Source organism: Triturus cristatus, chromosome 2_2 (genome assembly GCF_964204655.1).
Source record: "Triturus cristatus chromosome 2_2, aTriCri1.1, whole genome shotgun sequence".
Classification (NCBI taxonomy): domain Eukaryota; kingdom Metazoa; phylum Chordata; class Amphibia; order Caudata; family Salamandridae; genus Triturus; species Triturus cristatus.
The window spans coordinates 528,323,851-529,189,473 of record NC_140582.1 but is presented as its reverse complement, the minus strand read 5'-3'; the positions used below and the strand labels follow the sequence as shown (position 1 = coordinate 529,189,473).

At 46.0% G+C, this 865,623-nt stretch overlaps 1 protein-coding gene and 1 long non-coding RNA gene across 5 annotated transcripts; one reads left to right on the top strand and one right to left on the bottom strand.

The window, feature by feature from the left end:
* Positions 1-68,215: 68,215 nt before the first annotated feature.
* LOC146862462 (uncharacterized) lies at positions 68,216-72,344 on the bottom strand. Its single transcript, XR_014978453.1, has 3 exons — positions 72,299-72,344; positions 71,288-71,340; positions 68,216-68,259 (listed from the first exon to the last, which is right to left on the bottom strand). It is a non-coding gene; the product is annotated as an uncharacterized LOC146862462 (long non-coding RNA).
* A 50,903-nt stretch (positions 72,345-123,247) lies between these two features.
* Positions 123,248-612,235, top strand: GATB (glutamyl-tRNA amidotransferase subunit B). 4 transcript variants are annotated; one of them, XM_085641662.1, is made up of 14 exons: positions 123,248-123,468; positions 148,568-148,594; positions 184,668-184,818; positions 304,354-304,467; positions 329,304-329,502; positions 339,724-339,846; positions 373,951-374,064; positions 376,585-376,669; positions 473,929-473,973; positions 510,083-510,272; positions 542,828-542,961; positions 564,052-564,130; positions 580,832-580,966; positions 610,617-612,235. In XM_085641662.1, exons 1-14 carry the CDS (start codon positions 123,248-123,250, stop codon positions 610,740-610,742), a joined length of 1,743 nt encoding a protein of 580 aa, XP_085497788.1. In that variant the 3' UTR covers positions 610,743-612,235. The 4 variants fall into 4 exon arrangements, with proteins under 4 accessions (XP_085497788.1, XP_085497789.1, XP_085497790.1 ...); XM_085641663.1 differs by lacking the exon at positions 148,568-148,594; XM_085641664.1 differs by lacking the exon at positions 473,929-473,973.
* The last annotated feature ends 253,388 nt before the right edge of the window (positions 612,236-865,623 follow it).

Here is an 865,623-nt window from a genome sequence, read left to right as displayed (position 1 = left end):
TTGTTAGACGCTCAGCAGGAGGTGGAGCCTTCTTTGTGCTGGCAGAGGCAGAGTCCTCAGCCTGGCCAGCAGGGGGTGGAGCCAGCATTGTGCTGGCAGAGGCAACTCAAACCCAGGGGCTACTCCTCCCACCCATCTAAAGCAGATCTCCCTATTCACCCTGCTGCTGACTCATCCAGACTCCTGGAGCCACCTAGCCCATCACATGACACCAGTCAGCCAATCTGCACACAGGCACACAGGAAGGTTAAACAGGAGAATAGCTACTTTCTAAAAAGTGCCATTCTCACACAGTGAATTTAAATACCATCTTGCTAAAAAGATGTATAATTAAATTCTAAACACAAAGATACCAGACTTGGATTTTCTATCTTGCCTTTAGGGGAAGATAGACATGTAAACAGCCTCCCCCATTCTGTCCTATGGGCAAGATAGCCTCTCAGCAGTGAAAAACGAAAATGGCTGTAATTCACTACCAGGGCATGTTACACACCTCAATACATGCCCTACCTTTCAGATACACTGCACCCAGCCCAGGGTGGTACCTAGGGCTACCATAGGGATGCCTGACATTTACAGAAAGGGAAGGATAAGGCCTGGTCAGTGGTTGCACTGGCCAGGTCGACATGGCAGTCCTGGACTGCACATAGGCACTGCAAGCAGGCCTAAGACATCATTTTAGGGCTACTCCTGTGGGTGGCACAATCAGTGCTGCAGCCCACTAGTAGCATTTGAATCACCAGCCCTGGCACACTCAGTGCACTTTACTAGGGGCTAACAGGGGAAACAAATATACCAATCATGGATAACCAATCAATATACCAATTTATACAGAGAGCATATGCACTTTAGCACTGATCAGCAGTGGTAAAGTGCCCCGAGTCCTATTGCCAACAACCACGGGTCAGAAAAAATAAAGGAGGAAGAAGCAAAAAGTTTGGGGATAACCCTGCACAAAGGGCCATTTCCAACAGAGAAGGACAACACAAACAACAAACCCTTGATAAATCTGTGCCTTGGGTGTAGTGGTGCATGGTGTCAGACTGACAGGGTGTTTCACCGTAGCAGTGAAGTGGATGTCAAATGAATAATGCTGCCTGGATTATGTTCCAGCGTGAGCTAGCCAGGTGCTCATCACTCGCTTGGGCTGATTTAAGATAGGATGCTAACTCCTGTCTTATCACTGTTAAGATAGTAGTATACCAGTGTGTTAGCGTTATTCTCTGTGCCTTTAAGTAGCTCATACAGTCATAATCTGCCTGATGTTTACTATGCACTGCAAAGAGAGACTGATTTGACCCAAAAAAGGGGGCAGAGAAGCAAAGATCACTCGTTGCAATGCATGAGTAGTTTGAAATGTCATTTTAGCTTTAGGAAAGTTGGAATAGGCTATCTGATTTTGAAAGTACAATGCTGTGCCTATCAACATTTTTGTTTTACAGCGTACTACTAATCATTTTTTTATCTTCATTTCTTACATAGGCAAACAAGGGCAAGAGGATATCCAAGGGTAAAGTGGCTTCTACCACCAGTGCCGCAAAGGGTGGGACTACCACCACCAGCGCCATAGCAGATGGTTCTGCTGGCCCCAGTAAGTTTTGTTTATTATTATTTTTACTTTTACCTCCCCTCCACTAGTAGAATAATTTGCCACTGTGTATTTATTTTATACTATCTACCTTTTTGCAGCTCCTCTGTCTAATGTTTGTTAGCCCTGCAGTACCCTGTTTTTCTATATTTCCTGTTTCTGCAGTTGACTTTCTCCTGTCTATAGCTTTCTTCTGCTCTCTTTTTTAGTAAGCTTTCCATGCCTCTCTGCTATAAGATAACAGATTTTCGGTACAGTGAAGAAGATCACATACCCAAGTAAACTATTGTGACCAAACATATTGGTTGATAAGGCGTTTTTAATCAAACAGCCAAAAAGAGAAAAAGAGGCCAATCTAATGGACACCTAATGTTGTCTTATTTATACAGTTTACCAGCAGTTACCATGACAGTGCAGCATGGCACAAAAGAAATGAGATCCTATTACCAACCAATACCATATGTCCTTCATTACCATTCCCTTCAACCTCTTTATTGCGCTTCACTCTCATCCTTTCATTGCCTTGCCCCTCCATTAGGATAAAAAGTTTTCGGTTGGCCTGACCACCTTTCTGTTTTTTTTTAATGTTGACAACCAACAAATCTCCCAAAGTGATAGTTTTGATAGAAAATACTTCTAACCGAACTGTAGTGAGGTATTGCTGTTGTACTTTGTGCAAAATAATTACTTAGGTGGTGAATCTGGTATTTTAAATAGCTAATTTTACCACACAGACCACCAGTGCTGCAGCCAGCACCAGCAGCCATTCAGGGAGTGGGACGCAGGAGGCCTACGAGGTTAGAGGGGGAGCAGTCTCAGCGGTAGCAGGTGTAGCGTCTTCCACAGCCTGGGCAGCCGCCAATAACTACACCACACAGGGAGCTTAGTATTACACATCTTTATTCGTGTATGTGTAACTATGAACTCAAAATTCGAAGGCAAGCTTTCATTGCGTTCCGCTTTGACACCTAAGTCACAGCTCTACGAAGTCGTTCGGAGCCATAAGGGTACCCTCAGACAACTCGCAAGAAACTACATCTCCTCCTCTGTTAAATACAAAATTGCAATGTCTTACAAAATCAGTATCTATATATACATGTACAATTACAAATCTTCAATCAACCTTCTTCGTGCTTGAAGTTTTCGACCTGATATGGTTACTGGAAGCTGGAAGCTGTCATCTTCAGTGTCAGAGATTTTCGGAAGACGGTGAAGAAGTAACAGCAGTCACTGAGTATTAAGGTTCAGTCTTTCCTTCACCATCTCGATCAGAAGACCGATGAATCAAATGACGAAAGTGAGAAGAGTCTCTTTTAACAGACTTTCCAGGACGCTGAGCAGTCACCATGTGTCCCTTGGTGGACAGCACATGGAAAGGTTCAGCATTATATGAAGCATCAGATTCCTTCTGCACATTTGTCAGGCGATCACTAGATCTCCTCTCTTAAATTCGATGTTCTTTGCGTGTCGCCTCTTGTCTGCATCGGCTTTCATTTTCATTTTCTGCTTGTTAGCCAAGTCCTTTGTAACAGTTGTGTTCTCATTTCCCTCTCTTTTGTTAGTCTATTGAGGTAACTTGGCTGTCATTGCTCTCTCAAACATCTGAGTAGCAGGACTTTTGCCTGTGGGCGAGTCAGGTTTTGAACGATAGGCTTGTAGGGTAGAATTCAATGCAGTTTTTAAACTGAGTATCTCAAGAGTGGCACGCTGTAACGCTTTCTTTAGCATACTCATAAAACACTCAACAAGTCTGTTGCACTGCGGCCATAAAGGTGTACTATTCTGATGCTTTATGTTCAAATGCTCCAGGAAATCCTTGAATTCCCAACTGCTAAAAGGGGAGTCATTATCAGACTTAAAAATGGCAGGATCGCCCCATGTTGCAAAGATGCCATCTAGTCTCTCAGTAATTAACTCATGAGTTTGGGATGAGAGATCTTCTATTAATGGAAAACGTCAGTATTCATCCACAATCACCAACAGATGATGTCCATTATCGAGTGGACCAAAGAAAACGAAAGCTACTCTATCATGCATGCTTAGGGAGTTCTGACATGTTAATAGTATGTTGAGTAATATTGGTAGAAAGGCAGATGACCGGCCTTGATTTCCTTTTCAACCCTCCCATCTAAGTATGGGAAATAAACTTGGTCTTGGAGAGCTCTTTTGGTGGCAACAATACCACAATGTCCTTTACTATAATTATTTTCTGCCACAGACTCTTCGGAATCAGGATTCTTGACCCTCGCAGTATAACTCCTCCTTGAGTTATGGACAGTTCATCTTTAATGTTTTTGTATTTTTTATATTCACCATCATTGGTGAGAGTTCTAGTGTGTCAGTTCCATGACTGATGAGCATTTATATCTTTCAATTTCAGCATGTCACTATCATGGCTCATGGCCGTGATAATCTGGGCTAACGATATAGCTGCATGTGTATTTGACTTTGCAATGAAATTAATGTAGGCTTCAGACGTCTTGGATGGAGTATCCTGACCCCGTACAGGCACTCTGGAAAAGCAGTCAGCAGGGTTTTGATCTTTCCCTGGATGATGCACAACAGCATAATTGTACTCTTGAAATCAAAGTCCCCACCTTTCAATGCAAGAAGGCATCATTGCTTGCCAGTAAAGCTTGATGATCAGTTACCAGCGTAAAAGGCTTTCCGTACAGGAATACTTGGAAATGTTCACAAGCCCATACCATGGCTTAACTTTCTTTCTCAAGCTGTAAGTAGGCACATTCTGTATGGGACACACATCTACTGGCATATGCCACAATATTAACAGAGGTTAATGTCTAATTGAAGAAAGTATAAATAGACATACAGCAGGAATTGAACATAGAGCTTTCAAAAAGTAAACCGTGTTGTACAATATGAGTGCACGTAGCATGTTCATTGTATCAGTAGGTGATGGATTTGTTTGTATTATAGATATACCCCTGAAGAAGGGTTTTTCCCAAAATGCAGTGGGTGATTTCCAATAAAGCGTGATTTGTGGAAACATTCAACGTTCCTCTGCCTATTTGAATAATAGTGAATGGAAAGGAAAATTAGTAAAATGAATTGAAGACAACAAAGGATTAAAGAGGATGAATTATAATGGATAAAATGGTGGAATAAGTGAAGAGTTTTATGAATTTAATTCATTGGATTTGTTTTGAGATTGGCTGTGCAGCTTGATGGGGATTGTAATGTGGTGCCCGCGTGTTCTTACAATATGCCTTTGAGCATTTGGGTGTTAGCTTTGCTGTGCAAGGATAGTGCCTAACCCGATTGGGCTAGCATCAACAACAACCTCTGTATGAAGCTTTGGATTGAAGTAGGCCATTTCAGCAACAGTTTCAATGGATTGTTTAATTTTCTTGAAACTTCTCTCACATTCTTGTGACCACTTAAAAGGAAGATTTTTCTTTGTTAACTATCATAATGGAACACTTATAATAGCAAAGTCTTGTATGTATCTTGAACAGTAACTGGCCATCCTAAGAAACAAACGTATCATAGAAACATCTTGTGGAAGATCTGCGTTCAACAGTGCTTTTACTTTTGCAGGATCAATTGCCATACCCCCATCTGAAAAGATATGGCTAAAGAACTTAAACTTTGCCTTGTGACACTCACATTTGTCTGCCTTCAATGTCAAACCAGCATCATTTTGTAAACAACATACTTGTGTGAGTGCTTTACCATGCCCCTTCTATATAGCTCGGAAAATCAATATGTGATAGCTATAATGGAATGCATTCACAACAGGCTGTATGACACATTGAATGACATCTTAGAAAAGTTCTGGAACAAAAAATACACCAAAATTGAGTCTCGAAACAGCCCAACATTTGTAGAAGAGGTTGGGATGTACCAGCAAACTTGTATGAGTTTCAACTGATGATAACCTTTATTTAAATCAAGTCGAGAAAAGACAATTGCACCATTCAGTTGCATTATCGTATTAGCAATGTGTTGACCTGACTGTCATTCTGGTTCAACTGCTTTGTTTGCTTGATACATGTCAATGCATAGGCATACAGCTCCTTAACTGTCCTTTGTGGTCACTACCACTATGGGAGAAAGCTATGGTGTCAGACCAGTTGAACGCTCAATAATGTCATGCTTAAGCAACGATTCAAGTTCTTTTTCAACAGTGTTTTGTAAATAAAAAGCAATTCATCTATGTCTGTGAGCAATAGGATAGACATCTTCATTAATATGCAACTTTACTATCATAGTCTTAAGTTTTCCCAAACCATGAAACAATGAGGGGAATTGACTTTCTATTTTGTGATGAACATTAGTTTTCTTGTGTTTCATTGTCACCACAAATGAACCTTGACTTTTTATGGGCGTCGATGCAGCCCATGTAGGCACTTTGGTCTTCAATGGTGTAAGTCGTGGTAATGGAGATAGTTAATTGTATTCCTTTTCAGTCCTGTTTATCGATGCACCACTGTTTTTTTTTTTTTTTTTTTTTTTTATTATTCCTCATTTACTGCCATGGTTCCAGACTACTGAAAGCCGCTGCTTAGATAACAGGAGCTACGGGCGCACCGTTGTGCTGGCGCAGCAATTGCTGGGAGGGCAAACGGAGGGAGATCAAATATAGAAGCCCTACAGCCACCACGGCCACCCTAACAGCTCAACCCTTGCTAGCCAGCTGACAGAAGTTAACCATCTTTGTGGTTATTCATGCTGAAAAGGATATGTGTGCCTGGGCAAGAGAGAGAGGGAGACCATCAATAAAACAGCAAGGTGGCACTATGGCAGAATAATCATCGGAGCTGGGAGAGAAAAAAAAAAAAAAAAAAAACCCAGCAAGTTCAAGCAGTCCCATCGAGCATCCTCCAGTATTTTCTCCTGTCACGATTACCGGCCCTAGCTATATCTAGTTTAGAGAGCTGAAGCAAAGAACTACGCCACTCAAAAAAAGATGGTGGCGTAGGTTCTTTCCAACGTTTACAAATTTCTCTTCGAGCCGCTAACATTGCGTAAAATAGTAGGTTACCAGCCATAGATCGTAAATTGTCTGCTATTCCAAAAATTACAAGTTTCAGATCTATTAATATTGGGCGACCCAGGCTGGCCGAGAGTTTGATACTAATTGCATCCCAAAAAGAAGTTAAATGGGAACACTCAAAGAACATATGTGTATCAGCCGCCTCCATAAGTCCACATCTCGGGCAAGCCACCGGGCCTCCAGCAGAAAATTTCGAAAGTCTTTGTGGAGAATAATAGGCTCTATGTAAAGTGAACAGGTGATTCCTGCGAAGCCAAGCTGGTTTGACTAATTCCCACAACAATTTACAGGACCTCAACCAGAGGTCTACAACATTAGAGGCTGGCAGTGAAGAGCTCCAGAGCTGTTTTGGGAGATCAAATTCGCCGTCCATTTCATCCAATATTAAAGAATACCATAGTGAAACCTCTTTTTTTGCAGGAGTATGATCAACCAAAAGAGTTTCCAAGTAGTTTCCTCCCCCTAGAACAAACTTATCAAGCCGTGTAGATCGTGATGTTACTGCTTGGGACCAACTTACTATTTGTAAATACTTAAATCTTGAGAGATTGGGCCCAACTTTACGAACTAAATCCTCCCAGGGGATCAAGATCCCTTCCACAAAAAGATCTCCCCAAACAGCTATCCCTGATTCCCTGAGTGGTGCTGCAAGTGCATCATTTAGCCAGTTTGGGGACTCTGGAAGGTCCCAGAGGGGAGCTCTGCTGGAATAATACCCTAGTTTAGTAGAAGATTTAATTTTTGCCCAAGTTCTTGCCAGGCCCTGTAAAATCTTTAACTTCACCTTTTTGAAAAATTTAGGGTCTCCAAACTTAAACAAAAAACCTGACTGCCCAGCTCCTTCGCTCTTCAACAAAGTGGAAAACAGGGTGCCAATCCCATCACCTGCAGGAGTTTTTAAGAGCATACGTGAATGGGAAAGCTGAAAAGCCCAGGCATAAATTTGTAGATCGGGCCCTGCCAAGCCCCCCTTCTCCCTACGACGCCTTATCTTTTTCCAAGCTATCCTTGGATTTTTATTACACCAGATGAAAGAACTGATCTCACCCTGAAGTTTAGACAACAAAGCAGGTTCAAAATAAAGAGGGATTGTGTTAAACAAAAAAGAGATTTTGGGAAGGATAGACATTTTGACTAAGTTAACTCTGCCAATTAGAGTAAGAGGAAGATGCACCCAAGCTCTCATCAGTTTCCGACATTCCTTTGCGATCCTGGCAAAATTATTGGACGCAATCAAAGTAATATCTTTAATAATATTTAACCCCAAATATCGAAGGCATTTATTCGAACCATTACTAAAACTGCTCCCGACATCATTCCATACCAACGTTTCAGTTTTGGCAGCATTTACCTCGTAACCGGAAACATTTCCAAATTCGGCTGCCAAACTAATAACTGCCGGGAAAGCAGTATCGATGTCTGCTGTCATAACCATGAGGTCATCCGCGTACAACGCGACTTTCTTCTCCCATTCCCTATATCTAAAAGGTTTGATACGGGGTTCCTCACGAATTTTTTGAGCCAAAGGTTCGATATAGAGGTCAAATAAAAGAGGGGAAAGAGGACAGCCCTGGCGGGTCCCTCTAGAGATGGAAAATGATTCAGAGAGACCTCCATTAACAAGTACCCGAGCTGTTGGACAATTATATAACAACCGTACAGCCCTTTGAAAGTTTCCCCCCACGCCAAACTTATCCAAGACCCCCGACAGGTACAACCAATTGACCCTATCGAAGGCCTTGGTGGCGTCGAGCGTGAGAATGGCCAACGGGGCTGCGTTCAAGGTGGCCATATCTATGGCCCCAATTAGATCGTATGTTAACTCGAAGAGCTGGCGGCCTCTAATAAATCCCTTTTGGTTAGGATGGACTAACGCGGGTATGACTTGACCCAGTCTACTAGCCAATAAGGAGGCAAAGATTTTGTAGTCTGCATTTAAAATGGATATGGGGCGATAAGAACACAGTCATCGGGAGGCTTACCGGGTTTTAATATAAGAGTAATAGAAGCTTCATTCCAAGTTGCTGGTGGTATGGCCCCTCCTACTATGATATGGTTGAATAATATTGTAAGAAAGGGAGAAATTTCTTCTACCAGGATCTTATAAAGTTCTGCTGGTAGGCCATCCGGACCAGCAGCTTTCCCCCTCTTACTAGCACAGATTGCTGCTTCTACCTCTTCCTTGGTTACCTCCTTTTCCAACATATCGCGTTGCAGATCCGAGAGTCTTGGGAGAGAGATACCCCTTAGCCAACTCTCTATATCTGCTAAGTCAATATTCTTGTCCTCCAAATAGATGTTCTGAAAATTTTTTTTAAAGGCGGTTCTAATCTCTATATCGGAGGAAGCAGTCCCCTGGGTGGTTGTTACCTCGCTAATAATGTTACGCGCTCTGTCAGACTTTGCCTTCCAGGCCAACAGTTTACCAGCCCCCTCTCCATATTCAAAATGCGACAGCTTACTCGCTTCCCATTTTTGCAAGATACGTGTATTTAATATGTCGGATAAACCCGCTTTAAGGGAAGCCAACTTCTCTTGGAGGGGAGAATAAATATCTGTAAGATCTTTGTTCGTAACATTAATTTCTGCTTGCACTTCCAGAAGCGCTGCTTCAATAGATGTTACCTCCTGGACATAGAGCCTCCTACGATGTACAGCCTTATTTTTAATCACTCCACGGAGACTACACTTAAATGCATCCCAGACGACACGAGGGTCTGAAGATCCAATATTTATACGCATGAATTCAATGGTTTCTGATCTAATAGACAATACGTCTTGGGAACATGAAAGTAAAGATCTGTCAAATGACCAAGAGTAGGTGAGAGGTTTAGTTACACCGACCAGTTCCAAAAGAACAGCAGAGTGATCAGATAGATGCGAAGGAAGGTAAGAGATGTCTTTAACTGAATCAACCAAGATATGGCTTATCAGAAAATAGTCAATTCTAGAACGATGGTGATACTTGTGATTGTAAAAAGAAAAACCTGGTTTCGTACCAGCTCTTGCCCGCCAGATGTCCACGTACCCATATTGTTTCATAGAACTCTGCAGAAGAGCTCTGGCTTTAGATGGAGCTAACTGCCTACTACGAGGGATCTTATCTAAAGATGGATCGAGTACAATATTAAAGTCTCCTGAAAGGATTATGGGATCCGGAAAATGTAGCAAACTTGAGAAAAGAGACTCTAGAGGAGCAGGATCATCCTGGTTGGGACCATAAAAACCTGCAAGTGTTATGTTTACCCCTCCAATAACCACCTGGGTAATTGCCCATCTGCCTCCCGGATCAACCTTAGAGGTTATGATCCTAGTATTAACTGATTTTTTAAAGAGAACTGTAACACCCCTCGTATTCGAAGTCTGGGAGGTGGATACCGATATGTCAATCCACCTGTTCCTTTTCACTAAATCCAACATCTCCTCTACAATTAGATGTGTCTCCTGGAGAATAATGATCTGCGCATCAACATCACGAAGGTACTGAAGAATTCTGTTTGCCCTTGATTTGGTACGCAGACCATTAACATTCCAGGAGAGAATCCTGAGATCACTCATAGCTCAAGTTCCACCCTTTAAATGAATTAAAATGTAAGATATGTAAGAATTCATACCAGGAAAAAACAAAGGAAAGTATAAATCTACAAAACTGAATCTGGGACCAGACTGAAAACGAGGAAATTTTTCTGTTAATGCTAACCCACACCCCTAACCTTACCCCTACAACCCAGTGACCTACACGCACCCCCCCTACCCCCTGGGGAACCCTTGCCAAGTCCAACCGGAACCCGGTATGTGATGCCCCTAGCCCAACCCCACCCCCCGGAGTGTATGTACAATTGATATAATTCCACTGTATGTGAGTGTATATATAGGTTTTTTTTTTTTATTATCTTTTTTTATATATTTTTTTTTTTTTTCTTTTTTTTTTTTTTTGCTTTCTTACTCCCACTTATAATTTACAAAATGCTTCAGATTTCCCACCTTGCTTGCAATTCCATGAATGTACGTAAGAATAATCTATGGATGTATAGAAAAGTGGGAGAATATGAAATTTCCTAAGAGTACACCTGAGTTAAAGAACAATCGCTGTGAAAAGAGTTGAAATGGGTTACTCAAGGTTACTCAAGGAGGTGCCGCGGCTGCTCCCTTATCGCTTTGAAGGGTAGCTAACAAGTCATCAGCCACCTGGACTGATCGAATATTGTACATTTTGTTACAAAACATAACCTTCAAAATTGCAGGAAAACTTAACTGGACCGTGGCACCAATCTTCCGAAAAGCATCCATCCTTTTACCGAGTTCCCATTGCTTCTCAAGGGTCACTCTAGACAAATCAGAACGTACTTGAAATGAAAAACCTTTATATTCGAGGGACTTTAACATTAGAGCTGCGTTAAGAATCTGCTCCTTTATAGTGTAAGTATGAAAATTCACAAGAATCCTCCTCGGTTTTGATCTTTGAGGGTTCCGCCTAAAGGGTTCTCTGTGTACCCGTTGAATATCCCGAGCTATATCTTCTTCAGATAACGCCAGCTTTAAAGATTGAACTAGCAAAGGAACAATGAAACCTTTAAGATCAGAGCCCTCAACTCCCTCGGGTACATTCAAAACTCGGATGTTGTTTCGCCTTGCGTGATTTTCCAAAGTCTCCATCCTCTCGGAAATAGAAATATCTTCGTTCTTAAGTTTCAATATCTTGTCCCTCGCTTCATCTATATGCACGGATAATCCACCAACCGCCTCCTCTAACGCATTAGTCCTTGCAGTGAGCCCATCAACTTTAGTACCCAACGCCTCACAAAAGCTTTTGATCTCTCTTTGAATCACTGCTGATTCTTCAAAACCACGCTTAATGTCGGCTGAGAGAGATCGAAACATTTGCTCTAGAGAGGGACCAGGTGGGAGAGACAAAAGAGGGGTTACTATATCAACTGGGGTCGGTTGATGCAGTCCTACCCTCAATGTCTGTGAATCATGCTCAAAGTTGCCGCTCAATATCACATCCTGCACTCCTTGAAGCGAGCATTGCTCCTGTACCAATGAATCTATTGCAACCTGGTCCGAGTGATGATCATCATCCCCTGCCCCCTGTGGTGCCTGAACCGTAGTATCTAACCCTCCCAGCTCTGGCTTTGTAACGTGAACGGGGCCAAGGACAGGAACGATGATACCTGGCACGTTGGCCGGCAGAGGTGGAGACTCTCCCAAAACACCTGGCTCAATAAACGGGGTTGCCACCACCAGGGCAGGGGGAGGAGTACTCATACTCGTACGCTCCAGGGTAGACTCGGTAGTGGGATGCGAGGGCGCAGAGGAGGAAATGTGACGAGAGACCTCCATTACAGCCAGAGGTGAGGCAGATTGCCGTAAGTTTATGGAGACGTTTGGCAGAGAGGTTATCTGATTATTGTTGGACGGCAGACTGAACTCGGGGAATGAAACAGAGGCGGAGAGAGAAACAGGCGCTGACAAAGAATAGTCTAGCTTACGCCCGTGAGCAGTCTCAACACTGGGCAGAGGTGGACTGCCAAGATATGCTGGGGGGCTTTTGTGAATATTGAGGAGTTGGGGGACCACCTTAAAATAAGAACGTAAAGAAGGTGTAATCTTAGAGTGGGAGTCTAGAACAAACTTAGCAGATTTTACCACTTTATTTGCCTTAGGAACTCGTTTAGCCTTCACCTCATTAGCTAAAAAGGATGAGGATTTTTTTGCAGGTTGTGTCTCTAGAGGGGGAGCCGCTGCGGGCTGATGTATTTTCTGCAACTTTTGTGTCCTTGCCCCCCTAATAAACGCCTTATTATCGTGGGAGGGGTGATTTTTTAGAGCCTTAATACCTTTTTTTCCCTCCCTCCCTGCCTCGTGTGCTTTAGAGACACAGTCCCCGGCTCCAACACTGTCAGTAACCCCCAAGGGCCCAAACTGACTCTCCCGCTCTGCTCCTGACTCGTCTCCCCAGGAGGAGTCTTTCAAACGCCCCCGCAACCCTTTCCCTTTCCCTTTCACCTCAGGTCTCTGCTTCCCCGAGGCTGCTGTCGACCTCGTAGTAACTCGATCTTGTTGCTCCGCGTTGGTCTCACCGGCAGCCGCCACCACTGTTGCTGCTTGAGTCACTGCTGGAGTCTCTATGCGAGCCGCCACCTCCACGTTAAAGCAGATCGACCCGGTGAAGGGAGCAGCGGAAAGAGCAGCCGTGATCCAGTAGCTTCGTCTGCTCCGCCACAGATCAACCGCCGCAATGCTCCAGCGCAACACACCTGGTGAGAGGCTCTGACTCAGCTGACTCGAGGGCGCCGACCCCGGTTCCCTCACACGATCAATCCAAACGCACATGAAGGAGAAAGGGCATCCGGACGATAACGAGAAGAAGACGCGTAATAATGTAAGTAATCTGAGTTTCTCCTAGAAGCTCACGGAGTTTAACAGAGTAGCCCCCTGAGATATCAGAAGTGAAAGCGCTACTGCCGCATTCCCACTCCGGAGGTCAGGGGCGGAGCACCGCGACAGCTAACCAACTGCCGCCATGTTCCCCTCTCAGGTGTTTCTTCGATGCACCACTGTTGATGATGAAAGGTATCGAGCAACCATTTATTTTCAATGTAATCTTCGGACAATGTTTGTATGACTTTGGTGCTTTGGCATGTTGACTATTCTTTGACTGACATTTTTCCTCACAAGCAGCAGTATGACATGCGCACGTTTATCTGAGGTAAACATCGAAATGGCACAACCATCTTTCTCACTTTCACTTAATATTGAGGTGGAAGAACTGTTAGACAATGATTTAGATAACGAATTTGTTCAGTGTCAATTTGCCTCAATTGATGTCGCCGTTTGGGTATGCATCGAAGGTAGCTTCTGGAATGTCCTGGTGGCCATTTTGTCTTCGCGCCTTGACGCACTTACTTTTTCCTTCACTTAACACACTGTAGCAAAATGGTTCTCTATGCCACAGCCTTTGCATACTTGTCAAATGGAGGGACATTTACCTTTGTGTGGAAACGAAAATCCACATCTGAAACATAACTTCTTTCTATGCGTAAATCTCAATTTGTGTCCTTCAATCTTTTGATTTGGCTACGTTTTCTATTCACGGCTGATTCACTCGGGGCACCTTCAGCCTCCATGTCAGCAGCTTGACTTTCAGCATGCTTTTCAGCTCTGGCAGCCATTAACACTCGCTTCAGACTAAGACTTTCTTTCATCAGTCATCTTCGGAATGAAGCATCCATTAATAATTCTAAAACGTAAAGCTTCTTCATCATTAATTGAACTTACAGTGTTTGATGAGTGTATCAAGGCTCTCCACACATTCATCAATGGTTTCACTAACTTTCTGGTGCTCTTGACTGAAAATGTATCTTTCATAGTCACTGGATTGAACTTGAGATTCAACATTTCTTTAATCTGACGGTATGTGATTTCTTCGTCAGTTCATGATATTTTCTTTATGACTTCTTTTACACCATCAACAGAAAGATTTTTGACAGATTGAATAATTTTTTGTTATCAGTCTCTTCAAGTACATCAATGAAATCTTCATATGTCTCTATCCACACAGTCCATCTGCTGCCAATATTTTGCTTTTTGTGTGCATCAAAAGGTAGTGGTGGTTTCAGGAGCGTAGCAGCATTGTAGACCAGTGTGAACTTAATGACACCGCTGGTGGATTACTGCGACTTGGTGTAGGTAGTTCATCGGTGAGACCTTGTGACATGCTGGCCACTTTCGGTATGGACGGGTCAGTAAACACAGCCCCAGGCATTTCTCCCTGAGCCACTTCACCTGGTGCTGTGGGACAATGACTCTCTTTAATGGATTTGGTAAGTCGTTTATTTCTTCTCTTCTAAATGTCAATTTGCATTTTCAGACACCTGGTTGATCTCCGCCTGGCAGCACTTCTGATATAGTCTACAATGTGTTCTGTTGGGTTTGCTTCGGGTGACTGATAATTAAATGAAATACATCTCTTCTTGTTCAGTCTAAATATAGATCTGGACACACCACAGCAATACTTCAGATCATCATATGCATATTTCATTTGGTAAGTAAGGCTGCCGTACATAACATGAACAAACAACGAAAAGTTATCAGAGACTGATGTGACATATAGTGCAATACAATAATGTGACAATGAAGGACTGATGAACATTACATCAATACATAAAAAACACAAATGCGAAAGATCTCCGTCCAATTTAAGAGTTAAAAAATAACCCGCTATTTAATTAATTCAAGGTTACAGTGACTTAGGACATGAGTAAATAATGCGGCGACGTTTCAACCCTGGTGGCTGTGTTAATGAAAAGGCATCCCATAGGGTCTTCCTTAGGACAACAACAAACACGCGGCGACAACCAAATTATAGTCAAAAAGACTTAAGGTACTCCTCCTTTCCTGGATGGAGTCTCTCAGGACCTGGGTATTTTTTATATCTCAATCAAATCGTCATTGGTGCCAATTCCAATGTGACATCCAATCTCTATCAATAAATAAGCTTTTGGCTTACACCTCCTTTCAAAATTCCATCCAGGGACATTCAATGTCAGCTTGTGGTTGCATTCAGTGCAGAATGCTGAGTGGATTCATACAGAGGGTTCTTGTTTTCCACCCTGCAAAAGATTGAATCTTTTGTCTTTGCCTACTGCTGGAATTTTAAAAGGAGGTGTAAGCCATATGCTCATTTATCGATTACCATTAGATAGAGATTGGATGTCACGTTGGAATTGGCACCAATGACAATTTGATAGATATATGAACAATACCCAGGTTCTGAGGGACAAAGGGCTACCCCTCTGACTTTAATGGTGGCAGCACTTCTGTTCACAGCGTTATGTCGCAAGTGCTGATTATCAGCAACTGCTCTTCGTAAACCTGGTTGAATCTGCCTTCAGCGTTAATACTCCCTATAATATAATACTTATCTTGGGTGGCAGTGCCGTATCTTTATATATGGCCTGAACAGCAGGTTATCAGCCAACAACGTGTAGGTTCTTTGCAAAGCTTTTTTTGTCTTCAACTGCCTTATAGTTGCTGGAGTTGTGCTTTGACTCCACATGCATGAAACATCAATTCCATACTTCGTCAGCGGCACACGGGGCATGAAAAAGCAGTTTGCTTGGACCACGGCAATCTGTCTGGGAGAGCGCGTCGTTCTTCCCCTATCTCGTTGCCAGTTGTAGCGTCCACCCCAGCCTGGGTACCCACCAATAACTACACCACACACGGAGCTTGGTATTACACGTTTTTATTTGTGTGCCTGTAAATGTGAACTCAACATTCTAAGACAAGCTTTCATTGCGGTCAGCTCTGACACCTACATCACAGATCTATGGAGTCTGTTCTGAGCCAAAAGGGTTCTGTCATAAAATTTGCAAGACACTATAGCAAAGACAAGTGGTAATCAATCAATCAATCAATCAATCAATCAATCAATCAATCAATCAAAGATTTGTAAAGTGCAGCTACTCACCCGTGAGGGTCTCAAGGTGCTGGGGGGAGCAGATTCATCTAAGTGCTGGGGTCATTGGAAGAGCCAGGTCTTGAGTTCCTTCCTGAGCTGAGATAGCATGGGAGATAGTCTGAGGTGGAGGGGTAGGATTAGGGGTGGGCGGAATTTGCGAAATCCACCTTCGCAAATTATGGCGAAAATGTTAAAAATTATCGCAAACACGCGGAAATATCGCGAAGATGCGGAAGTTTTTTTCCCGCATGTTCGCGAGATTTTCTGCATGGTTGCGGCTCGCCAACTTACCCATGTGGTTGCTCGCGGGCGCGGCCATCTTGTTTTCAGTTGTCTCGCGGTGCATGATCGCGAGAAGAAAGACGTGATCGCGTGACGCATGACGTCACTGCGGGCGCGAACTGTCGCAAGACAGCGCAAATGGCTAAATAAAAACAATACAACATCTCATGGAGAACGCGACCGGATCAAGAAAACTTGTCGGCGAATGCAGGGATTCAGGTAAGGCGATCGCGCGCGCGCGAGAATGTATTATTTTACAGCGCGAGCAAGAAACAAATTATCGCCAAGCTGCGAAATGCGGAAATTTGGACATTTTCGCGCTCTCCGCGGAACGCGAAAATGTCAAATTATCGCAATTTCCGCGAACGGAACGAAATTTTCGCCCAGGCCTAGGTAGGATGTTCCAGGTTTTGGCAGCGAGGAAGGAGAAGGACTTTCCTCCAGTTCTGATCTTGCGGATCCGTGGGACAGTGGCCAGGGCGGAGCTGAGGTGTCTTTTAGGTACGTGGAAGGAGAGGCAGTTGTTCAGGTATGCTGGTCCGGCGTTTTGGAGGGCCTTATAAGTGTGGGTGAAAAGTTTGAAGGTTATTCTTCAGTCTGCCGGGAGCCAGTGGAGTTCGTAGAGGTGTTGAGTGATATGGCTGTGCCGGAGGAGGTCAAGGGCCAGCCTTGCTGCGGTGTTACGGACATTTTGTAGCTTGCAGAGGTTTTTCTGGGTAACCCGATGTAGAGCGTTGCCATAGTCGAGTCTGCTGCTGATGAGCGCATGAGTGACGGTCTTTCTGGATATGGTGGGGATCCATCTGAGGGTCTTTTGCAGCAGACAGAGGGTACTGAAACAGACCATAGATACTGAGCTGATCTGGCGGTCCATAGTGAGTGATGTGTCTAGTATGAAACAGAGGTTTCGTGCGTGATCCGTCACAGTAGGGGGAGTTCCTAGTACAGAGGGCCACTAGGTATCGTTCCATGCGGAGGGGGTGGATCCTAGGATGAGGTCATCTGTCGTGTCTGAGCTGAGCTTAAGGCAGCTGTTCTTCATCCAGGTGGCGAAGGCTTTCATCCCTTCTTGGAAGTTGTGCCCGGTGACGTCCGGTTCGTTGGTGAGGGAGAGGATTAGCTGTGTGTCATTGGTGAAGGAGACGATGGTGAGTACATGGTTCCTGACAATGGTTGCAAGGGGGCCCATATAAACATGGAAGAAGGCGGGGCTGAGAGAGGAGCCCTGGGGCACTTCGCAGTTGGTCTCTGTCGGTTCCGAGAGGTATGGCGGAAGTCTGACCAATTGTGTTCTGCTTGTGAGGAAGGATCGGATCCAGTCGAGGCCCTTGTTGTGGATGCCGGCATCGTGGAGTCTAGTGGTTAGGGTGTGGTGGTAGGCGGTGTCGAATGCTGCCGAGAGGTCCAGGAGGATGAGGGCCGTGGTTTCACCCTGGTCGTGGAGGTAGCAGATGTCGTCGGTTGCAGCGAGGAGGGCGGTCTTGGTGCTCTCTGCTCCTCCGGGCGTAACAGTGGCTTCCGGTATCACGCTCCTGTTCACATTTTAGAAGGAGGAATCTTCCGTTTCCGCTTCGAACCTGCAAGTAAAGAAACAAACAACAAGATAAGTGATTCATATTGCCGCATTTCATTCCGGTGAGTCATTTAAACATTTTAAACATAAAAAGACAGTGAAGGCTTTGTTTGAAAACCTCGGACTTAAGAACTTTTAGCTTAAAGGAATAAAACAAGAACTCATAAAGCCAGTTAATCAGACGGCATTACCCAGAGACAATAAACCTCAGACTTTATTTCAAAGACTTTTTATTAATAATCCATGCTACTTAAGTGGTAAGAAGTATTACCACTCAACAAAGGTGACTATATTTCGTACAAGTGAACAGAGAACTAATAAGTGAAATTAATAATTGACAAAGAACAGTGAATATTATTTATTGTTCTGTTTTCCTTTACAGGACAAGAGATTTACAATATATAATAATACAGAATGTTCCTAAACTAATAAAAGGAAGCTGCTACGAATGTTTAGGTAAACTGAGGCTTAGAAAACTAAATCCTATTTTGTTTAAGTATTGTTTGTTTGATTATAACACATTGTTTATGTACTTATTGTTTAGGCACTTCTAGAAAATAGTCATTTCAAGATCATTCATCACAGTCAGTAGAGAGAAACCGTGACAAGTCACCTGGTTTTCCGAAAACTTGTATCCAGAATATTTCTTGTCTCATGTCTTTTGTTTCCCATCCCCCTTTCCCCTTGGGGGCTTTCTAGACATCAGAGTGAATATTTTTCTCTGCTGTTTTGGGAGCTTCTGGGGAGATAGGGGTTCGTTCATCGTAATCGAAGAGCAAGGAGGCCAGGTGAGTGACAAGTCTGACAGAAGCTGATGGTTCAGCATACTTCGGGTGCGATGGCGGGGGCGGCTCTGTTGAAGGTGTGGTGCGGGCATGGGTCCGATGGTGCTCCAGAGTGGATACTTTTCATGGTCTTTAGGGTGTCGTTCGTGGTGAGTGGGGTCCAAATGAGCAGGGTCTGCCGGAGCATTAGTTGAGGAGGCTGCTGCTGTGGTGGGGAGGGGAGGTCCTGAATGTCAAAGTTGTTGTAGATTGTCATAATCATGTGGTGGAAGAAGGTGCTGAGTCTGTTGCAAAGGTCTTGGGAGAGTGGGACTTCCTTGATGATGGTGAAGAGCTGTTTGCTCTTGTGTGCGTTAGTATTGTTTCTGTCTTGGAGAGCCTTCTTCCTTGTGTTTTTCATGAGATGGTGATGTGCGGTGGTGGCTGCTTTGAAGGGGGTTTAGGCAGGGAAGGTGCTAGGCATGGGCAGTGTGGGCAGCTGCCCAGGGCCTCGCAATCAGCCCACCAGCATGCAGACTGCACCAGAGCAACACACCACCGATCCTCTTGTGCCCCTGCCTATCCAATTGAAAGAAAGTGTTTCTTTGAAATTGGGCTTACAGGAGGGGCCCTCTTCCATTGGACTCTCAGGGATGGTATGGGGAGGCCTAGAGGAGGGGGACTCTTCCTCTTGTACTATTAGCAAGGAGAAGAATTTTGCAGTTTTGTCCTGCAAATAGGCCTCCTGCTGGCTGCCCATTCAGAGTCACTGTGGGACACCTATTGTCAGCACTTTAGCATCCCCACAGTTTTAACTCTCAGCCCCCAAGCAATTCTTACACCTTCAGCCCAATACGAGCTGTAAAAGAGGTGCTTGTAGGAGGCTGAGAGGAGGAGCTGCGGCCCAGGAGGATTCTGCACAAAGCAGCTTCTAGAGTCCTGAATGTATCTCTTTGCAAATTAGAGGGGCCTGGCTCATTCCCTCTCGGCCCGGAGCCCCACAAATCCTAGAACCGAGAATAGGTGCGGGCTTCCGGGGTTTTGTGATTCCTCCATGTCTTTTTGAGTCGTCAGGAGCGTCTGGATTCTTGGAAAGCAGGTGTGTACCAGCTTGCTTTCTTGATGTGTTTGCCGGTGGCTTTCTTGAGGTGGGTCAGGGTGTTAGTGCAGTTTGATATCCATTGGTGAAGGTTGTATGCTGCAGTGTTGGCATCTGAGGTAGACGGTGGTGAGGTGTTGTTTAGGGCGGTGATGAGCTGGTCCTCGGGGACCTTGTTCCAGCTTCTGCAGGAGAAACAGTGGGAGTGCTTGGGTGCAATGGGTTTGTTGAAAGAGAAGTGGATACAGTGGTGGTCAGTCCAGAGAAGTTCCGTGGTGTGTCTGTATTAGACGCTGCTTCCTGCGGTGAAGACGGGGTCAAGTGTGTGCCCTGCTATGTGGGTTGGGGCAGTGACTAGCTATTTCAGTCCTATGTTAGTGAAGTTCTCTAGGAGGAAGGAGATGTTCGGATCGTTGTGGTTGTTCAAGTGGAAGTTGGGGTTTCCGAGTATGATGCAGTCTGTGGATGTGAGGGCCTGGGGTGTGATGAGATCGATGAAGTGTTGGTGAATGGAGCGCAGGTCCAGGTGGTCTGTAGATGAGGGTGCCACGGACGGTGGTTTTTATGTTGGTTGGGATCTGGAAGCGATCACCTCCTGGTTTTCTCTGGAATCCGCCTATGTCAGTGGCACCCCAAAATAATAAATCCAAGCTACTATTACGGGCATGTTTAGGTAGGTGGGACCCTACAAACGCAACACCTAACGGCTTGTTAAAATGTTAGTACTGTACCTCCTCACCTTTTCTTTTGTGGAAGAAGTGGGATTTTTAAGAATTTGTGGTGGCCATCCACCCAAAATGGAAGGTTCCCAGTCAGGCCTATTTTGCCAGAATTTTCTGTTCCAGGGGTCTATTATGATGTTCTGCAATTGGTTGGCCAAGCTATGCAGCAAAGTGCTGTTCAGACTACCAACCTGATGACAAACATGTGGACAGTTGTCAAGCAGCTGATTAAATGTGTATCACTGCATACTTGATCTCTTTTGTGGGGGTTAGGCAACAGCTAGCTGCAGTTCTCAGCACTGAAGAAGGTTTTAAGGGCATTCGGCGGCATGCAACACTAGCGACGTTCACCATGAAGAAATCCCCTACAGCTGGAAACATCTTGGTAGACTTTAATGGCAAGGTGTTTAAATGGCTTCAACCCAGAGGTCTCAGAATTGGATGTGTTGCCACTGACAATGGCAGTAATATAGGTATGGCCATGACAGAATGGTGGATATTTTAGGGTCCAGTGTTTTGCGCACTTCATCAACCTGATTGTGCAGGACTTTCTCAAGACATAGTCACCAACATACTGGCCACCAGCAGAAGCACTAAGTTATTCTTTTAAAGCCCAAAAGCAGTTGAGGATCATTCAGCGTGCTAATAGAGTAGCGGTTAAAGTCCTGACAAAGGAGGGACCAATACGTTGGAATTTGACCTATTACATGTTGCAACATCTGTATGTGCAGTACAGACCGATCACCATCCTTGAACGAGGAGGGGATACAATTGAAAACAGCATGGAGATGGATAAATGGGGCTAGCCAAATGATACTTCCTTTCACATGGGAAGTCAGGAATGAGGACTGTATGATGAGGCAAGCAACCCCGTTGTTGCAAATGCTACAGGGTCAGTTATAAAAGGTGTCTCAAAGGTTCACCGGTGAGAACGAAGTAACATATGAGTTGGTTCAGATTGTAATCCTTCATTTACCTGTTACTACAAGGCTGCAAAGAGAGATTGTTACCTCTTAACAGTACACCTGACCCACAATATGTGATCCACCGTAAAAAAATAATAATACTGGTGACTTTCATTCCTTTTTCAGAAGGGGTTGATTCATAATACTAGACTTGGATTGTTGACCAAGCGAGAGACCTGGAAGAAGACCAGCTGGAAGTTATAGGCCTGGCAGATGTTCTGACATGCAGCCTCCAACCTCCAGAGAGGGCAATGCTGTTGTATCACAGCATCCAACACCAGAAACTCCAGCAACAGCATCAGCAACAGAAGAATCTAAACTAAACTCTGCAGTGGCTTGGTTTTTAAGTGGCAGGGCTTAGGTCAAGGGCAGAAGCGAAGGCAACAGAGGTCGAGAAAGTGGCAGCATCAATGACCAATGACTGTATGCTGTGGTGTCTGCATCTGAGTCTAGTGCCATTTGGAGGTTGCTGATGTGGGTGATGCTAGCACACTGCAGGGGACAGGATTGGTTTGTATAAAGCTGTCATCCTCTTCTTCCTCTTCACTGCGATCAGAGCTGCTTCCCCTCTCTCATCACCACCACCAGTTACCTTTTTAACCCCTTCGGTGCTCATGACGGAATGGTTCCGTCATGACCCACGGTTGAGCTGTGCTCATGACGGAACCATTCCGTCATGACCACACCCGCGCAAGATTCCGCCAGCACAGCGGCGGAATCTGCGCAGCATCGAAGGGGTTAAGGTGGTCCTATCACCAAATTGCGTGAAGTTTTTTTATAAGGGATGTTTGGCCTCTGGTACCATAGTGTGAAGCTGGCTTACCTCGACAAACACTCGGATAGCAAATGGATCATTTTGCAATGTTATCCTCCTGCTTGCTAATCGTAAAGAAATCCCAAACTGGGGAGGAGAACTTTTTTAGTGTGCTACTGCCAATGCCTGAAGAAGTGAAGGTAGGTAGGTCTGTCATTTGGCTCTCTGCAGTGCATACTTAGAGTGAGGTAGTGGTGGATGTAGGTCTCAGTGGGGCCCTTACAAATATGGAAGCTGGTGGTGGTCGTATTGAAACCAATGCCACATCCCTCTGCGCAGGTTGAAAAGGAGGGGTTATATCAGTGTTCTCTGAGTTGTCCCCCATATTGACAAACACTAGTTTATCCTCATCACTGTCGCTTTCCATATTTCTAAGGCTTTAGGAACTTTCTTTTCCCTTGTCTCTTGTGGCAGGTCTTGGACTCGGCAGGGGCCCAATCCATGTCCAGATCATCAGACTGGGGGCTTGGAGAAGATAGTGAAGTAACCTTTCTTTTTCTTGCTGGAGATCGGGAACCCAATGGTTCAAGAGCTACATCTTGCTCAGCAGGAAGCGCAACCTCTTGCTCCTGCTTCAGGAAGAACTGTTGCTGGCTTCGGCTCCTGTTGTCCACTTTGCTCAGTTTCCTGCGACGATTGGGTACTTTGCGATTGAGACAAATCCAGACTCCCTGCTCATCACCATGACTACAGTGGCTGCCTCGCTAAGAGACTTGGGCTTTGGTTGGGGTGGTGTCGTTGTTGTGGCAGTGCTGCTCACAGCTTTTTGCAGCCCAGAGGAGAGTGTGGCAGGCATACCACGTTTACTGAAAAGGTGAATAGCGGCACGCCAATGGTGCTAATCTCCTTTTTCTTCTACTCCTAACTGGCCTCTTTTTTGGCAGGAACACCTTTCTTTGGGGGCATCTTCAAGTTCTTAGCTCTGACAGTTGCACTTAGCTCAGGTGGTGTCACTTAGTGCCAGCCTTTTGTGGGTGGCAGTGGCGGCTGGTGATCTTTGAAACTGGTAGGGAATATTATATGCACTAAATTCCAGTGAGCAAATTATTCTAGGCTCCTATTCTCATACTCACTCATTCTCTCTCACTCCTCGTCACTCACAGCACTTAGTCTCAATCACTCATGGTTATTCTCACTCACCCATTACTTTCTCTCCCATATACACCCACGCAACTCACCTGCAAAACCTGTATTTTCTTTTCCTTCACAGCTGTCAATATTTTAATTCTTTTGCATTGCCATATCAAATGGTAATTACTAGGTACTCTGAAAAAAAAATATATCTTCTGAGCCAGCGAATGGAAACAAGTATTTCCGTTTGCACAACTAGGCAAGTGTGTACAACACCCAGCTGTGTGTTAATACATGTGTTGCCACAGAGATGCAGCTCACACAATGCATCTGCAGTGACACGGGAACCGACTGACACCACGCTTTTAACATTGTGTTGGTTTACGAAAGTGCTGCGATTATCCAAAGTCTCTTAGAGAGCAACAGTTTGCTTGGTTTCATTCTTTGAGGTACTTTGCTACTGTCTGTATTTGAACATTTTGAATATTCTATTATAAGAATGTTTTGAAACTGTCCTACAAGTTTACTTATGCTGCTCATTATACCATACACACTCCAAGTGCTGTTTCGTGAAATAATGTGGTTCCTGTTTCCTTTGGTTTTTAAAAGAAAATGTATCTGTTTCTCTTGCTGACAAGGCAGATTTACTTATTTTAACTAGCCCATTTTACTTTTCTTTATTATGCTATGACCTATGATGGAGGTAGCAGAGGCCATGAAAGAGACTAGACACCTGGGAAAAGGCTGGCAGGACAGGAGAGGCGACTTACCCTTGAAAGGAGGTGTGGCGTCAGCCAGGCTTCTCGAACTTCAGTTCTCCGACAAAGACGAAGGTGAAAGTAAACAGATACACTGCATTCACACCTAAAGCATGCACAGTGTATCTGTTTACTGCATGGTCACATGGTGAAGGCCTAATCCACCCTCCTCTCTCTCACACGGGCTGCCTTTTCCACTCAAGCTCTCAGTGATTAATACGTAGCCCCAGGCAGGACAGGGTTGAAACTCACAATGCCCAGGGCTACCTTAACCCCTTCGACGCGCATGACGGAACGGTTCCGTCATGCACGTCGGTTGGGCTGTGCTTATGACGGAACCGTTCCGTCATGGCCCCGCCCGCGCTCAGAACCTTCAGCGTGGCGCGGAAATCCGCGCCGCGCTGAAGGGGTTAAAAAGTGATGCTTGCAGTGCATTATAAGGGGTGTTTCCAGGATGGCCTGGAGATCAGCAAGCAAGGGATGGAACATGGTAAGCCCTGGTTTAATCCAACTACAGAGGTTGGCACATGTGCACTAGCGCATATGTGAAAAGTGCGTGGCTTTTGGACCCTCACTGAGGTGAGCGTCACGTAGTGACAGCAAGCCAGGCAGAACCAATTTTTTTATTATTACTGTAATCATTACAATAGTATTTATAAACTCTACATGTTGATTTTGAAGGACATTGGGTGGGGGCAGCCCCTTTGCCCAAAGAAGGAAACCGCTACTGTGTCTCTTGTGCACCTAAAAGCAAACAAACAAGAAAAACATTCAGTGCCATGTGGCATTTGCAGTTAAATATATACATACCGACAATATAATTAACAATAGTGTATCCATTCCAATCCAAACCATAACATCATATTTCAATGACAACATACAGATTTAATAGTTTACTTTATGTGCCTCTAAGGCCTATGAGACACCAGGCACAGTATGCAGGGGATAATGGAATAATCCTTAAAAACAGTTAATGCTGGTGTGCACCTAGGGCAGGCAGTAGCACAGGGAAAACTGAAATAATCCTTTAAAAATTAATGCTGGTTGCACGTATGGCAGGCAGGGGATTTGAGAGATAATATTATAATCCTTAAAACAATGTCAAAAAAATGCTGGTGTGCACCTATGGCAGACAGGGGGTGCAGGGGATAATGGAACAATCCTTATAAAATTAATGCTGATGTGCACATATGACATGTAGGGAATAATGGAATAGTCCTTAAAAAATTGAATTAAGGTGTGCTCCTATGGATGGCTGAGGGTGTAGGGGACAATGGAATATTTTTTTTAAAAATTGAATGTTGTATGGGGGCATGGCCAGGATGGCTGCTGCAGTGGAAGCAGTTTAGGGAGCTCAACAGTCAGCCCAAAACCAATCCTCTAGATCTGCAGTCCATCCCGTTACCGCTGGCCCAGATGATGATCCCCATTGCGGCCACACCTAGGAGCTGTACGGGGGTGCCTTGTTGGAGCAGATGCACCACACGTTGTCACAGGGGTGCATTTAAGGCCTGGGACTGCCACTACCTGGATGGCCTTCCTGTCGGCGGCTGCCGGTCGAGTTCACGAGGCTTCGGATTGGCGGGCCGGGCCATGTAATGTGGGCCCCCCTGATCTGTCGGATGCTCAGCCAGGGTGCTGCCCACAGTGCTTTGCGGTGCTGGGGCCTTCCTGCCGGCGTATCGCTGTAGGCGGAGACAGGGTCCTGAAGGCCTGGGCCTGGGCGGATCAGGGTCTTGAAGGCCTGGGCGGATCCTGGTGCTGCTACTGCACGTGAAGGGCAGTTGCATCAGCCAGTTCGTGATCACTGGTGAGGAAATTTCCCGGGTCCCTTGAAGTGGGGGCTGGGGAGTGCTGGCTGTGGCCTGTGGGCTGCGGCCATCTGGGTCCTTTCCACCCCCTTGTGCCTGGTGCTGGGCTGGACGACAGGGGCTGCCCAGAGAGGTGCTTTTTGAACTGACCTTGCATTGACCTTCGAGGAACAGGAGGCCCACCTGGATTTGTCTACATCCCCTGGCCCTGCTGCTGGACTGGTGTCCTCCGTCTCTTAAGTCGTCCGAGTCCGTCGGGCTTTACTATTGGGACTGTGTGGACCACCCCAGTGGACCCTGTGTATCGCTCCACACTTTTGGGGGGCCGCAAACACGTGGATCTGGCCTCAGGGTGCAGCGGCTAGGAGCTGGTAAAGGGGGGGACCCTCATTGTGGGCCTTCTGAAGGAGTGAGATGGATCCTGCTCTCATGGGCGAGTGCCCTCCACCCCTGCATTGTTCTCTTTGATTGGTGAACCGCCCTGCTGACTGCTTACGTCAGCAGGGCGGCAGTTGAAGGACTAAGGACCTGGACTGCATGTACCCAGCGTGCAGCCCTCGATCTCACAGTGAGTACTAGGCCAGTTTATTCACTACTCCCCTGCTTGCTGGGGTCGCTTGCTGCCTTTGCCTCCTGGACATCCTCACTTGGTGAAGGGTTGCCTCATCGCCCACCCACAGTGGGTGTATGTCGAGCAGAGCAGTGAAAGGTGCACCCACTAGTAGTGGGTGCACCTCTCACTGCTCTGCTCGACATACAACCACTCACCTCTCTGATTTAGGCATTTACTGGGGAGTGTTGCCTTGTGTACAGGATTGAGGGCGCCATTGTTTAGTGGTCACTTGCTCTGATTGCTGTGAGTTGCCTAGTGTTGGACATTATTTATCGGATGGCCTGCTCTTTTTTCTGACTTCTGCTTTGAGAGGGTGAACTATCACCCACTGCATGGATTGCCATTGTTTCTTACTGGGTGTTGAGCTCCAAATTCTACGGACATCACCTGTGGTGCCCTGGTGGCTACGTGCCCCCCCTTCAGGTTTGGGGAAAGATAGTCCACAGTGAAGGGCACAGCAGATACGGATGGATCAATACACAGCACAGGGGATGACAGCTAAGGGTGACCCAGCTCAGGGGTCCTATTGGAGGAGCTGGGTCACCATCCGGACCCCACCAGGGCACAGAGCTTGTACTTGTGGATATAGAGGCATTGAGTGCCAACAATACAGGCTAAAATAGATGACGGCTACTGGATGTCGGTCTCCTGTGGGTTGACCTCCGCGTGGTGGAGGAGAGGTCTCTGGCCACAGAACAGAATGTGAATGAATTGCAGGGTCAGGTGCCACTTTGAAAGCTGATCTGACAGATTTATCCACCACGATGTCAGCTCTGGAGCATCGGGCAGAGGGTGCAGAAGGACGTTCCAGGAGGTGAAATCTTTGTTTTGTGGGATTCCTAGAGGGGGTTGAAGATGGGGAGCCTTAACTCTTTCTGGAGAAGTGGATTAGAGTGTCTCTTTCCGCTGCTGACCTGTTTCCTTTGTTTGTGATTGAGTGAGCTCATCAGGCCGTCACCCTGTTGCCCCCGACAAGGACAATGCCCCATACTCTTATCGCAAAAAACCTCAACTATACAGACCGCAACAATATCCTTAAAGCTGCCTGCCATGATGGCGACCCTCCCTTTAAAATTCATGTCATTCGTATATACCCAGATTACACTCATCTAGGCCAACAGATGAGAATATCCTTCGGGGTGTGAAACAAACATTGAGCTTGATGGGACTCCAGTACATGCTCCTATACATGGCCAAGTAGAAGGTACTTCATGGTCATCGAGCTCACTTTTTTGCGAATCCTACTGCAGCTTGAAATTGGATTGAGGTGAGGGATAATGGTCGGATTTCGGACTCGCGAGTGATAGGGGAGCGCCTTTGGGAGCAAGCGGCCTTCGAGGGACAGGTCGGCAGAGTCGAGGGGGCAAGCGGACCTCTCACTTTTTCCACTGTGTTGTGGACCACCTGGATAGTTCCCTTGGCTTGGAGCATTCAGAGGTGTTCCCTTGGCTTGGAGCATTAAGAGGAGTCCATTGTATGGACCCCTTGCAATTAAGATCCAAAGAGAGACGGTGCAAACGCTCGTGGAGAAAGCAACTGCCTCCAACTTGACCAGCAGTGTCGCTGATGTCATGGAGGAGACCCCTCAATCTGCAGACCCCTGAGCCCTGAGGACATTAAGGGGCTGAAGGATGTACCGCTCCTGGATGCGGGGGATAATGAGGCTCATGTGCTTGGACATCAAGGGAATGAACTATAGCGGAAGGCGTCCATTATGTGGTCAGGTGTGCAAGTGGTGGGCATCTGGAATATGGGCATGGCCACCCCCACCCTTCCTCTTTACAGCAGGTGTGAGTGGTAGTTTGCATGAGGGTACACGTATATGGTGTAGCGAATGCCAGTGTGATGCTGTAGTGGGTGCCACAGTAGTTGTTTGGGTTGCATGAGTGAGCATGGAGAAAGAGTGGCAATGGTTAGGGTGGGCAGCGTGCTGCTGGATGCTTCCAAGTGTGGCCGGCACCAATGCGCTTCTTCCCCCCGACGCTTATTATTGCAATGTTTGAATGTGGAATGGTTGTGACTAGTGGGTGGTGAGCGTGATTGCGGCGAATTTCATTCTCTTATTTTATATGTGCTTTCTAGTTCTTCCCCTCCCTTAGTTGGGTGAGGATAACTGCTGGCGCTTATTGTTTATTGTTTTCCTATAGGGGTTGGGGGTACAGATGTTGATTGGGGAGGCACAAGTTGTTTTAAATAAATTTACCCGGAGGGAGGGGGTTTTGTTTATAGAGTTGTAGTTATTGGTGCTGATGACCGTGAGGGCTCAGGGCAATTTAAGTTCTTGACCTGGAATGTTAGAGGGCTCAACTGGGAGCAGAACTATCTTCTAAGACATGGGATATGGTATACAGGTTGTGATTCTCCAGGAGACACACTTGTCGAACTCAGAGGTCTAGAAGATTCATAAGAAATGGAGGGGTTAGATGTTTTCCGCTCCATATCCCACTTATACCCAGGGTGTGATTGTCTGGGTGGCCCCACAGGTTCCCCTTCGGGTACAAGGCTTTACAGCAGACATTGAAGGGAGGAATATCCGGGTACATGGTATGCTCGATGGGTTAGAGGTCTGTCTCCTGATGTCTATGCCCCAAATGTAGATGAAGGTGGGTTTTATTTAGAACTGGAGGAAAAACTACTCCCATATATGGGAGTGCCTCTATTATGGGCCAGAGACTTTAATTGTGTGCTTGATTGTCCTTTGGATAGACATCCCCCGTGGTTAGACACTAAACCCCACATGACTGACACACTGGGTGCAGTAATGGGCCATTTGCGCTGTGTTGATGTGTGGCGAGCGATCCACCCTGTAGTATAGGAATACACCTGTTATTCTCCCGCTCATGATGCATATAGTTGACTCAGCAGGTTCTAGGTTTCTGGCAAAGTGGCTGCCACCGTGCTGCAGACATGTACCCTAGCATGCTTCTTATCGGACCATGCCCCTTCGCTGTTGAAGCGGGGTGTGGGTGGACCCAATCGAGAGTTTCCTCTGTGGCGTCTCCGACCAAAGATGCTTAAAGATAGCCTGTTCCAGAAGGAATGACGGGAGTCGACTGCTGGGTATTTTGAGAATAACTGGCTTTCCGCCTCCAATAGGGAACTGGAGTGGGACATCATTCAAGGTGGTGATGTGAGATGAGTGCATGTCCAGAGTGGGCAGTGTGAGACAGTGACTCAAAAGGGACCTTGCTGATGCAGTCCCCGCGCTCTTGGAGAAATTGTCCTCCTTTGGAGTGGACTCGGGTTTGCGTGTCAATCATCGGAAGTCAACCCTTATCCTGCTGATCGGGGTGCAAGCTGCGATGGGAATATGACCACTTTCGCTATTTGGGGATCCAAGTCTCTCAAACGGCGGAGGTAAATTATATGCTAAACATGGGAGCAGTCATTTCGGGTCTAACTGTCTCAGTTCAATTCTGGAACCTTCTCTGCCTTTGTATTATGGGGAGAGTGTCCCTCAGCAAAATGGTTCTACTTCCGCGCTGCCTCTATGCATCTATAAAGCTCTAAAGGCTAACCGCAGAGTCAACATAAGGAAGATCAGGGACAGATGGTTGGCGGACCTGCCACTGCCCCTCACTAAAGGAGAGTGGCGGTGAGCATTTGCGCAGGTCGGTGAGGTTGCAACCAACGCCCACTTCAAGCTCACGCAATTCCATTATCTACATCGTACTTATCTGACGCCTCAGCATCTGCCACGCAACACCACAGTGCACTCGTCGGTGTGCTCTCGGTGTGGGCAAGAACTGGCAATGTTTCTTCACATGACCTGGACCTGCAGGAAACTGCAGGATTGTTGGACTGCAATACTGAGGAGGTTGTGGGATGTTATGAGGATCCATATCGAGCCCTCGATTAAACACTGCCTTTTAGGTGCACTTCCTGACCCACAAACTGGGTCCTGGATGTGGCATTAGTTTGCCCTGTTGGGGCTTGTATTAGCCAAATGCCGCATTGCAGTACACTGGGGTGTCCCACCCCCAACCGGATAATTGGAGAGGAGACCTGAGTGAATGGGGAGTTGCTGAGGATTGATGGGTCCACCAGGTCCAAACAGAAGAGAATGCAGAGCGCGACTTGAAGATTTGGGGGGGGACATGCTGGGGCCTGTATTATCTACTTACTCTTGTGCAGAGGAACCCATTAGATACTTGCTGCGCCATGAGGTCAACTTCCTTACTGATTGAATGATAAATAGTGGAGCCTGTAGGGGCTAGGAATGTGCGGAGGAGTAGGACTATGCAGAGATGCACCTACGTTCCCCGAAGGGGGCTGGAAGTTCTCACACAAGATGAGATAGCGCTCTGGGGTTGCGGGACCTGCATGGCACTGGGTGAGTGGTGACCTTCAGTGCACTGGGAGGGCCCCTGCATTTCCTTCCCTGCTGTTTTGCCCCCCCCCACTCTGATTACTTCCCGTACAGGGGTGACTGTTGTCCCTCTTTTAAGGACTCAGGGACCCAACACCTGTTTCTCTTTCATTAAACAACAACAAACAGGAAAACACGGACAACAAAGAACACATGCAGGCCTATGGCAAACGAATAGTGGCTTGCTACACAGAATACCCACTGACCACATGCTCAGATAACAACAAGCAAGAAGGCATGGACAACAAAGAACACATGCAGGCCTATGGCAAAAGTACACTGGCAGGCTACACAAAATGCCCGCCTCCCACATATTCAAACAACAACAAGCAAGAAGGAATGCATAACAAAGAACACATGCTGGGCTATGGCAAAAGCGCACTGGCTGGCTACATAAATGATCGCGTGCCACATGTTACAACAACAACAAGCAAGAAGGCTTGGAAAACAGGTGCAGGCCTATGGCAAAAGAACACTGACTACTAAACAAAATAATGGCTGGCCACAAGCTCAAACAACAACAAGCAAGGAGGCATGGACCAACAAAGAACACATGCAGGCCTATGGACACTGACTACACAAAATGGCCGCCGGCCACATGGCATTGAGAAGAAAGACAAAAAGGTGGCCTATGGCAAACTCACACACATACACACACAGACACACAGTGGACAGCACAAAATGGCCACTTGGCCAGCAAACAAAAGAGGCATGGTACACAATCAAGAAAACACTACCATTCGTTCAGCAATGCCAAAAATGAAAATTAAGCCAGCTCTGAAAATTTTCCAACAAACAACACACATCATCCCAAGCCATAAAAAAATATTACCCCACCAAAATAGACTTTAACACTTTGCAGCAAACATGTGAACTACAAAAAAAAGCACAGTTTGCATTAAGTCCAATGAATGCCATCCTCGAAACGTAGATGTTTTAAAAAAATATATAGCACAGAAACATTTTTTTCATATACCCAATGCCTAGTACTAGCTGGATGGCCCGTGGACAGATGAGGCCACATTTTAAAATATAGTGACATTTCACAAACATGGAGAAAAGTACTTAACTGTGCAACCTTTTCCACTTACATAAGCAAAAAAACTGAATGCAAAAAAAAAGTCACTACTGCAACTCCAGGCCACCCACAACCACAATCAAATTTAAAAATAGAATAAAAAACTAAAAAGGTAAAAATGTATAGTGGTACATGTCCTCTATCAAACAACATTGTATCCAAAAGTTTTTAACTTATTTGATTGTGATCTCACAAAACAAAGTCCTTAAAATCCAATGGTATATACAGTAGGAATTGCAGACAAAGAGAGGGATCCTTTCACGTTGAAATCCAAATAAAAGGGCCCAGGAGATGTACAAAGCACTGGGAGGAGTTTTCTGGACAGTAAGAGGAAGTTGGAGTCTTCCTTCCTGCTAAAATAGAAGTATGTTTTAAAAAAGTGCACTTTGTGTTAAAAAACACTAACTGAACCATTCGTTCAGGTAAAATATTAACTCAAAAAAGTCTTTTAGAGTTGATTAAGCTGCTTCTTGAGTAGGAAATCTACTTGAGAAGCAGCCCGAAAGGTGGCGTTACAAAATGGTGGTGGAAGGCTTCCAGGCGACTAGAAATCATGCCGGGCTGGCAAATCTCACTTACACTCTCAAATTCTCTTGATGAGGCTTGGCCACCCCTCTTTCGCCTGCTTCCTCTTTAGGTATGATGCCTGCCCCTATCCCTGCCTCAGCGCTGCCTGCTGTCCCTGCCACTGCGCTGTCTGTCGTCCCTGCCCGTGCTGCCTGCCGTCCCTATTCCTGCGCTCCTTGCTGGCCCTGTTCCTAGGCTGCAGCCGTCTCTGAGCTGCCTGCTGTCCCTGCCACTGCACTGCCTGCTGTCCATATACCTGCGCTGCTTGCTGTACCTGTGCTTCCTGCTATCCCTGCCCCTGCACGGTTTGCCGTCCCTGCCCCTGTGCTGCCTGCCGTCCCTGCCCCTGCGCTACCTGCTGTCCCTATTCATGCACTGCCTGCCATCCCTGCCCCTGTGCTGCCTGCTATCCCTGCCACTGCGCTGCCTGGCATCCCTTTCCCACTCTCTGCTTGCTATCCCTGTGCTGTCTGCCATCCCTGTACCTGCGCTGCCTGCTGTCGCTGCCCCTGCGCTGCCTCTTATCCCTGTCCCTGCTTTGCCTGCTGTCCCTATCCCTGTGCTGCCGGCTGTTCCTATCCCTGTGCTGCTGACTGTCCTTATTCCTGTGGTGCCTGCTGTCTCTGTCTCTGCCCCTGCACTGACTGCCGTCCCTGTGCTGTTTGCCATCCCTGCCCCTCCGCTGCCTGCTGTCCCTATCCCTGTGCTGCCTGCTGTGCCTATCCCGCACTGCCTGCTGTCCCTATCCTTGCAATGCCGGCTGACCCTATTTCAGCTTGCCCCTGCACTGCCTGCTGTCCCTATCCCTGCACTGCCTACTTTACCTATACCTGCGCTGCCTGCTGTCCCTGGACCTGTGCTGCCTGTGATCCCAGTGCTACCTGCTGACCCAGTCCCGGTGCTACCCACTCTGTTATGTTTCATATAGGTACCCGAATATAGGCTCAGGTAGTCACCTAACCTTTCACCTATATTCTCCCCTACCATTACACTACATAACGGTTCTTGGGACTGACCTTTTACCTAGTTACAGTACTGCTTACAAGACCTTGGGTTTTCCCTGAAAACTAACTTCATCCATTATGTATGAGGATTCTTGGAAACTCTGCAGGACTACCATCTCCTGCATAATAACTATGTATAAGGGTCATTCCTTCCGTCATCCTAAGTCCGACATGACAGAGCAAGGTAGAACCCCAGAGGGTACCACTTTGTGTATATATACACCATATCTTTGCTGATGCAGTAAGAGGAGAAAAAGGATTTCCATGCTAACACATACTGACGGGAGACACTGAGGTTCCTGCATGCAAACACTCCACCTCGCAGTGGTCTGACATCCCTCGTGGAGTGTCCCACTCAAGACCAAGACGGCGTCCCACAGTCTCTCACTTCAGGTAATGGGGTTGACTTTATCCTAGAGGAATTCTTGGCTTTACACCCACATACATGCTAGGTACACTTAGGCACATCTAGTTAGGGTCGCATCGTAGGAGTACGCATTTTACTGTCATGTATTTTTATACCTACCTGTATTCGTTGTTTTAGCACTATGGTAGAAATCTACCATCCTTTTACTATGTTGGTGCTTATAATCATTTATATCTGTTTCTGTCTAATGGTTGTTTCAGCACACCTATTTTACACTAGAATGACGCTGGTTCAATAAATGCTTATTGAAAACGTCCCCACCGTTTATTCTGTGTATCTCTCTGAGACAAAGTGAACACGAGTGACTGAGCGAAAAGTATTATACTGTTTCCACGATCCCTAATGGGACAGAGTTGTCATGTTCAATAGTTGCCAAGAACTATTCTCTCCTTGGTAGAAGGGGTTTCTAGTGGCACTGTAAGCTAGCTGGTATACAGGCGAGCATACTCGGTGGGGGTGTCTGGAATCAGTCTGAACACCAATCCCACAGTCTATGTTGTCTAAACGCGGAGATCCTATATAGGTTTATAGGAACTACACAACATGGCACCGCCAACATTGGTTTGGTACGTATTTAACAGTCAAATCTAAGTAGTTCAGTCGTGCTTTGCTTAGAAACCCCTACTCACATTTTCCCAGAGACGTCTGGAGTGGGAAGGGAACTATCCGCCACAGCTGAGTAGGCATATCCTATCTATTGGCTGTAGGTTTATCCAGCTTGAAGGACAAACAGTTCCTATTGTGCATTAAACTTTATCTCAGTTTCCTTCTTAAAAACAATGGCTGCAGTTAGGGAGGAAGAACAGGAAGGGGAAATAAACATTTTTAAAAATGTCAGAACTGCCTTTACTTTAAAACTAGCAGACTATGGAGTCGAAGCTAGGGGTGGGACAGTAACATTCGTGATTGAGGCACACAAACCATATAGAACAGAGGTATTCTATTCATGGGTTAAATTCCCACAAGCAGATGCACAATCACATACACTTCATTCTTACCTTGAAGATGAAACAACAGAGGAATACTGTCCATATGAGGACATTGACGTTCCGCTCACCTACTAGGAGTACATAAACTGGTTTAAAGGTGCCCTCCCACACACAAGAGAAACAGTTAGACTCGGCCCGCTCGAAAGAGATGGAGCGACTTGGCCAGTCCTAGCGGCCTATACACCACATCCAGACATTGACACAATGTCAGTAGCAGACTTATGTCCGCTTCATAAAAAAATGTATAAAACTTTACTGAACCTGACACAGTTTGTAATGAGAACACTCACACTTCAGCCAGCAAGGGCTACACAAGCAGGACAAATTCAGGGATTTTCAAATAAAATAACACCACAAACGCTTCACACAATTATGGGTAAAAAGCCCACTAGACGTGAGCAAATGCCATTCTGGATAGCTAAAAGAATAATACAGCTAGAGGCAGTATTTCCACACACAAGCCCTCACGAAAAACACAGAATGGTAACAATCTGCTTGCCAATGGGGATAGCTCTCCAGATAGAGGATTGTACCTCTTGGGGGACAGTTTTCGCTGCCATTTATACCAGAACTCATGGTGTGCCTCTATTAGCAGTAATACCAGATGTATTAAGACAAATACAGAATGAGTATGGAGCAGAACCTTCTATGAACTTAGGGATGACATTTTTAGGACATTTTGCCCAGGTATCAGCAATTATATGATCAAACATAAAAGGGGGGCAGAAGGAGAGGCAATATGCCAACGACTGAGGGATTTCACTCCTTTACAACAGGAACGTGAATTACCTAAAATTATCGAAGAAACCTATGCTGAATTAGGTAGAGACAATTTGGGAGCAACAGCAACAAAACCTCAACTCATGGGTGGTCCTGAAAAGGATAGCACCAAGCAAGCACCTGATTCTTCCAAGAAGAAATGGGATAATAACATTAAAAAACAAAAGAATAGAGAGAATAGATCATAATCCTGGGGTGAGTCTCCTGGACAGGAGCTCTCCGAAAGGAGGTACAACCTTAGGGATTGTGATAACATTAAAAAACCTGACAGGTATCAGGCTACTCATACACGTTCCTCTTGTTCCTTTCAGGGTTTAGCAAAAAACTCTGAGAGGGAAGGACGGTCAGAACACAGGCAAGAAGAGCGTACAAAGTCCAGAGACATGCAACGCGCTTCAGACTATACTTCCAAAACACATAAAAGCCAAAATCAAAAAACCTCAATTTAAAAAGAAGAAAGTAGCAGGTCTTAAAATAGACATGCCCAGAATTCTGAGGACTCAACTTCTGAACAGGGAATGGGTCTGACGATGCTGGACAGCGCAGCAGAAGTAACAATAGCTCGCCAGAACCTGATGGAATTTCTGGTGACAGCGGAGTTAAATGAACATATCACAGTGGAAACACCTGATACAAGGGTAAGTGTCCCACATAGGTTACATGAAATAACACTCCAAATGGAGGGGGACAAATCCAGATAAATAAAAAGTCTCTTTTGGGAGAACTTGGCTCATGGCTAGGACATCCTTTTAGCCGGACAAGACTGGCCACCTGATATTGTGATGGATTGCCAAAATGGAGAAAAGGCAATTTTACCGGCTTTTTCCGACCTCGTAATATACTTAAAACATACATACGCACAGGAGTGGGTGGTAGCAGTTGCTCCAGCATTATATCGCAACCACGTTGGGTGGGATGCTGAGTCACCTCACCATGAAATCCCAGTAAAAACTACTCCAACTCCACAGAAACAGTACTCAATAAAACAAGAAGCAAAGAAACATGTCATGGAGAGCTCAGATCAACTTGAATATCAGGGTGCAATTGAAAGTTGCACTTCTTCAATGAATAATCCTTTGTTTCCCGTAATTAAACCCGATAATTCATACCGTCTAGTTTTAACTACAGACATCTGAAAACATGCACTAAAACATTTGCAGTACACAATGCACATAGTGCCACATTGATGAATAACATTGTGTGGAAGAAATACAAAAAAACATTAGATATCTCAAATGGATTTTTCTGCAAAAATATAGCACCTGAAAGCAGATATTTAATAGCATTCTCAGCGCTCGGTTCGCTGCTTCATTTTTGTCGATTCCCCCAAGGGTATAAGAATAGCCCTGGATTGTTCTCTGGTAGGGTAACAGAGTTACTTCAGAATTTGGATGAAGAGGCATTGTCCAATGTAGATTATATTTATCTGACGGATGATGATTTAAAAGATCACTTGACCAGGGTTAGCAACATTATTTTTGGGTTTGCCTCTGAGGGCTACAAATTAAATCTAAAAAAAAATCAAAAGTAGCCCACCTCAATGTCCTATTTTTGGGATATGAGTTATCAAGTGAAGGAAAAAGCCTGGCAGCTAACTTTTTAGAAAAGTGTGCGCTGCTCCAACCTCCTAAATCACTGAAAAATCTACAATCCATATTGGGATTCTTACATTTTGGTAGAACTTGCATTTTAGATTACACAGAAAAAGAAAAACCTTTCTACGACCTAATAAGACCTGATTTTTCAGTTAGGCATTGGACAAAGGAACACACAGATATCCTTTGTTCCATAAATGCTGACATGATAGCAGCAAGCTTGCAGACACGCGTGAATGTCCGGGTCGTAGCAGGTTTATCAGGATATACCTACATCACTTTTAATGAAGGTGAGACAGTCCCAATTGCATACAAATCACGCTTGTACACAAACGCTGAAATGCTTTTTGCTTCTACAGAAAAAATTCTGACAGCAGTACAGACCGCTGTAGTGAGAGAAAGAGCACTGGCTCAGGGGAAAGGAATAATTGTCATAACTCCAGTAACAGCCTTAGAGGCTGTTACAAAGACTAGTGTTCCTAATGCTAAAGTCTTACATCCAAGATGGATACAATGGGCTAATTCTCTCACTGCAAGAGATGCGGAATACAGATATGACTCTACACTTAAAACAAAAGAGTTTCTGCAATATGAACAAGAATATCCTCTCCCGAATAAAAATAATGACTCTAGATCAGTATGAATATATTATTTACACTGACTGATCTGCTCAGCCGGCTGTAGGAAGTAAACAGCAATACAGCGCTGCATGTGCGACTGTGAAGGGTCGTATGCAGGAAGGCAATTTCCATCCTAGCAGTACGAAGACACAATCTCTAGGAGACTGCATGGCACAGCTGGCAATATTAAAAGCCCTATTACTGGCACTAATATATACGGATCTAAAATTCTTTTTACTGTGTCCAGTCATACAATGAATGTCTTTACTACTGGGGTCAAAATGGGTTTAAAGACTCAAAAGGTGGCACAATTAAGCATACAATGCTATGGGAACAGGTAGCTGAGTTGAAAAAAGAACTACCAAGAGCCCACATGATACACACGCTGAGTCACCAACGTGATGGCGTTCACGTTGAAGGGAATTCATTGGCCGATGAAACCGCAAAAGGGGCAGTACGTACTGCTGCCGTAGCTACAATCACTCATTCAAAAATGAGAATACACGGACAGATAATGGTAGCTATCATTGCTTCAGGCACAAACAGCTCAGCCTTGCTGAAAGATTTTGTACTCAAGTACTCCTACAAGTTAGATGCAAATAACATTCCGTAGGCTCAAATTCCAGGAGTGGGGGTTAGAGTAATACCAAACATGGATCGCAGATTAGGTTTAATTCTAGCTGCACACAAGGTTCTAGGTTCTGCACACGCAGGAGTTACCACAACGGTTTCTTTACTGAAACAATGCTTGCGGTGGTCAGGGTTAACTAAACAGACGTAGAATTTTGTCTTAAAATGCAACATCAGGCAGCAGATGAAGGGTTCCACCCTAGCACGTCCAGCGCAGACACCATTACTTATATAAGACAGAACACTTGCTTGTGTCTATTTGGACCACTGCACCCCGTACAATCGGATGGAGCTTACAAGTATATCTTGGTGGCAGTGGATTCATGCCTAGATTCCTATGGGTATGGCCTCAGCGCTTGGCTGACGCCCGAACTGTTATTAAAGATTTGTGAGTCTTATAGGGACATACGCAGTTGGCACATTACATTCTGACCGTGGCTCAGTGTTTAGTTCTTGGGCTTACAAGGAGGCCATGGGAAGTTTGGGTGTTGCACTGTGGTACTCCTCTCTGTACCATCCCAAGGGAAATTCGAACATGGAGAGGAAAAACTGAGACTTAAAGCAATTTTTAACAGCAAGAGTATTAGGTTCGGGTGGTAGTTGGGTCAATCCCTTATATGGGGTCCAAAGAGCCCTTAACAATATGCCAAGAAGTTCCCTAGGAGGTGTCACTCCTTACGAGGTCCTATTTGTGAAGAGAATGTGGGTACCTGATCTCGATTGTGAAAACCCAGTGGCGGATGAAAAACCATTTGACATCAATAAACGTTTGGCTGTTTTACAGGATGTCAGTGAATTCCAGGCTCTACAAAGCAACGTGCAAGTAAAACGCACCACCACTGGGGAAGTCAAATCAGTCACAACAGGACCTGCTTAGATCCAAAAGGTCGGGAACCTGGTCAGAGAAAAGATTGTGGACAAAAAAGAATGTGGGCCATCAGACAGAAAGCCAGTCCCTGTCTTGGCTGTCGAAGGAACAAGAACAGTACTTCTACCTCTTGCCGGCAAAAAAGAAAAGAGATTTGTCTCCATTGATCTGATCAAACCACACTATGTGGCTGATACTGAATAGTAGGCCTGGTGGGCTCCTGGGTAGCCAAAGCTCACCTCTCGCTACCATACAGGAAGTTCAGACAGAGAGACTCATAACATTTGAAGAGTCACCAATACCAAATAATGGAATCTCTAACAATGAAATGGAACTGGGGCGGAGCTTGCCGCAGCGCTAGATGGCCACGTAGAAGAAGAGCTCCGCGAGCCATCGGCGCCAAGCTGCCACTATCCTGGCAATCCGGACTGCTAATTACCCGCAATCACGACCTTGAGGTGCCGCTGGACTCTGGGCACCGATTGATGCCTTTCTGACGGGGCCGACAGCGGTAAAAGCCCAGGCGGACGCATCCAGCTCGGGCCGCGGTGAGAGGTTGGGTCGGAGGCCGCGCGCCCGTCAAATAACTGCCGGAGACGCGGCCGAAGCTCGGCGGCACCTGCACTTGACTTCCTGCCCGAGGGCTCTGGGAGTCCCTTGACGCAGCTGTACACTTGCTGTGCCTGGCCCGGGCTGCCGTGGGTGATCCACCGCTCCCGGTGCATGACCCTGCATTCCTGAGGCCTGGGCGTGCTGTGAGGCCTACGATCCTGAAGAGGGCCCGGCTGGAGCCGTGCTGAGGTTCCGTGGGACGGCGCTGCGCCCCCTTGCATCACGGGCATCGGCCCTTTTATTTCACCTTTGCCCTGAGTTTCTCCTGGTGCCTCGCTGGTGGCGGAGGGTGCCCGAGCTGCGATCATCGCCGTGCAAGGTGAGCGGGCTCCCTGGGAACGTGCGGCGCTGTGGAGCTGACCTCCCCACCAGATGCGCGGCCCGCCTGCCTCTCGGTGACTCTGGTGATAAATTTGTTCACTGTTGGGGTGGCGCAGAGAGCTGGCGGGACTACACGGTGGGGGGAAAAGACCCCTGTTGGAGGGCGGAAGACGGGGCTCGGCGCATCGCCTCCACCCGGCATTGCTTATAGCTGGGTCCACTACTGATTCTCCTGCTGTGTCTGGCCTGGTGTGAGAGCCACGAGGTGCACTCCAACCCGCGTGGGCCACTGTGGCCACTGGAGCGCCTGGGTGGAGATCTCCCCTGCAACGGAGGAGCGTGAACTGGCTGTGGTGAGCGCCCTGTATCTTTATTGCATCTGGGCCGCAGGAGACTGTGGTGCGTGCTGCCACTGCGGTCCCTCCTGGGGGGCCCCTTCTCGCTTGATCCCTGGTCACTTTCCAGGAAGCCACCGACCCCTGGTGCCATTGAGTTGGAGGCGCGCACAGTGCTTCCTCCATTTTTTCCGCACCGGAACCTCCAGCATGGGTAGGGTTGATAAGACACAAACTCAACTCCCGTTCGATGCAAAAGGCACTAAGTCCAAAGAGGCAGAGAGGGCGCACTCTGCAGATTCTGGCGCAGACCACTCCGAAGATGATCCCACCGAAGTCAAACAAATGTTTGCTACCATACAAAAAAGTCTGCTGGCAATGGATGGGAAAATTGACTCCTTAGTGTACCGAATAGATAGGATGTCTGAGCGCCTTGATAAGCAGGCGGAACGCACAGACATGGCCGAGCGCAGGATCACTGAGGTCGAGGAGGCCCAGACCGAGACAGACCAGGTGCAAAAACAAATGGCTAAAACCCTTGCCACGCCTAAGGACAAAGCAGAGGACTTGGAAGCCCGATCCCGCCGTAGTAACACACGTATAACGGGCCTGCCGGAGTCCACCCCAATGGGCAACGCAAAGCATTTCACTAAAAACTGCTCATTTCCATACTGGGCCGCAACACCTTCTCGGAGCTCTTCGTGATCGAAAGAGCGCACCGATCGCTAGGCCTGCATCCACCTCCGGGCGCGCAACCACGCCCAGTGATCGCAAAGCTTTTGAATTATCGTGATCGTGACTCGCCACTGCGACGGGCCAGGGAACTGGGGGAGCTCCAATATGAGGGCTCAGCAATTTCACTCTACCAAGACTTTACCACCAAAGTCCAGGAAGCCCGCTGACTCTTTAATCCCCTCAAGAGGCAACTCCGAGACCATAACATCTCCTACGCTATGCTGTACCCGGCTAAGCTGAGGGTGAATCTGGATGGCTCTTCACATATCTTCACGGACCAGAAAACTCAGCAAAAAGCTATAAAGGACATACTCAAGAAATCTAGAGACTGCGTGGGAGCACACGTCGGCGTCGGTGGAGGGTGCACAAGGAGGTTCCCCCGAGAACAATGACTAGAATAAGCAGATAAAAGATGCTTCCATTCTGTATAGTCTCAACCTATAATTCCTTACTGTCAGTGATTCATGGTCTGTTGCCCTGTTGGGACGGTTGGTCCGCCCCTTCTTCTGTACAGATGGGTTCTCTGGCTACTCACCCTCTGGAACCACTTATTACACACCAAGTAAGTTTCTGATATGTGTGCGATTTCCTGTGTGATGGAAGAAGGTATTAATGCTCACTCATTGAAATTTCTTTCATGGTAATGTTTCGATTATATTTTCCGGTTGATGTTATACACCCTCAAGATTGTCTTCTATTGCATTGTACCTGTTATTTCAGCCTTATTCTGTGGCTCCTTCTTAATAATTGATTGCCTATTTACACATAATTTTATATGGCTAGAAGCCAATGGTTGCTCGTAGTGCTTCGGTAACATCCCCCCCTGTGTGTTACACACTACATGGCTAGATGCCATATTTCCTTGGGGGGGGGGAGAGGGGGTTCGATTGGCCAGTGCCACGATTGAGGTGACATGGCGTGGGAGGGGGGTGGTGGAGTTTGTTGTGAATTATTATTTGTTTTCTATGGTTTTTCATATTCTTTGTTTTTGGTATCATTTTATGAGACACACACACAATGGTATACATTACGCAGCCTCAACATGGTTTGTTTATTGGCTGGATGACCTTAAGGTACTTCTTGACTGCTTCAGATGCACTACACCACCCTAGGTAATGGAGACTAAATTAAGGTTTTTGTCCTGGAACGTTAGGGGCCTCAACGACCAACGTAAGATCAAGAAGGTTATGTTGTATCTGACCTGACATACTATAGACATCGCCCTCTTACAGGAAACACATCTCCCGATGGCACATCTCCCACAAACCCGAGGCAAGATCCGTGGCACAATCCACGCTGCAGGCTTCACCTCACATGCGTGGGGAGTCTTTACTTGGATCAGCCCCAAAGCCCGCCTCACGCTTGAAGAGCTACTCACAGACGCTAATGGCAGGTATGTGGTGTCTAGGTGTAGAGGGAGGGGTTTGGACAGCATAATAGTTAATGTGTACGGTCCTAATCACGACTGTCGCCAGTTCTTTCATGACTTGTTAACACTAGCTCGGCGTCTGCCTGACATTCCACAGTTATGGGGGGAGACTTTAATTGCACCCTCAACCCAGACCTGGACCAATCAGGGAGCCCGACGAGGCGCCGGTCACAGACGGTGGAGGCCTTTCTAGCTGCTTTGATGGAATTGCATCTAGTGGACGGTGGCACTCTCGGTCAGGGGTAGCAGGCGGCTTTACACATTACTCAGCACCCCACACCCGAATAGATTATTGGTTTCTGACTGGCTCTCTCAGACAACAAATACGTGAATGCGAGGTCTTTCCATGCACTTACTCGGACCACTCTCCTTTGCTACTCACATTGGCTACCTCTGCCACGCGCCCCCCCGTTTACATGGCGCTTTCCCCATACGTGTTATTAGATGAAGCCTTTAAGGCGGAAACGGTGGAGGCAATGGAGACCTATTTCACTGCGAACCTGGGCTCTGTTCCGCACTTTACTACTATTTGGGAGACCTTCAAGTTGTACGTCCGGAGTATGGTCATATCCAAACACCCAGAGGTTCTGAAATTAATTAGGACGGCTGATTCTCTTAGAGCAGAAATCTCAGACATAGAGAGAGACATGCGAGACTCCGAAGACCCTTTACTGCAAGCCACACTTAAGGAAACGCTGGAGGAATATCACAAGGAGGCAGACAGGGAGCTCAAGTTAATGGGCAAATACGCAGTGGCGAGGGTGTACGGTGAAGGGGAGCAACCTGGCATGACACTAGCGAATATTATGAGGGGGCGCGTGGCACTACCCAACCCATACAGCTGACCACAGAGGAGGGGAGGACTATTGAAGACTCTGATGGAGTAGCAGAACAATTCTGACAGATTGACGCCGATCTATATAAAGCTTGGTCTCACTCAGCACCCTCTGATATGCGGGAGTACCTAGAGTATATTAAGCTACCCTGGTTGTTGGACTCTTTTCAGAGAGTACTTGATGTGCCCTCTTGAAGCGTGGGAGGTACATTCGCCCTGACCACCAGGGACCTCCTGACCCCCCACTTACTTTGTTCGAGGAAATGGCCGAGGAGGGCACTATGCCCACCTCGATGAGAGATGTGGTAAATAATGTAATTACCGGAACTTAATTTGATGCGGAAAATCTATAATAATAGCTCAGTAAAATAAGAGGCAGAATCCGTGGTATTAGAGGTTCGGAACGGGCTTTATTCCAAAATCAATTCCAATTGATGGACTCCATATTCCATCACCACGAAGGTTCAGGAAGTGAAGGACAATACTTTATTGACAGATAATCATATTTATAGAAGAGGCATTATAGTGAAACAGATGCAGGAGGCGTAACAGTTGATAACAGAGATAAAATCATACATGCGTAACAAAAATGGGTGTAACTAGGCGTAACTAAAGAACGTCATCAGGTATGATGTCACAATAGGGTGGTTCCATGAAAGAATTTCGCAATGTCAGCAGAAATACTTGGCAGAGATGCGCGCGCAGCAGCATGACGTGTGATTGACGTGCAACTAGGGGGTGAAGGGGACTTGACATTTAGCTCTACATGTGGAGACAGAAGTCTGGGGTTATGTCAACCTAATCCCAAATCATATCTAACATCCTATGTTTAAAGAACTGTGTTATCCAAAAAGAGAGGTCTCTTAGGATAGAATCTTATTCTATACTGACTATACTGACTGTTAGTGCGTGTACAAGAGTCTAAGTGTCTACACTAGATGCGAGGGGGTAGGAATATTCCGTGGTAACAGGGCTATGAATTACTTGCATAAAGACAGAGAAGCCGGGCCTTTTGCTCGGTAGCTGGAAGAATGTTTACTTAAACTACTAGACAGGAATGCATTGGGTGAGGAGCGGAGCAGAGCAGATAATCTTGAAGGTGAAATACAGTTTTTGGCAAGCGGACAGGTCGAGTCAGGCACCGTTAGCCGCGCAAGGAGTAGGACAAAGTTCATGGATACAGATGCGAGCTCAGACTGGAGCTTTCAGAGGCAGAAGGCAGGAAAAGGCTTAATGGCAGAATCAGGGCCTATTCGCCTGGACTGTAAAATGGGATAAATGAACCATATAAAGCCGGTGGCCTTTCATACTTAGAAATAGAATATCCGGCCCATTCATGGCGGATCTGAAAGAGGACATGTTGACGGGGGACGCACATGTGTTTGCGTCTTCATAACTGGAACTGGAGGAAACATACATGTATTTGTGATTTATACATGAAACCGTTGGGGTCCAAGATAGGGGACATAACTGATCATAAAAATCCATATTTCCACATTCCCTCCTTGTCCCCTACTTGCCCTTAAGAGATATCAATCTTCATCAATCCGTTGATCTGTTCATATAGCATCATTTGTTCTTCTTTCTTCTTCCGGGATGAATGAAATCTTGGTGGTGGAATACACGATGTGGCACACAGACCACAAATCGCTGGTCCACATTGTAGGCATAAGCAGCAACTGAATAGTATGAGAAAGCCAATACCTAGGAAGGATAGGACCCTCCATCCAAAGGTAGATAATACACTCCAAAACCAACCGGACCAAGTCCAGGTGCCTGGATTCTGGTGTATCTGGCTTACAATCTTATGAAGGCGAGTTATGGCTTTATATACAGATGGCGAATTTTCTGGTATGAAAATGCAACAACTTAATCCGATGACCCTACAAGCTCCGCCCCTATCGGCCAGAATGACGTCAAGGACAAGACGATTTTGAAGCACAACAATCCGCATAGCAGACTGCTCTTCTGTTAAATTGCCTAAGGCGGAAATAGTTTCGTTTACTACTGCTTCAAGGGTTCTGGTTAATCTACGTATCAGCTTACTATTAGTGACTGTACCTATATAGGGAAAGAGACCTTTATTGAAATCTGTGTATTTTTCCCATGCTGTTTCAGTGTAGTCGACTATTGGGAGATCTCTCCGCTGTCTATTGTGTACTAAATGAGTATTTCTATGATAATCAGGAGGAGCTAGAAAAACAGGTGGCAAAAGGAATCCGATGTAGCAGGTACCATCCCAATCTAGGGGCAGACGTATATATGCAGTCTGACCACATACAAAGTAGGAATGGCGAGAAGCTCTAAATGTAGATTTGCCTTGATCACTGAACTCTATTATAGTGATGCATTTACTATGGCCCATGTGTATGGAGCCATTCTTTCTTATACACAATTCACCTTTAACTGGAAATACTGACATAGCAGGCCAAATTGGTGCAGCTTCGGATTCAATATTCAGGATCATGAGATTAAGCGTGAAATTACCTAATCCATATACTTCATTTTCTAGATCAGTTCCTGTTCTTTTGGGAAGTCCCTCCTTGTTAGGGTAACAGACTTTAAGCAAGACTAAGTTCAGGTTTCCCCATACCCAGTTGTCTTGATAAACTGCGGAATTCGAATCTAGGGAATTAATTAAACTAAACCATGCTCCACAGGAGCCATTGTGTGTGAACGGATATGGAAAAAGAGGCAGAATTCCCTTATAGTTCTGATAGGGAGGGAGTCGGCCACATATCCAACAATTTGTAACATTGCTAGCCTGATGGGAATGATGTAACATACTAATAAAAGTGTTATTGCGCAGCGCAAATCTATAGGACAACTCATGCGGGGGTAATTCACTAAAAGAATGTTCAGCAGTAACATTGTAAACATGTTTAGAAATAGGATAATATATGTGCAACAATATACTTGCAGTGATTATTAAAAGACATAAGAAAAACAGAATTAATAACGTCACTGTGCAATGACTACGCAGTGATTTACAGTACACATGCTTTTTCAACTGTATTTGATTATTTCTTTCTCTATTCCGGTCCAGAGGATACATGTCAGAGACAAATTCAACCGATTCACCTTGGAGAGGACTTAAACAATCAAATTGTCTAACTTATTGGACCTCAATTTTAGTTTATAGATTTCTGAGTTCGTTTGCTCAACCAAGGGGAGCTTTGAGTCTGTCTTTGAGGGAATACAGGGTTTAGTCTCTATATCGGATGGTAGTCCATGAAATTTCTTGATATGACTTGAATGTATCCAGCCTTTGCGACCTTCGATCTTCACGGCTGTCCTCGTGGTGAGCAGTACGAGTTGAGGCGATTTCCACCTAGGATCCAGCTGAGACTTCCGGTCAAAGTTCCTCACTAACACCAGGTCCCCGGGAACTACGTCATGGGGTTTCACCTCGGTGTTGTCGGGAAAGGCTGCAGCTACCTGTGAACGACAAGATTGTAGTGCAGACATCAAGGAAGCCAAGTAATCTGTCAGCATATTACAGTCTACATCAGTTATTCTGCGTGGTATAGGCGTCCCCCACATATTTGGTGGTCTACCGAAGATCACCTCATAAGGGGATAGCCCTGTTCGAGAGTGCGCTACCATTCTCATGTAAAAGAGTGCAACTGGTAAGGCTACTACCCAGTCGACACCTTTCTCTCTACATATTTTGGACAATCTAATTTTCAGAGTTTTGATTATGTCGTTCCACGAGACCTGCTGCCTCGGGGTGTCGGACACAGTGAAATCTCCATTGATAGCCTAACAAAAGTGAAACGTGTTTCATTAGTTCGGATGAGAACGGCTGGCCGTTATCTGAGTAGACAACACGTGGTAAACCGTACCGTGGGAAGAATTCTCGAACTAACTGTTTGGCAGTAGTCGGGGCAGTGTAATCTGAAACCGGGTATGCCTCTGTCCAACGGGAAAGAGCACAGACAACTACAAGAACATATTTGAATCCTCGACATCGTTCCATCTGGATATAATCCATCTGGAGGACTTCAAAAGGGTGCTCAGGAGGCTGAAATCCACCCTGTTCTACGGGAATGCTTTTACCTGGGTTAAACTGACAGCAGATCATACAGGTACGGACTTTTTGTTTGGCTGCTGCTCGTAAATGTTTGTTGAACCAAATGTGTTGAATGCTATCTAGCATAGCTTTTTCTCCTAGGTGCGCTGGACTATGTATTGTATTAATGATAACTTGGACCATTGAATCAGGAAGAAACCATACAGATTTTTCCTTCGTCATCCATCCTTGATCCGTTTGGATCCCTCCTAATTCAGTCCATTTCTTTATTTCATCTGGTGTAGCATGTGTCTGTATGTCAATTACGTCAAGAGCGGGATCCTTAACCATCATGCAATGTGTTGGTGTCGGAACTATTGTCTTTGTCATGTCAGATGTGTGAGTTTGAGCAGTCTGTTTAGCTGTTCTGTCAGCTAGATCATTGCCTTGGGAAATGATATCAGTAACTTTCGTATGAGCTTTACATTTCATAATTGATATCGCAGTGGGTAGATGTATTGCATCTAATAAGGCATGAATGAGGGGTCCGTGCTGAATGTGGGCACCGTGAGAAGTTAAATAACCTCTCTCTCGCCACAGCACGCCGAAGTCATGTACAACTCCGAATGCATAACGTGAATCGGTGTTGTTGGACAGGCCACACGAAGGGCTTGGTCCCTCCCCGCACGACAGGGCCCGAGCTCCGGCCCACCAGGCATAACCCACGAAAAGCACCTGTACCCCGTCTCCCGACGGATCTTCTGCCCTCGGACCTCTACTCATCACGGGACCCAGCCCCACCGGCTCCCCCGGCCGGTTCAAGCCGCCATCTTGGGCCCTGCACCACGAGGCCGCGTGGCCTCGGCCCGACCCTAACCCCGGGCCTGGCCGGCCCCGACATCCCGGCACCACCCTCCACCCAGGAGGTGAGCGGACCACTTGGCAGGTCAATGGGAGAACGAAGTGTCAAGAGCTCTTCCCCCCGCCAGGTGCCGATCGCCTCCAGCTCCCCCAGGCGCTGGCTCCACCCCCTGCTGGGTGTCTGGACACCTTCATCCCGGGCCCTCCGACCTCCAAGTGCGAGGGTCCGGACATCAAAGGGCGCCTGCCCTATAACTGGGGCAACTCCGGAGCAGGAAGGCAGTTGTATCCTGGAGTCGAGAGACACCGAGAGAACTCAGCCTTGACGGACTACTGGCGCTACCGTAGCCCGCTCTTGTGAACCATCGTCCTGCCTGCTGGCGCTGCCGCGGCCTTCTGCAACCTCCATCCTCGTCGGGACCTGCTGGCGCTGCCGCGGCCCGTTGTAACGACCATCCTCGTCGGGACCTGCTGGCGCTGCCGCGGCCCGTTGTAACGACCATCCTCACCGGGACCTGCTGGCGCTGCCGCGGACCGTACATCGACCATCTTTCCGGGACCTGCTGGCGCTGCCGCGGACCGTGTACCGACCATCTCAACCGGGACCTGCTGGCGCTGCCGCGGCCCGTACCAACTAAGCCACCAAGCTCGAGGATTGTGAGCTAGTCATCATCTCATCCGAACTACCTGACTGGTAGACAGACTGTCCCGCTACCCCTTACCCTGCTTTGAGAGACTTGAATCGAGGGGACCCCTGAGTCCAGACCTCCTTGTACCATTCAACCGTACCTTAAGAAGTGCGTATAAAGAACACTGAACCTTATCCGTGTGTGGTATCTGTCTGTGGGGGGGAAGTTACTTGTCTGTACGATCGCTGGAGACGGCTCTCCCCGGAGACCTCTCCTCCTGTCCCCGGCCGACCCTCCCGGTCCATCTACCCTTTCTAACATTGGTGGCCAGCGGCGCGATCCGAATCAACGCATAATCGTACAGAGAGTAGCTCACCCCACGACAAAAACACGATATCAGCCAAAGATAGCAGCTCCACCGAGAATTTCCAAATGGATAAATTAGAAGAATACAACCACCGCGAACTGAGACAATTCTGCATAGAACTTGGCATTGCTACCACCGGCCTGAGTACCAAGGATGATCTAAAGCACGCCCTAGAGTAGTGGACAGAAACTGGGGTCGCCGGACCCTCCGACCAAAGCAGCATCACACCAGAGGGGAACGCCACGGCTCCCGAGGAGCGGGGAACGGGCCTCTCGCAGGAGGAGATCCGAGAAAGAGAAAGAACCAGATTGCACGAGTTGGAAATGGCACGACTCAAGATGGATGGGGAACTCAAGTTAGCTGAACAGAAACTCAACCTCGAGCATATGCGGCTCCGAGATGAACGAGAAGAGAAGCAGAGACAGAGAGAGCTGGAGGAGAAAAAAATAACGCTCGAGCACGAGCGCCAACTAGCGGAGATAGAACTTCGGAAACAAAATAAAGAACTGGGGGTGCCTGAGCGACCACACACCCCAGGGCCAATCGAGAAAAAAGTCCACATCCCCAAGGATGTTGTCCGCGAGTATGTCCGAGAAGACGACATACAACAGTGGTTTAAAGCCTACGAGATCGCCATGACCTCCCACCGGATCGACCGGAGTGATTGGGGAGCCGGACTTTGGGGGAGGTTTATCAACGAGGGTCGCGATGCCCTACTGCAGCTCCCAGATCACCAAATGTCGTCCTACGACCACATGAAGGCTGCCCTCCTCACCCGCTACGGCCTCACACCCGAGATGTACCGCCAGAGGTTCAGAGATTGCACCCGGATCCCAGGTACAACTTGGGTAGAATACGTGAACTATTTCAGCCGTGCCTTCGAGGGTTGGATAAAGGGGAGCCATGTCACCACTTACGAACAACTCTTTAACCTTATGGTATGGGAGCACCTGTCGAACAACTGTTTCGTCGAGCTCAGGCAGCACCTCCTCGACAGTAAGCTGACTGACCCCCGGCAGCTCGCCGCCGAAGCTGACCGATGGGAAAGCACCCGAGTGGGCCGGAGGGGGCCACACGAACAGAATAGAAGCAACCCAGGCCAGCACCGTCCTCGGGGAGGAGGAGGGGGCCAGGGGCGAGGGAGAGACGCCTTGCCAACAACACCCGTGACCAGCACCCCGCCTCCGGCCGGCCGGGGCAACCCCCCGTGGCGTCCTGGGGCCCGAGCCAACGTCACGTGCCACCGATGCCAGCGAGTCGGCCACTACGCCAATGACCCGAGCTGCCCGCAGAACCAAGCACCCAAGCCCCGCCAGGTAGCTGCCGCCGCCCTGGGGGAAGAGCGATCATCGGAGGAACAAGACGAGTATGAGCCGGCCCAGCAAGAGTGGGAGCCGGCCGCCATGGTCCTGGCGTGCTTAGGGGGAAGAGACATGGTCCCGCGGGCTCCCCTACCCGCTAACACCAGGAAATACGGTCAGTGGGTGACAATTAATGGACAGCGAGCCGAGGCCTTGCGTGACACAGGCGCCAGTGTGACGGCCGTCCGCTGTCACCTGGTGAAGCCCGAGCAGATCCTGCCGAACATTCTCTGCCCCGTCCGCTCGGCAGACAACTCTGAAAGTATGTGTCAAATGGCCTGCGTCCCATTCGAATGGGGAGGGGTCTCCGGCCTGTTGAAGGTGACGGTCCGGGACGATGCCCCCGTGGACTGCCTCCAGGGGAATGACCTCGAGAGTTCCCCGTGGGCCACAGTTGAGAGAAGGGAGCACCTGGGGATGCTGGGCCTCCCGGACTGGGCCTGCATAACCACCCGGTCCATGGCCGCCCGTGCCGTCCCTCGATCAGAAGAACCGGAATGGCCGGCACCTCCGCCCCCGGTCGCCCCAGTAGAAGACAACGACAAGGCCAGCCTCCCAGACCCGACGACCGAAGGGGACGCGCAATCCCAGGACCTTCCTGACCTGGCCCAGTGGCGTCAAGAAGGGGGGCCCACCCAAGAACAGTTCCGCCAGGAACAAAAGACCTGTCCCTCCCTCGAGGGACTCCGCCAACAAGCCAGCGCCCAGAACGCAGGGGACTCCACCGGAACTCACTGGGTCTACTGGGATAACGACCTGCTGTACAGCGAGCAAAGAATCGCCGAGCTGGGGGCCGGTCGAGTACTGGTGGTACCTCTCCGCTTCAGAGACTTTCTGCTCAACCTGGCACACGATGTCCCCCTGGCTGGACACCTGGGCCAGGACAAAACGTACAGCCGCCTAGTGACCCACTTTTTCTGGCCGAAAATGAGGAACGACGTCCTGAACCACTGCCGATCTTGCCCCACATGCCAAGCCAGCGGGAAGAGTGGTCGGAAGCTGAAAGCCCCTCTGCAACCCTTCCCTGTGGTCACCACCCCGTTCGAGAGGGTGGGGATAGACATTGTGGGGCCTCTGGACCCCCGCACGGCACAAGGACACAGGTTCATCTTAGTACTGGTGGACCATGCCACCCGATACCCCGAGGCGGTGCCCCTACGGACCGTGACAGCTCCGGTGGTTGGCCGGGCCCTAATGGGGATCTTCTCCCGGGTAGGCTTCCCCCGAGAAGTCGTCAGCGACCGAGGCACGAACTTTATATCCAAATACATGAAGTCCCTCTGGCAACAATGCGGGGTCACCTACAGATTCACGACCCCCTATCACCCCCAAGGGAACGGACTAGTGGAGCGGTTTAACCGCACTCTCAAGGGGATGATTGGGGGATTGGAAGAGCCCCTCCGTCGCCAGTGGGATGTACTACTCCCGTGCCTCCTCTTCGCTTACCGAGAAGTTCCCCAGAAGTCCCTCGGGTTTAGCCCTTTCGAACTCCTGTACGGGCACCCTGTGCGAGGGCCCCTCAGCCTAGTAAAAGAAGGTTGGGAGATGGCCCCCCTAAAGACCCCTCCAGACGTCTTCAAATACATCCTGGCCCTACGCAATCAGACCCGGCGCTTCAGACAGATGGCCAAGGCGAACCTCGAGGCCAGCCAGGAGGACATGAAGAGGTGGTATGATCACAATGCCTCCTCCGTTGAGTTCGAGCCTGGACAACAAGTGTGGGTGATGTCCCCCACCGAACCATGTGCCTTGCAAGATAAGTGGACGGGGCCCTTCAAAGTGGTCGAGCGCAAAAGCCCCGTCACTTACCTCATCGACCTGGGGACCTCCCGGAACCCCCTCCGGGTCCTCCACACCAACCGACTCAAACCACACTTTGTGCGCTCAGAACTCAGCCTCCTGATGGCTACGGACAGTGGGGCAGAGGAAGACTCCGAACCCCTCCCGGATCTTCTGAAAACTCAGGAGAATGACGGCTCCGTGGACGGGGTCCGGCTCTCTGACGCCCTCACTTCGGAGCAACGCCAGGGCTGCCGGAACCTCCTGCTGCAGTTCGCTACCCTGTTCTCCCTCACCCCCGGGGTCACCCCGTGGTGTTTGCACGACGTGGACACCGGGGACAGTCCCCCTGTCCGACACCGGGCCTACCGCGTACCAGATCGGGTACGGGCCTGCATACAGGAGGAAGTGGCCAAGATGCTCACAATCGGGGTCATCGAGCCCTCGGACAGTCCCTGGGCCAGTCCGGTTGTATTGGTTCCCAAAGCCGCTGCCCCCGGTACCGCACCTGAACTGAGATTCTGCGTCGACTACCGGGGCTTGAACGCTGTCACCCGGACCGACGCTCATCCGATTCCCCGTGCAGACGAGCTGATCGACCGGCTGGGGGCCGCCCGCTACCTCAGTATCTTCGACCTAACAGCGGGCTACTGGCAGATCGGCCTCACACCCAGGGCTCAGGAACGGTCAGCCTTCTCTACCCCCGATGGCCACTACCAATTCAAGGTCATGCCCTTCGGCATGAAGAATGCCCCCGCCACGTTTCAACGCCTCGTGAACCAGGTCTTGGCGGGGCTCGAAGAGTTCAGCACTGCCTACCTGGACGATATCGCTGTATACAGCCGCCACTGGCCCGACCACCTCCGTCACCTCCAAGAGGTCCTACAGGCCCTCCAGCGGGCCGGTCTCACAATTAAGGCCGGCAAGTGCCAAATTGGCCAAGGGTCTGTGACCTACCTTGGGCACCAAGTGGGAAGCGGGCTGGTGGCCCCGCTACAACTTAAGATTGCTGCCATCCAGTCCTGGCAGCCCCCCGTCACCCAGACCGAGGTCCGAGCCTTCTTGGGGCTCACCGGCTACTACCGGCGGTTCGTGAGAGACTACGGCAGCATCGTGGGGCCCCTCACGGGTCTCACGTCCAAGAACCAGCCGAAGCGGATTATCTGGACCCCCGATTGTCAAGCGGCCTTCGAGAAGCTGAAGGCCGCCCTGTGCACCGCCCCTGTGCTCCAGGCCCCCGATTACAGTCAGGAATTCGTGGTACAGACCGACGCCTCCGACCACGGCATCGGGGCCGTCCTTTCTCAGTTAAACCCCGAGGGTCATGACCAGCCGGTGGCCTTCATCAGTCGACGTCTCCTGGCCCGAGAACAGCGCTGGAGCACCATCGAGAGGGAGGCCTTCGCAGTGGTGTGGGCCCTCAAAAAGCTCCGGCCCTATCTCTTCGGTACCCACTTCCGGGTACAAACCGACCATCGACCCCTGCAGTGGCTGATGCAGATGCGGGGGGAGAACCCAAAACTCTTGCGCTGGTCCATTTCCCTGCAGGGAATGGACTTCACTGTGGAGCACCGACCAGGCCAAGACCACGCCAACGCGGATGGCCTGTCCCGCTTTTTCCGCCTCGACGAAGAGAGTCCCCAAGGAGATGGGTGACTCTCCCCGCCTTCAGCTGGGGGGGACGCATGTTGGACAGGCCACACGAAGGGCTTGGTCCCTCCCCGCACGACAGGGCCCGAGCTCCGGCCCACCAGGCATAACCCACGAAAAGCACCTGTACCCCGTCTCCCGACGGATCTTCTGCCCTCGGACCTCTACTCATCACGGGGCCCAGCCCCACCGGCTCCCCCGGCCGGTTCAAGCCGCCATTTGGGCCCTGCACCACGAGGCCGCGTGGCCTCGGCCCGACCCTAACCCCGGGCCTGGCCGGCCCCGACATCCCGGCACCACCCTCCACCCAGGAGGTGAGCGGACCACTTGGCAGGTCAATGGGAGAACGAAGTGTCAAGAGCTCTTCCCCCCGCCAGGTGCCGATCGCCTCCAGCTCCCCCAGGCGCTGGCTCCACCCCCTGCTGGGTGTCTGGACACCTTCATCCCGGGCCCTCCGACCTCCAAGTGCGAGGGTCCGGACATCAAAGGGCGCCTGCCCTATAACTGGGGCAACTCCGGAGCAGGAAGGCAGTTGTATCCTGGAGTCGAGAGACACCGAGAGAACTCAGCCTTGACGGACTACTGGCGCTACCGTAGCCCGCTCTTGTGAACCATCGTCCTGCCTGCTGGCGCTGCCGCGGCCTTCTGCAACCTCCATCCTCGTCGGGACCTGCTGGCGCTGCCGCGGCCCGTTGTAACGACCATCCTCACCGGGACCTGCTGGCGCTGCCGCGGACCGTACATCGACCATCTTTCCGGGACCTGCTGGCGCTGCCGCGGACCGTGTACCGACCATCTCAACCGGGACCTGCTGGCGCTGCCGCGGCCCGTACCAACTAAGCCACCAAGCTCGAGGATTGTGAGCTAGTCATCATCTCATCCGAACTACCTGACTGGTAGACAGACTGTCCCGCTACCCCTTACCCTGCTTTGAGAGACTTGAATCGAGGGGACCCCTGAGTCCAGACCTCCTTGTACCATTCAACCGTACCTTAAGAAGTGCGTATAAAGAACACTGAACCTTATCCGTGTGTGGTATCTGTCTGTGGGGGGGAAGTTACTTGTCTGTACGATCGCTGGAGACGGCTCTCCCCGGAGACCTCTCCTCCTGTCCCCGGCCGACCCTCCCGGTCCATCTACCCTTTCTAACAGGTGTATATGTTGACTTTCTTATTCGTAGCTTGAATACAGGCTTGTGTCAGAGCGATGAGCTCTGCTGCTTGAGCTGACAAGGTATTTATGCAATTTGTTTCAATGATTTCAGTGTCTGTTGTGACTGCATACGCGGCCACTAGCTCTCCTGTACTTGTTCTCATACATGAACCATCTACATACAACGTCAGGTCTGGGTCTGACAATGGGACGTCTGTCAAGTCTTGTCTGGGTTTCGTCGTGATAGTAATAACTTCAATACAATCATGTGCTAATGGGTCTGTTCCGTTTACTGGTAACAGTGTGGCAGGATTTAATGTACTACAACGTCTGATTTCTATGTGTGGCTGAAACAATGTTAATTCGTAACCAGTGAGTCTTGCTATAGTCAAGTGTTGTGTTTGTGTGCGGTTCAAGAGAACCTCTACTGCATGTGGTACTTGTACTGTCAATGGATGTCCTAACACTATGGCATCGCTTTGTCTGATTGCTAAAGCTGTCGCTGCCACTGATTTCAGGCACGCAGGCAGAGCCTGAGCTACGGGATCTAATGTACTAGAAAAATAAGCACATGGTTTGTGTGATCCTGCTTGTTCCTGTGTGAGTACTGACAAAGCAGTACCTTCGCGTTCTGTAACAAAGAGTGTAAAATGTTTATTGTAACATGGTGTTGCTAAAACAGGTGCTTGACATAAAGCTTTCTTTAGGCTTTCAAAAGCTTGTGTATGTTCCTGAGTCCAAGGGAGGACAGTCGATGTGGCTGCCTCCTGTGTTGTCAACTGAATGAGTGGTTTTGCTAGAAATGCATACTGAGGGATCCACTGCCTACAATATGAAGTGAGGCCTATAAAAGCCCGCACCTCCTTTTGTGTCTTGGGTATTGGCATGTTGGCAATTAACTGGATGCGATCGGGTGTAAGCTGCCTTCCCTCCTTGGACAGCGAGTGACCAAGGTAAACAACTCGCTGGACACAGAATTGCAGCTTAGAAGGGGACACCTTGTGCCCCTTTTCGGCCAAGAATTGTAAAACCGTCAGTGAGGCTTTTTCACATTCAGGTTCGCTTCTAGCGGTGATCAGCAGATCATCGACATATTGAAGCAGGGCAGTGTTGACTGGCATGTGTATACTGTCAAGTTCTCGTTTCAGTGCTTGGCTATAGATGCTGGGGCTTTCTGTGAATCCTTGAGGTGCGCGTGTGAATTTAAAGCTTCGTCCATTTAAACTAAATCCGAACAAGTATTGGCTTTCCGGATCTATTGGGACGCTGAAAAAGGCATTCTTGAGATCAATTACAGTAAAGAATGTTGCTTCGGAATCAATGGCTGTCAGTAATGAAGAAATATCTGGGACTACGGGGTATTGTGGTACAATACATTTATTTAATTCGCGCAGATCAATAACCAATCGATATACTGGCGGGGCTTTTGGATCAGTTCGTTTAAGAATCGGAATTATCGGGGAATTACATACATTGGAGTCCGTTTCCACAACCACTCCTTGGGTAATAAGCTCGTCAATGATTTGCAGTAAAGCCACTACAGCATCTGGGGGTAACTTGTATTGTCGCATTCGTGGTAATACCACTCCTGTCTTTAGTGTGACTCGATATGGTGTAATGTTCATGCAACCAACATCTGTAGGGCCTTGTGCCCATAAATGTGTGGGTAAAGTCTGCAATCGGTGATCCATGTCTCGGGACACATAGTGCCCTTTGAAATCACGTAGAAACAATCTTACTCCTTCCGGAGAACAACATATTATAGCTCCTAGAGCTTTCAAAGTTTTTATACCTAACAGGTTTTCTGGACATGATTTAGTAAGCAATAAATCTGTAGTTCGTGTCAAGGGACCAATCGTAAGGGGAAGAGGCTGTGATACTTCGTTAATGATAGGTTTTCCTGAAAAGCCAAGGGAAATATTCTGTGAGCCTGAGAGGGGTGCCCCTGGAACTTCACTTCGTTTTATGGTTGTTCGGCTTGCCCCTGTATCAAGTAAACATTTTCTATCTTGGCCTAATAGTTCACTGTGTACATAAGGTCCTTCTTGATCTACAGGGACCTCGATAAGGGGTAAGCCAACTTCCCTCTCTAGGCTGTTTCATGAGTATCGTTGATAATCAGGATAGTCATACTGTGCGGTCTGGTACATCTGTTGTGTCGTTGTCTGTGTGGCAGCAATAGGCTGCGGTGGTGGAGCTGGCATAGACTGTTGCGGAGCTGGCATGGACTGTGCATGCTGCGGGGCTCCTTGTTGGTTCTGATCCCGTCTAAGTGGCCGTGGTCTTTCTTTTGTATTACCTATGGCGATATTATGTTTTAAAACTGGGCAATCGTGTACATAATGACCTGGCTGTTTACAATAGTTGCATGTCCCTTTTACAGGACCTGCTGAAACACTGGACTGTGTCATACCCTTTTTATGACCGTCAGCTGGAACTGTCTGGGAAACTAGCATTTTCATTTTCGTGTCTTTCATGCGTCTTTGTTCATGTTCTTGTTCTTCTCTAATTCTATTGTGATGGTACTGTAGCATTTGTAACATTTGTGACGGAGTGTTACCTTGCCAGGTACTCTCGAATTTCAATACTCTATTCTTAACTTGGGGCAAGGAATTTTCAACTAATTTTGTCACAAACAGATGTGGATACGATTCGCTACTTGCTTTTATTCCACTATTTATACCAAAACATTTTTCGAATCGGGCATAGAAATCACTAGTGTCTTCATCTTGCTTTTGTTTACAGGCTGAGATTGCACCCCAGTCTTCCTTTTTCGTAGTTAATAAACGTGGCAGTACCTGTACTAGTAAACCTGGTAGTGTTTTGGTCTTTTCCCCAAGCCCTGAACCTGGACCTCGAGCTTTTTCTTCGTTTTCGAATGCTGTCCAATCTATCTTCTGGTCTCCCACCTCCCAATCCTTTTCCTTGAGTTTTTCGTAAATGCCCGCAGGCATTAATACCTTCAATATTGTCATAATGTCGGGATAGGTATTCTCTCCCATGAGCAACATGTCTTTAATTTCACGGTGGAAACCCGCTGGGTCTTTGTCATGACTGGGTACCACTTTCTTAATTTCTAATAGTTCTATTTTAGATATGGGTGTGTATACAAACACACGCTTAAACTGATTGTCCTCACCTTTTATCGGGTGGACTTCGCGTAAGGGATTCTGTCTATCCATATAATACGTCGTTCTTTTCTTGATGGGCAGTGAGACATGTTCGGGACATACAAAAAGAATGTACTGCTTTCTGGATTCTAGGATTTCTCTAATTAACTCAGTACCTGAACCTCTCCATTTATTCGTGAGTAATTCAGTCAATATATCAGGTAATGGACCAGGATCGGAGTGTTGGCTTTTATATAATATAAGGAGTTGTTGAACCATATAGATACCAGCTAAACGCTGTTCATCTGGGGTGAGGTTCAAAAACGTGTGCGCTAATGTATCATCACTATATTTTCCGGGACTATCAACCCAATGAACGGCTGACCTGGCTAATTCTTGTTCGTCCATAGAATCGAGTAGATGATAACCCCTTCGTTCTCGGAGTAATTTGTCAGCGGCTTGGAACGAATGTTCGGGGGACCTTATATTTATTATAGGAGTTTGGAAATTTCTGCTATTATCTGGACGTATCGGACGTATCGGATCAGTAAAGCATCTAGTATTATTGCAAGATCTTCCTCTACCTACATAGGCCATGGTTTCTAACTGTCCTGTGGGCAGTTCTAATTCTTCCTCCTCCTCGGTTTGTTCAGGCTCGTCTACTGCTAATCTTTCTTCGTGTATTCGTTCTACTTCTTTGCGGATCTTGCGGCACATAGCTACTATACATGATCATTTATCATGTCTCCCCTCTGATATATTCCGACTCCATGTGGTAAGAATTTGCATTTCTTCCGGATTTACCCCTGGTCGGTCTTGATTTCTGATCACACAATTTATGAGGAAACGTAACAGTTCCCCCTGTATCTCCACTTTCTGGTACTCCAAGGCTCTATTAATACTTTCAGAATCTCGTCCTGACTGGACAAAGTGATATATATTTTCTAAATGTGTAGTCATTCCTGGTAGCCTCCCTAAATATATTGCAGCTCGTCGGATACGTAATGATGCCAGCAGCATTTCGTCCCCTTTTCCGGGCACAGGGTCATATCTACAATCTATTAGAAGTTCCTTAAGCGCGTCGGGAGTTACTAGTTTCGGCGTACGTTGGTGGGCTAATTCTTGAAAGGAAAGTTTATTTACTCTGGGTGGCGTGGAAAAAATGTTTGCTGTACCTCCCGTAGCACCACCTGGGGTGCTGGATGTGAAAGGATTCGTTGAACGTGATATAGCAACCATAGGTGTGGGTACAGCTGTAGAAACAGATGTGCTTGCCGGAACTTGTATCGGAGTTTGTTGTTGCGGAGGTACAGACGGAGGAGGGTCTTGGCGTTGAACCCCCTCGGCAGGCGGTCCATGTGGCGCAGCATTAGCATACTCGGGAGCTGCGTCGTCTAAATAAGAGGAAAGAAAAACATCTTCTGCGGTTCTGGGATGCCCTTTGGGATGGGCTTTTATCGGAAACAACGGGGGTGGCAAGTCTTTGGGTATCTCCGGAGTAGCCTTAGGTAACCCTTCGGCCAGAAGAGGATACATACCATTCATAAGGGCATTTCTTTGTCTGTCTGTTTGTTCTGATTTTACTCGAGTACCTTCTTCAATTAATAGATTTTCTTGGATTTTATTTGAATTCTCCTTACTTTTCTCTTCCTGTCTGAGTGCTTTTTCTGTACGTCTATATGATTCTTTACGCCATAATTCAATGGCATCTTTCTGTGACTGTCTAGCTTTCTTTTTCCATAATTCTTCCTCTACTTTCATGATGCAATCTGCATCCCAGGTCCCAGCTGCGGGCCACCTCTGACTTTCTGGTAATTCCTTGGTGTAGTCTACCCATAAATCAAGAAATAATATGGCGTCTAGGCCATGTTTATGATACATGAAGTACCCTGGAGTGTCCCTAGGAGGAATGGGAACAGCTTCTTCGAGTACCCCTTTTCTAGTTTTTATCTGTCTTAATTTCGAAAAGAGCGGCATATTGAGAACTGATCTGATACCTAATTCTGAACACGTTTAATACAACAAAAACACAATAATGAACAGTCATTCACACCACAATATGCAGAACGTATTTAAAACATTTTAACATTTAACATTTAATGAACAACAATGATGGCCATTTAGGGAACTAGTCACTAAGCATAATACTCGGCACTAACTAGGTAATTCTGAATTATATACTAGACATACTTGATATACTGCTAAACAGTACAGATACACTGCTAAAACAGTGCAGACCGGATTTGTGTACCCAAACCCGTTTTGACCGGCACAACCTATGTGCACGTCAGAACGCCTCCCCGGCAATGGTACTCACCGGGTAGCTCGGAACGGAAGGCCTCGGAACTGAACTGAACTGGACTCGGACCGGACTGGACTCGACTCGAAACTTCGGAACTTCGGAACTGGTGGGCATCTGTATACCTCGGATCTTGCTCTCTCAGCTAGGCTCTGGTCGGGATACTTCGCACTTCTCACCGCCTCGTCTGGGTGTTGATCGCAGCCTCAGTTACCCCCGCTCGGCAGGAGGGAGATACAGGAAATCCTGTGGGTACGCGTTGTTGTCCGTCCAGCTGTGGCAGGAGACCGGGCCTGCAACGCACCTCCGGCGCGTGAGATGAGAAAGTGTCCCTATTCGGGCGCCATATATGTGGTAAATAATTTAATTACCGGAACTTAATTTGATGCGGAAAATCTATAATAATAGTTCAGTAAAATAAGAGGCAGAATCCGTGGTATTAGAGGTTCGGAACGGGCTTTATTCCAAAATCAATTCGAATTGATGGACTCCATATTCCATCACCACGAAGGTTCAGGAAGTGAAGGACAATACTTTATTGACAGATAATCATATTTATAGAAGAGGCATTATAGTGAAACAGATGCAGGAGGCGTAACAGTTGATAACAGAGATAAAATCATACATGCGTAACAAAAATGGGTGTAACTAGGCGTAACTAAAGAACGTCATCAGGTATGATGTCACAATAGGGTGGTTCCATGAAAGAATTTCGCAATGTCAGCAGAAATACTTGGCAGAGATGCGCGCGCAGCAGCATGACGTGTGATTGACGTGCAACTAGGGGGTGAAGGGGACTTGACATTTAGCTCTACATGTGGAGACAGAAGTCTGGGGTTATGTCAACCTAATCCCAAATCATATCTAACATCCTATGTTTAAAGAACTGTGTTATCCAAAAAGAGAGGTCTCTAAGGATAGAATCTTATTCTATACTGACTATACTGACTGTTAGTGCGTGTACAAGCGTCTAAGTGTCTACACTAGATGCGAGGGGGTAGGAATATTCCGTGGTAACAGGGCTATGAATTACTTGCATAAAGACAGAGAAGCCGGGCCTTTTGCTCGGTAGCTGGAAGAATGTTTACTTAAACTACTAGACAGGAATGCATTGGGTGAGGAGCGGAGCAGAGCAGATAATCTTGAAGGTGAAATACAGTTTTTGGCAAGCAGACAGGTCGAGTCAGGCACCGTTAGCCGCACAAGGAGTAGGACAAAGTTCATGGATACAGATGCGAGCTCAGACTGGAGCTTTCAGAGGCAGAAGGCAGGAAAAGGCTTAATGGCAGAATCAGGGCCTGTTCGCCTGGACTGTAAAATGGGATAAATGAACCATATAAAGCCGGTGGCCTTTCATACTTAGAAATAGAATATCCGGCCCATTCATGGCGGATCTGAAAGAGGACATGTTGACGGTGGACGCACATGTGTTTGCGTCTTCATAACTGGAACTGGAGGAAACATACATGTATTTGTGATTTATACATGAAACCGTTGGGGTCCAAGATAGGGGACATAACTGATCATAAAAATCCATATTTCCACAGAGAGGCGCTTCCGGTTGTTCTTCTGAAGCCTGGGAAATCTCCACAACACTGCTCCTCTTATCGACCACTCTCACTTTTGAATGTGGACACGAAGATCTTTGCTAAAATACTAGCGAATAGACTAAGTCCCCTAATGCCGACTCTCGTGGGTGCTGAGCAGGCTGGCTTCATACCAGGATGTACACTCACACACAACCTACGCACCGTTTTTGGATCCATTCAACATATTAAACCAGACACAAACGCCTCTGCGATTTTTTGGGATGCTGAAAAAGCATTTGATTCTGTAGAGTGGAACTTTTATTTTATTGACCCTGGAGAGAATGAGGCTGGGGGGAAGTCTTCATACGACTGATCAGCACATTATACACAGACCCGATGGACCGAGTGCGGGTGGGAGATGTAGTCACTGCCCCCCTGCAGATATCCCGAGGTACTAGACAAGGATGCCCACTTTCTCCACTATTGTAGGCACTGGTGGCGTAGCCGCTAGCCTGTGCAATGCGCGAATATCATAATCACAGAGGGATCCGGTTCCCAGGGTACAATCTCATTATATCAGCGTACGCGGATGATACTCTGCTTTATATTCGTGATCCTGCTCAAAATGTGTCTCCTGTCCTCTGTGAGGTGGTGAGATTTGGCTAATTTTCCAGGTTAAAAATTAATTGGGAGGTCATATTCCCTCTCACCCCTGCGACGCTCCCTGAGGAATTAGACTTTCCCCTACAATGGATCACGCACCCAGTACGCTATTTGGGTGTTCAGATCCGCCTTCCCCTCTCCCTCTTGGGTAGAATATCCCTCATGAAAATGGTGGTTCTTCCCAGATATTTATTTTTGTTTCTTAATATTCCGATGGTACTACCTGCACATTTTTTCAAAACTTTGCGAACACTGCTGATTAGATTGGCTTGGGCTGACAAAAAGCCGCGGGCAAGCTGGAATTTCCTCGTTTTACCATACTCTATGGGAGGGCTTGGTGCTCCCGACCTTGATTTATACTATCAGGCAGCCCAGGCCTCACATGCATATTACTGGCTACATCAACAGTCGCCCCCTCCACACCTGCTCATAGAGCGACTGTCTCAAGCCCCCGCCCACTTGGTATCAGCACTGTTCCACGCATCGAGCCGCACAATCGGGGGTCCTAGACTCGATAAACGCCACTACACATGCGTGGCATAATCTTCTCAATCGACAAGCGCTTTCAATATTATACTCCCCGGCCACCCCTATTGCTTGGTGCGAATGGCTCCCGACTCTCACTGTCCCGGAAATGATAACAGCACTACATTCCCTGGGACTAGATACTAATGGTGACTTCTTTGAGGACGGGTTGGGAAGGGACAGTGACAGTTTGTTACAAGTCAAGCCCTTGCCATCAGTTTTAACCACCTTCCATTATTTCCGGGCCTGCAGTGCATTGCGAGAATTGCTCGGAGAGGACTTACCGGAACCCCCAGAGGTACACTCCTTCACAACTTTAATTCAAGCTAGCTTACCGAAGCGACTGGTATCCCTAATATACTCTAGAACTACGGAGCTGCGGCGATACTCTTACACTAAAGCTAGGCTTGAATCGCAGACTGACTTAGAGCTCACGATAGATGACAGCATGTGGACATATTGTTGCGAGGCCACCAAGCGAATCTCTCTCAATGGCCGGCACCGCCTTATACAATTCAAATTCCTTAACAGGATTTATCACACACCTGTGCGGTTACACAGATTTGGGATACGTGAGACTGCTGACTGTGAGAGATGCGGGAGGAGTGAGGCTGACTTTATACATCTCGCCTGGTTGTGCCTCACTATCGCGACCTTTTAGCTACAGGTTTTTGCCGAAATAAGTGCAGTCACACAAGAAACGCTCAGTCCTGACCCGTTGCTAGCCCTACTCGGCTATTCCAAGAAACTGCAGAAACCTATCAGACGTCTAGTTGATATGGCCTTATTAATCGCTAAGCGCGTCCTTGCAATTCATTGATCACACGGCCCCCCTCCCACCTTAGCGCAGTGGTCCAGAGACATGTTGTATTGTAACACTCAAACAGCAGTGTATAGTGAACTGTTGCCTCCCAGGAACCGCCCCAAAAACATTTGGAGTCTGTACAGTACCTCCTATATGGCGTCTCGAGCTCGAGCGTCTCCTCCTACACCTGCTACCACGAAGGGGGCAGGTTACTCAGTATGATCTCCGCTGGTGTCGTTGCACCTGGGATGGGTTTGTGGCTTGTACTTGGTGTGATGAGCCCTCAATATTAAACTGTCCTTATTATCTTTTTTCGCTGGTCAAAGCTATTTGAGATTGCTATTGTATAATTTTGGATTTTATTTAATTGTTTTCTATTATCTTATCAGTTTTGAATTTGTGTTGTAACATTGTATAATTTTATTTCTCATGTCTTTTGGAATATTGTTTGTATATATGATTTTTTGTGTTGTGTCAACAAAAAAGGAAAATAAAATAATAAAAGAAAAAAAATGAAATGGAACTCGTTCCTCTGGAAACAGAACTTCAAAACACAAATGAAAGACATTTCAATTTGGTCTACCACCGATGTCTACATCATTATGCCCCTACAAGAGATGACTGCCAGTTCAACAAAACCTGCTGAGCTACCAAAAATATATTGAACTGCTTCTGGCTACTTTATTTATTTTGATACGTTCTCTCTGAATCCCAGTGAACCTGAAACAACGCCAGCTCCAGTTTCCCAAAAGCAACAAATTTGTGATTTCTTCACTTTCTGAAAAAGACTCAACTGGTCTCACCATGGCTACAGCTCTGGATAATAACTGGAATACTGTTTTTTCTGTTCTGAATTGGCCTATTGACTGTCTTTTGCTTACTCGTGAATGGAAACTATCTCCCAGAACGTTCTGCAGTATCAAATGTGAACTCGGTCCTTAAACCTCATACATCTTCTTATCGAGAACAAAGAGACCTGTCCTTCGTGAACATTACAGCTGTTCCAATTCCTAATGGTATAGTTTGGGACAAGGTTGATTGTGATTTATTTGGTCCCACTGAACTTTCGAAAATACCACATGTGTTTAAAATTTCTCTAAATGACATCATTACCTCCAGTACATTTTTCGATGATTGGGATTTTGAAACTGTAACTAATATGTTGTCTGATTTAGAACAATCTGCTGTATTTTCAAGCATTGAAATGTTAGAAAACACATCAGACTATAACACTATGTATTGTTACCATCATTATGGTCATCACTTCTTACACAAATCCAGTATCCCATGTAATGTTTTCATATACCACCAATGGGAACATTGCCCAACACCACCAAAAGCTATTTCGGAAACTTCTGCACAGAAATGTTCTTATTTTTCAGGGTTTAACACTTCAGACCTGACCTCATATTACTATAAGGTTGCACCTACAACTGCACAGAAAAATATGCTAACTAACTCTAAACAGATTTATTCTGCAACCTTCATTGCCCAACTGTATGAACAAGGTTTCGACTTTTGGAAGGACACTATAGACATAAAATCAGTCTGGGATTCAAAAGAATGGCAGGTACAGGGAACAGAAGCACTATTTCGAGCGTGCCTCATCCCACAGCAGAAAATATTTCTGAATGACACTGTGAAATGGACTTCCTGTCTTGGAATAGCTAAGAACAAGGATTTGAACACACCTTGGATTCCCACACCATCGCACATGAATTTTACATCACATGGACGGGATACAATAGAAGACATCATACAGTACAATTCATCCGACCCCAATTGGAAGGGATGGTTAGTTTGGCCCACAGACACAAACAGATGTCAATCAAGATTCAGGGGTACAACCAAAGGGTTTAGTACCATTGGCCAGACCAACGCTATGTACAAAGAGAACATCCGGGGGTGGTGCCATCATACACTGTTGGGAAGTTATGCCTCGATTGGCTAAAAACCTCAACACTGTCCCAGGTGAAACAGCATTTATCCTTACTCTCAGATGAGGTGGATCTAAGGGATTTTTTATTAGGTCCCCGAAAGCCACGTCAGAAACGTTTCTTATACGCTGTCTATAATGAAATCTGGAAAATCTCTCAACGAGAAGCCACAGAGAGACTCTGTGAAATCGATGGAATTAACCTAGAAAAGGTGTTAGCTGTAGTTGAAAATGGTATGACTACATTAACATCCATGATTTATTCACTGGGCAACATTGTATCTTCTGCTATAGATGTACTAGAACAGGACTTGTTCATACTACAACATGGACAATCTAAACTACGTTTTATTATGTTATTAAGCTGGACGCTGCAATCCTTGGGCGCTGGTTATGTGCCTTGGCGATTTATCAACAGTACGTCCCTATTTTCTGCATACAATTTAACTAAGAAACAGATAACAATGGCACAAAGCGGAACAAAATATACAATGCTGCGTATTGAAAAACTGGACCAATTACCTTACACTGTGGCAGAGTCACCATGCACAGAATAGGTAATCCATGGCCATATAACATTACCGGTCACAACTTTCAAGTTTCAGTATTGCCTAGAACAACAACAGGCAGGCAGATATGAAGCAATGGGTAGGGAATTCATGAAGGAATCTTGGGAATTGCCATACAGATTTTGATGCAGGAGTGGGGACATGGAAGTGTTTCTCAGTGGTACTAACTGCGAGAATGTTTTAAGTGGATCTCTCATGTGCTAGGATATCATGCTTCACGGGGCCTGTAATGGTTCAGTTGCTAACTTATCCTGTTACTTTTGTGGGATGCTCCTGGGCATCGCATATCTGGTCACTGTAAGATCCAGGGTTACTTGCTGTATGCAAGTATTGTTTCCACCGACCCATACAGTTAGGAAGGCCCCGTTATGGCCTTCGTTGAATGTTTCCTTTATACGGTTTGATACTCTGAGCCGAATGAAAGCCATGCTTTTACAGAAAATCACACCATTAACCTCAGGCCGAGAGACTTTTGATCTCCAGGTCGCAAGGTCCTCAGCTGAGATACTGGCATTAGTACGAACAAATTGCCCTTTCCATTTCACAGAAATGGTACAACGTATGTTTAACATGTCTTGATATGACGGGTATAGTACACCTATTTAAGACAATAGGTCCTGGACTGTTAAATCACCTTGCAGACAGTCTTTGGAGTAATTTCAAACTTCATACACTCCGTATTGAAAGGCATTTTTGGTGGGCTTCTGCTGATCCTGTTCCCAGTTGCAGGAATGATGATTGTAATTTTTCTGCTACGCAATGGATGTCCCAGTCACCAAGTAGATGGAAAAAACGCTCCTGGAGTGCCGATACAGTGATCGCATTGGTACTCCATCTGGGCACACCTCGCCTTCGTGCACTGAGCGAGTCTTGGTCCCTGTCATTTAGACAAGTCTTGATCGACTGTGTTCTGCCTGTCCTCTGATGCCTGTTTTGCGAACAAGAATGTGTGTTGGATCTCTGTCTCACACTTCCATTGGTTGCGCCACCAGACGTTGATGCTTTACTGTACCCGATAACAGCCCATGATCCGCTGTGTCCTCGGCGTATACCAATGTTGAAGTCTGCATTCTTAGAGCATCCACAGGATGATTCAGCTCCTGTCCGAACAGATACCAGCTCTTCAACAAGTACTCAGGCCTTGGATGTCACACAGGCTTCCCCAGCATCGGCTGTGGATAGTGTAGAAGAACATCTGTGCTTGATTTACCTGATCTGAGAGGTGTTGCAGGGATCGTCGTCTGCGATAGCAAGTAACAGCAATGTTGCATCTCCCTGCCAGGACACATAAACATTCGGCTCATCATGTGCTGGGGAAATTTGGCCTTTTTCAAAACAACAAAATGTGGATTTTTAAACAATATACTTTTTCTGCTGAAATGCCTGGCTTTCAGACACTCAAAGTTGTTCGAACTATATATACGAACATAAATTAGGTAGTAGTGTTCCTCAAAGAGGAAAAAACAGCACACCAAACAAATACTAATCGTAAATAAACTGAATACAGTCAAGGCGTAATGGTATAAAAGGATCAACAATTTCAAAGGGGTGCTCAAAGCTAATACTGGTGTCTACTGCCTAAAGACATCGTCCGTATGTACAAGACATACACATATAACTTTTTTAAAGAATAAGACTTAAATGGCACACCCAAAATAATGCGGAGGTTAAGTTCCCCGCTAGTGTAAATTTCCAGCTATATTCAAGCCACATGTAATTCTAAATGAAGACAATAAGAGAATCAGTCCCATTAGTTGGTCATCTTGTTTGGTAACAAATCCAAGACCCCTTGGTAATTCAGTTGCTTTTCATCTTTATTTTTCAAATTCCAATACACGGACCAGCCGACACGTGTTTCGTCTTACAAAGACTTTTTCAAGGCACAAATCAAAATTAAGTTGTATTGAGGATATTATTGTTGTATCGTCGAAATTCCAAAGCACAATGCGGGTGCACGCTTATCAAGGTTGATGCACGCTACCATTTGAAGAACGTTACTGAACGGTCTCTGTGTATTGCATTGAAGCGAACTTCATTCCATTACGACTGATGGCATGACATACAATATGCTATAGGTACTTTGGAAATTTTGGACATTGTGCTTTGGAATTTCGACGATACAAACCTGGCTGATGGGTGCCACAGACGACATCTGAATACTCCTCCACCATTGAGAAACAGTGGCCCTGATCCTCCTCGACCTCTCCACGGCGTTCCACCTCATCTCCCACAACATCCTCATTAACAGACTCCACAACATAGCCATACAGCAAGATGCCCTCAAGTAGATCGCCTCCTTACTTACTGCACGCACTCAGAGCATCCGACTGCCATCCTTCACCTCTGCACCCAAAGACATCATATGTGTATGCGGCATACCACAAGGATTATCCCTCAGCCCCACCCTGTTCAACATCTACATGACCCCTCTAGCAGACGTAGTCAGATCCCACTGACTTAACATATTCTACTACGTAGATGACACTCAACTGATCTTCTTGCTTACCCACGACCCCTCCAACGCCAAACCCAACTTCCACGACGCCATGACCCATGTAGCCAAATGGATGAGAGACAACTGCCTCCTACTCAACTCGGACAAAACTGAAGTGCTTATATTCAGGAAGAACACTTCCGTACTGGACCACAGCTGGTGGCCTGCAGAACTCAGACCTACACCAACATCAACCGACCATGCATGCAACCTCGGCATCATCCTCGTCGGCCAACTAACCATGAAACAAGTCAACACAGTTGCCTCCTCCTGCTTCCACACACTTTGCATGCTGCACAGAATCTTCAGATGAATCACACCTGAAAGACCATCATTCAGGCCCTCGTCACCTGCTGCCTCGACTATGGCAACCCCCCCTATGCCGGCATTTCCACCCAGCTCCTCAAAAGACTCCAGACCATACATAACGCTGCAGCCAGACTCATCACAGACCTCTCCAAACGAACCCATTTCGTCCCCCACCTGAGAGACTTCCACTTGCGCCCAATCGAGAAGTGATGCCAGTTCAAGATCCTCACACAAGCCTACAAAGTCCTCCACGACCTAAGACCTGCCTACATCAACCATCGACTCAACTTCCACCAACTCTCTAGACACCTGCGTTCCTCTCGCTCACCCTCTCAAACATCCCGCATGAGTCACTCCTTCTCCTATATCGCTGTCAAGACCTGGAACGACCTTCCCCTCAGCTTTGTACAGCCCCCTCACCAGCAGATGTCAGAAAGATGCTCAAGACCTGGCTCTTCGATGGAGACACAGCACCCAGATACCCCTTGGGTGACAGTGTTGCACTTACAAATGCTGTTTGAATTATTGATGGATTGATGGAGCCTCGCATTGTTTCAGAGAACATCGTGCTGCTCGAATAAGAGAATAATTCCGCCACGCACTGATGGGTGGAATTTGGCAGGAACTCGGTGCTACAAGAGTAACGCAGAGTTACAAATTCCACCAATTCTGCAAGCAGAATTTTAATTCCGCCTAGGCCTTATTTCACTTTTTGACTTCATGGACGGGTTGGGCATCCTGTGCCAACACTACATCCTCCTGAGACAGGGCTTGATGTGGGCTCCGAGAGAGAAGTGACCAAATAAAGTTCTTGTTTTTCCTCTGCTGAAATCAGTAATCTCTTGGAAATACCCAATATTCATATTTGTTGATTAAAGAAAGAAAGATAATAGAGAAGAAGGTTTTAAACCTATAGACATTGTTTTTTATAAAATCAGAAGGGTTCTCCCTCGCAGTCATACCCGGAAGAGGGTAAGTTTACTTATGGGTGAAAAGACAGTGCTGAAATCAATTAAGACACTGTGCAGATTACACCTCTAAAACTGATGCGGTCACTGTGGTCATTCAGTAAAAGTGGAGGCAAGGATCAACCTCCTAAAAAAGAACCAGGCAGCATTGAATCGACATTAGGAAATATGGATTATTTTAAGCAATGTATGGTAGAAGGTATGATGAGATAGGAAAGGAGGATAGAAACGCTAGTTAACATGAAGGGGAGTGATACTGAGAGCCTTAGGAATACCCTCGGAAATACTGACTGATAGGCTACAGGGTGAAATGGAGATTCTGAAGCTCTTGGCAGATTTGGGGTCTGAGAAGAACAGCAGGGACACAGTGATCCTAGGGAAAAAGAGACACAATCATATGAGCAGCAATTCCCCAACTTAATGCCATAAATGGGGCACTTTCTGTCCTTCTCTTCCCTTCGCAGGGCTGACTCCAAACATTTTAGTGAGGAAAAGGGCTGCGGAAAGAGGCCTAGCGGTTTGTGGTACTCACCTGGTTTTGAAAGTCAGGTCTCCTCCGATGCCATTGCTCCTCACCGGCGCCACCTACCAAAAGAAAGGACACAGTATCAGCCGGCTGGAGGAGTCAAAGCCCTACCTCCCGCGATGACACAGAAAAAAAACTCTATTTTGCAGGGACAGCAGGAGGAGCTGGGACCATTAAAAGCGATGACAGACTGTGAAGGCAGGGCCATTTTCTACTCGGAAGACGCTGACAGCAACAAGAAGACCAGAGGAGAGGAAACTGACACCATAATCTCAAGGAGGACCTAGAGGATCGGCACGTGTCAGGCGAGCAAGGAGACGTGAAGGAGAAGGCCGGAGAGGACCTGGAGGACTGGAATGAGGACTTTTTTTACCCAGAGTTTATATAGCACAAACTTGACCTAAAGGTATCAAGTATCAGAGAGCTTTACATGAGCACCAGTTGCATTACACAAGGACAGATTCATTTTTGTCAGGCAATAAGTGATTTGTCGAGAATCACAGGATGTTGAGCGTCATTGCCGTGACTCGGCCCCGGTTCCCCAGATTTGGGATCGACCGCCCTAGCCTTTAGGCCACATCCTCTCTCCTGCCTTGCCACCACAACTCAGGAGAGTTGAGGCACTCGGGTGAGTGACTTGTGCAAAGTCTCCTGGGGAGGTAATCACTGTATACCTTATTTTGTGCACTTACCATTATACCCTACCACTGGATTCTTATGGTGTAATGGTAGCACATTATACTTGTCTTTCTCTACCTGACTAAAGCACCAGCATTATAAAAGGGAGGGGGCTGAAATACTATGGTAACGTTGACTAGAGAATATATAGCAACAAGGTGAGAGTGACAACCGCACCTTCCTCGGTTGGGATTTGTACAATACATTCTAAAGACTAACCCTGAACCTCTTTCTTTCTCTCTCTCTTATGGGAATACGCTTGGCCTCAGTTCTCTCACTGGTGACGGGTTCCCTCCCCTAGTGATAGAAAACAAGACTTGAAATATCACACATACTTACCTGTATCTTTTCTGGTTCTTCGAAGAACGCAGTCGGCAACCATTCTGAGACCATGAGAAAAGAAAAATGAGAAGATCAAACCAGAGCCACAACATTCCTTAGTGTGTGTCATCATTTAGACATCAGGATATGGAACAATTGATAGCCTGACCTTAAAGCTGACGTAACAAGATCCTTATTCAGCCTTCATGTGTCACATGTAAACCAATAAACGTCACCATTTAGAAAACAGAAAAGCCTCCGGAGCCACAATTCCACCCTTCCCTCCACAAAGTTGTGTCAAAAGTGGGATATGAGGAAATGGAGGCTTTTGTCGCCAAATTAGCTGAAGGGCAACTCAAACTGGAGAAGGACTTGGAAAGATTTATGGGCAACGCTACTGAGGAAAGGGAAACCTTTCAGAAAGCCATCCAAAATCAATGAGAACATCTCAACAAGGTCTCCCAGACCCAAGACATTGCCCTTAACAAATCAGCGGACGCCCTAGGACAACAAAGAGGACACACCTCAATGTCTTCCATTTTAAAAATATGCGGCTGGAGATGATCTCGATTTATTTCCCCAACAATTATAAAAAGACTAGTTTAAGCGGCAGGGTGGCCGGAGGAACGATGGGGGCAATATCTTGGACCCCTGCTGACCGGGGATCTACAAACAGTCTGTCAAACCATCAATCGATGCAGTACCACTCCATACAGGGATATAAAGAAACACATACTAGTATAGAGGACGAGACGTATTGGATAAATTTGAAACAGTACAGAGAAGGTCCCCAGGAAACCCTTTGGGCATTGTACTTCGGGGTGAAGGATAGGTGGCTGAAGCAGGAATATGTGATTAAACAAAGAGGACTAGCTTAAGTTGACCAAAGTACTCAAATTAGTTCTGTCACGGGCACCTTGTTGGTGTATTCATGAAGCCCTCACCCACCAACCTAGTTGGTGGCATGCTTCATCATCGGGCCCACCCAGTGACACCTAGTATGTCCCGGGTGTGCTACGACGCCTGAAGGACGCAGGGGGCAGTAACTCGCCACCCTCACGCGTCCTGTAGCCTTACTTTTAACCGCTGGTGACGGCCCAGTTATCAAAATGTAATTTACCCTCGGGTACTGGGACCACCACCAAGCCGTTTTAAATCACAACTCACACAACCTCACTGCACTCTCAGCAATACACCAGCTCCGCTGTAATCAGGCGACGTAGCACACCCGGGACATACTAGGTGTCACTGGGTGGGCCCGATGATGAAGCATGCCACCAACTAGGTTGGTGGGTGAGGGCTTCATGAATACACCAACAAGGTGCCCGTGACAGAACTAATTTGAGTACTGTAACACTTTGGTCAACTTAAGCTAGTCCTCTTTGTTTAATCACATATAAACCCTCGGGGACTCGGACTAGCTAACTAGTCCTCTCTCTCCCTCTTGTTACACGCATATGAAGCAGGAATATGCCACTAAAGAAAAGATCTAAGAACATATTTATTTAGAACAATTCTTTTCTTCTATAAATCCCTGCAGATGTGGGTCAGATAACACACCCAGTTGACACTAGATACTGCAGTGGAAATTGCTAGTGGCTATAACCAACCCCAAGAGACCCAGAGAGGATGGGAAGAAGACTACTCAGGGGGAAGACACAGTGGCCCCGAGAAAACCAATAGACATGGGACCCCAAGGAAGACTGATACAGTAACCCTTCCTATGGGAGCTGGAGGGTGAACCAATTTGCCACACTGTTTCAATTGTAGGAGATTAGGACACATAGCCTGGTACTGCCCCCGGAAGGTGGAGCTGATGGATATAGGGCTAGCCAAACCCTCATTCTATGCGAATCTGGGTTCCCCATCTCCCTATCATTGGGTGGTAGGGGTAAATGGACAGCCAGTTGACACAGGATGCAAGCAGAGTTTGATGAGGCCCCATCTCCTACCAGGGCAACCCCTAGAACAGACAGCGGTAGTAAACAACCAATGTGTCCATGGGGACAAAACGACCTACCCGATATTAGAAATATCCTTCCTACACCAGGATGGGAACTCCTGCCTCTGAGAGTTGGGATAGTTCTGACCTTTCCTGAAACATTTAATGCTGGCACTGACCATCCTGATCTGGAGAATCTGATGAAAGAACTCCAGGGGAACCATGACTCCTGGTGGGAAGACCTCCCATACAGAGATGCACAGGATGAGGAATGGGTCCCTTCTAAACCACGGAAAAGCAAGAGACAAAGGAGGGAGGACAAACATAGAGGATCAGAAGTCTTATCCCTTCATAGGGAGGAGGGCATACGAAAATCTGACAGAAACTTTAGAGCAGCACATAAAGAAGATTCCATACCCGCGAAGCTTGGGCACAGGCCAGGGACGTAGAAGACCCACAAGCGAAAGTTCCCCAATTCTTCAAAAACAATGGGCTGTTTTACAGAAAGGGACGGAGGAACCAACCAGTGCAGTTGCTTGCCCCTGAACCTTTTTAAGAAAAGGTTTTGTATCTAGCCCATAGTTATCTCTTGGGAGGTCACTTTGGGAGGGAAAAAACTGAGAAGGTTTTCCTTGAGAAATTGTTTTGGCCAGGCATCTACAGACAAGCATAGCATTGTTGCTGTGATTTTCCTGTGTGTCAAAAGCCCAGCAGGTACCTGCCTCCAAAAGCCCCTTTAATACCTTTCCTATCATAGAGGAACCCTTACCCCCAAGTAGGAATGTATATCATAGGTCCTTTACTTCCATCCCCAGTGGATATAGGTATGTCTTAGTCATGGTGGATTATGCCACCTGCTATACTCGAGCCATTACCACTTCAACATCCCAACACTACCCAAATAACCAAAGCCATGATTGAAATATTCTCACATGTGAGTTTCCCCAAAGAAATATTGATGGATCAAGGCACCCACTTTATGCCTAGACTCATGAAGCAGGTGAGTGGGAAATTGGGGATTAAACAAATAAAAACAGCTGCTTCCCATCTTCAAATGGATGGTCTCATTGAATGCTACAACTCTACCCTTAAGACAACCTTGAAAAAACGTCTAGGCTTAGAAGCCCAGAAATGGGATCAGATGTTAAACCAGATTGGTCGCACACTGCTACACCTACCAGGCGTGTTCCCCCAATGAAAATGGTCCCTGAAGGTCAGCGTCGGCGGATACACCTATGCTCGAGTGTGAATGCAAGTATGCGTGGCGTGTGCCATCCCTGGACACGTGTTTCGAGGTAGTTGCCTCTCGTCAGCAGGGAGTAGGAAAATGTGTGGGGTTGCTGTGTAAGCTGCTAAAATCGTATCAGGTCTAGTACCTCTCGTAGCGCGCAGGTGCGTAACCATGAGTCAGGGATGGCACACGCCACGCATACTTGCATTCACACTCGAGCATAGGTGTATCCGCCGACGCTGACCTTCAGGGACCATTTTCATTGGGGGAACACGCCTGGTAGGTTTAGCAGTGTGCGACCAATCTGGTTTAATGGGATCAGATGTTACCCCTTGCCCAATTTGCCATCAGGTGAAAGGAACAAGCCAGTACTGGCTTCTCGCCGTTTGAGTTACTGTTTTGACGTAAGCCACATACCTTTTTAGATATGGCCCAAGACTCTCCTTGAGTATGTCACTGAATTGAAACCCATGTTGAAATAAAACAACAAAGGCAGACGAACCAATATGACCAATAAACAACCCCCAGGTTCTTCCTTAGGGAGATCATATATTACTTTTGCTTCCCTCTTCACAAAAAAAGCTGTTAAGCCAACGGCAGGACCCTTTTAAAGTAATTGAAACAAAAGCCAGTAAAAATGAATCCCAGATATATCACATAAATCTGTTAAAAAACTGGGGAGGTCGACTACCTGCTCTTTCCGCCTTTGTATGAAAAGTCAATGACCAAGATCTCCAATGTATAGATCCTGAACTCAATACTTTTAAACGACAGAACCTGGTGACCTAGTTGAAACCTCTATTAAACATGTTCTCCACCATTCCTGGCCAAACCCGAATGTTACAGCACTCTGTAGTGACAGACCCAGGAAAATGGGTACACCTTAAGCCATACCACATACCCGAAGCCCAACAAGAAATAATTGAAGAGGAGGTACACAAAATGCTCACTTTAGGAGTCATAGAGCCCTCTAAAAGTGAGTGGAATTCTCCAATTGCATTGGTGCCAAACCCTGATGATTCCATCAGATTTTGTATTGACTTCAGAGAGATTAACAAGATAGCCAAGTTTGATACATACTCCTTGCCACACATCGATGAAGTGATAGAAAGACTAGGACAAGTCCAATAAATCAGTACCCTGGACATGTGTAAAGGGTACTGGCTGAAAATGCCCTCAACCCTAGAGACAAATACAAAACAGCATTTTCCACTCCAGGGGGTTTATATAAATTCACTGGCCTACTGTTTGGATTGCAATGAGCCCCAGACACCTTACAGCGTATGATGAACACTATTCTGCGACCCTATAACACAGAAGCTGCGGCTTACGTCGCTCATATAGTTATACACAGACCCACATTGGAGAAACATATAGGACATCTAAAAGCTGTATTACAGGCCTAAGACCACAAAGGGCTCAGAGTGAACCCAGGGAAAAGTCTTCTACCGCTAAACAAGTCATTGTACTTAGGATACCTCTTAGGAAAGGAAATAATCCAACCCCAAAAAGACAAAGCAGCAGCTATTTTACAAGTGCCCTTTCCGCAAAGCATAAAAGACCTCAGAGTTTTCCTGTGGTTAGTAGGCTATTGCGGGTGGTTCATTACCCTGTTTTCCCAGATAGCCACTTCCCTAACAGATTTGCTAAAAACCAATAGGAAAACTGATCAAAAACTAAAACAACCTTCCCAAGAAGTACTGGATTTCTTTAAACAGCTACAGACCACCCTTACCACCAGTCCCGTTTTGAATATACTGGATCATTTCAGGCGCTTTGTGTTACAAACAGACGCCTTGGGGTGGGTTTAGGGGCAGTCCTGTCCCAAAAGAATGAGATGGGAGAAGAAAGACCTACACTGTATATCAGGCAAAAACTTATTTCCAAAAGAAAGAAATTACGCCTCCATCGAAAAAGAGGGATTGGCTATAAGTGGGCCTCAAATATTATTTGGAAGGTAGAGAATTTGATCTTTATACCAATCATGCCCATTTGCAATGTATGTCTGAAAACAACGTAAACAACGCTCGAGATTTAAGGTCGTTTTTAACCCTTCAACCATTCAGATTTATAACCTATCACCAAAAAGGGAGTGAACAGACCAATGCCAATTTTCTATCTTGTTATCCACAACAAACTCCGCTGAAGTTCAGGCGTTGTAGCACAGCTGGGTTGCACTCGGCAGCCCAGCTGGGAACCCTATGATGAAGCATGCCAACAACTAGGTTGGTGGGTGAGGGTTCATTTTAAAAATACAAATGGTTTCCTAACATTCCTGTGAATTACACTGGGTCATTCTTTTACTTTGCATCCCTTACTGGGTTCTTCTACGTTGTTGTATATCAAGTATTGTGTCTGTTGTTCAATTGCTGTGCATTATACCCACCACTGCTCTTGCTTATTGCTTCCCACAGTTTGATCACTTGAGCAAAGAGCACTATCTTTGGGATAAAGCTAAATTGCATGAGTTTAATACAATTATTTATGAAAGTCGACCAGCTCTCTTGAGCAGATTATTTTAATTTATGTGGTTTCATTTGTGTTATTACTGCTTTTGATATATTTGAAATTGTAAATGTATGGCTCTCCCAGTACCACGGTTTGTGTTTCCATTTATATGACCCTGGTTCGAAAGGTTTAGAGCTTCCCTGGTTATTTATAACCGCAAAGTTCTTAGGACATCTCTCAAACATGAGCCTTGCATAAATAAAACCAAATCAGCCAAATTGAATGGGACATCTTGAATTTCTGATCTTGGCTTACTGCATAATTCTGTTACATCAATGTAATCATTATCAACATCAGTCACCTCGTTGTCACTTTTTACCTATTGGCATTGGTAATGAGAAGCCAGATTTATTATTTCACATCTTTTGATTGATACTTTTTGATCTGCTCATATCAATTGCTCATATTTAGACAGTCTGATGTTTATTAGATGCTGTGTTCTTGTGCAGGTTAAAAGTGTCTCCACTGAAGAGTCACTAACACGTTAAATGTGTGACCCATAATGATTGCTTCAGTTTTACCAATGGCAATGGTTGTCATCGCTATGAATTTCATACATCCAGGAAATGCAGCGCCAAATAGGTCAAGGGTTCAAGAAAAAAAAGCAATAGGTCTCTTTGCATTGCCAAGTTGTTGTACAAGAACAGAAAGTGTGAATCCTACTTTTTTATGACAAAATAAATATGACGCTTTTTAAAAATCGGGCATTCCCAGAGTGGGTGTTTTTCATAAAGTATGTCTTCTCTTCTGGAAGGCTTTCATGCGTTCATCATTCCAAGGTATTGGATCCATGACATCACTATGGATCAATCTCTGTAATGGTTTTACAATCAATGAAAAGGTGGGAATCCACTGATGACAGTAGCCAGCTATTCCTGGAAACACCCTCATCTTCCACACTCCTTTCTGAATTTCAAATTCCAGATAAGTAACTTCTGTCTGACAATACTGTAATTTGGTTGGTGAAGCTTTATACCCATTATCAGTCAAATGATTCAGTAATGCAATGATGTCCAACTTACAGCCATCTTTTGGTTTTGCAGAAGTCATCAAATCCTCAAAGTATTGCCCCAAAACTGATTCACAAGGTACTTGAGCATTCCAAACCATTTTAAGCACATGAGATAAGATAGAAGGACTCTCGGTATACCTTTTTGGGATTCTTCTCCAATCGAGCATATTATCTTTGAATCTGAAAGCAAAAAGATACTGGCTAAATTTGTGTAGTGGAATGGATAAAAATGCAGAACAAAAATTAGTCACTGTGAACCACTCTACATCTACTGGAATCTGAAATGATATAATTGCTGGATTTGATACCACTGGAGAACATGGGACTACTATCTCATTAATTTCTCATTGAATATTTAACTATTCTCCATTTCCTATAAGGCTTTTTCAAACCCATTATAGGTGATTGGGATTCCCAAACATTCCTTTAAAATACCTTGCTGCATTATCTTTTGACTCACAGGTACAATCCCTTCCTCAGCTACACAAGAACATTTTTATTGGAGAATATGTAGAAACAAAGCATCATCTGGCTTTATACTAAGCTGCACTGACTTTGCACTTTTATTAAGCCCAACATCTTTTCCAGTAAAATCCCAAACCTCCCTTTTTGCTGTGTGCCTTAAATCTAGAGGTACGTTTTCATCTGTGAGAAACTTTAATATACAATTTCTCAGTATCTTGAATTCAAATCAGGAACTTTTGTTTGAACTTAGACAACATCTGCTGTACAATAAATTACACATTTCAATATAAAGAATAGGTCACGACCCAACAAATTTACTGGACTTGTGTCACTAATTATAAATGTATGTTAATTTATGACTGAACCTACTTTCAGTGGAGCATTTGCTGACAACATTTCACCACTTGTTTATTGAAAATGCTTACAGCTTGTACTTCTTTTCCCAAGAGGTGTAGATTTGAAACTTCCACTGGACCAACTGAGGATTTTGTAACACCAATATCAACTAAAATTATACTAAACATCCATTAACTTCTCATTCTACAAATGTGCCATTCTGGTCTACCTCTAAGACTGCACCAAGAATGCAATCCACCTCCCTTCTCAGTCACTGCCCAACTCGGTCCTGAGGAACCCAGAGTAGCCCCAAATAGAATCACAAATTACTGATTGTTTCAATTGAGATTAAACTGCATTTTGTTGAAATTGCAAATTCTATTGAAAATCTGTTGTTCTATTCTGTACATGAGGTGGAAGAGGCTAAGCCATTGGCATAGTTCTGTAGAACTGCCCTGCATTCTACATTGAAGCCAGTGGGGTTGGTATCATAGACTTACTAATCACATTTGTGCCATGGAAATCATATTCTGTTGCATAGGGTTCATTTGAGGCACAGTTTGTGTCCCATTTGTGTAAATCTTCAATTTCCCTTCCAGTTACCTCCATTACCACAAATGTGAGAAGCTGCATATCTTACATTACCATTGTTAGCATTGTTATTAAAATCTCTGCCTCTATCTGGAAAACCACCTCCACCTCTTACGGGAACCTGAAACTACGCACCAGATTCTTGTACTTTTTCCACAAATGCAACCTGCTGTCCATCCAATCATGCACAGTCTTACTATCCTAACATCTCAACATTTTCTGATGAGCCTTTTTTATTGGCTACCAAATCCCATTCATTCAGTACTTTAAACTCCACAAGTCTTGGTTGTGGTTTTGTATCAAACAATCTAAGTCCCAAATAAACGAGTTTCCTCTTTCAAATGTACCATTCTCAGGAAAGTGTAAAAATGTACCTAAACACAAAATCCTTGGAACTACCCGAGGGAAGGAACTAGAGGCTACGGTGAGCTGACCTCCAAACCTATCAAAAGCACACACAATAGAAGCTACTCTGAAATAATGGTCACTTACATAATGTAACCGTATCCCTACAAAGCAGTAAATGGTTTGAGTGCTGGGCATCTCAAAGAATGTTAAGGACTGTCCTCACACACCACCAGGTGTCATGCTTCATCATAGGCAGTCCTCGCTCTCTAAAAATCCGATTTGATATAGATCGAGCCTACGCCTGGAGACAGGGAGGCACTTCTGATGATATAGGTGGTGCCCGTGCAACAGTGGTTTAAAAACCAATGTATTACTCCAAATTACATTTAATCGTAGGGTATTACTTGGTGTTAAAAAAGAGTATGTGGGGATTAGGGGACTATTACCCCATCACCACTCTTGTCATCAACATGTTTCTGCCATTGTCTCAAGTGAGTCTGCGGCATTCATCAGGAAGGGATTCGAGCTCCTATCTTACCAGATTGGTTCCAGATATTGCCACTATGTTAGGGTGGCCTGTGTCATCCTCTAACTAAAATTGGTGTTCATATATATACCCAAATATAGGGTCTTAATTGCCCCCACGGAAGGAGGGTAAAGGGACCCCTGTAGCCACACTTGCCTCAAGGTGTGTCCTTTGTGTACACCTAAAGATGTTCACTCCCCTTCCCGGATGATGTCAGGGAAGAGGAGCCCGAATACTGCCCTGATGAGTGCCGCAGACTTACTTGTGCCAACGGCAGAAATATTGTTGAGGACAAAAGAGGTGACAGGGTAATAGTTCCCCTAATCACTACGTGCTAGTTTTTAACACCAACTAATACCCTACTATTAAATGTAATTTGGGGTAATACATTGGTTTTTAAACCACTATTGCACGGGCCCCCACTTATATCATTAGAAGTGCTTCCCTGTCTCCAGGTGCAGGCCCGCTTTCTATGAAACCGGGTTTTTAGAGAGCGAGGACTGCCTATGATGAAGCATGACACCTGGTGGTGTGTGAGGACAATTGTAAAAATGCGTCATTTGCAGTAGCTTTGTGCCACTCATTAAGCCATAAGCAAGTATGCGTGCCAGGATTTACAAAGATTTCATGAGCCGGACTTCCAACTCGAGAGGGAGTTTGTGCTTCTGTCAGTGAATGCTTTGTAGATTTACCCAGTTTCGCATTCGTAATTTCAAACAAACTTCACACCATATTATGTGATAAAACACCAATGTAATCCCAAATATATATATTCAAGCACAATAATTCATAAACCAAAAACAATAAAGAATAAAACCTGTGTCCGTGTACCGGGAAACAAGACAGATTTCAAACTCATCACATGAGGAAAGTAGCACCTCAAGGCACTACCCAACCACATATACGCTTAGTTAGGCTTTGATTTGCAATGAACTAACCTGGAATCAGTATCGTTTACCCTTGTGAGCAGAATAAACACCACTATTCTATTGTTAAATAGTGCTCACTAACAACTAGACTATTAAGGAATTCACAAACTCAAAAACCTTTAAACTTCCACGGACACTATACCTAACTAAATTCCGAAAGCCTAGCTACTTACTACTTCTCAGTTGCAGCTACCAAATTATGTAATACTTTGCCAAGCCACATTGCAAAAATCGATTTTTGGGGGGTCTTTTGAAAAACACCTAAAAACGTGGCTTTTTTCATCTTAGGTTTGGTTTCCCTGAACACAGCGCCTTGATACCTTTGCATTGAGAGCACTACATAAGTCTGAAAAAAAACAAAAAAACGTGTGTTTTCCATCATGAACAATTTTTAATCAGGCACCTTTATCAACAGACCATAATTTACCACATACCGCTCATGACACAATACCCATAATACAATAAGGAGGCAATAACCAAAACACATAAACACCTGTCGCAAATCACACCTCGCAAAACATATTACCCTAATGATACTCACCAAGTCAACCTTCTGAAGAGCAAACCCTGATCTGGGGCTCACTGCATTTGTAACCCACTACTACAGGCCTGAATTTGGAACTGGTTTCAAAGTCAGATGCATTATAAATAAAAAATTTATAAAGTTTATGGCTGCTTCCTCCTGTTTTTGATATTGCTCTGGAGGTTAGGGGAGGGGGGGTTACAGAAGGAAGATAAACAAAATTGCAGCTCTGCAGCTGTTGGAGACATTATAGTTGCCTTCGCTAGCTTCTTTGTAATATGCAGACTAATCACCCAAAACAGTTCAAAACAAAACACATTCAACATTGTCAAGATCCCTTAATGTGTTGTCAACTTTTACTGCTGAAGGGTAAAGAAACGTGTTTTTTTTCCTTTTTTTTAAACTTGTATTTTCCAGATTACCTCACTGACAACATAGTTCTCAGTTGACATTTATTTTGAAGGCATGCGGATTATACTTCAACTACTTTCTTCGTGTCACAATTCAAAATGTTTTATGCAGTTCAGTGCATTTCACAGATACCGCTAGTGGACCAGCATTGAGTGTGAGGTGATCGTCATTGCGAACTGACAGACCCTGGAGCTAAATATTCACTGACCAATTAAAAAAACCATTGTGGCTCAAAGCGATCCTCCAGTTTTGTAACGGGATTTAGATTGTGTACACTGGGGTTAAGACTGCATTTGTGCATTGTGTGTTTTTGATATTGTTGATTCAATGCACAACATTTAAGGCACAAAACATGTTTTTTATCAAAATTAAAAAAAACGCTGAGTGCGATGCTTTTACTGTTTAGTTTGGTATATCAGATGATGCAGGGCATTGCTTATGTTCTTTGATATTAGTGTTAATATTGAGCTTTGCCTTTTGTTCCGATCTTGCCTCCGCACTGTACTCCTACTGCCAGCCCAGCCTGTCACTTATTTTTCAATCAGGAGATCCTTGTGTACCAATGACTACAAAAGCATAGAACATGCCAGCCCTAGCAACATTTCCGACCCCGCCTCCAGCTGTAACACACAGGAAACACTAGGCGACGTCAAAGGTGAAGTTTAGACTGCGCATATGCAAGGCAAAACAGCCCACCTCCCCCATTAAAGTCAGGCAGCTTGTTAATGACGCCATACATTTTGCAGTTTTATATAGTGCGAATTAGACCTAAAGATATCGGAGCGCTTTAGGTGAGTACCAGCTTTAGTACACAATGGAAACATTCATGTTTTTGTAGGCACGAGTAAATAATTTTTTTTTTTTTTTTAAATCACATTATGTGGAGCCGACGCCGAGACTCGAACCTAGTACCCCAGGGCCAAAGTCGGTAACTCTGGTTGTTCCGACATATTCTTAGTGGTAATAATACACCCACCCATCGCCACAGCATTTAGAAATGAGGACCCTATTGCCTTATGTAACGTAACGTTTGATTTTGTAACATGCTCACTTGTAATTTTTCTCCTTATGTATCATTACTGCTCCTATTGTGAAGCGCTCTGACACCTTCGGGTAAAGTCCGCGCTATATAAAAACGCATTAAATAAATAAAATAAATAAGACCCTTTACGGGCGCTGTGTTGAAACGTATAGCATGGCACCCGCCTGAGGTGACATTGCAGACAAAGTCCCGAGGCGCATAAGTCACATTTGGTTGTGTAAAAACAAGCTTCAGAGTTTGTTCTGGTTTGGTGTGGGAACGTGATTGTGCCGAAAAGATCGTCAATCGTGTAAGAACTGTGCCTGAGGTTTCGGGTGTACGTAACTGCTCAAAGTGAAAGAAAGCATGGCTCCCATACTCAAACATTGCACGCATTGTGGCCCGTGAAGCGGGCGACATGGTAATAACAAGCAAGTGCGGGGAGGATGTGGGATGTGGTGTAGAGACAGCAGGGAGTACAGGGGCAGCAGTGAAGGGATGGGTAGGAGGGTTGAAGTAGCAACACGGAAACAATACAAAACAAGTTCAAAAAAGAAACAAGAGATAAAAAGCATTATGGGCAGCAGTACGCAGAGGGCGGGGAGAAAGATGTGGCTTTTACCACCAGGCCCTGGAACGTGGAATATACTGCAACTGGTGGAACGGGCTCTACGGCTATACCGTTACCTACTTCGAAGAGCAGCTAGAAGGTGCTATGGAACCGGTTGTGAGCAGTGCCTGCCCTGGCCCCTGCAAATCCGGGCCGAGTCGCAGCCTGAGGCGATGGGGTTCCCCACTTGTCGCAAAACGCGGAGAAGGACTCAACCAACCGGTGAGCTGGATTCAGTTCAACAAAAACAAGAAAGTGAAGCAAACCATGTCTGTGGCAATTCGGATACAGGTCTTAAATGTTAAGCATGGGCACCTGATGCCTGAGGGCCTGAGGGCTCGTGCAAACAAAACTTGCTCTACCGGCGTGAAAAGGTACATGCTACAAGGAAGTGAGTTCCGCATTAGGGGAGTTTTCGTAAGGTGTGTATTGCTCGGCCCGAGTGGAGCAGGTGTGAAAAGATTGGCCGCACGCGCGCCTCGTGCTTGAAGTTTAAAAAAAAAAGAAAAAAAACAAGCCCGGCGGAGCGTGGCGCGCGCGCGCGCTTGGGGGCGGGGGAGCGGACCCTTTGAAGTGCTCCCAAAAGGCGGATTGCATGGGGGCACGATGCGCGTGATTGTGCGCGTGCTAGCCATGCAATCCGCTTTTTGGGAGCACTTTTGAAACCCGTATGCTATAGTCTCGCTTTGCAATCGCTTACGCGATAGCAAGGCGAGACCTATAAACTGCACAACAAGGCTTTTCCAGTTCTCATTATTTGTAGATTTATTCAAATAATAGTATAATTTCGGAAAACAAAAGTCATTAGAGTCAAGGAAATTAGTATAAAACCAAAATCTTAATCAATACAAATATGCAATGTGCTTTTAAGAAATTAAACAAGCACGTTACATCTGGCAATGAATCAAATTAATATTAGTACATAGTCCCAAATACAGAAAGGACTAGAAGCATCTAGCCTCCTCTAAGCAACAAGCAGATTAAGATTAGGTCTTCACCAAATAGTACGCCTTTTATAATGTCCTGCACAAAGAAAACACACAATTCATATCATAATTGTATGTAAATAGACAAAACCAAAAATGCTACTTGTACAGCACCAATCACATTACTAAATTTTAAATAACATAGTGTTAGACAGTATTTCCATTGCCTGATAAATACATTATTTGTTGCACAGAAGAAATTGTATGTTTTATTAATGGACAAACACTAAAAGCAAAAAACTGCTTCTGCACTTTCATAATGACAGAGGCTATCTCATAGCCATGCAACATTGCAACACAAGCACGTTCCATCCCATGGAAGCTAGAGCTAAGTTACATTTGCACAACAGAACAGAGACCATGCTTTGCAACTGAATGAATGTTAATCTTTGTATGAGAAGAAATAAGACACATGGACATGTGCAGCTTCTGCACTACAAATAAACATGCAGTTGTTTGCAATGTTATAAACGTGTTAATGCGGAAAAGATATAGTCATATTATACTTTGTTGTACTTAATTGAAAATGTTCAAAATGTTCAATAAAAAGTTCATGAGCAAAAAAAAAAAAAAATCAAGGCACAGTTAAGTAAACTGATTGTGTAGGATCACACAATTTGGTCAAGTAGGAAAGCTAAATTTTGAATCGAAGTTCCCTGGTTACACATCACACAATTCGGCCACTGGATGAATATCTGAGAAATTTGGAAAAAAAATTTGTGGGTTCATAATTCCTTTATTCTCAAGAAGCTATAGCCATGCAAGAGAAGCCTTAGAAATCTATTGTCAGTCTGGAACCTTCAATCCTTTTTCCTTCCACACCCACTACACAGTTCCCGGTTTCAGAATATACATTTTGCAAGAGTTTCAGAATATACATTTTGCAAGAGCTACAATGCTACACATTCCCCTTTACCACAAAAACAACACATTCTTTACCATACTGATAATATGTACCTACAGTACAATTGATCCATATTTAACATGCATAAAACTATTTACACAATATTATCTAAAGTTGATACATAATTCTTCATTCAAACTTGCATTCTATTTACTCTTCTGGCTTTCCACAAATACCAGCCATGTTATTGTCCGATGCTCTTTGGTTGAAATGCACTTTTGGAACCAATGTACTTCAGAACATGTACCACCTTCCTTGCATTTCCAGCGTTGCCATCCGATAACTCCAGCACATTTCTGCCCTTTCTTCCTCCCTACAATAGTGAGGAGAATATACACAAACATTTCTGTTACTCTCTGTAACAATTTGATGCTGACCTAATCTCCTGTTTTAAAATGACCGTAGAAGTAAAATATTTTATTAGAAAATTGTGCCTATTTTTAGTTATCTTTTCCGCATTAACACGTTTGCTAGAGACCAACATGATATGTCATACGACCACCTGGCACAAAGCTAGTACACATAGGGTGACACAAGTGTAATATTGCAAGAAAATAAAAAGTCACAGAGTGGGTGATCAGGTGCACTCAGAGGTCATCCACGGCTTGGCATGTCTCAAAACAAAAAAGAAAGCGAATAACAGAAAGACAACAAAATATAACAAATACCGGTCAAGGCTGTTTGAGCGAGTTTGAGGGCTGGAATATTGCCCCGCAAAAGGGCATAAGCGGAAATTATTATTAGCGAGGGGAGGAGTTCAAGCACCTGGTGGAAACTTCGAAGGGGTGTCTGTCAAAGAGCTGTAAGGCTCACATCCTAGAAGGATTAAAACACGTATGTTCCAGAGCACTAAACTATTGGAACAGTGGCCGCCAAACACGCTGAAATTACGCCTCGGCGTACGTTAGATTGTGGGAGAGTTGTTTCATTGCCAGGACATACCATAGACGAGTGAATCACTGAGCAATGGAAGGTGCATATGTCTTTTTCCATGCTGGTGCATGGAAAAAGACTGCGCAGCTTAGAGCATTTGGCTAATGAGCTTCCAGTCAGCATGGGTCATTGCTTCTAATGTGATGGGCCGCGCTCCAAGGACAACCATGACATAGGAAGCAGGAAGTGGATATCTTATAGTGGCTTTATTGTGTTCCAGGATTTCTTTCCAGTAAGTACATTACCACCTTATGTGACAACAGTACCCCACTGCTAAGCCACAGCGCCAGCAGAGGGAAGACGTGAAGCGGTATATAGTGGAGAGGCGAGCCAGTGTTGAATACCAGTGGTACATGAGCTTGTACGCTGTCTCTCTGAAGGATAGGCTTTGATAAGTTTGGGCTATATGCTGCCAAAGGGTGTCCCACTGCTTAAGCGACATACCCTCGGTAGTGGTAGCCTGCCAGTATGAAAGGTAGGGGTAGGTGCGAGGAGCTGTATAATGCTGTTGTGTAGCACCCTGGAGCCAGCGTACCAGTTTTTATAAGGGATTGTAGAGTTGAGTCACGCTCAGATAGTTGGAGGGATGGGTCGCCCAATGCCGCAACTGCAGCCTAGCCATTTCCAGAAGATGGAAATCAGTTTTGCATTGCTCGAAGTTCTTGATGGAGATTGCACAGCATCTGACACTCTCCCTCCCCCAGCTGGGAAAAGACTGAGGCAGCAGCGGAGGGGTAAAGTCCGGGTTACGCACAATGGGTGTGTTGGGGGAGGAGAAAGTAGTGAGCCCCCTTCTAGTCGCTAACTTATCCCATATGTTAGGCGAGTATCTGCCCACCTTAGTGAGGGTGACCAGATACGTACTGACTGGTCTGGCGTGTTTGGATAACCGATAGGTAGACTGGGCACAGTCCGGTCCATGTGGAACCAGTGCTTTTTACTCTCATGCATCACCCATTCGGAGATGTACCTTAGGTGGGCGGCTCAATAATATTCAAGAATATTGGGGCAAGCCAGTCCATCCCTGTCCCGTGGCTCCATCAGTAGGGACGTAGAGATCCTCTGCCATTTCCCATTCCAAATAAAGGAACAGATGTGCTGCTGCAGACGAAGGATATCCTCTTGGTGAATCAAAGAAGGCAAATTCTGGAAAAGATACAAGGCTCGAGGGAGGACATTAATTTTTACAACATTAATAAGGCCCAGCCAGGAAATATGAAGTTGTTTCCACTGCGTAATATATGACAGGATGGACCTCCGAAGTTGCGGCCAACCGGCCTGTGATGGAGCAAGGTCTCGTATAGAAGAGACTTGGTCGGATGCAATCCTCTCAAATAATGTATAACACTGTAATCAATCTGTTTGTAAATACTAATATTGCATTACACACATTACACTGAATCTAGGGGAAGCTTGTCTATGTGTATTACTAACCAGTAACCTGAGTGTCATTAAAATTGCCGCCAAAAACGCAGGATTCTTACTGCGCATGCTTCTACTGCATCTACGTAGTATGACGTTTTCTATGCTTGGAGGGAAAACTTTGCAGCTGCGCAATAGCTTCTAAAATGGCCGCTTGAAACTCACATGTTAATGCGCATGCTTTGCTTAAACTAAACCATGCAAGTTCTACTAAATTGCTAATGCGAAAGATATATATAAGTAAATGGGATTAAAGTAGAGATAAGTGGTATACAGTGAATTCATTTATTTTCGTATTCTAACATGTCTTTTTCTGACTTTATTAATAGTTCGAATTTGGGCCTCGGAGGGTGACTGAAATCCCTACCCCACCTGACCTGTGCGCAAGCGCACTCAAACCTGCCCGGAACTATGATGACACCGTTGAAACTCAGCCATGGTCGCTCTGGCAAGAATCTCTTGGGAACTTAACCCATCGACCTGGACAGAGGAAGGAGAAGATATACAAAATATATACAATGTATTGCTCATAATGTGAAATGCGGGTGGGAATAAAGCTTAATTAAGGGGCGGGAACATTGAACAATGAACCTAAAGTAAAATATTACATGTAGTATGGTGTGATGAACTCTACTCATTGCCTTTCCCAATCAGAAGTAGGGGTTACCACGATATTGAAACATTTGGGGGTGGTACATGAACATAGAATAGTATAACTGAGGTAGTTTAGTTAGTTAGATGTCACAGACCCTACGCAGACTGCAGATGCCAGAGACCCTGCTTGAGAGACAGTAAGACTGATCGAAGAATCCAATCATCTAGAAGGGGATTGCGGAAGAATTGAGGAGGCACATACAAGAAGGGATTTGCGGAAGAAAATCGAGGAGAGTAGTGCCAGAGAGGGGTGCGACACAGGCGTTTCACTTAGAAGAGGTCACCTTCCCCGTCCTGAACCTGTCCTGATCCTTTGTCTCTTCACCTGTCCTGGGGACTCCACCTGACTCATTGGCCAGGAGTTTGGTTCTCACACCATCTTAGGTAACTATAATTCTGTGTAGTCCGTCCTTGTACTGCTCTGTTTTCTCTCTCTCCAGGTACTGTCATCACGATATTTTAATTGAGACTTATATTGAACCAAACTTGATTTCTTTCCTGAAGAAAAACTGTGTTTAACATGTATTTGATCTTTGACTCACAAAATTATTGATTAGATAAAACTTTTAAACTCTTTTGAGTCTGTGGTTATTGGAGAATAAACTTTAATGTCATTTGTACCTATTCATCTAGCAACTAGATTCATTGACCAGAGGAAATTTATTATCAAGGAGATTGCGTTGGTAAGAATTTGGTAAAGGTAAATACAATCTCGCAGGTAAATCCAAATTGACTCCAGTGGTACTACTAGCTTATTGTAGAAAATTTAAAATTATTTTGAAAAGGAGAAACCCATTAAAACTAGAGAAGGGATTCTTATCCCTCCCCCGAAAACGCCCGCATCATACATGATGATGGAAAGAGGCTATCATACCTGTGTATGGTTAGAAAATTGGATAGAATACACAAAAGATGATGGAATATTAGCTTTCCCCGAATTTGGGACATGTAAAGGGAGAATCTTACATAACTTACGCACTAGAATGAACGAATTAGAACCCAGACCCACATTAACACAGTACGAGGCATTAGAAGAATTGGAGACTGAAGCATTTGAGTTTGATAGATCCAGAAGTAACAGAAATTTGAACAGATTTTATCCCAAATCTCCACGTGAAACCCAAGATAGTCAGATGAAACAGTGGAGACAAGCCATGGTGGCTGAAGGATTATATCCTGCATTGATGGCTGAGGAACGGACAGAAGGAAAATGCTCAGAGAAAACAAAGCATTTAACAACAGCAGGTAGTGGAGACTCAGAAGATGATTATTTAGAAGATATTTTAATGAAAAATCCTCCGCCTTATCAAGAAAGACCTAATAGAACTACCCCGAGTGCCCCAATCCTAGACATACCTTTAGTTCCACAGGTTGTACATGAAAAAACAATGGAGAGGGTACTTCATGAAAGAGAAAGGGAAGCGATAAATAAAAATAGGAGCAAATTAATACAAAGAATAACCCAGTTAAACATGCATCCTGAAGCTCTGACTATACCAGTGACCATAGGTCCTGTTGTCCCACTATATGGGGATAAATCAAGTTGTCCTGACACCCGTCATGACTACTCCCATCATTGAACCTAGAAAAGAAAAAATAATAATTGAAGACCAAGCCAGTGAATGTGAGTCAGTGATTTTGTTAATGGACTTACCGATAAGAGGGCAAATAAATGACACACTGAGAAGAGACACACCAGGTTGCTCGAAAGAAGTACGAATAGAGACATCTACAGGAACGAAGAGTGCCACAATAGTAACCCCAGAAGAAATAGAAAGATGGGCACAAGAAATAGAAAAACCAAACCCACCACCGAAAATATTAGACATTTTCAAATTAAGAGTTGAATTAGAAGAAATTATAACTGGAAATGTAGGACTGGATAGGTTAAACACCTATAGTGAAGAAGAATTGCTGTTCATTTGCAGAAGCATAACCAGAAATACGAAAATATTTCATGAAAAATTGACAAATTTGGCCTCTGAAATGGGAATCGAAATAGCGAGATCCATGGTGTTGCAGAAACCCTATAGAGCAGAATCTTCTGATAAAGATTTAGAAAACATGAATATGTCAGGATGAAAATTGCAGATTAAGGAGTTGATGACAATATTGCAAAAATGGGGAGATTTAAACAGATGGAAAGTTAGATGGACAAAGATAAAGGAAGAAGCACAGACAAGTCGATCGACATCTGAATATTTGATGAAAGAAACAGAGAAGGCTGAAAGATTGTGCCCAATGAGAGAGGTTCCAGGAGGGGGATATGTACATGTCCCATGGACCAGACAGGATATTTTATCATTTAATAATGATTTCCCTAAATTGAGAGAAAAGCCAGTAGAATGGTACAGGCAAGTTGAGAGGTTTGTGAAGGTTTCGAAGGTTTTGTTGAAAGATCTGGATGGTTTATTTGACATAGTGGTGCCTGCTGATTTGTGGACAGAATGTAAAATTACGGTTGATTGGCCTAATGATGAGTACCCGAGGGATGTAAAAACAGGAGCCCCGTCAGAAGAGGTTATGAAGAAATGTCACTAAAAAATCACTTTCTTAAAAGGGAAAATTCCACCAAAAGAAACAGATTGGATTACAAGACCGGAGGCTACATTATGCATTAATCTTTTAATGCAGATCACAAGCAGCCGCACTACATCACAAAGAAAACAATTCTAGAATGCAGTGAACAGGTGATATAAAAGGCATGAGGAGCAAACAGACTGCCTCTTTTAAATGCGGCTCGCAAACAGAAAAGTCACCTCTCTTCTTGTTTCCATTTAACTTAACATGTATTATACTTTTGGAAAGTTAGAAGGAAAATGTTTAAAGATTTCTTGAATGTACTCTTCAGTATTTCTAATGTCATGCCTTTGAAGTTTAGTTGTGTGGGATGAACCTGGGTTTTCTCTCCCATCCCTTTGCCCCCTCACCCCCCTCCCTTGACTTCCAATTGTGGTTGTCGGGTCTACCCCGCCCTTCCCTGTCCCTTCCTCACCGAAGTAACTCTTGGCGGGCTCTCCCCTTAGCGAGACGGAGAGTTGCGATTTAACTCCTTTCCCCTCATTCAATGTTGGTGTCGCACCATCCTCGTGGAATTATCCGTTTTGTTTCCACAAGATTTTGAAGAGGTATTCTTCATTTTGGGCAATTACTGGCACGCTCGCTCCGTCCTCGCGAGCGTGGCTGCATCATTGAGGAATGCACCTTAGAAACGGTGCCGTCGCGTCCCCCGCTTACCGACGGCCTTTCCTCTAACCACACTCTCTGGCAGCAGCTGAGCTTGAGCGAACGATTCAGTTACATCGCTCTCGTCAGCTGCTGCCGGAGATCGCTAGACACTCGCTACATATTCAATCCCAAGCCTAAAAAAAAAAAAAAAGAGAAAAAAAGGGGGAACTTTATTTCCCTATTCATTGAACTGAAACAAAAGAAAAATTAACTCAAGGCACCCCTGCCCATTAACACAAGTCAGATTACTTTCAACCCCATTTACACAAGGCAAATTACTTTCAACCTTTCTTTTACTAACATATCAAGGGAGATTGCAAGCATAACTTATCATTAATCAATATTAACATGTCCGAACTTGACTCAGATGACGCTAATGCGAGCTCCCCTAATCATGCCAACGAATCTTTTAAAAACGTCTTGCAGAAAGAGATGAGATCTTGCATACTAAATACTCTTAAAGAAGTGATGTCCTATAAGAGATCTCTTTCCTTTGATCACGACGATCTCCCCGACGACGTCACTTTTCGTGGTAAAAGGACCAAAAAGTCAAAACGCTCCGAACATCCTTCTGATTGCACTATGGGAGGTCGCGGCACCTCAATTGATTTGGGAGGTCCTAGCACCTCATACTTGATGGGAGGCCGTCATGCCTCAAATTCTACTGGTGTCCCTCGCGGCACAAATTTGATGGGTGTCCCTAGCGGCACAAATGTGATGGGTGTCCCTCGCGGCACCAATTTTAGTAGTGCTCAGAATGATGCAGACACTGACTCTGAGAAGGAAGAAAGTTTCAAGAATCCTTCCGACGAATTCGTACTGGATTTGGACAACGAAGACCTCGATTTTAATAACCCTGGCGATGTCGACTCGTCATACTCCTCTAAAAATTTTATCCTCAGCCCACTAGGAGAGGAAATGTTCTGCCCTCTCAACATCTCCCACCCCAATAGCTCTAAATGGTTCCCTCAGGAACATGTTTCAAAATGTATTACAAGATGGCTAAGAAACTCTCTTGAAAGAGAGACTAGGAACACACTTAAATCCGAGTGCCCAAGACCCTCCATACAAGATAAGGTTTCCCAAACCCCTAACCTCGACCCTGACTTGATTAAATTTCTATTTAAATTGGGCAAAGACCCAAGAAAAGGTCTAGAGAGAGCCCTTAAGGGCTACCAGGATCGCCTACTTGACATCCTCGGGCCCCTCATCAGGATTTTAGACTTAGCCGAACAATCCCACATCTCTAGCACCCCTCTCGACAGCAACCTCATTCGAGGTTGGAGCCAAAAAGCCATCGTCCTCCTGGGCAACGCAAATTCAAGCCTCAACATTGAAAGAAGGAGAACCATCCTTACGAAGATCAACCCCAAGCTGGGTGATCTAGCCGAAAAAGAGCCCTCTGATAACCCTAAAGTCCTCCTCTTTGGGGAAGACATGATCAAATCAATAGGAAAGTATGTCGCTACCTTTACTGCCCTTGATAGGGCTCAAGCAAATATGAAACGCGTCTTCAACACCAACCTTTTTTGGACAGGCTGGAAGAAGGGGCCGCTCTTCCGGCCGTGGCAACCAACGGCCCATCTCAACCTTCAGAGGAACAGGTAGAGGCTTCTACCCATCCAACCAGCAATTCTATCCTCAACGAGGGAGAGGACCACGAAACAGAGGTTACAGACCTTGTGGAAATCCCAACACCACCAATCTTCAAATAAGTCTTCCTCTTCCTCCCCCCCCCAAAGGTAGGGGGCATACTAAAATACTTTTACCATATATGGGAATCTCTAACTCAAGACCCCTGGGTTCTCGAGACCGTTCAGGGTTTCAAAATAGACTTCATAGACCTCCCCTTTCAATCACAGACCCCCAAACCTCTAATCCTTTCGGAAGAGCATCAGAAGATTGTCGAAGAAGAAATTTCTTCGATGCTTCAAAAAGGCGCTATTGTAGAAGTCCCATGATCTCTAAAAACATTTGTCAGCACTCTTTTCCTCGTTCAAAAAAAGGAAAAGGGTTGGCGACCAGTCATAAATCTTCGGGAAGTAAACAAGTACCTAGTTTACAGACACTTCAAAATGGAGGATATTCACCTCCTGAGGGACCTTCTTCTGAAAGGAGATTGGTTGGTGAAGCTAGACTTAAAGGACGCTTACTTTACCATCCCTATGGCCCAAGAACACCAACCCTTTCTACAATTCATCTGGAAGAAGCGACCTTTCCAATTTCAAGCTCTTCCCTTCGGTCTTTCCTCTGCCCCTTGGTGCTTTACCAAGATTATGAGGACTATTGTCTCTCTTCTGAGAGAGAGGGGTATTCGCCTCATCATTTATCTAGACGACATCCTCACCATGTCCCAACTCTATTCACAACCCGTGATAGACGTCAATACTACCATGGACCTTATAGAAAGCCTCGGCTTCATTATAAACAGGGAAAAATCTATCCTTACCCCCTCCAAGTCCCTGGAGTTCCTCGGCTTCACTGTAATTACCTTGAGCTGCCTTCTCCTTCTCCCTACCAAGAAAATCACCAAAATTCGAAAAGATATCAGGTCTGTTCTAAAACAAGAATCTCTAACCCTACGGGAGTTAGCCAGATTTCTAGGCCTCCTTTCCTCCTCTATCCAAGCTATCTTTCCGGGACCTCTGAATTACCGTGCCCTTCAGAGATTAAAAGGAAAGGCTCTCAGGTCTGGTCTTTGGTACGGAGATAATGTGACCTTAGATCAGGAAGCCAGGTCAGAACTCTCCTGGTGGCTGGAGAAGTTGGATGCCTGGAATGGAAAAGCAATCTTCGGTTCTGCCCCGGAATTTGTCCTGGAATCAGACGCCAGCCTTCACGGTTGGGGTGCTTGCTTCCTTGAGCAAAACACTGGTGGTGCATGGTCCCTTGGGGAAACTTCCCATCATATAAATTTCTTAGAACTTACAGCAGGTTTATACGCCCTAATGAGCTTCAAACACTCACTTCAGGGCAGAACCATTGTTCTGAAGATGGACAACATCTCCGCAGTCTCATATATCAACCGCCTTGGCAGGACCAAATCAGCAGACCTATCCGATTTAGCCAAGAAACTCTAGATGTTTTGTTTAGAACACAAGATTTCCCTGAAGGCAGAATACCTACCGGGAAAGTCAAATCTTTCTGGGGATTGGAACTCCAGATTCCTCTCAGACTTCACCGACTAGAAACTCAATGTGAACGTTTTCAATGCTCTCTTTCACCTGTGGGATCCACTGGATGTGGACTTATTTGCCAGCAGATTGAACCTTTAATTGCCGAAATACTTCAGCTGGATGCCGGACGCCAGCGCTCTAGCGGTGAACGCCTTTCTCCAATGCTGGTCCCATCTTCAGGCTTACGCCTTCCCTCCCTTTGCTATGATTCAAAGGGTCCTATAGAAGGTCAGAAAAGACCAATGCTCTTTGGTACTGATAACCCCATTTTGGCCTTCTCAGGCATGGTTCCCGACAACCCTGGAACTGTCCTGCGACATCCTCTTCCTCATTCCAGCGACCGAGGGCCTGGTTTCAAACGCAGACGGAGAAGATCACCACCTAGTTCTTTCAGGGAATTTGAACATTCTTGCTTGGAAAGTGTCAGGCAATCCAACGAATTGTCTGGACTTTCGTCATCAGCTCTCACTCTCCTTGGATAATCATGGGCACCAGGAACACACAATAGATACAATATCATTTGGAAAAAAATTTTTGTTGGTGCATGGAGAGGAACTTGGATCCCGTGGAGGCTCCTATCGTCAATATAGTTAATTTTCTTGTCGAACAATTTAACAAGGGCCTCTCTTATAGATCTATTAATTGCTATAGATCAGCCATCTCCGCTGGCCACTCCCTTGTCAATGGTAAGAACATTATCATTTGTAGAGTTCTGAAAAGCATTAGACTGAAATGACCTCCTAGACCTAAATACCAATCCTTGTGGGACGTTAAAGCTATTTTAGACCTTTTTTCTTCTTGGCCTGATAACGAATCTCTTAATAGAAAATGTCTGTTGATTAAACTTGCTACCCTCTTATGTTTAATTTCTTGTCGTAGAGTTTCCGTTGTTAAATGCCTTGATATTTCATATAGATCATATGATATGTTTGGTGTTAAGTTTGAAATCTTTAGAAGGACTAAAACTATGTCAGACTCTATTTTTTATCCTTGTTTTGATTTGCAAAAGACGATGGGCCTCATGTAGGAAGCCAAATACCGGTCGGTAACGGCCGATTTTCGGTAATTATACCGTTACCGACCGGTATTTTGGCCATTGGTATGTAGGGGGACAAACTTTGGTTTCGGAATTTACCGAATCGGTAAAATTACCGATTCGGTAATAATACCGAATCGGTAATGTTACCGAATCGGTAACTTTTCCGAATCGGTAATTTTACCGATTCGGTAAATTCCGAAAGCAAAGTCGAGATGTAGGGGGAGTGTGTGTGTGTGTTTAAGAGTCGGTATTTACCACCAACTTATAGTTGGTGGTAAATAATGAATGTATGTGTAAATGCATTTTTACGCGCGTAGCAGTGTGCAATGTGGCATACATACATGCCCTTAGGGCATGTATGTGTGCCACATGTGCACACATGGCCGAATCAGGGGTGCAACAGGGTGTCAATGTGACACCCTGCCACCCTTGTATGTGTTCCCCCCATTACCGAATCGGTATTTACCGATTCGGTAATGAGGCATACCTTCCCATCAATGGGAAGGTATGCCTCATTACCGAATCGGTAAATACCGATTCGGTAATTACCGACTAGTAACGATTCGGTAAAAAATACCGACTCATTACCTACATACCAGTTACCACTTCTAAAATACCGATTCGGTATCGTTCGGTATTTTAGAAGTGGTAACTGGTATGCTACCTACATGAGGCCCTATGTGTTGTAGACTTTATGAAAGAATATGACTCGAGAACGAAAGATGTTTGCCCTCTAGATGCTAACCAACTCCTTATCTCCTTTGTTAAACCCTTTAAACCAGTTGCTTCTTCCTCCATAGCTAGATGGGTCAAGTCAGCAATGAACCTTGCTGGTATTGACCTTTCTAAATTCCAAGCCCACTCTCTCAGAGGTGCTATGGCCAGCAAATCTTTTTGGTCTGGTGGTAAGTTCGATGATATCCTTAAAGCGGCCGATTGGTCCAATGCTTCAACTTTTGCTCATCACTATTGTAAACCTATTGAGCATATGTCTGATGTTGTCCTTCAAGGCTACCAACATGCATAATGTAGCCTCCGGTCTTGTAATGAAATTGCGATTCTCCTATTAACATGACCAGAGAATCTGGATTTCATTAAAGACACTGAGGCTATCATTATCCCACGCGTCCCTCCCTAGGACGGAGTACTCTTTGCATTGTTTATTACTGTATGCATATGATTATATTGCCTTTAGCGCTAGTTTATAACCTTTTTAACATTCTCCTCATTCTTTTCAGATAACTCCCACCTGATGTCTTACTCTCATCACCCTTGGATCCTCCTCACTTCGTTTCCTCCCTTCGGAATCCTGTTTTCTTCACTCTCAAGATCAAATTGGATCTCTCCTTTTGTTGAACTTTTGTTGCTTCGATTCATTTAAAAGAGGCAGTCTGTTTGCTCCTCATGACTTTTATATCACCTGTTAACTGCATTCTAGAATAGTTTTCTTTGTGATGTAGTGCGGCTGCTTGTGATCTGCATTAAAAGATTAAGGCATAATGATAGCCTCCGTGTATTTAATGAAATCCAGATTCTCTGGTCATATTAATGGGAGAATCGCAATTTTCAGCTACCCCTCTTCTTGCTCTGAGCTGTTAGATAGAGGGTCCGGATGACTGTGCTATCCTCTTCCCATAATCGGGAGGGGGTAGCCGGGGAGGGTCGGGGACTGGTGTTGGCTAATGTGTTACTATTCTACTGATTGGTATGATTTCCACTATTGCGCTACAACTGTCAAGAACGTTTTGGTTTGAATGTGACTACTTTCCATGCAATGCAATGTGAATTGTTTCCTTTATTTGAAAATAAAGTGTTAAAAAAAAAGATAGATAGATAGATAGATAGAACAACCCAGGAAAAGGATGAGTCTGTACATGCTTACTATGAGCGCCTTTTACAGGTGTTCAGACAGTATAGTGGATTTGAAAGTATTGGGGATAAGGACATGACTCATTTTGTTTATCGATTTGTGTCAGGGTTAAGCAAATGATTAAGCAGCACATGCTGTGCTGGCAAGCAAAGCCCATAGATGAGATCCTCAAATATGCAAAATACTGTGGAGATTAAATTGACAATAGACGAAAGAATTTAGAGGAGAAAGTGATGTGGGCCCAAGTGAAATTAGCTGAACAGCAAGAACTCTAGCTAAATAATCAGGCAGGAAATACAGGAAAAGGGCAAAGTCATGGTGAAAATAACGGGGGTAAACCAAAAGGGCAATTGAGTAGAGAGGAGGCAAAGAAAAGGTTTTTCTGTCATGAGTGCGAAAAATTGGCGCATTGGAAAAACGAGTGTAAAAGTATACAGGATAATAAGGGCCCAAATCAAAATTTAAATCCACAGACGCAGAATGAGGTGATAATGAGTCAACCTCAGCAGGTTGTAAACCAACAGAGTCAATTGCCACCTGCCCCTATGCCGAATTTTGTGAGTCAAGCCAAGTACAGTACGGACACCGGATTTCAAGAAGGCAGTGGTAAGAAAATGTTTGTAACATCGCAGTTTCTTTTGCAGGACTCTTATTTTGATGACAATACCCAATAGCGGTGCCTGAGGGGGGAGGAAGAGGAGTGCGTACTTGGCGCATCCTTGCCGGTAGATCAGTCAGGTCAATATATTGATGGTAAGATAGAAGGAAATGACATTACCTTCTTGTTGGACACTGGTGCTACCTGTTCTACTTTGAGAACAGCAGACATCCCAAACCTACCCCTCTCGGGAGAAGCGATCCAAGTAGTGGGCGTTTCTAATAAACAAATTAAAACCCCAATGACAAAACCAATGGAGGTACGCATTGGCAAATTCAAAGAGATGCATAAGTTTGTAGTGTGTGACTTCAGTCCTGTGAATTTATTAGGTAGAGATCTATTGTGCAAGATGACTTGCACCATATTTTGCACACCGGATGGCGTTGCAATTCAGACCTCAGACGAAGACGGAGTATACAGAATCCACCGAAACGTACGTTGGCTATGTTACATCCCTAGCTGACGGCCACACCCTGGATGGATAAACCAGATCTCTACCAACCAGTGTAGTAGTACGTCTTGTTTAGGCCAGGCAGAGAAAGATAGATTGAAAGTGTATATGTATGAGTGGTTTGAATGATGGTAGTATGTAGTGAGAGGTGCGTTTTGAATTGTTTCTTTTTTATAATGTTCTGGACTTATTGAAGGAAATAGACAATAAGTATTACAACATTGATAGAACCATCTTGTGCAATCAGAGTACAATTACCAAATATGCTACAAAAATGTCTGTCATGTGTTAGTTGTCTATATGTAAAAATATTGTCTCACCTTGGTTATAAAAATGATTTAATATCATGTTTTGTAGTTTAAAAAAATGTGTTAAAAAAAACAAAAATACTAGTGTGATTTCAAAAAATGAATGATATTTTCTTGAATCAAAATACCCAAATGAAATACAAATGAAAACAGGAATGTGTTTTGAATAAATATTTTAACAAGATATGATTTAGTAGGTCTTGATTTGCACAATTCAGGAAGCCCCATGAGAGCTGGTATAGCCACAATGAAATTATTATAGGTCGTGTGGGAGGTCGTTTTGCTTATTAATGTTGTTTTTTCCCCTTCTCCCAGACCTAAAAGAATATATATAGGGGGTACCTTATTACAGATACAAAATCATGCTAGCCAAACAAGGAACAGAAGTAGATGAATTATTTTCCATGATGACAAAGGATGAGTTACCAAATGAGGTCAAAACAACAGTAGATCCTGAAATGTGGGATTTTACAGGAAAAGAAGTAGGATTAATGACAAATGTAGATCCTGTGAAAGTGACTGTGAAAGAAGGTGCAGTTTATTCAAATACTCGACAGTACAAAATGAGTCCTGAAATAAAAGCTGGTGTTGCAGCAGAAATTGATCGAATGGTCGAGCAAGGCATATTAAAAGAAAATATGAGTAGTCCCTGTAATTCACCTATAATTGGCATTAAGAAACCTAACAGAATATAGGGTAGTTCAAGGTTTGAGGACGATAAACAAGATTGTTGTGCCATGTTGCCCTATAGTACCCAACCCTGCAGTGATTTTGTACCAGATACCATGGAAGGCAGGATGGTTTACCGTAATTCATTTATACCATGCCTTTTTCTCCATTCCATTGCATCCTGATAGTCAGTTTTTATTTTCTTTCAAATTTGAGGATCGTATTTATGTTTGGAATCGCGTTCCTCAAGGGTATACTGAAAGTCCTTTGATTTTTAACCAAATTTTGAAGAAGTGTCTTGAAACATTAGTGCTGCCTAGGAAGTCAGTCCTGGTACAGTATATTGACGACCTATTGGTCGCATCAAAAACAAGGGATGACTGTCTTACTGATTCCATTGCTTTATTGAACCATCTAGCCAAAGGTGGACATAAAGTGTCCCCGGAGAAATTACAGTTTTGCAGAACAGTAGTTAAATATTTGGGACATCAGATAGAGCGAGGAATAAGAAGAGTGACCTCTGAAAGAATCAGAAATAATAAGACAAATGCAATTACCACAAAACCAAAAGGAAATAAAGATGTTCCTTGGTGCCATAGGATATTGCAGACAATGGATTGTAGGGTTTTCACTATTGGCAAAACCCCTGATACAAATGACAAAGAAGCGAGCAAAAGACCCAATAGAGTGGGATGATCAAAGCATGGAAGCCTTTGTAAAATTACGAAAATGTTTGTGTGAAGCACCTGCTTTAGGTATGCCAGACTATTCGAAAAAATTTGCACTGTTCTGTTGTGAGAGAGGTAATTGTGCACTCTCAGTCTTAACACAGAGACATGGTCTAATGCAACGTCCTGTGGCATATTTTTCTGCTACTTTGGACCCTGTAGCATCTGCATTGCCTGGTTGTCTAAAAGCTGTAGCCGTAACGTGCATGTGTCCGGAACAGAGCGAGTCCATTGTGATGGGACACCCTGTAAAAGTGTACGTCCCTCATTCAGTTGTAATTCTCTTAACAAGAACTCGAACTCAGCATCTTACCCCGAGTAGAATGACAAGATATGTGAGAATTATACTAGGGGGTGAAAAAGTGACAATAGTCAGATGTACTGTTCTTAACCCAGCTACCTTGTTACCAGATGCATACAATGAAGAGGTGAAAGATGAAGTCGAACAAATGTCTTGACGTGACGGAACTCAGTACGAAACCCCGTCCAGACATACAGGAGGAGCGTTTGAAGAATGCTGAACATGAGCTCTTGTAGATGGCTCGTGTATGAGCCATGAGGAAGGAGGACTGAGTGCTGCTTACGCTGTGTGTACATTGGCCGGAATAGTCGAAGCATCCTATTTACCAGGAGTCAAGTCTGCACAAGTAGCCAAATTGATAGCTTTAATCCAAGCTTGCCAAAGTGGGAAAAATTGGAGAGTAACCATTTACACTGATAGCCAGTATGGTTACGGGGTAGTGAACGACTTTGGCCAGCTCTGGATGCAGAGAGACTTCCTGACTTCTTCAGGATCTCCCATTAAAAACAGAATATTTGTGAAAGAATTACTTGAGGCAATACAATTGCCAAAAGAAGTGGCAGTGGTCAGGAAATGACCATGTGACTGCAGGTAACCGATATGCTGACCAGGTTGCCCAACAGTGTGCCAAATATAAAATAGCGGTAATCAAGAAAATTGAAACATGTGGAATCAGCTGCCAACTTATGCTTCTTTCAGGATTAGAAACATGGAAAGAAGTAAGAGAACTACAAGATGAAGTGGAAACGAAAGAAAGAGAGGAGTGGGAAAAAGTTGGTTGTCAGAGAAGGACAGAAGATGGTGTATGGGTCTATTTGGATGGCAGACCAGTAATGCCAGACTGTATGCTTGCACCAATGGCTAGGATGTACCATGGAGATACCCACATAGGCTGAGATGCTATGATTAGACATTTCAGACAAGATTGGTTTAATGCAAAGTTCAGAAATGTCGCAGAGAGTCTTTGCCAGAGATGCTTGACATGTCAACAAATGAATCCAGGCAAGAAAACAATAGTCAGTATGGGAAAAATTGGAAAGGCAGAAGGTCCATTTGTAAGGCTTCAAATAGATTTCATTCAGTTCCCTTTTTGTCGAGGATTGAAATATGAACTTGTCATAGTTTGTTTATTTTCAAAGTGGGTGGAAGCATACCCAACCCGAAGAAATGACAGCTTGACAGTGGCCAAACTCCTATTGAGAGAACTCATTCCTAGGTTCGGTTTTCTAGTAACTATTAAGTCAGATAGAGGGTCTCATTTTAATAATGAAATAATTTGATTAATTTGTGAAGAATTTAGAATTGAACAAAAGCTGCACTGCGCATACCGCCCAGAGGCTTCTGGAGTGGTAGAACAATTGAATGGCACAATTAAGTCAAGATTGGGAAAAGTGTATGCATCCACCCCACTGGAGTGGCCTGATGCTTTACCTCTTGTTCTTATGGGACTCAGAAGTATTCCAGACAAAAATACCGGATTGAGTCCCCATGAAATACTCATGGGAAGAACAATGAGGCAAGCATGTATACCAGGACACAAGCTGTCGAATATATCTGATGATTTGCTACTGGAGTATTGCAAAGAGTTGGCTGACCAAGTGCGTTCTATTTCTCACCAAGTTGGAGAAGACACAGTCGCCAGGCAGCCGAACCAAACGCATGATCTGAACCACAGTGACTGGGTAGTTGTGAAGAATCACACTCGAGAATCGTGCCTAGCACCAAGGTGGGAAAAACCACATCAGGTTATATTGGTTACAGCAACAGCAGTAAAATGTGCAGGCTTGCCTAATTGGATTCATGCAAGCCATACCAAAAGAGTACCAGCACCTGACGAAGACAGACCTCAACTGACTCAAGCAGTTGGGAATGCTGAAGGTTGTACGCCTGAAGGATCCAGAACAACAGATCCTGAAGTAGCTGCCCAAGAACAACCAAGCACCAGTCATGATGATTGAATCCCAATAGTAGATATACCTGAAGTAATTGTAAGAAGAAGAAGCCAAACCAGATTAGTTAGTCAGGAAAAAAGTGAGGACCAGATAGGAGCAGAAGAACGTGTTCAGGTAAGTAAAAATACAACTGTTAGGGAACCTGATCAGGACCAGTCAAGGAGAGAGCACTCTACTCAGACAGAAGAAATTGAAGTCAGAGCCCCTGAGTCTGAGGAGGGACAGATAGGCCTTAGAGAACATGTTCAAGCAGAAGAAAATCAAGAAACAGAAAGACCTGAGCAGGACCAGTTAGGAAAAGAAAAACGGGTTCAGGAAGAAGAAGAAAAACAAATTGAAATAAAACCGGAACAGGGTCAAATTAGGGAAGAAGAACGCATCCAGGCAGATGATACTAAGGCGATAAGCCTTGGACAAGGTCAGATAGAGAGAGATTCTGAAGGCGAAAATAACCAAGTTGTGCCACAAAATAACGAAAGCAAAAGAACACTTGAAGAAAGTGAAAGTGCACTGCAAGCCAAAAGGATCAGAAAACGCGATAATTGGCCTAGTATTATCAAGAGATTGTAATACCACCTTAAAACAATAAGTGAGGAACCGGACCAAGTAGACAAAGTATCCAGTCAGTCTGAACTATCAACTGAAAATCCCAAACGAAGAAGCACAAGATTGAAAATACTGAACAATAAATTCAAAGGTCCTGAATGGACGTACGTTATTCTTGAGGATTTCGAGAATCTGGAAATAAATGAAGCAAGTGATGAAGAATTAAATGCAGAACAAATTGACGAAGAAGTGAGACCAACCTGAAAGAAATTTCTGCTTTTCCCCAAAGATTCTGTCACAGATTGACATTCTAAATTGAGGGAGAGAAATCTTCTTATCCAAAAGAAAATGGCTGACAATAGAGCTGCTGGAAAACCGAAACAAAATTGTGTAAAGAAATGTTGTAGAATATGTATATGTAGCATATTTTTAGTACTTATAGTTTGGTTAGCATTGACAGTAGCCATCCCTTATTTGATGGTTGCAAAGAAAAAGAATAACACCAAGATAAAGGAGCAAGTAGCTAGAAAGCACCAGATGAGAATAAGACAAACCGAGACAAAGTAGATTTAGAAGCACCAGATGAGTTAGACATATCGCACACTGTGACAGACAATGACACTGCTTTAAATGTATTTACAAAGTTATTAGTACAGTATGTGGACACTATGGAAGTTAGGGATTGTTATGTGTGTATGAAATTACCGGCATCAGTAGCAGAAGGTGTGACATATCATCATATTGCATTAACATATGGTATATCTTGTAGTGTATTAGCAAGTTTGTTTTATAGAACAGGAAAACTACAATATTATTATTCTAATGTAGACGTGATTTTTTCAGAGGTTCCTATGCGAAACAGCATGAACCCAGTTCTTAGTACTAAAGACTCACAGTTTATGGGAGAATATTTCCTAACAATGAAGGCAATAGATATAGCTGAAGCACACAAGCACAATTTAACATGTAAATTACACAAAGAAGAAAAGATATTTTGGAATTTAGTTGAGCAAAGGAGACAGGACTTCCAGAGAAGGGCTTATGAACCGAAACCACAGATACCTCAGTGGGATGAGAAAGATGACATTTAAGAAACTGGCAAGACTCATGCTGCTATGTCCCTCAACTTTGAAAAGAAAGGGAAGATCTGCCTCCACAGATTAAAGACTGAATATAACAATGTGTTTATTGGTTCCAGTGAATGCGAGCATAATTTCTTGATTATCGGGGGATGGGGACTACAACGTGGAACAGATCCAGTATTTCCTGGAATTTATTATGTATGTGGCAATAAAGCTTATTTCAGATTGCCTGATCATTGGTACGGGAGTTGCTGTTTTGGAATAGTATTGCCAAAAGTGAACCATGTGAAAAGAATCACTGGAAGCAATGAAGACGCAAAGGAACTAAAACGTATAAGAAGAGCTCGTTTTTCAGAAATAGTAGGTGACATTTTCAGTGCATTGATACCTTCAGTGGGAGTAATTCTGAATTCACTAAAAAAAAATCAGCTTTCTATAGTAGTGGATCGGATATCTACTGACACTGCTGGAGGGTTCTTGATGATCAATATAGAAATGGTTGCGATCAGATCTATGGTTTTGCAAAATCGAATTGCTCTTGATATATTATTGGCAAAAGAGGGCTGAGTCTGTAAAATGTTGAAAGCGCAACATTGTTGCACTTACATTCCTGATAAAAGTGTTGAAATTGGAGGATATATTAAAAATATTACGAAATTAGAAGAAGAGTTAAAACCACTGGAAGTTGACAGTGTATGGAAGAAATTAACAAATAGTATTTCTACTATAGGTAGTTGGTTTTCTAATATAGGTAAAGGTATTTTAGGTCAAATAATAATGCTAATAATGGGAATAACATTATTAGTTTTAGCAATTATGTTTTGGCACAAATGTTGTAGGAAAAGAAAGGAGTATGAAGTGAATGAAAAGGGAAAGAAAAGAAAATATGAAGAAATAAAGTTGGAAGAAATAAAGGGATATTTTTACAAAAGAATGAGGGGTTTACAGCACAAAAGGGAAAAAGAAAGAAATAAAAGAGTTAAAGAAGAAATTTAAATGGAAAAGTGCTACAGTTGGCATCTGAATTAGTAGTTGAAATTAGTGATGGCATGAAATGCCATCAGAGAGGGGATTGATGGTGCAAGGTCTCGTACAGAAGAGACTTGCTCGGATGCAATCCTCTCAAATAATGTATAAAACTGTAATCAATCTGTTTGTAAATACTAATATTGCATTACACACACTACACTGAATCTAGGGGAAGCTTGTCTATGTGTATTACTATTCAGTAACCTGAGTGTCATTAAAATGGCCACCATAAACGCGGGATTCTTACTGCGCATGCATCTACTGCATGTTATGTTATATAGACTTATAAAGCGCACTGCTACCCGAGGGTGTCCTGGCGCTGCACACTGTTTACCTGAAAGAGAGTCCCCCCCCAAGACTTTGTCAGATACTAGGCTGAGAACAGCCAGGTCTTTAAGTTTTTTCTAAAAGTTAAAAGTTCCGTGGCAGACCTTAAATAAAACGGAAGCTCATTCTAGGCAGTGGTGGTTCTGAGCACAATGCTCTTTCCGCCCCAGCTGGCCTTATTTACCCTGGGAACTGCTGCCCGTTTAGCTTCCATTGAGCGCAGTGATCTCCCAGGGACGTACCATTGGATACGTTCTCTTAGGTCTTTAGGTCCTGTTCCCTGCAGGGCTACGTAGTATGACGTTTTATATGCTTGCAGGGAAAACTTTGCAGCTGCGCAATAGCTTTTAAAATGGCCGCTTGAAACTCACATGTTAATGCGCATGCTTTGCTTAAACTAAACCATGCAAGTTCTATTAAATTGCTAATGCGAAAGATATATATAAGTAAATGGGATTAGAGAAGAGATAGGTGGTATACTGTGAATTCATTTATTTTCGTATTCTAACATGTCTTTTTCTGACTTTATTAATAGTTCGTATTAGGGCCTCGGAGGGTGACTGAAATCCCTACCACACCTGACCTGTGCGCAAGCGCACTCAAACCTGCCCGGAACTATGATGACACCGTTGAAACTCAGCCAAGCTCGCTCTGGCAAGAATCTCTTGGGAACTTAACCCATCGACCTGGACAGAGGAAGGAGAAGATATAAAAAATATATACAATGTATTGATCATAATGTGAAATGCGGGTGGGAATAAAGCTTGGGAAAGTAAAATAAGGGGCGGGAACATTGAACAATGAACCTAAAGTAAAATATTACATTTAGCATGGTGTGATGAACTCTACTCCTTGCCCAATCAGAAGTAGGGGTTACCACGATATTGAAACATTTGGGTACATGAACATAGAATAGTATAACTGAGGTAGTTTAGTTAGTTAGATGTCACAGACCCTACGCAGACTGCAGATGCCAGAGACCCTGCTCGAGAAACCGAAAGACTGATCGAAGAATCCAATCATCTAGAAGGGGATCGCGGAAGAATCGTGGAGGCACATACAAAAGGGGTTTGCAGAAGAAAATCGAGGGGAGTAGTGCTAGAGAGGGGTACGTCGCAGGCGTTGCACTTAGAAGAGGTCACCTTCCCGGTCCTGAACCTGTCCTGATCCTTTGTCTCCCCACCTGTCCTGGGGACTCCACCTGACTCATTGGCCAGGAGTTTGGTTCTCACACCATCTTATGTAACTATAATTCTGTGTAATCTGTCCGTGTACTGCTTTCTGTTTTCTCCCTCTCCAGATACTGTCATCACAATATTTTAATTGAGACTTATATTGAACCAAACTTGATTTCTTTCCTGAAGAAAAACGGTGTTTAACATGTATTTGATCTTTGACTCACAAAATTATTGATTAGATAAAACTTGTAAACTCTTTTGAGTCTGTGGTTATTGGAGAATACACTTTAATGTAATTCCTACCTATTCATCTAGCAACTAGATTCATTGACCAGAGGAAATTTATTATCAAGGAGATTGGGTTGGTAAAAGTTTTGTAAAGGTACATACAATCTCGCAGGTAAATCCAAATTGACTCCAGTGGTACTACTAGCTTATTGTATGAATGTTTATGGGCCCAGGTGAGTATATGGTGTGTGAGTAACCCAAGCTGATAATCCTCTGGATCACCTGCATACAGGAAGACAGATTAGAAGTCAGGTTGAGAATTAGAAATCTAATCAAGCCGGAGGAGCTCTGAAATGGTGTTGGGCCTTGTAGGACAGGGAGGTCTTGTTGAAGTATGGTTAGATTACGTGCACAGGACTTACACATATTAATGTTAAAGACTGACACTGCCTCGAACTTGGAAAGGCTGGCTACAATCACTGGTAGAGAGATAGCAGGATGAGAAACAGAGAGCAAGAGGTTGTCTGCAAATAAGCTAATCTTGTGAGACCGACCCCCCCAAACGGGATGCCCACCCCGTCTTCCATGCGCCAGATAGTTATACCTAGACGCTGTACAATGAGTGCGAACAAGAGAGGCGACACCAGACAACCCTGGCGTGTGCCCCTAACAATGTTAATAGGAGCCGTGTGGCACCCATTGACCCAGATGGTAGCTGTTAGGGCGACATAGGAAGCCATAAGCTCAGCTATCATTCTCAGCCCCAGACCCACGTTGCCAGAGAACGCCCAAAGGAAGGGCCAGTTCACCCTATGATAGGTCTTCTCCGCGCCAAGCGAAAGAGGCAAGCCGGTATGTTGCGGTGGGGAGACTTCTCAATTAAGTGCGTGATCCAGCGCACATTGTTTTCCCCTTCGATCACAAATAAAGCCCACTTCATCTGGGTTAACCCCTTCAGCACGGCGCGGATTACCGCGCCGTGCTGAAGGTTCGTTGCGCGGGCGGGGCCGTGACGGAGCGGTTCCATCATACGCACAGCGCGACCGATGCGCATGACGGAACCGCTCCGTCATGCGCATCGAAAGGGTTAATAAGACCTGGTAGATAGCGCTCTATTCTGGTAACCAGAACATCCATGTTATGGAGCGCTATGTGGCAGTAGGAAGAGCACTGGCTCGGGTAGTTCCCTGGTTTAGGTATAAGGGAGATCTCTGCTGCTGCCATAATGGGCATAATGCCCGAGTCCTCTGTAAAGGAGTTAAACAGCTGTAGCAGATAGTCCTGCAGGTCAAACAAAAATAGCAGGTAGAAGATGATGCAAAGTAATCAACAATTCCCTTGCGGATCTCAATTATATTTTCCGGATCCCAGTGGAACCTCTGGTGTAGGTGCCATCATAATGCGCCCGGTGAGGTGGGGTAGTGGTTGACCAAACCACTTCTACATGGGCGTGGTCAGAGACTGAGATGTACGAGATAGCTGCTGTTTCCAGATTGCACAAGACGGAGGGAGTTGAGAAGACATGATCAATGCGTGAACATGAGAGTAGAATGAGTAGTCCTTGCTATCCAGATGTTTATATTGCCATGCGTCTACTAGGCCGAGTTCCATAGTGTCCCTCTTCAGTTGGGCGGACATAATCCCCATGCCCTGATATGTGACTGTGCTACAGTCTAAGTCTTAGTACCACACTAGATTGAAATTGCCACTGAAAATGATGTCACCCTCCACCGCTGCCAGTTGTTCGCGCAGTATGCGTACCAGATAAAGGTTCTGTTTCTGGTTGGGGGCATAGATATTAAGGAGTGTGAGAGGCATTTTGTCCCTATGCATGTGCAACACCAGGAACGTTCCCCCTATCCCTCATCACTGTTGAGACAGAGGTGCGAAAGCCCGTCTTGAAGAGAACCCCCTCCACCAACTTTGTCGTAGATGTGTGTGCCCAGTATCGTAACAGATACTACTGGTGTGCCATTCAGTGAGTGTATGCCCCCAAAAGATGTGTCTCCTGGAGAGAACAATGCCTGGGTCATATTACCTAATGTAGCCCCATACCTGTCTGTGTTTGTTGGCAGAATTGAGGCCCCTTACATTTAGAGAGCAATCTAGATCTCATGGGCAGAGTCATTTGTGAGTAACGGACGGGTTAGTAACTGCAGACCAGGGGTAGAGAGGAGGGGAGATCCCAACGGGACCGGTAGAGATTATGCATCAGGCCGCCCCTTCACCCCCTCAATGTTAGAGTTAGGGTAGGTGGGCCGCACCAGGAAGCAGGGCTACCCAGAAGGCCAGAAGGTGGGCGGACCATTTACCTACCGATGGAGGTATGGGATATGCACTGTACATCCTACAATTTGTGTAAGTAACATTCTGGAGTAGAAGTTGACTAGGGAAGAAAAACAACCAGTAGCAACCAAAATCAGCAGACGAACCGGGCCCAACACAGTCACCCGCTTCACATAGAAATCGGCCCACATATGCCCAATTTCCGCTTGAGGAGTCACCCTCCTGGGTTGCGAATCGTGGGGAGGTAGTCATCAAAGAAAGTCTGAGTCGAAACTAGTGGAGATAGTCAGAACTGCCCCCAGGCACCCTTAGCTCGCGGCATCGCAAGAAGGCCCATGCTCCCATATATGATAGTTGTGGACAGAGCTGGTGAGGGGTCCTTTTTCATGTTCTGGAGGTGCTGGATGTTGTCCTGCTTGGTTACCTGGGATGTTGCTTTTTTGTAACCTATGTGGGCGATGGGGCCGCATCGTGGTCCAAATGTGTTGCAGGTCCTCTCATGATGGCATGCGAGACAGACTGTCCAGTCTGTCTGTGCCAGCCCCAACAGTTGATTCACCTCTGCAAAGAAGCACAGGGCTCGCTGTTTACCATCCCATGTGAACAGTAGGATGAAGGGGTGTCCCCATTGATATTGAATGTCTATCTCTCTTTGCTTGTCCGTAATTAGCCTGAAGTTGCGTTGTTGATGCAGCAGATCGTTTGCAGGAGGTCGGCAGTGAAGGCCATTGTTGGACTTGGCACTTTTTGAACTTTTTGCCTTCCTCCTATAGTTTTTCTGACCTGTTGTTGGCTGTTTTATGACTCTGGGCACTTTACCACTGCTGATCAGTGCTAAAGTGCATATGCTCTCCCTATTGTAAATGAATGTATTGATTAGTGATTCCATGATTGACTGATTTGGTTTACTTGTCAGACCCTAGTATAGTGCACTGAGTGTGCCCAGGGCTTGTAAATCCAAATGCTGCTGGTGGGCTTGCAGCACTGGTTGTGCCACCCACAGAAGCGGCCTTGTAAAATGTGTCTAAGGTCTGCCATTGCAGAGCCTGCGTGCAGTCTGGTACTGTCATGCTGACTGTGCAAGTGCACCCACTTGCCAGTCCCTAAACGTTCCCTTTTCTTCAAATCAGACACCCCTATGGTAGGCCCAAGGGCAGGGTGCATTGTAAGTATAAGGAAGGACATGCCCTGGTGTGTGGGCCTGTCCTAATAGTGAATTACAGCCATTTTCGTTTTTCACTATTGCAAGGCTATCTGTTCTCCATGTGCCAGAATGGGCTGTTAGATTATTACATGTTTATAATCTTAACTGACTCAGAGAACATGGTAGAAATTCGAGTTTAGAATGTCTGAACTCAGAATGATAAAATACACCTTTTAGTGAAGGTGGTTTTAACATTCTGTGTTTGAAAATACCACTTTTAGAAAGTAGGTATTTTCTTGCCTAACCTTTCAAGCCTGCCTCTGCTAGGTTGTGTATTCCTTGTCTGGAGTTTGAGTGACAGGGCTGGGGAATTCCAGGAGACAGGGTGAGTCCGCCCAGTGGTGAATAGAGAGATCTGCATCTAGAAGGGAGGGAGGAGTTGCACCTGGGACCTGAATAGGACTGTGCCTGCCCCCCACAGTGCTGGCTCCACCCCCTGTGGTGCGTCTGATGTCTCTGCCCTCCACTGTGAAAGAAGAGAAGGAATCATGTCAACAAAGTGCTCCAGGGCTGTGCTTTCCCTCCACAATGCTGGCTCCACCTCCTGTGGGGCGTCTGATGTTTCTGCCCTGCACTGTGAAAGGAAAGAAGGAGTCATGTCAACAGAGTGCTCCAGAACTGGTTTGGACTGGGCAAAGGCCCCTCTGCCCTCAGAGGACAAAGGATTTTGGGGTATAAGTAGTGGGACCCTGATCCCAAGAATTTAGATAACTTTTGGAACAAGAAGAAACCTTTACTGAGGAGAGGAACCTGAAGAAACTGAGGAGAGACTATTCCTAAACTGAAGTGCTGCTTGAGGGATTGGCCTGCAGTGGTTTGCCTGACTGCCAAAGGAAGGAGAAGAGACTTTGTGTGCTTATTTCAACTTGTAAGGATCTCCAAGGGCTTGGAACAGAGCTTGCCTCCTGCTGAAGTCTCAGGGACAACAGACTTCAACCCCCAGCTCCAGAGAGTTCTTTGGAAGTGCCTGCTGCTGTTTTGAGCCTTCTGAGGGACTGCGTGTCGCAAGGAGCTGGAAGCGCGACAAAACGAAGCCGAAGCGTGTCGCCGTTGCTGCTGCTGCCGTCGCACTTCTGAACAAGGGTGTCGCTGCTGGAGCTGTCGCACTGCACCGCATCGAGAGAAGCGTCTCGCAACGAAGAGGAAGCGTGTCGCCGTCGCTGCTGCCTGCCGTCGCACTTCTGAACAAGGGTGTCACCGCTGGAGTTGTTACACTGCACCGCATCGAGAGAAGGGTCTCGCAACGAGGAAGAAGCGTGTCGCCGTCGCTGTTGCTGCGTCGCACTTCTGAACAAGGGTGTCGCCGCTGGAACTGTCGCATTGCACCGCATCGGAGAAAGCGCCTCGCATCCCCGAGAAGCGCGCCACCGTCGGAGCTGCTGCTGTCGCATTTCTGAACAAGGATGTCGCCGCTGTAGTTGTCGCATCGTGCGGAAGCTTCACGCATCGTGGGAGAAGAGTGTCACAGTTGGAGCTGTTGCCGCCGCACTTCTGCACAAGGGTGTTGCCGCTGCAGTCCATGTATCGAACCGAGAACTTCTCGCATCCCCGGAGAAGCGTGCCTCATCTGGAAGATTTTCACGTCTTTATTTCTTTGCACCAGAACTTTGCCGCATTTCCATTGCTGCGACATTGCTTGTCGTGGAAGCGCAACGCATCGTAAGGTACATTGACGCAAAGTGTCGCATCTTTAGAACTGAACTGAACTAAGCTAAAAACTACCATCTTAAAGTAATAGTATTGTGTATTTTTGTCGTTTATGGTCTCTCTTGTGGTAAATCTATATGAAGTATACTTATTTTTCATATAAAACCTGTGTGGTGTCCATTTGTAGTGTTGTCACTGGATTACTGTGTGTGGTCACAAATGCTTTACACACTGCCTCTGAGATAAGCCTGTCTGCTCGTGCCAAGCTACCAAGGGGGTGAGCAGGGGTTATTTTAGGAGTGTACACCCTTACCCTGACTAGTGGCAAGGGTCCCTATTTGTCACAAGTACCTACCTGTGCCAACTAGAGACCCCCAAATCTAACATTTCTGCAGTAAAGGCCATGATTTCGTTTCCTTCTGCCCCTCTGGGGACACCTCTGATGCGAATTTTGTTCCACTGGCTCCTCTTTTCCAGGTGCTCTTGTTTAGTTTGCAGCTCTCTTTGTCGGTCTTCAACCACTCTGAAGACCAATCTCTTGGTCTTCAGAGTGAGCACCAACCATTCCTTCCAGGTCATCTTCCCATTCCCTGATCTCGGAGACATCCCGCTGAATGTCCATGATGCAGGACATGAAGTCCACCATAAGTGATCCAATTTCAGAACGAATCTCCGTCAGGAAACACTCCATGTAGTCCTGTGAGATAGGTATTGTGGATGAGCCCCCAGTCATGAGTGTAGAGGGGGGAGCCAGTGCCTCTAAGTCCACTGGGAGGCCTTGCTCCAAAGGGAGGTCACTGGGTTGTCCTTAGCGGTTTTGGGGCATGCCATCGTGTGTGAGCATTGGGACGGCAAATGCAGAGAGTCAAAGTTAGGCCTGGTCTTCTCTCCTGCTGTAGTCGAAGACAAGCCTAACTCGGCTGGCCCGGCTGACGATTTGCCCTGCTGGTGAGTGTAGGCTTGATAGAGATCCGGCGCAGGGCAAGCAAAGGACAGTGCAGATGGGTACCGCTGTCCCTTCACAGGTCAGGTAGGATCAGTTGGAGAGTCCATAGGATGCCGTCAAGCCGCAAGGGCGTAACTTTCTCCTGATCCAGAGGGAGCCAGACCAGGGGTACAAAGGGTGCCACAGTCTCTACGCAGCGACTCTCATCAGGCCCACTCCTGGGAATGCCACTCCTGTGGTCAGCACTGCCCTTTCAGCCCAGGCTATACCCAATCTCCCAGGCCATAGACGCTTGCGGGGCAATGTGCTCAAAAGGAGGAAAGCTGGTGGACAACCACAGCGAAATGGCCGAGAAGCCTGTCCTTCATTAGGAAGCGGCAGGCGACATGCAGGTAGGGCAAGTGGCAGGTGCCAGCTTCAGGATGAGATATATAAAAACCTCAGGCATGGATTAATAGAAAACAATATTGTTCCACATGCAACAATATTGGGCACATATACAGAGTGCATGGCAAAATGACAACGCTTGCTTCAGTTAGGGCAGTGTTGTCCGGGTATAGGATGTGAGGAAAAGATCATGCTTAAAAATTATTAGTTTCCACAAATGTCAAAACAGTGATATAATCGAATGCACTAAACTTAAACTCAAACTCAAGTGTTCAAAAAATAATAATTTTTTTATCTGAGAGTCTTTATCGTGTTTTTACCAGACGTTTGTTGTGCCATTTACATGCTGTGATGACTCATCTCTCCTTTTTTTTATTTTTTTGTTTTTTTTTTAAAACCATATATAATACAATACGATAAATCCAGCTGTACATCATATAAATTTCATCAAAAATAATTGCATACATATTAATGATTAATAAATAGCATATATTGGACAACACCAGGTAGATCCTAAACGATCCTTTAAAAATAATCCTTTTTTTTTTTTTAAAGAAAAAAGAAAATAACCCACCATGCAACTTTTTAAAAGTATCTCCAATATTTATATCAAAATTTATCTAATAGCCAGAAAAATACTATTTCTATAAAGTATGTTCTCTCATTTCCCATAGGGCAGACTTAAAAAAAAGACGAGGATTGATTCAAATAGTGACTTTAAGAAACATAGTCAAAAATCTTTACCCAAATTCCCTGAAATTTCTTAAGTCCCGCTGTTCGCAAGGCGTATCTTCGTTCACTGTTCTTTACATGACCCATTTTTCGAATCCATTCGATTTTCGAAGGTATTAAATCCGATCGCCAGTTTTGAAGTAAAAGAGATCTGGCGATGGCCATACCAATATAAAGAATTTTACTCCACTTCTGTGCTGCCTGCATATCTGGATCATAGCACCACAATATCAATCGGTCATTCCAATTAATAGAAATTCCGCATTCTGTTGTGAAAAACTCAAAACTATCACTTCAAAACTTCTGAATCAGTGGACACTGTAATATTATATGAGTCCAATTAGCAGCTGGGTGAATATGGCAGCGGAAACAGTGACCCGATTGATTAGGATAGACCTTAGCAATAAAAGCAGGGGTACTATACAATAGCCATTTACTAAAATAAAGCATCCTTCTCCAGTTGGCGCCTCTAATTGAGCTGAAGTTTAAGCTATTGATTGTAGTCCAGATATTAACTGTAAGTTCTTGATTTTCATATTTACCCCACTTTGTAATTGCCTTAGTCTCCAAATCTGACCCTTTAATTCTAGCTAGTATTTTTTTCCACCCCCCAGTTTTTTTTATTAATTTATCTTCCAGTAGATCATAAACTAGCTGTTTCTGAGTCAAAATATGAGATAAATCAAGGTTTTCGAGAAATTTACTAAGGCTATTATATGACCCTAAAAGGAGAAAATCTCCAGGGATTAATTGAGACATTTCTCTGACGCTAATCCATTTATTATTCCGAACAAAATAGGAAAGCTTCAAAAAACCAGCTTTGATCCAGAATTGAGAGAGATTAACTGAGTCTTTGATACCTGCAGAAATAAAAAGTTCAGCAGTGGGAGTAATATCATTAATAAGTGGAATAGAATAACGTCTAAAAAAGGCCTGATATTTATGAAAAACCCAGTGTAGAGACTTATATCTGACTAATTTTGGAGAACGAAATATTGCTAATGGGTGATGGATCAAGTTATCTTTAAGCATTAAGTTCATAAAAAATTTTATTAAAAAACCCGACTGTAAACCCTGCTTAAATCTAGACATGTATTGTGCAAAATACGCAGAATAATATTCTTTGAGATTAGGGAGGGCTAGACTGCCGTTTTCCACATTTTCATATAAAGTACAAAGTGCGATTCTGGGAATTTTCTTATGCCATAAAAATGCTGTAAACATTGATACATTAATGCACAGGGAATTGTAGAGAATAGGAAACTAAACAGTGGAAGCACTGACATTTTGATCAGGGTAGCCCTTCCTAAGATGGAAAGCGGAAGAGAATCCCAGCGAAAAAATAAGTCCTGAACTTTTCGTAATAGCGGGACGAAATTCAGATCATACAGATCTGAAACAAAAGATGAGAAATAGACCCCTAGATACCGTTTAGGATTCGGATTAAAACAGGGAAAAATATCGGGGTGTAAAATCTCCAGTGTACATCCACTCAAGATTATCTCAGTTTTTCTTTTATTAATTTTATAGCCGCCAAATGACTCATATAAGTCAAACATCTGAAAAACTTTGGCCTGCGATTCTTCTTCAGGTTTTATTAAAAGCATAATGTCATCGGCATATAGTTTAACCTTAGCCATAGACGGAAGCGGAGGACTAATATGCCGATTATTTCTGATCGCAATCGCAAGAGGCTCGATAAAAGAAGCGAATAACACCGGAGATAGCGGGCAGCTTTGTCTAGTTCCCCTTTTTACTTTTACCTGACCGACCTGCGTGGAATTAATAATGATGTTAGCCGCGGCATTCTTATATAAATTTGCCACCAGATCTAAAATTTTGGAAGGGATTCCAAACTTTGTTAAAATAAAAAATAAAGTTTCCAATATAACCAAGTCAAAGGCCTTTTCGGCGTCCAAAAGCAAAACTAATGCTGGAATCTTTTGAGCTTCAAAATAATCCAGTGCTTCTGCTAAAAAATGTGTATTTGTTCCCAATTGCCTTCCTGCAATAAAACCATTTTGATCAGAATGAATTAAGTGTGACGCACACCCATTAAAACGATTAGCTAAAAGTTTCGTAATTAGTTTATAATACGTATTTAAGAGTTATCGGGCGATAAGAATTAGGGTCCTCACCGCTTTTCCCTTTTTTTAAAAAAACTAGCTACATTCCCTTCTCTAAATGTTTGTGGTATGGGTCCTCCGTCCAGAATTGAATTAGCCAGAGTAAGAAAAAAATCCAAAATCTCGCTAGCAAATGTTTTAAAAAACTCTGAAGGGAGGCCATCTGGACCACAGGCTTTACCATTCGGAAGGTTCTTAATAGCTTCCCCTACTCCTAACTCTTCTCTTGTAAACGGCCTTACCATCTTGCTATTTCCTAAATCTGTTAAACTGGGTAATTGGTTTTCCTGAAGAAACGCTTCCAACAATGGCTTATTAATGGGTTGTTCATAACCATATATCTTCTCAAAATGTTTAAGCATAATGTCTCCTATTATTTCCCTATCCTCAATGCGGTGGCCTGATATAGGGCAGTTTAATGCCAATATTTGGTTGCTTGCAGCCCGTTCCCTTGCTTGCCAAGCTAGGAATCTGCCGGTAAAGTTACTCTCCTCATAACTTTTTTGCCTATGGTGCTGATAAGAGAGCTCACTTTTTACATAATAATTCTCTGCAAGGTTCCGTTTGGCTTTCTCCCATTGTCGAGGAGCCTCTTGGAAGAAAATAAACCAGGTACAGAGGTTCCAGGGGAGATATTCGGGACTAAGTTGAGCAATACAGCTTGAGGGGGAAGAAATAACATACGAAAAAGAGGCACTATTAAAGGAGGGGGAAATAAAGGGAGTAAAAGGGGAAGGAAAGGAGGGGTAAAGGATGAAAAAAGAAGGTGAAAAGGAATCGAGGAGTTGAACATCAGAAGCTAGTGAGCAAAACATCGAAACTGATTGCACTTGTAGAGTCAAATAAAAAATAAAAAAAAGGCTGAGAAAATAAGGAAAGTTCCTGGCCAGTCTTGGCGAAGAGTCGGATGCGATGCCCTTGAAAATTTCCTAACTGAATTAATACTTCGCCCTGCTTAGTAGAGGGAATTAGGGGACTAAATTGAAAACGGCACTAAATTGAGAGCTATGCGCCAGATGGTTTTGAGAGGCGCAACAACACGCGCAGGAGCCCCAGTCTCAGTCCCCCCTACCTCCCCTTCGTCATCTCAGAAAGCCAGACGTCAGACAGCCCAGGCTTGTATCTTGGCTGTGAGAAGAGGTAAATCTGCTCAGAATAATAAGAGGGATAGAAACGTTATAACCTCTCAAGTGGCCCTTCTGTCCCAGAAATTCTCCTCGACATTATCAGATTCTCCTGGAACTCCTTCTTCCCCTTCTACCCCTATCCCTACATCTACCTCTACTTCATTGGAAGTTTTGCCAGATCTGGGAACTGGTGTGGAAGGTGAGGTCGTGGAAGGAGCAGTAGCAGAGCTGTTAACTTTGGGAACTGGGACTAATCCCCCTAAGGAATACCCGGTTTTCTCTATGAATCGCAAGATCAATCAGAAGTCTACATTGGTTAATTCTCTGGTCAATTCAGTGGACAAGTCCTGTCCCTTAGAAAGGACCTTTGAAAATCAGAAAGAAGGGTACATCCATTACTGAATATACTAGGTTCCTGTCGGGGGGGGGGAAGTAGATTCTCTCCCTGAGAAAAGCCTGGTAGATCAGATTCAATCAAGGCAGCTGCTAGCGACTGCTCAGGCGACTCAGGGGGAAATGATGGGAACATTACAAAACAACCCCAGGGGTGGCGATGCCCTGGGGTCTCTACTCCCCCCAGTTCATCATGAGCAAGAGCAATTATTGGGACCAGAACCCGAACCAGAACCTGATCTCGAACGTGAACCTGGATTGGATGCAGGGCCTGTTGCAAGGAGTCCGGAGCTCCAGCAGGGAAAGGACAATACTAATAATGAGCAGAATACTATTGTAAGTGCCTTAGACCCTGTAGACCCAGCAAACTCGGCCCACTCTATGGCTGTCCCGCTAACACAGATGCAGCTGCTTTTTGAAACTATTCTGGGAGAAATCCGAGCGTGCAAAACCGCGCAAGCACAGGAACTCTCATTACTGTATCAACGTTTAGATAAGATTGAAACTATGGTTCAGCAAATACCCAAAAGACTTAAAGAGTTGGAACATCGAGTTTCTGATATTGAGGACCATTCTGCATTATGTGATTCGGACATTGTGTCTCTCCAGAAGAAAGTCCAGATCTCTCAGAATAAGATAGACAAGATGGAAAACTATGCACGGCGCTCAAATTTGCGCTTCACCGGGATTCCGGAGGACAGCGAACGTATTGATGGTCAACTTAACCCGGTGGCTTATATTGAATCTTTAATTAGAAACCATTTGCTGGATAAGGCCCTGGAAGATCTTATAATAATGAGGGCCCATAGAGTTCCTTTTCACAAAACTCCGGGAGCAAAGTACCCTAGAACAATGATTGTCAACTTTTCGGATTATCGCATTAGAGAGTCAGTATTAACCAAGGCAATTCAGAAGAGAGAAATTGCCCTACCCGGTGGAGGCAGAGTCCGAGCATTCCCTGATTTGTCGGCGGTAGCAGCACGGAGGCGGAAGGACTTTGTACTATTGCTGAGTCAATTTAAGAATGCAGGAGCCCAGGCTTCGATTGCCCAGCAGTCCAAATTAAAGGTCCTGTGGAAAGGAAAGTTTCATCTATGCTCTTCTCTTGAAGAAGCTCAAGATCTACTTCTGAAGATGGCCCAAGACCATGAAAAATGAGTGATTAACAGACTTATTTTTAGTCTTGAATTTAGTTTCTTGTAGTCTGTGATAGTCTCTCATTAAGTGATTGGTTAAACTCTCCATTTTCTCTTTCTGCCCCTCGGAGTCGTTTTTTGTAACGCATTGTGTAGAGTATTTGACCGGGGGGGGGGATGCAGAAATTGTAGTCTGTACTGTCAATTTTTTTTATATAGGTAGTTGCTATAAGTAAGCCCATAGATTGTTTGTACAAATTGCACATTTATGCACATTTTGCACTTTATAGTTAGGATATTTGCAATGCACAATGCACTTTAATATGCTCTTCATCATGTCTCCCCTTGCCTAATATGGAGTTGATATATTTCCATTTCTTATAATTGGAGGTGGTTGATAGTATTACTCTTGGTCATTTTCTATATTGCACTTATTGCACGTCACACTTTATTTATCTATCTATTTATCAGTGGTTGCATTAGATTTATTAGGGTTATAGATGACTATATCTATTGGCTCTGTTTAAACACCTTTATAACTTATTTTATTCTTCTGTTACATTGTGTAGATTGTATGTGGCATTGGAACGAGTTATTGAGGATAGTAGTGTAATAGTATTATAGGAGCATTTCTGGATTGTGATCCTTGCAAGATTGAATTTTGATTCAAAGTAGTCATGACTCATCTCTCCTTATGAATTTTCTGGCTTGCCCACCTCTAGAATTGTATTGCCCTCGTGTATACAGGGGTGTAGCTGTCAGTGGTGCAACCGTTACAGTGGCAACGGAGCCCAGAAGGGTAGAGAACCCAGCACTCCCTGCACCAGGTGTGTATTGTTAAAAGACTGCCTGCTAAGTCTTAGAATTTCTTTTCCTAGTGCCAGGAGCCTGGGACGTTTTTTACTCTTTTCTCAGGGTAGAGGATGGAGGGGAGTCACTATCACGGAGAGAGCGAGAGGAAAGAGAAACTGTGAATAGAAATTAAGAGAGAAACAAAACAAGACAGGGGGAGGGATAAAAAGGGGAAGACGAGAAAGGAAGGAGAAAATAAATAAAAATGGAGAAGACAAGACGGGGGAAAAGGAGAGTTGAGTGACAGCAAAATATGAAGAGAAACATCTGAAGAGGATAGGAGTGAAAGAGAGAAATTAGATAAAAGGAGATGAGGAGAGAAAGAGAGATGGTGAAGAAATAAGGATGTCGCAGAGAATAGGGGGACGAAGAAGGGAAACTGGGAGAGAATGGGAGACAAGATATAGCTGTAATAGAGAAAAGGGAGGAAACAGATTTAAAGGACTGCAAGATTGGGGAGAGTGTAACAGGAGAGTGCAAAGAGATTTAAGGAGAATTGGGGTGAAAGAAAGGGAGAGGTGGGGTGGGTAAAAGCGGCTTACATAATGCAGCCAATTTACGACATGACACATCTAGGGAGATGCGTCATGTTGTAAAGCCCTGCGTCACATTATACCTGCGTGAGGTATAATGTATGCAGGGTGGGCGTTCCCATGCAGGAAAGCCTCGTAAAAGTGACGCAGTGAAATCTACAAGATTACACTGCACCACTTCTAGGACTCCACTGTGTCAAAACCTTACGCCTGTTTGAAGCAGGCGTAAGGAGTGACACAGTTCAGTAAGTATAGGCCTCAACATGCATTGCCGAAGTTGTGTCCTGCTTGCGACACAACTCCAGCAATGCGTGACTTTTGGGCAGAGGCGCAACTAGAGCCAAATTTCGGGGGGGGGGGGGGGGGGGGGGAGGGCTAAGAAAAAATTTCACGGGGGCTGAATCTTTAAGCAATAGGCAGAGTGGCGCTGCAGGGGCTCTTAGATGGGGTGAAACAACAGCAAGGCCTCATTAACATGCACATGGTGTTTTAAAGACCTGTGAAGTGCTCGGGTGCGGTTGTGTGTATGCCCAGGAAGCTGTCTCATCCCGGGCTGACACACACGACGGGGGGGGGCTGAAGCCCTTTGAGTCCAATGGGTGTTGCGCGCCTGCTTTTGGGCCAACAGGTGCGTCAGAATTTCTGACGCATCTGTCAATCCTTGCTCCATGGTGCGCCGTATTGTAAATAAGGCTCATTAATGGTGGCTCAAGGGTATCGCCGGCTAGCGCAGGGAAACTTACACATCTCTCCAGATGCGTCAGTCTCTTGTAAATCTGTCCCAAAGACGATTTACAGAAGAGGGTGAGTGTGTGGAAGTCGATTGAAGGAAGCGAAATGACAGAGGAAAGGATGAGAGAATAGACGAGTCTAGGGAGAACCATAGAGGCGGAGCTATCAAGAGTGCAGCCCCCGTGGGGTCAAGGGGTGCGAAGTACCCACTTTACCCGAACTACGGATATCTTTTAATATCAACCCGGAGGGAAAGGTGGCTGAAATTGTTTGCAATAGTAGTACCCTTATGTATTTATTAAAATGTACTATTACTAAAATTACAAAGCGCTCTGACACCTTATGTAATTTACGCTCTAAAGTAAATCGTTCTTACACCTCTGGGTAAAGTTCGCGCTATATGAAAATGCCCTTGCTACGCCAAGGTGTGTCTATTACCCCATGTCCCTTTCCCTCACCTCCACCCCCCTCCCTTCCTTTACTTCAGTATGTCTCCTCGTTCGTTTTATGCTTCATTATGTTTGATTCTGGCTTTCTTCAAAACGAAAGCTATCAGCTCTCTTCGTTAACGGAAACAAAGCATGCTATGTCAGACACTTAATCAGGGAAGTTGAACGCTTCTTGCACTTTCATCACGTTCTACCAGTAGCCAAGTACTCTCAGCCAATCAGAGACAAGGTACAGAAGAAGACAAAACAACTAGACCGTGCTACAGTAATTGTAGTTAGTCTTTCTTCAGTTTTCATGGTGTTGACACCTGCTTCGCTGACTGTCATGGCGGCCCCCAGGCAGTGTTGCTGCTGTGCTGGGATGTTATTGTGGCTTTCGCAGAGAGGAGCTGGCATCTCCGCCCCTCGATACAGAGGAGTGAAGCGTGTCTCTGTATTAATAAGTCGAGCCAGAGGCTCCCAGAGCGAGACTAGCACCAAAGGAGAAGTGACTTCGCAGATTGACTTGAGGGACAGGTAAGAAATAGGGGACGCAACACTCTTGGAATCGAAATGTGCTTTGCTGGCAATGGGAACACGCATTGGTAAATGCATTAGGTTTTGCCTATGTGATAAACATTTTTTTGGTAGGTTTTAAGTTGGTGAGCAGATGTGCAATATAATCTCCGTAAAAGTGCTGTGACTTGTTTTTTTGTGCAGTATGTGCTGGTTATATTAAGCGGTCCTGTACCTTCGGGTTATGTTGTGTAGGACAGATTTAGCATCTGTCTTGAGTATAAATTGAATTGGACGCCGATGTGAAGTTGTAAATTCTGTCGTACCACATTGAGAGTATTCTGGGACATAATAACATTTCAACATTTTTAGGCAAGTAAAATAAATTCTAGAGAGGATATATTTTAAATATATTGTACGTGTTGAGTGGTGGGGGGGTTAAACAATGACTGCAGATGTGCTTTAAATAAACAGATCCCCTTTGCTGGCCTGCAGCTGCAGGGCTTTTAAATCACAGAGTAAGCAAGCATTGGCATAGCCAATAGGTCTCGCCTTTGGACTTTATAAGTGTTTAACCATGCAGCTCTCTTACAGCAGACAGCTGCCCTGAAGTGAAACAAACAGCTCCCTGAAGCAAAGAAGGGTACAGGTCGCAGGCACCCAGACCAGGTCATATCATTGTGGGTTCAAAGGTCAATGAAGCCGTAGGAAAATTAAACTGGTTTTCAGAAACTGTACTTAAAGCAAATGATGGCTGGTACATTACATTTTTACGGTGCATTCTGTTTGACAGCCACATACATGCTGCCCATTTACCCCACTGTACCGGGTAGAGGCGCAGGGCCCGATTTAGAAAGATTTTGCTATTAGGAAGTGTGACTGGATTTTTTCCAGGAATAAACTGGAGCACGTAAATTATAGCAACACCCTTGTTAATCGGGCCCATTGTCCCAGGATTTGCTGACTAAGTTGTTTATAGGCAATCTTTAAATATGTCTTTTTGTGAAACAGGCAGGAACCTTTCTACCGCAAACTTTTGTTGTTACTGAAACGGAATGTGTAGTTTATAAACTCACACAGATCCGTAGTAGAACATACCCTGGTAGTGTGTAAAATATTATATGTATTAATAAAACAACGAACGCATGTTCACACTATGGCATTTCCCTGGCACAAAAGCTGCGACTGGCGCTTCTCACGATGTTAGCCAACATCGACACCAGGAGTTCAGCAGCACATCTACTACACCAGCAGGAACCAGAGTAGCAACAACAGCTGTTAAGAAAGAGGCAACCCTTGCTTACACCACGGCAGTGGCAACAACAGTAACAACCGTTGCTAGCAAAGGAGGGGCAACAGCAGTGATCAATGAGCAACCATTGAAAGGACAACAAAAGTAAGGACCACAGTAGCAACAACCACCACTAGCAAAGCAGTATCAGCTGCAAGGTGTGCAGGCAACACAATAGTGACCACAGCATGTATGGCAACAGAGACCACAAATTCCACCATATTAGGGGACAGAGCAACAACCCCAGCAGTAACCACTAAAGGAATCACACGATCAACTAAAACTGCTGCAAAAGCTGCAACAATAATAGTGACAAGAAATGTCATCACAGTCACAACAGCAAACACGTTACACAGCAGGAAAAAAAGAAGCAATCACAGAATGAGGAAGGCCAGCAATTACAACTGTGTGGACCCAGTAGTGACCACAACTTACCACCATGAAGGGGCCAACACAATGATCACAATTGTAAACACAGCACAGGGAGTGGCAAATGTTACTGTAAGAACAGAGGCAACAACTACAAACTGTGTGCCAGGTACGAGACTGCTGTTCATAGCGTGCTCCTGCTATGGTGAGAGAGAACGTTTTTTTCTTGTACATTTTTCATCCTTCACGCATATTACACAGGAAACAAAGGTGCTGCTAGAACAGAGTACGCAGTGCTGGATACCGCTTTGTACATGCCCGCATTTGGGAGCAAGAAAGAGAGTTTTTTTCGAAAAATAATTCGGGTGAATGGAATTTCCTCCTTTTGTTTGAATTGAAATGGGAGCAATTCAGTGAAGAAAATTTAAAATACAACCTCTTTTGCTTTAAATTCGGGACTCTCACTTTAATTAGGTGAGTTTACACGCCAAGCTGAGAAATTTAACTGCTAAGTATGATAGGAATCCCGTATTAGATGATCACCCATATACTACTTACAAGGATCATCCATAGATTCAGCAGTTCAATGTCCCTCTGCAAGCCTACAACGTGGATCGGGAGATACGGGGTCCCGCTGCAGCCTGCTAGCAAACTCGGGAACAGGGGAAGCAATCCACAACAGGGGAGCAGTTGCACGGTGCCGCGCAGACATAACAGCTTATGTTGAAGGACAGTGCCCACAGTGGCTTGTTACGTTTAGAGTTAAAACAGCGCTGTTTATAAATGAATACAAGCATTTGCAATGCAATAGGTCTCGCATTTACGCAAGTTTGAGCTATTGACATTGCAAATAACAATGCTTTTTATTTTTGTTTTAGTTTTTAAAACATAAATAAACGGCATTGTCATTTACATGCCAATAGCTTAAACTCGCGTAAATGCGTGACCTATTGCATTGCAAATGCTTGTTTATGTTGGTTTTCAAACAGCAAACTCATAACTGCCGTTAAAACTAAATCCATTAACAATAAATGTAAAAAAATAAAATGAGTGTGACGTTTGTGAGAAATGGATTTACAGTAGGGCTTTTTCGTTATTTGTGGCCAAGTCCAATACAACAGGTTTGATGCTAGATAGCGCGCAGGTAGAAACTTGCAACCCTCCCACGTGCCTGTGCCCCCACAGAGCTCGTCTGTCCCGAGCTGGCCCCTCTTGCAAAGCAAAAACGAACACTTAAGCCTTTAAAAGTGTAAGATAAAAACAGGAACATAACACCCATAGGGTCGTTTGTGGAAAGTGCGCTTCAGAGTCTGTCTTCAATGAACACTATCTCTGAAGAAAGAAAGACATGATGGGCCTGGTAGTAATTCATAACAAGCGCGGCCGCGAAAGTGAAAGCGACCACGCTATGTTAAATTAGTAACTTGATCCACGACCAGCTGCCAACCTGCGTGCCACTGCTCGCTCCCGAGACCCAAAGGCCATGGGAGTGAACGTTCAGAGGAAAGGTGGGACATGCACCCGTGTTTGGCCATTTGCGTGCTATTATTATTGAAAGCCACACGCAAAGGCCAATGGAATGTGGGGGAGGAGTCTGACCCACACGGAGAAGTCTCTAGGAAGTTTGGAGTGCCTACAAGAAGCCTCCCCATAGAGCAGCGCATGCGCGCTGTGCTAGGCTCACCATAAAAAGCAGCAAATTAAATGAACTGGTAAATACCTACATTCCAAAGTTGGGCATCAAAACTGGGCAATTCCATAGATAGAGATGTGGAAGTTGCAGTTTGGTATTTTCCTCCGTCTCTTATCAATGCAAAGAAAATGTGAGTGAGAGTAGCAGTGAGGAACAGTATAATGAGTTTTTTTTTTTACCTAACTAATGCTGAGAAGTGGAATGTGATTATTTGATGTGAATGGTGCTAGACACCACTTAATGTTACTGCAGATGTTTTCACTCAGTGATGTAATATATACGAAAGGTATCCGTCCCCAAGGAGCTGCCTTTGCATGCCTACAGTGTCTCAAATACATGCACTAAGGGCACAAAATATACACCAACCCATGATGCACTATTGAACAGTTGCAATCTGCATTAAAATATGCGCACAATGTGCTATCCTTAAAGCACAGCCATGCATACATTAGCTTGTCCTTTTGATATAACTTTTTTTTTGAAGGCTGTAGGAAAGTGGGTTTCTGTTGCAGTTACCCCCCACTTTTTGCCAGACTACTGATGCACTTTTACTTGGTGTGCCCTGGGTCTCTGCCAATCAGGTTCTCAGGGCCTGTGTTCTTTCCCCAAAACAAATCTAATTGGCATCTCTGGCCACAGGTCAGCACCTGGTAACTGGTACCACAGGTACCCAGGGCACTGTGACCAGAGAAGGCCTCTAAGGGCTGCAGCACTCATTGTGCCACCCTTAGAGGTCCTGTACCACTACACTCTCACACTGCCTTTGCAGGCTGCATGTTTTGGTGCAAAACAAAGTGAAAAGTCGACATGGCACACATCCCTGTGTGCCATACCTACAAAGCACTGCCCTGGCCTAGGTCTGCCACCCCTCCAGCTGGGTGCACCATGCCAGTGGTGAGGGCATGAGCCCTGTGCACCTACAGTGCCAAAGTCCATTCTTGGGCATTGTAAGTGCAGTGTTGCCATTACGAGTATATGGTGCTGGGAGTTTGTCATTACGAACTCCACAGCACCATAATGGCTACACTAAAAACTGGGAAGTTTGGTATCAAACTTCTCAGCACATTAAATCCACACTGATGCCAGTGTGGGATTTAATGTAAAATGCACAGCAGAGGGCATCTTAGAGATGCCCCCCGAAACTCGCCCAACTTCTAGTGCCCTGACTGAGTGGCTGCTTAGGCTGCCACCAACAGACAGACATGTTTCTAGACCCCTGGGTCGAGAGCTGCGTTCTGGACCCCTGGGTCGAGAGCTGATATGTTTCTGGACCCCTGGGTCAAGAGCTGCTGCTCTTGGAGGCCTGAAACAATGCACATCCTGTGACGAGGTGCCAAGCCTCCTCCGCCAGGATGGGCAGGGTTCATGAAGGAGAAGCTTCAAAGACATGCTGCCTTTGTGAACCTCTCCAGACCATTTGCTGCTTTCAGCAACTGGTCCCCACTGGTTCTAACCCCCACTTAGGGCGGGAGAACTGGCGGGAAAAACCTGTGAGGAAGAGAGGTGTGCCCACCTCTGCCAACTCCACCCCTCAGGTGAGGAAGGCGAGTTGAAGCACAATCTCGAGTCCCCGCCATCTTGAGGATGGGGGGATCTAGCCAACCAGGGACAGGCTCCTGCCTCCCTCCCACTGGAGAGTGGCAGAATAGGGGGTGCACCCACCCCAGGGAAGGGACCCATTGGTCCCTGCCCTTTACCTACCTGTAACGCCCCTAAATCTAGTTTTTAGGGGGCACTCTGAACCTTGCTTCCTCAGATCCAGAAACAACAAGAAAAGAAGATGATAAGAAGGACCGAAGAGCCGTGCAGAGCTGACAAGAGGACGACGCCCACTGACTTGGCCCCAGCCCTACAGATCTGTCTCCCCTCGAACCTGCTCCTGCAAAATCCTGGTGTGTCCTGAAGCCAGCAACCTTAAAAACCCCGGAGGACCTGCCTGCCTTCACTTCAAAGACTCAATCTCCCGTGAACACCGGACTTGTTCAAATTGCAGCTTCTGGCTCCAGCCGGGTACAGCGAATTCAGCCCACTGTGCACCCGCCAAACCCGGCCCGAGCTCGAATGGAAAAACACCATGAGAGGTCACCCCGGCGATCTTGACCCAAGATCCGTTGACTCCTGACCTGCCTCAAGCCTCCAGACGACGCCTGGAGCCTCAATCCAGAGGATCCCCTCTACCGCGACCAGAGCGGTTAAGAAAATCCGACCCTAAAAGGCACCCCTGCACCCGATGCCCCTGGGCCTTGTGTGCCCAAACCAACGGTACCTAACCAACCCAAGGCATCTCAACTTACCCCTCGAAGTGGTGGTCGCACCCAGAAGATCCTCGTCCCGAGCCTGCAGTGTTACTTCAAACCGGAGGTTCTCCAACAGGGCGCCCGACGTCGAAACAGCACTCTGCACCCGGCAGCCCCAGTGCCGCTGAGGGTGCACTTTTTGTGCCTACTTGTTTCCCCATTTGCCCTGAGCTAAAGTCCAGGAGCTTTGCTCCCACAACTCCGTGGCCTGTTTCCCAGCAGCCACCAACCGGAGACCCCCTATCCTCCATAGGATAACATTGGGCCTCAACACTCTGCACCCGGCCGCCCTAGTGCCGCTGAGGGTGCAACAACAGTGTATCACTGACTCTGGGGGACCCTGAGTCTAACCCTAGAACCTTAACTCCCACAGTCGAATACTTACCTAAGATCTGATAGCCTCTTTTTCCTCCATAGGATAACATTGACACTTTTTCCTGAGAAAGTGTAGAGTTTTAAAAACTAAAGAAATGCTTTAAAATTGTACAATTTAACCAAAACTCTTTTACTCTCCTGTTTACAGGAAATGTCCCAGTGCTGCATCCATGCATACAGCACTGAGGAAGAAATGTAATCCAGAAGTAACTTACCTGCTATTTTACTGAAAAGCCCATTGAAGTCTATGTACTGTATTTACAAGTGATTGCATTTCCTTGAAACAATAGTGTAAGTCAAACCAAAGTACATTTACAATTGCAATAAAACTGTATAACATTCAGCATTTATTACTGCAAAGTATGTATTGCTTACCTGTGCCAGGCTTGCTTGGTTCTAGAATTAAAATACCTAAAAGAATATTTTCATACAGAAACAATTAGCTTAGAGTTCGGTTCTTGGGTGTGTGAATTCATTTGCTCGCTAAGTGTGTACATCAAATGCTTAACACTGTCCTCTGATATTGCCTTACTGCTCGACCATTCTACCACAAACAGAGAGTAAGGTTCTTTCTAACTTTAACCTCTGCCTACTTCTGGGGACACTTGGACTCTATACACACTATACCTCATTTTGGTGTAGTATATATAGAGCCAGTTTCTTACAAAGGCGCTTTATACCATTGTTGAAACGTTTCTTAGAGCTCAAAATCACAAGTGTTACTTTTACATTTGCAATTTGTTACCTGAAGGCAACAGGTATTGCTTCTGCTACAAAAACTGAAAGCAAAAGGACAATGTTAAAAAACGTAAAAATGTTTGATAAGCATGATTTTTTTTAATTTAAAAAAATTGCAAAAAAAACTGCAGCTTGGGTTTCAAACAGGATTATTTTAGATTTCGTCAAAACGAAGCCAGCCCCGTGAAGTTGTGAGCGAACAGGCTTTTGAAAATGAAGTTAATCTGTAGCACTCCAGTGATTTCTCTTGCAAGCGTCCAACACTGGGTCCATGCTCCAACTTGGCAAAGGTTTTTTGATACAGCTCACTAGGTGTGATGCAAAAGTCATATCAAGGTTTATCTTTTCTGGCAGAAGCTGGGTAAAACAATTATTTTTATGAGAGCACAGGTTAGGTTTGTGGACTGCTGAGAAAGCAGGAGCGGTTTGGTAAGAGCAAGGGATACACAGATGTTCTAGTTTTAAATGAGTGTTTCACTGATTCATGGGGGTTGCACAGTGCACGGAAGTGTTCACAATTTTATCAATGGCGCACTAGTGCTATCCTGCTCTGCTCATTAAAGGAGTATGTAGATTAGATTCACTGTTAATTGGATAAAAGCATTGAACAATGACTGCTTGGAAATTACTCACGGATGGCAGGTATGGAAAACCGTCCAACAGAGCCGAATAATCCCAAGAGAAACCTGAAACAGCGTCAACAAAGCGGACAAAGAAGTCAATGCACCAGAGTTAAAGCGGGAGAGACAATTACTTGTTGAAAAAGCTAAGGCAATGAAGAAGCTAAGGAGTGCAGGGGCCATGGTTACTCCTCCAGGTAGCCTCTCTCTCTTTCCATTATTTTCACTGCATATAGGCGGGTTAATGGCAAAGATCACTGGCCACTGCCCTCAGGAGAGTGGAAAAAATGTATAACACTGCAGAGGAAGATGTATTACGGGCCAGTCTATTGATTACACCTAGTGTCGGAAAAAGTCAGCATTTTTGAAATGGTAATTTGTAAACAGAGATAAAAAGAGTGCGACTTCACCCACTCTGCTCTAGCCTGCCTTTGCACTTCATCCCCGAGCTATCATCCTAGGATGCCTGAGGGAGAGGGAGATGGCATGTTCAGCTTTGCAGCAGCAGACAAGACAGAGCTTGCTAGGGACAATAAAAGCAATGCCCTCTACATCAGTACTTGAAATGGAAATAGAAAATGGTGGGTACTCACTGCCCGGTGTTTCACTCTGTCTCATGTGGCACCATCTTCACCTGGGCACAGACCAAGCCCATCTTAGCACGCTTAACCTGCTTGTTTGTTTTGGTTGAAAGGGCACCTTGCTGCTGTACAGAAGCAGAGCAGATGAAACTATGTGTGTGTGAACAGCGCACACGCTATAACCCTCAAAACGTGCTTTACGTGTTTACATTTTGCAGAGCTTTTGATTTCTAGCAAGTTTAGGGGTTTAATAACAGTTAGGTGGACAATGATGCAAGTAATGTAAATCAGAGAGTTATGCACCCAGATTAGATAGCGATGTGATACTTGGCAACATTTGGAAACACATAGGAGGGTGATTTGAAGAAATAAATAGATTAATTTAACTTCCTTGTTAACTTCGATGGGGGCTGTTTTAATTGGGAGAAAACTAAAACGACAGACATACATTTTTCCATTAAAAATTAGAGTATCCCGCTTAAACTGGGTGTGTTGGCATGCATACTACATTTCCTCTGCAAGGCATACGTATAGTACAAGTTTATTCTAAGATCATAGAAATGAGTTCCATGAGTAGTAATGAGCACTAAGGGCCTCATTATTTAGGGCATATAACTCAAATTTATTTTACCCATTCTCAAAATATCAAATATACAATTAATGGACATTTAATAAATACGCCAATAAATTCAATGCCACGTCAACGAACGATTGTATGTATAAGTGGTGCCGAGGCGCAACGAACATAAAAATGACCAACACACACTATCAACAGAATCATACTCACTCACTCGCACAACACATTCCTCAATGGCAATCCACTGCATCAAACACAATATTCTCCACAAGTAGGTCGTTAAAGGTATTATACATAAGATAAAGCACAGAATGCTTCGTAATTATTTCACCATGTGGAATGGTCACAGTTAAGACGTGTGTCCAATGAATAATATTACATATTACATATTCTTAGAAGCTTCAAGTAAACCTCAAGAGAAACAAAGAGATAATAATATTAAAGGAGTCATTTTGATCAGTGGACACAGCAGGTTTCAAACAAACACCGGATCCGGGATTATACATGGAGCCTCCCCCCGAAAGGTCACCCAGATTCCCTTTCAGGAACTGCCATGAAAAGGCTGTGGGAAATAGATATTGTAATCCCTATGGCGGTGCCTCCACAGGCACTGCCCCCATTGTAGGGATAACGGTCCGACCGCCGCCCTGGCTGGCTCCTTTAGCCTGTCAGAGGCGGTGATCTTTCCCCCGCCTGCTGAGCTCCGACCGTCGACATCGTAATCTGTGTGTCGAAGCACTGCCCTAGATGTCGGGTGGAGCAGCACCAACGGCCTGTTGTTGGTGGTCCGCTCGACATCACAATGGTGCATGGTATTGGAAGTGCAACACGTCCCTGAGTGCCCAACTGTATTGATGTCTGGATCCCTAATATTGATCTTTATTGCCATAGGTATACGTGGATCATGCGTGTGTGCCATGACATATGCCTGTCTTACAGGCTGCAGTCTTGTTGGACCAAGAAGAGTACTGAAAGCTCTACCTTTATAGCTGTAGCAGTCTACTGCCTTCACCAGGAGAGAAGCAGCACGAGTGTGGTGGTGGCAGCATACTGTGTAGTTTAGGAGTGAAAAGGTATTTTTTAACCTTTTGCCATTGGAGTGAGTCATGTGTGCACACTCATTTTTAAAGTTCTGCTGCTGTGAACTTAACTCACCCTTGGCCTACATTGGTATGGTGTGTGGTGCTGTGCAGCACATGAGTGGTGTGTCTGCACCGGTTGTATCTGTTCCTGGGAATGGTATATTACAGGGACAATGCAGTTCTGAGCAGTGTGTGCATGGTGAGTGTTGGTGCTATGCCTATGAGTGGTACAATACCTGGAGGCCGAAGTGCAGTGCGTGCATGACAAATACATGTGCTGGATGTATGTGTGCCTATGAGTGGTACACTACATGAGGGATACAGTGCTGTGCAGTGCATGCATGGTAAATGTATTTGCTAGATGAATGTGCATCTATGAATAGCACAGTACATGAAGGATGCAGTTCTGTGCAGTGTGTGTGGGTTATATACATGCACTGGGTGTATTTGTGCCCATGGATGGTACAATGCATGGAAGTCCCTGGGTTCCATTTGGAAGACCTAGGCCTTCATGGTGAAACATGGAAAGGAGATAGAGAGATCCTCCCAGACAGATTTGTGTGTAGCTAAATCTCTCTAAGCTGGATGAGACACACTCTGGAGGGGAGAGTCAGGCTTCCCTTGTACATTTCAAAAGGTGCTCTTTGATTCAATGAGAGGTAACAAGGAAGGGGCCTGGGCCCATCTCAGGAAGGATATGGGGTTGATAATAAACATTGAGACGAGTAGGGCTGGGGCCCTGGGCTAACCATTTGCTACACATAACCGTGTGGGTGACATTAAGGTGTGAACTCTAATCACTCCCATGTTCTATTATGTGGGGCTATCAGCTTTAGAGACACTCTTGCTGTGACAGACTGCTTCAAGAGGGAGATTAGAGCAGAGGAGTGGACACTTCAAAAGAAGCAGACTTCTAACATGAACTTCAAAGACTCAGACACTAAATCACGTTTAGTGTCTGGAAATGGACTATACGAAAGGGAGCTTAAGATACCCAAAATTGTCATATGCCAAGTGGCCAGACTGGCTGTGTGAGTAGGACAGGCTCTGCAAGGCTTATGCCTCTGACCAGGACTGGGGGCCAAGACATGCTAGTCTCCCTGATGTGTGAGTGGACATCATGTAGGGAATCCAAGACCGTCTTCCCAAGAGCACCTGCTCCTGTCTGTTTGTGTTGAGCAGTGTGCCCTGTGAGGAAGAGGAGAGCCTTGGAGAGAGTGAGGTCCAGTGGTGAAGCCCTGTCGAGTGGACTCCCGTTGTGAGGTGTGAGAAGACAGTTACTGCACCGATCTGGTTGTTGCCTGTGTGCAGAACAAAGTCGGTGACCCTGGTATGCCAGAGGATGGCCACTGTGTATTGAGCCATGTACATCTCTGCGTTGATCTGGGTAGAGCCCATGCATAGTGGGGAGCAGCAAACCTTTATTCTAGGAGGGGCTACGGTGAGAAGACTGCTGTGCTGTAATGCGCCATGACCCCCGTATGCAAGGACTGCCGATGCAGAAGACTTCACTGTGCCGAACGGGCCACAGCCTGTGTGCTGTGCGGATGTGGTAACCCCAAATGCCAGAGGTGGTCACTGGGTCAGCAAGTTGTATGATCTAGTCTGAGTCGTCACCAAGAGGAGTGAAGCTGCTTTGGGACCCTGCGCTTCTGCCCAAACCAGAGACTTACCCTGCAAGAGGAGCTGCCTAGAACCCCCAGTCGCTGTGGAGGTGCAATCATTTGTGAGGACTCTCCAACAACTTGAGGTCAACCCACTTGGGCCTCATGCAGCAAATTGGCTGCTTCCTCTTCAGCGTCCTTGGAAGGGACATGCTGAGGAACTCTAGTCACTGCGATCCTACGAGGTGCAGGTAAGATTGATTATGGGTACTGTCGGCTCCAAGGGAACTTACTTCTAATTAGTGCAGTGATACCGGAACACTGTTGGCTTCAGAAATAGTCATAGTGGACTCTTGAGACTCAGACTACTAGTGAGGCCTACCCCGGATGTTGCCTTTAGTAAGGAACTTCTACAGCTAGATGCGAGGAGGGAATGGGACCTGGTGAACTGCCCTGACCTCAGGGGGAGCTGTGTAGTTGTTTATGAATGTCATATTTTTCATTAGTGTGAGTAGTAGTAAAAATAAAATGCTTCTCTTTTTTCATTAAAGTGAGTAGTTGGTTGGACAGTGGTTTATTACTGCTGCTGCGTGCAATTTGAGTTGTGAGCCTGTGTTAACTCCCCTATATCCACACCTCCCCCTCCCAAAGGGAATTTTGGACTGCTCGACCACATTGCTACTGAGAGTCAAGTGTAGAAAGGTTACTTGGCTCAGTTGCTCAGAATCCATAGTAGTTCGGGTCCTGGTACATCAGGTTTCAATCCCCACAATTGGACCCAGTAACACCTGCTTGGCCTGTGGCCCTTTCAAAGGGGTTTTGACAAAGTATTTTATACATGGTTATCAGTATACTTACACATATAGACAGATGTACCATATAGACAGGTCTACCTAGCATACTTGAAGGGCATACACCTCTTGCAAATACAGCTTGAAATTTTGTTTTGCAAGTCTCAGTGTATCTCTTAAGAGGAAAGTATGTGGTGGTTTGGCCAGAACAGAGAAGCAACTCAGAGGAGAAAGGCAACATTGGCTGCTTTGAAGTAGTACATGAGGAGGAAATATTGTTTAAAGCCATTATTCCTGTGATGTACACAAATGTCTTCTTTGTCAAGGGTCTTATCAGCTGTCTCTTCCTCTTTAAGAGGCATATGAAGTAGTAGGCACTGCCCAGTGTGCAGTGCATATAAGTACAAAAATTAAAGTTTCACCATGGATGTACATACTTGCTAACATGCACACAAAGAAAAGGTACTATTAGCATCTTGTTTGAATCTTTGAAACACTGTGCTAAACTGTGTAGAATTCTGCATTTTGAAATAATTCTTAAAAGTGTGTACTTGTTGCTGTAGCTAGCTCACCCACAAATTCAACAAATTGTATACACTGATGCTGTAATTCAAAGCCCACAGAAAAGTTGTACGTGTTAAAAAACAAATTCTATGAATCCCTTAGCCAGTTGCTTTTTCCAAATTTGTACCACTTCGCCGTAGTAATGCATTTTTAGCTCCCCTCTTTCACCATCTCATCTCCTTTAGTCCCCATGTGAAATGTATTATTTCTTTAATCCACCCTTAATGGACTGAAGGTCCTAAGGTCACTCAAACTTTGTGTGTGCAGTGCTTTTCTCTAAATTATATGGATAAGGAGACTTAATTTGATGACTACAGCAGGTCTTGTCTTGTAGTTCCTATATAACCTATACAGGATCTGCACGTTTGGATAACATAAACTGTGGGATTGGTGGCAGACTGATTCCGAGCACCCCCACCGGATATGGTAGCCTGTTAGCATTATCTAGCTCACAGTGCCACTAGAATCTCCTCTTATCGGGGAGAGAATAGTTTCTGGCAACCTCAGAACATGACAACCCTGATCCCTCAGAATCGTGGAAGCAATATACTACCTTTCGCTCAGTCACTCGTGCTCACTTAGATTGTCTCAGAGATACACCGAATAAACAGGCTGGGCGTTTCAATAAGAATTTATTGAATAGTTGTTATTCTTGTGTAAAATAGATGTGCTGTAACAACCATTAGACAGTAGCAGAGATATATGATTAGCAGTACTACGAAAGTAAAGGGATGGTACAGTTCTACCATTTTGCAGTAATCATGAATATATACAAGTACATAAAATACATGATAATAAGTGCATACTCCTACGATGCCTCCCTAACTAGATGTACCTAGCATCTTTGTAGGTGTTATGCCAAGAATCCCTCAAAGGTCTAGTCAACCCCATTACCTGAGAAAGGAGAGAATATGGGACCCCGTCCTGGTCTCGAGTTGGACCCCGTGAGGGATGTTAGACCACTGCGAGCTGGAGTGTCTGCATGCAGGAACCTCAGCGTCTCTGGTCAGTGTGTCAGCCTGGAAGTCACGGTCTCCTCCGTCTTTATAAGCAAGACATGATGTATATATATCCATAGGTCTCCCAAGGGGTCCTACCTTGCTGTGTTACTGTGTCAGCCTAAAGGATGACGTCGGCCCTGAACTTTATACAGAGATATTATACAGGAGATGTTCGTCCTGCTGTCAGTCCTGCTGTGCTTCCAAGAAGCCTCATGCATAATGTATGAGTTTCGAACTAGGGAAAAACTTGCGTTCTGAATGCAGTGTCGTCTTTAGGTAAAAGGTCTGTGCCTAAGAACCGTTGTGTATGTAATGTAGGGAATGATGTAGGTGAAAGGTTGCAGTGTTTTCTGTGCCTATAAAGGGTACCTATATGGAATATAACAGTCTTTCTCCCGTTCACCTTTGTTGGCTAGAGAGCCTAGTAACATGTAGAGACCGTTAAGTGCAAATAGATGTCAATTACAATCCTACCCCTCAACGGCAATGGGTGGATGAATCGGAAACTGTGTTAAACCTCAATTTCATGAGGAAATGTGTCCCTGAGATAAGGGAATCTTACAGCATGTTAAAATACAGTCAACTAAGTAAGGACAGGCTCAATAATTAAGTTCCAAAGCAGCAATCGAAATTATAAAAAATTTATTAAAAAATGTTAAATGTGTGATGCAGAAATTGTAACTGCAAGTGCATGAAGTCATTGCGATGAAGACTATCAGTAAATAGGGCAATACGGAACAAGGTGCAAAATCAGAAAAATGCTATGTCTCAAATGAGCAGCAAAATCAATGAGAAATCTGGCAGCATCCCTAGTAGCCCCCAAGAGAGTCAGAAAAGTCTACTGGCACACACCAAAAATCTGGGTTTTAATATACAGTTTTCTTACATAGGAAAGCATTATGTCTGCAAAATCATCATGGCATGAGCAAAAGTAGTACACTTTTAGGTAATCAGAGCATGGTTCTATATAATGGTGTATTGCTGTAGCATCTAAGCACTATTCCACTACGTGCATATATATTTTGCTCACTCTATGCTAATATCATACGGAGATGGCAGGACAAACTAGTTACAAGAACAACAACAAACTGTTGTAAATGAATGCAATAAAGTGAGCTACTGGAAGGGCCTTGAGAAATGGCAACATTACCGTGTCTCTCTTGGAAACTTTTCTTCGAGAGCAGCAAGGACAGCATCAGTGAAAATAAATAAGCATAGCTCTATTTGACTGTGTGCTGCAGTAATAATGAACAGTGAGCATGCAGCAGGATGCATCCATTTTGAATAAGATGGCGTTGAGGCCTAACTGTGGCCCAGATAGCATAAGACAGCAAAAGGCACTTTAGCTAGTCATAGCAAATTTGTTTCAAATGCAATAGTACTATGTCCACGTGCACATGTAAGTTTGAGAGTAAATCCACATGGTACACGTCGTTAATAATGAATAAAAATATAAACTACCCATAAATTCTACCAGTGTTATAAATGTAATTAAGTGTTGAGTTGCTCATGTTCAGTTTAATATATGGCCTGTAATGCTGGTAGGGGGACATTTATTTTCCCAGCCACCATTGCATATTCTCTTGTGGCAGCCCTATACTAATATAAGAATGGCATGTGCTCTAGGTGTAGACCACCCTACATCCCTTTGTGAATGAGGATGGTGTGTGGTGATATCTGTCTGGTAAGGCCTAACCTGAGTCCACAGTGTGCACTCAGTTGAAATTTGCTAGATGCACACCAATAACATATTATGCTCATGCACATATTCATATCATGAACTAGTTCATATTTAAGGTGTGATTTTTCTTTTCCTTCTCCATTCTTCCCCAGTCTGCACTGGCAGATTTGAAGGAAAGCGTTTTTGTGAAATCCTCTCAGGCTTGGGCTCCTGGCCAGGTATTTGAGTTGTGTGTCCAGTGAACTCTACTCTTTTGAACACTGGGGAATAATTAGCAGTTCACCATGATATGGTGAGGCTAGCAGTTAGTGGCAACTGACTGATAGTCCATGACAGATTTTTTTTTGCTTGTGCCCCTGGGAGAGTTGCCCACCGACACCCTCTCACTCAATCAGTGCAGTCTCCTATAATTAGAACCTCTAACTTACCCATGAATGTATGTTGTGTGGTTGTGCGAACTGATGTGCTTAGAGATCCTATCCAGTATGAATGGTGCCCTTTATTAGGACATATTGTGTCTAATTTGCTACTTTCCTTCACAGGGTTAGGCAATTCCTATTTTTTTATCCTTGGAGCAGCCTGTGGTCTTGTGCCTGCGAGATCATATAATAGTTTATCCCTTGTTTGATATTTGAATACAGTCTACATCACGACTAGAAGTGTAGCTAGTAAGCAAAAGACTGTGACTAGCTGGTTCGACAGTCTGGGCAGATCTGATTCTAAATGTACCCAAATATACCTTAGCCTCACGCACAGTTCCTGATTTTGGTTGAGCCTAGTCCAAATCCTGATGTTCATCGCTTGCCTCCACTTCTCTGTTTTAACTGAGGGTAATCTAGAAATAGGAGAGAACCCATTAAGGAAATCTAGGCTTTTCTCTTTCCGTATATACATCCCTTTTACTAGGTGGTGCCTATCCTTTTATTATTTTGTAGAAATACTGAGTAAGATGTTCCCTGCACTGGTTTGGAGGAAATTATGTCATTTAAAGGTAGTGCATCTTGCATTGATCCTGATTTTGCTTCATGGTACCCCTCCTGAACACTACAATAACTAGCCCCCCCCCCAGCCAGTTCTTTGTATTTGCTTTGAACACTGAAAGAGCTCTTATCTCAGCTGAGTGACAGTGAATGACATGGATACCCTGAGGCTTGTTTGTTGGAGCTAACCTGCTGATGTACCATGCCCTAGAGGAAGAGCCACTGCACTGTCCAGTGAATAGAGAAGTAGCCCTAGCCCACGAAGATAAAGTGCATGGCTCAGTTGACTCAATTCATGTAATGCATGGAAGACACCTCAAGACTGTCAGCAGAGCTGGGACCATAAGGATCCTGATGTGACCAAATAAATAGACATCAAAGTAGTATGATTTACGACCAGGACATAGCACAGAAACCGCCCTGATCAAGGCAACGGAGGAAGGCAGTAGATGACGGAGGTTCAGCAGTTATGATTTTACTGGACGTATCTGCTGCCTTCGATACTGTTGATCATATCACTCTTATTGGCTGTCTAAATAGGAGTTAAGGGGGACACGCTTGAGCTTCTCTCCTCCTTTCTCAGTGACATATCTCAAACAGTAGCATTAAGGAATTTCAACTCCCTACCATACTCACCATCTTGTGGAGTTCCGCAAGGGATCGTCCCTTAGCCCCATGCTTTTTAACGTTTATGTAGTAAAACTGGACCCACTCATAAGAAGCTTCAATCTGGAGGTTACTTCGTATGCAGGTGACACTCGGCTAATAATTGCAGCAGCTCATAATCACTCGTCAGGACCCCTAAGATGCTGTAAATGCATCAAGGCAATCAGTGGCTTGATGAGTGGGCATTGCCTGAAGCTTAATGCAGGGAAAACCTAGATTATGGTGTTCGGCAATCCCTTCCCGGCTTGGTCCACGTATTGGTGGCCTGATAATTTGCCACAACCCCCTCGCCCTGTCACTAAAGCGAAGAATTTGGGAATCATCATTGATGATAACCTTAATATGAGCGTGCAAATATCATCTGTCCTATCCGCAGCTTACAATATCATAAAAATGATAAGAAAAACTCTTCCTTTCATTCCAGACAGCCACAGAAAAACTTTAATAACCCTGCTTGTACTTCCCAGGTTGGACTATTGTAATAGTCTTTATCTAACCGTTTTAGAAAAAACATTTGAGTCGACTTCAACTAGTCCAAAATGCTGCAGCAAGACTGATTTTTAATCTTCCTGAATCCCATTCCATTAAGCAGGGACTTTGCAAGCTGCACTGGCTTCCCATGCGCAGCCGGGCTAAGTTTAAAGACCTCTGCAAGGCCCACATAGGACTGCATAACTCGGGCCCAGAATTACTCAGGTCGGCTTTCAAGAGATACAAGCCCAACAGAGACCTGTGATCGACCAAAGCAAATCTATTAGTTGTTCCGACATTAAGAAGATGGGGCGACAGAGGTATAGTCCTCAATACTATCAAACTCTGGAACAGCCTCCCACCCCACCTCAGAGCTATTCCTTCATTAACATTATTTAGGACGGAGATAAAAACCTGGCTATTTAACATTTAAGTCTCCACTCACCTGCCTTTTCTGATAGCACCAAGACACCTTTGGTAATCGCACGCTTTAAAAATTTAATTACATAACATAGCTCCCCTGTTAATATTTTTTTTGTTGCTTTGCTCTCTTGTCTTTTTCTAGTAAGTTATGAGGGAGTTTATGCACCCTTAAATCCCAACTGCCCCAGGTTGGCTTCTTCTCCACTCTACAGGACATTATACAGACAAAGAGAGACACACACATGTGCATGCTTACAATCCTATCTGATGTCGATATCCATGTCAACACTCTCCACTGAGCACACCTATAGAAGTTGTTGACGCTATCAGTTATCATTTCAATGGCAAAATCCAAGGGGGCTCCCGTGAGGAATTTTGAAAGGTTTTTCCACCCCATTATCCCAACCTCTGCTAGACATGTTTGAATAGGCTCAATAACCTCTTCCTCCTTTCCACCTTTTTTCCTCCTCTTCACAAAGACTCCAAGGAAAAATATTAAACTGTCTTGCTAAAATTTCCCATTACAATGTCTACTCATAAAATTGTAAACTCTTCTAAAATTAAACATACTCCCAGTAACTTCCCATAATGTATCGTCCCACTGTCCCACCTTAATACACATTTCTTGTAAAGGGTCGAGGTGGGAGGGATAATGTTAGCCTTCGTGTCTTTAATGAAATCCTGATTCTCTTTGCATTTCATTTGGAGAATCGCAATTTCATTTCAAGACCAGAGGCTACCATTATGCATGTTGAAAGCCCTTCAACACCACATTTGACACATGCGATATATTAGTTGTAAATAGTGTCTTGCAAAAATACCTGCATTTGACCAATCCGCAACCTTTAAATTCTCCTCCAAACGCCCACCTGCCATCGCACCACTCAAAGAATGTGCTTTGCACTGACATATGTCTATTCCTGCTTCCTTCTTCACATCCTTAACCAACCTTGCAATGGTCGCTGAACTCACAGCTTTATGAGGTTTCACATACGAAATCAATAATTGTTTCTCACCAATGAGCCCTGAATTCCAATATCCTTTTCTCATAATCCAACAAACACTCAACCACACACAATTTTGGATTACCTGTAAACCAAGGATAAAAAATGGACTCCGACATGGTCTTAGTTCTTCTCCAAATCTCAAAATGAACTCCCTCTGGACCATACAGCCTACTACGTACCTCCAATGCTTTAGCATCTGAACATCTCCTGCATGAAATCAAATGCAAAAGAGTTGCCAACTTCTCTGATATTTTCTTATTATCCCAAAACCTATTAGCTGGCCACTCTACAAATTTCTTCAATACTGAATTCACATCCCAGAGTATATCATAACGTGCCCTTGGAGGCCTTCACAATCTCATACTCTTCATAATCCTACAGATCAAGATATTCCTTCCTAAAGATCTCCCATCTATTTGCCCATGACCTGCTGACACTGCAGACCTATAACAATTCGGAGTTCTGTAACTCAAACCTTCCTCAAAGTACTCCACTAAAAAATTTACAACCTCCACCACAGGTGCTTCCACGGAATCCAAATTCCTCTACATGCACCAACTAGCCCAAATTCCCCATATTCCTTTATATATACTCCTTGTTCCAGGAGCCCAAGACTCCTCCAATAGCTCTGAAGCTCTGCTCGAAAGTCCTTGCATATTCCTGTGTCTCCTGATACCCTCCAAATAAGAAGGTTCAGCACCCCACTCTGCACCAAAGGAGGCTCTTCTCCATCCTCGTTCATTAACATTCCTGCGTCTGCTTGAATCAAATAAGGCACCGCTCACACTAGCTCCAACACAGCTGGAAACCACCCCTGGAAGACCCAAAAAGTAGTCACCAACACTATCTGACATCTCTCCTCTCTCACTTTCAACAGTACCCTCTGCAACATTGCAAAAGGAGGAAACGCAAAAGCTCTCTTCCCCCGCCATACCTGCAGGAAAGCATCCATAGCACTTGCTCCTGGATCCGGTAACTAACTGAACTAAGTAGCTAGCTGATTTGTCAAACTGCTTGCAAACAGATCCACCTCCAGTGGACCCCAAACCTTGTTTATTCTCCCAAATATCTTGCGATCTAACTTCCAGTTGCTGTAATCCCTTAAATGTCTTGAATTCCAGTCTGCTGAAATTTTTTTCCCTCCTGGCAAATACTCTGCCCTCACAGAAATATTCTGCTCTAGACAAAACTCCCAAAAATCCTTTGCCAAATTCGTCAGACTACCTGACCTGCATCCTCCTAGTCTGTTGATGTACGTCACTGCAGGCACATTGTCCATCTTCATCAAAACTGTCTGTCCCTGCAATTCTCTTTTGAAACTCTTCAATGCATATAATCTTGCTGTTAACTCTAGACAATTTATATGCTTTTCTCTCTCCTCCTGCGTCCCCACGCCCCCTGTTTCCAAAGCTCCCAAACGAGCTCCCCAACCTCTTAGACTCTCATCCATCTCTAATGCAAAATTCGGGGCACAACCAAAAATCGCCTTCCCATTCCATGCCTCCATATTGTGCAACCACCATAACAATTCCTTTTTTGCTTCTGAACTCATTGCCAACTTGTCTCCATACCACAGACCCTTCCTCAGAGCCTCCCCCTTCATTCTCTACAAAGCAGGGTAATGAAGAGGGCCTGGAAAAATAGCCTGATTAGAAGAAGATAACAATCCTATCACCCGAGCTAATTGCCTCATTGTTACAAACTCCTTCCTTAACACTAGATTTAGTTCTTTATTTATCAACTTCACCTTTCTTCCCAGAAGCTGGATAATCAACTTCTCTGTTGCTACTAAAAATCTGAAGAATTCTATCTATTTGCTGAGCTCCAAAATATATTTATTATAAATCCTATTGAGTCCAACATCCCAATCACATTCTTTAACTCCCCCCTTGAATTCCACCACACCCTGAGACATTACTAGTATGTCTTCTAAATAAACAATCCTCCGTACTCCTCTCTTCCGGAAATAAGCCATCACTACTGTCATAACCTTTGTAACGCACCAAGGTGCTGAAGAGTCCAAAAGGGAGACACTGAAATTGATACAATTGGCCTTTCCAACGGAATTGTAAAAACCTCTGACTCTCCTTGTCCGTAGGTATTGTAAAATATGCATCCTTTAAGTCTAATTTCACTAACCAATTGTTCCTCATTAACAAATCTCTCAGACAATGGATACCCTTCATTTTGAAATGTCTGTAAACTAAAAACTTGTTCTGCTCTCTCAGGTTGATCACCGTCCTCCAACCTTTTTCTTTCTTTTTCACCCAAAAAATAGTACTTACGAAACACTTTTTTCTTTCCACTTGACGCCTTACTGCCCCTTTCTGTAACATCGAATCTTACTTTGCGTCCACTAATTTCTCTAATTCCTCGCTCTCAGTCAACTCTCTTGGTTCCTTCATTTGAAAAGGATTTTCAATGAACTCTATTACATACCCTTCTACTGTCTGTAACACCCACAGATCCTGAGGTAACTTTCGCCATTCCTCCAAAAACTCTCTTAACCGACCACCTACCCTTCCTTGGGCAAAACCAAAAGTAGTCTCCATACTCACCCTGTCCTCCTGCAATTTGACCTCGTCTTCTGAACGACCTCCCTCTACCAGATCTTCCTTATCTTCCACGATTCGGGTAGAAGGAATTTGAACTTTGATATCCTCTTCCTCTGTTCTGCATATACTAGTGGGACCTCTGCATTCCCCGGATAGCACTGGGTCCTCTTCTACTAGCCCTTCCCGAAAAACTATTTTCAAAAACCTTTCGCATATTCGATTGAGCCCTATCCAAGGCTGTGAAAGTCACCAAATATTTCCTTACGCTCTTTACAAGACCTTCTCCAAAGAGTAATCCCTTAGGATCCTCACTTGGCCTTTTCTGAGACATGTCCCCCAGGTAAGGACTTATCTTTATTAGATTGGCTTTTCATCTTTCTGAAAGCAAAACTGCATTTGCATTTCTTAATAAAACTATAGCTCTCTGGCTCCATCCCCTGAGCAGATCCATATCTAGTGGAGCCTCATTAACATCCAAGCTAGGGATCCTAAGACATCCAATAGCTTATCTTGGCAGATCTTAAGCGACCTTTCTAGCCCTTACATAGATCTCTCCTAAGCATGAAAAAAAACGTATCAACTCCGGGTCCAAATTGGGTGTCGTGCATACCTTCTCTTCAATCACAGGTCTTGAGCTCACCACCTTTAACACTCTTCTCAACTCTCTGTCTAATGGCTTCCTAATCCACTCTTTAATGAACTTTCCCACATGGTCCATGGGCCACCAATCCCCACTTCCGGGGTGTCAAAGTTTAAATGAGAACATATCCCCACCTAGAGGGTCTCTTAAAACATCTCCTGAAACAACATCTAAACCCTCAAACTCATTGTCCATCTCATCATTTTGGAGATCAAGAATGTACTCATCCCAGTCCTTCTCAACTGTTGGTATTGGACTATCCAAAGTTTTATTGGATCCAACCTTTTTTGTGCTGCTAGGGACACCCCTCCTCTGTGTGCCGCTTAGGAAACCAACTCTCTGTGTGCCATCATAGACAGCTCTCCTTTCGATTGAACTCAAACCCTCCATCCTTTTACCTGATAAAAATAATTCCTCCACATGCTTCATCTTCCTCATCCTTTTACCTCCTACACCTATGACCAATCAACATTAAGCTCTGGAATGTCCTCTTTACAACATGTGAGGCAATTAGATGTCCTTGCTACTCTGCGAGGGGAAGTGAATGGCAGGAAACACTTCTTTCGACGGTTCGCAGCCAATGAACATTAAGCTTGTTGTTAGATCACCACAGCCAATTAAATGTTAATTTTGTTCAGCGGAGAGATACAGAACACGCCCTCCCACATATTAATACATTTCCTGTAACAAAGTGACTATCCGTGATAAAAGTGAAAACTGCATAATAAGTAAAAATTATTCCGCATTATATTAAAGGAAGGCCGCAATACAGCGCATTGTTGTCTTCCCGATATAATTTCCACAGCCTACTGCACCCCCCTCCCAACATAAGTGAAGCCCCGGGGCTGCGGAGGCCCCAGCGGGCCCCCGCTTTCTTTTTTAAGAAATGCCCCCGGGATAGGGAACACTCCCTACCACATATTGATACATTTCCTGTAACAATGTGACTCTATCCGTGATAACAGTGAACACTGCATTATAAGTAAACATTCCACCATCCGCGTCGCTGCCGGAGCTCGCAAACAGCTTTATGGCAAATGACGAGGTTCCATCAAAAACGCAAAGACTGGCTCGTGCCCAACTACTGTTTTCTTCTCACGGTAAGAGCAAAGCTTGTGCTCGTGCTACCATGCTACTGACTTAAACAAAACTTACTTCTACTCCCAAAACTCTACCAATGCGAACCTGATTGGCCCGCACTCACAACAAGGCCCATTTTATTATAAACTCTTCACTCCTGAAACTTAGAAGTGTTACATCCCCTTAACTAATAATTAAAATACTTTACATGCTTACGATTCGAACTAACATCAACAATAGTAATCAAACGATTCTCTCTCATACTTAATGAACCTTACATATAAATTCCACAACAATTACAACTCAGCGTAACATATTAAAATAAAGGTACTTATCTCAGTAAGAGCAGCATTTAAAAGAGGAAGAGTGTTCTATGCAAGGCCTATTTATGGACTATGGAGTTCTAAGTCTAGATTGTTGTGTGAAGTGTTCTTTAAAGGTGCTACAGTGGAGTGGCATTAAAAGTTATAATGCATAATGCTACCCTCTGATTTTGAAATTAAATCCAACACCTTAATCTTCATAGACCTAGAGAAGATATTTGACATGGTGTCCTGGGAATATCTCTTTGAATTCTGCCAATACGCAAAACTGGGCTCTCACTTTTTGCTTACTCCCATTCTTTTTTTATTTCAAATAGTTTTTATTGGGTTTTCCAAAACCAGAACAGTAATGAAAAGGAAGAGAAACAACAAAATGAAATTACAAATAAAATGAAAGTATAAGAGGTGCCCTGTTACAGACACTCTTATGTTTGCATATCATATAAAAACAGCATGAAGGATATACGTTTTGTTTGACATATGGGTTTGTACTAGAAACATAATCTAGAAAAAATAGCATAACATCCTGTAGAGTATTATATTATGCTTAAGAACATTTCGTATATATAATCTTTTCATCTACCTAGTTTCAAAATCAACATATTTCACTCATATCCCAGCATTTCAACATTATTAAATTTTTGTTATCAGATTGATGGCCTTATGGGGGGAACGTGATGCTTGTCCAGTTTGATACGACCTCAGTGTGATGGAACAAATGAAAGGGCGCATGTTCGTAGCATAAGCATAAAGGGAGAAATGTCATTATCTCAAAGGAATTTTAGTCTGTTTACCAACAAGAACGTCAATAATATGTATGTGTCCCCTGTGATTTTGTTTTTTGTGTTGCACAACCATACGGGCCATATGAGATTAGAGAGAGGAGCCCGTTGGGTTCATGGTGGTTCATACTTAAAAGAAAAGGCATCAAGGGATTTCCATTCTTTATAAGCATGAATCCGAGCTCTGGTTACAGTGGGAACTCACTATCCGATGTATTTGAGCTGAAGAGAGGAGTGAGACCGGGTTTCCCTCTGTCTTCCATCTATATTTTGCTTTGCTCTTAGCACACCAGATACAAATGTCAAATCTAGGGTTGGGACGCAAGTGGTCGGACCACTTGGAAGACAAAATGTCATTATATGCATATTATTTCTTCTATACTTTAGCTCTCCAGAAACGTCGAGTCCAGCAGTGGTAGAACTGTTGGATGACTTTGGCAGCTACTCAGGACTTCAAGTTAATTGGGACAAGACTGTGGACTATGGCCTAGGAAAGAGGGATTTAATGGAATGCATTAGTTGTCTATCTTACAGGAAGGTAAGACATAATCAAATAAAAAATATGCTTTCTTTCTTAGATGGGGTATGCAGAGACCCACAGCACTGGATACTATTACCGCTACTGATAATGGGGGGAATCTCTCTGCTAAAAATGATCATTCTTCCCAAGGTTTTGTATATTCTGCAAATATTTCCTTATACTCAACAGAGTTGTGGAATTTAAGAAAATATCTACTTGCCCATGTGGACAGTTTGCTTCATAAATCTACTTGTCCTGTAAAAAAAAGCTCACTTGTCCCTTTGGTGCGTCGTAGGTCGGTGACAAATTATGGCAGCATTCTGATAATAGCCTCTCTGATTGTCACAAGGCTCATACTATAGAAGGGTTTGAATACTAGCATTTCTCTTATTTTATTATCTTTCCACAGATCTACATACTGGGGCTGGATGTTGTGGTAAGCAATAGTTCCAGGGTTGAAATTACATTTTAAGTCTGTACAAACCTACTAACATGCATGTTTTGGGTGGTTTCATCAGCTTTTCTCTAATATTCTCCCATACTAAGAAAAGTTGGCAAGTAAACTTCTTCCTGGGTTGGGAATTAAGGGGTTGCGGAGAAAGTGGACCTGTAACCAACCGCTCAACAGATTTTTTGCATGAGCAAATCTACACATGCATATTTGATTGTGATAAAATGCAGTTCACAAAAATTTTCTAGGAGCATAAAAATGACCTATATCTGTAAATTCATGAAGGCCGTAAATCTGCACCAATGCAAGGACGTATGCCATGGCTGCATCTTTGCGAAATTGTTCAAAAATTGGGCCCCTAATTAGATCTGTCGTTAACCAAGACCTTTTGTTTTAGTTATAACTCTATCTCTCTTTCCATCTATCGACTGACTTCACTGCGAGTGACAGCATTGTACTTTTTCACAAGGCGCATATCGGCACACAAGTGCCAGGACTACTTTGCCAATGTGTGCTTTTTGAGTCTGAAAAATATTTTTGCTTTTTGCCACTGTTTGTTATAATGGTGAGGGCCCGGCACCTACCACAACAATAAAGTTCTAGAAAAACTGTCCATGAACAGACAGCAAATGTGTCCCAAAAAAAACAAGATTTAAAGGCCTCTTTATTGCTCATTCACTTTCTGAATGAACAGAACACCTGTTCCTTCCAGTTTAAATTAACTCACCAGCATGGCCGAGTAAATGCTAAAAATAGCTCGACCTGATAAAATCTCACTCGACATTGCGAGTGGATTTTTCGAGGCCTGAATATGTCCTGGGCATCAGGCTATATGAATTCCATACCCCTGACCCTACCCCAAGATTACCTTTAGAACATGACATCTATCAAGAGAACCTTTTTGTTGAATAAAAGACACCACAGAATATCTTTACTTTAATGCTGCCAATCAATGTGTGATGGAGGCCTGGCTATGATAGACCTGACATCATATTATAGTGTTATATAGATGCCATGGGCCCAAGGGGGAGGAACACCACAATTTTACATGTTCACGTTTAAATTTCACATCTTTTTAAATGTTGACTTTTGACACATTTGCATGCACGCACATATTGGATAATATTCTGTGAATGGAGTTGCTTACATTTACACTTCTTTGTAGGCAAATTGTCAGTGCCTTGAACATTCTGTACAAAGCTTAAGGTCACTGTGCAAAATGATGATGTTTGTTGTTTTCCGCTCGGTGACAGCCCTGCAGGGATAGAATAAATAATGATGATCTGACTGGGGCTCCGGTATGGTAACGCATGTGATGTTTATTATATAAACAACACCAATCAGTTGTTTAAACAGAGGAGCTGGGACTCTCTGTAGCTTTGGCTAGTTACTTTGTGTTTCTCTTTCTTCTTGCTTCTTGTTCGAAGATGTCGACGAAGAAGTCTGGATTCAAGCCGTGCAGAGAGTGCGGTAAGCACATGTCCATCATGGATCCACACGAGGACTGTCTGGTGCCTGGCGTCGGATCACGACGTCGAGGGATGCTCTTGCTGCCGCAAGATGAATCCTAAGGCCTTAAAAGAAAGAGAAGCTAAGTTGTTTATAGCAAGGATGAAAAAAGAGAAGAGAGGTCGAAGACGCTCCAGATCGAGGTCAAGGTCGGCGTCGAAGTCGACATCGGGACATGCTTCTAAGTCCAAGAAGCATAAAAAGAAGAAGAGGCATGGCTCTCGACACCGTTCGGATAAGGAGGCGGCTCCGAGATCGACTTCGCCTACTCGACGTCGTAAGGACTATGTTTCTCCCTCTCCTGTCTCAAATCCTGGAATGGAATGGAATAATATTTATATAGCGCATGGCTACCCGGAGGCATCCCAGCGCTGCGAGGAGGCTAGAGAGTAGGTGGAGTTACGAGAAAAGACAGGTTTTCAGTTGTTTGCGGAAAGCAAGGATGTTGGTTTGTCTGCGTATGGTCAGTGGTAGAGAGTTCCAGAGCTTGGAGGAGTTGTAGGAAAAGAGTCGGCCCCCTGTCCGGGATTTCTTTATTCTTGGAGTATCGGCCAGGTGAAGTTCGTCGGAGCGTAGCCTACGATTGGCTTACGCGCAGTTCGGAGCAGGCCAAAGCATATCCCAGCAGTTTTCCTTGCTTGGGTTTGGAAAGTGAGGTCCTGGTCGAGCCAGATGCCCAGGCTTTTTATCTCTTTTTTTAGGGGTGGGTGCTGGTCCCATACAAATCTGCCACATTGATTTGGGGATGAGGTTAGACTGGTTGCCTAGCAGCAATAGTAATCCAAAGGGTGAAACTATATCCTCCAGTGGGGACATATACACATTAAAAAGAGTGGGGCTAAGGGACGAGCCCTGGGGGACTCCGCAATGGAGTGGAATGGGTTGAGATCGAGTGGTTCCCTCGAATACCTGGATGGATCTCTTTTCCAGGAACGGTTTGAGCCAGGAAAGGGCCGAGCCTGTTACTCTTGCCTTGTTGAGACGGTGTACCAATGTGGAGTGGTTCACCGTGTCGAAGGCTGCACTTAGGTCCAGGAGGATAACGGCTGCGGATCCTCCCGAGTCGAGAATCTTTCTTGCCTCCTCCACAACTGCAATTATAGCGGTTTCCGTGCCCTGACCAGGGCGGAAGCCCGTCTGGGAAGAGTGGAGTAGTCCACCGGACTCGAGGTAGGTAGAGAGTTGATGGTTGATGAATTTTTCTGCCAGCTTACTAATTCCTGGTAGTAGGGAGATGGGACGGTAATTGCTCATCTCGGATGGATCTAGGTGGGGTTTTTTAGTAGGTCCTTTACCATGGCCATCTACCAGTTCGGGGGGACAGTGCCCTTGGTTAGTGAGGCATTGATCAGGTTTATGATGGGGGCATTGATGGTAGGTGCAGCTGACTTAAGGATGGTGAATGGTGCTGGATCGAGCGGAGAACCGAATGAGTCTAGACAGTGATCGGAGTTCTGGGGTTCATGGGAGTGTGGTTCTGGGGATAGATCATTATTGTTGGGTGGGAGGGACTTCAGGATATTATGAATTTTAGTAGAGAAGAATTCTGCCAATTCCTTGCAACGAGAGCCGGAGGGGTCATGGGTTGGGGGAGGATCTGGGACTTTCAGAAGTTTTTTGATTATCCGAAATGTTTCCCTGGAAGAGTTGGAGGAGGATTGTATTTGCTCTTCATAGAATGTAGCCTGTGTTGCTTTGAGAGCAGTTTTGTAAGAAATAATGGAGGCTCTATATTCTTTTTTTTTTTTTTTGACTGGAGAAGTCTTTCCTCCATGCTCTTTCTAATCTCTTGCATTGTTGTTTTAGTTCGCGGAGTTCCGGGGTGAACCAGGGAGATTTATTCAACCTACTTTTTTTTTTAGTAGGAATTTTCTGGGTAGTACTTTGTCCAGTGCGTTCTCATCCCATGAGGCAAATCTCTTGTTTGCTACTGTGGGGTCTGGATCATAAGAGGGTATGGTTAGTTGTAAATCGTGTGACCAGTCCTTTAAGTTTAGTTTGGGCCAGGGGCATTCTAGGGTGCGTGTGATTGACATCTGGAGGCCTTCAGTGAGTGGGTGCCAGATGAAGGCTATTAAGAAGTGATCAGACCAGGGGATGGGGACAGGCTCCAACCCTTTGAGTTCTGTTATGTTTGAGAAGATAGGGTCTAAGAGGTGGCCTTATGTGTGTGTGTGGCTTGGTGGATCTTAAGCTGGAGTTCGGAAGCTGCAAGATCAAGTATTAGTTCGTTGGCTACTTTATCTTGTGAGTTGTCAAAGTGCAGATTGAAGTCTCCAAGAAGATTGAAGTTAGATGAAGAGCTAGCCAGGGAGAGTGCTGTTTCCAGTAGCGAGGTGGAGAATTGTCCCAGTGCTCCTGGGGGGCGGTAAAGGAGGATGTCGGAGAAGGATCTAGAGGGGGAGAGTTCAATGATGAAATGGGCGCTTTCACAATCTCGGAGGGGGCTGTCCAGAATGCGGCATGTTAGATGTTCTTTGTAGATGATTGCTATTCCGCCACCCTTGCCACTTATTCTGTCACGGCGTTGGATCAGGTATCCCGGAGTGAAAGCCTGTACCACATCAGGGTCAGAACTTGGGGAAAGCCAAGTCTCTGTGAGGAATAGCACCTCCATTTTTAGGTCGAGGGACTGTCCGGTCTGCCGAAGGCAGAACCGGAAGTCCGGAGATCTTATGATTCTTAGAGTGGCTATTTAGCCCGCCTCTCTTTTTGCCTCTCTTCCATTGGCTGGCTTCCGAAACGGAGGCCAGCCATTGGAGGAGAGAGCTGTCCCTCCAAATAGGTCCGTCTTTTTCAGATTCGGGGGCGTGTTCCGTGCTGTTCTCTCCACTTTTTAGCCACGCCCTTTTTTAGGCGTGTTTTTCTCTCCTCCAGCCAATGGCAAGAGGAGAGAAAAAGAAACACGCCCCCGAATCCGAAAACGCCACTGCGTTTCTCCGAGGCATTTCTGCTTTGCCTCGGAGAAAGGCGGTGGTTTTCATGGCGACTCTCTTGAATGATTGTTGCGCCCCGACGACTATATGTGGATATGCATAGAAGTACGTGCATTATTCCCCTGTATGGGGAACCAATTTGGAGTCTTTGCTCAACATCGTGTGATTCTGCGCAAATTATCTCCCCGTCACTTATGTGGACAAGTGATGCGCACTCATTTGAATTAGTTGCACGAGGCGTTTCAGTCATTTTGCAAGTGGCATTACGCTCAATCGCACATTTCGCCATGCATACCTCAGTGGGTTAATGTTCCTGCTGCATAAATCAGCTTGCGGAAGGAAAGCACGCCGTGGAGACCTCAACATTGAGGAAGCAGAGATCACACATAACGTGGCGTCCAAGGTGACTAGGAGGCGTGGTGGCAAAAAAACTGCGCCTCAGGCCACGCCTGTCGATGGATTGCAGAAGCGGTGTGTGTCGGCTCCGTTTCACTCTTCTATGCAGGGTTACCCTTGGCTGAGCCACGTTACCTGCCGTCTCGCGCCGGCACGAGCCCACGTAGCTGGAGAAGGACACGCTTTTCATTTGGTAATTGCTTATTCGTTCGTGCATTTGTGCTTTTCAGTCACGCTATCTCCTTATTCTGTGCGTGTTTAACTACGGCTCCTTTTACCACCCAAAACGGATGTGAGGGGTCTCATGCCCCTGCTTGTACCAGGGTCCATGGCTCCGCTACCACCCAGTGCACGTCTACATCATGTGGCAGGCGAGGCCCAGTGGCGGGGTTCTGCGTCTGCCACCAGGGCTCTGCGTTCTTGTTCTCGGTTGACACTCGCAATGTGTGATCGTCTGCTGCCTTCGCTTCCTTTTCTGCCAATTTTAGAGCGTTTAGAAACGGGCTGCCTTCATTGACCCCAGAGACCTGAAACCCTAATTTCTTAGGAATTGACAATGTTCAGAGAAGAAGCAGAAACGACGCCCAAGATGTGTGCAAAGGAACATTTTCAGGGATTATCCCGACTTTAATCATATATGCGATGCGTTAACACACAACAAAGGGTCATTTTCTCAAAGCGATTTTTTGGGGGGTTATATTGATTTTTCAATAATTTTGGTTATTTAGTTACCATGTTTGTAATATTCGAATGGATACAATACCATCTACACATGCCTGCACGAGTAGAATCGATTTTTTATTTAATTTGATGAACTTTCAAATCCTAGGGGGTTCTTAATTCGTGACCGCGTAGTAAGTATCATACAACGGTATTATCTTTATTCAACATGTTTTTCCTTTTTTCCACCACATCCTACCTATCAAAATACAATTTCAACATTTCGCATACGAATAGTAAAATATTTATAATCTATTTTTACCTTTTAATGTTGGCGCTTTTATTTATTGGGAACAGAAGAAAAGACAACAAAGTAAAAAAAAAACAACAATTTTTTAAACCGTTTACTATGTATGTGTGTGTGTGTGTGTGTGTGTGCGTGGCTATGTGTATATGTGTATGTGGCTCTGTGAATGTATGTTTGGCTCTGTGTGTGTGTGTGGCTCTGTGTAAGTGTGGGTGGCTCTGTGTGTGTGTGGGAGGCTCTATATGTGTGTGCCTCTGTGTGTGGCTCTGTGTGGGTGACTTTTTTTGTAGGTGGATCTATGCGTGGGTGGCTGTCTGTGTGTGGGTTGCTCTGTGTAGGTGGCTCTGTGTGGGTGGCTCTGTGTGTGTGGGTGGCTCTGTGTGTGTGGGTGGCTCTGTGTGTGTGGGTGGCTCTGTGTGTATGGGTGGCTCTGTGTGTGTGGGTGGCTCTATTTGTGTGTGGGTGGCTCTGTGTGTGGATGCAAATGCAATAGGTCTCGCATTTGAGAGTGATTAAGCTATTGACATTGTAAATAACAATGCAGTTTCTTTAAATGTTTTAAAAACAAAAACATAAACAAAAATAATGTCATGAGCAATGCCAATAGCTCTAACTTTAACAATGCCGAGACCGTTGCATTGTAAATGCTTGTTATGTCCTGTAGGAGGATGGAGATTTCCAGGGAGTGTTTAGGCAGAGATCTGCAGTTCAGTAGGGCCATGCTAAACGGGTTCCCATCTGAGTCATGCAATCCTAATGGTGAAAGATCGTAATGATAGTGGGTACATGTGTTTGCATTTTCTCAATGGAAACTGAGGGAAGGCATGGTGATTTTGGAGATTGTATTAGGTGGAATAATTGTTCCCTAGAGTAGTGTAGATGGGCTGAGTGCAAAGGAGCAAGTCTTCCTGGCCCTGGGCCCGGTCTGGCGCGGACAGGCGCAGACGTGGTTGCCTTAGGCGCGCCAGCGGCGCGCCCGCTGTGCGTCGGGGCGAGCATCGTGTTTTATGCAGGTGCTCTAACAACTAGACCGCTAACCGGCTCAGTTGCGCTGAGGCACTTCCGGTCTGCGTTATCCTTCCCTCCACTCAACCGGAACAATCCGTGGTGGACCGGGGAAGACGCAGACCTGGTGCACGTGTGGGGTACAGTTTATGCAACAACAGGCAAGTGATTTTAAAATATGATAAAAGCGGCGATTTCAAAAGCTGTGGGTTTAAGAACAGCCAACTGTTACTAATAATGGGCAACAGAGCGAGCCAGTATGTAGTACAGACAGCGTTAGTACAATTTTAAGAAGCATTAAAACAAAATGAGCAGCGCTTTCAGGAGCCCTTTACCAGGCGCTCCTTCCCTTGTTCCAATTACCTGCTTTAGGAGCCTCTAGCGCGTCTCCTGCTTCTCCAGTTTGTCTGACCTCGCCTTCGGCTTCACCGGAGCACTCTCCGGCTCCATCACCGACGCCGACGCATTCTCCGGCTCCGGTTGAAGAAGCTCCGGCTCCTGATGAGTCTTCGACTCCGCTGGCTCTACCGTTGGCGCCGATTGGCCCGAGTCCGGTTATGCCTCAGTCTGAGCCTTATCCCCCTTTCCAGGCCCGGGATAAGACCCATCGCATTATTTAAATGCAATGTATGGTGTCTTCACAAGAGCAATGTACCCCTCTGGAGCACCTTCGGGTCCCATGGGTCCAATGGCTTTCAATCTGGGGGTTCCTGAAGCCTACGCTCAGGCTCCATTTATGCCTTTTTTCCCAGCGACGCCGTCTTGGCATTTCCTGGCGCCGAGGACGTCGACGCCGCTTCCATCTTCTCCGGCTCCAGCTCAACCTCGTTCGACTCCTGCTGCTCCTCCGGATCCATGTTAGACGCCGGCTCCGGCGACGTCGGAGTCGGTTGCGGCGCCGTCAACGCCGGTCCTGAGTATTAGGTCTAGGCGAGAAGCTCAAAGGGTTCTGGAGGAACAAAGGTACAAGGTTGAAGAGATGGAAGAGGTTGAGCTCATGGAGTCTGATGACTTATTTGAGGATTTAAAGGAGGCCAGTGGCCTAGCTTAGTCGCCAGAGTGGGAGATTACTCCTCCAGCTGATACTCCCTCTAAAGATGTGGCTCCCTACCACACCGTCATTAGGAAAGCAGCAGAGCTTTTGGATTTACAGCTTCCAATGGCTGAATTCAAGCCTAACATGCTAACTGAGGTTTTACATTCTCCCTCCACCGTGTCAGAGCCTTTACTACCATTAAATGAGGCCATTACTGAACCAGTCATGGAGGTATGGCGAAAGACCTTTTCAGCTCCTGCGGTTTCTAAAACTGGCTAGAAGTACAGGGTGGCTTCAGGTGATCCAGACTTTCTTACTTCCCATCCTTCTCCGGAAAGTCTGGTGGGTCAGGCTGCTTGCTCAAAGAGGTCTTCCGGTGCCTTTCCACAGGTTCCTAGTGACAGGGACGCTAAAAAGCTCGACCAGTCGGCCAAGAAAGTTTTCTCCTCGGCCAGTATGGCCTTAAAGTCGACAAATGCCACCTGTCTCTTGGGCCATTATATCCACGCTCTCATGGATTCTGCTAAACAGCTGGCTCCTAAGTTATCTGAGGAGGACAGGCAGAACTTTAATGAAGTGCTGTCAGACACTCAGGCGGCTGCGTGTCAGGTTATCCAGAGTGGCCTGGACACTGCAGACTCTGTCGCCAGAATTATGGGCTCCTCAGTCGCCACAAGGGGGAGTGCGTGGTTGAAATAATCTGAGTTCTCCCCTGATGTGCAGGCAACGCTTCTGGACCTGCCTTTTGACGGTTGTGGGCTGTTTGGTAAAAAGGCTGATGCGGCATTGGAAAGATTCAAGGAAAGCAAAGCCACGGCCCAATCTCTGGGTCTGCAGACACAGCCTAGGGGTTCTTATAGGAGATACAGAGGCTTTGGGAGGTCGTCCTTTCGGACCTACAGGCAGCCCCAGCAGCAGCAACAAGAGCAACAGAAAAACCCTGTATAAGAGCTACAGGGGCAGGTTCAGAGGTCGTGCTCGAGGTCGGCAGCTCTTCCTCCCTCCCCCCACGACTGCAAAGCAGCCCTAGATCCACCATTCTGGATCATGTTGGTCCTGTGGGGGGCTGGCTTACTCATTTTCTACAAGATTTGGAATCGGTCACTACAGACCTTTGGGTTCTAGATCTTGTAGAAAATAGGTACGCTCTTCCCTTTCGGGAATTCCCTCCGAATTACCCTCTTTGCCAAGGTGCTTGTTCGGAGGACCACCTTCTTCTCCTGCAGGAGGAAGTCCATACGTTACTAAAAAAAAGGTGCGATAGAGGTGGTTCCAGAGCAAGAGAGGGGTCAAGGATGCTACTCCTGGTATTTCCTGATTCTGAAGCAGGATGGCAGGCTACGTCCAATCCTGGAACTCAGGAACTTAAACCTTTTTCTGAAGCAGGAGAAGTTCAAGATGCTCACCCTTGCACAGGTTCTTCAAGCGCTGCAACAGGAGGACTGGATGGTGTCGATCGACTTGCAGGATGCGTATTTCCACATCCCCATCCTGAAGTCTCACAGGAAGTATCTCCGTTTTACGGTAGGGTCGCAACATTATCAGTTTGCGGTCCTTCCGTTCGGTCTTACTACTGCACCTCGAGTCTTCACCAAGGTGATGGCAGTGGTGGCAGCCCATCTCAGAAGATCGGGGATTCCAGTTTTCCCCTATCTGGACGACTGGCTGATCAAAGCGGAGTCGCCAGAGAAGGTGCTTCATCATCTGCAGGTTACAACCCAGCTGTTGTACAAATTGGGTTTCACGATAAACGTGCCCAAATCTCACCTGGTGCCCTCTCAGCGCAACCTGTTCATAGGGGCAGTACTGGACACTACTGTGTGTCGAGCATTCCCTCCTCAAAGGATTCTCGACATACAGGAAATGATTCCCTTGTTTTACAATGGAGGGGTCGTTCCAGTCCTGAAGGTCCTTCGTCTGCTCGGTCTGTTTGCTTCCTGCATTCTGTTGGTCAACCATGCACACTGGCACATGAGGGCGTTCCAGTGGTGCCTCAGCAGGCAGTGGTATCAGCACAATGGAGATCTCGGGGAGTCTGTGAGGATCTCCGGAGAAGCTGCAGCAGATCTGTCTTGGTGGAGCGTGGAGGGCAATCTGTCTCAAGGAAAGCCCTTCCATCTACCTCCATCGGTGGCCACAGTGATAACGGATGCATCCACTTTAGGGTGGGGTGCACATTTGGGGGATCTGGAGATCAATGGTCTTTGGTCTCCAGAGGAAAGGTTGCTTTACATCAACCTTTTGGAACTGCGGGTGATATGTTTGGCACTCAAGGCCTTTCTCCCTTTCGTTCGCGGTCAGTCGGTTCAAGTCCTGACTGACAACACTACCGCGATGTGGTATGTCAGCAAGCAGGAAGGAGTGAGGTAGCATGGTCTCTGCAGAGAGGCTCTGCGTCTCTGGTCCTGGGTTCAAGAACACCAGATGTGTCTGATGGCAAATCATCTGGCCGGAGTTCTGAATGTGCGTGCAGATAGTCTCAGTCGTCAGTTCTCTGCCGACCACGAGTGGAGGCTCCATCCGGAGGTGGTTCATCACGTCTTCCGGACGTGGGGAACTCCTCGGGTGGACCTGTTTGCCACTCTCGAGAACACTCACTGCCCATCATTCTGCAGTCTCCAGGTTCTGAAGCAGGGAGTTTTGGGGGACTGCGTTTCAGATAAATTGGAGTTCTCAATTCCTTTACGCGTTTCCTCCCATACCCTTGATTCCTCAGGTTCTTAGGAAGATTCACCAAGACCGGGCCCAAGTCATATTTTTCTCTCCCGCCTGACGTGGTGGATGTAATTTTGTCTGCCAGACGTCATTCCAATAAATCTATCTATTCTTATAGGTGGTCTAAATTTGTTCTTTGGTGCAGAGAGAAGTCTATTTATTCAACATCCTTCAGTTTGCTCTTTCTCTTGCTCAGCAAGGCTTTGCTGTAGCTACTGTAAAGGGATATTTATCGGCTTTGTCTGCATTCCTTAGTTTGCCGGATCAGCCGTCCTTGTTTAAGTCACCTATTGTATTACGATTCCTTAAAGGCCTTACCAACAAATTTCCGCCTACTCCTTTTATTGTGCCTCAATGAGACTTAAAGCTTGTCTTAACTTACCTGATGGGTTCTTCCTTCGAGCCCTTGCACAAGTGTCCCTTAAGGCTGTTGTCTTTCAAAACAGTTTTTCTCATTGCCATTACCTCGGCAAGGAGGGTAAGTGACCTTCAAGCTCTGAGTTCGAAACCCCCATTCTTGTCCATTCATGCTGAAAGAATGATACTCGGGACCAAGGCTGCTTTTCTGCCTAAGGTGCTAACTCCTTTCCATCTGGGGCAGTCCATTACCCTTCCTACCTTCTATCCTCCCCCCTCACCCTTCCAAGGAGGAGGAGCGGCTTCACCGCTTGGACCCTAAGAGGGCGGTGAGCTTTTACCTCGATGGGACTAAAGACTTTTGAGTGGATGACCAGCTCTTCGTGGGCTTTGTTGGCTGCAGGAAAGGCAGAGCGGTGCACAAGCGCACCCTTTCCAGATGTATTATCTTGTGCATCAAGATATGTTACTCTTTGGCCTGTAAGGAACCTCCAGAGGGTATAAGGGCTCATTCCACCAGGGCAAAGACTTCTACATCTGCCTTATCTGGAGGTGTTCCTGTGGAGGACATTTGTAGGGCGGCAACTTGGGCCTCCCTCCACACTTTCGCGAAGCATTACTGCTTGGATTCCGAGGTGAGGAGGGACGGACACTTTGCTCGTTCCGTCCTTCAGGACTTTTTGGTATAGAAGAGTGGACACCCTCCTCCGGGAGCGGGACTGCTGTGGGAATCTTTTCACAAGATGAGGAATCCACTGGCAGATGTATCCATCAGAAGAACAAGTTACTTACCTTCGGTAACGCTTTTTCTGGTGGATACAGTATCTGCCTGTGGATTCCTCACTGACCCACCCGCCTCCCCGTTGTCCACCCTTGTATACTTACAATACTGATGGTGTTTCAAAATGTATTTGTTACTGTCAAAGGCAGTGTGTTATTTCATTTGCCTTCCTGTATCATCTTCACACTGTGTGTGTTTTGTATATTATGTACTGTGTATACTGTATATATATTGCTGTCAGTCCGTCGGTGTGCCTCGAAGGCACGGAAAAAAGGGCGGAACTGATGTCATCACGCCAACGAGGTCCTCTTATGGATCCAGTGACGTCAGCTGAGCCGCGAGTGGAGCCGTGCTTCTGTGACGTCGTCCTCGTCGACGTGGAGAGCTACAAAAGTTTCCGAATGTTGCTGGCGCAGGGGATATTCACAAGGTGAGGAATCCACAGGCAGATACTGTATCCACAAGAAAAAGCGTTACCAAAGGTAAGTAACTTGTTCATCACCACCAATCCTTGAGTCCGTTTAGGGCAAGCCTCACGCAGTCTGAACAACATTCTAAAAAAATTATACATGGTTGTATGTGCTAAATAGGCTGAATCCAAAAATCCACGTTGTGTGCCATGCATCATTAATGTTTCATGCACCCCAATAGTGGGATGTAGAGGTGCATGTAACCTATGCATGCATAGTGATCAAACGTGTTTATGTTAGCATGACATGCATCTACACGATAATGTCCGATGGATTGCTACTCCGAGCTGTCCCGATACCATCTCCATGGTCCCAAATGCATCCATGGAATTACTGAGTCCATATCTCGTGGGCAGAGCTATATTCGAAAATCAGTGTATATACAAGGGCACTACATACAATCCCAGTATACGTGTGGCTGTCACGAATCCCCAGTCCCTAGCACTCAAACTACCTCACTTGGGCGAGTGCTGGTAATTCAGTGTTAACTACACGACCAGCCTGTACCGTGTCCACCTCTGTAAAATGAAACAGCCTGCGCTGTGCCCATGTTGTGCATCATAGTTAAATATGTCGCATGTGACATGCATTAAAAACATGCTCCATGTAAAACAAATTTGCCAACAGGTACCGAGTCCTTAGTGGGAACCAGATGGCAACGTCGGAACCGGATGACGACTATTCAGTCACTCTAAAAACATAGCGATGTAACGTTGATTGCCAAGTATGCACATTATAAACATGCTGATAATTGTACACTAGTGAAAACACACTTACTGTAAAAACTGACGCAATGTGAACAATTCCATCTGCATGCACTGCTGGTCTGGAAAACGTCGGCCAGACGCAACCAGAAATTAACCTTTCTTAGTTTCACTACTGTCTGCAAAGGCTAGACTGCTCACCCAAGGTACCACATCCACGTAGCCAACGTCAGTCACAGTCATTGCATCGTATGTAGATGTGAATTTTGGTTTGGGAGGAGCTACAGCTATGATTTTACGTGTTTCAATAGTAATTTGAGATCAAACTTAATAGCCAAATTGGGTTTTATATTACGATTTTATAAATGACACTTCTAGAACGTTGTCATGTTCTGCCTAAGCCAAACATGCCTTTCTACCATTGTACAGTTTCACCTGATTGTTAATGGCTCTCCTGTGGTGTTGTGTATTGCTCCCAGGCAGTGGGGAAAAGGCTTTGGTATGGAGAGGTGTTTTTCCTTCTTGAGCAGGATGGCCCTAGGGTCGTGGTCACCCCCTTCCTGAGCTTCAAAGGGTTCCTGCCATTTCACTGGTAGATGTGGCTTTAACCTAGACCTGCCTCCCTTTTGTCTTCCTTGTCAACTTTGCTCCAAAACCAGTGGAAGTGAGGAGCTGCACAAAAACTGGTTTGGAGTTACCAAAAGGCAGGTATTGGCCATTATCATAGCCACACCTTTGGGTGGGCACACGGAGCTCTGCCCAGGGTAATAACGTTCTGCCATGTTGGATTTAGGTAGGGAAGGCCACTGTGGGATAGTTTACAGTAAAACACTCAGGAAGTGCTGCAAAAGTGGATAGGGTCACTTTTACCCTATTAGTTGAGAAGTGACCAGGAGTTTCCCCCACCCTCAGGCTGGCACTGGCCATAAAATTGGAATCCCTTGTACCCCTCACAAAACACACCTGGACCTGTGAAGAATCCAAAACAGGACTTTCGTGCTGTTGAAGCACTTGAAGGAAGACTGTACCTGCTTACTCTGAACCCAGGCCCCCAGAGTGATTCTAAGGGTCACTTGGCTGACCTGTTTGAGCTACAGGGACACAACAAGCTTCCAGAGGCCTTCGCTGCAACTGCCATTCTGACCAGTCCCAAGTGGCCCTGCCCTGGACCCTGGTGCTGACTTCTACTGGAGTGAGTCTTGACCTCCAAGTGCTGTCTTCTGGGTCCTGGACCCTTGACTGGTGCCAAAATGTGCTCCTCTGAAGTTTCCTGAAACTGGGACGTAGAAACTTTTCTCCAACTTTCTGCTGTGAGAAGTGTCGGATGACCCAGCCCAACATGCTAAACCGATCCAATGAAGGTGCAGCTTCGCTGGGCTGAAGATTCAGGTTGCTTCCACTACGTTCTTTTCTGCAGCAACAAACCTGATCCAGTGAGAATTTGCAAAGAACGTTTCTGGCCTCATGGAGCCCTCTTCGGATACATCCTGCAGCATTGCCCCACTGGAAGGATTTGAGCTCCAAAAAAGTGGCTAAGTCCAAAGGTAGAAATCATTACCGGGCAAAGGCGCAAAATGTATCTGACTAGCAAGAGAGCTTCTCTGGGCACAAAATTCTAATTTCTCCTGTTCTGAGCTTTCCTACCAAAAGTCAGCGCATCACCAATACCTCATCCAGTAGCTATCCAATCACATGCAGGTCTCTTAGGCCACAGTCCACCGTGCTCTTCCTGATTAGGATTTTTGACTTCTGTCCCAGAGACAAAGTTCAAAGTTAAAAGCATTTCACCAGTACAAACCTGTTCCTTGTATCCGACCCGCACTCCTTCGCGATAAGCTAGAGTTTGGAACTCTACAGCTTTAAAGTAGACTTTGCAACTGAGTCATCTGAGCCAACCAAAGATTTAAAACACCAACATTAGAGTAGCCTCTGAAACTCAGCCAACCGAAGATTGAAAAAGTATTTGAGTGCTATGGTACTGAAGGTTGGATAAATAGAGCAACCAGGTCGCTCCACAGTGTCCTATGAATGTTGCAGAATAGAGCCATTTCTTTTACTTTTTAGGATATTTCTGAAATAAAAGGGAGGAGGCTATATAGGGCAAGGCTTAATTAGCTGTCATGGGACTCTGTCATTGAGTGGTCCCAACACCTTTCTATTTTTATATGGTTCCGAGTACAGTCCTGAAGGAGCAGGTTCATTAGAAGGGATTTTTTTCACTGAGGATATCATGAATAAGTACCCAGGTGTATCTTCTGGAAGTTAATGATGAGCTTGAGAATTGTTTTGTTGCAGTTATAGCTGTGCATGGTGTGAGTTTGTGCTGCGAGCTGGAGTGGCATTCAGAGATTGATGAAGATGAGAACTGACATAAGTTATCCTATTTGTCAAGAATGGCTGGCTGGAAGAAGGAAAGCGTGCAATCATTTGTGAAGGTTACCAGTCCACAGAACACAATCTAGTTGTGTTTTATAATAGATTGGTATCGCCTTTTAGTTTGAGTTCTAGAATCATGTTTGTGGCCCATGAGACACTCAGGGTTTACTTTGACTAAATCCATGGTTCATTGATTAGATTGTTAAATAGTATATCATTTGTTCGAGTTGTGGAAACGGTTGAAAGATTCTTCTCCATCGCTACTGGCCATTGAACTACCTTTGTGGCCTTAGGAGAAGGTAGGTATTGATATTGCTGGTATTTTCAGTGTCCTGCCTGTTCAGTCCTGGTTTGCAATAATATTGATAGACTACTAGAGTAAATGGCCAGAGGTGTGCTTTGCTTCTGAGCCATATACCAAGGCTGTGGTAGGTTTTCTTAAGGATGTCTCCCTGCAAGAGGTGTTCCCAGAGAGCTTAGTGTCCAATAATGGTTTGTGAGTGAGGAAGTGAAATTGTTTTTAGCGTCGTGTGGTGCGTGGCATAGGAAGAGGTTTCGGTATCGTCCCTATACGAATGGTTTGGTGGAACTCATGAACCGGGTCCTGGGGAAATGCATCAAGTGGGCTTTGGCGAACAAGTGTGTGATGCCAAATGCTGTGAGATTTGCTTTGTGGTATCACACAACACTTGATCACAAAGGTCATCCATTTTGACTTGTTGAGAGGTTTCAAACCTGTATGACAATTTTGTCCTGTATCAAAACAGGACCTTGAAAGACCTGTCAGTACCAATGGTGAAGTCAGTCAGTCCAAACAGAAGTGGGATTTTGATTAGAGGAAGAGAGTGAACAGTATGTCATTTGAGGTGGGTGATAATGTGTGTGTTAGAAAACCTGGTCATATGAGTAAGGGATAAAGCAAGTTTTATAACACTGTTGGAGTCAGCAGAGCATGGGGTAATGCTCTTCAAGTGTGTGGTCATCACTGGTGGAATGTGAAGAGGGCTGTCAAAGCGGTACCAACCGAAGTTCAGGATGACTACGGCCAGATTGGGGAAGAGGTGCCAAAAGCTGACAAGGATTGTATTTTTCCAGTACAGATTCCATGTTTGTGCTTGTCCGAAAAGAACTTGTGCAAGGTCATTACCCTCTGCATCAAGGGCTCTTCACCCTTCTGTGTGTACAATTAGGTTTTTTTCTGTATGTAGTTGTTTTTCTCCTTCATATCAGTTCAGTTGTTCTCTTCTGCTGGTAGTTATAATTTGTTTTTCTTTTTTTTTTTGTGTTTAATGCGGAGAAAACCAGGTCGTTTTTCTATGTGCCTGCATGTCTTGTTTGTAGTGTTGTGCATTAGTCAGAAACAAAAAGAGAGCGACCCCTTCGAAAGCAAGGGGATAGTGTCACAAAGTCGGGTAAACAATAGAATTCCCCTAGGCGCAATCTCAAAGACTCCCTTAGGGTCAAGACTGTGCAAAAACCTCCTGCACAGAAAACAAATATACAAAAAGCACAATCAAAAAACGTATATCGCAGATCACTTCAGTTTGTGAAGCAGCACCCAGGACTGTTGGGCCTCCATCTCCTGTGCCTCTGCCAGGGATCAGAGATGTCTTCCAGTCCACAGAAGACCCCTGCACTTTCCTTGGGCCTAAGCCCTTCAAAGGACCTTCTCTCTGAGCCCAGCAGTCCGGGATGTAACCCACATCGTCAGTCACAGGCAGTGTGGTATACTCATCCTTTTGTTCCTTGATGTTCCAACATCGCTCATATCTGTGATTGATTGACTGCGGCCAGCTGTAAAGTCACGGCAAATTCTTGTATCATCATACTGACTGCAGCACAGTTAAGGATATGTTGCACCTTGTGTACCTAGAAAGATCAGGAAATTGTTTACAATGAGGTGACTGTAATGTACTGTGAGTTATTACAGACTGACTATTTAATTGTCGCTCTCACATTTTCCCACAGTCTCACTCTCTTTCACATACACTCAAGTTCATTCACACACTCAACATGGACAGGAAGAGTAGAAGTGTGTGCGTGTACGTCTGACCTGTATCCTATATATGCTTTATCCTGGTCTCTATGCTTGGCTCACCACCATTGGGTGAGGTTGTCTGCAAGCAAGGCATACACTGATTATTATGGGTTGACTATGGAAATATGAAGTATTGGTGAGGATGTAAGTCTAAATATTTAGTAATGATTACCTAGTAATTTGTGGCTAATTGAAATAGCAGGATTCTTGACTGATGATGAAAATCTGAACATGCACCAAGGATTATTGAGGGATGGTGCAAATGTGACCATGTTCTAAGCAATGTGCAAATTTAGCCCATCACTCAAGGTATCAGATAGCAAGCCTGGCCATGTGCTTGTAGAAGTTTGTTAATATTATTTGTGAGTCATTAACAATGTGAATAATATAGATCTACACTTAAGCTTGCGTGTACACTTACATGATGCTATTGCCTTTGAAACGATTTTTGCTATGATCTGTTAAATTGCCATTTTGTGGCCTATGCTAGCAAGGCCTCAATGCTATGCCATTCAAAATGGATGTCTCACCCTGCGCATTCAGTCTTATTCCTGCTGCAGGTATTCATACAAGTCATGTTTCTTTATTTCCGATTTGTTCTAAATGAAGACTCTAGCATGTGCTTAATAATGTTTCTGCCTTCAATTCACAATAGTTTATGTAATTTTTTAACTAGTCTCTTCTGCTGTCACCGAATGATATTAGCATAGATGGGGCTGAGCCAGTTTTCTTGTAGTGGGATAGTGCTTAGGTGGTAAGGCAGCATGACTGATTGCTTCTATGTTGTGATTTGATAACATTTTATTATTTTGTTAACACCATGATGAATCTGCATTTTATTATTATATATTCCATGAGAAGATTTCTTATATAAACCCTCGAATTTGGGGATGAGCCAGATGACTTTCTGATGCTACTAGGGATACAGTCCTATTTCTTACTGATATTGCTCCTCATTTGATACTTGGAATATATTTCGATTTTGCCTATTATTCTGTATTGCCCTATTGCTAAGTGCCTTCATGGTAATTACCATTTATGGATTCTGTATTGTACTTTTTGAGTTTTTGTAATCAATCTTTCTAAATTTTCTAATTCCACCCTAGAACTCACTTATTTTCTGTCCTTCCTTAATTGACTGTATTTTTGTTATGCTGTCTAGCACCTTATCTAGGGACACATTGCCTTATGAAATTAGGGTTTAACACTGTCACGATGCACCCACCTGTGGGTGTAATGTTGAGCTGTTTTTTGGGGTGGAAGATCTTAGGTGTACCCGCGCTCACACATTCACAATTAACTAGTGATGGTGTAAATCTGATGGCACGCAGATGATTACAGAGTAATGAGGGAAATTAAAATGTTTTCAGGATTACTGAGCGATTCAGGAAGGCTTGGCATGCAGTTAGGATTAATGAGTGATAATTCATTTAGAAGACCCAACCTTCTTTTCTTTGCCAATGCTTGTTTTTAGTGGCAGGGTGACTGACATCTCTATTACATTGATGTTAGTGGTGGTCTCAGAAGTCTGACATTGCTCGGCCATGTGAGCAGGGATACTGCTTCTCTTATGTAGAGATTGCTCTCTAGTATGGTTGGAACACCTCATCTTTCTTTGACTTTGGGGGGAGTTCCTGACTGCCACTGATTCAGCTCAGTAGATACACAAGCGCTTCAATTTCCACTGCTGCCAATCTAGCATATTTTACGAGCACTAAAACTCATTATATTGAAATGAGAGGGAAAAATATTATCATGCTTGGTTGATCAGTAATCGACTGCCGGCTGATGTTAGGAAGCGCGCGCTTCTGGAGGGAGCATCATTATGATTTCATGATGTTATTTTTCGTAATTTATACACCTCTCCCGTTATTTCACAGTTTCAGCCAGCGTCACGTGCTCCTGCGAGATTTATCTGTCCCATTACTGTCGCATCAGAAAAGCAACTGCGAACCGTTGCACAGTGCCCGAGAATGGTGTTCTTAGAAATGTCACCCTGCTTTGTGGCTCACGCTGCGTCTGCAAAATGAGCGAGTGTCCCCTCTCCTACAATGAAAACATTTTGCCACCCATCTCGCTGCGATGGACTCGCAGCTAAATCAGTTCGGATTCATCATACTGACATGTAGCTTTGGAAGTGAATTCGGTGTTCTGCTGTGCTTTTATATATGCAGACTTTTACCGACTGCAACAAACACAATATGCATTTGGCTCTGTTATCCATCTGGATAATATATGAGTGAAACTATTGATAGAATGAGGAAGGGGGTGGGGGGCGTTCCCTCAACATCGAACTATATGCTTTGCAGGAGAATGTTCACTTTTTTATTTTTAGGACTAGCTCAGAATGTCTGTGTTTATCCTTCACAGCATTATTCTGGAGTGATGACAGGCCATGTGGTTAACATGCTAACCACATGGTCCATCATCACCCAGAAGAAACTGCTGACACCATGAAGTCCACCCACCCAGTGGCCCCATCAGACCCTTGCCCCCCCCTCACCCACTCCAGAGGACTGCAACCCATGTGCGCCATGCTCCCACCCATTCTGAATTCCTACAATATTGCCACCATCCTCATGACTAAACGGAGGAGCCGCAGCAGCCCTTATCCACCTGGACCTCTCTGCAGCATTTGACAGTCCCGCACCCCATCCTCATCAAACGCATACACGATATTGGAATTTAAGCACACGTGCTCCAATAGGTCTGCTTCTTCCTGAATGGAAGGAACCAGTCAGTCAGCCTAGCATTGCACACCTCGGACACCTGCAACCTCATCTGTTGAGTTCCGTAAGGATCCTCCATGAGCCTGACCCTCTTCAACACATACATGATCCCTTTAGCCAGCTTCATCTGCTCTCACAACATCGTCATCTCCTACCACGGGGACATGCATCTCATTCTCTCCCTCTTGGAAAAGACACCCAATACAAGCGAGCATGAAGCCTTTATGTGCCCAACCTCCAGACTCGCCTAGCTGATGGACGCTATACTCGCACAGCTCGTGGGCTCTCCATCTCCTCTACTGCTCACATAGACCTCCACTTCAAAACGATCCACCTTCAATGGGGGGAGTCACCAGGAAGGGTCTGCACCCATGGGAGCCCTTCGTCTTTTTGACGGCCTGGTGCAAGGTCCCAGAATCTTATCTGGCAGCTGCCATTATAGTGAGAAAGTAACACACCCAGGTGCTCACACCTTTTCCTCTGGCCATCTCACAGCCTGTAAACTGGATCCTTGTTTATTCAGCCTCAAAATCTTCTTGCCCACAGCAATGGTGGGCCATCAGCCATCTCACATTCGGTCTGAGTGGTGGCATCATTTGGTGTGGCTCTGAGGATCCATTAGTGAGCTGACATCGTAACCAGAAGTCTCAAAGTGACTTTTTGCTGCCAAACAATGTCCTTTTAATATGTAATTCATTTATTTTAACACTTTTATTTTTTCTGTCTTTTGTTCCTGAAAAAAAAGTAAAGAATCAGGATGAAAAACTTGGAATATGTTAACTTGGTTCAATTGCATAAAATAGAAAACAAGTCGTTGTACAAATTGTTCAAAGGTGGGGGGAGACAAAAAAGAAAAAATAAGCAAATCAGTAGGAGACGTTAAGGGCTGACATAGACTCCGGTAGATTTTGAAGGAACCCAGAAAGCCATGGCCGGTTTTTAGGTTGCCGGTTTTCTGACAATCAATTTATCTTGCAATGGTGTAGAGAAAGCTTCACACAAAGCAGAACTTATGAGGCCAACGTTAACGATTATGAAGGTGTATTCTGCGTCAGAGGTGGGGGCGAGTGAATTGAGCAATGAAAAAATGAAACATTCTTGTGTTAGTCTGGAGTCTGATGAGCAGTCCATAATCCTGGTAAAGGTAACATGAGCAAAAGGAACTATTATTTGAGGCCAGTGTGTCCTCCACAACACATAATAAGTTTCATATTTGAAGTTATGTTTGTGACACTCTAACTCCCCTTCAGAAAATCTGGTAATTATGCCCAAATCTTAAGATGCAGTCAGTTAAAATTCTCTTTCTGCTGCACTTCGCCCTCGAACAGGCCTTATGTCCTGTATCCGAACATAGTTGTAGCCTACCTTTTCTTTCCACCAGAAAAGGCATTTGTTCCACAGGTCATCATGAGATTCTATATAGTTGATTTTGTACATGTGAGATTATGATATTCCTTGAAGTCATCAACTACTGACCAGCTTTTCCTATTCCTGACTGGAGAGGATCAATGACTTGTGCCTGCACTATTAACTTTGTGGATGTGATCTTGCTTTATGTGCTGCACCTCCATTACTCTTGTTTTTAATCTCTTTCTTTTCTATACAAGTGGAATATTTAGCCAAAGTTTTGAGCTGAAATAAAGTTGGCATTTGTCTGTCTGAGCCCTGCTACACAGAGGAATTGGCTGGGTTCTCGGCAGATGCCAGATAGTGAGAGCCAACGTGGAGGAAAGGTCATGCATTTTGGTAGTGCACTTTCCTCCATCACAGAGGCAATACGAGGAGTGCTGGGAGTAAATGCTGTATTTTGTTATACAGAAGATGACTGTGTGACCCTTGTCTGAATGACTCTTGTTCCCATCACTGTTTTCTGGGATTCAGTTATGTTTGTCATCTCTAGTTATTTGAGCACCATCTTGTGACTTGCTCCACTCCACCAGTGACATCAGATCTATTTGTGATAGCTGAGATTTGGGTCTCTTATAGGCTCTTGTTCTGTTTTGTTAACTGAAGTCTAGTTCTGATTTACTCAGAGGAACAACTTGCCCACTTGTTTGGTTCAATTGCGAGCCTCCTTGCCTGCTGCTCCCCAAGATAATCAGCTGCTGGGAACAGCATGGCGGAGAACTCAACTGTACAGAGACCGTTACTGCTTTGCATCAAACTCTGCTTTCCCCTTACATGGCAATTATCATGTGAGGGCCTGCATCTCCATTTAGCGATGGGTAGAAATCAAAGGGAACAGTGGCTTTGTTTGCGATCCTCCTCGTTTCTAGGGCAGTCATCCAGCTTGAGATAGTCTAGTACTCACGTGTCCTCCTTCATCTGCTATTTCTATTAAGGATTTCCTGAATTTGTACCCGAGCCTGACACAGTGGTAAGAATCTCTTGTGCAGCTGTACGTTACAGCATCCCCTTCCACCAAATGGGCTGCCACTACATCTCCTCCACTTCATTACCTGACATTGCATTATATCAAGCAAGGTGGGGATCCAGTGCCCCCCCCATTGTTTAATTTACGTTACCCATAGTATTTAATTAAATAATCTTACCCATAAACTGTTGTTTATGTCTTAAGTCTGACAGTATAAGGCCAGGTTATGAGATAATCAGCCAGTGGTGTGTGTATATACCTCTTGCAACAACTGAAGTGAGAGCGTGTTTGTCTCTTCTCAGGAGGGATGCTACATGAGCTGAGAATGGCTTTTGGTCTGTACCGTGGGGCTTGTAGGTAGCCCCACAGAGACCTGTGGATGGACACAGTTTCCTTCTCTCCTGCTCTTTTCTCTACTGTTGTCACATAAGGGCGCTCCCCTGAGAACATTTCAGGGATGCAGCTCTGCCTGCAGTTGATTTACCCATGTAGGTTACAGCTTGAGCTCGACTGAGGGGCTTGCTAAAGTAGCTATGGGAATGGTAAGCTATGTGAAAATATTGTCTCTTACCTATTGGCTTCGGACTCTGCTGGTCCTCACTTTGTAGTTTTTTGCCATCATCCCCTACCCACAGGGCCTTTAATATTGTGACCTCTTTTAATACCTTAGTCGCCTGCATACACTTTTCCCTATACTTCAGATATTGATGTTTGCTGCTGGTGCCAAGCGTTAATCAGCAGAGCAGGTTTGAATTGACAATGCAGCGTACAGTTAAAGGGTTGGGAGGCTTAAGAGTATTAGTGAAGAAAAAAGATGCAGTATGAAGCACAAAATTGGCTAAGTATATTAAATCTTTGCACTGCAGTTGCAGGCCAGATTTTCCTGGGTACAAAGTTTCAGTGGTCACTGGGCTCTTTAGAAGGAAGAAAGATGAGGGTCCCTTATCACTAGTGCTCAAGAGATCCAAGTTTGCAACAGAACATGGGCCTCACTAAGCCTCCTGGACCCTCTCAAGGCTTAACACAAAGAGTTATATTGGATGAGTCTAGGTACAATGTGTAGGAAAGTGGCCCTTTTTCACCCTGTCACCCCCACTTATTGCCTTTTATTCGATGCAACTTTGACAGAAAATGCACTGGGTTTCTGCTAAACTGTACAATTGTTTCCCCAATTGGCAATACCTTTACCACTCTCTGTAAGTCCCTAGTAAATGGTTCCCCTGGTAGCTTGGACAAGGAGGCTAAAGAGGGTCCCTAAGGGCTGCAGCATGTATTGTGCCACCCTAAGGGACCCCTCACCAAACACATGCACACTGCCATTGCAGGCTGCGTGTCTTGGTGCAGACAAAAGTGAAAACACAACATGGCACACAGCCCTGTGTGCCATGCCTGCAGACACTGCATATAGTATAGGTAAGTCACCCCTGCAGCAGGCCTTACAAGCCCTAAGGCAGGGTGCACTATACTACATGTTTAGAAATATCCGCATGAGCCCTTGCCCCTGCATGATATGCACCTTGCCGGCCAGTTCAATTACTGCCAGTACAAGTGACGAGGAAGTAATTTTAAGTACATGTGCTGGACACTGGTTAAAAACGAGTTCCACAGCTACATGATGACTTCCCTGAAACCAAAGATGTTTGGTATCAAACCTCTTCTATTAATAAACCCACACTGATTCCAATGAGGAATTTATTAATACATGGACCCAGAGGGTACCTTAGAGGTGCCCCCTGAAAACCTACTAACTACTAGTGTGCTGGCTGACTGGTTCTGACCAGCTTGCCACCACAGATGAGTTTTTGACCCCCAGGGTTGAGGGCCCACACGCTCAGGAGGTCAGAAACAAAGCATGTCCTGCAGAGGGGGTTTACACTCCCCTTCAACAGGATGACCTGTGAATTAGCATTCCAAGGTAAGGAGCTTCAAAGAGCCCACCGCCTTTGGTATGCAAATCTGGCTTCCCTTGAGGTAAGGGGATGCTAACTCCCCTGACCAGGGCCCATTTGGCACTGGGAGAGGAGGGAAAATTAGTAGTCCGAGTAGCGTGTCCACCCTCAGGCTAGTTCTTCCCCTAAGTTGGACTCCCTGATGTGGATGCAGAATTTAAAAGTGTGCCATCTTTGTAATGACAGAATTAGGAACTCTGGGACAGGATTACACTCACTTTCCACAGGAAATGGTCATATAGGGCGCATAGTGGCTACTATCCTCCCCTAACCCCCCTAAATCTAGTATTTACGGCATCCCCTGGCACCATGAAATCAGATTGTGCCGAGCTGAACGAAGAAGACGGACGCTGAAGAGCCGCAAGAACAAAAGACCAGCAACTGACTTGGTGCCAACCCTGCTGGCCTGTCTTTTGTCCTTGACAATTGCGCCAAAGACGACTTGTTGCTCAGCTGCCTGTGCCTCCAAAATCCTGGGAGGACTTCCAACCTTCACTAAAGACTCAGGAACTCCCGTGGAGTAGTGGGGCTGCTATCCTGCATCCTACAGGCACCCCAGAAGAGCTGTGAGGACTGTGGATCATCAAAAACCCAACATCGGAAAGCACCACTGCACCTGTGCCCCCTAGCCCAAGTTGAAGTGGGCCAACTATGCCTGCATGGTCCCCAGACCCTCCAGAGACGAAGCCCACCTTGGATTTACCAGCAGTGGACTTCTCTATGAGGCCTGCAGCCTCTTTGTGCAGGTCCCTTCTCCCGCAAGTGTCTCTGATAACTGAAACCCGACGCCTTAGAACACCTCTGCACCCGCCCAACCCGAGGAGAAGAGGACCAATGCGGTCTCCACATCCCTGAGCATTGTGAGACCTGAACCCTCTTGTTGGTTCAGCTCGACTGGCCTCCCAGCCCCCGCCTGCAGCGACTTTGTGACCGGACCGATCCCCATTTACTTACACTGGGCACCCAACGCTGCATAACACCTCTGCAAACAGTCGCCCTTGTGCTGCCCCTGGTGACAAGTGAGTGTTGCCTTGGACCCTGCCTCATACTCATCTTAAGCCCTGAGGGTGAGTCCCGTACGTCGTTGTGAAGTACCTGTATGTAGTATATGACTGTCCTCCATAGGATAACATTACCGCTTCAGAAATTACACTGTCACTTTTTGCAAACTAAAATCATTTCCATCTCGAAACGTACTTACCCAAGTTTGATGATCTAGGTGCCAAATATTATATGACGATAATTTGTTATTTTTATAAATTGGTGTGGATTCCCTTAATGAGTCATGTGTACCATTTATTGACTGTGTGTATTGCAGATGTCTAACAGTCCTCTCTGATAAGCTTAAGGCTGCTCAACCATGCTCCCCCCTATGAGAGCACCTTGGGATTGCTAGAGCAAGCCCCTGTGCACGTATAAGGGTTACCCGGACTCTTTGCACAGTATACCTCTCTTTGGTGTACTATATAAATAGCCAGCTTCATACATTTTCAATGCAGCACAATTATCACAGTTGCAATAACGTGTGAATGTACTGGCCAAGGTTGTGTCATATTGATGTTATACTTAGGTGAAAATGTCAATTAAAAATACAGTTTTAAGCTAAAAAAAAACAAAACACTGACATTCATCAGTTAAAGTTAACTAAGTAACAGCACTTGCACACTTGCCATGCTCCGGGATGTCATTTCAGATGTCATCAGTGATGTTGTTAATGATGTCATAGAATATGTAATGAGTGAGGTCATAAGCAGTGCATGGAAAGATCCCTCTCCCAGGGTCATGGGTTCAATGATCTCGGAGACTTACTGTTTTTTTTTTAATGATGCGAGTGGGGGGACTGCTGTGTTCCCAGCAGCCCCCCCAATATTTAAAAGATGATTGCACCACTATGATCCAAAAATATAAACAAAAAGCACTCGCCGTGAATTATGAGGCGCTGCTTGTCCTTTTATTTCATTTTGGGGGCCAGATGCCCACCTGGGGCACCTACACCTTTTTTTAATGTAAGGGCTAGCGAGGGGAGCTCCGTCGCCCCCTCCCATGAAAACAATTCTGATCCTGGGGATAAGGTCCCTGAGACCCTTCTGTGTCCTGGGGATGGAGGCTGCACCCTCCTCAGCTAATTAATAAATGGCCATAGGGGTGGAGTCCCCGCGGCCTCACGCCTCTCCCCCCAATTATAAAAATGTCCCCGGGGGCTGTGGTCCCCCATGCATCATAGAGGCTCAAGGAGTGGGGGCCGCATGTCCCCTCTCCAACAAAAACTAAAATGTGTCAACTCCATGGGCCCTTGCTCACCACAGGTGGGGCAAAGTTTTAAAATGGGCAGGAACCTGCTTCTTAGGTCGAGTCTAGGCAGCGCATGCTCTGCGAGGCATGTTGTATTCAGTCTATGGGCTTCTCAACACGCCCAGCACTTCTGGTTGGTTAGTTGGCCTGCCTTTCGAATTTCCTTATTTGTGGTTGGTCAGTAATGTCCATCTGTCCCACCTTTGGGCTCTTAGTTCCCTCACTGGGACATCACCGATTTGTTTCTTTTGGTTGGCCAGCTTTGGCCATCTGTTGCCTCTTTGCCCCCACCCCCCCCTTCCTCTAGTTATTACTGCAGTTCTTCAACAAATAAGGTGTTTCGTCTCCCATCTGTATACCATACAACACCATTTTGTTTAATTTCCAAATTCCTTTTGTGCTTTGTTAATTTTGGCTTACAGGCATTTGTATCTTAACTGTCAGCATGCTAGAAATGTTTTGGAAACTCAAGGAAATGTGCATTCTGCATTTTTCATTGTTGTATTCTGCGTTAGTTTTCTACACTTTATTTGGGTCTGTTTTTTTTGTTTTTTGTTTTTATGATCACGCATATACGGTGTGTCTTGATGCCACTGATTACTTACAAACGGCTTTGCAACTCACTTAAGTTCTCTTAATTGCCCACACAAGGGTGAACATTGGCGTTTTGGTTAACGGATCTTGGGAAGCACCATGTCTTTCCATTTGCACACACGAGGGTTTATGCAGGCGTTATGATCAGCTTTCTTGTTCGCTTGGGTCTTTCCTTGAGGGGGTTGCGGTGCATTAGCATGGAGTCCTTATAACATCCATGGTGTTTTCTTTTCAGGCAGCCAATTGGTTAATTGTTTGCTCATAGGTTCAGGTATTTCATGCTTCTTTCGAGAGGTCATTTTGGCACTATATTGTGCACATGTTTTTTGACACTTCCACATTACCAAAGCACCCTGTGTATTTTCGTTTTGTTTATGGGCATTTCATTAACTACAAGGTTTGTTGATGTGAGTTCATTATCTCAGTGGATTACCAATTTTTGTTATCATGTCCTAAACTTTTCAGGCAGAAACACTCATTGAATTCTAAATGATGAGTGTAAAAGCGTTAAGGTAACTATGTTGATACACAAATGGCAATAGCGCTATGCAAATGTGATCACTCCACTGCAAACAAAAAAACAAAAAGTTGTATATTTCACACTGCCGAGGATCGATGGAGCTGACAGATCTCAAGATAAAATATGATTGGCTGCTACCATATCAACAAAGATGTGGTGGATGCCATTTTAAGACTCGGTCCCTGTCCGGTCAAAAAAGTTTTTAAAAAACATAGTGGGAGAAGGGTAGGGATACATGGAGCTATAGGCCTCTAGGGCCAAAAACGTTTTTTGTCTGTTTTTGTTTTTAATCAGCACTGCAGATCTGCTGTTTCGATTAAAGAAAAAAAAAAGAACAAGCATTTGCCGTGCAAAACTATAGTCCAATGCACAAAATGGCAGCTGCAGCTTTCCTCTCAAGTTGCGGCCAGCAATTTACGGTGTTGCGGTTGGTCCATGGATCCTCGAATCCGCCTGGATCCGCATTTCTAGATATACATACATCTTTTTACTTTAATAACTCAAAAACTACTGAACAGATTTACTCCAACTGGTCCAAGATCTAACTGTCTGGTGAATGTGCTGTGATTCTGTTCAGCGGGTTGCCAGAAATGTCCATACAACAGCTGAAATGACTGGCAAACTAGTTCTGAAAATTGTGTGAAGATTCGTCAAATGGCACCAAAGCTATTCGCTAAACAAAGCGCGTTTTTCCTATGGAAACTAGGTCCTAACTATAACTACCTACTGGTGACCGCCAGTAGATAGTTACAGTTAGGAAAAGTATTTTTGGACTTGCTTATGACTTTGGCGCCGTTTGGCAGATATTCACGACATTTTCCAAACAAAGTGCCCTACTTTGTCTGGTTGTGCATGGAAAGTTTTGAGGTGAATCATCAAACGGGGGCGAGAACAAGTGGGGTGTCAAAAAAAAATACAGTTGCCCATGTTAATTCCCATAGAGATTTTGGCACGACTAAAGCATGAACCACTGAACAGAATTACACCAAATTTAGCAGAAAGCTAGATCTTGATCCAGAAAACAGGTTTTTTGTGATTTGGTCTAAATCCATTTAGTAGTTTGAGATATTAAAAGAAGACGCAAATTTATATATCGAGGGACGCGGACGCTGCGCAATCCACCCGATCTCGTGCAGGGATCTGATTGGCTGGTAGCACTTCAACCAGGTAGTGTTGGCAGCCCTTTTGAGACTCGGACTCAGCCGAGCCCCAAACAAAAAGATTAAAAAAAGAGAAGGGGTGGGGTAGGAAAACCCTGACCCCCTAGTCCCGGGGTACCCCAAGGACAACGCCAGGGCCAAAAAGCATTTTTCTAAAATATTGTGGCAGCGAAAATCATGAATCCCCGAATACCTGCGAAAAACAAAACAAAAACAAATGCAGTATCCCACGTTTGTTTGTATTGGAGCCTCCAGGTGGGCCAGGTCCCAGGGGCTTATTTTAATGTATGTTATGGGGAGGTGGGTGCATGCGGCCCCCCCTTCCTATTGCTGATATGGGCCCCAGGGACCGACACCTTCCCGGGGCGAAGTAAATTCCCCCCCCTCGGGTCGTTTTTGGCCCTGGGGACCTCACCTCCTAGACCTAGAACAACAAAGGAAAGGGCTGTGGATTAACGTCCCCACCGGCCCAGGGAATGCGTCCTATGTCATGGGGTTCCTACACCCGTGACAATGCTGTTTGCTCTTACTTGGCAGGAGCTTTGACATCTGCTGCCAAGCAAGAGCAAAACGTAAAAAATTATGGGTTTTATAAAATACTCGAAGAGTGTATTGCTTTAACATGTGGAAACTCTCATATTAATACGCGCATATTATGGCACAGCACTGAGGTACTTGTTCAAAGTGACAGTTTTTGATTTTTTTTTTTAAAGTGCGTGGAGCACTTGCAGTTGTAGATTCAAGACAAGAGGTGAGGACTTGTTGTTACGGCAAGAGCTGCCGACTGTGGAGCTGGGAAACTGGGTTTGAGTTTCGGCGACAGCATAACATCCTGTGTTCTTGGGCAAATCTTGTAATATCCCTGTTCCTACAAAAACGGACGTGTCTTTGCGTAAAGTAACTTGTGCTTACGTAACGCACTCTAGTAATACATTTGGGTGGTGTTTGCGCTATATAAAATTGCATTAAAAAAAGAGAAAGACGGAGGACGGAGTGAGTGAACTGAAAACACAAGTACTGTATGGAGTGCTCCAAAACAAAGAAAAGAAAGTTGTTCCCAAAACGGGGTCAGTTGAAGCACTTGGTCCATGCGATGGGGGGGGAAGCCAAACACAGGAGAGGCATGACCCATTCATGTTATGAACTAATAGGGACAAAGGATTTAAGAGCAACGATGGAGCAAGCAAGCTGAAAGCCTATGGGCGGCCGAAAGCCAACAGATACAACACTACATGTAATTTCGAGACAGCGCATGCGCTGTCTGTCCGAGACCTAAAAATTGCACCCACATACAGGGAGCATCAACTTTTTCTGCTTTCTACGTATGGAAGCAATGCCGGGTACCGCATTAGACAGAGAGCCAGCAAGGACCACTGGGGCATTGGGGCTCCCCTCGTGGTCTCCAACAGTGCATACTGGGAGCCCTGGGTGGGCTCAAGGACACCCAGCATCAAGAGGCCGGGACCCGGTGGATGTGGTCCCCGGGGCCAAAATTGGCCCAGGAAGGGCAACCGTGGCCCCTCTACCTCATGAAAGGTTTCTTTTCCGGTCCTGGTGAGAGCAGAGTCCATGGTTCTCACTTTAAATTACTACGAGTATGCAAATGTGCAAATCGCCTGGAAGCTCTGCCCATTTGTCCCCGCCCGTATGCCTTAGTAGTATGTAAAGGTTTTCATGCCTTTTACTAGGATGATGGACAGCTTCCCAAAAGGCACTCCTCAACGTGTTCCCCGCTGATTGCAAAAGAATATGAGGACATCTCCGTCGAACAATGAAGCACTTACTTCATATAGTTAAGACAATATAACCTTGTTTGTTAGATATTTACCTGTTTGTAGTCTTGATGTCTTCTCTTTAGGAGGATTCATGTTATCGCAAATTTCTGGATGAAGACGCAGAGGACCAATCACATTGCCGAAACACGCACAAGGTCACTGGAGACCTTTCCTCATGGTCCATTACGCAGCTTTAGTATAGAGTATGCACTACACATTTACCCAATGAAGTAGCACTTACTAATTCATCAGTAGAAGGTACTCCAGCTAGGTAGACATTTTATGCAAAACTGTGGACTCTTGTTTGATAGAGCAGCAGGTGAGGTTCTGTTCTGGCCCAGTCACTCACACAGCAGCTGATACACATACACCCATTCAGCCACTCTCACATCCACTCACAGACCCACACAGTCACTCACACATGCACTCGCACACCAATACAGTCAGTCACACACCAACTTACACACCCACTCACAAACCAATGCAACAAACTCACATCCACTCGGGCACCCACATAACCACTCACACACCCACTCACAGGCCCCTAAAGCCACTCACACACTCACTGTCACATCCACTCACAGAACCACACAGCCACTCACACAGGTACTCACACACCCAGTCACACACTAATTCACACACCCACTCACAGACCCATACGACTACTCAGACACCCAAATAACTACTCACATACCCACTCACAGACCCCTACAGCTACTCACACACCTACTCACGGACCCATACAGCCACTCGCACACTGACTGACAAATTTGGGTCTTATGGCTTTCTTCTTTTCCGCTACACCAAAGATGCCAGTTCTATCTGCAGCTTATGCTTGATACTTTACATCTGAATTAGTTGTGGAAGTCAGTTCTACTCTTTCTCTCACTGCTGCAAGTGCATGATAGTAGACAAAGAGACACAGTAGGATGTCCTTTCGGAGCACGGAAAGTTGGCGATAAGACCACTTAATTACTGTCCCAGTTTGGGAAGAGGGGAGACCATAAGATCATCTGAGTCAAAGTTGCCGCCCACCTTGCAACATTACGGACAGGATCTATCAATCTACTACATCATTTGTGGTGAAGCTAGCCAAACAATGTGTATTGTGGGAGCTGCTTTGGACCCCTGGTTCCAGACCACAATTGAGACCAAGACTGCCCTTTTGGGATGGGTATCCCTTCCATGCACAACATAATCAAGGACTCTAACATTAGCAGGAGGAGGCCCTTTGCTAAACAATATCAGTATTGAGATGAGTTTGGCCAGCCTTAAATGTCTTTCTCTGCTTGGATATCATATTCCGACACTCACAGACGAAATGACCACCATGTATTATAAACACTCACAAAAAGAGTGGGAGGAGGAGGATTCACAATACCATTTATTAGAACATTGGAATGTTGGGAGCTCCATTGAACACAATGGAGTTCTTCCTGCTTCTACGGGCTGGTAAAGGCCCGCAGAGCAACATTCCAATGTCTTACAAAGGCCTCTCGAAGCTCGAGGGGATTTAAATCCCCTCGAGCTTCGAGAGGTCTTTGTTTAATTTCTTAGAACATTCTGCCCTGTAGTGGCAGAATGTTCTAATAGCCTTATAGCCCTTCGTAGCAGGGCTATAGCGGCTATTAAAGTCCTGCTACATTGTTAAAGTCCCTCGCCTCCGGCTCGGGCCTTTAACGCGGTTGCGGGCCTTTAATAGCCAGTATAGCCCACTACGGCGGGCTATAAGGCTATAATAAGGCCCTGCATCTTTGTCTCTGGCCCGTTGACAGGGAAATTGAAGTTTCAGCACCATTCATAGTGAGGATCCTGTATGTGAAGATGGATGCTCTTAGGAAATTGTTACAAGTGGGATGTTCTTGTGCAGACTCTTTGGGAGGTTTTCTCAATATGAAGCTTCCTAGACTGGACTAATTTGGCACATGGCAAACTAGAAAGTGATGCCTTTTTTGCTCAATAGAATTTCCCCAGAAAAGGTATTTAGGAGATGCACTACGTATTTAGTAGTCCTTACATCTGTATTTACATGTTTCATCCATTTCTTCTTCTTCCAAGGCCGATCCAGAACAAAATGAGAATGCCAACATAGGTCACATTCTCATTGCCCTGGGGTGGGATCCAGAACAGAATGATAATTCCAACATAAGTCACATTTTCATTGCCCTGGGCTGGGCAGGATGTCATTTGTATCCAGACTTGAATGGAGATTGAAATCTCAGTGGCCTCCCCTGGCGGTGGATGATCTGCTATTTATTTAGGTCAGTGTTGTACCCCAGTCCCCAAACTTTAAATCTGTATGCATTGAGACTTTGAAAGACCTTCGGTTCCTACTCTGCTTCCTGTTGTTTTGCTGTGGTGCTTGGGGACAAAAGACCATCCACTAAATCGGTGCATTCTAGCAGTAGGGAGCTTTTGCTAAAAGTGTTTGGGCACTGGTATCACCCCTCCACAAAAAATACTTTTTACAATCATGCAGTTCACTATTTTTCTTGCCCATAGTGGTCTTAACCTGAGAACTGCCTGAAGGCACGTGTTTCCCTTGTAGGTCCTGGAAGGCTTAATTCATGACAAATTATCTGGATATCCACATAGCATAGATTTTGATTTAATGAAACTGTGTGGAACTAGTTTACATATTCAGGTTACCCTGAAAACGAGGCATGGATGAGGCCTCCCTGTGTCACGCTGTAGGCCTGTCTAAATGTAACATTAGCATTTATCTGTGCACATAAGCTGGGTTTCACTGTTTAAGCTCCTATCACTAATAAATTCCTAAAAGGGACTTCAACTTTTTTTTTATATCTACTCTGTTATACTTTACGTCTTAAGATTTGAATCTAGAAGCCAGTGTTATGGCTTTGTTATGGTGTTTATGGGTTCTCCTTTTACTCCAGAGCCCTCCAGCCCTCTCATGGACATATTGATGAAAATCGCCTTCTTAATTGCAGTTACCTCAAAGGAAAGAGTGAGTGTACTACAGCCGCTTTCTGCTTCCCCTCCTTGCACTGTGTTATATTGCAATGCAACAGAGTAGTGTTAAGGGCTAAAGCTTCTCTGCAATTACAGTTTTAATTACAATCTGTTCTTTGAAATGTAGTGTCACAATTTCACTTAGCACAGAAGATTTTTCTTCTGTTCTTCTATCTGCCTCTTTGAAATCAGCGGAGCGATCAATAGGACAGATCCGAATAGCGACCCAGCCTTCTACCTGAAACACCCTAATGAATTCAGGCTTGACGACCAGCTGGTCATTGGTATCACTTGCCCAAAGCCGGCAAAGTGTGTTTGAAAGTAGATGATCTCCAAGAGGTTAAATTAGTGCATTAATGGTGATGTACTGGTACAAAAATACCCCTCAAAAACCTCAGTTTTCACTCTATAAGGAGTGAGTCTACCTCCTAGGCTCTGTGGGTGATAGTTATCTGCCGTTGGTGCTCTGCTCACCAATGATCCTCTATTCATTCATTTACAAAGCATGCCTGCCTTGTTTCCAGTGCGAGAAGTAAGAATCTATCAGAGCAGTTTTGCAGAACTATGTAGTGCAGTCATTTACATTCCATGTCAGTTGCTTCTACTGCTTGTGTAAGGTTGCTTTGGGAATCGTTTATAATGAGGAATCTGCAGAAAACAGTATCCATTAGGAAAAATAAGTTACTTTGCCTTTGGTACTGTTTATAGGTCTCGCGAACTGCGTTGCACTGCGCAGCAGTGCTCGCGCAGGTCGCGAGACCTTTAGTAGGTGAAAAACGGGGAAATCAAGCTGACCTAGGAATCGCACACGGTTTCCTTTTCAGCTTCCCCATTGGCCTTTGCATGCATCTTATTCTAAAAGACTGCGCGCAATTGGCCCGAGGCGCGCGCATAGCTCCTCCCATGGCCTATTGGTGTCTATTACGCGCACCAAGCGCGTAATAGACACCAATAGGCTGCGGGAGGAGCTATGATCGTGCCCAGACACAGGCGTGACGCGCGCGCCACTTGTTTTTCTTTACTTTTGGTATAAGCGCGGCACCCGCGCTTTACTTTTAATGTTATAAGTAAAGCACGTGTGCCGCGATTATACCAAAAGTAAAGGAATAGAAAAATACATCTATTTCTTTACTTTTGGTATAATCGCGGCACCCGTGCTTTATTTATAACATTCAAAGTAAAGCGCGGATGCCGCGATTATACCAAAGGTAAAGCATTTGCAATGCAATAAGTCTCGCATTACTGAAAGTTTGAGCTATTGGCTTTGCAAATAATTATGCAACACCAATAACTCAAACTTTTAGTAATGCGCGACCTATTGCATTGCAAATGCTTGTTTTAAATGGATGCAGCATCTTCCTGCAGATTCCTCACTGAACCCCCACCTTCCTTCTTCTATGGGACAGTTCATTTTTCAATAAAAATCTTTCTGAATCACTTTTTGCTAATCTTGCTGTGTCTTTTGTATGTGCAGTACTCCCCGGGTAAAGAGAATTTTGGCCGAACTTTATGCACCACTTTGACATAACCAGAAATGATGCTCTCCATGTCTGAAGACAATTGACCTATTTTTAGAACCTCTACAGGGTTCCAGACTCCTGTGTTTGGGGCACATGATAATCCTCTGGACACCCTTGCACTTCAGTGCCGTGTCAGGGCTCTTACTCTGGCTGTATGACAGCACAAAATCTGTGAGGTGGCGGACTGTCCAGATCTTCGGTGTTCAAGCCTAGGTTCACCCCCTCACAGGCCTGGATAAGACTACAAATGTGCTTGCATCATTTTGTCAGGTGGCACCACTGTGGAAGTCATGTTGCCCCCTCCCCACCATTATTTAAGCTACACCCACTCTCCCGACTCCTATCAATTTTAGGATGACAGCTGCTTCTGACCCCTGCTTTTCATTGATCCATCATAGCAACTTCCCTAACTCTCTTCTGGTTTCGACCATACCAGGCTACTTTGCAACTACATTCTAGCCTTGTAGAGAAGAACCGTCTATGCAGGATCAGTCGCAAGCCATGAGCACTTAAGCATTAAGGACTGTTTCGAGTTCTAAGGAATGACACTGTATTAATGGCCCAGGAATGCCATGAATTCAAATGGTCTGGAGAATTTATTTCCTCACTACTGCATATTTGCTGCTCATTGCATGGCCACGCTTTAAGTGTTTGTGCATTTCTTTTTCTGATATTTACTGGTGCATTAGTGACATTTGCCGGGCCGCCTTGATGTGTCTACCCCCGGTGCTGCTTTTTTATGTAATTCCTAAACACCCCTTGTCAAACTACAACTTATTTGTACTCTCTTTAGCCACAATTTAGGGCACATTTAATAAACGTGTTTTTTTGACGAATGAAGAACCCATTAACAAACGAGTTGTTTTGTTTCCTCTCGTCCAGTGCAGCGCCATGGAAAGCGGTGGTAGGTTTGGAAATCCACGCACAGATATCTTCAAATTCGAAGCTGTTCTCCCGGGCCCAAGTACAGTTTGCAGCCCCGCCTAATGCTTTGGTTTCTTTTTTTGACGCTTCATTGCCTGGAACTTTACCAGTAAGTTGGCTTTTATTTCAGTAATTACACAGGTTGCTTCTATATCTTAGGGGATTGCTGTGTTTAGTCAAGTAGCGGACTGTCCCTTGGCAGCACTATTTGCTTAATTAAAAAGGTTGCAATTAGTAACCCCAAAAACTGGCTTTACAATGTAAATAGCTGTGCAAGCCGTTGCGCATGAACGTGTCCGTCCGTACCTAGCAGTGTGCAACCGTTGCAAATTATTGCTTTAAGTTGATATTATAAATGAGTGTCTTGCTTGCACAGACCTACAGTATAGAGATCATTGCAGGCACCCAAAAGTTGTAAAATAAGAAGCGGCCACAAAGTTTTGGTATAGTGTAAAGGTTTTATTATGTCAATGGAAGGGGAAGTTCGAACGCAGTTTGTAAGACCTGAGGTAGTGTGTAGCAGTAACGCATTTGGAGATTCAGGTGTCTAATAGAACTTCTGGACACAGATGCCTTACCGTAGAATATTACCCGGACAACAGACTGCACCAGGAAATCTTGAGCAACTCCTCTGGGCGCCATTATGTAGCACCCAATGACGCAGTGTCGTCGGTGACGCACAGTGCTCATATAGGCGCCACCCCAGCACGCTGACCTCAGTTCCTTTATTTCTGTGCTGTTGGTACAGAAGAGCTACTTCTGTCATTTTTTTTAACCCTTTTTCTACGTTTTGTTGGCCTTTTTGTGCCTTTTTGCTCCTAGTGTCCCATAGGGATGTCCTATAAGATACCTGTTGGTTTTAAACCCTGTGGAGCCTGCAACAGCCAAACGTCTGTGACAGACCCCCACCTGGCTTGCTTTTAATGTCCGGAGAGGGACCACCACTACAGGGCCTCTCCGGACTGCCAAATGATGAACCTCAAGGCGATCCAGGAGCAGGCAATATAGTTGCTGGCAGTTCGACACTTCACACTGCTCCAGGCCCTGATCGCATGGAAGGTCCCGGGCCACCAGACACTGGCTTTGTCATTCCTCCTACATACCCTTTGTGGGAGTCATGACCAATGTCGTGATAGAGGTGCTTCAGACTGGGGTGTCCCACACAACCCAGTCACAGCGGCCAACAGGCTTCTCCACCTTTTCATGGCCACAGACACGGCTCCCACAAATCTAGTAGGACTCGGAGCCAAAGATCTGCCCAGCCCCTCGCCCCTGCAGCCGCCACCTCCTAGTTTCTTTAGTATGCTCTCACATTGATACGGGCACCCAGTTTGCAGCAAGATTAGGCACTCCCTGCCCCAATGACATGACACAACTTTGGATAAGTAGGTGCTTCAAATTATTAACTAGGGTTCCGCATCATTAACAGAAATCCCGTTGTCTCTGCCATCATCGTATGAATCGACTGATGGAGATCCACCTCCCATTATTAAGCCAAGAAATACAGACTTGTTTGGCAAAAGGAGCCATCAAGAGGGTGCCATCATCAGAAGTAGTTTGTGAATGCTATTCCAGCTACTTTCTGGTGCCCAAGAGGACGGTGTCCTCTGCTCTATCCTAGACCTGTGCCCTCTTAATGTCATCCTGAGGAAGGGGGAATTCAAGGTTCTCACATTCGCTCAGGTCATGTCTGCGCACAAGCCTGGAGAGAGTTTGGTAGTACTGGCACTGCAGGACACCTGTTTTCCCATCAGCGTTTCCTGCAGGAGACGGTTGGCCAAGTACATTTCCAGTTCTCTGTGCTCCCCTTTGGTCTCACTAGTGCCCCTCAAGGGTTCACCAAGGTGATAACGATGGTTGCATCGCATCTGCGGAGGTCAGGAATCCCAGTCTTCCCCTACCTCAACGACAGGCTGCTGAAGGCGGGCTTGCCCCTGGCAAGTCATCACCCACCTCCAGACTACAGCAAACCTCCTGTTTTCGCTGGGGTTCACTACCAAATGCCGAAATCACACCTGACTCCTCAGACACGCCCTTTTATCGGACCTATTCTGGACACAGTGCAGATCCACACACACCCTCTGTAGCAGAGAGTCTAGAAGATTCAGGCTATGATCCCAATGTTTTAACCTCCGTCCAGGATTTCGGTGAGACTGATTCTGAGACTGCTGGGTGTGATAGCCTCCTGCATCATGCTGGTGAAGTAAGCTCAATGGCATGAGTGGGCTTTGTAGTGGGTTCTGAATTCCAAGTGGGGGCAGCATCAGGGGAATCTCTCCGACCTGGTTCTGATTTTGAGAGAGATTGCGAAGGATCTGCAGTGGTAGTTTAAGGACCGTGACTGGTTGATTGGCAGATCCCTCTACCTTCCCCACCCAGAGCTGACAGTAGTGACCGATGCATCGCTTCTGGGCTGGGGCTGCCATCTGGGAGAGTGGGAGATCAAAGGCCCCTGGGCTCCAGCGGAAACTCCGCTCCCCATCAGTCTTCTGGAGCTGAGAGTGATTTGCTTGTAATTTCAATCTTCCCCGCCCTCCATCAAAGGGAAGCCAATCAAGGTGTTCACAGACAACACTACTGCCATGTGATACAGTGCAATCAGGCTCTGCGCCTCTGGACATGGGTAGAATGTCAGAACATTTTCCTGGTTGTGCCACACCTGGCGGGCTCTCTAAATGCCAGGGTGGACAAACTCTGCTGTCGATGTCTCACAGATCATGAATTGAAGCGGCTCAAGGTCTCTTTAAGGACTAGGGAGAAACTTGGCTAGATCTATTCGCCACCAGCGAGAACGTGCAGTGTCAGCACTTCTGCACGTTAAAGTTTCCAAAGTATCTCTCATTCGGAGACTAATTCGCCTAGACTGGAATACAGGACACCGATACTTCTCCTCCCCCAAGTTCTCAAGAAAATCAGAACCGAGCAGGCCCAAGTCATCCGGGTGGCTTCAGATTGGGGAAGAAGAGACGATATTCAGAACTTGTGAGCATGAGCATCTGTCCTCCAATCAAGCTGCCCCTTTGGTAGCATCTCCTGTCACAGCAACAGGGAAGCATCCTGTACCTAACCTGTGCACTCTCCACCTTCATGCATGAAGATTTAGCAGTGACAGTGGAGTATTCAGTCTCCCTCCCGAGTTCTATGATGTCATTTTGGCAGCCAGACGCCAATCAACAAGACTGTATATGCCTGCTGTTGGGACAAGTTTGAGGATTGTGGCACTGCCAGAAGTGTTGTTGTTCATTTATCTTTAGGTTTGGACGGCCTTGCTCTGGGCACAGTTAAGGGATATCTTTCGGCCATATCGACTTTCTTGCGGTTGCTGGATCAACCCTCCCTGTTCAAGTCACCTGTTGTGACACGTTTCCTGAAAGGTCTTTAAAACATGCAACCTCCCAAGCTTTTCTTTATGCCCCAATGGGACCTTGATTTGGTTTTGACATACCTGATGTTTTCCCCCTACGAACCCATGCATAGTTTCCTATTTGGACTCCTGACACTCTTTCCTTGGTGGCCATCACTTCAGCCAGGAGGGTCATTGAGTTACAGGCTGTCTGTTCATCCTCCATACATAAGCTTCTTCCCAGATAAACTGGTTCTCTGCACATGTACCTCTTTCTTACCAAAGGTGGTGAAAGCTTTCCATGTCGGTCAAAGTGTCACACTGCTGACATTCTTTGCTCCACCACATCCCTTCAAGAAGGAGTAGAGACCCCGCCATCCGGACCCAAAAAGAGCATTGTCTTTCTATCTCTATCGCAATAATGAACATCGGGTAGACAATCAGCAGTTTTTTGGGTTCATCTGTTCAAAGAAAGGAAAAGCAGTGAAGAAGAGAACCATCTCTTCTGCACTGCAGATTGTACTCTGCATTAAGATCTGCTACGCACTGATCGAGAAGCAACCTCCTTAGGGTTTGCGGGCTCATTCGACCAGAGCCAAAGCTTCTACCACTACGTTAGCTCTTGGAGTCCTTGTCCTGGACATCAGTCAGTCAGTCAGTCTGCTACGTGGGCTTTTCGGTACATGTTTACTAAACACTACGGCCTTGAAAGTCAGGTTTGTTGAGACGGGCACTCTCTCCCAATCGGTCCTTCAGGACTTTTTGGTCCGAGTCAGTTTGCAGACCCACGTCAGGGGAGGGATTGCTTTGGTATTTATTCTAAGTTAAGGAATCTAGAATCTAATTAACAAGTTACTTAGTTTCGGTAACATCTTATCTGGTAGACTGATTGAATAATGTGTTCTTTTATAACACATGGCTACTTGAAAAGAGTGTCCTGGTGCTGTTTGGGTGAATCAAAGCAGAACAGAGCCAAGGACCACTGTACTCCTGTCATCACTGAAGTCTGAATAAGAGAGTTTTCAGCTCTTTTTTAAATGTTATTTCTTCTGAAATGAACCTGACATGTTCAGACAGCTGATTAGACATATCAGCCGCTTTAACAGTTAAGGAAGAGCATCTCCTCTGTTGCCTTTTAAAATGGGAAACTGCAATTAGTCCGGCTTTGCTAGAATACAGAAGTCTTCCAGGGCTGTATTCCTTAATTCTTTCGTTAAGGTAGATAGGCCCCTTGTTGTGGATGGCTTGATGTGCCAGGGTCAGTGCTTTGTACATTATCGATTTTCTAACTGGCAGCCAATGAAGTCTCTCCTGAAACAGTGATAATGATTTGTATTTTGAAATTAAATGAAATGAAATATCAATTTATAAGGCGTGCACTACTACCCAAGGGCGTCTTGGCGCAAAAGACTCCATGTGGTGGCTGGCAGAGACTAAAAAAGATCCTTCTAGTTTAAAAATCCATGTTTTCATTTGTTTCCTGAAAGCGAGGAGGTCTGTTTCCTTTTTTAAAAATAGAGTGAGACGGGAAGTGCTGCCTATGAAACTTCCCCCGCCCCACTGTGCTCTTTTTGCTCTTGGGGCAATCACGTTAAATGCTGATTCTGAACAGAGCGGTCTGGGTGGCATGTACCAGTGAAAGTTTAGCCTGAAAAATTCAGTACCTGCCCCATGGAGAGCCCTAAAAGCAATACATATCTGAAGTGTAGGCGTTTCTCAATGGGTAACCAGTGGAGGAGCAGGAGGGCGGTTGATACTTTGGTATTTTATACAGTAGGCATGCAGCCATATTCTGCATAACTTGTAATGCTGGATCAGATATTCTGGGCGGCCCAGATATACTGCATTGGTGTAGTCCAGGCTTAAAATAATCGGAGACCTGACCACTGAAACTTGGGCATTATGCGGAAGCAAGTAAAGAAACTTCTTTAGCATGCGAAAGATCCAGAAGCACGTTTTCACTACTGCTGATACCTACACCCCAAACGAAAGTTGGGCATCAAACATGATGCGCAGGTTCCTAGCCACTGCCATTGAAGGGAGCAGAGGGGGAACTGTGTCAGACCAAGCTCCTACCCATCCTGGAAGGGGATTCCCCCAAACAACATTTCCGTTTTGTCAGAGTTGGACTGCAATTTATTGGCCTTCAGCCAGTCGAGCATCACTACCATACAACAAGCAAATGCAGCCTTTGCATTTATGAAATCCCCATCATACTTGAGCAGGAGTTGGGTATCATCCACGTATGAGATGACCTTGGTGTTAAATGATTCAACCAAATATACCAGAGGTGACATGTAAATATTGAAGAGTGTGGGACATAGGGAGTAGCCTTGCGGCACTTCCCACTTCAACCTTTTTGCTCCTGAGGCATACGCTTCATCCAGACCACCTGCTCACGTTTCTCAAGGAAGGGGCCCAGGCCCCCTTAGGGCAGAGCCTGTTACACCCAGATGTTCTAATCTGTACAGCAAGATTTTATGGTCTACCATATCAAATGCGGCTGACAGGTCCAACAGCACCTGAGCTACATTAAGGCCAGAGTCCAGACTGGATTCAGAAACCTCGAATAATGTGATCTCGGTGCTGTGGCAGACTCTAAATCCTGATTGGGAAGAATGGAGCAAGTTGTTGGTTCACCAACCTTTCCAGGACCTTTGAGTCTGCTGGAAGCAGAGAGACTGTTCTAAATTTGCCGGGAATACAGTGTCGGCCTTTACCTTTTTTAGCAGAGGAATTGCATTGCCTCTTTTCCAGTCCTCTGGTAAGACACCTGAATGAAGAGAGATGGCAAAAGCTCCTGATCACATGGAGCAATAGTATTCATGATGGACCTCAGGATATGAGGAGGTATAGGATCCATTAGAGATCCTGACTTATAGTTCGCAAAGGAGTCTGTCACTTCCTCCAAGGTCAGGGCCTGGAAGGATGACAATTTAGAGTGTGGAATGGAACCGACTAAGTCTCTTATTTCAGCTCCCCTGGGAGCATTATTCACCCCTATTAGATCTGACTGAATTTTGCAGATTTTACCCTAAAAAAGTCACTGAAACGGACACCTAGAGTCTGGCTAATTTCCAACGGGAGGATGTAAATTTAGAGTCCATAAAGTTGGCAACTATTTAAAAAATCTCCTTCCTTTCATTATCAGCCTCCTTAATGCTTTGCGTGTAAAAGGTGCTGCAGGACCGCTTAAGATTTTTATGGTAGTCTTTCAAGGCCATTTTGTAGTGAACTTTATCTTTCTAATTTCTTGCACGCTGTTCTTTCCTGAGCTAATTCCTGCGAGAACCAGCATGCTGGGCGTCTACGAGTAGCCTTTTTAGAAGCCTTAATGGAAGCTACAAAATCAGTCGCCCGCCTAAGCCAGGAACATATGACAGTGTCCCCCTCCACAGCAGAATCTGAGTTTACTGGTTTTGAATCCAGCAAAGTGCTCCTTAAATCAGCCATTGGAACCTTATTCCAGCATGTATTTTCATTTGGCGGCAGGGATGGTCACGTTACCTTCATGCAATCAAAGTGTCAAGAAAAAGGCAGTAGGAAATGGTCTGACCATGTCACTGGATGGTGGAGCTCCCACTTTAACGACACATTCAGTAGTATGCCATCTATAGCATAGAGACTCTGTCCTGCTGCCAGTGACGGCTGACGTGCCCCGTGGGTGGTGAGGCGGGGGGTCACATCACACAAATAAAAAACAAAAGGGTACTTTCCTTTTCCATGAGCACAACATCCTCCACGATCCTTCTCTCCTTGAGGCAGGCAGCAGGCAGGCTCCCAAGCCAATTCTGGCGCTGCTCTCATGCAGCTTGAGAGCAATGCCAGGATTGGTGGGAGCTGCCTCTATCAGGGCTCACACGAGCGCTGGAGGCCCTTGCTTTCTCTAACCCAGCTGTCTTAAGACAGCTGGGTTAGGGAGGTTTAAAATGTGCATTCCTGGCTGGCCGTCGCAAGACATCCAGCCTTAGAGACATGTGCATTTTAAACTCGAAAGCAGAAAGCTCCCTGCTGCCCCTCAGCAGCAATGGCCCCGCCACGTCCTGACGCTCAGTTCAGGACGGGTCGGATGCTGGAAAAAAAAATGGTAATAAATAAACTTTATTACCATTTTATATTTTAGCCTTGGCCTGGTGTGTTTTGTTTGTGGGGCAATGCTCCTCCGCTCAAACGGAGGAGCCGCCCCTGCTTGCTGCATATTCCTTACCAACCCTCCCATCCACCCCATTCTGCAAATGAAACTTCTCCGCCTACAAAGGTCCCGTAGTTCTGGCACACTAGTCACAACACCTTGGTGTAGCTCTGTGCTACTGGTACAGAAACAGTCACATATAAACTTAGGTCAGTACGCTGGGGTGGACACGGAGCCGTTCGGTGCCACCTACCGGTGCACAGAGGTACTGCTCAAAATTTCCAGAGCCAGTCTGACGCCTTGGGAATATTCTAAGGTAAGGAATCTCCAGCTAGATAGTCTCTACCAGATAAAGCATTACCAAAGGCAAGTAACTTGTTCATTGTGGTATGGATGTAAGGGTAACTGTGACATCATAGTGATTTTGCCAATCTGGTGGTTTTCAACATATTACCAAGGTTTCCAGAGCAGAATAGAGTCTTGTTCAGTTCGTTATGATGTGTTAAATGTCTTATGCGCTGGTGATGAACTTGCATAGGTGACTCAGTCTCATTCAGTGTGTTGTGGATTTTTAATTTTTTCATGTAAATACTGACGTGTTGGGGGAGGGGATAGTGTCATATGACAAGCCGGGACTACTGATCAATAACTGTGATGATTGGAGTCATTTGTCTCTGGTATCCAGGGCTCTGCAAATTGAACCAAGTACTCTACTTCCACACTTAACTCTTGGGGTAGCAATTGAAGGTTTTTCAGTGAGGTAGTGTTGGGGAGCGGGGGCAGAGACTCAGCACTCAAACAGTAAGAAAGAAGTACTTTAATAAATAGCAAAACGAGATACTACACAGGAATGGAGGTGCACATACAGGTACAGGGTTCTATGAAATAGAACTATGGGCTATACACATTTTGTATAGTTCCCACACCAACTGCAGAGTTTTAACACAGTTACTACACGTGTCACAACTCCATAGTGTTCAAACACAGATACTACATTTCCCACACTTCAACAGTCTTCTAGCAGCAATGAAGAGATCATGGTCAGGAATCATACCAGGTGGGAATTCACTAATAGGCTTGTGTGATTAATTACCAGGTTTGGTAACCCGTAGATCAGTTCAGTTCATATCTTGAATAAAAGAGTTCATGCTGGCAATTTTTAATGTGCAGATATACCTTTTTGAGTTAAAAAATCAGTCTCCGACTTTTATTACAGGCCTCGTGTTAACTTTCCAGGCATTGTGTTACCTTTCCATTGGGATGTGGTCTAGCATGGGGGTTCAGTGTTGTACCATTTGCAGTTGCACAGTCAATGGCTCAGACCGGGAGTTCGGGACTACAAGTAGCCACCCTGTCTCTACGATATTGCCTCTGGGGATAAACTGCATGGTAGACCTTGGCAGTTACTCTTCTTAAGCTTTGATGGCATCCAGGCCTGTGTGGGGTCCTCTACTATGGTCATGTTTTAGGACCTTGCAGGACTCACAGCTTGTTGGGGGTCAGCACCAGATCCGTTCTCTCTGGTCATGTCATGGTGAGGCCAGAAGGACATTGTCACTTGGGGAGTGTCGATACTTCATGTAGTTTGTCACATGGACCATGAATTAAGGCAGCATGACCCCTCACAGCTTTGGGCTGTGCCAGTTACACTCCTGCTCTCTGGATGCTTCAAACTCTGGGAACACATCTGGCTTCTTCTCCTGGACAGTCTTTCCTCCTGCAGAGCCAGGCATACTTCTTCCCTGTCTTGGCAGACAGGCTACTTGGGTCTAGGCAGACCCTCAGCTCTCCATCAAGTTGCAGAGTTAATGACTACCTCACTTCTGAGGAACTACCCCTGCATGTTAATAGCTTTTCTAGTACCCTGCAGAGCCTTACCTGTCTTGGGAGCGAAGAACTTAAAACATTAAAAAAGTGGGGTGCTTTGACTCGCACCTCTAGACTGATTTTCCAGAATGGGAATAATGACCCACTGTCAGAAGTCCAGGACGCTGTTTGGTGAGGTTCCCTTTCAAATGTCATATTCAGGCTGCTGTGCAGACAGTCTTTGTGCAGGTTCTTTGCTCTCACAGAAGATAGTGATGGCACTGGCTCCAAGTAGCAGTATCCAAAACATGAGCACAAGGAACTGTGAAGTCTTTGCACCTTGCTGTCATCAGCCTTTCTGACATAGAACTCAGGGGAAGGCAAAAAAATCCTGCCTGCATGCCACCCTACATTTAACGCCAGAATCTGCCGATTGACCCCCAATTCTCCTGCCATCAGCCAAATCTCATTCCTCAGGAAGAATTAATCGGAAATCACCTGCTAAAGTTACTAATAGAATTTCTAAGTGTAGTCCTGTCTCTATCCTCCCACGGTCCATGCTCCATCTTTTGCCATGTCAAACCAGTGGCAGTCCTGATTAAATTCCACTGATCTCAGCAATCATACTCTCTACTCACAATGGAATCTTACTACCATCCATTACACACACTGGATATGCATAAGCACACACACACACTGGACATATCTAAACACACAAACACACAGGAATATGCATACATGCATGGAACACACACTCACACCCCCACACCTCCCCCACACACACACTAGACATGCACACAAAAACACACACACCCTGGACATACAAACACACACACTAGAAATACATACACACACGATATACTTAAATATACATACATTCGTACAAACTGGACATACACACACACTAGACATATACAATGGATAGGATACATATACACACACAGGACACACACACATAGGGGGCAAACACTAGAAACAAAAGCAACTGTTTGTGAGTGCACAGAGAGTCTGCCGATGCCGTGGTTATCCTCGGATGAAGGTCACTGCGTGACCGAAATGCATAAGGAACTGCCGGTTTTTTAATAAAATTGTCACCACAAGGAGTGCGACTCTATCCTTTCTCAGGTGAGAGGATTTGAACAATATTTTTCGGCTTGGTCCATCCGCAAGTTAACGCACCACCGAAGAAGGAGCGCCATGACTGCCCGGAGTAGGACCGTGTTGTAGTTTGGTGAAAGCCGTTAGGGTCAGTGGGCGCCACCAGAGACTGAACTCTGGAAGGACTCCAGTACGCGGATTTGGTGTGCGAGGGAGCAGGTGACAAAAGGGAATTAAAGAACTTTGACGGCATCATCCACCAGAGGGCAATGATTTACGGACAATCTGGGCACTACAAATACCATCATGCTTTGATGTGAGCCGATCGAGGCGCCCACCAGGGGGCAAACACTAGAAACAAAAGCAACTGTTTGTGAGTGCACAGAGAGTCTGCCGATGCCGTGGTTATCCTCGGATGAAGGTCACTGCGTGACCGAAATGCATAAGGAACTGCCGGGTTTTTTAATAAAATTGTCACCACAAGGAGTGCGACTCTATCCTTTCTCAGGTGAGAGGATTTGAACAATATATATGTGTATATATATATATTATCTACTGGCGGTCGCCAGTAGATAGTTATAGTTAGGACCGTGTTTCCATAGGAAATCCGCAACATTCTATTTGGAATAACTTTGGCGCCGGTTGACGAATCCTCGCGAAATTTTCAAAATAGGTGGGGCGCTCCGCTCCGCTCCTACCCTGAAAGTCTCGGGGGGATTCGTCAAGCGGGGGCTGAGAAAAAAGGGGGGTCCCAAAACGCGTTTTCCCCATTCAATTTTCCATAGGGACCTTTAGTCCAAGGTATAGCCCGAACGGCTGAACAGAATTACTTGAAATTTGGCAGAGAGGTAGTCCTCAGGTCAGGGATGTGCCTTTTGCAGGTCTGGTGTCAATCTGTTCAGTAGTTCCTGAGAAAATCAAAAGTAAAATCATATATGTGGGCGGAGCCTAACCACACATCTCATCCTGAGATCTGATTGGCTGTCAGCACTTCATCCAAGAAGTGTTGGCAGCCATCTTGGGACCAATATACATGATAGCACCTCATTAAAAAGCATTGCAGTTAATAGAAGGTTTTAAGACTTTAGTTACATTATAAATCATTTGTTGATGGTACCATACTCATTTTAGGAATTGTGGTATGTTCTAAGGTGATTTCACCATGTGAAAAAGCCTTCTGCTGGGATATCATGATTGAGAGAAAAATATTTTCTCATGCTTTTCCCACAGAGGTTTGGAAGGTGATCTATAAGCTAAACTGAGAGCTTATTTTCTGTAAATTCACATTATCTTTCTCAGTCATGTGAGAATGAAGTCTGACATTCTCAGTAAAACATGTACATCCAACAAGGGCAGAGACTGTCAGTTGATTCCTTTGTGTTCTACTGCAGCTTCGCAGAGTGTTCCAAAGAACAACTAGAGCGCTAACAGTCCTACTTATGATAAACGTATGGCACACCTGAAGCCATCTTGCTTGGATTAAAGTGGTAACTCTTAAAACATTTAATTTAAAAAGGAACAAAATGAGGGGGTTCATTTTTCCATAAAAAGTATGATTAGTGCTGCAGAAAGAAAAATTAGGGCACATTTTGAGTGACTTCTCAAATCCTCTTCTATTTCATAAAAAAATTCTGACATGCAGACTGAAACATGCACTTTCAATACCAGCAGCAGTTTTCCCTGGTGAGCAGTAGCTTTACTACAGTGATCTAATGAGCAAAAAGAGTGCTAACATTCTGAATTTATGGCAAATGTGTGACACATCTGAATGCCTTTGGAATCAAAGTAAAAAACTGAAAGTATTTCCTACTGAGGAGACTGCAGTAAATGAGGAAATTAGGAAACTTCATAACAAATAAGTCTCCCAAGATGGCCACCAGAGACAAAAGAGCCCAAATGTAGCCCAAATATCACCCAGATGTAGCCCAAGTATAGCCCAATGACAGAATGTCCCAGAGTGTTCTTAAAAACAACTAGAGCGCTTACTGTCTTCATTATGACAAAAGTATGGCACACTTGAAGCCATCTTGATTGGAATAAACTGGTAACACTTAAAACATTTAATTTAAAAAGGAACACAATGAGGGGGTTCATTTTGCCATAGAAATTATGATTAATGCTGAAGAAAGAAAATGATGGCACCTTTTGAGTGACTTCTCAAATCCTCTTCTATTTCATTAAAAAATTCTGACATGCAGACTGAAACATGCACTTTTAATAACAGGAGCAGACTTCCATGGTGAACAGTAGTTTTACTACAGTGATCTAATGAGCAACTAGAGTGCTAACATTCAGAATTTATGGCAAATGTGTGACATATCTGAATATCTTCATGATGGAATCAAAGTAAAAAACTGAAAGCATTTCCTACTGAGGAGACTGCAGTACATGAGGAAATTAGGAAACTTCATAACAAATAAATCTCCCAAGATGGCCACCGGAGACAAAAGAGCCCAAATGTAGCCCAAAATCACCCAGATGTAGCCCAAATATAGCCCAATGACAGAAGTGTGCAAAACACTTATTATTTTGTGTTTTTGCAGTGTTATATAGTGCAGACTTGTCGGGTATTGGAGTGCTTCACATGAGCATTGGTTACATCACACAAGAACAAATTCATTTTGGTTGTAGACATGGGGAGACTAAGTGATTTGACCAGAATCACAGAATGTCGAGCTGAAGCAGAAACTCCAACTTGGTACCCCAATTGCAAAGTCTGCAGTTCTGGAAGTAACACCACATCCTCTCCCCTAAGTGCAACATTTAATCAAGTGGTCAACTGGATAAAAAAAAACATAAAGGTAACAAATAATTTAAAAGTGCTTTCTCGCTATTTGAAAACTCAGAAAATATGTCCTTATTTTAGTCTTTTAGAGCACTAACCATAATTTTGATGCCAATAAGACCCTCTCATATATGTAATTTCTAAAGGAAATGCTCTAGGTATTACAGTTTTGATTACATCAAGATGACGTCAGGCGTTCCACACTTTGGTAATAAATATAGAATGTTAGCAATCTAGTTGTTCATTAGGATACTGTTGAGAGGCAGAGGCCAGGGGCACGGACTCTGAAAATTGAAGGCAGGTAGGAGGGTGCAAAGGCAACAATTTAACCACACTGAGCAGGCAGGAAGGGCCGTGGCAGCACACCAGACTATGGAGGGCAGTGGAAAGGGGGGCAGGGGCAACAAACCAACAATACAGGACTGGCAAGAGAGGCTGTGGCAATGTAATAGACCATTGTGGGCAGATGGAAGAGGCAATGGTAGTACAACCATACATGCCAACAGACCCGATTCAGCCAGGAAACGTCCAATGTTTTTAAGCACAAATGGGCTTTATTTGATCTGTCTCCTGTCTACAATCTCCTCTTTTTCAATGTAACTCAAAGGGGAAAATCAATACCCCAGTTTTTTTTCAAAATCTCCCTCTTACCAAGTTCAAAATGTTCGCAAGTATGGTACATTGGATCATGGAACGAAATGGGGTAGGGACATGGACTTGGATAACAGAGGACAGGAGGGACATGGAGAGGTGCACCAAACTGACCCTGCAGGGCAGGCATCAGGGTTTGCAGCAGCACAATACACCACACAGGGCATGCGGGACGGGAGTGCAGCACAACAATCCACAGAAAGCAAGAGGGAGGGGACAGGACCATGCACATGGACAACAGAGAACAGAGGGGCAAGAGGCAGGACCATAATGGACAGACAGGAGAGAAAGCTGCAGCATAACAGACCATAAAGGGCAGGAGGGATGGATCAGGGGCATTACAATGGAACAGACAAGCCAGGAGGGAGGGAGTAGGGGTCTGCACATGTAAACAGAGGGCTGGGGGCAAGGGGGCAGGGCAGGAGCAGCAAGATAGCCATGGAGGTCAGGCAGGATGGGCACTAGAAGCAAGAGACACCATGAAGAGCAACAGTGAGACTGTGATGGCATACACACAGACCATGGAGGGATGGTGGGAGGGGTTCAGGGGCAGCTAACGGACCACACAGGGAAGGTGGGAGGGGCCATGGCAGCACAGAAGACCATGCATGGCAAGTGGGAGGGTTAGTGGTAGCACAATGGCTATGATGGGCAAGAAGGAGGGTGCAGGGGCATGCACAAAGGACGATGGAGGATAGAAGGGAGGGTCAGGACCTGTGCACAGACAAAGCTCAGGGGAAGGGGCCTCACAACAGACCGCACGGGGCAGGCAGGAGGTGCAGTTGCAGCACAACAGACCAGGGAGGGCAGAAGGGTGTGGCAGTACAATGGACCATGTAGGACAGGAGAAAGAGGATAGGGGCATGGCATGTGGACAGGCAGGGTGGAGGTGGCAGGGACAGGTTACAGTCATCTGACAATGCTAGGCAGGTGGGAGGGGAGTGGCAGCTCAACAGAACACTCAGAGTAGATAGGAGTGGCAGGTCCATGGAACATGGTGGGCAAAAAGGATGGAGCAGGGGCATACACAAAGACATCGGAGGGCAGGGGGAAGGAGAATAGGGGCAGCAAGCTAAGCACAGAGTTTAAGCAGGAGGTCAATGATGGGGCATAGAATTGGGCAATGGAGGGCAGGAGGAGTGGACTGGTACATCATACTAAATTGAGGGCAGTGGCAGCACATCAGACCATGCATGGCAGGAGGGAGGAGGCTAGTCCATGGATTCACACAACAGAGGATAGGGAGGAGGGGAATGGGGCAGCAAGCTAACTGTTCAGAGATGGCGGGTATTAGGAACTTTATTGTTTTTAAAACGTGTGTCTGTGCGAACTACTTAAAATATGAACAAGTATGCAGCATAATCTCACTTTTATTCAGGAAGAAGAGGACGTTTGTGACTGTGACTCCGAGCTCACTTGGCAGAAACACCCCCTGATCCTCCACCCCCTATCGCAAAATGTAATGCCCGTGAAAAGGGTAGGTGAACACAGTGTTATATAGAACATAGTCCTGAGAGCACGATTGAAAATGAAAACTAGATATAGTGTATGGTATAAACTATGCACCAAAAAGTGTGATATAAGATGAACCGGGCGTGAAATATAATATACAATACATTGTGCGCAATGACAGATTCATTGGAGAGCGCGAGATAGCACAGGCACTAGCGCGTGCTATGCGATATGCGCCTTGGAGTGTAATATGCACAGGGCAGTGTTGTGTAACCTAACTAGTCTCTAAAGTTGTAATATAAAATATGTGCTGGGGAGTGTAACGTTGCATATGCACTGTGACTAAGATATGGATCCCAGATTGTAATATGTATGGCATAGCACTGTGCGTTATAACATAGGCATCGAGGAAGGCACGTTAGATGGGGCAATATAACCCGTGCGAAGACAAGTGTGGCATGACATATTCACGGGGTGGTGTTACAGTGCACATGGGCTAGAGAGTGTCATAGCATATGCACTAGCTAGTGGAATACAACACAGAGGTGTGTGGCACTCAGCAGGCAATGGTGGGTGTAACACAGCATTGGGCTCTGCCAGGAGCGCGCTGTGACTCTCAAGTGATGTTCGTCCCCTTTCCAGAGAGTAAAATAAAAAGTATTATACATCCCGCAGTGGATGTGTGTTTTATTAACCGTGAGGGGGGTTTCTTGCATAGTTTTGGTCGAATTTTTGTCGAATCCCCTTTGAATGGCTTGGTGTGCATGTGTATTAAATGTGCCCGTCAATAGCTACCCATGTTTGTATAAATAAACGACAAGGGTGTCTACCGGGATTAGGCACGGTAGGGCATCAGACATGTCAGAGCTTCACTAGTGGTGTAAATACATTCCACGTGGATTCATTGTATGCATAGTCGCCTTTTAATGAATATCACGCAAATCGTCATGGTGATAGGTACGTACGGTTTGCCCAGCATGTCCTAGGTGTGTCTATAAATATATATTTTTTAAAAATAATAAAAAACAGTGGCCGGCCCTGGGGATTGGGGTCAAAAAAATATAATTAGGAGACAGGCCCTGGGGGATAGGGTCATCAGGGCCAATAAATTAGAATAAGAAGGGGAACCACACAGCCCCCCTTCTTAAAAAATTAAAATAAATAAAAGACTGGCATCGTGCCGGAGGCCATGCCCCCTCCTTGCAGCACTCTGCAAACGCGCCCCCTGGCGAGTTGTAAGTTGGGGAATTAATTCCTCTTCAATACTGAGGGTCCCTGAGGGCCAACTAGCCCAACAGGCATCTCCAGTATGCACCAGGGAGCTGCGCTGCAGACAGGTGTTCTGAGGCCAAGCCCCTTTTTACACCTCTCTGCAACGCAGCTCTGTGGCGCTTACTGGAGGTACCTAGTGGTCTAGTTTGACCCTAGGGACCCTTAGGATTCAAGGGGACTTAATCTCTCAACTTAGAACAGCCACAGGGCGCGTTTACACAGTGGTGAAGGGAGGGGACGGGGCCTGAGGTGACGTGTGCAAACACGCACTATGGCACGTTTTAAATTGGGGATATAATTTTCCTTCAATACTGAGGGCCCCTGGGGGCTAACTAGCCCACCAAGTGCTTCCAGTAAGCGCCACTGAGCTGCATTTCAGAGAGGTGGTCCAGGCCGTGCCACTTTTTCCACCTCTCTGCAACGCAGCTCTGTGGCACTTACTGGAGGTACCTAGTGGGCTAGTTGGACCCTAGGGACCCTCAGGATTCAAATGAACTTAATCTCCCAACTAAAAACGGACACCGGGCGTGTTTACACAGTGGTGAAGGGAGGGGACGGGGCCTGAGTTAACGTGTGCAAAAACGCCCTGTGGCCTGTTTTAAGAGGTAGGTTTAATCCCCCTGCCCTATTATATACTAGGGGCTTACAGAGGAGGTCATGCTAATCACAGGGGGACCCCAACGCATAATGTTCCCTAGTGTATGTAGGTGTTTTCACTGTATTCTAAGTGTCTTTTAACATAGCACTGGCTCTAGGACTGGTTAGTCAGACTCAGTTACCACCAGTATCCGTCTGAAAAAGTTGAGGGTACAGGATGATTTTGCAACAAGGCTTCTTTCTGCTCTTCTTTTTGTTCTTTCTGCACGTTTTCCTTCTTCCTGCACTTTTCTTCGTCTTTGAGGACTTCTGTTGCTTCTTTCTGCACTTCTTTTTTTTCTTTCTGTGTATTTTTTCTTCTTTCTTCACATGTCCTATCTCTGTAGGCATAGTTAGAAATTAGCATTTAAAAAACCTTTGAAATTCACAGAAAAAACCATAGGTTCAGGCACGTTATAGTTAGGAATTAGCATTTAAAAAACCTCAGAAATTTACTGAAAAAACCATAGGTTTCAGGGGTGTTATAGTTAGCTGGACTTTTCACTTGTACAAAACCATTGAAATTCCCCCGTTATAGTTAGTTCAGCTAACAATAACTCGCGCGCCCGCAATGCACTGCTGATGACGTCACATATTACATAACTCATGACATGGTCAGTGACATCACTCATGACATCACTGATGACATCTCAAATGACATCACTGATGACATCATCCTTGTGATAGAGTGGCAGACCTCCTCTCACCCTAATATAACCTTTGATACACACATTCAAAAATAGAGACTAAACTTTTCAAAACAATGGACATACCAATACCAGTTACAACAACCTCTTCAGTAATTCTAAGATCCACATACACATCCACTCATTCACCAACAGTCCTATACAGTCACTCATACATGTATTCACTCATCATATGTACTCATACACCTATACATCCTGTTACACAATGCCACTCATCCATAGAGTTACTCACACACATAGTCACTCATGCTAATAAAGAATCAAACATACATTTAGTTGCATATACAGTTATACACACACCACCACACTTACTTCTACGGAAACTTACACATACTTAGTCTTTTAAACAATCACTTATAGAAACACATACTTATTCATACAGGAACTCTTTCAATCTCTCACTCTCACATATACTCACTTATATACACCAATAGTCACATATACTAGTTTAAAACATATGTAGTTACTCATAAAGACACTATTGAGACAGTCATTCACTCACTAACACACCCATACACACACTCATCCACCCATACAGTCCTGCACACATGCTGTCTTCAACACATACAAAGAGTGAGTCACTCATTCATGCACCTATGCACTATGTAATACCCCCCACCGAACCATGAAGACACTCAGACTGATACTCAAAAACCAACTAATAACCTATATAGACACCCATGTAGCTACTCACCAACCCATGCAGCCACTTCTACACAAAGTGAGAGACTGATACAGATATTTACATATTTAAACATTACTCACTAAGCCATGTATTCACTATGATACACTTGATCAGTCAGTTATACAATCAATTTTTCAAAAACAAATCATCCATTTAGACACTTATATACCCATTTATTCTTCCATCGACCTTGAGATATACATATATAAAACATATGTAATTTTCAGAAAAACACACATTCACTGGATGATGACATCAGTGATGTCATCAGTGATGTCATTTGAGATGTCATCAGTGATGTCATGAGTGATGTCACTGACCATGTCATGAGTGATGTAATATGTGACGTCATCAGCAGTGCATTGCGGGCGCACGAGTTATAGTTAGCTGAACTAACTATAACAGGGGAATTTCAATGGTTTTGTACAAGTGAAAAGTCCAGCTAACTATAACGCCCCTGAAACCTATGGTTTTTTCATTGAATATATATATGTATATATATATATATATATATATCGCCAAACGGTCCAAAAAGTTCCGGGGTTCTCTGGCGCTCAGTTAGAAGGTGCGGCACCCTTGCGGTTTCGGACCAAACCGCTGACACATATACCAAATTCCTCCCGTACGAAGAGTGTAGGGTCGCACTCCAGCCAAATGTTTATGATGTCCAATAATTCAATTTATTTCCAAGCCATCACAATCCACAGTCGTTTAGACGCTACAAAAACAACCAACGCGTTTCGACGAGCTCCGTCGACTTGATCACGGTTGAAATTTTGAAAAAAACATTACATTTTAAACAAGGTTCAGACAGGACATTGTCATATCTACGTTTCCTGTTGGGAGCGGGAATTCGTAAATCAGAATTCTGGGTAATGTAGTCAATTACTTTTTTCCATGATATTGGCTTGAAACTTGATAGTGAAAAATATAATAATAATAATTAACTGTCATACAGTCATTTTAGTAAACTTATTGAGCCAATATAGTCTGCCACCACATTATTTTCTCAAATAAACCTCATGCAGTGAAATCGTGAAAACCCAAATACAAGACATTAATTGAATATTTATATGAACTCATATTGTGTGCCACATAAATAAATTGTAATGCTTTTATAGTTCTTTGTCTAACGCCCTCTGGTGGGCGATCCTGACTATAGGGCCCTCTTGACCCCTTTAAATACACAATATTTTCTCAATTTTTGTTCATAGAGTTCGTAAATTATATCCTTAAATTCGTCAGTTTTCCATTTAGTCATTTTGTGGTGCTACAGATGTATGTATAATTCTTCCGACTGGTTCAGACCAAACGGTGTCATGCTTCTGAAATTGATGATGTGACGTGATTCCTTCTGTAGCACCACAAAATGACTAAATGGAAAACTGACGAATTTAAGGATATAATTTCCGAACTCTATGAACAAAAATTGAGAAAATATTGTGTATTTAAAGGGGTCAAGAGGGCCCTATAGTCAGGATCGCCCACCAGAGGGCGTTAGACAAAGAACTATAAAAGCATTACAATTTATTTATGTGGCACACAATATGAGTTCATATAAATATTCAATTAATGTCTTGTATTTGGGTTTTCACGATTTCACTGCATGAGGTTTATTTGAGAAAATAATGTGGTGGCAGACTATATTGGCTCAATAAGTTTACTAAAATGACTGTATGACAGTTAATTATTATTATTATATTTTTCACTATCAAGTTTCAAGCCAATATCATGGAAAAAAGTAATTGACTACATTACCCAGAATTCTGATTTACGAATTCCCGCTCCCAACAGGAAACGTAGATATGACAATGTCCTGTCTGAACCTTGTTTAAAATGTAATGGTTTTTTTCAAAATTTCAACCGTGATCAAGTCGACGGAGCTCGACGAAACGCGTTGGTTGTTTTTGTAGCGTCTAAACGACTGTGGATTGTGATGGCTTGGAAATAAATTGAATTATTGGACATCATAAACATTTGACTGGAGTGCGACCCTACTTTCTTCGTACGGGAGGAATTTGGTATATGTGTGTATATATATATATATATATATATATATATATATGCGTGTGTGTGTGTGTATATTTGTATATGTATGTACACCCGCACAGTGGATATATACACACCCACAACATAAATACACACATACATACTAGATACACAATAGATACATACACTGAACATGTACACATACATTGGACATAGACACACACACTGGACATATATGTATATATACACACACACACACTGGAGATTCACTTTCACGGGACATACCCACATGCGCACAGTGGGCAAACACACACAGACTGGACATATACACAGACTGGACATACACAGACACTGGACATAGACATGCGCATGCTGGAAATATACTTGAAACATGCCCACTGGACACACACAGTAGACATGCACACACACACTGGACATACACATACACACAGACATAGACACGCACACGCTGGAAATATACTTGAAACATGCGCACTGGACACACACACAGTCGACATGCACACACACACTGGGCATACACATACACACATAGCGGACATACACACACAACATACACACACGGTCAAACTGGACATACATACACACTCGGTATACACAAACACATACACTAGACAAACATACACAGACATACACACACTGGACATGCACACACTCATGCACACTGAACATACACACATGATGTCAGCGCAAGGGTGAGGTATTACATATACACTGATCTTTACACGAATGTAGCCAGTAGACAGCGCATTCCATCTGAACAAGGGAAAAAGGTGTGTTCACTACTATAATCTACAAAAACCTGCAATGCTGCAACCACGGATTAGACAACAAGTCGGAATATGGACAATAGCACGCTTGGTGCACCCCTCCATGTAACAGAACAGGCCCATTGCGTGGCTGATGGAGATACGTATGTGGTGTTGTCTTGGTAGTCAGTGCTTTTGGATACTGTGACCGCCAATGTTAAGTCCTATCTGGGCTCTGTTGGATGTATATTAGGTGTTCTGACTAATGCATTCTTTGGGGAAACAATTTCCGTCAAATTGTGGTGGGAAGTGCCACTGCGCTCAGTGATAGTCATCTATATTGAATTTCATCATGTGAGCTGTTCTGTCTAACGTGTTCTCTTTGATGTTTTGTGTGTGGTGTTTATAATTCAAAAGTACTTATTGGAGCCATTTGATAGCGGCTATTTGCCACATCTAGCCTACACTGTGTATGTTAAAAGTGTTCTTATAGTGTCCTCTTTTGGATGTTTATGTGTGTTGTTTCTTTATGGTACATGTAGTTGAGAGCTGGCTGATCACTGACTTTAAACGTGGGTAAGGGTGAAATATGTTTTATATAACGTTGAAGAGCATACCATTAACATGCAGAGTGTATGACATTGCATTGCTTTGCTGAGATGGCTAGCATCAAGTTACGATGAACACTGTTACAAAAGTTATATATGGTACCCCTATGATTTGAGTGATGCCATTAGGCTGATGCTTTGGCTAATGGTGCCTTTGTTATTTTCCTTTACAACAATAAATGATCACAATTCATCATATTACATGTAGACATGTCACTGGTTGTGCAACGCTTTCTGGTGATTTGTTATCATAAAGATATATAGCTCATGTTTCAGTTACTGTATCCATTTTTGTCAACAGATACATTGGCTCCCTTTTTTTAAGAGTACAAATATTAATTAACCATATAATCTCAGAGCACAATCGAATGGTGGGTTTTAACTAGATAGTATGATTCACTGAAAGGGAGGAGTGCTCTTAAGGGTTCAAGATAGGTTCATTGTAGGTTTTAGGGATTCTTCGTTTAGCCCTATGAGAAGTAATTCCTTTTTTTGCTCTTACATTAAATGTGAGGTTGTAGGAATATAGAGAACTATTCTGAAAAATATACAGGTCGTTTTAGATGTCCGGTCGTTTCGCATACAAACAGGGAAAGGGCAATATTTATATGGAAATTACATTATCTGAAGTAGATTTATACCAGTGTGATAGATTTATGCAGCGTAGTGATATGCATTTTTAGGTGAGTGTATTACGTTACCACCCCCTACGCATGAGGAAGGGGCAGATGAAAGATGTTTCATGAAGTTCTTGAAATTGTTTGTTGTCTGGTCGTTTTGCCAGGTGGGGTGTTTTTTGTGTTGTATTTGTAGCTTTGGAGTTGGTGGTTGTAATGTGTAGGCAGTGTTGTAGGGTATATATGATGAAAAGAGTGTATGTGGTGTAGTAGCATGGGGTGTATTTGGTGTAAGATGTAGGTGATGGTGTCAGGGTCACTGGACTTTGAATGTAGACAAAAGTGTAGGTAGTTGCCTGAGAAATAATGAATGGGAGAAAACCACATGAGCTAGCAGACACTGTGGCTGAGGTAAACGGAGCATTGGCAAAGCCAATAGGTCTCTTCTATGCAAGAGCTATTGGCTTTGCCAACGTGTTTTAGCATGTTGTACACCAGCATGACTGCTGTTCAGCAGGGCTAAAAGTTAGTGATATACAGGAGAGTGGCGTGGAGTGTCATAGAGTAGAATGGTGGAGTAGAGTGTTGGACTGGCATAGAGTGTTGTGTACTGAAGAGGCATAGAGTGGAGTCGCGTAAAGGGGAGTGACGTAGAATAGAGGTGACTGGTGTAGAGTGCATTTGTGTAGAGTGTTGCAGAGTATAGTGGTATAGAGTACAGTGGCGTAGAGGGCAGCAGCATAGAATTCAGTGGTGTACAATTTTATTTATTTTTATTTATTTTATTTGATGAGTTTTATATAGCGCTGGCTAGACCCGGAGGTATCCGAGCGCTTTACATGAGGTTCCCCAATGTTATAAAGTTACATCAGTTACAAGTTACATTTGTTGCAGGAAAACATTAAAGAGAATGAAAGATGAGATAAAAGGAGTGTAGAAGGGTAGGGGAGTAAGGAAAAAGGATAGGAGGGAGATACCGCGGAGGGACGAAGGAAAGTCTGCCCAAAGTCCAGCTGGGTAGGTGACGGCCACAGCCCATCCCCTCTATAGCTATCAAGGTAGCTCCACCGGGCATCGGCCAAACAGCTAGGTCTCAACGGTCAGAGGCAAGGTCACAGATTCAATGTCCTGATGGGAGAGCCGAATGGGGGATATGCTTGAGGACTGGTCGATGTCCAATTTTTTGTCCAAGAGTAGTAACACAACGTGGTAAAGGACCACTGTGGCAGCCATCTTGGGGTCAGGCAAGGGATTCTGCCCCTGGTGTTTCATTCTGCCGGTCCCCATTTTTATCATTCCCCTATGTATTCTCAGGGGCCCCAAGGGTATTTGCGCAGCTTCTTCAGGTGCATTAACCGTAGTGCAGAAGCAGACTGACCGGTATTGCCACACTTGTCCGATCAGGCACCGAGATAGAACATACTTTCGCCTGCGTGCATGCCCCGTGATGATCCCTGCCAGCTATAGAGGAAATGACTAATCTCGCACACCTCGCGGTCCAGTTCCGCTTGTCGCTCACAAAAGCAGTGCCACAGGGGGAGTGCACCTTCGGCTATGCATTAATTTAATCCGCCTGAAAAAGAGGGTCGAGCGCTTTCCGCTCACCGCACCATGTAAGATCATGCCGCCTGTGCATATGCGTCGTCTCCCCACTCGCGGCGCCACCACACCACACCCTCACTGCTAGGGCGCCTGGGGACAGCACGTCGCAGCACTCCTGTTCAAGGATACCAGAGTCCCCTGCCGCAACACTGTCTAGCGACCGCGACCTCACGCTGTTCCGCTCATTTGCAGGCATATGCACATTCCGCTTACAATCGGTCGCCCAAACGAGGATCCCGCTGTTAGGGGAAGCACCGCTACTGGCACACTGCGCTCAATGCAGCATCGTAGAATGCAGTGGCGTAGATTAGAGCGGTGCATTGTAGAGTGAAGTGGCTAGAGTGGAGTGGTGCAGAGTAGAACAGCATAGAATGCTGTGGTGGAGAGTACAGTGGTGCATAGTGGAGTGGGATAGTGTGGAGTGAGGCTGACTGCAATGACGAAGAGTGGAGTTGCGTAGAGTGTAGTAGTGTAGAGTAAAGTGACTGAGAGTGCAGTGTTGTAGAATAGAGTGTCGTAAAGTAGAATGGTGCAAAGTAGATTGCAGTGGCATAGAGTGAAGTGGCATTGAGTAGAGTTGCATAGAGTGGAGTAGAGTGGTGCATAGTGCAGTGGCAGAGTAGATTGTTTCAGAGTAGAGTGAAGTGGCATAGAGTGCAGTGGTGCAGAGTCGATGTGAGTGGCGTACAGTGGATTGACGTGGAGTTCAGGGGCTTAAAATTGAATGGTATAGAGTATTATGATTTGGCGTAGAGTGCATTGGCATAGAGTGCATTGACGTAGAGTGCAGTATTGCAGAGTGGTGTATCGTGGAGTTGTGCAGAGTAGAGTGGAGTGGCCTAGACTGGAGTGGTTAAGAGTAGAGTGGCATAAAGGAGAATGGTGAGTAGCGAGGCCTATAGTAAAGTGGCAGAGAGTGGAGTAGAGTACAATGGCCAAACGTGCAGTGGTGTGGAATGGTGCAGAGTAGAGTCTGACTTTGAAGTTGGAGAAAGAAAAGTAAACAGCAAGCTCCCTCTGAAGATAGAGCCTGGCGTTTTTTCTCTGTCTTTGAATGCCTTGCAATTGCGACAAGCTAAGAACAAGATTTACAGGCCTGTTTACAGAATGGAGCACTCATGGAAGAATTCGAGGAGCGAGATGGTGTGAAAAGGCTTTGCTCCTTGGGAGGGAAAAACTCACGCTGGGCAGCCTAACACAAATAAAGTCAGCAAACTGAAAGCCAGAAATTGTGAGTTACAAATCACAAAGTCAATGATAAGCAGTGGGTGGAGTGTATTCCCAGGGAAGCTTTCTGAATGTCCCCAACATGTCTTTAGCAAACCAGACAGCTACACTGTCCAGACTTCGACCTAAAAATGACTGCTGGAGATCTCACCTGGGATGCAAATGTCAATGTTAAGTGAAGGATGAAACAACATGCAGTGGGAGAATGGATGTGGAGTGTCTAGTGTAGGTTGTGCAGGTTGCTTTTGCTATGGGTAGTGGGGCAGGTGTTATTGGTGGTAGGCTTTGGTGTTCATGGTTTTAGTGCTGATGTAGAATGCAGGTCGTTAAATTTAGAGGCATCAGCATTTCAAACAAAAAGCTGTGCAAAGCAGCACATACAGTATAAAGAACATTAGCATATATGGGGCCGCATTACACACGCTGCGCATTCTCCTTCATTGCGCTGGGCGCACCTTTAAAAGGGGGCACCCAGAGCAATAAAGGAAAATGCGCAACATTATGGGGACTGCACTGCCCCCAGGGCAGCTGCGAACTTGTGCTGCCCTTGGGGCAGCGCATTCACGTGTAATACGGAGCGGCTGCTTTAAAGCCTCTCCATGTTTCACTGTGCAGGCGGCAACCCTCCTGTAATTTTAAAGGGGAATAGAGATCCCCTTGCAGGCGGGTGCTGTCATTGACTGCACCCGCATGCAAGGGGATTTCTGGGGGTCCATAGGACCCCTTTACCCCCTGCAGTCGGCTGCTCTCAGGAGGCACACTAACAGACCTTTTAGGTAGGGCACTGTCAGTGCGCCTCCTGAAGACCTCTTTGCCTCTGCGGCCATGTAGGTAATACTGCACGGGCATAGAGGCAAAGGGATCCCCTCATTTGCATGGGGGACACGCCATGCAAATGAAGGAACGCCCACATGAAGATAGCGCTGGCGCTTTATGTGCGCTAACGCTATTGGTATCACGGAAGGGGCCGCACAAGCGTCTGCGGCACCTCCTGTAATACCAATGTGCCCCAGGGGCGCATAAAGCGGGCGCAAACGCCTGTGGTGCCCACTTGGACAACTTTATGTTGTACGGCCCCAGATAGGTTACACGTAGCATACATGGTACAACATGAGAGTACTGTATTACAAATTGTACATGTTTGCAGGTTGATATGAATGATATGGAAGGCTAAGTGGCTCCGGAAAAAGTTGCACATGCGTGAAATCCCTTCTTGGGGTATTCTAATGGAGGGGTCGGGGGCAAGTGAACTGAAATATCGGAAGAGTTCAGGATTGTTTGGCATGACTAGAAGGTGGTGGATCGCTGAACCCAGAGTTAGTGAGAGGGCGTAGCAGGCGACGTTTTGAGAGAGGTACAGAAGTGACATGACATGAATTGTTTGAAGTCCAGGGCTCAGTACTTAAAATTCACAATTCACGGTGCTATACGTCAGGTCTAACGCATCCATTACAGGTATCTGTGATTAACCCTATAGCACAAGTATGAATCCTGACAGATTATGCTCAATAAAAATCTGCTAAAATGAGTGCCATTGAATTGGGAAACAATAAATATATGTTATTCAGTGCCTAGAAACTCGTAGGTTGAACGTGTCATTTAGGAATAGGTCTTATGTGTATTCCTATGGTGATAGCTTATTTAAGACACTTGTAAAAAACAGCTGCAAATATAAGCTGCTTTCATAACACCTGTCCAGTATTGTTTCAAGGGGGAAAGAACGCTGTTTCTGTCTGAAAAACCTCTGCCTCTGGCTTCTTTCACATGGCGGTTTAAAGTCATACCCCTGAGTCACGGATCCTCGGCTGGATTGAAAGAAATGAAATCTGGTGCCTGTGCATGTCTACTTACACAATGGGTGTTTTGTTTCATGTTTAACAGAATATCTAGGTGCCTTTGCTCTGCTGTTTGTAAATGTAAATGTGCAGATATTTATATAGCGCAAATCACCAACCGGTCTCTAAGCGCTTGCTTAGGGAACCCGTCCTGGTATTCCCCTGTGAGATAACCCAGCAGGGCATCCACAAGGTGAAAGCCAGGCATCCCGCCGCGAGGGGCCATTGTGGAGATTAAGCAAGCTATTGCCCAGAGTCACAGAGTGTGAACCCATGAATCGAGTATGCACTGGAGCGAGAATTATCGAGTCCATGGACAATTTTTATGGACTCAAGACCCAGCCGAGCCGGGAATTGAACCCTGGTCCCGGGCTGACCTCTGCTTCCAGGTCTGCCTACTCTAACCAGTGAGCCACACTTCTCCACTGTTGATAGTTTCCATTTCTATTCAGTATTTTTACTTTGCGTTGTTGGACGTGACATGGGAGTCAGCGATTCTGTGACCTCCTGTTGGCAGTGCAGTCAGTTGACATTCAGACACAACATGGAAACAGAACTTTGGGTGTTCTTTGAAGGTCTGCTCTGGGGTCTCCAGTGCTGTCATGCCACCGAGCACAGCTTGCATATTTCCAAAACTGAACAATGTGTGACCTTGAAGACTACCTGGAGGCTTTTTGTAGCTAGTTGTGTTCCTTCAACTGTGGCCGCCATCAATAAACATCTGAATATAATAGATCGCCACTGGCACGGTTTAGGTGTGTGAATGTATAGTGCGGCTTGTTCCAGGATTGATTTTAAAGAGATGTGTTCACCTAACATGTTACACAAGCACTGTACCTGAAGGGTATTTAACTAAGTTTATTATGAATATATCTCTGAAAAGAGTGCTCCTCTTAGCAAATTGGGGCAAGCAAGCTTGTCATTTAGTTAGGCAAGTTTTCAGAATTCTTATAACGTGAGATGACTATTAGAAAGGAAAGGTTGAGATGGAAATCGGTGATTCAGACTAGGCCTCTCTGAACCTTTTTTAAATGATCCCATACTATGTGTGAGGCATTCTGGCATGAGAGGAGGGAGGGAGGGGGAAGAGAGAGAGAGAGAAAGAAAGAACCCAATATGGCCAGGTGGAGAAGGATGGAGTCTAGGATAATGACATCCACAAGGACACTGGGCATTAGTATCTCTTACAGAGTCTTCACTGATGCCCAAAAGATTCCTCGCTCTCCATTGCCATTTTACATTTCATCATAAGTACAGTGTCGCATCTGAAGACAAGTTAGCAATAGTTATCAGTGCATTTCAACTTTTGTAACTTGAATATCAAACGACTACTGGGCATCCCTCATGTTTTCACAAGAGTTAATCTAACATCTATGACTGGTAACTGGCTGGCTTGCAGCCGGCACGGTTGGCTAATAGTAATGTCAGCTTCTAACCCATCTATTCAGTTCTCGTTCTGACACTCTTTCTTCCTCATTGTGGTAATAATATATCGTTCAGCTGTCTTCCACTCGTAAGAAAGAGACCAAAACTGCCGCCCAATCATCAACCATAGATCTTTCCTGTAGGCCCCTTCTCTTTTCCTCTCTCAAAGCTATCTCTTCAGCAGTCGTCCACCATTCTACCTCACCCTTTTACCTGCTATGGGGAGGCCCACCAGGGGACCTCTAGTGCATTGCGATGGTCTGCTTGGCCAGCACTAGAGCAAGGTCTAGAAACCTAGTGGGTACTTTTGCATTCTTCGATTTGGGGTCAAGACCTAAAAAGCACACCTCCATTCGTAAGAGATCTGTTCATCCTAGAGTACGTTCCAGCTCCCCGTCATCGCCTGCCAAAACACGTGATACCTGGGCAGGACCATGTCCTATGCAGGAAGTCTGCACCCACCTTATTGCATCTCTGGCAGGCTTTATCTTTTGCCCCATGTATCCTATTCAATTTCTAGGTTCTGAGATAAGTTGTGTGTAGACATTAAACTGAGTGTACTGAAATCTAGTATTTCTGATACTGTGTGGGTATGTTCCAAGATCCTGTCCCATTACTTTCTGCAAAATTTGCAGGCCAGTTGTTCTTCTCACTGTCTTTTGATCTGCGTCAATTCGGTTTTAGTAAAAAACCAGGCCAACTTATAAAGCCAGGAAGCTAGCTTATGACCTCCGCCTTATTTGAGAAGGATCTGTAACACTTCATGTGTATGTGGTTCATTATGCCTGTCTCCCCCAGACTACAGGTATTCCTCGATTTACTGCTGCATAATGCAGAAACTGTGATTCTGGTAGTTCGGCTTCAGTTGTTAGTGTATCTAAGCTTCTCAGCTTCACGTTGTTGAAACAGTCCCCACTGTAAGCTGGTCTACTGCTGTCCAAGCCACAATCTTGCATACTGTGAAAAACCCACATCCCGCATAGGAAGATCAACCAGCAGTCCCGCAGGGGCTTGTAACTGAAATCGCTGTGTTTTTAACAACTTGGGCAGTGTCACTGAGTTCAGCCATGTTCCCAGTAGGAGAGCTATCATTACACCTTCCTGTCTTGGCCTCCTCAGGCAACCCTGTTCCTTCAACTGAAGCTCAGATACCTATCTGGCCAGCCATTGTATCTGGGGTGTGAGATTGTACAGCTCAAATTCGGGGATACTCAACCCTTCATCCATGGTTGTGCGCTGCATAGTCCACATAGAAAATTGTCTTCTACCATGATCCCAAATTTTGTTAACACTTTATTTTTATTTTAGTAAATTGCAATAACCAACATGAGCTCTGTACTCATAACATCTACCCTTCTTCCTCGTTTCTCCCTCCACCGGGGACACCTCTGTAGTTCAGTCCTGCTGGTATTTGGAGAAATGTTTGCAAGAATGAATACGAAAAATTAAGTCTCACTTTTCGGTTCAGTATCCTCAGGGTTGTCCATCACAGCCACATGTTTTCTGTTGGGCTTCCCCTCCCTGACCCCCGTATCCCATGCACTCACCTCCTTAACACTTAATCCTCTTTGTACCCCCCATATCTTCTTGAACTTGCTAGCCGTTGAGTAAGTCATTATTTGCAATATGTACTTAAATCTTGGCAGTACAATCATTTTAAAGAGCACTGCCTGTCCCATAATGGAAAGTGATATTGCCCTCAAGTGGTTCACATCCATCTCCAAGTTACTGAGCAATAGGGACAAAGTGTCTACATTGTGAGTCCTCTCTTCTCTAGAAATCCATAGACCCAGATACTTCGGATGTCGATCTGCAACTGTCAGTCATATGAGGAGGCATCCAGACACTACCCAGCTGCCCAGCGGGAATATCAAAGACTTTTCCTAATTTCTTCATAGCCCTGAATACCTCCCATATAATTCCAAGATCCCCCCGCTCTTTTTAGGGATATTTCTGGGTCAGCCAGGTATAGAAAAATGTCATCCGCGTAGATGGATATCCCTTCTTCCCAAGTCATTTCCGATCGCCAGCCCCATATCTGGGCATCTACCTGTATCCATTCCCCAGGGCCTTCACTGCTACAGCAAATAGCATGGAGATAGGGGCAGCCTTGTCTGGTGCCTCTCTTTATTGAGAACTCCTGAGATGGGCAGAATTTTGGCATCACAGTTAAGCAGCGAGATTGTAGGCTTCCCAGCTTTGGGAATGGGTATCATTGTCGCCATGTGGCGGTCTCCATGAATTCACCTTTCTGGTGTGCCTCCATGTATGAATTGTATAATGGCATAATACTCTTACTGGACATTTTCTTTAGGAATTCATCTGGGAGGACGGTTGGGCCCGGGGCCTTCCCAGCTCACAGCTGTGTCAGTACCCTCTGTATTTCTTCTTCTGTGGTAAATAAAATATTACGCTCTATGTATTTCAGAATATCAATAGGATCATGCATAAAGCAAGAGGCTGAGTCTGTGGTATCAGGTTCTAAAAGGGCTTTATTCCAATAACTCGAGTCAAAGGGAGAATATTACCATCACCAAAAAAGGATCTGGAAAGGGACTCAAAAGTATTCTCAATATTCTCAAAACATTATTCACAGAGTACAGTATATATACATTTCTCAATTGTACGTAAGCAAAAGAGCAAGAGAGAATGAGATAAGAGCATGTGGGCGTGTAAGTAGGCATGAAGGTGGGCGTCCATGTGGGCGTCCACTTGATGATAATGGGTAATTTGTCATGTGTGGGTGGATACCTGGAGGGAGTTGCGTGATCTGCTGGAATTGTACTGGAACTTTGCCTTACTTGTGCTCAACTCGAGCATGACGTGTAACTGACGTGAGGAGGGTTGCTATGCAACCGGACAAGTCTGGAAGTGAGGCCTTCAGTTAGTGAGGCCTTCAGTGTCAAGACGACCAGCACATCTTGTATTATCTGATATCCGATGTCTGGAGCAGGGACTGATTTGTGACATAGGTTGCTCATCACCAAGAGCCGATGTGGCATCTATTTCTTCATTTACTTCATTTACTGCAGAAGCCTTACATGGGGGCTATGGGCTTTTTACTGACGTGAGCTTTGCAATCTCACAAAGAGAGACAGTAGGGCTGGGCTCCCTCCTTGCAGATGGGTCGCGTTCATTCCTCCTTCACCAGGCAAGAATGTGGTTTCAGTAAGAGTAAGCAGATAACCGTGCTCAATACTGTCTCGACACCTCGGTCGGGCCCCTTTGGCTGAGGCCCAAGTGTGCAAGGCCAAGGATACGTAGCTGTAGCTTTCAGAGCGTTCTGAGGCATTAAACCTCTTTTTGGCTCTGGCTGAGCCATAAACATGGGCTTCATGAAAATGCAGGAAAACATGATGAAAAACGTGTAGGCCTCAATACAGATTTGTCGTTTCTCTCATGGGAGACTGGATGATGGCAGGCCACGTTATAACATAAGCATCATGATAGAAAGGCCATGGAGGGGAAATACATAGGTTACATGTATGTGCACATAAGCGTTCGGGGGGGCACATGGGGACACATAGGCCTCATAGATTTTTATTTTCCTCATTCCCTCCTTGTACCTTAGTGAACCCCCTATGTAACGTCTATTTTCATGAAACAGTCGATCTGTTCTTGCAGCATTATTTTTCCATTTTCAATGCTTTGTAAATAGGGATGTGGAACACATGCAGTAGCACACAGGCCACAAATGGCCGGGCCACACTGCAGACATAGGCAACAACTGAATATCATTAATAGTATCAACCCACAGACGGTCAACACTTTCCATCCCCAAGCCGATATTAATCCCCAGAGCCAACCGGACCATGTCCACGTGCCTGGGTCTTGATGTATGTTTTGGGCAATCTTGTGGAGCCTTGTTATTGCTTTGTATTCTTTGGCATCACCGTTGATGGATGTCATTAAGGCAAACCATGCTCCGCAAGAACCATTATGGGAGAACGGAAAAGGAAAAAGAGGCAACACTCCCTTTACCTTCTGATACGGGGGAAATCGGCCACAGACCCAGCAGTCTGTAGCATTGCTAGTCTGATGTGAATGGTGCAGCATCTGAATAAAGGTATTGTTGCGTAAGGCAAGTCGATATGATAGCTCATGGGATGGCAGATCACTAAATGTGTGCTTTATGGTATCATTAGTGGAGGAGTATAAGAGTGAGGCAATAGGAGGAAAAATAGCATGTAGTATTAAGCTGATACATATTATCGTGATGCACATCTTGCTCTTTTTATCAATGTTATTGTCCAAGATCTTATGCAAGCCAGAATACATGTTCAACCGCTTCACCACCTAGTGGACTTAATTGATCAAACGGGTTCTGACTTTTTAGATCAAAGTTTAGCTTTGTGGAAACTTCTGGGGAGTCTCCTCTAGAAAATGGTGTTCAAAGTCCAAAGTCCAAGTTCAAAGTCTTTTTCCTTTGTAAAAGAGTGGTGAAGGTGCAACCATCCTTTCCGCCCTTTGACTTTAACGGCCGTCCCCGTGGTCCAGAGCACTGACTTTGGCGCCTTCCATCCAGGAGCGATGGAGTATTCTTTGACCTGGGTGTTGTCAGGGAAGGCGGCAGCAACCTGCGAACAACAAGAGAGTAGTGCAGACATCAAGGAAGCCAGGTAATCTGTCAGCATGTTACTATCAACATAAGTAATCTTTTAGGCATTGGAGTGCCCCACATATTTGGTGGTCTACCAAAGACCACTTCATAGGGAGATAAGCCTGTTCTAGAATGAGCTACCATTCGCATGTAAAAGAGGGCAACCGGCAGGGCTACCATCCAATCTACACCTTTGTCTGCGCAAATTTTTAATGTCTGTTTATGTCTTTCTACAAGGCCTGCTGCTTCAGGATGTCGCACACAATGGAATTTCCAGGTATACCCTAACAGAAGGGACACCTGCTTCATTAGTACCAGGACATATTTGTAACCTCTACATCTGTTTATTTGGATATAATCCATTTGGAGCACTTCAAAAGGGTGGTCAGGTGGATGGAATCCACCTTGTTCCATCGGAATGCCTTTACCTGGATTGAATTGGCAACAGATCATACATGTTCTGACCTTTTGTTTCGCTGCTGCACGCAGGTGCTTGTTGAACCATATATTCTGTAAGCTATCTATCATTGCTTTCTCTCCTAAGTGTGCAGGACTATGTGCGGTATTTATAATCACTTGTACCATCGAATCAGGAAGAAACCATGTGGATTTGCCCTTATTCATCCAACCCTGATCAGTCAGTACCCCTCCTTGTTCCGACCATTTCTTTAATTCGTCCATAGTAGCATGTGTCTGTATGTCTTGTACATCCTTGGAAGGATCCCTAACTGTCATGGCTTTGGACAGTGATAGTATCTGTGATTTTGTCATGTCTAGTGGGGTCTGAGTTGTCTGTTTAGCTGTTCGGTCTGCTAGATCATTGCCTTGGGAAATGGTATCTGTGGCTCTAGTATGTGCTTTTACATTTTAGGATAGCTATGGCTGTTGGTAAATGTATTGCTTCCAGTAGAGCTTGAATAAGGGGGCCATGCTGTATCTTGACCCCATGAGAGGTCAAGAAACCTCTTTCTCGCCACAGAATCGGTGTAAATGTTTACTCTCAGGTGCTTAGCTCTTATGCACGCTTGTGTCAGGGCGATGAGCTCTGCTGCTTGTGCTGACAATATGTCTATTCTTTTAGTCTCTATTATTACAGTATCAGTAGTCACTGCATATGCTGCCACTAATTCTCCCGCCCCTGTCCTCATGCATGAGCCGTCAACCTATAGTGTTAGGTCGGGGTCTGGGAGTGCAACGTCTGTCAAGTCTTGTCTTGGTTTAGTCACGGTATGTATTACTTCAACACAGTCGTGTGGTGAAACGCTTTCTGTACTGGAGGGCAAAAGGGTAGCAGGATTCAGTATGTTGCATCGTCTGATCTCTATGTGTGGTTGAAATAACGTTGGCTCATAGCCTGTCAGTCTAGCTACAGTCAGGTGTTGTGTTTGTGTCCGGTTCAAGAGAACCTCTACTGCGCGTGGTACTTGTACTGTCAGAGGGTGGCCCAGCACTATCAAGTCACTTTGTCTTATGGCTAAGGCCGTTGCTGCAACTGATTTTAGGCACGCAGGCAAAGCCTGTGCTACTGGGTCTAATGTACTAGAAAAATAAGCACAGGGCTCGTGTTTTCCTGCATGATCTTGTGTTAGGACAGATAGTGCTGTTCCATCCCGCTCTGTCACAAAAAGCATAAACGATTTGTTGTAATCAGGGTTTGCTAAAACTGGTGCTTGACATAAAGCTCTCTTTAATTCTTCAAATGCCACAGTGTGTTCTTGTGTCCAAGGGAGGACTTTAGTAGAAGCTGTATTAGGGGCTTGGACTAATACCCCTGAAAGATCACAATAAAACATGAGAAAAAGGGGAAAACACCATACCTATTTCCTCGGCTTAATTTCTAAGGGGGCTAATTTCTAAGGGGCTTAATTTCTTAAGGGGCTAGCGGGAAGCGAACATCCTCAGGGGCCAGCAGAAAGCTAATATTCTCCTCCTTCCCCCCCTTTTTGACAGGAGGAAATCTGAAACAGATTTCACTGCTGTCAAACACTATCAAACCCTGTGTCTTGTCAACACTATTAATCCCTGTGTGTAGCTACTGGGCGTAAGCAAAATTATAGGAGATACACAGCGTATTTGAAACGGCGAGAAATCCTTCAAATTAATGTACAAACCTCATTGTGTTAGCTCATAAGCTGGCCAAATGACATCTCATATGCAAATGTCCCTATTACATGAACCTACACCAACCTGAAGTCAATATTAATGCTAGGAGGCCCTAATAGGAATGCTAAATTACCTAAATATTCGGAAAACCAAGTTTAAGAACAGTTGTTAATGTTGATAATTAATAATTCATCTGCTAAAGAAATCAGTAATTCTGCAATAATTTCCACCTATACAATAAACAGCCTAATTTAAAAACAAGTCAACTTTTGGGGCCACCACTTACAAGAATGAGCTTACTAAAGCAAACTTTAAAAAGGAAATCCTGTCAGATATTTTCTCATTACCCTAAATACCGAGCCTCATTTGTCACTCTGGGGTGGCAGTCCTTATTTAAAACAGGCCTTTCAAGAGGTAAGATGCGAGTGCACAGATCATAATGGTTCCTTAATGTCCAATCTGGAAACATATGACCGAGGCTGCCTGTCTATAAGAGAAAGGCAGTCATGTGATACATATTTAAGTCTTGCATAACTATTTTCTTCTTTTATTCATCTCCAATACCAATTAGACATACACTGATAACGTGTTGTCCGCTATTTTGACAGCATGATAAAGGTAATATCATGTCTGTGAAATTTAGTAATTGTGAACAAGTTCCAGCCAAGCGCAGCGCAAAGATATACGTCGTCACGTCCATCTCAGTAACGCCCAGGAGAACTTGCATTAATGCCAAACATACTGGTCAATACAACACAAAAACAAAACATATATAAAATACATATGCCAAGCCATCAGTATACCAAGCACAGAAAGCATAGACAATTACACTAACATATATAAATGAGCAGCGATGCGCAATTATAGTACCTACAGCTCAGAGGCGAACATTCTGGCCTGCTTAATTTGTCAGGCTTATAATCAATAACTTATTTACCTGCCCTATACACCCCCATCTGAAATCACCGTGTCAAGTCTGACACACAGAATCAGCAAGAATAATCAAAAACGAAGAACACACGAACCTGTTTGTTTTTTTTTTCATAAAAATGAGCTATGCATCTTCGTCAACACAATGTACCCTAATGTCCCAGACGAAGACGCACCTCTCATCTCTCCCCACAGACTTTTAACCACTGGATCATTTATCCAATGCAACTGGTGGCAGCTTGTGGCCACAATTCAAAAATGTCTGAATTTGAAAATCGTTTTTATATAGGCACATAGCCCTTAAAATTCCAAGCAAGAGCAACATTTTACTTTCTGGCCAGAAGCAATATAACATTTGCTAAAAAATAAAACAAATCTTCTCCATAGACATTTCCTCGGGGCACTGGTTTAGCACAGAATAGACCAAGGGAATCTTTCTCGACTTACATTTCTCAGCTGCCCTGTCTTATCAGAGAAGCTAAAAATAGCCCCTCAGCGCGGCCTGAGCCTGGGCTGCCAGCCAACTTTTTTGTTGTTCCGGCTGCAGGCATTACACAGATGCGATGTCAGAGAAGCTTTCTAAGCAGTGCCTCTGTTCTGCTCCTCTCACCGGCCCCCACCTACACTGGCTACAAGGTCAGAATCTGTCTCCGATTTCTGTATCACATACTGCTCTACACAGCCCCCACCTTCTCCTCACTCTGAAGCTGTCAAAGACAAAAAGACTACTCAATTCCATAAAAACTGCAATAATTCGCCCAATTGAAAAATTATTTTTATATACAATTTGCTCTCAGGGGGTCATAATCTTACCGTCTTGACCCAGCACATTGGCTCACTGGACCACCAAGAACACAAACCTGGATTCTGGAACAATTTTGCAAATTCGAAATACCCACAATTTTTCTCAAGCTAAACTTTTCCCTAATTATTTTTCATTAACACTTTGTACATTAGGGGTGTCATCAAATCACAGGTGTTGCTCCTTCTCTAGCTACACCCCTCTCAATTTCCTATTGACAACGTAGTCAAATGTTGGACCATGTAAACACCGGCTATGCGCTGTTCGTTTGGTGGGAGGCTCAAGAACCTTTGGGCTACTATATCATTATTATATGTATCGTGGTACTTGCGGTGGCACTCTAACTGGTCTTTTTACTGGGGCCACTCTTGCTAGGTCCTCTGAAAGGACGGGATAAATACCAGCAACGTCAGTATTTCTTTCTCTGTCAGCCTGCGCTCATTTTACCTGCTCCACTTCCACCTGTAACATCTTTTCCTTGGCTTTTCCAGACTCCAGTCTACTTCCCTCTGCTTCGTGAAACACTTACTCTGTCCTCCTATGTGACTCCTTGCGCCAAAACTCAATGGCATCCTTCCAAGCTGGTCTACATTTTCTCTTTCATAAGAGTGTTTCGTTGTCTGTCTACTTGTTCTGCTTTTACTCGGATACCTTCCTCAACTAATACGTTTTCTCGGGCTTTGTCTGAATCCTCCCTACTTTTCTCTTCTTTTCTGAGCGCTTTCTCTGTGCGTCTATGCAATTCTTTACGCCATAATTCAATGGCATTTTTCTGTGACTGTCTGGCTGTCTTTTTCCATAACTCTTCTTCTACTCTCATGATGCAATCTGCATCCCAGGTCCCAGCTGCGGGCCACCTCTGACTTTCTGGTAAATCCTTGGTGTAGTCCACCCATAAATCAAGAAATAATACGGCATCTAGGCCATGCTCATGATACATAAAGTACCCTGGGGTGTCCCTAGGTGGAATGGGAACAGCTTCTTTGAGTACCCCTTTTCTTGTTTTGATCTGTCTTAATTTTGAAAAGAGCGGCATTTTTAGACCTTATTACTTGAACACACTTAATACAATAAACACAATAATGAACAGTCATTCACACCACAATATGTAGAACGTATTTAAAACATTTAACATTTAACGAACAACAATGGCCATTAGGGAACTAATCACTTAGCATAATACTCGACACTAACTAGGTGATTCTGAATTATATACTAGACTTACTAGATATACTGCTAAACAGTACAGATACACTGCTGAAACAGTGCAGACCGGATTTGTGTACCCAAACCCATCTTGACCGGCACAACCTATGTGCACGTCAGAACGCCTCCCCGGCAATGGTACTCACCGGGTAGCTCGGAACGGAAGGCCTCGGAACTGAACTGAACTGGACTAGACCAAACTGGACTGGACTGGACTCGTGACTTGGATAATTCGGAACTTCGGAATCCCAGTGAAACCACCATATATGTGGTAAATAATTTAATTACCGGAACTTAATTTGATGCGGAAAATCTATAATAATAGCTCAGTAAAATAAGAGGCAGAATCCGTGGTATTAGAGGTTCGGAACGGGCTTTATTCCAAACTTCGGAACTGGTGGGCCTCTGTATACCTCGGATCTTGCTCTCTCAGCTAGGCTCTGGTCGGGATACTTCGCACTTCTCACCGCCTCGTCTGGGTGTTGATCGCAGCCTCAGTTACCCCCGCTCGGCAGGAGGGAGATACAGGAAATCCTGTGGGTACGCGTTGTTGTCCGTCCAGCTGTGGCAGGAGACCGGGCCTGCAACGCACCTCCGGCGCGTGAGATGAGAAAGTGTCCCTGTTCGGGCGCCATTATGTGGTAAATAAAATATTACGCTCTATGTATTTCAGAATATCAATAGGATCATGCATAAAGCAAGAGGCTGAGTCTGTGGTATCAGGTTCTAAAAGGGCTTTATTCCAATAACTCGAGTCAAAGGGAGAATATTACCATCACCAAAAAAGGATCTGGAAAGGGACTCAAAAGTATTCTCAATATTCTCAAAACATTATTCACAGAGTACAGTATATATACATTTCTCAATTGTACGTAAGCAAAAGAGCAAGAGAGAATGAGATAAGAGCATGTGGGCGTGTAAGTAGGCGTGAAGGTGGGCGTCCATGTGGGCGTCCACTTGATGATAATGGGTAATTTGTCATGTGTGGGTGGATACCTGGAGGGAGTTGCGTGATCTGCTGGAATTGTACTGGAACTTTGCCTTACTTGTGCTCAACTCGAGCATGACGTGTAACTGACGTGAGGAGGGTTGCTATGCAACCGGACAAGTCTGGAAGTGAGGCCTTCAGTTAGTGAGGCCTTCAGTGTCAAGACGACCAGCACATCTTGTATTATCTGATATCCGATGTCTGGAGCAGGGACTGATTTGTGACATAGGTTGCTCATCACCAAGAGCCGATGTGGCATCTATTTCTTCATTTACTTCATTTACTGCAGAAGCCTTACATGGGGGCTATGGGCTTTTTACTGACGTGAGCTTTGCAATCTCACAAAGAGAGACAGTAGGGCTGGGCTCCCTCCTTGCAGATGGGTCGCGTTCATTCCTCCTTCACCAGGCAAGAATGTGGTTTCAGTAAGAGTAAGCAGATAACCGTGCTCAATACTGTCTCGACACCTCGGTCGGGGCCCCTTTGGCTGAGGCCCAAGTGTGCAAGGCCAAGGATACGTAGCTGTAGCTTTCAGAGCGTTCTGAGGCATTAACCCCTTCCATGCTGCGCAAATTCCGCCGCTGTGCTGACGGAATCTTGCGCGGGCGTGGTCATGACGGAACGGTTCCGTCATGAGCACAGCTCAACCGTGGCTCATGACGGAACCGTTCCGTCATGAGCACCGAAGGGGTTAAACCTCTTTTTGGCTCTGGCTGAGCCATAAACATGGGCTTCATGAAAATGCAGGAAAACATGATGAAAAACGTGTAGGCCTCAATACAGATTTGTCGTTTCTCTCATGGGAGACTGGATGATGGCAGGCCACGTTATAACATAAGCATCATGATAGAAAGGCCATGGAGGGGAAATACATAGGTTACATGTATGTGCACATAAGCGTTCGGGGGGGGCACATGGGGACACATAGGCCTCATAGATTTTTATTTTCCTCACTTCTGTCAAGTCTGCCTCTAGATCGAGGGCTCTGTCCTATGCCAACCACTGGCCTGGACAGTCCCTCACGAAGCCCTATAGGTCTGAGTTCTGGCGGGACACTTATCTTGCATAGAATTCCTGAATGTAGTCTGCCATGGTGGTGTATCGCCTCACTGCCTGTGATTTGTTCACCGGGGGGGCCAGTATCTCTCTTGTGTTCTTCCTACCTAGTTCTCGACAGGGGAGCCTTGCCAGGATCTTGCCCACCATATCACCCTCATCATATATACGTCACTGTTGAGCTAGATAGGCCTGCTTGATTTCATTAGTTACAAGGGATCTATATTCCTCTAGTTTTTGGGTCATCTGTGTTTTGGTGCGTGCTGTCGGTTGCCTGGCATACCCTGTCTCCAGTGCCCTGATGTCTCCCTCCAAGTCCATGCAGGCTTTCTTTCCCGGTCTCATTTCCCCAACTCTTCTGAGATTATCATTATCCATATAGTAGCTTTATAGGCTTCTCATATGGTAGCTGACTTTTCCACTGGGTCTGTCTTCTGTTGCCGTCTTAAAGTGTGTCACCTCCCCCAGAGTTTCTAGTCTCCATGTTGCTATCCTTCATTCGCCTCTCTCTCGATTTAGACGTCTCTAGCTAAACAGTCAAATGAGCAATCTCTGAAGTCCCCTATACTTTATATTGCACCTCTGTGAATCTATGCAACATCTGGAGCATGGTAAAATAAAGATCTATGCGAGAGAGGGAGTCTGTGCTACCGAGTACAAGGAATAGTCTCTGCGCTGGCTATGTACCAACCTCCATATATCTCCCATTTCCACTACATTTATGAAACTACCCAGCTTCCCCATACTGGGATGGTGTGTATGCTTCAACTGGGACCTATCCAGGAATGTGTCCAGTATTATGTTAAAGTCTCCACCTAATATAGTTGTGGCCTGCTGCAACTCTGCAAGGTGTCAACCAAGGCTATGCAGTGTATCAGTTTGTAACCCCGGTGGGATGTAAACATTATTAGGCGCCAGCTTTTTCCCCTCTCAATACCTCTGTGTACTTGCTTAGCATGTCCATCCATACCTTAGTCACCGTGAATGCTGGTTTTTTACTAAGATCGTCACTCCTCTAGAGCCTGTGGTATAACCCAAATGGCAAACTACTGTGTATTCCCCCCTACCCAGTGTTGTTCGTAGATGTGTTTCTTGCAGATATACTATGTCTGCGGCATACCTGGCCAAAGCCTTCATCATTAGTTTTCGTTTAATTTTGTGCCCCAGTCCTTTAACATTCCACATTAAGAATTTAAGCCTGTGTACTGCCATTGCTGGTGGATCATATGTACCCCTTCCTCGCCTCTCTGTCCCCACATAAGTTTTACGTGTCCCCCCGTAGTTCCCTCCCCCTTAAGAACATCTTCAACTGGTCAACTTTGTCTAACTCCCATCCCTCCCTACCTTACCGTACCACGGTCCTTGAACTGACTGCCACCCCAGTGCACGATATGTCCATCGCGCCCCCCTCCCCCCTCCTTGATCCGCCTTCCGCATTGCGCTTATGGACCATCAGACAAGAAGAACTTATCGAAGACCATACGTGGGGTGGCACAGGCTAGTAAAGAGAATAAATGTGCTGCGCTACTCCAGTTTTCCCCTGTTCTCACCTTTGGGTATCAGAGGTCTCAGCAGGCCGAGCAGTAGCTTTTAGTTGACTGCCCGCCTTATATGATGTCCTCTGAGGTCATTGGCAGGATCACTGGCAGAGGTGTTTCAGAATCATTCATCCCCAGGTCAAAGTCGCTTCCCTCGGAGGTGGCAGGCTCTTCTCGCTGGGTTTCCCATCTGTTATTTGTTTTTGTGGTCCGATCCCATTAGATCTCGGATAGCACTCTCGCCCTGTCCAAGTCAACCTGGTCCCGTGATGGGGCCACCTGTGGGTGTCGTTGGATCCTGCAGTATCTTTTCTGGTCTTGCCATCCCAAGTCTATGGCGTTCTCTTGTCTCTGGGCACTGGCTATCCTTGTTTCTCCAGCCATTCTCAAACCTCTCCACTGATTTAAAGAAATGAGACTCCCCCTTTGCTGTCATACTGAGTTTCTCGGGGAAGATTAAAATGTATCTGATCTCCAGCTGTCTTAGGTGCAGTTTTACTCCTCTAAAAGCCTCTTTTTGACTTTGCACCAGTGTAGGGTAGTCCGGACAAATGTGAACAGTGGCTCCGTCTATCTGCTAGGAGCCGTGGGCCCTCACCTGCCCCAGTTTAGCGTCTCTGAAATTCAGTAGTCTGGCCACCACTGCCCGGGGCCGGCAACCCTGTATTGGCAGCCTTCGGGAACTCTGTGTGAGTGCTCTGTCGTGAACCATTTGGAAGTACTCCCCGATCACCCCCCAACCCCCCCCGCACCCACCCCCCAAGCACCACCAAAGATAACCAGTCCTCCCGGAACAGCTCCGTGATAATCCTTCTGCCCGCTCTGGTACTCCCACCAGATGAACAGTGTTTCTGCGGGAGCTCCCTTCCGCCTCATCAATCTTCCCTCAAAGAGTGGCCACTTCCTGCTCCATAGTCCTCATGCGAGCCGTATGCTCTAGCATTTTGGGCCTCACATGGGCTAAGGTGGATTCAGTTTCTGCTACTCTTTCTACAAGTGTCCTATGGTTAGCTCGTAGTAGGATCACTTCTTGCGATACCGTCTCAATCTTTTGCTCCAAGGCCAGCTTTGTGTCTTGAATGGCTGCCAATATAATTGATCTGTGTGCCTCTAAGCCCGGGTCCTTGGGTTGTTGCAGCTGCTGGTCCTCCACAAGACTAGTTGCTCCGTCTGGCTGTGTTGATCTGGGAGGCTTAGGACGTACCATGTCTCCATTATCCGGGCCTGATACTCTCCTGTGTTGGGGCCTCAATAGCTCACTTTCTGTGTTCTGCTGGCTGGATATCTGCAAGTGGCCCTCTGTGTCTCTGTAGGCTTTCTTTCCCGGTCTCATTTCCCCAACTCTTCTGAGATTATCATTATCCATATAGTAGCTTTATAGGCTTCTCATATGGTAGCTGACTTTTCCACTGGGTCTGTCTTCTGTTGCCGTCTTAAAGTGTGTCACCTCCCCCAGAGTTTCTAGTCTCCATGTTGCTATCCTTCATTCGCCTCTCTCTCGATTTAGACGTCTCTAGCTAAACAGTCAAATGAGCAATCTCTGAAGTCCCCTATACTTTATATTGCACCTCTGTGAATCTATGCAACATCTGGAGCATGGTAAAATAAAGATCTATGCGAGAGAGGGAGTCTGTGCTACCGAGTACAAGGAATAGTCTCTGCGCTGGCTATGTACCAACCTCCATATATCTCCCATTTCCACTACATTTATGAAACTACCCAGCTTCCCCATACTGGGATGGTGTGTATGCTTCAACTGGGACCTATCCAGGAATGTGTCCAGTATTATGTTAAAGTCTCCACCTAATATAGTTGTGGCCTGCTGCAACTCTGCAAGGTGTCAACCAAGGCTATGCAGTGTATCAGTTTGTAACCCCGGTGGGATGTAAACATTATTAGGCGCCAGCTTTTTCCCCTCTCAATACCTCTGTGTACTTGCTTAGCATGTCCATCCATACCTTAGTCACCGTGAATGCTGGTTTTTTACTAAGATCGTCACTCCTCTAGAGCCTGTGGTATAACCCAAATGGCAAACTACTGTGTATTCCCCCCTACCCAGTGTTGTTCGTAGATGTGTTTCTTGCAGATATACTATGTCTGCGGCATACCTGGCCAAAGCCTTCATCATTAGTTTTCGTTTAATTTTGTGCCCCAGTCCTTTAACATTCCACATTAAGAATTTAAGCCTGTGTACTGCCATTGCTGGTGGATCATATGTACCCCTTCCTCGCCTCTCTGTCCCCACATAAGTTTTACGTGTCCCCCCGTAGTTCCCTCCCCCTTAAGAACATCTTCAACTGGTCAACTTTGTCTAACTCCCATCCCTCCCTACCTTACCGTACCACGGTCCTTGAACTGACTGCCACCCCAGTGCACGATATGTCCATCGCGCCCCCCTCCCCCCTCCTTGATCCGCCTTCCGCATTGCGCTTATGGACCATCAGACAAGAAGAACTTATCGAAGACCATACGTGGGGTGGCACAGGCTAGTAAAGAGAATAAATGTGCTGCGCTACTCCAGTTTTCCCCTGTTCTCACCTTTGGGTATCAGAGGTCTCAGCAGGCCGAGCAGTAGCTTTTAGTTGACTGCCCGCCTTATATGATGTCCTCTGAGGTCATTGGCAGGATCACTGGCAGAGGTGTTTCAGAATCATTCATCCCCAGGTCAAAGTCGCTTCCCTCGGAGGTGGCAGGCTCTTCTCGCTGGGTTTCCCATCTGTTATTTGTTTTTGTGGTCCGATCCCATTAGATCTCGGATAGCACTCTCGCCCTGTCCAAGTCAACCTGGTCCCGTGATGGGGCCACCTGTGGGTGTCGTTGGATCCTGCAGTATCTTTTCTGGTCTTGCCATCCCAAGTCTATGGCGTTCTCTTGTCTCTGGGCACTGGCTATCCTTGTTTCTCCAGCCATTCTCAAACCTCTCCACTGATTTAAAGAAATGAGACTCCCCCTTTGCTGTCATACTGAGTTTCTCGGGGAAGATTAAAATGTATCTGATCTCCAGCTGTCTTAGGTGCAGTTTTACTCCTCTAAAAGCCTCTTTTTGACTTTGCACCAGTGTAGGGTAGTCCGGACAAATGTGAACAGTGGCTCCGTCTATCTGCTAGGAGCCGTGGGCCCTCACCTGCCCCAGTTTAGCGTCTCTGAAATTCAGTAGTCTGGCCACCACTGCCCGGGGCCGGCAACCCTGTATTGGCAGCCTTCGGGAACTCTGTGTGAGTGCTCTGTCGTGAACCATTTGGAAGTACTCCCCGATCACCCCCCAACCCCCCCCGCACCCACCCCCCAAGCACCACCAAAGATAACCAGTCCTCCCGGAACAGCTCCGTGATAATCCTTCTGCCCGCTCTGGTACTCCCACCAGATGAACAGTGTTTCTGCGGGAGCTCCCTTCCGCCTCATCAATCTTCCCTCAAAGAGTGGCCACTTCCTGCTCCATAGTCCTCATGCGAGCCGTATGCTCTAGCATTTTGGGCCTCACATGGGCTAAGGTGGATTCAGTTTCTGCTACTCTTTCTACAAGTGTCCTATGGTTAGCTCGTAGTAGGATCACTTCTTGCGATACCGTCTCAATCTTTTGCTCCAAGGCCAGCTTTGTGTCTTGAATGGCTGCCAATATAATTGATCTGTGTGCCTCTAAGCCCGGGTCCTTGGGTTGTTGCAGCTGCTGGTCCTCCACAAGACTAGTTGCTCCGTCTGGCTGTGTTGATCTGGGAGGCTTAGGACGTACCATGTCTCCATTATCCGGGCCTGATACTCTCCTGTGTTGGGGCCTCAATAGCTCACTTTCTGTGTTCTGCTGGCTGGATATCTGCAAGTGGCCCTCTGTGTCTCTGTAGGGGCCGCAACCAATGGGTGCTTTTGCGGTAACCATGGTCATCTCTAGCTTGATGTGTCTCACCAATCCCTGCTGCTTCTGGATGATCTGTTCTGATCTCTGCAGCACCCTGGGCACGTGCGTCCCCTGTTTGTGGTATCCTAGTCCACACCTTTTGCCCCTTGGACACTCTCTTGACTGGTTCTCCAGGAATGCTTAATGTAGCGGTCAGGCGAGCCCCGGCAGTCCAGTCACTTTATTGAGTCAGCCCCTCTGGACATTTCCCTTGGTTGCTGAAGGTTTCCTCTGATCTGGATCGGCAAAGTGTTCTGTGAGGGTGAGGAAATTTAGTCCAGAATACTCATCCACTGCACCGTTCAGTACCAGCACAAGGGGGGTTTGCTGGGTGGTGCATGTATCCGTTTTGGGCCCCTGCTGCGATTCCCCGGCGCTGCCTAAATTAGTGCCCCGGTTCCTCACAGGTGCATTCTCAAGCTGTTGACTCCCTGTAACCCTCTCAGCGGTCTTATGCCCCCAGGTGAGAGGAAGGAATTTAGTACCGTCCATCTGAGTGTTCTGCTAGGGCAGCCCAGCCTCTGTCTAAGGCCGCTGTGGCGCTCCAGCGCCTGTTACAGGCTGCTGCCATTTTGGAGCTCGCATTCGCCTGATCTCCCGTTCTCTGCCCGTGGGGCCTCCAAAGGGGCTTCCACAATCCGCTACCATTCTCCATGTGCTCGAGTCCCCTTCTTCTGCCTTCGGCCACTTGAGACCAATGGGGACAGTATAGTTGCTGTCTTGCGGGCCTCGGTCGCTGAAGCTCGGAAACTACACAGCCGACTCCATGCATCCCTGGTCATGCCACCACCCGTCGGCCCAAATTAAGTCGCACACCTGCATATGCACTGACCTAAACTAAGACTGAGGAATACAGATTGGAAGATTCACAAATAGGTAAAGGACCCTTGGGAGCATAACCATTTTTGTAAGTGTTACTCTTGCCTTGATGGGGAGTCTCAGTGTGCGCCAGAATGCAACTCTGCCCTTCAGAGAATGCAGTGCCCCATGAAGTTGTCCTCTCTGCTGTCCATGTCTTGGTGATATATCTTGACCCCTTAATATTTATGTTTTGTGTGGTAATCGTTTATTCTTACATCGCAGAGTCATAGTCTTACAGTGTACAGCAATATGGGAAGTCTTCATTAACAGGATAGGTACTCTATCGAGTTGCCGGAACAATACACAACATGCAAAAATATGTACATGAAACCCCTTAATATTTAAATAATTGCCCACTGGGATGTCCCTGGGGTTTGACAGACACCGGGAAGACACACATCTTCTCCCAATTTGTGCAAAGGCCACTTACTTAACTCAGCTGCTGCAGCATTTGGATTCTCTATGCCACTCCTGCCTCCGTGTCTCAAAGAAACAAAAACATATTGTCTGCATAGAGCGATATGCTATGTGCTGCATCTGTCCGAACCCTTTTCAGAGGGCCACTGGGCACGCAGGGGCTACTGGGCCCAACCGTGGGATTTAGAACCTTTTACTCCTGATGTTCCGGGGCATGACCTACTCTGGATCCTAAGCAACTGGGCCAAGTACCCCTTCTGAACTTGACTCTCAGGATGGCGTGGGCCAAGGCTCCCTTGGGAGGAGGTCGATACACGATAGTGAACACAGGCTCACAACTCAAAATGGGTGCAGCAGCCGCAACAATCATTGTTCAGGCAAATATTCGCTTATGTGAAAAAAGAGAAGTATTTTATTTCGGCCACTACCCACAGAAAGGAAAAGTACGACATCCACAAACAATTACATTGCACTCCTGTGAGATTGGGGCTATATTGTTTCTTTGGCGGTTCTCTGTCTCACTCACACCTCACGTTTCCCCATTCACTTTTGGTAACATCCAGGGTATACCCCACTAGCAGTCCGAGTCGCAAGAGTCCATTATAACTCTAGTTTAAAGTCAACAGTGTCCCAGCACCATTGCACTTAAATCCGCAGCATGATCACTCAGGGCCAAAGGCCCAAAACAAGTCTTTCCACGTGCAGTGTGTCAATCCAACTCCGATTACTGAAGAAATTGAAACCATTTCTGCCACCTACAGACTTCAAACAAGCACTACAATCACTAGTGGTCTCCAGATTAGAATACGGTTCGGCGACACAGTCAGGTCTGCCCAAAGCGAGAGCAGTTCCACCCAAAATGGCTGTTAATGCTGTAGCGAGACTGGTTATAGGAACCAGACGCTTTGACCACATCACCCCATCGCTTAGGTATCTAGCCTGGCTTCCCCTAGAGGCAAGAACCCAACTCAAAATTGCCTGCCTCACACACAAAGCATTACATTTTAACGAACCAAGTTACCTGGAAGAAAAGATTTGAATCTTCGGTGGCAGCCACTACCTAAGAAGCGCAAACTCTCTCAGGCTTGAACCTCCTAGATTCTGAAAACAAAAAACATACATATGCTCCTTCCTAGGGTCGGCGCCAAGGATCTGGAACTCCTTACCACCCAAGGTATATTCAAACCCATCAACCCACTTTTTCAATAAAGAGGTGAAAAAGAGGTAAAAAAGTTCCTAATGAATAGATTCCTATCAAAGACTTTCGGAGAGCCCTTCCCAGGGCGCAAGGGACGTCACAATGTCACCAATTTGTAGATTGGTCAGTAGCACTTTGTTTACAGGAGAACCCGCTAAACATTGCTCCCCTGGGTACCTGGTTCTGAAATGTTTCAGAGCAGCAGCAAAATATCCACCATGAAGAAGCTAGATCAGTGCTTATTAATGTAATATTAATGGAATGACGGATGTTTGTGTCATCTGTTACAACAACCTATTGAGTCTTTTTACTTTTGATGTACCTAACTATGCCTATCTTTTTGTTTAATCAACCCTATGTACAGCACTCTGATACCCTTGGGTCATGTGCGCACTTTACAAAAAAACTCTAAATAAATAGTCTATACCCACATCAACAAGTGTGAAGCATTACAAGATGCGGAGTGTTCCTGTCCGTGGGTGCTTGCAGCGGCTGCAGCCAAATTCAGGTAAGTCTGCTGTACCTGGCCCTAGCGGCTGCACTCAGCAAGCACAGATTGTCTTTCTCGCAGGCGCGCTCCTGAAGTGACCGAGGTGTTCTGCAGCTCCTCCTGCGGTGTAAGTGTTAATTCGGCTCCTGATAAGGCGATCCTGTCTTGGGTCCCTCACCTGGGTGAAGATGCACAGGTGCTCCCAAGGCATCCTCAATTGTTCCACAGGGGCGGGGTTGGTTGGTAGTTTGAGGAGGAAGGAAAGAAGATATTGCAGTCCTTGGTGCTTCTGGTGACTCTCTCTGACAACACAAAACCAAAGGGGATGATGGGTGGAGTGTTGAACATTGCAAGCACTCACACCCAGTCAACTGATCTGGGTTTACTCCATCATCATTCTTTAGCTCACTCCGCCACCCCAGTTCAGACATGGCCATATGGAAATCAGTCTGACCCTGTGCCTCATGGGAACAGTCCAGCCCGAACTGCCAAGCCATGTCTTCCCTGGACCGGAATCAAGCATCCTAGGACCGGTTTCGGTGTTTCACCCCTCTTCAGCCAGGATAGCTTGACTCCAGTGGCGTAGTGACTGGGGGTGAATGTTTTACCAATGTGCAACATTCCATCCATCATCTTGTTTGTTTTGATATAGGATAGCAGCCTCACTACTATGCATGGGCTCTGACCCGATCGGCTCAGCACAACACATGACTAATTTCACAGCGGCCCTCTCCTGGCATGCCGGCATCACTAACTATGTTCTGCACATGGGCTATGACCCGATCTCTGCAGCAGCTGTTTACTCACAGCTTGCACCGGGAGTCCACTCGACAGGGCTCCCCACTGTACCTCCCTACCTTTAACACTCTCTTCTTCCTCATATGGCACATTGGTCTAGGCAAGCAGGCAGACGTTGGTGCTGCAGGCTACAGGACAGGTGGTAAAAATGTACATGAGTTGGTGGCTGAAAAAAATGGGTGCACACTAGCACAATATCAATTCAAATTAATAGACAATCAGAAACATAGAAGTCCGGTGCTCAAGAGGAGGAACAGCCACAAATTCTTCCTCAATAGGAAAGTCTAAGACTTCATTACATTCTCCGAGCACTCTGCAAATCGCTCTTGAGATCATGCTTTCTATAGTTTTGTTCTTTAATATCTTATCTTGTACAGCACACTTTGCCTTTGCCAACACATGAAATATTACAGCAGACTTCTTCAGTGCTTGTCCAGTGGCTATTTAGTCAACACAATGTCCTACTCATCATAGAATATAATTTCAATATGTGACCGGTAAAGAGTATAGGGTCCATATAAATTCAATCAGGCAAATGTACATGTTGGTCTAAATGAAACTTTGTATCTGTGGGAGAGTACTCCCACCGCATTGTTGACTCGACACAAATATTGGCAAAGTGTGCTGTGCAAGTTAAGAAAATAAAGAACAAAACTGCCAATACCACAATCTCTAGAGTGGTCTTGGATTCCCTGGCAGATGTCACCTCACCTAGCAGGGAGACTGCCAGTCCTTAGACCCCAGTCCAGTCACAGGCAAATGTCTTTGAGAGCTTCCCCTCCTCACTCAGCAAATCTGGCTGCTTGGCAGATGGCAGTTTTTGAGATCTCAAACTCCCCTCTTATAGTCCATTTCCAGACACCAAATATAATTTAGGGTTTGAGACATTGAATTTTTTGTTCTGTGGTTCTGCTTTCTTTGAAGTGCCTACTCCTCTGTTCTCTCGTTCTCTTGAAAAGCAGTATGTCACTGCACGAGTGCCTCCAAAGCTGATAGTCCCACAATACAGGCCATGGTAGTGACTAGAGTTCACACCTGGATGTCAGCCACAGTGATATGTGCTTCAAAAGGTTATAGCCCAAGGCTACGAGCCCTACTCCTTATGATTCTTTTGTCATCCCATCTCCTTCCTGAGATGTGCCCTGGCACCTTCCTTGAGACCTCTCACTTAATCCAAGAACACCGTTTGAAGTGTACAGGGGAGGCCTGGTCCTCCCTCCCCAGTCTGTTCCCAACCAACTTGCAGGAATGCAACAATACATAAACCTGTCTGGAGGGATATTTCTACCTCCTCTCCATGTTTCACCATACAGGCCCGGGTCTCCCAAAATGGAACTCAGGGCCCTCCTTGTATTGTACCATTCACAGGCACACATACACCCAGTGCATGTATACAGCATACATGCACTTCACAGCACTGTATCCTCTGTACTGTACCATTCAGTGGCACACGTACATCCAACGCTTGCATTTAACATGTGCGCACTGCCGAACTATATCCTTTATGTATTGTACCACTAATAGACACACTTACATCCAGCATAAACGTTAGGCAAGCCCGTCTGCGCCCGTCCGTGCCTGGACATCGCCAGACGCCAGGAATGCTAGTGGTCTTAGGTCGGGTGTGCCAATTTACGCCAGGGAACAACTAGTGTCCATCGGCCAGCGGGTAAGCTCATGCAGACAGCTCTTGGTGGATGCTGTGGAAGGGCCTTTCTGTTGTCTCAACTGTGGCTATAACTCTTGTCCCTCACTGCCCCCCTGCCGTCCCCTGTCCCCAGCAAGACCCTCTATGAAAACTCTATACCTCAATGTCCACTCTCTGGTTAAGCACTACATAGAGATCTATGATTTAATAGAGTATGAATCACCTGATGTGTTTTTTTTTTTTTTAACTGAATCCTGGTTGACTGATGATATGGTGGCTGAACCGGGCCTAGCACTCCCCCCGGGCTTCAGTATTTTGACTGTAAACAGGGAGTCTAGAGGTGGGGGCATAGCTGTCATCCTTAAGTCCTGTCACCGCTGCTCGTTTGTTAAGGAGGATGTGGCCGGGTGTGAATGCGTGCGCTCGTTTTGTAATTTCTTTTAGCGCCCACTCTACCATTACTGGTCTGTTAGTCTACAGTCCCCCGGGCCGTTTTCGGAATTTAAATCGGCTATTGTTGAGGCCGCGAGTTTCCCTGGCGCTGACAGCCACTAATTTTAGTCTCATTGGTGACTTAAACCTACACTTTGACTATCCCTCTGACTCCGATATCAGCAGCCTGCTCGCCGACTTTGCGGCTTGCCAATTAAGACAGCTTGTGGTTGGCCCTACACATACTGCAGGGCACTTGCTTGACCCTGTCTTCTCTAACATCCCGTCTCTTCTGGTCAAGACACCCATCCCAGTGTGTTGGTCCGACCATTTCCCAATCTCCATCTCCTTCCCGCTATCCGAGCCAGTACCTAGAGCGGATCCTAAGGCCACCTTCAGACGATGTTGGCATAAACTTAAACTGGAGGACCTGCATGCCATGCTGGCATCCTCTCCCCTTATGCCAGCCACTGATCCAGATCAAGCGTACAAATCACTCTGCGACTGGATCCTACATGCCCTAGACACCCTTATCCCTGCTAAATGGTCCAAGGGTCGCTGCTCAAGCTCCAATCCTTGGTTTAACGATTCTCTGGCTGCCTTGCGCAGTACCTGTAAAAAGCTCAAACGGGTCTGGAGAAGGGACTACGACCTTGGGGCTAAAAAATCATACCAGGACACGATCAAGCGATACCACAAGGCCATACATCTGGCACGAGCGGACTACCTCACTAATGAGATCATGTCCAGTAAGAACCCTGCTAAAAGCAATTTCAAGATACTTAATGACCTCAAAAACAGGAAAGACCCCTCTATCCCGGTGATCATGGGATAGAGGGCAGCAATGCAAGGACTTGGCCACCTTCTTTATCAAGAAGGTGGAAGCTATTTACAAATCCTTCCCTATATCTCCAATCGATCCCACGGCTCCGTCTGCTCCTCCCTCCACTTTCACCTTGGCAGCAATCCCCCCTATCTCCCACGCTGAGCAAGAGGGTCAAATCAGACTCCCATATGGATCCTATGAGGCCGGCCCAATTTAGGGACTCCCTACCTGTACTAGTTACGTCCTTGTGTCAGGTAATCAGTTCCTCTTTCTCCACGGCTGTGGTGCCTTTGCTAAAGAAGCAAGCAAGGGTGGTCCCCTTGCTGAAAAAACCCTCACTGGACCCGACTAAGCTGGAAAGTTTTCGTCCCATATCTTTACTGCCTTGGGTTGCTAAAATTGCTGAGGCCCACACCAATAACATTCTTTCGGGATTTCTGAACAACACCGGTGCCCTAGATTGCTCCCAGAATGGCTTCCGCCCTGGTCACAATACCGAGACCGCGCTCTTAGCGGTGAGCGAACACCTGCAGACCATTCTGGATGAGGGAGATACTGCGGCTTTGATATTGCTCGAGCTAAGCGCTGCTTTCTATATGGTCTCCCACCAGATCCTCCTGCGTCGCCTAGAGCAGGCTGGGGTGGGTAGGCCTTGCCTTGGATTGGTTTCGATCTTTTCTGTCTGACAGAACATACCAGGTCACTACCCCCCCTTTCTCTCCCAAGCTTATTCCATCAAGCAGGGGGTTCCCCAGGGCTCGGCATCGAGCCCCGTTCTATTTAATCTTTATGTGCAACCCCTGGCGGCGGTGGCGAGAGACCATGGCTTGACCATGGTTTCGTATGCTGATGATACGCAGTTGGTGGTTGCCCTCTCCGACGATCCTACGCGGGGTGCCTCTCAATTTTGGAGGGGCCTAGCAGCGGTTGCACATTGGATGACCACCAACTGCCTTCAACTCAACGTCAACAAGTCAGAAGTGTTGCTGGTGGGGAGAGATAAGGGGCTCTGGAGCATGCAATGGTGGCTAGCGACCTTGCGCAGCACCCCCACCCCTAAGTCAGCAGTAAAAATTCTAGGGATCTGGTTCGACTCCACTCGGGTTTCAGGAGCACACCAAGAAGGTTGCAGGCAACTGCTTTGGACTACTCCGGGGACTGAGGCCCATGCTGGGTTTTTTCGACCCACCCACCCGCCGGTTGATAGTCCAGGCGACCATTTTGTCCAGACTGGACTATTCCAACTCACTCATGTTAGGCGCTAACAAGGCAGAAATGACTCGCCTTCAGCGAGTCCAGAACGCAGCTGCCCGAGTCTTGCTGAGGCTCCTCAGAACTTGCTCCACAATGGGTGCATTGCGCCGTCTACACTGGTTACCCATATATAGAAGGATCGAATTCAAAGCACTTTGCTTGACCTTCAAAATACTAAAGCTCTCATCCCCTGAAATCCTCGCGAATCTGCTGGTCCCCTATGTATCCACCCGCCACCTACGCTCCGCTGAGCAATTTTTGGCTACGGTCCTCCGGGTGAAGCACCTCAGAGCCAGTCCTTCCGGTACCTCGCCGCTAAACTGTGGAACTCACTCCCTATTCAGATTAGTCGCCTAGATTGCTTGCTCCCCTTCCGTAAGGCCATCAAAACCTACCTGTTCTCCACGGTCTGGCCCCTAGCTTTCTACTGACACTGCCACTAGCGCCGGGACGCCTCTTCGTTTAGGCAGCTGCGCGCTATACAAGACTACCTAACATAACATTTAATATGCACACACTGCACCCTTCAGGTATATATACATCCAGCACATGTATTTATCATGCACACATGGCACAGCACTACATCGTTCAGGTCCTGTACTACTCCTGGCTGAAGAGGGGTGAAACCCCGAAACCGGTCCTAGGATGCTTGTTTCCAGTCCAGGGAGGACCTGGCTTGGCAGTTCGGGCTGGACTGTTCCCATGAGGCACAGGGTCAAGACTGATTTGCATATGGCTGGGTTCAAACTGGAACGGCATGGTGAGCAAAAAAACGATGGATTCAGGCCCAGATCTCTGTACTGGGGTGAATGTATGACATTGTTCTGCATTCTGTCCATCAATTGTTGTTTTTGCATTTGTCGCCCGAGTGGGAAGGGTATGCCAAGACGTGGGTCCCTTGCTCTCCATGCCAGTGGAATCAAGCTATCCTGGCTGAAGAGGGGTGAAACCCCGAAACCGGTCCTAGGATGCTTGTTTCCAGTCCAGGGAGGACCTGGCTTGCACAGGGTCAAGACTGATTTGCATATGGCTGGGTTCAAACTGGAACGGCATGGTGAGCAAAAAAACGATGGATTTAGGCCCAGATCTCTGTACTGGGGTGAATGTATGACATTGTTCTGCATTCTGTCCATCAATTGTTGTTTTTGCTTTTGTCGCCCCAAGTGGGAAGGGTATGCCCAGACGTGGGTCCCTTGCTCTCCATGCCACTGGAATCAAGCTATCCTGGCTGAAGAGGGGTGAAACCCCGAAACCGGTCCTAGGATGCTTGTTTCCACTCCAGGGAGGACCTGGCTTGGCAGTTCGGGCTGGACTGTTCCCATGAGGCACAGGGTCAAGACTGATTTGCATATGGCTGGGTTCAAACTGGAACAGCATGGTGAGCAAAAAAACGATGGATTTAGGCCCAGATCTCTGTACTGGGGTGAATGTATGACATTGTTCTGCATTCTGTCCATCAATTGTTGTTTTTGCATTTGTCGCCCCGAGTGGGAAGGGTATGCCCAGACGTGGGTCCCTTGCTCTCCATGCCACTGGAATCAAGCTATCCTGGCTGAAGAGGGGTGAAACCCCGAAACCGGTCCTAGGATGCTTGTTTCCAGTCCAGGGAGGACCTGGCTTGGCAGTTCGGGCTGGACTGTTCCCATGAGGCACAGGGTCAAGACTGATTTGCATATGGCTGGGTTCAAACTGGAACGGCATGGTGAGCAAAAAAACGATGGATTTAGGCCCAGATCTCTGTACTGGGGTGAATGTATGACATTGTTCTGCATTCTGTCCATCAATTGTTGTTTTTGCATTTGTCGCCCCGAGTGGGAAGGGTATGCCCAGACGTGGGTCCCTTGCTCTCCATGCCAGTGGAATCAAGCTATCCTGGCTGAAGAGGGGTGAAACCCCGAAACCGGTCCTAGGATGCTTGTTTCCAGTCCAGGGAGGACCTGGCTTGGCAGTTCGGGCTGGACTGTTCTGATGAGGCACAGGGTCAAGACTGATTTGCATATGGCTGGGTTCAAATTGGAACGGCATGGTGAGCAAAAAAACAATGGATTTAGGCCCAGATCTCTGTACTGGGGGGAATGTATGACATTGTTCTGCATTCTGTCCATCAATTGTTGTTTTTGCATTTGTCGCCCCGAGTGGGAAGGGTATGCCCAGACGTGGGTCCCTTGCTCTCCATGCCACTGGAATCAAGCTATCCTGGCTGAAGAGGGGTGAAACCCCGAAACCGGTCCTAGGGTGCTTGTTTCCAGTCCAGGGAGGACCTGGCTTGGCAGTTCGGGCTGGACTGTTCCCATGAGGCACAGGGTCAAGACTGATTTGCATATGGCTGGGTTCAAACGGGAACAGCATGGTGAGCAAAAAAACGATGGATTTAGGCCCAGATCTCTGTACTGGGGTGAATGTATGACATTGTTCTGCATTCTGTCCATCAATTGTTGTTTTTGCATTTCTTGCCCCGAGTGGGAAGGGTATGCCCAGACGTGGGTCCCTTGCTCTCCATGCCACTGGAATCAAGCTATCCTGGCCGAAGAGGGGTGAAACCCCGAAACCGGTCCTAGGATGCTTGTTTCCAGTCCAGGGAGGACCTGGCTTGGCAGTTCGGGCTGGACTGTTCCCATGAGGCACAGGGTCAAGACTGATTTGCATATGGCTGGGTTCAAACTGGAACGGCTAGGTGAGCAAAAAAACGATGGATTTAGGCCCAGATCTCTGTACTGGGGTGACTGTATGACATTGTTCTGCATTCTGTCCATCAATTGTTGTTTTTGCACCTGTACTACTCCTTGGCACATGTACATTCAGCACATGCATACACCATGCACACACTGCTCAGTACTGCACTATCCCTGTATTGCACCCTTCATAGGAACACATACACCCAACGCAGATGCATCACTTCTGCACTGCTCAGCATTTCCTACCAATCTGATGTAGTCCAATGAATGAATGAACAAATTGTGTCTTACAAAGCGCGCAGTCATTCACAAAGGGGCATCCTGGCATGGGAGAATAAACCTGAGAACTCAGATGAGAGAGAAGGAATAAGGACGATTGGCCATAGAAGGGAGTGGTAAAGTGCATCTGGAGCCAAAAAGACCCAGGTCTTCAAGTGTTTTCTAAATAGAGTTTCTGATTCAATGAAACGCAATGCACTGGAGAATTGGTACCATGCCTTGGATCCTAGAACAGAGGAGGCTTAAGAAGATTTGCTTGTGTGGAGTTCTTGTAGTTGTATAGTGAGAAATCCTGGAGAGTCAGGTACTTTGGTCCTTAGGCTCTGAATGCTCTGAACATCAGTATAAGGATCTTAAAAAGGATACTTTTTTGTACTGGTAACCAGTGTAGTGTTTTTAGGGGTGCATAGGCAGTGCTCCATCTAGGTTGTTTCAGCACGAGCCTGGCTGCTGCGTGTTGAAGCATCTGGAGTATGTAAAGAGTGTATTTCGACACATCTGTGTAGAGACTTTTACAATAGTCGAGTCTGGAAGTGATGAGAGCAAAGACAACTGTTTCCTCGCAGCTAGAGTAAGAAGGTTAAAAACTTTCTAGGAGATTTAATTAAGTTGAAGCACACTTCTGCCACTGCAAGTACTTGAGGGTAGAAGGACAGGGAGGATTTTGAATTTTACTCCTAAGTTTGTCGCCTCTACTGTGGCGGGGGCCGGGGGGGAACACGTAATTGGGCCACCATTGAGTTTGAGAGATAGAATTAGATTTGCCAAATACCAGGATCTTAGTTTTGTCTGTGTTGCATTTTAAATGGTCTGCAAAAGATTTTTTTTAAGAGGTTTCACAACTACTAATTTCCATTCTGGGGGATCTCAGCTGTAGATAGTGAGGAGTTGATAATGTTATAAATGGAAGGGTTGACAGTGTCGACAACCTTATGGAGAATGGCCGGGGAACATGGATCATTGGGGGAACCCAATTTGCAGGCGAGGATGGCCCGTCGTGACTGTGACAGTGTCCTCTCCTGAAAGGATGCCAATGTTGCCAACCTTGGGAGGTGTCTAAGACATCTCCCTCGAGGGGAGGCATAATGGGGGAGAAACCGCATTGATTTGCCTGTATTGTTCTTCAAAGAAGAAAGAAATTTGATCACATACCATTTGAGAGGGTGAGGTATGCACACAGCTGCGGAACTTTAAAAGTGAGTGAGCCTGTAAGCCTCACTTCAATGACACAGGTTAAAAAGGACCTGTTCACTCCTATTGACCACTTCATGGTATGCTGTCACCACTGTGCCCATGCTGCTTAACTTCTAGTGAAGGCGGTAGCCTTCCACCACTAGGAATGTCGCGATTGGGTGCCCCTCTCAGTCCAACAAGACCGCAATCCGTGATTCAGACTTATGTCATGGCACACACGCATGTTCCGTGTCTGCCTATGACAACAAAAATGAGCATTAGGGATCCAGAGTCAATACAATTAGGCACTCAGTGAAGGTGTGCATGTGTATTACCATGTAGAAGACTTCTCTGCTGCAACTGAATAATGCAGTGGTATGCCTCTCTCCTGATCTTCCTTCCTAATAATGCTTACAAAAGGCTCCTTGCAAGTGCAAACAATATAGGCGATTGCTAGCATCCCTGTCGAGTGTCAATCTTTATCTCAAATGCATCAGAAATGTTCTGCCATATTTTGACTCCGGTCCGATGACCTGCATATAAAAGTGCTATCCATTTATCTCGACCAGATCCTAGGTTCATACGGCGCATGGCTGCATGCATGTACTGCCAATGAGTAGTGTTGGGTGTCTTACACAAGTCAATTGAGAAGACCATACCTTCTAGAAATCTTACCAGCAGAATCTCATCCAAGATGCGGAAATGCCAGCCAATATTTAGTGAGTTATTCCTTTGGGGAATAAAACCATTTTGTATGCGTAAACCAACTGCTGTAGATGAGTTCGCAAATGACTAGCCAGCATGTTACTGAGTATTTATAATCGAGATTTAGCATTGACAAGGGGCGAAAGGAGAACGCATCCACTGGATCCTTGTGAGGTTTAGGGAGGGATATCAGTAGACTTCCGGCTTGTGGGGGGCAGATAGCCCTCCCCAATCAACTCGATGCATCTCTACTTAGAGGGGAACAATAAGCTGAAGGCACCTAATAGTAGAATTCTGTGAGAAGTCCATTCAATCAGATGTTTTCCACCTGACTAAATCTTTAATATTTGCACTTATTTTCTGTTCCGTGACATGCTGTCCCGATATTTTACTACCCTCAATTTAAGATTGTAGGCAGGGTTGCTCTATCCAGGATTGCCTCTATTGAGACATTCGTGGAGTAGTATAATCCACTGTATATCTCTTTGTAATGCTGCACAGAGGTTTCATTTTGTGAGTGCAGTAAGTCACCCCTGGTTTCTCTAATCAATTGGATATTCCTGGTGCAACCCCCCTGGGCAAATCAAGAACAATGGTAACCTCCTCGCTCAGCTTCCCTCTGAGTGCGGTGTAACTACATATTTTTTGTATGTAAACAATTCCTTCATCACCTCAGCATGTTTTCCTTGAACCTCAAGTAATTCTGGCATGGAGGATGGGTCTGCAAGTGCTCTGTCTTCCAGTGTGTGGAGGGTGTTCTCCAACTGAGTGAGTTCCTCCTCCAGAGCCTTTCAATACTCCAATCTGCTTACCCGGTCACTGACTTCTAACTACAACCTTTAACGCTTCACACTCTGTATACACATGCCCTGTAGTGTTTCTGTTCTGGAAAAACTATTCTTTGACAGTGCCAGCTAGAGAGTCCCATAAAGCAAGGTCATTTAACAATTCAGGACGAAGTCCCCAGGCTGAAATTGAATCCAGTTTCTTCTCCCAACTCAGATCCATTAATGAATGTGAGGCCTAAGTAATCCACCTGGGAGACCTTCCCCACTGGCTGTGTTGAGACCATTAGCTTTTCCAAACAGACATACAGGTCTTACACTGGGGAGTAATAGGACTATTCTCTCACTGCCCTATTGTTGCATATCCATACATCTCGGAGGTCCCAATTAGCTGTCTTGTCTCGAAAGTGACGTGCCAATCTGCGGGTCAGGGAGTCCCGTAGTATGGGGTTAGAGTCACATCTGTAGGTGCTATGGTGTATGAATAAGAATGAAAGTTGTAAAAGTTAAATAATTTTAAGAGTTCACATTCTGATTTGCCCCTTTGGAACAGTTATGTTGTCTCAATGTTCAATGTCCTTAACCTGTGATTCTTTTACTCTTAAATTCCACTTTAAAAACAATACAAATATACTAATGATTCCGTTATCAGTCTTGGCTATGTATTTTGACTCTACATATTAAAAGTTCGTCAGGTCCTTTTTACCATGAGAGAGCAGCCTCTTTGGTATATAACCCCATGAGTTTGTAATAAGTAAAGTTGAGCCTTCCTTCTTCCACTCCATTTCTTGCTACTACTTTTTAGATTTCATTTCCAGATGCCTTCCATCCTACCTAGCCCAGAATTTCACTTTTCTAACTTTGGCAAGGTCCTAATTTCTTCTTTTTTGTCAGTGCGTATTGTTGCAAATGGGGGTATCTAGTTGGCAGTGGTTTGCACCCTGTCCAAGAAGGGACCCTCACTCTAGTCCGGGTAAGAGAGTTAGACAGCTAAGATCACTCCTGCTCACCCCCTTGGTAGCTTGGCACAAGCAGTCAGGCTTATCTCAGAGGCAATGTGTAAAGTATTTGTAGACACACACAGTAACACAGTGAAAACACTACAAAAGGAGTCTACACCATTAAAAAAAAAATAGCCAATATTGATCTGAATACAACAAGACCAAAACGACAAAAATCCAACATGCATAAGTTATCACCTTTAAAAGATAAAGCAAGTTTAGTCCATAGAAATCAATTGATGCATTTGTTTAAGCACAAAGTTCCTTAGATGCGTCAAAAATCGAAAGCAATGCAAGGCGCAGGTGAGGTGAGGCACCGGAAAAGCAAAGCAAAGCAATGCATCGGTTCCTTACTACACAGGGAGGTGATGCGTCGGTTCCTTACTGGCAAAGGAGGTGATGCGTCGTTTTCTGGACATGCGGCCTCAGTTCCTTACTGCGGTGTCGATGAAGAGTCTGCAACAAAGCTGTCTCAGTCCTGCAGTGTGGCTGTCTAGAGTGAATGCACAAGAGCCCAACTGCTAGCCAACCCAGACATGTATCCTACAGACCAGCAAAGGCACAGGATGGTTAAGCAAGAAAATGCCCACTTTCTAAAGTGTTATGGCAACAAATGATAGATGTAAGGCTGAATAAATCATACATTCACCCCCAGCCAAGAGATCTGGATTAAATCCATTGTTCTTTTGCTCACTAGGCCACCCCAATTCGGACCCCAATTCGGACCCAGCCATATGCAGATCAGTCTTGACCCTGCTCCTCATGGGAAGAGTCCAACCCAGACTGCCAAGCCGGATCCTCCCTTGACCGGAAACAGTGATCCTGTGACCGATTCACCCCTAATCAGCCTGGGTAGCTTGAATCCAGTGGCACAGCGGGCAAGGGACCTACATCTGGGCATAACGACTTAGGGCAAAATGTTCTCTGACAACAAATGATGGACGGAATCCTGAATAAATCAAACATTCACCCCAGTCAAGAGATCTGAGTTAAATTCATTATTATTTTGCTCACTACGCCACCCCAGTTTAGACCCAGCCATATGCAAATCAGTCTTGACCCTGCTCCTCATTGGAACAGTCCAGCCCGAACAGCCAAGCCGGGTCATCCCTGGACCAGAAACAAGTGTCCTGGGACTGGGTTCGGGGTATCACCCCTCTTTAGCCAGGCTGGCTTGAATCCAGTTAACCCAGATCTATTGAGTGGGGGTGAATGTAGGAGAGTAGGGTCTGCAATCCTATGATCACCCAGATTTTTTGCTTTTGCTTCATTGGTTTACGACTTTCCCCGGCTGTGGGCCTGCCAATCAGACCCACAGCCTAGCTGTTCTCTCTCGAAATTATCACACATGTACATTAGGTGCATCCACTAATTGGAACTGGGCCGCCTTGTCAGTCCCTGTCTCAGCATACCACAGGTATCCAGGGCATCGGTGTACCCAGGGCCTACCAGGGGCTGAAGCATGTATTATGCCACCCCTGGAATGGCCGCCCAAATCTGACACAACTGGCTGCACGACAGCTGGGGCCACGTGGTGTAATCACCCGTTGCTGTAGGTGTAGTATTCCTACACCTAAACCCTAAAAATGGACACATGGATTCCTATCAGTCACTCCTATAGCAGGCCTTATCAATCCTGAAGGCAGAGTGCAGGGAATCATGTGGGACGGTGCTCTGGCGCGAGCTGAGCCCGTCGACGGCTTGCGGAACCAAGTCCTAATAGCCGTTCCATGGTGACGCGGGCCAACTACTTTTAATGCATTATAATCCTTGCGGTTATTTGCTAACTTTGGCATTGCATCACCTACACATGTCGAGTAAGGTGTCATACGAATGGGAATACGAACCCCTCGCCAGCCCCGGCGACGGGGTTAGCATTCCCCCCTTTTAGAGGGACACGACATGGAAGTAACCTTGAACCCCGGGTAAAGTTGACTCAAGCCTCAGCATCACAAAATGGATGCTGCCACCAGACACAAGTCTGACCTCCTGCTGCTGGGGGACCTTCCAGCAAGGGGAGCTTGGACAAAGGGTTTCCTGTCGAGGGCGGTGTTAGCACCGTCCCAGACAGGGTTTGTGTATCCCAGGTAGGCAGGGCTGAAAGGAAGGTGATTGCAAGTGGCACCCCGGTGCTCACTGTGCATAGCCCGGCTCAAACCAGTTTCGGGGGCACACCAGCCCCTGAGCTGGCGCGAAGCCGGACAAAGGATAGGGGTGTAACCACCCCCCTCCTGGCTCCACCCATAGGTAGAACCTAGTCACGGGCCAGCCCCTTTTCTTAGAATAAAGGTAGGAGCGAGTCCCCTTCCCAAATTGGATAATCAGATAATCGGATAACTCCGAATCACGAACCACTTTCCACGAAAGGAACTCTTGACTATTTCTGAAGACTCTCCCTTGTGGCTAAGGAGTAGCCACCCTGCACCAGCAGGCACCACCTAAGCGCTTGCGGTTTGCTGTAAGTCTCTCCTACGGATCAAGACTGCCCAGCTCGACGAGACCCGAGTCCCTGCCATCTCTGACCTTTTACCTGCCTCATCAGCCCAGCTGAGAGTCGTAGGTGTGACGAGACCTGCGGGACCGGCCATCTTCAGAACCTGCACGACGCTTATCTAGCACGCCCACCGAGGGACCCTCGAGTGAGTGCACCTAGGGTTTGAGAAGCCCTAACCCTGAGCAGCTCCAGCATCGAAGTCTGCCTCCCCAGCATCCCCGAGATCTGCGTGGGGGCCCTTCCGCTCCTTGCTGTTCACCGCGTTGTTCGACCACTTGCCGACCGGCTTGTGGCCCTCTTCACGACGCACCACGATTGTTTCATCACTAGTCTGGTTGCTCCAGACTGGCTCTTGCTCCCCTTCAACCGAGGAGTACCACGGACCCTTCTGGTCCACTCCCGACGCCATCTTGACTCCCCCGCTTGGGTTGCCACTGCCAAGATCCGCTGCCCCTGCCTGGGCCCAGCATCGTCGACAGCAGACACCTTCGTGGGACAGCTCGCCCTCCATCCTGGTCGCCGCCGCGCCTCCTGGTCCGAGGAACAGTCGAGTCCGACGTCACCCACTCACCTGGTCGAGGTGACTTCAGCCGGTACCCTCCTGGTACCCACACGATCGCTGGCTAGCGGTTGAGAACTGAGTCCCCTCTGCTTTCAGGTTTTCTTTATCACCGATCCAGGCTTGGATCTCGCTGAATATCGACACTGGTCGCCTGCCAGCAACTCTTCTTTCAGGCTCCTGAGACTACAACGAGGACTTCCGACATCTTGCCGAACCTTCTACAGCCGCAGCCTCTGGGCTAGGTAACACGAGCATTTCGGTGCTCCATCGCAGGTTCGCTCTACAAATGTCCAGTTCCTTTTTCGTTCAAGTCCCACTGATCGGATCACTCCGGAATCAGTACCTCCAGACTCTAACCATTCGCATTTCACTGTTAGTGTAGATGGTTTCTCGTGCCCCTCGGGCATTTGTGTAAATTGTGCAACTGAAGTATTTTCCTAAGAGTTTTGTAGTGTGCTTAGCTCCCTGACTCATAAAGAGCCAGGGTAGTCTTGTTATAAATAAATATCCTTTATTTTCATAACAACTTGTGTGGTGTCCTTTCGCTTGGTGTTCAAGGGGTATATGTGATGGTAAACAGCTGGCTTAACACGCCCTCTAGAGTTTAGCCTAAGACTGCTCGTATCCACGCTACTAGGATAGCTGGTCTAAAAGGTTGACTTACAACCAATCATCAATAAGGGTCGTTTGGAATGATACACAGTGATCACTAGAATAGTGAGCACTACATATCAGGCCAACTTCTCACATTGGTGAGCAGCGGTTGGGATTTGAGCTTGCTGTTGTTTTACCACACACGTATCCTAAGAATATCGCAGTGAAAGATCACATAAGTACCCAGGTACATATAACTTAACTTAGAATACTCCGAGTTCTACTGAACCGGCTGTTGTAGTGTAACAGGGCTTAGCACACCCTGACTACAACTCTTAGCAAGGGATCAGTAAGTAAACCCATAGTGTAGGTAGGTGCAACACTTACACCTCACTAGAAAAGCATGTCGGTCCACGGAGAGTCTGCAGGGACTCCCTTAGTGGTCAGTGACCCTCCACAGGTCGTGTCACGATATGCAACTCTTAGCTTCAAGGAGATGAGACAACTGTGTGCCTCCAGGAAGCTAAACCAGGGTTCTAACCCTACCATCGCAATACTGATAGGTCTCTTAGAGGCGTACGATGCTAGGAGGTCCTCTAACACAGGTCCCCCCGGTGCAGATGGGAACATGCCGCCCTTAGAGGGAACCCTCGGTGACCCAGACCTCGACCTCCACACAGAGGAGGAGGACGAGGACGAGTTATCGGGAGACGAGGCAGACAAAGGTCCAGTGGTAGTCGGCAGGCTTACAAGGACCAACTTAAGCAGGCATGAGAACGGAACTGGGACAGCCCCGGGCCCACGCTCAAGCAGGCTTAACCTTGGGAACGGACGAGCTAGGTCTCTCTCCAGAGGCTCTGGCAGATCGGTTCATACACATGTCTCTCAGGCACCTTCTCAGAGAGGAATGACTTCCCCTCAGAGGAGGGAGCATGAAGCGAAGATGCGGGAGGTCAATCTGAGGATCGAGCGGGAAGAACTTGCCCTCGCCAAAGAAAGACTTGCCTTAGCCCGAGAGCAGAAATTAAGTGGGTTAGATCCCGCTGGTGGCAGCATTCTCAATAGAGAGAAAGACAGGGGTATAGACACTAGACACCTGAGTAAAATAGTGCCCCCCTTTAAACAAGGGGATGACATCCACAAGTGGATAACTGCCTTGGAGAGGGCCTGCACTGTCCAGTGCGTCCCCCCAAGTCAGTGGGCAGCTATACTGGGGCTTTCCTTTGAAGGTAAAGGAAGGGACAAGCTCCTCACTACAAGAGCTGAGGATGCTAACAACTACCAAGTCCTGAAGAACACACTGATTGATGGGTTCGGCTTAACCACGGAACAGTACCGGGTGCTGTTCTGGGACACCCAGAAAATTCAGTCTCAGGATTGGACTGACTTTGTTGATTGTGCCACTAAGGCTTTGGAAGGCTGGTTACTGGGTAGCAAGGTTACTGATTACACAGGATTGTACAATCTTATCATGCGAGAACAGATTTTAAACAACTGTCAGAACCAATTGTTGCATCAGCACCTTGTCGACTCGGATCTGACCTCTCCCCAAGAATTGGGAAAGAAGGCGGACAGATGGGTCAGAACAAGGGTCAAGCAGAACCAGAATCAGAACCAGGGTGGTCAGAAGAAAGCAGACCAAAAGGGTAACAAGAACGAACAAAATGACCAGAAGTCTTCGACAGGTCCCCAACAAACCAAAGAGGGTGGGGGTCAGGCTTCACAGAAGAAGAAGACTCAAGAAGGCCAGTCAAAAAGGTGGTGCCAATACTGTAAAAGTAAGACTCACTGGTTTAGTGAGTGCACCAAGAAAGGAGGGCAAACTCCTACCACTGCAGCCCCTAAGGCACCTGCGCCCCCTAGTACAGTCAGCAGTGGTAGTGCGCCTCCCAAGGCATTAGTTGGGTTAACCTTGGGAACCGAGGGGAGTGACGACTTAGTCGGCACGCTCACTCAGGCCGTCCTTGTCTGTACCGGGGATATGGATATGTCCCCTGATGCCAGTCCCAATACTTTGGGCAAATACAGACAGACACCTTTGATAAATGGAAAAGTGGCTCAGGCCTACAGGGACACGTGTGCCAGTGTCACCATGGTGACGCCTAACTTCGTGGACCCTGGACAGAACATGCTAGGTACCAGTTACCTAGTGACCAATGCCAGCAACGTCACTACCAATCACAGTATGGCAGTTGTTGATTTCTCCTGGGGAGGGGTAAGTGGCCCGAAAAAGGTTGTGGTTAGTTCAGACCTCCCCGTAGAATGTCTGTTGGGCAATGATTTGGAAACGTCACAATGGTCAGAAGTGGAGCAGAGGACTCACATGGAGATGTTAGGCTTGCCAGCACATGTCCTTGCTGTGACCAGGTCACAGGCCAAAAGATGCCCCACTGAACAGGTGCTGGATCCTGGAAGAACGGACCAGACACCTTCCAAGAAAAGGAGCAGTAAGGGTAAGGCTTCGCCTTCCCCCTTGCCCCAGGTCGTGGATCAAGTCTCCGAGGAGGCTGACCTTAAAGAACTGAGGGAAACTGAGCCGCAAGAGCTTGAACCTGGTCAGGTTGAGTTTCTGGGCTCAGGGGGACCCTCCAGGGAAGACCTGGGGAAGGCACAGTTAGACTGCCCCTCACTTGAACCCCTCAGACAGCAGGCCGCTGCTGAGGCTGCAGGGAACGCCACAGGTACCCACAAAGTGTACTGGGACGATGGACTCCTGTACTCCGAGGCAAGAGACCCCAAACCTGGTGCGACCAGGAGGCTGGTCATCCCCTTGTCTCTGAGAGGTTTCCTTCTCACCTTGGCCCACGAGATTCCCCTTGCAGGTCACTTAGGCCAGAATAAGACTTGGGACAGAATTGTTCCACACTTTCACTGGCCCCACATGTCCGAAGATACGAAGGAGTTTTGCCGCTCCTGTGTCACTTGCCAAGCCAGTGGTAAGTCAGGTGGCACGACAAAGGCCCCCCTCATACCACTACCAGTGGTGGGGGTACCCTTTGAACGAGTGGGGATCGACATTGTCGGACCAATGGAACCCCAGACAGCATCAGGGCACAAGTTTATACTGGTGGTGGTGGACCACGCCACCAGGTATCCTGAAGCTATTCCCCTTAGGACCACTACAGCACCTGTGGTGGCACGGGCCCTACTTGGAGTGTTCTCCAGAGTGGGCTTCCCTAAGGAGGTCGTCTCAGACAGAGGTGCAAACTTCATGTCGGGATATCTGACTGCTATGTGGAAGGAATGTGGTGTCAACTACAAGTTCACCACACCCTATCACCCACAATGCAATGGGCTTGTTGAGAGATTCAATAGGACCCTAAAAGGGATGATTCACGGACTACCTGAAAAGCTTCGGCGGAGATGGGATGTCCTGATACCCTGCCTCTTGTTCGCCTACAGAGAGGTCCCGCAGAAGGGGGTTGGCTACAGCCCTTTTGAGCTTCTGTTTGGACATCCTGTAAGGGGACCCCTTTGTTTGGTAAAGGAAGGATGGGAGAGACCTCTCAGAAAGCCGGCATCAAACATTGTGGACTATGTGCTCGGTCTCCGCTCGCGGATGGCGGAGTACATGGAAAAGGCGTCTAAAAACCTTGAGGCGAGCCAAGAATTACAGAAAGCTTGGCACGACCAAAAGGCTGTCCTGACTGTGTACCAGCCTGGACAGAAGGTGTGGGTGCTGGAGCCAGTGGCCCCAGCAGCACTCAAAGACAAATGGTCTGGGCCCCACACGATCATTGAGCAAAAGGGAGAGGTCACCTACCTGGTAGACCTGGGAACTCCCCGGAGCCCCCACAGGGTGCTCCATGTAAACAGGCTCAAGACATATGTCGACAGGGAGGGCATGGGCTTGCTCATGGCCACAGATGAGGGACAGGAGGAGGAGAGTGACCCTCTCCCGGACCTGCTCTCTCAGAACCCCGACGATGCATCAGTAGATGGTGTTGTCTTTTGCGGCAGCCTCTCTGGACATCAACAAGAGGATTGTAAACAGGTTCTTCAATCCTTTCGACATATGTTCTCTCTGACACCCAGTCAGACCAAGTGGTGTACCCATGAGGTCGACACTGGGGACAGTCTGCCCGTAAAGAGTAAAATCTATCGGCAACCTGATCATGTCAGAGACTGCATCAAGACAGAGGTGCAGAAAATGTTGGAGCTGGGAGTCATTGAACCCTCGGACAGCCCCTGGGCTAGTCCCGTAGTGCTCGTGCCGAAACCTCACACCCAGGGCGGTAAGAAAGAGATGAGGTTTTGCGTGGACTACAGAGGTCTCAATGCAGTCACTAAGACTGACGCCCACCCGATACCAAGAGCAGACGAACTTATCGACCGGTTGGCCTCGGCCAACTACTTAAGTACGTTTGACCTGACAGCTGGGTATTGGCAAATCAGGTTAGCTGAGGAGGCCAAGCCCAAAACCGCATTTTCTACCCCGGGTGGGCATTATCAGTTCGTGGTAATGCCCTTTGGTTTGAAAAATGCACCTGCCACCTTCCAAAGGCTGGTGAATCGAGTTCTCACTGGGTTGGACGACTTCTGTGCGGCGTATCTGGACGATATCGCTGTCTTTAGCTCCACCTGGGAGGATCACCTGGTCCACCTGAGGAAAGTGTTAGAGGCCCTGCAGAAGGCAGGCCTCACTATCAAGGCCACCAAGTGCCAGATAGGGCAGACACAGGTTGTATACCTGGGCCACCTTGTAGGTGGAGGCCAGGTTCAACCATTGGAGAGCAAAATACAGGCCATCCAGGACTGGGCTCCTCCAACCACCCAGACTCAGGTTCGAGCTTTCTTGGGCCTGACTGGTTATTACCGGAAATTTGTCAGAAATTATGGATCCATTGTGACCCCGCTAAACGACCTGACAAGTAAAAAGATGCCAAAAAAAGTTCAGTGGACAGCAAGCTGTCAGAAGGCATTCGATGACCTGAAGCAGGCCATGTGCACAGCACCTATCCTAAAGAGTCCAGACTACTCCAAACCATTCATTGTCCAAACAGACGCTTCGGAGCTGGGTGTGGGAGCTGTTCTATCGCAACTGAATTTTGATGGTCATGACCAGCCCATAGCTTTTATTAGCAGGAGGCTGACCCCCAGAGAGAAGAATTGGTCAGCTATTGAGAGGGAGGCCTTTGCTGTGGTTTGGGCCCTGAAGAAGTTGAGGCCATACTTGTTTGGCACTCACTTCAAGATTCAGACCGACCATAAGCCCCTCTTGTGGCTAAATCAAATGAAGGGTGAAAACCCCAAACTACTTAGGTGGTCCATTTCCCTACAGGGGATGGACTTCACAGTGGAGCATAGACCTGGCACTGATCATGGCAATGCAGATGGGCTCTCCAGGTATTTCCACTTAGAGCAAGAAGACCCACCTGGTCAAGGTTAGCTTATTGTCCCAAAGTTTGGGGGGGGGTCATGTAGGAGAGTAGGGTCTGCAATCCTATGATCACCCAGATTTTTTGCTTTTGCTTCATTGGTTTACGACTTTCCCCGGCTGTGGGCCTGCCAATCAGACCCACAGCCTAGCTGTTCTCTCTCGAAATTATCACACATGTACATTAGGTGCATCCACTAATTGGAACTGGGCCGCCTTGTCAGTCCCTGTCTCAGCATACCACAGGTATCCAGGGCATCGGTGTACCCAGGGCCTACCAGGGGCTGAAGCATGTATTATGCCACCCCTGGAATGGCCGCCCAAATCTGACACAACTGGCTGCACGACAGCTGGGGCCACGTGGTGTAATCACCCGTTGCTGTAGGTGTAGTATTCCTACACCTAAACCCTAAAAATGGACACATGGATTCCTATCAGTCACTCCTATAGCAGGCCTTATCAATCCTGAAGGCAGAGTGCAGGGAATCATGTGGGACGGTGCTCTGGCGCGAGCTGAGCCCGTCGACGGCTTGCGGAACCAAGTCCTAATAGCCGTTCCATGGTGACGCGGGCCAACTACTTTTAATGCATTATAATCCTTGCGGTTATTTGCTAACTTTGGCATTGCATCACCTACACATGTCGAGTAAGGTGTCATACGAATGGGAATACGAACCCCTCGCCAGCCCCGGCGACGGGGTTAGCATTCCCCCCTTTTAGAGGGACACGACATGGAAGTAACCTTGAACCCCGGGTAAAGTTGACTCAAGCCTCAGCATCACAAAATGGATGCTGCCACCAGACACAAGTCTGACCTCCTGCTGCTGGGGGACCTTCCAGCAAGGGGAGCTTGGACAAAGGGTTTCCTGTCGAGGGCGGTGTTAGCACCGTCCCAGACAGGGTTTGTGTATCCCAGGTAGGCAGGGCTGAAAGGAAGGTGATTGCAAGTGGCACCCCGGTGCTCACTGTGCATAGCCCGGCTCAAACCAGTTTCGGGGGCACACCAGCCCCTGAGCTGGCGCGAAGCCGGACAAAGGATAGGGGTGTAACCACCCCCCTCCTGGCTCCACCCATAGGTAGAACCTAGTCACGGGCCAGCCCCTTTTCTTAGAATAAAGGTAGGAGCGAGTCCCCTTCCCAAATTGGCTAATCAGATAATCTGATAACTCCGAATCACGAACCACTTTCCACGAAAGGAACTCTTGACTATTTCTGAAGACTCTCCCTTGTGGCTAAGGAGTAGCCACCCTGCACCAGCAGGCACCACCTAAGCGCTTGCGGTTTGCTGTAAGTCTCTCCTACGGATCAAGACTGCCCAGCTCGACGAGACCCGAGTCCCTGCCATCTCTGACCTTTTACCTGCCTCATCAGCCCAGCTGAGAGTCGTAGGTGTGACGAGACCTGCGGGACCGGCCATCTTCAGAACCTGCACGACGCTTATCTAGCACGCCCACCGAGGGACCCTCGAGTGAGTGCACCTAGGGTTTGAGAAGCCCTAACCCTGAGCAGCTCCAGCATCGAAGTCTGCCTCCCCAGCATCCCCGAGATCTGCGTGGGGGCCCTTCCGCTCCTTGCTGTTCACCGCGTTGTTCGACCACTTGCCGACCGGCTTGTGGCCCTCTTCACGACGCACCACGATTGTTTCATCACTAGTCTGGTTGCTCCAGACTGGCTCTTGCTCCCCTTCAACCGAGGAGTACCACGGACCCTCCTGGTCCACTCCCGACGCCATCTTGACTCCCCCGCTTGGGTTGCCACTGCCAAGATCCGCTGCCCCTGCCTGGGCCCAGCATCGTCGACAGCAGACACCTTCGTGGGACAGCTCGCCCTCCATCCTGGTCGCCGCCGCGCCTCCTGGTCCGAGGAACAGTCGAGTCCGACGTCACCCACTCACCTGGTCGAGGTGACTTCAGCCGGTACCCTCCTGGTACCCACACGATCGCTGGCTAGCGGTTGAGAACTGAGTCCCCTCTGCTTTCAGGTTTTCTTTATCACCGATCCAGGCTTGGATCTCGCTGAATATCGACACTGGTCGCCTGCCAGCAACTCTTCTTTCAGGCTCCTGAGACTACAACGAGGACTTCCGACATCTTGCCGAACCTTCTACAGCCGCAGCCTCTGGGCTAGGTAACACGAGCATTTTGGTGCTCCATCGCAGGTTCGCTCTACAAATGTCCAGTTCCTTTTTCGTTTAAGTCCCACTGATCGGATCACTCCGGAATCAGTACCTCCAGACTCTAACCATTCGCATTTCACTGTTAGTGTAGATGGTTTCTCGTGCCCCTCGGGCATTTGTGTAAATTGTGCAACTGAAGTATTTTCCTAAGAGTTTTGTAGTGTGCTTAGCTCCCTGACTCATAAAGAGCCAGGGTAGTCTTGTTATAAATAAATATCCTTTATTTTCATAACAACTTGTGTGGTGTCCTTTCGCTTGGTGTTCAAGGGGTATATGTGATGGTAAACAGCTGGCTTAACACGCCCTCTAGAGTTTAGCCTAAGACTGCTCGTATCCACGCTACTAGGATAGCTGGTCTAAAAGGTTGACTTACAACCAATCATCAATAAGGGTCGTTTGGAATGATACACAGTGATCACTAGAATAGTGAGCACTACATATCAGGCCAACTTCTCACAGTGAACATTTGATGTGTTCCACATTCCGTCCATCATTTGTGTGCCTTTCACTTTCTAAAAGTGGCATTTTCAAACTCACAATTTAAAAACCAACTGCACCAAAAGATGTATTTTTAAATTATGAGTTCAGAGACCCCAAACTCCAAATCTCTAATCTCTATCTGCTCCCAATGGGACATTACACTTAAAAGATTTTTCAAGGGTATCCCCAAGTTACACTGACAACAACTATAAAAAGGTACTCAGTCCGACAAACTAGAACAACGGCCACTTAGGAGCTACAAACAAAATGGGAACCTTGCCGAATAGTTGATACACCACTGTGTCAGAAGTAAAGAGTCCATCAGCCCACCCTCATTGGCGGAGCTTCGTCATTTGTGACTCTGAGGGGTTTGTGGTTTGGGCCCATACTCTTGAACCATCCGGCTCTGTCGGATGCCCAACCAATTTATCCCTGCATAGAGAGACTCCTGACACAATGTGTGGTCCAACTTATTCAGACTCAAAACTAAAGCTGAAATGTGTGTGCAGTGCTACGGGTGAAGGTGTGTTAAAAATGACTACGTGGGCAAAAAGTATGTTTATTAAGCATTGACCAGGTGTAATTTCTAAAAAAAAACAGATAGTCTTGAAAGGATAGACTATTTCCTGATTGGTTTCAAAAGGTCGACATGTTTCAGCCGAAGCGGTCAACTGACCCGGCTTTCTTCAGGACCTACGTGAATGGAAGATAAAGCTACTGCAAAAATAACTCAACTAGTGAAAAGATTGTTTGTGACAAAATGAAAAAATCATAAAATCTGGTGTGGCAACAGCCACCCTACCAGGCAAGCAACCTTTTTTGCTTGGTTAGAAGAACTTCATCTTCTTTCCTGAAAGATAGAACAAATTCAACCATAAGAGAGGTATAAGTTCGCATACAACCTGCGTGACCATTGCTCTACAGTGACTGCTAGACACTGCATTCATTCATCAAAAAACCCAAAACGTGGTGACTATAAAGGGGGAAACTTGTATATATATAAAAGAATCAACTCACCCAGCTTTCTGTGGGAGGACAGCCTCACCTCACCCGGCTGACTGCTCGGAGAAGGAGGCACCGCTCTGTTAGCAAGTGGGGAAAGACAAAGACAAGTTGCGCATGGATACCTGTCTCTTTAAACCCCTTACTCAGCATTTAACAACACCACACCCAATAAAACCCTGATTCTAAGAATAACCGCTCTAAAAACGAACCTAGCCGCATACACTGGGGAATCACTGTGTTCTAAATCTGGATCAACCAGACAATATCAACCCGGTGTGCCAAAGAACAGAGAAATTACATCATTGTGAAAACTATGAGGCGATATGCAGTCATGCATAAGGTCATCCTATATCTGACACAGTGGTGTATCAACTATTCGGCAAGGTTCCCATTTTGTTTGTAGCTCCTAAGTGGCCGTTGTTCTAGTTTGTCGGACTGAGTACCTTTTTATAGTTGTCAGTGCTGTCTGGGGAATAAAGGTATTTTAGTCGTTAAACTAATCCCCGTTTTGACCCTTGTGTATCGCGTTTTCTTATCCCCAAGCTACCCTATGGGAGAGATAGTCCTTGCAATTGTGAAAAACAAAATTAGCAGTATTTCACTATTAGGACATGTAAAACACACCAGTACATGCCCTACCTTTTAAATACACTCCACCCTTGGGCCTACCTTAGGGGTGACTTACATGTAGTAAAAGGCAAGGTTTGGGCCTGGCAAGTGGGTGCACTTGCCAGGTCGAAATGGGAGTTTAAAACTGCACACACAGACAGTGCTGTGGCAGGGTCTGAGACATGTTTACAGGGCTACTCATGTGGGTGGCACAAACAGTGCTCCAGGCCCACAAGCAGCATTTGATTTACAGGCCCTGGGCACACCTGGTGCTCTTTACTAGGAACTTACTAGTAAATCAAATATGCCAACCATTTATAAACCAATCACAAATACATTTTACACAGGGAGCACTTGCAGTGGTAAAATGCCCAGTGACCTAAAACCAGCAAATGTGAAATGCAGGGCACAGTCAAAAACAGTAGGCAGAAGCAACATAGATAGAGGAATTGACACCAAAAGATCCCTAGTGCAACACATATATTATTTCAGTAATCACAATGAGCTAGCCACTTGTGTGTTCATCATTCTCAAAATTGTAATGATGTTGGCTCAAACCTGGGTTTATTATGTAGAAGTATAACCTTTCTCTAGTGGAATGTCATGGATATCTAGTGTGCAACTGTATCAGTTAAAGGTGGAGTCAACTGTCTTTTTCAAAAACTAGATTAGAAATCTATGCTTACTAGATCTTATTATGTCTTAGTGATGCATATGAAGTGAAAATGCACTCCATCTTTTTTGTCTATATTTTGGGCTCTCTTGCTCTTGACTCTTGTTCATTTACTTCAGCTTCTTTGGCAAATAGTAAACTTTGTTTGCCAGTTTGGTAATATTCAGTATCATCCTCCAGGATTTGGCATATGATTATCTGTTTTGTTACTCTTGGAAGCGCCATCACTTTTTGTATTGGGGTTCTCTTTGTCTAACTCTCCCAGGACCATTAAATGAGTGCACTATTTAGATATTGTGTTCTCTCCTATTTGGTCTTTCATTGTAGCGTCCAAGGAGACTCACTTCTTTGCTCCGTTGATGGAACTCTCAGTAGCCTTTCAGCACAGTTAACCTGAATGAATGTAAACCTTTTTGGGTCTTCCTCCAACTGCAGTCATAGCCCTGAAAATCTATTGTGCTGCTTTCATTCAATGTTTAGTTTGTATGTTGCTAGCTTAACCCCTTCTGTGCCCCGCCCTTTCCACGCCCTGTGCCGGGCATTTCATTAGCGGGCGGGGTTCATGACGAGATAGTCTCGTCATGGGCACAGCGCAACCGCGCTCCATGACGAGACTATCTCGTCATGGGCACTGAAGGGGTTAAACTAATCTAACCAAAAGTTTATCATTTACATCATTTACAAGTTCCATTGATTATTGTAGGTATTTGTTCCGTGAAATGAGTTCCATATACCTGCTATTGGAATATTAAGTTCTGATTGAACTCTGACCTGAGCTGCATTTTATGGGCATTGTTTATAGGTTCATAAATCACAAACAAATCTTAATTATTCCAGATATCCCTTATTTTCTGTGGTTCAATAGCCCTTCAGAACCTTTGGAGGAAAACAACAATTTTTCTTATTCCATCTTTAATTTTTCCAGCTGATTCTGTGTCCATTGTTTTTCCTTATTGTAATGGTAGAACACTTAGCCTTCTTCATTTCGCCTCTTTAAAAGCATTGTGATCAAAATTACAAGAGAAAGTACATTTTCAAAATGCAACTATTTTTAGTATCATTATGGGGAGGGCAGACAACCTCTGAAGAGCCTTCTTTCTGTATTTGGTCTGTGATTTTATTACAGTGTGCTCTGGTGTAATCTTTCTCAATTAGCAGAGCATCATAGTATCATAGTATCTGATCTTGAGTGTTTCTGAGGTGTTGACCTGTTTCTCATTTCAACACATAATCTACATTGCGATAATACATTTCTGCATATCAGTTTCAGCTTTGATAATTATCCAGACTCTTTAGTTAGGAAGCACCTTTCATTTTTAAATATGTTTCTTCTGTACCACCATCTTTGCAAGTGCCTCTCAATATAAATAATACAGAGCTGGAGGCAGTAGTGACCCCACTCCCTGGTTCACCTTGTATTCAGATGTTGTGGCATTAATTAGATCAATCCCAGGAATATGTTACTCAATTAAGTTCAACAATCAGAATTCCTGTCACAAGTGCCTTCTGGTCCTTCTGGACTGAAGTACTTAACATGGAATTAATGTGGTCATGGCAGATCTTTGTGGTAATTTTGTAAATTATTGGTTAAGCTAATAGGGTGAGCAGATTAACTCTTGCATCCTTATCCTTTCAGTATAGTCCCTACCACTCCCCTTTAGTCAGCCATGGCAAAATGGCTTCTTTTCTTCTCTATATTCAAACATTTTAGTGCGGCTGTCTTAACTGTTTTCAGCTTTCCTGTCCTTTGAAGTAATCTATTGGCATCAATCTAGCCTTTTTCAGTTGAATATTTATAACCTAATTCTTATCCTTTTCAAGTTAGATTGCAAGGTTGTCTTACTTCTGGTTTTCTTCATCATTGAGTTCAAATGATGTTGCCTTCTTTTTAACCTTTCTGCTGCTTGAGTGGTATGTGGGCCCCGTCTTTCCCAGGCTTTTTGCATATCCCAGACAGTTTGAGATGTGGTAGTGTCTGTATACTTCTTAAAGAATACCTTGAATCCTCTCCCTTGAATGTGTAGACATATTCAAAGCCCATTGAACATATGTTTCCTATTTAATCCCTATATTATTCAATTCTTCAGTATTATTTGAGACAGTCTTAGGTATGTATAATATAACTTTGAAACCATCCGCTAACCTTTAGGAAGATATTGTTGATTCCAGTGGTTTATATGTACGTTCTTGAATAAAATATGTGACATAATAGGCATAATTTAGATGTGGTGGCAGTGCAAAGGCAAGCACAAACAATCTATCTGCTTCGTTCACTGTAGGCTATTGGGAGCTGTCAGGTGCACACTGTTGCTTGGGTTCAGCACTCCACTAAGCTACGAGCAGTTGTTGGTCAACTAAATCACTAAACACACACTATTAATAAGTGGAAAATGATTCAAAAATAATTTCCCTCCATCGTATTTCACTTTTACTATAAAATGCTAAATTGGGTGCAACAACTGTAAATACTAATTTCATCACAGAGTTTTCCACTCGGGTTAGGGCACTGCTCTAAATGATGCCTTTCTCTTTTGTTTATATTCCTACATAAAGTCCACTCATTTAGGCTAACCATTGCGCTATTACGGTGGTCTATTAGCGTAAAACTTAGAAACATCAGAGTTAGCTGATTGATGTAGGTTATAATCGCCTGGCATCACACAGGTAGAGAGGTCGTTATTGTGTTAATTAGGGTTGGGCTCTTTAATGCGGGCAGATGAAATCGTGTGTCTTACTCTTTACCTTCACTTACCTGTATCCATATATCCTAAGCTTCTCTTGATCATTGTTTACTCGTCTGGTAAATATACTCTCTAACGCAATTATTTTATGGAGAGGAAACCAAGTCTTCTTTCCTTGTTTTAGTTTGACCATTCTGCCATCTTTCTTCTCTGCATACGCATGTGTTTCTGTCACGATCCCACCCAGGAGCGGTAGGTAGGGGACTACTCCTACCAGCATGCACCTGGGCAGGCAACCGGTTCTTCCCTGGAGGCGGGGCTGCTACATATGACCATCCTTTACAGGGAACCGGTGCTTGTCACTGAAGTAGTCAGAGGCCGCGGAATCCGTTGGAGCAGCACTCTGGCCGTTTCTGATGGGGAGAAGAGAACGTGGTGAAGCACGGTAATTGCTCCTTGCTGGCTGCGCTTTCTTCTGCTTTCACAGGAGAACTGCCATTGCTGCCTGCCTGTCTTTCCACGCGCCGTGTGAAAGACACTTCCTGGAACCACCTGGGGTTTCACGCGTATGCGGTAGGAACCTGGTGAGCTCATGCTCTTCAAGTCACCCGCAGTCCCGCTATTACGACTCGAGAGCCGTTTTACTACAAGACATTTGTCACAAGCGTGTGTGCACGAGGAGAGCTTCCAGCTACGCGTACACGCCAGCTGTGACTTTTTGACCCAGTTTACGAGGGGAGAAACAGCGCTGCAACCAAGACAGGAGTGATTTAGCCCCTGTCCTGGACACTCACCTATTATTGCTTGGTCTTTGGTTATCGCGCAAGCTTTCAGGGAGAGAGCTTTTTCGCACACTCGCAATGACTACAGGTGTGAGACGTATCACACCCACCTATTTTGCTTTGACTTAAAAATATGTGCAAGCTCTCAGGGAGAGAGCTTTTCCTCGTAACATTGCTTCTTGCTTTTCTCTAAGTCCTTCCTGCTACTCTTTGTCTGCCAGTGACCCCAAGGATATTGCCACAGACGTGCATGTAAGTTCCCCGACGATTGAGGGAGGGGGGTTGGCTAGCATAGAGATAGGGGGAAAGGGTGTGACCGTGCCTAACGTAGTAACATTGCTTATTGTTGTCCCACCTGCAGCACCCAGTGAAGAGTCAATAGTATTACCCAAGAGTACGCACAGGCCTAGTGCTCCTGAAACCGGTGATTCGCTAGGAAGAAGGCAACAAGGTTTTCCTTCTGTTACTCTTTGTTCTTTCTCCCCTATCGCCCCCGCTGGATTGTCTGAGGAGGTTAGTGTACCCCTAGCGTAACCTGACAGAGTGACAATCCCACTGTTAACACAGTGCTTACCACACTGCTAGAGACCATGTCTGCCCTACAGGTAGAAGTCAACGCGTTTCAAACTGAAACACAAGACCTTCGGAATGAGATGGGCACTATGCATCGAGAAGTTGCCGGGTTGAGCAGAAAGTGCCCCGACCCCCCCAGGGAGGAGGTATATAAATGAATGGACACTACCGCCCCCGCAGCCTAGGTCTTTGGAACTGCCAGCAGGCGACACGGGAAGGGGTGCTGCCGGTACAGGGTTCTTCTCTCCTGCTTCCACTCCCCCTGTTAGAAGGGGTGAGAGCACCCCTGTTCACGTGGTCCATTCTTTGCAGATACCCCTAGCAGCCCCAGACCGCTTCTATGGAGACCCAAAGAAGTTTGGGATCTTTATTAGTCAGTGCAGGTTGTACTTTCTGTGTAAACCGACCCTCTTTCATGAGGACCAGTCAAAGACCACCTTTATCATGTTCTATCTGGGGGGGGGGGGGGGGGAACACCGCCAGCTGGTCCATCCCCTTGATAGAACGAGATGACCCTGTGTTGTATAACTTTAGTGAGTTTTGCACGGAGATGCGCAAGTTGTTCGATCGGAAGACACACCTGCTAACCTCCAATAGAGAGCTGCTCACCCTCAAACAAGGAACTCAGGACCTCCTTTCCTACGTTACCACGTTCAATCGACTAGTGGTGGAGAACGACTGGCCTCCGAACAAAAGAACCTCATTGTTTTACCAAGGTCTTCGGGGAGAGCTGAAGGACGTTCTGGCCCAGGTAATCCACTTACCCCATACTTTGGGGAGCTAATCGATCGAACTGTGCAACTGGACTATCGGATGCAAGAGAGGAGGACCGATAAGAACAAGAGCGACTTCAAATGCTTTCTTCCTCTGGGTCGTCCTGCTTCTGGAGAAGGAGCCCAGGCGTCGGAGGCCCCAGAACTGATGCAGATCGGCGGTACACAGGGACCCCTGAGCACCGAAGAATGGTACAGCGCTGACTTCTGGCCCGGTACGATACAATACCCAGTCCCTCCTCATGCAGTTCAGACATGACCATCACGAATCGATTCAGTTTGATCTGATCGACGCACCGCATGTCCGTTTGATCCTAGGAATGCCATGGTTGACACTCCACGACCCCACGGTAGGATGGGCAAGCCGATCCGTGCTAATGGGTTCACCATACCGCAAGGAACATTGCACCAAACAGCACGCTTTAGAAGGTGAACTGGTGGATACACAAGCCTTGTTTCTGGCTGCAGGATGTACAGACAGAGTACTGTGCTGTGTGTCCACGATTCCTCCTGAGTATCAACAGTATGCAACCGTGTTTGACAAGACCGAAGCAAGCCGTCTTCCACCACATAGAGACTATGACTTCCGGATAGACCTGGTGCCTGCTGCTGCGATTTCATGTAGCAGGGTCTATGCGTTGGCCGAAACCAAAAACCAACACTTGAGGAAGTACCTGGATGAGAACCTCGCCAATGGGTTCATACGTTACTCGTCTTCCCCCGCTTCCTCTCCTCTTTTCTTCATCCCTAAGAAGGAAGGCGATTTACGAACATGCATAGACTTTAGAGCCCTTAACAGAGTCACGCTTAAGAACCGGTACCCCCTTCCCTTGATATCGGTGCTGCTGGACCACCTGAAGGGAGCCACCGTTTTCACGAAGCTGGACCTCAGAGGATCCTAATGTCTGGTGAGGATGAAGAAGGGGGACGAGTGGAAGACTGCCTTCCGTACGAAGTTCGGGCTCTTCGAGTACCAAGTCATGCCGTTCGGACTTTGTAATGCCCCAGCGGCATTCCAGTATTTCATGGATGAGGTTTTGCGGGGTCTCCTCGACGTGATGTGCATGGTCTACATAGATGACATCTTGATCTACTTTTCTACCATCGCAGAGTATGTCACAAACGTGTCGCAGGTCCTGGAACAACTACAACAGCATTCCTTGTACGCCAAGCTAGAGAAGTGCCTTTTTCATGCAGCGGAGGTGGAGTTATTGGGGTACCTCATCAGCGCCCGTGGAATATGCATGGACTCGAGGAAGGTGGAGGCCATCACCCAGTGTAAGTCCCCGATTATCCAGAAGGCGTTACAGAGCTTCATCGGCTTCGCTAATTTTTATCGGCGTTTCATCAAGAACTTCTCACAGATGCTGCAACCCCTTACCCTTCTATTCAAGAAGGGAGTGTTGTTCACATGGACCGAACAGGCGAAAGTCGCCTTCCAGACCCTAAAGACATGCTTCACGAAGGCCATGATATTACGTCATCCTCACGTGCACCTGCACTTTGTCTTGGAGACGGATGCCTCGTATTACGCCTTAGGAGGAATTCTCTCACAGAGACCTCCAGATACGGGACAGGTGCATCCTGTGGCCTACTACTCCAAGAAGCTGACTCCATGTGAAATTAACTGCAGCATTTCCAACAAGGAGTTGTTAGCGGTAAAAAGGGCCTGTGAAGTATGGAGACATCATCTAATGGGGGCCCAACACACCATTAAGATCTTCACGGACCAGCAAAACCTGTTATTTCTGAAGACGGCTAGAGCCCCAACACCCAGACAGTTGCGTTGTTCTCTCTTTTTCGCGGATTACGACTTTGTGATAAAATATCGTCCAGCAAACACGGCAAAGCGGATGCCTTGTCAAGTTTGAAGGAACCACCAAAGGAGGAAGACCAGTCCCTCACAACACCTCCTCCCATCTTAAGCAAAGCTGCATTCCCAGTCAGGAGATCGCCATAGTGACCGAAGAAGACTTCCTGGACGTTCTCCGGATAGAGACGTTGGGCGTGGACGCACAGGTGTGAGTGAACGAAAAACCCCAAAACAGAAGCGAGAAAGAAAACCTGCTCTTTCGCCACCATGCTCTATACTTACCCGCAGCCCGCCTGCAAGAATGAGGGATCCAATGGACTCATGACACGTCCCTTGGTGGACACATGGGGATATACAAGACTAAAGCCCTCATAGAACAGTGTTTCTGGTGGCCAGGTTTACGAGAAAACGTACTGCAGTATTTCATGGGGTGCGCCGTGAGCGCCCAAGGCAAGACCCGACATACCAAACCGGTGGGGTTGCTGTGTCCTATACCCGTCCGGGCCTCTCCATGGCACACCGTTTCTATGGACTTCATAGTGGAAATGCCGCCCAGTAATGGGCACACCGTCATCCTAGTCTTGGTGGATCACCTTATCAAGATGGGTAATTTCTTACCGCTGAAGGCCATACCTTCCTCCTCCGAGTTATCCATCATATTCCTGTAACATGTGGTGAGAGCAAATGGGATCCCAGCAGTTCTCATAACAGACAGAGGTTCCCAGTTTACGTCTCGTTTTTGGCAGGAAGTTTGTAACATCATGAAGATCGACGCACGGCCCTCAACCAGATACCATACGCAAACAGTCGGTAAAAGCGAGAGGCTAAACCAAACACTGGAGCAATACCTGAGGTGTTTTTCATTGCACCATGAGTCTGAGTGGAGTACTTTGCTTTGGACTGCGGAGTTTGCCTATAACAACAGTAAACATACCACACTTGGGTGTTCCCAGTTTTACTGTTTGTATGGTTATGATCCATACATGCTTCCTTTCGATTGGCCGGTAACATCCAAACACCCATCTATTCAATCTCACCATGCACATCTCCGTGCAGTACTCGTAGATGCCAAAAGCCATCTGCTCAAAGCACAAGAAACCACCAAACGGTTTGTTGACAAAAAGCGTTCCCCTGGGCCCCTGTACCAAATTGGGGATAAGGTGTGGTTATCCACGACTAACCTGCAGCTGAAGGGATACAACAGGCTTAAACCTAAGTATGTAGGACCTTATGCCATAACCCAGGTGATAAATCCCGTAGCCATGAAACTGCAATTACCCAGCAATTGGAAAATACACCCTGTCTTCCATATTTCCCTTCTCCACCCATGCTTGCCCCACACTCGCCTGCTAGTGGGTCCTGAGCCTGTGGTAGTTGACGGGGAGGAAGAATACGAGGTACAGAGCGTACTAGACTCCAAGAGAACCAGAGGAAGGGTCTATTATCTCATACACTGGAAAGGGTATGGTCCCGAAGAGCGCACGTGGGAACCGGTGGACAACCTGCATTGTCCCCTGCTCCTCTGACGCTTCCATGCACGTCATCCTACTAAACCCGGTAGTCCGCCGGGACGGCGGCCGTTGCGGAGGGGTACTGTCACGATCCCACCCAGGAGCGGTAGGTAGGGGACTACACCTACCAGCATGCACCTGAGCAGGCAACCGGTTCTTCCCTGGAGGCGGGGCTGCTATATATGACCGTCCTCTAGGGGGATCCGGTGCTTGTCACTGAAGTCGTCGAGAGGCCGCCGGGATTCGTTCGAGCAGCACTCTGGCCATTTCCGATGGGGAGAAGAGAACGCAGTGAAGCCCGGTAATTGCTCCTTCCCGGCCGCGCTTTCTTCTGCTTCCACAGGAGAACTGCCATTGCTGCCTGCCTGTCATTCCACGCGCCGTGTGAAAGACACTTCCTGGAACCACGTGGGGTTTCACGCGTATGCGGTCGGAACCGGGTAAGCTCATGCTCTTCGAGTCACCCACAGTCCCGCTATTACGCCTCGAGAACCACTTTACTACGAGACATTTGTCACGGGTGTGTGTGCATGAGGAGAGCTTTCCCGCTACGCGCACACGCCAGCTGTAACTTTTTGGCCCAGTTTTTGTTTGCCTTCAAGGGGAGAAACAGCACTGCAACCCAGACAGGAATGATATAACCCTGTCCTGGACACTCACCTATTTTTGCTTGGTCTTTGGTTATCTCGCAAGCTTTCAGGGAGAGAGCTTTTCCGCGCACTCGCAGTGACTACAGGTGTGAGACGTATCACACCCACCTATCTTGCTTTGAATTCAAAATATTCGCAAGCTCTCAGGGAGAGAGCTTTTCCTCGTAACATTGCTTCTTGCTTTCCTCTAAGTCCTTCCTGCTACTCTTTGTCTGCCAGCGACCCTAAGGATATTGCCACAGACGTGTCTCATAATAATCCTTCTTGGCTGATATAATAAGCTTTTTGTATAATTGAAACGATGTTCTATATGATTCCCTGTCGGTATCCTTTTTGGATTTCCTCCAGCATCTTTCGAGGTAGCGAAGCTTTCTTTTTTGTTCACGTAGACCTTCGGTGAACCAGGGGGCTCCTTTCTCTGCACCTTTTATTTTTTGTGTCTTTTCAGGAGCTAGCTCATCGATTGATTGCCTAAGGGTGGTTATTATCATATCATACTTTGAGTCTAGGTCAGTACTATAAGAAGGGGTTGTAAAATTCTGTTTGTATTTGGGCAGGGCTTTGGCTAGGGTCTCAGAATTCACTTTTTTCCATTGGCGCACTTTTTTTGTTTTTAATGGTAGTTTGGCCTGGTAGATATTTTGCGGTAAGTCATACGAGATAAGATGGTGATCCGACCAAATACAGGGTGAAATACTTGTGATGACCGCTTTTGGTGTCGAGGACCAAATGAGATCTAAAATATGGCCTTTTATGTGGGTTGGAGCTTCCACAAGTTGTGTCAATCCAAGGGCGGTCATGGTGGTCTGTAATTTCTGGACTGACGGATCTTGATCACTTTTATCCCAGTGGACATTGAAGTCACCAGTTACCAGGATGTTTTTATAACGTGTACATAGGTCTGATATAATGGGAAAAAAGAGATCATTGAACATGGGGGTACTTTGGGGTGGGCAATATACTGTTAAGATAGTAAGACAGGAGTTGTCCATGGTAATTTTTATCCCCAGTAGGTCAACGGTATTTATGGTCTCTGATAAGATTTTGGTTACCATACATTGCCTTTTAAAGATCGTTGCTACACCCCCACCTCGGGCCCCCTCTGGTCGATTATGCCAGATCATATCATACCCACTGGGAAGGGCGGCGATGATATCCGGGGAAGAGGCATCACTCAGCCAGGTTTCGGTGAGTGTCAGGATATCGATAGACTCGTCCTGTAGAAGGGTGAAGATGTCCAAGTGGTGTTTCTGCAGTGACCTGGTGTTGAGGGTAGCTAGCTTTAAGGGGGTTGAACGGCTTACGTTCTTACAGCTAGAGATGTGCAAGATGTGATTTTCCTTGAGAGTGGCACATATAATAGGAGATAGGGTATACCTGTCAGATTTCAGTGCTAGGAGATCCGCTGAGGTATAGCAGGTGCATGTGCCAGAGTCCCTAAGCCCTGAGCCCGGTCGTGCGCGGACGGGCAGGACTCTGGCACGACTCCGGCGCAGGTCCGGCGCGTCCTCTGGTCGCGTCCGCTGCGCAGAGCCATTACTGTCTGTTTTTATAGCGCTGTCGATGGCCTCACTAACCCAGCCCGACCCAAGATGGCCGCCAAAACCGGCGCCCAGCGCTCTCGGCGTCAATACTCAGCCGAGAGCGGGACCGGAGCTGCAGGGAAGGGGTAAATGTAAATTCTAGGCGCTGCTGAGCGCTGGGGGGTCTCAACACACCTATTGAGATCAGGTGTGAAATTTACAAGTAGCGAATATCAAAAAGTTAAAAACACGATTGTAAAACAGGGAAAGACAAGAGACCTCCCGGCTTCCGCCTCAGGAGGGGAAAGGTGCGTGCAATATCAGGATGGTACAGCGATCTTAGGCCTGCAATATGCTTGGCGGTGCCGCTGCGCCACAGCCAAGCATATTACGAGTTTCCTCACTGCCACGGTTTTTCATGGTGGTGTAGCTGCCATGAAAAGTGTGGCGGTGAGGAAACAAAGTGGGCCCTGAATAGTCCTTGTTGCCTCAGGGTCAAGGGATGCATGCAGGGGGGCACATGGTGTTCCTCCTTTATGCATGCACCCCCAGTTCCTACACGCCATGGACTTAACAGTCCATGCCATGTAGGAACGCGCTGTGGCGGTCCCACAGCGCTGCCTATCTAAGCCTTTCAAAGGCACCATCATGGGCCAGCCTCTGCAGGACCGCCTGCCGGATTTTAACTCATAATCCAGCAGGCAGTGTGCTCACGAGTTTGGTGGTTGTGGAGTGGGCCACTGGCGTAGCGCCCCCCTCCAAGACGGCCAAAGTCGTAATTAGGCCCAAAGTCTTTTGCACTTAAGGAACAAATATCGAAACCGCTAACCTGTGTGTCTGTTCAGTGTAAGTCTCAAAGTAAATCTGAACTGAAATGGTGCACGAACGCTAAAAAAACATGTTCAATGGAAATCAACGAAAGACACAAAGACAAGTGTTTCGTGAAAATACCTCTATCTTGGAAGGTGCAACTGATGTATGGATATAATGTAGCTCAAATGTGTGGATTTCCATGCACCATAGACAATAAGGCAGCACTAAATACACCATACTAAATTACCAAAAAAACAGATGTCGATAGACATTGTTCAATACTCGTGTTTTTAATGCGGTTTCATACTAAAATATACATGTACCTTGAATAATGGTTACTATAAAGTGACCTAGTAACGAAAACCCCAAAGCTAAAAACAATCACATTTACAATGTGGAAAAAAACTAACATGCATTTGTGTCAAGTCAGAACAAGAAACCTAACGTTTATGTTACCCTACATGTTGTTTTCGAGATACTCCACTCTCTCATCATGTATAGAAAATAAGTGTATTGGCCAGGGTGATTAGGATCACCTCATATAAGAAAAAAGGTATGCAGTGTAAAAAAGAGATTTGCCCAGGGACTTGATGGAATCAAGTGATAAAGACACCTTTAAAGGAACCAAGCAAAAGGTTCAATGTAAACAATGCAATTTACAACTGCATACATGACTGATTCAAATACATTTAAGATGTAAATAAATCAGTTTAACAACAAAGGTACATAATTAAGTCTGTTAGGAAGACATGAAGTTCCTGTCAGTGTTAAGACCCTCATCCATAGCTCTCAGTCTAATAATCCATTTAGTTTCTAGCCTTTTGAGGGCCTAGGTTCTGTTGCCGCCCCTTGAGTTGCATTGCAGTGCCGCAATACCATGGAATCTCAAATTCACACTTTCAGCTTAGGCATGCACAGTCTTGTAATGTACTGCCAGGGGTTAATTCAAATTCTCATTTTTATAGCTCTAATTTTTTCTTGCGTTCTGTATTTTAAAGGTCTAATTGTACTCCCTATGTAAATCGAGTGACACTCACATATAATGCAATATACTACAAATTTTGTATGGTAATTAATGAAATGTCCCATATTATATATCTTAGTCATGTTACATTGGAAACAAGTAATTCTGTCTTCAGCAAAACTGCAAACACTTCAATGCCGGTTTTTGAAAAAGCCGTTGGGGCGCTCAGGTAACCATGCATGACTGTTGCCATTAGATTGTGAGTTCAAAAAACGATGATACAGTATGTTACGTAGTGTTTGGCCCCTACTGTATATTGCCAGAGGCTTTTCAGATACAATACTTAAAAAGGTGGTATCCAATTTAAGTAGATGCCAGTGTTTCCACATTTAACCCACCTTCCCAAAAGTACTCCCCATCACCGGAGCCCATTCACAATTGGAAGGAAGGTTTTTTTGATTTATGAGGTGTAACCGATGATGAAGCATGACACCCAGAGGGTGTGTGAGGCACACTATTAATTTTCTGAAATTCTGTGTGTGCTGCACACATCTGGAGATGTAGCAATATGGACTGTGCATTGAAAGGAAATTTCCATTAACTGAGCATGTTTATTTGTGGTCACTTTTTAGCTTTTTCTTTAATTGTTTTTCAGGTGGGGAGTACGCAATCAAGTGACTGCCTATTGTCCTCTCATTCCCTAGGGCGTTTCCCCTAATAGGAACATAAGGCCTGCTCATTTGTGATATATTCTTAGACTACCTATGTTGCGATCAGGAAGCTGGTCATGTGCAGGTGGAAAAATAGGCCAAAGCTATAAAACCAGTGAGGTGGATGTTAACAACTGGGTAGATTGATCAGCTACCTCCTAAAATGGAGATCGGGTGTGGTCTACATGTTTCAGCCTCCTAATGCCCATAGCAAGGCTTTGTTCTGGACCAAATGCCATGGTGGTATGCACACGCTAAGGTGCACCCTAACCTGTGGCAGCAAAAACGCTTAACTTACGGTTACCGTGGTGCCTATTTTTCCACCAATAAATAATTTGGATAAATAAAGGCAATCACTTCTTGCACCTCCACCTAATAAAAAATAAACGCTCCGCTGTAATCTGGCGTCGCAGCACACCAGAGAGGCACTCGGCCTCTCTGGTGGGAACCCTATGATGAAGCATGTCACCAACCAGGTTGGTGAGTGAAGGTTCTTCTCAAAACAAGAGTGACTCCTCTTGCTAACTCTTCATACATTTGGCTTCACTCTTCTGTTGTTTATTTGTAATACATTAGGGGGACCAAGAGTGGCTCCATTTTCTTTCCCTCTCTCTCTTGTTGTTTTGAATATATGTAGAATGATGTTGACCATCTTCAGTGTTTGCAAGAGGCTGAAATTCTCAAATTTAATTTGAAAACGTAAAGCCATAATCTGAAATCTAAACCAGTAAGAAAACACAGAAATATGCCTCATGCGAACGCATACTATGGACCACATGCTAAAAATCAAATCTAAACCTACCGCCATTGCAAATATGTGATCCAACACAATAATCAAAGAATACAAAGGTTTGAAAACCTTAGAGAAGTGGGGCTAAATGTAGAAAGGCTTACCCTGTAATATAGGCTACTCTCACTGATATCAGTCTGTTTCAAAATGTAAGGAATACCACCTAAAGTTTATGGAAAACACAGAATAAGAATTCTCAAATCAGCGTGTCTTAGAAAACACATCCATAGGGGCTGTACTCACTCTAAATTGCAGCCAAATCTGAAAATGCTCACTAGATAAGACAAAACAATCCAATACAACATTAAATGTCAGAAAGATACCAATATCAAATGTAAAACTCCTGTAACAAGCCAAGATTATCTACTTAAAGGAAAGCAGCAGCAAATACTATCACTGTCAGTTTCCTCAGGGATCAAATGGTAGGCGCTGCGTTTTCCCTATATCTTGTATAGATAGTGCTGTGTATGGTCTGCATATTGAAACAAGCTCTCGTAATGCATCGGTTTCGTTTTTGTCATGAATAAAGATCTGTTTTCATCAATAATCATCCGGAAGAAGGAAAGAGCTCTCTGACAGATAACACTGCAGTGGAGAGGATGTTGTGCAGTGGCCAGAGCTACTGACTCGAGAGCTGGGGATCCTGGTTCGAGTCTCGGCGGCTGCACCGCACAACATCCTGTGATCCAATGCAAATCACTTAATCTCTCCGGGTGATAAATTGTTTTATAAATATTTGTAGTAGTGAGTCCGTTTCCCTCTCTCTGTAATAAGGAATATCCAGTCGCTTGGTAAATCCAAAGAATGTTTTATTCGTGGCAAAAATGAACATGAACAGCCAACACGTGTTTCGCCCCTATCGCACGATTTAGGCCAGGGCTTTCTCAAGGCTGTACGTGAAGAAAGGAAAAAGAACAAGAAAGATAAGTCCTAAGGGAAAGGAATTTGATTCAGTGAAAGGAGTTTATATAAAAACACCCTGTGAGGACTTTGAAAAATAAGGTTGGGTATGTGATGTCTGGAAACCCGTATCCATAGGTAGGTGTCGATGTGACTTATCTCTTTCGAATTGTTGTGAGCAAGTTAGTATTGTTTAGTTCTCCTCATCGATTTAGAGGGTATTAGGCTTGATAGTAGTAAGCACATTCGATTAGTTGCATACAGTACTGACAGAAAATCACATATAAAGTGAAATGGCAACATATGCAGGTAGAGAAATGCTACACCAGGGAAGATTAGTAATGGTTAGTGAGGTATAAGGTCAATTGCAAAATGCCAGATTAAGGCGGATAGATAGGGTCAAGCTTTTACCTGGGAATATAGTTCAAAATGATTTCCCGTATGTTTCATCTCAAATTTTTCATTATTTCTTCATTATTTCAAAGGTTACTGTACAATACAGGTAGACCAGCCTCTGCACAAAACAATATATATATATGTGTAATAGCAGGATAAGAACAAGGGAACATAGTGGAAAGGGAGGAATAGGAAAAATTATTTTTCTAAGAAACCAATCAGTACAAAAGACCGCCCGGTATTTGGTGGTCTAATATTAGGCTATGCATGGGCATTATAATGATCGTACTTGCATTATTGGTCACACCTCTTAAGCTTATTCTAGTAGTAAAATTAAAATTCCGAGAGCTAATTGTTTTATAAATATGTTGCAAGAGTAAAAGGCAAAAACTTATGAAAATATAGTTCCACTAACGCAGATGTTAACAGTAGTTCGGTGACAGGAAACTGATAAGAGAAGCAGAAGAGGAACAAGCATTGGTAAATGCAGGAAAATATGCTACAGCCAATTGAAATGTAGGAAAGGTAAGTGGCACGCACAGGAACTAATTAGAAGCCCGGAAAGAGGGGAGGCGGTATTATATTAAAAACAATAGATTTCACAAGCGTTGTGCAGGTGAAACCTAAAAAATGTGCGTGCTCCGCAGAGACAGAGGGTTCGCCAAATTGGAATGTTGCATTTGTCCCAAGAATATTATAGTTCCAAAATGAAACAACAAGTAAATTCTAAGACACTATCAACATAGAAAGCTCCAGTTTCTAAACATTAACAGTGCCTCCACAGTGTCAAGACAACATGTCTTACTTTGGTCCGGTTCCCATACTGGAAAGACCTGCATGCCCTATGGATACGGAGCGTCTTCCATCTTAAAATGTTATCCATGGCATTCACATGTCCTGGATCAAAATCGCAAAAGCACCTAAGAATTCATCGGCAATAATTTGTGGTTACAAACTATTGAAACATTTAACTTCCACCAATAAACAGGACCTCAACAATCTAGGAATGTAAACAGGGAATTGTGAAACACGGAATATCAGCCATACTGGATTGGTCAGGGATAACCTATTATGTATGACAGTGTGCGTCCTTTGTTTGAGTCGTATGAACCCTGAATGAAAAAGGACATAGATAATAACAAACCACCAGCAGAATAAATAAGTCAATGAAGTATTGCAATTATTTCCATAAACTACTGTCTATTCACAAAACTCAAACAGGTTTGCAAACAGTGCATATGAATCCAGAATTGATGCTATAGTTAACATGTAACGCATAACTCATCTTAAAAAGTTGGCTGTGTTAAAGGGGACAGATAGGGCAAAGTCCACCTCGAAATATTCCTCTAGCTAAAGTCTTATTACTTCGATTAATGGAGACAAGATACCAAGATACTCATACACGAGAGGGGTAATAGGTCAATAATGTAGCTAGTATACGAATCCAATTTGTAGGTTCACTTCTTGTCTTACTATATCACATTCCCAAACACAGTGTAAGGTGAGGGTCCAGTCCACATCATGCATCCTTGTTAACCCCAACCAATACAAATAACCTAATAACATCAGCAGAGTAGTTCATCATACAATAGCCAGAAGCCAAAATATTCTGGAAAAATTGGCATTTAACAAACTCAGACAAACTGTGGTTCAAAAAACGTTGTGTATTGAATTGAGTGCCCATGTAATTTGACGTATATCGGCGATATATTGGGAAAACTACACAGGAAGTGCGACGCTGGATCTTACAGCATCAATCCCGAATCAGGTGAAACATTCTAAATGTACCCTTGATTGGACATTATAGAACAATGAACCACAAACAACCACCCATGGGTTTTGATGCAAACATTGCTTGACATGAAGTAGTGCCAAAAATCTTACGCCTCCTTGAGGCAGGCATTCCAAGGAGAACTGTTTTCATTTCTCCTTGTTTTTCCAACTTTGCATGTATGCTTCATTGTACAGCACATATATTAAGTAGGAAAAGCCTTACAACATAGTTTTTGTAGTGGAAGGGACTCCAAGTATGTGTGTGTGTAAGTGAAGCTTTGTGATGTTAAAGAAAAGGGGTGATATTCTGAGTGAGGTACAGGTAATAATTACCCCCTTGGACACCTGGCTGGTTTAGGTACTGAAGGCGACTTTATGGTTGATGACTTTTATTGTAAGATTAATAGTAGTATAGTCATGTGTGCTTGCCGAGGATATTGTGAATGCCCTTGCTGACCAGGAGCCATTTTTTCATCAGGAAGGCTGGTAGGCCCAAATATATGACTTTGTGTTAATCTATCCTGGATTGAACAAAGGAGATTTTTGACTGAAATTGTGTCGTTTAGTTTAGGTACTGAAACAATGTCTTCAGTAAGATGAGATAGAAGCGACTTTTCACAGCTGAGCTGTTAAAGATTTGCAACTAATACTTTCCAATTGAGGTAGGATTTGTCACAAAAATCTCTTTGTGGCCTAATATTGATTCAACTATCACCACGTGGGTGACTATTTACACAGGGACAGTGGTGACATCAAAACACTGAAACCACTGAACTTGGCATAGCTTTATTACATTTTAATTTCCGAGTCTCTGTATGTACACTAGATCAAGGCTTGCACTTTATGGGAACCAGTTTCCTAGAATACCTTAAGGAATTTGAAGTTAAAAACCACTACACATGGTTGCCTCACCGGGCATATTGTGGGCGGCGGGGAAAGCTGCTATACAGGGAATAGTTAAGGCCTGTGTAACGCACAGAGAACGGGGGAAACAAAGGCACATGGTGGCTCTTGAGACTCAGATTATGGCGTTAGAACATTGATGCCTGCAGGAACCGCCTGCGACCCTCCATCGACAACTTCAGCATTACAAGCCTTGATCCATCAGATCTCTCTGGAGGAGGCCCGAAAATGCTGGATGGCCTCAACCAGGAGGGTCTGTGAATGAGGAGATCAAAATGGAAGGTTACTGGTTGGCAACCAGAGATGCAGCCTCTAGAGTGGTCCCGGAGAGTAAAGACCGGGGCGGTCATATGCTGTAAAAGGCGGCAGAAATTGTGAATGCCTTTGCAGCCTATTATGATAAGCTTTATGCCCATCTTAAACACCTTCCTTGAGAACAGGCCAATCCTCTACTCGTCAACATACCATTGCCATCACTTACACTTTCTAACAAAGTGTAACTGGACCAGCCCATTACATTTGAATGAATTGAGAAGGCTGTGAATGACATGAACTCGGGCAAAACTCCTGGGCCAGATGGCTTTCCACTTGAGTATTACCGCAAATTCTGCAAGACTGTCTCTCCCCATTTGCTGGATCTATACAGTGAAGCTTAACAAAATGGATTCCACCCGTCTCCTCTTCCCCCCCCCCCCCCCCCAACCCACCTCAGAGTTAGATCTAGCTATAACAGTGGTTATCCACAACAAAAGTAGATCCCCGGCCTTATAACGTCCAATCTCATTGATAAATACAGTGATTAGTATCTTTGCTAAATTCCTTTGCAAATTAGCTTCCCCGGGTTTCTAACAACATTAATACTCCCATACTAATGAGGCTTTATCAGGGCCGGACTGGTCGTAGCGGGCACCGGGCAATCCCCCGGTGTGTCGCAGGGGTGGGGGGGCGGTTTTGCGCCCCTGGGGGCCGATTTTGTAACAGGGCCGTTTTTAAATCGGCCCTGTAACAAAATCCTGGCAAACAGCTCGGCGGCACCCCCAACCCCCCTTCCCCCACTCTGGGGGAGGGGGGGGCGGCCGAGCAATTTGCCAGGGCCGGTTTTGGTTCCCAGTCTGGCCCTGGGCTTTATGCCCAACCGTAGCACCGCCATTACATCTGTCGAGTGCAAGTGACTCTAGCCTAATTCCACCAGATCAGAGATCCATACGCTTTTTTACTCATGGACTTCGCAAAAGCTTTTGACTTTCATTACTGTTTTTTTCTGGAGGGTTTCCTAGTACGCATGAAATTTAGGCATCGCATGAAGCAATATGTTAAGATTCTTCACTTGGAGCCTACTGTGCAGATACGGGTGAACGGTGTAGTTTCGCCTCCATTCATGATTCGCAAGACAACCAGACAAGACTGCCCTATGCCCCTCTCTTTTTTGCCCTATCTTTGTAGCCCCTAGCTTGACTGATCAGATGTGATACACAAAGACTGGGGATGGCAGAGGGGTGCGGGGGACATAATTGTGCTGATGACCTGCTGTTATTCTTAAATAATCCCAAACTGCCAGGTCCTCCCTTATCCAAATCTTGAGCTGATATGAAGAAGCCACAGGACTTAATCAACTGGACTAAGTCCCTTCAAGTTTCACTTAAAGGCGACAATGCAGTGTCTTGGCATCTATCTAATGCTTGAACCCAGATTTCCATGGAGTCTTAATCTTGTGCCCTTGCTAATGAAAGCGAAGAGGAATCTCCAGAAATGGACCAAACTCCTACTCCATACTTTAGGTAGAGGGACTCTGTTTAAAAGGATGATTTTACCAATATTTATCTGTGTCTTGCAGAATTTCTCTCTGATAATACCCAGCCAGTGGTCCCAAAACCATGCAATCTTTATCCGCTATCTCCTTTGAGCAGATCGCCTTTTGCGGATTGCAATTGAAAAATGTCGACATTCGGTATATGATGGTGGAATGAGTATGGCAGCCTTAACAGCCTTAGTACTGTACTATTGGTCATTGCAAATCTTGGTCATTAATGACTGGTTGAGTGGGGAATGGGATGACACTGCCTATCAAGTGGATCTCTTTCTACTGGGGTTAGACAATATTATGTGCTTCCTCTATGGAGACCCAATACCACAGTACCATCCAGAGTTAAGGAAAGTAGTATTCCAGATATGGCACTCAATGTTGTATGACACCGAGTGCAATCACCTATTAATGTGGTAGACTCTGCTGCGGAGGGTATAATGGTTGGGTGAGGCCTCCAAACCACGGATTCAACAAATAGGCATCACCAATCTTGGAGACATATGGCAGGAGTTATACATTAAATAATTCCAAGAACTTTGAGCACACTTTGATTTATTTAGAACCCAATTTTTTATATTTACCACCTCACCACGCTCTTGCTAGCTACCTAAAAGTGATATTAGACTCTCCAAAATATGGACCGATGGAAGCTAAAGTCATGATCAGACCCTTGAGACAGGGGGCGGGGGGATATCTCCGATATTGTGCTCTTTACCGATCAATGCTCCGGATAGATTTGGAGCACTCAGAGAAATGGTGGGGTTGGATCGGATCCCTTGATGATGCAGAATGGAAATCCCAGTCCCTCCCACACTGATGGACTGGCGAGCAGCAATATATTGGTACATCCCCTTAGAAGGTAGTACACTTCAGTGTCAGGGCTGGTAGGCTAATTTCTGCTTTTATTTATGCTTTTTTTTATTTTTGCAATGGGTTATTTTAAGGTCTGTCATTAGTCAAGGCCTTTTGATTTTACTTTCAGCCAGCACTCTTCATCCATTGATCAGTTATTGTGTCATTCACATTTTCTTCCATTCTTTATTGCATACAGCATGTGAGAGTGGGTCAGTCCACTTCAGCTATTGGTTAACTTCACTTCAATTGACTGCATTCTACCATTTCACAAAGAGCAAAACCACACACAAAGTAGTTCTTAGACTACTAGGCAAGTATGTTTTAGCGTCCAAAAACATATTTTTCTTTTAGCCAATTGTAGGAAGCTGGCTCTGTATATACCATAACAACATAAGGTATAGTGTGCGCAGAGTCCCCTGGAACCCAAAGGTAAGCAGAGGTAAAGGTAGATAGCACATTACTCTCTATTTGTGGTAGAGTGGACAAGCAGTAAGGCTTTATCAAAGGGGTAGTGTTAAGCATTTGTTATACACACTCAATCAGCAAACAATGTCACTCATTCCAAATTGTTTTGTATAAAAATATTGTTTAGTTATTTTATTTCCAGAACCAAGCCAAGCCTGGCACAGTTAAGTGAAATAAATGCTTTGCAAAATCTTATGCAGTGTTTTACAATTGAAGGCAGGTTCAAATGCAGTTGATTGAAATACAGGTAAATCAAAATGTCGAAATTACTTTTCAGATTACTTTTCAATTACTTTTCAGATTACTTTTTAAGTTACTTTTTCTACTCAGTGTGATATGCCTAGATATCACACTGGGACATTTCCTAGAGAAAAGGTAAGTAAATCAGTTTTTGAACAGTTGCAGTTTTTCATACAAATCAACTCCACACAGAACATTTTTCATGGAAGAGCAGTCAATGTATTCCTATGGAGAGAAATACAGTTATCAGTTAACAGGTAAGTACTTTGTTGTGGGAGTTGGTATTCTGGGGTTAGAACTAGGGTTCTCCCAAGGTCAAAGATGCACCCTCAGCAGCGCTAGGGCGGCCGGGTGCAAATTGCTGAGGCCCAATGTTATCCAAAAGGGGAAAAGGGGGCCTCTGGTTGGTGGCTGCTCACTAGCAGGCCACAAGGTTGTGGGAGCAATGCTCCTAGGGTTTAGCTCAGGGCAAAGAGGAATCAAGTTTAGTACAAAAGTTGAACCCACAGCTGCACAGGGGCGGCAGGGTGCTGTGTTGGCGTCGGGTGTTCAGTTGTTTTCAATGAGGGTTGCCGGTTTTGGATTTTGGCTGCAGGCTCGGTCCAGGAAGGCTTCCGGGAGGAACCATCAGCTGGGCAGGTAAGTTGGAGGACTCTGGGACGTAGGTGCACCTCAGGTTCCTTTCTCCAGGGCGCAGGGTGGCTGGATGCAGGGGTGTCTTTTGAGGTCAGATTTCACCTTACCCAGCCACTCACTGTTGGGGGGAGGGGGGAGGTCTCCGTGCAGAAGCTGCACATGATGTTGGAGAGTCCTGGAGGGGTGCAACCCATGGTGGACTTGGACTCTGGAGTGCTTGGAGACCTTGCTGGGACTGGTGGCCCACTCAAACTCAGGATGTAGGCGAGGGGTGCAGTGGTGTTCCAGGCATCGGGTTTCTTTGTCCTCAGCAGGCTCAGAGTCTGTCTTGGGAGTTGTTTTTTTAACAGAGCTGCTGTTCACAGGAGATCCGGTCTTTGTTGAAGGCAGTCAGTCCTCCCAGGGGTCTTTGAGGTCGCTGGCTGCAGGACAGATTGACTTTTGGCACAGGATTCTCTGGAAACTGCAGATGGGCCAGTAGGGCTGGGGCCAAGTCAGTTCTTCTCTGGAGTCTCCTCTGCTGGGCATCTTCTTTCATCCTTGTTTTTCTTTGGTTGCAGGAATCTCTCTTTTTGGTTCAGGGCTGCCCCCTAAATACTGTATTTAGGGGGCATTTTAGGGGTCTCGAGGTCAGTAGCAATGGGCTACTGACCTTGGGGGACTACACCCTTGGTGTGCTCACCCCACATGGAGGAGTGGGCACAATCCCTAATCCTGATTGGAGAGTGCCAGCCATCTGTAAGATGGCGTGCACTGAAGAGTGGGCTTCACCTCGCCTCCCCCACCTGAGGGGTGGGGTTGGCAGAGGTGGGCATACCTTCTGGGCTGGCTAAGTTTTCCCGCTTGTCTTCCCGTGGAAAAGGAGGGGAAACAGGAAGGGAGCCTGCTCCTGATAGCAGGAGAGGCTGGGGGTCGCATTACAAAGGCAGAAAGGCCTTTGAAGCTCCCCTGCCGCAGATGGGTCTTCCTGGCCTGGGGTGGTGTGAACACCTCCGCCCAGGAAAGGCTTTGTTTCTGGGCACAGGGAGCAGAGGCTCCCACCCCAGGGGTCCTGAAACATGTCTCGTATTGGCAGGCTGGTTTGTAACAGTCAGGGAACCCACCAGAGGCTGGTCGTTTTTCAGGGAGCATCTCCAAGATGCCCTCTGAGTGCATTTTTCTTTAAAACCCGCACTAGCATCAATGTGGGTTTAATGTGCTGAGAAGTTTGATACCAAACTTCCCAGTTTACAGTAAAGCCATTAGGGTGCTGTGGAGTTTGTAATGACAAACTCCCAGCACCATATACTCTAATGGCATTACTGAACTTACAATGTCTAAGAATTGGTCTAGACACTGGAGGGGTACAGGACTCATGCACCTGTACCCTCACCACTGGTATAATGCACCCAGCTGCAGGGGTGGCTGACCTATGCCAGGGCAGTGGGTTGTAGGTATGGCACACAGGAATGTGTGCCATGTTGACTCTTCACTTTGTTTTGCACCAAATCAGGCAGCCTGCAGTGGGAGGGAGGGGAGTGGGAACCTGATTGGCAGGGGCCCAGGGCCCATCAAGTCAAAGTGCATCAGTAGTCTGGCAAAATGTGGATGGGTTACTGCAACAGAAACCCAGCTTCCTACACCAATGTGTTTTTTTTTGTTTTAGATTGATGAGGGGCCTGCAGCTTCACACATTGATAACATTTTGCAACAAGCATTTGCAATGCAATCTATCTCGCATTTACCAGAGTTTAAGCCATTGGCATTGTAAATGGCAATGCCTTTTATTTATCTGTTTTGATGATCAACACATAAATAAAAGCCATTGTCATTTACAATGCCAATAGCTAAAACTCTTGTAAATGCAAGACCTATTTGATTTAAAAAAGCGGCCGCCTGTGACTCCAGCTGCTTGGAAAGTTAAAGCTCGCATGGCCAGCATTTACCAAGGACAATGACTCACACTAATGAAAAATATGGGCGGAGAGTGGGCGGAGCTTCAACTCCATACTCTAATACAGCATGCCTTGCAGAGCAGCGCATGCACTACCCAGGCTATATCTAAAAATTAGGACAAACCAAAACGAGGATTGACAAAGCCAAAAGGCTGCTGACTTTGTTTTTTGCAAACATATGCACGCTACCTTTTAGACATTGGTAGTTTTACTTTTTATCACAGTTAAATTTTTCATGTTTGTTGCATGTGTTTGCAAAAAGAATTTACAGGCCTGCTAAGGCCTGAGCTAATGTCTTTGCCACTGCTTCTAGTGGTAGTAGCCGTAAATCACATGTGTTATTCTCTGCAGCATTCCTGTCCTTGCAGGCGCACTGAGGTTACGTCATTGTGTTGTTTTTTCTGATACTAGAGCACACGTCTGCCATGCGGGAAGCTTTCACCTTTCACTGTTGTGTGCAGAGGTGGTATTTTTGTGTCAGATTCGTGATTGAAAACGAGATTGATGAGCTGTTAAGAAGCTAATTAATGGAGCTGCTCCCCAGGTTTCTCTGGGAGCCCAGTAAATGCCTGCAGACCGACTGCCTCAATAGGTCCAAAAGGGCCAAGCGCGGGCAAGAGGAAACTGCATTGAAAAGTGGCTCACAAATGTCTCCAGGTAAAGAGGATACATCGCAGGGTTAATGCTAGTTACCACATTTATAAGCAGTAATAGCAAGCTACTTTGCCTTTGTCATTTCGAAAAACAAAAATACAGAGGAACAGACACATTTTAAAATGCTGCGTATTTTAATTCTTTTGATGTGTTACTTAACATATGTATTTTCATGTTGTGTGTTTGAAATGCCTTTTCACTAGTCTTTTCCTCAAAAAGAGTGGTCTCCGCCATCAGTGAGTCAGTGGGCCAGGAATAAACCGAATATCCTGTTCTTAAACAGTACTTACATATATTGTATTGTACTGTATTGTATTATAGCATCTATACAGCTCTTCAACACTTTAGTGGAGCATACTCAAACTGGCAGCATGGTATAGAGTACCTACACGGTTATTGCGCTGGGTTGGCATTTTTTTTAAATATATCTTGATTAACCTTTTAAACATACTTGTTGTACAGCCATCAGCATGTACCAAGACAAAGGTATATCACATTACTCGGGCATCTTCCAGATCTCGCAGATCGTAACCCACCTACAGCAGCGGTAGTATACAACTTTTTAGGTCGCGCCTGACCCAGCGCATGCGCTGATCTGGTTAGACTTTTTGTGAGGGCTCCAAAAAGTGCTACCATGGCCAGCCTAGAGCTACAGTGCTTGTGCGCGGGCACGCGCGCTTGATCGCGATTACTTTCACTTTTGCGGCCCCACGGCCGTTTTGATATTCTCCGTGAGCCAATGCTTCAATAGATTGCAGCAGTTAAAATAAACCAACATAATGATTCCCCGACACACGTCCTTTAGAAGAGAAATTCTTCAGTAAATTGTCTGGAAAACTGAGGACAAGTGCTTTAGCACCATTTCACACAAATTAAGCATCTTAATAAGTAAGCTTAAAGTCCACTTTTTTAATGCATTTTATTTTGTTTTTTATGAACCACGTACAAACATAAGCAAGCATTGGCATAGCCAATAGGTCTCGCCTTTGGGACCTTATAAGTGTTTAGCCATGCAACAGTTGCATAACTAAAAACTTATAAGGTCCCAAAAGCGAGACCTATTGGCTATGCCAATGCTTGATTTATTTTCTTGTATGCATCTTCTATATAATGCCTCAGTCATGAACAACCCTAGGACCCCCTGCCATGGCCACGCCCCCTGGCTTCTGCGCTACGGATCAATTACCCTGTGTTCCCTCCCACCCCCCTTCCCCAACTGAACTGATCCCCACCCCCCATCCATGTCCTGTGATGGGTTGGAATTTACATAGCGCTTTCCATGCTACTTGCAGTGCCGGAAACAATGCCCTGGGTGGTTCAGTTACATACCCTACAGTAAGACCTAGCATCCTGGGGTTGTCTTCCCCCTATTTTTGTGCTTTTTGCCTCTACATTTTGCTGTATCTTTTAGTTGGCCTTAGGACTCAGAGCACTTTGCCACTGCTAATCAGTGCTAAAGTTTATATGCTTCTTCCCTAAATGTGTGTTATTGGTGTATACCTGATTGACATATTTAATTTACTTGTAAGTCCCTTATAAAGTGGTATACCATATACCCGGGGCCTGTAAGTTAAAAGCTACTAGTGGGCTGCATCACTGATTGTGCCACCCACAGAAGTAGCCTTTCAAACCTGTCTCACGCCTGCCACTGCAGTGCCTTTGTGTTAGGTTTACTGCCACTTCGACTTGGCATTTAAAACTACTTGCCAAGCTTTAAACTCCCTTTTATTACATATAGGTCACGCCTAAGGTAGGCTCCAGGTAGCCCTAAGGGCAAGGTGCTATGTAAGTCAAAGGCAGGACATGTACTGTGGTGGTTTGTATGCCCTGGTAGTGGCAAACAGCCTATTTTGTTTTTCCCTACTGTGAGGCCTACCCCTCTCATGGGTTAGCATTGGGAATTCACTTATACCTTTTTAAGTGGTAATTCCTGATCAGAGGGTAGTATACAATATGCAAATTACACCATAATAGGTGATTTAAATTTTCATTTGGAAGATCTCAATAACAAAGAAGCAGTATTAATTTTAGATAACATGAGTGGCTTCAACTTGCATAGCACCATGGTTCTCTCCAAAACTTAAAGCATTAAAACAGGAATGTCAAAGACAGGAGAAAGTTTGGAGACGCTGTTACTACACAGAGGAAAGAACTAGGTATAAACAAATCATTCAGGACTCTAAAAATATGATTAAAGGGGAGAAAGCTAAATACGTCTCTGAAAATAATTATTTTGCGAAAAATTCCACCAGACAGCTTTTTAAAACCTGTTTAGGCGCTTTCTTGCCCACTGACCGCTAATACCTTGATTCCCAGTCAATTGCTATGCAATAAGTTAGCAGAATTGTTTAAGAACAAAGTATAGACAGTCTATAGGGTTTTTTCGATGCTGGTTGTACTACTAACCCCCAACTTTAGGGAAGGACTCCCCAGGGCACAACAACTCTGAGCTCCGCAAGTTCCCACTCCTTACTAATGAGCGAGTGACAGAACTAATAGGATGCACCAAATCAGAAGCTCCTTTTGACCCATGCCCACCCAAAGTTCTTCAAGATGTGGCAGGAACAGTAGCTATTCCTCTCACCACCCTACTAAACAGCATTATTAATGTGGGCATTTTCGCCCGAATTGGAAAAAGACCTCCATTCTCCCTTTGCCTAAAGTCTTCCCTCAATCCAGGTGAGAGAAACATCTATTGTTCTATCTTGCGTCTCCCTATACCAGCAAAAATCCTCGAGAGGCATATGAATATTGCTCTCTCAGAGTATTTAGATCAAAATGAGATTTTGGATGGAGTACAGTTTGGCTTAGGAAAGGCCATAGTACTGAGTCAGCATTAACTGTGGCTACCGAAGAGATACAACATATTATGGACAATGGAGGGAAAGCTGTGGTGGTCCTTTTGGACCTATCCGCAGCATTTGACACTGTTTGTCACTCGGTGTGCCTAGTGGAGATCTGGATCGGTGGTTCAGCGTACGATCTCCTCTGTTCATTTGTTTCTGACGTAGAGCGATCAGTCACTTTTGGAGAGTTTACCTTCAAATACTTCTCCTTGCCATGTGAAGTCCCGCAAAGGTTGTCACTAAGCCCTATGCTTTTCAACATATATGTGGCTCCCCTAGCTAATCTGATTCTGTCTTTTGGTTAATCAACCATTTCATTTGCTGACGACACTCAAATCATAGAGTCGATCGCAAGTAATATTGAGGAGGTGGCACACCACTTTAACAACTATATGAGATCAGTAGTCCGCTGGATGAGCAGTCCTTGCCTTAAGCTGAACTCGTAGAAAATGCAGGTTCTTCTTTTCAGTGAGGACACCTCGTTTTGAAACCATTCCTGGTGGCCACAAATTTTGGGCCCTCTTCTCACACCAGTACCCAAAGTTAGGAATTTGGGAATAGCCTTTGATTCAAAACTTTCATTTATTGATCAGATCAATAAACTAATCTCATCCTGTTTCTCCCAACTAAAAGGCCTTTCATTCATTCGACCTACACAATACTGTCATCATTTCCCTAGTTTTGTTAAGGCTAGATCACTGTAATGCCCTCTACTTGGGCATTCAACAAGGCCCCTTCAATAAACTGCTGAGGCCTGAAAAATGCACCAACACAGCTTCTAAAGAAAATACCCAATTTCAAATCAGTTTCTGAGGCACTAGTGGAGGTTCTCTGGCTACCTGTTAAAAAGAGAGTGGCCTTTAAAGTACTGCGCACAGTGCACAGAGCTCTCCAAGTTGCAGGCCCGGAGTATCCAAAAAAGAAATTCTTATGGTATAACCCCAGAGATGTCTGCGCTCTTCAGCTTCCAAAAAAGTGACTCTCCCTTAAACCAACAAGTTTCCTGGGGGAGCAGGAGCTTTGTCCACTCCACTTGCCAACTTTGGAATAGGCTGGCCTGGCATCTTAGATGTCAGTCATATGTGAGCATTTTCTGGAACCATCTCAAATACCGACTTTTTTCCCCTCTATAATTCCCATTAGTTTTGATACCACAGTACAGCTTCTTACAGATAACAGCACCAAGACGCCCTTGGGCATTCCTTGTGCTTTACAAATATGAATCGATATCAACATATAAGCTGCCAGCCATCAAGAAGCATATATTTATAAAATGACAACTATATACACAGTTACAGTTTGCAAAACAATATACAAAACCTCTCAAAAGGACCTAATAAGAATCATCATAGTGAAAATCTCCTCCGAGAGAATGTCAGAGTGACTAACCAAATCCATTGCCTAGTTTGGTCATCTGTGAGATTACATGTAACCAAATACTTTTTTACATCCCAGCCTGGAACATAATGTATACCGATCCACTGTTGGAAGCCTATTGGCTTTACCATGTGCTTTTCTCAATAAATAAGCCAGGCGTACTGCCTTTTTAATAACATTTCATAATAAACAGGCCAGACATATGCCAGAACATTTCCCTGCATATCCAGTCAGGGCTATAGCTGCTATCATTGGCTTGTAACCATAACTAACTCAGGCCTACTGTACTGCGCTTTCCCACAAGGCAACCATGAGACATTCAGTCATAAAGGTGCAAATGCATAACAAGTTACAGTTGCCAAAGCAACATGCTATCTCTCTTAAGAGAGCTTAACAAGGAATATCGTAGTGCATATCATATATCCCCACGGTTGTTCAGGTGAATCGCCAATACCAAAACCCCTGCGTACTGCAGTAACCGATGAAATTCCATGGAATAAAATAATATAGGTCAGGCCTACTGGCTTTGTCATAAAGTTTCATAACGGATTAAACCTATGAAATTTGGCAAGACTTTTCCCAATGAACCGGTGAAGACTATACCATTGACTTTACATCATACCCAATGCCAGCCTATTCAAGTGCAAATAAATCGACAACAATCATGCATACAGTTATTCAGCTGCTCTCAACAGGGCCTAACAAGAACCATCTAAGAGAAAAGTCCTAGGGTCGGTAAGAGTGGGTGGCCAACGCTAAAACCCTTGATTTCTATTGTAATCTGTGAGATTACATACAACAAAATATCTGTCTATAGCCTGTAACGCATTCTGATAACAACCAATTGTTAAAGGCTTATTGGCTTTGCTTTTCACAGTTAAGAGGCTAGACCAGCTGCCTTTGTCATAAAGTTTTCTAATAACCAGACCAGATCTGGGGCATCAGACATAACTTTTCCCAATGCACCAATCATGCATCTAGCATTTCATCATTACCATGCACCAATCAGGCATATAGCATTCAACATACTGTTTTGAGTGTAAGCTTTTTCACAAGGCAATTATAAAGGTATACAAATTTACATCTAGCAAAACAAAATACTATATCTGTGTAGGGCCTAACATGGATTCTCATAGAGCAAACCTTCTAAATCCAGTGTTTGTCACATGGGGTAACCAGCACCAAAGCCATTGCCTACTACAGTAATCTGTGAGATTCCATGTTACAAAATACATATTAGTACCCTTTAATATAGAGTAATAACAATGTACACTTTACTTTAGCAAATGCTTTTCAGAATAAATATGCCAGGCCTAGTGCTTTAGCAAAGCATTTCATCATAAACAGATCAGGCCTGTAGCCATGATCATTGGCAGCCACCACAACCAACACAGTCCTGCTGTATCGAGTATAGGCTTTGCTGAAAGCCAAAAAGAGCAATACAAGTGGTCTTTTTAGTGGAAGACACAAATTCAGCTCAATCAAATCCTGCCCATAGCAGAACCAGCATGTCGGCGGAGCCTAAGCCACTCTCTGAGTAGTACTCTGAAAGTTCTATTTTATTAGTCACATACGTTCAGGCAACATTTGTACTGTCAAGCGAGACCTAAACATCTATGTACATTAGTGTATCCCTGAGCATCCCATACTGCTCTTAAACACAAAACTGCACTCTGAAGTCTAAAGTTAGTAAGGGAATAGAAGTGTGCTGGACCTGCAACACATTCCTGATGACTTCCTCATATCTGTACTGCTGAGAAAAACACAGTAAATTACCTAGTTATCTACGGTACTTTAACAGCATTACAATGTTGTTTGTGCCTCTGGAAGATCATGCTCAGACAGCCATGCTGCTGCTAGCTCAGGCAGCTAGATAAATACACAAAAATAATCACAGCAGCGATGGGGGCACTTTTTTCTGTGGAATCATGCAACTTCTATACAATAAAGACATTTGCTCCTAGCAACCAACATGTGGGCCTAGTCAAAGCGCCTTTATGTAGTACTCCTGAAAGTCATTTTTAGGTTAGCTGCACTGTGAAGCCAGACATAATAAAAAGCTGAGTTTCAACCATTTGATAAACAGCAAGTGAAATGCTACATGGACTGTTTACAATGCAACATCATTTTGGCCATTGTGAATGTAGCTATATATATCCCAGGGAAATATTCAACATACATACCTTGTTCAATCACGCAACGTTGTTTGGAATGAAGAGCATTTTATATTTTCCTTTCCCCTCAAGCCGCAAGGGCCCCTTTACACATCAACATGGGAAAGAAAAATGCAATGCAGTAATGTTTATTGACTAAACACTAGCTGAAACTCTCTTAGGAAATTACAGCCCACAACGTAAGGTAGCACACCCAAGGGTAGTTTTCCACCTACATGTGCAGCGATGTGCAACGCGTCCATTTCTTTATGCACTGTTGAATGCTCTGTATGTGGGTTATTAATGTACCCCAGGAGGCTCTGCTTAATGATTGGTTGGAGAGACTGAACTAGTTCTTATCCGGTAAGAATAGTTATCGCCTTGAGCGGTACGCGCTGCGGATCCAAATGCTGCTAAAGTACCGCTGTCACTGTGGCGGAATCATGCACTCTCATGGGAACCCCATTATATAACAAAATCAGAACATTACATATTTACTTCCTCTCCAGCTACAGCACCCAAGCCATATTGCAAGAAACTGCTGTAGCTCAGTTTTGAGATGAATTGCACCCAGAGCAACAGGACAGATGCAGCTTGGAGCCCAGGGACTTACTTATTTCTGTATAACTTGGCAAGTACTTCATTCTATTACACGAGGCCTTAAATTGAGTGGTAAACCAAACTGAACCGGAATGAGACCTTAAATAAAAGCACTTGGCAAATAGGTTTTGTAACAGCGTTCAAGCGAAGTGTGAGTCAGTCCTTTAATCATAAATGCCAAGAGAAAATTGGTCATTCAAAATATGAGAATAAAATAGCACAGTGCTTTGCTGGTTTCCACAGCAGACTCTTGTCTCATGAGTGGCACATATATAACTTTGTCTTGAACTGTCAGAGGATGAGGCAAGAATGAGAGACTGGGAGAAAGGAGGCGAGAGGAGAAAACAAGCACCGGCAAACCCAATAGTTCTGCTTTTATATAATGAAAGTGCCAAGCTATTGGCCAGCCTCTGCCTCCCGCTGCCAGGGCTTGCGCCTCACGGCCCAGGAGATGCTGTGAAGAAAGAGACATCTATAGGTGAAATCTGAAGTGGGTTAAGCCTGCGCTGTGTACGTGAAGGCTGAACCTATATGAGTCTGGCGTGTACCGGGACCTCTGGAAGGGTAGGGTGCCCTGAGGATGTGTACAGATCTGCTTGTTCAGCATGGGGCCCTACTATAGGTGTAGCCTGAGACTCTGGAAGGGATAAACAGATATCTCTATGCCCAACTCCGCCCCCATAGAATTGAAGTCTACACTGGGGCTATGTTTACATTCATATGTACAATTGTAGCCTGCCATACTCGCTGTTTCCCTGGTAATTATCCTAAAAGTCTTCTGGACCCCACACACCAGCCCTATGTGGAGGTTCCTGGTGTTGTAGCATGGGAGCTGGGACACGGTTTATTGCATAATGTGATGACCTGAGAAGGATCAGCTGACACTAGACCATTTAGTTTTATTGTTTTAAGTTTGCTTGCACGTGAAATCATTTGGTTGATATTGCTATATGTACAGGTTCGTTAACAATTCATATTCATTGTGTCATAATTGTATTAATTGTTTTATTAATTAATATTTAAATCTCGTTTGTTTTTACTGACATGATTATTCGTTGCACGCATCGTTTAAAACATGATGTAGTTACGCTTTGCTAATATTTATGTCGCAACATGTATAATGTATCCGAAATGTTTTGTTTATTTTAATCACATATGGGGGACAAATCATGTGTTTTTAGATTGACTACCCAGCACCTTTTAAAAGTGCACGTTAAAGAACAGTAAATGTTAAGCACCCAGGATAATGTGCTGCCTGGCTAAATACTTATCAGGTCCCAAAGGCGAGACCTATTGGCTATGCCAATGCTTGTTTAAATAATGTTCTTGCAGGAAACTGAACTGAACAGAGCAGGTAGTGTCAGAATTTAAAGGGAAATGTTTCTCAACACCTGCTTTACTTTCCTCTGTAGTTTGAACTGAAACAAATACTCCAACCATTTGGTACTCTACAGCAGCCTGGGTTCAAGATTATAGGAGCCTAACCCTGCCCCAGCACCAGCACCACAATGCTGCCTTTCTGTATCAATACCTAGAATTTCATGCAACATGTGGAATGCAGGAGATAAAACAGAACCAACCAGATAACGTCTGCTCATTTGTTCAATCCTGGTGAAAATATACCAGTTGCTTAGCGTTTACAGATGATCATGGACGGGTGAGCTACAACACTGAAAGCAGGAGGGCGGGAATGGGTAGGTGAGATAGGTACATAATATTCATGTATGAAAGGGTGATTATGCCCAGGACAAATGCAGGACATGTCAATACTGATTTGCATAAGCTGCGCCTGCCTTGAGTGGCTTATTGGGCAAAAGGTGATGGGCCGGAATACTATGCCTAGTGATCAAAGTAGTCAGACTACTTGCAAGCAATTTTCCCCATCACCTTTTGTGTATCAGATGGAAGTTGAATGTGGGAGGTCCAAAATCATGGTTTCTAACTGTGTTCTGGAGACATTGTCCCTTCCTTATGTTTGAAGGGAGGTGGTGGAAAGTAGATGTGGGGCTGATCTGACCAGCCTATATTTAGTACAGATACTCTTTGTTACCATGGAATGATGTTTACTAGTCAATATCGAAATTTGCAGTCAGTTGCTGTCCTTCTATCCTAGTTGTCAGGATTGTTGCATTTACCGGGAGCTGCTTAGATGGACATCGGAGCTATTACAGCCTTATATTGATCACTCACATTATGTTAACAGCTGAATGTTTCAATGGAAGAGAAAATATGTCTGTCATGCTGATGGGCATATTGAGGATTAAAAAATGAGAATTATGGCGTTTTAGCTGCAGCTCATCGATACAACCATATTTCCTGCTGAAATATCGACAACGGAACAAGGGTCAGATGTTAAGGGGATGCCCCTGTCTTGGGATGTCTTGGGTCCTTGGGAACACGTATTTAAACAGATCAAATACATAAAGGCTCCCCTGATCAGCACCCAGGGTAGTAAATAATGTGGGGTTTATTTATTTAATCCTGATTGCAAGATCCCTTAGTCCGCAGCTGTGGGGGCCAAAATAAATCCCACCAGTAACTAAATGGGAAGCAAAATTGAAACATCTAATGAATGGGGTAGGGTATTTTTTCCATCAGAGTGGGTCTGAGTGATATTTCTTTTTTTAGATCTGGTAACAATCATGCAGAATGGTTGTGTTGCAAAATCTTACAGAAGACCAAACAGAAACCAAGTGCAAAAATCTAGGGTTTAGATCAATAATTGAAATATTTGTATCAAGCTCGTAGCCAATCTGTAGTTCATGAAGCTATTGTAGAGTCCTGTTTTCTGTGTGTATTAATCGTATCTCACTGAATATGCTTGTAATAATGAAATAATACTTATTGACATGTAAAAAAGTGACATCTTGTGATATACGTAAAATATGAAATTATGTAACATTTTTGTACGAAATTTTTCTCTATATTTTTTGCAGTAAAAAACGATACAACAATGTGGCATAAAAAAGTTAATGTGTTTGAGAAACACAAGACTGAAAGGGTAGTCTCGTGCCCTCTGGTCTTCAGAAGGTCTGGATTATAAATTCCAAGCTGCTTCAAAAGGGTTGGGAACGGGGAGGGTTGGGTGTGAAAGATCAGCACCTTTTGGAAGGTAGGCACATGTCAGCAGGAGATTTAACACCTATGGACTTTGTGTCTGCAAAACGCAAAACAGTGGTAGAATTAATGTACAGCCTCCATGTCTTCCGCACCCTTCATGCGAGCCACATAGACTGAGCCAAATAAAATAGAGAATAGGTTTTTAAAACTGCCTGTTTCCTAATTCAAGTTCAAAGTGCCTTTTTCAGGTCTCAGCTGCAGACAGATTTATCTTTGTGTTGGCAGGCCTATTGTTTCCAAAATATGACATATACTTAGCCTGGGCTTTTGGTCAGCCACCTGCTTATGATTGAAGGACTTTGTCTTTCTTTCTTTTCTGCTCTTGGTTCCATGGCTTCCTTACCTTTTTCTTTGGTTTTTCCCACCCTAGAGCATTTTAATCGCAGTATTCTGATTGGCTGAGTTGTATCCTTCTACTAAGTACGTGAGGACACTCCTTTTTAAAATGTATTTAAGATTTAGCTTTCCATTGGAGTGCATGTATATCTTAGTCCTCTCTACCGCCTCTGTATGCACTTGCTTTTTCCTCTTCCCACACCTTTTGCCATCTCTTCATTTCCTTTTCCTCTGCTTCCCATCCCACTTCCCACACACTCCCTGTGTTAACATTTTTAGGGTCGAGCCTGTGAGAGCATGCGCAAATGCATGCATTTTGCTTGCGAGACCCTATTGTATACAAAAATGGCTTGGAGCCCGCCCATTGCTTACCGTTTGTTGTCTTCACGTCCCTCTTTACATCCACCACATATCAGGCAGCTTGTCCTTTCATCGTCCCAACGTCGATAAACTGAGTACTCGTGCTATGGCTAGCAATGGTAATTTAGCATGCAGTTCCAAGGCACCCCCTAGGGATTTGCACTTTATACATACATGTCATGTTATGTTTCCTTATTGTATGTCGTGGTTAGCTTACAACCGTCAAGTAATATGTCTGATGGTATTACCTAATCTGCAAATCTGTGAAAGCAAGTGTTGGACACACATGCATTTGTAATATTTAGCTTTGAGGTATTCGGAGCTGTGTGTGTGTATGCACGTAGGTGCATGTAATCACGGGCATCCTTGGCTTGGTCATAAGAAGGTGTTTCACTTACACATGTACTTCCATGCGGATGTTTGCTAAACATACTGTGCATACAGCGCTGTGAGCCAAGAGAGGGCGCTGCTTTCAGCACCTGTGACCTTTTGTTTTCAATCGGTGGGCTTATAGCCTGCTCATTGCTTACCATTGGTTAACTTGTCACTCTCATTTGCTTGCTTTTTACGGCTCAGCAGGCAGAGACTTCTTTCCTCTTTGTGTGTTTGTCACTCCCCTGGAGCATGGAGACATTGCTTGTGTCCTTCCGTTACTCATTTTTTTAGCCGCAGTCTTTTTGTGTTTTAGCTCTCTACCAGAGTGCATCTTTTCCAGCAGGCTTCCTCATGTACTTCTCCCCGCCCCGCGTACCTCCCTCCAGCATTTGTGTTTCTTGCCCCCACCCACTTCACCACCCTACCTCCTTCCATTATGTCTGTGTTATTGCTTGCATCATAGCACTTTTTTCCCCACCCCCTCAATTGTCTGTGTTGCACCCCTATCCTTCCTTTCCATCTCTCTACACAGCCTTTCCTTCACTCCCTCAGTGTTGCCTACGACAGCTATAAAAATTAAAAAAAAACACTATGACACGGCCAGCGCTGGCTTCCTCAGAGCGTTTTGTTTATTTTTTTTAACTTTCAGCCTTGCCACACAGCAGCCACAAGGATGCACAGCATGACTAAAAACATTGGCAAAGCCAAAAGCGGCCTTGTAGGTGTGACGTATTAGCTTTGCCAATGCTTTTTTTTTTATGAAAGGCCTGGTGCCTGGAAAGTTTTGTTAAAAAACACAAAGGTTAAATGATTTTAAAGGTATGCCTTGTAATGATATAAAAACGGATGTTTTAAAAACAAAAAAACAAAAATGAAACTCACCTGTTCTAGTTTACTGAGCGAACTATAGCTTGCGTCCCTGTCATGCACTGCTAATGATCTCACATATTACAACACTCATGACATGTTCAATGGCATTGTTGATAATATCACAGATGACTTCTCAAATGGCATCATTGATGACATCATCCAACATACTGCTCTTCAAATTACTCTTTAGACAAGCATCATTTCAAATATGAAAGTAAGTACTGAATGGCGCAGAATCATATAATGCATAAATTTCCATTCCGGCGCGCCAGCCTTGCTGAAAATTCACCTAGAAAGCATATTTGTTAGCGAGTTTTACACATCTCGAAAGCTTCAAGCTCTGCTGTACATTAGAGGCAAGTGTATTTTACAATCGCAGTGTGTGCGATGTGACCCAGTTCCTGCTTTTGGATTGTATATTGCACTCTTAACGTATGTGACTCGTCGTCATCATGTTTTACCAGGCATCAAAGCCGCTGAATAGAAGATAGTATAGTCGTCTGAATATGTACTGTAAATTCCTCCCGGGCAAACATTTAACAATGCAGCATAGTTTCTGATATTTTTCATTATGCTTTTTATGTGCAATTCCACAAAATTATGCCATGAGGCCACATGGCGTAATTGAGAGTGGCTTGAATCAAAAATCCTATTGTGGGAACACTGTGACAACAGAAACAGAAAGAACATAAGATGCACTGTTTTGGACGCAAGGACACACTTTAAAATTAGAGTGAAATATGTTTTGTGTAATTTCGCTTAATTTCCCCTCGTATTTCTGTGATTACGCGAGTGGAAATTACTTTGCTCACCCTTACTGTAAATATTATGAGAGCATATGTCTGTTTCTAGGATGCCAGCAAGAATACCTAAAAGTTGGTCTGCTTTTATTACCATTCACTAAGTTCCTGTCCTGTTCGTAAATTTATTTTTTCAGTGTGCACAATTAAGAAGTGTAATTACGTCCCACGTACATTCTTGAAAGCCAGCTAATAGTCACGGCCCGTAGACACAAGATCTCCTCGGACACCGAGCAATTGTAGTGTGAATGAGGCCTGAGAATGTGAGAATATCATCCCTAGAGAGGGGTGGGAGCGAGGGTCATGCCTATTCATAATCCCCTGTGATGTCACAGCGGAAGGCTGTGCTGTGTTTTAAATAAGGAAGAGCTTCCGGCTGGTGGGTTCTGAAGGCTGCAGCATCTCTGTGTCTCAAGGGAAGCCCAGGAAGTGCAACCTTAGAAATGTGGGTGAGGTTCAATAGATCATGGCTTTATTTCTAGAACTCAGTGCTAGATTTAGCACCACTAGATGGTGGCAGATGGACTAGCGCCACGTCAGAGGGAAATTGCGGTGTGTAGTATTTGCTGAGAGAAGCAGAAAAAGAACCCTTAGGCAATGAATGCTTAATTTGAGCTGTGTTTGTAGATGGGCTCGACCGGGACTTATTTTTCATCATCAGACTTTGAACCAGGAAAAAAGGGGAGGGCAGCAAAGGGTGAAGAAAGAGGAATGCAGATGAAAAGGATAAGGGTGAAGATAGAGATGTAAAAGAACAAGAATGAGATAAAGAGGCAGGGGGTGCAGGGTGGTGCATGAAAAAAGGCAGGAGGTATTAAAACTAGACAGCCTTGATATTCGGCAGTAATCTTCAAGAAGGTTTGGCGACAGCGGAAGTGAAGCAATCTTTACAATGGGCATGATGGGCCACTTGTCACTTCTGGAGACGCATCATTTGATTGGAGGCTTAAATTATACCTACTCATCTCAGTTCTTTACTAGAAGGTAATACCAGACGAGGTTGTAGGTGAATTACTCTCCAACACAATCCAACATCTTTGACTTAAAACATGTGATGAACCCTAATATGTGCATGCTCAGTTAAGGAGTAGACTGGTATTATACAGCCAAACTGCTCTGGGAGGTCACTCATGGCATATCTCTCTCTCTCTCGCTCTCTTGCTCTCTTGCTCTCTCTCTCTCCCTTTCTCCCTTTCTCCGCCATCCTCTATTGCTGCACGTACCTGTCCCCTGCCCATTACTTATCGTTTGGCCTACCAAAGCAAAGGGGAGGGTAAAGCCAAAGAGACCAGTATTTGAGGAAGGAAACTCCACCCAGTCAGTATAAATCAATCACACTTTTAAAGTTCTCATTTGGCTTTGCAAAGTAGACCCTACTGAGGCAAAAATGCATAACACTGGTACCTGAATATCTGTATCTCAGCCTTGCACTGGATGCACGAGGGAAGATTCTTGGAGATGCTCCTTCTCTCTCCAAAGTTGTACACCACTAATAATTAGTCCTTCACTAATATGCAAAAGAAGTTTTATAGCAGTCCCTTTTTCATTGTATACCAGGTGCTGTGTATGTACATTGTTCAAAGCAAAAAAAAAAGGGATTAGTGTGGAATGTCAGTGTAATACTTTCATATGCTTATCCAAAGGGTTTTACATTTTCATCTGAGCAAAAACCTTCCAAGACCATTAGTATGCCTTCTAAAATTCTGAATTTAGTTTAGCGTTACAGGTAAACGCGCTTTAATGGATACATGCTGATGCTGTACAGTGGAACAATTTAGGATGTCTTGGAGAGGGATAACGTGCTCATGGCATACATTTGGAAAATGTGTTCATACTTGTATTAAATCGCAATATTCTGAGTCATGTTTGTTTTTCATTTGCAATCCATCAGATGCAAGAATGTATTTACTATTTGACATGGATCTGTGATAAAGAAAGAGGTGCAGTGTTATCATCTATTCCGCTTTTTTAGTTATCCCTCTTCTTTTGAATGCCATATTCCTTCCTGGACTAACCATTGCCTGCTTCGACACAAGACTCTTTTTTTAGGTCTCGCCTAGCGTTGCTGCGCACATGCGTACTTTCAGAAAAAGGCTTTACGCCCCGCCCCTTATTTCCATTGGCTGGCATCACCGTTTATGCTAAACGGTGGCCAGCCATTGGAATTAAGCTATCTGTGTTGCCTCCCTTTGGCTTTTTTGTCCGGCCCACCCGGACTGGATCGCCTGCATTACGGCTGTCGTGACAAAGTTTCTTATCAGACGCTTCATCACGCTACCTTGCACGCGCCAGTCCGGCTCTCTGATTGGGCCAGACAAAAAAGGAGACCTGGCGTCGCATGTGTATTTTTGCATCGCGCTTTCACTTTTGAAAGCGCAATGCAAAAATAAACAGCGGATGACTGCGTGTTTATTTTTGCTTCTCGCTTTCACTTTAAATTGAAAGCGCGATGCAAAAATAAACAGCGGATGCCTGGCGATAACTTACTTCAATCGTTTCTTCTGTGAACTCTGCATTAACGTAATTTGTAAAATGTTGAGAGCGATGTTTCTTAAATACACTATTCACGTAAAAAGTCTCCTAAAATCAGTTTCTCTAACGTGGGTTACTTTGCAAATATGCACAAGTTGCAAAAACGTTCAGAGCCGCAACAGTTAAGTTTCTTCAGCGGTTCCCTGTAACTCAGATGAACTATCCGAAAGTCCAGCAAAGGGATCTTACAAAGGGGAGTAAAACACTGTACGTTAAATAGCATAATATGAAGGGGGCGTGTGCATGTGCTTGGTCCATGTTTACTGTTTGTAAATGTTTGTGCGTAGGTGAGGTAGGCCCGCGTGGAGGGGGGACCTCCCACCGTTGTTTACTTTGTCTCTGGTTCCCCTCAGGCATCCAGACTCTACCTCTCTGCGGACTTCTCTGGGTGACCCCTGGTGACCTATGCTTGTGGACCGCGCTTCCTCTGGGCACGGACCGCTCTGCTAATGTAGTTTGTCTTGAGCAGAATCAGCTTCCTGTGACAGGCCCGCCCCTTCCATGTAAACAAAAGCATGTGTGCCCTATTCCCGCCGATTTTTCTTTCTCCCGCCCATTCTCCTAGAGCTCGCCTTTATTTCTTTTATTTTTATTTTTGTCTGGTCCCTCTTTTCCCTACCTGATCCCTCTTTCCCCTCCCTAATCCCTCCTTCCCCTCCCTGATCCCTCCTTTCCCTCGCTGATTCCTTCTTTCTGTTCCTGATTCATTCTTTCTCTTCCTTGTTCCTTCTTTCTCTCCCTAGTCCACCCCGTTCCCCCTCTCACACTCTGACACTACTTTCTTTCAATTCCTAACTATTCTCCATTCGTCCCCCACATACTTCGTCTCCTCTTTGTTCCATACTTTTTCTGTCTCACATCCTTGAGCCAACTCCACAACTCATCTCTTCGCTATTCCTCCTTCTATTCTTCTCTTCTCTGTCCTCTTTCCTTCCCCGGGTTTTCTTCACTGACCTGCCTCTCCCTCCTCCTCCTGCTCCCCTCTCCACCATTCCTTCTCTGTACTCCTTTCCCTCCTTCGGCTTTACTCGCCCCTTCTTCCCTGTCCTGCACCGTCTCTCCCTTCTTCCTTCCCACTTCACCCCCCTCCCTTTGTTTCCTTCTGTCTCCGGCCCGCCCCCCCTGCAGCCTCGGCCTGGGCTGATTAATGATCACGGAAGCCCCTCCCGGGGGCTGCTGCTGGTGGAGTCCCCATTAGTGAAGGCTAACCTGTGACAGAGTGTTGGGCCCGCAGGTAGCTAACCCGCTCAACCCCAGCATCATTTGTTTAGCATGGCGGGGGCCCTGGGAGCAGCAGAGACTGTCACCTCCTGTCTGAGAGACCTGATAAAGCGCCTCTTGGTAATTACCTCCAAAAGTGCAGGTCAGCTCTTCGGAGCTCCTGGAGGCAAGAGTCTGAGTGAGTGGGGCCTTGTGGAGGAGAGGGGGCCGGCCGCTGGGGCCCGCTTAACCCAAGCCGTGCCAGGCAGCAGGGCCCGCGGTTACTGCGAGTGAAGGGCCAGAGGCCGAGCGACACTCCTACAGGGCCGAACCTATGGCTGTGAGAGCGACCGTGGATTGCAGCCCCTCACATCTAGGACAAGGGTCCGGGACGGAGTTCCCATCTAAAGCTATGAGATGCCCTCACCCACGGGCAGTTAGAGAGGTCCCTGCGTTTAGAAGTATGGGTTGGGGTGGGGCGCAAAGGACTCCGGACCGAGACAGGGAGAGGGCCTTTAAAAGGTTAGTCATCCAGGATTTTGGAGGGAAAATCACGGTGAACCAAATTCTAATATAATGAATTTATCGGTAGGAGTCCAGGTAAATCCGTAGTTTATTGGAACTTTCTGTGCATTCCAGTGTTTGCAAAGAACTCTGTGCAGCTAATATCTTTTAAGCCAACAAAATGCAGCGTTACAACCGAGTATGAGCTTGGCCTAACCCATAGTTAGGAATTTCAGCGTTGCTGGCCTGGTACAACCCACTGACGTGTTTGATTGTAAACCAAAAGGTACAGACTGGTATGTATTGGAACGCTAGTCTAGGCCTACAGGCCAGTGTGGACCCAAATCCAGACCAACAGACCATCACTGAAGACTTACAGACTCTTAAATACCTTTGTATGGCCCTAGACCTTGAAACTAGTGCCTAGACCTACAGACCAACATCTTGGCACACATTTACAGCATTGTCTAGAAACAGCTCGACTGTACCTCGCTGTTTGGCCACAAATGCAGTATTGCAAATCAGTGTCTGGGTGCGAACCTAGAGCAGGGCATGGTGTTGCTCTGGGAACATTTCTAGACATGCAGAGTGGACACAATTTGGACCTTAGAGCTCAAGCCTGAATGGAAATCTAGACTCCGATACTGATGGTGTGTGTAAACCGATCCCTAGAGCCAGTGTCTTCTACAAACATACAGCAATATCGGGACAAAAACTAGAGTGGGGAAGCCATGCCTGCTGCTTGTTACTTTAATCACTGCAAGTCAGAGCCAGAGTTTAAAAAACACATGAAATAACTCGAACACGATTATATTCGCGGGCTAACTCAGAAGACTCCTGTTGTGCAATAACGATAACAACTGTGTTCCTGATCTGGCTACCGTGGAACTGGGCAGTCCCACTGCAAAATGAAAGGCATCCCAATATAAAGCCCCCGTTTTATCTCAGCAAAAGAACCAGACCTAGACCTGTATTCGTATTACGACAGTCACCCGTGGATCAAACTCTGGTCCTATATGACCAGACCACCAGCCGCATTTGATTTACGCTCTCTGAAAAGGGAAACCCCAGCTCCATTATGGGTAACACGACGGACGCTCACAGTTTTAACTCAGCATCTGAAAGCAGCTGCACCACATGCGCTGCGCTATATATTACTTCCACATAGTACAAAGTGCCTATGTAGACATTTGTTTTTTTCTGCACAATTGTTGCAAGATGACGTGAGCACTAGGAACCAAAGCTCTGTTAAGTATGAACTACCACCAGGGCAGTGCTTACATTTGTGGGTATAACCCTGGAGTGGCCATGTGACGTCATGGACCCCTTATGACATTAATATGACACTATGACCACCAGTGTATCACAGGCGGGCAGGCCTCCCAATTGGCACACACAAAATAATTATAGGTGGCTGCTACTCTAGAATGCAGTTTATTTATATAGCGCAAGTGCTAAAGTGATAAGTGGCTGTACTAGAGTGCTGAGAGAACAAGCATTAGAAATGCAATAGGTCTCGCCTTTGATTAAGTTAAAGCCATTTGCTTTGCTATTCCATACCATTAGCAAGGCAAATGGCTTTAACTTAATCAAAGGAGAGCCCTATTGCATTTTCAATGCTTGTTTTCATAGAAGCTTAGTTGTTAAATTGTTAAACCACAGAAAAAATATAAGCATGTGGGCATAGCACAATGTGTATAACCTTGTGTATAAGCTCGCTGTATAGCCTTAAGCAGACTTCTGACAGGGGCAGCTCCTCCGTTAGGTTGGAGGAGTGTCACCCTACTAAAAAATTGACCCCATAGATGGAAAAATAGAATGGCAGAAAAAAGTTCATTTATTACCTTTTTTTCCAAAACCTTGTCTGAGCCACGCGTCAAGACGGAGGGGTGGGGGCGGGGCTTTCTGATTTCTGCTGCTGCCAATCAGGCAGCAGCAGAAAGCAATGATAGGCAGGGCACTTAGGTTAAAGTGTACATGTCTTTGTGGCCGGCTGCCTTGCGATGGCCAGCCAGATATGCACATTTTTAACTTCTCTTACCCAGCTGCCTTGGACAGCTTGGTTAGAGACAACATAGGGTCCCAGTATCCTCGGGAGCGGTGAGCGCTGAGGGAGGCCTGGTGCTGCGCTTATGCAGCATGAGAGTAGCATCAGGATCGGTTACTGCAGTTTCCTGGAATCTGCCTGCCTAGAGAAGACCCAAGCGTGGATGAGGATGTCGGTCCAGTAAGAAAAGTTTTTTTACTTGTTTTTTACTTTTATTTTTGTCCCTTCCACCCTCCTTACATGGCAGCTACCACTGACTTCTGAGGATGAATGAACCTAGCTGCAATCTTTACTGCGTAATTACAGTGCTTTGTGTGCACGACAAGAGTTTTGTGTGGATACTAAGACTGGAAAACCCTCTTCAAATGCGGACTGCTAGAATCCCCTCTCCGAAATATCTTCCTAGACTTTTTTAATGTAATAGTTGAATTAGAATTGACCATACAGTATGCAGTATTAAACTGAACATGTCTTTGTATATAAAGAAGAAATAACAATATTAAAAAACTAAGAACTTTCCAATGTTTACCTTGGGTAGAAATCTTGATCTGCATCTTATTCTTAAATCCGCCCGTTTTCCCATACCACGTGTTTCAAGACTGGGCTGATTTAGAGCTAGAGTCCTCACATACTTGGGGGGGAAGTGCTTGAGTGGGAATATTCATTAGTCGAAATTTGTGTGAGGAGAAATGTATGTAAGGGGATCTTTATGGTACCCTGTTTTGGTCTGTAATTTTGCCAAAGATGGTTTAGAAGCCCATTTTGAAATGCTATTGCAGGACTCTCTGGAGACTGGTAACTGGATACCACCAAACATCTTGCAGTTGAAAGATTGAATAGTTTGGCTACTTTCAGAAAGTAATGTGCAGCAATGCAAAACTGCAATTTCTTTTGAATTTGGGGATTTACATGTTCAATATATTTCTCAAAGAACTAGTGTACAGGCCCACTTCTAAGTTCTTATCAACAGGCTTGCATTCCCGAAATGTAATCTCTGAACGAAAGGTGCCGAGAAATTTGGAAAAAGCACAAAGCTATGCCAATGCTACCATTACAACAACAAAAAATTACTTGCATGTGGAAAATGGGGTAGATCCTTTCAGGGAATCAAAATGCTCTCTTTATCCCCCAACACATGTAACCTATTTTCGCAGCTGCTGCTAGCTCGCTCTAAGGTGTTGTTAATGTATTTCCTAAATTTTTTGTGGTTTGTTAACCATGCAGAATGTGGATTTACTCGTGATTTCACATGTACACACTGACACACTGCGAATGCCTTTGAAATTATTTTGCTATGACATGTAGGCGTGTGTTTTTCTGCCTTATGTAAACTTGCCCTCAACTTAGGCCCAAACGCCATACTCCTCAAAATGGATGTCTCCCCATGTGCATTTCACTGTTCATTATTTCTGCTGCACACAGTCAAGCGGAGTCATGTTTGTTTATTCCCATTGACATTGTGTTTGCAGTTCATGATGAAAACTTTTCAGCATGGTCACAATAATGTAACATTTCAAGGCCCTTCTGCTAGCTCCCTGTACCTTTTTCATTCATAATGGTTAACTGTAGGTTGTTCATGTAACTACGTTGTCATGCCATCTTCCGATGACCTTAGCATAGAGTGGGCACAATCAGAATTCATGTACTGGGGTATTGCATAGTTGCTAAAACAATGAGGTTTTATAACTTTGTGCTCTGATTTGTTCCGAATGTGACACTTGCTCACACCATGATGATTTTACAGTTTTAATGATTTAATGTGCTAAAAATAGGTATCTGAAACCCCTGATTTTGGGGGTGAGCCCGAACTTTCTTGAGTGCTTTTCTGAATGCTGTTAGAGATACTTTCCATTTTGCTATTGCTGCTTTAGGACTTTTTTTTCCAGATTTTCTACATTATTCTGTACCCTCTGTGTTGGGCCAATAGTTCTCATTTCTGGTGCCATTTTTTGTTTCCCTGTACTCCTACTTGTTTTATGAATCTTTTTATTTTTCCGATAGGTGCGTTCTCAGATAATGCAATAATGATGTCCATGAAGCAGTGTACTTGTCTTTGAAGTTTTTTGCATGCATACGGAGTATTGGCAGCATGTAAATTATACATTATTCCCCCGTAGGTCCTCAACAGGCGGTGCGTGGAAGCAGCTGTGATGACAGGCCTGGCTCTGAACTGTAGTATAAACAAGAAGTCCTTGTTTGACAGAAAGCACTATTTCTATGCAGATCTGCCGGTACGTATGCGCCTGCGAGACATACTGAACCACTGCCATTTACAAACGTGTTGTCGCTGGGCATGTGTCATTTGTTTGTTTTCTCTCCCACTCTGTTTTTTCCCGCCTCTGTGAGCCATCACGCCATGGCTCTTTCTAATAAAAGGCCCCAGTGTGTTTAGCTCGCAGTGTTTGCTGACTTAATAGCTTAACCTTGGCTGTTGACTGTGCCGACGTCACCTTCATAATAGTTTGGTGTAATTGAATTGAGGTTGGAGCCGTCGTGCCTACTCGTTCGTCACTTCCTGCCTTTGAAAAGAATTGTCTCTGAGAGTGAACCATGGTGATAATGGCTTCGGTCCTAACATGAGCACACTACAGCCATTTATAAGTTTTACGGACAAAACTCATTTTATGTTTATTACACTAAATCCCGCTAGAACATTGGGCCAGTCGTGATCCGTTAATACTTTTAAAAACTCTTACTTTGTCATTAAACGTTTTTGTTTAGTGGTTAAAAACATTCAACTATCCAAGTTTCACTTAACTTAATTGTAGTTAGTTGGTATTCCACCTCCAGTCCTCGCATGGTTTGATGCAAGTGCTGCTTGATAGCGGTTTTAGTTGAAAGTTTCTCAGGGAGATACCTTTTTTATCTGTTTTTAGTCGTTTGCAGCATTGGCAATGCAGCATTCACAGTGCATTATTTCAGTAGTAGCAAATGGACTCAAGCACATCAGAGCCACAGGCCCATAGAAAGAGAAAGGAAGGCAATAGTACAGCCCACTCTTATCATAACGTTTTCTATGTACAAATTGATAGTTAAAGACAACCATACAACATTTGTGTTTGCACTACCGTGAGGGGCATACGCTTTTCTCGTTTATTTGGCATGCCTGGGTGTCTCGACGAGGGAGTCCGATCAGACATTAGCTCATGCAGTGGCATTAGGAAAGGGGTCATTAGTGACCTAGCACATACTCGGTAATGCTCTTTACCTACCGATTCATCAGTCCTACTCTCAAAAGTCTGTTCCCTATCCATTCCCAGATCTCTTCTCTCTCTGATACGAAGGAAAATTACACCTCGTTCCAAACGCGTGCTAACCGCGTCCTATGCAAACCTTGCTTCTCCTCCCTGGCAGTCCGGCGTGGTCTATTTCTCTAGCATCTACTGCCATCTGTTCTAGGTGGGACCCTCCGCAGGTTTCCCCTCTTTAGCAGTTGTCCTCTTTGCTATTAAGAATGCCAGGTCCACAGAGCCATTACCAGTCTTTTTTCTTCTTTGGACATGGAAAGAGTCCCAACAAGCAGCATTTTGGGGTTCAAAAGCCTTCCTTTGCTTATGTTCTTATGAGTGTACAGTTTCTCCCTTCCATAATTGGATTATTACGGGACATTTCCTCACCATATGGAAAAAAAAGGCATGCTTGAGTCTGCATCTTGTCCAGGCTACCATTGTGGACCAGTATATCCCATCGATCCATTTGGGAGTGTGGTATGTCCTGTGAAGATAAATACATTTGAGTATATTTAAATCTAGCATCCCTTTAAACCCAGTGGGTGCACTGGAAGGGTCTTTCCCAGTCCTCTAGTTCCTGTCCCAGGTTCGTCTTTCATATTGCTTTCAATCACGTCATATTAGTCTTGGTCATAGACAGGAGAAAAGAAGGAAAGAGAAAGAAAGCAGGATAAAGAAAGAAGGAATGATGAAGAGAAAGAAGCAAATTAAAGAGAAGGAATGAATGCAAGAAAAAACGAGCAATAGAAAGAGGGAGAAGAAAAGACAGAACGAAATAAGGAAAGGGTGAAGAAGGGAAAGATAGAAAAAGAGCAAAGGAAAGAGAAACAAAATGGAAAGAAGGCATGCAAAGGAAAAAAGGAAAGAAAGAAGGCGAAAGAAGAAAGGAGATGCAAAAAGGCAGAAAGAGAAATAAAGAAGGCAAGAAAGAGAGAATGAAAGAAAAAAAGACAATGAAAGAAGCCAAAGGATGAAACAATGAAATAGAAGGAAGGAATGAGAAAGAAAGGCAAAAAGAAAGAAGGAGAGAAAAAATTAGAATAATTTAAAACTGACCAGTGTAAAATGGACACAATCTGATATGATGTGAAATAGCAGCAGTGGGAAAAGCAAAACACTCCAAACATTATTTACAACAATATTGGTAATAGATGGGATCCGATAACGATGGATTGTGCATCAGAAGTGTCCTGCTGTCACACCAGACTCTAAACATCAAGGCAGCTCTAAAGTTATTACAAAGTAAAAATATAAACATTGGCACTGTAGGCAAGTAGCTTGTGCGTGGTTGTGCTCCTTGTGAGAGAGCAAGATGCAGCCACTCAAAGTGAAGATAACCAGTGGCTCAAGAAGGGTGACCCACTGCCCCTTGCTATATGCTGTAGCGGGCAGAAGAAGAACGTGAATGACAACAGATCAATGGATGAAGAGTGGTGCCTGAAACCCCTGGTATGTAAATATATTATATATACCTTAGTAAAATCTAAAGGTCTTGGCTAAAAGCTGATCTAAAAACTAAAGACATTAAATTCTTATGGCGGCCATTCAGAACCTACTGACATTTGCCCCACAAAGGTATTAAATATTCCTTGGAGGATCCCTTTATACACTGCCCTGGAAAGCCATCCTTGCAAGTCTGAGAATCAAAGGTGACTGCCTCAGCTTTTGTAACAGACTGGAGATTTATTTTTTTCCAAGTTCTCTGACAGAAAGATTTCCAAATCTATAGAAGTTATCATTCACTCAACCTCGCAGTCATTTTCAATATATCTTAGCATTGTCTTAAACCAAGGTATTCTAAAAGCAAGATGAAAACGAGCTATAGAACATTATCCATTCAAGGTGTAGCATCTTGCAAAGTCTGTTCGTTTAAAAACATACAGTAAGGATTTCAAAATGCTCTTTGTTTACAACTAACACTCTAAAATGTTAGTCTAATTTCCTACGGGTGAAAAGAGATGGTTTGGTATGCCTTTTGATGCAGGTAGTGAGACAAACCTCACTATACAACTAATGAATATATTCTATTGTATATTTGGAAGATGTAGTCTATAGCACACATTTGTTGGGACATAGTCTGGCAGATATACTGAGGGTCACCACTGAATGCAGAGGTGGCTCCTCCGCTAAGGCAAAGGAGCTCGCCCAACTGCTCTTCGAGCAGGAAAAATAAAATGATAATAACATGGTTATTATCATTTTATCTTTCGCAGGTTTGGGACTGGGTTAGGGAGGGGATGAAGGCACAGGGGGAGGGGTGGTTTGTGCAAACTAAGTCTGGGACCGGCCAAACAGTCATGTGTATGTAGCATATTTACAGCCTGGTGGGTAATATGCCCAGGCCCCCAGTCCCCATCTGAGCACCTATCCACGGCGCTCAGACCAATCACAACGCTGCAGTGCGGCATTGTGATTGGTTTAGGGGAGCCAATCACAATGTTGCATTGCAGTGTTGTGATTAGCTATGGGGAACCTAGATGCTTCCTGGTTCCTGGACTCAGGGGAAGCGAGGAGAGATGGCCGGCAGAAGAGGTAAGTGTTTTTTTTTAAACAAAATGTTGTTCCCACCCGCTACCCTCCTTCCCCCGGCCCCTCCACCCTCATTCCCAGCCAGCCACTAATGACTGCACTAGGGGTGTGAGACAGGGTTGCATCCTAGCGCCCTTTCTATTCACGCTATATATAAATGGCCTGGATAAAGCACTGGGAGAACTGGGGGTAGACTGTCCTAGAGTGGCCAATAGAAGCATACCTGTCCTTTTATATGCGGATGACGCAGTACTCCTGTCACGTACAGGGAGGGGACTGCAGTCTCTTATTGATGGCTTTTGTGGGTTTATGGCAAACTTAGACTTATCTCCCAATTTAACAAAATCATACATCATGGAAGCAGGAAAAAGACCAACGAGGAATTTTAATTTTAAAATTGGGGGTCATAAATTAGAGAAGGTCGAGGTCTTTAACTATTTAGGGATAGTTTTCGACAAACACCTCAACTTTAAGACACTACTCTCAGAAAAATGTAATCAACTCTCGAGTACAATTGGCTCAATAATGAATCGAGCTACGAGATTAGGCCGTTGGTCACCGAATGAAATATTGAATTTATATAACTCAATCTGTTGCTCCAAAATCATGTATGGGAGTGAGGTTTGGGGATTCAGAAACACTTCCATGATACAATTAGAGGAAAACAAGTTTCTTAGAAGGATTCTGCAAGTCCCTCAAAGTATCCCGGCCTTTATTGTTCATGAGGAGCTAGGGCTCCCCTACATTACTGATAGAGTAAGCATCGAACCAATAGTGTGCTGGATTAAAATTTGGACCAACCCCGAGGCTAGCCTAAGTAGAGAAATAATCAAAGACTGTATTAATAGGGACAAAGGATATAGGATACCATGGCTAAAATATGTGAAGGACACGTTGAAGTGGTTGGGCTTTGTAAACTGTTTTGAGGAACCCACATCTCTGACCCCCCAGTTAAAAGCAGATATAAAAGCAGAATATTTCAGGCGTCTAGCCTGTGCCCGGGAAGATAGTGAAATACTGAAAGGGTCAGTGCGATCACACATATTAACAAAATCTGTCGTAGGTCTAGAACCTTATCTGGCGCAGATATATAATAAAAATGACAGATTTTTAATGACCAGATTCAGACTGGATCGTTTACATCACATCTTAGCTGTTCCCGCGGGGTTCACAAGAGATATTGGATCAAAGGGTCCTTGCGGCTGCGATCTGGGATCTCCGCAGGACACCTTCCATTTTGTATTCTTTTGTCCATTTTATGAATACCCGCGGGCTGTTTTCTTAAAAAACCATCCTAAGAGTGAACAAATTTACTCATGTTAGGGTAGCACTCTTATACTTGAAACTCTCCTCGGAACCCCTTACCTTGTTTTGCACCGTGAACTTTTTAAGACTAGCTGCAAAATTAAGGAAGTCTAGACGTGAGGTGTAAGCAACTTTGCTTGCTGGGCACCGATGGTTGGGTGATTTGATTACAGTTGTATATGTCCGGTATATAACTGTAGACATTACAGAGGATGTATGTAAACTATGAATTGTATGGCATAGTGTATCAGGGATGTTTTATGGTATTTTTAATATGCTATAGCCTATTTTATAAAGCATTGTTTTAAACTGGCTATGATCATGCATTTTAATTAATTTTACTGTGTTGGTATCTCGTACCTTATAGCTGTTAGCACTCTGCACTTTAAATATGTTATGAATTCGCAGCCTTTAATAAGTCCCAGTGTAACCCTGTTATTAAGGTCCTGGACAGACTCTGTAGAAATGATTTATTTTAATTATTTTAAAATTAGTTGCCCATATTATTGTATTGTGACATGTGAAAATGTATTGTTCTTTTCTTGGATGTTTCAATATCCGAATAAAGATATTTTGATGATGATGACTGAATGGCTCAGTATTTTGAATACCTTTATACCATTGTACAGCCAATTAAAGCATTGCTTTTAAATGGTGCTCAATGTTCCCTGTGAGTATATTTTCTTCTGTGCATGGTATGTACAATGTGTATTATATGTATTTTTGTCCAGGGTTTTAATTTGCAGCTGTTCTGCTGTTTCAGACGCTTCCCAGATGGATCATTTAGAGTACCAGCTGATCACCCAGTGTTTATGATGGACATATTGAAGTTTTTGGTGTTGCATACTACAATAATCCACAAACCGGCTACCTCACTTACCACTCGCTTATTGTATGCTTGCCTTTGACCCTGTGCAGCACCCCGCTGCCTTGTGGCTACGTACACACTGTACCAACACCACATACATGCATCTGCTTCCTGCACTCTCGAACTGGAAAGTATGAAATCAGTTAATCATGAAGTCACGATTTCGCCTCTGAATGAGTCTCTGTTGTCAAGAACAGATACATGGATAGATAAATAAATGTGTTATTCAAAGAACTCTCTTTAAGTCAGGGGCATTTACAGGAAAGAAGTTTTAGTGTGTGGATGCGAATTACCAAGATCCAAACATTGAGAGGGCCTGGGTATTTTTTGGACCAGAGTTCCTAATCTTGTTGGGTACTCACGCCGAAACGCGCGTCGAATAATATTCAGTCACGTTATAATATTGTTCATTTTTCATGTATAATACTATTTTTATGATTGTCATGATTTTAACTCTAGATATCTGTAAAATACCTTGTTGTTTTTCATATAGTTTCTTATGAATGATTTTAATTAAGAAAATAAATATACACTTATTTTCATGTCCATTGTTGTTTTTAGTTCTGTCCTTTTGACCTTGTGACACATATTCAGCTTTATCAGTGATGATTGCCTAGGTTGTTATTTGTCAAATACATTTAGAAAAAACATCCATCATGGAGATGATATATTTTTCTGAATCACCAATAGGACCCATGATATCCACCGCAAGACTTTCCCAAGGTGCACTAGGACATAAAAAATCACTCATTGGAGGTCTAAGGGTTTTGAGAGTTTTGTCAGCAGTAGAACACAAATCACAATCTCTTATTAGCCTTTCTACAGAGATATCTAAACCTGGCCACCAGAATCTACTCTTGACAATGCACTTTGTTTTAGAAATTCCCAAATGTCCTTCTTGGCACAAAGCAAGAATCCTTTCTCTCAAGGCTGATGGGGGTACCATCTTGTCAACAAACGGATCCGTGGGTCTACAAAAACACAACCGAGAGCCAATGAGAACAACCTAACGAAAAGAAACAGTCCTCATGAAGAGGAATAAGTCCCATCACCCACCGAAGTGGCATGCTTCATCATATGGGACCTCCTCTTAACTGCACCTGGTGCAGTTAAGGAGCTACAACTCCTTTGCTAGTGTCAAAAGAAGGAGGAGCTTCACGGATGTTTTGAAATAGATCTACAAGGATAAGGTCTCCTAAAATTTTGAAGAAGGTACCTAAGGTGTAGTGTGACTAAGAATAAACGTTGTGCAGTGTATATAACCAGTGAGATAAAATTGACTACCTAAAGAAAAATAAGTTTATTCAATATCTAAAGGTGCCACAAGATAAAACCAATGTCCATGTGCATGAAAAATCTATATGCACATTAATGACAAAAATGGTCGACATGTTTCAGCCGGTGATGATCAAACATTATGATCGCGGCTTTCTTCAGGACCAAAGTGATACTACTACAACAAAATCATAAACAGTGTGCTAGAATGTCAAATTGGACAATACAACCTACATGTATACCTGCTACTTGCAGAGTCAGTAACACTGTAGGAATGCACAAAAACCCCTGTTGGAAGAGAGAAAACAGGAGAACACAACATAGTCTTAAACTTGCATTGCAAACACGGCCATCAATTGTGTCTACTAATTAAAAATTTAACCAATTCTCAAGAAGAAAACAAACAAAGGTTTTCTTACCCGCATCTAGTCGGGGATGTATTACAACGCTCCTGGTGACGACTCAGGGCGTGAGACAGCGATCTAAACAGAAAAAAGGGAAAAAAACGCTAAAAACAGAAAGAAGCCAACATGGTAAGCCTCATTCCTATAAGTGGCATCAAAGGTATGATTGGCATATACTCTTATGTAGCCACAACACAAACACTAAAAATCATAACTGATCAATGGGGGAATATTTTGAGGCAGAGATACACCATGAAAAGGTGATCGGTGTAAATATCAATGCTGAATGCTAGGGGCATCTTACTCCATACCTCGAGATGAAAGACTGCGAGATACGGTCAATAATTGGACCATCATCTCTGACAATGAAATAAACAAAACGAAGGACAGTTAGTGCTCAGCATCTGCATGGTGCACGAGACGTATGGCCTATCCTGCTCCAAAAAATATATATATATACACACAACTGATGCAAGCACGTCAATTCATATGGCCAGGTAAGAGGTGGTAACAGTAACTTAAGGCATGACGCGATCATGAGTGGAGATGAAAGCCGACAGATATCAGCTAAAATTTGATAAGGTTAAATAACGGCCGCTTACCTATCCGTTGCTATCCCGGACGGTCTTCCTGATCGTACCGAGCGGTAGTGACGGTAGACAAAGCGCGGCTTTTAAACACCACTCCATCGAAACTGTTGACGAGGAATGAACTTGTCACGTGATAGGAGTATGGTAGCTTCAAGCTACGGCGCCCGCGCTGGGGCAAAACTCAAATGGGCTGGGAAATGTAGTACATACTACCCGTCTCGAGTCTATAGATAAACTGGAGTGCGTGATTGTCAATATCACTACAGTAATCCACAATACTACGCCTAGTAAGCAGAATTCAACTTAATTCGGCTAAAAATAAATTTACAGGCACGGGTAAGAGAGTGCACAGATTACAAAGCACCTCTTTGTCATTAAAACGCTACAACTTAATTAGCCAAAAAAAGGGGGAATACTGCTACAACAGATTGCTGGAGCAAGAGCACAGAAAAAAGAACACTGCCCAGGTAGCAGTAAATAGTCACGAGTACATACATGTACAAAAATAAATAAAAGAGGAGGGATGACTAAACCTTGAGAAGTCACATCGTAATGTTAGTAAATCAACCAATCTCAACATTTCAGAATACAGCGCGAGTAAAAAGCTGTAAGACATGACACTCAGAGGCGTTCAGCGTATGGAAGTCCAAGGAATCGCATCATTTAACCCACAGACATCGCTGTGTAACTTGAACACCCAGCGCTGTTCTTTTTTAAATAGAAATGTTGATATGTCCGTAACATGCAGGGGAATGAATGGTTGTTCCAAAATGGTCCAAGAGATATCATCAGGTTTATGGTTCAATTCGACAAAATGGGTAGTCAAGCGAGTAGATTGTTTCTTGCACCTAATGGTGCTTTTATGTTCCATAATCCTCAGCTTGACTTTCCTAATTGTCATACCTACATACCTCTTATTGCATGGGCACGTGATAAGATAAATGACTTTATCACTATTGCAATTTGTATGTTTAGTGAAGGATATTGTCTCTCTCGGAGATTCTGAGAAAGAGCATCTGCATGTTTCTTAAAATTGTCACCCGTGGAACAATTGCGTCTTAGCCTCAGGAACTGTCCAAAAGGCAATCCATCTCGTAGGGATTTAGGATGGAAGCTATCATAGGATAGAATGGAATTTCTAGCCATCGGCTTGGTGTAAAGTTCACTCGCCAGGCTGGATTGAGCAGTATTAGAACTGTTAGGTTTGGGAGGGCTACATAATGCAACTCTCTTCAGGCTCCAGCACTTCCCATCATCCAACACAACTGCATTTTTCCTTAAAGCTACAATGCGTTGGGGAAGAAACAATTTGCTGACACCCTTCTTCGTAAAACCAGGTTTTTTTATTCGAACCCATTGACCAACATAAATATTGACATTTTTTGTACCATGTTTGTGATCATAGAATTTTTTGTATTCACCCTGTTTGATGGATAAATTATTTTTAACCTCAACCGAAGACCAGTATACTTCCCCAGAGTTTTTAATCCACCCAGGGTACCATTTTCCTCTCGGTTTTCTTCCCCTCATGAGCTCAAAAGGGGAAAACTTTGTTGAATCAGCAATGGCCACTCTGTATGCCCATAAGGTTTTAAAAATTTGAATTTCCCAAGGGAACACTATTTTGGCAAGCTAACTGAATGGCGCCTTTTAAGACCCTATTATACCTTTCAATTAAACCATTGCCACTTGGATTATATAAAGAAGTGGTTTTGTGAGTAATACCACACTTGGATAAGTAATGAGTCATGGTTTCTGAAGTGAATTGTACGCCATTATCACTAATAATACTAGCTGGAATACCTTCAGATGTGAATACCTCATCAAAAAATGCGATTACAGATTCTGTATCAATCTTTTTAATAATCTTGAGGACGGGCCATTTAGAAAAAACATCCATCATGGAGATTATATATTTTTCTGAATCACCAATAGGGCCCATGATATCCACCGCAAGACTTTCCCAAGGTGCACTAGGACATAAAAAATCACTCATTGGAGGTCTAAGGGTTTTGAGAGTTTTGTCAGCAGTAGAACACAAATCACAATCTCTTATTAGCCTTTCTACAGAGATATCTAAACCTGGCGACCAGAATCTACTCTTGACAATGCACTTTATTTTAGAAATTCCCAAATGTCCTTTGTGGCACAAAGCAAGAATCCTTTCTCTCAAGGCTGATGGGGGTACCATCTTGTCACCTCTCATTAAAATACCCTCTAAACATGACAATTCGTTCCTGACTTCCCAAAAAGGTTTAATCTCACTTACATCAGGCTTACAAAGCCAACTACCAATGACCGATTTCAAAACTTCCTTCAAACAGTCATCTTTGGAAAGAGCCTCATCCCACTCATTTTTTTTTAACGCTTCCATACCATGATCCCAAAGTAGTGCAACTTGCACATTGTCCATAAGCTCATCCTTGTTCTCTACCAATTGGACTGACAATCGTGACAGAAAATCAGCTACAGCGTTTTTTTTCTCCAGGCAGATATTCAATTTTGTATAAAAAATCAATAAGTCTCATTGAGATGCAAGCTAACCTAGAAGACACATTTATCATACCAACATTTTTAAAAACTTTAACGAATGGTTTGTGATCGCACTTGATAGTAACTTCATTTCCCCATACGAAAGTGCGAAAATGCTCTAGAGCCCAAACACAAGCAAGAGCTTCCCGTTCAATTACTGCATATCGGGTTTCAGCCGGAGACAATGATCTTGAAGCATAAGCTACAATATACAGCTTTCCAGCTGTGGTTTGTGCTGATTTCATAGCATCAAGAAGTTATTTAATTAGTATTCACATCTGCTAAAAGACCCACCGTATAACCTTTAATAAAAATAGCATAGGGCAACTAGGAGACAAGGTGAGGACGTCCCTCTCACTCAAACAGCAACAGATAATTGACTTTAGTAAGGTATCGCCATGGGCCAGCACCCCCACTCTAAACACTGTTCCTACTCAGCTGCAAGCCCTTCAGCTGTTTGTTCCTAATGCCTAGCACCCTCCCATATCTCCATTGTGCCCCTTCCACCTTCTCTTGTGGACACGTTACCCACTTCATAACTCCCTCTTGTGGTCCCTGCCGACATGCGCCACCCAGCGGCTTCTCATAAGTGCCAATGGGACCAGATTGATTTTTTTCTTTTGTTCGAAATGAAAGGTGGACTGTGCCGAAGGCTCCCTTGCCTTCAGTATGACCCTCTTTTTGTTTCAGTGTAAAAAAAGGCCAGGTTTCTAGACTGCCTTAATTATAGTCCTTCCTTTCTTTTTATGTCATAGAAATCAAAGAAGGATCCTTTGCCACCTGATATTTATTTGACATAGGAACAAAAACAGAACTGTATCAAAGATAGGGGAACCTGTAATGCCATCTGCTCTGCCTTTTTGGTTCCTTGGCTTTAATGCTTTTATGCTGCATGAGTTGTCACATTAAACCCAAACCTCTTGGCTTTGGCAACTATTGTTTTTGTTGTGCAGCATCTTTTCGGCAACTGTCCAAATTAATAGTGCGCTGTTCTGCTTCTGGTCATGCTTAGTTAATCCTATGTCCAGTCATGCTCTTTACATCGGGCGGCATCTTAGAGACCTGCTTGAACACCGACAGTGAGAACCAGCTGATCTGCCTAATAAGAAGGCATGCTTGCCTGGAGCCCTCTGGATTGAAATGAAATGTAGATTTCTGGCTAATGAGCTAATTGGGAAAATCCGGCTTCGGGGTATTTTCATTGCAAGACTTCGAGGAAATGGGAGGCCTTGTCTGCCATGTCCCTTCTCTTCGGAGGGGGTAAAATAGCTTTCTAATGAGGAAGGTTTGAGGAAATGCCAGCTGGTTTCATTATTTTTAGTATGGTTTGAAACCTCGGAAGATGTCTTATTTTGACAAGCTACAGCAAGCAATTAAGAAAATCAGCTTTTTGTGTAAATTGTGTTCATGCGGATCTTATTGGGTGTCTGAGAGTGGTGCACCATGGAAATGGCGAGGATATTCTCACCTTACTTACTCGGCTCTTTTTTCGTGGGATGTCTTGCTCGAGAGCACTAGCAGCTTCGAGGTCTCCATAACAAGCTCGTGTAATTAACATGCAGGGGATGGTATCGAGTCTTAGCTGCATTTTAAATGAGATGGCACTTTTATGTGAATAATTCATTGCAAGCGTTGTCGGACCTATTCATTTATAAATGTTATGTTTAATTCTTGAATATGAAGTGATTTCTGTTCTCTGTACCCCTTTGAAATTGTTGTTCTTAGTTATTGTGTTAAAACATATATTTCAAGCCACATATATCGAATGGCGCTAGGTAATACGTTGAAAGTCCTCCATACTGTAATGAACATTTTTTTTGTAACTTTTTTTTGTTTTTTTGTAAGGTTTTCTTTAAACAGCAATGACACTATCAACAGGCCCGGATAACTTGCAATCGCGTGGGTTGCAGAACAATAGTGCAGACGATCACGTTTCGATGGAGGGTATGCCTGGCGGTATGGACAGTATCATAGATAGCAAAGTAGAACATCATCGGGGGACACTGCAGCTGTCTAGTGTCGGCTTAGGATGCGGGCTCAGGCTTGTGAAATCGGAGGGTCTGTACATAAACTAGGAGGGCGCGGGATGGCGATCTGAGTCCAGGGCGGAACTAGGTTGAACTGCTATTAAAATGTTTAGACATTTTCTGCTTCATTTATATTATTTGCAAAGATCTATTTAATTCTTTGTGAAGGAAATGCATTCCTTATTTCTTGAATTACTTCTCATTATAGCTGTCTAAAGAATGTGTTTCTTCCTGAGTTGCATCTTGGATCCTTCAACCACTTATTCACCTACTGGTCGGGGATATGTATTACTTTGGGCCTCTTTTCTGCTTAGGAATCTTGGGCAACTCCCACAGTGGTCCACCTACCAGAGTATGATAAATCATGCTCCATCCTTTATCACTTTCTTTTCTTGTCTGGTTGATAAGTTTTCGTAAGTGAGTAAGCTGGGCATTCTCATCCCACTTCTTGTCCTAACCATCCATTCTTTTCTGGAGATTCTCTCCGTCTTTCTCTTCCATATAAAATCTGCATAGTGAGTTTGTAACTCTTTTATGTAATTAATTTCTGGGTATAGTAATGCCATCAAATGAAATAGGTAGAAGATTATTGGTAGGATTACCATTTTAATGGTGGCTATTTGCCCCAACCAGGACAACGTCCTATGTTTCCAAATCCCAAAGTCGGTTTTCATGTCCTCTAATTTTTGGGGGTTAATTTCTCTAGTTTGTGCTAAGGTCCCCACAATCTGAAGTCCCAGATATCTGATCGAAGTTGCCATCCACCAGAATGGAGTTATATTTTTTTTGTGCCTGGATCTGAGCTTTGGGGCCCGAAATATTTTACATTTCTGTTTTACGTAGATTATTTTTAAACTCTGACACTTACTGGTACTCTTGTAGTTCGAGCATGAGGTGGGGAGGGAGGCGAAGAAGTCTGTAAAAGAAAGTAAGATGTTGTTGACCAACATTTTGAGCTGTATTCGTCCAACCAAATCTTATTCCTTTTGTTAATTTGTTAGCTCAGATGCTTTGGGCTAGTGTGAAGGTGAGCACAAACAGGATTGATGAGAAAGAGCACCACTTTCAGGTAACTCTATCCCCACATTAGGTACAATTGTCTGGTGGTTTGTCTGGTTTGGAAATAAGGCATACAATTGATTCTGACATTGGTGGTGTTACCTTCTTTTCTTGTTATGCCTTCTGGAAGAGTTTAAGGAGAATGCATAGCAATCAAGTGCCGAGGGTTTTATAAAAGCGGCTATGAACCCATCTGGGCCTGGTTCCTACAGTGGTGAAGGCTAGAGATCGCCTTTAAGATGTCTTTCTTTGTGATTGGCTTTTCTAAGTTTACTTTTGTTTGTAGCTCAGATCTTAAGTAGGCATGTTTCAACAATGTACTCTTTACGTTATTGGACCTAGGGTGTTACCTTTGTATATAATGTTTCATAAAATGTGTGGCAGCACTCAACTTTGTCTCCTTCTATTGTACATAGGTGGCCGTCATCAACTTTATTCCCAGTTTGGACAACTGAGTCTATTAGCAGTGACTTCACAACAATGAGATTTAGAGGGAAAGAACTACAGCCAGGTCACCCTCCACCCATCGACCATTTAATCAACAAAGGCCTGGCTTGCAAACGGGCAACAATAGCGTTTATACAAAAGACAAGGGGTTAAGGGGGTATCTACCTCCACCCAACCGCTAGTAACTTTTTTTTAGTCTAAACCCGTGCCCAAAATCTTCAAATAAACATGCAGTTAGAACACTCCACAAATATATCCCCTTAATGCAGAAACAGGTGGATATAAAATACATCAAAAAGTGACTGAAGAAGTGAGAAATCACCTCATGTGCGCAACACCAGAGGAGCTACTGGCAGGTTCTCACCAGCATACCCACATCTATCATCATCGGTTGCTTTCTCACAAGGGAAGAAAGAATATGTGTCCAGTAGAGAGACAAAAGCATGTAAAGAGTTTAGAAATGAATGTATCCAAAACAAAAACACCGTGAACTATACAGGAATGTGTGTCCCAGAAAAAAATTGAGTTAAGTCTCACATTGGCTTTGCCCACTTTATTCACAATCGTGAGCTTACTCAATATTAAAAGCACAGCATGTTGCAAACCTTTTCAAAGTAGGCCAACATGTTTCATTGCCTCTGCATCGTCGTGGCAATTTCGTCAGGGGGCGAGGTTAGTGTTTGCCTCACTGGACTACTGACTTGTGTATGCGGAGTGGCAAGTGGGAGCCAAGGGCACACGTACCAGCTTCCTCCGTGCCAGAAGGGTGTCTATTCAACACACAACCCTCTATTTTGAAGCACTTTTGTTGCTCATAATATACCGCATCTCCACCTCTGACAAGCGTCGTCTCGTTCCGGCGTAACCCCTTGTCCTTTGTAGATACGCTATTGTTGCCCCTTTGCATGCTAGGCCTTTGTTGATTAAATGGTCTATTATCAGTGAGTCAATGAGGCGCCACCGCCATCCTCCCACTTCTTGCGAGCATTTTGGGCAATCTAGCACATGTCCTGCACTTTAGGGAGTCTTCTTTTTTCTATGAGAATATACTCCATAAGAGCATAGCTCTTGTGAACTGCCAAGTACACTCAAAACCCAGTGGATTTCCAAACATCTGAGGCCCAAACTCCTGCATTTGGGTCTTGTCTTTTGTTGCAAATCTGCTCCAAACCTACTTCTATCTACTTCCACATTCATAACCAAATTCAAGTCCCCTCCTATTATGATGGGTTCTGCAGCCCATTCTCTTAGTCATTGTATTGTCCGGCTAAGAAACTGCTCCTCATTCTGGTTAGGACTATAAATTGAAGCTATTGTTAGGGCCCCCTGCCCATTGAACGTGCACTTCACCGCCATCCGTCTGCCTGCCTTGTCCAATTCAGCTGTCCCACCACCAATTGCTATTTTTCTCCCCACTGTAGAGAAGTATTGCCACAGGAAATCCTTGGAGTTAAGGTGTTTTGAGTCTTTCTGAAGTAAATGAGTTTCCTGAATGCTCACTTTGTTACCCAACAGTGACAACTTGTGTAGAATACATTTTTGCTTCTTTAATGATCTATTTAGCCCCTGACCATATCACTTATAATAGAAAAGTTTGTCATCATCAGGGCTATGTTGGTGGTTACAGTCTATAGATTTGTCTCTTGTGGGAGTGTTGTACAAAAGTGGCGTATAAATGGTCTCAATTCCTTCTTCTTTTCCCTTCCCCCAACTAAGCTGTCAACTTCCCCCTCCCCACAAAATAACAACCACCATTGAAACAGGCAAGAGATTGACAGACCTGTTAGATGGATAAACTTGGGTCATAATAAATGTTCCAGTGAGAGCTGGTACTAGCCACTCAGACTTCCATTTGGTAAGTGTGTTGGGGTCCCTCTGACATTTTATTGGCGCCATGCTGTTGGAGATTATCGATGTTATTGCCTCTTTCTTGGTTGTCTCAGCGTAAGGGGATTGTTGTGAGTGGTAGATCATCAGGCAGGCTGAGTGGAGCCTCAACCTTTCTTTACCGTTCTGTCTTAGTTGCTCTGTTGTCTCCAGTAGGGTTCTTTTTCGACACGTAACTTAATTGCTCCGGCTCAACCACGGGGGTGTTCTTAACAGCAGTGCACTGTCCCCTTTCTCTTGCTTTTCCTTTCCCTGTTTTCTGGCCCCCCTATGCCACACCACTGATGACTGCCACAGCCAGCAAAAGCAAACACTGTCTTCTCACCCTAGGGAGAGCGATGTTTCAGTTCATATTTCACGTTTTACTTCCACTTGAAGTAAATGCTTTTTCCAGGGTGTTGTGTTTCTGTAGTTTTCTTCTTGCAGCATATTTCTCATGTATGCAGTGCATTGTGAAAAGGGTCGGTCACCTGGATGTCTCCGAGTTCATTTTGTGGGTGGGCCACGATAAATTTCTAAGAGTTCCCTGAGTTATAAACAGAAGTGGAATACATGCTCTTCCAATCATTTACGTCTCTGCAGAGGGCACAGAGCAAAGGTCAGGTATGCCATTATTTTTTTTTTTGATAACCAATTTTATTGCCTTTTGATTGCAACAAAGAACACAGCACCATGTAGAAATACACTTTAGAAAACAAGACCAAGATACAAGCCCATCACATTGATATAGAGAATTTGATGCACCAGCAGCCAATATCAATAAGTCCACTTCCAAACTATAGATCATATCAGTCCAAATCAGTCTTCTATGATTCCGACCCACTTGCCCCAGATACGGCGAAACTTCCTAGGACAGCCCCTAGCCACATAGAAAGGCCGTTCCTGTGCGGCACACCAGTCCACTCCCCTGCGCCAGCCTGCCAACGTAGGCGCGGTATTGTTCAGCCAGTGAGCTGCAATGTCCCTCTTAGCTACTGCTAGCGCTATATTAAGGAAGAGCTTCTCAGCCCTGGTGCTGTCCAGCCCCTCCGTGATACCCAGGAGAACATGTGTAGGGTCAATGGGAACCTCCCAGCCCAAGACCTCCGAGAGTTCTCACGCTACTGACTCCCAATACCCCTGTATCGCAGGACAAAGCCACACCATACGGTAGAAATCAGCCTGGGAGTGGGAACAGCGGGGGCAGAGGGCATCAGGTCGAAGCCCCGCAGCGGTGTAAGGTAGGCAGCATGTAAGAAGTATACTTGGATTAGCCTCAGCCTCGCCGAGACCGCAATTATTTTAGGGGCCATCAGGGCGTCCCTCCAGTCAGCATCATCCAGAGTCCCCAGCCACCCCTCTCATTTGTCTCGGAGCTGGGAGTGTTGTTAGTGAAAGAGCGGTAAATACGGGATATCCCTCCCTGACCCAGGTTGACTGTCATGACTTGATTCTCAGGGGGACTATATTCGGGGAGCGCAGTGCCTTCGGAGATCTAAGAGCGGAGGGCATGGCGCAGCTGCAAGTATCGGAAAAACTGCGACAAATGGAGGGAGTGTCTGGCCTGCAAATCCTGGAAGGAGCGCAAGTGGGTACCGCTCCAGACATCGCCCAGCAGGGAAATCCCGATAAGGTCCCAGGGTCGAAATCCGCAAAGAGAGGCGACCTCCCGGAGCCAGGTGCTGTACCACAAGGGAGTATAACGGGTCAGCTTACCCGACCAGGGGGTATGACGCAGGGAGGCCCGCCAGGCCAGGAGCACTCCACGCGTGACATCGGGGAGAGCTTGAGGGACAACGTCCCCGTATAGCATCCCCTGGATAGGGGCAAAGCCAAGGGTGTGTAGTTCCAGGCGGTACGCCGGGTCGGACCAGGCGCCGTTGAACCAATCGTGTACCACCAGAAGCTGGGTCGCCAAGTAATAGAGGTGGAGGTTCGTCATCCCAAGACCACCGTCAAAGGGCGGGACGCGGCATTGGGCCAGGGCCAGCCTGGACCTCCGACACCCCCATAGGAACTTAGTAGCCAGCCCGTCCATCTCTCGGAACCAGGACCGAGCGAACAAAAGGTGTGTGTTTTGAAGTATATATAAAAAGCGAGGCAAAATCATCATTTTAAATAGAGCTATCCTGTCCAGAGGGTTTAGGGGTAAAGTACGCCACTTAAGGAGGTCAGCACGGACCCGCTTGACCAGAGGGGTGATGTTGAGGGACCACGCAAGATCAGGTAGAAGGGCCACCCAGATCCCCAAATATTTGAAGGAGTGCCGTCGAAGGGGATCGTCGACTGCCAATCAAAACACTCACGAGACAAATAAAGGGGGACCAAGACAGATTTGTCCGGGTTTAACCAGAGGCCAGAGGTGCGCTCAAAGAGACCCAGAGCCCGAAGGCATCGGGCCCCGATTGGGCCGGGTCCGCTAGGAACAGCAGCACATCATCGGCATAGAGCACGATCTTGTCCTCCACAAAGCCCGGCCACCGCCAGCCAGTGAGGGAGTAATCCGATCGAATAAGGCAGGCCAGGGGCTCCATCGCTAAGGCAAACAGGATCGGCGAGAGGGGGCATCCCTGCCACGTACCTCGCCTGATAGCGATGGGACGAGATAGAGTGCCATTGACAAGGACCTGCTCCCGGGGCCGATAATACAGCGTCTTCACCAAGTTGCGGAAAGCAATGCCGAAGCCCATCTGTTCCAACACTGCCTCTAAATAGCCCCGGTCGACAAAGTCAAACGCCTTCTCAAAGTACACCAGAAGGAGCGACAAATAGGGGGACAGCAGGTGCCGGTTCGCCAGGGCAAGTGTAGGCGACGAAGACAGTGCCAAGTCCCTCGGAGAGGCATGAAGCCGCATTGATCTGGGTGAAACAGGGTGGCCAGGTGCGGTCTTATGCGGCTGGCCAGAACAGAGGCGAGGATCTTAAGCTCAGTGTTTATAAGAGAAATGGGCCGGTAGTCCGAGCAGCATCTCGAAGGGGGTTGGGACTTTGGGATCACTACGATGGTGGCCAGGTCCGTCTCTGGGCGAAAAGAGCCAAAGGTATGCCAGTTTTAATTGTGATTATGTGCAGAAGTGTGTGAAGGAGGTGCAAAACTGTCAAAATATTGGCAGGGCGAAAGATAAAGAACATGCAGTACTTACTGATGAGAGGGTGCTCTGTGTGTGGAGGTGGTGAAGTGAAGGAAATGCAAGGAAGTGTGTGCAGGCGAGAGTGAAAACAGGGTGCTTAAAAGGAAAGAAATGAGGTGTGAGATATGCAGATTGTTTCGGTAAGATATTAGGAGGAAAAGAGCATAATTGTCTAACTGAAAAACTGCAGAGAGAGTGTAACAGGTGACATTGGAGCACAGCAAAATTAATGCTATGAGTCCATAAACCTTTTCTTGTGGTTTTAATGTTGTCGTCCGCTGATAAGCAATATGGTTCCTTTCAATTAAAAAGATAACAGCCACCAGCCTTCAACCAACATGTTTACAGAGCCCTTTGGCATTTAACATTCATCAAGAGAAATGCTTGGTATGGTATTTTTTACATAGTACAATGTTATCCTTCACAGATAACACAGTTGGTGCACAGATGCATGACACGAAATTGGGTTTAGTGTTACTATATCAGATGCAAACTAATTACGGCAACTTTTCTTGTCCACAACTTATGCTTGTCTACTCTTCCGAATTTTACCACATTGGAGGTAACCAGGACCTTTTACTTTGCATACTGTGGCTTGAGGACACGCAGAACTTTAGATGGCATGTCTTGTTTCCTTACCACTATGGAAGATTATATATCGCTACTCTTATTAAGCAACAATTTCCTTCTTCGGTGATATGCCCTCTTTTCTTCCAAAAAAACCTTACAGAGAAATCTCTGATCAATATTTTACGAATTGTTAAAGTAATTAATCCAGTTGTTTGTAAAACTGAAATCAACCTAAATGTATCTGTAGTGGATTTGAAGCCTGGAGAAAGTCCATAGAACTAAACAAGTTTGTTGCTAACTGTTGGTTATTATCCTATAAATGAAAAGGAACAATATTGTTTACCTGCTGATGACAACATTGGAACCACAAGAAACGTATATAGACTGAACACTCTAACATAACTTAAGTATTGATTTTACAGTGCCAATATCTTCTGTTATACTAATCCATTAGTGGAAACCTAAGGGTGGATGCTATTACTACACCCAAAGGTGGTAGGGTGTCGGGTATTGTCAAATCACTTCTATTTTTGAGGCCTAGTGCTAAACAAAACATTTTGCTTTTACAAAAATGATGTATATGATACACTTACTTAAAGGGGCTTTCAGCCATCCTTCTTCATCCATAGGTCTGTTGTTGTGTCATCCACATTTTGTGTCCACTTACTACAGCTTACAGGATGGCACAAGGATAATCCTATGCAGGCCACAGGTTACCGTCACTTTGAGTGACTACATTTTGATCTTTCAGAAGGAGCACATCTGCCCGCAAGGTAGTTCCCTCAGTGCCAGTGTTCTTGTTTTTACTTCTAATTACTTTAGTATTGCCTTCGTGTTTATAGCCTGATGACATAGCAGGACGCTTTGGATATGTGCACAGGGCACATTCCAGTTTTATCAGCTCTGGTCTACTGCTAATGAAAGCTGTTGCACATTCCTTTTGGTGTGGCCTTTGTTTATCTTACTGCTGCTATTTCACAGCGCACCAGATTATTTTATTGCTGCTGTTTCACAGCACACCAGATTGTGTTCTTTTGAAAGTGTTCAGAATTAAGTTATTCTCTTTTTTCGTTTGCACACAGGGCAGTGTAATTAAATCTATCTAATGTAATGTGATACATAAACCGAAAGCTTTGATATTATATATTGTGAATTAATAAGTGGACAATTACGCAGAATTGTTTATCCTGGACTCGGTTCCTTAAATTGTTCTTTAATTAACTTTGCCCAGAAGGAAAACCAACCTTTATTGTATCTAATTTGCAGCACACTTGTATCTCTTTTATTTAAACATAGGTGAGGTGTAATTTTGAATTTTAATATCCAGATTTTCTACTGACATTCTTAGGGGGAAAAAAAGAAACCTGCTGGTGCTTCAGTTTCTGAAAATGAATATCAGTTATCTTGCGAATTTACAATATAATGGATAGTTTTGAAGTTTGTGAAATAATCCATTAAGAATGTAGTTATGATACATTCATGAGCCAGGTTGACAGCTCATTACAGTGCTACCTTTGTGTGCTGCTGAGATAGCTCAGTGGGTTGATTCTGAGTATGGTATCCCAATATGTAATGCAACCTTTGTTCCTCTGGTGCTGTGTATTCGATGAATAGTCAACATTCTTTATGTCATGTGTCTGTGAAATAACAGTCTGTATGAACATCTCTACACACTGCAACAACAATAGTGCACAAACTCTTGGACTAGTCTGAAAAAGTTGTGGAGAACAAAGCTTTTTGAAGGACAGCAGTAATACAAACAGTAGCTCACATGAACTCTGAATATGAGCTCATGAGTGTGCTCTTGCTATCTTTGCACCCCAAACTCTTTTTCTTTCTTTCTTACTTTCCTTCCTTCCTTTGATCCTTTCTTTTTGTATCCTTCTTTCTTTTTTCTTTGATCCTTCCTTCATCCCACCTTCCCTCCCTCTATAATGCGCATAGATTTTATTGGTACTTTCAATTTTATTTGTTTCGCCTGCCTTCTTTTTAATTCTCGCCTACACAGTATACTCGCTGTGCTGCTAGGTGTATTGTTTACTATTCAGTGGGCTTACTACTCAACCAGAATATGCCATTGTGTTTTTTCATTGTCACTCATTTGTATCTTTCGATTGCCTATTGCCTGTAGGCTTCCCTTCCTTTCTTGTGTTAGCTCCTCCCTGGAGCATGGACTGATTTAGGTGTTCTTCCTCGTCATTTTTCTTCCTTGTCTTTTTGCAACGCACAGGTTTTTTTTTTTTTAGCGTTTCGATATTAATCCGAGACTTGCAATCTGCTTTCCTTCTTTAAACACTCGCATACGGCTTCTTATTTATGTTGCTTTTACCCTATCTGCCATTAAGAGTGACAAATGCTTTCAAAAGATGCTTTTATTTTGAAGAATGGTTTCAAAAGATACAGTTTTATTTTACATTGGGTTTTGTTTATAAATAATTAATGACTGCATGTATTTGCACGTCTTTCCAGCAATTTCAATTTTCAGATGTTTTGCTGTGTTTATTTATGTTCTGTTCACCCTATCTGCCGTATCTTTCAACTCTTTTATTACTTACACCCACAACTGTACTACTGTACACTCTGCCAATACACCCCACTGTACTATTCGCCACTCTACTCTATGCCACTCTACTCTACGCCACTCCAATCTACTCCACTCTGCACCACGCCACTCGAACTCCACTCTACATCACTCTACTATATTCCAATCTGCTCTAATCCACTACAATCCACTCCACTCTACGCGACTCCACCCCACTCTAACCTACACCATTTTATTCCCTGCACTCTATGCCACCCCACTTGACTACGCCACTCAACTCTGCCACTTCACGCCACTCTAAGCCACTCCACACAATGCCAATCTGCAGCACTCTGTGCCACTTTACTCCACTCTATGTAACTCCACTCTGCTCCAATTCACTCTGTTCTGTCCCACTCTACTCTATTCCACTCTACATCACTCCACTTCGCCGTGCCACTTGTCACTGAATGCCACTCTGTTGTGTCACTGTATGCCACTGTACTCCACACCACCCCACTCTATAATGCACCATTCTACTCCACTCGTCTCCACTCTACACCACCTTAAGTTACGACACTCTATGGCACTCTACTCTACCGTACTCAACGCCACTCCATTGCACTCTACGCCACTCCATTGCACTCTACGCCGCTCCATTCCATTCTCCGCCACTTCACTCTATGCCACTCTTCTTTATGCAATGCCATGTCACACTGCGCCTCTCTACGCCACCCCACTCTATGCCACTCCACCCCAACCCACCCCACTCTATGCCACTCTACTCCACATCACTCCACTCTACTGCACTCCACGCTACTCAACACTAAGCCACTCTACGCCACTGCTCTGCTCTATGCCACTCCACGGCACTCCTCTCTACCCCAACACTTCTCTCTACTCCTTTCTACTCAACGCCACTCCACTGTACTCTACACTACTGCTCTTTACTCTACACCACTCTACTCCGCACAATGCCAGTGTACTTCACTATTCTTTATGCCACTCTACGTCTCTCTGCTCTATGCCACTCCATGGTACACCGCTCCCTTCCATTCCACTCTGTGCCACTCTACTCTATTCCACTCCACTCTTCTCTACGCCACTGTACTCCACACAAAGCCACTTTATACCACTTTACTCTATGCCACTCCAGTCCACTTTAACCCTCTCCATTCTGTTCTATGCCATTCCACACTTTACTGTATGGCATGCAACTCTGTGCCAATCCAAACTATGCTACTCTACTCCACTCTACTCTTCGTTACCCCACTTAGCAATACTCCTCTTTACTCTCTACTCTACACCACTCCACGCTACACCACTCCTCTCTACTATACGCCAGTCCACCCTGCGCCTCCCCACTCCACTACATCACTAACTTTCAGCCGTGCTTCTGTGCAACATGACTGAAAGACATTGGCAAAGTCAAAAACTCTCACATAGTCGAGATCTGTTGGCTTAACCAATGCTTGTTCTCTTTCCATTTAGATCTGGCCTTTGGAATGTTAGCAAGTTCTGCTCTGAAAGCAAGCATGAGACTGAAAGTAGGAACCTACTCTAACAGAAATTAGGATGTCAAAATAAATTCCTTTTTGTTCTCCAACCAAGAGTACTCCTCTACTTCATAGGAACCGAATAAAAACATTCAAGGCCGTGGGTGGCTCCTTCATCCCAACACTCAGAAGGAGAAGAAGGAATGATAAATTCTACAACATGAACTGAAATTAAGAAAAGGTCATATCCAGGGAGACCAGAACATGTAAACCTCTGGCATCATTGTGCTGTAATTATATTTAGAATTCCAAGTGAAGGAGTAGTGTAGATAATATGGATCTCCTTGGCTTACTGTAACATAATGCATATTTTTCCTTCTTTCTTGTTACATGCAATGCCTTACAATTTTTTATTTTATTTATCACTTTGGATATTTTCTCATTTGGCCGCAATGTCTTAGAATATTACTGTTTTAATGTACTACTATTCCATAAGCTTGATAAAAGTTTTAAAGGTTGTTCCTTGGCTACCAACAAAAGGGCATGCCTTTTTTTGCAACTTAAAGGTAAGTGTCACTGATAGCAGCTTAGACTAATAGAAACCTTCTGTTAATGCTAGTCCATTGCATTTGGTATGACTTGAAACATGTGATCGCTTCAAATGGCAGAGGCAAAGACATCTGGCAGTGAAGCCCCAGTCCAACCTTTAGTCGAGCTTTAGCAATTTGAAATGCCTGTGTAAAGATCGGTGTAATGCACTCAAACAATGCACAAATCTTCCACTCTTCTTTAAAAAAAAAAAAAAAAAAAAGTCTTAGTAGGCTTAAACTTACCTGCTATTCCTTTGAATAGGTTTATCGGTCTTAACGAAAAACGTACTTTCCCTCCAACCGCACGGGAAAGTGTTCACGTCCTTCATCAAAAATCATTAGTTAAATTGTCTCCAACTACTAACGTTTTCTAAAATATCATGTTTTTTCGGCCACAAAGATTGCTAAATTCTGCAAGACGGTCTGTGCCAAAATAAGGAGTCCCCATCAGAAATTAATGAAACAGACATCTGTTCAAGCTGGGCATTGGTAGAAAACCTCAAAACAATGAAGGCCCAAACTGTGTGCTTCGCCTTTTGCCTGTGTTCACTTTGTGAGTTAAAACATGTCAACACGTAGTAAATGCACATCTTGAAGACAAAATTAATTATAAAACATCTTCTGCAGGCTGGGTATCAGATCACTCAACAAAGGCTTCCTATTGCCGCTAATGGTATACTGACATACCGCATACAAACTGGAAAAAAGTGGAACCAAATGGCAACCAGAACTGTGAGGATCAAGCAGATCCAGCTGGAGCAGGACAGCGGAAAGAGCCTCCATGACGAAGAAAGGAGCCAGACTCTCATTGACTTGAACAGGGCTGGTAGGTGTGCCCGATGGCTCTAACTTTGGGTTAAATGTAGGAGGCCTAGTGGACTTGGGTGTAAAATCAATGAGGGCGTACTGGGCTTCTTGTTTTAGAAAGTAAGGCAATGTCTCTGATTCTCCTACAGCCCATTTGACCTCTACTAAGGTATGAATCCGATAAAGGAACACATGTCGTTCTTATTTTCTCTGGTGCGAATTATATCTTTATCATGATGATACTAAAGTTGGTGTATCTCTGACAGAAAGACTTCCTCCTATTTAGAGTCTGTGACATCGCTTGTACAAGGTTGAAAGATACCAACTATTTTTTTTTTTTTTTTAAATAAGCTGCATCTTTTTTTTTTTTAAATTCTTTTTATTAAACATACTCGACATAGAGGTACAGTTCCACTCAGTTACAGGGAACACAGCAAAACCAAGGTATACATACATAGTAGGATGATACTTGGAAGTTACGGTGAGAGTGGAATATCACATTCGGGGTCGCCTGGGGGGGTTGCAAATGTAGTCACGGTATGCGTTCCAGGGAGCCCAGATCCTAGACCACTTTCGGGGACAACCCCTAGCCGTATATACTGTCTTTTCCCGCAGCATACACCAGTCAAGATCTTTTTCCCAATCCACGACCCTTGGAGCATGCATAGCCCCCCAGAGTTGAGCAATATTTTTCTTGGCAATCATGCAGCCCAATGTGACCCATTGTATAGCGTGTGAGTTAAGGTCAGTAGGTTCCCAGATATTAAGGAGGCATCTGGGGGCCTCAGGCCTCGCAGTGAGTTCCAGAGCTTGGCTCATAATGTTGTAGATATTGCACCAGTAAGTCTGTATTGGGTCGCAGTGCCATATTATGTGCATGAACGTGCCTAGTTGGGTGCATCCCCGTCTGCAAAGCCCGTCCGTTGGACCACCCATGTGTATCAGTTGGGGCCCGTGATGTATGCAATATTTTTAGCTGCACAAGATGGAGGCGCGCTGGGATGGCGACAGTTTTGGGGGAGGATACTGCAGTCTGCCAATTTTCGTCGTCCAGTTCGATACCGTCTTCAACACATTTCTCTCGTAGGGCCAGCAATGGGTCATCCATATTGTTGATGAGTTTTCTATAGGTTAGGGATATGGCCTTCTCGGACAGATGACCATCTAGTAGCCTCTCCTCTAATGGTGAATAGTCAGGTGGGGAAGTGTCACGGGGCAGAGCTGTTTGCAAGGCGTGGCGTATTTGTAGGTAACGAAAACGCTCTGTCTCTGCCATGTCATATTGTCGTTGAAGGGAGTCAAAGGACTTGATGCCATTTTTATCCCACAGGTCTCTGATGTGGGAGATGCCAATTAGGTCCCATTTATCAACGCCCTGTGAGGTGCCCAGGTCCTGAGTTTCTGGATAGGGTCAGTCTATTGGTCCAACCCAGCGGCGCAGTCGCCGCTTGCCAGATATGGACAGTATGTTTGGTGGGGCCAGTGAGGGGGTATCTGTTGGGCTTGGAATAGAGGGCCCGGGTAAAGGAACCGTTTGGGAGGAGCAGTCTGTCCATGCTAAACCCTGGGTTGTCGGGCCGACCATAGTTGCTGTGGTTTATTGCCTTTAGGTGTGAGGCCCAGTAGTATTTCTTGATATCAGGCAATCCAATTCCCCCATCAAACCAGTTGAGGGTGAGTTTTTGTAAAGCAATACGAGGCCTTCCATCCCAGAGAAGGTCTCGTTGGAGCCCCTCTATTTGTTTGAAGTACGAGTTTGGTACTGGGTCAGCCGAATTTTGAAGAACATAGAGGAAGCGGGGTAGGGACATCATTTTGAAAAGGGCCGCCTTGCCCAGCCAGGAAAGAGGGAGTGACTTCCAATTTATGATATCTTGTTTTAGTCGTTGTATTGGGGAGCAAGGTTTCGGGTAAAACGAAGAGTCTTGTCTAGCGAGATGAAAATACCCAAATATTTAAAGCCTTCTGAGACTATTGGTATGGGGCAGCATTGGGGTATCGGAGCGGGGCCTCCCACACAGGACATACAGGAGTGATTTCTGCCAGTTAATGCCGAACCCGGAGTATCTACCGAAGACGACCAAGATGTCAAATACAGCGATAAGGGATCTTTTTTTGGGGGATGCAAGGTATAGTAGTATATATCGTCCGCCTATAGGGATATACGGTCCTCCCAGTCAGCCGACCATCGCAGCCCACGGATCATTGCATCCCTACGGATCCAGGCCACAAGGGGCTCAAGAGCTAAAGCGAACCGTAAAGGGGAGAGGGGGCATCCCTGGCGGGTCCCTCGGCTGATTAGAAAGGGTTCAGAATTCCTGTTGTTTACGACTACCTGAGCCATTGGGGAACTGTATAGTAGTCGTACCCATTGACAGAAGTCCGGTCCAAATCCCAGCTTAGTGAGCACGGCGAAAAGATAAGGCCATTCAAGCGTGTCGAAGGCCATAGTGGCATCCAGGGAGACCACGATGGCGTCTTCACGTAAAGTCGATGCCCTGCCCAGGACCCCGTGTAGTCTACGTAGGTTCAGAGCGGTGTTCCGCTTGGTCAGGGTGCACCAGGTCCCCTATCACCTTAACCAGTCTGTTGGCGAGTACCTTGGCTAATATTTTGGGCTCAGCATTCAACAATGAAATAGGCCGATAGGAGGCACAGTCATTTTTTGGTTTCCCTTCCTTATGGATCGTGACAATGGTTGCAATTCGTTGGTCAAGGGGAAGCGATCCCTGTTCTAGGCTAGTCTCAAACATAGACTTCAAATGTGTTGCTAGTCTGTCCGGGCGGAGCTTGTAGAGTTCGATCGGGAGGCCATTGGGACCAAGCGCCTTGCCAGGGTGAAGTGCTCTAATTGTGGTCGCAATCTCATCCGCAATAAGGGCGCTATCCATAAACGCGCGGTCGCTGTCGGATAATACCGGCAGAGAAATGTCACGCAAGAGTTCGGAGGAGTCCGCTTCGGTGTATGGCGCGGCGGAGCTGTAAACTTTACGAAAATGGGCTGCGAAGTGGTCAACTATGTCTTGAGGATCCACTATGGCTGATCCTCCAGAGCTTCTTAATTCAGGAACTAGTCGGCTAGCGTGCTCCTTTTTGTCCAGCCAGGCGATTAGCTTCCCCGCCTTGTCTCCCCAGTCGTAAATCCGCCCAAGCCTATCTTGTCCTAGTAGTTTAGCCCGGTCAGTGACCAGGGCTCGGTATTGCTCCTGGCGGAGTCGTAGGGCATGGAGAGTCTCCGGCGAGGGATCAGGGCCTAGGTCGCTCTCGAGGCGATAGATTTCTTGCTCTACGTCAGAGACAGCCATCAGCTTGTCTTTTTTGGACCCCGCTATTAAGGAGAGGGCTTAGTCCCGGACTACTGTTTTGAAGGCTTCCCACAGTGTCAGTGGGGATTCGACCGTGTGTTCATTATCCTGAAAATAGTTATCGATGGATTTAATCGAGCCGGTCCGTATTTTAGGGCTTTTAAGATACCAGGGGTTAATCGGGGCAACGCGTCTCACCGGGGAGTTGTCTAGGACAATGTGGACAAAGAGGGGAGAGTGGTCGGAAATGCCTCTAGCTAAGTGCCGTATCTCGTGTATATCTGTCACCTGTGGGACAGGGACAACGATGTAGTCTAGCCGCGAAAGGCTATTGCGGGCGCCCGAGTGGAAAGTGTGCTGGACCTTGTCAGGATGATATGTCCTCCAACCATCTACTAGTCCCATCGCCTTCAAGAAATTAGAGAAAGATTGAGCGGTGGGAGGGAGCGCGCGTGGGGGGTATCTGTCTAGTGTACCTGATACAGCGGAGTTAAAGTCCCCCCGAGCACAAGGCGCCCTTCCGGCAGTGCCAGCAGTACAGCGCTGAGATCGGTGAATGTGGTGGCCTGTAACCCTGGGGGTGCATAAATAGACAAGAAGGTGATAACTTTCCCCTCCCATGTGCCCGTGATACCCACATATCTACCTCGGTCATCCACATAGGTGGAAGTAGGGGAGAAAGGGAATGATTTCTTTTGCATTATGCCCACCCCTCTGGAGGTGAGTTTCCTGAAGTAAGACAATATCCGGTGACAGCCTCCGAACCTGTTGCAATACTATACTACGCTTTATTTTGTCCCCCAACCCGTTCACATTCCAACTTAAAATTCTAACTTTCTTGTTACGCTGTAACCCCATTGGTACGTATGTGGATTGTAGCAGTGATACCCTCTGAAAATAGAAACTGCACCCTCATCATACCGTTGAGAACAACTGACAAAAAACCCCAACATCAGATAGGCAAAAAATAAGGCCCGTACCCAACAACCCCCCGCCCCGCTGCCCTGCCCTCTGGGCTCGGAACTGCCCATAAACAACTTGCAGAGTGCCTGTCGCCCTAAAAAGATCAAAGAAAGAAGGAAAAAACAATCCCAATGGGGAAAAGCAGGGAGCTCCGTGTCCATGCCCTAAGCTACATCACTATCACACCTCCATTAAACAATTGACATATGTCCATTAATGAATCTGTAGTCCCGTTTAGGTGAGGCACCCTGGATCCTCCCCCGACCCCCCCCTTCCCCCCACCACCCCCCCATACTGCAAAAAAACCTGTCCTCGCCGAGGCTCCTCTTCAGGTCAGTCCGTTGTCATCAGAACCTCCGGCTCCCCCCACCGCAGGGTTTTTAGTATCACGGTACTCAATCCAGTCAGCTATGTCCTCAGGCCGATCAAAAAACCAAGCTCTCCCTTCCGCCTCAACCCGGAGGCGGGCCGGGAACAGCATCGAGTACTTTAGGCCTTTCTCTCTCAGGACGCGCTTAACAGACAAAAATAGTCTCCGCTGTTTCTGTACCCTTTGCGTGAAGTCCGGGAAGAAGGAGATAACAGCATTCTCATATTGGAGGGGGGTGCCGGCCGTGGCATTTTGGAGGTTCACATCTCGGTCACGATAGTTAAGGACCCTGGAAGCTGCATCTTTTGAAAATATTCACACATAGTCTTTGTTGGTTTTTACTTAATTTGCACGTTAGCTTTCTGCATTCTGAAACATGATTTTGAACAACATTAAAAAGTTGGAAAATGTATGACTTTACTATGAGACTGACTCATCAGTATGGGTTAACAACATAATCTTTTTACAATTAGTCCTTGCCTTCATGAACATTTTCAGCCTATGGGCAGGCCTCTACAACTGGACATTTTCACATTGGAATCAATAGAAAAGCAGAACGGAAAGAAGCAAACGGCGCAAAAAACAAATCTGACTATCTCTACCCACAAGTTGCAAACGGTGATGATGGAGCTAGACCTCAGTTTGATGTGAGAGGTTTATGAGCGGACCCAAGATCTAGGCTGCTGACTAAATGTAGACAACTTTCCATGGGAAATTCCTGGTTTATCTTTGGTAACTCGACTCATATTTCAAGACTTTCCTCAGAGAAATGCATGTGTTTCATAGGCAACAACCAAACAAAAATATTACAGTTGAGAAATAAACAACTGAAATGTCCACACCGAGTTAGTTAAAAGGGCTGGTTCTCATGGTTTCCATGCACCAGCAACAGCTTCCTCTGCTGGTAGGGCTGTCTACCTTTTCTAGGGAGTGGGTCAAGCAGGATATCATAAACAGTTTGGTAACGACATCATGGAGAATAGTGCGTAACCTCCAGGCTTACTGTGATCCATTTCTTCGGTGGTGGATTATTTCTTCCATACTACAAAACTCTCTCTGAAAGCTGATTCGTGTATTAGCAAGCTCCTTATTGCCATTGTGCGCTGAAGGCGATTTCAACCCACAAGTTTCTCTCTACTGTAGGCCTTCTGCCATGCTTTGGTCTGTTCTTTTTTCCCTACCCTACTATTTCACAGAAGTGGGTTGCTGCCAGAGCTGTTCAGAGGTAGGTGTATTCCTGGGGCAATTCTTTACAGTAGCAGTCGGTGTCTAAGCATCAATGAAGTACAAAGTTTGAAAGACCGGCATTCCAGTCAGATATGGGGTGCCTGTTATGAAGCACCCAGCTGAGGTTAATAAGACAGTAGCTAATGTTACTGTGGAGAATATATAAGTAACCGTACCCTTGAGCTTTTCCGTCTACATCACTTCTATATGCTGTGAATTTGCACTTGATAGCACTTTCTTACCAAAGTTATTGAATTAAAGATTTGATCCATTTGGGAATATGCTCTACAGCCAAGCTGCAGAAAAATGTAACTTCTAAAAGTATGTTACAGTTTCTGGTCTAGAAGGGAAAGATCATCCTGCATGCCAGTACTTTTTATCTGCACTCAGTACAACAGCCCAAAACCGCAGTGCACAGTTCATTTATCAGAGTGAGAGATAAGGCAGCTTTAGAGTAAGAATAGTTGTCCTATTAAACTGCACACACACGGCACAGGCTGCCGGAGACTTAAAAAATACAAGATGCCATGTATGAGAAAAAGATGGATGGTCGATGCAGCAAACAGATGGATTTTTCTACATGACACTCAAAGATAAAGACCAGCTGGAGGCCACTCAATATACCGAGACACTCCATCACTGAAGTGACAGAACTGTAACAGTCCATCAAATCTGGAGTGGCAACTTACCAAACATTCAGTGAATCCTCTTCTAAGCTCTACTACCACCACTTAAAGGTTGCCACTGGGCGGGATACTATTCTTTACCGTTTTCCACCGTACAGAGGGATAACTTTAGCCAATCCGGAGATGTGTCCTTTAAGATGACAGTAGCCACCTTGACCAAACAGGTTTTGTGACCAACTTTCTTTTCTGTCCCAGCTCTCTCCTCACGTGTAGGAGTGTGATCAAAGGACATAGGGTACTATCAGCTCGTATTTAGTGTCATTGTTCTTGGGCTATCCAAATTGGCACAACTGTCCAGTTCCCAGTACACATAACTGGAGGTGATTGCTTAGGTCTAGTAATGGGGCTGGCCTCACTTCCAACACATGTGCTGGTTATGAATCACCTGCTGGTTTCTGGGGCCCATACAGACATAGCCAAGACAAGATTGGTTCTTTTAACATGTGAAAACCTCAAGTCCCAGTGCCAAGATCGGAATGGCTCAGCACGTAAAACCCCTCCTTCTCCTATCACTATTGGACCCACAGGGGCTCAGTATGGAAGGAACACACAGGGCTTTGTTTCCATTAGGTGAGTGACGCAATCCGCAATCCACCTTACGGACAGGATTACTGTAGCCTAACTACACCATATAAGCCCCTCTGTTCCCCCAAGAAGCCCACAGCCTAGGTTCCAGTACCGCAGCCACATCCTCGTTAAGAACGGATAACACCATAAATGAGGTCAGCCAGTACACTCTCCTGGATATATTCCCTGAAGACCATCAACCCTGAAATGAAATGAAATGAAAATGAAATGAAATGAAATGAAAATGGCATTTGTAAAACGCATGGCTACCCGAAGGCCTCCCAGCGCTAGGAACTGAACCCACCCAGTGAGTGGCTTTAAATGGCCGGGGCACATTTTTATGCCCCTTCTCTGAGCAGTTAAGGGTAGTGCTTCCTTTCATGGACTGGACAGCCTAGCGGGCTCCCTGAAAGTATTCCCCAAATGGCCATGAATTAACTGCTTTAATCGCCAAACTTTGTAAACTCTGGTGTGCCTAGACGGTTACCATAGGGGTTCTCCCAAGACTATGTAGCCCTCCAGGGGCTCTCTGGTGTGGGATCCTGATACAGGAGACCTTTACTCCAGCTTAGAGTCGTTACATTGAGGCTGAACACTTGCCTGGCAGTCCCGGTCAGAACTGACCACCAAAGTTTCATCCTCAGGGCCACAACAGTGCAGGCTGTATCTGACTTCTTTCCCTCATCCCCTTCAATGCGGGTCATTCAATCCTAGACTGCAGGTTTCTACCCTTGAAATCCTTCTGAGGGTCGGCCTGGGCACTCGCATTCCAAGTGGACAACTGGCAATTTTTTGCTGCACTCAGAGTCTACTGGAAGGTTCACATTCACAGCCGCTCTCCCCTGAACAACTGCCTGTACTTCAGGGTGACCAATGTCAACGTGTGCCCCTGCCAGTATGTATGTATGCATATATGTATGCATTTGTATTTATATAGCATGAAACTAGGTAGGAAACAACAGAGCACTGTACATTACTTGGGGAAATGTAAGCCAATCAACAAGATCATATGCATCAAGTGGTGATTACACAAATACAATTCATACATTACACATTTTTTGAGGCAAAGGGAGTATACATGTTTTGCCCAGTATCACATGATGTTAAATCAAGCTCTGAGGCCGGCATTCTAGCCCGAGTCCTCGGGTAACAAATTTGGCAGCTCTAGCTGCTAGACCACATCTCCCCCAAAGGCCAGTTTTTTGGTCACTGACTAATCTGTATGTTTTAACAATTGGACTGTGTGCTGGGATGTCCCAACTTTTCCTCCCCCAAAGTCCGGCTAGAACCGTGGTACTCATAGTACGGCCCACGGGCCGCCAGCGTCCCTGCAGACCTTCCTTGGCGGACCTTGCAGGTAATGTACCCATGGCCCCCCAGCTTTTCACGATTTCACCACAAAATTAGGCAAGGGGCGCTGGTTGCTATTTGCTTTGCCGGTGCAATTTTGAAAACATCCAGCCTTGGGAAACCCAATATTGCGAGTGACAGAAGAGAGTGGAGAGAGCAAGAGAGAGAGAGAGAGAGTGAGTGGAGAGAGAGAGAGCGGAGCTAGAGAGCGCGAAGAGAGAGAGAGAGAGTGCGGAGAGAGAGAGCAGAGAGAGAGAGAGCGTGGAGAGAGAGAGAGTAGAGAGAGAGAGTAGAGAGAGAGAGTGGAGAGAGTGGAGAGAGTGACTGACTGACTGATGGACTGACTGACTGACTGACTGACTGACTGACTGACTGAGACTGACTGACTGAGAGAGAGAGCCTCACTGACTGACCGAGAGAGACTGACTGACTGAGAGACTGACTGACTGAGAGAGAGACTGACTGACTGAGAGAGAGACTGACTGACTGAGAGAGAGAGACTGACTGACTGAGAGAGAGAGACTGACTGACTGAGAGAGAGAGACTGACTGACTGAGAGAGAGAGAGAGAGAGAGACTGACTGACAGAGAGAGAGAGAGACATCAGTACTTTGTAAGGTCAGTACTTTGTGCCAGGGGGAGGAAACAACAAAAGATTACAGTAGGGGAGAAACAAGGGAAAGAGCATGAGCTAGAAAAGGGCAAAGCTAAATAAAGAGAGAAATATAGGAGAAAGAGCAGGATATGCACTTCCCTGGAGTGGTAAACACAAATGGTAAAGAAATAAAAGAAAAGACCTTATGTCGTGGCTGCTGACAATCAAACCGTACTTCACTTCACTGAGATGAGAAATAATTAAGACATGCAGATCTATGAAATATAGAAACACTGGTGAGCTGCAGTTAAAAGGCAACCTGTGGGCAAGGCTTCGTGAGAAAAATTGTGCATTTCTGGTGAGCAAATCTAGAAAGTGATGACAGCAGCACTAAGACGCGCTACCTAAAAATGGGTAGCGCAGAACACATTTCTAAGGATGAGAGGCACAGTACAATTTAATGTTTTCTGACAAAAACTCCTATAATTGAAAGGCATAATATGAGAATATAAGATTTTAAGTTCTGTTATCCACCTTCTCTTTTAACTTCCTTCTTTTGCTTATGTCTCTCTGCTTCTTGCTTCTCTCGGCGAGCCCTCATTTAACTTCAGTTTATTATTTTGTTTTTCTGTGTATCTTCAAAACTTTCACTGCCTTCCTGTGTCTTACTTCTCCTCACTGCTACCCATATCCATTCCCTCTCATTTCCTGCATTATCTTTGCAAAGCGTTTTTTATTCACTGCCTTGTGACACAGTGTTGTGGTTTTCATTGCATCCCTTTGGATGACATCACATACTGGAGTATTTCTCTCTGATTTTGTCTGTACAGCTTCTCTCTATCTCATTAACAGGGTAATTGTGAAAACTTACTCTTTAGTGCTCTTTTTAATGTGAATTTGGCATTTGCTGTAACATTTTATGCAAGCTTTTCGTGCACTGAATATGGCTCTACGTGTACTTTACTTCTTTTCTAGATTTCTTTATTCCATCCCAGTTACCCCCACTTTGCTCCTCACAGTCAATATATCAAAGAAGAGTGTTGGTCAGATGTCAAACAGAATCTGGCCTGCATTAACCATATTTTGAATGCCATTTTATTTCATTGTTTTCTTTAACACATCTCATTGTACCAAGTAAAGAAGTCTGTTTAGTAGTCTAATATGTTTCCTTTTGGTAGGAGTTGGCCTCATGGAACTTGTTATGGAACCTGACATGTGCTGTGGAGTGGAAGCTGCAGCTGCTGTCCAAGAACTCCAGTTAATTCTTCAGGCACTTGGGTCAAGCCAAGCAAATATGTCAGGTATGGTGGGACAGAGTGCCTTTTTCCATGAAGTACTTTAATGTTTTGAATTAAGAAACTGTGGATTCCGGTGAGGTACAACCTAATTTGGCAGTTACAAATCAGGGGATTATTAAGTACTGTGACCTCTAGCTGATTGTACCTCTATGGAATCATGAATCCTGAGGGGTGTTGAATTACAGATTAAAGTAGTTTGTTCTGGAAAACAGCTTCTCCCATTCAAAGTGAGTAGTTAAGGGAATGAGCAGAAGTCAATGGCCAGAGCTACACAGGAAATTTGATGGAGTAGAGTGGGTCACTATAGAGTCCAAAAGACTATGATAAGCTTGAAATTCACTTGAATGCTATAACTTAAAATAGGCTGCAGGCCCAAGAGAATGCCATTGTAGAGATCTCCAGGTAATATGAATGTGAATCACCGACCAGGTGGATGCCCACATTTTGTGCTGTGTTTGGTCATTTTAAATCGAAAACCTAGCTGACTGGAAATGAAGTGCTGTACATTGGGAAAGCCCTAATGGGGATACATGAAGGGAGGAAGGGGAGCAGAGGGAGATGACATGGCCATTTAAGACATGTCAAATTCAGTATGAACACTCTGCTATTCAACCTTAGTGGAAGCAAGGGTTTCAACAAAATAATGAATGTAATAGTGCCCAAAGTCCTCCATTCTTAACAAAGAAAATAATCTCTGTCTTGGTTCCATTGAGTTTATAATAATTTTCCCACATCTGTTGAATATAATAATAATCAAGATAAGGGTCACTGTCCCTAATGAAATGCTTCGCCTAAAGCGCACAGGAGAAACACATAGACTAATTTGGATAGAGGTAAACATAGCTAACAACAACCTTGTCCTAACAGGGTTCATTTACAAAAGAACTCAATTTTTAGATTGTTTTCCCTACCATCTGGTTCTGACGTGAAATAGCATTGCTCCCAGTCTCGATGAGTTTCTGTTCCCATCATGGCCTTGGAGTTCATTGCCCTTCATCCCGTTGCGAGAAGACCCTTTGACGCACTTCTTTCTTCCTATGGTGCATGTTTCTTTCCATTTCCTCAAGCCCACTGTCATCGAGCGGCCAGTCCTCTTCTCTCTTATGGACTTCCGGGCCTCTGCGTGCTCCAGTCTACCTTCGGAAAATGAACACACTCAAGTAGGAGGAACAGATGCCCCTCAGCAGATGCCCACAGTACCATTCTAGATACCCTATGCCGATCTCCATACTGTCTGCAAACTTTGCCTCTCGCTGGAGCACCAAGAAAGCCGTGCGACTCCTTTACGGCTTTCCGCAGCAAGAAAACTGACTCAACGGTGAGACAGATGGTGGGCCCTCAGCCAATAGTCGAAATCCTACTTGGAAACATCGGATATCTTCAGTGAGGCTGAACATCTCGGCTCCAAAGACGAGGAATCGGGTGAGTCAACCGACCTCCCAGCACACAGCTCAGTCCTGAAATCATCGACGCCAACGTCTCAGAACCATAGGAGGAGGAACATGTGGAAGAAGAGGTACCGAGGATGCTCTATCCACTTGGGTCTGCGCCAGACCTCGAGCAAAGATTACAACTCGTGTGAATAACATTGATACTCAAGCTCTTCTGAAAGCCTAGAAACTGCCACACTTTCGGAGCCGAGCACCATCCCCCTGGAGAACGGACAATCAAACCCTGTGCCTCAGCCACTGCCACCTTTTAGTGCACCACTGCCTCAAAGTACTGGTTGACACCCAAGCAACGCCTTGGAGCTGAGAAAAGACGCTTCCGGGTGCCACAATCCTCATCCAGTCTTGAGTTTGAGGATGCCTGTTGGCTCCGAACCCTCGATGTCCACTTCACCCTCAAGGCCGTAAGCGTCATTGGCTCTGAATCAGCCGCCGTGAAATGCCGAAACCAGTGTTGGCTCAGAAGTCACTGCTCACAACATTGAGGAAAGCTCAATCCTTGAGAGATTGCAATAGGAACTGGACGAAAGAAAGAGGAGGACCATTATTCACCCGCGCATCGACAAAATCTCTGCCTCTGAGAAGACCCTACTAAAGAAAGGCAGGCTTACTCTCAAGGCCTAATTACAAAGCTACTGCTCTTCCTCCTCCTCACCCACCACTACCTCCAACATCACCTCATCCTGCCACCTCCTATGACTTCTCCATAAGTGTCACAGGAGTCCGACATGGGCAGTCCTAGTCCCTATTCGTCGGCTGAAGAATTTGCCCCAGTCTACCATGTCCCCTCGGAAGATCCTTGGGAGGATTATGGGGTGTACCCTCAGACAGACCAAGATCTAGAACACGTCAAAGTAAGGGCCTCCCCACTGGATGACACCACAGCATACCACAGTGTTATTCAGTGCGTGTCTCCCTACTATAAGGTGGACCTCTATACCACCCCTGAGGACGACAATGTTTTTGCAGGCTCATAAGCATAAAAAAGTCCAGCCCTGAAATTTCAAAGGACACTGTTAAGTCCTGGATAGTCACACTTCGTTTAGAAAGAAGTACAAGACTGTCCTCTCTGGCCCCCACTTCATCAGAGGTCACACACTCCAGACTCTGTAGTTGTCACCACTGCTAGGAAAAGGGCAGCAGCTGTAAATCCGGAGAGGAATTTGTTGAAAAATGGAACGTCATCTGCAATGCTACTATTAGTTGTGCCCTTGACTCGGCTGAAACAGCTGCAAGAGGAGTGAGCACCTCTATCATCCTCCGGCGACTCTCCTGGCTCTGTGTGTCCAGCTGCTTCAAGCCAAGCCAGAGGTTCAACAACACCTTGTCAGCTTGCTGTTTGATGGGGTACACCAGTTTGGACCTGAGGTGGACACCATGCATGAGAAAATCAGGAAGAACACAGAGACCGCTAAAGCGATGGGTGCCCTTTAGGTCCCTTCTGTCAGGGGCTCCTTTCGGAAGCAACAAACTAGAGGTGGGTCCAAGGCCACTTCCCCAGACCCAACCCAGTCCTACCATTGGCAGGGATATCACCAACAGGTTCGCAGAGGTTTCTCACGGGCTCCTTTAGAGAGAATAGTTCAAAATCCATGTCAAAGGTACTTCCAGTAAGGGAGCCTCTACATCTAAGAACCTTTTGTGCCCCGCATCCCCCCAAGATCACACAACACCTGTCCGGGGGTGAGACTTTCAGAAATTGCTTCTCCCTCTTGAGAAGATCACCACTGATGAGTCCTTTCCATCATCGAGCAAGGCTACTACTTAGAGCACCTCTTAACCCCACCAAATGTTCTACCTCGCATTCACACCCTCAGTCCAGAACATCTCATCCTACTGCAAGAGGAGGTTCAGGCGCCATTACTCAAAGGAACCATAGAACCGATGCCCCATCAGCACTAGGGCAAAGAATTATCAATTTATCAAGAACGTTTTTGCAAAATATCTTTTGAATGTTATCAATTAAACTAATAGGGCAGTAATTAACAGGGTGGTTGTTGCAGCCCTTTTATCTCTGCACCCTACCAAGAAATAGGAAATTGGAGCACCACCTGCTGTAGTGTTTGACAATTCATTGAGATATGGTACCCATATCGACGGTTCTGAGCAATACAAGTTAACAGAATTTTGTGAAGTCCAGGAGCCTTCCCATTTTTCTGGGCACTTAACAGCCAAATAAGTATCATACATAGGAGATCTATTTGTATCCATCATAGCAGGTTCAGAGGGGCAGGTTTTCTCTGGAGATATAAGGTAACATGCATACATTGTTGCAGATGTTAATATCTCATCAATCATTCTCTCAAGGGGTGCTAGTTGCACCTTCTGGAAGTGTGCAACTCACTTACAGGACGGGATGAGCATCTCTGGTTTCATAGTGTTGATACAGCCTCCATGTGCTATAATATGCCAAAATGTTTTGCTGATCTTTGATACATCTACCTCTAGTAGATACTCCCATAATCCCGTTACCCAGGCAGTTCAATCCTCTTTAAGCTTCTTTTTGTAAGCAGTCCTGGACTCCTGTCTCCTAGGTTTATCCCCCAATTTGATGGCATTAATTAGAGTAATCTTTGCTACTCTGCAATCATTATTGGACCAGTCATGAGTTCCAAAAACTTTTCATGGGTTTCCACTATAAATGATGCATTATCCATTGTTTTGGTAAAATAAAGAAGTACAAACATTAAGCTTCTATACATTCATTCAATAATGATTGTGAGTTTTATTAATTCTTTCCACTTTACTTTTCTTCTGTTCTGGTTACTCAGTAATGTACCATTCAAATAAAGGGCCAGGGTGTCATGGTAGGTCTCTTGTTTGGCAATCACGGATAATATAAATCATGCCACCCCACAGCTGTAGATCTAAGAATATATATAAGGACTCTTCTTGAATGGGGAGGTTACTGTCTGAGGGGTATCGGCCATTGCAGGCACATTGCAGTATGATAGTGAGCTATCTACCAATTGTATGAGGACCTAGAGAGGAGTTGTTCGGGCCCTTTTATTTCTGCAATGTCCCGATACTCATCCTCATATTTTGGTAGATCCCTAGATAGCCAAGATGGTTCAAAAGTTTTGTTAAAATCTCTCCCAATAATAATATATTCATCCTTGGTATACATATAATATATTGTGAAGTAATTGAAGTGTGTGAGATTCATTCAGCAGGAGTAATTGCTGCCGGTTATTTGATGAAATCCTTAAGCCCAATATATTGGGAGAGTTAATAGGAATCTGTTTAATTGAACAATTATGATTGATTAAGGCCCATATACACAGTTCTTCTGAGGCCCGGCCTACGCGAGAGTTTAGAGCTGGTGTGTGATAGTTTTTGTAACATAAGGTAAAAGGGCTATCCGTTGCCTATCTTTCTTGCATCTAGCAAAGATCGAAACTGTAAATAAACTAGGCCTGGGCTAAAATTTCGTTCTGTTCGCGGAAATTGCGATAATTTGACATTTTCGCGTTCTGCGGAAAGCGCGAAAATGTCAAAATTTCCGCCTTCCGCAGCTTGGCGATAATTTGTTTCTTGCTCGCACTGTAAAATAATACATTCTCGCGCGCGATCGCCTTACCTGAATCCCTGCGTTCGCCGACAAGTTTTCTTGATCCGGTCGCTTTCTCCATGAGATGTTGTATTGTTTTTAGCCATTTGCGCTGTCTCGCGACAGTTCGCGCCCGCAGTGACGTCATGCGTCGTGCGATCACGTCTTTCTTCTCGCGATCATGCACCGCGAGACAACTGAAAACAAGATGGCCGCACCCGCGAGCAACCACATGGGTAAGTTGGCGAGCCGCAACCATGCAGAAAATCTCGCGAACATGCGGGAAAAAAACTTCCACATCTTCGCGATATTTCCGCGTGTTTGCGATAATTTTTAACATTTTCGCGATAATTTGCGAAAGTGGATTTAGCAAATTCCGCCCACCCCTAAAATAAACTGTCCCCAATTAGGGTCATGGATCTTTGACATCATTCCCAAAATATTTCAGCTTACTAAATATACTTTTCTGAATGAATCTGTAGCAAGGGATCCTGATATTTCAGAATTGGGTTCTGAGACCTCTGTGTGTGTGTCAGTGGCATAGCATTAGATTTCCTCTCACCTGGTTGCTTCTGGACAGGGAGGATAATCGATTTCATAATTATGTTTAGCAAATATGGAGTCCACTGTAGCCAATCAGATTTCAAACAGCCACCATCTGTTTCTTTATTAGTACAAGTATTCTCTTGGGCTAAGTATAAGGGCCCTATGGATGGAGCATTAAATTTGAATTAAATTGGATAGTGTGATGTAGAAATGGTATGAACATCTAATCCGACCAGTTCTTTAGCCAATTTCTCTTTATTTTGATATTAACTTTAGGTAATCATGGATCTACATAGGGGAGAAGTCACATGCGGCCTTAATATTATCAGAGGGAATCACATGATAACCGTTGTAAAACCCTCTAATCCAGTGGATTGTCTTATTTACTAATGAATCCTAATTATTTGGGGGCAAGGGAACAATTTTGGGTATATTATTCATGTACAGGTTTAACCATGGTTTATTTGTCCCCATACTTGAAACGGGTACACATCATTGCTTCATATTAGTAGTTGGGCAAAAGGAATTCACTTTATTGTATGCCACGACCTGGTCATGTGTATGTGATGATTCACTCATTTGCTGCGCTTCATAGAGACTAACATTGTTTATTGAAGCAAATTTTAGCCGACTATTTGTTGTGTTGTTAGGTGCAGTTAGAATACCAATAGATCCTGACCAAGTTCTCATAGTGATAGAAACTGTTGATATGTTATGTTATGTTACTAGGTATTTGTTAAGCGCATGGCTACTCCCAAGAGTGTCCCGGCACTAGTCATAGGACCCGTAACTCAAAACCAACTCAGCCGAAGATATCACAAACAGAGAGCATTAAAACAGCATTGTCTTTAATTTGCGACGGAAACACAGAAGGTCATTTTCCTGGCGAAGAGCAATAGGAAATTTATTCCATAATGAAGATACCAGTACCTGAAAAGTGCGGCCGCCCTGTCGTGAGAAGTGGAACCTGGGCGTGTGAAGCAGGTAGGCAGAGGAGGACCGCAGCATACGTGTAGGTACGTAGTGTGAACAACGAGCTCTTAAATATGGTGCGCCAACATTATGAGAAGCCTTAAAGGCAAGGACCAATGCTTTGAAGAAAATCCTGTTACGTATTGGCAGCCAGTGTAGTGTTCTCAGAAGGGGGGTTGTATGTGTGCGTCGATCAGCAAGTAAAATCGCCCGAGCAGCAGCATTCTGAGCCACCTGGAAACGATTAAGAAGATATTCCGGTAGACCCAGATATGGAACATTGACATAGTCGAGGCGAGACAGGATCAAGGCCTGCACGACTATCCTTCTGTGAGATTGAGAAAGCAGAGGAAGAAAATTCCGTAACATCCTGAGTAAACCGAAGCACGTGCCTACCACCGATTGGACCTGGGCATTCATGGAGAGCTTACTGTCCAGTTTTACCCCCAGGTTGTTTACCGTGGTAGCCAAATTGGTAGGCGGAGACATATTAGGCGGCCACCAATCACGCCAATTTTCATCAGGTGCTCCGCCGAAGAAAATCATTTCAGATTTATCAGAATTACATTTCAGGTGATTGGTGTTGAACCAGTTAAAGACTGCTGAAAGGCAGAGCTTGATATTTTTCCCATCTAGGACTTCATCCCTGGCACATGTAAATAGCAGTTGAGTATCGTCTGCATAGGAGACGATACTGGCGCCGAATGATTCAACCAACATTGCCAGAGGTGCCACAAACACATTAAAAAGTGTAGGGCTCAGGATGGAGCCTTGGGGGACTCCAACATTCATAGCTTGAATGCGGGCCTCAAAAGGAGGGGACCAGACAGTTTGCTGTCTATTGGTAAGATAGGACCGAAACCACTGTAAGGCAAGATGCCCGATACCGCACCTCCAGAGACGATCTAAGAGAAGGTCATGGGGTACGGTATCGAAAGCTGCCGATAAGTCGAGCAGGACCAGCACTGCTCGTCCGCCCTTATCCAAGGTAACTTTAATTAATTCAGAGACCTCAAGGAGAGCGGTTTCGGTGCTAAAGTTAGCACGGAAAACTGATTGGCTAGAATGTAGAATGTTGTTAGATTCTCAAAAATCTCCGAGGATATGATTGACGTATTTCTCTAAAGTTTTGGATAAGGCAGGGAGCAGTGAAATAGCTCTATAGTTACTCGCTATCAAGGGGTCAGCGGAGGGTTTTTTCAGCAAGGGGAGGATTTTACCCAGCTTCCATTGCTCCGGAACAGTCCCCGTGGACAGTGAGAGATTGAGTATTTTGTTGACTGCTGGATTGATTACCTCAGCAATCAAAGCCAAGATTTTTGCAGGACAGGGATCGGTAGGGGAACCAGATTTTAGGGAGCGGAGAAGATGTAAGGATTTCTCCAAAGGGATGGGAGGGACATGTGTGAGGCGATTTATAGTGGGGGGAGGTTGCAGAAGCAACCAGTCCAGCTTCGTATCGCAATTAGAACTCGTCGCATCAAAGGAGGCTTGTAGAGTGGAGATTTTATTGAAAAAAAATGAAGCAATGTCATCAGTCCAAGCTTTGGTAGGGGTAAAAGTTTTTTTTATGACATTAGGAGAAGTAAAATCTTTCACAACTCTAAAAAGTTCAGCACATTTGTTACCTGCTTGCTCAATTTTTTGGTTGAGGAAAGTCATTTTGGCTGTGCGAATTTTATAATAATATGCTTTTAATGCAATCTTATAAGTTTGCTTCGCACAGGAATCGTAATCCTGTCGCCATATCCTTTCATGAGACTTGGAGTTACAGTCTGCCGGTCAAGGATGTTGGCAGGTACTCCCTGATCATGGGCGTCATGTCTTCTAAATGCCTTTGTGAGTATTTCCAGGATCATTGATGTTCATGTCCTAACCATACTTTTTAGGTCTAATATTTTGACTTTGAGAACTACAACCATATCAAGAAACTCCTTGTTATCGGGAGTGACCCAGTTTGCCTGGTTCTCAAGCCCTTGTTCTTGTAGGGCACGCATCATTCAATAAATGAGGCCCAGCGTCAATTAAGGGAGTAAACCTGTTGCTGAAATAGTCACTGGTGGCTTGAGTGGAGTACCAGCCTCCCTCAAAAATTACAGGATACTAGAATTTTCTCTCTGGTCGATCTCTTACATAGATTCTGCACTATTCTTGAGAGTGATAGGTAAACTCGGTATCACTTTATGTTTGGCTTTTTTTTCAAATAGTTTGGCAATTTAAGGTTTGTCGTTATATGGTTTGCAGCAAGGTACTTTATCGGGGTTCAAAATTGATTCACCCTCTTCTATTAAGACGTCTATGTCCCTCAAGTAAAGTTTTTTTTTTGGGGGGGGGGGCGGCGGGGGTAACCACCACTTGGCAATTCTGTAGTACCTTTGTTTTACCCATTACTTTGTACAAGATCTCCAGTTATAGCATATATAACAATTAGCTCTCTCTAATGTTAACCCTGATATGAAACACATTGTACATCAGATTATTAATCACTTTAAATTCCAAAAATATCACAATTCACTTAAAATAACAAATGACACATGTAATCCAAAAACATACTTTAAGTATCTATGTTTTACAAAATGTTATCCTCAAAGTCTCTATCATCTTGTGCCCCTAGTCAGGAGAGCTTGGCTTTGAGTTCTGAATAAAACAATAACAAAACAATTGCTGCAACAAAGTAGTTTTACACTCAATGCTGATTAAACAGCTCAACAACTCCCACTCATAATAAAATAGGACCATTCCTTCCAGCATAAGATGTAGCAGGCATCAAGGTTCCACAAAGGGATATAGCACCCTATTAGCGTGAATCCCTTAGGCACTTGGAGGAGCTGGGTAAGCTCTCCTCTTCTCGTGTCAGGAGAACTCCTACTCCTTGCACAGAATATAACAAAGCTTTAAAAGTCTGTGCCTACAACGCCACTTCCAAAAGCCCTGTACAGGGGCCTAGTTGCTTTAGACTGGTGGACAATGTCACCCAGGGAGGAAAGAAGAGTATCTTACGTCGAATTGGCTTGACAGTTAATCCGGCTTCATTATAACATTGCTGATCCGTACATCTCTGCAGTGAGTTGGGATAAGGGGGTCGAGCAGAGACCCTGCCCTGTCTCTTCGTGTTGTGGACGGGCCAGCTCTTGGACCGGGCACTACAGAAGGAAGTTGGCACTTTTAAGCGCTTTCAGCTGGCAAGCAGGTAGAAAGGGCTCACCACCTCCACCCCTCTCTCAACCACCGGATTTCTGGGGTTTGTAGTGCCTTTGGATTACAGTCAGTAGGCATCCAGGCTGGGGGAGAAAGTCTGCGCTTTTAAGCGCATTCATCTGGCAAACAGGGAGGAGGGGACCGACCATCACCTCTGCCCCTCAACACCCCACCCCTCGCATCCGCAGGTTTTCTTAGGGCTTGCGGTCTTCCTGGATAGCAGCAAGTAGGCATCCTGTGCTATGAGAGGAAGTTGGTGTTTTTAAATGCTTACAGCTGGCAAACAGGGTGGAGAGGACCACCACCTGTGCCCTCTCTATCCTCAACTGCAGTATTTCTGGGGCTTGTAGATAACAGAAAGTAGGCGTCACCCATCTTATTCAATGTTTATTCAGCCTCCTTGAGAGCCATTTTTGTTTCCCATAAGATTGGATACCAGTTGTATTTGGATATTCAGCTTCACAATGTCCTAGAAAACCTTCTTCGGTTATACCGTTGCCTGCCTAACATTTACTTGTGGAAGCGGAAAACTGGCTATGCCTCAATGAAGAAAAGCCTGAAATTTTTTCCCTGGCCATTTAATCCTATCCCCTTTCCCTCCCTATCCTGGCCTGATGCTCTGGTTCTCCACAATCCAGTGAATCAAACATGCAACAAAGGAGTGTTCTTCGATAATGAGCCCTCGATCTCCCCGCAGATAAATGTGTTTTACAAAACCAAATTTTGCTGAGGTAATGTCCCACTTGAATTACTGCAATACTCTCTATACATGCCTCCCACTCACATCTTTTGCAAAACTGAGTATAAAATGCTGCTGCTCGCTTGGTATGTGGATTGATGCACCATGATCATGTTACCCTTGCACTCATGTTGCCTCACTAGATCCACCTATAAGCCACTACATGGCCAACAACCAAGCTATATTTCTAGTCTGTTGACCCCATATTAAACCACTCAGAGTCTCAGGTCTCCTAGCAGAGTCCTTTTGCCAATCCAAGTAATTCAGATACTAAAGACACGGCTGCTGCTCTCTTCTTTATCAGGGATTCAACTTCTAGAAAGCCCTTTCCATCCTGAAATTGACTACCTCATATTCAGGAAATCATTGACGGTGCACCTTTTCGCTCTGGCGTAAGGGTATTCCTGTTCTTCCTTAAGCAACTAACCGCAGCACCATCCCAGTCCCACCAGTCAGACGCCCAAGGGCAGTCTGCCTTTTACTCCCTGGTCCAGGAACGCTGCATTCCCAGGAGTTTTACACCAATATGACCTCTTTAATGGGATTATTATATGACATCATAATTGAAGACTTATCTAGGAAAACTCACTTTATCAAGCATCCCCTGCTTACCCATCTGTTATATAGTTTGAGGCCACCAATTCGATATTTTGTATTGTTTGACAAAAATCCTTAAGTAAATACATTTTAGCCAAACCTGTTATGAGCTTCATACCTTTTCTGACTGGTGAAAAGGAAGATGGACTAGTGTGCTGCCACACTACTGTGCAAGGATGCTCCAAAAATAGAGTAGCCCATTTGTTCGAAAACTGTAAAAGAGACGTGAACAGGTGGCTGTCATTGTTTCTCCGTTTCCTTTGTACAAATCTTTGCTTTACACTTTCAGTGATGGGCTTGTGATTTGGCATGATGATGGAGCAGTGACATGCTGCTAACAGTTTTGAATCTTCGATGATTGAATCAGTTTTATCTTTCTAAGGTTAATAAATGAGTATCGTTAAACTGGGTAATAGCAACAGTTGTAATTTGTCTCTTGCTTTACAAAACATGATATAGTAGAACCGTGTCCTAGGAGTAATGAAATACTTTCATTATGTCAAAGGAAATCACAAACAAAAATCGAAAGAATAAGTATATGAAAAAGTATATCCGTGGTATAGTAGTTAAACAGATGAATAATAAAGAAGAGATTTACACTTGAAGATATGTTAGGACTTTCCGAAAAAGGGTAAAAGGTGAGAGAGGTAATAGTCACGTGCGGAAGCTCTGTAGGAAATCCGCCATTCCTCCATGGTCACCCCAGATTTGTCACCTTTTTCTGGCATTCGAACTCTGGGCACATTACCCCTGCTAACCAGGAGTAGAGTGACTGTGCTCCCTTTTTAATGGTTGAGTTGCCTTATTCCTAATTTAGCTCATTTTCCAAAACATATAACACCCTAGTATATGGTGTAGAAAGTGGACACAAAGATGGAAGTAAAATGCCACTGTTGGACTAGAGCAGCACCTATTGTGCCATCCACTGCAGTGGCGGGGTAAACATGACTTCAGGCCTACCCTGTATAGCCTGACTACAGCAATGTAGACCCTGCCATAGGACCTGTCAAAATAACCCCCTTTGACAGGAGAAAACCTTCCATTTGAACATTAATAAGTCACCCCATGTATAACCTGCACCCACAAGGTAAACTGCATCATATTTAACAGCGGGAGTTGTAGAAAATTAATGTTAACATGTCCCTAAAGTGACAAAATCCAAAAGCTGTTTTGACTGTGGCAGGCCTAGGTGTCCTATTTAGGAAACCAGAGTATTGCTTAAAATACTGATACTTTATTCCGGAATTGAAAAACCTTGAAAAATAATGAAACTATTTTTATTAGTTTTGAAAAATCCAATTCAATGGTGAAGTCAGATTTTTAATAATATTAAGGAAAATTAAGTTTTAGAAATGTACCCTTTACCTTCCTTAATGCAAATTAGCATAAACCTCTGCCAGCTCTCAATCTGTGCTCAGCATTAAATTGGTGTGGAATAGGTGTAAAATGTTTTCTCCTTGGACACAATAAGTTGACCTGAATGGGTAGAGATAACTCATCTGAACTCCACAGAATATGCAGAGTAGAGGTTGTGGGGCTCCTTTTGATAGCACGGTGTCCGATCCTGCTAGGTGGGTCTGTTGAGCTACAGGCAACACTTGGGGTGCACTTCAAAAGGAGAGAACAGGATTCCAAGACAATTCTTTTTTTTTTTTTTTTTTTTTTTTTTTTTAAAAGTTTTTATTGAACAATAATTCGATTACAAGCACGGGCCTACAACCACCAGGGCCGGCCGCTAAGTACAGAATGAAATATACATTTATCAAAGCTGCAGTCGGTTCCCGGGGGTCGGCCCCGTAGTGAGTCCGGATAGTTCTAGAGGCACAGGAGACTAGATCAAACAAACACAGAAAACTAAAAGAAAAACAAAAGGCGAGGCATAAAGACAAACGGCGCAGGTCAGGCTTCCTCCGGGGAACTCCAGGTCAGACCATTAAGCAGCACAGGAAAGGAAGGAGTACCGGGAGGCTGGGGACGGAGGGGGGGGGGGCCAAGGGAACTGAACGTCCATATGTAGTCATTCCAAAAGGTGCCCGGAACCGTCAAGGGTCAGGGGGACATGGCGATATCGGTGTCCACCAGGGGGGGCGTACAGATACCCCCGCGATAAGCATTCCATTGCCCCCAGATTCTGCCCCATGCCCCCGGCTTACCACGGGCAACATACACAGTCTTCTCCCTGAACATACACCAGTCCATATTCTCCTTCCATACTGACACGGTGGGCGGCCGCTGGGCACCCCAAAGCTGCGCTATATCTCTCTTGGCAATCATGTTCCCCAGGGCCGCCCACCGAGTCTGAGCCGCGCTATAATCATTGGGCTCCCACACATTCAGGACACAGCGACGCACCTCCGGCAGCAGCACAACCCCAGTGACCTGTCCCATAACCGTATGTACCCGGCGCCAGTAGTCCGCCACCTCGCGGCACTCCCACAGGATATGGAGAAAGGTGGCACTGAGCCCACAACCCCGCTTACAGAGCCCATCGTCGGAATATCCCATCGAGACCAAGCGAGGACCCGTCACATACACCCGGTGAAGAATCTTAAGCTGTACCAACCGGAGACGGGCTGGAATGGCGACCTCTTTGGGGGACGACAGTGCAGACTGCCAGTCCTCGTCGTCCAATTCCACCCCATCCCCCGTCCAAGCCTCCCGAAGGCGCACCAAGAGGTCAGCCCGATGATTAATCAGTTTCTTATAAATTAAAGAAATAGTGCTGTCCGGGACATGTCCGTCAAGTATGCGGTCCTCGAGGGGCGAGGAAACCGGGATCGTGGTCCCCTCTCCAAAGACCGAGAGCAGGGCGTGTCGAACCTGGGCATAGCGGAAGAACTCCCTGTCCGTAAGCTCATATTCGGCCTGAAGAGCCGCGAAAGTCTTAACCGCGCCCTTATGCCACAGGTCTCCCACTTTGCTGATACCAATCGTGTCCCACTGGTCAAACCCCTTCGTAGTCCAGAGGCTCCCCAGGCGATCGGAGGCAAACAAAGGAGTAGCACATGTCAGTCGCTCACCCCAGCCCGTGGCCGCAGTGGCGGCCCTCCAGGTCCGCACAGCGATCTTAGTCGGACCCGTAAGGGTCCGGCCAGCCGAGCGGGAGTACAGCGCCCTGTTATAGTCCCCGCCGGGAAGCAGGAACTTGTCCATCTCATACGCCGGGTTCAGGCCAGGCGCATACGTGGCATGGTTGATGGCCGAAAGCTGCGCGGCCCAATAATACCTGCGAATGTCGGGAAGCGCGATGCCCCCGTCATACCAGGGGAGAGTAAGCTTAGCAAGAGCAATACGCGCCCGCCCGTCCCACACCAGTCTCCTCTGCAGGCTCTCTACCTCCCGAAAGTAGGCCACTGGGATGACGTCGAAGGAATTCTGGAGTGCATAGAGGAACCTGGGAAGGGACATCATTTTGAACAGCGCGGCCCGACCCAGCGGGGACAGGGGCAGCCTGCACCACCGGGCCGTATCCTCTCGCAATCGCCGAAGCGGACGCAGGAGATTCAGCTCATAGCGAGCCACCGGGTCCAGCGAAACGTATATCCCCAGGTACTTAAAGCCGCTCAGTGATACCTGGATCGGAAGCCGAGGCGGTAGGAGTGGAGGACCACCGGAGATCGGATAGACGCAGGATTTAGACCAATTGATCGTGAGACCCGAATTACTCCCAAAGGAAGTCAGAACGTCAAAGAGGACGTTGAGCGACTGCCGCGGTGAGGTGAGATATAGGAGAATATCGTCCGCATACAGCGAAACCCGATCTTCAAAGCCCGGGGCCCACCGGATCCCTCGAAGCGAGGGCTCCCAGCGGAGCCAAGCCGCGAGTGGCTCCAGGGCGAGAGCGAAGAGCAAAGGGGACAACGGGCATCCCTGCCTCGTGCCCCTGCCGAGGGCAAAGGGCCGAGAGACCCGCCCGTTCACCACCACCTGAGCCATGGGTCCCGTGTACAGAAGCTTCACCCAGCCAATAAATCCTTCCCCAAAGCCAAATTTAGCCAAGACAGCCCAGAGGAATGGCCACTCGATGGTGTCAAAAGCCATCGTGGCATCCAAAGAAACCAGCACGGCCGGTTCGGAGAGGAGCTCCGCCCTGGCAAGGGCGCCATGAAGACGCCGCAAGTTAAGAGCGGTGTTACGATGCGGGATGAATCCGCATTGGTCCGGATGAATCAGATCGCACACGACGCTCAACAGACGATTGGCAAGGACTTTCGCCAGGATCTTAGGCTCCGCATTTAGCAGTGAAATAGGCCGGTAAGAAGTACAGCGATCTCGCGGCTTGTCCTCCTTGGGGATAACGACTATCGTGGCCAAACGCTGATCGGCCGGGAGGGAACCCGCCGCCAGAGACTCACGGAACATGCGACTGAGGAAGGGCGCAAGCTTGTCAGGGCGCAATTTATATAGCTCAATGGGCAGACCGTTGGGACCCATAGCCTTGCCCGAGCGAAGGGAGCGGATCGCGGTCGCTATTTCATCCACCGACAAGGGGGCGTCCAGCCGCTCACGGTCCTCAACGGACAGGCAGGGCAAGGCGATATCCCTCAGTAGAAGGCGAGAGTCGTCCTCATCCCTGTCAGTCACTGGGGAGTACACAGCCCGGAGGTGGTCGGCAAAACATTCCACAATCTCGTCAGGCTCCGTCACACACACACCATCCGCAGCACGCAACTCCGGGACCACACGATTCACTCTCTCCTTCCTGTCCAGCCACGCGATCAACTTTCCCGCCTTGTCCCCGGCATCGTACAGTCGACCCTGCTGCTCCCTATACATAGTTTTGGCCGCGTCAGTGACCAGGGACCTATATTCAAACTGTTTCAGGCTGAGGGCATGGAGCCCGTCCGGAGTAACATTCGCCTCCAAGGCCGACTCCAGCCCCAAGATGTCAGTCTCCAGCCTCACCACTGCCTCACTCTTGACCCTCTTAGCCACCACTATCTGGGAAAGGGCGTGTCCGCGGATCACGGTTTTAAAGGCTTCCCACAGGGACATTGCAGAAGACACCGACCCCTCGTTATCCAGGAAGTATTGGTCCATAGCCTTAACCAGGCTGTCACGAGTCGTAGGGTCTCGCAGGTACCATGGGTTAATGGGAGCGATCCGCCCTGCAGACCGCGGCCCGGTGTCAAAAACAAGCCACAGCGGAGAATGGTCGGAGATACCCCGCGCCAGGTGCCTGACCTCTCGAATCCGACCAGTCTGCGCCGCGGGCATAAGGAAGTAGTCTAACCTAGAGAGACTCCCATGCGCCCCCGAGTGAAAGGTGAATTGACATTGGGTCGGATGCATTAATCTCCAACTATCCACCAGGCCGAAGGTCTCCAGCATCCCACCCAGCCATGCCTGGGCAGCGGGGAGGGTCCTTGGTGGGTGACGATCCAGTTCACCCGAAACCACAGAATTAAAGTCCCCGCCCATGAGCAGGAGGCCGTCCGGAAGGTCAAGCAGCATCCGACCCAAGTCAGTGAAGGTGGAGTTCTGGAGGCCCGGGGGGACGTAAACTGAAACCAGGGCAAGGGGCTGCCCCTCCCACCTCCCAATCAAACACACATAGCGCCCTCTGTCATCCGAGACTATCTTAGTGATCTCCACCGGAAGTGAGGTTCGCAGCAGAATGCCCACCCCCCTGGAACCAGTTGTGAAACCAGAATGGGCCACGAGGCGGTATCCCCCCCTGTTCATTGCATGACAAACATTGCCAACCAGATGCGTCTCCTGGAGAAACACCACATCAGGAGTCAAACGACGCAAATATTGCAGTACTACACCCCGCTTGATACGGTCCCCCAACCCATTGACGTTCCATGACATAAGCCTCAACCCGTCCCCCCCCATCCCCCCCAATAGATCAAGGGTCCCCCCGCCTGCAGCACAGTTCCCAAATGTGGACAAAAATCAGCACCTCGCCCTGTAAACAAAAAACACACAGCAAAACAAACCCTCCTCCCCCCCAACCCCACCCCAGGACCAACTCCCCCCACCCTGCACCCCTGCGGGCCAAAAAACCCCCCCAACTTGCAGTGTGCCTGTCGCCCCACTAACCCCATTCTACGAAAAGAACCCAGAGGAGGTAAGGGACCCGTCCCCGCCCGCCCCCCTCACTGGTCCTGGTAAAACACAATATGCAAATGAAATAAGACCCGACTGTACAGTGCAAAAAGGCAAAATCAAGGACCAAAAGTCATTCTAAAGGGGACCCATCACCTGCGGTGCCCGCAGAGGGTCCGGGACGGCCACCTCCGTCCGGCAGAGAGTCCAGCCAGTCACTTGCAGCCACAGGAGAGTCAAAAAAGGCTGTCCGATCCCCATGTTCCACTCGGAGTTTTGCAGGGTAGAGCATCGAATACTTTAGGCCCAGCTCACGGAGACGACGCTTCACCCCTTGGAATCCCATCCGTTGTTTCTGGACCAGTTGCGTGAAGTCCGGGTAAAAATTGATGGTCGAGTTCTCATGACGAACCGGGCCGTGGGTCCGTGAGGCCTGCAGAATAGCGTCGCGGTCCCTGTAATAGAACAGTTTGGCCACGATAGGCCTCGGGGGTCCCCCGGCCGTGGCCGACCGCCCGGAACTCGATGGGCCCGCTCCACGGCAAAGAACTTACTTAGGCCAGCCGAGGACAACTGTTTCAGGATAAGTTCCTCGACCACGAGGTCAACCGGGCGGCCGTCAGAGGACTCCGGTACACCTATGACGCGGATGTTGTTGCGTCGGGCCCGTCCCTCGAAGTCCTCAAGCCGCCGGGCCATATGGTCGTTAACCACCCTGATGTCTCCAAGCGCGGCCCGCAGATCCGACACATCCGCACCGAGGGTGGAGGTCCGTGCGTCGAGAGCCTGGACCTTCTCGTTAGTTTTGGAGAGGTCGGCCCGGATCAGGGTGACATCGATCGCGACAGTGTCAATCTTACGGGCCAGGGCCTCATATTGCGTCGCGATGGTTTCCCTGATGCCATCAATGGCGCCCATAATGTCCTGCAAGGATAGTTCCGTAGTGGCGGTCGCGCCTCCTTCCGCAGTATCCGAGGGGAGGCCAGCAGCGCCAGAGGGCCCCCTGCCCTGGGTGTAGCGGTCCATGTTATTGCTCTGGACTGCCCCCCCGCGGAGGGAAGCCTTGGTCTTGCGGCCCTCGGGACCCCCTTTGCCCCCCATGTGAACACGGTCACCCGAGGGGACCTCTAATCAAGAGGTGTAAGGCACCAGCAAGAAGACCACAAAATGTCGGTATAGGGGGTCCGAGGCGATAGGCGCTCTAGTGGCAGATGAAAGAAAACCTCATGCAGAGGCCCAGGAAGCACCTCTCCACCCCGAGCGCACCTCCCTGCCGGTCTCCTGAAGTGCAAAACCGAAACCGAAAGTGGTGGATCGGCAGCTGGCACCGCGCTGAAGCCGCTGTTGTTCAATTGCAGCCCGGTCCCTCGGGTCACCTTCACCCCGGTCACCTCCGTCGGGTGGGTCCCAAAAGTTCCGACGACGACAACTCAGGATTCCCAGGTCCGATTTGAGTTTTGAAAAGAGATATACGCTCAGCTGGTCTTTATCTCCCAGATTCCATAAGCCACGTCAGGATATTCTCAGGATAAATTCCGAGGAGCAGAGAGGGTCCGGGGAGCCCTGTGCTCACGCGACCATCTTGGATGCGCGCTAGGCTCCTCCCTCTCCAAGACAATTCTTGTGGATCCCCTGTCTAATTCCTATAAGATCCTGCTTTTGTTGTATCAAGTTTCTGTTAAGGGTTTGTTGTGGGCACAGTGCCTACCTCAAGCTAGAATTTTGTGTTAAATGTGGGAGAACACTTGGATTACCTTAGTACACTGCCCCCCTCACACCGAGCCCTCAGAGCCCAAGTTTAGTGTTACCAAAGACTTTCGCCATCTAGAAAATGCCATTACACAAGGCATTTTGGACCACGTTGCTTAAGGCAAACAGGAAATGGAGGTAGGTCCGGGTCTAGGACCTTTTGCCCTATTGGTTAGGGAGGGGCCAGGAGTCACCTCCACCCCTTAGCTAGTGCCAGGTGTAAATGTGGCAAACCCAGGCACCCTTTTCAGAACACTTTCTGGACCTACAGAAGGCCAAAAGAGGACTGGACCTGCTGTCTGTGGCCTGGGAGGAGCCCTAAAGTTCTGGATCCGCTCCCTCTTGCACCCAAGATGAAGAAGTGGACTCGAAGGGTCAGCTGGCTGCCCTCCTGTGTGGTCACTGGGTACAACAAGCTGCAAGAGTCCTTTTCCTGGAACTACCCAGCTGACCATTGGCAACTGGACTTGGATTTTTGATGGATTCCTGTTACCTGCTGCCTGACACCCTCTGGTGGTTTTAAAAGTATAATCCTTTGTTTGATAAAGGACTTACCATCCTCATCATCATCTTTATTGGTTGAGCTTACAATTGTACGTCATACAATACACAGCATGTAGCTAGATTAAAATTGGACATAAAACAATATATATAAAGAATACTATGTCACCGGACAAAAGTAAGAATATGATAAAATAATTAACCGACCTAACTCTTCCCGTTTGCAAGCAAAATTCCTGATCTAAGCTTAACAATAAAGTGCTAATGCTAATTCATTATGAATAAAATACAGGGGAAAATATCCTGCCTGTAGAAACATCCATTCAAAAAGCAGTATTGACTTCAAACATACTTGATTCTTAGCACTTTAATAGGCAGAAATGCAGCTTCATTGGAATTACTAGGCCAACATAAAAATTCCACCGTTAAATAGACATCCTGATATAAACTGGATAATAAAGTGCTAGTTCTAGTCCCAAAAAAAAATGCTGGAAGTGTACACTATTAGAGTATGAACAAGTTAGCTTGGAGTACCAACAAATATATGGAGAAAATGCTAGCTGGACTCATAAAGTGAAGATACAGAAGTGGACAAAATCACTTTAGCATCACAAGTCCTGCAGAGCCAGTAGGCATAAAAATAAAAAAAGCACCGTTACAGTGCCTGATATTGTGAAATATAAAAGGAGGACCTAATCTGAATCTGATGTACAGAGCTCTTTTTATGTCTGGATAAAGTTGGTCCAAGTACAGCTCGTACAATGGGAAAGTTTGAAGACTTGGTAGTGTGCTACCAATTTCCTGACCCTGACAGGGGAGATTATAATCATGAAGCTTCTTTTTCACCAACTGCCAATTGCTGGATGCATGCTCTCCGGACTGGTGGCTATATGTCTATATCACAGTAGTTAACTTGCTTCCGCACTTAAACAAAGCCCGTGCACAGCTTTTCCATTCATTGCTGAGCTCAGGCTTTGTCCAGATTCTAATACATTACTGGAGTGGTCCGAGTACTACTCATTGTTCAACAAACCTGATCACCAGCTCCAGCCTGAGGGAATCCATTGACATACTGGGCCAGGACACATCAGCGGCTTGCCCACTGCTTATTTGTGGGCTCTCAATTCTACCAGTAGGTTCTAGTAGCTACAGCTTGTGTTCAATATGCCTTAAAAGTGGAAGAAATTAGTCTTTGACGACAATCTCTGGAAAATCTTAGAACAGCATTGGAATATTTGCACAAGGTAACCTCGCTTTTTAAAAGTTGGGGGGACCAGGATATTTTGGCATCAGACCTAATCCCCAGATAGTCATATGGCTCCACGTGCTCCAGCGGGGTTCCATTGATTTTAAATATATTCCAGGGGTTGGCCCTGTTGTTTATAATCATATACTTTGTTTTTGCTGTATCTATAGTTTCTTGGTTTTGACCTTTCATGTAGGAAAGGCAGGGAGAATACTCCAAGCATGTCAAGAATATTGATTATGCATAGAAATGCAGGCCAGTCCAACATGCTGCCAAGGGATGGTACCCCAGCTTCCTGCTTTGTCTACAGTAAGATTTTTGGTGAAAATTCCCTCTGACCCAGTGCAAACTCAAAATATATTGACTGGGCTGTGACCATGAAGCTTTCCTTCTAGCTCAAAACGAAAAAAGCTGCACTTACTACCTAACTTTGAAATGTTCTACACATCTATTGAACATGTTTACTGTTACTACGCCACATCGACAAAACATGGCAGTTTGTGCCTTTTATAGATAGTGGAAATAATGCAAGGGAAAATGGCAGGCATGCTACAGAAGTGGACGTGTATTTTTACAATTTTCAATAAAAAGTTTACAAAAATGTAGACGGGGCTGCAGTGGCACTCTCAGTGTGCCCACTTGGCAGCTCACCCTCTAAATTAAAAATGAAGCCATTAGTATTATTCAGTATAAATTGTAATTTGCATCTTTTATATTTTGTGAGGCTTAAGAACAGCTACTTTTTCTTTCTTGATGAAGTGAATTATCTGATGTGTTGAAATAAATGTTTCTTCTAGCCGATAAGTATTTAGTGGAAAAAGAACAATATCATCTTGCATGCTAATGATGTTACCTTGCTCATAAGTAATGATAGAAATTGCTTTCAAGTTGGTCAGAGGTGACACTTATAAATATGGTAATAGGTTAATCTGATCTCTCTTAAAAGGTACGGTGCATAGTTCATAAACATAACAGTTTGCTTTAATGATGGTAGTTGGGGTCGAAATGTTCATTCAGTTATTGCTGTGCAGTTGCCACTTTTAAAAGTCAGTAAGTTAAAAAGCCTTGTCTGGGAAAACCGTTCGTTTATCCAACTTGGTCTTTCAACACGGATTTCACTAGTGAAAAGCATTCCACGTGTGAGCATGCACAGGCCATGATGACCCTGACCACCATTTGACCAGACTGCGTCTCGGTTTTCATGCCGGTGCGTACACAGAGCTTCAACATTTGACTGATGTATCTGTTGAAAAAGCTTTTCTTTTCACCGGCTGGTAGAAGAGGCGAAGCTTATTTCAAATATTCCACAAGTAGCTGCTCCACATCTTACTCCAACGTGGAACACCAGTCGTTCAAGCTCCATGTCACAGCCAACTTCCCCCAAGTGTCACTCTCCTCTGCAGACCCCGGGAGTGGTCACCAACTTCACTGACTTCGTCACACCACTCGCCTTCGATGCTAGCAGTTACATTCCACTCAGAGACCTGAACTTCCACCTGGAAGGCCACGCCAAACCCAAAAGCACTCATTGAAACCTTGGAAGTTTGGGCCTCGCCCACAGAGTAAAGAGACCTACCCATGTCACTGGATACCTCGTGGACCCTATTTTCACCACCTTCAACAACATTCAAGTAGATGAGCCCACATCAGTCCCCTGGACAAACAATGCCCTCATCAAGTTCAGCATCCCCACCCCAGTCCAATGCACATGCACCACCGCTAGACCAGCTAGTCGAAACTGGAACAGCATCAATGACCGGGACTGGAACACTGCTCTCAACACCTGCTGACCCAAACACAGCAACAACCTCCTTAAAGCTATCAAGAATTTTTGCGATTGGATCACCTCCTGTGCTGACTCTCTGGCTGCCCTCAAACGCAGCAATACAACAAGATCCAGACCCCATGCCAGTTGGTGCACAGAGCAACTCAGACTGATTAAACGCCACTGCAAACAAATGGAGCGCAAATGGAGAATGAGACAGGAGCACATTGAGATCTTCCCTAAGACGCTACCACCAAATGATCTGGACCACCAAACGCTACGCTCTGACAGACTGCATCAATGCTAACACCAACAGAAGCAAAGAAATCTTTGCCATTGTGAAAGATTTCACCTCACCAACAGCTGCTCCCACGCAGGACCTCTGCAACAGTCTCTCTCAATTATTCAGCAACAAAATCACTGCCATTTAGAGCAACCTCAATCCACATCCGGACCAAACAGACCTTTCCAAATGCCTCCTGATCTTATCCAAAGAACCAATGCTAACCACATGACTCGTCATCACCCCAGAAGAAACTTCCACCATCATGAAGTCCATCCACTCAGGGGCCTCATCGGGCCTCTGCCCCACCACACCTAAGCCAGAGGGCTTCAACCCATCAGTTCCATGCTGACACCTATTCTGAGTGTCTCCACCTCTTCCGTGACCTTTCTAGATGCTTCTTGGAAACACGCAACTATCCTCCCTTTGCTGAAGAAACCCCCTGCGGACCCTTCAACGCTTGGCAACTACAGACCGATCTCTGACATCAGAATCCAAGGACATACACTCTGATGGATCTTCTCCTGCCTGAATGGAATGACGCAATTAGCTTAGCACTGTACACCTCTGATGTCCACGGCTTCATCTGCAGAGTACAGCAAGGATACTCCCTGTGCCCTACCCTCTTCAACGCTTACATGATCCCTCTAGCCAGCATCATCTGCTCTCACATCAATGTCCCCTCCTGCGCCAATGGCGCGCAACTCCTTCTTTCCCTCACAGACAAGATGCCCAGTACCATATCAAGTTCAATGCTTGCATGACCAAAATTGTTGGCTGGATGAAGATCAACTGTCTAAAGCTGAACACCTACAAGTCCTAAATCATGATATTTGGCTGGGACTCCACCGGATGGCCAACAGAACTAGGACTGATACCGACCCCCCCACCCCACTTAAGCCAAGAACCTCAAGATCATCATAGATAGCAAGCTTGACATGACCGCCCAAGTCAATGCCATCACCGTCTCATGCTTCCCTACCTTGAAGATACTGAGGAAGATTTTCAAATGGCTCTCAATCAGCATCCGGAAAATCATCATGCACGCCCTGGTCACAAGCAAGCAGAGGGATCAACAATAAAACTCACCAGAAGGCTGCAGACCATTCAGAACTCTGTTGCTGTACTCGCATCAGACCACAATTGATATCTTTAGATCTGTTTTCAAAAGTGCTTTACCTGTCTCGCCAGCCTCATATAATAAAAAAAAATCATAAATAATGCATGCATATATACACACGCATAGAGAGGCGTTGGTCACCCATCTTTATCCATTGGTCTTTTTGACTGTCATTCACATTTTAAGGTATCAATGGCAGATTTATTGGCTTTTTCTAATGTTCTAAACCCATTTTGCGATTTGTTAAGATGCAGCCAAATTTCAAAATGGGATTAGAAAGGTGTAGCGATTTAGAATATTTGAAGCTGAAAATCAACTAACTTATATGGAAGATAGAGAAACAACATATGTGAATGAACCTTCTAACCTTATGGAAAAATCGCTTTCTCTACAAAAATAATTTTAAGACTCAGAAGATTATAACAGGAGGGGCAATCTGCAAATTTTTGAACTTCCAGAGGGCACAGAAGGCCACGGAATCAATGCTTGTATCACATTCTTGGAAGCGTAGATTCCTCACTCAACTAGTCTGCTCTTCAAGAAGGACTTTGAATTGGAAACGACGCAAGAATACCATCATGACTTATTCCGTATAAAAAATCCCAGAGACCAATAGTCTGTAAACCCCTCAGATTCCAATTTACTAAACTGATACTGAACTATATGAGGAAACATCATATACTGTGGAAAGGCAACAAAATCTATGTCTTCCAGGACTATTCAAAAAGCATTGTTGACACCAGGAAAGTTTTCTTAGGTATTCAACGTAGACTAAGATCCAGGAGTCTAGCGTGCTCTTTCACAGGCACATCAAGATTTCATGTCTCAATGGCTTGTCACTTGTAGTCAAGTCAGCACAGATGCTTTATTCAGTTAATTAAAAAACCCTCAAAGGGTGCATGGTTAAAACATTGTAAATAAAACAAATATATTTTACAAGAATTACATAAAATCACATCGTAAAAAGTATTTTCACACATCAATTCACTAATCGACAATGCTAGCAGCCCAGCAGCATAATCCGGTGTACTAAAAGAAAAAATCAGATGCAGAAGCCAAACAATATAACCCTAATCATACATTTTCACAACTCCCTCTAAAAAAAAATTCATATGACACATTAAATGATACAGTCCTGTCCTACAATGTCTAAAAGCCCAGCTATGCAAAAAATGATGGCAATCTTTACTCCAGTATTCAGTTGCACTGTTCAACAGTCTCATGATTGAATGTCCGGATCAGACAAAATAAATTTGCGTTTATACCAGACAGCTGCCAGTTATCTACTGACAGCATATACAATTACATTAGAGGTATCACTTTTTAAGATCCTATGAGCAATTAAATAACGATTAACTCCAAGGTCCAGACACACAGGGCGTATCCATTGGCGACGAGAATGAAAGTGTACAGGACGAAAGAACAAAATGTGTTCTTTGGTCCTAGGGGTTAACCCACAGGCAGGATACAGATTGGACAATGTTTCATTTTTGCAGTGGCAAGTGAAAGATTTCAGTGGTAAACAGCTGAGCCGGAAACGCACTAATATGCTCTGAGAAAATGGAGATGTAATAAAATCCAAGAATGACACGAATTGTGAGGTAACTTTATGCTTGAAAAACTAATTGGATAGTCGCCCATTGGACACACACACAATGTTGCTTTCTCGGACATAAATCCAGTAGTGAGAGCTTAGACCGCTGTCATTCATTTTACAAATACAACAAAGGTCATCCCACAGAATTTGAATCCCAAGCTCAAACTTCTGGAACCTGTAGAAAAAAATGTAAGCCAGGGGACCTACAAAGCATTTTTTGGGGTCATGAACACAATACACCAGGGGTTTCAATATTACCAAGTCTGAGATTCCATTTATACCCAGATAAAAGAAGAGCGAAACTATAGGAGTGCTGACTGGATAGGCAAGCAATGTTTTTGCAAAAGTGTTTTCCACTACAGCCAGTAAGTGGGCATTGGTGTACCTCCAAACCTTGGCGCCAACGGCTGCAGCACTTTGGGCCATCGCGCGGTAAACTTCCACTGTGGGAGACACTGACCGAGAGGGCGTTCTCTTGTGTTACCACAAAATAGCTTTGGCTCTATGCTGAATAAGAAGGAAACCTTTGTTGAGTTGAGGTTCCCATCGAATTTGTCTTATACCAAACTCCTAAATAGTTGATACAATGAACTCTTTCAAGGGATTCTTTTCCAACTTTCACTGTGCAATTTTTAACCATTCCAAGATTAAACACTATAAATTTCGTTTTGGATACAGTCCATTCCAGATCTCTAGATTAAAAAAAATTCCAAAAATATATGAATTAAGGCCTGAAGCCCCATTTGTGTTTTTGAAATAAGAAGAGAATCGTCAGTAAAAAGCAGGACTGCTATATTTTTGTTATTTAAAACAGGTACATCATTCTGGCAGTCAAGAAGTGTGTGCACCACATCGTTTAACATACAAGGTAAATAAAGTGGAGGCAAGGGCACACCCCTGTCGTACGCCTTGCTGGATAGGGATGTGATCTGTTCATTCCCCCTTACTGCTCTTCCCTTATATTACTAGACCAATCCAGATTAGAAACCTGCCCCTAAAATCTATCTCGAATCCCAGTACAAGCACTAAGGGGAGTTCAGTATAAGCAGCAGTATAATTTAACCTATGTTGTGGTTGCAAGATTCAATTACTGCTCTTGAATCTACCCCTCAGTGTACTATAGGAGCTTTTATTCTGTTATAAAAACCCTACCTTCTTAGATGCTTGCTCACAGAGGGGCTGCAAATAGTTATTGCATCCTTGCAAGAAATGACATACTATTTTGAACTTTATTTGAACTTTATAGAGCTTTAGGGCTATAGTAGCGAAGTCTTTCTCTACATAATGTTAACACAAAGTGTTTGAAGAAAGGTTTTTCGTGCCTTCTTTAGTGGCTTAGCTTACAAGTTTACAGCCCGTTTAGTTAGTATAATGTCAAACATTCCTAATGTTATGTCACTCTTATCCTCTTCCCCATGTTTCCAGTTAATGTAGTGGAATGCCCCGGGTTAGGCAATTTGAGGCATTATTTAATATTACTTTATAGTATTTTTGCTTGGAATGTATGAACCTTTCGAAACCTTATTGCTTTGAGAAGACAGTTCTACTCCACTAACTCTACCCTTTCCTCTTTTTAACTCTACATTCTACCTCTCTTCTTTCACGAGTGTACACACTCCGCCTGTCATAACACAACTATTCCTCCATACGGGTCCCATATTGTTTCCTTTAGAAAGTGCAAATTAGTCAGGGAACACATTCTCACTTATCATTCAGACCCTCCATTAGATGAATACACAGATTATGTCCATTAAAACAGTTTATTTCTCAAATTAAAAACAACCTAAATATTATTACACTCAATACAAAAGGATTAAACTACCCGGTTAAGAGACATAAAATCAACGATTCTCTTTATAAATCAAAAGGGGACGTTTTCTTACTCCAAGAAAGTAAAATTTGGGCAAAAATACTGCCTCCTTAATATCTATATAGGTGGCTAGGTATTGTGGCCTGGCTTCAGCAGCAGGAAAGAGTTTACACTGGTATCCAAGAAAGCTAATGTCTCTAACGTCTAATAAGAAAGATAAAGAGGGCAGATGGATAATTTTAGAAATGAACAAGGAAGGGAAAACATTCTATATAGTCAATATATACACCAAACCGAGACCATCAAGAATTTTGGAAAGATTTGGCTTCAAATATGCGCTCCATCTCAGATGATGCACTGACACTCTTTGGCAGTGACTTTAACCTCTCAATGGAGTGTAATATAGGTAGGTCTTCTTTGTGTAAATAAACAACCACCCAAGTTACATAAACTCAGGAAGAAGATATGTTTAAAACACAATTTAACCCCTTCAGTGCCCATGACGAGCTGGACTCGTCATGGGCTGCGGTGGCGCTGTGCCCATGACGAGTCCAGCTCGTCATGAACTCCGCCCGCTAATGCAAGGCGCGGCACTGGGCGGGGAAAGGGGCGGGCACCGAAGGGGTTAAAAGATGCCTGGAGGATACAACACACAGACACATTTAATTTAGCATTCTTTTCACCACCCCATCTTTCCTATTCTAGGGTAGACTACCTAATGATCTTCAGCAATCACACACAATACATTGATGTAACCAGCATAGAACCTAGATGTATATCTGATAATTCCTGTATCAATCACTTTATTTCTTAAATGGGGTTCTCTTGTTAACAAACATAACCTTTTGAGGCTAATGATGAACTTATATGCAGTACTGAACACAGAAATAAAATATGAAATTATATCAGACAATTTCTCAACAACAACCCTAATGATGATACGTCGCCTCTCTAGATGGGAATCTCTAAAAGCTACCATTAAAGGCTGCCTCATCAGCATCAGTTCATATGAACAAGACAACAAATGAGTCACTGACAAATTATAGAAAGAATTAAAGACACTTGAATTCCAACACAAACAATCTAGTAATTACAACTACTTGTTAATAAGCTTAAGTAATAAAAAATATGAATACAGCAGAATACTAAGCATGAGGGCAGTGTCTGGATCCAAAAACAGAAAGGCATTAGACTCTGTGAAGCAAATAAAGCGGGGAAGATGTTGGCATCCTATTTGGAATTGAAACGAAATAAATCCTTCATCACTAGCATAAAAGATAAAGATGGCAACACACAGTTGAACCCAGTCTGAATAGCTGAGATCTACACAGATCTATATGACAATATTCACCATTTTGACCCTGAGAAATTTAAAGATTTCCTTGATACACTAGAACTTCCTTCCACTTCTAACTAAGAAAAATATCTCTTGCGGCTCCTATAATGGCCAAAGAAGTCAGAGAAGTAATAAAAAAGATAAAATCTAATAAAGACCCTGGCCCAGATGACTATACAGCACCATTTTATGAACTCTTCTCGCCTGAATTGTACTCTGGAACATGGCTGAGGCCATTGTAGGAATTATACTGAAAGATGGGAAAGAGCTATCCCTCCCCAAAATTATGAGGCCAAGCACATTAATTAACACAGACTGCAAAATCTATGCCAAAGTCCGTGCCACTTGTTTAGAGAAATAAATCCCTAAACTAATTAATCTCATCCAAGTAGGTTCTTTAAAAATAGACTGCAAGTGACAATACCAGATTATTGTGCCAAATCATTGAGAAAGCTTAATTATTATAGTGTCGAACAGTTGCAATCACTCTTGACGCTGAAAATACTTTTGGCAAGGTCTGGCCATTCTTGGAAGCTACACTTCATACATTAAACTTGAGAGAAGATTTCATTAGGTTGGAACGCTCAGGAGGCCTCAAATCACGGACTGAGTGCACCCTGAGCCCCACCCCAGGGTCCCTCGAGTTGAGGCACAACACCTGACGATTGCAGGTTTCAATGCAGTGGATCAACTGTTGAAATGTACTGTGGACCACTTATTGGTTTTGTATTTTATTCTTTCATGAGCACGTTATTTGAGCAGAAGCGATACTTGAAGGTGCTGACAAATGCAATACACCTCTTATGAGGGTCTAGTTGGTAGAAACATGTTGACCTATTACTAGTGACACATGGACGCAGGGTCAGTTGACCAGTGCAGTGTCCCTTCTCTCTTTTTAATCGTGACCCAGGCATGCATGAATAAAGTTGTACGCCTGCTCTGGAGTCCGTTTTGTATTCACTTCTTAACATTTTGCACGCTCTGAGCCTCACCACCCTTTAGTTCACTATAGGGCTTCTATCAAACCTCGTAAAACATCTGAAGAACTTCTCAGAGTGGGAGTTGTAGCCTGCACTGTGATCAACAGTCACAGTGCAAGGAGAATTCCAATGATGAAGCATGCCACCTCTGTTCATTTCTGTTCAGCTAGGTTTTCTACCTCTTTTTAGACACAGGTGTTTCTGTGTGTGTAAGGCCTTGGACCTGCAGCATCCATACTTTCATATAGCTGTGTAGTATTTCAAGGTAGGCCTGTAGTATTTTCAGGTTAGGGTACTTTCCTTCAGCCTTACCAGAACCCCTTGGGTGTTCATGAAAGAGATGGTGGTGATCACAGCACATCTTTGGAAGTTGGGGATGCCACTTTTTTTCTGCCTTGACTATTGGCTCTGGAAAATGGGCTCACCCAAGTCAGTTGTAGACCATATCCAGACAATTTTGAGCTACTTGACATCACAGTTTATGATCAACTTGCTGAAGTTACACCAGACTCCTTCACAGAGGCTTCCTCTCATAGGAGCAGTTTTGGGTATGGTGCAGTTCAGGGCCTTTCCTCTGCCACAAGTCCAGGACATTTGGGCTATGATCCTGATGTTTCAGGCCCAGTCCTGGTCTCAGTGAGAGTAGTTCTGAGGTTCTTGATCTGCACCCTGCTCAACCATGCCATGTGGCATATGCAGACGTAGGAGTATAATTTGAAGTCCCACTGAGCCTAACAGCAAGGAAATCTGTCGGATTCCACCCATGTTTCGAAAGAGACCGCAACATATCTGCAATGGTGGCTTCTCAACCGCAGTTGGACAAGTGGCAGACCCCTTTCCCTACCCCACCCAGAGCTTGTGGTGATGGATGCATCATTTTTGGTTTGGGAGGGCATCTGGGGGAGTTGGGGATCAGAGGAAACCTGATTCCACATTAATCTGATGCAGTGGTGGGCCATTCCCCTGGCATTGAAGGCCTCCCTACCGTTCATCAAGGGAACCCTGTTACAGCTTCTCATGCACAGAACCACCTCCATGTGGTACTGCAACAAGCAGGGTGGAGTGGAGTCCTGGGTCCTGTGCGAAGAGGCTCTAGACCTCTGGAGTTGGCTAGAGCTTCAGGGCAGCTTATTGATTGTGAACCACCTGGTGCAATCTTTAAACAGCAATGCAGCTAAGCTCAACCGGCGGCACTTGGCGGATCACAAATGGCAATTACACCTTGTGGTGGTACAGGACATCTTCCAACAGTGGGGAGATTCCTGGTTAGATCTTTTCACCGTCATTGAGAACTTGCAATGTCAGAATATTTGCGCGCTGGGATATTCAAGAAAGCTATTTATGGGAGATGCATTCTAGCTAGAGTGGAGCACCGTACTCCTGCACTCCTTTCCGCCTTTGCCTCTCCTGCCCCAATTCTGAAAAAGATCAGGAATGACTGGGGTTAGTCATCCTAGTGGTACCTAGGACTTCTGGGCATGAGCATCTGTCCTCCAAGTAGGCTACCGCTTTGGGACGATTTTCTGTCACAGCAGCAGGGCAGGGTTTGAGCAATTCACTCCTCCTTGCATGGAGATTGAGCGGTGGCAGTTATCACATTCACCTACTTCCTGAGGTTGTGGATGGTATCCGTGCTGCATGGAGGCTTCTACAAAGTCCATTTACGCTAGGCACTGGGACAAATTTGTGGCCTGGTGTTGAGCCCGCAACACATGCACCCATTGCAGGCCAAGCTGTCAGATGTTTTATGATTTGTTTTGTCTTGGGTCCAACAAGGATTTGCTGTAGGCCCAAACAAGGGTATTTGTCCGCCGTTTCAGTATTTTTACGTTAACCCGTCCAGGTATCTTTGTTTAAATCCCCTGTGATGATGAGGATTAATGTCATATTTCCTCCAAAAGAGTTTGTGATTCCACAGTGGGATCTCAGTTTGATTCTGACTTTCCTCGTGTGTACTGTATTTGAAGCCAATGCACAGCTGCTCCCTACGTCTTGTGTCTCTAAAGACAGCGTTCCTTGTTATGATTACTGCAGCTTGCCACGTGAGAAGCTCCAAGCTCTCTCAATGCAGCAATCTTACACCAACTTTTTCCCAGGTAAACTGGTGTTAAAGACCAGGGTGGCCTTTTTGATAAATGTCTTGACTCTTTTTTGAGTATTCCATCATCCTCCCAACGTTCTTTGCTGTGCCACATCCCTCAAACAAGGAAGAGAGACTCCCATTAGCTGGTCCCCAAGAAAACTTTACATTTTTGCATTGATCGTACCAAAGATCATGGACAAGACAATCAGCTTTTTAGGGGGTTTCTGGGGAAAAGAAATGAAAGGCGGTGCAGAAAAGGATTTTGTCAGGGTTGGATAGTCCTCTTCATTAAGACCTGCTCCATATTGGCCGAGAAGCAGCCTCCAGAAGTACTCGAGGTTCATTCCAGCAGGGCCAAGACTGCTACCACTGCGTTGGCATGTGGAGTGCCTGTTCTCTGTATCCGTCTCGCCGCAACATGGGCATCAGTGCACATGTTCACAAAGCACTACTACCTGCACAGCTAGGTCTAATGGGAAGGGCATTTTGCCCTTTCAGTCCTGCAGTTCTTTCTGGTCTGAGCCCATTTCACAGACCCTCCACCCTAGGAGGTACTGCTTTGGTATCTATTCTAAAGGAGTGGCGTGTTTTTAGAAGAATCCATGAGAAGAACAAGTTACTTACCTTTCGTAACGCTCTTTCTGATCGATATTTTATCTAGCTACCGATTCCTCACTGCCCTCTGGCCTCCCTGTTCTGTAGAATGCTCGCTCCTTCCACCTGAAAAGTCCAAAATTAGAGATCTGAACACTGATACCTCTGATTGATTGTATTCTCTGCAGTATTTGTATTTGAGTGTTTGGACAGATCCAAGAAAGAAACTGACTTCAACATGCAGTGGTGGCGCCTATGTGCAGTTCCTCTTCATCACTTCTGGGACTGAAGGGAGTCACTACAGAGCCACATGGCACCGTCTGTCAGCACACAGGAGCCCTGCTGCGAAAGCTTTCCATATCCAGTCTGGCCCGTGGGGATATGTAAAGGTGAGGAATCTATGGTTAGATAGAGTATCCACCAGAAAGATCGTTACTGAAGGTAAGTAACATGTTCTTCAGATACCCAAGTAGATTCTATAACTCTACAACTGCCTTTGTCCTGTATGTAATGAGGGGTTCAGAAGCCAGAACATTCTGAAAATTATTTGATAACTTTATAACTTTTCACTGATTATATAGGTGCTGTTCTCCAGTTATGATTCCCAAATCCAATGGCACTTGGCTGTAGATCTATATAATCAAAAGTCTGGGTGATCACAAGTGGTACCACTGATGGGAAGGCCTTTGTAGGGAACATAGGTCGTACTTGGAATCTTACATTTTGTTCGGCTTGTGCTCCTTCCTAAAGGGGTTAGTTTGAGAAAAGTCTATGACTCCAAAATAGTCGTTCACTTTTAAAATAACAGATTTCTGTAATTCAGTAAATGAGCTGGAGTTATTAGAGATTGTGACAAAAAATTATGCATTGCTTAATTCTTCTCAGACCTAATGTACTATTTTATTGAACCTTAAAGACACCAAATGCAGTACTTTGACTCTAGACTATTCCATTGCTCCGGATGCGGTGGTGTAGCCTGTGATGTTTACATTTCTTTTAATCAGAGACCCAATGTAATAAGACAGATCGCAAATTGTGCACTGGCTTTTTCCGACCTGGCTTTATTTTGCGATTCAGCCTTTGTATTATTAGGTCACATGCAACATTTTCGTCGGCAGGGGGCCACACAGCTACCTGCCTAATTAATATTAATTAGAGGCCACTATTTACGACCCCCAGTGATGGCTACGAATGCCGAGATGCAAAATAAACTGCAGACTACCTTCCCTCAGTTTTCATTTACAAACGGGAAACTTGTGATCACAAAAACTATCCAATTTGAGATATGTCAAATGGAGAAGGCAGTGAGCCTCTGAACCGCTGTCTGCCCCACCCCTTGACGTCATAAAACAGGATTTACAAAGGGTTGTCCAAAGGAGGCAACCTTCTCTTTTGCAAATCAGTTACCATCTTCTTTGAGGTGCCAGTAGCTGACCAATGGTTTGCGACTACAATTGTGGCCACTAACCCTTGATGCAGACCGTTGTGACTCGCTATTAGCAAGGGATGCCCTTTTCACTCCCCCCTCCTAACTGCGATTCGGAATGGATTGTAAAGCCCATTTCTTGAGTCGAAAAGGCTATTCTGACTCGCAAAATGGGTTTAGCACATAGATATACCTCATTTTGCCATCACAAACCCTGTTATTTTATGATTCGCTGGGTTTACGATAAAAAACTTAGCTTTGTGCATCTGGCTCCTGGTTTCCTAAAGCTTTTGTAGAGGTTTGCCTTACTACATTACTAGTTCAAAATGTTGCATAAAAAACCATGTGGAGTCGAGTTAGCATCTTTACATTCATTGCAGTGGTTGATTAGATTGATGGCCTTTCACAATGCTTGTACTTCATGGATGTATCCTGCCATTCAGTATGCCTCACACAGGTTTTGCTGCTTAACTACAGAAAGTTACCCGATTTTAATATTCTTTTTTTTCTTCGCAGAGGGACAACTAAGAGTGGATGCCAACATATCTGTACATCGTCCTGGTGAGAGTTACGGTGTCAGGACAGAAGTGAAAAACATCAATAGTGCACGATTCCTGGCAAAAGCTATAGGTGATTTCAGCCGCTTTGTCTCGTTTTTCATTTTTCTGTTTTTTCGGCACAATGACGTTTTCAGGTAGATTTCTTCTTCGCCCACCTTACCTTTTCCCACCTTCATTCTTTTTCTGCACTTCAGATAGGTTTTTTTTTTATTACACCATGAACTTTTTACACTCATTTACAATGTCCTCCATTTTAAGTAGTCTGGTTTCGTGGCTACAGTTGTCTATGTTGGACAGTGGCTCCCTGAACCCTTTATGATTCCTTATTAACCACTAGCTCAATGGCCATGATGAGCAAACACGATTCAAGAGCAGCCCTTGTTTAGTATGTTCCATGAGAGAAAGTAGATTGCCATTTCAACTTTGATTTCTCCCTCACAAGATTCTACAAAACTGCCAGGAATATAATTATTTGGAGGATTGTGATTGCATGCAATTTTTCCCAATATCTTGTATCCTAGCGTGAATCAGCAGCTCTGATATGAGCTTTTAATACATTATGCTTGGAACCGAATTTTGCTTTGACTAGCTCCTCTTTGATTAATTCTCTGTCCTCTTATTTTATGCGTTTCTAAGAGAGTTTCTATGATAGGGTGTGCCGATTGGATATTTTAAGATATTCTGGCCTTTAAAACATATTGGGCCATATGTAGGTAAATTACATTTACCGATTCTTAAATACCGATTTTTACCGATTCGGTATTTATGAATCGGTAAATGTAATGTAGGTAATTAATTACCGATTCGGTATATGTCGGTATTTTAGAATCGGTATTTACCGATACGGTAATGGCAACTGGCTTCCCATTCATGCCTATGGGCCTGGAGGCCCATAGGAATGAATGGGAAGCCAGTTGCCATTACCGATTCGGAGAATACCGAATCGGTAATGGGGGAGGCATCATCATGGGTGGCAGGGTGTCACATTGACACCCTGTTGCACCCCTGATTCGTCCATGTGTGCACATGTGGCGCACATACATGCCCTAAGGGTATGTATGTCTGCCACATTGCACACTTCAAATTGCAAAAAAATGCTTTTTTACAGGTATTCGTCATTTACCATCAACTTTTAGTTGGTGGTAAATAACGAATCCCCACACCAACGACACACTCCCCCTACATATCATTTCAGGATTCGGTATTTACCGAATCGGTGAAATTACCGATTCGGTAATTTTACAGATTCGGTAAATTACCGAATCCTGAAATATGCCCCCTACATACCAAAAGCCTAAATACCGGTCGGTAACGGGATATTTACCGAAAATCGGCCGTTACCGACCGGTATTTGGCTCCCTACATATGGCCCATTATGCCTGAGCTCTTGTACAGTGGTAGATTTTCTACTCGAGCAGCAGCTGCCTCAACGCGAACGGATGGTTTCTCAACGCGAGCGGTCATGACCATCAGCGACTGCCCACGTTGAGAAATCTCGCTGGCAGGTGGTCTAGCGTTGGATTTTCCTTACTCGTGCTCTCTAGTTTAACATTGGCAAGTGTGCGAGGAAAAAAACTGCTCCGCAAACGGAACTCTGCATGCTCTGCGGAGTGCTGAAAACTCAGCGAACGGAGTGGAGGTCACTGCCCAGACCTACACTAAATCCCTTAACTTCTGTATTAACCGTAACTCAACTGTAAAAGCCATATTACAGTCAATCTGCTGTATTAAGCCCTGTGTACTGGAAGCCAACTTTCAGGCTACATTTCAAGCCTTAGTTAATCTATGCTGGAACTTGTAAACTTTTTTCTACTGAAATCGTTGGCTTCTATTAAACTAATTTTGCCAAAATGGTGCTTAATTGAGATCAAGGTGCTCTCTTTGCCCCAGTTCCCATTCTTTTGACTGTTTGCAAGGAGGGTTGAATCCCTTCTAACTCAGTTATTCCTCCCCCTTAGGTTCCAATGGTGTCTTTGTTTGCCTGGTCAACTCTAGGCATACCTTGCCAATTCCCATGCACTCCTAATCTCCTGGATACAGAAGCCTCCACCTAAAAACATGCTTGCGGAAGACCTTTGAGAGATCTAGCTGTTCGCGACATCTCATTGTGCATTGCCCCAATCATCACAGCAGCTGCATGTTTCACTTAGTAACCTGTATTACCTCTAGATTGGTATATATGTTCAATTCTCCGTTACAAGTTTGTGCTTCTCTCTGGCTACACTTCTCTGCCCTTGATGTCTGCTGTACCCCTCTGCAGTTTAATGACACTTCCATACCACCACAGTGCCAGCACGATTGCTTCTTACAGGCTACAATTGGAGATGAACACTGGGCATGTACAGAACCTCCTGTCACCATCAGGTTCTCTTTTTCCACTCAGAGGTCACTAAACTCCACCCTCCACCCCTCTTCTCCACGCCTCTGTTTTTCACCAGTAGGTTTACTGCTTACTCCTTATATTTCCTTGTTTACTGCGGAGGCGGATGATGGATTCGCCTTTGTGCCCACCACTATGGTATCAATTGGTCTCAATGTGCACACGTTTCTTTCGGTCACCAGAGTGAATGTGTTTTTGGTTTTCATTTAGATTATGAAATTCAACGGCAGATAGAAGAACTTGAAAGAGGAGGCATAATTCTAAATGAGACTAGATCCTTTGACTACAAACTGGGGTAAGATGGCATGATGTGCTCTTAATGTGTGATGGCTTTAGACTTTTAAGATCTATTTGATGAACTTAACCTTTCAGCCATCTGCAATTGTATCAAGCAATTGCGGCGTGCAGTACTGGTCAAATGTTTACTGCTGTATTTTTGTGTGCCTATTTCTAAATATTTTTTATCCAGTGTATGTAAAATTTAACCATAAAATATGTTTATTTGTTTAGTTTAAATAGCAGTTCCGTAATTTTAATACTTGGGATCTACTGCTAAACAGGTAAAACTAAACCAAAAGGCCTTTTTCTTTTGTCAATAAGTAAACATTCTTATTTTTTGTGTGGTTCTTTGTATATTTTAGTGGGTGAATGCAGGAATGGATCAATGGTTGAATAAATAGTAGAGTGTGTGATTGATTGAACAGATGGATGACTGAATGAGTGAGTGCTCTAATTGATAAATGGGTGAATGGATGGATGAATGCCTTCAATGGGACTTGTTTCAAATATTTACATAGGCTGGTGGTGTTGTGTGCTGTCAACAGAGTAGGACGCAAGGTTCTCGGTTCCTCAACTCCTCAAATATATTAGCAAACTGCCCTCCAAAGTTTTACTGGCATGTAATTGGTAGAGCATGCGAAGAATGGACACCCACAAAAGGTCAAGATTCACGTCTTTGGGGGGCGTGAGCAACAATATGGCCAAATACGACGTGCCTCGCAACAGCTCTGGCTGGAGCCACTAACTATGCCGTTAAATTCTGCAGTTCAGAGAACTATATTTATATCCTGTTCACCCTGCTTAACGAGGTCCCCCTGCCCCCGAGGTGCAGACCGACCGCCGGAAGGCTGGAACCGGTGAAGAAAGAGACCGGGAGGTGCTGCTGACCGAGTAGAGGACCTGTGCGCGGCCAAAAAGGTGGAAGAGCTGGCGGGACAAGGAAAGGATCATGTGGATAACTGACTCCCGGGACTGGGGTCCGCTCCTTTCTCCCTCACCCCTCTGATGTCTTGAGGGGGAGCGGTCGAGATGCTGGTGTTGAGTGAGCCCGTCAGCTCGAGATCCAAACAAGCAAAGATCCGGGCCAATCGCTCGCAGTCTGCACGTGGGACTGCGGTGAAGCAGAGAGGAGGATCCTGGAGGGAACCGAGCTGGACGGCCAAGAGAGACCCACCCTTGGATCCCGAGGCAGAGATTGGAGGCCGGACCTAGGGCACCCATTTTCAGTGGAGGCCTGGACAGCGGCACCTGATGCTTCCGCCATTCACTCCGTGATCTGAGAAGGCTGGGCTCCCCACTCCCCCGTCGGGGGCTGGGAAGCTGAGCTGAGGTAATGGTGGGCCCTGCCGAGGGAGACTTGCACACTTGAGCGGTCTGCCCGACAAGCTATGCACCAGAGCCTGATGAGCTCTGCCCCGCCCTTGACTTGAGGGCACAGAGCAGAGGGCGAGAACTTATGGGGGAACTGGTTTGGGACCCTCCCCGTTCTTTCCATCTGGGGGAGGGCGCCCAGTGATCAAGACCTAGAAGAACCCACTCCCCCATATCCCTGAAGCGGGAGAGAAATGACTGTCTGAGGTGGGAGACCGCCTCTGCGAGCTGGACTCGTCTGCCTGGTGGGCCTACCCCTCGCCACGAGGAGGAGATACTGGGTTCCCTGCTGTTGCGTGGACAGAAGAATGAGGGAAAGATTCCTGCAAAGAGTGAGAGGCGAGAGCAGCGCACTAGGAACATCGGGTGTGGCGGGCGCCTTACTGGAGCGACTAAGGAGTAGTTTTTGGGGAGCAGCAAGGGCACACCTGGAGCACGGAAAGGGTCCTCGTAGGGACAACTACATGTCTCAAATGAGGGTGAAGGACAAAGATCCTAAACATCCAGGCAAGGAAAAATGGATGGATAACCCAAGCCGGTCACCCCTCCTGAAACGTCACAATCCTCATTACCAGATGCGGTTACATTGCTGCAGGAGATACATTGCTCCAGGGCAGCACTGGAAGACAGGATCCCGGAAGTCCGCTTCGAGGTAACGCTGCTTCGCCAGAACCTTTGAAACGTCTCTGAAAAGGTCACAGTGGCAGAAACCTGTGTCACAGAAGTTGAGGAGGTAATAACAGAACTCTGGACTGGGGTCTTGGAGCAGCGAGGAACCAGCAGGGATGCTCTTTGGCGCATCGAAGATGCCGAGAACATGGGGCAAAAGAAATAACTTGCTCTTTGTGGGGTTTCTGGAGGAAGTTGAGGAGACGAGCAAACCAGATTTCCTGACCTCATGGCTGAAAAACATCTCATCTGGCACTGTGGCAAGGGCAGGCCCCTAATGGCTGCAGCACTTATTGTGCCACCCTTAGAGGCCCTGTACCTTTACATACATACATATATACACACTCCTCCTCCTCCTCCCATTAACCCCACACTGATGTCAGTGTGGGATTTAATGGAAAATGCAGATAGGTCATTTTTCAGGGGCATCTCTAAGATGCTCTCTAACACTAGTGTCCAGGCTAAGTGGCTGCTCACCAGCTGCCACTACCAGACATGTTTCTGGACCCCTGGGTTGAAAGCCTGCTGCTTTGGGGGGTCTAAAACAATGCAAATCCTGGGATGAGGTGCCAAGCTTCAAAGGCTTGCCGCCTTTGTGAGCTTCCCCAGGCCTTTGCTGCTTCCAGCAGCTGGTCCCCACCTGTTCTGACCCCCACTACGGGTGGGAGAATCGGCAGGAAAACCAAGTGAGAAAGGGAGGTGTGCCTACCTTTGCCAACCCACCCCTCAGGTGAGTGAGGCGAGATGAAGCACAACTCTCAGTCCCTGCCATCTTGCAGATGGGTGGACCCACACAACCAGAGTGAGGCATATGCCCTCTTCCCACTGTAGGGTGGCATATTCGGGAGTGTACCCACCACAAGGAAGGGACCCATTGGTCCCAACTTTTACCTACCTGTAACACTTTTAAATCTAGTATTTAGGGGCACCCCTGAGCCTTTCCTCCTCAGATAAGAACGGACCAAGAAGAAAAGAAGGACAGAAGAAGCAGTGCTAAAGCTAAGAAGAGTAGGGCGCCCACTGACTTGGCCCCAGCCCTACTGTCCAGTCCCCACCTTGAACCTGCAGAAGCAATATCCCGGTGTGTGCTGCAGCCAGCAACCTCAAGAACCCCAACGACCTGCCCTGCCTTTCCACAAAAAAGACTGTCTCCCGTGAGCACCGGATTTGCTCACCCACAGACTCTGGCCAAATCCTAGAGTCTGCACCACTCTGCACCCGATGCACATGGCCCAAGTTCGAGTGGCCCAACACCACAAGGAGGTCTCCCCGGCAATCCTGACCTGAGATCTGGTGATCTCTGACCTGCCTCGAATCACCAAGCAAAGCCTGCAGTCTCTTTCTGGAGGACCCCCCCACCGCCTTAACCGCACCGGAGCTGGTAAGAAAAATCCAATGCCTAAAGACACCCCTGCACCCAAAGTCCCAGAGCCTTGGATGGCCCAACCGACTGTGTCCCAGTATCCTCAGGAATCCTAACTTACCTCTCCAACCGGTGGTCACCTCCAGAAGATCTTCGTCCCGAGCTTGCAGTTTTTGGTGAAACCGGAGAATCCCCTTTGAAACCAACAGGGCACCCGACACCAAACCAGCACCCTGCATCCAGTCGCTCCTGCGCCGATGCAGGTGTACCTTGGGTGCTAAATCGGATCCTCCTTTGCCCTGAGCTAAACCCCAGGAGCTTTGCTCCCACAACCTTGTGGCCTGCTCGTGAGTAGCCACCTACCGGAGGCCCCCTATCCCCCATTGGATAACATTGGGCCTCAGCACTCTGCTTCTGGCCGCACTAGTGCCGCTGAGAATACTTGGAGAGTGCATACTTAACCCTGATGGACCCTGGTTCTAACCCCAGAACACCAACTCCCACAATCTTGTACTTACCTGCAAACCCTTAACTTCATTTTTCTCTATAGGAATAAATTGACTGTTTTTCCTAAAAATGTTATTTTGTTTTGTATGGAACTTTGAAAAACTGCAAATAACTAAAAATTGCTTACTTAGCTTTTCTCTAGGAAATGTCCCAGTGTGATAGCTAGGTATATCACACTGAGTACAAAAAGTAATCCAGAAAGTAATCTGTAAAGTAATCCGAAGTAATCTAACAGTAATTTCCACTATATGAAAACATTTACAAACCTGTAACAAAGTCATTTTTATTCAGTTTGCTTGTATTGTTCAACTTGCCTTGAAAATGATCAAATACACTTACCTGTGCCAGGCCTGCTTGGTTCTAGGAAATAAATACAACTAAATAATATTTTTTGTGCAATTCAAATCGGTCTGAGTTCAGTCTTTGAGTGTGTGACATCATTTTTCATTGAGTGTGTCCAACAAATGCTTAACACTACCCTCTGATAAAGCCTTACTGCTCGCCCACACTACCACAAATAGAGAGTAGGGTGCTATCTACTTTTACCTCTACCTACCTTTGGGGTTCCATTGGACTCTGTGCACACTAAACCTCATTTTGGTATAGAATATTCAGAGCCAGCTTCCTATAATACATCACACCCATGTCGACCCCCATAGACAACCAGGCCCTCACGTGCCTGACGTGGAACGTGAATGACCTCGGTGACAGGATTAAAAGAGGGCTGGCCTATCGCCATATCAAACGCTTACACCCAGATGTAGTGATGCTTCAGGAGACACATCTACAGGGTACCAGAGTGAGTTCTTGGGGAGGGCACATATAGGGTACTGGTTCATGCAGGCTACACCTCCGGGTCCCAGGGAGTAGCCATCATGATAAAAAAGACACCCCCCTTCAAGGTATCACACACATGGACGGATATCTATGGTACATATATTGGGGTGTCTAGAGGTTCCAGCCTCACTTCATGTGGTAGGAGGTGAATTTAATGATGTAATGGACATGCCCATGGACTGCACTGGGGGCCAGGGATATTCAGCCACTCCCACTCCTTTAGTGCGCTGTGCAGACTCAATGGGTCTGACGGATGTCTGGAGGTTACAAAATCTGCAGGCCAAACAATACTCCTATTTCTCTGAGGTGCATAAGGTCTATTCTAGACTAGACTATATTTTTATTTTGGCAGAACTGGGAGAGATTGTCAGGGAGATTACCTCGCTAGGGGATTGTCTGACCACTCGCCACTATGGGTACAGGTGGGGTACAGGGCCCGTAAAACACAGCCACATTGAAGGCTCAACGCCTGGGACCTACGGAAGGGGGACATTATTAGAGGTATCAGGGCAGACACCAAGGTTTTTCTCTCAAAGAGAACGAGGAAACGTGCGGGTTCGGGGTCACACTCTGGGAGGCATACAAAGTGGTGCTGAGAGACAGGGCACAAAACTGTCTGGCATGAGAAAAGAAAAAGCGGAATGAAAGTCTAGAGAAGCTGAAACACCAGATACTGAAGGTAGAGGAACAGGCCACTGTGAGACCTGATCCACTACTCTCCCAGCAGTTAGATACTCCTAGACAGGAATATAGGGACTTTGGCTCTAGACGCCGCTAAGGACCAGCACTTAGCTATTCTTCACCGAATATATGATCTTGGTGACAAAGCCAGGAAACTGCTAGCCTGGCTGAGCAAAAAAGAAATGGAAAGTAGATGGGTTCAGTCCACAATAGATGCTCATGTCTTGACGTACTCCACCAATGAGCAGATAGCGACGGCGTTTGCTGCATACTATAAGAAATTTTATGAGGCCAAACCCCTTTGTGATGCCCATTAAATCGATGACTACCTGACTGAAATCCAGACCCCTATACTAGACGAGACTGAAAAGCAGGAACTGGACGATGACCTGTCACTAACCGCGGTGAAGGCGGCAATATCTCCGGGCCCAAACGGTCTCCCGGTCGAGTTTTATAAATGATGCACGGATCTCCTGAGCACCTACTTGCTTAACCTTTTCCAGGATGCCTATAGAGATGGTGTTCCCCGCTGGATCTGTGACTGGCCACATTAGAAACAATACATAAGGAGGGTAAACCAAGGGACAGGTGCGAGTCTTATTGCCCGATATCCCTCCTGAATATGGAGTTGAAGATCCTTGCGACGATCCTTGCCACAACACTATGGTGCGTTATAACAGCGCTGGTCCACTGCGACCAATCGGAAGTCCTGCCCGGACGGGTGACCCGATGGAATCTCCGCAGAACTCACAACTAATACTGCCAAAGACCGAGACACTCCCCTCATATTTCTGTCCCTGGAAGCAGTGAAAGCGTTTGATGCAGTACGCTGGCCGTTCCTGGACTCCACCCTGATCAAGTTTGGACTAGGACCAAAGTTCAGAAGGTGGGTGGCACTACTATACAACTCCCCAAGGGCAACAGTGCGGGTGAATGGCAGAACTTCCCAGGACTTTCCCATCTGTCGTGGAACTAGACAGGGATGTCCCCTGTCCCCACTGGTGTTCGCATTAACTGTAGAGACCCTGGCCTGCTGGGTCAGTCAACACCCAGGAATACAGGGTTTTAGGGTCACTCAGGGAGACACGTTTGAGGAGAAAATATCCCTATACACCAATGACATTCTACTGCACGTAATGGAGCTTGGCACTATGATCCCCATCCTCTTCCAAACGATTGATGACTATGGACGACACTCAGAGTATAGGGTCAATTGGCATAATGGTATACAGCCCCATACATATGCAAGACTGGCTTCCCCTGCAGAGAGACCTGAGAGTAGTAGTAGACTTTTTACATATCTGGGTATATTTCTCACTACAGACCAGGGACTGTGCTGCGATCACAATGTCCAATGAATTCTGAATAAATTCAGAGATGATGCAGAGATGGGGGCGCTAGGTGGCGCTAAACCAAGATGGCCGCACAGATGTGAGGCTCTGGACGCCTGACCCTGTCATCCGCCAAAAATCCGTGCAAGGACCCATCGCCCACGACTACGCAGCATGAATTAGCGGGCGGCTGAGGCGTAGGAAGACTCGCTGAAAGCTGGGTGACACAGCGACATTTTCCTGGGGAGATATCGAGCCCTGACCTGCCTAGGGGAGGAAGAGTGTCCCTCCGGCGGACGATCGCGACGGCTCTGCGGGCTACTTGAGGGCTGCGGCGGCCACGAGGTAACCGGCCTGACGGCGGAATATAAATGCTACATGACCTGCTGAGAGGGCTCCGGCCGGCGAATTATACAGAGATAAAGTGTGGAGGACGGAGGATTGCTGGTGCCACCCCTGGAATTGCCGTGCTCCATGCGCTGATATATTTGGACTGCCGAGGCTCGCTGCGACCGCACAGAGCGCTGCAGGGCGCTGCTCCGACGGACGTGGGGGAAGAGGCTCCTCGAAAGATCTGACGCGGCGGCTGCACGGGGCTGGGTGCCCTGAGCGGCGAAGGAGACGTTAATACCTGCCATTACTGGTACGTGCTTGCCTTGAACACTTGCTGAGCCTGGGGTGAATCGGAGGAGCGGTGCTGCCTGAGCATCGGGTGCCAGGAGACAGGATATGCCCTTACTGAGGTTGCTTTCACTCTGCATGGGGAGATGTGACTGCCTGTACATGCCCCCTGAGTACTGAATTGTTGGGTCTGGGGCTCGGGCGTGTGGACGGCGGACCCCAGAGCGCCCGGAATTCTGTGCAGATGCGGCGCGCGTGGCGGAGGACCAACGGACAGGCCCATAGTCGTATGCTGCTGAGAGGGTGTGGGAGCGAGAGACTGCACCCCCCTCGGGCCCTCCGGGAGTGCTGACAGCCCAGGAGATAGCGTCATTAGACTGCGAGAGGACGACCGTGGCATTTCCTGGTTGAGGCGGCTGTTGGGCGACATACCTGCTCCCCCTCCTGTGCTGAGAAGTGGGTGCCGCTGCGCGGGGACTGGCCTCTCCGCTAGCTGGGACCATACCGCAGGGACGCGGTCCGTGCTGGCGGCTGGGGCGGCGACGAGAGGCTGGCGTTTGAGTTGGGGCTCTGTGACACTGCACCGACGGCGGAGCTGAACTGCCGGGGATAGGAGCTCATTCCTGGACGCACAGCCTGTAAGTCTACCGTCATGGGGAAAGCGGAGGCACGCCAGTCCAAGCTCCCTTTCGACCAGAAAAAATCGACCACGCGCCCGGTCACTGAGGATGCGGGGATGAATGCCCTGGGGCTGTCGACCGCTCCTGAGACCGCCCCCAGTGATGAACTAAAAACCATGCTTATCACAAGGCAGCAGAGCCTAAATGCCCTCTCGGGGAAAATGGACACCCTGAACACCAGGCTGGATTTTCTAGTGCTAAAGGTGGACAAGCACGATGAACAGATAAAGGAGGCGGAAAAAAGAATCTCCACCACTGAAGACAGCTCCACGGAGATGGCTCGCCAACTGACTCAAATGGATAAACTGCTGAAAGTAATTGTAGCGAAAAGCGAGGATTTAGAGGTGCGTAGTCGGCGAAACAACATACGCCTGGTGGGGATACCGGAGTCCACGGCCACGGGGAGGATGGAGGATTACGTGGAGCGACTACTCGCGTCCTCGTTGGGAGCGGACTCCTTCTCGGCGCATCTGATAGTGGAAAGGGCGCATAGAACGCTGGGCCCGCGGCCTCCGGCTGGAGCCCCGCCGAGACCCATAGTTGCAAGGCTGCTCAACTACAGGGATCGAGACGTAGCCCTGCGCAGGGCGAGAGAACTATCGAACCTGCAATATGACGGCAACCCGTTCTCCATTTATCCAGATTTCACTCTGGCGGTCCAAGAGGCTCGCCGGAAATATATACCGGTGAAACAGAGACTGCGACAGGCGAACATCGAGTACGCTCTACTATACCCGGCCAAGCTGCGCATACAGCACCGGGACCGCACAATAATCTGCACGAACCCACAGCAGGCAGAGGATTTCCTTAAGACCTTGAGACGACCGTCTCCGACATACAGAAATAATGGGGTGCGTTCGGGTTCGCACTCACCCATGGCCGAGGATTGAAGACCCTGGGCCAATATGCTCGAATGTTTAATAGAGTCACAATGGTCCGTTGCTTAGCGCCACGACAGCGGGGGAGAAAGGGTCGCCTCCGGGGTGCCTTGAGATGGAACTGTCGATGGGACATGTGGCCGAGGCCGGGGACTGTGATGTACTGCTGGGCTCCTGCCTGAACGGAGAGGTCCCTTCTGCTTGGACTGCCATCACCAGATGAGAATCTTGTGTGCTGATTTTTAAACAGATATCTTCTGCTGTTACCCTTTGGAAACCCTGTTGGACGGCTTGGCTTGGGCTGTTCATGCTTATGTTAACCCCTTCAGTGCCCATGACGAGCTGGACTCGTCATGGGCTACGGTGGCGCTGTGCCCATGACGAGTCCAGCTCGTCATGAACTCCGCCCGCTAATACAAAGCGCGGCACTGGGCGGGGAAAGGGGCGGGCACTGAAGGGGTTAAAGTAGCCTGACTGTTTATGCTGCACTGGGCTTGAAGGGGTCTGCTTTATTGGGGAGGACACCCCCGACTCTAATCCTCCTCCATACCAGCCTTCCTGGGGAGGAGATAGAGAGAGTCCTACTGTACGGTGGGACACGGGGCCTTCAAAGGCACTCTAGCGCCCCACTGAGGGAGGTCCCCTGTATTCAAAACTCAAGAACTAGACTAGATCTAGTGTTTGGTTCGATTTTATTTTGTTGCACTGCGGTGCTTTGTTAGTTTATTTGATTAATGTTGCGGGAGGGAGGAGAGGGGGGCGGGCAATGGGATACCGGCGCATTTGGGGCACCGTTGTGGGAGGGGAAGATGGGAGGGAGGGCTATGGGACAGTTTCACGGAGCAGAGAGAGAGGAACACAGTGGAGGTGATGCAGGACACACTTTTAAAACATTGATACACTGCACCATAGTGGCCAGTGCGTCAGCGCGAGGCGCAGCCCTTGAGACTGGTGAGCTGTTCACTGGGGAGGCTCGGGCGATTCTCAACTGCACTGCTATACGACAATGGAGGGGGATCGGAGAAACAGCCTGAAGCTTTTATCATGGAATGTGAGGGGGTTGAGGGATCCCAGGAAGAGGCGGCAAATACTTTCCTACCTTGACCGGCACAACATCAGCATAGTGGCACTACAGGAAACTCACACTGACCCTAGAGGTTCCCCCACCTTTGGTAGTAGATGGGCTTCAGAAAGGATTTTTTCTGCTTACTCTACCTACGCTCGTGGCACGGCCATTCTGGTTAAGAGAGGCACCCCCTTTCGATGCGCTGGTACGCGGGGTGATGGGGAGGGCAGGTTCTGCATGATGTGGGGCGCCCTGGGCGCGCAGTCTGTGATTATTGTCAGCTATTATGACCCTAACATAGACAACCCGGACGTATTGAATGTACTGTGGGGGCAGATACTTGCAGTGGGAGCCACTCACATACTCTGGGCGGGCGACTTTAACACAGTTTGTGACCCAACACTCGACCGCTCCTCACACCTACCTCATCACTATACGAAAAGCCAAGGCGCACTGAGGGGACTGCTGGAGAGCGGCGGGCTAGTGGACTTGTGGAGGTAGAGACATTCCGGGAAGCGGGAGGGGACATTTCACTCCACAGTGCACGAGTCTTGGTCGAGACTGGACTACTGGCTGGGGTGTAGGGGGCTGTGCTCTTGGGTACAGACTGTAAATCACCCGGCTCGCACCTTGTCTGATCATTCCCTGGTGTGCCTGGTGGTGGATGTCCCGGCTTTGGCTACCAGTCTCGGATGCTGGAGACTTACCCCCCCGAGGCGTTGCTCGACGAGGTATTCAGAACTGAGCTGGGGGAGGCAATTACAGATTTCTTTGACCAGAATAAGGGTTCGGTCGAACAAGTTGGTACACTCTGGGAGGCGTTTAAAGTCACCATACGAAGGGTATGTATGGCCAAAAGTTTTGGAGTACTCCGCGATATCCGCGGCAGGCTTCACCTACTAGAAAAGACGCTCAAAGACTTGAGGTAGATATGTGGCGGAGGGGGAATGGAGAGGGCAGGGCCAAGATGAGAGAGCTATTGACTGAATACACAGACACGGCGGACAGAGAGGTGATGTTCAGAGGAAAGTACGCCCAGGCGCGACGATATGGGGAGGGGGGAAGGCCTGGGAAAGCCTTTGCGCAGGACATAAGACAACCTTGCTATGCTACCTATATTATGGAGGTGGAGGACGGGGATGGAAATTTCCAGAAAGATAGCGCCCAAATACTGCAGACCTTCACTGACTTCTACGCGGAGCTCTACCGCTCAAAGGGGGTCAATGCAGCTGATTTCCCGCAGTTCTTTGGTGAGATCACGCTGGGGTACTTGAGTGACAATCAGAGAGAGTTCCTGTGTGTCCCCTTCACGACTGAGGAAATTAGAGAGGCGATCCTCCAGCTGTGGTCTGGCAGGGCGCCCGGCCCGGATGGGCTGTCGAGCGATTTTTACAAGCTATTCATAGACCAGCTGGCCCCCGTTCTTCGGGAAGTGTATGCAGAGGCACAGGAGACTCAGGCGCTGCCGCCCACAATGAGAGAGGCCCTTATCCTGTCCATTTTGAAGCCGGGGAAACCAGCTAACTAGTGTGACTCCTATCGACTGCTGTCCCTCATTAACGTGGACAGTAACATTCTCACTAAAATGGTAGCACATACTTTTTTCTTTTTACACATCGTGGCATAGGCGTACCTGCCGTCGCCACTACATTCACCACAGTCCTTTGGGGCAACTTGCTGGTGTGACGAGCAGTGTGCGACCAACTTGTGTTCAAATTATTACGGCTCCCGTGAGCTATCGGGCTGACGAGCCCTGGTTCTGCACCTGCGCGCCATGAGAGGTATTTGACCTGTTTTAATTACATTTTGGCAGTCCACTCGGCACCCCTTTACATTGTCCTGCTCCCTGCTGACGAGAGGCAACTACCTCGAAACACGTGTCCAGGGATGGCTAAATGCAACACATACTTTTTTCTTTTTACACATCGTGGCATAGGCGTACCCGCCGTCGCCACTACATTCACCACAGTCCTTTGGGGCAACTTGCTGTTGTGACGAGCAGTGTGCGACCAACTTGTGTTCAAATGCTTCCCACTTGGTGTCCACTTTATACCGGTCTATATATGTCGAACTTGGCACTTCGCATAGCCCTGCTCGGGCTAAATGGGCTGGCGAACTCGAACGGGACATCACGGACTGGGAATGGCACTACTGCTGTACACAAACGGAAAGGGTGTCGGCTAGTGGCAGGCTGCACATCACGCATTTCAAATTCCTGCAAAGATACTATTATACCCCTGCTAGACTGCACAGGTATGGGCTCCGGGAGGACGCTCGCTGTGACAGATGCCGCACAGACTGTGCCGATATGCTGCACTTGGCCTGGGGCTGCCCGGCCCTTCAGTTATACTGGGAACAGGTCTTTGAGGCAGTGGGGAAAATGCTAGACACCGTGCTCCCACCTGCTCCGTTGATTGGCATTTTGGGGTATACAGCAAGCCTCCCAGTCTTGCATAGGAAATTTGCTTCACTGTGCTTTCTCCTTGCCAAATGGAGGATAGCCTGCAGATGGGGCAGGGGGAGGGCACCTAAATTCAAAGATTGGCTGGAGACAATGATCCTTTGGCAAGACCAACTCACTCTTTACTCTGACCTCCTCCCGACTGGTTTCCGCCCCCGGGACATATGGGACCCCTTGAAGGCGTACTTGCTGCAGAATCCGCTGCTGCCTGATGAGGAGACCCCTCCCCCCCCCCCGACTGGACTAGAGACTGCATAGTGTGCAGAGGGTGTATGAACGGGCTTGATGGCCCTTGGGAGGTTGCTGTGGCCTCCCAGTGTCGGGTTCCCTGCAACGGCTGCATGGGTGCTGGGGCAATTGGGGCGCTTGCGCGACCGGCTGCGATCTTTTGGTGCGGCACTAAGGCTGCCTAAGGGATGGATAATATTGCTGTTTCAGATATGCATGACAGTGATTCCGACCTCACGATTGAGGTCTATTGACCCAGATGCTTCCTGGCTCGTTCAGAGTCTTCCTGGTTGAACTATTACTGCTCTCACTGTGAAGCTGGTTCTGAATGGGGTATTTAGTTGGTATTTTTTTTTTTTTTTTGGGTTATTGGGGGATAATCTCTTTGTTCAATTAAAATGCATAACTCATCTATACTGTAGCGCGGCCTGCCCTTTCGGGTTGTTGGCATTTCGCTGTGTACAACTTTATTCCTCTGCTCATTATGATACGCTGCCGGCCTGAGGTGGATGTAGGCGAAATGCTGTGTGCTGACTTTATTTGCTCAATAAAGGTTTTGTTAAAGCAAAAAAAAAAAAAAAGATGATGCAGAGATATGGAGGACCCTGTTACTCACGATAATGGACAGCGCAGCAATGTTTAAAATGATCACCTTGTCCCAGTTTTTTAACACCCTTACCACTGCCTCCCGTGCACAATATTTTGGGAGATTGACACCAAACAGCGCTCTTTGTTGTGGCTGGGAAGACATCCACAGATTGCGCAGTGTACATTACAGCGTATTCCATAGAATAGGGGATGGCATTGCCAGATGTTGAAGCATATTATTGGGCAGAGCATCTAACTCCAATCCATGACTGCATACATGTAGCAGGCGATCACCCCCATATAGGGCCAGAATGAGTAATACTGACGCCTCGCATATTCCTCCACTATCTTTACAGAGGCAAGGGGAGACATAGATTGCTTCTGGCCACGCAAACTACTCTTGAGACATGGGAGAGGGCCTCCAGAACATTAGGATGGGAACACAGGATTACTAAGGTGACACCACTGTGGGAAGGGAATTGGCTCAAGGAATTAAGTAAACTCTGAAGATCTCGACCATTAGTGACATCACTGATAAGGGCACCCTTAGACCTTCCCTGCCCTCTGTGCTGACTTTACGCTCCATACGTCCCAATTCCTTAAGTATGCCCAGCTATGACATCCATGGCTAGCGGAAGGCCTGACTGGGGACGACTTGCCGGAATACGTGCCACTAGAGGGACGGCTACTGCAGGAGCCATTCACACTTAAGTCAGTGTCACTTGCATACAGAACCCTGAACAACAATATGCCCGATAACCTTGGCAAGGTACAGGAAACGTGGGCGGTCGAGGTAGGAACAATGAAAGATATTGACTGGGAGGCCGCTCTGATGCACCCCAGGTAGGTGCCAATTAAGGCATGTCTGCGACTTATTCAATATAAGATCCTTCATCTTGTGTATTATGACAAGGCCAAACTTCACAGAGTTAGGCGGGCTGACAATCCAAACTGTCTGCAATGCCGACATGAAAAGGGGAACTTCCACCACATACTCACCCCAACATACAGGCCTACCGGGAAGGGATTATCCAGGAACTAAATGAGGTGCTGCAGGTCTCCGTCCCCTTAGACACGAAATGTATTCTTCTGGGGATCCAGAGCGAGGTAGATATACCAAGACTACAGTTACTATTCAGCACCTTAGGCCTAGTGGTCGCGAAGGTGAATGTAGCAAGACACTTGGGTTTACAAACCTCACCGACATTACATGAATGGAAGAGAGGAATGGACCTATACATAGCAGCAGAAGGATTCACATACAGGAGCAGAGGGTGCCCCGGAAACTTTCGCAGGGTTTGGGGCAGCTGGATGCAACACTATGGGATTGACCTACTGGACACGTTTACACAGGCCACAAATGGAGAAGAGTAGCAGCGACACCCCACAGCCCCCTTACAAGAGATCATGAAAGGGATGGGGTTAACTGCAGTGGGTGGTAGAGGAATAGGGGTGTGCTACCATGTGACATATATCATACATGTTTGTATACGAACAGACCGAGATGTCTTGAATGTTGCTGTCTATTACACTTGGAATGATGTGTTTTCATGAAACCAGAAACCAATACAAATATTTTTTTTTTAAAAAGATTCACGTCTTTGGTCCCAAAAGTCAGCATTTTGGTAGAAACGGGTAAAATAATGACATAAATGTAAGGGTCAATATTGTGCCGAGCCTGAGTGAACTCAGTCATAGAACATGCCATCAAATATGGTAATAATTGCTTTTAAATGAGAACTGGCGAAGGAGGCGATTGTCACCACCCCAACTGCTGCACTGCTAAATTGAGGAAACTTCCTCTGAAATGCGCTCCATTTTAACCAAAGTATTCAATAGTGATCGATAGTGATCAAGAGGTTCGTTGTCAGAGAATTCAAAATATACAGTCTTTCATTCACTCCAGAGACGATGATGTTGAGTAAAGAGTGTTTAATTTGCATTTTCAAACGTCTTATGCTGCAGTATGCTTAAACATAGACATGTGCTTTTAAACATTCCTTCGAGCTGACGCTTCAAAAATCACCCAATGCATTTCGAACTGTAAAAAGTTCTTCGTCAGGGGTACTGTAATAAATCGAAAAGAACTACATCAACGGTCATATTATATTGACAGAGTCTAGAAGAAACACAGAACTACGGTAAAGAAATTAGCAGCCAGTGATTTAACCCCCACCCCTCTTTCTCCCCTCGTGATTGTAGTCTAAACAAACAGAAACAGTGACATGTAATCATCCTTCCTTCCAACAAAACTTCCATGAAAAGCCCACCGTTCTTTTACCTCCTTATTCGCAACAAACAGTTTCAAGTGCGTTTGGCGTTCTCCAAATGAAGGGAGTCATCGACTTCCCGCCTCTACTGAGCTTTTTTTTCAAGCATTCTCGCGCACACGTTTTACCTATCACTCCCTAATTACGACTATTCACGTGACCCCCTGTGCCCCCTGTGCGCTATTGCAAACCAATGAAATGTCTCACTTTCCCATAATGCATCAACTCAGTAATCGAAAACCCAATCTAATACAAGTAAAACGACACCACAGTAATTATTTGTTTGAGAACATAACTGCATTGAATGAATTAATAAAACAGAAAATTAAACGTCAAGAGATGCTTGCAATTAAACACCGTGGGTAAATCAATGATACTGAATGAAAGTCCATAGCGAGTAAACAAGCCTGCTTCCTTCCGATTTTGTAGGCAATGCGGTCCAATCCAAATGGTGTTATTAGCCATATGCTCACGATGGTGAGTTATTATACAGTCTCTGAAGTGATACTTTGAGTATCTCCATATGATCTTCATGATATTATCATTCTGTGGGGTGCAACTCGCGTTTTGCGGGACGTCAAGTATTACAAATCCATAATCAGTGTAGCGACTGCACACCTTCCCTTCATGTGTGTTTAGGTTCAATTTTAGAAACAAAATTTTGTGGTACGTGCGTGCAAGCAGCATGCTGTGACCGTCCCTGCACAGCATTTGTATAAATGAGAACTGGCGAAGGAGGCGATTGTCACCACCCCAACTGCTGCACTGCTAAATTGAGGAAACTTCCTCTGAAATGCGCTCCATTTTAACCAAAGTATTCAATAGTGATCGATAGTGATCAAGAGGTTCGTTGTCAGAGAATTCAAAATATACAGTCTTTCATTCACTCCAGAGACGATGATGTTGAGTAAAGAGTGTTTAATTTGCATTTTCAAACGTCTTATGCTGCAGTATGCTTAAACATAGACATGTGCTTTTAAACATTCCTTCGAGCTGGCGCTTCAAAAATCACCCAATGCATTTCGAACTGTAAAAAGTTCTTCGTCAGGGGTACTGTAATAAATCGAAAAGAACTACATCAACGGTCATATTATATTGACAGAGTCTAGAAGAAACACAGAACTACGGTAAAGAAATTAGCAGCCAGTGATTTAACCCCCCACCCCTCTTTCTCCCCTCGTGATTGTAGTCTAAACAAACAGAAACAGTGACATGTAATCATCCTTCCTTCCAACAAAACTTCCATGAAAAGCCCACCGTTCTTTTACCTCCTTATTCGCAACAAACAGTTTCAAGTGCGTTTGGCGTTCTCCAAATGAAGGGAGTCATCGACTTCCCGCCTCTACTGAGCTTTTTTTTCAAGCATTCTCGCGCACACGTTTTACCTATCACTCCCTAATTACGACTATTCACGTGACCCCCTGTGCCCCCTGTGCGCTATTGCAAACCAATGAAATGTCTCACTTTCCCATAATGCATCAACTCAGTAATCGAAAACCCAATCTAATACAAGTAAAACGACACCACAGTAATTATTTGTTTGAGAACATAACTGCATTGAATGAATTAATAAAACAGAAAATTAAACGTCAAGAGATGCTTGCAATTAAACACCGTGGGTAAATCAATGATACTGAATGAAAGTCCATAGCGAGTAAACAAGCCTGCTTCCTTCCGATTTTGTAGGCAATGCGGTCCAATCCAAATGGTGTTATTAGCCATATGCTCACGATGGTGAGTTATTATACAGTCTCTGAAGTGATACTTTGAGTATCTCCATATGATCTTCATGATATTATCATTCTGTGGGGTGCAACTCGCGTTTTGCGTAATTGCTTTTATGCCATGGATACTACATTATTCAAAAAATTGCCACCATTTTTCCACGTACAGCATTATATTAGAGATGGACTATTATGTCATGGATGCCTATAATATGCTGAGAATTACCAGCTTTATGCCAAGGTCTGCATTATGCCTGAAGTGTGTGTCATCTTGCCATGGGTATCCAAAGTATGCCAAGAAATACTACCGTTATGCCAGGCTAATCATTGTGCAGTGGGTGCATAACATTTTCCCACAAGATCCCACATTATGCTAAGAAATACCACAATTGTACCTGCAAATAACCACAGTAATGCCAGTCTAATATTAAGTCACAGGTGGATGCCGTCACAATGTCTGTGTCCAATGCACATAAAGAAGAACCACCTCAATGCAAGGGCCAGTAATTACCATGTTACTTTAGATTTTCTAAGATGCCTGATGGCAAGAGAGAAGAAACCATACACAAATTATCTCAAGACGTGCTTAGTAGTTTGAACTTTGTGTTGCATTGGCATACTGTTGATGAGAGCTTAAGATCATTTTTAATACGTTCTGAAGAAGATTTTGTGGTATGCTTATTTGTACAAAGACCCATGCCGCCATATTCGGCTGTCTTTATCCTGAAAAGGTATTAAGAGAGCAGGATCCATGCCTTTGCCAATAAAATACATAGACACCCAGGTGACAACAGAAAAGTATCACCAGATCCACCCAGTCTATTTATTTGCGGTATCTTGAAGTGACACATAGTCTCTGTCATTCCCCAGATGTGTTTCACAATGTACGGCACGGTCTAGACTATAAGATACATAAATTATGTTAATGTTTAAATTTGTTTATTGAATTTCAACATTTTTTATACAAATTATCAAACATCTGCTCAAGTCGCATACATGCGCACAGATACTTAAATTATGTTGTTTTATTTATTTTGTTTTCTGTCCATCACTTGTACAAGTACCACATCTGTCCTTTACTTAGCTCCTTACAAGCATTGGAGCAGTGGTCCTCTCTATGAACGGTCTTTATCCTGATGTCTCTGATTAATAATTTTTTTCTGTGAAGTGGTTGATGAATTTCTCATATTTTTCCATTAAGGGGTTGGTAAATGCTCTGTTTGAGGGGTGTCAAGGTTCTCTAAAATGCCAGAATAATGATCAAGTGCCAATGGATGACAACATTATTTGTTCCCAGATGTATTTGGCAGATGAGATGCTGTGTGTGCACTCTTTCTTAAGTTTTCTTATTTTGGAGGGTAGTGGTGCTGGTTTTAATATTTTCTATTCATTTTCTTACAACTTAAGATGTCATCCAAGGACCAGGGTGGGTTTGGTCTTTGCTCTTTTTTTGCTACAGGCCTGTCAAGGTGTCCTTTGTTGTCATAATGATAGTCTTGTAGTCTTTTGTTACCCCGTCAATGTTTTTTTAAAACGTTTAGTTGTTTGCTTTCTAGGATAGTCATTGAGGGCAGAGTGGAGCGCTTTTTCAACTGACATCCATTTTCCTTTTAAAGTGGCTTTAGAGTGGTGTGGGGAAAAGCGATGGGGGAGTGGTCCGACCAGGTGGGGAAAAGAAATTGGGAAGTGGGCTGGCCAGTCTGTAGTGATTGAGGATAGCTATGTAAAAGAGTTTCTACTCCTTTGGATATGGCAACTCCCAAGAATCAGCACAGCCAGGTAGGGTGATGCGAGTGCATCTCTAACTAGATCACATAAACATGTAGTACTAAAAGTGTCACTGACCAACTTTGTCTCCTTCATTCTAGTAGGTAAAACAGTCCCCAATATTTAATGCTATGAAAAAGATGGGAGTTGAGGAACAAATGGCATAGTTATACATTCACTTCAATACAATAAAAATTAAAATACCTAGCAACATTGAGTCCAGCTAATAATACTTGCTGTCAATTTCAAGCCCATTCTTTGGGATTTAGTTTATTTATATACTGTGTCTTTCTTATGACAACGCCTCATTTGTGCTGTCTACTAACGTTCATCCTCGTGGTCCTAGGATTTTTAACTGCCTTTAGCCATTGCATGAAAAACCACCACACTGATGTGCTGCTGCTTGTATCCTAATGCAACCCCTTCTCAAATGTCCTGAACACCACAACTGTTTATAGGAATCCCAGACCTTAATGTATTTTTGTGTTTGCTTGACATTATTAAAAATTAGGAGTAGACTCACTCACCCTTCTTCCAAGTCTACATGTTTCAGCTCATGAAGCTGCCCAGCGCTTCAGGTGCATTCCTAGTATTTGAGGCAACATTTTATGAATACCATATGTGGCCATTGGAAGTGCAACACATTCAATGTTGTGACTCTATTCATGTGAACCAGTCTAAACCTTTACCATATCTCTCTCTTTTTGTCCTGTACTCTGCTTTCCTTCTCGTACTACTGTAGTCTGTACATGGCATACCAAAATTACCTTTTAGCATTTCACTATTTCCTATATCCTGCACTACCACGTCCATTAACAGCCTCATGTACGTTTGTGCCCACCACCACACTCACTGTATCTTCTTTAGGCCCCCTTGTCCCTGCTGTGGACCAGACTATGCTTCAGTGCTGTTTCCTTCTTAGCTAGTTCACCATCTTTCTTAAGGAGAAGCTAGGTTCTTGAACATCTGAGCCTTACACTGTTGTCTTATCTAATGCACCTTCTAAGAGTCAACTTTGTACATCCCTTTTCTGGATAGTGCATTATAAATATAAAAAGTCTTGTTGCCTATTTTTTTTTTGTTTGCAGTTTTTATGACAGTCCCCAATTTGCTGATGTATACTTATAACTGCAGACTCCCGACCTTTAGAGTATACCCAGGCACTTGATCCAGAAGATATTTCAGCATAGCCCCTGCACGCCAGTAAGTGCTGATCCATTTCTTTTTTTTTTTTGTAAACCGATTTTTTATTATTCATTGGCAAGAAAGCAATCAGTAGCATTACAGAGATAAGCCTGTACTTACAGTTCGATTCCAACCAGTAAGTGCTGATCCACGTCGACTCCTCTCCGCTCCATAGGGGACCACTAGAGCTACTCGAGCGCGCTGACATCAGTTCCTTTCTTTCTGCGCCCTCTTACATGGATAGGGAGCTAACTCCCAAAATGTTCTTGTAAATTACTGAGTTTTTTCATTACCATTTATGTCCAGTGTGCAAGGGAACTTGTCTCCTAATGAAACTACAGGGTTTACGACTGTCTCAAACAAATGTCTGTGAACGATCGCCGTGAGATGCCTCGCTGGTATTTGGGGGTTAGGCCATGACTACAAATCGTGTGAGGAGTAGTGTGCCCTGATTTCACCCGAAGGCGGACCGGGAACACAAAGCCAACCTGTACATCACTGAGCACCACAATAAGTCGTGAAAGGACCGCTCTCACTCGAAGTCAAGGACACAGACCCGTTCCCGCCCACAACAGGTTTTTAGCCCTGTCCAAGTTTTCGGGTAAGCCATCATCGAAAACGAAATACAAGAAGTTCATGCAGGTCTCGTCCGAGCTCATCACTCGCCCTCTGAGAAGTTGGGAGGATGTCAAGGTGCCCCACAAACTCTCTCTTGGACTCCCACCAAGGGGCCAATTCCGCAGACTATTCTGATGCATCCCAAATTCCCTGGTTCGTTGGCAAGGCAGAAACAGATTGAGGAATTTAAGGAGGCTATGCTTAGCCTCTTCAGCACCCTACTGGTGCGCCATTGTGTCCCATGGATCCTCAGAGGCCTTCATTCTGAGTACCGCCAGCGGATTTGCCCGTGTCTCCATCTGTACCTCCTGAACCCACTTCCGGTAGAGCTCCGGAGCTGACTCCACGTCAAATTCTGTGTTACATGCTGATTTATGCCGCATTGATGCCAGCTCCGATGCTGTCAATGCTGGAGGAAAATGTCACTCCCTTTGTTCTATCAGCTCTGCACCAAATCAGTCTTGACATCAGTCAAAGCAGCACTTGAGGTCAGTCCCTAGGCACCTGTCCCCTTACACTCTGACTCTGATAAGAAAGCTATAAACATGAGGGGGACAGGAGGAGTTGGCCATTCAAAGATTGTGTCCTCCCTTCAAGATACTACCATATCAAAATAGACAATCTGTAAATACTTCTTGATATTCCTGCATCCAAAGGGTTATAAGGATACACTTGATCAAAAGGTGTGGGCTTCATTTTTGGCTGCTATGTTTTTTATGAAAGCCAGACCTTCTGTTAAGACCTTTGCCTTTGAGATGCTCCCCAGTGCTCAACAGCTGTTCTGATCAGACTAAAGCCACCCAGCTTTTGGGGTTGATGGTTATGGTGGGGGCGACTTCACCCGACAGTATAATGACACTTTTTTAATGGATCTACATGAGGCCAGTGGGCTAGACACTTCTTGACCCTCCCGGTCCTTCCACAGAAGCATCTGCTTCATTCACCATGGTCATTACATGGGCGGCCAGAGTCTTAGATCTGCAATTGTCTTCCGCTGAAGTAAAAACCAATGTCCTCACGGAGGAGACGATGATAATCCTCATCTGAACCTCTACTGCCATTCAATGAGGCCCTAACCGACACTCTCATGGGCACCTGGACCAAACCCAGCTTTTGCCCACCAATAAGTAGACAATGGGCTTGTTGTCATAGATCTACTCTAGGCGACACTGCTTCATAACGCAGCTTCCTACTCCTGGAAGTACAGCCATCCATTAAAATGGTTAATTCCAATTCTTTTCATACCCCCCCCCCCACACACCCACCTGGACAGTGTCCAAAAGAATTGAGGCAATTGGCAGGAGATGTTTTTCTCGTTCTAGTTTCGCCCACAGTTCAGTCAGAACCAGATGTTTGCTGGGACTGTACCTCTATGCATTATGAGACTCAGTCACTGAGATCCTACCAGCAGTTCCAGAATAATTTTGCACAGATGTGGCACAGACCTTTCAAAATGGCCAGGATGCAGCAAGTACGTAATCTTGTCAGGTCTGAACACAATCGACTGTTTGGCAGATTGATCGGCACCACTGTGATGCTCCAGCGCCTGCATGGATGAGATCCATGGGCTGCCCTGGTGATGATTAAGCTTTTGAAAGGTTTTGTCTATTTGGTGGGAAGGCTGACTCTGTCTTGGAATGCTTCAAAGAGTACTCTCTTTGAAGCATTCCAAGACTGCGCACTCCCACAATCTTATTACACTCACAAGGTAGTATCATCAACAATTTCACCCCTTTTGAGACAAAGCTTGGACTTTCGCCTTCAGACAGCATCAAGGCTCACCACAACCGACACCTTGGCCCTTTCAGGGTCAGGATAGGAGATCTGGCAGACAGCATCCAGACCAGCAAGGGAAGCAAATTTCCCAGTCCTCAACCCTTCTGACAGCAGCATTGAAACCTCTTTAGTTTGCCCTTAGCGGCTTGCAATCACTTTGTGATAATAAGGCATAAATACTCTTTTTCTCCATGAGTGGCAAGCTCTGACATCCGACAGGTGGGTCCTGCAGATATTCAAACTGAGTTATGTGCTGCCATGTCTTACCACTGCCTCTTCCACCTAAATCAGAGTTGATTTCAGAAGATATTTTGTCCATTTTGTCCATTTTGTATTAGGAACTTCAGGGTCTTTTGGCAAAAGGAGCCATAGTGAGCGCTACATCCTTGGAGATCAGGACTGGGTGTTACTCCCATTATGTCCTAGTGCCAAAAAAGGGTGGAGGCCTTCGCTTATTTTAGATCTTTAACTTCTCAATTTTTTCCTGCAGACAGACAAATTCAAGAAACGGCCTAAGTTCTGTCTGCTGTGTATCTAGGAAACTAGAAGGTGGGGTTAGACCTGCTGGATGGCTATTTCCAGGCCCACAGATGCTAGCTGCTGTATGCGATGGGGCACAGGCATTTTCAGTTTGTTGTGCTCCCTTTCAGCCTCACCAGTGCCCATCGGAGGTTAATGAAGAGGATGGCAGTGGTTGTACTGTACCTTCGGAGGTTGGTGGTACCAGTCTTCAGCTACCTTGATGGCTTACTGTTGAAGGCAGGCTTTCCTTAGTCGTTAAAGCACCTCCAGATAATAACAAACCTCCTTACATCACTGAAGTTCATGATCATCGTGTCAAAGTCCTGACTCCTTTGTAGAGGCTCCCTTTCAGTGAGCCTTCCTAGATGTGGTGCATTTTCTCCAGAGTATTTGGATTATGATCATGATGTTCCAGCTCAGTTTTAGATCTCTTTGTAGATGGCTCTAAGGCATCTTAGCCTATTGGATTCCTACATCCTGCTCGTCGACCATCGAATGTGGCATATAGGGATCTACATCAGAATTTTTAGTGGGCCCTACACCAATGGAGAGCCTGTCAGACTCCTTCCAGGTGTCGGAGGAGACTGCAAAAGCTCTGCAGTAATCCTGCTCGGCTGCAATTAGACCAGTGGCAGACTGCTCTCCCTACCCCACCCAGAGCTGAAGGTGGTGAACAATGCCTCACAGCTGGGTTGGGGAACTCATCTAGGAGAGGTAGAGGTCAAAGGACTCTGGTGTTCGGTGGAATCCTGCCTCCATATCAGTCTACTGAAGTTGCAGGCCATTCATTTGGGATTGAAAGCCTTCCTGCCATACATTAAGGGGAGACTGGTTCTGGTCCTTATGGAAAACACCACAAGCATGGTGGGGTGAGGTCCTGGGCGCTGTTCCAGGAGGCCTTGCACATCTGGACATGGCTGAATTATCCGGGCCTTTCCCTGATTGCATTCCACCAACAAGCGAATGCAGACAAACTCAGGAGGTGGCTCAGGTAGTCTTCCAGCAATAGGGAGAGACCTAGCTCCATCTTTTCACTGCTGCCAAGAATGCACAATGTCAACACTTTTGCGCACTAGAGTTCCCAAGAATGCTCTCTCTCTGTATCTGCCTCTCCTCCCCTGAGTTCTGAAAAAGGTCAGAAACGACCAGGCCTAAGTCATCCTAGGGGCTCCAGATAGGGAAGGTGAGTGTGGTACCTGGACCTTCTGTGCAGGAGCATCTTTCCTCCGATCAGGCTGCCGCTTCAGTAGGGTCATCTGTCGCAACAGCAGCCAGATCTTGCACCTGGGCCGGCATAATCTACACCTCCATGTGTGGCATTTGACCAGCACAGTCGACTGTATTTGATCTATCCACCAAAGTAGTGGATGTCATCCTAGTGGCCAGGCATCCTTCTTCAAGATGTTTTACTGTTTGTTCTGTCTCTGGCCTGGCACGGACTTGCAGTGGTCACTATTGCAGGTTATCTGTCAGTCACTTCTGCCTTTTTGCATTTACGGGACCAACCATCATTGTTCAAATCAACTGTTGTGATTCATTTCCTCAAAGGTTTTGTCCACATGTTTTCTCCTAAACCTTTCATGATGCCTCTATGGGTCCTTAATTTGGTCCTTACTTTCTTCATCTGCACCTCTTTTGATCCATTACACAGCTGTGTATCTTGACCCCGAAGACAGTCTTCTTCATTGCGATAACCTCAGCTCATTGCGTGAGTGAGCTTCACGATCTGTTAGTCCAGCTGACCCACACCATCTTTCCAGACAAACTGTTGCTAAGTACTAGAGGCTTCCTACCAAAAGTTGTGACTCAATTCCACGTCTGGAAATCCATCACTCTTCCGACATTGTTTGCCCCTCCTCACCCCTCAAAAGAGGAGGAGAAACTCCATTGTTTGAAACCCAAAAGAGCACTCAGCTTTTACTTTGATTGTACTAAAGACCATCAAGTGGACATTCCGCAATTTTTGGGGGGTTCTCTGGGGCAAATAAAGGCAAAGCAGTGTAGAAATGTGTTTTGTCCAGATGGATAGACATTTGCCTTAAGAAATGCTACACGATAGCCAGGAAGCAGGGACCAGAAGGGTAGCGGGCCCATACCAGCAGGTGCAAGGCTGCTATAACTGCCTATCCTTGATGTTTGTCAGGCTGCCGTGTGGGCATCAGTGCACACATTCACAAATCACCTTGCCTTGACAGCCTGGTCTGATGAGAAGAGCATTTGGTCCTGCAGGACTTTTTGTTCAGTCATTCCACAGACCCACCACCAAGGAGGTGCTGCTTTGGTATCCATTCTAAAGGTGAGGTATCTGTGGTTTGAAATATGCATCATAATAACAAGTTACTTACCTTGGGTAACGTTCTTTCTGGTGAATACTCTTATCTAACCACAGATTCCTCACCACCCTCCCGCCTCTCCATTCTGTGTAATGGACTCTTCCATTTTAAATGATCTCAAATGTGAGTTCTGCACACTGGCACAAATAGGTCGTTTTTGGGCTCCATGTTTTTTGGGCACTGATGGTGCCTAGAAAGAAACTGAAGCCAGCACGATCGGGTGCCACCTATATGCAGCTGTCACTTCTGGGGTGGCGTGGAGTCGAGGTGGAAGCACACGATATCACCTACTCGCGTGCAGAAGATATGATGAAAAATCTTTAGATCCAGTCTTATGTCTGGGGATATTCTCAAGAGAGGAATCTGCAGTTAGATAGTGTTCACCAGAAAGAACGTTAATGAAGGTATATAACTTGTTCTTCCTAACTCTAACTTAATATTTGGAAAATACTATTGGCCTTTCCTTTTATGAGTGAAAAGCTGGGGGCCTGAATCGCCGAAACCGACCATTACCTGCCCACTAATAATGGGCATTTCCCACCCAGAATGGAGAACATGCTACACTTGAAATACTGGATCCGTCTCTGCATGTCATTCCCACACAAAGGTCCCTTTCAGCTGCCATTTACCACTTGCTGTTTACAGGTGGAAAATTGCAATGACATGATGAGGGGTTAGCGAGTCTGAGTTAAGGGATGGAGCTTCAGGGGAGAGGCCCAGGGCAGTGCTGAGGGGAACCTTGTCTGACCACCAGTGGTGCTGCTGGGGCTAGGCCATGGGTACTCACAAACGTTCTGTCGGGGACGAAAATTACAGTGTGGTTTGTCTCCGAGGGCGACACCGGTAGGGGTGGGGTCAGGGTCAGCAAGGGGGGGGGCAGGGGGTTAGAGTAAAATCAATCAAACCTGTTTCAAAAAATTAGACAATGCACCAATGCTGTATTTCAAAAGCAGATGTAACTACAAAGAGCACATTTTGATAATGCACTTTTATTGGCAGTCAGTAGCAATCTTAAGAGGCATTGCATAGCTTCATACACACTTTGACCCCAATTCCAGTCTCTCTCTCTCTCTCTCTCTCTCTCTCTCTCTCTCTCTCTCTCTCTCTCTCTCTCTCTCTCTCTCTCTCTCTCTCTCTCTCTCTCAGTCTCTCTCTGTCAGTCTCTCTTTATCTGTCAGTCTCTCTTTATCTGTCAGTCTCTCTTTATCTGTCAGTCTCTCTTTATCTGTCAGTCTCTCTTTATCTGTCAGTCTCTCTTTATCTGTCAGTCTCTCTTTATCTGTCAGTCTCTCTCTGTTGGTCTCTCTGTCAGTCTCTCTCTTTGTAAGTCTCTGTCAGTCAGCCAGTCTGTCTCTCTGTCAGTCAGCCAGTCTCTCTCTCCCCTCACTCTCTCGCTCTCCACTTTCTCTCTGTCAGTCTCTCTCTCTCTCCACTTTCTCTCTCTCTCTAGGGGGCCATGGGTACATTACCTAAGGTTTGCCGGGCCGCTGGCGGCCTGCGGGCGTACTATGAGCACCACGGGGCTAGGCAATGCCTCTGATCACGGCCCCTGCCTTAATTTGCATCCAGGGAAACCAGGCCTGGTTTTTACCGACTTGGAACCACAGGCCTGGAATTTGCTGGCCCGGTTGTTCGGGTCCAGAAACACTAGCCATTTGCAGTAGCCTGTGGATACTGTTTCAGGCAACCCAAATCGAGACCCTCTATGTGCCTATTAGGGCTCTCGGCATTTAGTTTGTGTTACAGTGATGAATTCTATGTTTTATATGCAAGTCATGGCCTGATCACGTTAGAAACCTTGACAGTTTAGTCTGAATAACTTGAATTAAAAATAGATTTTTTTTTTAAAGTGGATTTTTGTGCGCTGCTGTTTTACTTTTCTTATTAAATCCAACAAGCGAGAGTAATTAGTGCACCAGAAAACCGTCGCCAATGAGAATATTTTAAGTTGCAGCGCATTAGAAGGAATTAAATGTTTGTTTAGCTAATCTTGATTGGAATAATTATCAAGCCTGCAGCATGTCTGTCAATTAAGACATAATTGACAGATTCTCCAGTTTACCCACATTAATTAAAATTGTTTTCACACATTTGTTTATAGTTTTTTTGTTTCTTTTTTCAAAAATTTAAATCAATTCTGTTATCCAGTTTTGCCACTCTTATTGATTTTTATGGGACTCAATGAATATTCTACTATATTTGCTTTTCCAAAATCTCTGTCACAGGCAACCACCTTCAAACTGTGTGGTGGCAACTTGTACTATACACAAGTGTTCTCCATTATCCTTACTTCCAATGTCCTTGGTAGTATTGGAATGGAAGGTTGAAAGATGTTGTACTTTTGTTATGCTGTTTTACTGTGAGTAATTAGTTCCTCCAAAATCTTCCTAGGTTTGTTGGGAAGCATCTTAATGAGATGGCAGCGTGCGTATCACTTTGTTCCGGGACACCAAATATATTTGTGATATTCCAGCTTGTTTGTTTGCTTACTCTGAACTTCTGTGCATTTCACTATCGTTTGCGGCTGTTGTGACAGTCTAGATCAGGCTTCTCCAATTAGTCAGTTATGAGCTAATGGTAGCTCTCAAGTTGCCCGTCGGTAGCTATCCTGTGTGCAGCACAGCATATTAAATTAGAAGCTTTTGCTTGGTTGAAGTTAATATATGTATATCAAAATTCAAAAGTCTGTCTTGAAGATGAAAATGTGTGTATTTTCAGAACTCAAAGTAGCAACAGTAGCCAGGAATTATATTGATTGTACATAAGTAGCTCTTATTACAGAAAAGGTTGGAGACCCCTGGTCTAGATGTATTCTATACTGCTGAGCTTCCAGTGAAAAATTGTTGCCTGTCACAATTGACCCACAGTGTTACTGGCCTCCTTGTATTACAAAGCTATGATTCTACTTAATAAAGAGGAACATAGTTTATGCAGCACTTTTTGTGCATATGCATTAATAACTCATTGAATTGCTGTACCTAAGCTTCCTAACTATCGTCTAATATTTTTAGAATCTTGAAGTTGTGTTCAACGTTTTTTTTCTTTATCTCGTCAAAGGAGACCATCCAAAATGAAAGTTAGTCCAGCAACTGTCTTGACGGTATATAGATGACAGGAAACCATAGAAATATTGCTTTGGCAAAGATTCACTGACAACATTTGCAGTTAAACAAGTTATTCTTGTCTACTAATTATTATTTTCTAATCAATATCATGAAAGTAAAAAAAAACTTACATCTATTCTGAAAAAGCTAAGCCTAAAACCACTGAAATTCTGCAGTTACAGAACCATAACTTCTCCAACATTGGATTTTTCATAGCTTCTCATGCTTGAATTATTCTTGATCATCAGATTGGGAATCCCTAATAATCAATGTTTATGCAGCAGTCCTCACATACCCTCACATGGCAATCATTCTGCCATAGACTACATATGGTGTATCCCCACCCATTGAGTAACCCAAACTCCAGCCATTGAGGTGGAAAGACACAGAGCTGCACCCCTTTCAGAGGCTCAGATGCTCAGACTTTCTACTACAAGTCTGGTGAATGGAAGACCGTTCTCACCGCTGTGCTTTCTTCAGCCCTTTTGGATAATTTTGTCAGTTTTCTGCTTAGCCCTCCATTGTATTTGTTTCATCTTCTCACCTCCAAATTCAGAAGGTACTTTTTTTCTCCTTTTGCAGCTGGTTGAGTCCTGGATGTGAGTTATATCCTTGTGACTGACAGATTAGCAAAGAAAAGAATCCCTCCTAAAGCCTTGTGTCTCTTGTGGTGCCAGGTAATTCTTCTTCAACGATCTCAGACGAAGTGCATTTACTGCCTTCACCAGACAGTACACTGAGCTAAAAATACAGTGTTTTATAGACTTTTTTCAAGAAGGTCTTCATGCTGCCTCTTCAGGCAAGGATTCTATGAAAAGTGCTCTTCCGGGATCTTCCTCCAAGGTTAAAACACATAAACTCGCCTCCTCACTCAAAGGGCCCTCTGCAAGATGAAATGGAAGCTTTGCCATATAATTCTAGAAGCACTGATGTGGTCTAGACTGTTCTGATTTATAGAACTTTGGGATGTGTTGGAAGACCGGCTGATCCAGTTAAAACCAGATATCCACCTCCTAGCAAAGGACCACAGCCAAGTGCTTTACCACAATCCTGCCTTTCTGTAAATTATTGCCTAGCTACTTCAGACCTAAAGTTTGATTTGCTACATATCCCACAAGACTGTCACAGAATTCTACAGGCAGCTCGAGTGGCATTTACTCTTAAGATTTATGCCCTGAAATGGAAATATTTTGTGTTTAGGTAAGATGCAACTACTTTATGTTTTTTCTAACGTTATCTTCCTAAGCTTTGCTTGAAATATTATTTAGTAGAAGTCAATTGTTTGACTATTTTGAGATACCGCAGGTCTCTCAACAATGCATCTCCATACTTTTCTCGGATGTTTTATTGATTTCCCTGGACAGACAACCTCCTGGAAGGAAGCTAAACATTTTCTACAGGAAACCCCTTGAAGGCTACAAATGGTGTCTTGGAAGATTTTTTTTCTCCTTTCAATGACAGGTGTGATGGGGAGATTCGGGCTGTCTCCTTTCATGTGCCATTCATCAAATTCAGCAAGGATAAATGTACCTTCAGCACCAATCCACTAGTCATTACAAAGGCACCATCCTTGTTTCACCAGAACAAGAAGATTCATCTGCTGCCATTCTTTCCACAACACTCTAGTCCTGCAGAGAGGGCTCAGCACTCTAGATGTAAAGCTTCTGCATGCCAGATTAGCTCTCCGTCTGTTACAAAAACTTCAACAAAGACTGCCCAATAGTAAAACTGGAGATTTCTGCCACATTGTGGCTGGTATCAATCGGAGATGCAGAGTGGGAGCTTCCTCCACCAGTGGAGTGATGGCTACGGCAATGCTATTTGCCAGAGTGTCCTTCAAAGATATTTGCTTGGCTGCAACCTGGGAATCCATTCACACTTTCACATTGTCTTCTCTTCCTCTCTTGACCTCATTGTTCTGTAGTTTGGGCCATGCAATGAAGTGCATAGACTACAAGTTTTTTATATCTGTCTCAGTGTTAATTGACTGTATGTGTACATTGCTATGTAAACATTGATCACCAATTTTACTCAGCATGATAACGGAATAATTTAAGCATGTGAATCTATGAAAGATAGCAATGTCAGAGAACTGCTGTTACAGTCGAGTACCTTTATCTTTGCTGCCCTGTGCGCTGATCATAACCTTTCTCATGACCAGTGGCAGCTCCTCTTGGCGTATGTAGCAGTATAGTCCCACCAGAAGCAAAGGTCAGTCAGTTAGACTGGATGAAACTGCCTGGAAGTGCTTCCTTCAGAAACCTGTAGGAAGAACCCCACACAAATCCAGCCACTCTGATTGATAGCTCTCTGTATCACTTAGTGAGAGAGAAGCAAATGATGAAAATCTAGGTAACACCAGAGACACTGGAAGACTGGAAGAGAGATCCTGCAGCAAGATTATGAAAGTATGATTAGCAAGGAAAGGTAGCAGATTGTGTGTGTGTGCATGTGTTTATCTTTGTGTCTGCTTAGTTCGCGTTCACATGAGTGTTAGCGTGTTCCCTTTATGCATATGTCTTTCTGGTGGTTGTCTATTCTTTGACTCAAAGATACTGGTCATTGGCATTATTGCTCCCATACTTGTCATAGGCTTGCCATTGACATAAAGTGGCCCTTCTCGGTATGATGTGGGCATCCTTCATTTTATTGTGGTCATGCTTGGCATTCTCTTACATATTGGCTCTTTACCGTTCACAACATAGTTTGAAAACCAATCCAGAACTACTTCAGGGCCGTTAAAGAAAGAAGATTGTACCATGCAACACATGTATGCCATATGCAGAACACCCCATCCTCTCCAGTTCCTTTATTCCACTGGTGTGAATCTGAATCCGCTTCTCTTGTACTCAGCATTATCAATTGAGTCCCATTGCTTCTGGTGAATTTGGTGCATTCTGTCTGCCACCATCATCACAACGTCCCCCCACACCTCCCTGTCTAGGCTGCAGGGAGGTTTTGTCCCGCAGGATGCATTGCATCTTTTTTTTTTTTTTGTTATTAAACTTAATTTTTTCCATTTATATACATTCATCCATTGCAGTAGCCAAGTTATAGCACCGTGCTGTATATAAGTGGGGGAAACATCTTAAAAAAGAAAACAGATAGCGAGACATTTCCAGAAATATTGAACAAGACATTGTAGGCATATGTCAGTTGGGTGCACTATATGACATACTCTGTACACTTTGAAGTAGACCAGCTGACAGTAATCACCTGGCTTAAACATATCCCTCACAGGTATTGCATATCCAAGCTCTCCTGTCGTCCCTACGATGCAGGCGAGTGGGTGTATCCAGGTGCCTCCCTATGGGTTCAGCCCTCCCCTGTTGTCACGTTCTTCCCTCTCCCCTTCATCTGCAGCCTTACATCTAAGGTATGCTTAATATGGTTCCCAGGTATCACACGGTTTGCAGCTTAACGGCCTAAGGGCATTGGAGTTATCTGACTGTGTATTGCAATATGATAAGTGAGTGAACCACTCTGCTAATGTAGGTGGTGGGCTCTTCATCCATCGCATGGCCACTCTCTTTTTTGCGAGTAAAATGCCAAGTGCCACCAATCTGCGGGATGCCGAGGCACATCTTTGACATATCCTATAAGGGCAACGAAAGGTGTGACAGACAAGTGTTTCTGATATGTCTTGTAGTGCCCCAGTTACAGCCGCCCAGAACGCATGGACCCCCGGACAGTCCCAGGCCAAATGAGTAAAGTTGGCTCCAACTACCGCACATCTTATGCATCTGTCGTCTTCCCTCAAACCGTATTTGTGCAGTCGAGCTGGGGTGTAGTAGACTCTGTGGAGATATTTGAAGTGTATTAAATGGTGCCGGTCGTTTTGCGAGATAGACTTTGTGACCGAGCAGCCGTATAACCACTGTTCCTCTGATATAACAATTCCTAGTTCTTCCTGCCATTCCTCACATGATTTCATCTGTGTGGGGTTATGTTCAGTTCCTGCGAATGTTAGTAATATTGAATAGTATGTCAATGGAGCAAACACCTGAGTCTCTGTCATTTCTTCTCCCAGCTTAGCACACAGTGACTGTCTAACTCGATAATAATGATATCTAGTGAGTGGCGATATCCCGGGTGCCTGTTTGCATCTTCTCCGAGGAACGGACCACCCCATTTAAAAACTGGTCCCCCATGTTTCTTATGTTTAATATGTGATGTGCCTATATTACTGCCTTGTCTTACCTTAAGGAGAACCAGCCACACCTCTCTACTGCTAGTTTAGGGGAATAAAGAACTGTAATCTTATGCATGTCTGCAGTCTTACGCTCTTGGTATCTGGCGATCCCCACGGGGTCAACCGCTTGGTATTACCGCTGTGGTTTGGTGAGTATGTATTGTGGGAGAGTAAATGGACTCGCTTCTTCTCTTTCCAGGTACAAATATGGCAGTTCGAGTGGGCCATGCATCCAAGAATACACATGGATTTCTTATGCTGGGCTGCAATATATTTCGAGGTCTGGGGCATTGAGTTCCCCTGCTGAGTAGGGTTTTACTAGTGTCGCCCATTGCACCTGGGGTTGCCTGCCCACCCAAGCCAACCTGATTAATAAAGTGCGTAGAGTGTGAAATAGCATCTTTGGTAATAGGATTGGTTTGTTAAGAAAGAAAAAGAAAAAACTCGGTAATACTATAATTTTCATGAGTGCAGTACGTCCCAATAAAGATAGTGGTAGCTTAATCCATTTTTCTTTGGTATCCGTGAGACGCTGCATTGCCCGACCTTTATTTCCAACGATGACCACTCCTGGATCGGTGTACCTGGACCCCGAGATATTGCACTGATTCTGTGGTCCACGTTAAGGGGTAGTCCATCTGCACAGGAGTAGTGGAGGCAGTGAGAGGAAATATAAGTGATTTGTTCCAATGCATGCATAATCCCGAGTGGTTGCCAAATCTCTCAACCTCTTGTAGCATTGGAGTTAAGTTATGTTCTGGGTTTCTCATATATGATAGGGTGTCAACTGCATATGCAGATGTTATCAAGCTGTATTGTGGACATCTTATGCCACAGTGTGCATGGTATGCCCGCATTGCACATGCCAAAGGTTCAGCCACCAGCACATATAGTAATGGGGAAAGTGGGCATTCTTGTCTTGTACCCCTTGTAATTGCTATAAGGGCAGATAGTAAGCCATTCACTTGCGCTCGTGCCACTGGGTTCGCATATAATACTTCTACTAAATTTATAAATACCTCTCTAACTCTCACCCGCCCGGACCCTGGGATCTATTTGGGTAAATGTGCAGAACTAAGTACGGAGCTTGCTCTGGGCCCACCAACCCTGGGAGCAGAAGGGAAAGCCTATTCATCAAAATCTTTGCGAAACGTTTCGAATCAGTATTGAGTAGCGACAATGGTCTTTATGAGGAGCACTGTGTGGGTGCCTTACTAGGTTTTAGTAGTGTCATCAATATAGCTTCACACAGAATTATGCCATCTCTAGTCATCTCTTCAAAGAGATTGACTAGGTGTGGGACCAGTCGATCTTGGTATGCCTTATAGAAGGCCACCATGAGTCTGTCCAAGCCGGGCGCTTTATTATTTTGCATTTCTTTTAACGCTGCGGTGATTTCTGTGGGGCGGAGAGGGGCCATTAGTTGTTCCCTATGGGCGTCAGTCAGCCACTTCATTGCAATGTGCGCTAAATAATCCTCATTTAACTTGTCTGTATTGAGGTCTCGCAAAGTATATAGCTCCGCATAATGAGCGCGGAAGTGTTCGACAATTTGTGGGGCACCCCATACCTGCACGCCGCTGTCGTCCTGTAACGTCAACACCTCACTATCCCCCTTCGTGGGCCAGGTCAGCGGAGCCAATATGACGCTAGGTCTCTCCCCTTCTCCATATACCCTGTCAATGGTATTTTTTCCTAAGTGAACCATCTCGGATTGCTCCAATTCATTATACTTCTCTATCTTCCCTCTTATCTGTGCTAATAGCTCAAGCTCGTACGCTCTCTGCGTGGTTCGCTCTTGTATAGTCAGTTCCTTTTCTAGTTTTAGCATTGGATCCCTTATGGACCGGAGTACCCCAACATGCTTCCAAATTGTCACACCGGATAGTGGCCATACGGGTTACACTCCTAAGTTATTCAGATTTATTTTTTTTTTTATAATGCTTGCGCTAGTTCCTAACGGAAAGCTGCATCTAATAGTGAGTATTGTGGAAATTGGCAGATGAGGAACCTGGGCTGCATGCCCTCGGGGGCTAATATTAGTTTAACTGGTGAATGATCGAAGTATGTGTGTGGTAAGTGGGTGTAATCGCGTATGAAGGGAAGTGGACTCCTTGAGACAAGCCAGTAGTCTATATGTGTGTGTATGTCCTGTATTGAGGAATAATGGGTATGCTCCCTGCCTGGTGGTGACAGATGGTGCCAGACAGCTATCAACCCACCTTCTTCCTCAAGTGCGGCTATTGCTTTCGCTGCAGCTTATGGCCTTCTCGTGGTCCTCTAGATCTGTCTCGGTCTGGAGATTGGACACAATTAAAATCCCCACCCCAAAGTTGTGGTATATTCACATACGTAGCAATTTTACTGTGCAAGGAACAATGGAATTGGGGGTCGTCATAAATACCTACTAATAGCACATTCAGGTTGTCTTTGCGACAGCGCGCTACCACATATCTTCCCCCAGGATCCACACATACTTCCTGAATTTGTATACCAGCTCCATGGGGTGCGCACACCAGAACCCATACGGGTTACACTCCTAAGTTATTTAGATTTTTTTTTTTTTATAATGCTTGCGCTAGTTCCTAACGGAAAGCTGCATCTAATAGTGAGTATTGTGGAAATTGGCAGATGAGGAACCTGGGCTGCATGCCCTCGGGGGCTAATATTAGTTTAACTGGTGAATCATCGAAGTATGTGTGTGGTAAGTGGGTGTAATCGCGTATGAAGGGAAGTGGACTCCTTGAGACAAGCCAGTAGTCTATATGTGTGTGTATGTCCTGTATTGAGGAATAATGGGTATACTCCCTGCCTTGTGGTGACAGATGGTGCCAGACAGCTATCAACCCACCTTCTTCCTCAAGTGCGGCTATTGCTTTCGCTGCAGCTTATGGCCTTCTCGTGGTCCTCTAGATCTGTCTCGGTCTGGAGATTGGACACAATTAAAATCCCCACCCCAAAGTTGTGGTATATTCACATACGTAGCAATTTTACTGTGCAAGGAACAATGTAATTGGGGGTCGTCATAAATACCTACTAATAGCACATTCAGGTTGTCTTTGCGACAGCGCGCTACCACATATCTTCCCCCAGGATCCACACATACTTCCTGAATTTGTATACCAGCTCCATGGGGTGCGCACACCAGAACCCCCGTGCGTGTTATGTGAATCCTGCAGCAACATATGTGCCCTTCATTCTACTCTGTGTCAGCAGCCCTGAGTGAGGTGCCAGATGTGTCTACTGCAATATAGCAGCATTTAAATTGTGTCTCTGTAAATAAAGAACAATTTTGTGCATTTTACGCTGGTCATTTAACCCCCTGACATTCCATGTCAGAAAACTTAAAGAGGCGCCGATCAAGTTCTGCGGGCTATTTGAACACTATTTACATTCAACATACATCTGTTGATTATAGAATCATGTACCAATAGGATCCACAGGGATTCCAGTAAAAACCTACCTTTGGTTAGGTACTCTGAAAACGGCACAGTCCTAGACAAAATATTCCTGGAAAAACACTTGTTTTTCTAGAGTCCCCTCACTCACCTAGAGTTGCCCCAGGGTGACATGCTTCATCATAGGGGTCCTCCCAGGCATCTACTGTCTGGGGCGTGCTGCAACTTGCGGATTACGTAGGAGCACTTATTTGGACTATGTGTTGTGCTGTGAATGTGGAGTGACATAAGTGAATTCAAAATTACCTAGATAGTGAGCCCTGACTTTATTCTGCTCCTATCTGGTAAATATATATTAAAAGGGCTGTCCCTATTTACTTCGTCGACATGTTTCGTGGTTACCCCAACCACTTCCTCAGGACCACACAAGGACCAGCCCTGTGTGTACCACTCCGTGAATTAAATTGAAAGTATTTATTTGTAGCAAACGTACTAGGTATGCTTATTTCTATACATACGGTTCCCTTGTGGAAAAAATTATCCGTAGTCACATCTGGATGATGTATCTGTTTAGAGATATAATGACACACATAGATTAGATATATACACCTGTCCACTGGGTGTCGTGGACAGGGAAAAAAAATTGGTGTAAGTTACATCGTGGTGCCAGGTATCTCCTGTAACCTAGTTTACATTAGAGAGTTTTTTTTTTTTTTAAAGTGCTCAAGTGAAAAACCTGTGGACACACAGACATACAAACATAAAACAAAATGGAGTCCGCTGTTTTCACCTACTTTTTTAAAAAGTATTATTATACTTCATGGTGTCGCTGGGGCGGAGGGTCTCTAGATCCCTAAATTAGAGAAATAAAGGTAGTGAGTAAAATATCATTTATAGCGAGCCAAGGAGCTAGATAAGAAAAAACGGTTGCCAGAAGGTACTGGAACACGGGGGCACCACCGCGATAGATTAGCTGTGGAAGAAAATTCTTACTTGTCTACTTAGCACCTCCAGCCGTGAGACCTATTCTTTCCCAGGATCACCACATAATAGTGTGTGAATCAGGGAGCTCAGGTTATATGCACCGTAGAGGCAGGAAAACAGCTTGTGGAGTGGGCACTGGAGCGCTAACTCTCGTAATGATGGGCGCCATCTCGGAGGTATACTGCTTTTGCATGTGACCTGATAAGTCCGTTGTTAACGTTATCCATATAATTAGTGGCTGAATCAAATAGGCAGATATTTCTAAAACCCAAATTAAGGGTACCAAAAACCAAAATAAAGGTACTATTTATTAAAAATTGTAGGTGGTTAAAAGTTTAAGAAAAAAGACTAATGGTTATGAAAAAAAGACTTTGACCTCGTTATTTAGGAAAACTTCTCTATTGGTGAGCGCTCCGACGTGTGTTATTTATTTCATTATTTATAATTAATTCATACCTTGGAGGTCCCTTGATATGGAATTTGCAGAAATTACAATTATATATGGGTATTCGTAGGACCCACCTGGACGTCCAATTGTATCTGGAATAGGATCCATCCTGGAACCTTTATCGAAATTTGCAGATGCCTTCTTACGAACCATCGTTCAAAAAACAAGCACTTATCTTAAAGATACCAAGACAGCTCTTGTGTTACTGAACCAAATAGAATTTAATCCCACCGAAAATATTCTCATTTCCCTAGATGTAGAAAGCTTGTACACAAGCCTCCCACATGATGAGACATTGAACATATTGGGAGAAACATTATATCAGAGTGACTGGCCGTACAAGACACCACAACATTTTGTACTTGAATGCTGCAAATGGGCCTTAAAAGAGAATTTTTTCAGATTTGAACACCTCCTGTTCAATCAACAACACGGTACCAGCATGGAAAGCACCTTTGCTCCACGTGTGGCAGGTCTCTATGTTCACCATTTAGAAACCAATAAAATCCTCAGTGACACTAACCCCCATCGAAGCAAGATCAAAGGATGGTGGAGATACATCGATGATGTACTCATGATTTGGAAAGGTAATGAAAAAGAAGCAGTTGACTTTCTAGAATGGCTTAACGGACAAGACAGGTTTTTAAAATTCACACACACCATGAGCAGATCCGAATTAGTATTCCTTGATCTCATTATACATGCTTCTATCAAAGGACTGCGAACCACGACTCATTTTAAACCAACTGCAAAAAATTGCCTACTGAGATATGATAGCTTCCACCCTAGACACCTCAAAGCAAACTTACCCTATGGACAATTCCTGAGGTTAAGAAGGAATTGTTCAGAAAAAGCTGACTATGTGGAACAAGCGAAGGATCTCGCAGCGAAACTGAAACAAAGAAAGTACCCAAAAACTGCAATAAGAAAGGCACTAAAAAGAGCGGGCAATAATCACAGAGAAGCCCTGCTTGAAACCTATGAGAAGGAAGTAGCGGAGCAGACCAAACGCCCTATTTGCATTACCACATACAACACAATGTCTGATCAAGTGGCAAAAGTGGTTAAAAAACACTGGGCCACCCTTAACAGCAGTGGCCTAAACATACCAACACCAATGTTCACACATAAGAGGAGTCAAAACCTGAGGGATATATTGGTACGCACACGTCCACAGACCCAACCAGGTAACCAACAAACAAGCAATCTCCCTACAGGCCACCATCCTTGTGGTAACTGCAGCGTTTGCCACCTAACTACAAAAACCACTACATTCATTTTCAACACAGGTGCCACCCGGGACCTTAGATCATTCACGAACTGCCAATCCACTGGCACCGTATATTTGATGACGTGTCCATGCAACCTTCACTATGTGGGAATGACCACAAAAAAGACCTCAACAAGAATCAGTGAACACCGGAGTACTATCCAATGCCAAAGGACGAGTACCAAAATGACGAATCATTTCCTGGAGAAAAAGCACTCCCCCAATGACGTACGCTGGATCATCATTGAAAAAGTCAGAGCAGGTGACAACCTGGAACAACGATTACTTGAAAAAGAACAGAGATGGGTGTACAAACTGCGAACTGACACTAAGGGCCTTAACGAAAATATCCCGTGGAATATGCTAAGGCGCTGAATAGGGACTCTCTGATTAACACCATTATAAACAATCAGAATCTGTATAGGCGAACTAGGGTTTAACAACAAAGGAGCCTAAATACATCATTCACGCAATAATTGGAGCACACTGTAACCATACCTCTGAAATTAGAATTCACTAATAATGATCCAACCCCCCCCCCCCCTTTTTTTATATGTGATGGCAAAAACAATAAGCGCTTGGAATGCACTCTGTCACTTAATATGTACAATCTACGGGGATCAACGAACGTCCTAGTAACACAATCCATACATAATTCGATTTGCTCCATATTAAGGAGAATACGAAGGTATGAACCAAGGAGGAATTATTAAGGCCCAAACATCTTCTATATGATGTCCAAAACAGTAATCGCTTGGCATGCACTCTATATGCACAATCTATGGGGACCTACGAATACCCATATATAATTGTAATTTCTGCAAATTCCATATCAAGAGACCTCCAAGGTATGAATTAATTATAAATAATGAAATAAATAACACACGTTGGAGCGCTCACCAATAGAGAAGTTTTCCTAAATCATGAGGTCAGTCTTTTTTTCATAACCATTAGTCTTTTTTCTTAAACTTTTAACCACCTACAATTTTTAATAAATAGTACCTTTATTTTGGTTTTTGGTACCCTTAATTTGGGTTTTAGAAATATGTGCCTATTTGATTCAGCCACTACTTATACGGATAACCTTAACAACGGACTTATCAGGTCACATGCAAAAGCAGTATACCCCCGAGATGGCGCCCATCATTACGAGAGTTAGCGCTCCAGTGCCCGCTCCACAAGCTGTTTTCCCGCCTCTACGGTGCATATAACCTGAGCTCCCTGGTTCACACGCTATTTTGCGGTGATCCTGGGAGAGAATAGGTCTCACGGCTGGAGGTGCTAACTAGACCAGTAAGAATTTTCTTCCACAGCTAATCTATCGCGGTGGTGCCCCCGCGTTCCTGTACCTTCTGGCAACCTTTTTTCTTATCTAGCTCCTTGGCTCGCTGTAAATGAGATTTTACTCACTACCTTTAATTCTCTAACTTCGGGATCTAGAGACCCTCCGCCCCAGCGACACCATGAAGTATAATAATACTTTTTTTAAAAGTAGGTGAAAACAGCGGACTCTATTTTGTTTTATGTTTTTATGTTTGTATGTCTGTGTGTCCACAGGATTTTCACTTGAGCACTTAAAAAAAATATAACTCACTAATGTAAACTCTGTTACAGGAGATACCTGGGACCACGATGTAACTTACACCAATTTGTTTTCCCTGTACACGACACCCAGTGGACAGGTGTATATATCTAATCTATGTGTGTCATTATATCTCTAAACAGATACATCATCCAGATGTGACTACAGATTATTTTTTCCACAAGGGAACCGTATGTATAGAAATAAGCATACCTAGTACGTTTGCTACAAATAAATACTTTCAATTTAATTCACGGAGTGGTACACACAGGGCTGGTCCTTGTGTGGTCCTGAGGAAGTGGTTGGGGTAACCACGAAACATGTCGACGAAGTAAATGGGGACAGCCTCACATAATTGTCACTGTTCTCTGTTACTAGACCCTTTTAATATATATTTACCAGATAGGAGCAGAATAAAGTCAGGGCTCACTATCTAGGTAATTTTGAATTCACTTATGTCACTCCACATTCACAGCACAACACATAGTCCAAATAAGTGCTCCTACGTAATCCGCAAGTTGCAGCACGCTCCAGACAGTAGATGCCTGGGAGGACCCCTTTGATGAAGCATATCACCCTGGGGCAACCCTAGGTGAGTGAGGGGACTCTAGAAAAACAAGTGTTTTTCCAGGAATATTTTGTCTAGGACTCTGCCACTTTCAGAGTACCTAACCAAAGGTAGGTTTTTACTGGGATCCCTGTGGATCCTATTGGTATACAATCCCTCCCCCAATGTACCCCCCCCCCCACTTATAGGCCAAGACCCTGTGTGTGATACCCTTTTGCTGTGCTCCATTTCTTATGTTTATGTGACCAGCTGTTACCATAAGTGGTGCATCCACCTTAATTAACAAATACTATGCATTCAAAATTATAGATGCTAGCCCTGAATTGTAAGCATTCATGTTCCTTTGCGCCCCATTAGGTGCATATGTCCATTATACTCTGTCATTTCTTCAACCTTGCATCCATTGGTTACGCCAGCTTACCTCTATCTCACATCTTGGTGTTAAGTTCTGAGCCGCTCATAGTACTTTAATCCTGTTGATCCAAGTCGCTGCGAGGGGGATTGTCCTCCGAATTTACTTCCTGCCCAGGTTTCTTAGGTTTAGCATTGGGGTGTTTCTTTAGCATCTGTTGCAGGCTAGTTGGGTCCGTTTAGATTTTTGTTTTACCGTCTAGTGTCACTCTGAGTCGTGCTGGATAGAGCACGGTGTATTCTATGTTGAGCTCCCTCAGTTTCCACTTCAGTGGCGCAAATTATTTCCGTGCCTCTCGTACCTGTAATGTAAAATCTGGGTAGAGAGAAAGCTCATAGCCCTCATACCGGAGTGTTCGAAGCACCCTAGCCCGACGCAGTGCTGCATTACTGTCTCTGTAATTCAGGAGTCGGTCTATTATAGGACCGGGGGGCACCATGGGCCAGCCTGGGAGCCAGAGAACGGTGTGTGCGTTCAACTATAAGTACAGATGCGAAGGTGTCGCGGCCCAGCAATGTTATTAGTAGAATTTGCTCCGTATTCCAAATGATGTGGATTCGGGCAGCCTTACTATGCATAGGTTCTCACTCCTTGACCGCGCTTCAAGGTTTTCTGCCTTGTTCTTCAGTGCCGCCATCAGTGCCTCCAATCACCCCAGTAGATCTTCGGCCTCTGAAACACTTCTTTCCACCATGTTTATTCTTTCTACTTGTTTATCCATTCCTTCTGACATGCGGTCCATACGGTATGTGAGGGAATCAATTTTACTATCTACAGCAGTGAGGCTTAGCTGCATAGAAGTGAGTATTGTTCATAACTCACCTCCTAGTTCAGTGTTCTGGGCCCCCTGCTCTGCTGACATTGTCTCCGCATCTTCATCTCTTGCCCTGGTGGATTTGCGTTGCTCGAACTCCAACTTTGGTTGGAGTTTATCTGGTTTCCCCATTGTGCTGCTGATTGCGCACTCTGTGTGCTGTTCAAGTTGCCTGGGGGTTCCTGCAGCGTGCTTTTGATTCACTTATGCTGCCCTTTCGCTGAATTATACACTGGCTGTGATGGTACTGCAGGGATGTGGAATTCTTATAGCCCCACACCCGGGACATATTGTTTGGGGTCAAGGGCAACAAGTTTTCCTATCTATTTTGTCCTAGGGACAAGTAAGCCCAACTCCCTACAGCACAAACCCTTTGGCTACCAGTTTAAAGTACCACATTATGGATCAGGGAAAGGCAATGCCTGCAGTTAAAGTAATATTTGTGTCCATGTGTTAATGCTGTTCAAACTTGTATGTATGATTCAATAAAGCACAGCCTTTATTATTAGGGTGAGCGCTCTAAGTAAATGTTGTAAGCTCAGGCTGCACTATTGACAGTGGTTCCAGTGTAAAAATGTGTACATATGTTTTCAATTTTTAGCAATATGAGGCTATGTACAATGCTCCCAGAATTCTCTGATCAGATGCAGATATTTGCAGCAGCTTGAAAGCAAGATTGATGATTCTATGCTTTCAAAATAAAATGTTCACAAAAAAATGTAAAAACATTTAGCTAAACTACTGTAAAAGTTTAGGTACAATTTCTTTGCAGCATCATTTAGTAAAATGTGTTGATGTATGCTAGTATTTCCCAAAAACATTCATTATAGAAAATCAGTGTTACCAGTTTTAATATGATTATGGGGAACATAAAAATAAACAAGCATTGGTAAAGCCAGGAGGTCTGAAATTGTTGATCAGCCTTTTGGTTTTGTCTAGGCGTGACTTGTTTTGGTATGGTTTCTTTAAAATCTTATTGGTGTGGGAGATGCCGGGCCCTTACTATTATAACAAACATTGACAAAACCAAAAATTGTTTTGGTCTCAAAAAGCACACATTCCCACATTTGTTCCTGGCACTGAACAAAGCAATTGCGTGTCGATATGCTTCATGTGAAAGAAAAGAATGCTGTCGCTTACAGTGAAGCTAGCCAATAGAGAGAGGGAGAGAGACAGAATTTTAATAAACACAAAGGTCATGGTTAATGCCAGACTTAATTAGGGGCCCAATTATTAAATAAAGTCTCAAAGGTGCACCCATGTCCTTACATTAAGTTCAGATATACGGCTTTCGTGAATTCACAAGACTTCACAGAAGTAGGCCAAGAAACACTACATTTTAGCATGAGAAAATATGCAGGTGTAGATTTGCTCATGCGAAAATCTGAGTGTTTGCAAGTTCACTTTCCCTCCAACCACTTTTTCCAACCCTGGAAGAAGTTTTATGTCTGCCATTTTCAGGAGTAAATTTACAACCTTTCTCAGTATGGGAAAAGATTAGAGAAGAGTTGGTGAAAATCCTTAAAACATGCAAGTTAGTAGTTTTGCACAGACTCAAAAGGGCATTCCAACCTTGGAACTGCTGCTTATCATTACCTTCAGCCCCAGTATCTAGATCTGTGGAAAAGTGGCAACAAAAGGGAATTGCTAGCTTTCAAACCATACTGTGGAAGGAGCCCTGGCATAATCAGCTAGGTTATTTCAGAGCTCTTATATATTGAGATTGCTGCCATAATTTGTCGCCGCATTACATGGCAGCTGGGGCCTCTCCTTACCTGGTTCATCTCGTTCTGCGGCCTCCCATACAGCGGAGCACCAATGCCAAGTAGCAAATCGGACAGCTGCGCAGGCGACGCAGCCGCTCGACCAGTCCCGCTTCTGACGTGGACCTCCTCAGGTGTAGCCACTCGCAGCCATGAGCCAAGGCAGAGGAAGGCTATAGGCGAGCACACGGGGGCCGGATCCAGCAGCCTCAGCACTCAGGGCCCGCGTCTCAAAGAGCGAGGTTGGCCGCACCCATGCCGATGTTGTCTGTTGCTCTAGATCAGCCCAGAGTGGGTCGTCAGTTTGAACAAGGGCAGCATTCAATTGCAAATAGTCTGCTCTCTTCGTTTCTCAGGCTGTTGCGCCTTTTATAACGTAGAATTCAGCGGATTCATGACAAATTTATATTTCGGTCTCTGAAGCTTACTCCGGCTGCAGCCATCTTGAAGCCAGGCAAACTCCGCCCGGCACTGTAAGCCAGGCAAACTCCGCCCGGCATTGTATTTCCTTAACAGTAAGAGTTTACATATTTGATTCAAGCTATTGCCCACTTGATGTTCTGTGACCTCAAATCATAGCAAGATCCAGTTTTAAATTAAATTGTCATCTATGTGGAAGATTAGGCCTGGGGAAAGCCAACACAATATATGTCATCAGTATAGGCGCCATCAGTGATGGCATGAATGATGTAATTTGCGATGTCATCAGTGACGTCTTTGATGATGCTCTTTGAGATGTCCCTGATGTTTATGTAATTTTAGTTCGGGACTAGGGCTGGGGTAGTGGCTTACCGTAATTATCACATTTAAAATTTCAGTGACTTTTATGTTTTGCTTCATAATCATAATATAGTTTTGACTGGGTTTTTAAATACAATATAGATAATATATTTAGTCATGTTTTTTTACTCATTTTACAAGAGAAACAGTCAAACATAAAACACATAAAAAGCAGCGTTGCATCTCACCCATACCCCTTTCATTTCAGAATTTACTAGTCATCAGTGCCAGATGTTGATCCCTCCCAACCATGCTTACATTGAATGGGCATCAATTATTGCCATAGTCCATAGGCATATCCAAGTTCCCTGGTGCACAGCTCATAATCTCCCCATCTCTGATCTGTGACCTAGCCGTACATGCTTGCAATCCTGCCTAAAATCCATCATCGGAGCTCTGTGATTGTGCACACGGTCGTACGCCTAAAGTCCCGCCCCCCTCAAACACCTCCAGAGTATCTGCCCAGCTGGCCAAGTCTATTCAGTCCAATAAATCTCTATTCGATCTTTAAAAAAGATGATAAAAGCACATACAAAAATTATTCAGTAAGAAAAATACATATGTTCAAATCACAATATACGGATCTCAGTGCAGCAATATGCTAGTCTCAGTGCAATACAATAAATAAGAATGTTAAGACAATTTCAATTCATTGGATATAAATAATATAAAACATGATTAAAACAGCTAAGATACGCCGTTACATCCCCTCCATTATTTTTCTACTGTGAATGGCCAATTTAAGAAAGCAACAAACGGTATAACAAATATCTAAACTATTCAACATTTGAAGATAGGTTAGTACAACCCTACATTTCCGAAAGGCTATTTTGTTGAGTATTGCTTTAAGATATGTCTGAAAATATCACCGATAGAAGCCACAGAAAAACATAAAATGTAACAAAGTCTGTTCCGCCTTGCCATTACAGGGACAAGGAGGGAGTTCCTTACTCCATGTGCTTTCCAAATCGGAAAAGCATACTAGATGCCAAACCGACCCCGCCCGAATCTACATGGGAGTAATCTCTTCCATCGAGTTAGGTCTAACATAAGATACAAAGCAATGTTGCCATTAACAAACATAGAATAATAATGGCAGACAGTAGGTTTACTAGCAATCTCCTGTTACCACTGGCTTCGTCATCTGCCAATCTGTCGTCCCTATGGGACAGTCTGATATGCTCTTCGTCAGTCGGCACTCATTCAGTTGTGTCCTTAGCCCACAAAGGTGCAGCAGGGCTTCTGGTCTCCAGCCACTCCATGGCTATCTGTCTTTTATGCTAACACCAGTTCCCAATTTAAGACCTTGAGCTTCGTTTTTTAAATTAGGTTTTGGTATTCTTCCTAGCAGGCATGACCATGGTGACAAGTCAAAGTCCAGGCCCAATGCTGTGTGCAGTCGCCCAAACATAGGCTAAGATCCCATGGCTGACCCATGCAAGATGCAAGAAAGTGGCTCCTTGGATAGGTGGCTGGTCAGCGAGGCTAAATTCTACTGGGATTAATGTAGCTGCAATGGATCATTTTAAATTGTGCATTTCCGGAAACCCCCTTTATCAGCCCTCAAGCAATGTCCAATCCCCATCTATGAAATGTGCACCTAGTTCATCTGCCCAGGCCGCTCTGGCTTTAAAGCTATTTTTATCCTGTCCACTTTTAAGGCTTTATAGAGCCATGTCACTTAGGGCCAGATGTACAAAACGTCCAGTTTGCATTTCCTAAATAGCAAATCCTAAGAAATTGCTATTTAGGAAATGCAAAATGGAATGTGCAAAAAAAGAGATTTCCTAATAGCGTTTCCTAAAAAGTAGGAATTTCTATTAGGAAATCGCTATTTAGTAAATGCTAAAGGCCCATAGGTACGAATGGCTTTACTTTTCCAAATTTGAGATTTCCTACTTTGACATCGAAAATTAGGAAAATGTAAAGCGAAGGGTGCCTATGGGCCTAACGCACCCTTGATGCACCCCCCAAAAAAGTCAGTATTGCATTTCTTAACGAACCGAAATAACTATTCGGTCCGTTTAGAAATGAAATTTCCTTTCGTACATCTGGCCCTAAATGTGCACCTGTTCTTAAACTAAGGATTGTGTGAAGGGTTTCCGTTTAAGGAGGCTTCTCATGAAATCCAGTCCAAATCTCTCTGGCGATCCCAGGAAGCTTCTTGTTTTTCCCCAGTACAAACTTTATTGCATTTTCGATGTGTTCACAATCCGCACCATCCAGTAAACACTGTTGGGTTATAAAAGTTTCTAGAGTTGAGAGGATGATGGGTCCTTCATTACAGTAGGCTATATGACACAGTGGAATAAAACGTATTATCCAAGAAATGAACAATGAACTGAGTAACCACTACCCACCCATCCCCGAACTGGACATTGCCGCTGTGGGCATTAATGATGTCATAGTCTGTAGATGTTTATTGATAGTGTTGTGGGCCAGTAGACATTGAGTGTAATGAGTCCGTGAAGTGCCAGTGACAGTTGTGGTAAATGATCAGGATCCCAGCCCGGTCCCAGAGACCATGCGAAAGGGTGCGTTCGCAGATGGAGCTTTGGCATCTTTATGAGGTAAGAAGAACATATTGGGTGGGGGGGGAGGGGGTAAGGACTTCAGTTTTGTTATCTACTGTTCCTTGGGCTCTGAGAGATTCCAGCGATGCCTCCAATTCCATTGCTGAGTTTTTTCTGCATGCCGCGGTATTCTTCCCGGCGCAATGCACCACAGTCCGCCAGCCCCCATCTCTCTTCCTCCTCCCTCCATTGAGAAACCAAGGACACTGTTGAGGATTTACAGCGTCTCGTTACAAGTTGCTTTGCCAGTAAGAGCACCAGGTCTACAAAGCGGGTCACCACTTTAGTTCCCTTGGGTCTGGGGAATAATCCTAGGATGCAGTGGTCTGCCGACTGCCTATGATCTAGCTTGGTTAGTTTCGACAAGGCGGCCCTGATTTGTGCCCAGTTAGAGGACAATATTGTGTGGGATCCGGGGCGGGACACTGGGAACATGCATAAGGCCCTGCGGGTAACATCAAGTGGAGTATATGCGGTGTGAGTTAAGCCCAATGTAATATGTACAATTGGATACATTTAAAGCTGGGATTGCAGGACATTTTTGGGGGGATATTCTATAAGAAAGGCCCATTCTTTATCATGGAGTCCACGGCCCATGTCCTCCTCCCATTTAGACTGTAAGGGGGTCAGAGAAATAGCAGGTGTGCACAGAGGGCACTATGTAACCAATGGACTCAATGTCTGCTGTGCCCCATTGTATTCAGGGCCTGTACAAATTCATGTGCAGGGGGTCCGGAGGCGCCCAGTGCTGACACACATAGCATGTAACACTGGCATGTGTTAAAAAGAGTGTACCTGGTAGGCCTTAGGTGTGAGTAAAATGTAAATGATTCAAAGCAATGCCATCTGTAAAAAGAGCTCCAAGCATGGTGACTCCGCCCTGCATCCGGGGGTGCAACCTTTCGCTGTAAGAATCCCAGATGTCGTGGGGAGGCAAAGGAGAGGTATGTTTGGGGCATAAGGTGTTTTCGGGGTGGTATAGCATAAAGCCTTCTTCCAATACTCAAGGGAGGGCGATCCTGAGAAGGAAGGGGTCATCGGTAGATAAGGGAAAACCCAGACAGATTCGACTGTGTAGTTTCCCCTGGTTAAGCATAGCATTCGTGTATCCGATTTTCAGTCAGATTGCGTCCGGACAGCCAATAGGAGGGCCATTGCAGCTACCCTGCCAGACAATAAGATTTAAAATTCAGAGCACCTTTATTAGTTGGTAGCTGTAGTTTAGATAAACTAACCCTACGGCGTCCACTGCCCCATGTCAAATCAATCAGTAAGGCATTAAGTAGTTTAAAGATCCAAGCAGGAATAACAACCAGTATCACCATCATGGCGAGGGCGAATCGGCCTGCCACCAAGAGTGGCAAAGAAACCCAGAAACGGATCTGTGATTTGAGGGATGTGCTTGTCTTTAGGAGATTGACTTCCAATACATCCAATGCCTCACTGTAAACTTGTATTGCTAAATAACGGAATGTCTGGGACGTCACTTGTATATTCATCTCGCCGAAGGCTAGAAATGGTCTATCATAAGTGCCTTCGAATGAGAATTTATAGGATTTGTTAATATTTATACAGAGGACAGATATCCTTGCAAATATAGAAAACAATCAGGCCATCTCAACTAGGTCCATGTGGAGGTCTTTCATATAGCATATCATATAATCGGCATATAATGATATCTCATGGGTCCTACAGGGATCCCCCAGTCCTGGGCTTCCTGTCTACTCCATTGTGCTAAGGATTCTAGTTCTAGCGCGAAAAAGAGCAGTGAAAGTGGACAACCTTGTTTGGTGCTGTGATATACTGGATTTGAATTGGAGATATAGTGTCCTGTCCGTGCCCTCACTGTGGGAGAAGCACATACTAATTGTATGGTGGTCCTGGCAAGCTTGGCGTACTGCAGAAACTGTCCCTCACCCACACCAAACATCTCCAGTGCCTCTGGGAAGGTGATGAACCTGTATCCAGGGTTTACATCACCCAGTCTTTTATGCCACTGCGTAAGCGTCCTGTCTGTGTGAATGCGTTTATAAGTTTGCAAAACCATATCTCTAGAGACAGGTGAGCGCTTAATAACCCTGTTGAATAGTCTCTCCCAGAAGCAGGTTGTAAGGATACTTTCAGTCAATCCTCACCCCGTCTCATCAGCAGTTTCATCAACGAGTTTTCATTGCAGAAGAGGCTTTTCCCAATTGTCTTCAACTGTGACCCATTTCTCTGCATGTTGTATGTGTCCAGCGTAACAATACCATTCAATTTAGGATAAACCCAGCACCCCTCCTTGGCAACTCTACTGCATTTCCCACCCATTACAACAAAATTGTTTAGGAGACTGGCTGTTGTCAGTCAATTTTAATTTCAAAACAATTGAATGGAAAAATACAACTATGTGCACGGTCTTATATTGTCCAAAAGTTAAACAATCCAAATGAAATATTGTCCATATATGCAAATTTCAATAAAGCTTAAAATATCATTGGAATGTTGTAGTCACGTTGGTGCAGACAGCCGACACGTGTTTTGTCGTGTGAATGTCTTCAAGGCTCAAACGCGGTCTCAAGTAGCCATAAAATAGAGTCCTTATTCTTCTTAACGTTTTGTAGAAGAATAAAGCAAATCTTTGGAAAGGATCGCACTGTCAAGTGTCCAAGGAAGAAATAGTACTTTGCAACGCTTGGGAGGAATGTGCCTCGTAAAGTCTACAAGACCAAAGATAAGTATCTAGAAGGCACACTGCGTGTCATTAGGTGTCTGTGTGGTCTTAGTGCCCGTCTGAGGCACACTAAGGAACGGGAACAGTCTTTAAACAATCAGAGTCAGAAAAACTGTAGACAAATCCGAAAAGCACCCCTATGTATAGTAGCATCTGTGGCCAATGAATGCCACAAATGGGAGGCACCCCATTCCGTAAATATGGTCCCGCACGGTAGGACGAAATCGAGGCTGTCTGCACGAACATGACTACAACATTCCAATGATATTTTAAGCTTTATTGAAATTTGCATATAGGGACAATTTTTCAGTTGGATTGTTTAACTTTTGGACCATGTAAGACCGTGCACATAGTTGTATTTTTCCATTCAATTGTTTTGAAATTAAAATTAACTGACAACCGAGTCAGTCTCCTAAACAATTTTGCTATGCTCTATATTGTATATTTTTAGGTCTTGGCCTGGCGAGAGCAGCTCGTCATACGAGGGCTTCTTGGAATCAATCCTGATTCCGAAACTTTCAGAGGCGGACTTGAAGCCCCGCCCATCTTTTTCATTTGCTGTCGTCATCCTCCATGTTAAACGCTGGCTCACGATTGAAAAGGAGGCTTCTTAGTCCCTCCTTGTTACCGCCCTGTCCCCTTTTGGCCCCGCCCACCATGATTAGATCTCTCACTTGCGAAGTTACACGTTCTCCTTTATATGTCTGGAAGCACTTTTTCTTTGTCATTTTGAGTGCGGGCCGCCTCATCCCCGCTTGTTTTAATGTGCCTTACGTTATTATTTTTCGAGGGCTTGTTTACTTTATTTCGGAGCTCGGCGCCCACTTCAGGGATACAGCGCGGTGCCCGCTTTAGGGACACCGCACTCTTTCTTTGTCATTTTCAGATCGCGACCCGCCTCGGCCGCACTTATTTTAATGTGCCGCTGGGGGCTGTTGTCCCCCTCGTCTGGTGTTAGGTGACCCCCCCCTCCCCGATCGGCGCACAGTGAGCTGCCGACCACGAGGCGCATTAGGCTCAGGCAGGCTCTTAGTTGCCTAGCTGCGACTGGGGGCTCCAGATGGAACGGGAGATCCTAGGGGTCGCCTGCCGATTCTCCTACACTTCCAGGGCTTGAGAGGTCGGGGGTGGTACTGCGGGTGCATTACAGCGAGGTGAGGGGCTCACGCGAGCACCTGGGCCCTCCACAGTGCATCGGGAGTCTTTGGAGAGGCGAGATCCACTGCCATAGTGCTGCGCATTTCCCCACCTTGCTCCTGGCCGAGCGCATCCTTACTTCCAGCCCCGCCTGGAGGACTTGTGGCTGCGCGGTGGGGGAAGGGGTGCGAGTGCCTCCCTCCGTGACTGTATTCCGGGTGAGTTGCGTGGTGGAGGAGGGCAGCGGGCGGCGCAAGACTCCCCCTCTGCTGCCCTTTGCCTCGGGCATAGTGCCGTGCTCAAGATCCACTCTCGGAGCCAGAGGACGTGGCATTTGGGTGAGCCTGCATTCATGCTGGGGGGGGCAGCGAGGTCCGATGCTCCCTCCGCTATTTAGTTCATGGCGGACCACATTTTGAGCCGGATGTTGAAATGAAATGAGAAGGGCATTTGTAGAGCGCATGGCTACCAGAAGGCCTCACAGCGCTAGGCATGACTAGTGAACGGGTGGGCGAGACAGAATGATTAGTTTAAGGGAATAAAAAGGTTTTGAGTTGTTTCCTGAAGGCGCAATGACTAGACTCTTTTCGGAGGTGGAGCGGCAGGGTGTTCCAAAGTCTGCCTGCATTCAAAGAGAAGAGTCTACCGCCACTTCTGGTTCGTTTGATTCTGGGGGTCTTGATAAGGTGGAAGTCTTCCGAGCTAAGCTTTCTCCTTGCTTTGTATGGATGAATTATGGCCGAGATCAAGGGAGGGCCTATTCTCTGTAGGGATTTATGGACAATGCAAAGCGATTTGAAGCTAATTCGCTCTTTCACTGGCAGCCAATGTAGGCGACGGAGGGCGGGTTTTGCGGAAAGAAATTTGGATGTTCCCGTCAACAATCTGGCTGCATAGTTCTGGATGATCTGTAGTTTATTGATTACTGAGGTAGGGGCTCCCAGATAGAGCGCATTGCCATAATCCAGTCTAGAGAGTAGGATAGACTGGACCATGATTTTCTTGGATAGGGAAGGGAGCAGGGGAAGCACTTTCATTGCCATTCTGATCAGGCCAAAGCAAATTGCTACTGTCTTGCCGGCTTGCGCTTGGAATGTCAGGTTATGGTCTAGCCAGATGCCCAGACTCTTTATTTCAGGCTTAGGGGTTGGAACTGGGCCCATGCATTCTGGCCAGATGGTTCTGAGTGTTGTATTCTCAAAATTGCCCAGTGTCATGATCTGTCTTTTCTCCATTTAATTTCAGGTGGGAAGACCCCATCCATTTTACGACTTCCGTAAGACATGCTTTCAGGGTCATGGAGTATTGTGTGGATTGGTTTAAGGCTACGACCAGTTGGATGTCGTCGGCATAGGTAACCATATGGATCCCAAACGGGGCCACGATTGAAGCCAAAGGGACCATATACGCGTTGAAAAGCGTTGGGCTCCGTGATGAGCCCTGTGGTACGCCACACTGGAGAGGCCGAGGTTTGGAGCTCATGCCCTCTTCAAAAACCTGGAATGAACGTCCTTTCAGGAAGGAGCGCAGCCAACTCAGGGCAGTTCCGACTACTCCCAGATTGCTGAGACGGTGTATCAAGAGCTGGTGATTCACCGTATCGAAGGCTGCACTCAAATCCAATAGGATGATGGCTGCCGCGCCTCCTGCATCTAAGATTTTCCTGCTTTCCTCCACAACCGCCAGCAGAGCAGTCTGTGTTCTGCTGAGGTCGGAAGCCTGTTTGGGATGGATGTAGCAGGTTGGAGATTTCCAGGAAATTGGAGAGGGTGTGGTTGACATATTTTTGGGTGATTTTTAAGATCCCAGGCAGAAGAGAGATAGGGCGATAGTTGCCCAGATCTGCGGGATCGAGGTGTGGCTTCTTAAGAAGGGTCTTAACCATTGCTTCCTTCCAAAATGGGGGGACTACTCCTGTGCAGAGTGAGGCGTTGATAGTATGGGTAATTGTGGGGCCGATAATAGATGCAGCTTTAGTTAGGATGTTCATGGGGGCTGGGTCTCTTGGTGATCCGCTTTTTACTGTGGGCATAAGGGTCAGGAACGTTTACAAGGGGAGAGGGAGAAAACGTTTCAGGTGGAGATTGGTGGAGGGGCGGTCTGCTGGGGAGCTCATCAATTCAGGATCGATTTGAGGGAGCACTTTTATAATGTTCTGAATTTTATCATCAAAGAACTCGGCCTGGTTTTCGCAGCGAGTTCCATGGGGGTCCGTAGGGACGGAGGGACTGGGCTTTTAAGGAGCCTTTTTATGAAGGCAAAGGTCTCTCTGGGGGAATTGCAGCTAGCCGAATGTTTTCCTCGTAATAGGCTGCCTGACCTTTCCTCATTTCCTCTCTGTATTTGCGTTGGGCCCTTCTATAGGTGAGCTTGCTATCAGCTGCAAAATCTTTCCACCAAGTCCTTTCTAAAATTTTACAGTTCTGTTTCAGGATGCGCAATTCAGCTTAGTACCAAGGCGTTTTAAGTGAGCCGTTCTTTTTAGTGATCCGGACTTTAGGGAGGACCTGATTCAATGAGTCATCTATCCAACTGCAGAAATTGTTATACATTGTGACTGGGCAGGGAACCGACTGAGGTCTATGATTTTCCAGTTCATGGATCCAATTCTCCTGGGGGAGCTTGGACCAGGGACGAATGAGGGTCCGAGAAGGATGGACTGGGGGGATAAGAATTTGGGGGTGCCAGGAAATCGGCACCAAGTGGTGGTCGGACCAGGGGATTGGGATAGGATAATTTCCCTGAAGATTCTCCAGATTAGAGAACACTGGGTCAAGGCAGTGTCCCTGCGAGTGTGTAAGGAGAAGAACTTTTTACACCAACTGGATTGACGCAAGGTCATTTGCTAGTTCAACTGCTACTGTGGATCTAAGATCATCAAAATGAAGATTAAGATCGCCGAGAAGCGTAAAATTCGCGTAAGTGATAGCTAAATTGATGGCAATTTCTACAAGGGAGTTACAAAAAGAGCCTACCGCACCCGGGGGGCGGTAGATCAAAATGCCTGAGAGTGAGAGGAGAGGAGCGAATTCTAAGGAGAAGCGAACATTCTCGCAGTCCGAGATAGGACTATCAAGTAGTCGACAGGTAAGGTGGTCCTTATAAATAATCTCGATTCCCCCGCCTTTGCCTAAGGTTCTATCCACTCTTTGAATCGCATACCCCTGGGGCAATGTTTGTACTATGTCAGGATCAGAGCTAGCGCTGAGCCAGGTGCGGTTAAAAAAAGCACCTCAGGGGAGGAATCTTGTAAAAGGAACAATATTTCCGTGGAGTGTTTGGGAAGGGATCTACAGTTTAAAAGAAATATACTATAAGCAGGTGTTGGGGTGGAGGGGGGGACGAATTGGGGAAGAAATGTGAAGGGGCAGTGAGGGCATTTTGTACTGGGATTATCTGCTCGTAAAAGATGAAGGCAGTTGGCCCTAGGGTAGTTATTTAGCAGTTGCGCACTAGAATACCTGAGGCATCCTGGGAGAAATGGTGCAGGGGTTCTGGCCCCAGGCCCCGGTCGGGCGCGGACGGTCGCATCAGGCACTCAATTTATGCGCCTTCTTCCGACGCCGTGTGCAGCAACTAGACCTCTGCCCCGTGCGTCTGAAACGCTACAAACAGAAGTGGTGCACGAGACCTTCCTGCTCGCCGAGCATTGAACACAGCTCGTACCTGGGGTTGGTTCCTTCCTGCAGGTGCCCACCACAAACAGTAAGATTTTTTTTAAATGTGCAATATCAGCAGTACGTCTTTAAAAATGTGCAAAATCAGCCGTATAAAATTATTAATTTCTTTAGCAAGGACACGGGAGCAACTCTGACCTTTCTCCCTCGCTGTGCCACTGAGAATACAGTCAGCCTAAGGCGGTCGCGTCAGGGACTCAATTTATACGCCTTCTTCCGATGCCGGGTGCAGCAACTAGACCGCTGCCCCGTGTGTCAGAAGCGCTACAAACAGAAGTGGTGCACAAGACCTTCCCGCCCGCCGAGCATTGAACACAGCTCGTACCGGGGGTTGGTTCCTTCGTGCAGGTGCCCACCACAAACAGTAAGATTTTTTTAAATGTGCAGTATCAGCAGTAAGTTTTTAAAAATGTGCAAAATCAGCCCTATAAAACCATTAATTGAGGTCAATAGCATCAACTAGTTGGTATAGATCTGGTGAAACATTTTAGAACACGCAAATAAATTCAATAAACAATAAAACAATAAAATAACCACCCGACACAGTGATTCAAACAGAAAATTATTTATCTAAATAATTTGAAAAGCCAATTAAATGCAAATTCATTTCTCTCATATTTGCCTATTCTGGCTAAAAGTCAGATCCTAAGTCAGAACCGGTCCTCAGCAAAATAATCAAAGTTTCTAGCCGTCATGTAGAGTCACCGTCCTCTCCGTCAGCATCGGGACCTCGGATCATCAGTTCGGGAAGAAGTGGCGCTAGACCTCTCTAGTCTACAAATATTTATACTAAATTTACATTCCAAAATTTTGCAATCATATCTCACAAAACAGTCGAATGGCGGAAATCATGTCGTCTTAGTACACAGAGATACAGTGCTAGTTTTTCTCACACATTGATCATCTCAAATAATGAATAGAAATAAGGAGTCCACAACTAATTCGTTACTTCTACGGATGTCTCTTTAGGGTAAATTGTATCCCATTCGTGGGACCACTATAAGTTCAACAAATCGGTATTCGGATTTGGTAACAGTCTTCACGTTCAGGGGCATTTGGCATCTCTCCCGGATTTGTCGTCATGATCATGGCTTTTCAGTTCACCAGGAGGGCAAGGTCGCAGTCAGCGCGAAGCCTTCTTGCAAATTTTCCATCTACTCGAATGCAGGCTGCGAATGGTAGCCATTTTCTAGTAGGCCACATTGGTCAACTTAAGTAAAATGAAACACAAAATAAAATTACTGCACGGAAATGATAAGTGTTATTCCCCTGCTAATACCCTTATGTGTATGTATTTATCTAGCCATTTGCGACATCAAAAGCCATTAATGGATATTAATTATAAGCGCAAAACACAATAACATCACATAAGCAACATCTATTCTGTCAATTTGCTCACCAACTTAGTTCACTTATTATTTTAGCCATGCAATAGCATTCCCACGTGTAATTCTTCTGTTAATAAGGTTGATTAGACCAGACTTGACAAATCTTTAGTAGTTATTAATTAATCAGTAGTACTTTTAATAATAACATACGAAAATGAACAGATATTTGGGTTTAAAGTAAAAACCCTGCTCCTGTCAAGAATTCCTGTCATGCGAGGGGAAGAAAACGGTAACCAGCGAACACGGACTACATCTCCCAGGATGCTTAGCGGTTGAGAGTTTATGTAAACAGGAGAGCTGTTACATAACTCAAGGAAAACACGCCCTTATGTAAACAGGAGAGCTGTTACATAACTCAAGGAAAACACGCCCTTATGTAAACAGGAGAGCTGTTACATAACTCAAGGAAAACACGCCCTATAAAGGGAGGAACCGGGAGGTACAACGCTGTCGGATATTGTGTTTACACCGACGTACCTGCTTCGTGAAGAGCAGTGTTCCGGAGTGGTGCTCCAGTAAGGCAAGAACGGAGGTAGGTCGAGTCGTTACTCCCTGGGCCGTGTCTTGCCCCATCGTCACCTGTGAAGGACCCGGAAGCTCTACCGGTCAACCATTGAGCTTCGCTTTTTGAAGCGGCTGAGTCAAAGCGCAGTGGCGCTTTTGCTGGTTGGAGTCGTAACTCCCAGCCCGACCAGGGATACAGGGACTGCCAGCTGTAACGCACACCAGGAGGTGTTTGCCGCGTTACAGACTCGGAAGTCCACAGGATCGATCGAGCGGCTGCTCTCGGTTCAGTCTTCTTGCTTTGGATTGGGGTATCGGTGACGCATCACCAGGAGGTGACTCCGCGTCCCGGTGCAGTCTGAGGAAGAGGTTGAGCGGCTGCTCCCTTCAGGTAGAGACCCCGGCTGGGTGTTTCCCTGACTCCTCGATTCTCCCCTACACTCTTCGTGCCCCTCACAGCCTACCGATTGGCATTGTCGGCCATTTCATTTCTGCCCTCTGTTGGCATACGCCGGGATCGGCGTATATGCAGAGGACGGTTAGGACCATCCGTGCGGTGGGCTGGTAACGTACTTAGCCTGGAGGATTCCAGTGACTATAACTTTTGTTTATTCTTTGTATTATTTTTGCCTTCATTAAAATAACTAACCCTTCACAAGTGGTTGCGTCCTCATTATCGTGTCTGTTAAACGATCCTGAGACGTTCAGGGCGTTACAAAATATCCGACCTCAATAACACTAACTGTCTCCCGGTCGAAAACAGACATGGCAACACTTGACGATGTGCTGGCTGCGTTAGCGACCGTGCAAGCTGAAGTGGCTGCCTCTAGGCAAGAAACAGCCGATGTAAAAGCCAGACTGGATGCTATCCAATCGGACCCGCTCACGCCCAGCACCTCCCTCACGAACCAGACCCCTGCGGTAGTAGTGGAAATGCCGGTAGCCATCCCCTTGGCAACACCAGAGAGGTACAATGGGGATCCTAACACAGTGCAGGTATTCCTCACACAAGTGGCACTACATTTATCGTGCAAACCAAAGGCGTTCCCCACGAGCCAGGCTCGTGTGGCTTTCCTTATTTCCTATTTGGCTGGAAACGCGGCACAATGGGCCGTACCTCTGGTGAGCAGGGACGACCCCATCTTATGCGATTGGGGTGCCTTTCGCGAGGAATTCCTGAAGGTATTCGACAGAAGGGCTGACTCGTACACGGCGGACCGTGAAATGCTTGAGTTGAGACAGGGATCCAACGACCTGGTGCAGTATCTCAACGCGTTCCGAAGGCTGGTTGCGGAAACCAAGTGGCCTGTTGCTAAACAGACGGCGCTCTTCCATCAAGGGCTGTGCGATGAGCTCAAGGACGCCGTGGCTCATATTGACCCTCAACCCAAGACATGTGAGGGCCTTATCAACCTAGTATTACGGCTGGAACATAGGCTAAGTGAAAGAAAGGGGGATCATGGGAGAAAAGGAAAATCCCTTCCATCCTATGTGACGGTGGGAAGTCCTGAAACTTCCACCGCATCCAAGGGAGAACCCATGGACATCGGCGCAATACGAGCGAGCCTCACAGCCACGGAGAAAGAGTCACGCCGTAAACAAGGATTGTGCCTATATTGTGGCAAAAAAGGCCACTACGTACGTGAATGCCCTGCCAAACCGAAGACGTCACGTTATCGGGCCAACCGGTCGGTAACAGCCGTGGTGGACATACCGGCGGAAAACTAGAGGACTCCCAGACCAAAGAAGGGGCATCTCGGAGTCACTCATCCATCCCTTCACTTTCCAACTCGGTCACTAAGGGACACCGACACCTGTTTCTCACGGTGCACGTGGGAGTGCATGACCAGTGGATACCCGTTGTGGCCATGGTGGATTCAGGGGCCACTGGCATGTTTATGGACCACAACGAGGCATGCAGGCTAGGGCTAGTGCTTCTTCCCAAAGCTGTACCCGAAGACGTCTATGCTGTAGACGGAAGGCGATTGGTGACGGGGCCCATCGGGCAGCACACGGGGGTCCTTCCGATGAGATATGGGAGGAACCATTTGGAACAAATCGATTTTAACATCATCCGAGCGCCCCAATATGGCGTCATATTGGGATTGCCGTGGCTACAGAAACACAACCCCTCTGTGGATTGGCCAACACATCGCGTCGAAATGACGTCACCGTATTGCATCCTGCATTGTGGAAAAAGAACGGAATCCCTTGACGCAGATGAGAGCGGGAGTCAGACGGTGGCTACAGCGGCAGAAAAAGATGTGGCTCTCCCCCAGGCTTATCACAGTTTTGAGGATGTATTTGATGAGGTGAAGGCGGAAGTGCTACCACCACATAGACAGTTTGACTGCCAGATCGACCTGGTGCCAGGGGCCAGCGTTCCCAGCGGCAGGCTGTATGCCCTGACGGAGCCTGAAAACGTGCATCTCCGGGGGTACCTGGATAAACTCCTCAAGCTAGGATTCATCCGCCCGTCCAAGTCTCCGGCCGCCTCGCCACTCTTCTTCATCCCGAAAGCTAATGGGGAGCTGAGAGCCTGTATGGACTTTAGGGCATTGAATGCGATAACCATAAAAAATCGGTACCCCTTGCCTCTCATCAGTGTACTTATGGAACAGGTCAAGAAAGCTCGTATCTACACCAAGTTGGATTTGAAAGGGGCATACCATCTGGTGCGCATGAGGGACGGAGACGAGTGGAAGACCGCCTTCAAGACCAGGTTCGGCCTTTTTGAGTACCTCGTCATGCCGTTCGGTCTGTGCAACGCCCCGGCAGCCTTTCAGTACTTTTTGAATGAGGTATTCAGAGAGGAGTTGGATATCTACGTGGTCGTATATATCGACGACATCCTCATCTACTCGTCCAGTGTGGAGGAGCACGTACACCACGTCAAAGCTGTGCTCCAAAAGCTGAGGGAAAACTTGCTGTTTTGTAAACTCAGCAAGTGTGACTTCCACGTCACGTCCGTGGAATTCCTCGGAGTGATGCTGAGTCCAGAGGGGCAGGAGATGGCAGAACGAAAGATCAAGGCGGTGAAAGAATGGCCGGTGCCCCAAAGCGTGAAGGACGTCCAAAGTTTCATTGGCTTCGCCAACTTTTACAGGCGGTTTATAGATGGATTTTCAGGATTGGTGGCCCCAATCACACAGCTACTGAGGAAGTCCAAGGAGTTTGTCTGGTCCCCTGAAGCGAACACAGCCTTTGAGGCCCTGAAAAGCGCCTTTGGTAAGGCGCCGGTGTTGGCTCACCCCGATCCGGATCTCACCTACGTGGTGGAAGCGGACGCTTCGGATGTGGCGCTGGGGGCTATCTTGTCCCACGCAACCACGACACAGGGGTGCTTCATCCCGTTGCGTACATGTCCCGCAAACTCAACGACGCCGAACGCAACTACCATATTGCGGAGAAGGAGCTTCTCGCAATCAAGGACGCCTTCACCGAATGGAGGCATTGGTTGATGGGGGCAAGACATGTGGTATCGGTGTACACGGACCATCGGAATCTACAGTTCATGACGGCCACAAGACACCTTTCTCCCAGGCAGCTGCGGTGGATGATCTTCTTTGCGGGGTTCAACTTCCGCATCACATATCGGCCGGGGACGGAAAACCGGAAGGCGGACGCCCTGTCCCGTCAATCTGCAGTTAAGGAACCATTGCCTGCGACCGAGCGTTCCATCATTTCCCCGAGGATGGTATTGGGGGTTATCCAACCGGATACTTTCCTGAGGGGAATAAAGAGAGGGATCAGGTCGTTCGCATGGCGGAGGTGGCTCCTCAGTCACAGGGAATGGCAGCTGAAGGACGGGATACCCCTGAAGGGCAGGTGCCTACTGATACCCACGCCTAGGCTAAGGAAACAAGCATTCATCTGGTGCCATGACTCTCCATGCGCAGGTCATTTGGGCTTTGAAAAAACGGTGGCTAGCATGGGACGGCATTTCTGGTGGCCAACCATAAGAGTGGATGTCAGGAGGTGGGGACAGGAGTGTCCTACGTGTGCTACCATGAAGGCCGACCATGGCCGAACCCAAGGGCTCTTACATCCACTTCCGACCCCGGATAGACCATGGGATAGCATATCACTGGACTTCGTGGTGGGCCTACCGGTAGACCAGGGGATGACGGCAATACTGGTGGTGGTGGATTACTTGACGAAAATGGGGCACTTCATCCCCTGCAAGAGAGTCCCTACGGCCGGGGAATTGGCGTCACTACTTCTAAAGAATGTGGTACGACTGCATGGATTACCTGGGGTGATCGTGTCGGACCGGGGGTCGCAGTTTACTGCGCAATTCTGGAAGACTTGGTGCACTGCGCTGCATGTTAAGACCGCCCTGTCCACCAGCTACCACCCTCAAACGGACGGCCAAACCGAGCGCCTGAACCAAACGCTCAAACAGTATCTGCGATGTTTTGTGGACCAGGGCAGGGAAGAATGGGTCGACTTGCTATGGGTTGCAGAGATAGCCTATAACAACGCCACTCACAGCTCCACACAGTCATCTCCGTTCTATAGCAACTATGGCCAACATCCCAGGTTCTTGCCGTTTCTACATCCATTCAGAGAGGACAGGATTCCCGCCACAGCGGACAGGGTGGCACACATAAAAGACACGTTGATGCGCTCAAGGGCTGTCCTAATAGAGGCCAAGAGAAGATACAAGGCTGCGGCAGACAGGAAGAGAAGGCCCGGGCCACTGTACCGCACTGGAGACTACGTCTGGATATCCACAAGAAACATGAGGTTTCGAAAGAACAGTGTGTTCCATCCCAAGTACATGGGCCCCTATCGAATTACCAAGTGTATGGGTCCCGTGAACGTGAAGGTGTGCTTGCCCCAGTCATTGCGGATACACCCTGTCTTTCATGTATCATTGCTCAAACCTGCACCCTCCAAGCCGTCTGGGACACCTAGGCCGGTATGTGTGGAGTCGGAGGTGGAGTATGAAGTGTCGGGCATACGGGCGTCCAAATGGCGCAGGGGGAAGCTGTGGTACCTGGTTGCGTGGAAAGGCTATGGCCCGGAGGAGCACTCATGGGAACCGGCTGAAGGGGTTCATGCTCCGCGCTTGGTCTCCTTGTTCCATCGGCGTTTTCCTGCCAGCGCTGGACCCGTGGGGAGCCGCTGAGAGGGAGGATGTACTGTCAAGAATTCCTGTCATGCGAGGGGAAGAAAACGGTAACCAGCGAACACGGACTACATCTCCCAGGATGCTTAGCGGTTGAGAGTTTATGTAAACAGGAGAGCTGTTACATAACTCAAGGAAAACACGCCCTTATGTAAACAGGAGAGCTGTTACATAACTCAAGGAAAACACGCCCTTATGTAAACAGGAGAGCTGTTACATAACTCAAGGAAAACACGCCCTATAAAGGGAGGAACCGGGAGGTACAACGCTGTCGGATATTGTGTTTACACCGACGTACCTGCTTCGTGAAGAGCAGTGTTCCGAAGTGGTGCTCCAGTAAGGCAAGAACGGAGGTAGGTCGAGTCGTTACTCCCTGGGCCGTGTCTTGCCCCATCGTCACCTGTGAAGGACCCGGAAGCTCTACCGGTCAACCATTGAGCTTCGCTTTTTGAAGCGGCTGAGTCAAAGCGCAGTGGCGCTTTTGCTGGTTGGAGTCGTAACTCCCAGCCCGACCAGGGATACAGGGACTGCCAGCTGTAACGCACACCAGGAGGTGTTTGCCGCGTTACAGACTCGGAAGCCCACAGGATCGATCGAGCGGCTGCTCTCGGTTCAGTCTTCTTGCTTTGGATTGGGGTATCGGTGACGCATCACCAGGAGGTGACTCCGCGTCCCGGTGCAGTCTGAGGAAGAGGTTGAGCGGCTGCTCCCTTCAGGTAGAGACCCCGGCTGGGTGTTTCCCTGACTCCTCGATTCTCCCCAACACTCTTCGTGCCCCTCACAGCCTACCGATTGGCATTGTCGGCCATTTCATTTCTGCCCTCTGTTGGCATACGCCGGGATCGGCGTATATGCAGAGGACGGTTAGGACCATCCGTGCGGTGGGCTGGTAACGTACTTAGCCTGGAGGATTCCAGTGACTATAACTTTTGTTTATTCTTTGTATTATTTTTGCCTTCATTAAAATAACTAACCCTTCACAAGTGGTTGCGTCCTCATTATCGTGTCTGTTAAACGATCCTGAGACGTTCAGGGCGTTACAGCTCCATCAATCCCCCCTTTGGTGATATCTTATCACCACAAAAATCAAAACCCCCAAAAATCAATTTAATTTCCCCTTTTGGAGAAATTCAAAATATCTTCTTGTTCATTTTTCAAACACTTGTTTCCATCTCATCTTCTTTCTTGGTTTCTATATACATGCTTTCCCTTAGTTCTTCTAATTCTATTTCTTGTGGATCTCTTTCTGGTTTCTTTTGTCTCTTTTTAACATTTTCTTGTGTTATTTTCTTTTTATTTCTTCTATACCTACAACACATACACCCTAATCTAAGAATCAGTAATGCAACAATTACACAGGTTAATGGAAATAATATCTTAATGAAAATGGTACTACCTATCTTAGCTACAAAATTCTTAATAGCAATCATCTTATTAGCCATTTTAGTCCAGATACTTTCAGCTTCCAGTGGTACTAATTCTTCATGCAAATCAGTAATATTTTTTATATAAACTTTTAGCTCTTTGCTTTCGTCAGGAATGTAAGTGCAACAATGTTGATCTTTCAGCATTCCACAGACTCCACCCTCTTTTGCCAAAAGAATGTCAAGGGCAAGTCGATTTTGCATCGCCATTGCGCGTAAAGCAACCATTTCAGTATTTACCAATAGAAAGCCTCCAGTGGTGCTTGTTGACAAGCGATCCACCACTGTTGACAGCTTCCGAATGCCAAAGGCATTCAAAGAAATTCCCACTGCTGGTATCAAAGCTCCAAAAATATCTCCTACAATTTCTGTCCATGTTTCTCTTCGAAAGCGTGTTAATGGATTAGTTTGTTCAGCATTTTCTACTCTATCCATGTGAAAAATCTTTGGAAAGACCAGGCCAACACAACATGTGCCAAACCAATGGTCAGGCAACCTGTAATAAGCCTTGTTCCCACAAATATAATACACTCCCGGAAATACTGAATCTTCTCCTCCTCTAAATCCCCATCCGGTTGCAATAAAGTATGTATCATTGCACTCACTAGTCCCTATGAAATAATAATCATACTGAGATCTCTTCCTGGTAATGCATAGTTTGCCTTTCTGTGGTGCATCTATAGCCACAGTTGGACTGGCTCCATTTTTCAATTCTTTTTCTTTCTCAATATCCCACACTGTTTCACTCATTTTATGCCCTTCTGCTTTCTTGTGCATGTTCAACCTTCTTCTCTCAACCATGTCTAGGAAAGTTTTCTCTTCTTCTTTCAAACTGCAAGTTAAATTGTTTCTAAAAACATATTCTAATGTTAATTCTCTAGTTTCTATAAAAATCTCACCTAAAGTGTTAGCTTCTTTTGCAGGATTTAATTCTTTATTCATAGGCAGTTGCCCAAGAATATTATCTACATTTGACATATTATAATCTAATTTCCCTAACTGGTAAAATATACTAATCAACACACTACATGAAATTCCATACGTAGACGGAAGATGATGATAAGTCACTCCTTCCGAAACAGAGGCAGGTAATTGCATGCAAACGTAGCAATCCCCTACATCCATTGTCTTTACGTATTCATACAACAATTTTGAAAACACATTTCTAGAAAAATCATTAATTGACCTATCCTTATGTATATGTACATTGCTAGTTCTAGTTGGGACTATCTTCTGTGAACTCTTCCCTATATTAGTCCTGTTCTCAGTATGTCCTTCTAAAGTGTCTATAGTTACTCTAAAAGAAATCAGTAGAGCAAGCACGCTCCAAAGCAGCATTAATAATCCTGTACAGCAGCAGCACATCTTGCACCATCTTTTCAGAAAGGTACATCTACTTTGATTATTGTTAGTTTTAGCCATCTTGTTAATTTGACCGTGTCTTTTGACTTAGCCTCTTCTACTCCACTACTGAACTTTAGGGCAGCAAGTACACAACAGATTATTACAATCTACTAGTTTTAATATTACTTCTTTTCTTTTCTTCTCCAAATGATCTCTTTGGATTTATTCAATTTGGATTTTCATCACTTTTCACTGTTTCTTCATCATCATCAAACTGTATCAGGTCCTGAACATCCGTTTCTTCTCCAATGTCGGACAAGATAACTCTCAGGATTCCCACAGCTTCTTCTTCATCAACCACTTTCAGTAAAGCCTCCTCTGGACTTCCTTGACTGTCTGCCTCTTCTCCTTGTTCAGGCAGTGCCACATACGTCCATTCTGGTGACTTATACCTCTGGTTTGGTTTTCTGATTCTTTTAGTTCTCTCAGATATCTTTGTTTCTTTCTCTTTCGTTGGATTTTGACTTGACACTTCATTCACTTGTTCAGCTTTCGAAGAGTTAACTCGTGTCAGTCGATACCTCAGTCTCTTTATCTTGTTAGGCCAAAGATCTCCTTTAGCATTTCTCTTTGGTCTTCCTTCTTTATTGTTTCTTTCTCCAATCCAAGTTCTCTTTCTCAGAACTCGTCCTCCATGTATCTCACTCTCACTTTCATCAGATTCTGTCTCAGTTGCCTCTTGTTCATCAACAGTTTTCTCTTCTCTAGCAACTTCTTTTCCTCCAACAGTCTCTTTTTCCACCAATTGAGATTTCCCTACTTCTGTCCCTCCTCGGGTCTCCGACACGCAATCTTCTTGCTGTCTACTTGTCCCTTCACGTAGCTTGTTGTCGATGTTCCCTACACCTCCTCGGGGTTTTTCCGCAATCTGTCCCTCTCTGTCTTTTTCTGTCCCTTCTTCTTCATGAATTATCTCAGGTGGAACTTGTCCAATTTCATCATTTGATTCTGGTGTCCCTTCTGTTGGAATGTTCTTTTCTTTTCTTTCTTTTTTTTTGTGTTGGTCACTGTTAGCTGAAACCTCAGGTACTTCTTCAGAATCTGAACTCGCCTCTGCGGTTTGCAATGTTCTTTTCAGAACCTCTTCTGGTGGGATGAAAATTTCTCTTGACTCACTTTCCCCCCTTTCAGGATTCTTTTTCCTTCTTACTGCCTCACTGTCTGCATCATCACTGGAATCTGATTCTTCAAAGTATTCTTTTCCAGTGCCGTCTCTTGGATTTGGAACTCTCAGTGTGTGACTTGCATGTATCCAATTTTTCACTCCAGCACACTTCACAGCAGTCGTTGTAGTCAGAATGACTTGTCTTGGCCTTCCCCACCTTGGAACCAGGCAATTCCTTCTTCTGTGGACTTTTATCCTTACCCAGTCCCCTGGGCTCAGATCATGGGCTGGTTTCTTTTCAAGTGTGGTGGCGTCTTCTCCAACCTGGTGAAACACAGAATGAACTGCGTCAGCCAGGCCTTTACAGTAATCCAAAATCATGTCATCAGTTATAGTCATCAGCTTGTTGACTGGTACAAATGCATGTCTCATAGCACGTCCCATGATAATTTCATGTGGACTCAAACCTGTCGTTCTGTCTGGAGTAGACCTAATGGTCATCAGGACTAGAGGCAAGACATCAGGCCATTTCATTCCTGTGGCCAGGCACATTTTTCCAATTCTGTTTTTGATGGTACCATTCATTTGTTCAACCACACCAGAAGCCTCTGGTCGGTAAGCACAATGTAGCTTCTGCTGTACACTCAATGCTTCACAGATCAAACCCATGATTTAATTATAAAAATGTCCTCCTCTGTCTGATTCAATGGTCACTGGGAACCCGTACCTTGGGATAAACTCTCTTAACAGTAGCTTGGCCACTGTTACCCCATCATTTCTTCTTGTTGGATAGGCCTCCACCCACCTGGAGAACAAACAGACCACCACCAGGACATACCTTAATCTATTGACTTGGGGCCTTTCAATGAAGTCTATCTGCATTCTTGTGAAGGGTCCTCCCTCTCTGCCTATTGTTCCTAGGCTCACCACTGTTTTCTTTCCTGGATTGAATTGCTGACATATCAGACATCTCTGACAAAGACTTTCTGCTATCAGCCTGAATTTTGGACTATACCAGGTCTGCTTAAAGGCCCTTATCATAGCATCCCTTCCCAGGTGTCCTTGGCCATGATACATCCTTGCCATTGTTGATAGCATGCTATTTGGCATGACTGGTCTTCCATCCCTATAGACCCACACATGGTCTTTTTCCCTTGGTGCACAACCTGCTTTCACCCAATCTTTCATTTCCTCATCTCCTGCCTCATCCTGCAGCTGTTTCACTTCCTCCCATGTTCCCACCTCATTAGTAAACATCAAGGAACAAGAAGACATTTCTCTTTCTTTACTCCAATTAATGGAATGATTATTCCTTGCACAGTATTGTGCTATGTCATTGGCAAATTTGTTCCCAACGGTGACAAAATCATCACCTTGACCATGAGCAGCACATTTTACAACTGCTAGTTCTTTAGGCAGCTGTATCGCCTCTAGCAGTTTTCCAACTACTTCAACATTCTTTATGGGAGTTCCACTTGAGGTCAGGAAACCTCTTTGTAGCCATAGCTGGCCAAAATCATGGACAACTCCGAAGCCATACTGGCTGTCAGTCATCACAGTGACTCTCACATTTCTTCCAATCTTGCAGGCTTTTGTTAGTGCCACCAATTCTGCCACCTGAGCAGATTTAACTCCTTTCAAAGGTGATGCTTCCACAACTCCTGAAACTGTACACACAGCATATGCAGCACTCCGTGTTCCCTCATCCGTTCTCAAGCAAGATCCATACACAAACAACACATGATCACTCTCAGGCAGTGGCAGATCTCTTATGTCAGGTCTTGGCTTTGTACAGTAGTCAAGCACATCCAGGCAGTCATGATCAACCTAATTTCTCACTCCCACACATTCAGCATCAGGCAACAGTGTGGCTGGATTCACATTCACACATCTCTCAAGGCTCACATTTATAGCACCAAGAATGACTTTCTCATATTTAGTCAGCCGACTATGCGACATGAACTGTGTCCGGCTCCTTGTTAAAAGGATTGCCACATCATGAGGTACGAATACCCGTACAGGATATCCCATTATAATTCCCTCACTTTGTTCCAGACTTCTGCATGTAGCAGCTACTGCTTTCATGCAACCTGGTAAACCCACAGCTACCGGGTCAAGTGTTGATGAGAAGTATGCAATTGGCCTTCTCAGACGTCCATGTTTCTGGATTAACACTGAAAGTGCACATCCATTTCTCTCACTACAGTACAGCTCAAATTATTTTTCGTAATCTGGCATTCCCAGGGCAGGAGCTTCACATAGCCTGTTCTTTAACTCTTTAAATGCAGCCATTTCTTCTGGGTTTAATTCCAATGGGTCTTTCACCTCACTTTTGGTCAGTTTAATCAATGGCTTGGCAATCAAAGAAAAGTTACTTATCCACTGACGACAATAGCCAACCATTCCCAGAAACATTCTTACTTTTCTTTGTGTCATTGGGGCCCTCATTCCCCTGATGATTTTAATTCTGTCAATGGTCACCTTCCTCAGGCCTTTCTCAATATTATGTCCCAGATACTGGACTTCTTTCTTGCAGAATTGTAATTTGGCTGGGGATACTTTTAATCCTCCATCTGCCAAGTGATTTAGTAAAGCAATGGTGTCTACTTCACAGGCTTCCCGTGTTTTTGATGCCACCAGCAGGTCATCAATGTATTGGACCAAAACTGAATTTTAAGGCATTGTTAAACTTTCCAGAGATTTCTTCAGCAATTGATTAAATATAGAGGGGCTCTCTGTATACCCCTGCGGAATTCGGCACCATGCCAAAATTCGTTCTCCAAATCTAAATGAAAATATTGGCTGGCTGTCATGATGCAATGGGATTGAAAAGAAAGCATGACACAAATCAATTACTGTATACCATTCCGCATCATGGGGAATCTGATACAAAATCACTGATGGATTTGGCACAATGGGACAGCATGATACAACAATCTTGTTAATTTTTCTCAAATCCTGTACTATTCTGAACTTCCCATTAGGTTTCTTCAGTCCCATTATTGGCGAATTACATGGGCTGCTCAATATTTCCCTTAACACCCCCTGCTGGATCATTTTCTCGAATATGGGTGTTATACCTTCAATTATTTCAGGTGTCAGTCTGTATTGTGGAATGTTTGGGTAAACTACTCCTTCTTTTACAGTAATTTTCACTGGATCTACATTTCTCATCAGGCCCACATCTTCTCCAGTAAAATCCCAAACTGCTGCTTTCACTGTCTGTTTCAATTCTGGGGGTAATGCATCTGGATTAAACACAGCATATGTTCCCAAAGCTTCACTTTCCCTGTTATCTAGGGTCATTCTGTATAGCACATCCTCATCTGGTGTTTCAAAGGTTATTCCATCTGGGGTACAGAAAATAGTGCAATTCATCTTGCACAGCAGATCCCTGCCTAGCAAGTTCACAGAACTAGTGTCACACACCACAAATCGGTGCATGTCTTGAGAATTTCCCTATTCTAACCCTTACTGGTTCAGTAAGAAGAGTTTTAATCTGTGTGTTAGACACACCAACTACTTGGATTGCTTCATCCGAGAGAGGAAGATTCTTTATATCAGCTGACCTGACAGTTGATCTCGTAGCTCCTGTGTCAACTAGAAAAGTTACACTTTCACCATTGATTTTTCCATCTACAAAAGGTCCTGCCTGGTCTATTTATAGAGTTGCGCCAAGTACGCACTCTTCTTCCTCTCTTCGGCACCGTCAAAAGTCTCCCTCAGAATCACTTCCCTCATTTTTCAGCCAATATTGAGATACAGCGCTTGCGCGTTTTGGCTTGTTTACCTGCTCTTCATCGTAGAACCCCGAATCTTGGCTGTACTTCTGGGATCCTCTTCTTTGTGGCAAGGGTGGTTTTGGCACCTGATTCTGCTGCTTAACAGCCTTCTGCTGTTGCTGATGCTGACCACACCCCTCACTCTGCACCTGTGAATTCAATGATGGATTGTCATCATTAGTAGACGGTGGATTCTTACACTCGGATTTCCAGTGCCCTAATTTTCCACAGTTGTGGCAAGGGAATTTCTTCTTTGCTTCCTCAATATTTCCTTTCCCTTTTCCTGGACCAAACCTGGGTTTATTTCCTGGGTTATTTGCTTGTTCAACCAACTGAGCTTCCTGTCTTTCTGCAACTTTCACCTGGGCCCACATTGCCTTTTCTTTCAGTTTCCTTTGCTTTGCCTCAATCTCATCACTGAAGTATTTTGCATGTCTCATGATCTCATCAATCTTTTTGCTCTGCCAGTCTACGGTATGCTGCCTTATCATTTCACTGATTTCAGGTCGCAAGGCATACACAAATCTATATACAAAATGGCTCAGATCCTTGTCACCCAGATGTTCATCTCCACTGAACTGTTTGAAAGCCAGTATTAGTCTTTCATAATAAGCATGGACTGATTCTTTCACTTCCTGATGTGTTCGATCTATTTTAACCCAGTCTGTTTCCTTGGGAGGTACCTTATTTTTCAAGAAGGCCATAACCTACTCATACTTTTTCATGACCTCCGGATCTGGTGCTCCTGTCTTTGGATCTCTCTGGTACTCTTTAGTAGGCCAGTCTATGACTATTTTACATTCTGCCCACAGGTCTGCTGGTACAATTATATCAAACAGACTGTTCAGGTCAATCCACAGTACCTTTGACAATTTCACAAATCTGTCGACCTGTCTATACCACTCGACGGGCTTCTCCCTTAGTCGAGGGAAATCATTTGTAAATGACAAAATATCCTGTCTGGTCCATGGAACATGTACGTACCCACCTCCTGGGATCTCCCTCATGGGGTAAGCTGTCGCTGCTTTCTCTTTTTCTTTCATAGGGAATGTTGAGTAAGTTCTGTCTGCTGCATCCTCTCGCTTTCTATACCATCTATCTTTCCATCTCTCCACATCTCCCCATTTTCTCAGCAAAGCAATCATCTCCTTAATATGCCCTGTTCGGCCTGCATTGTTCAGATTCTCAATGTCCTTATCTGTAAAATTCACTCGGTAAGGCTTTTGTAAAGCTTTTACCTTGTCCATGTCGATCCCCATTTCACTGGCTATTCCTTTCAACCTGTCATGTATGTTCTTCGCTCTCCATGTGATGCTCTTACATAGAAATAAAATCTCCACTTCCTTATAATTTTTCAGTGTTTCTGTAGGGATTGTTCCTACAATCAGCTCCTCCATTTCCATACGTAGCCTAGCTACATCAATTCCCTGGGATTCTTTTTCTTTCCTCTGCAAAGCCTTCAGCCAGTCATTCAAATCTTCGGCAGTTATTCCCATAGATTTTTCTGTACCCCCTGGTTCTGTCACTCTTTGTGGTTCTAAGATCGATCCTCTGTTCCCTTCCACACATCCAGAGTTCAAACCTGAGTTAGTCTGCACATTCAACTCTCCTCCACATATGGTATGTCTCCACTGATTTTCTCCCGTTCTCCACTGATTTTCTCCTGTTCTCATTTCTGCCTGCTCTGGAGGAACAATCAATCTATTGCCCACATATGGAACTGTCAAACCACTTTCACCAGTCCTCTGCTTGTCGAAAATCGGCATAACCGGACCTATTGTCACAGGCACCGTAACTGCCTCAAGATTTTTAGTCAGTTCTCTGATTTTCTCTGTCAATTCAAAGGTAGTTCTTGCTAGTTCTCTGGTCTTTTCATCCTCAACTTCATTCTCCCTTTCTCTCTCTCTTTCTCTCTCTCTTTCTCTCTCTCTCTTTCTTTCTCTCTCTCTCTCTCTCTTTCTCGCTCTCTTTCCACCAGAGAACTACTGCTTTTCAACTCAGGAGTCATCATTTCTGTCTTTATAATCCGCAGGGTGTCTCTCATTGGGGTAACTGCTGTTCCTACCTCTGGTTCTCGTTTATACGGGGGTGGTCTTTTGTAGAGCATGTCCTCTAGGACATCGTCATCAGACTAATTCGCCCCATATCTCCTTGTTTCTACATTATGTTCTTTTTCTGTACACTTTCTCCCTTCTATCTCCTCTGCTGTTCTTACAGGATATAATCCCTCAGTCATGCTGGCATCACGCCATCGTCTCATCCGGTCATGATGGGTTTCGCGATCATACTTTCGCCCAAACATATATCGGTAACTTCCTCCACCCCTCTGCTTTTCTCGCTCATGCATTTCATCTTCCCATTCAGTTAATACCTCAAATTGCGTTGGCCTAGGCCGAGGCTCTAGACACATCATCCGCTCCCGTAAGTTCCTCAGTATGGCCAGATTAAATGAGCCATGTTCTGGGAAAGCTAAAACTCCATCCTCTTTCGTATACTTCACCCAGTTGTCTAACCAAATACAGGTATGATACCCATACTTCGCAACCATGAAGGATGTGGGGGTTCTTATTGGGGGCAGTAACTGTCCTTCCCTAGTCACAATATCCTTATCCTTGTCAAACCAGTTCTTAACCTTACTAAACAAGGATTTCTTTTTCTTTTCCTCAGCGTGGTAATACATTTTCTTATTTTCCGCAAACTTTTTGTCCTTTCTACAACTGTACGATCTCCTGTCCAATTGCAGCGCGACTCACACTAACGCACCAATCCTGAAGCGTCTACATCACTGACTCAGTCCACGAATCCCAGCGCGACTTACACCAACGCACCAATCCTGGAGCGTCTACGTCACCCTGTATGTCTCCCAATCCTAGCGCGGCGTACACTAGCACACCAATCACCGTGCTTCCACTATTCTAACCCACTGTCCAATCACAGCGCGGTCTCCCTGACGTCAGCAGTCGCTGCAGCAGCTCCTGCTCCTGTCTTCTGTTTCTCTCGTCTACCCCTCCTTTACAAAAACTACTCGGTAGACTTTGTTTCAACTTCTACGTGTCTGTTAGTTACAACATACAAACATCTCCATTGTCTGCTTCGCTAGCCACAGAACAGCAAAAGACCTTTCCCACGAGAATTCCGCCTTTCCCGAGAGCAGCGCTTACCTCTGCCCTACTACGGAATCGTTACTTCCGTTAATAAAGTAGCACATCCCTCTACTCTACCCTTCTAACAAGCACCAATTAACTGTTTTCTCCGGAATGCTCCTAAGAGTTTCACAATTAACCAGAATGCCTTCTCATTCACGCACTTTCACACCAGAAAATGTAGTACATTCACACAGAATTCTTTCTTTCCCGAGAACAGCGAACAGTCTGTCCTACTATAGAATTATATCACACGTTAACAAAGCAGCGCTTACCTCTGCTCTGTCCTTCTAACAAGCTCAGAGAATACCTATTACCTTTCTAGTGATAAGCGTTAACGGAATGCCATAAGGAACCCTGATAACTAGGACCAGAACTTCACAGATAACCTTCGCTATTATATACACTTCTCTCTCACAAAAAATATGTTTCTAATGGCAACACACGGCGATGCTACCTCATCGAACCCAGACAATGCGACGCGCAACTTCGATTGTCACACGTTTTCCCCTGTCTACACACAGGGCCAACATTCCCGCCTTTTTCCGAGAGCAGCACTCCCTCTGCCCTACTACGGAACTGTCACCGACTCCCTACGTCCCAGAAGCCGTTCACAATACATAAAACTCAATACAACTTTGACATACAGTGTTAGTACAAATATTAATCAATAATCAACAAGCCTATATACACACAAATTCACCAGATCAAGACAATAGTTAACCATCATTCTGCTACCAAGAAACTGGTGCAGATCGGAGCTTCCGAATCCCCTCTACTTCCACGGACGGAGTGATTTCACAGTCATACACGCACACACACATCACACGCTGGTGGGGCCCATTACACCAACATTCATCCTACCACTCTATCCGTGCCATGTATAAGGGAAGACACTTTCAGTACCTAACCAATCTGCATATACCCTGAGGTCAATGGCCTCAACTAGTTGCTATAGATCTGGTGAAACATTTTAGAACACGCAAATAAATTCAATAAACATGACAATAAAATAACCACCCGACACAGTGATTCAAACAGAAAATTATTTATCTAAATAATTTGAAAAGCCAATTAAATGCATATTCATTTCTCTCATATTTACCTATTCTGGCTAAAAGTCAGATCCTAAGTCAGAACCGGTCCTCAGCAAAATAATCAAAGTTTCTAGCCGTCATGTAGAGTCACCGTCCTCTCCGTCAGCATCGGGACCTCAGATCATCAGTTCGGGAAGAAGTGGCGCTAGACCTCTCTAGTCTACAAATATTTATACTAAATTTACATTCCAAAATGTTGCAATCATATCTCACAAAACAGTCGAATGGCGGAAATCATGTTGTCTTAGTACACAGAGATACAGTGCTAGTTTTTCTCACACATTGATCATCTCAAATAATGAATAGAAATAAGGAGTCCACAACTAATTCGTTACTTCTACGGATGTCTCTTTAGGGTAAATTGTATCCCATTCGTGGGACCACAATAAGTTCAACAAATCGGTATTCGGATTTGGTAACAGTCTTCACGTTCAGGGGCATTTGGCATCTCTCCCGGATTTGTCGTCATGATCATGGCTTTTCAGTTCACCAGGAGGGCAAGGTCGCAGTCAGCGCGAAGCCTTCTTGCAAATTTTCCATCTACTCGAATGCAGGCTGCGGATGGTAGCCATTTTCTAGTAGGCCACATTGGTCAACTTAAGTAAAATGAAACACAAAATAAAATTACTGCACGGAAATGATTATACAGTGTTATTCCCCTGCTAATACCCTTATGTGTATGTATTTATCTAGCCATTTGCGACATCAAAAGCCATTAATGCATATTAATTATAAGCGCAAAACACAATAACATCACATAAGCAACATCTATTCTGTCAATTTGCTCACCAACTTAGTTCACTTATTATTTTAGCCATGCAATAGCATTCCCACGTGTAATTCTTCTGTTAATAAGGTTGATTAGACCAGACTTGACAAATCTTTAGTAGTTATTAATTAATCAGTAGTACTTTTAATAATAACATACGAAAATGAACAGATATTTGGGTTTAAAGTAAAAACCCTGCTCCATCATTGCCAGTGCTTGTTTCGTGTGCATGTAGTAAATGGCGATTGCAGGCCCACCCCATGTAACTTAGGTAGTGTGAAGTCCTGCATTTTTTGTTCTAATGGGTGCCACGAACTCGAACAGTGCCACTGTTGTTTCAAGGTGAAACACTATTATCGAGGCGAAAGTAGAGTTTTACAGTGACAAGTTGAATACATGTAAAGAATGCCTATATCTGTAGCTGACATATCTGCTTACCTGCATCAGGATATACATTAGAACTGAAGTTCCATGGGTCTCTTGAACACGGGTGCATTCACATTTTAGCCTCTTGCACTCATACATGTAGGCAGTTACGCCCACACCAGGCCTCTCGTCTTTTCTTTTCCTGTCCTCCTTCGTCCTCTGTTCTCTCGTTTCCTTAGTTGTGTGACCTGAGAAAGCTTTCTGAATATCCTGTGACCAAAAGTATATACGATTCGTTTCTCCCCAGTTATATTACTATGTCATCAGATAATTGATACGTTCTATTTTTGCTTCTCTGGACATCTGTTTTATTATGAAAACAATAACAAATAATTGAAATGAAAAGTACTGGTGCATTCAATATGTCTGCACCTGTGATCAGCATATTAACGTTGTAAATCAAAACAAATAAGGCCTTTTAATTCCTGAAAGATGATATTCTTATTCACCCATAAGGCTGCCATCATGTGTTACAAATAAAAGTGCAGGTGGCGCAGTGCTCATAGGTGAAAAAATTGTGAACAATAAAATTTGACTCTGGGATGGCCTCTGTTTTTACACGGTTCAAAAGTTCAATACTAATAGTGTTCCTTCTGGTAATTAATTATATGAAGGACAATCCCAGAGTTAGTGTCGACTTTTCAACCCAAAATGTAAGTCAAATGGTCTCTCCTCAGGACAGATCAACTCTGGACAGAGACGTGTGGACGCAGCTTTGAGGATTGACATTGAATGATTGGTCCTTCTGGGCCCGTGAACCCTTGGAGTGACCCTGGGTTGGGCAATCTGAACCTGGCTAATGCATGTATCCAGTATGGAGGCATTAAACCAGACGCTTGATCTGTCCTAAGGACAACCATTTGAGTTTGATTATGGGTTGTCACCAACTCTGGGATTGACGTTCATGTAATAGATTACAAAAACGAACAATATTTGGATTGAACTGTGTAAAAGCGGGGTACATCCCCGAGATGTACATATGTTTCATATTTTACTGTTCAGACAATGTATCCACCTATGAGCACTGCCTCGAACGCACTTTTTTTGGAAAGCGCAATAACATTCAGAATGAATAAGAATATAATATTTTGCGTAAGAAAGGTACGTGTTACTTTTGTTTTACGACATTAAATAATATGCCGATCATAGGTGTAAACACATGGAATACCCGTATGCTTAGACAAGACCCACAGAACTTCTGTTCTAATTTACATGCCATACCTTCCAGGTCGGGCAAAAGGGTTTTTCCCCCTGTACTTTACGAAACCTGCAGCAGGAGACATTGGTGCACGTGCACGTCTGACATCCAGTACTGTGAAGTCGACACAACGTGACATGTATTTGTTTTTACAACTTCTGTGTGCTGTGTGGGAGTCGGAAGTGGTCCCAGAGTGAGGCTGCGGCCTACGCTGGCCCCTAGTTTCAGTTGTCTGGATAGAGGTGCCAGCACCCTGCGTAGTGGCAGGCTTGGGCATTCCTACTTTAAACTTAACGTTTCCTGCAGCAGTTTGAGCACGGTTCACTGGCCAGCCGGTACCTCCCCCCTCCTATCTTATAATGACAACTGCAGGGAGTCATGAATGCTTAATTAGCACCTACTGTGGAATGTACTTAGCCCCGCGGCCCAGTGGGTTTGGAGAATGTGACGTTTAACTTCGAGTGAAGGCCGGAACTGCAAGCTCCGTGAGACAGCAGGGATCTGACATCCGTAGCTAGCTGCGCCAAACGCAGTCATATAAAGCAGGACTCCTGGGTATGCAATAGGTCTCGCCTTTAATTAAGTCAAAGCCATTTGCTTTGCTATACAGTACCATTAGCAAAGCAAATGGCTTTAACTTAATCAAAGGCGAGACCTTTTGCATTTTCAATGCTTGTTAATTTATGTATTGAGGGGAATCTTGTTGGGTCTCGCCTTAGCCAGCGTGCATACGCTGCTCTGCGAGGCTTCTAGTAGAGACTTTTAACTCGGACCACACGTCTAACAAAGACAGCATGCAATTGGCCAAAGGCGGGTGCATGTCCCGCCTTCTCTCGTCCCTGGCCTAGGGAGCTCGGGAGTGAGCAGCAGCGTGGCCAGGTGCCAGCTGCATAACTCACATTCCTTGCAGTGCGCGCGCACCGCGCTTGTTTTTTTTAGTTAATCTTCCAGGTCAGCAGTAGCCTGTGGGTGGACCGTTAACTCGCCAATGACTCCTGCTTCAAATTGCTTCCATGCCGGGCATTAATGAATTAATTAGCACCATCATTATCAGCTCGCTCCTCCCCAGGGCTGCCTGTCTTCAGCCTCCGGCATGCCATGTTCAGAGGGACGGGGGCGGGGAGGGGGGAGTGCGTGGTCCTTATTGATGGCATTGTCTCTTTTCCGATGACGACCAGCGCATGTGACCTGCAGTGGGGATATCAAAGAGTGGGCCCCTGTCTCACTCCACGAGACTGAATGCTAAACCTCTTGGCCCGTCTCGCTCCACATACCTCCATACACTCACCAGTGAGCCCCAGTCTCGTGATCTGTAAGTTGTCTGGTGACCATGTTTTTGCACACACAAGAAGTTTTTTAAAAACTGTATATTTGATGTGGTTCTGTTTCTGTTAGAGGATGCAGCCTGCACTTGTGGTATGGGGATGCTTTTAATTAAGTCTCTTATTCGGCAACGCTGAAGCAGTCTGTGGTCCCTGGGTGAGACTCGTGGTGGTTTGATATAGTGCCCTCCTCCCCTTCTGAAAGCAGTAGGAGCTGCTATATCAAGTAGCCTGCCACATAGGCTCCTGTGCACTAACCGGAAGTGTGCAGTTTAACATGACATTGAGAATAGTGAATGCAAAATGGACCTTATTTGGCCTCTTAGTAATGGTTCGACCCGGAAAGCGAGGGGAGCACTGGGATGCGAGGGGGGCAGGGGGTTGAGCCTAACATCCTTAAACACACACTAATAACATATTTATGCAGCGCTCTTCTCAAAATGAGATGTGCCTAGAACCTTAATTAATAGGTGCTATACTTCCCCAAACCAGTGGCAGTCATTTTATTATGCTCAGAAAGATGAAAGGCTGCGTCGTTGTTGCCAGGATTAGAAATGATGGTTGTGGATTTCAAGACCAGCGACCTCGCTAGTTTTATCTTCACATTCTCTACCTTCACCAACTCCCATAACCGCTTTACACATTGGTTAAAAATAATCTAGAATGCTATTTCTCGCACAATAGCAATAAGTATTTCACAAGCGCTGTGAGATCGTACTAATGGTAGAAATGCGCTATGGGAATTCTGATAATATATTGCTTATATCCGTATGGTTCTGTCTGTGTTATCCTGACTCCAAGTAATATAAGAAGAAAGCAATATCTTCCTCCTATCAATGCCTAGTCCTAGAAGAACAGATAAATGGATGGCTGATTGACTGGATGAATGAACGAGACATTGTTAATACTAAGCTCTGTTCGTGCCCATTCGGATCATAGAAATATCGGAATTGTTCACTCGGCATTTATAGTCAAGGAAAGACAGTTATCAAAAGGAACCAGTCAGTAAACAATAACAGCCCTTTGACAGGGGGTTTTCTGTGATCAGGTGTTGTTTAATTTATAGGTTTTTAGAAGCCCTTAACACTGCCTTTTGTCTTTCTATGAGTATTTTGAGTAAGGGATAGGGTTTTGGGTACACTGTAGGGGGGTGGGAGTCTGTCTTGAAAGATAAGTAGAGTGAGAGTCGGAACACGCTTCAGGAAAATGATGGAAAATCGCTACACAAATGCACATTACGTACTTTGATGTCCGGCGTGATTTAATCCTGCAGTTTCACTTTGTGAACCAGCCCCTTGGTATTAAAAATATATATATTTTTGTTCAGTTTTTTACAGCGCAAACTTGATCCAAAGGTATTGGAGAACTTTAAATTAACATCATTTATATTACACAAGGTCACATTTATTTTATTAGGCATGGGGAGAGTAAGTGATTTGCTCAGGATCACATGATGTTGAGTTGACGGCGAAACTCGAAATCTGGTTCCTCAGTTCCAAAGTCGGTGGCTCTGGCCATGACACCACATCTCTTTAGAGGAGAAGCCTGCTTTTCCTCATAGATTCACCACTTCCCATAGCATCCTGCAATGGTCAACATTCGAAGCCTTATCAATTGCAGACCACAGCCTTCAAGGTAACTGGCATTCTTCCAAACAAGTCACACTCCTTCAGAATAAGGGCTGTCGCTATGGCCTCAGGTGCGGGTATCAGGCTTGTAAATCTGCTCCCTATGAATTCAAACATGAATATAGACTGGTCAGCCCAAAATTGACTACACCCAGACCCCGCTCCCTTTTACATGCACTCATACCTCAAAGCAAGTTGAGGCCATCACAGTGTGATTAGTAGCACTTTACAAAACCTCTGCTAGAAATAACGATAATAAGAACAACTTTAACTACAACTACTACACAACAGCTATACCATTACTATTACTACTATTATTAAATTGATAATAATAAAAATATTAATAATCATCATCGTCATATGGCCACAATGCAGTGTGCATGGTTTACCAAAAGAATTAAAATAATATGCACACCATCTGTTAGAAATTGGGTGCCTGTTCGATTGGGGTATGAGCCCTCATCAAGCAGTAACAACAATTTTAGTCCGGGTAAGGCAAAAATAAACCCTTAATTATCCTGTGCTCATCCTCTGATAGTTTGGCAAAGAGCAGTCAGGCTACACTTAGAGGCAATGCGTAAAGTAATTGTCCAACACTACAAAAAGTAAAACAGAGAAAACACCACACAAAAAGATTTCACACCAGGTTAGCAAAATAGAGCTTAATTTATTACATAAAACAAGACCAGAACAACAAAAATCCAATAAGTAGAACCTGAGATATTGAATTTCAAGGTTTTTAAGTAAAATAGCTCCTAGAAGCAACAAGCATTGGCATAGCCAATAGGTCTCGCCTTTGGGACCTTATAAGTGTTTAGCCATGCAACAGTTGATGTTGTTGCACCAAGGATATTGTGCTGCATAACTAAATACTTATAAGGTCCCAAAAGCGAGACCTATTGGCTATGCCAATGCTTGTTTTCCTCATATGGGGTAACAATGAGTAAGGGGCACAGTGTTTTATATTGAGCACGCATGCATACTAGGGGTGGGCGGAATTTGCGTAATCGCGTTACGCAAATCTCCGCGAAACGGTAAAAAATCTCCGCGAACACGCAGGAATTCCGCGAACACGCGGAATTGCTTGTTCGCGGTACTTTTTTCCTGTTCGCGATCGCTGTTTGCATGCTCGGGGTGAAATATCTCGCGAACACGCATATTGAGAACGCGAACAAGCCAAAAATTTCGCGAAGTCGCGGAACGCAGATTTTTGGTCAATTTCGCGTTCTCCGCAGAACGCGAAATTACCCAAATTCCACAAATTCCGCGAGCGGAACGGATTTTACCGCCCAGGACTAATGCATACGTAGTTCCTTTATACTGTGCATAACGTTACGGAGGTGCTGATTGTTCTAATAACCACTGCCACTTGTTTGTAGTGTAATTCCTACAGGACTAGGTCTGTTAGTGCATTTTTCTCTAGTTCTGCACCCAATGCCCAACGATGAATCCACCACTACTCAAGAGCAACTAGCCGGTAGTGTCAGACTCGACCTCATGAATGCACAGCCCCCCATTGACTCTTCTTGCAAGAACACCTGTAGGGTCTGAGAACAGCTTTTGTTATTTCAAGCAAATCCAGGGCCAGTTGAGCCTGAATCACTACTGTAAGGAATTATCATGGCTCATCACACAGTGCTACCACATTTCAACTGGATTGGGAAGCCAATAGCAGTGCTCAGCATGCTATGTAGGAGGTGCACTGAGCACAGGGTCTGCACAAAGAACTGGCTGTGCTCAGAGTTCTCATTTCAGGGCCGACAGCAGTGCTTAACAGGATCTGGGCGAACTGGTTCTGAGAGTGTGGCCTTGAGGAAGACTCAGGCTCTTCAGCCAGTGCTAATTGGACATTGTCCAAGGTTAAACGAGTAGGCTATGGTGGAAGTGAGCAGTGAGCAAAGGCCCTGTGCTCAGAGTCTACTGGCTATAGCTCAACGTCGAGCCCAGTGAGTTCTGATGAAAGAGTTGGACATGATGCACTCAAAGTCTACTGCACCTAGTCTGTGGAGGCGCCTGGAGCACAGGGCTTAGCTTTATGCATGTCACTGCTTGCAGGGCCGATCGATTCCTTTACTGGATCATATGTGCTCAGCCAAAGGTCGAGTCCTGTGTTATTGTGTGGAAAGGGTGTTGGGCGAGGCTTTTATACAGTGGGTCGAGGGCAGGATCAAGAGTTGAGCCTATTGAATTTTGTAGCGTAGTGTGTGCTGACCGAATTTAGTTATGTCATTGCTGTCAATGGTTACATGATATCACCTCCTATGCCATGCATGTTGTCATCTGTGACATCCTGTCTGATTGCATGTGCAATTAATTGGTAGAGTCATGGTTCAAATACTAAATTAGTTGGAGTTTATGGGAATGTATGTATAAATATAATCTATTCAAGGAAAGCAAGAAATTGATACAATAGCTACCAAAATCAATATTTGCAGGATTTCATGATGAGCATAATTTCTTCAGGCAGGCTCCTAATGAAAATTTCTGAATTCGAAGCACAACTTAATATGGAGAATTCAGTTAGCTCCACGTTCTGTCAGCTTATTGATTTATATGAACACATTCCTCGCTGTGAGGCATAGTTTGTGTTTACTTCTGCACAGTGGGATTAAGAACAGACTTAAATATATATAGTCCATCCCTTGGTAGTTTGCTGGGGTTTCATCTTTCTTTCCTTCACATTTGGTCTCCATGCAAAATTGGGAAGTTACTATATATTTGTTTAGGCCTCACTTTATTACACTTGTACAATATTTGATTTGATTTGATTTGGGTTTTATATAGCGTTCGAATGCCAAGGGGCGTCAATATTCATGTTGAAGTGTATTTGTGTAAGCCCCACTTTGATGCCAACCCTTTCTGAACAGTGAAGCCTTACATTCCATTGCTCTACAAGATATATTTGGGGTCATGAGGTGGTAGTGTGGGGCTAGAGAAGATGATGTGCTTAGGCTATGTTGTGCTCCTGTGGAAGATGCAGGGCTTAGATGGAATCATTCATGCCAGATCAATGCCTTTGAAAGGTATGTAGATCTGGGGCAGATTCTGTAACATGTAACTCAGCAGCAGCTCCTCCGTTATGGCGGAGAAGCGTCGCCCACCCGCCAGCAGCTGCAAAAATTGAAAAATAAAATGATAACAAATCAGTTTTACATTCATTTTATTTTTCTTCTCTGAGCCAAGTCTTGGGGGCGGAGCTATATTCACCCAGTACTACATCAAGCACAGAGGGGGAGTAGGGTGCACTGCTGTCAGTGCGCATTTCAGTTTGGCCAGTTTCCTCAGGATGGCCAAACCGACATGTGCACTGACATCTCTCCATCCCGAGTTGCATTGCCCGGTGGAGAGAACAGGAAGCGCAGGCACCCAGTCCCTGATGGGGCGGAAAACCAGCCTGCTCAGGCCAATCCCAACACTTCTCTCCCCAGCATTAGAGAAGCATTGGATTTGGCCATAGGGGAGTCTGGGAGCCTCAACCTGTGCACAGCAGAAAGCAAAAGAGCAGCGAGCGGCAGCCAGGTACGCTCTTTTTTTTAAATTTTATGTCCCCTGCTCTGCCTCACCTCTTTCACCTGATACCAGCCGCTACTTGTTACAGTCACCTTTGAGTCCCCGTGCTGGTGTCTCTGAGTGCCATGCAGGGTTGTTTTAAGGCATATGGAAAGTGGGTTTTTGCCCAGGACACCACTTTTTTAGGGACATTCAGATCAGGGGCTCATCACCCGGTGTGCCATCCTTGTTCTGCTGCCGGTCCTACCTGATAACGTCAGATGTTAAGTAAGCACAGATTACTTTCTAATGCCATTCATTTGTTTGATAGATTGCATGGGGCTGCCTAGGCGATGTCTTCTACATAATCTTTACATTAGTGTTGAATGACAGAGACATTATTCATAAAATATGTTCACTGATGGGCAGTGTCTGCTATGGGACCACTTAAAAAGTCACACCATCACATTTGGAATGTCATACCAGAATACAGAAGGTCACTGTTCTGATATACTGATGGCAGATGTAGGCTATACAATTGATAATGAACAAAAACGTTTACTTGCAGGCTATGCCAACAAACAGGGTAATGGCAACAGACATTAACTATTTAATTAAACAGTTGGAAAAGCTGTGGTTGGTATCACCTTGTAAAATAAGTTAGAACTATTATGTCTATGTGGTGGAAGAGGTTGCACAGCTTATTCTTGCCAGTGACACTGGTGAGCTATTGCTTTATCACTAACTGTTGGAACATGTTACCATGCATTCTCCATGTACTGCAAGAACTCGGTAGAGCTAGATTTTAATATGCAGTGTGTGTCTAGTATTACTCCGTGGCTTCGTGTTTCTGAATGTTGAAATGATCAGAGTGGCGGCTTCTCCCATGACTCAAGCTTCCTAAACAAGTCCCTCTCCTGGGATCTCTGGCGTTTCTTTACATACTTCTGCATTCACACAAACAAGCATTTCTAAACTCTTCCCTCAAAATCTCCCCCCCTCCACCCAATTTTTTTAAATACTTTCCTCTGACTTTTCCCCCTCCACCCCCTCTTTACTCATCCCAAACCTATGAGGTCTAATTTCTATCCAATTAATAGTCTAACATGTTCACCACTCAAATTAATTTTATATTTCCCTATACTAATTCCCATAATCCTGTTTGGGTTCCGGAGTAGCGGGCTACCCGCCGAAAAGTGCTTTGACACCTCATATGGGGTAGCAAGTTCTATATAAATGCAAACCCTTCCCTCTTCTATCCCTCCGCTATCCTTTTTCAATCCAAATAACAAACATATGTCCACCGTTAAAATTATCTCTTTTTTCCCTATACTAATTCAACACCAATCCTTTTTGGATTCCAGAGTAGCGTGCTACTTACTCGAAAAGCGCTTCCAATGCCTTGTTAGGGTTAGTAAAAACAACAGTTGATGGACAGAATGCAGAACAATGTCATACATTCACCCCAGTACAGAGATCTGGGCCTAAATACATCGTTTTTTTGCTCACCATGCCACCCCAGTTTAGACCTGGCCATATGCAAATCAGTCTTGACCCTGTGCCTCATGGGAACAGTCCAGCCCGAACTGCCAAGCCAGGTCCTCCCTGGACCGGAAATAAGCATCCTAGGACCAGTTTCGGGGTTTCACCCCTCTTCAGCCAGGATAGCTTGATTCCAGTGGCATGGAGAACACGGGACTCACGTCTGAGCATACCCGTCCCACTCTGGGTGATGAATGCAAAAACAACAGTTGATGGACAGAATGCAGAAAAATGTCATACATTCACCCCAGTACAGAGATCTGGGCCTAAATCCATCGTTTATTTGCTCACCATGCCACCCCAGTTTAGACCTGGCCATATGCAAATCAGTCTTGACCCTGTGCCTCATGGGAACAGTCAAGCCCGAATTGCCAAGCCAGGTCCTCCCTGGACCGGAAACAAGCATCCTAGGACCGGTTTCGGGGTTTCACCCCTCTTCAGCCAGGATAGCTTGATTCCAGTGGCACTATATAAATGCAATTACAATTACTATTCTGTTTCATGCAAAGAGACACGGATGCACAAGTACCAACCACCTGGTGAGAAGTCTGGGTGCCGATACAATACTTGCTTAGATCACTAATCATTAATTAGGGAAGGCCCTTTCACAGCTGCTGACAATGCTACGCCTGTTCAAGATGCTTGCGTGGCCCCAGACGTCACAGAGAGGAATGCTTGCAGAGTTATTCCCTCTTCTTTTCCTGAACCCTGTGTCTGAATGAAGAATGCTGCCAGTGCTACGTCTAACTCTCTGTTACCAAAGCTATCACTGTTGCTGCCTTCTGTGTTGTGTATGGGGGGATGTTTGAAGACATCCTGCTTATGTTGTGCCCTGCTCTGTGTATGAGAGAGGTTGCATTACTGCACAATAACCTGCAGCAATCTGGCAAGTCGGCATATATATTCACTAAAAATAAACGGGCATTGGCCTTGCCGTGTCTGCTTTATAAAAGCATACAACTAAGGGTGTTGGCTCTTATCAGTAAGGCTGAGCCTAATAATCAAATCCACAACAACAAACCTGCCAGTACTGATATTTCTTTTCAAAAACAATCATATGGGCACAAGTAGTCCACTTAATGTGACCCAACTGTATCTATTTCAAAAATACTTTTTATTCAACTTGTTGATACAATTTTTTCATCTCTTATTAGTTTAAATACACTTCTGCTGCTTCTACACTTTACAAACACCACAACCATAATTTAGATTCCAACTACATTAAATGGATTGGAACCAACACAGAAACTTATTTTTGACAACATAGACAAAGACAAATCATACATATAACTGAGACAAAACATACAACTCATAACCATCACAAAATTGCTCAAATAGGTTAAACTTCATTTGAACCTTCCTTAAACCTTATAATAGAGCAAAGTCAAACTGTGTATTTTTTTTAACAGATTCTGCACCGTTAATGCAAAAAAATGTGCTAAATTTACAAATTTAGTTGAACAGAAATGGATAGATTTCTTTCTATCAAACTTGTTTGAAGAGACAAAGAGATAAGAGATGAAAATATTGTTTCAACAAATTGAATAAAAAGCATTTTTGAAATAGATACAGTTGGGTCACATTGAGTGGACTAATATGATTGTTTATCAAAAGAAATATCAGTACTGGCAGGTTTGTTGTTGTGGATTTGCTTTATAAAAGGGCATTTTCAAGTACATCTCTACTGCAAGGTTTCTAAATGGTAGGTGTACTTGCCAGTTATAAAATCTATTTGAAATGAATGGAGCACTTTCTTTTATTTATTTTGTGGGGTGAGGGTGACATGGTTTTGTTGTCTCCCCGATGTTTTACCTCCCAGTTTTAAGCCTGTGACCCTATGTCAGGAAATATCGTATCTTCTGATTTCTAGTTTTCATCCAATATTAGTAAATTGATGGCTAGCTATGTTGTTAAAAGCATGAGCCTGGGCCATCTGTTTGCTGCAGGGCTTGTAAGATCTATGTCAAGTGAATATAGCTTTAATGTAACTTTCCTGAGCCTCCAAGGTGTGTAACCTGTGGAGTAGCTCTGCTGCGTGAAGACTGAATCTGTGAGGTCTAAGGTTTTAAGAAGTAAGATCTTTGTAATCTACAGGATAACTCTGTTGTAACAAGTTTGTGCGTCCAAAATCTATCTAGTCAGGTGAATAGTTATACTGTCTGAGGCCTGAAAAAGCAAGAACTCCTCCCGTCCACCAGATTAGACAGGTACATGCCTCTACCGGCACATGAGGTGGAGTTGGTTGCAAAGCTAGAAGCACTAAAGTGCTCCTAATGTAAACTCCTTTGTTTGATAATAAGGTACTGATCGGGATTGATGGTGGCTGTGCGATCGAACAGGACAAAAGAAGAAGGGCTTTTGATATCTGATGAGAAGGATGCCATCCAGTATATTAATGTTTGTTGTTTTTTGACTTTTAGTTTGAAACCAGATTGGTAGTCTTACAGTATAGTAGTGCCAAACTGGTCTTGTAATTCCATGGCGGCTTCCGAGTTGATCGTGTTTTTAAGAATGACTAGGTGTGTGATGGGGTAATGTGTTGATTGGTGGCTGCATCTTCAAAGTTGAGATATGTTTTTTTCTGTAGCAGGAGGATCTGTGAACATTTTAGAACGTTGGAAAGCATGTCATGTGCAAGGAATGTCATGGTTACTTGGAGTGTGGGGTTCATTTTTTATTTGTATCAGTTAATTAAAACCTTTACAAAGAGATAAAAACTTTAAAAGCAACAAATTAGTTCATACAAGTCTATAAGTATTTGTAGTGTGGATATTTTCCTTGAGAGTGGCTTCATGATGTTGAATAGGATAACGTCTTGCCCTTATTTGGGGGATTTAAGAATGTAAGGTTGTTATCAAGGTCTGTGTGAGGGAACATTTATAAGAAGATCCACTTCTTGATGTTGCATAGAGGGATTTGGGGTGGGGGGTGGCAGTAGCCTGGTTTGTGCTGTTGATGTTTTGCTAGATCCTTTATTTGTTGAAAATATCATTGTAAGCAAGTCCAGTTTTGTGGAGTCTGTGACCATACTGAGGAAGCGCTTTATAGCTTTGATAGCTTTAAGTTCTTTGAAACAGAATGATTTTCATATTATACATAGACTTGGTTGTGATTATGAGATATTTGAGGGGTTTGGTGCTTTTCTCTTCTTGCTGGCCAAGAGCTAATTTGCTGTCTGTGAGTTCTTGGGTGTACCAAGTGCATTGAGCTGTGGCTTTGAGAACACACTTTCAGGGGGTATGATAATGAATCGCTTTAATGCTGCGGACAAGCCGACTTACACCCACTATATTACCTTGGTAGTGTGGTGTATGTGATCAGTTTTTCCACTGGATTGATTGTGAAAAATCCTCTTGGTGTTCGGACCAGAAGGATTTTCTTTTTAAAAAACAAAGTTGGTGTGAGGTAAAAGCTACTCTTCTGTCCCGGGTTTGCACTTTTTTAATCAGTGACGCTGAGTCCTAAGCGCTCTGATGTCACACAGATGAAAGTGAAAAGGGTTTCACTTTGCTTGGTGACTGGGGGGGCATCACACTCTAAAGTGGATCCCTTCCAGGGGGATCTGCCCCAGGGGAAATGCAAGTGCTCTTTAAAAAAAAAAAAATTCTACCCCTGCTGAAGGGTTCAGGTTGGGGAGTTATCCCTAATCTTCTCCCCTAGGGTGATAAGGAGGAGGGAGAGATTCACTTTTTTAAAATATATATGGGGTAGTGGCGACTTACCATGGCAACGGGTCATGCTGCACCACAATATACGCCCCTACCATGGGAAAACACTCCAATCAACCCACTAGATAATAGGAAAAAAATGATTAAAAAAGAATGGGGGTGGCCCACCCTGCATCTGAGGCCATGCCCCCACCCCAGAAGGGTCAAGACAGTCTTTCTTTCCCCCTGGAAATGTTGATGGGGTTTATTACCCCATATGCCCCACATCCTATGGGTTGGAAAGCCCACTACACATCAGTGGAAAAATGAGGTGTGGGCAGCCCACTCTGGGGTCAGTCCACCCCAAAACAGCCCCAGCCGTCTTTCCTTCCCCCTGGGAGACAGAATGAGGGGGATGTATTCCCAGTCTGCCCACAGGGGTGCAGGATGCCCACTAGGCTCCAGGGAAAAGCTCATTTAAAAAACAAAGGGTGGGGTGGCCCACCCAGGCATTGGGCTATGCCCCCACCCCAAAACGGATGCAACAATCTTTGTGCACTGTCGGAGGCACATTTCGGGGTTTACCCAGTTGATCCTTGGGAGCATAATGCCCTCTAGACACTAGGAAAAGTAAAGAACGAAGAAGGAGTAGGGGGGCCTATCCTGGCATTGGACTGTGCACCCATCCCATAACTGCCTCAACAGTCTTTCTGCCCTGCTGGCAGTCAGATTGGAAAGGTTTACCCCAAATTAGCCCCCAGAGCAGAAAACATACTAGACACCGGGGATAATTCTGCCAATGCATCGGGCGTAACACCCAACCCTTAAGCCCCAGCAGTATTCATACACTTCCAGAGGCAAATTAGGGGGTATGACCTTCCAATGATAAAGTGTGCTTGTGACCCATGTCTGATACAAAATAAGGTGGCATTGTGGGTGAAAAACAATCGATTGGTATGCTGCCTGAGCGATTGCCAGTGGCTGAGATTAATTCAAGCCTTCCATCAGGCGCGCAACACCCATTGGGCTCACCAGGCTTCAGGCCCCCCCCCCCCCCCCTCGTGTGTGTTAGCCCGGGCTGAGACAGCTTCGCGTCTGATTGCAGCCGCACCCCAGTACTTCCCAGGTCTTTAAAGACCATTTACTTGTTAATGAGGCTTTTGTTGTGTTTTCACCCCTTCTTAGGGCCTTATGGCTGGAAGAATTAGTCCCCCTCGAAATCTCCCAGCCCCGGACCCACCCCCCCCCCCCCCCGAAATTTGGCTCTAGTTGCCTGCCTGCCTTCCATCCATTACCTTGTTGTGTTTGCATTTGATGTCCTATGTGCGCCAGCTGGGCTCACTGTGGCGCTGGAACCAAGCTATACCTGGCTGAACAGCTCTAATAAGGGCCAAACCATTCCTGGGTTGTATGTATTCCGGTTCAGGGAGGACTTGGTCTGGAAGTTGGAGCTGGACTGTTCCCATCAGTATCAGGGTCAAGACTGATCTACATATGGGTGGGTCCAAAATGAGGTGGCATGGTGGGCGAAAAACGATGGATTGGGATGCGGCCACAGCGATTGCCAGTGTCTGAGATTATTTCAAGTAGTCCATCCATCACCTTGTTGTTTTTGTATCCGACCAGTTCAGTGGCATCCCAGGTATCATTTGATGGGCTTTTTTTGTGGTAGACCAGATTGAGAAGGCTGATTTAGCTGTGGTTTGGTTCGGTGGAACGTTGTTTGATGATCATATTTTTCAGAAGGCCGAATAGGTGTTTATAGAGGAACCATATAGCTGTTTCAAGTTTAAGAGAAGTAATTCAGTGGGTTGGTTTGTGGATGATGTGTCTCTGAGGTCAACAATTTCCTTGATGAAGGTTTTTTCTGGGGCCGGTCTGTAGATCAAGTTAAAGATGGTGGTCTGCAAAGGTGGCATTGCAAAGGTGGCATTGCAAAGGTGGCATTGGGAAGTGGCTGCCAAAGAGGAACATAGTTGTTGTTCGGAGTGGGTTACAAAAAAGGTGCGTGGCCAGGTATAATACGCGGCCGACGCAAGGCTAAAAAAATGTTTAAATTGCATTGATGGTATGTGCTCTAAGCGGCCTGCAAGATCCTTTGTATGAGACGTGCAGTCGTTTGCTGGCGAGTACAGTCACAAGGCTGGCGCCATCCCATCTTATAACCGCGACTAAGAGCAAACCAGCCATTGTCCACAAATCAAAATAATATTCACAGTGCAACCCTTCGTTTTTTTATTACTGGTTATAAGGATCCTAGGAGCTAGCTCTCGCTCCAGTCAACAGTGGTATCAGCAGGAATACAACACCTCGTGTACATCCGCTCTTGTCACATTAGAACATCTAAAAGAGATTACAAAAGACTTTCAGGTAGGCTCAGCCCTGGACTTGGCTCCAATAAATATGTTTTACGGAGTGAAAAGCAAACCTGCAGATAGATTTTCTTGCATTGCCCCCTGGCGGCTGATCGCGGTTAAGCACAGACTAGACCGATGTTCGTCGGAACATCAAATAACCAGTCCCACGCTGTTGCTGACCGTGTATTTTGGTTTATTAAATCCTGTGAAAGTTGAGCACTGCGGGGAAGACTCTTCACATTATGCAGTACCAGTGTCACGTTCCTCAGCGCTTCTTGTTACATAGCTCCTTCTGTTAGACCATCCCGCGCAATAAGGCCGAGTAGTAGAAATATCGTAGCAGCAGGATGCATGCAAAAAGTCATACTCCGAATTGTTCTTAAAATGCCACATTTATAAAGTCTGGTAGTAAAAAGGTTCGTCATTCTACAAGACTGGTCATTGTGTTTTGCTACACCGTGTATCATGCGCCAACTACTTTTGATTGGTGTAGTTTGTCAGTTTTTAAATTATTATTAAATAAGCAAACTTTCAGGAGTTTGCAAAAAACGAATTGCAAGCCAGTCAACCGGATCTTATTATGTTTGGCGTGCTGCAATTATAACCAACAGTGGGCTAGATCTACTATGCATATTACAAGTACCACACGCTCCAATACGGCGCGTGCCACTGTTGCAACGTTTTTTCTTCACCACTAATCCTTTTTTAGGAGTCGCAAAAGTTTTTCTGACTGCTAAAGTGGTACTCTGAATGGATACCAATTCGGTATCTGAAAGGGGTGTTGTAGGTGTCTTTTCAAAATACCAAATAAGAATGTAATGTATGAATTTCTACTAGCACCTCCATGGAGTTGGTCTTGCATTCGCAAAAGGCAGGGCGGCTCCTCCGCTAAGGTGGAATAACGTAATGTTATTATCATTTTATTTTGTCCTCCTGCTGCAGCAGCTTTTCGCGAGGGAGCGGGGCTGCAGAGCAGGTGAGGAGTGGTAGAACCCTCCTAAGAGTGCAATGACTGTTTGATTGGCCCTCTCAGGCCGCCCAAAACAGTGATGCGCGCTTTCCCTGTTTTCCATGCACGCTTCATTACAGCCTGCATGGAGAACATACCCAGGCCCCTAGTCCTTGGCTGAGCACCAAACCACGACGCTCAGCCCAATCACAACGCTGCCGATGCAGCATTGTGATTGGTCAGGGGAGCCTGGCTGTTTCCTGGAGATGGAGGGGAGCAGAGATGCGGGACCCGGCGGCAAAGGTAAGTGTATTTTTTATTTTTTTATTTTATTTAACAATGTGCCCCACCACCCCTTCAATTGCTGCCTGTCCACCACCCATGAGCCGTGCAGGCCACCACTGGCAAAAGGGAAGGGATTCCTTCATCTTTGTGTATGTTAAAGGAAAAAAATAGGTCCATGGGACCATTGCCAAATCTTATGTAAATAAAATGTCAACTTACCTTTTTATACACAGCCGCATTTCCTTTAAGGAAAATGGGGCTGCATTTTTTTTAAACAATTTTTTATCTAAGTTTACTGTAGAGAAAGGCAGCCACAGACATGGTGATCTGCTGACACCAGCAGGCCACCATCCCTGTGATGGGCTCCAATCATGAGTCGCAGTTTGTAACATATCTCATTAATATGCATGAAGTAGGTCATGTTGTGACCAACTACAATTCAGCTTTTTAAGAACCAACCAATTGCGATCAGTATTTTGAGACCAGATATTTATTTGTACATCTGGTCCATTGTTCTGAAATGACTGATGGTTATTGGTACGGTTCTTTTTTTCTTCTTCTCTCACTTTTCAAGTCTGCCTTCATCTTTTCAATGCCTCTGGCTTCTAATTGCTTGCATGTTAGTGGGACACATAGCATCTTGAGACCCTAACCAGTTAGTAGTGCGCTTTACAAACCCCTGATTGGTTGGTTGATTGATTCTTAATAATTGGAATCATGGTGGTTTGTTGTCAGTGTATTTTGTCACTTAAGCATAGATCTTCGTACTGTTTACTGTATTGATAACTGATGGTGTGCAGTGTATAAGGCGGCATGTACTATAGAACTTTGCTATATAAATTTGTAAACAAGTATTGAACAGTTCTCCATTGCTTAGCTTGCCATATTAGTACTCATGAGTAGCCTTATATTTCCAGCTATACAGTTGGTGGAGCAGGGACTTTAAATAAATATTTGATTTATGGTATCAATTTTATTGCTCATCTAGAGAAAAGTCCCGCTCGTTGCTGGGCCCCAAAGGCGAAAGACCTGGGATGTAAGAAGAGAATTAATCAAAAGCTGCAAATCAACAATTTTAACTTTCTCTACATCTGATTTCAAATAACATTTCCTGGAAGCCAATGATGAGATCTGATGTGAGTTTCAAATTTTTATTAAATCTTTTCTTAAGTATATCTTTATTCTCAAAATAATCAATTAATTAGTAATAAAATACAGGACAAATGCATTAAGCGTGTTCTATACAAGTAAATCTCTATTTCAAGTCTAGGAAATGAGAGAAAGGGTACCTTTAGAACCAATAAAGAGTTCTAATCGAGAGGTGAAAGCATAAAGTTTAAAGCAATCCTTAATCAGTAAGCACTTCCCATGAGGAGAAGATCACGAAGTGCCATAAAGTCTCAGAGCAGCATAAGTTCTATCAAGGGAAATAAATAGGTCTTTCTGAGTGAATCAGAGAAAATCTCAGCAAAGGGGTCGGCAGAGAGTCTAGGAAGGGTCTGAATAATCTCCACACACAACTCTAGGAAAACGCTCTTATATAACATTTTGATATCTATCACTAAGGTAAAATGTTGCATTCTTCAGTCTTCTCAGCAAATCAATGTGTCGTGTCATCATGGGAACAGGAAAAGCTTCTCTTGTCAAAGCAGTTCAGAGCAAAAGGCTTACAGATATTAAGTGCTAAAACGAAACATTTCATAAATATTGTGCATGTCAAAGTTTGGTTCCCACTGTTTATTTCTACTACAAGACAAAACGGTTAATGGTTAGGTCTCTACATCACACAGATGAAATCCAGCAATTCTCACAAATTCTAACATGCAAATTTTATTCATGAAGAAACATTTTACAGAAATTAAACTACACTTTGTAATACATTATTGTATTATATAAAAATATCTCTATAGGAAAGTCGAAATCTAACGTTTTCTATTAGTTCATGTTCACTTCAGCATGTTTGTATTATTAAAAGTCTTGCATCTTTCATTACTGACATTCCTCACCTTAGGTCAGAGAAAAAGAAAAGGGAAATAAATGCAAGCGTAACATAGGCGCCCCTCCCCAGAAATCTTCACTGTGTCCCCTTGAGATGGGTCTCCTGCAGCAGTACCACATCAGGATGTAGTCGTTTTATATATTGGGTCACCAGGCCCCTCTTGACCTTGTCCCTCAGACAGTTCATGTTCCAGGATAGGACCAACAGCGTCCTATTACCTAACAGTGGAGTACCTGTCTTGACGCAGGAATGGAGATGGGAAGCGCAGAGGACCAAATCGCTGCCAGTCTGCTAGCTGCGATCTACTGTGGTGCATATAGCCACTGCGGGGGCCGGCCGTCGGCCGATGTGTCTGTGAATTTCCTCCCTTAACTGTAACAACTGTGAACTCCTCAAAGTGTATCCAACCCTCTACCCGCCCCACCCCCCAAGGGCCCTGATGAGTGTGTCCCCATAGCGTACCAAACAAAGTAGAAACTGAACTACTCAACAGTGGAGTTTGAAAGGTCTGTAGCCCACAGTCCCACCCACCAATTCAGCCCCTTAATACACTATCACACAATCTGCGCTAGCCACCCCTGGACGCGGTGACTTTGTCCCTGCAAGTGAAAAGATAACCACTCCAGCTCACTGAGCCTTCTACTGTAGGACGACAAGTATCATACTCCTAGGCCCCAGATCTTAGCATCAGTTCCACGATTATGATGCCGCTGTCAGTCCGGATGCTGTGGTGGCGAAAGGGCGGGGCTCAGGTTCGTGTTCTAGGTTTGCAGTGCCGACCGCCAGAGGGTGAGCAGATTCTGAGTCTGTCCCCTGGTAATCGCCCGTATAGCCATGTTCTAATCTTCTTAGTGGTTGCCTCTTCGTCCCCCTCCGAGTCCGAAGAGACCTCCCTTCGCCTCTCCGGGCCTCTATCCCGTCATGGTGTATTCACACCCCTCCTCTGCGCGTGGCTACCTTTTCTCCTGGGCCACCATCTGTCCATGGGTCGTGCCCCTACCCCCACCCCCCATCAGGGCGTGTGCAAGGTTTTCTCCCTCTACTGCGATGCAGCCTGGGGCTTTCCTCCAGCCACTCCCAAACCTCCTCTGGCGTTTGAAAGAAGTTTGATTTCCCCTGGAATAAGACCTTCAGTGTAGCCGAGAATAGAAGCATGTATTGCAGTTGAAGGCTCCGCAGTTTGGCCTTCACTGGGTCGAATGCGCGCCGTTTCCGCTGGACTTCCTGAGAATAATCTGGGAAAATCATTAAGACATGTCAATTATTATGCACAAATAAAGAAAATGGAATCTTGGCCTGCTCAAGATGGAGTCGGGCCTCATGTATTTTATGTTAAGATTATAATTATGCAAATCTATGTACGCAGTGAGCAGTAGCAATTATTGATCTGACCTGAATACATATACTGGGTTTACCTCCTCCCTATGCTCTTCTTTGTGCCTCCTAGCCACAAGATGTGTTTCTCATCTCCACCTCCCATCTGTGGCTATGAAGGGCAGCACAAGCTAAGAAGGAAGTTGCATATGCTGTAAGTGATGGGTGCTGAGAGTTGCCAACAGGAAGCTTAGACTAGCTTTGCTTCTGACCATGATGTTGTCGTGATTCATGAATCACAGTGAGATTGCATGGTGGTCTACCTCCGAGTGTCATGTGACCAGTGCCTGACCACACGGTAGGCCTAGCATCTGGATTCATAGCTTTCTCGGCCAGGGAAGGGACAGAGATGAATTAGAAAACATGCTGTGGTGGCGCAAGAGGAGGAGCAGGCACCAACTAACATTGCGCTGTGTAAAATTATGTTTAATATCATCAGTTTAGAATTTTAGGTACGAAAAATGGCATTACTTTTTTTTCACTGGTTCTTGTCGCAGTCATACCTGTGATCTCATCTCTGCCAGCTCTTCCTGGTTGCGTTACCTCCTGTTCTGTATATGAGGGAAGCTTGAACTTCTGCTGCAATGCTGTACGTGTTCTGCCTTTTTGAAGCTGACTGTAAAGTTGTCTGGGAGAGACAGATGTTCTTCTGCAGGTCATACTGGGGGTGGGTTGGTGTGTTTCTTTCCTTCCATACTTTCTTGCTTGCTTTTTCTGCTAAGGGAATATCTCATTGGTTCTGTGTAGCCCAGATTCGTGTTTTTATGAACGCATGCTCTGCTGCTGGCTACACCATCAACAGTGAAAGTGGTGGTCTCTTTCGTTTGGGAATCATACACGCATGCACGCATGCTCCTGGCAATGCTGTGCCTAATGGTAATGCTTGTGAAGAGCTTGCCAATGTATGAACTCAATTGATTGGTTTTCCCAGTGCTCATTTCATAGACTTCCTGCAATCATTTCTCCATGTTCGAAGTGTTCTCAATGCTGTGATGTCCAGTGTCATTATGTTTTTAAACCCCGTGCTATCTGTGTACTGTTGTTTGTCACAAATGAAGATGTGATACAGCTAGAAGCATCTGTAAGCCCCGCCATGCTTGGGGCGTCCTTTAGATGAGTTATGGGTCTTCTGTGTTTAGTGTCGCGTTTGAAGTGAGTAGAAGAACCACCACGGTCTTCTGGTTAGGGTTGGTCGATCTTTCCTTCATACAGGTCTTTAGTCCTTGCCTGTGAAGGGTCCAGCTGCTGGGGAGAGAGGATGCCCATTGATGGTGTTGCTGTCAGTAATGCGTCCATCTCGCATTGCATCAGACCATGTAGCCAGGGGTTAGGGTCTCGGACACGGTAAACAAGAAGACAGTAACGGGTACAGGGAGAAAACTGCAAAAAGCCATGGAGATGCTCAAGACGTGTCACAGTTCGTAAGCAGTAATTAATACGGACATATCTGCCTAAAATAAGTCATTTTGGTTCCTTCATAGTTGTTCTCACACATAACTCTTATATTCCTTTATCCAGTTCTAATATTCCTTTCGTTCTGACTAGCATATCTTCGGCCTACATTTGAATTCCTATGATTTCTGTTGATGGCCGTGTAGGTGACCATAAACAAACGTCTAAAGAGCAGAGCGCCATGACGCCACAGCGCTCCAACCTGCGAGCCTGTGACCCAGACCTTGGAAGCAGAGGGTGTTCTCTGCTGCTTGCGGTGCTGAATGCTATCCTTGTGTGCCCTCGCTCCACTCACGAGGCCCGCTAATAGAACTGTGTATGTGTAAAACTCAGTTCCGCTCACAAACACGACTGCTTTTAACAGAAGACCCAGCACCCTGGTTTGACGCCAAGCGAGATCCTCCTCCTTGTAGTTCTTCGGTGCACAAGTCGCTTCTAAGTAAGGTGATCTTGCGGTCCATAACTTCACTGCAGAAACGTACATTATTTCCCAGTGGCTGGAAACGAGTTTCTTTCTCTGACACTTTCCAATAACCTTCTCAGTAACCCCACCATATATAATTGCCTGATCTCTGACCGCAGCAAACTCGGCTCACTTAATCTGATACAGGCAGCTACTTTGTCGTAGGTGGCATGACACAAAAACCTAATTTGATCCAAGGAGCGCTTTGCTATTAAAGGAGCTCTCGGCAGGGCACCTCATGGGTAAGTTATCAACCCCCCCCCCCCCCTACGTGTTTGTACTTCCCTTTTCAGGTGATCACTGGTCATGGCTCATATTATTGTTCCCATGGAGCTGCCCTTCTGAATGACCTCATCCCAAGAAAGGCTTGTCAGCCTACTGCCTTCCGCCCGAGCTACACACAAAATAATCTGTCCCATCTGATGTGATATTTACCATGCTAAGCTTTAAAAGTGTCTGTAAACGCCTTTGGTAAAACATGTTTTCATTTTAATGCATTTTAGGATCACCATACCAATGAGAGATAAAGAAGGAAAACAAGATTACAGGTATTTGCAATACTTTTATTACTATTGTTTTGTAACCATCCCCAAATGTCTTGCTTTCCTCGTGCCTCTGCTAAAAAGTTGACCTACTGAATGCTGAAATCAATAATAAAAAAACTTTTAAAAACGTTGACCTACTGTATACTGTGTATAATTCTAAAACCTCATGCTAGTGGTCTTCGTTTACTGATCTGTTATTCCTCACCCTGATGCCAGTCCTCATGCTGATCTGTTACTCATGCTTATCTGATGTATTCTGCTCAGTGATCTGTTAGTCCTCATGCTAATTTGATTCCATGCCATGTTTTTTCTCGCGCTGGTATTATGCTTAATGCGGACATGATGCAATTCACTAAGCTGATTTGTTATTCCTCATGCAACATTAAATCTGCATGCTGTGTCTTTCCTGAAGCCACTAATTCTTCATGCGAATTTGGCATTCCTTGCACCAAGCTGTTCAAATATTAGTCATATCTGTGAGTCACAATTGAAATTGTGTCTTGCACGGTTCTCAAAATATTTCTTTTTAGATCTGGTGCGGAGTTGGCTGTGAAGCTCATTGATATTGACTATTTTGACGTCCATATTTTACCGAATCTACTTTTAAAACTCATGGCCTTCATTTGAAAAGAACAGAACAGGAGGTAAACATTGGGCAAAGGAGAAATAAGGAGCCGACGCAATGGACATTTGACAGAGCACTCCTGCAGGATCATCAATATAGGGAAAGAATGGCTGAATGGATTAAGGAGTTCTGGGTAATTAATAGAGGTACTGCGTCACCAGGGAGTGTCTGGGACGCTTTTAAAGCTGGAATACGAGGTGAGACCCTTAGCTATGTTATTAGAACTCAAAGAAGAGAAAGGGAGGAAATAGAAAGAAATAATGAATTAATTAGAGAGGCAGAGGAGGAACTCATGACGGCTATACATATGCATGCATCAGTTGAGCAGATATTGCTAAAATTAGTCGCTCTTAAAGCAATGGCCATGGAAGAGATGGCAAAAAAAACGGTGGAGAAGTATTTAGCCAATAAAGAAAAGGCGTATGAGCTTAGCGAAAGAGTGGGTCATATATTAGCGGTGCGAGCTAGACAAAGAGATGGTATGGCTAATATTAAGGAGATCCAAAATGATCAAGGAATTAAAGTTAAGGGTGCAGAACAGATTAGAGAGGTTTTTAGGCAGTTTTACACGGAATTGTATCGGGCAGATGGGCGGGGAAGTGAGGAGGACATGAGGGCTTATTTGAGGGATATTGAGCCATCAAAGTTGGAGGAGGCAGACAAATTAGAGCTGGAAGAGAAATTCAAGGTGGAAGAACTTGTTGAAGCGCTGAAGGAACTCCCATCGGGGAAGGCTGCTGGCCCGGACCAGATCCCAGTTGAATTTTATAAGGTCTTTCAGACCTTTTTGCTAGCAGACATGTTCAATATAATGGTGTCAGCGCAACTGGGTGAAACTGTTCCATGTTCCTGGGGTGGTGCAGACATCATTGTTATTCCAAAAAAAGGTAAACCGCCAGATGTCCCAGGCTCCTATCGACCCATTACCTTAATGAATGCCGATGTCAAGGTGTTTTCAAAAATGTTGGCAAAAAGACTATCCAAGATAATTGAATCGTTAGTTACACCCTCTCAGCATGGATTTATTCCAGGGAAAGGCACAACCCACCATACCAGGCAGGTAATAACGGCACTTGATGTTGCAGACATCTTGGAGGACCCAATGGCAGCGGTGTTTCTTGACGCTGAAAAGGCCTTTGATAGGGTCTCATGGGGGTATCTATGGGATGCTCTAAGGTGGCATGGTATAGGACCAGGGTTCACAAAGGCTCTGCAGACGTTATACATAGCACCGACGGCCAAGATAAGAGTCAATAGAGGTTATTCAGCTGCAGTTAACATCCAGAGAGGAACAAGGCAGGGGTGTCCCTCTTCTCCCCTATTGTTTGCTCTGTATCTTGATCCCTATATTCGTAAATTGGAAATGAATCAACAAATACCTCCACTAGTACTAAATGGGTGCAGACTTAAATCACTAGCCTACGCGGACGACGTTGCCATCCTGACTCCAGACCCTGTAGCCGCCATCAGGGCAATTGAATCAGAAGCTGAGAAGTTTGGCCAGTTCTCTGGTTATAGGTTGAATACAACTAAAACACAGATAGTCAAGAATCAGTGGGTAATGTGTAATGATGTAAGAGTGGTAAACACGGCAACTTATCTAGGGGTGCAAATGACGGCAGAAGTAAGCAAAATTGTGGAAAAAAACATGGATCCCTTGATAACTCAAATGAAAAAAGACCTAGAAAGAATGAACAATTTACATCTGTCACTGGTTGGTTGTACAAACACTATCAAAATGATGATCTTACCCAAATTTCTGTATGTATTCAGGGCTGTCCCATTGTTGATTGAAGCTAGCTGGTTTAATCGCATAGAGTCTATCTGTAACAGGTTTATATGGGCCCAAGGTAAAACCCGGAGAGCTTATAGGTACATGACGCTCCCTAGAGAAAGAGGGGGATGGGGGGCACCAGATTTTCGCTTATATTATATGGCCTCTGTACTGCAATATATTCAAGGTCTTATCGGTGGAAGCTCTGATGATGTTAGAATGCAGAAAATGTCTACAGATGTGTATGCTCTCGCTTTAGGGGTAAATGCTGAGAATTGCTTTCTGAAGTGCATTGATTATAGCTATTTCAAGAGGACCAAGTTTAAAACTGTTAAAGCGGCAGTGACGACGTGGAATGCATTCTTGAAGAGGGTAAAACTTGGGAGGTATAATAGATATGTCTCATTAAGTAACAACAGGTCGCTCCCTAAGGAAATTTTTGGAGATTATACTATGGCAGAGTGGGCATTAAAGGGGGTTATGCAAATTGGAGATTTGTATACACAAGATGGCCTTATGCAATTTTCAGAGCTGAGAGTAAAATATGGCTTAGATAATAGGGGATTTTTCAAATATCTACAGGTTAGAAGTTTCCTTGATAATAAAGTGGGGGGCCCGGCAGGTTTTAATAAAGTGGAAATAATGGAGAAAATAAAACTGTCGGGGGATTGCACCATCAAGTCCTTTTATGCAGCATTGGTGAAAGACAAGCAGGACGATCTAGTCAAATTTAGTAAAAAATGGGAAGATAAACTGGGTATTGATAATAGGCTTTTTTATGATTCATTGAATCTTGGATCTACGATACTATGTGCTGCCCCGCTGCAGTCGCAGCATTATAAAACATTATACTCTTTGTACTTTACTCCTGCAAAGATCGCAAAATGGGGAGGAAATCAAGGAATCAATTGTCCTAGATGTAATGAGCTGGAAGTAGATAGCGTACACATTTTTGCTACATGTCCACAACTAAGAACTCTGATTAGGGAAATTGAGGGGTTTTTAGCAAACTCACTGGATATTGAGATATCCCTTACACCAGTTTGGATTATGTTGGGAGTAAGTGATGACGAGCAGGCTCAATATGCTGATTTCCTTTTTGTAGCAATGGCTGTCTATAGACTAACAATAGCTAGGGCATGGCTAGATAAAAGTTCTCCGAAAATGCAATGTTGGCTGGCAAATACCCTATATGCATATAATATAGAGGAAAAAATTTTTGCACGAAAGGGGAGGAGTGGAAGACGTTTGGGGAAAAGAATCTGGGAGCCAATATGTAAATGGAAAGAGAGACAAAGAAGGAATAGCTAGGGAGAGGGGTAGGTTGTTGCCTGTACTTTGATGTCGAGTATTTTAATCATAGCTGATTTCTATAAATGTGTACACTTTGATCGGTCAGATTTACTGTATAAGTTAGTATTTAAGACTTGTGATATGGGTAATGCTCATAATCTATTGTTGTAATGAAGAAAAATAAAAAATTTCACAAATAAAAAAAAAAAAAAAAAAAATGAAAAGAACAGAACTTGTCTCTTAGCCCTGTCATTGTTCGTCTCCTTTCTTTAGTCCTCGACCTGTACCATGAAAATGCTGCAACCCCTTGACACAAAGAAAACATTCTGTGCTCTTCTAAGCTTCAAGTGGACTACTCAGGCCTTCTACTGAAGGGATATACACGACACTTCAGAATTGCTTTTTCTGCCAATACTGCCCATTAAATTTAAGGTTCTGCACATGTGGCTGAAATGAATTATTCCACTATTGTATATTAATCTGTGAAATGCCACTGCAGTTCCCAGAAGGAATTGCACCGCACCCCCATTTAACAATGTACTCCGAGAACTACCTTTTCTGTTGTTTTCCAAAAGACACTACTCTTGGATTAATGGACACATTTCTGATCCCATCCCTATTGGGCGAGGCACCCGCCAGGGGTGCCCGCTCTCGCCTATGCTCTTTGCCATCGCAATGGAGCCCCTCGCGGCCAGACTTCGACAACACCATACTCAGAGGGGCATTGGCTTTGCAGCCTGCGCCCTCTTGGTCTCCATGTGCGCGGACGATATTATTTTATATGTCCGTCACCCCCAAGAAAATCTCAGCCCCCTGGTATGTGAGATCAAACGGTTTGGTGGTTACTCCGGCATCCAGGTAAACTGGAGTAAGTCATTCCTCTTTCCCCTTACCGACGCCACTACACCCTTCACCCAGACTACCCCTTTGTTTCGGCATCTGGTCCCACTCGCTATTTGGGTATCTGGCTAAGCAGGGACGTGGATGACCTCTGGAGGGCTAACTTTGGTGATGCGGTGGACTGGCTTGAGTCTAAGATACCCCAATGGAACCGACTTCCCCTATCGCTGGCTGGTCGCATAGCCATTGCCAAGATGGTGGTCCTCCCGAAATTCCTATATCTCTTCCTGAACATCCCTGTTCCCCTAACAGCCCACTTTTTTCGTAGGATCATGTGGTGGAATGGGCGCTCCGAACTTTAAGCTTTATGCATTAAGTGCTCAGGCCAGTTTCTTGCACTTCTGGATTCATCCCACTCCTTTCCAGCCGCACGTGGCGGTTGAAGCTGATCTCGCAGCCCCTTGGCCGCTCGTCACCACTCTGTTTGCCCCAGCCAAACTCCCACGCAATGAAATAGACACGGTCGAGACCATGCGCTGGGCCTGGGATGGACTGCGCTGTATGTCTGTTGCTCCGATACTGTCAGCAAGCACGATGCTGATTGTTCGGCATCCTGCCTTCCCTCCTCTCCAGCTCTCCGGCATGGCTAAACACGCCACCCGCCTGGGGCTGGCAACATTGGCGGACCTCTACCCTGGGAACATGTTCTATTCTCCCGCTGCAGACTCTGGTCCCATGGACACTTTACTTTTCTATCATTAACACGCCATCTGTAGGGAGCTGCATCCTACGTTCCCCCAGCCTCCTCCTTCGATGACCACTCTTGACTTCCTATACTCGTCTCCCACTCCTCGGAAGTTGGTTACCAAACTCTATGCCCTCACGCTGGGCGAGGACCTCAGTGTAGATATTTCCCAGGCCGATTGGCTTTATTGTTGCAACCAAACGAGGCGTTTATCTCCAAACTATTGCCTGCGCCTTATACACTTTAAATATCTGCACAGGCTTTATCGCACTCCCGTTCAGCTACTCAAATTTGGACTAATTCCCAGTGACAGATGCCTGAACTGTTCTGCCCCGGCTCTTGACTTCTCTCATCTTGCCTGGTTATGTCCAAAGGTCTCCGACTACTGGTGGGAGGTCTGTACTGCAATATCCGAGATAACTCCTCTCCGGTTCAACCCGACCCTCCGCTTTTCCTCCTAGGCTTTGTTAAGTATTGCCCAGACGCCTCCCACCGCTTGATTGCTATGCTGCTCGTCCTCACGCGACGTAGGGTATCCATGTGTTGGGGTCCCAAACCTGCGCCTCAGTTCGCCAAATGGTTCGAGGATGCATAGCGATGCCAGACCCTATTATCTGAATTCTGGGACCTTATGCCTGCGAGATCCCGCCCACTCGACATATGGGGCCCCCTAGTGACATACCTTCATACTCGTTCACCCCTGAGCCAGACTGCCTCTTCCGTGCTCCCCGCTGGCATTCTGCCCGCAGCGGCCGCCAAGCCAGTCCACAGCATCACCAAAGTTAGCCCTCCAGAGGTCATCCACGTCCCTGCTTAGCCAGATACCCAAATAGCGAGTGGGACCAGATGCCCAAACAAAGGGGTAGTCCGGGGTGAAGGGAGTAGTGGCATCAGTAAGGGGAAAGAAGACTGACTTACTCCAGTTTACCTGGATTCCGGAGTACCCACCGAACCGAATTATCTCACATACCAGGGGGCTGAGATTTTCTTGGGGGTGACGGACATATAAAGTAATATCGTCCGCGTACATGGAGACCAAGAGGGCGCGGGCTGCAAAGCCAATACCCCTCTGAGTATGGTGTTGTCGAAGTCTGGCCGCAAGGGGCTCCATTGCGATGGCAAAGAGCATAGGCGAGAGCGGGCACCCCTGGCGGGTGCCTCGCCCAATAGGGATGGGATCAGAAATGTGTCCATTAATCCGAAGACAGGCAGTGGGGAGAGTGTAAATGAGTGATATTTTGCGTATGAAGATAGTGCTAAAGCCAAGACGTGGGAGGAGTAAGAATAGGAAGGGCCACTCCAGGGTATCGGAGGCCTTGGTGGCGTCAAGAAGAGCAGCCACTGCTTGGAGAGCTGGATTGATTTGATGGAGGACAGAAAAAATGGTCCGAAGATTGTGTGAAGTAGCGCGTCCAGGAATAAAGCCGGACTGATCAGGGCCGGCAGTAGGTGGCATGAGAAGAAGAAGGCACGAGGCAAGTAAATTTGCAAAGATTTTATTGTCTGTATTAATAAGGGACAGGGGGCAGTAGGAGTCACGGCTTTTAGGGGGTTTGTCAAGCTTGATGAGAAGCGTTAACATAGCCTCACGGAGCGATGGTGGGAGGAAACCACTCTCGAAAGAGTCATTATACATAGCGGCCAGGTGCGGTACCAGAAGGGAGGCGAAGGTCTTGAAGAATGAAACGGGGAGACCGTCTAAACCAGGGGCCTTGTTGCCAGGCATACTATTGATAGCTGCGAGTATCTCTTCTTTAGAGAAGAGCTCGTCGAGGAATTCACGATGATAGTTTTCGAGCCATAAGAGCTCTAGGGTGTCAAAGTATTGGAAAAAGACCTCGCGCGAGGGGGTGGAGCCCACAGTGTAAATTTGCATGTAGTACTCTGTAAAACGCGATTTTATTTCCTCCGGGGAGGTAGTTCAAGTGGGGCAGCCATCCTGGAGCGCAGTGATGTATGATGCAGCACGAGGAGGACGGAGAAGGTTGGCCATGGTTTTACCGGGCTGGTCGCCATCACCAAAACGGCATGCCCGGGCCTCTCTACCAAGGAAAGAGAGCTCACTGTTGGCCTCCTCAGCAAATTCCGAGTGTTTTTTTTCGTGAAGGCGAGCAAGAGTATCAGAGCTGGGGTGGAGAGCATGAACAGAGTCCAAGGATTTGATTTCCGATTCTAGTTTGTCAAGAGTACTGCGAATGAGATTCTTGACAAACCCCGGACTGTTTAGAGATGCATTTGCCGCAGATCACAGCCTTAAAACCCTCCCAAAATGTGGAGGGAGAATCCACAGAGCCCTCGTTTAGCTCAAAATATTTATTGATCATGGTCTGGACCTTGTCACAGAAGACAGAGTCTCGAAGCGCATTTGGGGGGAGCCACCAGGTGAAGGCCCGCCGCGGGGATTGAGGTAAACGAAGATTAGGCTGTACCGACACATGATCCGCGAGAGTGCTCGCCATATGGTCAACGGAGTTAAGCCAGGAGAGGATATCCGAAGTGGTGATCCAGAGATCCAGACGGGACCAACAGCCACGGGTTTCAGTAACGCAAGTGCCCTCGCGGGCATCGGGACGCATGTGACGCCAGGCATCATACAGTGAGTTTTCGGCAAGGATGGAATTAAGGAGAGCCATGGAACGTGGATGAGAGACATAAGGGCCAGAGCGGTCCAAGTCTGCAGAGAGTGTCACGTTAAAGTCTCCCCCCCCCCCCCCCCCCCCCCCCAAAGGAGTGCAGCAGGGCTTAGGAATGAAATGAGGTGCCAGATTTGTGCAAAAAAGTCCGGGTCATCAGTGTTAGGGCTGTATACTGCAGCAATCGTTAAAGGCTGGGTCCGCTGGGAGCCATGGAGGATAACATAGCGCCATTCGGGGTCAGTGAGTACCTGGGTCGTTTGCCAAGGGAGACCCTTGCGTATCAGAATGGACACCCCCCGAGAGTAGTTGGAGTAGAAAGAGGAGTGTGATTCTCCCCAGTGTCGGGAATGTAGTATGGCGGCAGTTGCAGGTAACGGGTGGGTTTCTTGTAGCAGACAGAAGTTCACTTTGTGCCGAAGGAGGTGGGTGTGGATAAGTTGGGCCTTGCGGTGGTCATTTAGACTGCGTATGTTCCAAGTCCAAAATACAGTGTCTGTCATGCCGTGTGCTAGTGTAGGAAAGAGAGGAGCGTGGTGCGGTGAATTCGGTCAGGAGCTTAGGATTGGGGCGCATGGTGGTGCAATCCAGCTGAGAAAAGAATAAGCGGTGTAGCAGTGTATGGTATGCAAAGGGGCCCTGCCTTTGGAACAGTGTCCTCTTTTTGGTTTCATGCAAAGGGGCCAACCAGCGCCAGCAGAAGCAGATAGCTGAGCAGTGGGGGTGCTAGCGTTCTCGACAGGATGGAGGGTGGCAAACGGTGTCGCACCCAGGAGCACGGCCCAAGTAATGTGCGCCAAGCGATGCACCGAGGTGGTGCAGAAAGCATGTGTGACGGTGATCTGATGCAAGCAAAATATTAACAGAATATCCAAATATGTAGACAACGTCGCCTCAAGAGGAGGCAGAACATCCCAAAGAACACCCCAACCCAGACAAACACCCCACACGCATTGAAATATGACTACATAAGACGTGCAAAAGAATAACAAAAGGCCCACAATCAAATACAAAAGTGCCTCAAAAGGAGGAGGAGGACAGCCGAGTCTGTCTCCACCACAGAGAATGGCAAGGGCTCCAACTGTTCAATGTGTAATAGTGTGTATGTAGCATCTTTCATGGACATAAATCGCTGTTCAGTCAAATTAATAGGTGAAAACAAAGCAGAAGCATTTAAATAATCCCACTGGACTTTTCCCATTTTGAGAGTCTGTAATGTACATGCAAACTGCATTACTAATCTCAATTGATTTTGACCATGAAACAACACGGATACATCATTTTGAACAATATCAATAACTGATGAAACAATATTATCCAAGGTGTAAATGTGTGAAGACAGTGTACTGATACTATTGTCGACCACAGCAAAAACCTTTTCTAAATTTGCTTGATCTATTTTACGCAGACGTGAAGCTGCTTCTGCCTGCAAAAGTTTCCAAATTTAATTGTAAGCTGCATAGAGAAATCTCTTATTTCTAGGGGCTCTAGGACCTAAGATAAAATCAGCTAAATTAATGTTGCTCGACAAGAATGATAAGTGTCGTTTTACAGACAGAGTGGAATGTTCCAACCATTGTTGGTACAATTTACCCACAGAGTATGTGGTGACTGTATTTGAATTTGGAAAACGAGGATCCGGTCTAGTCTGGGTGAAACCAGGTGTTACATTATAAAAACGCAGTTGCCATGCATTTGAACTTGTTGGCCAGACCAACCAACTGGAATGGTCAATTTCAGAAATATTAAAAGTGTCATTGCTAAACAAAGCTTGTAATACATCGATTGTAAAATTAGTTTGTGCGCGCCAATCGTCATATTCCGCTATGGAGGGGATGGAAGGGATATTCAAATTTTTAGCAGTCGCCAAGACAAAACGAGTGGTCTGGTGTACTGTATCATTTAAAAATGAAATTGGAGTCTGAATCAGGCAGGCACGATGCAGACCTTGAGTGCCGTGAACCTGCCAAGCTTTAGTGCCCTAAATGGATTTTAAATCAATTGTATCTTTCCAGTGATCATAACCTTGTTGGGCCAATTCAGTTCTAAAGGAAGTGGAATAGATCAATTTAGTATGGGTAAGAATGAATTTGGGCTGCAATGATGAATGCAATTTAAAAAAAATAGGATTCTGGGTTAGATGTATTGTAATCGGTAAAATAAGAAAACTTATCCCGAAGGGTTTTAGAACTCCCTTGGATGGAAGTTGGACAATGTTTCCGTTAGGTGTAATTAAAGACAGGTCGTAATGTGCTTGTTTTGTGTAAGTAATGATGCTCATAATGTGGATAACAGAATAAATCAGCATAATTGGCAGAATCTAAATACATATCTTCAGCATCAAAAGCAGCATAATATTTTGAATCAGAAAACAATGAATGTATAGCTTGCACATCCCAATCATCAGAATGTATGTCCTGTGTTATCACATCTCCTAAGGAGACGTGAAATACGTATGGTATCTTAAGGACCTCCGTCTGGCCGTGGACTTCAAAAGCTACTTTATCCCATACGATGCCATCTGCAACTGGGAAAGCCGAAATGTTAACAAGAGCTTGATCATGTTTCATGATATGGGACAATGTATGAAGTGCCAGAACTCCGTCAACCAAATTCACAGCAGAGCATTCAGGCAAATAATGACCATTGATCAGTAAGAAAAACACTGTCACAAATCCAGTCAACATGAAGAGGAAAATCAGGATAAGTACCAACCAGATGTAGGTCCAGGGTGGGACCAGGTAAGTTTTCTTGAACCAAGAGATAAAAATACACAATTTTGCCAGTGGAAGAGCCAAAGTGGAAAACGAGGAGGATGAGTCAGAAGAGAAGCTGGCATAATCTCCAAAGTAACCGCTTGCAGTTCTGTTAATTAGAGGTGGTAGTGCTGGATCAGCGGGAAGTTGTCGAGGACTGGTCGGCACCTCACTATTAGACTCATCTGTAGGGTAAGTATACTCGACGTCTGCATTGGAAGATGGAGGCAGGACAGGTGAAAGGTCAATAGCAGTGTCCATCACTCCCTCACCTACACAGTCATTAGTGGAAGAGGATGAAGTCAGCGTTTTCAATGAAATTGCGTTGCACGAAACCGCAGGCGTGACACTATTCAGAATCGACCAGACAGTGTAACTTGACATTGTCCACTGAGATGTATCTGTTGTCTTTGCGACCAGGTAAAGGTGGTATGATGACTGTACGAGTACCCTTCAATCCAAGTACTGGAACCGGTGCACGATAAGAGGAAACCAATTTTTTGTTCTCCAGCTTTTCTTGTACCAGATCTCCAATCTTAGGAAGCCAGCTGGCAACCGGAATCAGCAGTGCTGCATCATTGGAAGAGGGTAAATGTTCAGTTGCGTAGCTGTCACGGGTCTTTTGTAGGTCCTGTAACATAGTAGAATGATTATATACGTCAAAGGTTGCGGCAGCTGCCACAACATCTAGACCATCAAGGTCTGGCACAAACATTTTAATGCCAAAGAGCATTTTGTATGGGGTCTGCCCACCCAGAGATCTTCTAGGGAGATTATTTAGTGCACGTTGAACCCAATACAAGTGGGCCAGCCAGTTCCTGTCAGTACCTAAGACTCTAGCTGTCAAAGATTGTTTTAAGTCACGGTTCATTCGCTCCACTATGGAATTGCCCTCATCCCTATATGGAGACGAAACCTGTACCTGCACCCCCATTGACATCATTGTGTCCTTGTACGCCTTGGAGGCGAACGCTGGATCTTGGTCTGAATGGAAGGTGCCACAGGCAAACATCCCGACAAAGACACGCAAATCTCCAGTGACATGTCGAGCGTCAGCACTGCGTTGTGGCCAAACCCAAAGGAATCTAGTGTACGAATCAACTGCAACCACGATATAAGCACTGTGTTGTGGCCAAACCCAAAGGAATCTAGTGTACGAATCAACTGCAACAACGATATACTTATATGCAGTATCTGAAGAAAACAGACCGCAGTGATCAAGATACACACAGCCGAATGGCTGATTGGATATACACAGCTGTGTTTGTGGTGGGCGTGAGACCGTAGATGGCTTAATTTGTTGACGAATGTCACACGAAAGTACATAATTACGTGTCTTTTTGTATAAACCACGCCACCAGTAACGTTGCTGTAAAATAGAAACTTGTACAGACACTTCGGCATGTGCAGAAGCCATGCCTTAGTGTGCGGCAATGATCAAAGCAGGTCTGCGGTCCATGTTGGGAATCAGACGATCCCAAACAGTTGGAATTTTAGCATCAGGAACTTGTTCGGGAGATAAATGATAACAATACTTTGAAGGGTAACCCTGCAGAGGAGCAGTTCCATTCTTCGTAGCAGCAATAGCTGCCAGAATTTCATTATCAATCTTAGTCATGGACCTTGTAACTGCTGCTACGGAACGCGTAGCTACTGCAGATTTGGCCACTTCATCAGCCAAAGAATTACCAACATCATGTGTTGCCACAAGCTGATGGCCAAGAGTATGGATAACCTGTGTGAGTGGGAGACGTTTTTTAAAGTTCCACAACTCGAGCCCAAAGCATGTTATGCTTTATTGTGCTGCCTTTAGAATCTCTATAGTAATTTTGTGACGAAAAGAATAAGTGGTCATTAAAAGACAGGACACTGTAGTAAGAATCGCATACAATAAGAGTATTCACATTAGGATCAGCAAACTCAAGAGCACGCAGCTCCGCCAATTGTGATGCACAGTCCCCAAGTGCCTGCGTATGCACTATGGAAGACTAAAATTCTCCATTGACAATTGTAACAGCCACAATAGCGCAGGCCGCTGAATAAGGGTGTTTAGAACCGACGACCGGTTGAGCCGATCCATCGGTATAGATGATAAATTTGTATTCATCGAAAGGACGCAAGGACAGAGGCGGAGGATGAACATGTTCATACTGTAAGAACTGAGTCTGAAGAGCAGGATCAAAAATAAACGTGACAGCCGATGTCAAAGATGCAGCCCATTGAATCCAACGGGGATGTAAAGCCTTAGAGTTTGATACACTCGCCTTAGTCACTGCTTCTAAAGCAGGGAGAGGCGCGACCATAAGAATGCGTTTACCTGGCACCAGAGAGCATGCTTTCAGACTCGCCATCTGCACCGCTGTCAAAACTTTTCCAGTATTGGAAAACCGCATTTCAGCCAATGTGTATAAATGTGATTTGTAAGCAATAGGTACTGTCTCCCTCATTGAACGTCAAGTAAGTGAAACCAACCGTCCCCGGTACTATACATATTACCAGGTTCGTGGCATTGTCACGTGTCAATAAGTAGTTAGTAGCAAGCAAATCTGACTGCAAAGATTGCAGAAATTAGGTATGTTCCGGAAGCCAGCTGGCGTAAGAAAAAGCAGGTTGTACCAAGGTGTATAGCGGTTTGATATGCTGGGCGTGATCGGGGAATGTATGTCCTCCGAAATTCAAAAATCTCAGCAAAGACTGAATCTTTTTCAGTGTAGAAGGAGGTCGCAATTGTGCTCATTTCTCCAGAAAGTTGAGGGCTAACCCCACTTTCATTATTGAGCTCATAGCCCAAAAAGAGCACTGCATAATGTGTGATTTTGTGAAATTTAATTTGTATCCATAGTCGGCAAACGACAAAATAATGCGGTCGACTTGGACAGGATGTGGCATCAGTTTATCGTCTGTCAGATAAATATCATCAACTAGCGAGAACGCATCAGGGTCTATGCTATGTAGCAAAGACACAACACGTGCAACAAAAGCCCCGGGGCTATTCTTTTACCCCACATGTAAACATGTACATTTTTTTTGATTTACGACGGCAGTGAAGGCTGTCTAGTCACTGCTCTCAGGAGCCAAGTTGTGACTATAGAAACCATTGGATAGATCCAGTGTAGTTTTATATTTTTTACGGATTAGTGTATTCACTAACGCAGAACTGTGCGTGTTTTGTACCACAAATGTACGACAATGACTATTCAAATTTCGATAATCTAAGACCATGCGATACGATCCGTCAGGTTTCGAAACAGGAAAAAGAGGATTATTCATCGGCGATACACAGGATTCAATCACTCCTTGATACTCCAACTGAGTCAAAATATCACAAACCGGAGCCTTAGCTTCTCGTTTGATTGGACATTGCGGCAGTGGCATAGACAGTAGCGGGATCTCATGTGCTGGGGTATCTTTATCCCAGCCCACCTGATTACGGTACACCGCTGGGGCCAGTACCAAAGACCACTCGGCTTCATAAGCTTTTGCATGTTCCTCAGGGACATATCGCGAAAAACTCGGAATTGTCACGTCTTCTCCTTTGGGAGCGGTTAGCACAAATGGAGGTGGCCAATCTGCCTCTGCCAACAAAATGTTATATGAAGAGGTTAGATTCTCCCAGAAAGCTGCTGTGATTGTACGCTGTATATCACCTTCAATTTGGAAGGCTATCTCATTGAGTCTATCCGGGGGGACAACTCGTGTATCTGCTGTTTATACTGTAATGAATGTGTCAGTTGCTCTCGCCTCCAGACAGGGATGCAGTGCCTTGTTTTTTATTTCCCCAGTTTCTTTTAGAAAAGAACGGGCACCCATCTTTATCAGTCTGGGCCTTTTGTTGACTTTGTATTTGAGTCTGAGTTTGTGGGTGAGGAACAGGTTTGATTCCCAGACTATTGCTCCCTATGGATTTGTAAGCTTTTGCAGTAATCTTTAGCAATTTGCGTTGCTTGTCTGCGTCTGCCACTGCCTCCAAGCGGTGCTCCACTGGTAAGAATACAGCATCACCCTTAACATTAGCAAGGATCATATCTCAAACAATGTCAAACACCCCCACCAGTCTCATTCCCAACTCCAGGGCCGCATCGACCCCATGTTCCTCCTGAACACGCTTGATTAAGGATGGGAGAACGGTTTTTGAGGGGGTGCCGAAACACATAGAATATACAGCTGCAAACACTTTACCCCAAGTGTTACAATCAGCTAATTCGGGATCCAGATTTTTCGGTAGACTTATTGTCAAAATCCTGTGCTTCTCTATAGGTTTGGTATTTGGATAAACAGCTTCGAGTTGCCCAAATTTCTCAGCAAGCCAATAAGGAAGTTCATCCTTATTCTGGGGACGCTTGCCTATTACGGAATTAACCATCAAAGGACTGACGGTCACACAACCAAGTGCAGGTGGTTGCGCAGCAGCTCCAGGTGGTCCCACCTGGAAGTTGCGCAACATAAACTGAATAACAGCTCTATGTATATGTATTAAAGAAGTATGTAATACACAAAGCTCAATGACTGTAGCAGTGAGATAAGTTAGGTGTGGGGTGTACTCAGCCACAATGGGCCAAAGGGCCCCATCTATTGATAAGGGGCCTAAATGGACCAGTGTAAGTGGGTGAGGAAGGCTGCCATTAAACCATATTTGGTGTTGCCAAGCTGATAGTGGAACCTCAAGAGATCTATAAGGTCTATACTCTCGCAGAGTGGCAGTGGCAGTATACTCGTGAAACAAATTGTCTGTTCCATCGACTGCCGGAAATGTGACTCAAGAATAAAATACCTCGAAGGAATGCTAGAACTACTTCAACAACAAAGATTAGCGCCACACCCGCATCAGGTACTCCATATTGAGTTATATAAGCCCTGAGCGGTGCGCGGTTAGGAGGCGCAATAACAATCGTCATTCTAAATAAAGAACAGAACAACCTATGTGTGGCAGCTCAACAAAAAGGGTAAAAGAAAGAGAAAGACCTTTTAAAATTCAAGCTTGAAAAACCTATATAAAATATCACAATATAGGAGGCCACACGTCACAGCTGTCTCCGGAAGCAGAAGTGGGGAGATTGTGGACAAGCACAAGCGCTACTCGGGAGTCTTGCAGATAAGAACCAGACCAAATGTTGGTGGCGCCATGTTGTGGGGGTTCTGCACATACACAGAACTATGCACAGGAAAACAGGACCTCTGTGTATAGGGGTTGTACCTTCCTACCACCTTAGTACCCAAAATCCCCAAACCGACTAGCTATAGGGTCTCATTCGTTCTACATAATCACGAAGCTACAAATGATCAGACAACCCAGAACACAACACTCCCCACTCTCTCAGGAATCGCAATAGCAAGACATACCCTTTCGCTCACTCACTCGTACTTGTCCACAATAAGGATTGTCAGAGTCACTGTATAGTTCAAAGTATTTATTTTAACTATTCTGCTCTATAATGCAGTATACTAGCCACTACCAGCAGCAAAATGCATTAACCTAACACAGTTAGCATTTTTACAATACCATAGAATATGAAGGGTGATGTCATCATATGCAGACAGTGGAAAAAGGACTATAATGCCTAACCACCCTCCCCTTGGTAAGTTGAAGTTTATTATATAAAGGAAGATCTCTGGGCTTTGTCAGCAGTCCCCATACCGTAGAGCCTTGATGGTGGGGTTACACCATAGGAACAGCATAGCTCTTCTCCAAGGAAAGAACTCTCTCCAAAGGTGTGTGAACAACATGCATCCCCGTAATATCAAAGCACGAGCGTTCCAGCAGGGCAACTGTGTTGAGCATGTTTTGTCTAAGTGCTAGGGACTGACCAGAACAGAATAACAAGGGTCCAGCCCACCCGCCGGACGTACGACGCCACCACCCTCAACGCACTCAACGCCGGCCGAATCCCAGGATGCTACCAAGCCACCCCGAGACGCACCCACGGACCCTTCTGCTGCAACTCCTGCAAGTTCACCTGCATCCGGACCTGCACTACTCCAGCACCAACCAAGACCAAGACGAGCAACAGCAGCAGCCACCTGAAATGCATCCTGCTCAACACCCGCTCCGTCCACAGACACGCCGTCGAGCTCTGGAACCTGCTCGACACCACAGCCCCAGACGTCGCCTTCCTCACGGAAACCTGGATGAACGCCTCCTCAACGCCCGACATTGCCATCGCCATCCCAGACGGCTACAAGATCATCCAAAGGGACCGCACCAACCACACCGGAGGAGGCATCGCCATCATTCACAGGAACACCATCCGCATCACGACCAACACCGACGACACCCTCGCACCCGCCGAGCACCTGCACTTCCAGGTCCACATCAACCCCAAGACCACCCTCCGAGGCACCCTCATCTACAGACCCCCGGGACCACGCACACAATTCAGCGAAGACATCGCCGACTTCATCAGCCCGCACGCCCTCCCCTCCGCTGACTACATCCTCCTCGGGGACCTCAATTTCCACCTGGAGAACAACAACGACCGCAACACCACCACCCTGCTGGACAACCTCGCCAACCTCGGACTCAAGCAGCTGGTCACCACCCCCACCCACTACGCCGGACACACACTCGACTCCGTCTTCTCATCCAGCAAGGACATCGCCTTCAGCCACGCCACCGGACTCCACTGGACGGACCACAGCTGCGTCCACTTCAGCTTCAGAAGGACCACGATCCACCACCACCAGCAACAGGTTGCACGCAGAAGCTGGAACAAGATCACAGCCGACCAGCTCGCGACCGCCCTGAGCAAGAACCCACCCACCAGCGCAACAAACCCAAGCCAAGCGGCCACCAACCTCACAAAGTGGATCAGCGACTGCGCAGACGACCTCGCCCCTCTGAAGACCCCGCCTAGCAGACCCGCTAGCAAGAAAGCCCCATGGTTCACCGACGAACTCAAGAGCTCCAAGAAGAACTGCCGAGCCCTCGAGAGAACCTGGCGCAGAGACCCAACACCGGACAACATGACTGCCCTCAAGCTCGCCACCCGTAAACACCACCAACTCATCCACGCCACCAAGAAAACCGCATTCAAGGAACGACTGGACAACAACGCACACAACAGCAAGGAACTCTTCAACATCGTCAAAGAGCTCTCCAACCCCAACGCCGGGAACAACGACATCACCCCTTCGCAAGACCTCTGCAACTCCCTCGCCTCCTACTTCCACAACAAGATCGCGGACATACACAACAGCTTCAGCACTCAACCGACGCACGCCACGACCGAACCCCCGCCCCCCACCACCACCCTCCGCGCCTGGACCCCGATCAGCACCGAAGACACCGTCCGCACGATGAACTCCATCCACTCCGGATCTCCTACCGACCCCTGCCCTCACCACGTCTTCAACAAGGCCGACGCTGTCATCGCACCCCACCTGCGGGACATCATCAACACCTCCTTCGACACCGCTACCTTCCCGGAGAGCTGGAAGCACGCCGAACTCAGCGCTCTACTAAAGAAGCCATCAGCCGACCCCACCGACCTCAAGAACTACCGCCCCATCTCGCTGCTCCCGTTTCCTGCAAAAGTCATCGAGAAGACCATCAACAAGCAGCTGGCCGCCTTCCTCGAGACGAACGGATCCCTCGACCTCTCGCAGTCTGGCTTCCGGGCCAACCACAGCACCGAGACCGCCCTGATCGCAGCCACCGATGACATCCGAGCTCTGCTTGACAACGGAGAAACAGCGGCCCTCATCCTCCTAGACCTCTCCGCGGCCTTCGACACTGTCTGCCACCGTACACTAGTGCAGCGACTCAGCAACGTCGGAATCCAGGAGAAGGCACTGGAGTGGATCATCTCCTTCCTCGCCGGTAGGACACAGAGAGTCCGCCTCTCCCCGTTCAGGTCTGAAGCCACCGAAGTCATCTGCGGCGTTCCCCAAGGCTCCTCGCTCAGTCCAGCCCTCTTCAACGTGTACATGAGCCCCCTCGCAGACATCGCACGCCAGCACAACCTCAACATCATCTCCTACGCCGACGACACCCAGCTGATTCTCTCCCTCACCAACGACACCGCCAGAGCCAACCTCCACGAAGGGATGAAAGAGGTAGCCGAATGGATGAAGAACAGCCGCCTGAAACTGAACTCGGACAAGACGGAAGTCCTCATCCTGGGATCCTCACCCTCCGCCTGGGACGACTCCTGGTGGCCCCCCGCCCTAGGCAGCGCACCCAAACCAACAGACCACGCATGCAACCTGGGCTTCATCCTGGACTCCACCCTCTCCATGACCAGACAAGTCAATGCCGTCTCCTCGTCGTGCTTCAACATCCTGCGCATGCTACGAAAGATCTTCCGGTGGATCCCCACCGAGACCAGGAAGACGGTCACCCAGGCCCTCGTCACCAGCCGTCTGGACTACGGCAACTCCCTCTACGCCGGAACCACCGCCAAACTCCAGAAAAGACTTCAGCGGATCCAGAACGCCTCAGCACGACTCATCCTGGACATCCCCCGTCGCAGCCACATCTCCGGACACCTGAGAGACCTGCACTGGCTCCCGGTCACCAAGAGAATCACCTTCCGTCTCCTCACCCACGCACACAAAGCCCTACACAACCAAGGCCCAGGATACCTCAACAGCCGCCTCAACTTCTACGCTCCCAAACGCCAGCTTCGATCGACCGGCCACGCCCTCGCCACCGTCCCCCCGCATCCGAAGAGCCACCACAGGGGGACGGTCCTTCTCCTTCCTCGCCGCCAGGACGTGGAACTCCCTCCCGACCCACCTCCGCCTGACCCAGGACCACCTCGCCTTCAGGAAGCAACTCAAGACCTGGCTGTTCGAGCAGTAGCGGACCCCCCTCCCCCAGCGCCTTGAGACCCTCTGGGTGAGTAGTGCGCTATATAAATGCTTGATTGATTGATTGATTGATTGATTGATTGATGTTTATCGACCTTGCACATCGTGTTCAGACTAAACTCCAGGAACAGCAGAGAACGCAGAAAGCAGACAGTTCTCATGTGAAAGGCACAAACAGAGGCTTGCAAAATAAAGCTATGTAGTAACGTGCGCAAAAGCAGCCTTATGGCAGCAGAGCTCATGCTAACTTAGCAATGTCGAGAATGACCCTAACGGCCATATAAAAGTATTACTAGAAGTTTTAGCACCTTCTAGATCTGGCGACGGATTAAGATAAGGTGGTGGACGTGATGACAACATAGCATCTAAGAGATCATTCCCAAAATCACTATTGGTACTAGAATTTTATGCAGCATTGTCATCTTCATTTCCCTGTTTTCAATTCTTTATAGGCATTTCCGTTGTTCATGCAGGGTACATCCTAGCTTCCTCAACAATACATTTCCTCCACCTATGCTGTCCTTCGTCCCATTTATCGTCAGCTTAATTGCGTACTACTCTCTTTGCTCTATTCTGATAGTCTTCTTTCTCTTTTGCATGTGCTGCACATTCCCAAGCATTTAAGGCTTCAAACTGTGCAGGTCTACGAAGTAGTTTCATGTCATATAACTTTCCCCTCAAATTCCCAATAACCCTCAGGTTAAATGTGCCATATTATGAAATCTTAATGCTCCCTCTTTTTCGGTGATCTTGTGCCATTGACGAAGCTACAGACAAGTGAAGCCCTATCTTTGTCGCCATGTAATGGCTTGGCGTACCATCCGGTGGAGCTTCCTCGCCCTCACTGAGAGGAACTCGCACCTCACCCTTTATTAAATCTCTAAGGCCTCTGAAACTTTTAATGATTATAGCAATTTAACAAGAGAAATGAACAAGATTTAATTTCAATATGTTTCAGTGTTTTGTCTGAATGACAAATCAATACAGATTAATATTTGTCTTGTGGACTTATCACAACACAACACCTGATGACACACCAACCAATCCCAGTGCAACACTTCGCACCAGCTGACGTATCCCAGCACACTACTCTCTGACGCAGTGCTCACTCCTTGCAGCAGTTCTCCCTCCTTCATAAGTTTCTCATACATTAACTTTTCGTAAACTCTAAACAAGCACAGTAAACAAATAACTCTTGTCTACTCCACTAAAAAATACAAAGTAATCACTCACATAAGAAATAGTCGGAAGTAATATTTCCCAACCTCCACATGCACACGCACATGTAATTTCGACCAGCAGAAATCACCCTGATTAATGCAGCTTTGCGCAATAGGGTGTATGAGCACCGATCACTATTAGTACAATCACAACAATCAGTTACGGGTCCCTATCTCAATTGTGCGATTGATTATACCTAGGGCTTCAGGATCTGCATTTATACGGATTTTTACATATAAATACAGACGGAAAACTGCTTTTCCTTTGTCTGAATTTATATTTAGAAACGCCAAATACTAGTAAATGTTGCCGCGCTGCTGTGCTTCATAGTTGCCGCGCTACGCCACTGTTCAAGATGCTTGAAATTCCTTACACTTTCTCCCAATCAGGGTCTTTTAGTGACCTACTGGCTCAGGGTCTTTTAGTGACGGCCGTCACCCTGAGCCAATCGAGTACAGCGCCACACCGAGTGTCTATGCGCTGACGTCTGCAGCCCACAATGTGTAATCTCAAAGGCTGCATCGGGAAGGGCACCAGATTTCCCCAGCAGCTAACACAAATTGCCACTGTCCGTTTGAGAGGGAAGTAATATGTCATTGCACATGTGCACTAGGGGTTGGGATAGTGTTGGGCAGGTAGGATTCAGTGGCTTCTTTTCACTAGAGACGGATGCTCTTGCTTTATGATTTCTTGCAGGCTCTCATATTTACTTGCGCTGAGTGTAGCAACGGGAACCTCCCTGCGCGTACATTAATGTTCACCCATTCTTATCATTAACACTCTTTGCAATTCTCAGTCTAGGCGAAGCCTTTCGAACCCAGACATGCCCTTGGCTCAGCAAAGACTTTTATGATCGCCTAATTACATCCGGTTTACTGCTTCTCTCAGTGATAGGAACAGGATAAAACGAGAGTTAATCTGAATAGAATGTGAGCTTGAAATCCCCAGGTTTGCGCAGCATTCCTGACTGACAGATTAGGAAGCAAAGAAACCTCTACACCTTGTAAACAGAAAATTATTTCTTAAATGAATAAAAGAAGGACCACGATAAGATTAAACCACTCTGGCAGGGCATGCTTTTGTCAAACAAAGCCAAGATTTAAGGTTTAAGTTGCTGCTCTGAACGGTACTGCAGTGTCACCTGTTTGCCAACCCAAAATTTAGAGCAGCTGCAGTTTCAGTCACTATTCACTAACATAAGAGGAAATCTGCTCAGATTTTACCAATGTAAGCCGCTGGCTAGAGCTGCCGACTTTGTAGCTGGGAAACCAAGGTTCAAGCCTCGGGTTTAACTGCACACAGGCGCGTAATGCCTATCTGGCTCAAAGGGGTTCAGACCCACCCCCCCACCCCGTCGTGTGTGTCAGCCCGGGCTGGCGACCGTCTTATTGCAGCCGAACCCGAGTACTTCACAGGTCTTTAAAAGACCATTTACTTGTTAATGAGGCTTTGTTGTGTTTTAACCCCTTCTTAGAAACCCTGCATCTCCACTCTGCCTATTGCTGATAGAATCACCCCCCCCCCCCGATTTTTGTATTAGCCCCCCCCCCCCCCCACAAATTTTACTCTAGTTGCACCTCTGGATCAGGTTTAGGTTGAGGTTTAAGCAGGGCTGGCTGTTCCTTTCATCCTTCTGAGGACGGTATAGCTCAGCACCATTGTTGAGTTGGATTAGTAAGTTGCCTGCTTGATTTTGCTCGTAACAAAGCCACTCGTAAAAATGTCTCTCATAATTTCACTGAAATTATGAAAATGTCACACATGTCAATCTGAAACCTTAGCAGCTATGGGTTAGTCCACTCCGCTTCCAGTAAAAACAATTGGGCTGACTTAAAGCCACGTTAGAGCTAACGTTAAGCATGGGGCTTGCTCTGTCACAACCGGTATTTGTCTTACAGACTCCTTCATGGGTTGGGGGCGCGTGCATTATGTAGTTTATTTCACTTGGGCCCGGGTTCTGGCGCTGGCAAAAGCAGACATAAATCATTAATGGTAGCCGAGTCTGCCTGTCTTATCGGCGCTCGTGGCTGCTCAATTGGTGATTAAGATAATTGCCATCTCCTGCAGACAGTGCCTATACTACAATGGCAAAGTTTTCAGATGAATGTATTGTGTTGACCAATAACAACCGGGCACATGCGTGCATTGTCGATTTAAATAAATGTGGAAAAATACTAGCTGTAGCGTCGTCTTTTGCTTGTCACAAAAATAAATATGGGTAAGTGCAGACTGAAATGGCAACAAAAATAAATACCATAAAACCAGGAGCCCTAATTATACCTCACGAACAGACACCACAAAACTTAGCAGACACGTAAAACCACAGTATTATCTATCCCAGGACCTTTCATTGGAACAAGCCCTATAACTTCAGCATTAAGCACATATACACATTTACACAACTGGATCATGAACCTCACCACAACGCAAAACACACAACCTTAACCTTGACATAACAATTGCAACGCACAACTCTATTGATGCTCACTCCACCACCACTGCATACGCCTTTGAAATCTCAGCGGCTCCTTCAAAGTTGGGCTGTGGACTTTAAGGAGATGGGCACTTTTAAACTTGGACATGTTTATTCAGTCTAAATTTATGGACTATTATAGCTCCTTTTCCCCTGTGACAATAACCGCCACTCTGCTACCACTTGCTGAAGCTGGTATTCTTGTATCTCAAACGTCTGGTACAATCATCATACTAACCCGCCATTGGTCATATAGACATTTGTTAGTTGACAAGGAGAGTGGATAAGAGCTATCATTTAAATTCATTTTCATAAACCGAGAAGACCAATTGAGACTTCACAGGAACCGTAGAAGAGAGTTAAAGGGAAGAATTCCCAAAATTTGTCCAAATCATATCATTAGTCATTAAGTATTCAAATCTCTGGCTTCGATATTGCAGATTTAGATAACCTAGGAGTCGATAATTCCAAACAAGATAAAACAAAACATTAATAAGAAATACAAATAGGATGCAGAATATACAACAAATTTGTTTCATAAAGGAAAATCCCTCTTCTAAATGAAGGTAAGTTAAGTTGTGGAAGGCATCCAGCTTAAGCAAAAAGGATAAGGTGCCAGCTTCAGAAACATTTCTGATGAAAGAATAAAAATGCTTGGGCACGAATCTTTTACACTTCAATCGTGAAGATTCTCTAATGCACAAAGTGTGCGAGAGAAAGTGTGCAGGGAAGTCCTGCAGTCCGAGTCTGAGCCCCCTAGCTCTTGTCTAAGGAACACACGCTAATATTATTCAACAGAACATTAGTTGGAAAATTTCAGTTGGATCCCTCTCTCGTGAACCAATCACTTTCTACCAAGCTCTGGCAGCAGTTAAACTCTCATATTTCTCAGGCTATGACAATGGTGCAAACATTACTACCTCCTTTAGTTGTTACATTGAACAGAATCATGTAGTTCAGACAGCTCTTCCCAAGAGTCGCACTTCCTGACATCTTCCTCTCAATAAGAACCTCACTATCAGTTGTCTAGGACTTAACAAATACCCATTCATTGGCTAACAGAAGGCTTCTGGAAAATTACAGCATCTGCAGTGGGAAGAAAAGAAAAGAAAAACAACTCGACTTATAATAACTAAGTGTTGTTACCTGCTACAAACGGAATTGTTAAACATGCATGTTATTTAACGTGATAAATTGCACTTTTGTTAAAAGAAAATTGTCTAATTTACAAAATGAATAATTACGCTCCATCACTGTCCAACATGATTTATCTTTGGGCGACCGTTGCTCCAGTTCCTCACGTCTCTCCTTTCAAGATTTTGCATCATTTTGCGTGTCTTCTATCATGGGACGAGCCCTCCGGAACTCCTTCTTCCTCCTGGGGTTTTGACTCGCATAATCTCAATGTGTTTTTAGCTCCGACGAAGCCCACATTTTGATCCTTTTGTGTGCTCTCATGTATAGGTTTCAATAGTACACCTGTAGATATTTTATGTACTGGAGTTAGTCTTTCTGTCCCCTCTCTAGTTTACAGTGATGCGGGTTCCAGTCAGAAGGACCTCCCTCGTGTGCTTGTGCACCCAGCTTGTGCTTTCGATGGATACACAATGCAGTCTCCTCTAACTGCTAGCAGGCCCCACAGCATTGCCAATTCCATCCCATCTGCAAGCTGTCCTTCCTTTGCAAAATCCTCTGTATATATTGTTTATGTCTATACCCCAATTATCATGACAACAAATGTAAGGCCCAGGCGACTTGCTGCAAGTGCTGTTCTTCCCTTAAAATTTGCAGCACCCGCTATTGCTGCTGTCTGAAAGTCATGACACCAGTGTGATGCAAGTGCTAGTGTTTTGGAGAAACTTGGTCTAAATAGAACACTAATGAGAGTAAGTTTCCCTTCAGAACTTCCCCTATATGATTTTCTGCCTCATTCTCCTGCACTATTAATGCGTTATTCCAAAGAGTCTTTTGTGAAGGGGGCACCACAAGGATTTCTCTTGCCAGGTTCTGCAAATCCCCATACAGAATTGCGTGGCAGGAGGTGAAAGATGTGATACCTTACTACTAAACATTTCATCTCTTAGTAATTAATGCTTGACTCTTTGGCCAATCAGATGCCCCTATTTTTCTTATGGAGAGATAGCTAATTGGTGACACTTTAACCTCTATTATTGATATGGGGGGCGGCTGCATCAAGTTGTTCCTTAGGTTTGTAAACTAGTGATAGACATTTGGAATGACTCTCTACAGGCAATCTGGTTTTGGGACAGACTGAAGAGGAAAACTCTGCTTTGGAGGAGGATCCATATGCTCCATTGTCCTCTCTTCGAGTATTCTCCAGGTGGAACCTCATTGGCATTTCATGACTAAAAGTCATTCTATCACAAATAGGCCTTCTCTTGTTTTGTGTTTAAAAATGTGTTTTTGCACTTCATAAAACACAATTCTTCTAATCTCTCCAACTATACCATAGCATTATGCCATACTTCGGAATGGCTAGGGAGATTGCTGAATTCAGCCCCTTTAATGTATGCTGATGATGGGTGATTTTTGGACTAAGAAAATATCTTGCATCTGCAGATCTTCAGTGATGGAATACCAGACTTCTTCAGTTTTTTTGGGCGGTATTAGAGTGGGATATGAGAGAACTATCGGAAGACGTTATCTGGAGAGTGGTCCTTATGTTGCTGAGGGCGGTTGCTATCTTGTCCCACTATCACCTGATCCAATTGAAATACCTAAACAGAGTATATTTCATAAGAGGCTGATGTTCAAAATGGGATGAGACTCATCCCCGGAATGTGTTGAGTGCCTCCATGACTGCGCTACTTTTCTTCATACAAACTGCGCATTTCCAGTCATCAAAAAATTGTGGAGGGAGGTTATGAATACTCTAGGATTGGTGCTGGGTTAGCCGGTACCATATAGCCTGACATTACACATATTTGAATGCATAGTTGCCAATGTGTATCTGAAAACACTGTTACATTTGCGGCTGGTCCTCGCTAAACAAGACATAGATCAACATTGGAGAGCAGCAATGCCCCCTACAGAGAGTGGCAGCAGGTCATGAATAGATGTATGTTTGTTGCAAAACTTTTGTATGATTCGTGTAGTTGTCCCTGAAATATAAAAAGGTATGGAAAGCTCACTTTCACCTGGAATGAGATCCCCGAAACCAAATCCGTTGCCATCTTAGAATTGAGTGTTTTTCTGCCTTCCCTTCTACATGTTGTAGGCTATTATAGGCTGCGCCCACATCTCCCATCTTCTAATGTATTGTTGTCACATGTTTGCTATCTGAACTGTCTGGTAAACATATGTTGTATGCAATTTTCATGTATATTTGACCTCGCATTTTCAAATTTGCTTGAACAAATTCAGAATAAATCACTTTAACTCTTATGTTGTTTGATAGAGCGAACTTTACGTTTTGGTGCTTGCTCCAAGAGAGTCATGCCTCTTAGGGGCCTCAGCATCTTTGCTTGGTGTTATGTATCCTGTTAGCATTGCTTTTCATGCATTCCAGCATTTGTTCCAGTTTCATCTCTCTTGTAGACCTCCACAAAAACATATGTAGCTGGTCTCACTGAAAGATACTCTCTTTATGTAGATGATCTGTTTGCCCAAATATTAGTTATCTTATTGTCATTACAGAGAGGTAAGAGTAGGCACCAAGTTCAATAGGCCTTTATGTTTAGCTTCATCTCCAAAGCAATACAAGACAGAATTGGACCTCCACTGTGGGTTGTAGTTCTTGCCTTGTTAACCTCATCTCAGGAGTGATTGGGTTGTAGTTTCGATCAGCTGTGATAATGCTTTTCAAGCGATGCCTGTGTCAGCTTCCACCCACCTCAAAGGCCTTTAAATCTGAGGTATTGAACATTACCATGAACCGCTCCATTTGGATTGAAGGCATTGAGGTAAAACCTTAGTCTCTCACTATTTCCTTCAACCCCTCAGATCTGTCTGTATTGATCAATAGTTCTAGTAGTTACGGTATCAATATTGGTAGATAGATGTTTAACCTTCAGGTGACGAAAATATCATAGTTGTCCAGTAGCACTCTACTAATACCTTGAAAGCACACAACCTTCACGGGCACACGCATCCTCAAAAACTGTCAATCTCATTCATATTCATGCAGACATTCATTCAGATAACCACAGCTGCATTTATTGATGCTAAAAGTTCCTATCTGAGGGGATCTTAGCAGGAAATGCTCAACCTGTTGTGAAGCATCACTTGTTCATCAATGTCATAGGTACTTCACAGGAATGAAAGGAAGTAATAATGTACAGCAACCTGTGCATACTGACCTCTCCACCCAGACTACATTGTAAATGATTAAGTATACTTTTTTAGAGGAGTCCCTCTGAATGCCCATGAATGCAAAGACCTTCATATCTGTATTTGCATTCTCAATATACTAACATGGCAGCCCAGGGTCAGGGAGTGCAAAGTGTTAAAAAAATGCCATAATGTGAAAGGACATTTGAGCAAGTAGCATTCCACTGGACAACTGCCCGGCAATGCCGGCATATGATATGTACCAAGTCAAAGCTGTCCATCATTAATGATGAGCAGTTTCCACTTTGCAAATGTATACTTTCCCCTTTGAGGTGCCATTATGCATTCAATGGTTTGCCACCGTTTTTGCAGCCACAGACCACTGATATTCCATTGTGATTCACAAAGAGGGGGGATACCTTTGTCAGTCCCCCCATTAACTTCCTTATCACAAAGATATTTACGATTTGTAATGTACTTTTTGTTCTTTACTGCTTTGATACATCAGCTGCTAGCTTCTTACAAGTAAAGCAGCAATCGTAAGATCCGCAAAAGTCTGTCTTAATCTGAAGATAACAGGGTTATGTTTGAATGTTTATGGAAGTTTAGTAAAAGTAACATAAGAGAGATAATTGCTATGGCTGCTTTCAGTTCGAATAAGAAAATGCACATTTCTCTTATAAGGATATTGATGGTCAAAAGCCTTTTGATAGTATTGATTTTTTTCTGGATCAAGAGCTGAGTAGAATCGGGGTTGTTCCCAATTTTAGAAGAATGCTGGGGCCATACAAATTAATGAGCAAGGAAGTAAAAGTTGAACAGGGTGAAATCAGAAACTTTTCAACTGGAAAGAGACAGGAGCATTCTCCGCACATCTGTTCAGTTTGCAGAACAATAATATTGTAGGGATTAGGTGCATGTGATAAGGAAATGAATCCTGAAGACCACATAGTGTAAATAGACGACTCCTTTTACTTGTGTGCTGGCTGTTGACAATTTACTAATTTTGTTTGTGATGTATGGGCTCATTGAGGTGTTTGTATAGAATTATCTCTTATTTGGAATAAAGGTTTGCAGTTTGTGTTGTCTTCATACAAATTCTGGTGGTAGTGAACCTGAGCTGTCGGTGTTATTGAAGGACCAATTTAAGGTAGTGATTCTGATATGCATGGCCTGTTGCCCTCGGCTATTTCAGCTTAGGAGGTTTCATTAGCTAGAAGAATCTGAGATTCAAGCTCTTTCTGCTTGATGAACCATAGATGAGTTTTCACTTCAATGAATTGGTCTTCCTAACACATCCCTTAGTTGGGTCAAATTGTCAAGTAAATAACATAACGTGTATTTGTAAAGGGCACTATTTTTGAGACTTTCAAAATAGGGTTTGTACGTGGCCAAAAGGATTTTTGCATGCGCAAACGGGTCTTAGACCCGTTTACGCATGCAAATATCCGTCATACATGAGAACGCTAGGGGGCGCGCTCGCGAATGGACGCCTTCTAGAAGGGCTCCCGCAGTCCGGTGCTATTACTCCGGCAATTTATCCTTTTTGCGGGCACACCTGGGTGCCGTCATTGCCCACGAAGGTCCAACTAGATGGCGAGAGTGCGCGGACGGGAGTAGAAGGTCCTAGCTGCCGGGAGACTGCCGCGAGGGAACTCGAAAGTTGCGGCGGATGCGATGCCTGAAGCTGCTGTGCGGAAGCCCCGGATCGGGCTGACAAGTGAGGCCGTGGCTGGCAACGAGGTGGAAGGCCGCGAACGACTGAGACGAGTTGGACGGCCCCCCGGACCCGTAGAGACCTGGAGGGCCGGCGGGAGCGGACCGGACGGCCAGACTGACGGGTGAGAGCGAGCGGGGGTCACTCCTCCCCCCCCCCCCCCCCCCCCCCTCTAGACCTCCGGAGTGATCACAGGGCCGGAGCACCCGAGCGGGACCTGGCGCTGGCCTGCGTTGGGTGAAGGGCCCCTGAGGCAAGAATATTTTTGGAAGCGGGGACGGCGGGGGCGTCGATCCCTCTCCCCCCCCCCCCCCCCCCCTCGTCACTGGGAGAGACACAGCACGTAGTGCTTTGGACGCAGCAGGGGCCATATCGGATGGGCATTGGGCCTGGTGGGGGGAAGACCGTGCCGTGATGGCTATCACCAGTGTTGATGTGCTGCCCCCCCAGGTCTGAAGATTACGGCTGGTGCCCCCTGCTCGGGTGGGTGTGAAGTTTGATCACACGTGGCCTACGCCACGAAAGCGAAACTGGTGTAGTGGCGAGGGCGATCCACTCGAGACCTGGGCGCGACCGGCATTGCCAGCATAGACGGACGGGCACGGAGCCCCCTGGACTCTCGAACTGGCGAATTGAACCCTCACGAAGGATCACGAAGGATCGCAGGGAGGTGCTGCGGGGCCTGAGCTGGTGGTGTTGGAAACTTCTGCCCCGGGACAGCGATGGGCAAGACGGCCACTAGGCAGCCCAAACTCATGTTTGCGGCGAATAAGAAAGCGATTGCGCCTGAAGAGAAGTTGCGCCCCCCGGATGAGACGGCTGCCGCATCGGGGAGTGCTACGGATGCGGAGGTGAATTTACAAGCAGTACTTTGCGAGGTGCGCCAGGGGTTCGCGACCATCGCGGACAAGGTGGACCGGCTCTCGTCGCGCGTGGATGCGGTAGTGCATAAGGTGGATGCGCACGAGGGTCGCTTGAAAGAGGCGGAACAGCGCATATCGGACTCGGAGGATGTGGTGACCCGGCACTCGTCGCAGTTATCCAGAATGGATAACCTCCTACGTGTTATCGCAGCTAAAAATGAGGAATTGGAAGCGAGGAGTAGGCGAAACAACGTACGCATCGTACGTATTCCGGAAACGACAAATGTGGGCAAAATGGAGGAGTATGTCGAGAAGATGTTGGTGGCGGCGATGGGCTCAGAGGTATTCTCTACACACTTCATAGTGGAGCGGGCGCATCGGGCACTGGGGCCCAGACCGAAGCCGGGGGCGCCGCCTCGGCCGATTATAGCCCGGATGCTGAATTACCGGGATCGGGACGCGGCCTTAAGGGCGGCACGAAGTGCGAGGTCATTGGCATATGACGGAAACTCCTTCACGCTGTATCCGGACTTCACCCCACTTGTTCAAGAGGAACGTAGGAAGTTCCTTGTCGTCAAGAATAAACTGCGCAAACTGCAAATAGACTATGCTTTGCTTTACCCTGCACGCCTGCGGGTCACGTACCAAGGGAGGCAGAAATTCTTTACCAACCCACAGCAGGTGGAGGATTTCCTCAAGCAGCTCCAACGGACTCGGAGGTTGGAAGCAGGAGCGGACGATGATCTGGCCCCTGGTCGAGAGCCGCTGGCAGATGGGGAATCGTGAGTGGCCAGTAATGTATCTGCATATAAACTCATAGGTGAGCGTGGAGCGCTGCTTCAGTGCTGCGATTGGAACTTATCGTTGATGTAAATTGCAATGATCTCCGGGTGGGTCTGTTTGAGGTGGGGGACAATGGGTTAGTATGCTAGACGTTGTTTCCGGGGTCCCTATGGTTGGGGGTCCCTCTTAGTATGTGACGCAGGACCGTATTTTGGTAATGGATATCAGGATCTCATTAGGGGTTGACGGTATTCCTCAGGTTGCCTCTGATGCTAGCGCTGGACACCCCCTCCTGATTGCTGGGCTGGGCTACACGTGGTGTGGTTCGGGCGGGCTGTCATGGGAGGGGTCATAGTGGTGCCACCTAGATACGTTCTCGATGGGAAGTACCCTAGTATATGTTTTTGAGGTTGAGGGTTGTTTTAGCCCTAGTTATTGGGGGATATGTGGGAGGGATGGGGAGGGAACGCTGCTGGCAGGTTGGGGATTGCTTCAGTGGGAGGGGGGTGGGTACAAGGGTAGTAGTGGATGTCTGAATGATTGGAACTTGCGAACTGAGAGTAGAGCAACTAAATGGTATGGCGCTGGTCGGCTATGGCCTGGGAAAAAGCTAGGAATATACAGCGCTGACGGTGCGGGGGTTCCTGTGGCCGCATTGGCTGAATGTAGCGGGGGTGATGCGTGGTGTGGCTGCTCCTCCTGGTGGAAGCTGAGGTTGGGATGGGGTGGCAGGCTGGATCATGATTGGCAGACCGAGGATGACTGAACAGAGTCATAACTCTAGACTAACGGTTATGTCCTGGAATGTCCGTGGGCTGAATGATGCAAGAAAATGTCGGAGGGTGGTGGCCTATTTGGACCAGCATCAGGTGCAGGTCGCCCTATTGCAGGAAACGCATCTTAGCCCCCGGTCAGCCTACACTTTCGCGAATAGGTGGGCGGCAGTGCGTTGTTTCTCCTCATATTCTGGGTATGCCAGAGGTACGGCGATTCTGATTAAAAAAACGGTGCCGTTCGTAAGGTTGGGTGAACGCATGGATGAAGAGGGGAGATTCGTCTTGTTGTGGGGCAGACTGGGTACTGATACGATTACAATTGTCAACTGTTATGGGCCTAATGTGGACACGCCTGCGTTTTACACCACACTGTGGGGCGAGATACTGAATACTGGATCCATGCATATCATATGGGGTGGGGATTTTAATATCACATTGTCGCCTGGGCTGGATAGATCGGATGGTAGCCCCCAATATAACAGAAACGCGAGAGATGCGGTGGCGGGTATGATGATGGAAGGTGCCCTAATAGATAGTTGGAGGTATGCGCATGCTGGAGTCCGCGAGGGAACGCATTTCACGGTGTATGCCAACACTTGGGCTAGACTCGACTACTGCCTACTGTCCCGTGGACTGGCGGTTGATTTGGGCAGGGTGACGCATTTGCCGCGGTCCTAATCGGACCATTGTCCGGTGCTGGTGCAGGTAGCGATCCCGGGGTACGGCAGGGCAGCGCCACGGTGGCGTTTGCAACCCACGGCACTATTGGATCCACTATTCCAGACGGAATTGGGGGAGGAGATTGCGGAATTTTTTCCACGTAATAAGGGGTCAGTGGCCAGTGTTGAGACCATCTGGGAGGCGTTTAAGGTCACGATTCGTGGTTTTTATATCTCCAAGAGCTTTGGAGTATTGAAGTCGATACGCAGCACGCTTACCAAGCTGGAGGCCGAACTCAAGGAGCTGGAGTCTGCCATGGCCCGAGGGCCGATGGGCCCACTCCATAAGGAGTTTAGGGACAAGCTGTCGCAGTACGAGCGAGAGGCGGAAAGAGAGGCCAATTTCAGGGGGAAGCACTGGCAGGCCCGCCGATATTGTGAGGGGGAGAGACCTGGGCGGGCATTAGCAGGCATCACTAGACACTTACAGGGCGCCTCGCACATATTAGAGATACGCGCGCAGAGCGGAGCTATATATCAAGACACAAAGGGGATATTACGGCAATTCACTGAGCATTACAAGGGATTATACACAGCCCGTGACGTTGGCGAGGTCCAGTTTGGAGACTTCTTAGACGATATAGCTTTATGCTGGTTGAGTGATGAACACAGGCAATTTCTGGGAGCTCCATTTGAGCTTGATGAGATACGGGAAGCGATAATGTCTTTGAGTAATGGCAAGGCGCCTGGGCTGGATGGCTTGCCGGCGGAATTTTATAAATGCTATATAGACATAATGGCTCCTGTGCTTCGAGAGGTCTATGAGGACTCTCTGGAGGCAGGCGTGTTGCCGGGGTTGATGAGAGAGGTGGTGATCACCTCCCTGTTGAAACCTGATAAGGCGGCGGAGGATTGTGACTCCTATAGACCACTGTCCCTGATAAATTGTGATGCCAAGATTCTGGCGAAGGTGTTGGCCACGCGACTCTCATTGTTAATGACTAAAATTGCCCTTCCTGATCAGGCAGGATTTGTCCCGGGTAGATCCATCGCTAGTAACTTGCGAACGCTTTTCTCCCTGATTCAAACGATTGCGCCAGAACTGCCTGTCGCGGCTATATTCCTGGACGCCACCAAGGCGTTCGACTCAGTTGAGTGGAATTATCTATTCGCTATTCTGTACCGGATGGGTTTTCCCAAAATCTTTGTCGCTTGGATAAAATTGCTTTATACTGACCCCACGGCTAGAGTGTTGATCAATGGGGACCTATCGAATCCGATTCCTTTAACTAGAGGGACCCGACAAGGGTGCCCGCTGTCCCCGCTGCTGTTCGCCATAGCCATTGAACCTCTGGCATGTTGTATCCGACAACTCCACAAGCACAGTGCCTTCAAATGCTGTCAAAGGCAGATTGATGTGTCCTTATATGCTGATGATATAACGCTTTATGTGGTAGACCCGCAGACTAACCTGAATTCGCTGTTCCGCGAATTTGTGGTATTTGGGAGATTGTCTGGGATCCACATTAACTGGAGGAAGTCGCAATTTTTCCCCCTGACGGCCGCGGTCGGCCGATATGCACTAGATTAACCGCTGGAGTGGTGTGACTCGGATCTCCGATATCTGGGGGTGCGAGTTTCGACGACCCGGGAAGAGACTCTACGTCTGAATTATGGCACAGCCGTGAGCAAGCTGGCGGAGGATGTGTCGCGCTGGATCTCGTTGCCGTTGACCATGGCTGGTAGGGCTTCATTGATTAAAATGGTGGTGCTGCCTCGTTTTTTGTACTTCTTCCAGAACATTCCGTATTACCCGGGTGCGTTTTTCTTCCGGACGCTGCGCTCTGAGTTGCTGCGATTGTTCTGGGCTGGTAAGCAGCCCCGACTGGCCTGGTCGACTATCATCATGCCGTACAGTAAAGGGGGATTTGACGTTCCCGATTTTCAGGTGTATTATCTGAGCGCGCAGGCACACTTTGCATATCATTGGATTACCCCTACGCCCTGCATGCCGCAGCTGGCGGTTGAGGACTGGGTGGCTCGGCCTCTGCCGTTACAGGGACTCATCCATGGTCCAGTCACTGCGATCGAGACACCGCTTACCACCGTGACTTGCACGATTGATGCTTGGCAGCGTATATTGCGCAGGCTGACAGCCGGTGTGCTGTATGCCCCGCGGTTGCCATTGGTTTATCATCCAGGCCTCTCTCTGTTGCAGGAAGGCGGGTTCCGCGTGTTGTGTGCTAAGATAAAGATCCGATTCTGGGGAGATCTTTTCGAGAATGGTCAGTTTAAGACGAAGGAACAATTTTTCGCGGGGCATCAGCCTAATCCACTGGAGGTCTTTTATTATCTCCGGCTGCGGCAAGGGATGAGACTGGTGATGCCGCATTATCCGATGGAGCCAGAGGTGGTGAAGCCGTTGCAGGTTATGCTCGCCTCTACGGATGGTCGGCACTTGGTCTCTCAGTTATATGACAGTATTCGTGAGGGTGGTGGGACTGCAGGATGTAAAGCGCTTCACGGATGGACTGTTGAGATGGGTAGGGACATTACGGAGGCGCAATGGGCGTATTGCTGCAAGCTCACTTCCCAATATCTCATCCAGCTGCCGATTGCGCATTATCCATTGTAAGTTTCTGCAGCGCTGGTATTACACTCCTGTTAGGAAGTATCGATTTCGGTTGTCGGATTCTGATCGATGTGAGAGGTGCCGCTCGGAGGGGGCTGATTTTCTGCATCTTGCTTGGACATGTGCAGGGGTGGCTGACTACTGGCTGCAGGTCCACGCTGCGCTTACGGCCATGGTGGGGGATGTGGTTGAGCTCGACCCGCTAGTGATGCTGTTGGGCTATACGGTGTCGGTGCCTAAGGTGCACCGTAAATTTGTTAACATTGTGTTGTTGCTGGCGAAACGGCGTGTTGCATGTAGGTGGGGTAGGGGTCGCGCACCAAAGTTCAAGGAGTGGATAGAGGATGTTCTGTACTGTCAGGACCAGAATGCGATATATGCTGAGGTGCAGCCTCTGAAGAGTAGGGAAAAGGACATATGGGATCCGTTTCGAGCATATCTAGCGGCGCAGACTAGCTCCACTGAAGGGGGCAGTTAGGGGCTGTGGAGAGTAGTACGGACGGGTGTGACGTCCGGCTAGTGGGGGCTCATGGTGGCATGGACAGGGTGGAGAAGAGAAGAGTGGGGATTTGGGTGGCGGGGTACTCTGCTTGCGTACCCAGAGCGACTGGTATTGGTGTGACCCATGGTGGACTATGTGTATATATTGTGCCCCATGATTGGGGTATGTTGTCGGTACATGACCCAAGTGGGCCTAATGGACATTCCCTCGCTATGCGACCTGCGGATGCTCTGTATTACTCAACATTGACGTACAGAGGGGTGTATACAAACGTGCCGCCGGGCCCCCGGGTTGTCGGCTAATTGGCTGTGTAAACGATGTTTGAAATCTCAATGCAATATCTACTGTAGCCGGCCGGTGAGGTTGTAGGCGAATGACTGTATGGTTGCTGAAAGTTGAAATAAAGGTTTTTGAATCAAAAAAAAAAAAAAAAAATATCCGTCATACATCTGGCCCTAAATCTGTTAGGAGGCAATGACTGAATAGTAGTCATTTTACAGCTTGTGCCTAGTTTGTAGCTTTGCAGATTTTACCTATTACAGTCTCTACCCTTTGTGCAACATGAATGTACCAGCACGTGAGGAACTGATGCCTAGTTTGAGCTGCCTCTGTTGGAGAGCCTTTGTATTTAATAATTGTGACTGAGCTTCTCCCTATTTAGTACCCATTTCCCTCAAAGTTCTTAATAGTTGTGTGACAATAAAATGCTCTCTCCTTGGCAGGTTTATGCCAGAGCCGAATCTCCCTCCATTGATAGTCTATGACTCCAGATCTGTCCCTCCAAGTGTGGATCCGAAGCAGGTGGTGAACATAGATGTGATACAGGAGGGACTCCCTGAGCTACCTGCTGCTTGCAGGGAAAGGCTTGTCAAGCACTATGGAATCTTGCCTGAACATAGCTACACGTTGGTGGTAGGTATCAGGAAAACAGAAAAGGGGAAAACTGTCATAAAAAAAGTATATAACTTTTCACTTATAGGAAAAGAGCAGTGACTTCTTAGAATGAAAGTACGTGATGGTTGGTTTATAGATTTGATTGCGAATAAGCAGATAAAGAAGTCTCAATTAAATTCGTTAAAATTGTTTGAAACATCCTAATTTGAGAAAAATACATCCAGGGAAAGATATTTTTGAATTAAGTGATCCTGGAAAGGTTATATGACCATCTCCAATTTACAATTTCCACCTAAAACCAGCCTGCCCACCTCCCTTGCCAACAATTTGCTATGACCAGTTCTTAGGCTCTGCGAATTTTATTGCTTCTCATATTTTACTCTGAATCAACCTTTGGCAGGTTCTTCTCGAGTGTTTACCTGTTAACCCAACATTAGAACTGTGGTTGTAGGACCCCTTGCTCTCTGCTCCAGTTACAGATGCATGTTTGTAAGCGTGTATTATGACCGTCCCCTTATTTGTTCTATTGCTATATTTTGCAGGATTTAATCCGGAAGGTAGCACTCCTGTTACTTGTGCTACTTCTTGTTCACAGAATCCATTATAGGCCACTGTAGGACTAGCTTGTAGCCTGCTGTCTCTCGTATATTCATATACGTAGGGTGGTGCTGGCATTGTTTTGTTTTCATGGTTTTAAGTTCTTAAGGTCACTTAGCCTTTAGATGTTGTTTTGGATACCCTTTTCACCAAGTCGTTACTGGTTCTGTATAACCTCCATACAAAAAACAGGGATACATTCCCCCCACTAACACAATATATGTAGGCTATAAGTCCATAGTCCATAGATTAACTTGTGTCCACAGACCAAACACACAAAATGTTTTTTAAAATTATTTTTTCACATTTTCATTTATTTTCATAAAATGATGCTATACATACTGCTGTAACTGTAGTAGCAGGATTGCTACTGATATTCAGTTATTACATATACATCAGATATATTATAAAATAGACTTTGACACAATACATTTTATGGAAAGAGAACAATCCTGTGCATAAACCCAACTGTTATTAGATAACCAAACAATATTTAGAGTAAATTCAGATATATCAAAACAACAACAAATCATAAGGGAATGTTAAGAAAATACAACATAACCAAGACAGTGAAGCGCCTGTATAACCTCCAGCCTCCCATGCCTTTATTTATTCGCTTGCAATGGGCAGTGACTAGTTGTTTCATGGTGTTGGCCAGTGACTGGTTGTTTTATGGTGTCGGGCAGTGACAGGTTGTTTCATTGTGTCAGGCAGTGACTGGTTGTTTCATGGCGTCGGGCAGTGACTGGTTGTTTCATGGCGTCGTACAATGACTGGTTGTTTCATGGTGTCGGGCAGTGACTGGTTGTTTCATGGTGTCTCTCAGTGACTGGTTGTTTCATGGTGTCGGGCAGTGACTGGTTATTTCATGGTGTCGGGAAGTGACTGGTTATTTCATGGTGTCGGGAAGTGACTGGTTGTTTCATGGTGTCGGGCAGTGACTGGTTGTTTCATGGTGTTGGGCAGTGACTGGTTGTTTCATGGTGTCGGGTAGTGACTGGTTATTTCATGGTGTCAGGCAGTGACTGGTTATTTCATGGTGTCGGGCAGTGACTGGTTGTTTCATGGTGTCGGGCAGGGTCTGGGTGTTTCATGGTGTCGGGCAGTGACTGGTTGTTTCATGGCGTCGGACAGTGACTGGTTGTTTCATGGCGTCGGGCAGTTACTGGTTATTTCATGGTGTCGGGCAGTTACTGGTTATTTCATGGTGTCGGGCAGTGACTGGTTATTTCATGGTGTCGGGCAGTGACTGGTTGTTTCATGGTGTCGGGCAGTGACTGGATGTTTCATGGCGTCGGGCAGTGACTGGTTATTTCATGGCGTCGGGCAGTGACTGGTTGTTTCATGGCGTCGGGCAGTGACTGGTTATTTCATGGTGTCGGGCAGTGACTGGTTGTTTCATGGTGTCGGGCAGTGACTGGTTATTTCATGGTGTCGGGCAGTGACTGGTTGTTTCATGGTGTCACTGTTTATCAGCCGCTTATTGAGCAGCGGCAGATTACAGTGGGCTCATGGAAGTGCATGAGTGTGTTTTCTAAAGGAAGTTTCCACCTTTAGGCCGAAGATACGGCATAAACGTGTTGCACAAATAGTCATATCGCTATGTTTAGGGTACAGAGAAGCCTTCTGCGCTTACCTCCTTTGCCTATATTTCTCTACATTGCCAATTCCTCTGAGATGTGAAGGATTTGTCCCACTGCACATAGTCAAAGAGGTTAATTTAGGCCCCAAGACCTCTCGATTAAACAGCCGAGGTAATGCGCCCATAAATTATACTGTTGCTTCCTGCTAGTTTGGTGTCACAGCTTTCATCATTGGATCCCAGTCTTTTGCTATCTAGATGTTGTAAAATAGTCATGAAAGGTTTAGTTATGTCCTGATTATGGTCACTTTCGGAAAGTCTTACAGAAACTACACTGTAGGCATTCCTACGCGTTCTGGTCTCGTTTCTTAGAGGTTTATTGTGCTGTTCATTCACACTTGCCAGAGACGCCTAAACAGCTCTTTTGAGCTTCTCTTTTACTTATGGGCTAAGATATTTCATTGTGTACTGCACTATTTTATTGATTCCTTTGTCCGTCCTGAGAGTTTGAACGTGATGCCAAATTCTGTGTGAAGTCCATGCATTGCAATAAACGCCTAGAGGCGCTGCTGAATTTTGCACAGCCTGCTGGCAGACTCCTGCAGAATTGTCCTCATACGGTCTGTCTACCCGTACCCTTCTAAAGACTTTTGAGAGCTTCTTGTAAGTGCAAACAAATCCAGCCCTCAAATAACGCTCGTTCATTCAACCAAGACGATGAGGCTTAGAATGAAAGATGGCAATGTGAGAGACCACGAGACACCGAACTACAGATTGTAAATGTGGAAAGAACGAGACCAGCACAACTCAAATGTGCATTGCCTATATCTGAAGGGCTTGAAACCTGTGCAGAATGTAAAAAGAAAGCACTGCCGAGGGATATGAAGAACGAGAGGTGTTTATTCAATTTATTTTGAGTAAAGAAGCGAAATTGGCAAGATGTGGATGGACCTGGCTTTCCTCATCTACCCTCCAGACAGTGCGCCTTTTATGGGTTTGCCTAAATTTACAAGTGTCGATTGCTAAGCTTCCACAGAAAGGCCACTTTTCAGAAATGTATATTTTAGCAACATCTCTCCGAGTGGACAATTCAGTAAAAATCAATACACGCACTGAAAAAAGGGTCTTAAAAGTACTTTTGGTCTTTTTAAGGCCCATGGTTTATGTCAGCACAATGTTCAAATTACCCTTCCCGATTGGTAATTGTTTATTGCTGAATTTTGGGACTGATTGAGAAGGAGCTGCCTTCCCCTGCCCAACCGCCTTCCCTCTTGGCTCGGCCATTTCGGACCCCACTCTCTGCTCTGCTGAGGCCCCCCAACCTCCTGCCTGCTTCTCCTCCTTCACTCTCATCTCTTGGCCCCTTTGCTCGATTCATTATTTTTTGGCGCCTTTCCACTTTTGCCCCTTTGAGCTTCTGCCTTTCTCTGGCTGTTTTTAGGTCTCGACCTTGCTATCGCGTAAGCGATCGCAAGCGAGACTGTAGAAAGCGGGTTTAAAAAGTGCTCCCAAAAAGCGGATTGCATGGCTAGCACGCGCACAATCACGCGCATCGTACCGCTATGCAATCCGCCTTTTGGGAGCACTTCAAAGGGTCCGCTCCCCCGCCCCCAAGTGCGCGCGCGCCACGCTCCGCCCGCGTCACAAATTTGCTTTCACTTTCCCGGCGGACGCGAGCCTCCGGACCACTTTAGAAGCCGGGCTTGTTTATTATTATTATCTTTATGCTGCTTTCTTTCTATAAGTGATTAAAGTAAATGAAAATAATATGTTTTACGTGTAGGTAATCCCTGTCTTTATACTTCAGTCGTTTTACTCTCCATCAACAATTCTTGTTAAAGTAAGCACTTTTGATATATATCACAGTACTTCTTGCTCCCCCTTTCAGCCGAACGCACCCACTTTGCTAACGAACAACAGTAGATGGACGAGTAATATTTTTCATTTTCACAAATCGCTCGCACATTTGTGATCATTCACAAGACTGCGTTTGTGATCACGGCTGAGGTGTCGCCTTCACTAGAAGCCTGTGGGCGCTGCAGGAAGCGCTTGTTTCTACTGATGGCGGAAACGCGCCAGCGCTCTCTTTGCACTCACTGCGCCCTCCCTGAAGCAGGGGCAACTGCTGCTCCCATTCACCAGTGAGAAGTGCTCGATAGCGCCTAGAGTGGAGGGGCTCTCGCTCAAAAAAACTGCACCAAGCACGCGTTTGTGTCAGCCTCCAGCAGGCCCTGCGCCTAGAACATAAAGGCGCTATATGGTGAGTGTAGCAGCCTGCCTCTGGGCGACGTGCTAGGTTCACCCCCCCCCCCCCCCCACTTCATTCTCGTGGTCCTTGTCTATAAATCGTGCGCCACAAATCAGTGGCGTATAGTTCGGCACGGTAGACTTGCTTTGTGCAGCACCAGACATGTCGCCTTTCAAAACCCTTGCGGCGCTAGGAGACCTACTGTGCACATAGTTTCAGTGCCTCAATGCGAGAGCTGCATGATCTAGGATCGGAGGTGAAGCCACGTGACCCAGGAGGGAGTGGGGGGGTGGGCGCTGCGTCTGCACATGTGAAGCAAGCCTCGAAGCAGGCACGCACACACACCGAGCGAGGCTCTTGGGACCCCGACCTGGAAGAACTGAGGCTGACATTAAAGCACAGCCCCATGCCGATCCTCGCAGGCTGATTACGGTTTATAAGGGACACCCCATTATTCTTAAGACCTGGTACTCCTTTCATCATCCTCTAGAGTCTATTTGTAATTTGCTTGCAGATCGTGAATTTGCAAAATCCCGAAGGGTCTGGGGTTTGACACCGTGCATGGTTGCAGAACTCTCCCGTTAGAAACCCTTTGTTGCACCTGGCAGCACATCAGAGATCCACACGCTGGACCTTTTGGGCCAGCAGAGATCTCATTTTTTAAACCTCATCCCGGACATGTCCTGAATGCAAAGTGAAGAAATTCCTGACAGATGAAGTTCTTCTAATGTACCACAGAATGGAACCGACTCCTACTTTGAGGGGCGTTAATAGTGAATTAAGGCCCTTAGGCTTACAGGGCAACATAAATATAAAAGAGCAGCTTCACTCTCTGGTGCTGAGCACGGGTCATTGGGGTCATCTATCTAGAGCCCGTGTGCCTCATTTCCTTAAGGCCCCCGTTCTTGGGTTATCACGCACGAGAGGAGCCCTGCTGCCGAGGCGCACAAAACGCGTCCCCTTGCAATGACACTTCTCCTCAATCAGTCTTCTCCCCCTTACAGTCATTTATTCTTATCTGCCCCTGCCTCCAGTTTTCTCTCTCCTTCTCCCTCCCCCGTTTCTCCGCCCCTCTCAGAAGGGTATGCCTTTCTCTCCATCTTTCTACCCCGTCTCTCCTTTCATTTCTGGGACCGCCATTGCAAGCGTGTTCTCTTCCACCTCTCTCTTTGAACGGCTGCCTCTGGCGCAGCAGCTCTGCGAGTGTTTCCCTCCCCCCTCTCTCTTTTCTCACTCCTTCCCTCTCCCTCCTCTTTTCCATTTACTCTCCCCCCGCCAATCTTCACCACCGCTACCCCCTACCAGTCTGACGGCGAGAGGAGAGACTTGCTGTGAGAAACTGGCCTGAGTGATGTATGAAAAACTGAGTCAGCACCGTGAGGGGACTGGTTTACTGGGAAGCGCTATATTCAATCCAGTCTTATGTACACGCACATAACAAAATTTTAGGACCTGCCATTTAGAGGCAGACAGAAGGGGAACCGTATATGCTCAATGCATTAAATCTCATCCCGGCACATTGTAGCAAACGTGAATTAAAATTAAAGGTAACGTAAAAAGGAAACCTACTCTGGGTGCGAGGTGAGGTGCGACAGCTCTCCATACCTTCCTCCTTAACATTCCCCTGCTACGATACTTAGCTTTTAGTATCTACTATTGCGCTTCATTGACACAATAACAAAGTGCTGAATAGGGTAGAATGAAAGGCGTGGTACAAGGACACTCGTTTTAGGGGTTTAGATAACAAGGAGGGAGGGGTTCATAGGAAATGTAATGAGAAGTGGTAATACGTAAAAGCTGGCAGTATGGACATGAAGTCTACCCCGGCACGGGACACGGCCTTCCCTCCACGAGCGCCCCACTGTTAATGGCTGGCAGGACTGAGTTTAATATGCATCCCGCCATTGTATTTGTTTTTGTTTACTCCTCACGTTAGCAAACCGAGCTTAGGTGCCTGCAGTGAGATCAGCGGGTTTGGCATTCGGTGTGGTTTTGTTTTCCCGTTGCGATATCAGGGATGGCGTTGGCAGTGAGATCAGCAGCTTTACAATTGTGTGTGGTTTCTGTTTCAGGTGCCTGCCTGGAGATCAGATGTTTTTTTTTCGGTGTGTGGAGCTATTGGCATTGTAAATGACAATGCCTTTTATTTATATGTTTTCAAAACCAACACATAGATAAAAGTTGTGTCATTTACAATGCCAGTAGCTCAAAGTCTCGCAAATGCGAGACCTATTGCATTGCAAATGCTTGTTTGTATTTGCCTTTCTTTTGCTCTCTTACCTCTTTCTTCGCACCTTGTCTCTTTTTTCTCTCAGCCTGCTCGCAAACTACTTTCATTCACACTCTCACTGCTCTTTATTGTTTTGCACTCTGCCTCCTTTGTTTGTCTTTTTTTTACAGCCTCTTTTGCAGCTTTCGTTCTCTGATTTTGCCTCTTCCGATCTCTGGATGCCTTTTACTGCTTTTTTTGCCCCTAACTCTATGCCGCACATTCCACTGCTCTGTCTCGCCTTCCTCTCCTAGCTGCTACATCCTTTATTCTCCTGCTGCCAGGTACTGCCCCACTTAGCAGCCCCAGGCTCACCTCCTCCTCCGGCAGTGCGGATGCACTGTTTCCACGCCAGTGGCAAGCCCAACAATGCCCCGCCAGGAACCCTGTTCCTCCCCTCACCTAGAGATACTACTCTGCTGCAGCCCTCCATGCCCTGAACCAGGGCTTTAAGAGGGCTGGGTCTCACTGGGTCTGAGCACCGGCCCGTTTTTTTCCCCAGACTGCAGTGACAGCAGGCACATCGATGTACGTGTGGTGAGCGTTGTAGAGGAAGGGAAATCCTTTAAAGAGAGTCATTTTCTCTCTGGATTTCCCTTCTCTTTTTGAAACTCAGGAGCAGCAACATTGTCCTGGTGTCACCAGGGCTTTAAGTGGAAGTTTTTTCAATATTATATACAAGCCATAGTTGCTGCTTATTTATCTTATGCAACTAGCAACCATTGACAAAGCCAATAGTCCTGACTTGTAGGTATGATGTGACTGGATGCAATGACAGAAACAGCAAAATACAAGTTGGGCGGTACACTGTGCTAAACACAGATTTATAGTTTACGTGTTTTTAAGCCACTCCCTTAATTACATTTACCACGCACCTTTGAGAGACCCCCTAGTTTTTTCATCCCACTTAAAGCCCTTCCCTGAACCCCACACATCATCCCTGCGCTGCAGCCAGGTTTCCCTGGGCAACAACTATATTGCATTCTCCTGCACTACCTGAAATTTCTCATACATGCCCCCTACAGCTCCTCCCACCTGTCTCTCCTTTCCCACACCACCCAATGCCGTTGTATGACTGAACCCTGTATGCCTTTACAACGCAGTCACTACTTCCACTGTGACGTCACCACGTGTTACTTTAACACGCAAGTCGTTACAACGACTTGCCTTAGGGTGGTGCTGGACTTTGGAATATTATAAATTACTATTCCAACTCCAGGCTACGCAACAGTAGGGGAGGTGTTAGACTTAAAATCCAACACCAATCCAACTACGCGCCCCTTAGCAAGTTGTTGTAACGACTTGCATGTTAAAGGAGTGTATAGCAACATCTCTCTCGGGGTAGTGACTGCATTGTAAAGGCAAGTCGTTGTTCTGACTGCGGGGTAAAGAATGTTTCCCCGTAACGTCCATGACCAAACTCTTCACAACCCCCCTTGCTAGCACACACCGCACCCTGACCTGCCGCCTCCTTAAAAAACACCCACTTGTTTGTCAAATGCATCCCATTGAAGTCTAGGACCTCCTGTACAACCTCTTTTCGGGCCTGCCCTTCCAGACTGAAACCTGGCTCACCCGGATGTCAGCCTCCAACATCACAACACTGATTACCCTCCCCCCCCCACACTTCAACATCATAAGACAGGACAAAACCTTCAAACCCAGAGATGGACCAGCCATAATCATCAAAGCGAACATCAACTGCTCCATCACATCTGCAAACACGAGGGACCACTTGGAACACCTGGCTTTCAAACTACACATTTCCAGCAACCCCTTCTTGTGAACAGCCCTCCTCTACCAACCTCCTGGACCATGATCTAACTTCAGCTACTCCATCAAACATCTCGCCTTCCTGCTAGTACTCCACTCCAGCTCCTTCATCCTACTTCGCTATCTCAACTACCATCTGGAAGACCTCACAGACCCAAACACCAACAACGAGCTGGAGGGCCTGACCACACTTTGACTCATCCAACTAGTGACGGACCCCATGCATGCCGCCAGACTTCTCCTTGATCCCATCTTTCCAACTTGAGTGACATCACTGTGGACAAGTCCGCTCCCTTCACACAGACTGACCATGCCACTTAGACCTGTACATTCCCCACTTACATGGAACCACACCTCCCAAAACTGCCTCACGCAATTGGAACAGCATAATGGAGGAAACTTGGATCACACAGCAACAAGCCCATCAATCCCAACACCATGATGACCTAGCTCAATCCATCACCAGCTTCAGCATCTGGCTCACCTCATGCGCTGACCCCAGATCAGACCTAACCGAATGCTAAACAGCTCTAGCTACATCAAGGAAATCTTCACCATTGTGAAGGATGTCACTTAACCCGCTGCATGCTCCACAACCATCAGCCCCATCACAGGAACTGTGCACACAGCTCTCACTTTACTTTAGCGACAAGATCAGCCACATCTACAACAATTTCACCCCCAAGATGGACCCATGCTTCCTCGCAGCCCCCAACCAAATGAGATAAACACTCAGGAAACGACCCCTCCCCATGACCTCTTGGCCCACTATCACCACAACAGAAACTCATCGGCCATGCACTCAGAAGCACCTTCTGATCCCTGTCCTCACTTCATCTTCACCAGAATCCTGGACCCCATCTGCTCCACACTGACCCCAATTACTGCCAACTCCACCTCCAAAGGAATCCTCCTAGAGGCGTCTAAACATACTATTATACTGCCCTTTCTGTAAAAATCCCAGCCAGACCCAAAGGTAATAGCCAACTATCAGCCAATCTCCGTGCTACCCAACCTGGCTAAAGTCATGAAGAAAATCATCAGCAAAGTAGTGGATGACCAACTCAAAAACAACCACATACTGGATCCCTCTCTAGCCAGCTTCAGGCCCAACCACAGCACCAAGACCACCCTTATTACTACCACAGAGAACATCCCCCTGATCATGGATAGAGGATACACCGCAGCATTCACCCTGCTCTTATCTATCTGCTACTTTCGACACCTTCTTCCACCCCATTCTCATCCAATGCCTCTACGAAGCCAGCATAAGACGTCCCGCTCTCTGCTGAATCTGCTCGTTCCTAACCGGATGAACCCAGTCAGTCTAGCGCCTTACACCTCTGGCACCACCCATCTCATCTGTGGAGTCCCCTAGGATCCTCACTCAGCCCCATGCTGTTTAATTCCTACATGGCACAGTTCGCCAACATCATCAGAACCCACAGAATCTGCATTGTCGCTTATGACAACTGCACCCAGCTCACCCTTTTCCACTCTTATGAGAACATCTGAACCTATTTCATCATCTGCTTGTCTGAGGTCGTCAGCTAGATGAAGACCAACTGTCTGAAACTCACAAGACAGAAGTGGTTTTCTTCGGCAAGGATGCCTCACTATGCATCACTTGCTGATGGCCAGCTGACCTCAGTCCAGCACCCAGCGTGGCAAGCCAAGCCAGTAACATAGGGTTAGTGGTAGACAACCGACTGTTGATGACCATCCAAATCAACTCAGTCCTGCTTCCACACCCTCAAGGTCCTCAAGTACAACACACGCAGAACTGTCACTCAGGTTCTTATCACCAGCAAATTCAACTATGGCAATGCACTGGGTCAACATCCCTGCCCAGCTCACCACAAGACTATAGGTCATCCAAAATGCAGCAGCAAGACTCACACTCAGACTATCACCCCACATACAAATTACCTCTCATTACCTCTCATCTCAAAAACCTCTACCGACTCCCCATCCACAAACTCACACTCTTCAAGCTCCTGACACACATACAAAGCCTTACAAAATCTAGGATTTTATCTCTACAGACGCATCATCTTCCACACCCAAGCCAAAAACCTCTATTCGGCTAGATACCGTTTGCCCACATCCGCAGACCCAGATCTGGTGGGCACGCTTTCTCGTACCTGGCTCCCGAGGATTGGAGCTTCAGCAGGGCACCAGGTTATGAACCTCTGGAAAATACAATTATGCCTCTCATGCTATACCACTAGCTATTAAATAATTCCCTAGTACTTAGCAAGATAGGCTATTGCAGCAGCCTGCTAGTGTGCCTCCCTTAGTATTCCTTTACTCCGCTAGACAAAGTAATTAATTTAACAACCTGAACCTTACTCAACCTGCCCAGAAATGCACACACACTACCTCACTGAAAACATGACCTGTTACACTTGCTCCAGAATTCTGCCTTCCTCAATCCACAACCTACTTTTCACACCTTAACCCAACATGTGCATGGCATATAGTTTCTAGTGTTTTCATTTAATAGGCCACATCACTGAAATGCCCTACCTCGTGACTTCTATGCCTACCCCACTCTTAAAAGCAGACTAAACAGCCATCTAATGAGAGTAGCAGAAAGATGCATAAAGAATCAAGGATGCGTTTGGAGTTTAGAAGGATGTCAAAAGTTCTGTTTTTACAAGTACTTCTAGTTCCCAGTTAGAAGTACAAGCTTTGCCTGTTAAGAGGTTTATCACTTTTATAACATATTCTACCCATAGCACATCTGACCATGTTTATCTCCCATAAGTGTGGATCCCCATTTATTTTACTTGAGGAGGTTTTCCTAGTAATAACAAATGGTCCCTCTGGCATAGCTCCTGGACCTAATGGGGTTACCATAGATCTTTACAATTAAAACATTGAGCTCTGGGCTCCTCATATCATAAATATGTTAAATGTGTAAAGTACCTCTTACTTGCCGCCTTCTTGTTCACAATCCACCATTGTACCGCTATTCAGACAAGGTAACAAAAGTGACTCCTGTTGTTATCAGCTCATTTCTCTTATCAATTCAATAGCCAAAATTGTTCTGAGAGTGCTCCTTGAAAGAATTCTGACCCGGGCCTCTAAAAACAAGGTCTTTGCCAATGTGTATTACAGCTTTAAGACTATCCAAGGGCCTCTGAACAATGTTTAGATTTGCATTTGACAATCAGTAAATATACAAAGGCAGCAAAGTTATCTCTTCATTTGACTTTTATGGGTCTCAGCAGTGCCATAGACTGTGTGAAAATATTGAAGGTATGGTTATTACCCGGGGGTATTGATATTGTTCTTAATAATTTTTTGCAGTGTTTGAACATGGATCTCCCTGCTAAAGATAGGCATGGTTATGATGTAGAGTGTACCAATTATTTTAGGTTTGATAGAGGGATGTAGCAAAGTTGTGTCCTTACCCCCCTTGTTTTTATTTTGTACATCAATAACTAGAATGTTTATTTAGCCTAGTGGTCAAGAGATACTGCAAATTAGATGTAAACCCATTCATACTGTGCTTCATGTGGATGATGATATACTATCATGCACTGCTAACAGGCTACAAAAACTTATAGATGCTTGTGTCTCATTAATGGATGACCTTGGTTTGGATACTAATAATTGAAAAACATATGTGATAATCTGTGGCCCAAAATCCACCAACTCAAGGTGTATGATTGTCAAAAGCGAAAACGATCGAGAAAGATCCACACTTTTCAATATTTTTGTGTGACCATCTTTTCCTCTGGTACCTGGTCTTTGTTACTGTCATCCAGAAGAACACTATTTTTACTGTATTTAGGTGCTGTATTCAATGTTGTCTCCAGGCTAGGTAAAAAGTCACTAAAATATATGACAGAAATCTATAAAAGAAAATGTTTACCGTTTGTTATGAATCCACTTTTGGGAGGTGCATCAATATCGACAATTTCCATTGTGAGGAAAATAGTTTTTGTCCCCAGCTTTTAGTTCTTCTCCCTAGTAGCACCCATTTTACTTGTCATGAGGAATTGGGTATCAAATTAGCTTCTTTACAACTATGGCTGTCTATCGGGTCTAATCCTTCTACTTCGCTTAATAGAGCCATATTTAATTAATCTCTTTAAATCGAAGTTCACCTCAAGATTCCTTGGATTAATTGTGTTATTAATCTATGTTCTTATTTACATTGCATTACCAAAAGGGACGGGGTCTGAGATAAGAAAACAATTTGTTTAGGTCAAGTGTTCAGCTAAGGAAACAGTTAAGCTTCAAAAACATACTTATTGATACCATGTGGATTAGGTCCTGTCTGTTTTTGCTTATTTATGGCGGACCTGCGTTTAGCACCTGAACGTGAGCAATCTTTTAAGTGCCAATGACTGAACCATGTTAATCTCACACTGCTGGGTTTGCAAAGAATGATGCCAGCTCAGTAACTTAATTACTGTTGAATAGATTGACATGGTTGTATTTTGCAGATGAAAATTAGATCATTTTTGTGACTCGTGGAGAAGAGATAAGAAACTGTAGACCATCTCTTTTCCTTAGTTAAGTTGTTTACCAGAACACTCGCCTAGAAAACTCATTGGAAGAAAATGTAAGGTAAAGGTTTTAGTATTCTGGGTGGTTCCGTTAAATCTCAGAGGCAATAAGGAGATAGTTATAAACACTTCAAATTAAGGCTATCTGTGGTAAAAGTGATCCTTTAATGCTTTATTGCCAAGTGCAGGTCTTTGATTTGATGCAAGTTGATGTAAATTCCAAAATGAAGACTCGATTACAGAATAAAGGGATATGGACTAAAGAAAACATCAGTTTCTCCGAAAGAAAAAAATAAAGATCAGAAATAGTTTCTGAGAATTCATGCAGTGCAAGATCTGGACCGGAAACAGGAGCTGCAGAAACTAGCGGCAGAAAAATCATCTGGAGTGAGAAACATGCTGGAAAAAGAAAAATTGCTATGCACCAAAGTAATCAACCAGTTTCTCATTCATATATGTGAACTAAAAAAAACAATATGCACGTGTCCACCATATTGGATTGGTAGGAAAACAAAATTAATTAACATTAAGGCTCACTATCCCACAAAAATGTGAAAAGGATAAAAGTACTTTGAAAGGAGAGGATATTCTGAAGCCAGAATCACAACATGGCAGCTAGCAAAATACATCTAATAATGATGCTGTGCAACCTACACTAGGCAGTAAAGAAACGCTGAGACAAAGCAATGTTGAAGAAGACAAAGATATCAGATGAAGAAATGTAAGTTTAAATCAGAAGCAACCACCTGACAGCCGCAAACCTTTCTATCAGCAAAATCGATAGTTACCTGTTAACTCCGAGTCTGAATCAGTCTGAATTGAGAAGCACAGACTACAGTCTGCACCAACCACAGTGTGGAACCCCGCCACAGGCAATCAAGACCCTGAGTTGACTATAAAGCTGAATTAGTCTATGGGACCAGGATAGTAATGTGGCATATATGGCTGCAATTTGTTAGTGTTGTATGGCAGTGTAGGACTTAGCCATTTCTGCAGTGGTACCCTTAAACGTTTTGTCTTCACTCCTCCTATTTTTGCTGAATTCGTTTTTGTTGGCCTTAGGACGCCGTGTATTTTCACACTGCTAACCCATGCTAAAGTGCTTGTGCTCACTCCCTAAAAGATGGTAAAATTGGCCTACACCTGATTGGCATATTTAATTTACTTATAAGTCCCTATTTAAGTGGTATACTATATACCCAGAACTAGTAAATTACATGCTACTAGCGGTCCTGCACCACTTACTGTGCCACCTACTTCAGTAGCCCCTTAAAACATTACTCAGGCCTGCTAATGCAGCCTGCAAGCCATTGTAAAGTGCCAGTTCTAGTTGGCAAAATAACACCCTCTCCAAACCTTAAATTCCCCTTTTATTCCACATAAATCACCTCTAAGATAGGCCATAGAAAGCACATAGGACAGGGTGCGTTATAATTGGAAGTTTTACATGTCCTGGTAGGGAAAAACGTACAAATTGGTTTTTCACTACTGTGAGGCTTACCTCTCCCATAGGATAACTGTGGGTTGCCTCATTACATTTAATAAGTGCTAATATTTGATGGGTAGCAAGTAGGAATTTCATGTTTGGTGTTTGAGAAATTGTAATTTGCATTCCTCTTATTGGTGAAGTTGTATTTTAAGTCACACATTTGAAAATGCCACTGTGACTTGGGGTGAGTGTTTGAAACGTTTCAACACTCCAACCATCATTTTATTTTGTGATGTTGCTATGTGCACCCTAAGTGACAAAGGGTACGCCCAGAAATGGGTCTCTTTCTTGCTGCGCCACTGGATTCAAGCTAGCCTGGTTGTTGAGGGGTGATATACCGAAACCGGTCCCAGGATGCTTGTTTCCAATCCAGGAAGGACCTGGATTGGCAGTTTGGGCTGGACTGTTCCCATGGGAAGCAGGATCAAGATTGATTTGCATATGGCTGGGTCCAAACTGGGGTGACATGGCAAGCAAAATAACAATTGATTAATCCCATATCTGCGACTGGGGGTGAGTGTTTGAAAAGTTTCAACACTCTGGCCATCATTTTATTTTGTGATGTTGCTATGTGCACCCTAAGTGGTTAAGGGTAGGCCCAGACATGAGTCCCTTGCTCGCTGCACCACTGGATTCAAGCTAGGCTGGCTGATGACATGTGATATCCCCAAACTGGTCCCTGGATGCTTGTTTCTGGTCCAGGGAGGACCCGGCTTGGCAGTTCAGGCTGGACTGTTCCCAAGGGGAGCAGGGTCAAGACTAATTTACATATGGCTGGGTCCAACATGTGATGGCGTTGCGAGCACAATACCAATGGATCTGTGACTGGGGGTGAGTGTTTGATAAGTGTCAACACTCCGTCCATCATTTTATTTTGTGATATTACTTTTAGAAAGTTGGCATTTTTCTCTACTAACTATTTGATGCCTGCAGCCAGTCACATGACTGGGCATAGTTGGCAGTTGGACTTTATTTATTCCTCCTAGACAGCCTCACAATAGAGGTATTGAGTGTGTGAGTGTGCCTGGATGGGCCATCACTGGCAGGATGGGGGTGGAGCTGAGCACAGCCCAACTTGCAAATCAATAGGCTGTGTCCTGCCTTCACACTACATACTTCACACCACTTCATTGTTGATGCAGCCAGGGTAAAACCAGGGCGGAAGAGGCAGGAAACTCCAAGCATTTCAAAGGGAAAACTCTAGAAACATCTACTTCAAAGAAGACACCAGGTATAAAACTAGGACCTCTATACCTTCTCTTCAGTTCACTTTCTGGACCTGTGAAAGGACTCTCAGAGAACTTCCTGTTGCTGTGTCCTGCTGAGTACTTCAGAGGACTGATTTGCTGCACATGTACAGACTGCGCTGCTGCCTGAAGCCTGCCTTGAACAATCTGAGGCCTGCACATCTGCTTGAGCCCTGTTTTACTTCTTGAACCCAGGATTGCCAAGATCTAGTTGGCTGGCCTCCTCATCTGAGCCTCGGGGACAGAAAAGGCTCCAACCATCTTGACCCCGCACCTGAACCCAGCATGATTGAGTGACTCCAAGTGGTGCCTCTTCAGTCCTGGACCCTTGGAAGTGGTTCTAAAGGTACCGAGATAGCAAAAATTCAAAACTTGGGACGTAGAAACTTTTTGGCTAAAAAGTGTTAAGAAAACAGAGAGTAGACCGCGACGTACCTATTCGCTGTCCAAGGTGCATCACCAGTTTGCCTGACTTCACAGCAGCTCTGGCTGCTTTCTTCTCTGCAGCAGCAAAACCTGTTTAGACTTCATTTGCAGAAGCAGTATCTGGCCTCATAGAGCCCTCTTTAGCTACAGCCTCCAATTTCGTCAAGCTGGAGATTCTCGACTTCCAAAAAAGAGAATAAGCGCGAACGTGGAAATCTTCATCGTTACTTCATCCAGCGGATCCCTAATGATGACACCTCCTCCTCGGACACCACCTTGCCCCGCTGAACTTTACCCTCTCAGTTTCCCACAAATTTTCTTCTATGTCCGAAGGTAAGCACCGACCAGGCCCAATCCACTTCTTGTATTCAACCCACTCTACATCGCAGCTGGCCGTGTTCTTAGACTATGACCTGGTCTTCCATGAATAGATGTCAGTGATTGGCGTTTTGATCTTTTAGGCGCTAGTTTCTACCTTAAACTTTAAAAATCCATAACTCCGGTTCTACTGATTGGATTTTTGTAATTTTGGTGTCAAATAATTTATTAACATTTACTCTATTTTTTGTATGGGATTTTTCTTATGTTGTGTTTCCACTTTATTATTGTTTATGTGCTACAGAAATACTTTATACATCGCCTCTAAGTTAAGCCTGACTGCTTTTGTGACAAGCTACCAGAGGGTTAAGCACAGTTTAATTTAGTGACTATAGTGTTCACCCTGATAAGGATTGTGGGGTTTACACCCCATCTACCCAATTTCTCACAGGCAGATCAAGTGTTCGGAGTTAGAAGCCAGTAGTATGAAATCCTCCCTAATAGCCACGAAATGAACTATTTTAGAAGCAGTCAAATTTAAAATGGGGAAGCACTCCTGAGATGTTCTAGCTAAAATGTTAACTATCAGTTTTTTATATAGTCTTTTTGATGATCAATTTGGGAAACTTTCTTAATTGTGTTTGATATCTAAAGTAAATTATTAAATACAGTAGTTAAAATCTTCCATGTAACAAATTGATTAGAAAGGCCACAGTGCATTAAGAAACAAATGTTAATTAGTGCTGGAGCAAGAGTCATCATTAGCAAAAGTCAAAATAAAAATGTTGTCAAAACAATAGGGTTTGGTACTAAAATATGTATCTGAGTTCTTATTGTGTTACTGCCTTCATAAACATCTGTTGAAGCTGTAAATATTTGGCCCAGCATCTTCCATCAGGGGATTTGGGAGCTTGTTTCTATTTTATAGATTTGTAAGCAGTGAAACCAAACATTCCCTAACTTCTTACTGCTTTTTGTCAAGTCTGGCAGCCACCCTTATTAAGTGACCTCCTAAACACTGTCTTAGAAGCACTCCCACCAAAAAGGGCTTCACTTCCCCTTTGCTGTTGGTCAGAATCTAATTCTCTAGTCATATCAACAACCAATTTCCACTGCCCATGAGGCCTCAAGACCTTCCCAGGTTTAGCTCCACCTTAACTGGGTATCATCAGACAAGTTGAAATTCCTAATTTTGGTGGCTGTAAATGTAATTAATCTTGTATTTTGCATGTGGAAATAGATGCGAGTCCAACTCACCCAGGTGATAGTCCCTTCGTGCACCGTCCAGGCCCAGTTCTCTAAGCTTACACCTAAAGCTGTTATCTAGGACACCATTTGGACATGTCCTTAACCTCATCAGCTGTCTATAGCATGTGCAAAAAGAGGGGTTAACTGAAGATATGGGCTGTGGACTAAGCCAGTAACCCTTCTGGCATACACTTGACAATATATAATGGATTTCAGTAGTTAGAATTACAAAGGTGAATACTTAAACTTTCAGTTCCATTGATAACACTTTTTATTATTCAAATTTAATTAAAAAAAAACACATATAAAACACGATTCTTCGAAAGTTCATTCATATAGTTACCTTTTTATTGAAAATTCCACATAAGGATGCTGATTTCTGTATATTGTGATTCATACTGTACTCCTCGGAGTGTTTCATTAACTTAATAGGTAATATCAAAGGATAATTATTCCTTAACACAGCGGATTTTCACAATGTATGGCCCACATGTGTTTTGCGACTGTAATGCCGCTTCATCACGGCTATGAGAATACCAAATTAAAGAATATCTGTTTTAATACAATAAACTACCATGAGAGGGAGCATGCCTGGACCTAATCGCTGCATGAAGGTTATAACTGTGTAGTATCTTCGATACTATTTATAGATGATTTTCTCCTCATTTGCAATGGCTCAGAGAATGAGCTTAAGAAGTACCACGGGTTCTTAAACAATAATAATATAAATGTAGAATTGTCTTTAGAACATCGTCAATCTAGAATAACTTTTTTTGGACCTGGAGTTGCATGTATAGGATAATGTACTCCAAAATTAGAACATTGGAATGTGGAGCACTCCATTGAATACAATGTGTAGTGCTCCGTGCTTCTATGGCCCGGTAAAAACCGGCAGAGCAACATTTCACGTTGTGTTTGTTCACAGCTGTTGCTGTGAACAAGGGCCTCTCGGAGCCCGAGGGGATTTAAACCCCCTCGGGCTCTTAGAGGTTTTTGATTTATTTGTTAGAACATTCTGCCCTCTAGTGGCAGAATGTTCTAATAGCCTTATAGCCCTCCATAGCTGGGCTATACCGGCTATTAAAGTCCTTTAACGCTTTAGCGGGCCTTTAATGGCCGGTATAGCCTGCTACGGCAGGCTATAAGGCTATATTAGAACATTGGAATGTTGAGAGCTCCATTGAAGACAATGGAGTAGCTCTGGGCTTATAATGGCTGGATCTGAAAGAAACACGTTAGTTAGATTCCTCACCTTAGAATATCCCCAGGCGTCAGACTGGATCCGGAAGATTTTTGTAGCAATACCCCTTGCGCGTCGCTAGGCGTCGTCTGCGGCTCCGGGTCCGTCGTTGGCGTCGTGCGCCGGAATGACGTCGTCGGAGTACTTAGACGCCGCCCTCGCGCGCTGACGTCAGTTCTTCTTTTTTCCGCGCCAGTAAGCGCCGATCCAGGAGAGCTACCCCTTTAGTCATTTTTTGACTAAATATTTTGACTCTTTTCGGTCACTTTCTCGACTCCGGTGCCGGTAGGATGCCTGGTTTCAAGGCCTGCGACGACTGTCACCGACTAATGTCGGTGACCGATCATCACCGCCGGTGCCTGTACTGTTTGAGGCTCGACCACGACGCGGAGTCGTGTTCCGATTGTATGGCCCTGACCTCGAAAGCTAGGCGGAGCGGTCCCGTAAGCTTCTCGAGCTTCGCCACTCGGCTCCGCGCCCCTCTTGATCCCGGTCCAGGAGGAGGTCCAAGGATCGGTCGCGGAGCCACACTCGACATCATCGCTCGTCTGGCTCGAAGTCTTCGGGTAAGTCGAAGCGCTCCAAGAAGTCCAAGAGGCAACACCGCTCTTCGGACTCCCCTCGCCGGTCGCGCGACTCGGCCGAGGGTCAGGGTGGTCCCACCCCCGCGGCTCCGCCGCAGGCGCCGCGCACGTCCCCATACCCGCCGGTCCCTGGGACTGACGCGACGCCGGCGGAGGTCAGTGCCTTCCTCTCGGCCATGAGGAGCCTGGCCCCGCCGTCGACGCCGGCTGGCGCGCCTTCGGGCCCCGCGGACTCGACTGGGCGACCTTGCGCGCCGGCTGTGCCGGCGGCTCCGGCCCCGGCGCCGTTGGAGGCTCCGGCTCCGGCCCCGACGCCGCAGGTCCCCGAGGGGCCCAAGCCTGGTCGACCTCGTCACGCCTCCGACGCCGGCGTCGACACCGGTGCCACCTCCGACGCCGACTCCGGTCGACGTCGATCCCCGGTTCAGCCCCTGTCCGGACCCGACGCCGGTGCGGCGCCGCTCGACGCCGCATCCGACGCCGCTAGAGACACATTTTGTCTATCGTCCGGCTCCGATCATTCCTCCTGTTTACCAGGAATCGGATGACGGGGGCGACTGGGAGAGGTCCGTGGACCCTTTGGCCCTTCAGGGCCAACTTTCGCAGGACTGGGCAGATGAACTGGGGGAGGCCAGTGGTTTGGATACCTCACCGGACACTGGATTCATCTCTCCTCCGACTGTGGCTTCGGAGGAGGGTGCAGCTTTTTCTGTGGTGCTGCGCAAGGCGGCCGCGGCCCTTGGGTTTGAGCTGCCTGCCGTGGCTGTGAGGACTAACATCCTCACTGAGGTGCTTCAGTCTGCAGCAAGCTCCACTGAGCCTCTGCTGCAATTCAATGAGGCCCTCATTGACGTTCTGCAGGGCACCTGGTCCAAGCCCTCCACAGTCCCTCCTGTGGATAGGAACGTTGCCAGGCGCCACCGCTCTGCTCCGGGCGACCCCGGTTTTCTGTCCCAACACCCCACCCCCGAGAGTCTGGTTATCCAGGCCTCTACCTCCCAATCCTCCTTCCCGTCTGCTCCTCCGGACCGGGATTCCAAGAGACTGGAACAGTTCGGTAAGAAGCTGTTCTCCTCGCTCAGTTTGGGCCTGCGGTCTTTGAACACCGCCTGTCTATTGGACCGTTATTCCCACTCTCTGTGGGATACGGTGGAGGACGTGCTGCCCCTGTGCCCGGAGGAGGCCCGGGCACAGCTTTCCTCAGCTCTGGCCGATGGGAGAGATGCAGCGCGCCATGCAATCCGATGTGGACTCGACACTACGGACTCGCTGGGTAGGGCGATTTCTACCACGGTGGCGCTTCGACGTCACGCCTGGCTGCGGTCCACGTCCTTTTCAGGGGATGTCCAGAGCACTCTCATGGACATGCCTTTTGATGGCACTCGCCTTTTTGGGGAGAAAGCGGACAGTGCGCTGGCTCGCTTCAAGGACTCCTGGGCTACGGCCAAGTCCTTAGGCCTCTCGGCCCCGCGGCCACAACCTTCCGCTTTTCGCTCCTTTCGTGGCCAAGGAAGGGGCACCTCCTCACGTCCGCCTAGCCACCGACCGCAGAACCAGCCTGCACGCGGTCGCGGACGTGGTTTCCGCCGAGGCGGTACTGGAGGACAACGCGGTCAGTCCACATCCACCCCGGCAGCATCCGCCTCAAAGCCTTCCTAGTCCGAGCTTTCAGGCCCATTCCTCGCCAGTGGGAGGCAGGGTTCGCCATCACCTGCCCCACTGGCGTACCATTACTTCGGACAGGTGGGTGCTGCAAATCGTCCGAAGGGGCTACTCCCTCCCCTTCGAGACGACCCCTCCAGCCATGCCACCGCAGCACCACCGTATCTCTGAGGATCATTTGAATCTTCTGCAAGAGGAAGTTTCGGCCCTCTTGGCCAAAGAGGCCGTCGAGCACGTTCCGAGCCCAGAAGTAGGTTGTGGTTGTTATTCCCACTACTTTCTGGTTCCCAAGAAGGGCAAAGGGGGCCTATGCCCTATCTTGGACCTCAGGAACGTCAATGCCTTCCTCCGGAAGGAACGGTTTAAAATGTTGACTTTGGCTCAGGTTCTAGCTGCCCTCGACCCTGGAGACTGGATGGTAGCGTTGGACTTGCAGGACGCATATTTCCACATCCCCGTCCTGCCGGTCCACCGGCATTACCTGTGGTTCACGGTGGGTCAGGAGCACTTTCAGTTCACCGTGCTCCCCTTCGGCCTTACCAGTGCCCCTCGGGTGTTCACGAAAGTGATGGCGGTGGTCGCAGCTCATCTGCGCAGATCAGGGGTTCCAGTCTTCCCCTATCTCGACGACTGGTTGTTGAAGGCGGGCTCGCCCCAGGCTGTCGTCTCCCACCTCCAGACTACGGAGGATCTCCTGCATGGGGTTTTCCATCAACGTGCCGAAGTCACACCTGAGCCCCTCTCAGAAGCTCCTCTTCATCGGAGCGGTTCTCGATTCAGCGCAGTTCTGGGTTTATCCACCGGAACAGCGGGTCCGGGATATACAGGCCCTGATTCCCATCTTTCGGCCTCTATCCTGGGTTTCGGTCAGGCTAGTGTTGCGGCTTCTGGGGCTGATGGCCTCCTGCATCCTACTAGTGCATCACGCCAGGCGGCGCATGCGGGCTCTGCAGTGGGACCTGAAGTTTCAGTGGGCCCAGCATCACGGCAACCTGTCCGACCATGTCTTGATCTCGGAGGGCACTGCACAGCAGTTGCAGTGGTGGCTCACGGACCGCGATTGGGTCACGGGCAAGAGCCTCTCCCTACCCCTACCGGAGCATGTCGTAGTGACGGATGCGTTCCTCCTGGGATGGGGTGGCCATATGGGAGAGACGGAGATCAGAGGCCTCTGGTCTCCGGCGGAGTCTCACCTCCACATCAACTTGTTGGAGCTGAGAGCCATCCGACTTGCACTGAAAGCCTTCCTTCCCTCTGTCCGGGGAAGTGTCGTGCAGGTGTTCACAGACAACACCACCGCCATGTGGTATTGCAACAAACAGGGCGGGGTGGGGTCGTGGACCCTTTGTCAGGAGGCCCTGCGCCTCTGGACATGGCTGGAACACCAGGGCATCACCCTAGTGGTTCAACATCTGGCGGGCTCTCTGAATGCCAGAGCAGACGAACTCAGCCGCCGGTGCATGATGGATCACGAATGGTGTCTGAACTCAGAGGTGGCGCAAGGTCTCTTTCAGCAGTGGGGAGAGCCTTGGTTAGATCTATTCGCCACCGACGAGAACGCGCAATGTCAGCAGTTCTGAGCGTTGGAATTTCCAAGGCGGCACTCGCTCGGCGACGCTTTTCGTCGCGAGTGGAGTTGCGGTCTGTTGTACGCCTTTCCGCCTATACCACTTCTGCCCAGAGTGCTGAAGAAGATCAGGCACGACCGGGCCCAAGTCATCTTGGTGGCTCCGGATTGGGCACAAAGGTACTGGTATCCCGAGCTACTCAGTATGTTGACCGATCCTCCGATACGTCTGCCCCTTCGGGAGGATCTTCTGTCGCAGCAGCAGTGGACGGTCCTCCACCCGAACCTGTCCAGCCTCCACCTCCATGCGTGGAGATTGAGCGGCGGCAGTTGATGCCATTTGACTTGCCTCCTAAAGTCTGTGATATCATTCTGGCAGCCAGGCGTCCCTCCACAAAGACGGTATACGCCTGCCGGTGGAACAAATTTGTGGCATAATGCACAGCAAAGGCTGTGGATCCCCTTTCCTCCCCTCTTTCTGAGTTTCTCCTCTTTCTTCTTTCTTTGACCCAGCAGGGCTCTGCCTTGGGCACCTTGAAAGGTTATCTTGCTGCCATCTCTGCCTCCTTACGGCTTCCTGGTCAGCCTTCTCTGTTCAAGTCCCCTGTAGTTTCACGCTTTCTTAAAGGCATTACTCACACGTTCCCTCCTGTCCCTTTCGTAATGCCTCAGTGGGACTTGAATCTTGTCTTAACATTTCTGATGTGCGCTCCCTTTGAGCCTCTTCACAATTGTCCTCTTAAGACTGCTTTCCTGGTAGCCATCACCTCGGCTAGACGGGTGAGTGAGCTCCCGGCTCTATCGTCCAAGCCTCCTTTTCTATCTGTTCATCCGGACAAGGTTGTCCTTCGGCCTCGTCCTTCCTTTCTACCGAAAGCAAAAAATGACTGCAGCACTACGCAACACTACGCTACGCGTGTTTGCACTGTGCTACGTGCAATTCACGTAGTGCGAAGTAGCGCGAACTTCGCAAACTACGCGAGCGTAGCGTAGTGCTTTGCCCAGGCTTACCTAAAATGCTAAAAATGTTGAGAAAATTGAAATATGTCAAAAATAGGAAACGTGATGAGGAAAACTTAGTGTAAAGGAGTACAAGAAGAGAGGAGGGAAGAGTGAACGACAGGTGCACCTGCAGTGCCCGTGTAAGAACAATTAAATGAGAAAAAAAGTACAAATAATAAAACAATAAGATTTTGAGCAACAGAGTAAAAAAACAACACAGAATCGAAGGGAAGTGCAGGAGGACAAAAAGGCAGCATGAAGTTACCACGTAAGGAAAAAAGAAAAATGTGAAAGACACAGGTTATTAGACAAAGAACAAGAACAACAAAGTTGTAATAAAAGAAGTGAAGACAAAAAGAAGTAAACGTTGAGAAGTAAAAGATGCCAGTTAGCAGCGGCAGCTGCTCTATTAAAGCGGAGGAGCGCCGCCCCCCTCTGCCACCACCAGTAAATAAAACGATAATAAAACTGGTTTTATTATCATTTTATTTGAATCCCCTCGACCCACCCCAGGACTCTGACTGCGTTTCAGGCCGGCCAAAACCCTCATGGCCAGTGAAGCTCTCAACAGCCTCAGCTGCATTGCTGGGGCTGGAGACAGCAGGCACAGGCTCCCAGTCTGCCAGGGAGCGCAAGTTGCCGACACTCAGGCCAATCCTGAATCACACGACATCAGCTTCAGGATTGGCCCCAGGGCAGGCTGGGAGCCTGTGCCCAGAAGCAGGAAGAGCCGATCCGCGGGAGACTTCAGCAGCAGCCTTATGATAAGTTAATTTATTTACCCCTCCCCCCCACACTTTTGAAAGCGGACGGGCCGCTACTGCTAGTTAGTACTGCTGAGAATTAATAGGTTCGAATTAACGACGTACACTCTTTTATACAAATATTTTAAAGTCAAAGTAAAACAGTTGGTCGTTGGGACTGTTTTTCATGGTGGAGCGGCACATTAAGAAAGATAATGTGTTCTTTCAGTCTAGTTAGTATATTAATGGTTTGAGATCCTGTGTCGTTGTGCAGTGATTTGGGCGTGAAGGAGGGGTATTCGGTAGAGGCAGATAGTAAACCTGACCCCTATGTGTCTCCAGACTATTTGTTGCTCAACCAGCAGTTTTTTTCCCTTTTTTCATGACCTATTCCTGAGCGTTTGAGCAGATGAATGTAGAAATAATATCACACATGATGGGGCAATAGATGTCCGTATCTCCTCAGTCTTGCAGCACTAGTTTATCGAGAAATGGAATACGGCAAAGACATTTAGCCCCTGACTGTGAAATCGACAACGGAAGGTTACAATGTAAACCCACTGAAATACAGTCTCCCTGTGTCAAAACTCCTTTCACAGGGCCATGGAGAAAGCAGGAGCTGCTGGGCCCAACCGTGGTGGCTGAAGCCTTTTACTCCTGATATGCCCTGATCCATTCTATGATGGGCTCTGAGCAACTAGACCATGTACCCCTTTCTCACTTGACTCTCAGTGCAAGCGCAAGCCAATCAGTTCAAGGCTTTTTGGAGAGGAGTTAGGTGTAGGTTGAGCAAAGCCACACTACTCAATGTATATAATTGAATGTCCAGCCAAATACTTGCTTTTATAAAAAAAAAAGATTTCTGCACACCCAAAGCAAAAAACACACTAAATAACACACACTTGTTAAGGTCTGTATTCTTACACGGTCCCCACAGGCACTAGTGTCCCAGTCTTCTAACTACTGACTGGATTATTTCCCATTCACCTGAGTCAACATCCAGGCTAAGCCCCTGCTAGAAAATTTGAGTCTTAGAGGTGCCATGGAGGCTAGTTAAAGTCAAAGTGTCCCAGCACCCCAACTCTACAGTCAGTACAGTTGCCCCACCCACCTGCTCTGTGACTTGAGGTTCAGTCTTACCCGGTCCAACTAAAGACAAGTCGGAGAGCCGAGGAGTGTTCAGTAGTCGAGGTTGATGGTGGCAAGTATTGGTAGGAGCAGCAGTCTCTTTGTGAACGGGATGGTGTCTGGACCTCCGCGATGCTCCTATGTTGTTGCAGTAAGTACTCTTGAGTGCAGATGGCAGCCTTGGGGTGCTCCTGACGTGCCAAAGACAACGTTGCAGCTCTGCGCTGACAGTTTGCACTTGATTCATGGGTCATGGCCCACTTCTCCTTCCAGAGCCCCCAAGTGGCGTCCAGGGGTTGCTTCCCATGCTCTCAAGGTGATATCCCTCTATGGGTCACAATACTGCACAGGGCAACGGCCGTCAAAATTCCCCACAGCCCACATCTAGTATATGGGGGTTGCGAACAGCTCAGGCGCCGCCCTTCTTTAGGTCACAATGCTGTACCAGGGTGAGGGCCCTTAACCTTCACCACAGCCCCACCTCACATATGGAGGTCATGATCGTGGTGGTCCCAGTGTGGGCCTGAATCTCACTCTTTGATTCCGGGATCCACTCCGCAGGATCCCCACTGAACCTTGTTTTTCCCTCATCAATCTCCCATTCCTCACAGGGTCCTCTTGTCTTGGATCAGGCAGAAGCTGGTGCTCCAGGGCAATTTGTCGTGATTCCCCTCACCCAACAGGGAAACTGGATAACCGTTAGACCAGAGGCCTGGTCAAAATAGGCAAAACTCGTACTGAACTTCTCCATGCTGACATACGGCTTCACTCTGGGAGTCTCAAGCTCCCCTTTTTTAATCCATTTTCAGGCACAAATATGATTTATTGTGTATGTTTTTGAAGATGGTGCTCTGGGGATTGCCCACTTTGAAGTGTCAATTCCGTTGTTGTGCTCTTCCTCCAGAGAGCACTCTGTCACAGCCGTAGTGTCTCCAAATCTGATAGCCTTAAGTGTAGGCAAGGGAAGTTACTCAAGGTTCAAACCCGGATGTCAGCCTCAGTGATTTGCACTTCAAAAGGTTATCAAAGTCCAGCAGCCCTACTCTATATCATTCCCTTATCAGCCCATCTACTTCCTGAGATGTGTCCAGGCCCCATTTGATCAGTGACCTCTCTTAGAGTAAAAGAGCCCTTTTGAAGTGCACGAAACACCTGTTTTTTCCTTCCTCCTGTGTGTGTCCTACCAGCTCTCAGGAATGCAGCAATCCACAATTCGGTCTGGGGGAATCCTCTACCTTCATATGTTCCTCTAACAAGCCCTGGGTTTCCTAAAATGGAACCTAGAGACTTCCATATATTGTTCTCTCCACAAGCACACATTCATCGCTGTGCACACATGCAAATACACCTGTGTGGGCTCCCATATACAGTATCACTTCACAGGTACACAGACATCCCAGCACGTACACATACCAATGCACACTGTCTGACACCGTATACGACCCAATGCAGGCCAAAAGTGATTTAAGCACGCTGAAGCTGAACTTTACCAAAGAGGACCAGGAGGCACAACTTCAGTGACACAGGTATAAAGGCCTGGTCACTCTACTGATCACTAAAACTTAAAGCACAGAATGCTGCCCCCAACACGTTTGTACTACTTAACTCCCGGTGAAGGCAGTAGCCTTCCACCCATCTAATAGAGACTTCTAGCTACAGATTCCTTATGTTAGAATAATCTCCATGCGTCAGACAGGATCCAGACATTTTTCGTGAGCAGTACCACTGCACGCTTCTTGGTGGCATCCTTTGGCTCCTCGTGACATCGGCGGCTTAGTTCGTGCCGTAAGTGACGTGCACAGTGCCATATAGACGCCACCCCAGTGCACTGATGTCAGTTCTTTTCTTTTTGCGCCAGTCAGAGCAGATCTGGAGAAGAACTACCCCAGTCTTTTTGACTGACTCTTTTTCAACTTTTTGTCTGCAGATTTTTTTTAGACTTTGTCTCCTGTTGTGGCAAGGATGTCCATAAGAAGGCTGGTTTCAAGTTCTACGACAAATGTCGGTGACTGACTTACACTTCGTCTGTCTTTGGTGCCTCAAGCACAATCATAACACCAAGACCAGCATTGGTTGAGGCGTTGTGCACCTAAGGCCGTTATGTAGAGTTCCCTCAAGGTCCTTGCAGCTCGGTATGCGATGCCGCGAACCGTCTCGATCCCGGTTTAGCGAAAGGTCCGGAGCCACAACAAGCGCTCGTCGTCGCAGTTGAAGTCGTCCAGGAGTTCGGGTAAGTCCCAAAACTTGAAGAAGAGCAAGAATTCACAGAGGTCTTCGACTTCGCTTGTTCGTCGAAGTCATCTGACGAGAGGAGGGAATATTGGCATTCGATGTCTGGCGCCGCGGTTGAGCCTGCGCCTGGGCCGCCTCTGCGCCTCCCCAAGTTTCAAAGAGCCAGAGCGACCCCTGCCCAACTTCGTGAATTTTATGAAGCTATGCACCTCATATTTCGGTGGTCCGTCCCCGCTGGAGTTCCTCCGGGCCCCGCGGTCTCGGGAGGGGTCCCTACTGGTCTTCCGCCGGCAGGTTCACCCCTGGCACCAGTCATGCTCTTTGGATCCTTGGATGCATCCGGAGCAGCGCTGGTTGAACCACCTAGGTGTTCCCTGGCGCCTACTGCACTGCTGGCGTCACTGGGTGCCTCCGACACCCACAGGCGGCAGCACAGTTCCCATACTTATCCCCAACTCCATTACAGCACCAGCGTCAGATGACGCTAACTCTGGGGACGACTGGGGGCCGACCACCCTGCTGAAGTGTGTGCCTTATCCCTATGGGCTAGAATTTGAGGATGATTGGGATGGGGCCACTGGACCCTGATGAATACCAGCCCGTAGATGTCCTCTTGTGAGGATCTGTTGGATACCAGGTGACTGGATGCCTCCCAGATACGAGGCTGCGGAGGAGGGAGCCTCATTTGCTATGGTGGTGAGAAGGGCAGCTGAGGTCCTGGACCTTCGCTGCCCACTGTGGCTGTCAAGACGAATGTCTTGACGAAGGTGCTTCAGCCAGTAGTCATCCCAGCTGAACCACTTTTAACTAAGCCCTACCAGACGTCGTACTCAGGGCCAGGTCAAAGCCCTGAACAAGAGCTCCTGGGAATAAGTCGATTGCCTGCAGCCATCGCCCTGCCTCAGGGGACCACAGTTTTCTCATAACACATCCCCACACCGGAGAGCTTGGTGGTGTCCAATCCTCTACTTCCAAAAGAAATCCTGTTGCATTCCCTACCACCCACCTGGCAGGGAATTCAAGAGGCTGGGTACCTTGGGGAATAAGATGTTCTCTTCCGCCATTCTGGCACTGCAGTCAGTGAACACTGCATAGCTTTTGGGCCTATACTCTGACTCTCTCTTGGACTCGTTGCCCAAGTGCTGCCTTTGGCCTTATGGATATGCTCGTTGATGGCTCCCGTCTCTACGAAGACAAGGCTGACTCTGTGCTGGAACACTTCAAGGACAGCAGAACTATGGCCAGGTCCTTGGGACTTTCCATGGACCCTTGCCAACCACTGTCCGCCTTCCGCTCCTTTCGTGGCTATGGAATGGGCTTCCCGCCACATCCCCAACTACCTAGGCACTATGGCCAGCAGCTTTCTCAGTCTGCATGGCTGAGGGCGCTGCACCCACAGGCCTCGTGGATCAGGTAGCCAGAGGTGGAGCCAACATGGTCGAGATCACAGAGTGCACTGCAAAAGATATGCAGTGATGGCTGGCGAACTACGTTGGGATCAGCAGCAGACCCCTCTCCCTTCCCCAACAAGATCTTTTATATGTTAAGAAGTGATGCGTGACAGGCGCATCACTCCTGGGCATGGGTGTCCATCTGGGACAGGTGGAGCTCTGAGGACTCTAGTCTCAGACAGAATCCGAACCCCACATCAACCTGTTGGAGTTCTGAGTGATGCGTTTGGCATTGAAGGCTTTTCTACCCTTCATCAAAGGAAGTCTAGTGCATGTGTTCATGTACAACACCACTGCCATGTGGTACTGCAACAAACCGGGTGGGGCGGGGCTGTGGACCCTCGGTCAAGAGGCCGTACGTCTCTGGACATGGTTGGAATGCCAGGGCATTTCCCTAGTGGTTCAATGCCTAGCGGGCTCTCTGAACACCATAGTCGAATAACTCAGCCGAAGGTGTCCAGTGGATCACAAAGGGCATCTCCAAGGAGGTGTTGCAAGGTCTCTTTCAGGAGTGGGGAGAACCTTGAATAAATCTGTTCACCACTTCTGAGAAAGCATAATATCATCACTTCTGCAGGCTGGAGTTTCCAAGGCAGCTCTATTTTGGCACGCTTTCTGTCTCAGCCTCCTGTACGCCTTTCTGCTAAGATTTCTCAGAGTTCTGTGCTAAGATTTCTCAGAGTTCTCGAAGATCAGGAACGACCGGGCTCAAGTCGTCCTTGTGGCTCTGGACTGGGCTTGTAGAATCTAGTATCCCAAGCTATTGAACATGTTCATCAGTCCTCCGATCAGGCTGCCCCTTTTGGAGGATCTCCTGTCGCAGCAGCAAGGAAGGGTTCTCCACCCGAACCTGTCAATGCTCCACCTTCATGCATGGAGATTGAGTGGTGACAGTTGGCAGGTTCTGGCCTTCCACTCGAAGTCTGTAATCACTCCACCAAGACAGTATACGCCGGCCATTGGAGCAAGTTTATGTCATGGTGTACAGACAAACATGTAACCCTTTATCTGCTCCCCTTTTACAAGTTTTTTTTGTTTTATTCTGAGCCTGGCCCAGCAGGGCTCTGCATTGGGCATGTGGAAGGTTTTTAAAATAAAATCTGATATCTCAGCTTTTCTACGGCTGCCAGATCAGCTCTCCCTTTTCAAGTCCCCTATTGTAAATAGGCTCCTTAAAAATCTTTAGCATGTTTCCTCCAGCTCCCTTTGTTATGCCACAATTGGACCTCAATTTGGTTCTTACTTTTCTTATGTGCACTCCCTTTGAGCTTCTTCATAACTACCCACTTAGGCTCCTCACTATTGTAACGGCCTTTCTCGTGGCAATTACATCTGCCCAGAGGGTCAGGGAATTGCAGGCGCTGTCATCTCAGCCTCCGATCATTTATTTTTACCCAAACAAACTGAGCATCCTTCTTGCCGAAGGTAGTCGCCCTGTTCCACAAAGACCAGTCCGTCACCTTGCCTAACTTTTACACTATGCCTAATTCCTCTAAGAGGCGAAACTTCATCGGCTGGACCCAAACAGAGTGTTGTCATTCTACCTTGACCCCACACGACCATTCCGTGTGGACAATCAACTCTTCCTGGGGCATGTTGGATCCAGGAAAGTGAAGGTTGTTCAGAAATGAACCATCTGTCTTGTCTGCTCATTCCACCAGAGCAAAGGCTAACACCAACGCGTTAGCACACGTAGGTCCAGTCCTGGACATCTGTCAGGCTGCAACGTGGGCTTCGCTGCACAAGTTCACCAATCCCTACTGCCTGGACAGTCGGGTCCGTTAGGATGGGCATTTTGCTTTTGCAGTCCTGCACATCTTTCTAGTCTAAATCTGGGTAGCAGACCCTCCTCTGGCGGAGGTATTGCTCAGATATTTATTCTAAGGTAAGGACTCTGTGTCTAGAAGTCGATATCAGATGAACAAGTTACTTATGTTCAGTAACGCCTTATCTGGTAGAGACTCTATCTAGCCGCAGATTCATTACCAACCAATCCATCCTCCCTGTGAAGTGATTTTTATGTACAAGGCTATTCCCTTTGCAGGACACTAGTTTCACACATCAGTGGTTAGTGTCCTTCGTGGCTCTACGCACCTGGTGTGGAAAGTCTTGAAAAGAAACTGTCAGCGCACTGGCGTGGCACCTAATATAGACAATCTGCAGGTCATTTCCAGTGCGGACGACAACACCAACCGGAGCCGAACAACACCACCTACCAGCGTGCTCACAAAAAGTTTCCGGATCCAGTCTGGCGCCTGAGGATTATTCTAAGGTAAGGAATCTGCAGCTAGAGTCTCTACCAGATAATGCGTTACAGAAGGTAAGTAACTTGTACATTGAGTGTAGCCTTTTGGGCACCCCTTCCGTTTTTAACAAGACCTCAGTACTGGAGACAGTCCTAGGTCATAGAGCACACGCATGATCCGTGTTCACATATTACCAGGTATTGTTACTAAGGATCGAGGTATAACCACAGCTGGGGCATTTAGAGCAGGGGTGCACATCCATTACCATGTGAGGTACTTTCTATCCAAACACCCCATTTACATCTAAAGAGGTGGAACATTTTGACTGTCATGGGAAAGCTTTCTGCAGAAGATTGGCCAGAGGTAGGGACATTGTTCACATTTTACATTATTCATAGAAACGTTTGCCATTTGCAATCAAACAATTCCATTAATATTAAGAAACTTGTATAACGCAAACTATGCAAGTACAAAGTAAATTATGTGCCTCTCTGGTTTGATTGACATGTTTTAAATCTGGATCGCTTGTTTCCTACCCAGGAGGTCCTGAAACACGCAGTAGCCACGTTTGTATTGCGCCCTGTGAGGTAGTTGGGCTGTTTCTTTAATTCAAACTGATCTACTGTTGCTCTATGGCTGTCATGACACCGTCTTTTATGCTTATGCAAATCACGGGTGCTGCAGCTTAGCAAGGCAAATGTGTATTTATGTTTGCCCATGAATCCCTTCTTTTGTATTCTTATTCAATTGGTAAACAGTCGGTAGGCCACAGGCAGTGAAAGATGTAATCTGCTTATAATATTGCTCGCAGGGAAGGGAGCATGTTTCCCTTATCAGCTCACATAGGCGCCTGGAAGCTATCCTAGCCCAGTGGAGACTGTAGGTGTGACGTGCTGCTGGGGCGGCAGATGAACTGGCGTGTGTGACACAATGTCAGTGGTCCATTGTTGGTGGCTTTCACTGGCGCGCTGAATTATTTATTTATGGTCTCTCAACAGAATGAAGATGGATTGACGCAGTTCTTTGAGAGCGTTGTGAAGGTCACTCCGGTAGAGCCAAAGAAAGTGGTCGGGTGGCTAATAAACGATCTGCTCGGCCACTTAAAGCTACAGAGCCTCACAGTGAAGGACAGGTAGGTCTGCATCAATGGTGTCTGCTTGTCTAATTGCAGCTCGTCATCTGTCTAGTTTGAATGTTGAGTTTTCCTGAGCCTGTTTTAGACAAGCATTGGCAAAGCAAATAGGTCTCTCTCAAGCTGTGCACGATGCCTGAAAGTTAGAGATTTTTTTCTTCTATCACGCAGCCAGCGCTGGCTGTATGTAGTGCTTTATTTTGCTTGCTAAAGGGTGGACTGGGATTGAGGCAACATGGAGGGAGGGTGTGTGGGAGAGGCAACATGGACAACAAAGTGTGAGGGGAAAAAGCACTATGACGCAGCCAGCACTGGTAGCGTTCATTGCTTTTATTTTGTTATGACCAGTAGGGGGGCAACATGCACTGCAGAGAGAGGCCGGTGGGAGTAGCAACGCAGACCACAGAAGGAGGGAAGGTAGGACAATATGGACAACGGAGGGATGACAGGTGGGGAGGCAACATGATGAAAAGCAGTGGGTCAACTTGCAGGGGAACAAGGTGGAGGGAGAAGTACTTGAGCGAGACAGTTGAAAAACATGCATTTTGGTAGAGTGCTTACACATAGAGAAAACAGTAGTTGTTAAAAAAAAAAAGAGCTGCAAAAGGATGCAAGTAATGCGTCCATGCTCCAGGGGAGGGACTAAGAGGAAAGAATCCTACGGGGCTGACTGATAAGAAGCAAGCAAATTAGATTGCCAATGAAGCCAACGAATGGTAAGCAGTGGGTGGCCACTGTTGGAAAACAATATGTCTTGCATGCGCTGTCATAGTCAAGACCTGAAAATGTAGACTTTAGCTATTTTATTCTTTGCTCCCTTCTGATTTCTTTTGTCTATTCAAAAGTATAAAATACACATATAGCGCAACCACTTGTATGTTGTTAAGGGTATGAGGATACTTTTTCAGTGATGTCAACAGACCTTGGAAGCCCTCACTTTAGCTGCTGCTCATACCTTTTAGATAGGAGCACTACATTCCACTGTTTGTCAGCCACTGACTTATTTTAATGTTTAGCCACTTGAAAAAGCCTCCCTCTGGTTTGCATTCCTTCAAGTGTGGCAGTCAGGAACTTGTGTGGGATCCGGGATAAAGTCTGGTGGCAGGCCCCTACCCAACTTATCCTCTCGCATTGTGAAGATGTTGACTGTTGAACACATCCCCCTTGCAGGTAGACAGGGTGAAGAGAAAGGAAAGAGCTAGCAAACACATTGCCAGTTCTGGGGGTCCAAGTTAGAGTTGGGAGATAATTGAAAATCATCACACTTCTAGGAGAATTGCCTTCTAGGAGAATTGCCTTCTCTGGGGGATAAGCCACCATGTTAAGTCTCCGATAGAGGGAATTCTACTGGCAGAAAATCAGCTGAATTTAGAATTCACTTCTAGATCAGGCCATTTCTTATCAGAGGCCATATTATACAAGTGTCCCTGGACCGCTTTGGTATTAAAGAAGTGGCAGCAGACGCTTGTGCGGCCCCTTCTGTAATACTGATAGCGCTGGCACTATCTTCAGAGGGTGTTCCCTCCTTTGCATGGGGGTGTGCCCCATGCAAATGAGGGGATCCCTTTGCCTCTGCCCCCACGCTGTATTACAGATGCGGGCGCAAAGGCAAATAAGCTCTCACAAGGCTCACTGACAGAGTGTCACCTAGTGCACCCCTGACGGCAGCCCTCTGTAGGGGGCAAAGGGAGTCCCATGGATCCCCCAGATATCCCCTTACAGGTGGGTGCAGTCACTCCCTGCTCTCGCCTGTAAGGGGATCTCTAATCCCCTTTAAAAATGCAGGCGGGTTGCCGCTTGCACTGTGAAAACACCAACCGGCTTCAAAGCAGCAGCTCTGTATTTTACATGAATGCACTGCCCCCAGGGCAGCACATTCATCACAATACTATGCATTTTCCTTCATTTTAAAAGGTGCGCCCAGCACAATGAAGGAAAATGCACCGCATGTATAATACGACCCCAGATGTGTCTCTTGATTGTACCATATGCAGACTTCAAGATTTGAAATGTATCTTTATTTATTTCCAGTCCAACCTGATCTTGTTCAATTTTTAATATTTCTGCCCATTAAGCAACAGTATAAATAGTAGGCTGATTTTGTGAAGTATATATGTATATTGCCATTCTATGAACTCTGCAGTCAGTGACCTGTAGCAGACCTGTGATCTTCCTCATTTGCAGGGTCTAATCCTCATGTTACCCTACTTTTTTATTTAGGGAAACGCCAATTTTCTACTCTGACCATTGAGCATATATCATTAGAACTTTGAGGGTCATCCTCCAATTTTGTGTCAGAGTTCACTCACTAAAACCTTGCAAAATAGAGAGCAATTTGGTAAGGGGATTTTTATTGTCTTTATCTGAAATGCAAAAAAGGACAATCTAGGAAAAATGTACTGATTCTGCTGAAGAAGCTCACGGTGATTCCTTTTTAAACAGCTAGATGGCTGTGTTTATTTATACTTAAGCCTTAAATTATATCTTGGCGGATGTAATACTCCATCACAAATGTGACGGATATCCCGTCTGCTGTATTTTTATTGTTGCCTGGAAACTGCTGGACACACAAGGAACTCTGCAGCAGGTGTTTTTAAACTCATGTTACTTTTAAACTGCCCCACCCCGAGCTCAGTTCTAGGTGTGGCTGCACTGGTCTCGACGCCCAAAAGCCGTCACTGGTTCACACTCTCTGCTTGGGCTCAAGATAATTAACAACCTTAGGCCCTGCATTCCAGGATACCAAGACGCATGCTAGAATCCTTCTCACGCGGTCGCTCTTTTGGGGAGTGTGAAACATTCTTTGTCACCTGTTGTTGATGAGGTACTACTTTCAGCTCCTGCATATATATTTGTTTTGAGTTACATAATGATGGCTACAGGGCTTCAGCTTTACTTAACCTTTATATATGAGAGGACTTCTGAAGTATTTACTTTATCATTTTCACACTCAACCAACTGACATTGGAACTTATCACAATAACATATCTAGGGGTTTGAGGGGAGAGTTGTGGTGCAGCGGCCAGAGCAGCTGACTCCGGAGCGTGGGGCTCGCCGTTAGGTCCTTGGCGCCGGTGGCAGCTCAGCTCAGCATCCTGTGCAATAGCTCACTTAAGATAAGTCGCGCTTTACAAACATGGGATTTAGATTGAGGGGTGCAAATTTGTCGGACTCAGCCAGTCATACAGAATGGTAATGTGATAGGAGTAATTAAGGTAGAAGTAGTTGGCATTAAGGACTGAAATTCATTTCTGGAATACGTTGCCCCTTTCTGTTCCTAGGAACTGGAAGTCCTCCCAGGAAGTCTTTATTATTTTGCAAATCTTAAATTAAAAAATCCAAAAGAGATTTTCAGAGAACTAGGGACCCAGAGGATCAGACTCCCCCCTTTCATCTCCGAACCTACAGAGATCAACTGCGGAGTTCCACAGGGATCATCGCTCAGCCCCACACTCTTCAACATCTACATGGCCCCCCTCGCCACCATCGTCAGACAGCATGGGCTCAACATAATATCTTACGCTGATGACACCCAGCTCATCCTCACGAAGGATCCCGAAGACACCAGGTACAGTTTCCAGGAAGGAATGAAGGGTGTCGCGGCCTGGATGAAGGACAGCTGCCTGAAGCTCAACACTGAGAAAACAGAGGTCCTCATCCTGGGACCCTCGACCTCTGCTTGGAACGACACATGGTGGCCCTCCGCCCTCGGGAGTCCTCCCACCCCGACAGACCACGCTCGGAACCTCGGCCTCATCCTTGAGTCCTCCCTCACCATGACCCGCCAGATCAACGCCGTCGCCTCCACCAGCTTCAACTGCCTCCGCATCCTTCGAAAGACCTTCAAATGGATCCCCCCGAACACAGAAAAAACGCCACCCACGCACTCATAACCAGCAGACTGGACTATGGAAACGCCCTCTACACCGGGGTCAACAGGACCCTTCTACACAAGCTCCAAACCATCCAGAATGCCGCGGCCAGACTCGTCCTCGGGGCACCTCGGTACGAACATATGACGCAACACCTTTGGGACCTACACTGGCTCCCTGTCGAGAAGAGAATAACCTTCAAGCTTCTTACCCACACCTACAAATCCCTCCACAACATCGGACCCAAATACCTCAACGAGAGAATCTGCTTCCACGCACCCAAAAGAAATCTCCGAACCACCAACCTCGCCCTAGCAGATACCCCCCGCATCCGCAGAAGCAGAGCAGGAGGAAAGGCCTTCTCCTACATCGCACCCAAGACCTGGAACGAGCTTCCAGCCAGCATCAGACGCTCCCCAAACCTGCACGCCTTCAGGAAGGACCTCGAGACCTTGCTCTTCGACTGAGCCGGAGCTGCCCACCCCCTCTCCTCCCTCCCTCCCCCCAGGGCCTTGAGACGCTCACTGGTGAGTAGCACGCTCTATAAACCCCCGATTGATGGATTGATAGGTAGAAAGCGACCACTTAATATAGGGCCTGCCAGGTAAAGAGTAGCACTTGCAAAACTCAAACCTCCCACAGCATAGGGTAATTCAGTAGTTCTGGATTATGAACTATGTTACATAGCTACACAGCTACAATGGACAAGAGGTGGGCGAGCTGACTACTATGTTCTTGGGAGTTAAGCAAAAAGCACAAAGCCAATTAAAGGGCCTAGTTGCCATTGATTATAGCAGGCAACGATATTTGCAAAGGACTATAACACAGACCCCATATGCGCCAGGGCCTTGGCACACAACAAGCTAAAGTAACTGGGAGGGATTTCAGGAGGTAGCTTTAGGGGGGGTGTTTAGTGTGTTACACCCCCTAATTAATTTATTTTCTGGTTGGTAATAGGTGCTTTCAGTAGTGTATGGTGAGATGTCTGTCGGATTTCACCAGGAATGTTTACAATCAATCAATCAGGGGGTTTGTAAAGTGCGCTACTCACCAGTGAGGGTCTCAAGGCACTAGGGTGGTGGTGGGGGGGGGTTGCTCTGGATCAGTTGAAGACCCAGGTCTTGAGGTCCTTCCTGAACGTGTGCAGAGTTGGGGAGCGTCTGATGTTCACAGGGATCTTGTTCCAGGTCTTGGCTGCGATGCAGGAGAAAGCTCTCCCGCCTGTTTTGTTTCTTCGGATGCGGGGGACCTCTGCCAGGGTGAGGTTGGCGGAGCGGAGGTTCCTCCTGGGTACGTGGAAGGAGACTCTTTCGTTGAGGTATTTGGGTCCGGTGTTGTTGAGGGATTTGTAGGCGTGGGTGAGGAGTTTGAAAGTGACCCTCTTCTCGACGGGGAGCCAGTGGAGGTCTCGTAGGTGTTGGGTCATGTGTTCGTGAAGTGGTGTCCCGCGTAAGAGTCTGGCTGCGACGTTCTGGATGGTTTGGAGTTTGTGTAGAAGAGTTCTGTTGATTCCGGCGTATAGGGCATTGCCGTAGTCCAGTCTGCTGGTTATAAGTGCGTGGGTGACGGTCCTTCTGCATTCGAGGGGGATCCATTTGAAGGTCTTGCTGAGGATGCGCAGGCAGTTGAAACTGGTGGAGGCGACAGCGTTGATCTGGCGGTTCATGGAGAGGGAGGAGTCGAGGATGATGCCGAGGTTTCTGCGTGGTCTGTAGGGATGGGTGGGTTCCCGAGGGCGGGGGGCCACCAGGTGTTGTCCCAGGCGGAGGTGCAGGGTCCGAATATGAGGACCTCGGTCTTCTGTGAGTTTAGCTTCAGGCAGGTATCTTTCATCCAGGCTGCGACGCCCTTCATTCCTTCCTGGAAGTAGAATCTGGTGTCTTCGGGATTCTTGGTGAGTGAGAGAATGAGCTGGGTGTCGTCGGCGTAGGATACTATGCTCAGCCCATGCTGTCTGACTATGGCAGCAAGGGGAGCCGTGTAGATGTTAAAAAGCGTGGGGCTGTGCGAAGATCTTTGGGGTACTCCGCAGTTGATATCGGTTGCTTCAGAGAGGAAGGGGGGAATCTGATCCTCTGGGTTCTGCCGGAGAGAAAGGATTGGATCCAGTCGAGGGCGGCTCCTTGTATCCCTGCGTGGTGAAGTCTGGCTGCGAGCGTGCAATGTGAGACGGTGTCAAAGGCTGCGGAGAGGTCTAGAAGGATGAGGGCCGCAGTGTGTCCCTGGTCGAGTAGCATGCGGATGTCGTCAGTGGCGGCAAGGAGGGCGGTCTTGGTGCTGTGGTTGCTGTGGAATCCAGACTGGGAGGCGTCTAGGATGGAGTTCTCTTCGATGAAGGCGGTCAGCTGGGTGTTTATGAGTCTCTCAGTGACTTTGGCTGCGAAGGGGAGGAGAGAGAGGGGCCGGTAGTTTTTCAGGTCCGGTAGTTTTTCAGGTCCGTGGGGTCGGCCGACGGTTTCTTGAGGAGGGGTTTAACCTCCGCCCACTTCCAGTCGTCTGGGAAGATGCCGGATCTGAAGAAGGCGTTGATAGTTCGTCCTAGTTCAGGTGCGATGGTGGCGGGGGCCCTGTGGAATATGTGAGGTGGGCAGCGGTCCGTAGGGGCTTCTGAGTGGGTTTTCTTCATGGTCGTGGTGATGTCTTCGATGGTGGCGGGATTCCATGTCATGATGGTTGGCTTATCGGCGGGGGTGTCGAGATGGGTGGTGTCTGGTGTCGGTTCGCTGAAGTTGTCGTACAGTGCCTTGATCTTGAGATGGAAGTAGGAGCTGAGCTTGTCGCAGAGTTCCTGGGAGGGTGTTATTTCCGTGGCTTCGCTGGGGGTTTGGCGAACTGCTGTATGTGGTTCAACAGTTCCTTGGCGTTGGTCGCGTTGGTCTGGACTTTGTCTCTTATGAAGGTCCGTTTGGTGTCTCATATGCACTGGTGGTATTCCTTCAGGGCGCTCCTTTGGTTGTTCCATGCTTCTGTGGTATTCTGGTTTCGCCAGGTTTTCTCTAGGTGTCTGCAGGAGCGTCTGGCTTCTTGTAGTTCTGTGGTGAAACAGGTGGCCTTCATAGGGCATTGTTTGGCGGGGTGTTGGAGGGGTGCGAGCTTGTCAGCGCAGCAGGAGATCCAGTGGGGAAATTCTTTGACTGCGGAGTTGGTGTCAGTAGTGGAGCTGGGGGGGCTTGGTGGAGGGTGGTGTTGGGGAGTTCCTCTGTGATCTTGCTCCAGTTTCTTCGCGGCGGGCGCGGGTGCGTTGGAGGTGTTGAAGGTGAAATGGACGCAGTGGTGGTCCGTCCAGAGGGGCTTTGTGGTGTGGCTGAAGCAGATGTTAGTTCCTCCTGCGAAGATGGGGTCGAGGGTGTGACCAGCTCGGTGAGTGGGCGTGTTGACCAGCTGCTACAGTCCGAGGTTGTCTAGGAGAGTGGTTTACATACACAATGACAAAAGTGCACACACACTCTCCCTCTGTTTTGAAAGTTTTCAGAGGCGTTGGTTATTTTACAAAATATTGTGTTTTCTCTCACTTAGTACCCCTACCAATCTGCATTCGTCTCCCATGTACCCTGCTTGGCGTGTGGTGTAGTTTAATATTATATGCCAGATGAAGCTCACTCTACTGCTCCCTCTTCCCCCCAATCTCACTGACTAAGCTACGCCCCTGGGGATTGAGCAAAAGGAAAGAAGCAGGGGTACTCCAACCAGGTGACCTCTTCCACTGGGGCTTGCAAGAACCTTTCAGGAGCTGGGTGGGTACTTAGGGCTTCCAGTGGGCAATGTTTGCTACGGTAAGCTCTACTATATGTAGGGCATGATGAACTGCCCACACACAGAGGGTTGCATTTAATGTGCACGACAACAGGCAACATCAAAGCAGTATCACAGCTATATAAAGCTGTATTGCAGCCGGCAAAGGGGTCACTGTATGAACTTAAAAGCAAATTGGAAGGAGGCATATTGGCAGAGTGCTAGATACTACAGAGTAGGAAAAACTAATTAATGACCCAAATATCACAAACGCCAGGTTTAAACTACTACATTGTACCTGTTATTGGGAATTATCATATATCTGAGTGAATTAATACATTTTACTTTATTGGGCCGGCGGGATGCCTGAGGTGTAAAAAGAGTGACGCACATTTTTTCATGTGACAGTGGCTGTCCTACACTAGGAGACTATTGGCAGCAACTTTCAAGCAGTAGAGCCGCAGACTGAAGAATCGAATGTACTGTTGAACCATGAATGTTGGACGCTTTCCTACACCCTCAGCAAAGGAAAGTTACCAGCAGATTTACTGACCTAGCATATGGGGAGAGGCAGATAGCAATTGGCTGAAAGAGCAGAGAGGTGCCCTCCACTATCAAATGGCTCTGTGAAGTTCTGAAATGGGCAGAGCGTAAGAAGAGCTTCTCCATTTCAAGGCGAGAAGAGGAAGCCCAAATTTGCACAGGCATGGGATGCACTAATTACTGGGGTTAGCAGAGACGAGACCAGGGATTAACAACCAGGTCAGGGTTTAAAAATGAGAAGCCAAGTAACAGCACGATGGCTTGAGATTTCACTATGGGTAGGAAGTACCATAGGAGTCATTATGACTGTTAGACACTCCCCTGCAACACTAAAAGGGCCCATCATCTATTGATATTATAGCGCCTTGCTTGAATATAAAGCAGCACAGTGGGGTACCGGATCGAACTCTTTAGATATGAGATTAATATTTCTTTTGTTTTTATTAATAGTGTCAATTGTTTCCTTTATTGATATATTCTTGCCTGCTGTCCTCTCAGATTCTGTGAAAAACACTGACAAACTAATATCAAAATTGCAGATAATGTATCTGACAAGGGTCTAAGAAGACCAATGTGATTGTAGTAATGGAGGCCCGAGAAAATGATGATATAATTTGCTTGTCAGTATGCAATAGGATGTTGACGCTGCTACCTAAAACAAAATTACTTTAAAAAAGTCCTTTCTGCACCCAAGTTTTCTAATATCAGTGAAACACATTTCATTCAGCTTCCCATATTATGCTGTTCTAAGACAAGCCGCCCATCCCTAGACCACATAGAATGCAGGTAGCCACACCTCACCTGTTAAAGGATAAAACATAAACAATGCAGTTTTATGTGACTTTAAAAGGACTCGCTGTTCCTAATTAAAAGATTATCCACAGTCATAACATTTTCTTGCATATAATTAAGACGTCCATTAATATTTTCCGCCAGAGTACTTGAGGGAATCTACATAATTCAATGAATTTCAGTTTCTTTAGCTTCTTCATAGGAAAACAAAATCCTTCACAGGTTTCACAGTTGTAATTAAACTGAATGTTATCTTTTAAACCTCTAAATAAAGTATTAGTTTACAACCATTATTTATAACTCAGGCTAGCTTCCTTCACCATGTGACGAGAACTTATTCATAGTGCCACTTTTTATGACGGCAAATCACAAATTTTCGTGAGATATCTGTGGGAGATGAGTTTGCACAGAAAATATCTCACCAAGAGTCATTTAGCATTTTGTATGAAGAGCATACGCGCTAAAAACATGTGGGATAATGGCTGTAGGCTGAAAGTTCTTCTATTCCCCAGGTTCGGATCTGTTTTCACAGGTTTAAGCTAAAGTGGTTACTCGGCTTCTGGCTTGGAGGCAGTTGTCAAGTATATATATATATATATATATATATATATATATATATATATAGATATAGATATAGATATATATATGTTTGCAGGCTCAGGTAAACACTAAAGAAGAGTGGTGAGAGAATCGAAACCTGAGGTACTCTGAATTGGTGGTCCTTTCGTGGGCTGATATGGATGTTAAACAGAAGTGATGAGCTGATTGAGAGTTGGTACACCAGAGTCAGAGTTGATAGTAGCTAAGGTACATTGGGCAGTAAGATGATTCTAGATCTGCCATATAAGTAGTAATGGCTTAGGTAGATGTTAGACAGGTGAGATGATCAAGACTTGAAGTGTGCCAGAGTTGATGTTGATAGTAGGTAAAGTACAGTGGGCCGAAAGATGATTCCAGTCTGCCCATGTAGACAGTAGGACTCCTACCTTCATAGATGTTCATGTTTCAGTTGTGCACCAACCTTAGCACACTTCGAACTGTTGAACAATGTTACAATAGATCTCAAAACCTCACCAAATATCATCAGACAAATGAACATTGTAAAATATGTTTTGTTGGTGATAATTAGCGATGCACATTGGGCAGCAGGAGCTTTTTTTAACTCTCCACTGGAAGACCACTTTAAGACTGATTATGATCCTTAACCCCAGAAACCTTAACATAATTCCCCACTTTCCCCTTCATTTCCTATCCAGTTTCTTTCCGTTGTAGCCATTTTTAGAAGTTTTTATGATGTACTGTTTTTACTCAACTTTTTTTCATTTTTTTTGTCTCTTGTCAGTGTTTATATACTATTATCTCGTATACACCAACGTGCAGTAGGGCGAAGCGTGTTAAATAAAAACTTGACTCGCCTCAGGGACCAATATGTGTGAAGAGTAAACTGAACCCAAACTCAGCTCAACAAGATCCTAGGAAAGGAATAGATTGTAGTTATGAATTGCTAGAAAATGGGTATTTCAAGAGCATAGCGACTTGAAAATACTATGGGGCCAAGGTATGAAAGCTTAAATATTGAGAGCCAAAATATTGTGATGGTAAGTAAACATAGGAAAGTATAGGCTTTCTATACTTAACTTCACATATATGTACCTTGACATATACACATAGATATGTATATCTATATGTATAGATATAGATATATAAATATACCTATCTATAGATGTATGTATGTATATTACCTACTGACAGTCCATAGGTAAAGGGTATTTTGACTTACTTATGTCTTTGGTGCCGTTTGACGAATCTTCCCTAAAATTTCCACAAAAAAGTGTGCAGGTGATTCTAGTTGTGCGTGGAAAGTTTCCGGGTGATCCGTTAAGCGTTGGCCAAGAAAAAGAGGGGGCAAAAAAGTGTGTTTCCCATATTATATCCCATAGAGATTTTAATCACTACTACAGCCTGAACCACTGGATGGAATTACACCAAATTTGGCAGAAAGCTAGCTCATGGTCAAGAAAGAGTGCTTTTTGTTATTTGGTGTAAATCGGTTCAGTAGTTTTAAAGATATTTAAAGAAATTCAAATTTCTAGAACTAGGTTCGCAAAGGCTCCGCAGACCTTCCCGATCTCGTGCTGAGATCTGTTTGGCTGCCAACACGGCAACCAGAAAGTGTTGGCAGACATCAAGCTGAGCCCCTGAAAAAAAAATTAAAAATAAAGAAAAGGGGGCAGGGTAGGAATACCCTGAACCATTAGCTCTGGTCCTGGGGTACCAGCAGATATGCGAATCTGGAGAAAATTAAATTAAAAAAAAAAGTATGGGCACCCACACTTGTTTTTATTAAAGTCCCCAGGTGGGCCAGGTCCCAGGGGCATATTTGTTAATACATTTTGGAGAGGTGTGCGGACATGGCCCCCTCCCCATGGCCAATCTTCTTTATTTGTACAAGGAGAGTGGCTGCATGGCACCCCTTCTGGGCCGTTTTCGGCCCTGGGGACCACCACTTCCTTGGTGAGGCCTTTCAAATTGAAATAGGTGGGCCATATATGGCCCTGCAGACGGCCACCCCCCAGGACTGGTCCCTGCTATGTCCTGGGGTGCCCTCCCTTGGGACGTAGCTTGCAAAAGCAAACACTCAATTTCCAGCAAGTGGGAGCAGTCACACATGTGGGCAGGGATAAAGATGAAGCTATGGAAAAAGATAAAACTATTGTTCATGCACGCCGGGAGCTTCATTTCCAGCAGATCTCTGTTTGCAGCAGCAGTGCCGGCTCTCGCAGGAGATGGGGAGCCGGTTGGGACCGCGGGGGCCTGAGGCTCCCCCTGCAGTACCAAAGCACACTGGGAGTTGTTGCCTGGCAAAGGTCTTCCTGCCACTCACACAGCCACTTAGACCCACTAAGAGACTCACTCACCCACTCACAGACTAACAAACCCACTTGCAGAACCACTCAGACACTCATGCTCTCACTTGCAGACCCACTCAGTAACTCATACACTCACTCACAGACTAACTCCTACATTCATGGAAGCACTTGCAAACTCACTCAGCCACTCTCACACTTAATCACAGACCCATTGAGACACTTGTTCAGACACTCATGCACCCACTGAGACACTCATGCACCCACTCACAGACCCAGTGAAACACTTATGCAGCCACTCCTTGACCCATACAGACATTCACCCACACCCACTCATTCGCACATTGAGACATTCACTCCCTCACACACCGACTGTGACACTCATGCACTCACTCACTCACACACTCACTCTTAGTGGTTACAGGCTGCAGTTAGGAATTAAAATTTTAAAAAGCTTAGAATTTAACTTTAAAAAAAACTCAAAGGTTACAGGGATGTTATAGTTAGGTAATAACATTAAAAAACCGTAGAAGACTCAGATTTCACTCGTGCAAAACCATAGAAATTCAGCAGTTTTAATTACCTGAGCGAACTATAAATTACGCCCCCACAATGCCCTGCTGATGACCTCACATATTACATCTCTCATGACATGGTCAGTGACATCACTCATGACATCTCAAATGACATCGCTCATGGCATACCTGATGACATCATCCAACGATTGTGAGTGTTTTCTAGAAGTTTCAGAGTGTTAAAGATATATACTAGGATACTACAAAAGTTAACTAGCCCTCTGAGATTTGAGATCACAGACCTTTTTTCCCCAAACGATGGACAATAAAGTGCTGATCATTATATCAAAATAGTACATATTATCGCCACCCTTCACTTTTTTCCAATTTCTCATACATTGCCATAGTCAGAATTCCTATTAGAAAAACCTGTATTAAAGGTTATTTGTCTTTGAGAATCAAGTCAGTGCTTGACTTTGTCATCTGATGGCCTGCATTCTTATAGAGGGCACTTGTCAGTTTTGAACAATCTTGTGTAGGTTTGCCCCCTTTTTAAGTTTGGCTTCACAGCACAGCTGGCAGTTGACCTTATGTGATCAACAATAAAAAGAAGAGTACAACCGAGAGGAACGGATGCTCCACTCACACATTGAGTACCATGAGTACAGAATTTGATTGAGCAGACGTATTTAATTTTTGGGATTGTGCATAGCGTATACTCAGTACAGGAGGACTGAGTTAGGCAAGTTGGCAAGCCAATGATCTTGGTTATAGCATTGATCTGTTGATTACAAAATAATGCAGTAAAGTAAGTAGGCATGACCTATTTTTTGTGAAAAACATGTTAAGATCAATACATTTAAGTGTGGATTGGATTACTCTGTATGAAAGCCTGCTGAGAAGGAGTTTGTTACATGGAATCTCACAGTTTGCTATAGTAGGCAGGCGTTTTTGTAGTGGTTTACCCCTCTGACAAAAGTGGATATAGAAGATTTGCTGTGGGAGAATCATCCTTGTTAGACCCTCTTATGAGATCTAGTATTTTGCTAGCTAACTGTAATTTTGTATTCCGTTATAATTTTATGACTGTGTTCCTGGTGGTTGCCTTGTGTGAAAGCTTACACTCAAACCAGTAGGCCTGAGTTGGTCATGGTGACAAGCTTTTGACCTGGAAGTTGCACTTGCAACATTTATATCTGATGGCTTAGATCTGATCTGCTTATTATGAAAAGTTATGACAAAGACACTAGGGCTAGCTTATTTATTGTGAAAAGCATTTGTTAACGCCGGTAGATCTTTAACTGTGAGTTATAATCACATTGTGTTACAGGCCATAGACAGGGACTTTGTTTCATGTCATCTCATAAATTGCAAAAGTAAGCGTGTATCAAACCCTGTGGTTTTTCACTGTGATGATTCTTGTTAGACCCTATTAAATGGAGTTGTGTTTTGCTTTGCAAGCTAATTTTCTACCTGCATGATCATTGCCGGGTGATGTGTACTTGAATAGCCCTGTGTTGGTTATGGTGGCAAGACTCTCACAGATTTTCGTAATAGACAAGGTTTTGGTGTTAGTAACCCACCCGAACAAAGTGTGGGATTAGAAGATGCGCACTAAAATAGTCCTTATTTGCCTCTTTTAGGAGGGATTTTACATATATTAAAATCAATAGATAGTTAATGGTGGATAGTTATCACTCTCATCAAAGCATACAGATAGGTATTTTATTACATGGAATTTCACAAAGTTCCTTTGAAGGACAGGGTTTTGGTGTTGGTTATCCTCTCCGATACAGGTTTGCACTGTGAGATTCTTAGTTAGACCTTCTAAGAAGAAATAGTAATTTGCTTTGCTAACTGATATATATAAATTTATGACCTTATGCCTGATGGGTGCTTTGTGGGAAAGCTTAGGCTCAATAGTGAAAAGTCAAACATGACAGCAATGTGCCTGATTGATACACTCAGAAAAGGTATGCTGGGTGCCATAAGTCTGGTCTGTTTACTATGAAAAGTTATGACAAAGGCGGTATGCCTCGCTTATTTATTGTGAAAAGCGTTTGTTAAACCAGAAGTCCTCTATCACACTGTTACAGGCGGTACACAGCCATTTTGTCACATATATTTTACAGATTACTGTAGTTGATAGGGATTTTGGTGTTAGTCACTCACTCTAACAAACCCTTGGAGTATAAGATTTTCACTGTGATAATTCTTGATAGGACCTGTTGTGAGGGGTTGTATGTTTTGCCATCTGTAATTTTGTAAATATTTTTCATTTTAGAACTGTATTCATGATGATTGCTAGTTTGTGCAACTTCAGTTGTATTGGTTGTAGTGCCAGGCCATTGGTAAAGGCTGTAGGTATTATCAGTTCACAGAGAAAGGTTATGTCAAGTACCATAGGTGAGCCCTGTTTATAATGAAAAATCATGACAAACGTAGTAGGCATCACTTTATTTTGAAAAGCATGTGTTAAAATATAGGCTTTAAGGAGGATTGTCATTACACTGTGTTGAAGCCTGTAGACCGGTATTTTGTTACATGGAATCACACAGATTACTGGAGTAAGAAAAGGTGTTGTTGACCACCCAAACAAACCATCTGCATAGGCATTTTGTACAATGTTATCCTTATCAGGCTCTCCTGGAAGGGTTTGATATTGTTTTCACAACAGTAGTTTGGTTAATAATTTTAATTGTATCTTGGCTTACTGGTTAAATTGTGAGAAAGTTTATACCCTACACAGTAGGTCTGAATTGGTTATGGTAACAAGCCAATGGTAAAGGATATAACCCTGAATCTTTGTTATGAAAAGTTACTACAAAGGCTGCAGACCTGATGTTTTTGTTTTGGAACGAATATTTTTGATGAATACCTTTAACCTCAAAATCCTCACCTTGTGATTTTGCCCCAGGTGCCAGACTAGGTCTGAAACCCTCACAAACAGTGCTCCTGTACGCTAGTAGGTGCCATCATGTGACTCCACAGTTATGCCATTCCACTCCGAAAGTGGGAAACAGAGCCACATGTAAGCCCCACCCATACACATTGAAGTTTGTTCCTTTCCTTCAGTGCCTTCAGATGCTAATTCAGAGCTTTGCGCCTTCTTACTTGCATTCTGTGAAGAGATTTTCTTGACAATTTTCCAGTGTGCAAGGGACACATCACCCTCTAAAATGAAGGGTTTAAACCTTGTAAGGACTGTTGCAAACAGATGTCTGTGACAGATCTCAACGATGTGTACCTCTGGTGTCTGGATTTGACGCATGCCTCCAAGGCCTGTGACAACTGTGCCTAGATGAATCTAAAAGCCATTCAAGACCACAAAGCTGTACATGGGAAAACACCAGAAGGCAACATGCCGGTCCTGCTCGAAGTTGCGAGCACAGACCCATTCCTGCAGCATCTTCGCGGTCAAAATCATCTTGTACGTCAAAGAAAAACTATAAGAAGACCAAGCAGGAAACTGCCCCTTCCCTCATTCTCTTTCTCTAGCGAAGGCATGAGGGCACCATGCCTCTTGTCCTCTTTTCCATTCCACTGAGGAGCAGAGTCCTTCTTTGGTCCCAGTGCACCCCAGCTAAGTCTCAGCAAGTCAAAGCCTTTCAAGAGGCCATGCTCTGCATCTTTGGCACACTTCCAGCTCCCTCTGGCAGTTCTTTGGGCCCCAAGGATCGGCAGGGACTTCCAGTTGTATTACTACTGAGGAGGTTCCACCTCGGCAACATCTGTGTCCTCTTGAACTGGCTTGTGTTTTGTACGGTCGTCAGTACAGGCTCTGTGGGAAACTTCATGTTGACCCCTAAAATGCTGATGCAGACACAGAATACATCGGAGAAGTAACCACAGCCCGTTGTCGTATCTGACTCTGAGCTGGCTTCATCTTGACCAAGACCACATCTAGATCTTTATGTGCCTATACCAAATGCTTCAGAAACAATTCACTTCTGAGTAACTGTGCCCAGTCTCTACATCAGACTCAGACCAGAACCAGAAAATTGGAGAAGACAAAGGTGGGAAAGGGAAAAAGTTTGCCTCACCCTATGATGACGACAACTGGTACATGGACTTACAGGATGCCAGTGTTCTAGACAATTTACCTGATACCGGGTTGATTTCTCCTCTGGCCCAGCAACAGTAGAAAGCACATTCTTTACTATCTTAATTAGTAGAGCTGCTGAAGTCCTTGACCTCCACCTTGACCTCCACCTTCCCACAATGGAGGTCAAAATGAATGTGGTGATAGAGGTCCTGTATGCTGGCCAGGCACTGACCAATCCTCTAGTACCCTTCAACGAAGCCCTCACTGACACACTGTTGGGCACTTGGTCTAAGCTATGTTCTGGTCCCCCAGTTAACTGAAAAGTCACCCGTTGCCATAGATTGACCTCTGGTGAACTTGATTCCCTGACCCAGCACCCAACCCCTTGAGGGCTTGGAGGTACACGCATCTAGCAATAAAGTAAACCCTAATGTCTCCCCAGCCTCTCCTCCTGACAAGGAGTGAAACGGTGTGTATAGCTTTGGCAAGTGAATATTCTCCTCCGCCAGCCTTGTTTTGAGGTCAGTTAACGCAAGCTGCCTGCTCAGTGGCAAGGCCTACATCCTTTGGGGCATGTTTGGTGAGATTGTACCGGTGGTCCCAGAAGATGTGCATTTGTCTTTAGCCCAAAACATTTAGGATGGTTGCGATGCAGCCAAATTCGTCATCTGTACAGGCCTAGACACCATGGTTTGTCTAGAGTGGGCTAAGAGAATGAGCGTGATGCTCCACCACCGCGCTTTGATGAAGTCCACAGATGTTCATGCTTCCTTAATCGACATGCCTTTCTGTGGCCTCTGCCTGTTTGGGACATAAAACGGACTCAGCCCTAGAATGTTTTAAGGAAAACCAAGCCATGACATGCTTTTTTGATCTTTCAGCTCCATTCAGGCATCCTACCCCAAAATGTTGCCATTTTCGGGGATGTGCGAGGGGCTTGGCCTATCTGCAATGGCAGATTGCGCCACATGCACAATAGATCATCCAGCCCTTTTAAGGTCAGCCAGCATACAACCTGGCCACCAGAGGCAGAGCTCATCCCAATCCTCAACCTCTCTGGCCACAACAGTGAAATCATTTTAGTGCCCCCTTAGTGGCACATAGTCAGCCGGTAGTAGGCTTGATCAGATACTTTGTGCAGTTAGTGGCCACAAATTACATCCAATAGAAGGGTCCTGCAGATTGTCCAGTGGGGCTACAACCTACCATTCGTTTTCTACCCACTGCGTCTGCCACCTATAGCGGATGACTTCTAGGAGGACCATATGTCATTTTTATGCGAAAAAGTGCAAGTTCTCTTGGCCAAATGAGCTGTAGAAAGGGTGCTGGCTTGAAAGCATGGACTGGGTGTTATTTCTGCTTCTTCCTTGTGCCGAAGAAGGATGAAAGGCACAATCCTTTTCTAGATCTTCAATCTTTCAGAATCTTTCTGCACAAGGACAAATTCAAAATGCTCATCCTGATTTTTTGCTTCATATTCCTCTCCTGCAGGCCCACAGACACTGCCTGCGGTTCAAGATGGTCCATAAGCACTTTCAGTTTGCCATGCTTCCTTTTTCTTTCTTTTTCCCAGCTGTGCCTCAGGGGTATCCTCAAAGGTGATGCCGGTGATCGCTGACCATCTTTGCAGGGTGGGGACACCAGTCTTCCTCTCCAACCTTAGTGACTGGCTGTTGAAGGCGAGCTTGCCACAGTAAGTTGTGGACCACCTTCATATGACAGAGAACCTCTTGATATCGTTGGGGTTCTCAATTAACCTGCTGATGTCACACCTGACATCTTCACAGAGGCTCCCTTTTATTGGTACCATCCTGGACACTGTGAGCGTTTGGGCCTTTCCTCCAGATCAATGAGTCCAGGACATTGTTTCAGCCTCTGTCCAACAAGGGGAGGCAGGTGCAGGTCTTCTAGACAATACCACTACCTTGTGGCACTGCAACAGGCAGGGCGGGTTCATGTGTCCTATTTAAGAGCTGGCTGAATCAGATTTTCCTTATGGAGCACCAAATCTTCGGCGGTGTATTGAATACCTGGACTGAATCCGACAGCATTCTCTGCCTCGGCCGCATGCCGGACGCGGACGGGCGCAGACGGGCTTGCCTTGAGCGCGCCTTTGGCGCGCCCGCTGCGCATCCGGCGAAGCATCCGGATTTGTATTCTTCCGGGGGCCAACCACTAGTCTGCGAAGCTGTGGTGGCTCACCGGAAGTGAGTGAGAATGCCTCGTTAATTGAAAGTGCAAAGTGCGGTAAACAGATGCAATACAGTACAGCGTTTTCAATTTTTTAAAATCAACTTTCAGCATAAAATAAGAAGCGGGCAATATCTATTATTAAAATAGAAGCAAAGCGAGCAGTTTTCTCATTTTAAAAAAAACGTATCCCGACCTCCCCTATTCCACGCTATCTGGAGCTCAGTCCTGTACCATAATCTCGACAATTGCCCAACGTCCCCCATCACCTGTCTTTATTTTTGCCACCTCTAAACCTGTGTTAGCTCTTCTTAAAATTGCCACCCCTTTAACACAATGTGCCTGGTCTGTTGCAATCACATGGGCAACCCAGCTCTTCCTCTGCATCAATTCTTTACATTCAGCTCTTAATAAATGGGTTTCTTGCAACAACATAATATGTGCATTTCTGCCCCTGAACTAACTCAGAATCTGATGTTGTTTCCTTTTGATCCTGAGGCCATTCACATTCCACCACATCATCTGTAGCAGTGGCTCCTGTCGGCCTCCTATTACTTCACCTGCGTCCATCCTGGTCATCTGGGCTAAGAACCAGTCTTGGGTTCTTTACACTCCATGTAAGCTTGAAATGACGACTTTGAACTTTTTCCCTATTCTCCCCACCTCGTGCCCCCGCTCAAACTCCCCAGGCCCCTCCTGAACCCTCCCGTTTAAAATCTTTAGCATAAAGAATGCCTTTATTTGAGCCATCGCCACACCACCAGGCGGCCATCATGTTGCATTTCTATGTTTTAAGATTAACCCTCTCCTGCTTTTATGCCTTGCAGGAATTCATCAACTTCGTCCTTGTCAGTAAACCTATACATTTGTTATTTCTCATAACCTTCAATAATGCTAGGAACTTGAGTTGAGCACTTGCTCCAAATTTCTTTATTTCCGCCATCTGCTTACCAAGCTCCCACTGCCTGTCTTAGGTAGAATGAGAAAGGTCTGATCTGATGGAAAATGGAGCACCTTGTACATTTACATTTTTCTCCCTTAAGGAAGATGTTAAAATCCTCTCTTCTACTATGTATTACAGAAAATTAACAAGGATTCTGCAATGTTTCCACCTTACTGGATTTAGCCTGAAAGGATCTCTGTGTACTCTCTGTATTTCTAACTTTAAGTCAACTGCTTTGGTAACCTGCAGGATCCTACTACTACAAATGCCTTCAAGTCACTCCATTCCTTTCTGGGGGATGAGAACTGCAAAGTGACATATCTGTCTGAAGGTGGCACACCTCATTTATATTTGACAAGGTGGAGCACTAAAAGTGAGATGATAAATGAGTTTCCAATGGTATTCTGAAATGTGATTGTAACTAACTGCATGTATGTTTAAAAGAACTGGGACCGCTGCTGCATTCTAAACAAACCTCTGCGCTGACCAATGCTCTAAAAATCCATTTTAAAAATCTGTGTCCTCCCGTATGTATGTCCATTCGCAGTATTTTAATATATAATGTCAGACTTCTGAAAGGAACTATCTGGCACATGCTTCAAAAATGCCATTTGCAATTCCTTATTAGCGAAAAATAAGGATTCGTTAATAAAGAATTGCAAAAGCCTATGCATGTAGGAATCGCTATAAAAATAGCGATTCCTACAAATTCCTTAATAGCGACTCGCAAATTGCGAGTCGCAATTAAGGAATGGCTTTTCTACAGGCCCATGGGAATGAATGGGAATTGCATGCGTAATTTGCGAGTACCCATTAGGTACTCACAAATTGCGCATGCAATTGCAAGGGTGTCAAAAGGACACCCTGTTGCACCCCTGAAATTCTAATGTGCACCCATGTTGCGCACACACATACCCAAGAGCATGTGTGTGTGTGTAACATGTAACTTTGAAAAATACACTTTAGCAAATTACCGACCTGTTTTATTTTTCGGTAGTTTGTGACCCCTGATAGCGAGCTCGCTATTTTAAATTGCTCCTAGCATTGCATTTAAGGAACCGCAATTTGCGATTCCTTAAATGCAATCGCAATTTGCGATTTTTGCATTTGGGATGATGCAAAAATACCGGTCGCAAATGGGCAGATTCTGAGAATCGTTTGCGACCGGTTTTTAGTTTGATGAATGGGGCCCGAAGTTAGCACGCTATGAATCTCACATAACAGGCTCTAAATAACCCAGTCTGTGAGGCACTGCTGCTCGCCAGGTGTGAGCAATATGTACACACTGACTGCTAAGGTTGTGCACACTCTTGGCATCACGTGCTATGACAACATGAGGTGAAATCCGTGCATTCCAAACAGTTCAACCATTACCATATGCCACAGTCGCGCAAGCAGTAGCTCATGTGTTCATCTGTTGTATCACAGACCAGCTAATGACTTTTTAATTTCGAAAATGTAATTGCCATATTCATTTTGCAAGTTCTCTCAGTTTGACAGGAAGTTGTCCATGATGATAATGAGAACAACATTTCCAGAATGCTTGAACGGTTCATAATGTCTCTTTGTCCGTCTTCTCTCTCTTGTGCAGCCGGATCAGCCCTGCCACCCTGGCGGAGCTCTTGACCCTTTTGGAGAACGGAAAGATTTCTTCCACAGTTGCCAAGCAGGTAGGAATACGTGCCATGCTGCCTGCAGGGCTGTGCTTCGAAAAGCACGGAGGCCTATTCACAAAGGCACTTTGGAGTACGTACAGTAATAGTTCTGCAGTACTCTATTACATAGCCTTACGGGTATGCATGTACTGCCCTCAAAACATCTAAAACAGGAAAACAGTGGGAATACTCACAGAATATTCATATGCAGTTAGTAGTACTAGAAAGGACTGTGCTCTCTTAGCACTTTAAATAAGAGAGTTGGACGTTTTGGGGTGGATTTCCGAAGGCATGTACTGATGCATAAAACAGGACTTCTGTTGTCCTACTTCAGGAACTCACAAATGCTTTAGTGAATCAGCCAATGGTTTCTTTTTTTTTTTGGAGACTTAGAAGGACAATTGTTAACCCACACCCCCTTAGCCAGTATACGTATGGTGCATTTGACCTGCTAAAAAGCAATATACATAATTTACAGTAAATGTTATATGAACGTATGTTTTCGAACTTGTTAAGTGCTTTTATAATCGTTAAAATACATTTTGTGTTTGACATACAAACGTTTTTTTAGTACTCCAAAACAGTCACATTTTAAGCACTTTATGCGAATTACTAACTCGCTCAGCAAATAGGCACAGCCTTAGAGCAGAATTTTTCTCGGCTTGTACAAACATAAAATGACTTACTACAGTGGATTGGGTGTTTTTTTCTATTTTCTACATCATGCTCCTCTAGCATGGAATATTACTGAATTATTTTTATTTAAAGTTGCGAAATGATGAGTGCTGTTTTAATTAATGTATATCTAGAGTTTCGTGTCTTGAGCCAACCAGCAATAGGACGTCACAATCCCGAATTTAGTTAAAACAAAATAGTGATTTATTCTTAACAAATCTTTTTGGACTCAACCATTTCCGAGGTTCAAAACAATAGCTAGGAGAGAATTACTTGGTAAATTAAAATATAGATGTTGTAAAGATCAACGATTGGAAGCAGCTAGTTGATGCGGAAGAACTTTAAGATCTTCAAAAGTTAGTCAGCTGCTTTAAATGAGATCACCTTAAGAGCGTGCGGCTTGAATCTAAGGAAGAAATGTCTCTCCTTGGCAAAAAAATTGAGATATATTTGTGGCAGCTGTACATGAGCGCATCACAGAAAACCGTGAAACTGTCAGGTGATTGCATTTATACATGAAAAATGGGAATAGACAAGAAGTGGCCTTAACATGCAATGCAAATGAGCGAAAACTGATCTCAGAAAGGTTGCTGATGCACACAAAGCATATTCCAGCGTTTGGCACATGACTTTTTTTTTTTTTTAACTAAAATATCAAATGGCTCCTAACTTTGAATTTTAAATAATTTGTTTTTTCATAATACCATCATTTCAGAATGTTGTAGCAGTTTAATGAATGCTCAGTAAAGCTCTCATTTTTTATTAACTCTTTTCTGTTGAGGCATTTACATTGAATTATTTACAAGAAAACACCTTTTATTTAAAAGCTGATAGAAACTGCATTGAGTTCAAATAGGTGCCAGGAACAGAGCATCTTGAAAAATAACACATCTGTCTGTATATACTTGGTACATGTGTACTGAGAAACCATTTTTAACTTGGAAAAACATGATGCATGCTTACACCCTCCTAAGGGACACCATGGGAGGTGGGGGTGAAGGGTAGCACTAACTGTGTACCACTTCATATGTTGTGTACAATCAGTGTGCCACGTGATGATCTGTTTGCCCATGCATCGGTCATATGGCATCGGGGCCTAGGCGTTTTCAGGTCTGCATGGGGTCGAAGTCACATAATAATGTGTGCTTTTATGATCCATTTTACTGAATGGACCCCACAAGCACCTGAGGACACCCTTTGCTGATACCAGAGTACAATAGGGTTTCACAACTCTAAATCATGTGCCTGTTCCACCTCCATGCACTTTCTGTAATATGGTCTCTAAGGCCTTTTCCCAATATTCTTGCAAAAGGTGTGTTACCTCTTATGAAAGGTAGAGCGGAATTGTGATTCATAAAAAAGAGGTATGTGTAAAAGTATCCAGTACAGGAGGCAATGGCCGGAAGACTTTGGACTGGTCAACATTTATTATCAGTGCTGAAAAATTATGAGAAACATCAATTTTCTTTTGACTTTTGCTAAGCATTCATACATCCTAAAAATGTACATATCTTTCTAGTGGCATCCTTTTAGGAATAGTATTTAAAGAGAAAATATTATTTGCATAATCGCTGGAACATAATCTGAAAGATCATGTAACCTAGTACCTTACTATGACAAATCAACTTTTCTATGAAAAGTTGCAAGAAAGGTCGCTTTAAACCTAATGACTGTATTATGATACCGAAGGAGAACCGTTGATCTCTTTAGTAGTCACTGAATTCTCTTGCATAAACACCATCATCACAAACTAAACATTGAATAGCATAAAGAATTTCAGTGCTCTGGGTTTAGCCCATGCCTTTCAGATGAAGTACAATTGATGGGTATCTGGACTGACTACTCCCTGTTTATGAATTCACCTAACTTCATCTCTAAATCTGCCAGATTCTCTGTCACAAAATAATTTCTCAAATCCTACTTACCACCAACTGACTTCCACTTGTTTGGCCAATCCATGTTTATCTCCCGTGTTGATTCTGGCAACACAAATCTCATTGAAGTCCCTAAATCTTTCCTCGACCCTCTCAAGGTTTTCATCAACTTTTCAGCTTGCTTGATCTCCAACACCCGCAAATTCAATCACATCACCCCAATACTAAGAGACCTGAACTGGATCATTTTTAAACCCCGAATAAAATTAAAATTAGCTTGCACTACTTTAAAAGCAGCTCACTTACCTCACCCAGGCTATTTACTACCTGCTATAACAACCTCTGGAATCAGCAGGCATCTTAGAAGCAGAAGCATCCTATGACTTAAATCTACAAATCTGAAAACTCGGTTTGCCAAGGTGTTGTCCTTTTCTGGGGCAGCTTCCACCCTCTGGAACGCTCTCCCAGCTGAATTGCACTCCCAGAAAGATCTACTTACCTTCTGCAAGAAACTAAAAACGTTCCTTTATAACTTATCTCACTTAATTCTTCACAGAACATTTCTTAACATTAAGTTTGCATTGTTTTTATTGATCGTAACTCTTACGTTTTTTCACAGCTTTTTTCCTTGGCCCTTTCTCTGCCTCCTCACTACCTCCCTCCTGTCCTCTTAATTTCTTCACCACGTTATCATCTTTCACTTGTCTTTCTTCTTAATACATTCATTCTGTTCTTCCTGCAATCTCTCTTATCCCTCTCACCTTCCACCCTCCACTCCCCCTTTCCTGCAACCAATCTCCTTCCTTTATACTACCTCACTGCTGCCTTCAGCCTTACCTCACTCTCCTTCTCCATTTTGCTCTTGACTTTTCCTCATACTTCCCCTATATAGGCACCACGCCCAGATCGCTAGAGTCAGTTCTTTTCTTTCTGCGCTAGTCAGCGCAGATCTGTAGAGAGATACCCGCAGTCATATTTTGACAGACCTCTTATCCGAATTTTGTCTAACTTTTTTTCGAGACTTATCTCATGATATGGCAGGGATGTTTGTGGGGACGGCTGGATTCAAGCTCTTCTGCACCTTTCACGGGCAAATGTTGGTGACTGACTCGCACCTTATCTGCCTCTGGTGTCTTGGGCATGACCACAACGCCAAGACCTGTGTTGATTGTTGGGTCATGCACTCCGAGGCCTGGTGGGAGCGTTCCCTCAAGCTCCTTGCCGCTCAACCAGGATAGGTCATAGAGCCAGTGCTTAATTTGTGCCGGTGCTTTCCGGTGCTAAGAACCGGCAATTATTTCTAAGGACCGGGTCTACATGGGTGCGATTGCTGTGAATCGAGTACAGTAAACAAAAGAAAAACCCACGAGCTGTTTCAGGCAGTACGTAACCTTAAACTCGTGTTTCAGCAAAATGAATTCACAATGCAGCTGCCCATGTGTAAACCTGGAGGCACAAGGCAGTGTTGCTTGTATTATCAGGATGGTGGCGCGGCATTTTACAATGCCCGTGTATTTGTTCCCGAAGGTCCGTTAAGTCTTTTAACCTGGGGCGGGGCACACAACACCAGAGACAAGCGAGGCAGGGTTGATTTATAGTAAACGTGTGAATCCCTCCCCCACCCCATGCTGGCCTGGAACGTTTTTGCTTCAAAGAGCAGGGGCTGGAGGAGGGGCCCACAGGGTATTTGACAGTTAGCCCACGTGGGAGAAGTAACGGGTGCAGATCATTTTGTTAGCAACTCGGCAAGCATGGCGTGCATTGCTTCACTGTTACCTCGAGCAGCAGCAGGATTGCAGACCTGTCAGTGCTGCCAAATCCCTACACCTTTGGAGCTGCAGTGTCTTTGTAGATTAGGGTGACCAACTGGCATGGGTGCAAATTCAGGACGGTAAGTTTAAAAATTCAGGACAGAGGGTCAAAATTCAGGACAAAAATTCGGGACAGAAGGTCAAAATTCAGGACAAAACTTTGTGAAAAAAGGTACGTTTTACAGACACATCAGGGGAAGTTGCGCGATAGTATAAAAGTAAGTACATAGACAGCCACTTAAGAACATGTCAAATAAGTTTATATTAGATTGAGACAATCATGCACTTCACATTTATTTGGTATGCGTGCAGCTTTGAACAACTGTGCAGGTCTTTTTGTGTTATTTCATATGATAATTTACATTATGTCATCCATTAATACTTTCATCCATCAATCAGTCTTTCACCATTCGTGCTGTCCTTCCACCTGTGTGCCCATCCATATCCAAACATTTTCAATCATTTGCAAACATATCCATCATCTATCCTTCCATCCATCATTTCACTCATCCATCCCTTCATCCACCCTTTCACCCAATCCATCCTTTCACTCATCCATCTACTCTTCCACCCATCCATCCACTCATCCATCCAACCATTTACCCTTTCACCCATCCAGCCATCCTTTCACCCATCCAGGCATCCTTTCACTTACTCATCCATCCACCCAGTCACTCATCCGTCCACCCTTTCACTCATCCATCCATCCTTTCATCCAGCTATACACTCTCCCTTTCACTCATGTATGCATTCTTTCACTCATCCATCTTTACATTCTTCTTTTCACTCATCCATGCACCCAGTCGTACATCTATTCTGCCAATCATTCATCCATGATTTCACACATCCATCCATCCATCCTCCCTTTCCCTCTCTCTCCATTCCCCTTTCACTTAGCCACTCATCCTTCCAGCCACACTTTACCCATACACCCACCCACCTATCCAGTTGCAGACAGAAGAGGCCCATCAAGAACTTCACCCTCGCTGTGTTCCTAAAGCGAGGGGTGGGGTGGGGGAGGGTTTACTATGCCCCTGCTCATAGGCAATCTGAAAACTAGAAGTCATGATTCATGCATGATGCACAGTGCCAGGACGTGAGGTGACTGTGACATGGTGTTGTTTCCAGGGCTTAACGTAGGATGAAAAAACTGGGGGTCTCTCCAAGGGGTGTTTCTGATGTAATTAAGGCCTTGGCTTAAAACACCCAAGCTAAAAATATGTGCTGAGCATAGTGTGCCGCCCGACTGGTATTTTGCAGTTTCTGTCATTGCATCCAGTAACATTAGACCTACAATAAGCCATTACTATTGGCTTTGTCAATGGATGTTAGTTGCATAAAATAAATAGAAAAGCAGCAACTATGGCTTCGTTGTATAACATATTAACAATGCTTCAGCTCTGAAATGATGAGATTGTGAAAGAACTATAAAATCTTCTTTTTAACTATTTAACTTTGTACACTGTAATCATGGTACTTCTCTTCTACATATTCTTTTTGTTTGCCTGCTTGGTGTATCTTTTCCTTCTGTTGCAATAGTGTTTTGGAAGAATGACCAGTAAAGAAAAGGGTCTGGGTCACGATAAATAATGGAAATCCTACAGTTTGTGCGCTGTGGTCCCCTTAAGTGCACCAGGGACACATTTGAAACAAGAGCTAATCCCAATTCGCCCGCCAACTCTCACCTGCAGCAGATTTGGGAATTTGAGTAAGGCATTGATTGTGCAACCCACAGGTATTTATTGCCTGCATGATTTTCGCCAGACAAATTCAGGCTCAAATCATAGAGAAATGTGAGAAATCTGAGTTTCTGCACCTTGGAATCGGAAAAACACATGCACAGGTAAATAGTTATTCCTCATTCTGGGGGTCAAAACGTGAACACTGAATGAAGTGCAACATGTCACCCGAAAAATGCTGTACCCAGTGTCACTGGTGTTTACTAAATGCTCAGCTCACAACACCTAGATTTGTGTAAGAATCAAGATCGGGTTCCAAGTTATAAAATTCCAAGTCACCCTTGTACTGCTGTAGGCTATCTAGACTAGTGTTCAGTGTCACACTCCAGACCACCGCCTAAGAGGAGTCTTAAGTTTAAATGTCGTCCATCTAACGCTAAGAGAATGCCCTGCCCCAGGGGGAGACTGGAGGAGGCCCCCACATGCTTGCCCAGCCCAGACTGGCCCATTGTCATTATGTATGTGGCAATCAGCCGCATACAGAACGGCAATGGGTGGGATGGGGCTACTCTTGTGCTTCGCAGATGAGTGCGAGGCGCCCCAGCAGGGAGCTGAGGCCTCTCACAGGGAACAGCTCTGTTCCTGCAAGGCCTAAAATTACGGACAAAAGGCGTCCGTAAATGGGATCCTCACGGACAACGGACGTGAGGTCCAATTTACGGACGGTCCGTGAAATTTACGGACGGTTGGTCACCCTATTGTAGATTGGAGCCTGCAGCCCCAGACCGCACGTCGCCATTCACAGGATTGACGAGAGCAGGACATCTGTATTTGGTATGTGATAATAACAGCAGTAATGCTGTAAAGGGTAAACAGCATGTTGCCAATTTTTTTAGTTTGGTATGGAGATGCGAAGATTGTCTAACAATGCTCCTGGCCTCGCTGCACATTTAAAGAGAAGTTTGCATTAGTAGATATACAATTTTGTCTTGGGCATTTTACATACGTTTCAATATGGAAAGTCACAATTTTGCAGTTAACAAAGATGCCCACTCTCATGTCGAGTGTAATTATTTCAACTGCATTATTACTCTCTACAGACTACAGAGGCTTTAAAGGCAGCAACGGCCCCTAGAAGTGCCCAGACCTGCTTCCTGTCTTTATTGCCCACTGCAATGAAGAGAGGCCGGGCGGGCAGATTAATCACAGCTGCTGGAAAGAGGAACACGGAGTTTTAACCTTAAAAGTTCTGTTTTCAGAAAGACAGTGTTCCTCTAAAGGTACTAAAGGGATTTAATGTGTGGTCATGCATATCTACGATTCTACAGATTGCTGTGCGTGCTTTAAGTCTTTCCATTTTTAATATTTATGAGTGCAGGGTGACTGGTGTGCCTGTTTGAATGCCTGTGAGCACTGTGCCTGTATGAGTGCATGGTAAGTGCTGCGCATGGTGACCTGTGTGCATCTATGAGTAAAGTTTGAGTGGTGCACCTGTATGAGTGCAGGGTGACTGGTATGCTTGTTTAAGTGCAGGGTGACTGATGTGCCTGTATGAGTGCAGGGCGAGCGGTGTGCCTGTATGAGTGCGGGGTGAGCAAGTGTGCCTGCATGAGAGCAGGCTTAGCAGTGTGCCTGTATGAGAGCAGTGTGCCTGTATGAGTGTGGGGTGACTGGTGTGCCTTTATGAGTGCAGGGTGAGCGGTATTCCTGTATGAGTGCAGGGTGAGCAGTGTGCCTGTATGACTGCAGGGTGAGCACTGTGCCTATACGAGTACAGGATGAGCACTGTGCCTATACGATTTCAGGGAGAGCGGTGTGCCTGTATGAGTGCAGGGTGAGCGGTGTGCCTATACGATTTCAGGGAGAGCGGTGTGCCTGTATGAGTGCAGGGTGAACGGTGTGCCTGTACGAGTGCAGGGGTGAGCGGTGTGCCTGTATGAGTGTATGGTGAGCGGTGTCGCTGTATGAGTGCAGGGTGACTGGTGTTCCTGTATGAGTGCAGGGTGAGTGGTGTTCCTGTATGAGTGCGGGTTGAGCGATGTTCCTGCATGAGTGCAGGTTGAGCGGTGTTTCTGTATGAGTGCAGGGTGAGCAGTGTGCCTGTGTGAGTACAGGGTGACTGGTGTGCCTGTATGAGTGCAGGGTAGGCGGTGTTCCTGTCTGAGTGCAGGGTGTGCAGTGTGCCTGTATGAGTGTAAGGTGAGCGGTGTTCCTGTATGAGTGCAGGGTGAGCGGTGTACCTGTATGACTGCAGGGTGAGTAATGTGCCTGTATGAGTGCAGGGTGAGAGGTGAGCCTGTTTGCGTGCAGGGTAAGCAGCGCACCTGTATAAGTGCAGGGAGAGATGTGTGCCTGTATGAGAGCAGGTTGAGTGGTCCAAACAGAAAACTGCACAGGTGGACATTTCTGACTTGGGTCTGTGAAGTTTGCAGACCTACATTATATTCCCTGAAAAGCTTAAGTCATCTGCACATTTGAACAGTGTAATTTTCAGATACCGCAGTATTGCATACCGTGCATATACAAAGGGTCCGCATTGTATACCATAGGCATACCTGTGACACTGCATTTTACACAAGCCTATGATATATGACCATTTTGGATGCCTTATATATGCATATATTAAGAGGTTTCAGATGTCCATATTGGGAATATTACATGTCTGAATGATGTGCATAAATCACTTATAGGTTGTGCATATGCCAGAGAGGTGCATCTAGCAGAGTCCAATATATTCTTAATGTGATAGATGCCTTCATAGTGGGCTTGTATCACTGAGCTCTACAGTGTCATATATTCTTTGGCAACAAAATGTACATATATCAGTGGTTGAATTCCCCAAGTTCTGAGAGCAAAATGGTTGAGAAGTGTGTAAGGTGTGGTACTGTCTTTTACAAATAGTTTAGCAGTTTAGAATGTTATTTGAAAATCAAGCCTAGGGAGACACAAAATGCAACAGAAGTAGAAGTAGTCATTTCAGCGTTACTTTAGAGTCAGGCCTTTCCCGGTCAGAAAAAGTTTATTATCTTCAGTTCCAAAAGTCATAACATCCAGTCTCTTTTGCAGTTTTGCCTTGATTTTATTAAAGATGTCCTTCACAAGGAGCTTGGAAAACCCACACGTGTTTCAAGTCAACCATTATATTACCAAGGTAGGAATTCAGACCACGCATTGCATCTGGCTGTCAGCGGTGCCAGTTGAGGTTGTGGGTGGAGCCAATAGAGTAAATGGGTGGAGCCAGTGAGGCAGTGGGTGGAGCTGGGGGAAGTGGGTGTGGCCTCCTACAAAATGTGAGCACCTGCACTTAATATTTTACAAATTAAGCACTGCATAGAGCCATCTATCTTCATCGAAGTCGTCCCATTCCGGTAAGTCCCACAAGAAGAATAAGAGTAGGAAATCGAAGAGGTCTTCAACTTCATCCACGTCCGTCAAAATCATCTGACAAAACGAGGAAGCATTATCACTCGAGGCCCGACTCTGCAGTTGAGCCTGCACCCGGGCCATCTTCACGCCTCCCCGAGTTTCTGGGAGCCGAAATGATCTCCTTCCAGTTCAGAGAATTTTATGAGGCCATGCACCTCCTATTTAGGTGGCCCGTCTAGAGAGCCATTGGGCCCTGCGGGTTCGAGAGGGGCCCCTACTGGTTTCCTGTCACCAGGCCCACCCCCAGCACCACTCGGGTCCTTTGGCTTCATGGATGAATCCGGCCCAGTGCCGGTTGTACCACCTCAACCTTCCCCAATGTGGTCCAGTTGTCGATGCTCCCGGTGCACTTCGGTGGTGCCGTCCCCATGCTTTTCCCCGACATGGAGCTGGAGGGGCGTTGCCCGATGCCGACTAGAGCCATACCCTCCAGGTTAGAGCCTGAGCCCCATTCTTATGGGCTAGGACTTAGGGAAGATTGGGAGAGGGCACTGAACCCTGGAGAATACCAGCCTCTAAACCCCAATATGGACCGACGTGAGGAATTGACAGACACCAGTGGACAGGACACCTCCCCAGGTACTGGCATGGTCTCTTCTTCTATCATGGCTATGGCGGAGGGAGCCTCTTTTGCTTTGGTGGTCAGCAGGGCGGCCAAGGTCCTGGACCCTAGCCTGTCTTCAATGGCAATCAAGACTAATTGAGGTGCTTCAGCCAAGAGTTACCCCCTCAGAACGCCTTCTCCCATTTTAAGAAGCCCTTACGGACGTCCCGCTAGGGGCCTGCACAGGGGTTGCTGTGAGCAGGACAATTGCCCACCACCATCGCCCCACCCTAGGGGACCCCAGTTTCCTCACACAACACCCTACTCTGGAGAGCTTGGGGGTTCAAACCTCCACTTCCTGTGTAAATCCTGGTGCATTTCCTACCACCCCACTGGATGGGGAATTCAAGAGGCTGGATACCTTAGGCAACAAAATGTTTTCTTCCACCAGCCTGGCACTGCGATCTGTATACACCACTTACCTTTTGGTCTGTTACTCTCGTACACTTTGAAATTCGGTTTCACAGGTGGTGCCCATTGTCCCGGAGGAGGCCTTGGCCATACTCTACCAAGCTGTGGCCGATGGGAAAGATGCAGCTAAGTTCATGATCTGATGTGGGCTGGACAGAACCGACTCGCTAGGCAGAGCGGTTTCTTTGTCAGTGGCCTTATGGCACCATTCCTGGCTGAGGGCACCTTGCTTTTCAGGGGATGTCTAAGCTTTGTTTATGGACATGTGCTTTGATGGCTCCTATCTCTTTGGAGAAAAGGCGGACTCTGCACTGGAGCACTTCATGGTTAGCAGAACTACAGCCAGGTCCTTGGGCCTTTCTATGGACCTCAGCTAACCCCAGTCTGCCTTCCACACCCTTTGTTGCCACAGAAGGGGCTTCCTACTCCGTCTTTACCCACCCAGCCAACACAGCATGCAAGGTCTCCCAGTCTCTGCGTGGCTGAAGGCATGGTACCCTCAGACCTCTTGGATCAGGTAGCCCTCTCCCGGCAGCTGCCAAACCTCTTTAGCTAACCATCCAGACATCCTGGGCAACTAGTGGAGGCAGGATACGCATCACCTGCCCCACTGGAGGTCTGTAACATCAGACCGCTGAGTTCTCCAGATTATCCAAGGGGCTACTCCCTCCCATTTGTGACTACGCCTCCATCCATGCCACCCTCTTGCATCCCGCTGATGGAGGACCATTTCTCTTTACTCCACCAGGGAGGGGTGACTCTCTTGGCCATGGGAGCCATATAGAGGGTGCTGATGCCAGAAGTATGTTGTGGTTATGATTCCCTCTACTTTCTGGTGTCCAAAAAGGACATAGCCTTCGTATTATCCTTGACCTGAGCCCTCTAAATTTCTTCCTGAAAAAGTAGAAATTCAAAATGCTCACGCTCTCTCAAGTTTTCTCTGCCTTCGTCGCGGGAGACTGGTTGGTAGCATTCGACTTGCAGGACGCATACTTCCACATTAACTTCTTTCCTGCAGTTCAGTATGGGGCACAAGCATTTTCTATTCGCCTACTTCCTTTAGGCCTTACCAGCACCCCTTTGTGATCACCAAAGTGATGCCGTGGTTGTAGCTCATCAGCGGCGATCCGGAGTACCAGTCTTCCTCTATCTTGACAACTGGCTGTTGAAGGCGAACTCGCCTCAGTCAGTCATCTCTCACCTCCGAACTACTGCAGACCTCCTGTTGCCAAAATCACACCGGACTCCCTTTCAAAATCTCATTTTCATCTGAGCTGTTATGGACACAGTGCAGTTTTGGGCTTATCCTCCTGATCAGCGAGTCCAGGATATTCAGGCTATGATACCGATATTTCATCCTCTATCATGGGTTTCAGTGAGACTACCTCTGATGGTCCTGGCATATGCGGGCTATGCAGTGAGACTTGAGGTTCCAGTGGGTGCAGCATCAGGAGAATCTCTCTGAAATGGTCACGATCTCGGAGGGAACTGCAAAAGATCTGCAGTGGTAGTTAATGAACCACAATTCGATCAGCGGCAGACCTCTCTCCCAACCTGATCTGACACTAGTGACAAATGCATCTCTCCTGGAATGAGGCAGCCATCTAGGAAAGGTGGCGATCAGAGGCCTCTGGTGTCTGGCAGAATCCGGATTCCTCATCAACCTACTGGAGCTCCTGGTGATCAAGCTAGCATTGAAAGCCTTTCTACCCTCCATCAAGTGAAGTCTAGTGCAGGTGTTCACGGACAACACCACCGTCATGTGGTACTGCAACAAACAGGGCTGAGCGGGAAGAGGTCCTGCACCTCTGGACATGGCTGTATCGTATTGGCATGTTCCTGGTGGTTCAACACCTGGCAGGCTTCCTGAACGTCAGGGTAGATTAACTCAGCCGAAGATGCCTAGCGGATCACAAATAGCGTCTCCATCTGGGGGTGGTACAAGGTCTCTTTCTTCTGTGACAGCAGTTTTGTGCACTGGAGTTTCCACGGCAGCTCTCGCTCATAGACACTTTTCATCTCGAGTGGAGCTCAGGCCTCCTGTACACCTTTCCGCCCATACCACTCCTGCCCAGAGTCCTCAAGAAGATCAGAAATGACTGGGCCCAAGTCATCCTTGTGGCTCCAGACTGGTCCTCTAGAGTTTGGTATCCTGAGCTGTTGAGCATGGCCATCGGTCTTCGGATCAGGTTGCCCCTTTGGGAGGATCTCCTGTCTCAGCAGCCGGGGAGGTTTCTCCATCTGAACCTGGCAACTGTCCGCCTTCATGTGTGGAGATTAAGTGGTGACAGCTGACAGCTTTTGACCTTCTGCCCAAAGTCTACAATGTTATCTTGGCACCAGGCGTCCCTCCGCGAAGACGGTATACGCCTGCCACTGAGGCTGGTTTGTGGCATGATGTGCAGAAAAGCAAGTTGACCCTCTTTCTGCTCCTTTATCTCAAGTCCTTCTATTTATTCTTTCTCTTGTCCAGCAAGGCTCTGCTTTGGGCACCTTAAAGGGCTATTGTTCTGGCATCAAAGCTTTTCTGCGGTTGCCAGATCAGTCATCCCTATTAAAACTCCCTGTTGTGAGTAGTTTTTGTAAGGTCTTCAACACGTTTCCACCTTCACCCTTCATCATGCCTCAGTGGGACCTCAATCTAGTCCTCATCTTTCTGATGTACACTCCTTTTGAGCTGCTGCACAACTGTCCTCTCAGGATTGGTACCATCAACACAGCTTTCCTAGTTGTAATAGCATCTGTCCGGAGGGTCAGTGAGTTCCAGGCTTTGCCTTCTAAGCTTCCATTTTTTTGTTTGATCTGTTTATTGAAATTTTGTAGTTGTATGAAAACGTGATACAGACATGCATAAAAGCAACAAGTACCAGCTGGAGCGACAGTTTACATTATTGAAACCTGCATAAAATTCTTACAAAGATAGAAAAAAAAAACAACAGCGAGAAGTATCTTGTCTTAGAAATATACAGTGACTTAACCCCTTCAGTGCCCATGACGAGATAGTCTCGTCATGGAGCGCGGTTGCGCTGTGCCCATGACGAGACTATCTCGTCATGAACCCCGCCCGCTAATGAAACGCCCGGCACAGGGCGTGGAAAGGGCGGGGCACAGAAGGAGTTAAGCAATTATACTTCGTACTTAATTTTATATCAACCTTCCCAGCCTGTGATTAAAGCAATAGCCAAGCACCATGGAAGAGCGCAAATTGCTGTCCACAACATTAGGACTGCACATTTCTAGCAACTACCTTCAGCAGGGTCATAGAGTCACAATCATTATGTAAGTAACCAGATTCATTACATAACAAAAAGTGAATATAACTATTGAGAGAAAATCAACTGGGAAAAACAGCGTAAGTCACAAATAATTCATCTGAATTCAATTCATGAAAAGAAAACAATTCACATTTGAGATACAGGAACGCACTATTAAGTTTTTGGATGTAGAGATCACCAAAACTCAAACAGGCTTTGATACAAACCTGTTCAGAAAACCCACTGATAGGAATAACACCTTAGCATATGATAGCTTCCAACCGCAACCACTAAAGCAGTATTTACCATATTCTCAATTATTGAGGACAAAGAGGATCGTCTCGGACCACATCAAGGAAGTGGAACAGTCTAAAAACATGATACAAAGATTCAGACAAAGAGGATATCCGGAAGATCTATTAACACAAGCTTCTAATCGAGTAAAAAACAAAAGCAGATCAGAACTACTAAAAATACAACCCAAAACGAAGGACGACCGAATGACATGCGTAAGTGAATATAGGAGAGGAGCGCGTTATTATGACCAACCAGTAAGCGATTCGGGCAGGGTCTGGGAGCTCCACGCATGGGAAGGCACTTTTGATAAAATATAGCACGGAGGGGAAGGACGAATAGTGGCGCCGCATGCTACTCCATAGGTTCGTTATAATCACGTAGGCACTGTCAACATGCCAATATTAGCGAAACACAAGGCGTTTAAGAGGCACGCTATTAAATCACACAACGACATTGACAACGGAATGCATGACTTTTAGGAGGCACGCTAATAAATCACATAACGAGTCTTTCATGTAACAGTTAACCACAACTAGTATGGTGGTGATTATATCTTGTTTGGTGGAGAATCCCCTGATAAAAGGAACGTTATTTTTGCTTTTCCTAGACACCCCTGAAGAAGGCAGCAAGCCGAAATGCATAGGGAGAAAGAAATGAAATCGCTTTGTATAATGCAGAAGTGATGCATGTTGGGATATGAAGTTACAATTGGAATGCAATTGAAATAATTGTGAAACAAAAGAATTAAAACATAAAGAAGTTCAAGCAAGAAATGATGTGAAGAGAGAATTCATTTTGGCTGTAGATACAGCAATTCGACCTGTGCCCAGGGAGACACCCCATGGAGGTGGGGTTGCGACCACAATGTATATTTAAGCACGCCATCCTGGGATCGGAGTGCGGTGATGAGACTCGCCGCCTGATCCCACTTGATTAACCAGGCTAATAAAGCACTAGTGCGATCGCTCTGCGCATGAGCCCATACTGAGTGCGCCACGTAATTTAGGCATCTCTGGTGTTCCAATAGTTCTGTGTGTTTTTTACACGTCGCCAAAAGCGGAGCCCGATCCGGAGCGGAGCCCACTGTTTCGGATTCAATCCTTGAAAAACCCCGTTCCACTTCAAGAAACTCCGACTCCACCTGTCTTCTCATGCTACAGCCCAGCTCTACACACTTCCCTCGTATTGTGACCTTCATGACAGCCCACTCCAACATGCTCGATGAGGCCGTTCCCGTATTGTGTGCAAAGTACACACTGAGGGCTTTCCCCACCCCATCCCTGAACAGTGGATCCTCTAGCGTTGACAGCTGTAGCGGCCACGTAGGAATGGCAGGAGGACCAGTTTCCCATGCCAATGACACATAGTGTGGGTTGTGGTCCAAATGGGTACGACCCCGATATTCTGAACCCAAGACATATGGGAGTTGGGAGTGAGAACCAAGGAATCTGTGTATGCGGATGTGTAGATTATGTGGCACCGAGTAAAAGGCATGCACCCACACTCTAGGGTTTCGGTGCTTCCAAATGTCCACTATCTCTCATCCCCGAGTCCACCCACTCAAGGCAGCTCAATTGACTGTGGCTGCTGTATGTGTAAGGGGGGGAAATGATCTATCCAACCCAACATCTAAAACACTATTGAAATCCCCTCTAATCAGCCATGAAGTTTCACACCATTTAGCAAGAATTAGGGAGACTGAATCAAGGAATGGGTTTAAGTCCATGTGAGGAGCATAAACATTACCGATGAACACATAGCAACCATCCTGTCTGTTGCCTACAATCCTATTTTATTGACAATTTTCTTCGCAATTTTATTAGCATCACCGATTCATTTATGTTATGTACATTTCTTTTGCATTTTCTTGTGTTTGTATTATGCTAAAAATTCCAATAAAGATTTTTGAACTAAAAAAAAAACATTTATAATATCACCATATTTAAGTTTTTAAGTGAGTTACTTATGGTCATGCTTGTGTTTCATGTCCTATGTATCCCTTGACAAACCCTTCCTCTTACACCCCACCAATTGTGAGTGTGGTCTCTCTCGCTGTGCTGTCCTTCAACATGTATTTAATTATGCAGAAGTAACTACTAAAGCTAGGTGAATGCCCTCAGACGCGCAAGTTTAAGGGTGTTCACCAACATTTGCAAGTGACCCATTTTGTAATACCTACAAAACTGCCTCAGAGCAGTTTTACTCGTACAGAAATTTCTCTGCGTTAAATACCATGGACAGGTGATGAATCACACCATTCCAGACCCCATGAATCTGGAATGAGAATTTCCACTTGTAAAATAAGGTATTAACTGAACCTTGCTTACATTTGTTGTGCACATGCCTCTCTGAATCAGACCTGCAATACACCAGGTATCATCCTTGACTACCAAGACATTTAACAAATTCAAGTAAACCTTTGTGGGGATGACTGATTTCCTGGTATCATGCTAAACACTAATTTAGTAACAAACAAACAAGCAAGGTTACCTAATCGACCTCTATTCCAATTGAACATATTCAGGGCTATTCTTACATCTGAAGTGAGGAATGCTAGTTTCAACATCCTATTTTTTAGGATAGATTCCCAGATCCAGTTTAAAGTTAGATAAAACAGAAGTCACTGCTTGAAAAGGAAACTGGGGTATGATTTCAATCAACAGTTGCATTCTCTTGTGCTTTTAGGTGTTCCAGGAACTGTGGGACGATGAAGCAAGGTCCCCATCTCAGATTGTTGCAGAAAAGAACCTTGGGTTAATATCAGACCCAAAGCAGCTAGAAGAAATCATCAACGAGATCATGGAAGGGCACCCAGAGGAGGTAATCAACCATGGGAACATACTGTTTATTTGCATCCATTTAATTGTTTTAGCATTTTCTTGTGAGCATTTCCTCAATTTCTTCAATATCTTTATAGGCCATCTTATAGTTTGTCATTCCATTGTAAGCAATATTATATTGTTATATTGTTGATATTCTCAGATATACAAATATGGGCGCGGAAGATCCACAAACCCTCCCGATCTCCTGCCTGAGATCTGAGTGGCTGCCAACACTTCAAACCAGGAAGTGTTGGCAGCCATCTTGTGACTCGGTTAAACCGAGTCACAAGGAAAAAGGTAAAAAAAACTTAAAAATTAAGAAAAGGTGGCAGTGTAGAAACAGCCTGACCCCCTAGGCCTGTTCTGCGTGTCCCACAGGGACCCCAAGGCCAAAAATAGCTTTTTTTGTAAAAACTTTTGTGGGATTTTCGTTGGATCCGCAAATCCGGCAAAATTTCTTCTTCTTTTTTTTTTTTTTTTTAATTGAAGCGCTTTGTTTTCTTTAAGCCCCTGGGTTGGCCAGGTCCCAGGGAAATGGCACGCGCATGCCCCGGGGAACGCCACCTCCCCAGGCGTTAAAAACCTTAGAAATTCACTGAAAAGTACACAGGTTTCAGGGATGTTATAGTTGGAAATTGGCATTTAAAAAAACCTTAGAAATTCACTGAAAAATCCTAAGGTTAGAGGGACATTATAGTTAGTCTGATATTTCACTCGTACAAAACCAGAGAAATTGAGCCCTTATAGTAAGCTGAGTCAACTATAACTTGCACCCCCGCAATGCACAGCTCATGACGTCACATATTACATCACTCATGGCATGGTCAGTGACATCACTGATGACATCATCCACATAATCTCTGATGCACCTACTCACACCCCAATATAACCTTTCTTACATCCACTCCAAATTTCAGACTACCATTCTCGAAACCATAGACACACCAATACCAGTATGTACATACCCACTCACTGATCATAGGTCTACTCATATATCCTCTCACCTACCCATACAGCTTCTCATACACACAGTCACTCACCAATACAGCCACTGATATATCAACTCATACACCCATACAGACACTGCCATTCACCCATAGAGCAACTCACACTCATAGTAACTCACCCAGAGTCAATCACACTGGCACTTACTCACATATACAGTTATACACAGACCCCTCACTTATTCATACAGATACTAACACCTACTTACTCACGTTTACAATCACTGACACCAGCACCCACTCATCCATAGAGCCACTCTCAAAATCACTCACTCACTCACAAATAGTCACTTATCTACTCCAATACTCACATATACTGCCTTTCACATATGCAGTTACTCACCCATATACCACTGAGACATCCATTCACTCACCGACACAGCCATACGCACACTCACTCACCTATACAGCACCTCACAGACACACTCATGAACCCATACACCCAGTGAATCACCCACTCACACATCCATACAGGGAGTCACACACTGCCTCACCCACACACACAGACATTCAGGCATCCTTACTGGTACTCAGACAACTAAACAACCTATATAGACACTCATGTAGCTACTCACCAACCCATGCAGCCACTTACACACCAACTGACAGACCGATGCAGACATTCACACAGATTAGTCACTCACCCATACATTCACTGAGACACATATATTCACTCACTTATACAGTCAGTCACGCACCCACTGAATCATCCATACAGACACTCATACACCCACTCATTCTTCAGTACACCATGGCATATATATATATATCTATATATATATATATATATCACATTCTTAAACTTTTTATTTTAGAAACAGTCACTGGATGATGTCATCAGTGATGTCACTGACCATGTCATGAGTGATGTAATATGTGACGTCATCAGCAGTGTGTTGCAGGGGCGCGGGTTATAGATAGCAGCTGAATTTCTCTTGTTATGTATGACTGAAATGTCAGACTAACCATAACGTCCCTCTAGCCTTTGGTTTTTTCCATGAATTTCTAAGGTATTTTAAATGCTAATTTCTAACTATAACGTCCCTGAAACCTGTGGTTTTATATATATATATATATATATATATATATATCTATATATATTATATATACATGCATAAAAGACACTTTGTTTTCCCAGGCGCGCTCTAAAGAAGAAATACGGCCTGCGTTTAAAAATCATGTGGGCAATTTTAAATACAGAGAGACTTTCCAGTGATCAAGGCTTGTTTGAGCAGAAACGCGTTGGGATAGTAAGCCTCTTGCCTGCATATCTTTATGGATTAAAACAATTTTTAACTTGCACAGCCCAAGCCGCTTTACTTTTTGTCAAGGACAGATAAAGAAGAAAGTGCATATATATATCTATCTGCCCACAGGTGGTCAACCCACACTGCACATATCCTTCAGCTGTGCCCAGTGGGGATTGGCCACAGAGCCAGACTCTGTGCCCAACGCTTCGCAGGCAGCCAACCCCTACTGTGTAGGCCTTCGGCCATGCACATCAGAGTTGGGCGCAGGGCCTGGCCCCTTTACCCATCCCACTACAAGTGTGCAACACCCTTTGGTCATGCGCAAGTGGGCTCCAGCGCTACATGGGCCTGGGGGTCAGTGTGTGCTCATCCTGCCATGTTATGTGCCCTTTCTGAATTGTTTTCAGGACTCCGGGAGCGAGTCCTGTAATAGCAGCCGCTCCATTTTCTTTCATTTTGCAACCAGAAAATCAGATCCATCTTTGATTTGAGGATATCCATGGATCCCTAATTGTCCAAATATTACTAAACTTTTCTGAAGTTTAATATCTTTTCACACCTCCATCCTGATCTCCCAGCCCCCCTCCCTATCACACTTCTTACCCAATCACTCCTCAACATTGAACTGCACCTCTCGACTCTCGTATTAGAGCTCTCTTCCCTCAGAAATGACGTCTCCTCCATCACCACTAAAAACCCTCCCAATCTCACCTACCCCTTAGTCCCCTCACAAAATTACCACGCACCATATAACCAAGGAATTATTTCCCCCATCGTCAATTCTCCTTCTAGACTGACTGTAATATTTCATTCAGCCCACCGCTCCTCCCGAGCCATCTCCCCCCGACCTCTACGACCACAATAAAGTTTTCCACCTCGACCTCGACCTCCCCCCCACCTCATGCATCTATCCCAGTGATCTTGGGAATTAGTAGGATCCTGTCCTCTCCTGTTTCTCCATCTAAACTGACAGACAGTATTAGCTCATTCAGCCCTCTCCCTCCCGAGTCATCTTCCCCCCCATGACCTCGCTGACCTCAATAAAATCTACCCCCTCTCCACCTCGACTGCGAACCCCCCCCCCATCTCATTCATCTATCCCAGTGATCCTGGGAGTTAGTAGGATCCCGTCTTCCCCAGTTTCACCCAGACCCCATCAGCAACTCACTTCTATCCACTCCTGTTCCTCCACCAAACCTAGTGACCCTAAACCCCTCAACTGCATGCTGGTTAATTGCCGGTCGGCCTCTTGTCACGCAACAGAAATCGCTGAAACCATCGTCAGCGAAAGCATTGACATTGCCTTTTTGACGAAAACCTGGCTCAACTCCCACTCCTCATCAATCCTTGACATGCTTTCTTCCCCGGGCTACACCATCCTCAGAAAAGACAGGCCTGAAAAAATTGGAGGGGGCCTCACTATAATTTATAAAGAAGAACTTGAACTTTCACCTGCCCACCACCATGACCTATCTACTTTTGAATACCTTGGTGCTGAACTTACAGTACAGGGTTCCCCGCCTATCTGCCTACATAATATCTACCACCCCCCTGGCGAACCTCTCTCCTTTGCTGAGGAATTGACATATCTACGTTTGAATACCTTGGTGCTGAACTTACAGTACAGGGTTCCCCGCCTATCTGCCTACATAATATCTACCACCCCCCTGGCGAACCTCTCTCCTTTGCTGAGGAATTGTCCGATCTTCTTATTCAATCTTCGCTCTCCAAATCTAGAAACCTCTTCCTAGGGGATTTTTACCTTCAGTGGAACAAAACCGACGACCCCGCAGTTAACCTTATCAATGACTTACTTGACATCAGTGACTTGACGCAAATCTGCAACTCTCCAACTCACTCCAAAGGTGCCACCCTTGATGCTATTATCACTAGCAAGGAACTGGCTTCTCTTTCCCACATCATCCCCATTTACTGGTCCGATCACCACCTCATCCTCTTCACGATTAACAGCTCTATGCCCCCTCCTCTCTCTAACACCAAAATACAAAAGAAGCTAACCCGAAATCTTCACCCTATTCCTCCTGGCGAGCTGTCATCTACAATTAAAGCTCGCCTACAGCTTTCCCCTCTCTCCCAAAGCACCACTGGTCTTATTGATCATTACAGTAATTCTATCCTTGAAGTCCTTGACCAAATTGCCCCTGCCAAATTAAAACTCCAGAAAACTATCCCCTCCAAAACTTGGTTCAATACTGACCTTAACAAAGAGAGACGAGCTCTCAGACAGACTGAACGCATTTGGAGGCAACAACCTTCCACCTCAAATCTTGTCCTCCTCAGAGCTGCAAGGGCCAACTACAAAAAACACATCTTTAACGAAAAAGCTTCCTTCCTCCACACACAACTTGATCGGACTAGAAATCGTCCTAGGGAGCTTTTTAACAGTTAAAAACGAAACTACCTCAGCCCCCCCTAAATTACTAGCTACGGTTGAGAGGTGTGAAGAAATTGCTAGCTTCTTTTCTGATAAAAGTCACCAAGATTGACCAATCCTTCGCCACAACTCCCCCACCACACAGTCAACCCCCCTCCTTAACATTCCCCCTGAGCCTTCTTCCACTCCTATCCCCCCCCCGATTCCTCCCAACTCCCACTCTCTTTCACCCACTAAGAACCTTACCTTACCGCCCCCCAGCTAAAAAAATAATGCTTCCTGGAATAATTTTTGTCCAGTGTCAAAAAGTGATGTCCTTAACATCATCACCAAGATTAAACCATCCTCACATACTAGAGATCCACTTCCAGCTCATCTGGTACAAGAACTAAAACACATCATCGCCCCACTATGGACCAATATCATCAACTTGTCCTTTGCCACTGGTAGTGTTCCTGCTTCCCTCCAACTTGGCCAAATTACCCCCATCGTCAAAAATTGAGCGGCTGACCCCAACGACTTAAACAACCTGCGCCCTATCTCCAACCTTCCCTTCCCATCCAAAGCCCTCGAAAAATGCGTCCTGCTACAGTTGGACAAACACATCGACTCATTCAACCTCTTAGACGTTTTCCAATCCGGTTTTAGAAAGGGATGCAGCACGGAAACAGCAATGCTCAGCATTACTGATGACCTACATTGCTCCCTTGACAAAGGTGAATCCTCCCTCCTCATTCTTCTTGACCTCTCTGCAGCCTTTGATACTGTTAACCATGACGCTTTACTCAATATTCTCAAAGACCGTTTCGGCTTTGACGGTGATGTTCTCAAGTGGTTCACCTCTTATTTCCAAAATAGAACTCAACAAATTAAAGTCAGCGGTTGCCTTTCTAAACCTCAACCTGTCTCCTTGGGCGTTCCACAGGGTTCTATTCTCTCTCCCACTCTATTCAACCTCTTCCTGGAACCCCTTACCCTCATTCTTAAACAAGCGAAAATCAGTTATCACCTCTATGCCGATGACACACAACAATACCACAAGATCAAATCCCATGACGACGACTTACATCCTAACGATGCCCTGACTAAGATCCAACAGTGGTTCCACCAAAACCACCTCAAACTAAACCCCCAAAAAACGGAAATCATCCTATTCTCTCCCAAGAACTACTCGCTCCCCATTCAACACTGGATCACGGACATTAAAGCTCTCGACTGCTCTCTTGCCATCTCCAACTCAGTCAAATCCCTTGGTATTAGCATTGATCAGAACCTCAGTCTCACTCCCCATATAAAAAACTCAGCAAAAGGTGCTCTCTTCATACTACATCACCTTAAAAAAATTAAACCCTTCATTCCAGCAGATGACTTTAAATCAGTTGTACAATCATTAGTCCTGTCTAGAATTGATTACGGTAACGCCACTCTTGCTAGTACCCGTAAAGTCCACCTAGCCCCTACCAAATCCATGCTTAACCTCACTGCCAGGCTTATTACTGACTGTAAGCGTTACAATCACATCTCCCCTGTTCTCAAAAACCTTAAATGGCTTCCGATCGAAGGCAGATCCACCTACAAGATCGCCTGCATCACGCACAAAGCCCTTCATCAAAATACCCCTTCTTACCTCTCTGACAAACTCCAAAAAGCTGGGTGTACTAGAATAATGAGGAGCACTAACGCTCTTTTTCCTTGTCCCTCCTCTGCTAAAAAAGAAATCAACTCAGTCTCGCTCATTCTCTGGTAATGCGCCTTCTATCTGGAATACCCTTCCCAAAGATCTACGTTGCAACCCCTCCTACCCCTGCTTTAAAAAAGACCTCAAGCAGCTCCTTCTCAACAAATACTGGGGTTCTTAATCTAACTTACTGTCTCGGGCCATGAACTCCTCCCATGTTCACTGTCTATATTAGCCCCCCTTTACTTATAATTTCACCTCCTCCCTCCCCTCCACAAATATACCTCACTCTCTTGCCCCTCCATCTACTGACACACTATATAATTCTTCACTGTCTTCCTGATCTACTATCTTCGATTTGATACCTGATTTTGATCTTCCGAACTTACAACTTTCTTAAAGTTCACATTGCCTTGCCTTATTTTCTCAATTGTACTAAGTATGTCTGTTATTCTGTGTTACCAAATCCTGTAAAGCGCTCTGATACTCTTGGGTCCAGCCAGCGCTATATAAAACCTTTAAAATAAATAAATAAAATATCTGCATGCCCAATCTGAGTCCCTCTCCTTGTCCCTCTCCTTCGAGAACTGATGTACACCAACCCAAAAAAGATGCTTCCTTGAGTCAAGTTCTAGTTCCGTGCCAAATGTGGTGCATTTGTGTTTAGCTGTTTTTTTCTGTATCAAAAACAAAACTTCTTAAGGGAATTAAACTGGGACATGGAACTTTTAGGGCTTCCCTTTTTCTTGTCCCCCACTTAACAGATCTGCACAAAACTTGCTTTGAAGGGCCCAAAGAAGATGAACTTTTATTTTTAAAAAAGAATGCAGATTCATTGAACGACACCAAGCACACACCCATCCACCATGGCAGTGAAAATAAATGTCGACCAATGACCCGTTATTAAAAACAGCTGTACTAATAAATATATATACACACACATTTATTACTATAGTGCAAAAGCCAATCCCAGTTTATTATCACACCACAGCATATCTAACATGAAAACAATACTCCCAAGTTCATGCTGCAATGACTTTACACAGAGAAACAACTCTCCCGAAATCAGGAGGTCTCTACATCGTGATTTTTACCTTCTGCACTAGTTTAACATTCTGGTTTCAGTAAAATGCCTATTGTTAAAACAAATACACAGAAAATATACACAGCTTAAACCATATATGCAGATATGCAGAGTATAATATGCTCCATTGTTGCAGAGGGGAGGAGCAGCATGATCCGCTCTAGGCTTCACCCCTTGTGAGTCAAGGCCCCTCCCCAAACTAAACATTGGTAATAAATAGCATATAACCTGGGTTTAAGCAGACGCAAAATTAAAATATGGAATTAAGGGTGCTTTAAAATGGGAGACCTTTTTGTCTAAGGAAGATTTGAATCATTTCTGCAGTTGCCATCGGATTGTGCTATTCCTTAGCCAGAATGAGCCCATTGCCACAAAGTGGCTTCCAATACAGTATGCATTTTACAAAATTAGTTAAATAAATGTTATCACCTAACATGCTAGATATTGCAACATGTGATCCGACAGAAGAGGACACGAAAGTGCTCACCTCATAGGAGAAATGGCTCAGACAATAGAAGACTTCAGTCACTTGGTCATATTATTAGGTAAAATCTTACAAAACACCTAGAAAAAAATGAAAAATTAACTTGTCACCAAGCTTGGGAGGAAGAGCTAGAGTTAGTTCTTCATGTATTCACGTTGACCACCATATTTTTTAATGAAAAATAGTTTTACAAAACATTAGACTCAACCTCAAGTTCCTGCTTAAGGTGGTCTCCACTTTCCACCTTAACCAGACAATTGACCTCCCGGTCTTCTTTCCAAGTCCTTCCATAAAACATGACAGATTTGTGTTGCCTCTACACATCCTCATAAAGGTAATCCTATATTTAAGGCTGATCTAGCCAGGTAGGTTGTCAAATATATCCAGACCTGTTACCTAAAAACTAAAAGAACCCCACCTGCCCTCCTCAGGCCTCACTCCACCCACAAACGGGGCACCACTATGGCCTTTTTTGGGAACATACCCATAGCTGACATCTGTAAAGCTGTGCCATGGTTCCCTTCACACACATTCACAAAGCATTACTGTGTGGAAATTCTGGCAAGGCAACAAGTCAAGCTGGCAATCTCAAACTGTCTTAAGTACTTTGTTTCAGACCTTAGCACCATTTACTGGCTAGCCAATGCTCAGGGGAGTACTGATTTACAGTTAATGCAGAGCATGTGTATCAACCGCCACACATGCTAAGAAAGGATTATGTTACCCTGTAAGCATCTGTCCGTCACATGTGGTGTTATATATTTACATGCGTCTTCCCGCCTCCCTGGAAGTCAGTGTCTGCTATAGATATCTTCACCTACATAATTATTTACACCATACTACACTATCCTTTCCTACTCACTACTCTTTACCTGCTCTCTCCCGCTGTGCGCAAAACAATCTAACAATGGAGTCAGTGCCCATGTGGATTCACCACCAGAGGAGGAGTCACCAAGAGCTTGTGTCTCTATAGACTTCTGTGAAGAAATCCATATTGCAACTGTCTGTGCCCAAACCTAGATGGCAGGAGTATGCAGAGCAAATGAATCTACAGCACTACATGTGACGAACAGATGCTTACAGGGGAGTGACATAATCCATCTGGGTGTACGTGTTCACATCTGTCAGTTTCATTACAAACCTGACATCTGGGTTATTCTGTTTGTTCTAATTGGTCCAGACTGATTAGGCTTATTTTGAAATTTTTCAACTTACTTGGTGCCTCACTGCTGGTCCTCTGCTAATATTGCCTATTAGCAATAATCGTGGTTGGTTAGTAGTGCATGTCAGCTCTCGGGGTGATAATCTCATCTGGAACCTTGCGCTAGAGGAGTTTTGAGTGAAATATGTGAATTGCATGTTTCATCGCTTTTGCAGTCCCAAATTCTTTGGCACACAGATTGCATAGTGATCTAGCTTCTTTAGTACTGTTGATTAAAATGCTGTGTAGCTTTTTTAAAGAATGACACATTAAACCATGTTTTCCTGCATATGACCTATAGGGATGAAATATTCTTTCAAGTAGTGCAAAAAGCACATTAATGGTCTGTATCGTCTGCAATTGTATAAAGATTCAAATGTTCCAAATGGTCCGGTTTGAAGGATACTTTTTTTTTTTTTTTAAAGAATTTTAGGATGCAGCTTCCAATCGATTATCTAGGCGCTAAGAAAGAACAGGACTTTAGGCTTTGTCACACTTTTGTTTATGGCTAACCTGCATAATCAACCTATTCTTTCTGTACTGAGTGACTCTGGAATCTGGGGATCATGGTTCGATCCCCGGCGCCGGCGGCAGATTAGCCCAGAACCATGTGACTCTGGGCAATAGATTGCTTAATCTTCCCGACGGCCCCCAGCGCCTAGAGACCCTTACGGGTGATTGTTCGCGCTTTATAAATGTGGATTATTATTATTATTACGTGAAGCCACATTAATCTAAAGGTTTGCTGAAGTGGGATAGTTTACTTTCAGGGGGAATAAACCGAGACACTAAAGGTCCAATGTGTCAGGTTAGCAGCACAAACAGACTAAGAGACAGACAGATGGATTGTTTGAAATAACTTCTTTCTCAGGAGTTCACTAGAGAGTGAAAGGCATAATGTTACATCACTCAAACCCAGTCCGTGCAGTCACCCCTGGTTGTGGACAATTCGTTTTGATGTTCGAGTTTGAACCTTTCAAATCAGAAACCGCAGCCTTAAAGTGATAGAAAAACTCTGACACAAAAGTACCCTAAGGTTTGACTGGCAATATGAGTAAACTGTGAGGGGAGGAAGACGGCAGAATACCTTGAGAGAGGTGATTCTGCCCCGTGAAGCATATATGGGACACTATTTTGTGCTAGTTTTAGCTGTGCAAGCATGAAATGGGGCATAATCGGGGTGATATACCGCTCACACAGGCTATATACACCTAGTTGTCACACTTAAAGGAAGAACTAGCTGGGCATATGAAAAAATCAGGAGCCAAAATTAAATCTGAGATTCCTGGGACTATATGGCTAGAATAACTAGGTTATGATGACAATAGCTTGAATGATTATTTGAATATTTCTGGGACTACCCAGATGTGAGCTAGGGAGCTATTGATCTGATTGGTGAAACAAAAATAGTTTTCTCACTGTAAGAATGCACATTATGACTTCTAGACTCGAGTGTTGTTGGAATAGCACAAGGACAATGGTACTTTACAACATATTTGTTGATCCTGCTCTAAAATATGCTTCTGAAATTTAGTGTATGAAAGAATGGAAATAATGTTGCTAAGAAAATTAAATGACATACAAGCCTATTTATATTAGGGTGTCCAAGTTAACTGAGACAATGTGATTGCTGAGAGCAGTAACGTGCAAAAAAGTAACTTATTGAGCATTGGCAGTCTGTTAGGAAACCCACAGGAGAAGCATGGATTGGGGATATGATGCAGCGCTGTGGGACAAGATTTGCATATTCTCCTTATGTCAGACTCTTATTCCCAACAGCTCATTCATACACTCATTCATTGGTAGCGCCCATAACACCAACATACTCGTCATTCAACCAAACTCACTCAAATCTGCACACAGGAGAATAAGGCGCTGGACATGTGGGTACCTTATTACCTATCAGGATTAAATTGTATTTACATTATATACACCTTCTACATATACATCTTCAGAATCCTGACCTTAACATCAAGGCACTCCACCACTTGGTCGATGGACCAATTAGTTGGACTGGTTGATGGTGAATTAGAACCCGCTAAATCACTATTAAAGCCTAGGAAACATTTGGTATTTTCTTGTAATTAATAAAAGAACCACAAACTCATTTCTTATTATTTCAATTGTTATTTATCTAATTAATAAAACTTCTTTACGTTTGCATTTATTAACTACATCTCATAATATAAAATGTTAGTTTTATTAAAGAGAAATCAACATTTAGAAAACAATCATTAATTAGGAAAATGCAAATAATCAGTTACCAAATAGAAAGCGATGATGGTCTCAGATCAAATAGAGAGTTCCCCACATTCTCAGGAACAACTCCCTGGGCAGGCTGTCTGACCCACAGCGAAGGATCAAACCGTCAGGCAGAAACATAGGATGCACAACAAACTCTTCTCTCAAACGCCAAATAAATCCAAGGCAAACCAATGGATCAATACCAGCTCAATGTAACTCAACGCCACGAATGAGCAACCCAATAGACTACTCCCAATGGTGAATTAATGGCTTCTTGTACTCTTTTTCCCTCTTACTTTATTCTAACTCGGCAACATTTAGGGGCAGAGAAAATGTTCTGATTGGACAGTTCGGGGTTATCTGTAGGTTATTGAAAGTTTCTTAGCGCAAAACCTGTTCTTCATGATGACTTGGCATGGGAAAGCGTAAATGGTTAAGTTTTATTCTAGCTCCCAGGCTAGAGCCATGAATGTAGCACTTCAAGGAAAATAAGTCATTGTTTCACAGGTTCTGTATTGTCCTATCCGCTGTTCCCACATTGTCATGTATTTTGCTGGCAGTCAATTCCGATTACTGTCCTTGGTAGAGAACACTGTGTCAGAAGTTCAAGTTACTTGATGATCTCCAGAGCCATCCGGGCATGCGCAGAAATCATCACGCTCACATGGTGGCATCTGCTTCTGAGAACGCCATCTTGGGTACTGCGGCCTAGTAGGCCCGAATGCAAATTTAAGCAAAAATAGACATAACAGTAATTAAAATATAGAAATTAAGATGCTAATGTTTAAACCCACACTAATACTATTATATATTAGTTTTTTCCTAGCTGTGGCAACATTTTAAAGCAATAATATTTACCATTTCATTAATTTATAGCACAGACAATCACAAGGCAACATAAATCATGCAATTCTACTATTTCACCACAATCTAAGATTAGTTTGCTTACCGGAGTTAATGAATTAATTATTCTGCCATGCAATTTGCAATTTAGTCCCACATGTATCTCGTGTTTATCAAGGTGCAAAAGTTGATTAATACATTTCACTGCAAACATGTTAATTAAATTAATTTTAGAATGATTGTTATTAATTACATGCAAATTAAAGAAGGTATACAACATTTTGTTTTACCTCCTCCATCAGATATGACCAGAGAAGGCCTTCTACAGGTTTTGAAATAAAAGGGAGGAGTGAGAATGTATGTGGCTCAACCTTTTGAAATTAAACATTTCCAGCTACACTATAAGGATTACAAATATTATTTTGCACTGTCTGTTTTCTCTACCACCTGCCTTTCTACCTTATCTGTTTTCCTTTGTCTTGATGTTATTTATTTATTTCTCGTACTTCTTTCTGGAATGAAATGGACCCGATAGTTCTGACCCTTGCGCCAACCAGGGTTGGCGCAGGGATTGGGATTATAAAATGTGTTTAGTGTACTACATTCAGTAATTGCCAGGTGCACTAAAATCAGCGCACGTGAAATTTTGCCCTGGAAAAATTTTAACGGGTCAAATCTACTGAAATATACTTTTCGGGTGGGCGGCGGCCAAAGCCGAGTAGATACCAACATGTGCGGATTTTGGTGCAGAAAGTCTGCATTTTCTGCCCTATTCTGAAGGGCAAAAACCGCTAAGTAAAGAAAATGTTAGCATCCTATGAATTCAGGACTCTGGGGTATCGAATTTCACAGATGCAATAACTATTTAATTCCCCTCTAAGGCACCATTGATTAGGGACTCTTTTTTTAGAGCAGCTAATGTGCAATGGAAACACACATGCTGGAATTTACGGTGGATTTTTTGCTAGAACATCTAATTTGTATATGTCTATATTTGTTGTAACATACATTATTCGCTAGTGTATGGTAAAACGTGTACTGCTGTCTGTGCAGAGGCATTGATGTTGGTATTGTATTTTACCTGTATAAGCCTAAAATAAAAAAATGTGAGGGGTAGTCTCTCTTAAGACCAAAGGCACGTTGTCCACGAGTGATACGTCACAAACCTAAATGTAAATGACCAAGATCACCCACGCAGGTGACTGGACTCCGTGATTTGCGATTGGGGGCGCTGTTTGCCGACCTGTGTGAAGCGTCTGCTATATGTTTATTATGTTTGATGCTGAGCCTGCTGTCATTCCCCCGCTCCGCTGGGTATTTCACTTTTTCTCCCAGTTTCTTGTCAAAAGGGTTTTTCGACAGAAGGACGTTGGTTCTGCATTTTCAATTACCTCTCTGAGAAAAATGTTCCTCTCTCTCAGTCTTTCCATATTTTCCCTGTGGCGCCCATCCGCAGTGTTCATGTTTTAAGCATGGGTTTCGCACACAGGCGCTCGAGCCGACAGCGCCTGCTGTTTCTGTGCAACGAGTTTGTGTCACATCCTAAAGAAAAATGTCCTCCATTGGCGTCATGGACGTATTAATCACTAGACGCCCTGGTTGCAAAGCAAACCATGCAGAGTGATGGTTCCTGGCCACGGATTGTGAAACTTTTCTGATGACCTCTGATATATTGCTTTCTTAGACTCTGGTGATGGAGGAAAGGAGAGCGGGTGTGTGCTTTGAGGGAGCCACAGAGGTGATTTGCAGAAGAGGAAAACATACTCGCATCGTTATGCTTTTTGAAATCTTTTTAGGAGATGCTTGGGCAACCGTTATCCATTTGGCACTCTAAAGCTGCCCATGCGTCGATGGTACCCGACCATTTTACCCAAAACTCCCGTGGCTTCCATGCACATTGCTACTGCCACCTAATTGTACCACATAATTTGCGTTTTTGATGATCTGCAAGATAGCTTGCAACATGTTTTCAGTCATTATCCATTTTTGTGGAAACTGTTATGGTTTCCGGCACAGGCTAGGAGGTAAATTAAAGTTTTCGAATGTCGCTCGTAGCCTGGAACAATTAATATTACTGCTGGTAATAGAACTCATTAAATGTATGTCCACATGGAAGGAAGGCGTGAAGGTAGCGTAACACCTGCCTTAGTATGTGCCTTGTAAGTAATGGAACCAGAGAGCGCCAGTGAAACGCTGTTTGAGACCGATTAAACGATGTCTTGCAATTAAGGTATAGAGAACAATGAAAAGAAAGACAGAAGAGTAACTCATTTCCTCCCAGAGTATATAGACCAGATAGCTTAGTAGATGCCAGAAACTGCTCTGGGGACACTGATTTGTAGCACTGGCTGACGGCAGGTGGCGATAGCCAAGCTGAGACTGCCGACTGGTGGGGGATGTATGGGGCCCCCTGGTTTCACAGGCTTTTACATAGCAGCTCAACTTCAGTGGGTGGCACTCTGGTTAGCGGATCGGCAATTACATGAAACGGGGTTCACGTCTACTCAATTATGGAAAGGGGCAGTACAAGTATTAGTGATGGCCCTTGCGAAAGAAACCAGAAATAGCCCTATGTTGGTCCAGATGGCTAGGATATACTTACAGTGCTGCATAGTCTACACAAAGCGCTGAAAAGCCTATGTTCCAGTAATCTCTTTGAGCGGTCTCCCAGTAGCCCAGGGATACATTGCACACTATGACCTAAGGCACTGGGACGCGGCTGGGCTATGCATGATTGGCCACCTTTTAAATAACAATACCCTAACTCCACTGCAAACACTAGAGCACGATTAGGAACTACCAAGTGGCCAATTCTTGCTCTTCAATAAAATACTGAATGGCCTTTGACAACTGTGGGGCATTAGAGCCGCTGAGCCCCAGACGCGCGCACTCATTCTAGCGATCTAAACTGGATGGGGCAGTCGCAGGCAAGATGGTGTCCAGTATTTACAGGGCAATTTTAGAATGGACGGGAGGGTCCCTGCAGCCATTGAAGGGCAAATGGGAAGATATATATGGTAGAGTATTTAGTGAGAAAGAATGTAAAGGGCCCTTAAATAGCTGAAGAAATATCCTGCAGTGCCTGTTTCAGGTATATACAGTTCAATATTTTGCAGAGGTGACCCACTATTAGACTCACGTTAGCACCAATTACATCCCATTCAGTCCGCTTTACTGGACTGTCACACACTCCATGTACAACGACTTTGCTTCTCCTCCTTAGCCAGTCACCCTCCTGCATGGTCAGGGCGAGAAAGCAAAAGACACACAATTGATGGACGGAATGCAGAACCAATTTAAACATTCACCCCCAGTAAAGAGATCTGGGTTAAGTCCATCATTCTTTTGCTCACCATGCCACCCCAGTTTAGACCTGGCCATATTCAAATCAGTCTTGGCCCTGTGCCTCATGGGAACAGTCCAGCCCGAACTGCCAAGCCAAGTCCTTCCTGGACCGGAAACAAGCATCCTAGGACCGGTTTCGGGGTTTCACCCCTCTTCAGCCAGGATAGCTTGAATCCAGTGGCACAGTGAGCCCGGGACCTACGTCTGGGCATACCCGGCGCACTTAGGGCGAGAAAGCAAAAGACACACAATTGATGGACGGAATGCAGAACCAATCAAAACATTCACCCCCAGTCAAGAGATCTGGGTTAAATCCATCATTCTTTTGCTCACCATGCCACCCCAGTTTAGACCTGGCCATATGCAAATCAGTCTTTGCCCTGTGCCTCATGGGAAAAGTGCAGCCCGAACTGCCAAGCCAGGTCCTCCCTGGACCGGAAACCAGCATCCTAGGACCGGTTTCGGAGTTTCACTCCTCTTCAGCCAGAATAGCTTGAATCCAGTGGCACAGTGAGCCTGGGACCCACGTCTGGGCATACCCGGCGCACTTAGGGCGAGAAAGCAAAAGACACACAAATTAAAGGATTGTTGATAAAAAACATTATTTGTGAAATATTCGCATCAGTGAATGTTTTGAGTATTTAACATTTTTATTGCAGGCATAAGGTGGCTACATTTAGGTGACAGCACATTTTTTGTTTCCATTTTATTTTGTGGCAAATATTTCCAATAAAAAAAAATAAAACAAAAAACATCACACGAACTTGCCAAAGCCAGACCTACTGGCCTTTCCAATGTTTGACTTAAATTGTTAGAAAATCATGAGCGGTAGTGTTAAGTTATTAGGTCGAGGACTACCGGTCTGCCGAAGGCAGAACCGGAAGTCGGAAGATTTAATGTTTTCTAGAGTGGCTATTTAGCCCGCCTCTCTTTTAGCTTCTCCTCCATTGGCTGGCTTCCTAAACGGAGGCCAGCTATTGGAGGAGAGAGCCGTCCCTCCAAATAGGCTCCGTCTTTTTCAGATTCGGGGGCGTGTTTTTTGGTGTTCTTTCCACTTTTTAGCCACGCCCCCGAATCTGAAAACCGCCGCTGCGTTTCTCCGAGGCATTTCTGCTTCGCCTCGGAGAAAGGCAGTGGTGTGCTTATTACTTTAGATTTCTTATTACAGTTCTCCACAGGTCGGTCTTAATTTTTGTAGCTTTATTTTTCTTCTTTGCAGGCTGTGTACAAATTGCAAGATGTCGACAGTTCGTTTCACGGTGTTGTACCTTTTGTTCCGTCGCTTCGGAGGTTTTCTAAATATGGGTTCAAGTCAAACGCCGCCTGCTTGAAGTGTTTAGTTCTGTTTTATATGTTTGATTTCTCAAATGGATGTGTGGAACCAGTGTCTTGTGTCCGTCTTTGGTCTTAATCCCATGTTTTGTTGTTTTGCTTGCCCGGATTAGTCGGTTTACGAGCTGTCTTCACTTCCTCCGAGATGGTTTCTGTTTGTCTCGGGCCACTGGAGAGCAGACGCTTTTCTTTACGAGAATTGAGTTTCCTCCCTTCGTCCAGTGCGCGGAGCCGGGAGTGCAGAGCCGTCCGTCCCAGGGGGCTGCGGCCACGTTTATTTAACGCTTCGTAGATGCTGGTTTCGTTGCTCAAAATTACAATCTTGGCCATTTCCCCCCCCCATGGCCTCCTAGGGCTACCATTTAGGGGTAGGTGTCGGAAGTGTCCTGCAGCAGACGGACGGTCTGGTACAAAAGGCAGACATTGGGGTTTGGAAAGATAATTGGGGGGTGTTTACAAACGCCGGTGGAAGGGTTTACAAAAGTAGGTGTTTTGGTTCTTTCCATCTTAAAGGGTGCCTGCCTCTGGGTTCCGACTCCTTCCATATTTCCGTTTCAGTCTTGACCTAACTTTTTATTTGAATAACCCCTCGTGACTCCTGCGTGCTGTTAGTCCGCGAAACATCGGCCCCCTTTTCCGGTAGACGTTTATTTCGAGTGCAGCTGCTGCTTTAACAACGCGCCCTGTTAGTACTGTTTGTACATTTCTGTAGCTGCTTGCTTCAAAGATCTACGCAAATAAACTGATAGCACAGATATCCATGCCGCTCCCAGGTCTCTCAGACGCCTGTATTTTGTCTGCGTCAGCAGTGGCTCATCGAGTGCCTTCAACTTGCACCCACTTCGTCCTAACCCGGGCAAAGAGTGCAGCTGATGGGTTTTTGTGTAATGTGCATCCGCATCCCTTCTGCTTATGTGCATTATCTTGGGCGCCTTTCTACACACTGGACAGTGAGTTGGTTTCATACGCAGTGTATTTGTTTTCGCGGACCTGAAGTCACAGGGCATGAAAATGGAAACCGCGTCCCTCTGGGCAGCCTCCGCTCTGAATAGACCACATTCATTTTTTGGTAGGCACGGGAGATTAAGTAATTTGCCCAGATTCACAGGATGTTGAGCCGACGCCGAGACTCGAACCTAGTTTCCAGAGGAGAGGATGTGGCCTAATGGCTAGAGCGGTCGACCTCGAAGCTGGGGACCCGGGATCGAGTCTCACCAGGGGCTCAACATCCAGTGATTCTGGGCAAATCACTTAATTTCCCCGTGCCTACCAAAAATGAATGTGTCTGTTGGTAACTCAACTCCTACCTTGGGTCGAGTAAGCGAGTAATCCGGGGAAAAAAAAGTCGGCATCTCTGACTAGTACGCCACACCCACTTCATGGCTATGCAAAAGCAGCCAGCGGAAGGGCAATTCATTGCCTTGCTGAATGCAATGGTCCGTTTGGAAATCAGCTCAGTGAATGATATGGGCAGGTGACCGACCCTCAAGGAACTACTAGAAAATACATCAGCAGAAGGGAATTTTGCAAAAAAGTTTCAGAATTGTCATCAATATTTAGATTCCACGACGCATATTAATCCTCTAGTGATCACACACAACCAAACTTTACAAAGCAGCATAGAATAAAGCGCTACAGTCAGTGCCGTAGCTGCATTGGTGCAGCGGGTGCAGTTGCACCAATGCACAGAGCCCCGATAGGCTCTTTGGACAATTGCTGTATTTTACTACCCTAACAGCATTCAAAGGGTCCATTTTCGATACTTGCACGAGGGCCCTTGGCATTTTTGCTATGTTACTGGTTACAGTGTCGTACGCTGATGGTAGAAAGTGCAGAAACACAACAGCGGATTAATAAGTATTATTGTCAGCATCGTAAACCTCGAGACCCCTGGTTCAGGGATTTAGTATTCACACCAGAGTCCGAACTGGCACAATAGCACCACTAATCTAAGTTACACATTATATATCTTTTTGTATTTGTTTTTCACAATTTCCCACATTTTTCAATGGTTCAAATTAGGGGTGTGCGTAACTCGCATAATCCCTTGTTCCATTACTAGGGCGAAAGGAAGGGCCGGCCATTTTGTGCGCGGTCAGGACGTGGGGTCGCCTCTTCCTTGCTGAAAGGCTTATCTTTGGAGGATGGAACCTCGCTCTCCGCTGCTGCAGGTCCGGTTGAAATGGGACCATTCAAGGCCCCTTTCAGGCAAAAGCACTCACTGATTTCTGAATAGTGAGTGTAAAAGCATTAAGGTAACAATGTTGTTCCTGCTTGCATTTCACATGGTTTGCTAAATTTTGCATTCCCCTATGAGTGTTTGCTTTTTCCAGGATGCTGTCGCTTTTTTTTGTAGGCCGCATATTGCTCTTGTCTATTGCGTCATTTAAATTGAGCCTCATCCAGGTGTTTATAGCCGGCAGCAATTGGGTTGTAGTTGAAGGCAGTGCGAGTTTTTCTCAGTGGGGCAGTATGGTGTTCTGTGGGGGATAGGATGTGGCACTATGGCCAGAGCTGCTGAATTTGGAACTGTGTCCTCATGAATTGTGTGTGGGAAGCTCTACGTGTGTGTGGCTCTGTGTGGGTGGCTTTTTTTGTAGGTGGCTTTATGCGTTGGTGGCTCTGTCTGTGTGTGGGTAACTGTGTGTGTAGGTGGCTCTGTGTGGGTGGCTCTATTTGTGTGTGGGTGGCTCTATGTGAATAGCTCTGTGTAGGTGGCTATGTGTGGGTGGCTCTGTGTGTGTGGGTGGCTTTGTGTGTGTGGCTCTGTGTGTGGGTGCAAATGCAATAGGTCTCGCATTTGGGAGAGATTAAGCTATTGACATTGTAAATAACAATGCCGTTTCTTTAAATGTTTTAAAAACATAAACAAAAATAATGTCATGAGCAATGCCAATAGCTCTAACTTTAACAATGCCGAGACCATTGCATTGTAAATGCTTGTTTTTAAATATGCATATGTACTTGTTACAAAACATCTGCCTAATTCTGTCTGCCAACTAAAACCACTACTACACCTCAAATAGGACTCCCAGATATGACACATATTGTCTGTGCTTATGCAGATGAGTGTGTGAGGAAGCGCACACCTATGTAAACCTTTTTCAGGCTATGCAAATTAAGAAATACGGGTGCTGCATTGTGACGCTTGCTGTCAGATCAAGCGTTAACAATGCAACTTACAATACTAACACGGCCAACAGGTCATGAACACTGCGCACTGTTCCTGAAGGGTTATTACCCTTTTTCTAATGTATATAAGCATACAAATTATTTCATGAAGAATTCAATCACAGAATTATAATTCAAACATATCTTTTTAGTGCTGTTAACATATTCTAGCATATGTAACAATAAAGTGTAAATGCACTTAAAGTTTATACAGACATCAATAATAGAATCATGGCGTAACATGTCAACATAATGGTAGCGTCAAAACACAATTTTTCATTTTACAAGTGAAATTTTTGAGATCATACCCGATGCATTTCGGGACTGGCAAGTCCCTTCTTCAGGGGAAACCTATAGAATGAAAAGCTCTGATTAATAAAATGGTATATAAGGGTAGCTACTAGACACCGAGAGATCACCATAGTGTGTGGAAAGTATAAAATAAACAAATTAGAATAACATGAATGCCCAGGACTTGATGATGCAACATATATAGCACTGGGAAGAAACCGTTGTCAGTGCGAACAAAAATTGGTGAGACAGAAACAAAAAACAGTGCACAGAGTACTGGTGCTCACGTTGATGGTGGAAGAGAGATAAAACGGATGATGTTAAGAGAGTGTTCAACAGGGTGAACTCAAAGAAGTGTGGACATAGACCAAATCTAGTAGTGCTGACGTGAAATGATGCTAGTGGGGGTTAAAGAAGAAAAGAACACGAAATTAAAAGCTCACCGATCATAAGGATACAGATGAGCAACCTTCGTTGAAATGCAAGCTGTGGAAATAATGATGAGCGATTATGTGGAAGTCCAAAAACGTGATCAAAATATCACGAGTCAACATAATATATCCTCACCGATAAAAAAGGACCATAACCGGGCTGGTGAGACAACTGCTACCAAACGGAAGTTAATCTGTAAAAAAGGGAACCGGCACTGATATTTATGGGACCTTGATAACCACAACGTTCAGTAAATGAAGATATAAGGAATGTACATATGTGGCATATGCCCGCTTACCTGAAAAAATGTAGGAAAGAAACCAAACGCTACGCCATTACTGCAACCGGGATTACTACTGACCCGGTGTGGGACGGTGCTGATAAAGTGTAACGTCGATAGATATAGAAATGAGACTGCGAGGATACGAATGGGAGACGGACATGTTGAACTGGTATGCCTTATGGCTCCGACCAATCTGAATGAATAAACTCATAAATGTTGTGGCAAAGTAATCGAAATACGGAATCGACTGTGTTAACGGTGAATGCAAATGAGAATGAAAGCATGGTGCTGAAGCACTGCATAAAACAAGACCAAAAAATGAATAAAGCCGCATAAAAACGATAAGAAAATGAAAATGGCAGTGACATATGGTTGCTTAAAATAATAAATCGCTGAACAAATGGACTAAGGGTATTAGGGAGAGTCAAGAAGTTCAATTAGGGGATCACGAGAAAATTATGAAAAAAGAAGAAACGATGTGAAAAGGGTTGTGTGACCATGTGTAGACCACGTAAATGGTGATATAAAAGGGGCCCACCACCCGAAAAGGTATGTGTGTATCAGTTACCACTATCAAAAACATATTGTTGAAAAAGTGCGGTACATCCTAGGAAACAAAGGAACCGTGGTTTGCAAGATATTAATCCAGTAAATATCTCTTTGAAGCAACCTTTTGGTAGTGTCTATACCTGGTCTAACTGTGAGTCTTTCAACTATTTGAAAGCGTAATTGCGCTATAGTATGTTGTGCATCTTCCCAATGTGTAGCAAGACTGGATATGGTGGATTTGGTGCGAATTTTGCTTTTATGTTCAGAAATATGGATCTTGAGCTTGCGTTCGGTTTTGCCAACATAAGCTTTGCCACAAGGACATTTGATACAGTAGATTGCTTTTGAGGAGTTGCAGTCTAAAAAATGCCATAACTGCATTCATTGCAACAATGTCATTGTAGGAGATCGTCTAACTCATCCTGTCACTGGCAAAAAAATCAAATTATTAAACACTACTGACTGCAACTCCTCAAATGTAATCTACTGTATGAAATGTCCTTGTGGCAAAGCTTATGTTGGCAAAACCGACCGCAAGCTCAAGATCTGCATTTCTGAACATAAAAGCAAAATTTGCACCAAATCCATCACATCCAGTCTTGCTACACATTGGGAAGATGCACAACATACTATAGCGCAATTACGCTTTCAAATAGTTGAAAGACTCACAGTTAGACCAGGTATAGACACTACCAAAAGGTTGCTTCAAAGAGAGATTTACTGGATTAATATCTTGCAAACCATGGTTCCTTTGAGGCTCAATGACCGTTATGACATGAGTTGTTTCCTATGATGTACCACACTGTTTCAACAATATGTTTTTGATAGTGGTAACTGATACACACATACCTTTTCGGGTGGTGGACCCCTTTTATATCACCATTTACGTGGTCTACACATGGCCACACAGCCCTTTTCACATCATTTCTTCTTTTTTCATCATTTTATCGTGATCCCCTAACTGAACATATCGACTCTCCCCAATACCCTTAGTCCATTTGTTCCGCGATTTATTATTTTAAGCAACCATATGTCACTGCCATTTTCATTTTCCTATCGTTTTTATGCAGCTTTATTCATTTTTGGGTTTTGTTTTATGCAGTACTTCAGCACCATGCTTTCATTCTCATTTGCATTCACCGTTAACACAGTTGTTTCCGTATTTCTATTACTTTGCCACAACATTTATGAGTTTATTAATTCGGATTGCTCGGAGCCATAAGGCATACCAGTTCAACATGTCCGTCTCCCATTCGTATCCTCGCAGTCTCATTTCTATATCTATCGACGTTACGCTTTATCAGGACCGCCCCACACCGGGTCAGTAGTAATCCCGGTTGCAGTAATGGCGTAGCGTTTGGTTTCTTTCCTGCATTTTTCAGGTAAGCAGGCATATGCCACATATGTACATTCCTTATATCTTCATTTACTGAACGTTGTGGTTATCAAGGCCCTATAAATATCGGTGCCGGTTCCCTTTTTTTACAGATTAACTTCCGTTTGGTAGCAGTCGTCTCACCAGCCCGGTTACGGTCCTTTTTATCTGTGAGGATATATTATGTTGACTCGTGATATTTTGATCACGTTTTTGGACTTCCACATAATCACTCATCATTATTTCCACATCTTGCATTTCAACGAAGGTTGCTCATCTTTATCCTTATGATCGGTGAGCTTTTAATTTTGTGTTCTTTTCTTCTTTAACCCACACTAGCATCATTTCACGTCAGCACTGCTAGATTTGGTCTACGTCAACACTTCTTTGAGTTCACCCTGTTGAACACTCTCTTAACATCATCCGTTTTATCTCTCTTCCACCATCAACGTGAGCACCAGTACTCTGTGCACTGTTTTTTGTTTCTGTCTCACCAATTTTTGTTTGCACTGACAACGGTTTCTTCCCAGTGCTATATATGTTGCATCATCAAGTTCTGGGCATTCATGTTATTCTAATTTGTTTATTTTAGACCTTCCACACACTATGGTTATCTCTCGGTGTCTAGTAGCTACCCTTATATACCATTTTATTAATCAGAGCTTTTCATTCTATAGGTTTCCCCTGAAGAAGGGACGTGCCAGTCCCGAAATGCATCGGACATGATCTCAAAAATTTCACTTGCAAAATGAAAAATTGTGTTTTGACGCTGCCATTATGTTGACATGTTACGCCATGATTCTATTATTGATGTCTGTATAAACTTTAAGTGCATTTACGCTGTATTGTTACATATGCTAGAATATGTTAACAGCACTAAAAAGATATGTTTGAATTATAATTCTGTGATTGAATTCTTCATGAAATAATTTGTATGCTTATATACATTAGAAAAAGGGTAATAACCCTTCAGGAACAGTGCGCAGTGTTCATGACCTGTTGGCCGTGTTAGTATTGTGCTTATGCAAAGCCACTACGTCTGGTTAGCACTTCTAACAGCAAATTCCTCACCTAAAGAAAACCCCTAGACTGGATGTGGACGTTTCCGTATCAGTGCTTCTGCATGCCACTAGCTGTTGTTGTGTGGCTCCACCGTCACTCTATATCAACCTGGAAGAGACAGAGCTGAGCCGCATATAAGCGGTGCCCGAGAGCTGAAATCAGAACAGAAGGTCTGCTCCCCATTTAGTTGGTCTTGCAAAAAGTTCTACAACAATGTGCTGTAAAACGATGTTCCTTTCTGAAAACTACATGAGTCAGACAGTGCCACGACTTCAGGAAACTGATTTTGGTCACTAATCCGCATGAAGTGTGTTTGTGGTAATTCGGCTTCGGTCATCACTCAGACGATAAGTGTCCTCTTATGCACCTAAAGGTGATGCAGGAGCAGGGGGAAAGAATCGATGTTACTGAACACAAGAGGGCTTAGCCTAAGCTCAGATCCTGCTTCAAGTCACAGGCCTGGTCACAGTCTCGAGGCCGCTCCTGCGAGAAGTCTACTTCCTGTTCAAAGTGTTTTGGTAAATCAAAGTCTAGAAATAAGCATAAGAAGACTTAGTGGGGCTCTACCTCAACCCACTGCTCAACGTCTAAGAAGGCAGTAGGGCTGAACATAGAGATCCCATTCCTCCAGTGTGGCTTGAATCCAACTTGTCCTGCAGTTAGTCCTGGCACACCCCGAATTTCTTGGGCTGTCTCCGGCCTCACAGCTGATGACATTCTTCAATGCAATTCCTGCTCCCGCTGGTATGCCTTCAGTCCCCATGCCTGGAGGAGTCCCCAGCCGGGCGTCTACCAACAAACCTTCCCCAGATGCCGTCTGCCTACTTGAAGCCCATTATCAGTCCCCCTTCGACACCAGACCTGGCATCTACACTTGCACACTGGTTCCCTCTGTACTGGCACCGGACCTTGAATGGAAATCCACCTGCTCTAGATCCATGTTGCGCTACAAGACCATATAAGCACAACAAGCTATTGCTCAACCTGACCACAATCCAAGCCCTCTGCCACAACACCAGTCCTATCAGAGGCTTGAGCCTCCCTTCAGTTCTGATACTGACCTGATGCAGGACGCAGCGATTGTCCTTCAGGACACTGATGATGATGGAGAGGGGGATAACTTGTTTTCTATTCATTATACTGACAGTGCCATATATTTAGACTTTCAGAATGCCAGTGGGCTAGACACATCTCCTGAGACAGCCAGATTTGGCATCTGGGCCACCAAAAACTGTCTTGTTTGCTGTGATGCTTCAAAGCTTGTAAAGAAACCAGGGAACCCTACGAGTCAGAAGGGACCTAGGGTATACATAACATTATAAGAGACATTGGTCCCTTCAAAAGATTCAAGAACAATGGTACACAGGACAAAAGTTGGACCTGTGTTGCTATTCTCAGCAATAGAGATTCAATACATTTATTATAAAAAAATAATTAAAAAACAAACAGCAAGAACATATAAAAAAATTACTTGGGTAAAAGATTGGCAGTCAACAGATTTCCACACCTCAGGCATTCATATACACTGTGACTTTGTCAGTAAGTACATATTCAGCCAGTCACAGTAGAGAAAAGCATTTTATGCTCCACAGAAATTCAAATGAGCCAGTTTGGAGTCAAGATACAAGAGTCAACGACGTTTCGATCCCAACTAGAATTTAGGGATCATCATCAGGACGCAAGCATTATATGCCTAAGTGATAGCCTGTACATTGAGGGAAAAACGGGGGTGGGAAAAAGAAGGGGTGGGGAGAAAAAAAGAAGAGAAAAGATGGGGTTATAGTGGGTCCAAATATGGCAGTTAGATCAAGGTACCAGTGCACAGTGCATATCAACCTGTGACACGGGTGGAATATCAAAGAACTAGGTGTCAAAGTGCCCATCGAGCTTAATACCAGATGAAATGATGCAGTAGTCTGAGTGCACACGACGATTCTAAGAGGCTGTGGGAGACGGATGCATAATACCTAGGCATGCAGATCAACTGACCTTTAGATTCTCAAGGGTACTAAAAATAGAGAGAACACATTAGTAACAATTGTCTGGGTTGCAGTGGCCACATGTCCATGGGCCGAATTCCAAAGTGGAGCTGGGAGTAAAGCGGTGACCTAAAGGGTGATAACAGGATCCAGGTCACTTATGTGACACTAATACTAAGGTGCCAGTGCATATCGCCAGAGTGGAGGCAGGGTACAACTTATTGAATTGAGGTTAACGGTGGTGATACTACGATGGGGGGGGGAGTCCTGTCGATCTTCACAGAAGAAAGCTGCATCGGGTCCCTGATGAGGGCGGAAGGTATGTAATGGGTCTGAAGGAGAGAATAATTGATCAGGGTCCTGCGGAGATGCCACTGAACACAGAAGTAAAGCCGCTGAGCTGCAGGAAAAACAACAAGCCACAGTGGGGGCTTACCATTCGACGCACAATGGTGTGATCCGACGACCTTTCAAGAGTTCCACTGTATCCAGGGTGGCGCCGGGAAATGGGATCTCTGTATGCAGCAGCCGTCGGGATACTAAGGGTGGCGAGTCGTGCTGGGAGTGTGCATGACCGTTGGTGTTCAGCCGAAAACTAGTGTGTGTATGTAATCGGCTGGTGAGGGGGGAATGTGGTCGCCATGATGGAAAATTATAATAGAGTGAAACTTGAAGATGAGTAGTTATGAAGCAATATTTGGAAATTGCAGTCATCCGAGATGAGAGGCTATATGTTGCGCACATCCAAGGTTACAGAGAAGTAACGTGGAGGAAAGAAACATGAGAGACAATAGAGGGAAGCTTCAAAATGTTGATAGTCTGAAAAACGGGTATAAAACAATGTGGTATATTCACAGAAACAGTAAATATGTGGCAGCCAGCAAGGTATGATGCAAAGAGTTCCTAGTACATTTGAAAAGCAGCGTGCAATGGTCTACCTTATGAACATTCCTAGTTGTCACGTTCAGATTGGAGGAGGACCTGCGAGGTATAGTCCGTATTGGAAAAGATGGCGAAATACAGTGCTTATGAGCAACAAAATATAGAGTGCAAAAACGTGTTAGAAACAACTGACCAAACATGATGACATTTATGACCTATGTGGAAAAATTGCATCCTGAAGAGTCAGTCTATATGGTACTTGTACGGATAATGTATAAAAAAATGCATTCTCAGGATCAATAGATACGGTGTAAGTAATGGTGAGAGTACTGACACTTCCTCGCAGGTGCCCAATTTTTACTAGGTATGGAGAGGAGAACATAGAATCATTGGAGCGATTCATAAATTAAATAAAATTAGTCCAATCCTCCATTCTGTTGAGTCCAGTGTGTAGGCTATTAGTCCATAATATCCATTTCGGTTTCTCTTTGTTGAGGATGGTGCTGATGTCTGTGCTGCGCGGTGGTGGTTTAATCATGCTGATGACTTGCCATTTTAAGTCGTTCTCCGTGTCTCCCAGGTCTGTGAAGTGTTCCACAAGTGGTGCGTTCGGTGTCTTACATCTCAGGCTGCTCCGATGTTGGCAGATCCGAATTCTGATCTTTTGAGTGTTTTGGCCAATATAAATTAGATCACAGGGACAAAAGATTGTTTATGTAACATTGGCAGTGTTACAATTAGAGAATTGGTTCAGTGTTATTTTGATGTTTCTGAAAGCAACTTCCTTGCTTTCGATGGTTACTTTGCACACACTACAACCACCACATTTGAAAGGGCCCAACACAGGCATTAGACCCCAAATGTCAGTGAGAGTTTGGGTCGATTTTTGGCAGGAAGCGACTTCTTGACCAATTGAGCTCTAATGTTTTAGTTTTTGCGGAAGGCAAACAGTGGACGTTCTAATGTCAAATTGCCAGCATTGAGCCGTGGCCAGTGTCTCAAGTTGCATTTCTTGACCTGATTGGAAACAGGAGCGAAGGTAGTCACTCATACTGCGCGGTCGTTTCCTGTTTTAGACTTGGGTGTCAGGATTACTTCTCGAGGACAATACCATGCTCTTTTCAATGACCTTCTGACAAGTTTTCGTGGATAGCCCCTGATCATGAGTTTTTGGCCAGATTGTTGGCCTCATGAAAATAATCCTGTTAGAAGGAACAATTCCTTCTTATACGTAGAAATTGTGAGAATGGTGGAGAGTCCCTTAGGGCCCGTGGGTGATGGCTAGGGTAAGAGAGTAAGGTATTCCTCTCCGTGGGTTTGGAGGAGGACCTGAGAGGTATAGTCAGTATTGGAAACGATGGCAAAATACAGTGCTCATGAGCAATAAAATATAGATAAATGGATATAGGATGATCGCAGGGATCCAGTTGAAGTTAAAAATATCTTGAGGTATACCCAGGAGTTTAACCTTTATTGTGGGTTACTCAGATATGTATAAAATCACCACAGTTTTGGATATCGGGTGAGATATAATGCCTCTTCTACCTATGTAATTACGCCAGCATTTTCCGGCCACTCAAAAAGCCCATTTGGGTCCCGGCCTTTTTCAGGGCCACTATGATCCCTCCCTAACTACTCATTCATTCCATGCAGTCAAATGAGGCCTAATGCTCTCACCTTTCTGGATCTCTTCTATAAGGAATAAAACTGATTTTAGGGTGGTTCGGACTATTGCTATTCAGAAAAGGGAGGCACTCCCGTGTAGTCATCCATCCATTGGCCACTGGCAGAGAGGAAACATTTTAGGTGTGCAGGCAGACATCCCATTGATCATCTTTTCTTCAGACTGTGGCTCTTTCTCCTTCCTTGTCTCTGGTTATGTTGTTTATTCATACTGTGCTAATCTCGGATACTGTGTCTGCATTTGCAGGGTCTTCACTCCCACCCCATTCGCTGAGGCGGTATAGTGACTTTGGGGCTTAAATTACCACTTCAGAGTCAGCATGGTAAACTGATCCTGCAGTCATTAGTTTTTGTATTTCTGCAGGGTTACTCCCACATGCCCTTGTTGCTCACAACTCCTCTGTCTGTCTAGAGCTAATCCGAATTTACATTGCGCTGCACGCCCGAAGACACCAACACTAGGAACGAGACAGCCTGTCATCCATTTGAAATAAATTCATCTTTAACGGTCTATTAAAGTGTAAAAATGTATAGTCCAACCTCAGGGTAGTAGTAGTCAAGCTCCATATTTAGTTACGATGAAGTCTACCCTTCTGATCATATATTTTGCGGGCTGGACACCTCTCAGATTTATTCTACCTTATCTTGTTCAGAGTGCTCACACGCAGGCCCCCACCACCCCACGACGAAGTCTGAAACCTCTGTAGCTGCCAGAGGCACAACTCGTTCTCATAGTAGGCCGCTAAGCAGCGAAATGGCCTGTTCTCGAGCACCCCAAGGAAGCTGTTGATGTTTCATAAATTACCGTAATCCTGACAGAACAAAATAAATGTGCACCCATAATTGTCTCACTGGTTGTTGTTGTTTGACGTAAGAGCCAACACACTCTCCTCCCATCGCCATGTCTGAACTCCTAATACACTCACACTAACGATATTTATGCAACTGTACCTGTCTTGGAAAACATTCTTCATTTTCAGGCTCCCTACACTTTTAGCTGCCCCAGAGCAAAAAATATAAATGTGGCGTCATCAGTTCTGAATTATCTGAAACTTGTTTTTTCTTTACGTTCTGATTTCAGGTTATCCAGATCAGAAAAGGACAGAAGAAAATTCTGAATAAACTCATTGGCCTCGTGCAAAGAGCGACCAAAGGCCAGGCGGATCCCGTGCTTGTGAAAACTATATTAGAGGAGAAGTTGTCCTGACCTCCACTCGGAATGGCTGCCGTATTCACCAGCAGGCAGAGCCTCCATCACGTTTTTGAGGAGCTGTGTTAAGGACTGTCCGACAATCAGCAGGCCATGACAGCGCCGCGAGGATGCAAACACCGGTGTTACACACTGTTTGGTTTATGCTCCTTTGACTTGCACAGTATGGAATAGCAGGACGCTTCATTACCTTTAGCTGTTCTCTTCTCTAGGTCTTCCTGTCTAGTGCTTTCCAGCTGCCATCCCTCTAATGTGTTTTACAGGATTATTTTCTGTCCAGTGTTAATTGAGACAGAGCAAGTCGTGAGCATCTCTGAAGGGTGCATCTGTCATCGTGTTCTGCCCCATGATTACTGTGAACCTCAGACTGGTGCTTTATGGCGCTCGATAAAGCAGAGCAAGTGCCGAGATATAAAGGGCTGTGAAACAGAAGGGGGAAATTAATGACTGCTTCGGAGTTTGGATGTTTGGCAATGAAAAAGCTACTTGTGCGGCTCAGAGCTCCAAGGCAACCTTTTTCCAGGTGCTCGCAATGTGCAGTTGATTAAGCGAAACGCAGGGAGATAAAGTGATCTGTCCACAATCACATGAAGGATCAAGTGATGGGATGGAGACTTCATCTGTCAACTTCTCTTTTTCAAGTTGGTGCCTTGAGCACTAAATTGTATCCAACTCCAATAGCGCACATGCGATGCTCATGAATCACGCGAAAACTTGTTGCACTGCAACACATAGAGGCGCGAGGAGGTGTTATAAAGCACCATGATGTACTCTGTGTCCTGACATTTTAAAATCAATGTTTATTAGAAACCAAGCAAGTCCTCCTATTTTGGCTTTAATACTAAGTCAATTTTGTGTTTGTCAGCCACATTTTCTTCAGTGGACCGTCTAGTTTTATACACGCTCTAAACCATGGAGGAGTTTGTCAGTGGATGATTGTATACCCTGCTCTGAATCTCCTGTGAAAAAAGCCCTCCCCACCCTTCAAGTGATGGGAAAATGCTCGATTGCTGCCATATCTGGCAGCTACATTTTTATTTCACAGTTAATCAAGTTTAGCCTTTCAGATGTAACTGTTTTACAAACACCAGTCTCCCGTAGTAGAAGTTATTTTGACTACTTTTACAAATAAAGTTTCTTTGTATTTACAGTATAAATTTGATTTGCATGTGAACACTATCCAGTAATGCATATCTTGTCAATTATCACACTGTGTTGGAATGGTTTAAAAAATGAAGAATGTTTTCACCTCATGAAATAAATCAGTGGGATACAATAATGAGGCGACTCTTAGATTTGCTGTAGTGCAGTAAGATACCGTAGGGCTGAGATATGTTTTTTGAATAACTGAAAAACTTAAATTCCAAATGTTTTATGGTTTCTGACAATTGTAAATTCATATGGCTTATTTTCTACTTTGTCTAATATTCTTTCGCAAAAGTATAACTGAATTCACAACACGGCTGTCAATAAAGAATATGTAAGAGGAATGGCGTTGTTTGGGTTTCTTAAAGTTATCTGGTACCGTTGAGTGCCCAGTGGTGCCCAGTACAAAGTGGATATTAGGTAATGAAGCAGCCACCAAACCCTGCAAGCATACCAATCATTATCCTACATATCTTATCACTTAATTGCCTAACCACCTGGTTAAGAAGGGGACATCTTAGAATACTATGTCATGCTAAAGGGAGACCGTTGTTCCTCAATAATCTAAGGTGAACAGTCGGTACAACTACAAGATGAGGGTTAATTAAATGTGGGAAGTTTTGTAGTGCAGTGTTGAGAGAAAAACAACACAAGTTCTAACTCCTATATGAAAGAAACCCAAGTTGGAAGTTATCAAATTTGAAACTTAAGATGCTGGGCAGGCAGCTTTTTCCCACTCACATAAGTGAACTAACAAAATGTATGTCATGAATATTCATGCCCCACGAAATATCCCACTGCTCAAAGATGTATCTGTATCCTGGCTAAACTCTCATCCACAATTTGGCCACTATCAATTAATGGATTTTAATTAATATCAGTGAAACTCTAGATATTGGCTTGATCTTTAAAAAAAATCCCTGTGGATCTGAGACATAATAACTAACATATATAAAATTGACGCTAAATCTAATGATTGTATTTGTAATAGCATTTTTAGTGCTTACTACCCCTGATAAGGCGTTGAATTGCTTTACTCTTGGCAGCACACTGCTCCAGAACCCAGGGTTAGTGGTTAGTCAGTGTTATTGTTATTAGTCCAGTGCCCTCAAGCAACCCATTCCATGCAGTCATTCCAGTTTCGTTATGGGGGGACTAAATTAAAAGGAGTTTGTTGCTCTCATTAGTGGGGGGTATGTGAGCTGATGCACATGGTTGGTGGGATTAATAGACGAGTTAGAGGAGATTAGGCTTTGTTAGGTTGTATGGGTATGAATTTCAGAGGAAGGAGGAGAGATTGTGATCCTGTAAATGAGTTGTGAGCAATTTGCAGAAAAAACGTAGTAGAGAATGAGGCAAACCTGCGTATGTCGGCATAGGTTGTGCTCAGAGAGAGGAGAGGGACATTTGAAGGGGAGAAAAAAGGTGAGGCGACAATCGAAGTTTTATTTAAAACCCAGTTTTTCAAGCCAGATTTAAGGAATGTAGAGAATATTTTTGAGACAGCATGCAGTTGAGGATGCAAGAATGCGGAAAGAAACATTATTTACTTTTGAACATTGTGCCACGTTAGGTATTTTTGATGGGTCCAGCAAGGTCAGAGGATCAGCTCGTGGATTTAAAGTGAGAAAAAATGCCTGTAAGCATATGTGGAGCATTATCAAGAGCTTTAGGCTTCACTCAGAGGAAGCAGTAACTTCAAAATGATAGCAATGTGAGAAAATACATGGGCAAATAACGTACTTATTGAGAAGGAGATTCTGCAAATGCTAGAGCAGGTGTCTTCTGATGTTCATCCTCAGGCTTGGATCACAATATTAGTTACAAAAGAAAGAGGGATGCGTTTCAATGCCTCTGGTTTCAGTTTCAATGCCTCTGGTTTCAGTTGGCAAAAGATACGAGGTGAGATAGGTTCTCAGACGGTGGAAGTGTATAGCCTCAATTCCAGTGGCTTGATGACAGAGATGCAGACACACCAGTGAGTGTGCAGTAGTGATAAGGATACCTTTACAAACACACCGAAGACTCTGTTAGCAAATAGCAGCCGATTAGACTTCCTGAAGAACTGCCCTTTTGTAAACGCTGTGGGTGAGGAGGAGTGGAGTTACAGGTTGAAGGGGGCCCTTTAACCTCTTCAGTGCCCATGACGAGATAGTCTCGTCATGGAGCACGGTTGCGCTGTGCCCATGACGAGACTATCTCGTCATGAACCCCACCCACTAGTGCAACGCCCGGCACAGGAGGGGGAAAGGGCATGGCACTGAAGGGGTTAAGTGAGGCCAAGCATTTTGTCTACCTTAATCACAAAGAAGTGTTACAGAAACACAGTATTCTTGATAGATAATACTTCTCCTGGGTTATTGTTTGTCATGGGAATTACTTTTTTATTGGCTGATTAATTCAGAATAAGACTTGTTTTTAAATAACACAAACTGGTTGCAAACTATTTCTACTGGAAATGTTCATGTTACCAGTGTATAATTTGAGTCAGTGGCTGCAGGTGGAGCCCGCCAACGCTCATTTCTGTGGACCAGGACTTATTTTCCCTTATCATACTTTGACACAAAGCAAGAGAGAGAGAGAGAAACACAAAAGTGGAAAAAGGGAGTTAAGAAAAACAGTGGCGAAGTAAGAACGTAGGGATGAAAAAGAACCTACAAGAGTTAAATAAAGAGGGAAGGAGTGACTGTATTAAAGAGGCATGAGATGGAATCAAAACCAGGCAGCGAAGGCAGACCAGGAAGACATTGTACACATAGGATTTGATTATCATTCAAGAAAAAATTGATACATTGAATAGGAATCAATGGCTCTGATTTAACTGTCCAGGTTCAAGGGTAATATTTCTCTATCAGCTAAAACCAGGTTTACTAGTGTTCATAAATATCATGGCCACCAGCAAGGCGGCACAAGCTATTGCTCACCTCTACTGATACACGTTGGCACTGTATGGAAAACGGGAGAACGTACCCTACCTCATGCTTAAATATACATTTATTTAATCATTTTGGTTAAAAGGTTTGAAAGAAATCATTAGTATTTAAGCCTGAATACAGTCTTAGTGCCCGATTTAGGGTTTGGTGGAGAGGGTACTCCGTTGCAGTGGTGGCAGAGTACCCTTTCCACCAAACTGAAGGTCTTCCCACCTGATTAAGAATTGGACGGACCCCCCACTATTCGATGACAGACACTGCTTAGTCTCTGCCGCTGACCTACACATCTGACGACCCAACAGACAATTGGCCATCTGAGGTTTTGTGATTTCTCCTCCCTCTCTATTTTGAGTGGACGGACAAAAGGCAATTTTTCACTGTCCGTCACCACCAGATTAAACCTGGCGATAAGGGGCAACAAAAACTGCAAAATGCCCCCCACGTCTTGGTAGAAAAATCCCCTGGCAAATAGGTCATTGCTTTTTTTATTTTCAAAAACAGAATCCCACTTAAAATAAATAAATAAAAGTTGAACGTTTGACGTATGGCTCCATCATTTTAATTGAGCCATTTGTCAAATGTTCAATGCATTTATAGTAATTGCCATGATGGTGGTTCCTGGAAATGCAAGAGATGTCAGATGGGCCAGTGGATATCTCTGAATTTGCCAAGCGTATTACTCTCGCCATGGCGGGAGTCAAATCCATCCGCCAAACTCTAAACCAGACCCTTAGCCTGTTTAAGAATCCATGCTATTCCAGATTTTAAAGAACTACATGTTACTAATATCCTCTGGGCTATGGTTATCAAGATCATTTTATCTAATTGGATGAGAGACAATAGAATTTGCATTCGCGCATGGTGGATATGAGCGTGTTACCTTTAATAGTGCAGAAACATTGCTCTGAAAAATGCCAATGCCATTAACAGTGAGAGAACTTTATTGAATAATCTAGATGTTAACCTTCAAAACTCAAAACTGTCTATGATTTGCCCATCATTATCATACTCTCACATGTAAACTTGTGAATCGTCCAAGACTTTATTTTATTGGATATTCTTTCACATCTTTTGAATTGCAGTTTATTGCATCTTCAGTTCTGAGATAAAAATATCCCTGTAGTTGACAGCATCTTGCAATATGTTATCACCACGCTAGTAAGACTCAAATTGATTAAGCAATTTGTTATCATTTCAAATTCCATATTTTTGATGTAGTTGTAATGAACGATCACTAACAATATATCCTCTCTGATGTAGAATTTGTTGGTAACTTCTAATTATTCATTGTTGCCTGATTTCCGGTTAGTTTCTATGACACTACCAATGTTATGATAACTTCTAGCATAGACCTATGATGGGGAAACTTCTAAATCCTGCAAGGTACTGTGCATTTACTACTTATGTTACTTTAACCTTAAATAAAATTTGCTATAAAAAAGTAATGTTTGTGGGAATGTGCACAAATCTAATATTAGTTAGCAATGGTTCTTTGTTTAGAGCAAATACAAAGACTCTCGCTCTCTATCCTTGTCCCTCAATCTTTCTTGCTTCCTTTTTTTTTCTCGCCAGTCATGCAGCAGTGCATTGCTCATAGGACGAGGGGAGAAGTGGAGGGGCTTAACTGCAGGAAACCATTTTGTTTTAAAATGGACAATAGGCGTGTGAACGGTCCCTTCAGGGATCATTTGCTTCAAAATAGCGCAGATTGGTAGCTGCAGGAAGGAGTTGGCTGTTTCACACTCCTTCCCTGCAGGTTGCGGCACACCGCTCAGAGCAGCTGGCAGTGCGAGGCAGGAGTAGCTGTAACTATTGCATAAAGCAAATAGAAAGGGAGAGTAGTGCGCCAGTATGCCAATGATAGGCAGCTTTGCCTGCAGGTGTCTTCTGTCTCTGACGTCAGTTGAAACACTACCGACAGAATATTGAGTCGTGTATAGTTGAACATTTTTTAAATTATAGTAACTCAAAGATTAAGATTTTGTAGTCCACAAATTCTCGTTGTAAACTACCAATTGGGTTTTGGCTGGATAATCTACCACTTGATAGTACCACTGGCTGATGCCAAAGTCAGTGGATTCTTTTTGTGCTACACTCTCAACTGCCCACAAAATGAAAGTTTATTATACTGTCACATAATGCTCTTTCCTGTTGTCAATTTTGTGGGTACCAGCCTCATAATGGCAGCAGAGAAAACTGCCCCAAAGCAATGAATTCTGAGCAATGCACACATGCATGCATGTGTGCATTTTATAAGGCATGATCCTTTCCCTGCATGTACTCACCTTTGTCAGTTTCTTTTTTCCACCTAATGTTGTGAATTGGAACCCACTTATGGAGAGCTTAGCTATTTCTTGTCACAGATCCTTAGCCCTCATACCTTTTTGGATATTGCGTTCATTTTTAGGTCTTGCCTGACCCAGCGCATGCGCTGGTCTGGCGAGACTTTTTGAGAGGGCTCCAAAAAGTGCTACCAGGCCAGTCTAGAGCTACAGTGCATGTGCTTGACCGCGATTGCTTTCACTTTCGGGGGTCTCGCTCTGTACAGTGAATCTGCAGACTAGTTACCCTTGCACCTGGATTGCAGTGACTCAGAACCTAGAAGCTGCACGTTTGGACGCAGGGAGGCCGTGATTTTACTGAAGGGCCGGCGAATGTATTTCTGGCCAAATCACATCCACCGACCATTTCAGTGTGTGTACATCCCACCTCTGACTACATTAAACGATTTGTAATTCCAGTCACGACACATCATTTGTCGTGCTCTAAGCTGTTCTTTTAATAAAACTATTGCTCGGTAAAAATGAACAATTATTAAAACGGGGCCTCCAACCGGCACAACATACCTTTTTTCTGTTTTTATCTAAAGATCGGTTCTTGAGCGAAGGACAACATCAAGATCCTTATCGTCTAAAGACCTAACATATTTTTAAAGGAGTAGAATGTTAGACCTAGTTCTGACGTTATAGAAAACTGTCCTGAAGAAGGTGATTGATTGACCATTCACCGAAACGCCACGTCTACCTTTGTTTTCTAATATGTATTGTTTTTAACTTGTGGATGGAAAATCCTCTTTATATTCTTGTTATAGAATACATTTGCATGGAAATATTTAATTGAATGTTTTTGGGATTTTTTTACTGTGCTCTCCTGACGTACTGTGAATTTGCAAAAAATGAATTTTTGTTTGTTCTCTCAATGCTAAGGTGTGAGTGTCCATTATTTGGATTTGACATAGTCTCAGTGTAAACGGTGTCTTGTTTAAGGGACTTACTGTTCTTTAGTGACTCAGAAGGCACCTGAGTTTCATAGTGTGTATCACACTGCCGCTCAGGCTCCATACTGCCTGCAAGTCGCTACCAAATTCCTCTCCATGGGGGTGATATTTCTGCAGCTGCACAAGGCTCACGGCTAGTCTCAATTGAACGATTGTCTCCTCAGAACCGAGTGAAGGGAGAAGCAGAGTCCAGTCTCACCTCCACCCCCCGGACATAGTGGTAATTTGGGAACTACCTAAATCCTCCGTGTTGCTCTCCACCTTACTTCACCTAAACCATGGATCCTAAAATCAGTTTTTTTCTAAGTGGTCAAACCCTGATTATATCCGGGTCAGGTGTTTGTATACCAGCCTAAATCCACCACTAAATCAATTGGAGTAAGCTTTAAGTCAAAAATAGCTATTTTACCTACAAGGCAGTTATTTTGTCTATTGATTACCATCCGTAAAGACTCTCTGTCCTGCATAGAGTATACAAAATGATGCGTTCTTGATGTACTGAAAACGCGAGTGGTGGCCCGATCCTCCCATAAATAATTTAGACAGCCCAGGTCCTTATTGTTGCCATTAAATGAGCATTGCTTCTCACAAGTCTCATTTCTAAATGCTACATTATAACTAACAGGACATTCCATTAATTTGTTTAAAGAAAGCAAAGGAGAAACTTCAAGTACAGCACATTAATTCGTTCAATCATGTTCATGAGGTACATGCAATTATTCGTTTGCAATACTAAAGTGCAACTTTAGTTGTAGCTGTTCACACGATGAAAATATATATTAATTATCAAGCTGGAACTAGAGTAGTTTCTTGTTCTAAAAAAATCTACTTTTAGGAAAAAATCCGAATCTGTTGCAGGCAAATATCTATGATATGTGACGGTGTAATTATCTCCCTATAATTGCTTCCCACATACAGGGATTTGACTGAGATCAAGAGTGTCTGTCGGTAGAGCAGCTGCTGTGGATAGCTGTGCCTAGACAAACAGTGAAGCAGTAAACTCCACGGTTGCTACTCTGAGGAAGCCAGAAAGTAAATAGTAAAAGTATGTAAAAATGTCTCTGGGTTAAGTTATCCACCAAACCTTGACCAAGAGAAAGAAGTCATATGTAAACTTCATGCCTGACCAAGAGAAAGAAGTTGTCATGCCAGGGGTTTACATACGTGGGAACATCTTCCCAAATAAAACTATTGCCACTTGTACACGTATCAAGCAGCCTCAACCATGGTATTAAAGCGCAGCTTAGCCTGTAAACAATTGAAGTATGGTTAGCTGTGAGACCTGCTTCAGAAATGGCAACCATCCAAGGACTCTTACATAGGGCCTTGGGAGCATAATGGGTGTGTGCACCCGTTTTTGCGTCCCCGGGCATAGGTAAATAGTGGTGTGGGTATAGGTAAATAGAGGTTAGGATGGTTTTACGATTAAGGGGTGGGTAAAGTTAATGGGTGATAAGGGGATTTTGAAAAACAAAAAAAGAAGGGTCGAGGAGTCTATATATATATATATGTTCACTGAAAAAAGGTTTGCCCTGGTCCCCACAGAGCTAGAGCATGATTAAAGACATACCCAGGTCCCCCCAGAGATGATTAATGGGATGCACGCGGATAGCACACAGTGATAGTGCATGATTAAAGTCATGTACAAGTCCTCACATAGAGATTGTGCGATTACAGTGAGGTTTAAGTCCTCACAGTGATAATGTGTGATTACAGTCATATTCAAGTCAAGTCTCCACAGTGATGTGTGTATTGATTGGTTTTTTGGAGAACACATACAGATCGTATTAGTCTGGTGGCTTAAATGAATGAATCCACTTGAGGGATGTGTTTGACCACTCTCTCACGTTTGAATCCTGGTGCTACCACTCAGCCTTTATTCCTTCCAAACAAGGTGAAACATGGGAAACTTTCACAAAGTTGAAACCTCTATTTGTTTAGCCTTTTATATCTGAAGTGTAAAATAGAAATCTTTAAACAAGGCTCAAACATTCTCAAAAGTGTCCATGTCAGCTACAAGAGACTTTCTCAGTGTTGGTGGTCTTGTTATTTGAAGTGCAAATCTTATACAAGAGTCTTACATATTGTATTCCTGAACTGAGCTTGTATGCTCATAATGTAAGAGTAGAGAAAGTCACTTTGGCTGACATGCATCTGTCTTTTTCATGGGAATAAAAACCTCAGAATGTGCCTACTTTAACTATAGGAATCTTTCACAATGTTAACAAAACTTTTTTGAGGGGTCCGCCCAAATGTTGTGCTTCGGTGTGTGTGGTGTATAAAACTAGGCTTCCTAAAAGGAGCCGGTATATCATTTGTTCAGGAATAGAGAGGGACAATTTGATAGCCATGCACTAGCTGTTTTTGTGAGAAAAGAAACCTTCCAAAATATCATGTGACATAAATAACTTGTCAAAAATATCACCACTGCAAAAATAAAGTGGAACAGAATATCAAAATAAAGGGGCCGATTCCGATCCGGGTTGGAAGGGCACCGAACGCGATCCGGACGGAAAAACTACGTGCCGTATGCGTGTTTTCTGCCCGACTCGTACAGCTGTACGAGCGAGCAAGTACGATGCGAGCTACATGAAATTCACCGACCGACTCGTTTCCGGGTCCGAACCGCTCCGTACGTCTCGGTCGGAAGCTAACCGTGGTGTGCAATTGATGCGATTCATGACCGAGCCAGTACGATGCACACGTCGGACAGCCTGTGCGAGCTGGAGTGTCCGGCTCGCAAATCGTCCGGGTGGTTGCCTTTGGGGGTTCCCGTCGGACCCCCTATCACCCGCAGCCCTGCGACTCGGACACAGGGGGAGACCCATGGGTCTCCCCAACACAGACATGTACGGTGCGAATGGCACCGACGCGTACTCACTGTAGGGGGCGCACTTGTGCGCGACATACCCATTCAGTCAATGGGAGCCCATGTACGCGTCGTACGACCAGCTCCCATTGACTTCTATGGGAGTCCGACCGAACCGAGTCCGACAGCATACGGCCGCATCATACTCGCTCGGTTGGACTGCAGAACTCCGGCTCGGTTGGAAAACACTCTAGATCCGGCTCGGTCGGAGTGCTTTCCGACCCGGATCGGAATCGACCCCTAAGAATGCAGGTTTTATTGTCTACAATATGGTAATGAAGACAATTGTTGTAATTAATATTGGGTACTTTAGTATACTTGTAATAAACATTGTTTTTAATTAAATATATATATACTTATAATATTAGTAAAATTGTATGTTTTAAATATAGTTTGCAATTAATTTTAAATGTGTAATTGAATTTTCAATAGGTAATTAGATGAGTCTGGTGGTTCAGTACTATTGGGTAACAATAAACACCTGTTAGCGCCAAGATACCGAAGAGTTAATGTGCGATCTACAAATACCTATGTTAAGTAGTTTATAATTTAGTAGGGGGATATTGGGTTTTTAGGGGAATATGGTGGGAGGTAATTACATTTTAACCATTTTTTTAATGTTAAGTAATGTATGGTAAAATCAATATATAAATGGTTAGTATGTAATGTTTTAATTGTTCTTTTATTTATTTGGGTTTAATTTCAGATTTTGAATTTATATTTTTTATGGTATAATTAGTTATAGATAATTTAACAGCATGTTCAGTTTGTAGGGGAATAGAGTGAGAAATTATTTAAATGAAAATAGTTTTCTTTATTAATTTTTTGGTATTTAAATATTTAACGTATAAATCATTATATAATTTTTCATTGAATCTTTAAAATGAAAGAAGTTTTATTTAGACTATGCGAGAAATAATTAGTAATACATATCAGCAAGTGTATATTATATTTATAATTTTTATGTTCAATTTATTTTAATTTTATTATTGTTTTATTTATATTTTAATTTATCTTCTTGGTGTTTGTGGGTTTTTTCAGTAGTAGTGAGAGAAGTGAATTCTACGTATGTTTATTTAAATATTTCATTTAATTATGCATTTATTTTGTATATGTAAAATAAATTGTGCATTTTATTTAAATGTGTACAATATGTTTTCTAATTTATCTATGGTTAGTAATTTTATGTTTTTAGGTATTTAAATATTTTTTTAAATGACTCTGTTGGAATGGTATATGTAACCTTTCTGAAGTCCAACACTTTCCCTACTGTTGCTTAAATTGGGGTGGGAACAGTAAATCTAGTCCATCCAATTCATATGCTTTCCTTATTATTGCTTAATTGGGGTGGGGCTAGTTAATATAACCCTTACAAAGTCCAACACTTTCCCTACTGTTGCTTTGGATGGAAGGAGAATTGTAAATATAACCCCTTTGAAGTCCAATACTTTTCCTTCTGTTTTATATATATTGGGGTGGGAATAGCAAATCTAATCCTTCTGAAGTCCAACACTTTCCCAGCTGTTGCTTACATTGCAGTGGGAATAGTAAATCTAACCTTTCCAAAATTCAGCATTTTCCCTGCTTTTGCTTCGGGAGGATTGGGAATAGTAAACTTGACCCCTTCAGAGGTTCAACACCTTCCCTACTGTTGTTTAGACTGGAGTGGAAATGGCCATTTGAACCCCTCTGAAGTCCAACACTTTCCCTACTGTTACTTAGATTGGAGTGGAAGTAGCAAACACTGACCTTCTAGTGGACTTGATCCCTTCATAGCAAAGCTCTGCCTGGTAGCTGCTGCTGCCCCTGTTCCTTCTGTTGAGCCTTGGTCAGGAGCTCGAGGCCCACCTCCACCCGCAGACCCCTGCCTGCGCCTCATATCTGGTGGTTTAGTGGTAGAGCGTCACTGCTCTGCTGCTGAGCTGTCCCTCTGCCTCTCTTTTCTGATTTCTGCCTTTATTCAGCTTTTTACTTTTTTACCTTTTTCTTTCCTTTGTTTGCCACCCTCGTTCCTGTTACGGTGATCCCCATGGCCTGACCCCTCCAGTGACCATTTCTCTCCTGCATTTCCTGCCTCTTAGCTGTCCAGCCCCCAGCACAATTTAATGGTAGCTGCTGCGCGGCTGCACCACTGGGGTGCCAAAGGCAGGCCTGTCTGCACCTGTCCGTGCCTGGACCATGCCCAGCGCCAGGGACACTGGTTCTCGGACCTTCCACCGCTATGATGCCAGCACCCTCCTCACCCACAACTTGGGACGCCATACCGCCTGCAACCTCACGTCACTGAAGACCCAAGGACCCTTCTTCTGCCAGAACTGCAGCCCCATCCTCACCCACGCCAGCATGCCAGATCCTCTTGCCGCCCAACCGACCAACAGCACACTCGACAGACTCAACTGCATACTCCTCAACGTGCAATCCCTCCACAAACACGCCACAGAAATCTGGGACCTCCTCAACGTGGCCTCTCCCGACATCAGTTTCTTCATGGAAACCTTGATCAACCCCTGACCCGGACCGGACATCGCCATCACTATCCCAGACGGCTACAAAATCACCTGCAAGGACTGCACCGACCGACCAGGAGGAGGCATCGCCATCATCCACAAAAACACGCTCCGACTGACCATGCACTCAAACGACCAAATGACAATCATGGAACACCTCCACTTCCAGATCCAGACCAACAACACCCTTTGCAGCACCCTCATCTACAGGCCCCCAAGGCCCCCGCCAGCTCTTCACCGACACCAACGTAGACCTCATCGTACCCCAGGCTCTAGCATCCACCGATTATATCCTACTCGGAAACTTCAACTTCCACCTGGACAACCCCAGTGACCAGGACACTGCCTCCCTACTGGTGAACCTTGCCAAAATCGGACTCAAGTAGTTAGTCACCACACCGACTCACTCAGCTGGATACATGCTCAACCCCATTTTCTCTGCCAGCAGAAACATCACCTACAGCCACACCACCGAATTCGGCTGGACTGACCACCACTGCGTGCATCTCGCCTTTGCCATGTCCACCGTACACTATCACCCTCATCATCCTCCGTCGTAGCTGGAACAAGGACACAGAAGAACTTTTCGTCAACTTCCTCAGCACAACCACTCCGCCAACACCAACAGACGCCAACACCGCAGCCCAAAACCTTCACCAATGGATTTCCAACTGCGCCGACACTCTGGCCCCCTCCAGAAGACATCAGGCAAGCTATACTCGAAGAAAGCCAGTTGGTTCACTCCCGCCCTCCATGAGTCCGGACGACTTGAGAAGTCAACATACATCACACCCTCCCAAGACCTCTGCAATAAACTTGGCGCCTTCTTCCACCACCAGATCAGGCAGATCTACTACAGCTTCACCACCCAAAACCCTGCTACCATTCGCATTATACTCATGTACTTGCAGTAGAATGTTGCTGCAAATGACACAATAGTATGTGAAGTGGTGCAATTTTGGAAATTTTTCTCAGCAAGTGTAGAGCAATGTTAAAAAAATTCTGTGACTCTCTGTGCTTCATTTAATTTTCTTGTGGTCTAAAAATGATGGTAGACCGTAATAATGGGAGTTGGTGATATGAGAAGTAGCACTACACCTTTTTTTAAAGGAAGGGACACAGCCTAGTACTGTATGGTTATATGTCGTTGACTTGGGGAAGGACACCATGATGTGGAAAGACTGATGCTCTGAAAGATTTTTAACTAAAAGAAGTACTGCTCCTGCGATGATCTTATAAAGAGTATGGCATGTTATAAGAAAAAGAAGTTGTGCATGGGTATTTGCGTGGTAAGGGATTTTTTAAGGTTTAGGGTGGAAATAGGTTTTGGGTGGCAGGGGAACTTTCAGGGTTTAGAGTGTTTATGGGTTTTTGGGTGGCAATGAATCTTTAGGGTTTAGTGTTTGTGTGGATTTTTGGGTGGCAAGGAATTTTTTTAGGGTCGGTATGGGTTTTTGAGCGGCAAGGGATTTTTAGGGTTTAAGGTGAATACGGATTTTTAAATGGTAAGGGATATTTTAGGGTGGGTATGATTTTTTTGGGCGGCAATTGAATTTTTATGGTTTAGGGTGGATATGAGTTTTTGGGTTGTAAGAGATTTTTTAGGTTTTAGGGTGGGTATGGATTTTTAGGTGATATGGGCTTTTTAGGGTTTAGGGTGCGTATGGGTTTTTGGGTGGCAAGGGAAGTTCTAGGGTTTAGGGTAGGTATGGTTTTTGGGTGGCAAGGGAAATTTTAGGGTTTAGGGCTGGCATGGGTTTTTGGGTGGAAAAATTGTTAAGATTTAGAGTGGGTGTGGGTTTTTGGGGGCAAGGTACATTTTATGCTTTAGGTCGGGTATGGGTTTTCCGGTGAGAAGGAATTTTTAGGATTTAGGGTGGTTATGAGTTTTTGGGTTGGGAGGTTTGTGTTGGGGTTTTGGGTGGGCATGGCTTTTTGGGTGGTAAGTGAATTTCTAGAGTTTAGGGTGGGTATGGGTGTATGGTGTTGAGGTATTTTTTCGGGTTTTGTGTGAATATAGGTTTGCAGGTGATAGGAGTTTTTTAGGGTTTAGGGTGGGTATGGGTTTTTGGGAGGCACAGGAATTTTTAGGGTTTACGGTGGGTATGGATTTTTGGGTGGCAAGGGAATTTTCAGGATTGATGGTGGGTATGGGATATTGGTTGGTAAGGGATTTTTTAGGTTTTAGTGTGGGTATGTTTTTTTTTAAGCAATATGGGCTTTTTCATGGTTTAGGGTGGATATGGGCTTTTGGGCAGTAAGGGATTTTTTTAGGTATTAGGGTGGGTATGGGTTTTAGGTGATATGGGCTTTTTAGGGTTTAGGGTGCGTATGGGTTTTTGGGTGGCAAGGGAAATTCTAGGGTTTAGGGTGGGTATGGTTTTTGGGTGGCAAGGGAAATTTTAGGGTTTCAAGGAAATTTCTAGAGTTTAGGGTGGGTATGGGTGTTTGGTGCTAAGGTATTTTTGGGGGTTTATTGTGGATATAGGTTTGTAGGTGATAGGAGTTTTTTTAGGGTTTACGGTGGGTATGGATTTTTGGGTGGCAAGGGAATTTTCAGGATTTATTGTGGGTATGGGTTATAGGTTGGTAAGGGATTTTTTAGGTTTTAGTGTGGGTATGTTTTTTTTTAAGCGATATGGGCTTTTTTATGGTTTAGGGTGCGTACGGGTTTTTGGGTGGTAAGGGAATTTCTAGGGTTTAGGGTGGGTATAGGTTTTTGGGTGGAAGGGTATTTTTTAGGGTTTAGATTGATTATAGGTTTTGAGGTGATAAGAGCTTTTTAGATTTTAGGATGGCTATGGGTTTTTGGGTGGCAAGGAAATTTTTAGGGTTTCAGTTGGGTATGGCTTTTTGAGTGGCAAGGTATTTTTTAGGGTTTAGGGTGGGTATGGGTTTTTGGGCGACACCTGCATTTTTTAGATTTAGGGTGGGTATGGGTATTTGGGTGTAAAGGGATTTTTTAAGGTTTAGGGTGGGTATAGGTTTTTGGGTGGTAAGAGCTTTTTTAGGGTTTAGGATGGGTTTGTTTTTTGGGTGGCAAGTGAATTTTTATGGTTTAGGGTGGGTGTAGGTTTTTGGGTGGTAAGTTTATTTTTAGGGTTTAGGGTGGGTATGGGTTTTTATGGGTAGCAAGGGATTTCTAGCATTTAAGGTGGGTGTGGGATTTTTGGTGGCAAGGGATTTTGTATGATTAACGGTGGGTATGGGTTTTTGGGTGGCAATGGAATTTTTAAGGTTTTGGGTGGGTGTGGGTTTTTGTGTGGCAAGGGAAATTATATGGTTTAGGGTGGGTATGGGTTTTTGTGTGATAAGGAATTTTTAGGGTTTAGGTTCGGTATGGTTTTTGGGTGATAATGATTTTATTAGGGTTTTGCATTTGGATGGGTTTTTGGATGGCAAGGGATTGTTTTAGGGATTAGCATATACAAGCATACAGAAACATCTCAGAAAGAAACCAAAATGCTGGTCGAGTGACAAACTATGGGAAACAAAAATGTATTTTACATTTCCCTTTTTAGCGAGCCCCCACTTTTTTCATCCCACTTTCAAACCTGTCTGCACATATTTCCATATGACTGATGGCAGCCAGCAGGTGTGGGTGCTTGCTGAAACCTGGTTAGAGCATCATTTTCTTCCAAGTCGATGCTGCATGTGGTGCAAGTCGCTTGGCCTGAAGTTGTAGCGCTGTACAATTTTCACATTAAAGGCACGGTTGAGCATGTTAATGCAGTAAGATACGGGGACATTTTCAATTTGTTTAATATTTTAAGACTATATGTTTCCACTGCTTTAGAAACCTTGCATTCTCACTAAATTCGTTTGCACCATTTGCCAAATGTCTATTTTTTATTCTTGGGAGGAGGTTCACCCAAACTTCATGTTTGTCCATTAAGCTTGCTCACTTTGCTCCCTACATAAAAACCATAACCAACGTTTACAAAATGCTACTTTTAAATGTCACCAACTGCCACTGGACGAATACACACAACTCATTCTCTCCCTCTCCGACAAGAGACCCAACAGAAGAGTCAAGTTCACCGCATGCATGACCAAAGTTGCTAAATGGATGAGAGTCAACTGCCTCAAGCTTAACACTAATAAGATAGAACTAGTGATGTTCGTAAAGAACACCTCGCCATAGGACTCCAACTGGTAACCAGCCAAGTTCGCACCCACAACCACACCCAGCACATATACCAGGAACCTCAAATTCATCAACAGCATACTGGACATAATTGCACAAGTCAGCACCATCACCACACTCTGGAAATGCTGAGGAGTATTTTCAAAATGGCTTCTAAGCAACACTAGAAAAATGGTCACTAGCAAGTTAGATTCCCGGAACAGCCTCTACTCTGAGATCACCAAGCAACCCACTAGAAGACTACAATCCTTTCAGAACTCAGCAGTCTTACTCATCCACAGTATCCCAAATAGTGCTCACATCACACCACACCTCAGGGAGCTCCACTGACTCCTGATACACAAACACACTCTTTTTTAAACACCTCACACACTCACCGAAGGCACTAGCCAACTTAGACACCACGTATCTGAATAGTTGCATCTCCTTCCACCAGACAGACTAGACACAACTGTTCCACAGGACTCCAATCTGCATACATTTCATGCATACGCAGAACTAGGATGATGTGCGTTCTATTACATCACTCCTAAAGCGCGGAACGACCTCCCACTCCACATCGGAGCCTCCTTCTTTTTTCTCTTCTTGAATTCTGCAAGAAGCTGAAGACCTGATTCTCCAATCAAACTAGAGATGGCTCAGGATACTGAAATTTTGAGTCAGGCTTGAGCCTGAATCCTGGCTCTGAATCAGCTTGAAGTTCTGTTAGAACCTTGATCCAAAAACAAGTCGATCTTTCATGTGGCTTTTGCCTGCTTTACTCCCTCTTCCCATGATGTGGTGTTATGGCCAGCGCTGTAGACTGTGCAACTGGGTAACCAGTTTTAAGCCTTGGCACTAGACCAACAGTAATCCATGTTAGCAATGCAGTCCCTGTTTACATTTCACATTTTTTTCATGCTGCATTCCCCAAGTGTAATTTAGTCTTGCCAGATGTTATTTTTCTGTAGGTTTTTTCATGCAACACAGAATTCTTGTCTAGTGCATACTGTGAACTGAGTCGCCCATAGGTGTCTGGGTGAATTTGGGTTGGGGATGGCAATTCCTATTGGGGCTCAGTTGAGGGTTTTGTAGTTGAAGATAAGGGCAGTAAGAGGTTCTCACATCGCATGGCATTGGGTCATAAATGTGTGCATATTACATGCTGATCGAATGCGTGGACTCTATGCAGCACACGGAGCGATGGGTTGCTTTGTTGGGTTGGCCTGCAGTTGCTGCTTCTGTGTGTGGGCAGTGGAAAGGATGGACTTTTGCCTTGCTGTGGTATCCTATTTAAGAAGATTTTCTAAGGGCTTGAAGTAGAGCTTGATTCAGGGACACAAAGACTTTACCTGCAACTTGCTAAACAACACCTGGCTTCCTCTGCTGGACTCCTGGTTGCCAAAGGGTGCCAATTCCAGATCGTGGGGGAGCGATGCTGCCAGCAATGCTGCAACATACACCGAGGCTGTGGGCACCTGTTCGTGAAGTATACAACGCACTGCCCTGACTGCACCACAGCTCGGACAACCGCCGATACCTGCAAGTTATCGTTCTTCCCGACGCCAGCGCTCGCACTGAGACCTGACGTCGCCAGCGACTGCATCTCATCATCGCGAACCCAATAACCGATGTGGGTGACTTTCTGAACTCATCGAGACTGACTGCTGAATGGAATCGATGCCTCGTGGACTCAATGTCTCGCCTCCCTGTGACAGTAAGGAGCCAGCCCTTGCCATGGCCCATTGACGCTTCACCTCCGTGATGCTGTGCACCATCCATTGACTCTGATTTCCAGGGTCCTGTTACTTAGGGATCAATGTGAATAGGTAGCCGGCCTGTACACCTTGCAGTCAGTGGCGTACTTGGGATTTGTGCCTGTCATGATGTCGTAATAGCCCCAGTTGGACCTATATGTTGTTACACACGTTATTTTTGCAATATTCATTTTAAAAGTGATATCTTGATATATGTGTGCTGGATTCTTGTCATTCTTCGGTTTGGATAAAGGTATTTTAATGTTCTAAATTGGTGTGGTGTCCATTTGTAGTGTTTTCACTGTGTTACTGTGTGTTTTATGTACAAATCCTTTACACATTGCCTCTGATATAAGCCTGTCTGCTCATGCCAAGGTACCAAGGGGGTGAGCAAAGGTTATTTTACAAGTGTAAGCCCCCTTACCCTGACTAGAAGGAAAGTTCCCTACTTGGACAGGGTACAAACCTGTCAACGTTGTCTTTGGGTTCTCATGAGTCAGGATTCTCCTCCCTTAATTATGACATAAAATAGCATAATTTACTTTGTACATATGCATATTTAGAAATATGGAGGCATATTTTGTCATGTAATTGTAAATTGTATTAATATAACGCTTACTACCCTTGATGAGGCGTTGATGCATTTTGAGGCCAGTAGCACACTACCCAGGGGTACATGTTTAGAGTTAAATAGATAGCAGATTATTAATCTGTACAAGTTTTGCCCTTAACCCACTCAGAACGTATTACATTGTTCACAGAAACCGTAATAGCAACACCTCCTTATTGGAATCTGGTATCTGGATAGACCTTTGCAAGTCTGAAAAGGGCTCCTCACATGGAACACTCCTCTAGTTTGAGACTTTAACTGGATTCATTTTTGTAATCTGGTATGTATGTTTTTCATCCTTTCCAGCAACAGCAAGCAGGCACTGTGAAACTGTACAGAAGGTAGAACCTAGGAACTAATTAAGGATAGCAACAATAGTTTGAGACTGATGTTAGAGTTGTTAGTAATTCCTTGATGATCTGGCCATGCACATCAAGCATAAACCCCATGCAGATGTTTGAGTATTGGAGATTAATTATGTTCAATTTTTTTCTATCAAACCATGGAATTAGGAGTGACTGAATCTCTGTAACCTTAAATCAAAGTAAGCTTCTTGAAGAGCTTCCTAGGCTCAGTGTAGAAATTGTCTTGTCTCCTGATACCAATACACCATAAAAGTAAAACATTTCTGCTGACCTGCTAGATACAAAGTCTCAGTATGTTGAAGATTGGTGGCTGAACTAGACACTCTGATATGATCCATCAAGATCCCCAGAACGATAAAAGAGAAATTTGACAGTATAACTGCTCAGTTGATTCTTGGTTGTGTTAACAATATTTCAGCATAAGGGATCCATGTTGTTTGCTACTCTTGGTTGTCATTAGTAGTATGTGGTCCAACTTGTTGGCTTGAAGCCAACCCACCCTACAGGTTTACATGGAGTTCCTGTCTGAGGTAGTAGCCTTCCTGCTACTTGGAGGATAACTCCATACACCTACGTGGATGAATACTTCAGCCTGACCCACGAAGCAGCTGGTAAGTAAGGAGTTGGAGGCGATCTGCCACTGCCCTTCAAATTAACATAATTTTGGAAGCAAGGAAAAGTCAAAGTGTCACCCCTAACTCAGTGACCTCGTTATATTGACTTACTTCTTGCTTTGTCAGGCCACTATAATTCTTTTATGGTATTTGTTTGTTAGCAGCAATACTTCCTTTACTATGGATGGTATGTGAATATTTTGGCGTTTGAAGTAAGAGGGAGGTCTAATCTTCAGATTGCTGCATACTTTATCAATTGCGGTCTTAAAATGTAACATTCACTGGCCCTGTTGTTCCACAAATACAATGCTGACTGACTACTTAGACTGAAGTCAAGTCAGAAACCTTGAACCACAATGGGTTTTCAGAGTGCTACAGGAGAGAGGATGTGGTGTTGCAGCAGAGCTGCTTACTTTGTCCCAGTTCCAAAGTAGGTTCAAACCTCTTAGTTCACGTACAGGATAGTCTGAGGCCAGAACAACTCTAATTTAACATACCTGATTAATAAGAATGTGACAGGGAATAGCAGTATTTATGTAAAGCCTAGATTGCTTAATGGTAATCTCCAATTCTTCTAGTCCAACTTTCTTTGTCATAGTCTTTACATCCTACCAAACATCTTTCCACCTAGAGCTTTGCTTTGCCTGGAATGCTTCTATAATTGGCCAGCTTCTCTTTTAGCAAATTTATTTGGTGGGCGAGAAAACTATCTTCTACAGATTTTTAGTGTTTATAAATGCAAGTTATTTTCTCAGAGGTGTAATCCACCTCATTAGTACGTCCTGTGATGAGAAAGAGTATGACAGTGGGTAATGAAGATAACCTGTAAGGTACTGATTATGTGTCTGACAGAGCAGAATTCTCATTTGGAAATCAGATCTGCCCTATCACGACTGGGACAGGTTTCGCACACGTAGTTTTCCTGGGTACAAGAACACCAGATCTTATTTTCCTGGTTGAAATTTCCAGCTGGAAAAATTGAATGAAGTTTTGGCTGCAACAGCATACAATCCTCATCCCCAATCCTGGACAAGCATTTTGTCTGGTGACAGGGAAGCATTCACTTGCCCCCCCCCCCCCCCCGCCAGAACTGTTCTTCCCTTTGTCTCCCCAACCTTCCAAACTTCTCCACCCACTCGGAAGCCACCGCTTCTACTTACAATCTGCTAAAACTAGCTGGGAATAATGTGCAGAATTCCACACTGTAATTTGGCATCTGCAAAGTTATTTCCCATTCCAAAAGGTATGACTCATCATAGGTCAGTACAATGGTTCAGAACAAGTGCTACTTTGCCTAGTAAACTGTGAGCTATCGAAGTCTCAGGTAACATTTAGGTCCGTGCATAATCTTCATTAGTTGGGTGAAATCCTAAGTAATTTATAAATGTCACATTATGTAAAATGTGCAAAATGCTCACCATTTCACATGATGTCAAGTTTATACTTATATTCGCCTGTTGGATGCTGGTGTGAATAGAAGTTGTCTAGCAGCGAGGCCTTTTATCCATGAACTAGTCAATTTCTGCTTAAGCCAATCTCTGTCTCTCTGCACATTTTGTAACTTTTCTGTTCTGGGTATGCCCACAGCCATCACCTATCACCTAGAAAAGTCATGTGAGGTGCACATTGTGTAATTGAGCAACTATTTTTCTGAAATTTTGCGTAACTTTGGGGAAAATAAGTTGTGCAAATTCACCACATCCCTAATAATTACTAGTATCTGAGCCAAATACTCATGGCAGTAGCAGACTGGAAGACACATTAAAAACCATATTTTAATTAAGTGTATAACGCTGCTTGCAACATATCAGGTTTCACAAATATTATGACACCCATGATGTAGAAGACAACTATGTAATCACAAGGCAGTAGGGGGATAGTCAACTATAAAGCCAATGAGTTGGAGTCTGAAGGTAGTGGAAAATGTAACTGTGTGTAAACTAAAGAAACACCAGCCGTGCACAAATCCACTTTTTGAAGTAAAGTGGAGCCTGAATCCTATGCTGACAAGACATCATGGCAAATGTTGTGAGAAGAAGCACATCTCACAAAAAGTAAGCATCCCTTTCTTTGCCATCCTTTGTCAAATAAAATTGAGTCTGAAGTGGACCTTCCAGAGGTACCAATGGTGTTTTTTCCAGCTATCTGTTCAGCATGTCCACTCTTTGTATGGGAGTGCACCCAGTTAAACATCCACAGCTCCCAGAGAGGTGGGAATAGCCATTTTTTTCTGCGGAAAAAGAGAAAATGCTAGGTATCGCAGCCCCCTTCTGTTGTCTAATTGGGGTTCTGGCGAATTAGTGCAAAATATATTTGGACCGGCACAGCTTGCAGGTGTGTAGAAAGAGTCCTCCTCCCCTCTCACTAGCAAAAAACATGGTAATATAGATTTTTTCCAAGATACCATGGCGCCTAGTCTGGATGGCAACCCACTACAAGATGAAGGTCTTGGTTAGCATTTGCTGCGTAAGGGTTGGTAACACCTATTGCTGAGTAAATCATTTAATAAGCCATTTGTGGGCAGAATGGCATGGCAGCCAGTATGTCAGATAGAGATTGTATAGCTTATGTGATTATAGGCACCACACAAGCTGATTAAATAATTTCTGTTAGATACACTATAATATGTAGCAAAATACACTCAACCAAAATATACATCATTATTCATATAAGTCATATCCTAAGAGCTAGTTAGTACAAGGGATTAGTACTGCACACTACACTGCAATAGGGGTTATCATGTATTGCATGCGTGCAACATCGCATGGTGTGTTACAGGTAATAGTAGGAAAAAAACATACAAGGTGGCAAGAGCACACCTGGGGCCTTATTACACAAAGTGCCCCGGGGCGCAACAGGGGTTTGCACCCGCTTTGCGCGTCCGAGTCACTTGGTATTACAGAAGAGGCTGCAAATGCTTGTGCCGCCCTTTCTGTACTACAGATAGCACTGGTGCGATTATAGCACTATCATCAGAGGTTGTTCCCTCATTTGCATGGGGGCATGGCCCCATCCAAAGGAGGGAGTCTCTTTGCCTCTACGCCGTACTACAGACACGGGCGCAAAGACAAAGAAGCACTCAGGAGGTGCACTGAGAGTGCTCCACAAAAAGGTAGCACACAGTCAGTACACCCCTTAATGGTAGACCTCTGGAGGGGGTAAAGGGGGCTCTACAGACCCCCCAGACATCCCCTTACAGGCGGGTGCAGTCACTCACTATACCCACCTGCATACAGCTCTCTATCCCCTCGTAAAAGTGCAGGTGGCTTGCCACCTGCACAGTGAAACACGGAGCAGCTGCTTTAAAGGTGCTCTGTATTTCACTTGAATGCGCTGCTCTAGGGGCAGCTGCCCTGGAGGCAGTGCCTTCATCCTAATATGGCACACTTTCCTTGTTTGCGCAGGGCACCCCTTTTGAAAGGTGCACCCTGGCGCAAACAAAGAAAATGCACCATAGTCGTATTACGGCCCCAGGTTGACTGGCAATTCTGAAAAATCATAAATTATAACAATGATAGGTTTTAGATTAACCTTTAGGAAAACAACCTGGAAAGACTGATGTATGTTTCCTGGAACAGGTGGGTTTTTGGGGCTATGTAACATCCCAGTGCAATCCCTGAATGAATTGCTTCTTCCTGTGACATCATCTATTCTTGAACTTTTTAGGACGCGATAGAGCTGCAGGCCACAAACCTAAAATGGTAATCTCTTTCTGATACAGGCACACCACTTCTGAGTAATCCATTTTGGAGTCCCTGCTTCCCAGCCGCGGCTCCTCCCCTAAGGCGGAGGATCATCTCCCATCTGCTCTGGGAGCAGTTTAAAAAGAAAATTATAATAACTAATATTATCATTTTCGTTTTCCTTCCTGCTTAGGTGCAGGGCGGGGTGGCGGGTGGGGCTTGGCTGGCTAGAGCAGGGGCCAGGGGGAGGAGTGTTAAGCACACTCTAAAGTGTGCAGGACGGTTTGGCCGGCCCTCTTGGGTCGACCAATCAGTCCTGCGCACTTTGCATGTTCCCCACCAGGATGCATTACACAGCCTGGTGGGGAACATGCATAGCCTAAATGTTCCCGTCTGAGTGCTGGACCACGATGCTCAGACCAATACCAACGCTGCATTACAGCGTTGTGTTTGGCCAGGGGACTCTGGGAGGCTGTGTGCTTCCTGTTGCGGCTCGGAGAAGACGACGGAGGAGAGGCGGCAGCCGGTGGCACCCAGGTAAGTCATTTTATTTTATTTTTTATTCCTCTCCTCTTCCTTCCCGCCTACCACCCCCGCTCAGTAGCAGCCGCTACTGCTGCTTCCTAACAAAATCTTTGGTCAATTGGAAGGAAACCCAATTCACAGTCCCATGACATCCTTGGTTCAAAAGGTTTCTGTCTTACACCTGTGGGCTTGGGTTACATCATGGTTGTCATAAGATAGCAAATTTTCCAGTCCTGAATGGGTCTTATCAACCTAAGGCTTCATTCTCTATGGGCTTTTATAGCTATCACTAGTGTAGCTACTCCTTACCAAGTGGGCCTCTCAGACCTACTACTGTAGGCGTCTACAAATATTGCTAGGATAGCAGCGAGTGTTCTGTATTTCTACTACTGTAGGTGCTGTATGAATGACCGTTTTTTTACCTTCTTCTGTAAGACAGTACATAATGCATAGCTGCTTACAAGAACCATAAATACCCAACTAAGGGGCTGATTCCAATCCAGGAAAAAGGTTGTACGAATCGTTGTACGGAGCGTTTTCTCCGTACGACTCGTACCCGGTAAACATTCTGTACAACCTAGGAAGTACGAATCGTACAGAAAGCCTATTTCCGTACGTTTCGTACAAAAGCCCATACGGGTCAAAAAAATCTACGATTCTGATCCAGAACAGCTTGTACGCGACGTTCCGGACGTATTCAGTCAGCGGTTTCCTGCCCAGCAAGTACGATTCGTCCCTACGTCACTCCACACTGCTCTTTTTTTACGGGAGCCAAACACAGCCGGAAAAGCAGAGTCCTACGCGAACCGCTACGCAACGGTGCTCCGGTACGCGACGTACACGCCATGAACCCCATCATACGTGTCATCCTGGTCCTCCTAGCCTACGACCTGGTGCACCGGACCTGACGCACACGCCGCAGAAGGTGAGGACAACACCCAGGGGCCAGGGTGGGGGTGAGGGGCAGGAAACATACCCCATACCCAAAGCCAAACCTATAATATGGAGCCCATACATTACCACCAGGGTCTGGTCACTTGGGGGGCGTGGCCAGCAACCCCTGCGTACTGCAACAACGAAAGTGGACGTGTACGGTGCGTTGCACACATACCCGTACGGCACCAGTACAATAGTGATACGGACCGAACCCACGCAATGAATGCGTGGGTACGGTGCGTTTCACATGTACCCGTACGGCACCAGTACAATAGTGATACGGACCGTATACACGCAATGAATGCTGGTGTACGGTGCGTTTCACACGTACCCCTACGGCACCACTACAATAGTGATATGGACCGTACACATGCAATGATTGCGTGGGTACGGTGCGTTTCACACGTACCCCTACGGCACCAGTACAATAGTGATACGGACCGTACACACGCAATGAATGCGTGGGTACGGTGCGTTTCACATGGACCCGTACGGCACCAGTACAATAGTGATACGGACCGTACACACGCAATGAATGTGTTTGTACGGAGCGTTTCACACGTACCTGTACGGCACCACTACAATAGTGATACGGACCGTACACACGCAATGAATGCAAGTGTACGGTGCGTTTCACACGTACCCGTACGGCACCAGTAACAAAGTGATACGGACCGTACACACACAATGAATGCGTGGGTACGGTGCGTTTCACACGTACCCGTATGGCACCAGTAGAACAGTGATACGGACCATACACACGCAATGAATGCGGGTGTACGGTGCGCTTCACACGTACCCCTACGGCACCAGTAGAACAGTGATACGGACCGTACACACGCAATGAATGCGTGGGTACGGTGCGTTTCACACGTACCCGTACGGCACCACTACAATAGGGATACGGACCGTACACACGCAATGAATGCGGGTGTACGGTGCGTTTCACACGTACCCGTACGGCACCAGTAAAACAGTGATACGAGGCGTACACATGGCAGGAATGGAGGGCTACGAGTCGCACAAGGATGTCCATCAAGTACTTGTCATTGCATACTTTCATGTGCAGGCCCTAGGTGTGTCAGCCAGTGATATTGCACAGGTCCACTCATCTAGTTGCACAATTGATGTGTGATGACCTGTGTACACATGTCATGTGTGATGGGGCACTATGTGGCACACATCACCTTGACACTTGCCACATGTGTGTCTGTAGTCCAACTGGGTCATGCACAGCAGCAGTGGGATGGCACAGTCATCACCACCCGCACCTGTCTCCTGATGCCAGGGGCAGGGACACTCTATCAACAGACATGTCACGATCATCGTGCCCCTATGTGACTATGTCAGGTGTGTGTCATGTGTTCCCATGAGCTTGCTGTTAGTGTTCCGTCAATTGCATCTGCTGTTGGTGCATCCAACATGTGTCTGTGTGGAGATGGGCATGGCACACATCTACGCACACCATGCCACATGTGGATTCCCACGGCTATAGGGTCTGTGTGCATTGGACATCATATTTTCCCAGGCATACATGTCTGCGTCGTCTCAATGGCTGTGTTTATTTGTTGTCACGTGTACCCCTTCATCGCAATGTGTTTCATATGTGCATTTGACATTCCATGTGACCTGTGCGTGTGGCTTGCAGTCTACTGTCTGGATGAGATGACATCCTTCCAATGCTGCTATGTGGATGTGTGTCACTCCGGTGATATCACTGGCTGTTCACTCAGACTTGCCCCCAGCTCATTTCAGGGCATGTCATGTAGACTTGACAATCAACAGGTGTATCTGGCTTTTCGTAGGAGTGCCAGCAATCTGGCATATGTGACCTGGATGTATTACACACACCAGACTCCATAGTTACCTGATGTTTAGTAGCAGTTTAGCATGTGCTATGTTCATTGACATTGATGTTGGCAGACTCTCAATCTTCATTATTCCTACCAATGTCTTGCAGGGCACCGCCTGTCCCAAGAACAATGCCAGACGTGGCTGCCATGAGGGAACGTGCATGCATCCAATGTTACAGATTCACTCAATAGTTGATTGAGGACTTGACCGACAAGCTGGCACCACACCTCCAACCGCGACACAGGTATCCTACTGCGCTGACCCCCAATATGAAGGTGATGGCAGCCCTACATTTTTTTGCCACAGGTACGTTTCAATTGACCATAGATGATGTTGGTGGGATGTCACAGACAATGTTCAGCCGTGTCCTGCGTGATGTTTTGGCAGCCATGTTGGAGCACCTTGATGAATTCATCAAATTTCCTACTCCTGAGGAGTTGACAGATGTGAAGGGTGAGTTCTATGCCCTGGGAGGTATGCCCCATGTCATTGGGTCCATTGATGGGACACATGTGGCTTTGGTACCACCACAGGCACAGGAGCAAGCCTATCGCAACCGTAAACATTACCACTCAATAAATGCCCTTGTGGTGTGTCTTGTTAACATGCTGATTTCCCATGTTTGTGCACGTTTTCCAGGATCAGCACACGATGCCTACATCGTGAGGCGTAGCAGGGTGCCACAAATGATGCTGCGGCTGCACAATGAACGAGCATGTCTTGTTGGTGGGTATACTCTGTTGGTCCTGTGCGTTGCGGTATGTTTGGCTCTTACGGCCTCTCCTGACCCACTTCTTTACATGATGTTTCCATGTAGGGGACTCTGGATATCCCAACATGCCATGGCTAATGACACCTCTCCGCAACCCAAGAACAGCTGCAGATCACAGGTACAACAATGCACACGGGCAGACCTGGCGAGTGATTGAGAGGACGTTTGGCCTCCTGAAGAGCCGATTCCGGTGCCTTGACAAGACAGGTGGGTCCCTCCCATATGCACCAGAGAAGGTCTGCAAAATCTTCATTGTGTGCTGCATGCTGCACAACATGGCCGTTGAGAAGGCAGTGCCACTCATCCTTGATCCTGATGAGCAGCAACACCCACCCGTGGAGGATTCAGGGCTTGGTCACGAGGCAAGTGATGAGGAAGAGGATGATATCCGCAGTCAGCTCATACGCAACTTCTTCTCATAATGGTGAGCCACTGGGCATGAGTGTGCAAGCTTGTAGCATTGAGTGCCATGTGTTGCAATGTGTGTGTCCAGCTGACTGAATGCAAAGTGACTTTGATGTGTGTACTGATGTGTCACTCGAGTGATGATGTCATGCCACACAGTTTTGCGGAGAGACTTTCTTTGAAATTTTCATGTGTCCAACATTGTTCATGTTTCGTAACTGACCATGTGTGCGGCGAGATTTGTTTTAGGTGACTTCTTGTGTGTCTGTCATTCCCAGGTTTTTGCGCCTGTTGTCTGCTCGTGTCATCTTTGTCCTCCTGCTATTCCTCATGAGGATTGCAACATGTGCTGAATCAGTGTTCCATGCACGGACATGTGGAAATGTCAGTTTGGTTAAGGATTGCAGCAAGGCTTTTTGGTGGTGGTACGGGTTGGGAATGTGTGGGGACTGCTTCTGTGCATGCTGTGGTACCATGCATACATGTCTTCTCACCATGGAGCATATAACATGTAGCATCACTCCCATGACATGATAGTCACCCTTATTGACAGTCATCTGTAGTGGAGTGTGGAGTCTGATGAAGGCATCAATGTGCGTAAACCTTGCCTCTGAAACATTGCTGATGCTACGGGTGGACATAGTGTGGGACATCACAACAACAGGCTCTATGGTGATTTGCAGCCTCTCCGTGTGCAGCAGGATGTGTTTGGCTCATCCCCTTAACTTGTGTGCCAGTTCATTGGGATTTACAACATCCGTGTTGTGAAGGGGGGCCCAGCGTATATCCCACATGTTCTGTCAACTGACCTGTGAGTCTGTTCGTATGGATGCATTTCCCTTTGTGTGAGTTTGTGCAATAAAGGTGTTCAGCACAATCCAAAGTGCCTCATCTCTGTCATTGCAGATCTCTTGCCAGTTTGCATGTGTCATCTATGACCTAATTATCAAAGATTGAGCATATGAGTGTATGTGTACTTCGGCAACATAAATGCATTTCTTCATGGCTAATAATCTCTATTGGGCATGAAGTACCTGGTTGTGTATGTATTTGTGCAGGTTGCTCCCCACAACGGGACGTCAACGCCCGCTGACTGTCTGTCTCCTGTGCGCAGCTCCGCATTTTGTTGCCTGATCCTGTGGCCGTCATTTTTGTTGATTCTTCATACATTTTCTCAGAGTGACCCATGAGTAACCTGACACTCCTTCCTTTACATACACCTGTTGTACTGTGCCTTTCTGACTTCCTTGTCTTTGTGTGCTACTTTTTGCTTAGTTTCTCACCCTTTCCGCCTGCTGCTGCCTCACCTGCGGCACCGCCCCACCAAGTGCCCTGATCCTGCAACCCACATGCCTCCAAAATGCTCCTCCCTTCCCCCCTCCACCCATTCTTAATGCAGCCAGCAGCTTGTCTGTGCCACTGTTGCGCCAACGCCGTGCCAAAGGCAGGACCGTCTGCGCCTGCAACATGCACAGTACACGACCCTCTGGTCCTTGCATGACCCACGTCACACAACAAGCTCATGCTGCAGCCATCCCTCCAAGCAATGTCCACCAGACAAGCAACCGCCTGCTATCAGGCAAATCCTAAGCGCACACACGACACCTTTGCTGCTGAGTGTGCAACTCCAACTGCCTACACAGCGCTGCCCCGCCTACCAGACCCTGTCAGAACAACCAGGTCATGTGCCTCCTACTCCACACCCGCTCCGTCCACCAGCACGCCATTGGACTCTGTTACCTCCTCAACACAACAGCCCCACACATCACCTTCATGACAGTAACCTGGATAAAAGCATCCTCAGCACACAACTTCTTCATTGCCATCTCTGACGGATACAAGATCACCCGCAGGGACGGCCCCAACAATCCCGGCGGATGACTTGCAATTTATTCACAAGTACACCCTCAGAATCACAAATCCGGTTTTGCACCAACCCCCTAGCGACCCTCAGAGTAACTCTCATCTACAGATCTCCAGGCCTACATCCACAAATCCCCCAAGCCGTCAACACGTACATCTGCACGCACGCCCTCACCTCCACAGGCTACATGTGGCTGGGGGCCAGTAACTTCTTGCTGGAGGAGAACCACACCACCATCCATCATTGGTCCATCAACACTTGCGTCCACGTCTCCGACAAGCAACACACTGCCCCACACCCTGCTACCGATCCCCCAAAGATGCTTGATGTAAGTCACCATAGACAAGCTGTGTGGGACACTCAAACCAACACCCCCGCCACACCCTGCAACCTCACACACTGGATCAGCAACTGATCTAACAATCTTGCCACATTGACGGACTTTCCTGTGAAGCACAACAACAGTTAAGCTACCTGGGACAAGGCAGACCTACTGGACTCCTACAGATCTTGCCGGACTCTTGTGCAAACCTTGCAACACAAAGAACCATCAGTTACCTTACAGCCCTGGAAAACGCCACACACAGCCATCACCATATCATCAGCAAGGACAAGTGGAGATCCTTCAGATAGGGCCGAGGCACCACAACACACGACATAAAGGAGCTCATCAGCATTGTGAGTGGACTGACAGCAGCTCTCCATCCAAAAGACACCCCCACCCTTGCAAGGCAGATCAAATCTCTTGCAAATTTCTACCACTGCAAGCTCATGGATATACACAACAGCCTTGACACACAGAGGCAGACAGCACTATTATCTGTGGCACAAACCCCCCTCAGGTTCTGGACTCCCGTCAGCAGCAAATACACCACCTGGCTCATGTGCACCATCCACTCTGGCTCTACATCAGGCCCCTTCCCACACAACATCTCAACCACATCATTCCCCATCCTTGAAGCCCACATCCAGCACGTCATGAATGTCTCCTTTGAGTTTGCAACATTCCATGGGAGCTGGAGGCATGCAGAGACCCAGGCCCTTATTAAACAACGGACGGCAGTACCGCCGGAACTCCTGGAACATCACCCTGCTTCCCTACCCAGCAAATGTCATCAGGAAGACACTCAACGAGCAACTGACAGACTTCCTCCACGCAAACAGCTCCAGGCAACGACCACCAGACCATCTTCCACAGTAATCGCACCACTGCAACCGTCATAATTGCCACCACCAACGACAACTTTGCCCTGCTCAACAATTGTGAGACCACCCCCCTTGACCTCTCAACGGCATAGTACACCATGTGCTACCACACTGTCAGCTCACACATCTCCAACACTGGTATCCAGAGGAGGGCCCAGGATTAAATCAACAAGTAGCTCACCAGCAAGGCCCAGGGAGTCGGCCTCCACCCTTCCGCATGTGGTACACTGGGGTCATCTGGCCCATGCCCCAGGGCTCATCTCTCAGCGTGACGATCTTCAATGTCTCCATGACCCCCCTCTCCACCATCACATGCACACACGTCCTCATCATCATCTTGTATGCCAATGACACCCAGCTGCTCCTCACCCTCACCAAAGACCCAGCCATTTGCAGATCCAACCTTCAAGAAGGCATGAGACCCGTTGACGAATGGCTGAACATCAGCCACCTGAGGCTGGACTTGGACAGGACTGAGGTCATCATGTGAGGATTGTCCCCTTACGGCTGGGTCAACTCCTTGTGTCCCACCAGCCTGGGCACAGCACCAGCACCCAGTGGCCACGCACGCAAGTTGGTGTTCATCATGGACTCATCGCTCACAATTACCATGCAAATCAACACCATCTGTACCTCATGCTGCAACACCCTCCGCATGCTGCAAATGATCCACAGATAGATCCACTCCAAGGCAAGACAGACCGTCCCCTAGGTCCACGACACCAGCCGGGTCAACTACAGCACTGCCCTGTACGGAGGGACAACAGCAAAACTGCAGGACAACTTGTCCACATCCAGGGTGCGTCCGCTCACCTCATCTTCAACTTCCCCCACCCCAGTCACCTCACCGTCCACCTGAGATAGCTACAATGGCTCACTGTCTGCTGCAGGATCACCTTCAGACTCCTCACCCACACTCAGGAGGCAGTCCACAACCCCAGACCCAAAACCGACCTTGGACGTCTGTCATCCAACACCCCGTTTGCCCAACTCCGTACAGACAACCTTGCCCTGGCCACCATTCATCACCTCAACAGAACAACTGCATGCAGGTGATAGTTTATCCACCTCGCCAAACAGACCTGGGACTCCCTCCCCGGGCACTTCAACATGACCCATGACCTCTACGCCTTCATGATACTCTTCCAAATTGGTCTGTCCGAGCAATATTGCAAGCCCCCCCTCAGCAGCTTGAGGCCATCACGGGTGAGTATTGGGCTCCATGTCTGTATTTGATGATACATTGTGACCCATGTGTGTCCTCGACTGGACTCAGATACCAGTGTATGGATGGCTGGAGTTAGTTCCACACTCAGGCATACTTTGACATATCCCCACACGTATGTTGTGGACTCATGCAAACTGACTGCAACATCAAAATATTTTTTTGTTTTTATTATAGGTCTGGGCCGTGATTTGTGCAAGAAAAAGGTGCAATACAGGGACCATAGAATCCAAAGTTCCCAGGGGGAGGCGGGATCCTTGGCATTTGAAAGCAGCAGAGTCCAGACCACAGTGTTTGGCATCATTGGTCAGACTGTGACCAGCAAGTCCATGTGGCAGAGAATGTCTGTCAATGAGGTGATGCTGTTGCACATGAAGGCCAGGTGCCAGGCCAGGTGACCTGGGAGATGTGGATGGCCCGCTGCCTCTCACGTTCTTTTCCGTGGACGACCCACCTTCCTCAGGGGACCCTCAGATGCAGGCCTTGACGATGCTTGGGACGCTCCGTCAGACAAATCCTCCTCCCCCTCCCTCCCTGTGGCTGGTGGTGGTCTTCGCCTGGTGGGTTGCCCATGTTGTCTGCGATCCGACGCAGTGAATGGCTTATGTCCCTTTGCACCGCCAGGAGCTCAGCCAGTCTTGCCTCCATCCGTCCTTGGTGTTCTTGTTGACTGGAGTGTTGCTCGGCCTGCTGGTTCTTCATCTCTGTGATGGTCCCCTTTATCTCTGTGAGTGTCCCAACTACCTGGCAGATCTCCCTGGTGTCACGCCGGTATGCCTCCATGATGTTTTGTATGTGTGACATACCGGTCTCTTCAGCTGGCTGGTCAGGTTCTCGCCTCCGCCTGCCTCCACTCCCACCACCCCTGCCCACACGAGCCTGGCCTACCGTTGTGGGCATATCGGGTCTACGGGACCCCTGAGGGATGGCAGTGGTGGTATTGTCTGCCTCCTCCTGGGTGCCCGGCGAACCTTGTCCCTCCTGGTCAGACAGGCTCAGTTGTTCACTGCAGTCAGGGCTCCTCTGTGTCTCCTGGGATGTGGCATGAATGGGGGTGGTGGATGGCACAGATGTTCCTGAACCAGGTGCTGCAGGGGCTTGGACAGCAGAGGGTCCAGGTTGGTCGGGGTAATCCGCGGAGTGTTGAGAGGCGTCGCTGCCGGTGGGATCATGTTCCTCCCGAGCCTGGGACTGTGTTTCTTCACCCCCATTGTTGGGGGGAGATTCCTCACGTTGCCCTCTGTGTGAGAGACAGTCAATGTTAATGCTGTTTCATGCAACATCCATGTTTCATACACATTCTAGTTGGCACTGTTCCTCCAGGTAGTTGTATGTGCCTAGCATCCTCCTCAATGTTCACTTCTGGATGGGTTTGTTGCAGGGGACAGATTGATATGTGTTCCTGAGTCTTTGACTTGTTGATTGTTTGCTTGGATGCTTCTTCAGCTATGTATTGGTCTTGTTGTGTTACATGTCCATTGTGACAGTGGGTAAATCCATTGCCTGTCCCGGGGGTGTCTGCTTGTGTAAGGGGTGTGTGTGACAGGGCCTGCTGCTGGGTGTAGTGTGATTTTGCACTGGGGCTCCCAGGTGATGTAGCTGTCCCCCCATGGAGCATGCTGCCATGATAGTGAGTGTGAGTTCCTGTCCTAGATATCTGACCTTGTTGTCTTGGTGTTTGTGTTAGCACTGGTCACAGGAGGGCCTTGTGCTGCCTACACCAGGGCCCAGTGTCAGGTATCTTGTCAGTACTTTCACAGTCCCTGTGCATTGAGCATGGTGCATGGGTATGTACCTGGGCCATATGAGATGAGGGCAATTGTGTCTGATTTGGAGTTCAACAATGCGTTTTGTGACACCCACCCTCCCAGCGTACCGGACATCCATTCTTGGGTTAGTGCTTTGTGTAGCATGGGACATAGCATGGCCTTGCTTTCTCAATGGGGCATACACATGTTAGTGGCATTGGCGTTGTTTTTGACTATGGTTCTGGCCAGTGAGTGTTTGGAGGTAGTTGCGTGCATTTTGTGTAGTTGGGGTGTGGATGCCATTACCCCCATGTTACATAAGTTGTTTGTGTACTCACCAGGCTCTGGAACTCCCTGAAGTCCATTTACTCCCACCGGCGGAAGCAGGGCCATCACCTTCCCCTCCCAGGGATGGAAATGTACTGGTCTGCGGGGCCCACCACATCCAGTGATGTTGCTCTGGGCGTAGTCGTCATTCATTTTTCGCTTGACTGCCTTCCGCAGATCGTACCACCTGGCTTGGCATTCAGTCCTGGTCCTTATGATGGGTGCAACAGCATTCACCCTATCGACGATCCTCTGCCACAGGCGTGATTTTTCGGCAATGCTGGTCTGTCTGACCAATGTTCCAAACAGCTGTGGCTCGACTCTGATGACTTTATTGACAAGGATCTCCAGCTGCTCCCTTGTGAACTTTGGATTCTTGTCTGTGGGCATGGTGAGGGTGTGGATGGTTGTGGGTGTGTGGGTCTGAATGTGAAGTTGTGTGTCTGAATGTGAAGAGGGGGTATGTGTGAAGGAGGTTGTGTGAAGGTGTATATGTTAAGGTGGATGGGTGCAGCTGTTGGTGTGTGCTCTCTAGCTGCAGTGAGTCTGTTGCAAAGGCTCATGGTTTGTGTGTGTGGGCCCTTTTTATTGGTCCTTTTGTGGGTGGGACTCAGTTTGAATTTTTGGTGGGTGTGTTATAAGGGGTGGTTGTGAGTTTGGCCCGGTGTTTGCCTGTTTGGATGTGGCCAGGTCAGTCATTTCCATGTTTTGTGCACTGTAGACGTGTTTTGTGGTGTTGTGCGAGTCGAATAGACCCTCATTGTGCTGTTTTACATTGCCTATGTACGGTGCGTACATACGCGATGATGTTGTTGTAAGGTGCGTACATACGCGATGTTGGGGTACGCACCGTACATACACGATGATGTTGTTGTAAGGTGCGTACATACGCGATGTTGGGGTACGCACCGTACATATGCAATGATGTTGTTGTAAGGTGCGTACATACGCGATGTTGGGGTACGCACCATACATACGCGATGATGTTGTTGTGGGGTGCGTACATACGCGATATTGAGGTACGCACCGTACATATGCAATGATGTTGTTGTAAGGTGCGTACATACGCGATGTTGGGGTACGCACCGTACATACGCGATGATGTTGTTGTGGGGTGCATACATACGCTATATTGGGGTACACACCATACATACGCGATGATGTTGTTGTAAGGTGCGTACATACGCGACATTGTTGTGAGGTGCGTACATATGCATGGGTGGGCCTGTTCGACTCGTACGACTCGCACCCCGGGAACTACTTTTCCCGGGATACGAGTCGTACAATGTTTGCTTTGTAGTGGGTGAAGTCATTCCCCGTGTACGGGACGTTTTCTATACGAATCCTAAATCGGTAAGCCGGTCCGGATCGTACTTGTATGGTCGGACTGTATTTTTAGGCTTCGTACGGAAGAGTGTCCGGGTCCGTCTCGTACAACTTTTCCCGATCGAATTCGTACGGATCGGGCCGATCCATATGTATTTTTCCCATACGAATCGTACTTCAAGGGTGGGACCGGACTTGTACGATTTGTACGGGAATAATTACGGATTCAAGTCGTATGGAAAAAAAAAATACAGGATCGGAATCGACCCCTAAATGGCATTGTTTGTGACAACAGCCTTGCAAACCAATTTCCTTATGCATGACAAAGTTAGTAATATTGTGAGGATGATTTTATATAAATATGCAGATTAATCTGTGTACATATATTTAGAACAAATGAGACAAATAAACTGCATACAGATTGTCACACCCAGCATTACAATCACGGGATAAAGAGCTTGACAGTCAGTAACCCCTTTGCAGGAACATCATGACAATTTACATTTCCTTTAGTCAGATGTATCATTTCCGTTCACTAACAAGGGATGTGCTGAAAGAGAATCCACTTGGCGAAACAACTTGCTTAAAGCATATCAGACCTTCATCCTTCAACATTTTTTTTAAGAAGCAGCAAGTTGATGTCCATTTAAAGCACAAGTCCTGTGTTTTTAAAAACAAATAGGTTTCCTCTGGACCAATTTCTACTGCCCCCAATGGCTCTGGCATGATTTAAAAAGGGGTGAGTGTACCCTTTGCGAATCAGATACTACCCCAACTCAGGGTTTGGTAATTCATCACACCTCTTTCATGATCTTACCTATTTGCATTGCAGAAAGAATAGCAAATGCCCTTTTGAGTTTGCAGATCCTCTGATTATGGGCCAGATGTACTAAGATTGAATTCACCAGAACTAGTCGCACTGTGAATCCAGTTAGATGTTGCAAACTGACCCATGCATTAATAGGCGATTTTGCAAGATTCCTGTATAAAGTGGCTCAAAATCCAACCTACCTCATTAGTATTAATGACATAGGTTACAAATTGTGACTCAGCCCAGTTGGTAGCACTTCTAAATCCCAATTTAGGAGTTGGTATAAGTTTACAGACTCCCAAAACCTGATTAATAGATAGGGAAAACCTAGTTTGCCTTTGCAAATCCAGATAATTTGCAAATTTGACATCACAAAATCGGTCAGTTAGTCTGGCGCTTTGCCAATCGGAAGGTGTGTTTAACAGCAATAGAGATTTGTACATCTGGAAACTAGTTTCTGATTTAAGGTTTTGGAGACTTCTTGACAACTGTGTGATACACAGTGTAACAATTATAATTTACTATACACAACATTTCCAATATAGAAAACATCCCTTTTGTGAAGTTTGAACAACAGTCTGTAATATTCATACATTTAATCAGTGACACAAAAACAAATGCATATCAACCATGTAATAAAAGCATAATAGTCTTTAAATGTTGTGCATGATAACCTGCAACTCCTCATATAGATTAGCGTACTATCTGTCTACAAGTCACTTCAGCACTTTGGATATTAGCCCTACACAATATCCATACCATACCATACCATATTTTCTGTTCTTACCAACCTTCGATCTATCTCAAAACCTAAAACCAGGACCAACGTACCCCTTTGCATTACCTATCTTATCAGACAACATTTTGTATTTTAAATTTCTGGTGCTCTATATAGTAAACATGTGCAAAAGGTTTGCATGTTCAAATGACTCACTTCTTGCGCTCCGCTATAGTAAAATCATTTTTGGTGCTATGTATTTCTAGTACGCAGCATTGCCAGACTGCTTGTGTGCGCAAATTATATTCGCGCTAGTGTAATGTCGAATTGTACTAATGGCTAGTTTGTGTAGGCCATTCCACATTATCTCTGTATGTTAGTTTGCAGTAGGTTGAATGCTAAACCAAAGTTGAGAAAGTAAAAATGGGGATTGCTTACGACCTATGCTTTTAAAGGTTGTGCGCGTTTTCTTTCTTTTTCCTCTCAATGTTGCTGGCATTTTCATTTAAAGAAAATGTGCATGATTATAAAAAAATAAGAATATTTTCGTTATTTAAACAGTTTATGGAACCACAGATTTTAACTAGGTTGGCTTCTGTGCATTACAATAATTTCAAACACTGTGGACTGCAATACAACTGCTTGACAGACATTTTAATGACACCATCGATTAAACAAATATTTCTCTACAATACAAAATCATTGCGACTTTTATCGGAGCAGTAATATGAGTTAAAGCATCTTATCTGTAGTTATTACAAACTGAAGGAGTCACTATGTTTTAAAACTATATTTTTATTACACACAGTAGCAAAATGTATATTTAATAATAAAACAAATTGTAAGGCCGTATACCTGTAAATGATTTAACTACAGCCAGCATTTCCTACAGGATGTATACCATGCCAGTCTTCACTCTGAAATTCACTTTACACTGCTGCTCTGGAGAGGCCAAAGGCACATTGCATCTTAAAGTCCTGCTAATACGTGGAGATTCCGGTGAGGGATCGGAGTAGTTGCTCGGCAACTATAGATATGTTAATGAAATCCTTCAACTCGTGTTTTGTGCTACTGTTGAAGGAAGGGTGTGCCGCGCAGCCTAGCCCAGGTGAAGAGATGTGCTAATTATCGCATTGTTACGTGTAGCTGCCTCATGCTGTGACTGGGGCGAGCTGTCATCCTGGAGTCACTTTCAAACCAATTGCACTTTCGAGAAGACCTAGCATTTTAAAAGTCCCAAACTCCAAGAAAGCTCTGCCCCTTGCAGAAACATACCTGGGATGTGTAAATTAAATCAACCATATTTATTTCTGCAGTATATTTCCCTTAAGGGATTAGAACATCTCAACAGCAAATGATAAAAATAATTCCGGTTTATTTACAAAAGATGTGTAGAATCGATTTACAGAATAATTAACGGCTCCCAAGAAGGGTTTCCATTATATTTGTTGGACTTTATATTCTAGCTTCCCACATGCAACAAATACCGCATTGTAAAGTGGGGAATACCCCGAGGAAGTGAGGTAGCATAATTCAATAGTATTTCATTAAAAAAATGACATATCATTAAAACAGTCAGCCCATTTCTACCAGTTAAAAATAGTGTGGACTGGACCTTGTTGCAGACTTATAGGTTTATGGAAACCCACTGAACTGCTCATGAGAACATCTGATTTAATTTGACTTGTATTCTGAAACTGAATATCGACATCTAATTCTATCGAATGTAGAAGCTGATAATCTAACTGAAACAGTGCAGTGTTTTTGATTTTTTATAAAGCAGTAAGCTGTATTCGGTTCTCTCTTCCTCATGTTATAGTGCATAACACTGAAGGAGCTATGCACCTAAAATTACTTTAGCATATGGTACTGGTAACTAACTACCAATATGTTTTTCCCACACAAATAATAACGAAGGCCTTGGCATTAAGTATTTCTGAAGTGAGCGTATTTGATTACATTACAGTTTGCATTGTCAGATATTTTAGGAAAACAATTATTAAACCGCTCCTTTTGCCAAAATACCTCTATTCCCGTTGTCAAAATGGCTCAGTGAGTTAAGTGCTAGATGCTGAAAAGTGAGCCAATCTGTAGGTCATGTGTTGGAATCCCAATAAATCCTACTCAACCTTCCGTTCTTCTACAGATTTTAAACCTACCACGATTAAGGTGGGTAATAGTAACACCCGTTATTTTGCAGAAAGAGTAGTTACTATTATGGTGCTTCTTTCACTGTCATTTGTGGGCAAAAGGCACGAATTAGCTATGCAGCATTAATTTTACCTGAATTACAAAACTGGTATAAAAAGAATGTATGCTCGCCCTTGCCCTCCACCGATTACCATTCAGGTGTAAACTGGGCCCACTGGCATTTTGTGCATGATTATACCACCTGTTTTTGCAGATTGGAACATGGCACATAAATGGTGAAGTACAAAAACTGATTGCGCACACATTAACTTGTAAATCTGGTGTAAAGGCACACCACGCACCCAATTTATTTGTTTTTGTGCCAGGGTGTTTTCGCACCCGCTGCTTAGAATGAGATATTAGTGCTAGATAAAACGTTCCAAATTCTCTCACTGTCAACATGCGTAGTGCAATTGTGATTTAGCTCTGGATGTGAAAGCTTCTCATGTCATACTAATGTCTGGATTAGTTATCAGTAATTTACCAGTCCTCCTCCTCTCTTTTAGGTCCACATTCTGATCCTAGAAGAATTACTGTGCGCTAATTTCCCTTTAGGAACCATTTAAAATCACACATCTGGCCTCATTCTCACTTCCCTGCCTGTTATGTCTGTGTGGGTATACTAATGGGTGTCTCCCTTGAGCTAATAAGGATTACAAATACACCCCCCCCCCCCCAGAATGGTAAATAACATGCAGATCATATATTTGCAGCACCAGTTCTGCATGTTTTCTCCTTTCTGGGGCATAAATGGGCCTAAATTCACATACATTTAGCACCTTCTTACAACAGGTGGTAGATTTTATGAGGGTTTTTATTTTCTTGGTCGCCGGGAGCAGAAGGGTAAACATCCTTTACAATGACTGCGTTACAACGCATATCATTACACCACATTTTTTACTTTGCAAAATCTTTTACAACGCAGGGCTTTACACCACAAGCCATTACAACGCTCCAGTGGAGTTAGAATAGTAAATTGTGTTGTAAAGGACAATGCATTGTAATGGATTGCGTTGTAAAGCCCTGTGTTGTAAAAGATTTTGTGGGGTAAAAAATGCGGGGTAAAGTGTCATATTTGGTAGAAGGGGTCAGGAGTGGCTGGAAGGCACAGTTTCCTTAACTTCAGCTGGAAAAAGCATTTTCCTTCCCATGCTGAAGTATGAGTGTGGGCAGTGTCTGAGCACAGCAGCCTCCCGCAGCCCCGATGCTCCTAGGAAGTCTTCACATCCTGTGTCTCTTGGCTTAGAAAAATCAGTTCAGAAGTTTGAGGATCCGATATCTCGGGGCTCAGAAACTCCAAAAAACCTGTTGTTGCCCAGAGCAATATTCCGCCATGTATACCACTCCAGACAGCTCTAAATGAGGTTCTTCGTGATTTTTTCCAGGGGTCAAATATGAATTTTTCTTCTCAGAATAAGAATTAGAAAGAACGTGTGGAATCTGGGTTATAACAATAGATTTCCACACATTTTTCCTCTTCATGACCAGTTTCCAAAATTACAATTTTGGCAGGTACTACCTGGCAAAATTCAAGCATGGAAAAAGCTTTACTACACTCTCCGAAACTTTAATCCACTTAACGCTATACCACCACACAATGCCACTCCACTCCACTCTACTCCACCCTACTCTATGCCACGCCACTCTGCGCCATGCCAAGCCACGCCATTCCACTCAATGCCACTGCAGTCCACCCCACTCCATCCCGCGCCATTCAATGCCACTGCATTCCACGCCACTCCACTGCATTCACGCCACTCCACTACATTCCATGCCACGACATTCCACGCCACTCCACCCCGCGGCACACCATTCAATGCCACTGTTTTCCACGCCACTCCACCCTGCGCCATTCAATGCCACTGCATTCCACGCCACGACATTCCATTCCACGCCACGCTACGACATTCCATTCCACGCCACTCCACGCCATTCCACGACATTGCATTGCACTCCATTCCACGCCACTCCACGCCACTCCATGCCATTCCACGCCATTCCATTCCACGCTACTCCACGCCACTCCACGCCACGACATCCTATTCCATGCCACTCCACGCCATTCCATTCCACGCCATTCCACGCCATGCCATTCCATTCCACTCCACGCCACTCCATGCCATTCCACGCCATTCCATTCCACGCCACTCCATGCCACGCCACGACATTCCATTCCACGCCACTCCACGCCATTCCATTCCACGCCATTCCATTGCATTCCACTCCAAGACATTCCATTCCACGCCACTCCACAACTTTCTATTCCACGCCACTCCACGTCATTCCATGCCATTCCATGCCACGTCACTCCATGCCATTCCATTCCACACCATGACATTCCATTCCATTCCACGCCATGACATTCCATTCCATTCCATGCCACTCCACGCCATTCCATTCCACGCCATTCCACTCGACTCCATTCCACTCCACTCCGTTCCATGCCACAACATTCCATTCCATTCCACTCCACGACATTCCATTCCACGCCATTCCATTCCACGCCACGACATTCCATACCACAACATTCTATTCCACAACATGACATTCCATTCCACGCCATTCCACGCCACATGACATTCCATTCCACGCTATTCCATTCCATTCCTCTCCATTCCATGCCATTCCACGCCATTCCATTCCACGCCATTCCATTCCACCCCATTCCACGCCATTCCACTTCATTCCATTCCACTCCACGCCATTCCACTCCACGACACGACATTCCACTCCATGACAATCCACTCCATGACATTCCACTCCACGACATGACATTCCACGCCACGACATTTCACACCACGACATTCCACAACACTCCACTCCATTCCATTCCACGCCACTCCACTCCATTCCACGCCACGAGATTCCACTCCACGACATTCCACTTCATGACATTCCACTCCACGATATTCTACTCTATTGCATTCCACTCCACATTCTACTCCATGACATTCCATTCCATTCTACTGCATGACATTCCATTCCATTCCACGACATTCCACTCCACTCCACATTCCACTCCACGACATTCCACTCCAGGACATTCCATTCCACTCCATTCCATGACATTCCACTCCACTCTGCTCCACTCAACAACATTCATTCCACTCCACTCCACGGCACAACATTCTACTCCACGACACGACATTCCACTCCATGACACTCTACTCTACTCCACTCCACTCCACTCCACTCGACACTCCACTCCACTCGACACTCCACAACATTCCACTCTACTCCACGACATTCCACGACATTCCACATTCCACTCCATTCCACGATATTCCACTCCATTCTACTCCACTCCATTCTACTCCACTCCACGACATTCCACTCCACAACATTCCACTCCACAACATTCCACTCCACTCCATGACATTCTATTCCATTCCACTCCACGACATTCCACTCCACTCCATTCCATTCGACGACATTCCATTCCATTCCACGACAATCCATTCCATTCTACTCCATGACATTCCACTCCACTCCACGACATTCCACTCCATGACATTCCACTCCATTCCACCCCACTCCACGACATGACATTCCAATCAATAAGCTTTATTCGGCAATTAAGTCATAAAAGCACATTTACAGTAATTACATAAAATGATAGTTAATAAATTACCTAAAAAAGAGTTAAAATACAATTAAATTTAGACAACCGTCAAGCTAACAAAATTTGTTTAAAACAAAACAAAAAAGATGGAACATTCTTTATAGGGTCAGCCCAGGGAGACTTGTGTTACATGGAAATTAGCAAGGTTAAGTTTTACGGACACATGGCCTATCTACTTGTATGTGGTATTTACGTCGGATAGAGTTCAATAATGTCGTTAGATTTTAGGTGGGGAGGGTTACAGCATTCCTCAAGGTTTTTGACCTTATGCCCCAGACCCACCCTAAAAATTTGGCCACAGCTATACAGATCGGGGGTGCAGGGTCTGTACTTAGAATGCGAAGAGCTATAGCATACCTTCTGATACCCAGGAGTTTACAAATTGGCTTTATCCATCTTTCCCGGGGTGCTACATACATTGGGCAGAAGAATAATACATGTCCTATAGTCTCGCATTCTTCCAGACAATTATAGCACCTATCATTCTTACTTCCTTTGCCCCCCATCTAGAAGTAAATTCTGCAACGGGTAAAGTACCCACCCGTAGCTGGAAATATAGCTTGCGATCTATAGTTTTTTCGATAATATCCCAATACTCCTCTAGAAGAGGGTAGGTTTTTAGATCGAAAAAACGGCACAATAGCTGGGAGGAAAGACCTTGGGAAATTTCCAGCTTGTAAGCCCATTCCCAATATAATGTTTTCAGATTTTCTTTAGATGGGAAAACAGCATTTGCGGGATCTTTCCAAAGTTCAATCAAGCCTAAACTACCCAGGAGGAGTTTGATCCCGTGTAACCACTTTATTTTTTGGGACCTGTCAGATTCAATTAAGTCCACAAAGCCACTCCTGTAATGGACAAGTTCATCTGTACACCAAAGTCGACGCCAATATAGTATTGGACGGAGCTTCGCCAGGTGTTCAAGAGGCTTTTTGCCAAGGTCCAGAAGTAGAGGTCGCATCGGTGTACTTGAAGGTAGGTTTGTAACCTTGCGCAAAAACGCATTTTCTAGTATCTTCAAGCTATTCAGATTGTCAAGGCTCCAAAGCTCGGCACCATACAGGCAAGAGCTCAGGACCTTTGTCCCATAAATTTCTAAAACTGGAGAAATTGGCTTAGTAAACGAGGATTTAAATCTCGACATAAGGGCACCTGATTTTTGTTTATGTTGCAACATAACACGGTCTAGTTGGCAACCCCACCGCATATCTTTCTGTAATGTTATACCTAGATATGTGAATGAGGTGACCTCCTCCAAAGGTAGCTTATTCATAAAAAAAATTCCTTTGAAGGATTTGTGGGCATTGAAAGACATGAACTTCGTTTTTCCTGTATTCATTTCCAGGCCCCTTTCTGTACAAAATTCTTCAAAACACCCAAGGGCCTTTTGTAAACCGCTAGGGGTCTTTGAGATAATTAACGTGTCATCCGCGAACATGAGGATAGGAATGCGCACTCCTGCCAAAGCCGGCGCGTCGGTGGGGGTAAGCGAGAGGCGGCCGGCCACTCCGTTGACAAAGAGCGAGAACAGGGTCTGTGCCAAAACGCAACCCTGCCACACGCCCCTGCCAACCGGGAAATCCTCGGTCACCTCCCCCACGCCCCCCCACCGCACCCGAGCGATATTTCCCTCATGCAGGCGGATAATCACGGTAAGAAGCTCAGGAGCAATGCCCATTTCGGATGTATGACGTTACAACGCACACTATTACAACGCATGCACTTACAACGCATTTTTTACAACACATAATCCATTACAACGCATGACATTACAACGCATGACACTACAACGCATTTTTAAAAAATACCTTTACAACGCACTACCATTACAACGCATACTACCTTTACAACGCATACAATTACAACGCATAATATTAAATTACATTTAAGGTAAGTATTAGATAGTATAGGGGTAAAAATTACTATTCTAACTCCAGGGGGTGCAACAGTAGGGTAAGTGTTGGATAGTGTAGGGGTAAAAATTACTATTCTAACTCCAGGGGGTGCAACAGTAGGGTAAGTGTTGGATAGTGTAGGGGTAAAAATTACTATTCTAACTCCAGGGGGTGCAACAGTAGGGTAAGTGTTGGATAGTGTAGGGGTAAAAATTACTATTCTAACTCCAGGGGGTGCAACAGTAGGGAAAGTGTTGGATAGTATAGGGGTAAAAATTACTATTCTAACTCCAGGGGGTGCAACAGTAGGGTAAGTGTTGGATAGTATAGGGGTAAAAATTACTATTCTAACTCCAGGGGGTGCATCAGTAGGGTAAGTGTTGGATAGTATAGGGGTAAAAATTACTATTCTAACTCCAGGGGGTGCATCAGTAGGGTAAGTGTTGGATAGTATAGGGGTAAAAATTACTATTCTAACTCCAGGGGGTGCATCAGTAGGGTAAGTGTTGGATAGTATAGGGGTAAAAATTACTATTCTAACTCCAGGGGGTGCATCAGTAGGGTAAGTGTTGGATAGTATAGGGGTAAAAATTACTATTCTAACTCCAGGGGGTGCATCAGTAGGGTAAGTGTTGGATAGTATAGGGGTAAAAATTACTATTCTAACTCCAGGGGGTGCATCAGTAGGGTAAGTGTTGGATAGTATAGTGTAATATTATGCGTTGTAATGGTATGCGTTGTAATGGTAGTATGCGTTGTAATGGAATGCGTTGTAAAGGTAGTTTTTAAAAATGCGTTGTAGTGTCATGCGTTGTAATATCATGCGTTGTAATGGATTATGCGTTGTAAAAAATGCGTTGTAATGGTAGTGCGTTGTAAAAGTTGCGTTGTAAAGGTTGTTCCCCGCCCATTTCCCTCAATACCTGCCAGAGCTTTATACATTCCATTCCGCAACATTCCACTCCACATTCCACTCTACATTCCACTCCACATTCCACTCCACGACATTCCATGACACGCCATGACATTCCATTCCCCACCACTCCATGACATTCCACTCCATGGCATTCCATTAAATGACATTCCATTCCATGACATTCCATTCCACTCCATGACATTCCACTCCATGACATTCCACTCCATGACATTTCATTCCACTCTATTCCATTCCACTCCACGATATTCCATTCCATGACATTCCATTCTCCTCCATGACATTCCACTCCATTCCACTCCACGACATTCCACTCCATCACATTCTACTCCAAGATATTCCACTTCATGACATTCCACTCCACAGCATTCCATGACATTCCACTCCCCTTCACTCCGACATTCCACTCCACTCCACTCTATTCCATGACATTCCATTCCATTCCACGACATTCCACTCCACGACACGACATTCCACTCCATGACACTCTACTCTACTCCACTCCACTCCACTCCACTCGACACTCCACTCCACTCGACACTCCACAACATTCCACTCTACTCCACGACATTCCACTCCATTCCACATTCCACTCCATTCCACGATATTCCACTCCATTCTACTCCACTCCATTCTACTCCACTCCACGACATTCCACTCCACAACATTCCACTCCACAACATTCCACTCCACTCCATGACATTCTATTCCATTCCACTCCACGACATTCCACTCCACTCCATTCCATTCGACGACATTCCATTCCATTCCACGACAATCCATTCCATTCTACTCCATGACATTCCACTCCACTCCACGACATTCCACTCCATGACATTCCACTCCATTCCACCCCACTCCACGACATGACATTCCAATCAATAAGCTTTATTCGGCAATTAAGTCATAAAAGCACATTTACAGTAATTACATAAAATGATAGTTAATAAATTACCTAAAAAAGAGTTAAAATACAATTAAATTTAAACAACCGTCAAGCTAACAAAATTTGTTTAAAACAAAACAAAAAAGATGGAACATTCTTTATAGGGTCAGCCCAGGGAGACTTGTGTTACATGGAAATTAGCAAGGTTAAGTTTTACGGACACATGGCCTATCTACTTGTATGTGGTATTTACGTCGGATAGAGTTCAATAATGTCGTTAGATTTTAGGTGGGGAGGGTTACAGCATTCCTCAAGGTTTTTGACCTTATGCCCCAGACCCACCCTAAAAATTTGGCCACAGCTATACAGATCGGGGGTGCAGGGTCTGTACTTAGAATGCGAAGAGCTATAGCATACCTTCTGATACCCAGGAGTTTACAAATTGGCTTTATCCATCTTTCCCGGGGTGCTACATACATTGGGCAGAAGAATAATACATGTCCTATAGTCTCGCATTCTTCCAGACAATTATAGCACCTATCATTCTTACTTCCTTTGCCCCCCCATCTAGAAGTAAATTCTGCAACGGGTAAAGTACCCACCCGTAGCTGGAAATATAGCTTGCGATCTATAGTTTTTTCGATAATATCCCAATACTCCTCTAGAAGAGGGTAGGTTTTTAGATCGAAAAAACGGCACAATAGCTGGGAGGAAAGACCTTGGGAAATTTCCAGCTTGTAAGCCCATTCCCAATATAATGTTTTCAGATTTTCTTTAGATGGGAAAACAGCATTTGCGGGATCTTTCCAAAGTTCAATCAAGCCTAAACTACCCAGGAGGAGTTTGATCCCGTGTAACCACTTTATTTTTTGGGACCTGTCAGATTCAATTAAGTCCACAAAGCCACTCCTGTAATGGACAAGTTCATCTGTACACCAAAGTCGACGCCAATATAGTATTGGACGGAGCTTCGCCAGGTGTTCAAGAGGCTTTTTGCCAAGGTCCAGAAGTAGAGGTCGCATCGGTGTACTTGAAGGTAGGTTTGTAACCTTGCGCAAAAACGCATTTTCTAGTATCTTCAAGCTATTCAGATTGTCAAGGCTCCAAAGCTCGGCACCATACAGGCAAGAGCTCAGGACCTTTGTCCCATAAATTTCTAAAACTGGAGAAATTGGCTTAGTAAACGAGGATTTAAATCTCGACATAAGGGCACCTGATTTTTGTTTATGTTGCAACATAACACGGTCTAGTTGGCAACCCCACCGCATATCTTTCTGTAATGTTATACCTAGATATGTGAATGAGGTGACCTCCTCCAAAGGTAGCTTATTCATAAAAAAATTTCCTTTGAAGGATTTGTGGGCATTGAAAGACATGAACTTCGTTTTTCCTGTATTCATTTCCAGGCCCCTTTCTGTACAAAATTCTTCAAAACACCCAAGGGCCTTTTGTAAACCGCTAGGGGTCTTTGAGATAATTAACGTGTCATCCGCGAACATGAGGATAGGAATGCGCACTCCTGCCAAAGCCGGCGCGTCGGTGGGGGTAAGCGAGAGGCGGCCGGCCACTCCGTTGACAAAGAGCGAGAACAGGGTCTGTGCCAAAACGCAACCCTGCCGCACGCCCCTGCCAACCGGGAAATCCTCGGTCACCTCCCCCACGCCCCCCCACCGCACCCGAGCGATATTTCCCTCATGCAGGCGGATAATCACGGTAAGAAGCTCAGGAGCAATGCCCATTTCGGATGTATGACGTTACAACGCACACTATTACAACGCATGCACTTACAACGCATTTTTTACAACACATAATCCATTACAACGCATGACATTACAACGCATGACACTACAACGCATTTTTAAAAAATACCTTTACAACGCACTACTATTACAACGCATACTACCTTTACAACGCATACCATTACAACGCATAATATTAAATTACATTTAAGGTAAGTATTAGATAGTATAGGGGTAAAAATTACTATTCTAACTCCAGGGGGTGCAACAGTAGGGTAAGTGTTGGATAGTGTAGGGGTAAAAATTACTATTCTAACTCCAGGGGGTGCAACAGTAGGGTAAGTGTTGGATAGTGTAGGGGTAAAAATTACTATTCTAACTCCAGGGGGTGCAACAGTAGGGTAAGTGTTGGATAGTGTAGGGGTAAAAATTACTATTCTAACTCCAGGGGGTGCAACAGTAGGGAAAGTGTTGGATAGTATAGGGGTAAAAATTACTATTCTAACTCCAGGGGGTGCAACAGTAGGGTAAGTGTTGGATAGTATAGGGGTAAAAATTACTATTCTAACTCCAGGGGGTGCATCAGTAGGGTAAGTGTTGGATAGTATAGGGGTAAAAATTACTATTCTAACTCCAGGGGGTGCATCAGTAGGGTAAGTGTTGGATAGTATAGGGGTAAAAATTACTATTCTAACTCCAGGGGGTGCATCAGTAGGGTAAGTGTTGGATAGTATAGGGGTAAAAATTACTATTCTAACTCCAGGGGGTGCATCAGTAGGGTAAGTGTTGGATAGTATAGGGGTAAAAATTACTATTCTAACTCCAGGGGGTGCATCAGTAGGGTAAGTGTTGGATAGTATAGGGGTAAAAATTACTATTCTAACTCCAGGGGGTGCATCAGTAGGGTAAGTGTTGGATAGTATAGTGTAATATTATGCGTTGTAATGGTATGTGTTGTAATGGTAGTATGCGTTGTAATGGAATGCGTTGTAAAGGTAGTTTTTAAAAATGCGTTGTAGTGTCATGCGTTGTAATATCATGCGTTGTAATGGATTATGCGTTGTAAAACATGCGTTGTAATGGTAGTGCGTTGTAAAAGTTGCGTTGTAAAGGTTGTTCCCCGCCCATTTCCCTCAATACCTGCCAGAGCTTTATACATTCCATTCCGCAACATTCCACTCCACATTCCACTCTACATTCCACTCCACATTCCACTCCACGACATTCCATGACACGCCATGACATTCCATTCCCCACCACTCCATGACATTCCACTCCATGGCATTCCATTAAATGACATTCCATTCCATGACATTCCATTCCACTCCATGACATTCCACTCCATGACATTTCATTCCACTCTATTCCATTCCACTCCACGATATTCCATTCCATGACATTCCATTCTCCTCCATGACATTCCACTCCATTCCACTCCACTCCACGACATTCCACTCCATCACATTCTACTCCAAGATATTCCACTTCATGACATTCCACTCCACAGCATTCCATGACATTCCACTCCCCTCCACTCTGACATTCCACTCCACTCCACTCTATTCCATGACATTCCATTCCATTCCACGACATTCCACTCCACGACATTTCACTCCACTCCATTCCATTCCATTCCATTCCATGACATTCCATTCCATGACATTCATGACATTCCTGACATTCCGTTCCATGACATTCCTGACATTCCATGACATTCCTGACATTCCGTTCCATGACATTCCTGACATTCCATTCCATGACATGACATTCCTGACATTCCATTCCATGACATTCCTGACATTCCATTCCATGACATGACATTCCTGACATTCCATTCCATGACATGCCTGACATTCATGACATGACATTTATGACATTCATGACATTCCATTCCATGACATGACATTCCTGACATTCCAGGATATGACACTCCTGATATTCATGACATGACATTCCTGACATTCATGACATTCCATTCCATGACATTCCATTCCATGACATGACATTCCTGACATTCATGACGACATTCCATTCATGACATTCCATTCCATGACATGACATTCCTGACATTACATTCCAAGACATGACATTCCTGACATGACATTCCTGACATTCCATTCCCTGACATTCATGACATTCTTGACATTCCTAACATTCCTGACATGACATTCCCTGATACGGCATTCCATGAAATTCATGACATCACATTCCATTCCATGACATCACATTCCATTCCATGACATTCCATTCCATGACATTCATGACATGACATTCCATTCCATGACATTCCATGATATCCACGACATCCATGACCTGACATTCCATTCCATGAAATTCCATTCCATGACATCCATGACATGACATTCCTGATATTCCATGACATGACATTCCTGACATTCCATGACATTCCTCTCATTCCTGAAATTCCATGACATTCATGATATGACATTCCTGATATTCCATGACATGACATTCCATGACATTCCTCACATTCCTGAAATTCCATGACATTCATGACATTCCATTCCATGACATTCCTGACATTCCATTCCATGACATTCTTGATATCCATTCCATGACATTCCTGACATTCATGACATGACATTCCTGTCATTCCCTGACATGACATTTCTGACATTTATGACATGACATTTATGACATTCATGACATTCCATTCCCTGACATTCCTTACATTCCATGACATGACACTCCTGATATTCATGACATGACATTCATGACATTCCTGTAATAACGAAGGCCTTGGCATTAAGTATTTCTGAAGTGAGCGTATTTGATTACATTACAGTTTGTATTGTTAGAAATTTTAGGAAAACAATTATTAAACCGCTCCTTTTGCCAAAATACCTCTATTCCCTTTGTCAAAATGGCTCAGTGAGTTAAGCGCTAGATGCTGAAAAGTGTGCCAATCTGTAGGTCATGTGTTGGAATCCCAATAAAACCTACTCAACCTTCCGTTCTTCTACAGATTTTAAACCTACCACGATTAAGGTGGGTAATAGTAACACCCATTATTTTTCATAAAGAGTAGTTACTATTATGGTGCTTCTTTCACTGTCATTTGTGGGCAAAAGGCTCGAATTAGCTATGCAGCATTAATTTTACCTGAATTACAAAACTGGTATAAAAAGAATTTATGCTCGCCCTTGCCCTCCACCGATTACCATTCAGGTGTAAACTGGGCCCACTGGCATTTTGTGCATGATTATACCACCTGTTTTTGCAGATTGGAAATGGCACATAAATGGTGAAGTACAAAAACTGATTGCGCGCACACTAACTTGTAAATCCGGTGTAGAGGCACACCATGCACCCAATTTATTTGTTTTTGTGCCAGGGTGTTTTCGCACCCGCTGCTTAGAATGAGATATTAGTGCTAGATAAAACGTTCCAAATTCTCTCACTGTCAACATGCGTAGTGCAATTGTGAAAATCACACATCTGGCCTCATTCTCACTTCCCTGTTATGTCTGTGAGGGTATACTAATGGGTGTCTCCCTTGAGCTAATAAGGATTACAAATCCACCCGCCCCCCCCAGAATGGTAAATAACATGCAGATCATATATTTGAAGCGCCAGTTCTGCATGTTTTCTCCTTTCTGGGGCATAAATGGGCCTAAATTCACATACATTTATCACCTTCTTACAACAAGTGGTAGATTTTATTTTTTTGCAAAAACAATTTTTATTATATAACACAGGTACAGTTGCCAAATGTAGTGATCAACATATCCGCGGTAACAAGTGGTAGATTTTATGAGGGTTTTTATTTTCTTGGTCGCCGGGGGTAGAAGGGTAAACATCCTTTACAATGACTGCGTTACAACGCATATCATTACACCACATTTTTTACTCCATTAAATCTTTTACAACGCAGGGCTTTACACCACAAGCCATTACAACGCTCCGGGGAGGTAGAATAGTAAATTGTGGAGGCATGGCTTAGCAAGCCAACATGGTGGACGTGCGTTGAGCTAGCTCCGCACCGCACAATAGCAAAATCCTTCCCGACATCCTGCCCTCCCACGCAGACATCCGGCTGGCTGGAGGAGCGGCGGACCGGTGCCCCCCCGGTAGATTGGTCCGGTGAGCGAAACGGGGCTCGGATGCCAGCGGAACCGGGGTTGATATCCTGCGGCCTTGTGCGGCCTATTGACGGAGAGGAGGCGGCGCCCTTGCGTGGCAGGGGCGGCGGCGGCGCCGTCATTGCAGGAGGCCTCAGTGGAGCTCCGTACGGGGCCTGGGAGCCCGAGGTGACCTGTGCAGCTTGGGAGAGGCGGCGGCGCTTTGAGCGGGACGATGGCGTACTGGTGAGTGCCGCTGGGGGGGCGATGATCCTTCCCTGTGCCCCCCGTCACCAGCCGTGCCCGGAGGAGGAGGAGGGGACGCGTCGCATCTGGGGCCCCGGGGAGAGTGGCGGCGAGGCTTCGGCTGTCTTGCCTGGATCCGTGGTGGGGAGTGCGGCCGGGGGGTCCCCCCCTCATGAGCTTACTACAACCAGAGTGGCTGACGAGGCTGGGAGGTGAGAGTTCGGTGGTCGAGCCAGACCACGGGGAACACGGGCGATCCCCGCACCGCGGAGGGGCTCTCTGGGTTGTACGCTTAGAAGGCCGGCAGACGGACGGGTCGCTGGGGCAGCGGGGGTCTCGGCAGCTAGATCGGGCTGCGGTGGCCAGACCCTTCCCCCCCCACCAACCCCCCTCCCCCCTACCCGATGGTGCGATAGAGGTAGCGCTGCCTGGAGGTCCCCGGACAGAGGGTCAACAACTGGAGGGGGTATTCCTCGGCTCACCTGCACACCAGGGCGATCAAGCATTGGTGTTGGAGGAGAGCAGCGGCGAGGGACGGCCAACCATATTGCTACCAGGGGGGCGGCCCTCGCGACAGTGGAGAGTGCGACCGGGACAGGGTGGGCCGCATCCCGCGACGCACAATGACGAGAGATGGCAAGGGAGGCGGCCAGGCCAAACAGGGCCCGATAGACAAGTTCAAAGGCCATGGGGCGACCACTGCAGTCCCGAGCACGTCACAGCCAGTTGGCCCCAGCAATGCTGAGCTGATGGCTGCAATTACGCAGTCAAGAGACATGCTAGATGCCAAAATTGGGGCTGTGGGAGCGGATGTCACGCTGCTCCGCCAGGACCTGCGGAATGCCGTGGATCGTATCACGGAGGCCGAGACAAGGGTCTCTGGAGTGGAAGACGACGTGGGGACACTTAAGAAGCGAGTCAAGGCGTTGGAAGTGGTGCAGAAGGGCCTGGCAGAGCGAGTGGAAGATGCGGAGGGGAGGGTCCGACGGAACAATCTGCGCTTTGTGGGCTTTCCGGAGGGCTGTGAAGGGGGGGACATGAAGCGGTTCTTGTCAGGATGGTTGGAGAGCTGGGTGCCATCGGACGGCCTCTCCCGCGATTTTGTGGTGGAGCGGGCACAAAGGGCACTTGCGCAGAAACCGCCGCCGGGCTACCGTCCTCGGCCTGTGATTGCCAAAATACTGTACTATCACGACCGTGACGTAATCCTGAAGCAGGCCAGGGTGAAGGAGCCCCTGCTGTTTGAGAACACACGCATTCTTATATTCCCGGACTATACCCGCCTTGTGCAGCAACAGCGCCAGTCCTTCATGGCGGCAAAGGCCCGGCTTCGTGCCCTGAAGCTGCCTTACGCTCTTCTGTACCCGGCCTGGCTGCGGGTGGTCTACAGGTCCCGAACACATTTTTTCGATTCACCCCAGGAGGTCTTTAAATGGACGGATGAAAATGTACGCTTTCGGCGACAATCGCCCCCGGGCAGGGGGACCAACAACGAGGCCGCTGATGCGGCTCAGGACAGTCAAAAGTCGAAAGGGAAGCACCCCAGGCATTCTAGATCCCAGAGGCGCTCCAGATCCCGTGGCTCGGTGTCCGGGACTGGCTCCACGGGCGGGGGAGCAGTTGAAGGGTTACTATCTGACAGTTCTGCATAGTGACTGGTCTTGCGGCTTCTGTATTTTTGGGGAGTGGGATCGGGGGGGGGGGGGTACGGGACTTATGCGGTGTGGGTAGCGTAGCACGGGCGGCGCACCGGTAGTTTTGGACGGTTGGGGGGAATCCATTGGATGGGACGACCCAGGGTTCCCAGTTGGAGCCTGGGGCGAGTTCCACCGCGACAGGTGCTTCAATGTTTTTGAGGTATGGGGGTGGGGGGAGGGAGGGTCACAGGGTGTTGGAGGTTTTTATGGTTATTGTTGACCGCATGTTTCCCATGGTACGTCTGGAACAAGAGGTATGGCACAAGATACCGCGCAGCTGGGTACCGTTAAGGTAGTAAGTTGGAATGTAAGGGGGGCCCTAGATAAAATTAAGCGGGGGCACTTTTGCGATACGCCAAGCGAGTGGCTGCAGACATACTGCTCTTGCAGGAGACGCATCTGCTAGGTATGAAGACTCTCTGCCTCCAGAGGTATGGGTATACCCAGGTCTTTCATGCGGGCTTCACACGGGGGTCTCGGGGTGTAGCTATCCTAGTGCATAAGCGGGTCCCGTACACACATGCTAGTGTGTGGACAGATGCTCAGGGACGTTATGTCTTTGCTAAGGGGCAAATAGGGAGTGACTGGGTGGTGTTTGGAAGCGTGTATGCCCCACCCCGATGTCCTGGGCACTGGTGGAGAAGATCACCGCCGTCTGGACCGAATTCTCAGAAGTGGCATGTGTGGTTGGCGGAGATTGGAATGAGGTGATGGAGGGTTCCAGGGATCGGTGGAGGGAGGGGGGAGTGCCCGATAGTTCGACCCGTACCAAACTGAGAGCATTGGTGGAGGGCCTAGACTGGGTGGATGTCTGGCAGCGCCTTCACGGCGCGCAGCGTGCATATACATATGTTTCCGCAGTGCATGGATCGTTCTCGCGGCTGGACTACATTTTTCTGTCCCGAGACCTGTCCGGCAGGCCCATGAGGGCCAAGATTCTCCCGCGGGGCCTTTCAGACCACTCTCCGGTGGCGGCGGTGTTGCGCCTGGGGCACTCGCGGCAGCCGTTCCGGTGGTGCATGTCGGTGTGGCACCTGCAGCAGGAGGAATATGGGTCGTGCATGCTGGAGGCGTTGGATCAGTACCTTTTCGTTAACGTTGGCTCGGTCCCCGGGGCCGCATCAGTGTGGGAGGCGCTTAAATCGACGCTTCGCAGGGTGGATATCTCGTATTGTGCCATGGCACGATGGCGTAAGGGGGAGAGGGCCGCACAGGCGGAGGACGAGATTGCCGCCCTGGAGAGCCGGAGCACCGGGGAGGGCGGAGGCCAGGCCCATCGTCAGCTCCTATTCGCGCAACAGAACTATGCCTCGATGTTAATGGAGGAGGCGCACCAGGCATGGTTGGCAACCCGTAGTCGGGTTTATCAATGGGGGATGAGTCGGGCCGGATGCTCCATAGGCTGTTTCAGGGCATGAACCATTCGCGGGTGCTCCCGGGGCTGGTGGATGCAGCTGGGGGGGCCCATCTTGGTTCCTAGTGTGCTGGCGGAGAGTTTTGCGGTATACTACGCGGACCTTTATGGTCCGCAGGAGGTCCTATCGGTAGAGATGATTGAGCGGTTCCTTGCGGACATTCCTCCTCGGGCCCTTTCGGATTCGGTACGAGAGGAGTTAGAACTCTCATTAACGGTTGAAGAGCTGGGAGAGGGTCTGGGTGGCTTCAACCCGGGTAAAGCGCCGGGCCCGAACGGATTCCTCGCTGAATTCTTTTGGAAACATTTCCTGCAGCTTGGTCCACACTATAGTGCGGCCCTTGAGGAGGCTCGTGAGCGGGGGATACCCCGCGCGATTGGCGACACGCCATAATAGTGGTGTTCCACAAGCCTGGTAGGCCCCCCGAACTCTCCGCATCACATCGCCCAATATCCCTCCTTAATGTGGAGGCTAAGATCTTGGCGAAAGCCCTGGCGAATCGCTTGCTGCCCCATATTACGTCCTTGATCCATCCGGATCAGGCCGGGTTCATGCCAAACAGAGCAACGCGCCATTATATTCGATGAACGCACGTAGCGATTGCGGCCGTGCAACGATTGGGAGTACCGGCGGCGCTCTTTTTGGCAGACATGGATCGGGCCTTTGATTCCTTAAGCTGGCAGTACCTGTTTGCCCTGTTGAGACGCCTGAACCTAGGGCCAAGATTCCTCTCGTATCTGCTGTTGCTATTTACGGACTTATCGGCTTCGGTGCGGGTGGCGATTTCTGCCCAGTTTCCGGTGAGTCGGGGCACGTCTCTTCGCGCTGGTGATTGAGCCATTGGCGGCGTGGGTCCGGGTAGATGCACAGGTTGCCGGGTTTGAGTGGTCCGAGGGCCTGTCGGACTGTATAGCACTATTTGAGGACGACGTGCTCTTCTTTCTGACGGATATAGATTGGACGGGGCCGAGGCTGCTGCGGATCATGCAAATATTCGGGGAGACCTCGGGTCTCCACATGAACCCGCAGAAATCTGCACTATGGGTCCTGGGGGGTGAGGCCCATCGGTGGGGCTGGCGCACTTCGGTTCAACTGGCAGTTGGGGGGCTTATATATCTGGGCGTATTCCTATCTGACGTTCCGGCCATTGCATGGGAGAGATATGTGGTCCCCGTATGGGACAGGGTGCGTGAAGACGTTAAGCTGTGGGCGCGCATGCCACTGACAATATATGGTCGTTCGGCCATCTTTAAGATGGTCGCGCTTTCCCGTATCAGCTGCAGAACCATCCGTATGCTATTTCACCAGGCTGGTTCCGTAGAGTGAATACAACTCTGGGACAATTTCTTTGGGAGGGAGGGGGGGTGCGGGTGGCACTGCGAACCTGCTTCCTCTCGGTGTATAGTGGTGTCCTGGCAGCGTCTGACATACTCTCCTACTATCAGGCTTCCCATCTCCTCGTCCTCAATGAGTGGCGGTTGATGGATCCATATACCCTACACACGATCTTATATGCGGCTCCCTTGCGTTCGGCGTTGCCGCCGGTGACTCGAGTTATCTTCCAAATCTGGAGACAGGCCCTGAGGCGGATGGGCTGGTGGAATAGACTCACATTGGAGACCCCACTGTGGCATAATGGTCGCTTGCCCCAATTGGCTGCGTTGTCGGGCTTCGTGGGCTGGGACCGCATCGGCATATCCACGCTTGGGGATGTGGTGCAGGGTGCAACATTAAAGTCATTCCGGTGCCTGCGGGGAGAGTTCAGCATGCCGAGTTTAACCCGCTGGAAGCCAGGGTCTTTATGGGAGACCTCCGGGAGCGTAAGATTTCTCGGATATTTCAAGCCTTGGTCATTCATGGGGCCCCACCCCTGCAGACTCTTAGAGACCAGTGGGTGGAGGACGTAGGCCCATTGGATGACACAGACTGGATGGAGGCGCTGGCGTCGCCTCGCGGGGCGGCAGTTGCGATGCGCCTCCGCCTGATCCAATTTACATTTTTTCACAGGATATATTATACTAGGCAGCGACTTTGGCGGGCGGGTCTGATCGCCTCCCCGGAGTGTTTCCGCTGTGAACATGCGGAGGGGAATTTCCTTCATACGGTGTGGTCTTGTCAGGGCCTCTCCCGCTTTTGGAGGGGGGTCCTTGGGTGCCTTGCGGAAGTGCTGGGGTGGGACATACCATCGGATCCTAGGTTGGTTCTTCTCCACGTGATGGATGCCGTTGGGGGTAACACATATAAGAGGCATTTGTTGTTATTAGGTCTGACTCTGGCTAAAAGAGATGTGGCCAGGGCATGGAAGGCGCCGGCTGCCCCTTCAGTCAATGTATGGAAGAGGGGCCTGGACTTTAACATGGGTCTAGAGCTCCCGGTGTTTGAGGCTAGGGGGTGCCCCCGCAAGCACTATAAAATCTAGAAGCGCTGGGCTGACTACAGGGGGATGTTTCTGGAGCCGCCGGCGGTTGGGCGGGACAAACAGCGGGTGTGAGTGGTCTGTGGTGGAAGGTCCCCGGGGGGTTGGGGGGGAATTTCAGATTCCGCGGGGCTATATTTGGTTTGAAATGCCCTGCATTATTTTACTATACAAAGAAAAATGTCAAGATATTGTGATGTGGTAATGATTGGGCAGTACTCTCTGGGTTACAGGGACCTGCATGATATGTGTTCTTGATAAATAAAATATGTTTTAAAAAAAAAGAATAGTAAATTGTGCTGTAAAGGACAATGCATTGTAATGGATTGCGTTGTAAAGCCCTGTGTTGTAAAAGATTTTGCGGAGTAAAAAATGCGGGGTAAAGTGTCATATTTGGTAGAAGGGGTCAGGAGTGGCTGGAAGGCACAGTTTCCTTAACTTCAGCTGGGAAAAGCGTTTTCCTTCCCATGCTGAAGTATGAGTGTGGGCAGTGTCTGAGCACAGCAGCCTCCCGCAGCCCCGATGCTCCTAGGAAGTCTTCACATCCTGAGTCTCTTGGCTTAGAAAAATCAGTTCAGAAATTTGAGGATCCGATAACTCGGGGCCCAGAAACTCCAAAAAACCTGTTGTTGCCCAGAGCAATATTCCGCCATGTATACCACTCCAGACAGCTCTAAATGAGGTTCTTAGTGATTTTTTTCCAGGGGGCAAATATTAATTTTTCTTCTCAGAATAAGAATAAGAAAGAATGTGTGGAATCTGGATTTTAACATTAGATTTCCACACATTTTTCCTCTTCATGACCAGTTTCCAAAATGAAAATTGGGGCAGGTACTACCTGGCAAAATGCAAGTATGGAAAAAGCTTTACTACACTCTCCGAAACTTTAATCCACTTAACGCTATACCACCACACAATGCCACTCCACTCCACTCTACTCCACCCTACTCTATGCCACGCCACTCTGCGCCATGCCACTCCACCCCGCGCCACGCCATGCCATTCAATGCCATTGCATTCCATGCCGCGCCACACCATTCAATGCCACTGCATTCCACGCCACTCCACTGCATTTCACGCCACTCCGCCTTATTCCACGCCATGACATTCCACTGCATTACACGCCACTCCACCCTGCGCCACGCCATTCAATACCACTGTTTTCCATGCCACTCCATCCCGTGCCATTCAATGCCACTGCATTCCACGCCACGACATTCCATTCCACGCCACGCCACTCCATTCCATTCCACGCCACTCCATGCCATTCCACGCCACTCCACGACATTATATTCCACTCCACTCCATGCCATTCCATTCCATGCCATTCCACGCCACTTCACGCCATTCCATGCCACTCCATGCCACAACATTCCATTCCATTCCACGCCACTCCATGCCATGCCATTCCATTCCACACCACGCCATTCCATTCCATTCCACTCCACGACATTCCATTCCATGCCACTCCACGCCACAATATTCTATTCCACGCCACTCCACGCCATTCCATGCCACATCACTCCAAGCCATTCCATTCCATGCCACGACATTCCATTCCATTCCACGCCACAACATTCCATTCCATTCCATGCCACTCCACGCCATTCCATTCCACGCCATTCCACTCCACGCCATTCCACTCCACTCCACTCCATTCCACTCCATTCCATTCCACGCCACAACATTCCATTCCACTCAATTCCATTCCACTCCACGACATTCCATTCCACGCCATTCCATTCCACGCCACGACATTCCATCTTACAACATTCCATTCCACAACATGACATTCCATTCCACGCCACATGACATTCCATTCCACGCTATTCCATTCAATTCCACTCCATTCCATGCCATTCCACGCCATTCCATTCCACCCCATTCCATGCCATTACACTCTATTCCACACCATTCCATTCTATTCCACTCCACGCCATTCCACTCCACTTCACTCCACGACATGACATTCAACTCCACGACATTCCACTCCATGACATTCCACTCCACGACATGACATTCCATGCCACGACATTCCACGTCACGCCACGACATTCCACGACACTCCACTCCACGACACAATACTCCATTCCATTCCATGAAATTCCACTCCACAACATTCCACTCCACGATATTCTACTCTATTCCACTCCACTCCACATTCCACTCCATGACATTCCAATACATTCTACTCCATGACATTCCATTCCATGACATTCCACTCCACTCCACATTCCACTCCACGACATTCCACTCCACGCCACAACATTCCAGTCCATTCCACGATATTCCACTCCATTCCATTCCACACCACGCCATTCCATTCCATTCCACTCCACGACATTCCATTCCATGCCACTCCACGCCACAATATTCTATTCCACGCCACTCCACGCCATTCCATGCCACATCACTCCAAGCCATTCCATTCCACGCCACGACATTCCATTCCATTCCACGCCACAACATTCCATTCCATTCTATGCCACTCCACGCCATTCCATTCCACGCCATTCCACTCCACTCCATTCCACTCCACTCCATTTCATTCCACTCGATTCCACTCCACTCCATTCCATTCCACGCCACAACATTCTATTCCACTCAATTCCATTCCACTCCACGACATTCCATTCTACGCCACGACATTCCATCTTACAACATTCCATCTTACAACATTCCATTCCACAACATGACATGCCATTCCACGCCACATGACATTCCATTCCACGCTATTCCATTCAATTCCACTCCATTCCATGCCATTCCACGCCATTCCATTCCACCCCATTCCATGCCATTACACTCTATTCCACACCATTCCATTCTATTCCACTCCACGCCATTCCACTCCACGACACGACACGACATTCAACTCCACGACATTCCACTCCATGACATTCCACTCCACGACATGACATTCCATGCCACGACATTCCACGTCACGACATTCCACGACACTCCACTCCACGACACAATACTCCATTCCATTCCATGAAATTCCACTCCACAACATTCCACTCCACGATATTCTACTCTATTCCACTCCACTCCACATTCTACTCCATGACATTCCAATACATTCTACTCCATGACATTCCATTCCATTCCATGACATTCCACTCCACATTCCACTCCACGACATTCCACTCCACGACATTCCATTCCAGTCCATTCCACGATATTCCACTCCATTCCATGATATTCCACTCCACTCTGCTCCACTCCATGACATTCATTCCACTCCACGACACGACATTCCACTCCACGACAAGACATGCCATGACATTCCACTCCATAACACTCTACTCCACTCCACTCCATTCCACGACATTCCACTCCACTCGACACTCCACTCCACTCCATGACATTCCTTGACATTACATTCATGACATTCCATTCCATGACATGACATTCCGGACATTCCATTCCATGACATTCATGACATTCCATTCCATTACATGAAATTCCTGACAGTCAATTCCATGACATTCGATATTTCATTCCATGACATTCATGACATTCCTGACATTCCATTCTATGACATTCCTGACATTCCATTTCATGACATTCATGACATGACATTCCTGACATTCCATTCCATGACATGACATTCCTGACATTCCATGACATTCCTGACATGACATTTATGACATTCCTGACATTCCATTCCATGACATTCCTGACATTCATGACATGACATTCCTGACATTCCATGACATGACATTCCTGACAATCATGACATGACATTCTTGACATTCCATTCCATGACATTCCTGAAATTCCATTCCATTCCATGACATTCCATTCCATTACATGACATTCTTGATATTCCATTCCATGACATTCGACATTCCATTCCATGACATTCCTGACATTCCATTCCATGACATTCCTGACATTCCATTCTAAGACATTCCTGACATTCATGACATGACATTCCTGACATTCGATCCCATAACATTACATTCCTGACATTCCATGATATGACATTCCTGACATTGCTGACATGCCATTTGACATTCCTGACATTCCATTCCATGGCAAGACATTACTGACATTCCTGACATTCCATGACATGACATTCCTGACATTCCTGACATTCCATGAGATTCATGACATTCCATTCCATGACATTCCTGAAATTCCATTCCGTGACATGACATTCCTGACATTCCATTCCATGAAATTCATGGCATTCCATTCCACGACATTCCTGACATTCATGACATTCCATGACATGACATTCCTAATATTCAATGACATGACATTCCTGACATTACATGACATGACATTCCTCACATTCCTGAAATTCCATGACATTCATGATATTCCATTCCTGACATTCCATTCCACGACATTCCTGACATTCCATTCCATGACATGACATTCCTGACATTCCATGACATGACATTCCTGACATTCCTGATGACATTCCTGACATTCTATTCCTTGACATGACATTCCTGACATTTCAAGACATGACATTCCTGACATTCATGACATTCCATTCCTTGACATTGATGACATTCCATTCTATGACATTATATTCCTGACATTCCTGATGACATTCCTGACATTCCATTCCATTCCTTGACATGACATTCCATTCCATGACATTTCATTCCATGACATTCCATGACATTCCATTCCATGACATTCCATTCCATGACATGACATTCCTGACATTCCTGATGACATTCCTGACATTCATGACTTGACATTCCATTCATGACATTCCATTCCATGACATGACATTCCTAACATTCTATGACATGACATGCCTGACATTCCATGACATGACATTCCTGACATTCTATTACATGATATTCATGATATTCCATGACATTCATGACATTCCTGACATTCTATTCCTCCTTGCAGGGACCCCAAATGGTTTGACCATTCCTGTTCAAAAGTTGGTCGAGAGCTAAAGGCGGCTTTGAAGATTAGCCCTAGGGATCCCACATTGATCAGGTCCTTACGCCTGTCCTATAAAAAGCGCAAGGCAGAAATAAAGGACAAAATTTGGCAAGATCTGTTAGACCCCAATACCCTTTGTAACAGCGAAAGATTCTGGGGTATTATCAACAAACCCGTGTTTGATATGGTAGGGGACAATTCAGTTGGCACCAATATCACTGAAGATGAGTGGGTATCCCACTTTAGTTTCATCCTCAACAGCAATATTCCTCAGATAGAGGCAGACAGAGGTGATCAAAGTGTAACTCTACCACTTTTTACAATTAGCGAGGTTGCGAAGGGTATCATGGGGTTAACAAGTAACAAAGCACCTGGCCCAGACGGTATGCCCCCGGATTTATTTAAATCCAAAGTATCTCTTTGGGCGCCAGTTCTTACTGCTGTGCTTAACGCAGCTGCAGAACATGGCTGCCCCAGGTCTTGGGGGACATCTATGATAGTGCCAGTATTTAAGAAAGGTGACCGTAATAGAACTACCTGTTACAGGCCGATCTCGCTTATCGACTCTGTGGTCAAGGTAGTGGGTGGAGTAATCCTGAACAGGTCACAGCCTGGGCCAATGAGCACGGGATCATCTCAAGAATCCAATATGGGTTTCGGCCTGGCCACTCAACAATAGCGCAATGCCTTAACCTGTACATGGTCCTAGGGAAATATACCATGGCTCAGCAAGGCACCATCCACATGGCGTTCATGGACCTTTCCTCCGTGTTTGACTGTGTCAACCGGGGGAGGCCATGGGCGCCATGGGGGTGGAGCCTAATTTGGTTAACCTTCTGAGGGACCTGCATCAGGATACCAAGGCCAATGTGAGGTATTCACATGATCTAAGGGTGTTGAGGGATTTTAGTGTTCATAGGGGTGTTAGGCAGGGCTGCATTTTGGCCCCCTTTCTCTTTCATTTATATATTAATAATTTGGAGGAGTTTTTATTAAATACTGGTACCGATTTCCCCAATGTCGGCCGCAAGGGTTTGCCTGTATTATTATATGCGGACGACGCCGTCCTCTTGGCTAGGACCGCAAGAGGTCTCCAAACCCTAGTAAACGCTTTTCATAGTTTCATGGAAGCTCGGGACCTATCGATTAACAACACTAAATCTTTTATAATGCAGGTGGGGCAGCGCCCTAAGAAACCGTATTTATTTAGGATTAATGAGGAGAAGGTCCTCACAACGAGAACATTCTCTTATTTGGGAGTGTTGTTCGATGACCAGTTGAAATGGGGTCCACTACTCCAAAGGAAAAGGGGGGAGATAACTCGGGTTAACGCTGCAATATTTAATTTTGCCAGGAAAATGGGTAATCGACCTATTGTTGCACTATTAAAGATCTACCAGGCAAAGAGTGTGGCAATAGGGAGTTACGGCAGTAAACTCTGGGGGTATGCGGCAGTTAATGATATCGTGGTGGCAGAAAATATCTTCCTGAAACAATTGTTGGGGGTTTCAAAGGGGACTCCCAACCAAATAGTGCATGAAGAAACTGGTACACCTTTTATTAGTGACATTCTAGCACTACGGCCACTAACTTTTTGGTTAAAATGTTGGCTAAATAAAGATCTGATTTTAAATCACCTACTCCTAAGGGAAGCAATATCTATGGATAATATGCTTAAAATCCCTTGGCTAAAATATCTGAAAGACTGCTTTTCTGTTATGGGGCGCTCAGAACTTTTTTTTAAACTTGCTGATGTAGAGTTTGTGAGGAAAACCGTTTTCTTATCACGACAAATGAATCGTGAAGAGGTGGAATTAAACAAACCGAGTGTTCGAAAACATGCCATGTTGAAAACTACACTTTTAATGGAGCCTTATTTATCATGGCCCTTGTCGGGCTTTGAGCTATACCTGTTAATTAGGTTCCGGCTGGACTAGTTTCATCTTCTTTTAACTGTTCCAAGGGGTTGTCATCATGGTCAAGTGTTACCAAACTGCGGCTGCGACAATGAGTCTCCGCAAGATTTGGTGCACTTTATATTTATTTGTCCCTTTTACGATTTACCCCGGAGGTTCTATCTAAAGCCCCTTTTAAAAAACAGAATTTTACCCAGGTTAGACCAGCCCTTTGTTATTTACAAATGTTAAACCCTGAAAGTACATTATTTTTGACTGGTTTTCTAAAAACTGCCATAAAACTCAGAAACAGCAAGGTGAGTTAACTGTCTAGAATGGCTGTTATTATGATATATGATTAATTGTGTCAGTTGTTTTTAATACATATTTTAACACTTGGGTATTTTATCTCTGTACATCAAGTTTTTCTTCTGTGCATTATTTTTCATTTGCCATTGTGCTTTTATGGTTCTTTCTGTCTGAAAAACCGAATAAAGATTTTCTATCTATCTATCTATTCCATGATATTCCTGACATTCATGACATTCCATACCATGACATTCCTGACATTCCATGACATGACATTCCTGACATTCATGACATGACATTCCTGACATTCCATTCCATGACATTCATGATATTCCATTCCATGACATTCCTGATATACCATTCCATTCCATGACATTCCTGACATTCCATTCCATCACATTCCTGACATTCCATTCCATGACATTCCTGACATTGCATTTCATGACATGACATTCCTGACATTCTATAACATGACATTCCTGACATGACATTTATGACATTCATGGCATTCCATTCCATTCCATGACATGACATGACTGACATTCCATTCCATGATATTCTAGACATTCCTGATATTCCATACCATGACATTCATGACATTCCATTCCATTCCATGAAATTCATGACATTCCATTCCATGATATTCATGACATTCATGACACAACATTCCTGACATTCTATTCCATGACATGACATTCCTGACATTCCTGACATTCCATGACATGACATTCCTGACATTCCATGATGACATGACATTCCATGACATTCCTGACATTCCTGATGACATTCCTGACATTCATGACATGACATTCCATTCATGACATTCCATTCCATGACCTGACATTCCTGACATTCCATTCCTTGCCATGACATTCCTGACATTCCATTCCATTAAATGATATTCCTGACATTCCATTCCATGACATGACATTCCTGACATTCCATTCCATGACATTCATGATATTCCATTCCATGACATTCCTGATATTCCATTCCATTCCATGACATTCCTGACATTCCATTCCATGACATTCCTGACATTGCATTCCATGACATGACATTCCTGACATTCCATTCCGTGACATTCCTGAGATTCCATTCCACGACATTCTTGACATTCCTGATGACATTCCTGACTTTCATGACATGGCATTCCACTCCATGACATGACATTCCTGACATTGCATTCCAAGACATGACATTCTTCACATTCCATTCCTTGACATGACATGACATTCCTGACGTGCCATTCTATGACATTCCATGATATTCCATTCCATGACATTCCATTCCATGACATTCCTGACATTCCATGACATGATATTCTTGACATTCATGACATGAGATTCCTGACATTCCATTCCATGACATGACATTCCTGACATTCAATGACATGACATTCCTGACATGAAATTTATGACATTCATGACATTCCATTCCATTATGACATTCCTGACATTCCATTCCATGACATTCCTGATATCCCTGACATTTCATTCCATGACATTCATGACATTCCATACCATGACATTCATGACATTCCATTCCATGATATTCCTGACATTCCATTCCATGACATGATATTCCTGACATTCCATTCCATGACATTCCATTCCATGACATGACATTTCTGACATTCCTGATGACATTCCTGACATTCATGACATGACATTCCATTCCATGACATGACATGACATTCCTGACATTCCATGACATGACATTCCTGACATTCTATTACATGATATTCATGACATTCCATGATATTCATGAAATTCCTGACATTCTATTCCATGACATTCCTGACATTCCATACCATCACATTCCTGACATTCATGACATGACATTCCTGACATTCATGACATGACATTCCTGACATTCCATGACATGACATGACATTCCATTACATGACATTCCTGACATGACATTTATGACATTCATGCCATTCCATTCCATTCCATGATATTCCTGACATTGCATTCCATGACATTCCATTTCATGACATTCCATACCATGATATTCATGACATTCCATTCCATGACATTCCTGATATTAATGACATGACATTCCTGACATTCTTGATGACATTCCTGACATTCATGACATTCCATTCATGGCATTCCATTCCATTCATGACGTTCCATTCCAGGACGACATTCCTGACATTGCATTCCAAGACATGACATTCCTGACATTCAATTCCTTGACATATAATTCCTGACATTCCATTCCATGACAAAACATTGCTGATATTACATTCTATGACATTCATGACATTCCTGACATTCCATTCCATGACGTGACATTCCATGACATGACCTTCCTGACATGACATTTATGATATTCATGACAGTCCATTCCGTGACATTTCTGACATTCCTGACATTCCATTCCATTCCATTACATTCCATTCCATTCCATGACATTCATGACATGACATTACTGACATTCCATGACATGACATTCCATTGATGACATTCCATTCCATGCGATTCCTGACATTGCATTAAAAAACATGACATTCCTGACATTCTATTCCTTGACATGAAATTCCTGACATTCCATTCCATGACAAAACATTGCTGATATTACATTTCATGACATTCATGACATTCCTGACATTCCATTCCATGACGTGACATTCTTGACATTCCATGACATGACTTTCCTGACATGACATTAAAAAACATGACATTCCTGACATTCCATTCCATGACATTCATGGCATTCCATTCCATGACATTCATGACATGACATTCCATGACATTCCTGATATTCCATGACATGACATTCCATGACATGACATTCCTAACATTCCTGAAATTCCATGACATTCATGATAATCCATTCCTGACATTCCATTCCATGACATGACATTCCTGACATTTCAAGACACGACATTCCTGAAATTCATGACATTCCATTCAATGACATTCCATTCAATGACATGACATTCATGACATTCCTGACATTCATGACATTCCATACCATGACATTCCATTCCATTCCATGACATTCATGACATTCCATTCCATGATATTCATGACATTCACGACACAACATTCCTGACATTCTATTTCATGACATGACATGACTGATATTCCATTCCTGACATTCCATTCCATGACATTCCTAACATTCATGACGTGACATTCCTGACATTCCATTCCATGACATGACATTCCTGACATTCCATGATGACATTCCTGACATTCATGAAATACCATTCCATGACATGACATTCCTGATGACATTCCTGACATTCATGACATGACATTCCATTCATGGCATTCCATTCCATGACATGCCATTCCTGACATTGCATTCCAAGACATTATAATCCTGACATTCCATTCCTTGCCATGACATTCCTGACATTCCATTCCATTAAATGATATTCCTGACATTACATTCCATGACATGACATTCATGACATTCTATTCCATGACATGGCATTCCTGAAATTCCTGATGACATTCATGACATGACATTCCATTCATGACATTCCATTCCATGACATGATTCTTTTCATTGCATTCCAAGACATGAAATTCCTGACATTCCATTCCATGACATTCCTGACATTCCATTCCATGACATTCCATGACATTCATGACATTCCATGACATTCCTGACATTCATGACATGACATTTCTTCATTCCATTCCATGACATTTCTGACATTACATGACATTCCTGACATGACATTCCTTGCCATGACATTCCTGACATTCCATTCCATGACATGACATTCCTGACGTTCAATTCCATGTCATGACATTCTTGACATTCCATTCCATGACATTCCTGACATTCCATTCCATGACATTCATGACATTCCATTCCATGACATGACATTCCTTACATTCATGACATTCCATGACATTCATAACATTCCATCACATTCCTGACATTCCATTCCATGACATTCCTGACATTCCATGACATTCATGACATTCCATGATATTCATGATATTCCTGATATTCCATTCCATGACATTCCTGACATTCCATGACATGACATTCCTGATATTGCATGACATTCCATGACATGACATTCCTGACATTCCATTCCATGACTTGACTTTCCTGACATTCAAGACATGATATTCCCGACATTCCATTCCATGACACTCATGACATTCCATTCCATGACATTCATGATAATCTATTCCATGACATTCCTGACATGACATTCCTGACATTCCATTCCATGACATGACATGAAATTCCTGGTGACATTCTTGACATTCATCAAATGACATTCCATTCCAAGACATGACATTCCTGACATTCCATTCCTTGACATGACATTCCTTGACATGACATTCCTGACATTCCATGACATGACATGACATTCCTGACATTCCATTCCATGACATGACATTCCATTCCATGACATTCCTGACATGACATTCCATGACATTCCTGATATTCCATGACATTCATGACATGACATTCCTGAAATTCCATGACATGACATTCCTGACATTCCAAGACATGACATTCCTCACAGTCCTGAAATTCCATGATATGCATGACATTCCATTCCTGACATTCTATTCCATGACATGACATTCTTGACATTCAATTCCTTGACATGACATTCCATGACATGACATTCCTGATATTCCTGATATTCCATTCCATGACATTCATGACATTCCATTCAATGACATTCATGACATTCCATGGCATGACATTCCTGACATTCCATTCCATGACATTCATGACATTCCATTCCATGACATTCACGACATTCCTGGCATTCTATTCCATGACATTCCTGACATTCCATTCCATGACATTCCTGACATTCCATGACATTCCATGACATGACATTCCTGACATTCATGACATGGCATTTATGACATGACATTCCATGACATGACACTCCTGATATTCATGACATTCATGACATTCCATTCCATGACATTCATGACATTCCATTCCATTCCATGACATTCCTGACATTGCATTCCAAGACATGACATTCCTGACATTCCATTCCTTGATATGACATTCCTGACATTCCATTCTATGACATGACATTCCTGATCTTCTTGATATTCCTGACTTAAATGGCATGACATTCCATGATATGACATTCCATGGCATTCATGACATCACATTCCATTCCATGAAATCCATGACATGACATTCCATTCCATGACATTCATGACATGACATTCCATTCCATGACATTCCATTCCATGACATCCATGACATTCATGACATGATATTCCATTCCATTCCATGACATTCATGACATAACATTCCATGACATTCCTGATATTCCATGACATGACATTCCAAGACATGACATTCCTCACATTCCTGAAATTCCATGACATTCATGACATTCCATTCCTGACATTCCATTCCGTGACACTACATTATTGACATTCCAGACATGACATTCCTGATATTCCTGACATTCCATTCCATGACACAACATTCCTGACGTGACATTCCTGACATTCCATAACATTACATGACATTCCTGATGTTCCATGACATGACACTCCTGATATTCATGACATGACATTCCTGACATTCCATTCCATGACATTCATGACATTCCATGACATGACATTCCTGATCACATTCCTGACATTCATTACGACATTCCTGACATTCATGACATGACATTCCATTCATGACATGCCATTCCATGACATGACATTCCTGACATTGCATTCTAAGACATGACATTCCTGACATGACATTCCATGACATGACATTCCTTGACATTCCTGACATGACATTCCATGATATGACATTCCATTACATTCATGACATGAATTCCATGATATGACATTCCATGACATTCATGACATTCCATTCCATGACATTCATGACATTCCATTCCACGACACGACACTCCATTCCATTCCACAACACTCCATTCCATTCCATTCCACGACACTCCACGACACTCCACGATACGACACTCTAAGACACGACACTCTAAGACACGACACTCAAAGACACTCCACTTTTTACCACACCACTTTACTTCACTCTACGCCAGATTTGTACCGAATCGCGATTTGGTAATTGCAAAATGCTATGTAGGTAGGAATCGCGAAATATTTAACGATTCCTTAATATTACCTAATAGTGATCAGGTAAATACTGAATCACTATTAGGTAATATGACTCCATTCGTTCCTATGGGCCAAAAGATCCATAGTTGCGGATGGCTTTGCATTTGCTAATTTGCGATTACTTAATTGGTAATCGCAAATTAGTGAATGCAAAGCCAAGGGTGCCCAGGGGCATGAGCCCCCCCTGAAGCACCCTCAAAATTCAAATTTTGCACATGTAAAGCGCACACATGCTCTAAGGGCATGTGTGTGCAGCATGGCACTTCGAATAATGCATTTTTCAAAATTCCTACATGGTTACCATCAACTTGAAGTTGATGGTAATTAGCAATTCCTAAATTCACAGTTTGCATTTAGGAAAGGCTTCTTGCATGTGCATTAGGGATTTGCAAACTGCCAAATTTTGCGATTCACACCATTGGCGAATGCAAAATGCTTTAATACATCTGGTCCTATGCCCCTCCACTCTACAACACTACTTTATGACACTCCACTCTATACCCCTCCACTCTATGACACTGCATTCCTCATCCCCCACTGTACAACACTGTACGGCACACTTCTCCACTCTACGTATCTCTCTCTATGCCACTTCATACCACTTTACTCTATGCCATTCCACCACTCTCCACCCCACCACTCTCCATTTCACTCATTCCACTCTCTACCCTACCACTCTCCACGTCACTCATTCCACTCTCCACCCCACTCATTCCACTCTCCACCCCACCACTCTCCACCCCACTCATTTCACTCTCCACCCCTCTGCTCTAATCCACTCTCCACCCCTCTGCTCTAATCCACTCTCCACCCCTCTGCTCTAATCCACTCTCCACCCCTCTGATCTAATCCCTACTCACCCCTCTGCTCTAATCCACTCTCCAACCCTCTGCTCTAATCCACTCTACCCCACTCTGCTCTAATCCACTCTACTCCACTCTGCTCTAATCCACTCTGCTCCACTCTGCTCTAATCCACTCTGCTCCACTCTGCTCTAATACACTCTGCTCCAATCCACTCTACAACACTCTGCTCTAATCCACTCCGCTCCACTCTGCTCTAATCCACTCTGCTCTAATGCACTCTCCACCCCTCTGCTCTAATCCCCTCTCCACCTCTCTGCTCTAATCCACTCTACAACACTCTGCTCTAATCCACTCTCCACCACTCTGCTCTAATCCACTCTACAACACTCTGCTCTAATCCACTCTGCTCCAATCCACTTTACAACACTCTGCTCTAATCCACTCTGCTCCACTCTGCTCTATTTCACTCTGCTCTAATCCACTCTGCTCCAATCCACTCTACAACACTCTGCTCTAATCCACTCTGCTCTAATCCACTCTACAACAGTCTGCTCTAATCCACTCTGCTCCACTCTGCTCTAATCCACTCTGCTCTAATCCACTCTACAACACTCTGCTCTAATCCACTCTACAACACACTGCTCTACTCCACTTTACTCCAAAACACTCCACTCCACAACACTCCACTCCACTGCACCCCACTCCACTCTACAACACTCCACTCCACCACCCTTTACTTCACTGTATTCCACTCCACTCTATGACACTCCACGCCACTAACGTTTAGCCATGCTAAACAGCAGTCACGCTGGTGTACAAGATGTCTAAAACACATTGGCAAACCCAATAGCTCTTGTATAGGCGAGACCTATTGGCTTTGCCAGTGCTTATTATGATTGTTCTTCATCCACCCTTGGGAATGTCAACAAACTGTTTTAATTTGGTAAGCATTAGGAACCAATTTTAAATTAAGCAGTTCAAATGTTTAAATGCACTAACATATTATGGCAATATTTGCATATATCTTTTAAGAAGTTCACTGTAACTATAAGAACATGCCTTGTCTGTTAAAAATAAACATCCCCATTGCTTCACTTCACTGCTTGTGAGAATGTTACCCTTATTGCAATACAATGCTAGTAACTCATTCATCTAGCCATCATCTAAAAGAACATATTCATGGTGCAAATTAATATTTAAACCAAGGCAAAGTAATATACAGATCCAGAATTTCTGATATAAGCATTAAAATGCAACAATAGGCATTGATGCCTTAAGGCTACTTGCCAAAAACGATCTATTCATTTTAAATTGTATTGCATATTATTGCACCATCATTGTTTATTTGCAGATAGGTATCAAATGGCATTAGTGACCCAAATTGCTTTTAGCAATCTATAGAAGGCCACTAATAATTTATAGACCCAAAAAGTTTAAAATCAATAGAGAAAAGGGTAATTTGAATGGAAAATATTTGGAAAAACACAGGGTTATGCAGCTTTTACTTTGGTATGTCTGTCCTTTCTGCTGCTAGTTTCTGTTTCTGGTGAGGAAAGTGTGTTTAAATACAAAGTGTGTTTAAGACTGCAGTACCACCTCCTATCCACAGGGGCAGAGCTGAGCAAAAGTATAAACACACTTCATGAAACACAGGTCCCCACAAGGCAATTATTTAAAAAGTTGCAAAAATCGACACAGATGTTCCTGGAGTCATTTTTTTTTTATCATTTAGAAGACATTGCCTTGTGGGGACCTGGGTTCAGGTCCCCACAGTGCAATCCAGTCCCCACAGCGTGAGTGTGTAATCACACCCAAGTCCCCACAAGGATAGTAACACAAACAAACTCTCTCTCTCTTTCTCTCTCTCTCATTAGATGTCATTGGCTATTGGGAAACTCCTTTGTGTTTTTATTTATTTGACATTGGGAATGCACTAAATTGTATAAAATTAAAATGATTATACTATGAAATAATATTAAATGGTGAGATAGATCAATCACATTCTGTTGTCCAATCCATTTTTCCCTATGTGCTTTTTATTATAAATGTATATCTGTATATGAGGGTGATTCATATAAATAGCGCAGTAATTTTTTGCCAGAGGAAGGGGAAAAGAGAAACAGATGCCGCATTTTAACTACATTGGCCTATTTTATTGAAAGGTGTTCCCTTGCAAGAGTGCTTAGGTAGACGGGCATTTCTGAATAGGTTAATTGTGTTTTTCAATCTACCATCTGCTTTATCATGCTAATTTCCAATTTACTAGCATCTCGTGCTAGGGTTTATTTTCTATGCACAATGATGGAGGTTAGCATTATTGCTGCTTCCAAATAAGGTATCTTAACAACAGCCATGTATTTGAAGATAGAGGTATCTATAAATATATGCGGGGGTTTCACTATGCTGGAAAACATCCCAGAACAATTAGTCACCCATGTATTCGAGCTGTTTGTCTATTAACATGCGAACAATTAAGAGGGCTTTACACTTTAAAAAAGCTTTTAACACTTTCATTCTGGCAACTAAATGAAGTGTAGAGCGAGAGCACCAAGGGAAGGTCGCAAAAGGATGTTTGTGATGCATTAGCATACATACAGTTGCATGGGGCCTGAAAAAGGATTTAGTGCCGAATTTAGAAGCTGCCAGTAGCTGGGCATCTCTAAAATTGACAGAGTTCCCGTCTGTCTACCTCTCAGTTCAGCTGCCTCGTTTAGAGGAGCTAGGAATCTTTGCATTTCCCATGGGAGGGCTGCCGCAGGAACCGAAATTGGACACATCATGCCAGGACAATTGATAACTGGTAAGGCAGAGGAATACCCCGTCCTATTAGGCCCTCATTATGAGTCAGGCAGAGTGGAATAGCCTCACGGAAATCCTGATTCAATTTCCAAGATGTCAGGAGGTAGCTTCTCCAAACTCGGTTTATCCGGGTGTGGGCGAACCAGGCCCAATTTTACCACGCAGTAGTTCCACCAGTAAAATCGAAGGCGATATTGGCTGCAGCAGCCCTCAAGCCTCAATCCTCATTTTATTCTGACAGGGAGAGCATACAATGCTCTCCTCTGCCAGAAAACAGCTTCCCCTTCCCTTTCCTACTGCCCTGTCTCCTTCTCTTTCCCCACCGCACCCAGAGTCACGCCATACATTTGGCAGCTACTGTGGGCAGTTGATAATTATATTCGTCCTATCCCAGGGATCTCGAAATTACACATGGTTTTACAACTGGAAAGAAAACGGCCCCACACTGTAATTTCCCATTCCATGGGGATTCATTTGCAACTGCATGGTAATGGGGAGGATTTACAGCATAGTAACAGTAAAATTGTTTGTGGTTTTACTGTGTCCCTAGTAGGTACAACTCAGAATGAGGACCTCAGTGTGGGCCTTCTCATTCCACATCTCCCTTGTTTTTGTCCTGACTAGCACCGCCATGCAGGGAAAAATGATCTATGCCCCCCACTTGGTGGGTGAAAACAAAAGACCACTTTAGGGGCTGGTTTTTGTATAGTAAAAAAAAAAACAGTCCTGCTGGCCAGCAAAAAGTGTTCTCGCTTTGTCTGCAGTAGGATGTTTGTCAGTCCACCGGGGTAAACATCCCTTATTACGAATCCGTCACCCCGCATGTTGTTACAACGCGGTCGTTACAACGACCGCGTTGTAACAACGCATACCATTACCCTTTAAGTCCTAACAACGAATTGTGGAGGGGGTAGAAGGTGTTGGATTTAAAATCCAACACCTTCCCTGCTGTCCGCACAGACTGGAGTTGGAATAATAAATTATACTATTCCAAAATCCAGCGCCACCCTCCGCAAGTCATTGTTATGACTTGTGGGGTAATGGTATGCGTTGTTACAACGCGGTCGTTGTACAAACCGCGTTGTAACAACATGGGGTGTAGAGTGGAGTGGGGTGCAGTGGAGTGGAGTGTTGTGGAGTGGAGTGTTTTGGAGTAAAGTGGAGTAGAGCAGTGTGTTGTAGAGTGGATTAGAGCAGAGTGTTGTAGAGTGGATTAGAGCAGAGTGGATTAGAGCAGAGTGGAGCAGAGTGGATTAGAGCAGACTGTTGTAGAGTGGATTAGAGCAGAGTGGATTAGAGCACTTTTGCTCATCCTGCCCATTATTCTCCTTTTCCCCTTATGCCCTCAGTCATCTGTTCTGCCAGTCAGTCTTCTCTTGCCTACTATTTCCGTTGACCTTTGGACTGCTCTCATTCTCTGTAATAAATGTACCTGTAATCTTGATAATTTGCTTTTAGTTAGTTTGTGGTTTCTTTGTGTAACAAGATCCTGGATTCTTGCTCACGATTATGCTACTCCACCAACCTTTCTATCCTTCAGCTACGCTTTTTCTTAATTTTCACATATCAATGATTCCCTCGGACTCCCTCCTTTTTCTGTATCCTCTTTTAAATGTCAGTGTATATGCAATATGACTGTTGAACCAGAGGTCTGTGGCATGAAAAGTACAACAGAGATTAGTCATTATGATTTTGTGGAAGAGGCATGCTTTCATGAGTGATGGTTGGTGGCTAAGATGAGAAGATTAACTTCTCCATACGTTAACCACTCCTCCTGGAAATCACTGAGTAGAGTTTCTCTTACTGCAGCACCTAGGTGTTTCGAGTCAGTGGTTGATTAGTTTGAGTCTCCTGGGCCATGGAGGGATACTGATGAAATGTGGAAGGTATGTGGGTTTGTGCTTACATTTTGTTTCTAGGTGATCCAGGCCAATATGGAATTGCTTCTGGTTCCCAAGAGAGCCAGTGATGTTCCTAGAGGACACGGGTAATGTGCCTCAACTGTTTGGAGACCATAGTACTCTGCGAATCTGCCAGTTTGCGAATGCAAAAATGCTTGATACATCCGCCCCATACATCTTAATTCCATAGCGTGCCCTCTTGCTAGGACTGTATTGCCTAAAAACCAAGCAGCCCTTGAACAAGACCAAATACTCATCCACTGCCATTTCGGTCTCTGGAGCATAGATCTCAGAAAATCGAAAGGAAGACTTCACAAACAAGTCAACAACAACAAACACTGTGCAAAATAAGTAATAAACAAAGTGTGGCTTTAGCACAAAGATCTTTTATACTCAAAAACAATATGACTCCATTGACAAAGACAGCTACACTCACCAGCACCTACTCTGCAGAGATACAGCAAAAAGCAACGATATCCCACTAGAAAGAAAAAACAAAACCAATTACTCATAAGACAACAAAGTACACATCGAGCACTAATGCAAAAAGATTTTGACACTCAAAAATCAGAAGCCAAACATACTGCTATTATTACTCCATTTGCAAAAAACACATTCATGGAGGGAAATTAAACTCATTTAGAGTAAATAGTACAAAACAAATTCCATTACCAAACACATGCAACTACACAAACTGCAGAACCACAGTAACGAACCCGCAACCTGGAACAGTCTAAATAGTAAAAGGCCTTGAACTAGAATAAAACGGATAAATAAAACATTACAATTGCACTTCACAAGAAATAAAACAAATACAATTATAACACTATGTCACTACCCAAATGGTCAATCTGCCAGATGGGCCTTCAAATAGGGCTGAGAAAAATGGGGATCGGGTGGGGTTTTCTGCCAGGCCTATCTGTCCCCCAGGTGGGGCAGAAAACAGCAGACAGAAATTTGCCCCCCTTGCAATGAAAATAGATCCCTGGTGCCTAGTAGGGTTTTCTTCCTCTCGCCTAGGGCAGAAAGGCCAAAAAAAGGGGCAGATCTTTACCCAGGGGGGCAGAAAATACATAAACATAATTTAACCCCTTCGGTAACAACCCTTGGGCAAGGGGTCGCTTCCATTACATATAAAAGAAAATCCCTGGTGTCTAGTGTGGTTTTCTTCCCCCTCCCACCCCTGTGGGTAGAAAGGCCAAAAAAAGGGCCGATCTGCCCCCAGGGGGGCGGGAGGAGAAAAAACATGCAGAAAAACTAACCCCCTTTGGAAGCGACCCTTGCCCAAGGGGTCGCTTCCCTTTAAAGAAAAATACCATCCCTGGTGCCTAGTGGGGTTTTCTGTCCTCTTCCCCCCCCCCCCTCCCTGGGGGCAGAAAAGCACAAAAAAGGGCCAATCTGCCCCTGGGGGGGGGGGGGGCATATAAAACATGCCAAACATTTGAGCCCCTTTGGAAGTGACCCATGCACAAGGGGTTGCTTCCATTTAAAATAAATAACATCCCTGGTGCCTAGTGGGGTTTTCTGGGCAGAAAGGCCCCAAAAACAGGCCAATCTGCCCCTAGGGGGGTAGAAAAAACATGCACAAATTTTGAGCCCCTTTGGAAGCAACCCTTCCCCAAGTGGTCGCTTCTATTTAAATTAATTAATCGCTGGTGGCTAGTGGTGTTTTCTAAGGCCCAAAAAACAGGCCTATCTGCCCTCCGTGGGGAGGCAGAAAAAATATCCAAAACATTTTCGCCCCTTTGGAAGTGACCCTTGCCCAAGGGGTCGCTTCCATTTAAACAAAATTAATCCCTGTTGCCTAGTAGAGGCATTTCTGCTGCACGATCGCAACGCTGTGTGCGATCGTCAAGCAGAAATGCCCAGCAGAGAGACATCAGGGGAGAGGGAAAACTCTTTCCTCTCCCCCGATGCATCGATGCATGGAGGAAAACCCCACAGGAACAAGGAAACCTACCTTGTTCATCTGGACGCCTGAAAGCAAATGGCTTCCAGCGCGTCCGGGACTTCCTGATGACGTCAGCGCGCGCTGTGCGCACTGACGTTATGGGATTCCCATTGGGGAAACTCTTCCGCTGCCATCCCTGTATGTGGGGGCTAGATGGGCTGATCATGGGGGGAGCGCCAGCGCTTCCCCCATGGGTGGGTGTCATGATGGAGCGGTTCCGACATGAGCACATGCCCACTGTGGATTATGATGGAACCGCTCCGTCATGAGCATAGAAAGGGTTAACTGGGATTCACTGCTACATCTACATGAAGGGTTGTTAATTCAATATTGTTTTAACTGTTCATGATTTTTGTAACTGTTCTTGTTATTTTCAACCAAAACAATTCTGATAATTTTATTATCCTGTAAACATATTTCAGTTATTTAGACTCTCAGAAATGGGTTTCTATTATTTTGATTTGAATTTACAGACTGCAGCCACTCTCCCCTAGATACTGTATATTTTTACATGTTCCATACAACAATCTATCTAGTGGGTCATCTACAGTAAACATGGGTAACAGAAAGCTAATACCCGATCATGAAAGGACAAATTCCCCGAAACGGCGCCAAACGCATACTCAGAACCCTTTGTTAAAGTTTATCTCAGGCACCATGGGGGCAATTGAGAAGCAGATTACGAATGTTGAGGAGTCCCTATTAGTTTGTGGGGAACACAACACTTCACCCCAACTCACCTCACTCCGTTAAGAAGGATGAGAACCCAACCATTTGTGACAAAGGTCTGGCATCAACACCAGATAAGGGAATGAATGGGCGTATACGGAGTATATCTGACACAATTAATTTCTCAAAATCAGACTCTCCATTGCCCTCTAAACGGATAAAAAAAACCCGTATATGTACCACAGTTAGTTCTCCAAATAAGGAGGTACCTAGTAGCAGGAGGACTAAAACCCAAAATAGGATTATGAACAATCCGCCGACAGTGCCCATAGATCAGTCCATGCTGTGTAGTAATGTTATCAATGAAAAATTGGATACACTATGTTCAACTGTCAGATCCCTAGAACAGTTTATGAAAGACAGTCTAGATGGCTTAAAGAACTAGAAACAAAATGAAATATATGCATGGACCAAATGAATAATCGACTGTTAAGTGAGTCATCTAGGACTGAAATAGTTGGTAGTAATTTAGATGTGGCTAATACAGCAAGGGAAGTAAACCAACTACGTAACCATATTTCCCAGGGTGCAACATGCCAAGATCACCTAGGTCCCAGTAGGGATAAAGGGAATAACATTGCCAGACCACTGCCCGCGTCTACTAACAACCAATCAGTAGACGCCGCGTAAACAAAGCCACCAAGATATTTTCCCACCTACTGCCACGCCATATGTAATTGTGTTATCGAATGTCCCTCCTTTAAAGCACAAGACCTATGAATCGTGGACCTCCCTCAGAAACAAGGTATTAAATTGGTTGGGGTCAAGATCTGGTTTGACTGAGTATTTATTTGCAGACCTGAAGATGGTCAGACGAAATAAATGGGTGGGCAGGAGCCAGAAAACTTTACCAGGAGACTGTGTAGTGTTCTTTTTTAAATCACCAAGATTGGTTGACCATGTTTTAAATAGAACTTGGCCCACCCACATTGATTCAGCACTTTCTGTCACCAGCAGAAGTAGGCATCGATATAGAGAGAGGACACATCTTTAGTGGCCGGTTTGTAGTTTCTCTACCCTTAAAGGGACTGCGTTGCCAACATGTTCTATATTCTAGTTACAACATAGAGAATGCACTACAATGTATCCACTGGCAGACCTCATGATAAACGGACATTATTTCAGCGCCATCTTTGAGTATGCCAGTATGCTATTATGATCGCAAGCAAAATCCAATTTTCAGGGGTGAGCACGCCAGTTAACTCCATTTTGTGGGCGGTTGCTGGAGTTTTTGCTTGGAGCGCAGAGTGGCAAAATTCTGCGAATATCGTCGGTGGAGCGGAGTTTACAGCCCACCCCTAGTGTATCATACAGTACAATAGAGTGATGTGTCGTAGTGTGTTTTGCAGTGCTGTGGCATAGAGTAGAGCGGCGTGTCGTAGAGTGCAGTGGAGTGACATAGAGGAGAATGAAAGGGCGCAGCGTGGATTGGATTGTTGTAGAGTGAAGTGGAGTGTTGTAGAGTGTAGTGGTGTGTCGTGGCATGGAAAGGCATCATAAAGTGTCTTCTGTCCTATGTAATTTAATTTTTTTTAAATTATTTCAATAGGTTTAGTCGTACATCCTAGATAGTTTTGAGGAAGTAGCGCTGTACTCTGTAAACTTTTTTAAAAGCATGTAAAACTATGGAAATACTTTCCTCTAACTCTTCAGAGTTTTCTAAAGTGCCTCATTTCTTTCTATACATTCCAAAAACAATAAGTTATATTTCCCATTGAAACACAGAACAAACCAAAGTGTCACCTAAAAATATGGCTGCCTTTTTATTTTGTAAGGGATGTCAGCCAATAATATTGTGTTTTGTCATCGCCATGTACCACGGTATATTGCGGTCCAATATATTACTTAGCTTTTGTCCCTTATAACTTAAAAACGACTGAAAATTCAGATAAAATAACGAAAAGGACCCTTTTCACCCCATAATTTAAATTCCTGCCAAATGCTGTGTAAATCCGTTCTGCCATTTTGTCGCTACATTTGAGTAAACAGTCCATGGAAAATGCACTATTGGAAATGTTAGTGGAATTGTTTATGGCAATATATATGAATTTGCAGTTTAGTAATGTTTTAAAAACACATTAAGTGTATGGTGAAAGATGTGTCATGCTATGAATCAAGATCAACTTTACCATTTCAGCAAAAAAACATTTTTTTTTATGACGGTGATTGTGGAATAATTTATACCACGTACTGCATTATGGGAATAAGGAAGGGGAAAAAAGTCGTTGTGACAAAAAATATAAAACATTTTAGTGTCCGTAGGGGTCAAGCAATGTTGTTTGACTGTCAATTCACGTTCTTTTCTTCTTTCCTCCGATCATCCAGCTGCTCCTGCCGAAGACCAGGCCCTGGAGTCCCTGAGGGAGATAAACGTATGGCTATGCCAGAAGAGGGAGGCAATAGCGGTGCATCTGGTGATCCTCGAGGAGGAAGCTACTGCCATGGACTCTTCTTCAGGTCGACAGTCTCTGGCACCTTGACAACATATTTACCGCTGCAAGCAGTGAAGGTTCCAATCAGCACCACTCCCTCCCAACCAAAGAGGTGCTTTTCCACTCAATCATGTAAGGCCAGAACAAACTTTTCTTAAGGAGGCCAGTGGAATATTTGTGGGAGGCTGAACACTCTTAGGGAGAGGGGTAAGCCAGTTGCAGAAAGTGAGGGTTGGAAGAACTGTTGGGCATGATAGGTAGATACAAAATAGAATAGGTTATTTTAGTGGGTTTTACCTTTTGAGGGTTTAGGGAGGGGGTTGTGCCTATTGCGTGAGGTGAGGGTGGAAAGAAGAGTTTGAAGAGATTAGGGTTGTGCTATCAGCTAGATAGAATAGATTTGTGGAGTGGATTTAATGTTTTGAGGATTTAGGGAGATGGGGTGGTGCTGTTTCAGGAGGTGAGTGTGAGGTGTTCCATTTTTTTGTTAATAATAGATTTCTTTTTTTGTCTCTTTTTTTTTTAAAGAGATTATATTGGATCAACCGCCACATACATTGCAGAGTTCCTTAATCCAGAAAACGTCTGCCTTAGTAGACATCCCACATCATTTCCATTGACGTTTGATATACACATTTTCTTTATCATTACTGTTGTAAAACAAAAGAACATAAACACATTAAACCCCCCCTGTTGCATTAACTCGCCACTGTGTCCTATTTGCTACTGCATACCCTGGTCTCACATATATGATCCCCGCTGCCCCCCAACTCCCTCACCCCAGGGCCCCTGGAGCCCCATAGAAGCCGATACATCTACCGGGGGCAAAGGGTCTTAATCTATACCTCGATAATCTGCCCATCTCTTCCAGATATTGGGATGCTTTTGTGGGCAACCCCTAGCCTTAAATATTGGGATCTCTAACCCCATCTAGAAATCTTAATTCATTCTACCAGGCAGACGTCAGTCCCAGTATTAACAGGTGTCGCTTGTAGATGTTGCATCCTATGTCCTCCATAATGTGTAGTATCACCAGTCTGGGGGAGAAAGGGAACTCCCACCCCAACACCTCCGCCAAACAGGCCATTACCCTCATCCAGAAGTTCGTGAGTGCTGTACAGTGCCAGACGGTGTGTATCAGGGACCCCTCTTCTCGGCCACAGCGCAGACACATCGGGGTCGCAATGAGCCCCGCCCTCCACAGCCTGAGCCTGGTATAGTAAACCCGGTGGAGATATTTGAATTGAATGAGGCGCAGACGCATCGCTATCGCCGCCTCTCTAGGAGACGCCAGTGCTTCCGTCCAGTCATCCCCATTGAGCTGACCAATGTCCCCAGCCCTTGCTTCCCTAAGTTTATCCAATGTATTGGTACTATGCGTTACCAGGGACTGGTAGATCTTTGATATTTTACGGTCCTGCAGATCACCCATTCTTTTTTGGTCTCTTTTTATTTGTTTTTTAATGTATTACTAGGCAGCACTTGTTAGTGTAGTCCCGTTAATTAAACAATAACAATACCAACAAAGTCTAAACTCTGCACCTAGCCCAGGACAAAGAAATTGATTAACATTGTCCTTCCCATCGTCCCCTCTTTGCTCTCTCTGTACTTGAACTCCCTTGCAAATTTAAGTAAGCTATCTAATCTTACCTCCTCCAGTCCTCCCCCCTGCAATCATTGTTGAAAAACTGACCATGCCCATGCCCAATCCTCTGCCCCCTTTCATGGATTGATCTTATTTTACCTGAGCAGCATCCATCTGTAATAGTTGTACACTGTCCTTGACCTACAATCTGTAACTATGAGCCTCTAATAGTTCATACACACCTAGAGCCAAACCAATATCTCCTTCCTGTTCATAGAACTTCTTTTCTTTCCTGAGTGGAAAAGGTGTTTGCTACTTCCCCTAACTGTCCCAAAACTTTAATGCAATGATTTTCCAAATGGCCTTAATGGCGGTGGCCTGATGCTAACAGAAAGAACATCACAGTGAAAACAAGGTTCTGCCCGATCCAAATTATGCTTGTGAACTAGCCCAAACATTTTCATTGTTCATCACATGCAATTCATCTAGAAGAAAACACAGAGTGAGTGGAGACAGAGTCCATCATATAAACATCTTAGGGTAGAGTTATTTACTAAAGTAAGCATAATGAATCCCTTAAGTCGCAGGACTCAGGTTACTTCAGTAGAATCGATGGGGCATATATTGTGGAAAAAAGTTAACACTATTCTTCCTTGGCCACCCATTGTTGTAATTTATTCTCTGCAATGTGATGATCCTTTCTCACCAGGGTAGGAGGGGTGGCAAGGGCAAATTTGTAATTTTTGGCAGCCTCCCCCGTAAATGTTGCTGTTACTTTAATCAGATCCACCATGCCAACTGTGAGCTCTCTTGATTGTGGAAATTAACAGCACAACAGATCTCACAACTTATGGCAAGTGGATGGGCAGGGGTAATGTGGGATAGGGGAGTGATACACAAACACACCATTCACCAAGCCCATGAGCCCATCACATTTGTTGTAAAAAGAAGATAACAGTTCAGTTTTCAAAAACAAGCATTTGCAATGCAATAGATCACACATTTACGCGAGTTTAACCCCTTCCCCGCTCATGACGGAACCGTTCCGTCATGAGCCACGGTTGCCGTGTGCTCATGACGGAACGGTTCCGTCATGCCACGACCGTTGGCGGCCGGTCCGCCCACGCGGCGCTGTTTCCCCGCCTGTGCGGGGGGACAACGCAACTGGGCGGAGTCATGACGGAACCGTTCCGTCATGAGCACAGCTCAACCGTGGCTCATGACGGAGCGGCTCCGTCATGAGCACAGCGCCACCGCGCTGCCCCCCCGCACCCCCCAGCGCCGCGGCGGAATTCCCACCGCGGCGAAGGGGTTAAGTTGTTGGCATTGTAAATGACAATGGCTTTTATTTATGTTTTAAGACCAAAACGTAAATAAAAAGCATTGTCATTTACAAGGCCAATAGCTCAAACTTGTGTAAATGCGAGACCTTTGCATTGCAAATGCTTTTTTTTGCAGATTTATATAGCGTGAACTCAGTCCGAACGTATTGCAGCGCTTCACATGAGCACCAGTTGCGTTACACAAGGACACATTAATTTTTTGGTTGCCGCGGGGAGATTAAGTGATTTGCCCGAAATTACAGGATGCTGAGCCGACGCAGAGGCTCGAACCCGGTTCCCCAGCTCCAAAGTTGGCAGCTCTAGGCATAAGGCTACACCCTCTCCCCTGGTAAGCCACTTACATCCCTGCCTCCCCAAAAAGGCTCCGGCTTTAACTTTTCATTACCAGCAGCCCCCTAATACTTTTACCCGACGTTTAGATCTGGCTTGATAACCTAGATGCGTTATTGTTACTAATTATTAATTGACTGATCTTTGGCCTGCACGAGGGACTATTTTACATCTGAAAAGTGCCCTCGATCATTGCACTGTCTCACATTAAGTCTCCTCTGTGCACTGTTTAGGGAAAGGCATCGTTTTTTGCCACTTTTGTTCCCTGTCACCAGTAAAGCTAACAGGATGAGCATTAATGTGATAAGCAGTATGTGTTCAAGCCTTGGATTCCGTGCCAGCTGGTCTCAGCCATCTCTGGTCTTTAGCTTCCTAAAAGACTGATGACGACTGCCACAAGCCCGGCTTATTTTCTGGACCAATGCTCCCTTGGTTTTTTCCCCCCAACATAGAGGAGCTACGAAAATTTACTACACAATGCGGTATCTGAATCCCCTCCTCAGCGCACCCATATTAAGATACCTTACTCTCCCTTTAAATATAATACAGTTGTTTGACACTCGATCCAATTTACTGAGCAAGTGTTTCTATATAATTTGCACACGACCTGCTCACATACGGTGTACATCCCTTCCGCTGGGCATGCAACTGCCCCCTACCCTGCCCCCTTTAAGGAGACTGGGCCATCAGTGGAGTCAACATAGAGTCTAACAGGGCCACAATGACCATAAGGATTCAATCAATTAATTCACCATCTGACATCTACCCCTCGCTAGCGCACCAAAACTGCTGACCAGTGCAGGCCAATGTAGAAAGCAGGGACACCCACCTCTGAGTTGCAACCGCTCATGTGCCACCTCTCTGGGGGCTAGTCTGTTGCCCTGCCACGCGCAATGCAGACATCCTTGGACTCACGCATCTCCCTGTAAAATCGTTGAACTGGAAAACGAATTAAGCTCTGGCTAGAATGTTGAACCCAGCGCTCACAGAAGCAGGCCGCGAATATAATGATGCGCGGCCATTTATGGTTGGGTCATGGCGTAAGGAATCCTTATGGGGCAAGGGATTGTGACCCTGCTCATACCCTCGATCTGACAAGCTGAGGGTGCCCCCTTCACGTGTAGAAGACTGAGGGGGGCTCACAGATGGGGCTGCTGTGGTGTCTGATAGGCCCCTGGGGTCATCATGGCGGCTCATTTTGGTCTGAACACCTCAGGGCCTGCAGCCCATCGGGAGGGAGCAGTGAGGCACAATGGCCGCCGGCCTTGCCCGGAAACTATGCTGCCTCAAAACAGGGCCAGTGCGCAAGTTAACCGCTCTCCCTGGTTTTTAAATTTTTTTAACAAAAAACTAATCCTACTGTAGGTTTTATTATGCTCTCCAGGAGGAGGTTAAAGAACACAGACTTAATTCTCAACGTAATCGATCTAGCTGCAAGCACAACATTCGCCTTCATACTATCAAAGCACACGTCATACTAAAACGTTTAAATGAACATGTATCCATAAACACTTTAGTAAGAACCACTGCCACTTATGTTGTACACCAAAAGCTCCCTCTGAAGACTCCAGCAGTGTGACCAGGGCCGTACTGCCCCACCTCCGCCCCGCAGCCAGAAACCACTTGGGCCCTCCCCCCCTGAAGACAGGCCACCTGGCTCCACCGAGTCTGTGTCCTGCAGTGCTGCAAATGGCCGATTGGACAACTGGAAGGACGGCGGGGGTAAAAAAGGCATGGGCAACTTGGGTAAACAAGCATTTACAATGCAATGGTCTCGGCATTGGTAAAGTTAGAGCTATTGGCATTGCTCATGACATTATTTTTGTTTTTAAAACATTTAAAGAAACGGCATTTTCATGAGCAATGTTAATAGCTCTAACTTTAACAATGCCGAGACCGTTGCATTGTAAATAGTTCTGGATAGTTTTAGGTGTATTTGAGGTGTCCTAAATATCTGGATGCAGTAACAGAAAACCCAGAAACGAACTAAAATACCAGTCCGGTAACACACCATGGGAATCACAGAAATGTAGTTTAAATGTTTAACCAACGCCCTTAATTACATAGACCATGTCCCGTTTAGAGACAACCCCCCCCCCCCCAACACTTTTCATCCCACTTAAAGCCCTGGAAACCACATAAAAATTGGTACACTTCATGAACTCGCAAGGCAAGTGGTATATAAATAATTCAGTGGAGCCATCAGTTGCTCCTGGGTTAGTTCCACGTACTATTTTCTGCTGGATTAACACTGCTGCCAGGGGATGGGCTTTTGTGGTTCCTGGGCTGATGCCACACAGTATTTCCTGTTGGCTTAGCACTGCTGCCAGGGGTGAGGCTGTTGTCATTTATGGCTCTTTTAAACGTTGATTGCAGTTTTTTAGAGTGCCAACATTAACAATAGTTTATGGCAGCATGAACTTGGGGTAACCCTACGCTCCAGCCTCCGTTGAATACAGTGCAATTTCAGCATTCTATATGTTACAGAGCCTGGACATGAGGCATCCTGAGAGAGCGGGCTCGTGTGCTGACCTCCTGTCCTGTAAATATTGTAAAGGTGCTGTGTGCAGGTAAACAATGCTTCTCTGCAGCACCTAACAGCCAGCCAGTCCTTTGTTTAGCCTTGGCTTGTTTTTGTGTGAGAGGGAAGGGGGTGGATGTATCCAAGCTCTGTAAGGTGTTCCAGTGCTATGATCCGAGTGGAAACCTGGCCACAGACACAGCCAGCTCGACTAGAGGTCCCTGTGCCCAATTACACACACCAGAATCCGCTCACCGGGGGTGGTTGGGAACGACATCCCAAACGCCCTCCCTCGAGCTACACCCCAGCACTGGCCACCAATTTCCTAAAACATCTGGGGGTAAATATCTTTAAAAACATACCTTACACCCTGTAGTACTGGACTACTTTAGAAAAAATATATAAATAAGCACCATTTACCAGAGAAGAGAGATCAACGAATAATTGTGACATACTGTGGCAAGCGCAGCACCCCCACTACTGAAAACCATAGCCCCACCGCCCCCCCTCAAAGTTTGGTGTAGTTGCCGCCCTGGTGCGGAGTGTGTTAATCTGCGTGCCCGCGCCGGAGCCTCCCTCCGCGTGCCCGCCGGACCCCGGAATTCCCAGATGGAGGAGCCGAGCTGAGCTCCGCTGCCCTCCGTCTCCCAGCTCACATGCCCTTGGCACGTGACGCCACTGGGAGCAAGTTAAGAATTAACTCCTGCTCCGTTTCAAAATGCAGGCTGAACAAACAAACCGAGCAGCAGCTCCACAGCCCGCCTCCTCTCCTCACACCTCTTCCGCTGTGCGGAGCGTATCTTGCCAGGGGCCTGAGAAGTGCAGGAGTGTTTCACTCACAGTACTGCATTTCGTCTCGTGCACAAGTTGTTTGCTGTCTTCATAGACACCCGTTTAACAGATAAAAACCAACACTGAGAAAGACATGCTCTGTCGAAACGCATCTGTTGGAGAATACATTTGGAATCCCCGTAAACCCGTCGAGTTCTGCTGTGCCTTTCTCGCAGGCACCACTGATGTAATGAGAAAGACATGCTCTGTCGAAACGCATCTGTTGGAGAATACATTTGGAATCCCCGAAAACCCGTCAAGTTCTGCTGTGCCTTTCTCGCAGGCACCACTGATGTAACGTCTTGGGTTGCTGATCACAGGAGATCAGGTGAGGGAGCAACGCCGGGACACCACCGCCTTTCTCCGAGGCACAGCAGAAAATGCCTCGGAGAAAGGGAGTGTCCTTTTCGGATTGGGGGGCGTGTTTTGCTGTTGTCTCCTCCCTGAGACTTCTCGCAAAAAACACGCCCCCCGATCCGAAAAGGACGGGGCTTCAACGGAGTGACTGGACCTCTTCTCCAGTGGCTGGCCAGCATTTAAGAGGCCAGCCAATGGAGAACAGGAGAGAAGAGGGGCGGGTGCAAACCCCTCTTCTCAAAGTCACTCAAACTCATTAAATCTCGGAGCGAGACTGCGCAAGCGCAGCCTTTCGCAGCCGAGACCTAAAAAGGCACGGACAATGGGAGGGAGGGCGGGGTGTTTAAAAAGGCACGTCAACGGGAGTGCGGGCGGGGGGATAAAGAAGGCACGGACAACAGGAGGGAAGGGGTAAAGAATGCACGGGAGTAAAAAAGGCACGGAGGGAGGTAAAGAAGGCACGGACAACGGGAGGGAGAGCAGGATTGTAAAGAAGGCACCAAAGCATGCGGTGCCTGCAGTAAAAGAAACTCAATAAAGAAAACAGTGCTTAAAGACAAAATAACAGGTACAGTGTAACGACCGAAGTAAAAGGGCCAGTCCCCGTCGGAGGTGACAAATGAAGAGGATGCGGTACTAAGGAGAGACTAACAAGCCTATTTACGAATCAGAAGCCAGCATTTAGGAAGGATAATACCACAAGCCAATGGCAAATATGGGCAGAGAGTGGGCAGGGCTTCTATTCCCTACTCCACCACAACAAGTCTCGCAGAGCAGCGCATGCTCGACCTAACAAACAGTCTTTCTCTTTAGTATTTCACAGACTCCCACGTTACTTAATTGTTGACTAGACTGGAAAAATGCAAAACAGGAAAGTCCCACATAGTTAAAAAAATATTTATAATAGAAGAAAAAGTATACAGTATGCAATTGGACTGTGCAACTGCATTCTTGTGCAATTGTGCATTTTTTGTGCAGGACTGAACTGCAGAACAGAAACTGTCATGCCCCGTGACTCGGATCGACAGACGATCCAGTATATAAGGATACTGGGCGCGTACGAACGCGCTTAGCGTTCTAGCTTAGAGTCCTGGTTTCGTCCGTGTTCTGTGTGCCTGACTTCCGGAGGGAGATTTCCTGTTTCCGGAGTTGCATTACTTGGGTTTTGAGCCTTCGCGGGTTCTGCCAGAGTGTTCGGCGTTTTGTGAAGACGCCTAAGTAATTGTAGCAGCGAGCCCTTCAACACCCTTGTGGCTCGCTTTTGCTTTGATTGTATTTGACTTCCGTCACGTGAGGCGGCATTTCGTGTGAGTGCAAGTTCCTTCCCTATCCCTGTGCCTGCTCCTTTGTAGTGGCGCTCACTCCTGGGTGGCGGTGTTATGTATGTCTGCCTTCTTATTTTTTCTCGATCGCCGTGTCCTCCCCACTCCGTTCATTCCCTTATTCCTCAAGTCCCCTCTCAGTAATTGAGGGTTTCGGAGTTCACCGTACCACTCGTCACAACACCCGATGGCCTGCATTACTGTTTCCTTTCACTACTGGACCATCGCGTCCCGACAGCACCTGGCTTACTGCTGGGGCCACACACCATTTACTCCCACACCGTCCCAGTTCAGCAATATCCCTACTCCTTTTGCCATGGTGTTAGTCTCCACTGAGACAGAAGACTTTAGTAACTCATAGGGGACGCTAGCGTGGACCACGATTCAAGGGCCGGTGTACGACTGAAACACGGTAACAGCGCTGTGCGCTACACCCTTCTTTTGTGCTTATGGTCACATTATATAGTGAGTGGAAGTAATAGTTATCGCTCTGTCTTTTCCCACCAGGTCTTGACCTACACCTGAATATATTCTCGTTGTTACCTGTCATTGGAAAATACAAGGAAGGGGATGTATGTTACCATTAGTGAGTGATAGATCTATAAGAAAGTGTATGGAGAAATTGATGTTACAGTTAAAGAATATCCTCTGAATTGTTTACTTTATGTGGTATAGGAATTCTTGGCCTGCTTATTCTACGCCTGCCCTCTCCTGAGTCCCAGCCTTTCCCAGTAGAGGTGACCCCCCCATCATACAAGAAGGCAAGACCCCAGCGGTAGGTGGGCTTGGTAATGTCTATGGTTTGCAATGCATGAGGTGAAGAGTAAAAGTGATTAGGCCTTTTCTATTGCAGCGCCCAGAGAAGAGCTACATCCTTGGTTCCACCACAGCCCAACCACTGAAGTCACACCCTCCTTCCCTTGTTTTGTTACCCTGTTTTCCCCTGGCGTGTCATCCGGTTCTCTAGGGTTTGATAGAGACGGAAGGCCGTAGGGGAAGACGGAGACTTACTCTTCAGATTCCTGACGCTTCTGCAGAAGATTCTGAGAACCATTACAGAACGCTAAGCCTAACAGTGTGTTCTGCCCGAGCGTTATGGAATTGGGTACAGTAACGTTGGCCGATGTAGCCAACATGATAGGCAATTTGCAGGTCGAAACCCAGGCCTTGGCAGCCCGAGTCGATGCCCTGCAGGACCAACAGGGAGTGGTGTCTTCGGGAGAGAGAATCACAGTCCAACAACCGGTTATCCAAGTTACTACCCCCCAGTCTATTCCCCTAGCTCCGCCAGAGCGTTTTGCGGGAGACGCGGCTAGATGCGCCGCTTTCCTTAGTCAATGCCAGTTGCACTTTTCGTGCAAGGCGACCTGTTTTCCCTCTGATCAATCCAGGGTAGCGTTCGCCATATCCTATTTAAGTGGGTCCGCAGCTGATTGGGCTATACCCTTGGTAGATAGAGACGACCCTTTACTGTACAATTACGGAGCCTTTAGGAGGGAATTTCTTAAGTTGTTTGATAGGCACATGTACACCCATGCAGCTGATACAGAGCTGTTAGCCTTGAAGCAGGGCAGTCACGATTTGGTTCAGTATATCACTTTGTTTCGGAGACTAGTGGTAGAGGCCAACTGGCCGGAAGAAAAGCGTAGCACACTCTTCTACAGGGGTTTACGGGATGACTTAAAGGATGCATTATCCCAAATAGTCGACTTACCCGACTCTTGTTCTGACCTTATTGATTTAGTAGTCCAAATTAACCACAGGCTAAGAGAGCGGAAACACGAAAGGGGAAAAGGGGAACCCCGATATGTATTTTCCAAGGAGAAAAAGAGTGATCTACCGAAGTCTGTGGACGAGAGTGAGCCTATGCAGATAGGAATGGTGCGGGGCCCTTTGACGCCCGAAGAAAGGCAAAGAAGACGAGCCGAGAAACTCTGCATGTATTGCGGTAAAGCCGGTCATTTTGTAAGAGCCTGTCCGGTCAAGCCGAGTCCAGTAAACTGACAGGGAAACTAGAGAGTCCGGGGTCTTTCGAGACCAGGCTCCCGGGCAGTTCAGGTTGTACGGTCTCCCCCGCTGATCAAGACATGTCCGCCACAGCACATTTTTATGTCACCGCTTATATTGCACTTGAGCAGCATGGTCTGCACGTAAGGATCATGATTGTTTCTGGGGCTTCAGGGAATTATATGGATGTTGATTGGGCCAGAAACAACCTAATACCATGTAAAAAGAAAGACGTCACCAATAGGGTCACCACTATTGATGGCAGGCCTCTTGTCTCAGGGCCGGTGACCCATCAAACAGAGCAGCTACACATGAGTATAGAACCTCAACATCAGGAAGACCTGTCCTTTGATCTGATACATTCACCGCATATTCCCGTTTTGTTAGGAATCCCGTGGTTAAAGCTCCACAATCCCATCATAGATTGGGAAAACTCCACTTTGGAGTTTCGTCCTTCCCTACGACAAAAGGTGGTGATAGCAGGCACTCTGGGGAACACAACTTCTGAGACTGTGGAACATTCGCCAGAGTTACCTACCTGTTATGACGATTTAAAAGCAGTATTCGACCCCCGAGAAGCAGAAACCCTACCCCCGCATAGGGCTTACGACTGCCGAATAGATTTGGAGGCTGGAGCTAGAATACCTTGCAGTCGAGTATACTCACTAACGGAAAAAGAAAACGTGTATCTACGACAATACCTCGATGACATGCTGGAAAAGGGGTTCATCAGATCTTCGCGTTCTCCCGCCTCTTCTTCATTGTTTTTCATTCTCAAGCGGGAGGGGGGTTTGAGATGCTGCATCGATTACCGACGGTTGAATCAAGTCACCATTAAGAATCGTTTCCCGTTGCCCCTCATCGCCTCCCTCCTTGACAAGGTAAGGGGCGCACAGTACTTCACGAAACTAGATCTACGTGGAGCTTACCATCTTGTGCGAGTCAAGGAGGGAGATGAGTGGAAGACAGCATTTTGTACCAAATATGGGTTATACGAGTATTTAGTCATGCCCTTTGGGCTTTGTAATGCTCCTGCAGCATTTCAGTTTTTCATCAATGAAGTGCTGAGAGACATGCTAGAGGACTACGTGATAGCCTATATTGACGATTTGCTAATTTTTTCTGTCTCCTTGTCGGATCACGTATTGCATGTGCGGAAGGTATTAGAACGCCTACATGACAATAGATTGTATTGTAAACTGGAGAAGTGCACTTTCCACACTCAAGAGGTGCCCTTTCTAGGCTTTGTTGTATCTCCATGGGGTCTGGCAATGGATCCCGGTAAGGTGAAGGCTGTCCTGTCCTGGCCAGCGCCCAATACAGTCAAAGAGTTGCAGAGTTTTTTGGGCTTTGCCAATTTTTACAGGCGGTTCATAAAAGATTTTTCGGATTTGGCATCGCTGCTTACGGCCCTTTTAAAGAAAGGAGTCATATATACATGGTCTAGAGAAGCGGAGAATGCATTCCAACAGTTGCGTCTTGCCTTCACCCGAGCTCCTGTTCTTCACCACCCAGATCCTGCCTTGCCTTTTGTTGTGGAGGTTGATGCTTCGCAAGTGGCTCTGGGGGGGGGGGTCCTCAGCCAAACAGACCCTGTTAGCGGCCTAAATCACCCCGTGGCCTATTTTTCACACAAGTTCACCCCGGCAGAATACAATTACGCGGTAGGTGAAAAGGAGCTTCTTGCTATCAAAAAGGCTTTTGAGGAGTGGCGTCAGTATTTATTGGGGGCCAGGCATCAAACAACAGTCCTAACAGATCACCGCAACCTCCAATATTTGAAGTCCGCTAAGGCATTGTCCATGCGACAGATACGTTGGTCGCAATTCTTTTGCGAATACGACTTCTGTATCCACTACCGCCCAGGACGGAAGAACGGGAAGGCTGATACTTTGTCCCGCTTAGGTTTTGATCATCCTGAAGTACCCCTGGAGTTCCCGACCATTGTTCCCAGAGAGGCCATCCTAGGGGGGGTACTCTCTGAGGAAATGTTTCTCACTCGGGTTCGACAGAGCCAGTTATCATCGGAGATGGGGGGAATTGTGGGATCACATGCAACTACCGTTCAGGACGGTTGCGTATGTATACAAGGGGGAGTAGTCTTACCCACTAAGGAACTACAGCAACAGGTGTTGGATTGATACCACTCCCACACATTGGCGGGCCACCCAGGGATAAAAAAGACTACTCAAGCAGTACGTGAGCGATTCTGGTGGCCGGGCATGCTGAAAGACATAGTTACGTACGTTAAAACTTGTCATGTATGTGCTCAATCCAAAGCCTCCCGCCAAAACCCCGTGGGCTTACTCTTGCCTCTCCCTGCTCCGCCTGGACCCTGGCATACTGTGTCCCTTGATTTTATTGTCGAGTTGCCTGTGACCCAAAACCAGAATAATACCTTGCTAGTGGTGGTGGACATGTTTACAAAAACTGCTCATTTTTTCCCCTTGAGGGGGTTACCTACTGCCAGTGAACTTGCTTCAGTGTTTTTACGTGAGATTGTCCGTCTACATGGGTTTCCCTCTGTGTTGGTGTCTGATAGGGGAGCCCAGGTCGTGTCCCGGTTTTGGAAGTGTTTGTGCTCCTTGCTTGGGATAGACGTCAGGTTGTCCTCAAGTCATCACCCGCAGTCAGATGGGCAGACCGAGAGGGTCAATCAATGCTTCGAACAATACATGAGAACACAAGCCCTGCAGAAACCCGTAGAATGGGATGAATGGGTGTGGGTGGCAGAGATTGCGTATAACAACAGCCCCCATTCCTCTACAGGCTACTCACCCTTCTATAGTGCTAACGGGTTTCATCCCAAGTTGTTACCTACTGGGGTGTCCCCGGAAGGCCCTACCCCGGCGGCCAATGAGTTTATTTCACAGTTGCTAGACATCCATAGCTGCACCCTAGTGAATCTGGAAGCCGCAAAGGCAACATATAAGGAAGGGGCTGATCTACACAGACGGTTAGAACCTATCTATGAACCAGGGGATAAGGTGTGGCTTTCCACCAAACATCTGGCACTCCGTGGTCCACGCAAGTTCAACCCCACGTACATAGGCCCATACAAGGTACACAGTGTGATCAATCCAGTGGCTTTGAAACTAGAACTACCTGCCTCTTTCAAGATACACCCAGTGTTCCACGTTTCCTTGGTAAAGCCAGTAGAACCTGGTACCCGACTCCCGCGACGTCCGGCTCCGGTCTCTCTTTCGGATCCCTCAGAGTATGAAGTGGAATCCATTGTAGATTCGCGATTGGTACGGAATACACTCCAATATCTAATACATTGGAAGGGATATGGAGTGGAGGAACGTACGTGGGAGCCGGTTACCAATGTACACGCCCCTCGACTTGTTCGCCTGTTTCACCTGAAACATCCAGACAAACCCAAAGCGATGGGGGACCGTTGTGGGGGGAGTGTGCTGTCATGCCCCGTGACTCGGATCGACAGACGATCCAGTATATAAGGATACTAGGCGCGTACGAACGCGCTTAGCGTTCTAGCTTGGAGTCCTGGTTTCGTCCGTGTTCCGTGTGCCTGACTTCCGGAGGGAGATTTCCTGTTTCCGGAGTTGCGTTACTTGGGTTTTGAGCCTTCGCGGGTTCTGCCCGAGTGTTCGGCGTTTTGTGAAGACGCCTAAGTAATTGTAGCAGCGAGCCCTTCAACACCCTTGCGGCTCGCTTTTGCTTTGATTGTATTTGACTTCCGTCACATGTGGCGGCATTTCGTGTGAGTGCAAGTTCTTTCCCTATCCCTGTGCTGCTCCTTTGTAGTGGCGCTCACTCCTGGGTGGCGGTGTTATGTATGTCTGCCTTCTTATTTTTTCTCGATCGCCGTGTCCTCCCCACTCCATTCATTCCCTTATTCCTCAAGTCCCCTCTCAGTAATTGAGGGTTTCGTAGTTCACCGTACCACTCGTCACATCACCCGATAGCCTGCATTACTGTTTCCTTTCACTACTGGATCATCGCGTCCCGACAGCACCTGGCTTACTGCTGGGGCCACACACCATTTACTCCCACACCGTCCCAGTTCAGCAGTTTTGCCGTGGTGTTAGTCTCCACTGAGACAGAAGACTTTAGTAACTCATAGGGGACGCTAGCGTGGACCACGATTCAAGGGCCGGTGTACGACTGAAACACGGTAACAGCGCTGTGCGCTACACCCTTCTTTTGTGCTTATGGTCACATTATATAGTGAGTGGAAGTAATAGTTATCGCTCTGTCTTTTCCCACCAGGTCTTGACCTACACCTGAATATATTCTCGTTGTTACCTGTCATTGGAAAATACAAGGAAGGGGATGTATGTTACCATTAGTGAGTGATAGATCTATAAGAAAGTGTATGGAGAAATTGATGTTACAGTTAAAGAATATCCTCTGAATTGTTTACTTTATGTGGTATAGGAATTCTTGGCCTGCTTATTCTACGCCTGCCCTCTCCTGAGTCCCAGCCTTTCCCAGTAGAGGTGACCCCCCATCATACAAGAAGGCAAGACCCCAGCGGTAGGTGGGCTTGGTAATGTCTATGGTTTGCAATGCATGAGGTGAAGAGTAAAAGTGATTAGGCCTTTTCTATTGCAGCGCCCAGAGAAGAGCTACATCCTTGGTTCCACCACAGCCCAACCACTGAAGTCACACCCTCCTTCCCTTGTTTTGTTACCCTGTTTTCCCCTGGCGTGTCATCCGGTTCTCTAGGGTTTGATAGAGACGGAAGGCCATAGGGGAAGACGGAGACTTACTCTTCAGATTCCCGACGCTCCTGCAGAAGATTCTGAGAACCATTACAGAAACTTGGCTTTGGCAGTTTTATGCCCTCTCCTTTGTAGTATGTAATTATTACCAGGCCTGGACTACTCAAAAAGGCATTGCAGTAGGTGGGGTTCCAATGTGTTGGCACCTCATGCATGAGGGCTCATACAAGGTCTCTATTAGCATGCTGAATGATCATCATCTGCTTCTGGGATTTGAACAAATGACTGAAATGAGTCCAAATTCTGCAAGAGGTAACCTGTATGTTGTTGAGTACCTTTTAATTTTTTGGGAAATCCTGCATAATAAGGTTGAGGTAGTGTGCTTATACGGGGGACTCTATGGTATCCTCTACCAGCCATGACTTTTACATTATTATTGTCAATTGAAACAAATATGATACTAAAACATCTGGTTTGAAGCCATTTGTAGACTTCGGTATTAAATTCTTCCAAGATGTTGGCAGCTGTATGCAATTTCTCAGTGGGAAACATTGCAACTCCCAAATAACTCAAAAAGCATAATCAGCAGTGAGACTAGCAGGTAGCCTCTGCTTCACTCCCTTGATGGATATCCAGTGTGCAGTGATGCACATGTAACCTGTTGCTTGGCAACTGGTCCACATGTCTGTCATGAGGTGGATGGACTGAATATTGCTCTCCTCAGTTGGTGTGCCAATCACTTGCAGCATTTGATGGTGAAGCACTGGCACTGCAACAGTGGGAAAGTGGGTATAGCTTGGATCCTTCCTTTTTGGACAGATGGTCTCCAAATGTTCCTGTAACCCCCTCTCTTTCCATGAAAGAAAAAGGGAGGAGGTTAAACGCTGCCTTAACTTTGTATAAATGGACATTCTCACAGGTTTAGTGGTACTGCGACTCCTTGCTGAACATAGATAGCCTTGACACCTTCACTAGTGACCTATGGAGAGCAGGTAGGTTCCTCACCACCACGTCCTCCTATCAGTTCAACTTCTTCTGTCAGACTAGCAGCTATCTTTTTAAGGTGCTCTTCCCACACAGTTGCATGTTGATTTTTCAGTCGGGCCAGTTGGTCCCCATTTCTGTAATGTCTAGCCTTTCTCTAGGGCGGACTGTGACTGCAGTAGGAATTGTGGCTGCTGCAGGTTTTTGGGCACTTGAAGAGATGCAAGTAGGTATTGTTTGTGGAACTACACGACTCAGAGCAGGTTGAATAGAAGTACATTTTATGGCCACCCAGAAGACTTCTAAAGGGGCGCTCCTAAAGTTACGAAATCCTTATCTTGGAGAACCAAAGTAGGGACGTGGAGGTTGTGTCATGTGACAGGCTCATACGTTGGCAAAAGCTACAGGTAGTGACACTCTATTCAGTTTTAGGAATGCTTTATGATTTATTAGCTGGTTAATAAAATATGCCATACCACCATGTAAATACGCACATTGGTGCACTTGCAAAGCACATCCTGAAATCTCCAGACTCATCTAGAAACTTCCAGACAGAAACGTCTAGCAAAGACTTGTAAAAAGCATCTTGAATCTCCAGAATCATCAAAAATCTTCTAGCAAAGTCTGTCTATGCTCCTGGTGCGGTCTACAAAAAGCACATCCAATCAGCCTCTCCCTGCTTGGTAATCATCATTTTAGAGGAAGAAGCAACATTTGCTGTTCCTTCAAGCATTCTTTAAATTCCTATGTCTTTCCTTGGTCATCCCCTTGACCTCCTGGCTGTCTTCAATGACTTTCACCTCAGTTTTCACGTCAGCTTCCCCCTAACCTGCAAGACAAAAGAAGAAGAGCCAAGTAATTATTTCTAACAAACCTGTGAACGCAAGACGTTGGAGGAGTGTTGGTCAGACTTTGATTCCAGAATCGATTTGCTCGATCTCTATTTAGGAGTCGCTTATTATTTGATATCAGTTACTACGTTGAAGACCAGACCCTGGGACAACCCTGAAACTTGTTTGAACCGTTTTGATACGAAACATTATTTCTCAGGATAACAAGAGTCACTATTGGCAACAATTTATTTGAGAAAAATCGAAGCCAGATATGTGTGTTCTTAGGCAGAGATTGTTTAGCACCATCATGAAATGAGAAGGAGTAAATGAATGTTTTAGTCCGAAGCCAATTGTGTATAACTGTTTTACAGAATTCGTGAGTAAAACCTCAATGAGTTGAGAGAATTCAAACGAACTGAAATATATGTGACGGAACTTCCCAAAGACACAGAGTGGTGATTATCAGTGTGAAATGTTTGTACAGGGTTCACAAATGTTTTCCTCAATGTGAAAAGCATATGCAGTAGCCCTATTATTTATAACGTTAAAGGAACAGCTGATAACAATGTAATAAAACAATGCAAAAACAACAGTTGATGGACAGAATGCAGAACAATGTCATTCAGCCGCCTGAAACTGAACACGGACAAGACAGAAGTCCTCATTCTGGGACCATCACCCTCCGCATGGGACGACTCCTGGTGGCCCCCGGCACTAGGCACCGCACCTGAACCGACGGACCACGCACGCAACTTGGGCGTCATACTGGATTCCTCCCTATCGATGACCAGACAAGTCAACGCCGTCTCCTCAGCTTGCTTCCACAACCTCCGCTTGCTCCGAAAGATCTTCCGATGGATCCCGACCGAGACCAGGAAGACGGTCACCCACGCTCTCGTCACCAGCAGACTAGACTACGGAAACACCCTCTACGCCGGTACTACAGCCAAGCTTCAGAAAAGACTTCAGCGTATCCAGATCGCCTCCGCCCGACTCATCCTGGACGTCCCCCGACGCAGCCACATCTCGTGCCACCTGAGAGACCTGCACTGGCTCCCTGTCAACAAGAGGATCACGTTCAGACTCCTCACCCACGCACACAAGTCCCTCCACGACCTAGGCCCAGGGTACCTCAACAGCCGCCTCACCTTCTACACGCCCACCCGCCGGCTACGTTCAGCTAACCTCGCCCTCGCCGTCGTCCCTCGCATCCAGAGAGCCACCGCTGGAGGAAGGTCATTCTCCTACCTGGCAGCTAAGACTTGGAACTCCCTACCCGTCCACCTGCGGATGACCCAGGACCACCTGGCCTTCAGGAAACAGCTCAAGACCTGGCTGTTCGAGCAGTAGCAGACCCCCTTCCCCAAGCGCCTTGAGACCCTTACGGGTGAGTAGTGCGCGATATAAGTTCCATGATTGATTGATTGATTGATACATTCACCCCAGTACAGAGATCTGGGCCTAAATCCATCTTTTTTTGCTCACCATGCCATTCCAGTTTGAACCCAGCCATATGCAAATCAGTCTTGACCCTGTGCCTCATGGGAACAGTCCAGCCCAAACTGCCAAGCCAGGTCCTCCCTGGACTGGAAACAAGCATCCCAGGACCGGTTTCGGGGTTTCACCCCTCTTCGGCCAGGATAGCTTGATTCCAGTGGCATGGAGAGCACGGGACTCACGTCTGAGCATACCCGTCCCACTCGGGGTGACAACTGCAAAAACAACAGTTGATGGACAGAATGCAGAACAATGTCATACATTCACCCCAGTACAGAGATCTGGGCCTAAATCCATCTTTTTTTGCTCACCATGCCATTCCAGTTTGAACCCAGCCATATGCAAATCAGTCTTGACCCTGTGCCTCATGGGAACAGTCCAGCCCGAACTGCCAAGCCAGGTCCTCCCTGGACTGGAAACAAGCATCCTAGGACCGGTTTCGGGGTTTCACCCCTCTTCACTCAGGATAGCTTGATTCCAGTGGCATGGAGAGCAATGCAAAACATGGGCGAATCGGTGAGTGACGTGAGGCACAAAGCCAGCTGACGTTAGGCATAGGGCGCTGAGGATATCTGATGCATATTAGAGTTAGCGTAGTTACACTGCATCAGTGTGTGTTAGTGACTAAGCATTGTACACTGTTCAGATGTGACTCAGCATTGTGCATTTGGAGGGCCTGTGTCAGTAGGCAGGCAGTAAGCTGTTCAGGGTTCCTGATGAGGGAATGGCTGGGAGCATGGCCAGAGTGCAGGTATGACTGCGAGGAGTCTGGACTCCCGTTGGTGTCTAATTGGCATAAGGTGTCGTCCTTGGAAAGGGCCTCTAATTTGGTGACTAGTGCATTCCAGTCCGGCAATAGTTGGCGCCCTTGGTGTCTTCTAGCTTCCTCACGACTAAGGGCCATACTCCGGAGCCAGCCACGAGACAACTGAGCAGATCCATCTGACTTCCGATGGGGGGGTGCGGGCTTTCCCGTGGGTAATGCAACATGGCTAGCAGCAGGGCTAAGTCTAGGAAGCGAGTCAGGCCTCGCATCATTATGGGCGTTTGAATAACCCTACTGTGCACACCTCGCAGCTATGCTGGTTGTGGAGGTCGGACAGCGGAGTCAGTTGGGTCCGTCTAGCTGTCCAAATGTACGTCAAGATCATCAGAAGGAGGGCTTGGAGGAGATGGGGGGAGTGCTCTTTCTACTCCTTGCAGGTGATTGTGAAGCCGATGTGACAGATAGAAGACGAGTCACAACGTCTTTCTCAGAAGCAAGCTAAATATCCTGCTCAGCTCCTACTTCCAGAAGATCAGGTCTAGCAGACTAGGGTTGCTGTTGACTTACCTATGAAGATTCCATCTGCTCCTGGAAAAATTCGATTTCTGATACACTGCTCTCAGCCAGAAATTCTGCTTTGGTTTTGGTGGTGGTGTGGTTGTCGATCCTCCTCCCAGCTTATTCCTGCCCAGTGGCAGTTGCAGCAGGTTGTTGCAATTGGGCTCTGGACATTTAATACGCCAAGATGTTTTAACTTCTTTTGATCCCCAGGTTTTGACTTTTTACTGTGGGTGAGTCTCACTACTGGTGTCGCACCCATGTCAATCACGTGGGAAATAGACTGCGTGTGTTTCCCACCAGTGTCCACCTTTTAAAATAAGGCCACTGTAGCACAGCAAGGGTGAGGGGCACCTGGCTAGTAACATGTAAACATGTGTGCTGGCTGCATGTGGGAGACTACCGTTGTGTGAAACCCAGTAACTGTGAACAGGTAGCCTGGTGCAGAGGGAACACTGCAGAGTTAGATGTTGACCTGGGATAGGCCCTGTAATATTAGTAGGCACTCATGGGTAAGGACAGTATGGTTTACTGTTTATCTGTAGTGATACTGTATTATACTCATGGGGCGGTCTGCCTTAGAGTGCAGTTTTGCTTCCCTTAGGCCTACAAAGTTAGGGAAGGTATGAAACTGGGATAAAACCTAGTTTGAATCTCAAGATCCTACATGTACAGCTTATGGGTCAATCAGAATTTTCATATTTCTTTGGCTAGGCTCAGGATCAGAGTCCAAGCCTTTTGTCACCCTGCTGGGCCAAGTTAATTACACTGCTCACCAGCAGTGGGAACAAAGGCCCCTATGCAAAAGTAGTACTTTGCTCCTGAGGAGGATGAGGCGGGAAAGAAAATCTGCATTTGTTATTTCGCTGTCATACCGTACCAGGGTTGGGAAAGCCCAGGCCCACTGAACAAAGGAGGATGTCCCGACAGCTAGAACCATTACAGGAGGTGGCTCCCCTTTGATGTTTTCGTAGGAACGTCCCGGGCAGTGATGCCAGGGGGGCGGGGGGGGGGGGGGGGCGGGGGAGCTGAGGCTCCCAGAGTAGTTGTGAACAGTGACTTCTTTACAGCGCCAGCTTGAATTGCCCCAGCATGCTGAGCAGAAGGGTCGGGACACGGGTGGAGGGGTGATGTGGCACCCTAGGATTGGTCAGGGGTGCCTGGTTTATAGAACTTTTAACCCCAATTTAAAATGTATGCATATATGTATGTATATATTATAAATTAATGCATAATTTGTAGCAGGCAGTGCATAGTAAATGTACGTTTCCTTTTTCAAAGAAAAATCCCTGAATGGACAATCATTGATTGAGTGTTATTAATGTGTGCCAGTGAATGGTGATTACTAACACACATCTCTCTTCTGCTTTGGTACCCTGCTCTATATTGGGATGCTTGATTCGCAATAACGGTAAATTGTGGACCTTTTACTTGTACATGCCTCACATCCTGCACAACTAATAATCCAATTTATTACACAGGTGCACTGCATTGCTGGAAAAAAAGATGTGTGTTTTTTGCCAGTGGGGGCGCTGGCAACAGGCTTCTTCTCTTCACTGGCCAATTTTTGGCCGGAACTTCCTTCTTTGGAGCCATCTTCTTCTTGCACGGATCAGCAGCACAAGCAGAAACACTTAGCACTGAGGTCTCCATGGACTTCAGTATCAGCTAAGCAGTGTCATCTTAAGGATTTTGGGGGTCCAGGGCAAAACATATTTGGAGGCCCTTGTATGGAACAATTTTGAATTGTATTAACCTTTCCCTGCTAATTCAAGCCTGCATGATGTCAAACAATATTAAATTATGTTAATCATTAACAGGGTCACACAAAAACAGTTGATATGTTTTGCCCAGGAAAACAGAGATTTTCTTTTTCTTCACTTCCTTTCCAGACTCCATGCTACCTCTTCTGTCTTTCTTCTTTCAATATCACCCATTCTTATAATCTTCTTCTAAACACCTTGGGATCACTTTTGACTCTTCCCTCACATAATACCTATTTCCTAAATTTGCCTCTGTCAGCATTAGTAAAATTTCAACAGGGGAAACGTTGGATTCCACATGGACCTTTCGCTAAGACACTTGTTCAGAAACGGTTGTTCAGATAACATCACTTACAAAAACTAATTCTGTTAATCCAATGTGTAGGGTACTTGTTTCCATGCACTAAGGCAGAGGTTCTTAACCGTTTGCCTGGGGTGGACCCCCACGGGATCCTTACTAGAAGCTGGTGATTCCTGCCTAACCAATATCTGCCTCTAAACAGTACTCAACAATACAGAAACAAGTATACACCAAGCAAATACACAAATTATGAGATATTTTATTTAATTCACTAAAAAAAAGTGAAAGTTAATATTTTGTTTTTAATGGGAAGATTAAAGCTTTTCAAAATGCAGTTTTAGTTCAATAATACAAAGCAATATGCTAGACTAAACCACATCACTTTGTGTTTTTTAGGTCCTACTGTATGCCCTCTTTTTTTCCAGCACAGACCAGTGCAGCTTCAGTTGAGCCCACCAATCATCCATGCTGCACTCCTTTTACTGTGCTTGTGCTGCTCCCAGAATCAAAATAGGGATACCAACTTAATTTTTTGCTTCCAATTTCAAATTCCTTCACATTTACAGAGCGATAAACCTTCTATTATGCTTTCCAATGTGTTTTATGAATCCACTAATAGTCCATAATTTCTAAACAGTCATGGACCGCCTGGGTAGACATCGTGGACTAGAAGTTAAGAAACACTGCACTAAAGGAATTCTTTTATAGTCTTTTCAACCTGAAATATGAAGTAAATCAAAGGCGCACACAGAGCTTAATTTAAGCTGATGGGCCCACAGCACTCATTTTTGGGGGCCATATACTCATCAGACAATTATGGAGAGGAAGAGAGTGAAACCACACTGCAGGGAAAGAAGGAAGAAGAGAAAGATGGAAAAACCATCACAAAGGGAGGAAGCAGGAACCTTCAAGTGTGAGATTATAGGGCAGGGAAGGTTCTGGTGGTGGATTAAAGAGGCACAGAATGAACAACTTTCGTATTCAGTAAGCGGATATTTAATAGCACTACCAGTTTCTGAGTAGATAGAGATTTGGGCAACGGCACTCATGTTTTTTACAAATTATGCGGTGGGCTCCCATAGGGAAACCTTGTAATGGACATACATTTATTCAACGCATTGATAAACATTTCTTTTAAACCAGACTTTTATTGAATCTTCAGATCGCCACATCGTGCATTTCACACATACAGTGCGCACATGTGGGGCATTATCTACACACTTCTGGCTTTCAACAACAACAACTTAATACTATTCCAGCCCCCCTCCACCTCCCTTTGAGTTGCACCTGTTTCTAAGTATGAGTTTGGATGTCACAGGGTCGGGCATTAGGGTTCTTTCTTTGACCGTGCCGGAGTTATGCATTTGTGTAAGTTGGGGTTAAGGGCGGTTGGCTGGCCAGCCTTCAATCTGTCGAGCCCAATCCCCTTTTTTATCGGGCAGGTGTTGGGGGCTGTGAGGGTTCCTGGTCCCTCCGTTTCCTGTCCAGCTGCTACTAGTTCATCTACTAGGCGCGGTCATGCCCTTGCCTAGTGTGCCAATGCCTCATCTTGCTTCCCGCAGTAGGATTCTTCCTTCTGTGCCCACCCATGTTTCCAATTTATTTTTTCCATTTTTCCACCCTCGGCCCTCTAGGTGACTTCCAGTTCCTGGTGATTTCTTATTTGGCAAGGGCATAGGCAAGATCCTGGAATTTCCCTGTTATTTTTGTTTTGGCTGTGTGTGGGAACCATCCTATCAAGCAGTGGTCTGGGGTGTGCAGTATTTCTCGTTCGGTGACCACTTCTATTAGGTGTAGCACCTCCTGCCAGAATCTACGCAAGGTGTGGCAATCCCACATCATATGCAGTATGTGAGCCTCCCTTTCCCCACACCTGGGGCAAAATGCTGTCTCAATTTGGAAGTATTTCCTAATTCGTGTCGGGGTAAGATATGCTCTGTGAAAGACATAATAGTTTACCAGCTTGAGTCTTGCGTTCCTAGAGACTTTCTGGGTCCTTTCGACTATAGACTTCCAGTCGTTCTCAGGGATTGTCTTATCTAGGCCCTCCTCCCACTGCACCCATAGTTGCTCCAGAGGCATCTGGGTGTCACAGCAGATTGATCTATATAGACAGGAGACCGTTTTGATCTTCCCTGCTGAAAAGGTGACATAGTGGCAGCAGTCGAGCGCACGAGGCTCCGTGGTGCCCACGCACCAGTGTTTCCTCATTCTCAGGGTGAGAGCTCTGTGCATCAAGAATTGGCCCCTGGGCAAGTCGTACTCCATCTGAAGATCTTCAAAGGAGAACATCTCAGAATCTCGATAGAGGTCACCTACCACTCTCTCTCCTGCCTCTTCCCAATCATCAAGTTCCCCACATTGTCCCCCATGCAGGAGGTAGCGGAGCAGGGTATGGGCACGTCAGGGGAGTAAGGGACTCTACTACCAGTCCGCCTCAGATACCCAGTCCAGCATCTGGTTGCCACCTTGGTTTCTATAGTGTCCCCTCTAGGCCTCCTCTGCATGCCCAGTCATATATTTGCTAAGACCTGGGTAGACGGTGCAAATGGGTGCTGAGGCCTATCTGGATTCCTACTTGTGGCAAGTCACTGGATCAGCCAGTTAATTTGGGTTGCAAATAGTATGTCTCAAAATCCGGAACAGCCAATCCGCCCGATGCTGTTGAGCACTGCATCATAGCCAGTGCCACTCTTCTCCGACCTGCTCCCAATATAAACAATACTATCAGCGAATCAAGATCCCTAAATATCGGTTAGGGTATCCATACCGGGAGGGTCCCAAAGAAATATAGCAAGTGTGGCAATGCCACCATCTTCAGAAGAGCCACTCTACCGGCAACTGACAGAGGTAAGGATTTCCAGAACTCCATGGAAGAGCGAAGTGAGCGTATCGTTCTGCCCACATTGCCCTGCAGGAGCCGAGTGGGGCCATTGGATATTTTCACTCCCAAGTACGCCAGGCAGTTGGGTTCCCACTGGAGGTTTCCCAAATTGACCAGCAGAGGTCTACTTTGTGTCATGGGGAACATTCTCGATTTCTGCCAGTTGACCTTTGGGCCAAAGAGTCTACCGAAGTGTTCCAGCTTGAACTGCACCCCCCTCAGATCCTCTGTCGTGTATGGGAGGAACAGTAGGAGGTCATGCACGTACAGGGCTATGTGATGTTGTGTCCCTCTCACCACCAGTCCTCTGTAGGCTTGCCCCCCTCTCGCCTAGCTTGCCAACGGCTCAGATAGGGGGCATCCCTGTTGGGTGCCCTGCTCCACTGTCTGGCTGGAAGAGACAGCATCCCGGTACGCACTCAAGCTGTCGGGTTTGTGTAGAGCAATTTCACCTATGCTAGGGAGCCACCTCTCAGTCCCAGCGCATTCAGCACCTCCTATAGAAAGTGCCATTCCAGGCCGTCGAAGGCCTTCTCCATATATACTTCAAAAATGCCCGTTGCAGGTCTATCATAATCCCCTATGTCCATAATGGTCAGGAGCCACCAAATGTTTGTGGCTGTGCTCCGCCCTGGGATGAACCCAGTGTGGTCCGGGTGGACTAGCTTCGACATGTGCGGTAAAAGCCAGTTTTCTAGTATCTTAATTAATATTTTGTAGTCCATGTTTTGCATGAAAAGTGGCCTGTCCGCCGTGCAATCATGTGCTGGCTTTCCTTGTTTCAGCACTGGGACAATGAGTGCTTCCCTGGTGCTTTCCGGCACCTTCCCTATATCTCGGGCTACAGTGTACAGCGTGACCAGCCTGGGGGCCAGTTTCTCAACATACGTCGCATAGAACTCCGCCGGCAAACCGTCAGTGGCAGGCGTCTGGTTATGTGCCATAGGCTTGATAGATACCCGTACCTCCTATAGAGTAATGTCCATCCCTATCGTCTCTGTCTCTTATGGTTCTAGGCTTTATTGGCATAGCCCCTCTAGGTATTCTTGGACTATAGTCCTATCACACTGTATTGAGCAATGATAGAGCCTCGTATAGTACTGAGCAAAGATGCCGTTGATCTTCTCTTGTGTGTACTGCCTATTTCCCTTGTCATCGTCCATCTCTACTATTGGAGAGCCCTTACCTAAGAGGTTCGCCAACAACGTCAGGAGGGATCCAGATGTATCCCTCTCATTGTGTGTATACTCCAAATATTGTTTGTAGTCGAAGCACCTGAGCCTCTCCGTCTGCTGTTCCACTTCCTCTTTACTCTCCTGCACTGTCTGTTGGAGTTCTGGGAGCCCCGGTCATCTGCGCTGTAGCCCCCTGAGGGTCTACTCCGCCTCCTCGACCTCCCAGAGAAGTGTGCTCCTGATGCCCGTAGTTTCCGCTATGCACTGTCCCCGCAGAACCACCTTAAAAGCGTCCCACTCTACCAATGGCGAAAATGCCGTCTGATCATTATCCCAGAAGTATTGAGTAATCTTCTCCCAAATCCCCTCCTGGAAGACTTGGTCCTCCAGGGCGTCTGGTCTGAGTTTCCAAGCAGGGATTGCAGGTCTAGGGTGTGCCCACTTTAGATTCAATAAGGCTGGGTTATGGTCCAAGATTCAACCGTCTGTACTAGGCGCTGAACGTCTACAGTGCATAAAAAGGTGTCCAGTCGAGTATGGACCTCGTGCAATGCCAAAAAGAAAGAGTAATCATGGTCCTGAGGGTGTAGGGTTCTCCAGGAATCCAGCAGCCCCCACCAACCTTGCCAGCTATGAAATGCCTGCGCTGCGCACAACTCGTAGCGGGGGTGGGATCTGTTCAAATATACATCGTCAACACTACTGAAGTCTCCCCCCCCATCCCCCCATTGTCGTAGTGCTAGTCAGATATGGGACCAGACAGTGGGTCAAGTGGGCAAAGAAGGCCGGCTGTTTAGTATTAGGGGCATCTACACTCATTATGTTCAATTCATGTCCTTCTAGTCGTCCCTGTACCATCACATATCTGCCCTCCGGGTCTACTAGGGAGTCTATCAGCTGAAATGGGACCCCTGCCTAAATCTGCACCAGAGTGCCTTGCACATATGCAGAGTACATGGTGTAGAAAGCTTGCCCTCTCCAGTGTCTCTGCAATGCTATTCCCTCTTTCTGTGTGAGGTGTTTCCTGTAATAAGGCCATCTGTACTCCCAGTCTCCTAAGAATGGAGAATACTTTAAATCTTTTCGCCATGGTGTGCATTCCTCTAATATTCCAAGTCATGCATTGATATGTCTGTGTGCCTTCCATCTGGTGTTGTTATTAGGGGATGTGCACCATCCCTCCTCCCCATATCACCTCCTCCTAGCCTCCACAACCTCCATTTGGTCTGCAATACATACAGTGAGCGGTCATCTCAAAACCCCCCAACATTCAAAACAGCAAACAATATCCCCAACTCCCACTCCCCAGGACAAGTAGGTGGTCTTCCCCGATCCAAAGCAGTAAATTAATTCTGCAAACAACTACTCACGGATCGTTCAGTCTGATGGGGGTGGCCCATTTCTCCACCAGCCCTTATGCCCACCAACCAGCTCCAGTGTTGAATACTCCCCTCATGTCTGCCCCTGCAGCAATCTCAATACCTTGCCTCTGGGCCAGCGACTTCCGATTACCCCTCAGTCCCTCTCCCAGGTGCCACCTACTCCAGTTTCTCAGGTGATGCTATCAGCTGTTTGTGACGTCACCTTCTGTAGTTCAATGCTCTGCGTCTCAGAGGTACAGGATCCCTGCTCAGAGTCGGACTCCAACGCTGCTCCGCTACTCTCCAGGAGCGAATGCTCTGCTTCTTTTCCGCTTATCAAGGCCACCACCTTCTTTGCATTTTGTTTCTCCATTTGCACCTCCTCCTGCATGGGGGCTAGAGCATCTCTTTTGGCCATTCCAGTGAGGAGTCCACCACCGCCCCTTCTCCGCTGCCTGCACTCCTGAGGCGGCACCTTGCCGCAGTGTCTCTCCAGGCAGTCCCAGGCCTCCTGCAGGGTTCGGAAGAACTCCGCCCCAACCGGCGGGGCCACTCGTAGTCTGGCTAAAGCATTGTATATTTGTAGTCCAGTTGGCGGGGTTTCTGCTTCACACTCTGGAATGTGCCCCTCTGCTTCTGCACCTTTCTGGAGAAGTCCAGGAAGATTCGTACCAGTGGCGGCTCCTTCATAGGGGTTTTTGGGCGTCACCCCACTTCTTTCTCGCAGTGCGAGAAGCAGAAACATAAAATGGTAAAAACTACCATTTTATGTTTCTGCTTCTTGCACTGCGAGAAAGCAGAAGTGCCTGGTTGGAGGCAGGAGGGTGGGCGGTCGTGCTCGAGGGCAGAGGGAGTGGCTCACCCACTGTTGTGGGTACTGACTGTTTGGTCGGCCCCTGGAGCCTGTTCCATAGAGCTGAGGAAAAAAACCATGGGATTGCTACTACACTCGTTTAAATTTCATTTTTTGTAGTCTGCAGTGTGTATACTATATATTCTTTTTTGATCTGGGAAAATGTTTATTTCTAATCCTGTCATAAGGCAAGGGCGATGCTATCACCTTAGTGCAAGTAACACGAATGTAAAACTTACAGATTTGAAATTGTATCACGGGTTAGCACTTAGCAGAGGGTGTTCTTACAATCAGAGAGGATGGCTCACTAAACAAGTGTTTGCAGTTAACAAATGCCAGGCTCTCTCAGTCAGAGTCCAAGCAAAGCAGCATATTTCTGTCATGATTGTATGGTGAGGCCATTAATGCCACAAAAGGGGTACAGTTATTTGCAATGATAAATGCACTGTTTAGCAATATATCCCATGTTGGACACTACCAGTATATTGAATACACTTCAAGATAATCAGTCTCTGAGCCAGAACTACTTCATGGTGAAAGTGCCATAAAATGTCACTTCACTTTTTCAAGAGTTGCTGGTCACCAAAAATGCTTTCAAGTGCATTGTCTCCACCATCACTGTCGGAACAATTCAAAAGTTGTAGGGCCGACAGAGCTCATGACAGAAAGCAATCTACTGAGAGCATGCACTGCATACATCCACTCTAATCACAGAAGCAATGTCTTCAGTAAAGGGACTGCTGCACCCTTTCTGTCCCCGTTTCTTTCTCACCATTATTAGTGCAGCTCTTGGTGTAATCAGGTTTGAGTGCAGATTTTTAGAGATGCTGGAGTTTAGGGCATTTCTTTGATGACTGCTGAGTTTTGGTGTGTGCAGTTTTTGTCTGCCTTTCTCAAATTAGCATTGAAATGTACAATTTGCTACTGTTTTTTTCAATATCTTCTTTGGTGAAGAACCCCCCCAAACACCCTTTCTGTTCGCTGGGCAACGCAACACTAATACCCAAATTGTACGCCTCACCATTTTCAGATGTCACCAGCCACCACTGATTCGTACTATTGCATTGTTCACCTGGATATCTCCCTTTTGCCGTGCTTGTGCCAAGATGCAGTCTCTGTCTCTATAGTGTAACAGTTTCGCCACCACCACTCGGGAGGGAGGGGGTCCAGGTCTGGGTGGTCTCGCCGGTACTCAGTGAGCCCAATCTAGAGCATAAAACACAGACAGTCCTTCCAGCACCACCTCGGCACGCAGCCAGTTCTCGAGATAGTCTACCATATTGGCGCCTTCCACTTGTTCTGGCAGATCCACCGCCCTGATATTGTTCCTAGTTTTCACCGTCTTCCACCTGCAATTCGAGTGTGCATACTTTTGTTTCTAATACAGCTAGTTGTTTGTTCTTTGTGGTTATATCCAGGGGACATCTTAAGTTCATTTGTAGAGACTTGCTCCGACAGTCGCTTGTGGTCTTCTCTAAGAATGCTCAAGTCTGTGCCTATGGAATCTATCTTGGCCTCCAGCCTTTCGCTGGAGGAGGTTATGGCCTGTAGGATGTCCTATAGCATCAGGTTCTGCTTCAGATGGAGGACTTTCAGTCCCCTCCGACGCACTCTCCACTAGATCTCCATCTTTTCCGTGCCTCTTCATTACTTTCCCCATCTTTTCAGGCAAGGTGGTGTCGCTCCCTTGGTTTCCGCTTCTTGCCCCGTGCCACCTGGTTTCTCTTGCTCTCTGAGGGCTCTTCCTTCCCAGTCTTCAGGGTCTCTCAATCAATTTGCGTCGGTCTCCCTCGAGCTTCGCAATGTTCGATATGCCACCCGGGAGTTTCTGCTGTAGGGTCTGATCCAGGTTCTCAGTGGAGCGCATGATTTAGATCCTAGTCTGCATGAGCTGTGGTATTCATGGCCTAGCAGAACTCTAATTCTCTGGTGATATGCAGGTTGGGTTGGGGTCTGCTGCCGCGTACCCCCCCCACGCTCTACACTGCTCAAGGTTCTCAGCGAGGTCAGTCCCACCGCCTCCTCGTGCCCCCCAAAGTGAGCCAGCTGAAAGCTGATGTGTACAGCTTTCAGCTGGCTCACTTTGAGGACCCGCCTTAGGGCTACTGCTTTCCTGTCAGTAGATGGCCCGTATGCCAGAGTTTGGGCCTCTCTAACGCTGTGTGTTCCCCGCTGGGCTTTTCAGTGCCATATATTTCCCTGCTTTGTCTGCCTCTCCTCCAGGGTGCTTCTCCCAGACGATCCTTGATTCCCTATCACATAGGAGCAAAGTCCTCCATAAGCACAGCAGCAGTGGGCCCTGCCCCAGGGATCAACGCATAGGTTGTGCCCCTCGAGAGCCCAGCGCAATGCTTTATTTTGAGTGCTTATCCTGTCCTGTTCCCACTGTGTTTCCCACTTCTCAGGCCCTGAAGTGCTCAGGTCAGATATCTTAATTATGGCAAGCCCCCTGACTGGGCCTCCCCTACTGGTGTTCGCGCCATCAGTTCCGTGCAGGCCAGGCCTACCTCAGCACAAGTTTGTGATCGCTGGGGCACCTGTCATTCTTTTGTGGATGTGCCTGTTACCCTGCTGCAGTTCCTCTGTGCAGCCCTCTCTGGCCTCTCCGCTGCGTTGTGAGCCCGCCTCGGGCCCGCCATCCCAGGCGTATGGCGGCTCCTCCATAGGGGCGTTTGGGCGCCGCCCCCCTGCTTTCTCGCAGTGCGAGAAGGCAGAAACATAAATGGTAATAACTACCATTTATGTTTCTGCCTTATCGCACTGCGAGAAAGCAGAAGTGCCTGGTTGGGGGTGGGCGGTCCTACTTGAGGGCAGGGGGGAGTGGCTAGCCCACTGTTGTGCATAGGGACTGTTTGGCCGGCCCTGGGGCCGATCAAACAGTCCGTATGCACAACACTGGGCAAGCCACTCCCCCCCTACCCTTGAGCAGGACCGCCCACTCTCGCTTTTCTCTATGTAGGCTGCTGCATGCAGCAGCCTACATAGACAAAATGGCCCAGGTGGGGCGCGCTCAGATTCGCCTGGAGAGTTCTGATTGGTGGAGGGGAGGGATGGAGGCTGCGTGTCCCGATGACGCAAGGAGAGCTGCAGCCGGCCGGAATTGAAGAACGCAGGGCGGGAGTCCTGTGACGCTGCTGCTCCTGTTCACAAACTGAAGAGCGCCAACGCTGGACCCCAGCCCAGGACCAGAGGCCGGTCAGGTAAGTTTTTATTTTATTTTAATTTAAAACTCTCCCTGTCCCCATCCGAGTCCACCCCCATCGAGTATTGCGAGCCGCGACTGCTTTCCAAAGTCAATCAAATCTATCCTGACAATCCACCACTAGACCGCTGACTAAAATATATGCTTCGCACACTTACTCTGCGATGATTTATCAAACAGTTACGGGGAATACATATGGAATGAGGCGCCTTCTGTCCCCACAGGCCCCACAGCAGCAACACGTTCATCCCAACATGACCAGACCATGCCACAGGACCTGGCGCATCATATCACACTCTTCCAGAACATTCTCCAACCAGTCATACAAGAAACTCCTGTAGTCGCTGCGGACAGTTTAACGCTAATGTGCCTCCATTTTGGTAGTTGAGCACTATAAGAATTCTAGGTAAAATTGTGCATACAATGCCAACAGAAGATTCTAGAAACCCCATATGTATTAACAGCTTATGCAGACTACAGGCAATGCACTCAGTTAATGCTTAATCCAGAGCTAGTGGATTCTTCCTTCAGTTTTAACACTAATGAGGAATACTGACTTTACTAAAGGTTCTATTTACTTTGACAAAAGGTTTCCAAAGATTAGCGTCACTCTCTCTGTGAACACACTATTCCAGACTCAATCACTGTATGCAGTGGTCAAAGTGGGGGGGATCGGCAGGGCACGGCGTGCCCCTACTTCTTTAATTGTAAGGATTCCGTTCCCCTACTTTTTTTTTTCTGAAAATGCGTCCCAGGACGCAAGAATTCGCGGCCACCTATAGCCTATACATAAAGCTCGGCGTTCCTGACGGGCGGGACGGCAGAGAAGTAACAGGACTCTGTCTTTTCCTTCTTGCCCAGAGAAGAAAAAGACAGTGTCCACTTCTGCCCTGCCGCTTCAGCTGCCCCCCACTCTTTCCTTCTTCCCTCTCTTTCTGTCTAGCAGTTCTTCTCTTACTGAAAACCGTGACTTCAAGACGGGGTTCTCACTCTCTTTCCTCTCCTTTCTTTTATTTGCTCCCCTGTGAAATGGATCCAAAAAAGAAAACACGTTTGCTGGAAATGTCGTATTTTCCCGACAATTTAATTCCAAAGTGCAGCATCAGGAATAAAAGGTTAAAAATATGGAAAATAACTAAATACAGTAAGACAGAGTGGTAGCAAACTGGGCAGATTGATTTTATTCACACCCAAACACATTAGCGCCACTTTTACAGAGTTTGCCAGTGAAGCGCTATTTTTGTTTTCTTGTCTTTGTTTTCCCTGGGCTTGCAACTAGCGCGCCAATCCTGGAGGTACTGCAAAGTGTGGATTGGAAAACAAAATGTGTACTGCGTCTCTGCGTCCAGGGATGTGGTCTTGTTACCATTCGGAGCATACAATGGCAGATCTTCATACCTTTTGCCCATTCCTCTCGCTACCCTAGCTCGTCTCCTCGCAAGTAATCATCTTGTGCATTCTCAGTTCCATACTGTTGCTTATGTTCGACGTGTAACATATTAGTCTTTGACACTAAAATTGCTTTCTTTCTTGCTGTCCTGCCCACTAAGTACAATTTAAGTGAGATTTATGCTTTATTAAAAATAATTGGAAACTTGTTTGTTTTTGGCTTTGAAAATACTTCAAAGTGTCTGACCTGCCGTTTTCTTTTGTGTAATCTTTTAGTCTCTCTGTTGCATAACGTGTCTTTATTTGTGTTGTTTAATGTTACCCTTTGAACTAAAAAAAACCTCTGTTCAATACCGAGTGAAACAAGACCTGGCTTGGCCCTGCAGAAAGTTACTTTGGAACTTAGAGAATGTTTAATTGCTCCCTGTGGTTCTGTCTAAAACACACATACCCCGTAAGGTGAATGCTGTTTCTCTCATGAATAATCTCCAGAGATCGTCAAAAAATGTTCGAAGAGTCCCCCCCCCCCCCCAAAACCTTTTGACGGTCGGGCTCGCTCGCCACCGGTGACAGGACTCATCACAAAGTGTTACGCCTCACAACTTTCAAATGTCACCAGCCGCCACTGACTGTTACCCTGTGAGACCTCCGCTTGCAGCCTGGGTCTCCACCGCTGCCAGACGCGCTGCTCGCCTGGTGCAGGGCTGTCTCACCTCACGGCTTCTCAGTAGGGCAGCCGCAGAGGCACCTGCTCTTGCTCTCCATTACTTGACTTCTACTCCTCTTCCTGCAGTGCTCGTAATATGGGCGTCACTTTATCCCGCCTCTGTGCTGCCATTTCAACGCCGGGGTTTCCTCGCCACCCTTCCACTCTCTTCCAGCGACGCAGATCGACCACTGTTATACAGATCAAGAGGGGTCGCCATCAGTGTGTGGGGCTTTGTTCACAACCTCAGCTCCGTCTCCTCTTCTCCGGCCTCACAGCTCTGAGTCGCCTCGTGCTGCAGCTCCTTGCCCTTTCCTCAGGGCGCCACCATCTTGGGATACTCACAGGTGCGGCGTGGCGATAGTGACCACACCGTCATCCGCTCCACTCAACACGTATGCACAGACATCACCCAATAATTACACTGACACATTTGTTATGGGTGAAGAACTGCTGCAGGTTTATTTCGTACAACATAAGTATGACGATAGAGTGGGTTATCTTACGGGCGATCCAGGGCAAGCAGCCCCTCGCTGCTCCGCCCGCCTTACGAGCCAGCCAGCACGGTGGGTCGATGCCCGGCAGTGCGGCACCTTTTTCAGATCCCCCTTTGGATCACGTGATCTGTCTAATACTCCCGCCCCCTTTAACGGGGGCGGAGCGTGTTATGGCACACCCCCGGTTGGTCAGGCCCCCCAACCGCCCGAAGGACTAACGGGGCGCCGTCGCGGTCTTCCCAGAACCTCCTTCGGCTCCCGGACCTTGGCTCGGGCACCCTTACTGTGCCGGACAGGGGTACCCTTACTGTACCGACTGTCGCAGAGGTACCCTTACTGTACCCTTCTGCCTCCAGATCGCCCTGTAACTCCGCCTGCAACACAAGAAAAAACATTATAAAATTCCTGTTGCACGCTACCTGCGCCGCGCAAGGGTAAGCGGAAGGGTGGGAACTCGCGCGGCACAGGTGTGTACCCCAGGAAGCAGAGGGCGATCTGCGGGGGCGGAAAGGCTTAAGTAGGGCCTCGCCCCGCCCAGCACCAGTGGTCCGCCCCCCCCAGCTATGCCTATTGAGGCCTCCCCTCCCCCATGGCACGGCCTCTCGGGAGAGATGGAAACAGAAAGGGGAGGAGGCTCCGACGGGTGGCCACTAGAGAGCTGCCCTGCTGATGTCCCCCTGCGTGGGACGCGGGCAGCGGCATAGTGACCACACCGTCATCCGCTCCACTCAACACGTATGCACAGACATCACCCAATAATTACACTGACACATTTGTTATGGGTGAAGAACTGCTGCAGGTTTATTTCATACAACATAAGTATGACGATAGAGTGGGTTATCTTACGGGCGATCCAGGGCAAGCAGCCCCTCGCTGCTCCGCCCACCTTATGTGCCAGCCAGCACGGTGGGTCGATGCCCGGCAGTGCGGCACCTTTTTCAGATCCCCCTTTGGATCACGTGATCTGTCTAATACTCCCGCCCCCTTTAACGGGGGCGGAGCGTGTTATGGCACACCCCCGGTTGGTCAGGTCCCCAAACCGCCCGAAGGACTAACGGGGCGCCGTCGCGGTCTTCCCAGGACCTCCTTCGGCTCCCGGACCTTGGCTCGGGCACCCTTACTGTGCCGGACAGGGGTACCCTTACTGTACCGACTGTCGCAGAGGTACCCTTACTGTACCCTTCTGCCTCCAGATCGGCCTGTAACTCCGCCACAGCTCTGGGGAGGCTCCCGTCGCTGCCAGAGCCCCCCCTTCCTCCCTTCGCTGTTATTGATGCCCTGCCCCTGCGAGCGCCTCTTGCACATCCAGCAGGAACATGTCCATCCCTACCCTGGACAGGTGTCCCCATCACCCTCATAGTACCCTTCCACCTTCTCTTGGATCAACGCATGTCTGATGAAACCCAGCCCCTGTGCTCCATGAATTTCTGCATGGACCTATTGACCCTCCTGCGCGACCTATTTACTGCAGTCGGGGACCAGGCTCCCCTCCAAGTCCTGCGGGGGGTGATCTCCGGCCACCACAGCTCGCACGAACCCAGTGCCTGACTGATGGCTGCCCTGTCAGCTTGCATGGACTGTAGCAGAGCCCTCCTCCCCCTGACAACAAGGTCATTCCCCCTAAGGAGCAAGATGAGGACCGACAACCCCGGGGAGCCCAACCATACGAACTGAGTGTTGACGAAACTCTGCGACCAGTTTCTGTGCGCTGCCCAGCGTTCCAGCCTTGTGATGTAAGGGTGTCCCATCAACCATACCTGGTGGCCTGCCAAATAAACGTTGAAGCAGCTATAGGCAGTTGTGTATTTATTTGCACCCAACCCTCTTTGGGTACACACGTTATGGAACACTACTATAACGTACATGTACTTGCATCTATATTTCGCACCACGCCTGAAGGAATACCCCGGCCCCAAGGCCGGATCTATCTTTTAAAACAATCGGAGCTCCAACGCCCCACACCCTTAACGCCCTCTGGACCCATGCCGGCCTAGCTGCAGAGGTGGCGGCGCCACCGGGAAGAGAGGGAGGAGAATCTGCGCCCACTCCCTGCCAAAGCCCCCTTGGCACGGTCGGCCCCCAAGATGCGGTCAAACTGAAACCTGGTGAGGGGAGCCCCGCCTGCATGTATCAGGAAGAGCCCCGGGGCTGCTGGGCGCATGCCCAGGTACTCTCGGACTGAATGGACCGGGCAATACCTGGTGTCCCCCAGTGCTTGTAAGACTACTTTCGATCCCCTCCCTGCCTGCCCGTCTTGGATTTCCGGATGCGGAGCTCAGTGCTACCTACAGGCAGACGTCTGCTATTCCCAGCGCTACCCCAGACATGTCGACCTTGGATTTCGCCACCAGTTCGCTAACCCCAACGGCCCCAAAGAAGGCCAGGCAGAATGCCGCTGCGAAGAGCCTAGCTTCGAACGGGGAGGTGTAACCAGGGGAGCTGCGTCTAGAATGTGCTGCAGGTCAACGAATTCAATGGGCGCCCTTGTGTCCGGTTGTCTGATCTCATCCCTGGCCCACCCCTACAGGGCCGCCCTGATCTTGAATGACCCCGTTGGGACGACTCCCCCATCTAGCCTGGTGTCGTGGCGCACGGCAGCCAGGTGACCACATGGCCATAAGTGGCTTATGCCGTTCTCCTAGGCCCACACTACGAAGCTCTCTACTTGTTCCTAGCTCCCCCAGGCTTGTCCACCTAGCGCCTCCGTTACTGCTCTAACTGTAGCTAGCTGGGAGCTGTACTTCCTCTGTGTCGCCGGCGCCAGGGACCTCTCCCCCATCTTCCTCAGTCGTTCCCCCACCGTAGCAGACACCAAAGGGGTGCTGGGAACGGTGTCATCTCCGCCCTCGCCCGCGGCCATGCCTCTCGGAACCGGAGCCACTGAAAGCGAGAAGGCGTCAGCTGCCACATTCTTGACACCCGCGATGTGCCGCGCCCTAAACTCGATGTTGTTGCGCAGTCCTGCCTTCACTAATTCCCTAAGCAGGCTTAAAACTAGCGGGCAAGGGGCGGTAAGGCCGTTTATTGCGTGCACCACTGCCAAGATGTCCAACCAGCACACCACTTTCCTGTTGCTTAGCGCTGCCCGCCATAAGTGCAGGACTACAAGGAGGGGAAGAGTTCCAATACTGCAATATTGCTCGTTACTTTCTTTTTTCGCCACGCATTCGGCCCCTCATGGCACACCATTCCACGCCCAGGATCACGCCAATACCTTCCCTACCTGAAGCGTCTGAGAACAGGCAAAGCTCCTGGCTTGCTATCCAAGGGGCCCTCCAACATTGACCATTGAAATCGATGAGAAATTCCGCCCACGTCGCTAGATCAGCCTGCAAACCTGAACCCAACCTTACAAAGTGGTGCATCTGTACTACATTGGCCGTGTCACCCCGCCAGCCTCCGTGAGAATACCCTGCCAGCTGGTATCACTCTAGCTGCGAAGTTCAACTTGCACACCAGGCTCTGGACAGCCCCTAAGGTCGCTTTGTCCTTGCCCAGCAGCGCCTGGATGTCCTGCTGCAAGCCCTGAACCTTATCAGCGGGTAGCCTCGATTCACCTTTAACCGTGTCAAGCTCCACACCCAAAAAGGTCAAGACCTGCGCCGGCCCCTCGGTCTTACCTGGGGCAAGGGGAACCCCTAGGTACTCAGCCATATCCTCAAAGCGCCTCAACACTGCCGCACACTCTCCTGTTCCTGCCGGGCCAAAAAACAAAAATTCGTCTGGATAATGGGTCACCTGTGTGATCCCATGGAGGTCCGCCACGCCCACTGAAGGAACGAGCTGAAGGCTTCGAAGTAGGCACAGGAGGCTGCGCACCCCATTGGCATGCAGCAGCCGTAAAAGAACTGCCCCGCCCATTTGAAACCCAGCAGGTGTTGACTGGAGGGGTGAACCGGCAGCAGGCGGAATGCAGACTCAATGTCCGCCTTGGCCAGCCACGCCCCGTTTCCAGCTCTTCGTATCATGTCAATGGCCATGTCCAGTGAGCAGTACGTCACTGAACATGCCCCTTCTTCTAACCAGTGGTTCACTGAATTGCCCTCCGGGTATGATAGATGGTGGAACAAGCGATAGGCGCCCTGCTGTTTCTTTGGTACCACCCCCAGCGGTGAAACCACGAAGTGGTCGAGGGGAGGGCTGCTGAACGGCCCCGCCACCCTCCCCGCTGACAACTCCTATTGTATATTTTGGGCTACCACCCCGGGCAGGTCCCTAGCTGACTTTAAGTTCAATGCGTTCCTGAACACCAGTGGCCCCTTGTATGGTATCTTAAAGCCATCGATGAACACTCCTGCTAGCATGGCTCTGTCTTGTACCAATGGGTAGCGCCTAATGAGTGGAATAAAATCATCTATGATGATGGGGGAGGGGCCTTTGGCGGCCTCGGGGCGCTGCGCGGGGTGCCGGTGTGCGTGGGGTGGTGGTGAGGTTCCTTGGGGGGGGGGGCACAGGCACTTGTTGCCTCATTGGCGTTGCGTATCTGCTCTGTTGTGTTGGCTGGGTTGGGGGGCGCCCTGGCTAGACGTGCAGGAGTTCGCTGGATGCTGTGCACCACACTTGCTGCAGCTGTGTGTAAATTTGCATGCCCTGCCCCAGGTGCAATTGCCCCCGTTGTATAGCCGGCACGTGCCTGAATTGAAGCGCCTGAAACCTGGCCTCTGCCCTCTCCCCCAGCCCCCCCGCAAGGACTGCTTGAAGGAGCGCCTAGGAAACTGATCCCTTCTCCTGCTTTCTCTCTCCCCCTGCCCTTTGTATGACTGCTCCCTCCCCTCCTGGGTGGATCGGCACGTGTGTTGAACCCAGCGTTGGATCTCCTTCTGGTCCCACCCCAGGTCCAGGCATATGGCCATTCTCTTCCGGAAGTCCTGATCATAATAAAACCAACCCAGCCCCCCAGGACGCCTAGCCTCTTCCTGAATTGTACTGGCATATTGCATGGGGGACTCACTCTGGTCTGGGAATTTCTGCACAACTACTGCCGCTAAGATGTCGAAAACTGCCGTTCAGTTCTCAATTGTCCTATCTGGCCAGCGTTGGTATCTGATCTTTTCATCCTCCTTCCGACCATCTTTCTAGTGTCCGTGCCTGCCGAACCGTGCATAAGCAGTGTGAGAATATCTATCTACTCCCGCCTCCATGTCCCTTCCTTCGCGGCCTGCAGTACCTGCCACGCCAGGGAACAGCGGCCTGATGCCAGTGGTGCCTGGGTGACAAGGGGTCTCGGAACCTCCCCTGCGCCCCCCCCTGGTGGAACAGCTGACCCTGGGGCCACGGCGGGCTGGGCCGGCAGCGCCGCCCCGCTCCCTACACTGGGGTTAAGAGCAACGTTAGCGGTGGCCGGACCACTTGCTGGTGGGGTGGGTGTGGTAACCGGTGCTCCACCGGTGGTACGACCGGTGTTGTGGTTGGGGGGGGCTAGCACTACCTGTGGGTGCCAGCACTGGGGCCCCCCCTGGCTCACCAGTAGGTGTTCCCAAAGCCGCGGTCTGGCCTGCCCAAACTTGGAGCACAGGCGCCTGTGCTGCCGCGGTCACCGCCGCTGGTGCCACCTGTGGCGGGGCAGATAAAGCATCCAATCAACCCTGGGATACAGTCCCGAGACTCAGCATGTGGTCCATGGCCTTACCCATTTGCGCAATGTCCTTGATGCCCGTGGCGGGATCATGCACCCCCGATGGTGCAGCACCTGGCACGGTGTTACGTGGCGCCGCCGCCTGTCGTTTCTTGGCCGGAGGGGCCTCCGGCATGTCTTTGTTTGTGGGCTTGCGTCCCCGGGTGGACCTCCAAGGCTCCGCCCCCGAACGGCCGGGGTTACCCTCGGAAGGGGGCGATGCGACCACCACGCCCGAGTCGTCCTGCCTGTGTGCTTCGATAAAACCCTGAACCCACCCCGGCCCCTTCTCTCTAGCGATCGCCATGAATTCTTCCCACATCCCGTCTTGCGACGCGCTCGTCTGCGTCTCGTCAATCGACGTTTCCTGAGAGAACAGTGGACTCGGAGTCCCGATATCATCCATGAGCGCGTGGCTCTAACCCTTGCAGGTCCCAACTTGTGCTTGTGCCCCTTCGCACCTTTCCCGTGGTCTCTGGCTCCTTAGTGCTTGCAAGCTATCCCCCCACCCAGGGATGCGTCCCTGTGCTGACCACGCAGCCACTACTTGAAACGTGTAGTCCAATCTGCTCTATGTGGCGCGGCTTATGAAATGTTTACCCACCAGTGTGTCGTTTGTGCTACCTGCGTCTGCCTTTTAGCAATGATGCCGCTGCACCTATGTCCTCCCACCGACGCACGCACCTCACCATTGACCTGTAACACACCGCCCGCTACTTCCTCTAGTATGGCCCGGGTTTTACCTATGCCTCATGCCCCAGCAACCTCATCAGCACACTGCCCCCTAAAACCTGCATATGCGGTGCAGCTGGTAGCATAGTAAATTGGATGTATGTCGTTACAACGCACACTTTTACAACGCATGCACTTACAACGCATTTTTTACAACGCAACATCCATTACAACGCATTCCATTACATAGCATGACACTACAACGCATTTTTAAAAAACTACCTTTACAACGCATTCCATTACATCGCATACTACCTTTACAACGCATACCATTACAACGCATAATATTAAATTGCATTTAAGGTAAGTATTAGATAGTATAGGGGTAAAAATTACTTTTCTAACTCCAGGGGGTGCAACAGTAGGGTAAGTGTTGGATAGTATAGGGGTAAAAATTACTATTCTAACTCCAGGGGGTGCAACAGTAGGGAAAGTGTTGGATAGTATAGGGGTAAAAATTACTATTCTAACTCCAGGGGGTGCAACAGTAGGGAAAGTGTTGGATAGTATAGGGGTAAAAATTACTATTCTAACTCCAGGGGGTGCAACAGTAGGGTAAGTGTTGGATAGTATAGGGGTAAAAATTACTATTCTAACTCCAGGGGGTGCAACAGTAGGGTAAGTGTTGGATAGTATAGGGGTAAAAATTACTATTCTAACTCCAGGGGGTGCAACAGTAGGGAAAGTGTTGGATAGTATAGGGGTAAAAATTACTATTCTAACTCCAGGGGGTGCAACAGTAGGGAAAGTGTTGGATAGTATAGGGGTAAAAATTACTATTCTAACTCCAGGGGGTGCAACATTAGGGTAAGTGTTGGATAGTATAGGGGTAAAAATTACTATTCTAACTCCAGGGGGTTCAACAGTAGGGTAAGTGTTGGATAGTATAGGGGTAAAAATTACTATTCTAACTCCAGGGGGTGCAACAGTAGGGAAAGTGTTGGATAGTATAGGGGTAAAAATTACTATTCTAACTCCAGGGGGTGCAACAGTAAGGTAAGTGTTGGATAGTGTAGTGTAATATTATGCGTTGTAATGGTATGCGTTGTAAAGGTAGTATGCGATGTAATGGAATGCGTTGTAAAGGTAGTTTTTAAAAATGCGTTGTAGTGTCATGCTATGTAATGGAATGCGTTGTAATGGGTGTTGCGTTGTAAAAAATGCGTTGTAAGTGTAGTGCGTTGTAAAAGTTGCGTTGTAAATGTTGTTCCCCTAGTAAATTCCATCACCTCTGTTACACTGCACGCACTCTGCATTTGTGAACAATGGAGGGCGCAGGCCGCTGCTCCCGCGATCTAACCGTAGTATCCTATCTTGCCCTGTTTGCCTTGACGGCACCGCTCTGAACTCATGGTTGAACGAGCCCGGAATCAGGCATGACTGAGACAGGCCTGTGCCGGTGGGCCACAGAACTCGCGAGCAGCTGGCAGGTTTGTTGTACCGATTGCCAAGTGGCCCCAACCCTCGACGTGGTTCCCCTTAGGACCTAACGCTCGCGATGCAGCGATACCGTTACGTTGCACACTCATCTATTTGCCGCTCCTGGCAGCATGGCGGGGATCTGATCTCACTCGAGATATACTACTGGTGAAATATCTAACCGGGTGGCCATCTTAGATGATGTATAGATGGCGAACCGGCGAGGGCTGCCTAGGTGCGCTTCTGGCCCCACCCCCTGGCTTGTACCCGCTCAAGGCTCGCTATCGGGCTCCCTACCGCGCCCGCAGCAACCACCCTTCGCAAACCCGCCTAGTTGAGGCAAATTGTCGGGAACAGAAAATGCGCTACCCCGCACCATGGGCAGACTGTGTTGTGCAATGCTCCCTTGTCCCGCGCCAAACCCTTGGCGTGCAAGAAGGGGGGGGGGGGCGATCGGGGCGTATGCAGCCTACCCCGATGGAGGGCGCGCCGGCGATGGCTGCCTGGTTGCGCGTGTTTGCCCCCCCGTGAGCGTATACCCGCTCTGGCCTCGCACCCTACGCAGCGCTACCTGGGAATCGATGAATTGAGCTACCAACTGTGCAAAGCCATGTGCCGTGCCATGCCACGCCGCGCACTGCCGGCGATGGGCGCCTTGTTGCGTGTCTTGCCCCATGCCATGAGCATATCCCCGCTGTGGCCGCGCACCCGGGCTCGATGCGGCACCCGCTCTTACGGCGCTGTTCTAAGCCTACACATACCCGCTCTGGCCTCGCACCCTACGCAGCACTGCTTAGGAATCTTGATGAATTGAGCTACCCACTGTGCAAAGCGTAAAACTAGCCGGGTCTAACAATACTGTCCGAGGGGTGTTGCAGCAAACCCCCCTGGCCTCAGGAAATACTTTGGCCTTCTCCTCGGTCACCGTATCCCACAGTATACCCAAAGGGGCCGAGCTGTGAACTTCCAGTCCCACCCCAGATGACCACGCGTGACCCTTCTGCGTTCCTAAACCGCGAGGCCCGCACTGTGCTGGTGTCGAGCACGGCCTGCAGTGCCATGACACGCCGCACTCTGCCAGCGGTGGGTGCCTGGCTGCGTGTCTGGGTGCCATGAGCATATCCCCGCCATGGCCGCGCACCCGGACTCATTGCGGCGCCCGCACTACGGCGCTGTTCTGGACTACAGCGCCCCCTGGGCCTGTGGCGGCGCCTACTAGCGTCCCTGCATCCGCCCTTGAGAGCAACGCCTGTCCCCGAACCCCGCACGCAACCCGGCCGTCCCACGCCCTTGTGCTACCACCTCCGCCCCCCATGGTGTCCGACCACAGGGCCCCTGTACTACCTGGGCTTAACCCAGGGACGGGGCCGGGGGGAGGCAAGAGCATGGACATACCGTAGCAATGTTGACGACGCCGACGACGCTGATGAACGGCTGGAACTCGCGCGGCACAGGTGTGTACCCCAGGAAGCAGAGGGCGATCTGCGGGGGCGGAAAGGCTTAAGTAGGGCCTCGCCCCGCCCAGCACCAGTGGCCCGCCCCCCCCAGCTATGCCTATTGAGGCCTCCCCTCCCCCATGGCACGGCCTCTCGGGAGAGATGGAAACAGAAAGGGGAGGAGGCTCCGACGGGTGGCCACTAGAGAGCTGCCCTGCTGATGTCCCCCTGCGTGGGACGCGGGCAGCGGCATTCTTTCCTTCGCACCCTTCTGTCTCTCGTTTCGGTGCTTCGTCGTCCCTGTAAAGCCTCTTTGTATCCGGCTGTTTGGGGATTGCTCTCCGGGGCAGAATATCAGCCGGGTAAATCAGGATGGAGCGGGATGGCAGCCGGCCGATCGGAGCTCTCTGAGCTGTGCTGCTCACTCTATCGGCGTCAGGCCACGTCCTCTCAACGTATTGATAAACATAAGTGATGTACAAGGTGTGCAGGAAACATTTTACAAAATGCTGATGGTGCAGCGCAAAGTGAAGCTAGGTGAACTACGTATATGACACAGAGCAGTGGGCAAACCAGGAACATATTCTGATGAGCCCTCAATTGGTTAATCCGAGATTCAGTCTGGATGGGTAAAATACAACATTTTGAGTATGTAGGTAAAGGTCTGTGAGTCTCAGGTAATCCCTAACCAACATGTGACTGAGCAATTGTTTCCTATTTGAAAAAAGCACTGGCACAGCTAATAGCTCTGGTCTCAGCAAGTCTACAATAGACATAAAAAGAGTTATAAAAATATATTAAAAAGTACAAATACTGCAGTCTACACTTGATGTTTATATATATATATATATATATTTTAAAACAAGAGAAAAAGTAACTGTTGCAAAAATATATAAAAGAAACATGAATTAAAAGCCAGAGCCAAATGTTGCTGGTTATGATCCTGGGCTCTCCCTTTTGAACCCCTGGCCTCTGTAGTGATCAAGCAGCACCGGGAAAAAAGAACTGTATTCCCAGAGTGCACCTCACCTTTTCAAACAATAGCAGACCGTGGATTGGATCACTGGTACTACAAACCGTGTCACAGAAACTGTTCCAATTTGCCCGGTTCCAGAGCCCACGTCCTAAAACTTCCCCGCAGTGTAGCTACTTGGTACAACACTGTACACATTGTGTCGACCTCACTGAAATCAACCAGAAGCGAAACAGCTCCATAGAACTGGCGACAGTGAAAAAGTGTGTCTCAGTGGAGAACTTTTTTCTGAAAATACTGTTTTATTATTTGCTGGTCTGCGCCTTTACTTTTATGTAACAACTAAATGTATTAATCCTAATAACGTGTTGCAGCCATTCATGTTTCCAATTCTGTTCTGTGAACTGACACCAATTTCTGGCCCACTGAAGTTTGTTTCACTTTATAAGCTGGAGCTATAAAATAGTACAATGCCTACTGGTGCAGGGCACCTGGGGTGGGCATACAAAACATATACTGGAGAGGCCTGCCATAAACACATCTGTGGCAGCTTGGCCTATGGTTAGCTAGGCTCAGGATTCCTTGATTGTTGACTCTTTTTCTTACACCAATAATGAATATACACCATAAAGGAATATTAGCCTATCTAGTATTCACTATTAGTATAATTAATTTAAAAAACGACCTTTGCTGCCAGGGTCAAGCATCATTGTCATTCAGGGAGTGGATTTGTCTGATGTAGGCTCAGACACCTAAAGGTGCTTTCCCCAGCCATCAAAGAGATTGTACAGAACCATCAAAGTCCTAGACCTGGCCACTGGCCTCTCCCACACCTAGGTGCCTCCCCACTTGTGATGCTTTGCAAGTGCCCCTGATGCTTTAGGGTTAAGCCCTGCAGTGCCCAGGGCTATCACTCAATCAGGTTGTCACCTCACCATCTTCCTTGTCATCACAGTGTAGGGTCAGAAGCTCCACAGACCTCACACACCATGTGAACAGATGGTAGAGGATGCAGTGAAGAATAAAGACGTGAACAACTGAAGTCTCTGCTGTGAAAAATGTATTCACTACACAGGCATCAGCTTTCAGTTTCCTGCCTCAGAGCCTGAGAGGGGAATAACTGTGCCTGCCGGAGGGTCCCTGCACCAGCAGCTGAGGAGCTAAAGCAGATCAGCACAGGACAACCCAGGTAAGTGGGAAAAAACTGTGACATGTTGTGTCCTTGCGAGTGTCTATGTGTGTGAGAAAGAGAAAGTGTGTGCATGTGTGAGCATATATGTGAGTGAAAATGTCAAAATTCTAACACTGGCATTCTGTTTGTAATTCTTGGCATAATGGGGTACACCCATTTCATAATGGATGTTCCCGTGGGCATACACTGGGTATTCACTGAGCATTTTTAAATACATGTTGCATGTCCTGAGGAGCATCAGGCTGCATTGGCTTGGCACACCCTTGGCATTTGTGTGAAATTTGACCCAAATATGTCTCGGTGGAGAGTACCCCAAAACTCTCCTAGCAGAAGTCAGAGCATGATTGAAGTCTGAATTGCTACAGCTGATGCTATTACAGATCTCTGTGCCTTTCAGTCACAGTTATGCCTTTTCATGTGGCGGTGTGGCTGGCATTGGGGGCAGTAATTGTGCATTGTGGGCTGTAATCATGCAACATACCATGGCCATCTGCCAAATGGTAGCTGCCACTGGGTATGTGACGCTTGATTCCCTGATATGAGTGCAGCCCTGGTAGAATATGTTTAATAACTGAAATAGACGTATATCTCCTCTCACATATTTTTGTTATTTTATTAAGGCTGCTTTTCATTTGTTCTTATTGTACTTTTTTTAAAACATTTTTTAACTGTGGAGGTGTTCCTGCCTATACTATCAGAGGTCACGGGACACAGTTGCTTTAATGCTGCCACAGGCGATGTTGTGTGATGTCACTTTTTATGATGTCATCACAGGTCAAAGGGCATGCATCCCACCACCTCAGGCATTATGGCGAATCGATGCCCATGATGTGCACATGTGCAAGAGCAAAATACCATCACCTAGAGTTCAGAGAGCCTATGGCGAAAGGGAATTGACCTATTGCCCTATAATGTAGGCTGTGGTGGGCAGAAGCAAAATGTAAATGGCACTTGGACTGACCAGTGGATGAAGAGGACCGATCAACAGCATCTATGTGTATATGCCAATATATGTATTTCTGTTTGTAGTTATTTTGGAACTATGAGGTTGGTGATAAAGCTGTCTATAAGCCAGGCCTAAACACCAGCTATTAGCAGTAGTTGAGGGCCCTGTCATAAACTGATAAAGAATTCTGTGCTATCATCACCAATCAAAGCCAGTAGCGGAAGCTCCTTACCCATCTGCCGGGTCTGGTGGCTCAGTGGACTAAAGCAGCCACTGCAGGGGCCTGTGTTCGACCTCATGGTCACAGGTTCAAATCCCGGCGGGTCCACTCAGCCTTTCATCCATCTGAGGTCGATAAAATGAGTACCATTGAGTTGGGTAACAATAAACATCTGTTATTCAGCGCCAAGACACCTACGGGTAATCGTGCGCTTTACAAATACACCTGTTATGTTATCTGCATCTCCTACGTTAATGCACGGATCCTGCACGAGGATTTAATGGAATTGGGCTCTGTTTATGAGATGGGGAATACATTCCAACCCCTGTGCAAACTGGAGTGTAAACACTAATTGTTATTCTGAGCTTTATGATAATTATCACACCCCACTGTTTTCCTCTCACAAATTTTGACAGGCCAAAGCTGTCAAAATGTATCAGGAAAAGACCCAGAACCAGGAGCAGCTCCTCCGCTAAGGCGGAGTGGCGTCGCCCCACTGAGGTGGTCCAAAAATGAAAAAATAAAATGATTATAACTCATTGTTATTTTCATTTATTTTTCCGTCCTTGTTCAGCTGGGTAGGGGTGGGTCTGCTCTGTTCACAGAGCAGGGAAGGGGAGGAGTGGTTTGCCCACTCCAAGTGCGCATGACGCTTTAGCCGGCGGTCTCGGGCCAGCCATCTCGGGCCCGCCAAACAGTCATGTGCACTTTGCATGTTCTCCACCCAGACTGCATTACAATCTGGGTGGAGAATATGCCCAGGCTCCCAATGCCTGTCTGAGCCGCGGAGCACAGACCAAAAATAAACGCTGCATTGCATTCTGCCACTGGCTATGGGGAGCCCGGGAGCTTCCTGTTTCTGACTTGGAAGCAGGTGAAGAGGACCGAGAAGCGACAGCAGCACAAAGGTAAGTGTTTTCATTGTCCCACCCTTTCCCCTGTGACCCTCTCTGCACCGACATTAGGTAGCAGCCTCCACTGCCCTAACAGAGACAAAACATGCAGAATTCAAAGATTTAAATATTGATTTTGTATATTATGACTTCAAGTAAAAAGCCTGAAATATGAGGTATTTTCTTCACTCAATAAATAGCTTACCCTCGGATAATGGGAATTACCAGCTTTGGTAAATACCTCACTCCATTTGTACCTGCTTGTAATTGGTTCTTTAGTGTTCTGTATGAATCCATGAGAATCACTTTTGCCAACAGTAGAACATTAGGAAAATTAATGTCAATAATATAGTAATGAGAGTAATTATTCTCACTGCTAGCTTTTCTCAAATTGATTTTTCTTACTCCTTGCTTATTGTCTTTTCCCATTTCAATTTGTGTTTAATTCTTTGGCGTCTTCTCTTTAATTTTGCAATGTCGGCACACAACTCACCCCATTTGAGGTCTTTTTGTGGGTTACCTCATCATTTTTAGGTCTAGCGTAGCGTTGCAGTGCAACGCTCTGCTCGCTCTGCGAGACCTCTTGTGATCAAGGAGATTTCAGAAGGGGACTTGAAGCCCCGCCCATCCTTCTCATTGGGTCGCGTCAGCGTTTATGCTAAACGCCGGCTTCCCATTGAAAAGGATGCTTCTTAGTTACAGCCCTGTCTCCCTTTTGGACGGCCTATCCGGACTGGGTCATCAGCTTCATAACCATCGTGAATGTATTTCTTATCTGAATGAGACGTGTTGTAACAGATCATGTTTCCGTGTCGTTTGACTTGCATCGAGGTTCAGGCAGAGTTCACGAAGCTCGACATCTTGTTGTCTCTGCTACTGGTTTCTTTTTCTTGTGTACACGTATGTCTGTGGCTTGTTTCCTCTCTATTTTTCAACTTTTACCCAGCTGTACACTCCAAACAGACCTCTTCATCCGAGTCCCAAATTCTTGTTCAGCTTTTCCCTCTTGTACTCTGTCTAGCTTCGACTTTTTTCATTCATATGCTCACGCATCAGAATCAACTTTCTTAGGCTGGACATGCGACTTCCTCACTTCCAGGGGGAGATGTACTAAGATTTTAACACCATGTTTGCATCCCAAAAGTAACACAAATCGGCAATTTTTTTTTTTTACGATTTACTTACCGGTGATACACTGGAAATAATGGGAAGCTAATGCACTCCTTTGCACTACTTAACGCCAAGGGGGCATACCATGGGTGGAGCCTGGGTATTCTCATGCAATCACCCAAGGTTTCTGACACTAAACTCTATTTACTAGATAAAGTAGACCGGGTTTAGCATCAGAAATCTGTGTCCTTTGAAGTATGCGCAACAAAGGAGAAATGCTTTCATTTCTTCTTTTTCCAACTTTGTACATGTGCTACACTTGGGAGAGGAGTTGTCCTAATGGCAAGGCTGCCCGACCTTGGACCTGAGGAACTGGGTTCGAGTCTCGGTAATGACGCTGAACATCCTGTGATTCTGGGCAAATCACTTAATCTCCCCGTGCCTAACAAAAAAATGAATGTGTGTCCTCATGTAATGTAACGTAACTGTTGCTGTGTAAAGCGCTCTGATACCTGATTGGATTCGGGTCAAGTTCGCGCCATAGAAAACTCTGCAAAAAAAAACAAAAAAACAGCACACATACTAGGAGGGAAAAGGGTTAAAGTCAGTCTATGCACAGTATTTTGTACTGAAAAGATACCCTTCCAGTACAAAACCTATGCTAGACTCACAGACTAGACTATTGCGCAAAGGTGTCTTCGTGGCTCAAGGCAGCTGATTTCAGCGCCGGTGCTAGGGAAAGGGGAGGAGAGTGCCATATTTCTATAAATATGCGCTCTCCTCCTCTCTCCTTTTCACGCAGCCCAGTATTTGCAGCTGCTGCACTGCGCTGCATGAGTAAGTGGTAAATCAGACCTACAGTCTTTTACATCTCATTGAAATACTGGCTCCTGACGGAAGCTTTTTGTTAGATTTCAAGCTACCTAGTATGATGTTTCACATTGTTGCTTCTTCCATTTATATATAAATATTTTTATACTGAAATATGATTTATCTGTATGTCTCTTATGCATAAGCCCCCTCCAAATTAAATAAACATATTTAAAAAGTTGCACATCTTAGACAACTCTTACTACCTTTGAGGCAATTAAGGGCTGCCCCAGGGCTTATGTGTATTACGTGGTCTCAAATTCCGTGGAGTGACAAAGCTCACACACTTGGGTTTCCGTCAGAAAGAAAGGAACTTGAGCAATTTCAAGAGCTATATATGTTATTTTTTTAGGGAAAAATCTTACAAGTGTAGGAATATATTTCCCTCTCATAGCATTTCCTCCTTCTCATCATCATCCCGGGTAGCATTTGTTTTGACCAGAAGTTGATGGAGTGTCCTATATGCAATATGCATACATGGATGTCCACCTTCCCCAGTATAACTTCTACCAATTGAGGCCGTAATCTTATTAGCAGCTTCTGCCGAATTAGCCCCTGGTGATGTCTCTTTAGTTAGGATTTCTTGTATCACTGGTGTATCCAGGATCCTTGTATTTCAATCTTGCTGTAGGATCCCCTGAGCGGCACACACATATAGGAAACCTCTATAATAGAACTCCCACCTCAGTCTTAGTCGGGCGTATAGCAAGCAACCATCTAAGTATCTTTGAGAGATTCTAACTGTAACCAAAATTCACAGCAAATGTCTTCGAGTCTAAGCAATTGCAGTAGAGGGTTTCTGTAGTCTTCCTCTTGGTCATTGTCCATTGTCGTCCACACAAACCGCTCCTGGCATTTCAGGATACCGGACAGCAGTCTAGTGAGACACACAGTGGGAGTACCCAACACATCAAAGATTGCCTCCTTTACATTTGCTCAGAAGTCCTGCAATGATGTGCATTCCAATCTGGAGGGTGGGGGGGCATATTTACTAATCGTTCACGCGACACAGGGCAGCAAGCAAAGTTGCTGCGTAGCATTGTGTAAAAAGGGTGAGAGCAGAAATGCTCCATATTTACAAAAATGCGGAGCATTTCTGCTGTTTCCTAGTGCTGGCACACTGTGGGCTCCCTAGCGCCAACACAGGCACCCTTGCATCATAGTACACTAAGGGTGCCTGAGTTACAGGCTGGATTGTTTTTGTGCAGAAAGGGATATCTTCCTGCACAAAAACAATCCTTAGAGGCAGAATGCAGCACATGTGGAAAGAGGAAATAAAAAGAAGACATAAAGATATTTCTCCTTGTTATGCCTCGCTGGGCAAGGTATACCATTTTGACGCATTGCCAGGTTTTCTTTTTTTTATTAGCTTTTTCGTTAACATACAGAACATTCCAGCAACAAAACAAGCCAGTTTGACGTTACATCTTCCCTTAAAGATTTGTGCAGTCATGAATCAAAAAATAAAGAAAAGATATATATTATCCAATTACACATTTGGGTGAGTACCCTGTGCATACAGCTTTTATAAAACCTACATTAGTTATGTACCTTCGAGGGTCATCAACGGTGTGTAATAAATCCACAAGAGTAATACATCAAGACAGTCCGGTAAAATTGCAACAGATATACGATCTAAACAGTTATACATGTGCGTTCATAATTACCACTTATTAATGTATGTGAGGAACTAAAGAATCCCACCTGGTTCCCAATATCACCATCCCCTAGTGTCAATTTGTAATGATAGTTCATCTATATCTACTCAGCTACGTCTTTCTGATTTTGTGCCCATTGCAGGAAAGGCTCCCAGATGTCACGAGGCCTGGAGGTGGGTGGCATGAGCTCCCAAAAAGTAGTTAGCTGTGTGTGCCCAAATGTTACAGCGGCGAGCCAGCCCTCAATCGAAGGCAGTCTCCTCCCACCCCAACACACCGCCACTTGTCTTTTGGCAAATAATAAAAGCAGAGCATGTAATTTACGTGTTTTTGGCAGGGTGTCTTTAACATACCCCAATAATCCTATTATGGGAGATGGCATATCGGACCTTCCGACTATTTGGTTCACTGAGGTAAATATCTTAGTCCAATAATCTGTAAGTGTCGGACACTCACATGCCACGTGCAAAAACGTGGCAGGGGAAAAACCACATCGCCAGCATCTTTCATCTGCACGGAGCCCCATCCTGTGGAGACCAATAGGTGTTCTATAAAATCTATGCAGAAATTTGAAATGGATTAATCTTAACCTATAGTTGGGTGATAGCTCAGTGAGCTGCCCACAACAGAATTTCCACTGGTCCTTGGTCATTGGGGTGGGTAGTTCATCGTTCCAGTATTGCAGGGATTTGGGGCAGACTATGGGGGCCGAGTCCTGGGTGTGCTTATAGATCCGTGTTACCAGTTTACGGGGGGATGGGGAGCCTACTAAATTTTCCAGAGCGGGCAGCACCGGGGGAGCCCGCGGGAAGTCACTGCTAAGAGCTCTACATGTCGTGCGGAGTTTATGATACAAGAAAAGCTCAGAGAAAGACACATCCCGGCCGCCGTCTGCCGAAGGGGGGGTCTAAATGTATTATCAGGAAACAAGTCAGCAAAGGTATGAAGATGCAACTTTTGTACAAGGGATTTGCCAATCCCATCTGCGACACATGGTAGCAGTGGGTTTTGCGTCAGTGATAACGACAGGGCATATAACACCGGGACACCTGCCCTTTTACGCAGCTCCTCCCACGCCCGCCTCAGCGTGCCTGCGGTATCTATGTCCACCTTTGGGCGGTTAGCTGGTTTACAAATAGCCACTTTAAGCGGGGTGGGCACAACTGCGTCGTGCTCTACCGCCACATGAGGTTGGAAGGGTGTCAGGTGTACCCAAAAATCTAAATATTGGGCCTGAGCGCTAAGCGCATATAAACGCATATCCGGAGCCCCCATGCCTCCTTGACGTAGTGGGAGTGTTAGCTTGTCCCAGGATACCCTCGCTTGACCACCCGCCCACGCCAGCGTGACGAGATGTGACTTGAGAGTGTTGAAAAAGTGCGACGTTAAAGGAATCGGAACATTCTCGAATAAGTACAAAAACTTGGGTAGGATAACCATTTTGGCTAAGGCTAACCTGCCAGTCAGGGCTAGGGGAAGCTTCGTCCATATTTTGACCTACTCCTCCATCCACATCATGGCTCTCCCACAGTTTAAATTCCAAATTTCCTGCACATCCCGGCTGATCCATATTCCCAAATATTTTACTGCTTCTACTTCCCACTTCAGAGGGTACTCGGAAGCGGCTCTTGGCATGCTCTCTGTTAAGGGGAATACGACTGATTTTGACCAGTTCACAGATATCCCAGCCAGTCCCCCGAACCGTATACATTCCTGCAAAACGGGGTCCAAATTGTCTTCCGGGTTCATAAGGTTGAGAGTTACGTCATCAGCATATAGCGATATCAGAAGACATCTGGAACTGAAGCCTATACCTCTTGCCGTGTGATGCTGATGGATACGCGCAGCCAGTGGTTCCATTGCTATTGCGAACAATAATGGGGAAAGGGGGCATCCCTGTCTTGTGCCCCGCAATATTGGGAATGGATCAGAAAGTAGCCCGTTCACCGTGATCCGCGCACTGGGGGAAGTGTAGAGTAGCCGTATACTGTTAATGAAAAGCGGGCTGAACCCCATACGGCCCAAGATGGCGAACAGATAAGGCCACTCAAGGGTGTCGAAAGCTTTCGTAGCATCTAAAAACACTACTGCGGCTTGGACGTCTGGATGTAAATAGTGTAATACTGAAAAAATGGTCCGTAGGTTATGTGACGTTGATCTCCCCTGAATTAACCCTGACTGATCAGGAAGTGCAATATATGGGCAGCAATGGCTGCAGTCGATTAGCAATCAGTTTCGCGTATATTTTGACATCTACGTTTATCAGGGAGAGTGGCCTATAAGAGTCCAACTCACATTCTGGTTTACCGGGTTTTAGCAGAGTAATTATTATAGCTTCCCTCATAGTGGTGGGCAATATTGCCGTTTCCAGGGCTTACCCGTATACCTCCAGCAATCTTGGCGCCAATTCTTCTACGTAAGTTTTATAAAAAGACGTGGTCAGACCGTCAGGGCCGGGGGCCTTGTCAAGGGGCAAGCTCTTAATAACCTGCGCGACATCTTCAGCAGTGTACGGGAGATCCATGTATTTTCTGTGGTTGTTATTGAACCAGGCTAATGCAATCGAGTCCAAAAAGGACTGCATTCCCTCGGGGCAGTCTTCCTGTGTGGCCTTGTAGAGATGTGAATAGAAGTCGGAAAAGGAGGTCAAAATTTCCTCCTGTCCTCTAATCGTAATGCCTGTCTCAGTGTGTATCTCGTGAATGAACGTTGTGGATCTGGGTGCCTTTATCATACCGGCCAGCGTACGACCCGGCCTGTCTCCCTCCCCATACCTCCTGGCCTCTGCGTATTTTCCCAAAAATTTGACCTCCCGCTGCGCCGCTTCGGAGTAGTCTAACAGTTTAGCTTTAAGCAAGCCAGTGATTGCCGGGTCCCCTGTTGCATAGAATTCCTCCTCCAGCGCCTTTATATTAGCCTCTATAGAGGCAAGTGTTCCTCTTATTGCTTTTACAACTCCCGCCTGTCTGGCAATACATTTACCTCTAATAACCACTTTAAAAGCATCCCAGAGTGAGGCTTCGTTATCCACCGAGCCTGTATTCAGATCAAAGTATTCGGTTATATCGGACCTAATTTCTTCTTTAAAAGCTTCATCCAGGAGAGCCTGAGGTGGGAGGCGCCAGGCAAAAACCCTCTTTGGCGAGTTTGGGATTGCCAGCCGCAGCATACATGGAGAGTGGTCCGACAGCGATCTAGGCATATGTGCAACATTTGTAGACCAAGTGGAGACATCTCGGGATACTAACCAGTAATCCAGTCAGGACCATGAACTGTGATGATCAGAAAGGCAGGTGCCCTCCCTTAGCAGGGGAAGCCTGTCGCGCCATATGTCAATAAGATCTCCATCAGTCACTATCGCCCCCAGGGCGGCACTAGCCAATGGGTGCAAGGTGCGGGCAGCTCCTCTCCTATCTAAGGTATCCTCTAGGATAGCATTGAAGTCTCCTCCCCATAGCACAGTAGAACAGCCTGCTGCCCTGATTTTAGACCCAATGTTATTAAAAAAATCAGGAGAGTCGACATTGGGGCCATATATAGCCACAATAGTCATAAGAACGCCACACAAAAGTCCCTGCACCAAGACATACCGGCCCTCAGGGTCGCCCTGTGTATACCTCTCCCTCCAGTCTAACCCCTTCTTAATCAGCACAGCCACCCTCCGTGCATAATTAGAATATACAGAAGAATATATATGCCCTCATCTGCTATGGCGAAGTCTCTGTGAGGGTGTTACATTCAGGTGTGTTTCCTGCAGTATGCATATGTCTACATTGTGGCGGGATAAACAGGCATGAACCAGTCTTGATTTTCTACCATCATTCAGCCCACGAACATTCCAAGCGAGGCAATTTAGAGTGTTAACAGTCATCTACAAGGTTTACTTTCCCAATTGCTGTGTATGCATCCACGACGTTATACTTCAACCAGTTGTGCCATAGTTTCGCCCCCAACTTACATCCTGTACTGGCAATAAACAATGACATAAACCCTACCCCCTCCCCTCCACCCACTCCAACCCCCCAAACAGATTGTAGCATACCACCCCTAAAAAAACAAGAACATGCAAACAAAAGCATGAGAATCGGGATACTTCCCATGAGGGCGCAGCAACACTGGCATACTACCTTGCTTTGCAAAAGGTGGCCAGGAATGCTACGGGTGAGGTTATCCGCACAGAACCACAAATACACTAAATGAACTTAACTAATGTGAAAAAGAGCCGCAGAACAATTGGCAGGATCTCACTCGATAATTCGCAAGACTCCCATCTGTACGGTACAATCTGCCAGAACATTGACCATACTATACCCATATTAGTCATTGTCACTTAAGTTAGCTCCCGCTGTCCCATCATCTTCCCAATGCCCCTTCTTCTTCTTCCCACCAACATGTTTAGCAAATTTGAGTGCAGATTTCGCATCTGTGAAAAGGTGGGACGTTCCATCTACAGACACCTTTAGCTTCGCTGGGTACAGAAGTGAGTACGGTATTTGTGCCTGCAACAGAATCCGCTTTGCCTGAATAAATTAATGTCACACCGCCTGCACCGCCGGGGTGAAATCGGGATAAAAGGAGATGGTGTTCCCTTTGTGTGTAATCTTGCCTTTCTCCCTTGCCATCCTGAGAACAAGGTCCCTGTCCTGATAATTTAGGAGCTTTGCTATGATGGGTCTGGGGGGTGCACCAACAGGAGGCCTCTGGCCCAGCGACCTGTGGGCTCTTTCTACCACAAAGACTGGGGAAAGGTGAGGATCAAACAGATTGTGCAGCAGCTCCGTTACGTAGGTCTCCATTTTAGAAATGGCCGTCGTTTCCAGAATCCCCGTGATGCGAAGATTGCTGCGACGTGACCTCGCTTCTAAATCCTCGTTTTTAGCTCTGATGACCCCCAGCAGTTTATCCAGGTGGAGCAGCTACTCCTTTGTCTCAACTTGGAACTCATGATACTCCGTGTGATGATTTTCCAGGGCATCCATGCGCGTCTCGTGCATCGACACCTGTGACCTGACTGAATCCAGCTGCGCAGTTAAATTGTCCAGCTTGGTGTCTATGGTACGAAGGCTGGATCTCATCTCCAACATGAGTAATCTCAGGTCCTCCCCCTGATCCTCCGCATGTGAGTCATGAGGGCCCTCAGCCTATGAATCATGTTCCAAGTCTGTATGGCGGGTGGAGCGCTTATTGTCAAAGTTTAGTTTCGGTTGTTTGGCGTCTTGTTTGCCCATGATTGTATTGGTGCTGTGAGCTTAGATAAGAGGCCCAGACCAGAATCAGCCCGTCCATGCAATAGGCAACCGCCCGTCCCCTATGCCGCAGAAGCGCAATAGTACTCCGATGGCGCTCCGACAGTGCCTGTTATCACAGCGACTTGCTCTATGCGCCACTAGTTCGCCAAAGCTACCTGGGACATATCCCCGCCCTCCATGTTGGATTGAGCAGCGCAGTTCCACACAGGCAAGCAGCCAAGCTTCCACAGCCATATCTCCCAGATTTAGCAGGTCAACGTCGCTCTTAAGACTTCTCGGTGTCCACTAGGCCCACGGGCCCATCATTCACGACCAAAGTAGGTCCAGCAACTACAGGAGGCACCCCGTCGTCTCAGCAGGCACTTCCCCCAGTCCTTCAGGAGTGCTCCCCTGTGCTACAGGGTCTCAGCGCATCAATCACCGCCTTTGTAGGAAACCGCTGCGCCCCTGCACAGCTGCTGATGGGTCTCTAGCAAAGCACCACTGCAGGGCCACCACAGATCAGGCAGGCGATCACTCCCAACTTCCTCTCCTTAGACAGGACAGCCCAGGCACTATGAGCAATAAGGCCCTCGCCTCCACAGAGTTCAACAGAGCCGGTTACACAGAATCCAACATGGCGGCCGAGGGGTACTCACAACGTTATGGTGCATGCCCAGGTACTCCTGTGTTAGCGTGGGGGCATAGCAGCAGCGCACAGTCGTCCTCAGCCCACCCGCTGTCTCTTCCGCACCGGACCGATCCGCTTCAGTGACGTTCCCTCCAAGGCTGTAACGGCCTCCAGCAGCGTAAGGGCCACCAGCAGCCGTGAGGGTCTCCGACACCGCACCCGGGGTCCGCGTGTCCCAGAGCCTCGGAGGGCCGCCACCGGCCGATCCCCCCAGCCGCTACATAGTCGGGTGGGCTCCTGACAGACCTGCACCTCCCGCCTTCGATTCAAAGCGCGGCAGCAACCACCACTGCCACCAGAAGACAGCGGGAGCCCAGCACTCCGGCGCCGTGCCCGCGCCGCAGCAGCAGCAGCGGCCTCGATTTCCGCTCTTCCCGCCTATGGCTCCACCAGGGCACAGCGAATCCTCAGCGCAGAGACACTTGTTTTTTCTTCCCGGCTCTGGCTCGAAGTTAGAGCTTCGGATTTTCACCGACGGAGCCCCCTCACTACCAGCTCAGCATGTGGTAGGTTCTGGCGGATAAAACCCCACCCAGGATTATTGAAGGATTTTCTCCCGGCCGGCGGAGCGTGCTCAGAAAGCGGCCATTCCGCTGCGCAGCCGGCCACGCCCCCCGACGCATTGCCAGGTTTACTAGCTTTAGCAGATCTGGGAATGCTCCAAAGTCCATTGGTGGATGCATGGGAACACCTATGCTCCACCCATGGAATCCCTTCCAAGTTGAAATGTTACATAACGCAGCAAAAGCAGCTGCATTGCACTACATTTCTTTACAAAGCCATTTAATGCGGCGCAAATCGCCCCATGCGTGGCTTTGTAAATATTACTGAAGCCTCAGCGTTGCTTGATATAAGGGCAATGCGAAGGCTTAATAAATCACGGCCTATGTGTATAAATCCCACATCACTTCCTGAACATCTGGGGTACCTATTACTTGTAGAAGGATCTATTCAGGAGAGTTTCTGAGAGGCAAAATACAATATATTTATGTTTTTGAAATGTATAAAGCTATGCCTATAATCGATTGACACTATTTCTGTTGAAGCACAGATGCCTCACCATTCATCTTCAGTAACCATAAACATCAAATATCACTTTACTATCTGTAGAAAGGGTTGCACCTCAACCCGCAGTCTGAGGCACATAAAAGTTTCAACATATTCCACACTCCTCTAGTTTTGAATTGAGCTACTGTCAAGGAAATGTTAACTACACACAACTCCTCCACCCCACAGCAAAAAGTATGGGACAACCTCGGTCTCTCTCCTAATCAGTTTCTTAAGTGCAAAAATTGTGTTACCTACTACATTTTATATGCGATCCTCAGTAGAGCGCACCCAAGGCAATGTTTCTCAATAAATGAGAAAAGGTGATGGACCTCTCAAGGGCCAGATGAGGTAGGGCGTCTCTGTGGTGAAAGCAACACCTGGCGTGTTGTGCATGGGTCACCCAGTAATACACCTCAGGATTGAAAACAGCAAGACCACCCAAGTCACAGACGGGTGTCGGCATGTTCCTTCTAATTCGGACTTGTTTGCCACCCCTCACGTAGGCTCTGCAGAGCCACTTTAAACAAGACTCGGAGGATCTGGATTACAATATTTACAAATACATATATAAATATGAAAATCCTCTTTATTAACCACATTCTGGCCATTTTAGCAATGGGTAGCGTCAGCTAGTTCTTAATCCTCACCCCCAGAGTAACCGTGCATCTTCTCTGGTACAGTTTAGAGCTACTAGTAATAATGTAGATGCCCAAATACTTACTCGCTCATGCCTTTACACTGCATAACTAAGAGAGGATAGTTCTAACCTGTCTAATTTTGTTGCCAGGTTGAACTACTCCCCAAAATTTCTAGGACTCATCAGAATAGATTTTCATTGTCGGAGGGATTTTAACATAAAGTAAAAAATATTCAGAATATAAAGAGATAATCTTATTTCTGTAAGTTTGTATAATGCAGAGCATCAAAGTAGTCAGTGGCTCCTTTGGCAGCGCGAAGGAATGGGGTCTGGTCTGTCCCGTCCCTCGAGATAGCGTATAGAGATGTGAGAGCACGGCAGCAGATGGCCACCCATCTGCATCGGATTTGTATCATAACATCAAAAACGACAATAAATAGTATGACCCCCTTCTCCTAATTGCAAGGCTCACACCAGAAACAGCTGGTTGAATGAATTCAGCACCCTTTAGTCCTCCAGTGTTGTCATGGCATGCAAAGAGGAAAGGAGCACTTCCCATAAGATGGCAAAGAACCTCCTAGGGGAAGCTCGAGTAGACCTGCCTGGGGATTGGAGGAAGGGAACTGGAAGTGTCCTGCAACAGAATGATCCACCCATCTCCTTGCCCAGAGGGATATTCGGAGTAAGATCACATATTCTCAGCAAGGTCTATAAATCAAGGGGCCACCATTTATGTGGTGAAAACATTTGGCAATATTGAGGCGGTGTAGAGGTGACTTTAGCTCAAAAGGTTTCCACACCAGCAATGACCATGTTTAGAAGATGTCCCCCACTGAAATGAATCCGAGACAATTTACTTTTTTGGAGTTGCACTAACCAGCATGTTGTGGTAGCCATCGGGATCCCTACGCAATCGAAGCTCTGCACCAACTTTAGTTCTGTATCCTAGCAAAAGAACATGCAGACCGTAATCCTCACTTTTCGTTTTCGCACGGTCGTACACTACGGCCCAGATTAACTACATTCTCTCGCAGCGCAGCAGCTACAAATGCTGTACTGCATGAGAAGGAGAGACCAGGAGGGCGCAATATTTACAGAGATATGGCACTGTCCTTCCCTCTCCCTAGCACCAGCACACAAATGTGCTGCCATGCCTCATGCACACACCTTTGCACCTTAGTGCAAGGGTGTCTGCATGAGTATAGCAATGGTTTTGCACTGAAAGGGTAACCTTCCAGTACAAAATACTATGCAATGCTTAGACTAACTTTAAATCTTCTACCACATTGTACGTGTGCTGTACAGTGCAGCGCACATGCAAAGATGGAAAAGAAAAAAGAAATAAAAGCATTTCTTCGTGATAGCACCCATATGAAATCTGCGCTATTTTACTGCACTCAACTATGTCTACTTTTTTTAGTAATTAGGGTTTTGTGTAAAAAACCTTGGGTGATTGCATGAGAATGCCCATGTACCACCCATGTAACGCCCCCTTGGCACGAAGTAATACGAAGCTGCAGTATCTGCTGCTTTGCTTACTTTCAAGTGATTTTCCAGCTCAAAACAGGTTTTGCGCTGGAAAGTAAATTGGTAAAAAAAGATTTTGCGTCAATTTGCGTCACTTTTGTGATGCAAACATGGCGCAAAATCTTAGTAAATATACCCTTAAGTTTAATGCTATCAATAGTCCAGAAGAGAATTCACAGTGGCAGCCAGAGTCTGGCTAGGATTCCACCAGCAGCTGGGCGTGGCTGCGGCCCAGGTTCCAGACTCGCTCCCTTCCTTATACCCTGTGCATGTCACTGTACCCAGAGGATCAGGCACTGCCCAAGAGGACTATAAGGACTATTATTTACACAGATAAGAGATGGGGCTGTTGGAAGACAGTGGGTATCGTGTACCAATCTGGTCTAGCAATACTTTATGCAAAGTGAAGCTATGAAAGCCTTGTTTTGTGTTATCTCTGTTGATGGAGTCGGTCTTGGAAGGAGAGCAGGGAGGGCCCATGATCACATGTAATGATAAAGAAATGATGATAGAAATAAGAATCAGCAACTGGACAGCCAGATAACTTTCATGCAGCTGGTCAACTGCCCATTCGCCTGATGTGTTTACTGGGCAGCCCGCCAAGGCAGGGCATTCTTTGTCTGGTCAGCAGAAGTGCATTATCTACAAATAGCACAACAACACGAGAAGGCTCAGCCTGTCCTTCCATGTCACGTCTAGGTCATGCAGACATACTAAATAATATCTTGTTATGTAGCTAGCGCTTCATGTCGCTCTTATGCGCTAAGAAGATGCTGTGGATTAACAGAACATGACCAGAGTGGTTTGAAGGAGTACTGTTAGACTTCAACCTTGTAAAAAATGTGCTTTGGTCTCCTGATGTTTGCTTGTTTGTAAATATGAGGCGATGGTTACCAAGGTATTAGTCTTATTAATAGCCGGGACGAGTTGGCATCTCCTACAAAATGCATTGTTGGCTAGGGCCCATGGAAAAGTCAGCTTATGTTTACAGTGTATCAGTTTCTTTATGAAACATAACAAATGTAAAGAGTACACATATTTTTGCAACATGTGGTAGTCTGTCGCGCATTTGTTTTGTGTGTTAAATAGAGTTCCTTAGGTGTTTATTACCATTGTTGAGTTTGTGGTGGAGCCATAATTCATGAGCGATCTCTCATATAGGTTTTTAAACTATGACCAGAAGGATGTAGGGTAAAGCTAGAGACAGAGTACAAATTGAAGCAAAAGGATCAAAGTTATTTAGTCTTCACAATGACATTATACTGGCCAGAGTGTGGTATGCCATGCCTCGCTGGCCAGACATATTAGAGTGGCCCTTGCCACTGTGTAGCTATGGCTCAACCACACTTTCCAATTATAAAGCATTGTTAGATTTGCCTATAACTTTGCCCCTCATGGACAGCTCTTTACACACTCACTTAGCATAAGCAGCTAAATTCGGTTATACCAATTTTTATTCAATCCAAAGCAAGAAGAAAAGTTAAGGGGAAAGAGGGATGTTCAAAAAAGGATGTGATTTCCCATTTTAGCTCCCATAGGAAATTTTGCTCACTGCTAGAGCAACAGCCGCTGAGAAAATGTATACTAAACTTGGAATGAATGTAGAACTTTACTGAGAAGGTGTGCTTTTTGTGCTTTAATGTAAATCTGTTTGGTATTTTTTGATATACTATCATTTGAAAAAGTTTCAGGGTGGGCTTGAAAGGGTTAAAACTTTTGTATATCATGACAGATGAAAAAGCAATTTGGTAATTTTCCCTTTAACACCATTTCACCATCATGCGTCACATTTGGCAGATTCTTAGCATGTTGAGCTTACTGCTGGTATTTTCGAATTGATGCAAATTCATTAAGGGGTGCCAGTTAAAAAGAGAAGGAGGCAAAAAGTATTTATTTGCTGATAACCTTGACACTATCTAATGAATGATATTGTTCTGCATTCTATCCATCAATTGTTCTTTTTGCATTTGTCACCCCGGGTGGGACGGGGATGCCCAGACGTGGGTCCCATGCTCTCCATGCCACTGGAGTCAAGCTATCTTGGCTGATGCGGGCTGAAAGCCGGAAACCGGTCCTAGGATGCTTGTTTCCAGTCCAGGGAGGACCTGGCCTGGCAGTTTGGGCTGGACTGTTCCCATTGGGCGCAGGGTCAAGACTAATTTGCATATCCAAACTGGAAATGGAATGGTGAGCAAAAAAACTGTAGATTTAGTCCCAGATCTCTGTTCTGGGGTGAATGCATGACATTGTTCTGCATTCTGGCCATCAATTGTTCTTTTTGCAACTATCTAATGAATCTGCACACAATTTGACAGACATTTAGAAGATTTGCTTTCCTATTCTTATGTCAGGTGTTGTGGCAATCAATCGATGAAGGGAGCAGCTAAAGGTGGGGAGTAATCATTTTTTTATTTGCTGATATCTTCGCTGCTGTTTAATAAATCCTCGTGAAAAGTGGCAGGCAGTTAGCAAATTACTCACACTGCAGATATTTTAGGTTTCGTGTAGATCCAGTAGGGGGGATAATTAAAAGGAGGGGGAGAAGCATGGTCAAAACATTTGACTTTTTATTAACTGGAACCACTTAATATATACATGTACTGTGGCAGACAGCATGTTAACCTTATTCTTGGCATCTTCAAATGTGTGCCGATCCATCAAAACATTTGTTAGAGACTTACTGCTTGTTAGTTTAGTGTTTATATTCTCAATTTCATGTAGTCCCAAACAGGTGAACGGAGTGCATTAGAAAACACCTAGGACTTAGATTTACAAAAATGTGCTGGGTTTGCATTACGAAAATGACATAAACCTGCATAAACATTTTTGGGGATTTACTTTCCACTACACAACTTGCTTGCACTGAAAGGTTGCCTTAAAGTAACACAAAGCAGTGCTGCTTTGCTTTAATCTGCATCAAAGGCGACTTCCATGGGTGGTGTGTGGGCATTCCCATACAAAGGTGGGGAGGGTGTTGCACCAAAAAATAACTCTACTTTGAAGCAGGCACAAAAAAGAGAAATGCTTTTATTTCTCCTTACTTTTCCCATTTTGCATGTGTGCTGCACTGTACTGCACATATCAGAAGTGGGAAAAGTTTTAAAATTGCTCTAAGCACAGTATATTGTACTGAGAGGTTACCCTTCCAGTACAAAACCTTCGCTAGACATGACAAAGACACCTTTGCAGTGTGGTTCAACAGTGTGTACTTAGTTCTAGGCAGTCGATTGTGCACCAGTGCTAGGGAGAGACCAGGATAGCACCAATTCTACGTATTATTTGATGCCCAGGAGAAGATACATTATTCTGCTGAATAAACCTGCTTGAAAGCATTTTGGGGCTGTGGTGTATTGTTATGATATATATCATGTCGTCTCTGAAACAATACACCACAGCCCCAAAATGCTTTCAAGCAGGTTTATTCGCAGAATAATGTATCTGCAGAGACCACGTGTTCTAACGCGCAGCCATTCATCTTTTAGGAGCAGGCAACCATGCTGCTATATCAGTTTGGCAATTTTAGACTTTAAACTACTGCTTAATTTGCGCCGGGGTCTACCAGTGCGCACATGGGCACTTAATCATTAGCACTTGCTCTTTGGGCGTGCTATGTAACAGACTCCTTAGGAAATATGCTGTTTCTGTTTTATAACATAGAACACACAAACGGGCAAATGGGATAATGCTAAGGCACAAGCCCACATGGACGAACAGCTCCTTCTGAAGAGAGCCTGCTGCAGAGACCACGTGTTCTAGTGCTCAGCCTTTTATCTTTTAGGAGCAGGCAACTATTGCTGCTACATCAGTTTGGCAATTTTAGACTTTAAACTACTGCTTCATTTGCTCCGGGGTCTACCAGTGCGCATATGGGCACTTAATCATTTTTGAGAACCTCAGGACACAAGTGGACTTCATCCCCCGAGCAGCAGTGCGCCAAGAGGCGCGTTTGCAGAGTGGTGGGAAAAGGGGGCGTGGCCTCGGACCACCTCTCTGCAATCCAGCTGTGTGGCACTTACTGGAGGTACCTGGTGGGATAATTGGCCCCCAGGGACCCTCAGCATTCAAGGGGACTTAATCCCCCATCCAAGTGCACACCAGGGAGCGCATTTGTAGAGTGGTGGGCAAAGGGGGCGTGGCCTGCTCTGAAAATTTAGCAATCCTGCTGTGTGGGACTTACTAGAGGTAATAGAGGGGTAGTTGGCCCCCAAGGATGTCCTTGGGGGCCAACCACCCCTCTTGTTACCTCCAGTAAGTCCCACACAGTGGGATTGCTAAAACGTCTTCGGAGGCCATACCCCCCTTTCTCCACCACTCTGTAAACGCGCTTCCTGGCAGACTACGGGATGCGGGATGAAGTCCAATTTACTCCTGAGGGACTTTGGGGGCCAAGAAGCCCTACTGGTACCTCCTGTAAGCCCTACGCGGTGGAATTCCTGAGCGCTGGTTGGAGGCCCAGCACCCTTTCTCCACCACTCTGCAAACGCGACTACTAGTTAAAGAAGTGTTTGCAATGTAATAGGTTTTGCATTAGCGAGAATTAGAGCTATTGGCGTTGTAAATGCAAAAGTTTTTTACTAATGTTTTTTGGAGTGGAGTGGATGTACATTGTGTGTAGTCGAATTATGTGGTATGTTGTGCAATGAAATTATGTGGATAGAAAGTATATGGTATTTAGTGTATAAGAATTATGTAGAGTGGGATTATGTGTTATGGAGAGTAATTATGTGGTATGGTAGTCTGTGTTGTGGAGTGGTAACCTCAGGTTTAGTCTTCATCATTTCCATAAAAGCTCTACTATGAACTCAGGAAAAAAAAGATGGAATCACTGAGGAGCACTTGTGGACCTAGTCAGAGGAATGAGCAGGGCCACTGGAATTATGTGACTGTTTGGCTGCACCGACTTTCGCACAATTATACATTTTCTGCATTAGCCACATAATTCATCATCTGCACCCTTATCTGCAGATTTGAACAAAAAAAAAGCCTTGTTTCTAACTCAAATGGCTTAAACGTTACCAAAAATGCAGCAACAAGTGTCACAGCGTGGTGGAAGGCCCTTTGCAAACCTAGAATGGTCACCTGTTACTTATTGCTAAATGTGGGTGTTAAATTGGTACTAATGGTGTGCAAGCCACTCTTGCTTCCCTCTGCGCCTCTCTTGCCTCTTTCTGCATTTCTGTTGCTTCTTTCTGCACGTTTCTTCTTTGTCTGCACTTCTCTTGACCTCATTCTGCAAATCTCTTGTACTTTCTGCACCTCTCTTCCCTCTTTCTGCACGTCTGTTTCTCTTTCTGCACGTCATTTGCTTCATTCTGTACCCCTCTTACGTCTTTCTGCACCCTTTTTGCCTCTTTCTGCACCTCTATTTCTTCTTTCTGCACTTCTGTTTTCTTCTTTCTGCACTTATCTTGTTTCTTTCTGCACCTCACTTGCCTCTTTCTGCACCTCTATTGCCTCTTTCTGCAGTTCTCTTGCTTCCTTCTGCACTTCACTTGCTTCCTTCTGTAACTCTCTTGCCTCTTTCTGCACCTCACTTGCTTCTTTCTACACCACTCTTGCCTCTTTCTGTACCTCTGTTCCTTCTTTCTTCACCTGTCTTGTCTCTTTCTGGACCCCTTTTGCCTCTTTCTGCACCCCTCTTCATCCAACTCTCTTGCCTCTTTCTACACCTCTCTTCCCCCTTTCTACACCACTCTTGCCTCTTTCTGTACCTCTGTTCCTTCTTTCTTCACCTGTCTTGTCTCTTTCTGCACCCTTCGTGCCTCTTTCAGCACCTCTGTTGCTTCTTTCTGCAGTTCTCTTCCTCTTTTTGCGCACCTCCTGTCTCTTTCTGTATCCCTCTTGCCTCTTTGTGCACCTCTCCTATCCCTTTCTGCACCCCTCTTGCTTCTTTTTCTACCTCTGTTGGTTCTTTCTGCACCTCTTTTGCTTTGTTCTGCACTTGACTTGCCTCTTTCTGTGCCCCTGTTGCCTCTTTATGCACCTCTGTTGGTTCTTTCTGCACTGCTCTGGCTTCTTCCAGCACTTATGTTCCAAATTTCTTCATCCCTCTTCCCTTTTTCTACACCCTTCTTCCCTCTTTCTGCACCTCTCTTGCCTCAGTCTGCCCACCTGTTCCCTCTTTCTGTACCTCTTTTGCCTGTTTCTACAACTCTCTTGCCTCTTTCTGCAGTTTGCTTACCTCCTTCTGTACCTCACTTGCCTCTTTTTGCACCTCTGTTGGTTCTTTCTGCGCCCCTGTTGCTTCATTCTGCACTCTCCATGCTTCTTTCTGCACCTGTTTTGCTTCTTTCTGCCCTCCTGTTGTCTCTTTCTACACTCGTCTTCCCTGTTTCTGTACCTTTCTTGCCTGTTTCTGCCTCTCAGTTGCCTCTTTCTGTACTTTTCTTGCTTCTTTCAGCAATTCTCTTGCCTCTTTCTGGCGTTCTCTTACCTGTTTCTGCACCCCTCTTGCCTCTTTCTGCACCCGTCTTCCCCCTTTGTACAACTCTCTAGCCTATTTCTACACCTCTCTTTCCTCTTTCTGTACCACTCTTGCCTCTTTTTGTACCCCTGTTGCTTTTTTCTGCACTCCTCTTCCTTCTTTCTGCACCCCTGGTGACTCCATCTGTACCTCTGTTGCGTCTTTAAGCACCTCTGTTGGTTCTTCCTGCACTGCTCTTGCCTCTCTCTTGCCTCTTTCTGCACCTCATTTGCTTCCTTCTGCACCCCTTTTGCCTGTTTCTGCACCCCTCTTCCCTCTTTGTGCAACCCTCTTGCCTCTTTCTACACCTCTATTCCCTCTTTCTACACCCGTCTTCCCTCTTTGTACAACTCTCTAGCCTCTTTCTACACCTCTCTTCCCTCTTTCTACACCTCTCTTCCCTCTTTCTACACCTCTCTTCCCTCTTTCTGCACCTCACTTGTCTCTTTCTGTACTTCTCTTGCTTCTTTCTAAACCTCTGTTGCTTCTTTCAGCAATTCTCTTGCTTCTTTCTGCACTTCTCTTGCTTGTTTCTGCACCTCTGTTGCTTCTTTCTGCACCCCTCCTGCCTCTTTCTGTACCCCTCTTCCATATTTGTGCAACTCTCATGCCTCTTTCTACACCTATCTTGCTTCTTTCTGCACCCCTCGTGCCTCTTTCAGCACCTCTGTTGCTTCTTTCTGCACTCCTCTTCCTTCTTTTTCCACCCTTATTGCCTCCTTTTGCACCTCTGATGCCTATTTTAGCACCTCTGTTGGTTCTTTCTGTACTTCTCTTGCTTCTTTCTACACATCTTTTGCTTCTTTCAGCATTTCTCTTGCCTCTTTCTGCACTTCTCTTCTTTCTTATTGTGCCCCTCCTGCCTCTTTCTGTACCTCTCTTGCCTCTTTGTGCACCTCTCCTACCTCTTTCTTTACCCCTCTTGCCTCTTTTCTAACCTCTATTGGTTCTTTCTGTACTGCTCTTGCTTCTTTCTGCACCTCACGTGCCTCTTTCCGCACTTATCTTCTTTCTAAACCTCTGTTGCGTCTTTCAGCATTTCTCTTGCCTCTTTCTGCACTTCTCATCCTTCTTTCTGCACCCCTCCTGCCTCTTTCTGTACCTCTCTTGCCTCTTTGTGCACCCCTCCTACCTTTTTCTGCCCCACTCCTGCCTCTTCATGCACCTCTGTTGGTTCTTTCTGCACTGCTCTTAGTTCTTTCTGCACCTCACTTGCCTCTTTCTGCACCGTTCCTGCCTATTTATGCACTTCTCTTGCCTCTTTCTGCACCTCTGAGTTAGAGGCAGTTTTAATCTCCCTGCCCTATTATGTACTAGGGCCTTACAGGGGAGGTCATGCCAATCACAGGGGTACCCCAACCCATAGTGTACCCTAGTGTATGTAGGTATTTTCATTGTATTCTAAGTGTCTTTCAGCATAGCACTGGCTCTGGGCCTGGTTAGTCAGAGTCAGTTACCACCAGTAGCAGTCAGTAAAAAGTTGGGGGCACAGGATGACTTTTCAACAGGCCTTTTTCTGCACCTCTGTTGGTTCTTCCTGCATATCTCTTGCTTCTTCCTGCACTTTTCTTCATCTTTCTGGACTTCTGTTGCCTCTTTCTGCATTTCTCTTGCTTCTTTCGGTGCCATTCTTCCTCTTTCTTCACATATCCTACCTCTGTACGCATAGTTAGAAATTATCATTTAAAAAGCTTTGAAATTCACTGAAAAAACCATAGGTTTCAGGGACGTTATAGTTATAAATTAGCATTTAAAAAACCATAGCAATTCACTGAAAAAAACATAGGTTTCAGGGACGTTATAGTTAGTTGGGCATTTCACTCGTACAAAACCAGAAAAATTTGCCAGTTATAGTTAGTTGAGCTAACTATAACTCGCGCCCCCGCAATACACTGCTGATGACGCAACATATTACATCATTCATGACATGGTCAGTGGCATCTCTGATGACATCACTGATGAGTTGTCAAAACTCCTCTAAACACCAAATATTGCTATAATTAACTACTTAATAAGAAGTTACAAGTGCAGTTCCCATGCAGGCACTAGGGTCACAATTTCAATGGTGCAGCAGGCACAGTGACACCGAGGCCCAAAGCACTAGGAGCCCCTCTAAACACCAAATATTGCAATATTTTGCTGCTAAACAGGCAGTCACAAGCAAAGCGCCAGGAATGGACAGCTTCCCCCTGGAATACTATGCTTTCTTCTCCTCATTGCTGGTTCCCTGCCTTGCGGCGATGTTTGCGGAGGCTCTGGAGAAGGGAGAGATCACAGGATCCCTTAGGGAATCTGTCTTGGTGGCCTTCTCAAAACCAAACCGAGACCCAAAACAGCTAGCCTCATACCGACCCATCACGCTGCTATCTGCTGATTGCAAGATACTGGGTAAGATATTGGCGAATCGATACACACAAATCCTGCGACCGTTAATCCACCCGGATCAATGCAGATTTGTTCCAGGGAGGAACACATCCCAAAATTTACGTCGGTTATTCCACATACAAGACCAAGTGAGCAACACATTCCCCGGAGCGGCCTGCCTCATCTTAGATCTAGAGAAGGCATTTGACACTCTCACGTGGCCATACCTGTTCACGGTTCTACATCGTACTCTATTAGCATACACGCGTCTCTTGTATACTAAACTTACATCTTGAATATGCATGGGGAGATACATATCATCCTCCTTTAGGGTGGAAAGGAGCACAAGACAGGGGTGGCCGCTCTCACCCCTCCTATTCGCCCTAGCGGTGGAGCCCCTGGCAGTATGTCTGCATCGGAAGGGGGAGAACTGGGCTATCCCTATAGTGGGTACTATGCATAGCGTATCTATGTATGCAGACGATTTGTTAATATATGTACGGGACATTACATTAGACCTAACTTCTATATGGACAGCACTCGAAGAGTTCGCAGAGGCATCAGGACTCAGAGTGAACTGGGATAAGTCTACGATTTATCCGCTACATCCGAGCCTTACCCCTCAGAACGTTAGTATAGGAGAACTGTGTATAGCCTGGAGCAAGGGTGCCCCCCGATACCTAGGAATTTGCTTGTATCACTCTCCATCGGACTTATTTGACGGTAATCACTGCAAGGTACTGGCAGGGATAAGAACAGCGGTGGGCTTCTGGAAGAACCTTCCTTTGGCCCCGATAGGGCGTGTGGCCCTAGCCAAGATGATATTAGTACCACGACTATAATACCATTTTACCAATCTACCTGTCGTCCCACCCGGAGCCTTTTTTCAGGACTTGGACTCGTTACTAAGTTTGTTACTATGGGGAACATTAGCTAAGCTACAGCTACCCACCTATCAAGGAGGACTGGGAGCACCCTCCTTCGAATCGTACTTCTTGGCAGCGCAAATCCAGTGGCTTTCAAATTGGACAGCGGGCCAACAGGTAGGGGAGACCCACATAGAGCCAGGCCCGATACCAATACTGGAGATCTGTCGATTGCTACTACCAGGCACAAAGCCTCAGCGTACATATCCAGTACAAGTGTCGATAGCTCGTAAATGCATGCAGAGGATACATCCCATGTTCACAGGGATGCCCTTTTACTCTCCTCTGTTGCCTTTGATAGGATTCCCAAGATATGAGACGTACTATGCAACCTGTATGCTACAAATATGGATGGAGCACTCACTGACGGAAATAGAATCCCTTTTCGAGGACGGACAATTACGACCGTTCCACCAGCTAATGGAAGAATTTGACCTTCCCCCCGGACAATTCTTACTACACAGACAGATCATAGTAAGTTACCTCCCATATCATGACTTGACAGGAGAAGAACCCACAACTCACCCGGTCATACACACAATCATGCACATGGGAACGGGCCGGCACTTAGTCACCTGGTTCTATAAGGCAATACGAGAACTTATAAACAAACCATTAAAAGCACTGCGCGAAACATGGGAAGAAGAAATCGGGCGCCCGTTACATGACAAAGAATGGGATAAAGCACTCGAATACCCAAAAAAGGTATCCCGCAACGCGCGATTCAAAAACATGCAATTTTACATATTGCACAGAGCGAATCAAACGCCGGCGCGTCTCCGATATTATCCAACCACGCAATTCTTATGTCCCAGATGCCAATCATCAGACTCAGACTTTCATCACGTTTTGGACATGCCCTACAATACAACCATATTGGAACACTATCCACGAAACACTGAGGGAAACCATGGGTCTGCTGGAAATGAACACATGGGAGGCCTGCGCACTTGGATTATTCCGACGGCGGAAACAGCACAGAGTGCAAATACGCTTTGCATCACTAGCAATACTAATAGCCAAAAGAGGAATAGATATGCACTGGAGGGCCCCAACGGGATCCCCGATGGCAGCCTGGTTGGGAGCAGTGACTAAATGGGCAACCGCAGAAGAGGAGGCAATCAGAAATGAGGAATTGAAAGGAACACGCAGACGTCACATATCCATGGAGTCGACACTACTCCTACACCAATTCAAACAACCGATAACACAAGGCGACCCAAGCAGTTCACCCCAAACCCCCTCCGATTCGCAAACCCAGACCCAGATAATAGGCACAAACATTACTCCCCAAACAACCACAAATGAGTAGTAACGAGCAGCAATCTCACCAAACACTAAGTGGGTCAGTTAGAAATGGAGAGACGGCTGGAAGGGTTCCAAACATACGACATTAAATATAACCACTAGCACGACGCAATGCGACCTTGATGCCCCGCCTGATTCACAAATCTCAGACCTCATGAACACCACTCCAGTTTAACAACCCAGTTAACAGTTAAGAACCTATGCCGGTAGTTAGCGGGTAATCAAAAGTAAGGAGCTACAATTCCGTATGCAAAGACACACACAATAATGTGATAATGTATATTGAAGCAGTTATATTGGGTAAAATGTAGATGCCACCCCGGACAAAGACTGTAATTACAAATGTCAAACATGTACGAAACAAATTTAATTTACATGTACTATCATACGATATGTTTCAAATACAAAAATGTTAATAAAAAGATTTGACAAAAAAATAAATAAACAGGCAGTCACAAGTGCAATTACCTTACAGACAATAGGGTCATGATTTGAATGGTGCAGCAGGTGCAGTGGAACCGGGGCCAAAAGTTGCCATAACCTCTTTAAACACCAAATATTGCTATATTTTACTATGCACATAATATTGCTATTACATCAATTAATTCTATTATTTCCCTCTCCATTTCATTTTTCAAAATTGTGCTACTACTTTCCACACTATACCGTTAGTTACAGCACAATATATTGCCTTTTTGTACATAAACAAGTCATAACACTTTAACAGACTATCTGTAACATATTGTACAACTACTCAGTAAGCTACAACTTACAACAAAAAACAGCTTAATATTAATCACAAAGGTGAAACCTAATGCATTTACCAATGCTTATTGTAATTTGGTGTAAATCTGTTCAGTAGTTTAAAAAAAATTAAGGATCAAAAATATCCCCAGAACCAAATTTTAAAAGTATAGAGCGTTCTGGTTGGCCTAGGGGAGCTTTTTTCCCCTTGGGCCAACTCACTCCCGCGGGAGCAAGCGCTCTGATTGGCTGCCTGCAACATGAGGAAAAATGTTGTAGACAGCTATTACAGGACTCAGGACTTAGTCACCTGTCCTGAGTGTGTTAAAGAAAAAAAGTATATAAGGGATACTCTTCCTCCTAGCCTCCGTCGAGGGCTCGTAGAGAGTGCCCCCAGGACTAAATAACCACAGGCCAAAATAATTAAAGTCACAATCCCACAGGACTTCAGCTGTATCACAACATATTTTTTGTTTAAAAATGCCCGCTGGTATTTTTAATTTAACAAATTTGTCTCTCAGCGTGAGCCAGACCCCGGGGGTCTTAATCATAATGTATAAAGGGAGGGTGGCATGAGGGCGACGTGAGTGAGGGCACCCCATCCGAGCCACTTACAACCCCAACCCTGGGGGACAAATGCATTGTGAAGGGGAGAGGCATGCGCTCCCCCACCTCCTCCCTGAGCCTCTAATGGGCCCCGGGAACCACATCCCCTGGGGTCGAATGTTCATTGAAGGGGTGGGAGGCATGTGGTCTATTGGGCACCAGGGACCCTATCCCCCAAGGCCAAATATGTATCAAAAGGGGAGGGCACGCCCCTCTGCTCATGCTGGTATCCACCTTGGGGACCCTAACCTCCAGGCGTGATACTACACAGTGACCAGAGAGCCCTCTACCAGGACACTGTGGTAAGGCCAGGAAGAGTTCAGTCATGTCATATGCTGAGAGTGTGGGCATACTCTGAGATATGTTGGTTTTATTTAGCAAAAAAAGTCTCTGAATCGTTCTTTAAACATTTTTCAGTCCACAAAAGTGATATCATTTGTGTGGTCATAAGCAGTGCATGGCAGGCGTACAAGTTATAGTTAGCTCTGCTAACTAAAACTGGTGAATATCTGTGTTTTTTTTAGTTGAAACGTTAATGTTGTCACTGACATATTCACTAATCTTTGTTTTTTCCAGTGAATATATATATATATATATATATATATATATACACACACACACAAAACTCCCTTATGGGTAACTGGGAAGATTATATGCTGCTTACCCGGCTGCAAAAGAGCTGCCACTGCGGGAGCGGGTCCGTGGAGTCACTTACCAGTGTCTCTGATCAAAACGGGAGCAAGTTGCAGAGGTGATTGGCATCATGATGCAGCAAGTTATGTTGTGGACTATGCGTCAACCCACTGGGATTTTATTTCAAATCTACTTGGCTGACATAGAAGCGGACTCACTGTGGCATACTTTATTGGCACTGTGGGATCCAGAAGGCCATGAGGCTGGCCACGCCCACTGGGGCAGGATCTTGGAGAAACTAAAGGGTGTTGATATTTCCGCTCTTCTTCGTCAGCAGCAAGCCACTAAAGAAGGGGTTTTACAGCCTGAAACGCGTATGGCCGACGATTATGACGTTTTAATCCACCTTACCTGTGTGCAGCCCTTCACCAAATAAAGCGGTTACATAATTTGCAGTGCAGCTCTTATGGGTAACTGTGCTTGTTGGAAGGATATATATATATATATATATATATATATATATATATATATATATATATATATATATATATATATATATATCCCTATTTGGGTTTGTTGTAGCGCGTACCTCCTGCAAACCCCCTTTTTTGGTCTGTTTTGGAAGGTTTACTCCTGAACATCCCCTTTATTTTAAAATGAAAACCCCTTACCTCCCTTTACCTCTATCCGCGCCCTGAACCTTAAAAAACTCTTTCCCCTTTTACCTCTACCTACCCATTAACCCCAAGATCACCCTTTCCTCCATTTACCTCTTCCCAGCCCTTAACCCTAAAATCACCTCTACCTCATTACCTTTGTCCACCCTATAACCGTAAAATCATCCTTATCTCCCCTTTACCTCTAGCCACACCTTTACCCTTTTTGCTTAATTTTTTTTTTTAATAATATAATTTAAAAAAACTACTTACCTGCAGAGTAAAGTATTGCATGGTAAAGGATGCAAGGTAAAGGTAAAAAATGGTTTTTGGTACTTACCTGTGTGATAAAGACTGCGGGGTAAATGTCATGCGGGGTTAAAATCGCGAGGTAAAGGTTACATACCCCCAGTGACAAGCCCAAGCACTTTCAAATGGCACAATTGTGTGTATGTGGGGGTGGTCTTGAATTCTAGAACTGGCCAGCAAAGCACGGAATCTAATTTGAAGTCAATTCATAGAACAAGCATTGGCTTAGCCAATAGGTCTCGCTTTTGGGACCTTATAAGCATTTAGTTATGCAGCACAATATCCTTGGTGCAACAACATCAACCATTGCATGGATAAACACTTATAAGGTTCGAAATGCGAGACCTATTGGCTATGCCAATGCTTGTTTAGATTGGAGAGGGTTCAGCAGCTTCCCATACAATAAAGTTTTGCAAAAACCATGCCAGCACCAGACCTATTTGCTTTGCCAATGCTTGTTCTTCTTTGCAGTATAACAAGCATGTCTGAAAATTACTAGTTACTTTGATGGTAATGTCACACTCCAGGGAATTTTCACACATGCGTTCAGATGATGAAGCCTTGTCCAGCATTAGCAATGTTACCGCCACTTACTCCTTATTTTTTACAGGAGCCTCCCAAATATAGTGGAAATGTCTGCTAGTACTGGCAATATGGGCCCATCAATTTCTGCATAGTTACTGTGCATTCTCTAAATTGGTGGTAAACCTGATTTCCAGAACCTGTTCATGTCATGGGATATAGACAATTACAAATGGCAATTTTGGGAAATCAGGAGTCAAAGCGTGCAATTTCGAACTCCCCTAGAACCTGGGCTATTTATGGATTTTGATGTGCCTATTACAGCACAGAGGAGCATTGCCTTCCATTCTTTTGTCCTTTCTAAATTCTGTTTTATTATACTTCAGTTCTTTAAATGATCACAGATTGGACTCCTTGTGAAAGAGCAATACTTGTTGCTGCAGCTATACAGATCTTAGAGAGAACAAAGGAACTTTTCTGACTACCAATTAGAACTTCAGCAATTAGTCATGATTTACTCAATACAAAGATTGCACTGTTCACTCTCGCATGTCAAACTCGGCTACAGGTTCTTAAACCACCTGAGTGCTGGAAAGTCTCCTGCCGATGGGATAACGGGCAGGTTGGTTAATCTACACGTCTAACAGTAACATCGCGAGAATATTTTAAGATCTGTTACAGTGAAGCGTATCTCGTTCCTCTGTTATCCTCCAAGTGCTTCCACTGACTTGCATGACAGCTGTTAGCAGTGATGACAAGCTTCATGGCAGCTCTATGTGCCTGCTCTATAAAAATGTGCCCTAAGTTAATGCAAGGTACGCGATCACATCAATTATGGAGGTACGCGCTGTTAAAAGCTCTACTAATGCCCAACAGGTGGCTTATGCCATGAGGAGAAAGAGTGGTGCAAACCTAATGTTCAGGCATTTTCTGAAGTATCTGATAATACATGCGATGTTCTAATTTTTTTGTTTTAATGCCTGCTTTGTATGTCCTGTGCACCATAGCATTAATGAGTACTTAAAAGATATTGAATATTATTGTAATCACTATACATTTCAGCATGCCTTACCACTACAAAATACCTATGTCAAATCTAGGGTATAACAAGCCTTTCCTTTAGTGTCGGAGAGCACATCACTTGACCCTTGATGGTGCTATAGGAGTTAATGTCTATGATGGCAGAGGCAACCAATGAAACGGGGCTAAAAAGTTCCTTAAAATAAAATCACTGGTTATAGGCAAAGAAATATGACCAAGCGTCATTACCATATAGTTGCATATTGAGATGCTGAACTGAAATTAGATGGTGCTCTCAGGCAGGCTTGCAAGCTGGAAATGGGTTCCACAAAAAAAAAAAATTTTTAAAGCACCATCCACTCTTTGGCAAGTTTGAACTGCCTTAGAAAAAAAGCAATGTTTTCGAGCTTACTATCAAGCACCTCCTCCATTGTGAGAAGGTGTCAAGGGGTCGACACTACAAACCAGATGCAACGCAGTGTGAAGATGAGTCCTTTGTTGGGGAGCTGCCTCCACTCCTCTGAGGGGGGAACCCCCTGTCCATGCTCTCTGTGACTCGCTGGGCAACAATGCACATTCTTTGCTGATGTAATGCGTACGCATGACGTCAGCAAAGAATGCGCATTGGATGACAAAACGCTGAGTACAGTATGAACTGTGGCCTATTGGTGTTTTCTGTTGTATTTTAAAAAAATATCAAAGGGCCAGCTGCCACATCTAATGGGGCCTTTCAGTGAATTATGTCACCAGACATCAGCAAACAAAAGTCACTTATGGAATGTAAAACCCCACCTCCATAGAGTCAAAGAAGTGCAGATTCAGCCCTCCCCCCCAGCAACCCAGTATACCAGCATTACGTGTGGTGCGGTTTAGTTTAACTTACGCTGGTGAAAACAACAGGAAGTTACATGTGCTCTGCCTTGTCTTGTATACATTTACTTGCCTCATTTCTATTAACATGCCCTTCAATTATCAATATGGGCAATTAATTGTACTCATCGTGCGGTTGAGCATACTCGCTCCACGCACACCATTATGCCCCTCTTGCCTGACACATTATCAGTCTCTAGCAAGGGTAACTTAGTGTAACTAGAGCGCGGGTGAGAACTAGCTCTATGTTAACTAGTATGTCCTTCCCGTTTTACGTCCCGTTAGATATCAGAACGGCCAATTATCTGCACACAGAGCACGGATTATTCTGTTTCTCTAAGGATGCAACGTTCTCAATGACATCCACATATGACAAGTAGATCTTTACCTGGTGCCTGGGATCCATCGCCGACGAGAGGGACTAGGGGAGGACGGAGCTGTGGTAGCCAGGAAGAAACAACGAGGAGCAAAGGAACATGTTGAGGAATCGCCAGGAGGAACAGCGAGGTCAGCGGCTTGTTTAGGCAAATTCAGCACTTGCCCTGGTTGCGCACCTCAAAACGGGGAACAGCATGCACTTTTAGCACGGGCCATCGCCCATGCGCAAACAAGATCGAGACCATGCAATTTACGGCCGTTTTAGAATCATAACTTTGAGAGGGGCTACACATTCTATATATAATTTGTTGTCATTATTTACACACCACCCTCTTTCAGTGGACCGAGTCTCCACACCCCACCCTACCCTAACTCCTTAATTCTTGCAAACATTCATTCTGTTTCAGGAGGACTCCACCTGTGGCCACGCATAAGTAGCTCCGCATCAGTTCCTAGCAGCAGCTCATGACCCTGAAAGTAGGGAGGCAGAGGAGTCATAGGTTTACGCTGGGAAGTGATGTTGGTTAGAGCCTCAGAACTCCGCAAACATGCATTATAAAACAAAATAAATCAATGTTGAGACATTGTCTTGACTTTTAAAAAGAAAAAATATTTAATTCCGCTTGAAGCTGCCCAACTTCAAAACAGACGCACCATTTTCATTTAAACTGTATAAGATTGCTACGTTAAACAGGAAGCAGGTACGCGAGGCTCGAATGTATCCTTGTGTAACGTGATGCCTGGACGCATTTCCTGCTTGGATTGAGCCGTGCGGCCGTGAAAGTGACACGGCCGCACGCGAATGGGATCGCAATCAGATTTTGCCTCGGGCGCTGAAAGCTGCAGGCTGTGCACGTGACCAATAGGTTTACGCTGGGAAGTGATGTTGGTTAGAGCCTCAGAACACAGCAAACACACATTATAAAACATAATAAATCAATGTTGAGACATGGTCTTGAATTTTAAAAAGAAAAAATATTTAATTCAGCTTGAAGCTGCCCAACTTTAAAACAGACGCACCATTTTCATTTAAACTGTATAAGTTTGCTATGTTAAACAGGAAGCAGGTACGCAAGGGTCGAATGTATCCTTGTGTAACGTGATGCCTGGACGCATTTGCTGCTTGGATTGGGCCGCGCGGCCGTGAAAGTGACAAGGCCGTGCGCGAAAGTGATCGCGATCAGATGGCGCCTCGGGCGCTGAAAGCTGCTGGCTGCGCACGTTCACGCTCGTGAACGCAATCGCTAGGAGGTGTGGCAGCACTGCGAAAACCCGTACACTAAATGTCTCGGCCACAGGCGAGACCTAAAAATGAATTCTGGATCATGATTTACCATAATACTGGTCTGCCAACTTTCTAGAGGTTCTAGGCCTAGCTGTGGGGAATGTGTAATTTAGTGTAGATTTCACCCATAGTGTATAATACAGTGACGCACACAGTCTTTTCAGTAATTGCTACAGATATACATACTCACATTATTAATGCCCACTTAGTCATTAATCTTTATTCGGATATTAAAACATCCAAGCAAGAACATAACAATTGCAAATTCCAGCAATACATTAATATATCAAAATATCCTTAAAATATTTAAAATATGACAATTCATCAGGGTTTATCCGAGACCTTAATAGCTAAATACCTCTGACAAAGCAGCAAAAACGAAGTAATTATAAAGTGCAGAGTTTTAACAGATTCAATGCAGGGGACACCAACGACATGAGATTTTAAAAATGCATAATCATAACCAAATTAAGACAATAAGTTATAATATAAACTATATCATTTTAAAACATCATAACGCTTCCCAAGTTCAATAAACCGTTCATTTCATAATTAGGTTGGGACCTTAGCTAAGTCTACAATAGGGACCAAAATATACATGAAAGCTTTAGGAAAACAACTTTAATCATAATACCTGACCCTCTCTACCCTAAAACAAAGTTGTTTACACCTCGCATCTAGTCTTCCTTAATTTTGCCGCTAGTCTTAAAAAATTCACTGTGCAGAACAACGTAAGGGGATCCGAAGAAAGTTTCAGGTATAAGAGTGCCACCCTTACCTGGGTAAATTTATTCTTTCTTAGAATAGTTTTAAAAAAAACTGCCCTTGGGTACTCATATAACGGACAGAAAAATACAAAATGAAGGGTATCCTGCGGAGATCCCAGATCGCAGCCGCACGGACCCTTTGACACAACATCTTTTGTGTACCCTGCGGGAACGGCTAAAATATGGTGTAAAAGATCTAATCTAAATCTGATCCTTAAAAATCTGTCATTTTTGTTATATATATACGCCAGGTAAGGTTCTAAGCCTGCTACAGATTTTGTTAAAATGTGGGCTCTCACTGAACCTTTCAGTATTTCACTGTCTTCTCGTGCGCAAACTAGGCGCCTAAGGTGTTCAGCTTTTATGGCAGCTTTTACCTGGGGCATCAAGGTCGTGGGCTCATCAAAGTAGTTTGCAAATCCCAGCCACTTCAGAGTGTCCTTCACATATTTAAGCCAGGGTATCCCGAGTCCTTTGTCCCTGTTAATGCAGTCCTTTATTATTTGTCTACTTAGACTAGCCTCAGGGTTGGTCCAGATTTTCATCCAACACATTATTGGTTTGGTGCTTATCCTGTCGCTAATGTAAGGAAGCCCTAGCTCCTCATGGACAATGTAGGCAGGTGTACTTTGAGGAACTTGCAAAATCCTTCTAAGGAACTTATTTTCCTCCTGTTGTATCGGGGAAGTATTTCGGAATCCCCATACCTCGCTCCCATACATAGTTTTAGAGCAACAAATTGAATTATATAAATGCAATATTTCATTCGGTGACCAACGGCCTAATCTCGTGGCTCGATTCATAATTGAGCCCATTGTGCTCGTTTGTTGCTTACATTTCTCTGAGATTAGTGAATTAAAATTGAGGTGTTTGTCGAATAATATCCCTAAATAATTAAAGACCTCGACCTTCTCTAATTTGTGACCCCCAATTTTAAAGATAAAATTCTTTGTTGGTCTTTTTCCCGCTTCCATTATGTATGATTTTGTGAGATTAGGAGATAAATCTAGATTTGCCATAAACCCACTAAAGCCGTCGATGAGAGACTGAAGTCTCCTCCCTGTGCGGGATAAGAGGACTGCGTCGTCCGCATATAAAAGGAAGGGTATACTTCTTTTGCCAACTCTTGGACAGTCTACCCCCAACTCAACAAGTGCTTTGTCCAAACCGTTTATGTATAACGTAAATAAAAAGGGCGCCAAAATGCAACCTTGTCTCACACCCCTACTACATGAGAAATGTTCAGTAAGGTTCCCCTCATTGCTGTATCTGACCTGAGCTGTTGTATTTAGGTGTAATGTTTTAAGGATGTATATCAGTCCTAAATCGACCCCAAGCAGCTCAAGAATTTCCCACAACTTCTCGCGATTCACCCGGTCAAAAGCTGCTGTCGGGTCCATAAAGGCCAGAAAGACTGTCCCCTCGCCTGCCACGGTGTACTTTGCCACCAGGTTATACAGGTTAAGGCACTGGTCCGTGGTAGAACGGCCAATTCTAAAACCGTACTGAGCGTCAGTAATGATCTCATTTTCCTCTGCCCAGTCCGTCAGATGGTTTAGGATAACCTTCCCTAGTACCTTTGCGGTCACATCTATTAATGAGATCGGACGATAACATTTGGGGTCACACTTATTGCCCTTTTTAAATAGGGGTACAATGCTAGCCGTTGACCATGACCTGGGCATTCCCATTTCCACTGCCGTATTAAAAACTCGTGTGAGTATAGGCGCCCAAAGATCAACCCGTGACAAAAATAAGTCGGGGGGGAATCCCATCCGGGCCTGGAGCCTTGTTGCGTGTCAGGGCATATATTCCTTCTTTAATCTCGCCCACCGCAAACTGAGACCATGAACTCGGTGGAGAGCCAACAACTGCGATTTGTCGAGCAGTAGGGCTGCCATGATTATACAGATTCTTAAAGTGAGATACCCATGCTTCAGGCAAGACATGACAAGCCATCTTCTCATTATTCGGTGCCTGAAAACTGGGGTCATTGATCACCTTCCAAAATCTCGTCATGTCTCTCTTATCGGCTGCCTCCCTCAAGTTCTCCCAGGCCTCACATTGAATGGTATGTTTTCTCTTTTTTATGGCCGATTTGTATTGAGCCCTACATTCCATTATCCTACTCCTATCCTTGGGAACCATTTTGAGTGCCAACTTCAGTTCTTTTTGAGCTCTAGAACAGGCTTTGTCGAACCATTTTGGTGCGAGATTAGACGTGGGCACTGATTTTGCCCTCAGTAACCTATCAATGTCCCTTGCCGTACTTTCAAAAGCACTTATCAATTCTCTACCCTTGACTTCCTGGTCTAAGCACTTCCATATCCCACTTTCCGGGGGGGTAATAAGCTTTTTGTAGAATGCTTCCCCATCTATGTTAGTCCATCTTATACGCCTACCCTGGTCAACTGCTTCCAGTGTTCCCCTCGTCATCAAATTCCTTGGCTGGGTAGATAAATCTGTATCCCTCAGGGACAATACCAAAGGGTTATGATCGCTAAAAATGCTGATTTCTATGCTAAAATCTATGATCCTGCATTTAAAAACATGTGAGACAAAAATAAAATCAATAATTGTATCCCTGCACCTGCCTTTAAAGGAGGGGTTAATAATGTTAGAGTTCCTAGTCCTGATTACGTCCATCGTGGGGGCTAGATCGTACATACCCAGGATCTTACTTAACTCGCCACCTTCCCTTGTATGCTCTAAGTGCCAGTCTGTTGTGGCAGGACAGGAATCCCATTTTCCCCCTCCCCATTTCAAATATGGGCATTGGTGACAGTTAAAGTCGCCCAGTAAAATCAAATTGGGGTGACTGTCTTCCCTATCATGTAGGCCTGCCAGTCTTTCATTGAGCTCGTTCAACCTCTGCATTGATTGGCCCGCATTGTAAAAATGTATCAAAACAAATTTTAGGCCCTTCTTGCGATAACTAATACCTTGGATGTTATCCGAGCTCCAGCCCAGGACCTCCCAAGACCCTTGTAGGGACACAGACACATACGTTATTAAACCCCCCTTTGCTCGTCCCATTACAGAATTTTGGGCAGGGACAAAAAACATTTTATATCCCTCCAGGTGTGGGGCACTACTATCAGTTTCCCACGTTTCCTGCAGGCAGATAATGTGGAACTGTCGACTAAAATCTAGCCATTCCTTATTTTTTATTTTGGATGAAATCCCTGCAATATTCCACGAAACCACCCTGAGTTCTTCGGCCACTTGTTTTATCACTCTCCTGGCTGGGTTAGCCTGCCCTTGCGGAGAAAATCTGGCTAGACTACTCGTTGTTAATACAATACACTTTCCTAGAGAGTTATGTAAAACCTCATTAAGGGGGATAACAGGTAAAAGTGAATTTCCCACAGGACCAGCAATGTCCCTTGACACTGAACTAACAGGAACAGAGACAATCTTCGTGTTTGCACCTTGGGCCAGTCAATCCAGTTCATCCATTACTGCCGCCTCAGACAACAGGGTGAACCTATTTGATGCTAAACCCAGTCTATTAGCCCCTCCGTGGGTAATTTCCCCTCTCCTGTGTGCCACTTGGCCTGTCTCTTTTGAGTTATCCCTATAAAAAAAGTTCAGGGGGAGCATTTTTATGTTCGTTCCCCTATCAAAAACCCCGTAACGGGAAATAAGCAACTCTTTCACCAACTCAGGGTACCTAAAATTAACAATAACGCAGTCTCCTGCGAACTTTTTCTCAGAGGCTCCAACCCAGGCTACCCTCCTTGCCATGAGAATGAGGCTACTCTGCGAATTAGGCACATTCACGTTATTAAGCATCCAATATTTAACCTTGTTTATCAGGGAGCTTGTTGTCTCTTCTCTAACTTGGTTGAGTGCTGGGACCCCCACTAAAACTATCGTGTAGGGACAAGAAGCAGGGGGTAAGTCCAACGTCTGCAGCCCCGGTGTGCAGTGCACCTGCTCATTTGTAATACTGTTAGGGACTGCAGCCGTTTTTATGCAACCTTCCTGTTGTGGCATGTGGGAGACAGGACCAGTAAAAGTACCTTTGTCCTTACCAGTAATGGGATCAACTCCCCTTGTGTTTCCTTCCATCCTACTGTTATTTACACAAGCACTACCAGAGAAAGGTACAGTCCCTGTCCCTTCCTCTCGCGAGCTAGGTAGAGGCACAGGAGGTCCTCCATTATTCTGTTCTAGAAGCCTGCTTACTTTCTCGTCCACTATCTTAATATATTCCACTAAGGGACCCAGATGTTTAGAAAAGAGTGCTACCAGGTTGGCCTCTAATGTTTTCGTTATCTCCCGGGACCATTCCACCCCATTTCTGGAAGAGCTATTTTTGCAATGTTGACACGCTGAACTATTGACCCCATCCTCTGCGACTATGGGTGCTTTTCTCGCCCCTCCTCTTTTGGGTTTGGTATCTGTTCTTTTTTTACACACCCCGTTGTTATGTGGGTTACCCATAATCCTTGTAGCCTCTAAAGCGCCTACCTCTGTGGGAGAAACTGAAACAAGTAATGATTTTTTGGAACGGGTGACCACCTCCCTGTCCCTTCTCATTAGTGCATTAGGCTCGTTCTCCACTCCCAACACGACACTCCCCCGCTCTCGGTCTCCCTTCGCCCCAATCCCAACCATGCCTGCCAACAATCCTACCTCTAATCTCAAAGGGGAATGTTCGGGCTGTTGCATGGTCTTTTCAGGCCCCACAGAATTCATTAGCTCCAATTCCCCAGAAGGAGGCATGTTAGCATGAACTTGTGCTATAGTGACTCGCTGGGTTGCGGTATGAGCAGGGGGATCCTGGTCTACTGGGATAGTTGTACCTGGCGTTACACACTTTGATATTTTCCCCAGTGATGAGCGTTTATGTGCCAGAAGGGAATCGAGAGACAGCCTTCGTTCTGTTAACTGTATTTCATGCGTCAACAAAGACTCGGCTCTCGTAATAAAAGCATCCAAAGTTCCCTTAATTCCGCCTCCTGTCTTAGTAGGGATTTTTTTTGTTTTAACCATATTAGGGCTTAAGGAACGAAGTAATGTAATGTAATAATGTGTTACGTCTTCCTTAACCCTCTTTAACAAAAATGACAATTAGGGGAGGCGCGCAGAATTTTAACACAAATCACTAACCAATGCTACAAACCCACCCTAACAAACGTAATAAGAATAACAATGCACCTTAACAAGGCCCGTGGTTAGTCCTTGAGTACCTTTCGAGGGGGCTCTACGTGCAGAGCAATCAGTAAACTGGTAGCACCATCCCTCGCGTTGTCTCTGTAGTCCCACAGTCAATACGATACACTGCTGCGGAAGGAACAGTATTGAAAACCAAGAGATACGGCCCGGCCCGGCCTCCCTCGGCCCCTGACGGCCACAGACGGCCCGCCCTTTGCCCGGGCTTAGCCCGGCGCTGCCCGCACGCGGTCCCGTGATGCGGGGGGTGGAGCTGTTTTTGAAGCGCCTTCGGGCGCGAGATGCAGTAAGTCCGCTTCCGGTGGGCAAAGGAGCCTGGGAGATGTCGTTTACTACTCCCTCCACGCTGCGGTCGCCGATGTCACCGGTGCGACGGCGGGAGGGAGAGACAATCCACAGCGGCAAGGACGCGGCAACCCCGAAAGGCCAAAGCGGTGGACAGGTAGACCCAGCTGATACCGGTGATTCTTAGCGCAACAGGCGATTCTGACAACCCCCACTCATATATGAAGCCTGCCCAGATTAGCACCAACCCCTGAAGGGTCCCTTCTGCGATAAGGTAACTGTCTGCAGATACCGGTGCTGATTTAGATGGTTGTGTTACACACTCAGTCCGTACACATGTGCACAAGCGTGTGCATACTTGCTCACATTCAACCAGCCCAGAGCCTCTTACCCTAGCTGCACAGATGCAGACCTTATCTTAAAAAGCTGAAATTGTCGGTTAGCAGTCCTAATCCATTATGAGAGGACTTATAGGGAATGATGTAATGAAACTCGCTCATGGCAGGAATCCATAAACCAAGTAGAACAAATATCCAACGGGATTAAATGAGCAGAACCCATTTCTCATACTAGCTGTCCAACTCATGCTCGCAGCCATTTTGGAAAGCTCATAAATATTGCGGTTTCCTGGCTTTCTACCATGTGATTGTGCCTCGTATCCAAATCACTCCGCACATTTAAATATATTCATTTAAGGAAAAGAGACCCAAGTGTTTATTTCATTTAGGAAAATTCCCGCTGGAGCTCCTGTGTCAATGCGTGACGTGACTTAAGTTCTGCATCTCAGCTCTGCTCTACACTGCATGGCTCGACGCTAATAAAAGAAACGATTTCACCCTCACGGAGCTTGTTCAAGGTATCACGATCTGTATGCATTGTGCCCTACGTATCCCATGTTAGAGTGTGCAGCGGTTTCGTTGTTGCTGACATCAGCTACGCTGTGTTAGTGATTTATCACCTTAAGTGCATTTTGTGAACGCAAGACATGCCCCTCGGCACGGATGGGGCAGTGGATGCATTTATTAATTCCATCCACTTTACAGACTTTTTTCCAAACAATGTCCTGAGGGAACTGGTCCCCCTGTTTCCTGAATGTGTGTTTCATACTATTATTTCTACCACTATGTTCAAGGGAGGAAGGTTAAAGGTCCTCTCACTGCAGTATTGCAATGTGCATTTTTTTCCCGTCAGAACAAAGAATCACAACAACATATAGCCTTACTCCATCAATCCGATTTTCTCTTACTCCGTGTGCTTTTAAGGGTTTCTGTGACGCTCGTTATTTTTAGATTCAATATAATAATAATAATACTGTCCTCCAGCGCCTTCTCATCAAGCTTCTTCACAAGTAGTGACAGAGCATCGGCTGTTATCCGACGGATTTGGTCTTCGTGATGTAATCTACTTCAGAAGAATGAAAGGGTGAGTTGTTCTTACTGGGATTAGAAACACAACTTCACCCAACACAGCTTTTTGGGGCTATTTCATTATTCACACTCACGTAGAAAATGATTACACTGGTCTAAGCAGTGCACGGTGAGGAAACATTTTGGTATACAGCTGAAGTTTTAGCAGCAAGTGTGAATAGTTTAATGAATCACCAACTGCAGCAGCACTAAGGGCCTCATTTATGAAAAGTGTTGCATCACTGCGTGAAAGGAGCGATGCAACACTTTTCACTGCGCCCTCCTTGCGAACCCATGTATGTGCTGTATTTACTATACGGCGCTTCATGTCCCAAGGAATGACAAATGCGTCAGGAATCCTGGCGCATCGGTCGGCGCAAAACTCACGCATTGCTGGAATTGCGTCATAAGCATGACGCAACTCCATCAATGCATGGGGTAGGCCTTTTCACATTACACTGCGTCACGAGGCAGGCGTAAGGTTTTGACGCAGTGACATCCTAAAAGTGGCGCAGTGAAATCTGTTAGATTTCATTTTGCCACTTCTACAAGGCTTTCTTGCGGGGGAACGCCCACCCTGCATACACTACACCTGATGCAGGTATAATGTAGCGCACGGCTTTACAAAGTGACGCATCTACTTAGATACATCACTTTGTAAATAAGGCACAACAGGCGCATTTTTTATGCCACCATTGCGTCACAAAAAGTGATGCAACTGCGGCATAAAAGTGTTGCAAGGCTTCATAAATAAGGCCCGAAGAGCTAAGTTCAAATGCAGGGGCGGCTCCTCCACTAAGGCGGAGGAGCGTTGCCCCACTGCTCTGGAAAAATAAAATGATAATGCATTATTATTATTTTATTTTTCCTTTGTTGCTCAACTGGTTAGGGGCGGGGTGGAGCTGGGCTGTGTCAGAGGAGCAGAGGGAGGAGTGGTAGCATTCTGTAAGTGCACACAATGGTTTGGCCAGCCGCCTTGGGTCGGCCAAACAGTCATGTGTACTTAGCTTGTTCTCCACCAGGCTGTAATGCACAGCCCGGTGGAGAACATGCTCAGGCCCCCAGTATCTCTCTCTCTGAGCGCCGAACCACAGCGCTCAGACCAATCACAACGCTGCTATCAGCAGCGTCGTGATTGGCTATCGGAGTCTGGAAGTCTGGGTGCTTCTGTTCCTGCTTCCTGCCCCTGGAGTCCGGGAAGTGGGCAAAGAGTACTGTGAGCTGGAGCCTGACAGGCAGGTAAGTGATTTTTTTCTTGATCTCCCCCCACGACCCGCCCCCCCACTGCCGCTAAATAGAAGCCACCACTGTTCCAATTTTTTCCCCAATCTGTGCTGCGACTGTTCAAACTGCTCTGCAGACACACAGCTACCACCTGCCCAAAATTGGCAGTTGGGGCTTGGCAGGGGATATTTGAGACACAGGGCCCGATTTATGGTTTGGCAGAGAGGGTGCTCCATCCCAAACTTTCCTTGTCTGCCCATCCTATTTAGAGTCAGGCAGACCTTCAGCTTTGTGTCGGCCCGGCTCCTGTTGGCTCCTGTTTGCTCTGTCGGCTCACTCCAACGGCTTGACAGAGTGCTTGCCTTGAAGTAGAAAACAAAACACAGCTTGCCCGATGTAGGGCTGATGATCTCCTGTCTTTTCAGTCTATCAAACCTGGCGATGATGAACAAAAAAATACAACAAATATTGGCACTCTTGATTTGAGGGCCATTAGTTATTTATTTTTCCAAAATAATCTCTCATTTTCAGAGTTTGTTTTTGAAAAGCAAAACATTTGTTGGGCAGCTGCCAAAATCAACTACAGCCATCCACCAAACGTTTTATACCCTCAGACGAACTGCTGTGATGGAGGTTCATCTGAAGGTAAAACAGATCACCACTGGGCCGATAGTAATCACTCAATGTGGCGGGCAATAGTCAGCAAGGGTGGCAGTCATAATGTCCTCTGCCACTCTGACTGAAGGACTACCATCCACCACAGGGCCGGTTCTAGGATTTGTGGGGGCCCGGGCAGAACAGGACCATGTGTGGCCCCTCTAAAATGTGCTATTATAGGAAGTGGCATCACAGGAGGGACATCAATTGAAAATTATTGTTCTGGCATTGTTGAAGCAGGTTTGCAAGAAACTATTTACTTAGTGTGGATACCACTAAAATGGGTAAACATATAAGTAATAATCTTATAAAGTTTTAAAGCTCTAGTACATTAATCAAACAGGCTGAAAAAGCTAGGCCTCAGTCTCTGCAAAACTGATATGATTACAACAATGTTTACTAATTGTTTCCAGATTAGGGCATGATTAACATTGCAAGTCAGATTGTCCAAGAACTATAAAGTGGGACTTCCGGTAACCCCCCCCCCCATCCCTGCCTTTACGCTAGTAAAAGTTCAAGATAAGGCATTTGGTTTTCAGCAGGCATGGGCAATCATCACAAATAAATGTAGTTCCAGATAGGGTGAGTGACCTGCAAGAGCTGCAGCAAACAACAGAAAGCACGGATTCCAAAAGATAATAATAGGAGCCAGTACAAATGTCATACACGGTGGAGGAGGCTAATATATTGGCATGCAGAAGCACTAAAGGCTGGACCACACCAACACACCTAGGGCATAAACTGAGCAATTACTCTCAGACTACATTTTTAAGAGACACAAAGAATTGAACTAACTTAAACATATACAGGGCAGATGGTTAAAAGGGAAAACAGTTTGTGGCCAGGACAAAAAAAATGACTGCCAAAGCTATACTGGGAGCCAGTCTCTGAAGAGATACATTAAAGCAGCAAAATAAAAAGTGCTTACTATAGTAGACTCTTTGCAGTTTACAGCTATATGGAAAGGAAATGTAGCAAGGTGGAAGAGGTAAGTTGGGGGAGGTGTTGCTTGACTTGCATAAACGCTAAAGTAATACTAGAGACTTATAGTTTAAAAAAAAATGTAATAACACGTTTTCCATATCCGAGACAACACTAAATTGCAGAGGGACCAGAAGCATTTCCGCTCAACTCATATTTAGCTTAAGAAGTAAAAACCAAGTTGCGCCTGCCCTCAGGAAAATTCTTTGGATATTGGTTAAAGAGATAATTGAGTGCAAGTACATTTTCTTCATCCACAAGTCACTTCAGTCCCTCCCCAACCTCCAATGCAAGATCTGCTTCCCTAAACCTACTCGCTACCTACTTGTATAGGCTCAATGCGTGGAAGTTCACTCCATGTGCAATGATGCCCATAAGAAACAGCCCCTCACTTCTCAGTGCCTTCCTCCTCATAGTCCTCATTTCTTGAAAACTCCACCTTTCTTCTCCTTCCCTCCAACAGGAGGCGAATTCCAACTATGCTCCTGAAAAACAGCCATTTCTCCAAGCCTTACTGTCACTTCCTGAGGTTTGGAGTTATTTGTTTTGGAAGGAGGCACACACTTTTACTTTGCTTGCCCAAGCTGGCCCTCTGTTATTCTGCACATACAAAGGAGCCAGCTGGTTTTGCGAGCACAGTCAGACTAACTCTGTGCACACCAAACTTAAGGTTGCAGCAGCCTTTACGGTTGTGCACCATGCCAAGTCAGCCCAAGCAAGGAGCCCAGTTTATCCACAGTAAGAAAAGAATCATCTCACCAAGTGGCCCAGTCATATACCCATCAGTTAACTGTGGCTTCTCCACCTTTCCCATCTGAATCTAGCCTCTTCCTTGGGCCTCACAGCACTTAAGTCTTGCAGGGTGGGCTACTGTTCATTATTACTTTGCAGGACTCTTTGCACACACAGAGATATCTTTGTTGAGTATTGCCACAGAACACATTTTTGGTGTTTCATTCCATATTCACCTGCTCTAAATCAGTTATTTTTAAAAGATATAGTTAGGCTGGCTAGATAAGGCTCTAATTGGGTATGATTAATACGACATAGTATATTTGAGTTCCAATACCTTTTATCACCTCCTGAAGTAAGCTTTGACTGCTCACCATCGCCACCTTAGGAGAGACAAGTTTCTTAAAGGAATCACTCTTATCCAAATTAAATTAAACAATCAGTTCTGAACCAGTAATCGTAAACAACAGTATCCTCCACCGATGCTGACAATGAATCACCTGTTGCCCCGATCCAAAGAATTGGTCGCATAATATACTTCTACGTTTTTCCTTTTACAGAAGAATATTGTGGGACATTTGAGAAAAAGGAAGCAAAGAGGTGTCCGATGTGGAGACATTTTAAGCCTGTTGAAGGATTTTTTAAAAAGAAAAAACAACCACACCTTTTTCAAGTTTTTACCTTGGTAGAACTTGTAATGAGGCAAGCAAGATACTGCAAAAGCAGTTCAGCGTGGAGCTATGATCTCTAAATATTAGATCAGGACATGTTAAAGAAAGGGTTCCACTGGGACTGAGATTTAACAGAATTGTCAGGAGGAGTAATCGAGTAGAAAGCAGATGCACTGAGGATGGTTCAAGATCATAATCCTTTGGGTAGAGTGATACATGCATCTCAAAACTAAGACAATTTCTTTTTACAATTTTTACATGAAAATTAAAAGAGAGAGAAAATTTCAAACTTCAGAAGGCTCCAAGGACTTAGCAGTACCCACCTTCAACAACAATTTTACCTCCTCTCCAGCTTCTTATGTTTTTTGATGATTCTGCCCACGTACAACATCAACCTCTCCCTTTCATACTCTACATTGCACGTCATCTCTTGCCAACCCTATTACCTACGCTTACTGGTTCAGCCCCTTGTTATATTCACTTCAGCCCTGCATTATCTCTTCACCTCTCATCTCTCCCCAAGCATTTCATCTTCTCTCTCTGATTCTGCCACTCTTACATCCATGTTGTTATGTTATATTTATTTGGAAACAGCACTGTCACTCACGAGGGCATCCTGGAACTGAGCAAGTGTGTGTGGCTAGCAATGCCTATGGTAGGTTGGTTAATTGAAAAGCCAGGTCCTCATCTTCTTGTAGAATTCAAGAAGAGAGGAGGAGGCTCTGGTGTGGAGTGGGAGTCCGTTCCATGCTTTAGGAGCAATGTAAGTGAACAACCGTCCTCCTGATCTTTTCTGTGTGTATGCATGGGATGTGTGCGAATAGGAGTCATGCGGGGGGTTGTCTGGGTGGTTGTTGAAAGGAGATGCGACTGTTCAGGTAGGGGGAGCCTCAGCTGTGTAGTGCCTTGAATGTCTGTGTGAGGAATTTGAATTGAATGCATTTGTGTGTCGTGGTCAGTGGAGTTCCTTGTGGTGTAATGTGAGTTCTATTTGAGAGGTTGACGATGAGTCTGGCTGCTGAGTTCTGGATGGTATGTAGTCTTCAAGTGAGTTGCTTGGTGATTCCAATTATAGACTGGTTCCCACAGACCAACTTGTTGGTGGTTAGGGCGTGAGTGACAGTTTTTCTCATGTTACTTGTTAGCCATGTGAAGATCTTCCTCAGCATCTTCTGGGTGAGGAGGCAGGATGCAGTGACGGTGTTGACTTGTGAAGTCATGTCCAGTTTGCTGTCAATTATTCTGAGGTTCCAGGCATGGGTTCTGGGTATGGGTCAGAGTTTGGCCGGCCACCAGTTGGAATCCCATTGTGAGGTGCTCTTGTAATAATTCCCCTCACTGCTCAACACCTTTCCTCTCATCTTCCGACCCAGCACCTCACCTTCTCTTGCCTCAACTGTTTTTGCTGGTTCTGCCCTCTTTACATCAACTTCTCCCCTTTACCTCTTTGCTATCAGGTCAGTTCAAGGTCCTCTTGGAGCCTCAACACCAAAATTAGCCAAGCTTTTACAGGAGGCGTTGTGGGCTAGTAGTTACAGCTACCCACCATGCATCATGGGGAACCAGGCTTGAATCCTGGCCGCAGATCAGCACCCTGTGAATTAAGGCAAATCTCTGTGCTGAAAAAAAATTAAAGTAGTCTGTGACTGTTGTGAAGTGCTCTTATGTCCATGGCCAAGGTTTGTGGTATGTAAAACTGTCAAAAATGCAATATGGACCCTTCCCTTCACCCAGACTTTAGTCTCATCCTCCAACAATTAAAGACGAATCATTAAGTTTTATTTAAAGTCATAAAAAGATACCCACGTAGTGGCTGGCTGCACAGTGCAAAACTGGAAAATATGAGATCAATCCTGGCTTCCCTGCTTGACCAAATTTTGTGATCCTAGCCATAGGCTTTATTTCACTAACAAATATTTTACTCATTATCACACATCAGAGCTCTTTCAAATACCTACATTCAGATTTGCACTGTAAAGACACCTCTTGTGTTTGATGTAACTGACTAAAATTTTGCTCCATGTTGACTAAGAATCTAGCCCACATACTGGGTACACATGAACCCGACATGCCTCTTAGTCAGGGCCAATGGAAATATGCAATTTTGCTGTCACTTCGTTTTTCCCATAATTATGGATTTGCTGCACTTGCCACATAAGCCATCTTCCTCTTAATCTTCAGCTTTGAACTAAAAAAATTGTATCTAGATCAAATGTTACTAAAACGCAGCAACACTTGTTGCTGAACAGTGGAAAGCCTTTCGCAAAGGTTGACTGCTCTTCTTTCTGTTGCTTGTTGCTGTATTTGTGTGTCAGACTGGTACTATTGAGATGAAACCTTTGCCCAGATAGTGATAACATGTAAAAATGACTAAGTAATGAGGTGATATTATCACAAAATATGCTGCATTATGACACATCATTTGCCTTTCCTTGCTGCGTGAGTAAGTAAGCCCTGCTGCCTGATTTGGTCCTTTCCGACCACATAATTCCAGTGGCCCTACACTTCGTTCTCTAATGCCATTACCATGAGGGCGGGGCAGGAACGTTTCTCAGTTCATGTGTAGAAACTCTCACTTTTAATAAATACATTTCAACGGAGTAATATAATCCAATGTAGTAAGGTTAAACGCTTCTGTGTGTTAAAGAAGTATGCTTTTTTATATACTGTGATGACAAGTCTCCCTTTGCTCCATCCTAGGTGATTCCTCCTTTTGTTATTAGCCCTGCAGGACATACTGCTTTGCATTTATGCTGAAGGGGATGGGCTCACTGCACACCTAAGGGCACTTCCAGCACCCATCTAATTGCTGTTATCATGCTGATGCTGCGATTAGATTCCTGAAGCCCGTTCAGCCTATGACTGGAAGGCCCAGGGGAGGAGGCCCCCTTCATGCCCCCCCCCCCCCCTGGCCTCCCAGTGCTGCATCACTGCTGCTCTCCGGGCTTTGTGCTCTGGTGGGGCCACAGAGGTTATGAACAAGAGCGCGCCCTGGGCAGCTGCCCATGCCTAGCACCAGCCCTTACCCGCCAAACTATAAATCGCGGCCCACAGTTTGAATCCCTCCTAGTGCCAATATCGGCAACACTCACCACCCCCCCCCCATACAGCAATCTCGCAGCGAAATAACCAGAAAAGACACCTTCTTTGTGGAGAAAATTGCTGCAGGTTTATTAGCATTACACAATGCCAAGATTGGTGGGTTAGCTTACGGGCAATCCCAAGGCAGGCACCCCCTCGCCGCCTGCCACCTGATGAGCCAAATTACACCGTGGCCAATCCAATCGGTGTCAGTCAGATTTGGGGGAGGGGCGACCCCTCCCACCGGTGGACCGCCAGTCCTCTCCCTTGCTCTCGCCCCAGAGGGGGGCGGAGCCTTCCAGGCAACCCCCGGTTGCGCAGGTCCACAACTGCCCTTAGGACTAACGGGGCGCCGTCGCTCCTCCAGGGTCCAACGCGAGGACCTCCCTGTGGATATTTGGCTTTAGCACCCTTACTGTGCTCGTGCAGAGGTTACCCTTCTGTACCTTACAGCCTCTGGATTGCCCTGTAACTCCACCACAGCTCTGGGTGTGGCCACCGTCACCCCAGAGTCCTCCACCAAGATAGGCTTCCCACTCTGGACAGGTGTACCCCATCTTCTTCAAAACACCCTGTGGCCTTCGTGTGGGGCAACCCATGACGAATGAAACCAAACCCCCTTTGCTCCGTGAATTTTTTCATGGCGCTGTTAACCTTCCTGCGAGAGACCTCCATGGCTTCCCTTCATTGTGCGCCCTGCCCCACACGCCGGGCGTCATCTCAGACCACCATTTAAAACCTGACTTGGGCCTAAACCGCCTGAACCCCCGGGACCGCAAACGTAAAGCCATCGCGCGGGGCTCACAGGATCCATAATAGAGTGGTGCTAACCCCCGAGTACACCCGGACCTGTAGCTCCAAACCCCTTCCCTATTGCGTAATGCACGGCCTGGCAAGCATTGGAGGGCCTTGACGAAACCCGTCTCGAGCCTGCCTGCACTGACTCTCAGGACCGTACGCGAATGCCAGAAGGTCCGCTGTATAAACCCCTCATAAACGCATCTTACTGCCCCCGGTTGTTAAACCGTGCGAAAGACTGCTCGCCTGCCAGAAGGCCTCTTTGCCCTACCCCCAAGGGGCCCGCGCCATTCGGGCACAGCACCCCGCCCACATACGAGACCATGCGTGGAGAGTAGGAGCTGGGGGGAGATATCCCCGTCCCTTGGTGCATGGACCTCGGCGACTGCGGGTTGAACCACACCGTCTTCCCCGAACCACTTCCAAGCCCCAGTGCCCCCCCAACAGCAGGCGCGCACCTTGCGGGGGGGCCTGACGGGCACAAGTACTTGGGATGAGGTCCCTCCCGGGCATGGCCCAAATGGTGGGACCCCAGGGGGCGGGGGGTGGTCCACTAACCTCGTGGTCCGCAGCAGCTCATAGTCGCAACCGAAACAGCGTCAGGGTAGAGGGCAAAGAGGGCACCCAGTGGGTGGGGAGAGGTATATGTGCCTCACTCCCCCCCCACCTCCTCTACCCGTAAGTGACGCAGCACGCCAGACCCTTGAGGGTCCTAGCCACTGGGAGGTTGCCTCCTGTGCCTCTTGTGACACTAAGGCGGCCGCCCTCTTAGCGGGTCTCCTTCGTGGACCCCGGGCAGCCGGCATTCACAGAGGAAGAGGAGTTCTAGCCAGAGCTGTCGACCATGGAATAGGGGCACCAGGCTTTGATCCTGGCCACAGATCACCATTGTGTGATTCTGGGCAAATCATTTAATCTCTCCGTGACTAAACATGAAAAACAAATGTGTAACATAGTCTGGGGGGACTTGTACCCATGAGGAGACGGGTAAGCACTGATTTACATAAGGCGGTCCTCTACCCATAAAGGGAGAGTAAGTGACAAACAATGGGTTGGAAGGCTACCCAGAGTAATTGCCTGTAGTTTAGACCATTTGCAAGCATTTCTCTCATCACCATGCCATTAGACAGCTTATAAAGCACTCTACTGCCCTTAGGCCAGGTGTGCGCAATGAAAAACAGCAAAAAGGGAAAAGGGATAGGTGTTTGCCGTCCCTCTCCATTGGGAGGCTTTATGTGGTGTAGGGCTCCTGCAAGTGAAGCCACAGTGTATTCCAGGGACAAATATTGGTCTTATCCGCATTACAGGCCCCATACACAAACATGAATGATAGCAAAGAGTGCTGGCATGATAGGACTACATTCCCACACCGAAAGTATGTTATGTTATAGTTTGGTAAAGCGCGAACAGCTGCCCCAGCAAAGAGGCGTCCCGGCGCTAAAGAACCACGGAAACTCAGCGGAGGACAAAAGAGAAAGCAACTAGGAGACCTAATGGGAGGGGAATAGGTGAGTTTTGACGGCTTTCCGGAAGGCAGACAAATTTTCCAATGAACGAATGTGAACTGGCAGGGAGTTCCAAAGTTTGGCTCCCAGCACTCTGAAAGAACGTCCACCAGTGCGGGCTAGCTTTGTGCGGGGGACCATCAGCAGATGTTGGCCTAGGGAGCGTAGGTTACGCTGAGGCACATAAGGTGAGAGGAGTGATCGGAGAAGATCAGGTCGTCCAGTTTTAAAGATTTTAAAAATCATGATAAGGGTTTTAAACTGGATACGAAATTCAATGGGAAGCCAGTGCAGCTTTCGGATTGTGGCTTTGGCTGAACATCTGCGTGCGAGACCGACCAAGGCTCTTGCCGCGGTGTTCTGTACACGTTGCAATCGTGCTATCTCTGCTTTGTTGGCGCCCAGAAGTAAGACATTGGCATAGTCCAAGCGGGAGAGAATAGTGGCTTGGACAATCACTTGGCGAATCTTGGGGTCAAAGAAACCGAGTATAGGATTGAGGCTCCTCAACAGTCCCACACAGGTGGCCGCTACTTTTTTTGTGTGGGTCTGAAAATTGAGTGAGGAGTCCATCCATACGCCCAGGTTTTTGACCAATGATTTAGGGGGTGGAATGGTGCCCAACGACGAAGGCCACCAGTGTTGATTCCAGTGGCTGGTGTTCTTTCCAAGGAGCAGCACCTCCGTCTTGCCTGCATTAAGCTGCAGGCAGTTGTCTGTCATCCACTGGGCCACCGCAGCCAGTCCATCTCTGAACCTTGCGGCTGAGGTGGATGGGCTTTCGCTGAGAGTGATGGCCAGCTGTGTGTCATCAGCGTATGACACCAGCGTAAGGTCCCATTCTCTAGCCACTGCCGCAAGTGGTTGCACATATATGTTAAAAAGGGAAGGGCTGAGTGCAGAGCCCTGAGGGACTCCCTGTCCGATGGGGTGGGACTGGGAGAGGTATGGAGGAGCTGATACCCGGAAAGTTCTGTCTGTCAAGAATACAACCCTTTGCATTTCTCTGCTCTGGAGTTTTAGGAACCACATACGAAAATAGGCTTTATGAGCCACGTGGTTAACATCAGCAGATCCCTGTTAATCAATAGTTAAACGCTCCCAAAACTAGTAAGATTCAAATTCTGGCTATTAATTTAGATTCATATATCTCTACTTTACTGAAGACTAGCTTCATATACTCTGGGCCCAAGAGTGCTGCACATCATGATGAACTCCAACAGCTCTCTAAACTTTCCATATTTTTAAAGAAATCTCTCACTATCTCAGAATAAATCTAGGTAAAACCATCAACTTTTATGAAAAAAAAAAATGCTCAGAGCATTGATGGTCTTCATGACTTGTTTTTGCTACGTTTGCAGTAAAAACATTGACAAGCTTCCAAACGTCTCATTCCCACATTGCACCTAAGTAGCTGGGTTCTTTTTCATTGTTGAGAACCAATGGGTAAGAGGCTCCCAACGCGGTTGGACATTAGGTCCCAGAATGATATTTTATTGAATGTTTAGTGTTTGGCACAGTTCTTACTGAAACCCCAGCCTCAGACTTTCTTTAAGAATGTTGATAGGACTCCGTGCTAGCGGATAGGAAGAACATCTCTGAAACAAATGTTCTAAGTTTACAGGATACACTTCTCTCTGGCTCAGTTCTTCTTCCCCACAGTATTTCATAGTATATCATTAATGGAAATGCGGTTGATGTATTCATGATATGAAAACACTGTTTCTAGTCCCACTTTTTCTGAATTACAGTGGGTTTGAGGAAGTCTGCCCGCTGCTATTGTTTGCACTGTCTGCTCTATACCTTTATCAGTGTACAAAAGCAGAGGTAGTGGTGTATAAGCAAGCAAAAGAAACCAACAATTTTAGTGTCCAAAGACACACAATCCAAAAAGTAATGGTGCCATTCAGGATTACTAACACCCCACTACCAAGGGTGCAGACAAACACCAAAACCCAAAGAGGTTCGTGTGTACAGCTATATGAATCTAAGAATCCCGGTACTCTAAAATTATAACAGTTACTAGGTTTATAACCTCGGTCAATCTCTATATGTATATTTAAAAAATCAGTACATTCACAGGTTAAAGACCAGAGATAGATTCATACACAAAGGACTTTTCAAAATCAAATTTTGAGAATTTAATATGTAACAAATGATTTGGCAATAAAGCTAAAAACACCATCAAACTTATTAGATTCAGGACTGAATACAGATGTAAATAATCCCAGGAAATATAGGACCAGCAGAATGTTCATTTGGTGATTACGTGCAACAGGCCGGGTGAGCTGAAACAGCCGACACGTGTTTCGTCACATCAATCAATCAATCAAAGACATTTATAGAGCGCACTACTTACCCGTAGGGTCTCAAGGCGCTTTGGGGGGTGGGGTGCCGTTACTGCTCGAACAGCCAGGTCTTGAGCTTCTTCCTGAAGGAGAGGTGGTCTTGGGTCAAGCGCAGGTCGGTCGGGAGGGAGTTCCAGGTCTTGGCGGCCAGGTAGGAGAAGGACCTTCCTCCTGTTGTCGCTCTTCGGATGCGGGGGACGGCGGCGAGGGCGTGGCTGGCTGATCGGACGTGGCTCGGTTGACTCGGTTGTTGAGGTAGCTCGGGCCTTGATCGTGAAGGGCTTTGTGTGCGTGGGTGAGGAGACGGAAGGTGATTCTTTTGTTGACGGGGAGCCAATGCAGGTCTCTCAGATGTCCGGAGATGTGGCTATTACGTGGGATGTCGAGGATGAGTCTGGCTGAGGCGTTCTGGATCCGCTGGAGTCTCTGCTGGAGCTTGGCGGTGGTTCCGGCGTAGAGGGCGTTGCCGTAGTCCAGTCGGCTGGTGATGAGGGCCTGGGTGACCGTCTTCCTGGTCTCCGTGGGGATCCACCAGAAGATCTTCCGTAGCATGCGCAGGATGTTGAAGCACGACGAGGAGACGGCGTTGACTTGTCTGGTCATGGAGAGGGAGGAGTCCAGGATGAAGCCCAGGTTGCGTGCGTGGTCCGTCGGTTTGGGTGCGGTGCCCAGGGCGGGGGCCCACCAGGAGTCGTCCCATGCGGAGGGCGAGGAGCCCAGGATGAGGACCTCCGTCTTGTCTGAGTTCAGTTTCAGGCGGCTGGTCGTCATCCACTCGGCTACATCTTTCATCCCATCGTGCAGGTTGGCTCTGGCGGCGGCGGGGTCGTTGGTCAGGGAGAGGATCAGCTGGGTGTCGTCGGCGTAGGAGATTATGTTGAGGTTGTGTTGGCGTGCGATGGCCGCGAGGGGGCTCATGTAGACGTTGAAGAGGGTGGGGCTCAGCGAGGATCCTCGAGGGACGCCGCAGATGACTTCGGTGGCCTCTGACTTGTACGGTGGTAGGCGGACTCTCTGTGTTCTTCCGTCGAGGAAGGAGACGATCCAATCCAGTGCCTTCTCCTGGATTCCGATGTTGCTGAGGCGCTGCACTAGGGTGCGGTGGCAGACCGTGTCGAAAGCCGCGGAGAGGTCTAGGAGGATGAGGGCCGCTGTTTCTCCGTTGTCCATCAGGGCTCGGATGTCGTCGGTGGCGGCGATGAGGGCGGTCTCTGTGCTGTGGTTGGCTCGGAAGCCAGACTGTGAGGGGTCGAGGGACCCATTCGTCTCGAGGAAGGCGGCCAGCTGTTTGTTGACGGTCTTCTCGATGACTTTGGCTGGAAACGGAGGAGCGAAATGGGGCGGTAGTTCTTGAGATCGGTGGGGTCCGCTGTAGGTTTCTTGAGTAGAGCGCTGAGTTCGGCGTGCTTCCAGCTCTCAGGGAAGGTGGCGGTGTCGAAGGAGGTGTTGATAATGTCCCGCAGGTGGGGTGCGATGACAGCGTCGGCCTTGTTGAAAACGTGGTGAGGGCAGGGGTCGGTCGGAGATCCGGAGTGGACGGAGTTCATCATGCGGACGGTGTCTTCGGTGCTGATCGGAGTCCAGGCGCGGAGGGTGGTGGTGGGCGGCGTTGCTGTGGTCGTGGCGTGCGTCGGTTGACAGCTGAAGCTGTTGTGTATGTCCGCGATCTTGTTGTGGAAGTAGGAGGCGAGGGAGTTGCAGAGGTCTTGCGATGGGGTGATGTCGTTGTTTCCGGCGTTGGGGTTGGAGAGCTCTTTCACGATGTTGAAGAGTTCCTTGCAGTTGTGTGCGTTGTTGTCCAGCCGGTCCTTGAATGCAGTTTTCTTGGCGGCGCGGATCAGTTGGTGGTGCTTCCGGGTGGCAATCTTGAGGGTGGTCATGTTGTCTGGTGTTGGTTCCCTTCTCCAGACTTTCTCGAGGGCTCGGCAGTTCTTCTTGGAGCTCTTGAGTTCGTCGGTGAACCATGGGGCTTTCTTGCTGGCGGGTCTGCTGGGCGGGGTCCTCAGAGGGGCGAGTTCGTCCGCGCAGTTGCTGATCCACTTCGTGAGGTTGTCGGCGGCCTGGCTGGGGTTCGCTGAGCTGGTAGGCGGGTGCTGGCTCAGGGAAGCGGCGAGCTGGTCGGCTGTGATCTTGTTCCAGTTTCTACGAGCAACCTGTCGCTGGTGGTGGTGGATCGTCGTTCTTTTGAAGGTGAAGTGGATGCAGCTGTGGTCCGTCCAGTGGAGTCCTGTGGCGTGGCTGAAGGCGATGTCTTTGCTGGATGAGAAGATGGCGTCGAGTGTGTGTCCGGCGAGGTGGGTGGGGGTGGACACCAGTTGCTTGAGTCCGAGGTTGGCGAGGTTGTCGAGCAGGGTGGTGGTGTTGCGGTCGTTGTTGTTCTCCAGGTGGAAGTTGAGGTCCAGTGACTTCCTCAAGGCTTTTACATTTTTCGAGAGTAGCTTGGTGATCCTGGAAAGGCCGAGTGTATGGTAAAATTATCAAGCAGGTAACTATTTCAATTTGTTTTCATAAAAATAGAGAATGTCCATCCTCATATATGTGAGGGCATGTGATTGTCACACAAGTAATTAGCAGGACCGTTCACTTGAAGAGCAATGTAAATACATTTAGTATTGTTCAAGTACTCCAGGATAAGATATTTTTTAGCATTAGCATTGAATCACGAATGCTATGATAAGCCCTTGAAGAACTATGTTAATTACGAGCGCCGTCCTACGTCTCGGACACCAATTCTCTTAACCGCGCCCGTCACAGTATAAGTGTCCTATGTCTTGGATTCCTGCGTCTCTCCATTGCTGTCATTCTGCCACCAAGGTGGCTATGGTGCCCTTAGGAGTACCTTCCAATGGGAGCGTGGGGGCATATAGAGTGGATGTACAAGTTATGTACAGTGCTCTGCGGAAGCATATGGGCGCCACACACAGCAGTAATAAGTCGGGGGTTTAGCTTTGGTGCAGGGATGGAAATCTTCAGCAGATCTGGGAGCCGCACAGGCGGGAGTGTGGTTGCTGTATCTTCTCTGTCTGTCCGCTAGCCACCTGGCTATCCACTACAGTTGGGCAGCCAGGTTATATTGTTTCAGATTTGAGCCCACTAGGCCACCTTGGTCTACTGGTAAATACAGCTTTCTCATTGCTACTCGATGTCTTGAGTTTCCCCATATAAAGTCTTTGATCAGGCTCTCTAATGGGTGGAAGTAGGATAGGCGGACGTATAGTGGGAGGATTGTAAATTAGTAAAAGGGCCGGGGGAGGATTACCGTCTTTTTCAGTGCCACCCTTCCCGTTATTGACAGTGGCAGGGTTTTCCAGAAGGCTGTTTGGGACCTAATTGCGGCTACAGCTTTTACTAGGTTTCCATCTAGCAGATCTTGGTGGACTGCACTATATGTGTATTCCGAGCGGAATGTGGTTGCGCACCATTTAACTCGTTCTCCGTTTAGCGTGTAACTCGGGTCCGCGTTGCTTTCGCTAAAGGATTACAGGCCGGATTTGGAGACATTTACCTTAAGTCCTGATATGTTAGCAAATCTGTCCAGTGTGTGTGACAGTTGATGGGGTATTCAGCGGATGTCTTTTATGTACAGAAAGAGATCATCTTCGTACAGTGATATAACATGTGTGCCATCCCCTAAGGTGATGCGTTCTCCTAATTCTGATCTGAGGATTTCTGCGAGTGGCTCAATTGCAAAGGCAAAGAGCAGTGGGTAGAGGGGGCTTCCCTGTCTGGTCCCTCTGCATATCTTTACCGGTTCCAACATATAAGGGCCTTTTTTTACCCTTACCGTTGGCACGTCGTATAGCGGTCGAACCATGTTAAGGAAATAATCCCCTAGTTTGTATTTTTCTAATACTGCAAAGAGAAAACCCCATTCTAATGAATCGAAAGCCTTCTCCAGGTCTAAGATCAGGCATTCTGAATGTGGTCAGTGACTGTGTAAGTAAGTAGCTAGTTTGAAGAAGCGTCTCAAGTTTAATAAGGTGCTCCTGGGGGGTACAAATCCATTCTGATCTGCATGCTCTAATGAGGGTACTACTTGTGCAAGTCTGTCAGCTAGCAGCTTCGCTAGTATTTTGTAGTCAACGTTTAAGAGGGCTTGTGGTCTGTAAGATCCCATGTCTGTGGGATCTTTGTCCGGCTTGGATAGCGAAACCAATCTCGCTTCCCGCATGAATGGGGGGAGCCTCTGTGCGTTAATTGCTTCTGTGTATAATGCGTGCAGGTGGGGAACTAGTGTTGTGGCAGAATTCTGTTGGAGGTCACCTGGGCCAGGTGTCTTCCCATTTGCGAGGGCCATGATTGCTCTTCTAATTTCTTCAGGGGTTATTTGTGCATCCAACTGTTGTCTCTGGTCTAATGTTGTTTCTGGTAAGTGCACCGAGTCCAACTAAGCTGAGAGCGACCTATCGCTTTGTGGTCTCAGGGATTGGTACAGTTTGGTGTGATGCCTGGTCATTGCATTGTGTATTTCATGTTGTGTATATACTAGCTGCCCTGTCTCCATGCTTATGGCTCCTATGGGGTGGTACATCTTTTCCTGGCATAGGAGCCATGCTAGCATTTTGCCTGCGTGGTCAGCAGTGGCATGCCTGCATGCTGAATGTGCTGTGTAGTTGTGGCAATGTAGCCTCTTCAACAAATCTATATGCTCGGATCTTAATGTGTCTAGCTTTCTTGTATTTGGGTTGCCCGTTGACTGTTTGGTTTCTCGCTCCAGTAGCTGCCGTTCTATTCGGCTCAGTCTGTCATTTAGTTGTTTCCGAATGTTCCAGGTGGCCCCCAAGCTTTAGCCTCTCAGGGTCACCTTGAAGGCGTCCAACTCTATGAGGGGTCTTCTGCTGTATGCTCATTTATCTCAAAATATTCTAATATGGATGTCCCTGGAGATGCGCAAAATGTTTGGGCCTCTAATGCTTCTGGTTGTAGGTGCCATGTAGGAACGGGGGGAGGGCCAGCTTCCCACGTGAGTTGCCGAAGCTGCGGGTTGTGGTCTGAATGAGTGCATCCTAGGTAGTCAGTGTGCTTAATAAGTGGGAGAAGAGGAGATGATACTACTATTCGATCAAGCCGGACGTGCAGGTCATGCACTGGGGTGTAGAAGGAGTATACTTGTGTCTTGGGGTTGAGTGCCCTCCATATGTCCACCAGTGACCAGTTTGTTAGCCACTGCATGAGGGCCTGTGCGTTGGACGCTGTTGTGGCGAGTGTTAGAGGGGGATATGACCTGTCCAGTTCCACATCTAGTACTGAATTAAAGTCACCTTCTATCAGTCGGGGGAGCCCGTTCCAATTTGTGAGTATTCCTGTAAACTTCCTGAGGAATGAGTTTTGGTCCACATTATGGCATATATTGAGCCTACTAGTAGGGCATGACGATTCCGTGTACCCTTAACGAACATGTACCTCCCCTCTGGGTCTGTAAATACTTTGTCCGCTTTGTGTGGGATGCCTGCCTTGATCCATATCATTGCCCCTCTAGCTTGGGAGGAGTAATTTGTGCAGTATTCTTGTCCCCTCCAATGTTTCCGCAGGTGAACTTCTTCTTCTTAGCTGAGATGCATTTCATGTAATAGTGCAATGTTGGTATGCCTGTGTAGGAGATATGCGTATATTGAGTACCTGCGGCTGGTAACGTGCATGAGTCTCACATTCGAGGTCAGGATATTGGTTTGTGCCCTGTGTGTATTCTGTGCTTCCTTGTCTGAGGGAAGCTTTGAAAACTATCTGAGCCCGGGGTACCCAGCTGAGCACCCAGTAACGGGGCGATCGTATCAGGGATTAGGGGTGTAACTGGGTGGTACATAACTCGAAAAGGGCAAGATCGTAGCCGATACTCATCCAAACAATGGGGCCAAACCGTGGCAACTGTCATGTTGGGGATGACTTAGTTCGGGGTAGCGAGTGTTGGGGTGTACCTCGTTTCTCAGTGAGGGTGGTTGTCGAGTCCCTGTCCTTATTTGACATGTGCTAGGAATGCGGCTGTCCTATTGAGAAGAACGTGTTTCGGTGGGGCTGTCCTATTTTCTAGCCTCAATTACTCTGGATGCAGGGCGCCTGTGTATGTGTCCCTTCTAGATTATGTTTCAATGTATACACGTTTGTAATGCATGCACCAACTTTGAAAGGATACCTTGTACTATGCAATTGTCCCTTGTCTATATTATGTTCTCGGATGTCTGAGGCGTGATTTCAGGTGGCTGGGTGGAGTCTCGATCTTCGGAGCGGGTCGGTGATGAAGGAAGTGACCCAAATAGGGTCACCCGGGTCACTCGCGACCACATCTCGGCCTTCCAAACAAATGAAGAGTCGGTCAGACGGTAGAGAATATAAAACCAAGTTATTTATTAGTATTGCGCTGCAGTGGAGCCCAGTCTGATCAGCCTCATAAGATAGCTGCTGAGGGACTGACTCCCCCCAACATAACACAAGATATTATACATTTCCAAGCTCCTAAGAACACGCCCAGACTGGAAAATTCCAGTCCAGGCACTAGCAAACAAAGTAGGTACAGAAGGATGAGCTACAGCTCTAGGACCGGGTATATGTTATCGGCACTCCAAGGTTACTTTGCTCATGCCCGCCATTCTAAAAGGTGGGAACGAGCCTATCGAACAGCAAAGGTATGCCACAATAGAGAGTACATTCATTAGTGCAGATGAGCTCAGCCTTGGAGAAACACAAGGAAGGGGGCATGGAGACAGTTTTCTGCTGAGGTAAGCAGTGTGAGGCAGGAGCTTAGATTCGATCATAGAACAGAAGGCCAGCTACTAATAAAATGGCGCCATGAATGCTAACAACGCAGAATGGGACACGAACAATAGGACAATAACATTTTAAATTCTAACAGACCCTCCTTTTAGCATTAATGCTAAATTTTATTATTGCCATCAAGTAATGGCCGTACAATTCTAAAGAAAAGGCAAAAATGCTCAAACGTAGACAACATGTGGGAACTCAGTTGGCTATCAGCGGGGGCTAAAACTCTTTGCGATATGTAATGGACACATTACAACACTAGGCATAAAGAATTAATATTAAAAAATGTCCTAATCAATACATATCATATCCTAGATGTCCTGCATCATCATGGCCTTGCTATTAGAGTCATGTTCCAGATGTTTGGGGCGAGGTTTCAACATGCGCACACAGCAGGCACAACATGCAGGAAGGCAGTGTATGCACAGACAAGACCATGTTATGTTTCTTACCCCTTTGTTTGCATGTATGCAGGAACTTAGGAACATCCTACCAAATGGCTCCCAACCTGGATGGGCACCTGGAGGTGCTGTATACTGCGAGCGTACATTTTGCATCATGGTGCGAGAACCAGCACTCTTTCTGTCTAATGTATTAAGTGAGGGAGGTGAGCGTATCATACTAAGTAAAGCAAACCACCCCTCACAACTACTAATATAGGACAATGGCATGGACAATAAGTTCTCACTTTTATGAGTCACCGAGGGGAGTAGCCCACACACCCAACAGTTTGTCGTGTTAGACGCATTATGTGTCTGGAGCAGCATTTGTATAAAAGCATTGTCCTTATAAGACATTCGGTGCTCCCCTTTGTGTGGTGCCAATGTTACAAACATATGTTCAGAGGGAATATGTGTTGTACCAATTAAAGAATGCACAGGATATTTATTTTCGAGAAACCACATTATTCCAAGCATTGCTATGAAAGAAATCAGGACAATTAGCATAAAAACTACTTTACTCCTTTTCGACCAACTGGACCAGTAAACCCCATTCTCCTCCAAACGTGATGCAGCAAAGGCTGTTCCTCTTCGACAACTGGGCGGGCAAAGTAATAGATGGTGGTTGAAAGGAAAGGGAAGCGCAATGCAATGGTGTTGGTGATAAAGAGACAAGAGAACGGGCAAAAAGTTTCCAGCGTCCTTCAGAGCCTTGCTGGGAGACTCCTATTGTTAATCTACGGTGGTGCTACTGAGCACAGCGGTGGGGCAGCGCGATCATGGCCCTTGAAGAAATCCCTCGCTGTCCAAGTGTGAGTGGGTTAAAGAAGGGATGTCCACAACAACTGGTACTCGTGAGGTTTTTATTTTATATACTCGGCGGGTTGGTGTTGCTAGAGTTTTCTTCGGGGATAATACACCTTATCCCGGTAATCACAGTCTCAGGTTCTCGTGTTTCCGATGCTCTCAGTGCTCCGTGGAAGTTCCTTGATTGTATTGGTGAAGGTTCTGTTTTGTAACCATCACCAGAGGGAAAAGGGAGTGAGGAAAAACACCCGGTGCTCGTAAATAAACTAAAAAAGGGGTTTCCTCTTCTCAGGGACGTGTACGTGAGAGGGGAGGGCGGTCGGGATGGTCAGGGATGTGGGGTTTTCCTGACTGGGGTTCAGCTACCTTCTCCCGCCTCCCAGCCCACCCCGCAAACCGTGCACGCACCTGTGAGAGCCACGCTCCTCCTGGAGCGTGGCTGGGCAAAGCGTGAGGACGTTTGCCTCCCGGCTTCTCGGTGGGGTCTGGACACTCCTCCCTCGCGGTCAGTAGGAACACTGGAGCGTCTTCACCAGTAACTCCACTCTCCAGTACTTGGGGTCGGCTTCTGGTGTCGGTTCTCTCCCGGTGTCTTCCATAGTCCGTCGTCTCTTCCTCTTGTCCTTCCTCTTCAATAGGATAGGGGCTGATGACGCGCAACCTGGGGGTGTGCTTCTCAACTTGCAGTTCTGACTTAAAGGGGCCCTGCCTGGATGAGGGCGTGTATGGTTCCTGGTGTGGGCTTGGTGACTCAAACCAATCCGAGGAGTCCTCCTGCTGTGGAAAGAGGAGAGGATCGCCTCCGTCAGGAGTATGCCACCACTCTTTCATTTCCTTAGGTTGGATACCCGGAACGTGGGCCCCATGACATACCCCACACCTAGACCTTTCCCGCTCGGGGAGACAAAACATGCGTGAGAGGAAATCAGCACTACCATTCTCCACTCCTTTTCGGGGCTTCACCTCAAAGTCAAAGGGCTGTAGGGAAAGGAACCACCTAAGGATGCGAGGGTTATTACCATATTCCGGCTCATCCAGAGGAGAGGGGCATGATTAGTGTAATAGCGTGAAATGGCAGCAATCCAGGTAGTAGCAAAGTTTTTCCACTGCCCATTTTATGGCGAGGCATTCTTTCTCTATGGTGGGTTATCTTTTCTCCCGGGGAAATAATTTCCGGCTACTGAATAAAATCGGATGTTCAATACCGTCTGGGGAGATTTGGGAAAGGACTGCCCCCACCCCACTGTCAGGCGCATCAGTGTGTAGGACAAAGGGTGTAGAAAAATCTGGTGAGGACAGTACCGGACTGGTTGTTATGGCTTCTTTGAGATGAAGGAAGGCTTTTCTAACCGCCTCTGTGGGGTGTAATAGGTATGTTAGTTTGGCTTCTTTCTTCAGGAGGTCTGTGAGAGGCCCTTCTACGGTTGAATAGTGGGGTATGAATCTCCTATAGTATCCCAATAAACCCAAAAAAGCTCTCACTTCACGTTTGGAGGAAGGAAATGGAGTATCCATGATGGCTTTCACTTTCTCTGTTTGTGGCTCTATTACCCCGTTCCCTAAGACATAACCCATGTATTTGACCTTATGAAACGCTGCTTTGGATTTTTTTGAGTTGATTTGTAGCCCTTCTTGGGATAAGGCCTGGAGGACTTTCTGGCAGTGTAGTAAATGCTCCTCCCATGTAGAGCTGAAGATGACAACATCGTCAAGGTAGGCTGACGAGTAGCTCTGGTGATCACGGAGCACGGTGTTCATCAACCGTTGAAAGGTGGCGGGTGCTCCTTGAAGACCGTATGGGAGGACTGTAACTTCATAGAGTCTATCAGGGTTGATAAAGGCAGTCTTCTCTCTATCTAGCTCTCTCGGGGAAACCTGCCAGTATCCTTTTGTTAAATCAAGAGTTGTTATATACTGGGCGTCCCCGAGCTTCTCAATCAACTTGTCTATCCTCGGGAGGGGGTACGAGTCAAATTTGGAGATGGCATTTATTGCCCTAAAGTCAATGCAAAATCTGATCGTACTGTCGGGCTTGGGAACTAAGACAATGGGGGATGCCCATTCACTCCTGGATGGATGAATAACCCCCATCTCTAACATAGTTCGGACTTCGTTGTGTACGGCCAATCTCCTGGCCGGCGAAATACGGTAGGGTCGTTGTTTGATTACCTTGCCAGGAGCCGTCTTGATGGTATGTTCGATCAGGGAAGTCTTCCCTGGTTCATCTGAGAAAAGAGAAGAGAACGGTTGAAGCGTCTTCTTTAGGGACTCTTGTTGTTGGTAGGACAGGGACTTGTTCACTACCAACTGGGATAGAGTACATAGGGTTTCAACCTGTGTTGGTGCTACCAAATGGGCTGGTTTGGAGATTGGGCCTAGCCATTCTTTTAAGATGTTAATGTGATAGGTTTGTGATTTGGAGGGTTTTATCTGCACTTTGTAGGTGGTTTTCCCTACAGTCCCCACCACTTTATAAGGGCCTATCCACTCCGCTTTGAGTTTGCTAGTGGAGGAGGGGAGTAAGGCCAATACCCAGTCATTGATAACGAGCGATCGCCATTTCTTTCCTTTGTCATGGTGGTATTTTTGTTTTTGTTGTTGTTTTTCTAAGTTGAAATGAGCGAGATCCCGGAGCTTCCCTATTCTGGACCGGAGGTTGTGTGTATACTCCAGAAAACCCCGGGTTTCATACGCCTCCTCTTTTTCCCATACCTCTTTTGTCATTTCCAGCAATGACCTGGGCTGTTTCCCGTAAAGCATTTCAAAGGAAGAGCAACCCAGACTACCCTGGACCTGACTACGGATGACATACAGGGCAAGAGGAAGAAGCTGATCCCAGTCTTTCCATTTGTATTTCAACATCTTCTTCAGGGTCAGTTTTAGGGTCCCATTAGATCTCTCTACAAGCCCGTCGGATTGGGGGGTGGTAAAGCGATGTCCTGATATGCCCTATGTTCAGGGTTCGGCTTACCTCTTTCATCAGGCGAGAGACAAAAAGGGGTACCCTGGTCGGTCAGGATTTCCCTGGGAAAACCAACCCTGGAGAAGAGCTCTATGATCTTCTCCGTGATGTTCTTGGTCGTGGCAGCTCTTAGGGGGAAGGCCTTGGGGTAGCGAGTAGAATAATCTACTATAACTAAGGCGTATATGTGTCCTTTCCTTGCTTTTGGCAAGAGACTGATTAGATCCATCCCGATCCTCTCAAACAGATGACCTACTACCGGGAGAGGCTGAAGGGGAACCGAGGGGGGGTGGTAGGGGTTTCTCCTCTGACAAACCTCACACACACAACAGTAAGATTTTATAGACCCATATATCCCGGGCCAGTAAAAATACCGCAATATATTCTGTGTAGTTTTCTCTGTTCCTGTATGTCCTGCGGTAAGGTGTGTGTGAGCGAAGAAGAGTATTTGCTCCCTAAAAGCCAGAGGAACCAATAGCTGAGGGGACGTATCCGAATTTTACTCCCAGTATGAAAGACCCTTGTCTGCAAAAAAATAGGGATATATCAAGGGTTTATTAGGATCCGTGGCCTGTGCTGCCTGCCAAGCGTTCTGTAATGTGGGGTCGTTGACCTGAGTGTATTTGAAATTCTTGTCTAGGAGCCAGGGCTCTGGGGTAATAAGGGCTTTATGGGGTGTCTTCCCGGGATTATCTTCCCTGCTTTCTGATTTGGGGGACCGTAGTGTGGTGAGGAAGAGGTCAAGGAACCCAGGATTATCTGTTCCTATTATTACATCTTCCGGTAGATCACCCAACACCCCCACCTGGGCTCTGCAAGGGGGTCCTTCCTTGGTTTGTAGGGTTATCATCGCCACTGGATATGGCTTAATGTCCCCGTGTACACACCGTATGTGAACTACTGTGTCCCTTTCGAGTTGGTCTTTGTCAACCAAACATTCATGGACTACCGACTGTCGGCATCCTGAGTCTAACAATGCTCTTACCCATCGTCCATTCAGGTGCACACTTACATAAAAGGCAGTTCCCAACTCCGCGGTGTAGAAAAACGGTCATTAGGGCGTATCCTACATCCATAGGTTCATCCTGGGGCTTTTTCTGGGGACATAAACAGGCAATGTGTCCCCATTCCCCACAATCGAAACATTGGGGTCCCCTGTGTTGTGGAATGTCCTTTTTATGGGGGCGGTGTCGCTGAGGGTCGGGAACTGCTTTTGGTGGTGGTCTCTCATCATGTTTTCCTTGGGTAGGACGGCCGGCTTTTTCTATCTCCCACATAGAGACATGGGGCTGAGCACGAGAGAATGTTGTAGCCATCTCTACTGCTTCCTCTGTGGTGAGGTGAGTATGTAGCCTCAGCCATCGCTGAGTGTTAAACAGATGTGCCTCTAGAAATTGCTCGAGGTAAATCAAGTCCATAATTTTTTCTTTACTGTTCTCTAGAGGTTTTAACCACTTATCAGCAGCGGCCTTTAATCGGAAGAAGAGGGTCTTGGGGTTCTCCCCAAGTGCTCCTTTTTCCTTACGGAAGCACACTCGGTAGGCCTCGGCATCCAATCCAAGATGGTCCAGTATGACCGTCTTGATTTCTGTATACGGGGTGTTACCACTAGCGTTTGCCACTTCATAGGCCGCCTGGGCTTCGCCCGTGAAGAGAGGCGCCAGAAAAAAAGACCACTTCTCGGAGGGCCATCCACAGGCTCGGGCGGCCCTTTCAAAATTGAGGAGGAAGGCATCTGGATCCTCCCCAGCAATGTATTTCTGTAATGAGACACCCTGGGGTCCCGATGCACTGCTTCTCACCTCCTTTGCCCTAGAAGACACTTGTTCCTCCAAGATTTTAGGTAGCCCTTCTAGCTGGGCTGCTATGCTGTCCTTGATCAAGTTCCAGTCGGCCTGTGCTGAGGTCAACTGTCGTTGCACCACCCATTCTAGTTTTTCCTGGCTTGCCACGATATGTTGTATTAAAGCCTCCATTATTCCTGTAATAATGGATAGGGTGCCCGCATTCTCCACCAATGGTGAGCGGGTTAAAGAAGGGAGGTCCACAACAACTGGTACTCGTGAGGTTTTTATTTTATATACTCGGCGGGTTGGTGTTGCCAGAGTTTTCTATGGGGATAATACACCTTATCCCTGTAAACACAGTCTTAGGTTCCCGTGTTTCCTATGCTCTTGGTACTCCGTGGAAGTTCCTCGATTTGAAGACTCCCTCGAGAGAAACATAAGACCGAGCGTATTGATGAGAGGTTCTGTTTTGTAACCGTCACCAGACGGAAAAGGGAGTGAGGAAAAACACCTGGTGCTCATAAGTAAACTGAAAAAGGGGTTTCCTCTTCTCAGGGACGTGTACGTGAGAGGGGAGGGTGGTCGGGATGGTCAGGGATGTGGGGTTTTCCTGACTGGGGTTCAGCGACCTTCTCCCGCCTCCCAGCCCACCTCGCAAACCGTGCACGCACCTGTGAGAGCCACGCTCCACGTGGAGCGTGGCTGGGCGAAGCGTGGGGACGTTGGCCTCCCGGCTTCTCAGTGGGGTCTGGACACTCCTCCCTCGTGGTCAGTAGGAACACCGGAGCGTTTTCACCAGTAACTCCACTCTCCAGTACTCGGGTTGCCTTCCGGCGTCGGCTCTCTCCTGGCGTCTTCTGTAGTCCTTCGTCTCTTCCTCTTGTCCTTCCTCTTCAATGGGATAGGGGCTGATGACGCGCAACCTGGGGGCATGCTCCTCAACTTGCAGTTCCAACTTAAAGGGGCCCTGCCTGGATGAGGGCGTGTATGGTTCCTGGTGTGGGCTTGGTGACACAAACCAATCCGACGAGTCCTCCGGCTGTGGAAAGAGGAGAGGATCGCCTCCGTCAGGAGTATGCCACCACTCTTTCATTTCCTTAGGTTGGATACTTGGGACGTGGGCCCCGTGACACCAGGATAGAACACCCTCCCATGCAGAAAGACGCCCCCAACTTATCCTGTCCAGTGTTCCAGGCAATGCACCAAACTCCCTTTCCCTGCGCTATCATTGGTATCACAGACAGGGTACACCTATTCTTCATCCATGCAGTCCATCCCTACTAATCTGACTTTTCCTTTGGTGCACTGTCCTTTCGTCGGGGACACAAATTGTACCTAGCCACTCCGGGCATGGAGTGATCACTAAAAGGGGGCTCAAATTCAGAGGCGCCAAGAGACAGGAACTCAAGTACTTGTAGGTCAGCCGGAGGAGTATCCTGGGCGGGCGGCCCTTACTTCAGAGGGGACCGCCTCATTCAACACAGCATTGTTCTCCTCATTAGTCTGCACCCACGTCAGATGGGCATCTGAGAAGGGAATGAAGCTTGGCACTTTGTCCGTCTCGTGGTCAACTATGCCATCGATCACCCACTTGTCATAGGGGAGAGGCAACGGTACCTTGCGACAGTGACTCAGGTGAATCCAGTTCTTCAGACCGGCCACTTTCACTGCACTCCTGGTAGCAAGAAGTACCTGCAGGGGACCCTTCCACTGGGGCTCCAGGCTCTCTCCAGGGGCGTAACACAAGGCCCCGCAGCCCCCATGTTGCGGGGGCCCCCGTGCTCCAGGGGCCCCCTCACTCAGCAGAGCAAGCAAGCCTCTTTATGAATTAAATGGTGCACGGCCTCCTCATTAATTAAATGGTGCTCGCACCGGCCAGGGCCGGAGTATTTCATCAGAAAAGGAGAATGATTCCTGCCGCGGTGCGGGTGATGTTACATCGTGCTGCTGGTTGTGGGAGGCTGGCTAGAGGTATTTGCGGCAAATCATGGCTCTCACATCAGAGCTGCCTGCTTGCACCATCCCGCCGCATCATGCTCAGCTATCAGAAGAGCTGCAATTAAAATCAAGCATCCACCCCCCTGCATGCCCCCTTCACGCCATGGAAAATTAATTTGCTGAGCGACCGTCCTCGCCACAGAGAAGTGAGCCAGGCCGGTAATCTTTCTTCATTCCTCAATCCCCTGAACAAGTTGATTCCACCGCCCGATTCATGCCATGTCTGTTCCAGTGCCCAAAGACAATGAACCGTCTCCTGAGGAATTACCTTAGGCTTCACGACAATGAGGTAACGTGTGTCAATTTATTACAGTGTAATAGAGTTGATTTACGCTTATCTCACCCAAAAAGTCAAGTGCTAACATGGGCTGCAGCTTGTGCCCACCGTAAACACAGGTATCTGCAATGTCCTTAAAAAGTTACTAGTAGAGAAACACTTAAGAAAAGAGTGAACAGCGGTCCACTGCAGGTCTCAGGTTTATTCCCCTCGCTCACTGCTGAATATATAGTGTCAACCCCTTCCCTGCGGGGGTATTTCCCCACGGTGCAGGGGCGGGGTCCGCGGTGCCGCTGTGCTCGTGACGAGCTCAGCTCGTCATGACTCACAGTGGAGCTGTGCTCATGACGAGCTGAGCTCGTCACGACCCCGCCCACTGATTAATTCTCCTGCACAGGCGGGGAATTTATCGCGCGTGGGCGGGCCTCTGTCGTTATGACGAGCTCAGCTCGTCATGAGCACAGCTCCACTGTGACTCATGACGAGCTGAGCTCGTCATGAGCATGGAAGGGATTAAGAGGCATACTTTCCTGAATTGAGTTGGAATGAAATGCCATCCGGACTGTGGACATTTAAATACATTTTATTTCAGCAATACTGAAAGCGGGGACGGGATTGCCTGTATTTATTGGCAGCCAGATGCTTTTCGAACAGATTAAAAGTACTGAGGCTGCTGGTGTCGCATGTATGGAAATGCAGCTGCATAATAATTTCAAGTAACTGTGTGCCTAGGGTTAATTATAAAGCGCTCTGATACCCCATTGGGACTTGTTCGCGCTATAGAAAATGGCAAAGTAAAATAAGCTCAGAATGCTAAACTTAAGCACCACGAGGCCTGCTTCACTAGATAGCCAGAGGTCTGCTGAGCAGCAAAAGCCTTAAACTGGAGCTAACAGTCAGAGACAGGGGTTTTGTGCACACAGAGTCTGAGCCATGGGCCTGGATGACAAATCTGAGGCGTGCTGCACAGAGTTTGAGGCCTGGGCGCACTGTATGCAGTCTGAAGCTTGCGGCAACACAGACATCCAGCTGCATGTAGGCAGAGTCTGAGAGATGCGGCCTGAGGCATGCTCTCTAAGGTCTGCTACACCCAGTTATACCATACACAATGACGCAAGCCTCCTGCACCCATACATCATAGCACACAGCTACACTGTGCACACAGACGCTAGCCTACTGCACCCATACAGCATAGCGCACAGCTACACTGTGCACACAGACGCTAACCTACTGCATCCATACAGCATAGTGCACAGCTACACTGGGCACACAGTTGCAAGCCACCTGCATGCACATAGCATCGTGCACAGCTACACTGTGCACACAGATGCAAGCCACCTGCACGCAAACAACATCAGACAGCTGCACACTCTGTGCTGCCCACTGGAACACACCGAATGAACCTGCAGTCTATTATACATAGTAAGGCCTGCAGCCAAAAGGGGCAGTGCAATAATTGCTGGAAAGTTTGAGGCCTGCTGCACACGGGGCCGAGACCTGATGTGTGCAGTGCTCCGAGTCATAAAGAGATCGAGGGCACACAAAACTCAGCAGTCACTAGTATGTCTGCAAAGTTGTGCCACTCATTTAATTTACTTTTATAGGAGCATGTGGGTTCTGATATTTGTTTCCCTCGCCTTCATTGCTTGAGAAAGTGTCACTCATAGTTGTTGAATGTCACTCATAATTACACTGAAATTATGAAAATGTCACACATGGCAATCTGAATCCTTGGCAGCTATACAGATGTCTCCGTGTCTGCGCGTCTTCAGGGTGGGGCATTGGGCGGGGCTGGTGACCAATGCCATACAGTCATGCGCATTGCGCAGCAGCACAATTAAAAGTGCGCGTGACAAGTGAGGTGAGGCATCCCAGGACCCAGCCAGACTACTGAGAAAGACGGTCACCGTGCGGCGCCCCCTGCCATAATTTAATTATTACTAGTCCCTGCCTGGCTAGCCTTGCCTTAGCCCTCTTCTGCTGCACGCTCGCGCCTGCCACTGAAGCTGCAGGCCAGGCCTCAGGTGAGTCTGTCCGAGCCGAGGCAGGAGTGGTCCATGGTGGCGAGGAGTCTCAGTGGGTGGGTGGGGTGGGAATGAAGCCATCCGCAGCTTCTTCCTCCCGAGGCCCTGGACGCCTATTCTTTCTACCCCTTTAAATCCCCATTTCCTTAAACCCTTCATCCCTGTAGCTCCACTCGCTTTAAACATTCTTTCACCCCCTTAAGTCCTCCATTCCAACGGTAGTCTCTGCAGCCTCATCCCCACCTCATACAATGATGGCCTTAGATCAGGGAGTAGCATACTGTCGCCACATGCCTAGGAAGTAGATACTTTGGTGGTGAATGAGGAGGAGGTGGGTAAAAGTCCAGAGCAAGGGTATGTGCAGTGCGAGTCTTCCTCTGTACAGTACCTCCGTACAACGAAACTAGGACTTGGAGTTTTAGCCATCCAGGAACTGAAGAACCCTGCCACTGCACCCGTGTCTCCCTCTTCTCCCCCACTATGGATGCCAAAGCAAAGTGCTAAATACTCATGTATTAAGGGAGGTACAGGGCTCTCCCACAGGGCCAAACACATTGGGGCGATCAGCCAGAGCTTCGGATATGGTCAGGGGTCACACATTCAATCACATAGAGACACAAACGCTTCCACAAAACCCTAAAAGGTCTTCCAAACACCCTGCCTTCAGATTAGTTGGATCAGCCCATAACCTGAACTCCCCTGGTGGTTTCTCTCACTAGGTATCTAGGCCACTCCGTATGCGAGTCCCTGAGGGGTCCTTACCACTAGGGGGGCTACCAGCGAGGAGAACGGGGAATCCTCACATTGGCAGCCAGTGCAAGCATGTGTATCATGATGAAGGAAGCTCTTCCTTCTGTGCCTTTGTAAGATGGCGGATCTAGGGAATGGGCGACCTGTTATGCCTACTTCAAGGATACCAGTGCTGGTGCTGCCGGGGCTTATTGCAACCACACCGGTGAAGGGCACGGCGTTGACCCAGTGCTTTGCCCACTACCAGGTTTGGAGCAGTGCTTAATTTGCAGAAAAATAGGTGCCAGGGCTGTCATCAGGAGGACACTGCACCTTGCACCACACATTGCCCCTGCCAGCACCGCCAATGATAGTGACAGCACAAGTAATAACATTCACACTCTTACAAGTGTGACAGTTCGGACTGTTTCAGGCCCCAAAACCATAAGAATTTCTGGGGTGGCAGGAAATATTCGATTTTAATGTATACTGAGTTAATAATTAACTGTTGTTGGGGTCATCTCCAAATTAGCCAGACAGCGCCACCTTGTGGCAGACTGTCACAGAGCCCGGTGCTGACAATAAAGTGCTGGTGCCGAGCACTGAAAAACACTGGCTCAAATTAAGCACTGGGTTTGAGGCTCAAATGGTGACCTCCATGTCACACCCATGTAAAGTGTGCATCTCGGGGTCCTTGAGGTGGTCTGGCCTGCCCATGTCTGGAATGGAAAAGGGCTCCAAGCCGCCTCAAGAGATCACCTGTTACTGGCCTAGAGTCCTCCTGTCTAATTCTTGAAGTCGTCATGTCCTTCCCTATCCTGGGGTGACCTTCCACACAAGGCCTCCAGCCCTAGGGGTGCAGATCACTCCACTTGCTAGAGGTGTCCTTTCCCTCCTGCTTAGCCTTCCTGCCTCTCACTGCTCACCCATGAAATACCACCCAGGCAGTGTTCAGAGGCATGCATCAAAGTGCCTGGCTGTCTGCTCTCTCAGCCTGGGCACAGTTATCCCACCTCCATTAGGCCGTTGTTAAAGAAATTATATGCACATAGCAATTGAAATCTTATAGGGGTTATTAACAAAATAAAAATTAACAGTTTGTGAACTACAGATTCATTCAGCCAGAGAATTCGCTCACAATGTGTGTTGGAGCAAGCTCTGCAGCAGTTTAGAGAGAGGACGCACAGGTCTGAAATAAAGACATTAATGCAAAGGAGCATACACGTGTCTGAAGACGCAGATCATGAAAAAGAAAGAAAATTATCTTTAGAATGATACGAGTATGTAAGCATTTCCGCTGAGCAAAGTAATCAACACTTTTTCGTCTCTGGAGCCAAGATGTCAGGAGGAGGCTTGAAACACATCACATTCTGATGACCAAGTTATGGATAGAGCTATACAACTATAGAGGCAGCAATTACATGTTATGGTATGTTATTTATGCCATGTCTGTGCTTAGTTAGATGGAAGCAAAATGTTCTATTTAATGTGTTGTGTTGGAAGTTTGAGTGTGTTCCATGCTATTGAAAAGTGCTCTTCTGGGCCACATTGCAGCCAGCTGTATAGTATATCTGCGCTATGTGGGGTGTATGCAAGGTCTGTCCAGAGCGTTCTGTTCAATGCTTGCATGTGTTTTAAACTGCTTACAATGCTCTTGGGAGCTGCGTGCTATCCATCTATATGGTATTTCTGAGCTTCTGAGTTTTGTGCTACATAAGATCTACCCAGTGAGCGCTATTACATGTCTGCGTGTTATGTACATTATTGAAAAGTGTTGTTGGGTGCTACAGTGCACCACAACAGTCAGCTGTATGCTCTATCTGAGGTGCACAGTCAACATACCTTTGTTAACTGGTTACCGAGACTTAGTATTTTTCTGGTTTCAGTACCATTTGAAATTTACATTTACTACTGTAGTATGAGAGTGCATTTCATGAAAAGGAATATAAAGTCGAGTTGGTAAAAGAAAAATGCCAGCTATGTGTTTAAAGGGCCTGGAAAGACCTCGTCTTGGCATTAAATAGGGTTATAAATAAAAAAGAATGTATTCATTTGTAATGTGACTTTTCTGTCTTTGTTCCCTTTAATTATAAGTCATGGATCTCATCATTCAGGCAGCCCTAGAACACAATTAAAGTGCATTCTATTTATATTTGCTGTTAGAAGTATGCACAGATAAGTGCTGAAAATACGGCTTTAGGTGACTGCTTATTTTTATTGGTGGGACAAAGTGGTAGGTGGTGGGCCGGGCCGTTGGGGGGCAGCGCCTCATTGTGCTTTGCAGGGGGGCCCCCTCAAGTTTCGTTATGCCACTGGCGCCCTCGTCTCTGAAAGTCCCGTACCAACACAAAATCGCCAGGTCGGATGGTGTGCTCAGGCCCCTCTGTTTGCGGTGGTAAAACTTCTTATATCTGTTGATGAATAGAACACACATTTTTAGTCAATTCATAAAGATAGTGTACTAAGAAAGGATTCTCCATATTGGAAAAATGCTACGGTCTCGGGATGCCCCAAACATTTGCTGGGTGGCCAAACATGACCATGACAATCCTGTCCTAGCATGAGCCGTAGCCCTGGTTGACCGAAGGGCTAGCGGTAGAGCATCTGTCCACTTCTATCCTGTGCTTTCCTGTATTTTGGCTAGTTTCAGTTTGAGAGTACCATTGTACTTCTCAACCAATCCTGCTGACTGGGGGTGGTGTGCAGCATGAAACGTTTGTCTAATGTGTAACCCATCCCACACCAACTGGAGTACTTTTCAATTGAAGTGACTGCCGTTGTCACTCCAAATCAAACTCCAAATCAAACGAGGCAAACCGAAGCAGGGAAAGAACTTCTTCAGGAGGGCTTTCGCCAGAGCTGTATTCTCCTTCGTGGGGTAAGCCTCAACCCATTTACTGAATGCACAGACCACCACCAACACATATTTCAAATTATTAACACGCTCCATCTCAATATAGACCATCTGAAGGAGGGGGATGTAGGAGTACCTTTTCCAGGATTGTATATCATGCATATCATGCAATACTTAACCAGATGGGTGGCAATTTTCAGGATATTATCATTCTGCCACACGGGTCTAACAATTTGCACATCCCCCTAGCACTAATGTGAGTTGGCCCATGTGCCATAGTGACTACAGGGAGGACATAGGCATCCGGTAACATCCACCTTTGCTGTACTGACTTATATGTCCAGCACCCATCTTCATCTAAATGTGCTGTACTTTCCTGCCATACTGGTAGCTCCTCAATCATTGCTTCGCTCTTTATTTCTTTTACACTATCTAGTGTGCCCTCAAACATAGTAACCTCAGGTACCCATCTAGCAGGATCTGCCACAAACATTCTTTTCATTTTTTTTCCAAGCTGTCTCCTTAGCTGTTAGATCTGGAAATGCATTTCCCCTTCCCACATCATCAGTAATTGCCTTGTGGGTGCTGCACTTGACTATTGCTAACTTCTTGGGAAGTGCCAGAGCTGACACAAGCCTGTTTATCAATGGACCATTCTGGATCTTTAAACCGTGTGAAGTCAGGAATCCTCTCTCTGCCCAGAGCTGCCCAAAATTGTGGGTAACTCCAAAGGCGTACTGACTGTCAGTATAAATATTGACAGTCAGCCCCTCACTCAACTCACAAGCTCAAAGAAGGGTGACTAACTGCCGCTTGGGCCTACTGATAGGGAACTTGTGATGTCTCGACTACTGTGTCTAAGGTAGTGATTGCATTTGCTGCAGTTGTTGTGCCATCCGGTAATTTAAAACAAGAGCCATCGACCTATAGCTCCCCTTGGGGTTCAGATAGGGGAACGTCATTCAGGTCTACCCGTCCCTTCGTCTCCTCTTCAGTCCGTAAATCATGCACGTCTATTTCCTCACTTTCAGAAGGGAGGGGTAGGAACGTGGCTGGGTTCAGGGTGGCACATCTTTTGATGGTGACGCGCGTTGCAAATAGAGTCAGCTCATAGCCAGTCAGACGTGCATTGGTAAGGTGCTGCATCTTTGTTCTATTCAAAAGGGTATCCACAGCATGAGGTACAATAACTGTAAGATCGGTATTAAGGATGAGCCCTGCCAATTGTCAGATAGAGACAGCCACAGCCACAACCAGTCTTGGACAACTCGGGAGGGCTCTCACGATGTTATCAAGCAGAGCAGAATAATAAGTAGACAGCCTCTACTTACCTCCAAAGGCTTGTGTCAGGACAGAGAGCGCACAGCCAGCCGTCTAGTGTACGTGCAACACGAACGGCTTCTGGTAGTCAGGCGTACCAAGCACAGGCGCAGAGCAAAGCGCAACCTTTAATTGCTCAAAAGCTTGCTGACATTCAGGCATCCAGGGTAATGGTTCATGCACATCATTAGTGGTGAGCTGCAACAGCGGTTTTGTTAGTAAGGAAAAGTTAGGAATCCAGTGGCAACAATACGAAGTAATACCTATGAAAGGTTGCCCATCCCGCTGAGTCTTAGGGATGGGCATTTTAACAATAGCACTAATGTATTCAGGTGTTAGTCTCCTTCCCTCCTTCGACAGTAGGTGACCTAAATAGGTGACATCCTTTTGACAATATTGACATTTTGAAAGGGACACTTTATGTCCGTGCTGCGCCAAATGTAGCAATAATTTGATTGTTGCATAATTGCAACCTTCTTCATTGTCAGAAGCGATCAAGAGATTGTCCACGTACTGCAGTTACACATTACCTGGGGGAAGTGTGAGAGAATCCAATTGCAAAAACCAAAGGAAATGATGGACGGAGTGTTGAACATTGCAAGCACTCACCCCCAGTCAACTGATCTGGGTTTAATCCATCACCGTTCTTTAGCCCACTCTGCCACCCCAGTTCAGACATGGCCATATGCAAATCAGTCTGACCCTGTGCCTCATGGGAACAGTCCAGCCCGAACTGCCAAGCCATGTCTTCCCTGGACCGGAAACAAGCTTCCTAGGACCGGTTTCTGGCATTTCAGCCGTCTTCAGCCAGGCTTGCTTGAATCCAGTGGCAAAGTGAGCAAGGGACTCACGTCTGAGCATACCCTGCCAACTTATGGCGAACAAAGCAAAAACCAAAGGAAATGATGGACGGAGTGTTGAACATTGCAAGCACTCACCCCCAGTCAACTGATCTGGGTTTAATCCATCACCGTTCTTTAGCCCACTCTGCCACCCCAGTTCAGACATGGCCATATGCAAATCAGTCTGACCCTGTGCCTCATGGGAACAGTCCAGCCCGAACTGCCAAGCCATGTCTTCCCTGGACCGGAAACAAGCTTCCTAGGACCGGTTTCTGGCATTTCAGCCGTCTTCAGCCAGGCTTGCTTGAATCCAGTGGCAAAGTGAGCAAGGGACTCACGTCTGAGCATACCCTGCCAACTTATGGCGAACAAAGCAAAAACCAAAGGAAATGATGGACGGAGTGTTGAACATTGCAAGCACTCACCCCCAGTCAACTGATCTGGGTTTAATCCATCACCGTTCTTTAGCCCACTCTGCCACCCCAGTTGAGACATGGCCATATGCAAATCAGTCTGACCCTGTGCCTCATGGGAACAGGCCAGCCCGAACTGCCAAGCCATGTCTTCCCTGGATCGGAAACAAGCTTCCTAGGACCAGTTTCTGGCATTTCAGCCGTCTTCAGCCAGGCTTGCTTGAATCCAGTGGCAAAGTGAGCAAGGGACTCACGTCTGAGCATATCCTGCCAACTTATGGCGAACAAAGCAAAAACCAAAGGAAATGATGGACGGAGTGTTGAACATTGCAAGCACTCACCCCCAGTCAACTGATCTGGGTTTAATCCATCACCGTTCTTTAGCCCACTCTGCCACCCCAGTTGAGACATGGCCATATGCAAATCAGTCTGACCCTGTGCCTCATGGGAACAGGCCAGCCCGAACTGCCAAGCCATGTCTTCCCTGGACCGGAAACAAGCTTCCTAGGACCAGTTTCTGGCATTTCAGCCGTCTTCAGCCAGGCTTGCTTGAATCCAGTGGCAAAGTGAGCAAGGGACTCACGTCTGAGCATATCCTGCCAACTTATGGCGAACAAAGCAAAAACCAAAGGAAATGATGGACGGAGTGTTGAACATTGCAAGCACTCACCCCCAGTCAACTGATCTGGGTTTAATCCATCACAGTTCTTTAGCCCACTCTGCCACCCCAGTTGAGACATGGCCATATGCAAATCAGTCTGACCCTGTGCCTCATGGGAACAGTCCAGCCCGAACTGCCAAGCCATGTCTTCCCTGGACCGGAAACAAGCTTCCTAGGACCGGTTTCTGGCATTTCAGCCGTCTTCAGCCAGGCTTGCTTGAATCCAGTGGCAAAGTGAGCAAGGGACTCACGTCTGAGCATACCCTGCCAACTTATGGCGAACAAAGCAAAAACCAAAGGAAATGATGGACGGAGTGTTGAACATTGCAAGCATTCACCCTCAGTCAACTGATCTGGGTTTAATCCATCACCGTTCTTTAGCCCACTCTGCCACCCCAGTTCAGACATGGCCATATGCAAATCAGTACGACCCTGTGCCTCACGGGAACAGTCCAGCCCGAACTGCCAAGCCATGTCTTCCCTGGACCAGAAACAAGCTTCCTAGGACCGGTTTCTGGCATTTCAGCCGTCTTCAGCCAGGCTTGCTTGAATCCAGTGGCAAAGTGAGCAAGGGACTCACGTCTGAGCATACCCTGCCAACTTATGGCGAACAAAGCAAAAACCAAAGGAAATGATGGACGGAGTGTTGAACATTGCAAGCACTCACCCCCAGTCAACTGATCTGGGTTTAATCCATCACCGTTCTTTAGCCCACTCTGCAACCCCAGGTCAGACATGGCCATATGCAAATCAGTCTGATCCTGTGCCTCATGGGAACAGTCCAGCCCGAACTGCCAAGCCATGTCTTCCCAATTGGCCTTTTAGAGCTTGACTATATATGCTAGGACTTTCAATATAGCCCTGAGGAGCATGACAGAATCGAAAGCTTCTGCGGACAGGGCAAAGCCAAAAAGGTACCTGCTATCAGGATGAATGGGAATACTAAAGAAAACATTCTTTAAATCAATCACAGAAAAGAATTTGGCAGTGGAAAGGATCATCGTCAGAAGGGCAGTGATGTCGGGGACCACTGGGAACTGAGGAGCCACTATTTTGTTAACCTCACACAGATCGATCACAAAACGATAGACAGCAGGATGGTCATCAGAGGAACCTGAGGTTGCCCTTTTAAGAATAGGAAGAATAGGGCTGTTGCACACATTCGCAGTCGTCTCCTCAACAACCCCTGACTTGATCAAGTCCTGTATAATCTGTAAGAGAGCTCGTTCCCCTGCTTGCGGTATCTTGTACTGAGGAATACGAGGCAGGACAGCGTTGTCTTTTCTCTTAATAGAGACTGGAGGTATCCGTAACAGCCCTACATCAGTATCGCCAGTAGCCCACAAAGTAGTTGGCACATCTTTAAACTCAGTGAGAGGGCATTCATCTTTGGACAAACACTGCTTGGAACTCACTACAGTGGGCCCTATTGTCATATAGACACCATCCGGGGAACAACAAATGGTCGCGTGCAACCTCTTTAACAAATCCAGACCCATCAAATTTTCTCCACAATTGGACGCCAATAGAAAAGGCGAATCTACAGTAAAGGGATCAATAGTTAAAGCGAGTGCCTTGGAAATGGGGCTTACAACCGATACACCTGAAAAACCTACCGAAACATTATTTTGGTCGAACTGGTCCCTCTCCATGTCCCTGGCTGTCCTAACCATGAGTTAACCCCGTCACATCATCCAAATCATAGTCATCATGATAGTACTGTCAGGCCTGTCGGACTCGACTGTCATAGAAATAGTTCAGATCAGAGCGACTCTGCTGTTTCTCATTTTCCTGACCTCCGTCATGACTACCTGCTCTACGACCCTGTCCACGAGGACCCTGTGCTCTAGGGGCCGCAACTTTCTGCAACAATGCCGGGCACTCACTGCGCCAGTGTCCCTCCTCCTTACAATATGCACACTGATTCGGCCCCACAGGTGCAGCATTTCTACCAGCACGGGGCAGCTGTCGGGCCGGACCAGTGCCACTTCCTCTTCCGTTCCCCCTAGATGCCTGCTGCATCCACACCTTTGTCTTTAACTCCTAATTTTGTTTCCTCACCTTCTCCTTCCCTTCATTCTCTCTATGCTCATAATACTGTGCCATACTCAGGTTCACCGATGGAGAGGAGGTAGTCCAAGTGCTCTCCAAAGCCTGTAACCGAGTCACGATCTCGGGAAGCAGGTAAGTAACAAATCTGTTAACAAACAGTTGGACACCTCCCTTCATCGACATGTCCTAGCCACTGAAATAAAAAAACACACCTTCAAACCTAGTAAAAAAATCAGATACGCTCTCGTCTTTCTTTTGGCGACATGCTGTTAACTTGTCCCAATCTACTCTTCTGGGTGGAATTAGAGAGTGCATGTAGGTAATAATTCGACCTGGCAATGCTAATATCTCAGCCTTAGGCTTCTTACCAGGCTTTCTCCCTTTATCCCATGCCCTGATTTCATCCCAAGTGCCACCCAACTCCACAACATGGTCCTGCTTATGCACTTGCCGCCAAATATCAACGGCCACCAATAAACCAAAAAACATCTCAATGTCTGCTAACATCATCACTGTCGACGATGCAGCCTCTGTCAATTCTTTCTAGTATGCAGTTGGATTTTTTCTAGGGTCGGGTAACTGAGTCTTAAGACACAAAACCTCACTTCTTTTCCAAGGAGTATAAACCCATTGCTCTTGAAAACGAGCCTCTAATCGTGGCCTAACAATGGCATCCTGCTTATCACGCAACTCCGGTATTTCAGGGTGAAAAATAGGATGTGCTTCCCTCATCGGAAACTGGGACACTGTTGTCGGGCTCTTCTGATATAGCCTACCTCGATAACCAATCAACGTTACAACATTACTGAAAACATCATTAGGGGCCATGTTGGCAGCATACACACGGTCCTGGATATCATATATTATCTGAGGTGCGACGCCATTGAAACACTGTTCCCACAACCTGATCAACGTAGCCGACATATGCTTGAGGGCATGCTGTTGTACGAACGGCTCATACTCCTTCAACACACTCCACACATCCTCCATACCGTAAATCGGATTTCGAGCCCACTGTGCAGCCTGATCAGCCACCATCTTTTTCTCTACATCGCCCACAACAGATCGAATCAGCACCTGTCCCATTCGCTCCCGTGCAGTCGTCCAGTCCCCTTCGCCCAGTTCACGCGCCGGTGTCCCAATACTCAGCAACACTGGGGAAGATATATTCGAGGAAGGCACAATAGATGCAGGAGCAGGCACCAAAGTCAGCAATGACTGCGTCGTGCGTGAGAGGGATGGGGAAAGAGTGTAAGCGGAAATAATAGGTGTAGCAGAGAGACTTGCAGTCGTTTCAGTCGTGGAATGTGAGGCTAGAGAATGAGCAGGAGGTTCTGTAGCCGAGGCAGCCGGATCAAGAACAGAAGAACCAGAGGTGGAAGCAGGAGTGGCAGAAGACTGGGGCGTCGGGACAGCAGGATATATCCTCTGCAGGGCATAGGGAGGTGGAGGTCGGGCATCTAACAACTCTTCCACGAATACATCGCCCTCCTCTCGGGCAACCTAAACTTTCTGTCAGCACACTCTTTACCTTTTTCCACCTTCTCTCTATCATACGCTACTGCTTTCTGAGTCACTGTCTGCATCTTTCCTCTTCGGGCTCCTTTTTCTGCTTTCATTCGCCTCTGCCTAGCTTCCTTTTGCCATACCTGAAGATTATCAATCATCGACTGCCTACTTCGTTTTGCAATTAATTTATCCTGCAGGAAATTCAATTTTTGTTCATCAAAGGTCCCACTGCAACTTGGCATTGTCCCTGGTATATTAGTGCCATAGCGTACTAAACATAATAGGGCCAAGGCCATGTTTAACATACATATCAAAGTTTGGGGTGCCTTTCGGAGGCGCTGGTTGCCTTTCCTCTAGCCAAGCCTCTGCGGAACAACAGCAGCACCTCAAACAACACAACTTGCTCAAGCAGGGCATCAAAATAGGGGACAAGTGTACTATTTGCACCGGACGAATAGCTCGTAAATATTTTCCAAAAGGGTCGGTCCTCAGACGGTATCAATAGAGGAAGACCAAAAGTCAGTCCTCAGACTGCACCAAAGAGACAAGTCAAAATTGATACCACAAAACCAAACAAACCAACCAAATTCCAGGCATTTTCAAAAGTAAGGCAAATCCATTATGTTGCCTTGCAGAGTGTCCGTAAACGCTCTGTATCCAAATCGGTCCACAGACCTACCAAGTACATTTCGAATGGTCCTCAGACCATACCAAAGATTATTCAAACAGTCACCATATTCACAAAGAACCAAGGGAAACTCACCTGGTTCACACAGGTCGAACACATTTATTCTCCACTGCCGACTCTTCGGACCAAACGGTCAGATCCAAAGGTTTCGCCTTTCAGGATCCCAGCCAGGATGACCACTGGCCGAGGCACCACCCGATCAGATGGGTGGGGCAGCTGCGAGTACCAGGCTCTATCATGCAGGGATCCCCGAACTGCACATCGACCTGACGTGGCCCCGTCTTCTCACCCGTCCGCGGGAAAAGATGGGTCACTCACCCGGGGGAGCCTCTGTTCGGGTGCCAACTGAAGGAAGTGGCCCGAATAGGGTCACCCGGGTCACTCGCGACCACCTCTCGGCCTTCCAAACAAATGAAGTCGGTCAGACAGTAGAGAATATAAAACCAAGTTATTTATTAGTATTGCGCTGCAGCGGAGCCCAGTCTGATCAGCCTCATAAGATAGCTGCTGAGGGACTGACTCCCCCCAACATAACACAAGATATTATACATTTCCAAGCTCCTAAGAACACGCCCAGACTGAAAAATTCCAGTCCAGGCACTAGCAAACAAAGGAGGTACAGATGGAGGAGCTACAGCTCTAGGACTGGGTTCATGTTATCGGCGCTCCAAGGTTACTTTGCTCATGCCCGCCATTCTAGAAGGTGGGAACAAGCCTATCGAACAGCAAAGGTATGCCACAATAGAGAGTACATTCATTAGTGCAGATGAACTCAGCCTTGGAGAAACACAAGGAAGGGGGCATGGAGACAGTTTTCTGCTGAGGCAAGCAGTGTGAGGCAGGAGCTTAGATTCTATCATAGAACAGAAGGCCAGCTACTAATAAAATGGCACCATGAATGCTAACTTAACGCATAATGGGACACGAACAATAGGACAATAACATTTTCAATTCTAACAGTGACGAGTCAGCGGAGCTCTGGGAGCAGGCTGAGTGTATGTCCGGTTTGGTGGGGTTTTGAGGCAGTTCGGAGAGTCTGAGTCACTTTGAGGGCCTCATGGCTTTCCATATTCCTTTGATCTTTGTCTGGAATAGGCATCAGTGTTCTTGCTGGCTTGGATGTCCCTGCTCTGCTTCGTCAGTGATTCCTTTTGTTCTGGTGCGGTGGACTTGACTCTGCAGTGTTCTAGGCCCTGTTAGTTAGCTTTTCTCTTCCAGCCAGCCCCACACTTCAGATGGTGTGCCAAAGAATCTTGCTTGCCCATCATAGCTACTTGCAGTCTGGCTGGGAACATCAAGGAGTAGCGGATGTCCAGTGCTCGAAGTTGTCTCTTGACTTCTGTAAATGATCCTCTGCGCTTTTGTACTTGCAACGTATAGTCTGGGAACAGCATGACATGTTGGTTTTTAATTTTAATTTCTGTGAGTTTGCGGGTTTCTCTGAGCACTGTGTCTCTGTCTCTGTAATTTAATAGTTTAAATAATAGTGGACGTGGTTTAGATCCTGGTGGTGGTCGACTTGCCGGTACTCTGTGTGCCCTTTCCACAGCGAATTGGAAGTTCTCCCGGAGGAGTTCCCGAATCAAGTTTTCAATGTATACGATCAGATCTTGTACTTCTTCACCTTCCGAGAGGCCACCCACACGTATATTGTTGCGAAGTGAACGGCCTTCTGCATCCTCCAATCGATCTTCTAGTATATTGACAGTGGTCTATGATATCTTGCAGGGCTGCTGCGTGGCTATGGGTGGTGGGTTTCAGTTCTGACAGGACCTGCTCATGCGTTTGCACTTTATCTGACAGTTTACGGTGGCCTTTTATGAACAAGGTGAAGTCTAATGCAACTTTGTCTATTTTTGCTTCCAGTGTTGTTCAAGTTTCGTCTAGGGCGGCACCTATTTTTTCAACTGCCGCCAAAACTGAGTCGAGTTTGGATGATAGTGTTAAGTTTGGGGCTTCATCTCTTGCTTCCTCTCTCATGGGCTGTCCTCCATGCCCTTCTGGTTGTGCAGCGGGTTGCTGTGCGTTGTTCCTTAGGCATCCCATGGCTAGCTTCTGTGCTGTGGGCATGCGAGCTTTACGAGGAGGTAACTTTTCTCTACGTATAGTTTGTGCAGAGCTGAACGATGGCTTTGTTCTTCCTCCTGCTGTGCCTTTCCAGCTGGGTATCCGTGATGTGCCACACTGCGATGCTGTGTCTTAGATTTCTGACGTCTGGTCTGGCTGCTTTTGGGCGCCTCTATTTGTCTCTGCGTGCAAGAGAGATTCTGTCTGCTGGTACTTAGTGATTGTTGTGAGGCCGGGCCCCAGAGAGTCCATTGCTAATCCACAATCCAAGGGCGTTGTCTTCAGTTTGGGCACTAATGCCTCTTGAGTTTGGGCTCTGATACTGTGTTGGTGTTCCCTGTTGTAAGCTTGGGGGCTAGCCGGTCAACTGTTGCAGCTCAGGTTCCTCTATGGGGGAAATTCCCTGTTGTGCCGAGTCCCGTTAAGCAATGTGTCTTCTAGAGAGTGTGTGCCAAGCCAGGGGCATGAGTCTTCCCTCTCTTAACAATGTGCACGTTATTTTGGTATTTGGCCTGCCCAATGAGGTCCTGGCATTATTTAGCTCTGACCTATGGCACAGTTTTACGGCGTCAGCTGACCCCTAGTATCTGGCTCGTCTCCCGTAGGTGGATCTGGACTGTTGCTGCCGCTGTTAAGTTTGTCGTTTGGGGCCCACTATGTCTCCAATTCTCCGGCATGGACGCATCGTGTTCCACCTCTGAGGCTGCCCACCTCAAACTCTCTCACTGTTAAAGGCTGAGCTCTGTGCCACTTTGGTTTCCCTGGCCTGCCCTGCCACTCTGAGCCCATGCTAATCTATGTTTGTGGCCTTCCACTGGGTACTCGAGCCGGCTCCGCTCCAGTCTTCGCTCTGCCGTGTGAGTTCCTGTCCAGAGTGCTGGATGTATGTGATTGGAGGGGGAGCGCCGAGGATGTTCTGGACTTTGTATTCTCTGCCCCAAGATCTGGCTTGGTGAGTCCCGTCCCTCCCATGTGTTTCTTAGGGCTCGTGCCTTGATACTTGGGGCATGGGGGCGCTCCCCTTCCCGTTAGCTGGGAGCTGACTATCTGTGCTGGTAGTCTCCCTGCGGCTAGCGCGGTCGCGGCTCTTGTCGCCGATGTGGTTACAGTGATGGTGGGGCCCAGCTCGTCTCTCTGTTCTCTTTGTCCGTGCCGGTCGAGAGAGGTTCCACACTCAGCCTCGCAGGTAAGTCCTCCAGAGAGTATTCTGGCCTCTTTATTCCCTGCCCCCCGGTCTGGCTTGGTGAGTCCTGCCTCTCCTGTGTGCTGCTTAGGGCTCGCACCTTACCACAGGGGGCACGAGGGGCTCCGCCTCCCGTTAGTTGGGCACCAACTGTCTATTGTGTCGGATGAGTGCCTGAGTTATTAGCCAGCTCCGACACGAGTGGAGGGTCACGGGGGATCGTTACAGGCCTTAAAGGAACACAGGAGACAGGAGTGGGGTTTCGCGGTATCGCCGTCCGTAGCCCAACTAGCATACGTTTGTGCGTACCCTATTTATTTAGTCAAGGGTCACTTGACCCTCACGCAACGTGCCTGTTGCGTCACAGGCACAACACAACATTCCTGGCCAACAAACATTAAACCAACAATAAAGACCACCCAAATGCCTAACTAGGCGTGGACAGTCCCACCAGCTTCAGGCGTACCATAAGCAGTTTCTTGCTCAAACAACTAAGTACAGTCTTACGTGAAATAGTCCTGCAGGTGGCGAGTGGGCTCTGGATTTTCCCCGCAGGCGATGCTGGGACCTGCCTCGCCCCAGGGTCTCTCCGGCACCAGACATTACCTCACTGCAGTCATTTCCAGGGTGACCATGATCTGCCTCTGGCCCTGCGCTCGCCACTTCATCTCCTTGAGTCGGGACACTGTCAATGGTTTCCCCGCCACTTTATGCCAGAGAGGTTTCCAAAGTTTGGTCCTGTCTGCCGTCCGTCGGTGCCAGAGTGCCCGAGGGAGGTCTCACCTAGGCCGGCACAGACGGTGACTGTTTCTCTCCCTCGAGCCGCGATGATCCGAGTACCTTTGACGTTGACAACAGTTCACGGGTCCTTCTCATATGGCAATCGGAATTTGCCACTGGTTATTCGATCTCGGAGTAGCACCAAATCTCCCTTTTCAAATATCAGTGGTTGCGCCCGCCTCCTTTGGCTGACTTGAGCATGAGCTTTTAGACATCTTGAGTCAATTTGAACATCATCAGGCACCTCAGGGCGCGACTGGGGGTGATGTGGAATGGAATCCGTGATCACTCTCCCCATGAGGAGATGTGCTGGTGCTACCCCCGTGGTGGTATGGGGTGTCAGGCGGTAGCTTCGTAGAAAGGTGAAAATGGCTAGCTCCACCGACTGACCTTTGTCATGAGCAATGCGTATCACTTTATTTAAGGTCCGCATAAAACGTTTCACCTCCCCATTCGCTTGCGGCCATCCTGGGGTGGCGGATGCCAAGTGTGCTTATATATGTGGCTAGCTCTTGTCCTTTGAAAGGGGGCCCATTGTCGGTCCTCAGTTCCTGTATGAGGCCGTGAGTCGCCATGATCTTTTCAAGTTTCGGGATCACTTCCGTGGCACTGGGTGCTGCTATGATTTCGACCTCGGGGTATTTAGAGTGATCATCGATGGCCACAAACGTGTGGCGACCGTTGGGGAGACTGCCAAAGTCGAAGCTACCACATGACCAGGGTACTCGCGGTCTTGGTTCCGCAAGTATCGGGGCTCGACGAGGGACGTCTCCAGTCACTTGACACGATGAGCAGGAGCGAACCGTAGCTTCCACCAGTTCGTCCATGAGAGGGAACCACACCTTGGTTCGGAGCCTGGACTTTGTCTTGACCATGCCTTGGTGCCCAATGTGGGCTAGCTGAACAACTCTGGCAGTCAGAGCCGTTGGGATTACCAGTCAATGTCCTCTCAATAGACATCCCGTGGCATCTTCAGTAAGCTCATCTCGGACGTGGTACAAACCGTCCATTATGTGCTGGGCATTTGCTGTCAATATTTTCCATTCGTCTTTGGCCTTGCACCAGTTACCACTCTTGAGAGCCGCTCGGGCCCATTGCAAACAGTCATCTTTATTGGTCTCCTCTCTAAGATCCTCCCTAGAGAGTGGGAGGGGGCAGGACCGGGCTGTGATACACTTCACATATTCCTCGGTATCAGCAGCATCTTCCATCTCCTGAGCCGTGGCTGCCCTTGGGTGACGTGACAAGTAGTCTGCAGGGTTTCGGGACCCTGGTTGATATTCAACTCTGCAGTTATAATTCTGTAGCTGCAACATCCACTTTTCGATCCGAGGTGGTGGTTTGGTGGAAGTGCCTGCAAAGAAAGCTACGAGGAGTTTGTGGTCCGTCATTACTACAAACGGCTTGCCATAGGCATAGAGGTGGAAGTGACGGCACCCCCAGTGGATAGCGATGGCCTCTTTTTCGATTTGGGAGCAACGCTGTTCCGTCTCAGTGAGGGATCGGCTGGCAAATGCTACTGGAGCCCAGTCCTCCTCCGGGTGTTGTCTCTGCAATAGAACGGCACCTAACCCCATTGGACCGGTGTCTACGGCTATCGAGGTCATCTTCCCCGGGTCAAAGAAAGCCAGTGTAGTCGCCTCTGAGAGTGCATCCTTGATGTCTTCAAATGCCTTGGCTTGGTCTGGGCCCCACTTCCAGGGAGTGGAATCCTTCGTGAGGTCCCGTAGTGGTTGAGTAAGTGTGGTGAGGTCTCGTATGAATCTCCCACAATAGTTTACCATACCAAGGAAGCTGCGAACCTCAGTAACATTGGTGGGGGCGACGGCATCTTTTATGTCCTTGACCTTTTCAGGGTCGGGGTTGACTCCTTCAGTGGAGAATGTGTACCCAAAGAACTGTAGCTTCGTTTTTAGAAACTCGCACTTCTCCCTATGGAGAGTGAGTCCAGCATCCTGCAGTCGGCGAAAGATCTGAATCAGACATCAGTTGTGTTCCGGGATGACCTTGGCGTGCACCATGATGTCATCACTGACGTTGATGACTCCGGGTATGTCCATTATAAGTTTGTGTATTATGTTCTGAGATACCTCCGCCGCACTGGACACCCGAAACTCAGGCGAGTATACCTCCAGAGACCGACGTGGGTTGAGAAGGTTGTGATGTTGCGGGACGCTTCATCCAGCACTAGCTGGTGGTAACCGGATCTTAGATCTAACTTGAAGAACCAACATGCCCCCGCCATTTCCCCTATCAAATAGTCTATAGTCGGGGTGATATGACGTTCCCTTTTAATGGCTGTGTTGGGTAGCCTCATGTCCACGCAGATTCTCACGGCACCTGGTTGCTTGGGCTTCCGGGTGCCGACTATCGGGAAAACCCACAGGGTGGGCCCTGTCACCTTTTCAATGATGCCAGCGGCTTCTAGCTTCTTTAACTCTTCTTCCACCAGGGGGCGCAAGTGAAAAGCTATTCGGCGGTGGCGTAGAGCCACAGGTTGTACTGTTGGGTCGATGTGAAGATGAATCTTTTTGCCTTTAAATTTACCGATTCCATTGAAGACCTCCGAGAATTCTGTTAGAATATGCTGAATCGACTCCTGGTGCACCCCGAATGCAAAAGTCACCACTCCCAAGTCTTCCGCAGCACGGCATCCTAGTAGCATGCCTTGCCCATCTTCCATAACGTACACATTGGTGTCAAGGGAGTTCGTGCTCTGGGAGATGGCCGTTCTGAACCGACCCCGTATCTTCAAGGGTGTGTCTTGTTCATAGGCGAAGACGGTGATCGCTGACAGGTGTAGGGTAGGTGCCGGAGACATGCTCTTGTACAAGGCAGAAGCCATGATGTTGATCGTGGCGCCGGTGTCAACCACGGCCATGACATCTTGGTGCCCCACTCGAATGTTGCACTGGGGCAGTCGTCGCGCTTTTCGGGTTGTCGTCCCGATCATATGTACTTCGTGTACTACTTTCTCTTCTTCCTCGTCATCATCCATGTCGCTGGGCTCCCTCTCTCCTTCTGGTATTGTGTTGACCTCTTGCCGGGGCTTCCGATATCGCTTGGACCTGCAAACTTTTTCGAAATGATTAAATCGCCCACAACCCGAACATCTCTTGCCTTTAGCTGGACATTCCGCCGCTTTGTATGGTGGTCCTCCGCAGTATCCACAGCTTCTTCCTTGCCCTGAGGGCGCAGCCCTTGCTTCCTTCTTGTTCCACTTGGCCGGTGGCCTGGTTGTTACCGCATTCACCGGTTCTGTCTTGACTGGTGATTGGAGGGCCGCCTCCATGTGAGCCACACGGGCCTTGGACAGTTCTTTGGTTTGCCATAGGATCAATATGTCGGTCAACGACTTTCCAGCCTCCTCCAGGATTCGTTCGCGGAGCTTTGCCTACGCATAGCCCTGGATTATCTGTCCCCTAATCTCTTGCGTTTCGATGCGGAATCTGCACGTGGACGCTAGGTTCTTGAGCCGTGCATGGAAGATGTCCAGCGACTCTTCTGGCAGTTGGCACGCTTGCCTGAATATAAACCGTTCATAATCCTGATTAGCCATCGGTTCGAAATACCCATTGAGAGCATTTATCAAGGTGTGGTGGGTTTTGGGCGTGGCCTCGGCAAGTGTTTTGGTGATATTGTGTATGTCCTTGCCCCGAGATGTAATAGCATGGCTCTTTTCTGGTCCTTATGGACTTTGGTAGCCTCAAAGAAGATTTTCAATCGGTCTACCCAGTACCCAGTCTTTCCACTTTGGTGCGAGTGATGATGGGGACCCTTCCACTATGAATGGTTGTATCGGGGGAATCGTCGACATGGTTGTCCACCCTGTACCGTATGTTGTATTTCCCTTGAGGCGTTTATCTCCACCCTGATATACTAGTCCTGTGGTGCTCACTGCCCTGCGCGCTGTCTCTTTTCTTTTTTGGTACTTGTGGTGGGTGTGATGGCTTCCTTTCCCTCAGTTGCTTCCTCTTTTTGGCCCCCCCACGATGATGCGCTGAGGTCGGCCTCCTGTAGCCCCTCGGTATGTCCTCTTTCCTTGAGCTTTATTTTGTGTTACTGCTGCCAGTGCTTGTTTTATTAGTGTTTTTTTTTTATTTATTTCTTACAGCTGCCAGTGCTTGTTTTATTACTGTGGCTGCCACTCCCTCTACACAAGGAGCAGCCTCTGGCAGCGCCTCACTCCAACCCTGGGCTCCTCACCATCACACGTTGCTGCACGAGGAGTGTGTTGCAGGGATTCTGCTTATGCACAGAACTATGCGCAGGAAACCAGGACCTCAGAGAATTGTGGTGTACCAGAAACTCCCCTCAGAACCAAGAACCCCTATCCGACTAGCTTAGTGTCCCATTCGTTATCCGAGATTTAGCTTGGCGGTCCCAATGTATAGACAACCCAGAACAAGCGACTTAGATACTCTCAGGAGTGGTGGGAATCCAAAATACCCGTTGGTAGCTATATATCAGTCCACAACAGAATAACAAAGATACGGTAAAAGTTTAAAGAGTTTATTTCATAAACCTCACGTCCTAAGATGCAGTACTTTGGCTAACACAAGCAGACAAATGGTTAGGATTAGCACCATCAGCATTGTTACAATACCATAGAAAATGAAAGGAGCAATCATAATAATAATGACAGTGGAAAGCAACCACCCTCCTTTCTCTAACAACTAATAAGGTATTATTAGACTAATAGAAGGTCTCTTAGGCTTGCCTGGGGGACCCCATACCTTATGGATCAGCTTAGTGGAATCACATCACAGGATCAGCTAGGCTCTCTCCTGCAACAGCTCTTCGTTTCGAATGTAACAGAAAACATGCTGCTCTGTAATATTAAAGGGCTCGTCTTTCAGGTATTGGCAGCTGTATGTATGTTATGGCTAAGAAGTAGTACGATCAACCTGAACACAACAACCTGCCCCTTCTAGTGACCCAGACTCGTTCCTTACACAGTGTACAGACCAAGGTCACTATTCGCTGTTCAGGATGTTAAACAACAGACGGTTCTCATGTGAAGCAAAGTCGAGTCAGCAGTTCTCGAATGAATAACATGTAACAACAGTGTCGCGTGCAAAAGCAGCTGAAGCTGGCTTTCTAACAGCCATCGAGGTTATGCTAACTTAGCGTTGTACATAGGGCGTGGTGAACCCACACTACATCCCCCTTTGATCGGACTACTAACCACTAGGAGCCCACTTATCAAGAACGCAGAGTTCAAGTTAGAAAGAACGGAACCAAGGGCATGAACTAAAAGTCCATATAAGGTAAGTGTAAGTTCGAAAAGAAAAAAAGAAAAATAGAAAAAAGATGTCGTCAGGTGGAACAAACCCATGAAAAAATGGGGAAAAACGACACCGATCGATACATCAAGGGTCGATCAAGATAAAAAGTCAATCCATAAAAGAATTGGCACAATAAGTTGCAACAGCCTCCAAGAGGAAATCATTGGAGCGTTCCGCAAAAGTATCTGCCATCCAGTTTAACAAGGGAAAGGAACACACGTGTTCAGTCACAATCGGAGCCTCCAGCACCCTACGGGGACAACAGGAAGGTTCCTCGATATAACTTTGTTCCAGAAAGTCAATCGCAGCCTCTTCGATGGCCCAATTACCAAGGACTACATGTGCCGCACCCAAGGCCATAAACCCAACACCAGAACATTCATACTCATGAGCCGTTAAGGGGCCCATCAGTTGACCAAAATCCGGTACAGGTGACGCCGAGGTTGAAAGGCACAAATCCAGAGCCCACTGGAATGGACAATCCAGGCAGTGAAAGACGGGTTGCACACAAGTAAAGAAAGGAAACTGGAAGGATACTCCATACGCGACACTTAAAGTCGCCAGAGGCAACGTGCCATAGTATTCAAGCATCCGGTTGCGCAGATGAAACAGCCGGGGCATGTTGTCTATGTACGCAAGTTGCGCAGCCATTGCGTAGGACGCAAACCAGCAAAAGTATTCCAGCAATAAGGGCAAGAAGCAAAGGAAGACCTCCAAAGACGCTGGAAAAAATAGAATGAAAAAATGCGGGAATCACACCAAAAATAGTCTGAAAGGAGGTCACGAGGCCGGAGCCCACTAGTTTAAAAAAATGGACTATGCCGGTCGTAGATGAGGCATTAAAGATAGTCTGTATCAACTTTCCAAAATGGAAGGGGAGGTCAGTATTCAAAAGCGCCTGCACCTCCGTGCGGGTGTTTGCCACGTGAAGAAGAAAGGTTTCACGGGATGAAGTTGAAGCGACCTCCCTTTGAGACAAAAGAGCCCTTATTCTGCTCATCTGGTTGAACTCTGCGCTCAAGGTTGGAATCGAAGGCCAGATAGAAACATCGAGCCGGCCATGCGGGGGCGGGAAAAGGACATTATTACAGCAAACTACACGCTGGGAAACAGTTACTATGTACGGAAGGCCCTTTAGCATCCCACAGCAATTCTCATTATTTAAAAGCAAATAACTACCGTTAGCAAGCAGGGTGAATGAAGGGGTTATAACTGGTACAGGTACACCTTTCAAAACGCAAGCTAAATTAGGAGCGTGTACATTACAAGCACCATGTAATTGTATATGTCTACACACTACAGAATGATCAGGAGCAGAAGTGCATTCCTCACCCTTCAGATAAACCTCTGTGCCCTCCCGCATGCATCTATATGTAAATGGGAGCGACCAAACTTCGTGCAGGAACGCACCACCAAGTTGTTCATACCTGCCAAGAGCATAATGTTTCATGCATGAACTAAACTTAAAAAGCGAAAAAGGTAAAGTGATTACACCGTGGATAAGCCACGTGGCCGAATTTAACTCGGCAATAGAGAAAGGCAAAGGTTCTAATTTCTCAATGTGCAGTAATGAATAAGTGGCATCCTTCATAGACATAAACTGTTGCTTTGCAGTTAAATTAAAAGGGAGAAACAAAGAGGAAACATTCATGTAATCCCATGGCACTTTCCCTGCCTTTAACGTTTGCAAAGTCCATGCAAATTGCATAACAGAACGCAACTGATTCTGGCCATGGTACAATACAGACAAATCATCCTGCACAATATCTACGACAGATGAAACTATATTATCTAAAGTGTAAATTCTAGAAGACAAGGTATTTATACTATTATCAATCACAGCCAACACTTTTTCCATATTGGCCTGGTCAATAGCACGTAATCTGGAGGCAGCCTCAATTTGCGACAATTTCCAAACTTCGTTGTAAATAGCATATACCCATCTTTTGGACCTGCCTACTGCAGGACCTTTAATAAAATCATTCAAATCAATTTTGTCATCTAAACGTGACAAATGCAATTTAACAGACACTAATGTGGAATGTTGCAGCCACGACTGGCATAACTTACCCACAGAGTAGGTAGTCACATAGTCACAGTTTGTGATGATTCAAAACGAGGATCTACCCTGACTTGAGTGTACCCAGGTGTCAGTGCTAAAAATCGATGTTGGCAAGAATCTGAACCAGTTTGCCAAACCAACCAACCCTCAGGATTAAATGCTGAAACATTAAAGGTGGTGTTTGAAAGAAGGGACTGCAACTTAGTAAGGGAAAGATCTGTGTAATTACCCCAGCCGGGATAAGCACCCAGATCCGGGATTGTGGGGAAATTCATCCTTTTAGACGTAGACAAGCCAAAACAAGTCGTCTGAAAAATAGATGAATTTAAAAATAAAATATGGTTAGGGATAAGACAGGCACGATGCAAAGCTTCTGTCCCCTGAACCTGCCACGGTTTAGTACCCCAAACCGATTTAAGATCGATAGTAGCTTTCCATAGCTCATAGCCTCCGACCGCCAATTCGTCCATAAAGGACTTGGAATATAATAATTTGGTATGTGTCAACCGTACCTTCGAGGCGGTTTCAGGTGCCAGCTTAAAATAAAAGGAGGCCGGTTTTGACACACTAAAATCTGAAAAGTATGTGAACTTGTTCACTAACGTTGTAGAACTTCCCTGATGGGGGGCCGGACAATGTTCCCATTGTGTGTAATTAACAAAATTCCGAAAGGTATTTGCTCTGTGTAGGAAATGTGTGCCATAATGTTGATAACAAAATTGTTCCCCATAATTAGCAGAATTTAAATATAAATCCTCAGCATCAAATGCAGCATAATATTTTAGATCAGAAAATAGTGCTTCTATTGCGTGTACATCCCAATCATCAGATCTAATATTCTGTTTAACTACATCACCCATAGAAACACGAAACACATTAGGCACATTAATCACTTCTGTAGGTCCATGAATTTGAAATTTAACAGCATCCCAAGCGATCCCATCACGCACAGGCCAGGCAGTAATGTTCACAAAAGTCTGGTCCCTTTTCATAATGTGTGATGAGAAATGGGGAGCCAAAGTTCCAGCAATTGATCCAATTGTAGATCGTTCAGTCAGGTAGTGTCCATTTATAATTTAAAAAAACACTACCACAAAGCCAATTGTCATGAACAAAAAAATACATATTAGCACCAGCCATGGTAAGTCCATGGTGCCACTAAAAAATGTCTCTTGAACCAGGCAAAAAATATAGCAATTTTGGAAGGGGCAGTGGAAGTCATTGATTCAGTGTCAAAGGAAGAACGGGACTGGTTAATCGCTGTTGAATGTAAAAGAGGCAACGGGACACTTGCAGGATAAGCATACTCAGGATCATCAGGCAAACCACCATCAGTAGGCGGTATAAGAGGGGAAGCAACAGCATGCATCTGAACGGCAACCTCAGGCATGATGGTCGAGGGCGGCATCACAACAGAATTTCGCAGAATGGAAGGGCAAGAAACTGAAGGTGTCATACTATGAAGTATCGGCCACTCGCTGTAGCTTGACATTGTCAATCGAGATGTACCTGTTCTCCTTGCGACCAGGAAGAGGTGGTAAAATAACTGTACGTGTACCCTGGACTCCAAGCACCGGGACTGGTGCACGATAAGAGGGGCCAAACTCTTTCTTGTTCTCCACCTTCTCACGGACCAGATCACCAACTCGAGGTAGCCAGCCGACTATCGGAATCTGGAGCTCAGCTTCGCATGTAGAGGGTACGTGTTCCTTCGCCAGAGTGTCTCTCGCTTCTTGTAGATTCTTCAATACAGCACAGTGATCGTCTAGGTCAAAAGGCGCGGCAGCCGCCGCCATGTCTAGACCCTCAAGGTCCGGAACAAACATTCTTACTCCAAAGAGCATCATGTATGGGGTCCGCCCACCCAGAGACCTTCTAGGGAGATTATTAAGTGCACGTTGCACGTCATACAAGTGGGTCAGCCAGCTTCGGCCTGTACCTAAAACCCTTGCTGTCAAAGATTGCTTTAGGTCACGGTTCATTCGCTCCACAACACTATTGCCTTCAGGCCGGTATGGAGACGAAAATTTGACTTGGACCCCCAAACTTCTCATGGCTTCTTTGTAAGCCCTAGAGGCAAACGCAGGACCCTGGTCAGAATGAAGGGTACCACATGCAAAACTCCCAATAAAGACACGCAAATCCTTGATGACCGTCCGGGCATCAGTACTCCTTTGCGGCCACACCCACAGAAAACGTGTGCACGAATCCACTGCAACCAAGATGTACTTGTACGCAGTATCAGAGGAAAAAGGACCGCAGTGATCTAAATAAACACACGCAAGTGGTTGTTTAGATATAAACAGCTGCGTTTGTGGTGGACGCGCGACAGTAGAAGGTTTAATCTGCTGGCAAATGTCACATAAAAGAACATAAGCTCGCGTTTGTTTGTACAAACCGTACCACCAGTAACGTTGCTGTAAAAGAGATACAGTCGCCGAAACGCCGGCGTGCGCAGACGCAACACCTTCGTGGGCAGCTGTAATCAGAGATGGTCTGCAGTCCGCGTTGGGAATCAATCTGTCAGCAACGTCGTTAATCCTCACTAACGGGACGTTATCAGGACTTAAACGATAATAGTAGCGGGAAGGGAATCCTTTCGGAAAACCCGTCCCTGTCTCGGACGCAGCAATAGCTGCCAAGATGTCATCATCAATCCTAGTTTTGGATCTTGTAACTGCTGCCACTAAATATGTCGCCACTGCGGTTTTTGCTGCCTCGTCAGCCAAACTGTTACCGACAGCATGGACACCAACCCGTTGGTGACCAAGAGTGTGAATTACATTCACGAGGGGCAGAGCTTCTTTAAGTACTGCCACTCGAACCCAAAGCGTTTTGTGCTTCACTGTGCTACCTTTCGAATCACGAAAGTCATTTTGACTCCAAAATTGTAAATTCTCGTTGTATGATTAAACACAATAGAACGAGTCACTCACTATAAGAGTGGTGACCCGAGGATCAGCAAACTCAAGTGCAAGCACCAGAGCTTTCAGTTCTGCCAACTGCGTGGTACAATCACCCAATGACTGCGTATGCACGACATCAGACTGGAACTCACCGTTCACGAAAGTACCTACTACAATTGCGCAGGCCGCTGAATAGGCGTGCCGTGATCCAGTTGCGGGTTGCGCAGACCCATCAGTGTATATGACACAATGGTACTCCTCGAGCGGGCGCAAAGTCAGAGGAGCCGGATGAACAAATTCATACTCCAAGAACTCCTGTGTCTGTAATGCCGCGTCAAAGATATATGTGACGTCAGGCGACGTCAAGGAGGTTGCCCATTGTATCCACCTTGGATGCAAAGCCTTAGAATTAGGTACACTGGCTTTAGTGACCGCCTCAAGGGCAGGGTACGGTGTTACCACCAGCATGTGCTTTCCCTGCGATAGCGCTCGCTCTTTCAGGATCGCCATCTGAACTGCTGTCAGTACTTTTTCGACAGCGGAGAAGCGCAGCTCAGCCGAAGTGTACAGATGAGATTTGTATGCAATGGGGACGGTGTTGCCCTCATTGAACGTCAGGTAGGTGAAACCCACTGCACCCGGTACGATTCTAATGACCAGGTTAGTGTGGTTATCACGAGTTTGTAAAAACTTTGAAGCTAGAAAATCAGACTGCAACGATTGCAATGCAGCCGAATGCTCAGGCAGCCAGCAAGATTTGGTAAAAGTAGGTTGTACCAAGGCATAAAGCGACTTGATACGCTGGGCATAATCAGGAATGTAGGTACGACCGAAATTCAGAAAACCCAGCAAAGATTGTAATTTCTTCAGTGTCGCAGGAGTACTGAGGCGTGCAAATTTCTCAAAGAATTGCGGAGCCAAGCCTCGACCCTCATTATTGAGTTCGTACCCCAAGAACAACACTGTGAACTCGGCAATGTGGGACTTGGCAAAGTTGAACTTGTAACCATAGTCAGCAAACATAGTTATTATGTTATCCACACGAGCAAGGTGTGGAAGCAACTCGTCGTCCGTCAGGTAGATATCATCTACATACGAATATGCTTCCGGGTCAATCATCTCCAAAAGTGAGACCACACGAGCAGCAAAGACCCCGGGGCTCTTCTTATAGCCCATTGGGAGCCTTTTAAACCATTTTTGTTTGCCACCCGAGGTAAACGCCGTCCACTCATAGCTATGAGGAGACAGGTTGTGGCTATAAAAGCCATTGGAGATGTCAAGAGTAGTTTTAAAACGTTTTCTCACAAGACTATCGACGAGAGCCGAACTGTGTGTATTCTGTACCGCACATGTCCGGCAGTGCGAATTTAAGTGCCGGTAATCCAAAACTAGGCGGTACGATCCGTCAGGCTTCGTCACAGTGAATAAAGGATTATTCATGGGTGACACACATGTTTCAATTACTCCCTGATATTCCAATTGCTCAAGGATGGACGCGACGTGAGATCGAGCTTCGCGACGCATGGGGTATTGGGGTTGTGGCTGGGGTTCCGACCGCAACGGAATCGTATGATAGGGAGAAAATTTGTCCCAGCCCACCTGAGTACGGTACAACGCAGGCGTGAGCACCTGCGCCCACTCCCCGGCCAACCTGTTAGAATGTTCCAGCGGCACTGTGTGCCCAAATGAAGGGAGGATTACCACCTCCCCTCTAGGAGCCTCTAACACGAAAGCCGGGGGCCAATCTGCCTCCGCCAAAAAAATATCATAGGTGGAGGTTAGATTATCCCAAAATACCACCTTAATTTTACGTTGTATGTCACCCTCAATTAAAAGGTTAATTGTAAACTTTCGTTCAGGGGGAGCTACGCGAGTATCAGCAGTTTCAACACTTACAAATGTATCATTTGCTGTCGCCACCAGAAACGGACGCAGCGCTTGTCGCACTACTGTAACTTCCGCCGCGCTGTCTAGCAGCGTTAGCGCCCATGTCTGGTTCAGAAGCTGTGTCCGTACCATCTGAGGCATATCTCGCAGTTAGAGCAGCAACTTTCTTCGTTTGAAACGGGGGTCTTTGACGTGCAGACTCGTCCTGTTTGCCTTTACCGTCAGTCTGACGGGGCTGCTCACGACCTTGAGCACCCTTTCCCTTCCCAAGATCTCCGCCACCGGATTGATAAGCCGATGTTTCCTGTGAAGAACGAGGAGAGCGTTGTTCAGGAACCTGAAATCTATCAGGTGACTTTATATTAGAACGATCGCGCAAATCATAAGTGTGTTCACTTTGTGTCTGCACCGGTGATGCAGAACGAGACCTCCGTTTTTCTTGCTGCTTCCCTTGTTTCGTAGCTCGCCAACTTTGTTTCGGAAAGTTGGGCTTTTCGTCTTTGGTAGACGAACTCACTTTAGGCTGCTGCACTGCAGTCGGAATGATCACGGTGGGTTTCACACCCAAGGCGCTACGACCCACCATTCTGTAGGCTTTCGCTATAATTTTAGCGAATTCCTTTGGCCTGTCGCCCGGATCCACAAGTGCCAACATATTGCACACCTGGAATTGCATGGCATCTCCTTTGAGTTTGCCCATAACCATGGAACAAACCACATCGAAGCTATCGACAAGCCTCAATCCCAACTCAATTGCTGCCTCGGCACCATGATTGTCTTGGACCTTCTTGATGACCGAGGGCAGTACAGACATAGACGGAGTGCCGTAGCACTTCGCATAGGTTGCAGCAAAGACCTTGCCCCAATTGTCACAGTCGACAATATCCGGGACTAGGTCCTTAGGTAATGTTATAGTGAGGATCCTGTGTTTATCCACAGGAGAAGTATTGGGAAACACGGCTTCAAATTGATCAAATTTCTCCGTAAGCCAGTAAGGGAATTCATCCCTATTCTGGGGACGCTTGCCGACAACCGAATTAACCATAACTGGACTGATGACCGTCGCATGATGGTCAGTCGTGTGGCCCGCAACCGCAGGTGCCCCCACCTGCACATTGCGAGACACGTACTGCACTAACGCCCTATGGACCGTAATCAGGGCAGTGTGTAGCACTAGCAACTCCGCCACCGCCATGTAGCGGGGATGGGGTGTATAACCGGCCAGCACCGGCCATGTGGCCCCTGCAATTGACAACGGGCCCATTCTTGCCGGCGCTACCGCATAGGGAAGGGCGCCATTAAACCAAATAGTATGCTGCCAGGCAGTAAGGGGAATCTCGAGTGTCCGATATGGGGCATAGGCTGCAGGCATCGCGGTGTGAGTATATTCGTGGAACAAATTGTCGTTTGCATCCACTTTTTCAAACGACCCAAGAGTAAAACAACTCATACGGGAACGCCGCATCAGCGCCTACTACTAGAATTACAGCCAAGCCATCATCCGGGACCCCATAGACCCTCAAATGTGCGGTCAGGGGAACCCTACTATGCGCAGCAACATTGACCGCCATCGGAACACTCAGATGAACAACGAAAAGCTATACTGTAGCACTGGGGTTCAGAAAAAGAAAACCTTTTTAATTATCAAGCTTGAAAGAACCTTTAGTCGAAACCTAGGTAGGTTAAGCCGTCACTCCCGCTATGCGGAAACCAGAGTGAGGGCGTTGTGGACTAATAAAAGCACTACTAAGGCGTCTCAGATCAAAAGACCAAACGTTAGGTGCGCCATGTTGCAGGGATTCTGCTTATGCACAGAACTATGCGCAGGAAACCAGGACCTCAGAGAATTGTGGTGTACCAGAAACTCCACTCAGAACCAAGAACCCCTATCCGACTAGCTTAGTGTCCCATTCGTTATCCGAGATTTAGCTCGGCGGTCCCAATGTATAGACAACCCAGAACAAGCGACTTAGATACTCTCAGGAGTGGTGGGAATCCGAAATATCCGTTGGTAGCTATATATCAGTCCACAACAGAATCACAAAGACACGGTAAAAGTTTAAAGAGTTTATTTCATAAACCTTGCGTCCTAAGATGCAGTACTTTGGCTAACACAAGCAGACAAATGGTTAGGATTAGCACCATCAGCATTGTTACAATACCATAGAAAATGAAAGGAGCAATCATAATAATAATGACAGTGGAAAGCAACCACCCTCCTTTCTCTAACAACTAATAAGGTATTATTAGACTAATAGAAGGTCTCTTAGGCTTGCCTGGGGGACCCCATACCTTATGGATCAGCTTAGTGGAATCACATCACAGGATCAGCTAGGCTCTCTCCTGCAACAGCTCTTCGTTTCGAATGTAACAGAAAACATGCTGCTCTGTAATATTAAAGGGCTCGTCTTTCAGGTATTGGCAGCTGTATGTATGTTATGGCTAAGAAGTAGTACGATCAACCTGAACACAACAACCTGCCCCGTCTAGTGACCCAGACTCGTTCCTTACACAGTGTACAGACCAAGGTCACTATTCGCTGTTCAGACGGTTCTCATGTGAAGCAAAGTCGAGTCAGCAGTTCTCGAATGAATAACATGTAACAACAGTGTCGCGTGCAAAAGCAGCAGAAGCAGCAAGCTGGCTTTCTAACAGCCATCGAGGTTATGCTAACTTAGCGTTGTACATAGGGCGTGGTTAACCCACACTACAAGCGGTGATTGCGGCGCTGACTGCCGATCGCAGCCGTTCCTCCGGGGGCATTCAACACGGCGTTGAGATGCGTAAGAGCATTTGTTCATGCGTGCCCAGGGGCGCGCGCCTCCCCGCTTCAGCGTCCAACCGCGCACTGCCTCCCACGCAGCGGGCCAGAACGCCGGCCGCAGCGGCTCACCTAGTCAGTGGATGTACGGCCTTGAGCAGACAGGAGACGCTCCGTTCGGGACTCCCAATGACCAAGGTCACCAGGGCACAGCGCACCGCGGCATGAGCACCACGAGGTCAATGGCAGACACTCGCGGCCGCCGCACGGTGCAAGCAGAAGGCACGCCCACCCTCGTCGCCAGCTGTTGTGTCGGGTGAGTGCCTGAGTTACTAGCCAACTCCGACACTTGTGGAGGGTCACGGGAGATCGTTACGGGCCTTGAAGGAACACAGGAGACAGAAGAGGGTTTCGTGGTATCGCCGTCCGTAGCCCAACTGGCGTACGTTCGTGCGTACCCTATGTATTTAGTCAAGGATCACCTGACCCTCACGCAACTTGCCTGTTGCGTCACAGGCACAACACAACACTGTCTGCCCCGCGGGGTCCCTCTGCAGCCTATTGAGTCGCGGCTCCTGGCACCACTGCAGTTACTGTGGTGGTGCCCAGCCGGACCCCCTGTTCTCGCAGTCCACGCCGGTCAAGGGAAACCTCACCCGTACTCTTGCAGGTGCGTCTTCGATGCTATAGGGGCCGGGCTGTCTTCTCACCCAGGCTGTGTGCAGTTGGCCGGGGTCAGCGATGTGGCAAGTACCTTCTTTGCTCCGGCACGTTCAGGGGTCGTGACGCTGTGGCTCCAATTTTGCATCTCCTTACTGGTTCCCTGCGCTGTTTGGTGGGCGCCGGGGGTTTTCTGAGCGTTTCCTCTCTGGACGGTGGATTTGCCCTTGCAGTGCTCCGGTGGTGTACTCACTAGAGGTTATTCTTCTTTATCGTTCTGTTTGTGCGCCGTGTTGTGGCGACTCTGGTTATAATTTGCGGATAACCGAGGTCACTGAGCCATGCTGGCTGGCTAGCCACGCACCCCAAGATGCAAAGGTTTTGATGAACTAGACTTACTCTTTCTGTCATATAAAGTCTTCTGGAATGTGGATTCCTTGTTTTTGTTTATTTTTAATGCATGTTATGATACTCCTCTGCAGTTGGACTAAAACTTCCTCAAAAACATCTTGTAATAAGTGAATCTTTGAATACGATGCCGGCAGATACGGTTGAATTTAATCAGAAAAACATCACCAAAATTAAATGTTTCCCCTCTCCAACTTTATCAAACGTGACAAATCAGAAGTTATTTTTGCCTCAACAACTTTACTTTCTGATCGTTTTTAGCATTCGTTTGGCCCATTAAATGATCCCTTGTAGTCACCTGCTTGAGTCCTGCAAGATGCTTTATTTTATTTAACAGTAGGGTTTCCCTTTCAATTTTCCTGAGTGCAGCTGGTACTGCACCTTTCATCAGGCTTTGACAATGTGCGTTGAAGATGCTTTTGAATGTGTATGATGATCTCTGAAGGGGTAACAACGAATAAGAATAACCGCTTTGCACGGGTAATCTAAAGGTGGGCTTGCATGTTCACACTATGGCTTCTATACATTTCCCCGGGTGCAGGATGAATCATCATGGATCACCGGATATTATTATTATGCATTCTGTGCACATCCTGGACACTACGGTTAGGTGTCAGAGTCTTGTAAGGGGTAATTATTAAAATGATTAAAAAATATTTTACGATGTTAATGCTTCAAGAGCCTTGTTTCAGAAGTGTTGTGCGCAGGTGGTAGACGCCCAATGAGAGTGTTCTCACAAATGTGCTCTTTTGTTTTCATTTCGGACAGTCCAGATGACTGTCATGTGCAGGGGTCTGCACAGATGCCCAAGCACATGTGGCTCACATATCACACGCACTTTGGCTAGTGTATGCCGCTTAGAGAAGGAAGCAGCTTACCCCAAACCTTGAGATGTTCTCTGCCACCATGTGTAGAGCCCATGCCGTCCACAACATAAGCCCATGGAGTGTGCAGTAAGGACCGTGGACCCTGCTATACACTATGATGCTTACTAAGCGCTGACGCACTTCGCTTTTGAGAAGTTTGAGTCACAGAAATGAGTCAGGTTTAAACTCTATGAAACATTTGATGAAGCCTAAAAGTAGTTATTAATTAAAACTTATAAAGGTTTTGTACCACCTTCTGTAAGATCGACGTACACGTTGCCTTTTATATCCTATCTCTGGCTAGTGTACATCACCCAGTGAGCTGCAAGAATAATCATGATCTGTCGCACACCACGCATCGTACATAACTCTCCTGTGGTTGTATGATGTTACAACGCATTCCGTTGTAACGCATGCCTATACCACGCATGCGTTACAACGCGAATGGCTTTCCCACGCATAACCGTTACCACGAAAATTCCTTTACCACTCATACTTTTACAACGATTTTCGTTGTAAACTCATGCATGGTAAGCGCATACTCTTAGTAAAGGCTATTCCCCCACCCCTAAACCCTTCTCACAAATACCCCTCCCCTGCCCTTAAATTTATAATCGGACACCTGCTTTTTTTAAATAAAATCTAATATTCCCCTTTCCTCTCCACGTCGTCTCTTCTAAATGTTCTTCCGTGTTGACGTCGCACGTCGTTAAGAGGAAACGGAAGTGTCTTTCCGTTTCCACTAACGACGCCGATTGCCACCCGATTGCCTCCACATAGAAACTTCCACAGGTGCGTTTTGTTTTTGGGGGGGGGGGGGGACCCCCCCAAGCCCCCTGTTTTTTTCACGCTTTTTGGGGAGGGGGGAGGGGGGAGGGAGTACCCCCGAAGCCCCCTTTTTTATTTTTAGCCTCTAACACACATGCCTTTACAACGTATCTCATAGTAAAGGTATGCGTGGTAAAGGCTATTCGTTGTAACCACGCATGCGTTGTAATGCATGCGTGGTTAAGTTATGCGTGGAAACGGCCGCGTTGTAGTGGCCGTGTACCCTCTCCTGTGCGCAACATGCTGATTGGCCCGGCAGACTAATGACGGCATTCTGAGCACTGCCTTGCATTGCCTTCAACCACGTTGCCATGAACAGGCTCTCAACATCAAATACAAACTAGAAGTCCCTTCATGGGTGCATCGATACCAGCTCCTCCAGTGCCTATGCATGGTCCCCAAAGTGTTGTGCATATGTGCCAAAGTTCAGCGCTACTCTATCTCACCCAAGTAAAGGTTCCAGCAAGTGTTGAGGTCTAAACTCTAAAAGAGAGAGAGGGACAGACAGACCTATAGCAAGAATTATTTGTGCAGGTCCTTTGCAGAATCAAAGAGTGAAGTGCAATTCTTAGAAATATTCGCGGTAGGAAGAAAACTTCTAGCACTTGTCCAAGTTGAAACCTTATTCTAAACATTATAAAAATGAATGTGCATGGAAAAATGTTCAATTATATTTTTGGAATAATTGAAAAGTATAGTGCAGCTTGGGGGCCATTGGTGTTCAAATGCAGAATGGCTATAAGACGGCTTCAAATCAAAACAAAACCCATTGTACCAGGCGTGGCCATTATATGGTACTTATCAACCACCCACACACACAGTGTGATAAGTATCTTGTTGACTAGTGTTGTAAATGATGTGCAACGGTTCAGCTGTGTATAAGATGATGATAGAAAGGATGAAAGGCATGGGCTAGTTGTAGTAGCATGATTTTGTGAATGCTCCCTGCTGACTATGATTTTGGTAAGTTGATGATGAGGTGTTCTTGGGCGCCATTGGTATCTAGTACGCCTAGACTTGTAAATAAGGCATTTCCCTGTGTGTGTTTATAAGTTCTTTTTTAACCGACTATTTTGCCGTTTCTATGTTTTTCCTATAGTATGGGCTGGTTTCTCGTGATCTGATCTATTCTTTGGAGTTACTTGTGTCAACATGCTACCTTTGACCTGAAACTTAACGACTTCAGGAGTTTGTGTGTTGAATGTCTAAAAAACACATTTTGAATGGGCATTCGTGAGGTTATTCTGAATGTCGACTATGGTAGTTTGAATGTTATGTTGTGTCCTCATAGTCCTTCTAAAGCGATTGCTCTGTCACCTCATTCCTGAAGGAATCTTTGGTATGTGGATGTACTTGTTGTTTTTTTGACTTGTTGCTTTATGATAAATGTATGTATTAAGTGCAGCATTCACCATTTGGATGACCTCTTGCAGCTTTTTACTGAGTTGAGCAATGGTGTCCAAGTGAACAAAACAGTGTATGGAATGAAACCCAGACATAATGTGGACAAAGGATGTCCCTAAAATGGCTGCCTGCATGAGGCAGTAAATGGCTGCCTGCATGAGGCGGTACATTGATCAATGTCACTTGTCCAGGCCACGAAGCCTCATTATGATCTTGGTGTTGGGAAGCCAAATGAGTGGACAAGTTTAACCAGTGGCTGGACATAGAAGTTACACAACACGTATGAGCTGAACTCGGGAGGTCATCGTAGTGCAGATGCGAAGATGAACAAGATGTAAGGGCATGGTTTGGCATGGCTTGAGTTATGTTAGTCAGAAATAAATTATATTGGCAGGAGGTATTCCAAGTTTTTTTTAATTTGTCCTCATGTATTCCCCCCAGCTCATTTTGGAAGTTCAATTGCGTTGTTTCTGTTCACTAGCATCTTAATTGATCCTTCCTGGGGACATGTCACATCAGTTTATGTTTAAGACTACAAACTTCCCATGTAACTGGCCACACAGAATATTGTCCCAAAATAAATCTTAGTGACACAATGTTTGATTCAACAAGTTAAGCAACTGGAGGCTCATATTTTGTTTCTTGCGAAAATCCGAAAAGAACAGGCCCATTTCACAAAGAAAAACTTACAAGTATGGGCGGATATTTAGATATGCATATGAACATACTAGTATGTTTGGGATTCAGAAACATTCCCAAATGTACACCTGGAAAGATGTGCCAGGTACAGGCTGCCAGGCATACGTCTGGGAATTTTGGTATCATATAAGGGGAGAGATACAGGGCATAAGTTGGTTCACGCCAGCCCTTAGTAACTGATCAGATCAAAAAATTAGCATGACAACCCAGTGTTTAACTGAGTACGCTATTTAGCGAAACATGAGAAAGAGATGTATCGATCTCCCAGCTATCGCTACTTACTTTACTCCCAGTTTTTGGGCAATTCCAAGAACTGGACGAGGATGGCTCATTCACGTAATGTGATATGCTTCATCATTTGCCACCTCGTCCTACCCTGGTAAGTTAGTACTACCAGGGCGGACTCGACCTCAGGCTAGGGCTTACCCGAGGGATTTCTTAAAATTACTTATCTATTCTGGATAACCCTATGATCCAGCTGACTGGGTAAAACACCTTAGGATAGACCACAAAAGTGTCCTTTTATTCAGGTGGTATCCTAGGTATATTAAAAAGTTACTAAAGGAGTAACTACAGGAGGCATTTAGGGGTATAATAACCAATATGCATCTCTGTATACGAGTAAATATTTATGCCAACATGTTTCTGCCTTCGGTTGGCCTATTCGCCTATGGAATTCGTCAGGGCTGCCTCTGTGAGTGCCTACACTGAAAGAAGTCAGTGCAGAGAACCTACAGATAAAGATGTGTGTTTGGAGAGGACCTACCTCTCGCATATGTTTTTTTCGTTTTAGGAATAACCTAGTTTTTTGCACTACTTGCTGCATGGTCTGTTCGGGGTGGGTCTCTCCTGTAGTCACACTTTTGTCAAGGATGAGAACCTACACGTATCCTACTGTGCCACATTGAACAGCAGGCTGGCAGACCATGCAGTAAGTAGCACAAAAAAACGCCTGCTTCCCCGGTCTGGCAGCCATCTTGAGGAGTCCTATGGTGCGCTGCTGCCCGCGGCCGCAGCCGGACACCAGTATATCGGCGGCCGAGTCAAGGCTGGTGCCGCCCCCCCACCCCATGGATTTCTGATTTTGCGCCCCAGCGGAGCGCACAAGGGGCACTGTATGCCACCTGGCCCCTGCGGTGGGGCCCGGTCTTGTGAGGGTGTGCGGCTTGGCGACGGCGGCCGGTGTGGGCCCTGGAGGATGTGTTGGTGAGTGTATTGGGCCCTATACTGACATCAGGAGCATGGGGGCTGTTAGCGAGACCCGTCTGCATCTGCAACTGGGACAGCGAGGGTGGGGCTCCCCACCCCCCCCCCGAATATTATTCCTTGGACCTCGGCTGTCACTCGCGACCACCCTCATTTCCACTGCCAGCCAGTCAGGGCTCAGCGAGTGCTCCGGGGCCTGTGGTGATAGAAGTGGCCCGGATGCGGGGTGTGTGTTGATCCGGAGCTTCAGGATTGTGCAGCGCTGTGGGTTCGTCGGCCTGGTTGGGGCTCTCCGCTGGCTAAAGATCTGATTACGAGTGAAAAGGTGGGGCCCCTTCCCTTATTTAGCGGAGGATATCCTGTGAGGGGCCAATACACCGTCTGGGTGAATGGGTGACACCCATTAGGGGGGCTCAGAGGTACCTGTGCGCAGAGGCGGCCAAGATAGTCCTGGTGCGGCTTGTGTGCAGATTGTCTCGGGGCCTGTCTTCCCACCAAATAGATACGGGATAAAGAGGTGGATGCCCTGTCGCATGTTGACCAGAGCCATTGATACAGAACGAGATATACCGTGGTGGTGCTGCACCTCTCCCCGTCGGGTTGTCGCCCACTTGCCACCATCACAATGTCCAGGGATAAGGTATCAAAGCAGAGCACCCTGGATCGATATGAGGGACCGGGGGCCCACACGCCTGAATCATCGAGCCAAGCCCCGTCCGGGCCAGATAATGCGGCTCTGATGGTGGCGATAACCCAATCCCGCAAGGCGCTCGAGGCCAAAATCGACGAGATGGGGTCTGATGTCACTCTTATCTGTCAAGACTTGCGTAGAGTGGTAGATAGGATCACCGAGGCCGAAACCTGCATCTCCACGGTGGAAGATACAACTGCGTCCCTCCAGGCCCGGGTGACCTCCCTGGAATCCATCACGAAGGGGCTGGCGATCAGGGCAGAGGATGCGGAGGGAAGAGCTCGGAGAAGCAACCTTCGCTTCATAGGCTTTCCGGAGGGCTGCGAAAGTAACAATATGGAACAGTTCCTGGCAAAGTGGATCGCAAGCTGGATCCACCAGGCGTCCCTGTTGCACTGCATTATAATTGAACGTGCACACCGAGCCCTTATGCAAAACACACCACTGGGGGCCCGACCGCGGCCCGTTATTGCGAGACTCTTGAATTTTCATGATCGCGACGACATCCTTGCACAGGCCAGGCTGACCGGTAAACTCCACTTCGACTCTCACCACATCCTAATATTTCAGGTCTATACGCGCATGGTACAACAACGACACCAATCCTTTACTGCTGCTAAAGCCCGGTTTCAGGAACTCAAAATCCAATATGCGCTCCTTTTCCCAGCCAGATTGAGAGTTGTATACAAGTCACGTACCCATTTTTTCACCTCCCCGGAGGAAGCCTTCGCCTGGGCGGACGAGAGACAAAGTCACAGGGCGCATACTCCACCACGTTTCTAACCTGACCCATCGTCCGAAGAGTCTACGCGACAGGCGACCAGGCCTAAGCTAAAATCAACTCGCAGGTCCCGCTCGAGACGCCGCTCCAAATCACGAAGTACATCTGCATCAAGAATAGAGGAGACTCGGCGAACCCCGTCACCGACTTGACTCAAGGTTGGAGAACTCATTATAATGGCTACAGCGCCAACAAAGTTTGCTGTCTCACGAGCCCACGTGAGACCCACCCCCATAACTCTTTTCTCAGTAGCTGAGAATCCTGTTGATGTTTGGGAACAGTTCTTTTGGGGTCTCTTGGTATGGGACTGGGCCCTCCCCCAGTTGGGGCAGCGTTGTGACACATACCGCGACAGATGCTTCAGCTGTTTTGAGGTATTGGGTGGGGTGGGTGGGTAAACCATTACCTTGGGCAGTATTTATGCACCTCCCGCTTTCGGACACATTTGTGGAGAGCCTATCGGCAAAATTGTTGGAAATACCTGAGGGTCTCTCTATTGTTGGGGGGGATTGGAATGATGTGGCGAATGCGGTGGACGACAGCTGGCGCTTGCGTTCGGCGCCGGAGCTTTCGAGACCTACACGGCTCCACAGGTTCATGAGAGACATGGGGTGGTTGGACACATGTAGGCATCTGCACCCTGTTACATATGATTACACATACTACTGGGCTGTCCACGACTTTTTCTCCAGGCTGAACTACGTGCTCATTCCAAACTCCTATTTTGGCCGAATCGCAGGGACAGATATCTTACCTAGAGGTCTGTCACATCATTCTCCAGTGGCCCTAACGCTCCGCCTAGAAGTGGCGCACCCTCCTTTCTATGACGCTTATCGCCGTGGCATCTCCAAGACCCACAATACTCGTCCCACCTACATCAGGCCCGTACAACTTAATTGTCTGAGAACTCGGGCACGGTGGATTCTCTGGCCATGTTCTGGGAGGCGATGAAGCCCACCATCAGGGGTGTGGATATTGCATACTGTGCCGCCCAACGGAAAAAGTGTCGGGAGGCTCTGAGTCGGACCGAGGCCCAGATTTTGTAACTAGAACAGAAATGTAGGGATGAACATGGTGGAGCACTCTGCTGCCAATTGCTCCTTCTCCAGCAAACATATGCCGATACCCTTCGCGATGAGGCAAGACAGGCTTGGTTGGCATCCCGCAGCAGAATTTACCAATGGGGTGACAAATCAAGCTTGCTGCTTCATCGTTTGTGCCAGCGTGCTCTTTGCCCAGTGAGCATACCGGGTATCCCTGACGGGGGGGGCGGATACTCATAGACCCTAGTCAAATTGCTGCTAGTTTTGCAGCGTACTATGCAGAACTTTATGCTCCCAGGGACGCCCTTCCAGAACCTCTCATCCAACAATATCTTGACGATTTGCCTCCCAAGGCCATTTCAGACAGCGTTAGAGGGGATTTAGACATCCCGCTGACAGTCGACAAGCTGGGCGCGGCATTGGTCGATTTAAGATCCGGGAAGGCACCGGGACCGAACGGCTTCCCATGAAATTTTTTTACATTGTTTCAGATGCAACTCCTTCCCTATTACTTGGAAGCAATACATGTAGCCCTCGACGAGGGGAAGCTTCCTCCGGATTGGCGGCATGCTGAAATCGCGGTTTTCCCTAAGCCGGGCTGACCCCCAGATCAGCATTCCTCGTACTGCCCTATTTCCCTGTTGAACCTCGAGGCAAAATTACTGGCCAAAGCATTGGCCAATCGCATTCTCCCCTATATGTCCGAACCGGTTCACCCAGACCAGGCCGGTTTTATGCCCCCACCCGTCATAACATTAGACGCGTGCATAATGCAGTTGCGGCCATTGATCGCCTTCAGGGTCCGGCAGACCTGCTCTTAGCCGACATTGACAGAGCATTTGACTTGTTGAGGTGGACCTATTTGTTTGCTTTATTACACAGTTTAAATTTCGGCCCCCGCCTTATCTCGTATATTAAACTTCTTTACCCTGACCTTTCGGCATCGGTCAGAATCGCTGGCGTGGTGTCCGATTAATTCCCTGTAGGGCATGGTCCCTGACAAGTTTGCCCCCTCTCCCCGTATTTGTTTGCCCTAGCTATGGAACCATTAGCAGCCTGGGTTCGTATTGACGCACAGGTTATGGGATTTGAGTGGCCGGGTGGTTTCTCGGATTGCTCTTTATGCGGATGATGTTCTGTTTCTTATTATGGATCCCCAATGGACGGGTCCATGTATTCTCCGCATCATGCAGATATTCGGCCAACAGACCGGCTTATATATGAATGCCAAAAAATCTGTACTTTGGCCTGTGTGCGGGGGATCGGATATGGGTTCCTGGGCAGCGGAGGTGACGCTGGCTACGACTGTGCTGGAATACCTCGGTGTATATGTTTCAGGCACACAATCTGTATCATGGGATAGAAATATCGCCCCAATGGACACGTACGCAGGTGGAGATGGAGGCGTGGTCACGTATGCCCCTCTCTATACTGGGCAGATCAGCGATATTTAAAATGGTCTCCCTCCCTCGCCTCCTATACCAACTACAGAATCACCCCTTTCAGATTGCACCTTCCTGGTTCTGACAATTAAATTCTAGGCTGAGCTGTGCTTTGTGCATTCCCTTTAAGAAGTCACACACAAAAGGAGCGGACGTGTGCTCTGCATATCCTGATGGCCCATCACCAAGCTGATGGGTCTTCCTGAGCTAGAGTGAGAGAGAAGAGCTGACACTTGCACCTGAATAGGACTGTGCCTGTCCCCATACAAAGAGCTGCATACTCCCCTGTAGTGTGTCTGGGGCCAAGGCCAAGAAGGGCAGAGTCTTGTGCACTACAAAGACCTTTCTTGACGTCTACCTACTTCAAAGGCTAAATGGGTATAAGTACTAGACCTCTGACACCACATACTCAGAACACTTCTGGACTGAGGTCATTCTGCCTGGAAGAAGAGCTGTTGTGATGCCAGGAGGGACTGCCACTTTGGTGCTTCGATTGCTGTGTTGGCCTACTGCCTGCTACTTCTTGTCTGGGTGTGAGAGAACTGGACTTTACTCTCTACATTCTGCATCTCTAAAGTTTCTCCAAGGGCTTGTTTGGGTGTGCTTCCTGTTCCTGAAGTTTCAGGGATATCAAAGACTTCACCTGCATCTTGCTACCAGCACTTGGGCTCCTCTGCTGTGAGTCCTGCCCTGCCAAGTGGTGCCAAACACAGTCCTGGTCCCTTGGAAGTGAGTGTTTGGTGCTGTAACCCAAGAAACCAATGCATCAACACCGAAGCGTCGTTCAGAACTGGCACATTCCCTTCAAAATCGACAATTGGCGCTGCCTGGACCGAAGACGTGGACACAGCGTGCCGAGCGTGCGATGCAACAGTCTCGACTGACAATGCAGGCCCAACTTTGCCGACGCAGCGCCTCTGAATCACTGCTGCTGCGTGAGTCTCAGACAATGCATTACTGATGTCTGCGACGCCCTGTCCTCAACTCCGACGCATTCCCGGCCGGGCATGGCTTATAACCAACACATCTTATTCAGCAAAGTGGTTCGACATTGACACCTCAGAACCGGCGCACAGCGGTCTTGACATCGACGCATCAACAACTTTGTCCTACTTCATGAACCGACACATCCCCTGCAACGGTGACACATCACCTCCGTAATTCAACACATCATCCCCAAGCTTCGACGTATCAAAGGTGCTGCAGGGTCTGCGTGACTCCTGCATCCAAACCGTGCTCTATTGCAGTCGGACTGAACTTTTGGATTTACCCCAGTCAATCTCAACCAGATAGCCCCGGTTGGAGCTATTGACTTCTCAGCACTGTATTTTAACTTAATCTTGCAAAATTCATATCTTGACTTGTGTATGTTGGATTTTTTGTCGTTTTGGCCGTGAGGTACTCAGAAAAATATTTGCTATTTCTTGAAAATAGTGTGAAATACTTTTGTGGTGTTTTCACTGTGTTGCTGTGTGTGCACACAAATATCTTACACATTTCCTCTTTAGTTTAGCCTGACTGCTCTATGCCAAGCTACCATAGGGTGAGCACAAGTAAATCTTTAGTGTATGCTACATTTACCCTGACAAGGATTGTGGTTCCTGCTTAGATAGGGTGCATACCTCTGCCAACTAAAAACTCAATTTCTAACAGTGAGCATCCAAGTGAGATGAGGAGTTATGCCATATCGTGCCTTTAAAGTTTGGACCGCAAGCTTATGGAGAGCTTGCTAGTGAATCAATAGAGACTGAAGAGGGAGCGGATGAAAAGTTTATGGCCCTATCATGGGATGGGGGAGTACAAGTGTTGTGGGAGGACATACAATGAGTGCTTGGCAGTGTGAAAGAGGAGGTGTCAGTGATTTTGCCACCCTGCTGATTTAGCAATACTGATTGGCTGCCCCCAACAGATCAGAAGAGGTCTCTGTGGTTATACCCTTTTGTTTAGTTTTTGGCAACCTATTCAAACTAACAATGGGCAGCACTCATCTCCTTGGACTGTTTGTCTTCAGAGGTAAAGGTGGGCCGATCATGAGGGTTTTTTCTATATTCTTACAAGATTATCTCCCCTTTTTTGGTCTCGCCTATGAGACAGCACATGCGCGGTCTGTTGCAACACATACTGTGTGCATACCAAGAACATAGAGGGGATTGGAGCTTGTCCACTGCTTACCATTTTTTTGGATTTCCTGTCACTCTAATTTGCCTGATTCCCATCTTGTCAATCATGTGTTTGTCCCCCCCCCCCATGAAGCATAGCCTCTTTACCATCTTTTTTGAATTGCATGTCTTCTATGCATCCACTGCTCACTTTTCAGGCACTACTTTTTCCATTTAGTTTAAGCATTTAATTGAACTGCATGTGTTTTCCAGCTATCTCCCTTATGTACTTCTCTCCCCTGCTCACTCTGTTCCTCTCTGTCACCTGTGTGCTTCTCCCTGCCCCCTCAAGGTCGCGCTCACCCTTGTGTACTTCCCACAATTGCTTTCTTGCCTGTGTGCTTCTCCCTCTCCTGCTCCACATTGTCTTTTTCACCCATTTGCTCCACAATTTTTACAATTTGCTCTCTGTCATCATCTGCATCCCCCCCACCTGTGCCCTGTGTTGCTTCACTCCACCCACACTCCTGCATTGCTTCTGCCCCACCACCTGTGCCTTTAAATTCCTTCAGCCCCCTGTTGTTCTTCCTCATCCTGCCACCTAGTTACTTTGGCCCCTGTTGGTTTGGCCCCTTGTTTCTTCCCCCGCCCTCTTTAACTATAAAAAAAAGCACTTTCACATTTATTTTTCTTTCTTAGTTACTGATCCAACTTGAATTGGTAACTACAAAGAAAAATAAAGCAGTGTCATTTTCTTGGTGTGCACATACCTACAGAATGATGCTTCAGCAGCATCAAAGGCTTTATTATTATTTTTTTAATTCTTTTTATTGAGTGTGACAAGTTAAAATACAGTATTCACCAACATTATTCAAATAACAATTATTCTTATACGTTCCATGTTCTCGGGCGCAAGTCCTTTTCCCCCCCTTATTCCTCACCATCCAATTACTCGTCTTCTATCTACCCTCACTATTGCTATAAGAAATCTTCCATCTAGTCTTCTTTTTCCGGTAATCCCTCATTCGGGACTGCACACAGATTCCCACGATACACATTCCACTTGCCCCAGATCTGTTCCTATTTTTGGGGGCATCCTCTGCTGATATATACCGTTTTTTCAGCCGCCATGCACTAGTCTAAGTCACTCTCCCAGTCTCGCAGACCAGGTGTTACCTGTCTCCCCCAATGTTGAGCGATATTACACTTTGCGGAAAAGATAAGATCTGGGTCACACTGGGCCTCATAATTGCAGAGGTCTGTAGGCTTCCATATGTTAAGGAGACACTAACCTGGGTCGGGGTCCGGTCCATCCCTACTACTTCGGCCAGTTTTTGAATTATGGCAATCCAGTACCGTTGTATCTGGGGGTATTCCCATACCATGTGGTAGTGTATTCCCTCCAGTCCGCACCCCTTCCCACAGGTAGACTCCTCTGTTCTGCCCATTTTACCGAAGCATGTTTGCGAGGAATATATTCTGTGAAGTATTTTTAGTTGTATCAACCTAAACTTACTTCATTTGGCCACTTCCTTTGGGGACTACAGGGCGTCTCGCCAGTCATCCTCATCTAATTCCCCGATGTCTGCCTGCAATTTATCTTTGAGAGTGGTGAGGGGGTCAGGAGAGTTATGTTATCAGTTTTTGATATGTTAGGGATATAGCCTTCTTGTTCATGTGGTCTATGAGGATTATGTCCTCCAATGGGGAGGACTCTGGGAGCACTGTGTCCTTAGGAATTGCTGCCTGCAATACTTGTTTTATTTGCATATAGCGGAACATTTTTGTTACAGATAGTTTATAGTCCTTCTGGAGCAATTCAAATGATCGCATTCCGCCCCGCACCCACAAGTCCCCCACCCGGGATATACCTATGAGGTCCCAGCTGTCAAATCCCTGGTATCTACCCATGGTTTCAAGTATTTCCGCATCCCAGAGTGGCGTATACTGCGTAATACTGTTTTCCCAGCCCATCTGTTTCTGGACCATATGCCAGAGCTGGACTGTGGTTTTGGTCGGGCCAGTTAGGGCTAGGTGATGGGGCAAGGTGTAAAGGGCTCTCAAAAGTCCCTTTTTACCTAAGACGTATCTGTCCATACAATATGCTGGATCATCTGGTGTTAATAAACGTACTGATTGAGGGCTGTCAGTTGGGACACCCAATAGTATCTTTGTATGTCGGGCAATGCGATACCGCCGTCATACCAGCCCTGGACCAGTTTTTGGTGTGAGATTCTCGCTGGCTTTTTTCCCCACAGCAACCTTCTCAGGTCGTTTTCTATTGCTTTGAAATATTTGCGAGGTACCGGATACGGTGTGTTCTGGAGGAAGCGGGTGAGCGCCATCATTTTAAAGAGGGCCGCCCTTCTCAACAGAGAGAGGGGCAGCGTCTTCCAATGGTGAACATCATCCTGAAAGCGCCTCAGTGGGGGCAACAAATTATGGTTGTAGAAAAGGTCCATATCTGTCGCCATGAGCACTCCTAGATAGCGGAAGCCCACCGCAACTATTTCTGCCTCACATGTCCTAGGGAGCGTGTCCATGTAGCACATATATGATGGACTTGGACCAATTTATGTTGTAACCCGGATACCTCCCGAAGTTGGTAAATTTTTTCCATACCCTGAAGATTGAGTTTTTGGGGGAAGCTAGATATAGCAAGATGTGGTCTGCGTTTAAGGATATTCTATCTTCCCATTCCTCAGACCATTGAAAACCCCTGATCTGAGGATCCCTACGAACCCACGACGCTAGCGGCTGCAGCAGCAGTGCGAAAATCAGGGGTGAAAGCGGGCAACACTGCTGTGTTCCCCTGCTCAGTGGAAAGCTACAAGATGTAGTGTTATTGACCATTACCTGCGACCTGGGAGAGGAATGCAGCAGCTCAATCCATGCCCTGAAATTCGGTCCAAAACCCCAGTTTTTCCAGCACTGCGAACATGTAGGGCCACTCTATGGTATCAAAGGCTATTTGAGCATCTAGAGACATAACCACCGCGTCCTCTCTTATTGTATCAACCCTTCCCAGTACTCTGTTGAGTCTGCATAGGTTTAGCGCTGTATTCCTCCCCGCCATAAATCCTGATTGGTCTAAGTGTACTAGTCGTGGGATAACCTGGATGAGGCAATCAGCAAGTAATTTGGCCGTGACTTTTGCTTCCGCGTTTATCAACGAGATAGGTCAGTAGGATACACACTTGTCTTTTGGCTTTCCCTCCTTGTGGATCACCACTATGGAGGCGAGACGCAGATCTTCGGGCAATGTCCCAGCCTCTCTACTCTCAGTGTACATGTTTTTCAAATGGGGGGCTAGCGTGGTTGTTGCGGATTTGTATAGTTCAATCGGGAGGCCGTTCGGCCCTGATGCTTTTCACGATCGAATGTTGCGGATCGGTTGAGCCATTTCTTCCTCCGTTATATCTGCTTTTGTAAGGCTCAGGGCTACTTCATTTAGAGCAGGGAGTGGTATGTCAATAATCAGGTTCCTGACGTCTTCTATGGTCGATTCCCCGGTGATGGAATATACCTTGCGTGGCGAATGCATCTGCTATCTACTTGGGGTCCCTAAGCTGCTCCCCCTCTCTTGAAGTTATGGAAAATACCACCCTACTGGCCCGATCACGCCGATCAAGCCAGGACAGTAACCTCCCAGTCTTGTCCCTAACCTCATTTTTTTTTTGTCAAACCCATTTTATTGCAGGACCAAATGTATAGTTCAACCATCAGGGCACATATTTGTAAAGCAGGTTTCCCGTCTTCCCTTTGACCAGTATGTTGTGCAACGTACACAGCCGTACTGCCCACATCCCGGAGGCCGGGCGGCATCACTCATTCGTATGGTACAGTGACACAATACTAGAAAGGACGAACTGCCGGCGGGGAAACCCGCTGCCTGCTTTTGAATGTTGCACTCTTGCACCCCCTGGTATGTGTGGGCTGGTATCTTACTTCCATAAAGCCTGAACCTTGCCAATCTATCCCCCACCCTCCCCCTCCCCCTCCCCAGTGCCCCCCCCATTGCGCCCAGTTAGGAACAATCCACGTGTGCAGTAGGCAGCAGGAGAAATTCAGTAATCCCTACTCGTGTGTGCTTGGCAGGGAGGCCGGTGACACCACTCCGTCTGACGCGTCAGGGGTCTCGTCCTCCTCCCCGCTGAGCAGGCTATCCCGCAGGGCCTGCACTAGTAGTTCCCACTCCATTGCCGCCTCCTGTGCCCTGTCATTCGGTCTGCGGTGAGCCAGCTGGTACCTGAGTGTGCTCTCGCGAGCCGCCCACTTGAGGAACTCGTTCAGCCAGCGTCGGTGTGTGGGGCCCACCCTCGATTTCCACCCCTTCGTCACCTCCCTCTTTGCAAGGACAAGGCCCATGTCTATAAACTTGCTGGATATTTTATTCTTGGGCGTGTGCGGAAACCAGTGGAGTATGCAAACGGCCGCGTCGTATTGTAATGCTCTGTCCGCTACGTCATTCAACGTGCTGCCGACCCCCTCCCAGTACTCCTGCAGGTTTGGGCAGGTCCGCAGCATATGAATCAGGTCTGCTCCCACCCTGTTACATCTAGGGCATGCAGCTTCCGCAGCCCCGAAGTATTTCCTGATTTTGTCTGGGGTGAGGTATGCTGTATGGAGCACGTAGAAGTGAATCAATTGAAATCTCGCATTTCTCGTGCTATTTCTGGCTCTACGCACCAATTGCGCCCAGGCGGTGTCAGGAATGTCCACCTGTAGGTCCAGCTCCCACTTGTTTTTTAGCGCAGTCAGGGGCTGAATGGCCTCCCTCACCATCCGTGAGTAAAGGCACGTCACTGCTTTAAAGGTGCCGGCTGACATCATTGTATATTGGCACACTTGTGTTGTCGCGGGCTCAACTAAGCCCTCACCCCAGTGTGCCTGCACGGCGCGCACCACCGCCGCATGTAAGAGGTAGTCCCCTCTTGGGAGGTCGTATCGATCCCGCAGCGATTGAAACGGGGACAGCGCGCCGTCCTCGTACAGGTCCCCCAACACCTGCAGGCCTGCCTCCTCCCACAACTGCAGCCTCGACCAGTCGCCCCCATGAGGGAGTGCTGTCACCATGCCCAGTGGGATTTCAGGCACATACGGGTGTCTGCCTCCTGCTCGTCTCTGCGATCTGTTCCAACATAGGCGGAACGTGCGCTCCTCCTGGGTCAGGTCCCCTAATGTTAACCTCTGCTGGAGGGTGATGTAAGCCAAGACATGGCGGGGGGTACCAGCGTCTCGCTCCCCCTCCGGGCCTCGGTAGACTCTCGCTACTTCCTGCGTGAATGACTGCAGTTGTGCAGCTAGGTAATAGAGCTCGAAGCTCGGGACCGCTAGTCCCCCCTCGTCCTTCGGGCGAGTCAGTGTCGTTAGCGCTATTCTGCGTCTGCCCGAGCCCCACAGGAATGACGTTATCAACGACTTGAGGTGCTTAAAGATCGTTCCGGGGACCCACACTGGGAGTGTTCGGAAGAAATATGAGTCGGGGCAAGGCGATCATCTTCAGTAGCGATATGCGGCCCGTTACTGATAGTGGCAGGGTGGCCCAGAAAGACATGCTTCCCTGTAGGGCGCGGACGCAACGCCCTATGTTGCCCTCCAGCAGGTCCGAGGCGTCGTGATATATGTGCACCCCCAGGTAGTCTAGACAGCGAGGCTCCCACCTAAGCGAGTGGCAGGCGGGGGGCTGCACCTCCTCTTTCCACAGGGGAAACAGACAAGTCTTAGTCCAATTAACCCTGAGGCCCGACACCCTGCCGAATCGCTCCAGGAGTCCCTCCGCCCCCTCTACCGCACTGTCGGAATTCTCTAAAAAGAGGAGGAGGTCGTCCGCATATAGTGATATAAAATGGCGGTGCCCTCGGAAGTCCAGCCCGTCGCAGTGATTGCCCATTCTGGCCATGGCCGCCAGCGGTTCTATCGCCAACGCAAATAGCAGGGGGGAGAGTGCACACCCCTGCCTGGTGCCGCGACACACCTCGAATTGCCGTGACACCAACGTGCCCACTTTCACTCGAGCCGTCGCCGAAGAATATAGCACTTTTGTCCAGTGGATATAGTTGTCACCCAGGCCGAATCTCCGCATCACCCTGAACAGGTAGTCCCACTGCAGGCTATCGAACGCTTTTTCGATGTCGACCGATAACACCAGGGGGGCCCGCGCCTCGGGAGGCGGGTCATTCACGAGCCTGATCAACCACCTAATGTTGTGGGTGGTGTTGCGGGTGGGAATAAACCCAGACTGATCCGTGTGGATCAGCTCCTGCATATGACGCAGTAGCCTGGTCGCCAATATGGTGCTTAGGATTTTGTAATCGGTTGTTAGCATTGATAGGGGCCGGTAGGACGCAGGGTCAGTGCTTTCTCTGCGTGGCTTTAGCAATGGGATCATTATGGCCTCACGCATGGAGCGCGGGAGCCGTCCTCTGGTCCTGGCCTCATTATACACAATTTGAAGCCGGGGGGCCAACCGCACCAAGTATTGCCCATAAAATTCTATGGGCAGGCCGTCCATACCCGGGGTTTTGTTGCGGGCCATCCGCTTCACGGCCCCCTTAATTTCCGCCAGGTCTATTAGGCCACCCAGGGCATTCGCATGCTCCGGTTCCAGCCACGGTAGCTGCAGCTCGTCAAGGTAAGTCTCCACTTCGTCACCCTGTGCCAGTAGTGCACTCTTGTACAAGCGCACATAATAAGTTCGAAAACCGTCCAAAATGGCCGGCTGCGTAGTGGCTAAGCGCCCCCCCCGTCCCGTAAGGCCAGGACGGGCTGACTGTTTCTAGTGGGGTTCGCCAACCAGGCCAGTAGCGTCCCGGCCTTATCCCCTTCGGCGTGCGTTTTAGTTAAGTACGTTCTGTAGTCAAAGCTGCGTAGGCGCTCTACCGCCACCGCAACCGCCTCCCGCTCTTCGCATAGTCTATCCTGCAGCTCGGGTCGGTCAGGGCGCGCCACCTCGGTCTCCCGCAACGCACGTTCGGCACTGTCTAAGTCGTCCAGCAGGGTCTTTCGTACCCCCGCGTATTTCCCTATACAATGACCCCTCACCACGATCTTAAAGGCGTCCCATTCCGTCGCCCTAGAGGTTGCGGTACCGTCATTCTCTGCAAAGTAGTGCCCAATCCGTTCATCGAGCTACTCACGAAAGGGCGGGTCATCTAGTGTGTCCGGCCGCAGTCGCCACGTCGGGATCTGAGAGATTACGTTCATCCAACTCAGCGTTAGGAGCAGCGGGTTATGGTCGGAAACGGTGCGTGTCAAGTATTCCGTCTTGGCCGCCGCTGGCAAAACCGCCGGAGAGCATAGGAAGGCATCCAATCGCACACGAAGGTCATGAATGTCGGAGTAGAAGGAATAGTCCCTCTCGTCTGGGTGCTGAGCGCGCCAAACGTCGGTCAGAGCCCATTTGTTCTGCCAGTCCGCTCTAGCTTTCGCCAATCGGTGCATTGGAGACGCGGGCAATGGCGGATGTGATCTATCTAGCGTAATGTCAGCTATGGAATTGAAGTCCCCCCCTAAGAGTACTGGGCCCGCCAGGTAGCCCGCCAGCGCCCCCGAGAGCCGTGCCAAGTAGGTCGCCTGATCCACATTAGGCGCGTAAATGCTTCCTAGCGCGATGTGCTTGCCCCTGAGTTTGCCCTCCACTGCAACGTACAGGCCCTCTGGGTCTGCTATGTGTTTGGTTACCTGGAAAGGAGTGCCCGCCCGTACCCAAATTAATACCCCTCTAGCAAAGGCAGAGTACGTGGTGTAGAACAGTTGTCCCCTCCATCTACGCTGTAGGGCTATGCCCTCCTTCTTCGTGAGGTGGGTTTCCTGCAGGAACGCTATCTGCACTCCCCTACGAACCAAGTATGCATGTACCTTGTGCCGTCTCGCCATGGAGTGGAGCCCCCTCACATTCCAAGTCACACATTTTATCGCCCCCGCATTAGCCATTGTCCCACAGTGCCCGACATTGATCCCAAACAATCCGTCCCCAGGCGCATATGGTGGCACTCTTCCCTCCCCCCTCAACACAATCCCTAACTCCCCCCCCTGCACTACGCCTTGAGCCCCCCCAACTGCTCCAGGCCCCACCCCCCCCAGAACAGGACCTAACTTCACAAAAGCTGTTCCCATCCAAACTATGTTTGAGCAACCGCGCTCCCACAAACCCACTAGTCCGCAGTCTACACTACGGGGGCCGTATAGGCCCTGTAGGGCGTCGACTAGTCACCAGATCCCATCCAGCGACTCACCCCTCCCGCCCCACAATTCTCCAGAACCTCACGAATGTCCCATCTTACTGTAACTTGCTCCGGTGTCTGTAAGGGCGAGCCCCGGCTGCCGTCGCACAGCAGTAGACTCCTGTTTGGCACTCAGCCCTCGATTATGTCCTCCGAGGTCTGCGGCGTGACCACCGGGCCCTTCGTGCTGCTAGAGTCCGAGTGTCCCGACTCTGATTCCGTGCCCAGGTCCTCCGAGCCGGAGGCCCGTTTCGACAGGGCCACCGCCGCTCCCGATAAGTCCATCACCGCCTGCAGGGCAGCTCTTCTGCCGTCCTCCGTCTGGGAGTTAGTCGGTCTCCTGGTCCCCCGTCTGCGCCCGTGGATCCGCTGCGACTTCCTCACCGGTCGCTGCTGTTGCTGGTCCTCAGTTTCTCCTGCCCCGGACCCAGCCGCAGTCGCTCTGTAGGTGTCCCACCAGGCCCATGCCTCCTCCGCCGTGAGAAAGAACATCGTGCGGCCACCTGCCACCACTCTGAGCCTGGCAGGGAAGAGCAGCGAGTACTGGAGGCCCTCGGAACGGAGCTCCTTTTTGATGGACAGGAAGGAGGCGCGCAGCTTTTGGGTCTCGAAGGTGTAGTCCGGGAATAGCGTGACCCTGCTATTTTCCACCTGGAAGGGACCTGCCTCCCTGGCCCTCTGCAACAGCCAGTCCCGGTCTTTGTAGTGCAGGAGCTTGATGATCACAGGGCGAGGCGGCTGGCCCGGTCTGGGGGGCCTGGCGGGTACCCGATGCGCCCGCTCCAGCGTGAAGAAGGGCGACAAGCCCTCCGGGGCCACGACCGCCCGCAGCCAGCCATCTAGGTATCCCACCATGTCGGAACCCTTTTTTTTTTCCGGCAGGCCCACCAGGCGTACGTTGTTGCGCCTGCTGCGGTTTTCGGCGTCCTCAGCTCTGCGTTCCAGGGCCTGTATACGATCTAGTGCTTCCGCTAGCCGGCCCTCAACGGATTTTTGCGCCGGTACTAGGTCTTTCAGGGTGGCCTCCGCAGTCTTAACCCTGTCCGTGAGCTTGCCATGGTCAGCTCGCAGGAGTCCCAGCCCAGTTGCCACCTGCGCTATATCTTGACGCAGGGTGTCCTTCGTGGTTGCGATAGCCTCCAGGATACGATCCTGCATCTGTTGTAGGTCCGTAGGGCTCTGTGGGACCCCTGCTGGCGCCTCCGAGGCGGGGCCTCCGTCGGCTGTCCCCCCCGTGGCTTACCCATGACAGTGCGTAGTGCTCGGGCCAGCTGCCTCCAGAGTCCCGTAGCGGGCGATGCGCTACTGCCGCCGATACTGTGGGCCGCCCAACGGACGCCGCCTGGTGGGGTCAGCCAGCTAACGGCTTCTCGTCCACGTCGTCACCCCACCGCTGCAGTCCAACCTCCCGATCACCTACTCCGCCAGGGCCTCCGCTCCCGCGTGGCTGCGTCGCGTCTAGCCATGGCGCCCCATGTCGAGCCGCGCCCCTCAGAGGGGTCCCGCACAGTCCCAAGGGTTCGCCGCTGCCGACTCTTCAGATGGCTCCCCTCGGAGAGCAGGGGACGGTCACAGTGGCGTGGCAGCCCGTGCGGCGCCCCCGAATAAAGCCCGGGGCCCCAGTCAGTTCACAGTGCACCGCAGCGAGTGGTGCCGGCCCGCCAGACACTCCGTCCCCACACCGCCCTTCAGGGCCCGGGACAGCCGGAGGCCAAGGAGATCTCCAGGCCCCGGTTTTTTCAAGTGGGAGAGGAGGAGCAATGAATGGCCGCCTCACCGGCCCCTTCCGACCAGCACGATCTGTCCCCAGGAGCGCCTCAGCGCGGTAGAGCGGCGTGATCCCGCAGGCCGGGAAGACGATCCCCGGCGGGGGGGCAGGCAGTCTCCGCTCTGGGCCCCTAAGCCCGCAGCACCCCGCAGCCCGGGGTCTCCAACCTCCGTTGCGGCCGAAGAGGCGGGGGGGAAGGGCCCCGTCTAAGCAGTCCCGAGCGCCCGGCCGGTCCCACCAACAGCCGGCGCTCCGATGATCCGCACTGCAGCCACGTCCCCTCGCTCCGGTCCAGGGCGCCACCGCATCCGCAGCCCCCAAAGCGCTTCGGAGGGTTCTGTCACTCCGGGTCCGGGGCGATCGCCATCTTGGCCACCGGAGTTCCAGCGCCGCAACGCTTCCCCTCTTCGCAGCAACACGATCGCCGGGGCTCCGTCCAGACCGGAGCAAAGCCCAAGGTGTCTCCTGGGATCCCCCCGGTTTTCTTCGGGGTTCCCAGGGGTTAACAGGATGATTTTAAACGGAGAATCGGGCGGGAGGCCAAGAGCCTCGCTAGACTGCGACCATTCTTGTCGGCTGCTAGCCACGCCCCCCGTCTTGTCCCTAACCTCATATATTTTGTGCTTGGTTGCCATATACTGGGTCCTAGCTGCTTCTGCTGCCAGTTCACGATAATAATTTGTTGTAATAGCTAGGATATGCCTGGTCTCTTCTGCCTTATTGTCAGTTAGGGCACCTTCAATTTGCATGAGCTTGTCCTCAATTCTTTCCAAGGATTCCTTTTTTCCTTTCTGTGTCCTGCTATTAAGGAGATAGCTTGCCCTCTTATCACTGGCTTATACGCCTCCGATAATGTTTCATTGGATTGAAGCGACCCCGTGTTTTCCTCAAACTAATGTTTTGTTGCTTGCAGCAGGCTCTTTTTTATTTTTGAATTTTGAGCCACCATGGGTCAATCTTCGTCCTTGTCTCCTGACCAGGCTCCAAGTCTAGGTAAACCGCCCACAGCGGTGAATGGTCCGATAACCCCCTGGCCATGTGGCATACCTCTCTAAACTTTCCCAATGAATCTGGCATAGTGATAATGTAGTCTATTCTTGACAAACTGCTATGAGCAGCTGAGAAAAACGTATATAGTTTTGCTGTGGGATTGTGAGTGCGCCAAACGTCTGCTAGCCCCATAGCGTCCAAAAATTCTAGCAATTTAGTTTGCTGTGTAGCTCTCTGTGGATGCCTGTCTAAGTGTAGGGAGAGCACAGCATTGAAATCTCCTCCAATAAGGACCTTTCCCATCGGCATTGGCAATATTATTTCCCCTATTTCTTGGAATGTCCGTGCGTGAAGTGTTGGGGGAACCTAAACCGATACGATATTGACGACCTTACCCCTCCTTGACCCCGACACCAACATGTATCTTCCTAATGAATCCGTTTGGGTGTGATTTTAAATGGATTAAGGATTTTTTGACTGGCCAGGCTTTGCAGGTTTTTTCGCCGTCTACTAGCTCTAAGTCCCACGCTTCTCCTTATGGAGTACCGCAGTGCTCGATCCTCAGCCCATTGTTGTTTAATATCTACGTTAGCCCTCTAGCCACAATAGCGGAAGAGGCGGGGTTGTCTATCTTCTCGTATGCTGATGATACCCAGCTAATCTTCTCATTGTCCACTAATGAGACATCTATGGTGTCATCTCTCCAGGTAGGGCTGCAAAAGATAGCTAACTGGATGCACACTAATTGGTTAAAATTAAACAGTGGAAAGACTGAGGTTCTGATCCTGGGGAAAAACAAAGATCTTTGGGGCCCCCGTCATTGGCCTCCTCAAATGGGTGATCTGCCTCTACTTACTTCACCATCCTAAAATGGCTCCGAAAAGTACTCTGGATGTTGCCTAGTCCCACACAAAGAACAGTGATCCAGGCCTTGATTATATCCAGGCTGGACTATGGCAACGCCCTGTACTTGGGAGCAAATAAGGAGGTGGTTCGAAAACTGAAAGTAGTCCAGAACTCGGCGTCTAGACTGCTCTGCCATGTGCCTAAAAAGTCCTCCATTTCAGGTTCCCTCCGTGACCTCCATTGGCTTAGGATAGAGAATCGTACTAAATTTAAGGCCCTATGTTATATGCATAAGATCAAGCTGGGCACAGCACCTCAATATCTGAGTGCCTTAGCCCATTCATATCTTCCAACACACCTGCTTCGATCCTCCTCTCAGGCCAAATTTTTAGTTCCCAGGTTTAAACCGAAACGTATGGGTGGCCGGTCTTTTTCTTATCTGGCCCCTTCATTGTGGAATTCACTCCCCGTGCCGCTCCGGCATGAAACCAGTTATAAAAATTTTCGTAAGAGACTTAAAACTTGGCTATTTAACCTGTAGATGTTATTTCTTTCTTTCGCACTGTGTCCGGTGGTGCCGGGAAACCTCCGGGTAGCTGATCATCTTATAAATTTAATTTAATAATAATAATAATTCACCACAAATGGGAAGGTCTTTCTTTGCAATATCCCCACTCCCATTGAGCCCGTGGAGAATCCCGCGTGGGCTATCAATTTATAATCCCATCTGTCTAGGGCTTTACAATTATTTCCAACTAGGTGTGTTTCCTGAAATAAAACTATGTCGGGGAGTGGCGCTTTATGTATTGGTGTACCATTCCTCATTTAATTCTGGCACCCAGTTCATTTACATTCCAGGAGAGCATTCTCAGTTCCGGTCCCTTACCTCTCTCGGGCGCCTCTGACATGATTTTGTACTCTAATCTTCCCTTGTGTTCTCAGTCGTGATTTACCCCGTTTTGCGTGATATGATTGATCATCCCTGGATCTGTGTCCCTCTATGTGATTATCTTGTGCGACTATTATCTCTTTTCCCGTCAAACAATACAATTTCCCATCTCACAACCCTCTGCTTCTAGCTACCCCACACCCACCCTGCCCCTCCCTTCCCACAACATTTCCAAATTTCAACATTAAATAGCAACTACTCCCCTCCCTGCCATCTGGGCTTAGAACTGCCCACATCCCCAACTATGCCGAGTGCCTGTCGCCCAAGCCCATTTTATATCATCTACTAGGGAGTCACTGGGTTTTTCCCCCAGTCTCCACCAGGCCCCCCATCAGTTCTCGAGAACCAGTTTGTGCCAGGCCTGACCAGGTTGAGGTCTGAGTCAATTTGTCTCTCCTGCTCGGGAGTTCTTTCTTTACATTATCCCTGGCTCACCTGGCTGTTAGTTGTTCAGCTGTGTCCATACCGATTTGTCCAAACGCTCCTGTCTTCTCCGTTAATCCTCTTCCGGGCTCTGCCTGCTTCCAGTACTACGCTGCAATTGATCCATTGGTTCTTGCAATATTTGTCTCTGTCCCCCACGCCGGTTTTTAGGGCTGCAGCCCCTCCACCCCTCCAGCCACTCCTCGGCTGTCTCTGGACTGTCAAAGAACCAAGCTTTGCCCTCTGCCTCCACCCTAAGTTTCGCAGGAAATAACATGGAATATTTCGGATCACGTCTCCGCAGCTCCTGTTTGACCTCATTAAAGGATCGCCGTTGTCTCTGGACCCTGACCGTGAAGTCAGGGAAGAAAGTTATTTCACTGTTCTCAAAGCGGACATGTAGACCACTCCTTGCTGTCAGTAATCTATAGTATCCCTATCTCAAAAGTTAAACATTCGGGCCAGAATGGGCCTGGGTAGCACCCCTGGCTTAGGCCTCCCACCAGGGTGTCGGTGGGCCCTCTCTACTGAGAAAAAAATTGAGAGACGCTTTGCCTGGAGGAGGGTGGTTATGAGGTTCTCGACTAATAGATCCGTTGATGCCCCCTCCCCCCGCTCCGGCACCCCTATTATGCGGACGTTGTTCCGATGCGATCTTCCCTCATAGTCGCCAAGCTTTGATTCCAGGTCCTGACAGGTGTCTTGCAGTTTATCCATTTGTTTACGCGTGGACTTTGAATCCTGCTGGATTTCTGTCACCATTATTTCCATAGTGTTGACTTTGTCCTTCGTTTTCCCCAGGTCAGCCCTGAGAAGCACTACTTTGGTTGTGACGGAATCCATCTTTTGTTCCAGGGACTTTTGTACAGTCATTATTGCTTTCATAATGTCTTTTAGGGAGGGTTCCTCTGGTTCTGCGGATGACTGGGAAGTCACAGTGGCCAGAGGCGGCGTCTCAGCCGCGTGGGTTCTGTTTGTTGTAAATTTGTCTAATTTGGTCTGGTGTCCTCCTTTCGGCCCCCTAAGCCCCATCATCTTCGAAGAGCGGGTGGAGTAGTTTAGTGTACTTATTTTTGGGGGATATTCACCACCGCCTGCATGTGGGGAGTTTCCTCCCCACTCGACCTGTCGGGCATCTCCCCCAAATCCACACTTTAAGTGTTCCAGCTTTATCACATAGTCTTTTTAGCCCTCAGCGATCCGTTCTGATCCTGGGTTGCGGCGCTACCTCTACTCCACTCAGGTTCCGGTTATCCTACCTGGCCGAGAGGAGTTCTCTTTGGGCACAGGTGCGTGGTCGTGTGGCTTGAGTCGCTACCTAGGGCTTCGTGCGTGCTTCGTGGGCCCCGCTCTGTCCCCTTTAATCTGCGCCCAGGGGAGGTTCGCAACTTGTGGGCTGGGCGCTTACTTCTTTGGGCACCCCTCCATGTGCCTTTCACAGTTACTGTCTCTCCCATGTAGTCGTGTATCTCAGGAGGGGGCACACTCAGCCAGCCTCCACCGGTTCGTGGCTCCCACTTCACACTGCCTCGATCCTACGGGCCGGGGGTACAGCATCTGCTATGCAGGTGCATGTTTCCTATCCTCTGGTCCCCTCCCACTCCTCCGATCGCTCGGCCTCGCTGTCCCTTCCTCCCTGCGCTACTCAGGGGGGAGGGGGCCTTACTGGGAGGACACGATATCCATCTCGTTTTGCCGCAATCTTCTTTCTTTGCAGTCTGCGCAGGTTTCCGGCGCCGTCTGCTTTCCGGAGCTGCCGCTCACTCGAGGTCCCGGCTTCTTGGGTCGGGAAGGCCTGGCGGTCGGGTTCGGCCCCACTGTCGTCTTCCGGCACTGGCGCCACTTCAGTCGGCACAGCACTGACTCCAGACACGCCGCTACTTTCAGCTTCCCTTGCACGGATCAGTTACGCTGATTTTTGGGGGGGGTTTTGGTGGAGTTGCTTTCGGAGCCGTGCTAGTCTGCGGCCATCTTCAGCATCAAAGGGTTTTAAAAAAAAATCTTTAGCCATGCTGCACAGCATCGGAGTTTCTGTGCAGCATGGCTAAAAATCATAGGCAAAGCCAATAGGTCTCAAAGTTACAACCTTTTTCTAATTTTCGACCTTTTCCTGTTACTCCTGTCACATTTTATTTTAAATATTTTTTTCAGAGGGCCCAGCAGCTTCAATTGGAATACTTCCTTCTTGATCTACGCTTGGAAATGTATTATTCATTTTTTAATTTACTTCTTCAAGATGGATGTATAGCA

Bases quoted from the DNA above. Each gene is read 5' to 3' on its own strand.
- GATB (XM_085641662.1), top strand. From the start codon at position 123,248: ATGGTGTTGACACCTGCTTCGCTGACTGTCATGGCGGCCCCCAGGCAG. The intron at 374,065-376,584 runs GTGATTTCAGCC...GTTTTCATTTAG, and splicing joins ATTCCTGGCAAAAGCTATAG to ATTATGAAATTCAACGGCAG. The intron at 510,273-542,827 runs GTAGGTATCAGG...GTCTCTCAACAG, and splicing joins AACATAGCTACACGTTGGTG to AATGAAGATGGATTGACGCA.